General features: G+C 38.6%; 2 protein-coding genes and 1 non-coding gene across 5 annotated transcripts; 2 read left to right on the top strand and 1 right to left on the bottom strand.

Moving 5' to 3' along the window:
* Window positions 1-602,669: 602,669 nt before the first annotated feature.
* CTNNA3 (catenin alpha 3) lies at window positions 602,670-1,135,835 on the bottom strand. 3 transcript variants are annotated; one of them, XM_054204554.1, is made up of 18 exons: window positions 1,126,733-1,126,751; window positions 1,124,085-1,124,191; window positions 1,116,480-1,116,672; window positions 1,103,595-1,103,761; window positions 1,092,046-1,092,165; window positions 1,014,237-1,014,500; window positions 1,008,147-1,008,350; window positions 827,300-827,380; window positions 818,720-818,872; window positions 788,862-788,954; window positions 760,388-760,544; window positions 735,829-736,029; window positions 704,443-704,594; window positions 675,112-675,204; window positions 665,437-665,618; window positions 629,078-629,183; window positions 621,356-621,490; window positions 602,670-606,069 (listed from the first exon to the last, which is right to left on the bottom strand). In XM_054204554.1, exons 2-18 carry the CDS (start codon window positions 1,124,184-1,124,186, stop codon window positions 605,782-605,784), a joined length of 2,691 nt encoding a protein of 896 aa, XP_054060529.1. In that variant the 5' UTR covers window positions 1,124,187-1,124,191; window positions 1,126,733-1,126,751; the 3' UTR covers window positions 602,670-605,781. The 3 variants fall into 3 exon arrangements, with proteins under 3 accessions (XP_054060529.1, XP_054060528.1, XP_054060527.1); XM_054204553.1 differs by lacking the exon at window positions 1,126,733-1,126,751 and adding an exon at window positions 1,135,723-1,135,835 and having other exon boundaries at window positions 602,671-606,069; XM_054204552.1 differs by lacking the exon at window positions 1,126,733-1,126,751 and adding an exon at window positions 1,131,024-1,131,152 and having other exon boundaries at window positions 602,671-606,069.
* On the top strand, window positions 885,939-976,103 carry LRRTM3 (leucine rich repeat transmembrane neuronal 3). The gene is made up of 4 exons (XM_054207597.1): window positions 885,939-885,954; window positions 888,172-889,703; window positions 920,505-920,555; window positions 976,002-976,103. The coding sequence occupies exons 1-3, from the start codon at window positions 885,939-885,941 to the stop codon at window positions 920,508-920,510; spliced, it is 1,554 nt and encodes a 517-aa protein (XP_054063572.1). The 3' UTR covers window positions 920,511-920,555; window positions 976,002-976,103.
* A 15,950-nt stretch (window positions 1,135,836-1,151,785) lies between the features above and the next one.
* On the top strand, window positions 1,151,786-1,151,867 carry TRNAS-UGA (transfer RNA serine (anticodon UGA)). The gene has a single exon. It is a non-coding gene; the product is annotated as a tRNA-Ser (tRNA).
* The last annotated feature ends 1,566 nt before the right edge of the window (window positions 1,151,868-1,153,433 follow it).

Below are 1,153,433 nucleotides of genomic sequence, written 5' to 3'. Positions count from 1 at the left end.
ACTCTAACCTGGAGCTCCTGCCTCTCAGATCACTTCTGTGCTGGTAACAGTCACTGTCTTGTACACGGGGTACAACAAATTGTTGTAGGAATTGGTGCATCTGTGCAAAAAATTGTCTTTGAAAAAGTGTTCCAACTCTAAAAATTACCACTAACTTTCACAAAAAGCTGTCTTTAAAATTAAGTGCTTTGTCCCATTTCAACTGTTCCTTGTAAAAAGGGTTTAGAAGAAATATGACTCGGATTGACTGTTTTACATTCTACCAGGAAGAAGAATGGGAACAAGGAAGTGTTTGTGACTCAGAGAACATTTTGTTTGTCGGCATGACCTCAGCTCTTTGGTCCAAAATCTTCCCTGTTTGACATAAACATAAGTGTGACCTGCAAGAGCTTGTTCTGCCAGACAGGGGTATAACAGTGTCTGGAAGGTCAATGAGAAAAGCAGGAAGAGAAAGAAGAGGAGCCAGTGAGATGTGGCTATAGCTACTGCCCTTTTTATAGGAAAATGAAGAATGGTAGACATTAAGCCAGCCAGGAAAATACAGCTGCTAAAGTCATAGAATAATTTGTGTTGGAAGTGACATCATCTGGTCCAACCATCTGATCAAAGCAGGGCCAACTTCAAAGCAAGGTCCATCTGTCTTGTACTTGGGTGCCCAAACTGGATGGAGTACTGCAGCTGTGATCTCACAGGTCTCAAACAGGGGGAATAACCACTTCCCTTCATCTGCTGGATACACTCCAAATAATGCAGCCCAGGACCTTAAGTTAGTTCCTGCAGCTCCCAATGTCTCCAAAGACCCAGGAGGACCTGGAGCAGTGGCATGGCCTCTGTAAAGAGAGGTTTGTTGTAACTCAGGTTCTGCTCATGATGAGAGCTTGACTGGAATGGCAGGTGGCCTAAGCAAGTCTACAGGCCAGAGATTTCATCGTTAGGATCTACAAGTTATCTTCTTTATTTAACTTATGCCCCAGGCTTCTACTGACATGATTTCTCTCACTTTTCTTTCCTTTCCTCCTTAAAAATGCTGGGGGGACTGTTGTGTTACACTGCTTTGGTCTTTGCACCTTTTCATGTTGTGCGTAGGGACACGTTGACCACTATACACTGTGGTTCCTTTCTAAAGCTCTGTCAATGCAAAGCAACCGTAAGCCATCCTAACTCATAAACTAGCATAGGTTCATGACTGCTTTAGTCAATGCTGTGCTGCAGAGGACATAGAGGATTGCAGCGACTCCCGTTCTTAATCTTTCGGCGGCTGAGAGTTCACCCTGAAGCAGATGCTCAGAGATTCATTCTGATCTTGTTTGCACCTCGGTAAGTCAGGAGTAACTTGGAGGCAGTAAATTGAATTATGTTGTGGGTGGGGGCAAGAGGCCAGAACAGACTACATTTCACCTTTTTTTTTTCCTTTTCCCCTAGGCATTTACCTTTTTTAAATTATTTATTTTAGAAGGGGATTACAATTCTTCTTTGAGCTGCTTTTCTACCCATCTTTATTATTTGCTTTTCATTTGTTTGCTGCCAATACATGATGTTTTCTTTCTTAATCACTTGCTAGCATGGTAATTTTTCTTAAAATGTATTCAGATCACAACAATTCTCTGGCAAAGAAAAGCATGAAATTCACTGCCCTTGAAATCTGCATCCATATGGAGGAAAATATACCCTTTCATATTTCACTGTCAGAAAAGAATAGTAGCCATGGAGTTGTACTTAGGTACTGAACCTTGCAATACTCAAAAGAGGAGCAAAATAATATTTAAAGGATGCTGATTTTTCTCTCACTTATGCAGCATGTATATTATTCAACTGACAATGTTCAGATAATAATTTGTTATAAAAACCTGCATGCGTTTCCGAATAATGTAGGAGGATGACACTGAACAGACCGTCATTACTGTCCATATGGCTGTGGTCTCAGACTCCCTAACAGAGTCTTCTAAGCCAGTTAGAAGGCTGGAGAAAGAGCTGGTCAGATTTCCAAGTCCCTCTCACTTTCTTTGCCCTGAATGCTAATGCTGGTCTAAGGTGGAAACAAAATTCTTGAAATATTGCATAAATATAAATGTTTAGCACGTACTTTGTACTTCTGTTCTTCAAGCTGTTCTTCTATAATTTTCATACATTACACAGAGAGTGGCAGAAATTCAGAAATTATGTGGGCATCAGACTTGTGAAGAGAATCTGTAGATCCTGTGGATAATACAATTATTACTTAATTTACCTACCTGGGAAGAGCAAGACAGAGCTCAGAACTTCTTGATTTGTGTGAATGAGACCTACAAGTTTTCTCTGCTGTCTCTTGACTTCGGGAATGTAAACTTCATATCAGCTGGGGGACAACTGTTCCTGAATAGAAAACTGATGGGGAACTTACTTAATCTGTTGATTTCTATAAATGAACTTTCTGAATGTTGAATCTTTCTCACCTTATTTAGTGTTATGAGATTGGTAATGTTAGTATATTATTTATTAGCAGAGTTATAATGTCAAGAAGAAATATTGCAGCCAATTTCCTCATTCATAAATGACAGAATTTGGGAAATTATCTTGTATGTTTTGTAACCAGTGGAATTTTTCAGTGCTTTCCCAAAAATAAAATTGCCCCAATCACTGTTTTTATTTCTCTTTACCTAGCAAGGCTACTTACATACAGTGATATCCTTATTTCTTTTTTAACTCAGTTTTAGCCTGTCATTCACATTCTTTATGGTAAGATTGAACTGAGATGTTTTTCTTTCATAGAAATGCTTCTTCATTCAAAAGAGGTTCCCTGGGAGATGTACCAGGATATGCCGAGGCTAACTGGGTCCAGTGAATACTTTTGTGGAGGACAGAGGAAAGACAAGGCTGTATCAGGATATTTACTATTTCCCTTTTACCATAGTCGCTCACAAATTCCTTCTGTGTCCTTTTTGGAATTCAGCATTACCTGAGTAGCCTTTTAGCTACCTCTGAAAATCAACAGATGCCAAGTTCTTCTCCTTCACCCAAATGTGAGGGATCTAGAGGAAAATCCCTTCAGCCTAAGTAGTTCCTGCAATACGAGAGTTCATTGCTCTGCAGATGAACTCCAGCAGCACTGTGTAGCTCCTTGAGCTGAAAGGGGTGCAAACTTCCCCTTGTATAAAATTAAAAATATACATTATCCAGTTAAGCAAGATATGGGAACCTTATCATCTGCTGTAGGACAACTACTATTAAGTATATATTTTCCACACTTTTTTCCCTTTAAATATTTAACTAGTCGATTGATTAGTATTAACCTGTCATAGGGCAGCTTTTCTCAGCGTATTATCTCATTGTCGATATCTCTGAGGAAACTGGACGTTCTTAGAGAGCATGTACATGATGTCTATGTCTTCTCTGCTAACTCTGTCATTTTGTTCCATCTCAGCTGAATCTCTGTTCTTTTTCCAAATACACACCCTTTCTTTTCTTCCCAAGAACCCAGACCTGGTTTGTACCAGTGACAGAGGGGATGGTGGTGGCAGCCTTCTTTTGCTCTTCATTTCACAGGGACCGTGTAAACCCAGGGTGACCATACTGCTGTATTACATGTCTCTAAAGCGAAAAAATGTTGTGTTGCTATTGACACTGCCAGTCCTCTGACTGTTTTCCTGTCACCCATCACTGGTTGGTATCTCTACTTCTGTAGTATCCTGCTGTCACAGTGAAGCTTTGGGCCTGCTTCTTGGTGTGGAGAGAGAGTCAGTCCTGGGTAGCTTCTGTCTCGGCTACTTTTTACTCTGTGTCTGCATTTTAGCACATACCATTAGTAAGAGCCCTCAGGCATGCCTGTTTGGCTCTCCCCCTTCTTTGCCAAGCACCTGATTGATGTAAGTAGCACGTTAGCAGATGGCAGATATTCTTTTGCTGTCAAATAGATAACCTGAAAAAATTGCCAGCTTTTATGAAAAAAGTGTTGGAAGGCCATTCCTTGGCCGTAATTTATCAAACTGTATCTCATTTCTGTTTACACCAGGTACTCACATGGACCCCAAAATGTAATGGTTGTGCCCTGTGCATTCACTGTATTATTTCTGAGTAAATGACAAGACGACAGTTTCTTGGGCTGCCTTATTTTTCTTTGAAGAAAAGGATAATCACCATTTATCTAAAGAAAGTATGAGCCAGTGGTGTGTCCACTGAATGTGTAAAGAGCTTCCCAGATATAGCCTGTTTTTCCTCCACTCTCTGGTGTAAAGCAGTCTGAGTGCGACAGGGGAAAAGAACTGAGAGGCATAAGGAAAGGTCAATACAGATTTTGCTTTGAATGTGGTATTAGTTCTATTGTACTTGGATATTGCACACTGGAAAAATGCTCAGAAGATAAGTGGAAAAGTACTTGGTTTATTATGATGTTTCAGACAGACAAATCAATCCTGCTTTAGATAAGCAGCAAATCTAATTGGCTGCATTCACTGAAACTGGAGCTGTATCACAGAAATATAATAAGTACATATCACTCTTTTTTTTCTTTTCTTTTTTTTTTTTTTGAAGACATTTCAACATTTCACTGACAACTGCATAGATTTCAATAGCATTCTTTTGACTTTTGTCAATTTAGATAAATGTGCCTGGAAAGTATTGTAAATACAGCATTTTGCTTGAGGTATTTGTACAGGGAGTTCCATTAAATGTGTACAGCCAGAGGGTAAAATTAATCTGAAATTAATAATGTAGAGCACTGCAAGAGGACTAGCAAGTGTGCTACAAAAATGGGATCTAAAAATCTCACCCAACTAAATTTTTAACATCATACTCAGAAGGAGTGAGCAAACATTACATATTCAAGAAATGTTTGCCGAGTCTGCTGCAAGAAGTGTAGACAGCTAAAAGATGTCAACAGGGAATATTGTCATAACACTAAGAATAATGTGTTATCTAGTGCTTAACACTGAACACCATGTAAACAATTAATCACAGAATAGAAACCACTGAAAACAAGCAGTAGCATGTGAGTTGCATTCACGGCATTGCACTAATCAAGGAAGTTGTGTTTATTGGTTCTGATGGATAAATCTTTTTAACCTTTTTTGACATGATATGCCAGCATCTTAAACACCTGTGATGTTTGTGAGATCTTATTTCTGGAGGGAGAGTGAATACAAATGTTTATTTTTCTGCATTGGGATGAACCTTGTAAAGAGACAAGAGTAATGAGAAATATGATGGCTAAACCTCAGGGTGCAATGCTGTTGTTCACAAAATATAGTCTCAGATACACGCATGTACAAAATAGTCATAATGTAAAGGCAGCCATTTTGCTTGACAACTTTGACACCATCTTCTGTACTCAGTCACCAAATGACACGCACAGAAGTTTTCAGATACTTCATAAAATGCCAAGGCATTATTGTTTTAGTCATGGTGCAAGAACTGGTAGTAGGGGGTTTCAGTGCCCCAATATTGTGAAAAGAAGAACTCTTTGGGCATGAAACAGGTTTCACAGCATGTCATCTTACAAATCTTGTGTATTTTACACCACACCTATACTTCGCAAGTTAGGGAAGGATATTCCTTCTTGATAGGAAAGGACAGTATTTTGGTACAGGAGGCTGGTCTTGAATTAAGTGGAGAAAGAATCTGGCCCGAGATCTCACAGGAGGTGGCCAGCTGGTGTCTCTGGGGCTAACAGGCTGTGAGCAGGACAGGCGAAGCCCCTCGCCTGGGCTGGGCTGGGCACCATCAGCAGGGCTGTGCCCCACAGGGGCTGACAGTCACGGGCACCTGAGCTGGTGAGCAGCAGGCAGTTATTGGACGCCAGAGCTCACCAGAGCTGGGGCTACTCCTGGTCTTCACCCTATGCACAAGCTGTCATCCTTCTAAGAAGTGGCCTCTTTCTCCACCCATGGAAACAAAGTGGTTTGTTACTTAGTTTAATGAGAGCATGACTCTCTCATCACCCTAAGCGAATCACAAGTGGCCTGTTTTGCTTGCAAAGGATTTTCCTCTAAGTTTCTGAGACCAAAGCAGGTCTCAGACTGAGAGACAGGTCGGACTCTGAAAGTCCCACCTGAAGAGGCAATTATTATAAGCTTTGTTACTGAAACTTTATCTTGCTACTGGTGTTAAATGGCTTAACAATAAGGTATTATCTTTTTGCTCTGGGCAACAGTTGTTTACATTTTGATAAATGTCTCGCTTATCACAAAAGTTAGTATGTAAACTAGTTGATCTCGTTTACATTTGGAACTCAAGGGGAAGTTGAACCTATCTTCATTTTGTCTAAGAAGTTCACAAAGGCATGAAAGATTAATCTCTTATTAACATTTGCCTGCAGCCATTTCTAAAATGCATTAGTTGGTTTCTGGGAAATTAATTAATCCTAAAGGAATGATCAAGTGTTCTTAGCTTTGTGGGTTTTATACAGGACTAGGTCCTTACGGAAAGACACAGTATTTCAAAAGCAAAGCATTAAAGGGGTAAGTTCAGAGCAACGCAACTTGACCTTTTCAGCTTCCCAGCTCTGTAGAACTCCTATAAGACTCATTTTCATAAGTCACAAAGTGACTATTACACCATAAAGAGCAGCAGTAAACGTGCTAATATTTCTGGTATTTAAACTGGGTTCTCACATTAAAAAGATCCACTTAGAAAGACATTGATATCCAGATAATAATTGAATATCAAGGGAGTCAGACCAGTCTGCAGGACACTTTTGTGGCTATTCTACTTCTGTGTTCTCTAGTCAGGCATGTCTATCGCTGACTTTCCTGCCAAAGACAAGGTGCCAAGTTTTTAATGGATTTCTGTTGAGACCTCACCCTTCAGATCTCTTTGGAATTACAAACTCCTGCTTTAGAGACACTGAAGTCTCTACCCCAATTTGTACTGTAAATTCCTTCTCACAGCGTTAAAGTTGTTATAAATCACTGTCTGTAGCATCCCTATTATGTTTGATAGGACAACTTCACTAACACTGCTGCTGCTCCTGGATAGGTATCATTAGCAAAGCCTGCGGGGAAAGCAGGGCTGGAGCATTCCTGGCTGTGCTGTAGTGCCCTTCATAGACACTAGACTCTCTCTGGCAAATGTGAATTAAAGACCTGTAATAATGGATTTGAGTGCGAACACTAAAGGGATGAATGTCATCACTCCCTACACAGGGATGTGACATGAAGTGTGAAACGTGAGGGAGGAATGGAGGAAGCGTGTGAAGAAAAACTGAGAACTTGCAAAATAAGTGAAAAATAGGATACCCTATAATGGGATACAAGCAAACAAGTTTCAGTACTTAAATAGGAATAATTAATTGTACAACTAATCATTACTGCAAAAATCTGAAGATGTTAATGGCTCACAAACTGAACGTGAGTCAACAATGTCATGTTGTCAAGAAAAAGGCAAGCATCCCAGTGAGGATGTTATAAGCAAGACGAGAGCCTGCAAAACAAGATAAGGCAGCCTTCTGCTTTACTTCACGCTGCCAAGGCCTCAACCAGAGCACAGTGGCCAGCTGCAGGCACGTGTGTTAAGAAAGATGTGGGCTAGTTTTCAGAGATCCAAGAAGACAGCGGCAAGAACTATTAAAGGTGTCAAAAGCATGACCTATGAGGCCAGAGCTGAGGAGTGGGGCTTTAGCTAGAGAAAGAGAAAATGGAGGAGAGATATGAAATCATTTTACAGCTATCTATGAGATAGCTGCAAAGAGGAAGTGAATCTTCTCCATCTCTACTGCTGTTGGGATAAAATATAATAGGCTTAGCAGGTGAGATACAGGATTAGAAGCCATGAAAACTTGCTAATGACTGGAGTGATTAAATGCTGGAACAGATACGGGGATTTTGGGGATGTTACAGAGTTGCTGCTGGTTGTCTTCTTCAAGCCAGTAGGACAGATCATCAGAAATTGCTTCAGGAGTAGTTGATCCTACCTTTTGGCAGGAGGATACCTGAGATGACCTCCTGAGGTCAATTCCAGTAGTACTCTCTATAGTATTATAAACTACACAGGGCTGAGAAGGATTGAATCTATCCTATCAGCTCTGTGTTAGCAGAAAAAGATGGACACGTGCATGTATTTGGGGTTTCTCAGTCATTAGAGCTGCACAAGGGCGGATTAATTCAGCTTTCCCATTGATTGTTGCCTGCCTTGCTCCCTGGATGAAGTCCCTTGGTCACCCACGGAAGGCTGGAGCAGGATTTCTGTACAGTCAGCCTCTGACCTGGGTTTTACATTAAAAAACATGGGCTTTGCCTGACGTGCAGCTAATGCTGAGTAGCAAGGCTGGCTTTTCAACTTTCTCCCATACCTGCTAATTTATTTCCTGTGCTCTTCCAGGATCTGTGATGCGAAGCTAATTTCATGGTTTACACCGTATAGGCTCTGTAGCAGGAACAAACTTTTCTTCTGAGTTTTCACAGCACCTAGTACAATGCAGCTTTACAGTAACACAACAAAAAACAACAGTAATAATGGCATGGAGGGAGTTGTTCCATCACTAAGGAGTTTTTTTCTTGTGGCTCTGTACACCTCCCATACAATGACAGCACAGAGAAAGAGCAATCTCTAAGCAAGCCTATCAAACTGACAGCTTTTTACTCCTATTCACTGCAGGGCAGTCACATGCCAGATATTAAAACGAGTGCTTTAAAAATACCAAAATGAACAATATCATCCGTAAGGCACCAACAGCAAAGGCAGTAAACAAAACAAAATGAAGTAGAACACACCAAGGGTGGCAGTTTTTTAGTGTTTGTTCCCCTTAAGGTATAAATCATTTCTTAGATGATTGACACATAGGATTGAATTAATCTGAAAAGCTTACTTATTTGCATGCTTTGAAAACTGTTGGCCATACATAAGCCTGGGGAAGTTGTGTAACTGTCATCCAGAGTTGTGCATTCAAGTATTTGTCAAATAAGTTTAGTAAAATGATGTTTCTTAACGCTTCTGTAAGAAGTATTTCATAATTCTACAAGAAGAGAACAAGCCTGTTATTCCTCTGTATATTTTGAGAACGTAGATGTTTACCTCTGAAGTCTAAATACAGCAACCTGAATACCCCAAACAACAACAGTCACAATTAATTTTCTTACAGTTCATTTGTGCTCCATTTTTAAACATTTTGATCTTCAAATTGATTCTTTGATCTTGAAGACAGAGTTTTCTTGTCCAAGAAAGTGCAGTCTAGTAGTGCAAGTATAAAAGGCTCAAGCTTAAAAGCATCTCTGTCACTGTCGTTTTCCTTTATTTTGAGCTTTTGCCCCAGGCTCCCAGTTTCAGGTGTAAGTTGTACAAAAAGGGGAATTAAGTACTTGTGACTTTGCCCTTTTGAACATCTCACTGTATGATCTGTTACAAACTACAAGTTCTTGCCACTAGCTTGGAATCCAGAAGCGGGAATCCTGCCCTAAATACACGTTAAAAGGTTCCGTATTCACACTAGGCCTGTAATAAATGCCAGCAATGAAGGCAACATAACTGGCGTCTCCTGAGGACTGACTCACAGGAGGAGGAGCCCCTTTTATGGTGCTTTGAGAAATTAAAATTAAGACTTGCCATTCCGTCAACTGTTAGCAAATGTGGCATCTATCCTCCTCCTATTGTCTGTCTCGAATCTGTGTTTGAGGCAGGGAGTAGATAGCAATTTTGTTAGGTGATTTGGGAGGTTCTGACCCAGCAATAGCTTCTGCTGCCATTGCTCTCCATACTTTCAGGCATCTGATGTGGATGCTATTTACATAATAAAAAGAACACATAAAAATGAGGACAGTAAATGTGGGTCCTCTGGCACCGTATCATCACTTAAGCACTACTTTTATTCCTTGGGTGAAACTCAATACACTACCAACAGCAGCAAAGATGTGGAGGGTTGTGCGTGCGTCTGTGCATGCTGTAGTCATCCGGTTGTTCAGAAACAAAGGCTTATTGGTTTGTTTTGCTCCTCTTCCAGTAACTGTGATGGATAGGCCTGCAATTTCCACATTCACTACGGTTTCTTTAAATCGTTTTTTTCATATGCTCAGCAGGGGTGTGGGGAGAACAGGTGTGTAGTTGATAGACTACTGGTATTTAAGTGGTGATCTGGGAAGTGGTAGGTTTATGTTTTCTCCTTTTTCTTATGAGCAGTCTTGCTTTTTTTTTCCTCTCCTCTACCGCCTTTTATTTTATTTTTAATACCAGCTTGTTTCAATTTCTTCATGCATCTGTTTCTTAATTTCAGTTTGTTTTAACTTCTTCCCCTGATGGAGGTTACTCATCTATGTATATATTGGCATTTAAGACTGAATTCTTTTAATGAGTGTTTGGCTTCTCTTTGGTAGAACCTCAGGACATCTGTGTCCATGTAACCCATGTCTCCTTAGTCTCCACCTCAGTGATGTGGAGAGTGTAGGCACTAAGAGAACAAGACCATGTCCAGCAAGTCTAGGTTTCGGAAATCTGTCACCCCTTGTCCCCACTCCCTCTGGAATCTCATGATTTTTTGGGCTCTTTGTTAAATTACTGAACTCAGCAATAATTCTTTAAGTGAAAAAAATAACAGATTTGACAGATCATACTTGCTTTAGCCGTCTATTCTTCTTCACAAGGTATGCTATGTTCTTCTAAGAAGATGTAGTGAGGTGGGAGACACTGGTGCAGTGGAGATAATGAGATAGTGGAGAGCCATTGAGTGTGGTTGGGGGAAGGGGCTTGCGGAATGGCAAGGTTTGGCCAGCAACTGGGTTACAGTGGGGAGTCAAGAGCCTGTATCTCCTGCATAAAGACTGCAGGATTGCCAGGAGGCACTGAGTGGCTAGGCAGACCTGTTGGTGACTGAAGAGGTCTGGTGACAGAGCGTGCTGCTACTCAGAAAGGTACTGAGCTGATTAAAAGCGAAGACACGCAAAGGAGCTCTGTGGAAATCCTTCACTTCACGTCCTTTCTATTTGCTTTGAACTTTCTCCATTTTAAAGAAAAAATTCCAGGTTTTATTCAGACAAAATCAGTTATTTTTACATTTAAAAGTCTTTCAGTCTTTTTGAGAGAGTATCCTCTGGAGGAGGTCTAGATGGATCTACCTCAGGACTTTGCCAGCTTTCTCTCTCTCCCTTTCTGTCAACTCTCATGCTAATTATGGGGCTCTAGTTCCTCAGAAGCAGGCGCTTGTTCAGATGTGCCACACTGGTCTGTGTGGTTTTCCACCCCCTGATAAAGTCCTTTGTCATTTTTTTGCCTCTGAGAATTTCCCCTGCATTGCCACAAGGCTAGCAGTCTGTAGGCCGTCTTCTGTCTCCTCCTGTCTGGAAACTCTATAGGTAATGAGTTGTTGGATTTTCATTTGGGTCTCTACAGTCCTTAACCACATCTCTTGATCAAGCCCTCGTAAGTGATATACATTCTAATCGTCTCCAGACATACCATAGGTTTGTTAAAAATCCCATGCTGTTCACATATGTTGTGTCTTATACGTAAAAATGTATAGCAGAACTCCTTTCTCACTGCAAACACTCTGGGCAGTTTAAAGCATAACGAGGTGTTACAGATGCTTCCCCTCAGCCAACAGATGGGTTATGTGTTTTGCATCAACAGAAAGTCCTAAATCCAGGATTACACTAAGTAACAAGCTGATAATATTTATCAGGGTGGCTTTCACTGGTTTCAGTGGTTTGCTGAATCCAGGCTCAAAGGAAATTAAATACTCATAATACTGAAGTGTGGCTGAAGATTGAGAATTTACGTGTGTAAGTCTTCATGTTGTTTTGGGTATTGCTTGTTTTATTTTCAGGACTTGTTTACATCTAGGAGGTGAATGCTGGATTAATTTTCTGATGGGAAAAAAGTACTGTTTCAAGTAAGCAAAAAAAAAAGAAAAGAAACATACCTTCAAACTAGCTCATCAAGTTTTAGCTGAACAGTTTAACATTTCTCGAATCTACAACTTTACATTGTATAAGCAGAGTTCCTGAATAGCACAGACAGGCAATTTGGTAAATTTATTTTCTTCAAAATACAGTTTTTGTGACTAAGGCAAGAAATATGCTTTAATGTTCTTATGTTGAATTGTGGCCTCAGATAACGAATTTCTTTCTGTATAAAGACCTTTTTAAAACTTTAATTTTCAAAAATTTGTAGTTAGCTATATCAAAATATAGAAAAATGTTTATTTAAGGTTCATCTGTTTTCTCATCTTGTGTCTACTCTGGTATAATTAAAGTACAAATGGAATATTTTTTAAGTGCAGGGAGTAATTTTAATAGCAGCTAGTTTAAAAAGTAGTGGAAAGAAACTAAGTTGTATGTCAAATCTCTTCAGATCTTAAGTTAATAATATTGAAAATCCTGTAGGTCACATTTACTTTTATAACATTACCATGCAAAAACATCAGTAGGCAAAATATACTATGCATAATTGCAGCAAGTTAAATGATATGAAGAATGCCTTGAAAAAATAGCTATGAGGGACACGTACTTATACATAAGTACTTAATTAGACTTAATTACAGTACTGCAGAAGTCAACTCAGAAGCTGTGCGATGCGAAAAGAGACATTTTACACATTGCTGTAGGGATCATTGTTTTTATGCAAGACATTGACATGGCTTTACTCTAAAGGGCTAATTGAAACAATTGGTTTTGACTACACCAGCAATATGGAAACAGAGCAACTAGAACAATGGCAAGTGCCGTAGGACTGCTCAGGAATCAGAGCTGTCATCTCTTCTGATTTGCACATGTCATATCAAAAGCATTCTAACGCCTTGCTCAAAACTCTTTATGCAAAGAAACGCACATACAACCAACCCCAAATCTCATCAGAATAATTTAATTTCAACACAAATAAAACATTGCACAATCCTGTCAACATGCCTGGAAAAAAAGCAATGATAAAGTATTGCTGCCCTGAGTCACCTAGCTGGGAAAGGGTCAGAGCTTGACATTGATATCACTTACATTGACATAAATCTTAAGAGATTTTGTGACAGTTAGTGGTGTTACTCCGGTGAAGAGCTGGTCTGATACCAAAATTAGGTCTACAGTTTATCAAAACGACTAACGGCAGGGTAGGATTGCAAGTACTGGAGTGAAAAGAACATTTTGTAAAGTTAACTGTGAAACATAAAAAGTTCTCTTTGTGCTGTATTTTTCCAAACACAGTAATTGCTGAATACAATAATTTTCTAAAGACAATAGCAAGGTTTCCAACACTCTCCCACAGTATTCCTCTGTGCAAGTTAGGATGTTGCAGTTTGGATGGGTGGACAACTAATTGGATGGTCAGGCTCAGAGGGTAGCTTCTAATGGGACGTACCCCACTCGGAGGCCCATGTCAAGTGTACCACAGGGGTACCTACTGAACCTGTCCTCCTCAGCATCTTTGCCAATGACCTGGAGGAGGCGAAAGAGTGCAGGCACATCAAGTTTCCAAATGAGAAGCACAAGGGCACAAAAGAGAACAAGAACAAATGCAAAGTCCTAGCAGCTGTGTAAGAAGGACCTGGAGCAATGACACAGGCTGGGGGCTGCCTGGCTGGGGAGCAACTCTGCTGAAAGAGACCCAGGAGTCCTGGCAGACTGCAAGCTGGGAATGACCTGCAGCGTGCCCTGGCAGCAAAGAAAGCTGAGAGCATCCTGGCCTGTACAAACCACGGCAGAGCCAGCAGATTGAAGGAAGTGCTTGGCACTTGTGAGACTGCATTTGGACGCTCTGTCCAGTTTTGGGCCCATCAATACAGGAAAGATGCTGATAAATCAAAGCAAGTTCAGTAGAGGGCCACAAAGATGGTTGGGGGCTGGAGACTTTGTCCTGTAAGGAGAGGCTAAGGAAATGGGGCTTGTTCTGCCTAGAGTTTAGAAGGTTCTGGAGGCACCTAACAGCAGCCCACTGGAACCCAGGAGGAGGTTAGGAAGAAGACAGAGCCTCTTTCACAGCGGTGCGCAGCGGGAGGACAAGAGGCAAGGAGCATAAACTGGAACAAGAGAGGTTCTGCCTGGCTAAAAGGAAAACCTCTTTCCCCAGAAGGACAGTCCAGTAGTGAAGTAGGTTGCCCAGAGAGAGTTTTGCAGTCTCCATCCTTGAAAGTTTCTGTGATGCAACTAAATAAAGCCCGGAGCAACCCCACAGCTGACCATTCTTTGAGCAGAAGGTTGAAGTAGAGTCCTTCTGAGGTCCCTTCCAAACTGAGTTGTTTTGTGATTCTGTGATTTCATGATAATTTTTAAAACTAGGTTTTCAGAGTGTTTCCAGAGTTCTCACTTTCAGGAGTTTGTCCAGGGAATTAATGTAGAGGATAACAGTGGAGCACATCAAGATTTTCAGCAATATTTTGAGAATAACTTTTCTCAGAAGCAATCAGAATTTCTGAAATGCCTTTTTTTAAATTTTTTTATTTTTTTTTTTTAGATCATAGCCAGAGTTTGGGGAGGCACAAGATGGACATAATGACCCAGGAGAGTCATGCAGAGATGCAGAAGGAAACAGTGCTGCCTCCGGACTGTAAAATCACTCTCCTTTCCTCTCCTGTTTACATCGCTCCTCACAGCCCTGGACATGAACCTTCTCCATGGGGAAGAGTTATGAGATATGATGGATCTGGGGAAAGGAGAGGATTAGGGGGATCCTGGTTTACTAAGACAAAGAATACTTTACACATCCAATACTGCTTACTGCTAATTAATGTAGTTAAGGGGACAGAAGACATAAATTTCACTAGAATTACTGTTTGCAGGAGGGATGGCATCTAATCCCCAAAAAAGGATAAAGAGCTTTTCTGTGCTGAAAGCTCTAACTGAATCATTTTAGAAGCAGCTTTAACTCAAAGTATCCATAAATTTAAGACCTTGGGCCAGCTCCTCAAGTGGTGTAAAGTAGTGCGGATACACTGACTTCTGTGAGGTAAATCTGATTCATACCAATGGAGCGTGAAGACCTAAACCCCCTTCTGGGCAGAAGGAGAAGGCAACTGTTCCTGTACCTCAAAAAAAGCTTAGAAAGATTCTGTCTGAGAGCAGAGTATTACCAAAGACCTTTCTCACAAAAAAGGCAATAGATTAAGAAGTCACTTTCAGGGTTGAGGAAATGAAAAAGTTGGTGATTTTTTTCTCAGATCAGAAAGAAACATATCAATGAGATAAAGAGACCATCTGGCTCCTGGATTCCCAAAATATGAGAGCTCCTGAGGCTGAAATTTCTTCTTTAGGAAAGCATGTTCAGCCTACCTGTCACTCAGTGATAGAAAAATACGTTAAAAAATAAAATTTATTAGGGCAGAAGAAGCAGCTGGAATTGTGAAGTCCAGAGAGGTGAAATAATCTCTCTTCGGACAACTTAGATAAAGCACCTCAAGAAGATGAAGAGCATATTTCATGGAAAAAACACTTGCCAAAAATTATCACCACATTGGACTGAAAATTGATATTAGAGTAGATACCTGTTCTTACGTAGAGAGGGAAAAAGGTTCAGAATCTTTTTTTCTAGTACATTGCCATAGGAATTCTGACTTACCAGTCTGAAGGACTATTAGTGATTTGGAAGGAAACCTTTCTGGGAGAGCACTAGGAATGTGCTGTTGTGTCTAAAAGCTAAGGTCACGTTTTCTTAATCTAGAAAGAATCAGCAAACAGACAAAGAAGAAAATAAAGCCCATTGTATTGAACAACCACATCTGAAATGTTTTAAAAGACATTTTAAACCAATGTTCTCCACTGCCTGCTATAAATCCTCTGTCTGGGTGGACTGGAAAGTCTTACCGTGATTGCTAGATTGGAAAATAATATGAATAATGCCAAGGCATTAAGTGGGGTTAAGTTTTAATCATAAACCAATATCAGCGCTCTAATAAATTTTAGGAGGATGGTATTAGAATTCTATATCTTATTTCATTGTACTAATATAAGAAATGATATTTAATGATAACTTTATGAAGAGCATCAATTCAGCTTTGTAAGTCTTGTATTACTACTATTGAATTGGCTTACATCACATCATCAGATAGACGTCCTTTCTACAAGCAAGGCCCAGTTTTTGTGGAGGGCTTCTCCTGTGCGTGGTGAGAGAGTCTGTGCCCCGAAGACCTTTGTAGAGAGAGTAAAGAGAGTAAAGCTGACAGAGGTAGTGAAGTGTATCGCTAACGAATGATAGTGTCAAATGTAATTTCTACATGCATGTACATGTGCACACTGTGTACTAATATCCTGGTGTTTCTGAGCAGAGAATTTTAAATGCCCCTGATTTTTGGCAGTACCTGTCCTGTTCCCAAGGTTGAATGCTTAATCTTTCCAGGTAGTTTAAAGACCTTCTGAGTGTTAATTCACATTATTGCGCCAGATGAATTTTTGGGAAGTATGCATGGTGCATGCAGATTTTTTGAAAAGTTTTCCAAAGATTATTTATACAACCAAGTACAAGTTTCAAAGGCTATTTAATTTGATCCCGTACATATGTTTGCAATTTAGGAGGCTGCAAATGACTAGTGGGAAGACCTGGTTGCTGTTTGTTTCTTTCTGGCTGGAAGAACCAAACTCACTCAGGAATAAGTTCCATGGATTTTAGGGGCCTTAGAAAAGCAATTAATATGGTCTGGTTTATTTGTTATACTTGTCAGGCATTTATGCAATGTGAAATCAGATCAGTGTGGCATACGTCAGATCTGGTTTGTACGCTCTAGTTACGCAATTTATTTGCTCCATGCATATAACCAAAGCATACAGAATGCACTGTACTGTGGGGAAAGGCAAAACTAAGCAGTCTTGATTTTATCTGTGGCTCTATAAAAATATATTCCTGAGCTGCATCTCTGCAAATAAAATCATATTTCAAGTTAAGGTATGCATCCAGCTTTTTATGGTAACTTTAAATTTCGCACCTCCACTCTGGTCATTGCGCTGATCCGCAGAGGCTTACCCAGCGGTGCTCAGTATATCAGACTCTGCTCAGCAGAACCTGCTGGAACTGGAAACTTGCTGTCTTACAGGGCTGCGTCAGCCCCAGTAAAGGTTTTGTTTGAAGCACTGAGCCTTTCCCATTGTTCAGAGTGAGTAATGTGCAGATATATGGAGCAAGGACAAACTAAGGCTCTTTTTCAACCTTTCTCGATTCTGACCAGAGAAACTTGTTTTGTGAAATGTTAAAAGTCAAGCTCTTCTATTCTAAAGGGAATAATTTATTAATGTATTTGTGACTATTTTTCAGAAAGCCTAGATTTATTTCTCCAAATAGAACTTAATAGGAATCCATGAACAGAGATTTTCATCAGAATGTTGTCTATACAGATTCAACCCATTTAGCTATAAATCACTCCTCTAAAAATACGTAATTGGTCTTTTATACTGAAGATAAAGTATGTTATTTGCTCAGAGTTATACTAAAGATCATTAGTAACTGATAGCATAGAGGTTCAATTAACATGCAAATGTAAAGTGTCAGTTTTAAAGTTTGGAAACTAAGTCTTTTATGGGACACATTAATATTTCAAAGTTTTGAAACAATACTTTAGAATATTAGTCATAAGCTTACCCTGAGCCTCATCCTGCTTAGTAAACTAAGATATTTAAAAACCCGACTGGCCGTGGCCCTGAGCAACCTGCTCAAGCTGGCCCTGCTTTGAGCAGGGTGGCTGGATTTGCCAATCTCCTGAGGTGCCTTCCAACGTCAACTATTCTTTGATTCTGCACATTCTTGAAACTCGCCCTTCTGGTGTTATTCTCTCCTTGTAAGGGAGCTCCTGTGGCAAGTTATTGTATAAATTTGAATTACAGGAAAGCCTCTAAACCTATTTTCAGCAAATGACCTGAACTGAATTTTAAGCTTGTCTTTGAGGATGTGCTATAGCTACGTATTTAGCGTTTTTGTTAATTAAAGCAAACAATCTTTCATGGAGCTTCTTGAACTGCGGTCATCTTAAAGGGAATATTATATACGCAGTAGCATCCAAGAGTTCTTGCCAAAGCTAGACAGCAATTTCTCTTGCTGATGGAGCACTCCATCATGAGAACAAGGAGACAAATTCTGCACTGTTTTGTACCTGGCAGAACTCCATTGACTTCATTAGGTGGATTTATCCTGAGTGTTGTAGATTTTCCAATGTTATAGGAATACGACACAAAAAGGCATCTAGATTTGAAAAATTAAAACATAAAAAAGCTACTAGCTCTGGCCCCCTAAAACCAAAGTGATAATGCTGGGGATGTGTGTTCCAAATGTAGGAGGCTGAATTTCGTAAATTAATCCCAAGCTTGGATTAGGATAGTAAGAATTTCAGAACTGTTTTGGACTGACAATAGTTTTGAAATTACTTGCAAGAAGGCATTTTTAATGTCATTTTGAGCAAGTATAGTATTCCTCCTATCAAAACAGAAAATAATTTATTGTAGTTTTGTTCAATTTCCCAATAGAGACAAAAATATACTGGATAAAAGCCAGGACAGAAATTCTAAACTACTTTCTTGACCTTTCCAGAATGGCATTATGGACTGGCAAAATCTGTATTGCCTCAGTGCCACATGTATGCTGGGGAGTGCTCTGCTTGACAGGTTGTCAGCATCTTCAGCAGGACAAGGTTCTTTTGAAAATTCCAGCCCTTGTCTGCTGGGCGCCGATGCCAGCAGTCAGTCCTGGGGATGAGCCGAAGTGCTTGGTTTTTTGTGATGTCTGTCGCAATGTGATATATGCCTGCAGGTCCACAAACTAATGATGCTCAAATGTCCTTCCTCCCACTTTGATCCAAAGAAAAGAGACAAGGAGTGAAAATGAAAAGCAGGAAGAACAGACAGAGAGGAAAAAATATCAGATGCAGAAAAGAAAGTAGGGAAAAAAGTTCAAATGGTCATCCAGAGAGTGAAGCAAAAAGATATAAAGAACCTGAGGAAAAGGGACCTGCAAAGAAATTTTTCTTCAGGATATTTTTACAGGTTTATTGTTAGTCTGGTTTTCCTGTGGAAAAGCAGCGTATCTTTTCATACTATGTGTATGCGTCCCCTCTCCCCACGTGAATTTTTGAACTCCTTGACCAGTTTAAATCAAATTTTGTAGAAGCATGATCCCTATAGGTTTCATCAAGCATGAATGACAGCGCAGGAGACAAGGAAAATCTCTTCCTCTTTGGGAGGGGAGGGGAAGATTTAGCACAAACACATACCATGTTACCTGTAGAATCCACACTGGAAAGAAAGGTGATGAGTATCTAAACCTTGGAAAAGCTTCAGGAAGAGCTTTTACGCCAGCCTATCTACTATGAAACCCAAGTAAGTAGGAAACAAGGTTTTGTTAATTCTGAAACTTTTGGATTTCACTAGGTGTTTTATTTTAGAGAAAAATTGACTAGAGAATTGTAAGAGCTAGTTCACTAACTAGAAGTTATTTTTAATTAACTTTAGCTTTGTTATATTTAGAATTGGGCTTCCAAATGGCTCTCTGATGTGGTGAAAACAAGAGTTGTGATAAATAGAAAGCTGGAGAACTGAGCCTTCCCTCTGAGAAAATCGAGCAAAATTTCAGGACTAGTTATGTGAGTGAACACTGCCGTTCCTCATCAGGAAGTGGGGCTGGTATAAAATAATAAAAAAAGAAGTCAGTCAAAGTAGATGCATTAAAGGAGAATGACACCTGTAGTAAAAGGGAGTTAGCTCAGTGATCACCCAGCCTGGAACCTGGAACCTGGGACCTCAGTCCCAGTGACAGCTGCCACCTTCAATCGTTTACACCACACATGCTTTTCACAGACCCCAGCTGATCTGTGACAACGCAGTCAGTTCCAACAGCAGTGCTGGCTGGCATACAGAACCGACAAAGCAATGTAACCCAACATGTATCAAACAGAGGGAGCAAACAATAATAGCTTCACGGGTACTGGTGCTGTGCGACAGGCGATTCACGGTGTGCACTTGAGGCAGGTAACTTAGTTGAGACATCTGAGAAAGTCAGATGCTTTGGTTATGAATGTCATCAATAAAAAGATACAGGCATCTTCCCAAGGTAATTCAGGACTTTAAATGAAATATCTGTAGTAGAGTTCGTAAATACCCTTCTATGCTACCCAATTTAATAGTAAAAAAAAAACTCTCTCTGATAGTTACTGACAAGTTTCACTAGCTCAGTAAGCCATATCTGAAATAAGATGCCTCAGGGTGGAAAATAGCTCCAGAAAATGAACCTTTTTAAACAAATATAGAAAGGTAAATTTTAGATCATTCTAAGGAAAGAAAAGAGAAAGGAAAACTCAAAATAAGACCCTTTAACTAGCCTGCTCTGAGAAACTTTTCAGAGTTTCGGGTGTATGCACAGAAAGAGCGTGACTTTGTTGGAGACCAAAATTTTACTGTCTTATTCACCTTACAGTTGCAGTTTCTGCTGGAAAACCCGATGCTTTGAAGGGAAGCTTTGAAATATTTTATGTCTTAACACCTAAGACATTTTGTGAACATAGCCCCTGTTCTCTAGCTGAATGGAATTGCTTTGTGAAAATAGCATGTTCCTTCCCTAGCCAAGTAACTTGAAATTATTTTCAACTGTCAAGTCATCAGACTGTGAGCCTTACAGGAATGATTGTTTAACGTCAGCTCCCACTATTTTCTATAAATATTTTTTTCCATTTAACGTAATTTTGATTGCCATATTTCTTCTAATGTCAAAGCTCATATTTCTTCTAATGTGTTCCTTATCTTACCTTTGACTGAAAGTAGGCACAGAGAGACAACATCCAGACTAAATACAATTTCTTATATATTTTTGTTATAGGGTCCAATTGTCCTCAACTTGTTTATGCCAGCATAGCCACAGTGACCTCAGTGGAACTGAGTATGTTCAGCCAAAGTGAAAATCTAGTCCACGAAGTCCTCTCTTTCTCTCTCTGTGTGGCTATGCAAACTATTTCTTTTATTATCGCGTGCTCATTTTTCTTATGTGGAATTCAAAAGGCTTTATCACTTTGTTCTCAAGCATCCCATCTTAAGATTTTTAACATCAAACAGACTTTAGAGAATAATACATTCAACACTAAAACCTTTCACCTTATTAGATAAAGTCAAGGAATAAATACCATTATCCAACAGCCCCCTTTAATCTTGTAACAAACACATTCTACTTTCCTGGGCTATTTGAACCACTTGACAAAGTGCATACTACCACTCTGGATGGCCACTGTAATTTTATGGACTATATCGTATAAAAAATACATTCTTGTTAAGACTTGATTGTGTGATGGCAAATGTGACTGCCGTGGAATTTACAATATACAACACAGCTATTTAAAATAGAAAACCAGTGAGAAATATTTTATTTCCCGTTATGTGGGGTTTTGTGTAGAAAGCTTGACTAAATAAAAATAATTTGGAATTCACTGTAAAAACAAAAATATTTTTTTCACAATAGTCAGCATTCCCAAAACGAATCTATTGTGGTTATAGAAAATTAAAACATATTTTATTTTGCTTTATGCATCATTAGAAAAATTGCCTGTTCATGTCTTCTACTCGAATCCACATTGTGGGTGCTAATAGTAGGAATAATAAAAAGAGCACAGAGAGACTTTTAGCCATTATGTGGTGAGTGCAAGCCCAAAGGTTAGAAAAATTGTGTTTTGACTGGTATGCTGACTGTTGTTGATATCTACTCCATTAAGAAAATAATTGGATCAAATTTTTTGCTGAGGTATTTTGGCAAGGCAGTAACAACTTAAAAAGAGATTAATTTAGATGATTGTAGCACTCTGTCTGTGTTTCTCCCTCAGCAATCTTAAATTCTGATCCTGTACGTGATTTAAGTCCAATGGTGTTGAAGAGGATGATGTAGGGTAGAGACCATAAACTTTATTTTATAACTATTGCAGCGGAAGGAAACAGATATAATCACTGTGCACTACAGCAGATCCTCAGAACATCATAGTACCTTGACTCTATGCTTTAAAATAATGCCTATAAAAGAAGACCAATTACAAAGCAGAACATTTCACAAGACATAAAAAACAGTTGAAAGAATATTTTTTCACCTAATACGTGTATGTCTGGCATTTCAAGTGACTGGAAAAATTGTCTGAATGTAATTTGTGATCGTTATACACTTGCTTTAAATCACACCTACAGTGCTTCATTCTGGAAACTGAGAATAATACCAACACTAAAGGCACGCTCTCACTTTGATTAAACTGTAGTTTTATTAATGTAAACTTTAGCTGTATGATAGTTAAGGCTGAACTGGTTTCGATTTACTTTTACTGTTTATGTTGCTGTTTATTGTTGCATTTTGTTAATTTTGGACTGGGTCTTTCAAATGGACCTAAAGGAGTTCAGCTTCTAAATCTCACTGAAATTAGGGGCAAATGGGTATTTAGTTACCTTGGGCCCCTTAGAAATTCCTAGCTAGAAACTTGTCAGCTTCCTCAGTTTTTATATCGTATAAATACAGTTGATATCTAGCAATTTTTAAGGCAGAAAATGGATGGTTCATCGCCCTCACCCCACACAGGAGCATAAAACAGCTGGGTCAAATCAGGCATAAAGTGGCTGTAACCTTCAGCTGGGAGTGTGCCTCTGCTGAGTCCCCCTGTTAATTACCCTTTCTGGTGTAAGGAAGGCTAGTATGTATTCTGACATATTCCAATTACTCCCTAATAATTCTTGCAAGTTAATGCAAGCCAGGTTGCTGCTGGCTCCCTCCGAGAAAGCCCTGGCAAAGCAGAGCAGCAGAAGCAAAGCATCTGCTGGGTGTGGGATGGTCTGCAGCCTTGTGCAGGGATAGATGCAAAGCGGGGGGGGGCAGGTGGATGAGGCCCCCTTACTAAAACACATAGGTGTGAATGTGTTCCTCAAGAGCTAATGGTGCTAATCCAGGGGAGAACGCACCTGAGGACCAGGCCCTTGGGAGAATGTGCTGACATCATAGAATCACAGAATGTTTGGGTTGGAAAGGACCTCAAAGATCATCTAGTTCCAACACCCCTGCCATGGGCAGGGACACCTTCCACTGGACCAGGCTGCTCAAAGCCCCATCCAACCTGACCTTGAACACCTCCAGGGATGGGGCATCCAATATTGATCAAACATCAATATTGATGGGCTTCTATAGTGATGCTTTCTCATGTTTGTTATGTATTGCTATTGGTCTTCTCTCCAAGGGTGCTTGTTTGTTAGTTTTTCAAGTGAGAATCATATAAAAATTACAATCATAAATGTCAGAGGTTGTGTTACCCACTAGAGAAACAATGCCACCAGAAGAAGATTCATTCTGGAAGCCTGATTTCTTGGTCTTTGAAATAAATTTGAAAGTATAAATGGTTGATAAGCTCCGTTTCATCTTCAGAGTGTTTTGTAGACTGAACTTGGTGATGTGTTTAATAATCCCTTGTTAATTAGCTTGTACAAATCTGGAGTCTCAGGTTGCATGCTTGTAAATTAACCCTCTTGGAAACCTGAAGTATTGTCATGGCTTTGAAGTAACCTAGATGTGTTCATTTGTTTTTTCTGGGTATATGAGAGCCTATTCTCCCCCAGGAATCCCACTGTCCTGGTCCTCAGTACCCCAGCAGATTTCCTACTTTGTTTTCATGCTATTTTCTGAGATACAATTGAGGGTGTGGATTATGTGAGGATTTATTTTCTTATTCTGGTAGTTTTGCATGGTCTGCACTGGAGGTGTGGAGTATCAGATGAAAAGATGGTGGCTTTCATGCTGTTGCCCAACTTTGTAACGTATCGACTCATAAGTTAAAAAAACAAGTTCTTTTGAATATTACTTTTTTTTCCCCCCTAAAAGACCATGACATTTCAAAATAACATGATCTTGTCACATTTTTAGTGAGAAAAAAAAACCTCGTATGTTTCAATTTTTTGGGGCATTTTGATATGTTGTGTCAGGGTGTATCTGTCATCCCCGCCACATGCAGCGGTGTGATTGACAGGACCGGCGGAGCACACAGCACTCCCAGCAGCTGTTCTCCTTCTGAAGGAGACACGTTCAAAGAGAAGCGAACACTCCTGCTTCTTCTCTTGTTAAATGAAGTTCACCCCGCTGTGCGTACCCCCACACCTTCACATCTTCCTCAGCTCCTTGGCTGTCACTAAAGCCACGCAGCCCATCCATAACATCACTGGTGCCGGCCCGAGGAGCTTGGCTCCCTCCTGCCTCAGAAACCTTCCCTGCTACTGAAAACACCCGCTGTCGTGGGGGAGTATTGGGTCAAAACGTCCCAGACCAACCAGCCATGAAGGCTGGAGGGAAGAAAAAGCCAGCCTTGTGCTTTTATCTCTGCTTCAGCATTGCAAACGAGTTGGTTTGGCTTTCTGCTTTCAGGGTTGGTGATACTTCCAAGAATTTGGTGCTGTGACGTGCCTGGAGGAGAGGTGCTCCCCTGACTTAACTTGCCAGTGTTGGCTGCCCCTTGCTCTTCCTTGAACTGGAGAAGAGGTGTCCTAAAAAAAACCCCAGAGCTGTAGCCTCATGGGCCTGATTTCTGCAAGCTCAAAAGGCATCTGGACTCACCTCCCCATGCAAGGCAGCAGCCCATCTCCTCTGCACCTAGAGGTTAAAATGAGGGCCTGGCATTTATGGTTTCCGTAGTTGCTTGTTTTGTTTTGCTTTTAAACGCTAATGTGACCCCACTTTGCAGCTGTCTGAGGGAGGATAAAGCTGCCTGTCAGCAGGACGGCGGCCTCCCCCGGGCGGGCGCCTGCCCACGCCCCCGATCCTCCGGCTCGGGGCCGCTTTTAACCCGCGTCCCCGCACCCGCAGGACTTCGCTTGAGGTAAAAGCCAAAGAGGAAGGTGTTCAGCAGCAACCTTTCCGTGGTGAGTGGTGGGCTGGCTCTTCTTTTCCGTGTGGGAAGATGGTCGCTGCCGGCAGGTGGGGCAGGGCTAGGCTGGGCTGGGCTGGGCTTTGCTGCCGGGCCCCTCATGCAGCTCGGCCTCTGGTAAGGCCTCAAAAGCAAAGAAAGAAATGGCGGGAGGGGGATCTTCCCCCCCCACCCCCCCGCCGCGTAATAGGAAAGCGAGGAAAGGCTGACCGTAGTGGTAGTTACTGGAGAGAAGGAGCTCTGTGCCGGCACTCGCCCCGGGGCGGCCGTGTGAGGGAAGGGAGGGCGGCCGGCCATTGCACCCAGGGGCCTTCCTCGGGCTTCGTCTTCTAGACCCTGCGCCTCAAGGAGAGAGGTGTCCGCGGAAAATAACGCATAAATGATTGCCAAGTGCACAGGCAACAGGGAGTGGAAGAGAGGTGTCGCTGTGGCTGGCTTCAGTGCCTGAAAAACCTGTGTAGGGCTTGTCTGCCTTATAGAAAATACCTGGGATTGTACCTCAGGTTTGTATTAAAAAAAGAGTATTTGGGTCTCTTGAAAGCAGGTGACTTCTGAGTTTTTGTAAAAGGAGGGGTTTTCTTTTTGTTTGGTTGGTTTTTGTTTTGTTTTGTTTTGTTTTGTTTTCTCATACATGCTGCGATGGGGAAGGTTAAAGGCTGGGAGTCCGTTAGCAAACACAAATCCACTAAAATACATTAAGTCTGAGCTATATTAAAATGGATTCTCGGAGTTTTCTCTTAAGGCTGAATTTGAAAAAGAGGATCTGAAAAAACAAACACATGCACCCAGGCTATTGGCAGTATCTGGAGAGAGAGAAAAATGCTGATTTCTGAACCGGCTTTGTTGATTGAAATAGAGCTCCAGTGATTTGTATCTGCCCAGGACTTGGCCTGATATGGTGAAAGGTAAAACACAGGCCTAACCTCTTGAAATCCTTCAGAAATACTTTCCCTTCCCTATTCAATTTGTTTGCATCCAGCTTTTTTCCATGAAAATCAACTCAGTTGTGAAAAGTTCTCTTTTTCTAACACACACCCCTCTATGGCATAAGTGTTAAGTAATATCCTGACAATTTTATATTGTATAGTATATTGAAAACCAAATGAACCATCAGCCAAGAAGAAAAAATGTGAATGAGTGTATTACTTGCAACTAATGAAACTTCTTTGGAGTGCCTGATCAACAGTATATTAGCAGAAGTTGTTGAGAGAGCAGAAGTGGGATTCACATTTTGTGCTTCACTGGAATGGGAAGGAAAAACACTGTTTAAATTCCATTTTGCTTTACTATCTTGTCGTTTGCTTAACAGTGTGGAAGATATTTGGTTGGGATGAATGGCACTTGTCAGTTGAATTTTTCATCTAGACACTTTAAGTTGGTGTTCAGGGTTTTGAGTCATAATTTGCACATCTTATGAAATACTGTCACTCATACTACCTATAATGAAAAAATCTCAGATTCAGTGGTATAATTGTTCGCTGCTTAATCTGACCGTTAACCTTTTATGCTCTTTACAAAATGATGATGAAATGCTAGTGTTTCTTCTTGATTATAGGTGAGAATAAATGAGTACTGTGCAGCAGTCATCTAAGGTACTAAAATTTGGATTATGTTGGCATCCCCACAATGGTAGCTCTCCAGATCCTGTCCTAGAGTCTTCACTAAAACCCTGAGATGCCCATGAAATACAAGTCCAGGGCTGGTCTGGAGAGCTGGCAACCAAATGTGCTGTTTTAGGCACTCTGTAAGGCACAATTAGAGAGTCATAAGACCCACTTCATCAAATTGCTTTGGCATTTGGTTAAATTGGAACGGTTCAAAACTAGGTTAAAGCCCATAGTGCTTTTTAAGTGCTAATTCAATGGAACTTCAGAATGTCCTTAAACTTGTGTAGATGTCACTGTGAACAGAGCAGCTTTTCTAAATTCTAAGTGAAGTAAGATGTAACAGGTAAAAACCTCTGTTGTAACTGATGACCCAAAATTCAGAGTCTGGGTAAGTGATACAAGCCAAGTGTTTCCTTCATGAAATCTTCCTTGTTTGCGAAGGAGGGAGAGTAAATCTAAATTCTTAAATCATGGCCATTGTGTTTGCAGCGTGTCTGTTGCTTCAGTGAAGCTCCATCCTTCTACTTCCCTCCAGGATAACACATGACTGACTTTCACTGTCTTCCAAGTGGTTTTAAACTCTGGTGTTCACATGACTATACTTAGTCCCTTTGCTCAGGAAATGCTGGTTATGTGACTGAATTCTACTCGCAATTTGCCTCTTTCCAGATGAGGAGAGAGCTTCATTCTTCCTGCATTTCCAGTGTGAGCCCTGTCCTGTGATGCAGAGAGGTGTCGTGAGCATAGCCACCAGCTTCTAAAGGTACTTTGCAGTTATCTGTAGAAGTAATCTGCTTAATGACAACTGCTAAGAGACAAAGAAATCTGCCTGTACATATCGATATGTAACATTAAGGAGCCATTTTGTCCCTCAATGGTCATCAAATATCAGCTGATTTTCCTTTCTTACGAAGAACAGTAGGGGTCAGATCACAATGTGCTGTCTGTCTATATATAGGCTCTAGGGTATCAAAGCTCGAGGAAAATCAGTGAAGATCTAAGTCATTTTTCTATGACACAGTGAGGGAAGTCTGTATGGGAAATGTAGGCCTGTACTGGGCCAGAATCTCACAAATTAACAAATCTGACACATGCAATTCTGTAGTGGTCAAAGGAGCTATTTATCTCCTTTTTGAAGAATAATGGTTTCTATTCCTCAAATTCAATCTATGAATGAGTTTTCACTGCAGAGATGAGTGAAATTTCTTTTTTTTTTTTCTATTCTTTGGTTTTGTTTTTTTTAAACCTGTAAAATATCTAGCCTGTATGTAGAATCCCAGTGGAGGTGAAGAAAGAGCTCTTAACTTCATGAGGTAAATCCCATGTAGGAAATATAGTCAATGATCTCATCTAGCTACACTGAAGTGAGAACTTGTATGCTCGGTCTCTGACAAGACATTTGCTGGGAATTAACTTTATCCTTACAGGATTGACTGGTAAATGTGAAAGCTGTGCTTCTGAGACTAGATTTTTGTCCGTGCCTTGTGGGGGTGTGATTGCTTGTACAGAGGCAGCTCAGGGAGCAGCAATAAAAACCAGTCCCAGAAGCAGTACAGCTTCCACGTCCAGAATCCGTATCCGCAGTGCTATCAACTCCATTGTGCTCTGGGTGTTCTCCAAGTTGTCATTATCTGCTCAAAACTCCCACTGCATCACAAGGGTATAGTGTGTTATGAGCAGATATGTTGGATTTCTGTCATCAAAAGCAAAAATGAAATGAGATCACGTAGGCGGAGGTTGTCATGATTTATTACTTGTACGTGATGCAAAAACATCAACATGCTTGAAAAAAACACCAAATGAAGTAATTTCTTTTTCTTATATCTGCAGTGAGTTTCTAAAGGTTGCTTTTTTTTGTTTGTTTTATTTTTTTTTTTTAGTTAGGAGCTTGACCCTGAAAATATTTTTCCTTGTTCAATAACTGCTTATGTAGGTAACTTCAATGGAAAAATTCCTATATGATCCCCTAGTATTCTTTTAGAAAGCAATCTCTTATGTACTTCAGAATTTAAGTGTAAGGCTTTGTGATGCAAAAAAGACCATTTAGTATTGTAATTTGTTATCTCGGAAATGATTAACTATAGGTAATTCAGTGCTATATTTACCCCTAAAATAAATGAACGTTTTCAGTGTGAAAGAAAAAACTTGAAACCTAACTTAAACATAACTTCTACCTCAGGAAATGGAGAACTTTTGAAATAATAGTTTGAATTATCTGAGTTTATTCCCCTGCACCCACCCCCTTGCTTCTTCCATGCTTTTAGGTAAACCCTCATTTTTACTGGCCTTGAAACTATATTTTTATTGCTTTGTTAAAAAAATAATAAAATCTATCTATCTAGGAAAAACAAGGTGATGTTATTTGGGAGGCAGAAAGGAAGTAGATAGAAATATGAATTATTTTTATTTTCTCTACTTCAGAGATTTAAGATAAAACCAGCTGAAGATAATTCATAGCTGAATGTTTAAGACACGAAATTGTTAGACGGAAATGAAGTAGACTGAGAGGATGGCTTAGCTGGCAAGGAGTGCCTTAACTTCTGTTACTTGGAGGCTTTGAAAGTGGGTGGACTGAGAAGTGCATAAGGGAATAAGTTTGGGGGGGTGGTGGTTGTGTTGTGTTTGTTTGTTTGTTTTTCCTGGACTGTAATTGCAAATCTAATCTCTTGTCAGTTTTGGAACGGTTTTTGTTGCTTTTGTTTTGAATGCCAGAGCCTTCACCAGACAATCCTTGCACAATTTCAGTTACAGTATTTTCTAGATGTGCCTGTAGGATGGTCTGGTTAAAGCGTTAGTGGTGTATGGAAAATTCTTGACTGCTTGCACCCCTGACATCTGTTCTCCTCCTTTCACATTGGGATTTGGTGAAGATGAGGGCAAGAAAAAACTTACCAAGTTTTACTGAGGCGTTTCACAGAGTCTGTCCTCAGCCACCACTACTTAAGGTGTTATAATTGTATTTTCTCTTTCCCTTGGCTGGTTTTGTCTGTGTCTCTCTCTGCAAGCAGTTTAATCCACACTTGGCTGTCAAAATGCAGTTTCACGCGTCCTGTACCCACTTGCACCAGTATGTAAGTCGCTTAGAAACTGAACAATTGGGGTTGAGCTCTCTTCTTCCAGGAGCTTGAAGGCAGTACCCAAGACCAAGATCCTGATGCAGCTTTTTCCATCCACACAGCACAAAGCGTGACCAGGACTGAACAGAAATGTCTGTCACTTCGCATTCATATGAAAGCTAGTCACAGAAGTCAGACTCTGGTTATGAACATGATCTTGTTGTTCGTTCTTAATGGACTTGGGGTCACCAGGGAAATGTGCAGCTCCCTGCCCTTATAAACTTCCTAGAATGCCTCCTCAAGCAAGGTCTCAGCTGTTGGCAAGGTACCAGTCTTCTGCAGGAAAGCAGTAGAAAACTGTCACACATAACAAGGCATGGGAAGGCAACATACTTTATATGGATTTAGTAAATGTAAATCCTGAAAATCAGTTTCTTAAAGAGGCTGGGGAAGCTGAGAGCGCAGAGTAGTTGTGAGAACCTTTTCATGCTTGTGGTCGCAGACAACACTGATTTAAGCTGGGCTCACTCAGGCCAGCAGTGTTTGTGCTACTAAGGTTTGAAGTTGTTGCTATTAGAAAATCACCTGCTGTATCAGTGGGCTTTGTACCTGGCAAATTGTATGCAAATCTGCCATGCTTGGGGAACAAAAGCAAGAGGGGAGGACGAGGGTGAGGATTATCAGGCTGTATGGCTACAGATTGTCTCAAAGAACAAAAGAAGGATATTCTCGCATACTGCTCTCACCCATTTGAATAGGCAGATGAAATGGCATACCAGGTAATCACTATTTCATTTAGTATTCTAACATTACTCGATGCATCAGAAAGCGAGACATACTTTATTTACAACTTAATTCTTACAATGTTAATATTTATCCAGCATTAGAAGACTTGCTACTCTATTTTGTTCATTAAAACCCCACCTCAGGCAGGTTCTATATGTTGAAGGAATGGTTTATATCATCATCATATGACTTTGTAACTTCATTACAAGGGATCTAGCTGCCAAAGCAGTTGCCAGAGCTGGCAAACTGAAGGGAGCTTGGTCTGTGCCAGTTGAAAGCCAGCTGCTTTCAACTGAGGAGGCTGTTCTTGCCTCCTGCCCAGCCAGTCCCCCTCTTGGGAGGGCAGTCAGGAGACCTGTGCGTCTGTGGCTACTTGTGTGTTTGTGCACCCTCTGCAGCTGGCCCTGCACTAGCTTTGCAGGAGCAATCTGCTTGAACTGCGTGTTCTCTCTTGCTAGGGGGAAGGCAAAAAGGAAGATCCCAGCCTGTCTCAAGAGATACAGAGAAGTGAAGAGGGGCTGTTGTTCAGTGGTAGTTAGGGGGCTGCCTGGAAAAAAGGGGGACATATTCCAGGAGAACCTCTGCATCTGGAGAAAAAGGTAGAAATCCCATGCCTTTAGGTGGGAGGGGAAGGAGCCATGGAAGAGGTGGAAGGAGGCGTTGTTGCTGCCTTCATCAAAACCACCATTGGTCTCTTATACACTCCCTTTCCCAACAAATTTATGGGTTTGTTCTCATGCAAACCTGATTATGTGTGTCAGGTTTCTTGTTTTCTTCCTTTCAGTCATTTCCTCCTTCTTCACTCTCATCGGTTACCTCTGCAAATCTGAATATTGCCCACATTTCTGAAAGGTGTTGCTCAGGCTCTTTCATCTCTTTTTCCAAATAGTCCAGGAGTATGAAGACAACAGCAAGAATTTCCAATAAATAAAAGAATGCTTGATTTTGATTAATACAAATACATTCTCCTATAGAATGGTGTGCTTGATCATAACGTGCATTTGGCAAAAGTATTTGGGAGATTAAACCCAGAAAAGCTATTTAAAGGCTCGCTTTCTCTTCCAATACCTTCATATTTAAGAAAGCAAAAAAAATATACCAGCACAGTCTATTAAAGAATTTCTTTTTAATAGGTCTACAAAGAGTTAGCTGTTTTTTTTTTTTTAACCTCACACATTTCAACTGCAGTGTATGTTCTAAGACATAAAAGTTTCACAAAATCTGCAAAATGAGTTTGTCTCCTAATTTCAAAACTGATTTATCTCTTATTGACTAGAGAGAGGGCCATGGCTTGGAGTGGCAAATAGTTCTTCTCAAGGAACTTATCGTAGACCGGAGCTGTGCTGCACCCGAGTCATTTGTGCTCAGGGTGGTGTCCTGGTCATTGAACTCTACAGACAGTCCTTTTGTGACTGTAACAAGGAAGATCACCTTGACAGATCCTGTCCTAATGAGAGCTTAGCTGTCAGTGGTGTGCTTCTGAAAAACATTTCTGATTAGCTAAACTAGCACTTTCCAATGGAAAAACAGTTTATTCTAAAGACAGTGTCTGCTCCTAAGTATCTTGGAAATATCTCTTACCCAGAACCTCAGAAGACACATATGGTCATCCTAGGTCTGCTAACAAGAGGATGCTTTTTAAAGAGTACCTATAGATCTGATGGGGGAGAATGTAGTCAGTGAAGCATGGAAATAGCTGCTGTGGGATTCTTTTCTGAGCTCCACCAAAAACTGCCAAGAGATACTTTGTGTTCAGTATGTTCTGAAACGGCAGACCCGAGTTAATGAGAACAGGTTTGGTAAACGTCTGCTTGTTATTGCTGCAGTTGCTACTAAAGGGCAGGATTACAACTAATACAGTCATCAGCCTTCCCAGTGCTCAGGGAAGAAGCGGCTGCATTAGGAAGTCTGGGGGGATTTAATATTTCTAGAATGTGATATTTGTTCAAGGTCTTACAAATGTTTCTTTGGAAGGCTGTAGCAGAAGAAAGCGGCCTGAGGTCAGAGACGTGTTAAGTATCGTATACAACAGCAATGTTAGTCAAGGACCTTGGGGAGAGGAAAACAGAAGCCTTTACTGCCTGCAATCACAGGAAACGCAGGAGTGAAGCCTTCCTTAACAAGGCCAGGGCAGTCCCACTTGAGAAGGCATCAAAACGGGTCATATTTTTTGCTTCTTGTCCTTTCTGCGTTTGGGAAGGAGGTTGAGATGAGAGCAGCAGTGGCCATCATCTTGGACAACAGAAGCACAGGAGGTGTCCTTAATGTAATCCGTCTGCTCAGCTTCTAAGCAATTGTAATAAACACAGTTTCAAAAGGAATATAGCAACCCCTTCTGTGCAGTAATACTGACTGTGGGGGATCTGGCATGCAGCAATGAATTCTGCACCACTGGCTCTGACAGCCTTAAAGTACCTCAGCTGGGAGACTTTAGCAAGTGTCCAGTTCTCCAACCTGTCAGTCCCACAATGCTAATAAGTAACAGGGTTTCACTGCACTATTTACATGTGCTGTTTTCAAAGCACAGTGGTCAGTAGAGAGAGATAATTATTGCAGTGATGTATAATAAGCCATTAAGTTAACTGGCACATATGAAGGAACGGGAATGTTGATGAAAATACAAAATACTTATTTCATTGTTTAACCCCCAGTTCCACCTGGTTACCAGTACTGGAGACGGTCAGCAAGGCTGTTCTGCTAGTAGAATTCCTTTTGTCAGAGCCAAAAAGATTTGTCATAGATTTGACTCCCCCTGCCCAGTTGAAATTATTTGGTCTTAAATATTTCTGGATGAAATATGTAAGTAATGCTTAGAACACTTTTATTCAATACGTCTTCCTTGAGAAGTCATTTAAAATGGTATGAGGAAACATAATTGTCCAATATTCACCTGTCGATTTTTTTGTTTTTGCTAGGAGGAGTTGATACAGTCTTTCATGTTGAAGTTTGAAAAAACAAATTGTTTCACTTAAAATTTCAAATTGTCCTGACCCTCATTGCCCCCTGCAATTTCCCTACATGTATCTGCTAAACCTAAGTGAATCTCGTGATTTCTGAATTTAAACAAGAAGACTTGTTTTCTGCTTCAGGTATCACTAGGCTTTATGGGCAAGCTCTGCTCATCTGGAGAAAACCCAGAATATAACAAGCTGTTAACTGCTTTGTTCTAAACAGAGCTTCCCCCCTCCAAAGAATATTATGCCGTTTGCTAGCAGATTTTAAACAAGCTTCTGTATAAATTACACCTCCTAGAGCTGGGACCAATTTGTTACCCTTAATTTGATTTACTCTTTAAATTAGAGACAGATCGAAGCAGTGACCGCATACTGGTTAAGTAACATGGAAAAGACCGTGCCTGAAATGGAGAATTCTGTTGTTTTAGTGGGGTTCTTTGAACTATACTCTGCCCTTTAAAATATGCTAGTTTAGTTAGACAAACACTATTATTAACACTGCTGATAAGCACAGTTGTGAAGATACAAGAAGAAACCTCTGCCACTCAATTTATGTTCACAGAATCGCAGAATCTTCAGAGTTGGAAGGGACCTCTAGAGATCATCCTGCTGAAGCAGGATTGCCTAGAGCACATCACTCAGGACTGCATCCAGGCGGGTCTTGAAAATCTCCAGAGAAGGGGACTCCACAACCTCCCTGGGCAGCCTGTTCCAGTGCTCTGTCACCCTCACCGTAAAGAAGTTTTTCCATGTATTTGAACGGAACTTCCGATGTTCCAACTTGTGCCCATTGCCCCTCGTCCTGTTACTGGGAACCGCTGAAAAGAGTCTGGCACCATCCTCCTTCAACCCACCCTTTAGATACTTGTATGCCATAATAAGGTCTCCCCTCAGCCTTCTCCAGGCTAAAGAGTCCCAGCTCTCTCAGCCTTTCCTCATAAGGGAGACGCTCCAATCCCTCAATCATCTTTGTTGCCCTATGCTGGACTCGCTCCAGCAGTTCCCTGTCCCTTTTAAACTGGGGAGCCCAAAACTGGACACAGTATTCCAGTTGTGGCCTCACCAGTGCAGAGTAGAGGGGGAGAATGACCTCCTTCGACTTACTGGCCACAGTCTTCCCTATGCAGCCCAGGATTCCATTGACCTTTTTGGCAACAAGGGCACATTGTTGGCTCATGGATAATTTACTGTCTACCAGGACTCCCAGATCCTTCTCCTCAGAGCTGCTTCCCAGCAGGTCCACCCCTAACATATACTGGTGCTTAGCATTCTTCCTTCCCAGGTGCAGGACCCTACACTTGCTTTTGTTGAACCTCATTAGGTTCTTCTCTGCCCAGCTCTGCAGCCTGTCCAGGCCACGCTGGATGGCAGCACGGCCCTCTGGAGTGTCAGCCACCCCTCCCAGTTTGGTATCATCAGCGAACGTGCTGAGGATACACTCTGTCCCATCATCCAGGTCATTAATGAATATATTGAACAAAATTGGACCGAGTATTGACCCCTGGGGGACACCACTGGTTACAGGCCTCCAACTAGACTCTGTGCCACTGATCACAACCCTCTGAGTTCTGTCACACAGCCAGCTCTCGATCCACCTCGCTGTCACCTCATCTAGCCCATACTTCCTCAGCTTCCTAATGAGGATGTTATGGGAGACAGTGTCAAAAGCCTTGCTAAAGTCAAGGTAGATGACATCTACGGCTCTCCCCTCATCCAGCCAACCGGTTATAACATCACAGAAAGCTATCAGATTGGTCAAGCATGATTTACCCTTGGTAAATCCATGTTGACCACTTCCAATAACTTCCTGTTCCTCAACGTGTTTGGAGACAACATCCAGAATGAGTCGCTCCATTACCTTCCCAGGGACAGAGGTGAGACTAACCGGTCTGTAGTTCCCTGGGTCCTCCTTCTTGCCTTTTTTGAAGATTGGAGTGATGTCAGCCTTCCTCCAGTCCTCAGGCACCTCTCCTATTCCCCATGACCTCTCAAAGACGATGGAGAGTGGTCTAGCAATAACATCTGCCAGCTCTCTCAGCACTCGCGGGTGCATCCCATCAGGGCCCATGGACTTATGAATGTCCAGCTTGGCCAAGTGGTCTCTGACCCGGTCCTCCTCAACTGAGGGAAAATTTTCCTCTCTCCCGACCTTCCCCCTTGCCTCCAGGGTATAGGATTCGTGAGGGACAGCTTTAGCAGTGAAGACTGAAGAAAAAAAGGCATTCAGTAACTCTGCCTTCTCTGTGTCTTCCACCACTAGGGCACTCGTCTCCTTCATCAGTGGACCTATATTTTCCCTAGTCTTCCTTTTTCTATTCATATACTGAAAGAATCTCTTCTTATTGTCTTTAACTGCAGTGGCCCAGCTGAGTTCTGATTGAGCTTTGGCCCTTCTAATCTTCCCCCTACATAACTTCATTATATCTTGATAATCCTCATAAGTTGCCAACCCCCTTTTCCAGAGAATGTAAGCTTTCCTTATTTTCCTGAGGTCCAGCCAAAGCTCTCTATTTAGCCAGTCTGGTCTTCTTCCCCGTCGGCTCATTTTTCGAGACATGGGGATGGCCTTCTCCTGTGCTTCTAAGAGCACCTGCTTGAAGTATGACCAGCCTTCCTGGGCACCTTTGCTCTTCAAAACTGCCTCCCAAGGGACACTCTCGACCATGCTCCTAAACAGGCTAAAGTCTGCCCTTTGGAAATCCAAGGTGGCAGTTCTGCTGGCTCCCCGCCTTGCTTCACCAAGAATTGAAAATTCTACCATTTAATGGTCACTGTGCCCAAGATGACCTCCAACCTTTACATCCCCCATAAGACCTTCTCTGTTAACAAACAGTAGGTCCAGTAGGGCACTTCCCCTAGTTGGTTCCTTCAACAGCTGTGTTAGGAAGTTGTCTTCCACACACTCCAGAAACCTCCGGGACTGTTCCCTCTCTGCTGCGTAGTACTTCCAGCAGACATCTGGGAAGTTGAAGTCTGGGAAGTTGATGTTTTAGTAAAACTGTTTATATTTGAAGGTTCTTTAGTATTAGAAACTATATTCCTGTGCTACATTCTCCCAAACGATAAACAGCACCCTTTTGGGCTGTTGCTGGTTTATGAAGTTTCATATAATAATTTCATTGACACTGAAATTGGCGCGCTCTGTCAATTTTGACAGGATCTGAACTGATGAATAGGTTGTAGTTCAGAGTGTTGGCTGTGGCAGCACTGTTCAATATAGCTGGGGACTTACTGTGGTGGTGCTTCAGAAAAGGGACATATGAATGCTTGGGAAGTAGTTTGGTTTTTTACTTGAAAGAATTTTCATTGGACATAAAAGCCGCCTGAATGTATTTATATTTGCATGTATCTGTTTTTGGATGGAGAAGTGCCTTGCCTCCCCCATGTCTGTGACTAGAAATATTCCTTTTTTCCCTTGTACCCTGCGTAAGTGCTTAAAAAGCAGGGGGGTGGGGTGGGTGGGGGGTTGGTGCGGTGGCGGAGAGAAGTCTAAAAGACATTATCTAAAGTCCAGAAAGGTCCTCCGTTGTTAAGATCTGTTGAAAAGCTTTGATGGTGGCAAGTGGCAAAATATTTCTTGCTTTCTTTAAATATTTTAAGGGGCTTATGCTCATGCCTTTCTGCTACCCAGCATTTGTTTAGATTAAAATTATGATTGCTAAAATACCGTGAAGAATCGTATTGTAGCAAAAATATTTTCAACTGGGCAAAAAGTGTATTCCAGTCACAGTTTTTTTCAGACTTGGATGATAAAATCCTGGCCTTACTCTGGATGTTCAGAGAGTTCAGCCATGCTTCAAATCTTTTGTTCCTTGGAATCATCACCTACTGTATTTCTGATATTAGTAAATTCTGTTATTGTACTGATTCTGTACATCGCACTGTCTTGTACACAGAGGAAAAATGGCATTTTTTTGAAAAAGAAGTATGCTTGGCTTTTTGCACACACAATAATCACGCAAGTGTTCGTTCTCCTCTTGATAAAATAATGCCAAGCCCTGAAAATGGGTTTTTAGTTCACTCATGGAGAGCTACTTAAGACTTAAACATTCTCTGTCTTGGTGTTTTGTTAACCTTGGTTTTATAGTTCTAATTGGGTCACCGTAGACAATTGGTGATGGTGTTATTAAATAAACTTTCAAAATTGCTGGCTAGTGATTTGGCTGATTAAATATGGATTAGATTCAGAATAAGCTGATAGTAAGATATTTTATTTTCTGACATGCTTAAGTTTATGAAGATGTTATGTCACATTGTATCTTATCACATTATGTTAATTTAGCACTGTGTAGGCTTTTGATGTGATGTACTTTAGCTCATTATAATGTTTTTCCAACTTTAGAAAAGTTTGTTACCAAGAGGCAGAAGATTTGGACCATTTGACATTAATTCAAACAAAGCTATTATCGCCTAATAGAGTGGCAAAACTTTAAAAGCTACCCAGATAAAGTGCATTACATGTGTCTGTGTATCCGTGTGTGTATACATGTATAGGTGTGCCTTTGTTTTAAAACTAGTCACAGAAAGGCACTGTACACTTCCCAGTAAGAAAGGTCAATGACTATTCCACTTTCCAGACTGGGCACTTAGAAAGACAGGTCAATCTTGCCAGACTTCTGCAGGGGTCAGGTAAGGTGTCTGAAGCAGAAAAGTCAGCTGTTTCTTTTTTCAAGTCTAAGGTAACTTATTCTTTTTCTTGTGTCCTCAGTGTGCGTATTTTTTGTTTGAGTTATTGGCAACCAGAATTATTTTATATGAAATTGACAGACGTCTTGCAGGAGTGGCCTTTGGAGCCAATCCTTATTTATTTGGTTTTAGGTAATATCTGTGTATATGCACAATTTAAAAAGAAACAACAATAATTTAAGTGACAGAAAAGAGGAATTAATTCACAGCCTGAAGCAAAAGCAATCGTTTCTTTTGATTACAGTCTTAGTGTCTGAATCTGAATCTAGCACGCCCTGGATCTTTCTCTTCTAGCATGTTGTCAGATATCTCAAGGTGAAATTAATCTCCCTTCTTGATACAGTATCGGCAAAAAGCAGAGATAGGAGAAAAGTATTGTATGAAAAAGTAATTATTCTATCTTGAGTCTTCCTTTGTAGTATAAACCCAGCACTCTCCACCCCTTCTTCAGAAAAAGCCCCGCTCTTCCCGTGTTTTCTGTTGTCATGTTCTTCCTACCTGTAATCCCTGTTGGGGCACGACAAGGTCCTTGGCAGTTGCGTTTCCACACGCAGCAGTCTGGAGGTGCATGGATTAGATACATACTGCAAAAAGATGAAAATCTTGCAATAAAAGAGCAGATTTTGGGAAGTAGCACTCAGAAGCAAGTTTATTTTGTGATGTGCTGGTGGGATGGGCAACACTGTTGTATGAACCAAAGTAAGAGTAGGTCCTGCCCTCAGGGGCAGACGCTCTGAAGATCAGAGACTGCACAGAGATTGCGTGCTGCCTCCTGAGCGCGTTCTCCATGCAGGGAATCCCCTGCTTTATGCTTCCCTTCAGGACCCTGAAAAGGCGTTTTATAGCACTTAACTAAAAAGTAGCAAGGTGAATAAGTACAAGAGGCTTGAGTGTAAAGCAGCGTCAGTGGAGCTTGGTTTGGGCTGACATTCTGGAAGATTTTTGCAGAGGAGACTCTCTTAATGGGTATTGCTTGTGTTTTGACATTCCTAATGAACTAGTATGAAATAAAGAACTTTGCCATCTTGCCTGCAGGCCATAGAATTATTGGGAGGGAGAAGTTATACAAGTTGCAAAGAACACTTGAAGGTTTACAGGTGAACGGGACTGTAATGAAAGGATAAAATGTTTTGCCCAGAAAAGTGACCTGGGTGTGCAATCAGCAAAGGTGCCCTTTTTGTCAGATTTAAGCCCATCAGCCAACTGACAGGAGCGTGTGTGTCTTCTGTGCCAACAGCAGAACTGTTTACCCAGTGATCTGCGTGTGTCTGTGCGTGAAGATGAGTGTTGTGTGGGATGCACAACCGAGTTGGGGAGCATTAATGTTGTGCTGGGGGAAATGACTGAACTGAATCCATCTAGCAAGGGAAGACTCGAGGATATGCAAGTACTTGTTTTCTCAGATCTGTGTGCTTTCTGAAAGTAGTGTCAGTAATTCATGGGTTTATTGGGACGCTTCTCAAAAAGGTTGCATAAGAAAGTAGAAGCCATTTACTAAAAAAATATTAGAATTGTTTTTAAATCAATGTTTTCTGCCGTTATCATAGACATGGATCACTTGAACACTGAGAATAGAATCAATTCTAGACATCTCCCCTCCCGCTCCCTGCCATGATTGCTTCCTGTCCATCCTTTCACTAATCCATTTCCTTTGCCTGTTAGAGAAAATGACAGTAGAGACTATTTTGCTGGCTTTTTTGTTCTGTCCTTTGCAGTATGTTCATGTCATTAACTTCTCCTTAACTTGATCTCTGTGAGACAGCTGAACTCAGAGAATACTCAAAGTGCGTGATTAATGGCAAATTATCCGTCACCACAAATGAGACTGAAGTCAATAGTAACCAGGGAAAAAAGAAACTGAAGGTAAACAGGTAAACAGAAGTTATTTAGTGCTCAATTGCTGGTCAATGCCAAAAGCAGCCAATAAAACGTGACATGAAAACGGTTGACATAAAGAAGCACTAAAATACAGTCTCCTAAATTAATTCATAGCCTTTATAGGGAAAATAAGGAAGACCTAACAACAGTTTTCAATGTGAATTAGTAGTTGTTTTTCTTTCCCTCAGTATATGTAATGTTGAACCTTGAAAACTTTGTGCATGTGTTTTTGAGACAGCAATCAGTGGTAAAAAAATTTGAGGCAGATTTATAGTTCCTCATGAAACATACCATTTGAAGTACATAACTCTAACGGTGTAAGTTTGGCTTCCTGTTTTATGACCTTGCCTTCTACCATGATCCCGGCAATATCTTACACTTGATGCTTCTAATGTGAGCCTGAAATCTGTGCTGCAGAGGGATGCTGAGACAGTGAGAGATTTCTTTTCTTTTACAGGATGCTTTATATGGTTTCTTTCCCTGCTTTTGTCACAATATACTTATTCCTGTGAGTTTTGTGCGAAATGGTATGACTAAGTCATTTTACCTTCATTGTAACTAATTCCTGTCTTGTCAGGTTTTGTTTTTTATTGCTTTGTATTTTTTTTTTTTGTCTTTTTAAGTAAATGTATTTGCAGCCTTTCTGAAAAGGCCAGGGCTGGTCTTTTGTTCCAGTTTGGGGATGACCTCTAAGGATACTCTGCCCTGGATAGATGTTTTTTCTACTCGCCATGCTTTAGTGTCTTTCATGCCCGAGGAGCTCATTTCTAAGATGTTTCGAAGCCAGAAACCAGGCCACCGAATGCCTTAAAGACAGAAAATTGAGCCTACTCTAATGTTCTGTAGGAAGCCAAAGTAGAGAGCAGGAATATGTCGTTCCTTCTGGAGTTTTCAGAGGGCTGAGGGATGCATGCCAGAAATGTTGGATTCCTGAATAAAAGAAACCAAGAAGTTGTAGCTGAGGCCACGTTGTTTTTTGGCAAGAGGATGTTTCCAGTTAGTGCAAGCAGCACTGTCAATACTGTTTTTAAGTGTTACTGTTTTGTCAGAGCTTAATTTCAACAGTAAGTCCAAGAGATCCTTTTCTCAAAGAATTTGTGTCATTGAAACAAAATGCGTTATTGATGCGAACTTTTTCTTCTGCTCTCCGATACAGCATTGCTTTTTCACTTGGATTCGGCTCCTGTTAGGTAATCCTGCCCACACTGTTAAGTGTCTTGTTAATGTATGGTCATACAGGGCATTTCTCACTGATGGACTTACAGCCGTTCTAGCAAATCACCCCTGGCTCCTGTGAACCTTTTAGAGTGGGCAACAGCATTGCTTGATTAACAGTGTCAAAAGGTTTAGAGAGGTCTCGAAGGGTGAGAGCGGTGCTTGCTTATCATCTGTTGACATTAGAAGACCATCTGCTGATACTGTGTCTGCCTGGAGCCTGGCCTGAATCCAGGCTACAGTGAGTATGGTATGCTGGGTTCAGCTGTGAGCCCTTCACTAGCCTTTATCTAGTTTTCCTATGACCTTTAATCAAAATGATATTAAGTGATAGTTTGGCTGTGATCCATGTATTCTTGTTGCTTTTTACAATGGAAAAACCCCCACTTTTTGAAATGTGTGTTTTGAAGGATGAAAGGAAGATTTCTTCTGCCAAGTAGTACTCCCATTGGCAGTAGTGACTGGCTAGAAGAGGAAAAGCAGGTAGTACCTTCCTGTGACACGCTCTTCGCGTGCCCAGGGTTGTGGGCTTAGGACCTTTCTGAGCCTAAGATGACATCTTTGAATTTTTCCATTGTGGATTTTTTGAATGGCTGTACATCTACAAACGACTCCATGGTAGAACTATGTATTCTGGAAGTAACTTTGTTCCTGCTAATTTTACATGAGTCTTTGTTCTTGTTTTGGATCAGAGAGAGAACAATCATTTCCTTCATGTTCTGCACGTTACTCAACATTTCAGTCTGGGAATTGGAAGATATGTTTGCTGTTGTCTCTGAAGTTTTCTACTGATAGAGAAGAATTAATGTCTTGCATAAGGCACACCATTTGCATTTCGTAGTTTAAGAGAAAGGCAATATTATGTCTTATTTTTGGTGTCTACTCGGGCCCATGATGGATGAAAAACTCCGCTGGCAGAATGAAGAAGCTTAGCAGAGATTTTTGATGTCAAATCTTAAAAAAGTCTTTGATTGCTGTTTCTGGCTTTGTTATATTCTGTAACTCTTCATAAAAGCTGTTTTAGCCATGGAAGTTGTTTTTTTTTTTTTTAATTCCAAAACTCCCTGCTCCCACAGAACTGGTTCAGCTTGATCCAGCTGCCTGAGAGTGGAAGCAGCTCTAGCAAGGCTTCCACGTAGAACAGAGAAGACACGTGAATTTCTGTGTCCAGAATATTGGAAATGTGGAAGAAATTTCAGAAATGACAGGGTAATTAAAATTTGCATTCTTTCACCCAGGTTCTTCACAACATCCCACCTGCTGACTTTTTTCTCAAGCGTACAAATGTGTAAGCAATGAATTTTCCTGAAGACATCCCCCCCTGCCCAAAAGCAAACCCTAAGCCCAAACTTGTTTGTTTTTCATGCAGACTAGAGATTGCTACAGTTCTCCCAGTCAACAAGGGATTAACTCATCTTTTCACATACAGGACTCAAAAATGTCATGTCCTGATACCAAACACCTATCCCTTGCTCAACAGCTATCCTGTGAATTTAGATGAAGAGGTTAGCTTTTGCAATTGGAAGTGGACATGAAAGAAAAACTCTGGAAAAGAAACCTAGAGCCTCAGAAACCTGCAGTGCCCTTGCTGTCCTTAAACAGGGTGGGGAGGTAGATAAGAATTACAGTGAGAGAAAATCATGAAACGGGAGTCTTACCTCTGCTTTGCTTAAGTAGTAAATGCCAGGCACGTGGTTGTGATGGGGTGGAATTGAGGTTGCTCTGAGTAATAGTGGAGTACTTGAAGTCTGCTTATTTTAATTTTTTAAGTGGCTCTCCTAATGCCTTTCAAATGTCTTTTATCTTACTGCAAAAGTGGTTTACTATGCTGTTTTGATGCACTCTTAAAGTGGCAGAACTGTACCTCAGAAGCTGCTTCTAGAAGTGTTTTATTATAATCCATGCTTGTGCCACCATTAAGAGGCTGGAGCTATAATTCTGAACCATGGCAAAGGAGACACGTATCAACTGGCAGAAAAATCAGCTTGTACACAAATGCAAAGTGATAGCTGGATAAAGTTTGGTAAACAACTGAACTTAATCACGACAAGTAATTTATAATTTACAGATCTATGAAATGCCACACAGCTAACTTTCTTACTCAGATTTCAGGTAAGACAGATGTTTCTTTGTAATATTCAAATTTATTCATAAAGAGTGGGCAGGTGAAATTAGTGAGAGGGTGTAGATTTTTGCTATGTTTTTATAATTATCATCTTCCCTTTAATATAATAATTTTTTAAAATTAATATGTAAAAATTGAAACAGAGCATTTAGAACATAAAAATATTTATTTAAGAAACTAATTATTGTGATAATATAGAGCGGCTGTTTATTTAGCTGAAGATATTGAGAACTTCCTCTAAAACAGAACAATTGTTTCACATGCTACGATAAAGCCCTGTATTATTTGATATCAAAGATCTTGTAGTGCAAGATGAATTTCCAGAAATTTAAAAAGGAACAATGTAGTTTGCCTATTCACTTTTGAGCTGTAGTTGCTGAATGCCTTTGCAGTTTAAACAGCTCAACCTTGTATTTTGCATTCTACTTCCTCTGTTGTTTTTTTTTCCATTGGAAACACCAAGGGAAGAATTGAAAGAAAGCAATTGAGGATGACCAATTCTAACTTTTTCTAGTGTGCGAGGTGTTGAAATGTTGTTTTCGTTGACATAATATGACTTTTACTTTCCCTTCCTTCATTCACTGGGGGAAAAAAGTAAAGGCAAAAATGGAGGAATACCAGAGAGAGAATATTTTCTTGGTTTTCCAAAGCTTCAGAAGGAGGAAGAAAGTCAATACATATGAAATATTTTGCAGGATGTGTTTTCACTTCAAACTGCAAATATAGCTGGTAATGGAAATGAGTTTGTTTTTTTTTTTACCTGGAATTTGTGTTAGAGTTGCATTTATTACAATTTCTAAAAATCTTAAATGAATACACTGTGATGAAAATCCTTATTTGAGAGAGTCTGAGTTTGTCAAGCAAGTTCTTATTTCAAATTTAAAACTGTTAATGGCTCTCTCTAAGATTGATTTAGATGGAAAGAAAATTGGGTTTAGGAAAAGCATTTCAAATTTCCAAAACCTATTGGAAATCTGAGGGCTAAAGAAACCCTCTGAATTAGTTAAATCACTCCATTAAAGATTTTGAATTTAAATTCACTTTCTATGTTCTGTTTATTAATTCTGTTTAACAGTACCTTTTGAAAAATTCATTTTTTCTATAAATGCAGAAAAAAAAAAGATGCAATGTGAGATCCTTTATCTCTATCTCCATCTTTGCAAAGAAGAAAAGCTGGTTGGTTCAGGACTGCTTTCCTTTGACCTGAAGTCTCCCATAACAAGGTAGTGTTTCACAGTTGGGAATAGACTGTAGGGATCGGGCATACTCTGAGTATGCACATTGCCTGTATGGCCTTGTGCCCTCCAACAATAAATAACATCTGGCTGAGATCTGTCTTGGAGAGCCTGGTACAGGCTGGGTATGCTGGGTGTGAGTCCTTCTGAGCGCAGCCTCCGAGAGAGGGAAAGAGGAGCTTTGTTTCAGCAGGCAGAGAAAAGCATGGTGGCTACTGCATCCATCCCTTCAGAAGTGTTGGAAAGGTGAGAGTTTGGGCTCTTGTGAACTTGCTGGAGGTTGCATGAACCATGTTCCCGTGGTCCAAAGCACTTCCTCTTGCCCTGACTGCTCTGGGAATGCTTATTTTCTTTGGCACAAGTATGAGCAAGCAGACCAGGTCCAGCTCTGCGCCCTTTATGTGCGACATGCCGGGGAGCTGGACGCGGAGATGGGGAATAACTCTGTAGGAGTCTGCCGGTCTCTGGCAGGTCTGGCGAGTTGTGGCTCAGGGCTGTCCCTGCCAAACCCAGGTTGATGTCCCATCTGCCCTGCTGATCCTGGGATGTATACCATCTGCCACTTCCTTTATCCAGAGTGTTTCCGCTTCCATCATCTTGGGTAATGGCTTAAGGATTCTACTGGAGAGTATCGGCTATTATAAATACAAAAACATAGGTTGTGTTTTTGTAGATCTGATCATTTTCACTGATGATATCATGGTTTTGTACAAAGGAGATGAAACACTAGGGAAGCAGATGATGCTTTATGTCTTTCTTTGCTTGTTTGTTTTTTTTTTTTCCTTAACTTTACTAGCTGAGAGGCCAAAAATGCGTGGAAATTATGGGCAAATGAGACTATGTGCTGCATTTATTCCATAATTAAGATTTCAGCTGGAACAAAAATTAATATGAAAAGGAAAGTTTGTTTTGCGATACGAGGTCAAATGATCCCTGTGGTGTCTGGTGCAAGAGTGCTGTAACGCTGCACAAAGCGTGTGATCGTTTCAGTCTGTGCTTTGTATACTCACACCATTGCAGACAAGACTATAGGGATGATGAAAAATCTTGTCTGAAGTCACGTTGAATCATCCACCTTCCAGCACTCATCTTATGTGGCCTGTTTTTTTTCCTTCCCTTTTTTTCTTGCTGTCCGCCCCCCCTCCCCCAGCACCCCCCCGCTTTTTGTAACCTTTCATATTTTTCAAAATTTAGTTACTCACGCAAAGCCTTGGGAAAAAAAAAAAGGGCAAATAGAGTTTGAAAAGCCAGTGAAGGTTAGATCATGTTTAATTCACTTGAAACAATAGACCAAAGGAGAAGAAGTTGCATATTTCTATATTGGAGTTGCTTGGCGTCCCTGTGGTTTCAATCTTGTTACACAAGTTACAATAATTTTTGGATTTTTTTAATGGCAAAAAAATAATTCTTCCTCTGTGACAATGGTGTACTAGACAAATTAAAAAGCACGTGCAAAACTTTTCGTCAGGCTAAGCTGCTTTTAATACTAGCTGAAGTTTTGTTTGTTGCATTCCAGTGGGATTTATAAATCATGACCTTTTTATATAGACAGGTCTTCCTGGGAACATCAACATTACATTTCAAGAAAAAAGGTATTTACATGGTGTGTGTAATGTTACCAGCAACCATGTTATGTTTTGCCAGAGCTCCAATGTGCCCAGCCTCACCGCTCTCGCTATTAATGTTTAATAGGAAAAGCAGCAGGACCCAGCACATTAGTCCTCCAGAACTGCAGAATGAGTTTGGAAACTGCACTATGGTTGCTAGCAAAACTTTTTCCAAATACCTGGCTAATTACTGTAAATAAATCAGTATTGAGGAGGCACCTGACAGTTGAATCAAACGATTATTTGGCAGTTGTAGGATAATGAAGTATTATTTAACTATGTATGTTCATGTAAAGAGCAATTGTGCAGTCCTAGTCAAACTCTTCTTTTGCAAAACAAAAGAAGATGGAATCCTGTTTCTGCAAAAATGGTTCCTTTATGTAGTTGTGATCTATCTTGATGTGTGTGTTAAAAATTGCTTGCTAAAGTGCTGCTAATTTAGCTCAAGTTTTTGATACCCTTAGAGATTTCATTTTGTTTTACAGTATCAATATTGTTCCCCAGCTTAATGCTGTAACTTTGAATGCTCTTCACTGTCCCTGGTCACCCAAATTGGACAGTAATGATAATGAGAAGTAGTAGTATGGGCAAAGCCACTGAAGTGGGGAGAGCTGCTTTCCCAAGGTTTGCCTCCATCAATTGCAGACTTCTGCTGTTTAGAGTAGTCCATGAGCTGGTAAGTTAGCTGCTGTCACTGAAGGCAGCAAAACTTGAGTCAGGCTGTTCTATCAATATAGTGTAGTAAAGTCTTCTAACACATAACAGTCTTTCCACGGGGATGGATTTTCCCAAGACGGTGAATGAAATATGCATCCAATGAGTAATGTCAGTTTTCTTGTTTTTCTGCTATCGCTGCTTTTAATGATGTGAGGAGGGCATTGTTACACAGTTTACAATACCTAATTTAACATTTTGGTAGGCTGAGCCGTTTCGTTGACTTGAATTCTCTCCCTTAGTTACTGCTGCTCCGACCTTTTTAGTATAATACTGTCCAAATGTTTTGGGGTTTTTTGTCCGTGGTCATTTGGTTTTTTGTTTCGTGTGTTTCATGCATCATTTTCAATGAGATTGAATCAGTGGTACTACATTCATATTCAACTTTTTGACAGCATGTGAAACTGCAATATGACTGCTGATCCGGGCAACTCTTAGAGTTGTAACCCACTGATTTTGTGTCCTGAAGTAAGATTAGATTTGTGCCTGAATCTTCTGAAGTTTGAATTATTCATGTTTCTATGCTTGCTTAAGTGGTAGCCCACTGGCTTCGTAGGTCACTGGCAATAATAAAATGTAAACAGGATTTCTCTAGGTAGAGATGGAGCGTGTGCACAGACTCAGCACCACTGAAACTATCCCAAAACCTGAGTTGTAAATGAAATGAATCTTGTGCAGAAATTCAGAATGTCAGCAAAACATTTGGACTCATGAAATGAATGTGGTCTGCAGTGCTACATGAAGATTCAGAAATCTGTAGAATTGATGGTGTAATTGAATTTGCCAGATTTCAGTAAAACATGCTGAGGTGCAATGGATGTATCCAATGGAAGCATTCATTTTAAAAATACAGCTGTGAATCACAAGTTCCAACAGTGATAGGGGACAGTATCTAGCAACAAATCAGGCCTCATCAATTCTTAGGCCAAGAAGGGAGAGAAATACGGAAAGCAAGCTAAATAAGTTGTATAATTAAATTTCTGTACAATTTGTGATGCATTCCCCTTTGGGACCACTATGGGGAAGTACAATATCTTAAATTATCTTGCAAAGAAGCAGATGTGTTGTTCTGAATCTACTGCATATGTCAAACAGCAATGCGAACTGCCAGCAGTTGTTGCTAAAGATACAAGTATTCTTGTACTTTGACTTGAGCTTAATACTTCTGTTTTTCTCCAAATGGGAGCTGACACTTTTACAAGGAGAGTTATCAACAAGTTAAAAGTTTCTACAAGCCTAGGAACTCCATACAATTGCTAAAATTCAGTGATGCTTCAGATTGTAAGCAAACAAAGGCTACCTTTATGCCCCTAATGGCACTACAGGTGAAGGTGACAAATGGACAAATGTCATCGTCTCCTCTACTAAAATTGGTGTCATTGACTCAGCCTGCTTCCATCATCCAAATGTATTCATAGAATCATAGAATAGAATCATAGAACATGTTGTGTTGGAAGGGACCTCTAAAGGTCATCTAGTCCAACCCCCTGCAGTGAGCAGGGACATCTTCAACTAGATCAGGTTGCTCAGAGCCTCATCAAGCCTGGCCTTGAACGTCTCCAGGGATGGGGCCTCCACCGCCTCTCTGGGCAACCTGTTCCAGTGTCTCACCACCCTTATCGTGAAGAGCTTCTTCCTAATGTCTGATCTAAGCCTGCCCTGCTCTAGCTTAAAGCCATTGCCCCTCGTCCTATCGCTACATACCCTTGTAAACAGTGCCTCCCCAGCATTCTTGTAGGCCCCCTTCAGGTACTGGAAGGCTGCTCTAAGGTCTGCCTGGAGCCTTCTCCAGGCAGAACAACCCCAACTCTCTCAGCCTGTCTTCATAGCAGAAGTGCTCCGGCCCTCGGATCATCTTGGTGGCCCTCCTCTGGACCCGCTCCAACAGGTGCATGTCCCTCTTGTGCTGAGGGCTCCAGAGCTGGACACAGTACTCGAGCATGTGTCATGTGTGAATAATCAAACATGAGCTTGGAGACTGTTCCCACAAAGTGTACCTCAGAGCTCATGAAATGCAACTGTCAGTTCTTGCTAAATCAGTGATTCTGTATGCGTTAATAATGGCTGCAAGTGCACAGATATGTATATGTAAACTGCCATCTTGTACCAATCAAAAGATTCCCCACAAAAAGTAGGCTGGTGTGTAAGATCATTTCAAGGAGATCCTGAAGGAGAGGAACTGTACATTTTAAATGTCATTACTTTTTAGTGCTTTGCCATTTTCCTATGACACAACTAATTATTCTCAGAAAATGTTGTTTATTTAAACGGTAATTCTGTAGTTCCCTATGTTCAGAATATTCTCAATGGGACCAAATAATTCCTTATAATATCAATCAGTAAGTAGAAAGAAATCGTCCTCAACAACATAATTACTGGTACCACAACTAGCATGCAGCAGAAGGTATCGTATAGTCTACAGATACAGACAGATATGGACTTTTTGAAAAGACATCATTAAAATAAGCCATGTCAGCATATGAAGATGAAATTTATGATCATGGGATCAACTTTGAACTGAAAGCAGTGAAGTCGCTGAACAACTTGCATATCATCCATGAATTTACAAATCACAGCTCCCTAGCTCACCAAAGTCTAATTGCATGGAAAAGCCACAAATGTTGTCTGCTTTCCTGTTCAGCTGAAAAAGCAACTCGCTAATCAAGAATTGCAGTACTCCTCACCATCCAGAGGCCTTGACATGCTCAGTGAAAGGGAAGGGACAAAAGAGAACAAAGAAGTTGTTTTGGATTCAGTCAGTTCCACCCCATACATGAGATATGTCAGATTTGGAGGGAGACCTTGAGAGTGGAAACTCCTACTCAGGTCCTCTGCACAAGCCGCAAAGACAGATGTTTCCTGCTTTCTCACTCTAATAATCACCTTAAGTGCTAATCATTCTGCTTTTCAGACTGGTAACTAAAGCAGTTTCTTCCCTCCCTATTTTAATAAATTTAGTAAGTCATATCCAACGTGATCTTTAGTGGAAAGTGTCACAATTTATACTGATACTTACAAGCCCAATGAGTTCTGGGATGTCTGCTCTCTAATCATAGCACAGTGGAGATTTCCTTGGCAGTATAAAAAGTGGTCCAGACAAATAACAGCTGTGTTTTGGTTTTATAACACCTTGGCATGTATCACTTCATACTGACAAATACAAATCCCAGTTCTGATTTTGGATTCCTAGCCAAAAGCTGGAGTAAGTTTTGTTCTCTCATACAATTTGGTATGTCTCTTGAGATGCATTCTCCGGTAAGATGCCAGGTGCCTTGTGGGCATGGCAAGTTCTAGAGGCACTTCAGCTCTATGGGCACTTCAGCACAGCACAGAAGCCATAACAGCTGACAGGTCCTTATTTGCATGCAGTTCATCTTCCATTTTCACTGGGGAATCATGCTCCCCAGTGCTTTAGTTGTTGCTTTATCCTTCTCAGCTGCCGTGGACAGGACAACTTTTCATTGTTTGCTTTTGATGCTGAGACTTGGGAAAGGACCTTGTTTCTTCTGAAGAAAAGAATCTATGTTGAGCTTCCTAAGTTGTTCGTTGTGCGGTCCAGTTATTTTGTCCAGTTTGCTTGTCAGCCTTAATCTTCAGGAGTGTATATAAATACAGTGCTTATTGAAGTTTTTGAAATGTGTTGATGATGACAATCCATCGTTTGGGTGCTGAAACTGCTGAAGTCTGCGTGAATAAGGGTAGGCATTTTCCCAGTTAAGGCAAAAAGCAGTTTTTAAGCATGTATTGAATTGTTCTTTGCTTGGTATTAAACTGTCAGCTTTTTTAATAGGGAGACAAGGCTCTAGCTGTACCAAGCTTGATGTAGAAATTATTGTATAGTTTTATGACCTGTATTGTTCAGCAAGTCAGACAAGATGATACTTAACGGTCTCTTCTGGTCATAAATTCTGTAAGATGCTTAGATACCACATGGTTACAGTGTTGGCATAAATAAGCTGGTGGATACAGATGTAATTAATTTTTAGATGTTCATTGTAATTATTCTAGTAGTAGATGTCTAAATTTGTCTGTAACCTATTAGAGAAAATGTCCTGCTGTATTACTGCCACTTGTAAAATTTAATGGCTGTAGGGCCTGCAACTGTGGTTCTGCTGTTGCCTTTTTGTTCTAGAAGTGTACTTGTGGTTCCACTAAAATTATGACCTAAGCTGCACACTAAAGCATGGAGTTAGCTCCCAGTAATCACAGCCCACGAGTGCTTGAGAAGGACTCCGGCTAGGAGGAAGGGCATACAGGTGGGACTGATAGAGCCATAGGGCGTGGGTCTGACACACTCCAGGTGGGAACAGTGGAAGAGTGAAGATGTTGGCATTTGGTTTTGAAGCTGAGCATATTTCCAGAAGGCCTGTTCCTGAATTCTGGGATGGTACAAAACTTCTCTTGGACTCATTGAGAAGTTGTTTGTGCTGCTCTTCTAGAGTAGGTTTTAACTTCCAGCACATCCCAGTGGTTTTCAAAGGAAGGAATGGTGACCTCATGACAAGTAAGAGTGAGCCTGTTTTTCTCTTTTAGTTGCATGAAACTATGACATTTATCTTTTATTAGATTCGTTGTGTTGTAAAAAAATATCTCTGGAGATGCAAGAAAAACAGTATATGGTCAACTTATTTATACATTTTTATTTTTGCTGTAGCTCTTGACAAAGGCAGAGATACCATCAGGGTAACAGCACTGTAGTTGCTTTTCAGTTACTTTGATGTACTTTGTTAGTGCCATCAGCTTTTAAAAAGTAGTACTGTTTCAGCTAGGGGGTTTGAAGAGGCCTGTATGCGTAGCCCATGGACTCCTACCAGGTACTGCTGTGGTATCTGAGAAAGGAATTAAAGAAATAAGATAATGGTGGTTGACTTTGTCCATGTGTGGATACAACTGAACCTTTTACAACTTTAACTACTGCTAGACTAAATGGATGACGTTCAGAGAATGAATGCAGACAATGCCCTTTTATGTATTTTCCTTGTTGAGAGAATAACTGGAAATACAGCTATGAAAAGGGGACAGCCATCTGACAGCCTTTGACCCATGGTGGGCTTTTTATCCTGTGTATTTTGGCAGTCTGATACTCATTCAAGCTATTTGATTGACGCATGGTAAAGATTAATTAAATATTTCCATTTTTTAAAGCCTGGAAAAGATATGAATATTCTGTAAGGAAGCTTTGCATGACTATTACTGTTTTCTTTAGCAAAGAATGCATCGGTTGCATTTATGGTGGCCATAAATGAATAACTAATTATTTTCAAAGTCAAGAATTTATTGTTATTTCAAATAATGTTTTAATTGTCTAATAACTCAAATTATTAGTCTAGTTACAATATCCACTCACATTCCAAGTTAACATGGGAAAGCTTCAATTTTTTTCAATTCAGTATTTAGTTTCCTACAGCTGGTAGGGATCTCTAAACAGAGAGACTGATTTGGAGTTTGGAGGCTGAGTGCCAGCAGGTGCTAAAACTCTGTGGCCTGGATATGCGCAAGTGCTCCTCAGTTATGCTGTTTGTTGGCGGTACCCTCTGAAATGGTGAGGCCTCACTACAAATGTAAACCCTTTTGAGCTTCAAAGGCAGGTGAGTATTCACTGCATGGTATAGATGAGGAAGGGAAAGGGGCTACCTTAGGCCTGAAAGAAGCTACACAAGAAAACTGAGAGCGATACAGGCTGATTCACACAGTCTTGAGTTTTGCAAAGCCAACAAGTATGTGCTTTCAGGGAGGATGCAAGGCTGCTGGACCCCCTCCACCCTGGCCAATGAAAAGGTCATGTCTCATTCCCAAGTCCCATCTCGGCTGAAGCCTCATGGCCTGGATCCAGGCTGGGGAGGCATTGGCTTAATTATCTCCATTAGCTCATGGGCTGCTGCTGGGGAACAGACAGCAGTTAGTGTCTGGGCTAAAGCCTTCCTCAAAAATGCAAGCAGAAATATTTTCTTTCTTTTTTTTTTTTTCTTTAAGAGTTGCAAAAGCAGGTTCTTCTATTTCTCTTCTCCTGCAGTCTTCCAGTCCCAAATGCTTCCATTTCCTGGAGAAAAGACAGGAAAATTTCAGATCTTCAAGCTTCCCCTGATTAATGTGCTAACCTGTTTTTGTGTCAATAGGAGCCTCCAACTACGTGCTCTTGTACGTGTTGTTTTAATACATTGACTTGAGTCACTTAAATATTCTCACTGTGAGCAGCTTCTCATGTAAAAAACATGTAAATTTGCAAGGAGTTTTTCCTTAGGGTGATGATAACCCCTGAGAAAGTCTTTAGTTAGTAAAAGAAGCAAACAGTCTGTGTAAACTCAACAGTTGAAATCATGGAGGCGAGAGATTTTAATTAAGGTGGCTCTGTGAGGATGCAGGTGGTGAGCAGCTGTCTGCAATGTGGAGCCTTGCTCTGTGATGCCTCACTGCGCGTTACTGGTGTTTCATGGCAAGCACCTTCAGTTTGCTGCTGAAGCCGACACTGATATATAGTTAGCATGACTTGGGATGTGTTTGCTTTCTGCTCTTCCCTTCAGTTTGGACTTGAAAATCTTCTACTTTTAATGGAAACTTGAATACTGAAGCATCAAGTAGCTGGAGATTAGCAACAGTAAGTGTTAGGAAATTATGTACTCTTCAGTGTGCAGTCTTTTTTTTGTCAAAGGTTTCTCATTGTCGCTAAAATGCTGTGTCCAAAGATGCACTTTCCTTGGAATTTGGAAAGCAAATACTGATTTGTGCATTTGAATAAGTGGTAAGCCTTACAGAAAAACACTTGTCCATCTGTCTTGCTGATACTTACCTTTATAGGATGTATATTTATAGCCTTACTGTTCTAATAATCTTAGGTAGCTAGCCCTCAAGATAACTGAAGCGTGACTTTTGTTGCAATTTATCCTTCTTGTTGAAGGGGATTAAATAATATAAAACAAGGGTTAGTGGAAGTGTCATCTTGAATTTTGGATGCTTTTCAGTGCATCTTTTAGAAGGCTTTCTTTCCATTTCTTTGTTCAAAATGCTACTGTAGGAGGAAAAACAGCGCTTGGGATCGTTATGTTATTCAGTGAATGTTGTGCTGATAGCGATATGATACACTGTGTCAAAAGAACCAGGTGCAAGAATTGCTTTCTAGATGCATAGCAATACTCTGTGCACAAGTTTAGGTCCTTGTGCTGTATAATACGGCGTGAGACTGGTGGCAGCCAGACTTCTATATAACCTGCAGATTGGAGAGGAAACGCTAAACTCATCCATGATCAACAACTGTCTCTTTAACAGCTTTGGACAAGAGAATGTTTAGCAAATTGTAACATTTTTTTGGAAAACACCATAATTTATAGCCTTTTCTGTTTCCTTATCTGTTGACTCCGCTGGGGCTGGCTGTGCTCTCTGTTCAGTGCATCTGTGCTGAAGGTGACCGACAGTGTTGGTTGAGGAAGTTACTCCGTTATTTCTCAAAAGTTTGGATGGGCAGCAGACTTTTGTCTGTCTGCGTTGCCCATGCAAACCTGCTCCTGAAACCGCAGCTGGTGCTCTTCACTTTTAGACCATCCCTGAAGTTAATAACAGGACCCCTCTGGTGGGGATCACGTCAGGAATCTGATCACTCTGTCTCCAGAGCCATGCTTCATTCATAGGTGGAAACTTAGTATGGCTCTCTATACTTCATTATTTGTTACAAGTAAATAAAATTTAGCCAAAGGTTTGTTTTGGTTTTGTGGGTATTTTTTGCTTAGCTGCTAACCTTAAAATAGATATCTGAGTAATAACGGAGATGAGATTGAATGTAAACCATCTTAAAAAGACAAATACCACTGGAACCTTAAAATCTGTATTAATCAAATTCTGTTTTCATTACCTATTTGAAGGATTTTCTATTACTGCAAAATGAACTGCGAAGGGCATTCATGGATCTGCTGGTATAGATAAAAGCAGTAGTACGATTGGAGAGCTTAATCCATACCACAGATTGGTGGTTCCCAATCTTTCTGGCCGAGTTGGCCACTTAGTTTCTGCTTATGCCAGAGGAGCACCATTCCCGCCTCCCTGTTAGGTGGGGTGGCAATGTGTTGGAAAGAGTATCCCCTGCGGATGTGATGCCTCAGAGGGGACTGCTGCTTCTGTTTATTTGGCTGCTGCCTGCTCCCTCCTTGATCACTGGAGAAAGAGACCAGGAGTGGCTGCTGGTGAAGTACCCCAGGCTTTGGGCTGTGGGGTGAGGGTCTGACAGCAGCCCATCGGCAGCTCCCCAGTCCCAGGTGGCAGGACCCTCATCACAAGTGCTGTTTCCACCAGCAGGACAGATGGGTCTTGTCAGAGCTCAGGGTTTACCTGTGCCTTTTGCCTTTTCAGGCTCACCCTGTCCCTCTCTGTCCCCCAAGTAGAAGCATTTACCTGTCAGATTTTATCTGCACAAAACATCACATTTCTCTCAAATCAGGATCTTGAGGATACAGCTATTTTGGCACTTGCTATAATTATACGCCAAAGGCCTGACTTTATGCCAGAATCTGGAATTCTTCTTACGCACAATGGCAGACCCACACTGCAACGAGGTCTCTCACACCACAGTCCTACTTGTAAAACAGAAGCGTAAGAGCAGAGCAAACAAGTTATAAAACAGTTATTCTTTACAGGTTTCCAAGTTTAGGGTGTATGGTTAGTTACCTGATGGAGGCCCTGCCTTTTTAACTTCTCCAGTTTATCAGCCTTTTGTTTTAAGATGAGTCTCCCTGAGTCATAGTGTTTTACCAGTTCAGGCAAAACCCACCCTACTCATGTACTATACCGCTGCCTTTATTTCACTGCTCATTGTTGCTAGCGCTCACATTAGGATGCAGAATTACTCAGAAAGCTAGAGGCTTTCTCAAGACCTGCTTGTTAATTTTTTCTCCTCTACAGGCACAAAACAGCCTTGATTTTTGTGTAGTTATGTATACAAGCTCTATGCAAAGAGGCTGAACGGCCCGGGTACCCATTGCATTTGGCACATCTCAGTGATTTGAGGCTCCCATGGTTTGTGTCTGTCATGTCTCCTTTTCATTCCCTCTGGAAGTGAGGGAAGGAGCTCACAAATGCGAAGGTAGTCTGAATTTCAGACAAGTCTCATATGATGACCATTGTGTTGCAGCCTGTCCAGTTACTCTGGAAGGATAGCATTCTAGTTACTGTTGCTAAAAACATGAAATAAAGGCTTTCTGAAGTTTGACAGCAGTGAGCTGACTCATGCTCTTTTGCCAGAGTCATTCCATATTTCAATGGCTAAAGACCTTTTTAGGTGAAAAGTACTTTATTAAAAGTAAAGGTTGTGTACATTCTTCATTTGTCACACTTTGAAACTGAAATTTGAGCTGGCGGCAGAGAAAATGTTGTTTTTATGCATTTTAGGGGACAACATATTTATCTTTTCAAGTCCTTTTTCTCAGTAATGTGTGTGGTTTTGTTGTTTTTAAAAAGCATTGTCTTAATTTTGCACATATCTAGGAATTTGTCTCCCTCCTAGAGCTGACGGAGAAGAGGCTCCAGACCTCATGCAGGAAGCGTTAAGAGTCTGTGGGTCTGGGTGAAGGGTATGAAGCAAATTTCTTGTGCCAGATCCACGTGCTTACAACAGGCCTATCGCTGTGCAGGCTGGGTTGTTTTAGGACAGTGAGTACCTCACTTCTAGTCATCCAGCTGTCCCTAAAAATGGCCTTTTTGTATGTGCAGAAAGAAATTACTGGGATCGCATGCAGAGAGAGAGAGATGCATCCACGTGATCCTTCAGACACATCGGATGTCCTCTGCCCTGCTGCTTTCAGGCTTGCCAAAGTTGGTAGGGTTGCTCCAAACCTGAGAAAACAGATGACCTTTAAGGAGGCTTGCAAAATATAATCCTCCTTGTTGGTTACTCGTGGGTGGCAACTTAAAAATATGCCTGAAATATTTGCTGGTTTCCAAACTGCACCGGAGGGCCACGAGTAACTACAGTTGAAAGGAATGAGCTGGTGTCTGTTGGAAATTATACTGATTATCAGGGGCTGCAGTGCAGGACTTGCTTGCAGAAGAAGGATCTTTAATACTACAGTGAGAAATGTGGAAAAGGTACGTGACATGAAGCACTGAGAAGCTGAAGCTCTTGAGCTCTGCTGCAAGATGTTTTATTTTCTCTTAACGCCAGCAGGATTATGTGGGTGTGAGTGCTATAAATGTTGCCCACGTGGCTGCTCTGAGGAGCCCTGCTTTAACTTCTTAGTAATTCTGCATGGGATGGAGTGGGGAGGGGACTGAAACCTGGGCTAGACTTTCTTAGTGTGCAAGTGAACTGCATAGAAGAGGGCGTACAAGGGATGTCATTCTAACTGTGCAGAACAGCACTGAAGAACAGCTTGTTTGAAGTTTGGTGTATTGTGGTGTTGTCCAGACACTTGCTATATGAATTCTCTCCCTCTACCCAGGTTTTAGATTTACTAGGGAACCTGTCTGAGGAATAAAATGTACCCTGTGAAATCTTGGTTTGTGCGAACCGCATAGCTGTATTTCCTAAGTGATTTATATTCTCTAATTATTAAAAATTCAGACATGCAATATGAGCTTACTTCTTTGCAATTATCTAGTAATGTAGAAGAAAATAAGCTTAATTAGGTAAGTATATCTTGGAAACATAAAGTGACAAATCCAGGTTGTTACTAATTTCAGAACGTGTTTGAAGTTCAGTGCAGTAGGAATACCATTTAACATCCTACAATAACCCTCAACTGATGTGAAACAGAACCCAGACCATTTCTTAAATGCTGCTGAATTTTATGAAAACTGAGTAAAAAATACTGATGTGACTGCTCATAGTACAGCTTCTTTCATCAGGACAATTTTCAGTGCTTAGTCAGAAAAGTTAATTCTGGCTTTGCAGTTTCCTTTTTGTTTCTTCTCTGTGGTCTCCATTAAGCTTTCCCAGATCCTTCACAGGTTGATGGATTCCATGCTGGCAAAGTCCTCAACATCCCTCTGTGGTGGCTGAGGGGGTGGCGCTGGTGGGGCTGGTCCCCAGCTGTGTGAGAGCAGAGTGTGCTGCAGCTGCCACCTGCTCATCCATGGCTCCCTCAGCCCTGTGAGGTGGGGACCACAAGCTTTGCAGGAGAAATTCAAGCCAGCCCCTAAGCTAAACAGCATTCCCTGTGCCTTACATGGCAAAAAGTTTGTAAACTTCAAAAAGTTTCAAGAAAAGAAACATTTGATTGTCAAAAAAAACCCCAAACAAACAAAAAACAAAAAAAACCCCAAACAAAAACAAAAAACCAAACAAAAAACCAAAAAAACCCCCCCCTTTTGATAATTGTATTAATAGAGAAGTTGTTCCAGGTATCAGACATGGGCTCTCTGCTTCTGATGCAGGATATCTGTATAGAGGAATGACATGTAATATATCAGATTAACCCCGTATGACCTCAGTGTCATCTGTTCAAAATTTGCAGTAATTATATACAGCAGAAACGGAACAAGGATGTCTGCAGCTAGAGCTTTAGAAAATAGTCTATGGCTATTTATCATCTTGGTCCCTAAACAAGAAAGAAAAAAATACTGATGTGCTTATAGTACAGCTTCTTTCATCAGGACAATTTTCAGTGCTTAGATTCTCAAGAATCTTTTTAAAAACTATTCTCAAACAAAATTTCCTTTCATATCATATCAGAGTGCTTTTTTTTTTCTGGAAAAAAAAAAAAAAACAAACCCAAAACCAGTAGTAGTCAATATGTGGAAACCAAAGTTGTATAAAAGTAGCAGCATGTGAACAGCAGCTGAGAAGCTTGATAGTTTCTTAGGCAACTAAAGTGCTGTTAAGACTGTTTCTTTGGAATATTTGTCTATGGTAAAGATTTAAACATAGGTCAAATGAATATACAGTGCTTTTTCAGTTTGCAACAAAAGACAATTTTTCTCCAACCATTTGGCTTATTTTAGCTATGGGCATTGTTACACTAAATTGCATAATACACAGTATTTTCAGTCTTTTGTCAGTAAGGAATTAATCCTGTTTGTCTGAAAGCAAAAGTATGGGGTTTTTTCTTTATGGAGCATAAAGTTGAAATGTTATGTTTTCTAATTTTTGCAAAGAAAAAGTTCTAGAAGAGTATTTGTTCATTTCATATAATTAGGAACTTGATCAGCACATATTTTTTGAAAATATATTCTGTATGCACATGCACAGCTGTTCTTAAATATGGAACAAGTGGGAGTTTACAAGCCATGGACTTAACTGTTCCAAAAATTACTTCAATGCTTCCAGTGCCTGAATCTCATTGATTCACTATTGGTTTGGGATTTCTTTTGTTTTATTTAGAAGGTGTGACTTGGGAAGCAACTACACGGTTCTTTCCTTTCCTTCCATGCCTACTCTGCATTGGCCAATGAATAATTCCCTACATTTTTAAACTGGAGATGTAGTTTTTCCTGTCTCTGAGCTTAAACATTTCATTTGCATAGGTAAATGATGTTTTGCAAAAGGTAATATGCATAATGCTAGATTAAAGAGCAAAATACCTAATAGGTTGTCAAGTGATAATTTTTCAGCTAATATCCTAAAACCAGTGATTTTGTCTACACCTTAAATATCAGTGTTACAGGCTCCTAAACTGGTTTAACTAAAAGATAAGCATTTCCATGTCTGTGTTAGGTTGATGGTTGGACTAGGTGATCTGAAAAGGTCCCTTCCAACCTAGGCAACTCTATGATTCCATAGGGTTTCTATTTACTTATTTTCTTCATGTACTTTCTGTGATTTGCTTTTTGAAGAGGCAGAAAACAAATCTGTCATGTACATCCATACTAATTATTCATTACTTAAAATATAGGCTCAATCTAGTTTTAGGAAATGTTTTTTTAACCCTTTAACACTTTTCTATAGCTTTAAACCGTATTTCAATTACAAAATAAGTTTGTTACTCTTCAGTAAAAATTAATGAAATGTGTATCCTGCCTTGTAAGTAAGGAGAAAGGGAAGGGAAAGAAATGTCCAAAGCAATAAAATCTGTTCCTCATTAAGACCATTATCTGCCTTAATGTAATGATGTTCAAGTCCAGACATCCCTTAATCAATGCAGTCTGGACAGATATCACAACAGCTCTTCAGAAAGTACAGATAACACCCGTGTCAGTAGTCTCACTCAGGGACAGGCTTAAACGTGCATCCAGAAAGCAATGAAACCAGAGGAGATAAGAGAGAGCTCTGAACTGTGTCTCTGGTGACACAAGTAATATACTTTGGGTTGTAATTTTTTGATAGTTGACTGTACATTTTTCATCAATAAAAGCAGAATAACTAGAATAAAAAGTACTTGCCGCAAGAGCAAAAGCTGAAATCTTTTTGGGGGGACTTAAGATTTAATGGAGAGACCTTTAGGTGTTTCTAAGTAGCTTTGATTAGAAGCCAACACTTTTAACATTCCAGCAAAGGCATGTTAACATTCTTTTTCTTTCCTTCCCCCTCCAACTTTTAATATTTATTTAACATGGTTTTCCTGGGGACCCAGGCTTCTGGCCAACCAGGTTGTTTTCTGGTCTGAAGTGTGATCCCTGGCCCCACCAGTAAACCAAGAAAAGCAGTAACGGTGGGAATTGGAAGGTATGAGAAGGAGGCTGGGATTTGCTCAGACAGAATTAGGTTTTTCTTAGTGCCTCTGGTCATTACACACTCTTCTTGTAGAAGGCAAACAATCAAGAGCATTTAGGTCCCAGTAAATACCTTCCACCAATGTGCAGCTACTTAAAGAAACCGAATGAGTTCTGTTGATGATGTTGAGGGATCAGGAGGCTGGGATTTAAGTGCTCATGTATTTTAAGATGTATAAATGCTTACAAAGGGCCAAGAAATGTTGAGTGTTATAAATGGTTATGACCAACAAATGGCACCTAACTTTGGAATTGCCTGCTTGACTTACATCCCCCTATTTTGTGGAAATGAAGGAGCTCGCCCAGTGTATGAGTAAGTGATTGCCTCCCAGGAGATGCTGCAACGTTTGGGCTGAGGTGTTAGGTTGTTTGGGTTTGGTTTTTTTTTAGTCAGGAATTAGGCCAGTTGCACTCAAGGGAACAAGTAGGCTTCTGCAAGCGCAAGAAATCTCATTCATGTGCAACTCTGAGGGTAATGACCTGCAAGGGGAATCCTTACAGTATAGGACAGACCCCTGAGAGAGCTGCAGGAAAGGATCTCATTAACACAGCCCCAAAATTAAATAGCTTAATTGGAAGAAGTAGAACTAAAATGATGCAGAAGAGGGGTTAAAATGGGAGAGTCCCTTCTAATGCGCAGAACAGTTAGCCAGCTGTTGGCTCGGGACTCCTTCCTGCCAGGGCCCAAAGGGGAGCATGGGACTCCCATCCTTGCGCTGCTCGTGTCAGACATGCACTGAAAAGCCAGATGAAACCATTATTCTCACTTCCGTTGGTAGATGTTAGGAGCTTTTTAAATAATGAATACAAAATTAAAATTGTTAATGTATGTGCTGTCTTGTGTGTCCAGCTGTCTTAACACTAATCCTGCAAATTTCTATTCTTGTAGAGTAGAACCAGTACCTAGGTATGCATTTCTAATCACAATAATGAGACTAGTCACATGCAAAAACCTTCAGGGTTACAGTCAAAGCTCTGAATATGTTGCATCTGAAATGCTGGTGAGACTGCCTTCTGCAGTTACTTATGCTTGGTTTTCCAGGGCTCACCAAGGCAGAAAATTGCTATATAGCAGCTATTACTTCGGCTTTTCCCTTTCTTCTTACTATCCCTTATGTTAGAGCTCTTCGTATATCAGCGGGATTGATTGAGAGCCCGTTGTTGTATGAGGATATTCCCAGGAGGCTCTCTGTGATCCCCATTACGGTTTGTTTGTGCTCCTGGAGCCTTCCAGAAGAGCAATTTCTTGAAGCAGAATTCTTAGTTAGATTAAAAGATTTTAGGTTTCTTGAAAAAATGAACAGTTTCATCTGTGTCCTGATAGACCCAAGGGAGAGGATGAATTTTTCTGTCTTGCGTTCTGAGTCAGTTTTTTTTTTCCTCCATTTTACTGATGTAGTTCCTGATAACATTGGTTATTTTTCTCTCATTTAAGCTAGAGAAAGCATTGAACATGGCTGCAGAAGAAAGATGCTTCTAACTACACCCCTTTTGCTCTGATATGTGAATGATCTCTCAGTGCTGTTGCTGCTGCGCAGGTTTAATGCCCACCTCATGAGAAATCATTCCTGCCTGGTTCTTCCCTGAGCTCTGACTGAAGCAGGATTGCCACCGTAGGGCTTGATCCTTTGGATCCTTTTTTTTTTTTTCCTGTGCCTGACATGATGTGTTTAGAATAGGAAAGAAATTGGCTTCATGTAGTAGGAGTTGCACCATGAATTTCAATAGCTTATCTTCTGGCAGTTTTTGGCTGCAAAAGGATGATAAAAACATTGCCCCAAGATGTCTCCACCACTGACTCATGAGGGTGTCTTCTGGAAGCAGTTCAAGCTTTTCGCCCCTTTTCTTTCTGGGTAAAGACGGTGGGCTGGACCAAGTTTAAAAGTACAGTACTGCTAGATCATCAAGGACAGGGAGGTTAATGTAGGTTTTCTTTTACTTTTTCCAACCACAGCTTAACCAGAAGAATGTAGATAGTACACTGCATTTTATGAATTTACTGAAGTGCACAGGGGTGATGTTTAATTAAGCCTTTGCGATTATAAGCACTGGCCTCAAGCACAAACAAAGCTGCAGCTGTTTGGGATGATGCAGGTTGTGCAATCTCTGCTGCGTAGACCATACTCACTGCCAGGAGGGAGCGAAGGGGAGAAAACAAATCACTGCCAGACTGCGTTGCACCTTGCATGGACCTAGAGAGGAAAGCAGTTCATTTCCACAGCTTTCATTTCAGTGCTTTGTAACATCCAGGTTTGGAAGGGTGCACATAGGAAATTGAGATGTAGCCAGTGAGCCAAGCTATCTGCTTTTTGCTGTTTGGATGTTATTTTGTATGTTCTTCTGATTTTTGTAATTTCTTTTTCTTCTTGTATGCAAAGTTATTTAGGAAGCAGCCTATTTGTTAGATGCATCCCAGAAAAGGATTAAATTGTGTTTTTAGCCCTCTCCTAGACAGATCAGTGTCAGCACGTGGCTGGATAGCTTAGACTTCTAATGGATTTCAAGAATTTAGCATTAGAGGAAATAAATCGGAAGATGTCAAGCACATCTTGTAACAGAGAGGAAGCAGACTGGACAAAGGAATTTAAAATACCCACCCAGTTCAAATATTAAAAACTGGGGGTAACAAATGGAATTTGATAAGGAGAGTAGAATTAATGGTGTGAGCTGAAGTAGCTATCATGATGATACCAATACGAAGGCACTGATGTATTTCCATATAACAATTTCTTTGTAAGCAATAATTTTTGTCTTTACGTAAAATAAATGTCTGCTACTACATAAATGTAGGATGTACATGACAAGTTGGAAAAGAAAATTATCTTGATAAAGTGCTCTACCTTCTGAATTTATCTGCAAAATTGAAAAAGTGTTAGTATCACTAGTATACAACAGCCAAAATAAATCTGGTAGCTAAGCTGGAGGAAGGCTAGGGGTTGGATTCTTGGCTAGCGTGTATGGCTAAAATCTGGGACTTTGGCACATTTTCTGTTGTTTTGTTTACTTTGCTGTAAGATTGGTGGCTTGCTTAGCCTCCCTGGGCCTTTGTTTACCCAGCTGTACTTAATGAAAGGAAGATTCATGCTTTAAAAAAACAAATCAGATTGTGAAATTCACAATTGTGTATTTTAACTTCTAATGTTTTCATATCATAAACTTCTCTTTTAATTGGAGGTATATCTTCAAATTACTTTCATTAGGAAAATTACTTTATCACCTTTAAAGATCCTTAAAACCATAACATTTGAAATCCTGGGATTTATGTTTCGTGATCTTTCAGGGTTGCGTACTTTCCTCTTAAATCTCAAAGTAAGCAGTGATGGATTTCTGTATATTAGTTACAAACTAGCACTCTCAGAGGTCAGCATTGTCTCACTGCTTTGTCACAGAGACTTTGTTTACTTGAAGCAAGTTACTTCTGCCTCCGTTTTTCCTCTGTGATTGGGATGAAGTGTTTTTCTTCAGGGCAATGCTGTCTTCCAACTTTCTGTCCTAGTGAGAGATGTTCAAGTATTACAGGGATAGAAAATGGAAAGACTAATAGGTAATGCCATGAGTGAATGTTTTGGTTCCTGTTTCCCAAACACAACCGACCAGTAATTATACATGAGACAGAAATTTAATATCGGAGACTTGTGTCAAGACCCATTCAGGTATGCTTTGCTTGAAATTTTGTTCAGGTACATGTTGTTTGGAATAACAGCAGCTGAGCAGGGATTGACTGAGGACTCATGAATGTGAAAGCCTCTGGAAAGGGCTAGCAAGACGTAGATCACAGAATTCAGGAGAGCAATAACTATTCAGATCAAAACCTGAACTAATTAAAAAAATATCATTTTCCTTTCTCTTACCTCCCTCTTTCCTCCCTCTTCCTCAGGATTTTGGTTAAGGGTGGGGGGGGAATCATCACAACCCATGGCAATATTTCTTTGAAAGTGTTCATTGGCTTTGGATGCTTTTGAAATGTTTGGGTTTTTTTTAATTAGAGCAATGACCTTGTCCCTCCTATATATGCAAAGAAGATTGTCTTCCTCTCTTCTTTGCTTGTTTGGCAAGTGGGAGAACTGAGCAAGTGGGAGATACGCTGTCCTTGGGAGGGGCTAACAGTAGAAATAAGGAAAATGTTTTTCAAAAATATCTCATCTTTTCCTAGCCAGTAATAGGAAATGAAATTTTGAGAGGTAAGTTAAGAAAAAAGTAGAGAGGAAAGTCTTTATTTCCCTGCTGATTCTGGACTTTGACAGTCAGAAAGTGTGGGAAAAGAAAGACATTAGGTGAGGGATGACCTAGGAAGTTTAAAAAGGATGTAAGGGATAAATTTTGTGTGTGGGGGGTTTTTTTTTCCAAATTTTCAAACAAAGTAAAGTATTTGATTGTACTCTGTGATGAAGCACCTGGTAAATGCTTTTAAATGAACAAATAAATATTTATTTCCACATGGCACTACAACTTAGAAAGCAACTGAGAATATGCTAAGTCTGTATCTGTTTGTGCCTGAATATGAAATCCTGTATCGTTTCAGTAGTGTTTCTTTTAATTTTTACATGCATTACAGCACTCGGATCACGTCTTTTATTATAATAAAACATTAAAACATGACTTGTAACTACGCTTTAACAGTAAAATTCCACATAAACCAAAAAGCAATACATCTTTAGTGTGGTTTCATCATTCCTTATTAATACTATAAATGGGGACTATAAATTTCTCTCTTCTACAATACATGTAATAAAATACTTAATGGATTGTGAATGACATGTTATAAAACTTGGCATTAAGCACTGCAATTTATATTTAAATGCATCTCAGACATAAATAAATGCTCTATAAATAGAAATCTATCTGAATTCAGAATACATGTAACCGCTCATTTAGGTGTAGCAGTCTGGATGATGAAATCATTAGATAGTAATTTATTTCTGCGGAAACATGCATTTGTGTATTCTGAAGAGAACTCCCCTAACCACTCTGAAAAAACGCTCTTAAATAGAGGATTCTTATAAAAACTAGAGGTGGTGTGTATATTCCTAGCAGGATTTTGGTAACCTGTAAACAGAATCCGTGATTTCAAAAGTACCAAACCAGAATAACTGCTACAAGTTAAAACAATGATCATGGGGAACAGGACCAGGGGTCTGAGGCAGACAAATGTGATGTGCTCGTGCAAACCACCAGTTATTCAGATTCCATCACCTCAGTGCATTTCTCCTTGTGGTAACAACTTAATAGCGGTTTAAAACTGATACAGCACCCATTGCCTGAACTGCCACTGTTGGCAATGACTCTTCTTCATTATAGGAAGCAAGTCTAATTAAGTGATTTAGCAAGAGGGAAGTATGAAGCTTTAATGGAGAGGTTAAAAAAAGAAAAAAAAAAAATAATTGGTCTTCCATAAGGAACCAGAAGGAACAGAGCAAGAGGAAACAGTTTCACAAATCTCAGTGAGGGCTGATGATAGTATACTAAACATATATATTAAAATAGTGTATTAAACGTTCAGCCATGAAGTGAGAGCCAAAGGATCTAAAGAACACGTTTGGATGAAAGTGGCCTTACGGTTCATTTCTAACGTGGAGGAACAAGACAGGATTTGGAAAAGGCCACTAAGTGAGTCCATTCCAGATGGCTCCCTTCAGGATTTTCAAGTGAAGACAGCTTAGGTATTTGGATGGGTTCAGAGCTGAGCACTTCATTTCTTCCTCTTGTGGGAGAGGTTAGTAACCATACCCACAAGAGAAACTACGCAGAATATCTGCAGCACAGCTCAGACATGAAAAAATGAAATAATTTACCTGCCTTTCTGCCCTCACTCTCTCTCTGCCTGTCCATGCTAACTACGGTCCTGGGTCCTGGCTGCATCCTGCTACGTCTTCTGCCAAGGGTGGAAACCAGGGTTTGTAAATTAACGTTGCTTTTGGCCAACAATTGGAAACCAAATAGATTCCTCTACAGAACAGGTCTCCTGCATCGATTCTTCCAGGTTTTGCATGCTGTCAGTCTTGCAGCTCTTCCATTAGCTTGGGGTATAGAGAGGCTGCTGAACAATAGTTTTCATTTTTCTGTGGTATTTAGTGCTGTTTTCTCTGGATGTGTGCACATGTGCTGCTCTGCATGATGCAGAACAGGGAGAGCACTTGGCTCACAAAAGGTTCCTAATGCTTAAAGCTTCTGTGTGACATGTTTTATGGTGGGCTGAACTTGCTCCTTGGGCAGATGTGACTTCGTAAAGAAAATACTCATTAAAAAAAAAGGGTCAGGGAGGTGGGGGAGATAGAAGAGCTGATTTCAGAGTTATCTGACTGGCTGTTTCTGCCCTGCAGAATGAGGATGCAGTATGCAGGGATACGGTGCTAGCTCTTGGGCGTCTGGAAAACTTTACTTTTGTGAGATCATTATAAGGTGTTTTCTCCCTTGCCTGACTCATCTTCTTTAATGAAACTGGACAGAGATTAATGTATTGCCATTGCAGATGGATTTGGGTATAATCACCCAGATACTCCTTCTATCAGCAGCAGCAGTATAAAGGAACATGAGGAAAATATTATGTGATTTCCTGAAGGAAAAAAAAGGACTATACCCCAAATTTAACACAAAACAGGTGCTGCTGCACAGATGGTGCTGGGGATTAATGCATGTAAACTTCCACCAGTACCTCAAATTGGAACGAAATTGGTTGAAAATGTAGTGGGGAAGGGGCGGGGATATGATGGAGTGATTGCATACCTTTATTTCCTTAAGAAAGCAGTTTGAAAATAGTTATTAAGGTTAGTAATTAATGGTTGCTAGGTTTGGCTTTAAAATGGGTTACTCTACTGCTGCAACAGAAATCACAAAGTAAATTACTAGCCTGGTGCTGCAGTCCATCAGTGAAGTTGTACTAAGTAGAAACAAGTTGAGAGGGGGCGACTGGGCTAGCACCAATATATAGAGAAGACTTTTTTTCACTCTTGCAACTACTTGTAATTCTAGTGCAAAGTGCAAAATCACCAAGGAGTTGCTGTGGAGTCTGGGGCTGAGGCTGAGCTACTGTCTGTGTATGTAACAGGATATCACTATTTCGTAATATGCCCTCTGTGTTTTTGTCTCTGTATCACTGCAGCACGCTTGCTGAGGTGGCAAAGCCAAAAAGGCGTTTGCTTCTGTCTCTGTCTAAGGAGGAAAAGTGTCTGGGCTGTGGCTTTAGCTCTTCGTTATGTAAACCTGCTATGTAATTTTAGCCAGCAATACCTCTAAACACTGAATCTATGGTATTGACTCTGCCACTGTGAAGATGTTGAAAGAAGGTGTGAAGTTTGCATAGTTTCATTTTCTTCCGATTACAAGTACTTCTCTTGAGCTTCAGTAATAACATCTTTTTGAAAGTGCACTCAAGAGGGAGAAAGTTAGTCTTCTGTGAATTTTCACTTTAGTATATTATAGAGCTCTTCTTCCTTGCTGCAATTACTTCAACTTGAATAAATTGAGGATTTCTTTTTGAGGTGAAGACCTCTCTTGAGCACAGAGATTAATTTTAAGGCCTTGATCATGTGGGCCACCGGATGCATGGGGTTTGACTTGGTCCAAAGCTGTCACGCTGCCTCTCTGTAAGAGGGTGAGGGTAAAACTAGCTGTGAGATTTCAGTGTAAAGGTGGCACCTTGAGCAGAATTTCTGTAACATTTCCTTCTCTGGGGAAAGCTATGAGAGAGAAGATGCTTTTTCACTGGTGTCAGTATACTTGAAGAGGAATGGTTGCTACCCTTCCCATTTGCATCTTTTCCCAGATGCTCTTTTTGTTTTCTCCCCGATTCTGTTAGTCTGTAGGGCGAATACTTAGAGTTATTTATTAGATGGTCTTACCGGCTATAAGGTTTATAACTGAATTGGATGGTTTCCCTTTTCTTTAGGGGGAAAGAGTGCAACCAGTAGGCACTCCTAGCAGCACCCTTCACAGCTCAAGAGGCACGCAGCCACCAGAATTGAATTAACTCGAGATAACCCATCTTAAGGCCAAAACAAAAACTTGCCAAAACAAACCAAAAAGCAAGTAGATTTTCTTTCATTAGTGCTGCATTTCCTCTGCTTGGAGCTGGTTCATTAAACTGAAAATTGTTCAAAACAGGCACCTCTGTAAAGAATGCTTGGAGCAAAATTAATTAGTTTTGCTAGGTTAGTAATGCACCTTGCTTGGACCGAAATTGAAATTATTTTTCGCAATAAAGCCACACCACTTTTTATCAGAAAGGTCATTAATTGTAGGAAATAAGAGTGTGATGGAAGAATTTGTCAAGTCTAATTTATTCATACAGTGGCCCTTAAAAATTATTGATTCGCCTCATGAGATGCAGCAGGATTTAAATAACATCTGAACATCACCTGACCAGCACTGATGTCTGTATTTAGGCTGAGGAGTTTCCAAGCTGTCCTTTTATATTGTTAAGATATAAATGGGTAAATCATGCCTAAGGGTATTCATAATATGTTGAAAAAAACCTAATTTAATCTGACCATGTTGATGTTTGCCGTTCCTTTTTTAGTAAAGATTCATGTCCTTTTTAAGTTGCAGTACAGTTTGGAGAAGAGCTTTATTTTGTATGGACAGTGTTTGTTGTGTGGTGATCCACTGAGAAATTAGCAGGGGCTCATCAAGCTTTGCCTAATTTTAATTCTGCGGCTGTTTCTTTGATAATTTAAATGGCTGGGTTTGATGCTTTTCAGTGGCTAAGGCAAAACACAACTGCGAAGTCAGACCAGTAAATCTTGTTAAGAAATGGGTTTTTTTGTTCCTACAATGAGTACCTTCAGAAAACTGTGACTGTCACAAAATTGCCCATCACAGAAAGTAGGTTACGGGCGAGCTCATGGAGACAGCACCCCTGGCTAGGTATTTAAAGCAGTTCACAAGATTCCAGCTGATGCACTGATGATTTTGGCTGGAAATTCCAAATAGCTTCACTTAATCATCATCTGTGCTCGCTTCTCGTAGCATCCCTCAGTATTTTTTAAGATGAAGAATGAGGATATATAGATCATATGTGTGATAACATCACTTTAATCTCACCCCACGAGGATATTGTCAAATTTCTAAGGCTGACTACAGTTCAGTCTTATCGTGGTATTCTGTTTCCCTCTGAGAATAATTGAAATGTTGCTGTTGCAGTTTCAACAGGAACAGCATGGTTTGGGTTTTGCGGGGAGGGGTTATTTTTGTTTTTCTCAAAGACAACTTTTGAAGATTTCTTCCCACCAACAGTTCTTTTGTCTCTCATGGCATCCTTACTGTTGGTGTCTTTTTGGTTTGGGTTTTTATTTCCCTCCTTATATGTAGATCTTGCTGCTGAATATGCTTTTCTTGCATGGAATTCTGCCAAACACATGAATACAGTAATAATAGGGACAATAAGTATCGGAAGTATTTATCACTTTGGACATTTTTATTCCTGCTGGAGTCTCTAATTTCCTCCCCCCCCCCCAGCCCCGCTAACATCTTCTGTGTTGATTGATACACTCATTATACTACAGTGAGGTTTTTCCCCTCCTTTTTTCCTCTTGTGGAGAAAACATTTCTGCTGCAATATCTTATTTTTATGCCACTGATCATCTCATTATCTCTCTCTCAATAACTAATGTATTTTTAATATATTTAACTTTCTTTCATGGTACCAAATCCATGGAAGGAATAGGCACTGCTTCCCCAGCCCCCTTTTATTATCATAGCTTTGAAATGATTCACCAAGCCCTATTGCAAGTATCAGATTCCTTAATTTAAAAATCATGTTCTGTGTGTAGGTTTAGATGTAACGTCAGTCTGACAAGCTCTTTCTCTTCATGGGCTACTGCATGAGACCAAAGACACAGCCTGAGCCATATCTACACAACCTGCACTTTGTGGGGAAAGTGTTTTCCCAGTGTTTCCCTTCCACAGAGGTGGAGGAATTACCATCCAGAACTCTCTGCGTACCTTCATAATCACCCAGTAACTAATGCGGTTGGAAGTGATATGATAACAGTCAATATGGAAATATTCAATATGCTGTTTCCTTTGCCTCTTCCAGTTTGCCAGAACTGCATGCATGAAATAGAACACTTGTTCTTGTGTGATAGGAGACCTATCACAGGATTTAATCTTCCATATTAAAGTAAGTGTGTCAAGCCTGTCGCCTGAGCTTAGGATACAACTAATACAAATAAGTGAAGAGTTTGTTCTGGGTTAGAGGGCTGGCTTTGTAGGAAGGGGCAGAACTGTGTGAATACTTGATTTGGGAGAGGGACGTACTTTGGATGAGCTGAGTAATTTCTGATTTAAAGATTTTGAAAAGTCTATTTTCCCATTTAAATGAAAACAAACAAAATAATAGGATGCAACAGTGTTGCTCTTTTTGGTTTTGCTGACAGAAGTATTTACTACCACTGAGATCAATTTTGAATATTATTTTTCCTGAAATGGAATGTAATTCGGTGGTTCTGAAGCTATGTGGACAAAACTCTGCTCTATTCTTATTGAGTTATTCTAATTTTTTCTAACCATTTTATAACTGTATTCTCACCCAATCTGTCCAGTTGCTCTAGCGCCAGCACCTTGCCACAGGGTGCAGTGGGTGTTTCACGCAGCAAATAGTGATTTCAACTTGCTCCCACTTCACGCTACAGGCTGTGACAGCCCTACTCCTTTGTCACTGCAGGCTCCCTTCTTCTCTCCGGATTGATTTACCCATTTAATTAATGCCTTTGGGAGCGTGTTTTGAGTCCACAGATGATGATAGGAAATAGGAGTTTGAGGGGGGAATACTGTGTGGCCGCTCCTCTGTTCTTGTTGCACTCGCTGTTTGTTGCAGAGCGATTATAACTGATGCTAATTTAAGGCACTTGGCACAGGATTTGGAAAGAGAATACATCCACTTGGCCAACGCTAGTTCTTGGAAGTCTTGCTGCACAGTAACAAAACCAGAAACTCTGGGACAAATCTCTCTATTTACTTGTCACAGACTGCCTCAATGAGCTACTTGCTCCACAAGAGCATGGAAAAGGGGTGGCAGTGCTGATATAGAAGTGTAAAACCTGAATGGAATAAATATAGGAGACTGGCAGTTTTATAGCATCCAGAAAAGCACATTTGTGTGATCTACCAATGCATTGCTGAACAGAAGGAGCTTTGAGAATCTATTGGGGTGTTTGTTTACAAAATTAAATATGTCTGTGTTATATTTAACCTTGACAGGTATTGTTTTAAGCATGTGATAACTTACTGTGTACTTCTCATCAGATGTCATCTTGAAGCTTGGCCTAAAAGCTAAACGTTTCTTAGGAAGGCAAGTGGGAAAGTACACGGAAAGAGTTCAGTTCTAGCAGGTGTCACTTGCTCTTTCATCTAGGCATCCTCCTTGCAAAAGCTCCTCTGCACTGTGTTTTCATTATGCTTCTCCATGCAGAAAGGTTTCTGTGTAGCAGCACACCCTGGACTAGTAAGTAGTTTTCCTTACAATACTGAGCAAACATGCTGGGTACTGTCAAATTGCAATAAACTGATTAGCTTGGTTTTTCACTCTGGTTTGGCAGAAAGAGGACTCCGTTACAGTAGTGTTGTGCATAGATTGTTGTTGCAGCTGAAGTGCCATGGAAAATGACTATTTACGCCATTGTCCGTCAAATAACGGGTAGGAAAAAGAAAATACAGAACAATGTTACCATGCTATTCAGTATTCCTCTGTAACACTGCTTCCCTGTAATCTCAGAAGAGATACAGATAGAGATGTCATTGTACTGTGTGTGATGATGGTTGTTAAAGTCAGAACCAAATATTTAATATGACATTAATTATAGTAGTTAGTTATTTAAACATTTCTGGGAAGCAATATTATAATTAATTACAGTTATTAATTATAGGGCTCAATGCTTGTCTCTGAAAGCTCTGTGCTGTTAAGGTCTCCAGACCTTTTATATCAGCCTGCGCATTGGGGTTTTAGAGGTGACAGACTCTCCCAGAAAGAACCATCTCTGTACTGCCCTTTGTGATTGCTTTCTGCTCAGTCTTCCAGTCCCCAGCGTGGTGTGTGCCACTCCTGGGGAAAGGGGAGTAGGGCAGGAAGCAAAAGTGCGTGCCCTCTAAGGAGAGTTAAATGTCCAGGGTAAGTCAGAAGTAGTGCACGTCTATCAAATTCAGATGGCTGTTCCAGCACTTGGAAACTCTTGGGAAGCTTCCATGAGAAGTACTAAGACCACCAAGCAAACTGTTTTTCGCTCTGTTTTTACACTTCACAATACTTCTTGAGATTCCCTTTGGAGCACAGCTATAATGTAACTGTAACCTGCAACATAAAGAGTATTAAATGTGCTGGAATCTCTTTTTAGTCTATTTTGATTACTGTATTTCACAATTTAGATCTACTGCGTTCTTGATCAATCTTACAGAGTCCATGTGTTGATTGTAAGGATATTCTGCATCCTACTATATATTTGAAAATATATATTACAATCAAGTAGTTGTTTCTGTGGAGTAAAATCAAATTTTAAAACTTGATCTTAAGCCTGGTGCCATTTCTTGAAATAAGAAAGTCTTCAAGATCTGTGTTCAAAACCATTTTCTGTCTTTTGTAACTCATTTATATTCCTTCTAAAAAAAGAATTGAGATACTTTGACAGAAGTCTTATCACTTCATACACTTTGATAAAGAATTTTTTGAAGAAGAAATTTTTCTAGACAAAGATAGTCTTCAGACAGGCATGCTTTACAGGTCCTCCAATTCTTATCTTGTTCCCCAGACTTAAAACTTTTTTTTCTTTAAACAGAGTGTCAATATGCCTTTTTGCACAATCTGTATTTTTAAGACCTATCATAGCTATAAATACAAATATTTTTGGGGGAGTTTGAGCAGGGGATCAGAGCATGTCTGTGTCTTTGTGGAGTTGGAATCTGTGGCTCGAGTGAGGATTTCTCGTCTTTCTCTGGAGATGCTGCGTGTAAATAGTAGACTCAAATAAAACCAGCAGGGGTGTGCCAGCTGTTACACAGAGATGGATTGAATCTACACCTCCGTACCCCTGCATAACAGCCTCCTGGGCAGACACTGGCACAGCAGCCACCTGCATGGAAAAATGACAAGGTATGTGGGAACAAGTGACACTTATTCTTCACTTAAAAGCTTGTTGAGAGGCAAGTGTTTCAACCAGATGCTTTTGCAGGAGATGTGCAAGGAATGAAGGAGGTAACTTCTCTAAAGCAGGCCTGTGCTCCAGGCAAGGATTTTGTGCTTTACTTTGAAGTCTGAGAGTCTTGTTTCTACTGAGCAGGCAGGTGGCGGGTTCATCTTGCGTTTTATACCTGTAGCACATGAAGAAGTTTGATACGATGCCTCACTTTAGGCCATGTTGCTAGTGCTGTGTCTGAGGAAAGAATGCCTACTGTGGGACTGAAAGGTACCCAAGAGACTTCTGGAAGAGCAGGAGCCTCCCCGCTGCCAGGGCAGCCTTCACGGGGAGGGCTTGGTTGCCTTTATCTTGGGCACAAATGCAGTAATACCTTGTGCTAGTCCTGCTGTGGTTTCATAGTTGTTTTCTGACAGCAAGTGACCTGTTTTTGTGATGTCCTGAACTTGGGATTTATTTATTTACTAGCAGAGGTCTACAGTGCTGGGCTGTGGTCCCTACAAACACGCAGGCACCAGTGACATTTCGAAAAAGCCGTTCCTATTGTATTTCATAGGAAATTAATTTTGATTGACAATTTTAAGAAGGTCACATTCATTTAATTAGGAGTTCTATTCAGGCCTTCTACTGTTGTTTTATGAAGATTACTCAGGTTTTTTGTGGAGTTTAAATCTTTCTGTTTTCTTTAGTCAGAAAACTTAAGATGCGGCAAAAAGACAGAACCAATTATATATCGAGCACTTGCATAATCCTAAAATATACCACTCTGTAAGTATATAATGACAGTGTGCACTTTTAAATCAATTCTTCTAGCAGTAACAAAGCTGGGGATTTGATAAGTCTCACAGGCCAATTTCAAGTGAGCAGAAAGAGACAATTTGTCACAGTCAAGTGATCTTAGGACCTGCTGTCTCTATTTTTTTTAAAATATGAAGTATAAAAATCTAATGCTATAATTTTATGGAGATGTTCCTAACTCAATTCATAGGGATTTAAATACAATAACGTAGCAGTGTATAATCGTTTTTGTGAAAAACGTTTTTGAAGTCAGCCCACCTACATCGAAATAACTACCAGCCCTTAGAAGTTACAGAGAAATATAGAGATAAGTGCCTGAAAAAAATCTTCAGTTTTTCTATACTTCTGAGCTCAAAATTCCAGATTTTTTTTTTTTTCTCTCTGGAAGGTTGGACTCTGGGGTTTACTTGTATTAAACACGCAAGAAGTTGGATTGCAGAGGGTGGTTTTGGCTCACTGTTGGACCTTCTTTACTTGCTTCTTCCAGTCTCCCAGCCTCATTTGTAGGCTTTATACAGGGACACCAAGCATGGCCTGATAGGGATTTTTGACAGAGTTAATGGATGTGGTTATCCTGCTTTTTGTGCCTCTTAGGCAATGGAAATGTTCTGCAAGTGCTAAGCCACTATAAATAACGCAAGTAGTAAATAAATGGAAAATAAAGGTTTTGGCGTACATTTTGTGGTATGATTAACCTCTTATCTTTGCTGATACAGAGTGTGAAAATGGGCAAATGGAATTCGAAGCAAACCTGTGCTTCCCTGTCAGATCCCTGATCCTCCCTTCGCATGTCTGCGATGTGGAGGGACGCCCGCCCCACTTACCTGCTGGCACCTTCACCCTTGGCTCCATGACCTGTGCATGCTTTCCTGTCAGTCACATATTTCTATAGCTCTTTTCAGTGGACCTGAAATGAGTCAGAGGATGTAAAACGTGAGTGGTGTTGGGGGAAAGGAGGTGTGTGTGGAGCGTCTCTGTCTGTTCATTTTCATGGATAAAGGGAAAATGTGATCTTGTAGAAGTGATTTTACATGAATAGGAAAACACAAAGTTTCTACTTAGATGTGATATATTTTTCCTGCCGTTAATGTACTCAAGCTAATATTATGTCCTTAACTTTTAACTCAAATTTATAGTAAGAAAAGTGACTTCTCATGTTCCTGTAGTTATTAAAGTCCATCTTATATGCTGGCAAGTGAGCCATGACACCCATATATCATAATCAATTAGGTTTCTTTGCTCACTGTAGCATTTCTAGTAAATGTCTTCTACAAGAACTGAATGGTGGTCATGCCGTCCAATGTTTTACAATACTCTATTTTCTGTGTCTGAGTAAGTATTCAAATGTCTTACTAAGTGGTTGTTTAATTGTAGTAGTTGATGTAGAAAACACTCCTGGGACCTAGCTGTGTTGCTTTGCCTCTTGCTTGTTCTCACCTGATTACATTTGTAGGAATATGTACAGTAGTGAGCATAGGGGGGCAATTTTATCTTTTTTTTTTAATTATTTAGCATTGCTGTATAATACTGGGCAATGTCTTATCTGCTTTGAGTAAATGAATAGTCGCTTGAGTGAAGCTTCTAGATTTAATAGTGTAGAAAAATGTCAACAATTACAGTGCAGTGTGGCCAGATGTCATTTGTTTGACATAATGCTATTGAACTGATGACTCGCTTATTACCTGCAGCTACTTACAGCTGAAAGAGAAAAGAGTCATAATTTCTTTTCATTATATAATGAGAGAAAAGGTGAGTCTCGCGTCAGGCTGTTGACTTTCCTCAAAGGAATTAGGAGTGCAGAAATCCAGCACAAGCTGATAAAGGACAAAATAGTCTATAGGGGGGGAAAAAAAAAGTTAAGTAATCTGACAAAGGTATGTAACTGTCCTTAAATTGGGTAAAATTGAAGAAGACAGTTTGGTGTGGATTTATTTACCTTTTCTTGAAAAACGAAAGCCCCTCTCTCTCCAATCCCCACAACAGCAGCAACATTGCAGTGAGTAGTCTGTTTGTTATTTATGGCTTTTTTTGTGTGTAAGCTGTGTACATGTTCTACTGCTTTTATGTAGTCTCTGCTATTGCGATTTATGAAGAAGAGGGATTACCAGGAGAATCAGAAAGGGATAATTACTGAATGCAATTATACTTGCAAAATTAAGCTATTTGAAGAAGGTTGCTTTTTTAAAGTGATGGAATAATTTCAACCAGAAGAGGGCTGCAAAACGTGGATGCCAATCTCATGTTAGTTATCCTTTTCTGTACTTCCCAGAGCAGTTGATGCTAGCTGCAGAATTTAGATACAGACTTTGAATTCTTGCCAAGCTGAAATCTAGAAGTTAAACTAGGCTCCATTTCTGTGTTAAAATATTGACTAAACATGGAAAGGAATTTATTGAGTTAATCCATGGCAAGCCTTTGGTTTAATTCTTATTTTCTTTTTTCCGATTTCATTATTCTTGAAAGCTTTTTCTACCCTTTATTACTCTGTTGGCTTTAGATATAGAAATATTTCTACTTGTATATTGCACTTTCAAGAGGAAATGGGAATTTGAGTGGGAAAACAAGGAAAACAATCCAGAACATGTTTGGTTTTTTTTTTTTTTTAGAAACTTCTGGAATATCTCAATCCTATAGGCTATTGGAGATGCTGAATTTCTTTTCTGCTTTGCTCTGGGATGTCGCACAGAAGGGTGTAATATTGTCCAAGAGCTGGAGTCAATGTGGCTTCTTCTGAATGCTGCATTAGCTGTAAAGGTGCAGCTTAACCAGTTGTCCTGTAAGTGGGCGCTGATCTTGGAGCGTGCAGTCTGCACCCCTGGTTCCCAAAGTGGGGTTTTCTAGCTGCCTAGCAGTCTGATACTGGTTATTTGGGTGAATCCATTGAGCTGGAAATCTCAGTTTTGGAAGAGGGTGGCAAGAGTGTGCTGCAGGGGTGGTTGTCGCTCCGGCTGCAGTGTGTGTGGTTCACCTCTGCTGCAGCACTTGGAGGGATTTCTAGCAGAGGAATTTGTATACAAAAAAGCACTCAAGAGGACGGGTTGCTGTAGAAGTAGAAGGACACCAGTTGTGCTGCTGCTTCTTTTCCCTCTGCCTTGGAAAGAAGGGAGGGTAATTGAGAATTTTGGTAATGGGAGAGTGAGAAAACAATGTCTGGATCCAGATGGGAGGGCAAGGAGTGCTCCGGGTTTGTCTACCAGCTATCTGCAGCTCCTTGCTCTGTGATATCTTTCATAAAATGCCTGTATTCACATTACTGCCATTGTCCAAATCACTAGTGGAAATATTAAATAGCACTAGCTGCAGATGGGGTTGCATCTAACTGTGTTTGATTAACACTTGCAGAGAATAGTCTTCCAGTTGGTTGTGTAGCTACATTCTCATGGTGACATTGATAATGTCCCTTTGTTGTTTATGAGAACATCATGGTGGGGTAGCATGGAGGAGCAGGGGGAGTCCTGCAGGCAGGTTACCACAAAACTGAGAGCTCTTCCCAGGAAAGAAAGAAAATAGCTTTGATGTTACATGGCTGCTTGTTTGTTGTCACTGTAAAGCAGCGTGCAAATACCTGCAACTTCTTTGTTTGACAGTTGGAAATATTCTGGAATAAAGTTAAGATTATTTTATTTCATTTTATTTCATTTTATTTCATTTTAGGGAGGTGTCAGAGTTAGGGCATTAAAAATACGGAGAAAGTTTCATCTAACGTTTTATGTGATGAACAGTGGCTTAGAGCAGGACCATCATATGACTTGGACTTACCTAATTATTCTTTAGTTGGTTCTTCCCGTGAGCAAAGTAATCAGGCCCTGTCCTTTCATGGCTGACTGTCTTCATCCCTGATCCAGCATAGCACTTCGACTGTCCTTGTGGAATATCCCTCTGAAGTTGGAGAAGCTTTTTCCTGCTAGAGGTGACCCATGTGGCTGAACTCAGTTCTCGCACACCGCTGCCAGACTCCTAGAATTGTGGAAGGTTTTATGTTTAAGACTAAAATCCTTGCTTTAGCTATTGTACAGGCAGCTGTGCCCTAAGGGTGAATGAGACTTTTGAAAGGCAGGCTATGTTTATTCTGTGATTTCCTCAGGAGTTACCTGAGAGCGTCCCTTTAATCTAGATCAGTGGCTTCAGCGGAGCCCTGTTATTAGATGCTGCCTGGGAATGTGCCCTGCAGGCTGAAATGGATGCTGCTGCTTGGGAAAGCTGCCAGATTCTTTTAAATATTTAGAGCAGAAATAATAAAACTCTTTGGAATATCTCATGTATTGTAAATATCATTAAATAATTTGAGATGCAAAACTGGAAAAGGAAAACAGGAGAGGTTTTACCTTCAGCTGAGTAATTTGCTGAAAACATCATGATGTTTAAGAGGAAAAGTCCTGTATGAAATGATCAGTCAGATTATGTAGGAGCCCGTTGCTTAGCAACTACACATGTAAACTTTCACTTCTGACTACGTTTTCCAGATCTCATTAGATTCGACAAATAAAATGAAGTTTATCTTCAAAATACAGAAAAAACCTTGCAGTGGAGAAAATGCAGCCTTCCTGTCCTGTTATATATTTAAACTTACATCTTAGGAGCAACAGGTATAGCAGAAATGAATTTGTAATCTTCCTACGAACTGCTAGGATAACGGCAGTTCACATCAGTAAATGTTAGCTAACTATGTTTTCTAAACTAACATCTTATGGTGGAAAAAATGGTGACTTATTCCTTAACTGTTGATCATTTACTCAGTTCAGGTCCGTTCCTTTCATTGGTGTCAGACCAGACCTTTACAGCAGTTGCTAACTCCACTTAAAGTTTCAATCACAAAGATAATTTGGAAAAGTATGTGTATCTTGCATTGTATGATTTTGATTTTCATAGCTTTGGAAGATCTCTTACCTTCTGATGGCTGTAAGTTTACAGACCTTTGAATGCAACCATTTTGCCATCTAGTGAAAGTCCATTGTGTGGTTCTGAGATGTTAAAAATAGTTTAGCTGTAGATCAATTCATAGCCATTTTTTGCCTTGTAACCGACTGTGTACTGTTTAGCAGGGCTGAAGAGACTTACCCTCTTCATGTTGCAACTCGCTGAAAAGGAAAAGCCTCAAATGTATTCTACCATTTTCTTTTCTTTTTTTTTTTAATATTGTGTGTTCAAAGAGAGGTTGTAAGAAATCCTGTCTAGCTGAATATTAAATGGGATAATGGTGATGCAGAAGTCTCAGTGAAGGATTCATTTTTCTTAGCATCCGTGCTGGATGAGGACTGCATTACAGACAATTTGTTGTGCATCTCTGTTAGTTTGCATCTGTGCCACACCAATGCTGGGACGCTTTCAGCATCTGTGTGGTACAAAAAGTTTAAGTTTTTTGAGACGACTTCTCTTTTTCTGTCTGGAGATTTCTCTTCAGATCATAAACTGATGTCTTCACCATAGGTCAATAAATGCATGATGCTGCATTTAAAAGGAAAGCTGGATGGCAGGGGAGGAACAGAAGAGTCCTGCTGTGGAGATGTGGTTCCATCACAGAAAACTGCTGTCCTTTATGGAAGGGCGATGAAAATACTAAAAGATGCAAACTGTATTCAGGGTCATGAGTTAAAAAACAGGCATAAAGTGAGGTGAATCTAAACCTAGTTTTGCTCTAGATGTCACTTTCAGCTGCCCTGGAACAAAAATCTTGCTGTATAAAAACATGTGAAAACTAAGAAATACTCAGCTCAGTAAACTTGTACTTAGTTTATATACTGGTATGAATACAGTGTGCTTTTCATTACGTTATGGTGAAATAATGCTGCAGGGTTCTGTCAGCAGGTCACATGTATGAATTTAAGACAGCATTGGATTATCCCTTCTTAAGAATTATGTCTTACATGTCTTGGAAGAGTTAGTCCAGGGTTCTTCTAAAACCAACCTTTGATTCTTGCTTTATAGAGATACACTTTTGGTATATGCAGTTTTTCATCCTATTTTACCCTGTTTCAAGAGCTGTTAGAGAGCACTTAATGGCTAAGCTATAGAGATTTCTCTAGATGGTGACATGAATACTTACAAATAGGATTTTCAAAGCCTACATTTGTACAGTGAAGGTTGCACTGCAACCTAAAGTTTTTTTCCTGCACTTGCAGAACAAATCTTTGGATGCTCTGGAAATGTCTGTTTCAGAAACAGAAACATAGTAAGTGTTCAGAAAATATCGAAAAGATACATAAAAATTGTTAGTATTCTACTCTGACAGTTTTTGTAGCATTTTAAAAACCAAAACACTGTGCACTGGGCCCACAGCAGTTCTTTCCAGGATAGATAAGACATCATGCTCAGACATGACAGGAGGTGGTGTGAGATTTTGAGTTCAAATCAAAATACTGTAAGTGAAAAATACAATATATATGTGATAAACTATTGCTTGAACGGGCCACTTAATGTCCTACATTAAGTGTATTATGTGGCCAGCTTGAGAATTAGGCATGTAATTTGAAGCTGGTTACAAGGTTCCTGTGAGGTGCCGCGTTCCTCTGAAACTTGCTGAAGTCAGGAATTGTGGCCTCTAGGCCAGTAAGTGTTCTGAATTCTGAGTTCTGTTTCAGCAGTTATTAATCTGTGCTGAAAAAGGCATATACATACACATGTCCATATGCACAAAACAAGAACTGAAAGCCACATTATGTGTTTGGGCTCAGGCCGAAGTGAAAGGAGGAGCACAACTTTTCTGCTTCAAGAGTTGCCCATGAAGCACTAAACTCTTGGGCACACGTAAGCACTTGCAATCATCTCTGGCCACTCCATTTCTTGCACTGGTGAAAACAAATGCTGCTGATTTAGGTCAGTGGTCAAATACATGTTAATAAGTGCTTGGTCTGGCAAATATGTCTGTAGGTATAAAGGGGAAAAAAAGACATCGAATGGGAACTCTCAGCTTTCAAAGTCTGGTAATAGCATCGGCTGGCGTTACATCGTGTTGATGTGTATTTATGAACACAATGTCTGTGATGTAAAAGCTGACAAGTGCGTTCCTGTCCAAGGGTCAAAAAACAGCCTGCTGAAGAAACAGGGAGGCCTGACCACACCATAAGAGATGATGTCCAAAATCAAACAGGTTTTGCAAACCAGCATCATTGATTTCCATTAAGGTTAATATTATGTTTCTATATAGACAGCTATTAAGTTGGTCAAATTTAACTGGTTGAAGTTAATCTGTTTCAGTTAGCAATTACATCAGGGAGAAGTATGGTCCATGTTTGGAAAGCCTAGTTTGTAAAAAATTGGTGATCTTCTCAGAGCAAAGATCCATCACTATTTAACATCTGGTACAACTGGAGAGATTTAAGGTATGTTTACTGAGAGGCTGGTGACCTTGAGAGGTCCTCAGTGGTAGCCTTGATGATCTCCCCCGCCAGTAGGGCTGTTCCCTTACTCTTCTTTGGGCAGGTGGATCCACTGTGGCTGTTTGCGCTTCTCTTCTATGATGAAGATGCTATGGAGCTACAGTACTTAAGCTAAATTTACAATTCCTGCATTTCACACTTCAGTGACTTGAATTTAATCTTAAAATTCAGCAACTCTTTAGAGAACAATTAAATTTTTCATAATACTCATTTGCTAAAACATTTACCAACGTTTGCACAGGGTACAGTTTACAAACAGTTCCTTCAGGAAATGTTTTTAGGCTGACTATTTTTCAAGCCATGTTCATGTCGTGCACTTAAAGGGAATTATTTCCTTTATCACCGAACGATTCTGAATGCAACATCACAAGGGAGAATGGCTCGAATTGCTCAGACTTACCAGCTACTTAGTCTCAGATGAGGCTGCACTCACTTGCTAGTTTTTCTGCCTTTTCTTTTGCATTTGTGGTTAAGCATTATCCAAGACAGATGAAACCCCAGTGGGGCAGGGTGCAGCTGCTGAGTTTCTCTGTCACATAATGTGATGGGGCAACGTGCTGCATCTTCTGGGAGAGGTGGGAGTCGTCCATGTGCACATAAGAACTTTGATGAGCCAAGCCTGAAACTCAGTGTGTATTTGAACATATGCATGGAAAAATGTGCTCTCCTCTGGCATCTGAGAGACTGAGACATCAGACATGGGTTTCATCAACAGGGGAGATATGAGTGATGTTATTGGCTGCTACCCGCTACCAGCCAGGTAGTTCCATGATTTAGTGATTCACTCTTTACGAAGTGTGGTTTGAGACACTTTCTAACTATTCTCTATCCCTCAGTGGACATGTTTAATGAGGTTTAAGTGAATCCAGTGGGGAAATGTGATTGAAAAGCTGTTACTCTTCCCTTTGCTCAAAACTAATTGCGCACGAAATAAAGATGTCCATTTTGTTTACATGGAAGGTTTTCATGGCTGTTACTTCTCAGGTTATTCACATGTTTTTACAATCAATATAGGAAAATACAGTAGATCCTTCTCAGTGAGGCAGAACTGATGGGGGTGTTAGTATTTATACTGAGACTTTGGTCTGTGAGTGCAGAGTAGTGGGAGGACTCAAAGGAGCCAAAATAATCACCACCTAATAACAGCTCTGACTCAGGGGAACAGAGCCCTGAAAAGATCATCCTTGCTTCGCAGTTTCTGCATCTTCCTCCTGTTAGCGATTAAATCAGACTATCAATATTTGGTGCTCTCATGTTTCTACAGATAATTACATTTAACAGCTTTTATTTATGTAAGTCTTGAGGAAGAACTTAATTGTATTTGAGTAATTTTTTTCTCCTGTTTGTCTGAGACTGACCAGGCAAGCACAACTGTGCTTTCATTCTTTCCCTTCCTAGTTTATCTTCTCTATTTTTATCTTTTCCACCAGTTTAAATTAATTTCTTTCTTGGCTATAGAGGACTGTGATGAGCTTTTAGTGAAAAATCTGAAACCGAAGACAGCATTTAATCAAAACATTTGTATATTGAACTAAATTCCCCTGATTTTATTTGTTTCTTTAGATACCTGATATAGGAGTTTAAGTGATGGGGCTTAATAGTAAAAGCAAATGCTCACAGGGAGAGTTCTGCCGGTTCCCACAGCTCTTGTCTTGGGTTAATAGTATTTCATTAATTTCATTTGAGATCCTATGTGACAGCATAATTACAATATAATAAGACTTAGCTAGGTGGCATAAAATTATCTGCCAGTAAAGCCTCAAAGACAAGGTCACGTAGAGTACAAGTAGTCTTCAAAATGATGTTTCTAGAACTAAGTGTTCCATCTATGGAAAAAATAAAACAAGTAACGTTTTAATTTTTGACACTACTTCTAGTGTCTGCAAAGCAGTTAACCTAAATGATTTCTCTAAAGTACTTAAAAAAGCCATTGTTGTTAATTTGGAGTTCATTTTTGTTTATGCAGGGGTATATTAAATATCAGTTTTGGGATACAAAGCTGGGAGTCAAGAAAGCAGTAAACAGTTCTTCAATCATCTACTACATTTAGTGGGGCAGCTTTAAATTTGCTGTTTCTGAAAAACAAAACTGAATGCTCTGATCCTTTTTATGGGATCAATATCCAGAGCTGCTTAGAACAGGTGCCTGCAGATAATGTACCTTCTGTAGGTTTTGCTGTTTCTGGATTGTTCCCCAAAATATTTTCTGGACTTATTTAGTCCTATTAGTAACCATTCTTCATAGCTACTTCTGTGGAGGAACACCCCGTCAGTCCCTATATTAAGAGAACTCCTAATTTGAAGACCAGGTTTTTATTCCTCTCCATTATACAGAAAAGAAGAAAGTCTCCCTTAGGGACTTCATGACCATCAAATGCATTTGGCAAGACAACCAGTAAAACCATTAGGATATTTGATATGTATTTCACGTATATTCCAAATAGTGCAGCAAGGTGGATCTTGTGACTAAAGCAGACCTGGAAGCCAGATTTATATAACCTTGAAGAGGTTGCTTAAACCACAGTGTCCCTTGTGAACGCGCTGGGACCAGCCCTGATCCACCTGGACTCCTCAGAGGTCCTGAGCAGCTGTTGCTGGCGATGATGCAAGTCGCTGGGGTTAATGACATGTGAAGTCACTTAGGTATTCAAACATAAAGTCCGCCCTATGCCTTCCTCAATATCAATTTCCTTGCCTATTAAACGAGAGCCTGCTTTACCGCCTGTATCGAGGGGTTCATCAACTGTGCGTTTTTATGAAGTGTCTGGAGATCCCAGGATATGTTCTATGCCATTACATAGGATTTGCTGTTGATGCTTCTAGAAAATAAAATAAATTTAAAAAAATTTTTTTTTTAATTGCAACTTCAAGAGTTTTTAAATTAAAAGGAGTATTTGTGCCCATTTTCTGACACCGAGACGTGTGTTGTTGGATCTCCTGCCTTCCTGCAGGAGATAATGTATTCTTATTTTGATCAAGAATAATTCTGATAAGATCTTCCTAGATTGCTTTGTCTATATGTTTGTGTTTATATCTCTGTGTGTATGCATATACAATTATTTTATGGTTTATAGCATCGACTGAGCTAACTCTGGAGCTAGGTGTTTTCTGAAGTTTTTGTTTGTTTTTAGGGTTTTTTTTTTGTTACTGCATTAAAACCAGTCCTAGTCACTGTTGTATAGCAATAATGTATTCTGCTTTTCTTTGCTGTTTTTTGCCTCTTCTTTCTAAATTTAACTTACTTTAAATTGAATATAACTCCATCCTTCTTTGGGTGCAGTATTTCTTTAGTCTTTGCACTTTGATACTACCCATGTGAAACCACGCTTACTGTTTCTGTTCCTGCCTTATTTGAAATGAAAGGTAAAGAAATGTAGCAGAGGTAACTCCAAGTGCTTTGCTGATGGGGAAAGACTAGCTTTGACAATTAATTTTTAATTAAAAGCTTAAAGACTCTTTATCATCAAGTTGTTCACCACAGTCAACAGTGATTATTTCTCTGGTGTGATGCAGCCATTCTGTCTTCACTGTCTCATCTCTTTTCACAGGATCATGTACATGGCCTGGGGTAAAGCCGTCAGGGCACAAGTGGAATGTTTGAATCTTTGCCAACCAGAAGAGGTAATCATTTCTCCTTTTGAGCTTTCTGATTTTTATGTTATTTTTATTTTTTGGCTGTGCGCTTGACTCTGCACTTCACCTAGTAACTTGTTAAATATAATTATGTGTAATTCATGATGCACATCATTTGATTATTTTAGTTACTGATACCTTTGAAATAGAGAAGTCCTGTCTTCCTGAGATCGTTTCCAGTTGTGTGATTCTGATTGACCTGTACCTACCTAGGACCAAGTAGGGTTTTGCATCTTACTTGTGAGCTCCCAGCAAACTTCTTCACACAGTTACTGGCAGCATCTGAGCAAATGTCCTCTCTGCTTCCTGTCGCAGTGTGATATTTGCCTAGTCTGGGACAGTAACTGAACCCTCCCTACTGCTAATTTGTTTACTACCCTTTCTGGTCTTTCCTGGCATATTGCGGTTGGTGTAGCCGTCCTGTTCAGCTGAAAGGTAGTATAGACCTAATCCTATATTCCTCTGTTTTAGGCAAGACATTTCAAGGCACGTGAATTTTGGGTTATTTGCTGAGATGATTAGTGTTTTAATTTTATTTGACCATGACCTCTCCTTACAATGCTACAGTACAGATAGCTTATTTTCCTGTCTTTTCTGGTTTTGTGTGTTTGGGTTTTATTTTTACCTTTTTTTATTTTATTTTTAATCCTGGTGTTATAATATCTTGCTTACTGTCTTCCTTCCCCCAGGTTTCTCATATGCTTTGTATGTTACATTGTAGGCATTGCAGTTCCGCAATTGCATATTGTTGGAGTTTAAGATAGGAGAAACTTTATTAAATTGGACGTTTTATTAAGCAACTCGAAGTGAGTGCATTTGTTATTAATTGATTCCATTGTGCATTGAAAAAAAAATTGTGCTGCTTCTGAATAGACTCAGAAGTTGAGTGCGTGCCCTCTGTAACTCCAAAGCGCTTCACAGCACTTCTGTCTCTATGACACTTGGGCTCCATTTCTCCCCTCTAACTTTGCACACAGGCTTTTGAAAGTGTACAAAGATTTTTTTTTTTATTTGGACCCCTTTACATTTTCAGAATCCTGTATTTGATTCTAATTGATCTATGGAAATTTAAAACCTTTGACCAGACCCAAGGTATTTCAAGCTTGGCTCTAAAATCTCTAGAACTGTTGAAAATATTGGCAGTTACTCATTAATGACTAGCTCTCAGCAATCAGTGCGCTACTTCCGTGAGGAAAGGCCAGACAAATATGAATACAGCTGCTCTCTGCATAGTTTCTTCCCCTACCCTGACCTGTTTTCCTCAAGAAATATGCTTATATCTAATCTCAAAAGAGACGGATTAACGGTGGTGGTAAATAAGAAAAATCTCAAGCACACAGTTTCATATGTTGTATCTGCTACCTTTTAATTCCAGTAAAGGATATATATGAAGGAACCCTCTTATGCTAATCTAGTTTCTGCAGTGCTTCATATCTTGGTACAAATATATTTTACATTACAAAATGTAATGGTATTTACCATTAGTAAAATTCCAAAGACCAGATAAGATGCATAGGTACCACTGGTTGTCTGCGGAAAGGTTTGTCAAGTTGATTCCTTTCAGCGCTATCAATGCTACTATTTTAATGGGATATCTTCCAAATATATTCCCATTTTAAAGCTTAACTGTTGTCTTTCAGTTCTTTATAACTGAACGTGAAGTCATTTTGTATCAAGAGATTTAGGTTATGGGCTGTAGTAATGGAACTGTCTTTTTTTCAATTTAGCAAAATACCATTAAGAATTAATTTATGGCCTGGCTACATTACTGAATCATAGAGGTATGTAGGAACGTTACACTCTGAGCATCCTTTCCAACAAAGTTCTAAAGATAATTTTTAAAGTACAGACACTTTCCTCCTTCATTGCACTGTAACTCGTATATATAAATATGATTTAGGGAACATGTTTTTACTGGAGATGCTGAGGTAGCAAAATGTACAATTGCAGATAACACTCAACAATGTGACACTGTGTGTGTTGGATGCAATTCTGCATTGAATAAGCAGCAAATGGAAGAAAGGATGATTATTGTAAAGTGAAGTAAGTAAGATCCTACCATCCCTTAAAATGTCAACCCCTGGGGGTAGTTCTGCATGACTAAGGATTAAAAATGAGTAAAAGGGGCCTGAACATATACCTGAGATCCATATGGTACACTGATGGACTCTGGTGGAAAGGTTTCATGTGTGCAGGAGAAAGTTTTGGTTAGTAGTAATGTCACATTTATATAAGTTCCTTATTTTAATAGTTCATCAACAAATCATAGCATCATGAAATGGTTTGGGTTGAAAGGGGCCTTAAAGATCATCTAGTTCCAACCCCCCTGTCGTGGGCAGGGACACCTCCCACTAAACCAGGTTACTCAAACCCCCATCCAGCCTGTCCTTGAACACCTCCAGGGATGGGCATCCACAGCTTCTCTGAGCAATCTGTTCCAGTGTCTCACCACCCTCACAGGAAAGAATTTCTTCCTAATATCTAATCTAAATCTAAATCTCCACTCCTTCAGTTTGAAAATGTTACCCCTGGTCCTATTGCTACACTGTCTGATGAAGAGTCTCTTCCCATCTCTCCTGTAGGCCCCCTTTAGGTACTGGAAGGGGCTATAAGGTCTCCCTGTAGCCTTCTCTTCTCCAGGCTGAACAACCCCAACTCTCTCAGCCTGTCTTCATAGCAGAGGTGCTCCAGCCCTCTGATCATCTTAGTGGCCCTCCTCTGGACCCGCTCCAACAGGTCCATGTTCTCCTTACGTTGGGGGCCCCAGAGCTGGATGCAGTACTCCAGATGGGGTCTCACCAGAGCAGAGTAGAGGGTCAGAATCACCTCCCTTGACCTGCTGGGCACGCTTCTTTTGATGCAGCCCAGGATGCAGTTGGCTTTCTGGGCTGCAAGCACACATTGTTGGCTCATGTTGAGCTTCTTACTAACCAGAACCCTCAAGTCCTTCTCCTCAGGGCTGCTCTCAGTCCGTTCTCTGCCCAGCTTGAATTTGTGCTTGAGATTGCCCCAACCCATGTGTAGGACCTTGCACTTGGCCTGGTTGAACTTCATGAAACAATACATTTGTTCAGAGGTTTCTGTCAGGTTTAGGGGATGCAGCAAAACAAACAAAAAAAACAATAAAAAAAACCAACCAAAAAACAAAAAATCCCCCCCCCCACCAAACCGCACCCACCCCTCACCAAACAACCCACCAACAAAACACCAGAAAACACAAAAGAACCCTTGCCATCCCCCGGCCCCCAAACCACCCAAAACCCCCAGAAAACACCTCAGGACTGGCAGAATGAGGAATGTCCTGAAGTATTTGTGAGTGTATTTCAGTGATGCAATATGCTGACATAACTCCACTGGTGTGAAGTGATGGCATGGATAGTTGAGCAAAGGGAAAACTTTGTCACCTTCCACCATTCAGCAATAAAGGATTTCAGTCGTGTTATTCATATTAGCTGGTATTGTGCTGTAGATGGTTTTATGTAGAACTTTATCCAAGTGACTTGATCGTGGTGAGTCAGACTAGGAGGATGGTATACGTTAGGACCAATTGAGGTCAGCTTCAATAATCTTCTTTTTTGATTGGAGAATCAGATTATTTTATGACCTTGAAAAAAAATTGAAAGGTTCCCTTCAGCACATGATAGGGATGTGTGGAAGTGAAAAAGGGACAAAATTGGAAGGGACCTGAAAATGAAAGAATGCAAAAAGAAATAGAGTTAGGGAAATACATGCTCTTATTAAGCGTTCTTGCAAGCTGAAGTGTTGGATGAAAAGGAGGAGGAAATTACTGAAGATATTCTGTGTTCAGCTCCTTCCAGTTACTCATTTTGTGTTATAAATGTGAAATCAGAGCTCCTCCAGAAGTTCCAGCAGATATTTCAGAAGCTAAGGCAGCAGCAATGCAGAGGCAATGCCTCCCTCCTCTGCACCGCACTCTTGTGCGGCTTTTTGAAGAAAGGAGGACTCGGAGCCCTTCTGTCTTCACATTCTCTATTATGTGTGAAATTACTTTGCTCTTCTGTCGAGGAGAAAATTTCCCTGGAGTGCTCTGTCTATACCAAAAGATAAATCCATAATTTGTAAATCTTTCTTCTATTCTTCGTCTACCCTGCGACTTTTGTAATTTCATGCATGTGAGGTATCTGTAAAACGCTGCATAGTGGAAATAGTAGTGCTTTACCTAGATGCGTGAACAGCTTATTGGGTGTCAGGCAATGACATATGCTATATTTAACTCAAGAGTCATTTACTAATGGCTGGATTTCTGCCTAGTACTGACTGGCTCCCGAAGCCCAAGAAGCTGGGCTGATTGATGTTCAGGACCTGGCCCCTTGCTGCTGTTTCAAATCCCTTTTGCTGTGGATTGTGATCTGGATGTTAATTTATCAAAGTTGGGATTCACAGGTCGCAGTGTTACAGCCAAGCTAAGAGAGTCTCGTAAAGAAGGGTACATTCATCTTGTGACTGCATGTAAATATTCTGAGTTCCTATAGCTTTAGCTAGATGACTGTATTATCTCATTAATCATTTTGTGAGGATTTCTGTGTTGTTGTTCTCTCTTCTCAAGGATAGACAGACATTTACCACTTCTGTGATCAATAAATGAGTTATTGGAAACTCTAGTACTTATAAACTGAAGTCAGACAGCTGCTGCTGTCTGCTGCTTTTCTTGGCTGGCTTTGTAAGATAGAGTCTACAGGTGAAAAGAAAAGGCCGGGGTATAAGAGCTGGCCAAAATGCAGACTTGCTGGTTTTGAGAAATCTAATTTCAAAAATAAATTGAGTTTGGACCTAATGTCTTACTGGCTCTAAGCAGTGATTTTTCTGTCCTTTCTTTTAACCTCTCAGGGTATTGATTCTTTGCAGGAAGATATTTAACATCTGCTTTACAGGGGCATCCGTCTCCTTCAGCCGTGGAGAGCTGCCCAGGCAGCAAGAGCAAGGCTGCAGGGTGGGAAGGGCGGATGCCCCGTGTAACACCTTCTCATGGTCCTGCTGTGCTGCTCCTGCCTTTTCTCGCATCGGAGGCTTGCTGAGAGAGCTGGTGCGAGGCAGAGACCGGGTCCTCTGGTACTACCCATATGGGAAGAAGATGAGCAAAGTTTTTCTCCAGTGACCAGTGCGCAGTTTTACTGGAGCTAATAGCTAACTGCACTCCTAAATCACAGGGTAGCTGCTCCTTCTCCCCTGCATGCAAAGAGGCTATGCAAACAGATTAAAACCAGGTGAATAACTAGCCATGCTGGCAGTATATATGTGTGTGTATATGCATTTTAAAACTTCTTCTTTTTCCTTAATAAAGCCAGTTGTGCTCCTGAGAGCTACCAAAATGTGAACGGTGTTACCAAAGCATATCCTTGAAATGGTTAATAGTGACTAATGTTGAGAGGCCATGTGTTACATATTCACAGATAAGGAGGATTCTATCCTTGAATCTGTCAAGGATGAATTAGTGAAAGAACTCCTAATCACAGAAAGCAAGTGTTATCGTTCCTGGGGAGGAACATGCTGGAATATGTGAACATATGAACTTTGAAAATGCTACTAATCTACATATTTTGGGGAGTTTTAGCCAACTTGGTAAGATAGTGAGAATTTAGGGTTCTGTAAGCTAAACTACCTTCATTATAATACTAAAATACCATCGTAATACGCATAGGTCAAGAAGACGATTGGCTATTGCACACTGGGTAACGAATCCAAATTTTTGGACAATAAAAGGAGAGCTTCCATCTTGCCTAGTTTCTCACCCAGCTACAACAGCCCTGGTTTTAATCTTTTCTGGTAGCCTCTCTGCATGCCGTGAAGAAGGACTGCAACTGTGGTTTTTTTCCTCAACTAGTTGGTTTCCTATTCTTGATTTTGTTCTTTTCATCCTAAAGAAAGCCCTGTTTTGCAACCTTACCCATGCTTTATTATTAACCAAGTTAAGTGAAAGTTTGTGTATGGCAATTTCACTTTTCCTCAGGTGAGATGTTCTTTTGCTTACAATGCTGCATGGTTGATTTTAACCAGATGTCTCTTCACATCTCTCATCTCTCCTTACAATTTTTAAAGAAAACACAAACCATCAAAATGACCTTACAGTTTTCAGAAAATGCTAATTAAATTTTTCTCATAAAAACAACAGAGGAAATCATAGTTCTAAAATAGATGACTAGCCAGAGATCATTAATATCCTCAAAAAAAAGACAAAGCAAAAATGCAAGAATCAAGTTTGAGTAAACTGATACATAATGAATACGGACAAAAACCTTGGAAAGTGTCTGAGAAATAACTTGACAGCATGTAGTAGCTCCTCTTCTCTAATGTACGTTTAAAATGTTTCTGACACAGATGATTTTCCTACTGAAAATTTAGCGTTCTGGAACAATGATTTTTGGTAATGCTAGTAGATGTTCAGTGTGTCCTTTCAAAATGTACAATGTGTGCTTTATTTGTTGAGCTGAAGAGATAGGCTTTGTTTTGGTAGTGGTGGGGTTTTTTTGTTTGTTTGTTTGTTTTTTTAGTGTTAAGGAAAGCCTGTGGTATATGTTGAGTTTAACAAAGATAAAGTTGTCTGTATCCTTCATGCTGAGGGATTTTCGTGGTTTGGGGGGTTTTGTTTTGGGATTTTTTTTGTGGGGGGTTTTCTGTTTTGTTTTTGTTCATTTTTTTTTTCCTTCCCTCCACAGCAGTTTATCTAAATCAGTTCAGAAGAGTAAGATGCTGGAGAAGATGCTCCGCCTGGCTATCCCACCAAAATGTTAATTATGTCCACACAAAATAAAACTTGAAGGATAATTACATTGTGTTTGTAGGGCACCCATGTATGGCTACCAGAGTATTCCTACTCTGAAATCAGGTCACTGGGCCGTAGCCAAAGCTGAATCAAAAGGAGAGTATTTCTCTCTTCAATCATTTCTGGCCAGTGAGGTGACTCCAGCTTGTACAGCTGCTCAGGTGCAAGTGGTGCCCTCCAGCTTCCTACCTGAACAGCTGAGATAATCAAGGGCCTGTGTTACACCACACATGGTGATGGAGAGACTGCCTTTTCTCGTCCGGCTGACTACTGCTGAACAATGTGAACTTTCCTTATAATCCCTAGCTCCAAGAGTGTATGCGACATCTTAATTGAATTTGGAGAACAGCAGTAAAGAATATAGGCAGCTCTTGCATGGGGCTTTACTACAGGGCGAGCTCTTGCTTGGCCCCATTCATCAGCCAAGCGATTAATCCTAATCATCGTGCATATCAGAGCTAGACTACCTGATTATGCATATGCAAGCTAATAATTTGAAAGAAACCATTATAAAATTTAAGGTGCGTTGTCACTAGGCAGCTGTGTGCCCTTTCCAAGTGGGAAGGAGCCACCCTGGTATGTGTTGGTGGCCTCCTAAGTTAGGAGAGGGGTGCATGACTCTGGGGCCGGCACCTGCTCTGCAACGAAATCCCGTGTAGCCAAGGGGGCAGAGGGATAAAGCTGCAAGGAAGCAGCAGCCCACTGCCATGGCTTTAGGGGCTGCAATTCCTTTTCCTTTATTTTGGAAGCCCATTTCTATGGGCTCCTGGGTTGTTTTATCTTGAAAAATGTGTATCTAGAACGTGAGTCCTCATGGCTTGTTCCCTGCAATGGAAGGAGAGGAGAGCAGTTTGGTGGGTTGGTTCACTTTCTGTCCAGTGTTTTTATGGATAGCTTTCAGATTTATCAAATGCCTTTTTTCCCATGTATTTGTGATTTGACATTTAAAGGCCATATTGTGTGAATTAAGGAAATCACTGGGTACTAGAATGAGAAATGAGCTGAAAGAAAAACTGATCAGTAATTGGGAAGGTTAATCCACTGATGGAAGTGAGCCTGAAATTTATCCTGATGTACTGCCATTAAGCTAGGGTAGATATAAATAAAGCAAGTTTGAAAAAAATCTCTGAAGTCCTAGTTACAATGACATGGGTTAGGATTATTAGGCTTCTCAACAGGGAAGAGATATTTAGCAGAATACAGGTTTTATTCATAATAAACATTCTATAATTTTATTTCATTCTTACTTTTCAACTACTGAATATCTATTGTTTGAGTTGTATCCACATCTTCCCAAGCATAACCCCACAAGAAAACATTTTAAAGAGCTAAAAACAGGAGAGCAGAGAGTATCGAAGACATCTACCTTCCTTTACATTGTCAAGGAGCTATTTCAGTTGCAGAGATTGGATTTCAAGTAGAAGTGCAGGCTTAAAGTTTTTTCTATAATTATTTTCTACAGTTTGTGTTGCTAAATATAAATGTAGAGATGCATTATGACAAGAATACTTCTCATAAATACGGCAGAAGTGTATAGTTCTGTATTTGAAATTAAAGTAGCCTTTGGCAAACTGTCTGCAGAATTTTGATAAGGAAACACATTGAAATCTTAGCTGGGTTTACATACAATATGGTCAGCCGTACAAGAAGACTCTACTGTCCACAGATTGTATTTTCTCAGTCTCTTATTCTTGGTCGTTTATTGTAAAGTTAAAACCAAAATCAAGCATTTAATTTGAACATAAAAAATAGATGAGACAGCCACTGCAAATAGTTGATTTTATCACATTAGGTGAGCGTGTCGTTAGCAGGATATAGATGCCACAAGACCAAGCCACAGGTGCTGCTTCTGGCCATTCCCCTAATCACCGCCATCCCTGTTGTCCTCTTGCAGCTCAATCCCTGGTATGAGCTCAGTGACGGTGCTCAAGACACCTGGTGGGCCATGAGGCTGTGGCCATAGATGTTTGTCACTTGACACTCTAGAAAGTAATCTGGCAGACTGATGCTTTTTCTTATTCTCTGCCAGCCTTTTTGCTGTCTGACCAGGGACTAGAAGGTTTTTTTAAGTCCTCTGTTTATTCTCAGTCCAGAAATAGCTTTTGTATTAAGGGCCAGCAACTGTAATGAGATTTCTGTCCCATTTTTCCACTTCCTTTGTTCCACGTTTCATCTCTGGCTAAAGTTGAGCAAACTTTAGGTTTAGTTGGTAACTGAGCAGTAAATGTAAGTTGGAAAATGCTGATAAACTGAAGTTGGAAAAATATTATAAACTTAAGTACTTATTTGAGCAAAATGATATCTTGGCATTGTCAAATCTCATAGATGGAGAGAAGAAAAAAAGGGGAGGGAGAGAAGGAGGCATAGCCAAAAAAACCCAAGGTCCTGAATTTGAAGAGAAGTCCTTGGCCTGAAAATTTGTAAGTGCAGAAGGGTTTTACTGCCTCACACATGCCTTACCATGTCAGTGTAATTCCTCTTTTCAGATACTTTAAAAATATTTTTGTTTTTCCTTTCTGTAATGATCTCATTTTTTTGTTGCTTTGCACAACTATTTATTAGCCATGATTTGGTATATATAATTTTTTAATGATGATTCTTTTACAACTCCTAAAGGTTGTAATAGAATGAAACATCCTAATTGGAAGCCAGAATAACACATGTCCATAACAATTTCATTTTACTTATGTGTAAACAAAACTGTAACACAGAGTCAGAACTGGCACAACACAGCACTTTTTGTAGTCCAGGTTCCATGGAAAAGTAGTGAAAAATGGGGCAATGCTTGTTCCCAGAGGTGCAGCCTTGGCAGAGGACAGGCAAGGGAGGCCTTGTGGCTTCACTGGTGCTGAAACGTGGGCACCTTGGCAGAGCTCTTTGGGGGTGAGATGTTTTGCAGACCCACCAGGAAGGAAAGGGAGGATGCCCAGGGTGGTTGCCTATTTACCACTCCCTCATTGTGGGTTTTATTTCTAGAGGCGTGGGTGACTGGTCCAAAAGTCTTTGATCTTGGGGAGCCTCAGGAGTACTGGAAGTGCGGTGTGTTTGAGAGAATGTGTGTGTTTGTATGTATACAGCGCTTTTTCTGTAATGAAAAGGGAAGGAGAGCTAGAAGGAGTATCAAGAAAATCTGTATAGACACAATGATTAGCAGACCAGCAAGTGGGGAATAAAGGAGATAGAAGAAGATATATCTGTACTGGGAAAAAAAATCACCACAGAAACAGTAGATATTCTTAAAGGTGGCAGATCATCATCTACAGGGAATAGCGTGTTTGCCAAATAATGTGGAGGGATGGAGGGCTCACCAGGGACCAGCCTGATAAAGTGGCAGCATAACCTGGCAGTCACATCTGTAGCCAATGCCAAGGATGTGAGTAACTGTGATCCTGGTCCCTGTGAAGGGGACTCTTCAGTACAAAATCTCTTAAAGGCTGAGTTACTCCTCTCAGCCACGTCTTTATACTCCTGAACTGACTGAATTCTAAAGCAGAATAAGTACTTGCAGAAGGACGCACAGATTACACTTGTAGGAAAGCCCTTCACGTAAAGCCGACTGCATGAAAATCATGTGGAGCATCAAAGGGGAGGCTGCTGCAGCCCAGCCCCACAGGCTTCAGGAGGCAGGAGGATGTGCTACAGAAGGGCAGTGCTGGCAAAGCATCGTGATAGGCATGCAAGACCTCTAAGCTAAAGCGTAAAAGCAAAAGAAGAAAAAAATCCTCAGGTGTTATTTTAGTGACTATACGCACTTAAGGTAGTCTGGAATGCCTTCTCTTATCTTTGTCAGAAGCCCTTAAACTTTAATGGGGTGGCATTGTTACTCTCAATTAGATTTGCTCTTTGTGCTCTGCACAATCTGCAAGTGATGTCACCTTGATGGAAGAAACAGACTAAAACTGATATAAAGAGGGACAAGCCTGCAATTTTCTATCACTTAGAAATCCTCAAAGGAGGCAGAGAGAAAGCAAGGCAACAGCAATAAGAAACCTTCAGACAAGAAGTTTACACCAAAGTGAAGAAATCTGAATGAATGATTCCATTAATTTACCCCACAGATACACAAACGAGACAGAGAATATGAGAATAAAGCATTGTCCTAGCAGCAAATCTTGACAATTTGTGGAAGCCTTAGACCTTGAGCTGCTGATATTATCAACATCTCTTTATAGACATGACACCTGTGGTACAAGCCAAGGAGTGAAGTGTTCCAGTCCTTAAGTTCAAAATGTCTTCAAATGACTTTGCATAGACTGTTCTGCAGCTGAAAACTAACAATTGCGTTGGAAAGAAGCGTAATCATTTGGTCTGATGGATGTGTGCTGGCAGCGCTAAGAAGGTGGAAGCTGAACCAGTTTTGCCATGGGATCAGAGTACCAGGCCAGGCAGACGCTCATTTGCAGGAAGCAATCAAAGGGGGAAAGGTTTCCCAAGGTTAAAAATAAGTAAATAAATACATCAGTCAATTCTTGAGTATGAGGGAAATTGCGAGCTAAATACCACTGAGTACTTGTAAGTCACAACCAGTGCTTCTAAATTGCACCTTAAGACTGAGTCAAGAGCTGGAAGATGAAGAAAGGTCTCAAAAATTCCCTCCTTAACCAGTTCAAAAGACTTGTGTTAATAGGGCATGCATTAATTTTGCACAGTAGATAAGCTGATTTGATTTGCATTAAAGTCTGGTGTAAATACAGCAGAAGACAGATGTGAATTCTAAATGAAGCAAAGAAAAGGGAGAGAAGCTCACGGCACTTGAATTGCTACAGGAATAGTCCAGGAGACTAATTCTTTTTTTAAAGCTTAAGGAAGAGAAAAACTGAGATTGGTTTTGACTCTTTCTTCACTCCACCCTCACCCAGTGCTGGTGTTGGTGGTGTAGGAATTGATTCCGCTCAGACGAGTGTGCAGGAATAGCACAGCTTTGATCTCCATCTCTGTCTGTGACCTACAGTGGGGAGGGAGTGTGTATGGGTATGCTGGCAGCTTCTCCAAAACCCAGTGTTTAGGGTAAAGTGATATGATGCCTGTTTTCATCTTACTAGGCAGGGAAAGGGGATAAAGGCAGAGGAAATTCTTGCTTATGACACAAACATTATACGTAAACTGGCGAAACATAGAGAATTTAGTTGGGATGGATATATAAATGTCTGTGCATAAAAACATGGTTTGCTACTTTGTAGCTGGACCGCTACTAAAAAGTTCCTCAACTTTTTGGGAGCAGGGGAGGTAAAAAGCATTTTAGAAAAGATGAAACCCAGTGTTTTCAAGTAAAATATTTCCCTAGGACCTGCTACTCTTTGGTGAAATTGATGTTGTCTGTGTTTTGGGAACACAAGTTTGTGGAACACAGGAGGTTTCAAAAGGAAATCCTTCAGCCTAGGAAAAACGGCATTTTGGGCTCGCTTGGGTTTGAGCATCTTGCCGCAAACCCTCTGTGAGAGCAGGGTGTGCTGTGCTGCATCCTCTGGGGAGTACTGCCTCACCCCTCTGCTGAGAATTGGTTTCACTTGCCACTAGCTGGCCTTCATCCTGCAAAGGTAATTGTAGGTAATTGATAATGAAATCTGCATAGCTGAATCACAACAAACCTAGTTACTGTATCAAAATGACAATAATGGTCATTTTTGCTGCAGTATACTGTAGAAAACAATGGAAAAAGATGGAACTGCAGCGAACTGTCACTGTGACAGAATTGGTTTGTAACAGTAGCTGGGTATAACTGAAAACTGGATTCCTCTTTAACTGCTCCCTTTCAAAGAAAGTTATTTTTTTGGTCAGAAATGTGCTAGCGTGCTATCAAGTTGAATGCAAGAATGACTGGAACACTTACGACAAATGTGTTTTACTTGATAGTAACCCCAATGGTTCGAGCCACAAAGTGCATAATTGGCTCAGAAAATTGGCATTATGGTGTCGTTAATCCTTCATTTGTAGACAGTGCAGCCTAACAGAAAACATTCTTGAGAAACCTGGCCTCCATTTTTGGCTCTGCCCATGACCTGCTGATTATCTCTCTCTCATTTCTGCCTCCTTTAGTCAAATAACAATTTCCATTTGCTTTGACACACGGAATTAAAGTGCTACATCTTTAAAAAAAAAATGAGCTCTGTAATGCAGCATAGATGTTATTAGCGTGTGCTTATTTTAATCAGACTCTGCTGCAATAATGCTTGGCTTATCTGAAATAAGCCCCTGGCCTCAGCCCACTGCTGCGTATAGTTTGCTGCTTATATTGCAAAAGATTTTGAGCACTATTAGGGATCGGATGGTTTCCTCTTCCTGGGGTGGGAAGCTGGTGAGTTTAGAGATGGAAAAGGAGCAGCCCCTGATGTGTTTCTCTCGCAGTTTAGCAGGGTGGCAGCATTGCCGGCTCCTGTTGCAGAGGTACTGCTCTGACCTGGCCTCTAACAATATTCCTAGTAGCAATGTGTCTCCTTAACATTTCTGGCTAGTTTTGGATTTAGTCTGCATCTTCTAAAAGTGGCAGGCAAAGTAAGGAAAGTAGATGCCCTGAGCTATTTGGAGAATAACAGAAGTGTTGATGAAGAAGCTTCAGGTGAGATCAGACTTCAGAGACTGCATTAGCACATCTCCGTGGCGCACTCCACAGACGGGACATAATGTCTTGACCTTGTTCTAGAGCAGCTGATCCAACGCAGTATCTTGCAGTCCTGCATGGGAAGTGGCAGGTTGTCAGCGGTCTGACAACCAGCTGCTGTCTGTGGCTATTGCCCACCCATGACTGCCAGCCTCAAGCTTGCCTCTGCCTCAAGTGAGTCCTTGCTGTGGGTGGCCCAGCAGCTGCGTGTTAATCTTCGGAGGGAAGAGCGGTGGAACTGGAAAACTTCCATAGCCTTTCAGGGCTATGGCCTGTGTTAGGCCCATTTTAGCACACTTAGAAATATGGCTGCTATCCTCCTATGAGCATGCGATTTCTGTTGTGTAAGTTTTAAAGTATTTTTATTCTGTTCAGACTCTCTGCATTCTGGAGATGATTTTGTTCATTGGCTTCAAGTCAGTAGCTCGTGCATGGGTAACTGAGCCAGAATCTCCTGCATCTTTTCTCGTTTGAGATTTCTTGCAGGTTCTAATAAATTCACTCTTTAATTTAATCTCAGCATGTGTGCAAGGCTGTCCCTGAAATAACTGTTATCCAATGATTTTAGCTTCTGCATTAGTCGACTGCAGCACAGAATACTTGATATTTTATCATCTATTGTTAATTGCACACCATGAGCAAAGAGGTATGTTTCGTAGGTCTGTTTTACAAAAACTAGGTAAGGGTCAGGAAACACCTGAGAAGTCTAAGTTATAAAAGGTGAATGAAAATAAAAAGTAAAATTCTTGCTGCAACCTTTATTAATAGGATTGTATCAGAAATTACAGCAGTGCTGTTCTCTCCATTACATTAATGATTGTGTCACCATTTAGGCAATAAACCCGTATTTTCTGGGCTTGCTATAAAAATGCACACTGAACTGGAACTTGTTGCTCATGTCCTACATCTCAGCATACTGGAAGTCTTACTAAAACTGAAAAAAATTTCCATTAGTCTCTTTTAAAATTATTAGAGAAGAATGAAGATTTTATGGCTTGGGTTGCGTGTTGTCATGCTTACTAGCAGACAGAATCAGCTGAGTTATCCATTGCAGACTTATCTTTGGTCACTAGCTCAGAATCACTACTTACTCCTCTGCATGCTTGCTGTGAGCATCTATGTAGTAGCCTTACTTAGTGCAGTCTCCATGAAAGGAAATGGTTAAAAGCACAGTGTATTTTTTTGGGGGGGGGTGGGTGGTGGAAAGATTGGTATTTCTTCCCCCACATCGCTTTAAGTGAGCTGGGTTTTGTTTTCTATTGTCTATTTATTTTTACTTTGTGTGGAAAGAATCTCATTTATTACGTACATATAGGCAGGCAGCTGCAGTAACAGCCTGGAGCAATGCTGGTGGGCATGGCTCACACTGTGTTGGTTTTCATGACCTCTGTGCTGGGTCCAGTAAATGGTCACTTACTGGAGGTAAAGCATTTTGGGGAGGGGGGTTTAAGCATGCAGGTAGGTATTTGTTGTCATCCTGGCCCAGAATAAGATGCCTGAAAAGCTGAATGATAAAAAGTGTGGCAAACTAAAGCTCTTAAGAAAGTTTTTGTTAAACTAGCCTTCATGACAACAGTTTGAAAAGATTTGTTTCTCTAAAGCTCAAAATGTATGGAAAAATGGAGGAAATTATTTATTTTTTTACCATTCAGCATACATTTATAGATAAGTACTTCGGAAGATTCTGGATTGCAACAAGTAAGACTAACAAGATGACAAGTAGCAGACTAATATGTTGGATCAAGTGTGTACTGATTGCTTTGTATGGAGATGATAAACCATGCCTTGTTTTGTAATTCAAACCAAATGAATTACATTCCTTTGCGGCAAAGCGCAGAGCTGTGCAAAAGGTGGATTTTCCATTCTGCCGAAAACTGGGATATTTCAGCATTTTTTTCTTCCTAAATCTTCTCAAATAGTTAAAACATTAGAAACCTTGATTTTGGAAAAGTTAACGTATGGACTTCTTTGGCTTTGCTTATGGCTAAATTGGGGCTACTCCAGCCAAGCTGGCACCTCTGTTAGCAGCCATATGGATGAACTCGGTCACTGCTTGCCATGTCCCATGAGACAGACTGATGGCTTGCCAGGGGAAAAAAATACGGTGTGAAGTTTTTGGACAACTCCAGGAATATCCTGACCATGAGAAAACTTACTGTAGGGGTGGGGAAGAGGAGAGAGAAAAAGCACTGCAGTTTGCTCAGGAGCTCATCCTGTAGGTAGAATAGGAGAACGTGGCCGTCACAACCTGTAGCTCCTGAGAAACAGCAGTTCACAGCTGAACTAACTCAAAGTAAAATTTCTTCATGTCATGCCACCAAGCAGGAAAAAATTGATTTGATTCAAACTACTTGAAACAAGATATTTTGGTCTTGGATTCCCATAAAAATGCACATTGACAAAACTAGTATTTTCTTGAAACTGTACTTTTCATGTTGTAATCAGTTCTGAAGTTGCAGCAAAATTAAATAACACGGTCTTGGTACAGTCTTGCTTTTCTCCTTGCCTTCTCCTCCTGTGTGTTAGTTCTCCAGGTGTTTTAATCTTACATCCAAATGTTTAAAGATAATTTAATTAGCAGTAAGGGCGCTTCTGTCTAGGAAAATCCCACGCAGTTTTATTAAGAGGAAAAATGGAAAGGGATAAAGATCAGGACCATCGTTTTTAATTCAGTATCACTCTCTCCAGTGTCTCATTATCCTCCTTGTAAATGATTCAAGACCAATAATTGTCTGTGAAGAACAAATGACTCCCCTATTCCCAAATCTCCCACGCTTATTCTTGAGCTACCTGTATTTTGGATTAAGACTTTCCCCTACAAAGTCTGCACAAATGTCTCTTTCCCCTTGGCTGTTACCAGGCAGAAAAGGAAGGCTGGCTTGGAAATGGTTATCAGGCAGGTGTTGGGGATGGCTGCAGGTTGCTCTATAGTCCTGGATAACTTCTCTTGTGCCTCAGACCTCATCAGCAAGGTGTCACGCGGGAGCTTGTTCCCCAGAAAATGCCCCGCCTGGAAGCTTCTCGTGATGGCGTTGCAAAGGGGGAAGGTTGTCCTTGCTCCAGGAGCAGTATTTGTAAGGTGAAGCAGCTGAGGATGTTACCTCTGCTCCTTTCCTCAGGCTGGTGTTTGTCAGGGTTCATGCTCAGCAAGTCCTTGAGAAGCCACAAAGACCAACCTGGGAGCAGATGCCAAAGCACAGTGACCGCCATGGCTGGTTGTCTTCTGCTTTTACACCTGTGAAAATCAAACCACAGTGTGAGCTCTTAAACACAGCCAGGAAAGAGGGGCTGTGCTTGATACTTCTCTCCCATGCAGCGATGCTGGGGGAAATCTCTCGCTTTGCACTTGGCATCTTGATAAAGGCTTTTTTGGAACCACAAAGGATCCTTCCTCTGCCTTCTGCTCCGTCCTGGCTTGTCTGGTCCTCTCCTGGCCCATGGATGCCTGAAATAAATCCTGCTACTTAATACTTAAATTCAGACATTGCAGGCAAATTCGCTGTGCTCTGGCTGAGCGAGAGTTGATGAATGTGTGTAGTGCAAGAACAGATGTGAACTTTTCCCTAAATCCAACTACAAGACTTTTAATGAAGAGTCGCCTACAGTCTGTGCCAGGGCTATTTGTGTCCCGCTTGTTACAAATCACTAGAGGCATGAGCTGCTGCTTATAGCTCACCTGACACAGCTTTTCTGGCAAGTGAATCTTGAATGAGGATGATGTAGGTATGTCTCCAGTTGCTTCAGCAAGACACTATGGGTAATTGGGTAGTGTGAGAAGCGGTCTGCTCTTAAAATAGCGTTGTAAAGCATTAGGTTGGGAGAAGGGAGCTCTAGCCACCCTACAGTCCTACTCTGCTACCTTAAAGCTCAGCCAATGCTTTCTGGTCCCCTCACATGCTCCTGCCCTCTGTGATGGGTTTGCTGCATGATAAATTGCTCATCGTAAATATTTGTCCCAGTTTACCATCTCACTGAAAACTGTTCCTTGCATGCTCTCTTTTTCCCATGGATACCAGTTCCTCCTTGCCATGCAACTGTTTGCTTGCTTGTTCAGGGACTCTAATTTTTACCCTACAGTTTTATCCCATTTGTATTTTTTATCGTGGATGTATTATAGTTTATAAATATGTATTTCTTTGGAATCGCACTTTTCTCCGCTTCAGGTGTGATCATCTAATACAGTGACCAAGGGTGCTGCTGAGCTTGGAGTGATCTTGTGTGACCCTGGGAGAGAAAGGGGTGCTGTGTTGGCATCTGTTCTTTTGCCTTTGGAGTGCTGTGGCTGTGGTGCAGCTCTGGATGCCCTGCTCTTTCCGTGCGTGGGTGCTGGAATGCATTATTCATGATGCATTCATGATGCCTTCAGAGCACTTATTTACAGATTTCTTTGTTCCTGTGCAAATTTGAGGTTGCAGTTGAAGAGCAGTGTAGGAAAAGTGATAATTATATTCTCTAGGGGTGAAAGGATCTAAGGTGTCCATAAAAAGCTTTAAGAACTCCTGCAAGCCTCCTGGAGTAGGCAGGCAAATTACTGCCTCAGACAGGTGTCTAGGCTGCTAGATAACTCTTTGTTGAGCAGGCAAGTCTAAATGAACTGATACTGTCTTGGATATATGGTGGGGTTTTTTCCGTCTTAAAACATTCTGTTAAACTGTTGAGTCTCCTTCCTCCTTTTGCTCAAGACCATGTGGAGCTCTTTCTTTAATGGAAGTTGAAATGAACCTATGTGACGTATGTTTCCTTATAGCTACGAAACACACTCAAATTATCTTAAATTTTTTGATACTAGCTTGTCATTTCTCTCAGCTATATTTGTGGCATGTTATCATGCCATCTTCCTTAGTCTGCCTTTCCAGCCCTGGCAGTAGGTCTGTGTGTGTTGACTTTTGAGTGCTGCCTTGTCCCACAGCAAGGTACGGTGTAGAGAAATGCTTGCTACGTTCTTCAAGCATCTCTCTCAATTGCAGAGCTGTGCTCCACCACAGCGCTGTGTTGTAACCCAGCCACTTTGAAGTCTGCTATTGGGAATGAAGTTTGGCAGCGGTTGCACTGCTGCCTTTTAAGTCTCTGGCAAAGCCAATAGCCTTCATTTTGTGATGGCTGTGATATAAACATCACCTCTTTTTCTTTTCTTACTAGAGGAAAAGAGAAGGATGTATAAAGGCTCTGTGTTCAGAGGTAGACTAGGAATGGGTTTGACTTCATCTCCGTAGCAGCTTGCAAATTAACACTATGGAATTGGTAACAATCCCCAAAATCACACTTAAGGATAATGTTCCTGTGTATTGATTACAGAGGTTCTCAGGAAAGGTATGTGTGAATCAAGAAAATCTCCACTGAAATTTTTCATCTGCAAGTAAGAATCCCGTTTCAAATCAAATCTATCTTTCCAAATGGATATATGGTTGCCACAGTGTGTGGGATCAAGTCTTTTGTATTAAGTATAAACCGGTCACCCATACAGAGTTATGTCACTCTCCCGGTGAGAGAGTTTCAATTACAACTCCCTTTCTTTCCAATAGGAACCATAAATGTATTTTAAGTTGGTCTATGATATTCATACTTAGTTCACTGAATTTCTCAATGGCTTAATTTATTTTACTTGGAGACCTTAAAAGAATTATTTCAATAGCCTTAGGGAAATACGTTGCAGTGGAAGGGTTCACTTGGAAGTTTATGTGGTAGAATAAGGAATAAAGTTGTAGCAGAGAAATCCACGTACTTCAGATGCATCTGCCAATGAACAAGTGTTATCCGTGAGTGAGCGTCTGACTCTGTGGAACCAGGAAACTGCTGTGAGAGGGAAGCTGCTTTGGAATCTCAACAGTCTGTTGGACACCAAAACAAATAGCTTCGGGCAGTTGCTAATCCTCTGATTATCGTGAGTCTTTGCCTGGATCCCATACTGCCTCTGGACAGCATTGCCTATTGACTAAAAGCTCATCAGTACACTTCACTTAGTTCTATTAACAGCCACTCAAAACATGCAGTGAAGATGAGGTCCAGGAGCAGAACGACCTTAATTATCAGTTGAAAGGTGTTGCGGTGCTAAGGCCTTCCTGCCTTTCAGCTGAAATGATCTTAAAAGCAAAAATTTGCATCCTATAATTACGGACCCCAAATGTAATTCCATAATTGGTGATGCAGATCGCTCTTCAAGATGACTTCTGTCAACTGCCTCTCTCTGAGCACTCATCCCTGTCACCTCCTGCCCTCCTGCACCAGGTTTGGAATGCTAGGAGCTCCTGCAGCATCTCCCTGCAGCTGCAGGACCCTCATTTCAAATGCAGCTGAGAAAAAGCAGCATGGCAGTAGCCTGGGGCTTTGCACTCACTGACGCGCCTTTTGTTTCTGCCGTTTACCCAGTGTGTGGTTTCTAATTTTAAATGTATTGGATGCAAAATTAAGCAGGAACCTTCCCTTTTAAAAAGAAATGCTAACTTTATTAGACAACAATAAAAAGCTGTTCAAACTGATTTATTAGAGAGCATTTAAAGTACTGCATCTCATTTTTATATGTCAATATTTCTATATAATCAGATTGTGATTATAGAGTGATCCTATTTGTTAAATGTGGTGAGTTTTAATTGTGCCTCACAAAATATTGTTTTGTTTGATTATAAGAGTTGGCCTGAAAATACAAGTTATAATCTCTAGACATTTGGAGCTAGGCGTTGCATTAATAGTAACATCCTAACAATGAATGTTTTATGTGTAAGTGGGCACAACCTAAAAGCCATTTAGATTTTTAAGGTGCATTAAAAGAATCACCTTTGACATTGTGAAGTCAAGCACGTAAGAAGTCTGGAAAATGCTGCAGCTAAACCATTGGTGTAAATTACATTTTCCCTTTTTTTAGGCAGGTGGGAGGGAGCAGGTGAGCAGGAGGAAACTACCTGAGACAATTTTTAAGGTTGTAGTGGCTTCCACAGTTGCCACAGAATCTGTGATTTATTTGGTGTATAGTGTACTGACCAGTTAATGGAGGAAGGAATTATGTGTGTTTAGTAAGGCTGTCATTTAATTTTGAAATAAGGTGTTTGCCTTGTTTATTGCAGAAAGTGAAAGGCGGATACTGAGCGAGAAGATGCAGGAAGAGGTCTGTGTGTGAGCGCTTAGCCAGCTGGATGCTGCACAAGGTAATCCCTCCTGGCCGGGCCTTTGCTGCTGAGTTCCTCAGCAGTTGCTTAACCCAGATTTCTTATAAGCCTTTTGCTAAACCACTCTCACTTTCTGGACAGTTGTAGTTGTGGCATAAATCAGGGCTATGTTTGCTTTAAAAATATAAGGGTTTTAATGATGGGTTCTCTGGGGAGAGATAGGCGGAATGATCATAGGTGCTTCAGATCATCCCCATTCTTGAGACTGCTGCTGTGAAGGTAGAATAAATTTGAGGAGCAATTGGAACAGAAAGCTTGAATGCAAATGGAATGGAATATATTTATACAGTTTAGGAACAGCTGGAGTACTTAAGATACTGCCTTCCTTTCCCTCATTTCCTTATCAGCTTCTTATTTTCCATATGCTGAAAGCTGTGTCATCTCGTCCTAGCAGAGTGGATCATACAGCAATCTTTTCCGCTTCATTGCAAAGTCAGCTAGGTCACATTAAACGGCCTTCAGGTTAAACAGCCATGAATTAAGCCACATGACTTCGTATTGAAGCTGCTGAAGAGTAGTTGCACTAAGGAGTACTTTCTGCAAAAATTATGTTGAATGATTATCTTAAGTCCTATTGTGACAAGCACCCAGAAGAAGCTAAGACTTCTAGAGCAGGATTTCAATTGTACAGAATTAATAAACAAAGTAAAACAGAAAATTGACCAGGTGCGCATTAGTTGAATCCAGCTTAACCTATGTAAAGGGTGAAGTAGATTTTCACGAAAATCACCATGGCACAACTGTGTCTGTCAAGACTGTTTCATAAAGCACCTGTACTAGAGGACAAAACTATTGTTATTTGTGTAAGCTTGATCCTGGTCATTCCTAAAGTGTTTTGCTTTGCACCTTTATGTTCTTTTGAAACACCTGATATGCTGTATCAAAAAATTTCTAGTTTTTATGAAAGGGGCATTAAAATTTCAAGCTTTCAGTCTTAAACAAATCTCATCAATAGCTGGTGTGGAGAGCAGGTTGTCCCTTTACTAATACAGTCTCTGAATGCATCTGGTACGAAGTATTGCCAGGGACATGATTTTCGCCTTGAGTCTAGCCAAGGCTGGAAAATTGTTAAAGCCCTGTTTCTTGTGGGGCTCTGAGGTAAAAGTCTGTTCTTTTCCAGTGAAGACACTGTGGTGCCTTGGCCTCCACCAGCCAGGTGCATTTGGAAATCTCTCTTGTTGCTGGAGTTGAACAAAACATTTAAGTTCGCAAATGTGAAAGTTAGCAAATGTGACGCCCATCTACAAGAAGAGCCAGAAGGAGGATCCATGGAACTACAAGCCTGTCAGCCTGACCTCGGTGCCAGGGAAGGTTATAGAGCAGGTCACCTTGAGTGGCATCACGCACCACGTACAGGACAACCAGGTGATCAGGTCTAGTCAGCATGGGTTTATGAAAGGCAGGTCCTGCCTGACTAATCTGATCTCCCTCTATGACAAGGTGACCCACTTAGAGGATGAGGGAAAGGCTGTGGGTGTTGTCTGCCTAGACTTTAGTAAAGCCTTTGGCACCATTTCCTATAGCATTCTCCTGGAGAAACTGTCTGCCTGTGGCTTGAGTGGGCATACGCTTTACTGAGTGAAGAACTGAAAAAACGGTTGGGCCCAAAGAGTGGTGGTGAATGGAGTTAAATCCACTTGGTGGCCAGTCACAAGTGGTGGTCCCCAGGGCTCAGTATTGGGGCCAGCTCACTTTACTATCTTTATAAATGATCTGGAGGAGGGGATCGAGTGCACCCTCAGTAAGTTTGCAAGCAACACTAAGTTGGGCAGGAGTGTTGATCTGCTTGAGGGTAGGATGGCTTTGCAGAGAGATTTGGATAGACTGGATTGATGGGCCAAAGCCCATTTGTATGAAGTTCCACAAGGCCAAGTGCCGGGTCCTGCACTTGGATCACAACAGCCCCATGCAGCGCTGCAGGCTTGGGGCAGAGTGGCTGGAGAGCTGCCCGGCAGAAAAGAACCTGGGGGTGTTGGTTGACAGATGGATGAATACAAGCCAGCAGTGTGCCCAGGTGGCCAAGAAGGCCAACAGCATCCTGGCCTGTATCAGAAATAGTGTGACCAGAACTAGGGAGGTGATTGTCCCCCCTGTACTCGGCACTGGTGAGGCCCCACCTCAAGTACTGTGTCCAGTTTTGGGCCCCTCACTGCAAGAAAAACATTGAGGTGCTGGAGCAGGTCCAGAGAAGGGCAATGGAGCTGATGAGGGGTCTGGAGCACAAGTCTTGTGAGGAGTGGCTGAGGGAGCTGGGGGTGTTCAGCCTGGAGAAAAGGAGGCTGAGGGGAGACCTTATCGCTCCCTACAACTACCTGAAAGGAGGGTGTAGTGAGGTGGCGGTTGGTCTCTTCTCCCAAGAAACAAGTGGTAAGACAAGAGGAAATGGCCTCAAGTTGTGCCAGGGGAGGTTTAGATTGGATATTAAGAAAAATTTCTTCACAGACAGGGTTATTAAGCATTGGAACAGGCTGCCCAGGGAGCTGGTGGAGTCGCCATCCCTAGAGTTATTTAAAAGACGTGTAGACGTGGTGCTGAGGGACATGGTTTGGTGGTGGACTTGGCAGTGCTAGGTTAGTGGTTGGAGTCGATGATCTTAAATGTCTTTTCCACCCTAAACGATTCTATGATTCTGTCCATAAAAGCAGTCAGGCAGCAGTCAACTCTCTTGTTATCAAATTCGGCAGGAAGATCGAAGCTTAAACTAGTATAGGCATTCCCTGCTTCTGCAGAGCAATGGTGTCTAGACTGAGCTTGAACTGTGTTGGAAGGTTACAAAACTGCTGGAAACCCTGTACATAAAGGGAGATTTTAATTCTGCTATTCTCTGTTTCGAACAGCTGTTTCTTATGTTGCACCACAGGAGAGAGACTTCTGTGAAAGAATCATCTGAATGCATTGGAAAAAAAGATCAAAGAACATTCCTGTTGCAATGAAAAATCAAACGCGCATTTTATAAGCTCTTTTTGTTGGACAGCACTGTCCATGATGCCCCAGTACAATGGTAGAGGGAGAATTCTGTGTACAGCTCCGAAACTGGGTTTTGGCAAGGGAGTTGCAGGTGTGGCAAACAAAGACACTTCAATGGCAAGTTTCTCATCATGTCCTGGAGCATGAAGCTCATTTCTTTTCTTTGTCCTCCTCTTTCTCCCCTTCCTACCTCTTGCTCCCCTGCCACCCCCCGCTGCAAATTTTTGTTGTTATTTTTGAATTTAAATCTTAGCTCTCCCGTCAGTGTTGGTAAGGTGCAAATAAATTATCTTCATGTTTTTAGCCAGTACGATCCCCCAAAACTCAGCTAAATTTATGCCAGGTTCAAGTACAAATAGGTGTAATGCACAAATTTCAGTCATTTTGTAGTGGGTGCATAAAGGCATGGCACAAATGTCGGTAATTTACAGGGAATGTTCAAGAACACTCTCGGAGCGTGGCAGCCCTACCAGGTCTCCCAGGGCCTGGCGGCTTGGTTCATTTTGGCTTGCTGTCACTCAGGGGATTAGATAGCCGTTCGGTAAAGTGCCTTTGTTCCCTTGTTAAACAGTAGTAATGTACTCTAGTATGAAAATCCCTTTTAAGCCAGTAACAAGAAAACCCTTTTAGCATTTCTGATGCATTTGCATTTGAAAAATAGTTATTCTGATAAAGCAATGCGAAACTATGTTTTGGACAGTTTTTTATAACCTTTTCAAACGGGTATACATTGAATATGTCAAAACGAGGAAAAAAAAAAAGGATGTACGATTTCTTGTGTGTTACAGTTTCCAGTCATTTATCTCTTTCTCTCATTATCAGGATGTTCCATGTGAGGAATGTGGCCATTTTGTATTTTGGGTTTGGAAAGGTTTTATTGTGGAGATGAGATTCCTGCTGTGGTTACTGCTATATGCACAAAGACATGTGAATTTATACTTGGCTCCATTCCTGTGGCTACAATAAATCGAAATGGGAGGGAGAACTCTCACTGTGCCAGTCAAGCAATAGAAAGATGTGAGGAGGGAAAATGAAGTTTAAGCAAGTTGGAGAGCCCTAGGCAAAAGAAGTTCCCTCTGCTTTTTGCAGGGGAGAAGGAGCTTTCCTTGGATCTCTGCTTAACTGTGGTGGTGTTGTGCAATAGTGCTGCGCTTATCCTAATCAAATGGCATTCACACACAACCCCCCTCTGTCACTATGCATTTTTAAAGACTATCTAATCAAAGCAACTCTTGTGAATAAGTTACATTCGTTAGAAATTTATTTACATCTTCTTGGTTCAGTTGAGTTCAGTGTGCTGGAAAAAATAAAAACCTACTTTATATTTTTCAGACACCAGGGTTTTTTTAATGTATTTTTTTCCACCTCAGCTGTGAATGTTGTTCAGCTTATCTTAAGGACTGTGTGACCTGACAAGGTTTGTCCTGAAGTAAACCTACTGAAATCAAAGCTCCCCTTGGTCAACTGGAGGTGGGCCCATTGTGGGTAATGCTGGGGGAACCTGACTCCGTGGGTTGTGGATGTCCTGGTGTGGGGTTGTAGAGGACGTTTGGAGAGTCTAACAGCCCAGGAGACCAATTGTAACAGCCCCAGTAGAGATGTAATGGATGCTCACTCTTTCCCTTGTGATCTTTTCTTTAGTGTCACGACAGGTAAGCTAACCAACATCAAAGACTCGTTCCAGTTATGCTCTGATTTATATTTCTCATTAACCACCTCTTAGGAATATTACACCTGCTACAAAGGCTTCTTTTATGTATGAAATAATTGGGTCAGGGTATTTTAATCGTATTTTTTTCATTCAAGATAAATAAGTGAAATGAAAGCTAGTTAATTAAACTTGAAGCTTTTCATAGCTTTTCTGTTCAAAGAGAATAACCCTAGCCAACATTGGAATAGCCAGCAGTCCGGTGCGGGGAGACACAGGTGGATCAAAATCCCACTGTTTCTCGGAGCGCGGACTTGAACCTGCTTTCCTCTATTTCAGAAAACAGACCCAGCCTCCAGGCTACTTCTCTTTCTCTGCAGTTGTGTATATATAAACAAATATGTGGGTGTTTATACATAATGGAACAGTTCCAGAGGAAAGACGGATGAATCAGAACATCTGAGTTTTTGCAAATAAATGTCCTGACAGAGTTTTGTTGGAGGCAGTTAATCTGCCTGTTAAAAACAGCCTCTGTTATGGGTACCTCCTCCTTTGAAGTTGGAAGATGGAGTGTCCTCCCCCTACCCACTGGGATTTGGCCTCAGAAAGACCTGCCCTCACACTTCGTGGCTCCTGTATCCAGTCAGAGGGCAGTTTGCTTATTTATGGCTGGATGAGAATCATGCCAAAATTTTGCCTTGATGCAAAATTTTTGAAATAGTAAAAAAAATAATTCTAGAAGACTGGATAATTGTTTTGTGCCAAGTGCCAGTAGGAAGTGCAGTGTACATGACACACCAGAAATACCTGCTGGTCATTATGCTCTAATGTTCTGTGTGTGACACCCAAATACTGCTCCTTCCAGGAGAACAAGTAATTTGGGGTGTATGTGCCACTGTAACTTCGGTTCACTCCTGGGCTGTACTGGGAATGTTTCAGGGCTGTGTATTTAATGAAGAGACTGGTGAAATGTTCAGAAGTACCTCAGCTCCTGAGCTGGGGTGGTGATTTTCCTGTGCCACCTGCTCTGGGTGACCCTGCTCTGGCAGGGGGGTTGGACTAAATGATCTCCAGAGGTCCCTTCCAACCCTACCATTCTGTGATTCTGTGAGTGATTCAATTGCTTGCTTCCCAGCTGGATCTGAAGTAACCAAGGCAGATGCTTGTGCTGACCCCAAAGACTAGTGTGTGAAGGGACAGTGGTGACAGGCCTAGGGGATTGCAGGTGTTTCCTTTGTGAGAATTGTGACAGCAGATGTCTAAAGAGGCTGTTGGAAGGCTTTGCTTCTGGTGCCCGGCACTGACCTCAGCAAGCAGTGATTTCTGGGTTGTTTCAGCCTGAGTTTAGCTCCTGAGCTCTTCTGCTCTCTCCAAGCTGGCTGCAGATGGTGGACTTTCAAACTTAATCTTTACCTCCCCTTTTCTCGTGGCTTGTGGCAAAGAAAAGCTCCTCAAACTTGGGTTCTCCTCCTAAACCACTTTTAGGCAGCATGTTTTTACCTTTATAATCTCATTAAAATAAAAAAAAGATTACTCATGGCAGTGAGCACAGCTTACAGTAAACAGCTTTTGCTTAAATGCTTTGTTGAACAAGAAGCAACATAATTATTTGCTTATAGAGAAACATGAGTATGTGCTCTATTGAATCACTCCTTGTGCTGGTGATGGGTCCAGATTCGTGTCCTTAGTTGCTTCTCTGAACACTGATAAAATAGCAAAGTATGTACCAGAAACAAAATTCCTACGTGTTCTTTTGAAATCTGTTGTATAAAGGAATAACTGGGGAAATAAAAAAGGCAAAAGGCATATTAAGAATTACTGCTTTATCCCTTTTTGAAAGGATGGATTAAAGCATTCAAATTAAAAATCATTAAAGATTAATAAAGAAGAGAGGCAACAGGAATAATTTTAATTTCCTTCGTTACCATATATAATGATAGCCTTAGGGCAGAATGAGAAAAACGTAGAATGTATGAATAGAAATGTATCCATTAGGACTATACTATTTTTGCTTCCCTTGACATGGATACATAGCTAACAAAAATACTGTTACAGTACAAGTGCTCACTCTGTAAATAATTTAACTATTAGCTATCATAATTTACAAACCATAAAATGGCTGCTGGGGGGATTCTCTTTCTTCAACATGCAGAAGAGTTCTAGCTACTTGAACATAGTATTCATTTTAATCTTAAGCACCTTCACCAAATTCATCCCTGTAATGATACCGGGAATGGATTTGGCTTCCTTAGCTGATGCCAGCATAGCCCAGCACTTTTGTATCTTCATGAAGAAAGGTGAAGCTGACGGGAGTTGCGCAGAGCATGGTTTGGGGAGCAAGAGTAGGCTCTGAGGCAGAGAAGCTGCTGTTGGAGGATCCTGTCCCGGGGCAGGGTAAGAGCCCGCTTTGCAACACCTTTTATTGCTGCGGTTTGCTACACAGATGAAAGAGCCGCTGAGACCTGGCGAGGGAAGGAGAAGCAGATCCAAGGGACTTCTATCTCTAGCTTTAATGACATCCACTGGGCAAGTGGAAGGTAATGATATGGTGGTGGTGGTGATGAGTAGTTACTACACTGAGGTCTCTCTTCTCTGACACCCCTCTTTGTTTTTGTAGATTAAAGTCCCTTTGGTTTTGAGCATATTTACAGTGAAAATTCCATTTTTCTTGATGTAGGTCTTGTGCTTGATTTGCTCTAAAGGTGCTTACTTCCAGTAGGCTAATTGTATGATTCAAAGCTGTTAGCATTTGTGATGCTGAGTAGCTGTAATGCTCTCAGGTCCATGCTCATGACTGTACATGTATTTCCTAGCCTGTGTCATAATATATCCAGGTTTATGATTGCTAATGAACACAGAAGGCCAATTTGCAAAGCAGAGCAGATGGACACATAATTAGTCTAATGACTTAATGTTACAAATAAAATGACCTTGCAGTTACCTATTACTCGCTTCTGCCAAGACTGTTTCTGAAACCTTAATACAGACTCTTAAGGCTGCTGCTTCCCTACTTGCAGCAAATGCCACAGCTTTACCATCCTGGTCACACTGGTGCATGCCCAAGTCCCTGGCTGTGCTAAGAAGGTGATGGGTTTTGCCTAACAGAGCTACTGCTGCAGTGGCCTGCCTCCTCTTTTGTATTATCAGCATGTCACACAAATGATCACTTTTTTTCTTGAGATTTTAAAACCTTTCCTGAACACCTTGCTCTCATGCAGTCTCTTTGACATGTGTGCCATGTGTTCTTGCATTTAGTCTTTAGCTTAGTACCTTTCTTCCTCCTCCTCGTCCTCCTCAAATACATGTCGCACTTGTTGTGTGACCTTATTCACAAAAAATCATCCTTGTCTTTTCTCTTTCCCCTTTAATATAGAAAAACATTTATATCTGTGACTGACTCCTCATGAAATCAGTAGGACTTGGAGAGATGTTTAGTTTTTATGTTGTGCTGGAGTAATTTGAAAAGTTAGGGGCCCAGAAACAGCCATGACCTTGTTCATTCCTTCTGACTTACACATTTTTTTTAAAATTTTTAATCCCCCAAAGTATCTCATTATTAAAAAAAAAAAAAAAAAAAGGAGGGGAAGAGTTGTCCTCCATAGTTGATTTTGTATAGCTTTTCAAAAAAAGCATACTCTGATGTGCCTTTTGGTTTGTGGGGAGAAGACGGGTCTCAGTGCTTTCCAGTGGACTCGTAAGAACACACTGAAGTGCCTCTCTCATTCTGGCTGAGTAGTGTTTGTTGATGTTTTTAGAAATGAATAGATTTTCCAGCTGATAATCTCAGACCTATGAGCTTCTGCCATTTCCGTACTGCAAAAACTTTCCTATTTTCCCTGTTGAAGAGAGTCAGTCATCACAAGAAGTAATTGCTCGTTAGTGCAGAGGGGAGGGGGGGGTAATAACGTGGCATCAATTATTTAATGTGCTTCTGATCTATTAATGTTGTCCTTAGTAGGTGCATTACTGAAAGAAAAGACATGAGGCACTTAAATTCCTCTCTAGGTCTCTGTTTTATCTTTGCAGTTTTTCAGAAAGTTATAAATTAGGTTGTTAACTAACTGATTTATGGGATATGCTTATTGTGCCAGTAATTTTCTGCATCAGTTGTAAATTACCTTCTTTTATTTTGCCATCTGCATAATTATATTTTACCCTTTTGCCTGTGTGCATAATTTGTTACCCTGACAACCTTTATCATTCTAACATTTTTGTGGGTTTTGTCAATTTTTCTCCTGTGAATGTGATACTGAAAAAATAGGTATAGACCCCAGTGATACGAAATTTTAAGTGACAGCACTATCTAAGGCTAAAATTAATTAACATGCCTGAATAAAACAAATGGAAAAATTGTTTTGTAACTGCACAAAACTATATGTAAAGTGGCCTTTTTATAAACTGGAGTTAATATGAAAAATTCAGCACTAGTTGATTTTATTTTTTTTAATAGATTTACCCATTTGGATTGGTTTGATTTATGGAAATGTGGGCAACTGTGGTCATTGTTGCGTTGGCTAGGTTAATAATAATATTCACATTAGAATCATAGAATTGCTGAGGTTGGAAGGGACCTTTAAGATCATCAAGTCCAACCATTAACCTACCCTGACAAAAGCCACTTCTAAACCATGTCCCTAAGTGCCCCATCTACCCTTTTTTTAAACACCTCCAGGGATGGTGAATCCACCACCTCCCTGGGCAGCCTATTCCAATGTTTAATAACCCTTTCAGTGAAAAAATGTTTCCTAATATCCAATCTAAACCTCCCCTGACGTAACTTGAACCCATTTCCTCTTGTCCTATCACTTGTCACCAGGGAGAAGAGGTCAGCCCCCATCTCTCTACAACCTCCTTTCAGGTAGTTGTAGAGGGTGATAAGGTCCCCCCTCAGCCTGCTCTTCTCCAAGCTAAACAACCCCAGCTCCCTCAGTCGTTCTTCATAAGGTTTGTCCTCCAGACCCCTCACCAGCTTTGTAGCCCTTCTCTGGACACGCTCCAGCACCTCAATGTCCTTCTTGTAGCGAGGGGCCCAAAACTGAACGCAGTACTCGAGGTGGGGCCTCACCAGTGCCAAGTACAGGGGGATGATCACTTCCCTAGTCCGGCCCACCACACTATTCCTGATACAGGCCAGGATGCTGTTGGCCTTCTTGGCCACCTGGGCACACTGCTGGCTCATATTCAGCCGGCTGTCAACCAACACCCCCAGGTCCTTTTCTGCCGGGCTGCTTTCAAGCCACTCTGCCCCAATCCTGTAGCGCTGCATGGGGTTAACATTGATCATCTCTTCTGGGTATGAAAACATCCATGGGAATCTGTGGTACAGGTTGGGTTTTCAAGACGTGCCATAATTAAAATAAGTTAAAGGACATTAATTCACATTTACTTTAAGAGGCTATTTTCTGCGCAACTACTGTATAGTCTACCGTAGGGATGGAAGCATAGAAATTTCTCTTTTGTATATTTGTAGATCTCTCTCTCTCTCTTTATATTTGTCTATACATAGTGAGATAATAAACCAAAACAAAAGCAAAACCAAAAGTGTGTCTGTTTCCCAGTATCAGAGTAGATTAAATCACTTCAGCCGTATTAGCTTTAAATTACATGTAAGGAGCTTTATTTGTATTTTTTACCTGATAAATGGTGTTCCACATCAGTCTTTGCCACATAAAATCTACATTGATATGACGTAATGCAATAGGCAACGATAATAGCCTAGGACAAAAATGGAAAGATGCTATCTAAAACCTGATGTATTATGTAGAATTATTTTTTTTTTTTGGCATCAAGTTACACCACCTGACGCAGAAAAAGAAATATGAGAAAACAGACCTTAAATTCTCTTTATGATTTTTATTTCTTACATATACTACATCTAAAGGAATTCTAAAATAGCTTATTCTTGAAAATTTCATCTTGTCAGAGAGAATGATTTGATTTACAACTCAGTTCCTAAATATAAATATAGTTTGTCTTTTTGTAGAGGTTGTGCTAGTATGTAGTCATAAGGTGATTGGGTTTGTGGGTTTTTCTTCATTTTTTGTGATGGATGGATATTGAGCGGACGGCTATTGCAGATTCTTTCTCAGTCACTTATTTTAATAGGATTTTGGCTGAAACTTTCTATAAACTGGAGACATAATGTCATTTCATGATCTTTCACAGAGACAAAGTTATACCAGCATCATCAGAAACGATCTCATGACTTCAGCCTTCCAATATACTGAAGAGGCTGCAAGCTTATAGCATCTGAGCTTTACAAAATGCTGAACTTCTGTTAGTTTCTTGATTTTAAAGCTCAGGTAGCTTTTTCCAAGCAGACGCTTTCTAAGGATGTGCTCACTTACTCACGCTGGCTCAAGTCAAATTCCGCTACCTCCTGATGGGCTTTGCCGTGCCAAGGTGGTCATGGCACCAAGGAACTGCTGGCAAGTAGCTTTTCCCTGCTTTCCCCTAGCTCCCAGGGTTGTGCTGGGCCTGGGGCAGCAGCTGGTGCCAATACCAACTCAGCAGAGCTGGGTGTTGGGGTGCTGGGATGGGTGAAGACACCAGCCCCTGCCACCAGCCTCTCCTGTGGTCTGTTAGCTGAGGAAGAGCCAAGTCCTTCTTGGTCTGTACTAGCGGGTATAGATATGTGTTCCTGTCCTGGTGTATGCATATGAAGCGGCTGCCAGAGAAAAAGTGCCAGATCAAGTTTAGAAAGCCCTAAATATGCTGTCATAAAAGAGAAGCATTCATACATGTTTTGTAGTGCGGAAGGAGGCATGTTTGTATACGTACAGACATATGGAATGCTTCTGCTGCTCGGGGTGGATTTACTGCGTACTATGTTTTCCTGCACTTAGAAAGAAAGGCTCACTCGCCAGTCTAAGATGAGAACGTGTAAGCCATATTTGACTCCAAAGTTGAAATTTATTCATTTGGTAATAACTCATTTTCCAAATATCTAGCTGTTGTCACCGTAAAGATTAAATTTGTTGAATTTTTTAAATTGGGATTTATAACTAAACACACTGCATTTTCTACAGATTCATTCTTATAAATTCAGTAGATTGGTGATTTTGTTCTGTTAATTCCAATTGGTTTTGAGGGCAAAATTGCAGTTAGACTAACTTCTAGATTTCCCTGAGAATATTGTTTTGGTTCAGCATTTGTATGGCTCTCTTTTGGTAAGTAGTGGTTTAAGGGCACATCTCTCTGTTTTGTTGCTTGTTTGGGTTTGGTTTTGTTTGTGTAGTGACTGTAATGACAGGTCACCTTATGGCAGCTTGTTTCTTCCAGTCATCAGCGTGGATCCCAAATGTCTAATCTGGATGGAAACCAGATGGTCCATCTAAAACCATGGCCAGTTACCTGTAATTATCTTCACAGCAAGTTGTTCTTTATTCCTCTAAACCATCCTTGGCCTTAGGCTTTTTATCTCTTTAAAATACTAAAACTGTTGTTATTTCACTCTCACTTTTCTCTGAATGGATCTCATTGGAAGTTTGTAAATGTTGCAAATTCACAGCCTAACATAATTTTTAGCAATTGTCAACAATGCATTTTTAGCGATTTGAAAAGTTGGCAGAAAGTACTGGGTTTGGGGATGCACAGGTTGAGGATGTTTACTTGGCTGGAAGGAAGGGCAGGATGAATTTTATCAATGTTCCATTAACTATATACGGTAGATCTATTTTTATTTTTTTGTTTCAGGCCAGAACTCTATGAGCCTGCAGTTTATAATCTATTCATTGGATGTGGGAAAACCAAAGCATGGAGCCTCTTCATTTTACTATTAGTATTGACTTAATAATGAAATATAAACCCCTACTTTAAAGAGACAGTACAGTATTAGTTTTTAGTTCTTGTTTAATAAAGCTTCAGAAATTGCATAGTAAATGAAGAAGCAAAATTCCCTTAGGAAAATAACTTTTGGGAGGCAGAATCTTAGAAATCTTGTCTGCTGGTGATTTTGGCAGGTAGTTGCAGCAATATTCCCAGGACATTTGCCAGAGCTGAAGTTGAAATAATTACAAAGTATCAAGAAAAAATCGCAAATACAATTAACATGAAACACCCTCATGCATTTCCTTCACCTCCTGAAAACTTGCTATGAGTTGTCTTTTCTTGCATGAGTTTTACCTGGTTGTTTTTTATTATAACAATTTCACTGACCTGAGAGATGACTGTTTTAGTGTTTGTCTTACTTAATAAGACTATACATGTGGGTAGAACAAGCAGCAAACAGGCACGGTTTGAAAGCCATATAGTTCTATTTGACTGCCCAAGAAGACAAAATAAAACTCCTTCAGTTTAGAAACTGTTTGAATTTGTTAGGTTTACTGTTTGGGGTAAATAGGATAGATTTTTGTAACATTGAGATCTATAAAAGATTTTTCCTGGAAAGGTGGTAACTTCACTTCTGAGGAACAGCTTGGTCTTCCTCGCAAGGACCGTATGATTTCAACCTTAGCCTCCCAGTTCAGTAAAAGACTGCATAGTGTTTCTTATCAGGATTTTACTTGTCCCACCAAACATTCTCTTTGAAGAACATAAAGACCGTACACTCTATACACGAAGTAGTGCAGCTCTCCCAAAAAATAGGTAGGGAATTTTCTATCATCACTGTTGTCTGTGCAATTATAAAATATAACAGAATGTGGTTGATCCTAAAAGCTTAGCAGTACAAAATAATTTGACCACAAAGCTCTGAAAAAGGCTTTTTGCTTAATGGAAAGATGATGTGTGAGCACTGCATTTTCAAAGTAACCATTAAAGTGGTGGGGGCTGGAAAAATGACACAGTGGAAAGATTTAAATCTACCTTGGCTTTAAACAGTGTGGTAATCGTTCCTAATGTGGATAAATGTTAAATGAGTAGATGTGGTGTGTGGTTTGAGGAGGACTTGCATTTGCAAGGTCCAAACCCAAGTGGAACTGACTGAGTTTATAACTGCATGTTGGGTAGAACACGTAAATATAAAATAAAGCAAATACTTCCTCAGAGGGCTGTTTATCAAATCATCAATATTTTTTTCATCATGGTTGTTTCATGAGCTTCCATTGATCTGTACTGTTTAAATGCAATCCTGGTATGGGTGACAGGATCCTCTTTGAGTGAAGGTTTCTTACTCTTCGGAGAGCTTTTAAATACACAGCTTAACGTTGCCATTTAATGCCACAGCTCATAGATTTTGACATCAGCAAATTATTTTAAAAGAATATATGTTGTGTCACATGCAAAATAATCACTAATGATGATAGATAATAGATTAAAGAACCAGGTCTTCAATTAAAAAAAGTACCCTTGTGCTCAAACTGGAGGTAATTTCAGAAGCTGATAAAGTTCTAGTGCAAACGGGCACCTCTTGGACAAATGTGCTTGCTTGCTTGTAGGTAACATGCAAAGAAGTCCTGCACCATGTTCTTCTCCAACATTAGAGTAAAACCTTTCTGTAAATGTTTGCAATTTGGATATAAATAAATGAACTTGCAGGTTTGTGCAAGTAGAACACTGCTATGAGCTGAGCGTGCCGTAGCATGGGGCGAAGGAGAAGTAACAGCTGCCAGAGGCTTGGCGTGCGGATAATGCAAGGCCAGTTGGCAGCTACCAAACATAAATCATTAGAAAGAGTCAATCCGTCTCTTCCTAAACCTATTGACTTGCAATTAGCATGTATGGTTTGATGACTACAGCATAATACTTATTGCTTGTGTTAGGCAAATTCTTTCTTAGCATCTGTGTTCTTATGCAATAAAATAATGTAAAGCAGCTCAATTACAGCACTTGGATGAGGTGTTCTCCCTAGCCCCAAGGGGATAGTGTCAGATGTATTATGGTAATTTGGACCAGTGAGCGTTCCTACACTGCCCAGATCTTCTCTGGTGTTAAGTAAGTGGCAATGTCTTCGTAGCACCATGCTTTGTGCCACTAAGTTTTAGCATGTTGCCTGCATTCTTGCCTGCATGTTACTGAGAAGTTACTCACCTATAAAGCGCTGACAGCATGGTCATCCCTGCTGCCAAGTTTTAGGAATGGCCAAAGGGAACTTTATGAGTGTGTTTACATGAACTTCTCAAGATCTGTCTGATTAGAGCTAAAATTTCCTCCTGATTTATTAGAGCTGATGGCCCTTAAGCAAAGACCATTAGTCTGCTGAAAGACTCCCGTTTGACATAAGTGGGCTCTAGATCAGGCTCCATGTCATTAAACAGCTATATTTCCTGGTTCTTGGAGATGAATGCACTGGATTCTTGCAATGATATTTGAAATAAGCATTATAAGCTTGATGTAGGAAGTAATGGGTGATATTCTGTAATGTAAGTTATAAGGGAAATTGGAATAGAAGATGATAATGGTTGCAGAGAGCCTCAATGGTTATTAGTCTTGTCAGCCCTCTTCCCTCTGTCACCTCCCAGAGTCAGAAACTGGTGTGGAGGCAGAGACCACAATACTGGCAGTTAAACTGGCAATTAGAAGTATATTTATGGGGAAAAACAATAACAACAACAACAACAACAAACTCTGAAGTCTTAAAGCCTGATGTAAAAGAATTGGAAAAGTACTTGGATAAAAAAAGTCAATGTAGTGTACAAAATGATTGCAAGAGCTTGCTGTAGCTATACAAATACAAGTTTTCTCATAAAACGGAGATTATAGTGAAGAAGTCTTTTTATATAGAAATTTCTTTTTTCCCCAGAGGTCGAGGCAGATTGTGCTCTCTCATGAATTTCATAGTTCTAAATATTAAATTTGAAGGGAAAAAAAAAAAAAGACATTTTAGGTAACACTTAACCTGCATAGAACTACTTAGAAAAATGCCTGATTTTCTCTATTTCTCAAAAAAACCTCCAAACATCTGATGGCCCAAGTGACTAAAATCTGGAGTTGTGATAAGAGATACTGCGCTGGGTTTTCAGTGACTGTCTTCTACCCAGCTGAAGGTGGAAGCTGCTCTGATCCCTTGTCAGGGTTATGTGTGGTACCAAAGTCAATGTCCAGGAGATCTCAGCTGTCCACAATTGCGGATGGGTGCACTATATAATTTCTCCTTAGCGTTTATAAAATGCATAACATATATAAAATTACATCTCCTTAACATATTTACATCTCTTTAGCATTCTCAGGAGCATTCCCACTGCCGTGTGTGAGTGCATTCCTGCAGGGACGCTGCTGCACAGTCGCTTTGTAGCTGCCTTTCCCTGAGCAGAGAGGATTTGGGGGTTTTGTGGTGTTTGTTTCTTGGAGCAAGGAGGAAGAGAATTGAGGAAAGAGTGTAGTAAATCCAAGTGGCTGCCTTTTGCCTTGCCTGTGGTGTCTCCTTCCATTTACTCTTCTGCAGATTTATCCTGTGCAGTTGTCAATAGCAGAGAACAGGCAGAAGCAGAGAGAAATCTGACCGATTTGCAGAACAGGGGTGCAGGCAATATATTTTTCAGATCCAAGATATTTTTTATGTCCTTCCTCATTTTTCGTGGTCTTAGCCTTAAAACGAGTACATCTCAGCAAAGCTTAATCTTGTCAGTTAATTCGATGGTACAAATCCTAATCTTGCATTCAGAGCATGAATAACAAAGGCTGTAGTACAGAGAAAATTAGAGGTGAACTTGTTTTTCTTTATTCTTGATTATAGAGTTCAGTGCTTGCTCTGCTCCCTTCTCTGAAAGAGCCCTGTAATCACCCTCTGCACTTCTTTTTTTATGCTCTCCCACTACTCAATTAAGAACTCATTAAACTGCACACCTGCAGTGCTTTTACCCTGAACTGTAGTTTTTAACCCCCTACATCTACGTAATTATAATACAGCCTGTGGATTGCTTGACTTCAGCCGAGTAAAAATGGCAATAAAACTTACTTATGAAAATAAAACTTCTGTATTGTTTAAAGCCGGTTCGTAAACAAGAAGTGAAAGGTTTTTTGGTGAGCACTGAGGACTAGAAATTATATTCACCATGACTTTCTGAGTAGATAAGACAGGGTAGAATGCTAACTGATGAATTACTATGGTATATAGTGAATAACTATAGGGCAGTGATGCTCCCATTTGAGTGAGGCTGATGGAGCGGAGGCTTGGGGACCTGCTGTAATATTTGTGTTGGATGTAACTCAAGAGATGGCATTTTGTGACTTTTTTTTTTGAGCGTCCCTTCTTAGCATATGAGCTTTGTTAAGTCTTGGAGGCAATGTTTTGATTCCGGTTCATTTTGGAGGATCTGTTGCAAGTAGCATGAGTTTAGGGCTTTTTCATGGTGTTTTGGCAGAGGTTCCCTAAAGAGAGCACTGCCTGTATGCTGTTAGTGCTCAGCCATGTTCAAAGAGTAGTATAAATATATAGGATTCACTGGGGTAACATCTGTACTTCATATCTCTGGTTTTTTCTCCAGCCATAAGGTTCCATAATTTGCTAATGATTACTGATGATTTGCTAGTGTGGCAAGAGAGGCGGTAAGAATAGTGAATCTACAAATTTGAACAATAAAACCCTCAGTGCTGAGTGATGTTTGCATATGAGCTCTGGGACTTAAGGTATTTTTTTCTTACATATTTTCTTAAATTTATTTCCTTCCGAGTCTAGCATTTAATGCAACCGTAGCGAAGTTTTATAATGCTGCTTTTTCTAAACTCTTTACTTACTGTCATTGTAAGATCCCAATGGTAAAGGAGCTGCAAGAAATAACCTGCTTTGCTTTAGTAATGGTTTAGCATCCTAAGAATGATTTTTACCCTGTGCATCTTTATAGTGTACTTCATGCACTTTTTCTGCCTACACTGAATAAATTTTATATGGCACTGCCAGAGAGTCATTTGAGTGCTTCCTCCTCTAAAGTTTTAAATGACAGCAAGGTGAGGGATGGCAGGAGGGCAGAAAGGAAGAGGAGGTGATCGCAGGTTCTCGTTATTTAGTAAGAGACAACAGAAAGAGCTGAGAAGCAGGGGAAAGATGAGGAGTCCCAGGAGGGAAGGCACAAGTGCTTCAGGAACATGGGGAAAATGAAGGAGAAAGGAAGAGACGGTAGCAGCAGCCCAGAAGAGTAAATGAGGGAGTTCAATCCCATGGGACACAGAATATTGCCAATTTTCCCATGGGAGGCTTAGCTACAAAGAGGCCGACACCCTCATAGCAAATGGGGTGTGGAAACTCCTGAGGCCTGCCAAATGTCCACCAAATGTCCCAGTGACACGCCTTCTAATAATAATGTGTACGCTCAAAAAAGCGCGTGGACGACATCTTTCCTGGCCAGTTCTGGTGGGGAGTCGTGCTGCATCCGACAGGGCCGACACTTGGGAGAAGCCTTTGGGAAGCATGCTGGAGCTGTGCCTGGGTCATGGTTGGCTGCTGTCTCTGGGAGGGCCACATAGCCAGACACAGACAGCAGTCTGGTCCCTTTGGCTGTTTGTGCTGCCATTGCTGTGCCTGCTGGTAGGTAAATATTGCCTGCTGTTGAAGGGCAGTGATGCCTGATTCTGTGCCTGAGGTGGTTCCCCTACAGACAGTATCTATACTACAGATATATACCGTGTAGAATAATAACAATCTCCTCTCCCACTACAAAACCCTGATGGGACTTTATAACCTTCACTGGGTATAGCAGATAACAAGTAGATCCCTTCTGAGAATTGGTATTTTCAGAAATGCATTAAACTTAACCAGGAGGCTCCGAAACCTGGTTATTGCATGTGTTGTGTTGCGGGGGGAAGTCTTGATGTGTACCTTAAAATGGTATGTACGAAGACAGCGGGGAAAAAACCCCAGTCAGCCTAACGTGGCTAAATGAGCTTTTATCGAGGACATGAGCAAAGACATAATTGTCAGTTTGATTGCAGTTCACAGCCAGAAAAAATTGTATGTTTGTTGGGCTCCGTCAGGAACACCTGTTGGCAGGAGGGATTCCTCTCTGACGGAGCTGAAAACCCCTTCCCAAAAGGGAGATGTTTTCAGATGCTAGGAAGTGTTTCCCCGGGCTATTGCTGGAGCTTGCAAACTCCAAAGCACCAAAAGGAATGCTAACAATTTGGAGCAAAGACGCCAAGTGTAGCACTAAGGCACGGCACTGAGCAGCAGGGGAATGCAGACAGACAGCAGGAGGCGGTCCAGCCCTACACCCAACACGGGAGAAAGGAGATTGTGCTAAACCAAATGGGAATAGAAATCTAGTTTTCTGCATCTTATACCCCAGACAGTGATTTGAGGACTTGCTCACAGAGTATAAAACGAAATGTATCTGACATGTATTAGCTATATATTTATAGCATGTTTACACACGTGTGATATTATTGTGCACATTGCAGGGTAGGCATTATTAGCAGCGTGAATTTGGGAAGGGTCACAGGGCATGAGGCTGTAAATGAGTTACGCACGTTCCCTTAAATGAAGGGCTATAAATCTTGTTGAATTTTCCAGCCATGTAAAATTTACCAACAGTTGGTACAAGTGCTTGAATATTTCTTTTCCGTTGTTAACAATTTATGTGAAAATGTTCTCTCTTGTCCCTTTGCCTGTTTGTTCCCCTGGCTCAATCAAATATTTGTTGAAATAAAGCTCTCCTGGGGTGGCGCAGTTGCTTCGTAGCATGGACAACATGGAGCAGAATGGATGTAACTTACACAAATAACAATTGCAATGTACCCATTGGCTTTAACAGATAAGTGACTTGTGCAGAAATTTGAAAGCACTCTAAGAGTGGCCTAAATAATTTTTTTTCTGCCTACTCAAAATGCCAAAACTTTTCAGTATGTTATCTTTGTATCCTTTTAATGCTAAATACGTATTCCCAGTTTCTTTGGCTTTTGTGGGGAAGTTGTTAATGTTAGCTCAGGCTGTGGGATATAGAGTAAGAGAGAGATGGAAGATGAAGAATTTCAAGTGGCATGACTAAACCATGTCATAGCACAACAATTTAGCAGACAGAAGTTTTATGGTCATTTGATCAGCTTAAGAATGCTTTTTCTTTGCAAATCTGTCACGCTAGGAAATTATACAAACTCACGGAAGATTTTATTGAGAATGTGTCCTATTTTTTTTTCTTTCACAATCAGTAGGAAAGAGACTATCTTCTCTGGGAAACCTAGGAGTTATTGAGTAGGTTTTTATACCAATACTAAAGATGTTTTTATTTGTAAGAACATTTGTGATACTGTAGACCTAGGTTCACTTGGAACATTCAAAGTTGCATCAGAAGCTCTAAGGTAGATAAATAAGGTGCTGACATCCAGGAGGGATTTTTATTGCGCAACAAAAGTAACAATTAAAATACATTTTCTTAATGGTGTCTGAGTTATGACCCATCAGATCTACATCTTTATTGTAAGTGTTTTGATCAAATCAAGCAGTATTGATGCCGTGGTACCACAGCTGTGTTCATTGGCATGCTCTGACCATAGGCTTTGGTGACTGCGATTCTTCTTTGCTCAGCTTTCTCCTTAGCGGTTGATGCTATTTATCCTCATACTAAAAATTCAAGTTGGCTTTGTATCACTCGGTGTGACGTTTTGATATTTTCTCCTGAGTCGTGACTAACAATGAGATAATTCAGGAAAAGCAAAATCCAGGATGTTGCTTGGTAAACAGGATGTGCTTGGAAATGCGAATTGAAGACTGCCCATGATTTCTTTATTGTGCCCCTCTGTGCGACAGAGTCCCACATATTCTTCCTGCACAACCACTTCCCTGTTCACTGCTCATACTGAGCAGCACTTACAGTAATTCTTCAGTATTTTTATTCCATCGGAAAGGAGTTCTTGCCCTATTCACATTACACCTGGGCTGAGAAATGAAGCAGGTATTGTCCTCCATAAATTACTGCCGACTTTAATTGTCTGTCTGTTTGATGACAGGCAAATTCAACAGGCACAGATGTTTACTCTGGTCTCAGCTGAACCTGTTCGGAGTTGGTTCATAGCATAAATCTGTAATCAATGCAAAAAAAAAAGAGAAACTTTTATGAAGACTGAGTGCATATTGAATTTATGCATGGTATACAATTATAACGCATAATTCTTACAATGTAAAAAAGAAATATCAATGTTACAGTTCTAAATTCCATGTTGGAAGTACTTTGTCCTTGAAAAGCTTGCCAAGGGCTGTCTCCCACAGAGACTGAGTAATAACTAGCTTTAAAAAAGGATTAGCACATGTGGTGTTTCATGGAATGGGGCCTAATCCTGACTATGACTTTTAGGTTCCACCAAAGTGCAAATGCTAAATAAGATATGAAGTAAATCAGAAATCTCCTGAGGTAACATCAAAATTGTTGTAGAAGAGGAGTATTTTGAAAAGACAAATAAAGCTGGCAAATACTGAAATACGCTTTTTGTTGTAAGTTGACATAACTTTTTAATTGCGCTCCTAAAAGGTGCAGCATAACAAAGTAGTTATTAAGTCCCAGAAGCAGCTGTTGTCTGTGAACAATCAGTTTCTAACTGCTAGTTATGGTGCTGTTTTTAGGACTAACTTTTACAACCCTGGGCAATGTGAAACCTTTTGAGCGTCTTTGCTGAAGCTGCGTCCTCCTGTTCTTTGTTCAGTTCCTATATGGAGTTGCTCCGTGTCAGATATGCGTTCTTCAGGTTAACCTTCAGAGGGACCCCACTACTCGTTAGCTCACCTCCATCAGGGGGAGCTGGAGATGAAAACCTGCTGTAGAGCAAGTGCCCCTGGAATGGGGACCCCTGGGGTGGATGTGCCCATCACCAATGCAGAGGTGTGCTCCTGCTGAGGGCTGAGGAGCGCTTTGCCAGCAGCTACTGTTGCAAGGTCGAAACCTCAAGGTTTCGAGGCTGGGGGTACCTACAGCTTGCCCCAGGATCTTCTATGAATCTCCGAAGGCCTCAGAAAAGCTCCTATTGATATCTCCACCTTGGACTCATCAGCGTCAGTTTTGTGATTTGCTGATGACATCAATCCAGCTGGAATTTCCCAGTGTCATTTAAAGAGCAGTGGGCTAATGCTGCTGCCATTGTGCTGGCATGGAAAGTAGTTATTTATACTGACCAATGCCGCCTGCAAGGCAACTAAGCCTTGTATCACCCCATCTGTGCTTTTACATTGTCCAGGTGGGGCAAACACCCATCTTCCTCCGTATTTTCTATTTTTCTGTGAGACGGCTCCAATCAGCCACTTTGTGGGATCACTATGGGAATGCACTCAAGAAAGAAAATATTAATGTTAAAAGAAGTTGTATTATCCTGGGTAGGGTGCCACACTCAAACATGTCTTTACAGTTGTTTGAGCTTGCCTATCACTGTTATGGTCTTTTCTGAGGTTTTTCCCATGTCCTAGGAGGAGCAACTGCCCACTACTTTCTCTGAAAGGTCACAAAAATTGGCAAGGCCAGCATGTAATCCCAGCGAGTGCTGCTGGGTGATGCGTTCTTGCTGCTCTTATACGGGACTCTGGAGGGACTGGGACAAAGAGAAGCCAACTGAAGGATGCAATTTCTATATGAGAAAAAATTCTGCAAAATAATGGATCAAAAAACCAAATTCACCACTGGTGTAACCAGGTGCAACTACAGCAGAATGAGTAGAGGCTGGTGGGGAATTTGATTCTGTGTATTTGTGCACACAGAGCATATACTTTAACGGAAAACAAATGCATAATAGAGCAGGATTTATGGTTATAATTGTTTGTGGTGACACAAAAGTTACAGGATCACTGTGTACAGTCTTTGATCATCTAAGTCATTGATTCTGTTTCTCACTTTTAACTGCATTTGTGTTGCGTGTGGAGTGCATCACATGACTTCCATCATTACTTTTCGTATTTCAGAATATGGCAGAAATCTTATCTGAAAAATGAGATCAAAGGTAAAATTCAGCTGATTTGCATCTGTGCAGTTTTCAGAAAGGCTGCACATATAGTCAAGAGCCAAACTTATCCCCATATTTTTCCATTTTAATCTTACATCTATACTGAAAATATTTTTCTGTAGTGTAAGAGATTATTATTGCATTTCAACCAAAAAATTATCATAATACTGCAAAAATGATTGACACTTTCGAGTTTCAGCCCTTGCTTATGAAAAGCTTTTGCAGCTTATTTAAGCCAAAGTTCAAATGCTGCTTTGATCTGAATGCCAATTTTTGGGTTTGTATAAACACAAGCAGATAGAGAACCTTTTTCCTTAAATCAAAATATGTTTTTTCTTTTTTCATCTGAGAATATTCTCCTTTCAAGGAAGCTTTTAGAAAACTTGCATCAAAATTCTTGTTTTGTTTGTAGGTAAAAACTTTATCTGAGACTATTACAATGGAAACAAAGGAAGTTAAATCCAGCTTCTAGTGATTATTTTTCCCCTCTTCTGCTGGATTTCCAATGATCTCCCATATGATTAATTGCTAAATCTTTAGGAAAGAAGTTCCATGTGCTTTTACATTCCCTAAGAAACTTGTCCTGCCTCAAGCAAGAAGGGCCAGCTAAGCAGAAATGGTTGTGCATAGCAAATATGCCATCCTTAACCTCACAGCACAAATCTGCCTCTGGAAGGAGAGCATATCTTCAAGATTCTTGTGTTTGTCCTTACGGAGTTGTTTCCTAACTTTTATTCTAAATAATGATTGCTCAGCTACACCGCCTCACTGTGGAGAAGGTATAACTGTGCCAGGCTCTTTGATGGTCTGTATTTTGCAATGACATTGTCCTCCCCTTTTTGAACACAGATTCATGACCACATCTATTTTACCTACCCATGGCTACTCGGCCAAGTTACAAAATCAACGCTCGTGAAAGGCAAGAGACCTACTGCTTGACTAGTCAGAATGTAGCTTGCCCACGTGCTATCTGTTCCTAAGTCTCTAAGCCTTGTGATGCTAACAGATATTTGGGGTGTAACCCAGGACTGTAAGCTGCGGTGTTTTCTTTGACCAAGCTAAGTATCAGACCCTGTAAAGTCGTCTTGTCAGAAGTCTAAGATGACAATTGCAGAGTTGCCTATTAATGAAAATTATCAATCTCGGGATATGCATTTAGCATATTTTGCTGTCTGCACTTACTGCAAATGTGAGGCATTGTAGGGAAGAAGGGCAACACCATAGGAACTGAAGATGCTGTTCAGCTGCTATCCTGCAGTCTCCTGAATGAGGAACAGTCCAGCAGTTGAGGGGTTATTTGGATTATTGCTCATGGATACCCAGCCTGGTTTGTCTCATCAGCAAATTCTGGGCAGGCCTACAGGTGCCTCTGGCATGGTTTGTACGTGCTTAGCAAGAAATCGGTCTCTCTCCTGTGGCCTGGCTGATGCAAGCCAGAGCGCCGAGCGGGCGGTGGGACGGGAGGGCTGTCTCTCCTTCCCACTGGAAGCGAGCAGCTCCTTTGGACATGAGCTCGTCTGCCCCTGCAGAGCATGTGGGGCCAGGCTGGCCGATTTTTAAAAAATTGAAATAGGCAGTACAGTGGCACAGACGATAAACTCCTAAGCATGTCCTTCACTTCACACTGAAAATTACAAGGGCAACTAATACATACATTTAAAATTTTATTTGAATGCTGTTATCACAGATATGCCATATGGTGTATTTCCATATGGGTGTGCTACCTGACTATGACCTAAATTGACTTTTCCACCTTCCACATAATTAATGAAGTTGAAATGACTTAAGTACAAAGTCAAGTCACATTACTGAAATGTTATGTGTTGTTATTAACATTATCTCATTTGCATAATGCAATCAGATGGCTTTAGAATGTTTAAGCTTTTTTATTTTAGATGTAATTGTCATTGTGTCTTTCGTTATTAACTAAAAAAAGTTACAAGAATAATGTGTATGAACTTTTGGAATGATTGATTTAAAACCAAAAGCCAGAGTGAATTAAGTGCCTTGTACTGATGTGGTCTGGCACCGGTGAAGGACAATAATGGTTGTAAGATTCATTTATTTAGCCTTAAGCTTATTTCTAGATCTCATGTTAAAGTAAGACTTAAAGCTTAAGCTGTAAGTTAGACATGCCCTATGTAAGACTTGTGAAGTTCCCTGCCTACAAACAACTGAGTCATCTCGAAAACGTTGTAGAAAGCAGATAATTTTTGCTTAAACTTACCCTAACGCTGCACTTAGGGCTAAGAACTGGACTTATTCTGAAAGTTTATAAATTCAAGCTGTTTGTGCAACTGTGGTAATTAAAGAAGCAGCTGACAATGTATAGCTATTTGTATTCAATCTCCAGGTGAGGTGCATGCATGTTTTTGCACACATAACTCCTGTGGTCTGCTTTATAGTGTTGACTCCGGAGTGTAGAGTCTTTCAAAAACGTCATTTATTCCTAAATGGGCTGCAGCACATCTATGCTGGCCCCTCAATAAGTCACTAATGATTTAGAGGCAACATTGTCCTGCCTTTGTCTGGAGCGTTTTCTAAAAGGCACTGAAAGAACACAGCTAAAAACCCACTGACCGACGTGGAGCTAGGGAAAAACCTCATCTTGCTCTGTCTTCTGTAGGCTCAGCTCCTCAGGCAGCACTGGCTTAAATGAACTCCAAAGTTTATGACCAAGCTTCTTACGACACTGTGAAAACTCATTTAAGTAAACCTGGAAAACAAGGACTTCCCAGGAGAGGGTTTGGAGCAAATAGCTTTGACATGAGAGGAACACCACACCAAAACCTATTCACAAAAAGCTCTTGAAGAAGTCCAGTGAATTGGCTGTAGTTATAATTTTGCAGCGTGTGTATCTCGGTTTGCTAAGGGCCTGCCATGACATGGTAACTAAATACAGTAAAAAGCATAGAATAAAAAAGATGCACAAGGTGTTGAGCTGAAGAATGCCTGCAGGCATGCTGAGAGCTTCAGAGGGTCGAGGTGGCGTCTCAGATCAAGCCTCTGCAGGGAGAGTGGCAGAGGTCAAAGCTTCTCTAGTCAGTCTTATACGAAGGCTGAACATCAGGGCTAGAATAAGTAGATACTAATTAGCACCAATTTACTATTTTTCTTGGAATAAATTGACAGCTTGGAAGGAAATTACCGTGTTAGAGTTCAGCACCTGATTTGCCTTTAGCAGCCTACATATCTGTTTTCTTTTATGACGGAAGTTACACGTTTTACAATTAATCTCAAAGTTTGTAAGCTACAGTTGAAATAAATTGCTTGCAGATCTCTAGTATAGTCTCTGGGCTGAAGAAAGCAGCAATACAAATTCAGTCAAGACAATTCTTTAAAATTAGCTTATACGGAAAAAAGATGTTTCCAAGCAATTAAACCTAAACCATCCGAGTGTACCTTATTTTTCATGGACAAGGTCTTACCTTTCATAAGAATTATTCAAAGCTCAGATGAGGCAATTCCTTTTCAAGAGCAGATAGGTTTAGAAGTTGGAAAGAAAGGTGTATTAAACAGGTATTACTATTATGAAGTCAAAATATCTACAGTGTCAGACAAGTAACTCCTCTTACACCTGTAACTTCTATAAAATTTTAAGAAGTTGCACAGGTATTTTTAATTGTAGATCTTGCTGAACAAAAATCCCAGCTCCACAAACTCTCTGTGACTTTGGAGATCAGACAGTGATCCAGAACACTGATTGTGGAAAACTTAAGATCTTGGACAACTCCTGAGCTCCAGGAGCTACTAAATCTAGAATGAAACTTCCTTGACAGACTAGTAATCCCTGGCTGCATTTGTTTTATTCGGGAGCATTGTAGCCAGGGACAGACTAAGCCTGCTGATGTAAAGCTGATTTGGCATACTGGAGTACTTTCATCTGTTGTGTTGTTGGGTCAGTGTGTCTCTAGTAGGTGTGTAAGAGACATTGCATAGTATATGCTGCCAGATTTTATTTCCCTTGCATTGCCAGGTGGTGTCACAGTACTTCTTACATGCTCCAGTGCTTAAAATTGCATAGAACCACATATTCGGGCTGAGAAAGTTGGGGTTGTTCAGGCTGGAGAAGAGAAGGCTCCGGGAAGACCTTCTAGCAGCCCTCCAGTACCTGAAGGGGGCCTACAAGAATGCTGGGGAGGGGCTGTTTGCAAGGGCGTGTAGCAATAGATCGAGGAGGAATGGTTTTAAACAGGAGCAGGGTAGGTTTAGATTAGACATTAGGAAATGAGGGTGGTGAGACACTGGCAGAGGTTGCCCAGAGAGGCGGTGGAGGCCCCATCCCTGGAGACGTTCAAGGCCAGGCTTGATGAGGCTCTGAGCAACCTGATCTAGTTGAAGATGTCCCTGCTCACTGCAGGGGGGTTGGACTAGATGACCCTTAAAGGTTCCTTCCAATCCAACACATTCTATGATGGTATGATTCCTCTTTTCCTTCAGGCAAATATCGGGCTGCCCCTAGACAGTTTTAGGATGCAGCCCCTGCTAAGGGAGGGAAGCTTTCGGTGTGCATTGTGCAGTAGGGAGAAGAGGTTCAGGACAGCAGGAATTGCAGCAACGTTCTGAGAATTTGCAGCTCGTGCAGAGAGACTGAGAAGCTGCTCCGGTGAGCAGGGAGCGGACCCAGCCAAACCTCAGAGGTGCGAAAGAGAAAAATTTCATTAGAATCACAGGAAAAATATGTGTGGTTTGCTGCAAGCCAGAAAGCCAGAGCTGATTTAACCTCTGCATGAGCCTGTCCTGCTATTCCAGTCAGGGCCCCATCATACCTGGCGTAAGGTGTAGCTCTCACTTCCCTGAGCCAGTTACATAGTGGAAAGGGTCTGAATGGGTGCAGCCACACTTTTTATCTGTTCTGGACTGAAAACTCAATTTGGAGCTGAGAAATCTTTGTCAGTGAAAGTCTTTTATTAAAATTGATAACTTTTCTAAAAGGTCACGCCTCAGCAGAAAAGTGCTTAAATAAATTGGTGCATTAGCAAAGTAAAATCTTTCAAGAGAAGTTCTCATTCAGCTCTACTTCTGTGCCATATAGTGTAGGAGGATGTTTTTTAAGATAAGGTTTCATATATTCCAAGCTGGTGAAATTAATAGTCCTTTGACTGTTGTACCTTAAGGTTTGTTCTGTTTTCACAGGTAACTATTTTAAAAGCTTGAAATCCATTGAATAAGGAAGGAACAGCTGCTATAGCAAATGTACCCCTTGATGCCAGCAGCATAAAACATGAGGAGGTCTGGAAACTGAAAAGTTACTTTACTTTGAGGTGTCGCAGACCCAGTAGGAAACCCCCAAACAGGTCCCATTAACAACCTGTTCAGAAAAAAACAGGCCGTAAAGACAATCTTTTTGAAAAGGTTTAGGCATATGTTTTCCAATAAATTAGAAAGAGACGCTGAATGTTGCATTTCCTTTTGGTGGAGGAGAAAAAGAAAAACTATTATTAGCAAAGGTCTGGGCTGGAACTGGAACTTAATGCTTTCAGATGTGTTTTCCTACTCAGCTGAGCTTTGAAAGCCACCAGTCCCAGTGTGTAAAGTGGAGAGAGGTGGGAACAATCCCTTTCTCCACTCAAAATTTATTACCGGAATTGAAGATAATTACGTATAAACAACGTGCAGAAACAATTGGGATGCAACTGCCTATCTTTAATATTCATTTATATGAACTGGAACATTACTTTTAAATCTAACAGCTTTTGCAATAAAGGCTAACTGAAATTTTGTTTGCTATCCATTGGCCTCAGAAGAATTGCACATCTCAACTTCACTTGTGTTTTGCTGAAAGAAAAAATGTAAAAACTTGCCCCTCTCCATTAACTTATAAACTACAACAGTTTCCAAACAGATTCCTTCTCTTTGGCTTCAGTGGGAGTCTCTGGTGGGGGAAACGTCTATTTTCATGTCGTCTGGAAGCAGTTGCACAGAACCCGATACCATTTTTCCATTTCATTTTAAATGAGAGATTCCATTATTTTGATGCACTTCTGGCAGTTATAGCATACAGACATCTGAGCATCTATGCATGTGTATATAAAGTCATTTCTAGTGCATTGTATAAAACATACTGGAAGCAATAACAAGGAAAGGGAAGAAATGGATGGCAATAACAGCATAAAGGGACACCTAGCTCATTGCTTTAGTCTCTTTTTTCCTTTAAAGTAGTGTCTCCTACAACCTGGATGTGGCTGGGCAGTCTTTACATGCATCACCATCAGCATTTTCCACTACAATGCCTCAGTGTTTCTGCCTAGGTGTGAACTGGGTTGTGTCAATCACTGGAGACTGGTATTAGCTATATTAGGATTTATTCACAAATTTTAAATGGAAAGGGTGCCTGGCTTCAGTACTGTTGACTGCTGCTCCTGTATGAAGTATTTAAATGGGGTCCAGGGAAGATTCCTTCCCTACCTTGGACTGCCATAAGCTTGTGGTGGTGTGGAATCTGGCTAAGTGACAGACTGACAACAGTACTGCTGATTTAAATGAAATTGTACAGGATCATAGAATTATTGCAAGTGAGATGGGGATGACCATTGTCCCAGAATCCTTGTTTTGTTTTAAAAGACAGACATATAAATATCTCTGCGTTTGTTAAAAAAACACCACCAAACCAACCAACCGAAAAAAACAGAACAAAACCCAAAACCTACAAAAAAGCAAAATCCCTATTTCCTTATAGAATTGTAAGAAAAAATGAAAAAAATTAATGAGAGTCATGCAAAGGTTGCTGTGGAAACAAGAAAAAGAACAATGAGAAACATCTTTGAGGAGATGAAAAGAAGTCAAGAAACTATGGTCAAAAATCAGATGCGTTTAATTATAACCAAAGAAATCTTAGGGCAGGATTTTTTATCTTCATTTTCTGCAGAAAACTTAAAAACCAAAAAAGTATCTGCTGTATTAAATGCATACACTTTCTATAAATCTGTAGATGAGTTTATGCCAAGGAAGCAAAACTGATGAACAGAATAATTCTGTAATTGGGGAAAAAAATAATGAAATGAAGTTGTGGTTGCAAGGATGTGCTGGATTGAAGAAAACGGTCTGTTTTCTTACTGCTCACAGCGTGTCCTCTGTAAAGAGATATTGATTTGCGTGGTCAAGTACACCTGCGAACGTGTGAGGAGTACCTCATGAAAAAAAGCTTTCTGTGCCAGTAAATCTGCTCTCTGCAGTTTGTTGGATGAGGTGTCTAGCAGCAGAATATGGCACTGTGGCTCCCAAAGATGAGATGCTGTATAGCCAAGTTATGCGTTAGTGAAGCTGAAATCCCTATCAGGATTTTCATCAGGATATATCATGCGCTCATTTTTTTTATCCCCTGGTTGATGTGCCATAACAAGAACACCAATAAGAATGGTAGCAGAAAAAAAATCGGGCTATTCGTAATGCCGCTGCTCAAGCAGTGCCATCGGAGAGCTACAAGCAGGAGTGCTGGCGTGGTAGGATTTATGAGCTGTTATGCGCTCTGTTATTGTTTTGTGCCTTTTTTTTTTTTTGCAGAGCGCAGTGGCCATAAATTGGCTCAAAGAATCCTGAGCTTATTGCTGAATCTGCTGTTAAGTTTTCATTTTGGATCTTGGTCGTGTCATATTTTCCAGCGTTTTCAAAGACTTGTTGGAGGAGTTAGGGATGCAAGAGAAGCGTCCCGTGGGAAGACGAGTCCCAGAAAAGGGCAGCATGGTGGCAGAAAGGAAGGAGACTGTTTTTACCCATAGACCATCTTCGTTATTCAATCATGTTGTTGCCATGTCTGTGGACAGAGAAGCCTGACACATAATTAACATGTTTTTAGGTGCCCTGGATTACTAGAAAAAAAATAAGTGGCATAGTCGATATGGTTCTTCAAAGGAGCGATAGGCTTGTTGCTGCTCCCAGGGGCATGTTCCTAACAAACAGAATAAATGGTGGCTCCAGGCAGTCAGGTAGCTTTCCTCAAATCCAATGGGCAAAATACAAGTAAAACTGGGAAGAATTTGACTTTATTTCACAATGTTTCACTTCCTGTTTCACAATTAGGAAGAATTATGTTTAGAAAGAAGTGTTAAACGGCATTCAGAGTTTAGAGGTGGAATTTTTCTAGGCGGTTGTTAAAATGTCTGCACACAAAATCCTCTACCAGCAGTCCTTTGCGCAAGGTTCTGTTGCAGCACAGACGTCGTTTTGGTAATGAGATGAGACTTATTACAAGACTGAAATTAATTTCTCTGTTTAATTTATCTGTGTAGAGCAGTTATAAAATTGCTTACAGCAATCAAGATCCTGGTAGCTTGCCAGCTTTTTAACAGATAAGCAGTTTTGAAATAATTATTTTCCAATAGTGTCATTGAAGTTGAGAACATTTTTGTTCCTCCTACTCTTTCAGCTTTCATTTTAATTAGGGGGGGTGGGTGGGGGGCACGTTTCTAGAAATGTTTAATGAACAGGCTGTGAATACCAAGTGTGAACATTGTATTTCCTTCTCCTTTCAAGTGTTCCCATGAGACACTGCAACACTTCAGCAGTAAAACTTCTGTACTGTTCTATTTTTAGTGATATTTAAAGTATGTTGTAATATATATCTATAGTGCTATTAAGTAAATCTATCCATGTGTTATATGAAAATACTTATATGCACCTTTGCATTTAGCTGGGAAAAAACATCTGTGCTCTAAAGTCATGTAAAAACTAAAATAATGGAAAACTAATTAATGGACATGTTAAAATGCATTGCACACCTCTAATCAAGGTGGTTGTACCTAAACGCAGATTTACTGTGAAAAGAGAAGGGAATATCAGGAGCAGATTTACCTCTCCTTGGGGTTATCCTATGTTTTTTAAACCAACATCCTACCCCAGTCGCTGTGTGGGGCATATGGGCACTTTGAGACACTGGAAGGGCTGCTGGCCAGCCTCCTAAGAGACTTGCCGCAGGTGCTAGGGAGGAGACGGGGGACTTGATTTCCCACTGGCAGACTTTATAAAGTCCAGAAAGGGTCACACACGGTCTCCCTGCAGGTGAGAGAACGATGCGGACAGGGGAAGGAGGTAGAGAAGAGATGCTTTCAAAGGCAAAGGCTGGAGCGTTTCTCTGGTGGAGAAACTGTTCCCCGCAGATGGGCAGAGCGCGGCTGTGTGCTGGGCAGGAATCGGGGCAGAGCCCGCTGCTGTTCTTGGCTGGGCAGGGAGTACTTGTTGCTGTGCCGGGAAAGAAGGGGTAAAAACAAAAGACTGATTAGGACATTTAAGACATTGTATGCCAGAATATGTGTGGTACGTGTTGTCCGGGCCAGCAGGAGGTGTGATTGGACTGCAGATTACTTGTTTAGAATGATGGGAGTTTAGTCACTGCAAATTAAAATGTTGCTCAAATCTGTAGGCTATTATTTCTCGAGTTCAGTAACACACCTACTCTTATTTTTTTACTTCTTTTTTTCCTCTGTGTGAACAAAAAAGAATTATTGATAAGTTAGAAAAATTACATGGGCAGCCGGTCATTTTCTAAATTTACAAACTTTCTTAAATATATCCCCAAAGTCATGGAAAAAGGTTTTTATGAGAGCAACAGAATTGCAGGTAATATGTAGTATTGATTGATGAAACTGGGTGGGAAAAAAGCAAATGAAATGCATTTACTATCTTTATTCTCTTTTTCTCTTGCTTAGTTAAGAATGCTTTGAATTATTTGCAATGCAGTAGCTTTCAGAAGAAATGACAAAGTGTGGTTATTAACAAGATATTAATAGAAAGAAAAATAATTTAGAAATTTTTTTATTGATGCAAATGTGTGGAAACACCTATTCTTTGGTTTTTTGCCTTTCATTGACAAAGGCAGCATGGACAGGCTTCTTCTCCTAAGGGCCCTAGAATTGTTTTGGTTTTGCTTCAAAAGAAGTTTCCCAAAAGAAAGATTTCTATGTGAATTGTTCACCATACAATTGAAAATCAGCCTCACTTTTCAAATTAGAAGTCTGCGAAGACCTAGGTGGGCCAAAAATATGAAATGGCCCAGAGAAGAAGTCAGAGTAGGCACCAGCCAATACGATGTGGTTTTGACCACCTTATTTAGGTTGGTAAATTTCTTGATGTTTTCCCTTTCTGGATTAAATCCAGGAGCACCCATATGTCCCTAAGATACATGCGTGTGCACCTTCTGCCATCTCAGTGCTCCCTTAGCTAAGGAATCAGAGCTACGCTGTGTCCTTCTAAAAACATCCTTCACCCAAATTAGAAACTCCGGAGCACTGGATTAGTAATTTCAAAGTAATCCCTGAATTTTTTTTTGTATTCTGGTCTGCCTTTGGGATTTAGTTGTCATTTCTCCCTTGCATATCTGCCATTCCAGAACCAGCATGTATCCCTTCTTTCCAGAGGAATTACCTGTACTAAAGTGATCCTGCCAGTTCCTAATAGCTGTGGTCAGCTGGCAAACACATCTTTCCCATTGGCGCTCTTCAGTCCCTCTGTTGCTAGTCTCAGCAGGTTTATATTTTAGTGAAACAGCGCTAAAGAATAAACTGTACACTGACTCAAAGCATTTAGTTTATAGAGATGCATTTTGTTATTGCAGAACATGAAGTTGTGATCTCCTTGCTATGGCAAAGGATAAGAAAGAGGAGGGAGGAGATGCAGGCAGGAGAGGAGAAGAAAGTGAACTGTTCAAAGAACAGCCACTGGCTTTGCCTTCTGCGGGGCTGCTCAGATGTCGAGAAGGTCATCTCAGTGACCGGAAGGGTGCGGTGCTGCACCTGGCAGGACGCCCTTCTCCTGAAAGGGAGATGGGAAAGAAAAGCAGCACTGGGAAGATGCAGAGCTTGAAGGGCAGGCACAAAGGTCACGATGTGGCTTTTGGGGGAAGCTATTGGATGTTAGGGGCATTCGTGAGAGGTGGGCACCGGTGGAGAGTGTGCTGAGCACTCAGTAGGGCTTGGAGCTTTGCAATGGAAAACATAGCATGGAAAAGGGCAGCACCAAAAAACAAGAGCAGGCTCAGGTAGACCTGAGCCGGTAACTGCAGTGATGGTACCACATTTTCTGAGTAAGTTAGGCTGCAGAAACTGGCTGTTGAAAAACAAATTTCCAGGCGTGTGTGAAAGGTTTTAAGGTAAAAAGCGCAGCAGAGTAGGGCTACATCTAAAAACCTCTCTTGGCTCTAGTAGCGTTTGTGAGCTAGTGATGTACAACATGAGAGAAACTGCATAGGGGTCACCCGGGGGGCGTGCAAGCGCCTCCAGCCCCAGTGTGTGCTCCTAGTTGCCTTGGCTTGGGAAGCCAGCAGGAGTGCTGAGACGACAAGCTGTCCTGTTCCTGGCAGGCTCTATCTCCTTGTTGATCACTTTTTTAGCCACAGCCATAAAAACAAGCAGGAACGCAGATGTAGGCAGTTAGGCTTTGCCCTGACTCTAAGACTTTCTCAGCTGTAAGAATAATTTCAGAAGAGCAAACTAAGGGAAATATTTTTCGCTTAATAAGTTACAGCATCTCATCAGTCACATACCACACAACACACAATTTTATAAGCTGTTGCACTTTGCCTGGGTATAAATGGATTGTATCTGATAACCCATAAAAAATTAATAGTTAGTTGTAAGTTTTTTAATGGAATAAAAAATATCGCAGTAATGAAAAAGCTGACATTTTAAGGACTGATAAAGCAACAGATTCATCAGAAGAATGTGTTAGCGGAGCAGCCTTGTATACTCTTGGCTATGGATAACAGACCTATCATCAGAAGGCAGCAAATGTTACAAGATGAGAATAGCCAAAAATTGGGAGGTAACCAAAATTCCAGAAAATTGAAATTGGGTGTATGTGAATTTGTAAGAGATTGAAGGGAAAAAGTATTATCTACAAAATGCTTGAAAGCGAGTGCTTTGGCAGAGTTGCATTCCTGGATGCTGTTGACCTGGTCATTAGCTTGTATGATTGCATGGTCAGAGCAAAGATCTGAGCCTGTGCTGTTTTCTTGGGTTTTGCTCTTTAACGTATTTAATTGGCCATTTTCCATTCATGTTAGATAGGATTTTTATAAACCTCGAAGTAATTTCATTTTCATGAATTCCATTTTCCTCTGCCCTACAGGAGGGGTGGAACCATTTCCTCATGAAAGAAGGAATCAAAGGGGAAGTCAAACAATGCATGGCCTAATCAATATTGGTAAGTGAATGTCATTGAGTAATTGATCTGTGTCCTCCGCGGGATTTTTCATTGCGGCCTCTTACCATAACGAGTGGTCAGCAGAGCAGAACTGGTCTAGACAGAAGATAAAGGCCTCTGGTGAAAATGAGCCTTTTTCAAATGTAAATTCAGAAAATACTGGAACAGAGGGCTATTTTTTTTTCTTTTTTTCTTTTTTCTTTTAGATGCAACTTTCTTTCTAAATCAGCAGCAGTATTTTCTTAAATTAAGAAATGCAGTAAGCACTGGAATTATTAATGACACTGTATAGCTGTACCATGGCTAGTTATCTCTCTCCCCCTTTCTTCTTTTTAAGGACCTGTTTACTGAATTCAACAGTAAAATCCCATTAATAATTAAATACTTAATTTTCTTTAGAGAGAAAAAATAAGATAAATGCTCTATTTTCTTAGGTAATTCATGGTTATGAATTGAATGCCTCGCTTAAAATCAATGTTAGTAAATAATGTATAGGATTCTTTTTCAGCCACCCCATAAATACTAAGCTGATTGAAGAAAACAGAGAACATACTAATGGAAGTATATCTTCGGGCAGTGATAAGATTTTTGTTTGTATCTTACAATTTATATGAAATTGATTTCGCACTTCCACTGGTGAAGGAAGCCTTGTATCAATCAACTGAACACATGCACTATCAGGTGAGCACTTAAACATAACTCTTCCTCTTGCTCAGTTGCTGCTTGAGGCCCCCGTTGCAAGGGTCTGCCTGACACTCCTTTGCCATGTGTACAGTCCTGCACATCTTTCCAGGATTAGGACCCGGAGTTCGCAGCTGTTCTTTGGGTGGCTCCTCTACATTGTGTAAGTCCCATCCAGTACTTTGGTGTGCTAAATGTGGTCTGCATGTGTGCCCCACGTAAGGATGGCGCCTTGCCTAACCGAGGCAGAAAAGGCACTGCCAAGTTCCTGTTGGCAGGCAATGGGTGAGTTGGAAGCAACTTAGTGTATAAGGGCAGGAGGAAGGACGGAACTATAACGCTATTTATGGCATGGAGGTAAGCATGGTTGTGTCTGGGTCTTGGCTGGGGAGCTTCATAGTCCCTGAAGTTTGTATCATCGAGGTTATCAAGGTTAAAACTATCAGTTGATGAAAATCGTGACGGATCACTTACAATTTAACGGTTCATGAATTCGCCTTTAGGTGACCCAAGTAACTTTTGTTTATTACACTAGACATAAAAGATGGTGTGAATCTGGAGTTCTTTTGTCTTCCCCTCTCTGTGTCCCCATCCCCACCCCCGCAAAAAATCAAGTAGTAATATATAAGGAATAAATTGAATAGAAAATGGAATAAGTAGGTTTTGGTCAGCCATATATGCACAGATCCCGCTAACACACCTGATTCTGTTAGTTGCATCAATGTAAAACTAAATGCAAGGAAAATGATTCCTAATTGGCACTGACGAGCAGCAAGTGTAATCTGCAAAACAGCCCATGCTGTCAAAGAAGGGGAGTGTCACGTGTGACAGCCTTTGAAGCTAAGTACAGTTCATCTCCTGGAATGTGCAGCAGCTTTCCTCACAGAATCTAAAACAAGTATTTAATTTTCTTAGGTAATTTATGTTGACAGTTGAAGGTGTATGATATTGCTGATAAAGGCAATAAGGTGAAGGACTTTCTTTTTCTTTCAAGAAGGGATTAAATGCTAGACAGAAGATGTGAATCCCTTGAGATGGGAACCGTGGTGCTCAGCACTGGGGGCCTGTTTTCAGATGTGGAAGTAGATGGTTGGTTAGGAGGGATCATCTCTGAAGCAGTGAAGATGACTGAAGTGTGGGGTGATGCATCATGGATGGAGAGCGAGTTTCTGTGCTTTGGCTGCAGTGATCCTGAAGCTCTGAGAAGGAGGTGAAGTGTTAAAATGAGGTCTGAAACCAGCAATAGTACTGAGAGCTGCTAAACAATGCAGTATTTAAGGAAGGCAATAAATTGTATAAGGTAATGAACGGATTTACAGACTTGGAAAATGGTGAAGAAGAAAAATGCATTTGGGTTAAAAGCAAGCAATGAGTTTCTGGACAGGTATGAACATACATCCTGAACGAGGGAGAATGAGGTTGGGAACATGGCGTGAATGCCGGCTATAAAACCAATCTCTCTGGCTTTGGAGCCCTTCTGGAAGTGACATCAGGCTTAATTATGTGAATACTCTGGCCGGTTTATTAAAAAGTTCCAGCAGAATTCGTGAAGTGCTTACTCCAGAAATCACTTCAGACATGAAGTGCCCCAAACTCTCACCGCTCTGTGAATTCTGAACGTGCCAGGCAGTGCTGAGCATGTCACTTGAGTGAGCACGTGGCCTGTGGCCTGCAGAGTGCATTAACTGAAAAGAGGAGTGTGCAAACAAAAAAATTCTTAGAGAAAGTACACCGAAAACCAGTGGTCTGGTTAGTCTGTGCTTTCAGAATATGTTTCTAAAATGAAATAGGGTGGATTCACACCCCTAGCAGTGCTAATCATTCCTGCACTGCTCTGATTTTTGCCTTATAGTTTTATATTAGGAGACATCTGGATAGAGTGGGCAGATGAAGATGGACAGCCTTGTGCCTTTATTAGTTGCTCAGAAGATATTCTCAATCTTCTAAGGAGCAACAGCATATGGTATAAAACAATAAAAGAGCAGATCCAGAAAGGCTTAGGAGTCACTGGAAGTAAATGAAGTCGGCAGAGTAGAGCCACAGAGAAACTGCAGATAGGAGTCAGTGAGTAACTCGGGCTGTAACAAGTCAGTATAATGACCGGAGGAGAGAGATTAGAGTTACGAAAAACAGAGACGGGGATCTCAGTTGGAGGTTGGGTTTAGTGAGCATTTCCTTCGGTGAGCCAGAGCTGCAGCAGTGCTTGGTAGCGCACAGCTGAGAGCCAAACGAGTGAGTGAGGCTTTTGGGTATGAGGATTCAGAGGTGGGAAACTGAGATCACCTGGAGTTAGTGTCATAAGAATGTGGTATTATCCCATTGGAATAACCATGAAGTGATAAAGTTTTGATAGAACTAACAATATCATATATCTTGTTTCCAAATGCTATACAGATGTTTTCTCCTCAAAAGGTTGCTTCTCATTTGATTTCTTGAATGTCTGAGCTCATTTGTGCCTGGAATGTTCTGGCCTGGAATGTTCTCCAATGTTACTCTCGTCTTTTGCTCTGATCTTTTCAGACAGTGGAATTGCAGTTAGAACCTAGGGCACGCCTGACTCTCTCCATACATAAAAGCAGATCCCATTTCTGCTCCAAAGTATTGCATTCCTGATTTGGATCATTTTTACTCCAGTCTCTTTCTGTTTTTTAACTGAAAGCTCTCAAGATCAAGTGGTTTTCTTAAGGACTAATTATTAGATGGGTTTTAGTCATTATTACTAATTACATCCTTTTCAAGCATGGAATTTCTCAGCTCCTCCATGCAGAGGTCAGTAGGAGGGTTACAGCATGATTGCTCTCTAAGGTGGAGCACTTTTGCAGTTTCCGTTTTCAAAGTATAAATTGAAGCTTATACAAGTTATATCTTTATTTTCTGGCATTGCACTTCCTTTCATTTCAATGTTCCCATTTGCATGTGACGCCTACAGCCCCGAACCTTGAGGACTGTGAGCACATCTCATGTCTTAGTCAGCCTTTTATTTTATTTGTTTGCCCCTCTTACTTCATTTTGATGACCTGCATTTCTTTCAAGGGAAAAAACTCATACACTGTTGCCAAACACAGCAGACAGACAATCACAGAGGAATGCCAAGTGAAATTTTCAGAGAAGCAGAGGGCAGGCATCCCCATCCTTTACATTGCTGAAAGATCAACTCTGTTACTTTATAAAGGGTTATATCATCAGCTGCCTCTCGATAACAAGGATATTCCCGTGAGATAATATTATGCTGTGAGTCACCTCCTCCCAAGAGGAGAAATGGGGAGGAAGGGCATTTTCACATCAGCTTTCCTGTAGGAAAATCAGGAAACAAGCTGTCATGAAATTTGTCTCCTACAGAAAGAGGAGGCAGAATACATCCATGCGTATTACGTCATGACAGTGGCTTGTTGCAGAACAGTGTTTTTGTGTATGGGGTAATGCAATTCTGCAGTACTTTTTGAGTCTAGCTGGCAAATCACTGAGTGTATAAATATCTCTCTCCTTTAAGGATGCTCTAGAGGAAAGCCATTTTTCCAGAGAGAATGAGGCTTCACCCTGTATCTCCTTCTGTGTGCTTTTTACTTACGCGATTTTTGTTTCCCTCTGGTCTCAGACAAACAAGGCTTTATGTGCCCATGTAGGGCAACCATCAGATGATTCCCACCACTCTCTCCTTAACCACACCTTACATCGTACTTTCCAAATGCTCCTCTGCAGTAGTGTGCTGTCGTAGCAGGCTGACAGAGGGGAAGGATGAGTACGACTGATGTCACCCATGGCAGAACCTCCCATTTCCTTTGTTAGTAAAACATAAGGAAAATCAGCAGCAATCACGGCTACCTCAGATTCTGACGTTATGGATGGCAGCCGAGTTTTTGTGGACATTTCAGTGGCCTTGGGAGCCTGCTCTACCCAGCAGCTGCCGGCTTTGTTCTGCCTACAGTCAGTTCTGCAGCATCCGCTCTTTCGGCAGAGATTGCAGGACCAAACGAATAACCATGTTTTCCCCTCTCCCCCAAGCAGACCTTGATAGAATTGACTGAAACTGAAGAATTTCAGGCAGATTGCCTCAAATTTTTTTTCCTGCTCAGTTGTTCAAATGTCAGCTTATTTTTACTGGCAGTCTCAGTACTGTCCTTCCCCTCCACTGTCCTTCCCCATCCCACCAGCAAAACCGGTTAGTCTAAATGCGAATTAAGGTGGGTAAAAAGAAAGGCATTTAAATCTTTGTTTTACAAGGAGGTGGACACAAAAGGCCACAAGCACATTTTTCACCTTGGCAAGTTACCTTTGAAGCAAAATTACTAATTTTTTAAAGTATTATTATTTTTGGAATCTGTTTTATGATGTAGGATTTTTGTTGGTTTTGCAGCGGTCTGTAGTCCTGAGAGGGATTTGCAGTGCAGCTGCAGAAAACACAGACTTGATGGAGTGTCAAAGAACATAATTAGATATTAAGACGGATGATACAGGCATCATTATAGACAACTTAGAAAACTGCAACCTAGAAAAGTCCCCCTTAGTTGAGGATTAGTTATAGTTGAATGTTTCTCTTCCTGAAAGACTAGGGAGGGCAGGTATGTGTTGGTGCATATGGGGCTTTTCCTCTTGAGAGCTTCTGTGAGAGTATTGCTGTGGTTTAAGCGAGCCACCTCACTGCACGCAGCTCAGAGGAATCACTTAGGAGCCTGATCTCCTCGTGGAAAAATCCAGGTGCTCTGGCCTCACAGTGCCAGTGAGATGCCTGAAGTTGAAGGGAGACCATCCAGCTACCCGAGTATCACTATAGTCCTGTTGATCTTACTAGCAAAGAATATGTCTTTATATTTTTGACAGAGGACTGTCTTTTTCTTTGAAACAAGGGACAAATTTTGAAAAAATCTTAATTTGTAAAGATACCTGAGAAGAAGAAAATGCTTTACAATATCTAATGTTTCATCTTTTACAGGACTTTCATTAGGAATTTCAGATTAAGCTCTTCATCTTTTTATTTTTATATGATGCAAGTTAACATCACTTGTTTCAAATCAGACTGAATTTCAAGGGACCTGCCCTCCTTTTCTGCAGGTTTACTATCTTTTCTCATGTGCAAGCTTGACAAATTACAAAACCTAGAATTGTTTGAAGCAAAGAAGAAAGTATTTAGTTTTGACTGCATTTTGGTGATGTTTCAGAGTAGGTCTTGTGTATTTTTATTTGTTGGCATAAACTATGAAATAACACACAGAGATGTAGCAGCCTGTCTGTGGAATACGGGTAGATACAATGGTTTTATATAGCTGAGAAGCTTTGGGTAACTGTATTCTATTTCTTATATGCTGATTCCGTTTTGTATCAGCAATTAAGAGGTGACATCACTGCTATACACAATGCCACAGCAGTGCTATATAAAAGTAGGGAACTATCACACAAACTTTTGGAAATCCTGCAAAACTAGAATCACTGACTTTAGCGCGTTGCTCTGAGACTTACTGAAGAACAGATGTTCAAAGCAGACTCATTTGATCTGTGTTCCTGTGAAATACACCCACATCATTATATGGGCTAATGCTGCATTTGTTGAAGGCAAGGAAAGGTAAAGTTAGAAACAGCTTGAAATGGCACTTCAGCCAACTTAAACATTTTCTTCAGCGTGTTCAGCCCGCACCATCCCATTTTATTTCATCCAGAGTGAACTTAGTTGAAATGTCTTATATCATAAGCAAACTTCACTTGTTTCTCAAAGGGACAAGCCTCTTTGGAATCGAGAGAAATTATGAAATAATGTGTCAGAGAAGTGTGACTAATATAGGCTATTAAAGTCTGATTTCTTTGAGGCAGAAGGCTTCAGTGTGAACTGCAGAGTAAGTGCCTACGTCTTAAAAGCCTGCAGTAAGAAACGCAACTAAGTTCCATATCATTTGACAGTAAAACCTTGCAAGAGATTTTGCCTTCAGAAGACTGATCCCAAGAATAAAATTAAAATCTCACTTAAAATAGAAGAACTGTGCAGCAGAAAGGAATATTAATGCCAGTTTGAAAATTATTAGGAAGAAACCTGAAAGAAATGGCAGATATGATTTTAAGGAAAAGTCTATTAGCAGACTTCGTGCTAACTAATGTATAAGATATGTGAGTAGCTTAATAAAACCACTGGCAGGGGAAAGTAAAATGCTGCATGGACATTTGCATGAAATCTCCATGTTGGGCATGCTTTAAAACAAGTAATGATCGAAGACGACAATGAGAGTTGAGCAATAGTTTTTCGCGTTACTGTTTAAGAAACGACAGGAACAAGGCAGTGTTCAGTAACATTACCCAAGCAGCTCACTCTCCAGTATGCTGGGGAATTGAAATCCTCTCATCTTCCTGTTCATTTAGTACTGCTTGATTTCTCATCATTCCGTAGTAAAATAAGCATTCAAAAAGTTACAAAATGCCAACTAGCTGGTTACCAGCATATTTTGTGATACTGATTTGACTGTGGAAAGCAGTAAGAGCTTAGTTTGACCTGACCAACCTGGTCAACCCCATATCTGACCCAAAGTCAGAGTCCTCCTGAGGTTCCTTTCCAGCCCAAGTTTTCCTGTAGTGCTATGGATGCTCGCATTAACATTAGCACAAGACATCTATATTCAAATACTCTGGAGATGCTGAGCAAGGAAAGCAAACTGCTAACGGCCTTCTGGCCAGGCATGCTGTAGCGCCCTTTCTTCCTCAAAGCCTTATTTCAGGCAAGTTCCAGTGTCGCCATTCACCTCTTCTCAAGTAAGAAGCAACATGCCATGGCATAAGTGGCACACACTGAGGCAGGCTAACGAATTTTGTGGTGTGTTTTAGGCATAAGATGTGGAGTTTTAGTGCTTCGCCCAGTCATCCAGATGCCATAAGTTAAATGGTTTATACTTTCTTTTGTCTCAGTACCTGAGTCAGTGATAATGTGTTTGTATTAATTGGTGAGAAATAAGATCGAGTAAAAATTCCCCAAGTTAAGGTGGTTTTACTCAAAACAATGGTGTCAGTCCAAGGCTGTGTATCAGGACCTGCTTGTGGAGAGATTCTCCACTGATACCTGCCTTTGACATGTGGAATGAGCCTTTCATTTTGAGACCTAAAAAACCTTACTCATTTGAAACAAAGGTGACATAAAAAGTAATGCATTAAGATAGGTTTTCTTTTGTAGCTTCTCCTATTAGATGATGTTAAAATCCCAAAGGAAATAATTCTATCTGAAAATTTTTAGTAAAACTTATTCCTAAACTTTAGTTAATAGCACTTCTGTTGTAATTGGAAAAACACCATGGGTTATTGGTATTCAAGCAAGTGCAGCAAGTGTGCCATCCTTTCTTTAAATTAATATCTGATAAAGTCTTGAGAAGTGGTTCTTAAATTGGACTTGTCTTGTGTATTAATTAGGATTTGCTCTCAACTGTTCTCATAATGCTTGTGATGAAACAAATTGTTCCTGCAGGCCAGATGGTGCCTTTTGTCAGGTTAACTAAAATACCATGCTTGCTATATAGGAACAGTTATGCAAATAATTAATTTGTTACTTCCTTGACCAAGCTAAGAAAAGCAAACAAAAAACCATCTACCAAAGCTCTGCCCAAAACTTTGAAAATGGTTTACGGAGCTGTTGGATTAGATTCAAATCCTTTTGCTCTTGTTGATTCGTACCTTGCTGTCGAGACTTCTCTGGCTTCAGTGGCATCATTTTTGGAGCAGAATGACATTCCAAAGTGCAGGAAGAGTGAAGTACAAATGTAGTCACAGGGGGAGCATTGGCATTCGCCAGCCTGACTGTAGCCAGCTGTGGTTTTAGCTTGTGTTTGTTTGCTTGGAGATGAATATCATCTCAGTGTGCCTTCCTTCTCCCTTGCTAGTAGAGAACTCAGCATTCCACAGCGTGAGAGCCTTTGACTGGAAATATTTTTAAAAGCAAATACAAGGAGATGAATTTCCTTTGCGAGGGTGATGTGCACGGTGCTAGTCCAGAGCAACAGATACTTCCGCAGGGTGGGACTTAACCAAAGTTGATCTGATCCTGCAGACATATTACTACGTCTCTGTAAGATGATGGTGTAAAAGAGGCAAGTGAGGCATTATAATTTACTTTCCACTTCATCCTTCTGTAAGCCTTAAGTACCGTAATTTATTATCAGTATTTCAAAGGACAAGCTGGGATACTAATGCAGAAAAATATGATGGGAGTTTGAAATTTCTTTTATCTCTACAAAGATTAAAAAAAACCAAACCTAGCCCGGTTCCGTTAAGACAATTAGCTTGTGCTTGCTTAAGTTTTAGTTTTAACCTTTGAAATGCTGAAGGACGTTGTTCTATTCATCAAATTTCTTTCAGGGCAACTGGATATGTCTTTTTTAACTGTTCAGGAAATAGGTTAATTTTTATAATCCCAGCTTTTTATCATCATTATGGTGGCATTAAAAGCATGAGCCAAATTTGTCTGGAGATGACTCTTCTAGCACATTTGCCTTGCTTTTATGTTCAAACCACCTCCTTCCTTTCTCCCAATTGCACTGCAAATACTGTACTCATAGCACGAAACATAACCCACAGAGGAAAGGTGTTTCATTTCACTGCTGCAATCAAAAACTTTCTTAAGAGTTTGAGGTGACAAACTTTTGAGGGACTTAGTTTCTTTGTTAAACCGCAGGTTAATCATGTATCCCAGTGCTTTGTTAGAGGCATTACCTTGCCATTTTCTGTTTCCTACTCATTATTTCTAGTAATCTTGTGCGTGAGGTACCTCTCTCCTAATTTCCATTCTTAAATTGTAAGAATAAGATGTTTACACACTGTGGATCTGCAGTTTGAAGAAGAAAAGCAGCGCTTTGGGATAACACCTGCATAACAAAGTAGCGAGTTGTGTTAACCCTCCCCTGTTTTCAGGGTAAGATGCAACCTAGGTGTGGCATGGGAGATTGGAGGACAAGTGATCTGGGCCATTGTATGAACAGTCTTTTCACTTTTTGGATAAGTTTCTTTGTAGCCCCAAGATAGAGAAGAGAGTAGCATAAAACAATCAAGAGTTTGAGGAAGCCTGAAATACTGCTTATGGAAACCAGGGCTGTCACTCAAAGTGTTGGCGTGCACTCAGGAATGACATTTATTAACTGAAGGTCTGATACACAACCACCTGTTGGCGGAAAAACCTGCTTAACTGAGAACAGCTTGATAACTCCCCGCACCAGACACTAGCTCAAGGTGGTGTGGCTCATGAGCTCCACTCCCCTTTTTACATCTAATGAATAATGTAAGTGATGTTTTTTTTATTGCTACTTACTGGTCAATGAACGGCGGAATGGTGTGTGACCTGAATAAATATTTAAGTGTATTAGAGTCTGTGAAATTTTCCCTTTGCTACAAAATGCATTTAAGAATATGGTAGGCAATTCAGAAAGGTAAAAGCGGTGAACTGGAATTGTCACAGATTATGTGACGGAAAACATATTTGTGGTGTACTCAGCCTCTTCTTTAATGTAAAGGCTAAACAAGTTTCTGATGAATAATGATATCTTCATACATTTTAAATTGCAGCTGACTTTGTTAAATGTCAGCTAGGCCATATAAAACAATACTGAAAGCAGTAAAATAATGTGTGCAATTGTGTATGGTGATCTGAATGCACAAGATTAAAGAAAGCTGCAATAGATTTAACATGACAGACTAAATTTATTCAGTTAATGCCAAGAGAAGGATGGGGAGTGGGCACTTTTCAAAACAGGAAACTGGGGATAAAACTCTCTCTTCTCATTGTGAAAGTAAAGTAACGACAACTGTCTGAACTTACTTCCTAAGTAGGAATTTTATTCAAGATGGGCTGTTTCTGAGAGTGATTCAATCCATGCTAAGCCTGAAGCTGCATTTATCTTAGACCCAGTGAATTCTGGAGCTGGTACTTGTTTGGCTTTGACACTTTCCCCACAAGAAATGTTTGCGTCTGTGTTTTCTAGATTGTGCAAGACAATCCTGATAGATTGACCTCAAGGCTGTTGCTGTGGGTCTTTTATCTCCAGATGGTTGATGCATTGTCTTCCAAAGCCCTCTTTCCCCATGTTCATTCTTCATACAGGAAGGAAGTGGAAGACGACTATACTAAGCATCTTCCCTATATTGCTTTACCTGATTATTTTTTCCAGTGCGTCACGTTCAGTTTGTTAAAACCTCTGATTTTCTGACTACTACTCTAAATAGCAGAAATTCTTAGCTCTAAAGGTTTTTTTTTGCCTTGTGCAATTCTTAATGTTGTTTTTACTCGTTGTCTTAGTGCCCATTTTTGTATGGATTTTATGGCTTTGAGATGCACAGTGAAAGCACAGCTGCTAATTCGTTCTGGCAATTTGGCTGGAAATTGCCAGGTACTGAGCACTCCCAGACGTTTTAATGGAAAGTTTCAGCTGGACTGTCTCAAGGGTGTGCTTATTTTGTTTAAACTGGTTCAGTCATTTCTCATCATTTCAGAAGCTCTTGGCTTTCCAGTGTAGATTCAAAAGCACATCTATCTCGTTAGTATTTTTATTAATAAATACTAAGCAAATTGACAGCTTCTAAAGTACAGTAAGATTATTTGCAATTGATGGTGTTTTTAAGAAGCAGGAAAATCAAGTTGAGATTTGTTTTGTTGTTATGGTAAATTTCAGTTTGTGGTTTTGCCTCCTAGTTCATTATGGAGAAAATCATCACCTTTGTAGTAACAAAGGAGGAGATCCATTGAGCTGTCTTCTGCACTTGCTCTCAATTAGCAGTGCTCTCTGTGCAAAACTCTCATTCATCAGGTTGTCTGCCTAGAAAACCAAGAGGCTGTGTGCGAGTCCCTGGCTGGTCAGGGTGGCCAGAAGTCATCCTGTCACTGGGTAGTTAGGCCGGAAGGTTGACTTGTCCCACAACAAAACTGTATTTCAGTTTCTCTTTCCTGAAGGAGCACTTGTACTATGAAGTGTGTGGGCCAGCCTGCTTACCCTGGGCTTCTGAGCCTCACCATGTTATATCATCATGGAAGCAGGGGATAATTGGGAGTCACAGAATCACAGAATGGTAGGGTTGGAAGGGACCTCTGGAGATCATCCAGTCCAACCCCCCTGCCAGAGCAGGGTCACCCAGAGCAGGTTACACAGGAACGTGTCCAGGCGGTTTCTGAATGTCTCCAGAGTTGGAGACTCCACCACCTCTCTGGGCAGCCTGTGCCAGTGCTCTGCCACCCTCAAAGTAAAGAAGTTCCTCCTCATGTTTAGGTGGAACTTCCTATGCTCAAGTTTGTGCCCGTTACCTCTTGTCCTGTTGCCGGGCACCACTGAAAAGAGCCTGGCCCCATCTTCCTGACACCCACCCTTTAAGTATTTATAAGCATTGATAAGATTCCCCCTTAGCCGTCTTTTTTCCAGGCTGAAGAAAACCAAATCCCTTAGCCTTTCTTCATGAGAGAGGTGCTCCAGTCCCCTAATCATCTTCGTAGCCCTTTGCTGCACCCTCTCCAGCAGTTCCCTGTCCTTCTTGAGCCGGGGAGCCCAGAACTGGGGAGCCCAGAGCCCGTCCATGTATGGATGATCATCTCTTCTAATCAAGACTTTAGAGTGGAAAGTACTTGCCAATTTAGGGATGGAGAGCAAAGGTACAGGGTACCTGATCTTCAAGAACATCACCTGCCAGTGACCAGCTGTCACAGTGAGGACACATGTGCCACAGTGGGCACAGTGCTTCTGACTCTAGCACGGATGTGGATTAGTGGTCACAGCATCTTTTAAGCGTTTAGCCTCCAAAATAAACATTGTTTTGCTGAATGTTTTGCAGCTTAGACTTTTTCACAAAGAAGAACCACATAACTCTAAGGTTTTATAAAACATAATGAGTTATTTTAACATTTGCACTTTTTTTTTTGTATTTTATATCTCTTAAAAATGTATTCATGAAGATATGTATGCAAAGATAGGGAAATTTTGGTGCCTTTGGGTATTTATGGAAGGAGGTGTCCAACTTTGGAGTGGGATCCAGAATACTGTGGATGTGTGCCATAGATTGCACAGAGCAGCAGAAATCTGCAAAGGGGTTTCAGGACAAGCAACACTGAAAACAAAGTAATATGGGATTAAGTAATGGGGAATCTGAATAGTGTATTAGTCCATTGCCACATCCATGGAGGGTATCTCTGTCCATGTGAGACGCTCAGTTCAGACCCCTGTCTGGAAAGCAGATAAAGATGGACTTGAGCATGGCATGAGCGCTCAGGCAACAAGGGCAGCAGTCTCAGGTAGCAGAGCTCAAAGAACAGCCCCTTGGCAGAGGCATCACAGCCTCGAGTGGTTTGTGTGTCTGTAGGAAATGCTGCACCACACTTAGAAACCTGTGGTGAAAGGCAGCCAGTGTTTCATTAAACTCATTGGTTGGATTTCTTTGAGGGAAATCTTGATGCCACTGAAATCAATAGCAAAACTTCCACTGACTTTTACTGTGAGCAAGATTTCATCTCTCATTTTTGGTAAGTACAGAGAAACAGTAACTACAAAGGCCAAGGTTTTCAAAGCTACCAGAAGAATTTAAAGTGCCCTGAAAACATGAATTGTGGGCGTTCCTTTCCCCTGGGTGGCTCTTGCAGTCTGAATTCTATCTTAATGGAAAACCGTGATGAAATATTAAAGACCCTCAGAGTCAGGGCATGTGATATTCACTGTACGCGGATTTCTTAACTGGCCATTCAGCAAGGGCCAGCCCTCGTTTGTCAGTGCACGAAGGTACAATTCCAGGGCATGAGATTTGCAGCGTGCCCGGGAGGTGTTCTTTTCTTCCAAAAAGAAAATTTGAGTTGCAGAATTACAGGCATAGGCAAAAAATGTGAAGGAGAAATACACACAGGGTACCCTTGGGGTTGCTGACACTGAGTCAGGCTGCCAAAGAACAGAGCTGACTAAGACACAGATAAACCACGTAGAATAATGAAGCTCTTTTTTCACACGAGTGCTTTTTGATCTTTCCAACAGAAAAACAGGTAACATTGTCACTTAATGAATTATCAGATTAGAACCATGACACAATCTAATTAAACACTGGTCACATGAACGTGCTGGTAGTAACTGCTGAAAATAGCTTTTTTTCCCCAACCCTTCACTATAATCCATGTGTTGGTGTTACAGGGCGACACTTCCTTTGAAGCAATGCAAGTTTTGTTTAAGAATATATATAGGTATGTAGGATAGGACTGAGTTCACCTGTGAAATCTAGGAAGTGTATCTGCTTGTGATTATAAAGTACCTTAATGCTGGCTACACTCTCTAGGTTGATAGGGCAGGGACTTAATTTCACCAGTTCACAAAAACTTACTCCCATCGCAACAGAAAGCAGCAAGGGACCCCGAGAGAGGAATGTGACATCTGTGCCTGTTCCCTCATTACAAGGTTCATAAAAATGTTCTTGTCTTATTACAGCAGAGAAAAGCCAATGTTTGAATGTTTTGTAAATAATCTAAATCAGTCCTTGTTCTGAGCTGCTCTCAGGGATGTAGATGATGTTTGGTAAGTTGTTTTTTTTTTCCTCAAACAGAGACACTTTTTATTGAGGAGAGAGGAGTGGAAGATTCCTCGCAGTCCCCCAGCAAGTTAGCCTGTCTGCACAAATGTTTAGTGCTTGGATATTAGAAACGGGTGCTATTCAAACTCTAAAATAGCTCCAACATTTCTTTCTTGAACAGCAGTGAACATCACGATCAATACGGTCCACTATCAGTCTTTGTCCCAGTCTTGAGCAATGTCATCCGGCTTGAGTCTGATGAGGACATCACTCTCCTGCTGTGGTCTGTCTGCCTTGCCTGTCAAGGGTATGGTGTTTTTTTAGTCATTCCTTTGCTGAATCACAAACTGACTTTGTGTTTTTTCCTCTTCCCTTTCCGCTCCCGGTTTCAAAATCTGAACAAAGCTAACCATTTCTGCTCCCAAACCTCCAAGAGAATAAAATGAATAGAGTTCTGGGCTTGGGAAAATTTACTAAAAAGCCGTTTCCAGTCTGTTCTCCCATTTCTGCCAGAGGATCTGTGTGGTCGTTGAGTTGCAGACGCCAAGGCGTCATTCAGAAAGGCTACCTGTGCTTTATGTATGGCTCTGCAACGCAGAACAGTAATGGTGAATGTGGAGTTTCCCTTTCCTCAGCCAGTTCATTGAGACCAAGAAGTTAAGCAATATGTGTTTGTAAAACCCATCCGTGTCTTTGTATAAGGGGAGACTTTTACTATTCTCTACCTTTGTTCATAGAAGAAAATTGAGAAATAATCCTATCTGAAGTACCTCAATGATTGAAAATTGGTTTTATTTTTTGTGTGCTTGAATCGCATTTTGTGCTTTTTATATATTTATTGGGCTAACAATTAAGTTATCTTCATTAAGTAATATAAGTTATCAAGAAATAGAAACTGTCTTAGAGGTTACCTTGTTCCCTAACTAATTGAAGTAAATATTCCCACAGACGCTAAAAAAGCCCTCAACTAAAACATTTGTGTCAGAAGTCCCTGTATACAGCAAATCCATAGACCAGTGAAAATAGGTATGAGTTAGACCTTTAAATACTGAGGGTTCTGTAGTTACAAAATAAAAGTAATAACAATCTGAACAAAGAAATCTCCTAGAAGACACTTGGAAACTGGATGTTACGTTAAATGGAACTAGATAGAATTACAAAAGCTGATAAAATTGCGAAATCTGAAGTGTTGTTATTAACAGACCTTGTACTTGCTAACTTCCTTTTCACATCTTAAATGTTGCCAGCCTGGCAGAGTGTGTCAGATCAACTTTAATCTCTGGAATGGCCCACAGTTTGTATCCTTTTGATCTGTAGTACATAGAGAGGATAACTACTTTCTGTGTATCTTGAAATAAATTTTAAAACATATAATTAATATGGAGGCCAGCTACCGAACAAGGACATTTTATCCCTCCAAAGAGGGAGGATTAAGGATAAGGGCACAGAAGCACTCCCAGTGCTTCCATTGATTTTTGGACTTGTTATTGTTTTCCTCTTTGTTTTCAGGTATTGGTAACCTAAGACCTGCAATTAAGAGAGCAAAAGGAAGGAGGGAACAAGTTAAATGAGAACAGAGGTTAAATTAACATAACCAGTGTCACTAAATGGAGCCACCTGAAAATTCACAACTGCCAGAAAACTTACTGCTGCCAGAGAGAAACAGTCATTTCAACAGTCAGTTTCTGGCTATGTTCTCGGGTTTGGGTAAGTGAATATTTTACTGAGTCATGGTTGTGAGGCTGGATCACTGAACTTGGTGAAAGCCGTGTGCCACGTGCAGGTGGAACTCAACAGATGCAACAAAAAGTAAATGCTCCTGTTCAATTCACGAAGGCGTGATGGTTTTAAAATATCAAGGCCTATCCATGGTTTGGCAATTCTGAACAGTGGTGTTACTGATGATTAACTTCTTTTGGTAGAAAAATTATGATGTGATCAAGAGAAGGGGATTTCTGTCGTGCAGGCTGTCCTAACAGTACTCAAAAAGAGGAGAGGGGGTGTCTAGAAGTTTTACTGAAAGACTAAAATCGTACTTAAAGGTGTGATTCTGGTCCTGTACATTGTTAATATGTTATTTATATAGGTTTTATGTTAATTGGCCAAATGAGAGAGTTTTGTCATGTGGAGAACTACACAATGCAGAATGGCATGGCTCATTCTCAGATTCACAAGAGCAACAATTTGGTTTGACAGCAGTTGTGTTTCTGTACCAGAAAATCTCTGCTTTTCTTAAATACATCCGACATACTGCATGGCATTTATTTTTCTGCCAAATTAATTATGCAGCTTCCCTTTTCACCCTGCCATCACTAACATTATTTTATCCAGGGTTGAGCCTCAAGCTGGCCCAGCTGGTCTCGCTGGCCCAGGCGAGCTGTGCCAGGTAGTCGAGCTGTCCCTGCGCATCCTTCCCCAAGCCAGGGGAATTCCTGCTCCACACCACAGTTCCAGCTCTTCTGTTTTCTGGGTTGCATTTTCCGGGATGTGTGGCATGTCCATTCAACTTACATGGCAGATCTGCTTATGTAGAGATGGCAGAACAGTCCCCTTTATAGCTTAGGGATAGAACATTTAATTTTACATGACAGAGTGCCACCAAAGCCACAGCTGTGCTTCATTTGGTATCCGGTGCATGCTCTGGAGAAATACAACGGTAGCCTTCCAAAGCCGCAGAAAGAATGCTGCACACCAGTTACCTGTATCCTGTTTTAAGTTTTTGGTAATATGTTCTTGGATCTATAAGTAGATCGTAGGTAAAATACTCTGATCTCCACACTTGCATGGTGACCTACCTATGATTCTGTATGTGTAATGGTAATCACAGCTAACGTCAGTTTTCTAATGTGCTTACAAAATTCTAGGGAGACTTTATTATTATTATTTTGTTCTTATGAGGTTTTTTTCTGCATAACTTCCTGTGAAATACTGTTTAGCTTTTTGCTAGTCTGTCAAAGGGACATTCTCAAGGGAAGGTGGCACATTTTTTCCGAGGCCAGCTGTATTCTAAAAAGGGAAAAAAAAAAAAAGACTCTATTTGGTTTTTTAATTGATTTAAAGATGGGTTTGGGAGGAATTTGGATCTTTCTTTTGTAACTATAACAAACTTCTGCTGAGTGCATGTCCCTGTGATTTTCCTCAACAGCCTTTACTATGGCACAACAATTCAAAATAATATAATTTAGTCAGAGCTGCATCTAGCAATGTATTGTTGACAGTTATATTGTCTCAGCAATGCCTCTAACACGTTGTTCAGAGTAATCCAAGGTGGAAACTCTACATGTTAGTTGTCTCTTGGTGATGTTTATTATTGGATACTCCGCCTCCTAATGAAGATGTGTATTCAAGAAAAGAGTTCAGTGATGTTCCCACCAAACCCCTTTTCCTACATACTGAATTTTAATAATCTGAACAGAAAAACTGGTTTTATAGATTATTATAATGGTTTAATTACAAGTGACTCTTTAAAATATTTTAGATATTGAGAAGAAGTAGTGCTTTGAAAGTTATTTATAACCTTGCAGAGCCAATTCAGTAGACAAAGATACGTCGTTTTGTTTGAACATCCAGCAGAGGAATTGGATTACTTAATTATCATCAGTTTTAATTCAACTGAGTTTTTCCTCTGAGAGGAGAAGCTGCTGTAGACAGGGGCATTCTTCTACATACACTGGCCAGCCACGTGTCCTACGTGGAGTATTACTGGTGGTTGGTTTATCTCCTTCATCGTATGCACTGTAGAGTTCACTTCCTACATACAAGAGCATTTTTATTTAACACGTTACCTCATATTGCCAAGACTCTAGATATCAACAACATGCTGCATATTTCTCACCGTTTTCCTCTGACACACGATAATTTTTGGGACTTTGGTTTTACTTGGTGCAGGTGGCTCATATATCCATCTTAACATCCATTGGTTCATGAGATTTCAGAGATAGCGGATCTGGAGCAAGACTGTTAATCTAATGAAGATATTGGACATCTTTTTTACAGAGTTGCTTCCTCCACACCTGCTTCTCTCCTGCTCGGTCTTTCCACTGCCATCTGCATTATTGTTCATTGCTGAATAAGGAAGTAGGAAAGTAAGTGCAAATTCACTTAATCAGTGTTATAATGACACTCTATTTACTGTTCTACAGCACCTCAAAGTCTGTTAACAAGGTCTTTTGGTTTGCAGAATTTATGCATAGGGATAACAAAATAGTGTAAAAGTGGGAATATTCTGTTGAGCAGAATCTTTTGATGAGTTTTGCGTTTCTCCGGTTTTAAAATTTTTTTTTAAAAGCAGAAATGTGGAGTTCCTTAGTATACTGCCTAGTGAGTTTGGAAAGCAGTTGCAGTAACAGCGGAAATATGAGCAGGGACATTCCACCAGAGTCTACAGGCAGCCATAGAGCAGAAAACATTATTTTCATTATTTCTGCTATCTCCCTTCTCAGCTTTTCACTCCCTGTAGTTAATGGGAGATAGATCTGAAACACACAAGGGAAATAAAAAGGACAATGATAGAAATAACAGGCAATTCTTGATAATAATGGGGCACTGAAGAAACAGCAGTGTGTTTGATTCATTGTGGTGTCTTGTAGTAAACATGGAAAGAAAATACAGCACTTGGGGTTTGGGTTTTTTTTGCCCCCTATCTTTCTTAATTTAAAACTTGAAGGAAAGGTAATGAGCAGCAAGAAAATTCTTCTATCTGCAATGTTGTCCCGACGTTTTAACATTCTAGGTGATGGAATCAGGAACTTGATTACATCATTCTTTGCTTGTGGTACCACTTTGGCCTTTATAAACATTTTCATTTTGTAAAGAAACTGTTCTCTGTTTTTCACAGTGGTAAAAGTGGTCCCGCTTTCTTTTTTTCTGTTATTTTCTTTTTATAAAGACTTTAAAATGTTCCTAAGTGTGCTCTCCCGCTCAACACACCTGAAATCTCCTTAACAACTACTGATGTTTAGTATATGCAAGGAATTCAGGCAGAGACCTAATTTACATTCCCCGTGCCAGCTCATCGCATGTGTAAATGACCACACCTCATCGACCTGCAGGTGGTTTCAGTGGCAATGAGCGGGAGCGGATGTGTCAGCAACATTCTGGGTATGGATATGGTCACTGAGAGGCAGTACGACCAATAGGTTAACAGTCAACAAGTAATCTCCTGTCTGGTTTTGTTTGCCTGTTACTCACTAATACCACCATTTATTTTTAAGCGTTGCCTTATAACACAGAATTTTTCCTATCTTCAGTTTAGCACCTTAAGTTTGCCTTTTGTCCTCATTACTGGCAAGATAAAGAAACATCTTCTGGTGTGTCAAGTGATGAGGTAATACGCAGTCAAAGTGGAATTTGGTACATTTGAACTACATCATATTTTAAGATTTCCAATAGAGTATCCTCTGAGAAATGAAGTTCTGCTTCTGCTAAACTATTTTCATCTGTCCTTGCATCTGAAATCAATGTTTACTTGCAATGGCTCTCCACTGAACCGCTCCACCGGTTTTCTGATTTGTTTTGGGATATATTGTACTGCTTACATCATTATTTGTTGACTTGTGACTCTTCTAAAATATAGAGGGACTGATTTTATAAGATGCTGATTGCCCCTGTGCGCTATCTCCAAATGGTACTATGGCACAATGACACAGACTTGGATCAGTTATTTAACATACAGCTGTTTTTTTTCTGGGCTTCTCTGCAAAATGACCTATTCTTGTGGAGGTAAACAGATCAGAGCCACTCTGTGGATGCATGTCTGCATTCATATGGAGTTGGTATGCTTATAATTTGTGGTTAGACACAGTACAAGAGTGTGTTACCATCGAAAAACCAATGATCTTTTCAACAAGTATTTTCAGAGTTGATTACTATTATCTATAACTGCTCAGTGCAATTCAAAAACATCTGAATGAGCATAGATTGGGCACTCAAACTGCATTAACAATACCCTGCAGTGACTCCACACACTAGCCATATGGCTCTAATTAAGGCATCTTAGTTTTTGTGTTTGCACACTAGGGAAAAAGAAACAGATACATCTTGGATGATAATTTTGTCCTCCTCTTCACTGTGCCGCTATGCCATAATTAAGGATATATACACATCTTAACTGTGCATTTCCTCTTTTAATATCTATGGATTTCTTTTCAGTACGAGCTCAAATCCAATGTCTAATGTTTGAATGGGGTATAATTGCAACAGTAAGGTAAGGCACTTTACAGCACACCAGCAGTGCAATTCCAAACCAGACCCCTGTCGTCAGCCAGCCTCTGCCAGGAGAAACTCCCTTGATCTGGCTTTGCTTAGGGGCAGGTAAAATTATTGTAATGAAAACTAAGCAAGCACTAGCACATAATATTATCAAATAATGGTTGTTTTTTCCTTTGACTTTTCTGATCAGACTCACCAGTGTATTCTGGCTGCTGTATTTTGGAGAAGTATAAAACCTCTTGATCATATTTAAAATGGCTTTTTTGGTGTTCGAAATATCCAGAGTTGCAAAAAGAACTTGAGGTTTTATCTCCATTTCCCTGTCTTCTGTCTTTACATTCCCTTGTCTTTTTTCAATCTTTCCATGTTTCCCTATTGCTTCATCCTCTGTGTTTGCCTCACACTAATACAAACAATGTTCTGCATGTCTTCCCAGCAGCTCGCATTCCTTTCTTCCACAGCTAGGCTAGTTTCACTGCCAGTCTTGTTTTCCCAGCCCTGCTTTTTATTTCCTATCTTCACTACTGAGATGTAAAGGAACAAGTCACTTTTGAAAATAAATATTTTGCATGACTAGGTATGTTCTTGTCCTTCTGTTGTGAGATTGCAGTGTAGTCTGTTTGCAGGGGTCAGTGTATACGGATGTCAGCCTTACAGAATTCTCTCTGTTCAAAATGGCTACTGGCCATCATACCAGTTATCATATGATAACTGCCTGCACCGAACTTACCTAAGCTGTTCATGCTCTTTATTAACTAAATAATTGTGGCAATTAACATGCGGTTCTCATTAACAACTTCAGTAGTTACAAAGTAAGCATTTTAATAAATACATGATTAAGAATAATGCTAGCTACTTTTAAAAGGTCTGACCTACACAGTTCATAGAATCATAGAATGTGTTGGGTTGGAAGGGACCTCTAAAGGTCATCCAGTCCAACCCCCCTGCAGTAAGCAGGGACATCTTCAACTAAATCAGTTGCTCAGAGCCTCATCAAGCTTGGCCTTGAATGTCTCCAGGGATGGGGCCTCCACCACCTCTCTGAGCTCTTCAGATAAAGACAAGACAAGATTAAGGTCTATAAAGAACATTATAGTTTCGGTCAGTTTTAATCCCTGTATTTTTTAGAAGATACTGTAGCAAAATGCCATTGTGTGGTAACCAAAGGTAGATTTTTAAAATGTTTTTCAAACGAAAGCTTTTGAGGAGAGTTTCCTATTTAGCATGCTTTCAATAAAGTATGGTAAGAAAGAGGAAGGAGAGGCAACTTATCTAATAAATCAACGCAGCTTTGATTTAAAAACTTTAAAGCTCATGTATATAAAAACATGTATTTTTAAGAAATGGAAATAGCTTGTTCAGGTCACTGGACCCTTTTTAGAACCAGTGTCCTTAGAACCAACGTCCTTTGGTCACTGGATCCTCGGTTTTACTGATTTTGAAATATTTCTGATTAGCTGTTTTCTTGACTGGCTGGTAACTCCAGCCATTGGCCACTGCTTATTGCATTTATGAATAAAGTGAAATATTTTCAAGTCTACTACTCAATTAATACCTGGAAAGAAACTCCCGTGAAATAGGTGAACATAATTGTGAAAGCCTATACTGCCTTTAAAAGGAGGTAGTGTTTCAAAACGTAATTTCACAATAACTTGCTCATGATCCTTAGATGTTCTGTGTCTTATATTTTCGCATGAATGGTATGTTTACTATTATACTAATGCAAATATGCGCTCTTTGTATTGAGTTCTATGTTAAAGTTTCTTCCCAAGGGATTCATAGACTTACCTTAATATTCAATACTCCCATTTACTAGAGATTGCTGCACACAGCTCTGACATGAAGATGCTTATTAAGGAAATGCAGTAATTGTTCGTGAACACTTGAAAATAATATTTGAAGGCAGGAACTAAGGAAATTTTAGCCACCTGAAGCTGCTGGGGAAACTTACAAAAGAAAAAACAACTGGTAATTTGCAGTAAATATTCGAATTTAATTTTGGTAGCAGTAAAATATAAAACCATATTCTAAAACTATAATAGGCCCCTATTTAAGTTAATCACTAAACCTTATTTTCCACAGCACTGACTTTTTCTTAAATGCTTTTGACTAGGACAAGTTCTGAGATGACGTCCAGCTCTGAGCGGGGAGGAAGGGTCGGGGTCCCAGTCCCGGAACTGGGATGTACCCCGGCATGTCTCGCAGCCAGGTCACACAGTGGCTGAGATGCTGTTAAGAGTATTGCTCTCAGCAACGCTCAGCTGCAGGGCATGGAAATTATGCAGGACCAGTGAAATCTGCAGGGTGTTCGCCATCTTCTCCTGCAGGTTAACAAGAGCTGAGACCAGACTTGAACTCCAGCCCTGATTCTGCCTCGTGCTTGAAGCTATGCTGGATCAAACTTTCTGTTTTCTTAAACCATCTTTTCTTGGCGGTGATATTTGAAGAGAGCAAGCTGTGTTGTACAGAAACCCGCACAAGCTGTGTTCTCACTTGAGCTGTGGCTTCATACATTAAATTAGAACAGTTTGCCTTCCCCGTAGCATTTTTGCTCACTTTTGTTCAAATCTTGTTCTTCCTTCTGCACCAGTGGCAGAGGGTCTTCGCAGTCAAAGTACCGGCATAGTATCCTTACAAGTAAAACTAAATTACGTAAATCTTCTATTTCAGCAGGTAAATGTATGACTGTGGATTCTGCATTTTTCATGGCACAATATGCCCCAAAATGTTAAAATGCCATTATGGAACCAGCTTCCAAAGCATTGTTACTGCTGCTACTGGTGGTGAATTATTACTACTAAGAAAATCAATACTGGCATATGATTTTCCAGCATGCAGGTGTCTGGCTGATCCACTGCTTAAACAAAGACATAGGTCTAACCAGAAGTCAGTAATAGCAAGAAATGTCAGCTGGTGTATTTCAGGACCACAAAAGAAAATAAGATTCCTTTGAAACTTGGGGGCAACATGCCACATATATAACTACTTATGAGGATTCAAGGCTTTTTCTTCTTTTCTCCCATTCCCCAAAATGCTGCTGGGAGTAAATGAATTCCTTTTTCATGTTTGTGCCCCATATAACCCTTTGCCTTGAAGAACTTGCCTCTTGTTGCACTCAGAAAAAATATCCCAGGCCCTGACTGTTAACTGAGGATCACTGAGCAAGAGAAGGAATAATGCAGTGTGGAGGTGAAGATTTTCCTTTGGTTCTTGGTCATGACACTCTTTCAGTTGTTTATGTTAGAGGGGACATCAGATAAGAGATTGGGAAGGACTCGGAGCTCCTTGTTTCATCCTTTCTCTCTTGCTGAAGGGCTGGGCTGCTCTGCAACTGGGGGCTTGGCTCCTTCCCCTGGAGCCCTGCCCCTCCTTTTAAAGGCTGAAATGTGGGAGCGGGTTGTGGGATTATCCAAACTCCTTATATACGTGAGTCTCTGTTTTGAGCAGGAAGGGTGCCAGGAGGCAGGGCTGCATCCCTCTGCCAAATGTTGAGAGCTGGAGGCAGTAGGGGAGGCTGGAGAGGGAAGGGGATGGGGGGAAAAGGGAATAATCTGGGCTGAAACTGAACCCACCAACTGAGCCAGCCTCAAGCCTATCGCTGAGACGAGTAGCAGGGAGGCCACTACTGGTGTTCTGTTAGACAGGGACTGGTTTCCACACTTTCGGGGTCGGTGAAGCTGTCTGGGTTTATTTCATAGCAGCGGGACTGCATATGAAGGGACTTTAAGCGGTTATCAGAGACCTTTTCTGTCTGCTAGCTCTTTCTGCTGCAAAAGTATTGCTATGGAGATAAGTAAGAGAGTTTCCTACAGCAACAGTGGTAGAAACTCCTCTTTCTATCAGGCTTTCTATAGCCCAAAAAGAATTAAAAAGGCTTTATGAATGGGGAAGAATCTGTTCAGTTAGTGTCTTCCTCTTGTCATGACTGGAGTCACCCAGAACAAAAATAGAAATTATCAAAGGTTTTAAACGTGGCTATAATTTCAAGGTAGTGATGCATCCTGCTCGAGACTGTAAATAATGCCAGTAACAGGGATTTTTGTAACAACTGTTAGTAATGCTTTACTCTTAACATGCTGGGTGAAAAGAGAACACTGCAATGCAGACTTGCATCTGATTTTTTTCCCCTTGGATTCTTCCATGTGAAAAAGAATTCTTTTTATGAAATTATGATGATAAGAATGTTAATGAGAGGTTGATTAAGCTATGGCACATGATAGCTTCTAATTAGATACGTTACCTCCGCCAGAAACTGAAAACCCATAAATTTTTACCACAGCAAGAAATGCTTATCATTCAACCAACAGCAACCGGCAAAACCTCCCAAACTGAAGGAAAAAAGTTTACTTTGCACTTTAAAGGATGCAGAATGTGGCAGGCAATGTAAAAAAAGGTAAATAACAAAAATCTGAATACTTACTAAGGAAGCAATGCAATTGGGCATATTCTGCAAATATGTGTGGTGCAGGCTACACGTACCATAAAGTGGTCTGCAGACTATAGAAAATATTTAATTTCTAATTCGATTTATTATAATTTTGTTGACTGTGAGGTAAATTTGATATCCATAGGGCTCCTGGTGATAGACCTCCTTGCTGTCCAGTGTCTCTTGGACAGCTTTTAAAATATGCATTTCAATATATTTGCAGAGTGCAGATACAAAGTTTCCAATCATGACTGTTTCTGTCACCTGGGGAATTAGAACAAGTTAGGAAAAAAAAACCAAACCACCCTAGAAATGGTCAGAATAATAATTCTGAATAATGAATTCATTTGTGAAGATGTTAAAAAATAGCAGTCTGTAAATAGAACAAGGTGTGAAATTTGTCGTGGAAGATGCATTACTTCTGAGTGATCCGGCCTTTGGGAGTGGGCTTCGGCAGTATCAGCCAGATAATATTCTGCTGGCGCGTTTCCAAGAGCAGAAACCAATGCTAACTGAAAAGAAAAGCCTGGAAGCTCCTGGCTGGGCCCTGATTGCACTTAATTGCCCTGATGAGCCCCACCTGGGCTCAGGAGACCCCTTTAAGTGCAGGCAGGGCCCTTATTCCTGCTTGAGGTGTGCTGGGGGGCTGCTGCCCTTCTGCTTCCCCCCGGCTCTGGCCCCTGTATGTTGTGCTTCCTGGGGTATAAGGTAAGGGGAAGCCTTGAAAGGGGAGAGGTTTTTTTCTCTTTTTATGTTTTTTTTCTTTTGCTGGCAGGGTTGTTGTGGAATAGCAATAGGAAGATATTTTTGTTGGGAGAGAGATGCTGGTATGGAAATAAAGCAAAAGGGAGTTGTATAAATCCTGGTGAAGGTAGCTGCTGGTTCTGGCCTTGTGTAGGGCTCTGTAGGGACCTTCTGTTTCCTTGCACCCGTCTGCGTGAGGCTGGGTGGGGAAGCCCTGTCTCCTGGCGCGTTTGGCCACGTGCCATCCCTCTCCTGCCTAAGCAGCCTTGTAGCTGGTTGCTGAGTTAATGTGTAGCTCTTCACAGATGTAAAAGCACAAGTCTGCTGCTAGAAGTGTGCTTTGAGGAGTCTGCTCTCAGAGACTGGGGGCAAGAACTAAAAGTGTTCGCTACAGCATTACTTGAAGTCATCTGTAATATGCTGCTACTCGTATTGGGGTGGGGGGAAGTTTGGGTGCTGTTTTGTGAGACAACGATTCTGTAGACGCCTTCAGTCCCGCTGTCTTGCAACTTGAATAACTTGGTTAAACTGGTTGAGGACTAGTAAAAGTGATTACACTTAAACACAGCAGCATGGAGGTCTGCAGTGGAAAGCCACTTTTATCTGCTCCTTTGTCCATTGGTGCTTCCCCCCCACCACCCCCCCGAGACTGTTTAAAGGATATTGAACCACTTTTTATTCTGTGACTGAGATTTTTGCATGCATTTGAGCTGGTTATTTCTATGGCAATTAATCCATAAAATGACACTATGGTCATGCCTGGGTTTCTGAAATATTGTCCAAACCAGTCATTTATTTAGGATGGGGAACGTTGTCGTTGTATTTGTAAGAACTGTGCTACTGTAAATAATACGGAGAAGTAAATTTGGTTGTTTTTATTGTTTTATGCAGAGTAGTGCATAAACATTAAAGGAATAAGTAGAAGCAGGATGGGAAAGAGGGAAGGACTGAATATAGAGGAGATTGCTTTAATTAAAATCTGTGAGAGCCTCCGATTTCTTTGGCATTTTAAATTGCATTGAGCCACGATGTAATTTAATTTTGAAGCCATCTAAGTAGTCCGTTCTTGAGTATTGACTGATTATCTTTTGCTCCATATACAAAATTTGAATAACAATTTATCTTATTGTTGGAAAAGTGAGTACTGCAGCATGGCTTCTACTTTTCAAAAATATTTTCAATCAGTAATCAAGCCAACATCAGTTGCTGTGAGTTAATGCAATAAAACTCTAATGGCTGCAGTAGGTTAATAGAAGTACTGTTAAACCTTGCACCAAAGATAAGTCTTAAATGAGCTGTTACAATATGTCAGGAAGACGTTCAACAGTCCCAAATTAAGTCTAAATTTTCTTGCTCTCTTAATTTAATTTGGACTTTTCATGCAGCTTTGGACCTACATAAGTACATGTGGTATTTCTGAAATCCAGCTCTGCTGGCATGGTTTCGAGCCCCCATTCACTGACTTCAAGGAAACTTGTCTTGCTTGATACTTTTGAGTACCACCTCCGATGTCTCCTCCTAACAGAAAATTCACTAATCCTTCTCTAAGTGTGTTGTAATGGTTCAGCTTGAGTTAACGGTGATGTTTGAGTGTCTGCTTTCATCAACCAACGTTTGTCACATGTCTGCCATCATGGCAGATGCCATGCTCTTCTGTCGAGGGGTTTCAAGGCTGGCGGTGATGGAGGCTTCCTCTGGAAGGAAGGGAGAAGCACCTCAGTAAGAAGGAGGAGCCCTGAGGAGTGTGCTGAGGTCAGCTGCTCTCATCTCTTCTGCCCATTGTGTGGTTTCACCATAGTTGGATGGAACTTCCTCCTCCTGTGCTGGGAGTGCCTTGGGGCATGAGGCTTGTTGAACTGTTCTGGGAGAGTGTGCCACGTCTCTGGGCACAGATCAAAATAGTTACATTAGTCTGAAGTTTTATGTATGTACACATATATAAGGGAGCAAACTAGCTCAATACAAACATAGGAGCATAGCAGGAGCTTTCAGAAAAATGCATTATTTCAACATAGCTCATTTGCCATCTATATAACTGAAATTTGGAGCTCCGAAACACATATTTTTATGTAGAAAGTAATGACTGTTCTTTCACTTCCAAGGCTTATCTATCAGAATTAATAATTGTCCTGGGAAACTCTCCATTTCTGGAGTAGAAAAACCTTGTAAAAGCAAGCTAGTTTTCAGGCTGGTAAGCATTCAGATCAGGTGCTGAAGCATTACAACAGCTACCTGTTCTCAGTATTTGTGGGCCCAGCTGTGTGTTTTTCTGGCTGAATTAGACAGAATTACCTGCTGTGATTTCAAAATGAAATTGTGAATTTTCCTGATTTGTACCTCTTGTAAATATTCACCGTCTTTTTTTGTCCCCTTTCACAGTAAAAGATCTTAAATTTCATTGATGCTAGGATTTCCTGTTATTCAAATGTTTGCTCAGCTGTTACCCCTTTACTGTGTGCTTTGTAGATTATCTACCGTATCTACTCTATTCAAATAAAATTATTTTACAGCCGGAGGTGTTGCTCAATAAATATGGTTAACTCGTGGTTTTTCATGGAATACCAAATTAATGAGATCTGCAATCTAGCCTGTCGAATATTTTAAATTCGTATTGAGCAATGTCTTAGGGAATTTCCTGTTTATTTGGAGCTAATTAGGTCCTTGGATTAATTGCAAGTGTGATTTTTTGGCATGTTCTGAATATTTTTGTATATTCCAGAAATGAAAATGCCAGAAAAGCACGTAGTATTTTGAACATATTTATCTTAATGGATGATTCCCCATCTATAAAAATGTAAGAGGAAATTGTTTTAAGCCTTAAAAAAGCCATGCAGTATCTAGCTGTGGAAATAATTTCAGAAGCTTTCAACATTGATCATTTTAGTATACACAACAGCTTGAGCTCATGCAAAGTATGTTTAGTTTCATGGGGCTACTGTGCTTGCAAAGTATGAGCAATTTTTTTGTCCTGCTTGGAAGAAAAATAGATCTAATGCATACATTTTCTCCTAAGCTGTGGTTTTTTTTTTTTTTTTACAAGATTCAATAACAAAAAAAATATTCCTGAAGGTGCTTATAGAAGAATCTGTACTGAGCAGTTCTGTCAGAACTGAAACACCTTAATTTTCATGTAATTTTCTTTTTGATAGAAACAGCAGCTATATATTGTGCTTTTGAAAGGAATATCTGCAGTGTTACTCCATTGGGCATCTAATGCCTTCTGACTATTGATTCATGAGATGAATCCTGAGGTGAAATGCTCACATGGAAAAGGATCCTGGAAAGATCCCTTAATGTATTCCTAACCTTTAAATTAATTTCTGGATTGAAATAGCTTAAAAACAAACAGTGCATGTGTGGCCCTTTGCAAGGTGCAGCCGGGCTGGGCCCTCTGTGCCGAGGAGGGGTATGGATACGGGCAGGCTAGTGACCAGTCACTCGGCCAAGTGAGCAGCCCCGTCATCGCCTTTTGGGAGCCTCAGTTTGTGGTTGAGTTTCCAGTATCGCAGTAGTTTATGCCACATTTCTGTCTCTTCCGGCATCTTTTGCAGGTTTAGTTTTAAAAGTGATAATAGGGCTTGTTCAGGTGACACCCTGCTGTGCTGCCATCAGTCACTGTCGTAACTACCTTGTAGTCACTGATCTGTCTGTCCAGACTTTGTGAGCTCCCCGACTCCTCCATACTTTCTGTTTCCAGTATAAAATCTCCCATCTGGAAGAAACTGTCAATCATGTACCCTGTATTTATGATCCTGCCACTGTTTCCTCTCAGCTGTCCTTTTACAGCTCTTCACTGTCACCAGCAGAAGGTATAGGTAGTCGGGGCTGTGTTGGTTGCCTCGCCTGCGTTTCCCTGCCCTGAAGTATTGCCCATCTGCCCTTTCAAGTGGTGTGATGAGGTGTCCTTCAGCTTCTTTCTGTGGTGATGCCCAGCGTCCAGGCCTCTGGTATCCTCTTTAACAGATTCCCCAGGTACTTACTTGCCACTTTCCAGTACTGATGTTTTATAATGATGTACTCGCGCTTCACAGGGTAGTACCGCAGCGCTGGCAGCTCTGCTGCTTCTCTCTGGTTTTTGAGCCGCCCAGGCAGAGTCTGCGTGGGGCCTCTCGAGCTGTGTCGCTGTGCTCCGTGGTGCTTGACCTTGCTACCTGTCTGCCCCCTTATTCTGTTCTTGAGCTTCTCCCTGTCCCCTCCACCACTTTGGTTCCTAATAACTAGAAGTTATTATTTGAAACTGTGACCACACCACAGTTATGACTTAAATTTTGCAGGTAGGTGGAGCCATTACTTTCGTGCATCCGGAAATCATGAGTCATTTGTGCCTTCAGATCTCTCCTTGTGTTGTTGTTGTTTACTCTATTGCTTCATGCTTTTTGTTCTTTGCTGTCCCTTGTTTTAACATAGAATTGAGAAAATTGTCTCTAAATAAGAAGAAATCTAATCCAATACTTATTTGATTCAAACTCAGGGGCTTTTTTTTATTTTTCAGAAAAACTTGTCCATCTTCTTAATCTCTATTTAAAGTTTTTGCCTAAGGCAGAGAAAGGTATTGGGAGGGTGAGAAACCTTGAAAAGGTGAGATTTTTCGCCAGCCACCAGGTTGAAATGAGTTTCTGTCAGCCTAATACTTCAGTAGAGAGATGCTTTGATAAACACTAGGGCTTTAGATGCATAAATGAGCCTTTAATCGTTTGAGGTTCATTTTTTCATAGTTGTAGCTGTTCTATAAGAACATATGCTAGTACTCTAGATGCTTTTAAACTCAGCAGTTTTCCTTTATCTGAACTACTCCAACTTTATTTGGGTATTTTCCTTTTTTGCTTTTATGAGTCACAGTATCCAATTCTACAAAGCATTATCTTGGTCTTTTATCTCCATGTAAAGTGCTAGGTGATACCTTATATGCAGGATGTTTTGTTAAATTGAATTTGTTTGCTTTGTATTATACTGCAGATCCTTTAGCCTCTGTGAATCTTATCCTAGGCAGGTCTGTCCTTCCTTCCTATCCCCTCCCTCCCCTATCTTTTCAATCCAGATGTCTCTTGGCTGAGAGGCATTGCTCTTATACAGCTATTGTAAGCGCAGATCAGACATCCTTGACACTGTGGTATTTCCCCAGCGAACACACTTGTACCTTTTTGTAGCTTTCATCAGAGATACTTTACAGAGCGCAAAATTCTTGAGCTTAGGTAAGAGATAGTGGTGGAGGCAGCAGCAGCAGCTCAGAGCAAAGTCGTATTAATGAAAAGAAAAGAGATCTTCCCAAGAAGAATGGAGGGGCCAGAAAAGATCAGTAATTGTAAACCTCTATCTTGGAAGGGGCCTTGGATGAAACGGCCCTTGCAACCTTCCCGTTGCAGGCAGAATCTGAAGGCAGGTGGTTTATTTACCAATAAAACATTTTTTTTTCCCCCTTCAAAAAGTTAACCTTGCTGACTCTTTTCTTATTATTCTTCCAGAACGGAACAAGATAGGCCAAATCCTTCATCACTCTTCCCTTTCAAACCTCTTCGTTCTCAGCAGCATTAGATGTAAGATGCCTTAAAATTTCTTCAGTATTTTTAGGAACTACTTGAGTTTGACAATTAAAGAAACCCAGCTTGATTCTCGTGCTGAGTTTGTGGGTCTAAAATGGTTTCTATTTGGGAAGAGAGAAATTGTGCTAGGGAATTTATAAAAGTATAAATTGTGAAAAGGGAGACTGCCCTGCCTAATGACAGTGGCCTTCAAAGGAAACCAGTGTTTTCCATTTAATTTTGGAGTAATGTTATTTCTCAATCTCATGGTTATTACAATAGATCCTACAGAGCAATTGCAAAACTTACCTTATGGTCTTTATTTCACAACTTTTCATAATTTTTAGAAAGAATACAGCTTCAGGTTACAAAATAAGAAGGAACAGACCTAAATAGCAGAAAATGATACTCTGCCCACCTGTTTAAAATATACAAAGGAATAACAGAAGTGGACATTACAACTGTCACTGTCACCTGAAGAAAAACGGCTTTGGGTCTTATTCCAGTACCCTGATAAAAACTAGTGGTTTTTATTAAAAAGAGCATTGGGTTTTTATATGGACGAATTTTCTTTTTGTGGTTGGAGCTCTGATGCGCTCACATAGCAGAGGTGTTTAAAATGTCCATCTACTCCTTTCTCTTAAATGAAGCGGACAATAACACAAGTGAAAAATATTTTCACATATGTGGTACTTGTGCTGTCTAAATATCATCTGCCTGATCAAACAGTTTGCATTCCTATCTTTTGTGTCCCTTTTTGAAAACAGCTCCATTTCACTTGTTAAGTTTCGAAAACACTTTTGAAATGGAAATCAATCCCTAACTTAATTTAAATCTAAAATTGCTTGCATATCAGAACAGCCTGGTCTCCTTCAGGCATTTTATTATGAAGTACCAATTAGGGACATAATTTAACTTGTGAAATATACAAATCACATGGAATTCACATGTGCTATATAAAAGAGAAACACGTGTGAATACCGTAAGATTTATGCATTTCAGAAGCTAAACTGCCTGTCGTTGTACTCCAGGGCCCCTGTGCACTTGTCTCATTCTCACTGGCTTGTCAAGAACACAAAAAGGAATTAAAAATGTAAACATCATTTGTATTAAAAAGGGAAAGCGAATCTATTGCGCATTTGTTCATCTTCTTATGCTGCAAAGATCTTCACATAATTGTACCTAGGAGATAAATGGGTGCAAATATTTCAAAGTAAAAAGCGGCCTTTTGGGTTCCAGGCCAAACTTAAGCTGTTAAGAGCTGATGCCCCAAACACAAGACACCCAGGAAATTTTGGGTCATGGTAATTTTATTGAGATTTCTGTCCTCCCTCCCTGAAGCCATCCTTTTTGTTTACTAAACTTGTTTGTGTGTCACAGTGGGGTAAAAAGAGGCTATAGGATTTTCTCTGCCTTCGTGTGGCAGGCATCACCTTGGCCATCCATCACCTTGGGGATTTAGGCAGGGAGCGGAGTACTCGGAACTGCCCACGTTTTGTCAGTTTGAGTGGAAAACCTGACATTTCTGAATGAGTCTCATATGAGTCTGAATGAGACTTGTATTTCTGCAGAGGCTTTTGTAATGTATTTAAGCATCATGTAGTACTTCAATGGGTAATAAAATCTGAATAACAAATACCTTTTTTTGGTAACAACTAATCTCTGTCATGGTGCACTGCTTGTACAAGTGAGTTATTATTCCATCTATATAATTCCATGCAAGCTACTACCTATTACTTCATCTCTACCCTCTAATTTATATTACCTTTAAAAACACAGATTTAATTATAACAATTTTACTCTCAAGATTAAATATATACTTGCCCAGAGAACAAAAGATAATAGAATAAAAATCAGTTAAGCAAAATCTAAATTAAATTCAAGTTATATTGAAACGGAATGCAGTTCAAGTAATGAGCACAAAGAAAAGAGGGTAAGTACTTTGCTTATTGGGTTGGAGGAGAAATAAATACAATTAGTGACAGTCAAACAGCTTTTGTATGTACAGTCAGATTTTTGGGTAGATTAACATTTTAATTATTCTGTGAAGAAGAAAATACATCAGATGAGGTTGTCTGCCTGGAGCAAAACCAAGTCTGGTGCAGAATGGCAGAAGGGGGGTTCCCACAGCCCCTTGCAGGGCACTGGCAGCGCTGGGCCCCGTGCAGGGAAGTGCTGCAGGTGGGCTGTGTCTGGCCTGGGCTGGGAGCGACCGGGCCTCAACCGCGTGGCAAAATCACAAAGGTGACAGTTTTGCATCAGTGAAGTCCTGAGAAGAAGTAGGAGCCCAGTGAAGGCTTTGCCTGAGTGGGCAGGGGTTCACTTTGGTCTTATGACAGATCCTGCTTGTCTGCTTGAAGGAAAAAAAACCCCACAACTTTGTTAATTAAATTAAGGTTCCCCTTTGCCTTCTAAACTGATGGTCCTTAAAGATTAAAGTGAAAGGTGCTACTTTTTTCTAGTTAAATAGGATATCTTTCTGGGGCAGTGTCTCCCCAGTGGTGTAAAGGATAGATTTGTGGTGTCAAGAGGCATTTATTTAGTGGGGGCTGCATCTCTCTCAAATAATGTTGTCCCCCATGCATAGTAGGGGGGCTCCTTGTCCTGCCTCTGGGCCAAGTCTGGCAGCTGGACTTGCCTGGCACCTCTGCTGCTGAGCCCTTCGAAACTGCTTGCGAGGTGGTCGTGGTTTCCCCCCGCCAGCAGCGGGATGGTGTGGGGCAGCTGCCCCTGGTGAGAGGGCAGCCACTGCCACTGAGCCACCCCACCTTGCTGTGGCCCTTTCTTAGGGGAGACGCATCCAGATCCTCACACCTTGGAGGGTAATGCAAACTGCTGTAGTGCAAGTGAGGAATCCCTCTGTGTCTCAAGGCATAAGGATAAGGGAGGTCTTGGTACTGTGGTATAGGAAAAGGAGCTGGGGGGAGGGATAATCATCCCTATTTTAGAGTCAAAATAGAACACCCTAACACCAAGGAGGAGTCTTTCTGGTCTATGGATCATGAGGCTCATGGGCATCAGTGCCATTGCATCAGTACTCGCTCCAAGTTTGGTTACGTACTATTTTAAGAATGCGTGTACCAAGACTGAAGAGTGGTTCTGTGTGGCAGTGGCTGGTAGCAGGTGCCTGGGGAAACACAGAAAAAGACAAGGAATGAAACTACCAGTTTCCTGGAATGGATCAGAAATGTCTTCAGGCGAAGATGATGGCACCTTTTCAGTTAGTGCTAAATGGATTTTTTTTTTTTTTAAAAAAAAACCAAACAACAACTTATTCATTTAACTGACTGCTTACTGACCCCCTTTGAATGTTAGCATCTGCAGCAACCAGAGTAATGGGTTTCCCAGGTCAGTCACTTTTGTGAAATCTTTCCATTTCCTTGGTTTGACTCTACCATCAGATAACTTCATTTGGTGTTGCCTATTTCTTATATAAAATGTGAGACAGTTAATAGTCATTCCTTATTCATCTTCCTGTGTTGCTCCTGAGTTGACAGACCTGGCTACAGTGCTGCTTTGTCATAATTCTTCCAGATGACAGCCTTAACCTACTTAATTGTTCCTTGTGCAGAAGTACCTCCAACCACCCACTCTGTCTTTCTACTTTCCAAAATATACAGTACGCTTACTTTCAGAAAGGGAGGCTATACACGGTGCTTGAGAAGAGGGTTGAGCTGAGTGGTGACATGCTGATTTGTTTTCTGTTCCTCTTTTAACTCACAAGCTTCACTTTTTTTTTAATTATTATTATTTTTGCCAACAGTGAGAGTTGAACTGATGTTTGCAGCCTTTTGAGCACACACAGTAGGGTCTCGGTGGATTATGTACCCAGTTAGGGTGACTTTTTTGCTTTAAATTGGAGCATGGCCCGTGGGATAGGGTATTGCAGATCTGTGATACTTCCGTAACAGAACCGAGGCTAATGGAATTGCGTTTGATTTTGTTATAAACACCAAATTTGCTGTAGGTCACCATAGCTCTCAAAATTCAGAGGGTGAGGGGTCGCATCTCAGACTTCCTTTCCTTCAGGATAAGGATTCGTGGGTAAGGGGGTATCTTCTGGAAAGCTGATACTTCAGAAGAAGGGATTGAAAGGAGTCATGCCAAAACCCTTACAATTGCACACCAGAGGGTGGCTGGAGTTTGATAGCTATCAAAGACTTAATTGCCAGGGCTGTTAGTGATTGTGATAGAAGCTGGTCTATGCTGGAAAGTTAATGAGCTTCTTGTAAATAAACATGCTGAAGTGTGGGGAAGGATGAAGTTTTCCTGCAGGCAGTTGTCTTTGTTAGAGGGAACCTTCCTTTACAACTCGGATTTCGGCTGTCTATTGCATGGGCGATTGGAGACAATGAAGGCGATGCAAAAAGCTGTCAGAGCCCAGGATGATTTGGGAGGAGTTTTACCAAAAGTGGAAACTTCCAGGTAATTATCAACTTATGAACCTGCTAAGCCAATGTTCATACAGATATTTTACTTCAGCTTATAATGTGGTATGATACTCGAAATAGAATAGTTCAAATCTACCAGGAATAGTCACTGAAACCAGAAAGATTATATGAAGATATAGGGTGTTTTTTTTCCTTCCTTTACATTACCATTTTGTCCATGATGTCATTGTTACCCTTTTGATATAATCAATAGCTACAAATACAGTTTGATTTTTATTGTACAGCTGCAATGTGATTTTAAAGAAAGATTCCTGTTTTATAGCAGCTAATCTGGAGTGCAATGACTTATCCTTTATTCAAAACAAACAAACCCAAAAACTTTCTGCCTTCTAATAGTACTTTTCTGCTATTAACTTTCACACTTTGCAAAGATACCAGTGGGAAGGACCCATAGTTAATTCAGTCCTGCCCATCTGGTGGTTGCTGTTTTGGCTAATGCATTAAAAATTTACTTGTGTATGATCCCTTTTAGGCTGCTATTTATTAATGGATTAAGAGTGGTCTTTTGAAGTGAACAGCATGTACACAGCAAACCATTTTGTTCAATTTAAATGAAAAAGAATGAAAGAAGCGCTGTTAGCCTAGTTCTCTGAACGTGTTTGGATCCAAGCATTCTGTTTGAGGTATTGCTGTACTTTTTTTTTTCTTTTTTTTTTAATAGCATGCCCTGGAAACAAAACAAACAAATTTTGAGGTTTTTTTTCTGCCTTTTTTTATGAAGGTTCTCTTCTTCAAAGACAAAGCTAGCTGAGGGGTAGGTAATGCTTCTTGTGCACAGCCTCACGGTCTCTGCAGCTCTCTGCTGTAGCAGCGGCCCTGCTGTGGGAGCCTCCTCCACTCCTGTGCCCAGAGAGCAGGGGTGGCACTGGCTGTATTCGCACCGTGCCCACCAGGATGGACCTGCAGCCACAATAGCTGCTCCTCTCTAGTCCCTGCTGGCAGGGAGCTCTCTGGGCCAGTTTTGAGACTGATGTTCCTGGAAGGAAACCTGGTTGTTTCCTGATGCTGGAAATCCTCTGAAGACACTTGCCCACAGGATCACTTGCATCCTAGGCTCCCGTCTGCCCCTGTGGTGGCAAGGGAAGATGGTGCTGGAGCTTGCCTGGAAGTGTTGGCACAGATCTGGGAGGTCTCTGTCCCTGCAGCATGTGAAAGGTGGCAGCATCCGTAGGCCTTGGTTAGGTAGGTTTGTAGGTAACTGTTACTTACCTTTGATGTAGCGTGGGGATTGTCACTGCTTGTTGTAAGACAACAAGTAATGTGTCAGAGCACCAGTAGTGTCCCAGGCTTATTTGCCTGGCAGACTTTTTGCATAAATTCAGTAGGTCCAAATAAATACTCAGAGTAGAAGTAGTAAACCCTGATGTATGTACTGAGGCCAAGAACTACCATCTGGTTTTCTGTAAGGGTCACCATTCCCGAATGATATTTAATATTCCTCCTCGTCCCTACTAGGTGATCGTGGTGACTGGAAGCATGACAAAGAAATGAGAATAGAAACAGCAAGAGCATGAGGAAAACCAGTTCAGCGGAGCTTGGTTTAGCCTTGAGTTTTCTAATAACAAGCTATATTGCATATTTGGCAGAGGCACTCATAAATGAAAAACATCAAAAAACAAGTCAGTAGAACAGTAAAAATAGGTTTCGTATAGAGTGGAAGCTTCCTTTTCACAATGAAATGCTATGTGAGGGATTCTTGCGCACCAGCTTGAAGAAAGCCTAAGCCGCCCATGGGAAGGACCGAGGGGAGGCTGTCCTCCCCTTGGGTCTGTATTTGCTTCAGTGCCCAAATCAGTCCTTTTGGGAAGGGCAGGAAGGGGCAACTTCTATAATGTGCTTTACTTTCTGGATGTATCCTCCTGGCAACATGGCACAGTGATTGTTTGAAAGCCTAACTTTTATTACAGCTATGCATTATTCACGCTGAGGAAAAAAAGTGTTAATTATTTCTGCTTGGTACATTCACTGATAACCTGCTGTTGTAATTTTTTTTTTTGCTGTAGATTTATTGAAGTTTTTCATTTGTTTCTGCTAGGAAATAGATAACATCTAGTGATGAAATTGCAGATCCTTAGTGCATCCCTTTTTAAAAAGGGCAGGTCCAAATGCTACAGCCGGTATAATTTTGTGGCAAAGAACCATTCATTTGTTTTACCTGTATAAAATTAAAGAGATGGAAACAGTATGTTTAGCCTGCCATGTAAAGAATTGATTGATTAGATTTAATCACTAAAGAAAAAGTCAGTGCTACAAGTGCAACTCCATCCCCCTGCCCCAACCCTAAGTAGGATCATTCAGAGTAAAAATACAGAACATTTTGATAAATACTCATTGCCATTTTCACTGCAATGCTCCATCAACATAATTAAGCCAAAAATGAAGATTTAAGATGGAAATTTTCATCACTCCTTAGAAATACAAGGCAAAGAGTGTAGAGCCAGTGTCTAACAACTGTGCAGTGGAAAGAGTAGAATCACAGAATTGTAGAATGTGTTGGGTTGGAAGGGATCTTTGAAGTCCTCTCATCTAACTCCCCTGCAGTGAGCAGGGATATCTTTTAAGTAGATCAGGTTGCTCCAAGCCTCATCAAGCCTGGCCTTGTATGTCTCTAGGGATGGGGCCTCCACCACCTCTCTGGGCAACCTCTGCCAGTGTCTCACCACCCTCATTGTAAAGACTGTAAAGAAATGACAGACTCTGAATGGACTGGCTGCTTAACAGTTTTTTATCTTGATTCCTGTTTTGCCCCACTGTACAAGAAAATATTTTGATCTACGTGGAAAGCTTCATTAAAAATGTTTATTTTTTCTTTACTGAAACTGCTTTCTGTATCATCTGCTCCCAAATGGAAAATTCATTCCATGGTCATCAAAAGATGGTTATGGATGGAACGGCATTGCTGAGTGTGGCTGACTTTGTGGGTGTGCAGTGTTGATGAGCAGGTGAGGGATGAGCTGTGGGCTGCTGGAGCTGCTGTGGCTCAAGGAGACGCTCTATGTTTGCTCACAGAAAGTGAGGAGATGCAAAGAACTCTGAACCCATCTTTGTGCAAGCCTACAGTCCTGGTCATAACTGAAGCGTTCATCCAGTAAGTCAAGCTATTGCATAGGTGATAGTTTGCCATTATCTGTCAGAACAGGTAGAAGAGCATTTACACCAGCCCTTCAAAGTTGCGATGAAAGAACTCTGTTTCCAATTCAGACAAGAGGCATACGGGCTTCTTATATTTGCTCAGTATTCCCAATTCACCATTAGACGGTGGCTGCTCTGTGCAATCTGTTTTGATCTGTTCCCATCTGCTCCAATCTGATGTTTTTTCTGAAAAATGAAGCTGGCGGCGTGCGATTGTTGCAAAGGCAATCAATTACTGAAGCTGTAAAAGTGTTCTGCCTGGTGGAGATGGAGTGTGCTCTTACCAGGCTGCTGCTTTTCTTCCACTCCTTAAACATCGTGCAGGTAAACTGCACCATGGGCTGCTGGCACGGACCTCAGCTGGCAGAAGGACAGGCAGCTCCAGCTGATCTGCCGTTGTACATAAGGACAAATTGGAGGCTCCCTGCTGTATTTCATGTTTTGTGAGGGGACTTTGTTAGTAAGAACAGCTACTGGTGGTGCATGAGTGGCTGGAAAACTGTATTTGGGGAATAGTGGTAAGTGGGCAACTGCGAAAGAGGGCGGGTGTACTGACTGGAGTTGCTGAGCAATCTGTCCTGGGTCTGGTGCTGCTCAGTATTTTATTAAAATTTTTTTGTGTGATTGATTTGAATATACTTAACAAATTAGCACATAATATCAAACTCAGAGGGAATAGAATTCCAAATGAACTGGACGAATTGTAGAAAGTTCCCCCCGTCCCTTCCCCAAAGCATGTGATTTTACTGGTACGGCAGATTCGGCAGTTCAGCGGATAGAAGAGTAAGACCAGCATCTATGCAGACATGGGATACAGAATAGCCCTTCAGAAGAGAATGCTGGCAGTTACTATGCTCTGTTCACTTGAACATCAATGCCAAAAACAGCAAGCTTTTGTGAAAAATATTAACACTGCTAGGATGTATGAGGGAGATTCATTTTTCTGCAAGAAAAGATGAGTCGTCCCCCCAGTTGGCTTGTTATGTTCCAGGTGCAGCCTGCAGTATTGCAGGTAGTTCAGGCTCCAGTCTTACAGCTGGTTGCAAACCAGGCAAAAGTAGCCTGGAGAAAAGCAGAGAGTGATCAGAAATAGATGAAATGGGATCTTGGAGGGCCTGAAAGAACTATGTTTGCATAGGCTTACAAAGAGAAAATTAAAGGGGGAGGTTTGGAGATGATATCAGCTCTCAGATGCAAGAGATATCTGTGGAGGACCAGGGGATGATCTGCTGTGCTGTCCTTGTCTAGGGACAAGAAGTAATGTACTGGACTTACTGCAAGAAAGACTTGTCAGCAGGGGAAACAGCCTAGTGATAAGCTAGGGGGTTTTGTTTGTTTATTTATCTTTTTTTAAAAAAAAAAAAAAAGGATTTTGGCTCTTGGATCATGCTGTGGACACTGGGCCAGAAACCATAGAATCATCACAGAACAGCCCAGGTTGGAAGGGATGTTGAAAGATCATCTACTCCAACCTTCTGTGGGAAAGGGAGCCTAGATGAGATTATTTAGCTCGCTGTCCAGTTGTGTCTTGAAGACTGCCAGTGATGCTGTCTCTACCATGGCCCTGGGGAGGTTGCTCCAGTGAATGATTGCTCTGACTGTAAAAAAAAAAAAAAAAAAAAAAAAAAATTCTTTCTTATATTGTGATGAAAATCATAATGTAGGTCTACAATGTCATGGACCTGTGACTTGTCTAATCCCGCCTCTGAAATAGCAAAAATCTGTATGTCTTCATGTATGAAAAGAAGATAGTATTTTCTGGTTTGGGGCGGGGAAGAAATCGGGTTTTTATAAAATATGAATTGTGTAGTAAGGATTTAGAATTATTTGCCTTTTGCTGCTGTCTTAGAGAACCAACTTTCCTACCAGCTAATATAGGACAAAGCCCTTACGTGGCATTAGGAGGGAAAATATCCACAGGTTACTGCATTAGGCTTCAGATCTAACTTTGGCAGACCCTGAATGTTTCCATCTACTTCAGCAGTAATTTAGATTTTCAGCAGGTATATTTGAGAATAGCAGTACCTACTACCAGATGATGTAGATAAATCCTGCTCACTTCTACTTTTCAAATCTGCATATTAATAAATATTGTGCTCCCCTGGATTAGAATTATACATCGTTATTCTGATATAGCAATTACAGCATGTATGATATATGTGAATCTTCATTTATTATTGTCTAACTTTAGGCTTTGTAAAAATTAATGTTTTGGAAAGCTGCTTACATAAACCATTCTTTTAATGAAGCTGTCCCAATGAGAAGCTAGCGGTGGAAAGCAATTAAATGACACTGCTAGGCAGAGATGACAAAGATGGATCAAACTGTTCTGATAAGAATACTGATTAATTGTGCTACTTAGCTATAGACTTGTTGAAGTTTAGATGTTACTCTGGTAATCTTTGTGGGGCAGGTGCCTTAACTTTCAAGGAGTGATTAAGTGCTACAGCATGCAGGCTGCTACGTGAATCATAATCTCCAGACTATGTGCACCTAAATTAGTAATTTACTAAGTTATGAATATGGGAAATATTTTGTCATGATTATGAGTAATTAATGCAAAGCTGTATTGGCAACGTCCACCCAGTAATTCATCCTTATTGCTTTGTGACAGAATGTTTCAGGCTGCCTCTGGGGAGGGTATTTGAAGAGTAGAGTCAGAATGACAAAACCCACAACCGTAAGGAGGTCCTGTGGATTGATAGCTTTGCAAAAAAACCGTTGGTTAATTGGATAGGGGGTGCATTTGTTGGAGCTGGAGGCCCTTTCGTATAGGAAGAGATGTATGTCATGCTGAGGGCTCTGAAGGCTGCAACGTGAGCAGTTATCACTTCAAGGGAAGATGGGAACATGAACGTGTCTGTGCTTTGAATGTTAAGCTGCCTAAAGGTTGATTCTAACCAGTGTCAAATATAACTGGGTGTGCGTAAGTGTCTTCTCAATTTTGCCTCACCTGCTAAAGGGGGCTTACAGGAAGGATGGGGAGGGACTGTTTATCAGGGAGTGTCATGATAGGACGAGGGGTAACAGCTTCAAACTGAAGGAGGGGAGATTTAGATTAGATATTAGGAAGAAATTCTTTACTGTGAGGGTGGTGAGGCACTGGCACAGGTTGCCCAGAGAAGCTGTGGATGCCTCATCCTTGGAAGTGTTCAAGGCCAGGCTGGATGGGGCTTTGAGCAGCCTGGTCTGGTGGGAGGTGTCGCTGCCCAGGGCAGGGGGTTGGAACTAGATGATCTTTAAGGTTCCTTCCAACCCGAACCATTCTGTGATTCTATGATCATCAATGTCTAATATTCAGGTTCACAACTTCCATTAAAAAGTTGTGAAGAATTAGGCTGTTTTCCTGTGTTTTAACTGAGCAAAACCTCAGGTACTTGCTGTATCCTTTACAGCTGTTTTGGCAGGGTGAGCCTCTGAAGGGAAAAGAGGGGAAGGGCATGTCAGAGATGGAAGTGGGTGGTCTGTGTAAGAAGGAATTGGGAAATCTCTGCATAATTTCAAGAAGTGTGTGTGGAGGGCCACTCTGGGCAGCGGAGCCAGCCAGGCTGGTAGTGGAGCGAAGCGGTCGGCAGCGTCCCAGTGCAGCTCTGCCCGGGGTTAGTGCTGCTGCGGCTGGGCTGCATGGAGCCGTGGGGCAGCGCGCTCCCTCCTCGCATGGAGACCTTCGCTGCTTCATCTTCGCTTTTGTTGCTGGGCTCTTGTCATGTGGTATGAGCCAGACTAGTGCTTTAATAAAAAGTAACGAGTTTTGGAGCACGGTGTCAGACCTGGATCAAGCAGAGGCCAGGACGGAGTCCTCCATGGCCTCCCTTTGTTTTCCAGGCTCTGTGCACCCAGGCCCTGCCTCGGCTATGCTGCGCACAGGTCAGTGCTGTGAGGCTGACTTTCTTCTCATTTTTGCTTTTTAGTCTCTTGTTTGTCACAAACTACTTCTCCTTGTGCGCAGGTAGGTCACAGAGGGTTTCTCGGTGTGATGGTGTCAGCAGAGCTCCCTCGCAGGGCGGCACCGGGGAGGATTTTCTGCCAGTGCCGTTCTGCACCACGGGCAGGGCTGTGACGTGCTCTCACCCCCGATGTGATTAAGAATGCTAACCTGGCCCCCATAAAAGCACAGAAATTAAGTAGCTCCCATTCTAAGAATCCACTCTAAGAAGCGAGGGAGGAAGCATTAATGAATGTTGCTGCCACTTTCCCTGACCTCGAGAATGGGATTGTTCTAGGGGGTTCCCAAATACGAGGTGAAATCAATTAAAAGACATACAAATCTGTTTTAAAGTCATGATGCTTATCTGATTCTTAAATTAAGTTGTACCGGGAACTGAAAAAATAAGAAATATTGAATATTTGTTATTTTCCTGTGTGAAGTTCATGGAAATAGCTAACACTTCGCTTGGATGATTCCCAACCTCCTTGTGAGCAACGCTTGGAAAAATATTTTTAAAAGTTCATAACTAGTGAAGGCTGAGTTTACAGATATGATTTGAATCATGGTCTGTGTTTTTGCTAAGACTTACCCATTTTTCTCTGACAAGACCGTGCTTGCTTATTTTACTTTCTTAATCCCTCACAGCTTCCAATATTTGTTTTCCTCGTTCTAACATATTCTTTTGCAACAGCTGCATTGAAGGGGTTTTTTTAAGCCTTCTGCTCTGTTTTTCAGATCTGCTTATCTTCTCCCCCTCTTTTATGTATTGAATTAGACAAACTATGAATTCCTTTTGGACTAGGAAGAAAGATCCAAGACTTAACCAGTACCAGATGGTGGCACTGGTCTTTCACATCTGACAAGTGTGGATCATGCAGTGAAACATACGAAGTTTTATGCAAGTCGTACTGTGTGCCATCCTAATTTTTTTCCTCTTTCAAGCTGCATAGTTGGAACGGGGAAGGTGACATATTTTTATGCTCGTCTTTAGAGAGCGCCTAGAGAAGGTGAGATGCGTATCTGAGGGAGTAGAAAGGATAAGCCTTGGCAATATCTAAGCACCGCTAGTACTGTTATTTTCTGTATTTGTATCATGCCGTTACATTTCAGTTGAAACATAGAGTAGTTTGGATGCCAGCTGAGCTGTGCCAGCTTATACTAGATGAGGCTGTAGTTGTGATCTGTAAAATCAGATGTGCTCCTCATATTCTCAGTCTTTACTGAATCTTACTGCATGTGTAGTTTTTAATAGCTAACTTTTTGCTGAATGTAGCAGATATTAGCTCTGTAGTAACCTTACAGTTATTTGCTTTATGTTCCCAGAATCTTACCTTTGGTATTTTCAGAGTATGCTTAACAGTATTCTATTCCTCTGCTTTAAGGAGGAATGAGTGGAGAAATCTCTGTTTGAAAGAGAGAATGACATCTTGAATTCTGTATGAAATATTTTGTTAGAGAAATATTGAAGATAGAAAAACGCACTTCTTGCCTCTGGAGACTAATCCTTGCAGTCTGTGCTGTGATTGTTTTCTGTTTGTGCCAGGGAAGAGTTGAGCATCTTCAGATGTGAAGGTGATGTGTGCAAAATGAGAATGTAGGTAAGAGCTGATTATGAACAGCAAACAGACAAATGACTAAATTTTTAAGCAGTATTGCACTGTTTGAAAATGAGTTGATCTATCAGTATCACCTGTTACAGGCCGGAGGCTCACAAGGCAGCTGTAACATAAGCTGTAACCAGTGTCACATGGAAACAGGACAACAGAAAACTTGCTGACCATCCATGCTCCCCCATAATCGGCAGAGCAGACCTTCCTGCGGGAAATGTCACAGCACTACCACAGAGGCAGGACATGGGACCTGCAGCCTTGGGTTTTCTCCACAAAGGGAATTACTGGGCTCTCAACCCCTGAGGTGTGTTTCTCAATGGTGCTGTCAACACGCATAGTCTTCAGGCAACTAAAATCCTGATGCCTCAGGCAAAGGCAAGGTGAATTGTAGAGGTTCAGACATCGTGTTTGAGTTCAGGAGAAGTTAACTGCTTTCCAAAGCTACCTGTGAGCATTCCTTTAAGGGTTGTGGGGTTTTTTTCTCCTTATATTATGTCTTGAATAAAGCAACGGTGAATGTTTTAAAGTTACCGTGGTTTCTACACTGTAGTACGTTCCTTGGTTACTGAAAGGAAAAAAATAAAAAGTTTGAAATGCAGTTGACTTCACATAGTGTGCAGTCTTTCTTCATGTATCTTTGGGGAATTTAGGCTTCCTACCTATGCAAGGTTTAGTCAGCATCTGATCTATTGCAGCTCTAGTGCATAGTTCAGTTTTATTATAAAACTTTGGCCCTCGCTCTAAATCAGTTTGAGATTTCTCACTGAATTACTGGGTGGAGATTTTTGCCTTTTTTCTTTGTGTTAAGTCAGGCTACTTTTTCTAGGCTGAAAAAGCTAGAAAAGCTCCCATTTTTCCCATAAGACACAATTGTTACTCATGTATTGATGATTAGAAGAGAAACAAAAAAAAACTAAATTGATGAAATGACCAGTGAGTATGTTATTCTTCCATTGGAAAGTTTTCTGTTGGGTGCGTGCTAGGAAAGGTTGGTGACACTTTTTTTTTAACTGAAATATGTTTCGAAGTTTCAGTCTAAAGATAGACCATGGATCAAAATAGAGCCTGAAAGTTGCAACGTGAAATTACAGGATGCCTCTGTAAACAGTGTGTACTCTTCACCTGACAGAATTTAATAGCAGCTATTATACATTTTTCTGCTTTCTTAGCAGCACCTGACATTCTGTGGAGTCAGGCCTTTATCAGACACTTGAAAAATAGTTTTTCCACTTTTACCATATTCTCACAGCTTACCCTCCTTTTGTCCCTTAACATGACTTCAGTTGTGAGGAGTTAGGAGAAACAATAGTTGTCCTTGATTGCATTTACAACGTTATAGGGCCTGTGTGCATGCTGGGGTCCTGGCAGATGGCACTGGTTTGCAATATAAATAGTATTAATATTAATTAATTGTTTTGCCTGAAGTAAGATTTAATGACTTGCGATTTTTTAGTTGTTTGGGGTTTGTTTTTCTTGTAGGAGGTGTAGCCATCCTAAGCTGATCGTGTGCTAGTAGCTGCCCTTCTGATTTCAGTTAAAGTACTTTTGTAATCAGAAACTTCTAAGATGTATGGTTACTGTTGTCTTTTTAGTTGATGCCATTAAACTGTTTTGTCAATGCACAGGCGTTGCATCTTCTTATTGCTCGTGTTGAGTGGGATACGTAGGGATCAAAGCGAGTATAAATGAAACCAAGGAACTTACCTTGTGGCTTACTACCGTTGCAATAAGATTATTTTTAGAGTTACTGCTTTCATTCCTCACTGTTGATTCAGACTGTTAGCGGTTACTTTTGAGAAACTGTGGTGGTCAGGTGTGGTGCAGGAAAAAACAAGCATAGCATCATTCTTACCGAAGGGGGGGAAAAACCTAGAATGTCACTTACCTGCTTAACCTGGAAGAATTAATCTCTTTGTCAGCACTGATAAGATGAGGAGATTAGTAGTAGCCCACACTGACACAATTTGTTCTTGGTAAACTCATCTGACTTCTTTCTAAGCAGAAAAATAGGACTTTGTTACGCAAGAAGCAGGGATAGTAACTTTAGTAAAGCTTTTGACATCTCATGTAGGATTATACAAAACTAGCAGTGGTAACCTGGAAATGCTCATGAAATAACTGCAGCTACGTACATCTTTAGCTGAAGACCAGGAAAAGTTTTGGTGTTTGACCTGGCTGGCAGGACTTCCAGAGTGGTAGAACAGATGGGTTGCGACTGACGAGAGAAACTGCCCAGAGAAATGAAGACAGAAGGTGGTGGAGGGGTTGGGTGGGTAGAGGATGCCCAAATTGGATTTTGAAAGTGCAACGGCCTCATTTGTTCCACGTATCTGTAGTGGCTAGAACAAAAAGTAAAAAGGCCATATTTCAGCAGGAAAGATGCAAAGTAGGGGTGGAGAACTTCCTAGCAGTAAGACAGCAGAAGGACAGAGGGCTTAGGAAGGTGCGGACTCCACCATCAGAAATCTTCAAGGCTAGTTAAAAACCGTGTCAACAAGGGCATCCCTTCTAACTCTATTTTGGTGATAGGAAAGAGAGAGGTTATCTACTGCCCTTATGTCACTAAGGCAATCACTAGTGTAGCAGAAAGCAAAGATTTAGGAGTCTCTTATTTATTTATAGACAAATTCTGTAGCTATTTAAATAATATGGAGTAAGATGACTGTGAAAGAGGAGTTGAAACAGCTCACAATTTAGTCTCTATCTTGAAAAGAAAATGTTTATGAACCTGTTCTGCTTTAACCAAATCCCTGAAGCAAATGAATGTTTTGAAGTGGTCCCTACTTAAAACAGGAGATCACAAAATAATTCTGTCAGTATTCTGTCATTACTCATGTACTTTGTTTTTTTTTTTCTTTTTTTAAAAGAACAAAGCAATTTGCAGATAAAAGGATTCCTCAAATAAGATATTTCTCTACTTTTCATTCCTGCAAGACATTAGTTATATTCCCTGAGAGGTGCTTGTGGTTCTATTTGCTCTCTTAGCTACCCTTAATATTGCTAGTATGTTGTTCCTTATTCAAAATGTAGTCCAAGGAAAGGCACATGCTACTTGAGCTTATCCCATATTCTATTTTAGAAATGCATATGTGGTGGCTCACTCATGTGAGCTCCAGGCATGATCAGTTTTGCATCAGGTTGTAAATAAGTAGATAAGAAAGCCAGCATTTTTTACACAACTACTGATTTTTTGGCTGCCTAGTTTATGTAGGGAGTTACTCAGCTGTGAGGGCAATGGTAAAAATAGCAGTTTTAACGCCTCCAGACTGAACAACCTCAGCTCTTGCATTTTCGCTGGTGAATGCTTGTTTATCCCAGCCAGGTATGTTTCATTACTTTATGTACAGTTTAAAAATAGCAAGTAAGTCAGTGTATCATTCTGACACGGACTGACAGAAAATGCTGGAAGGCTGATAAGGAGGAAGGGGAAACTGTTTCTATCTCTTCTAATAGTGACAAATATAATTGCTAATACTACCACTGTGGGCGCTGTGACCTGAAACTCGTCGGGGGAAGATGTCGGGGAAACAGGCCATGCTTTGACCTCATCCACAACAGTCTGGGTATAATCAGTTGTTGTCGAAGCTTTTTAGCAGACGCAGTGTGGCACTTCTGTTTTCTCTGGTGCTTGTGTTTTAACTGCCTTTTTTTTTTTTTTTTAACCTCAGATGTTAAACTTGAGCTCAGCTATTTAATGAATTGCTGCCTAAAAGCAGGGCCTGTTGTCCACACCAGGAGGTGATCAAGGTGAGGAGTTACCCTTGCAGGCACCCCAAGGGGATGACGGCTCTGCTCTACGAGGAGCTCTTCTCTGCAGGGCCATGGGTATGTTCAGTGAGTTTCAGCCTCATTTATGGTTGCAAGAAGCATCAGCCGGGAGTGTTGTGATCAGCATATATTTAATTTGGAGTAAAAAGCTATTGCCCTGTCTTGTAACAAGAAGGCAAGTGGATATAGGATGATGTGTTTTGGTTTCCAGGTGGGAAGGTTGAGTTTGTGCTAAGTTGAGCCTATCTTCCTGGTTTAACTCCCCCCATCCATAATACTTGGCAAATGGGTTGTGCTCTCTGCCAGACAGGACCATGTTAAGTCCAATTGTTTACGAGCGCTTCATGCAATTTTAAGATTCAAAGAAAACTTATCCAAAAAGATATCATATGAAAATCAATAGTTCTTTTCTATGTCATCTTGTTTATAAGCTAGAAGCAGAAAGAGGGTTCACTGGAGCAGGGCTAAGATCAATAGCTGTGTGACTTTTAATTGGACCTTCTTTTACTGCTAGCTGGGTGCTCTCTGCCTTTAAACCTGTAAAATACAAGACCCTTTGGCAACTAGTAACTTTTCCATCCTTCAGTCCCATGGCATCCACTTGTGGACTGTCTTAAATGGAAAGTGGTAAGAAGGGAATTGAAGAGGAACTTGATTCTTAATACTCTCGTATAATTTCATTTCAAATAACTTTTCCACCATTTTGGTTTCCTGTTTAAGCTGGGTTAATATATTCCTCTTTTTACTGCCACTTTACTTCCTTTCTCACGTCATCCTTGTTTCCAGTCTAAGTGAGTTCTCCTATAGTTTTTTCCCCCCACCTTACGCATGTATATTTGGTGTCACCTTACTTTGCAATATAATTCTTATGTATGCAGTGAGTTAATAAAATAACCTTCTCTATGGACTTTCTATGGAATGTGGTGATGATCATAAAAAATTATGTCCGTATTTCTTCATAAAGAAACAATCTTCTCTTTTCTCTCTTCTCTTACTCTGCGATTGCAAACTGTAGTGGCCAAAACAAGGTAGTTTATGCTTCCTTTTCCAGACACCCATATCAAAAAGCTCTTCTGAAATGCTGTTAATGACATTCCCATGTCCTTTTGGTTTCATTCCCTACAAATCCACAGAGCTAGAAAAGTCTGTCTTTCTTCCATAGTCTCACTGGGATCATTTCTACCGTGGTTTCTCCTTCACAGTCTCGGTCTCTCAGGTCCAATATAATTTAATTTGAATATTGCTGTGCACTTCCCAAAACCTCTTGGTGAAACAATTCTATCTGTTGGCAATGTGTGGGTGTTAATGGGGGACCCTTATCAGCATAGAAAACTTCTCTAGAACCACTTGCTCTGTTCTGCTAAAGGTCCCAACCTCCACATTTATTGTGTTTTAGATTTTTATCACCCATGAACTGCTGGTAAGGGCTATGTTTATTCTTTCCTCTGCCCTGCACACCTGGAATCAGATCTAGTCTTGTGACCATTCCCCAAAGTTACTATGAGAGGAGCCATGTGGAGTTATCTGTTCAGTCTGTATCCTACAGGTTTCCACCAAAGAGGAAATTTTATCACTGACATGATTTTTTTTTTTTTTTTTTTTTTAAATGGAGAAGGCTGGTGCCAGGTTCCATTTTTACAGTGTCTGCTAAATAACACACAGATCACTGCTTCAAGAACTTCTGGCTATGTAGTGGTGATGGGGTTTATCAGAATGTGATTTTTCACTTTGTTTTAGGGGGTAGGTTGGTAGGTGGTGCTGTTCTTGCTATTTGTGATGACTTCTAAGAAATGCTAAACACTGGTGTTCTCTAATTTATGAAATTCTGCAATAGTGTAACTTTACTTGAGTGGTATTTTTCCCACTGTATGAGAGACTCCCCTGAAAAAGAGAGGATCTGCTTTCTATCTAATGAGGGCAGATTCTGGTCAAAGATTGTGTTTTATGACTACATGAAATTCCTCTCTTGTTTTCATTGAAAACCCAACTAGGGAAATTTTATGCTGTTCTTATAAAAGGCACGATACAGAAATTACATCCTGGGGGAGAAAGGGGGCTGTCGTGGCTCCTGTCTTGTGTCCTGCTCAGAGGATGCTGTAGGATTTGTAGAAGCTTGATGGTAAAGCAGGTGGGTTTGGGGACTTAAAAAATGTAGCACAGCCCATTGTGGCAGCTTTGCAAGTCATGATCAAAACCATCTATAACACTACACCTTTTATGACTCAGGTTGTCTTTTTTCCTCACCCATGCCTGTCATCACACTTCCCTTTCTTTGATGGAAACTGGGGCATTTCAGCATCTTTATGTCAGTTAAGCTGCTTTGCCAAATGAGTTGGAGCCTGGGCAAAGCTCTGGTTTGGGATGCTTAAATTCAGCTACTTGGGCTTCTTTATGGGAGTGTACCTAGGAAAAAATGCAGCCAAATTAAATAGAGATATTCCCATGCAGTACTTCTGGGCTTGTAATTAAACTGTCTTGAGCAAACCGAACCGTCCTTAGGCTGTGGCAACTGCAGGGAACTATGACTCATCTTATTGCCTTTTTTTTTTTTTCTCCTCTGAGGTTTTCTGTAGTGAAATACTAGCTCAAGTGCATCATCCAACTGTGGTGTCTACAGGACTTGTGGAGCGGGGCTGGCTTGGGGCTAGTGCTGTGTACGGGGCCAGAGGGCTCCAGGGCTGTGTTCATGTAGCCTGTACTCAACGGTACAGACACACTTTGAGTGTTGTCCATAAAGTGTGCTTGTGATTTCAGGGTTTATGTGCAGATTTTTCATGGAAAAAGGAGAATTGTACAATTACAACAATTTACCTAGCATAGTAGGATGGGAGGAGCACAGTGGGGAAATAGTAAAACTGCCCCGGGAAAGGGAAATATTTTGTTGGTTTGGTAGAGCTTTCGCTTAGCAATTGCTGAGCTCTGGAACATGTGTTCAGTCCTACTTTTCATTCTCTAATATAATTTTAATTTTTAAAACTTTGTCCACTGTCAGTTTTTCAAAATACACAAGTAGAAAAGTGATGGATTTTTGATATTTATTTGTTTCCGTCAGATCTCTTTGCAAGTGCTATCTAATCTTCCAACCACTATCGCTCCAAGACTACTTTTAGCATTACTGCTTTTCAATTCAAGGCATCTCATTGACTCCACATTTCAGATTATTCTTGACTGGATGTATTTACCAAGTTTCAGGCCAGAGGCTCTCATAGAGTTACAAGCCTCTTAAAGGGGGGAAAGTGCTGACATAGCCTTAAATTGTGGTATGGCAAATGTTACACTATAATTACCTTTATCTATCATCAAACTCCCTTTCAGAGGCCTGGCTGTATGCCGTGGGCCTCCTGATGGAATGCTCCATTACACTGAGATTTTTCACGGGGGGAAAAAAACTCTAAAGCAAAACATGATAAAGTACTTCTATAAGAGTAGTCTCAGTGGTAGTGACAGGGTGGTGAGAAGAAAAGAGATGATGGTGAGTTGCAGGAGGAAATATTCTGCGGCATTAGTAGACCTGTACGAGAGTATGATTTTTTTTCTTCCTGCTACTGTGTCTCAACCGCATCACTTCTTGTCTTCCAGATGCTTTGACAAGTCAGCATTGAGCATGAGCTGTGAAATTTAAGCAAATAGTATTTTTAGCAAATAGTATTTATAGGTGTATTTTTGCTACGTACTGGAGTATTGGACAAACACATACAGGCTGGCAGACACCAGGCTAGCTGCAGAGAGGAAAGCAATAGAATAATGTCGGTCCACTACTGCCCTTGAGCTAATGCACCTGGCAAAAGAGGGCTTGGGAGTTCTGGCACAAGGCTGTGTTGAAGCTGCTTTGCTGATGTCATGACTGATCTGGAGTTCATGTACCGTGTCGTGTCCTCAGACTGTGCTCATTTGATTGTCCTGTCAGGTGTCCCACACTCTGTGAATTGTGGCTTTGGTTTGTCAGCTTCATGTCCTTAAAACAAAGGTAAAGGAAAGGAAGCACTGAATTGGAAAAGATTGGGGAAGAGGGAAATTCAGACCAAGAACAAAGGGGTAGATGCTTCTGCGGTGCAAAGGCTTTAGGTAGAGGGAGAGAGGCACAGTACTAAAGCGCTCTTGTAGGGCTACGCGGACGGTATCATCTCAGTGGCTGGAATATAATGCCCCCTCATTCGTCTGGGGTTTTTCTGTATTAATCGTAAAGACCTATTAGTCATGGAAAACAGAAAAAAGGAACACTTAAGGGCCGTGCTGAAAATCTGTTTGGGACCTCTGTGTGTCTAGTCAATATAGATGCAGACACACTGTTTTGGATTAAGTAAAACATCTGTATTTACTTGCTACCTGTCTTCACTGGCTTAAGTGACTCTCATGGTTGCTGTCTGCTGTTAAACTGGTAAAGACATTGTGTATCTGTGACTGAAATGTAGCCACAATTGATGATGTCGAAAGTGCATGGGAGCCGTTCATGAGCAGATGCTGTGTAAATAGATGGAGGAGGGAAGGAAGAATTTGTATATTGGAGAATATTAACATTTTGGGTGCAGGTGACTACTGAGGTAAATGAGATTCCCACAGATAGCTAAAGGAAAACGGTTTCTGTACTTAGGTCACTAGAGTTAGTCTAGAGTATCAGATCGTGTAATTGCCACTTGAGTATCTTTATGTTTCTGCTCAGTAATTTGTTTTGGTCATGAATAAAATTCATTCTTTTCTAATACAGTTCTGTTTTCTGTTTAGGGTGTACCAAAGCAGAGATGCTTTTAAAAAAAAAAGTGAACTAAGCATGTTATAATTGCATCTCTCTTGCTCCCCGTGTTTAGTCATTTATCTCACTACAGAGAATGTAAAATATTCTGGTCATGATGTGTTTGGTTTATTCTTCAGTAGAAACGAATGAAGACCAGTGCATTGAGAATCGAAGAAATGGTTTTCTGGATCATTACGCTGTCACAAAATAGTGAACGCACCAAATATTTTTGAAGATATACAAGATAAACTTTTGTTAGGCAGGACTTAAACACAATGAACTATGTTGTTCCAAAATAATGGAGTCAACTAAGGGAAGTAGTAGTTGGTGTATTTGAGTGGGGGCCCTCGTTCAATGCAGAGTAGCTGTATCGTGCAACTGTTTGTTTATTGTGCAGTCCCACAGCTTTGACTGAAATGGGCCCAGCAAAGTATGAAGAGGTGCATCTGAAGGGGTGGGCTGGGGAGATTTTGCAGATGAATTTTTTTTTTTTGGCAGAAAGAAAAAGGAATTAAAAGGGCTTGGAATATGACATGAAGTGGCTGTTCGGGCTTAGGGTGTTCCTTCTGTGAGTTACAAGAGATCACCTTGAGGAGAGGTGGCAGGGGAGTGTTGGTAACTGAGTAGGTGGGTTTGCTCTTATGTGCCCTTGACCTTTCTGCCCCCAGAAGAAATAGACAGTTTGTCCACGATAGGTAACAGTGCATTAAAAAAGGAAAAGAAGAAGCAAAAAAGCCCCAAACCTTTGTTTTTAACATATCGCATGCTGAATCTACTGCAGCTGGAATTTGAAACAGTGGTGACATCTTCAACAACCTTCATCCATATTGAACATGGGCACTCTGGACTTTCTCCAGGAACAAGGGGGAACTAAAGCATCATAGCTTATGATCTGCACACCCTGCAGTGTGGTTGGTTTGAAAAATAAGAGCCTTTTCAAATTTCTGCAGCAGTCAGGTGGTGGTTATGTGCTAAAACCTGTAAATTATAATTCTATTAGTTTAACCTTCAAGCATCTATAGCAATTCTACAAGAATTTAACTATTGCACCTCAAACAAATTAAAAGTCAAGTTTAGCAATCTACAAACCTAGCCTGGAAGACAGATGTTGTGAACTGTTTCTGGTTCTATGAATATCAGTAGACCAGGATGATGAATTTTCTCCTCTAATTATGAGTTTGTATAATCGGTGTAACATTTATTTCAAACTGCTCATGATTGTTGTCTTGAGGGAGACCAGATTTTTCTCAGGGAAGATAGGAATGAGTCAATTCTTCAAAAAAAAATTTGTGTTCTAGGGAGGAGGGAAAAATCCAGGCACTCTCTTGTTTTGGTTTGGTTTTGGGTTTTTTGTACAGAATGAATAGAAGCTGTCTGTCAGGAAAAGTTGTTTTTTCACATTCATTGGGAAACTCACCAACAAGGCACGATCCTCTTTCTCAACACCACGTGTTTCTTGGTGATCTTGGTTACATCACAAACTGGCTTTTACACACAAGCTCCAGTTCAGAAAAAAACATTGCGTAGTCTTTAACTGATCTGTAGCCCAACTTGTTTTGTGCTTTAATGAAATAATCAGACCCTTTCATCAGCAAAATCCAGGATTTTGCTCTTGAAGAAGTGGGGGCTACTAAGTGAATGAAGCTGCACTATAGCTTCTGTATCGCAAGATATCTGATAAATCTATTCAGACATCTAAGCATAAAAGTGGGGAACCGAGAAAATAAGTGGATCCTGAGTGGATCCGGGAGTGAAGATCTTGGATGGACAATTGCAGAAATGGGCATCCCTTGGTAGTTAGAATGTTTTCTGTTTGTGTCAATGAAATGTAGGAACTGCACCATATATGAGACTTCTGTTGTTGGAGACAGGTGTTGGGGGGGCTGTTAAACACAGGGATACAAGTTTTAAGCTAAGTGCCTCTTTAAGGGTTTGTTCTTTACCTTAGGTGCTTTAAGTCACTTTTTGGTGTACAGCTGCTACTCCATAGGTGGATTTACTGAGAAAGGGTTGAGCGAGATGATTTGCTATCACGTCATTAATGGATGAGTGCATGGCCTTCTGCTATGGAACATGATCATGGCCTCAAGCCATCTATTCAGGCTGCACCTGGCTCATCAGTGCTGGGGTGCTCAGAGGATCATGTCTATGTACTGTTTTTAAAAACTGCTTTCAAAGGCAGCATCATGTGGACATTGATTTGCCCATAGTTCTTGCCTTCTGCTCTCCAGATTGAATCTGGAAAACTATTTTCTTTGGCATGACAAAGAAATGTCAATACGAGCCAATATAATTCATGTTTTATTATACTTCTGTAGTTTTTAGAAGAAACAGTAGCATCCAGTGGGGACAGACCCTTTATCTGTTTATACAAACCTAACGTGGGAGTTCTAGTAGACCTTACTCTGCTGTTTTTTTGGCTTTTCTTCTGCTAATAAAATGAGAAGTTAATCTCTATTTCAGGAACATCAAATGAAAAATGCTATTTAAGAAATCACTTTTAAAAAGACAGATCTCTAATCTGTAGATCTTGCTTAGGTCTTAGTAAGATGACTTTTTTCCTCAAAGCACTTGGCTCTGTTTTAATGTATCTTTATTGTTCATTTGAAATGCTGCATATTTCTAAATAGGAATACAGTGTGTAAAACATACCAAATGTTTCTTATGTTTAAGTGGAAGAACTTTTTGACATATTTGTCTAATGTGAAATACCAAGGCAACTGAGAGCTGTCAGGCACATCTGTCACTTGTAAAAACAGAAGTCCTAGGGGTTGTATCTGTGTTCGTGGAGTGCTCAGGAGAATGTTGGTGTGCTTCAGCATAATGGGCTTGAATGCATTAAAAATGTTTGTGCTGGAGTAGCTGGTCTGAGCGTATGGAGACTCAAACAGCCTTTTCCTGCATTAGGAGCCTCGCTGCACTGCAGGCTCTGACTGAGGCCGGCTCAAGGGATGGACTTCCGTGCTTCCATTGAAGAATCATCAGTCAAAAAAGCCAAATACGTTTCTCATGCTTCTTACCTGATAAAATAAGACAGATGTTCAAATATGATTCCCTCCGCTTCTCCCGGGGTGTAGGCTTCTGTATTTTAATTTCACTCCACTTTCTAAAAAGGATGGGATAATGTGATGCAGGGAGCATCTCATTTTCCCTTTTTATGTGTGAGAAAATGCAAGGAATCCATTGGTTTTGCATCTTTTAGCCTTATACAGCTTCTTCCGCAGAGCTCTGGGAGTTGGTGTCGAGATTAGGGCTTGCTAGGAATTAACCAAGTATCTGATTGTTGAGGGAATATAGTTGTTTTCCTTTGCACTCAAACTCCAAATCCATTTATAATAAGGATGAGTATATATTTAGTTTTGTTTACATATATTAGCTGTTCTACTCTCAATAGGCATTAAAAAAAAGATAACATCATTGTCATCATCCTAAAAAGGCTTCGGTGTCTCACCAGGGCAGACATGAAACAAAAGGCATACTAATATGGGCTAAGTTTTGGGAACCTTCCACGAGCATTTCTATTAAAAATATTTATTTGTGGCAAGATGGAGACTTTTGGAGTGACCAAAAATGGTATGTTTACTTTGAACCTCAAATAAGTTCTTGTGGCTCCGTGTCTCCATTGTCTGCTTTCACGTGAGCGTTTTTGCTGATCATCAGTTTTAACGGATGCTTACTCTTGTATTCTGGTTTGTGTGGGGGCATTTTTGGCTCTTTGTTTTTCATTTAATATAAATCCTCTGGCACATGCCAATTTATTCCTCATTCATGATGCCAATGAGAGGAGAATCGAGTTCTAGAGCATTAGTCAGATGATGTTATGGCCTTTCAAAATACATGATACTATCTCTGGGTAGCAGTACAATTTCCATGACTGGACTTACTAATGTGAAAGCTGACTGATGAGTGTTGCTGTGTTTACGGAACTGAGCGTGTGGAAATGAAGCAGCCAGAAAGCAAGTAACACAGCTTTATTGCCAGCAAATATGAATAACATGGGATGAGACGGACTCTCTTGACCTTTCCAGCTGCTGGTGCCTGGATGTGGAGAGGGGAAAAACAGCACCTACGTTTTGTGTATCGCAAACAGCGGGGTGACGTACACAGCAAAAGCATCTTAATCACCTGTGGTATGAATGCTCAGCAGTGGCTCCTCCCTGTGCCCCACGCAGCGTCACAAACACAAGGTCTGTGCCTCTGGGTCTGATCTGCTGGGACAGTGTGAGCCAAGGAAAGCAGAGCTGCAGGTGTCTGCCGAGGAGATGGCCTTTGTATTCCCCGTGGGAGGAGCATGCTGTGCACCGCTCCCGCTGCAGTTGGCCTGGCTGTGGTTGCCAGTAGCCCGTATCCACAGCCAAAGGTTTTATTGCAGATTTATGCTCAGTTAATACTGCTGCAGACAAGAATTCTTCACTACCCGACTTTGCTACTTCACATTTTTGAAATGGCCAGCATGCGTTCAGTGATCAAGCTGACTGCTTTTTATTCTACGAATAATACGGGCAGCTCTGGCTTTAGAGGTTATGGCTAATGCTGGGAGTGGTTTGGCAACCCAGACAGTTTAATGCAAAACCACAAGCAGTTTGACCCACTCCCTTCTCCGCCCTCCCTATTGAAGTGCTTTATGCTGGTTGTCATTAGACAGAGCGATCAAAGCAGGCTTTGTACTTAATCCTAATTGCAAATACTATTAACAAAAAAATCCCCAAATTCATGGACCGATTAAAGCAGGGTTTGACAACTGCTGTTATTTCTGGATGTTGGTATGTGTCGGGGGGGCTGACTGTGGCCTGTGTAGGTGACGCAGCTGACACCCGCTGAAGCGGTGTCTGTGCAGTGTGTTTCAGAATTCAATGTGGGGTGACTGCAGAATTCTCCTGGCAGCGAGATCTGGCATGGATCAATAGAGATGCTTGACTTTTCCATCTCCGTTTGCGATCAGTAGGATGTTACCTGTGATGTTTTGACTCTAGCAAATCATTAGCCATTAATTCTGCTACTTTCAGCCTCAAAATAGAACTGCCCTTTAAAACTAGTTGTTGTGTTAATCAAACAGAAGTGATTTGTAGCATAATTATACTAACATGGATTCCTTCCAGAAGCCTGAGGTGGCTTAAATTGAAATGTTTAGATAGTTAATAAAACAAAGTGCTGTTGTTTCAAGCAAGTGTTGCACATCCCTGGTTTAGAGAAGAAGATTCCAGCACTATTTTTGTGCTGGGTGGGGTTTTTGGGTTTGTTTTGGGGGGGTTGTTTTATTTTAAGACAGATGGTCAAAAAAGATAGTGACTTTCCAGGAAATAGGAGGCAGTAATACAGCTAAAAAGTGAATCAAAAAGTATTTGTTCAGTAAAGCTAGAGGGGGGAACACCGGAGAAGAGCAACTGGGAAATGCTCTGGTCACTGAGGGCTAAATAAGTAACCTCCGTCAGGCTGGGTTCTGAACGGCGTGTCTGAAATCCGGCTGCTAGGGGACCAGAGGAACCTGTGGTTTTACAAGCAAAGCTGGTGGGGAAGGCTTGCGGGGTTTGGGCAGGGTATTGGCCTCCATCTCTGCAAGTGGCAGCACAGGAACTGAGTCCCCCCCAGCCGCGGTACCCTCACTGTTATGGCAGTCTCACCTCTGGGGCTCAAGAGAGGGTTGCCTGCTCTGCTGGGAATATTGCTGTCTTGGAGCTTTACGTAAAATTATGGGCTTTTATGCTTTGAGGTTGTTTTTCTGTCATTCCATTGGTTTTCTATGTGTTGTTTTAGTTTGGGTTTTTGTCTCTTTCCTCTTACTTTGGGGTCTGCTGGGATGGGGCAGGGGATGTGCTTCCTTTTAGCCGCTGGCAAGTGCCTGGTGCAGCACCTTGCTCCCGAGGGAGGCCCATATCCCTGTCAAACTTGAAGCAGTCTCCTGCAATGGCTTTACCTAATGAAGCTGAGAAATAGGGTCACGGCTTCTGCTCCCTGATCCAACCAAGACACTGTATGGTAGGGACGGGACAGGACTGGCAGATGTTGGAGTCCCAGGACGTGGGTAACTGCAATAGCAGTGATGGGCCCTAACCTGGAGGTAATGGTAACTGAGGGATCCTGGCATCTTGAGTAACTCCTGCACGGCTTCCTAGGGATATTTATAAAGCTGCAGTCATGAAATGCCTAGCAAATTATCCACGCTATCTGTGAATGAAACCTGGAATGGAGAAACTACAGTTAGAAGGTTGACATAAACTACTGAACAAGAATTTGAAAGGCCTTCATACTTAAGTAACATGGCTTATTGTGGGGTTTGGTGTTTTTTTTTTGCAAAGTGTTCATTTAAATTTGTGTGTCTTGCACTAGAGCTAGAAGAAAGGCCTAGGCATGAAGCTCCATGTTCTTCTCAGATTCTTGATGTCCTTAGTCTGAGTCTGCAGCTCAAATCCTTGCTGATGGGAGAAGTATACAGATTCAGACAAAGAAACAATAGATGCTGAAGTCTGGATGAAAACAAGTGAAGTTGGAATGTATTGTTGAGTGCAATAAAGTTATGAGAACATTTTAAATGCGCTCTTGCAAATCTGTCATAGCTTTTAGACTATTTGATCTCTATCGTCTCAGCAGTATAACAAATGCTAAAGAAGTTTCATATTATAGATATAAGTAAAATGAAGACAGTCAGTGGCCTGGAGTGGTACTTACATCCAGCAGGTAGTAAATATATTGTAGAATTAGACTTAGACAAATGGAAGCATGTTAATGCTTTTTATACATGTAATTTAAAAGTCAAACTCTTCTGCCTTTAAAAAAAATAATGAGAAAGTGGATGGGCACAATCTGTACTGCTAAATGCAATTCCTAGTGTTCAGATTTTTCTGTTGATGGGGGGCCTTCATTTGACTTGCTGCTTTAAGAAAAACACCTGTTGAATAATCCCTATATTCTTTTAAGCTTTGTTTTTCCATTTACCCTGGCTATAGTGATTTGTTACTCAAATGTGTTGAGCAGTTGTTGTTCCAATCTTACAGCAGCATAAATAAAATGAGCAAGAGAGGCTGCCATCAGAAAAAAAACTTAAAAAAATAGTGCCCAGCTGTAAAGTTGAAACTAGCTCTTGAGGCTGCATCACCTGTAGGGCTGTAAGAGTAGCTGTTACATGCTAACATAAGAAAACAAAAGAAAAAGGGGTGGACGGGAGAGGAAGTAATAGAAAGGGATGGGAAGAAACAGAGGAACAATTTAGCACAGCACTGGATTTTTTCCCATGTCAAGGAGCCACTTTGTGTGTGCCCCTAACTCCAGGTTGATAGAATAGGCTGTATCTCATAGGTAGCATCGCAACTGTGCCGCTTTCCCAGGGCATCACCTCATTTGCACTTGTATGTATTATTAAAGAGGACAAATAAATCCTGGAATAGTCTTTGAACTTCTGTCAGTAAATAAGTGAGCATATTCTGTATGTTTGAAATTCCACGCCTTGAATTAGTCTTCTAGCTGAAGAGTGCTCTGAGGAGAGATGAAGGAAAGCAGCAGAGAACAGACGGATTACCAGAACTCAGGAAGGCAGAAAGTAAAAGGAGGATCAGAGGTTTACAGGAAGGAAAAGAGCTTCAAAGATCACAACATAGAAAAGTTAATTATGCTCTCTGGAAGGCCTAGGGGATGCAGCTGATACTTTCATAGTGCAATCTGTAACGGGGAAGCAGGGCTATGCTTAATGAGACTGCCTTTCCATTCCAGTTGGGAGGAAGGATCTTTTCGATCAGGTTTGAGACCAAAGGAAAGCCCTTGGGAATGACTTCTGTTGTGCTCTGACTGTAGCAAAGACTTAGCATTCCAGGTGTTGCTTGGAGCTGCTGCTTGCTGCTTAGGGACTCTGCTACTCGGAGGAGAAGGAGGTGGAGTTTGTAAAACCTTGGGCAAATACATTTCAAAGTATTAGATGTTCTTACTATCACTGAACAAAATGGTTTGTCAGCATATAAACTTTCCATTGAAAACAGTACTAACAGGCCTGTGGATGAATGAACCAGTTAAAATTTTGCTCGTTCCTGTGAGCTTTACTATTGAGTAGTAATTGTTACATATTGGCTTGGACTGTTTTAAGTAAACCATCTCAACTCTAATACTAACTTGTACATCAGCTCGTTCATGAAGGTAATATTTGGAACATTCATAACTTTTTTTAAAGGTCTTTAATTCCATGGTCTAAGCTTTTTTTTTGCTGTCCTACACTCCCCACACCGTGGGCAGCTGTCAAATGCTTGGCCAGCTGCCTCTGTCACTAGGTGCTGTCATGCTTCTGACAGGAAAGCAGTGTCAGCAGGGAGAGCTAATTACTTTTCTTATTCACTTAGCTTTAGGTTTTGGTATCGCAAGTATATTTTTAGCATTCTTCTGTCTTGTAATTCCTTCAAAATACTTGGCTGTCTCTAGATCCTATTCTATGCTCTCAATATTGTCTTCCAACATCACTTTTTTTTTTTTCCTTTGTGTACACGCATGGAAACTTAATTTGGAGCCCAACAATTACAAATATATGTTGTACCCTAGGAATTCCTCTTACGGGACATGTTTTTCTCACACTTTTTTTTAGATGCAACTGTTTGATTAAACATCAAGCAACAAAAAATAGAGTAATGAGGCTTCCATGCTTCATAAGTACATTTAGCAAAGTTAGAGCAAATATTAAACAAACTGCTTCAAATGGAGAAGTTTCTTAGGTTCATTGGATCTTTGTTCCTGCTTTCCTTCTTGCATTGATGTTTAGAAGAGGCTTCTAAGGCACGGAGAGGAGTTAGTACCCAATGAACGACACCTGATTTTTTTTTTTTCTTTTGAGAAGGCTGGACCAGGAGAAGTTCTTGCTTTATTTTTTATTTTTTAATAACTCTGCAGTACAGAGATAAGTTAATGTTGAAATTCAGTGCATTTTGTATTTGTCTATATCTAATATTGTTAAAGGGATTTGTTTAAAAGTAAGAATGAACGTTCTACTGAACTGTAAAGAGGCTTACAGAAGTGGTTTTGTTTGTATACAGTCTCCAGCTGGAATTGCAAACATAAGCAATAGTTTAATATCTTACAGGCCATCTGGGAGTGGAATTTGTTTAAGGGAAAGCATAGCACCATAGATCACACATTTTGTGTTTCTCTCCATGTTGAACATCTTTGCCAAATATTCTTCTGGTATCTTGGCTGTGCCTCCTGCAGAGAGAAGCAGCTGTAGTTCTAAAGTGACCATTTGCTCACCATTTTAGAGGCTTGCATCTCTTCTTTCTGTCTATTTTTCTCTTATTTTCCTCCTGAGAAGTTGGAAGCTTAATGGAGGCTTTTAGAAAAGCTGACAGGCAGTCTCTTGCAGTCCTCTCTATTGATGGTTTTGTCAGTCTTTTTTTTTTTTCTCTCTTTTTTTCAAAGTAGAAAAATACCACAGTTCAGTTGTGAAGCACCATAACATTACTGGTATAGATATTGCATTTATTTCCATATAGGCAGAAGAATACACAAGGTAATTCATTATTCTTTTCCTGATCTATTAAAAAGAGTTAGAAGTATTGAGTAAATGCAGTCACTGCCTCTCAAACACTCTAATATGACTGGATTTTACTCAGTCTTCTTGATGTGGTGCTTTACAGTGGGCTGACGTTTGCAAAAATGATTAAAAAACCTTCTTCCTAGATGATAAACCAACTGGTGAAATATACTGTGAACTGGGTTAACTTGATTTTTCAGTATATATCTGCAGAGGAGGGGAAAAAAGGTAATTTCTGTGATCTAGATCTACTTAAGAATAAAAAAAAATAAATCTGAGCTTTTAACTTAAAGCATTATAAAATGACTTGAATTGGATTGAAAAGAAGAAGTGGAGTGGGGGTGAAGGTGGGTGGGAGGGGGAGATCCAAAATAATGCTGATGGACAGCAGATAATTGCTTCCCACCCACCAACGTAGTTCATAGTTCCTGACAGATGGAAAAACTGAAATGAAATCTACCTGTCTGCATTGCCTTGCTTAATCTCTTCAGCAGTTATTGGATGGGGCAGTGCCCACAAACTGACTCTGACATGGAACTTCTCAGCAAATGACCTTAAAGTATCCTCCAGAGCAGTCTGAAGCTCTTCCAGGATTTATCAGGGCAATAATGGAGTCACAGAATGTCAGTGACGTGCCTGTGAGTGTTTAGCAGGTTATGGCACAGGTGCGTGTGTGTAACCCATTCTGAGACATGGGTTGCAGAACCCGAACTTCTGCATTCAGTCGTGACATTAGGAAAGCTGTATATGCAAAAAATGCACATTTTGTTATGGAACCTTGGGAGGGGAGCTAAGGGAGCAGGGGGAGAGAGAGGGGGAGGCAAAATCCAAGTTGCAACAGCAAATCTCATAATCACAGCAGAAATTTTTGTTAAAATCCATTCTCCTTCTACTTTCTCCAAATTAAATAAAATCATGCTAATGAATTTCATATCCTTTTTTAAAGAGCAACAGCTGCTTTACATTAATCAGGTGCTTTATCTGTGAACTTGATTTTTTGTGTGTGTGATTATGGAGAAATGGTGCTCTGTATGTGAAGTAATTTGCAGCATGGAGTATCCTGCAATGTTGGTGACATCCTGTTCTGTCTTGACTAAAGTAAACATGGGGTTTTTCAATTCTGCCTCTTGAAGAGAGGCCATTTCATTCCAATTAGCTCTAGACAGCTCTAGTTTGTTTAAATAAATTCTAAAACCACATTTTGGTGATTTTTTTTTTTTTTCTTCAGAGAAATACACAGTATATACAAATAGAATCATAGAACATGTTGGGTTGGAAGGGACTTTTAAAGGTCATCTAGTCCAACCCCCCTGCAGTAAGCAGGGGTAGACTAGAGTATTTGTTATATCTTCTGTTCTATGATGCTGTTTTGATTCGACTTGCTGTTTTTTCTTAAGCTTTGTTTCTAGAAATAGGATCCCGCTTGTGATATGTAGCAATTGTTTGATTTACGTTGTCAAATACAAAAATGGAAAGGTAGGATTGCTTTATATCAGGGAAGGTCTTTTTTTCTACCAATGGCCTGTTTGTGTCACTTCTGAATAACAACAAGTAAGAGACCAGGACGAGTTTTGTGACAAGGCAGGTGGGGGTATGCCCCCATGCAGGGTGTCGTGTCCTGAGGAGGAAATAGCAACATCCACCTTCCCGTACACCAAGAGGGAAAGGTGTTTCGAAAAGATACTATTAATGCATTGATATGGAAAAGAGAAAACTTTTTCTTTCTATTTTCTCTCTTCTTTTTTTAGGGATGAAAGAGCTAAAGACAATAAACAGAAACTTAATTTTATGGGAAGTTTATTTTCCCTTTTCCTTTGATATTAAGACTTACCCAATGGAACTAGCTATTGCATGAAAATGAACCCAGAGTCAGAGCTAGTTAAGGAGACATCACTAATGTTGTTAACTATATAGATATATTGAGAGAATGTAACTGTGAGTGATGAACATCTGTGTGTGTTTATCACTACGTTAACTAATTTACAAGGGAATCTTCTCCAAAACACATTCCTGTGGAAGTGTGTTATGTTCCTGTGGGAGTGGGGTGCACTGAGCCTGCTCTGAGGGAATTAATCCTTTTCCTACTTCACTGAAATCTTTTTTTTTTTTTGTTTATGAATGTCTCTTTCATTAGTATAGATGACTTACTCCTAAGAGCAGGTTCATAAATCACTGTGTATCTCCTCTCAACATCACAGTAGATAAGTGTGTTTCGGGACTCTAGTTTGTTAAATGGGAGTTAATTTAGACAGCTACAAAGAGCAAGGAACTATGCACAAGCTATTCCTTGCAGTGTGTACTCAAAAGCTGTTGTTTGATCTCAAAGACATGAAAATTCGTGACCCCAAAATATCCTTCACAAACAGGGTTTAGAAATGGTCATAGACAAATGAGGAAAAGCAAACGCAAAATAACAGGTAATTTCAGTATAGTAAAAGTAGAATCTAGGACCATTTATGGCTTTTGCAGAACAGTAGGATCCAATTCATTTTCCAAAAATATGATCATTATCATTTTTATTGTTTGCCATCTTTTAAAATAATATCGTTATGTATCACTGAGTAAAATTAATGCTTGATTAAAAAGCACTCCAAGCTGAAATCATGAGCAGTTTGTTGTAACTGGAATGATCAAATCTCTGGATCACTACTGCCTTTTTTCATATTGTGTGGGGAGAATGCTTCTATTTTAAAATGATGGAACTGGGCAAAAGGAAATTTATGATCTGAACTTGCTGCAAATCATTTGTATTGATCTGTTTTGTTTCCATTCTGCTGAAGCTAATGGAAATCATTTGTCACCTGACTTGTCCCAGTTGATTTGGAAAACCACCATACCATTTATCAGGCCCAGTTGAAGGTCTGAGCAAGTGTGCTTATGTCTGCAATCACGAAGATATATTTAACTTCCGGCAAAGTAAAAAGCATCAAGTGAAAGCGTTGTTCTTATTCTAATATTGGCTTGAATATACCAGCTGTATATTCATGGGGAGTATCTTATGGAAATTGAGTAATTGTAAACCTGACATATGGGGATTATGATGAGTCCTGTCTTGTTTGTGTTTTTCTGTTATGGGGTCAATAACAGGTCATTGGTGCCTGTACATCAACATCTTTCTACTGATTTAGACAAGTGGGTGACCATTAGGAACAGGACCAGTACTAGCCCTGTGTTAACACTTAAGTCCTGGTCTACATTAAGAGAGCTTCTCATCCTCTTTATTCAGAAGAGGAAGGGATAACTGCAGTCTCTTAATATTCCCTGCACATGCATTTCCACTATGTCTCCTCTCTCTTCTGGTGGGAGGGTGAGTGCGGGAGAGCATTGTGCCGCTGTGTGGTGCAGAGCTTCTCATCCACTCCAGTCTGTGCTCCCATTTATTATTCATAGGGATGGGAATTGGGATGGGAGGAAGAGTCCTTAACTCCACTATAAGACTAAATTAAGTCTGCTCTTTGCATCTCTAGGAGAAATTTTTTTTTTTTCAGCTGGGTGCTCTTTTAGCTGTAGCAATCCCTTGCTATTCCCCCAGACCTAAAACTGATTCTGTCATTTCCATATGAAGAGATGGCTGTAAAAACTCTGCCCTTCTCAACCCAACTTACAAATATGGACTTTGCTGACCAAAACTCTGGTCCTAACTAGTGCAAATCAGTGTACAATTGTAGTGACTTGGTGTTGAACGAGGTTCCACATGCACTCAAGAGTCCGTTTGTGTGGCTAAGATTGAGGGCCCAGGCCCTAAAAGCTGGTTTGTTTGGGGTTTTTTTTGTATCTCAGTGCTTCATGGTCAATGTGACTTTGAAAATGGAAGCTAGGTTTTGCTGTTTTCCACCGTAACAGTCCTAAATTCTACTTCTGCTGTATTCCCTGTTGCAGAGCCATTAATAGTGATGTGTGGCAGCAAGAAGGAACATTGTCTGGCTTTCACAAAGATGCTGATTAAAACAGTCTGAACATACTATGATTAAAAAGTATTGAAACCAACTGTGAACCCTACAAAATAACTTGATTCACATTTTATAACACAAGTTAAACCATAGTACAGTTCATTTTTAAAGCCAGGCCTAAAATGTTTTGGTTTTAAATCCATCTCCTGCAATTCATTATAGGCAAAAGCCTTAGATGTCCAGCTGTCTGATCTGTGGGGTCAGGAATTGGCAACTTTTCACTATGTATGAAATATGACTATAAATTAAGCAGAGTCTTAAATGAAACTGTTCTGTAGGTGCCTAGTTGTTCCCTTTGAAAATAAGAAAAGTTTTTGAAACGCCTGATGTTCAGTTTGAAACTCCTACACATCTTTAAAGTTTTACAATGTCCTAAACTTATATTATTTTAGAAATAATAAAACAGTTTAAAAATGTAATGTTGTTTACTAAAACCACATATACTGACTCATCCTGAGTCTAATGAATGTTTGTAGATATGGTATGTTTTTATAAACAACCCAGGTTTTAGATGGTCTGTGCGAATATTCAGCAGAGTTTTACGTTCAGCGTCAAAGTCGGCGAATGGAAGCGAGAACTTTAATTGAGGTGTCCAAAGGCAGAAGCTTCCTCAGCAGCCGGCTCCAGCCTCTTCCTCGGGCCTTTGATCTTGTATTCTGCTCGTTCTCAGAACTCTTCAGGAAATCAGCAGTTAGGCTAGCAAAGCCGTGTTAGCAAAAGGTCTACAGCCAAAAAAGGAAGGATCTTCTAAAACTCTAAGAAAAAGTAGAAAATAATTTTAAAGGTGGTGTTTTGTTTTCTCAGTGGGAATAGATGTGCTTCAGTGATCAGGGCTTTTTTTTTAGGATGTCCCATTTACGATTTCATTGAGGGAGAGAATTTCCCTTGTAGTCCAATCTTTTCTGGCCTCTCTCCATGCATAGTTTCTCGTGATTGTTTCCAGGATAGGTCTAAGTTACAATGTAGGCTTTTAGTGTTCATTAATATGCAACACATACTGCATGAATTGTTTTTAACATTTACTTATAGCACAGTTGGGGCTTTCTGATCAGCTGTCAGCTATATGGAGCCACCGTTCCTAAAGAGCAGCAAAACTGAGTAATTCCCTTTGTCACCTTCTGTATCAGAGATGCCCTTTTCTATCACCGAATGCTGATCGCATCCAACAATTTAAGACTGGGTTGGTTTTTTTTCTACTGATGTAGTTATAGTCACTCGCTCTGCTGTGATTTATCAACCAGGTCATCAGAGAGGGTCTTGTATTGCTCAATTAAGGATAACTTCTGTCTATGGGATTTGACATGCCTTTTTACTAGTATTTCAAAACCAAACAGGACAATCTTCTTATTCCTGTGTGAGAAAAGGTCTCCAAAATGCAGTGTTTGATGGGCTCAGTGTCATTCTACATTTCCTACCCAATAAGTCCTGAATCTTGCATCTTTTTTTAAATATGTGAGAATATGTGACTGATAGCATAGCTCTCATGTGAGAGAGATTTTTAAGTAAACGAGCTCTGCTCCTGAATTGTGCCCTTAGTTTCAATCTGGACCCAGCACTTAATGATTGAGAAGCTTCCTCCAAAATCCCTTTCAGGATAAAAAAATTTCAAAGCAGGCAGTTGAATCTAGGCTCAAAAATCTATACTTGGGTACCTGAGAAGCTGTCTGATTTTCTTGGAAGTTGCAGATCTCTGAAGCTGGTATGAGCTGTAGTTTATAGCAAACTTGAAATATTCTAGTGGGATTGAAGAGACAAGGTTTAACTAGCATTGTAATATGTATAATTTTCACAGGTGGTTTTGTCTCTCCACCACCCTTTCTAAAGCCAAATAAGGCAGTCTAGCACTCGCTTGCTCTATCTATATTTACTTCAGTCTTTTACATTCTCTGCTTCACTGACTTTAAACAATATCAGTCTGCAAGCAGTAAAGGGAAAACTCAGCTATGGAAAGACTCATTGTGGAGGGCAGAAGCAGAGAAAATACCTCTTTGAGGGATTATATAGAGCTCTAAGCAGGGAGGTGAAGGCAAAAACACATCTCTGAACTCTAACACGGCTATACACAGTCACAAAAGTCAGCACCCAGGCCTAGTACCTTTGCATTGCACTCAGCACCTTGAGCAAATATGGGAAATTTTTATTTGGGTTTCCCCCAGGCAGAGCGTTGCATGGCGCAATGTGAGCATGTGCTGGCCCTCGCCAGACCTTGTGCTGGGTGTCCTGTGGGATTGCGCCACTCAGCAGGAAGAGAAGCCTGTTCTTTTCCTTGCTCTACGGGGCCACTGGCTCCGCTCTGCGGAACCTGTGTTCAAAGGGATATATGTCTCCTGTGACTCCTTGTCTTCCCTTTCTCTATGGTGTGTACAACAATGAAAAACTGCTCCTCAGTTAAACTTAAATGGTGATATACCCCCTTCTTGCCTTGAATTTCTGTGAGAGGTAGGCAACGTGCATGAGTGTGTTTTGAGATGTATAGCGTGTTCACAACGTACGTTGGCCCTAGCTCTCCAAAGATCTGCTGAGGAACACGGACTGTTGCCTTGCTTTTTTGATCTTCTCAGCCATGCTCTGCCTGTTCAGCTTCCATGGGGAGGTACCTGTGCAAGCTGGAAGACAAACAACTCTGCAGGCTGTCAATCTGATTAATAATGGCTAAATATCTGCCCAGTAGAAAAGACAAAACCAGTTGGAAATGCAAAGGCTTGCTTCCAAGAGGAAGCTGCTTTCGAAACCTAAGGTACATGTGTAATTCAATAGGAGTAAGTTAATATGAGAGGATTTTTTTTTTTTTAAGGGAAATTATAGAATGAGAACTGGAATTTCACACGTGCTGTGATGGGTAAGACTCTAAGGTACAACTGCCTTCTGTCTTTTATTTTCTCAGCAGATGAGTTGTGCTTTTCCCTGACCTGATCAAGTGGGTTATTCCAACAGGGGGAGCTGCTTTGGCTATTCCCCTGTAACACTGATTCCAAGTGGAATAGTCACGCTTCTTGTATTTGGTAGACAATGTCCCTTAATGTGGGACTTAGTTCTTCATATTCATTAAGTACTTAGAATCTCTATGGTTACAGTATTTAACTTGTCCTTTCATCATCTTAGTGGTACATATATCATGAAGTAATGTTTCTGCTGTTTTTAGGAAGGCTAGGCAATTCACGTGTCTCTTCTGCGTCAAACTTTTTAACATAAAACTTGGCTAAAATTTCACTTAGCAGAAAAAGAAACTATTTGGTTATAAAAGAAAAGTGATTGAAAAATGGGATTATCGGAACGATGAGTTATTTAAAAACTTGTGTATCTTTCTGCATTCTACATTTTCTCTGTGGGCAGCTTAAGGCTTTTCAAATGTCAAGATGAGTAAAGGAAAAATGGCACGTATCTGAGGAATGAAGAGAGTCTTGCCTTGTGAATCGGGAATGAGCTCAAGAGGGAGCAGAGTCATCCTATGGATACTGCTGCTGCTAGACATGAGAAGCTTTTACTTTTATGTTTGTAAAAACTACTGTTTGTAGGGAAATGTTCAGGAATATTGTACAAATAGTGAAGTTGACAGCTTAGTGGGTATATGATTGTATTGCTACCTTCCTCTGCTAAATTACATTTTCCCAGAACGATCTAGAAAACATTGATTAAAATACTTTAATAGTTAGTACTATAATGCTCCCTCTCTGTCAGATTTATTTTTCTGTTAGATGTCTGAGCTGGCTTTGGGAACACCACTACTGGTTCCTGCTACCATACCCTCCAGGTTACTGTTTATAATTATCTACCGCTCTATTGGTGTTTCATTAAACTGGAGACCTACATGCATAAAAGCCTATGACCATGCATTTTTGAAGACCTTTGTTATATTTGTACCTTTACAGAAGCAGGAGTTAAATCATTCTAGCTATGGAATTGTGCCTTCAGTTTGCTCTTTGGTCGTGGGGTGTGTTTCTGGGGTTTGGTCTGTGCACAAAATAGGCGTAAACTTCAGAAAGTGTAAATGTTACTGTGAGAGAGAGCAGACTGCCAGCCTGGGAAGCATAAGCAGCAGGTGGTTCTTTCTGCTACTCTCCTAATGAGCTGCTGCTCCCTTCAGAGTGGTTCAGCCTTAAAAGTGGGACGGGAGCAGAGGCTCCTCACTTAGAGTAAGTAAAATAATGCTTGCAAGGAGGGCTATATTGTCAGTTTTTGTGGGGTTGTTTTTATTTATTTGAAAAAAACAAACACAAGATCCAACAAACCAACAAAACAAAGCTCTGTGTGTTCCCAGTTCTCGGAAACAATTTGTCAGATCAAAAAATATTCATTAATTCAAAATTATAAATGTAGCTGCATTTTAAATGATCAAATGTACTTAACTGTATACATACACCAAAGTTTTTGAAACTTCTATCTTGATACTTATCCATTTACTGTTACATCAGATAATCTACTACTTGTTGAGTTCAGACCTGGCATTTTACATCTATTTGCAGGAAGATTTAAGTCCAAGAGACAGATTTATGATTAATATTATTTGTAATTACAATCATACCTGAATTCAAATACTCCCCTCATTGTATTTAATTAAATACAGGAATTCCAAAGAAATACAGGACTTCAGTAAGATGAAAATAGGTGTATTACTATATATATTTTTATAGTCATTAATGGAAGGCAATATTGCAATGCTGTGGGTTTTTTCTTGCTGATGTTTTAGCTGGTAGACCAAATAGATGCTTTGACAGACTAACGTTGCATGAATACTTCAGTTTTATTACCAGTTTATATTGTCTGCATATTTTTTGTACAATGCTGGCTTTTGATCTGATTCTCTGCTTGTATTGTCTACTGTGAAATAGGAGTGAAGGGCGTATCAGGAGTTTTTCAGTACTTTGCTAGCTGTGGGCTAGAGTTGGTAGTATTTTATCTAAAGCTCCATGGTTTTCTTTTTACCTCCTTGACAGAGTGACACTGTTGATCTTGTAATTCCTGTGAGCATCCCTGCCAGCTTCTCTAGTGAAAATAGTGAACTAGAAAAACAATAACAGTGTAACCCTGGAGCATCCAGATCATCTAGAAGAGCAAGGTGGATTAAGAAGATGTGAAAATACATCTGTCCCTGTTACGTCTCTTATAGTGAGCGTCCTTTGCATTTTAATCCCTGGTTACTATATCTCAGGATACAGTGCAAACACATGCAGCCTACAAGAAAAAGGCGGCTGTCTCCTTCCCGCCACCCCATGCTCCTGGCCACAAGTCCCTGCTACTTCACTCGTCTTAGCACTCCTGTTCCTGTTCCCATGCAGTAAACTGATTTATTGAAAAACTAATCCTTTGAAGAAAAGGTAGAAAAGCCATTTTCTGTGGACTGATCCTGGACAATATAGTCATGTGAAAGCAACAGGAGTCTGTAGAAGTTTCTCAGTTTCAGCATCTGATTCTTGAAGTCACTAGATTTCCCTGTTTCCTGTGCAGGTACATATGAGAAGCTGCCTCCCTGCCCTTCCTAAACTTTGTCACCAGTCTGTGCTGTGTGATTCCTCATCAGCAGAAAAAACATGTATTACTTTGCTTGGGCAGCCAGTGGGGTCATGTTTATTGTGTACTGGGTTTTGAGTCTGTTTTGGTGTTGTGGGGTTTTGTTTGGTTGGGTTTTTGGTTTGGTTTTTTTTTTTTAAATCCTAAATCACTATTTTTATCATTACTGAATAATTGTTTGTAGTTGGAAGTGTGGTTGTGTGAAGAAAATACTCTTTAATGTAGAAGACTTTGCTGTACATAATTGAAAGATCTATCCTACTATACAAGTAAATGTAACACTGCTGGTTAACAGTGGACTACAGAGTAGAAGGATTGACACTTCTTACTGCTGGTGTGGAGTAATCTTATGGTGTTTATGCAAATCAGACTTGCCAAGGAATAATTATAGTTATTGGGCAGTAGTTGAACTGCAAGCCGATATTCCATTTTAGTGTTTTGCATCCTTGATGTGGAGCAAATTGTCTTGCTGAAGACTGAGTCCAAAAAGCAATGGTGGCTGCGGTCTGAGATGTGACTTGAAAGTAGGTGCAGATTATAATTCAAATTAGTGTTCTGTGAGCATGGGATTATTATTCATTGTGTTTTCTTATTTTGAACTCAATGGGAGAATGTCAAACATCTATGAATATGAACATGGAAAAGTTTCATAACATCTGCTACTAATTTCTGCCAGATGAAGGTGGTAATGATGATGAATATTTTTGTTGATGGTGCTGATACATTGGCCTAAATAAATTACTTTGCAGACTGGGAATATTTAATTGAAAATACATGATTATATCACCAAATTGTTGACTTAGTGTTCACTTAAATTTTTAATTGTTTTCATTTTCTGGAGAGCTTATGCTCTACTATTTTAGAGAAAAAAATTAAATATTGCAGTGAAACCAGGCATTGTTAAGCATTAAGTGAAGAGAATGGTTAGAGATTACCTATTTTGTATGGTTAGATTTTAGGATTGGGTTGTATTGCTCAACTGTTTTTGAGTGGTACAATAACAGATATTTCCACACAGTCAGTATTAATAAAAATGTACATTTTCAGAAGAAAATTAATGAATTGTATCAGAAGAACATGAATGCAACATAAAGAAATACTTTGCTATTTAGTGACCACTACTATTAGAATCTTCATGGAGCAGCTCGTATACAGTGAAGCTGATAGGGGCAATTTGGTTTATTTGGAGAATTATTCAGATGATATGCTTAGAGAAGGTAGGTAAGAAAAGAGAAAGGCAAACAGGCCAAGACCTTGGTATAACAGTTTGTGTAATGGCTCCCTCATTATATTTTTCAAATGAATGTTAAGCAGGACTTGGTAGAAAAGCTCCCATATGGAGACTTCTATATGTAGAACTGGTCTGGTCTAAACTAAAGACTTGCTGCCTTTTTTTTTTTTTTTTTTTTTTAACACCCAAAATAATTGGCAGTTTGAGAGGGTTTCGTTGACAGAGCTTTGAATAAAATGTCAATGCATTTTCACTTGGTTGAAACGTCATGCATTTTACTTTCCAATTTTACCATGTTATCTAGGGGCAATTCCTTGCATGATCTTGTATCTTTATTAAAATGTATGAAATAGTTGTTTACACTGAGGACTAGAAGTGTTTCATATTTCATCTAGTCTAGCTTGCAAATGTAAACAGAAATATTGCAGTTTGCTTTTTTCATATGTCATTGTTTTCTTATTGTGACAGCTCTTATTTTGAAAATCAAGTAAAATACCTTTATGAAAATATCTATACGAGTTCCTATTGCTAGCTGGAAGATGACTGCTTTCAAAAGCAGCTCAGCCAGATTGAGACTTGATGGGAGTAGCATAAAAGCAAAATGATTTAACAGAAGCGATTCACTAAGGTACTTAGTTCTGAGTGGCACCTAAACCTTTATGTGTTGTAGCCTTTTCACATACCGGTTGATGTAGCCAAGAGTAGGACTGCATTTAAAACGAATTGTTGCTGTTGAGACAACTCAGTTGCCCAGACATTTTGAGTATTAAATTCTTACTGCTTAGCAGCATTCTCAGCTACTCTGTAACTACCTTGGAGGTTGTGGTTTCTTGTATTCTGCATCTTCAATGAAAATATCTGGGTTTCTTCTGATGAAATACAAGCAAAACCAAAACCTTGTAGCTTTCAGGAATGTGAACTGTAGTTGTAAAGCTGAAGTTTAACAGTTAAAAGAATGCTAAAACATAGATGGCCTCATTTCTGTGACTGATGTTTTGAAATGATGTAGTGCATAATGAATTGCTGTGCTAAGATGCCATGGAGCACAAGTGGTTAATAATGATCAGTGTTGTAAGCAAAACCTCTAGACGATACACATAATCAAAGAAGGAAGAAATAAGATAATGACTGCAAATATAACAAAGCTCAGGCAACTTAAGAAAGTCAACTTAAAAAAACTCCAGTACAGCATGGGAAGGATGTTTGAATTTTTTGATGCTTCTTTGTTTAAAGCCAAATGCTGGGTCAGTGAATTTGGAATGTTGCTCTTCCAAACTATTAAGACTTTGGAGCCTGGACTAGAAGCTAAATTTAGGATTTGAAAAGATCATATCTTTGCTCTTCTGGACTGTGGCAGCTTGAGACACTCTGACATCTCTCTGATGTAGTGAGGCTGATGTCAGCGTATTAACTGAGTTTCTTTGAATGTCATTAAGTATCATTAAACATGTTTATCCCTGGCTGTTGCGTGAAGTCTTTCAGTCTTCCCACCCACATGAAAAATGGCTTGTACTGTCACCTAACTCGCTATATGTGTGAGTTTGTATGTGTGGAGCTCTGGAGGGTATGAAAGCCCAACTCTCGAGCTGTGCCTTGCCTGGCACAGAGCTGGGTTCTTGCTGCTGGTTGTGTGACCTGCGTACACCTGGACTTGGACCCTTGCATTAGATACTACTTCGTAAGCACTGTTGAATTGCTCAGTTAAGTACTGTGGTCCTTGTTTTACACATGACAGTCTGGGGTGTCATGTTATTAAGGGATATATGGTATTAAAGGATGTATCTCCTCACCAAGGTGGTAACAAAAAAGAGAGGTTGTTTTATGGCTCTCTTAAATATTATCATAGTATTTAAGTCATTGGATTACAATATCTCTGAAGAAGTCTTCTGAACACTTCACCATTTTATATCTGGTATTTCTGATGTGGTAGCCTTGATGGATGCGAAAACTGAAAATTATCAGACAGAATTTAGGATATCTGAAGCTACTGTTACATCACTTTCCTGTGGAGGTGTGAGAAATAAAGGAGGCATTATCATCTAGCTGTAACTCTACAGCACACAAACTTTCTAAAGCTCAATGTGCCTTCAGGTTTGGGTAAGTCACTTAACACTCAGCTCTCATTAGCCGTATTTTGCGCAGCAGGAAGCTGATGATGGTTTGCTCCTCCCTCCTGTGATCTCTTCCAGCCCGCAGAGCAGCGTCTGAGGAGCAGTATGGAAGCCAAAGTGCTCTCAGCCACTGTAGAGCCATCCCTGCTCCTGCAGAAAGCCTCTGAAGGGTGTCTGTAAATGTGCCCCCCTCAGATTTCCTCACAGAGACCTGGAGAGGGAATGATGTTCCAGGCACTCCAAGACCAAATGAGCCTGGTCAGGCTGTGTCCTGTAAGCAGCCCAGACAAGCTAGTGCAATTTAGAATTCCATTGCTCATGTGCTTCATATTTTTTAAGGAGGTTTTGTGGGTGATTTCTTGCCTCTTCTAGCTCCGGTCTGCAGGTCCTATGCAGCTGTTAACCCTCACTTTGTTGAAATAACATAGCAGTGAAAAGAGTTAAAGCTTTATGAGAGCAGAAAGGCAGACTTCCCTGTATTTCAGTATGGTGAAAAGTAAATTCTTTTATGTAATATAAAGGATTCTGGAATTGGGTATAAACCAGACGTTGTTTACCGGGAGAAACATGAAGAGTTCTGTTAGGCTGTAGGATAGGCTTCTGACAGAAGACCGTGCAAGAATTATATTTTTTGACAGAGTGAGAACTGACAGACATGCAATAGGGAGTCCCCTTTCATCAGTAAGAGCAAGCATAATTTAAAAATTGTATTAATAAATGTCATAGTTTTGGTCTTATGGACTGCCTTTCAAAAGGCATAGTAAAGTTAATTATAAGGAAATTACTGTTCTACAAATTATAGTTTCTGTTATTAAATACCAAAATCATGTTCAATTGCATCCAGGATAATGAGAACCAAACTACATTGCTATAAGAAATAGTTTACACAGGAAAATATGTCAAAGGCTGACTTTGAGTACTTTGAAGTGAATATAAGATAAAATGTCACACCATAAAACAACGTAAGAGTCATGGTCAGTGACAACATATATATATCATGCTTAAGATTATCTTCAGTATTGTCTAAAGTTCATTCTTTCTCTCCCATTACTCCTTCAGTCACTTGTAAGAACAGATTTTTTACTGTAATAATAAGAAGAGTGAGCCTCTGCATTTGTACTGTCTTCTGAGATGTAAATACACAAGGCATCATAGCAGTAGTCAGTGTAAAACTTAGCTTTAAGCATTGTCTATAGGTTTATTGGTAATTTCTGGAATTAATAAATTAATGTTTCTGTGACAGTGGCTGTTTTGTAGTAAACTTAATGAAATATTCAGGGTGGGAGTGAAAAAGCATACTGGCCTGATCTTCACTGTGACAAAGAGTAAATACTTGACTTAGTAAAATTCAGAGGATCTTCAGGCCATCAAACACTGCCAAGTAAAGTAGTATTAAATTGCTCCTGGTAGTAAAAGTAAGGATATGTGTCAGTTGGTTGACTGGTAGTTTTGAAAATTATAATCCAGAGTTCCCTTCTCAAAACTGACAAGCAGTTTAGAGCGTAAGTTTTGTTTGAAAGGCATGGTTATTAAATGCTTGTCACTGTTTGCAACAGAAACTTTCGCTCTGGAATTGCTTTTTGTAATTCTTTTTTTTTTTGTTATTCTCTCAGCCTTAAAAAGCTTTTATTCTTATTTCAGAAACCTAATATTTTACTTTAATTATAAAGCTCTTTGTACGCTATGTTCTTTAATATGCTTACTTAGAAAAATAACTTTATAACAATATTCTGAGGCACTGTAAAAACTTAGGTCTGTAATGGCACATGTAGAATGGTATATGACACAAGTAAAACATTTACAGTCACATTTTTAGTCCTTGTGATAGTGGTTATATTGATTATATGCAGTAAGAAAGGATTAAGATATTGTGAAGTACTTTGTTTACACAGACTTCATTGAATACTGTTGTCACTCAAGAGCCCTATTCAGCCAGCTATATGGCATTCTATCCTGCGCAGGATTTCCAGTAGCTTATGTAAGCTGGCTTTGAGCCATGCCACCTGATTTTGGGAAAACTTGATCAGTGCTGCTGTGCTGGAGGGAAAGAAAAACAATCCCACCAGGCAGTTGGTCTGTTTATTCTTTTCTTCTTTGCTCGGAGTTGAATAGTATGTGACTAGACAGGCTGACGTGACTTGGACCAGAGCTCCAGGTGGTTTGGTGTGTTCTGTGTGGGGGACTTCACCTTTAACAGTCATGAAATGGGGAATTAGGGAAAACCTTTGCAAAGGAGAGCCTTCATCCTGACTTTGTTAAACTGAGGCTGCCTTACAACGTAGAATGTTAGAAACTGTATCCTTTCCACAGGTAGATGATTTAAAAGTTATTTCATGTTGTAACTTTGGATGTTTTCCTCTTCCATATGAAAGATCTCTTACATAAGTCTGATAGCTTGAGTCACCCAGCCGAATTTTTGTCTGGACTTTTGAGCACCTTAAGGTGATAGGCTGGTGTCTAAATTGAAAGGATAATAAAGGGAAGCGAGAGTGGTTAAGTATGCCATATTCTTCATAAGAGTAATGTCTAATGTTTCCCACTTCGTTTGGCCTAGTGAATTGTAAAAGAAAAAGACTATGTAGTAAAATATACGAGATAAAGTAGTAGTTATAAACTCCGAGTTTGAGAAGGCATTTAAAACAATTTTATTTTATAGAGCATAAAAAGTACACATCGACACCTGCCAATGAGATGAAAACAAGATATTTTATAAAACTGATAACCGCAATTGTACTGCTTTAAAGAAGTTCTTGGAGAAGTGAGTTCCCAGCTGGGTGTAGGGTATGCAAGGTTTTGGGAGACAATAGCATACATGCAAGGCATCCACCCATTTCAGAAGCCTTTAGCATTGCTAAGAAACTTCCCTCATCGTTTCAGCTTTCCCACAATACCTTCATTTCATTGTCAGACTCATGCAAAAGGACAACATTGCCAGGAAAAAAAAGACGGCATGCACAGATTCGTTGAGTAGAACTTACCTGCTGCTTTCTAGAGAGAATACCAACATAATTCTTCAGTTTCTGTGCTGCCCCTGGGCTCCAAGCAGCACCTGATTAGTGCTGCCAATTCCATTCTGCTGCTGCTCAGCAAATCTGTGAAAGGCAGCAGAAACACAAGCCATTTTGTTACTATATGCTGGATGCTTGCTTTCCCTGGGGATTCTGTAGTACGTTTTGTGGAGATTTTAGTTTTGGGAGCCAAAAAGAATGGCATGAGCTTAGAAAACCTTTGGAATTTGTGCTGCAGAAGTTGGTATCTTCTGCTTTCCATCCGCTGGTGGTAAGCAGGAAGGTGGATTTTTTTATTTTATTTATTTATTTTGCCCCCAGATTGAAAATACAAACTTAGAGATATCTAAGAAAATAGTTTTATTTTGTTTAATATTTTATGTTTTCAGGTAACATATCTGCATGGTATTCCTACAATGTAATGGGATAACTGAGGCTCCTTAGTGAAACTGGAGAGATAATATTGCAATGTTAACAGTGTTAGGGGTTTGAATTAAGAAGGGATAGGTATTTTATAGTAGACATTCTTGAGGATGGAAGTAGGTGGGTGGGATATAAGGAGCACAGAAATTTATGAAAAACTAAACATCTGTTACTAAAAAATAGGTCAGAACAAAACTACTGTAGTGAATACACTTAAGTGTTAATTCTTCCAGAAAAATTTTATCTTGATTCCTAATTTTTGGTATATAAGAAATTACTTGAAACTTTCTTCACGCACTGATAAAAAATTGCATTGACCCCAAAATAGGTATTCATTTGTGTAGATTTATTCATGTGTTCAAGTCTCTGCAGCCGGGAGATCTTAACTAGTTTTGGTTGTACTGAAACTTATAATGAACTTCAAAAGAATCATAGTGACTATTGATTTTTAGCCATTATGTTTACAGAAAACTGTAACTGTGGGAATTACTGTGCTTGCAAATGGGAAGAAAGAAATGTTTGCTCAAATGAGTAAAAGGGAAATAAAAGGGATAGTGATGACCTGTAGCTTACTAAGGTAAAGCATAAAGGAGTTCCAGGAGATCTAATTACTAGCCAAGCTGTCAGCTTCATTTTGTGATCTTCCTAATTTTCACTATTATTCAGTTAAGTAAGATCAGCAGGGGAAGAGGTACAACAGGCCCCTGTCAATAGGGGCCTTTCAGGCAGGAGTTATTCAGATCACGCTTAAAATCAGATCCCATTGTAATAATAGTAGTATAAATGTAATAAGCCATAACTTATGTTATATACTCAATTTTTTAAATTAATCTTTAAAATGCTCAGCTTTCATGTGCCTCCAAAGTTACAAGATAACAAAGTGATATTTAATCATAGGTTTCAGATACCCTTGGCCAGATGGGGGCGATTTGCTGCTCTTTGCTTTATTTCCCTCCGCTGTCACATACCAAACAAATATTTTTTGCTTAGCTTCTGAAAAAAATCATATATTTAATTCTATAGGGTAGCAAAATTGGAATAAGTTTTCTTCACAGCTGTATTTATAATTGACAGTAATGGAGTGTAGTAGGTATGCTGCCATATGTATATTGATTTTGCTAGCATGTAATCAACCATTTCAAATAATCAGAGCAAGAAAGTTCATGGAACAGTTTTCTTGTATATTTTTTTGGGTCATATTACTGGTAATATATGCCTTAAATGGAAAAATCCTCTTAAGGGAGAAAAATCTTTTTTCAGAGATTCCTGCAGTTTTATTTCACAGTGGAAATTTCTTATATAAGAGATAAATCATTTCTTAAAAAAAAAAAAAACCAACACAACCCAACAAAGAAATAGCAATAATATATTCCAGGAATATATCTGTCTTGTTACAGTCAGCTTCTCCCTGTTGATTAAAGAAAAGTGATCTTGAAAGGAGTAAAAGCTGTATTTTGACTGTCCAATAGCCCTTGCCTCCGGTACTGGAAAGCTGACCTGATAATTTGGACAAGTGTGGTGAAGACTTATTCTTTTGGAGTTTCTTGTGAGCAAGGGATGAGGTATAAGTCTCAAGTAGAACATTTGATTCAGTTTAACTCTAATGTTCTGTCCAAATTGCATTGTTATACTCAAAATCTTGTCGGCAAAAAGGAAACATACCTTATATATATAAAGCCAAGAATTTATTGCTAGTATAATAGAAACCTTCACGCTCTAATTGAAGAATCATTACTAGTCCACATCCATTTACTACAGGAAAAATAAAACAAAAGAAATCAATGCTGCATACAGAAGTATATCCTAGTAATAAATAATGCAGGTAAAATTGTTATACACACATTAACTAGTTTCAGTCCCTTTTCCTGGTGTTATGCTCACCATTCCTTGCTCCTCTGAATACTAAAATCAAGAGCTTCAGTCAGGTGTTTGGGGGTAGGGGCGATGCACCCCTTTGCCCTGGAGAATATTGGGTTGACGGTTTCTTTTTCCTCCCTCTCCTTGTTTTTTCTTCTCCCTTTTATTTTACATGGGGCTATTTTAATGGGTTCTAGCATGCTTTTGCATGCATGTTCTTTCTTTATTGTTCTGCAACTCCGCACTGCATCTGAGTTTATAGCGTATGATTCATTTTACATGTTAAATACTATTTCTTTGTTCTCCTTGTTCCTAAAATCTGTTTTGGTCCAGGTCTGCATTTCTTTACTTGATCACAGGTGACTTGTTTATGGCCCTGGGGCCCCATCTCTTATTATTCCTTGCTGTACTGCTCCGTGCTGCATCCTATGTCTACACGTCTCAAAGGCCTCTGTTATCATACCAGCCTCTATTTTTGCTCACTACATCATGGTGTTAGCCATAAATATTTAATTCCACACAGAATTACTACTTATTACTGCTGTCTACATAAAATTACAGCGGTTCCTCACAAAAGTAAAGCAAGCTAGTTGGAGCTACCTGGTCAGAAGAAAAATGTTGCTTTGGCACCTGAGCAAAACAAAACATAGCTGCAGGCAGACGTGAAAAACTTCAGATAGACCAAGTCTGAGAAGCTTCTGAGGCCTTGCAAACTTAGTACATACAAAGTCTGTGATCTGGTACTAGCAATGGCAGTATAGTGTTATTAGGCAACAGCACGCATCACTTGCTTCAGCTGTTTTGGGGGATGCTTGGTACTTCTGAATCAAATGAGCAACATCAAGTTTAGTCACTGCAAATGGGAGGGCACCAAACAGGTACATATAGGTGAATACTTTGTTCTTTATTTCTGCACGCTTTTATTTTTCAAAGCTCCAAGAGAGACAAGTCAGACCTCTGTGAGGTCTCTTGTGGTGTTTCGAATCTCTTTGGATAGAAAGTATTGTAAAACTGCACAAGTGTCCATTCCCTATTGCTTTGGATGCAGAAGACAGTCATAATAGAGCCATAATGTGTGCAAGTAACGTTTTTTCCCCTCTTTCTTTTTCCCCCTCTAAGTACCCAAACCACATATGGGGTACAAAGTAAGAGGTTTTAAAGCAAACCTCTTTTTCACAACTTTCTGCCTGCTGGATTTGTTTTCTCTTGTCCAAACAAACTTGATTTCTTTCCTCCACAGGAAACAGGAGATGGTGTTTTCTTGGGCTCTTTTTCACAGAGATGTTCTTGCTTGGTGTAGATTCCCTTTCTGCCTTAGGGGCAAATTTCAGCGATAAGTAGATCGGAGGTCCTCAGGAGTGCAGAGATTTGTGCATTTGTAACTTTTCTTGATGACTATGTAAGAAAACTTAGGAAGAAAGCTTAAGATGGGGTTGTATTTAATTTTTCCAGTGACTTTTCTTGTGGAACGCTTCCTTTTGTTGCTTGAAAGACTATCGGGAGAGTTAAAAGCTCTGGCCGTCACCTTTTCATGGTATCTGGAGAGTCTCTATGGATCTTGAAGCAGTGGCTGGGCTTAGGGGCTGGCTTTCTGCTGCTAAAAAAGAAATCTTGTGAAAAGATCCGTGTCTGGGAGGGAGATCTCTAAGGGAAAAGAGCTTGGTGGGAAACAGGAGAAGGCCCTGTTTAACAAAAAGACACACACAGAGACACACACCCCCACCCCCCCCAGCCTGCCTGCTGCATTGGACTTGACAGAAGACTTCGTGTGACAGCTGGTTTGTTTGTAAACTCTTGGCTGCTTTTTGGGATTGTGGTGTGCTGAAGGGCATCTGAAGTTGGGAGCAGTGGGAGGGGGAGAAAGGGAAGGTTTGCATGATGGTTTGCAAAATAGTGCTTTGGGAATAAGGTAGCCCCTTCAACTTCACCCGCTTCTGCCCTCACACACCTCCTTACTTGCCTTTGTTTGGTTTGGTTTCACTTATTTATTTATTTTCCTTAACTCACCTTAAAATGGGGTGTGTGTTTCCCAGGGCAGGCGGCTGGGTGTGCCCAGAGGGCAGCGGGGCCCAGGACCTTCTGGAAGGTTCTGTGTGTGGGGCTCCCTGCAGGGGAGGGGCTGGGAGTCCCTCTGGGCACCCACCTCCCTGCGTTCAGGGATTTATTTATTTATTCGTTTATTTTTGCTATTTGGTCTTTTATGTTTAGTCAGCCAAAATCTCAGTTTACCTCAGGTACTGAACCGAAAAGGAGGGCGGGGCACTGTGAGGACACACTCTGTGGAAAGTCATAGTGGCGCGGCCGAAAAGGCTGAGGGGGTGAGAGGAATGGTGAGCAGGCTGTGCCCAGGCAGTGAGGAGAGTGGCGGTCGCGTGGCAGGGACACACGAGAGCTGGAGCAGGAAGGGTCGTGGCAGAGGAGAGGTCGGTCTGGGCAGGGAGAAGGTGGAGGGGAGCCATGGTTCACGGTGGGGGAATGAGAGCCTGAGGAGGAGGCCCCTTCCTGAGCTGGTGGTGGTCTCAGGTCTGGCTCTCTTGTTAGGAAAACTTACTTTGATTTAAAAGTTCAGTTCTTTTTTTTTTTTCTTTTTTCTTTTTCACCAAAAAAGATGGATGTCTCATGGAAAACATGTAGGACAGGTAATTTACATGTGACCATACATCATGCAACCAAAGGGATTTCTTCGAAAGTCGAACAGTCTTCTACCTCTTCTCAGTTGTCCATATTATAAACTCCGTTTTCCTGGAACACACACTAACAAATGCTGGAAACTGTGTCTAGAATCCAGTAACGTAAAGCATCAAGATGCATTGCAGACTAACTGTGCATAGAATAAGGCCAAAAAAAAAGAAAAAATCAGATTAACTTGGATAAGCAAGAGCTAAAATCACTCAATACTCCATGCCTATAGCAGTACTCTCCTGGCATATTTTACCACTGTTGCACTGTTGTTGCAGCAGGATCACTACTGGCTAATAATCTTGGCATGAATTTTTTTTTTAGCTGCGTTTTTATTGTGACTTAAATAACTTGAAGTTAATCAGATTATTTTTTTTCTTGCTTTTAACTGCAGGTTGTCTTCTTTCAGATCAAACGTATTTTTACATATATAAAATATGTAATAAAACAGCCCTAATCTCTGTATAAATTAGTTGACAGAGAAAACCTGTGTACAGAATATCTAATGAAGTGTTAACAGCATCCACATCTTAAAAACTAACTATATGCTTTAATCACAGAAGTAGCTGCCAACTATTCCACTACAAAATTAGATGATGTAGCAATATTTTTGGAAAAAACAAAATTTTTTGCTGCACCAGAAGTCATCAATTTATCTTCGCATTTAATTAAATTCTAGGAAATATAAACCAACAATGAGGTCTGTAATACAGATAAGGAACTACATATGCTTTACTGCTTTTTAGTTATGTAGCAATATCACACTGGTGAAGATCACTCTGTGTGTTGTCTCATTTGTAGTGCACCAAGCTCGTCCTAGCAGGAATGGAAATTCCCAACAAGTAAGAAAGCCAAAATATAGCTCAGAATTAGTGAGAATACAGTTCTGATATCAATCATTCTTGAAATGTCCTGATAATCCATAAAGTTAATCTGCTTTTACTTTTTTCTTGTTATATATTCTCTTGCCTGTGCGTATGCTCGTCTCTTGCCTGTACAGGTATACAGTGTTTTGAAGGTACTGTATTTTTGCAAAACTGCATTTTGCAATATCAGAAGTGATGGTTGGGTGTCATAAACCACTGCCTCAATTGGAAGAGGGTAAAGTGGTTGCACCATTCAGTAGAAGTGTACGAGAAATACAGCAGGGCGCCATTGAGTTTTAGAGCTGTAAGAAGGTTCTAAGAGAGAATGATACTTTCTCTCTACTGAAACAGGATCAGGAGAGTGGGTTTATCACCAAAGAAAATGCCAGCTTGCTTGCTCTTTGTTTTCATTAATTATATAATACATATTCTTTTCAATGAATTGTTTCCTCAGTGCTAGTAGATGTAGCTTTGATTTGGTGATCTTTATGATCTGAAAATCCTAGAACTGATAAGTGGGGCAGGACTGACTTCAGCCAACAGATGCAGTGATTCTCTTAAGCAGTGCCTGATTGTCCAGGGATGCAAAGGTCAGTATCAAAAAGCATTGAACAGGTTGAGGTGAGCTAATTGTGCATTCTGGTAATGAAGGGATTGTATGTCATACAGCTAGTATACTGAACAGTTGCTCCAGTTTTTTTTCAACTTCCATAGCTTTTTATGTGTTTGACTTTCTGAAACATAGTTCAGAGTAAGAGTGTGCACCGATCCAGACAGTAGAGCTGATGACTGGACTTGCGGTGCTGCTTTCCTGGTGTGCTTCCCTCGCTACTGGCTAGCAAAGAAAAATTGTTTAAACACGGTCCCCTGGTAAGTCATTCTGTCTGCTCATTCATCTCTACAATATAACAACACATACAGCTTCCTGTAGCTTTAGATCTGCTTCAACAATTCATTACTTAGTGCGTGTGTATTTTGAATGTTTTTCTTCACATAGGGTGTCTGTGCACGGGAACCATCCCTCAAAAGCATGTAACAGCTACTAGATTAATTTAAAGTTTGAAACCTGAAACTGGGTAGGCAGTTGTGGGTTATTGAAATAAATATGGAAAACAGTTTCTGAGTCTCAACAAAGAAATTCTTTAAACCTTACCAACTAGAATTTAATATTGTCTCCTTGCATTGCTAAGGTTGTCTTCTGTCAATGAAAAGGCTGGCTGTCACACGCACAAAACTGACATGCTGGGTAGCATAAGTTTACAGCAGACAAGAAAGGCAGAAGTCTGCTCAGTGGAGTGGAAGCAAAAGCATTTTGTCAACATATTTTAAAACAATTATCAGAGTTTATCTTTATTTTTTTAAGCTTTTTTATTCCAGTAACTGAGGATTTTCCACTGAACGGTTGTGTACAATTATGCCGTGGCACTATCAATTAACCACCCAAGGTAGCACAGCTCAAAAAGATAGCTAAATGATACATCTCAGCAGTAGTCCACATTTGTTAACCAGGGGGCTGTAGCAATATTCTTTTGGAGTGGTGAATCCATTTTATGGTGCCTGCATGCTGTTCTAAGGAGTACAATTTTTCTTTGTGTCCACGTGTTCTTTCTAATGATGAGTATATTTGTGCCTAATTACTTCACACTGGAAAGTATGTTTCCTTTTTTTTTTTTCTCTTTTGTTGTGTCTTCATCCTCCCTCCCCCCACATGTCTTTGTTCCTTCTTTCTGCCTGGTGCATGTACATGTAAGATGTGGAGGATGCGTTTCAATTCTTTTCTCCTGCCCATCTGAAATGGAGCACTCCATGTCTGAAACTCTTCCAGTAGAGCAGCAAATGTTTTGTGCTGTTTGCTGTCTCCCTACCTTAACTCAAGGCTTCCTCTTGATTATGTGATGTTGCAGCGGTTGTACTCTCTCATCTTCATTCCCACAGTCTGTAAATGCCTTGTCCATGAGAGAAATTATATGTGTGCAAGCCATTCAAGTCTCAGATAAAGTGTGTGTAGAGCTCAGACACCAGAGCTATCGTTTCAAGGATGTGATGTGTCCAGTTTTGACCATTCTGTCTCGTCTCTGGCAGCCCCAGAATCGTCTAGTGCAAATCTTTTGAGTCAAGCAAGGAGACCAATGTCCTTGTCATCTTGCAACTGTTCTGTACCTAAGCTTTCCTGTGACTATGGTTAAGATATAGTATCTGGGGTCACCAGGGGCCTTGTCAGGTAAGTGGCATTCCTCTTGCCAAATCAGTCATCTATGTCTGTGGACTGCTGTCAGCAAACACTGCAGCTTTGGTTTTCTGTGTGGCTGAGCAGCAGCATCTGGCTTTTGTCATTATTCCTGGAACCGTTTGCAGGCTTCAAGGACAGTACTGGCTGCATTCCAGTGCTGGCACTGGAACAAGTCCTTGCCATTACACTTCTTCAGTCATTCATCCTCACAAATGTGCTTTTCCAGCACTGATATTTCAGCAGCAGAAGCATGAAGCATCATTCCTTCCCAACACTGCAGTTTCTCTTGTGCAGCAGTATGGTGAGCAGCCTTTTCATACTTATCACTGCAGAAGGAGATCTTGCTGCAGAAATGTAAAGGACATGCCATCCTTTGAGTTGGTGCACCTCTTCATAGCCAATGGGAATGGCAGGTTTCTGAGGCCTGTTGTTAGCCCGTCCTAGCTGGTGGCAGGCACTGGAGCTCGGGGCCTATCTTTCAAAGGCAATCTCCTGCTGTTACCTGTTACCAGTGTTCCTTAATCCTTAAACCCTGAATCCTTTTCCATAACCTGGGAGAACAAGGAACTGATTCACTAGGAAAACCGGGGCCTTTCTGCAGATTCTGTCGAGCACACAAGCATACATGCGCATTTCCCTCTGAAGAAGCTGAGTCCTACCTCTACTGGACACCTCACGCTATCTTTTTCTGTCCCTGGGATTTTGCTACATCCCATGCTGGAACCAGTTCAGGTAGTAGGGCGATGTTTGGTTTAGTGCTGTTATGTGTCCAGTAGACACTTTCTCAATTTTCAAGGAGCTGAATGCCTGCCTCTCTGCAGCATACTTTGGTCTGACGGTGGCAGGTGCACTAGGGAAGGCTAAAACTGACTAAGAGATGTGGCTGTTAAAAGAACAGGTGTTCTGGAAAAATTGGCTTTACCACTCACTTTCACTTCACTTCTGCCTGGCAAACTATTGAGAGTTGTTTGCCTGGCAAGGCTTCAAATTACTGGGCAAACTGGCTTCTTTTGTGGTCTTTCTTCCATCTGACACCAGAGAAAATCTCATGTTTATTGTGAAAGATAGGGAGATGAATTCCCATATTACCTTCTAAGCTTTCTTTAAATTGGAGGACGTACCTAATGACTTAGTGTTGTGAAGAGTAGTGTACGTTAAAAACGTAGTACAGCTTACATGAAAAATGGGATTACTTTAATTACATTGGAGAAAATAGTTTTAATCAATTGATTCCCCCCATCTCTCTCTTATTATTTACAGAGCATGATCTTAGTAGTCATCTTATTTCAGTTTTATAATTTTGCAACCGGTGTCTATAAAAATGGCTTTGGAGCAAGCACTATGGTTGCATATCAATTTTTTTATACTTGAAATAATGAAATTTTAGGGGCAGTGCAAAAAGGTTTGGGTTTTTTAGTTGGTTTGGTGGGTTTTTTCCCTAGTTGCAGTTCATTTTGCCAGCATGAGGTCAATTTTTTTCTCTCTCTTTTGGGAAAATAGTGAGCAATAGTAAACTTTTGTGTGGTATACAATCCAGCCTATCTCACCAGCCCCAAATATGCAGAACCCTCTTCTCAGCATTCTGCCACCCTTTCGGAGGAACTCCAAACTCATTCTCTTGTTCTTTTTGATCTGCAACATTAAGTATTAGGGCATATTCCCCACCTCATCACCAGCCCCACAAAAAAAAAAAAACCACAAAACAAAATACAATCCAAAACTAATCAGAATATGTCAGAATCAGAATATGATTGTATATAATATGAATACTCTGTCTTTATTGACACGGAGCTCAGCTTAGGGTAGTGAATAAATATGATCCCTCATGATATGTGACCGAGTATTAGGCTCCATAGAAAGAGTGATTTCAAGTAAGGCAGAGGGATTGGAGTCCTTTCGTATGTGTGTTCACCAGCTCCTCCTTTTGACCTGGGGTTGAAATGGAATAGCCCCCATCTTACAGCATTTGGTGCCAAGATATTCTACTGTGCCAAGATATTCTACTTCTATGCAGATAGAGATGAAATCTTTTCTTGAAGGAGCTTTTCCACGTGCTCTTGAAGCTGTTAAATTAATTCCATTCCTGTTGTCTTCTGCATCAGATTTCTTGTGTTCCAGTTTTTCTTTTCTCTTTTTTTTTTTTTTTAAAACTGAGTTATCTATGCAATAAACAAATAATATGATTAGGCTGAATGAGAATAAAAGAAGTCAGTAGAAAGTTTCCCATTTACTTCAGTCAGCTTTAGGTCTGAACCACTAATATTTCTGGCATTGGTCAAGAAAAGCAAGCATTCCCTCTTTCATCATTTTATTGGCCAGTTAGGAGAGTTGGCTATTGCAAGAGTTGGATGGCAGTCAAATTTGAATAATAATTTTTAAAAGTATTCTGTTCACATACCTACACTTTAATGAATTTCAGAATGTAATAGTTGATCTTACAGGTTGTCACGCAATAAAAATATTTTTATTAGACAATAAGGTATCTTATAATGACAAATACATTAAGTAATTATTTTTTTGCTTTATTTTGACATTTAACAGATGTAGTCTTATTAAAAACAATAATTGATGTGATTTGTGTCACAGAAAGCATGCAATAGGGAAAGAAAGTGCTGAATAAAATGACACGGTTAATTTATTAAAACTCAGGAAACCACCAATTGCATTTCTCATGAGTGTCATAACACATTTCTATTTAGTTTGGAAGAAGTGTAGGAGCTATAGCACTGAGGCAGGCAGGCAGACTTCATATAAATTACAACTGGTAAAATATTCCTGTTTTCTTATGATGCTTGATCATGTTTCCTTGCTGGGATTGTAAACTCACTTCACTGTCTATGAAAATATTTATTTATAAATATATTTAAGTTTCCTGAGATGAAAAACTTTACTAAATGCTTTTCAAAGTTCCCTCTTTCCCTCCATTTCAAGTATGCTTGGATAGCTGGTCAGTCTCTTAAAAGAAGTCAAAGCGTGAGTCACTATACTATTATCTCTTATTAATTATATCATTAACCAAGCACTTTCTTTAGCAAAATGCCTGTTGCTGAACCGCATCTATAAATACAGCATGCGATTTTTCTGTTTGTGCCAACAATGTTTTTATTGTTTGGGTTTTTTTTTTAACATGATAAACTTAAGTGCTGCTTTTCAATTAAAAAACTAAATCATTGTATATGGAAAGGGAAGACATGCTGAGTTCTAGGCGTGTGTTCAGGATGATAAACCTCTTGCAGAACTATTCCACGGACTGAACAGCCCGTCTTTATTACTAAGTATTTCTTATATCCCAGTGCATCAATTACATGCTGGCCAGCACTTAATTCTGCTTTTGCCCAGTAGTTAAGCGTCATATTGCCACCAGTTTGTAGCTCCAACTTTGGTATGTTGGTATCAGTTTTAAATCTGTTAAGTCCTCCTCTTAGACTACTATGAATATTTCATTTTGTCCCTCTTCATTGCATTCAGCCCAGCAGCATCCTTCGTTAATAAAATGAATTCAGAGATGCTTTATATTGAATCCTGTGAAAGGTCTTAACAATCACAATCTGGAGAGATGGTGCACAACTCCAGCATCAAAGGATGCAGTGAACCAAATGCTGATTTTTGGAGTTCACAATGTACTGTATATAAACATGGATCACTTTTAAGCATCCGTCAGATCAGACTAAGACCAGAGCACCCAATTTTCTTTGCCTTTTGCTGAGTTTTCTTCTGACATGTCCATGACCATAAAATTGTTAGAGAAAACCATAGGTTCACATCAGGAGAAGCTTATCGCTTTCTGGTTATTACAGAAGCCTGACACAGTCAGCAGGGAGGAACAAGGAAATCTCTCCTTCTAAGCATTCTTGAGGCACCTTATTTTGTATACTAATTATCTTATGCTCATATAAATATTTTTAAAGTTTCATACAGCTTGGAATGCTTTTGCTGTTAGGTATTTGCCTAAATACATTCTACTCAGACTTTCATCAGTTAGCTCATTGTTAACCAAAACACACTCTGACAATCCAAGCGGTCTACCTTACAAAAAAGCATCTATTGATTTTTCATTTTTAACCAAAAAGGTTACTGTAACCTTTTTGGGGCAATAGGCTCCAATATGTCAACAGACTTGGAATGCAACATGTTTCTTAGGCTTATCTTTCTTCTTTCTTTCCAAAACTGAAATACCTTAGTAGGGTCAGCAGTGTGTCTTGCTCATTCAGGCATGTGTAATAAACAGAAGCTAGGATTATGGATAACATGGAAGTTAATAACCAGTCCTTCATGTTAGAATATTTTTTTTTTTTACACTGTTACCTCTTCTTTAATTGCTTGATATTTTTTGAATGGTATTACCAAGTATAAATTGCTTTTATAAGTACTATCTCTTTTATTTAATAGATTTAATAGAACAGTTAAAATACTGCTCTATCTGGAAGTATTTCATTAAGCCTTCAGATGAGATTTATGATTGTTTTTTTGTATCTAAAACAGGTGCCCATAGCTTCTATTGACCTCATTCCAGAGTAATTTCTAAGTGATTTCAACTCTGTCAATTTAAAATCATATATCAGAACATGTGTTGATCTTTGATAGCCGACTTCAAAAACGCACTCCTTAAAATACACAGAGTGTGAAAAGTGTAAGCAGGTTCTACAGCTATTGAGGGCATTTTTGTAGGAATACATCAATATCTACTTATAGCAATTGCTGAGATTAATCATGTATTGAAATTATAGTTTCAAATAATTAGATATTTATCTAGAAAGCACAGGGGGACAGGGAGAACACTCCTATAAGCCTAAGGTTTTTCTAGAATTTGCAGTCTATTAGTTAGAAGATGCATTACTCATTTTTTCAGTAGTGGAAGACACATATCCTCCAGTCAGTTGCTTGTACCTGTGATTTTAAAGGCATGTAAAGTATTCACTTCAGAGAAAGTATTCCTTTATGTGTGTGTGTGTATATATATATTTATATATATATAAAAAATTAAAAATAGTACAGTTATACAAAAATTATAGTGTGTGTACTGTGAGGCAGAACTAACACATGCATTTGTTAGTTAGAGTGGGGACTTCAGCAGAAGGCTCTTCATTGTGTGATGGTATACTATCAAAACCCCAAAAATCTGTACAATTTGCATCTTGAAGAATAAGCTGTAAGACTAAAAAGAGCTGTGAGAAATGATTTTTTTTCTTTCTGCTAGACCAGTTATAGGGAGCTGCAAAACATAGGTCCTATGTCTGTGTTGTGGCTGTCAGCATTATTAGAAATTTGCTAATTAATAAGAGAACAAGAGTTAAAAATAATCTTAAAACATGCAGGATTTAATTTCAAAATATGAAGGAAAAAAAATGACAGTCGTCTCCTGCAGTGTGGTAGTTACTAAATTGAAGAGAGAACAAAAGGAGGACTTCTGCAAACGCAGAAGTTGTTTAGGGACAGATATAGTCAGTCATTCCTTTTTGTGTAAGATGTAGTGTTATGGTTTGAAGAACCAACAACAATTTATTGTTGTTTAGACAACTAATCTATCACCTGATAACTCCTCCCCACCCAGGAAGGGGAATCAGAAAAAACAAGGAAACACAAGGGTTGACATATAAATGGATTTAATAGAATAAGACTAAATAATTAACATTAATAATTCTAAAGAACCAGTATTGATCTTGATACCAATATAAAATATACAAGGATTATACTCAGCCAATTCTATCAGCAGGAAGCTGTGCGCTCCCAGCAGGGGACAGCAAATGTTGGATACTGCGAGCACTGTGGCTTCAGGAGGAAGGGAAGGGCTCAGGGGTCTGGCACGGGGGCAAGGAGTTGTCAGGACGGCAGCCATCATAAAATTTTGCCAAGAAGTTTTCTCTTTTAATATATATTAGATGTGGCATTCATGGTATGAAATAATCCTGTTGGCCAGCTTGGGTCAAGTGCCCGGGTCGCGCTCCTCCTTGTCGCTGCACCTGGCGAGCTCGAAAACGGTGAGACCTTGAAACCTGCATTACCATAGCTGGCTATAAAGTAAATATTTTCACAAATTCAGACGCTAGAGTCTTCTAGAAATGCAGCCTTCCCAAGCAGACTTTACTGAAGAGACTTTACTGAAAAGTAAAATTAACTGAAAGAGAAATTAATCCTGTGTTGCTCAAACCAGGGCACATAGAATGGAACAGAGTCATTTAGATTGGAAAAGACCTTTTAAGATCATCAAGTCCACCACTAAACCATGTCCCTCAGCACCATGTCTGCACATCTTCTAAATAATTCCAGGGATGGCGACTCCACCACTTCCCTGGGCAGCCTGTTCCAATGCTTGATAACCCTTTTGGTGAAGAAGTTTTTCTTAATATCCAATCTAAACCTCCCCTGGCGCAACTTGAGGCCATTTCCTTTTGTCCTACTGCCTGTTACTTGGGAGAAGAGACCAACCCCCACCTCGCTACACCCTCCTTTCAGGTAGTTGTAGGGAGCGATGGGGTCTCCCCTCGGCCTCCTTATCTCCAGGCTGAACAACCCCAGAACACTCAGCCGCTCCGCTTAAGACTTGTGCTCCAGACCCCTCACCAGCTTCGTTGGACAAGCAAAGATGTAAGATAGCACAGCTGTATGCTGCATTTACAGTTTTAAAGTACATTAAAAGTATGAAATCTGAGGAGAAAAAAAATCCATCTTTTGAAGAGCAATAAGAGATTCATAAGTCTTTTTTGGAAATTCTTCTTCAAAGACAAAGTACAAAAAGTATAGTTAGTTTATTTGGAAGTAATAGTGTCAAAATATGAAGGTGCATATTTCCTATGGTTTCCTTTATTTTCTTTCCAAAGGTAGTTGTAGCATTTACTTTTTTTTCTTTCCAGCTTACTGTTTCTCCTCCATGGTACTGCAGTTTTTACAAAGCTCTAATGTAGTAAAGTTTTGTATTTTGAGGGCCATGAGATTTGTGGTTCTTGTGAGTCTCCATCAACAGATGAGCTTTGAGGGACTGGCCCACGCAGGTCTGCCCCTGGGCTCTCGTGTGTTTCACCTAGGTTTGACACTTCGGATTTTCCAAGAAGGTGGTTGCCAAAATAGAATTATTTTATGGAGAAAAAGCTTAGGGGTTTTTCAGTTACCACAAACTATTTATTTAGAGATACTGAAAGCAATGCCATACTCTGGGCAAAACCAGTGTTATGCAGTAGAAATCCAGCACTGCGTATTTATTCATAGTGTTTTGAGCAGCTTCTTAATCCTGAATTGAGTGAAAACTCTGAATTTGCGATAGTGCTCTGTATAACTAGTTGTGGGGCACCTTCCCACTGGGGCTTGCGCAGAGAAACACATGTACAAAGAAATTCAGGAAAATAAAAAGAGTGGAAATTATCTTCTACAGTGTGGTGATAACTCCCCCCTTCACCTCTGGAAGCATCTGGAAAACCTTTTTTGGTCAATGTCTTTGGTGTGATTTTTTTTTTCACCACAAGTGATTTTGTCTATCACGACTAAACCTGATAGTTTGTAAATTACAGCCTGGGAGAAACGATTACTTTTGAAACATCTTTCAAAGGTAAATTTTTCTGTTAAAAGATCTTTTTCTTATAAAATAAATATGCATGCAGATTTTTTTTTTTCTTTTTACCCCATGTTTGAAATCAAGTCAAAATATTTCAAGGTTATCATCAAGTCAGTGCGTGACTTCATTGAAACTAGTTTTCATTTCCTCTTGTCCTTTGGCTGGGTGGGTAAGGGGTTCCTTTCTTGATGCCTGTGATATGCTGGAGAGGGTCTTTTGCATATATTACTGTGAGGATGAGGGCAAAGCCCACAGAGCATATTTTGCACAAAGAAAAACCCATTGTGGGGTGGGGGGAAGCATCAAGTACCTATTCTACAGGTCAACAGTGTCTTTCATAAAGCAAAGTATTTTAGCTTTTTTCCATTTTCTTTTTTTTTAAACTAAAACTTTTTTTTCTTAAATTGATTCCGGGTCCACTTGAAACTTAGCACGTACAATCCAGGTGTGATAACTTCCTGTTTTTTTTACTAGCATTTCAGTGCTTTTAAAAGTTTAAAGTGGAGAATGTTGCCTTAGAAATTGTGGTTTTGTGAAATGTTTTCAGTCATATATGCCAGTAAACCAACATATAAAATCCTATATAACAAAACACCCAACTGCTTTTAGCAAATTTCTGAGGATTTCAAAGGATGTAAAGCCCTGAGAGGGCCTCGAAGAATGTCTTACCTGGAGCTGATTATAATTCTTCGAAGTATGTGGATGGGTCATGCATATGAGCTTTCCCAGAGAAGCTCTGGTTTGGAGTCAGCTTGGCTGAGCTAGTGTCAATAGGAGTTTTCCCATTCCTGTCTGGTGTAAAGGCTGGGTAAGTTGTTTAAGCGAGCCAATGATAACTTTTCCCTTCTTTTATGTTCTACCTTTTAAACGCACAGGCTTGGTGCTATGCTGTGTCAGGAAACTTTCCTTTTCATTGGAAAAGGACATGCCTTTTCATTCTGCACTACTATGCTGCTAATCTATGTTATGCTTTCCTGGTGATCAAGGGAAGACTTTTCGATTTTAGTTAAATGAATTATCTATTGAAATGTCATACTGTCAAATGTCAGGACATCAGAAATAGAGCCAGTATCTAGATTGGGCAGCAGAAATAATATTTAGTATTATAAACCTCAGAGACTTTGCCTACTCTCCCAGGATATTGTGATCTCTGTAAGAGGCTGCTAGTGACTCTGTTTTCACTGATTTTATTTTTTTTAATTGATGGATTGAAGCTGTGATCTGCTTTAGAATAGAACAGACTATTTCAGTTGAAGGGGAACTGCAATGATTATTTAGTCCAACTGCCTGACTAACTCAGGGCTGATGAAAAGTTAAAGCATGTTATTTAATGGCATTGTCCAAATGCCTCTTAAACACTGACAGGCTTGGATCATCAACCACCTCTCTAGGAAGCTTGTTCCAGCGTGTGACAACCCTCTTTGTAAAGAAATACTTCCTAATGTCCAACCTGAACCTCCCCTGGTGCAGCTTTGAACCATTCCCATGTGTCCTGTCACTGGATCCCAGGGAGAAGAGCTCAGCAACTCCCTGTTTGCTTCCCCTCCCCAGGAAGCTGCAGAGAGCCATGAGGTCACCCCTCAGCCTCCTTTTCTCCAAACTAGGCAAGCCCAAAGTCCTCAGCTGTTCCTCTTAGGACATTCCTTCCTGCTTTTTCATCGGTTTTGTTGCCCTTCACTGGATGCATTCAAGGACCTTGACCTCCTTCTTAAATCGTGGACCCCAGAACTGCACACAGTGCTCAAGCTGAGGCTGCACCAACACTGAAAGCGGTGCGATAATCACCTCTTTTGACTCACTGGTTACACTGTGTTTAATGCATCCCAGGAGGTAGTTTGCAGGCAGGATGTGGTTTACCCCTTAGCATAATTCATGCACACACAGAGGGGAAAATAGAAAGTAAGATATTTTCCTGAAAAGATCACCAAAATTTTTCTTGCTCAGAAACTTCTAGGCCTCTCAGCTGTGTGCTATAAAAATCTAATATTTGTTTTCTCTCCAGACTGTATTCTTAATGCTCACAGCATGTTTCTTCCAACAAATACCCCTTGTGTTGTATTTGCAGAGATTCACTTCTGCCCTAGCTCTCTGCTTTGTCTGCTGCTGCGCTGAGGGACTTTGTTGCTCTTCTTGATGAGGTAAAAGTAGTGTAACTGACACAACCACAGGCTTTATTAAAGTTTTAGGATTGCCTTTGGATCCTGGGCTCCCTTGATGGCAGCCATTAACACCTTCCAATATAGTATCATTAGGCTACTAATAATTGTTGTAATCCCTTGTTGAACTTTACAGAACCTGTTTTAAGGTGTCATGGGAAATCACCTGTAAACTTTGTAGATTACAGTTTCTGCTGTCATTATTGTAGTTTGCTGCATTGTCCTTTAGATATTTTAGGGGATTGCTTTGCATGAGGCATGTATTCCAACACTAAATTTCTTATATGTCTTTAGGTTATATATGTAATGAATTTATGGATGGCCCAGTTGCACATACCAGAGAGTTTGATGGGAGTCTGGTCAAGAGTGGTTGTTGCCAATTGAGCCTGAGTTTAGCATGTGAATAAGGAAATGTACTTAGCAATAGTATTACGTGTGGAAATGGAAAGAGATTACATATATTTGAATGTGGTGTGAAAAACTTACAGAAGCGATGTGATCGTATAACAAAGAATTACTTAATCATGCTAGTGAAACTTAATTGCATCATTCTCCACAGAATAAAGAACTATATTCCCAAAAGACATTAATTATGTTCAAACTCAGAAAAGAAAATAACAGCATTTCCATAATTATCTGTATTTTTGCTCTTTTTAAAAAATGGCATGGTTAATTAAACATGTAATTGATTTTTTTGACTAATGGACGACTGATGAAAACGGAGGAAGGTATCTCTAATGATAACTAGTTAGTTTCAAATCTAGGCATCTGTAATTCAAAATTACTGTTACACTGAATGCACTTGTTTCAGTTACTTAAGTGGGGTTCTGGGGTCGGGGTGGTGTGGGAAATAATTCCTGAGACCAGGACAGAGTTTAAGATGGATGTATCTTTATATTTGTTCATCTGAGTTTCAAAGGTAGAAATATCGTTTCAGGATTCTAGAAAAGAGAAAGAATGAATAATCGAATTTTAATAAGTATTGTGCTTTGCATTTTCTTAAAAAAACCTAAGCAAATGGATATTTGCACCATCAGATTGTGCCTCAGTATATGAATGATGAATCTTCTGCAAGAAACTCCCTTGGGATATTTATAAACTAGGTCTCTCTTCAGTCCTGCTCTTGTAACTTTGTTTTTGTGTCTTTCTTTAACCCAGTGTTCCCTAAACTGCTTCCAAATGGAGCACGCTGGGGAGAGTTTTAATGCCTCAGAAAAGGGATTTAAGTTTATTTGCGCAATCATGGGCAGAACACTAATATGCCAGGGACCATATGGAAAGAAGATTCTTCTGCTAAAATTCTGCCTCCAAACTGGAAAAAAAAAAATAATGCTCAATGGATTTCTTTGGCTCTGCCTGAGCTCTTCCTCCTCCCTGCATGCAGCATCATCAGCCTGCTAGAGATCACTTGTTCTGAAGAGTAGTAAGAACATTCTTCTCAAGAGTGAATTTCCTGTGAAGGGCTCTTAAACATTGGTAACCTGGCAGTATTGGCTTTCTCCTAAGTTACCGTAACAACAAAACTTTTTTTATTTAAATAGAAAGTCAAATAGAATCTCCAGTCACTCCTCCTTAGGGTTGAATTTAGATGACATGGTCTAAACTGATCTAACAGCCTGTGGCAACTAAAAGATGCAAACCTCACTCCTTCCACATGTCTGCCTGTGTGTGGCTCCAGTTCTGTTCATCTGACCCCTCAAGGAATTGCTTCAGCTCACTAAGCCAGCAGGAAACTAACATGGTAGAAAGCGTGAGTAGTTTTCTGCTGTCTCACTGAGTTGAAACTATATACAGTGCAATCAAGTAAGAGACTGTATGGCTATGGAAGGAGACAGGGCTGCGTAGCCAGGCATGGAGCAAGTTGTCGAGAGACAAGCAGTAAGACAGACACTTTGGAGTGCAGTGAGCTTTCAAGGTTAGCGTAGCTGTCCTGCTAAGTGTCTTAAAAGTCCTAGTACAAGTACCGCTATCTTTGGTAAGTGAGCTTGGCATGAAGAAAAGAGAATTTTTTGTCAGAGGGCATTGCTAAGCAACTGGTAGCACAGTGGCAGTTAGAAAAATTTATGTGACATAAGCTTTATTATTTATGTGAAAGTTCTGTATTTTCTAGCCAGCCTCTCCTACCCCCAAATCTTCTGTGTTATTTTTTCCAAATATCGTAGCTGAAGTTGCATAGCACTTAGGTCTGTTTTGAAGGTATTGTACAAAAGCCTTGTGCTATATAAAATACTCCCTGTTGTCTCCAAGTAGATAGGACTCCTGTATATGTTCTGGCATGGGTGGTTCTCATAAACAGATTGAACTACTTAGGGAGATACAGTTGCCCTTACTAATAAACTTGTGTTTTAAGGTAGAGATTGTAACTCTTGCTTCAAGAGAGTGTGTTTCTCCTATTTTTCCTTGCCATTTTTGTGATCAAAATGAGTGTCTGCAGGATAAATGAGGCAGCTGGTTCTCACATGTTTATGGATCTCATCTACTGATTTCAACGGTCACACAGCTGGCAATATGTTCTTAGAGTGTAATACTCATAATTTATGGAGATCTTGGTAAGATTTAAATGGTGACATATGGTGCAGAGCTTTATAGAACTACAACATGGATTCTGAAACTTGCCTTTTAAAATTCATCTACATGTATACTACTCAATGTTCTTGTTGCCTGTCAGAAAATGGATTACGAATCTATCTGGCTACTGAATGATGGGCCAGATTTGTTCTCATTCCCTTGACTTCACTGAAGTTGCTCCTGATCTACAGCGGTATAACTGCAGTGCATGTCAGATGCTGTTATTCTACACCTGGAATCTTTTCTCTGTATCAGATGTAGTCTACTTGCGACAGGACATTTCAGGTTCCTGCACAGGCAAGAAATACATCTAAATATGAAGACAATTTAGAAGGCTTACTGGATATTTGTTTCTCATTTCTGACAACAATGATTCATTCTTTCTTTCTTCAATATATGTTGATGTTACATAACTTCTGGTTCTTTCCTTCCTTCGCATTTAGTAACGCGGTAATTTACATGCCAAGAATGCCAAACCCCCTAAAATATTTATTACGTTTTACTCCTTTTGACCAAGATTTTCCTCTGGGGTATTTTAATGGATTCTGTATTTTAGATTTATTTTCTTCGTCATTATTTGTTCTTGGTATTATCTTCCCTTTTTACTAACTTAAAAGATGTATATTTTTAACCATCACACAGCAGAATTTCTACTATTTTGGACTTCTATTTTTTTTTTGTACTATTCTTCCCTAGTTCCCTAATGCTTAATCATGTTGGATTAATCCTAGATGACAGAATAATGTTAAAAATTAGGGGGCAAAAAAAAAAAAATATTCCTTCATTCTGTGTTTTTAATCCTCCAGAGCTTTTAAAATGTGATCGTCTCTTGAGATGCAGGAGAGAAGATGTGAAGGCAGATGGATAGTTTAATAGCCTCGTAGACTTTCAGAAGTCAATATGCAAACTATATTAACCCCCTGTTGCTAGCAGGCACTTTAGCCTCAATCAGTTAAATTTCAAAGCTATTGTGAGATAAGAAAAACAAAGAAAAGATGGGTCTTGGGTAGATTTGTGTGAAAGTAGCAACTTTGAATAAATGTGTTAACAATACTAGAGTTTAAGACTCTCATTTTCAAAAGGTTACTTGCAAAACTCTTATCTTCAACAAGCTGTCGTTTTGAAATAACATGAGAATGCCTTACTAAATCTACCTAGCTTAATAGTTTTGGATGGGAGTGCTGCTAAAATAAGACTGATGGTATACTTGCACTTCCTTCGCTCTGTTCTTCTGAACTTTCAGATAGATTCAGCAAAATCTCCAGAGAGAAATGAATGGGAAAAATAATTGTGCTAAAAAGCAGAAGTTGAACAATCAGAAAAAAAATTAGAAAGTCAATTAATTGGGCTGTTACTTCATCAAGAAGAAAAATACCAGGCAAAGGAAAGCAGAAACTAATTTGGTTTTGGTGTGAGTGTAGCAAGCATGCAAAGCAAACCTGCAGAATAGGAAATAAGTTTTGTACTTGAAGAGAAATATGATGTGGTTGGGGTAAATGAAGCATGGCTAAATAAAGAAGCAGAGTAGGGTATTGAAACACTGAGACAAAGTATTGAGGAAGTAAGATTTCAGGGAATAGGTGGCAAAATAACGTCTGGCTTAGGTCTCATACTGCTGCAGAGCCAAAAAGTGACTCTGCAGATACTTTGTGGCTTCTGTGATGTGTCCTCAGCAGCACAGGAGGGCAATGTGTTAAGCTGAACTGCAACTTTAATTACATTATAGCAGTGGCAGGAGGTCAATAATATTTGTAATATAAGCACTTGTGACAAATCAATTGTATAATGAAAGTGATTATAACATCATTAGAAGTCTGATAACCCAATAAATTTGTGATAATTACTTCTCAGTTACAGGGAATAATTTACCACGGGAGATACTGGAAAATATTAGGTACGAACGCCAATAGCTATAGTCACATCTGAGGCATATGTGCCATTTAATATCGAGTTTGACTCCTATCGCTCACTCAAACATTATAGATTTTTGACAAGCAAGGGCTGGATTTGGAAAGGTAGTTACGCATATATTATATATGTGACTTTGGGTCCCTAAATAACTGGAGAAATATGACTTTAATGTGCCCTTAAATAGAAAGGCGACGGGGGGCGGGGGGGGGGTGGTGTTTTGGTATTTGGGTTTGCTTTTTGTGTCAGATCAGCATGTTCCCTAGGCCCAAGGCAGGGGGAGGGCTGTGAACAAGTGGTTAAGGGGCAGGAGGAGAATGAGAGTCCACTTTTTGATAGCAATTAGCATGGGCACTGGGTTATATCCAACATGAAATTGTACCACATTTTACTTCTGAAAATTAATTTATACTCCTAATTAACTTCTGAGATACTCTCCCCACCGCCATACCTATTTATTTATTTAACCTATATATCTGATTGAACTAATTCCTGGGAGCTGTGCTTGTGAAGCAAATAGTAGGTTGTGCTCTAAGACTAATACTATTTATTATTTATGAAACCTGTCCTGTTTGAAGAAAGGACAATCATTACCTTTTAGAAAAGTTCTTATGCTAGACTGGTGATGATCATAAGCAAAAATTAATCTTTAGTTCTGCAAATTTAGTGCTTTCTCTGCAAGTGTTTTCTATCTTATCTATCATGGCATGGCTGGAATTTAAAAAAAAATGGTTATGATGCTGAAAACAAAGTATGTGGAGAACAATTTGCTTGCATTATTCCTGAACTTTGAAGGAGGCAAATGGGTGTGCGTTCATATGGCTTCTTGTTCAGTCTAATCGTTCCCCTGGCAGTTGGTCTCAGAGTTGCACATACATTGTGTTTTTGCTTGGTACTTGTTAGTGAGTTTTGTAAATGGTTTGGAGAAGGTGAAAAGGCTGACCGTGGCCCTCTTCAAACTAGATATTTTAAAGTATAATAGTAAGTGAGAAAAATAATTGGGAATTACAGTAATATCTTGATAATTAGGTAACGGTATTTGGACTTATGAGGGGGTTTAGTTATCTTCAACGGTTTTTATGTTGTATCTTTTTGTAAACACAATTTCCCAGCCCTCGTGAACATACTTGCTGAAGAGAAGGAATTGCTGCTTGTCACTGATTCTAGCACATTGATTGGAGTGTCACGACACAGGGCTGTTTCATTACGTTCCTCATGAAGGTGAGGAACTCAGATCCTTAAAAAAAAAAAAAAAGGGAATCAAATCTCCATAGCAACATGTTAATCCTTTTGTGTAAACAGAATGCTTTCCCCTTGCATATTTGTTTCCCTGAGGAAGAACATCCTTTTCTAAATACACGTATGTGCATTTAGGCAAGCGTGTGCACACACATACATATATAATAACCATTTAAAATTAAATTTGTTAAAGAACTGAAGTTGATCTTCTGTGAGAAGGTTAAAACACATCAAACAAGCAAGACCTAAACATGTCAGAGCTTCCACTGCTGTCCTGTGACGCAGTAATTCAGAAAGGATCCTTCTTCCTGCATCCTGTGTGCCAAAATATTTGCCTGAGTTTACATTTATTGTTTGTTAAAAGTGCATCTTGCACTGGATTTCACTGGTATTTGTCCTTACGCATCCATGATGCGCCCTGCTCCTTGCGTACCATTTTCTTGGTCTTGTCTTCAGATTTTACTAGTTGGTTTTTTTTTTTCCCCATCAGGTGGCTAATTGTAAAAAACAAATTATTAAAAGCCTGTAGAGCCTGCAGGAGCACATTAAAAACTCTGCTCCCCTGATGAGGATTTTCTGCTTAGACTTGCAACTGAGATTTGTCAGTTAATCAGCTTTTAATTTGATTAGCACATGACATGTATTGACTTTGTTTCATTTGAGGTTCTCAGACAACGTTTCAGGAAGTACCAGGTCTAATTTATCCACATAAAACTCCAACTACATCAAGCAATTTTCTTTTTAATACAAACTTTTAATCTCATCAAGTTAGTTGAGATGCATTTTCTGTAAACATATCCTAGTTGGCATTAATTACATTACCATCCTTTAATTCTTTGTTTATGAAGATATAACTAGATTGTAGTTTATTTGCGTAAACTATTTCATAGACTGGAGAAATATTAAAAAAATTGAGGTTTCTGGAAGTAAATTGGTTTCAGCCTGTTTTCAAAGTGATTCAGATTTGGGTGTGGGGTTTTTTTTAGCGTCTTCTGTCACTGAATCAAGTGTCCTGATGTTAAAGGGTACTAGTACTGTTGCACTTGGAATGGGGTGCTTGGTTTTCAATGGGATTGGGATTGGTGATAAGCATGAATGTGACTTTTTTTTGTGAATGCCCTTACTAAACAGTGTAAAATCAGTCCCTTCCTACCTCAGTAAATGTTTTTTATTTTTTACAGGTGTTGGAAAAATGTTCAGAGGAGTTACAGGCCTCCGTACGAACTTCTGGCACCTGAGATGAAGTAAGAGGATTGTCTTTCCCTCTGTTTTGTTACTCTAGATGTGAAATGTTTGTTTACACAAAAATTAATGTGTGTTTTCTGTATAGTAGTACTAAACTGAGAGATGTTTTTCTGTTTTCCAAGTTCTGTGGCAGGAGTTTTGAAACAGATAAACTGCATTTCTTGATATTTATCCTTCCCTATTGCATTGAATAAATCAAAAAACTTGTAAGTAGTTTCTGGTTATCCAAAATTTATCATACTCTCCCTGCCCCCCACCACAAAGAAAAAAAAGGTCCATTTATGAGAGTTTTGTTCACCCACCCTAAGCCAAATAAGAAATTTTTTTATGTATGTCTCTGGTATAACAACATAACTTTTTACATTAATCAGTATGTTAAAACTGTAGGGAGTTGTTATGACTGTAAGCACTACTTGGATCAAGAAGTAATTGACTATGTAAAGCAATAGGCAGATTTTGAAGATACTGAGACAAACAGAAGTCTTGAGTCTTCCTGGCTGGCATAAATGAAATCAGTAGAAAGAGAGTCTGGATGCTTTCTAACATGCTTTCAGGAAACACTGCATTTTGGAGGCTTCTAGGTCTGTCTGACATTAAATCCATTTCGCATTAATTTCCTTCTAAAATCTTTAAGGAAGGAAAGCTCCAATGTCACTGTGCATTTGTGTCAATTAAAATTGAAGGCAAATGCTGTTCTTCTTAGGTACGTGAATAGTACTTTGCCAGAAAAGTGATGTGAACATCTTGCTTTCAATAGGAAATTGCTCATACTTAAATACTCCTTCCTGTATGCGATGGTTGTTCCTCTTCACTGCTGTGTGTTGCGAAGTAGTTAATTTGCCAGAAGTGTCACTTGTAACTTTGACCACTCAGGCTAATGTCTGTCCAGTAGTGGTAGGGGACATTCTGAGATCTCTCCCCTTCCAGCTGGAGACGATCTGTTTTGCTTAGGATACTCTTGTTAACCTTCACTGAAAGCTAAGGAACAGCTCACAGTAAAGGGCTGCTGCACATCTGACCACGCATCCTATTGTAGCACAGTGCTGAAAATGGTGAGGGTCAAGTTGCAGTACTGTGCATAACACAGTTTCTACCTGTGGGAAGATTTTTGCACAACCTCTATCTGCCAAGAGGTCAAAAGCTGCATGTAGGACCTGTTCTTTTTTATCTAATTCCTGATGCGTTTCTTGTTTTATAATATTAACATCAGGTGCGTGAGATTCTATGAGCTTAAACTGGCATTAGCAGTTCAATTATATATAGTATTAGACAGCTCAAATACTTCTCTTATTATTATAATATGGTTCTATGTTTTGATTTTATTGCTAGTCCATCTTTCAGCCTGTCTTTTTAATGACTACAGACTAATTTACTGTCTGCTCACACTGCTATTGGCTTTCAAAAGACAATGCAACAGGGAAAGCTATTGCAAAAATAAAGTATGTTTTGAATTAAGTGAAAATGGTAGAAAATGTGAGGCTTTTAGGTTAAGGATAAGTAATTAAAGCTGCATGCATTATTATTAGTATTTTTTTTTAAATTCTAAATCTAATTCTAAATCTAATATGTGTGAATAGTAGTTGACTAAGTTAACTGCACTCCTTCCCCCTGCCCCCTGTAGGAGTGCCCTCTCTTTAGTGCTTCCAATACTGAGGTCTCATGCATGTATTTTGTTTGGAACAGAAACAGACACTACCACTTTCTGAAATTATTTTCAGAAAAGATGACAGAAACTTTTTCTACAAGTAGATTTTTAAAAATCTATTGCATTCTATTTCTACTGTGTATTCTAAAATTCACTTTATTTAAGCATGACTGAATAGTGGAGTTTTCTGCCTTCAAAATCTTTTTACATTCCTTTTCTGTTGGAGTGGTATGTGAGCCTGACTGAGGCCAAACATGCAGCTTACATAGAACCATGGAATGATGTAGACTGTAAAGTATATCTAGAAGTCATTGTGTCCATTTCCACACTCATGTGCAAGCCCACTTGTAACATGTTGCTCAGTAAAGTCACTGTTCAGCTTGAAGATCTACGTGAGCCCACACAGTGCACTTGCAGCCCAGAAAGCCAACTGCACCTGGGCCACATCAAAAGAAGCGTGGTTGAGGAACGTGGTTCTGCCATTCTGCTCCACTTTGGTTGGACCCCACCACGAGTCCTGTGTCCAGCTCTGGAGCCCCCAACATTAAGAAGGACATGGACCTGTTGGAACAGGTCCAGAGGAGGGCCATGAAGATGATCAGGGTGCTGGAGCACCTCTGCTATGAGGACAGGCTGAGAGAGTTGGGGTTGTTCAGCCTGGAGAAGAGAAGGCTTCAGGGAGACCTTATAGCAGCATTGTAGTACTTAAAGGAGGGCTACAGGAGAGATGGGGAGGGACTCTTTATCAGGGAGTGTAGTGATAGGATGAGAGGTGACAGTTTTGAACTGAAAGAGGGGAGATTTAGACTAGATATTAGAAAGAAATTATTTACTGTGAGGGTGGTGAGACACTGGAACAGGTTACCCAGAGAAGTTGTGGATGCCCCATCCCTGGAAGTGTTTGAGACCAGCTTGGATGGGTCTTTGAGCAACCTGATCTAGTGGGAGGTGTCCCTGCCCATGGCAGGGGGGCTGAAACTAGGTGATCTGTTAAGGTCCCTTCCAACCCAAACCCTTCTATGATTCTTTGGGTTTATGGCCTCGTCGTTTCTCTGTTTCTCTTTGCTTTTTGACAAGGGTTTAAGCAAAATTGGGAAGAAGACTTATGCTTTAGTCACAGAAACCTGCTTACTTTTTGGAACCAAATATTTTCTTTTTTTATCACACAGCTAGTCACAGTACTCAACCACAACCTAACAGAGCTGTGCCATCTCATCTGCCGTACAAGGTACACCCAGCCCTTTATTTGGTGTTTGTCTCCTCTTTCATCACCCATAGAGTCCTAAGGTTGATGAGCAGTCTTTAAGTTGGTGCATTGCAATCGGACATCAGCATCCAAACTTCTTACTGACAGATGCCCCTGATGTGTTTTTCTCACTCTCGTTTAGGTTCACTTGGAGCTGTTTCATAGAGTTGCTATAGCAGTCCACCTATTTGTTCTTCACTGGTCTGCAACCTTACACTGTATTGAAATTTTATTGTATGAAGTATACTATTAAGAAATACTTAGTATGGTGTATTTCAGGATTTAAAGTTAGGTCATGTAATTTACGTGAGTGTTAGACAAAGAGTAGTTATATAGTATCTTCTTTACTCAGACCATGCTCTATTCAAACACATCATGACATTTAAGCAAAGGAACCCCAATATCCTGCAGTTTTCACCAGAGGCTGGTGGCTGGGCAAGAGGAACCACTCTGCTCATAAATTCCGTGGGATACAATTCTGCTGTGGGAGATCTGCATCATCAGTTTGGACAACTGAAATAAATCCACTGTTGCTGTGTATTCATTCTCACTGTTTAATGTACCATTCTCATGTCCTTAGTAATAATTGCGTGGTCTCCATTTTTTTTAATGGATGATGTAAAATTATATTGCACTTTGCAGTGCAGTGTGAGTATTGTACCTCTCAAACTAAGAAAATGTAACCAGAAAAGTACAGAATTTAGGTGTGGAGTTCAAAGATAACGACCGAAGATGATGTGATCAGCATTTCTATTAAAGGCTTAAGGCATGTTATTTACAACTACTTTGGATGTTATACTAGAATTAGTAGAAGGTAGCAAAAGGACACTCTCTTTGACAAACTGATTTAGGGTAATTGAACAATGGACAACCTCCATTTAAAAAATGTCAATTTATTAACACAGTTGTGGTCAATAGGAGCTGTATCTAACACTTTCAGAAATCAGGTCAGTGAGCTTTATTTCATGCAGTAAACAGTCTAGTTAATGTCAAGACAACAATTTTGTTTATCTAGAGCAAGTCACTTGTTAGCATTTCTTTCAGTCTCCAAGTCATTTGGTGGGTGATCCAGTTTTATGTGTAAAAGTGGTGAACAAATGCAAAATTTATTTGTAGCAGAATTTGTAGTTACCACATTTTTTTGTTGTTGTTGAATTTTGTTACCACATTTGCAGTAAACTCTACAAGCTCAAAATACTTATGGGGCAAAGGAAATGTTGCAGCTAATTGGAATGCAGAATTTCTTCAGACTTCAAGCTATAAATTGCAGATATTAAATCCTTGCCATGGGCAGGCAGAGGGAGACAAAACTAATTGCACTGGTATCAGTAAAAAGAAACAATTCTAAATGCATATGGATAAAGAAACCAAAATAGCAACGTTCTTGGCTGAAAAGTTTTCGTCTTACCATGCTTTTAAGCATATTTAATACAGTAGCATAAGACTTCTTATCTGGTTAATGTTATCGTATGTGAACGGCAATCTTGACCTGTGAGCGGAGAATGAATTATTCATAACTGAGGAGAAGAGGCAGAGAAAGGAAGTTCAGCCAAAGGTGAGAGAAAATCTGACCTATTAGGAAGGGAAGAGGAGATACGGGTTCTGTTCCTGACCTGCTCTGTGACCTCGGGCAAATAACTTTATCTCTAGCTTTCTCCATTATTTCTCCTGTCATTTGCCTGTCCTGGCTATTTAACCTGTGAGCTCTCTGAGGCACGGATTGTGTCTTTCTATTGATGTACGGCACACTGGGGCCCTAATCTTAGTTGAGGCTTCTGCGTATGACTGCAAAAGAGGGAAGAACTAACACAGTTGGTGTGCATCTGTGGGAGGAAGTTTGGAAGAAGAGAGAAGTAAAAGAGAATGGTTATAGCAGTAGCTTATCCTTCATCCTGTGAGTACGTACGTATACCTAAGACTGACACAGGAAAATGAATGCCCATTGTACTTGCTTTAGATGGTGACATTAATGGACTTGCTAAAATTGTAATAATATATTTCTTTTAAAGAGCCATTCTGGCAATCTGACAAACTACCATTTAGCTCTAACAATCAGTTTGATCCTCATCCTGCGCAATAGACTTGTTGATTGCTTTGAGAAGACTGGAGTTGCAAATGTGTCGGACTAGAATAAATTAAGGAATTGAACTGCAGAGAGGCAGAACAGGGCAATGAGAGGTTACAGTTTCCAAGCTTCTTTCTGACTTCGGAGGTTTGCACCATTCTCTTTCTAGCATCTAATTGGTTTTTTTTTCGTATCTCATTTTTGCATGTCATCTCTATTATCCTATTAAAACTTCTGAGCTTTGTCTGCTCGCTTGCCCAGCTTCCACACAGATGCCTTGCACTTCTTTCCCACTGAATCCTTTGCATAGAACTGCTCTCCTAAACTAATTTCTGTCATCTTTCTCCGTGTTTCAGTGTCTTCAGCCACAAGAATGTGGCTGTTGAACACATGTTGGGAATGAACTATTTTATATTTACAAATTTAGACTTCCACTGGGGAAAACAACTAATAATCTTATGTTTGTTACATTCTTACGGAATAGGGACTTCTTGCCAGCAAGAGCCTTAAGAAGCAATTAATTAAAATTTATTACAACCCTGACCAAACAAAAACCACCACCAACAAAACCAACCAAATAGAACTCCTCTGACCGTGTCTGTCTCCTGTGTGTAAAATTACTTTTTAGCTGATACTTTAACCTTTACTCTTTGTCTTATAAATTAAAGCAACTTAAGGTGTAGACCTTTTCTCCCCTTCTGTTAGAAGGGTGACAAAGCACACCAAGCACATTTGTGTCCTGTCCGCTTTTACTCCTGCTATGTTTGTATTGTTACTTTTATTTATGCAAATGTTTATATACAAGAACTCTTAAGAATTTCTTATTCCGAACTTTATTCAAGGGAAAAGATGGAGTGAATAACCATCACTTCAGAATAGAGACTGTGGACAAAACCAATTTTCTTAGAACTGGACTTGGTAAAAAAAATCAGCAAACTGGAAATCTAGTTTGTATGTTTTTGTGAGGAATCTGCAATTTTGTGAAAAAGATAAAATCCTCACTTTCAGTCAAAGCAGTTAGCCTAACTGTCTTCATAGGGTAACTATGTGTGCTTCTGTGGAGGGAGGAACATACCAGGGCAGAAGGCTAACTTCTTTTATCTTCAAATCTGATGTTTAAATATATAACATCCAAATTAGATACAGGGATAAACTCAAGAGTCTGCAGTATGCTAGAAAGAAGTTTCTTTTTAAAGCAGTTTCCTGCTATTTCTACAGAACTACTATTAGGTTGATATTTCTCTTGAGTGAAGGAAATTCTTTGATGTAATACCTTCAATATACACTTTATAGCAGTTCCTACTGCAGAATGAGCTCTTACTACATTCTTCTCTTACATTGCTTCTTGCCAGCTGTGCCAGAAGATAGACATATCTTAACTGTCTGTCCGTACAGCTAATATTATTTTCAATGTTTGGAAAATATAACTAGGGAAGAAAAAGAGCAAGTTGAAAAGGGGCAATTTATATAACTTCTATTATGAGATGCAACTGACTTAAAATTTCATTTGTTTGATTCAAATTAATTTTTTCATGTTTATTCAAATTAATCTCCATACATTAAAAAAAAAAAATGTGTTATGTGGGAGGAAAGAAGAATTAGAACCTGTTAGAAATCTAATATATTGTCAAAAACCTTATTTAAGCTTCAGTTATGGTCTTTTTATGGATGGAATATAGGCTGAAAGTGATTTTTTTAAAAAGTTAGCTTGGGTTAAATCTCTTGGACTTTGTGAAATGCAGGTTATATCAAGAACTTTCAATTACAATATGAGGATGTGATAGCTTATGTTGAGCCACCACTTACTATTAAGTGCTGTTTCCAAATCATTCTTCTCATCCCTTTCTGATAGTACGTACAGATCTGTTTTTAAAGTGTGTTAGTGGAAAGGGAATTTGGCTCTTTTCCTTTCAAAACTGTTTGCTACATTGGAGCGCGGGAGGTGGGGCAATTTGATTTTGACATGGATTTGGAAATCACTATAATTATTTAGGAGAGAGGTACATTTTCATGTCAAATGGCAGGTGGACATACTGGCATTACAGAGACTATTTAGAACTAAAAAAAATTGCCCATAGGACACAAGAATTCTGCAAAGTGCCAGCGTCACTCCTTCAGGCTTATTGGCCTTCACTGTAGTTGCTCATTTTAAATTAGTGGCCACCTGTCCCAGGATCTAAACCGAACTAATACTGAATAAAACCACAAAAGCCCTCATGATGCTTACTATGTTTTGACTTGAGAAATTAATTTTTCAGGATCAATATTGTTAAGCTACTTTTGGAAACTTTTTATAAAAACCAGTTAAAGTTATGTCACTCAGGTTGTCACTCCAGTTTTACAGGAAGAACTGTTTTCAGTTCTTCTGACAAATTTGTGTTTCTGTCTGTTGGAGTTGATTGGAATGTAAAGATTAGGACTTTGCATCTAATGGGAAGTAGGAATTTTAAACTCATTTGTCCATGCATACAAGAGGAAAATGAACCCATGGTGGAGATCTGGCTCTATTCTGCTTAGCGTATGCTAATGTGTTCTTCTCAATGTAATCTTTTACCTTGCCTAAATAAACTTTTAAATGCATATTTCTCTCAAGGTGCTCATAGAAGTTTACGTTAGTCTGCAGTGTGCAGCAATTCCCAGAAAAATAATACCTAGAGAAATCACTGTGAATTGTGTTATCATAAAAGCTAGAATCACTTATTTCCCTTTACAATTTAAAACATTGCACAAGACTCTCCAGGGTAGAAATAACATCTCCAGCTGGCCTGACTTGCGTTACTAAAAGTAACAACACCAAAAAAAGTATTGCCTTTTATAATTTAAAATCAAACTTGTAACTTATTACCAGAGTAGGAGGAATGCATTTCACTGTAGTTCTCATGGCGATGTCCATCAGGAGGAAAAGAAGAAGAAGAAAGAAACCCCCCAGCTAATAAAACCCATGCGTAATCACAGAACATCCTGGATCATAAACATTTGGTAATGAAAATGAGAATTCAGTGAAAATCCACTTGAAACGTTTCAATTAAAAGCAGTTGTTATGGAGGCTGAGTATATGATGCAGCTTCTCAAAATTAGTCTGTTAAAGTTCTACCTATTTTGACATTCTGAATTCACTTTGTGGCTTCTTTGTCTCTCTAAACAGCTTTAATTGTCTCTTGCTAAAAGACATGAAAAATATAAATCAGCTAAGTTATATGAATTAAGAAAATGTTATGCAAATCACGGTGACCAGATTGGTGGGTTTGTGCTTGTGCAGAGGCAGTGATGCTTTACATCTTAAATAGAGCAATCATTGCCGGCCTGTGGCCACCATGTTGCGTATGAAGTGCAAGGAGAAGCAAACACTGTAGGGGAATACACCCTGCAGTGCTCCAGGTTCTAGGCAGTTATCAACCTCTAATGAGTTATGTGAAATCTTGGATGCTGTTATGAGTAAAAGGGAAAAGTCATTTAAGTGTCAGAAGTGTCCCTGACTTGAATGAGATCAGAGTTACTGCAACTGGGTGAAAGCTAACATAAAAGGATCAGAAAGGAATGGACGCTGTTACATGGCAGCTCTCCAAGAGACTGGAGAGCAGGATCTATGTGCGTCACTTCTGCAACCCTTCCGGGGTTGTCAACAGGTAGGCCTGATGGATCTAGTGATTATGGCTTAGCCTGTTACCTCTAATAACTTGTGCTATTGCATCCTGTTGTTCAGGGTTGCTGGTCCCCCCTGCAGTGACAGGAGATCTGAGTTGCATTCCAACCTGAATTTCTTTAGGAATCTGTGAACTCCTTTAGCCACTTCAGGAGTAGCTCAGGCACGCGCATGTGTTTTCTTCAACCAGCACTGCTGTGGGGCCACAGTTACTGGCAGAGAGACTGAGCAGACAGCGGTTGAAGTTTCCACAAAGATTTTGGGGTTTCTTTTTGTTGTGCAAAAGTGAGAAGCCTTCAGTTAATTTGCTGCCTTAATTGGTCTGAATTAATCTCTGGTGCAACTCCATTATCTTCAACTGACATTGCAACATCATTAAAATGATAGAAAGTTATTGATATTTCCCTAATGCATCCAAGTTCTTGTAAAAGGAGCCACCCTAATTTTTATATAATGGAACTAAAAATCTGCATATACCTTACTTTCTGATTTGAAAATATATTCTCTTGAATAAAGCAGTGACTATCTTAGTTTGCAGCAGTGGGCTTCTATATGGATTAAACTTGTTGATTCCTTTGCAAAAGGATGCTAATTTGCCTGTTAAGAGCCAAAGAAGGTTTACTTGCAGTCTATGTAGATGAAAAGGAGAAAAGGAAGAAGAATTGGAGCGACAGTATATGCTCTCAGACATAGCTCATAAACCAGTAGTGTTCTAATGGCAAACTAAAAAGTGAGTGTATTTAACTCTTTGAAGTAGACAAAAATGTAAGTGATGTTTTGCTAAAATTAGAATGGGTTTCCCATTTACCTGTAGCTGCAGTGGTTGTGCAAGAGGAACTGTGCCTGTAGAATTTTGAAAGGGTTTTGGAACTACTATTCCTGTCAAATTCTCTAAACCAAAAAGGAAAATCTAATGTGCTCACTCAACATGAGAACACGTTGTCCTTTGTATGTTCTCTGCTGAAAAACAAGATACTCTGTTTGTTGCATCTGAACTTCCGTACATTCATCGTTATTATTTTTCTCTTCAAGAAATACTCATTCAACATGATTAGAGCTAAGTTCTCAATGGTCTTAAGTTATATTTTTGCTAGGATTTTTTTTTGTTTGTTTTAGGTTCTTATTTCTTTAAAAGGCGGTCTACTTGATCTATACCTAAACTCTGATCAGTTCTGCTAAACTCCTGTGTACCTTGGAAACTGCTGCTTCTGTTTCTGATATGAAGAGGGGCTTTTATGTCTGGAATATTGTCTGTTTTTTCCAGGAATACCAGCTGGTCTAGTGAAAAATACTACTTCTGCCTAAGATGCTTTTCGTGCCTATGCCTTTACTCTTACAGCTGTTGTAGATTATGCTGCAGCAAAACATTTTGATGCTGTTGCTACTACAATCAGTTTACAAACCGGTCACATGGTTGGTCATTAGTTCTTCAGTGAATCTCTGTTTTCGCTAAAATAATCTGCCATGTGATAAACCTGAGTCCTATATGAGGATCCTGAATGGTGAATATATAGTAGTTTTACTGAGTGTACCGAAAAAATATTTTTGAGGCACCCAAAAAGTATTTTGAGCCGTGTTCAGTTATTGAGCATCCTTTTGCTTTGGTGGTAGTTTCCTGACATCATCCTTCAGGTCTTTGTTTCCTTGTGAGTATCTGCCTGACACACTGACTGCTTACAGCCCTGAAGCAAAGTAGGCTTTTTGAAAGAAATGTAAGAAACAACTTTTGAAGTGGGTATTTCCAGAATAACAGCACGGTTGAGTATTTTTTTTTTTTTCTTGACCCCTCAGACCTTGGTGCTAGCTTAGCTGTGTAGGGTTGAATGCAGCAAAAGCAGGAGAAACAGCAGAAGGGATTTTGCCTGTGGCTAGCAGTCTCTCTAAAGAGGATCTGGGGGTACGCTCAGTCACTTTAGGTGGTGATGTTAGTGAAATGAAGAGGTTAGTGGGTCTGCACTAACTGCTGTATGAAGATGTTTCTTTTGAGCTGTCACAGCCTCAGACAGTTCCTGTCCAGAATCTGTGAGTTAAATGTAGAACTGTGCTTGACTTCTCAAATTCCAGGAGGGATATGATTTTTTTTTTTAATACCTCCCTCCACACACACACCCCTGAATACTCTGCTTCTCATTTTCTTCCTGCTTATTATAGATGACATATTTGTCCTCAGAACCTTTATTCTGACTATTCTGTGAATTAATTTGGTTTTCTCTAAATATTTAATTATGTCAACAGAGTAAAAGCATCAGTGATTATCATTGAATAAAATGTTGTGTTATATGTATAAGAATAGAGTGCAAACATTCCATAAAAAAGAGAAATACCTTTGGTTTTGTTGCATCATAAGATCATAGGATAACTGAGGTTGGAAGGGACTTTCAGAGGGCTTTAGTCCAACCCAGTGCTAAAAGTAGAATGGAGACTGCAGAACCTCTCTGGGTAACCTGTTGCAGTGCCTGACTTTCCTCGGGGGGGTGAAAGTCTGAACCTCTCTTGTTCCAACTTCATTGCATTGTGTGATGTAATAAATTAACTCTTTCTTAAATTTGTTGCTTGCTTTTGAAAGTAGTGGTGGGGATATGTAATGGAAATATGATGTTATATTTGTTCCTGCTGCACGAGCCTGGTGGTATTGACAGTATAAGGTGGGTTCACAGACAGTTTACAGTTGGTTCTTATTGTGATGAAGTGGAAGGCTGTTGAAACAGTTCTGGCATTGCGATTACTACTTGTTGTCTTCCTCTGCTTCTGGAAAGATCACATCAATTTATGAGTGTACCTGATAAATTATATTGGTGAATCAATCCAGTTCAAAAGCAGGAAAGTATTTCACATGGTCAGTTTGGCCTGTGGCTAACAGCATGAGGATGCAGGGAGAGAGAAGAAGATCTCTAAATTGGTTTTTCTATCAGTAAAGGGATAGAAGGAGCTCTTACCTACAGGCTTGGAGATCTGTAAAGAGTCTAAAGAAAGACAAAAACTTTGAAAGAAGTGTAATGCACAAGATAAAACGGTGGCTGAGTGCAGCTCTTCTGTTAGAATAGCTTAGAGACTGGCTGGCTGACCAATTTTGATTGACATGCATTTTAGGAATAACTGCATCCTTTGAAAAAGGAACTGACACTGGTGGAGTTTTCATGACCACACTGAGTATTTTATTCTCTGAGATTGTGGTGGAGACAGCACTAACACAAAACTAGTTTTGTTTGTGGATACTTACCTATTACCATGGAACAAATTTAATTCACAGATGAACTCCCATTTATGGATTCTGATGAATCTTCTAATGAGAAAGAAGAACAAATAAGCTGGAGGTAGTACTGTGAAGCTGAGTTAATTATCTCTGTCTATCCCTTCTCAGTATTTCTGCATGAGACCTAACAGGGTTTAAATCGTGGGGTTCATAAACAAGGCTCAAAGCATGAAAAGTTTCAGACCGGGTTCAGACTTCTCATTCTGTTACCACGGAGCTGAATTCTTGAAAGAGTTTGGTGCCTTTCTGGCTAGAAGTGAATCATTACTGATGTAATGATCTGAGATAGAACCTAATCACTTCTCCAGTATGTAAAACTAGCAAGAATGCGTTTCGCTTTCTGCTAGGTAGTTATAGGAAGATGACGTGTTGGTCCTAGAAGTCATTTGCTGTGAAAATTTGCATAAAGCAGTGACTGCTGTGGTTGAGGATATGTGGCTTATTAAATGGAATAGAAGTTTCTTTCCCCCACAAAATTGAAAAGAGATTACAGGAAACTGGTAAACTAGGACAGAAGAGATGCTGAACAAACACTCACAGTACAGCTTGGATAATGGGGTTCTGAGTTACTGGGAATACTTAGTCTGAGAAAGACAAGCAGCTTGGTATCAATTTAGTATCAGTACGTGCCATTGTAGGGTCATTTGGTGAGTCCCCCTGAGCTTCTACAATAGAATAATCTCTGTTCACTTCACCTGAAATCCGAGAAGAAGAATGGTATGGAAATAGTTTTACTAGAGTGGAATAACAGATGCTATAATCCTAGCATAGTTTTAGCTGAACAGTATAGGATCATCTCCCTGTTGCTCATTGCTTTTATTTCATTTTTTCTTTTTAGATGTCTGGTATCCTAAGAAGTCATAAACACCTTTCTGTTTAGCTTGAGAGTTGAAATTCTCTTTAGTTACCTACATCAGCTGTTCTGTTGCTACTTCTGTGCACAAAGGAATGGAACACACAAACTGCTTTTCATTATAGTTCTTGAAGGTAGTGCAGTCTTGTCACGACTTGAATTAGAATTATCTTCTGAAAAAGCTGTGTACTGTGGGTATGAAATCACTATAACGTGAATTTCTCCATGGCTAATTTACAATGACCATTTTTAGTTTATACTAATAACTGCATCACAGAGTGAGAACAATGTACTAGATGGGCATTTAGAGGTTACCCATGTGTTAACACTTACTTAATAATGTAAATTTGAGAAATTAAATGTAATAATCAAAAAGAAGAATCCATTTTTAATGCCCTGTGGTATCAGGTGTGTCACTAATTTGTGCCTTAGCTGGCTGTACCAGAACTAGGGACTTGCAAAGAGGATGAGCAAATTTACTGCGAAGCAAAATGAAATTTATATAGGGTTATGCTTCTGGCCATGATCATATAATTATAAAAATGAATCTGATGGCTTTGGGAGATAGTTAGAGGTGGAGGCTGCCATAACATGAGGGGACACTGTCTGCATCACATGATGTGGCATGTTGGACTCACACAAGCTGATGTGACAAGGGCAGATCCACAGCTCAGTGGTTTACTGAGGAGAGGTGCACGTTTCTCAGCTACAGGCGGTGCTTCAGCTTCTCATCTGCTGTGGGACCTGATGTGCAACACTAACATCTGCATCCCATATATTGTGTTATGGAATTGGAGGAAAGCTGCCTGTGGGAATGTATGAGTTAGTGCTGAGGCACAGTGGGAAATGTGGACTAATGATCCTAATCCCTTGTGCCTCCCACTTTTAAACTGCATCTGATTTTGCTTGGTCACACTAGTGGCACTAGCAGGCAGGATAGTTGGAAGCTTCTGCTTTACAAATGACACGCATCTTCCCCATCAGGAATCATAGCACGACACACAAAAATAAACGAAACACTAAAATATCCCGAGCTCATTCTGAATCTAGAGCAGCTGTGGGACAGCCATCCCTGGGTGAAACAAACGATATGGTTTCACAGAGAAGACTCTAGAAAGGGACATGAAGATGCAGCAAAGGGATAATACTGCAAAGAATGGAATACAGACGAGTGAATATCCTGAATATCATGTGCCCACGTCACATCAAGCTGTTAAGCAGACAGAACTAAATCGGCACGCTCAAGTTGTTTTCAGAGCACTTTGTGTTCTGAGGAGCAATAGCCTTCCTTTTGACTGCAGAGAGTGATATCAATTACTCTGACCCAGAACATTGTTTATTTGAATATTTACCAGGTTATAAAAGACTCTTAAGAAAGAAAATTGTACTGCAATAGAACTCAAGCGGTTTTTCTTCCTTTTATCCAGGAGAGCAACAGAGCAGAGTCTCAAATTCTATTCTCTTCAACTTTCCCCCTCTTCCTTGTTCCTGAAGTTAAATAATCTCTTCAGAGTAGATCTTAATAAAAGTGTTAGAGAGGCAAATTGATAATAGACCTCATGATATCTCTTCTTTTGGTTCAGTTTGCAGTATTATAATGCTTTAATCTCGTTTGTTTTTTCAAGTGGCTGTAGTATGTGTGCATGAGTAGGTCTGGGAATGTATCGTACGCTTGTGTCATGTGCATGTTGAGCTGTAACAATCATCCCGTTGCTGAATAGCAGGAATCAAGGCTGTCCTACGTAACTTGATAGATCAGGTCATGGAAAAATAGAAGGAAAATAAACATGTTGGTTATGTATTTGCTGGACATGGTCCTTATCCTTTCCTGCCACCATGACAATGTTAGATATGTGGTTTTTAAATTCTGATATCAGCAGGGGTGAACCGAGCATAGAGTTTAAAGAGAACAAAAGTGGCTTTGGTTTTTTTGTCTTTCTGCTAAATCCCTGGAATGCATTACATCAGTGTATTATCGGGCTCATCACAGAGCCTGTAAATTGTGACATACATCATCAAAACACTCTTCCTCTAATGATTCATAATGGAACATGGTGTATTAGAGGTAATTCATTTTAAAATTGTCATGAGCTGCCAGAATAATTTATACGGTTGGTTTTTTTTTTTCTGTAGAAAGAAGGGCAAACCTGCATACATTTTCTAGTGTATAGAACTTATACCAAAGTTCAGAATGTTAATGTGTATTTTTCTATTGCAAAATCTATTCATGTGTTAAGTACACGTTGTACAAGCAGTGAGTAGTGTAAAGTTGCCTTTGCAGAACTGTTAAAACCATTTAATTCATCGTATTTGTTTAGGTAGATACTGCATGGGAACTAAACCAAACATGATGCCTAGCGTTATTCACGTTTTAGATGACTTTGGAGGAAGATAAACATACTCTGATTAACGCTGTTATTAATTTGTCCAGCCACGCCATCACAGAATATTTGAGGGAGAAGCCAAAAGGTTTCCCTCTCCCCCTCTTTTTGTTGTGTTTCACTGTGGTGATATTGTTTGCTGAAATTCCCTGTCCTGTGACCAGTTCATTATCTTGCAAGGAGAAAGCTGGGTGCATTCTGCTGACTCACAGAGACAGACATTTCTGTATCTATCCAGGCAACAGTCTAGTGAGGAAGCTTACAGCAGAATTGCATCTTTTGTAGCTGTTTCTGTTCGCAGTCATGTTCTGGAAAAATAGAGTAAGAATATTTGTTCTTACATTTGAACAGCTTTCTTCTGAACTGTTGTGGGGAAAGGTAGATCTTTCCCCGCAAACAAAGCATACCTTAGCTTTAGTGCAATTGCTTGGAAGCCTGTCTGAGCATTAGGACTATGTAGATTTGAGGACTAATTCGTTGGACATCATAAAGGAAAGGTAGGCTGGAAATTTGGGGTCACCTGAAAAAAGGTGAAGGAAGTTCACTTTGAAGGAATCTGCAGTTTCAGCAAAAAGACCGTTGCTAGAACAGCGGGCTTTGGAATGGTAAGAACTCTGTTTAGACTCACCGGTAAATTACTGGAGTACATATGGAAAAAAAAGGAAAGAAACTTTGAAGATCCTTTTTACTTGTACTGCAATTTACTGTGGTTTTTTTTGCTTATAACTACTTATATATGGCAACTGGTTATTTAGTCATGTAAATGCTTCCTTCTACCTACTTATGGCAACTGACTTTCTTGTAGCTTCTTTGGAAGATTATGTCAACTGAGTCATCTTTAACTATCAGTCAGTGCTTGCTGACTCCTTCAGAGAATTCTCATAGATTTCTGAGGCTGACTTCCTTTTATACAATCCATGTTGACCCTTTCCCAATATATCACACCCATCTGTGTGCTCAAAAATTATCTTTATTATAGTTTCTACCAGTTCTTCATCTTACAGACATCAGATCTACTGGTCTGTGCTTCCCTCTGTCTCCTGGAACAGTTTTCAAAATGGGTATCTTGTGTGTTTTTGTAATCAGGCACTTTTAGGAAAGAGGTTGCACAGCACAGTTAACTGCTCAATTATTTCATTGCCCGTTTTGTCTAGAATGTTGTAGGTGGTTACTGCCTGAGCCCAGTGACTTGTTATTGTTTAGAGTGTTCAGAGTAGAAGGGTTTTTTTTCTTGTTATAGTGTCTTCCAGCAGCCCTTTGACTGGGAGGGGAGGAGAGAAGAAAAATCCCCTCACCTGCCTTATACTGTGAGGGGATCCAGTAAGGGAATCTCTTTAAGCTGCCCTACAGTGAAAATGAATCAAAAAAAACCCACCACCACCTTAATTTTTGTTTAATGTATTAACCTTATCTTCACTGAGCACTCCTTTTACCCCTTGAGCAGTAATTGTTTCTAGAGATTCATAGGCAGGTATTTTGTTCCTGATGTGTTTGAAAAAGGATATATTACTAAGTTTTATGACTCTTCTAAGCTGATCCTAAAACACTTTCCGTGTCCTTTTTCTTTGCCTGTGTTCTTACGTTTAGCCTGACAGAATTTATGATCCTTTTCTATTTCCTTTGTCCAAACTTCCAGCTTTCTGAAGGATGTCGTCTCACTTTTTAGCCACTCTTTAGCCATGTCTGCTTTTGCATGATGTTTCTAACACCTTTTTGGTTTCAAAGGCAAGCACTTACCTTGAGCCTCCAAAACAGTGTCTTTCCTTATTATCCACACGGGGAAAAGTATTTTGTTGTTTTCTGTGTGTGAGAGAGAATTTAATTAAAATTAAGTTAGAATCAAAGCCAAAAGCTTTGATGTTATGATAATAACACTCTAATACAACATGATATTTAGAGTATACTTACAAAAGAAAAAAGAAAGGGGGTGTGTGTAATGTTATTTGTCATCTTATATTTACTGATTAGGAATAGATCTAATTCCAAACAGATCTTCAAGTTCCCTAGTGCACTCAAACAATGTGAAGGTAATGCAGTAGTTCGGGAATTTGCTATTCAAGTACAATACTTCTCAATCACCTGAATTAGATGTTCTTCCTTTCATAAAAGGTATTTTTGAACTAGCAATGATGTTTTCCAAATCTGTTATGTCATTTGAAAGATGCATTTTAAACTTTTATTTAAGCTATTACTGAGTTTTACAGAATTGTGTGGAAAATCAGTGTAAAACAAATTTGCAACATTATATTTTAAAGTTATTACAGTAATCTCCTATTTTTATGCTCTTTAGCATTAGATGGCACTGTTCTCCAAGCTTACCTTTCACGAGTGAGTCTGAGAAGTTGAAAGCTAAAATTGAAATGCCATCAAGTAACGGAGGATTTAGCATATTTACCATAAGATAATTTAATTAAAATGTGGCAGAGTGAATTGGAAATGTATTGACCACTGTCAGTTGCAAGTATGGTAACTTTCCAAGTTAATACTATTACAGTTTTGGATTAATAAAGCATCCCCTCAATACACTGGACTTCTTACCACTCTAATACAGCCTATTAATGAGACCTTTGGATTTACCTTACTATACTTATGGGTGGTAGAGGTGTGACTGACACTACAACAGTGAATAGTTCACCTGCATTTTTACCTGGTTCGCCCGTTTGTTTTGTTTGGCTCTCTTTGTGTTTTGTTTTGTGGTTTGGGGGATTTTTTTCCTAGTTTCCTGTCCTTGCAGTCCTTAGAGTTCCCATAGCAGCTTTGCTGCTTTCAAGTGAAACTCACCTGCACCGTCTTAAAATAATTTGCCTGAGAATCATTGCATGAATTAAAATGAAGAGAGTTCAGCATGCTCTTATCAGTCAGAACAGCAATAGGAGGATGAAAGGTTTCCTGCAACTCTTGCTGAGAAAGCTGTGTGCCTCTGAAGGTGCACACCCAGCAAATGTCCCTGCTTGCCCTTTGAGGGTTTCTTCCTCCTTCCCCTCTCCTTTTTGGAGTGGGCAAAGCGAGGATGTTCATCAGCCACAGCAGGAGGTGGCAGGTGTGCGTTACTGCCAGGCTGGAATTGGGCTGCAGAAGTGGAAGGGTTGTCAGGACGAATCTGTTAGGGTCAATATAGGCTGTGCCCAAAGCTCTTGATGGTTCAAGGAGTGGAGTTGACCAAATATTTCTGAGCTTCCCAACACTGGAATCTGCTGTGAAGGCTTTCTAGAGCCAAATTCCATGTGCTGTCTGTTGCTTAGCAAGGTACAACCAAACCTAAACAAACATGAACGTGAACAGTGTTTTAGCAGTGCAGCGCTATCTCCAGCAGAAGGGAGCTGTTAGCATCAAGAATATACATTCTGCTGCCCTGAACCAGCCTTTGCTGCCTCCAGAGTGATCCTCTTCTGAGCTCCCCAGGATGAGCTGCTGCTTGGTAGGATTTGGATGCATCCTCATATATCGGCCATGCTATTGATATCTTAGCAAACGGAACTCTTTTGTGGATATTTTAAAATAGCGTTAGAGATAATGATGTGAGTGTGTGGCTTAAGTATTTAATAAGAATAATTTGAGTGTTAATACAAATTCAAGTACTACTGTTTTAAGAACATACTAATTCAATATCATGAGTTAGTAAATCAGTGATCAAGATCTTTCTTTCATTTGATCAAAAAATTTTAAAAGCAGAACAGGAAGAATAACTTTTTCACTCAAAACTCCAGCTTTACCTTTGTTGATTATATAATTTTCCTCCTCCTTTGAGATATCTTTTACTTCCTGATTTAAGTCACGAGAAAACTGTATTTTTATAGTGGTATATACTGCAAATATCTAGGAAAAAAAAAAGTCCAGAGTGCTTGTGTTGAGACCTTGGGTTGTTAAAGAGAAGTGATCTGGCTGCAGGCAAATCTCTCCTTTTCAAGTGTCAAAAATGTTTAAATTAATCAATGGAAATACACAGGAATGTGAGTGGTCTCTTTTACTGCAAATAGCATTGCAAGGGTGCCTCGCTTAGGAACTGGCTGGAGGTTTAAGGGATTTCATTCTTCTGGGGCAATAGCCTGTATCCCTCTGCTTTCCCACTGTGACTGTGTTCTCGTGTCCTTTTACTGTCAAGTAATAGCTTTGGTACGAATTTAGTCCATATTTTCAGTTCTGGTATTGTTTGGGGATAATGACAAAGTTAATGAGCCACTTTTCACAAGATGTTGTATTTATTTAGGGCAACAAGCAATACAGAGAAAATGATGTTGTGTCAGGTAGCAGTTCACATGTGCTGGCTGTTACCCGCTGCCTGCGCAGTCCTGTCACATGCGTATGTGTAGGTAGCACACCACAGACAAATAAAAGCTCAGTTCTCCACCTGGTCCAAGCTGAAAAAGAATTGTTTGTGATTATGACCGAATGAATATACCCAGTGCAGGAGGGAGTGTAAGAGATATGGTCCCTTAATCTTGGGCTAGACTCTTACCCTTGCTTGGTCACGCGCAGCTTTCCCCTGTCCTGGGCACTGACGAGGTTTACTTCTGTCTGCTTGCAAAGCACAAAACAAAGGCATCCCTTGATATTCAAGTGTATCAGTTTGTCCTTTTTTCTTGATTCAGTAAGCATCTGCAACAGAGATGTCCATTAATTCAGATCGTCTTTTGTGTTTAATTGACTTTCTTTGGTTCAGGAGGTCTGTTTCCCCTTGCAGGGGTAAGAATTCGAGTCCTGTCACTTGCTTCTCTAATTTATATTAATTAGCTTCTCCTTTTCCCCTCAGACTCCAGTTTCCACAGAGAATTAACTTTGAGCCACAAGTACAGATGATTGTAATCCTTGCTATGCTCAATATTAAAAAAAAAAATTGAACAGTGTCTAGGGTACCAGAGACCTCTTAGTGTATTTGTCATGTGAATGCTCTTAAGACTCTGATTTCTCTAGTACAATAGTTATCTTAGGGCAATCATGCAGTGTTAAGTGCTTATTTTTTAATACGTGCATGTTTATTCGTTGGAGTACATTTCAGTTACTGAAATGTTTGTGGTACACCCCCCTTTTTTGCAACCTATTCTGTGTATGCATATGGGTTTTATTGTATGCCCCGCTTCGTAGAAGGTCTCCAAATTCACTGAAGTATTGGAAACTCTTTTATAATTCCAGAAAATTCTGTGCTGTCTTAGTTTACATCATGAATATTAGTTTTACTAGCTGGTAGTTAGGCACAAAATAAGGTGGGAGGAAATAATGTTGTTCGGTGTAAGCTGCTGTCTGGTAAATACTTGAGTACTGTTAATAGGCAATGCCAATACAAGAAAATGCCCAAAGATATGGCAAACCAAAAAGCTTTGTAGAGTTTCTCCCAGATGTGGAAGTTGCAGCAGACTACTGGTGTTTTCTGATGCGTCTGTGGTATCCTGAGGAAATAAGGTATCTGCAGTCAATCCTTTACCTAAAAGAGAACAGTCTATAGTTAAAAATTAATGTTATGTTGGTTGTGAAAAGGTTTTCCTGTCACAGCATGTCAATGCACAGGACTATAAGGAAAATATTAAACTGAATCTGCTGAATAAAAGCAAATAGAATCTGCTGGCCCTGAGTTTTGGAAAATTGCACAGTTTTGCTAGCAAAGACAGCAAGACTAGAGTCCTAAGATAGTTGCTTTATAGAAGACAGAAAAGAAGCTAACTTAAATTTATCACTCCACCTACACGTGTGTTATTTCCTCCCACTCCACCTTAGTTGGTGGGTAAGAGAACAGTTGCTGTGGAAGTTGTGCATTGAGGTTACTGAGAGCATGTGTAAAAGTTCCATATCTGCTCATCTTCAAACCTATTTAAGATGAAGCATAACTCTGTGATTTCTGATTGTGTCTGTCTGCTGTATATTTGAAGAAAAACTGTGGAATTAACTTCAGTTGGGGTAGCCAAATATTCATCAGTGAGGATTGCCTTAGGAAGAAATACACTGACGCTGTTCCAAATCAGAGGAGTTCACTGGGTATCTCAGTAGACAAACATCTTCATTCATTCAGCTGCGATTAACATTTAACCTTTAAAATGGCATTCTCTTTATGTTCATAGGCTATTTTTTTGTCCCTTTTTTTTTAAAAATTGAACTGACTGCCAGTTATCTTTTAATTTGTTACATGACATATGACTACATGCATTCTATAATTAATTATTTGGAGCAACTGAATGTGGGTCAAAAAAGCATTTAATACACTCCTCTCTAAAGCCTTCACATATCAAAATGAGTAGGGAATCTCAATTTATCCATGGTTTGGAAGGCCGTTCATTGAGCATCATAAAAACATACTGATACAGAGAAAATAAAAGCACGTTAAGGTGTTTCTATTTTTCTCTTTTACACAGACCACTAGCTTTTACTCAGCATGTCTAAAAACGAGTGATAAAGGTGCAGGTCAAAACTTTGGAACTGTATCTTGGGGAAATTCTGCAAAATTCTATAGAAGTTTTCTTAAGGCTAAATGACTAACCAGGAAACTTGGATATAGATCTGAACTTTCCTAAAATCTGGGTGTGTTTGACATCTGGTGTCTTGATTCTTTCTCACCTAGAATCTTGAAACTCAGTTGTTTGTTTTTTTTTTTTTTTCTTACCTAATCAATGATACTGTCATCATCATCAAAATACAGATCCTTGCTTGGCTTTTAAATGGAAAATTTATACTAAAATTCCTGAAATTTAATTTAATTGTGAAGTTTATTCTATTGTCTTGTAATGTACAGATGAATTAGAAATGTACAGTTCCAGAAGTCAGTAAGCATCCAATTTTTCTTCTACAATTTACTTAATTCTATTAATCTTCCTTGGGAATAAGAACAAATGTACAAGACATGGAGATATTTAACATTAGAGGTTTGAAAAGTTCTGTAGGAGTATAGTTACTGCTTTGGAGGAAAACCATGCACACTGACTAAATTGCATTAATGCTGTATTGCTTGATGTATAGTCTTAAACAAATTGTGAGGTAGTCTTCATTGGTGGGTGTATCATAATGACTTAGTTTAACAATGTTTAGGAATTTGCAAATTGCTTTAAAGATCAGTAGAACTGGGATCTAATTTTGGGTTATACCATGGTATTAGTAACACTGTGGATCAGATCCTTCCCTCAGACACCCATGCTACCAAGTCAAATAAAAGCTAATATCTAAGGGTAAAATTAAACTTCCTGTAAACACTAATTTTTCTATTTTTGTCACTTCCATTTTTCTTCACAGGCTTAGTCATATTTCTGAAGCAACTATTTTGAGATGAAACTTCGTGCTTTAAGATACTGAATGTTCTTAGCTTGCAGTGAGGAACTTGTCAAGATCAGAAGTATGTTCAGGGTCATGGTACCTACCTATAACTGAGTCTAGGCTGTAAGTTCATAACATAATCCTGTTGTGTTGTATAGGTAACAGTAGCTGAGTCCATAGTGCTGTATCTGCAGATGGTTGAAGCTGTGATTAACAGTGTTATGTTGCTTACACAGAGGGTAACATCACCTAGGAAACTACTGGTGTGCAGAACAAAAAAAACCCCTCTGAATTACAAAACTGGTAGAAATGAGTATCTGATAAAACATTTTGTGTTTTAAGTGTAAATGTAACAATTCCACTATTTAAGTAGGTTCTCTATCTTTTCCTGTTAAACTCTATTTTGAGCAGAAGAATTCACCATTAAATTGATCTAATTAGGGCTAATCGTTTTCATCGTACGCTGTTCAGTCTTCTTGAAGTACGACGATCTTGCTCCTTTTCCTTTCCCTGCTATGCCTGATGTATTTCATCCAAATCAGACTTAAAAAAAAAAAATGCTAGGATTGTTTTTTAATAGTTTATATGCTGTTTTTTACCTTGATAAAAAAGGTGAAATTCTTAATCTTGTGGCATTTACTCATACAGTATGCAGTCATTGCTTGCTTGTAACTGGACTCCAAATTCCAGAGGCTTCACATTTGTTTTTGTGGTCAGTGGACTCTAACTTCTGTTGTATAGTAAATTTATTGAACTAAGTAAGGTTAATTCTGCATGAGCTGACTAGGGTTAGAAATTGTATTTCTTTAGTCATGTGCTAGGACTTTTGTGGGTAATTCTGAGATATTACATCTAATCCGTCTGCCTGGCCAGCTCTCTGGAGGTGGTGGTGGTAGTAGTTGTCTGTTAACACCATCTATATCCATTCTGGATAAATGTGTTGGAGGAACTTCTCCTAACACAGTTTTTCTTAAAATTCATTGCTGAGCTGTGAAGTTTCTTGCCACAGAATGCTGTGATGGTAAGGCCTCCACATGGTTGCAAAAAGTGGTTGGCCAAATTCACATAAGAAAATTCATCAAGGGCTTTTAAAATACAAACACACCACATACTTCTGGCTCAGGTTGTCCCTGAATTACAAATGGCAATTCCAGAATTTCATCTGTTCTTGCACTCTTTCCCAAGACTCTGCCAGCGACAAAGTACTGTGCTATGTGAACCTTTATTCTGATCAGGTACAACTTTTTTAACAGAATATAGAGGTAACTTCTTGGAGGATACTTATACTACATTCTTCCTGCAGATAGTTCCCAAAATTCTTCAAGGGCTATGTAAAATCACTGACTAGAAAAGAACTATTTTTGCTAAAACAAAGGTCAACCATTACTGGAGGGGGAAAAAAACTCCCTCCCGTGAATTGTACAGCTTCTGGAGATTTGAATGAAACTACAATATACTCAATGTGCTTTGTTTGTTGTGTGTATTCTGGTGCTGAAAACAACTGGAGAGAGAAACTAAAAACCCAATTTGTGTAGGGTCAGTCATTCTTAAAGAAGCTGCTAAGCTTTAACTATTGATGCTAACCTTACACTGAAGCTAATAGAGAAGGGCACGTTCATGTGCGGTAACATTAGTATGATTTGAAAAGAAGAACTGGATGGAAAAATGTATGCAGATGTTCATGTTTTCAGTGATGGAAGGAATTAATTGAACACAATTCCCTAACTATAGTATTCAGCAGAATCTACATAAAGCTATCTCTAGACATACATATTCTTAAAATGTTTGATTTAGGTTAGCGATGTAATGCTAATAGGGTGCAGAAAATGAATCATTAAAATCTGTATTGTTGCGGCAGAGCAAAGAGTAAAAAGGAATGTTGGAAATAAACTAAGCGAAGATTAACTTGACAGTCCAACACTGGTTGTTAGCGAATCCTCTCTTGTGCCAGATAAAGGATAGGTATATGTAAAGATCTGGGGATACATCATCAGCATTTCTGTGACAATTATGTTTTGTTTCCTGGTAACCAAGTTGATCTATATTCTCTTTAGATAGTTAATCAACCATCTCAATCAGCCGCTCCTAACAGGTGAAAATGATGGTTTGTAGAGTAATGGGAGATAGGAATTAATATTTATTCAAGATTTTAAAACTCTTCTTGAATAAAGCAATGATAATGTACCATAAGTCTATTAGAAATCATATTGGTAACATTAAAATTTGAATTACTTTAAAGCATATTAAAAACGTGAGCCTACTTTAGTTTTGAAAAAAATACCTGTTGAAACTGTTTGGTTTTTTCCTCATTAATGTTGTGATTTATTTTAATAACAATGCTAACATTAATTTTAATAATTGATGTGACCAAAGCTTTATTCTGTTACTGACAGTTCATTTCAAACCCACGCATAATCTTAACTATAAGATCACAGTATTTCAGTGAAAAAAAGAATTTTTTAATTTTCCTTTTTTTAAAAAAAATTGAAAATAAGTTTGAGGATTTCTCAGCCATATCTAGCTGTACCAAAATTTTCTTTTACATAAAACAGTACATTCCCCCCCCAAGTCCCTTCCTTGTTAGTGCTTTTCTCTCAAGGCTGTTCTTACAGCTAAGAACTGTCATTGGTTCACATAGAAAATGTGCATTATTGAAAATATTGGTGCATTCAGAAAACAGTTCTCAGATGATCAAGATTTGTTCTTCCCCTTTTTTTTATGCATGATCTTGAGAGCCAGATTTAAATAATTGTCATGTTGTGGGGGACCAAAACCCAGAATTTCCTTTAACAGCAAATATCGTGGCCAAAATGAGGTTGCAAACTAACAAAAAATAAATTAAAATAAATAAAACCCCAGTGGGATTAAAGAAAATTAAAAGATTGCTTTCGGTTCAGTTGCAAGCCGTCAAGAGAATCTAATCATTATATGCAACAATTTAACGGATCTTACTTGGAACGCGTACCAATTAGAATTTAAAACCGAGCTGTTAATGGATCTTATTTTTGCCTGTCTCTTATCCTTGATTCTCAGACATGGGATTGAAGGCCAACTGAGCATCTGGTAGGGTGGGTTTTTTTTTTGTGAATATCACTGTTGCATCAACATCAAAAAGTTCATTCCACTTCCTTTGTTTTGAATGAGGTTTTTTCCAAAGTCCAGGACAAAGCTCCTGGTAGTAAAGCAGACAATGCAATAGTCCCTAATAAGAAATGTTTTCTAGCCTGGCTTGTGCTACAGCAGCGTGTGTTACAAGAACAACTGCCAGAATATCTGCTCAAATGGTGTAAAATCTCTGCCCATATTAGCTACGCTCAGGTGTGGTGGACAAAGGAACTTTTACCCCCACACCAGGGTTCAATAATGTCTCTTGATGAGATATGGAGAGAAATAACAAAACATGCTACACGTAAACGGCATGCACCAGCTGTTGCTATGTTCCTTTTTCTACAAACTTGCTGTGCACATGCAGTGTGCACAGATGTGCTGTATTTAACTGTTGCTCTTGGGTGAAACAAACCCTCAAGTGTGGTGAGATGCTGTTTTACTAGTTCATTGGCAGATGGATTCCCTCCCGTCCCAAAAAGGGGAGGGGGGTCAAACATAGCAGCCAGTTGCAGAAAGCAGCAGTAGTAAAGCAGCTGTAATTCAGTGAGGTGTCTGTGGACGTGTCAGTCCGTGTCTTTCAAGCAATGGCCTCAGTAAGGGGAACGTGGCCACTGCTTTCTGTCGCAGAAGTTGAGGGCTGAGGAAATTTTGAGTGATTTTTATTGATTAGTCAAAAAGGCAACAAGTGCAAGTTCCATAAAAATTTGAGGTGAGTTCACACAGTAGTCAGGTATACTTACTGTTTTTTCTAGGAAAGGCCTGTGGATAAGTAGATATAGGCTGGGGGAGTGGAGAAAGGGAGAACTGGCTGCATGTATGCTGGTACATTCCAAACGAGAACCATGAACGTGCTTTCAAAGCGTTGCAGAACAACAATAAAAAAATAATACATGTATTAGAAAAAGTTAAATATGTAGCCACCCCATGGGATTTTGTAATAAAGAATCTTGTATGAAAATGCAGAGGTACATTGAAAACCACATAGTGAAAATATCTGAGTCTAATTCCAATGGTTTGATTGAACATGTAGAAGTGATATACAAGTCCGTCTTAGAGAAGGAACACTATTGAACTGAAATTAAAACAACTGAATTTTTTGTGCTTTTATTGAGTGATTTTTTTCCTGTGCTGTGGCATACCTACCTGTCTGGACTCCAAGGAAATCTGTTGAAGCACCATGACACATGCTAGTTGTTGCATGCTGAAGAAAACCTGTTCTTTTGATGTGCATAGAGATGCTAAGCTTCAGACTTCTCCCTCTTAAACAACTGCAGTGTACTTATCCTTAATTTCCAGCATAAACCAATATGCATCTTTCCAAATCATCTTTGGAAAAATCTACTAGCATCCTAGGATCTTGTACCTCTGGTTTCTCAGTGTGCACCTTTGGTAGTGCTGGCCATGTGATCTAATTGTTGCCAAAAATTAACTGGCATTGCAGGAATCTGGTGTAGTTTAATTGTCAAAATGCTTTAAAAATAGATAATTGAAATATTAAATAATACAGTTCAGGATAATCATTTATACTTGCCACTAGAGAGATTTGGTGCAGTTCTACCTTAAGGGGGAAGAAATTCAAAGCTTAAGAGCTTGATTCATATTTGTTCTTCTTTGTTCCTCCTGTATGCGAGCTCGGTCTCTTGAATATCAAGTGGTTATGTTACCAAATGCTTTTAGCTGCAAAGCATTCCAGCATACCGCATCGATGTTTCTGTCCAATAGCTTAACCTCCTTCATTCCACACACTGCAAAGACAACCAGATGGTTCCATAATGTACGTCAATACTCAGGCATAAAACTCACTTCAGTAGCGCTTTACAGTTTCATGCTGGCAGATCCCAGTGCAGTGTTTTCAGAGTGGTGATTACTTCAAAGGAAGCCAGTTTGACAGAATTTGTTTCATGAAGGTGGTTATTGCTTTGTTGATGGATACACATGAAATTGTAAGGCTGTTTTCCTCTTCTTTTTGTACAAGAAAATAGGTCAGTTAACCTTCTCTGTTAACAAAAATCCCACTCTAGAAGTTCTCCGTTCCTCCAGAGCTTTAGCTGTGTTGGTTCTAGTGCTCTGGTTTAACCCTGTATTGTAGTGGTACCCACACACAGAGATGCATTTGGAGTGATGGAGAGTGTGAACTGCAGGTAAAGGTTCCAAATAGATGTTCCTATTGCAGGGCTTATGTATAGCTATCAGTACGTGGGGCAAGGAAGATGGGAAAAGGGTGGTTATAATGATTGACTCGTTCAACTCAATGGCTGGTTGGAGTATTACATAGCAAGCATGTGCAATGTTTTTGATTATGGCAGATAAGGTTTTTCCAAGCAACTCGGCTCTAAGAGCATGGTGGGAACATTAGACACTGAAATATTGTGAGGCACAACATTGATATTTTTCCTAATCAAAATTTACTCTCCCTGCCCCCCCCCCCCCCCCCAATTTTCCTCCTGCCTTTAAAAAGTTGAAATTTAAATGCATTGAAATTGAACACCTTTTGGAGGCTGTTATAAGTAGACAATCTGGAAATAAAATAGATATGGCTTAGATGTATTGAGTAACAGTCATTGAAGTATGGAATATGTTTGCAACTTGGCTTCTCTGAGTTCCTGTGCATCTGTCTGCCTAACAAATGGGGAAGATGATGTTTGTAAGATACATCAAAAAAGTAAGAAAGTTGATTTAGCAAAATTAACCAATGTATTTTTTATTAACTCTATGGAAAGGTGGTTTGTTGTTGTGTGGTGTTTAACGGTAAAACTTAAATTAAGAAAAAACACTCCTAGCTTATGATGGAGCCTTGCTGATCTGGTAACAAAGGCAAGGAAACATTAAAATGCAGCAAGTGTGTTGGCTTGTCCCTTGTCTGTGGTATTGCTCGTATCATCACTGTGCCCACCCTGCATCCTGCTTTCTCTTCCCTCCCCGCCTAAGCATAAAGGAAATAGGAAAATGCTTCCATGAATCTTAGTTGTCTTTACCAAATGAATGTCTGAAATGCACCGGTACTTCAGTACGATAGTGCTCCTGAGAGCTGGGTGAATCAATAGTAATAAAATACTTCTTTAAATGGCAGTATAACTTTTAGGCAGTTCCAAATATACTATGCCTTTTTTATCTATACAGACAGAATAATGGTCCTAAATTAAATGACAGAATACCCTGCATTAAAACCTATTTATCATAGATATTTTGAATCTGATTTTTTTTTTTTTTTTTTTACTGGGAGTGTGGCCTGGGAAAGTATTTAGGTTTGGGTCTTTTTGTGATCATCAGCTGATGACTTCTGATATGTTACCTGAAGTAATAAAGGAGCAGAATTTAAGCCTTGTAACTTGAACTTGGGAACTTAAGTGATTTCCGATGCTTGGATTCTCATCACAAATTGCATCAGTTTATACTAGTGCTTTAGGGCTTAGGAGGGAAGAAATGAAATTTTTACAGGGCAAACATCTTGGGGCAGGGGCAACTGTTACTTGAATGGAGTGAATGAAGAAAGTACCTATGGCAGCCCTTCTGGGGTTATATTGTAAAGCAGCTAAGGTGGAAGTGAGAAAAGTCGCAGCATTTGAAATGCATCTGAAAGAGCTGTCTCCAGGAGCTTCTTTAGATACCGCAAATGGGTATTTTGAGAAATAATAAGCACTCGGCAGTTGCCACTGGCAGCACCCAGTAGCTCTCATTCCAAATTAGAAAGTCAGGGTACGTCCTGCTTTGGGAGCTACCTGTAGATTTACTAGCGTAATTTTAGTTGCAACTTAATTTTTAACAGATTATGTTGAACTAAGAGTTTTACTGTGTGAATTTAGAATTATAAGGCCATTTATTCACTGAGCACAAGCTGCCAGCTGCGAAATGAATGGTCAGTTAAAAGGTTTATTTGTATGTTTCCAGTGTAGAACATAACATAAAACAATAGCAGTGATGTGAACAAAACAGAGCCTCAAAACACAGGTGTAGCATGGGCTACTAATAGATTTTCATGAGCCTTTTGCTTTTGGGCTTTGTTCTATCTTTACTTAGTCTTGGTCCATCTTTGTTGTCAATTTAAAGCTTTGGTGATTGCTTTCCAAAGTTGCCCTATGTAAGGACTCTGAAATATTTGTCCCTTTGTGGGTTTTTCATCTTTGGCAGGTTCTTCATAGGAACTTTGAGTCTTCTGTGTCCTTCACAAGCAGAAATATATTTCTGTCTTTAGGGAAAAATGGGAAAAATATCCAAATGGTACATCTTGGTATGACATTCCACTAAAACACGTTTTTCCTGAGGCTGGGTCCTGGAGGCTCAGCCTGGAGAAGAGAAGGCTCCGGGAAGACCTTATTAGTGGCCTTCCAGTCCCTGAAGGGGTCCTACAAGAAAGCTGGGGAGGGGCTGTTTGCAAGGGCATGTGGCAGTAGGACGAGGCACAGTGGCTTTAAACTAGAGCAGGGCTGGTTTAGATTAGACATTAGGAAGGAAGTTCTTTACAATGAGGGTGGTGAGACACTGGCAGAGGTTGCCCAGAGAGGCGGGGGAGGCCCCATCCCTGGAGACATTCAAGGCCAGGCTTGATGAGGCTCTGAGCAACCTGATCTAGTTGAAGGTGTCCCTGCTAACTGCAGGGGAGTTGGACTAGATGACCTTTAGAGGTCCCTTCCAAGCCAACAAATTCTATGAAATTTGCATCTCAAACAGCATTTTATCCTTTTCTGACTTAAATTTCCCTCGTAGTTTTCTAAATAGTTGACTCATTAAGGTACGCGAGTCTGGCTGTTTGCACAGCTCTGTCTTAATGGGATGAAATAGGTTGGAGCTTCAACTGGATACCTCACACCTCAACAGAGGTCAAAAGACCAGACAGAGCACAAGAAATGTGTAGCTGTAGTACATTTGGGTTTGGTTTTTTTCCTCCTAAATGTTTGTTGTGATTTTGATTTGGCAAAAATCCATTTTATGTTAATATAAATGTTTTTGCCTGGGGGGGGAGAGGGTGTTTTACGTTCTGCTGGAACATAAGCTCTTTTAGCACTACAGATTACAGCACCTGTAATGCTTCCATGTGGTCCTTGCTATATACTGGAGAATACTACAGCGTGTGCCCCTCACCTGAGATACAACTATCCAAATGAGAATACTATCCAGACATAATAATTACTCTAAACTTTTTTTTTAAATCCCTAAATAAATAAAACCACCCTTCATAAATGAGAGGAGTTAAAACAGTTATTCCTTTATTCCCTGAACTGAAGCCAAAGTTTCAACTTTGTACAGAGCACATCTTCCAGTATGTAACAACCAATGCAGGCGTAAGGACACATTGTGCTGTTGCAGTTCCTAATATAGAAAATTCCAGATAGACTTCAAAACACTACATGAATAAAGCCTGGTATATGGTATAAATACTTTTTTGCTTACGTTATTTTTGGAAATGTTTCTGTCTCCTTTCTACTAACAGCACAAATCGTAACTCATTATGGAGTGGGGAATTCCAGACTGAACCCACATCATTTTAGTCAACCGAGCTGCTTAATTGCAGTATTGATAGAGTCTCCTATTAGTGCCAGGAGAAAAAAAGAAGCAAATGTATTTCAGTTCAGAACATTGTCCAGTTTAACTTCACAGCCATTTGGTACCTGATTTGATTTTAATCCAGATTTTAATGTTAACTTTCCTTCTGCTGGAAGTATGTCTTATTTTTAATAATAAGATCAGGAATGTTGCTTGAAGTTTTTCTCTCGACAGCGTTGTGTTCTGCTGCTAACACCTGGTGAAGAAATTATTTCAGGAACATCTTCATTAAATGATCTTTACGTAGAAGAGGTAGAAGGCAACTTCTTAAAGCACAAGTCTCCTTTGAGTTTGAAGATGAGTACAGACTATGTTCCCCATAGTATTAGGTTTCTGTTTAGCCACGCTGACTTAACTTAGTGTAATCATTGAGGCAGTTTCTCTGCAAGAAACATGAAGCCATACAATTGAATATATAATCACTTATTTTTCCTGAAATTGTACAATGAAAGTGCATTCCCCAAAAGATAATACACAACCTGTTTTTTCAGTATGAGAAGTAAGTAGTTAAATTATCCAGATAGTTTTAAAATCCTTTGTCACGCACTTTGGCATAACCATTTAGCCTTTTCTTTCTATGTTCTTTCTTTTCTGTAATAGAAATATATTGTTGGTTGTGTACAGCTGATTTTATGTATTGTTTACTAAATGTGCAATAGAAATTCTGAAAGGAATATAGTGCTAGGGTACATTAAGTTGGAGTCTTCTAAATTCTCTTAAAGTACTAAGTTTTGGTGGAATAAAACGATATTTTTATTAATAAGAAGATGAATGATTGCTCTCTGGTGTTTAAATGATGGCTATATAGTTCTGAAGACTTGTTTATGTACCTGTGCACCTTTTGTATTTGTCACAGTTGTAAAATATATGTATTGTCAAATAACTAAGCATAGGACTTTTCAGTAGGTAATGCTGCACTGTAGTATATTTGAAATTGAATGCGTGAGTAGGAAAGATAATATTGCAGTATTTTAAGAAATTATTTTATTCTATTTTGGCATGTTTTAAGAAAGGAATATTGGTTCTGGACATCAGATATAAGTGAAGGGCTGTGATATGTGAGAAAGGATTACCTCCCCTGGAAGGACTTCTGGACATGTCCAGATTTTCTAAGCTCTGTCGTTTAAAAGAAGCTGTGATACTAGTTTTAAATCTTGGTCTTTTAATCTTTACTTAACAAACTTTTCATTGCAGAGTGTTCTTACCCATGTTAAATGAGTTCTAAAAATTTAAGTTGGACTGTTTTGTGTGAGATCTACCAGGAGCCATAGGTTGGAGTGTAGAGGATAGATGTAAGTACCGTCGTCTTTCTATTGCCAGAGCACTGCATGGCACAGTCATAAAAGAAAAATCTTTCAGTGTGTGCCTAAGCAGTATAACTGCACTCTCAAAGCTGTTCTCTTCAAGTGCAGACTGAAGACTCTGTCTGTCTTCTTCATGTATTTAGTGGAATAGGATGTAAAAGTAGTAGAATGGAGTAAGCGTTCTGATCTTTTTTTTCCACTCCTCAACTTTACATGCTAACATAATAAGCAGTGTATTGGGAGGATCAGTTCTCGTTCTGAAACCAGGGAAGTGTGGTATGAAAATCAAGATTAAATCTCAAATCTTCTCATTTACAGAATTGTATCTACTGATACACAATTACTTTTCAAGGCTTTATTATATTTCTTTTAATATTTTATAAAGTATTAAATAAAGGTGATGTTTGGTGCATTTAATGAAACTTAAGTGATTTCATTCACCTTTTGCAGGCCTTGGCTTACAATAAGCAAACTAGTTGCTGCAGCACTTAAGGTAGCTCATTCATATTGCTATTGACAGTGGAAGTTTCTGGACACTTATAATGATGACTTCTATCTTATCATGAGGCAATCAAAGAATATTGCATTTGGTAATATTTTTAATGGCTTATGAATACGGAAATCTGTGTGTTTCTTGTTAGATAAATGAGAGCAAAATTATTTATCATTTGTGTTCCTAAAACTACCCTTGAGATACCTTCTGTATCAGATGCAGATCTACAATACTAGCAATATCAGTAATGAGGCATTAAGAAGAAAAGTAATTTCCCCGTTACTGTGCTATTGCATTATCTTTAATGTTGCATGGAAATTTTTTGAGATGACAGCCAAATACAATTTTAGGGATAAAGATGAATGACTTCCTACAAGCAGGCCTGATTTTTCATTATAGCTTAATAAAATGGTAGGCATGACGATGCTGGATGTATGGCAACATAGAATTGTGGCTAATGCACTATGAGAAGCCAAGGTACAAGATTTTACAGTGCACAAAATTAACAAAAAATATAAATGAAAGGTTTTGTAATTAAGGTAAACAGATGAGTAAGTGTGAGGGGGAAGTTGCATTGCCCTTCTTTACTATTGTTTACAAATACTGAGGAAAAACGTTTGAATGTTGCAAGCCTTAGAGTTTTTACTTTTTTTTTTTTTTAGTGAGTTGCCTCTGTTCTTGAAGGTAGGTAAGCCCTAAATTCGGGGGGAGATGAGAGGAGATATATTAATTTTGTGTGTTGATTTAGAATTAGAATCTGTTATACAGAGTTCAAGTTTGATACATGCCACAACTTGGATGTTATTTCTAAATATGAATTGTCCAGTTCTTTTGGTATATGTGTATTTTGTGACTTTCCTATATGTGATATACCATTTAGGATGTTTGACAAGTACAACCTGAGTAACAAATGTGTTGAAAGTTGGTAAAATGGGGAAAGGAGACCATTGTGCCTGGTATAACAGTATGTCAAGCAAGAATACAAACTGCTTCATGCTTCAGTCACATATGCCAGAATATTGCCCTCACCTGCTTGAATGTTACCCTTCTCTACACAGAGCTTTGTCGTGTGATTATCTCTGCCCCCCCGTTCACTAATTGCTTTGTTTGATTGTACTTCTGTGTTAATGTTCCTTGACTATTTAGGACCAAATATGTTTAGTGGAAAAATATATGCAAAAAAAAGTAGATTATGTCCACTGGTTGAACCCTCCAGCTTTTCCAGAAGACCATTTGTTAGTGACGTTTAACAGACTGTTTTTACTGGATTAAGCAAAGATAAATCCTCTCTTGAAAACTGAGTAGGCCCCCAATGAACCTTCTTTTACGGTCCTTTTAAACTTTCTCTAAGCATGGAAATATAATGTGATTGTCGTCTTTGTTCTGGTACATCCCATTCATTCAAACAAAACGTTTTAAAATAGTTCATAAACTGCCTTTTGATACATAGCTTGTCTTGTCTGTGTGAAGTGGCTAATTATTTCCCCTAATGATATGATTTAATGGTTAAATGTTTCAATATTAATCTCCTGCTATAAAAAGATTTCTCACCCCCGCTCAGGGCTCTCAGTTGAATTTTATGAACTAAAATAAAAAAATCATTCACATGGGATATCAACAGAAGCAGCTGTCACTGACTTCTCATTTGCATCTTTTAATGACTAAGTTGATTTCCTTATCAGACATCATCTTTCATGTGTATGAAATCCCCAAATCTCCAGTTCTTAAGTAGTTCTAGAGTCAAATAACAAGGTTTTTAGTAGCTATGAACTGTTTGAGGGCTGAGGCGGATAATTAAGGCATTTCGATTCTAGTTGTCTGAGGACTTTCTCTGCAGCCCAGCTCTAGCTGGACAGACCAGAGGAGCTAGTGCAGATTTTATTTCCTAGCCATGTAGTATATAGTGGATAAAAAAAATCACTTTAAAAAAGCAACTTCTCTAAGCGTCCATGTCATCAGTTTCAGCAGAAAAACTAAAAGCTGAATGAAAATACAAACCACATTTTTCTTTTGGATGAGTTTTTTCTGATTTATCGCTGAGGCACACTGAGGTGACAAAGGGCAAATAGCAATTATATGTAGATATCTGGTATTTGAAAGCTGCTTGTTTATGAATCTTGCACCTTCCTAAGCACTCAATGAACTAATAGTGTAATGAATAAATGTACCTTTGCAAAAAAATGCAGGGAAATGAACTGGATTAGTTGGTTGTTTTTTTTTCCCCTGGGAATGTTCCTTTGATGGAACCTGCAAGGAATGTTTGACACTGTGAATGGATTACTCAGAGCTGTCAGGTATGTATATACATACATATATTTGTGTATATATACATAATCTCTCCTTCCCCTGCAGTTTCTCAAATCTGTACATACAATTTTGTGAATATGACAGGAAGTTTATGGCAAATGTTTCCAAAAAATAGTATATGAAAACTGATCCATCACTACAAAAATACTTATTGCCATCTTTTTCTGGAGACAGAGTTTTCTAACATGTTCTATATTTCAAACTTTTTTTTTTTATTCCTTAGCAATAGAGTGTGTCAGTATAAACTCAGACAGCCAAACTCACATCTATCTTGACAGCACTAACCAAATCATCACCTGCTGCATTTCCATAGAATTTGGGAGACGCTCAGTTCAATGGTGATCATGCATAGGGTAGCTGTCTCCTGGTTGCTTATAAAATCACAAATCTGGCACTTCCAACTGCTTGACTTCACAAGCTTGTCAGTGCTCCGTTGATACAAGGAGTGCAGCTCAAGAACTATATAAGCAGCAGTTCAGTGTGTTATTGCTGGATATCAGTGCTTGTTTTCAGTTTTGTAAGAAACACAACATCTAAATAATAAATACTTATGCTCAAGTTCATAATTCTGAAAAATACTTTTGGCATTCCCTATTAGACTGTTAATTCTTAAACTTAGTCTTTGTGTTTGTGGTATCCGATAACCACTTGCTTGCAATTATGGTAAATCATGTCATTGATCAAAATTTTAACTGTTTGTTGTCAACTTGATTCCATAATACAGTGGTTACAGTGGTGAAACTTCCTCAAAAATTGCATCAGTTCTTTAGGTCTCAGTGTTGAGAGGCAGCCGCCTATATTCTCAGGCAGTAGGAAGCAGTTCTTTGATCAGAGAGAAATTAAATGCATCAGTAATAGTTTTTAAAGGGGTGAGAGCTAGGAGGACTTCTGAATTTTGAAGTCTGGCTTTACAGAGATTTCTCTGTAATCAGAATGACATTAAGAGGAAAAAAAAAAGTTTGGACTAGGAATGGCACACCCTTTATGAATATTAAATAACTTCTTTCTGTAAGAGAGAAACCTCCTGTAGCTTCATTCCTTCCAACACCTCACCTTCATACAAAAAAAGGAGAGATGGATTCTTCACTGCAAATTCTGGTTTGGTACTGGAAGTTAACTAGAGAAAGCTGGTACTGCCCATCTTTGTCTTTAGAGTCCTATGAAATTGTATGCAGTTGTTATTGTGTGGAACTGCATTAATTTCCAGGATCCAAAGATCTAGATCTCGCCTATACAAAGACTGCATTTCTCTCCATGAACCAAATACTAATTATATTAAACAACAACATTGTTAAGGCTAAGCTTACAGAAGTACATTGATAGCTTGCAGTCAGACTGCAATAGCAGAAGGTAGTTTAAGAAGAGGTTGTGTGCTTAAACTTCTGTGAACTGTTTTAGCTTTCACTTGCTGTATTTTGCTTGTTACCCAACTTGTCTGTTAATTCATCATAATCATTTTCATATATATTCATTGGCCATTAAAAATAATTGATTCCTATGCATATCCATTGTTGTCCTAATAACTGAATTGCAGTAGAGAATATTTTTGTGCACGTTATTGGAAGATGTTGAAATAAATACTGCAATTCAATGTAGCAAATGTGGCCAAAGTTATTGAACAGATATATTTGATAGTCCTCCAACGACACTGTGTAAAACCTAGTGTTTAGCCGCATCTTTTTTATTGTTCTGGATGGATTATGTCTCCATGACTGACATACCCAAAGTTCATTGATCCTTAGAATGGAGCAGCAAACAGAACAGCTGTTAGATTTCACATTTAAGTTGTTTCAAGAGGAAGTGGTTTATTTATAATGCAATTATTTGAAGCTTTCTTGTCTGGCAGGGTGGAAGAGAGCTGTCATGTTGTTAGAGGACTGCTGCAACATGGGTGGGGAAGGAAAAGCACATCGCTGTAAATGTAGCTTTGTGGTTTATGACATCCATGTCTTACTGCCATCAAAGAGCTACTGTAAACTGCTGCGGGGTTGGTTGAAAAAATAACTAGTTACTCATTTCTTATTAATGTTTTGCATATCCAAGATATAACGATTCATTATTATTCAGCAGATGAAGTAACCAGTCCCACTTTTCTCTCCTGTGTGAATTCCGTGTAATTTTCAAATACAGAAATATAACTTGTTACCATACATGATCGATTATTCAGGCTCTCTTGCAAAGAAGTGTTGCAGTATCTGTTAAGCTTTAATTACATACTGCCTTTCTATCTTTCAAACAGTGTATAACATGGTATCTTCTAGAGAATATTTTTTATGTGGAAACAGCCAGGGTTCCTGAATATAGCTAAATTACAGTTTCAAAGCAAAAGTACTCAAACTGCTGAATAGCACTGCAAATCAGGTTTTAGCTGGTGGTACTAGCAGCTTCTGGGTGTTCACAGGCACAGGGAAAAGATTAGTTGCTTGAGCAGTCCTCAGTTACTGGCATTGTCGGTACACCTGGCTTCTTTTGTTATCCCCTAGGCTTTAAGTGACACATTTGGCCTACTGTGCAAACACTTCAGCTTTCCTTCCAGTCTAAGGTCCCAAAAAATTAGTACTTGACATTTGCAATAGAAACTGCATATGGTTTAGTTCATAAGATATTTTTTTTAAACAATTCTTGTTTCGATGTGATTTTTATTTTACTTTGCTGAAATTTCTGCTGAGTTTTCATTTATATTATTTCCAATATAGAACTGAACTTTAGCTTTCAAATAGCAATTTGTTGGAAACTTCAGTGGTTGGGCAAGTATGTGAAAAGAACTTATAGCTGAATAGAAAGGTTACTGCTTTCTGTTTCCAGTTAGAAAAACCCATATTATTAAGCCAATTTTGTGGTTGGGAAAGTTCCTAATTGCCTACATTCCAAGTTCTATATTGTCCAATGAGTCACCTCCCTCTTGCAGAGAATCTCTTACACATTGAAGGTTTCATGTAGGCTATTTTAAAAATATGTAGACTATTTAAAAAAAAACAAAAACCAAAAAACAAAACCCAAAAAACTCCCAAAACACCCAAACAACCCAAAACCCAACAAAACCCCAAAAACTTCTATCATCAGTAATGCATAACAGAGCTAGTGCTCAGTATATTAGTTCAGTACTGTTAACAATACTGTATTTATTACTGCACTTCAGAAAGTATAAAGCTAAGGTAATACGTTACCTGTAAATGTTTGTGCAATACAGTAGAATATTACAAATTAACTCACCGATTTTACTGTTGCTTTTAAACAATTGAAGCTTCTCAGACTGTCATACAGCCTCTAGATCCCTCATACACTCATTTTGTGTGCTTTGTAGTAGTGGCTTAGGCTTCACCCAGCAATGGATTGCACTTTAGCAGCACCTCCGTGGTCGTTCAACACAGCACCTATTATACATAGCTATCATCCTTTGGTGCTCATCTAATTAAACAGACTGCAGTTGTGTTGTTGGAATTTGCAAAATCAAAATCTTAGCAATTTGGTTCCATGCCCATCCTTACTGGAATCAGCAATGTTGCAGTAGGGAATGTTTGAATAAGAAGACAATATCGATAGTTATCTCTAAATTAGGCCTGTTTGCAGGTTTTTACTCAGAGCTGGCTCATGGCAGCTTAGTAGTATTTCTAGACAGCAATACCTAAGTGTTTGGTTTTAATTTTTGTTAAACTAATAAGACAATTAGATATTCAACTATTGCTGTATATTCTTATGAAGTAGTTCTGTTGTAGTGTTAGAAACGGGATACTGTTTGGTCTTGAAGCAGTATATAAGTAGAAGGAGAGGAAGCGGGGAATGCTTTACTGCTTCTGTCCATCTTCCCCTTTAGGTAGGTCTCTATACTGGAAATAGCTGCACTTGGTCAGCCCATTTAAATTCAGCTAAACATCTTAGGTGGGACATCCATCCTACCTACCTTTAGACATTCAGAATATGAATGTGAGGATATGAGGCAAGAATCTCATATTCCTCTGGACAATGAAGAGAAATAGGCATTTCCTGAGGGCTGTGTACTTGATCAAAATGGGATGAATCACAGCCCTGACAGAGGGTTTCCTCCTGTCAGACTATTCTGAATAGCTAAAAAGATCTTTAGGCATTGTCAGCTTCCTTCTGAAATGCTGCAAGTGGGTCTTTGGAAGTGCTGCTTTCTCTTCAGTACATAGGGAACCTCTGCACATGTTTTCACATCAAATCTATCCTGATTTAGGGCTGTTGCAGACATATGTAGTCCTAACTCTGTGCTTGGTCTTCCCACCAATGCGTAGGGACTCAACAGTTTCAGAGTCAGATCATTTCACTGATCAAGCCCACACCCCCTCAAAAACGCAGAAGTTTTCTGGCAGATCATCTGAGTAATTCAGCTTGCCCTGATCTTTAGGTTGGATGGCAGGCAGGGAGAAGGACAACCCCCAGCTGCAGTGTGTGAGGCTGTGGAGGGGAGCGGAACTCTCCTATTCAGCAGACAAATGTAGTTGAATGAGGTGGTCATGGGAAAATGCATCCTTAGGCTCCCAACTCTGGTTCTCAGCATTGCATCCAAAGTACATGTGCAACAGATGGTAGGCTCACTGAATTTGTTTAATATGCAAGTGCTGTATTTTGTATGCTCTAAGTAAAAGATTGAGTGGGTGAGCACCAGAAGGGAAGATTCCTTTTCACCTTATCTTGGCTCTTACGTTCTGAGATTTGAAGCATCTGTGTGTGTCTGGGGAGGTGGAATGCACAGATTGAAAGGAAGCTTGCAACTTGACTTGCAGATGCCCCAAAAAAGCAAGGAGCCTGAGTGCAGTTGAGAAATTCAAGGCCTGGGAAATGGAAAGGGTCCTTTATAGAAATCAGAACTGTTGGGGCAGGAAGGTGAAGCTGGAGAGAGGACAATGAAGGAGTTTGCCTCAACTCAGGCTCTGCAGGTTGCAGGTTTTGAAAGAAAAATGGGAAGAGCCCCATTGGAACCACACATTGCATTAAATGTGGTCTTTGTTCAGCTTTGCCTTCCCCCTGAGCCTATGGGCTTTGTTCAAGTTTGGTGTTCTTGTGGTTTCACGGAAGTGTTGTACCTAATTGGGGGGTTTCAGAGGCTTTTGGAGTGCTTTTTTTTCAATAGAGGGCTACTTCAAACTAAAGTTTGTGTTGGTTTGTGGTCACATTCCCTTTTCTAGAAAAGGAGGCCTGGATTTGAATTAATTCTTGTCCTTTAGTGTATTGCACCAATTGTGCAAAATAGCCACAGGTTTTTATCTATCTTAAAAGCAGTGATGGGAGTAACTGTTTTCCCCATGTACTTTTGTTAAAGGTATCTGATTTTTTTGTGGTTTTTGTTAAAGACATGAAGAAAATTCCCTGAAATCCTGTTGTGCTTGATGTACAATTCTGTACTTTCCAGTACAGCAGAACTTACAACTCATTTTATACTTTGCCCTTCCATAGAATATGTTGTTTAAGCTGTGCAAAGCATGTCATCCATATTAGGTAACAAGCTTTGAAACAGCTTTGTAAGGTTATACGTAAGGATCATTTCATTCACTATTTCATTAAGCTGAGGTCAACCTATCGCCATTTAAAATATCCGTCTTAAAGATTAACTCTCATTGGCAAATTCAAGATGCTACTGTTGCGGGTTTTGAAGATACCAGCCCTCCTGTCAACTCCAAACAGCTGGGAGTCTGCGATCTTGGCACTGAATTTGGGTTTGTATCTGTCCAGTTTTTCCAGTTCTTTTGAGGACAAATGAGTGTCTCATTACTGAAAAGAGCAGCTTGATACTGGCTCCATTTATATTACAAATCTGGCCACCTGAGTCTTATACATGTGATTTCTTGAGGGCACTGAACAGCAGCATCATTCAAAGTCACCCACAGCTGATGTTTCGGTTCTTCATATAATAGAACTGTCAGCTGGAAGCCTTGTAAGTTCAGGAAGAGGGTTAACTGGAATAGTTAAAACTAGATGTAGACGGCAATGAACACTTCCATCATCCTAGAAAGCCCAACAGATCATTTTTCTCGGAGCAGTAAATGAATTAAGTATACATCTGAAAGTTGGCAAGATCTGTTAACAGTAAAAAACACGAAAAGGCCTCCATTGACTTTTCACAATTTTGTTAGCAAGTATCTGTATTAGATACCAAGTTTTACACTATTTATTTCATTATAAAGGTTGTTGTAATCACCCAAGTGAAAATTAAAGTCTCCTGCATATATTTCCCCTTGCATTTTCTCCTTGTTCTCTTGGAGAAATCATCTTTTTGATAGCGAGAATAATTTGGTCTCTCTTCTTATTCAGAAGTTTGGTTTCTGATCAGTAAACCAGTTTTGTCAATAGTTTTATGATGATGCACCTATTAGATTGGAGAGCTGTAGAAAAATGCAATATGGATATTTCTGGACAACAGTAAAATACTTGCAAAAGAATTTCCATTGGAGTATTTTTTTGTTTGTTTCTTACCAGAGTTTAAAACCACAATACGTTCCAGCTTTTTAAATCAAAACATGGACTAAATGTTGGAAAGGATGGAGGAGAGAGTCTGTGGAATAGGCTGTTCTGAAATTTATTCATGTAGAATTAGAGAGTAATGTAGTTTGAAAAAGACCTATGGATGTCATCTGGTCTAGCTCCCATTCAGATTTCCTGTATTTATGAAACGTAAACTATTGTACAGCTTGTACAGATTTATACTGGCTTCCTATATGTGAAAGTTTGATTACTGATTTCTAGAATCAATTTATTCTTATGTCGAAACCATCTTTCTTGTCCTTCATGTGTCCAGCTAATATCTTCTTCCTCTGTGACAGTGGGTGATACAGCCTGTCTCCTGGCTTTCAGACTGAGTCTCTTCTGTTCTTCGGTCTTCAAACTCTGGGTTTGAACAGTCTTTAGGATAGGGAACTGTCTTGACTTAGTGCTATGGTTTTTCTGTCCTACAGTAATGCAAATAAGGTATAGATTGCTTGCAGAGATTTGCTTGGTCATGAATCAATTATCTGCAAATAGACTGCCTGTTCCTGAAAACGTACTGTTAAGATGCACGTACTCCTTTGCTTGGTCTTTGTGACAAAGAGCTGGGTTTATGTAACAAATGTGTCATCTCCCTTTTGGCTTCTCCTTCCCTGGCAGATTGATTATGCGATTAGAAGCTCACTAATAATCATATAAAATCACACAGATAATCCCAGATGAGGGATTTTTTCTTGTTCTGTGAAAAGAGCCAGAGATGTCTCAAATATCAATACGGCAGCTGGTTTTACCTGCAGATGACTTGTAGACATGGGGCCAAGCCTTTAAGGAACACCGCTGGGAATTTCCATCTAACAATTTGGCATCAAAAACATTGATGTGAAAACCCCAAATGGTTCCCAAGCTGGTTGTTCCAGTGACAAAAGCAACCAAGATTGCTTTATTTTTCCCCCTTTCAATTACTATGGGGATTTAAAATATAAACAGTTTACCTTCGTTGTAAGCTCCGAGAGCCTGGAAGCAGGAAAACCAGGCAAACCTCCTCCACACCTTCCCTACCCCATGCCCCCCAGAGATGTTTGGTTGCTTTCTTAATTCATTGTCATAGGAAATTTTATTATTATTCATATTTTTAAGGAAGGGGGGGGGGGGGATGATATTTCTAAGTCATTTCAAGCACGAAATGTGAAAGAATTGAGAACCTGAAACGTTTTTTCATCTTTTCTACTGAAAAGTTCCATTTCATTGGAGAGCTAATTGTGTATTTTCTGTCAATATAATTTTTGTTTAAAAAATACAGACTTGGGGGTAAAAAAAAAAAGAAGCCAAATAAATTTTGTCAAAAATCTACTGGTTTTGACACAAATGAAGCAATAATTTACCAGGTCCAGGATAGATTGTAGCCAGAGGGAAAGAAATGCTGGCATGGTTAGTACCACTGTTATTAAGTACTAGCATTAACTTTGTCTGATTAAGGCTAAAAAGGTACACAAACCTGGTGTTACATACTTTGGAATAAGCTTTTTTTCCAGTCTGTTACTCATGTTTTACCTTTTTTTTTAAATATATATATATAGTAATTATGGTAATATGTATTACTGTAGGGGTTCAGCCCTCATAATGTGTTTCATAGATTCCTGCTTTTTTTCCGTTGGAATCCTGGAAAGCAAAGTGAAAAAATGAGCTGCAGAAGTCTGTTACAGTTTAAAAAAAAAAAAAAAAAAAAAAAAAAGAGAGAGAAGTTTTGGCTTTACCTTAGTGAGGAAAGGGAGTCTGGAATCCTCTAAAAATATCATGCTTTTTGGGAGAAGGCTAGAGGTTTGCTATTTCAGATGTATTCTATAAGTAGATACTAACTGAAGGAAATACTCAGGGAAAAAGGCAAGCACACAAATCCCAAGCAGAAGACACTGGTGGCAGAGGTAACTTTGGGTCTCTTAATTAGAAAAGGCATTTAGTGTGAAATGTTGATGATCAGGGCTAACTAAATAGAACAAACTAATAATAGAATGTGAGGCTGTGAAATGGCTGTATGTAGCCCAAGCAGGTGGGTGGCGGGCACAGTTATTTCGCCTGGTGCTGACAGAGGTTGTCAGGCCAGGACCCGCCTGATGCTCTTGGGCACCGGTGGCCGCACCGGCTCGGGGCTGAAGGCTGCCTGTCTGTGTCTGTTCACAAGGCAGCAGCCAAGCTCTGTGGCCTCTGGCTCTGCTGCTGGCTCAGTCCTGGCTCCGTGGGTAAGATTCCACCTGGAATATAGACTGATCTTCTCTATCATGTTGGAACTGAGATCTTTTGTGTCTAAATAACTGTTTTTCAGGTTTTATGACCAAGCTAAGCATAATCTCTTGTTATGGAACAGTGCAACAAGAAATGGTTCAGTAAGTGAAAACGTCTGTGGGAGGGTGAAGTTCAAACTTGCTGTGGAGGGACTGTGAAAGATTAAAACACTGACAGAGATGCATGAGTAAAACGAGTAATTAATACAGGCCTGATTCAGTTTAGTTAGTCATCTTTTCCGCAAAGGAGAATAATCCATGGAGCATCATAAACCCTCCTGACCAAAGGCCCTGTCTTTAGTGTGAGTAGCACAACATTTACAATTTAGATGAAGGTGAAAAAGAGGGTCACATTGTGGTCTCCCCTGGAACACTTTCATTTATCACTTGAGATCATTGTGTTTATGACTGAAAGTAAAACAAACATATTATGCAATCCCAGCAACTTAAATTGGATATTGACTATACTGTACTGCCAATTAAAATACAAGGAATACCTCTGAAAACAAAATGGATGCTTTGACAAAAACACTGTTCAGGAAAATGCTCATATTTCAATATTGCTGTGTGTGTAAATGTGGGTTAAGCAATTATTTTGCTGGTTTTAGTCAGGGAGGAGATGAAGACAGAGATTCTTTAGGATTTTTAAATGAATATTTGGAATGGTATATCATATATGTGGTCCCGTTTGACAATGGGCTTGTCAATGTTGTATTTAGACTCCCCAGACAAAGCAGTACTGTATCTTTCACTGATAATTTTAAATCAACAAGACAAGAAAATTAGTTCTGAATTTAATTTAAATTGGTGAAAACTTAATTTTTAGTCGTCTGTTTTCCAGTTACATGTATTTGGCTATATCTCTTAGACCGACCTGGCCTGTGGGCACTGCAACATGTGACCTTCAGGCTTATGGCCTCCACAGCCCTGTGTGAGGTGGCTTCCCACGACACGCAGGAGGGAAGTGAGGCCTCAATGCTTTAAGTGGACTGAGTGTTTTAGAAATAGTGGACTTTCCCCCCCACCCCCCCCCCTCAGCAAAATGGCATCCTCATTTAAATTATCAGGAACTTATTACAGTAATATGAAGTATTCAGATTAGGAATCATGTCTAAATGTGGCCAAGATACTTGATCCTTCAGAAATGGTTGTGGTAGATGTATTTCAACTTTGCCTCCTTAAGTGATTTTTATTTACTTCCTTATCTATTTTTTCCCCTGTAAAAACTGAAAACGTATTGTGACCTTCCAAAAAAATACCTTCAAAACTATGGCACAATCTTCAGATTTTAAGCAGAAACCTTGATGGCAAATGGTGGTGGGATTCCTCTTCTCTGTCCTTCAGGCCAAAGCAGGCGAGATGTGAGACATGAAAACACCTCTGTCTGCGTCAAGTCATTGCATCCTTGTACAATACCATGGTGTCTGTGTTCTGACAGACTGTCATCGCGCATCGTCATTATGTTATGCTATCAGCATAATACGTAGGAGGCTCTTAGTAGTGTGTATTCTGTACTTATTCAGGACAGGCCTGCAAAAGTAATATTTAAATGCAGTAAATATTACAAAAGTAATATTTAAATGCAGGAGATTTCCAATCTAAAATGATCAGCCCAAGTTATTTTTTCTAAATTTCACATGCACGTACACTATTACATCCAAAGACTAATGTTTGAAGCCTGAATATAACTGGATGAGGAAATAAACTTGTGACATATACTCATCGTGTTTAGATGTTTGTTTTATTTTTGAAAATTAATCAGGTATCAACTTTTTATACTAGAAAATTTACAGGAGGTATTGGTTGTAAAGGTAGAATCATACTTAACATTGCTGTAAAAGTATAATCTTATGAAACTAGTGACAATTGTAGTCTAAGATAATATAAAGTGTTCCCCTTTGCACTTTAAAATCTGATGACCCTAGTCAAATTTATTTCTCTTTTCCATTACCCAGCACCCAGAATAAGCTGCTCTTGAAGTAAATGAAATAAATGAGTTAAATGCTATAACATTTAGATACTGATTTGCAAACTTCTGTCCATTTTTCTTATTTCTGATATACATAATGTGGTATCTATTTTTGGACAATAGTAAAATGGATCTGATTGAACTCTGCAGGTTTTTAATAAAGGTGTCAAACGAAACACCTTGAATAATCAGGGAGAACAATTGTCTGTGACTTGGTTTAGAGGCACGCTAATATCAAGTGCATTTGACTGCAGTTATCAGTGTTGATAAACACTGAAGAATCAATTCAGATCGTATTTCTTGGCTGCTAATAAAGCAGCAAAATCATGATGCCCTGTTCTACTGAAAACCCCACATAAAACCAACTTCCAGTTTACCCCTTGTTTGTGCGGAAGTGCATTTCAGCACTTTGTTCTAGGTTTGTGAGCATCGGGTGCATTTGAGTTGCCTACTTTGCATAAAAAGATAGTGACAGACCCGCCCTCTTAAAGTTTGACATTTGGTCGGGACAAGTTTTAGGACCTAGAGAAGATATCGAGGGCATGAAGAGGGCATTCTAATCTATATACAGGGTGTGGGAGAGTGACCTGAGAAAGAAAATAAGGGGACAGGTTAATACATTTAATGCACAACGCTAATAGCTTTGATATAAAAAGCTAATATGCAGATTGAATTCCCTTCTGTTTGTGTTTCCTTTCAAAGAATAGATGTGGGTTCTGACTCTTGCCACCATATTTTATTACTATTCAAGTATGGGGACAAGATATGATACTTATTTTTCCAAAGAGACCAGGGAGATAGAGGGGCTAGTTTGAAGTTACTTGCTGATTCTTTTAACTCTGATATATGGTGGTACAAGTTGGATATCTTTGCTAATGAATTGACTACTCCATCCCTTGTCCTTTTTCTCCTTCTCTAGCTTTTGTAAGGATCAGAAGAACCTCTTTTTCTTGGTACCGTGAAAATTCTCTATTATTATTGGTGACTTATACGTACATCCTCACAGTTTTGAAGTAAGTATGCTGTGGCAGCCAGCAAGCAGCCCTGACTGCTTAGCAGTGGGGTACGATTTCGAAGAACCACTCCTCAGCTAATGGAGTTTCCTGCAGAGCCACTCGGCCTTCATTGCCTTGTTGATTCCACTGGAAAGGTTCAGCCCCTCCACGCTCTGCCAGATGGAAACTTTAGGGCAAGGCAGTCTTTAACAGCAGCGGCAGTTTGGAACTTCTGTCCAGTGTTTGTAGGGAGGCCCAAACAACAACATGAGTGATATAAAGAGAGTGATTTTAAGCAGGAGAGACATTGTTTGTGGGGACATAGGAAGAAGTTGATAAGCAAGTCAGGAAGAAGTCAAATTTTGAAGATTTGTATTTATGCTTTCCAAAACAGAAGTGTGCTTTCACGTAAGCCTTTTGAAATAGAATTAAGAAATCTCACAGGACATTTAAATTCTATCCATCTGATAGTTGTTTGGTATGATTTTTCTTCTATAAACTTACAAACGCAAGTCATTAAATTTGAGATTTTAACATGAAGGAAAAAACCAAAAAAACACTTCTATTTTTGATGGCACAAGTGCTATCACCCTCTCAGCCCACCCAAACACTGTAGACACTGTAGAATTTTATGAAAAAAGCCCACCCAAACATATGGACACCACATAATGACAGGAAAAATTTTGACCTCAAAAAGAGTGCTAATTAACAAGATGTTAACTTTACAGATACAACTAAAAATCACACTCTGGATTACACTGTTGCCAGTCTGAAGTGTTAAAAAGTGTTACTGGCTTGAAGTGATGAGAATTTTTCTTTTTTAAACTAGCACCTGTTTTACTTGCTCTCTCTATGTAGGCTTTTTTTGAGAGTTCAGTCAAGTTTTACTTTCTTGTGTTGTGGAATTGAAATTTCACTTTAGTGTCTATGCAATTCAATATTGATCACATGAATATCAGGATCAAAAATTTTAAAAGAAAATTTTGAGATTCTGTGCAATTACATGGTTATTGGCAATGCTGAGGTAACAGAAAGCAAAGAATTTCGCATGAACAGGAAAGGGGAGAAAACCTCAGATGTGCGTCTCACTCTTTAGAAATACGTTGTATTTCTGTAATGATACATCATGGCATGCTAATCTCTCTGTATTGTTTTTCATATAAGGGAGTATTAGCATCTGAACACAGATTTACTGTTTGTTTCTATGTAGCTTCATGCTACAGTTACTAAAGGGCATTAAACATGGGATAGTGAAAAAATAAGCTTGTGAAAATTCAGTGTAAATTAATTTTTTCCATTATTCCCACAATGAACAAATACTACACAGAAAACACAAATATAAGTTTCCAGAGATGACCCTATTTTTGTTTGTTTAACCCTGGAAAGGAGCCATTATTGCATCTACTGAGGCAGCCAGCAGTGGGACCTGGCCCATTATGGGGGTTGTTTTAAGTGTGCGAAGAGGCACAGTTATCACAGATTCAAATCTATTTGTGAGGTTAATCTTTTAATGATAAATCTTGCGGAAATTATCCTATCCCCTCTTGAAAGTTTTAGTATCTCCATGACATTTACACATTTAAACAAACATATTTGTTATTTTTTAGATTTAGTGTGTTGCTGAATGCTGATTTGAGTAAAATTTTTTATAACAAGCTATTTATGTATCTTTATAACCACTTGCTATTTCTCTCATACGTGGCAAGAATATTTTCGGTGGAGTGTATTGACATTTCTTCACAGTCCAAAAGAATTGCTTTGAGAGGGATCTTTCATAAGATTCTCAAGCAAATGAAAAGATTGAGCACAAGCAAAGAAATGTATTAAGCTCCTTATTTTAATCCTTCCTAAACCATTTAAATGTATGTATATTTGCATGTGAAAGCTGCTGTATTATCATTCCAGTAGAACTGTTGATATAAATAATGCCAGTCACTGTCTAACTTCTATTTTATTTTTAGCTGGAGAAGCCTCTCTGGAGAAACACCAATTCCTATTCAATTGCCTTAGAATTTTACAAATGGAGATGAACCCATTAACGAATCATGGGTTGCTGTGGACTGGTAGGGTTGCTGAAATGCCATGTAGTCTAAAATTGCCATCTTAGGAAAAAAAATATGAAAAAGCGTACTGTTTTAAAGAATACTGTCTACATGTATAATATAAAGAACCCCTTGTTTGTGTTGAAAACCTTTACTTGTGAGAGAATAATGATGATACTTCTGTATTACTGTGTTCACAGGTGTGGTTAGGTACCATATGCCAGCTTTTGCTGCAATGATGGGAAAGCTGGTCCTGTTTTCAGACATGTTAAAGAGGTGGTGGGACAGCCTTGCACATTAAGAGTGGTGGGTTTGCCACATTGAGCAAAGGGGGAGCATCCAAATGTTCTCAAGCAGATACCAAGGAGATGCAGTGAAACTTCAGTTTGGACAGAATGATGGGAGGTTGCTGAAGGACAGAGATTCATGAGCTGTTGCCAGAGGTGCTGTAGATAAGTGAGAGCGTAGAGATAGCTATAAAGAGAGAGGAGAAAGGGAAGGGCAAAGGGCAGCACCTGGCTGGAAGGGGAATGAGAAACTTTAAAGAGCAATTTAAAAATAGAAAAATTTCAATTTTACAGTACTTATTCCCAAATATGGGAAACTGCGAAAATCCCATATAACTTTCAGATCCTGATTTAAATCTCCATTTACAGTGTGCGGACCAGAAAGTTAAAATCTCCTGACTAATAGTTGTATAACTGCCTCTGTCAGATGTACAGAAGTGCTCTTATTCTTTAATCTTAGAACTTGCCAAAAATTATCAATGATAAAGAATTGGTTATAGTTACTCATCTTCTTTTCTGTAATCCATTTTGATTTCTTGATTTGCACATGTAAGCAAAAATTTAACTCACCAACTCAAAGTTAGACGGAAGTCTGGATTTAGTGGCTTTTTTCAGGAAAATTTCAGGGAGAGGACAAGGATTTGCAGCTAATGACAAAGTAGAACTAGGCCTTTAGTCACTGTGCTCTCTTCACAGACACTAATGCTTTGAACGTATTTCAGACTCCTATGCTGATGCCCTTAAGTACATCATAGAGGAGGAAATCAATCAGGCTTTGAGTTTAGAGGAACTCCTGGATGGAAGTCTTATCCCCAATGACCAGGTTGCCACTTCAAAAGCCAGCATCTCTGCAGCAGAGAAATCCATCAAATGCCTAACAGCGAGAGGGGCAGCTGTACAAGTGCAGGCTCTACTGAGAAGTCTATGGCTGACCTAATACATTAAAAAGAGAGAGGAAAGTTAAAAGGAGGAAGAGAACTCTTTAAAATCATTGTCCCAGAGTAGCTCTCCAAATAGTGTTCCTCCACCTTCCTGAAAGAGTTGGTTTGTTGGTCTTTTTTTTTGTTCAGCTTTGTGCTAAACATAAATGAAGGGATCCTTGGGTGAAGTTACTCATCTTTTCCCTTTTCTAATGGATATGGAAAAGTCCTAGAATAAGGCTCCAAAATTGGTCCAAAAAAACTGTGCACTCAGACTGAAACCTAGCAAATAAAGTGACAAAAAAGCATCAAACAAGATGTAAAATGAAAAGATTAATGTTTCAATTATATTAAATGATTGTGTAAGGGAAACAGAGGATAAGAGGATTGTCCTTTGTCCTAGAAGAAATGAGGGAGTATCTTCAGGCCTCATTAATGTTTGTTTTGTCTGCTGCCAGCTTGAATTGATGAAGGACAGAAAAGCTTAGTTAGTTGACTTTTGCAGCTTACCAAACCTGCAGTTACTCTTTGCTCTTACCTGTTCTGTATACGGGCGTAGCCAAGATCAAGTTTCCCTACCCCAATGTGTGAGACCTCTTCAGGTTGTGTTATAGCAGAGTCTTTGGTGCAAGCAGCTGCCTTTAATAGAACTCCGGTTTGCTTGTGGCGGCTGGGTTGTAATAATCCTGAACTCTGAAAGTTTGATAGTTAACGTCGTGTGTTAAAAGAGAAGGCCACACAATTTTCCCAGAGCCTTCTACTGACATTTTACCAATGTTGTTATCCCCTTTCTCCCCCCACCCCCTCAGTGAATAAAAGAGCTTGACAGCTTTGTAACTGATGTTCTGCTGTGCTAATGCTGTATACCATATTTCCTTATAAACAGCTCAAATTTTTGGTAGTAAACCATGGAGTATATTATCTATTAGATATGCAGACATCTCTGAAAATTGAATTGCATTTCTCAGAGGCCAAGGTCTCTAGTATTATAGTGATTTCTGAAAGCCTAGTCAAATGCAAATGTTTTGTGTGCATTAACTAGGCAATTAGACTTAGAAATATAATCCCTAAAAATACAGCTCTGCTTTTATTGATGGATATAATTGGGAGAAACAGTTGTTCTGTCTGGAATTTTTTTCATGGGTGTCTTACACTGAAGAAAGGATTTAAGACTACAGATAGTAAAATCACATCTTAAATCAACATGGGCTACTTGAGGATTTTTTTTTTTTAATTTGAATGAATAAATCTTAGAAAAGGCATTAAGAATAAAATACAGCATTGATTTCCAGACTGTCTGTGTATGCTTACGTTCAGTCTTCTCCGCTTCTGTGTTTTTGTATGTATGGTCTTTAATTGTTTTTTCTTTTTCATCATTTGCACCGTTTGGTATTTATCAAAGAAGCACAAGTATCTACTGGCATAAAAAAAAAACCCTTTGTTTAGAATTATGTCAGCAAACAGAAACCTGTACAAAGCCAAGAATCCCTACAGCTCTTCACAAATCATCTTTTCTTTTCTCTTCTCTTGCTTTGTTGTATCTGGTCAGTTATAACATGCTTTTAGAAAAATTACAGTGTTCCTTTTATGTCCTATTTTGACTTGATAATAAAGGTGTTTATATTTTTATAATCTAAAACTATTGGATTGTTTTAGGTCACAAACAATTTATGCAGGGAATTATTATATTATGTGACATTTTAAATAAGGGTTTTTTTACCTGCTGAATGAATTCTTATTGCACTTTCTTTTCATATTTGTAATTTTATTTGCCAGTCATATATATATTCTGTTAGAGTAGGGTGAGTTTAAACTAAACTTCGTGTTGATCAGTAGATCTGTGTTTTATAGGTTTTCCTAATATAATCAGTCAGAAACTCAATGTGATTATGGTCAGTGTTATTGGTGTCTTGAAATTTGTCCACTTCATCTAAAACACATAATTGCAATGTTGATAGAGTACTTATATAATGACTTGGCAAAAAACCCCAAACAAAAACAATCCTTAAACTACTGCAAATCAGTTGTTACAATAGTTCCCTGTGGGATGTTATTGTGAATTCTGTTTTTCATTCTTTCGTTCAGGCTCCTCACTTGTATTCAATGAGGGAAAAGAAATTTAACCTATTACACCCAAGAAAAAGGTAAGGGGATTTTTTTTGTTTGTTTTGTTTGGGCATTTGTTTGTTTGTTTGTTTTTATCCTTGGAAATATTTTGTCTTGGCCATTTCTATTTTTCTAGATTGGCTGTTATACACTGGTCTGCAGAGTGCCTTGGTAGTGTGCTTTATCTGTCCAAATTTCAACCAATGCAATTCATTTTGATGTGCAATTGTTAGTCTTTCTACAGTGAGAATACGTATCAGGGCCCACTGTTAAGTTGTGTGCATTGTGTTTCTACTGAAGTTAGTGTTGAATTTTCAAGATCAGTCTTCCTAGATGGAACCATATAATATGGAATTAGAAACACATTCTTAAATACTCCTAATTTATTTAGATAAGCGTATCATTTCTACAAATTATATTTTGTATTTCCAACCCATGTATGTCTGTCATTTCTTTGGTAATGGTTGAATTAGTTTAGTAATTACTTCCCTTTCTATTGAGTAGTTGAGCAATTAGTAGAATAATCATTAAAGTAATTACTTCTTTGTTGACTAAGAGCAATCATGATAGTGAAAATCCATACATGTTAGTAAATCAAAATGTGAGAGCTTTTCTGGTAGAAGTGGTTCACCAGACAAAATTAAAGGGGTTGTATGATGGCATGGATTGAATCTGTGCTGTAAAAACATTGGGCATTGCTGTGTCCCCAAATGCGTCTTAAAACTGCATGTTTCAAACTGTATGTTGCGTTATGTATTTGTACTGAGGTCAGGGGTAAGAAATTAAGCATCTGTTTGTTCTTTTTAAATAGAAATGTCAATGAATACTGCAATAATCGAGCTCTTCACATTTGGTAGTATCTCACCCTCCCTATATTCCTTGAAAATGAAGCATATGTAAAATTTAAAATTGTAAAAGGCTCAACAGTATTTTCATATTTTACCTATAACGCCTATACATCTAACATACATATATTAAAAAAAGTATTATATGCTAAAGGAAGCCTAATTAACCACCGCAACAGACTGCACACACCATGTGGAAACTGTTGAGCTGTATCAGCCTTACTTGTGCATTGTGGACCACAAAGATGCATTCAGTAATTTGCCTTCCCTGGTTCCCTGCGACAGGCGCTGTGCTGCTGTTTTATTTACTTCTCAGATATTGCTTGACTCAGGTCAGTTGTAAAGAAAAGGTGGACTCCTTGAGTGGGGCAGCCTAGTAATTTACCATAATTAGAAACTCTTACACCATAGGTATTTGATAATTTTTTCATGTAAGACAGCTCGAGTGCTGCAAATGTTGAGCCCATGGGGCTCATGCAGTGTCTCACGCAGACTTAGCCCAATGGGTTTCTCTGAGAGAATTGCTCATAAATTAGTACATGAGAACAACTAATACTCAGGACTTACATACTTGATTTCAGTAGAGATCTTCAGTACAAACTTAAGTGATTTGGGGCTACAGTGCAGAAAGGCACACTGTGTTGTCAGTGGAGTGAGGCTTTCTCATCCACATGGTGGTACCTTTTGGTCCATATGCTTAAACTGTGAGTGTAGGAAAATCAAAGCCCTATTTCTGACTTTCAGGTGTGCTTACAAAACAGCAAAATTTTAGGTACTGACATTCCGCTCCCCGACTCCCCACTCTTAATGTTTTAATTTAAATAAAGCTCTCAATATTTTTTTCCAATAAAGGAAAGGTGAGGTCCCCATATTTGTGAAGCCTTCAGCTGGTCATATAGTATATATCCTGTCTCTAGGTTTCGCTACAGCTTTTGAGAAAACTTAAATTTATTCCACTAAATATTTTCAGTATCACCCAACTTGCCTCCTTAGGCATCGTGTATTTGAAAGCTTGCTCATGGGTGGGCTTTGAAAATGCTATAGCTAACATAAAACAGATAGACCTACGGCTGATGTGGCAGGAGTATGAGAAGTTCCCAGCACTTAAACAATTATTTTGGGTAAAGGACTGGAAGGAAATCTTGTCTTGTGAATGTTCTTTTGTGAGTCTGACTCCTGACAGTCTTTACATTGACTGTCTGCCGTTAGCATATTATCAGCTATCACGTCCTCACAGTTTACACTTTCTCTGTAAACCTTTAACATATTTAAATCTCAAATAACACTTCATTCAGGAGCACATATGTTTTGGGATCGTCCCATGTAATGTGAAGGACTACAACCTCTCCAATGCCGACTTCCATGGGAAATGTAAGCGTATTTTCTTAGTAACTGACGGAGTCTGCTGCAAAGGGTAGCAGATAATGCTTGGAGTTTTTTCCAGATGGCAAGGATTTGTGTCAAGCGTTTACATTTACAGTAAGGCTGGCTAATAAGATACTGTATCTGAGTTAGCTGTGGGTTGTTGATTAATTTGGTGTTTATATAAAGACATTTGAAAAGGATCTTAGTGGTACAGATGGTATCCAAAAAACATATTTGGAAAAATCAAGTTACTCAACATTGGCTTTTGACTGGTGTAAACTGTGCTGGGCTTTTTGTGATTCTTTCAAGTTTCATGAAACAACTCTTTGGCTCCACTTCATTGCAGTATTTTCCTTAAGTACAGCACTACTCTATTTCACTTTTACAGTTAATTGAAGTGCTTGGAGATCAGCCAGTTTGACTAGGGAGCTACAGCCAGGCTGTTTTACGATCCTGAGGTACTTAGCACTGAAGATTCTCTGTGGAGATTATACTAGTGAATTGGAATTGCTCTCCATATATCCAAAGTATATTAAATGCTTGTGCTTGAAAGGGACAACTGGTAGGGCAGGAAGAATTTTATCTCCACTGAATTAAGATTGTCCTAATTGCCCACATTGGCGATGGGGGAAAGGATCATGCAGCCTAGGGGAGTTGAGAGTGAAGCAAAGGAAGTAAAAATTTAGCAGGAGTATTGCTTTCAAGAGTTCTAGCCCCGCAGCTAGAACTTTGAATTGCTGGGTGGGGGCGGCGTCTGTCCTTCATGGATTTAGGCTGGAGGGAGGAAGGAGGAGGGCCCAGGTACCAACATACCAGAGCTGTCGTCTGCTGTGTAATTTCACACTACTATAGAATGTTTGAATAAAAGGCTCACAATTATACCTTAGCATTAAATTTGTAATGAAGTTTAGTCCCTAATTGTAACCCTTTTAGAAAACGAAGCTACTTGTTACATCTATTATTTTTGACTTGGTTTCATTTTTAGAGAATGATGAAAAAAATAAAAACCTTTGGTGGTTTTCTATCTTACTTTATAAAAAGCCTTTCTGGATACAGTGTGGTTTAAAACTTCTGAAGGAAATATAATCATACAATTCTTTTGAGTTTCAAGATGCTCTAAAAGGTAGTTTCATAGTTGTTCTATCACATATTTTCTCTGGCTTATTTATACCAGTCTCATAATTTTTTATTGTAATTTTTGTTAGATCAATGTTTAAAAATAGTAACAACTTAGAAATGGCTTCAAAGATAAATTACAGTACATCCTCTAAATAGGGTTATTGATAGAAATAATGCTATAATCAGACCACTTACTAATTTTTCTCAAGTTTGTGATGAACAGCGATAAACAATTGCAACAACAAAGAAGACAGGTTTTTTTTAGCATAAAATAATTTTCGGTATAAATTTAATTTTCTAAGGCCTACAGCTGTTACCAGTTGATAAAAAAACCCCACCCAAAATACCAATTTTCTGCATAAATAATTGTAATAGTTTCCTTGGAAACTTTGTGTTCTCCCAACAGAGAACTATAAAATGACACAGTAATGTGAGCTGGGTTACATTCTCACTAGTGGCAATAAATGGTGTTATAGAAAACCTAATAATGTTGATTATCATGGGAATGTAGACAGTAAAAATCGCAGTAAAATTTTCTTTTTGTTGAAAGTATGCCTTTCAGGGGGCAGGAAAATTGGCTAGAGAAAGAGGAGTTTATGAACATGCAGCAGAGTCCACAAACTGTTGTCATCTGGGGAAAGAAGAGAGATGTCAATGTTTTCCAGTCCATCAGGCTATTCTTGCTGGCTTAAAGGTGCTTCTGTCTATGTAATTCCAAACGGGCGTTTCTGTAATAAAGCCAGTACCCTCTGGAAGGCAAACAGAACACCGAAATGGGATTTTTTTGAGGTTGCAGCATTCCAGGGTCACTGCTTATTGCTCTCTGGGGTCTCAGGTCATTGGTCTGATTCAGTCAGGCCCGTTATCTCTTATTCAGGATATATTGCATCAAAATATGGTAGTTATTTGCTTTTGGAAAAACAGTACTCTGTTCAAGAAAAAATTAATCTGCATCTGATCTGTATGAGGCTAATGCCTGGAACCTGAACAAACCCTTTCTTCTGGAGAAGTCTGGTCTCTGTTCTGCAACAGGTCAAGATCTCAGATAATTTCCTCGATCTGCCCTGGGAGACCATTCTCAGATGTCTGAGCCCCTTCCTGTTCTCCATATGCAAGTGGTAAAGATCAGTAGCTGTTTGTTACTGTACCTCAGGTATTTGAGGAGATAACCCACTTTTAAACCATTCAACCAGGAAAATATGGATGAGGTACATATCAAAGATTCTTAGCATACAGAAGGTGAAGGGAAACGGGGAGAGAAACAGAAAAATCAGTTGCTTAATCAAAGCAGAGGCGAGATTTGCACTATTTGGATCCTGGTTTGTTGCATAGGCATGGCTATTGGAGGCAAGGTAAACTCCAAATAATAAAAATGTATATGTTTTGGAATATGACCTGTGTTTGTCATATCTATATTTCATATCTATGTTGCCTGGCTTAGATTTATTTAAAGTATTTCTTACATTTAGTTTTGCTTGCCTAATGTAAGTGATGTAGGAGATCAGCATGTCACACGTGAATTCCTTGTTCAATGGACTCTGCCAACTGTATCAGACTCCTGACTGATAGGATGGCTCACCTACTGAGGATGGCTGAGTGTGATGACTTTTTGCTTTTGAGTAGGGTCAAGCTCAACATAATGTTTGAAGTCCTCCATTAAACTTGAGCTCAGTTTTATTGTGTGATTTGTTGAAGATGAGTAGATTTTTATTTATTTTTGCAGGGCTTTGCAGAAGCACAAAAGTGAGTAGGAGCATTAACTGTATTGTATGCTCCAACAGTTCACACAAATTGCAGCCCAGGATTGATAGCTTTTGGTTTTCAAGGTACCTGTCTTAGCTCACGAGTTTCTGAAACTTCTCTAGCCCTATCACCTATGGTAAGAGGAGCAAAATTAGTCTTGTGATGGTGTGTTTGAATTCTGCAGACCTACCTTTTCTTCCCCTCACCCCTTCATGTGTCAGTATTTGATTTTGCAGTCTCTAGTTTGAACCTGATAGACTTTTTTTTCCTTTCTTTAATAGTACTGGAAAATTAACAAAGTTCTTTAGAATTATTAATCTACTGGAAAGGTTTTTATTGATCTTCTTACTAGAGATCATTCAAGCGGTAATTCAGTCTTCAAATTTAATGAAGCATAAAGCAACAGGCCTCCTGATGTAAATAATGAACTCCGTATCCCACTTTTGTCAAGCTATTCAGAAAAGGAGGATTCATCTGTGCTTCACAGTGAGAGTCTTCTCTACTGAAACATTTTTTGTAGGCTAAATCACTGTCAAAATATCAAAACCTGATTTTTCTTGGTCGTTTTATGGGGGTTTTTGTACACTTCTTATGTTTATACATAATAAATAGCCTCTAGCATATATCTATTTACACTTATTAATGCAAATCCTAAATGTAGTTGTTTGACACAAGTATAGGTAGTTTTCCCATGTTAAATTCATAGGTAACTCTGAAGTTAACACCACCACTTAGAATAATAGCACTGCTCTAGTGGGGCATGCTGAACCGCACAAAGAGTGAGTATGGAAGGGGCAAGTACTTGCGTATAAAACATTAACTTATTATGCTTGACACTGTGTCTGTAATTATATGGTCCAGAGAGAACAAGAAGTCTAGAAGAGTGGGCAGAATAACAAAGACAAAATCAAATGACATAATGAGGTATATAAGTCTGCGTATCATTTTATTTGCCAGTGAGGAACACATTGCATGTGTAGAAGGCTTGTGACACTTTCACAGTATTCAGAAGTGACAGCAAAGTTGCGTTCTGAGTAGAACAGATCTTACAGTTGTAAAATTGAACAGCTGTTTCTAGGTTGTGCTACACAAAAGCAGGAGACTTCCTTTGCGAGGATTCAGCTGGGACAGCACAAAAACCTCCATGTATTCACCATGGTGATAAGCTCTGTACTTCTAGACAGTGTAATCAACATTGTTATCCGTGAGTAGTTTATTTGGACTGTGCATTTTCTATGCTGCAGGTGCAGGATTCGGGGTAGCTCCCCCCAGTGCTTAGTTATGTGTGGTGGGTCCTGGTGACTTGTATTGGTCCTGCTCTTGTCTTGTCTCAGATGTGAAAGCAGTTAACTTACCTTTGCATGGGTTGTAGCCTGCTCTAGTAAGTCTGCCAGAATTAAACAGAGTTTCAGCAGAGCTAGCGCGTGTCATTACTATACTCCAGGAACTGGAGATGTAAAGAACTATGCCATGTTGGTTTAACATGTTTACCATATGAGCTGAAGTCCAGGTGGGTTTGTTAGGTCTAGCTTGGCATTGGTTCCAAGGGAAATTAGGCATTTGTGCAGAGCTGCCCATGGCCTAGCACTAGGTCACCTTGTCCTCTGGATTTTGGAGGTGTTCTGTTGTGTGGCTGTGGGGACATGTGCAAATTTTGATGGTGAGCCAGAACTGAAACAGCCCAAAATAGTACAGGGTTTCCAAATATTTTTGCATGACTCATCTAAGACCTTATTGCCAAGAGCACTCCCTACCCAGACATATGGGTGCACCGTGCTCCGCAAAATGCCCTGTTGTTCTTGTTCCTTCTGGGTTCTGCTGTTTAGGCTGTGCCTGTCTGTACCACCGAATAATGGAGCACTGATGGTATGTGGGAATCTGGCATCTGTGAACAAGCAGTGCCTCTTTCCACTAGAGAGCCAGGAGTAACTAGGAGTGAGCAGGGCATAAAACAGTGAGTGAAACTCTACTTCAGAGTCCTCTCTGGAGCAGACACATGGTCTGAGAACACACTGGATCTCATTCAGCAAGCTTTTGGTATGCGATGCTGCACACCTCCATCGGGCTTCTGAAACCTCTCTACGTTTGTGTATTGGATGTGTTCCCACGCTGTAGTCGACCATCACAGATGGTTATGCCCACTTGTTGTCTCCAAATACATCATGACATTTATCCCCAAGATGCTGCCAATTGTCAAATGCATAATCAATTCTGTAATTTACTTTCACCTGTTGAAATTAATCTCCATATGTAGATAGGTCTACCCATTTTAATGACATGCTAACGATGTGTTCAAACGTGGGTCAAGATTAACTTAGGGCTAGCTGTAAATTTAACTGATTCCTATGATGACTTTTGAAAAGATGTGTTTCATTAAAGGTTGCCCGCTTCACCCAAGCTAATTTTTGTGGGAAAGGAGACTATCCAAATAACCCTACAGGATAAGCTCATGGTTATAGATCCATCATGCTGATATTTGTTGTGAAGTTTTGTGTATTTTTTTGTTTGTGTGATGTTTTTGTTGTGGGGTTTGTTTTGTTGGGGTTGGGTTTTTTAGGGAATTCAAAACTGGTGTGTTGAAGCAGAGAAAGAATTGGTGCTTAGGATGAGAGATGTGTATCTGGAGAGATGGAGAGAAATGCAGCAGTGGGCAGGGAGGGATAGGGTAGCATTACAGCACAAGATTGGCCCTGCCTTGCAGCTGTTGTTACTGCCTCTCTGCTCCCCACATACCAGAATTAACTGTCACAGGTAAAAAGTAATCTCTGTCCTCTCAAACCCTCAGGTGTGAATATTTTCCTTTTTTTTTTAAGATTAAGTCCAGCTGCATTAGCCAGCTGCAATTTGACCTTTTTCATAGTTCAAAGTAAGAATTTTATACCATATCTGTATCTGCTGTAGCTGTTGTAGGTTGATTTCAGGTGATGGAACTTGTTTAAGGATATTTTTTTTCATATCATTAATTTTATGGATTTATCTAGATCTATAAGCAAGAAGGTCTAAATACCACAAACCAAAGGATATTAAAATCTGCCTGTGAGATTTAGGAGTGCAAATCTCATTGACGGGTGATCCCAAATTGCATGATATTTTAGAATAATCAGCCAAAATATGCGTACAATGACATGCCACATACATATGGATTCTCCTGAAAGCAAAGAATTGCTCATTCTAGCCCTGCCTCTGTCACCAGGCAGGTTCAAAAACTCCTTGTTCCAAGTGGGAAAATTCCCGGTAATTGTGGCTGTCTATACTCCATAAATGTGTTAAATATAAATCTGGAGATTTCATAATTTTACTATCACATAAAGAAACAGGTTAGCATTTGAAAAGCAATGAATTCTTAAAAAAACAAACAACAAACAGACAAATAACAGAATAAGTTGTGAAGTTAATAGAAATCATAACAAAAAAAATTATCTTCAGACAGATATCAGTTACTTCTTCAATTTCTTTGTTCCTTATGTTGTTCTCTCTCTCCTAACCTTCGTGGAAGGCTTTTAGCTGATCTGTAAGATAGAAGAAAAATCCCAACTTCTTTAAATTGAATGAGACAACAAAATATTTTTTTTAAAACACTCTCATTCTCTTTGTGTAATAGTGCAGAGTCATTTGAATATTTGACGTTATATCCTGTGATTAGATTTCTGATTTTAGACGGTTTTAACATTTGGTACAAAATTTTAAAATCTTGCCTTGAACTTTTCCCTCTCTGCAACCCCTGTTCAGGGCTGCAAATTGAGCACTTGGTAGTGTGTTACAAGAGGGATCAGTCCACTTCCTCCTCTGGAGCTGATTTTTAGCAGTACTCTGTGAAGGGGCAACTGCGTTTATTTCAAATGAATGCGTGTTCAAAGAATTAAGGAACAGTTGAAGAATCAGAATGATTCTTTCATTAAATATCACTAAGGATTACATATTGTATCAGACCTCAAATACTGGTGAGTTGTCCATGAAGGGACACTGGAAATTTCATACCAAAGGCTGTTTTTTTTATGGTTTAGGAGGCCCCTGAGAAAGACTGACAACTGAAATACAATTATTTTGAAACTTTTTGTTGGGGGATTTCACTAAAAGTTCATGGACATTTTTGATAAAGATAAAAAAATTCATTTGGCAGATCTTTGTCTGTACAGCAGCCTCCCTTGTTTGGAAGGGAAGAACTTCAGTTCACCGATGTATTTTCAGTTAGTTGGAAACTCTTCTGCTTTTGACAGAACAGCCAGAAGGAGAGGAAGGTTTGGCTGGTGTTTGTACTGTCAGGCTGCAGTGCGGCTATGCCAGGCTTGCTGTGTCAGCCAGAACAAATGTTATTTTGTAAATCACTTTCCTGTTGGGGTGTTCAGGTCTGTCTCCTTTCCCAGACTTTCTCTGAGTGGACAAAGCTGAATGGGCTGTCCCATGGCCTTGTTTTTTACAGAATCATTGGGGCTGGAAGGGACTTCTAGACGTGTAGCCCCACCACTGTGCTCAAGTAGGGTCAATTAGAGCACGTTACTCAGGGCCATGTTTGTTAAGGTTTTGATTATCTCCAAGGACAGGGACACCACAACCATCTCTGGGCAACCTGTTTTTAGTCTTCAGTCAACCTTGCAATAAAACACTTTTTTCATTTATTTTAAATGAAAATTTAAATGGAAACTGCCTCTTGTCCTGTCCTGTGAGTAGAATGTATCTCCATCTTCTTTCTTTCCCCTGAGGCGGTGATGAGATTCCCCTGGAGCCTTATCTTCTTAGGACTGAACAATGCCACTCTCTTAGCCTGTTTTCATATGATCAATGCTCCAAATCCTTAGTCATCTTAATAGCCCTTCACTGGACTCTCTCCACTGTGCCTGTGATTCTACAAAGCTGTTTTCCAGCCATTCGGACCCTGGCCTGTGCTAGTTATTCCTTCTCAGGTACAGGGAACTTTTTGTTGAAATTCACAATGTTTCCGTTGGCCCACTTCTCCATAATATCAAAGTCCCTCTGAATGGTGGCACAACTGTCTGGTGCATCAGCCATTTCTCTCCCTTCTGTATCATCTGCAGGCTTGCTGATGGCGTGCTCTGTCTCATCATCGGGGGCATTAATAAAGATGTTAAATTGTATTAGTCCCAGTATCAACCCCTGGGGTACTCTGCTAGTGAGTTATCTCCAGCTGGACTTTCTACCACTGATCACAACCCTTTGAGCCTGTCATTCAGCCAGTCCACCACACTCTCCACTTACCCAGTCCATACTTCATCAGTGTCAATGAGGATGTCGTGGGAGACAGTGCTGAAAGCCTGATCAGCATCAAAATAAACAATATCTGCTACTTTCCCCTTACCCCCACCAAGCCACTTTTCTCATCGCAGAAGGCCATCAAGTTATTCAAGCGTAATTTCCCCTTTGTATATCCATGCGAACTACTGCCAGTTGCCTTCTTGTTCTTCCTGTGTTTGGAAATGGCTTCCTGGATTATTTGCTGCACCACCTTCCCCGAGAGTGAGGTGAGGCTGGCCAGACTGTAGTTCCCAGGTCTTCCTCCTTGCTCTTCTTGAAGAAAGGAGTGATTTTTATTTTCTTTGCATCCTCTCCCACTGACCATGACCTTTCTCAATGGTAATGGAGAGTGGCCTTGCAATGATATCAGCTGGCTCCCTCAGCACTATTGCATAAGGAAAATAGAGGAAACCGTGGTACAGTGAATGGGCTGGGTTTTCTGACAACAAGATGGCAAATAAACGTTACATGAGTGAATTTAGGTTTTTAAGCACAATAAATAACGTTTTCTGCATTAAGGTATTCAGGGAAATACCTGGCGTCTAACTGGCCAGGTAAGAATTCTTCCTGTCTCTTTAACTGTATGTAGGAAAAAGTTACATTAATTTTGTTTTACAGAGAGAAGGGCTGAACATATGCAAACTCATTGAGACAGATTACTCTCAAGGTTAATTGAGATCTATCAGTTTGCACTAGCTTTCTCTCTCACAATTTTCTGCCTGATTACCAGTACAAAGTGGTCAAATACATGCACCTTTATTCAGTGCAGTTTCTCTAAGGTTAGAGATCCCAATAAAGATGGATTTAGGAGGCCTGGTTCAAGGCTGAGATAATAAATAAAACTATAGAACAAGTTATTTATAGGTTCATGGAAACCTAACTGGGGAGGGACACATTCAGCATGTCTCCCTGCAGTCCTGGTGCCTCAATTGTCCTTGGTATGCAGGCACTTCTGATGCGGCCTTCTCCATTTGCACAAACTCAGATTTTTCTTTTGGAAGCAATCTAGAATTTAAGGGCAGGAAAGTTAAGTTTGTGATCTGAACTGTAGATTGCTCCTGTCTGTGGCATTATGGTTTGGTCTTAGGAAAATAAAGGATTACTTTTTCTGAGATTCATTCTGGAACTTCTAGAACTTAACGTACTAGCTAGAGAAGATTACTCTGCATATGGGAGCTCCTTTTCTTTATTTATTTGCTGCTATTTGTAAGTTATCTAATTTCAGGACTAAGGGCTTGAACTTCATGAGCCAATCTCTTTCTCAATAAAAGTGTGTATTTCCACTTGAAATCAGTGAGAATTTAATGTTCACAGCAGCTTCAAGCTCAAATTCCATTCCAAGCTCAAAGTCCATTGTTGCATATTTGGTGCAGATAGGAACACCGGAGATCGGTAAAGAACAGTAATTAAGGGCCTTCTCAAAGAAGTGTAAGGAAGAAGATGGGGTATTTAAGAGTATTTATCATTAATTTGAAAAACACGGTTTCAGCTGGCAGACTGTTAGCTGCATTGTGTGCAATTGTACACAGAAACATAAAGGTTTCTCTGTCTGTCTGTGCTCTGATGGGGTTAACAGAATGGAATATTCAGGATAATGAGTAGCAGGTAATGACCAGTGTAGTTTTAGTACCAAAATATAATTCATTTAAACTTGCAAAATGATCAGAGTTGGTGTGTGTTTCTACTAATCTGTAATACAAGTATTTACAAATAATTAGTATTATTAGGATCTTTATATATGACTGTGGACCAAACTTGGCATTTTAGATGTGGAAATGTGAGTGAATTATGGATTGTTTGTTCAACCAGTTCTAACAGTGAAGCAGAATGATGGAAAAACACATGGTAGCCTGGCAAAGGGCAGACTCCACTAGCAAATGAACGCTGAATTGAACAATTAGGCAGGAAATCAAAATGAGGATTCACTCTGAGGCAGCACATGGCACGTGATACAGAGCAGGTCTAGAAACAACTGTAGAAACTGGCAGAGCATTGTCAGCACCTGGTAGTGTCGTCTATAGCCGGCATCCTGCACTGGGGACTCTAGAATGGCACAAACATTTTATCTTGTCTCTTGAAACATTTTGAGAGCACCAGCTTGCCCAGAAGTTAAAAAAAAAAGGGGGGGGGGGGGGGGACAAAAAAGGTTCTTGCTAACTGGAAGGAAAAGAGAGAGGGCATTGGTTCTTTTAAGTTCAGTGTATGAAAAGGCATTCCCTTTTGTTTCAGTAAGTCTCTGTTAAGGGAAATAGTTGATGTGTAGTGAATGAAATATCTGAAAATTTTAATTTTCATTTGAAAATTGCCATTTTCATTGGCATTTTAATTTGAAATACTTTTAATAAGTATTATGTGTTGTTACAGGTCAGGATAATAAAACTTATCGCTGCAGTCAGGAGCCCAAACAAGTTTGTGGATTCCGCAATAATCAAACCTGATATCTGTGACTAAATAAATCTTGTATTTGTTCACGATGGAAGGAAATGAACAAATAGATGCATACAACAAATTTCCAACCATTTTTCTGTCTGACCCTGAATTTGGCTTTCTGTATAGACCCTAGGTACTGGTACTTCTATTCTGGGCCCTCTCTGCAGTGTCTCATCCAGATGATTCTTGCTTCAACGTCATGGTAGAAATTCAGTGGCACAGAGAGCCTCGCTCCTTGGTCTTTCACACAGAGTCTAATTGCCGGAGTGGTACTGTGTAATGCCAAAGCTTAAATAAGTTTCTGCTTGTACTCTGTCGTTAGTACTCATCTGTCAAAAGCAGCAACATTCATCCAGAAAACATACTGAATCTTGGGTGGGGGGGGGTGGTGTCATTCTTCTGGCAGTATAAAGAACAATTTAAATCCTCCTTAAAGAGTTTTCTGCATTATTTTGCAAATATTTTCTATATGAGAAAAAACACATAGTAACCTCAGTCAGATTTTTACTATCTTGAAAATGACTCAGATTACTTTTCCACATCAAACAACTGAATTTCAATGTTTATAGCACACACTGGGGGTATGAACACCAACACGTGCTGAGGGGTGAGACTGAAGTGGTGCGGTATTCTGGTAAGACCTGCGTGCGTGTCCCCTGCATAGCACAAGTTGGCTCTGCTCTCGGGTTGCTCCTGTCTCAGTTGTAGCCCAGACAGTTCCTGGCAGGGAGGAGGACAGAGACTGGAAAGTAGATGTGTGTGGAGCGCTGCATGTCTTAATGTGAAGAGCAGAATCTTGGCCTCTTGTTGCAGTGTTCCTGGGTATTTCTAGTGATACGTGTATCCTGAGAGAGGGTGTTAAAAGCTCCATTTTAGTGAAAAAAATGTAACTTGCATAATATCATCAGCGTATCAGAAAAATAAAACTTCTGGAAATCCATAGGGCTCCTTTATGTATCCTTTCATATCATCGACTTTCCTGTGGTTCCCCTTTCTGGTACTTCATTGCTGGGAAAAGCGAACCCCTTTACTTCAGCAGAACCTAGTAACAGGCTCATATACATTAACTATAGTGAGTTCAGTATGGGCTGTGAGAGTCAAGCGTTTTCTCACTTTTGGTTCAGATGTAATTTGCATAATCAAAATGAAAATTAAAACGTATTTCCATGAAAATAATCTGGCAAGGATTTGTGTGGTATCTGCTACCATGTTGTTTGAGTGTGGGATGCTAAATCATGGGGAGCTGGGACAAATTCTCATTTGATAATCAAGCTCAGCTGTGCTGTCTGGTGAACTGTCATGTGCCTAGTAACAGTTGTTCTAGCTCAGTTCTGCTGCAATAGGAAGTGATACGTAATCCATGTCACTGGAATCTGGTGGGGACCTGCACCTCAGTGAGAAACATTGATTCTTTTCAGCTGCATGTTAAACAAAGTACTAGAGAGGATTATAAACCACTGAGACTGTCTAACAGATAAGTAAAAATAAATACAGTTCAGAACATTATTCAGCGTTTGCTGCCAGCTAATGCTGTCTGAGTCTCCCTATTGTTGGATGTAGCCTTTTCACGGAATGTAAGTCAATAAATGTGTGAAGTCAGAGGCTGTATCTCAAAATGCATTGAAAGCATGTGCTTTGATAATAGGGCACTTCAAGGGTAGGTTAATTACCATTAACTTCCTTTGCTCACGCGTATTAGGGAACTTTTCATAAAAAGAATGAAGTCCTAATTATTCAGATCAGCAAGAGTAATCAGGAAACATTACCTGCATTAATGGAACGTGGGACAGATCTTAACTACTGCAAGATTGATTCAGGTGTCTAAATGGGAAGAGTTGCTGTGCATTTTTCATGTTGGCCAGGCACCCTAATTTTTAAGGGAACTGGTAAGAATCCGAGGTCTCGTCAACCCAAAATGTTATTAAACCTCTTAAAGCCTGGTCTGCACCTTAGCTTTCAACGTTGCCTTCAGAAGGGAATAAACCCTTCGCAAAAATATGCTGATACAGTTACTTAATGCAACCTGTAAGAAAGGTTCCATGTCTCACTGTTTGTTTCCTAAATGTAATTGAGAAAACAGTTCTGGTTCTGTGACCCTCCCATCAGCCTTCTGGTAGTGCGTCGCCTTTGGGTTCATTGTTTAACATCAAGGGTGTTCTGCCTCGTCGTGTCGGTGCTATTGCAAGAGAATAAAGCTTATGTAGTGCTCTGTGTCACTTATGCACATGCTGCTTAGCTCAGTGTAGTTTTGGAAATGTTTATGATACAGGATCAGCTTTGAATTTTTTTTTTTTATTGATGACAAACTGAATTCCCTTAGGATACAGTTTGCGTAAGACAATAATGACACCCTCCTATGTAAAGGCAGAGCAACTGAAAACAGATGGAACTGCATTATTGATGGGAACTAGGGATGATAGAGTAAGGAAACAAAGGATAGAATACAGAATACATCTACTTGATCTTTTGCTAAGGCAGGAGCTATAGACACTTTCTTAACTAGCACAGTATGAACCAGTGCAATCAAAACTAACAGGAAGAGAATTTTCAGATAAAAATAACTACATAATATTTCTGTGTGAATGTTCATTTATGGTGTCCTCTTGGGTGGGTTTGGGTTCATTAAGAGGATCAAGACCCAAGCCAAACATTTTGTTTCCCCACAAGTGGTAGCTTTAGGTTGAAAGCTGAAAACGTGACATCTTGGTGTATTCAATTACTTAATTTCTTTATTTTTAATGCCTTTGAAACTCAGTTCCACAGGTGGTAAAAAAAAGTTAGTAGCGTGAAATTTTCTTGGCTTTTTTTTTATTGGTGCCAGACTTTTATATTATATTCTAGGCCCAATTATTCTGCTAATATTAAAAGTATTCACTTGACTGTTCTTGACCTTCTCGCTGACATGGGGTTTGCTTTGCCAAAGGAACCTGAAGAACATTTAGGGGAAAATGACCTTTAAATGCTTGCTCATCTCAGGTAAGGAATAATAAGGGTTCACTGGCTTCCAACAGATGGTAGGCTTTTCTTAGGTGTCAGTACAAATTTATTGCAGTAAAAGAGGAGAAATACCTACAAGCTATTTGTGCAGAATCCTAAATTTGGTAGGTAGATAGAAATTGACTTCAATGACATCTCTGCAGTGGGCAATAGTTGGTTACCTGCAGTCACACTAAAAGGGGGTTTCAAAGCTACAGCTGGCTAAGCCTGGTTTAGATGTTCCAGTAAAACTGTCCTGTCCTTCAGTTTTGTCTTATTTTTGAACACAATATATATATTTTATGAAAAGCGTGATTGAGATTAGAATGAAAAGGAAGGCATTGCCCAATTCATCTAAATAAATTGTTTGAAGGGGTGATGAAAGCCCATGAAGGTTAACAAGGGTCTTTCCTTTGAGATTAGTGGAATTAGGTCAGCTTCTTATTTCAGTACATTTGGTCTACAGGCACCAAAAGCAGCTGTAGACTCAAACAATTTGTTTGCACACTCCTCGTTTGTAGTTACAGGATGAAAATTTAATTGGAAATAGAATGGATCAAAATCTTTATATTTTCAGTAGTTTCAGTCTCTGCTAACCAACCAACCTGAAAGTTATACTAACTGGATAGCTTTGAGGTAGATAAAGAAATTAATTAAAATTAAGTTGGAGATCAAAATCTTACAAAGCATTCAATCTGCAAACACCGATAAGGTGTATTTTGTTCCTGCTCTTCAAACAATAGTTGTAAGTCTTTCAGGGATTTTGTGTTTGCCAACCAGAACAAGCAGTAAAATTTTTCCTTCCCTAGCAAAGCAGCTCAATGCCAGCAAAGTGGATGCAGCTAAGTTCCCTCACTTTCAGTGAATGGGCAAATCAAAGGTAGTTCAATGACACATGGATAATGTCTGACTGAGGGAGATAGTAGTTTTCTAAATTTGTCAGTCTTCGTACATATGTCTCTGCACAAGAACATTGTGCAAAAGTAGCACTGCTCCATCATGCGGCAATGCTTCTGGCAAGTGTGCTTTTGCCTGCTTGACCTCCTCAAGCTCAGTGTAAGTATCAGAATCGGATTTATCACTGACTATACAATATACTTCTGCTCCTTCAGAAAACCTCCGCTAGCAGAATTTTTAAAAGTGCTTCTTCCTTTGAAGAAAACAACATAGGAGGGGAATCGAGGTCAGTGTCCACCTCCCACATGGCTGTGGGGTCAGAGAAAAAGAGTTTGTCCTTCTGTTTAAAAGCTGTTCAAAGAATCATTCCACCTTTCTAGAGGATACAAAAGAAAATGCAAAACTCCAAACTACATCTTAACTTCTTACAATAAAGTGTGAGGCCATTTATAACTGTTAGACTGTTTCTGAGTAGATGATAATAAAGCACAATTCAGTGATAAAAGACAGAATCTGACCAAAGAGATTTTCATACTTGGCAAGGAGGGTGTATGGGAAGAAAGGTGAGCACAGAAGGATAAAAGGTGTACTGAAAAAGAATTAGTGAAGTTAACTTTAAAATGTCCATCTTCCTTTTGACTGGCTTTTAATTTGTCTAGGTATAAATTAAATCCCATCCTATTGAGGAGATCATAATCTTTCTCCTGCATTTGTATGAGAGAATGAGTTAAGGGCTGTTTGCAGACTGTTTGAAATACTCCTGTGTTAGCAACAGGGGTGATACAGGTGGATACAGAAAGAAGTGCCATTGAGGGAGGGAGCTAGAGGGACCTTGAGGAAGGTCTTGTTTTGGATCACCTGGGTGATTTTAACAGGCAATCAGTTTAGAGCAGTCAGGCTGACATTAATGACAGTAACCGATACACTGGTGCCCTGTAAAGCACAGGAAGAACCAATAAACAGGTCGTAGCCAGGTTAGTGGAAAAGACTTAAAATTTAGTTGTCCAAAACTTGAATAATTTCCCATATACTTGGAGGAAAAGAGCACAAGTTATATTTAAATGCCACTTCCATCTTAAACACTTTGTTTTCTTTTCCCTGTTTCTTCAGTTTTGTCCCTGTTTGCATCCGAGGAGATTTGCTGTTCCTACAGTTCACGTTGCTTTTGCCAGAACCTGAAAGGGCTATGCACAAAGGTGGTGTTTCTTGGAAAATGTGCCTAAAACTAGGGGGAAAAGATGTGTTCTGTAATTTTGATGAGAACCTTGAAGCCAAGGTGACAACAACTGAGTGATCCATGCTGCTTCTGCAGACAGCTGTAGTTTAAGATGGTAAAAACTAGCAGAAGAAATGGAGAAATCGGTGCTATTTCTACTGCTGCTTTCTCTTGTAGTAGTTTTCTGCAGTCTGCCTCAATTATGGGTCCACTATCAATCCTCAGAACCACTCCACAAGCTCCGCGGATCAGCAAAGAGCTTAGTCTCAGCAGTGAGCAACAAATAAGACTTAAACAGTCATTTGCTGTTGTAACCAGGAAACAGAAACACAAGGTTTATCTGCAGCTCTAGTAGGGTGTGCTGGCTTCCGATGCCTCCTATTGGGCTGTGCTGCTCTTCCCAAGAAGGATGTGTTTATCTGCTCCTGCTGAGTTTTGACTGGTTTACTTTAGAAATTAAGGATTTCATGAAATGAGTAGGGAAATGGTTATCGCTCGTCATTGAAACCTGACCAGACAACGCTGTTTTCTAGTAGTGTGTTGGGTCAGTATTATCAGTGAGAACATAGAATCACAGAATGGTTTGGGGTGGAAGAGACCTTAAAGACCATCTAGTTCCAACCCCCCTGCCATGAGCAGGGACACCTCCCACTAGACCAGGTTCTTCAAAGCCCCATTGAGCCTGGTCTTGAACACAACATTAGCCACCTCTGGGTTGTTTATTCTGGTGTTTAACAGTAGAAGTCCAGGGAAGAGGAAGAAGCAGGCTGTTTCCCTCCATGGCACACTTGTGTTAACAACAGAAGCAACTGTGAAGTTGCTGTTAGAGTTTGGATAAAATATTTTTTTCCCCTCTCTCTCTCATGTTTGGTGGTTTTTTTTTTTTCTTTCTTTAAATAATGAAGGTAACTAGAAATGGGTCCAAGCTGGAAAATCTGCAGTAAAATTCGTATTTTTCTAAAGCTCTTCACTCTTCCAAGGTCTGAGGAGCAACTGTGTAGAAGCCTGCCTGTTTTCAGTAACATCACAAAGATGTAATAGGGATGCAGTGATTTCCTTTCAGAGTGCCTCTGTAATAAAATCTTCATCACCTAACAACCTGCTTGCCTTCTCAGGGTTTCAGAGTCACAGAGGATATGCATTATAAAAATATTATCTTATTAAACTAGAACATCTCCAGAATATCAATTGCTTATCGAAGCCATAGGATCCTTTGTTCAGGCTCTGCCCACAGTCAGATCTATACAAGACAATTATCAGTCTTCTCCAAGAGCAACGCTAGCTGGTTTGACCGTACTTCTGAACAGGTACTTGTGTGTAATCACCACTTACTGCTTGAGCTAAGAATCAAAACTGAGCCTATCTCAAAAAGCAAGAGAATATAACAATGCTAAAAGGCCTCACTGAAACTATTTTACAATGTGTGATTAAGGCAATTCTTGCCTACTCCATATTAGCCAAAGAACAGTAAAACAAAACAACAGATTTTAAGGATGAATGAACATTAGAAAAAAGGCTATGCCTTGATGAGGTTTGATGTGGGATGAAAAGGACTGGGTCAAACAACCCACAAGCTCTCTGCCTGTTAATAAAGACCAAGATTTCTAACGAGTTATTTTTCACTTAGCATTTTGTTTATTATTAAATAGTAGCATATTCACTGTAGTGCAGAAAAACAATTTGATTGGCAATTCCTTTACATTTTAACAGCTACTTTTCTTTCATTTTGCAAAAACATTTGTGTGTTAGGTGTAAGTATACAGATGTGTATTTATATCAGATCTTTGGCAAATTTCAGTTGCTATTGCGGGACTTATTTATCATAAACTGCATTTCTGAGAAATTTGAAAGTGAACACTTTTCATTTGTTTTGACTGTGACTAGAAAATAGTTTTCTTCCCTTAGTTTTGCAGGTGAGAGAGTTAAGACTTTGCCTGCAGTAGATTTATGAATGTTGCTGCGGGCAAAAATTAGCTTAGCAGTTTTTGCTAACAACTCCATCCTTTTTCTTCTGAACTCCACTTTCATCTAGCGGAACTGTAGATTGTGTCCCAGTAGAGTAGGTAAGCTGAAGGTCAAAGAGAAATGTAACATGCTGAATCACATGGCTTCACTTTCATGAAAGTAGGAAGAACTCTGCAGGAGCAGATCATAAACAAGTTGAAAATTGTGTGGGTCAAAACCCTGTAGAAAAAGTAAATAAATTTTTCCCTGCACCATTTTTATAGTGTTGTGTGTGTTTTTTTGGTGTTTGTTTTTTTTTTAGAAACAAAAGTAATATACTGAGTCTGCCTTGTGCCTTTCTGCATTCAAATTAACTACTTATGAAAATTACGAGTAGAGTCATCTAGTGTAGATTTCATCGATGGGTGCATAATGCTTGTGGAAAAACCCTGGATGTTTTCTTTGGCTTCATAGATGCTGCTCTGAGGTCCAGTGGAAGAGCATTATCATTTCTGTTGTGCTGCACAGATCTGTTCTTTACATTGAGGTCTAGTGCAGGAAAAAATCAGTAAGGCTTGGACTTGGAATCCTAGAATCGTTTAGGTTGGAAAAGACATTTAAGATCATCGACTCCAGCCATTAACCTGGCACTGCCAAGTCCACCACTAAACCATGTCCCTCAGCACCACGTCTACATCTTTTAATTACCTCCAGGAATGGTGATTCCACCACTTCCCTGGGCAGCCTGTTCCAATGCTTGACAACACTTTTGATGAAGAAATTTTTCCTAATATCTGATCTAAACTTCCCCTGGTGCAACTTGAGGTCGTTACCTCTTGTCTTATCACTTGTTACTTAGGAGAAGAGGCTGACCCCCACCTCGCTACACCCTCCTTTCAGGAGCTGTTCAGTAACCTGCACTACGAATGGCATTACATTTCAGCTTCTGTGGACAGTTGCTCTGTCAGTGACCAGGAACAAGAACACTCATTATCTCTCTTGTCTGTCACAGACTGCCTTCAGTTTTGTATTCAAAGCAATTTTTGAAGTTTATTCTTTCCAAGTCTGTTCTCTCACATCTGACATTAAACAAAACTTATCTTTTCTGCTTTAAAAAATTCCTTTCCTGTTTTTAGGACTGACCTTCTGTCATTTCTTATCCAGTGTAGGCGTGACCCCTGCTGCTCGTACTGCTCATTGTGACATCTGTCCTCCCACTTAACAGTTTTTGGAAACATCTTTGTATTTCTTCCAGTGTGGCTAATGCCAGTGTGACCAGGTAGGGTTCCAAAAAACATCGCTAAAGCTTCCCTCTGTTCTCCCTATAGTTCGTGACAATGCTCCTCTAATGTAATGTTTATGCAAAGGTTGAGGGATGTTATTTGGCTGGTGCAACGAGTTCAATAGTTTTCAATATGATCCATAATTTACTCCCTTATCTGTCTTTCTCTTCATCATCTTTTCACTAATAGGGCAAAGGTGAGTACTTTTTTCTATTTTTATAGCAGTCACAGAGCCTAGGTAACCTCTTTGTGTAGTTGCTGAATGACTTGGGCAGCTGGTGGCAGTGGTAAACCTATGATGTTCTTTGCAGGTGTTCTATGCTCTTTCGGTTTGACAACAAGAGACTTTAATTTTATCTCCAGTACCGATTATCTCTGTGTTGTCAGAGGCTCACCATTTATACGTTGGTCCTACTCTATTTTTACAGCATCAAGAACAGAGGTGCGGAGCTAGGACTCTAATATTCTGTGGAAAAAAAAAAACCAACAGCCAAATAATATCAGGAATGACAGATCTTAACGTGATGTCGTTACTGATGGGGGTTACCTCTCTTTGCAATATACGGTTGCGTGCTGTTCTTGGACGTGCAGGGCTCTGCCCTGTGCTAGATGTGTGAATGCCTCCCGAGAGCTGGGAGGCAGAGGCTGCGTCAAGGCACGTTGTGCATCGTCAGTGTTTTGTGAAGGTGCACTGGGGCACGGTTGCCTGCCCGGTGGGACTGGGGCTGCTTCCAGAGGTTCCAGTTGAATCACTGGTTAACACTAGTGTTTCATCATTATGTGATTACAGTAATCGTAGGATTTGGGGTAGTTTTCTACCCCAGGCTGGAACATTGTCAATCTCAACCCTATCAATTTCGCTCTATTTGGGAGGAAAAGCAAAAACCGTGTTGATTTTCACTGGCCCTGAATCAAACCTTAACGTGGGCCTGAAAAGTCTGGTTGTTTGATGGAAACCCTCTGTATGTTCCCTTATTGAAGGGAGGAGATGTATTTTGATGCGTTGAATGAGACTGCAAATATTAGCACTGCTTTTTGACTAAATCTTTTCTTTCAGTGCCTCAATATGTTGGATTTGGTTGAAAATTGAATTTTTAGTTATTATGTCTTTATCTCAGTTGGGCTACTTCATAATTTGCCGCTTAGTCTGAGTGAAGTAGCGTCATTGCTGACTGATTTTGAGCTCTTTTGTCAGTGGGAATCTTTCAGTTGATACTAGTGGGTTTTGTGAAAGAGTGCGTTACGTGCAACCAAAATTCTAGTGGTGGCTGCTAATGAAACAGATAATTTATTTAAATAAAACTTTATTGTCTCTTAAGGGCCTTGCTTCCGTTGTCCCTTTGTTATTTAAATCCAATGTCTTGAACTAGTTACTACTTGAACTAGTATCTGAACTCAAATATACAACTCTGTCAAAGGTCTCTTTATCAAATTAAAAGCTTTTATCTCTGTAAAAATGCTATTAAAATGCCTTCTATTTGTTCTTAATTTGTATAAGTATTTTGAAAAGACTACTTAAAATTTATAGCATATATCAAGTTTATCATTTTAAATTAGAGACATTTCCTCCTCTTTTTTTGAAGACAAAACACTTCCCACTTTTTCTGTCGTTCTGTAATATCTGATAATGTTGGTAGAAGAATTTTCTATTTCTTGCTTCTTGTTTTCTTTTACACTTTAAATGGCACTGTGAACTACCGTATTGAAATACTCAAACTATGTTTCTGTAATCTCTTCCTTCTTTCTACCGAAATCATTTTGTTGAAAGCTTAAAAAGATAATGTAATAGACATTTCATAGTAACATGAATATAATTAAATAGGACATACAATTTATTCCTGTTAAAATTTGTGATTATTAGTGGAGTTTTTATTTAAATGAGAGAATGATCCTTGTTTTATGTTTTCCTGCAGATGTTTTATTTAATAGTCTAGAATTCTGAAGACAAAGTACAACCTTATGCATTCTGTAGGTTTCAACTAAGAAAGTTTGCTTTAGTGCATTAAGTTCAATATAGCTGAAATTACTGTATGACTAATCAAGCTAAAATAGAATAAAAGGTAAAGTATTTAAATGTAATGTAGGAATATTAATGGGAAAAAAGTTCTTAACCGCTTCTGTTTCAGTAGTCCCGGTATACTTTTAAAGCAGAGTCATTAAATGTCCACTCACGCTGTCTCAAAACAGTAAGTTGAAATCTCTCCTGGGGCTACGTTTTAGTAGTCAAGTCTGTACACCCATCGCTGTCCCTGGGTGCTGCTTCTCCTGAAGATGTTAGAGGAGGTTTAGAGATCACAGGGGACCTTTAGTTAGAGCCGCACGTAATGATTCTCAATTAGGTCAGGTAATGGTGGGTATCAGCATTCTGCAGCAAATGGAGCTTGAAATGTTTTGGGGGTGGAAGGTGGGTTGAATTTCTCCATAAGATGCTTTTGCTGATGTTCTGGAAGGACTAGAGAAACATTATTTCATGCTCATTTATGTAATCAGTCCCCTAAAGGATGTATTTCAGAAAAAAAAAAAGAACCACCACCACCACAAACAACAAAAAACCCGAACCCCCGAAACCCCACTTTCTTTTGCATTACAAAACTTGAACACAACCACACAACATGGTGGCCTCTTTGAATACTTTGGTTCAGGTGTAGTGAAGTTGTATGTCATGTGCAGCTGTGTTAATGTACTATAAAATATTTGACTGCATATTTTAGTAAGCATTTTGCTGCCTTCTCATAATTTTATGTTTTCTTAAGGATTAATAATTTCTGTGCTATTTATGCACGGTTTAAGGATTATCATAAGTATTCCAAAACTAATTCTATTTTCTACTTATATGACAAATGGATTAAGAATTTTAGTCATGAAAAATAGTTGTTAGAGTCCAATTATCATTTGGTCTTTAACATTCTCAAATAATAGGATGCTTTTGTGGAAAAGGAAGATGCGTTCCATCTGCAGGAGCTGCGTCATTTTTCAGACTTCTTAAATAGAGGTTTAGAAGTTTTCCTATAAAAAGACTAATTTCTCATAATAGATTACATTGGTGTAGTGCATTTCATCTGAAAGCCTCATTGCTTTTATAAACATCATTACTATTCTGTATCTATTTTACAGTAACATCTAGAATCCCCTGCTGAGATCAGTTCCCTTCAGTGCTAAGTGCTGTGCAAAATACTGAGTGAAACAAATTCTCCCCAAACATGCTGATGTCTGAGTGGAAATTCTGCATGTGTGCTCTGTGCCCAGAAATTATACTGAACATGAAACTCCCTTCTCCCAGCTGCTGGGACTTGTTGGGCTAAAGAGCTGCAGAGTCCTGTGGGAGAGGTGTTCCTCCAGGGAGCCAGAACGGAAGAAAAAAGTGTAAGGACAATGTGCTTGGGAAACAGGTTTAGAACTTTCTCCACATAATTCCGAGTGAACCATTAGAGGCAAATATATTAAAATGAATTATTCTCCTGAAAATTGAGATGGTTAAAGATAGAATATTTGTGTAAATTATTTTTCCATTAAAAAAAATCTGAAATTAATTGATACTTCATGGTACCTTAATATTACATCTATACGCACAGTACAACTAAGTACGTTAAGTTCACTTATCCTGTATCATCACCTTTATCCTAGGATAAATCCTTAATATTTTTTCAGTGTAATAAAGGGGTATTTTAGTAAGCTTGTAAGCAATGTAAGTTAATCTACTAGTGCTTTTCTAGAGCCAGTATTTTACGTAAAAACATTTTCATCAATTTAATTAGAACTAGGAAGCATGCCTCCTCAGGGTTCATGCGTTTTCCTGCTTGCAGTGCCTGCTCCCTAGTGTCATATAGCAGAAGCAAGCCCTGGACCTGCAGGTCCTGGTTGCAGGAAAATTTGCGTTTATTAATGTACTGGTACAAATTTCTATTTGTAACTTCCAGGAGAACAGTATAAGCATCTCTTCTTTTTCTTTTTTTTTTCTTCTCCTGTTTTAAGTCACTTTAAAAATAACCAAGAGGCTATTTTATTTCAGAATGAAAGCCTTCATGTAGCAAGTTCTAATCGTATCATTAGACCATTATAGATAAGCCGCAGGTTATGCCAGGATCTCTTCTCTGCTATCTATGGCTGCAGAAGTGCTTGGGATCCGCTGACTGTGCCAGTGCTGCCCTGTCCACCGCTCACGTTCAGGGCCTTGGCTTCAGGCTTTCCAAAAGGTTCTCTGAAGGTCCTGGATGAAGGCAATGTAAATTTTGAGAAAGATTTTGTACTTTGACTCCCACAGCAGAAAAGGGTTTGGCTCCCGCTGGTCGGTATTTACTTCAATGGGGAAGCGCTGTCCTATGCTCACAGCCTTTGGGTGCACAGCTGTGCGAAGCTTAGCTTTTCCGGGTTTTGTACCTTTACAGTGTGAACCCCATTACGTGGTTCCTCATTCTCAGTTTCTTGATTTTCAGACTTTAGGAAAAAAAAGCTTGCTTGATTTATGTAGAGTTTGGTTCTCTATGTTGCTGAGGGCATGTGTGTCTGAGGCAATTACAGGGCTTGTTAAAACAAAGCATCTCAGTTGTGTTGGTCAAGTAGTAGGAGCAGCTTATGTCTGTTGAAAGGTTGCCATGACTGTAGCCTAATCATCTTTGTGAACAAACCTAAAGTCAAAAAGGTTTAAAATGATTGCCAGACTATAGGTTATGAATATGAAATTTCTCTGATTATTGTTTCTGCAGAATCATAATAAACCAGTAATTTTTGTGACGGTTTTTTATTTTCAGCGTAGTATTAACTGAAAAATGTTAACATTTATGGGAAGCAACCCTTGACACTACGAGAACTAAACTCAAATAGGTACTTAGAGAAATGAAAGGCTCCATATTTGAGGCATTACTTACTCAAGCTTTGTTTGATAGCAGTGATTTGGCAACTTTTGTACCTCCTAGTGTGAAGTCCTAAACCTGTAGCTAGAAAATTTAACAGCGGTGACTTCTTAAACAGCTACTATTTGAGGTATCATTAATGATACATAGGTCTGAGATTGGCCCATGTAGTCTGGAATAGAATACTGTGAAGAAATTTGGATTGAGAGACATTCTTGATCTTGCCATGTCCTGTGGCTACTTGGGCAAGCGGTTAAAGTTTGGCAAAGATGGGATCTGTGACCCAGTTCCCGGTTACTAAATCGGCTCTGACGCTTACCCTCTGCCTGCACTTTGTGTGCTCTAAAGTAAGCTGTCAGAGGCAGGGGATGTCTTCCTTCTTGTTAGATGCTTATCAAACCTAAAGCACAATGAGACCTTTTATCAGATGGTTCATATGGATGCTACTGTAACAATAATACTGTAATAAATAATAATAAAATCCTGTCTCATCTCCTGAAATCCACTTCTCATACGTGCTTCTAGAAAATGAGAGCCTTAAAAATCATTCACCTAGAGAAATGAGAACACAATGCTAATCACATCAAAACAATCTGAAATCCAGTGTTGCTTTCATTATCCTAAAGTCAGCAATATGCTATCCTCATTGTTCCTTTGTATAATGGGATTTATTGAGGCTATTCATCCTTCACACATGCTGCAGAAGTGCACTTTGTAAAGCTGAGAAAGCTGTAGAGTTAATAGTGTAATAATTCAGCAAGAAAAACTGATTTGCAAGTGACCCATGTATCAGGCTGTCAATGGTGCTTAAAGGTAGTTCATAAATTCTTTACAAAGAAAGGTGTGGGCTTTGGGGACCACCCTTTTTTATAAATAAAATGGCCTTGTAAGAGTCGGTCACAGGAGCTTAATGCAGAATGTTATTCTTGCGTGTAATTTACATACCACCAGAGGAGAGGGGGGAAGGAAAACAACATTTTGTGATCAAGAGCTAACACAAAAACACTACATCTCTAAGGACCGAGCAGTTTTACTTGAACCTAGGCTGTGTTGGAGATGCTGCAGTATTCCTTCTGCCCCCTACCAGTTCCCAGGGGATCTTAAGCAATCAGGTTTTCAGCGTCATCGTTCTTTAGGTCATACTCAGGCATATAACTGACACCTGCATGTGATGTGAGGCCATAATTTTTCTCTTTCTGTTTGTGAGGACCTTGTTAGGTCAGTAGCGCTAAGAAAATGCCGTCTCTCTGCCTGCTAATACCATGTTCAAATAAAAAATGATCTGGAAACTAGAATTTGCCTGAATGGAAATTATCTATAAATACTTAAATTTGCTGTGCTGTCTCTAGGCACTCACACGAAAGCAGGTTATGCTCTAGCACTCAGCTTGCTGGATGAGAAATAAAAGAGGACTTTGTTCAAAGACTGGCTGGGAAGAATAGTCAATGTGCTTGTTTTGCCGCCTCACCTTTCTTTCTTGGGAAGGGTCTGGCAGCAACTGCTGCCCTTACATTTCCCCCATCGCGGCGGCTTTGCCCTGTGAGTGTCTTGTGTTGGCTGAGGAGGTCTGAAATTACTGTGCTCTGCTGTCACTGAGTGGCTCTGCAGTGCCCCGACCAGTGACCAAGTTACACAGGAATGGATCTAGCTAAAAACCTGAGATCCCGGTTACTCTGCAGGGATGAACAGCCTGAATTTTGCACCAGCTGTGTATGCGCAACCTGGTGCGGCATATTAAAATTAGTACTTACTGTTTCTGTAGAAATTAAAGGCAGAGGTGGGTTCAGGTATTTAAGGATTATTTGACAAAGACATGTTTCTATGGGTTTATATCCTTCCTATGTATAGAATTGGGTACAGCAGCTCAATAATTGCTGAAGTTATTGATTACTACAATAGCCCGTTAGTTGGGAATGTCCTATCAAGTCAATTAGTACCTCTTGTGATTTCAGACAAAACCGCCGTGTGGTAGGTTTATACACGCTTCGGCAGATTTGGGATGTGTGGATGGAAAGTTTTTTATTAATTTAAAAGCTGATTTCTATGTAATGAAAACATAAACCAGAGGTATGCACTCAAGGAATCTATTCAGATTACTCAACTGAATTTCTGCATGGGGCACTGAATTTTTACAATACATTTCATAAGGCTTCCTACTGGGCTTGTTATAGAAACCGGAGCTAATAATCATACTATATACGTACGAATTAGAGCTCAAAGGCATCCTCAAGAAATTTATTGAAGGGCCTAGTGGAAGAAATTATAACTTGTGACACACAGAAAGTGAAATCACATCAGATGTCAGCAGCAGTCATATAGGAGTCCAAGAAATTGATTTTCTTTAAAAGGATTTTTATAATTGCCCTTTAGAAAATTAGTGTAATGACAGTGTACAGAAAATATATGTCTATTTAAAACAAACAGAAGGCAATAGGAGAAGGGCTCTGTTTTATAACCTATCCTCCACAGCACCGGGAAGTTAAGATTAAAAAATAATTCCACAAGGTGGTCTCTAGTTCAAAGCACGGTATTAGCCACTAAAACTTCCTTACGGGAACTTTCAAGGATAAGAATTAAATGTTTTGCCTTATTTAAAAGATGACACGAGCTGCTATGACAAACAGCTAAGCTGTTGCACTCAGCAGTGCAACTGAAAGCGGCTGTACGTGACTTTCTGATGTATTTGAGAAGAAACTGAAATTTGTATTACCCTCATTAGAAATGCTAAAATTCTGTTTTATCCTTGTTCCTCACTGGCCATGCTACTGTTCCTAGGAAAAACAGCCTGCGTTCTCACTACTGACCTTCCGAGTTTATTTGAAAGAATGATTATGGAGTCAGTGAATATTAAAGTTTATTGTATTAATAGAAAGTCAGAATCATAGGTTTTACTCAAGCAAATTTGCTTTAAAGCATGGAATGTCTTTTGTCTTCATAAAAAGCTGAGTAAAAATGGAATATAGATCGATTACAGAAGTTAGAGCAAGGCAGCCATCGGTGGCTTTACATTTGCACTCTGAGGTTCGGATGCTGTAAGCGTTATTCTTTAGCTGTGCTCATTCAATTCAAACCTTCAGTAAATCTAGGAGCAATTTATTAAGGTAGCTAGTGGCAGGGCGGGGAGTTACCATTCTTGACATTTAGGGAAGTCGAATTACAGCACATCAAGTTGTTGCACAGCAAAATATGCCTGTCGGAAAAAAGAATGTGACTTCCTACATTTTGTAAAGGGCATTTTCTAGAGGTTCTGGTGCTGTCGTGTGTAAGCGTGTATTTCCTAATTGGATACAGTCTTCCCCTGCGTGGCAGAATTATTCTGCTGTACATATATACAAGAGCACACCAAACAGCAAATAGTTCTTCAGCTTTCATATTCAGTGACCTCTAGGTCTTCACTTGTTTGTTATTTTCTGGAAGAGTTGTGTAATGCTGAAGGCAATCATTATAATGAGATCGAAATTATTGATTTAACATCACGTTTAGATCAGTGGTCTCCAAACTCTTTTTGATTGCACACCCCTATTAGTTAAAAAAATGTTTGAGCACACACCCTCAATGAATTTATTTATTAGTACTACTGTACTTTGTATTATATATATTAAAAACTTATGCAAAAGAGAAGTTGTTTTATTTATTAATGGTACAAAAAAAAGCTCTTCCCACATCCCAATGGATCACTTTGCCCATCCCTTGGGGTGTGTATACCCTATTTTGGAGACCGCTGTTTTAGACTTTGTACGGGAAATCATATTCCAAACTCCCACTGTCCTTAAAAAGCCCCCACATCTTCTTAACTTCTGAATAAACCCTGTGTCTTTCATGTTCATCTAATAACAAAGAAAGGACACTATACCAGGAAATGTTTAAGAATCTCGTGTTATTAGATGTGCAGGGCCTTTTTCCATGTTCAATTATGAGACTAAAATGCATAATTAGGCACTTCAAATTATGTATTTGCTATTTAATTTGTAGGAGAGTTTCCTAAAGAAATGTTTTCCGGTTTTAAAGTGTTCATTTTGCATATTATGAAAATCTATTCAAAGCTGTTTTAAAGGCTTAGTAATTTTCAAGTTAAGTGAAACAACTTGTTCCAGGCCAATTTATTTATTTTATATGGAAATATATTCTCAAGTCCTTATGGTTTGCTGAGAAAACTACGAAGAAATATTTTTCCAGTCAAGATGAAACACTGTTTGGGTTGTGGAGCAGTTTGACAATGGAGTTGGAAAAACTAATCATTAAGACAGCCCCACATAACTAGCATGCTTTTCAGTAGCGACCTTCAGGAAAACCCTTGGGTTTTTTGTGTGGCAAGACAAACCAGCAAGTGAGTGTGGGTTGCCTGACTGGGGGTGCCTGGGAGCCCTGGACTAAGCCCAGCCTTGCCTGCCTCACTGCTCCAGACGGGGCAACAGCACCAGGAGCCGGGAGCTTGTCAGAACAGCGTAGCTGTATTTTTTCTGGTTTTTTTAAAGAGGAGTTTCTAAGGTTCTAAGATTTATGCTCATATAGGAAATAGTTTTTACATTTGCGCTAGTATTTTCAGTGGATTTCAGTGCTTGCTTTGAGACTAAAAGCAGCAAAACAAAAAGCCCTAAAGCCTGTAGCTTTGATGAAACAGCTTCCATCCTACTGTTGCTCCTGGCAGAGGACTGCCTTGAATATTTATGGGTGGGAGAAGGGGCTTGTCCCTGCTTTTGCATGGCAGAGAATGTCTTTACTATATTGTTTTGCAAGCACTTTAAAAAAAAAAATATGTGTGTGTCTGTGTATATGTGTGCATATGTTTGTGTGTGTGTGTGACCCCCATTCTGCTTTATAATCTCTTTGGAGTGTGACTCATGTCGCAGTGTAGCTCAGTGTGGCTTGCTTGCCAGCTTTGTAAATGCTTGCCTGAGGACCTCAAGGTTGCTTTCTTGGTTGCTTTGTGGTTTCTGGCCCATCCGAAGGGCCTGGCTCTTATGGAGAGGTCAGTGCTCCGTTGTGGGAACCCCTGGGCAAACAGAGTCCAGTGTGTGCTGTGGCCATCGCAGGAGGCAGACTGGTCCTGCTGTGTGAGTGCTGGAGAGGGGCAGAGGCAGGGGGATTCTTGTCTCCCCTGACATACTGACCCCATGCCAGATCTCAAATTTGAGATTGGACTCATCAGACCTGCATGTTACCCTCCTTGTGAAGATGGGGGTTTTTAGATCTTTGATGCTAAAAGAAGCTTTAGCAGAGGATTTCTCTTGCTGCCCCATTGCCACGTGCCTGCTGTGCTGCACAGATAGGGCTTAGCCGAGACGCTCAGAACCCTGCTCGACAGGGACCTGCTGAGTACACGAGAGGGAAGGAATGCTGAGAGACTGCTCTTGGGTCTAAAATGGGACTCAGTGTTGCAGTAAGATAAAAGTTACAGTATATTGTGAATTGTGGCCTGCTAAGCTTAGGAGCTATAACCAGAGAGAGGTGTGAAGCACACTGAACAAGCATAGCAGAGGTATTGTAACCACCAGCAAAAATCAACACCATGGAAGATGCCAAAGGAGAACAGGTACCTATCTTCTACTTACTACAGGGGGGCAAGACACAACCCTGGAACTACAGCCACTTAGACCACTAAAGGCCACAAAGTCTGTAGAAGGAGTTTTCTTGGCAAACACAGTATCACAATAAAGGTTTTTGTGAGGTTGGGGTGGGATTTTTTTGTTTTGTCGTTGTTTCGGGTTTGTGCTTTGCTCCTTTTTTCTTTTTTCTTTTTTTGGAGAGGTAGTGGCATGCTGTAGCACCCATGAACAGACTTAATTACTGAAACTTCCTTTCTTCACCAGGAGACATTACCAACAAAAATACATCTCTAAGAGGCAAAAAAAAAAAAAGCATGTCTACAAAAGGAAATTATGTATAATAAACCAGCTCGCTGTTTGGTTGAATGAAACAAAACACGGTTTATGAACTTTGTGATGATTCATAGTGCTGCCTCAGAGTAAAATCCCCAAACAAAATTGAATTGCGTTTGGCATGCTGTTTGTACTCTGTAATTTCTTTAAAAATATAATTGATTAAAAATGATTCAATGGAAAAGCAGTGACTTGGGTGGGATTCTCTCTCTCAAGCTGGCTGAGTAAAGACTATTTTGTTTCATTGGAAAACCTAAAAGCCGGGGTGGGGAGAAAGGGTGTTGAGAGTGAGAAGAAAGGAGGAGGTGATTGAGACGAAGCCAACATAACATGAGATTTGTATTGCTGGAATAGGAGAAAAGAGGAATGTTAATTTGTTGTCAATTTTTTAATAATTTTGCTTTTTCAAACTCTCTGTTTGCTGTCAACAAACAAGTTATCACTTCTGAAAGAAATATTTGGGTTTTGAAGAATCAAAATATTTTTCACTATTTCATGGTTTTTCCCTCTTCCTTTTCTGGGGGACTGGAATATCCACCTGAATTAGCAAACAATGTAGGATTTGGAAACTAGTTTTTTTTAAAAAAACACCTAATTTCATTCAGATCTAGTCTTTGTGTTCACACCGGCCTCACTGTACTATTCAAAATGCTGGGAGCTCCATGTGGAGGCTCAAAAAGGACTCCATAATCATCCCGAGGCGGCTTTCCTACATGTTGGTGCCATTGCAGGCAATCACAGACTGTTTCCTAAGAGATTTCATGTGTCCCCCAGGCAGGGTGACATGGGTGCCGAAGCCCAGAGGCTCGGGGCAGAGCTCTCCTGAGGCTGGACAGGAGGGTGGGGAGTTGCTGTACACTCATTGTATCGCACCGGGCTTTTTGCAGTCTTCATAACTGGCTGTGTCAGAGATGGCCCAGAGCTGCTGTTATTCACGTAGCTCCTTAACTGCTTGAGGGTATGAAGTTTTATGTTGTGTGTTTTCAAAGTGCAAAACAGAAAATCATCCACCATGTTAGCAGCAAACCATTCAGCAGCTGTGATCAGTTACTTTGAAAGGCTTCCTTGATGGTATGAAACATATTGAAATGTATAAAAGAGAACAGGAACAAGGGAAATCATATAATACTGTGAAATTTTTGCATAGAAGTTGATCACAGTAGTGAAATGAAAAGAATTGTTTGCAGCTGTTACTTAATCACCAGCTCAAACCATTTAAAGACGAACATTACTGCTTGCATCAGGGACAACTTTATTATCTGCCTCTAGAGCTGCTAAGGCTTTTTCTGTAGACTCCATTGGGAGCTGTTGTAAAACCCTGTAATGATGAGTCTGCATGACAAGGAAATGTACGAATTCTTCATAATGTTGCAGTATAAGGAAATGCATATCACAAACCAGCTACCCACTTATATAAGCTGTGCAAAGTACATGGGATGGTATTCTTTTTAAAAAAAAAAAGTTTGCAAAAGGGTGCAGATAATATATGGTTAAGTCCTTACGTGCCACCATGACAATTATCATGAAATCGGAATGTTTATACAGGCCTTCATAGGAGCATTGCTGCAGCCCCCTCATAGGTATGATATAAACTGACTTAAAAGGTTACAGCTTCTAATAAAAACTAAGCATCAATATCCTGAACTAGTAGAAGTTTTTCTTGTGCTAGTTTCAAAGATTTGTTCCATTTCTCTGTCTGTTGAGGACACCATTGCTTGAAACGCAGGACAAATGCTAAGCTGACCAGAAAATACAGGCATCCTCCAAGAAAAGAGTTACTTCTTCAATAACAAATTGACTTGGAAATTGATTATAAATCCAAAAGAAATTACTTAGTTATGAACTTGAGTTAAAGCACATTGCAATGTAGTTTGGCTTTAAATAGGTGGCAATATGTATCCATTACTCTATTCAATATGCTAATGGAAAACGAGGTCAGAATAATAAAGCATCTAATGAACAAAAAACCTCGAGAAACAGCATCTGATCTATGTTTAGCTTTCTTAATTACAGGATAGCAGCAGTGAAATGCAGGCTGTCATCAGATAACATTTCATTTAGCAGAAAACTGAGAACTGGGAAACCTATAGCTCTAGAAATTCGTGCCAGAGTTCTGCAGAAGTAAAAAGGCCGTACAAAACAAAATATTGCATATGAGACTTGAGGTCACAGGAGTTGTATTGTCCACCTATAATGGTAGTCTGTTGCTGCAAAACTCAATAATCAAGTCCCCATAGATGGCCTTGCAGGTTACAAGGTTGGCTTACTAGGTGAACATTCAGTAATGAAGAATAATGATACTACCATCAGAGATGTGGCGTGTGGTGTCTCCAACAAGAATATCACAGCAATGACCGCAGTGGATTGAGACAGATGATCCCCACGACGTGATGCTGTCAGAATGAGCTGATATATCATGTATGTTGTCTCTTGTAGTCACATGGGTGGCTCAGAGCAAATGTCTATCACCAATCAAAAAAGACTTTAGGAAAATCCAAGGAAAGTCAGCCTAGCCAAGTGACAGGGTAAATGAGGATGTTAGAAATAAGGCAATAACCTTAAAAAAATTAAAATACCAGAAAGCAGAGAAACAAAAAGGATGACAAAATAACCTAACTTAGCTTCTCCTTTGGGAGAAGGTTGAACTAGATGATCTGCGGTGGTCTCTTCCTACCTAAAGTTTTCTTCACTTCTATGAAAAGCAAGTCCAGTGTAGCAGGCCAGAAACCCAAACAAACAAACAGCGACAACAACAAAATAAACAAAACCCCAGAAAAGTTGAAATTGGTATAAAAGAAGCTGTGTTTTTTTAAAAAACACAACAGAAATACAAAGCCTAATGTAAAGACATGGGAGAAAAACTTTTTTTACACATCATCTCTAAGAAGAAGACTGGGGAGATACCTGTGCTGGAAGTGTATTTAAAGGGATCATGTGGGTTGATAGTCCTCAAAGAGAAATTCTGGTCAATGAGATTGCCGTACAAATGCTAGAGCATGTGATTAGAAATTACCAGAAGCAAATTTTATCACCCAGAATATCTGAAGGATTTCTCCAGTGAAATTGCTGCCTTTGTACCTGACAATGAGGAGGGTTGCGTGTTCAATCACATTTTTAAAAGGATTCCAGAGGAAAGTCAGAGCACTAATAGCACGAGGCTAATGTCTGTTGCAGGGTGAAAAAAGATAGAAAGCATAATGAATGGACACAGAGATGAATATGGTATTTTGGGAAGAAGTCGGCACAGTTCTGAAAGAAAGTCAAGCCTCACAAATCCATTGCAGGTCTCTGAAGGAGTAACTGAGCAGGTGGATAAGATAAAGCCTGCTGATATATAATCATTTTGGACTTTCAAAAAGGCATTTGACAAGGTCCCTTGCCAGGATTTTTAAAGAAATAACCACTGTGTATTTGTTGAAGGAATGAACAACCAGTCAGGGATCAAAAGAAATGGTCAGGAGATAAACAATGTGATGACAAAGTTTGCTTATGAGATCAAGTTATTCAAGATAATGAGGAGGACCTGAATGTGAACGTGAGATAAAATATCTCATGGTACTGAGTGACTGGGTAATGAAACATTGAGTGAAATTGAATGTAAATAAAATGCAAAATAATAAGCATGAGAAAGAATAATACCCCAGTAGTGCTTATTTCCCATTTGAACACAAGCACTAACAAGTTTATAATTGACAGTTCAGAGGAAATGCCGGAGTTGTGCTCAGTAATGATCACAATAAATAGGAATATTAAAGATTATTATGGTGGGATAGAAAATAGAATGAAAAAATGTCATTGTGTCACCACACTTACCCGTGATACATATACATTGACTAACATGCATCATTTTTATGAAACTACATCAGAAAGATGGAGTAAAAGTAGAAGCGGTACAGACGGAGGTAGCAAGCCTGATCAAAGAGGGAGTATATTCCATATTGAAAATGACTAAATTGATTCTTCAGCCTAGAAAAGAGTTTTATGTTCTGTAGCTGAGAGGTGGAGCCATGGTAGAGAAAACCCGAGCCTCAGGTGATTCCTGAACCTATTCAAGACGGCGTGCCCACAAAACCAGGCTCAGGGACAAAGGGATAGTAGGAAACTTGCACACCCGGTTCAGTGTTAACTCTGAGTCAGTGCTTTGCAAGGTGATGTTATAGGTTGAGGGGATGTGGAGAAGTGTCAGAAGTGGGAAGAAGGGAGTAGCAGTGATTGGATGAATGAAAAATTGTCTCCAGACTTTCGTGGCCAGCTTCGTTTGTTGTTTGAAATGCTCAGCAGGAGGAGTGTGTCACATCTGTATGCCCGGAGCACTTGCAAAGCACGCTCATCTTTAGAAATAAACAAAAGATGAAATCAGTCTGCTTTGGGTTCTTGGGATTAGTCCTTTGTCTGCTCGTGCTACCCCAGGTGAGCGCTGCGGGGTGCAAGGTAGCGGTGTGCGTTTAAGGAAGTGGCAGCCTGGGGCAGTTGTGCATGTTCTTTTCAAAAGAAACAGAGTTTTAGGAATTACAATTAGTTAGAGGGCTCTGGAGATATGTTCGATTTGATCTGCACAAGCAAAGCCTCATCTACTTTCCCAAGAGTATCCCTGATTACATGCAGTCTTGTTTTGAAATCCCCATAGTGGGGAGAGGCAGGTTTCCTTTTCGGAGCACGAGCGTCAGTGTGGCTCTGATTCTGCTGCTTTTTTACTTAGTGGAAAGAAAGGTTCAACCCAGTAACAGAAGAGCTACGTGAGATGGTTTTGCGCTGTACTTTTGTGTGGCTATTAAAGCTGCAAATGTTTAGAGAGAAAACATAATAATTTTATTTTCTCAGCATGAAGTTTTCTTTTTCTTGCATAATAGTGGTGCAAGCCTGACATCCCCTGTCACTTAAAACAGGCAATGACCTTTTTGTGCTTCAGGGTGCATGGGTACCTCTTGTATTGTTTGATTTCTCCTTGAAGAGGAACAGCGAAGAAGGTGGCTGTAGCTGAGACATAGTGAACCTGGGAGTTTATGATTCCATCATGGGAAGGAAACAAAGGTGTCAGCTGTTTGTGTTGTTCTTTTTATGTCCTTGAACCAAAGCACAGTCTCAGCACATAGAAATGGTAGCTGTGCAGTGTGTATAGACAGAGCTTCTAGTTGAATCCCCATTACTGTAAGGGAAAGAATTTCTTAGACTATCTCTGTAAGTTTTTGACAAATTTGGGCTTGTGTCTCTCGTGCCCATGTAGGTTACTGCTGCTTAGTTGTTTTTTCTGTCTCAGTGCTTTGGTCAAACCACTTCTCTTGGGTGTTTTTATTGTGTTAGTATGAGTCATATTTTTTGCCTCATTGAACTGAAACTGCTCTGCCACATACAAAATGATGATTCCTAAGTGGGATACACCTTTGGTGCCAGTCCCCACCTACATCTTCCATTCTGAAGACGTACCTTTGTCCCCTTTGTCCTGCAACTCCCCGCTCTCGGGAGGAGCTGCTCTTTATGTGTCTCTCCTTGATGATGGCCGTAAAACAACACGACCGTGATGAGGCTGCTGAAGCTCTGGGGGTGTTGTCTGCAGTGCTGAGCATCAGTACAGCGTTGCATCATACTTCCCTGTTGGTCTGTTTCTATCTATTCTCTCATATCTCATATCATTTCTAGAGCAAAGATTGGATTTTAAAGGGAGTTTTAGTCTTTGTTTGCGTAGCACCTGGTGCTACAGTGCAGGGTGCTAATGAGAAGGGTATTGTAATGGTCATAGTATGGCCCAAGTCCTGTGGACTTCATTGTTGAATGTTGCCTGGAAATTTAGCTGTTTAACTGACAGAGCTTTCCTAGCTGTTTTTAATTGTGCTTAGTTACATGTAACTCGTTAACTGAAGTAATGAGCTAAGCGCTTAATGGGATAGAAATGGGTAATAAACTGTCCCCAAAAAGAAACTTGAGAAGGTTTGAGGAAAAAAGACCCTCCAGCCAGCATGAAAGACTGCATGAGGCAGTCTGACATACAGCAAACACAGACGTCTGATCTGCCATGAACACCAACATGGGAATGCATCAAACCCTTGTAATAGCAAATAGTGAAACCACATGCAACTGAAACGCACTTATACGAGAAGTTTCCTGGATCGGGAACTGTTGTCTCCTGTCATGTGCTATCACTGTATGAAGCAGACATCTGCCACTGGGCAAACTGTAGCTGTGGGTTTTTTGGCTACTGAGATGCTATGAAAATGCCATCTGGGAAGCATGAAATTAGATGTCTTTGCCAAGTTATTATTAGAGTAACTATATTAAAACAGTATCTGTATCATTTTTTTTGCCTTTCGGTGCTATTTATGTTGAGCTGGCCCTTATTACCCCCATAAATCTTGTTATACTTAGAAGAGTACAGAAAGTGCCAGGAGGACCTGGTATGATCTGTGCTATTTACCAAGATGTTTATCTTCGAAATCTGCTACAGTGTAATAATGATCTAGGATTTATTCTGACAGACTCATGCCCACGTCAGTCTGGACATACCAACACTTGGAGAAGGGGATGGACAGTAGGAAGCAGAGTATCTGTCATTCTGTGCATAGATGTGATCCCATTTGCTCTTCTGCAGCAACAGATGGTTTCCTGACATTCCTATGGCAGAAACATTTCCAGGGAAGCCGAAAGCTTTATTGTACCACTGTCTGAGAATTCAGAGTTGTTTCAATGTGCACAGTTGACAACCGTCAATAATCAGCAAAGGCTGATCATTATACTAGTTACTATGTATAAACCACCTGATGGAATGTCAAATGGGATAAAATTATTGTTTCTAGCTAAACTTTAATAATTTTGGAGTAGAGAAAGTAAGTGTGTGTGCGTGTCTGTGAAGACTGTTAGCAGTAACCAGTGCGTGGCTGGGTCTCATTTGAGACACCAGTTGCTGTGTCACTGCGGACTGTAACTCCGTGAAACAGTTCAGCATGGAAAAAGGGGAATAGCTTTTCCTCTCTGTTGTCGAGAAGGCAGTCACGTGTAAAACGGCAGTGTCTTTTTAAATGTTGGTTGTTAGAAGGTTATAAAATCTCCGGTATGGATTTTTCCTGACCTCTTATGGAATGACTTTCTTGTGAACAGTATTAACTATCCCAAGAAGCTCATGACTTGCCTAACAATGAAATTCTTGAACAAAAATAGAACATTATTATGCCATAACTCTTATGGATGTGCAGGGAACATAGGGAGCTTCTCTGCCTGGGCTGGACTTCTGAATTTTCTGAGAGACAACTGAATATGCTGTGGATTCCTCAGTACCAAGCAGCAGAATCCCTGGTAATAGGGAGAACTATCAGACATTCTCAAGAAAGCCTATAAATGATTTACAAATGCAAGTTTCTTTTTTAACAGTGCATCAACCGAAGTCATTCTTTAGTTTCAAGTGTCTCTGCTTTTGTTAGAATGCACTGGTTGCATTTAAACAGCTGTTTTGGTCACTACCTACTCCCCCGAGTTTTCAGTTGCCCATTACCAGCTCACTTAGAACAGTGAGGTAGAAACATTTGTTTTCAAAATTGTTTAAATTGTTTAGTGCCAGGAATAACTAAAAATGTCAAGGCAAAACCAAGCCAATTATTAAAATTGTTTTTATAAAGGCAATTAGATTTAATTATCTTTCAATTGTTAACCAAGTGACTAATCCAGAGAAATACAAATCTCAAATTTCATTAAATTTTAAAACAAATTAAAAATTCATTTTATATTTAGAAATCCAAAGTTACAATAATTCTCTGAAATGATTTATGAAAGTAATTCAGAGTAGCATTCTGCTCTCACCAATGCAAGTTTTGGATATGTAGGAGGGCTCACCATCAAAATTTTGCAATTTAAATTGATTTTGAAACAAAGAGAATGTTTTTATTAGTACTTTATCCCATATAAAGGGAAATTAAGTCAACAAGTGATGAAATGTGTTAATATTTAAAGAACATCATAAAGATGTGCCAAGGCTTATAAAATTATAACATGGTTAGATTAAATACATTGAAAAGACACGTATCATGGAAGGTTCTTCACAAGCAATGAAAATTAAGAGCAGCGCTTTAAAATTCTAAAAAGTCACAAAGTGGTTATGTTGAACAGAGGTAGATTAATAATCAAGATCATTGTCAACATTTAGTAATCACATTTAGGGAAATAGTATTGTATAACAATGCAAATTCAGTGAAAATGATCTTGCTTGCTGACATCACAATCCAACTTTATCTACAGATTCTAGACAAAATAATCAGAATAAAAACTGGTAACAACTTTAGATACTATACTTGAAATCAGTTAACTTTACCACTATTAAGGAGAAAAAAAATCCCTCAAAGCTTCTCTTCATAATACTTGTAAAAAGCATATGAGACGTATCTATAAGCATACAAGACTGCTTCAAGACTAACTGATAGTTGCAGATCAAGATTCTGCATGTGCCTAGCTGAGTGCTGTTGCAGTAACTGTGTATGAATAAAAAATTGAGGGTACAATAATCACATTATAATTTTCAAAATACCACTGTGTAATCTGGTTTGATAGAACTTTAAGAAGAGAAATTGTTGAGAGGTATTAAAACAGTTTGACAGAGTAAGGTATATGATTTTCAGATTGAAAGAACTGGAAAGAAACAGTTAAACAGCTTCATTAGGGTACGGTGAAGTGTTTATACAATTTCTTGGGTTAGTCTCTCTTTCCATCTACGTTTCCATTTCTGATTAAACTGAAGGTTGCCTGAGCTGAGTCACATAAACCATCCTTTCCTAATTTCATAAAAACAAGTAACTGATATTGGAGTTTTCCTTAGAATGTCTTGTGGAACTGAGCTCTTATACCAATTGTGCTGTTTTCTACTAGACTGTCCTTTTGGGATTGTCTGTTTTTATGGGAGGTAGAAAAAGAAAGTAAAAGAGAGAAATTGAAATTTTACAGTTGTTTTACACAGGACTGTTGCAAAAAGAATCGGAGTGTGTGGGGTGTAAGGAGGAAGGTTGGGAAGAGTAGTTTTGGATTCCTGTCCATAAGCTCAGCAAGTTTCCTGGCTTAGAATGACCTTAGAATCCTCTCCATAAAGGATTTGCAGTGGGGATGGTTGGCCTTTTGAGACTTGAGGATGGTTTCATAGTCGTCTTTATCAATGTAGATGTAGATCACAAAAAGGGTTGTCAAAGGTCAAAGTCACATATAACAATCCAGTGTAAGCGTGAGAAGGGAGAATACACAAGAAAATAAAATTCCCACAGCACAGTATTAAGACCAACTCTAGTTTTTATTAGTTTACCATGCGAAGTTACCACTCCAGAATAAAATCTAAGGATGGTGCTTGAAACTATGTGTCATTCACTCGTAGACGGAATATTTCTGTGTGTAAAAATATACAGCACATTCAAAATTAGTGAGGCAGAGCATTCCAAAGTATATATAGGAAACATACTGAATGGGACAGAACAAATTAAGGCAAGCAATTACCATCGATTTTAATGCTCGTCCATGAGTAGGGAACATTTTAATAAGAGTTTTAACATGTCTTCTTGCTTTTCTGAAATGTACACAGATGTTCAAAAGTATATGCTGATACAGTAGGCATTTCTAGCTTCATATGCCATGCTCAGCAAGACAGTAATGACCTCAGGGTTAATTTATGTAAAGACTAAATCCAACATGAAGTATTTCACTGTTAAATCTTAGGCATATCTTGCTGGGTGCGTAGATCAGCTGGCTGTTTGCAAAGCTAACCTGAGTCTAGAGTAGTGAAACATCAAAATACCCCTCACAGTCGCCTGGGAATATTGGTTTCTTCTGAGAAGAGCGTGGTCTCACTAACTGGCAATTCAGGGAAGCATGGGTGCGTTTCTAGGTACTGCAGATGCAGTTAAACTTTGCTGCCTTGTGAATGCTGGGCTAGAGCCAGACTGTGAATGCCACGGATGGCACTGAATCAACAGTTCATCTGCCTGGTAAGAATTCTAGAATTCAATCCACTTCTTGATTTTTAGGAAGAATCTTAAAAAAATCTTAAGCCTACTTTGCATAGGTAGCTCCTACATTAATGAACCCTAATATTATTTTAGGAATTGACATCTCAGTGATACTTAAAATAGCTTAAACTTACCAGTTTGTCTATTTCCAATGATTAAATGCTGTTGGCACAGAAATGTGAATTTATGAGAATAAGATCTTAACGTTCTCAGTGTTCTAGCAAACCCATAACTTGAAGACCAAATTCTGAATTATAGTTTAAACAAGTAGGAGGATTTTTCTGTGGACTCTTTCAACTCTTAAGTACTGATTTTTTTCCATTTTGCTAGATGCTTACGGAGATTTGAATAATATCATCTTTTACAGCAGGTAGTTATGGGCTGTCCTTCCTTACTTTTGATGATATCATGCTCTCTGTGCGGCACAAATGTTGGTTTATGTTTTCCGAAATTGTCTTAGAGTTGGAACTCTATCCTGATGGTCTGACATTATTTTTTTTTTTTCTGTAAAAGGCTCTGAATTAGAGTATTTCTCTCAGACTGATGAAATGACTCACTTGTAAGAAGTAAGTAGGCATGTCTGAATCAATGAGGAAAGACAAATGTGTTCATTAGCTGCTAATATTTTGATGAAACCTGAACTTTAGATGTACCACAGATCCGAGCAAGTAGGGAATTTCTCAGTCTTAAACAGTTCAATGGTTCCTTAGGCCCAGGCGTTCCGTTTAGTACTTTTTTTTTCCAGTGAACTGCACCAAGGATATATTCCAGTCCCAGATGTAATCAATATCTTTACAGACCTTTTTATTGGACAATCCAGTGTTTGACTGCTGGTGATGACTTTAATAATTGCATGATTCAGTTGTCTCTGCCCATTTTCTGCCTGTCAGGTAAGCTTCAGAGAGGTTTCAATTTTCCCCGTTGTAATTCTTGTTCTTTATTGAAATTGGTTCGATAATACAGATATATAAGGTGTCAAAATAAGAACTTTACATAGCAAAAAGGGAGAGGAAGCGATTAATTCCTGCTTATATTATAAAATAATTGGAACTTTATAGGCCAAGCTCTTTTTTGGGAAGTAATAAAGATAATTTATATAGTTGATAAAAAAATCTGTCACTCAAGGTGCAGGAAAAATTATACTAAGTTTGGATTATAGTATTTAGAGCACATTCCATTTCAGATCATACCTAAATTATAAAAGTGTTTATGATGTAATTAGAAATTTTAAAATATATCTGCTTTAAATTTTCTTTATTCAAATATTCATGTCTAAATAAAAGACTTCAAGATACAATAAGGCTCCAAAGTGAGCTTTTTATAAAGAAGCCATATTTCAAAACAAATCTGACTGTCTTTCATATCCCTCTTGGAGCTAAATAGTTCCAGTTCTCCCAGTCTCTCTTCGTTTGCCCTTTTCTAGACAGCTTGTAGCTCCCCCCAGCCTTCAGTTTCTTAGGTTTTTTTTTTTTTTTTGATGCAGTATTCCAGCAAAGGAATTCCCAGTGAAAGAGAACAAATACTTTGCCAGTATAACAGCATAGACTGCCACCCTCTCAGTACTCTCCAGGTGAGTTTTATGTTTGAAAAAAGTACAGCCTTGCTCATTTATCAGTAGCTTCCAAGCCTGTTTGAACACCTACACAACCAGCTGATCGATTGTTAATTTTTCTTTTGACTAATTTGATCCTTGCTGTTCTGTAAAGTAAAATCAGAGATGCTAATGCTGCACATTTCTAACATTAAGCTCAATATCTGGGGATGGTGCTGAATGGTTATCGGTCAAAAATTCATTTTTTCAGGTCAAAGTTTTAAGGTTTTGTTTAAACTTTTAACACCTGATTCAGTAGTAAATTAAATAGGTTGGGTTTTTTGGTTTTGTTTTTTTTTTTTTTTAAATTCAAAGTTAAGTATGTTTTTAAACGCTTTGCTGATTTGGGACCTATAAGTCAAATGGATCCCTGATGTTATATCACTGGCTGTGTTGTTAACACTAGTTCAAAAAAACCTATCAAATATACACGTCAGATATATTAACAATACTTCAAAATTCTAATTGAAAAATCTTTCCCGTATTTTAAGGACTTGCTAAAGTAGTGCTGAGGCATTGTTAAACATTGCATATAGTAGACTTCTGTCCTTTGTTTTTTGCCTGGGAGTAGGCAGGCCTGAGTGTAATACATAAAGAACCGAGTGACTGATAATCAGTAATTGTTGATTGACCTTCATTAGGGCAGAAGAGAGATTCGAATTAGGACCAAAAGCTATCTGCATGAACACAATGCTCTCGCTGCAAGAGACTCCGTTGCTATCATAGGTACTAAGAGCCAGAATCCCTCAAGCCATAGTCACCCTTCAGCAAGAAACTGTGTTCCTAACCCTGCAGGGAGCCCTTCAGATGACGATAAAAGAGTAAATTATGGTAGTGGACTCAGAAGACTCCAATTATGGGCAGATATTTTACATATTCAAACCGCTTGCAACTAAAGGTGCACTGTGCAGACCACTGGCTTTATTTCTGTCTGGATTTTGGAAATGGGATAGAAATTTTGAATTATTGGTTGTCTACAATTTGCATAAAATTTTCATGTTGTCCTCATTTTGTCCATTTTGAAAGTGCTTAGTTTTAATTTTAATACTCTCTTTTCAAATGTAAGCGAGCATGGTTTTTTAGTAGACGGTTTAAGTTGACTTCTTAATTCGTTGCGGGTAGTCATATCACAGCCCATAAATCTGCAGTTGCTTTTCAGCATTTTTCTGATTTTATTCAAACTATTATCTAAATTTAAAAAAAGAATCAACCTTGGCTATTTTTTGTGGCTGGCCTGATTTTAGTAAAAATGCTTGTTTTTCCTTTTGTAACATTTTCCCCCTGGTCATAAGTGCTAGAAAATAGGTTTAGATATTAGAAAAAAAATTGCAAGTTGATATCACATTTTCAGAATTTACTAGAAAATTTTCAAAGGATTTCAGTTATTTTAAGATCGTTTTGATTGCCTTATACTTAAATTTTCAATGACGCTTGTTAGATGAGACTGTCAATTTCCTGTCTGCTTTCCCACAAGCAGTAACAAAGATGTTAAGAGCTCTTTTTACTTGTCAGATGAAAAGGCAAGAGTCTATTCTTTTCAGTGCCAAAAAAAACATTTGAGGTTTTTTTTCCCCACTCTATAGAAGGTATTTGGGTTTTTCCCCCTCAGTCTTATGTAAGTGACAAATCCAAAGAGACTTGGACCAAACTTCTAAATAACATTTTGCTACACAGGAAATGTCAATGTGGAGAGAGACAGATTCAGAACGTTATAGTCGTGTGAAAGTATGTGGCATTAAGAGTCTCTTGGCACTTTGTACTGTTAAAAAAGAATGGAAAAGACACTATGTCAGGAATAAGTTTCTTCTCGTACATACAATAAAAGGTTTGAGGAAGGAGAGTGAAACAGGACATAAAGTAGAGAGAGAAGACTAGTAAAGTAGAGGAGAATTAGGTAAAAGAAGAATATATAGACTCTTTACAATGGATGTCAATTTAAGTCATGAGGTGGTAACTGGTAGACAAAGGACGTTTGTGGCGGCGGGGGGCGGGTATTTTACTCATCCCATTTGAAAAGATGTCAGTTTCCACTTCTATATAGCTCTCATTTAATTAGTGTTTTGGTTAGGTTTGGATTTTTTCCTAGAGTAAAGCTCTATTACAGGATAAAGAGAAGTATTGGTGGTGTTCTTTTGATACATGTATGGGGAAATTAGTTGCTATTGTATCTAGTGATGTGGTCAGCATTAAGTTTCTTGTTGATACCATTTGGTTTTGATGTAAGTTTGGGGTTTTTTTCCTAAAGCAAATTGTGCCTGCTTGAGACTTCTCCAGAACACAGTTTTTCTGGGTGGCAGAAAAACCTGTGGGCATGGGCAAAAGACAAGTGCCGGGTACAGTTGTTTACCAAATCTAAAACATTTTGCAGGAGTACAGAGAAGTAGAAGTGACCTGGGCACCTTTAACTTTGAGATGTAGAACCATTATCAGAAATGTAGCCAGGCCAGCTCTGCTTGCTCAAAATCTAGCCTGCAAGTTTCCTCTCCTCTGTATGTGAAGGCAGCTGAATATGTTTTTGTTCTTGTAACCTGTGAGTCACCTAATGAAATACTCTTACCATTTCAGTTTGCAAAAGGTTGCAGGCAAGATAGGATCACAGCATAGTTCAGGTTGGAAGGGACTGCAGAAGGGCTCTAGTTCAGCCTCCTGCTTAAAGCTGTCAGCTCTGGGGTCAGACCAGGATGCTCAAGGCTTTATTCGGCTGCATCTTGGAAACTTCTAAGGATGCAGATGGCACAACCTCTGTGGGCAGCCTGGTGCGCTGCTGGGCTTTCCTCATGGTGGAAAAAAAGGCCCATTTCTCCACCCTATGCAGATTCTTCTTGATGGCAGCCTTGTCCTCAAGTGTATTGACTGTTGCCCTCATTTTGGTGTTATCTGCAAAATTGAAAAGCGTGCACACTGCCACCTCTTCTATGGCATTGATAAAGTTGTTAAACAGGAGAGGTGTCAGGATTGATCCCTGCAGTGCTTCATTTGTCACAGGCACCCAAATAGAGTACAGCCTATTTACCATCACCCTCTGAGCCTGATCATCTACACATTTTTTCCAAGCCATCCTTCCAGACTGTAATGACTTAACAAGAATAATGTGGGAGATGGTGTTGAAAGCCTTGTCAAAGTAAATGATATCTATTGCTCTTTCCTCATCCACAAATGTGGTCATTCTATCATAGAAGGCAATCAGGTTGGTTAGGCATGATTTATCCTCAATAAATCTATGCTGACTGTTCCCAATCTCCTTATTCTCCTGTATGTGCCCAAAAATATGTTCAAAGAGGATGCACTCCCTGATTTTCCAAGTGACTTAGAGAGGTTGTCTGGCCTGTAGTTCTCCACATCGACCTTCTGACTTTTTTTTTAAGGTGCTTTCTCCAGTTGTTGGGGATCTTTCCTGGTCTCCATGAATTTCTAAAGATGATAGAGAATGGCCTTTCAAGGACACACGCAGTTTTCTCAACACCCTCAGATTCAACTTGTTGGATCCCAATGACTTGTAAGGATCAGTCTCTCCCAAGTAATTTCTACCTTAATCCTCATACGTTACCAATAGTTCGTCTTCTCTTTGAACCATTTGACTAAGTACAGAGGCCTTTCTGGAGGACACACTGCACCCGTGTCTGCTGTCACTAAGTCCCCCACCTTATTGACCAGCAGGCCCACATTTTGCTGCTAATGGAGCAGTAGGACACATGTGGCTCAGCTCAGACTATGCATGAAAATTCCAGGGTTTTTGCTTTCAGCGTGACCTTTGATCTGATCTGGTCTGCTCATGTGAAGCAGTTGTGGCCGCCTGTAAATGCCCAGGCATTTGGATATGATGCTGGCTCTGACACAAAGAACATGGTGTGCAGGAAGCTCTGTCTGGTACATAGAGCAGAGAGACTGAGGGCTGGAGTTTGTAAACTTAGCTTTTTCTTTTTCTTTCTCTTTTTTTCATGTGACCAATAAGTAGCTTTGTGTTGTGTCAAAATAGATTTTGGTCTTTTGCCTTCCTCTCTAGCCTGAATAGGGTTCTTTAGAGCATCCTGAAAAATTGCTCTATCACTCGGTTATTCCATTTGCTATTCATGTCGTGAATATGAACTCAGAAAAGCCCAGATATTGTGCAGCCTGGTTTCTGGCCTGCTTCCCAAGGGGCTGCCACTCAGTTTCTGATGAACAATGGACTTAATGGGAGTTCACACACCTTCAACGTATGTACCGGATGGAGGTGATGCAGTGCTATCTCCAGTAGATACCAGATAGAAATAGATCTATATAGAATTAACTCATTTAGTTGGTTGAATCCAGATCTATTAACTGTATCAGGCCAACTTTTAACTGTAAAGGCTGACAGTTTCCTGACTTAAGAAAAGTAGTTGTATTTTATTTTACATATATTAAAATTTTAGTCATCGATACAAAGAATAGAAAACTTGAGAGCTTTACAAATATGAAAAAAGATGTGACTTCTAAGTGTTTGCAAATAATGAATTATAATTGTGTTAGTTAACAATGAACTGTAACAGAGTTAGTTTCTACAAACTATCGGACCAGTTCAGCATCTCTCTGTGTCTAGTAAAGTCCCATTGAATGTTAAGAGTGTGACTGAATGTTGTATGGATCCAGACAGTGCTCGTCTTGCCTAACTGAAAGGTATTCCTCTTGCAGAACATGGGAGAACAGAATATTTGGCCCTGCAGCAGGGACGCTGCTGTAGCCCCAAGGCATTTTTCTGTAGCAATACATGTTTTTACTAAAGCAATAATTGTACGAATGAGCCGGACGAAGAACAACTCTGTAGGCTGGGGATAGTGAGGATGCTGTTGTGAGAGACAGAGCCAGGTGCTGTGATTGCCATTTCCTTGCAGTCCCCTTGCCCCCCGCACACCCAGCCCGTGCCCTGAGGCAGGGCAAGGGGGAGTCTGAGGCAGCAAAGGGCACCCACGCTCTGTAACCCGCGTCTTGGGTGCACGCTTCGAAATAGCAGCCACATCGGTTACCTCCAGCCAAGGTTAGCCCTCTAATTCCAGTCTCTTTTTATTAAAGATGTTTATATGACTCAGGAGGAGTCAATTAGTTTTTGTTTTTCTCAGTAATACAGATAACAAAAGCTTTTACTTTATTGTAAACTTTTTAGTTTGGGCAAGAAACTAAAACGTCTGTTATTTGCATGAATATATTATTTGCATTGTTAATTTGATATTCGGTTTTGAATTTTTCTTTGTTTCCTGAAACTGAATTATTTAGTTTAATAACATCAGCAGTTTATCGGTGTTGTTTTGGGGGGTTAATAAATAGATTTATGCCAAGTGTGAAAGCAGAAGAAAAATTACATTCTTTATGCCAATTACAGTTGTAATAAGGTTAGGTCCATGTTTTAAAATGAATTCTGTATGTAATGAAAATAGTTGTTCAGTTTCTTTTTCACCTTCTTGTCACTTTTTTTATAATTCAGTGCAATTATTTCATAACATGCTGTAGGAAATAACAATTACGTGTATGAAGAAATAGTATTTACAGCTGTAATTTCATGGCTTTTTTTAAATTAAAAAAAGGGGAGAGGGGAGGAAGCATAGACTTTTGTGTTTGAGGAGGACTAAAGCTTGACAGAATGGGTTTGGGAAAATTTCTTAGTCCCTGCATTTTAAAATCTACGCTTAACTCTAGGAGAAGTGATGACAGTGATATATTCTCAGTATTGGAAGACTAATTTCCCTCGGTTGTAAATGTGTCCCCAAACTGATGTAGTAAAGCACCCTCTTCTATCACACAAGGACATAGGTTTTGAGCCAAGCAAGGGGCAAGAAGAAATTTTTGATGCGTAAAATTTTGAAATTAATTATGAGCTGTGTGATTGCAAAAGTTAAGTGAGTTAAATTGTTAAACAGTCATTCAAAGATAAGCCAGTGACACAAGCAGACGCTTACTGTATATGTGAACCCATCTTGCTAAAGTCAATCTCATGCATAATGAACATTTTTGAGGGAATAATCATAAAGTGAAATGAGTATCTCTAGGTATCTAAGCATAATAAGAATATTGTGAAGTAACATTGCTTTGTGTAGGAAGAGATTTTGCTATTTGGAATTCTTTGTTCTGTAGTTGTGATTCTCATTTGAAATTGGCTTTCCTAAGAGTAAAAAAAATCTGTCCCTGCTGTTTTTAGAGTATGCTTTACTTAGCGTAAAGTTTTGCTTTGCATAATAGGAAATTTAAGAGAGTGTGTGTTGTGTATATTTGTAAGGAAGTCATTCATACTGATAGAATTAAGTAATCTATCTTATGTGCTCATCTAATTTTTCTTAACCATATGTAATTTCAAATGAAACAGTGCAGTATTAAGTGAATCCAATTGATGAGAAATAGAAATTGCGTTCTATGTAACATTGAATGTAGGGTAGATGAGTAAATAGAAGAAATAATATATGTCCTGCTAAATTCTAAGCATCCCGACAGCATAAAATATAGATTCTGCTCTGCAGTATCATTCCATTATAGCTTATTTTTTCAGCCTCTGGTAACATCAAGCATGGAAATACCAACAATTATGATAAGTTTGTGCATCTGAGCAAATCAGCCATGGATTATTGAGGTTGCCCTTGGAGGAGGAGAAATCCACGAGGAGATGATTATGAGAAGTTCTTAGAGCTGAGATATACGCCACCATGTTAGTAAGAAGCAATGCTGAATCCCAACAACCTCGAAGCATCTTTTGTCTGAACCTGACACATCAGTCAGACAAAACTATGGTTATTTTTTTATTTTCTTAAGATGATCAGATATCTTATAATACAGCAATGTCCACACTGAAAGGGTTTTATATGAAGGTTCATCACCACTCTGCCTCTTAGAATGACATGGAGCATCTTGGTTCTGTTTTGTGATCTTTCCGTGATGAGGGAGATATTCTGTCAATATCTTAGATTCGCAGAGCACATGCAGTTGTCAAAGCAATATGATAAAATCAATGTGAAAGACATTAGGTCCCTCTCAGGGATACCAGTCATGCGCTTGGTTTTCCTCCGTTTTTCATTTAATTTTCCAGAAGTGAAATTTTTGTCATGCAATTTCATGCCAAGTAGAGTCATTTTAATAGGGCCGCCGTTACACTTACCTGCCTGTGATCCTCTGGGTATTGATGAGTACTTTATTAGCCCTGGATGTATATACTGTAGCACGTGAGACTTTAGAAAGCTGGGGAAAAAAACAGTAAAGCTTAACGCAAAACACAATTATTTTGAAAAAAGCTGAGGAAAGATTAAGGTGCATTCCAGGCCTATAAAAACAGATTACTCTTACATTCGAGATAGAACCACAAATTATTAAAAAACAGCAAACGCTTTGTACACCAAACTTAAAATGTTAAATCTTTCTTCCAGTCTGAAAGCATGATGTATTCCTTCCTTTCCCTTTGAAATCAAAGTTACCCCTGATTTCCCAGTCAGTGAAGCGTGTGAGTGTATATGTATTTCTTAAGCATGTTTAAGTTAATCAAAACCACTTGAGGATGTTCAGAGCAGCATTCACACTTTATTGCCTTTCTGAGACAGACCCAAGCATTTTAAAAATGATCACGCTGTTACATTTGGTTTAAATATGATGTTGATTTGAGAATCTTTTGGTTTTCCCAGATATTCTTGTAAATAAAATACTTACAAAAACCATAACATAAAAGTTAGTAAATACTCAACAAAAAATAACAACCTGAATTTCTACTTTTTTAGTTACAGCACTGTTTGATAGCAGTTTAGTTGTACTTATACAGCCTGATTTATTACTATGGTAACAAATACCTGCAATAACAAATGTATGTAGGAATGAAAGAATTATGAAGCAAACCTACTTAGGTTAAATATGGTGGATCAACTGGGATGACTAGTTTAAGATGAAGCCTTAGCACTAGTGTTGTACAGATGTTTTCTGTATATAGACCATGGATATAATGTCTTTTGCATATCTCTTCAGACTTATTTTTTGGTGCTGAGTGAGAAAGGTACTACACTCAGAGACTTTCCCTGTATTTCAAAAAAAATGGAGTTCCACGGTCATCTTTCCCTTGAATTCTCCATCTTCGTGTGTCGTTTTTCTTTCTTTTAAAGAACAGCTGTGTCAGATTTCCTCACTCCTGCACCTTTGTGCAAAGCGCTTTTTTTTTTTCTGGTGCTTGATGTAATTGATAGCATAAGTAGAATTTGTGGTACTGGATTCTGAAAAATATTCTCCAGTAAGTAAAGGGAAGTTTCAGCAACATTTACCTGGAGAGCTTCGGAGTGAGGATTATCACAAATATGAACTTTCAGCTTGGGTAGCGCTCGTCCTTTCTCTGAGAAGATGGGAGTTCAGTTAGGGATCTCAGACACCTGCCACTACAGGGTATGACAGTTCAGAGTCGCTGGCAGTGACAAGCTATTCCCCTGCTGGCTTTTCCCCCTCAGAAAGGTTCTGCTGTACATATGGGAAACAATGCCTGTGGAGACCTGGTGTGTGCCGGTCCTTGTAACGTTTCAGTTTGGTGGAACATACATCCAAATTGCCAGGACTAGTTACCCTGCCCCCAGTGGCATGTACCTGAAGAGTATGTGCATGTTTTTTTTGTTGATTTATTTACCTGTGTACTTTATGGCTCCTCAAAGATACCTGAGAGCACTCTCAAAGACGAGAACAGCTGGGATCCAGCAAAGCAAAGGGTTAGGTTATATACTAGGGAAAAGAAGGTAAACCAAGTTCTGTTTAGCACGAAAATTCTCCTTAGTTACCTCCTCTGTTTTTCAGTGCACTTGGGAAACTGATGATTGTAGTCTTGCCTTTTCCTTCCAGTCTCTCTTCCCACCAGGCTCCTCTGAGTCATATTGCGTTCCTTAACTAATGCCTTTCTTCTTCCTTAAGTGTTCTCACTTCAAATTGCAATGTTTTCAAGAGTATTTATGCCATTTTATGAGTCATATGTTATAAAAATGTGTTTGTACTTATCTGTTGAAACATTTGTTCACAGTTTTCCCACATCATAGTTCTGATAGATAAGAAATTATTAATACAGACAGCAGACTTGATATTTATAGTGATTTTGCAAACAACCCTCTTCTGAACCTAGCATCTGCTATTTCAAATGCTCATGTTGTCCTACAGGATGCTCTCTAGGATGGATGGGTGTATCTTGAGATTTGAAACGTGTCTCCTTTGTGTGGTCTTTGCTCTTCGTGCCAAATGGCTGGACTCTAAGCAGGTATGTAAAAAAACCCTGTAGTTCAGTTGAAATCAATGGAATTGCAGGCCTTATTAGTTGTAGTTTTGGCCCTAAACATGGTCAGAGTAAATGCGTGCGTCTCTGGTTCAAAAAAACATTCAAGCCATTACTGCAAAACATCTCTAGGGATCTAATGGATTTATATTACCAAAGTGCGGGTTTCCTCCAGTCAGGAGGAAGATAACAGAGTTTTGGAAGCCTTATTTAATACTATCAGTGTAAATACAAACTTTATCATGTTCCAAATTCTTATAGCAACTGTTGCTTCTTTTTCATGGCCCCAGGTAGGTTCAGTCCTGCGACTAAGATCCTTCTTGCAGCACACTCTGTGAGCCTATCAGAAAGCTTGGCCCCATGGAGCTTCCAAAATTAGGGGCTGCCCTATAGGTCACTTCATGCTAAATGTTGTTTTGTGGCACAGTTTTATTTGTGGATTTTATATGTTTCTAATCGTGGGAATCTTCTTTGCCTTTTGGCTTTCCCCAAACATTTCTTGCCACTTTTGTTCCTCCAGGTTGTGTGCGAAAACCTGGCATTGGCAGGGTTTTGTCATCCAGGGCTTTAATTAGAGCCATAAACATCAGCTGCCATGTGCCATGTAGCTTTCGGAGCCCTTTGCACAGTTTGTGCTGAGAAGGAAGATACTTGGCAAATTTGTCACTGGCACCTAACCTTCTGTCCTCATTTGTAAATGGCAGCTATCTGTAATGCATATTTTTTTTACTATTTCTATTTTTGTATACGCAAAACAAGTAAACAAGAAGAAAATGAAGGAAGTAAACAGTTGCATTCATGGAAAACACAAGTGGTAACCTTGGAGACGGAAAACCAAAGGTGCAGAGCCGCTAATTTATTTTTGAGCCGAAGTGCTACAGCAGTCTGTTCATACTTCCTGTGTAATGCAGAGCTCTGCATTTCAGGAACAACAGAAACAGTAAGCATACGTCTTACCCGTATAGTTTTAAATATGTCTGTAGGAGAGGGGAGGCTACGTGTGATTGTGAAAGATGGGCTAGGTTTCTGTGCTCCTTGCACCCAACAGGTTGTGACTCGGGCTGTTGGGTTTTATTTCCTTTTATATGTGGATTTAACTTGAGGATGCAGACCGGTACCCCATAGTCACAGGCGTGTTTTCAGTTTTGAATACAGAAGAGGCTGTGTTGCGGTAGGGGAGAGAGATACATGCTATCCTGCTGCTTTCTAAAAAGAAGGAACCGCTGCCAATCATTTTTGCCCAGTATTTCAGATCTATATTTCTGATAGTATCCAGAGGAGAACAATGATGCTTTTTTAATGCTTGTTTCATAATTAAATGCTAATTGCTTGTAGTTACTTCTTACGGTGCCTGGGATATTTAGAGCTGGAAGTAGTATTTCTGATATTTCCCTGATAAGAAAGGAAGTTTGGTCTCTGTACTCTGCTAACTATAGCCAGTTGTGAGTTATTAATGGCAGTAGTGTCGTAGCCAGTCTGTAATAAGATAAATTAAAATTCTTGAAATCTGCAACAGAACAAATAGTGCACAGCTCTACAATTTCAATGAGAGTGTGTGTCTAGGTCTCTAATGTGTTAGTTATGATATGGAAGCACGTCCTTGCTACTTCCGTCCCAGGTTTTTTCTTACTACATTCAATATATTTAAATTTGCTCCCACAGTTTCAGCTTTTGATATGGAGCAGATTTTTGTATGTACAATGCATGGACATTGCCAGGGGCAAAGAGAGAGATTTGATAGCAAGGTTGGCAGATAATAAATTGTTTCTCAACGTTGCCTGCATATCTATTGTCAGGGCTATTGGGGATATCTAGCAAACATGAAGAAGTGTGCCAAAACTGGCAGTCATTAGTTAGTCTCACCAGGGCAAAACTTTCACTGAAGCTAATGGGAGTTTTACCTGATTATCAAGTCTGAAATTCAGTTCATAACTGATAACATCACTGAGCAAGGTTGCAAATGTCTCATACATCATATATCTACGCCTGTAACCTCATCTGCTTACACCTGAGCAACTTTATGAGTTACTGTGAATTTATTTGACTTGAGATAAGAATCTGAGACTAAATTTCTATAGATCTTTCACCTGTTTAGAGCAAAGCACGTTTTGTTAGAAACACATTGAGCATTACAGGTGGACTTCAAGCTATTCCTGCTCTGAAGATGAGCTTTATTCTTGTATTAATCTTAACGGTAAGACTAACTCTTCTCGTGCTGCCGGAACTAACTGCACACCTTTCTGACTTGGCTTTGAGGTTACAGAAAACGCAGGGTCTTGCAGAGGGAAAACGATCTTCATTTTTTCTCATGATGCTTTTCCATTTAATCATTTCTTCTGTCAGGGAATCTAGCTTCCTTGCTGACTCAAATCAGGTGTCCTCTTCGTTCTCTTATGCCTTTCAATACATTATTAACAAAAATTACAAGTTAAAAAAAAAAAAAGGTTTCTTCATCTGCAAATCAAATATGAACAGAACATGAAAAAAACCCCAACAAATCACTGTGTTCTTGATTTTCATCTTCTGTGATTGTTATGGAAAACTTGCTAGGTTTGGGTTTTCCATCCTTTCTATCTTTTCCATCCCACTTCACAATTCCTTGTAGCATTTTTCCTTTGTTTTTCAGCTCCATCTTAACATAAACTAAAAATAAGTGAGTTCCTTTTGATTCATTTAATTCTGGTGCCATCTGGGATTGTAGCAGTTCTGCTGTTTCTCCATCCTTGTAGACAGCAGCATATATTGCTTTTCAGATTTTCAGGCTATGATCTAATTTGCAAACAGTTCAATGATTTTCTCTTTTATGTACGTGTTTGAGGATTACAAGGAAGACTGGAGTCAGTTTTTGAAGGGACTTTTTACCATCTAGAGAAACACAACCTCGCAGTTTAATTTTAACTGATGGCCAAATAGCCTGGAAAGTAAACTATCCAAAAGCCTAATGGAGGCAATCTTTCCCTTTCTAAATCCTAACACAGGAATGAAATTGAACTCACTATAAAGAACTAGACTTGTTTACAGTAGAAAAATCTGCTTTAAAAACAAAAAAGCTTTCTTTTTCCCTGCTTTCTGATGAGTGTTCTTGAATAGAGATTCTGGAAATACGCTCAAGTCAAGGGATAAAATTACCCAAATGCTGACGAGGGCTCTGATGCTCCATCTTCTCTTTCGCATCTTGTTTACACAGATCTTTGTTTGCACTTATCTCCAAGGGCTTTTCCGTGTCATTCCTCTACACTGCATCTCCCTCTGTCAGCCTGGTGCTTGAGAATAAGTCATGAAGTGGAATGCTTCATCTCTGCACATTTCTGTTTTAATTTGTTAGTCTTGAGTTTTAAAACTGGAAAATGTAACAAAGTGTTACGGTTCCAAAAATATGCTTTAGTACATGCTTGTAATTTTTTCCTCATCTGTGAAAGATCATTATACCACGCTCCTGTAAGTGTGAGCTGACATCTCTCTCGAGCAGCAGGGGACCCTGGAGGCGAGGCATGGGGTGGAGGCTTAGAGACTTTGGGTCTACTTGTGCCTGCCTGCAAGGTGAGGTGATGAAGTCTTGGCCCACAAAGCTGATTTTCTAGGAATCCTTGTACTGCAGCTCCCTCAATAACAATATCTATCTTTTTAAAATGCATTGAGACCTGCAGTTAAATAATACTATCAGACTGGCATCTCAGGATTTGGATGTTTTAAGGTAATTTAGATTGGTTTTGGTTTTGTTTGGAGTGGTTGTTTTTATTTTTTATTTTATCTGCATTTTCTGCATCCTAATTCACACCATGATCTTGGGTCAGGCATATGGTAAAAATACTACAGGCACTGGGATAAATCTTTTTCCAAAGGAGGTGGCCCTGGAATTAAGGTCGTAAGGTTGTTTTGTGGCGTTGATTCATAGAGGCAGTCGGTATATCCCAGAAATGAACACTGCGTTGCAATTCATCCAGAAATGAAAGAGTAAATAATTATCTCAAAAGAGATGATGCAAAGGGGAGGACAAATGGTGTAGTATCTATGGGAGCTTTGCACTGGCATATAACCTTTGGGAAAAGACACAGGAAAACATTGCAGAAAGATTTAGAAGCACAGCTGAGGCCAGGATCTGAATATTGTGGAATCTGGGATAGGAAGAGAGACACAGAGAATGGAATTCAGTTCAGCTGTATTTAAGCATAATTATTCAGACTGATACAAAATGAACATCGTGGCTTGTTGGCAAGACAAGGATACATGCAATGATTTAGCCTTTCCATTACTGTACATACAGAAAAGCAAATAAATACTCTCTTTCCTACTGTGGAATGAGAGTGTCTCATGGGCTAGTCTGCTGGAGATGTTTGTGAGGTACACAAGGGAAGAACAGAAAAATTATGGATGCAATTTATATTGTACTGTATTTTTAGCATTTTAGTATGATTTCTTTTTGGGTTTTGAGGGAGATTGGCAAAAAAAAACCACCCAAAGAGACATCCAAGACCCATTTCCAGATGTGATTGAACTAACTTGACTAGCTAACCTTTTTCAGCTTTTGTTGATGAAAACATACACTCAAGTGGCAGTAAAAACCTTTTAACTGTAAACCTGTAAATGTTGTTGGAAATAGTAATTAAGGAAACTTTTATGCACGTTTTAAAAAACACACATTAGAGACAGTAATTGTTACCACGGACATGGGATATGATCAGCTTTTATGCTTCTATATTGAAGAAAAGACACTCCGGAGTGATACCTATGTTTTAAAGTGCTTGTGAGCAGAATCTTTCTCTGTGGAGCTTCACGTTTTCCTGAGTGAAGTCAATAGCAATGTTCTATTTAATTATAGAAGTGCAATATCAAAATATAAGACTTTTAAATCATAACTTTAAAAGATACTTAGAAATCATAAAATATTGTATATAACCACTCTTCACCATATATGCCTTCCAAGCAATGACAATTAGAGAACTGTATTAAACATGCAGAATAAATGATGAAATCTGTTCACAGTATTACAAATGCAGAGTTGTAGCACCAAGATTTCCTTGCACTGTATGGAAATAGCCTATGTCTATGTTTTACTAGTGGGTTACTAAGAAACAACAACAAAAAGGATAAGAGTTGCAGTAGGTGTAAAGGTAAGTCTTAGAACGAGCTATATTGTATCGTGAGTAGGATGTATTATATGTAAATATTAATCACATAACATATAAAAATTCAGAGGTAGAACAAAAGATATTCTATATGAAATGCAAAATGCACAAGTTTTATAGTACTGTAAATTGTTTTCAGAGATAATGGAATCATTTAAGACATACAGATATAAGCACTAATCATCAAATAACTATTGAGAGATAAAAGTTTTTTCCCTGAACAAAGCTTCGCACATAAAAATATGAGATAATAAAATAACAGACACAGATCATAAAAGATATAAAACTCTGAACCCATGATGAGGTTGAAGTTGAAAAGGAACGTAATGTTTTAATTTGCAGCATTCTGGAGAGGTATGGTGAAAAATCCAAGAGGAAGAGCAGAATGTCAGAAGGGGGGACCATGAGATGGTGTAGAGGTGACCAGGTGTAGGTCATTATTGCATGCAGTTGAATGTTAAATGGAATATATTGATAGAGAATCCTTGCACAATAATAGCAGAGAATTGAAAAAAACCCAAACACGTTGAAGGAGGGATGTTTGGTCAGGGACAGGTTCTGTAAAAAAAACCAAACAGGTTTTAAAAAAATCCCATATTAAGTCTAAGGAATTGATATGCTATTAAAGAGCTTATCAAACTTTGGGGAAGTGCTGCTTTTTAACAGTCTCTAGTTTCTGGTGTAAAAATGTGCTGTGAACTGTGCTCACAGGCTCAAAGAAAGTTATCACAGACAAGTGAAAAACCTGCAACTCTGTCCCGCTTATCAAATATGATTCAGCCTCGTTATTTGAAGATGAAACTGAATAGCGCTTGGAGGGGAAAAAGGAAATTATGAAAATCTTCAGATTCCTGTATGCAAAGTGGTATTCTAATTTTTTGGAGAGAGTATGTCCATCAATTATAAGGCTATTAGATTGACCTGAGTATCTCTAGTATTCCAGACAAACTGCACAGAACTCACAAATAAGCATGCGTTAGTTCTTGATACACTTTTTGGAAGGGAGGTTTACTTAAGTAACTCATCCAAATGTATGTATTTCTGAATAGCACAAATGATAGAAAAAGAAGAAATGTCGTCTTAGTGCCGCTGCACTTGCAGTTATTTGACACTCCAAACTGCAAATGCATTTTATTTGTCTTAAATGCCTTTAGGTAGAAATTACTTTAATAGTCTACTTTGTCAGTTTTTGATTATGGATGTACCCCTTACGTGGATTTACGAAGAGGTATCAATGTGCTATCATACTTGTAACAATAATATTCCGAGCTTTTGTTGGAAGTGTTTTGGAAGTTGCTTTAGTTGCATGAGCAGGTTCTGAATTGGTTGTTGCAAAGCTCTGGATCTCTGGCGGAACCAACCTCTTCTGAACATATGTTTTTCCGACATAAGATGCCAATTGGGCTGTGCAGGGAATCAGTCTGCTGGCAGTATAAAATAGCTCTTATGAGTATAAATGGTTTCCTTCAGCAATACACAGATTCTAATGGGGACTGAGAAGCTGGTTTATAAAACAGTATGTAGTCTGCTAATTTTACTTCATCGTGTTGTTCCTGAAGAGCATGAATCCTGAGGCACTATTCCGGATAGCACAGGAAAAAGCTTCCAACAGAGCCTTTTTTTCTGGAATTTTATCCCTGAAGATGTGAAGGACCAATGCCTACATATATTGCCAGCTATCTTTGTGTGTAGATTATTTTTTGAAAAAATGAAAAGGTAAAGGGAAGTTTGAGGAATTAAAATTTAGGGAAATCAAGGCAAACTCTCAAGCCTCATCTTGACGAGAACTGTAAAATTTTCAGGTATTTAGTTCAAAAACAAAAGCAGGTTCAGGAATGGTTGTTGTTTAAACAAAATTGTATAAAAAGAAATATTATACTGCTGGTCAAGATCTATCTTACTATTCGTAGTTGACTTTTCTAGATAAAATTAGAGTAACAATAGAGCATCTAAAAAGCTCTATTTTTTAGTAAAGATGAGTAATCCAGATACTTATAATGCAAATACCACCTATTCCCCCCCCCCCCAAAAAAAAAAAAAATTGTTGTCTTTATTTCCACAGATAAACTACACACAAAAAGTGTATCATATCACTGGCTGCCTTCAGCAAATTGCCTTGAAATATGCTTTACTGGTTTAGCAATACTGTGACTTTATCTCTTTTTCATGAACTATTTTTTTCATCTCAAATTCTTTTGATACATTTGTTACGGTATGCAGTATGTAACTGCTATTTTAGAAGAGTCACAGAAATCTTTGTGTTGGAATTTGTAAGGAATTTTAAACCCCTAAAGCCTCTCTGACCAAGTAAGATCACACCAGCAGTTACAGTGCTGATCAAATGCACTTTTTACCTCCTCAGCCACATCTCAAGTATTGTATCAGAGGCTGCTTCAAAAGAGCAGGAGGATGGAAGTTCTTTTGGAAACTTTTGCACTGTATGTCTACAGGACAAAAAAAAAATCTTTTTAAAGCAACGTCAGAAATAAAAAGCGCTAGTCTTCGCTATGACTTTTCTATTTTATTATTTGCTCTAGTTAAAAATTTCAGCTGATGCTTTCACTGACCTCTTTTAACATCTTATTTCTTCTGAAGCTGATGTATAAGAAAAAAAAAAGTAACTGTTGGACAACTGTAATTCTTAAGTCAGCAGTTTCACTAAATGAGAAGAACTTTAAATGTGCTCTCCCTTCTGCGCCCTTTTTGATCATAGTAGTAGGATGGGCCTGAAATCCAGCCAGCTTTCCTCTCTTTTGAGGTACAAATCAAAATGAAAACCCATTGTGGAATCTCATCTTGTAGGCAATGCTCACATATTTGATATCAGAAAATGGATGATGATACTATTGTTACATTACTGTTTAGGCTACTGATCAGGCTGCTGTTGTAAGTGCTGTACAGGTTTGGAACAAAAAGACTATAAAAGTTTTATGCAAATTACAAACCAGTAGTTTGGAACAGAAAGTGCAGCGTGTCAAATAGACTAGGCAAAATTCAAGCCAAACTGCTGCCAGGTAATCACTGTAATTTATAAATATGTATCCTACAGATAGAGGGAACAACTCGCTTTGTTGAATAGATGCTGCACAGAGCATGCTTTATTCTGGTCCCACCATTGTTCTTCAGCAGTATGACAAGAGCTACAAGAGGTTGGAAGATTCATAGAAAGCTGAAAAGATTTTAGACCACCTAAGCAGCATTGTTTTCCTTCTTCACAAATGCTATGCTGGATGCAATACCTTTATTTTTGTGTTTAAGAGTTGGAGTTGCAGCTTGTGGGGACCCTAGGAAAATTCCCCAGTGAACCATCCCATGTCTTGTTTACATCGAGGAATGGCAAAGCCTTGAATCTAGAAATGTTTGACCGTTGCTATCAGCAGTCCAACCCCCCCACACTTCTTCCAGGGTAGAAAATTATGATGCTTGCTCTCTTCAGTGGTGTCATGAAGAATAAAGGAAGAGCATTTGTGGGACTTCATGAATTGTTGAACACATTGCCAGTGAGAACTTGTCTCTAAACTGGTGGGAAATGTCCAGTACAAACAGATGGCCAATCTTCATTCAGCTCTATGCTGTAGAGCACACAACAGTTTTTTCTCTTTTAGTTTTTACAGCATTCTCATTTCAATCAGATTAGTGATGGGGGATATTCGTAGCAGTCTGTGACTGCCTGGGCACTGAGTGGCCATATTCTGCCAGAAGTACCTGGCCTGTTGCTGGGATTGCAGAGATTAATTCTTCCCCCCTTTGCGGGACTGCACAAGACAGAAAAAGCATCTCCTGCCAGTGTTGTTGTGTTGGGATTCAACTTGTGGGGGCGCTTCTGAGGAATGAAAGATGGAGAATGGACTATTAGGATATAGCTATTTCCATTTTTATTCCTGAGGACCATCCTCAGGACAGAATATGCCTTTCTGGTTGCCTTGCAGGAGGATATACCTGCTTGATCAGGTATTTTGCACTGACGTGTAGGGCTTAACCCCAGATATGCATTTATGAGAAAGTGTTGAATGCAGCAGTTTGTTGTGAATGCAGCCCTGTGTGTACTGCTAAGATTATTTTTTTTTCTCACTATAGAGCACTGAAGACATTTGATCTTTACTTCTTCCCTTCCCATCTTTCCCTTCCTGGGACCAGCACTGTGGTGTAGTTAGATTCAGGTTCTAGAAGTTTGCTCTACTGTGTCATACAGTATTTACTTTATGTAGTAGAGTGGACAAAGTCTGTGTGTGCAATTGGAAACCCATACCAGCTGGTTCACCTTGGAAGCCACAGAATTATCTTGGGAAAAGGAGAGGCACATTCAAGTTTGTACTAAACTGTTCTCTCAGATGCAGTCTTAGTGCCCTTGCCATGACACCCTACCAGCTGGTTCTACCAGGTCTCTCTTTTTCAAAACAATTTTCAGATGTTTCCATTCCAAGAAAAAAAACAAACTCTTGAAAACACGTTTACCAAGATTACCAAATGAACAAAGATGATTCCAGCTCGATGTAGTCCTTTATTTGTTGTAAGCAAATCAGATGTTGGCTACGTGAACATCTTGTTTCATTTCTGTTATTTACAGCCTAGGCTGACAGTTAACCTTCTAAAAACTTTCAATTAAAACCCAGCTGCAGAAATCTTTGCTTTCACTAGACTCCGAAAATGTCCAATTTTTTTTTTTTTTCATAATGTATTGTATACCTCCCTGTGGTCTTTAAATTACCTGGTCATCAAAAAGGCATTTACATGCCTATTAAAGTAAGTGCACTCAGCAGTGCCAACAGAAAGCTATGCATAAGGATATAGTTTATGTATGCAGGTTGTAATCTAATAAAAAATCAGTCACTTCATGTTCCTAGTTTTGTGATATTTATTATCATAAGCGAGTAGCAGATAGAGGCTGGAGTGAGGAAATGAGATGGCAGCGGAGGATATCGTTATAACCAATAGAAGACATATCTCCTAAGTGAAAGCAGATTCTTGCAAAATCCCAGGTAAAAGCTGTTGACAGTTTCCTTTATGTCTCTAAGTGGCGCTGGCCTAAACCAGCCCCATAAATTAAGCTGCTCAAGAATAGTATGTAACAGAACGGACGTTCTGCCAGCTCTTCGCAAGTGCCTAACAGGACACCATCATTTTCTATAAAGGCAGCTGGGTGCGCTAATTGTGTGGCTAAGGAAGCATCAGCAAGTTACAAGAAATCATTAGTTACCTCTGCAATATACCTGGTACGTCAGTACATTTAAGCAAAGCTGGCTCTCAGAACTGTGCTGTAATCTACAGACAGGTTCAAGGCTCTTTGCATAATCAACAGACACATGTCTGCAATTAGAAAGCAACCACCTCTTCCAGTACCAAGTCAATGCAGAAGAGCTGTGAGAGTGGCTGGAAGCAGGCTGTGCTTCCATTATTTTACTAGGCACCTGCAGCATAACACGCTGAGATGATCTGACGTGCAGCACATGATCCAGTTCTTTCAAATCCCACCCACTATGTGCTATATGAAATCTAAACGGGTTCTAAGTTTTCAGATCAACTGTAGAACAGCAAATGATATCAGGTCAAGCATAATGATACAATGGCAAGGTTGGATGAGGTGCTATCTGGGAGAAATTCTATGGTACAAAGCTAACTCTTCAAGAAAAATAAAGGTTACCATATTTGAACTACAGCTTGAATTTATATTGAATCAGTATTTTGACTTATGAGTGCATGGCATATTTTTGACCTGATGTTAGGAGCTCTAAAGCTGGTTCATTTTAGGTTTGAGTCATTGCTTGGATAAAGTAGATTGAAAAAGTGGTGCTCTGTCAAGTGCAAAGTCTTCTGAATTAATCTTGACTATTGTATGCTAGATAAACCTTTATCATTACTCTTTTCAGCTCCATGAACAATAGGGATGAATCCCTATTGAGAATAGAAATAACGCTTTGGTCGCCTTTGTGCCTGACTCCACATGGATTTACCTGGAAGTCTGAATGTGCCTGAAGAATAAAGTAGTGATTTCTGACAGACTCGATCCAGAGTGAAGAAATCTGCTGTGATTAGCTATGGGCAAGGCAGTAAAAGGATCTCTGAACTGTTCTGATACCGATGTTCAAGCCGTGTCCCTGAAGGGCAGCCTCAGTGTATCTTACTGGCATGTTTCATGCAAAAAAAAAAAAAAAAAAGGTGGTTTTTCATCTGGAAACAAGACTTTATTCTTTGTTGTGGGTTATCGAGATCCGACTGAAGCCTGACATCAGCATTTTAATCTTGTCCTGCAATTGCTTGAAGAAGGAAAAGGGGATGTGAAGTGAGTCATGAGAAGGGACCAGAGTGGATGATGTTAGTTCTGGTCTCCTCTTCCCGCCCTGCATACGATGTATTAGGAGAGGAGAACTCACCAGAGATGACACGCCGAGAGCAGTAGCACTCACCAACAGTCAGAAAAAGCACATCGTTGTATCTGCAGATTCATGGTCTCAGAGACTCTTGTACAGCAAGTAATACGTTGTCTTAGGTAGGTATTTGTGTTGTCAGACAAGCATCCAGGAAGAGCTGTCCATTTTCAGAACAATTTTCAAGGCTTGTTACATCCTGTGGGATCTGTCTGGTCCATCAGTCAGGCTGTGGGCAAGGGTATAGCATTATGGAAAACAAGTTGTTGTTGTCTGTCTCAGTCCATCTGGTGAAGCATCAAATGCATAGGAGCATGTGGTCCAGGTAGAGTAGCTGGGGCAACGCACTGCTGGAATTTAGAAAATCTGGGTAGAGTTTATTTGGCTCATTTGACTGCCTGCTGAGAACAAATTTTCACCTATGACCAGACTGTGCACATGTCCTGTTTTATGAGACCTCTTACTATTTTCCGTGCTAGGTGGTCTAACTTCCAGTGTGCCTCTGCATAACCTCCTGTGGCAGCTACTACTTGTCACAACTCAGTAATAGCTCTCAGTAACTCCAGGAGCTGGCAGTCCTCTCTAGAAATCCAATGTCATTTATACTGCTTTTGTAGGACTTCCGCCAAATTCGGAAGGTACCGAATTAAACAAGCCCTGAAACTTGGTGGAGGCAGGAATTGGGATTTTCAAAGCTAAGAGGTTCCCTCAGTATTAAGACATGGGAAGTGGTCTACTTCCTTCTTGCAAACACTAGAAATGTAATCAGCATTCAAGTCATATGCTTTTTTTTTGACTGCCTTAACGAGAAAGTTATCAGCATTTCTAGTTTATTATATGGAAGCTACATAACAAATACTGGCAGTATTCTGCATTTGCGCTTAGAATGCAAGTATTATATAAAAGTGGTTTTAAATAGTATTATATATTTTCTTGTAGAATTTCTAGAACCTAAACTTAGTTATTGGAATAAGATTCTGAACGTTCAACTTCCACTCTAATTGCCCAGTAGTTCTTCTGTCCACTTGCAGCTATGGTGTCACAGCCAAATAAATAATTGAGTGAAATACAGTGAATGTTAAAATATATATACACATGCACTGTAAGTTGACAAATGAAAAAAATGTGACGTTGTAAGAACTTTAACAAATCTTGTAATTTAATGTTCAATTTAACGATTAAGTGGTCATATATACATTGGATGTGCTGCCACAGTAAATACTGCTCAGTTTTAGTCCCTTACTCCTTTGGCCTCTTATGCAATAGTTTGTTTCTCACATTTGTTTATGGAAGTATTGCAGTTTCTAAACTCGCATGGCCCCTCTCCCTAGGAGTGCAGCAAATGGGTGCAGAGAGGTGATTCTTATATCACACCATGTTTTTCTCTTAGCTAGATGATGAAGATACAAGACACAAGTACCGAAGGCATAGGCTGGGTGCTTGATGATGGTGACATGCTGTGGGGAATTGTTTTCAGAGAGTAGTCAGCTGGTGGAGAGTGCAGGGCTGAACCTCACCTGTAATCCAGGGCCCGTGTATAAAGAATCATGTACTTTTATTTTGGGACCTTCGGTAGAAGTAACTTGGAGAGCTCATTTGGCCCCCAGTCTTCCTGAAATACCCTGTTCCGTGCAGCCAGCATGGCTGTGGAACAGCCTGCAGCTTGCTTTTGCTCCCTTCTGCCTGCTACATCTAGAGTACAACATCAATTTGCAATTTCACTCTCTTCTGCTTCTCTCAAGTCCCTCATTATAAAGCACAAGCCCTAGCTGTAGTAGCATCTGTGTGGGTCTCCAGTATACAAAAGCAGAATTAACGTTTTTCTCTTCCTTTACGGAGCAAGGAGGTTCTTTATAGAAGAATCAGCTTGATTAGCTCGCTGGTTTTCATACGCTTGTTTGTTTGCATGGTTTGAAGGCTCTTTCTATGAATGGGAGGAATGTTTGGCATCTGATTTTACTGAGCTGAAAAGATTTCCCGTCTGTATAATTAGCTTTATTTATATGATTAGAGTTTATATACTAATTGCTTGGGGTGTTTTTTAGTTTGCCTTCCCTGTACGTAGAATATTCATCAGACAGCCCATGCCGGAAAGTCAGAGGTTGAACAAGGTTGTTATTTTTCATGTCTCTACAAGGACTGCATTTGCCACTGAAGCAGTGAGTTGTTGAACGTTATCTAAACACCAGTTAATGTCAGCATGTTTTCCTGAGTGACATGATGATAAATTCTGGGGGAAAAATTTAATCGAATAAATAATCTAGTGCCAAGAAATCCCATAATGAACTCAAGACTTAACAGCTGGCAAATATATGACTTAGCATTAGCCACTCTTCTTGAGGTATCACAATAGTATACAATGAACACAGTGAAAACTTTCTTCTCTAGCACTTAATATTATCTTTTCTAAACCTAATTCATTGTGTGCAAACGGCACTGTCTTTTATAATAGTAGCTCAACATTGTTCTTGTATCTCTCTCTAGCATGATAAAGACTGTGGTGCATCCCATACATTTAAGAACTTAATCATTCAATTATCCAGTAAAAGTATAAAAAAAATTATGTGAACGTGCTAGTGAGGGAGAGCAATCAGACTCAGTTACAAAAAAAGACAGTCCAAACCCGAGTGCCACCTACATAATTTACCAGGCTCAAAATGTGAAGTATTTAATAATGAACTGTGTCTTCTTTATATATACTTTAAAGATTGTATAGATTATCTAGTAATAGCAATGGAATTAGGATTATTAGAAGTAGCTGAGTAGGATAATTTCTTTTTAATCCATAAGCAGTCCTGTCAAGCAAAAATACTCACAAGGTTGTCACAGAGGAATCTGTTAAGCCAGTGGTTGTGTTGCTTTCTGCTCTCAGAGAAACTAGAGCTCTAAGGCTTCACCGTGTGCTGGCCTTCATCACTGGTACTGCTTTGTTACACACCCTGCAAGACCTGCATTGGAGAGGACTAAATAATTCTGGGAAAAGCAGAGAAGCTGAGAAGGCTGCTAAAAGCGCAGTGCAGCAGTGTGGTGTCTGTGTGTCTGATCCTCTGCTCGTCTGCATGGGGGCACACACTCATTTTCCAAACGTGACCTGCCAGGGCAGCAGAAGGGAACTCATCACCTACTTGCTATCAAGAAACAGCATATTCCTTTCAAGTTTAACTCAGCTGCATCCTGACCCTACAGGGCTGCTGGCTCAGATGGGTTGTGCATTAAACAGTGTTAGGAGGCTGAATTCAGTGTAGTTGGTTCCTGGCTTGTTAAATAACAATAAACGAATCGCTTCTCTGTTTCTTCTATCTGTAAAATGGAAATTACAGAGAACCATTAAGAACTTTGGGTGAAGGAGTTCTGTTCAGTGATGTTATTTGTGGTGATGTAATGCAGCAGTGAAAGCAAGATTAATGGTCGGGTAATTTAAAGACTTACAGGATTTTCCGAACTGAGGAGTGAATAGAGGTAGTTTAGATGCAGGAACTAAAAATCAGTTATTGATACAGCTGTATAGTAATGGTAGTAAATACTGTTGTTATAGAATGCATAAATCATATTTATTCTGTGTTGTAGTTTAATTTGCATAGCTATAAACTCCCTCCCTTGTTACTCAAATAAAAGCACACCTGCTTTTATATACATGCCCTTCTTCTTGTTTAAGATGATGTAACACAGTTCGTCTATTAATATCCTGACTTGGTTTTTACTTAGGTGGATATGATCACTACCATCCATTACCAGTTTTAAAACCCCTCTGGATTTGGGTTTTCCGCTACTTTTTATAGTCTCATGTGACAGAAAGTATTTCCTCATATTCAGTGTTTTCATTTTGGAAAAGCCCAGGTTGCAGTGCTATCCCAGTTGTCATTATTTCTTGCTAGTGCTTTGGAGAAATTCTTAAGCTTTAGTAAACTCATCCAATAGGATATGGTTGGCAACAGAGAAATATTTGACAAAAATTCTGATATTTCAGGCAATCTCATCAAAACTGTCAGAACTGTCATTAAATCATAACTCCTTCTGGAGCGTGTCTCTATTTCTTTCAAGGCCTCTGAGATCAGCCTCTCTCTTTCACTAGACTGAAACTTTTCTTTTACAGCAGACAGCTCCCAAGTGGCGTATCTAGCTGCAGCCATGTATTTTTCTTTGTTAATGCCAGTAGTGTTAACGGCATTGGATTGAATTAAGCTTTACTAAGAGTGGAGCAGTTAGGGAGGATCTTTAAATACCTCTAAAGTAATTCTTCCTTGTGAGAGAATAATTTGAAAAATTAAAAAAAAAAAAAAAAAAGCCTAATGCTTAAGAACTCACACAAGAACTTAATTGCTCACGGAATTAACCATCCACATATATCACACAGATGTATGAAATAAGAAGGCAGCAGTTTTTCCTCCAAACTCTGTGAACGCACGGCAGCCTTGAATAGATGCTCCAGATTCGGAAAAGTGTTCAAGGTGGCTTAAAGTCCTACAATTGGGGCTCAGATTCAAGTGACATTATGAATACCTTAGTTGTAATTACCCTCTCCAGTCAGACTGGATTGTCATATAAAATGTTTTAAATCAAATGAAACACAGTATTTCAGTGAGAAGAGATTGTCTGTCCCATTTGGTGTAAGTATATTGCAAGAAAAGACTTGTTTCCCCCTGATCCAACAGCCTGGGAGGGGATTACAACAGCCAGGCTTCCGAACAGCTGATACGCAGAGAGATGTGTTATTTCAGGTACCTATTACAAGAATATATTGAAGAAAACATATTGTGGCGCTGAAGCATAAGCTGATAGAGCAGAAGGAGCTGTTTCCATGGGTGTAGTAACTAGCCGACTGTTGTCATCCTGTGCTGCTGTAACTATGGGAGTGCTTTGAGCAGTTTTGTCCTGTTGTTGAATTTACTGTCTGTATAAGTCACATGTGAATTAAAGCCATGGTCACCTGTGATTTATGCAGACTTTTACTGGACTGTAGAAATTCTACAGCGTGGCAAACTCCACTCCAAACTGCAGGTTCCAAATGGGTTATCACAGAAATAAGGATTATTTGAAAACGGAAACAGTTCTAAAATCAGTGATGACTTGAGCACAAATGATGCTGATTTAAAGCGCTTAAAAAGGTAGTGATGTAAGTACAGCTTTTATATATGACACACACCCAATTGCCTCAGAGCTGATTCTTATGCTATCACCCTGTGTTTCAGGTAGCTCCCTGCCGCAGTCAGTGAAGTCAGTGAAATCCTAGTAGGACCTTTCGGTCATCTCCTTTCCAGGGCAGTGTCTGCTGTCTTTACAGATTCTCATTGCTGTTTGCCCAAACTAGATAATTCTTAGTTTCTTCCTGGCTTAGGTATACTGAAGTGCTTTGTCTCACCCCCACCCCTCAATAATTTCCATGACTGTTAGAAGCGCAGCGCGTAGGGTGCCAGTATCGCTTGTTAAAACAAAGCCACGCTCTCTTCCCCTTGCCCCTGTGTTCAGGATGCCTTGAATCTGCTGGTTTATGACCTGCTGGCTTTCCAGTAGTGAAGAGTATTGATTTACATACCAATAAATATCTAGTAGGCGTTTTTCCTTTTTTAATCGTTGTTCAATAAACACAGCTGGACGCAAATAAATTGACATCATAGTTAAGGCCTCCTAACAGCTCTACTCCCATCTCCTGGGGCCTTTCTGTAGCCTCTAGGATTTTTATAAAGATGTTTACCCTGAAAAAAATTGCATGATAATCTAATTATTTTGTTATAATTATTCTCATAATTAACTTTGCTGTGTTTAAATCTTCAAGAAAGAAATAAGATAGAACATACCACCATAGTAATCCGAGTTTGTCTTATATTTCTTAAAATTACTTCTGATTTTTATTTTGTTTTATTAGTATTGTTGATATGATCAGTAAACATCTTCTCAGCCACTGCCAAATCAAAATAATATTTACTTCATTTTTATTGCACATCAACAAAAACATAGCTGACACATGAATAGCAAGAAGGAGCAGAAACGTGATTTTATGCTATTTTAAATGTGAATGTGTTACATCTAATTTGCTAAAGTGTAACAAATATTGATAGGCCTGAATTGTTTAGTGGAAAAAATGCATACAGTAAATTCAGTTTCTTGTTTAGTTTGTGGACTAGATACTTCCTTATCTATTTCCCTTATACTAATACAGAAGTTCTTGATTTCTATTTTTCTTATTTTTTAATGCCATTTAACGTCATTGTCATTTCATACAGATATAGAACTGTTTTGCACTGGCGGAACAGCATGAAAATCTCTTTGGAATAGATGTAATTTAATTTATTATTCATCAGTCTTTTCTGTTTAGTCTTAGACAGCAAATTCCTCGGTAACAGTTCATGAGCACTTTTGTTTGTCTCTATACAGCTTTGTGTTTGACAAGTGGGGTGGGCCAACCAATGGGGTTACAAGAGCAACGTTTCAGACAAGCAAACTCCATAAGGTACATGAAATATTGACTAAAACATGTCTGCTTTTAATTCTCAGAAAGCATATTTTCTTAAAATTAATAACATTTTGAGGATCAAAGAACATTAAAAAAAATAAATTATCTGAATACTCTAGGATACTTCTACAAATAGTGGTAGAGAGATCCCACTGTATTGGTTCTCAGAATGTATGAAAATGGCTTCTTTTGTATTTTGTTCTCACGTGTATAGAGTGTTTCAAGGAAAAGCCAGAGGGGAATATATATTTTTTTGATGCAGGGATGAATATTCTTTATGAAAGAGAACAGAACTCAAGTTTAATTTCAATATTCCATATTTCAAATCTTTTTTTATATAAGCTTGAGGTTTCTGGAATTTTATCCTATTATTTTCATAATAAAAAATCTGTAACTGAGGAACCCAACCTATTGTTTCAGATTTCTCATGAAATTTTAATGGAAAAAACAGCACTCTGTCCCAGTTCTTCTTGCTCTTCTCCAGTGTTGCTACTGTGCATAGTAGGAACAGTTAAATACCTACTTGATCTAGGGTAAATGCTGATCTGCAGAAGGTGGAAGCGGTTACTGTTTTTAGAGCAGTAGCACTAGGAAGCACCATTCTCCTTTTAGGGCCCGCTATGACCCGATGGCAACCTCAAAATTTTTCAGAAGAGGCAGCTTGAGACTTTTCAGCAAGATAGGTTAAATTGAATTTTCTCAGTTCAGGGGTGGTGGTGGTGGGAGAATATAACCTTGTTCATTCCCGGTGCTGTCAGCTATGATGTTCAGTTTTATAGCAGAGGAGAGCCCGTGGAACGACACCAACCGTACCTCCACTACCTGGCCCAGCCTGATTGAACACGTGGGTGGCGAAAGCCGTCAGAGCGGGCAGTGTCTGTGTCCTCAGCCCTCTCCTGCACCTACTCAGCTTTTGCACTGAGCACTGCCAAGGAACTGAAGAAAATAAGTCTGTGTTGGTCCAGCATTGTCAGGGTGTCTAAAATCTAGAGATAACACAAAGCACAGTTTTGATAATGAAAGAAAGGCTAATTGGTGTGGAGAAGGGCTGTGCAGGGGCAATAAGAAGAATCAAAAACGGTTGGTTTTCCCTGCTTAAACTAACTTATCTAAAAGCTAGTGTGCATATCAGCTGTGGAAGAACTGAATGGTCATTCAGGCCTAAATAGAGAGCATCTCTTTGTGGATGGAGTGCCTCTCTTCTTGATTTTAATAAAAATTCATAGGATAAAATTAAGATCACAGTTGGACTGAAATATAAACCTACTCTTTCTTTAATATTTCAGGTTCCTCAAAACAAACCTTTTAAACAGAGAATACCTGACCAATCTTTATGGCACAAAAATGTATTTCCAAAGGTTTCTTTGTCACTAGTCATGAGGTATTTAAATCTTTACCTTTCCTCAGAAAAATTGCTTGATAAATGCCAGCTCTATATATATAGATTCTGCCTTTGGAGATGAAAGGGAGCTATCTATATGGATGTATCTATTCCTTCCTGAGAGCATGCCCTATGCCCTGGGCATTGGACAGTTAAGTGCAGAGGTCAGTCTGTCTGGGACCCTGAAGGTGATACAAGTGAACCGTGTCACCTCTGTCTCCATTTCTCTGCTAATCTGCTTTGCCTATTAAATTTCATCTGTCACCTTCATCACCTCCTTCTGCTCTAAAAATTTACTTCACTTCTTTTTAACCATTTTTTTTATCCATTTGAAGACTTACTTATTTTATACCAGCTGTTTCCTTAAGGTATTTTGGCTAAGGACTCAGCAAATGCCTTTCAGTATATAAATATAGCCTTAATCTCTGTTGTCAGTATACCTCCTGATGCCTTTAAAAAATATTTTGATAGATCATGAGGCATGATTCCCTTCACAAAATCTGTTTCTCCCATTGCCAACGAATATATTTGTCTATAAGGCCACTCATGCTGTTCTTTAAAACCATTTCCACCAATTTGACTGGTTTTACTGGTCTGTGATTATCCAAATCTCCTTTGGTATCAAAGCAAATTTAAGCCAGAGATTGAATAGCACCATTGGTACTTAAATCTTGAGTTTCTTTATGCTGTTGGCAGTTATCATTTGATTCTGGTCGTTTGTTACTGCTCATTTGCTCATTAGAAAGCCTTTTTCAGCATCTTCTGTCATTAATTTTGATTTGAGACAGACTCTCTCGTAGACCACTGCAGAAAGAGATTGCAGCACAGGAGTCTTTCCAACCTCCTCCACCAAAAACACATACAAGAAATGCTTTTTTTTTTTTTTCTTATTCTGCTGTTTAGCAGCATCAGGTTCTTTTAGTTTCTCTTTTAGTTTTTAGTAGGCACAATTTATTTGTGAAAAAAGTTGTCTTTGAATACTTTTCCTACTGCCTTTAAGAATTTTACTTGTCATTTAAAAAATAGAAAAGAAAAATGAAAAAAACTCTAGTGCAATGCTTCCAACTAAGCCAAGAGTTGCTTCCTCCTCTCCCAGTTTCTTGGCTGCCTATGAAATAATGATTCCTGGCAACGTGTCCCAGTAGGTTTACCACTCTCCACTGTGTATAAATGAATTTTTTCTGTCACCATTGTCGTTGCATAGTTGATAATATAATGCTTATAGTATATTTCTCCTCTTTGCCCATAATACCAGTGCCGCGGGATCACATCTTACTAACCTGGCTGTAGAGGGCTTGGCTGATCAGTTTTAAACTACTCTTTAGCATATAAAGCTGCTTGGCACAGCTTTCTCCATTTTTTATATGTGTTCTCACTTTCATGTTACAGTGGCTTTGATTTTTTTTTTTCTTTCCACTAGGAGTCCTGTATGGTCATTATGCCTGTATTTGATCTTGTGAGTTAAAAGTGCGTAGGCAAGCTAGTCAGATAGGCAGTCTAGTTCCCCATCTTATCACTTAGACGGCTGCAGAAAAACATGTTCAAGTTGTTTTTCTTTTGTTTCACTAGAGAACCGTTTCTCTTATGTAGAGCTGTTGCTATTCTTTGCTATTTCCTATTTGATTATTTCTAGCTTCCATCCTATCCTTTACATTAATTCTTCTAATTTCCCCCAGTGAGCTTTTCCGCACCCATCACCGTCCTTCCACTTTCAGCAACCTCACACAAACCTGGCTGTGTTCCTGGGAGATGAATTACCCAACACCGTAGCCTACGACTTATAAGTAAGGTTCATGACCCAGGAGTGTATTACGTCTTGCAAGGAGGATTTCTCATGAATGCCATTTCCAACTTGGCTTCAGGACCCTCCTTTTATACACTGGGGGCTGCTAGCCTGTATGGTCACTGCTAGGAAGGGTCTTCATTGTGTTGATGTACACCCAGCCCCCCTGAAGAGCTGCTGATTGCTGCATCCATTGGGCAGCGCAGCATATTCTTTGCACCTTCAGATTTTGTAGCTTCCTAACTGGATGGGCTGCCTTTCTCAATTCATCCTGTCAGTGATAGCTAATTGGCTGCCCCTTCTTTCCTTATTGTAGCTCAGATTGACCATGACAGCAAACTTTTTTTTTTTTTTTTTCCCATTTCTAGCCATTGTTTTGCAGGCTGAAAACATGTATCTGCTAGATTCAGTTTCCACAAAGCATCGCTAATTCTTGTGGCAGAATCTGGGCTGAAGAATCCCAGGCAGACCTCTCCACAAACACTGATGTAGTCATTGATAATGTCTCTGGTAATCTGCCTTTTACCTAGAAGAGCACCTCAGCAAGTGGCTCTCCTGTGTCTACTCTTAAGTATGTTGTGGTGCTAAACAGCTTATTTCTGAAACCCTTCTGATTGCATGTGGTTCTGGCTATAGCTACCTGATGTGAGGGAACAGCAGCTGGGTGTGTTGAATAGTGGTTATTGCTTGCATTTGAGTACGTTTGTATTGAGGGTCGCGCTGCTGGAAGCAAACCAAGCATGGAAGAGGGATTAATTCTAGAGTCCCAAAGACGTTGTCCATAATAGGAGTTTTGCAGCTGTCAGACAGAAAAGCATCAACTTTCTGTTTTCAGAAGGAGTTCCTTTGGTCTTGATGAGAAACAATGACATCCTGCAGAACATAGTTAATTAACATATAGTTCGGTCAGGGATCACTGGTCAGATTTACCACCTGTGTGCCCTCTTGTTTGCCCAAGGGATTGTAGTTCACAGAAATACGTTGGGAACCAGTTTACCCGGGCACCTATTTTAATAAGCGAGCTTGAACACCTGCCTCTCTTAATTTGTCACTCTCCCATTAAAAAAAACATTTCTGACACCCAGTCAACCAAAAATATCCTGAGAACAGCCTGGTGGTTTGTTCAGTAGGAGCTTGTTAGTGGAAACAAAGCCTGATTTGCACAAAATACCACGAGGTGCTAATGCCTCACTTCTGGTGGTGGCTGGAACAAGTGCAGGCATGTTTCAACTTCTCATGTTTCACGCTTTAATTTGGCATTAGTGAGTTTTTGAAACATGGCCTCTGTGTTTTCAGAGTAATCTTCTCATTTCTACCCATCTGTCAAACACTACATTGGGTTTTTATGTTTGCCTTTTTTGTGTGTTAAGCATTGAGCAGCTAGCTAGGGCACATACAGTTGTATATGCATTTCTGAAATACTATCCTCTAGATGAATGCCTGGTAATACCTCTATTCACCTCAGATATTTCAAGTCTTACATTTTGGTTGGATATATAAATCGGTCTGGTTTCCTTTTTCTGTCCTTTTGAATTTAACTTAGTTAGGCTTTCTTTATGAGAGAAATGTCTGCTTTCACAGATGTTATTTACAAACTAAATTGTGAATGTAGAATTCTTGTCTTAGGAGAAATAATGAAAAGCGTTGACAATTATGTACAAAAATGGCTGCAGGGGGACCCTGTAACATGTCCTATGAGTCTTTCTTGGGTTTTAGCTTTGCTTTTGACTGCAGTAGTTGCACAGTTGCAAACTGCAATACTTGATCTGTTTCAAACTGGTGTCAAAAATAGTTGCACTTTTCAACATTGCAAAAATGGCTTTAAAATTTCACTGGTTGAATTTTGTTGTCTGTTTCCTGATAGTCACAAGTCTTCAAACATTTTAGAGTCAGTTTTCAGGTATTGTTTTTGCAAGCTAACAAATTGTATGTTGCAAATTGGCAGATTTTTGAAAGAATAAAAAATTATAATAGAAAATCCTCCACAAAACCAAAAAAACCATCCCAAACTTAGAATGGGTTTGTTTTCTCCCGATTTGATTTTTGTTGTTGTTGCTGTTCACAGCCTTACAAGCCGGTGTTCCCTATTCTGTCACAAGTTAAGCACAGCACAAACCATAACAGAAAAACCCCCTCAATTCTCAGGTCTTGAGATTTATCTAGTGCCACTTTACTACATAGATTAATTTACTGTGGCCTCAGTAGCAAGGAGTTCTTACTGTAGTCATCATCAGCGTATTGGGGAAAATTATCATGTTGTTGCAGTGGAAGAAGAGCAGAACTCCTCCCATGTTGCATGGGCTAAGGTAGGCTATTTCTGCTCCACGTACTGGAGTGTGTCAGAGAGCTACTCAAGGCAAAATGAACTCTCTGTTACTGAAATTCTTTAGTTACACTGGGCAGCTCCACATGTGTAACTTAGCTGGGATTGCAATTTAACGGATGTTGCTGATTATCAGAGATGAATGCTGGATAAAATGTATTAGAAAGCTTGAATAGAGCCTTCTGTCCTTTCACAATGAAATATTTGTAATCCACCTGTTTAATGAGAACAATTGCCTCAAAATAAGTCAAATGCTGCAATATGAATAAATCCAGCAAACAGCTTAAAAAAATAAAGTCCAACTAGATGAGGAGATGGGCAGCGTTCATGCTTTATTTACTTTAATAGATTTGTGAAGCTAAGTCCCGTGCAGCTGTTTGAAAATTTATGGAATTCATTTCTAAAACAAACCACTTGGATGTTAGACAAAGCTATGATTTCCGTTGTGTCTGTGCCAGGGAAGCCTTTGTTTTTGTACTGCAAGCACTCTTTAATAACAGATCTTGTGTTTAGCCTTTTGGCTTCTGAAAACAAATTACTCCCTTTTTGATATCCAGCTAATTGTGACGCAACTTTGTGATTTAGCTGTAGGTTCATATTTGTGACTTGATACCCATTCCTTTCATAACTATACTGCGAGGACTGGCAATGGTATTGTACAGCTGAACCATATATTGTTAATCCAACATAATGCTCACCAACTGCACCTCTGCTGTGTTATCCAATGCGCCTGTATGATAAGACTGTTGATTTTGATTGCTTCTTGTACACAGATGTCCTTTTAAAATGTGCTTGAACTCCTGATGGATTTCCAAATATTTCCAATTGACAGCCTCCTAACAAATACCCGTTTCAGGGAACGTGAGCCAACATTTCCATAATCATGTTCAGTCATTCACATAGCCATCACATTTGAATATAATGAGGAAAACCGATTGTGCTAAAGCACAAGCATTAATTGGAAGCAAATGCCAAAAAGATGTTTTCGTAATGAATGCATCGCTGTTTAAGTAGTTTCCCATCATTTTAATATCAAAAATGTGTTGGGATCTGCCATCTCACTTGGTAATTTTGGCTAATGCCAGGGAAGCTGCACATATTACGTGGCTTTAAGTAGCGCTGTTACTCAGCACGCTTCTTGGGATTCTGTGCATTTTAGAAGCAATTACTTGCTGCCTTTCACAACCTTGGCAATTTTTGTCAAGAGAAGGTGCTGAACTGTAATTCCAAGGAACACCTGAGGACACCACTCACGATAACAGAATAAGGACCTGCAACATCTTACTGGGCCCTGGCTCTGGACCCAAGAAAATCTGCCTGCCCTGTAGGATTGCTGTGCAGAGTAGGACATGTATTCAGAGCGTTTTCAGCATTTACTCAATTAAAAGCTAAATGTGGAATTTATTGCATGGGGCTTTCACCAATTTGTTTGCAATCCCCTAGATACACATTGTGCCATGGCACAGCAGTGCCTGAAACACAAAATAGAGCAAAACAGGGCTGTAAAATCCACTTCCATCTGCACGTTACAGTTCTAAAGGGGTTAAAAATAAAACACTAGCTAGTTACAAAGCAGAGCATCTGAGAATGCATTCAAGATTCTGTAAGTAATACAGTTCATATCTCATGGCAAGTCATGTGCAGTTCAATCAATCAATGTTTCATTTTCCATTGTACTGTTGGCATGACAAAGCAGGGAAGTGTTGCCAGAGTTAATACTCCAACTCTCTTATCTGTGTCTAGAAACTGGTTCATATTGGCCATGGGAGTGTTTTAGGTAGTATTTCCATCTTATGTTATAGTCCAGTCCTGATTCCTTGGCAGACTGCCATATCTTATATATTTTACTCCTGCAGGATTTTTGCTTTCTCCCAAGGCTGTGCACAGTTTGTCTTCCTTGCTTTTTAAGTGGAAAATACTTTTTTTTCCAGAGAGCTTGAGGATATTTCTTTCTTACATTTTTCTGTATTACCGTAAAATTTTCTTTCCTTGTGAAAGTAGGAATTGCTTGGAGAGTTCCCAGAAGCTATGGCTACCATTTAAATTCTCTATTATTGTCTTTCCCATTTTGGGAGGTTTTAAAGGCTATTTTTTGGGAGAGAAGGAAAAGAATGAAGGAAAAGTGATCTTATTTGGGGGGAGAGTTTCTCTGTGATCATTCAAAGAAATAAATTATCCTCTGTTCAGGCATCCCACCAGGTCTCAGTTGACACTATAGGTAAATGTATGTCACACTAAGGAAGCTTAATCATGGTCGTCTTTGAAAAAAAGTTTGCAACCCCTAACATTATTAAGGTGCACTACAGATTATTTTTCAATAAAAATAGTTGTATTTTTTCTAAGCTGACCAAATAAGTAGCTTTTTTTCTATTCCTATCTACCCTGTGTAGGTGTATCATGACAGTATAGTGTTATCGTTGATGAAAATTAGGTATAGTACCTCTTCCTTCCTTAAAATATGTCCACGGCCAGTGTTCTCAACCTCTAACTTATAGGTAAGTCTCACGTGTGATTATCTAAGAGAAAATCTAGTGGCTAAACACAGAAATAGTTAGAAAATGCCTTAAGGTATAGAATTGTATCTGGATTTTCAAAAAGTTCAATGAGGTCTCTCACCGAAAGCTTTTAGAAGAACTAAAAACTCAAGGGATAAGAAGAAAGCATGACTTGTACATTAATAAAACATAAAAAGAAAAAAGGAATAAATAGTTAATTTTCACTGAGGAGAGACTACTAGCATGTCCCAGAGAAATCTCATCACCTGTTCATTAAATAGTCTCAGGAAAGAGTAACAGTAGAGAGGAAGCATTTGCTGAATATGACATTATTTGCAGTAGTGAAAATTAAAGGGTCTGTGAAGAGGTGTACTGAGATCTCAAAATAACAAGCAATTAAGGGATCAAATGATAAATGAAGCCCAGCGTTGATAAATGCAAAGCACTGTACACTGGAGAAAACAGTTCTAATCTGAACACGTAACATGAAGGGCGCTGAACTAGCCATTATTACTTCTGAGCTATTTTGGATAATTCTGTGACCATATCAGTCTGCTGCTCAGTGTCTGCACCTTGACTGTTAGATACAGTTCTGCCACCTCTCCCCTCTCAGAAAGATAGATGAGGAGCCCAACAAGGCTTATCACATTTTTGAAGTTGTTCCAAACAAGAAATGACAAAGTAGACAAGAAGTTTTCATCCTGGAGGAGAGATAACTGAAGTGGTATGAAATAGGGAGTCTGTAAAATAATAAGTAGAAAACAGACAGTGATGAGAGAAGGATTTGTGAATGTTTCTCCCAGTGGGGAGAATATTTGGAAATGGATTTAAAACCAAGAAGAAATAGTCTTTTTTTTTTTTTTTTCCCAGTCCCATAATTAAACTGTGTGACTCACTGCTCAAAAATGTTGTGGATACCAAAAATTTAGCTGGATGAAATACAGTAAAGGCAGGTTCATGAAAGAAAATCCTGGAAAAAGCTGTAAAATATGACGATAGAACATCTGGCTCAGGTAGTTTGAAGGGTTTGCTAGAGGAAAGGTGTAATAGGCTTGCTGTGATTTTTATATTCTTCCCCTAAACCATCATTGTCAGAGATAATATGCTGTGCTGCATGGACCTTTGGTCTCACCAAGGACAGAAGAGTCAAGTCATCAGTAAAACATCAATACGTTAGAGCAGTGGCTGAAAAAATCCCCAAACTCTACTACTGTATACAGATTAAAATAGGAATTGTACGGAGGAGGCACTGTAGCCATTCACATAACTGGAGTATTTGGCCAAGTAGCTGACAAGAGAAGCAGTGTTGTTCTGAATTGCACTGACTCTTTTATGACCATATTTCTTTTTAATTTTAAGGTGTAAGATTATTGCATTCCCAGATCAGGTTTTCCTGGAGACCTGGATTTTGAAGGCCTTCTGTATAGAATAAATATATTCCTTTCTGCCTTGCATCTAGTGAGTATTCTAACTATAGAAAGCTGGACGGGCTGTACTTGGTTTGTACTTGGTTTGTACGGGCACAATACGAGTACTTGGTGTACTTTTATTGTGCCTGAACTGCACATGCCCTCACTCAGGCTCCTCCACCTGTTTGGAACTGTGGTGCTCTAGCAGAGATATTTCTGTCTGTAATGGAAATGGAAAGGTTGTCTTTCTCCATAGAGCACATTTTAGTTACGTGGAAATACTGCAACGTGCTTGCTGCCGTTGCTTACGCTGTTTTCTTTCACAAACACTCTAGCAGACTGCAGTGCTCTGACTATTAGGACAGAGATATTGATTTCACTGGAAGGCAGTGAGGTATGCAAAAGCAATGAGTTTCCATAGCCCCTGTTAGCAAGCAGATGGGCTGCTGCTTCTCATACTAATTGGACTATTTCGGTCAACTGTGGCTTCATTCCTAAGTATTAATCCGTCGGCTTTGAGGCTGAAACTCAAAAAGAGATGGCTTACCATGACCAGGTGGTCTAGGCAAGCGCAGTTATCGAGGTGTTGAGTGGATTTTTCATTTGTACATATCTTCCTGTTTGGACATCCAGTAGCCTCAAAGACTCCAGCTGGAGTCCAAACTTCCAGCTCATCCTAATCGTCTTGCAGGTGTCCTAGACAGATGGAGATGTCATGGAAGTGCTTTTGAAGCATTCCTCCCTATCTAACTACCATCATTTCTTCCTTCTCCACATTCTGATACAGTATCTGGGCTCCAGCCAGTGCAGCCAGACAGAAAAGCCTTGGGAAAGCCAGGAGAGAGCATAGTCTGTAACAGAGAGGGAACAAACACTAAGTTTTGAGAAAACGTTGCCTGGAAGTTTGCTATCATGCTCCTCCCACCCAATAAGGAAACAAATATTCCAACTTGGTAGCAAAATTTCTAAAAGACAAACGATTAAGCTGTTGGCTAGGTATTGCTGAATATCAAAACATCACTATAAAACACTGATCTGTCTTGGAAGGACAATGAGGAATTCTGTTACACCATATACAAAATTATCTTAACTCTAATAAAAGAAGAGATTAGTTTATAGGCAAGGGGGTGCCCTTCTACCTCGGCTTTAAAACACATTTTGTAATGCCTTTTGTATGTAACGTAGTGCTATTTTTTTTCCCATGCCATCAGTCTGTTAAACTTCAGAAATCACCCGACGTAGTTTGGGAAATTATTTTTAGTACAAAAAATGTCATCCAGCCTGTTGAAACTATTTTTTTCGGGATCAAATATTTCTTCAAGAGAAGAGACAAAGCTTCTGACATGGAGTTTAAGGGCAATATGAGAGTTGGATGCAGGTGATCTTTCCCTGCACTCCTTAAGAATAGAGGAGCTAGCTGGTGCGAGAGCATCCTCCAAGGAAGCGGAGGATTGAAATACGTCATCAGAATTAGGCAGAAGAACGTCCTTAGTCCTTGTGTCCCACATCCCAGCAACTGCCCTGGGCACTGCACCATTGGGTATTGTATATTTACTCTTTGTTGTTGTGGCTCTTGCACAAACACTGAAATCTTAATGGAAAACAAAAATGACGCAGTTGTGTGCTAGTGAAGACACAGGAAAGTGGGAGAGTCACCTGTTCATACGTAACTACTAATACAATGTAGGACTGCACTAGCAGTCGGTAGCTGATACCTACTCTGGAATAACTGGTGATGCTAGGGCTTGAACTGGTGCCACCTTCATCATGCGAATGACTCAGCTGTTCGTAGTTACGAGACTGCGCTGCGTTTACGTATATACATCTTCATGTTGTCTTCTGCAGTGAGACTTTCAAAAAACCCTATTTACGCTTTTTAGGACTGGAAAAAAGCTCAAGCAATTGTTCTGCCTCGCATGTTAACTTGCAGTTATACCGAATTCCAATAGAGAAATCAAATCATCAGCCTGTGTTTAAAATTCTGGTTCTACCTTGTATTGAGTATGGCTAATATCTGTTCTTCCCTCTCTCACACACGGCAGGAGCTTTTTACAGTCCATTTCACTACAGCATCCTGGATGACTCCTGACCTTCTGGCCTTATTTAAACTATGTTGTTCAGTAATACTCTGCTTATTTTGCTGTTAGATGAAATGAGTAGCAAGGTGCATGCACAGCCCACGTCCTTATGGAAGAATTAGGATTGTGCTATATCCATGCACAGTCCTGGCAACTTTAGCTGATAAATGTACAATGGCGGGACTATTTTAGGAACCTTTATTTTTATACATTCCCAAAAGATATTGCAGGCGTAAGAACCCGATGAGGAATCCTAATAGAACTGCCCGTGATGTGAATGACTTTGGACAGCATCCTACCTGTCAGACCCCCGGTAATGTGCCACCAAAGGAAGTTGTGCAAACACAACATTACCAGCATTGCTGGAACAATTGCAATAGATCATTTGACAAGAAATAAATTTTTGTCATTCATCAGCCATTAAGTTCATTAATGTAAGTGTGAGCTCACTTTTCATTACAAATAGATGAATGAAATACAGAATATTGAATAAAATCCTTTTCTTGGAGAAGCGGGGGTAGTGTGCAGGGATACAGTGAACTTTACTTGTCCTTAAAGAATTTCTTATTTTGCATCGTGGGAGGGAAGGTCTTGGATACTCCAGAGGACATTGTGATTTCGGTTCAAATATGCAGGTAGTGATGAACACAAACATTACAACAGGATCTAATTTTTCTTTGCTTCCAACACTCCAGATATGTTTGCGAAGTTTTTTTTAGTATATATATTTTTCTCCAGAATAAGGAAAAAGTAAATATGCTACCCCTCTTTGCTTTTTTCCTTTTTTCCTCTTTTCCATTTTATAATCTTCAGTGCTATTTGAATTGTTTTTCTGCCCAGACAGAAAAATTAGAGTTTTCGTCTAGACAGGAGATCTTTACTCTTTCTGAAGACAGTTATTTAAAGCAGAGTGTTAGAACAACGTTTATCAATGTTATTTGCATTACACACCCAGTCTAGGCACAATCAAAACTCTTGTTGTTCCTCACCTTTCACTTAGGACCAGAGTAAAATATGGTCCCTATCCATGAGTGCTCCCGGTCTGATTTAAAATGTTGTTCACGGTAATGTTGTAAAATGCATCTTTCTCTATGCAGCCTCGGGCATAGACATGTCTTCAAAGACTCCTGATTTAAACTCTCCCCAGTGTACGCAAGCTGAGAACTGCTGCCTGAATGCATGGAAAACCTCACCAAGACAGTGAATGCCATTCTGACTCTGAGCACCCTCTCATGGTTAACTTGTGACAATACTTAGAACACAACCATTGCAAGATTATATTTTGGGACCAGCTTATAAAATAGACCTATCTTTTTGGAACATCCACCGTATATGGATGATTTTGTTTCACAGAAGCTAAGTGAGATGGATGGATATAGCCAGATGAGTCTGTCAGTAGAATTTTGTAGTGTTGAGTTTTACTGTTTACTTGAAAACAAACAAACTGCTCTTAATTATTGTTTTCTTAATGAGGGTAATGCAAGCAAAGTGGTTTAGATGTACAGTGTATCAAAGCAGCTATTGAGAAAGCTCTGATGTGTAATAGGATGAGAAGGCAGGATGGCAGACAAAGCTGTTAGTCTTCCAATAGCATGAAAATTTTTGTAGAGATAAGGGGAAAGGAGTTGAGAAGGGTGTTGGGAAACAGTGAATCACAGTGTCACTGTAAAGAATAGAAAGGTGTATTTTCAGAGGAAAAAATGCTAAGGAGCCTAGGAGAACTGAACATCTGAGCAGTATTCTTCAGGAAAAGACAGGGATGCTATCAGAGGGAAAGAGCTGCCAAGTTTAGTTAACGGGGGAAAGCCAGCTATATTGGCATGTAACGAGAAAATTGCTTGTGAGCTACACTGTGGGTTGATTTACATCCTGTGCAACTTACTGCAGTCAGTAGAATTTCATGGGATGTAAATTAGACCAAATACTATTTCCTAATGTTACTGAGACAAATTAGTTGGGTTAGAGATTTGAAGGCTTTTATTGTACTTGATGAGAACAGCACTAGGAAAAATGGGGCTGGTAGCCTCAGGTGGGGATAGAGGTGATTTGAAGGTGCAAAAGGATGTTGAATTACTAGGACAGAAATACTACAGTACAAAAAGCTTAGTCTTGAGAACCTTTTCCAGTGGCCAGACGAAGGCCAATGAGGCATTCCTGAAGTCAAGAGTCATTAGAGTAGTAGCCAGAGACATAAGAGGAGGTTGCAGTTTGCTGCTGGTTATTTGAAGTAATAAAGTGTCTTTGATAAACTAGAAAAGACTATCTTGTTTTTAAAGGTATGTGCTGAAAGCAAGTAGAGGCGTTAACACATTTAGGGCAAATCATCACCTGCTGCAGGCTTAATTGAGATCAGCAGAATGTCGTTGATTCCAAGTAAGTTTGTGCAGATTTATGCCAGTGCAGGTTTGGGACTCCGCCTTTTCTCTCTCTATTTTTCTCAAATAAATAGTACGTAGTTAGACAACAGACTTGAAAGGATAGTCAGGAAAACATATCATAATACTAATGCCCTTGTAAGAGTGACTCGTATTTGGCCTCAGAGAAATTTCGAAGGAAAATGCAGCAAATTAGAAAAGTAAAGTAATGACTATATTAATTAAAAAAAAAACCTCACCACCTCAAAACCTGGAGCTGGATACCTAGTAAAGATCAAAGGGGGTTTGGAGCTGGATCTGAGCACTGAAAACTATTATGCAAACATAAGTGTAAATCTTAAGGCCAGTATAGGATGACAGGTGAGTTGATAGCAGGTGAAAAATCAAAATGAAAGTGCTGTGAACATCACAGTGAGGCAAAATAATAATATACATTTATCTAGCACTTAACATTTCCAAATTGTATGTCCGTTAAATAACGCAGAAAGTTGCATCAATCTTAGATGCATGGAAAGAAATAAAGGACTTGCCATATTTCTAGAGACTCTCTAGCTATGAGGAAGCTGTTATAAGGGTGGAGGGCTGCATTAGAGAAACGCTGTGACTAAGGAATTATGGGTAATTTAAAATAAGTAAGATGGAATTAATCCTTTGTATCTGGATTTAATAGAAGTAATACATAGAGGTTAGATTGAGCATCCCTTGGAAAACAAAGTAATTGGTATTTGAGACTGAGTTAACTGAAGTGTTTAAGAGAATAAACTGGGATACAACAGATTATGTCTTTCTGAAGGGAAAATTAACTGTTATTAAAAATTGTTTTAAAGATGTTTAAGGGAACACACTGGTAAAGAGCGACCATCATTCTAAGATACCCAGTGTGTGTTTGGATACCACCCCCTTTTCCGCCGGGGCCCCCTGTGCCAGCCCTAGCACCGTCGGGCTCCCTGGGAGTGCGGGGGAGCTGTGCGCCCCAAGCAGCCTGCCAGCGGGCACCAGACAAGCAGGCATGGCCTGGAATTTAGGCTTATCCTCAGCATTCATGGAAAAGCAGCTGAAAGCCACGGGTCAAAAAGGCCACCTTCTGCAGACCATATTATGCCTCATGTACTCACGTACTGACTTGATTGCAGGGGAAAAAAGAAAAATTTGAACAAAATTACGATCTGTCCAAGTGATTAGAGATGTGACTGATCTCCCTAGGGCTAATTCTTTATATAAAGTTAAATGTATGCCTAGAGGGTTTCCTGGATACAGTCAGAAAGTTCATTCTCTCTCAAACTTGAGAAATAAATCAGGGTAAAATCATAGTAATTGACAGCTCTTAGGTCTGACTTACTTTCTGACATTGCCAGTTGACTTCATTACAGGAGCAAGGGACTAAGGAATGACCTGAGTTCTCAGAATAGGAACTGTGTTCAGAGTGCTGGGGTTTGTGCTGAAATTATACGTTTGTAGCCTTAGACAAATTTATTTTTGAGTTGCCATATGTGAGGGCTTTTCATAATTGCCATCTGTGGAATGAAAGGCCATGTGCACAGTTGCAAATATTAGAAAATATGGCTATTATGAAAAGTCATTATAACTTGATGCAAATGTTCCATCTACAGTGGAAGGGCCAGATTCTAATATCACGCATGATGCACAGTAACAGATTTTTCTTAGGTATGCCGGGATGCCCACGCTGCGTCTGAGATTAGAATCTGTCCCAAAAATGGATTATTGGGATATGAAAGAGCCAACGATGAGGAAAATAAAATTTTACTGAGCTTTTTTCCCTCACCCTTACTATGTGAGATTTGGCTTTCGGCATAGTTCTTGATCTTTGTAATTTATTAGGAAAATTGGCAATAAAAATAATGACAAAAAGTAAAAAAATCACTTTCCTCCTTAAGAAATTCACATCATCAAATTAGGACAAAGAAGTGATCTCTCTACAACCAGTTGCTCTGAGCAACTAGCAAGTTTTGGCTATGTGAAGCATTACCTGAAGCAAACAACAGTAACTGCATTACCGGGGGGTTCCCCTGAGGTGGTGTTATCAGGTATTGGTAGCAGTATAGTTCTGATGGTGTGGAGGTTGCGTGCAGGTTAATTTACTCTGCAAATTCTATAATCAGCAGCAGTATCTTAATTTATTTAAATCCCAAACTTTATTCTCTTTCTTTTCCCCATATCCAGATACCGTCTTTTGTTCTTGTCTCTGTGGGGAGGAGGTAAATGAGATTTGGATACAAGCCATAATTATTCTGGGAGAATCACCCTGTGGCATTGATTTATCTGCAAAATCTTGCCCTGCAGCAGCTTGTCAGCTTGAAGGCTAGGAAGGCAAAGGCTGCAGAGCTGCTTTCCTTCTTAGACTATATATTTATGGCCCTTGTCTCTTGTCTTTAATTCACAGTGACCCAGGTTTAGCAAGAGAAGTTGGTACGGCTATCCTGTTCTCGTCTCCAGAGTAACCCAGTATCAGCCAGGTAAGAAACTCCCCACGGACAGGGGAGATTTGATTTTCTAATGTCATGGGAAGATGGAGGGGTGCAGTGAGCCCAGCTCCTGTGCACCGCCCAGGGACAGAGCTGAGAAAGCCCTGGCAACACTCCACGGTTTGAAAGCCCCTTGTGACTGCAGAGGCCGTAGACTTCTTCAGCTGAATAGCAGCTGCAGCAGGGTTTCCATGATTTTGGATTATAAGAAGTTTCTTGGAATGCTATTTAGAGTGCAAAGTGGTGGCTGACATTTTGAAGTGCAGTGTGTTCCTAATGACTTCCATGGAAATGACAATCTCAGTTCGTTCTGAAAATGAGGCCCCTTGGTCTAAATGACCAGATATGAAGGAAAGGACCAAACCCTCCAAAGAATGAGAGTGTTTTGTTGGATAATTATTATAAACCCATGGGAACAGGTTTTTCACTCAACACACAGGATTCTTCTTATATTGCAAACAAAGGGCTACTAATGCAGACAAATCCTAATAGAAGATTCAGTGGTTTTAGCAAAGGTTAAAACCACAAAAATGGTCACTGCAAATGTTTTTTTTAATCTACAGCTTCTCAGTTGTTTCTGAGAGCAATACCCTTGTGCTAGTGATGCTTCTGAGACGAACTGAGAGAAGCTATAAATCTTTATAACTCACAAGTGAAGCAATAAAATTTCAATGGCAAAATGTTTCTGTCTTCTGGAAAAGTGTGAAAAATATGCCACTGTGTAGGGACAGAGAACTTTTGCAGGAAATACTAAGACTGACTGTGAATATTCAATAAACACCTGAAAGTCCACATGTTTTAAGATGTTATCTTTAATCAAGATTTTGCTTTTCAAATATTGTTTTAACTAACCATCTATCTTCAGATATTCTGAAAATAGAAGGATTACATTCATCATTTATAATCTATATAAATGCTAGCCAGATGCTGTTGAAAAAGCTACTTTTTTAGGCATACATGTTAGGGTATTCCTTTTCACAAAAAGGTTTGAGTATAAAAATTATATATCTGTTCATCTTTATATAATAATATAAATTCAAAAAATATCTGTTTCTTTTAAAACCGTAGTGGTTTCTATCAGAAGTATCATGGAATGTATCTGCAGTTGTAGATTTTTAAGCTGCAGCATCAACAAACAAATCAAGTTATACAGGATAGTGCATCAAATGAAACTCGAATGCTGTGCATCATCAAAAAGTATGTTTCACATCTCACTGCCTCCTTTCCAGTTGCATTCTAATTTCACACAGGGACACTAAGACCCTAAAAAAGTCTTACACATGCAGATAATTGATCTGCTGCTTTCTAACACATACCGAGGACACTCAGGGGTCAGTCTGTACTGATGCTTTGTTTTCATTCTTTTGCAGTTTCTAATTTGCTGGAAGGTTATTGGTGTCAAGCTTCTAGTTCACAATCTTGTATTACCTAGGCAGTTTTAGTAAGGTTCTGAAACTGTATGATACTGTTGCTGATGCAGCAGAGGATTAGAATGAAAGATCTTGTTTCTATGATATTGTGAACAATAATTGAACTTTGGTGGACGTGAGGATCCCTGTATCTTCTTTGCTTTCTTTGTGACTTCTCTGACCCTTATGTCCTCTGCGATCACACAAATCTCCATGTGCACAAGATAAATAAATTCCTTCATTGTCATAAAAGAAAATAAGAACAGGGGATTAATTACAGTCCCTTGCTTCATCAGGACAACGTCTTGCAGTCGCTTTTATGGAACTTATTCTACAGAACTGTAAATGAAAGTGAAATTCTTGTTCCACCATCTCACTTGAAAACGTGCCCCAGGAATATAATGGTGGAATAGCTAAAAATGTTTTTTCTTATATATGTTCTTATGTATGCGTGATCAGTTCACACACATTTGTCCTTGGAGTTATTTGTTCTCCGGTCCTGAGACAGCAGCGCTTCTCCCTCCCTCATGCTTATCGTAGTGTATTTATGGGCAGCAATATTTTCCTCTCTTAACTTTGTAAGTCTTGTAAAACTGGTAATGCACAGCAGCTATACTCCTCTGCTATCACTGGCTTTCTCTTCCCTAGCTATTCTGTCTTCTACTGCACGTTAATGCTTAAACTTATTTACCTTGAATGTGAGGACCAGAACTCTACATATTCTCGCAGAATGTAGTTGGCAATCTCAATTTTGGGCCTCCCAACTGTTAGTTTTCATTTCTTCCCTCCTCCTCAACACTACCCTTTTTTTTAAACCATTCAGTCAATCTAGGATTGACTTGACTTTTTTTATATCCTATTAATGTATCATTTTGCTGTGTAAATTTTAGTCTAAAATTAGGGCAAACTTTTTAAGAAAAAATGATCTGTATTTATTCAATATTCTTATAGAAAACTGAGTATTCAACATAAATAGAACACAGACCACGTTTTGATTTTCAGGTTTTCATTAAATCAAGCAGTATCATTAATAAATATAATTTCACATCAGTATTAATTTCTCTTACGTAGCAGATGTGCAAGTGTTTTCTAAAAATTAAGGCAATACGTGAAAGAAAAAGACACAGCCGCTTCAGCAGTTTTGGTGAAAGACAACTATGTGGGATTTTCCCTATTTTCTAATCTTTTCTTCTTTTCTACTTCTGTGTGTGTGTTTCACTGGTGTTGATGTGCGCATAGCATAGCCTAGCTTTGTATAGAGCACAGTAGTTAGGAGCTGCAATTGCTGTGGAAAGTAGTAGAAGATGATTGAGGTCTTCGTGTAAGACTGAAGTGGAGAGGATGCTGAGTCTGAAAAATCTGCCATTTGCGGTTGAGGGCTTCACCGCAGAAGTGGCCTATTGTCCACTTCTGTCTTGATCTGGAAGTGTCCATCTGACGCTAGCCACCACATGTGGAAAATTTACTTGAATGAGAGGTAAATTAAATCTTTCTGTTTTCTTGTATTTCTCTAAAAGATGTGTTAAATCATGCAAATGTTATTCTTCTGTCTGAGTTACTTCTTTAAAACGTCACAAGTGCCTGTGGAAGTGATTGTACTTCGGAGCTGCAGAAGCTGTTCTGGGGCCCTGTTCCAATGTGCACCAATTTCTGCTTTCATATTGGAGCTACTTCAGAGAAATTTAAATGAAACTAAATCATGAGCTTCCTCTGAGGTGGGAACAAAATAAGCTTGCTTTTAATGTTGTTTTTGTGGCAAATGCTGCATACGAAATTTGTGGTATAAAATCCAGGGGAAATTAGGAGGAAAAAGGTTGATGTTAGGTAGTGCTTTTTTTAAGTTTATCAGGGATAGAAAACATTTATATAGGAAAATATTTGCACTGGTTTTCTGTGTCTGACAGTGAAGCATGCTCCAACGCCTTTTCTCTTCTGCAAAGTTAGGTGTATGTGTAATTCAGTCAGTGGGCTACAGCTGGAGTTCTGTCTCTTTCTCAGTCATTGCAAAACAGGCAATGGCTTTAGCTGAGTCAGAATTTCATCTTTATTTTCACCTCACTAATCTCGCATTTCTGCCTGAGCAAAGGATGCTCCTTACCCCTATCATTGTCCCTTCAGCTGGGACTTTCAGTGCCTGGATTGCTGCAAACAGAGCTTCCTACAGCAAGATGGAAAAATGTGATTGTTACTGAAGCAGCCTAAAGGTGAGGCCTTCCAGCCACTACTAAAGATAGAAACTGCTTTTCCGTGTAGGTAATGATTCTCCTGTCAATTTGCAAATACTTTGCCTTCAGCATTTCTCTAATTTCCTATGCCATTCAACTCTGGTTTGCTGTGAAAAACGTCTGATACCTAGTTTTGCCTGTGCAAGGCTGGAGCCACATTTCCTCTTAGGGCTGACTCAAGCTGAAAACAACCAAGCCCCTCTGACAGTAGACTCCTAGAAGCAGCAGTTCAGTAATCCTCCTGATGATGGCTTTGCCACTGCAGAAGTTTTTGAAGTCAGGGTGGCGACTTCTGTAGTTGATGGGGGAATGAGGGCTGGAGCGGGGAAGCAAGCTGGCTCTCTCCTGCAGCAGTCACTACTTCACTCGCCCCATCTGATCGCCAGCAGCAGGATCTTTTCCAGGGCTAAGTTCCTCTTCTGCTCCTTCTGCCCCTCTCTGTGGCCCTGGTTTGCCTCTTTGGAGCAGCAGAGCCTGGTTTTCTCTGCCCCAGCGGGAAGCATCCAGCTGGCTCTGCCTCATCTCTCTGCACCTGGGCGCCTTCGCCCCAGCTCACACAGTCTCAGCCTCTCAGGTCTTGTGTGGTGCTGGTCCTGATGTGAGGAAACATTCCCCATCAGGTCTTGTAGCTTGATGCTGGAGCATGTTCACGGCAGATGGAATCTGTAGGGAGTTCAGATAACAAATGTCTACAAACAAAAAGCTTGCAGCTTGATTAAAAGCATCTCTCAGATCTGAGCAACCCGAGTAACTGGCCTGCCATGTTTTCAAGCTTTTCTTTTGGATTACAGTGATAACTGAGTGTCATGTAATTGCAGCAATTATATTACTTTTAACAAGAAAAAAATATTTTGTCTTAATTTTATAATTCGAACTGAGTGAAACTTTGTTTTAGACCTTCCATTAAATTCAGGTGTGGGATGTACTTGTGGTAATAAATAGATATATACAAGAGTTTCTAACAGGAAGCATTAGACCACCCATATTTTATTTAGGAAAGAAGTCTTCTTTTTCACTTTAAAATAAAAAATCATGAAGTGAATCCTGAGGACCCTAACTCATTAGTCAGGGAAAAATCCTATTGAAATCAAACTCTTATGGATTGGCCAAACAGCAAAGTGCATGCACATATCTGTAGAAAAATTATTTCAGGCTAACACAAATTTATTGAAAACATCTGCTCTAATTAGCATACTGAGTACTTATCATCTGTACTTGTTCAAAATGCCAGAGTGTGTTTCATCACAACAGGAAGTATTGTGATGTAGAGAAGTTCAACCACGAATAAAAAGCAGCTATCGCTATTGATTTTTTTTAAAATAAAAAATTAAATAGAATTTTTTTTTTAATGTTTTATTGTAACAATAAAAAGTAGTAGTACTAGTAGGTCACATGTCATGAACAACTTCTGCCAAAAGCATGAGGTACAAATCTACAACAAAATTTTCACCTAATAATAAAATGTCCAACTCTTTCCTAATTGTAAATATCCAGAAAGTATCCCCTAACCCCTCCAATTCCTCTTTTATTGGATATTTAGAGAACGTTTTGCTTTATCCTGAAAGTGTTTTACACTGCCTGTAAGATAAAAATTCCAGAGCTCAGTCTGTTCATCAGCAGAATCTGTTTACCATGAAATAATGCCATGGTAATCTCTGATTGCAGATAAACACCTTCTCTTGGATAATTACCCTAACATAGCAGGGTGAACTAACACTTGTGGCAGCTGGCTCAGTCCCTCCTACCTTTTCGCATTAGTCTTTGTAATTGTCTCAAACTATAGACTCTGGCTTTTCAGCTGTTTTTCTGCTCTTAAACATTAACAAATATTGAATGCCTTTGAATGAAGTTAAAAGCAACTTTAAAAACATAGATGCTACCATTTAGGGGGGTGCACACCACTTTCTCACTTAGGACCGTAAGGAATGAAACAATGGCTACAGATAGAAGAAAAATGTGGCTCTGCTGAACCCAAACCTCTGCCAGCAAAAAAACACCCAAAAACATCACTGTGGACAAAGTGGTCTGAGTCAGGGAGTTGTTGATATCTGATATCTGTATTATCTCCACCGATGACTCATTTTATATCTGTAGGCAAGTCATTTAACTGGCTCTGGATCAAATTCTCCCTTATTGTAAATCCATGTGTTTCATTGTACACATGTCAGCTGAGGAATTTACCCAAATTCTTTCTCTGGAATATGTCAAGCTGGTGAATGGACTCAGCATTGCCCTCTAATATTAAAGGTTCCTAACACATTTTGGGCTTTAAGAATTAAAACCAGTTACCAGGCTATAAAAAAAGATTCCTTGACTTCCATGCTACTGCTTTTAAGAATAACATCAATTTCATTTTAAGTAGGGATATGTAGGGATATATAAATGAGTGCAAATGAAAAAAAATTTGTTACCAGCAAGCACAAAATATGTTCTGCCACTGTTTAACAGAAATTGTGCTACATTTATGGCGGCTTCCTTTCACAGCTCTGTCAGTCAGGGATATAATTTCGGAAACTTTCTATATGCTGGATGTTCAGTTGTTTGGTTTTTTCTTTCTCTCTAGGCTTGCACAGATTTTAGACTACTTCCCTTAAAAGAAAAAAAAAAAAACTTCAAAGGGAAATATTCTGTTAGGTTCAGTCATGTGTATTCTAGTAGAGAAATTTGTATTTAATAGCTCCCCTTTTTCTTGTCAGTTCTTTCAGCACAATGTGATTTTTTTCTTTACTTTCTTCAGTAATTTTGTTTATTGTGAACAGTCTGTGTGATGATTGTGAATTGTTCTGACAGTCAGGGGGAAGGGCTAAAATCTGTCAGTAAAAGAGAGGTGGGATGTGGTTCTTGGTGTTATATGGTGTTGCATATGCAAAATCACCTACAACTCTGAATGTTCTTGGACTGTTGCTGTTGTGGTAGATAATATAGATAAATACAAGGCACTTCTGGGGTGAGGAAAATTCATTCCATTGCCTTTCCCAAAAGTTACTGGGTTTGGAAGAGGAACCTGGGGTATGGTGGAGCCAGAAGGTTGCTTTATTTAATATTAAAAAAAAAAGAAGTCACATCCAAGCATAATAAAACCTTGTGATCGGTATATTACTTTAGTTCTTGGACAGTGTAACTGGTAGTGGAAGTGCATTGTTAGGACTCCTTCTCTAAAACATGCCCTCTGTGACTTGCGGATAAATCCCATGGCATGGGAAAGCAGAATACTGAAGAAAGTGTCAGACTGAATTTATTTTAATTTTTTCCTCTGTGGAATTCCTATGAGTGAATGAAAAGAGTGACTGCCCCAGCATCCCCTCCCAACTGCAGATTTCTTACTCCCAAGGGTCTCTCTGGAACGTGAGGGAGAAATGCAGCAGGAGTTGCTAAAAACCACTAATTAGAACTGTAATTAATGGTTAAGATACGTGAGGAATCCCGTCCTCATATGGGACTCAAATACAGTATTTCAGCTGCAGTTTCTGTCAGCGATGGGTCCGGCATCAGCCTCCTCAGTTTTTGCATTGAAGTAGAACAGATGTTTTCTGTAGAAATACCAGTAAAGCATTTTATGTGCGGCTGCACGGAAGCTTTAAGGGAATTGGCTGATTGGACTCACCTCTGTCCGCTGTAGCTACTTCTGCTCTTGAAGGCAATGAAAGTTCAGGGATCGTATGATAGAGCTACGTGATGGAAAAGGGCTTTTGAAAGCAGGGAAGTTTGCCCTTCAGGGAGAACAAGATTAGTAACAGGAGGAAGGCCTGAGTGGAGGTTCACAAAAAGAAATTCTGGGTAGTTTGACATCATTTAGGGGAGGTAGCGTGTTTCTTCAGCAGTTCCCAGGCCCTTGAACAAAGTTTTAAGGGAATGAAGGCACCGATTCCAGCCCAAAAGAACTGGTAGCAGGAGGGCTCCACGCTTTGACAGATCAGCAATACCTTGAAGAGGGGCAACTCATAGCAAGATGCAATACCTGGATCTGAGTATAGTTCTGGGAGGAGGAGACTGAGATTTCTAACTGGATGGTAGACAGTTAACTGACAAATTCAGGTAGGAAATAACAACATGATGCAGGGAAAAAAAGGATAAAATAAATGAGGCCATACGCTGTGTAAGCCTTGGCTAAAGTGCTTCCACTGTAGGAAGAGAAAATTAAATTGGTAATTAACTTATTCAATTACTAAAATGTGTCATCCATATCTTCATACATTTCTTTCTTCTCAACATCCCCAAAACTCCCATTATTGGCAAGTTTAAAAAGATGATGAAATATTCACACAATATCTGTAAATTCCTAGTACTTCAAAATATTCACCTGACTGATATACCTAGTGAATTCAGTCAAGACAAGGATCAAAGTTTAATGAATGCAGCATTTTTTTGTGATGTTTGGGACAGTTTGGCTAAAAGTTGCCTTGGGAATCGATAGTGATACCTCCCCTTTGAGTACCAAAAAGCCAAAGAATTTGCACTGAATGTGCTTGTGATGCTTAAAGCAAGACTCCAGCCAAACAGGATTGGAGGAATAGTTGAATGTCAAGAAACTTTTATTTCTGCTACTGTGGCAAAGATTGTGTTTAGTGTCCTGATTTGCCTTGGCGAGGGCTTGTTAAGCATGAGACAGGGGTTGGCAGCGCTCCTGCAATTCAGCCAGTGGTGGGCCAGGTGGGAGACTGTAACCAGCACAGGGTAACTAGCAGCTGAGATCAGCAATCAAGCCCAAAATGCCTCATTTTCAGCAGTGAGCTAATCCTAATAATGTCTGTTACAGAAGTGCTGCCTTCTTAGGCACTTCTTTTTTTCTTCTTTTTTTTCTTATTTCCGGGGGGAAAACCCCTGGCTTTGTAGTCATCCCTAGTGATGGTTCAAATATGCCATAAGTGCAGCAGTGGGGTGAGCCTCATTGGTTCCAGTTCACAACCGCAGACCTTCTAGATTGAGAGAGTTACTTTCTTCTTGTTTTGAGACCACTGATTATAACATTACAATTTCCTTACTGCTGTCTCAAGGTTTGGATCAGTGCTTTGCTGGCCATGTAACAGTATAATCTTTACAAGCTGTGGGGGAGGTTTTCTTCAGTTGCATGAGGGGTTTTTGATGAAAAAGAAAACTCTTTGTGCGTTTTATGGAGGCACGCTGCTGCCAGTGCCTTGATGAACATCCGCAAGTACCAGAGAAGTGATAGGTTAAATATTGCAGTGCTAAGAGCTTCTCACTGTTACAGTTTAAATTGTTACTTATAACTTTAATTAAAGATCCAAAGCTAAAAGTTCCATGACCTAATATTGCTAAAATTGGTGTGCTTGAGTCACAACTGAGGCTCTGCTGCTTCAGTAACTAAACAAAGGTATTTCTTAGACTAAAAATACTGTGTTGAACATCAGGAAGTCAAGTTGTATCAGCTTAATATTACATTAATGTTCTCACATATATATCATTATGTCCTAACATAAGCTGTGCAGCTGTTCATGAAATCTGTACCCAGTCTGTAGTTTTTGACGTATCTTGAATAGATATTTTATCAAAAAACCACTATGTCTAACCTTGTAGTCATCAATTCAGAATTTCTTACATTTACCTGTTAATAGATGTATACCGTCCTATATATATGTAGTCCAGCAGTGTCATGTATATGTTCTAACAATTACCCACATTTAATTCTCCTTTGTGACCTTTATGCATGTAAGGAGCAATGAAAATGCACTTGGGACTTGTACGTGTCACAGTCAAGCTTAATCTTTCATGACTGAAAGAAGCTGAGCATGTAAGATAGAAAATAGTGCCATAATTGCATCTTATTCTGGAAAATACTGTTCAGGTTGTACGTGCTGGAAATATCTCCGTTTAGTGCTCTATAGAGGATTATTTTCAGCGACATCATTGTAGGTTCTTCCATCACAGGAAGATGACCCCAGTCCTAGAATGAGTAGCAATCCTCCTTGGCTTCCTGTATGCCTCCAATTTTTCCAACTTACCATGTACACTGTTTTTTAAAGTTAAAATGTTGTCCTTTTCGTAGATTATTGGGTGCAGTTCCCTGCTAATGGAATTACTCTTGGCTGAGAACTAAAGAGATGACTGACAAAGATCTGCTAAATTTTCTAAGAAACCCTGCACACATGACTTTAAGCAGCACAGTTGGTTCCATACTTAAAAGAGTATCTTTGAAAGCTTAAATGAAGATTAGATATATTCAGGTGTGACATGTGAATATGAGATAACCATTTTTGCCTAGGATGCCAAATCCATCAGGTTTTGAAAATTATACTAGTCTTTGCCTGAAGACTGATTTACTCTGAAAAGTATACTTAGAAGCTATTTGGAATTCCTGCTCGCTGAGTGTGAATCATGGCGTTTTCCACCAGTAGTCTCATGTTTTTATGTCTCCAAGAGCTCTAGGGAAAAAGAAAAGCAACAGTCGTTGGAGAAATTGTTGCTTCCTTCCTCTTTGTGAATTCACTTCACTTAGTTAGAAATGAGTTAATTAGTATCTGAAGCTCCTTATTACTCAAAAGGTTTGTTTCTGTTGGCTTTGGCTTCATTTATAATAGAATAGCAGAATGGAAAGTTCATTTTCAGGGATTATACTTCCTAGTTCTCCCCGACGTGTCATAATTGCGTAAGGGCTGAGACGGATTTTCTTCTTTCTGTTTTTTGAATGGGATCCGCAGCAACATAACCGATACCAAAATGGCATTGACTGGCTCTGGAATTAGAAGGACCGTTCTTATGAGAAGAAATGGTCATTTATTCAGGGGATGAGCCAGTACCAACTGCGGTGATGTATTTTTCTACGTAGACAAATGAACTGTGAAGTAAAGGTTCGTTGAGCAAAGAATTATCAAGTATGCAGAAAATTGTGAAAGTTATTAAATACAATGTAGATGAGCAGGAACTGGAAGGAGTTTAGAAAAGTGATGGCATCATAGAACTGATAGCTTTTCAGAAATAAATATTCATCAGAGCTTTAAAAATATTTTAATTGCATTTCTTAAGCCTCCAAATATTCCTTAGTGTAACCTCTTAGCTATTGTAATTACTGAGTCGCACTGAAATTGTTGCAAGGTTGGCAAGTTTTAAGTGTAGGTTCAGCCTGGTTCCCGGAGCAAGGGAGACACCTTTATGTTGTCAAGACTTGGGTGTTTCAGTGGGATCTGCGAGGAAGGGTAAAAACTAGGGGGAATGAGGATGGTGGAATTTGGCTCTGAATTAATGCCTGTGATAGCCTTGAGGGTTTGCTTATACTGCCAGCCCAAGTTATTGCTTCTAAGGGCCTGCTTTGTATATTGATTTTTACAAATATTTATTTTAAACAAATCTCCGCTGATAGCCATTGTAAATCACTGCTTTAACTTTTAATTATTGTCTAGGCAGCTGGTTTTCTGAATTATATTCAATGTCACCAGTATTTTCTTTTCTTCTGAATTCCAAAAAGCCACTTTTAAATACAGGGTGTCTCAGGTTCACTTGATCTGAGAAATATGAAATCAGAGAGGGTATAAGATAATCTAGCTGATGTTTTAGCGAGAGGGTGTCCGAAACTAAAATAAGAGAATGAAATATTTCAAGTTATGTATGGACTAATACATTGACTTCAGACCATGAGCCACAACTTTTTCTTAATGTAATTTTTAACTCATTTTATTTCTTCTCTTTCAAAAGGACACATTTTTGCAGGGAAAAAAAAAGGAACACTGTAGTTCTATTACTCTATAATATTATTTCTGTTCAATTAGTACGAATTTTGAGTACATAAATTTGCGTATTGCAAAAGCTAAAAGGTTGGGGTTTTTTTACATGATTTTTCCTTAATAAATCGTTTAAATTCTCTAGTTTTTACAAACTAGCCTTGTAGTTAAGGTTTAAAGGCTAGCTAAAGGCTTTTTTAGAAGGTGGGGGGAGGGTTTTGTGTCTAACACAGACATTAATGGAAACACAGATAAATTGTTAAAGGTGCATTTTTACTGATACAGTATAGAATTTGTTTAAAAATTGATCTACGCTCAGCTAATAGGAACTGTTAAAGTACGAAATTTAACATAAGAGAAACATTCCTTCCTGGGTAAAAATGACGATTATGATTTATAGCTCTTAGTGTACTATAATAGTATCTTGAAACAATGCGTATTTGGAGAGTGATGTGAGATAACATTACAAGCATTCTGGAATCACACTCTATGACAGTCCAGTGAACACAAATGGTCATTGCAGGCAAAATCACAGGCTGAATGGAATGATTGAGTTTGTATGTTTGGTACACTATATTCAAAAGCTTCCTACACACTCTTGCATACAACTTTTGCTATGGGCAAAAGGGAACATACCTTATATATCAATAGCAAAGAATTTATTGTTAAGCTAATAAAAGAATAATTACTAATCCAGATCTACTTATTATTGAAAAAGAAAATAAAATAATGCAATTTCAGGAAAATGTCCTAATAATTAAACAGTTGCAACTGTTGCATGCTCCTTAGTACCCGCCCCCTTCTCTCCAGCGCGTTATGCTTGGCCTTCCACGGTCCCCATGGACCCCACAACTGGGTGCTCACCTTCCTTAAGAAGGTGGTGGGTGTTGCATGAGCCATCTGCAGCCCCCAGCTCCTGGGTCTGCTACGTTAACTAATGAGGATCGTTTTCTTTTTCTTTTTTTGTGGGTTTGCAGGTTCACCTTATGCACAATTCTTTATATGTGTATATGTGGTCTTTGTTCACTTCATTATCCATAAGCCAGTTCCGTGGTCACATTCCTTTCCTGACAGTAGCTAACTATTGGTGATTATATCCCTGCGGCCTCTAGTATCATCTTCCGCCTTTATTTGAAGGCCTCTGCCATCATCTTATGACTGTCAATAATTTTGACAGCAGTTTTGGATATGTTATTAGTGACCTGGGAATACTTAATCCTAGCTTGCTGTTAAATTTCGGGCATGGCCATAGCATTTAGCATATTGTTCTTTCCTTTACAGTTTGGTACTGATCTTGCTTTCTAGAGGCTATTTCATTTTTAACTCTGGCTTTTCTCTACTGAAATGAAATATGTAGTCCTCTCACCTCTAAAACAAGCCAAAACAAAAAATCTAAAACTAATTGTATAACTCTTGAATGAAATAGTTCAGAACAGCTGCAAAACGCCCTTATAATTGGTCCTGGGGATTCTCTTTCCTGGACGTTACCTACTTCATACATACAACACGCATACATGGATCTCCATTGCTACCCCAGGTTCTTCACAGGTCTGTTTTTCTTTATATCAAATTAATGGTCTGAGATTTCTTTCATAACAGTTATTTCAGTAATTTTCTCTTATCTGTAATTTTCATTCCCAATAATTTATTGAACCAACGTTTGTATTCAAAACTTCGGATACAATAGAAGCAAAGTATTGAGCAGCTCATGTTACCTCCAATTGAATTCCATGTTTACAAAAATAACTCAACAGGAACTTAGAGGGGTTGTCAGTAATCAGTCATCTACAACACAATGAGATAATGTTTTAATAAAATGGAATCTTTCCTTAATTTAAGATAGCAAATCAGTTCTTAATGTTTGTTTCTTCTAAGCTAGTATGTCTGATTCTGCAATGCAATTTTTAACTGGTAGCTTTCTTACACCCTGGGGAAAAAGTTACAGAAGAAACAGCAAATCTGAAAAAATATTTATAAACTGTTGTATATAAAATGCCTTATGATTTTATGACATGAAAAGCAATACTTGGGAAAGCAATAATTTAAGAAACAAAGTGAGGTATAAAAAACCCCTCTTAAGATTAGGCATTGGGTTTAGAAAACACTTGTGTGCCCGTCACAGAGCACACTATTACAGAGCTGTACTCTCAGGATTCTCTGAACTGATGAAAGAGAGACTTGTACTCATTTTAAATCCAGCTTTAAAAAAGCTTACTTCAATAAGATATTGAATTATGTAAAACTGATGAAACTTTAAAGGAGATATACTGGAGTGGTATGATGTGGTCTAACCTCAAATCTGTTACTGTGATTTTTATTTCTTGCATCTGTGTGGAGGGGAGAGAATTGTCAGATGAATGGATCCGCTTTGCCCCCGCCTGGGTACTTGGTTTTGTTTTAAATGTGTTCTAAGGTTTTTCAGTAGCTATCATCAGAGTCCCACGTGACTTACACAAAACTTCTGAAATGAATGCCGTGGAAGCTTTTACATGTTTTGGCCCCTTTTAGTCAGTATATTCTAGTGAGTATTGAAGAGAGGTTAATTTGATTAAGGTGATCAAATTCATGCTGATCATGATATGATCACAGAGATATTTTTCCAGATGAAAATGAAATCTGTAATTCTGCTTGGCTCTAAAATGAATCATATTATATCTATTGTTGTAATTGTGTCTTGAATAAAAATACTCCTTATGAGTAGTAGTAGACAATTATAGTAGTATTTTTACTAGAAGACATAACACAGCAGGTACAGCAACGTTTAGAAAATTGCAAGTTGTGTATAAATAACATTTATCCCTCTTTCCAGTAGTGTTTTCTGTTAAGAAACATCATATACTGGAATTCCCCTTTCCGAGCCCCAGTTAACTTTGCATTTCTTTTGCTTAGTTCCCTAACTATATAGTGACAGGAAGGCCACTAGAATAGTTGGCTGTTCTCTCATCAGTTGGTGATCCTGTTCTTCCTTCTCCTGAAAGGACATTTTAAAATCCCTACATATTCTTATTCCTCAGACCTGTGTTTCTGGCCTGCTGAATGGCAATCACAGCTAATAGCTCCCTTCAGCAAACCATGCCTACCTCTTTAACTTTGCCTGTGGAACAAATAGTCAATTTAAGTTTGTATTAAATGAGAGTTTTGAATTGGATTGTACAGTACTTTCCTAATGTGAAAGCTATGACTTTATAGCAGTCTTTCTAAAGCATACCTCTATAACTCATCACGTGTTCTCATTTCTCTATGTTCTAGCTGTATGTATTCTATAAATCACTTTACCTTTTATAGTCTCTATACATCTCAAAATAAATTGAAACCTAAAATTGAAGTACAAAAGTAATTTATTCCTGAAAAATCCAATTGGTATTTATTATGTTAGCCACTTGGCACTTGGCCTTTCTTTCCAGAACTCACTGTTTACACTGCCATGCTCATTTGTCTGTTCTTCCAACTTAATATTTATGTGTCATTATTAAAGAGAACAGTCTTCTTTCAGATGCTTTCAATAGCACCATCTATGCTCGGAATCTGGAGGAAAAGGAGTATTGTAGGTAGTATACCTACTGCTTACTTACAGTATCTTAAGTTCCACATATTAAGAAATTGTTCAGATTTTCTTCATACAATCAATGTCACCATAGGTATTTTACCTTCCACGTATCCTGATGGGAGAGATTTGATTGTGTGGTTTTATTATTTAGTATCAGATGGAAAGATACTTCATTTCGGTATTCCACAGCTTCTGGGCTGCGTGAGGAGCTTGTCTCCAGTAATTGGGATTTTTCTGTTTAGAAGTCCACTGAAGGAAGGGGCCACACTGCAGCTGTAACCGCATGTTGTGCTCTGCCTTAGTAAGTTAAACTCTTCTGGGTGGCAGCTGGCCCTTTTGCAGCGGTTTGCCTCATATGCTTCCCTCTGTCCAACAGAACAGTCTGCTGCAAGGGTTAGTCATGATCTGACAGACTTGATCAAACAGCTGGATCCTCTCATGAGTCCCAGTCATTTTCACATGGTTACGTTTTGTGATTATCTCATTCTTAACATGGTCATGCCAATTTACCAAAAGCAAACTGCTTCCAAGAGTAGCAGATTTTTGCCAAAGGCTGCCTTTTGAGAATCAGGGTTGATGTTACATATGTCATGAGCAAAACTGTGGAAAACGTGCATATCTTGAAAAACCTGAGCATTTTGTGTCCCGTAAGAGTTCATTCCAGCTTCAGATCATTCAATCTGATTTGCATACTGGCTGTATTTCCCATGGTCTATTTGGGAGCATTTTGCTGCCCCACAAGATGCAAGCTCTTATTCTTTGTGTTTAGGAGATCAGTGTGTCAGTGAAGGTCAGGGGCACCTGTGCAGCGTGCGCTTACTGCAGGACACTTGGGCCCTGCGACTTCATGCTCCACACTCTCAAGATTGATGAGGAGGGTGTTCAGTGACATTGACTTTCCCTTACTGCTGGTAGTTGCTGCTCCTTAGCTCACTGTTGACTGGGATTTCATCTCTTTGTATTTGCTTTTCAGTGGGGTTAGTTACCTGGAAAGCCCATAGTACGTCCTGGCCCAGTGCTTTTCTGAAATCAGGCTCATCCTCAGGCATCAGTTGCTGAAGTCATCAGAAAACCTTTTTTCCAACCTTGGAGTTGTCTGTGGTTAGCCTCAGGCATGGGATTTATTACAGTATCACTCTGTCTCTTCAGAAAGCAGAATAGACATTTTCTCTTTCTGCATTTTGAATCTTCCCAAGAAAAACAAAATTTTGGCTCAGGCAAGATATTTCTGACATCCTCATAATACCTCTTGGGATATTATCATCAAAATCAACTTCCTCACTCACTGGTGATCTTTATAGATACCATTGCATAGCATCTGCATGCATCAGTCTGTTCAGTTCACTGCTTGCTATACTAGGCCCTGCTGATATGCCATCAACCTCAGATTTACATTCTTCAGCATCTCATCAAAGGCACTCTGCCTTTTCCACTGAGAATTTGCCATTGTTGTTACCCTCTCTAAGCTAGTTCATGGTTTTCTGGGTTTACGTCACTTCCCTTGCTTTTGGTCCACCATCCATCTTTGCCATATTTATTCCTGACTCCACAAGATTCTCCCCTTTTTCTGAAAGTATCAAGATGTGTTTTTCTTTTAGTACAGCACTTTAGATAGTACTTCCCAGTGATCTCCCCTTTTCAATCTGAATGCATTTCTCAGTTTTGAGACTCCCCGGAACTTTCTGGTTCCGCAGGAGTCTTCTGTCTGCTGCTTCATAGCTGCTGGTCCATCTCCATGTGACTGGCTGAAAATGTCCTCTTTCCTTTGGCTTTCTGCTTTGCCACTAATCAGCAAAATAAGTCTTCTGTCCTCTGTGCTTCCTATATTTCTTTTTTACTTCAGGCTATTCCAGGACATTGGGTATGGCTGGACTTCTCAGCAGCTCAAGTAGAGTTGCTGAAATGAAGCCTGGATACTGCAGGTGACAAATTTGTGTAAGATGAACTACGTGCTTTGTGAAGGCTCTGTCACCGAAGTGCTGCAATTGTGGCTAGTCTAACAGGACAACATCTATTGTGGTTTTGTAGATACAACAGAAAATTTGAGGTGTTTCTAGGTATTTTGATTTGTGCTGAAACTTCATACTGAGTATTTGGAGAATATAGGATCGTGTAAATAGTACCATTCGTGTGTCACACAGATTTCCAGTGCTGTACCTGAATTTGTGTAACTTTGTTTCAACTTTTTTAGCAGCCACTGGACATCTGAATTTCACCAGCTGCTCACCTTTAACTGGAGATGAAGCAAATCTTTTTTCAGTAATTTTCCCTTAGAGCCATGAATGCTAGACACTAATAAGTGAGGAGAACTGAAACAGATGCCAGAAAATTAAAATCAATTGATTTTATGCATAACAGTAACAAGGCATTTTATCTTGGTGACAAACAGTGCTATCTTAAGTAAGCATTCATTTGACCCAGTAGCTTTGATATCAGTTGCTATTAATATCCATGTAGCACTCATTAACAAGCCTGCAGCTTTTGGGGATTTAGCTGAATAGTAAGTAAAATTAGATGCGAAAATAAACTGACCTATAAGCAACAATTTTTTTAAGGAAAAATAATAATATATTAAAGCTATTCCAACATAACACAGGAGATGAATAACTGTAGGCGTTTAATGAATACTGGCTTATCATCAGAAAATAGATATGAATGAGGAAGGGTTTCTAAAATTAGAATTTGTCTCAGATGAGATATTTAGAATAAATTTATGGAAGTCATGTTATATGGCCATAGGAACAAATCAAACAATAAACGGACAACCAGCATAAATGCATAATTAATGCTGTGCGCCAAAATGAACTGTACCAAAGCAGCTTCCATGTTCCCAGAAAATTGAAGGAAGTTCCCTAAAAACAAATAATTTGCAATACAGAGCTGATGAAATAACACTTGCAAATGTTTGTACTGTTTTGGAAGGCTGAAAAGATACTTAACCAATTTCCCTGGATTACAAAGTAGGAACTGAAATGATTTCAGTGCCTTCCTTCCCCCATTTCACCAGCTGCATACCTAACCTGACATAAACCCCTAAGCTATCTTTCAGCTTCTTCCTCTAAAAGTTATTGCAAAACTTGTTTGATAGGCCCATAGATCAGATTCACAGCTGTATCAGAAGCCCGAGCCAGTATTTATTTACATAACAGGACAGTTCTTTCTTTGTCTTGCAATATCTCTAGTTTAGCCTATTTTGTAAAAAAAACTACAGTAAACTTCAACAGCCGGATCAACACCACCAGTTTATGTCAGGTAAACCTACAGTTCAGCAGGTTTCTTCATTTTCATTCTTTAGCTTATTGTGGTGGTACTAGTTGTACAAGGAGAGTTTTGATTATTGATACTGTGGTCAAATCTTATGGTACCAGGGAAAGCTAGAGCTTTATTTCTGTCCTTTGTGGGGTTCTATATGCAAGTAACTCAGCTATCAGTCGAGGCATCTGCATTAGAGCTCATTGGAGATCTCTGCAAGTAAACAGAAGCATTGATTTTTTTGTTTTGTTTGGTTGGCTGTGGTTTTTTTGAGGGAATAGCGTAGGGAGGTCAAGATCTAACTATCGATTCATAGTTTAATCCTTTTAATGTATTAACAGTCTACAGAGAACTTGAAATTGAACAGACATTCACACTTCTATTTAATGAATGGTAAAACAACATTGCATAAAAAGAACTGTGATTAACCTGACAGCTATTAAGGTTGATGGCATGGTCCCTTCAAAGTAAGTGGCTGCCATGGTTTCAGCTGGGATGGAGTTAACTTTTTTTTTGCTAGCAGCTGGTGAAATGTTATATTTTGGATTTGCAATGGGAATAGTGTGATACTGCACTGGTGGTTTTGATTGTTACTAAGCAATCTTTTGGCCTTTTCTACTTCTCGCAGTGCCCCGCTGGCGAGTAGGCTGGGGGGGCACAAGATGCTGGGAGGGGACGCAGACAGGAGAGCTGATGCCAACAGACCAAAGGGCTATTCCATACCATATGATGTCATGCTCAGTATATAAAGCTAGGGGAAGAAGAAGCAAGGGGAGGACGTTCGGGGTGATGGCGTTTGTCTTCACAAGTAACCATTACACGTGATGGAGCCCCGCTTTCCTGGAGATGGCTGAACACCTGCCTGCTGATGGGAAGCGGCAAATAAATTCCTTGTTTTGTTTTGCTTGTGTGCATGGCTTTTGCTTTACCTATTAAACTGTCTTTATCTCATCTTTATCTCAACCCATGAGTTCTCTCACTTTCACTTCTCTGATTCTCTTCCCCATCCCAACTGGGGGAAGTGAGCGAGCAGCTGCGTGGTCCTAGTTACTGACTGGGGTTAAACCATGATGGTTGCAGACTCCCTTTGGTCTGACCAGGCAGGATTTTTCTGTGTGAAACAGAAAAAAGATTCAGTGTTTTTACAACCAGATTTGATTCAGCTCCATCAAAAGTCAATGTTTTTGAAATTCTCTTTAATCTGATTCCTGTTCTGTAGCCGGTATTACATTAAAATGACCATTCTAGTGCTGGCTTATGGTGTAATGTGAGTGGTCATTGACATTGGTGCACCAAGAGATTTCTCCTCTGAGGTTTCTCAACAGATAGTAGCTCTCTGAATAACCTCTCTGTTATGATATGAAATATTAAACATCAGAGAGGCAGGATTGCTGACAGCACTGTAATATTGAAGACATCTGTCTGATTCGTAAATATATTATATTTGGTTTCACAAAAGCCAGGGAATGTCAGATCATACAAGAATCAATTTAGATTGGAGAAGTTCAGCACAGTTTTAACTCCAGGGCATCATTATTTACATCACTCGGTGACATAAACATGATCTCTGATCACATCTTGGCTTTGAAGAAGTTGCATATGTTAGTTCTTTGCAGAGTTCATCTCCAGAGACTTACAAACTGAATCCCGCAGAATTTGCTGAAATTATCAGTTCCTCTTTATGTTTAGATTATAATAATGCTCAGAGTATTTTTGTGGTCTCTGCTTACGTTTCTGTGGCATTCAGGTATGCACATCAGTTATAGTGGAAGTTTGCCAGTTTCAGACTGTTGAAAAACATCTGCTTCTCTTTTCATACCTTGATCTGACAGTCTTTCCTGCCTTACTTCCTTTGAAAGAAACAGCAGAAACATAAGAAAAAGTAGTGACTGTTTAACTCATTACTGACTGTGCTGGGCTTCCTTGCGGAAACAAATGTGTAATAAATCCTTTTTGGACTTCTTTTGTAAGAGCAACACTATTTTCCTCTTCAATGACCATCATCATCTCATTGTGTTGTATCTAATCATGCAACTACCTCAAAATTGCAAAAAAAAATAATTTCTATAGGCCTGCTGACTTGAGGATAGTTTAAATACTTGTGTGACGTTTTATAGGTGGGGCTATGTACTTGGAAAGTGATTGATTCTATACAAACTTACGTATGTTTTCATTTTACAGGACATAGTATACAATCGTAGAGCTTATATAGAATAGATGGCCAAAGATGACAGTGAGAGCGCAGAGTGTAGACATTTTAAAAACCAAAGCAAAATAAAGGAATTGAAAAATTACCGGGTAATTATAGGTCAGAATATTTCCAGAATATATGTTTTTGGAATTTGTCACTTTTTCCTATTCTTCTGTGAACAGTGGGGAAAAGGAAGACAGGGAAGAGGCAAGGGCAATTCCTGTATTCTAGTGTGAAGATTTGGGCTCTTAACAGTGCTTTTATGCCAAGCTAACACTTCAGCCATGAGGAAAAATACATGGAAACTGCCTTTTAACAGAGAAATGGAGGCCTTCAATCTGGGATTTTGTTATCATAGAATCGTTTAGGTTGGAAAAGACTTTTAAGATCATCGAGTCCAACCGTTAACCTAGCACTGCCAAGTCCACCACTAAACCATGTCCCTCGGCACCACGTCTACGCGTCTTTTAAATACCTCCAGGGATGGTGATTACACCACTTCCTGGGCAGCCTGTTCCAATGCTTGACAACGCTTTCGGTGCAGGTATTTTTCCTGATATCCATCCTAGACCTCTCCTGGCATAACTTGAGGCCATTTCCTCTTGTCCTATTGCTTATTACTTGGGAGAAGAGATCAACCCCCACCTCACCACACCCTCCTTTCAGGTAGTTGTAGAAAACGACAAGGATAAGTGGCTTGGTGAGCTCTTCTGCCAGCTCCCTCAGTACCCTTGGGTGGATCCCATCTGGTCCTAAAAACTTACCTTTGTCTAAGTGCTAACCATTTCCCCTTGGATTATGGGGGATTTGTTCTGCTCCCCATCCCTGTTTTTCCAGCTCAGGGGCCTGGCTACCCAGAGAACAACTGGTCTTACTGTTGAAGACTGAAGCAAAGAAGCCATTACGTATCCTAGCCTTTTCCTCATCTTTTGTCACTATGTTTCACCTTTGCATCCAATAAAGAATGGAGATTCTTCTTAGTCCTACTTTTGTTGCTAATGCATTTATAGAAACATTTTTTGTTGTCTTTTACAGCAGTAGTCAAATTAAGTTCTAGTTGGGCTTTGGCCCTTCTAATTTTCTCCCTCCATAACCACACGACCTCCTTGTAGTCCTCCTGAGTTGCCTGCCCCTTCTTACAAGGGTCATAAACCCTCTTTTTTTCCCCTGAGTTCCAGCCAAAGCTCCAGTTCAGACAGGCTGATCTTCTTCCCCACTGGCTCATTTTTCAGCACATGGGGATGGCCTGCTCCTGAGCCTTTAAGATTTCCTTCTTGAAGAACATCCAGCCTTCCTGGACTCCTTTGTCCTTCAGGACTGCCTCCCAAGGAACTCTGTCAGCCAGGCTCCTAATCAGTCCAAAGTCTGCCCTCTGGAAGTCCAAGGCAGTAGCTCTGCTGACGCCCCTCCTTACTTCTTCAAGAATTGAAAACTCTTATCATTTTGTGATCATTTCAGAGAAAGCTTTCTCAAAGCTCTATTCTAGCGAGGATATAAGAATTTTAAAATTACCATAAAGTGGATCTGTCATCCTTCAATCTGCTTTAGGAGTCACTTTGAGAAAGAAAAGTACTCTGGGACATTTGTTACCTTACATTCTAGCAGATATCCTGAGAAAATCCATCTAATAACAGGAGTCGTAAGAAAGCTTGTACAGCTAATTTGTAGCCAGTGTAAATACCCCCAGGTGAAACAATGCTCTGGTTTAGGAAGAAGACTGGTTGACAGTCTCTTTTTAGTAATAATTCACTAGCTGTGTAGCCACATTTCTTTTCAGTGGCTTATTTCCTACATCCGGAGGTAGCTTCTCTTCCTCAGCAGTTTGTTGTTTAATGAGCTATAAATACTTCTCTGAATTGCTTTCCTTATGATAAAATTATTATAAGTTGCATGATTTTTCATGACGTTTTACATTACGTTTGTGTATCCTTTAGAACACTGGGGGTGAACCATTGTGATGTGGTAAGAAAGGCTGATGTTATCACCACTCCTGACTGCATTACTGCAGAATCTGAACGTTGAGCAGAAAAGTAATTTCAGAAAGATAGAAAGCACGGTTTCATGGTTAAAGCAGTGGGAAGCTTCTCCAGAGAAATGGAATCTCCCTATGTACCTCTCAGCCTATGACAGCGCATTTACAAGTCATTTGAGCTGTAATTTTCAGACTTTCTTGACTGCGTGCTATTGACTTCTCAGGTGGCCACCTTTCAAGTGAGGGTTATACTTTTGGGAAGCACCAAGCAGAGAATGCATCAGATGGAGAGTACACCTCAGATACTGGGGCCAGTACTGTAAAATATCTTCATTAATGGATGATGAGACAGAATGTCTCCTTGGCAACTTGCAGACACTACAGAACTGGGAGGACTGGGTGTGCTGCCGTCCTGGGGGACCACGACAAGGTGGAGAAATGGGTCAACAGAAACCTCCTAAAGTTCCACAGTTGCTTAGTGATATGGTTTAGTGATGATTTTTGTCAGTGTTAGGCTGATGGTTCTCTTTTCAGATTGCCAATACCAATAGCAATAATCATGTGTGAAATACCCGAGAAGGGAATGTAGTGATAAAAAGAGGCTGTTGCAGTTCTGCATTCTCAGAAGATTCTTGAAATCTATAGTAGTGACCTCCAGAAGAGGCAGATCGCAGAGGGGGGTTGCAAGGACTTCTTCCACTAAGTAGTTTTAAAGTTCTGATCAAAAAGAACTCAGATATGAGCTCTCTCTAGATTGTCTTCATCTAGAAGTAAAATACTAGTGAATCAGCAAGAAAAAGATATCTTCTATATAATCTGAAATCTTTACAATATTTTTCAGATCTGGTTCTGGGCAAGTAGTCCCACTATACTGGAGGAAAATTAATAGAAAATGGCCTATTAGTGTCTTTATTTATAGTTCAAGACTCAACAACTCAGTGATTTATATTTTCAATTTAATCACACCAACTGATGTAAGAAATAACTGGAAATGCAGGTATGACCTTGCTCAAGCAGACTATATAAAATTCAATGTAGCAAAGCTTGTATATTGAAAATTGTGCAGTAATAAAATGTTTTTTGCATTGTGCAGCTTGCCAACTATGTCAATACAAGATAATGGTTTAGGCAAATTACACGACTGAAGAATTAGAAATGTAACTGGAAAAAGGAAACATAATATTGGGTTTGTGGCAAGAACTCATTTTGTGTGATAAAAATAATTTATAATTTGATCTTTAAAGCAGAACACAAAGGGTACTGAAGAACTTGAAATGCAAGGCCTATTATAGAATAAAGGAAGTGTGAAGACAAAGAAATAGTCTGACAGCAGACTAGGCAAGGGCAAAGGAACTCTTATTGGGCATAGCTAAACATTGTATTCTTAAAATAATTTGGTTATTTGAAATGAGCTGATGTAATTCATGGGAGGGAGAACAAGAAATAGTTTAAGAATAGAAAGTTCAGGTTTAGAAATTTCATTTAATTGACTGTATTTTTATCTTCACTTAAATCTTTCCTAATATATTCAGGCAAGAGAGGAAAGTTACGGAACTAGTGGAAGGAGAGAAATTCAGCTTAGAAAATACAGTTCTTTTTAAAGAGTTTCTCAGCCTCCGTGTGCTTATGCTGGAAAGAGAAACAAAGGAGTGTGAGCGACTTTGGGCAGTAACACAAGTCAGGAACATGGGCCCAGAGAATACCCTCCCTGGAACAAACCTCCTGTCTTGTGTGGAACATGTGCATGGTCTTCTGTAGGGAAATGAGGCTTTGTTCTGCCTGTGCCTTCCACCAACTCTGAGCTGGAAGTCATGCAAGTAAGTGCCTTAAGTACAGCCTCATGATAACCAAGGTTCAGAGCAGGCTCACGTCCAGCTGGCTTGGAGCCCAGGCAGGTTGTTCTTGTTTGCAAAATACTGCATGGACATACCCTTGTGCTGCAGGGATGTTAGGTGTTTCCATTGTGGTTTCCTTCATTTCTCTTTTTCCATCCATTTTTAGCCTCCATAAGTATTAAGCAGAATAGCTTGGAGTGATGTTGTAGCTCATTCTAGTGATCATGAAGACTGGTGAAGGAGACGGGGAGCAGTTTGTGATATACTAGTCTATTGAATTATGTTCTCTGTTGGTGGCAGTGTAGCTGCTTTTCAGACCCAGTTTGTTGGTCCAAGATGTCTATATGAGGCTTTTGTCTCTTTAACGCTTGATGAAAGGACTTTTTGTGGGATATTAAGCATTCTCCATTAAGTAGAACCGAGTAAAAGCTGTCCATTCCTTGGAACATGAGAGGTGTATAGTCATATCCAAATAACTAACTGAAAGGAAATTTTCTGAGTAACAAAATGTTTCCACTGATGTTGGGTACTCCATTAGAAAATTACCTCAGGGATCAAAGAAAGATTGATTGCAATGGTTCAAGGTATTTCTTACTAGCAACAGTGATTTTTGTGTCAATATCCTTCTCATTTACACCTCCGTGTTGGGAAGAAGAGGACCTAAGCAGTTCAGTGCAAACATCTTTCATACAAGTTGGATGTATTTTTTTTTTCAAAGAATAATTCCTCTCCTGGTGCAGTTCCTCGTAAAAATATAAATTCATTAATTTGTTAAAATACCCTAATGGCCTGGCACAAGTGCAGAGAGTGTGATTATTCCTGAGTTATTAAGGGAAGGATCATTTAAATGCAGAAGTTCACATTGCTTCATTGAAAGACTGTATAAAACGATTGTTGAAATAGGTTTTTGGTCTATTAGGTTCCTCACTAATCTTTTGGGGGAACTCATTAACATGCTCGAATGATAAAAGGCATAAGGATAGCTTTCATCAAGTGAAATTGTTAGTGGTGCATATCATGCATGAGATGCATTATAAGTTGTGTTTATGATGTGAGAAACCTTGTAATAGCATCTGATGCACTGCATAAATCATTGCATTCTTGTGACATGATAAATGCAGAGAAATTTAATTCTGGGACAGTTCTTAAACACAGGAAATTGATGGATTGTATAAAAATCCTCTTCCCTTTTGGCCTTCTGCTTATAAAGTATGAATGATGCACTCCCTCCCCTTTTCCCATAGTACAGATCTTTAAGTACAGGGCTTGAGTGAAGAGTAGCAGTGCTGAAATGCTTTGGCCCATGCCCTTTAAGGCAGGTAGAAATAGTTAATCACATGCCAGAAGCAAGCTTTGGGCTATGATTAATCCCACATGTTGAGAAGTATCTTTCAAGAAATTGTTTAAGAGAGGTCATGAGTCTTTTGGAAAGAAAATGAGACAGCTTGCCATAGAAGAATATTTTAAACATCCTGTTTGTTGGATAGATACTTGGTGAGAAAACTCATCTGAATACGTTTGAAAGAATTATTCTTCAGCAAATGAAACAGTTTCAGATCACTTATCCCAGTTTGAAATCCAATAATGTGTCTTGCAAAAATGAAGAACACTTGGGAGTGTTAAAAGTGGCAGGGAATATAGAACATCAGAAATTTCTGTTCAAGCATATTTTTCTGTATTTACCTTATTTCACTTGTGTTTTTATAATGAGCTGACAATTTTATTAGATTTTTGCTTGTCAGTGTTTATTTGGAATTAAATTGCTAAGGAGAAATCCCTAATAGCAGAGTTCTCAAATTACAAGTTTTTTATGCGTGACAACTATGCCTACAATCCCAGGGCCTGCTCTTACAGCCCTTATTTACAGTTCTGATCAGTCTAATGAATAGTCCATATGTGAGCTCAGCCATGAAATGTCTGTAGAAAATATGTAGGAACAGATCTACAGAAGCTGCAGCAAAATATTTTAAAAGATTTAATGAAATCCATGAGTTAGATAAAACAGTGCAATGTGCTGGACTCATCTGCTTGGGCAGAAGCATTCATGTGTTTATTCAAGGACATGCAATTGCTTAAACGTCTTTCACCTCAAAGATAAAATTGCTAATAAGTTTTATTAGCAGCATCCCCTGCAACTGGATGCTCAACCTATAATTCTCATCTGGTCTTGTATTTTCATTGATACAGAGAGATTACGTTATACTGTGGATTTATGTTACTAAGATTTAGAAAGCAAGAGGCAACATATAAATGGAAATGCTCTGCTGCTGAAGTAAGTAGGGAAGGCATGCTTTCTAGGTTAGAATCTAAAGGGAATTTTTTCCTTAAATGTAAATTTGCCCTACATGGGGAATTTCCTTTTTTTCATACAAAGAATAATTTTGGTGACTGTCAATTAACACTGTTCTGAAGAATGATCCAATGAAAGCAGGGAGTTAGATTGTATTATCTAGGTGGGGATGATCTTACAAATAGGCATGAAGGTCTTTATTCCTAGTGAAAAGGTCATAGAGCAGGTAGGATGGTTCAGGAGGAAAGAAGTTAGAGAAAAGTTTCCAATGGTTTCAGTAGTCCTGAAGCTTTTTCTCCCGGGCAAAGCTCACAGAGTAGTTTATTTAAATTATTTGTTATGTTTACAGATTATACTATTTTTTCCTCAAGACTGCAATAGTCTTGTTCATTGTGCCATTCAGCGAAGGGGTTTCTGACCCACCAGGGTGTGTTTGAAACCAGTGTGTAAATAAGGTACAGCAGTAATTAATGAAGCTTATGCAATTTTTACTACTGATAGTATAAAGCTTGCACGGGGGAAACATAAAGCAGGTGTTGCCTTCCTCTTTTAGCAACAGCAAGGTCAAAACTACACTATGGCCTTCGAAATCTTGAAGTCTGTCAAACTGTATGGTTTTACATTCCCAAAATAGAAAAGAGGCAAGCAGCAGGGAAGTGCAAAACACTCTCCATCTTCAGTGCAGCACAAAGGTAATTTAGGGTCTTCTTTAGCAACTATTTCAGAAATGGCAAACTACATATTTAATTTATGTCAAAACAAAGCCAAGTAGCCTTGGTTCAGCATTTCACTTTGTAGATGCAAAAGAACAGGTATTGAAATACTGTGTCTGAGAACATGAGACCCTTAAGAGTCTATTTACAGTACCTTCTTTTGACAACTCTTACCACTTTTACCCTTGTTTATTGTACATTTGCTATATCAGCTTACATCTCAGTGCTGATTTTCCCTTTATCATGTTGCTCTATCTATCTCCGTAGCTTTCTATCTCTCAGTAGTTTCACACAGAAGAAGGAAACATGCTAAATTGAGGGACAATTACAGATAACATATTGCAGTTCAGAGATACGAGAGTATTGCCCTAATTTCAAGCTCTTTGGTCTCCTTTATACTATTAACATTAACTCTCAGAAATATTTTAATAGCCAAGGGGACCAAGTCTTTTGATCTCAAATTTATAAAGCTCCATTTATTCCAAGAATGGCAACTAGAACAAAGAAGAATGTAAATGGTCATATAACTGTTAGTGAAGGTGAAAATCAAGTTCAAATCCATCAATAAAATAGAACAGATTGATATGAGCATTAAAAAAAATACAGATATGTTACTAACAACAGCTGCACTACTAAACTAATTTGCGAAACTGTAAAGATTGGTCCCTGCTTCATATTGATCACTGGACGCATTCCATTACAATGTACAAAACCAGGAGGATTTATACTCGCCAGTGTAATAAGGTAAAGCCGTAACATCTGAGTGCAGTGAGTAAATGCTTTAATTAAAATTAATAAGAAGCAAGTCTTTCTTTGGTATGTTGCATATTTTATATTGTCAGAGTTTTAGATGTACTTAAGATACTCAGATATTTGTTCAAAGAGAGACAGTCCTGGCCCAAAGAGCATACTTGACTGGAAATAATGCTTTTGTTGTGTAATGTCACTGGTGAGAAGTATGTCCTAGTTCTGACAGAAGTGGTACATTTCGGAACCCCTATAGCATTAGATGCTTTTTTCTTTAATTTAAAATTTACACTAGGAGCTAGATGAAAGAAAATATTTTGACACAAAGAACCCAAATGCTCAAGACTAGGCAAAATCTGTGTTACTGAAAATAAGGAAATAGTTTTATTTGTATTTTTATTAGTGTTGAATTCAATTTAATTTATATACATTTACACTATTTTGTCTGACTGGAAAGTGTTGCCTCAGAAGAGACTGCGAGCTGGAAGCAAAGCAAGAGCAAGCAATGGCTGGAAGCGTGGCCCCAGTATAGAAAATGCTACACCCTAGAGTTGAGCAATGGGGAGGCTATTAGATGTCATTGTCTTTTCTTAGGGCAAGATTCATATTCCCGGGTGAGAAGTAAAGATTCACAGGTAATACTTTAAAAAGTCCAAATTAAAAAAGGCCACAAGATGTGGAGGCAGCTGCTGACTGTAGCCGAAGAGTTTTTGACAGAGGAGCCTACAACAGGTTAGTTTCACTGTCCTGAATGCTGATCTAAGCAGCTTGAATGGAGCTGGAAGTGGCGGGGAAAGGTTACGATTTAAGTGAGGTTGGTGTTTGGGTGAGGTTTTTTTTGATCATTTTTCTGTGTGCTCTGTATCTTTTGGAGGAATAAACAATGCTTTGCTGTTTGCTGGGTTTGCAGTGAATCCCGCGTTCCGACAGGGTCCTGGGGAAAAGCTGTGGTAAAACCAAGCGCCTCAGTGTTCACCACTGAAGGATTAGGGGATGCAGGGTCCCTGTTGAAGAGCAGTGACAGCAAATAGCTCCAGGTAGAGAGAAGGCAAATCTGTTTCCAAAAGGTTGTATCTAAGAGAAAAAATGTACACAGCACTGGTAGCGGGACATAAAAAAATTTAGCTGTGGGTTTGATGTTCTATATCGTAACCGGTGCCATCAATGGCGTTATTGCCTGGCTGGGAGGTGTATAGTCAAACCCAGGAAGATATAGGTTACTGATAGTTAGGAAAATGCAGAAGACTACAGAATATCTCCTTTAAATTATAAAAGAGTGCTTATGTTTTCTGTGGAATATATGATGATGAAATGTGACGCGTGTGAGAGTGTTCTGCGAAGGGCCTCTTTCATGTGGCCTCTGAAGGGCTCTGTGGGACGACAGCCATTTTGTTTTCTGAGTTTCTGAGGTGTTAATAAGACAGAAATATTTAGTGTTACATCACAGTGATCTTGCCTTTGTTCTGTTTCCTTTATGCTAAAAGAAATCACTGTAGACTAAAGATGGTTTCCTATTGCTTATGGCAATTGCAGCTTGAAGAGAAACTTCTTAATAATCCTGTTGTTAACATTTCTGTTCACAGTACTGACTGGCAAAAAGAATATATACAAAAAAACCAACTATAACCTCAAAAGTGCCAGCAAAGATTTTTGTAGGGTTTTTTGTCTTGGTTTTGTTTTTTTATATTATTATTATTGAATGCTCAAGCCAGTATTAGCTGGCTAAGACTTTATCTGACAAGTGTCAGTGGAGTCACAGAGAACCATCGTGTGTCTGGCTGTTTTTCTCTTGGTCTGAATTTCAGGTGTGAGTCTGGTTGGCTGGAGTAAGGTTCCTGTATGCTGGTATTAGCTTTTCTTAACCTGTCAGATTAGGAAGATCAAGCCCTGTTAGAGCCAGACACTGCCACTTGACATGGATGCATTTCACCTCAGCTCTGAGAGGCGTTTGGAAAAATCCAGGTTCCATTTGAAAAAGCAGCTTCTTCAAACTTTCATATAGAGCTCCATCCAACAAGCTGTGGCACTGTACATTCCTTACCTTCAAAATCTGTTGGGAACACTATCATTTTGATATTATATCTGTCCTGACATAGGTATCTCCCAGTTTTGCCAGGGGAAATATATTTATTTCATGATTAGTATCAAAGTTTCCTCACGTGTTATCTGCCCAAGGCTGACACGGTATTATTCTTGGGCAGAGGCCTATATGCTAAGGCTGGTAGGACTGCTCTCTGGAGTTTTTTGACTTCAGGCCTGAAAATTGATTTACCCTGTGGTATTAGCTGCCTCTCTCAGCATGTCAGCTTTGTCTTAAAAAACAGAAAAGATGAGACCCAGGAGCAATAACAGTAGTAAAAGCACTGCCTCTGACTGTTATCAAGGGGCAACAGAGAGAGAGTCAATACAGGTCCTGTAACTTTCTTACTGTAAGGAACTATTAAAAGAAGCTACTTAATAAAGCTTTAATTAACTTTGCAAACTGAACAAACTAGTCCCATCCTTAAGTGATTCCAGGTAGATCCCTCTTAAAGTCTGTTGGAGCTGTTGAAGATCTTGTTAAATATCAAGTATTTGCTGAAACAGCAAGCAGAAATGCCCGAGAGGCTTGGGCAGTCACCCAGGAGCAGGACCCGCTTGTTATCAGTATTTGATCATGTATTCACAGTGAACAGAAGTCAGCCCTTCTCTGGGAGGCTGGAGCTGGCAAATCCCTGGCCCACGGCAGCATTCATCTGGCTAAGACCTAACTTAGATTCCAATGGGACAATTTTCCACATGCAGTTCTCACTATTTTACAAAGCTGGTCCAGTGTTCGAAGTACTTCCTTAGCCTGTCTCTGAGCACACTGTTACCACCATGTTAACATGTATCAGGCAAGCAGTCTTAATTTTTTACGTTTGCGCGTTCTGATGGTTCAAAAAAATATCAATTTTAACTGTTCCCTTTAGTTGTTATTTAGTTGTCATCATTCCCCTTCCTCCTGAAGGAATTAAGCTTAAGCCTAATGGCTTTGGATTTGTTGTGTCTAAGTGCAGATACATGGACAGTTATTACAGCTCACTTCACACAGAGTCACTTTTTGCAGCATGGTATGCTGGCTATTTTTGGGGTTTTCACTGGCAGTAGGACTGTTCTAGGCTTTACTGCTCACCGGGCAACGAACAGCTCAGAGGAAGAAGAAAAATCCCCATTTGTATTAAGCAGTGACTGACTGCTTTCTCAAACACAAGATCACACATGTTTTATAAGTGGGAGTACAATCACTGAAATGTATCATCCATTTTTAATCTCTTAGTCTTCTCCTGCAGTGAATTCTCCTGGTTAATTTTATGTTGTATTAAAATACCCTGTTAATCGGTTTTTAATGTATTTAAATGTTGCATTGTGATTTCATTAACTGTATCTTCTTCTTTGTATTATGAGAGAGCACTTGATCTACCCTGCCTATACATGTCATTGTTTTGGGTTCTTTTGGCATATCCTAAATTAGTTAATCACTAATGTGAACCGCGACACTCTTTCTAATTTTTGTTCACACAGAACTCTTTGTTTCCCTAACAATGCTCACTGTATTCCTTTTCGACTCCTGCTGTTTCCACTCTTACGGTTTTGGAAAAATACTTCTGGTTTTATAACATCATTATAATCACCTCTGTATTCTGTTCTAGTCTCTAGCATTTGTCTGCATTCTGAATTGCTTTGCACGTGTATCTTTGTTTGTGTAAGATTCTGTTGTATTAATACAGCACTGCAAGTAAACTATTTTACTTCAGTTTTGCAGGACAGTGGGTGTAAATCTGAATGCTGTCACGACACTGGCTTCTATATTTAGTCTCTGGTTTAGTCTCAAGTTTCCATAGTGACTTCATACATTATTTCGTTGACTGGAATGGAAGCTGAACTGAGCCTTTTAACGGAATTATGAGTCACGATAAAGCAGTTCATACAAGCAGCCTTGTTGAGTTGATACTGTCTTGATTTATCATTAATGATCTAGTTTCAGTCATTTAGATGGATGTTTAAAATATTTGGAAGTATTGACAAAGTTCTGAAAACCAGTTCTCTACACTTATAGAGACTTCTGAAAATAATTAAATAGTAATTGGTTTAAAAGTATGATGGTTTCTAAACTATTGAGTAAATAATAATAGAGGATAAATAGAAATTGCAGCAAAATACTCTGTGTTCCTTTTTTGTCTGTGAAGTGTGTGGTGGTTCAGGCCAAAATAGTAGTATTATTTCAAAATTCATGGACAGTAAAAATCATTGACCATATGAAATTATATGATAAATTCAACCTAAATTATCACAATTCTCAATATATTAGAATTATTATATTCTTATATCAATCTAGTAACAGACATGAAAAAAGCACAGTGAAAATTGCTTTTAAAGAAAAAAGTTAAAATATGAAAATCTTTCCCAGAGAATTGAGAAAGGCAGTATTTTGTTATAATATGTAAATAAATATGCAATATGTTAAATATGCAAATAATAGTAATTATTGTTCTGACAGATACTGCTTTTTTTTTGATTGTTGGCTAAATTAACAATTCTTTGTTATAAGTCAGTTAATGAACACTTAGAATCAGTTCTTCTCTGCTTAAAGGCTGAGTGACATGGTCATGAACAAAAGAGATGGTGCCACAGAGATCAAGGAGGGCATATAATACTGGTGTAGCTTTTGCTTGAACTCTCGACAGCTGAGAGAGAAACTCATTGCCCTTCAGCCCGGTTGCTGAGTATTTTGTATGGGACTGTGGGATTTCACAGCATCGCTTGTGAGCCCCACCTGATTGATTTTCACTCCCTTGGAGGAGGACATCCTCACAGAGGAAGAAGAGCTGCAGAGCATCTCTGTGTCACAGCCCAAACTACGCCATTGCAGTTGTGTTTGTGTGTCTGCAGCCAGACACTGTTCTGCAAATTTTCATCTTTCTTTCACAGTATTTACAGCAGCTAACAGTAGTAGTGTTGGGAAATGGGATGTCCTCGGTATAAACCCCTGGAACCACACTGATGAGGATAACAGACTTAGGTCCTGGACTTCTTTACCAGATGCCCACTCAACTTTGGGATCCTGGCTTCATTTGACCCCAGTGGTTTTGTCTGCAATTGGAAACACTGTTAGGAAGTATACTCCAGTGACATTGGAGAAAATGGACTTTACTTGCAGTTTACTGTTTTCAAAACTCTTTCACTGTTTTCCCCTTCTCGTTACCTATTTCTGTCTTTCCCTGACAGCACATATGTACTGGTTTTCAGGCAACAATTTTTCTTCATTTTCTTCATTAGTGCTAGCTCTTGTTTTTCTTTTACAGTTTTTCTGCGCTTCACCAGCTGAATCTCTTGGACAAGAGAAAGAATATGTTCCTGCGCCCCCTGTAATGTGGCCCCGGGCAGCAGAAAGGTTCGTACATCCCATATGGAGCGTTGTGACTTCAGGTGAGAAAGAAGTAATTGAAGCAGATGAATTTTAAAAGAGAACTGTTTATATGCAAATGTATTAGTGGAAGTCTGTGATTCAAATGTCTGTGGGCTAAATTATGGAAAAAGCGTTTCTCAGTTAAAAATTCATCATAAAGAACATCAAATGAACTTTAAAATATATTATGAAATAAGAACTGGTAAAATAAATCTCGAACTACTGCAAATCAATTTGAAATATAACACTATATATTTTTTTCCCTAGTATTATTGCTATTATTGTTTCTAATTTTAATTATTAATTGATTTATATTATGAATGGGTTTTTTTTGTCTTCAGGTCAGTTGTTTTTAGTATCTCCCTCTTTAGCTTTTGCACTAGCTCTTCTAAGGTGTTCTTTTAAAATATCCTAAAACTCATAGCATATTGCCATGTTTCATTACCAGGAGTTTCTACTGGATTGGCAATGGATGCAGTGTTTTGACTGCTCTGGCAGAGAGGTTACTTTTCCAATTCCCTCTTGTGGTCAGATGATTCAGACTGGCCATTATTGATAAGCTGACATTATTATATTGCTGTAATAATGTATGTGGGCTTACTATTGAATAAAGTGACTATTATGATAGTGTTTCCCACAGTGGTTTTGAAAATCAGGTTAAATCTTCAGCTGATTACATTGCAAAGCTTTTTTTTTAGATTTGTTTTTATCACTGCTGCAGAATTAGCACACCAAAAATTTAGACAACTTGGTATCTTTGTTTTTTCTTTATATAGTATAACGGTTGGAAATAGTATTGCACGTGGGAAGAGATTAAAATAATGACAAGAACATAGTGTAAAAACTTTTGATGGGCAGCACTTACCTTAAGATTTTGGTGAATCAGCATTATGTACAAATTATATACAAATTAGGTCATTATGTCACAATACTTCTAGACCCTTTCTAGAAAATGATTGATGAAATTTCTTAGAGGAAATAAAATAGTCCCTTAAGCAGCACCAATGTTTCAGAACTTATTAAAGCCTTTTATCTACACTTACCAGAAAAGCAAAAAAATATAAGGGTAAGTTTATCAGTTAAATAAGAAAGAATGAGGTGTGCACAATCCCAACAGGTAAAGCGCAGGTCTGTGTAGACTTCAAAGGTCACTCTCCAAATCTGTTCTCATTGTTAAATCAGCTTTTGCTATTCTGAAGCCCAAATTAGCCTGACTAGTATCCAGTAAACTGAATGCAATTGCTTCAGTTGACTTTTTGTATATACAGTTTGGGTAGCAGGATCATCAGTCAGCTGCTGACCGGTCCTAGTTCTCCCAGCAAACCCAGTTGAGACTGCAGACTGACTTACCTGTAAGTGCACGTCCCTTCTGTGGCACTTAGGGGAATAAATTGTGCACAAGGAAGTTACTTTAAAAATTGCTCCTGAAGTTACATCATTCCATAAGTCACTGATGGAATCTTAAGATCCAGAGTTGGTATGCCACTGCTGAACTTTTGATAGGAAGGTGACAAGAACTTCACATTTTATCCTGATGGTCATGTCTGCTGAGTAAGGTGGCTGCAATGCCTCATTGTCTGCATTTCAGTTTGATTTAACCCTGTAGCCTTACCACAATTTAGGAGATTATTTGCTGTGAGGCATCTCATGCTTAGACATGTGGTAACACAGTCAAGCCAACTTCAGAAAAGTGTTTTGTAGAGGAGCTGGACATTTTAAAAATGCCAAAATTCAGTTTCATGGCAATTTGGGATAAAAACTTTGAAATTCTTCTGTGAAAGGGAGTGAGAGTTCAGCACAGTCTTCCCTGGAGAAAATGAAACTAAAGATACAAAAAAGAAGAATAAGAGTGCTGGAAAGAAATACTGGGAAGGTGAATTGTAGCTGGGAGATGCTTCTTTCCAGAGAATTAGGTTTTTAACCCTGTTAAGGTGTGGAGCCACAATCCTGAAGGACTCCTACGAAGGGGCAATCCTAGGGCTGATAACATCAGTGCTCTTCCCAGGGAGGGTAGGCTGATAAGAAGATAAATTATAAACTCTTCCCTCAATGCACGGGGATGCGGTGGTGTCAGTGGCTTGTGAGCTGTTAGAAGTCTCTAGAGGCCAAGAAATTCGGTTTTCTGTTTTGAACATTAGCTACCAGGTCATAGGGAGACTCTTTGAACAATTTGGTAAAGAGAAATCTCTAAGAAGCAGCATTTTCTTGATTTTGACTCTGAAAAGTTTTTTGTGTGTGTGTGTGTATTTATTTCTTGCCCTTACACTTGGGACTCTTCCATAGTTTCATTTAGAGAATCTGTTTTCCGTTGAGAAATAAAATCCACAGAGGGATACTCTTTCTTTTCTCCCTGAGCAAATCTCTGTTTATGACTAATGTCTCAATTGCTATAAAAAATTTTAAAGATCACCATCTCCAGTCATTTAACATACTTTCTCATTGAACATCTCATTTTAAAAAATCACTATCCTGAAAAACAAAACTCTTATGTGCATAATTCCATCATTAAAAATAATGAGTTAAACCCCATAAATCGAGGACCTTTCTGAAAATGTAAAAATAATGAATGTTGGGTTCTTTCTTTATACGTTTCTTTTTTTTTTTTTTTTGGTCCTGTAACGCAAGGTTACAAATTAATTTCTTAACAAGATTTGATAGGTAGTTTTAGCAAGCTCATTGACAGCAAATGCGAAAATGTAGTTAGATATTCTGAACTAGGTTTTCAGCTACAAAATTCCAGACAGAAGAGAAAAATATTCAAGCTGGAAATCAATATACCTGGCTTTGCAGCTTATTATATATCTTTAGTTCACCTACTACAAAAATTCTTTTTATTGATGTCGTTATTCAAAGAAAGATAGCAGTTTAGAACAAAATTTGGCACAAATGTATCTCTTTGCTACAAAGCTTCTCTGCTGACATTGGCATTGCAATGCAATTTCTCCTGTTGGTGGTGGACAGAATACTGGTACACACAGTATAGGGAAACTCGTGCATCATTAATGAAACGGGGCCTGAAAGGCAGTGGTCAAACACATGCACAGTTAATTGATGCATGAACAGCTGCGCAGAGCACGTAACACTTTCTGTAATCTGTTTGTAGCCAAGTTGCTTGCTTTTCCCTCCTTTGTACATCTCTCACTTTCCTGCAATTTATCTTTGTTGTTACAATTTAAGTAGTTTATCTCTTGCTATTATGTTTTCTTTAATGAGCATTCTTTCTTTGTCAGCTTCCTTTCATTGATACCATCTAGAGCCTTGCTCTACACCATATGTGTATGTTATACCTGAGCCAATTCTCTATTTCCAGTCTTCTCTACATTTCACAGAAAAGTGAAAATGAATGAGTTTTTCACTCTTTAAATAAACATCCTGAGTTCTTGTTATGCAATATCTGCCTCTTACTCAAGCTGCATTGTTTGCAAATCACTTGGTATATATGTGCAGCATATGTGTGCAGCTTTGGTATAGGGATAACTGTGAACTCCTGTTTGGAGGCAGTAGCTTTCATTCAAAAGGGGATGACCAGCCATGCTCATGACACTTGACATTTTATAGAATATTCTGATTACTCTTATGTAACCTATGCTTCTGCTGCGGGAGTGTTTTGTAGGTTTTTGTTTATGGTCAATTTACAAGCTCAGATTTGGTTTGGGATTTCTTACAAATATTTAACTTTTAGCAAACAAGAACACTTCTGCTGGGACATCTGATGCCAGCTTAAACAGACAGTAGTGCAACATGAGGTCCAAATCCTTCAGAGATTTATTGGTGGTATTATGAACCTCAAAAATAAAAATAATGAGTTATGCCCTATAAATAGAGGACCTTTCTGAAGATGTAAAAATAATGAATGTTAGGTTCTTTCTTTATACATCTTTTTTTCTGGTCCTGTAATACAAGGCTACAAATTAATTTCTTAACAAGATTTGATAGGTAGTTTTAGCAAGATCATCTTGGATGGAAAACGTGCATGAAATCCAACCAGGCCAGCCAGGTGACCAGAAGAGCAAGAAATACAGGATTTTCCACAGGAATATTGGCTAGATATATAATATACCTAGGAAATTGAGATCCTGAAAAAATATATGCTTAGTCTTGAGCCATTTCGGTACCTCTTACCAGAACAGTGTCTCCAACAACTAGATCTCTAACAAGCAGCGTATGTATCATTAAGCTTGTAGCACTGAACAGTGAGATTTTACTATTGTTACCATAATACATGCATACAGGTACGATCTTTTGAAAGGTCAAGACTAACAAGCATACGTACATACTTGTGGTTGCTCAAATTTTACATAGATTAAAAACAGTATATGGGTAAGTTAATGGAAGAAAAAAATCAGTGAGAGCAGTTAAAAAAAGACCATATTACCTTTTAGTCTCTAACTGAAATCCACGAGAAGTCAGAGATTGGTAGGTTTGCCAGTGCCAAAGCATCCATCCCATTGATAGCCCTCATCCCCGCTGTACTGGCCCAGCAAGCCCTCTAGGCTGGCTTCTGCAAGTAAGAAAGATTGTCTGCAAGTGCTGCCAGTCTCTTGCACCCTGCATGTACTCACCATTTCTGCCTTAGTTTACTGAGTGCTCAGTTACCAGTTCCGTGTTTTATGCTGTTAACAGGCAGTCAGTCTGCCTTCATTGCTTTTGGTTTTCACGTTGAACTAGGTATTTGTTATGAAGGTATTTGGAGGAGAGAGTTCGTTAGTAGGAGCCATTAAAAACTTCTCAACTTCAAAAACATATTGTAATTGCTACCGTGAAAATAAATACTAAATTGCTTGTAAATCAAAATTTCATGCAATGCTATGATCAAAACCCCATCATCAATGGATATTAGAAATTAAATGTAATGTAAATGGTAAACAACTACGTATCTAAAAATCAAGATGAAAATGCACAGTTATTGTAAACCCCCATGCACGAAGAATAACAACTCTGAAGATGATTACAGTAGCTCTGTTTCATATTTTGAAATAATAACCTCTTGGGTAGTACTGCTGCTCATAAGAGAAAGACAAGTCACAAAATTGTTAGCAACCCCCTCCTTGCTTTGAAATGAAAAAAACATTCAAAATACCTTTCGGAATTAGTATGGTGTATCTCTGGTCAAATGCTTTCAGCAAAGTAGCGCATGAATTTCTAGGCAGTTTGTGTTCATCATCATCCTGCATAAGCAGGATACAAGTAGCAATCTTAGCGTCCCTGGCTTCCCTGGACTAGTGATGATGGATGCATTTTCTGGATGTGGGACACAGTTCCACCAGCTGTCAGCATCCTTCTAGATCTCCTCTGTTAAGTATAAAATTGTATGCTTAGTGTTTGAGATTGTTAAAAGACATAGGCTGCTTTCCATCCTAAAAGAGTAGGTTCAAGGGGGGGGACAAAGGCAACAGAATTAGATGGATGTGTTTTACTGAATGGGATGTTATTATAAATACATAAATATAAATGGAAGAAAGGAGGAAAGGAAAGTGAAAGGGAAGGAACAGAAAAGTGAAGTGGTTGGGAAAACTGCAAATCCCCAGCCCTTGAAATCTAAAGAAAAATGGAACAGAATGGTATAAGGCCAGGATTTTTGAATGACTAGAAGTGTATATGTATGGAAAGTTTTCATTTTAAAATACATGATTTCACTTAAATAAAATTATTTAAGGTAAAAAGAAAAAAAAGGGGGGGGGGGGGTGGAGGAACAACATTAAGACCATTTACCCACCAAAATTTTGGAACTTTTAAAAGGAGAACTGAGCCAATGGTTTAAAATTATAGTGCACATAATTTTATTATAATAACTGGCTGTTTTGTCTTGTTTCCTGTCAAGGAATTTAAAAGTAATGTTCTATCATTATACTGGAATATTGTGGAATACAACAGGCATCAAAACAGAAGTAGTGTTACATTGAGACCATATTTAAATGTACTATTTTACTACTACACCCTATTATTAATAGAGCAATATATTACTATAGAGGATATTGAAAAGGGAAAAAAAGGCTGATTATTGAATACAGTCCCGTATTTCATATGAAGTTCAAGTCATATATCAGCCACTAAGTTATGAACTTTTGATTTCGTCATCACCACCCTATTTCTGGATGAGAATTGGGGCTTACTATAGGAAATACTTCATGAATCAGCATTTTGAGAGATACCTCTATTCTTGTTTATTACTTATGTACACTTTTTCAGGGGCAAAAGAAATGAACTGGGAAGCCTGAGCTTAACAACAAAAAAGAAAAAGTGTAAGGATTGATTGATGGGATAAGAGAAGAAGGCTAAGCTGATGATTTGATCATTGAGAGATTCTGTGTTCCAAACATCTTAAGAAAGTGAATGAGACTTTTCCTCAAACCTAATCACTTGCCCCTCCACTTCTTTCCTCATCTACATCCTTACACAAATACAGCATGTATTGGCCGTTAATAAAAGTTTCCCTTAGTAAATCTTAACACTGTGTTGCTGTTGTCTCTTGCAAACAAGCTGAAAGCGATTCGCCTTTCCCTTGGTACTGCTGAACCAGGAACCCAGCTGTTAACCCCTGCATTATAAAAAAAGCAGAGTTTCCTGGAGGAGCTAAAACCTTTCAGCTTTCCAATTACTCCCTTTGGCAATTGCACACTTGAAAGCTCAGGTCTAAACCTGAATGTGTGGCCTGGATTAAAGTAGCTGCTGAAAGACTTATTTGGTGCAAATCTCTTATGTTCAGGTTTCTTCCTATAAGGGAAAGGCAAATAGAGTCTACAGCTGTGCTGAACTAGAAGAACGGTCGAACAGCTTCCAGGGATTCTGAGTGAATGCACAGCAAAGAAAGTATCAAGGACTTAAACTGAGTTTGTGAAATTGCCAGCCTTGGACATTGCCAGCACCGAAACCACTGTCCTTGAGGCTGACTAGTTGCTAATGTGAAATTTGGGCAGTGCTTCCCAAACAAACTGTTCAATCTGTAGGTGTTTGCAGCTACAAAAGCCTATGAAAACTTAAAGCATTGTGCGTGGGCACGTTTCCATCCCTGTATGGCTATGTCTGTAACGTGTGCTTTATTCTGATGCCTCTCAAGTAAAAGAGCAATAAAAATTTTAAGCAGCTGCCCTTTCTGATAGCTGCTACCTTGGGGCTCATTCCAGTGCTCATTGAAAGTCAATGACAAAGATCCCATTACCTTTAATCATGCAGGATCAGGACCTTATAAGACATGGTCAATCCTGCTTAGCATTTTTTCAATGAATATTCACTTGAATTATACCATGATTGTGCTTTTGACTGCACTAACTCATTTCTTTATTAGCTCTTTGTAAATATTCTGTTCAGGCATGTTGGTAACCAGGGTCGTTCATGGAAACAGAAGTAGCTGAATAAACACTGAATAAACATTGGAACAGAGTCTTGAAATTTATGACTGTTCATACATACAGTCTGCTGCAGAGATTCTACCTAGCAAATCAAAACCCAAAAGTGGGTCATGCAATTCGTGGGTTCACGATAACCAGAAAAGTCTGAAGTTTAAACCCCAAATACTTCCAAATAATGAACTGCTTGCATGGGGGCCACAGACAGGGAATGGTCTACCGATATAGCTTGTAACAAAATTAATTCTTTCAGACTATTTGCTTACTTTTACTTACTCCTGCCCTTTACAACAAACAGAAAAAATAATATCTAACTTTCTAAAAGATAACATCTTTACTTTCTAATTGCGCTTGTGTATTTTTGGGGTACAGCCTTCGTCCATGCCAGTGGCAGGATCATGCTTTGTCTTACTAGAGCCTGCTACTTTTTACTGATTTTGATGTTACCTTTCTTAAAACAGCTAAATTTATTCAGACCAAAATGCCTCTACAAGAATTCTACGTGTGTCACACACATTATGTTATTTCAGGAGGGAATGGAAAGAAAAGAAAATCCTCAGCAGAATTGCTGCAGAAAACAATTTTTGTTCTTGGCTTTGTTGTTTTATCTCCTCTGCTTCATTGTGGCAGTAGGACTGAATGCAAATGAGAAAACCAGACCAATCCCAGACAGCAATTTTGTGGGATTTAATTTAGGAATTGAATATCCAGCTTGAATTATTTCAAGGCAATTTGCAAGTCAGATTATTTGAAAAATCCAGACAGTCTAAATTTTCTTCTTGGGTACAGGGGCATTTCAGCTTTATCTCATCTTTATTTTTTACAGAAGCCGGTGATAAAAGGCCTCTTGCTTTGGGACTGCTCATGCAGACGTGACATTATCTCTCTTTCTGTCTCCTCAGTGCCGCTGTCTCTCTAGGTTCTAGCTTTGGAGTTCCAGGGATGTCTCCTCTGTTCTTTTGATAACATGGGGTTTCTCTTGTTTTCCTTCTCTACCTTGGCAGACTCTGCCATACAAATACGTTAGTGCACAGGTGAAGGGCATCTTTTGAAATCTGTGCCAATATTTGTATCTTTTGTAATTAACTTAAGAAAATAATGCTTTCTTTTAGGAGAGCATTTTTTCACCCTGCATGGCTACTATTTTACACTTTAATCAAAAACAACAAAACCTTTTATGGGGTATTATTTTATACTGTTACCAGTGTTTGATCATTTCTTCAAGGTGATTCTCTACATGAGTGTGCATCTGCAGCTGTTTCATCTGAAGGGCCCATTAAAATCTTTGCTCATTTTTCAGCTCCGGAACTGGATGAATTTTTATGTAGGTCTGCTGAGCTGGGAAAGCTGGGAGGAAGGTGTTTGCATTTTAAGTAACTTTCACCAGTAAAGTTGATATAGCACTGAGCTCTGAAAGTATAGAAAAAAGGTTAGCTTCATTTTGTCTAAGTCCTCTCCATCATGCAAGTTGATAGCCACTTTTCTTTGTAGCTATTTCTGTGTACTGGAAACTAGTTCCTGGGGTGTGAAAAGCCAGGCATTCTCATCTGCTGTTTGACAGTAGGCCTGTTCCCAATTCCCGTAGCCCTGCTCCTAATTCCACGTGCACTCATTTATTTCTCTGTTTTGATATAAGACCATAACTTTCCCCTCCATCAATAATATCGGAACTTCTGCTTGATCCACACCCATTAGTTTTGTAATTCTGTTACAGCACCCTCCAGCCAATAATTCATGCAAACATAATGTGCAAATTGGATTGGTTTTCATCGAAGAAAAAAAACATTCTACTCTCCATTAAGTGTGAGTTTAGGATTATTATTAGGGTTATTATAAGGTTACATGCTACGAAAAGGTGTTAAGTTTTTCAGCAGCGAACAAGCACTGAAATAATCTGCCTCGAGTTGGGTGGGCCCCGCAGAAGCCCGTAAGAACAGGAGAGACAAACCCCTCTCAGGACCAGTTGTTCCTACCTTCCTGCACAGGGATGGACTAAGTGACCTCTGAAGGTCCCTGACAGCTCTAGACTCTGTTTACTTGATGATGACTGTGTTTTCATTCATTAACTTGTGGGTTTGTTTATAGGTATAAGCAACATGTGCTGTGGTAACACAAGAGCTTGAATATAGAGGGTATAAACTTCCTTCCTTTTTACCCCCTCAGGATGATCCTTCTTTTCCCCCTCCACACCTACCACCTGTATAAGCTATGCTCAGGACAGGACACCCTCTTTCCCCACTTCTTATACATTTCATTTTTCATGGGCCACCCTCATATGTGAGCTTGTCTAGTTCTGCCCTAAGAGTCAGTCGTTTACTACTGCACCTGCCCTGCTTGTTCCAGCCTCCTTTGCAGCCCTCAGCTGATGAGGCTTCAGGAGAGGGAGTGGGTTTTTTCTGGACCGATTCTTCATGTGGCTTGTGCGCTCCCCTCAACTGGCTTATATATAAATCTCTTAGATATAAATCCCTTCTGAAAGGTTACTTATTCCACCCAGAGCACCTGCAAAAAACCCACTTTTGTCTTAGTATAAAGACATAAGTTGGCAAGTATCTTAAAAATACACATGCTTTATTAAACGTTGTCTTCTTCAGTCACCAAATGTTGAAATATGTCCTATGTTGTTTTTATTCTTTCTGAACATTTTTTAGGGTTAAGCTGTCTGTGATCATCACTTAGACTTTCTTTGCTCCTCCTGGACACAGTGTATTAGTGTTAGAGTGTTATTAGTATAGTGGTGGTTCACACAAAATCCACAAATTCTCAGACTAAAAATAGTGTCTTAGCTACTGTAGTGGTCCCTTTCTGAGCAAAATAAAACCTTGGTTTGCTTATCCAAATTACACTGCATGCTTATGATAATAGGTGTAATTCATAGGAATCTGCACTTACAAAAAAGTTTTAGGAAAATGGTCTCCTCTCTCTTAGTTTCTTCATGACATCATACCCTCATGTTTTAAGGCAATTTAGTGGTGGTACCTTAAATTTTAGTGTTTAAACTAATCCATTGAGGAAAGCCACAGCCAAATTGTTAATATAATAAATACTGAAAGCAGATTATTTTACTCTTTGACTCTATTCCTACAGTGCTACACAAAGACTCCTCCTTTGGTTATTAAAGAATTTAGGGCATGGATGAATGTCAGCGGGAGTCCATGGAAATAATTCCATTGACTTCAATTGGATTAGTATCAGTTTCTTATGAAATAATTGTAGGAAATCACTTTGTAGGAACCGCTGCTAAAATGCATAACTCGTAGAAATATCAGACTGAAAGAAGTATCAAGGCCAGTTCCTTCCTGTCAGAGACAGGCAAGTTAGATATCTTCCACAAGCTAATCAAGAAATACATCTTTTATAATACATTCATAAAATGTTTCCACACGCAATGTGAATAAAATTGATGTTAATTTGGAGCTTAGCTGTACTGAATCAGGACTTGGTACATTTCTTTGGATTGTGCAGTTCTGCTGTCACACAGAAAACCTGTCGGTTATTGCATTTGAGCATTTGAGGTAGGAATTCACATAATAATTTGCAGAAACTTTGTAGCATTACGAGAAACAGGCTTTAATGACAGAGTATCAGATTGTTTCCAGATGCATGAGCAAATATACTTTGTTGAATCTCTGAGAAAATGGTATCCCTCATATTAATAGTCTGTATCTAAGCATCTGTCAAATTACTTAATGCTTAGGTATTCTTTAAAGTTTCCCTTCTTTTCAAGTGATTGATCCAGATTTAAGTAATACTTTTCCTGTAAAAAAAAAAAGTTATGTCGGGTGTTTCAGAGCTGGTATAATGACCGAATTAAATCTAATTCCATTTTTTCCTTTTCCATGTTCTGTATTTATATGAATTACATTTATCACTAAATAATTAAATTATCAATTGTTTGTCTCAACTGACACATCAACAAATGCTTGTCATGTAATTCAATATATACTAGATTGATTTCTTTTATTTTTTGATCTCTGGTAGAAATATATACAATATTCCGCCACTAAAAGTGTTTCTGCATCATCTTTATTTCCCCCCTACCCCCACTGAACTTAAAAATAGGCACTGGACAGTCCTCAACTGAGGAAAAGAAAATATTTTTTTATTTTCAACAGAAGAATATAGAGGTAGCCATTTTTCAGTGACATTACTTAACATTTCCATATAATTGGAAAACATTTAAAATATCTCCTGTAATTTCGAAACACTATTGGGAGAAGAAGAAAACTCATCTAGAACTTGTTGTAGAAGATTAAATGAAGACTCCTCTGTAGCTTTCTTTAGCAGTATATTAACTATACAATTATGTGAAAGCAGATATTAATTTTCCTTTCCACTTGTTTCTTGGCAGAAAAGAATCTTCTGAAGTTGATGGTAGCATTATGCAAAAGCATACATGTCAGAATTCAAACCATTTTAGTTTAATGCACATATTTTAATATATTTGCATTTTTAATGTATTTTCAAATATTCTTTATGCAGCTTCAATGCTATTTTAAAAGTCATAATGAAGACAATGATCATTCTCCCTTCACATGAATGACAATGAACAGCTATCAGAAACATTTTGCTATTTGTTTGAGGCAGAGCTGGCCACTGAGAAAAAATCTCTGTGTTTCAGACAACTCTTTCTATTTTCTCAATGTAAAAAGGAGCTACTATATTGTTAGCATAATTTCGGATATTGAGGTGGCTTAGGGGGAGAGGAAGTCATCAAAAGACCTAGGGAACAAGTCGTTACTTTTTTTTTCTCTTTGCCATTCCTCGGTGTCTGCCTCCCTCTGGACAGGTTCTTTGTCTCCATGAAGAATCTGGTGGAACAGGGCCTCCAAGCATAGGACTTTCCCCCAGTTTCGCAGAATCGACGCCCTCACCCTACACTGTCTTCACCAGCTCAGAGCAAGTAGTGTCTGTATGCTGAAGCATCATCTCAGTTAGAATCATTCTCTCCTTTTAGTCTGATGAATCAGTATAGAATTCTTCAAGAGTTCCTGCTTGGAAGTACCCAGACTTTTCAGAATGTCTCAAAGCGCCGCCACGTACACAGTACTTGCTGGACTTTTGCAATGGCCCCCAGTATCAGCTGCCATGTGGCAAGACTTTACCGATTACGTAGCTGTTAATGAACTTTGCACTAAATTTCCCTATTTAGATTTTAAACAGTAAATTTCAGGCACAAGTAGAGGCCTGGGGTAGTACAATTTTTTAACAAGGTAAGCAGCAAGCTGTGTCTGTGATTATTTCATTGTGTGCAATTCCATGCTGGTTTAAAACAATAAAAAAGGCAAATTTTTGTTTTGAGGGTTATGGCTAAGCTTCATTAATAGGTCAGGTTTCTTCAGGCCGAGTTCTATACTAAAAGCAAGGTTTAATCAATAGTGTAGCTCTGCACAGGTCTGATTGATTGATTCAGCCTTTCATGTACTCATGAGATGGATAAACAAAAATGTTCCTTGGAATAAGCAGTGGATGGTCCTCTAACGTAAATGTCTGTTCTCTCTCCTTGGGGCTAAGCCCCAGGATGCTTACTCATATCACGGTTTATTATTCTGCTGCACACTATATTGTCTCATAAGATAGGCTCTCACCTCCCCACATCATTCTAGTGATCATTCACTTCAGCTATTCCAATCTCAGTTCCTCTATATTGAATGGGAGAAATCTGAATCACACCTTCTGTTTTTAAGTGAGTTTTCCTCTGGGTTGTGGACAATGGCCTGACCTTTACAAACAAAATCTCACTAACAAAGTTTTGCAGTGTTTCTACATAGCAAAACTCTTGAAGCTTGGGCAGGTGAAGTATCAACCCAGCCGTGGCTGCTGCCTCCTGTAACAGGTAGATGTCTTCTACTACTAACGTGAGATTTTCTACATGAAAGTGAATTTAACTATGCATATGCACCCAATTTATGCTGAAATATATAAGTAAACACAGTGCAGGGCAAATATTTTTTAAGGACTTTTGAAGATATGTATAACACATAAACATGAGCCAGCAATGTGCGCTCACAGCCCAGAAAGCCAACCACATCCTGGGCTGCATCAAAAGCAGCGTGGCCTGCAGGTCGAGGGAGGTGATTCTGCCCCTCTACTCTGCTCTGGTGAGGCCGGGCTGGATGGGGCTTTGAGCAGCCTGGTCTAGTGGGAGGTGTCCCTGCCCACGGCAGGGGGCTTGGAACTAGGTGATCTTTAAGGTCCCTTCCAACCCGAACCATTCTACAATTCTATAAATTGTTACAGGCAACCTGAAGATGATACACAAATTATATAATGTCAAACTACTAATCTCCACAACTTTGTAGAAAAAGAAATGTTGTTAATGGTTACACAATAATTTGTTTATAGTGTATTGTATAAAGCTCTTTGAATTCTGGTGACAAAGACTTTTCTAAGTCCCATATATGTGCTAAGATGCAACTTCAGTTTGGTTCTTTTAATATTTACTGGGATTTCAGTTATATTCTTCTCAGCCAATAGGTAATTAAACATTTTCAGAATACTCATCTAACAATAAAATAATGTTATCTCAGTGGATAAAAGTTCCACTTTACAAAAAGGTGTGATATTTTCATTCAGAATGTTCCCTTTCCTCTTTTTTTTTCTCTATGTTATATTGGTGACTATATTTTTATCTCTGTCAGCCTTAAACTTTCTGAATTTTATTTGATATATTGAGAGTATTGCAAGATTAAAAAGGAAAAAATCAATGAAAAAACAAGTAAGTGTGGCTTGCATGCAGAACTTAAGATTGGCAAATACATTTTTATTTTACCATTCTGCATATTTCTGTTCTTATTACTTTTCTGTTCTTCTGAATGACCTCTTTTTTTAGTTTAATGCCATGATATATTAGGTACGTTCAGCAATGCGTGAAGTATTTGAGAGGTTTCTGAACATACTTTGGATTTTAATTAACTGGTTAGCTTTTCTGCCAATGTCGGTATATTTCTGTATTCTTGGAGCTAGGTAACCATCTCTGGTGACTAATTCACTTACGTAGATTTTGGTTTTAGCTTTAAAATATAGTTATTAGAAAATGGCATTGCAAATAGAAATAGGTGTCAGTGAAGTTAATTCCATTTTAGCTAGGAAGTTAATTTCATTTTAGCTAGTCTACATTAAAAATGCCAACTATATGGATCTGCTTAATTTGGTTTTATTTCAAATAAGAGAGTAATGTTTAAACAAAGAAATCTTTCAGCAGTGCAGACCATTGGCGAAACACTGGTCATGTTAATGAAAGAGTATTCTCAGAAACGGCCCAAACCAGAAATAAGTTAACCATGAAAATGGTGTATTTCACAAAGCAGAACTGGGACTAATTTGAATCCTGTTCTGTATCTCTGTCTTGGATGTATAGAGTTCTGCATCGTAGGAAGAGGAGATACAGTTTCTACATTTTGTTCATCTTAACTAGAGAAATACTTGATCTTTTTTTCCTAAAATGTCCTGCTTATGCCCATGCTTGGCCTTGTTTGCATAGCAGATAATTTCTGTGATTTGCCAGCACTTCTCTGACAATGGGGAAAATTCAATGCAATTCCGAAGTGCCAAGAGAGTCGTTTATTTGCACTGCCAACACCAAAACAAATTGCGGCTGGTTGGCATGGAGCCTTGGAGAGGCACAGGTTCCTCCTGAAGAGGTTACTAATATCCTTGAAATAAAATACTTATTTAAATGTCTTAATGTGGGTGAAAAAATAAGAGTTTGTCCCAGAAAGGCAAGTTTCTTTTCTAAACATTTGCTGAGTTATCACTGCATACCAAATATCTCTTGCTAATTGACAAAGTTGCATTTGTATATGTGTTAGAGATACTGTACTACAGCAGGACTTTGATTTGTATTCATAAGGTTCAAAGGTCTGATCAAGGACAAGAGTTACTTAGTCAGTGTTTTAAGGCCAGGGATGCTTTCTGTCATCTTATTCCTGGCCATTCATAGAACCTGCAGATATTTTTTTTCATGTACCAAAGTTATTCTTTAACAATTTTCTCCTGTATAATACTTTTTTACAATCTCAAATGTCAGCTACAGATGATCAGATTCATTTCCAAATTGAATTCTAATGTCTAACTGTTCCTTCTCCTTCTATTTATAATCTACTATCTCCAGCACAAAGCCTACACCTACAAGGTATTATACAGGTCCTACTTTTTAATTTATTTTTTTTTATGTTCATAGTGTCCAATAACACTAAGAAACTCTACATGAGTTTAAAAATACACTTTACACAATCACTAAATGTATTAAGTTGTTTCTGGGACATTGTTAAGCCTTTACTTTTTAGAAGAGAATGCCATAGCCCCCCCAAAAAGAATAGAGAGAGGTTGATTATTTCAAATTAAGATATAGACAAGACTGTGTACTGTGTATACATACATATATATATATACACACACATGCACACACTTCCTCTTGTTGGACTGTATTCAGAACCCTTTCAGTTTCTCCTAACTTTGTGCAAATTTACTCAGTGGGCTGGAATTTTCTTTGTTGATTGCTAGATACTTCTTCCTTTAAAATATTTCAGCCAATTTCACATATTTTTCATAAATTCGATGAAGGAAAATAACTCTTTAGAAAAAATAAATGACAGCTAAAAATAGGTTTAAGATAATTTACTAAGCTTTAACATTTTAATGTTTTCAAGAAGACATATGAAATTTAAGAAGGTGTCGGTTTGCCATACTCATGAAAATATCCTCCCCAATATGGCCAAATTATGTTTACAAAAACTAGAGCTCTGTGTGGATGTCAGGGCAGATTGAAAGCTCTGTGGACTCTGCCTTCGCTGATCATGCTCCGTCCCTGTGGCTGGCGGTGCTGGCCAGCTTGTGTGCGCTTAACCCGCCGAGCAGCACAGCCAGCGCCGTCTTCTCATAACTCCTGGGTCTGACTAGATGGCACATATGCCATCCCCACGGAGTAAATAAAACTTTTCTTGTAATTGCTGTCCCCAGCTGCTCTTGAGTATGTCTTACATGCTTTCAGCAACACCCATGCTGGTAATCAAGCTGAGTGGATTTGAAGATAGCATGTCGAATTTGAATAGAATGTCCTGGAGCCAGACCAAGGACAAAGAAGGAATATATTGGAGTAATATTGGAAGTGAGTTTGGCAACTTTGTGCCGAGGTTACAGAGTGGTAGGCAAGGAAGCAACTTTAACTTGGTTTGTAATGCCTAAAGGCTAGAGATGAAAGTAACCAGATTAATGCAGACGTGATCTGGAGAGAAAGACTGTGATAAGGAGTTATGAAAAAAAAACAAATGGGGCAGAAGGACCCCAAGTAGAAGGTTGACATTTTAGAGAAACCAAGAATGGGGAGTGGGGATAAGCGACCTTCCTCTTCCTCTAGTCTTGGCAACTTCTGTGGCTCACCAGTATGGCAGCTGCCCTGGCATCTCTCTGGGAAGAGAACAAAGAAGTTCAACATGCTTTAGCCATCCAGACTTAATGCTGCTCAGTACTGTGGCTTTGAAATGTGGGTTTTTTTAATTTACTTTTTTTTTTAATTTTTTAAACTCCAGCTTATAGTGCTTGGGTTTAATGTTTTTAATATCACATTCTGAAGAACAGAAGGTGAAAATCAGTCCCAGAAAAAGGTGAATCTATTGAATAGAAAACAATGTTAGATATTTAATGTAATAACTTTGATATGTTCGGTTATAGAAACAGATAGCTAGTCAATGCGTAATAATTATTTTCCGGTTTGCGTTAGCACAGCCTTGTACTTTCACAGTTGTAATTAATGTCACTATTGAGGTGGAATTGTGAGAAGGCTGTGCCAGCCAATTAAACTGGTAATATGACTTCAGGATCTGTTTGTGATCATATTGATTTCTTTAATGGAAAGCTTCTCTGTGACCTTTTCAAAGCATATACTATACTTTTTACACTTTTATAGATTAATCTTGTAAAACATTATTTTGAATTGTCACATGGTAGGCTTGTAGAATTTTATAAATTGTCTAAAAGATGATAAAAACTACTGTGATTTTTGTGATAAAGAGCATTAGAGCACTGCCAGCAGATCACGAAAAGTGCCTCAAAGTCTACTGGGAATCCCCCATGGCAGAATGAAAATTGCAGTAGAGCAATTAAGAAAAGGAAGATGTCTTTTATTAAGACATGGGTATTTGTTGTGGTGGAAAACTTCTTTTAAAAACGTAATATAGCTATCAAAGAAAATTTAGAATGTGAACAATTTATCATTCCTAAAGTATAAAAGGGTGAGTAAAAAGATCTTTCTGAGATGTGGAAGAAAGCAAGCACTACAGCTGAGTTTGTTAAATCATAAAACATCAGGCATGGACTTAATTCCTCAGGTATTCAGATGTGAGAGACAAACCTAAAGCAAAATCACGTAATGGAGTCCAGCTCCTTTCATGCTTTTCAAAACTGAATCTTCAGATAGAAACCAATGAGTAAGGTGTAATGGCATTTGAATTTTCTGGAGGGAGAAGAATACTTGAGGATGGGATTGTGTGCATGGATTTTAATTGTGATGAAAAAAGGCTATTTAAGTCTCATAAGGGCAGGAAATAAATGTGCTGCCAACTTTACTGAATTGTAAGAAGTTCCTTGTCACTTAAGAAGTTCCTTGTCACTTAAAAATAATGGGAAAATATTAAATCATACTGGAGAATTGTTGATGATGATTTAGAAATTATGTTTGATTCAGCCCATTTCCACTCATAGTTTCCAAACATTAGCCTTCATATTACATGCCAAAATACTTGTGTAGGGTTAGCATTATGCTGAATCGTCAGCCTATTAAAATAAGGAGCAAGCAAAAATGGGCATTGATCTCACCATTCATTATTAGGGGCAAGCACTGGATCGTATAAAATTTCTCAACTTATTCAGTGTGTTTAGACTGCATATCTTTGTAATCCTTTTGCGATTTACTCAAAATCTTTATTGCTGTCGTTCAGAACTTTGTTTATATAGGTGTGGTGTAGCATATAATTTATTAGTGGGGTCAGGAGTTTTTCTGTGGTATGCGCCAGCCACTGAGACCCTTATTACCAGCTCTGAGAGGCAAAAGGAAGCCTAAGAATGGTGCTAACCTCTGTTTATAGGCATAGAAGATGGGTAAACACAGATGCAATGCTTATTGACTACTTGCTTATTTGAGACAGCTCTGCCCCTTTTCCAGAAAACAAGAGGAATGTGCACTAATGCCTTAAGTCTTTCTTAATAGGTGATGGGCTTTGCCTTATGCTACCAAGATGGTGTTTAGGTCTCGGCCTTTAGACTACCCACGCTGCTATGCATGCTCTTTAATTGTGTGAGTCTCAATCAGATCCTGGATGTTCCTCGAGACCAAAGCAAGGTTACATCTTCAGAGCTCCCTTAGCAGCAGTTTCTTCAAGCAGTTTTTGCTATTACCTGAACACTGAGTCTCTCCTTCCCATCCAAGTGTCACGATCAGGCACCCCATCCTGGCTGGCATATGGGTAATGTAAACCCAAAGCTAAATTCTTCAGATTGAGGCCTATGGGTTTATACGGGTTCTATATTACTCATTCACTCGGATGTTTGCTAATTTGATTAGGTTCTAAGCTCTCTTAACCATCACAGCCTGTTCAGTCTTCGCTTTTTATTTTTTCTTTGCATTGCCTTGTCTCCCTTATTATCTTCCTATAATCAAATTTCTTTATGTGAAATACATCGATACTATATCAGTTAGATCTGGACCTTCCAGTTCCCCACCTTACTGATTTTTCTTATGCTTTGAGTGTTTGTTTCATGCTGGAAGTGTTGTGCCTGCATGCAGGGGAATAAATGGATACCTCACTGCGCAGTATCTGCTGTGAGATTTGTTCACCCTAGTGTTTATGCTGCAGATGCATATGCCTCACTGAGTGGATGGTGATATGAGCTGCAAGGTAGCTGGTTGTTATTTGGAAATGCAGTCTGTGCATTGCTGTACCATCACTTGGAGTGGCTATGGGAGACCGATGGTAACAGGGGTGGCTCTTCCCTCTGCGGTGCAGTTTTCTGTCATGTCTGAGTTGCACAGACACCAGGCATGTTTTCATACACAGTTCCTTTGCAGCAAGGGTGACAAAAACCTGACTAGAAGGCCTAAACTTCGTCTTGTTTCCCATGGTCCTCTCATCAGAGGCGACCATTTCCTATACTTTCCTCTTTCTACACAAGGCAGAGGCAGATGAAGAAGCTGTGGGAGATGCCAGACTGCTTTACCCACCCTCTCTCCTAAACGGTACTACACTTCTTTGGTACAGCATGGCATTGTGGAAGCACATTTTCTGTGTGCAGTGAATGCCTGAAGGTACACTCTTTGAGATTTATAAATCTCAACTGGCATTGTCAGGCAGCCTGTGGTGGCCCACAGAGGCCACTATGCTTCTGCCCTAGCTCTAACAGATAGAGATGGGAGTACACTGGTCTTCTCTGGTCTTGCTCTAAGATCCTATGGGCCTGCAATCAGTGCCCTATGGAAGGTCGATTTAATTTGCTCTTTGGTGTTCTGGTCCATCATGTGAAATAATGAGCGTCTGCAAAAGTGGTCTTATAGCTTTGTCAACGTATGTTTCGTATGGTGCAGGAAGATGTGTGCAGGCGTACAGAAATGTAGGGATTATTGGGATAGTGTTGGAGAGCTGTTCAGCATGGCAGGCACAGAGCCTTATCCCTACCACCCCTGCATAAACTAATTGCTGTGTGGGTTTTGTCACAGAAGGGACTGCGGGGAGTGTGGATGATGATAAGACCACAGCCTGGGAGCACAGTAAAGCTGAATTAAGCTGATACGGTAGGCACACACAAATTCTGAAAAAAATTAGAAATATTGGTTCAGTGTAATGTAAATAAATTCCTTTTAATTGAATATATTGCTGTGCTAAATATCTTGCATTTTATTTAGCTTTAAGTCTGAATTTTTGCTGAGAAGTTTAAGATTTCCTGGTTTGATCAATTTCCCATGATAAATTGTTTCATTTATATACAACTGTGCTAAAATTCTGGGGTTTGCAATCTTCGTCTTTGTAAATCTTAGATCTGAAGACTCTGCCCTGTTAAACATAGCATTAGTGAGTCCTTTCAAAGATGCCCTCAGATCCACCACTTTCTGCTTCTACTGCTTCCCACCTACTGATTGATTCCAACTGACTAAACACATAGGTAACATGCAGTAGCAACAGACAGTACTTCCACACCCTTGCTTTGCATCCACATGGAAAGCCTGGGGAAAGCTAATGAGCAGCACGTTATTCTCTAGCAGCTCTCCACCTGTTTGTATGCCCTCTTTATAGCTCTTTCTACATCAGTGCCCATTAACGATGGACAGTTTACAGCAGGAACGAAGTGCTCCAGAGTATCCTGAGTGGACAACTGGTGCATTTCCTGTGGGAGATGTGGTGTGGGGTCTTTGACTTGGTGACTCATCATTTCCAGAGGCAGGCACTGATGCTCAGTTCACCAGATCTGTTTGAGGCTATCTGAAAGAATCTCTAGGTCCACGCTGCTGTTTTGTTCTATATGCAACTCCTCACTGAAATTTTATGGTAACTTTGTGTAATAACTGACGCATAAATTGGCCAGTCACCAGTCTGGTGAGACACTCTGTCAGTCAAGTAGAACTCCATTAAACTATCAGCTTCTGTTTTGAGTATTCCTATATGAAAACAGATTTTCTCTCCAATATTCACAGGTTTGACAGAGAGCAAAATATTTCCATTTCCCCCAGCAAACAGCTTGTCCTCGTGTAATGACAGTTTTCCATCTGCAAGAACTGCCTTTTTGATACCACAAACCACCTGAGGTGAAAATGTAACTGACTTGCTTTTCTGTAAACCTGCCAAAAGTAAAATTATTTTGCCTGTAGCAAGAAGTGTTTTCATGCCAGTGTATTCTCCAACTTTGCTAAAAGTTACACACTTCTGATTTTATCAGAACAGAAGAAAAGCTATAGTGTATCTCTTGGCAAATGAGCCTATTCTGTTGTGAATCAAGACAGCAGTCTTGTGAGTTCAGGTTTCGCGTTCACTGAAGAAAGCTGTGGTGTGTCAAATTATCCCTTGTCAGTACCTAAATTTGAGCTTCTAAATGAGAGGTATGTTCCCAACTGAAAAGCAGACCCATTTCTGGAAATAAAGGGAACTGCAATAAAATAAAAAAACTGGAATAAAAGCTCCTTTTGAAGTTAAGGTATTTTTGTTTAGATTTACAAATATAGATTTAAGTGCCTAACTTTATGCATTCATTTTGAAAATATTTTTACCTGAAGAACGATATGTTAATTACAAATGTTCCAATTGGAGAGAGAGGGAGATTTCCAGAGGAGGGAGAGGTGACATGGGAGAAAAAAAATACAAAATAAAATTAAAAATAAAAATCTGCATTGTAATGTTTTGGCTGACATCCTCTTCTGACAGACTTTGAGGACAATCTCAAGTGTAATTATTTATTTTAAAATAACAGTTTCATAATGTAGTTAAAATTGACTTCTAACAGTGACTTATTTTTTTCCACGCACTATGGTTGTCCTTATATCCCTGGAAGTGTTCAAGGCCAGGCTGGATGGGGCTCTGAGCAGCCTGGTCCAGTGGGAGGTGTCCCTGCCCAGGGCAGGGGGGTTGGAACTAGATGATCTTTAAGGTCCCTTCCAACCCGAACCATTCTATGATTCTATATTGTAAGATATTTAATAAAAAACATCACTTGCCCGGATCTTGCCAGCATCCCAAAGCATTTGGCAAGTTGTATCATGTCTTTAATCTAATGCAGCAGGACTCTAAATCCTGAAGAAGTTATCCATTGTGTGTCTGTGCTAACTTTGGATAGCAAGGGGACTTGCAGACTAGAGTACAAGCCACAGAAACCTGCAGGCTCCTTTCTACTATGTGACCTAAACCGATGGAACTGCTAGAGAGTTTTCCTTTCCAACAACTTGCAGTTTTTGGAATACGATGATGTTAGGCATAGCTTCTTCCTTACCGTGCATCCTATTTATGCAAAAATACTTCTGCCATGATTCCTTTTTGCCAATAACTCTGCCTTTTTCTCCTGTTACCCATGACAACATCTCAAATGCTTCTGCTTCGTTATGTTATTCACCGGGAAGGTTATTTCCCCCTCAGAAGGCAAAGAGCAATGGCTTTATCCTTTCTGGTGCTGCAATCCTGTCTGTGCACTTCTTAAGCATACTGAATCCAATTGTGTTTATGATGGGGAAGGCGAGAAGTGCGTTCTATAGTCCTGTCTTTTTCAGTAGTCCCCCACCTCCTTCATGATCACAGATGCATTGATACGAGGAATGGACTTCAAAGAATATTTTACCTAGTTCTTTATTACTGGAAGGCTGGAGATTTCTTTAATGAAGTTTTACGCAGTGTGAAATATAAAGTGAGAAAAAGATGAATACAAGATACCCAAGTATTCATCACAGTTGCTTCCTAGGAGAAAAATGTTTGTCCCAGTGAAATTGATATCAATAGCAGTGTCTCTGTTGATTTTTGCAGAGCTGAGAAAAATTTCAACATGAAATAATAAGCCTTGGCTGCCTATTTTGCTGGTTCTATTTCATCAAGTAATGGAGTATCAGCTACAGCACATGAGAAAAGCTAATCTGTATTCTGACCAGCTATGGACTCAGGAATTTGACAGCTCTTTAAGTCAACATTACTTTAAAATATTTTTAATCACAACAACATAAAAAATAGCATGGATTATTACTCCACTAGCAAATTAATGTAAGAATGTATAAAAGTGGGAGACAGTTAAAAAAAAAATTGCTGCTGGAAGAGACTCTCTTTTAACAATATGCAATAAAGCTTAACACTTTGACAGTCTAAAAATTGACAGTTGAATCATCTTAAAATAATACAGTAAGAGCTGTCCAAATATAGTCCATCAACAGCTGTTGGATACCAAGAGTCCTAGAAAAAGCATTGCAATAACCCAAGTTATAACAGGCATTCAGAATTTCAAGATAAATCAGTGCAGTAGTGTTTACATGATAAACATGTAGACCAATGTTAAATCATGTCTTGACTTCTACTGAACCAACTAAGATGTCCCCAAAATTAAAATATTAAGAAGAAAATATTGTTTCACAAGAAATTAATTTAGAGACATATTCCACATATTGATGTGTATTAGATACATAAATCATCTTGAAATTATTTTGAGTGCCACACTGGATATAAGCAAAGAGACATTATATTTTCTATGTGAAAGAATTATTAGGCTGCAGCTGCAGATTTGGGCTGTGAATTTTTTTATTCTGACAGTAAATCATTTCAATAGAGATGGAATACAAAATGTTTCAAGCCAAACCTTTGGGGAAATGTATAGGCAGTGTCATCATACCCTTAAATATTCTAGAAAAAACAAGAAAATTAAAAATGAAAAGATTCATTGTGCAAAGAAGGACAATCTCAATCTAGAATTTCTGCTGGAAATAAAATCGCTAAGGTACTACTACCAAATTATAATGTTCCCAAGGTTTCTTCATTGGAGCTGTAGGTCTAAATGACAGAACAACAATAATGCTGCATATGCCTTGGAAGCCAGCAACACACAGAAGTTAGATGAAATAAACTTGGTATGAGGATCCTTAAAAATTCAGTTGTTTTAAACCAAATGAATTGATGCAGTTCATATCTGGGTACACAGCATTTACATCAGTTGTAGCAGTTGCTTTTCTGCTTGCTCAGTGTTACCTCACAATGGCAATGCTTGTTTCAGAAGCAGAATTCAGAGGAAGATCTGTGTAGCTATCTGTGAGTCAGGGTGTGTGTATTTTCATAACAGCCCATGAAGATGACTCAATAAACCTCCGCTTTTTATGTGTATTATGTGTATTTGAGTTTGTAGTAAGGGCAATATCAAAGTGGCACCTGTTTACCATCACGAAGTCTTGCTCTGTCAAGTTGTAATGCTTGGCACCAACAGAAATTTAATGTATTTATCACAGTTCCATTCCAGTCAGTTCTTAATAATAAAAATTCTTCACAAATTGTTACAACAAGCAGTTCCAAATACATGTAGCCGATCTATTAAGTAGCTTTCCAGCAATACTCAGCCACTTTTGGAAGTGCCTTGTAGACACGGTCTAATTTATAAATCACCCTTAAAGTGTCAGCACTGCAGTTGTATGGTGAAAGTCCAGTTGCTCAGTCTGTTTTTATTTCAGGGAAAATGACAAACACATCCCTTATCTCCCTCCCTCTGGAAGCACAATATATATGGTTTAAGTATTCATAAACGCACACCCTTCTAGGGGACAGCCCCCAGCCTCTAGGCAGAGCTCTGGACAAAGTCACTGTTTGGAACCATGGATCATGTTCACAGACTCACGGCATCTTTTGAAACTCTAAATCCTGTTGCATCCTCCTTTACTATTCTCTATAGATAAATGCTGTTGCAAATCCTTAATTTCTTCCACGGATTACATCAACATAGACTTTGTAACAGAGAGGTTTACTTCCATGTAATATCTGAAAATCATACAGCATTTTTGCTTTCTTACTATTCTGCAATTTGCAGGGTAAAGTATCAAGGACGAGAATCACTGTTCTTTTGTCATTAAGAACTTTAATATTTCAATCCGGTTTTAACTATGAGTGTCAGTTTAGAAATATTGAGAACTATCTGCTACTACATCTAAACTCAGACTTTACTGTAGGCAGCCTGTGCTCTACTCTCTATGCTCCGCAGATGCCATGTCAGTTGTATCATGCCTAGCAAAAATCAATTTGATCTTCATAATCTTTTTTTCAGCAGGGGTATCCTGTCAGTGTCAGTGACCTGAGAACTGAAGTCTGTTATGGGTATGTCATTTTCTTACAGGCATTTTAAATAGATCAATGCCATGTTAGCTCTAGAGGATCTTCTTTGATCATTAGCATGTGATCATTTGTTTCATGTGACCCCACTTCTATGGCATATACTACAACTCCAAAGAAATATTCAGTATTTAGTATTTAGCTTCAGGATTTTTCAGTCTAAAAATGGTATTAATTTTTCTGGCTTATTCTCTCTCTATCTGCAACCCTTAACACACCCCCCCCCCCCAATATCTTAAAAGCCTTTTTTTCACTACAGCTAAATAAAAACCAAACTAGAACTGAATGCTTATTCCCAAACTGTCAAAAAAACCCTAGAAAATTGCTGTTAGAAATACCTTCTTCACATTTTGCAGATCTCATCCTGCACTATAGTTCTGGCAGTCACAGTTTATGCTTTCATTTGCAGCTGAAGGATTTTAGCATTCCTGTAAACCGTTGCTGTCATTACCGACCATAGTACTCGAAGGTTTCATATCCTTGAAAGGATTCTTTCACAGATGCCTTAGTTTTGTGCTTATTTTTCCTAGTACCTCGAGACCAGGTTTCTTTGATTCAGTTCTTTATTTTCTCAGAACTTTTCATTCAAATATATTTCTAGTATATCCTTACATAGCAAAGTTTTTGGACTTTGTGTTTGTAAAGCTGTCCTGGATCTGTTCTCCTGGAAATCAGTTAGTTTTTCCCCTGTAAATAACAATCACATTAATCTCCATGTTTATTTTTTTCAACCTTTTCTCAGTGTCCACATCTTGTATTCCATCTCCTCAAAAGCTTGTATTTTCTGATGACAGAAACTCTCTCTGACACAACAACCTGACCCCATGGTTCTGGTGCTTAGGAGTCCCTTCTGGTACCTTCCCTTCGCAGCTTCTTCATTCCTGTTTTTCTTAGCCTCCTGTGTCTTGCCATAATTACTCTTCTGGCTGTCTCTGGATGACTTCAGAGGTAATCGATTTTATCCCTTCTTGCTGCCTCATCTTCTCTCCTCTTTCCCTTCACCTCCTCATACTCCATTGTAATGAACTTATACCTCAGTTCATTTCTCCTGCATTAGCCTGTCTCTTTTTCTATTTTCTCCTTGTGTGCACATGCACATTCTGGCATGCATTTTGTGCTTTTACTCAACTTGTTCATGTTTTGTATTTGAGGGTGATGAATCCAGAACTTAAGTAAATTCAGGATAAATCCAGAGCCAATATGTCTTGTAGTGGTCAATATGTCCTGCAGTTCAACATCAAAGAGATCATGAGAAGAAAAAGCACGGTGAAGACAGAGATGAAGCCTGCTGCTTTCACATCCTTTTGCTAGAACTAAGCTTGCTGGCTGGGCTCAACAAGGACAAACTTTTACAGACTTCCGCTAGTCAGGACATCATTTAATTTGAATGAAGTCAGCAAAATCTGCCTTTCATCCAGAAGGAAAAGTTGTGATAGCTCATTGATGCCATTGCTAGCTGTTCATGCTAGCTTACGTTTCTTGTGCTCACTATTGCATTTAGCTAACAGTTAGCTTCTAGGCAGGACATGCTGCCTTACTGACCAATAATAAGATAGGGATGGTTGTATTGCTAATCAGTGAAGGAAATTACTGCAATCAAAGTAATGGATTAGAGTTAACGAGTGTATCTATCTGGTTGGAAGGCATTGGGTTTTGCTTGCTTATTTATTTTCTGTGATAGAATTAATGTGGAAAAATGTTCATTTCAGAAATATTAATAAATTCACTATCATATAATTGGTCTAACAAATTGTGTTTTTAAAAGTTTAGTCTTAGAGTGCTGCAAATAGAAGATAATTAGCTATGTAGGGCTACAGCAATCACTGCTTAGTGGTAATTGATTGATTGAAAAAATGGTAGGAGGTTTCAGAAGCGCTTTCAAAATGTTTAAGTGGTTATTAGTGTGAAAGCCTATCAGTGGCCTAAGAGGTGTATTAAAGGTTATCAGGTGGCTTTTATTGTCTCATTCTCCTGTCGATTACAATTGGGGATTTTTTCAGATACTAGAGAACTATTTCAGTCTTGCTGTTTTTCTGTAATTAGCAGATTGGTGTGGGAAGATGTCATTGGGATATAGTGATGTTTCCTGATGTGCAGGAGGTAATGTTTCTGAGTGTAATCAGCAGCTTTTTAAAATGGATTTTGCAGTCATGAGGTGAGAAGATATCGAAGTAAAGCACTTCAGTAATTTAATGTAGTTTATTTTGTGTAGCTTTCACGTACTATGGAAGGATTATCCATTAACTGGATAGTCATTACAAAGGTTTAAAACAAAACAAAACTCTGTTCATATTCAAGAAAGTGTGTATTATTTTTACTTAGCATTGAAGAGTAGGTAAAGATTTTTCTATGTGCAAGTCAGCTTAATATCCTGATAAGTAAATTAATTTTATCTTAGTGAGTACACATCATTTCTGTATTGGACAAACTGCAAATATATAGGGCTATCTTCTCAAATTGTAAAAAAAGTATAATTTGCAGGGAATTCACATCCATGAATTGGTATGTCACAGCTGACTATCTGCCCATTCTCCCAGAAATCTCAATATCCCGAGAAAAAGACTTTCATTGATATCAATTCACGTACATAACAGGAGACTTTCAAAAATGGAGCAATCATCTGCAAAAAGGCTGCCCAAATGTTTCAGGGCCAGGTTGAAGAATAATAATAGGGAATGTGAGTTTTCAGGGACCCTGAACATGAGGATCTATTTTCATCCTAATAAAACTGAAGCTCCAGAAGAGGCAATTGGAGAAACCTAATTATTCAATTATGATCTAATAAGGAAGAGCCTTCAAAGAAGGAATGCCACCAGCAGTGGAGCGGGATGTCATAACCATAAGTCTTCAGACATTCTACAAAAGGAGCCAACCTCTCTCTTACCTGTGAAGCCTCTTCACCTTGATCTGTATGCAGACACTCAACCCTTGTACAGTAGTGTATCTATCAATGTAATACTCAGACACCTCCCAAGAAACGTCCATGGTGTTCATGGGTAAATGAATTTATCCAATATCCAGAACTGAACTGGAAACACAGAGCATACTGGAGCACTCAGTTCTTGCAAAGAAAAAAAAAAAAGACAAAAAGATGAAAGGGATGAGGGACCCATACCATCATTTCAGAACTTCCTATCCCACATGCACAGACTGGAAGATGTCTGGAGAATTAAAAAACATATGGTGAGCTGCTGAGCAGGACAAAGAAGATGCTTTACGACTCTCCTACTAGAAGAAACCGAACAAGAGGTGAATGAATAAAAGCCCCAAGATAGAAAACTGTACCACTAACAAGAAGACTGGAACAGCAGCTGTCTCAGGCAACAGAAAAACTGATGTGTAAGGAGTAATGGTGATGGCAACGTGAGCTGAAGATGTCCTCGGTTCAAGAACTAATGAGAACCAGGGAGCATCGTCTTGAAGTAGAGCCAAAGCACTGTACCGAAGGAATTCACTGGAAACAGAAGTAGCAGCTGTCATCAGGCAGCAAGGAGAGCTTGATTTGTAGGCTAATGAAAAGTTCAGGGAGAATGTTAATTTGACTAAAAAACTTCAAAAACGCTGACTGAATCAGAAGAGACCCTGTAGTTTTAAAGGTCATTAAGGTGTATTATGGGGACAGGAATCTTGAATTCTGGGCAGAGACACCTTGAATGGAGTTTAAGCATAAACTTGTGAGTGAAGCATTCACGTGTAGCAGGGTCCCTTTGAGGACCAGTCCACAGCATGTGCTGACTGCTGGACTGAAGACAAAGAAGCTGTCTACGTGCTAGAGAATCTCATCTACGCTGCAAGCCCATGAAGGGTTGGACCAGATGATCTTTTGAGGTCCCTTCCAACCTGGGCTGTTCTGTGATTCTAAGCTGTGTAGCTGAGTTCCATGTAGCTGGGAAAAGGGTGGAGATGGGATATTCTCCCAGAACAGGCAGCGTGCTGCAGTAAGAGCTGCCTGCAAATGGAAGCACCTACCAGAGGAGCCAACCCAAGGGATCACTGGGGACTGTGGCAGCAAGAGGGGATACAGCTGCAAGGCCTTGCCAGCAGAGAAATATGAGAAGCTTCAGGAGAGCTGCCAGACGAGCAGCGGTAGAGGACTAAGAAAAAAAGACCTCATAAGCCACAGACAGAGTCAAAATCCATCGGCATGACTAGAGACACTCATGCCCTTATTAACCCCCAAGAAGGATGTCCTAAGAAAGAGACTGGTCGGTGCTACCCTGAGAGGGGAGGTGCTGCTAAAAAGCCATTTCCTGAGTGGGGGTCAGTATCCAAATTAGCAGATGGAACCTAGAAGGCAGCTGTCCACTGTGCCCTATGTATGCCAGTATGTATATTCATTTCCATGTGATCCAAAGGTATTTTTCCTGCCATTTAACACCTCTATACCTATAATGAACAGTAATACGTTATTGGACCTGTTTTTCTAGGGTAGGTAACAAGCCCCAAAACCATAAATTGAGTCATACTTGGATCAGTTTAGAAGCAGAAGAATTGAGTTTCTTTGTATGTCCTACATCTTACAGGAATTTTTCCTGAATTTTGGCAGTTCACAAAAACAATCAACCTTTTTGCATTTTAACATGCATCCATGTATGTGCCCTGCGAAGGAATTGAGGCAATAGAGAAAATAACTTTGCTACAATTCATGCTGGGCCTTCAGTGTGCTTTCACCCTACTCTTACCACAGGACTGAAAGGGACCGCAGGAGTATTCAGATGATGATCCCTAATGCTATGAGTTAATTTGCATTTTCTTTGCTACTTTAAGTGAAAAGGTTTTTCTCTAATGGTAGGAGTGATATATTTATGACCACAAGAGTTCACATTTCATGGTGAACATATTTGGGGTGATGGCAAGTTTTACTAAATACAGATTTCCTGTAAAAAGGTTCAGCCTTGACTCTAGTCTGTTAAAAGAGAAAAAAAGCATGTTACAGGAACAGATGGTGTAGCTTTTTTTGTTGTTGTTGCCTGAGTGGAAAGTTCAGAAACTATTTCTTTTTTGAAGAATTGTACTTTTTGGTGGGAGTGCTAGATAAGCTAGTGCTCTGTGCCTGGCTTTTAATAGATGACATGGTATCAAAAAATTGAAGCTATTAGGTCAAGTCCTTTGGGAGTTTGTCTTTTTATCTCATCTTTTTTACTCTTTTTCTTTAAAAAGAATAACAACTACTTATGATTGGTTTGCTAAATATTTAACTGTTTCTCTCAAGTATACTTAGTATGATTTAATATGAATGTCAACATCGTGGCGTATTTTTAGCATTGGTTGAATTGTTGCTTGCTACTTATGTTTTCTGGAAGGTATGATGTCACATTGTGGATTAAATCCATAATAGGTGCTGTTTATACGAACTGCAAGAACCTACGTGAAGTACTGAAAATCCGTATTATCAGGAGAAATAGCAGTGTCTTCTAACAGAACATAAATTGTGCTTTTAAGATTAGAATTTGAAACACCTGGAATGAATCTCTGTGCAACACACTGGGTGCATGCTTCCCTGCGGGAGTCAACTTCAGAGGCACAGAAGGGCTAATGGGACCCCTGTTGGGCTGAAGTAGGCAGTGGGCACAGGTACATTCCTGAATTAGCAGATCTGAAGGAATATTTGAATATGTCACTGAGTCGCAGGGCTAACATTAAGCTATGCTCCTGTGCTATTTAACCTGTTTACTGGTTAGACTCAGCATACAGTTGGAATTGCAGTGTGCTCCAGTTTAGGAAGGTTTTTTAATGCATGTTTTAAATCAGTCCTTGCTTAGGAGGTTTAAATCCTGTTCATTTCAGTGAGAATAAAGTGTATGTTTTGGTAGTCTTAAAGCCTAAAGTTGTAATTATTGGAAATTGTTATTAAAGGAGGTTGCATTCCTTACGTTAACATTATCTTGTGATAAATATAATTATAGTCAAGAATTATTAGGAGAAATTATTACACTTCGGTACTACAAGTGAAAGACTTGGTAATGAGGAGGTGTATTAGCTGAAATTACAAGAGAAGAATGGTAAGTGGAAACAGCAAAGTATTTTCATTTTGAAATAGAATTATTCATAACAGTGTGTTTCTCATACTTGTTAGCTAACTGCATTTTGGAGGGTATATTTTTTTAAATGGCTTTATAGAGACAAGTAAAGCATCTCATTTTTTCTTTCAAGATTAACTAGATAGTGTTTTAAGTATGAAAACTTGTTTTCTATCTCAGTTTTCAAATTCTTCTGTTGAAATTAAACTGCTTCAGAGTAAGGTATTATTCTAAGTTAAGAAGCAAAATTTGTTTTTTTAAATTAGTATTAATAACATAAAGATAAGAGTAAAATGAAATAGATAATATGTGGTAATTTGGATAACACAGTATTCTGTAGTAATTTGGTTTTCTGGAAAACATTTGGATCTAAGAAGTTTTCCATGGGAGAGGGGCAGAAGGACTATTGTGCCGTTTCCCATCATTAACTGAGCAGCAGTATGCATTTAATCACACAAAGAATGCTATTACTTCTCATGTCTAGATATTAAATACAATTGAAAATACGTATATTTAAAAAATGCGTGCATTGGAAAAGTTTTCTCCTAGACACATGCATTCAGTTTTAGCTTCTACTTCTTTCTTTATTGCTTTTACTGAGTGATAGCCCAGGAAAGAAGTTCCAGGTGCATTATAATGAATTTATAAATTTTTGTTTTGATTTCATGGCCCAAATGTTTCTATACGTAGTATGACATAAAAGCTTTGTTCTTCTACCCTAACTGCATGTATTCTGTGACAGCAAAGCAGTCCTCAGAATGGAAGGTATTACTTCGCTCTTTCAGTAGAAGAGGCACTTCATTGTCAAGTGGATATAATGTGCTATTTTTAAATGAGATTTCAGTTAAATGGTTCTTAATTATATGATTTTACTTCTGTGTGTAAATATCATGTACACACATGCAGTAGAGGTCCAGAATAGAACTAGTGCTTTATTTTTTCCCAACAGTCTTCAGATTTATGTGCTAATGGACTATTTAAAATACGTCCCATAACTATACATACAAAAACAGGGGAAACTGTCTTTGTATTTTTAATGGACAAAGAAAGAAAATAAACAGCAGGAATGTTTTTCATGGTCCATCCATCTTTTGCACACACCCTGGTACACATGAAAAGTGACACTCCGTATTTGAGAAACAAATAATCCCTTCTCACGTTATTTCCCATGCCTTTTAATGCTTCTTCTGCCCATCACCACTGAAGGAACATTCAGCAACCTTTCATGGCGTGTAGTGAGCTAGAACTAGGGTTTCACAGAAATTTGTGTGCCTGCTTGATTTGGGTCCCTCGGTATTTACATATTACAGTGAAGAGTTTCCTCCCATTTTCCTCAGTTAAGGTACAATTCTGAATCAAAGCTTTTCTGCTACAAACAAGGTAAACTAATCCATTATAGACTGAAAGTTTCAAAATGGAAAAAAATGTGAATTAGCATTTTTGGACGCGTGACCAGTTGCCTTGAAATTTTACAGGAAATCTGTCCTTATTATTCAAAGAGAAACTAGGGCTTTACAAATACAAAACCAGTTTAAAGATAACGCAAGGAGAAAAATTGGAAATTAAAATGTCAGATGCATTTAGCAATCTCTCCCTAAGAAGTCCATTCTCTGATTAAATTCTGAGCAGTCAAAGCTTTGTGTGTTCAACATGCTTTTAGGCCAGATTTATGACACTATGAAAAAAGGACCTGCTTAAGAGCCAAACCTAGGATAGTTTTGTTAGCTGTATTTTAATTAGCAGTTCTTTCTTGAAAGCCCTACGACACTCCAAAGTGCTTAAATATTCTCAAGCCATTCTGTATGTGTAAAACTGAGGCACTGAAGAGAGAAACTAGGAACCTTTAATGGTCTTTAAAACATTATCTAAATCACCAAGCTCTTAACTGAGTGTGAAATACATTTAAGATGCATGAAGTCTGATGCTGATATTTTAATAACAAAAGTGAGTGGCAATAACTTTCAAGAGAGCTCTGGAGCACTGAGCAATCTGCAGGCACTTTGCTGATGGATGGGGTTGACTGACCTGCAGCGAAGTTAGGAACTTCTCATTTTCTCTTGATTGCTCAGTATTTACAACCGGGTTTTGGTTTTCCCAGTGAATTTTAATGGTTGGTCAAAGGACAAGAAATGTGAAACTGGCTACATCTGAATAAAGGCCTCCTTCGTGAATGCCAGGTAACATCTCATTCTGCGGTCGCTCAATCCCATTTACTTCATTGGAGTGAAACAGTTTATATTACAGCATTGGGAGGTTTTTAACATCATTCACACAACGTTATTAAAAAACCCTAACAAGACTTAAGTCGAGTAAAATCACTAAGATTTTTTTTTTCCATTTGATTTGTGACAGAAAAAATGACTAGATTACATTCCTTTTTTGTTTTTTTTTAATGTCCATACTATTGAGTTGTGGTTTTACTTTTGCTTAGTTTTTCTTGTATATGCACTACAGTTAAATTTTTATTTTCTAGCTGAGAGAAGAAAAAACAGGCTTTCTAATGGTGTTTTTTCCCACCTGTTCTGTAAAAAAATAATGTTTGCGTGTATATATCCTTGCTGTTTCCACACTGCTGTATTTGTAAATAAGTTATGATCACCAAAAGAATATTTCAATTGCTAATAAGATTAGAAATGCCTTTCCTGTCAGATATAAATTATTCATTGCTTTTCATGTCATCTGCTCTTGAGCAGAGAAACTTGTGTCTTTTTAATTCTTATAATAGCTAACAGAACTCCCTACATGTGAATTCTTTTTCTTTTAAATGTTTTCATCTGTTTGTTTAATCATTTACTTTTTCTGATTTTTGAACTCCAGTTATTTTTGGGTTGGGGGTTTTGGAGGTTTTTTGTGTTAGGGTTTTTTGTTGTTTTTTTTTTTTTCCAAGTAGCTGAACTCAGTATATGATATTATATGTTCTAGTCTGTAGCATCTGATTTGCTACAATAAATCTGTGTAGTAAAGACTACCTTTCCACTATACGCTTTAGCCGCCTAATGTAACAAGGCCCTGAGGCATCCACAGCTCACAGACATGATGGCAATAAAGCATAATAATAGTAATAATAACTTATAAGAGAAAAGTGACAGTGGATCAAATTAAAATTTACATAAAATCACTAGTCTTAAATAACAATACCTATTGCTCTCAAAGCTTTTCTCAACACCCATTTACTGCATTTACCGAGAATGTAGGAATAGAAACCACTTAATCCACTGAAAACCAGTGACGGAGTTGACAAAGGCAAACGGCATAGGCTAGGTTGCACCAGCCCAGGATGAAATGGCACTGCTGCTGCAGATGGGAAGAAGCAGGTAATCAATACTGTAATAAGTACATAATGTAATGTTGCATTTAAAAAGTCAGAAAGATAGGGGATCTATTTCCAGCATCAGATGTTTCCCACAGTTCCTTGCCATTTTTTTTCTTTACTACTCCTCTCCTTCTCCATAAAATACTTTCCCCTTTTTTCTCCTTTTTCATAGAGATGATTTTTGTCATTTTCTTGTTGATGTACCTTCTGATTTTCTTAGTGGGAACTTCCACATTCTTCAAAAGTTTTCTCAGACTCGCAATACCTGAATTGTTTTTAGTTCTGTTTTCTTTCCCTCGCGTTGCAAATACTTCTGTATGCTGTAAAGTACCTGGGTATCGGTTTCTCAGTAGTCTCTGGTTTATGGTCGTCAGACAACTGATGGCTGTTTTGGCAGACCATTGGGATATTGCACTTCTTTAAGAATAGACACCATCTATTCTTCAAATTAATTGCCACCTATGTAAGTGCAACTGTTGGACAAGTATTTGTTGGAATGGTTTAGATTTTGGCTTTTCATTGCTTAAAAACAGAAAACGAAAAATCCATTGACTGTGCAGATATGGATTAATCTTAAGCATTTTATTAGTTTTGATAAACTAATATCCTCTAAGGTCTGATTTCAAAGTCCTTGTTTTTGGTAATGCTAAAACCAAAACGGAACAGAGACTTACTGCCTTGATCCGAATCTCTTAGAATAGAGCATAAATACATTGTATAGCATTCTCCTGGGAATCAGGGTAGAACAAATCTTTTCTGGATTATAATCTAATTCGAAGACTTTTTATTTCTGTAGCACTACTAGTAGGCTGAATTATCTTTCCTTACGTATGTTGAAGCTTATGATTTATTTCAGCTTCAACTTCGTGGAATAATAGAATTTCTCACTGGTGCTGCTTCTGTATGAATCTTTACAACCCAAAAGTTGTAATGGATAAAGCTAGTGTTCTTTATTTGTATTCATTTTTGCAAACAACAGGATGGTATCAGACAGCATGCGCTAAACTGGTACAGAGGAGGGGATTAAGTGATTACTTGGCTTTGGAAAATTGGACATGTATGGTTTAAAGTATCACTAGCATTTAGAGGAATGTGTTTTGACTGCAGAATACTTTGCTTCCAACCCTTTCTGCTGAGCCTCCCGTAAAATTCAAATATAGGAGGCAATAAAGTGTATTGCAATAAAAGCACTTCATACTTTCCCCTTTCTGTATAGTGGACATGGATCACGTTGACCGGACAATTGATTGCACTGAATAAAAGCTGACCAGCAAAGCCTAAGCAAATAATTCAAAACAGTTATTCACACTGTCTAGCAATTCCATGCTCTGTTTCAGTTATATTTCCTATATGCAGCTGCTAATTAATATTCTCAAAATCAAAAGAGATTAGCTGGTAGCATGAAGACACCACAGAGAGTCCTCTAAATCACTTTATTAGAATCTTCACAGAAATGGATGTAAAACATTTTGATGTGAAATACAGCTAAAATAATATCCTGTTCAAGTAAACATTGGTTAAATCAACCTTCTGGTGTAGCCATTTGATCACTGGTATTTGAACTGATAGCCATAAAAAGGCTATCTTCAAGCCAACTTCTTGAAACACATCAGGCTTTGCTGATTTGCACTTTTGTTTCTCTTTCCTCCCAGCTACCTTTCACTGCTTCCTACTTTTGTCAAGTGTCTCCATTTGTGGGACATCTTAAATGACGGTTACAGCTATGCATATACGCTAGATCTTCCCAGAATACTCTTTGCAAGTGAATCTCCAAAGGTAGTCCTTTTCCTTCTAAGTCAATTGTTTGTAAACAGATTCTAAATGCTACAAGTAACAGCTGTTAACAAATATTTACCAGATAGTTTGCAGAAGCAAAACTGAGGCTGAAGTACACTGTATAATATACATCTTATGCCTTGCTTGTGAAAAGTCATTTAAGTCATGTAAGGTGTTGAAAAAGCTTTGCTATGACTTACCCATTTTTTTTACATGATACCAACTGAAACTCTTTTCTGCCATTATTCATAACTTATTAATAAGACTGGCAAACATGGATGAACAAAACACTTGCTTAGTGTTTGCTTACTACTTTACATACAAATACAGAAAAATAACTTCAGACTGCAAGTCAAATACTCAAAAGCTAGAAACTTCCATAATTGCGATAACCTATAATTTAGCCCCTTCTCTACTTGCAGTCTGACACTACACTCAACCTCATAATCATACATATTTTTGCACAAGGCATGTGCCTCATTTGTCACTCAGGAAAAACAGTGGACTTTCCTCCTCCCCCAGCAGATGCCGTGCTGCTGTCTGCAGTGCACTGTTCAAACTCTGCTCTGAAGACAAATGATTACTTTCCTCGTAGACTTCTGTGGGTACCTGGAGGGCCACGAAGATGATCGGAGGGCTGGAGCACCTCTGCTATGAGGACAGGCTGAAGGAGTTGGGGTTGTTCAGCCTGGAGAAGAGAAGGCTCCAGGGAGGCTTTATAGCCCCTTCTAGTACCTTAAGGGGGCTTCCAGGAGAGATGGGGAGGGACTCTTTATCGGGGAGTGCAGTGGTAGGACAAGGGGTAATGGTTTTAAACTGAAAGAGGGGAGATTTAGATTGGATATTAGGAAGAAACTCTCTACTGTGAGGGTGGTGAGACACTGGAACAGGTTGCCCAGAGAAGCTGTGGATGCCCCAACCCTGGAAGTGTTCAAGACCAGGTTGGATGGGGCTTTGAGCAACCTGTTCTAGTGGGAGGTGTCCCTGCCCAGGGCAGGGGGTTGGAACCAGATGATCTTTAAAATGCCTTCCAACCTGAACTATTCTATGATTCTATAACTACATTTTCCAAATTCTTCTTTTGTTGTAACTTTTTGAAAATGCTCCTTTACGACGAATGGATGTTAGCCGTGTTTTATGACAGAAAATATTGCAGAGATTTAATGATACATAATCTCCAATAAGTGTATAATCTTACATTGACTATGCTATTGTAATACATGATACAGATTTTAAAGGCAGCCTTAGTCTTAACAGCTCCTACTGGTTTAGAGTTTTATGTTGTAACTTTAATAACTTTTTTAACGTGTTTGATGGGTTTCTTATAACCTTTTCAAGAACAAACTGAAAAAATAACACCATGCCCAAGTCAAACTTTCAGGCCCTCAGTGTCCTGGTGCTCCACCCGGTGAGAACCTGTGACTCTGCCTTAGGGGCCCATGGTGTCTGTGTTGCTGAGATGGTGCTATTGGGGATTACTCTGTACCTGCAGCAATTCCAGGAGGACTGAAGACACTTTACTCTTAGGTTTCACGGATAATTTCTAGCACAGAGCGGGGAAGTTGGGTTAAATTACAAGCTGTGAAGGGAATTTGTCCAATGAATAAAGAATGCTCTGCTTGTGTCCTTCAAGCTTTAGATTCCTTCTGCACCATCTTTCCATCCTGCCTCACAATGAATCCTTTTTGGCAGACTCTTCATACTACTCCCTTTTTCCTCATGAGGATATGCAAGTCAGCCCTGCTGAGGATTTTTAATGAAACTTCTACTCTTCCTGCCTTTTACACTGTAGCCTTCAGATAGTCTTCTGAGCTTTTTGTCCAGTCTGTATATTTGCTCTTTGTTCTGTTCTAATGGAGATATGTTGACACTGTCCTATTCAAGGACATGGAAAAAAGATGTCTGTGACAGAATGGACAAGCTTCTTTCAAGTCTTTGTTCAACAAGGTAAGAATAAGAAGCCGTTTCATATAAAGTCAGCGGTTTTTTTATCTTTGGGATATGGGGATGGAGGCAATCATTATTTTCCTCAGCTATGTTATAAATGCCTGAGTAATTTTGCCTGAGTTTTTAAAGTCAATCTGGGACAGATTTATGACATAGGAAGGCTTTATGCAAAATCTTTACATTTCTGAGAAACGTTGAATAGTTATAAATGGACTCTAAATAATCTAAAAATTGATGAATTTTAGGATTAGAGGATGCTGATACCTGGCCTTGCTTACAATGCTTTTGTAAAAGCTGGAATTCAGTTTGATTGAATGCTCTTCTTTGCATGTTTGTCACCTTTTATATGTCATTCAATGTGTTTAGTATTTTTTATGCTAAAATTAGCACTAATTATTCAATAGCGTTAGTGTAAAACCTGTTTCTGTGGTGCTACTGAATTTCTCATGGTGTGCGGTTCTGTCAATAGCCCCTGCCCAGATTAAACGTACCACACAACTGCATTCCTCAGGTACGTCTTCATTTCCAGTGTGTGACACAGTCATGGTCTGTCACATGCTGGGAGATATATATGGTGTATCAAAGCACATGATGGGAAAGAGCCCCAGCACTGTGCCAAAGCTGGGACACGTGCTGCCGTGCAGTCCATTAGGAAGCAAATTCGCTAGTGGTGACACGTTATCCTGGCTCCCATCTGGCCACATCCAGGTGTAACTAGTTTGTCAATCACTGTGGTTATGTCATAAAAAACCCATGTCAGGTAAAAAAACAGATGATTTATAGTTAAAATAATAACAAAAAAAGTTTTCCTAGCAAAAAAACCCCTGAGTATGAGCATTTACAGAAAATTAAGCTTTAGGTATATTATAATTACTAGTATTTCATTTACTTGAAGGGATATCATTACATTATAGCACAGTTATTTTGAAAGAATGTCTTAGAAGCTTCCTTAGATATGCTTTCAGTTCTTACATATAGAGTTTAATTTGCTAATAACATTTTTGGCTTTAGTCTCATGTTATTTCACTTAAATACATATATCCTTATACAGTGCAAAAAGATTTTTTTTCCCCTCAATGCTTAGGCAGAATTTTCAAATCTGAAGCTGTGCATTATCATGTTAAAATCTGCAGTGTAAAAAAAAAAAGTGTTTAGCATTGACAATTACAGGACCAAAAGTCATGACAAAGAGAGAAATGTACCAGAGAAGGTCTGGGATAATTAACCTGTGACATAATTTTATATAATTTAATTTATTTTCTTTATCCATGATTAACTGGATAAGAAGCAATGAGTTTGAATTTCAGAAAAAAAAAAACATTTCAAGTTATTTATCAGAAACTATTTGTAGCAGAAAGCACAAAAATAGGTTGCCTGGAAAAGCTGTACAATCTCTAGTATTGGAGATATTTAAGAACACATTAGACACAGATGTGTCAGAATGACAAATAAATTTAGGCAGCTGGTAGGGGATAGAATAAATAACCCCTGTTTCTTGTGACTGGAAACTATGAAGACAGTGAAGAAGTAAAATGAAATTATATGTAATATTTTTATTTTCACATACAGAAATACAGGCAAAGATTTAGATAGCCAGTGATTGGGAATTTCTGTGCAGTTCCAAGGAGATTTTTTCTGAGCTGATTCTTCAATAATACTACAAGTTTACAGATTAATTTGAGGGGGCTCAGTAACGAACAAGAATCAAGATAAATAGAAAAAATGTTAATGAAATGTGGGTTTTTTCTTTTCAAAAGAAAAATATGCTTTTTACTTGCTTAACTCTGCTAAACTGCATTGAAAATCTCAATTCCTTCCACTGTTTCTTAACTGGCTTATGTAACCTGTCTGACTACAGGTTATAATACAGAATGGGTTTTCTTTTCCACAATTTTCCACTTTAAAGGGTAATTAATTTGTTAAGGAGGAGTTAGGGTGACTGGTGGACTTCCATTCTGGTTAGATACCATCTTTGTGGCACCTACCCTATAAGCCTCTATCATCTGCTGTAATCACAGTCCTTGACCGCAGAAGTTTGAAAACTGGGGAAAGATAGAAACAAGCTGAGAATGATTAAAGGCATAACTTTTTACAACTGAGAATTGTGAAAGTGCCTTAAGGGACACAGGCATCCATTTCAAATACTGCCTGTAGATGCGAGTGCCTAACATCTTTTGGCAGATATACCCCAGAGGTTTAGGACTGCTCAGTAATGAAGTGGAAAACGAACCTGTCCTCATACAGTTGGTGTAAGTTTAAATATTCCAAAAGCAAGTTAAACTGTAATTTTCTCTGCTGTACAGGGTCACAGTGCAGTTCAGATTCACAGGCTGCCCTCAATCAAACCTTCTCCTCGCCACCTTCTCCCTGACAGTGCCTCATAGTGCCCTTAAAATGTAAAGCTCCATCCCAACAGTTCTGAGAGATTTAAGTTTATTAAAGGCACATGTTCATAACTCTATATAGGAATACATTTTTCCCTTAGGGACAGAAATGAAAGGGCTGTGGAACAAATGTGAATGTGACTTATTACATTCATGATAGCAATCCATTTTCTTACCTTACTGTCTCCCTAGGAAGTGTTTGTGGTTTTGTCCCCAAAATGTGTGCTTTAAATAACTCTAAGAATGTTATTTCAGTTTGAAAGTGCTACCGGTGTTGACCTAAGGAAAGTAGAATATCTAATGTATATTATTTGAAACAGAAGTATTACCATTTATCAATACTCATGCCTCAAACCAATTAAAGTGGGGCTTCTGGTATTGGTTTCTTTTAAACAAGTTGATACCAACTGGAAATGATCTGGTAGTAATATTTCTCCTCTCAGAAATGGAACATTTTCCATACCAAGTAATGTGGTAAAGAAACTACTCTATAACTGAAATATATCCTGCTTGGAGACTGCTAATTACATTTCTACTGGCTGCAGCAACCTCAGGGGTTGCTATTTTGATGTTCTGCTGAGATTATCATCAGCATCTCAGCTCTTTGAAGAGAAATCCTTAGACAATACAGACACATCCACAGCTTTTTATTTTTAAGTTTGACGAAGGCCTTTATGACATTAATGAAAGTGTTTGTTCATGAAAATGTTTGTCAGGACCGTTATGCTCCTGAGAACTTCAGGGACCTTCTTTACCTGGAAAGGATCTTTCTTTTCCTGCTCTGTACCTGCCTGTCGCATCATGTCCCTGAAGGACCTCTGGAGGCAATGCCACCTACTTCAGAGTGTATTTCTGTGGCAGTTTTGGCCTGTAGATTCATGTTAACATTAAAACACCATTTTCTTTGTGCATTAGACAAAATTTGTTTCTATTGCAAAGGCAGCAGGAATGACGTGGCTATTAAGCAAGGCTAAACGAGCCTGCAATATGCAGTGCCTTTCATTACATGATCGCGTAGCTGGCAGTCAGAATTCAAATGTGCAGCATTTTGATGGAAAGAAATGTGGTGTTATCCAGAGGACTCTTTTTTTCCACGGCCTGTATTTTTATTACAGATGAATGAAAGTCACTTTTTACTTCAATACAAATTAAATTAGTCTTTATCATATTGATTTCAACTGGGCTGGTAGCAACAAGCAATTATAGTAAGTGGCAATTTAAAAGGTGTACTACTGGCCATTTTAATTCACAAATGGCCAGGTTAAGAATTTCTTAACACAGGAAAAGCTCCTGTTAAGCTTCAGAGGAAACTGTTCCTGAGCACCAGCCCTTCAGCATGTAGCCAGAAGCGATGCAGCTTGGCAAACATTGTGTTTTGGAGAACTGACAAATCTAAATGGAGATGTTTTGGGTAGGAGGTCTGTTATATGGCACATCAGTGCAACGTCTACAGATATTTTATAAACATCAGCATTAAGCTGGCAGGAGAAATTACAGAAAGTGATTTGAGGAGGCATAAGTAATAATAATGGAAAGAAGTTAATTGAAATACAGTAGACTCTTGAGCGGGGAGAGTTACTTGCACTGGGACTGGGACATGGCAACAGGGTTTTCAACCTGGTGGTTAGCACGCTTAGTTCATGGTCATAGTGAACATTTGAATTCCTTTAAGCAAAGTCCAAAGCAGAAAAGGAAAAAAAAAGGGGATAAAGGTTTCTATAGAGTTCATGCCAGAACTTTCATACATCCCATCTCCCACCTGTATTCCAGAGCCCTGTCACCTTGCTGTTTCTTGCAAGACCTGAATCTCGCACCTTCCACTGCCAGCTTACCGAATTGTTCAATCAAGCTGATATTTCTGCTGTCAGTTAGTCTGGATAAAACAGCAAGGGTTGATTGAGAAAATATTAATTGAGGTATGGTTTCTGGCTGCAAAGGAAAAGGCGTGAACTGCCAGCTTAGTGCCAAGGTAGGCACCATGCACAGTTAGTTTGTATACATTTTTAAAAACAAAACATTTAGTATTTTAAAAAAGGAAAATACTGGAAAAGGGTGAGGAAAAGAGTTCTAAAATAGAGGGACTGGTAAACAGATGTAAATATGTATATAGTTTTGTTAAAGTTAAAAGACATGTTGATTTATTCCAGCTAAGGATCTAACCCTATCTCTGGAGCCACTTCCTGACATCGATATCTGTTTCATTTCAAGGGTGAAAAAACCTGGTTTAGATCTCTAGGAGAGATTCAGAACTATAAAGCAATAGTAAAAGATGAGTAAGAAATTACTAGTAAGATAATCCATGGATATGAAGAGTTTTCTACATTATATTTGTACAAGTTATACTTGTGTAAGTGCTTCAGCATGTTGCAGGTTCTGGGTCTGCCTCCTCACGTTGTTTAACAGGAGAACAGCACACAAACGCTGCAGACACAACTAGGCTAAAAATCTTTTCTCCTTTCTGTTCTCTGCACTGGGGTGATGTTCCTGGGGCTGCTACTGAAGGATAATCGGGCCACTTGCATGGCAGCAGAACAGACTCCCTGCATTTGGGGATTTTGCAGAACTGTTTGTTTTCAAGGTTTTCTTTTCAGTGTGTTGGAAATTTAAATCACCAAAAGTTTGCGTAAGTTATAAATTGTAACGCCACCTGTTTAGGTGTATCTTGTGATTGATCTCACGTAATTAGAGAGGATGATTCACTGAGCACTTCTAAAATATTCATTCTCTCTCACGTCCTTTAGAATGTATCCCAAGAATTCAGGAAGCTATTTTTGCTCAGTTCTGCTGAGGAGATAGCACACTGGCAAACGGTTTTTGTCACTTAAGCACATTATTAACGGATGGTTCGGTTGTTTACTTAGTATTACAAAAATATTTTTCGTTCTGTAGAGGATACTTGGAAATGGTATTCTCTTCCATCTCTCTGTAAACCACCCAAACATCTAAACTTTGTCAACAGCAGAGGTTGTTTCTCTAATGAGACAAAGAGAACAGTACTTGGCATGTGTAAAAGCATTCCACAGTGATCCTCAGCAGTTGGTTATTTTATAAATTTTTAACAACATCCAACAGTTTATTTTGATATAACATTTCAAGACAGGTGGATTTATTTTTTTAATTACCTCACAATGGTTCTGTAATAGAAACAATAAGCAAGAAATTGCAATTGAAATAAGATTTACCTGTCGTTTGGATTGATTTTTCCTTACAGGTATAAAATTGTATTATTCCATTTATATGATTGAGTTTATTCTAAAGAGCACTGTAATGAGCGTTCAGAGGCCAAGAGTTGAATATACATAAAATCATTTTGCCCAAGTCTTCCAAAGTAACTTTCATTTGTGCTTGCATTACTTTTTGCTCTTAAGGAATTTGTCCATGTTTCTGTACCTGTAGTTAGAAAGAAAATTCCATGATGTGTGGAGTAGATAGTACTTTTCCTGAAATGATGAAGCCTCTGAAAAAGATATTCGTTTGCTTTAGTACAAGAGTTTTGCGTAGAAAGATAGGGCAGCTAGGAGATTAGGCTTAATAGAGAATAATAAAGGTAGTAGTAACGGTCTCAACTGACAAGGAGAAGACATGAAACATTATTCCCTTTAGTTGTTTAGACAGTACGTTTCCACAAGACATTACTTCATTAGAAATGAAGGGAATGGAACTGCATCCTTAAATCAAACTGGGGTACTGCAATGTCTAAATTTTAGGCTCTGACTCCTTGAAAGATAAAACACAGGATCCACATCCGCATTTCAATTCCCTCTGAAGAGGGGACGACTCAGGAGCTGCACAGAAAGCTGCAACAGGGAGAGGGGGCTCAATAGGGAGCTGTTTGGGCCCAGCCAAAATGGAATTAGCTGAGGCTCTGGGGTGGGTTTAACCCTCCCCTGTTAGGTGCCATGGTTCAGCCCACAAAACCAGATGTGGCTGTGAATCCTCTAGCACAAAGAAGATGTGCAAACAAAATGCCCTTCCCCATGCTTTTTTAAAGAGTAGAACAACGCAAACGATGAAGAATTCTGATTATTGAACTCCCTTTTATAAAGCTAGGTAAGTAGTAAATCATTTAGCAAAGATGAAAATAGATTTGCATTTCCTTTCTCTGCAGGACAGTATCTCAAGCACCTGCCGGGGGAAGCCTGAACCATTGAGATGGAAACTGTTTTGGAGTAAAAAAAAGTCTCTACACACTTTGCTGGAGCCAAAGTATCTATTTATTTAAGTAAATAAGGTATCTATTTACTTAAGTAAAGAAAGTACCTATTACATTTAAGTTGTGCTTGGCTATGGTAAAAGCCTGAGACAGTGCAGGATTCTGCTCAGCTAGTTAAGAGAATGGGGTCAGTTCCTTGCTATGGGGACTGCTAATTCATAAACCCTCTGACCTCTATTAGTCATCCATAAAATCAGTGGTGGACTGCTCGGCTCTCAAGATGACGAAACTGCTGAGCATGGGCGGGAGCAGAACTGTCTGGGGAGCTTTTAATGCATGTGCAAAGTCTTTAAGACAGCAACATTTGAATTTAGGCATCCTGAAGTTACGAGTCTGCTCATTTGGATTCGAGGGGAGAGGAAGAGGGGGAGGCAGTTAATGATTTCCCCTTTTGATCAGAACCTTTGTAGTGCTTAAATCCTTTCTAAATCCTTGTAGGGATCTGGCCCATTCTCTTTTAGTTTTATTACATGCTTGATGGCCATGAAATATTGGAAGGAAATTGCATGTGATAATGTCATAAAGAGTCTATAAATAGCATTACAATCTTCATTATGATTCCAGTTGTGCTGTAATTACCTGTGCTCCATGTGGAGCAGAGCATGAGTGACATGAATGAGCTGCTGGGAGAGGATTCAGGCACGGGGATGATGCAGTCAGTGGCTACGCAGCTGCCCTGTCACATGAAACAAGCGTCTGGGGCATCCATACATCATCACCGCAGATATTTACAGGTGCATTTCCAGAGGTAGTCACACAACTAAAGCCTCATCATGTACAAATGCAGAGAATGCTCACTGTACATTAGTATTCCTAAATGCAAACAGGTTGAGAGAGCTGCCAGTACTTCACAGGAGAAACTGCATCTGGTCGCAAGGCAGCAGATACTTGGCCATTAGTTTGGGAGAGGCCAGAATTTCATTGCCTACCTTGGTTGGTGAGGTAGTTTAGGTCTTACATTCTTTGACTCCACTATCCTGTGCATTCAGGGATTTTCTTTTTTTAGCGGGAAGAATTACATTTCAATCTTTTTCAGTCATTTTCTTCCTCTGTTCTACAGAGATTTGTACTCAAACTATCAGTGACTAAAAATTCCACTTTGGGTTTGTGGTTCTACCATCTGAGTGTAATTAGATGCTCTACACAATAAGAGAGATGGTGGAATTTTTCTGCTTGGTTCTTCTAAGGTGCAGGGAAAGCCCTTGCGGGGAATTGTACAGCTAGAGCCACCGCGCGTTCTGTACCGTATGTACAGATACGTGGGATATCCTATAGCTCCGGCAGGGGCCTGGTGGTTTGGGAAATACAGAGAGGCTGAGAGGCACTGAAGAGATCATAAACTATTTAAATCCCAAATTCTTTGGGAGTTTTTTAGGCTAAAATTTCAAACGGGAAAGGGGTAAGTTAGGAAAAAAGCTAGAGCTGCTACAGGTAGCATTCGAACAGCTGGGCAGTTTTATACCAACGCTTAAAGGGCTATAAATAACTACAGGGGTACGTGTATGCGAATTCTTTTTAGACAGTATCCTAGGTCTTGCAGACTCCATGTATTTTTAATCTGGAAGGTCAGGTAATGTATCGAACCCACACAGTGGTTTAACTGCGCATTATTTTTATGTACCTTTTCGTTACGTTTTAGCAGCCTGTGTGTACTAGAGGCAAGGGGCAACCCAGCTGGCAGCTGAACGGGGCTGTGCGCCCCGTTACGCGTCTCCGCCCGTCGCCGTCCCGTCACCGCGCCGGCGGCCCCCAGCCTGTCACGTGACCCGCTGCCCCGCGCCCTCCTGGCGCCCGCGCGGCCGACGGCCGTTATTTTTTTTGAAACGGGCGTTAACGGCGGCGTAGCGCGAGCGCCGCTTGAGGCGACTCTCCACAGGGAACGGGCGGGCCGCCAGCTCTCGCTGCAGCTGCCGGTGAAAAGTGAGGAGAGACCTTTGCTTTGTAATCTCTGTTTTGTAACTGAATAGAATGTGAATCTGTGTGCTCTTGGGAGATCGTGGCCAAAGGGAGAAATAAGTCTTGTTTAAAGGTTATGTCTCTTTCTGTTTTCCTTTTTGTTCCAACCTTTCAGAAAAGACAAAACACCACGGGTATCGCATAAGGGGTAACATACCTTATTGTTTGTTTATCACGGTTGTTATCATCATTCCCGCATCAGGGCTAATAGTACTTGGTGTTGCACAGTGCATAATCAGTGTTCTGAAAGTGTTTCAGAAGGATAAGGTGATGTCTAAGGTAGCATAGTTGTTAAAGGGAGCAATCCTGCTCCTTAGCAGCTCTACTTTATGTGAGGGGAAAATACTCTTTAAATGTATTTGGAGGCAATGGAAATAAATGGAAAGGGATTGAATCGATACACAGAAAAATACCTTTGTATTTCTACAAGGATATTATTAATGACAAGGAATAAGGCATTTAAAATAATAATAATGTTTTCAATGATTGTTACACCTGCTTGCATAAAATTGTTTCTCATCCTTGGTATTGCATAGTAGTGCTACAGGTATGTGGTTCACCAAATAATAAAACTCTTGTCAAATTCCTTATTATTTAGACTTAAAAGATACTGTATATTGTAATTCTAAATTAAGAAAAATTGTGTTTTACATGGATTGTGTAACATGGTATTCCTGAACAGAAATTGGAGTTTGTGGTTTAATTTGAATGATGCCTTTCCTTTTTTGTGTACCGTTTAAGCGCTGCATGTATTTCTCTTCTTTTCCCCCACCGTAAAAGCTGGCTGTGTTATCAGCTGAAGATAATGTTGAAAAACTTCTGGAAGGCTTCCCTGTTTCAGGGGATGTAAGCGGTTGTTGTAAAACAAATAGAATTGGATTGCTTATATGAGCTGTTATGTTATACAATCATTGTATTAGGGTATTTTGAATTGTAAATATGAGGAGAAGGTCTGTTTCAGGGAAACTTATTAATTTTTCAATTGTTATGCGAAATATTTTTGCAGTTTTCGAGACATTTTTGAATTAGATTATATAAGGTTTGCATAATCAGGTTCCATTTGTACATCTAATAGACTCGATGGGGTTGTCTCTTAGTTTTCACACCAGGTATGTGATTCTTGCCATTAATGACATGATAAAAATTCTTCCTTTCCTTGCTGTTCTCTTACCAGTTATGTTTAGGTAGTGCTTTTCCACTGTTGCCCTGTATCAGAAATTAATGGTACATGCAAGGAAAATACTTTTTCAGTGTTTTTCAAACTGCAAGGGCTTTTTAAAACTGCATTTCTTCTAAGGAATAGATAATGATTTTGAGATAATTAGAATGATAAATAGTGATTGCTATAGTTTGGGTTATGTGTCCTTAACACTGCCTGGTTTTATGGTGATAAGAACATATTCTCAAACAGAAAACACTTCAAGACTGGGAGATAAAACAGCTTATTGCATCAGTAGCTCCGGTATTAACAGTGTTTTACTGCTTTAGCAGCCTTGTCAAGGTTTACTTAATGGAATTGCTATTGGACTACTTAAAAAGTAGTACTGAATAGTCTGGTTGTATTCTCTGCTATACTTCCTGTATTTTTTTTAGGACAGTATTAGAAGAATCATCCTTCCATTCTTTTCCTGTATGCGTGTTCATCACTGTCTCAATACATGAAGTCATTCTTAAAATCATAGAATCACAGAATGCTTCGGGTTATAAGGGACCTTAAAGATCATCTAGTCCAACCCCCCTGCCATGGGAAGGGACACCTCCCACTAGACCAGGCTGCTCAAAGCCCCATCCAGCCTGGTCTTGAACGCTTCCAGGGTTGGGGCATCCACAGCTTCTCTGGGCAACCTGTTCCAGTGTCTCACCACCCTCACAGTAAAGAATTTCTTACTAGTATCCAATCTAAATCCTCGGAATCACGGAATCTTCAGAGTTGGAAGGGACCTCTAGAGATCATCTAGTCCAACTCTCCTGCTAGAGCAGGATTGCCTAAAGCACATCCCTCAGGGCTGCATCCAGGCGGGTCTTGAAAATCTCCAGAGAAGGGGACTCCACAACCTCCCTGGGCAGCCTGTTCCAGTGCTCTGTCACCCTCACTGTAAAGAAGTTTTTCCGTGTATTTGAACGGAACTTCCGATGTTCTAGCTTGTGCCCATTGCCCCTTGTCCTGTCGCTGGGAACCATTGAAAAGAGCCTAGCTCCGTCCTCCTTAAACCCACCCTTTAAATACTTGTAAATATTAATCAGGTCTCCCCTCAACCTTCTCTTCTCCAGGCCAAAGAGTCCCAGCTCTTTCAGCCTTTCCTCATAAGGGAGGTGCTCCAGTCCCATAATCATCTTGGTTGCCCTACGCTGGACTCGCTCCAGTAGTTCCCTGTCCCTCTTGAACTGGGGAGCCCAAAACTGGACACAGTACTCCAGTTGTGGCCTCACCAGTGCAGAGTAGAGGGGGAGAATGACCTCCCTCGACCTACTGGCCACAGTCTTCCCTATGCAGCCCAGGATGCCATTGGCCTTCTTGGCGACAAGGGCACACTGCTGGCTCATGGATAATTTGCTGTCTACCAGGACCCCCAGGTCCTTCTCCTCAGAGCTGCTTCCCAGCATGTCCGCCCCTAACATATACTGGTGTTTGGCATTCTTCCTTCCCAGGTGCAGGACCCTACACTTGCTTTTGTTGAACCTCATTTGGTTCTTCTCTGCCCAGCTCTCCAGCCTGTCCAGGTCACGCTGGATGGCAGCACGGCCCTCTGGAGTGTCGGCCACCCCTCCCAGCTTGGTATCCTCAGCAAACTTGCTGAGGATACACTCTGTCCCATCATCCAGGTCATTAATGAATATATTGAACAAAATTGGACCAAGTATTGACCCCTGAGGGACACCACTGGTTACAGGCCTCCAACTGGACTCTGTGCCGCTGATCACAACCCTCTGAGTTCTGCCACTCAGCCAGCTCTCGATCCACCTCGCTGTCACCTCATCTAGCCCATACTTCCTCAGCTTCCTAATGAGGATGTTATGGGAGACAGTGTCAAAAGCCTTGCTAAAGTCAAGGTAGATGACATCTACGGCTCTCCCCTCATCCAGCCAACCCCTTTCAATCAGCCAATCCTCCCCTCTTTCAGTTTAAAACCATTACTCCTTGTCCTACCACTGCACTCCCCGATAAAGAGTCCCTCCCCATCTCTCCTATGGGCCCCCTTTAGGTACTGGAAGGCTGCTATAAGGTCTCCCTGGAGCCTTCTCTTCTCCAGGCTGAACAACCCCAACTCCTTCAGCCTGTCCTCAGAGGAGAGGTGCTCCAGCCCTCTGGTCATCTTCGTGGCCCTCAGCTGGACCTATTCCAACAGGTCCAAACTCTGTATAAAACGTCTTCAACCTTCGAAGCAGGAGGTAGGACCTGAGGAAAAATAAATAAATTCCATACTTGGAATTTCTGATTAACTACAGATGCTTATACCATTGAAATCTCTTGTTGTTTTCAGGGAAGTGGTATGCTACTAATTAGCATACCTTTACTTAACTTTCCTTTACTTAAACTTACTATGTGCTTACTACTCAGTAAGTGTAGTGTTAGCCTCTACGTTCTGTTGTGTTATGTTATACATCACTGCTACATCTGCAGAATCCAGGACTTCAATAAAGATGATTTATACTCTCTTTAGTAACAGTGGAATCTATTTTACAAGTACTACAGAAATCAGAGATAGCTTTCTTAATATACTCAGAAATTTTGATTTCTCTTTAGTAAATGATTTAATCCTAATATACTAATCTAAGTTTCATTCCTATGATTTTTTTAAAACTTTATTTTCCACAAAACTTTTATTTTAGAACAAAGGAGATAATGAAATCTTTTCTCACTAATAAATTTAACTATTTCTGCTTGCTTTTCTTTTTCTGTGTCCTAAAGCATTTAAGCTTTAATTTTTGTCCCATCTGAAATAGAAGTCAGCTGAATTATGTCTGTGGCTGAATTTAAAAGAAAAAGTATTGATACTTGGAATTATTTGACATAACTGGTTTGATATGATGTGGGATAACTTTGTCTCACACCTGGAGAAAAAAATAAATCAAAATTAAGTAATAGTTATAGGTTCGTTGACTATAAATAGTAACTGCCCTTTTAATGATAGTGGTTTTGCATAGTCTAGCTTCTTCATGAGTTCACAGTCACTGAAGTTTGTATGAAATTAGTATCTGAAGTTATCAGATGTTGTTCAGGATAGCCATTTTGAGTACTTTAAGAATAAAGCCAGAGGAAATAATTCCTCTTATATTAGAACATATTTGAGCACCTCTGATACCTATTCCTGTAGATTGCAGTCCACTACTGGAAAGCACTTGATGAAGAATTCAGTGTTTTACAAGCCATCGTAGAGGAAGTAGAGGAACTATAATCTTCAAAACGTATCATCTCACTGAATACTTTTTTCTAGTGCCTTTCTCCTCTTGGTTCAAAGTGGTATGATTCTTTAGGCTGCTGTTATTAATTCATTGATATTATTCTGATAGTGGAAATAAATCATGGTAGCACAAGCATTCCCACACACAGAAGTGTGTGCTTTTTTTTTTTTCTTTCTTTTTTTTTAACAGTGTTCCATACCAGATGTCATTTATGAAAGAGCTGCTTCCACTGCTTCTGGGAACTCCAAAAGTATTACATTTTTGGTAGCACAGTTCAAGAAGTTCTGCATAAAACAAGTCAGGAAGAAGGTTTTAATAACCGTGCTTTTTGTTTTGGTTTTCTAGAATATTACTCTGCTATCTTCAGCTTCTCTTGGATGTTTCTTAAAGCATTTCATTTGCTACAATTAGTGTGACAACACCTAAAATAATAATTTAATTATTATGTTTGTCTCACTAGAATTCTTAGTGCTCCAAAAGGGTAGTTCTGTCTGGAAGTTTTCTAATAGTGGCTTTAAAGAGTGTTTGGATATTTTCTGTATCAGATCATTTGCATTATTTATTTAAATTCTTTGGATTCGGATCTGTTGAATATATATATTGCTATGTGCAAAATGGTGATCATGATTTGCTCAATTTTCTGAAAGAGAAAAAAATTTAAGTAAATTCTGTAATGAATACAACACAGTTGAGAAGCATTAAATTTTCAGCAGATAATTTTCACATGCCAGAAGTTCATAGGTACTACCATGTTTTTCTTTTTCTCTTTCTTTTTTTTTTTAGTTTGTTTTGAAGGCCATTCTTTGTAGGATGACATTTTATTTTTGTTTCAAAAAAGGAATCTATTGCCTATTGCATTTTCCTTCTTGCCTTTTGGAGGATCTGTTTATTGATGATCTGCAGTTTTGCCCATATGTACAGCTTTAATACTTGTAAATAAGATTCTCATGACATCCACTGTCATTTCCAGCAAAACTGAGGCAGAATGCATGTGTGGCTTTATGTGATTTGTGTATTTCTGTCTTATCTTTATCCTTAGGCAGACTGGTTGTATGTATTGTGGCCTCAAGATTGTTTTGAGTTGTGCTCTACAACCTATTCAACAGAGCAGAAGCAAAATCCTCTTTTGCGCCTATTGTATAACTAATAACCCCATCACATAAATCAGAGGCAGACGTGACTCAAGATGTCTTATACTTCATCTGTCTGCCCTATGAGTGTCACACTTAGATTAAAATGTCAGTGTTGCACAGGGTAGTGTAAATTGCTGCACATCATGTCTTCTGGAGGGAGCCCTTAGGCTGCCCGAGCAGTTCTGGTAGCATTGGATATATTCTGCAAGCGGTGGATGCTGTGATTCTTTATAAATCGGCATTACTGGAAATCACAAAGGAACTGAAGACCCTGTGACTTTAACTCTCCCCTTCCAGAGGGCTCTTGAAAACATGAATGTCTTAAAAAGTCTTGGGTTGTGAGAGTCCTTGATAGTCTTTAAACTGCTGCTAACTCTTCCCCTACTTCTTGATCATGCAAAAAATCCCAACTGCTATAGGAGCTCTAGAAGAGGCTGTCACAAACACATGCTGGCTGAAAGCAGGTGTGTAATCTGGATTAGAGTTCTTCAAATCTTGTAAACATCATTAACCTATTCTCAGTGATCAGTCTCAGCTGGATGAGCACTACAGAGTTCTGACACTTTTAGAAAACCTAAGACTGGCTATGCTGTCTCAATAACTTTTTCAAAAGGAACCATCTGTAATAAAGTACAGGCATATACTAGAATAATTTTAAGATGATGTTTATCATAATTATGAATAGGAAGATCTCAAAAAATATTGCGATAGATGATTTGCATCCTTACAATTCATCAGCCTCAATGAAACTTATGTATCAAGCACCAGAAGAATGCAAGTTCATATTTTGAATTTTAAGGAAATAGAAAGAATGAAACTTCTGAGCTGTCCTAATAAAAGTTTGCCTTAAAATGTAGGGAGACTTTTTAGCATTCCTAAGTTGTTTTCTTAAAATAAGTTCTCACAATAATGCTGTGGTTAAATGGTACAAATTTGCTGAAATACCTGCACGATTGTCTGCTGTGGGTATTCAGCTGTTTTAATTTTTGCCCAGGAGATCCTTGGCACATGTGCACATATTTACTAAATGAGAACCAGGGAAGAGATGCTTCATACATTTGAGGTTTTTTTTTATTTTTGTGAGAAGGCTGTTTCGGGCGCATCAGAGAAGCTACATATGCACCTCTTGTTGCAGGCAAGGTTCTGGACACCCAGGTGCACTTAAAGAAGTGGTTTGTATGAGAGTGATGTATAGAAGGATTGAAAAGAGAAAATGTGGTCTAATTCCATCCTGCCAATATCTTACCAGAATTTGGCTAAGGTAGTTCACAGACCTTCCATGCACTTTGCACAGGATCCAGCATTAATTCTTGCAGGATGAATGTAATGAAGCATGTGCTTTCCACTCAGCAGCAGCTGAAGGGGCTTAATGTGGAACCTAATTATCTCCTCCAGCTGTGACCAAGCAGCTAGTTAGAAACAGCTGCTTTGAGAGACAGTGTGGGCAGCAGGTGGAGTAGTTGTGTGATACAGGTGAGAGAAACTTCAAAAAGAGGAAATATTAGAGGAAAAATAGCCATGCAGCAATGGGCAGGAACAGCATGGGCAGATGGCAAAGGAAGGAAGAAATGGTCCTTAATTTTGAACAAGAATAGAGAGGAGAGTCCAGGATTAAAGGTTCGTTTCTTCTCTCTCTTATGGAAGGGGATGTGAGAGCTGCAGAGCTGAGGGCGCAAGGATTCCTGTGTTTTAAGATTGCAGAGAGACACCATGCAGTGCATATGACCCTTCTGGTCTTTGGATTATGATTTTAAACACCACTTTTTTTTCCCCTCTGCTTTCAGGCCCATCCCCTCTAGATGGGAAGACAGGTGATCAAGTGACATCTACACCTGGTCTAGCAGTTCTCATACCAAGGATTCTTTTGTGCTTGATGCTTTATCCTTTCTCAGTGATGTAAATACAGAGTACACCAAGAAGAGCTTTATACAGGTAAGTGATTTTGAGAAGGTGGGTCAGCCAACAAAACTTCGACAAACTTCTATTTGGACAGTTGTATGGGGAGGTTACTGGACTAAGTAGGCAGTTAGTTTGACTCGGATCTTGGCATCTTGGAGGAGAGCTGAGGAGAAGCTACTAAATTGGTGATCTTGCAGACTTGATTTACTTAGCCCAGCAAACAGGAAACATTTGATGCATACTTCCTACAGTCTCTGTTTCCCTGTAACACTTACTCTTTTGGAAGGTTTTGTTGGGCATGGTCTTTACAGTGTTAAAGGTTTTTCTTGAAAAACAAACTTGTTATTTATTCAAAACAAGATCTCGCTGATTTCCAAGGCTGCAGGTGCAATATCATAGGGAGCGTGATTGACAGCAAAGCTATGCAGACTATAACATTATATAGTCATGACACTTTTATTAAAGACTGGGGCAAAAAATAAGGCGGTTCCCCTTAATTTTTCTTCCCAGACCTGCTTGTGTCTGGGAGTGCAATTTGTACTGCATATGCTTTCTGAAAGGACAGATGTCCTGGATTCATCCTTCACTTCGGAAGAAGCAGTAGCAGTTCCTATGAATTCAGTAAAGAATATGAGGGGGGTGGTACCTAACACATTGAAAAGATGTTTAAGGAACTACTTTGCTAAAAGATTGTGTTTATGTTTATAGTCTGCTCAGCATTTTGCCACTTGCTTTATGGCTACAAAGTATAAGTACTTATTAAGTGTCTTAGTTTAATGTCATACTCACCGTCTTTATGATATATGTTTGGATTTTCATGTGTTACCTCTGTGGTACACAATAGATATGCATAATCATCTAATCATTTCTACATAAATGATAAATAACAAGATGAATGGCTTTAACAGTTTGAAAGAAAATGAAAAATACATAATTTATAAAGGAGATTGTTCTTCTACAGGAGATCATGGAGAGGCATGCTACAAAAAGAAAAAAAAGTTTTTTTACTTCTGTGTATGAGGTTTTTAAAGAGCCCTTTCTACAATAACTAGATTTTCGTGTTCATTCAGGGCACTGTAGCATGCTGGTATCTTACCTGCACTCACATTTCTTTCCCCTCTGTATCAGCAAGAGTGATGGGAGGCATTTTTGAGGAAAGTACTTCGGACAAAGGATGCTAAAGAGCTGACAGGTTTATATATATTACCTTTGCCATCATAGACATGTTCTTTAAAGCTCTGAAGTACAACTAGCAGACTGTTCAGCCTCTGAAGAACCCCATTGCCTTCAGGAGTAATCAGCTTGGGCACAGCAATATGAACTAAAGTGAACTTCTGAGCACAGGCATGGGAATACCACCATCTTTATCACATTTCTTTGGTTCTAAGTGATGATTGTAAGAATGAGAAAAGCCAGAGTAAATTAAAACGATCTAAACAACCACACCATCAAAGTTTCCCTTTATTTAACACACTATTCTTCCACTGTATTTATCAATTCTTTTTTATTCTTTATGTCTTACTAAACTTAAACTGAAAGATAGGGGTAAAAAAAAAAAGAGGAGGGAGGATCAAGTAAGTTTTATGTCACTGAAAGGAATGCCAAAGCTCCCATTAACTTCAATGGACGCATCTCCTTTTGTGCTTTACTTTGAATCAGGAGTGTGTTTTTGAAGCAAATTTGATCATCACCACTTACTGCGCTTTGTTTCATATCATGAAGTGGTTGTAGAGACAGAAACTGAGTTCCTTTTGAATTAGACTGAACTTAAGGATGCATTCCAGAAGAGCATCAAATATGCTTCAGCCTGAAGTGAACATTCAGACCATGGAATGAGAGAGGGGCTAATCTGAAATAAAAAAGCTGTCAAATGGATGTAATGTGGATATGAAGTTCTGTGCACCGCTGTTTCATTTTTTAAGTCCTCTCCTGCTAGGCCACATTATTTGCAAATATAGCCAGTGAATCCAGGATTGGTCTGTGTATTTGTTTTGAAAGGCACTGTGCTCTCTGGTGCTTTTATAGCTTCCTTAAAAAATGTTGACTGTTGTGATGGCTTACAGAAATGGGGAGCAGTTCAGTCGAGATGAAATTGAAATTATGAAAAGGAAAGAAATATCTGAAATTAATTTGAGGCTGTGATTCATCTTGTGAGTTTAGAAATACAGTGTATTATAATTTAGAGGGCTCTTGTATGGAATTGTTTCTACCAAGTACTGTCAATGTGCTTGACTGGTTTAAAAAATGTGTTAGAGAAGACGACATTTTCAGGATGCATGTCCGCAGAACCAACTTATCACCATAAATTAAATGCTCTGCTTAGAGTTAAATAGCTAGGCTGTATTTTCATTCTTTCTAGTACTGTAATCATATCTTGTGAAGCTTCATTATTTAGTTTTGAGGGGTTTTCTAAATGAAAATTTGAAAGGAGAAATTGGACAGCTCTTGTGACGGAACAGGAACAGATACATGGTATGTGGGTTTGTGCATTATATTAACTTTGTGCAGTCGTACAGCACATGACTTTTTAATTGTGACCACTTTAAAAATATATTATTAGTGATCTGAATTAATTAGAGGTAATGTAAAAATCAAGGGCGTAAAAAGACATGTCATATAGCATGTGTTTGCTCATTAGATATGACAGTAACTCTGCAGGGGAAATTAATATTGATATGTATATTGAAACAGAAATACACCGGACAGGAAGAGAGACTGAGCATGGTTCTTTGCCAGCATTAATAATGGGAAAATAAAACAGAAATTAGTATTGACTAAAATCTCTCATATGTTAAGTGTGTTCTGTGGCTCAGGAGGTTCCTCCCAGTACCATTTGATTTCCCTGAGACATATTGTGATTCCAGTAATATTGCTAAGCTTCAGACAAGGAAAATTCCATAACTGAGTCTTTTTTCCTAGCTACCATTCTCCTACAAAATTTGTGTGAAAACTTGGAGCCTGTGCCACAACCTGCACAGACTTTGTGGTGTACACAAAAGCAGGAGCAGTCAGTATACATATTAAGCATTACACAAATTTCTCCATTCAATTTTTCTGGCTCTATTTATGAGGTAAGCAGATCTGTGTCGCTGTTGCTATTTCTGTGCTATTTGTTCTCCCTGGTAGCAAGCCAGCAGTTCTTGTTCATTGGGAGTAGAGCAGTGGGCTGTTGTGCTCAGTGTATACTTTTTTGTTGTTTAGTTTTTAACTCAGTGAATTTAGAGCTGTACCAAGATATATATATGTAAGTTGCATTTCAGTAGTATTTGCAAATGTTATGACAAGCAGAAGCTTGTCTTTTGTCACTGTAGTTGGGTAAAGCCCCTGTTTTTTGTTGTTTTTTTAAATGTAAAAAATGTTCAATATTTAAGAACATGAAGCATATTGTAAATCAGTGATGTAACGCTTATCTTGTTACTGTCTATAAGAAGTGCCTCATCTCCATTGGGATTCTCCAGTAGGACAGTTGATGGGGCACAATATGCTGATATGGTTTTTTATCATTCTCCTCAGTTTCTTTCCTTTGTTTCTACTTTTGTCTTTATGAAACTTGGATCAGATATAAGGAACTCCAACTACAAAAGTTCCCATAGTAACACCACTGTGAAACTGTGAACAAACTGCATGCCATCAGCAGACTCCTAGTTTAGATGCAGCTGTGCTGACAAGTGCCTTTGCTGGCATAGCTTATGGTAACTGGGAAATTACAACCTTCTGCTAGCTATACCACAGAAAAGCTCTTATGTATGTGGTGTCTCCAGCAGAAGGGCCTGTCAGTATTAAGGATTAAAACTTGATCAGTGCATAAAGTCTTTAGGATTTTAAGTGCCTTGAAGTAAGATTTTTTTTTTTCTTGTGTTTATATAGCATCCCTTAGTACCATGGCAGGGACCTGGCTTCTGTGCTTTGTAGTGTTATTCCTAATGCATGCTAGTTACGTGCAAAAAATACTATTTTAGTAGTGAATAGAAAGATAACCTTCGGACTTTTGTCCCATGTCAGGTGATGGCCCATGACCCAAAAGGTCAGGGCAAGTTGATCAGAGCCAATACCAGTTTCTGAATATGAAGATCTAAATAAAAAATTGCAAATATCTTTATTCTCTCAGTATAGCCCAAAATTATTTGCCAACAGGCTTGTCTTCATTTTTGCCTTTCAGGTCTGTTCCAAGGAATTGTAAAGAAACTTCATACTTCCTCTAATGTTTATTCTTGCATTCTTCTTGGTTTTGGTTTGTAGTTTTTTCTGTATTAAAACCAGAAGCTGTATTGTTGGCCAGTCACTAGCAAGCAGAGAGCCTTACTTATGTTAAGCACAGATAAGGTTTTTTGAATGTTGAAATGAAATCCAATTTATACTAATCTGCTGTTTGAGCTTCTGAATGTAATGACCAGGATGTTTTTTCTTCTGTTCAAGACAAAAAAGTGGAAATTAAGTGATCAGATTAAAAGTTTTACGGTGCATGTGAGATACTGTAGCGGCATAACAGCTCTGTTACCTGTATCCTCTTTCTAGCAGATTTGAAGGGGCATGCCTAGTCTTAACAGCAAAACCATGCGTCATAGCCACAGTCCATTTCAACAAGTTCCTAATTTGTTGTACTTTATGCTGCTGGAATAATAATGGAGCATATCCTTTGTGATCAAAGGGGTATAGATTACTGAGCTGGCTCAAAATTAGTTTCACAGAAATAGCAGGAGTGCTTAGTGTGTGAAAATTTCTATCATTCTTGTGGGGTGGAGTACTGACTTGTTGCAGTAACCGGCTTACTAACAGTAAATTTGAGACCCCTCTAATAACGCAATTGAATACTGAGATTTTTGTATCTTTTAACAGAGGTTACTTCTGTGGCTTATGGGTAAAGTCATGTAATATTACTCAAATTAATGAATTATATGAAGTCGCCCTCTAAGTTCAGAAATGTCAGCAGAGTCTTTATGAGCGTTGGGACAGGCCTTTAGGACAGGCTGTGCATTTTGTACACTTGGAGAGGGGGAAAATTATTCACTGTTTCCCTTTCTTCCTGTTCATGTCTTTTTACAAACAGCTCTAGTGATCCAGCTTCTGTGTCTATTGGTATCCTAATAAAGTGGAGGAGTTGAAACTTTTCAAAACAGACTCTGATATCCTTTTAACAGAATGGAGGGGAATTAAGGTAAATTTTGTTGTCGCTTATACCAGAGTAGTTTTCTGATTTGAGGATTGCCATTGCTGGCTCACATCCTTGGTGTTTGCAAAAGACAAACCAGGTGGTTCTGTCATTCTCAAGAGAAGTCTGGGAACTCGTGGTCATTCAGTTGGCAACCAGAGAAGAAGCTATTGCTCGGCTGTAGAGAGCTGGCTCAGGTCTGAATAGAGGGAAAGGCGTAGAGCCTTTCAGATGTTTCAGATGTATCCCAGCATGTAATAGATCTGTAAAAATTTCTCATTGATGATTACTAAAAAGTAACTAAAGTCTGTGAAAACAATTAGAATCAAAAATCATCATGGCAAAAAGGGAGCTCAAACAGGGGAAAAAATGTGTTTATGTGTGTACATACAAGTATATATACACATGCTCTCGTTACCTCAAAAATATGCTACGTATGTAGTCTCTGTCAGCTTGGGTATAGCTGCAAGGGCTATTTATTTATTCTATTGATTGCCAATGTAGAGGGGCTTGTGTAGCACTGTCAAAAGTTATTTCAAAGCAAGTAGTATGCGCTGGTGACCACTCCTTTGGTAGTGTTTAACGTCTCCAGATAAGCCTGGAATTAACAGAATTGTAGAAAATAGGTTTTTTTGAGACAACTTGAATTCAAAAGCAAATACTGATATACAGGTACTGACCTGAAGTCACGGAAACCACTGTTCTATTAGTGGTGAAGACTGGCTGCAATTTCCACCTTTGCTAATGAATGAAATCATAAACGTGACTTTCTCCTCCCACATAGGAGGGTGAGGTATAAATCCTAAACCACGACAAAATAATTTTGGATAGTGCTCCTAAAATGTACACAGGAGTCTGCAACATTTTATGGAGCTAGTAAAAATTAAGGAGGCATTATATGTGATGCTTATCAATCATCAGGATCTAGCTGTGATATGATTGTGTGCATTTGACAACAACCTTTCCTACTGGGTTGTGCAGATCAAGAAAATACAATGATTTGGAGTGCCACAGCAGAGGATACATTTGTGCTGTATGGACATTATACCAGTTATCCAGCTTATGCTGGGAATTTAATTGTAAAAATGTGGACTTTCAGAAAATAGTGCATCTACAGATCTTTCTAACAAAGGAGAGAAATTGCTTTTACTTGCTGTGCTGAAATTTTCAAATGTTAAGAGTTGGTAAATGCAAATTGAGCTCTGTATTTTTCATTTGATTCCAATGCATGCTTATTATTTAATGGAACTTTCTTTATAGGCATGCTGTATATTTTATTACTAGAGAGTGGAAGCATATACTGCATTTTGCAGTTCAGTATCATAGACACTTAATTTTAGAATAAGCAAGTAAATCCAGAAGTAAATATGGTCATACTATTTTTGTTGTGTGGTACCTTACCAAAGCGTTTTTTCTTAACCATGAAAAATGGTTTATGGTTTGATATAGTGGCCTGTAGTAACCAGTGCTATTCATGTCAAAGGAAATGACAGCAAATAGAGAGGAAAACATATGCCAGCATGCTGCAGTGCAGTTGCTACATATTGTGTATTCATAGAAGTATGCAGCAGGCAAATAAAAACTGTAAGATAGCTAATGAACAGTAGGTGTACAATAGCTAAATGATAAAACCGAGCAAGAATCGGCTATCCAGGAAAGCAATATGTTCTTCAAAATAGTATAGCAGTCAGATCGGGGTGGGGGAGACGTCAGAGCAATAATGGACAAGGTCAGATAAGAATCATGATGGGAACTGTAGTAATGGGGTTATGAAATTTCCTAACTCCAGAGAACTTTAGGTTAAGTCCTAAGGACCTCATCCAATCGTTATATATAAAAAAAAACACAACCTCTTTTAGCCAAATATCAAAGTCTTTGGATAATTTTACTTTCACTTCTGGGAGTGGCAGAGCTTACGCTTAGATACCAGTCCTTTGCCCTTGCACCCTGAGGCTCTAGCTCTGTGTCCTTGATCACTCTGGACCTCAAATGGACAAAAGCATGGTTGGATCTGTCTGTCTGAGTTTTATTCATTTTCCAGAATTTTATTAATTTCAGTAAAATACAAAATAAAGTAGAGCTAATTACAACACAATAAATGTGTAAACATAGAAAATAGATATTTTGCTCTCATTTGAAACCATTTTAAAAAAAAGGAAGCTGAGTAGTGAACTGGCTAGCTACAGGGTAAATCCTAGGCATAAGGAAACAATACCATCATAGGTACAAGACTGGCATAGGTGAGACATCAACTGGGAAGTTTTTTATTGCATAAGTAGTCTTGACTGTGTGGAAAGTGTGAAAGTCTGCACAGCAGTGGAATGCTGAAGGAAGGACTACTTTGAGCATGCTACATTCCCTCCGAATTTCTTGCTTTCTGATTACTGCCTGGAGCACCTTGAATCAAAATGTAGGTCATAGAATCGCCTAGGTTAGAAGGGACCTTTCCGATCATCTAGTCCAACCATCAACCTAACTCTGACAAAAACCATCACTAAACCATATTTCTAAGCACTGTGCCTACCTGTCTCAGATACCTTCAGGGATGGTGACTCCACCACTTCCCTGGGCAGTCTGTGCCAATGCTTAATAACCCCTTCGGTGTAAAAATTTTTTCTATTACCCAGTCTAAACCAACCCTGGCGCAACTTGAGGCTGTTTCCTGTTGTCCTATCACCTGTTACTTGGGAGAAGAGACTGACCCCCACCTCGCTACACCCTCCTTTCAGGTAGTTGTAGAGAGCAATAAGGTCTCCCCTCAGCCTCCTTTTCTCCAGGCTGAACAACCCCAATTCCCTTAGCCGCTCCTCACAAGACTTATTCTCCAGACCCCTCACCAGCTTTGTTGCCCTTCTCTGGACCTGCTGCAGCACCTCAATGCTGTTCTTGTAGTGAGGGGCCCAAAACTGGACACGGCACTCAAGGTGGGGCCTCACCAGTGCCGAGCGGGCATGATCGCTGCCCCAGTCCTACTCACCACACTGTTCCTGATTCAGGCCAGGATGCTGTTGGCCTTCTTGGCCACCTGGGCACACTGCTGGCTTGTATTCAGCTGTCTGACACCCAACACCCCCAGGTTCTTTTCTGCTGGGCAGCTCTCCAGCCACTCTGCCCCAAGCCTGTAGCGCTGCATGGGGTTGTTGTGACCCAAGTGCAGGACCCAGCACTTGGCCTTGTTGAACTTCAAAGCAGCCTAAGGTTGCTTTAAGTTCCCCTGTGACCCAAAGGGGCAGTCAGACTGTACTGTAATGTATGGATCCATGATTGCTTTGTACTTTGTTTCAGTCAAGCACAGCTCTCAAGAAATAAAGCACCTGCAGCATAGTAACTGGTAATGGCATTCTGCCTGGGGATTTACCTCAGCTGTCACTCAGACTGAGAAATGTGTACTGTTTATATAATGTGCTTTGTAAAAAAAAAAAAAAAAAAAAAAAAAAAAAAAAAAAAATCTCTGAAGAGGAATTATCAATGTAAAAGAAAATCTCTGAAGAGGAATTATCAAAGTATAAGTAGACTGCTACTGTGTTGGAAACAATTTTCTAGATTCTGCTCTGTACCAGCAGAGGACCATCATGAAATATAAAGCAGAGTGTTTTGTCTCCAAGGTGTATATAAAAGCAGAAGCAGCCCATTTGAAAATGTTCCAAAAGTACCCTTTAAAGCTGGGTTTTTGAAAGCACCTGCCCTCAGCTCAATGCTAATGCTATTTAAGTTCACAGGAACAGGACCAGGCCAACAGTCAACTCTTCTGAAGGGTTATTTACCTCCACATCCCTAGCTTCTAGCATTGTGCTGCAGGGGGAAGTCCTAAGAGGAGGGTTAGGCAGCTGTTAGTTCTGATATATCCTGAGTTCTTTTTAGAACTTCAGTAATAGATAACTATAACTCACTCTGAACTCTGCTGTTGTTCATAAACCATTTAAGCTGTGCTCTAGCTGTTTATGCCATTTATGAACTCATATAGTGAATTACAACCTTTTTTTCTGTTACCAAGGTGGATGGTAGCTAGTCTTTTTATTCTGTTTCATGGAATTTTATATTTAATAGGGTTTAAACAGATTTATTTACTAACTGGAGGAAGAAAAGCCACCCCAACCCAAACTTCCAGAAACTTTATTCTCGTTTGAATCTCCTGTAATCACTGTATAAATTTCTTTTCTTTTTTTTTCCCCCCTTCTGCCGTGTAACTTGAAAGAGGGAACAAAGTACTGTGGTAGCAATATTTCATTCTTAAGAGAACAAGGAAGAGTAAGCAGAGATGGTTGCCAAAACCTTATGACAGTCTGCAAATCTTACAAGTGAACAACTTTTCTTCTTGAAGGCTAACTGGCTCTTGCCTAATCTCTCATGTTTTCACATGGTCCTGTAATAGAATACCTTGTAGGGATATAGGATCCAGCTGTTACTGATTTTTTGACCAAGTTCATATATTGTGGCCTCTTTTTGTTCTAGTTGCTTTAACTGATCAGATACTAGAACGGAGAGTAGTGCTAAGCAAGAAAATCCTTTTGTCTCTGTGATCACTCCCTCCACTGCTCAACCTACCTTAGTACCCCATCCATAGGATGAAACTTGTTTTAATGTCCCCCCCGTTTTCCTGTGCCAGTGCTCACTCACTCACGCTCTGTCACAAACACTCTTTTCCTCTCTCTCTCTTTGATTTCTGTTTCCCACAGTGCTCTATAAAATCATAAATGCAGTGAGAAGAGTTTAGATACCTAATTAAGATTCTCTTCCTTTGCACATTCATCTTCTAAGACTCACTGGTTTTCTTTCTCCTTTGGCCCAGGTACTGTTTTTAAAACAGTAAAAGCTTCCCAATGAGTTTTACAGAAATTTCCTTGTATAAGAACTATTTCTTGTCTCTGTCAGTTTGAATAAATTAGACTTAATTAAATGATAATTAAATTTACAATATTGCCGTTTATTTTTAATATGTGAGGTAGTGTGCTTTAGGAAGGAGGAAACTGCAGCTTTTAATTACTTAGTATTTGTTTAATTTTCTAGTAATCGCTACAGCAAATTCTGATGGATCATAGCATGTTTACTTTCATTTTTTACCTTATTTCCTATGTTTGAGTTAGAAACATATTATTTTGCCTTTTGCACTGTCATTCCAGAGTTCTCAACCATGTGGTGGTATTGGCAGAATTTTTGAATAACAAGCATTGTCTTTTAAGGAAAATAGACTTGTATTGTGTTCTGAAATGTTATCATCACTTCTTAGGAAATATGTAAAATTATGACATGAAATTAAGTTCTTTGGCAGGGCCCTGTTGCACAACTGTGAGCAAATGTGATAAGGTGAACAAACATGAAATTGGGACCTGTTATGATCAGAGTATATGTAAACTCAATGCAAAGCACAGAGTCTGGGAGCCAGTTTATAAAATTCAGAGTCAGTCACTGAGCCTGTTTAAAATAATTCAAGGCAAAGGCAGAACTCATGCATGTCAAGTTCATATGTGTGAACTATGAGACAGGGAGGTCTAAAAATGGGATCTGTCAATATGCTTTCTAAAAAGTCCATAGAATCAGACCAAAAGTTGTAATTAGCGCAAGTCAGAGGTCATCACTTTTAAAGAAGACGTCAAAAGGGAACTGGAGAACCTACCATTGCAGTAGCTGACGTTATCAGAGGAACTAGCAATTGTTAGAAATGTAAATATGTAAATAAGGTCAAGAAAACAAATCAATATGATGCCCACAGAATTGACATCTCTTCAAGAAAATTATTTACTACTTTTCCGGTGGTAATTAGTGACTGTAAACCACAGTGGTGTTCTGAGAAGCTGCACTTCCCAGAACATATTCCCAACATAACCTAGATAAGAGTAAGTAACATTTAGTTCAAACCACAGGAAGGAAGGCAAAGTTGTCCTGAGGATGAGATACTGTCCAGAAAGGTTTTAGGCAATCCACATCATGTAGTATGTGAATCTCAGGGTATATCGGGATAAAGCAAAAAAGTCATAGACCACTAAAACGTGATTTGTTTGATAATGACTGCTTGGAGAAAGTAAATTATATTTGGAAAGTATGAAAGACATTATTGTTTTTAAGTTCTGTTTTATGTTGTGAGGTTATTCTGAAAATTTGCAATGCTTAGTATCTGATACTTACTTGGTTTCACAGAGCTTATTTTGGGATTTGGCAAGGCAAAATCCCAATTTGAAGATGTTAACTTGTAAACCAGCATGGAACTGTTACCGTTTCAATATAGGGATTTTGAGATATTGCAGTAATAGGGAACAGAGATCTAAAAGTCCCCTCTAATACTGTTAGAAAAAACAGATACTAATTCAGATTTCTGGCTAACAGAAGGACGCTTCAGAAGCCATTACAGATTAGTTGGGAGGAAATGGCTGTGTCTGATTACTTAGGATTGGAAAAGAAATTATGTTAATTTGAAAACACTATTAATGATAATTAAATTGCATTCCAGTTCCTGAAATTAAGGACAATCTTAGTTGGAGAAATTGAAGTGACTATAGAAACAACTTTAGAAGGTATAAATAATTATAGCTTTCAAAAACACAAAGTGCAAAGGGGAAAGCTGCATTCTTTCACTTGTTGGCAAAACGAAACTTGCAAATTGAGAGTTAATAGCAAACAGGAACAGCTACCTTCTTTGTTACTACCTATCCCTAATAATTCTTGTTAGAATCAGGTTGTTTTTAAATTAATATCATACTCCCAGATCTTAATAGCTGCCTCTTTAAATTTAGCTGAGAGAGAGGAATATGGCTCAGAAATAACTACACTATTATTTGCAGTTAATGTCTGATCATTTACTGAGAACACTCTTGTTCAAATCTATGTTTTGTATGCCCTTTTTTAATCTTTTCTGATTTCTGAGGGGACATCTTATTTTCAAAAACTCATAGTTTCATTTAATGTTCTAATCTAGAAAATTTAGTCAAGGTATTTCTATGAAATAAAAGATGGTAGTGGTGGCAGGTGTGATAAATGAAACAGCAGTTGTTGAAGTAACAAAGCTAGTTAGTCATTTGGAGTCATTAATGATCTATGCGCCTTAGCCCCTCATGCAGCCATAAAGGGATAATACATAGCAAGTGTCGATAAATATTTGAGGTATAGAGGACAGTAGCTATTGTACTGATAATCCAAATTTCACAACTTCGGGCTTCTGCCACAGACACTTAAGGCCTGTCTCATAAAAGTGTATGATGATAGAACTGCTAATGTAGTTGTTTCAGTCTGAGATGACTATTACAATGGTGATTAAAATTACTTGTATTAAAAATGTGTATTAAAAATAACTAGTAAATTTCATTGTTGCACAGTGATTAAAAAAATTACTTGCATTGCACTCCATACGGACTGAATTTCAGGACATTGAGGTTTCCTGTAAGAAAAAAACGCTTGGTTGGAGGTTTATTTTTTGTGAAGAACGAAATTACTGGTAGAATTGGTAGAAACATTGCTTTGGAAATCAAATCTGCGTTCCTTGAGGAAACAGGGCTAAAGCTGCTTTAAACTATATTTTTCTCATCCTTGATAGTGAGCTAAAAGATGTCCAGCACGGTTTATGTGCCAGTTACACCAGCTGCCATAACCGAAAGGCTCATGCCTTCAGGACGGCTTTGCAGGCTTGTGCTTTAAACTCAGTATGAAACCTGCAGTATACAATTTGGAGTAGAGTCTGAGCTTGAATTAAGTGAAACCAGATAAAAGGTTTGAGAATAGAAAACTTCAAGTATAGAATTATTTTTTTCTAAGTAGTTTGTATTAGGTCCTAATTATGTAATTGATTATTTATAAGTTACTCTTCTAATCCCTTTTACTTAAAGATCTGTTTCTTTCATCTTGTTGGAGTTGACACTTTGAAATTCTTGCACAAAAATACAGCTGTGTCTTAATTCTCTGCTGATTTCTTGGAATTAATGTGATTCTTGATCTTGCTTTTTTTTCCCAAAGAAATGGATTTCAGGCAACCTACTGCACTGAGAGAATGAACAATTATGCTACACTTACGAATTCACAAGTTTTGCATCAGGAAGTGGCAGCTCATTCTCAAAGTGCAGTTTCATGTTAATGTTAGAAGAGCGAAAAGTGTGAAGTGTGGTGTTTGTTTTTTTTTTTAATTCCTGTTTTCCCAAAGTCAGTTGTTTCTTTTGCGTTTCTAATCCAATTGTGATAGTAGATGGCTAATAATGCAGATGCTTTATTTTCATATGAAATACCATATAATCAACCAGGTCAAAGTGGATGCTGTGTAGAAATTGTGAACAGAGTATTTACAGGAATCAGCCATCCGAAAGTATATGAAAATCTGGAAATATCATGCAGGATTAAATTGCTTATCTTTAAGAATTGCAGATTGCTAATTGAGCATAAAGACATTATTCTAAAGTGTGGGTGGTAAGAGTACTGATTCCCCTTATTGTGAATAACTCAGTCTCATTGAACTGCTTATGAGAAGAAACCTCCACATGTACTATTTTGAGTGGCTGGATAAAATAAACATTTGATCTATGAATTAGCATATTGTTTCCCAGAATTAAAAAATGTCCTATGGTGTAATTTACTTTCCTCTGAATTTCTTAGTGTTTCTGCAGCTGGTCATTGAGTCAAACAATTTTTATAAGACTGTTTGTAATTTATATCATGCACGCAAGCAAACAGTAATTAGGTATTTTACCACTTAGTGACACCAGTAGTTTTGAATCCACCTGAATTACTTAGCCATCTGCAATAAGATCTTCTCTTGCCCTCATCCCACTTACGAGTTTAACAATGTTTGCTGTTATAGCCAGTCTGTTTTGATTTGGTCAGAATATATGAAGATGCTCAAGCTGGGAAAATCACAGATCTATTACAAGTAACAGGCTAAGAGGCATGGGATTTGTGTGTACCACAGTCCTGCTGAGCCAGTGTTAGTACCCTTGATTTGCATGTACCCAGCAGATTCACAATCGGAGCACATCAAGGGTCCTCTATCACTTGCATTTTCCATCCAGTATGTCCAGGCACCTGTTGAACTCACTGCCTGAGTTTTGGTTGTTCCATTAAAAAGAAATAGTACAAACTGTGAAATTTGGATCCCAGTCAAGTTTTGATAGCATTCTCCATCTAGAGCTTTTGTATTAAGAGTTCTTCTTGATGCACATGTAGGGGTTATGCTTGTTTCTGACTTTGATTTGGATTCTGAACTTCCCCCAAACCACAAGTCCTTATGTGTCTGTTCTAAAATTCGAAAAATCTTTGTGATCTTTGCTTATGAGGGTGGGATAGTAACTGGGAGGGGTAGGGGGCAAGTAAATCACTAGGTACTAGCAACGCTTATGTTCTGTGAAGGTTATGAAACCGTTGCTAATTAAGCTAATAAAATCTTACAGTCTCTTCCCTCCCTCTGTCCTTTTAGTCTGTGGCTGTTCTTCATAATCTGTAAATATCCAAAATGTTTATTGATCACCACTGTTGAACTATTCTAATTAACAGTGAAATTCATTAAATAAGTACATGGGAAACAACTCCATCTGGCTGTAGAAAATGAAAGGAATATATGGTAGTTTGTGAATTTGTGATTGTAGTGTAAAACCCACATGAATAGAAAGTGGTTTTGGAAGCATTTGAATTTTATTAGCAAAGCGTGTGATATTTTTTATATATTAAGGTTATCAAAATTTATCTTGAGGAAAATGAGTCTTGAAAGTACTTATTTAGTTTGTAAGGAAGGTTAACGTAGAATTACTTTGTAATCAACAAAGAGCAAGTACACTAGCTAGTAGATACAGGCCTAGGAAAGTGAAGGGACAGGAAAATGGATTAGGAATGAAAAACCTTACAAAAATTCTGATCCTTCCAGAATCCCATAATCTACAGTGAAGAAATATATACATAGAAACAGAGGAGGCTGATAAGCATAGAAAAGGGGCAAAAGTCTAGGAAGAGGAATGGTCTTAGAATGGAGACAGGGGATGGCTGTTGACAGAGAGGAACAAAAACTAGTGTGTCCATACTTAGCAGAACCTGTGCTAGGTGCACAATTAGAATTCTCAAACTGGTAGGTGGAACGTAACACATATTGTTGTGCAAATCAGTAACTGGAATTATCTCTTGCTTTAATTTGTTTAGGTTTAATTCAAGGGTTCAGTCATAACCTATACTGGGGAGAGAAAGAGTTCGTATATTCTCTGGTTGTGCCACATACCATTCCATGTTTCAGTGCAACTTTAGGAATTCCAAGAAACAGAAAAGTTTCTAGACAAAATAGAAATATAACAGTTACTAACAGGCACAAAAAGGTTTAAATCCAGTGCAGTCAGTGGTTGCCACACAGCTTTTGTCTGGTGTAAGTTTATATTCTCTCTCTGGTGTAAGTAAATATTCTTATTTTTCTTTAACTTGAGTTCGGTTAGAAAATGGTGTGCCACAATAAGTGAATAAAGCAGACTGTCAGTGGTTAGTTACTTTAATTTAATATTGCAGTTTTAACATACCTCATTCTTGCTCAAGTATAACGTAAAGTTAGCAGTGTAAGATTTAGCAGAAGGGAGAAAATTCCTTTAATCTGATAAAACGTTCATGATCTGACAAGGCCTCTAATCAAATGCAGCATGTTACAAAAATCTTACATAAAGAATGCTAACAAGAGGTTAAAATAGGCAATAGCAAAATGTTTAAGATTTCTATGGCAAGTTATTTTCTCTTTCTACAGTTCTCTGATATTTTTGTTTGATGTAAAGGACTTCTGCTTATGGAAGGAGGGTGGTAAAGAAATATAGCTGGAATGGAAAGTGCTTCGTCTTAAGAACAACAACAAAGTGAAACTGAATGGAATTTAAGAGTTCTTGAGGAGTGAGCCACGTTATCTTGCATATATTTTTTTTTTGTTTGAGTAGATTTTATATTTCAAAGCTGCATTAACATTAGTTATTGAGTTAAAGTTCAAGCATAGCCTGGATGAAGGTTGGTATGAAAGCCTGGTATGAAAACCATACGCTGTTTTTCATTTTGCCCTTTGATTAGGTCAGTATCCAGAAGGGTTCCTCATTCTGGAGCAATGTTTCCACAGAATCAGTGTTAATAATTGTTGGGACAGCTCTGTTAATTGGCATTAGCATTGGTTTCTTCTGTTCTTCACATGCGTACAAGTTTTGTCCTATTTAGTATTTCTTTCTTCTTTGAGTTCTTAGTTCCAATATTAGTCCCCGTCTCCTCCCCGCCCCGTGTTGACTCATTCCTTTGTTTCAACTTACGATGTTCTTCCAGTCTTTCTTCGCTCTGTTGCTCATAATCATAACTCATTTTCTCTGAATCCATAAATGGCTCCAAGGGACAGGCGTTTCTAATAGAGGACACTTCAGAAGTTCAGATTAATGATTCATGAGAGTGCAGGTGAATGCCAAATTGCCAGGTTACTGCTCCAGCATGTCACTGCTCTGGTGGAATATAGATTTCAAACACATGGGCCCAATACTTCCAGCAAGATGACTTCAGAAGACCATTTTATTACTTTATCCATTCCTATTTCTGTAAAGTGTCAAAACCAATATTATTTTTTCAAATTATTTCTGATTTTTTTGACTCAGTAATTATTACTTAATGATTATCAGTTAATGTAGAAGTCATTGTTTTCAAGAGACGTCTACTTGCGCAGTATCACTAGTAAATGCTATAAACCTATAATGAAATACAAATACTGCTGGATACAAGACATTATTGGAAGAAGGAGAACTCTTGTGGATTTCAAACAGATGTCTGCTAGGTGAGATTTATAGCATGGGTGTGTACAGACTATGCAGTTTTTTCTGCAAACCATTAGAGATGTGGTAACTCAGTCTGCTGTGGCATTTGTTGATAGTGAGAAAGAACTGAAGGCAGAGGCCTGTCTTTCCATAACTCAAAGTTAGAGGTTCTTATTGAACGTCACCGCAGAACAACAGTTCCCATTGTCTCTCCCTTAGAACTTGATATCTTTCTTTATGTTAGGAGAAAAAACACAGAGGAACTAACAAAAGATATCAGGGATAAAAACCAGCATGCAATGTACAGCATGTGCTTAAGCAATATTCAGAATCAGATCTTCAACGTTCTCTGATGTTCACTAGATGAAAGAGTATTTAATTTAAAAATAACCATTTTCTTCTTTTTGTTTATCTATATCTGTATAATAAAGCATCTCTGCCTTCTAAAAACCGAAGGGCAGATTTCCCATTAGCAGAAACTGAGCTAGTGACATGAATGCACAAAGGCAGAAAACACTATCCTTTATAGTAACATATCATGATTTTTAAGGGTAATTATACGTCTAAAGTTGTAACCAAGTGCATTAGAAATCCTACTGAGGGTACCTGGCTATATATTTAGGCATCCAAATACCTTCGGCTGGTGGCAGTGACAGACAGTTATTCTATGTGGATTATCTGCAGACAGAGAGGATGGGACCCAATATAGAAAATTGTACGCAGGTGCAGTTATCAAAACCATATTTTCTCCTCATAAGGTTATTTAGTGAATAATAGGGCAATGAAATGCTGGCATCAGGCGGGGGAAGCTTAACCCGAAGGGGAAGAAAGAGACTGGGACAAGAATTAGCAGGGCTTATTCATAAGGCTTTAAACTAGGTTTGATGGGGGATGGGGACGAAACCAGGATCACAAAAGTGGTGCCTGGGAGCAACATAGCAGTGCTCATGGGTAAAAGTGGTAGCAAGGTCTTGCAGCCTGTCTCAGCGATGGTGGAGGATAGTGAATTGTGTGGCAACATAGACACAAGGAGTAGTGATAATTTGGTAACTACAGTAGTGTCCGAGAATGATCAGGTGCAAATCAGGGCCTGTCCCCCCAAGAAAGTGGCAGGACAATTAACCCAACTGAAGTGCATCTACACTAATGCACGCAGCATGGGGAATAAGCAGGACGAGCTGGAGGCCATCGTGCAGCAGGGAAACTATGATGTGGTTGCCGTCACGGAAATGTGGTGGGAAGACACACACAAGTGGAGTGCTGTAATTGATGGCTACCAGCTTTTCAGAAGAGATAGGCAAGGGAAGAGAGGTGGTGGGGTGGCTCTCTATGTTAGGGGCGGTTTTGAATGTCTAGAACTCAACAGTGTGAATGACAGCGTTGAGTGTGTATGGATAAAAATTAAAGGGAAGGCCAACAAGGCAGATATCATGATGGGGGTTTGTTATAGACCCCCTAATCAGGATGTAGAAACCGATGAAGTATTCTATAAGCGGCTGGCAGAGGTCTCGCGATCATCTGCCCTTGTTCTTGTGGCGGATTTCAACTTCCCAGATGTCCGCTGGGAATACTACACAGCAGAGAGGGAACAGTCCCGGAGGTTCCTGGAGTGTGTGGAAGACAACTTCCTAACACCGCTGGTGAAGGAACCTACTAGGGGAAGTGCCCTACTGGACCTACTGTTTGTTAACAGAGAAGGTCTTGTGGGGGATGTGAAGGTTGGAGGTCGTCTTGGGCAGAGTGACCATGAATTGATAGAGTTTTCAATTCTTGGTGAAGCAAAGCAGGGAGCCAGCAAAACTGCCACCTTGGATTTCCAAAGGGCAGACTTTAGCCTGTTTAGGAGCATGGTTGAGAGTGTCCCTTGGGAGGCAGTTTTGAAGAGCAAAGGTGCCCAGGAAGGCTGGTCATACTTCAAGCAGGTGCTCTTAGAAGCACAGAAGAAGGCCATCCCCATGTCCCGAAAAATGAGCCGACGGGGAAGAAGGCCAGCCTGGCTAAATAGAGAGCTTTGGCTGGACCTCAGGAAAAAAAGGAAGGCTTACATTCTCTGGAAAAGGGGCTTAGCAACTTATGAGGATTATCAAGATATAACAAAGCTATGCAGGGGGAAGATTAGAAGGGCCAAAGCTCAATCAGAACTCAGCTTGGCCACTGCAGTTAAAGACAACAAGAAGAGATTTTTCCAGTATATCAACAGAAAAAGGAAGACTAGGGAAAATATAGGTCCGCTGATGAAGGAGACGAGTGCCCTAGTGGTGGAAGACACAGAGAAGGCAGAGTTACTGAATGCCTTCTTTTCTTCGGTCTTCACTGATAAAGCCATCCCTCACGAATCCCATACCCTGGAGGCAAGGGGGAAGGTCGGGAGAGAGGAAGACTTTCCCTTAGTTGAGGAGGACCGGGTCAGAGACTACTTGGCCAAGCTGGACATTCATAAGTCCATGGGCCCTGATGGGATGCACCCGCGAGTGCTGAGAGAGCTGGCAGATGTTATCGCTAGACCACTCTCCATCGTCTTTGAGAGGTCATGGGGAACAGGAGAGGTGCCTGAGGACTGGAGGAAGGCTGACATCACTCCAATCTTCAAAAAAGGCAAGAAGGAGAACCCAGGGAACTACAGGCCGGTTAGTCTCACCTCTGTCCCTGGGAAGGTAATGGAGCAACTCTTTCTGGATGTCATCTCCAAACACGTAGAGGAACAGGAAGTTATTGGAAGTGGTCAGCATGGATTTACCAAGGGCAAATCATGCTTGACCAATCTGATAGCTTTCTATGATGTTATAACGGGTTGGCTGGATGAGGGGAGAGCCGTAGATGTCATCTACCTTGACTTTAGCAAGGCTTTTGACACTGTCTCCCATAACATCCTCATTAGGAAGCTGAGGAAGTATGGGCTAGATGAGGTGACAGCGAGGTGGATCGAGAGCTGGCTGAGTGGCAGAACTCAGAGGGTTGTGATCAGCGGCACAGAGTCCAGTTGGAGGCCTGTAACCAGTGGTGTCCCTCAGGGGTCAATACTTGGTCCAATTTTGTTCAATATATTCATTAATGACCTGGATGATGGGACAGAGTGTATCCTCAGCAAGTTTGCTGATGATACCAAACTGGGAGGGGTGGCCGACACTCCAGAGGGCCGTGCTGCCATCCAGCGTGGACAGGCTGGAGAGCTGGGCAGAGAGGAACCAAATGAGGTTCAACAAAAGCAAGTGTAGGGTCCTGCACCTGGGAAGGAAGAATGCCAAACACCAGTATATGTTAGGGGCGGACATGCTGGGAAGCAGCTCTGAGGAGAAGGACCTGGGGGTCCTGGTAGACAGCAAATTATCCATGAGCCAGCAGTGTGCCCTTGTCGCCAAGAAGGCCAATGGCATCCTGGGCTGCATAGGGAAGACTGTGGCCAGTAGGTCGAGGGAGGTCATTCTCCCCCTCTACTCTGCACTGGTGAGGCCACAACTGGAGTACTGTGTCCAGTTTTGGGCTCCCCAGTTCAAGAGGGACAGGGAACTACTGGAGCGAGTCCAGCGTAGGGCAACCAAGATGATTATGGGACTGGAGCACCTCCCTTATGAGGAAAGGCTGAAAGAGCTGGGACTCTTTGGCCTGGAGAAGAGAAGGTTGAGGGGAGACCTGATTAATGTTTACAAGTATTTAAAGGGTGGGTTTAAGGAGGACGGAGCCAGGCTCTTTTCAATGGTTCCCAGCGACAGGACAAGGGGCAATGGGCACAAGCTAGAACATCGGAAGTTCCGTTCAAATACACGGAAAAACTTCTTTACAGTGAGGGTGACAGAGCACTGGAACAGGCTGCCCAGGGAGGTTGTGGAGTCCCCTTCTCTGGAGATTTTCAAGACCCGCCTGGATGCAGCCCTGAGGGATGTGCTTTAGGCAATCCTGCTCTAGCAGGGGAGTTGGACTAGATGATCTCTAGAGGTCCCTTCCAACTCTGAAGATTCCGTGATTCCGTGAAATTAGAATTTCTTGCCTCGTGAAGGCACATAAGTTCTGAGCAAAACTGGTCAAAAATAAGGCAGTTTTTATAATGTTGACTTTGGACCAAAGTACACCAAGAGAAAGTAGCACTACGTGAACTCTGTTGTGAGTTACTCCCCAATCAAGAGCTTTTCTAAATACTGCTCCTATTATAGGTATTGACTATTCTATAACACATCATCTGAATTTACATCAAGAAAACCAAGTTTTAAACATTGTTGAGAGAATCCAGATAAAATTAATACAAAGGGTCTTTTATTCTCTGTAGAGAGAACTGTGGATCGGAGGTTGGCAAAAGTTTTGCCATGTAGATTGGTAGACCCTCTTATAAGGCTTTCAAAATTGCATGTGATTTGATTCTCATCTCTTTTCCACAAAGCTGTCCCTCTCAAATTGTAGTATGGGTCAACAATGACCTGACAACGCTGAAGAAAATTTTCTGTGATACCCATGTGCACATACCTTGAATGTTTCTGTAGCTGTATCTTAATTCAGTTGTGACTTTTATGCTAAAGTTTTGTACAGGAACCATGTTTGTAAGATGAATTGTTTCACACCTACGTTGATGAGAAAGAATCTGGCAATTAGATGGTCAGATAAATTTCCAATGTTGAGTGGAAAGTTGTATAGCTTGTGATTTGAGACATTTCAGACAGTGTTACCATGCATATTTATAAAAAGTCAGATCCCTTAAACAAGAAGACTTTGCATAGCTGATTAATAAGTGAAGCTACTCAAACTGGTAGACTCTGCATGTAGGAATAGGCTTACCTGAAACTGAAGTATTACCATTGATGGACTGGAAGGAAAAAAACAATGTTAGCTGGTGTGCTATATTTCAAGAGGATCTTAATTTTGTGTGGAAACTTACATTTTCTTCCTACTTCGTATTTCACATGTTTTTACACTTTTGTTTGAAGGTGAACTTCAAGATGAAAGAGAACAACAGCAGAAATTTTAGTCACTTCATTTGTTAGAAAATTTTTGTTTTCTGGAAAACCTCTTCACTCTTTTGTAATAAGGTGTTTTTGCCCCTTCACTATTTGCTGATTCCTGTTAACTTTTGAGGACTCTCAGCTGCCCTCAGCATATCATGTCTGCAATTCTCAGAAAATTTTGTAGTTGCATTATGGTTGGTTATTTTGCTGGATTAGGACCAGTTCATGTAATATACTGCTGATGCCTTTATTATTTAAGCTATTTTCACCAGTCCTTCCTTGTCATTTATGTTGCCAGTTGAAAACTTCCCTTTTTCTGTTGAGTGTTGACCCCCAGATAAGAAACCACCACAAGACCCCCAGACATAATTGCAATGTCAAATCTGCTTGTGCATCCACAATTTCTTCACAGCTATCTTGGTTGCTTGGCCTGCTTACCTGAATTACCTGTTCTGGTGCTGTCCCTGAGCTCTTGCACTGCCCTTGAGCATCCATGCTTAACACGCATGCCCTTGATGCAGACAGTACTTTGAAAAATTTCCCCTCCACATAAAATGTTAGAGAAATTGAGAAACAGAAATGTTTATTTTTGTCTTGATTGATAAAATGTCAATTGCTGTGCCCATTCCGTTGGAAGTTGTTGACAGATTTAACTGTTTTAATCGTCTAACCAAATTCCTAGAACTGGAATAACTTTCTGAAGTCTTTCCCCCCGGTGTGTGCAAGACCGTGGTATATTTTGTTTTACTTGATCCCTTTTGTTAAAACACTGTGAAATAAAACTCTTCTGCTCTCCATAAATTTCTTCTTTCAGGAATGTACAGGAGCAGATGTCATCATTTAAGCTTCCCATCAGTCTGCCCTTTTGAAACTGTTACTTATCTGCCTTTCTTTATTTGGCACTGACATGCATCTAACCTAATGTGTTAAGAGATAATAGGCATTTACTTACTGAATGAAGGTTCAAAGCCTTTGAAAGTAGAAACAAGTCTATATAACCATGGCAATCAGATCTCAAGCTCATTTCATAAGCAAAATAAGTTTACATTCAGACCATACTCATTAAACTGCGCACAACACATTTTTTTAATTTTTGAAATAAGTGTAGGGTTTCGCTGACATGTGTAGTGCTTTTTAAGCCCAGTCAATCAACACCATTTCCACCAAGGAGCAGACATTTTTTCAGAAATCATACTCTATGAGGTTTTCTTGGCCACTTCAAGTTACTTGTTTTGAAAACTTTTGACTAAACAATTCCAGGATGCATCTTTCCTATTTATTTATTGATGCATTATTATTATTTATTATTATTTTAATTTGTTTTATTAATTCAATTTCTTTATTTTAATATGGGGTTATTATAACATTTTGGTTTTGGAGGCCCCTAAGGAGACAGGGCATGCTGGCACTGTAGCATGTTTAAAAAGCCAGCATAGAGAGCTTCAGTCTTTTATAAAGTTAGACAAAGTAATTAAGTATCTTGCGTTCATGTGTCTGGCTTTTAACTTCACTTGCCCATGCACAGAGTTTGATTAAGGGATATTCTTGCTGAGTATTCGATATGTAGATCTTCTGTTCTTCCACATCTCATAGCAAGCTGCCGTCAGTGTTCTGAAGAGGCTGGAGATAAAGTTTTGAATCTTAAATTTGAAGTGAACTAGACCTTCGGTGTTTTGTAAAGTATGAAAAATTGTGGCTTTAGAAAGTGTGTTAACTGGTCTTTATGCACATGTATAAAACAGTCTTTCTGGACTGAAATAAGAACTTTTCTCATAAAGACCTAATTACCCTGTTCTAAACATCACTTAAAAGGAAGATGTGTTACATGTTCCTGAAAGAGCGTTTCATCTTTTTGAGGGTTCAGAATTGTACTTGTCTGGAGCAAATGATGCAGCGTTTTGCTATGAAATATACTTTGAATTTTTTTCTTGTTACCTCTTGGTCTTCTGTTCTGACAGGCTATGTATCCACGTAGACTAAGGTGGAAGAGAAGAGAGGACAGTGGTGAGTTATGCTTTGGTAAGCTGTTTTTGTAACGACTTGATTCAGCGTCTCATTCTGAAACAGCTCACTGTCATCAGTTTCAAAGTCATTTAATAGCTATACTAGATCTAAATCAAAAGTGATGTTCGTATTTTTACTTGGTAGTTGTACAAGTCTTGAGTCAGCATTGGTTGTGGATGAATGCACACATTATAAATAGTGTCTTGAACTCACCTAAGAAACGGTTAACTGCTTTCACTTATGACAAAGAACAGCAACTTTATTTTCCTCTGCCTGCTAGAGGCCAGTGAGGTGTCAGTATTTAACTGTTAGCGTCTTGATTTTAAAATTTAGTATAGTGCCTAGTAATCTGTAAAAGCATTCAGTAGAGCATTTAAACATGCACCTCTGTGAAAATGTATGATATTATGTATGCTGCCTGTATTATTCAGTTAAAAGTGGTATTATCGGTAACTTGGGAAAAAAGGGTAAGGTACTGAAAAGAGAAGGCAGTGATCTGAAAGGTGAAGAAGTAAATAAGGAAAGAAGAAGGAACAGAGTAGCAGGCAAGTTACTTGGGGAGGTGAGGACAACAAAAATAATGAAATAAAAAGAGGTGGTGCAGATGGAATGGAAAAGAGGTAGTAAAGAAAAGTTTGGTTATCAGTGAAACCTGAAAGGATAAGTCAGGGCCAAATGCCTCACTAAACTTAAGTGAAAACAGTTTTGTTCTGTATTATATGAAAGGAGTGGTGGGCCTGTGCAAGCTGAGTGCCCCTTCTCTGCTGTGATTTATATTAAGACATTTCTTGCATTGACTTGGTCTCAGAAGCTGATAAAGCAGACAGAATACAGAAAGCAGGCCATTAGCAAGGGAAGCAGTGGCTTTCTGTCTCTGGAGCCAAGTCAACTTCCTACTCAGTACCTTAGGAGGAGTGAGGAATTTCTCTTTTTCTGCTTCTCCTTTCCCCCTATTTCCTTCTCCCCTCTATAGTTTTGGGGGTTTTTTTTGTATTTTCACCTTGTGTGGAGCACAGTGTTTTGTGAGGAATTGGGAGTTATTAGCAGACTAGCCTCATGTCAAGTTGCAACCTGAATTCAGTTTATTAGCTGATCCTGGACCCCTCTCTTTCCTGTCTAAGTTTGCTGTGTTTGTTTTTTCTCTCTGTTCTCTTCCCCTCTTACAGAAGTGTTGAAGGTTTACCTTTTGGTCTGGTTTCTGACAATATGTAGAGTTTATCAAAGATCAGTGCTGAGGTGATCTTATGTTAAAAATGTATAAGGATGAAAAACGAGCAAATTGTTTAGACATGTACACAATGAAAACAGGAGGTGAAATGGGACCCAGAGCTGTCTAGAGGCTGGGCAAGTACATTTTATGGCATTGGTGTTTGAAATGGAAAGTAATGAGTCTGATGGAAAATAATTACCTTTTGTTACTGTTTTGTAAGTATTCACAAATGCACCAGTCTCCTCCAAGGCTGGATTGTGGTGGATAATCTAATCCTAAATTAATGCACGCAGGATTAATTTAAATTAGAGCAGATGAAGTGTTGCATAGATCCAGGAGTACAGTTAATAAAGTGCTGGGAAGACTACCTCCAGACTTTTATTACATTGTCTGTTGAGAAATGAGGGAATGGTCTAGAAAGGAGGAATAAAGCTGATAAATCTTTAACCTGTTTTATTAGAAAAACAAGTTATGCGTAAGAGAAGGAAAGAATATTTGTACTTCTGTGGAGGTACTAATGTATTTTAGTTCTATTTAAAGTAGTCACAATGGGGACAGAATGGGAGAGAAGCTATACTAAAGGTGTCTGATAATTTTAATATACACATTACTGGTTATTGTGCTGAGCAGAGCTTAGTGACACGTGAGTTCTTGAGATAATTCTTCTCACTCCTATTAGATTACTGGTTCAATGATTGGCTTTGAGCAGCTCTTAAAACTTTATCTTCAGTTCAGCTTCAAAGTGCTATAATCCTAGACTGATCTTGTAGATCTCACTGGAACTCCCTGCAAAGGAAGGTGTAGAGGAAAGTTACAGTAAGAATAAAGAGTCAAATCACTTAGGAATTCAATCTTTTAAACGTGTGCTGCCTTCTTTGTTTTCTTAATAATGTGAAACCACTTCTTTATCTTAGATTGATATTATGGGGAGTATTTAGTAATACTGATAGGATTTAAACCATTCCATAGGTACTTTTACGAGGCAAAAGCAGAATACTTGAGCATTTTGCAGTTACTTGTATGGTAGATTATATCACAGTTCAGGTTGTGTTTTACTTCAGTGAATTTTTTTTCTTGATTCATGTTTGTATTAATTTTTTTTTAATATGCAGTACTTTTCATCTTCATCACTTATCTTTTGAGAGTGTACTTATACTCATCTTTTCACTTGTGTGCTCTTCAATATAATTTTTAGATTAGGTAATGCAACATAAATCACTTCAAAATGCAAACAGATTAGACAATTCATTATTAACTTGGAAGGTAAAGAAAGAGGAAAAAAGATTTTGTTTCTATGACATGGCACTTTGTTTTGAGTAATGTTTTACTGTACCTTCTTAGTCACGTTTTGGAAAAAAATGCTGAACCAAAGTCAAATAAGGTGTCTTATCTTTTGGCGTGGTTGCAGTTACATGATTACTTGAAATAACCATACAGTAGGGTTGCTGCCAAACAGGTCTGTCCTAGCCTTTTTGCTGCCTCTCTCGTGCTGATACTTTCATGGTTGTACAGTCAGTTCAGGGGACGGATTTGGCTTTAAATCATCATGCACCGCAGATCCAACCTGACAAACCTCTAGGGTACTATCAGAGTTAGAAGCTGAGAATAGGCCTGCCTCATTTGGCAGCAGCCCAAATTTAGATTGGTTTAACAAGGTTGTAAATTAGCCATCTGAGTTATTTATTTAAGCCTTCAAATAATGTTTCGTATGCTTTACTTTAGGTATATTTATAATCCTATTAAAAGTGATAATCTTGTTTGCATCTTGAGTTTACACATGTGAGTGTTTGCAGCATGGAAGCTTTATTTTGGTACTTTGGGGAATTTTAGTAAAGCTTATTGTTTTTCAGTTACATTTAAACTAAATGGATATCAAGCTTTGAAAGGTAACACAGGTTGCTCAGAAGATAAGATCTTGCTTTGATCTTGTTTGGTTGCTGATGTATAGGTAGTTGTGTGTGCCAGATCCGGTTTTCCACAACTGCGTGGAAGAAAGCGCTCTTTGGACAAAGCTAGATAAGTAAAACGTACATGCTTTAATTTTCTCTTACTGTGTTGTCCCGTGTAAGCTGTTAAAGCTTTCCCAGAAAATGCTTATGTTGTTTGTGCAGTAGAAATCCTAAGGTGCAGATATGACCACCTTTATAATTAGTAAGTTAAGTATGAAGAAAGAAAAAGTCTGATAGTTTTTCTTTTTACTGTCAACCACTTTGTCTTAACATGAATAAGACAAATGACATCATAAGGTCTGAAGCTGTAGAAGCAGTCTTTTCTCTTAAACAAATACACCCTCAGACATGACACCTTCTGTCTTAAGATTGCCCAGCTGACATACAGATTTATAAGCTTCACACATCTGTCAAGTGCACAACAGTATGTGGAATATCTTATTTTATTCATTTTGCACCTGCACTTGCCTCCGTCCCTTTGTATTATTTTGAATTTAGTAAGTCTTTGCTGTAATCTGATTTTTCTTTCTCATAATGGTCTTGAAAAACTGCTGCAGAATTCATGCAAGCCTGGCTGGATACTCTGTTCACAGAGGGTAGTTCTCAATGATATGCTACCGAATTGGAATGAGTCAGGTTTTCCAGGGGGACTGTCCAGAGGTTTGTATGGCTTTGTATCTTCATTAGTGCTTCAAATAATGCAGTAGAAAGTATACTTATTACATTTGACAGTAGTATGCAGCCAGGAAGAACAGGAGAGGTTGGAGGGAAGGTTTGTATCTGAAAAGAAAAGTCATGACAAATTGAAGAAATGGTTTAAAAATTAAAGCCACAGTTCCATCAGAAGTGTACATTGCGGGTGGAATTTATCAAACACTTAAACAAAAGTATCTGGTAGTTGAAGCTCCCAAGCTGAAGAGCAGTCAAAAATACTGTGCTGTTCTGCTGCATTATGTACATAGTGGTAGCATTTGTAAGACGTAAGTTATATACAGTAATGCTTCTGACTTGGAGTCGTATTCCTAGTTTGAGGGAAAAAAAAAAACAGAATGGATGCAAAGCATTGGGAGAGAGGGTCCAGAGGAGAGCGTATGAATAGTTATCTCTGCCTGCATTTTCTATAATTCTTCAAAGATAGTTAATGGAGTTTCTTTAGCCTAAAGAAAAAAGACTTAAGGTGGAGTAAACCATAGGAGAACTTAAGCATCTTCCAGTATTTAAAAGACTGTTTCAAGCTGAAAAGGCACCAGCTGTTCCCACATCTCTGTAGTGCTTATGTCAAGAAGCATGAACCTAAATCTTAGGAGTAAAGATTCAGGATAGATGCAGATTAAAACTTTATCTTGGGAGGATACAGAAGTTCCTCTAATGGATTCACGGGGGGAGACAGTATACAGTATACATAATAGGAGAGTTCTAAACAGTGGAACTGCTAAACCTGCCTTGAGTTCAGGAGATGGCCTAGCTGATAGGTTCCTTCCTGCTGTATGACCCTTATCATTTTAATGTCAAAATAGTTACTGTTTTTACAAACATTAACTTTGCAGGTTAATATTTAAAATACTCATCCTGTCTTCATGAGTATCTCTTAGAACCACTAGATACTGGGTCATATAAATATTTCAGACCAACAGGTGAATACTTTAGGGTGAGTTGTCTTTCTAATGAAGCTTGGATGTTAACCCTGTGAATCATGGATTGATTTCAGTGTCCTGGGAAATTTTTCAGGACAGTGGTTTATCCTGTACTTTCACTTGAACGGGATTTTCTCTGTATCCTTTCAAACTGTGACCCTAGGAACAGGCAAATGGTCATGCTGTATGAGAAGACTAATTGCTCTTGTTACTGTAGTAGTAAAACCAATAAAACACTATTCTGTTACAGTCAATATTCTGTGCTTATTTTTGTCATAGAGACCACTCCTACTTCTGTAAGATCCCAGCTATATTTGGGTAGGCATCTTAAAAATATAAATGCTTATCTGGTGGTATACATACATAATCTTTCCTGTTTTAAAGCACCCATTTGAGTAATGAGCACAAATGTCGCCAGTCAAATATACTTTTTACATAAATTTCCACACAGCATGGTCCAAGAATCTACTTTTCAGCAACATGTAATGTAAAGGAATGAAAAAGCCCCAGGATCAATGATGCGTTGCAGTAAAAGGGCAAAAAGGATCAAGGATACTGTCAATATGCTAGATCCTGTTCTTCTAATAGGGAATATGGGTGTTTTACTGTCAGGGCATCAAATTGAATAAACTGTTTTATGCAAATACAAATTGTAACAAAAGATGCTAAAAAAGCCTGCAAAATTGAGATGCTGTCAATTTGTTATGGAACACTTGGATATCAAATTTAGGGATGAAAATTCAGCATATGAAATACAATTGTATGCTGTTAATAAATGCAGAGCTACATAATCCTATCTCATTAGCTGTGAGTACAGACTTTATAGGGATGTCAGTTCAGGAAACTGCACTGCAGTACTGTGGATTAGTCCATTACTGTGCAGACAGGCTGCCTTCTCACAGCAGAAGCCCTCATGAACCTCTGTGCATCATCTGCTTGGAAATAAGTTGATTTCTCTCAGAATTACAAAGCCTGTGACTCTAGAAGGAAGATACTTATTCATTCCCACAGGAAGTGTAGCAAATAGAGTATTTCCAGCGAAAGAGACAAATGACTATTTGAGGATCACTTTGTGCAAAATCCCAAGGAAATACTTTTCAGGAGGCCATTTTAAGTTCTGTTAAAACAACAACAAAAAAAACGCACATTACCTAGTCTCTTCTTCCAAATATAAAATGTTTGAAATGGCAAAGACATTCCCCAAGTTAAACTGTGTAAAAAAAAAAATTTTGGATGTTTACTCATTTTCATAAAATGTCTTTATAGATAAGAGTTAATGAATTTGAGGATTGTGTTTATGTAATGAGAAGCCTTTAGATCCCAATTCTTGATAACATGGGTATACAGGATTATGTCAGTTTTTATTTAAGATGATGTTCGCACAAATGCTTAGTTTTAAATTCTTAGGTTGATTTCAGTGGAGGTGGTTAAGTGTGTGTTTGCTTGCTTTCCTCTGTGAGAAGTGCTTTAGAAGTGCATCAGAAGTGAAGATACTATGCCACTGATGAAGGGCAAATGTGCACCTAATAAGAAGCATAGAAAGCAAGGTGTTTACAAAGCAAGTTCTGACGGGTACAAAGAACAAAATTATTACTTCCAAATACTGTTCTAAAATAACTTTAAAAACGGGTAAAGAGAGAAGTTGGTTTATCAAGGTACATTATGGAGGCAAAAACAGTTCATTGCAAACCATTTGCTACACTGGTTTAAGCCTTTTATTTTGTTTGCAAACTGCTTTACAACAGACTTTGAATTTTACAGTTTTGTTCTCCTCAGTTACTCAGCAGAAGCTTAATGAGGACAAACTTCATCTTGTGGATTGTTTACTAATTCTGTTTTCCGTATGTTTATATGTTCAGCTTTTCTGTTGAGGGATTTCATCGCTTTCATCGCATGCTTGAGGACTTTTTTCTGGAAATGCTTACATGTGGCATAGTGCTGGGAAAAAACATGGAAGTACTAAAATCTTTACTTTCTCTGGGATGGAATCTTTGAGACCTTGCATGCTAAGCATTCCATAGAAATTTGTTTACTATATATTTTGAAAAATGTGTCTGAATCTTTTCATTCTAAAAAGTGGTGTCGTTAAAACCAGCCTGATGGTGGTATTAGCAGCTTTCATCTGTATGTGGGGTTTAAGCTTTGTCAGATGTAAGCATTCTTTCTCAAGAAGTGATAGCCAACTACTGTGTCCATACACCAGGCACTCTGGTTTATGTTTTGGGATTGGAGCAGATTTAGAGTCTTCACATAACACATATATGATCTTATGATCATACATGTACCTTGTGAGTTCACTTTTCTTCTGTTGCTTTTTTGCATACTTGGATTTGCAATCTTTCTACTTCCCTGCTGACTTATGTTCCCTGAGATGCTTTCAGCTTTTTGCCACCCTTCCTCCAACATTCAGATAGCCAGCCATGGGGGTGGCCTGCCAGGATTCAAGTGTCGGTTTTTTTTTTTTTTCAAAGCCCTCTGTGTAGTACTGTTAGTTAATATGTTAAATCACCTACTCGCAAACTAGAAAATCTCATCTCCAGTCACTATCTCGCTCTTTGAAAAGTAATTGAAGAGGGGTGGATGATTAGACTGACTCAGCATTTCAAATAGGCAACATGTTGGTGAATATGATTTCTTCCTTTAGCTCAGTTTTGGTTTTGAATATGCCCAGAGTATGTTCTGGAGGCAGAGAAAAGATTGAATTATGCCTATCATTGAAGTGAAATAGGAGTTTGAGATTATTAAGAATTTTGGAAGCATTACAGTTTCCGCACTGATGAAATCCACGATTTCTTTATGAAACCAGTCTTACAGAATGTGCCTAAGCAAAATGTAGTGCTTACTGATTTCAAAACACAACATGACATACGTCATCTGACTCCCACTCTGTATTTGTTTCTTTCTAATTGGGAGAAAAAGGAAGAGGAGCAGCAGAACAGGACATGAGTCTACCAGTCTGTCACATAACAGATAAGTTGTTCTTTTCCAAATGAAGTCACTCACAATAATCCATTCACTTCCATATGAATAGAAATCAGCCTTTGTGAAAAAGGATGTTAAGGAAGGTCCGTCTCAAACAGCCTCACTGAAATTTTAAATGTGCATCTTTTAAGTGTGGAGTATACCTCTAAATCAGTATTGCCTGGTCCCCTCTTGTGGTACAAAGAATATTCAAACATAGGCACACAGTTTCATTTAATATTGGAACAGGAATAATTATGGGAAATTATTGTTTTTTCTAGAACGGAAAAAGTATGATTACTTGAACCCGTCAGGTTTCACGTACTTAAGCTTTTCTGTTTCAAAACTCTGATAAGACGCTTTGAAACTTTAAGCTACGTAAATTCATACATGAGAGGGGCTGACTGTAAGATCCTCCCTAGGGAAGCAGGACCACTGTGCTGAGCCATACTTGAGCCCTGTCTAAAGATGCACTTAAATAGCTGTGAGTGAGGGCTTCATGTCAGCCCAGAATCTTTCTGCACAGGTGGAACTAAAATTTATCATAGATTTGTACATAGAAAAACTTAAGAAAAACTAAGGTCTGAGAGAACTGACTTAAAATATATATAAAAAATCAGAAAAGAGGCTGCTTTGGACTATTATCAGTGCATGTCTTTTCTTTCTCAAATGAAGCAGATTACTTCTGCAGCTGTAATACATACACAAAAATAAAGGTTGGATGTCGCCCTGGTTTTAACCTAAGCCTAGGAAAAAGCCTCTTGTTTAGTTAAAAAACTAGCATCAGCTCAAAGTGCTGTCTAAATGTCTGCCCAAATTCGATCCAAGTAAATCAACAGAATGCAGCAGAACTTCTGTAAGGCCCATAATAGCTCAAAGAGCCGAAGACTGACTATGTATGTTTTATTGGCACCCATTGGTGAAATGTCTGAGAGAAATGGCAGCCTCTGGAGAAAAGTCATTGATTGCATTATGTCCTTTTCTTCCTCCTTTTAGTGACAGCCACTCATGCAAAGCTTATAGAAGCTTGGTAAAATTTTAAGAAAGAATTTTAGTTAGAATTGTTGTTTAAGATGAGTTTATTGACTCCCAGTTTTTAGCACATAGTATTTTTAACACACCGAGTGTTTTCCACAATGGTAAAACTTCACTTTCAGAGTTTCTTCCTTGCCTTGGTCGTGTATAACCCGCATAATTCTTTTTTATAAGTGGGCTTTTTTCTTTATATTTTCAGTTCTAAATGAAAACTCAGAACTATTGCTCCTTAATCATGGATTTCTATAAGCAAGAGGTTAAAACTCTTACCAGAAACTGCGTATTTGCAGGGCCCACATTCTTTGTAGTTAGTAGATTGAAGACCAACTGACTTCTGTGGCAATGCAAATGCCACAAAAAGAAATAGTGCAGCAAGCTAATGTAAAAATGAAAGCAGAAGGATTTTTTTTTATTGACCTAAATTATGAAAAGGAAAATACAAACAGAATGTAATCTTTGCATAACTTGTTTTGTTACTACATTCAATTCAGTTTATGCTTCCTTAAAATTTTAATGTGCTTCAGTGTTTTTGGCTGCCAGTAATAGCTTTCATAAAGACACTATCTACTGAGGTATGGGATTTGGGAATTTGATGAAAGAATTGTTTTGAGATTCAGCAGCCCAGCTCTGAGAGCACTTGGGATTGTTGGAAGATGCTGCTAAAGGTTAAATACTAGAACTATCATATGTCTGGGTTTAGATGATGGGAAAGGAAGCTCTCTATATGGATCTCAGTTGCTGTACAGTACTTGTGTTCTGGAACATGAAGTAACAATAATTTACATGTAATCTATCTATCAGCATGTTTTCACAAATTGATCTTAATTGGAAGAGTTAAATCTCCAAATTCTCTCTGGATTTCAGATTTCATGTGTGTTTATAAATATAAATACATACATATAAACACAACTTGGAGATTGATGTTGAACTTAATATTTATGCAGCAAATTCTGTGGTTAGAGAGTCATAGAATAAGTGGGTTTCTTATGTGTATGCAGCTAAATAGTTCCAAAGACTTGTGGGAGAGTCTAGTTTCAATATCAATGGCAAGCATTAACAAATATATTAGCTGCTGTTTATCACTACTTCTTCTTCATCTTTTTGGTTGTGTAAAAATCTCTACACGATGCTAATGCAGCTCTTATGATGTCAGGATTACAGGGGACATGGTTGTATTGTCATTTGGTGACTGGCCTAAGTAGAGGAATTTGTATTGGTTCAGCAAGATACCTAAAATAAGTTGTCATCATGTTTTATGTAACTTAGCTCCTCTAAGTGCAGTAAATTGCATTGTTCTCAAGCAGTGGGTCAAATGAATCAATTTTGTTCAGCTTGAAAGTGTTTTAGGACAGAACTTACTAGGTGTCATATGCTAGTGAGAAATTTACCTAATGACTTTGTAAAATCCTGGATCTCTTGGCACTGAAGAAGTGACAGTCATCTTCCTTGTTACCTGTATTATGTTTGCTGTGATTAATCGAGAATTTAAAAAACCCTAGAGAAACAGAACCCATAACAAATTTGCTTCTTGAAAACACATCTGGCAGTAATCCATTTCCTGTTCAGGGATGTTAGGATTTTTTGCATCTCGAAGGGACTAAGCCCAATGATACAAGCAATTATTTGCTTAGTAAAACATAAATGCAAGTCATAAGAGGAAATGGCCTCAAGTTACACCAGGGGACGTTTAGATTGGCAATTAGGAAAAATTTCTTCACTGAAAGGGTTATCAAACATTGGCATGGGCTGCCCAGGGAAGTGGTGGAATTGCCATCCCTGGAGGTATTTAAAAGACAGATAGATCTGGTGCTTAGCAACATGGTTTAGCGGTGGTTTTGTCAGTGTTAGGTTGATGGTTGGACTAGATGGTCTGAAAGGTCCCTTCTAACCTAGACAATTCTTTGGTTCTGATTTTATAAGACTAGCTTGTTAATTTTAGTCATAACCCTTTTAAGATTAAAGGGCAAAGAAAATGTTGTTCTCTCTCTACTACTATACTGGACATTAATTTCCCTGTTACTTAAACTGTCACGACAGGTGATGATGTGCTGGTGGTAAGCAGTTCCAACTAAGTTTATTTTTAGGGAAAATATGGCAAGGAAGTAAAGCTTAAAGTTTACAGCTGGTAAAAAAATGAAAACAGGGGTTGTCTGGCATTTATTCATAATTTGTGAGACATTAGATCAAGAGCTACCAAATCAAAAAATACTGTAGCAAAAGGAGAGATTAAAATTGCATCAAATAAAAGCAAACCAAGCAGACAGGGCATCTAAAACCACAGAGGATTAAGAAAAAGCTATAAAAGAGTGTCAGATGGTAAGAAGACCTGAATATAAAAAGGTAAACTTACACTGAGCAACAGCAGTTTGCTTACTTTATGGGTCACACAATTATACTACAGCCAAATGAACACATAAACAGAAAAAGGGAGGAAATATTCAGTGAGAACTACTACTCAGCATTTTTCCATCACTGTTGAGGGATGGCCATGCCAAAAAAGCCAATTTCAGTGGTTTCAGTTTAGATCAGCAAACAGAAAAGAAGCAAGTTCTATGCAATACAATGCAGAGTAACGGATTTTATCTTTCCTGAAAGCTTTATTGTAGCTCAGATGAAACAGGTTGATACTGTTAAGAAAAGCAGGCTAAGTATGTCAAGCCAAGCTGCAGTGTAGCTTTTCAGCTGGCATCATTTGACTTCGACAAGTAAGAGAAACATGTGAATTATTTTGTACCTGCTTTTCACAATCTGACAATTTCAGAAGTATGGAAGCTGAGGAACTGACTTAGCCCAGAGGTTTCATTAAGACTGAATGACAAAATGCCAGCTATCGGATAAAAGATAATAATGACATTTGTCTTTCAAGACATTATGTAAGAATGAAAAGATTCTTTTCGGGAATGATGTGTAGGAAGAACTCTCTATTAGAATTAATATAAAATATATGGTGCCATGGTAAACCATTTGTCACAACAAACCTGGTGCTCATCAGAAGATGCTTCCGGTATGATCGCTCTGAGAGAAAATATTTACCATAATGTCTGTGTTACTTGTGCTGGTCTTGCTAATATGTTTTTTGGCTCTCTTGTGATTAAGCCATAGGTCAGGTTCAAATCTCAAGTCAAAGAGAGGTTTCTGGAGGGGTGGTGGTTGGTTGTTGGTTTGTAGTTCTTTTTGAAAACTGAAGACTAGACCACAACACGTAATGAAAATTAATAGTGTCTATTATTTAACTTCTAAAATTTAGGAATTTTACCTCAATTTTTCTGCACACATAAACATCAAGGCAGGGGGGAGGTGGAATTTCTAGGAGGAATAATCCAAATACTCAGATTATGTTCTCAAAAACAAATAACATAACAGGATAAGGATATGCTTATAACTCAACTTTATTCTTCATCCGTGCAAGATGGATAGCTTCATGAAACAAATGTCTTCTTAAAAATCTGTGTCCCGTTTTGGCCTTGGCAATGTCATCTTGCTGAAAAATCTGCAGCACTGGCAGCTTCTATCAGACAGTGTTGTCTTTCATTTGACTGTGTTAGAAAGATAATTTGGTGAACGCATCCAGAAGGAAATGTTGAAATTTACAGAGGTTTTTTGGGAAGTTCTGCCAGATTTACAGGAGCTGTAGTTTTGGATTCGTTCATTTTCTTTTTTACTATTTTAGACAAACAGAAGAAAGTGATCTGAGCACTGAACTAGATTATCTTTTGAGGATTTAGACTTGTTTATAGTCAAGTCACTGACGGGGTTAGGGTTAGACAAGAACTGGAGATAGTGCAAGAAATTCAGAAGAAGAATTAGATGTGTTCCTGGGCACGTGGATTTATCCTAGAAGTTTTTTTTATCCAACTTGCCAAAAAAGCATTCAGAGATGCAAGAACCAAGAACTCTCCAAGTAGTGATGTTTAATAGGCTTTCTGAGATAGCTGTGATCACAGACTTCTAGCTGCTCTTCTGAGTTTAGAAAATCTTTAATTACAGTGTAGAACATATATTCAAATGATGTTTCAATTTCTAAATTCTTTTTTACCTTGAAGAACCTTACCACAGCTGATACACTTTATGGAGCCCCACAAGCTTGTTAAGATTAAATAAGCAGAATTGCTCATAAGAACTGTTGTAGATGTGGTAATTCATTTATCCCATCAGAGAGAAGTGCCAGAGAACTTCAAAGAAACAAACAAAAGATAGAGAAAAGAGTGAGCAAAATGAACAGAGAAAGGGAATTGGAGGGTAGCAGATGTGAAATCAAACAATATCATAACTAATTGCAGACTGAATTGTACAGAAGAGACAGAATACATATTCACTTTATGGTTGCGGATCTGATGGCAGGGTAGCACGGAGATGTCTGCAGTCAGCCAGGTATTAATTGTCCAGGCAATTATCAGTATATCCTCTGTATACCTTCAGTGGCAAACAAGAACAAAACCAGGGACCCCTGCTTTGTTTGTAGTTTTGTCATTACAAGATAACTTGATTTCCTACAGTAATTGCTCAGCCCTGTTCCAATACCCTTCCAGCACTGAGATGTGGTTTCCTCACATGTTACGGCATTTACGTGTTTCGGTGCAGAAGAGCCAAAGCACATGGAAGATAGTCTAACTCTTCCCTCACTCAAAAAAGCAAGCTCAGTATGCACATGCTCTTCCATAAAGAGTTATGCTTGCTCTGTGCTGAAGATGACAAGGGAAAGACAGCCTCAAGTGTTTCTTAAATACTGTATTAGATCTTAATAATTCAATAATGTCAGAGGATTCATAGCCAAATGTCTTGAAAGCAGAAACTGAATCCCAGGTATGAGGCTTTTTCTGCCTTCTCTCCTCTAGAGGGCTTTATGGGTGTGTTTGTTTTCAGTCTGTTTATTTTCGTTATTTGGTTTTTAGGAAAGACACAGACTTAGGGTTTTATCACAATTGCTTTTTCGTCAAGCAGGATTTGGTCTTATCTGTGAATACTTAGCGCCGTTGTACAGGGTGCTTAATTAGTTCTAATGAACAACTCTAAACATACAGAGATGTTTAGATTTCATAAACTTATCTAAAATATTAATATAATACATTAGTTCCCACTAATGTGATATTACACATTAATAAAATATTAATCTAATATTCTAAAACTAGATAGTTTAGATCTGATAAACTTCTATAAACATCAAGAGTGATAATTGGAGGTTAGAATCTGCACGAAGGGAAAACAAAGTCTATTTGCATTGACCTGGTGGTTTTCAACCTGTACATTCTTCACTTTCATGTAGCGATTTTTACTAAAAGCTCATCATAATTCTTCAGAAGAGAACAAATTTTTAATAATTTTTAACTTTCCCTTACATGTTGATGGGTTCCCTAAGTTGTCTTTTATAGTAAGATGATTCCTTTACTAACTAGTATATGCATTTCCCTGTTAAAAATAAGCTCTCTTACAGTTCCTCCTCAGAACACTGTATTTTTACAATAATTTACTTAGTATAAATTAATTAGCTTGTTAAAATAGAATTGCGTGAGGTCTCGCTGAAATGTAGTCTATAAACTCTTAAGTCAGAGTAATGTATCTAGTTTCTGCCTCATTTAATCAGACTCTGAAATTGCATTAGGCATTACAGAAAGTGCTAGTGGATATTTTAAGTCCCGAGAGAAATGTAGGTTGTGTGTCAGATCTGGTCAGGAATTCTGGTTTAACTGGCTTTATCAGAAATCCTGATTCGTTAAACCTTAAGCATTGTGTAAGAATACATCTATTATAGATGAAAGGTTTCTCAACTGTTAAGGAGAGAGGTGGACTCCGAAGATGTGGTTTTGATGCTTGGCTGTCTGCAAACCAGTGTTCAAATTCTTACTCTCCCTAATTAACATTAGGCTTACACAGTGAAACGGCTCCAACAGGGAAGACTGGGATAAGCCCATTTCAAACTAGTTCATACGCTGGTTGTGTGGTGGCATTGTGGGAGAGCAAAATTCAAATTCCTGTTCTGCCAATAAATTATGTGGGTTTGGAATTGCTATGTGTTACTTTTTAGCACTTAGCATTTTATTCCCCTATTCTCAAGAGACAAGTTTAAGGATTACGTGAATACATAGTGCAGATTGGATAATGTAATTTGCACAGTGAATAACCAGAAGAGAAAGTAGTGTGAGCTCATCAAGAGAAAGCACCAGGAAAGTGTTTAGTTGAAAGGCAGAGGATGGCCTCTTCCTATGTTGTCTTATGTACTGTCTCTGTAATACTTTGCAACTGCTTTGGGACAGGTGTCCTGCCCGCTCTATGAAATTCCTGCCCCACTTGCTTTGCAGTGTCGCTCCTTATTGTGCTGAAAAAATCTGTTTGTGGGACCTGTACAGCTCAGAGAATTTAAATATATGTAGTTAGTTGTATCATATTTAGTATGTATTTGGTTTAGCCTAATCAGTCCTTGGTCAGCGCTTAAGAATTGTCAGGAATGAGCATAAGGGACTGAGAACACTCTATGCCGGCAGTGGATGGCCCTTGATACATACAGTACAACTAAGGCAATCTTGTAATGCAAATAGATGCTCATTTAGGCACAGTAACTTCATGGCCTTACCAAATTTTGCTCTGCATGATCAAGGACCTGTTTATCATTGTCTTCTTAATTATGCAGTGCATTATACATATGATAGCCACTCCTGCTCTCAGACAGATGGCAGTCCTTATCAATATTCAAAACTGATAAAGCTGTTTTAAGGAGCTGGAAACAGTTGAATGCTGAAGTAACTTTTGCATCTTAACTTTCTCATTTAATGTAACCACTACTTCATTCAGCATTAGGGAAAAAATAGCTGTGCTATGTTTTTCTGTCATTGAATTACATAGGAACAGAGAGAGAAGGAAAAGGATGTCAAGCAAATGAGGAAGTGAGTACTGTATGTGTGTCAGGAGTATGGTTTCATAGCATTTTAAGCCTGGGTCATACATTCTTCCTTAGTAACGCTGTTAAATCCTTACCCTTGGCTATAGAGATCCCTAACCTACATTTTGAGATTCTTTTGGGCCCTCAGGTTAGAGGTGAGTCCCTCCTGCAGTTTGAACAGCAAGTGCATTGTTGCTGAGAGGTGATGCCCCTAACCAGCTGTGTGGTATTGCTAGAGGCAGGCTCTCTGGTCTGGTGAAGGGGGGTGCCAGTAGCTGGCAGCAGTCAGCTACAGCTTACTTCCCAAAGAAGAGGGAGCATCTCCTCAGCCCAGTTATGGTCCCAGCTGACGAATACTGATCTTTGAGCTGAGAGCAGTGGACACAGTGGCAATGGGTCAAAGAGCTCAGCAGGCCAAAGTCTAGGGCTAAAACCATATGGTAGGTATAGAGCCTTTAATAGGTATAGGGAAAGATAGTTCAGATATGTGTTATCCATAGAGAGAACACTGTTGAAAGATAAATACCATTTCTCTAAATATGAAGTGATTCCGTGGCGTCTTGACAGAGAATTTAGTGATAACTGAAAGCTTTTATGCAGTCATAAATGAGTAAAAAGCCTGGCTTAAAGTATGGGGGAGAATTGCCCACTGTCAGAATAAATTTTTTCAACTTTATTTTTTAATTAGAGCACTCATTAGTACTGTTTTCTTCTAATTAACTTTCTGTCATGGAGACATTTGGTTATTCAAAGTTTGCTAAAAACAAGAGTACAAAATATTTACCCTGATTTTGACTGTTACTGCTTCTGAATTACAGGCAATATTTGATACTATCAGACCATGAAACAAAATCACATGAGCATGCTTGCCTTTCTTCTATGTTATTACATTATTTAAATTGAAGTTTATTAGGCAAGTGTTGTTTTAATTTAAATATTAATTGTTAATAATTATTAAAATATTACCCAGGTATTACAAACAGTTCTGTCATTCTGTTGGATTATCTGATTTAGAAACCCAGGACAGATCATAAGTGTTGGAGTGCACAATGTGCGCCTTTGTGGAGAGTTCTTTTCTTTCTTCCCCAATTGTATTTGTTATGTTCTTCTACGACAGACACCTCTTTCTTTGCCCCAGGCATATGCTTCAAGCAGTTTATCTCAATGTAGTCATACATCCTACCTAGCAAAACAGAAGTCCCTGGAAACCAAAAATTTTCCTTTTCTGGACAAGTCTGACAATTACCACTCTCCCTTTCCTAGTTCTCTAGGAAGTTCCTCACTGAAATCTCTCCTCATGCTTCTCTCCTACTCCAGCCTTTGCTATGAAGGTACAAACTAGAACAGAGCTCATCTGTCGACATCCCTGTTGCGTTGCCCTTTATTGAACGTAGAAGCTGCCATAGTTGATGCTGACGGAGATCAGTAATGGATGATTGGAAAGAATATACTCACTTCCATTAGCATAAACTGGTGTTAGAGCAGTCAGAATCCTAGAGCCTCTTCTTTTTTTTTTTTTTTTCCTTTTAAAAAAACCATTAAACTCTTGTAGTATTTTAGACTATACTGTAATTCATTCCAAAGTGGTTGCCTAGAAGAATGGCCAGTATCACAAAGAGAAGCCATGATGGCCTTTCATGTAACTCTGTTTGGGACAGAGTAACCTGCATATGAATGTTTTAGTTCACTGTACATTTCTTAGTTCCTTTTGGTCTTACTATTCTGGGTTTTCCTGGGATTAATTTTCCGGACTCAAAGTTGAGCAAGAACGGAATTTTATAGACCTCTTCAGAAAGAAGAGAGAAAGAATTACAGTGAATGAGACAAGAAGGCCTTAGGAAAGGAGAAATATTACAGAGGAGAGCAGGAGAGGAGCTTGGCTCTGGAGGAGGTGGTTGCATGTGATATGGAATATCCTACTTAATTCTGTGAAAGGTTTGATAGAGTGTTAGGATAATTCCAGTAAAGCAGACTGGCATTAACTTTATTTCAGATTGCCTACTGGTACAGCTTATCTATCATCTGTGGTGTGGAAACACAAGTTCTTTTCTGCTTCTTTTCTGTCTTAGCCTCACACACCTGTGTAGGACTGAAATCAGTCTTGGTGTGACCTGGTACAATTCCCACTGAAAGCTTATGGTGGGGAAAAGTAATTGATGTTGCAAGCTATCACTGATTTATAAAGAAAAAAATTAACCTAAATATTGGGTGTAGTCCTCTATTAACTGTTGGAATAACCATTTCTCTGTAGGCACTGGCACTTCAAGTTGTTAAAACAGTTATTTTCTGTTATAACAGAAAATCTGAAGGCTTGTTTCAGTTGGTACCATTTTGTGTTTCTCTGCTGTAAACCCATGTGAAATTCACTTTATTGATGAATGGATAAATGGTATGGTCAAAGCAAGATAAATCAGTTCTATCTTTGTGATAAAATGTATAACCTATCCATGGGAAAATAATAGCACAAATTAAGTGAAAATTGAGTCAGATACTCTGTAAAAGCTATATACCTTATCTGCTTTGAAATTTTATTGTACTTTAATACTTTTTAATTTTCCTTTTCAGCTCTGAGTGATCCACTGCTTTCTTGTGTTCTTAACTATAGCAGGCGGCTTTAATAGCAAAATACCTGAAAAGCAGTCGCTAGAACTGGAAGTATTAAGGGAGTTGGAATTTTTATATTTATGTTTGTAAATTAAATTACAAGAATTTCAGATGTCATGATTAACACACAAGTACCACTTGTATTAATAGGAATCTCAAGATCCTCGCAACTGTAGCATGTTGCTAACTTTTTGAGTTTCTATTTTACTGGCTTCTGTGAGGAGCTACTGACATAAAATAAAAATTTTGATTGTCAAATTCGTGGAAGAGAAAGAGGAACTAGATTGGAACTCTGTAGATCAATGTTCAGGCATGCCTGTAGGATTCTAGAAAAGATGTTAAATGTTGCTGTGCTTGAGTTGCCTGCAGGTATTCCTCTGATGTAGTGAGAGCTTGTACAAATGTGCAACCAATGCCTTGGTCCCTAAAAGGTGGCTTCTTGTTATCAGTGTGGGTTTATATGCTAATTCATCCGACATCTGTCCACTCGTTGTGCTTGATAGTGGCTGTTTAGATGAGAACCACTAGCATTATTGTGTTCGCAGTGGCCTCATTATGAGCAAACTGCTTTCTAGGCCTACAGGCACAGTTGTCTGCACCAGACATTTACCATCTCAGAAGAGATGGCCAGTGCTGCTTCTACAGTGAGAGATCTTTTCTCGTGTTAAGGAATTCTATAAACAGGATGAAAGGAGGAGGGTGCTAAGAGGGATTACAAAGTACAATGAATAGCGCCTTAGTGTAGCATTTGATGGCGCTCAAAGACTGTATGTATTGTCTTTGTGAAACTTCACAAACTTGCATAATTTGTCTTTTCCTTCTTTTTTGAAATAATTGGATAATTATGAATAGAGTCATGCTTTGGTTTTCTACCTTGTACTAGTTCCCTTTATAAAGTGATTTACTCTCTGAAACTATTAGTTTTGACTAGAATGTGAAGTATAAAATAATAGAGTAAATCAGTTTGTCCAGAGGCAGCCTTTGTTAAATGACGAATAAGCTCAATCTAATTGTTAACTTAATCTCACAATTTTGTATGAAGGATTTTGTATACATCATTACAGAACTCAAATGTGTGAACGAAACATTACTAATTGATAACTTGAAGGTTGTTCTTTTTCTGATTACAATTTAGGTTAATTAAAAACTCGAGTCAGTTATTACCTGCAACAGATGACACAATTTTTCAGCATATGTGTAACCATAACTATCTTTTAATGAGATGCAGCTGAGAAAGAGGAAATTCTGGCTAAGTAGCAGGAAAGTGTCCAATAGTGATAGATTTAGAACATTTCAGAATAGTCTCCCAGAAAAAATGGATGAATCTCTTTAAATCTCTGTTGTAATCAAAAATATGTCAAAGGGAATTATTCTACAGTGGAAGACACTAAATTTGATAATTAATACACGTTCATGACCTCTGGCTCTTAAAATTGCAAAGAATCATAGAATGATTTGGGTTGGAAGGGATCTTTAAATGTCATCTAGTCCAACCTCCTTGCAATGAGCAGGGACATCTTCAACTAGATCAGGTTATTCGGAGCCCCATCCAACCTGACCCTGAATGTTTCCAGGGATGGGGCATCTACCACCTCTCTGGGCAGAGCTGTTGACCACTACCTTCTGGATGTGACCATCCAGCCAATTCCTCATCCACCAAACAGCCCACCCATCAAATCCATATCTCTCCAATTTAGAGAGAAGGATGTTGTGGGGGACTGAATCAAAGGCCTTACAGAACTGCAGGTAGGTGACATCCATAGCTCAGTGACTTGTTCATAATGCTGGGAGCCCTTACTTAAGTGTGCACAAATGTGGAAGAGCACTCTAAAGTCCAGGGAGCCTACTTGAGGCTCTGACTTACGTAGCAAACGAATGTCTGTGGCGTGAGAGTGGCTATTCTCCCCAAGTCTGTCTTTGGCCTTCATTATTTTTGATTTTAAACTGTCTTTCTTATCTCCTTGAACACTGCAGAGTTTCACTTTCTGATCAGTTACATTGGTATAATTTTTCAGTACTGTCCTGGTCTAAGATAAGATGAGAAATCTCCAAAACCTGCTGCCTCGGTGCCTTCACACAGCATTGTGGTTTAACCCCAGCCAGCAACTAAGTACCACACAGCTGCTTGCTCACTCTGCCCCAGTAGGATGGGGGAGAGAACCGGAATAATAACTGTATTTATGGTTGGATTAGAAGTGAACATTGTTATGTAATAATCCAAAAGTGAAAAGACTCTTTTCTTCTGATCTAGGTAGTTGAGACGTTATGAGAACAGTTAATATGACAAGATTATTAATTCTTAATGTGCTAGAAATGCTGTAAAATCGCCCAACATTACATATAATCTAATTTGAATACAACCAATTTTGGGAATTTCATTCTGTGAGTTTGTCCCCAAACTCTAACATTCAACATGTGTGGTAAACATTAAATTTTTGAACCGTATGTGAACATCAACAGCTGGGCTCCATGTCTCTAATGTTAAACTAGTTTGTGAAGGGCTACAAAGTTTTTTTGGTACTAAAGGCATTGACATTTTTAAATTACATTTAGAATAGAATGCTGTGTCCTACTCAGATTCACATCTTTGGAAAGCTAACTACTAGGCAAATGAAAAGACCTTTAGAAAAGAAAACAAAGGCTTCTGGAAGTGGGAGACGTAAACTTGCACTTTTACAGTTTTTGTAACATTGAAATATTGCTGCTCAGTTGAGAAAGAATTGATTTGTGAAAAAACCCACTAATTATGATTCATTGTCATGGAATGATGCAAATTGTATTAAGTATATACTCAGAAAGGAAGTAAAAGTAAAGACATTGACAAATTTTCATTTTTTAGCCCATATTTTTGGTGTAATTGGTTGGGGACGCTGCTTAACATTCTTGAATGCCAGGAATAAATTCTCTCAGGCAATTTGCAGCAGGAATAAAGAGCAGCCTCTTTACTTTTGACCCATATGTGTATTAATTCACCGAGAGAACAGAATATGGCTCTAAGAGAATATTGCTATACTGTACTACTTATTACAGTGAATTGAGGTATCTTCAGTCCAACTGCTTTATATAGCCCAGGCTGCAGTTTTATAGATTCTTGTCCTGAAACCAACAGCTAGCTGTCAAATATGCACTTTATATGCTTCACTTTGTTAACAGAGGAAAATACAGTTCATTAAAGAGATACAAGGTAATAAAAATTTCTAAAGCTTAAATTCAATCCTTAAAATCAATAGTTTCCTTTTACTTTTGTTTCTCTTCTATGTAGTAATTTTTTAGCATGCCAAAGGGGTAGCAGAGTAACACTAATAAGTTATTTCTTTTTTTCCCTGACTCATGGTAATTCTCTTTCCTACATGAAGATACGACTGTTCTTTCCTCAAGAAGCCTACAGGCTGGTGTCGATATCTTTGTAGCATCTCTTGCTTTTTCAAACCTTTTTTTAAAAATTGCCTGCATGAAGACAATGTTTGGAGAGAGTTTGAAACAAAGAAACTGCTTCCCTTAGGCAAGTACCTTTTCCAAAATGTTTCCAAAACTTCCAGAAGTAAAAGTTCTGAAGTTTCATTAAAGGCAAAACCTACTGCATTTTCTCCCATCTCTAACAGAAGGACCTTTTGCTCACTAATCTCTCTTTATCCCTTTGACTTCATTCTGAAATGTGCAGGAATGAGGGCGTGAGCCTGGATATTCGACGACTTGTATTTGGCAGGTATGACTTGTTGCTTCACTGCCTCTTGTAATTTCAAAGTGTAAAGGCAGGAGTACTAGATAGCAAAATTCATAAAGAACTCACAAAAGAGGTTTCAGAATTGTTGGCAGTCATCCTTTGGGAACTCATTAAGAACATCAGGAGGTAAAGAAGAATGGAAGAGGGCATATGTCCAACAGCCCAATTTGATGCTCTGTTGCATACATGCAGAACTGCAGTCACAACGGTGTACAGATCTTTAAAAAAAAAAACATAAAGGAAAAAAAAACAAAAGAAAAAGAAAAAATAAGTGGTAAATTAAGACTCCCATTTTTCAAGGTGGGGGAAAAAAAGAGAGCCCTCATAAACTACTGATAAACTGAATATAAAAAAATATATTTGAGGAAGTGCTATGTAGCATGTACATACCTCAGTGTTTGGGTATACACTGTGTGTGATATAACTCATTTGAAGTCTACTTTTGTGCACCCCTACTTACCTGAATTTTTTCATGTAACATTCAGTGAAAATAAGAAATTTAACAGATACAGATTTGACGAGTGACATGATTTTCATGAGCAATGTGTGCATTATTTAAAAAATTTGGCAAGAAGATTGTCATGAGAAAATAAAGCAAATGAAGGAAAGAATGATGATTGCACCAATCATATTTGCTGACAAAAATTAATCTAGGAGGGCTTGCTAACATTTGCAAACTTGGACATAAAAGGCTGTAGGAAGTACAGCAGTTAACGGAGAGGCATATGTTAACAGAGTAAAATGTAATCAAGATGAACGCAAAGAGATTTTCACTCAGTGTAAAAACCAACAATGAAAAACATAAAATGTGGGAATGCTGACGAAGAAATGATATTAGAGGAGCAGGATCTTGGGAGTGCTAAAATGAACATAAGCATGCAGTATGGTGCTGCTACAAAAATGCAAATATGGGGATATAGCAGAAAGGGGACTTCTATTTTCTGTTTCTTTGGGCTGAGAATGAATGATGGTTTTCTTAGAGAACATTCTCTCTCTGAAGCAGTATTACCAGAATTGTTATGGAAACTCTTGTGCTAGGTCACTGTGTCAAACCGACCCCAGTCAGCCCCATTAAATAACCTTAGAAGCACTCACTCCTCTTCAGAACTGACTTTTCAAAAGGATTGCATTCACAGTCACCACTCTGAATTTTTAGCCAGAATAGTGGCCTCATGATACTTCTCTATTCTTGGCATTGGAGAAATTGTGCCTTACAGCTTTTGTTTCTGTCTTTGTCCTGCTTGCAGAACATTTAATTCACACAGCTAAACGTCTGCAATCTAACAGTGAAAGTTGCTACTGGGTTGTTTGTGCTGTGTAACCTGTTTATCATTGCATCTCTTAATTTTCTATCTCCTTTTCTTTAAGAGCGTCCAAGAACGAGTATTTCCAGTTTTTCCCTTGGCTTGTTACCATCTTATCTGACCTTTTGCTCATAGTCTAAGCTGCTGAGGACAAAATATGCTACAAGAAATAGAGTGAGAAATATTTTTAAGAAAAGGTTTTGTGTTCTCCTTAGGTTAATCATCGATCATCACTAAGTTAAAATAAGGCCAGTTATGTATTAAATTGGAATCCAAAGGACAAAGAAGTTGTGACATTGGATGTCTCTGCTTCTATTGCAGTGGTTTCTACTTCCAACAACTTTATTCTGACTCATGCTTTCTAAATGGTCTCTTGCAGAGATCTTTCAGTGAGTTCTTTGCTAAATTTCCATTTTAGCATTCTGTTGATTTATTTCCTCTATTGCCGTCTGAATCTTACTTTCTATGGCTTTTGACAGATGCTTCTGGTTTTAACTTGCTGCAAGCTATGGCTGTTAGTTTCACATTGTACGTTTGCTCTGGTATTCCGTATTCTGGATTGCGCTTTCATATTATTCCTTTTTGATCTAATACTGTGAAGACATACATAATTTTAGCTTCAGTGTTACTAACTAGGCGCATAAAACTCTTCACACACATAAACAATTGCTCTATTTGAAATAGTGGCTGTTCTTCCTGTAAAGTTGTCTGAATGATAGTATGCCTTCTTAGGCTTCCAGACTGTATACCGTGTATTTCATTGAACACTCTTCTTACAACTCTTAATACAGGTGACATGACTTTTCTGATAGACCGATGTTGTTATTGTTCAAAAAAACCCAACATTATTCTTTTACCGTCAGTGCCTTTCTAGTTATTTTTAAAATGACAGCTGTATGCAATGCTATATGCAATTTTACTTCAATGTTGTCTAGTGGCTGTAGTTAGGTAAGATTTGTTCAGTTACCTGAAAAAGAACTTGGAAGTTTTCAGTTCTTCTGAAATAATTAAAAATAGGTGGGGTTATTTTTTCTCTTCAAATCCTTCAGAACTATGTAAGCTCCTGGGATAACAGCTGATGTTAGGTAAAACTGCTGAGAAAAAAAAGGACAGATAAATGGGAAATAACTGCCCTGACTGATAATAGCTGTAGTGATGGAAATTGAGAAAGCTTTTTCAAAATGCTGGACTTGGATACAAGAGGATCAAGGAGTCTCTCAGTCACAAGAGATAGTTCTTGAACAGCTGACAAAGATGGCAGCACACCTGCCAGATCACAGTTCAGATCAGATGGATTTTCCAGGAATTGTGAAAGTAAATTTCCCGCTGTAGTGCATCTAGGTCTTGGTGCTTGAGTTCACCAAAGGAAAATGGATGAGGAAGACTCATAGGTTTGCCAAGGGGATGGGACAATATTTCTACCCATGTAACAATTTAATTTATTTTTTTCTATAACAAAGTTATAAGGAACTTATCTCACTGGTCTTTGCAAATCAGGTAGATGAGGTGTGTTATGAGAACAATTAATTTTGTTGTATAGTCATGCTTGCCATGTGGAAATGTAGCTGTAAAGAGGTTGTGACAGAAAAGAGGACCCTTTCCTTATGGCCTTATGAATTAGGGGTAGAGCTGCCTCTGCCATTAAACTCTAATTCAGATACTTTTAACATGGAATCACCAAGAAATAACGAAAGATAAGACAGATATGATTTGTAAGCAGAAAAAATAATTTTAAAAAATCACAGTTATGATAGGGGGATTACCTTAGTTTATAACAACAGGGATATTTTGATCTTTTCGTTTAATGATGGCTCAACAGGGAAAGTATGTAATCTCACAGATAACACAAGACAAAACGATAAAGACACTGAGGCATGAAAAACATTGCATGCAGTAGTCAACTTGCCACTGACTTCAAGGGAAGTCAAATCCACGCTACTTTAGTGAAACCTTATGAATAGATGGTACAGTAATGGTAACAGAATATTAGAAAGGGCCTTTGTTTTGCTTTGTTTTGGCACTGATGTGGTCTGTGACATTGGAGAACTTCATATACTTTTTTTTAACCTTCACTTCAGGTTTAGGTTGTAAAATGCTTGGGGCAAGGCTGTCTCTTACTGTGTGTACCTACAGGATCTTTAAAATGAAGCTTTGATCACATATAAGGCCACAAGGTACCAACTCACATTGTTAAAGAATGCAAGTACACTGGATCGAAATCAATGGTATTGGTGGCCTCCTATAGGGAATCACGATTGCCTCTTGCTCTCAGCAGTTGAAGAGCAGAAGAATACCTCACTTCCACGTATTTTTTACAAAAACTCCTAAATTAACTGGATTTAATGATATGTAGTTTTCCTGTTCCGTTCATTATTCTTTAAACGCGTATTTCTTCACTTGCATATCTTAGCAAAAAATCAGCTTGTCTAGAAAAAGCAATGTAAGACAATCATGCTGGCAATTGACGGTTATTTATAGCATAAATTCCACCTATAATATGCTTTTATTTGATTGTACTTAAAAATAATTTACTCAGTAACTAATGCAAAAATGTATGTATACTTTGCAGCCTGATGTCTTCTTTTGTTAGTTTTTTTTTTTTTTTTAATCTGTTCCTTTCCTGCTAATGCAGAAGGCTGCAAAAGTATTGGAGAGAAGAAAAATGTACATAATATGTAATTGTTGTGTTCAGGAATGTATTCTTAAAAATTGCTATACCATGTTATATAAAAGGAATATTATTAGACAGGTGTCTTCTTAAAGCTGAATCCTGAAGAAGGAGGCTTCAGTGCTTATTTAAGCATTGTCAAAAAGGTCTAATGGGAAGCTAACAGTGGTAGCTGATGGCATAATAAATAATCGCATAATAAGTAATCGCGCAAAGAAAATAAGACCTGGACCAAATTCGAAGAGGGCTGATTTGGAGTAGTATTTTTGAAGATAAGCTAGTAAAAAGAATATAAGATTTACACCACAAATCAGAACTATAAAAAATATAAAGGTTTCAACCATAGTTTAAAAGTGAAAACATGGCAAGACGTAATCAGGAATTACATGTGGAACATTACTTTGCAAGTTTCCATTGTCCTAGCATGGTCCAGCTCTTAGCAACAAATACTCAGTTGTAGTAGGAGGTAACTTAAAAATTGAATTTATCTTCTAGCCCTTTGATGATTTTGATTATTCTAAATGAAAATGCATTTCTGAGTATGGTTTTGTGGTGCTGATTTGCATTTTTTGAAGTTTAAAATTTGCAAATTATCCTTGAAATGTAAAGTTTGTGTGGAGAGGTAGTATCTTGTTAGACCAACAAATATAGTTGAGAAAAAATGAGGCATGCTTTTAGAAACACAAGGCCTTCTTTGAATCTGAAGAACCAATATGTCTATATTGAAGACATTGTTATCCTAGTTTGCATTTTGATAAGTATAGCAAAACAGTTCTTTGAGTGCAGGAATTGTCTTGCTTATTAATGAGATCATGCAAATTAAAAATGCTTGCCCGAAGAGCTCACGATTGTCTCATATTATTCTTAAGACTAAATTGACACCATCTAGCAAGATTGGCACTAGCAAGAGCTTTCCAGCTCATTGCACTGTCCTCCTGCTGCATCCAGAAGAATTGCCTCTGCTTGTTTGAGGTCTCATTTTGAGCTATTCCTTTTCACTTTCTGTCCTTTGTAACTGTATTCTCTCATTTATGCTGATCTGCTCTGTAATCTGCCTTCTCGCTCAGAAGCACTCTCTTCTGAAGTCCATCCTTTGATCCATATAGTGTAAGATCTCGCCAAATAGCTGCCTGACTCTATTCTGCCTTTTCTGTTCTAGATCTTTGAGTGTGTTTTCGCTCACCAAGACTTTTTTTTTTTTTTTTCTTTTATCTCTGGGTTTGTTTTTATTCTCTCTGCTCTAAACAAACTGCCCTAAAGGCAATTTTTCCTTCCTGCTCTGCACAATACATTTCCTGGCTTTGATACCCCCTCCTTTTTTTCTTTTTTACAGGTGTTGCCCTGTTATCTTTCCAGCCATATATTTTCTGCTATGCCACAAGTTTAATATATTTGAAATTGTGTGTTATGGTATTTTTGAAAATAGCATGGTCCAAACCAATCTACAAAGCTTCCTTGTCAGCTGTCTCCTCTTCCTCCTTATGTGCCGTGTCTTTTCTCTGTTTCTAGGCTTATTTCTGCCATTGGGGGGGGGGATACCACAAAAACCAAAGCCCTTTTTCTTTTGCTGCCTCACTGTGGTCTTTCCTGTGGCATAATAGCTTAACATTAACAGTGTGAAAGTTACAGTCCAACTTTCAGGTAGTTGATTAGGATTTCCTTACAGTTAGCAAGGGAAATGTATGTTTCTGTTGCATAATTCAGTACATGTTCAAATGCATACAGATAGTTCAAGGAGAAGAGGTGAATCTCTCCCTGCAGATGTCTGTGATTGTTGACTACAGAGAGGGACCCTAGCACACTGTGTCTACTTGCTATCAACTAGGTATCTACGTTAGTTATTAGAAATGAATTGTCCTCATAATCTACAGCCTGTCTGTATAGAAACTGTAAGAGAAGGTGGAATTAAGGGCATCAGTATTTGGATATGGGTAAATTTTCTTTCCTGTGTCCCTTCATGGAGGTCTCATGGATGACTCTTAACTATGAATATATGGTTTGTTCTCCAAAATGATAAACTAGTCTCACTTGCCCTACTGGAATCCATGTTTCTTTGGCTGTTTTAAATTTGAGCGAAGTTTCTCAAAGAAAGAGGCGTAAAACTTAAAAAATACAGAGCTCAGTTATCTCAAAGGACGAGCTGTGAACAAAACACCAAATTTTAGCAGGAATCCATCTTCATGTGAACAGAAAATGTCTCTTAATTTATCTGTTCTTCTTTAAGGGAGGAGGAAAGCAAAATGAAGGGAGGTACAGAATATAATGCTGGTACATGAAGGACACTTCATATTGAAGAAGAATGTCTTTTCAGGTTAAATGCATAGAAATATCTTTTTGTGGGCATTTATACCATGGGTGATCAGCAAAATACTATAACTTTTGTAAGGTAAAGCCTTCTGTTATTACCAATATAACACAGTTTTTATTCTTTATAAAAAGTATTACCATATCTCAATGAATCATTTATTTATAATTTGACAGTAACAGAAAAAGGGCAATCTCCTTTCTGCTAAGAAAACCACAAAATATTAACAAAGCACAGTGTAACAGCTCTTAGTTGCCACAAAATTCTTAGATTCTGGAAGAATTGTGATTTTTTTTTCTCACCACGAGCTTGCAGAGATCACATCAGGGAGGAGTGTTGAATGAATGTTTGCCTTGTGAAATGGAGAAGGGAGGTGGGAATTAAATGAGTAGGTTTCTTTGATGCTTAATGCATTCTGGTGTTTGCTGGTAAAACATCATTATAGTCTTCTTACAAGGAGCTGCTTTCACATCAAGTGCCGAGATGATGCAGTAGTTGTGTATGCCTGCAAGACCCAGTGCTTAACAGAATAATGGAGACGGAGATTGTCAGGGGAGAACGCAGCACTCTGACACTGTCCTGCTGAATTCTCTTTTGAACGGTCCTTTCCTGTATCGAAGTGCATAATTGCAGGGACCAAAGAGTAGGCCTGGGCAAGGTGTCAGCTATGTTTTATGGGAATATTGTGTTTACTTCAGAACCTGCAAATGTGGTGAAATGGAATTTCTGTTGAGAAAATACTGGTTTTCAAGTTTTCCTTTCAGTCTCTGTTTCTGTGAATGTTCACCAACAGCAAATTTTACTTGTTTAGGGATAAACTCAGTGGTGCTTGAGTTGTGTATCTTGAGTTGGATCAACTCTTGAGTTTGACCAATATCAGTGAAATGGCTGGGAGAAGGAGGAGTGTTTGAAGTTATATTTTTACCTGTGCACTGAATGAGGTATGTTTCTTGTGGAACAAGATTAGTGTATACGGTATATCCTTGTTTCCTATTAACCACCATCTGCTCTCCATGTAGAATACTACATGTATGTTTACACACACAAAGCATTTTAAATTGGTTATCACAAAACTGAGTTACCATTGCACCCATCTGGCCAGAGGCGTGTCATTTAGCAGTTGGATTGATAAAGACATGATCAGGTCCAAAGTGAGACAGGACTGCACGTGTTGAGACACGCTGTGTGTGAATGGAAAACAATCGGTGTTAAGACCATTGTAAGCAGACCAGAAGCTTTAACACCAGAGATCAGTCTTTCTCTCCATCAACTGGGAAGGAACAAAGTAAAATTTAGCCAAATGAATGAAAGAAAATCTTCCAGATTTCCAGAAAAACCATCCCACGTGGATAATTTTATTATTTTTACTTCATATTCCTGACATAACCAGGGCCTCAGTAGCTCATGGTACTCTGCAGATTTGCAACAGTTAAATAGACATATCCAAATAATGAGGTTTTAAATTTATATATTGAATATATACTTAATAGTAACTAGAAGACATAATACCACATTCTCATTTTAACGTTAAGATTTTCCAGTGCTTTTACTAGCAGCTAAATTCATGAGCAACTTGTAGACTGGTATATGTTCACTGGAAATTTTTCAAATCAGTGCAGTAAATTAACAAACACTTGTAAATGTGGCTCTATTTATAAACAAGTTTTGTACATGACAGAAGACTAAATATATTTTAAAAATTGTGCATCGTTGTTCTATTTAGGATACTAAATAAAGTAGAATTTGCATTTAGCAATATGTTGGTATCCCTTAATAGATGTAAAAAAAAAACCAGATCATATAAAATAATATATTATATAGGTTCATCAATGCATACGTGTTGTGTAAACTCATGTCCCTCAAACGTAGGCCTTTATTTATGTAATTATTTACATAATAAGCTGTATACTTTCTTTCAGGAGATGGAGCCCCTGAAAATTTGCGTTTTAGGAGTTGGTTACGAATTTCTTGTCAAAATTTGAGGCAAATCCTAGAAGCAGGCTGTGTTCAGGATGTGTTGTGGCGTTTTGCCTTACACCACTAAAACAGGTTTTGATATATAAGTATCACAGGGATTATCAGATTTAAGCAAAATAGTCTATTGAACTATGCTGACCAATAAGTTTCTCTCAATATTTCTTAATGACATAAGGCACCTTTTCTCTTAGAGATCATGTATGATAACCTGCATGCTTTGATGTGTGTGATATCAAAAAGGTTGTATTTTTTTTAAGTTACCAAGATAATGAATAATCAGCATAGAGTTTATTCCATCAAAAGCCATTAGCTGGCATCTACAGAGATGCAGTACCTTGTCATTAACATTGATGTGATAACACATGCACACTCTGGGGATGTTTAAATCAGAGAACAGCAGCAGTCTCTCGTTTTCACTAACAATAATTAATGCTTGCTTTTTTTTGTTGTATAACTTAGTCACGGAGCTGTTAGTAAAAGATGCTGTTAAAAACTTCAGTATTTTTAAATATTTTGGGGAAAGTGCAGTAATTGGAACTACATGTTAGCTATGATACTGGAACTACAACAAATTAGTACAGTAAAACATAACTGCACTGTTCTTACTGCTGGTGGCATGCAGTGCTGTGACCCAAACAGGAGTGTGCGACAGCTGAGCAGCGCTGATGCTGGGAGGCCATCAAAGGCAGCAAAAAGGCTGAGCTAAGCAGAGGATGCAGGGAAGCCCTGTTCTGGCTCTAGTGCTGATTTAGCACTAGACAAATACAGCCGTCAGTCTGAATTGCTGCAGCAATAAAGCTTTGTAAAGAATTGCATAGCTGAGCAACTCGCCTGCAAATGAAGTTGGAATTTGCGTCTTCCTTATCTAGAAGACATTTGCAATCTTTTTGATATGCTTCTTGCTTGAACTTAGTAGATTGTGGCCAGTCCTTTTAAAGTCATATGAAAGGAGAGCGAGAGCTATGACCAAACGCTTTCCTATGGTAAAGGACAGAAACAATTTCCGTTCATCCTGTGAAGATACTTACATGTGCTGAAATGTAAGTTCTGTGAATATCCTGGTAATTTCTGTGGCATGGCTTGTAATTGAGAGCTTATGTATATCCTCAGCATTGAGCTTGGCGTGCAACTCGGACAGTAATTTAGCTGTCTTAGAGACTGAAACTGTAAGACTCTTGAAGTTTTACTAATAATTTATTTCAAATATAAGAAGAGAGATTATGAAATGCCTATATAGAAAGGTGCTTCTGAGTGATGCATGCATGCTGGAACTTCTTTTGCAAACTGTGTGATCAGTTGCAAAACCATTACTGGATTTAGGCTTTTTTTAAACAAAACCCTGCGATACAGATGTGTTGGGAACAGCAATAGAGACAGACTGCAATGGGTAGCTGAATATTTTTGATGGAACTGAATGGTCTAATAAGCAGTTTTGACATAGGGTCCCTCTCTTACTTGCTTTCTAGTTACATTTGTATGTGACTTCTGCTCACTTCAGTTTTTCTAATTTCTGACTTGTGGCATCTGAAGAATAGAATAGGTCCTTTCTTCCCACAGGTACGTTTCAAGTTGGGTATGAAACATCACTGGAACGTATCGTACCCATAACAAAGCAATTTCACTAGGAATAAAGGATCTGATGAGGAGCTGAATAGCCTTCATCTGCCACCTGCTGTATGGGGGGTTTTTGCTGCAGCTGTAAGCTGTCAGCTTCTATACGGGTTGTCACCACTTGTCCAATGGACACTGAGCTCAGTCATCCAGAAGTTACACCCAAAGTGTATCTGTCAAGGACATGAGTCAAAGAATAGTATGTTGTGTTCATAAGCAAAACTTACCTGTTTGCTGCACACATTACCTTCAAGTTGATATTCCAATGAATTCTGAGGACTTCAAGTGCCTACGATAATAGCCTTTATTTGGCATGCATACAAAAATTTCACATTCATTAACTCAGTGCAGCTATGCTAATCAGTCCTTGAAAAGGTAGCCTTCTGTTTCTCTAACACGTTTTCCTCTCCAGTGCCAAGACTTATTTTTTATTGATGTGATCTTTCCTTGCATATTTAAAAACACTGCTAGTGGAGGGAGACTTAATTTTAGCATTGTATCTAGCAGTAGCAAGCTTCTTTTCTCCTTAATAAAATTATAACGTTAAGGTAACCAAATGGTTTGGTTACAGTGGCTGGCCTGTCTCAGGAAGAAAATTCTGATGCAATTTCGGGGTTTGAAGCCAACCTGACATAGAACTTTTTGCTCCTTGTAACAAGGTCTATAGGTGTGGTGAACAGGTGCGATTTACTTGAAACACTAAACTGGTAAAACCAGGCACGAGCTTAACAAATGTGTAACTGTTTTCCCAAGAATTCTTCAGACACCTCTGTTGTATCATTTCTGTTTGTGAAATTGCATTAATTCACTCATACTGCAAAATTTAGTAAAAGATCACAAGCTTTTCAGTCATTATTCCAACTGAGTAATATTTACTCCAAACTGTATAATAAAATTGTTGAAGACTTTAAATTACTACTGTAAAGCGGAGTATTTCACTGTAACTATTGGAGTAAGTGCTAGTCAGCATAATAGCAGTTATATATCTGTACTCTAATTATTCCACTGAAAATACTTTTTACAAATATTTAGCCAATTTGAACAAGTATGATTTTTTTATTATTATTTATTTAGGTAAATATCTACTTTTTTTCCAAACCAGATATTTCTCTTTAATAAAAACACACGAGCCAGTAACATATACTTGTTTTGAAAACTGTGTTTTTTAAATCATGTTTCCAATTGAAAAGTGCCAGTTTTATTCAAAGTAATGAACTGTTTTTCATGCTGTAATTTATTACATTGATGGGGAATAGGGGTTATAATATGAACTTTCTTGACAGAAAGCTAAATTAAAGTGGAAAGGAAGTTTTACTGGAATCAGTTATTACTATCTCCTTGGAAAGTAACGAACATGGGGAGAGTATAAGCATAGTAGATGAGAAACTGTATATGGCTTGAAATTAATTTTTAATTGAGGGCAGATGACACGTAAGCGTCTTTCTCTTTCATGTAGTAGAACTGGAATAGGGGATAGAAGTAACGGGTTGTTTGGAACACAAAGGGTCTCTTCTTCCATAAAAAGAGACCTTCATTTGCAAAATCAAAGAAAACTCAGGAGCTTTTAAATCTGAATGCTCTCTTGTAGAAATAAAATAACATTACTCAGAGTCTAACTGGACATGTGTTATCAGGTGAAATGTTCTCTGAAACTGCTATTTTGCCAACACTGGTAGACATTTATTTGCTAGAATTTGTCTTGCGGAACAGAAGTTATATTCTGATAATAGATAAGATGCTTTCAAAATCAAAGGGTTGTCAGGAAGTTTATGTCATTGTTTTGAAATATTAAATGTTTTGAAATATTAAATGTCATTGATCCATTCCTGAAATAATGGACAAAGACAGTGGCAGCTAGGCAATCAGTTATATTGAGGGTTGGTTTTAATTATACATTAGCTAGCTAATAGAAAACATATATGAGAGAGCAGAGGTGAGAGACCCACTTGTCAAAAGATTGATATCTGCTATAGTTGTTCTAAATCTGAAAACATGGCAGGAGAATGTCAGGTATGCCCATTTTGTGCTTAAGGACTTCATATTTGAAAAAGCATGACTCCTGTTTCAGACAGCCTTTCAGTGGCAGAAAAAAGGGGAGGGAACAACAAGGAGGAAAAATAAGGAAGAAAAGCCATGCCTATCTAGAGATTTCCTTTTCTAATCATTATAAGTAAATACAAAAGCATCTGGATACCCATAGCCAATCAGCAGATTTAAATAAAAACCAAATATGCTAGATTCAGAAGGACTGTGATCCTTTTAAAAGTAATAAATTCATTTTCATGTCTTACAAAACCTTGAGCATATTAATAGAACTCTCTAGGGAAGGTGTTACAGAAAGTTTTAAATATATTTATATTTAGGCCTTAAAGCCATGTTTTTACACATTTCACTGGCATAATCTACAGATACCAAGATTTAGAATGTGTTTTTAATCTGTATTGGATTATATTGTTACGTGCTAAAGAAGCACCACAATCCATCATTTAGGATTGACATTGTTGTGTATGGAAATAATGAGTTTTATGAATTCTGTCCATGATACCAGTTAATTGCATGAAATCTCAAATAAACAGAGAAAACTAGCTGTTATTAAGGAAGATCTGTGTTTGTTCTAACGTCATCTATGCCAAAACTTTCCTTTTAATGTTTTTTTTAATAAAAAATTGTGATCTTTGTTCTCACCAGTAAGCCAGCTCCTGAGCAAGACTTCTCTATTAACATTTACAAATTTGGCTCCCCGTGGTTCTTAGTCACTGTTTTATTTAAGTTCAACTCGAGTTATCTCAGTGAAGAAGGCAGTTGTAGAATCTTTTTTTAAACTACAACTTAAATAATTGTTTAAATGTAAGCATGAGAAAGTATGTGTGTAAACATGCAGAGATAGATACTAATATTTCATTTGCCCACCAAATTTGAAGAATGCTGGAATTAAACCTTTGGTTTAGCAGCCCGTCTCCATTGAACCATGTGTGTGGGGTTTGGTTCTGCTCCTGTTGAATTCAGTATCAAAATACACATTGACTTTTATTGTATAGGATCGTGTGTTTGTGTACTGTTGATAAGAGCAGTTGATTTATATTTGTTGACCACAGTATACTTTGATATGTATTTATTGAATTTCCTTTTCCAAGCATATACAAGATGGTATATTATTATATGGCACATTTGCATACTATTTTTCCATGGGTTTTATGCCTTTCCATTCAACAGGGTGAACCTGCTTAAATGGATGAATTAAGGTTGTGTAGGAATGTGTTTGATGTGGTCTAGGTAGTATTTGTTGCAGATATTGTAATTTTTATAGTAGGTCAAAGAGAAGAGAAAAGGAGGATGAGCTCAGAGGTTGATTTGAGATTGCCTTATCAGCTGGCAGTGGTTTTATCCGTTCCATGGAGCATCTGCATTCTGCAAATTAAGTCACTTGGACTAGACAAGAGGAGAGATTACTGATGGCGTGTACTTTGGTTTTGTTCAGCAAACTATAGATTTGATTTTTCAGAAGTTCCATCCAAATGAGGTTACTTACCTTTCAGTGCTAAGATGATTTTCTGTCTTTTAATTCTTCTGTAAATTAGGGATAATAATTCAGTATCATCTTTGGGGGTACGTTGCAGATTAATCCATTACTTTTTTGCTGAGTGCTGAAATAGTACAAGGATGAAAGACGTGGAAAAGTTTATCCAGCATTAATCATTCTGTCTTTAAACTAATGGTTGAATAGCATGCAATAAATATTCTGACATGCTAACACGTCTCATAAAGAACAATAAGGATTAAACAAAATAATACCTGCTGGGTGCTTAATTGACCAGCATTCACTCTCAGCAATAACCGAGGCTGGAGTTCTTTGGGAAAAACAGTTGTGATCATGTAAGGAAAGATAATTACAACTCATGCGCAGGGGAATGGATTATGTTTTGCAGAGATACCAAATGCCAGAACTAAGATTATTTTTGCACCCATAGCATCTGGTCCTATGAGAAAGCAAATTAGACTAAATAGACCCTTGATCCTGTACAATGACCTTCTTATATTCTTATGAAATATTTTTAACCAGCAGGTGTGGAATTCTTCCTCACACATGGAAAAAAAATAATTTTTGTACGGAGTATCTGCCAGTCATTTTAAGTATCCAGGCCTGCAGAATGCAGACGAAAAGAAAGTCTCAGGAAATTTGACTTCTAGGATTGTAATGATAGATCTTAGACCCATCCTTCAAGACATCTTCTCAAGGTCAGGGTCATCCAGAAGTTGATCTCTGGCACAGATAGCAACAAGAAGTACCAAGTCTTTTAATGCCTAGGAAGATTTACATCAGTCTCACATTCAGACCTCCTCTTATCTTAGGGTCAAGGTAACTTACAAGTGGTCCGCACCTGTCTGCAATTTTACAGTGTTGCACATGATGAGGTAGTATTCTTCAAAGTTGATTCCATTGCCCTCAGGCCAAAATACTGTTGGATTGAGACTTTTTCCATCCCAGCAAGAACTCATAGGACTCAGCTACCATTGCTTTTGGACTTGTTTTCTCATATCAGGAGAACACGCAGACCCTTCTTATCCCAGCTCTGTGGGATGATTAGCTGCACTGTAAACAAAGGATTTGCATCCAGGCATTATTTTCTATTCCATTTTAATGTGACTGTGTCCTTAGAGTATACAGTTTAAGTTTTAATTAGTTATTAACAGTAGCCATTGCAGTTAGATAATTCCATGAGAAAAGGGAAAATAAATTACTTGCAACTAATCTATGTTCCATTTCAGCACCCTGAAAATGAAGGGTTGCCAGGAGAGCAGGAAGAGGAGGAGGGAGAAACACTGGTTGAATACACACCGTTTTTTCCCCCCAAATGTCAATAACAGATTATTTGAATTTCTTGTGTAGATTTCCAGGACATTAAAAGTTTTTGCACCTGCAGGCAGTACTGTGGTTGGTGGTGAAAGATTTGCCAGAAGAGGTTCATGTATATACAGCTAGACATGGAAAATTATAATAGGAGGAGATGGCTGCAGTTATGTACTAGAAAAACACTCAATCCAGAAGCTTGTTGAAATCTCTCCTTTTTTTCCCAGGAATAATATTGCGGTGAAAGTTGTTTTGTAGCATTGATGTGACACTGCTGTCTTACAAAACATGGGTTTATTTTTAGTACCTTCTGAGAGATTGAGAAGTGAACTGTGTGATCCTCACTATAAAATGTTAGGGATTTTTTAAAATTCCTTTCCATAAACATGCTATGAGAAATAACCTCCTGAAGCCAACTGGTATTGTTTGTGCTGGCCGAAGGAGTTTTAGTCAATACTTTTATAAAACTCTGTGATGGAAACTGCCTTTTCACAGCCTTTGTAAAGAAAGGCAGATACAGAATGAAGTAGGCACCTGTAAGATTGCGAGAGGAAAAATTATTGGCCTAAACAGTTGAACTTTTATAAAGAAGGAAGTCCACAAGGCGTCACTGATATGATGCTAGGATCTGTTAGGGAAATAGTCTTCCAGGTTTCCTATCAAAAATATTTTGTTTTCTTTATATTGACTTACAATCAGCCTACAAAAACAACTGCCTTTCTAAAATGCTCACTGTGTTCCTGTGTAGTACGAGTCCAGAGCTAAGTAGAGAAGCAGTGGGCCATGCAAATCAACAGAGCTTAAGACCTGCTTGAATGCACTGATGCACTGAATAATCAGATGCACTGATTAAAATGTGATGTAAGATCTGCCTGGGTAGTGGAATATTTTATTCAGAGTTTGGTACTCTGAGCTCTTGCTTTTATTTTAACTGTACAAGGATACTGCAGAAAAATCATACCTTTGAGAGCACTTCCATCTTACTCATGAAGAAAGGCCTAGTATGAAGAAAAGAGAAATATATGTAATTTGATTGCTGTCTTCTCCTATAGGGAGCTGAGGAGGCATACACATGTTCTGACAAGAATGTGGATTTGCTAACAGATACCCGTTCACGTTGTTTTGAATTTTTTTGTCGTTGCTGTTAATGGGGGTTGTATTTTGTTTGATTATTTTCTTTGTATGGATTGAGATGAACTAGGAAAAAGATGAATAAAGAGAGGAGAGCTAGAGCTTCTTTTTTGTTAGAGTTGAGCTTATTTACCTAGTAAGTATTATCAACCAGCTAAAGAGGAGGTGCAGAGTACTGGAACTTGCAAGCCAGAACTTAACTTTCAGAGTGAAAAAGCTATTATGGGGACTGTGTGAATATGAAGAAGATCTTGCATATGAATGGTAGTGATTAAAATATAAAGTACAGTGAAGAAAATGGTAATACGATTTCTTTCACTGCAACTTGGTGGTGCACTTTGTAATTACTTCTTAAGTTTTAATGTCAGTGATATTTGCATGTTTTAGATTATTATTAATAATTAGCCTTAAGTGCCTCCAATGAACTACTCAATTTCTAATCTGAATTTACGAAGTATTTAATAATGCTGAAAATGTGATGAAAAGTAGTGATGAGAAGAAAAAGAGCTTATGCTTCTGATCTTCTAAAAAACCTTTTTTCTGCACAGAAAAATGATTTTTTGGTAAGATTCAGTTCTTAATTAAATGATAAAATTCAGTTGAGGCATTTTATGGGCACTACGTAGTTGTTTTGCATTATTTTTTTTACTTAAATTAGCTTTCTGTCATCACCCACTTACCAGTTCCATTGGTATTTTTGAAGGGAGATTTCCTCTGCAATATCTTAATTAAAATAAAAGAAAGAAGACTGCATTTTTTGGTTTATTGTTTTGGTTATTTTTAACATGTTTTAATAAAAGATCTAGCTGCAGCACATAGGAAACATTGGATACGGGAACACAGGCAAAATTTAAGCCATCTGAAAATGCAATGGATGAATACATTTGTCCTGATCATGCAGAATTATTCGCTGGAATGTCTTGAAGTATTCATTTCTAATAACTTAGAGTGGTGTTAAAATGTTAGAGATATATTGTGTGACCTGTAAGCATTAACTCTGGACTGCACTGATGTTCCATGCCTCAGTTCTCCATCATTAGAATAAGGTTAATAACGCCTTCCTTTTGTGCTTTTGTTTTCTTTTTGGTATATAGCTTAAATTTGAGAGTCTGTGACTCCGTTGTGTATGCTTTATCAGCAGGGTGGAATCCTTGAGTACTACTGTTATACTGATCATAATAACAAATAATAGCTGTTAGTTCATTAGCTATCAGGTTTTCTTTTCAGTGTTAAGATCGTGAGACACTTCAATGCATTCTTAATATAACCCTGTAGACATTTTTTCATTACTATTCTGCTCATTCTGAAAATGTTCCCTATACCTACTACTTTGGGTTTTTATTTGAGTTAGAGCTTACTTTAGCTGACAAGACTTAGTAATTTCTTATGTAAATCAACCTTCCATTGCTCACCTAGGTTTATTTTCTCCTGAATTATTCTAACCCTTTCCCCTCCCCTAAAATAGAAGGAGTAGTGTATTTGTGCACTGGCAAAGGTGTGACACTTTCTCAGGGGAATATTTAATGGTGTTAATTTTCAGAACCATAGAAACGAAAGACGCTTAGAGCTCCCATCATAAAGAATATACAAAGATGGGTTTGTCATCAGCATGCACGCAGTCCTTAGACTGTCAATTATGAAAGTTCAGACGTAGACAGTAATTTCTGACCTAACTTAGTACTTATTCCTGTTTCCTAGCAGACAAATAATCAGTGAAATATTTAAAGCTACAGAAGGAGTACCTGCATAAAAAATAAAATGAATGCTACTAGTATGAATTGAAAACTATTTGTTTATGCTCTTCCACAGTAAAATATGTTTTAATTTTTTCAGCTGCATTGCTGCAGTGATTTGAAAGCCAGATCACGTTTACCAGGGGCATTATTACAAAACTGGAATTAAACCTCAGCCTACTCAATCTATCTGTATCATAAAGCAGTCAGAAAAATGCTGATGATGGTTGAACTATTGATAGTTTATCAAGTTTTATGGACTAATGGAATGTAGATCACTAGTACTTGTGTTAATAATGAATTTATGGTAGTGTTTTTAAACAAAGACATTGATTAAAGAGTATCTGTTAAAGAATATATCTGATAGTTCTCTAGAAAATATTTTTTTCTTCCTTTTTTAAAAATCTTTTAATTGAACTCTAGAAAAGAACTCTGAAATCTAGATCACATGCTAAGGAATGTATCTGAATGTGATACACAGTAGGATTTATTTACTGTTTGTTTTCAGTCTTGTTTAAATTTCAGAGGTAAATGTTGAAGCTTTGTCATATTTTGAAAAGTATCCAGTGGTGGCAGTTTTCTAAGTTTAGTTTTTTTTTTTTCCATTGCCACGCCTTTACAACTGTGCTTGCAAGCAAACTGGAGACATTGGATGGTTTTCAGGATTAGCTGATGTGACGCTGTCATCCTGGTGAAACAGACCCTCTATATTCCAGGGCTGATTGCTGTGCTTTCTGCACTATGTGGTGCTCAAAGGTGCTCTCTAGCTTTAGGTAAGCCAGTACATTAAAAACCATGTCTTAAAACGAAGAACCATGTGTAGAAGCCAAATGATGTCTGTGAGGCACAAGTAACTTAAAAGATGTCATATTTTTCAGAAGTGGCTCAAGTGGGAGATGTGCATTATAATTGTATCATAAAGAGGTGGGGCCACTTGGTGTTGTGAAAAAAAAGTTCTTTCATAGCTGTCCTGATAACTACCCTCATGCAAGTACAGTTAAATTTTGCTAGTTTCATCAACCAGCCTTTAGACAGCTTCCTAGAGAGACTATGGAATCACTCCCCATGGACAAAGGATTGGCCTGGTCTGATCCCACAGCTCACCCTGCTTTGAGTAGGATGTTGGACCGGAGTGCTCCTGAGGTCCCTTCCAACGTAAGTTATTCTGCATGATAGAGGAGTTATTTTGGGCAAAAAAGCTCACACACACACACATACACATTTGTGGACATACCAATGCATTTCCATTGGAGCTATTTTGACATAGCTGTAGTAGACAAATAGGAAGTTCCTGCCCATCTCATACCCCATCAAACTAAATGCAAGGACAGCTGAGTGTTTTGTCAATTGGTTCTTGAAATGGTGAACAGTTGTGACAAGGAGCACTGACAGCAAAGACTGAAATCCAACTCTTCCATCTCCAAGGGAATTCTGAAGACTGACAAGGTATATGGGATACGTGGCATAAATTACTTAAAAGATTTCTCGAGGACATGGTTAGGAAGCCAGATCTCTATTGCTTCCCCATACTAAACTGTGAGATTAGTCACATTTATTCTTTTGTTCTCTTTCTGGCTTTACTAAATCTTGATAAGTCCATGCAAAAGGAACAAGCTTCATTGTTGAGTTTGCCATCCACCTGAGAATTGTCCATAACATCAATATTCTCAGATAACAGATGGAATAGAACCTGTGTTGATTCCACACCATATAAGCTTAACTTAGTAGAAGATGGTGATGCTACTACTTCAGTGGCTGTGTTGGAGTTATGAGGACTGTTCTGGTCACGCCTAACAGATCACGTAAAAGTAGTTAGAGGTCTCCCAAGTTTTTTGAACCTGACAGAACAGAGGACAGACATGATCAACACTATCACGTCAGGCAGGTAATAGCCTACCTGAAAACCAAATTTCATTAATAAAAACTGCAGTATCTAGAATTTCCAGAAACCATCAGAATAGACCAAACTTTGGAACACGTGTCTTGTTGATATCTGAAGTGAGCAGTATCTAGTGCTGAATCACTGAAATCCTTTCTTCTATCTGTCACCTTATGTCTTGACAGCTCTGAGTAGAGCATTGTTTAAATACTTATAAGTATAGGCTTATAATAGTTCATAAGAATTAGTTCTTGTCATTTTACTGACAAAGGGGAATTCGTTAGTACTTTCAGATGTCACAGCTGTGGTTTCTGATATGGCTAGTACCCCCCTCCCTTTTATTTTTGGCTAAAGAGAAAATAATTTGTCATTTTGGTAAACAAGCTTTTGGTAACACATAATTAAAATAATCTTAACTACAGACATTTTGCACCATATATCATTTGTTTTCTTTCTTCACTGAAAAGGAGTTTTTCCATACCAAATTTGACTTTATTTTAATTTTCCTGTGTCCACCTTAGAGTTAACTTTATTGTGAAGTTTTTAGTAGTATGTGTTTTGTTTTTTCTGTTAATAATCCTTTATTAGTGAATGCACCTTCCAAGCAAGTTAACCATACAGTTCAAGAAAATATCTTCCTTTGGTACTTCAGAGGAAATAATACTGTTAATGACAATATTAGTACTGTCTAGTTAATGCACATGCAGTCAAGCACACAGTTTTTATCATTTGGAAAGTCATTCTGTATGGTCCTGTCCAGTGTTGGCATGAGCTGTTTTGACTCCTGTAGTGAAACATGCATGCACCTTGGCATTGAGAGAAAGTATTTTTATGCAGCAGTAGGCTTCTAAAATAAATCTGAATTTAATATAAGGATAAGCATGTAGTTAATAAAATCATAGCATATTTGTCATAGTCAAACCTGGCTTGACTCAGGGAATTTTACTGAATTTATTGGCAGTTAACACAAACTTAATTAGTGAGTCATATACTGAAAAAAAAAAAAACAACCCCAAAAAACCCCAAAAAAACAATTTAACCTGTGGAGAAATACCCTTCCTCCCCCAGGCTCAGCTTCAGCCAAACACCTTTTCACCCCCCTTCTTACCCTTGTTTCTACCATGTGTTTTACACCATCCCTCCAAATTGGAGGGGCTGCTGTTAGACACCATTAGGCCAAAGCCACCTCTTCTCCAGGCAGAACAAGCCCACTTTCCTCAATGTCTCCTCACAGGGTGAGAGTTCCAGCCCCTGACCATCTTGATGGCCCTCTGCTGACCTTGCTTCAGTTTATCAGATGCTTACAGTTGTTGAGTGTAGTGAAGTATAATGCTGAAGCACATAGCAGACCTGTTCAGTTCAGCTTTGCTGTTTATTTAAGAATATAAAGTTGTTTTCTTTACTGTATTAGCAAATACCTCAGGTTTCTCATTAGTAAATATTATGGCATCTTCTCTCAGGTGTGACCTGATGTTCGCTGCTTCTCATAGTTAATCTTTTGAGGTCAGCCAGAGAGTGTTGCTGAAAGTCTGGCAGAAAGAGCTTTGTACTGTTCTAATTTCTGGTGCTCTAAGGATACTATAGCGGAAGCAAAAAGATGAGAAAGAAAGATGTTTTAAGTGAAATTAACTGTTATTGTACTGAAATAGCAGAGTGTTATGAAAATCACCCTCTGTGCTTCCCTCTGATAGTATATATATCTTTTCTCTGTAACTTCAGAAGCTGTGGAATAGCTTTTTTTTTCCAATATTTTAAATCCTCGGAGAAAGATAATAAAAGGGGTCAACCTGTAGCTATAAATTACATAAATAATAGGCTGTTACTTTAAAGCTACGTTAAACGGCAGTATCAATCAAGGGAAGAGATCCTCTCTTCTCATAACATGTGCATTTTGCATGTTTACCTCATTCTACATTTGCATTTAGATTCATATTCATCATCTCCTGCATAAGTCACAGGTCTGAGAACTGAACCCAGCTGACAGAAAATCACGGAATCACGGAATCTTCAGAGTTGGAAGGGACCTCTAGAGATCATCTAGTCCAACTCCCCTGCTAGAGCAGGATTACCTAAAGCACATCCCTCAGGGCTGCATCCAGGCAGGTCTTGAAAATCTCCAGAGACTGGGACTCCACAACCTCCCTGGTGAGCACCCTCACCGTAAAGAAGTTTTTCCGTGTATTTGAACGGAACTTCCTATGTTCTAGCTTGTGCCCATTGCCCCTTGTCCTGTCGCTGGGAACCATTGAAAAGAGTCTGGCTCCGTCCTCCTTAAACCCACCCTTTAGATACTTGTAAACATTAATCAGGTCCCCCCTCAACCTTCTCTTCTCCAGGCTAAAGAGTCCCAGCTCTTTCAGCCTTTCCTCATAAGGGAGGTGCTCCAGTCCCATAATCATCTTGGTTGCCCTATGTCTTAGTATTTTTAATGACTAATTAAAATTTTAATTAGTTAATTAATTTTAATGACTAAGACTAATGTCTTAGTATTTTTCTTTCTTCTGTGTTGCTCACAGGTAGAGGAAGGAAATGAAAAATCAAGTAGAAAACTCAGGTATCCACAGGTAACCAAAAGTCCTGATCCTTCAAAAATAGAGTTTTTTTACTGACTTCAAAGGACGCCCTGTGAGACTGATGTTCATTATGAGACAGAAGTTTCACAGATGTGTTGCTGATATTCCCTAGAAGATTTTCTGGTGCAAATATGTGAAAACTAAACCTAGACTAACTTACTTATGTGATATTTTGTCATTAGTTGAACTCAAAATAAGTGAAGAGTCAGTCCTGCAAAAGTTGAGTGTATAAACTATCACCGAGACCTCCAAACACCACATTTTGATGCATAATCTAGGAAGTCTCTAACTTTCTCTCTACAAGCTCTCTGAATGGTCTAGTGACTGATGACTGTCAGAAGCAGAGATGCCTAAATCTACATAGCCAGCTCAGTTGGTACCTGCTGGGGTATTTAAACCAGGTTTTTGTCCTTGACTTTCTTAGACACAACAGTAAACAGTAACAATTCTCATGGAACAGTTGTTGGTAAGATGATTTACTACTTCTTTATAGCTATTCCACTCTACCCAGTATCATAAAAAGTTGAAAAAGGAATCTGGGAGAATACAGGCTGCTACTTGTAGGAAAGGGTGCAGGTAGAAGAAGGAGTCATCTAGGTTGCTGGAGGTGAGCCCAGATAGAATGTTGTAAGAGTGTTGGAGACTAGTACTTGGAAGATATTTTCCCTTTTTGTTTTTGTTCTGATTTGGTTTTACTAGGTTCAGAATATGTTCTCAGCCTGTCTGTGTATGAAACCTGCAAAGGTCTTGTTTGTTTTCTTGTCTATAGAGTAGAGTTGTGAGGACTGGTTGTGGAAAGGGCATTAGAAACCAGAAGGATGAATTTTCTCGAGCTGTCCTAGATAATCTTTCTTGTGTTAAAGAAAGCTGACCATTAGAAATCCTCAGTGAAATTTCACAAAACCAGAGTGATACGTGGATTGAGAAGAATCGGAGAATTTCTGTCCTTTAAAGGAGTGCCTTCCAGACCTTACTGAGTTCTTGCAAGCAGGGGAATGCTGCCTGTTTGGAATTTCAGTTGCACAACTCAAGCTGTGTGCCTATGATAATAACTCAATAATGTTCCCTTACCTTTTACTCCCACCTCAAGCATTGTATGTTTGCTTATAAAATACAATAAAGTGACTGCACAAGTTGGTTTTTGTTTAGTTTAGGTTTTTTATTCTGTACTGTATTTTATGCTTTTATAAGTTTTTTGCCTTTAGTGTGATCTATGGACATGAATCAATGAAATGTAGATAACAGGATTGTATATGACTTCTGAGTTAACACAACATGCTTGTGGTTTATTGATGTAATTCCCATAAGGTACTGAAGATCAATTTCTTATGGATTAATTTATGTTGGCTAAGTATTTATCCAGCAGTTAATTCCAACAAGTTCAATTCTACCTTCACACCTGCTTAATGATAGGTACTTGCTTAAGATACTTAGCAGTAAACCTCTCCTAAGCAGTAGTACTCTTAAGCACTAGCTTGCGTTGGTATATTAAAGGTAACATAAAAAAATGTGAACCAAGGAAAAAAGATAGAATAAGATATGAAAAACGAACCTAGAAGTGATCGAAGAGTATTTAATGGAAGTTAACTGACGTGATATTTGTACATTGATTAAGGTATAATGTCCCATGGATCAGGCACATCTAGAAGTTACAGGCGACAACGCAAAGGGTTTGAGCATTGTTTTTCCTACTATGAAGGCACGAGACTAGTAAGGCTTTAAAGAACAATGAAAAAGTCCCAAACTACCTACTTGGATGAACTGCAAAGTTAAAATACCCAGCTTAGAGTCACTATTGGTGCAAAATTGTGTGTTGTTTACTATTATCTCTGTGCACTTACTGTCATGCATATCATCGGATGAAGAATGTCATCTTTTGTGTCATGCTGGTATTCATTCTTATTAAGATAATGATCGTCATACAGGGCCAGACAGAATTAAGTGTTTTCTCTACAGATACTTTTTCCTGGGGAAGGGCTTTCTGTTCAGAAGATGCCGCTATTGCTTCTTGTTCTGGTGGGGGAAAATCTGCTTTGAAAAATCTTTCCTTCGCTATAGATGTCTAAATGGGAGAGAATTCTTTAAAACCTCACTATATGAATAATATGTCATAAAAATGGCAGCACATCAAGTCAGTGCATCTTTCAGCATTTTGTTCTCAGTTGGTATTTAACTGTCTGTGATCAGACAAAATGTGCTGACTTGTTACAGTTTCTTATATCCAAAATGCAGTTGGTGAAAGAGGAAACATTTCCCATGCTTGGCTTTTGGTTAGTTTGGAGAAAGGCAGGTTGTGCTACTCTGGATAATTTTGGAAGTTTAAAAAAAAATAAATAAATTTAGACTATCCAAATATCCCAGAAAATGAGCTTTGAAGTTTGCAAGGCACAAGTGCCTTCCAAATGTCTTTGCTTGTGAAGATGTTTTTTAGGGGGAGGAAATGTCTCAAGAATTTTAATTTCCTTTCATTACTAATGATGCAAATAGTCTCTTTCTCCTCTTCTGTTTTTCTCTCTCTCTTTTTTCCTTGGCTTTTAAAGTCTTATTAAGCAGTGAACTATGTTTTTTAAAGATTTTGCTAGTGCCACGGGTTCCAAGAGAATTTCTAGGCCATTATCTCAAACAATTGTGATCAATTTATTAATACTTTCTGAGGTCTTCCAATCATGTGTAACTGAAGGGAATTCATTCCAAATGCAGTCTGATTCTTATCATTCATCTTTACTCAAGGGATTTATTGTAAAGGTGAGGATGCAGGTAAAGAAAGGTTTACAGGGTTGACTTGGTTTTGTCTATCTTTTATTTCTACAAAAAATTCCCATATTTCAGAATCTCCAGAGGAGAAAAATAGTATAAACATTCTTTAGAAAATAATTTAACGAAACATGTTTGCTATTCAGTTATAGCTGTTTAAAAGTAAGTAGCCAATCAAAAAAAGCTCACTGTGTAGAGGCAGGGGGGAAGTGTATTTTTTTAAAACAGCAACACATCCCATTTAGGCAATGAATTTGGCAAATATAGCAGGATGCTATTGTCTTTCTCTTTTTAAATGTATTATATTAAACATATATTAAATGTAATTAAAATTTAATCAAGCTTTCCTGTAGAATTTTCACTTTTATAATTGCATTATGAGGATGTCTGTCATTATTAACTTGACTAATTTTTAAGAGGAAAAGGAGTAGAAACCTTGCTTTAATTAATGTAAAATGTAGGACCCTTGCTGTTTAATTTCCAGTAAGGGTAAGTCTGTCTAGCTTGTGAGTAGCTGTGTATGTAAGAAGAACCTATAATTTAATGACTTCCTGAATAAGGGTCCCCTTATCTTCTACATCATTAAATAACATTCTTTACCAGGTGAAGAACTTATCTCCCAGAATTGGTTTGACCGATTAACTACTTTCCACTGAGCATAGGCAAATGTGTTGAAGAATATTGTGAATGTTGAACAATATAGAAAGCAGGAAGTTAGATGGCAAGTGCACTTCTCATTATAAGAGCGTAAGAGCTCAAAAGACGAGAAGGGACTATAATGGGATACCAAAGAATGAGAATCTGCTCTTATAATAACAAGTACCAATCTCTTTAGGAGTTCTCTGTAATGTTCTGATTTTCTCTTTATCTATAATCTTACACTTAAGTGACCTACTTGATTGCTTTTTCAGATGCATGGCTCCAAAAGCAGTGTCATTTGTCATCTAGTGGGACCTTTGGGTTTCATGTTTTGATACTAATGGAAAAAGTGGTGCTAGCCGAAAACAGAGGTTTCAACTATGTTTGCTCATTGTGAGAAGGTGCTCATGGGAGAATAAGACACAAAAAGCTTTCCCCTACTTTACTTCCTTCAAAAACACGGCAAAATTTCAGGCTTTGAAATCGTGAATGATTTCCTAGTATCTACTACTGTACTGTAAAATTCAGTTTGACCTAGTGAGCGTGAGGATGAAGATGTCTCTTGCTCTATTCTCACTTAATCAGGCCAACTAAATTAACCAGTAAAATTGTTTGCGACAAGCTGCACCGTTCAAAGTAATGTAATAACAGCATTATAGACTGTTCTGGGGAAATCTGAGAGAGAGCAGATCTGTGAGAGAGAGCGTGTATTACTTCAGGGTCACTGAAACCCTGCTTTTGAAACCCCTTATGATTTACAGTGTTTCTATTGTACTTCCTTTAATATTCAGAAAAGTTAACTGTGCTTATCCAAATTTTCATATATTCTATATATAGAATTTAGCAACAAACCACATATTTTTTTCCATAGTTTTTGGAAAAGGCAGTAAATAAATTACGTGCTTACGTCTCTCCTTAGTATCTCTCATTTGCTTGGCACTTGAGAAATTAATCGCAGGAAGAATGAACCCTTGTGTACAGGAAATGCACTTTTGGGAATAAGGTGCTTCACTGTGTCAGCTGACGCCTGGTCATGTAAAGAATGACTGGATTACAAGCTCTTGCTAAGGCTGAAAGCACACAGAAACAATAAGGGGACAATTCCTATAAAGTTGCTCAACTGATGCATGAGTGGTCAGCGGTGTCTTGCTACGTATTGCAACATCAAGTCTTCTACTCTAAAAACTAAGCAAAATAGTTACTAAGGAAGCTTTTCTATTTGATAGTTGTATGTAACTGTTGGTATCTGTTGCCAGTGCTCTAAGTTATGTATTACTTAAAATAATTGCTTGAGAGACCAAGTAACTAAAAGATTTTAATTCATATACTGTGAAGCTACAGTTGTCTTACTAATTTGTTTGTATATACTTGTTCAAACTTACAGCCCATGGCAGTAAAACTGTCTTTTGGTACTATGAGTTTATGCAGTACTCATAAAGCTTCTGTTTGCTCTGTTAATAAGTATAATAAATGTTTATTAATAAATAAAATGACAACACTATTTTTACTTGTAGATTATAGGGAGTCCTAATGGAACATACGGGGTTTTTTTGTTTTTCTGCAAGTAAGAAAAATAAGGCACAAAGAGGCAACCTGGACCTGTTCAGCATCACAGAACAGGTCACTATCAGAGCCAGCAATACTATTGAGTCCTTTTCATTATCAAGCAAGTAGGCCAGCTACTTGAGTTAAGTATTGCTTTCAGGTGCCACAAAGACGTAGTATATTGACAAAGCTTGCTCTGTCCCAAAAGAGTAATTATACTTACAGAGCAGGACTTCAGTTTGTTAAAACATTCCATTACAATTTTGCCATGATCTGGTGACCCATCTAAGAGTATTTTAGTTGCTAGATTTATGCTTACATATTCTAGGTTGAAGAAAGGTGAAAAAACTAGGGAATGTTGAATAAATTAAAATGGCTGGTTTTGACCATAATCTAATGATATGAAGCAGAAGGACTGACTATTAAAGTAAATAATTCAAATATCTGTCAAAGGCTTTAAACAATGTCTGCCCCTCTCAAGGTTTGTTATGACAAATAATATGCCATTTGTGTACTATGAATCCTTGGAAAAGAAGTTCTGGCTCATAAAATCTCTGAAGCTGGCTGACCCAATTTTGGTTTAGTGAGAATAATTTATCTCACTCTGGCTACTGCCAGAGTAGACCAAATATGCATAGAAACAGCACATATATTACAGCAACCTCATATGGTGATGTTACTTATTAACTTGTCAGTATAATCTTAGGAAACAGATGAAGCTGCCTTACTGTGTGCATTATTTCTTTGTATTTCCCTGCACTTCCTAAAAGTAAATAAATCTTCAGTTGTGGAAATGCCCTGCTGGCTGTATAGTATGTATGGCCTTTATTTAATTGATGAACAGACAAACAGATTCTGTTACATTCATTTTCATGGTTATATTAATATGAAATTCCCTGTATTTGGCATTATTCCATATACTTTTTTTTTTTTTTCTCTCACAGTGATTTTCCAGGTAGGAAACTTCTCTTCCACTTCAAATTAATCAAATATTCTTGGCTTTTGACACTTTCAAATTTTATTTATTGTCAGAAATAAAGCTGTGTTTGTTTTTTGTAATTCAAGCAGTTTGTATGCTGGTGGCCTCCTGTGTTTGCTACATGACTATCAGCAGATGTAAAGTCTGCATTGACATTGATAAAATAATGTCAATAGACACAATACAGGATTAATTGGAGAGCTCAGCTTGTAGAAAATCAGTTTATATAATTTTTCACTGCCTGAATTATCACTCTCAATGAGAACTACATGGGTCTGCCAGTAAACACTTCCCATATATAGGTGACTTAAACTGCCACACTTTTTTCTGTATATGAGTTATCATTTATGCATATAAAATTAAATAATGTTCACAAACTTAGGAAACTTGACCCATTTGACCATGGGAAAAGACAGTTACAGAATCCTCAAATACACAGTCATTGCCTACTCTTGTCTTTCAATACCAAGCATAGTTAAACTGTTAGAATATTGAGCCAGAAAAGAGGCAAATCCTCCTACATTTGCAATGTTTGAGTCAAGGTTGTATCCCTTTATTAAAGATATGCTATGGCTTCTTTAGGAGCTTACAGGTGGCATGCAGAAATTGTTATGCAAGGTTTTGTGATCTGTGCTGTTGCAGGAGGTCAGAGTAGACTGTCACGGTTGTTCCTCCCAGCCTCAGATTGAATGAATCTTTTTCTGTTTTACCTGGGGTACTGGAAATGGTAACAGGATGATGGTGGGGTGAGTTTAAATAAAGCTGTTGCCAACGAGCTGTTAAAAAAAAAACACAAACTTTTTTTTTTCTTTCTTTTTTCCCCCCAGCCTGAACTTCTCTTTTGGGAGCACTTAAATTCTTGATCACCCAAGAAGGGAATTGATACTCTCTAGAAGCGGTGTGTGAGAAGGGAAGACAAAGGGAATTATTTTTGTTTATTCTCCTCAAGATCAGAATCTTATAATTTAGCAGTCATAGTAAAATAAAGGAAGAAAAAAACCAGGGAGCTCTCTGACAGTACTTTTGCCAGTGAGGCTCTCATGACAATAAAACACAGGAGAGCTTGAACTTTAGGGAAAAGAAGGGACTTGTTTGAAAACAAATCAGTGATATTCTGGAGGGAAAAGGATCCCAAGTTTACAATATCCTAGGAGAGTCAATATAAACAAAATTGGGGAAAGGAAGTAGAAAATGGTAGGTGAATGACACCTAGTAGACCTTGAGAAACGTGCCTAGCTCTTTTAGTAAAGCAGAGAGAATTCATTCATCTAGCTTTTAGCTCTGCAAGTTCCTTTAGGGTAATATGAATAGAAGTGATAGTCCAAATTTAATAGAATGGAAAAGACCAAAGGGTGACATTTTTAGGATGATAATATAGATAAAGACCAATGTTTATTTAATATTAATTTCATTTTACTGCAGGTTTGCACAGGCAGTGCAGTAGTTTACCCAGTATATTCCCTGTACGGCACTCATGTTTCAACTTTAACTCTTCCTGGGGGAATGGAGCTTATTGATGGCAAGCTTCCAACGGTGTAAACAAATCACACAGAAACAGCATTTGTCACACATCCAGGAAATATGGCACCTGGTATTACAACATAATTTAGAAGAAGATAATAATAACTGAAAACTGCCCATCAGAATTTACTCCAGAGGCTTAATGGAGGATAAGGGTTTTGTATCACAGAGATACATTTTGCTATTAGTTTTTGTATGCAGCAATTCAGCTATGGGTGAGAGTGAATTTGTTGGAGTGGAGAAGGGGAAAGTAATTTGAGTTTTAAAAAATATGTAACTTAAGATATTTTGTTAGAGCAAACTAAATTCAAATAGGTTTACAATCTGAAAATAATCTCTCACAGCAGGAATTTAATTTCAGTTATACGTTGGGTAATTTTTATTGTACTTATAGAGGCAAATTAAACACACATTTGTGCTTAAATAATTTTTTTTAAAAAGCATTGAAGAGAGTCCTACTGCCATAAGTGGTTATACAAGGAGTCTGCAAAGACGCATCACAAGCTGATTGTGATGCACTTGCAGTGGCCCCAATTCTGTGAGCATTGGCATGGGGTGCCTCAGCTGGGCGTTGGGTCCATCCCCCAGTGCCAGCTCTGCTGCCCAAAGGTGGCCCCTGAGTACTGGCATTCCAGGATGCAAGACAGTGCTGCAGATGTTTCTTACCTCATCAGCAAGGGAAACTTCCCTCTCTTACAGGGAGTCCTTCCACCTCTGGCATTCCAGGTTCCAGCCAATTCAACCGCTTCTGCAGTTGGGCCTTTTTGCCCTCCATGCCAGATCATTTCTTTGGTCACAAATTACCACTGCTGAGCAGTTAAAATTTGAATTTCCCCTTCAAATACTTTAGCAGTGATGCTAAGCTTGTATCTATATAAAGTCTCTTTAACTTAAGTGAAAAAGAAAAAAAGTAGTAAAGCTAGTATGTTGAACGAAAAGATAACCATCTAGCCCAGGATCTGGGTCTTATGGATGCTTGCTCTTCCTATGCTTTCTATAATTGGTAACATTTACACTTTTTATTAATATTAATTTCATTTTTATCGTGATCTTTAAGATTACATCTGGACACATGTGTCCATGGTGTCTTGGGGAGAAAGGAAATTTGTTCAGTGTTACTTCTAGTGACTTTCATCAGGCTGCTTTTGTTTGAATTTGCCTTTGCTCTGCATTTTATGCTTACAGCAAGACACTTATGAATCTTCGTATTTCTAGGGAAGACCTTGTTTGCCTTTGCAGCCCTGGATTGTGACCTAGTTGTATATCATAATCTTAAGTCTGTCTGCTGGAAGCCTGTTTGCAGAAGTTAGGTGTTACGGAGTTGTCATTCTGAAAAGCTAACGCTGATACATACGGGATCTCCAAAGTCAGAATGACATCACTGATTATTCCTGAAAACTAGGTCAGTTGCAACTTTTAAGAGCTAAATATTTAACTACTAATAGTAACACAAGACTGCAGGTTTCCATTCAGTAGTCTAAGATGCACATATGCATTTTGGCCAAAAGCCAGTATGAAGCTCCTTTTGTCAGGAGGTTTACAGCTTGAAGATTGAAGCTTTCCAAGTGTCATGGACTAACCCCTGTAGGCAGCTAAACTGCACACGTGATGTCGTATGGTATGGAATATTCCTTTGATCAGTTGGGGCAGCTGTCCTGGCTGTGTCCCCTCCTGACTTCTTGTGCCTCCCCAGCCTACTTGCTGGCAGGGTGTAGTGAGAAGTATAAAAAGCCTTGATGCTGTGTAAGCACTGTCCAGTAATAACTAAAACATGGTTGTTTTACCAGTATTGTTTTGATCACAAGTACAAAACATAGCACTATGCAAGCTGCTATGAGGAAAATTAACTCTATCCCAGCCGAAACCAGTACACCAGGAAAGAAGGTACAGGAGCTAGTCTGAGTTGTCTGTTCAGAGGGAACATGCAGCAGGAAACTTTACTCACCAAATCCATGGGTTTCTCTTTGGATTTGTGTGTTGAAAATAGCAGTACAGTACATTCTCTATGTGCAGCTCCCAAATCAGTGCAGAAGACAAATCTATTTACAATTACTTGTAGTTTCAAGCCATTCTCATCTTCTCCTGCGTTTCCTTTCTTCTCCTGAATCCCTGACTCCTCTTCATTGAAGTGGCATTCCTTCAGACTCTATTGTTCTAGTACTGACACACCACGTGCTGTCTTGGCTACAGGAGGATATTGTCAAAAAAGTTCTTCCTGTAATTATCGGAAAGACTAGCAACCTGAGAGGATGTCCTCTGAAATATTTTCATTTTTTACTGAACATTATGTATTACCAGCCTGTGCCTGCTTGTGTGTTCTGGTAAAACAGGCCATCTTGAGGCGCTCTCTGTAAAAGTTTTGGTAGGAATTATTGCCCCTGAGGGTATACAGGTTTTTTTTTTTCTTCATCAATCCAAACTTAATTATTGATGTCCAGCTTTTGTCACAGAAATTAGCCAAGCAGTTTAGACCACCTGTTCTCATCTACTGACTAAACTCTTTACTGTCTCCTGCCACTTCTCACTTAATCACTAAGATTTCTGTTGGCCACCAGTGTTTTTTTAACTACTAGGGACTCCTTCAAGCCTCATTCCAGCAGGAATAAGAAAGGACCCCAGTGTCAGACAACTCAACATACAGTCTTCGCGGTTACTCTTCAAAGTAGGCATGGCTCTGGAATCATGTGAAGATCCACAGCTCCTGCTTTGAGAGGATACTTTTACCTTCAAATTTCAGGCCTCATTTCAGATGGAGCACTATCCCCCTTGAGGGGAATAACCCAATTTGTTCCCAAGTGCTTGAAGCACTGCAGTCTGCAGAATATCCTGTACCTGTATTGAGACCATTAGGAATATTCCAAGACACTCCCAGGGAAGAATCCTCCCTACAGCCTTGCTTTCTTACAAACTGTTTCTCTGACCTAGCCCCTTCTTAGCATATGCTCCAGAAATTTTCCAGGAGTAAATAATGGTCTGCTGTCATCAGTCCTCACCATCAAATACCTCAGCAGTGAGACAGCTATGCCAGATAGCTGAAAGCTGTTAATCCTACACACAGATCCACCACCCATAATTCTAGTCAAATGTCTTTTCAAGGATAGACTGACAGATTTAAATCCTAATGTCAGTCTATAAATTCTACAGGTCGGGCTTTTAATATCCTAGTCTACGGCTATACTTTCTAATTCTTGAAATACTTCAATCTATTCCTCCTTCCCCATCCCATTTCTAAGACACCATCACAGGATCTTGAAATCCTATCATCGTTTTATCCAGGTGCTATAAAATTGATCCTCTATATACTTCAATCCAAATGCATTTTTCAGAAACTTCTCCCCAGTTAAAAGAATGAAGGCTGGAAAATGTTTTGAATTTTTTGATCAAAAACTTCTCATTTGGAGTGGTGCCTCTATGGGCAGTGATTCTGTTGAAGAAAGAAGTAATTTTAATTTCTCAGGCTGTAGAACATATACGTCTATATCTGCATCAGATAATTGCATTAGTTCTCAGCAGGTAAGAACCAGTATGAATCAGTTCAAAGCCCTGCTTTTCATTTTTCCATTTATTCAGATTTTTCTTCCTGTTGACAGACACCTTGGACATCAGGTTGCACAGGATTTTCTTTATGTGGACAATTACTTTATAACAAAGCATTGTTTCTGCCTTAGTGATGAAGTCAGTATAATGTTAGCTGAAGTAAGATCATTGGACCTCTGCATAAATACGCTAAAATTATACTGTACTCTTACCTTAGCATCTGTAACTTATAGGAGTATTCATGTCTGTATCATTTCCAGGCCCTCCTGGAACTCATCAAGCAATTTTACCACCAAGCACAAATTAAAACTTCTGGATTTGCTGGGAAGTAGCATTCAACACACATACTACATGCTAGAGGAGGTGCTTACTAACAGCCTCAATTGATCTACTAACAGAATTTTCATACTCATATTTCAGGAATGTATCCTGCATTATGCCTTCAATGGTGGAAAATTCCAGAGATCGTCTACAAAGGATGTATTTTCTTTTTCTTCTTCTATCCAAACTGAAATCTCAGAAGTATTCCTTGCAGGATAGAACACATTGTGTGTAGGCTGGGATACCTTGTGCAGAGCCCAGCTGCAGATTCTTGAAGACCTCCTCATAGGTTGTGGAGATGCTACTGTTAGGTGCCTCTGCAGCCATCTTTTCTCCAGGCAGAATGAGCCCCCTTCCATCAGCCTTTTCTCACAGCGCAAGTGCTCCAGCCCTTGACCATCTTGGTGGGCATCTGCTGAACTCACCCAGCTGATCTAGTCTTTCATTTACTGTGGAGCCTACAGCTGTAAACGGTATCTAGACATGGTCTACTAGGTGCCAAATACAGAGGATAATTACAGTCTCCTGGCTCTGCTGTGATTAATATAGTTCAGGCAACTTTTGGCCTTTTTGCTGCCCGGGCATACTGCTGGCTCGTGCCCACCTTGCTGTCTGTCAGGATACTCAGGTCCTTTTCAGGCAGATCTACTCCTTAGCCAGGTAGCCCCTGGCTTGTATCGTTGCTGGACGTTCTTCCTTCCCAGATGCAGGACTTTGCATATGTCTTTCCTGAATTGCATAAGGTTCCTCTCAGCGTATTGCACTGTTTACTACAAATGTATGAGTCTCCTATAATTTCTATTAAAAAAAAATTAGGAACTCAGACACACCTCAGGAGTATTCCAGTATAAAATCTGTTATTCCGTTGTCCCACCTTGCTACCCTTAAATATATAAAAAACTGCAGTTAAGATACTTTGCTCTGGATGTTTCAAAATGAAAGACTTCTCACTCAAGATTATATCTCCAGAAGTTGCATAAGATTAAAACATATGATACAGCCTGCCATGCTCACATCAGCTCACATCGCAGGAAAAGCACCGATTTCCTCCTTCTGTCAAAACACAGATATTAGAATTACCTGGGTGAAGAGTCGTAGGGAACAAAGTCCTGGGCAAATAATTCAATTTATTTCTGTGAATATTCATTTGGATCTTTAAACTAATTAATGTTGAGTGCCTTGAAATAATTCTGCATTTACTATTCATCTCTATCTGGGGAACCAATTTCTCTCATGCGAATTCTCACAAGTAGCCTGAGCAGGAGCCAACTGTGAGCTACAAAACGTGTATATCAGAATTCCCACGGCCCTTGTTATCTAAACTGTTCCGTAAGGAACAGAATACCATTTAATTTCACAAATGATTGCAAAGAATCTGTTTGCCAAGATAATTTCTGAATTTCTTAAGGAAAATTATTCTAATTAATAAATCTATTCAATAATTTTTCACTATACGTGAATTTCATAACACTTATGAAATTGCTCCCTTCAAATTCTAACATTTCGAGTAAGAATTGTGAATATCCAAGAAAATCTTGCTGCTAAAGCCATGGACTAGAACTTTGACCTCAGTTTTCCCTGTGTAAAATTGGTCTTATCACTACAAGCTTTATTGTAGGCTTCAGGTCAGGGACAGTCTTTTATTCTGTGTTTGTAAAGTACATAGCACAATACCTCTCTCTTCCAAATAATTCTTGATATAACTTAAGAAAAAAACCACCCACATTAAACAACAACATACTAAAAAGTGAATAAACTATTTTTCCCAAACTGGTAAAAACAATGCATCTTCACATTTAAGAATGACAAATCCTATTAAACAGTCAATGGGAATTTAGATGACCAAGCCTCTCAAAGAATTTTTAAAAATCCTTTAATATATACTTAGAGTTGCTATATAATTTTAATGAAATAATAATTTTATAATTAGTGTGTATTTGAGCAGTCTTATGCTGAACCACTACGTTCATTAGCAAGGACTTTGCTCAGTAAAGAAAACTTCTGATCTGTTCCACTGTAATGTTCTTTATCTTTTATTCAACAGAGAAGATTGTTTGATATATTACATACAGAAGTTCAGCAAAAAATGAGTTATTTATGAAGTGCCAAGAGGAATGCAGGTTTTTTATACACCATTATGTAAAATAGGATTAATAATTTTAAGGAAATTACTTACAATTAAGCGTAAATACAAAAAGCATGCTCTAGGTCAATCGTTGAAGAAAACAGCCTCAACAAAAAAAGGATGATTCTTTGTTCAGATTTTATGTTGCTACTTAAAGTGTGCTTCTAAAATTCAAAATTAAATTAATGCTTTCTGCATGTTCACTGTAGCAGTAAATTACAAAATTCATTATAATTTATAGTTAAGAAAACAATTTGCTTTTGAAGTATGGTAGAAAAGAGGCAGTGGTAATGAAAATAATGAGTTCATTCAACTGTTTATGCATAACATAGGGATAACATTTTAATGCATGCCCATCAGTACAGAGCAAGACATTTACATGATAAAACCCAGGGTTTTAAGGCCAGATATTTTAGGTATTCTCTGTGTGTTACAGAAATTCTAATCTTTTTATGAACTTTTTACTCTTCTACTGTCTCATCTCATCATACCAGCTCTGGTTGCATACAACTTGCTACAGTCATCTCATAGAGCAATGTTTTGTGATAAAGAAAAAAATCACGCAACTTCTTTTTGTTATTTCATGCCTATATGGAGTTCAGGAACTGTAGCTCAAACAGTGCTGAGGCAAGGAATGGGCTGGTAGAAATCTTACAGAATTCAACATGGGCAATTGCAGAGACCTGATGAATGGAAGCAAATTCAGCAGGGGGCCATTGAGAAAGTCAGGGGCTGGAGCACTTGCCCTGTGAGGAGACGCTAAGGGAAGTGGGCTTGTTCTGCCTGGAGAAGAGGTGGCTCCAGGGACACCTGACAGCAGTCCCTCCAATACAAGGTTGGCAAGAAGATGGTGCCAGGGTGTGCACAGTGGCACATGGTGGGAGGGTGGGAGACAACAGGGTAAGCTGGAAGAAGAGAGGTTCAGCCTGGCTACAAGGAAAACGTTTATCCCCAGGAGAACGGCCCAGCAGCTTGGGATCAGGTTGTGCAGTCTCCCTCTGGGAGGTTTCCTAGACGTGACTGGATATTGCCCTGAGCAACCTGGTCTGACCTCACAATTGACCCTGCTTTGAGCAGGAGGTTGGACTGGAACCCTCTTGAGGTCTTTTCCAACCTGAGGCATCCTGTCAGCATAAGTAATCAGTAGTTTCTGAACTCAAGAGACTTGTTACGGTTTTGCTGAAGCTGTGTAATTACTTTTCAAACTTCCAGTGCACCAGAATCTCTGTAAATCACTGTGATGCCATTGACATCGGTATCAAAACACAGATATATTTTTTAGAATATTTAGCTGAGAGTTCTTCTTCTTTCCTTCTATTCCCTTTTAAATGTCTCTTTTACATTTTTTACACAAACCTGTTTATTCCATAGTTTTACTCTGTGTAGTTTAATAGCTCTTTTACTTTACATCAGCATTTAGAGGTACATTTTTCATACGCAGAAGCCAGGATATGTAAAAAAAAAGAACAACAAAAACCCTCCAAATGCATTCCATTCTTTTTCCAACTGGTTAAAAGCACAGCAGTAGGAGTTAGCTGGCTTATAAGTAGACCACCTGGCAATCGTTAAGAATTTTTTTTTAAGGGTTTCATAAAGTTTTGGGGTGTTTTTAGATGAGAGTTTTCACTTAGAGAAGTCTCTAATTATCTCTTCAAAATTAAATGAGAATTCAAATGGAAATAAACAGTTAAAAACACTCTCAAAAACTGATTTTTAGAACTTCTAGTTTTGCTATAGGTGCATCTATAAATGGAAAGAAAAAATCATTTAAAAGGACTGATGTTTAAATGTAAGTAGATTTGTGGAGGCAGTGTGGTAAGCGGGTTTGTTGTCTGTGTGTCAGACTACCTTATGTTGTGTACTGTAGAAACCGCCTCATACAGGCTTACTCTTCTTTGCCAGAACAGCTTTGTTGTGCTGTTTTATATGCTTATTTATATATGTGCTAGCACTTTTCTGGTTATTATAGACTTGCTATTCAGCTTTCAGTTTGATAGTTGAATATGCATACTGCCCTTGATATTTGGGATTACAGATACAGTGTTTTGGTAATGCTAAGTATGCATTTTTGCTTGTACTCATTGCTTTTTCAAAAATTACACTTATTCAAACTTCTAAATTTGAAGGTGTCGCAGCTAGATTTCTTATTAAGAATTGCCACATATTTTACTATTTTATAACTTGTTTTCTGGTGATAATTACTGCTCTCATTATTTAAATCCAGACTGTCCTGGAAATTTTAGTAGCCACTTGCTGATCATGTTTTTCAACCCAAACATAGAAATTCCAACTTGGTTCCATGAAATCTTAGTTGGTTGGCTGTCCTGTGGGGAATCACTGTGTGTGACTGTATATACTCACCAGCTCTTTAATGTCTCTATTAATTGGGTTCTGTATATGCTTTGTTTAGCTCTTCTGGTTTGATTTGACTGTTCCAAGGTTCCCTTTGTCTATTTGTTTCAATATTTTCCTTATTATCATTATTACACCTAAAATTTTTGGATTTTTCAAGAGTGCTTCTGAGATGCCCAAAAGCTCATTTTTACTAGAAGTATGAGTAGAGAATGTTGATCTTTTCCCTCTATTTTATAGTGTCATTACTTGTTAGTTCTCATATTTAGTGATTGTGTCTTCAGATCATTCCAGATGCATATAGCTATAGCATGTGGTGCTTTTGTCAGGGCTGTACATATATTGCTTGTTTAAGGTTAGTGGACTTGAATGATGCAAGTTCTGTGATACACCCTTGAGAATGTGCTTCCCATTACCAAATAGTAATCTGCTTTCTTCAACTTGTAGCCCATACTGAGCAAAGGACTACAGAGGTAAATAATAGCATAGCATCCATTGTCTAGGAAATATAGTCTAAATTGACCTGACAAAAAGTGACTTGACCAAGGCTATAGAATATATCTATGGCAGAGCAAGGCTTGCATTTGCTTTAATGTCTTGGTGACAGCATGATTTTTTTTCTCCCAGCAGTGTGTGAGATTCTTCATTTCAACTGAACTTTTATTTCATGAATCCCATCTCTACTACCAACCAACCATATAATGTAAATTAGAGGAGACAATAAAGTACATTTAGGATAGAGATAGATGGGTAGAGTTGTGTATAAAGTGCTTTCTTATGTGTCTAAGCAAACACATAGGGTAGTCACATCTCTTCACCAAATGAAGCAAATAAAAAGATAATTTGATTAAACTGTTAAACCCCAGGTACTCTTAATATGACCCAAACCAAATATGGAATCATGTTTTATGAGATACTTGCCCATGAAAAAGGTTAGAATTACTGTTTCTTTGACAGTGTTCCTATTTAACTGCTAGCTGCTAACTGTTTTTTGAAATACTTTCAGAACTCATACTCACACCTGCCAAACAAACAGTGCTGTACAACACTTAGGATTATTTCCTCACATTGACTTGGGGGATTATAACTTCCAGTTGCAAAGAAGCAATTCCATTTTTGCATGTAATTTTTTAGAAATGCTGTCAGCAATTGCATTTTCTCTAACTCTGAGATACTGTTAACATTATCTAATACTGTTAACAAAAAAAAAAGGACAGTATTCCTCTCCATTTTTAAGTGGTGACCAAAATACTGTTAAAAACTGTATTTGTAAATTTTTAAAGAAACACACATTAAGCATAGTAGCATTGCAGGAAACTGGCAATCCAGAACACCCTTTCCTCCGGAGACTATTGTTCTGAGCCTACATTATAAAACAGAAGGTCATCTGATGCTCGGAGCCAGTCTGGTGAAACAGAAGTAACTTTCATTCCTATTTAGTAACCATACGCGAAAAGTGAAAGTCTTGCAGAAGACTCATAAGTATCTGCTCAACACAGCTAAAGAGTTTCCTGAGACAAGTGAAGTGAGAACAGACACAGAAGACAAAAATCATTTATGAAATTGTCTTAGTATTGACTAAAATACTGAGCAGCTTGTCATTGAAGAAGATACTTGAGGAAGGTTTATGCTAACCTGCAGGTTAGGAAGAATACTGAATGGTTATAACAGATAGATAAAGGTATTCTATGATTTTAAGGGTTTTTTTAAAAGTAATCTGGATTGTTAAGTCAGTTATTTTATTTTTATATGATTATTTTTAATATGATATTTAATAGTTTTATTTGGGCAGGAAGAAAAAAAGCAGCATGAAAGGGAAGTAGAAAATATATGTTCGTAGTGTTACCTTTATAGGAATGGTGGAGATGCCACGCTTCCAGTATGCTCTCTCCTTTTTTGTGTAACACAAACTTAGGCAGAGCTGTAAGACTAGTAGAAACATAGCTAAAGTCTGTATGGTTCCCCAAAGCAGAAACTTTAAAAGTCTTTCAGGTTGCTCCTGAGGTGGAGGGTGGAAGATCCTACACCTGTGAGTACCTTCTTCATGAACTGCTGTGATCCATCAGACCAACTGGGCCATGGGGCTGCTCCCTCATGAGCAGTCCTGGTAAATTGGTGCTACTAAACCACGCATTCTGTCATGCCTGGGTGTCGATATTTGTTAAGCATTGCATTCGGAGCTTCAAGTGGAATATTTCAGGTACTCGTGATAAGATACATGTCCCTACCAAAGCTGAATTGGGTGCTGGTGAGGGATACAGGGATGTTCTCCCACACAGATTACATACTAACCACACACACATTCCCATCTGTCACTCAGTATTCCAGTTCCCATTTCTTCTCAGCAGTCTCTGAGGATTTAATATGTATGGGTGTGTGGCTGGCAGATGGAGATATCAAAGTAGAGGATACAGAGAGGGATATGCGCGTCATGAGAGACAAACAAATGTTTTTAAGAGCTATCCTTTGATCACAGAGGAGTTTGAGGGCTGCAGGAATAACCCAAGTTCAAGGCTCGGGATGAGTATTCTTAGCGTTTTGCCTAAGGATTGTCTAATCCTATCATCTGTGGTAGTTAAAGACAATAAAGGCAAGGGAGAAAGATGTGGCTGCGATTTGCAGGAGATGGTACTCAGACTATGACTGGTTCGATGTGGTATGGTCTCAGTGCTAACATCCTAATAGAAAGCAAGTCTTATGTAGAATTGGCTACAGCATAGAGAACCCTATGGCTGCTGAGGCAGGCAGGCACCAATCCCATTTCTCCTCTAGGTAACTTTGTAGGTCAGTTCTCACTTTTTGTGTGAGTCTGGGTTGTATCGGGTACTGTTCAGTCCCAGCAGTGGAGGTAGATGTCCTTAAAAGCTTGCTATTGTAAATAGGAGTATTTTGGTTTAGGCATGTGTTAAGTGTCACTGGAGGTAAATTACCCTGAATTAGCCGCAGATACTATCGGACAACACTTAAAAAGTTTGGTCTAAAACCATTCAAGAGCACATCGGTTACTTAAATACCTAAAACTGCATTTTTTGGTCAGACTGACACCAAAAAATATGCTGTGAGGAAACCGTTACTAGAAAATGTAAGACACATGTAAAATTGGAGTTTGCCTCCAGTGTTAATTACCAATAAATAACTACACTTTGATTAGGAAGATTTCGTAAATCATTATTAATGCTACATGATGAAGGTTATATTGGTAATTAATTTGATATATAGGACATATTTCTTGCCACTTGTTTGCAATGTGTTATCAGTAAGTTTAATAATCTTTTGTTCCAAACTAACTGCAAATCATTTTCTGACCATCTAAAACAGTAACTACTTAATTTTTCTAATCCTTTTCTCTCTTTAATAATGGCTTTTATGGAAGGATGCATTTCGTCATCTGGCTAGTGGCTAAGTAAATTTTGCTTCTTTTCTTCAATCAGACTTAGAATTAAATCAAAGGATGACAATAAGTTTTTGACTTCTCATAAGTTTTCCATATCATATGAATTTATTGCACCAATACATTAGCCTTCCCTTCATCCAGAATGCAGTAACTCAGCATATCCAATTTTTTTGCAGTCATGACAATTTTTCCAAACTTTGTTAGATTTGAACATTCAGCAGTTAAAGATAGATAACATAACATAGCTGAATATTTTAGGAATCTTTTACTCGTTCCTTATTGCATTCTGTTCTAGCTGCTAATATTATCTAAATGTAGAAAGAAATCTATCTAAAAGAGTTTTTTTCTTTCAATTCTAGTAGATAATTCCTAGATCTCTCATGCATCAAAGTAAAATGGTCAATTATTGTAAAAAAAGGAGGATAAAGAGTCAACAAGGATTATTTTAAAAAAATCTTCAATGTAAAATATTTAATAACAATAAGAATTTTTAGCTATTGGGATATCTCATTCTTGTCTAGTGTTGGTAAGTGGTTTTTAAGATCATGCATGTTTTACCTAAAAAAAAAAAAATCTTAAATTTCAAGTCTGTTTTCTTTTAGTATGGATTGTGATCCTGCCCTAGTGCATTAATATTTCTAGTGAAGCAAGCAAGCAGATTTCATGTAGTAACTTCACCCTCATGAAGGGCAATTTTAGTAAAGGTGATGCTAGGGAACTTGCAAATTTGAATTTGGTTGTTTGAGACAAACAGGGATTTGATTTGATTGTGCTGGCATTCAAGATCACTGTGGTACATGCTGCAGAGAAGTTGGAGCTGACTGTGTCAGGCTGCTGTTGCACTACAGTTGATTAGCCCTTGTGAGAGGCAGGGAGTGTGGGCACAGACACAGCACACTACTAACATGGTTAACACTGTTCTGTGCAGATGTACCAGTCAGCACTAGCCTGACCTCTCTGCTCTGCCGTGTGCACTGCAGACATACGCTCAGTTTTGATTTGCTTTCTCAAAGTGAATTCATAGTGGCTTTGGGTTACAAGGAGACTTCAAGAGATTGTGACTGAGACAGAGACAACTAAATCTGGAATAACAGCTTGAAGAGCTGTGACCTGCTTGTCCTTTTCATTTCAGAGTGGTGCTAGTTTAGCTCCAGTGACAAAGTCAGTACAATATAGTGTCATTCCTTTCAAAAGCAAATAACGGGTGAAAGAATCACATGCTTGCGTGATGCTTGATTCTGGAACAACAGAGGCCTCACAATGGCCTTACTACTGACCCATCTCAGACAAATCCTGATGGTGAGGTAAGGTTAGACAGAAGAGAGCTAATTTATTTAACACCCCCATTCAGTCTAGTATTGGTGATGCTCCTGTATCAAGATGTATCACAGAAATATTTCAGATCTAAAATGCTCTGTACGAGCATGGAGGAGAACTAACAAAACTCAAACCAGAGAGACCAAACAGCGATTATACAAGAATTTTTGCCCAGATAATATTCATAATTATAGTAGTGTAAATGCCTGATTTATGTAGTAAGTTTGGCAGAAAAGGTAACGGTTGTAGCACTTTGAGAGAAACAGGTTGGATTTCAAAGATTAGAAATGTGTGGGCAGGAGAGGAATTAGCAAGAATCTTTATCTTTTGTTGATGAAGACGCTTTCTCAAGTGATCCTTTCAGCCCCTCCAAATGACTTCCTCACCACAGGGGGCAGAGGATGTCTCTTATGAAGTAGCTCAACCAGAAGTTAGTTTTGATGCAGGAATACTGAGTGAGATTCTGTACATGGCTTGTGAAGAAGGTCAGGCTAGCTATCTAGCCATCCATTTTTGGCATTTAGGTGTCCTGTGTGAAACTATTAATAGCTTTTAATGTTTGGTTACAAACTGGATCATATCCAGTGGAATTTCAGTAAGCTAAGTAGAGTGTGGTTATAAACTGTGTTGTAGAAGCCATAGCAGTACAGTATGGCTTAGGACTGAGAATGTTAGAGCTTGGTCACTGTAATACAGCTTCTTAATCATAAATACTGTGGGTTTTTTATTGAGTTACTAGAAACAACAACAAAAAGCCAAGCTGTTTTAATAGATACACATCATGTAAACTGTGGTGAAATTGAGATGATTATTACTCATTTGCTATAGAGTAAATTATGTTGTGATTCTTAGTGAACTGCTGTACCTACAATTCTGCAGTCTTGTCATAAGTGAGAACTATGCAATATGATAGCATAGCCTGTAAAAAACAAAGCTCGTAGTAAGAACACATGACAGATTTCTTCAGGGCCTAGCTGATTTTTTTTTTTCTAGGAAAAGTTGTTGGATTGAAATTTCTCAGCAAGTTGCTGACAATATTCAGTACTCATCCGTAACTCAACAATATGAGAGTTTGTAGTACATGATAATGTGTTCCATCAAAGAGTTATGAATGAACAAACTGAACAGACAGTTAAAGGCTTCTTCCGAGAATCCTCTGAGCCGTGTCCTCTACATGTGTAAACAGTTTGGCTCCACTGAAGTTGCTCCAGTTTACCTCAGCACCTGACTGTCTCTTGAGTCTTAACTGGGTTCAAGGGAAGAGAAGTTATTCATTCCAGACCTGATGCTGGCTCACCTGCAGTAAACAAAAGTTCCTCCACTTCATCTACAGACACAAATAAGTGCCTTCTCAGTTGTTTCATATCAAGTTATTGAATGTTACAAATGAATATTGAAACAAAAACAAGCCAATGCTGTTATTGATTAGAGTAACACCTGTATGAAAGCAAATGGCCACATAGCAGTATTTGTGATATCAGTTATTTTTCTACATATTGCAAAACCTGCAGCACCTGAGATACCACCATGGCTGGCAGCCAATCCTGAGATAGCTGTGAAAGGACAGGCAGCTTCCCTCCCCGAAAGCCTAATGTGGCCTCATCGCCTCTTCCACCTGTGTCTGGGTAGCAAACAGGAACCAGCTGTGTGATTTGCACAGCCCACCCAGCAGCGAGCGAGAGGCTGTCCTGCAGAACTTTTAGAGAAATTGTGATAGAAACAAAGAACAAACAAAGCATGCTTGGTACAGAGAGCAGGAAGAGGATCAGGGAAAGCGCTGAAGTAGGGTCTGCCTTTAAAAGGCTGGTGTCTACAGGAGCAGGATGGAGAGGCATGAGCACAGTGCACAAAACTGCTGCTTGGACTGCCAAGTCACTCACAGGAATGAAAAGGAAGGAGTTACCCCTGTTGCAAATACAGGTATTCTGGACTGGGACCTGGAAGAGCAGATGGAAGCCTGTAGAAAAGAAGGTAAGAGAACCAGAAATAAAACAATGCAAACGGAGGGGCATACAAACATTGAGTAGCCCAAAGGTTTTTTTTGAACTTTTGTGAGGACATGTTTGAAAGTTCCAGTGAGATAGTGTGGGAGATGCTCCTTTACAGGTGTAGGATTATTCCTGATCAGAGAGAAACAATTCAGAGCAGTAGAAACAGTTTTGTCACCATAACTATTTACAGTAAGGATTTTTGCTGATACTGCTATGGCATGCACATATCATGCCTCATTACATACCTGATCTAACAGGGCTAGCAAAAACTTAAAATATTGTTTTAGCTTTAGTAACTGTTAACACCTGGCAACAACCCTGCCATCTTCTAGGGTAAGCTCATTGTGAGTCAAAATGTGGAAATCTCTCATTTCTGCTGCACTGAGCAGAAGTACCCTACAACAGGGAGTTTGAGATGTCTGACTACACAGGACACTTGTATTTTGAACTAAATGAATATGGCCATAGTTACCTGCATGTGGTTCCTTTTATCCCCTCCAGCTGGGGCTATTCATCTTATTCACCTCTTGAAAGAGTCTGCCCTGTAAGTGCTCCTAATGTTAGTGCAGCACCAGTCACCTCTGTACAGCTTTGTCTGCAGAAAATATCCCTCTTAAACTGTCTCGCATTTGCTCCCTGAAAGCCACATTGTTGGAGAAAGACTGGAACTTTTTTGAATACAGCTTTGATCACAAACTATGCCGCTATCAAGGGTTTCTGCTGGCACAAAGCGCACCTTTGTTACAGGCGCTTGGCACTGCACTAAAATGCAAATCTGTATAAGAACAGGGGGGCTGGAGCCAGAAAGCTGTGACATACAGCAATACTAAAATATCACCTCATGTTCTAGTGTGTGCTTATGTCTGTATGTCCAACACATACCACCTGCTTTTCCTCTCACACATGCAAGGCCTAGGCTTGCAGATGGACATCTGAGAGACTCAGAAGAATGGGTATAGCTATGAAAACAGATTCATGGCTTAGTAATTAGATTTCACAAAGTATGTGGATTTGAAATATTAAGTCACAGAGTTGTATTCAAATAATACTACAGTCAGAAGCATGTCTTTACTTCCAAGTAACTATTTCTGCTGCAAAAACTATTGCTCTGTGTGTATATATACACACAGCGTGTCTTGTCAAACTTCACATTTTCTGTTTTCTTTGTCTTTTTGATGTTTTAGATATAGGTAGTTTGAAATTTTTGTGTTTCTAAAACTGACACTAAATATAGAGCTCAAAGGCTAACCAGAATTATCTTAGACTATATTATGGACACAATACACTTCAGAGTAATTTTCATATAGGTTAACTCAATAAAAATTACTCTTACACTTTAAAAAGAAATGCATGTTCCACAATAACTCCTTATTTCTGTCAGGATTTAGCTGTATCAGACAGATAAGGTAAAGCAAGCACTTTTGGAGAGAGGAATTTATCATAGTTTATATAGCTTTGTTGCATATGACAGGTACTAGAATTTCCCAGGCTCATAATTAATAATGCTGGAACTGGGAAAGAGGGAGAGAGAAGTGATCAGAAGAGGTAGCATTTTACTATATTGAGACCAAGTGAGATTGATAAGGAGAAAGGCTACTTGAGGAAGAGTCATTAAAAAAAATGAGGCAGCACAGAGATGTTTTCATATTTTCCTCAGTTAAAATAAAACTAGAAAATGGAGAGCTGAGAACTGACCCATTAGAGTTAAGAAAACGATTTGTCCTGGGAATAACTGGGGGGTGGGGAGAAATGCAGGGGGTTAAAGTCTTAACGGTTTCGAATCAGTAAGTTAATATTTTATACAATTTTTTTTTTTCATAGCCTCAGTTGCTGTTACGGGATTAAATCAAGATTTCTTGACACAAATAAAGTGCTTTGTAATTTTATTTATGATACCTCACTCAGCCTCTTTGTCACTATCTGTAAAAGATATATGAAAGGTTTTACTGGTTTACCTAAATTTAAGAGATAACAGTACATCATCGTTTTGTAACTTGGTAATAACATGTGTGTCTTTTATTATAGAGAAAAAGATTATTGGCTTACAATTTTTTTTTAAAAAAGCATTTTTTTCTTGCTTTCATAGATCCTCTTTTCCATCTGACTTTCTAGAATTATGTTGGAAAAGCTTAGTTCTGTTTTAAGCTAGAATTTCTAAAATACTGTTTACAAGTATGCTAAATTTTCAGATATGTTTTATCCTTCAAGGTAACATAGAAGTTGTCTACAGCTACTTCAATAGTTAGGGTGAAACAGAGCAATCATCTGAAATATTAACAGTATGCCATTTGTCACAGTGCGCCATATCACAGTTCTTTATTATTACTTTCTTGTGTACTTGGCAGGACGATTAGAAAGTTTCTTTTACTGTCTTTTAATAGTAGGTCACCAATATACAATAAAGAATGTTTAGTTCTTACCTAGGAATACCCATATATTGGGGGTAGGTTGCATTTCTTTTCAGACTATTTTACTGTAGAGAAAAAGATGCCTGCGATCAAACATAGGCTATATGGCAACAACAGAACATGTTATTCCCTTTACTCCTACTGCAATTAAATCCAAGAAGAAACCAAGTTACAGAACAAGAGGCAAATTTCACCTCAGGGTAATAAGCAAGGATGTATAATATTAAAGTAGAACAGAAGCTTTCCTGATTTTTCAGATTTTTGCTTGTCCCTGTTTTTCAGAAGTAGAATAGGAACTGGAACATACGCTCTTCTTTTGTAGCATTTCTATCAGTTCTAAAGTACACACTTGGTTGTTGGTTCTTAGAAAGAACTCCTTCAGCTTGGACAGCCCAATTTAGGAGACAGTAACAAGGGGGAAAAGAAGGGCAAAATCTTTTTAAAGTACTATATCAAAGTTACCTTGCTTTTTGAACTCACTCTGTCAGGATGGAATGAGAAGCACTAGGTGCTAAGGCTGGATCCTGCAAATGGTGTCAGCAGAAGCTAGGGAAGAGGCATCAACATTTCGGCTAAATACTTTTTGCCTAATAGGCAAAAGTGTTCAGCTGGTGAATAGTACCAACCTTCACACCTTCACCAAATTACTAATTAAATCCCCCTACTAATACAAAATTGCAGTCCAGAATCAGATGAATTCTATTAGTGCCTTCTAAATTACATCTAACAAAGAAAATATCCAGTGTATTAAACAGCATTTACTGTACCTACCACTCAGTCATTTGTCATTAAGTTTTATTCTCAGTCTTTCCTGCTCTTATCCATTTTCTTACGTATTTCTAAAATCCATTTGGTTAAAATTGAAATTTGAAAGCTTGAAAGTATTCATGGTATATTTGGTTTATTCCATAACTTTAGCCACATGGCAATTTTTAATTTCAGCTGATAGTACTGAAGACAAGCAAATTATAATTTGAGGGAGCAAATGTTTTCAGTGTTGTTTCAGTTATTTTTAATCTGTCAGATTCAGGGACTTCCTCATGGTTCCTGAATGAGAGAAATTTGAAGATACTGGTCTGTCACTATGGTTCCTGACAAAAAGGCAGATGAAAAACTCAAGAGTTGTAGTAGCTGCCATGATGAGCAGAGACAGTTGAGAAAAGCAGGCAACCTTGGACTGAATCGTTTATGAAATGTTCATTTTTTAAACACCAGTACTTTTCTCTTGTTTATAGATAAAAATAATTGTATCTGCTGTGGTCATGTTTTCTCAAACAAAGGTTATAGTCACTCTTGCTGTATATTTTATTTCTAAAGTGCTTAACAACAAGCAAGCCACTAGAGTTACAAACGGAAGACAATGAATAGTCTCCCCTTGAAAAGTGTAAGGCTAGCCGTTATCGTAGAATGGTTTGGATTGGAAGGGACCTTTAAAGGTCATCTAGTCCAACCCCCCTGCAATGACCAGGGACATCTTCAACTGGATCAGGTTGCTCAGAGCCCCCTCCAACCTGACCTTGAATGTTTCCAGGGACGGGGCATCTACCACCTCTTTGGGCAACTGGACCAGTGTTTCAAGTATCAATACAGGCTGGGGGATGAAGGGACTGAGAGCAGCCGTGCCGAGAAGGACTTGCGGGTGCTGGTGGATGAAAGCTGGACAGGAGCTGGCAAGGTGTGCTCATGGCCCAGAAAGCCAACCGCATCCTGGGCCGCATCAAAAGAAGCGTGGCCAGCGAGTCGAGGGAGGTGATTCTGCCCCTCTGCTCTGCTCTGCTGAGACCCCGCCTGGAGTCCTGCATCCAGCTCTAGGGCCCTCAGCACAGGAAAGACATGGACCTTTTGGAACGGGTCCAGAGGAGGGCTATGGAGATCACCAGGGGGCTGGAGCACCTGTTCTGTGAGGACAGGCTGAGAGAGTTGGGGTTGTTCAGCCTGGAGAAGAGGGCTCTGGGGAGACCTTATTATGTGGGCAACTATGTTTTTACCCGATTCTTTGACATGTCACACTAAAGTTAGTCAGTTACTAATATAATTTTAGGAATAGTGTCTTTTTCTGTCTCTTTAAATTTCTCTTCCTGTTTAGTTTTGATTTTGAAAATTGTATTACGGCATTTGGAAAAGAGGGAAGGAGAAGGCGTATTAGCTTCAGCAAGAGATACATAGAGACACTTTAAGTAGGGGTGGGTGTAACAACATGTGGATTATTTCTGTAGAAACACAGCACGCTTCAGGGAAGATATTTTTTTGGCTCCCCATTAACACCAATTGTTAAAATTAGTTAAAATTCTTTTATTATGAAATTTACTTGGCTTGCAAATGCCGTGGGTAGCGATTTTTTTTTTCTAAATAAGCAGGTAAGTGATTTGAAACCATTTGTATGGTATATATGAGTAAGAGGAAATAGCTTATATGTGTATTTGCAAGGCTGCTAGTGAGCATGTAAAACTTATATTCAAACCAGTCTGTTCTGAATTTATCAATTCTTTATTGGAGAATTAATTACATAGGAGAACATCCCAAATGGAAATACAATGCCAGTCTTTATTGTGGCTTTTTGAAATGTTCTTTGTCAGTCTGTATTTTCAGTTAAGGGATGTGTTATTCTGTAAAACTGGCAAATTCACTATTGTTGAAGCTTAACAGGTATTTTAAACTTGGGTAGGAACAGTATCTTCTACTGATGCGCATTGTTAAAGAACTGCTCATTACACAGGCATATCCCTGACATTATGAATTCAAGGAGGTTGCCCTTTCAGCAAAGCTTTCTCCACACCATCAGCAGTCTCTGTGACACTCCATATTACACATAGCTACTGACATAGCTGAGAACTTTGCCTAAAAAAGGCTGCCTAAACAACCTAAAAAGCAGTTTTCTGTACTGTACTTGAGGAACCAGCTAGTGTGCTTGTCTCATTTGTGTTTTATAAAACTGCACCAAAAATTTAATGCAGTTTGTTATTTTGTGTGGAGGTCGCTCAGAGTTTTCCCACTAAGTGACAAAAGAAACTCTGAAGCGCTTACATCCTGTATTTGGTCTGAATCCCTCTTTAAATCAAAGCTCCCAAATACACTAAGGAATGCTAATAGGCAGCTAGATCAAATAAATCATTAACAACTGTCTTATAATTAGAAAAATGGATGAATTCTCTGACAAGCAACTCAGGTTTTATTCAAATCTCATCTATCAGAAAGCAATCTGAGAAATAAAATCACCAGAGTAACGGGTCAAAGTTAGTTATAAATGTATCAAATAATGAGGGCTTCTAATGAAGGAAGGGTCACTGGAAAGGGCTGTGAGAGCAATTACTGTGCTAGTGTTATAGCATGTGACCAGCTGTGGTCTGTGCTGGCAACTGGGGGCTTGTGGGGTAATTTAAATCATTGACACAGTGGTGGCTTATTTCCTTGAAGTACTAGAAAGCAAATGGCATATTCCTTTCTTTGGTTTCCTGAGTTACATAGTCAAGGGACATATACTAAGATAACTCAATGGTGATTTGAATACTGCTTTTCTGATGTCAGAATTTTATTTTCAGTTTGCAGCTTGTACTGTCAGAGGAGTTTGGGTCACTTCTGTAGCCCAGCTTATATAAGATTTATTATAAAAGCAAGTTCCTTAGGGGCCCCAGAGCTTGAAATACTTACCTGCCCTAGAAGGAGGAGGGAACTCACTGTGATGTTTTTTTAAACAGATGTGTTCTGATCTGGCTTGTTTTCTAGCCATGATATGTTGGTATTGTGCATCCTCACACACTCAACTGACCTGCTAAAATACATACTGAATTTCTGTCAAACTGAATGAACTCAGAATATTTTGTCAGCAGTTACAGAATTTACAGCATCTTTACACAGTTAAGTGGAAATTAGAATCTGGCTGTACAGTTTTGCTTAGGTTTTGCTTTCACTGCTTTATTTCCTTCCCTCTCCCCCTTTTTTAAGAGAGTAAAATAATCTGTTTATGAGGCCAGCAAGCTATTCTTAGATGCTGCGATACCCAACAGATCTGAGTTTTCTTTGTTTCAAGAGTCACCTTATTTTGGTTTGTGTCTTAATAAAAACTAGCTTTAGAAGTTGGAAGGCTTTGGTGGCATAAATGTGCATGTGCTTACTTTCCTGGTGCCTATCTGTTTTAGAGGGTAAGCATTCGTGTCAGGGGCTTTGTCTTACGTGCCTGTACAGAGCATTTCCTGCTTTTACATTGAGGGTTGTATAAATACTCAAGAATGTAGCTTGTTCTCTATACAGGATATTGGAGTGCTTTATGTAAAGGTTAATGAAGTCCTTCTCCCAGCACATCTGAGAGTTGACATTAGCCCTGTTTTTAAGTTCTGAACCAGAGGATGTGTAGGTTAAACAGCTCACACAAAGTTGCACATTAATTCTGTGGCAAATATAGGAAGTTTTGGCTCCCAAGATAACTACAAAGCTTTACTTTCCATGCCTAGCAGCTTGTATGTAAATATTAGTGTACTTAATGCTTACCTAAAACTGTTTTGATTAAAAATAGTAGATTTTCCAGATAAATACTCCAAATAAGCCCATAGGGATAAGGTTTCTTAAGCTCCAGAATAAAGAAGATTTTTTTGTGTACCTATGTTTATTTTAAAATTAATGCTATGAAGGAGAAAACATAGATGCTTTCCATCCACTCTAATTTACTATCCCTGAACATTGTAGATATGAGGTGCTGAAGGGCTTGAAGTCCTATAAAGTTTAGTTGTTCATTGGCCTAACAATCCTGAGATACTAGGGATTAGATTCTGCTTTTATTTGAAGAAGCAAATTTAACTTCGGGAACAAACTGTGACAGGTAGGTTGTTCATATAAACTCCATGCCTCTTATAGGCACCTCTGCGCGTCTGGTTGAATGAATGCAAGGTTTATGGTAATGTCTGGATATCTAGCCATAGGGAGAGAAAGGATAGGAAATCTCCACTTCTGCATAATGACTGCAATCAGTAAATACAAATCGCGGATGCTTATCCATGTGTGTGGGTGCACAGATAAGTGGATGGGCATAAGTTGTTTCCCTCACTGAGGAGCAAATGTTCTGTTTTTGGTTCCCGTGGAAACCAGCAGGAACATATGGGTTCATCTTATGCATACCTTACATTCAGGCTCAAAGAGGCAGAGGATCCAGAGCACAGGAATAATATCTGTCTGCTATCCCACGATGTTCAAAATCATAAACCTCTGGGCAAAAGATTAGATGTCTGTAACTTCTCTTAGTAACTAAAAAAAATCATCTGAGTAAGAGCCTTTGGGAATTAAGCTTTTGTCATTTTGTTACTGTTGTTTACACTGCCAAAAAATGACTGTGTGTAGAGATCAATTTGCATGGGAATTTATTCTGATTTTGAAAAATACGATCATCTGAAAAAAATATGATGGGAGGGAGAGGGGGAAAGTGTGTTGGCTCAGTCCAGGCCCACTGTTCTGGAATGTGGGATTCTGGTACCTAGAGAACTCGTACCAATGCAAACCTATAAGGACTTTAGGCAGCAACATCATAAGTGGTGGCTGAACAAATGTTCTAGGGATTTACATTTTGGATTTAAGCACCTAAGTAATAATTAAGCTGTATTTATATCCCAAAATTCTTCACCAGATGCACAATATGTGTGATATGACTAAGGCTAGCTTAACATTGAGGAACAGCAAAGAAAAATACTGAAGAACTTGACTCAATCCAAATGCAGCCATAGAATAGATGATCTTGTGGAGATGCTTTTAACAACTGCTGAGAGTAAGTTGAAAGCGCAAGTCATCAGAAATACTGAACTGCCCCAGGCAGAAGTGAGAAAGATAAGCATTTTTGTGGGTAAGAGTTGGATTTTTGCTGATGTCTGGTAAGTCAATAAGAGAGGAGATGCAACTTCTGCTTGTGTTATGGGAAGACACATTTGCTGGTTTTCTTTGCTGTTTTCTTAACAGCTACAGCCCTTTCAGAGTTCAGTGAAGCATTCCAGCTGTGGTGGAACTGCAACTTGGTGCTCAAGTCTTTCATGAGAAAGTCTTTGAGTCTCATGATCCCCTTCCTCTGTGGTGAGATGAAGGTGGCTTCTTTGGTAGATGTTGACTCTGCTAGATGAGCTAGAGATTCAAGTCATAACAACTCACCTTTACCTGTTCTTTTTCTGGTATCCCCAGTTCATTTCTCAAACTATCACTCAATTGAATTTAAGTCAAAAAACTGTATCCCTAAACTTTACGCTGTCTGAGTTTCAAAAAAGTCAATTCACATTGTATGTTTGGTGATGCTTTCCATTTCCATCTCTATAGGATAAAGCCATTTTGGGAGAGGCTTAACCTCTTTGTTTCCATGGCAGAAAGGCCATTAAGTTAACTAGACTAAGAGGCTGGTGCACTGAATAGGAGGACTATATTAAGCCTTTCCTGCAAAGGTCAGGCTGCATCCATGACCTGAACATTCTTCAGGAGAATAAAGGCAACCTTAGAGAATCTCTGATGAATGTCTTTGTTACCAAGACTTGTCTGAAGTTTTGTACACAACTTTGCTAAGTAGTATGCTTTGTGGAAACTAGCAGACCTGATACAGCTTTCTGAAAGATGACTTTCCAATTACTGTTCTAGGAAATCTTCATGTTTATAATCTATACTGGTTACATTTATACTGGTAACAATCACACATGAACCACATGTGAACAATCACTATGAAAAGAGAGAGGTTACTTTGACTTAACCCTGACAATTTTTGAGAATTCCTATCCATATGTGCACTTTTTTTAGTCCTGGTGTCTTTTGTTTTGCCTTGGTGTTCTGCTGAGGATGTAATCCGAGGTCTGGGGTTGAGCTCCACTCATACGAGAGTGCACTTGTGATAGTAAGATACGCACGCTGTTCAGACACTGCTGGGGCTAGAATGTCTCTAGCTTGTTTTGCTTGTGCCCACCTGTGGTGTGAACGTATTGACAAACTATGCATCCCAAAGTATCTCTTGGTATTTTTGATTACTATAAAACTCTTAGTTGGCATTTTTATTTTCATTCTAGCAACTGCCAGTTAGAAGACATATCACATCTACTGTATTCTTGGGGGACTGTTACATGGAAATACATATATACAAAGATGAAGAGTCATTGCTCTCATTAGAATAATTTTTCTTCAATGTGTAAAATTTCTGAATTTTCAGAAGCAGGCATGTTTCAGTAAGAGAGATGAAGGCAAATTTATTTTAGAAGAATAGGTAAAAAATATAAACAGTTCATGCAGTTTGTTGCTATCACACATTTTTCCCTCATTCATTCTAAAAATGTAATAAAATCAGCCTTCTCTCTTTACTCAGTTTTGTGCTCCTTCATTTACAAAACTTTTTTTTTTTTTTATCCTCCTGATGTTTACTCTTTTGTCTCACACCTGCCTTGCCACATTTGCTCATTTTAATTTTAGGGTTTTTTATTGTCTGGTTTCTTATCAGATTAGCTTCTTAGATTGTTGCTGCAAGATAGTTAAGGAGTGTGGCTTTCATCTGAAATAACTGGCAGATTGCATCAATTCCTGGTTGAGGGAGAAAGTTCCACATGCATATTGCACATAAATTGCTTGCAGTGTAAAATCTCTTTGCCTGTATAGTTCTTGTTTTAGATCTATTTCTGTGTTATTACTTTGATACAGCTGTACTTGCTGGAATGTAATCAGGATCCACTAGAGCTTCATTGCCCATCCATGATTCGCTCATGTTGTTGAATGTCTTGCATTCAACAGATAATAAAAGCGTTCTTAAAAAGTGTTGCAGCTTCATAACCTTTTCTGTGCTGACTTCACTTATCTACTTGTCTCTGGTCCCAAATCAAGAACATGCTTAAAATGACTCGTATGAGAGGAGACCCACAGAATTTAATGAGGCTATTAACAAACTTGAATCTAGGTAATTGCTTAAATACATTCCTGAATGCAGAACTAACAAAATAAAAGGACTGTATTAATAGATCGTTAAGAAGCAATTAACCTGTTTTTTTCCTTCTGACCTTGAGATCTGTGATTGTGATAGCATGTGTTATTAATTCCTTATAGCTTAGTTTAAGACTCTTCCTATATGTGCTCTTTTCATATGATTCCATTCAAACATGATATTGAAGGTATGCTGAAAAATACTTTCATAATATACATACTATAATTCATAAGAAACTGTAATGCCAAGAGAGGTCACTAACTTCAGCATAGTTTATGGGTAAATTCCTGGCATATATTCTGCTTTGTTACACTGGTCTATAAAAAAGGGTAGCTAATCTTGCTTTGCTGGAGCTGTTCCAGATACTGATGGAAATGAAGTTAGAACTTACTTGCCCAGTTATAAATAAATTGAATAGTCACGCTAAGTGCAAAGAATGGCTAAAACTCAGCCAAATTAGTACTCTAATAGAAAGTTGTCCATAAACAAGAATTCTTTCAGTATGTCCATAGTACAGTTGGGACTTTGCTTGCTCCAAATACCTGACACAGTTCTGATACACCTGAACGTAATGAAGGCAACAACCTTGGAAGTACCGCTTGTAGTGGAGGAAATATGAACTGCTTTGGACCCACTCATGATCACTGTAAAACACTATTGATTTAACTGAATAGTACTAACTGAATAGAACTGTTTAGTACTTCGGCGGGTAAGGCTAAGTCATGGAAACAGATTTCCTATAATGAAGTCATAAATGCATGTCTATATTATATATAAAAATTTAAAATATATATGAATGCATATAGAATTTATACATGCATTAATGAGTATTTTTACATAGGATATATCCACAGTCAAAGAAATAACTACGTCGTTCTGTGGGTTTGAAAGAAAACCCGTGCATTGCAATTTTTTGGTTGGTTTCTTTTACAAAGACTTGCACTCTAACATGGTTAAACACACAAGCTTCTTTAACTTTGCTGGTTTATATACTTATACTCATGTGGAAGGTGCTGGTTTTGTTACATTGATGTGTTCAACTTTAAGTGTGAGACAGAGTGGCTGTCTAGTGCTGTCAATGGAAAGAATGAAACTTTATATTATTTAACTGAGCTTTACAGTTAAAGGCAAAGTATAATGTGTAAAACATCATAAAATTCATCTTTTCAATTAAATATATGTTCAACTAATCATAATTTAACAACTTGTTGGATACTTAAAAATTTCAAGGATCATAAAATGGAGAGGTGTCACAGTGTGGGCCAGGTTGGCCAGTGACAAGACACCAGATGCTCTCCTCACCTCTTGCTTCAAGGAGAGGAAGAAGAGAGATAGAGAGATTTATGAGTTTAGAAAAAACTAAACTAATTAAATATTAATAATAAGATAAAAAGGAAATAATGAAATAGATACAATATATATAAACATATACAAAAGCGTATCAATATCCCAGGGAGATGTCACCAGCAGGCACTGGGGAAGTTCTAGACTGGACTCAGCGACTGATGGGAACTGGATTCCAGATCTGTCTGCACAAATGCACTGGATCAAAGGTAGACAAACTGACAGGGTCTGCCTCAGATGTCAGTCACGGAAGAAAGAGAGCCATTGAAGAAGAACTCACCCTTTGATCCCTCAGCTTTTATACTGAGCGTGGCACATGGGATGGAACGCCCTGTTGGTCATTTTGGGTCACCTGCCCTGTCCACTCCTCCCCACAGGTCCAGACCCTCCGCAGGGTGAACATCTGGGTCACTGACCCTGGTTGCAATAGCAACGAGTGTGAGCACGGGCCTGTCACTGAACAGAAGGTTGGCTCTGCTCCACCCCAAACCAGGACATGAGTTCTAAAAAGTCAAATGATACTCAGTCCTAGCTGTAAGAGCCAGATTAGTTGAAGCTGAGTGGCAGGCTTTAGGGTTTAACTACTCTCAGAAAACTCCCAATACCATTACGCTGTTTCACTGTGTATGCCGTTTCTATATTTTAAAACTGGTATTTGTCTATGTGAAGGTTACCAATATGATGAAGAACCAACAGGGAAAAGCTAGCTAAAAGGTAAAGCCAAAAGTGCTGCCTGTAAAAGAGTGCATCAACAGAAAATTGGCAGAGAATTTTCCTGTCCACATCGGCTTACTGGGTCTGCCAAGAAGCAAACTGCATTAACCCAAATAGGCATCCATTGGGATTGGCATTGCTGGCATTGCTTTCCTGCTGGGAGTGTCCATGAAAGCACAGATATCTCTGCAGAGCATAAAAACCATCTAATCAGGTCACCAGGATGACCAGGTTATGTTGGTTTTATGTCTGATTAAGAACATTAAAGAAGAAAAGATGCTTCTATAGCTTCTATGTGCCCTTCTATTTGAGGAATTTTCTTATCCATATAAATTCTCCTTAGCTTTATATCATGGTAAACCAGTTGTTTCCACACTTGTTTCCTTTTGCCAGTCTTTTTGCTTGCTTGATTTGCAGTTAAATCCAGCAGCCTGTAGCTTTTATCCATGATCTTCTTGATCTTCCTCTCTTCTTCCTGTTTTCAATACATTCTTGAATGGTTGTCTTTGGTCTGTTGGTTTTTTCCCTCCTGATCACATGACTTTTGTAATTCCTCTGTTAATCATATTGACAAGGTCTTTTGTCATACCACTCTTTTTTAACATGCAGTTATAAGATTGTTGCTGAAACTGTAGTTACAGCAGCTCTGAAATCTAGGGTGTCTGTATTTGATCTAACTTAGATCAAACCTCCCCCCCAAAATCTGCCTCTCTGCTATTTCTGTAAAACAAGCAACATTCAAAATGCAATCTCTGAAGCACCACTTTTTCTCAACCTCCAACTCTCATAGGATATGTTGCTTTTCAGCAAGCTACTGTCTTCAGAAAGCATGCTTTTCTGTTTTTCATGCTGACCTCTATTTTTTTTTTTTTACACATTGTTGATATATTTGTCTTTTTTGGTTCTGTAGTACTTAATTTCCTTCAGGTATTATTTTCATGGTAATTACTTCAGTCAGTACTTGAGCCTGGATGTAAAAACTCTTCAACACTCCTCCATTGGAACCACAGAATGATCTCTTCTTTACTTGAAGAGATGAACTGAGAATCTGCACTCCTAGTATATATACCATGTTGACATGTGCTGTGGATCCTTGTCCAGATGGTAATCAATGTTACGTAGTGTGCATAGCTAAAGTCACAGACCTCCTTTCAAATTTTTTAATGCTTTCCTCTGTGTTATCACTGCTAGAATGCTGGATAGGATGATAAACTCACCTTTTCCTGTATACCTTTATTGTTTGAGAGCCACTCTTACATTATTCTCACTTCTCGTACAGCTAATTTATGATTATGATAAGTTTTACACCGTAGTTCATCTAAGTGTGGTAGAAAAGCCATTTCAAGCACCATCAGCCATAACCAATCATTTCCCACTGAGTAAAATGCTTTAGCGAAGTTAACAAACAAGAGAGATGATGACTAAAATATTTGAACGTGACCAGTCATGGTCATGAGGTTTGTCCCTTGGGCATCTTCCAAGTGCATGTCATACCAATTCACATTGATATTCTGAGTTGGTTTTTTTTAATCTTTGAATCTTTTCCAGGATAATGACCTTGCTTCCATGCAGTTTCAATGAGACTGATTTGCAGTTGTATGTTTCTTCCAGTACTCTTTCTTATGTCCTGGAATGTACATTGATCTTTTCTGAGAATCTGGCTGCCCTCCAGTTTCCCATACCTTCATGAGTCTAGAAAGCAACTTTTCTACTGCTGCTGTTCAAGAAGCTTTGCTGGTGCATCATCCTGTCTTTGAACCTTTTCATTCTTTTTAGCAGTATGTGCTGCTTTAGACTATAATAGCAGTGGTTTGTTTTGCCTGCTCAATCAATATCATTCATCTGTTCCTTATCCTTACATAGTTTCTGACAGTGTTCTTTCTGTCTGCAATTGCTTGCTTTTTTTCTACCCAGAATGTCACCTTTGACTGAGTACCTATGATGGGAGCTTTTGAGCAACGCTGTGGTGTCAGTGCTACATTTGAATCTACTGTTATGCCATCTTCTCTTTTTTTGGTACACCTTTAGATGTCCTTATTACAGTTTTTTAAATTATTATTGAATTAGTAGAAATTATTCTCTGCTTTTTTCTATCCTAAAATAACTCTTAGTAGCTTATCTAGGAACCCTCTTTCTTAGTAATATTTAATTCTAACGTATTACGAGAACATTAGTAATATTTTTTTTACTAAAATTTGGTCCGTTACTTCATGTTTGGATCTTGCTGCTCTTTCAATTTTAACAGTGCTTAAAAACAGGTTTTACTATCTGCAGTTACGTGTTCTGTTACATACACAATGTTGAAACTCAACAAATCAAGGCCTTCTTTTCTGTTTATATGCTAACTCTCAAGTACAGCTAATGAATCGCAAACTGTACCAGAATAAATTCTCCTTTCATGCTGTAGTGGTCTCCATCTGACTATGTGCTGATGTCCTTCTGTCAAACTGTAGGTTTGTCAATGTCAGGGCATACACGTTTTGCTTGGACAGACTTTCAGTACAGAACTTTTCTTTTATTCTTATCTATTTACTTATTTTTTTCATTTTTCCCAGCTTTGTCACTCATTACGATAAAACATAAGTACCTCTCCCTTTGAAAATATGACTGTTTAACTCTTCCGGAAGTAGCCATGTAGGTTATGATTCCCCCCAGTGGTATAAAATACCTTAATGTTCTTCAGTGATGTGTTTAAATTATTTTGACCTAACTCATGGCCACAATTCACAGCATATCTGCTGTCCGTAATTGTAATTCTTTTACAATTAATGCAATTACTGCAGTGCAAGATGTTTAGAAGTTCCACCCAATTATTTGTTTTCTTAAATTTGGTTGATTTTGATTTTTGCACACAATAGCCACAACAGCTGGATTTGTCCGAGTTACATCATAAAAGTGCTTTCCCAAAATCTAACCTTTCTCTTCCGTCACCAACCTGCTGATTTCATACTTCAATGAGAAAAGGAGAGGAGTGAAGGGAATCTCAGTGATTGTGCTCTGATTTCAGCCTGTCAGGTAAAGTAGTTCAGTCTGCACCAACGGGAAATAATTTCCTTCACATTCACAAGCTTATTTGGAAAAGGCTAAGAACCCGCTAATGCTTCTGTTGTGAAATCAGAAATTATTTCTCCTATTCATGGATCTGTTTGATTTACAGCACGTATTTTATACACATCTAAACAGGATTTCTCCTGCATTTAGAGGACGTACCCAGCACTGTTGTACTCCAGAACAGGGATGTTTTTTAAGCTGTGTTGTAAATACTTAAAATGTGCAATTCTATCCATGATACAAGGCAAGCTATTGGGCTAATGGTCTCAGCAAAACCTATTGCAAGTGTTCAGCATGGTACTTCTTTCAGTGTTTCCTAGCTCTTATTTTCTCAGTTTAAAGCCAGGATACTCTACATGTAGGTTACACAAATTGAAGTTTTAAACAGTAGCTTTTTAATAGCAGCAATGACAATAAAATTATGCCCTGAGTATATGAAAATGGAAAATACATTCTAAACATCTCAGATATCTGAAAACCAGCTGAACAAAATCTCAAACATTCTAAGAAGAAATATTTGGCTTGGGGCTGTGTATATGAAAGATATGAAAGATTAAATAAAAAAAAAATAATTTCAGACCATCTTGATGCAGAAGAGATGATGGAAAACATTTTAAAGCCCTATTGATAGCTTTGCTGGAATTAGTGTATGTATGCATATAGGTGTATATGGGTGATGGCTTCAGCATCTTTTCTAAACATCATTCTGCAGTCTTAAAGTCATGGGTAGTCCTGTTTTTTCTCAGAGAAAATATTACTCTGCGAGTATAATTATATTCTCTTGAAACATACTTATTTATCTTCTGCATATGAGGGATGAAAGGTTTTTTAGTAACAGGAATTTGGTCTTATTTTCATAGTTCATTTCTGAGCTACCACTCCTGTACATTAGAATTTATTTAGCATGTGAAGCAGAGAACCAACATATGATTTGGCTTTCTCTAGGCACATAAGGGACACAAGTGAGGATAACTGAAAGAGCACAGAAGAGCAGAGCATCCCGTATCACTGGGGTTAGCATCACGGATTACAGCAGGTCAAATGAAAAGTGAAATTGTATGTCCTCAATGCCATCTCAATGCCTCAACTGCCATCTGGCTGACTTTGGATCCAGATGTTACATTTCTTTTTAGCCTGAGAATGCAACAACTGTTTCAAGGTTTACTTGGGGGGAAATGCAGCCTGTATAGAGGAGGCAGATGTGAAGTAGACGTAAAGATTTTGAAAAGTAATTAGAAAAGATTGGATATTCTGGTTTATACTCTTCAGAGATTTGTTCCACCTGGTTTACTGTTACTACAAATGTTGGGAATATCCTTGAAATGTCAAATAAGACAAAAATGTTTATGCCTTTTACCATATTTGCAAAATGTTTGGATAAAAGCTCTTGAATCCTATAATTTTTTTAATGCAGCAGTTGTTCTATGGAACTGAAAAAGCGATAGTTATTAAACCACTTATTCCAAAAGCATGCTTTAATTTTAAAGAGTATTTGCAACACAAATGATCACTGAACCATTGATACCAATGTAATACCTAATGTGACCAGGATCTAAAGACCAAAATTGGTATTTCTCTGAGTCACCAATAAATATTTTTCCTCATGGGGGAGGAAGCCTCCAGGAAACCATGTGATTCATTGCCCATCAGAACGTATTCTGCCTACAACAGAAAATGCCACCACAATGATTTGAAGTGTGGTTTGTACTCATTTTTCCCCCTGTTTATTTGTAGGACCAGAGACTAGCATTGATGATGATATATAAATGGGTAACACAGACTTTGAAAAATAATACTGTATAGTGCGATACCTTCTTCTCTCCCAAGTATGCATACCATGCTGTATCTGCTCTCTCCTACACTGAGAGCTTTATGATAAAAGGCTGGTGGCAGTAGCTATCTGAAAGAAGGAAGACTTCCTTCAAAAGAAGGGCCACAGACTGAGACCTGCAGACTAGATCATTGGCTTCAGATAGAACTTAACTTGGAGAGTTTTGAAATTTGAACCTGAATCCAACTTCTGAGTTCCTAAGTCAGCTTGAGTCCATATTCAATCAGAAGGACAATGAAATGCTAGTTAAATATTTATGCATTGAATATTTAAGTATCACTAACTGATGCTTTTTATCTACCCCACAGTTATGCTTCTGTTACAGGAATCAAACTGGTACAGGATATATACCAGCTTTTAAAATCCAGATTAAATTAATTTCATCAGTAGGGGGATCGTAGTGGCAATTCTGTAGCAGCATTGCAGTTGAGAGGGAAAGCCATGTATTCTCCGTCAGTCAGCCTGGGGCTAAACCTAGAGGTATCCCACCATCACTTGTGGTTGTTTTCATAAATTCTCTTTCAAGTTCTTGTTTGTAAGTACATCATGCTTTGGGAACATCTATGCAAGAACTGATTGCAGAATTTTTTGCTTCACCTGGATGCACAGCACTGCTTTCCGAGCCTTCTCCCATGTGCAGCATTTGATCATGAAATGGGCAGAAAACATCACACACTTTTTTTTCCTCATGACAGTTTCTAATAGCTGAATTTTGCTTTCAGGTTTTGTTGGTTTTAAGTCTTCTTTCAGGACCTTCAAGAGCCTGTATTAGTGGCCTTTGTTTATTGAGCCTAGACCTTGGTTTCTTTTAGCGTGTATGCTCTCATGTATGATGGTAAACCTCTCCAAGAGGAGAGGTTCCAAGATCTGTGTTGTGAAAGTATCTGATGGGCACACGTCCTGCCTGTGCTCTCTAGAGGGAAGCATTGTAGCTATGTGATTTATCTCTTTAGACTGCAATCCTGGGGCACCTTAGCACCATTTGGAGATAAATTGGAGAGCTAAAACCAAATTTCTAATTCTTCTTTCTGTTTGTTGCTGTTTACAAGCACACATTTTCAGGAATGGGCTGCTAATTTTTCTTTTATTGGGTTTGGCATCCTACAGTTTCAAAAAAAAATACTGGATTTTGTGTGCTTACCCCAGAACTTTCATACTTGTTCTGTTGTTAAAAATACACTTCTCCCAGCCCTCCTTTCGACTGCCTCTGAGCCTTCCTTTTCAGGGAATGCTCTTGTGAGAATCTCCTATAGGACGCTCAGTGATAAAACATTAGAGTCCTAAAACACAACAGGGGCCTTTAGAGGTTTTATGCATTCTGGCAGAATAGAGGATGGACAGCAATTCTGACTGAAAAATGTTCATGTGAAAACTGAAGTTTGGGCTAGTGGCTTTTGTCCACAATCCCTTTTTTCAGTAGGAAGATTGGTTTGTCTCTCTTAGCCTGTAGGATGTTTACAACTGCACCTTTGTCATCTCTTTATATCAGAAAAATCATTATTTCTAGATAAATTTGGATCATTACTAATTCAAGGTCCTACCTTTTGGTCTGCCCATTACTTCAACTAGCTCCAGTTCTCATATGCCTAAGATGACAGAGCTTAAAAACTTTTCCTTATGTACATAACCAGCCCCTGTAAGATACAAATTCATCTAATTCCTTCCTCCCACAAGACCACATTAAGGTTGTTGCACAGCCTATTATGTTGATAGTACAATTGATATAATTGTTGAGAGAGTAAGTGACATTCATGAGTTAACAGCTGGTAACCGGTGTGCTGCCTTTTTTAGAAGGGGAATATTTCTTGCGAAGTAGATTTTTGTTCAGTTTTGGGTGCTAAACCACATGTGTGAAAAATGTGTTTTTTGTATTTAGTGATTGCTTTTTGGTTTGTTTTATTATGTAGCTTAAAAACCTAATTGGTTTGCCCTGTGTCTTACGAAACTTACTATCATTTGCCTTTGGCTACATAGGAATCCCAGAGCCGTGATTTTACTACTGCATACTGACCAGTATAGCGTAAACTGTCAAATATTAGCCTCCTGCAGAGGCTACCTTGAACTCAGTTACACAGTATCAGCTCAGACTAAGACATCAGAAGGAGTGCAAAGGCTAGTCAGAAACAGCAGTGATAGCATAAGTGCAACTACTGACTGTCTGAGGATACGCAATTACTCATTGGCATAAGCCCAGCCCAAGTGCAGTCCTGATCCCACGGCCGGTTCCCCTGGGGGTAGGAAAGAGGTTTGCTGCAGAAGGTGGAGTGCTAGACTGGAGCCCCATCTCAGCTAAGTGCCTTACTGACAGAGTCCTGATCTTTGAAGTAGTTATGTCATCTCTTGTCTTGGTTTGTGGAAGCTAACTCAGTGGTTCCTCTGCCTCTCCAACCTTCCCATCTAATCTGCTCTTCTTCCATGAAACTCCAGAAAAGAACATCTTTGGTTGGTATGGTTTCTCTTCCCTTGCTCTAGTCTCCTTTCCACTGAATCTTACCCTGTCACTTCCCTAGGGACTCGGAAATTGCAATACACACTTTTTTAGAAACATCAATGTGTTCTTACGTACTATCCTAAAATATATGTTAACTTACTTAAGGACATTTTTTGCCAATTCCCTCTAAAGTATCATACCTAGAAAATTAAGAACCAACTGCAAGATGATTATATGGAATTAGGCACTGCATATTTACTTAGAAAATAATATGTAAATCAATCCTAGCAGTGAAGATGTATTTAATGAAAAATAAAAGCAATGTACTAGCCCTCTATTTGGCAACTTTGGATATATAACAGGTGTTGCTACACATAGCCATTGAATTGTTTGCTTATGTTAATTTTGTGTGTCATGAAGAGTCCCAAGTAAAATTATTTGGAGCACTTGACACGCAGGAGCCAGCAGATGTATAAAACCAGCTTGTTGGAAGGTTACCATATGGTCTGAATGTCCTTTGGCATGTATTGTAGAAAGTTCTAATCCAGATCACATCATCAAACTAATAAAACATAGATTTCAAATAAATGCTTTCCTATTTTATAAATACATATCATTGCTTTGATAGAGCAGTCAGTGAAATATGGATAGCTTCAGGGTACCTTTCTGCACAGAACTGCTAGAAGGAAGGTGGTCTGTGTTTATAATTGTATTATTTTTATGTTGTCATATTTTTTAACTGACCTAAACCCCCTAAAAGTCCAGCTTCCTTGATCTGCTTGACAGTCACTCATATTTCACTCCTCACTGTCCTGTATTGATCCACAATTTTACTTACTATCATCTCTTCCACATGTGGGTGTGTACTAGACTTCATTTGTGTATTAAGATCATGGAAACACATATTTTTATTTTTCTTCCTGTAAAAGGTTTTCGTATTATGTTTGTCTTTTGGAACTTACCAATCATTGATCTATAGTATGGTAACAAAAGTCATCCGTCTGTCGAAAGAACACTGAGCTAGGATGGAAAACCTTAGTGACTAAGCTTCAGAATCCAGTTCAGTTTTGTGAGCCTTGAAGTGCTGTTTCAGAATCCACCAAAAAATTAGTGAGTTATAATGTTACACTTCATGTAATAAACACAGTAGGAGATATCAGATGAAACAGTTGTTTCATGGTCTGTATTTACTGTTGGATGTTAATTCCAATATTGCTGCACTTTAAATTTTTTTTTGTTACTTTTTTCTCCTCACTCGTATCTCTGATGTATTTTTATAAAGACACACGAAGCCACAGGATCGTAATTCTGGCTTGGCTGAGCCTCAGTGATCAGTTTGCAGTTCTATAAAGTTAATGCTGAAACTTCCACTTCCTCTCTGGGTAGGTGGGAAAGTAGATAATTATTAAAATATTAGTCAATTGTTGGTGGTTTTGTTTCCACAAAACCTACAGATAAGCAAGACACACTGCAAACAGTATTTTAGTGCTACAGAAAAGAAACTAATGGTATTTTTTCTACCCACACAGCTGCCAACTTCATATCACTAGTGAGTACTGCTTTAATTATTTGGTATTTTCTTCTTCATTTGATGTGACATAAAGCAAAATACCTCAAATTACATAAATACATGGTTAGAGGATTTTTAAAAGGCTCATTATGTACCATACATATGCATATTTTTCTACAACTGGATGCAGTCATGCCTTCAAAGCAGTAAATCAATCCTTTCATAATCTCATTGACGACTCTCTAATCCAAAAAGTCTTGAACATGTAGTCTGCAGATGAGCGATACACTATAAAACCAAATGACTTTTTACTAACAATGATGGCCCACAATGAAATTATTTATGTCCTGGGTGGACTTATCTTAGTCTGTGGATTGTCTTAACTGCTGTGAATTTTTCTACCAGAGTGTAAAGCACTGGAAACGTAACTCCAAACTGTGGCAGCACTATTACAACATAGACCACTGCCACAAGGTTATTCTTCTGAATGTCTCAAGTATAATGTAATAGGATTAATATTAATGTTAAATATTTGGCTTTGAAATACTGTAGCACAAGGTCTAATCCTTACAGTTTAGACTGAACAGAGCTTTTAGTAACCTAATTGAAAGTTATTTTATTTTTTTGGACTTTGCTTTAAAATGGCAATGACTGAAATAAGTAATTCTTACGGATGTCTATAGTGGCTAGAGGTTCTAAGATGGAACTTGCACTTGAGTTTCCATGATTTGACCCATTAAAAGACCCATTAAAATATTGTGTGACTTTTTTTTTCTAGTTTGGTTATTATTTTTGTGTTGGCAATCAAACTGTATATGTATACAGTTTTAGGGAAATAGAAATCTATTGTCAGGACTTAGTAGTGAAAGAATAAATGGAATTGTTTGGTCTATATTTGCCATGTTATTTTAATTTTTATAGTTTTTTCAACAAGTAGTTGAACAAGTGCATGAACTATCCACCCTCCTATGTGTGACTCTGCCAAAGATATTACTGTAAGAAAGATAGAGACACTAATCTAGTCTGTCTGAAGACAGCTCAGAAGTACAGCAGCCAATCCGTACACTAAGAAATATTTTCTGTAGAAGACTAGACTGTACCGAGTTGCATGGCTCCAGAGTAGCATTTTACCAGATTTCCCTGAAGCCCTTGGCATCATTGAGAGCAAGTTAAACTTTGACAGCAGAAAAATTCCCTTGTTGCCTTCTGGAGTAGCGAAAAATCTTCAGGGAAAAACTGGTAAACCTCATAATCTCTCAAAACACAGCTGCCTTAGGTGGAAGTAGTTGTGACATTAAGAAATTTTCTGCATGAGTATTTGACCTGTGTCCCTGCTTCTGGAAAAAACTTTGATCAGAAAGCTCTGTGCCAGGAGAATATGTTCTGTAGCTGTAGTTTGTGCTCCCAGGCAAGAAGCCTGCGAGAGGTCAGTGGTTCAGGAAGAAGTTTCATACCATTTCCATTTCATAGTTATTTTATTTAACTCCTTTTAAAATGTAAGCAGTAAGAGAGAGTCAGCCTTTTTCTAGTCTTCAGCTTTACTGTATGGATCCGTAGCCATGTGTATATGAGCACTAATACTTGAATGCAGGGAAAATAAGAAAAAGTTCCCATCATAAAATTTCTCATTAGGGTATGTTCTACCACTGAAAGTCACAAAGGTTATAACATTTTTGCTTTTTAGGGACTCCTTTTAATATCTTTTTTGCTTCTGCTGGGGGAGGAAGAATGGGGGGGCAAGGACAAAAGACTTGGTTACATGGGAGGAGCTGCTTTTGACATTGTGACTTTGGTTTCAGTTTTAAGATATTTAATAAGCTCCTAAACTGAGTTCTGACCAAAACAAATGAAATTCTTCAGCTGAGTTTATAAACAACCAACTAGGTTAGCTTATTGTCACCTTCAGTGTTTATAAAGGTTGATTAGTCATAGTATTAATCTTTTGATCTAGTGTATCTAATTTAATTCAAACAACATTGAGGCTAACCTATTGATGGATTAATTTGACCTTTATTTGATTTTGATTTAAATGTTAAATTGTGTTATTCTTCATTACAGTGTGTTAGTATTACTCAAGTTACTCTGCTTGGGTGATATATTTTCATTTGTTCAATGTTCAATTGTTTTTGTTTAAATTTAAAAAAGCAAATGCCAAACCCACCAACCTGCTGCTTTCTTTATCAAGCTCTGTTGAAAACCTGGTTAGAAACGTACCTGCATCCTGGTGATTACCCTTTGGCTCTTAAACAGGACAACTCAACGTTTTATAAACGAGAAAGAGAGAGCTGAGGAAGAAAAAGTGTTAGTAACTTTGTGCAGGAAAAAGTCTCATGAGCAATGAATTTTAGGAATAAACTTAAGACTTTGCACTGAAGAGATCATTTATGCTGAATAAAAACCCCTTCCTTTTGTTTCTTTTGAACCTATTGTTTGGCAAGGTTATAATAAAATATTTTTATAAATATTATATCATTTATACTATATGCTATAATAGAAAATGCAGGTAGAGGTTTTCAAATAATGATGTCTAAAGTTAGATACCTGAATTCACCTTTGAAACCACTTATCATTTCTTTCAGAAATGCCTGCATTTATTTTGAAAAGTGGTAGGTAAGTGTTGCTATTTCTGTTTCTAAAATTACATGTAATTGACTTTTATTCAGTGGAAAATTCATTTTCACTTTCTTCCTCACCAAAAAGAAATATTATTTTTGAAGTTGGGTATGCCCATTTCCTATGCATTAATTTTGATAGGAAAAAAAACTAATGAAGCATTTCATTTAAATGATGCTTCATCTGTTAATGATACTTCTGCCAATTTTCAATAGCTAATGCCTAGTGTTAATGTAACTTGATTTCAGAGCAATTAAGCAACACATTTCATACTGGCAAAATGATTAATTGTGATCTTTTGTTGGGAAGCCAAAATAATGGCTGACATTGCATGTGTGTGTGTAAAAAAAATTCAAATTAAATACTGTAGTTTTATTACATTCTCAGGCTGGACTCTAAATAGCTCAGGCAATTGATAATGAAATATAGTGCCTTTCACCTTTGGGGGAAAGATATCATCGTAGTTAGCGCTAAAAGCAATAGTGATGGTGATCGTGAGGGAGAGAGCCCCGGAGCCTTACTGGGTGTGAGAGGTGAACCGTTCCCTTGTCCAGCAGCGATGGTTGCAGGCAGAGCAGCAGCACGCTGGAGAAGGAGGAACACGGATGCTTTTGTCCCTATTGTTTGTGATCAAGCGTCCAACTTTTTTGAACGAACACCGAATTCACCATGAAGTTGAATTGTAAAATTATTGTTCCCTCTTGACCCTGTAACTTATTAAAATATGTTGGATTTGAAGCTTGCCGGCACTGGATTTAAAGCTTGTAGAGTATGTAGTGGGGGTAACATTTGAAAACGTTAGCTTCCAGGGTTGTCTCACTGGATGAGGAGCAAGAGAGATCAAAACAGTCTGGGAAAATTCATCTGGGAAGGGAAAATGAGAAACACCTGAGAAAAAGAAAGAAATATAGGAAACAAATAACATATTGCTAATCAGGGGGGTGGTTAGAAAGGGAAAGTAAAGCAGAGGAAAAGAAAAGGAGGGGGAAGTGGCAAAACACAGAAGCATTTGAAGCAAAGGTGTCTAAGGGTGAGATCTGTATTATCAGCTGAAAGATGAGCATAGTACAAAGAACATTTCTCAAAAATGACATCTGCCAATATCTCTTATTGCAAATGTTCTTTGGGATGCTGCTTTTCAGCTGAAATCCTCTGTTCCATTGCATTGTTGCCAATACAACTCTGTGTCCCAAGACAGCAGCAAAGGACCATCACTTTTTCTGTGGGCTGCAGAAAGAGAAGGCTTCCATCAAAGGAGGTAAAGAAAGGAACAGTATCCAAAGATGCATCTCAGTAACTGCCATTTACAGATATTCATTCTTGGATCCAGTGTAGTAATGTGGATTTAAATACAAAATGGATTTTATTAGTTGGAGTTGAGGAGGGGGAGGAGAAAGAAGTAGTCAGGCACTAGAGAGAGACATAGTTTCATTACAGAGGTGTTTTTCATGTATATCAAGAGCCTCCAAGCTGAAAATTTAAATCAGCAATCTGCTCGGGGTAAACACACGTCTACTTGTTCCTTCTTGTTCCAGATACCAGTATTTTATTTTATCTTTTCAATTCCTTATATTACTCTTCGTTTAAAGTGCTACTTTCCCTAAATGGAATGAGAAGGAAATGGAATTCTTTTCCTGAATTGTCTCCCTAATGTTCCTCCTCAGTTACTTACTTTCCTGCTTAGGTCTTTAATCAATGGTTCAGAAGTCTGTCTGTCTGTATGTCTGCTTTTTTTCTTAACTGAATGCCTAATCTTTTCCCTCCAGTTCCTTTCCACTGTCTTCTCACTGCAGTTTCATTACTTAATGTACTTCTGGCATGTCTTCCTTGGGAGCTGCTCTAGAGCTTCCTTACATCATTATGCATAGTTTAGCTCTTGAGTTTGTTTTAGGTCTTGAGTTTGTTGTTTGATTTTTTTGAGGGGTGGGATGTGTCTTTGTTTGATTCATTGATGTCCTCATGTTTCCCTCTTATAACCAAGTCTCAACATTGTATTAATCAAGTTAATCAATGTATGTCCAGAATCAATACAAGTTTCAATAGACAGTTTATGTGTAGAAATGACCAAACATCCAGTAGATTTGCTCAGATTTAATGTTACCTGTTTAGAGGTAGTGCTAGCTGGCACTTAGACTTAGGAACAGTACAGGTCCTTCCTTGTCTCTCTCTTAATGATAAGAGAAAAGATTACCATTTGGGGTGTATTTACTTCTCTTGACAGTAGGGAGAAAAACTTTCCAAGTTCTACACTGGCAGACTTCTTTGGGATACAGTGAATCCAGTGAAGCAATAACTAACCAGTGAAGTTATTAACCAATAGTTACTCAGGTTATTACAAATGAACGAAACACATGCAGCCTTTCTGTGTGCATAAGCTGTCCTGGGGCAGAATTTCCTCTGTACCTTTTCCACTGCCATTTTTATCCCCACTGTGCTTCACAGATGCTTCAGTCAATGTCCTGTGAAACAGAAACCCATGATGGATTCTGTGCTCAAATGTCGTAAGTTTTGTGACGACTGTTAACACCAAGGTTGACCTTTGGGTTTTGTGAGTTGTGTTTTTCACCTCATACCTTTGATTTCCACTTTATTTAGTTAAAGTATTTGAGGTACTGTGAATGTTGAGTCGGTAGTGCTTCTAGAATCTGTTGAACTTTGTTGAACTTCTAAAATGCACAGCAGTGCACGTGTAATACAGACTTATGTGCATTATTTCAAGCTTTCTGGAAATATATTTCTACATTTCTGCTTTGCTCTGTGGAACCAATTATTTAATATACCATGAAATGTTGCAGGAAAACCTGATGCAAGCATTCTGCAACTTCACTGCTAATGTATTCATTCTGAGATGTATTAATCTGTTCTTCTACAAGCACTACAAGCCTTCAGAGGTAATTTGGCTTTTAGATTTCAAGTTTAAACATTTTAAAAAGGAAGTTTTCCCAATTGAGCTCATCTGAATATACAGTAAGAGACTTTGATTTATGTACTGCTTCACTGCCTTAAAAGAAATCTAATTTACACCTGTCGTTATGAAATCTTATTCTTTACTACAGATAATACTAAAAATTCAGCAAAATCTTGGGTATCTGCTTTTATGTATTATAAAGAACCTAGAAATCTCTCTCATTTTGATGTCATTGATTAGCTGGCCATTCCAATTTATAATTACGTAGGGTCATGGTACAATATCAACTGTGCTGTGAGTACTGGTGAAGAAGTTGCTCTGTTAAGACTTGCTTTATTAAGTAGTATATATAAGGATCTATATTCGTGAAAGTATACGATCAGAAGCAAATTACTTCAATTTACATTCTTTAACAATAACTCAGTCAAAGAGATGAGGGTGAAATTTGGTGTTTGACCTGCTCAATTTCTTTCAATTAAATATAAAAAGGTAATTGATCAGGAAGATCTCAAAAAATCTGGTTTTATTTGGGCTATTTCTGAAGAGGTTCTGATGTGTTAGGAGTCAGCTCAGCAAGCCATGTTAAATACTCATCCACAGGGAACATGCAGGGCTAGATTAGGGTTATGTTTTCCACTGGGTGCTAGGGTGCTTGAGAGTTAGGCCTTTTTTTTTTTCTTTATTTCCCCCATATCTGAAGTTATCTTCTTATATTGATCACTTTTTATTTTGGCAAACTCCACTTGTGCTGCTATTTTCTATGTTCAGTCTTTATTTCAATTCCACAAATAGTATAAAGTTTTGAGTACGGCATGCTTTTTAGCAGAAGGGTAGTTACAGAATGGTACCTTTCTCCTTTGAAAATCTCCTAAGTGTAGTCCATTTATAAGCATTGCAAAAATCACTATTTTATAATCCATGCAGCTTATGCTTTCATTGTCTGAGCTTCCCATCTCTTATGGTTATCTGTTGAAGCTTTTCCACTTTGCAGAGTAAAATGTATATATTTACTGGCTCACAGAGGAAAAGAATTTGAATAAGAGCACACTCCAGAGATCTAAAGAATCAAAGTCATGCCCCTGTTACAATGTTCAGTTTTGTTTGTTTATTTTAACACAATATGGAACAGCTTTGAGTAAACAGAGTACTGTGGCCATCAGTCCAAATCAAGCAGAAAAGAGAGCTGAGTCCTATATTTTGGAGCGGTGTTTGAATTGCTTGAGCTGCCTAGCTCACTGGGTGGCATTGTCTTTTTCCTTCGCCCACCAAAACAAGTCTTGAAGCCAAAGGAAAACAACAAATGAGCCCCACTACTACAATAACAACAACAACCAAAAAACCCAGGAGTTTTGAATCTTCTTAAGGCTGAAGTATCTTACACTTTAATGCAGTCATGTCATAGGTTACAGCATGTTCCTCGGAGCACTTATTTAGTCATCTAGGGAACCGCTACTGGGGGAAAATGCGGCTTTTAGGAAATTTATATGTCTGTACAGTGGAGGCAACAGCAGCATGCAAGTTCAGAATATGTGAAGGATGAGATTGTTAGATGTGTCAAACCTTTTATATGTCCACCTCTAAACTATTTAGTACTTTCAGTAACATGATTAATAAATAGCATGGGCTTTAGCAGAAATTGTTCTATTGCTTTGATAACAAGAGGGATACTCTCACCATTTATGTAGGTTATGCTAGCTTGCAAAGAGCTTAAGTTTTTTATGTAGTCAGGGAGAGAGATATGCACTTCCAAAGGGAGGTTTGTAACCCCCGAGATGGGTGATTTTAGTTTGATGCTGTGAAGACTCCTAGTATTACAGTTATCCATAGGCAATTCTTTGCTGGGAATAGGAAACTAGATAAATTCTGGAAAAGATCAGCCTGGTGTGATTCATACCCATCTCTTATAATTTACATTGAGTTAAAGAGAACAGATTACTCTCTTTTTGTGAGACCACTATGAACAGAATTTGTAGTCTTGATTTCTGTCCTTGTTTAGACTACTGATTTACATTAGATTTCTCATTAAAATACTATGCTTATAAAGACAGTCTGGAATTCATTCTCTTGCACTCATCAATGTCTGAAAATAGTGTAAGAAAAAATTCTCTTTTCTGTTTCATATTATTTCAAAACATGTATATAAAGTTGCAAATAGTCTGTTTTCTTTAATCATAGCTTCAACATAAAAATTGCCTTTCTTACAGTCAGTCTTAAAGTTTTGAAGAAGGGTTCTCAGCTGCAGCTACTGTATCAGCGCAGGACGGAATAAATAAGTACATAAATACTTCTGCAAAAAAGTGACACTAGTGTTTTCGCAGAGTCATAAATCTGGCTTCTGTGCTTTCTCCATCTTCTCTCATACCCACCACCAAAAATCAGCTTGTTAGGATTTAATGGCATATGAGAGTTTTCCTTTACAAGACTCCCTTTCAGTGTTTTCTCCATAGAGAAGACTAGTATTTGATGACCTTCTGAACCAGCCATTCTGTTTTCTGAAGCAGAAAATTAAGTTTTCTCTTCTTTACTGTGAAGAAGCCAATGTGTGTCTCATATTCATGCTAGACTGTCCTGACATACAAGCAGCAGAAAATGTGAAAATAGCGTGTCCAAGCAGCTAGGACAGCAGAATGCGCATTTCCAGCAGAATCTCTATGAGAAATGTCTTACAGGTTCTGATTGTTATTCATACTAAGATACCTTTAAATTGCTCTGGGAGTGCAAGGAGCTTTCCCATGGATGAAGGTGTAATTTATACTCTGCTCTACCAAGAGACCATAGTGTAAATAAGAATCAGATTCCATATATATTCTCCCCAAAACAATATGGTATGCAGATTTCAGCAAGGCATCTGAATTTTCAAGTACGAACAAAGAAACATCTAAGATACTTCAGGTAAGAAAATTAAAATTAAATCAGATGCTGATCCTGGATATTATATGCACAGATGCTTTAGGAAAAGCTGAAAAAGGAGGCAGTGACAGAATTTGTCCAGAAGTATCAGGTTGTGTACGATAACTGAAGTTGGATGGTCACTTGCGTGGAGTTCAGATGTTCCCCAGGGCAGCAGCTTACACAGGCATCCTGGCAGAAGCACCTAGCCCTTTGCACTGGGATTCCCGCTCAGAGGGAGTGCTTCATCTTCAGAATCCTGGCAGTTGGGTTTTACAGGTTAGTGCTTCTCTAGAACCTGAATCTGTATGGGCAGATTCATAGAATAAATTCATAGAATCATTTAGGTTGGAAAAGACGTTTAAGATCATCGACTCCAACCGTTAACCTAGCACTGCCAAATCCACCACTAAACCATGTCCCTCAGCACCATGTCTACACGTCTTTTAAATACCTCCAGGGATGGTGAATCCACTTCTTCCCTGGGCAGCCCGTTTCAATACTTGACAACCCTTTCCATGAAGAAATTTTTCCTAATATCCAACCTAAACCTCCCCTGGTACAACTTGAGGCCGTTTCCTGTTTTCCTATCGCGTGTTACTTGGGAGAAGAGACCTGTCCCCACCTCACTACAGCCTCCTTTTCTCCAGGCTAAACAACCCCAGTTAAGAATCGTTTATTAAAATAGGGTAAAATACCAGATCAACCTACAGTGATGTTTGTGTGAGATATTCTTTTCCTGGGGTCCTTCCTATAGCTGTACTGTAAACCTGCCCAATAATGTAATTAATTTCTCCTGCTGAACGTTATTTAGCTCCTCCTGTAATTTACATTGGAAGAACAGGCTGAGAATAGCGTATTGGGCCTTGGAGTATGGGCTTGCCAAGTGCAGGTAGTACACCAGCCGTGTGTCTCAAGTGAGAGACATAGTGTTACCTGTAAAATGCATTCAAATGTGCTGTGTCCCAGTTTGCTTCTTAGTAGGTGGCACAGCCTTTCTTGTGTCTTACTTAGCTGAATAAAAAGAGATTATGCATAGATTAGGCTGAATTTTGAAATAATATATATGTTTGTACTTGCACAAAATAGGAAGGTGAAAATATTATATTTTTCCCATCCTGAACAGGAATGGAAGGAAAGCTAATCAAATGAGTGGAAACGGAACAGAAGAGCACTACAGTCATATTAGAGAAGGACTGAATCTTGTTATTCATGCTCTGTTGTTGGCAGATGGCTTAATGTATTAAAACGGACACGAGAGCATTACAGACAGCACGGCATCATAGCTGTACAAACGTAGACAGTACAGGCAGTAGCTCATTGCAGTTTGGGGAGTGACTGAGAGAAGAAAATGACTCTATCACACTTAATTAGAAAAGTAGCAGTATAATACAGAGACAAAGCCCAGTGACAAGTATTGTGCTTGCAGATCAAGCAATAGATACCTTGCACAGTCCATACAGTACCTTTCAGCTCTTTAGCTTACTGACTCTATAGGTGATAGGACTTTCTACTAATCTGACAGCCATAAAGGTCTTTAAGCAAGCAAAGATCAGTCAAAGGGAAGAATACCCTGAAACGGGATGATTCCCTTCATTTCCTTCCTTCTTAGATAAATATAGGTCTGACTGCTGCTCTCACCTCCTGAATTTCTCTGTCAGTGCTTAAACAAAAGATGATTCCTTTATTTCTGTGCGTAACTGAATAGCAGAGCACCCTCCTGAGTCCTTTCAGCAATTTTTTGCATATTTTCAGTGCATTTTTGTAATCTTGTAGCTGCTAGGAAAAACAAGGGACTTGTTTTTTTCTTCCCTAACTTCCAGAAAATAATTTCTTCTTCTTGGCAGTAAGCTTTAATCATATTCAGCAGTGATTTCCTCCTCTTTAGACTTCAAGTAAATTAATAGGTTTGAGATGTCAGGGACATTCTTTCAGGTATCTAAGGTGCAGTGATTATATTAATGGATTTTCAGTGTGCTATGATCAGTTTTTGGTTCACGCTCAGCATGAAGTGGCTTTGGGCCAGCTAGTGATTCCCAGCAGATGAATTCCCTTGTGCTGGCATCATTGTTGCATACATAGTGCTAGTGAGCATAGCATGGTCCCCTGCTGTGCTGTTTGCCCAGCCATTCCCCATTGCAGGGCAGGTTCCCAGATGCAACCAAGGGCAGCATTGGGGCAAGACAGTCAGGCAGAGCCAAGCCCTGTTGCAGTCACCAGCAGCTTCCTTCCCAGCAACGTGTGTGCATGGAACACAAGGAGATGAGTCCCTGCCAAGTTTGAGACCTCGGCTAGCTAGGCTGGCTACGTGGTTAATCTTCCCAGGCCTGCTCCATGGTCAGTGGAAAGAGGTGAGAGTGCTGCCACAGGGCAATGCAAAGCATGCTGCTGTTCAGAGAATCACAGAATGGTAGGGTTGGAAGGGACCTCTGGAGATCATCTAGTCCAACCCCCCTGCCAGAGCAGGGTCACCCAGAGCAGGTGACGCGTCCAGGCGGGTTTGGAATGTCTCCAGAGACGGAGACTCCACCACCTCTCTGGGCAGCCTGTGCCAGGGTTCTGCCACCCTCAAAGAGTAAAGAAGTTCTTTCTCGTGTTGCAGGTGCTCTAAATTGTCCACATGAGTTTAAATCAGAAGTGGAGATTTAATTAGTTTGTGTAGTTAGCTAATTTAGGTGCCTAAAGTTGGAACAATGTGAATACTTCCAAAGTTTCATTGTGCTCTCCAAGACTTAGCAAATCTTGAGGGGTTATCTGCAGATGTGATCTTGGTGACTGCTGGATTCTGAAAGCTGTTGCTTCCTTTGGCCTACAGCGCTTATGTTGACAGGGCAGCATCTTACGCTCAGCACTCTGCCTAAAATGGAAGTCTTCCAGGCTACACATTGTCCGTTTACAGCAGTGTGTCATGTATCGTACAGCAAAGGGGCTACATGGGCAAGAAACTTGGAGTTTTATCCTGAAGGTTTTATTGGCTAATTTATTTTATATGATTTGAAAACTTAATCCCAAAAAGCTTTGAACACAAATACAGTTTATCCGAACTTCTCAGACATTCTCCTTTGTTCTTCAGAAGCAGATCAGTGCAGAATTAATGCAAAAGTCCTTGTTACTTTTTTACTTTTTCTGTAGTTTTTTTACCAAGTTTTATGTATAAGAATATGAAGGATACCGAAGGAGGAGCCAGACTTTAACTAGAAGACCCTCTATATTTCCAGCATCACTCATTGTTTGGTCTCTTCAAGACCAAAGACACAGAACTTCCCTAACAAGTCCTTCCAAGTAGTTGGACAAGCTCACAATCAGCAATGTCTTTCATGGGGCACAATAGCACTGAAAGCATTGGCACAATGATTTTTTTCAAGGTAACTTTGAATTTTTCCGGTGTTTTCTAATTGTCATGTAGTATATCCACTTCATTCACAAAAAAAGCAAATATTATACTGCTGACATGTAAACAAGATCTTAGATGTCTCTAGCATCTAAGATAACTGTTCTTACCTTTACTGGCTTCGCTTAACAGCCTTCACTGTCTTGTATATTTTACCTTTCTTCTCATTGTAGAGAATCCATCTGTTCCATTATAAATCACCTTATGCATTTTTAATTACTATAGATAAATCATATGCCATTCCTGTACTTCATCCTGCAGCAGAACTCCAGGTGCTTTCACTAGGAACTTAGCTTGAATGAAGCCAATCACCAGTGACCCAAAGACATTTCAGTGTGCAACTTCCTAGGGAAGTTTCTTACATGCATTTACCTCTGCGTGACTTGCGAAGTCTTTTTTTTTTAAATCAGTTTCTTTATGATATTAAGAAACTTTGACATTAAGCTTGTCAATCGTTTGCATCTTACTTTCTGTCATCTTATGAGGGACTTTAATCTAAAGGTGGTTTTTTCTGTATGTTGTTCTTAAGCTGAAATAAGTTCTATGTGGCTTTCTTCTGTTGGTTGAATGTGTGTGAAGCACTGTGTATTGAATAAAGTTCATTTAATTATGGGGAGAACTGGAAAAAATGGCTTGGTGATAATATAATTTCATAGTGCTTAGTTACAGTAGTCAAGGCATCCCAACAATGGTGGGGTGAATACTAACTTTCTTGGAGAATTCTGGAGTACAAAACAGTTTCCTATGTGCAGGCAGGAAAAATCAAAATGGCTTTTTAGGGTGGTGACATAAGGAGTAAAAACATCCAGTAAAAAATGATGGCAATGTCAAAAACAATTACTGTTCTGCTTTACCCTTTACATTTGATCTGAATTGCTTTACAGGAGTTAATTACATACATTTTATAATTGCATCACTCGTGTTACTTTATAAGAATTCTCAGAAAGGCCAGGTGACTCTCCGAAGGTCATACATAAGAAACTGAGACAAGAGTCTCAAATTATATATTGTATTCTGGAAAAAAAAGAAGGACCTTCAGTGCAAAACCTTGTTAAAGAATAAAACATATGTAAAATGTGTGCATATTTAAAATTATCCATAAAATCTACCATAGGTCCAGTTATTCTTTGTACAGCCTTATTAACTTGAAAATATGTGGACACAGACAGAACACACACACATACACAAAGACACATTCATTCAAATGTCTCCCTCCTCCAACAGTATTAAACAGAATAGGGTGAATAAAAATTGCAGTTTTGCTTTGTACTGCCATGCTAGTACAAAAATCAATTTCTTTTCCTTTGGAGATGCCAGGTGCCTTCTGGATATGGTACTTAGTGATCCCGCTAAAGATAGTGAGAAAAAGTGAGAGAGATGTCAAGAGAAAATGCATGTTTAGGAGAAAAATCAATGTTTTAAATGAATTTCAATTTATCTTTTTACAAATGTCATTACAACCAATTCTATTATAAAAATCCACTCTCAATATGGCAAATAATTGGAAGAAGAAAGTTCAACTGGTTTTAATAATTCATTTCTCTGAGTCTTCAAATGTTTCAGTTTTCTTAAATAACATATAACAAAATTATAGAAGATGATATTATCAGTGCAGATGAAGTCTTGTGCGCAAAAGATTTATCCAAATAATTAATTCTTGTCTGTACTTTGTATAAATTCATACTAAGAAATTCACCATGAAAACACAGCAATTTAAATGTTTGCAGGACTTTATACAGTTATAATAAACTTAGAGTCTAGCAGTTCCTAATCAGTTCCTCTGTTTGAATAATGCATGCTACACTACAGCAAGTCATCACTACTCAGGAAGCAAGACATGGCCAGCTGCTTAGGTGGCCCAGCACAAAATCATCTTGATTTTGAAATAGAGTACATGAATACTGGCTTTGTTTGTTTGCTGTGCATTTCATATGAATCCTTGTTATGGTCTATATTTTACTCTCCTGCAATGAAATGTCTACAGTTGTCCCATACACATGCAATTATTCTATTCCTGGGAGATGATCCAAAGTTATTTTGGAGTGTGTGCTGCCAGGAAAGCTGGGGACGCAGCCCTCCTGGGTGGCTGCCCTGTGCTGGCCATGTGCCTTCCTACTCCTGGAACTCAGACCAGCCAGGGGTCAACTGTGCCGGTGGGGGAGGCTGGAGGGAAGCTCCCCTGCCTAAGTTCTGCATCTCTGACACGCATTCAGTCATCTCCCGTCCTCTGCTCAGTTCAGGCAGTCAGTGGCATTTTGAAAGCTCCTTTCAGTTGAGATAATCTTCCTAAACATGTGTTAGGGAAACATGGTAAGATTATAATGTATCTGAGTCGGCTAGAGGAACGGCTTTCCTCTCAGAAAATAAACTGGGTCTGCTCACAGTGGGTTGCTTGGCACAAGAGATGTTGGGAAGATTGCCTACAACCTATCTCCATTTTGATGGAGAGCAATAGGCAATGGCCCCTTTTTCCATGCCAGATGTTTCTTGGAATTGCCCTGCAGTGTTGCATACCCATTATATTCCTTACCTACGGGGCTAAGAGAGAAATAAAATGGCTCCCTCCGAGATGCAGAAAGGTCACTGTGCTTCTGGGAAGAGCCAGACTTCAGTGATCACAGAATATTGAAACCAGTGTCCCTAAAACTCAAGAGAAAGCTACAGCAGTAAGCAGTGACAGAGGTGGCTGAAGTCTTTTTGATACTTCCTATTTTTTTAATGTAATTTTTAATGTAATTCTCAGGAGGTAGCTCATTTATTGGAGACCCTGTTGGGCTAGCTTATGTAACAAGGGATTGCAGTGCAGTGGCTTCAGGAAGCCAAGGAAGAATTCATTTTTTTAAAGGAGGAAACTTGTTTTTCATCTCTTCTGTCTAAAATTCTTGGGTTTTTTTTCATGACATGTGGTTTGCCATCTGTTCCTAGAGCAGATCCTAAACACAAGTTTAAGGATGGGAGTTTTAAAAAAAATAAGCAACCTTTTTCTAAACAAGGAAATACCATTGCTCTTGACAAATCACATTGTGTTTTGCAAACTCAGAGGCAGAAGCCTTCGGCCACTGTAATTAGCTTGTTGACTTTGCAAGTATAGCCTGCTCTGTTTACATCTAAGGTTTTGAGGTTTTTGTAAGCTCTTCTGTGTGTGCTGCATTACTTCTTTAGTATTTTGCTACTAGTCCCTCTTTTATTCTCCCTTTAGATATCAGAATCTTTGGTCATTACAGTGGGCAATTAACACAGCTTGCTAAAACAGCTTGCCGCTTCAGTAAAAAAAGAAAGTTGGAGTCTTACATAAATATTTGTATGTACTTTGTACATACTTGGATGTACATTCTGTATGTACATTCTGTACATACAAAGTACATACTTTGTACATACAAGCAAAAAAAAAAGGCAAAATAGAATAGAGAAGAGCCTGGGACTACAGGAATGAACACAGAACAGTTTGGCAGTTTTGAGTCTTGAATTTCATTCCAATAACAGGGTTGCCTACACCCTATTTATTTTTATTGGCGGTCATGGGTTTAATTTACAACTGTTTCAGATGAGATCCCTCAGGTGGATACACTTGCTGAAACGTTAGGACATTTGTACATGCTACATTCGTTCCAGAGCCCTGACAACAAGCGGTTCTTCTGGGAGGAAAATAAGGAAGAACAGTTAGGCAATAGGATGCTGGGGGAAGTGAAGCATCTTAGTCATTCTTGTTAACATAACACCTATTTGACTTGAAATTATATTGGCTCATGTAATGTTTGCAGCTAGACAAAGATGATTTCAGTGAAAACAGAGCTCACTGGTAGCCAAAAAGTTGTCTTGTTTCACTTTTTTATAGTTTACCAAATAGGAATATCCTATTCAAACTCTTCAGAGGTTTGTAGACATATTTATTCTCTGCTCTATTTTTTATTGCCAAGGTTTTAGGTTCCAGTTTAATTTCTGACTGACTAGATGCAGTGCTATACTTTTGCTATAAGCTGCAACTGATTTTTATTTTTTTGTCAGATTATTTCAAGAGCAGAAAATTGAGGCTGAATATGGAAATGCTGTACCTTACTAAGGTTAAACATTCCCATACTTCTGACAGTACTGCTATGAATTCTAACAACTTTAGTTTATCAATAGCTAAATGTTATGTAAGTATATAAATACATGTATATTATATCTATATATTTAATAATATGTAAAATAGTTACATTTATTGTACATTAACATTTTAATAATATATTCTAGTAATCATTACTAATCTGTTAGGTATTTTACTATATAAAAAATGTATAATAACTAAGAAAATTACATAATTATGTAAATAGGTAAATAATAGAGAGAGTGAGTTTTCTGTCAGGCCATGGCAAAAATCAGCTAAGCATTAAGGCAACCAGATTAGGGGCAAATAGTTTGCAGTGTGTGCATGTGTCTTCCTCTATTTATTTCTGTATGAAGTTTGTGGCATGGGTACAGTTCATATGTGAAGTAGCGGAGCTTCCCTGTAAGGTGAAATGTGCCCATTGGAGCTGTTCGCCAGGGGTGAAATCCCAGTCGTAAGCTACCGCTGTATTTTCACGTTTACACTTTCTGTAATAATCCATATAACTTTTAAGTAATAAATATTTCTCTTAATAACCATACCTTGCTGATTCCTGAGGTAGGTTGTTAGCTAAATGTGCCAGCAGCATGGCTTTGATTCAGCAAAGCGCTTACATACAATCCAAAAACCAGGCCTGCTGAACAGATCGTTTAAGCACGGGCTTAATTATATTGTTTTCAATACTGGCAAATCCATGAGAGTTCTTTTCAGTGTGAGTCATTGTTTATATTCACTGTGATAAAATGTGACAAGGTATGTTATATTAGTATGTGTTGGAAGGTAAAGCATGTTATCATTAGTCTGACCAAATACTAGTAGCTGTCAATTCAGTAGACATACCAAAGGCTACACTCTGGGTTTTTTTTTTAAATAAAAAGAAAGCTATTTCAGCCAAGGTTTCCTCACGCACACTCAGTATTTTAGCCAACATTATTACAGGGAATACTACATCTGAAATTAGTAATTCCGTTTTTCATTACAACAAACTACATAAATCTGTCAAAAAATATCAAACCAGCAAAGAAGTGAGAAGTCTGCCATATGCTATTGAGTAACTTGGCATGCTGCCTGGTTTAAATAAGTCTGTATCCATTGTCTAGGTAGCATATTGTATTTTCCTTTCAAGTTTTTGTTAAGTCTGTTTACATAAAAGTCAAATACCAATGATAAGATTTAAGTAGTTTTCAAAAGAGACGCTAAATTGTAGTCTTTAAGTTTCTTGTAGCTTTTCTAGTCCTTCTGCATTGGAAATAAACTTTGGAACCTTCAAATATGTGGTGGCAAATTCGGTTCCAATGTGTGGGTCTCATAGCTAGATGTAGTTGGATAACCATTCTTCTTTAGATGATGCCTTATTTAAGGAAAAGTATCAGGGCGCAAAGTTTCTGGATGGGGAATTAAGATTGTCCAGAAAAGGGTCTTTTTAAAAAATCTCTTGCAAATTGTCCCATTTAAAATATGGCTGAACACGCTTTTGTTAACAAAAAAAGACATACTGTTTTACCTGATGTGTAGCCAACCAAAATTTATTCCCAGCAATCCCTTCCTAGAACGACACGCATCTCTTAATGCGTAAGTCACTGGTGAGGGATGCATTCCATGGCAATATATACTTTAAGCAAAAACACAGGAAGAGCTGCTCACTTTCTCTCCTTTGATACCTTGAAAAAATCAAAGTACATGAATTTATTTGAGCACATTCAGACCCTCAGAATTCACTTAGTCATGAAAAAGATAAATGTACAGCTGCTTGGAAGCTGAAATATAATGTTTCTGGAAAATGGTATTGTAAGGGCTCTTAGGAACGATTTTCTTTGTATTCCTTCTTTTGCCACATGTTTTCTGATCTGTTATATTGTGCTGTTAACGTTTTAGGAGGTGATGGGAAGGTTTGTCTGTGCATGTATTTTGCTTACACCTGACTCACGTATTATTGGCTGTCAGCTTTGGTCCTCAGCTGTTGGTGATGCAGAAAATTAATGGAGTCTTCAGCCCAGGCATTATGGTAATAGAGTGCTTGAGGATGTGCCATCACCACCCACATGACTCAATAGCTCATACTACCAATAAGCTCTTTGCCCTTTGGATTGCTGTATTAATAACCTTCATATTTTGTATTTTGGTATTTTAAAGTTGGCCCTGACATGCCTAAATAAAGACAAGTTGTTTGAAATGCAGCAAGAGGAAAGGGCAAGGAAGACGTATTTTCTTTTGGGGAGCATATCTCTTTACTGGTGGCATGCTTTCTACCTGTTCAAAAAGCAAACTTCAAGGTGACTGATGGGTCTTAGCCAGCCTGAATGAGGGATAACATTTTTAGAGAGCTGCTACAGAGGAAGGACTTACAGTAACTACTGTCAAGGGAATATTTTACCACTGAACTCAAAATACCTGTGCTGATTTAGCCTGGCAGCTGAGCTAGCCACACACCATTTCTCCGCATTCTTTTGTTGTAGGGTTTTGAGAAGATGATGAAGTGAAACAGGATCTTGGGAAATGGCGGTGGAGGTGCTGAAAACCTGTATGCTGTCCTTTTGTTTAAAGAAAAATAGTGTTCAGGACAGAAGACAGCAAGGTAATGCTGAGGGAGAGTATACATATCAAAATGATATGAAAATAGGATAGATGGAAATTAAAACATGGATCAGAAGGCAATAGGACAGGTGGGTTACTTGGTCACTTCATACGAATAGTGGTAGGAAGTTGTGAGGAAGAGATTCAGTAGTTCCTCTCCTCCTTTCTTGGCTAACCTTGCAGACAAGGAAGTCAACCACCTCTGGGGAGCCACTGAGGACCCACTCCCAGTTAAATTCCTGAACATCATAGGAGCTGTGGCTGCTCGGAAGGACACAGAGTCTGCACAGGGTGGTTACGATGTGTCAGATGATGGGCAACAATAAACTGTGTTAGTCCAAGCAAGCCCATTCCCACACCCGACAGTAAAGGGCAAAATACAGAAAGCTGTGAAAGCAGCCACATCCCAAACATGCACAACCTCAGCTGCTGGTGCTTAAATCGACAGCTTGAATCTTAATGTGTGACTAGGTACCATCTACGTACAATGTTACATCTGTAGCGCTATTCCCTTTCCTCTAGAAGAGGAACGTATTTGCACACAAAATATTTACACAGGTAGCAATAGGAATGGTTTGCTGCTTGTCGAGGCTTTTGAGAGACATCACTGAGGGTTTGGGTTTTGTGGCTTGCTGGGTGAAGTCCTTAGTACCTCCAATAGAAATAAGGAGTAATATGGAACAATTAAGCAGTGCAGCTTCCTGTTAGGAAGGCCTCCAGTATGTGCAGCTGGAAGCCTTCCTAAGAGCTGGGCGAGTAATGCAAAATCTATACTTAGGTGATCTGCAATTAGGAGGAAGTTCAGGACAGAGGAAACAGAGGACTAGATTGGGTTCATAGAAGGAGTGGAAGGCATAAAGAGCCTCTTGCTGTTTTTTCCTTGATCCTTATAAAGCCTTGACTCCAGGGAAATTCTGCTTTCCTAGAACAATCATTCCTTTGGGTGATGGTCTTTCTTCACCAGAGAAGCTGAAAAAACACAAAAGTTACTTTTCTTTCTTTCTCCCATCCCCTCAGCCATGATGAATAGTTGGGCAAACAGAGCATAGTGCTTTGTTCTGCATTTTGAAAGTAGAGGAGCAATTTCCTATCGTGTTTCCATCTAGTAAGGGAGCTCTGGGAACTAAAGCAGAGAAAATCCCTACCTGCAGGCTTGCTGGAGCAGTTAGCACCGGCTCCCTTAACATCCTGCCCCCCTGCCTCCATGAAAGAGCAGGGCCAAAAAGGCACAGTCTCCCCCACAGCTAATGAGCTACGTGACTATTTTCAGCTGCTGTTAAATCATTTGCTGTCTTCTGTAAAAATAATTGAAAACTACAGCAGAAAAGTCAATGGCTCCAAAATGGCCAGGCTGATAGAAGACTGAGTCCAGAGGAGACATCATCCTGCATGACAAAGCATCTCTGCAGTCTCCAGCCTGCATAAGTGCAGTCATTTTCACCATCAGGAAGTAGAAAATGAATATTTCCTATCCTGTAAAAAGCTCCTTAACAATAAAATTGGTAGATCCATCTCTTGCACTGCAAGCTTTCATCTTAACTTTCTTGTGTGCTGGAATCAAAAATTAGCCCCTCAGCTTTCAATTCCTTTGACCATAGAGTCCAGTGTCTCCTGTTGACAGTAGACAACAGGGGCTTTCAAGCATTTTCCTGGTTTGTTTTTACATAACTTTTAAGCCATGTCTGCTTTGGATATATTTTTTTTTCTCTTATCCCAAGAAAGTTTCCACAGAGTTGTGGTTTATTAATTGAAAGGTGATATTTTCCAATACCACTTTCAGTGTACAACACAAAATCCGTAAGATTTTTTCATCAACAGTGCTAGTGCATCTCCTTCACTTTAAGAAGCAGTTCTGAAAAAAAACCAAGCCCACTAACCATCTTAGGAGAAAGAGTACACTGGTTCTAATGATCTTCCAGGGAAAACAAAAATGAACTGTATAGTGTCATCTGCTTGATCTTTAATTAGTATTTAATTGCTCTAGTAATACGCTCTTAAATTGCAGTCTATTGGACAATTTCAGATGATTGCTTTTATTATGTAAGCTTTTTCTTCCCGGCACCCTGGTGGTTTTAGTGGGTTATTACAGAGGAAGCAGGTTATTAGCAGCTGTGTATAACCAGCTACCTCAGTGTTACAGGCAGAATTCACTGGGACACAGAGGAGCCTCTGTAGAGTAAGAACGGAGGTGGGAGCCCGGAAGAGGGCTAGGGAGAGTCACTTGTGCCTCATGTGACCACCAAGAGCTGCCAGCAAGGACTGGGAAGATGAGGGAGGGCAATGGGGCTTTTCAAGGCTGTGAGGCAGAGAACAGGCAACATTCACTTGCTGAATCCAAAGTTCTGGTCTCAGGTACAAGATGAAGATGTCCAGCACCATTTCGTCAAGCCCTTCTATCTCTGGAGTTTCAACAACTTCCACGTCCTCTGCCAAAAGTACCGCCTCTGCTTACCACCTTCACTTCTCCCCTCATTTCAGGGCCCAAGACTCTTTCCTGTCCTGCACATGGACGCATACCAGTGCCTCTGGGCATTTGGTTTTTTTTGTTTCATTTTTAAATCCAACCTGAGGGAACAGGGTTTTACTTTTCTCCTTATTTCCTGAGCCAAATATACAGGCAAGTCTCCAACGTTTAACCAAGAGCAGTACATGAGAGCTAGGTAGTACCTGGAAGCAAAAATAGCAGGTATGAATTTTAATGTCTACTACTAGTAAAGAGTTCCAAATATTTTCTTCAAAAATAAAACTTCTAAAAGCTCATTAAAGAACTTGCTGTCTAAACACATTTTTCTTAAGTGCTTCTACTGTGGATCCACAGAAAATAAACAACACAAAACACCTTTTCAAAAGAGCTGAAGACCTTTTAAAACCATCTGGACCATCAGGCCTGTGTCATGACAGGCTGCTTAGTTATCTTCAGTAGAGATGCAGCTGTAGAGCTTCCCAAGTGACACCAGGTTAAGTTGGGGGAAAAAGGATGTTGGTGTAAGTGCTGAGAGGGTTACCACATCTGTTCCCCACCCTTCCCTCTCACACTCCCCTCCAAGAAAAAGCTGGTTAGTTATGTCAGAACAGTTTCTTCCAGGCGCAAGAGCAGCGCTCCAGGCATGGGCAGAGGCAGAGGGACGTGTGGTTTTACGTTATTCTGAGGGCCCAAGAGATCAAAGGTCTTTTGTTACTTACCAGAAATAGTTCAGTAAGTCAAGGTAATAATGAAGTAAATAGGACAAACTGTAAACTATGCTCAGCACAATCTGCAGTGACAGAAAATGCTGTTTACAAATTAGAATCACTAAACACTAAAGGAAACAACACCAGTGAGAGCAGAGTGACAGCCAAATTTATTTAAAAAAACCAAAAATGAACAGCTTTGGGATTCGTGGAAATGGCTTGAATTTGTCCTTTTGTACTAGTGTGCTTCAACAATGAGTAACACAATCTATCTCATTTTTTAGTGCTCCACTGAATTTTTTAAATAAAATTGCCTTCAATTGTCCGTCATACTTTGTTCTGTGATGTGGTAGTGGGGAGAGGACAAGGCAAGCTAATGAAATAATCTGAGCTGCTGAGGTGAGGAAGCCTTGCGAAGTGCAGCTAAGGGCATAGTTTTGAAGAGACATGCCAATACGCTGTGGACATCGTGCAAACACAGAGGCAAGGAACAACAGTGTGAAAAATTATACTCTGACAACTGGGGCTAGGATGGAATGAGCAGATTGCAGGAAGAATTCAGTAGCTGCTCTGGAATAAAACTTACTGAGCAGCACATCCTCCTCCAGCATTAGCACTAGTGGCAGAGAAGTGGTGGTTCCCTGCTTCACACACCTGCTGAGGGGTGTAATGAGCAAATACACTGGGCTTTTTACATCGCCAAGACTTGTTTCTTATTCCTCTGCCTCCTTAGCCAGGAATACACTTTACCTTGTTACGTTTTCACTTGGCCTTGAACCTCAGCCAAGAAAAAGAAGTCTAGATACAATTAACTCATCATTCTAACTCATCATTCTTTTGGCTCGTCTCAAAAACCAGTAGTGGGTTTTGATTTTCTTGTTCATTTAGAAGGCTGGGTTTTGCCTAATAAATTCCTGTGTAATAGAACTAGTATTGGAAGCTGAGATCAAACTGGCTGTTATGGCCAGGGTAAGAGAGTGGTGACTACCATTGCAGGAAGGAGCACTAAATTAAGCAATAAGCTCTGCTACAGTGATACTAATGCTAGAAAAACTCTCACTTGAACGAGACTAATAGAGTACCCTTAGTGTGCCAGAAGGCTGGCACTCCTATAAACAAAGCTGGCAGGCTTTTGAACTGGGGTTCACTAGTGTTCACCAGTAAGGAGACACATTAAAAAAAATAAAAATCCCACAACACTAAAAGACAGCATCTCAGTGGTGTACATGCTTTTTATTAATAGTGCGGTAACAAGACATTGGTTACAAACATGTCAAAGTGACATATATATCAAAGGGGTAACCTGGAGCCATGAGGATTTATTGAGAGAGTAACACCCCTCCGACACAAGGTTATGGCAACTCACCTGCCGGCTTCTGGACCTGACCCTTGCTGGGGGAGCAGGTAGTCTAAGGGGGTGGACCAGAAGCTGAAATACTACATGGAGATTTTGGCTTTAAGGTGTCACAATAATGTACTCTCTCCTGTTCTCTATACCACGCAGAATCTTCATCTCAGATCTGCTCAGTCTGCCAGCAGACCCACTGAAAGGAGGTTACGTGGCCTACTCTGCATTGCCCCTGCCCGCTCCACTTGACCGTTAGCTGCTCTGTAGCCCTAAGAGGACTAGCGAAGACCTATACGTTACAAAGGTCTTGACGCAAAAGTGCTGGAGGGAATCTGAGTTGCAAAGAAGTGATTTTTCTTCCAAACTTCTTTTGTTTAATTTAACAGACAGTAAAGTTACGGAAGGTGGAATAGCGATCTGTAAAATTTTTAATTCATGATCGCTATAGGTTTCATGGGATTTCTTAATGAACAGCCTTGAAATTATACTGCTCCACTGTCCTGAGCTTAGAAACGAAGTGGCCCCTCCAGGAAAAACACAGTTTATGGTTATTTTTGCTGCCCACGTTGTGCTAGGTAGGTGCACTGTGCAAAACATGATAATAAAAGCCATGGAGCAACAGCCCATAGTCTGGAGCCGCCTCATAATGGCAGCCAATGATGCATCGTGAGGTTCTGGCATTTGAGGGAGCCCTTTCACCTTAGCAAAAACAAAAAGCATACAAAATGATCTACTTAATTGCCAGGCAAAGACATCTTGAGTAATAAGTGGCGTCTGGGAAAACTTAGTGACATGGCAGGGAAGAGAAGTTAGATTCTTCAAAAAAAATCAGTCCAAGTTGATGTCAGATTCAAACGGATTTAGAAAAATTTTCTTTCACTAACTATCTTACAGAAGCCTAGCAGTGATCACAGATAAATAGCGCTTATCTTCATTACATACTTTGAGATGTAGCGCAGCCATTTAGCAAGTCGCTTACCAGCACCGTCCTGCATTTAGGACTCTACTGTCATAAGAGAAGTCATTTAAATCTAGTTACCTTGCAAAAATCTCTTCATCCTAAGATTCAAGGTATGGGTATGTGTATTTCACACACTGATCTCAGAATAATGATGTATTTCATATTTGTTCCTTTGTGCAGTGATTAGAAAGGTTCTTTATTGTTAATATCTGATTCATCTGAATTTCTAAATGTAACAGTCAGCAGATTTATAAGGGCTCACAGAATAGTCTAGGAAGCAGAACACAAATTAATGTTAATATTTCAAAAGGCCTTTTAAAAAGCTATTATTACTGCTGTGTTGCAGTCAATGCTTTTTTTAATTACAATATTACATCTATGTTGTAACACTTTTTGTGTTTCATCAGACATTTTCAAACTTACGTTTCTAAGGCTGTTATGAAGGGAGCTTTTTAGATCTTACAGTCTAGATCCACATTAAGGTCCCAGACTCTCAGCTGGCATCAAGCAGTCCAGCTGATGTGATCACAGCATAACGATGCCGATAAAGGATCAGGCCCAATAGTGCAATGTTTAAAAAGCTGTATATCATAAAGTACATGCGGTTTAGTATTGGCCACATTCATCCCCGGTGAAGGAACGCCTAAGCCTAGTGAGGGCAGTGTGGCTTTGGGCAGGCTGGCACTCAGCATCCTCCTTCCCAACTGCAGCACAGTCCCGTCGTGTATCACTCAAAGTGCTCTGCTGAAAACATGCCAGTGCAAAGACATGATAGTTTGTCACTGCAAGAGAGTGGATTATTTTTTTCAACTGTGTGCTGCTAATTAATCCAACAGCATTTTTCAAATAATTTAAGCAAGTGTTAACTTACAGATTTAGAGAAAAGCGAAACATTAACATATATAATTATTAAATAAGTGGGGGGAAAGAGGAAAAATCATCAGAAATTCAAGATAGGAACACGAGATGTGGTAGAATATTAGACTACTTCTCTGCCCCTAAATTCACTCATGACTTGAACAGGATGGATTCTCTTCTTTGCAGAACCTTTTCTGACAGCTGCATAGATTTCTTCTGGCTTCTCTCTTTTAATCAGGGGCTTCTTCTCTGGAGCCTTCATTCTCCACATCACAACAGGATGTCGTGGGCCAGTAGGACTCTGAATCTTGATAATCTTTGTGGATGCAATATAGGACATCTTCACTGTCTGCACCACAGCATTCATTAAATTTTTGGCAGCCTGAATTAGTGAAGTGACGCTATCCAACTGTAATAATAAACAGAAATATTAGCCTAGGAAGCTGGTCTGCTTTTAATCGCAGTATGCTGAGGGATAAATAATGGTTAAAAAGTAAGACTAACATACCAAACCCTATTTACTTTGTTTTCCCGTGGTGTGTTTGATTGTTATATTCATGTTCCACTGCTCAGACTTAAAGCTATATACAGAAATTTGTGCTGGTGGACTATAAATGCTTATGTAGATAACGTCTGTTGTTTTCTTTTTTTAACTGCGACTTCATGATGTTTGTCTGCATGGTCTGATTTGCAATTACTACCAATGGGTAATGAAACATCCTCAAAGAAGAGCTATGAAAACGTGACCCGTTACTTCCTTTGTATCAGCACTAGGCGAAGTCTCCAGCTGATGCTGTCACATTCCAGCCTCCCACACATGCTCCTGAGCAATGTCGGGATACTGTGAAGTGGCTGGTTTTGTCAGAGCTGCTGAACCTAGACACAGCAGCCAAGATTTTTAAGGCTAATTAAGAGTGGGACAGCACGCAGAAATTGGAGCGACTGTGTGGCCTCTCAAACTGTTTAAGGAGTGCCAACCTAAGAGGCAGAATGCCTAACAAACTAATCCCTATGACCTGCCACCATGTTCAACAGTGTACTACAAAGGCATACAAGTGTTAAAGCAAAATCATTCTCCATGAGTACCCATGGAAATAAGAAATAGTGCCTTTAATTCAAACTGAAAATCTGCTAACTGAAACAAAAATGACAGCTTTAGCAACAAGTTGGCTCTGCCATACTGCTCTGCAGTGTAATACAAGCAAATTCATGGATTGCACTGCTCCCTTCGTACATTTGAGGGTTGCAGTGTCTATGGGCTGAAAGCAGAGTGCTGGGGACACTTCACTATCTTGGCCACCTCCTCAGCCCCAAGGACTTTGGCAGCCTAGCCACAGGCTGCCTGACTGACCAGTGTCACGCAGTTGCACCCTGTAAACAAGTACAATCCTGTGATATGTGTCCGAGGCATTTTATTGTGTGTTAACACCACTCCACCCTGTCCCATACACACCCACCCCCTGCCTAGTGAATCTGGGCACAGATCTGGTCCAGTGTGCTCCAGAAAGAGATCTGAGGCAGGCCGTATGCAGAACAGAGTCACTACTCTCATGGAGAGAGCCTGCTGAACAAACACAAGTATCTGACAAAAGGCCAACACTGGCAAAAGAGGTGATGCCTGCAATGAGCCATCAGTGTTACTTCAACCCTTGGAAATGAGAAAAAGCCCTTTTATTTCTCATGTTCTCAAAACACAGACTGGTAAGGCTTGGGCTTATCCTTTTGGGAGTAATGGGGACAAGAGCACGCAGAAGGGGAGGAACTGTGTGTTTGTGTGTGTATGGGGGTTTCCTTCCACATCTTGTGGTCTTAAAATCCACGAGCAGAAAATTGCTCTGGGTCTGTTTGCTACGGCTGTGTCTAATGTCAGGCATTGTGTGCCACCCTGGGCACTTCAGAAGGTATTGCCCAACACCCAGCGCACTCAAACGGGAAAAAATTATATCACTGTAAGCAAAATGTCTATGATTTTACTTTTGGTTATATGGAAAACTTTTGTTTGACAGGGTCAACTAACAGCTGAATGATGCTATATTTCATTTGGAGCACAGTGCTTTTTCTACCATTAAATTTCTTTTGGATTTATTTGCTTGAAACAAAAGTCTTACTTCTTCAACTTAAGGTACCTTTGCTGCCGTCATAGTGCACCAAAGAACTGCTCGGAACAAAGAGGGGGCATTAATCATCTCTGTGACCTAAATGAATAACTTTTTATCTTCAAATAAGACACTACACTGGTATTTAATTACAAGGCTGACAATTCAATTTGGAAAGGAATCTGCAGTCTTTAAGAAAGCTCTGTTTTACCTATTTTTTATTTACTATTTAATACTTTAGAATTACTATTTATTTAGAAATATTTTTTTATTACAAATATTATTTAAATAAATAAATTCTACCTGAGCCACCTGCAATTTTATCCTCAAAACAGGGAAGAGGAGTGTTAAAAGTCAAATTTACATCAATGTGTCAGGATAACAGTATTGGTTTTAGGACCATATCTTAACTTCAGGCATGACGGTGGTTTACTTTCTGGAGAGTATGTGTGTAGGTGTGCGCAAATGTGTGTGCACACAGAGAATCTAATCGTGCACACGCACACACAGAGTTACATACTCAAAGCGCACTGACCATTTGTCACTTGCCTACGTGCCAATGCTGAAGCAGCCCACTATGGTTTAGGTGTAAAAATAGTAGGATCACTCTGTGTAAGTGGAGAGCCTACATTTCAACTTCTGCACCAGCTTCTCTGTTGAAATGTTTGTCATCTGCAAAAGCAATGAAGTCAGTTCTCTAAAAGGGCCATTGGGTTGAGTGGAAGAACGATGACGAGCTTTGTCATCCGGCCTAATCACACTGTCTTTTGCAATCTGCAGCTTTGCAAACCGAGTTGTTAGGAGAGGGTCGCGGTCTTCTCCCCTTTGCCGCATCAAATGATCAGGTGAGAGGAGTGTGTTGTTGTCTGTATTCATGGTGACAGTGTGACACTTTATACACATACATGCAAATGCAAATAAGGCAATAATAAAAATGCAGCCAAGGGGCTGGACTTAGTTTCGTTCTTGGAAACACTTCTGAACTGGCAGAAAAACCCTCCAGTTAATATCATGTTTATTGCTGCTCTCTGAAAGTGCGCAAAAAACCTTGCTAATGCCCCCCATTAAAATACTTAAGAGGGCTGGCTGAACACACAAATGTGTGTGATGGCAAACTGGAATTATCACTATACGCCAAGAAAAGGTGTAAAATTCACCAGATGGCCTCTTAAAGTTCATTCCTTGCTGCAGCATGTGAGCTTTTTAGAAGGGATTTCCAGTTTAATAATAGTCATGTGATCGTTGCATGGCAGTATTCTACCATAAACCAGTAGGTGTATTTGGGGCCTGTGTTTTCCAAACTCAGCGTCAGGGCAGCAGGCTGCCTGGCCGCTCTGCCAGGTCTAGCAGTACGACATAGGTTTTGGGATGCAGTGCGAAGGGAGGCTCAAAGCACTTGGTGACTGCCAAGCCTAAAGCTTATTTTAAATACTGCTTTTATACCAAACATATTATAAAATTACAGGCTGTCAGTATGGTATTCTGCTCAGAGGCCTTGCCATTACTCTCCTGATACATCTTCAGTCCCAGATACATCTTCAGTCCCTTTTTCTAGGGAGGCTGCCTAGGGGTGCAGGATTAGCTCACTAGCAGATGAACTCATGTCTAAATGTCAAACTGCCGAATACTGACTGGCACAATATAGATTATTTGGTTAGAATGAGAAAGAGACAAAGTTTCAGTTGTCTCTCTTTTTTCTTTCATTCTAACTGGAGCACTAATTATACACAGACACTCTCTCACTTTCTCACTAACCCTCTCTTTTAATATCTGTTGTTTTCTACAACAGCTGACAACACTATGTACCTGACAGAGTCTTAAGAGCTGTCAATAATCTTTTTTTCCAGTGGTAAATACCGGTGGCATCATACACACTCATTTTTCTAGCACTGGCGGTGTAGTAACACCCCTGTGAAGCTGCTGTGTGCCAGAGGGGGCGAAAGAAGACAGTTTTGTTTCTGTGGCAGAAAGTGTGTGGGCTTAAGGGGCAGGTGTTTTCCTGAAGTTTCTCAGTGATTTCAGTGTCTGTAATGTCTCTGTAATCCTGCCACTTTTTTAAAGCTGCCTGGCATTAGAGCCACGCTGGGAGGGCGGCAGGCTGGGCAGCAGGCTGGGCAGGGCTGCCTAGTGACTGCTGCTCCGGGAGTGGGGAGAAAATAAATCTGTTTGCATGGAAAGGAAAACACTTCTCAAACAAACTTGAAGCAGCATCCAGACAGGACAGAAGGTTGTTCCAAAACTTCAGGTTTTTTTGTGACTCTAATTTATACTGTGAAATATGGATAATGAAGTGGAATCCTTCCAGGAGATAGTTAACAACCTACTTGCCTTTCCTCTCCCGTGGAAACTGCAGAGTTTTCACTGCATTCTGGCCCCTGTAGCTCCTTTCACAAAATGCCTTTGGCGGTGGAACAGTCCACAGCTCCTTCACTACGTCACTGTGTGTGCCACTGTGTGGCAAGAAAACTGTAGTTTTAGTTCTTAAAATATAATAATATACATCTACCAGAATGAACAATAAATAAGCTTCATGGGTCTCTTAATTTTGATGAGGTTCTAATTGCAAACCAATACATGGCATGTTAGCCTTTTAGTTTGACACGAGATCTAGGGAGTGGACACCTATCAATTCCATCATTTTAAATGCTAAAAACGTGAAGACTGAACTATAAAGCCAATTGTACAACTGTATGAAACTGGAGTGGCTGAATTCCACTGCCCGCTTGCCATGCCAGAGGAACTGAACCTCTGCCATATTATTTAAGCGCTTTTAAAAAAGATGTCCCAAGATACAGAGAGGGGCGTGAAGAAACAGGTACCTAAAACAAAAATATGAGAAAGAGCTGCTGTGTGCCTCCCTGCTGAACAGCAGAGAACTTATCTACCATGAAGGCTAAATTAGGGTTTTGCTGCGGTTACCGTGGTGGCAGGTGGTGTATGTCGGGACAGGCAGCGATCACCGTTAGTTTTACTTTGCTCAGCACCTCTGCATAGGCATTGAAATACAGGGAGACTTAATGCTGCCCTTCAGGCTATCCATGTTGTTTGCAGTGCCTCAGTTCCCCCTCACTTTTCGGTATGCATCTCACACTAGTCTTCCTTCTACACAGAAAATGTGGATATTGCAGGGGGGAGGTATTTCTTAACTGCATTTAAAATTTTGGAGAAGCTTTTAGAAGATGTTCTTCGACAGGTACCACACATGGTAAGAATCAAGCCATACATTTTATATATTATTTTTGTCTCTAGGGAGCAGCTGTTTTTATACTTCAGTGCCAGCAACATTACAGAGTTTAGTGTAAATCTCTTGTTCTTCTATGAACCTAACATACTCAAGGACTGTCTTCACGTGAATGCTTTTATCTCAGCTATTCAGCAGGCTCTTCAAGGTCTCATATCTAAGAAAACTGACGAAATGAAACTTGGCATAAATGAAAGACTGATAAAATATTCATTGAGCATTTAAGTTCATTTCATTTAGAGAGATGTAGCTGCAAACTCTTCGATGTGTAGCAAGTGGTACATAAAGATTCACTAGCAAAACAAACAAACCAACTCCAAACTAAAAGCTGTTTTATTTTTACATGACTCCCACTTTTGCTCTTTTGGCACTTTTCATGGTGACACAACGTTGCAGTCTCCACGTTTCACAGGTCTGTGTCAGTCAAGACAATAATTCCTTAAAGGAAAAGCATCCCTTACCATATCTTTCCCTATTTAAATATATCATCTGTCCTGTGAGCGTTAATACTTTGATTCCATTGCAAAAGGAATACAGACGGATTCTATAACCACTGTAACTTCATTCTGTGGTGGAACACAGAAGATACAGACTGAAGATAGTAATTTTTTAAAAAAACAATAATCACCCAAACCCACCACCAGCAAAGACCAGTCTGGCAGCGCTCATGCTGAAATCGACTCTTGTCCCCAGCACTTGCATTCCTCTTCTGTAATGAGTCCTGTGTGCAAGTAAGCAAACTCTCCATTGAATAACAAAGCTGAAGAAAGGGGAATTCAGAAAAAAATTACTTTCAAAACTTTGTTTTCAATTTGTTTACATGCATCATATTTTTCAAATTTTTCTAAAATAATTTCATGTCTTGGCAGTAGTAGCAATCCATCACTATATAAAGTTTAAGAATATATAACTGATATCATCTGTTACTTTTATTTAATATTCAGAATTATTTAAGAGAATCATTACTCTTTTTTGGTCAAAGTATTTTCTGTTCAGTGTACTAAGAAATGCTTGCCTTGTCATGTGTCAGTAGGAGTTGTTTCTGTAGCAGTTAAACAAATGCAGAATTTCCTTATTCTCCAAGCATGTAAATAAGTCAGTCTCCCGTTCATATTCTTTGTGTAGATTTGCAGATGCTGTCTCTTTGATATAAAGAAGTGGCAGACAATTGCCTTCTGGAGCAAAGCTATGAGAGACATGCAAAACAATACTCACAAAACATTATTTGATATGTAACGTGGAAGTCTGCTGCAACCACAGTTGTGATACTCTGGATTGGTCTGCTGGGAGCATTAATTTTTTTTTTTTCAGGGAACTGAAGTTTACTATTTGAGCACAGATTTATCAATAGGCTGTTTACCATCTCCCAAGTGCTATTTATAGTTCATTTTTCATACAGGTGAAAACTAAGAATTGAATATCAAATACACAGTTCTTTAATCAATGTTTGAAGTCTGAACTTAAAATTCTTTTGGAAACAAGGTCAGTTATTAAAAATTTATCTTAATTGAAACTCTAGGTTTAATGAGACTCCTAGAAGCGCATTTTCTTTGTTACACTATACCAAGAGACTGAGACTGAATTTCTATTTCTTTGACAACTACTTCTTAAATGTCTATGAAGAGCAGTGAGCTTCTGAGTAGTGCTGCATCTAAGGTAAGGAGTACCTATTACATTTTGCTTTTCATTTTCTTCCCACTTTTTACTTTGTGTAACAATTTGCTGTTGCGAATTATTTTACGGTACTTTTACTAAGGTTGCTATATAAAATATAACAGAAGATAAGTGTTCAAGAAAGCACAGGCAAAAGCTGAAGAGCTGGAAGCATTTCATGAACTACCATGTCTCTTCATATAACAGCCAGATGATACATAAAACCTATTATGGATTCAATCCCAGTACAGGTTATATATAAAATAAACCAAAGGGAGACTTGCCACTGCAATTCTTTTTTCTCATTACTGGAAACTTCCCTCTGCCTTTTGCTCACCTCTGCTTTGCCATGCTCTCCCTTTGGGATATCGAAGAGGTTTCATCTCAATCTGTGGAACTGGCGTTGGGAAATCTGCCTCACCACTTGCGTGGTGCTTATTTTCAATAAGCTGAATTTTCCTAAAAATGTGGCTATTCCATTGGTTATCCATGTCTGTCTGTCTGTCTAGTAATTACATTATACACCTGAAGGGTATTCGGGGTTTGTTCTGCGTTTTACCTGTTTTTCAGGTGGTGAAATTGAATCTAATGAACTCAATAACTAACCATTACCAGAACCTGCTTCAGGCTATATAAGATTCAAAGAACTGAAATTGAGTCCTATAATTAGACCAGGCCCTGTGTCCAAGTTAAATGATAAACAACTTACGTAAGTACTGTAAAACTGTTTCCCTGAAACACCATAATGGAACATATGCTTAGACGGGCGGTTAGCTCAGGCCCTCCCAAGTACTGCTGCTTTCACTTGCAGGGAGGTTTTCAAAAAAACCACTAGGTTTTAAAAATCAGGTCCTTGAAAAAAAGAGAATAATGTTTTAATATAAATCCTTTCCTTGCTGTTTTCATTCAGTTTGTGAAGAAATGGAGTGTTTGCTGCAACAATCTTTTACGTGCACTGAGGCTAAGAACTATAAAATACATCCTGATTTTGCTAATTAGCAAAGTAATTATTATTAGGAAAAGTTAACTCTCTTGTAGTGCACATTACCAGTAATACTTTGTGCTGCTTTAGATGAGTTTTTCTTGGTAGATGCAGTTTAGAATGCAACAGCAATTGACCTGTCTGTAAGTAATTAACAGGAAAAACCACATCCCTTGCTTTGCTTCTAAAGGCCAGGCATTTTCTATACACACACCTACCAGCAGACACCAGGCAAAAGCAGCAAAAAATGTGGTGTTATTGCGTAAAAAAACAAACAGTGAAACATTTCTGTCAACTCTGAGTAAAAAAATGTTCAGATAATGCACCAACTCTTAGGGGTTCACGTCAACTTTCAGAAAAGTAGTGTTTTGTTATTTTCAGAATCAAATACCGACAAAGAATTAATTTTATGCACAGTGTAAGGCCCAACAAGTGACCTTCCACCATTAGTTCAAACAAACTGAACTACAAGTTGCCAATGACATAGAGAAATACCAGCAAGGAGAAACAAACTGGCTGAACAAGGAGCAGTAGCTGTGCCTCTGGCACACGCAGGCATCAGCTTTGTCAGAACAGCAGCTATGGACTTAGACCAAGGCAAAAGAGACGTTTTTTCACTGAAGGTCGCACAGCAGTACGAGCAGGACAGTGGTACTGAACTAGGAAGAACAAACTCTACGTGTAATAAATCAAGTGGGCTGTTACAGCAGCCAATATTTCAATATGATTGCCAGCCTGCTCCTCAGCCCTCTGCTCCCATTCTTCAGTTCTCCAGGCGCTGCAGCGAGGATGCCGTTCTGCCCAGTTTGACTTCTTGTTTAGGAGGAAAAAGCAAACCCAAACAGAAACCCTAAAAGGAACTGGAATGCACTGCTCCCCATCCCCTCCCCTGCTGAAGGAGCAGCTCTTTAGAAGGGTTCGGCAAAATGCCAGCTCTTGCTGTGTGCCTCCTCTCTGGCAGGAACTGAAAACCTCCAACTGCAGCGAAGGCGTTGAGCGGCTTTCCAGCTGCCACAGCCCTCGCATGTTGGCTGAGAAATCAGTTTCCTAGGGAATGGCAATCCAAGGATTGGGACTGTGTCAGCCAAAGGGCTGGTGGCAGCTACAGATACCCCACCTTGTACTTTTCGACATGCTAGCTTAGTGCTTTGACTCTGTGTGTTTTTACCTGTGGTACAGCCTTCAAAGCTGAAACATGTTCATAGCAATATCGTGCAGGCAACTCTTGATTTAACTGGCGTGGTTAGTAATAGGCATTTAAATACAACATTGAAGCATGAAGTATTAAAGCACCTACATTTGGCACAAAAGTGGACTTATGTCACTGTTTTAAGTAAGTGTGGTTCTCCAGATACCAACAGGAAGAGTCAAAGATAAATCAAATGAGACATTTGCAGGAAAAACAGAGTGAAATGGCCTTCAGCACACAGGTAAGGCTGGCTAACCTGACAGATATTTTCTATGCCATTTATCAAATTCTGTGATACTGTAGCTCTGAGAACTCTCTCTTCCAGATTTCTGTTTCCTTTTTAAGGCCAAAAAGCTTTGCTCCCTTGCCAAATACAATATAAAATGAAATACAAGAAGATAATGACTATAAATAGCACAAAACAGAATTGGCTGGCAGAAGTCAGAGCGCGCAATGCTCCCATATAAGATATGTTAATTTTCTGCCCTGTGATATAATTCTCTTTATTTAAAGCCACTGTTGGGAAAAAAAGCAAGCTGTCAACGTGCAAGCCTATCATTGTGCAGTACTTGTAAATTAATTATCATATTATCTACATAACTGAATGCAATTACTGTCAATCTGCATACTGCAAATGTTACTCCATTATTTTGTGCCTGAAGAAGCACAAATTAATTCTAATTAATAGAAGGAATTGTCCATTTCCTGTTTAATCACACCTAGTGAAGACTTACTGAATCCTCAACATTTTCACTTGTGCAGCTTACAAACTGGCAATGCTAGCTGCATTATTTAAAAATTTAAGCCATGTATGGGAGGATGAAAGACCAAATACTGATCAAGGAATTTTTAATGAATGAAAAAACAAAACTGCAGTGAATGAAGCACACTAGAAGCTAATGATTCACACATCTCTTCCTCTCTTTTTCTGTACCTCACCCTTTTGTAACCAGCGTACCTGGGGCTCTGAGCATTGCTGTGCCACTGACTAGAGTGAAGGTACTGGGGCTGAGGGAAGGGCAGTGAGAAAGGCCGGTGTCCACGTTAACTGCAGTAAAGAGACTACAAGGTTATATGGCCTGAAGTCAAAAAGCCACTAATTGAGGAGAGCAGTTAGGAGGACTGTCAGCTGGATACTCCCAGAAGCATTCCAACTGCCCCAGGCAAACTGGCCTATTTAACCTACACTAATGATACGGCAGGGGTATTAATTTTAAGTAAGAAACATTCCAGGGCAGGCTGTCAGTGTTACAGGGAAGACAAGGGCACAGAGGACACAGATGAAAAACAACTGAAGAAGATAATGTGACATAGAGAGTGAGTGACTATGAGCTGAGTTTGTGGATTGCAACATACTTTTTCATATGCATAGTGCTCTTTGTTGTCACGGGAGTAAGTCCCGAATTGAACTATGCTGGCAGTCACCAGTACCTCCTTAGTGCTTCTATAGATGAGAATCTATTTTCCTGTTGACAGAGATACAGGTGCCCTTATCAGCATTGCTCAGCGCTGTTACACAGCAATATATAAGGTAAATCTGTAACCCCATTTTATGTCTACTTTACTTTCTCCTCTATAGCTTCATCCAGAAGATGATACTGGTGTTATGACTTAGCTCTATTTCAAGAAGATAGTGCTTTCTTTTACAGATCTACAAATACGTGACAGGACAGGAGTACATCCTCTGCTCTTCATTCCTCTATTCTTTCCTTTGACTTCGTCTTTAGGCTTCAATAGAGGATTTTTTTTTATGAACTACTACTCTTCTTGTGAGAAAAACCTTTAAAATTCCTCAAGGCCAATTTAAATCCGAGATCCTCGTGCACAGTTGTTATTGTCAGAAGAAGAGAAGTGTGGGGTGGGTATCTTGCATCTGTACAGCAGTGCTTTTATCTGAGGATTTGAGGTCTGGCAACAGCTTTTGCTCAATTGGTCTCACTTTGTACAGCAAAGTTGACTTGCCAGTGTGGAAGCTGGTATTAACCATCTGAATGTGGAAATTTGTAATTTCTCATGGGAGAGTGGTTTTCCTCCTCAGCTCTTCTGGTTGCATACGCGTGTCACAGCACGTGGGGGACACAGGAGGTAACAGAAGGGAACTGCGAGGAGCGAACAACAGGCAGCTGAAGGATGAGCAAGACTCGGGTAGTTCAATCTCAAGCACACACGTACGTGGGTCCAGAAGACAGAAAGCGCAGGGAAACAGTTAAAGCAAAAAATGGAGCAATTGCAATAAAGCAATGCCCTTTCTAGTACACTTTTTCTTATAGATCTTCACTATCCAGAGGAAGGATAGAATTTCAGATATTTTGAGACTCGTGATTTTTTTACTTAATGAAAACTTTACTATCTGCAAGGGCACGCTTTCTTTTTTTTTTTTTCTTAATCATGCCTGATGTCTTTTTCTGTTTCTCATTCTTTATTAGCATAAACAGATAAATCAGGGAAGATCAGGACTGGGGAGAATATAATCCTATTCCAGCTACAGTTCTGACTGCTTGAAAAAAGAACTTTGCTACTGATTTTATATGAGCAAAATCTGAAGATTTAATAGTGTTGCATAAACCATAAAAAAGCTTTTGGCTAGAGGAGTGAAATTCATCTGCCTGAGCAGATACTTAACAGATACTCAGGGCACAGATGTTCTGTCCGCGTATTTCTAGAGAGCTTTTTCCTTGCTATGCTCCCAGACCTGTGTGTGCGTGTTTTGGGGTTTTTTGGGGGGGATGGGAGGACGGACACAGAGAGAGAACCTCTGTGCTTTCTTACGCAGAACTTCTTTGGTTTGTCACTTTTTCCAAGGCCAGCTAACCTACCTGATCAAATTCTAAAGCCCTCCACATGGACTTTCAAAGACAGAATTTGCTCCAGCTTTTAAAAAAAAAGCAGTTCAATAATCAGTCATTTTGTATAAGTAATGAATTTAAGTAATGAATTTCTCTCCCTCTCGCCCTACCGCTTTATCCATACAACCCATTTTTAATTCCCGTATTCTCCAAAAACTGAAGCAGGTCAAACACAAATAGTTAATTTACATATAGATTAGGACAAGTCTTATAGGAAAGCCATCACAGTTTGGTTTGGTTGCATTTTCACATAACCACAATTTTAATTGAAAAGAGACAGTTGAGCACAGTCACTCATGAATGCCCTCCCCTTCCCAATAGTGGACATTTAGAGTACTGCGACTATTTTTTTAATTTTATAGAAATGTTTTATAGCCACTGATGCCAACCAGGTATGTCTCCACTGACTTTAAAAGGCTTTGCTTAAGAGCAGAGATCTCTTGGAACACTGGCTGGTAGTTTTTCTCTCTTTTATAGGCCTAACAGCATCACCCACATTTAAAAAAAAATACATTCCTTGGAGCATTTTCCAAGATTGCTTTAACAGAGGAACAACCAGAATTTACAGCATCTCACCTTAACTCCACAAAACACTTCCAAAACTGTCCAGGACTCTAAGCACGTTCTTAATTTCCAGTGACTCCAAGCTAAGCACCTGTTTAAGTGTGTTTATTGAACTGGGACTGAGTTAAGCAATTATTTGCTTTCCTGAACTGGAACTTCTGGATGCACACAATATACATCCTCGTCCTCCTTCCTTGAAATAGGGTTAACATCTGTCACCATCCTTCCGGGATTATGAATTAAGTTAAGTTTGGGTTTTCATTTTTAGAATTAAAATTTTTGCACTAAGGTTATGTACTTCCCGCTGTTGACATATAGGTGACATAATAAAATGGTAAAGAGAAAACTGAGTATCATTACAGTGGGAGAAAAAAAGAGCAAGAACCAAACTAGGCTTCCAAAATTTCTCACAGTCAGTCCACCAATCAGTTGCACTCAGGAATGGAAACAGGACCAGGAAAATTATAGATCATATGTATCAGGTGGTATGCAGATTTCTGTAGGTCAAGGATCCATGTGAATCCAAATTTGCCAAAGTAAAGTAGTTTACAATTCAAATCATATAAACATTGTGATGTGCAAGAAGCTGTAGCTTTTAACTAGTTTTGTAAGCGAGTAAGGTTTATCTGTGTTGTGCATTTGTTCATTTGTCAGTCCTCCAGTATCTTTTTAACTTACTAGTTAGCTAATGTCAGATTTCCAGATTTCAGAGAGACACAAAAATGCCAAATAACAAATACTAGGATCACAAAATCAGACACTGTATAGAGTAAAAAACGAGTCCCAAGTGAGAAGTCCCAGAGAGGGAAAGACAGACAGAGCCCAGTCCTTGGCTCCAAAGCGGATGGCCAGCAGCCTGTCGCACGGACTGCACAGTCAGGATCTGCACCACTGCTGCTTGTTGCACAGCGGTACTGGACTTCAGGGGAGGTTTATGGCAGATTCAAAGCTTGCTCTATCTGTCTGTCTATCTATCTATCTATCATGATAAGGGGGAGCATGTAAGAAGCACAGAAGTTGGGGTAAAAAGCACTAGTACTTGAGAAGATGTGAACAGTTTATGTGCAGGTGAGCGGGAGAATGAAGTAGTGAAATAAGGCCTCTAAGCACAGAGGGATACATGGATTTCTGTTGTGTTGGACCATCAGAGGAAGGTTACAGACAACGTGGGGAAGTTGAGAGCATTGACAACACAGGACACATGGAGACCAGGGAGGACTGGTGTCCCTCCAGGGATCGGTACTAGGACCAATGCTGTTCAACATCTTTGTCAGCGACATGAATTCTGGGATTGAGTGCACCCTCAGCAAGTTTGCCGACAACACCAAGCTGTGTGGAGTGGAAGACATGCTGGAGGGAGGGGATGCCATCCAGAAGGAAGTGGACAGGCTTGGGACGCGGGCCCACGCAAACCTCATGAAGTTCAACCAGGCCAAGTGCAAGGTCCTGCACCTGGGTCACGGCAATCCCAGGCACAAATACAGGCTGGGCGGAGAATGGATTGAGAGCAGCCCTGAGGAGAAGGACTTGGGGGTGCTGGTTGATGAGAAGCTCAACATGAGCTGGCAATACACACCTGCAGCCCAGAAAGCCACCTGGAGTCCTGTGTCCAGCTCTGGGGCTCTCAACGTAAGGACAGGGACCTGTTGGAGCAATTCCAGAGGAGGGCCACTGGAATTGCCATCCAGAAGATGACCAGAGGGCTGGAGCACCTCTCCTCTGAGGACAGGCTGAAGGAGTTGGGGTTGTTCAGCCTGGAGAAGAGAAGGCTCCAAGGAGACCTTATAGCAGCCTTCCAGTACCTAAAGGGGGCCCATAGGAGAGATGGGGAGGGACTCTTCATGAGATAGTGGAGCGATAGGACAAGGGGGACCGGTTTCAAACTGAAAGAGGGGAGATTTAGATTAGGTATTAGGAAGAAATTCTTTACTCTGAGGGTGGTGAGGCACTGGCACAGGTTGCCCAGAGAAGCTGTGGATGCCCCATCCCTGGTGGTGTTCAAGACCAGGTTGGATGGGGCTTTGAGCAACCTGGTCTGGTGGGAGGTGTCCCTGCCCATGACAGGGGTCTTGGAACTAGATCGTCTCTAAGGTCCCTTCCAACCCAAACCATTCTATGATTCTATGATAAACCTGATTAATTTACAACCCAAGTGAAAACAAGTGTTTGCTTCAGAAGGTATATGTTCAATTCAAAATTGTCTGTAGGTTTCAGAGGTTTAAATATGGTCTCCGAATTTCCATTTGAATAGCCATCATCAACATCCTACAAATAGTGTTTCAAATCTCACATCAGCAATAGAGGGTTCATTTCTGATTAGTTTATAAACCACATAAAATGTACTAATAGTTCTACTGATATATATATTCCAGACTAAAGTATTTAAACAGTAAGAATGTGGGGTGGGAAGCTTTTGTTACCTGTTTTTTGTACCTTTTAGCAGATTTTATGTGTTGAAATCATAATCCCATATGCTACAGGTAATAACAATAATAATCAAAGAATATGTGATAGTAAAGACATTATATGAATGCATGTGATCAGATTTGTGCTGAGGAAGAGAGCATAAAAGTTCCACAGAATCACAAACAGTATGTTTTCCATGGCTAATCATACTTAGCTGTAAAGGAACTAATGGCTCTTTAAGTAATGCAAAATAACGAAATCTACTACTGAATCAAGTCACCTTGCTCTTAATTTTCTTTACTTCTGTAGTGATGTAGAATGTCCATTGTTTCCTTCTGAACTGGAAGTACATCTCTAGAGATTTCTTTTTGTGTGTAAACACACATACGTGCATACTCCATATATGTAAGTAAATGAACCTCTATCTTAAAATGCGTTACAGTTCTTACAACCAAATTACTCTGGAATAACAGTGAAGAATGGTATGTTTTGAGAATTTAAAAGGAAAAAAAATACAAGCGATTTCTTGCCGTTTCTTTTAAGCCAACAGTCTTACACTTCACTGTCTTAGATTCTCTGTGTTAAGCGAGTATAAAAAAACAGTGGGGAATAGAACGAGATTCAGAACTACACTGGAACATCTCACTAGCACAGGAAAGCAAAACTCAAATTTAAGATTTATTTTGATTAACAGAGTAATTAATACCATCCTACTTACAGCAGACATGATAAGCTCTCCACCTAGGTTCTGGATTTCTGCTTTAACTTGACTGCAGATTTTGAGCTGATGGGAGTATAGCTTGATCTGTTCTAGGTAAGCCAGTAAATCCTGTTTGCACGACTGGTCTGGACACTGAAGATTAAGAAAAGAACAATTAATAAAGCATTTTAGCAACTTGTCTCAGACATCAGGTTAACAGTTCACTGAGGAGTATTCAAATTGTACAGGAATGTAGCCTTGCTTTTCACTGCAGATCTATCAGGTTGCGTAATTCCTTGTGAAGCTTTTTAACAAGGTAATTGGAGAAGCTCAGAATAATCCTAAACTTCGCCATATTCACTTTTTATTTTATACTGCTGGCTTTCCTTAGCAATTTCTCTAAACAAATTGTTTCATGTATAGAATAATTATTTTCCCTTCAATTCCTAAGAGGTTATGCTTTCTTTTTAAGAAGATACCTATATACTTATGTGGGCAAATGTAAACATGCATGCAGAGCAATGTTAACATTTATATAAAATTATGCTTTATCTTATAATACAATCTATGTTTTTTATGTTCCATCCAGAGTTTATTCAACTTGATCCATGGATCTTCTGTATCAGTGGGAAGTAAGACTGTCCTACAGAAAGCTCTCCAATTTCAATACCTTTAACAACACAGCATTTTTTATAAGAATAGTACTGTTCTACCCTCACTTCTGTGAATTCCCCAAATACTTGAGTCCTTGGAGGGGAAATACTGTTCTGTGAGTACCAGGCCAGACACCTAAGGCCTGGCACGCGTTTGTTCTAAAGCTGCTTTTCATTGCTCTGGCAGAATAAAGGGATCTTAAGGTGAATGGTGAGTCCCTATCGTACTACCACAGCTCTAAAAAGTGAGCGTGATAAATAAGAAATAGATCCCTACAGTTTTTCAGAGAAGTTTTTAGCCTTTGTGCTGTACTTAAATTATAAATATGGTCACTTTGTTTTGATAGGAAATTGTGTTCAGCTTTGTATATCAAAAAAAAGAAAAGATACATTCCTACCAACCACAGTGGCAATAACCATCTATGGTTTTGTACAGTTATTAAGCCTTTGGTTTTATGGAATTTAATAAAATGATTTAAATCCAAAACCTGCTATGCGTCAGAAAAAGCACCAGCTCTACATAATTTGTTAAATACTTTACCTAAACTACTGGCTTTATTGAAGGGACTTGATACTTGTTTAAAATGGGGGGGTGACGATTCTACTCTTCGTGACTATGCAATAGAATAGAAATGTTTTGTTAAGCACACAAGTTCATGTTTTAGACTTAGAAAACGATAACAAGGAATAACAAAGAAATTAAAGCAAACAATTTAAAATTAATTAATTTGAATTAAATGTCAGTCCTTACCTCATGTTCTGCTAGATCAATTACTAAAATGTTTTCTGTACTTGGGCATAGTTTAGAAGAAAAACAGAAGAGTTTCTTGAAATACTCTTCTTTATCTTTGGTGTCTTCGAAGTGTTAGTGTATGATGGAAAACTATATTAAAATATGTCTTTGTTTCTTCCTTACTCAACACTGCTTTAGGAATGGCAGAAATCAGTATTTAAATACTGGTACCTCAGCGACTGTTTAGAAAACTGGAATATCCACTGTTTTTTTCACTTCCAGTCAAATGCAACTATAATCCCTCTAAGCATCAGAACTAATTACATCAAGACAGGGCGTATTTCCTGGAATGAGATGTTTGCTTCTCAGTTTTTTCTATTCCTCTTGTGATACCTCATACACTGTGATTTATTTTTGTCTTAGGGGAAAAACTCAAAGAGATGGGCAGATAAGGTGCCAATACAGCATCTCATCCACTTCAGATAGTATCAATGTCAGTTATACAAGTTCACAGAAAAGAATATTTTACCCTTATTATATAGAACTCTTTTATGTAGTAACATTGGCAGGCCAGTCACATTTACTATCTTCATTATATACCATTAGAGAAGAAATGTGTAACATTTTAGGAATGCTAAAGATGATAAGCATTAAAGGCCAGGAAAATGCCACTCGAGATCAAAACCATGAAGTTAAAATAGTTCCATGAAAACAGCGGTTCAGTGCTCAGTAGCATTCAAAAAAAGCAAATGCTAGGCATTATTAGTAAAAGACTTATGAAATGCAATGATGCAACTGTACAACTCTGTGGTATACCCACAGCTTTACTACCCTGTGTAGGTTTGGTGCACCTTTCCCCTCTCTTGCCCATTACAAGGCAGATAAGAACAGAGGAAAAGGACAGCAGAGATTTTCATGAAAACAGGTATTCTTTCATCCAATACAAAACCAAGAAGCCATTAAAAGTAACTATCATGAGATGATTGTTCTTAACTCTGTTAAGTTGCAGAAATGTTTGTTGCAGAAATGTTTGTTGCAGAATGGTTATACTAAAACCTTACAGGGGTTAAAAAAATTACTGGACAAATTAATGAAAAAAACACCAAGGGCTATTTAATATATAGCAAGTGTATAAAAAATATGTTTGGTTAAGTAAATCCTTGAATGGCTGCTAGAGGTTGGGAGACCATATTGTGGAAGTATGATGAAAGACATGCCATTATCTCGCCAAGTTCCGTATGTATTCACTATTGTCAGCCACAGGATATTGGCCTAAATGAACCTATTGTGTGACCAGGTGTGCTCATTTTTATGTACTTTACCCGTAAAACTTTACGAGATGATATGATCAAGGCGCGGACCAACACAATATAAAGAAGAGGCATTTGCAGGGGTAAAAATAACAATCTACACTACTTTAATCAGGATAAAGTATTAAAAAAATCATTAAACCTCATGCATTATAGCATATCCAAATCAACCAGAAAACAGATGTTAGAAAGGAATGTACTCTGTAGAGAGGATATTCCATGAGGAATCCTCTACATACTGCTCCGAAGCATCTGGTACAAGCAATACTTGCTTGCTAGTCAACCCAAACACTAGGCTGCAACAGAAGGACAAATAATAAATTCTGAGTTTAATCATCCCACGTGCAATTCATCGTCACCAGTTTAATGCCTCACATTCTTAGCCAGGGATCCTGGCAAATTATGAGAGGTTCTGTCCCATACCATGTTGAAGGTAGTAGGGTGTTAACAAGAGTTTCTGTAAGAACAGGATCAGACCTGACTTGCATCCAAAAGATGCAGTGGTGTTTTACCTAATAAAAATAATATCCACAGAAACCTCAAAGTGATTTGATAAATTATGCACCGATTAGGAACAGTGAAACCAACATTCACAATCCAAGTGAAAAAGCCATTGGACAGCAGTAGCATAAAAGATCAAGACAATCAATTCTGCAGGAAATTCTGACTGTAAACAATACTGTTCTTGCGTTACTTTTATTTCATGCCTTTCCTAACAAAGTCAGTAGCATTTCTCTAGAATCTGAACCTGTCTTCGTGGTGAGTAATACTGGGTATAGTCACACGCAAATCCACTTATATAAATTTTATTTATATAAATTTATATATTTATTTAAGTATAAATGTGTAATTTATAGCAACTGTTTTGTTAAGTGTAAGCTTTTAGGTAAGATGATCCTGTAATCAGAAGATCTTTTCGGCACATCTGCTTGGATCATATTTATCAGCTAATCATTTTAAAGGATGCCTTTTCAATTTTACTTTCAGGAGAACTTTTTTAAAATACATGAAATCAGCTTCTATGTCAGGAGAGTACCTGATTCTATACAAAGAGAGGTTTCATATTGATTCCTATACTTTCGGAATTTAAAAGTAGTTAACATTTTATTGCACTGCTGTATTGATCCTGACCAAGACCCCTGTATGTGGAGGCATTACTGACGCACCCAGCAGTTAACCCGGCCTGTGCTGCGCTCTGCTGCAGGGACCGCTGGGCCTTCAGCCTGTGTGGGCAGCTCCCACTTGGGAGCTTGTATCCTTGTCTTTACCTAGGACTGCAGAAAGAAGTTCTCAGGTGAACATCCCGTTTGACAGTGGAAATGATTAACAGAGTAGTTTCCTTGTAAGAAAGTCCCGTAATATCTAAAATGACCAAAATGGGGGAAATCTCGTCTCTGGACGGGGCCTGCCCAGCATGCTGCGTGCAGACCAGAGGCCTGTTCAATGCTACGCCACTTGGGGTTCCCACCATTGAAGGGGATGTTTGATTACACTATTCTTCCCTTACAGTGTCATTGTGACAAACAGCATTTTAAATGACACCTCACAGAGTCTGAGTGCCTCTTCTTACTGGGATCATAACACACCAGCACCTCCTGATGCAAAATGACTGGAATACTGAGAAGGCTTTTAATAAAGATCTTAATCTACTGCACGTTCCATTAAAACCAGGATGTACTAACTGCCTTAATTATCTTAGGGTTTTCAGGTCACAAATTTGACAATGAATTTGGAACAATCTTATTTTAAACTAAATTTATTATCAATGTACTTGTGATTAATTTGCCTAGGTTTATGTTGATGCTGCACTGTGATTATTTTCACAGTTGTTAACTCTGAGTCATCTTAAAGTGCTGTGAGTAGGGACTGAAATATAACTGAATTCTGCTAATTGTACCACACGGGTGTCCCTTTCCTTCAAACACAGGAAGAGGGATTTATAAAAATCTGAAATGAAGAACAGTGTATGAGAGAGGTGCCGTTGTGGTTGAGGAGTCATAAAATACTGCAAATACAGTTTCAGGATGCTGTGGTTGCTTTTTTTTCCCCTCCTAACACAAAAACTGCATGAACGATGTAATTCCGCAGTTCTCAATTCTGAATCTCTGAAATTACATGGAGTGTGAACCAAAGTAATTCATTTGAAAATGTTTCATGAACAGGAAAAGGTCAGAGAGATATGACAATGATTCTTCATTATGCAGCGATTGCCTATTTTGGGTTCTTGCTCAGGTCTGAAGCTAGACAGAGGAAATAGAGCGGAGTTTTTGCTTTTCTTGCTTGCGTGTAGCTTCCAATACTGAAAATGCTATCATACATTACTGTCGTCCTGTTAATTGCAAAGGCAGAATAATAGCTGAGTCGTGGGACTACTGTGAACAGTAAAATGATGTGGCCTAATTAAATGACAGTGTCAGAAATGATAACCAATACTTACAGGGTAGCCTAAGCCCAACAGCAACTAGTGACAGGGTGTCAAGAAAAGTATGCACAGGAAGAATGAAAGGACCTAAAACAGTTACTTGAAAATTGGTACAATGTGGAGCTATCTATTTCCAATTTTGAAGCAAATCAAACAAATCCATTTTTACATGGAATAAAAATTCCACATAATTTAGATGTTACTGAAAGGCAACAGGTGAAATATTCCACTAAGAAGCATTAATGCTGCTGAGAAAGGCACTCATAAAACCTGATTAGAATTCATCTTCCAGTCTGGGCACCAAATTCTTGAAGGGTTCAGATGTGAACACTTGAAGGGTTCAGGGTGGAGACCAACTTCAGAGAACAGCAATTAGGCAGCCCAGAGGAATGTAAAGTTTCTTTTATTTTATGACCCTCAAGAGAACAAGGCATAGAAAATTTGGCAAAATAACAGCTGAGAAAAGGAATCACTGGTCTCTACAAATACCTTGGAGATTAAAAAAACCCCACAGTGAGAAAAGAGCTCTGAAAGGTAAAGGCTGATTTGGCATGGGGAAAAAAGGTTATAGAAGTTAAAAGATTTCCAGCCATCTGAGGAATGAGAAGATCATATTAAGCACCTTTGTAACAGGAGGAGAAAAGGTGAGATTCTCCTTTTCAGTAAGTTTGACATGTGTCTAGCAATGATCGTAGCTATGTTCACCACAAATTGTATATACTTATTTTCTTCTAGTGCTTATAAAGTGAAATTACACCTAAAGTAGCCCTATACCTGACTAGTGTCTTTCGGATGCATACAAGGTACCACAGGGAATAAATACCACGGGTCAGGCGCCTCGAGGGTATCAACTGTGTGCAAGCTCTGAGCCAGGACAAATGGAAATCGTTTGAGTGAATCCAGTAAAAACGTTACAGTAACTTGAATGATGTCACATTTCCCAGCAGCTACGAGGGTACGCAAAAATTATTAGTTGATGATTCATGGACACTTTTTGCTCACACTTAATTTGTTCATGTTTCTACTCTGGACTCACTGTAATAATACAGGAAAAGAAAAATTTTAGGGAAGAAATATTTCAGTGAGACTGGATTCCCTATTCTAAAAAGAGCAAGGGACTATGACCCTTCCTCCTCTTTGCTTTTGATACCACATTGTTTTCTGCAATAGACCAGTGACAAGTTACAGTTTTGAATTTTAATTTGTAATTGATAGAATCTTGAAAGGAGCCATTCTCCAATGCTCTTGAAAAGAGAGGTGCTGGAAGAACATCTGTCTAGATCAGAAATGAGACTCAAGACATTTTACCTAGTTTTTCCACAAATCAGATCGTAACTGTATAGATCGAGAATAAAAATTCTTTGTCTTGTTATCTGGAATTCAGAGAGACATATGACAGAATACACTAACAGATTGTTACCACTTCATAGGTATTAGAAAAGAAAGCATTGTGTATGAAAATCGAAAGTGAGGGGAAGACTGACAGTATGTGAGGAAGACAGTGACTATACCATGCTACCCTGTGCCTAAAAGGCAGTCACAGAGACTAGGAACATAAATGCTTTAGATTTCATACTTGCACACTGACATTTCACTACACTGTTCTATCGGCACAGTCTGGCCCTAAAACAACCAGCCTTACTTCATAGAGAAAGAGGGGCTGCATGTGGCGAGCTGCTTGGTGTATTCATTTAGTAAGCTACTATGCAGTTGTCTTCGCCAGGAAAATGGGCATGCTTATCGATTTACATAGATCCTGGTTTGGGGTTTTGGTAGGGGGTTTTTGAGCTATCTGATGCTTTAAAAATCCAATGGAAATAAAGTAGACCTTATAGCTCTAACCTTTTGATGATGATTCGTATTTCTTTTCAATGCTAAAAAAATCACCTCAAGACTGCAGGTATGCAAAGGCCAAAACACTTGACTATCCAGAAGGCTATTTACAGGGAAAACCACTGGACATCAGTGCTCCAAAGAAACAGACAGTGTTGGCTTGAGAGGTAGGAAAGATAACCTAGGTACAGCAAAAGCACAGATTTTGTAAAATATATAGAGATTAGGGTGGAAAACAAATAATTTCAAAGACAGAGAAGAAAAGCCAGTAACATTACTAAGCACGGTGCCGAGACCTAGCACCTGGCCGAAACAGTAAGCAGAACTCTGTGCCGATGCCACAGTCCTGTGTTCCCCCATCTAAACTGACCCACCTGAAACAACTCCAGTTGTTTCTGGGTAATTTACCCAAAGTCAAGAACAGACTACACTATACATCTAAAATGTTGCACTCAGCTTAAAGGAGCTAGAAATATATATACTCATATATACTGTATCTCTAAAATGTTGCATACATATGTACATAAACATCTGTGATAAACGTAGACATACATTGATGTGTGTTTTTAAGTGTACCTAAACAGACACATTGTTATGTATGAAGAAGAGAATCCACACATACAATTAAAACAGGATCTCACTTCAGAAATCGAGAAGAAAAGGAAAATCAGAGAGGTAGATCTAAAAATGTCGCGAGTGTTTTTGTAAGTGACCTTCTCAGGTGTTGGAGGTTCTGTGGATGGATTAATATGTGACAAAGTTTAATGCACTGCTGCATAAATAACCTACCTGATTGGCAATCAGCCGTGCTAGGACATCCATCCTTGATCCTGACTCTGAAATCATTTTTGCTGCATTAATTACATCAGATGTGTTCTTCAGTGGTCCTCTACCCCTTCAAATGAAACAAAGAACCCTGTTACATTATTCAAAAACTGAGAATAAATCTTATCCATGCAAATTAGGCACAGAAAAACTCAATTGAGTAAAACAACTAATCCATACAGAAGCAACATTAATTAAATCCCCGCCCCCCCCAGCTGTTTTGTTTTCACGTCCCACAAATTTGTATTGTTTGGCATCAACTGGATGCAGAAGTACCAGAAAGATGTCACACAGTTTTTTCATCCTGGAAGCACAACCCATGCCAAATCCTGAGGACACGGATTTTAAGAAAGTACTTGTGCCATTTGCTTTTCCCTTGATTATATGGAGTTTATGTTCCTTTCCCTTCCAGGAATTTTCTAGTAAATATGTTCAAAGAAAGTTCAGCAGTGATGTATTCTGAGACTCATTATGGGTATCTGGTCAGAAAAAACAGGTGGTTTTTTTTTTTTTAATTTAATTGGTGTACACAAGCATGAATGGAAATATATGAACAGGGCTGCAATTAAAGCTAACAAATGCCACTCAAAATACAGACATGCCGTATCTCCAAGTACTTTCCAAATAATTTCATGAATTATTCAAAGAACAATTTTCACTTTAGCAAGACTGTAAAGTTCTTGTGAACAGTTTTTCTAGAAGCCAACTTCTTTGATTTTGTACATATGCCCCCCCCCTTCTTTGATTACATGAGAATGTTTCTAGAATCTAAGTAAAATGCGACTACTTAGAGTAGGTAATACTGACAACCATTATCTTCATGGTCTCTTCTGCTTCAGCTTCTTCAATGCTGAAATACTTCAGCTAAACTAAAATCAACACCTAATTATACTTCACACATGTATGAAGTGAGCAACCCTGCTAAATTCAACTTTGCCTTTAACATCTTTGAGAAGAATACTTTTAGTTTTATTACATAAACATTTAATTCCTGAAGGCCTCATATCAGTTTACAAGTTCTGCAATGGACAAAGTAGAAAACATGGGAAAAAATGACTATACTAAAATGACTATACTTCTTTGTTCAAATGAGAAGACTCTTCCTTGAAGTCAGTATGGTTTCCCGTATAAAGGCAGCAAACCATTCCAGTAAAAAACTCATTTAGCCAAAAAATGTTATCGTATGTAGTTATACAAACATTTCGTTGAGTAAAATGACAGTGGTGACAACACATGGCAGGTAATGTTTAATCTCTTCTTTTCTTGATTGATTATATTGCTTATCAAAGAACTATTTGTTCTTGAGGGAAAAAGCATACTTTACAAATTACAGTTCCTTATTCTCAACTTTTGAAGCCCACATTTGGAACGACCTAGAATCGGGTATTTTACGTGTTACTTTTCTACAGAATCTTCTTGTCATGGAAAACCTATTTAGTAAATTGATTAGAGTTTAGAGAAGAATTAACAGTGTATGTGAGGAATGAATTTGCAAATGCAATGCCATATGTCCAGGATTAAGTACTTCACACTTCACCTTACCCGTCATTTGCCTTTCCTGAGATTTTCCCTTCTAACCCTTCACTGCACAAGTGAATTCTTACGACTGCAAACTGAATCCTCTCACCATTTTGTTTCAGTCCACTGTTAAGTTTTTCATTTCTATTTGCATTGTGGCGAGTTCCAAAGGCCAGTTGTTATGTCGTGTTATGTTGTTATGTCAGTTATTCACAGCAAGTCCTTCAGGTGCTGCACAAACTACAGGCAGTCTGGTACCCTCCTGGAAAGTTTTAAGCCAGGCTACGAGTCAAACAACAGAAAAGGTGAAGATAACCCAGAATTAAAGAACTGGGTTATCTAATGAGATAACAGTGCAAGTAATTTCTGCTGAGGTAATTCATGTGAGTATCAGCCAGCAGCTTTTTTGACAGCTGAAGATACACTGGCCGAGTATTTTGAAGGTGAAGCTGTTCAATTAAACCTGCAATTTTCTTTTACCTGTGCAAATCTCTCAGAGGATCTGGCTAATGAGAATGAAGCAATTGTACCCAAGAAAGATATTTCAAACAAATGAAAAGGAAGTAATTCTTTCTACCACAAACACGGCCACTGTGAGAGCCATTAGAGGAACACTCGGCAATGAGGACTGACAGGACTTCTGCTCCACTTGCCACCTAATTGCACCAAAGGTTCGAGTTCTTCTGTGCTACGTTATCTAAGAAATGTGGGGCAGGATGCTTATGAACTGTAAACCACAGCTAAATCTTGAAATAAATGCTTAGAAATAGTGTTTAAGAATGCCTCAGGCTTATATTAAAAAGTGTTGAAAACCCAGAGTGTTAAGTTACACATACAAAGAGGGCTCCTTTTCTATACAACCACTAAGAACTATCTGTGCTCCTTTTTTTTTACCTTCACATAAAATCACGGAATCACGGAATTTTTCAGAGTTGGAAGGGACCTCTAGAGATCATCTAGTCCAACTCCCCTGCTAAAGCAGGACTGCCCAGAGCACATTACTCAGGGCTGCATCCAGGCGGGTCTTGAAAGTCTCCAGAGAAGGGGACTCCACAACCTCCCTGGGCAGCCCGTTCCAGTACTCTGGCACCCTCACCGTAAAGAAGTTTTTGATCGGAACTTCCTATGTTCCAGCTTGTGCCCGTGTACCCTCATCCTGTCACTGGGAACCACTGAAAAGAGTCTGGCTCCATCCTCCTTCAACCCACCCTTTAGATACTTGTAACCATGAATAAGGCCTCCCCTCAGCCTTCTCTTCTCCAGGCTAAAGAGCCCCAGCTCTCTCAGCCTTTCCTCATAAGGGAGACGCTCCAATCCCTCAGTCATCTTTGTTGCCCTACGCTGGACTCTCTCCAGTAGTTCCGTCTCTCTTGAAGTGGGGAGCCCAGAGCTGGACACAGTATTCCAGTTGTGGCCTCACCAGCGCAGAGCAGAGGGGGAGAATGACCCCCCTTGACCTGCTGGCCACAAACATCCCAACCCTTTTAAATAAAGTACAGCTTTAATTGCCTTAGGGTATGGCATAATGAGCCATTAGTCCCAATTTATGATGTTTGGCAATTCTATTCCACTAAATACTTTAAAAAGAATACTTGGGAGAGTACACCAAATCTGCTGAATCACCAACGAAATCGAAGAAATAGACAGAAAATGCAGGATGAAATTTCTATGCGGACAACTGCAAACTCTAAATTTGGACATAAATAATCAACTGCACAGAGAGGTTACATAGCAGGTTTTTAAAAGATACAGGGGGTATTACAGTGGGTCAGTCTGAACAAGAGTCCATGAGGTAGTGCTGTTATGAAAACAGCGGATGCCACACCAAGGTACACAAACAGGTAAGTATGTTCTGCTTTTGCTTTCTCAGCTTTGGTAAGCCTGCAGCTGGAGCCCTGTGTGGGTTTCCATGAAGAAAGTTTTGACATGATTGGAGATTGTGCAAATAGGATGATCAGACATACTGTAAGCGTGACCAATAAGGAAAGACTGAAGGGTTTAAACTGTTCATTGATACAGAAATTTCAAAGTTAGGAGTGGGGCAAAGGAGGAAGCATAAGTAAGAAAGGCTGTAGGATACACGTGGTAATACTCTTCAAATGGTCTTCGCAGCTGTAGTGGGTATGGGAGGTAGGATTGAGTTTATGTTCTAGAAAAGAAGTTTCAGGTGAGGTGCTGAGATCATGAGGAACTGGAACACAGCAGACAGAAGGCTGTGGCATCTCCACCACTGGATGAGACTAGACAGACATCTGTTATGAATGATGGGATGATTTAAGTCCCCTTCTGAGGTCTCTTCCAGCCCAACAATCTTATTATTTTAAATTTAACAAAGAAGTTTCATGCTGTTTGATGAGTGACTACCAGTTTCAATGCGTGCTGCCTTCTAAGGTTATCAGTGCAGCTGTGCATTTTGTGAATTCCCAGTTTTCCTGATTTAGCACCAGATCAGCAGATTCAGAATGCCACTAGTTCTGATTTACTCCCTGAATCCAGATGTTAAGAGACACAAAAAATCTATTAAATCATCTACGTTGTTTTCCACAGCCAGTAGACAGCTTCCTACCAGTTTTATATTTACTTGCATTTTTTCCAGCGAGCTTGAAGTCTGAAAAACCACTTTGATTGGGAAGCTGTTTCCCTGAGCTATCCATCTCACTATCTGGGATTTTTTTCAGGTATTTCACGTAATTCTCTCTCCAAATCACTGTACCAACATCCCCTTCATTTTACGAACATAGTCCATGATTCTCTGCTAGCAGGTGCTGAAGCATCCCTGCCTAATCAGTGAGACTACTGTGGTACTGGTCCAGCTTTTAAGAATAACCAAATTACTACAGATAATATAGATCTGCATCCAGAAGCTTAAATACCAACCCCAACCTTATCTCATGCACCTACAGCAGATGCTTGAAGACACATAAAACAATCCTTCCCACCACGTACTATCTGCTGGTCAAAGGCACCACAGAACTTCTCCTTCATGGAGTTTTGTATCTTTTTCCCTCTTCTATGAGAGAAATTCTAATTTTTTTGCTATGATGTCCATGTAGTGGTTTTTTTGTCAGCCTTATTTTACTATTTTTCCCCTGCTTTCTGACTCTGTAATATTCAAAGCCAAACTACATCTCAGACACTCAGTTACAGCATTTACTGAAATTCTTTCCCAATGATTTCTTTGGGTTCACAGCCTACAGTAGACTCTGAATGTCTGACTTTGATTCATTGCATGGAAGATCTATCATATCTATTTTCCTCACATTTCACTATTTCCAGGCATAAAACCTTACCAGCTAAGTCCTTGCTGTTCCAGTCAAAGCTCAGCAACGGATCCAGCCAACCCCAGACCAACGCCCATCTGAGCAGCTGCAACTTTTACCATCAGTCAGGTTTCAGGCTTGGCCTGGATGTTGGCTAGGGCTCCTGGTTGACAGGAATCAACTGGAACATTTCCTGACTTTGTGAAGAAGGTCAGAGCACCCATCCAGGTGACTATCATGTTACATGTCTGCTCTTGGGGAAAGTGCATTAATTATATTGCTGTCAGTTTATGTAGTTTTATAAGGTACATCCTTTATCTTATCCATAGAGACAGAGATATATTCCTAAACAAATTCAATACATTTTATATACACTATGGTATTTAGTTAATTCAGTTGTCACTACACTCCATGGTTCAACTTGTGCCTCCTGCAGTTCTTCCCCAACCAAATACATAGTGTGTTTCTAATTTCTTCTACCTTCCCACTGCTGCTGTGCAAAATGCTTCTACTAGTGGTGTAGTTAAGAAATCTGGATTCCCATCACACATTCCGGTCTCTACTCCATGAGCTGTTTCTTAAGTTTGTTTTTTAATTTTTCTTTTTTTAACCTAGTGATTGTGTGAAGTCCTGGGAGCAGGGATAAGGAAGCAGGATTCACACCTCATTCACTACAAATGCTCTATTAACTTACTGAGTGAATCAGTCCTGCAGTCAATTCCTGCAGTAGCTTTGCTGCAGAACAACAGAGTGGCCATACAATCAGAATTTACAGATATAAGGCTCATGGCTAATGTGGATTTAACCCTCCAGGCTGAAAGGAAGTGAAACTCCCAGTTCCTGGGTAAATAGGTAAATAGCTAATTTAATCCAATCTATCACTAGAATATACTACTTTCTTAGCTATATTTTTAAACAAATCTTTTATTGCAATTTTGCCTTTTTTTTCTCCAAGGAATGACTGGAATTATACATACCTACAGATCCCAACTGAAAAGGGGAGTCTAAACCCTACAGAAGGAGGGATGTATCCTCATGTTTAACATTTCTGTAGATTGTTTTGTGTGTCCCTCCCAGCTCTATCAAGGCCATAAACAACAAAAAAAACCCTTTTATTACACCTGGCTGCATGTCTCTATCAGTTATACCTAGACAAACACGAGGCAGCAATGTTCCTCAGGAAATTCAGTTCGGGAGAACGTAACTGAAGATCGTACAGGTGGGTCCCAGAGCTGACCTCTGTGATTTCTTTACAGCCGTGGACCCAAGAGCAAGGAAGACTCCGGTTTCACTCACTTTCTATCCTAGTCTGATTTTATAGGTTTGGAAATCAGGAGAAAAAAATTCTTAATGCTAGCAAAACTGCTAGTGTAACTCACTAAAGGCCAAACCCACACTCAACATTTACTGATGCAATGGCTGAAGCAGTCACTCATTAACAAAATTAATGTAATATACATAAAAGTGTAGCCAGATGAGAAAAGGACAGTGTGAAGAAACGCTGAAGCTATGAGGTAAATGACCATAAACTCTCAGTATTAAATAGCATTTTGTAGCTATAAATACCTTTTGTGAGTAAAGGAATTAAAGACTTACAAAAATACCTGGATTATATGGACCCAGGAATGGGTCACTGATGTTCCATGCAATGTGAGCACATGTATATTAGTAACTATTCTATAATTCTGGAAATGAAAACGAGTTTAAGACAGAAGTTTCTCATCCCTTCTCTTTTTTGCCTTCCTGCACTGGCAATATATCAGGTCCGCATCTCCCTCAAAGAGGAATAAGGGACAGGAGGTCCAAAAGCACAGGCTTTTTTACAGCAAGGCTGGGGTGATATATATGAATCAAGTAAAACTTGTAAATGAGTATTACATGGGCTGATGTGGCTGAGACAGGTTTTTATTGGCTTGGTACCTTTGAGTGTGCAGAAGTCAGCCACACACCCTGAAGGAGTTCTGAGTGCTGCTCTTCACACTCTCTTGGTAGAAACGCTGTCAGAGCAATTGACCTTATTTTGTCTATCAGTTCCAAATGGTGTCTTCTGAGAGCCAATAAAACCTATCAATTCATAATCAAACAAGCAAGTTGGAAGCATGCGCAAAGACATGAGTAACAGCCAACATGATTTTTCAAGGATAAATATTGTCAGACCAACATAAAATAAGCTTTTACGGCTTCTGGAAAGATTAGAAGCTGTAAATACCATGTATCTTCAGACAGGCTTCTGAAAGTGCCTCCTGTTGCATTTGCATAAATTACCTGAAGAATATTTGATCTAGACAAAATAATTGCAAGGGAGATGCAAAACTGCTGGAAGAGCATACTCCAAGACAGACTGGTTATCAAAGTGCCGCTATCATAATGAAGGGAAAAATAGAAGGAATCTGGTTTTGATGGGATCTGCCTTGGTTTCTGTGCTGCTCAGTTATTTATGACTTGAATGAAGGAAAAAAAGAGAATGCTTAATAAACTTGATACTGATGTGGAAGGGGAAGGACACAGGCTGGGAGGCGAGACTTGGAATGTAAAATTATCTTGAGAAAAGTATGGAAGAAAAAGTAGATGCAATTCAAAAAGGGTATGTGCACTCAGATAGATCACTAATCCATCAGGAATCAATGCCAGCATGCTGCAGAGAAAAGGCAATGGGAAAACGGTAAACACAGAGGAGGAGTAACACTTCTGCTCTTTTTTACAGAAACGAGGCCTCTATAGGAGAATTCCTGGGAAGACATAAGACTTAATTTTGAAAAGAGAAGACTGAGTGCCAACGGAATGGATTAGGTTTGGGTTTGCTTCCTAAAGCTTCAGCTTGTTATGGTAGAATAAGCAGTAAGGCTCTGTGAAAAATCTTGATGAGGGAACTCCTCTTCAACTGCAGTCACCGGGTTATGTGGCACAAGAAGATTATACAGCACTGACACACTCACATGGTTACACAGTCCATGTAAATGGTCATGGACAATGACAACTTATCTAACATCACGCATGTCTTACCTTGAAGGCCTTGAAGGGAACAGCAGAAAGTGACATAGAATTTTTGGATGAACCTGCAATAACGAGCCAAATGAATTCTATAGCACTAGCTTTGAAGAAATCAAAGAAATGGGCAAAATACTAAACACAGAAAGAGTTCAAAAGTCCCGACTTTTCCTTTGAGTTAAATTGGCAGGAGGCCAGCTATACTTCTTCCAGACCTTTACAGAATGGTAACGTAGCTGTGGCTGAAGAAATATTGAAAATGAAGGCCAGTGGAATAATCCACAGGAGTAGTTACGTCCTTTACACCAGTGGTAGTTAAAGGTGAACTGGAAAGTACTGTTACTTACAGCAATATTATTTACATCAATACAAGTTTATATCAGTCCTATGATTTCCTTCTTTTTCTGCTCTGGGACAGATTCTACTATCTAGATCCTTCCTTCATCTTATGTTGGTAGTTTTCTTACCTAGGTCACCCTTCTCTCTCCAAATCCCTTGTGTTTTCACCAGCTTTGCAAAATGAATAAAGCTATTATTTAGAAGGCTTCGCCCTAAGAGGAACCCAGTCATTTATTTCTTTCTGTTGCTCTTCTTGTATTTTGCCACACAAGACCAAAATAAAGCAATCAAAAATTTTCTCAGCAGTTAGTAGACAATACAGAAGCAGATTTCCCAAAGGCCTTTAGCATCTACCAAATTCAATTCTGACTGCAATGTCCAACATTCTCTGAATTTCACTAAAATTGGGATTATTTGTGTGGTCTCTGAAGAAAATCTGAGTCTCCTTGTAATTTCACAAAACATCATGAAGACTCTATGGTGTATTTGTAGTTCACCTTCAGTGAACAGTGATTCCTGGTGCAACTCGCACTTTGGTGCAACAGTGATTCTCATTCGCGGGCCACCACTGCCCCTCAGGGAGCGCGACGCAGCAGCATGGCTCTGCCTCCCCCTTGGCCCCCAGCTGCTCTTAAGCGGCGTGGTCCCTGGCCATCAGTCTGCAAAACCCTCAGGCCCTTCCTTGATAGTATCTGTTCCTGATCTCTTTGTGCTGTTCCCAAAGCAGGCCAGTTCTGACCCTGTGAATACAATGTGGCTGCATAACAACAAACAAAATGCCCTTCATTTGTATTACTGTTTGGACAAAATATTTGATCATATTAAAACACAGAAGAGACCTTTCTTTAATGATCCACTGTGTCTTCTTCCTCTCTCCGCTTTGACTAATGAAGTAGAAATACAGCTATTTAAACATGAAAAGGACAAAACGCTCTTGTTTCTAAGCTAACATACCGTATTTTGTCAACTGTATAAACTTAGTTAGAAAAATCCAGGCACTAAAAACTTGGCTGCAGGGTCAAAGGTGAACATGACAGTATTGCAAAATAACTGGCACTAAAAGTGCTATTTCTGGTCTGCAATTTTAAAAAGCATACGGTTTAACACTGAGGAATTCTTGCTCCGAAATGTAGTCCCATATAGCAGAGTGCTGCTCCATCATCCTCATCATGACACTTTTGAAACTGAGAAATCCTGAAATAGTTAGTAGGGAAAAAAATGCTGATATTACTTGAATAGTTACTGAACATTACGTTACCTGTCAAAGATGCTTCATAATTTGCAACTACATCTTAAAATAGTATGGAAGAGAAAAGAACACAAGGCAGAAGTCAAGTGGGAGCAGAAAAGAACGTACGTCAGGAGAGCAGCTGTACGTGTAGCCTGGGAGGTGGAAGAGCAGCTGAAATCCCTGACTACAAGTTCTTAAATCAGAAGTCTGACAAAACTCATCATAGCAACACCCGAATGCAGAAAGCAAAACATCAAAGGGACATGTTTGTACCTGTCTGACTCTGATGTGTATGTCTATGCATGAATATTTGTATGTGCAACAACCCAACACAGAACTGGCTGTATGTTTACATACACTTACAGAGATGAAAATCCAAGAATTGTGAGATCTTCCCATACTTGCACTTGTGCTCGCAGACAGACACCCTTTTCCTTCAACTACAAATCCAAAAGTCCAAATCTTCTCAAAGACGTTTGGACTTCTCTTGCCAACCCTGATGAAATGCATTAATGAAAATGTCCAATTTCTACCCAGTTGAGACCACCTGCAGGAGGTGTATATATTAAAAACAAACAAACAAAATGCCATATAATTAAATATATATTTTTATATCCATATAAAATAATAAGAATATAAAATTGTCACTGTGATCTGAAGATGAGAAGCACTTCATAGTGCTTCACAAAGCTGGCTGTTGCTACTAAATTATTTTATCAGTAGATTTTACACTGGGCTCAAAGAAAAAAGAAAAAGAAAAAAAGAAAAGAATGCGAAAAGCCTGTAGTGATGAAAATAGTCGAAAGACAGGAAGCTGCCCTCCTGCAGCAGGTCTCAACTGGGCATGAACTGGACACTTAGATGATGCATTTCATCAAAGACTACAAGAGAAGTCCAAACATCCAAGGGTGTCCGTCTGTGTGCACACATGGAAAGAGCTCGCAATTCTTAGATTTTCAGCTCCATAAGTGCATAAACATAGGAACGCTTTTGTGTTTGGTAGCAGTCCATTAAAAATAGAGATGAAATTGTAACAAAAGCAGTGGTTTGTACAAAATAGCACAACTGAATAAATTTGATGATGCCATTACTGAGCAAATGCCACCTATGAAGCTCAATGATTTGCATTTTGTTGAGTTACAGAGGAAACCATTTATAGATGTAGACACTGATTCCCCCAGCTGGCTATTTCATAGCCACTTTTTCCTGTGCCACCAGAAATCTCTCCCCAAATCTCCCTCTGATCTGTTTATCACATCCATACACAAACGTTATTGGTACAATGTAAAAGAGTACCACATCATCACAAGTGAACGAGTTTTAGTATCTAAACCAGGCATCAATTATTTGTTTCTTGCCTCTTTTTCCCCTCATTATCTCTTGGATGTTCCTCCATCTCCTTCTGCTTCCAAATCCAGCTTTTCAAAGGACACTTTGATTTTTTAGTTGCTAAGAAGGTCAGCAGATCTTAACAGTCATGAGCTTTAATTTGGATGTCTGTCATATTTAATCACTATGTTACGTATCGAGAGCCACTGTTTGTTCATCACAGGAAAAGTCTCTGCTGTTTACCTCATCAATCTCCCCTCTTGTATTTTCCCTGTCATGAACAGAAATTATCCAGAGACTTTAACATCTCTTAAGTTATGAAACCATCCAATAGCACTGCAGACTCTATGTTTCAGTAATTTTTAAAATCCAAGCCTTTCCATAACAAACTATTGCTTATGACCAAATAACATTAAAATTGTATGCATACTGTTCATAAATGCACAGCTTCCTTGCAGTCTGCCCTGCATTATGCAATGAAGTGGACAATGCAAAAGGAGATGTCAAATCTTGCCCTTTACAAACAGGCCAAACAGACTGTCCATGAAACTTCTGCAAGCACTGTAGGTACGTAGGGTTGTCTCCTGTGAGAGCTGAAAGAGCACACATGGAAGTGTTTGGCTATGTGCAGTATGTTTCAAATATAACAGCACTGCAGCTCTGTATCTGCACTTTCTCAAAGCATGGAGGCGAACTACGGGCTGAGTCAGAAAGTCTCAGCATTCTCTCTCAGGGCTCCCACTGCAGAGTGGCCCATCTGCTTCCCACTCCTGTGGACCATGTATTGAATTTTCAACGGGAGCTATAACATGGTCTAGAAAACGCAACTGAACAGCCTGGAGGCAGAAAAAAGCCATTGGAGGGTTACTAATGAAACAAAGTATAAATGTAAGCAGTACAGTGCAAACACATCGCAATGCCACTTAAATAAGTCAATATTGTCTTGTAAAATCCTCTTGCTGTGCTGTAACCTTTAAAAAATGAAAGAAACATTTCCTTTGTTCTTCAAAGTGTATCTTTTCAGTTCTCCAATGAGAGAAAGCAAACGAATTGTTCTGAAAATCATTTGTTGCATCTGTTTTCTGTTAACCTTTTTTCTTTAAAAGAATCCAGCCACATATATATGCCGCCTATTTCCTTACTGTTTCAGAATATGCCTTGTAGCAAAGCCTGTTACAACAATTAAAACTCAGTGAATTCCAAAAGGCAGAGGTTAAAACTCAAATTTTAATTTGGTGCTTTATGACCACTATACTATGATTTTTTGAGGGTATTTATTTCTCGTTTAATGGTGTCATTAAAAAAAAGATTAAGTTAATGGCAGAGCTTACCTTTTGAAATTTTACAGCAGTGCACAGACACTCATGAGTGTTAAAACTGAGCTACTGGGAACTCAGCACAGGGTAACGCTCTTGTGGGAAATCATCTCTCTAAAACAGGGCAGTTGATGTCTCTCTGTCTGGACTCTCTATGGCAAGTGTCCTCACAACAGCATCTTCAGCTGGATTGTGAAAGACTTCCCAAATCATTCTTCTGCTAAGTTTTTATCAGTCAGCCGGCCTGTGCTCCTACACCACCACTCTAGCCTGTGCATAATCAATCCATTGCTATTCATTAACCTAACTACATGCAGCCTCACAACTTTAGTGAGGTACAAAGGACTGTCCTAAGTCACCATTTCTGCATCTGCAGCAACAGTTTCTATTGGCTATTTACCAGTATTTTCTGCGTAGAGTTTCATCAATTTTGCAGCAGGAACTGCCTGGGGAGTCTGGACGGCTCAGATTCTCCACCAGCTGTTCCCCAGGAGTTGCCTGTTCCCCAGGAGTTGCCTGGGGAAACCTTAATGATGCTCTAGAACTCCCACACGGAGAGCTCCTGCACCAGCTGGTTACATCCTTCTTGGTGAAGGTGGCTACAAGTTCAGTCAATCCCCTTGTCTGCACTCAGTCCACTGTTCCAAGCCCATTCCCTGTCTCGTGGAAGCAAATGACTATATGGGGAGTGCCTGGAGCACACACAACTAAATGAATTTACTAGCATATTCTTTGAAAGATCAAATTGTCACATGTTTTTCTAACTTCGGAATTTGTCGTGGTTTAGGACAGACTGGCCAATGACAAAATGACAGACGCTCTCCTCCTCCTCTCCTTTTTAGAAAAAAGCAGGGGTGTGAGTGCATGGTAGGATCTGACCCCACATGTTTTAACAGTGAAACGAACAGCATATATGAACAAGCAGAAAGTACTGCCCCCTCTGGCCTCAAGGCAGGTATGATAATTTCTGGATGTAGACAATAAGCTAATACAGAATAGATCAATGCAATTTAAAAACACAAACTACTTGAAGAAAACCATTAGTAAGTCTGGCAGATACATAACTAAACACTTAAATTCAGAAGGGCCAAGCTAAAGGTTGAAGTTGCCAACTACCCTCTGGACATGGAGTTATGGAGAAGCTTTTAATTACATCATCACAAACCCAGAGTAAAATATATGATGCGCTTTCCTGGGGGAAAAAATGGATGGCAGTAACAGAAGATGTAGACACTATAAAGAAATCTTCTAATGGATTTTTAGATTTTCAAACATGAAAGCCAATAAAAGACAGCAAATTCATTATCCAAAAACAAACACTGAAAACCTCAAACTTGGGAGTTTGGAGAGCTTTTTATGAATTGTAGTAAGACAAAAAGACTGTCATGAACTAGAGTCATAGAATGAGACCTCTGATTCAATAATACAGGGTAATAGTGACAGCTGTATTATATACCCAAATAGCTGTAATTATGCATTTATATGTACTATGACCAATCTATTATTCTTGAACTTACACTTTTGATCTGGTTTTCTCCCCTAATCCAACTGACCGCAATGCCACTAATTAGATGACAGCAGAAATTGCAAAGGAAGGTAGATTAATTATTTCAGTTTGCTCTCACGTATGGTATAGTCACATCGTTAAACACCACATATACTTTGTGGTGACACAATTACATACCTTCTGGAGTAACTGCCTCTACATGGAGACTACCTTGCAAGTAAAGACAGTTTATCTACATTTCAATACCAGCCAAAAAACTCAGAAGTCTGGGAAACCTGTCTCACATGAACACACAAAGACTGACCTGCTTTCTTAACACCCCCAGATTAATATGGCACATCCTTCTCCACTACCTGCCACCTCATTTCCTTGGAAACATCCATGGCCAATGGATCAAACATAGGTATTTTATGCAATAGTTCAAGACAAATCACGGCAGTCCCACTTTGTCATAAACTCCAGCTATGAAGCAGGGGTGAGGACAAGCAGTGAGGGCTGGAGAATGTTCTCCATGCAATTCTCTGTATTCTAGCAGGCAAAGCACTATTAAGCTGCCACCAGCTCACCTGCCAACTCCCTTCAGTGCTTCCCTAGACCTGCTAATTGTCTCAATGTTTTATTGACTGCATTTATTGCTGCAGGCAGCCATCCTGACACAAGGACTGCATACACACAGTAGATATGCCTTGAATACACCATAGGCATTATATTATGGTCTACTGCCATTTATAATCTACTGCCATTTACACAAAGAATTCCACTTTGGGGCTTTCAGGTACTCAGAACACATGACTCCTCAACGGATGATGGAGATAACTAAGCACCTTTACAAATTTAGGTTTCTGTACTTAGAAGGTTATGAGACTCTTTAAGATACATATTTCGTGCTGAGGGTATGTCAGAGACTACCCAAAGACAGAAAAGAAAACCAGAACCTAGCTGTGCAGTCCATGCAGGTGTGAACACAGCTGCTGAGAGGTCTTTTAACACAATTAAGCTAAAAGTCGTATCAACAACATACTAGGACTTATCTCAAATTTTCTCATTCCCCTTGACTATATTTTCAATTATAGTAATTAAAAAACCTCATCCACATCCCCAAAATCACAAGACTGGCCAAAAAGTATGCAGCTCAGATTATTTTGAGCTTGTTTTATTTTCTAAAGCTCAAGGTTGCACGCTGGCCACGTCTTCAAGCTTTTAATCTCTAATCATGAAAGTCCAAACCATTTTACCTTTAAATAAAGGTTGAGGCTCTGTCCAGCTCAAAACAAAGGCTTCCTTAGCATGGACAGCTATGACGAGTGGCCACTCTTTATCAGGCCATCCTCTCCACTGTCCTTACCCTGCTCGGCAGTAGTAACAGGAGACCTTGATGCACTGCAGCTCGGTGCCACGACTGTAGTCACTGTGGACACCTCTGCAAGAACAGAGGGGAGAGATGGTGCTGGAAGAACAAGAAGTATCTTCGCATGTGAGGCAGAGTCCTGAGAGGTTCATCTACCCACAGGTCCTCAGAAGCAGGTACTTTAGGGAAAAAGAAAAAGAAGTTTGTGCTGCTAGACGCAGAAGAAAACTGGGAGAACTGGCAAAAGTGAGTAACAGTAGTGATATCACGGGCTAGAACGGAAGCCATACCATGATCAGGTCTGTCTTACGGCATTATTTCACTCTACACAGTTAGCCTCTGCAAATCTCTTTTCCACCTTCCTTCTAACATGTTTTGAATTCTTTAAGGTGATTCACAGCACAATCACTTTACCTCTTTCTTGCCAATACTTCCTGCTGCAATATCCTCTACTGAAGGGTTTATCATTCCACTGAACTGCTGATTCCCAAATTAATCTTTCAAAATGCCTTTACCACATGTAACGTCACCTTGCTCATCACCAGTCATGCCATTTTCAGAGTTTACATGTGCTATCTTACTTCTGGTGTTAACACGTGCTATTAATAATCATATTTTTCAACACATCCGCCCACAAGCTATTATTAATAGCTCTTAAAGCTACTTGAAAGAACAAGACCTCTCAGAGGTACAATTATAATTTTAACTACCCTTATGTCACAACAAAGGCATCAGCCCTCTGAAAAAAAACCAGAAAAATACAAATTAATATCAAAGTTTGATTAAAAAACTCACCTGGTCTATCAGTAACCTGCTAATATTTTTGCTCAAAAAGATGTATTTGACTAATGGTATATAAAATTACTGCAAAAAATTGTCTTTCAGAGTGCTCATCTAGTGTTTTACAAAGAAAAAATTCACAATTATCAAAGATTTTGCAAATACGATGAATGTATTTAAAGTTGAATGAATTCAGGACACAGAACATGGGAATTAAAGAAATTTCTGGAGTTCGTGAGTCAGTTTTCTGGTAGTTAAACTGCTATACCTTATAACTGTTTTTTTTGTAACAAGTTTTCAAGTTTCATCTTCAGAAAACAACACCAATTTTTGCATGATTGTGACATCTGACATTTAGAAAAGGGAGTCATGAAGTTGTACGCTCTACATGCCATACATTATAAATTCAACAGCATTTGGAATTAAAGATGCTATTGAGCCTAGAGAGGTATCAAAATCAGGATTTTCAGAACCAAAATGCTGCAACAAACCTGTAATGATAGGCTGTAGGTCAGTAATGGAGGACAGTAAAATTCACCTTTCAAAATTAGTTCATTCAATTAGCAGAGTCCTATTTTAGAATTTATCAGAAAACTGTCCTCCCAGATTTTTTTTAAAAAAAGCACTTCCAGTGTTGCAAAATGAAACAAATGGCATGATATATAATGTAATTAAAACATTTTGTAGTAAAAAATAAGAACATACTCATCAAAAATTTACATTTTATGTTATATATGCACCTAGCACATCTGCTATGCCACTGTGACAGATGTTTATTAATATGGATATCTAATCATATTGCTAGATTGCTTGCTAATGGTTTAGTAATCCATCTTCTAAATACCGCACAAGTTTCTGATTATATCTTGAACAAATTATCAAAATATTTCCAAAGAATGACTTCTTTACCTCTATGGCCTCGGAAAAGCAACATTAACTTGCAGTTTTGTTTCAATAACAATGTACAATTCTATCATAGCAATACTTAAAACACGTTTTGTTTATAATGCGTATGTTGTATGAAAGACTTAAAGAAATTTCCTTTCATATGATAACTAGTATGAAAATCATCTAAAATTAACAGAAATGTGTTTTGATAAGAGAGATCTCTTGAAAAAGTATGTTCTATCGTGAGGTTGGTGACTATGGAACAGGTGACTCAGCTGGACACTACTCCTTTCAGTTATCTTCAGAAATGTATTATCATAAATACTACTTCCTCACACATTAGTCCACCCAAAAATTGTTATGTCTTGCAACCTGCAACCTGTTTTTTCCTCTCAGTTTGGTTCTTATGTCCAGAGGAAAGGAGTAAAATTCCCCACACCAAAACAGGATACTGATTTCATTTTCTTGTTCAACTTCAAAATCTCTGAGCAGAAAACCTCAAGTCTTCCTGCCAGAGTACCACACAGATCATGCACTGATTTGAAATGCTGGCATCTACAGAGTTAGTTAGACAATTAGACAGTTCAGTTAGTTCTTGAGATGTTTGGTTACAGCTGAACATCAGTTTTTAAGACTCCTCAAACTGTGGAAATAATAATGATTTATTAAATTAAAGATCCTTTTCTAATATCCCAGCCACTAACTTTTGATGTCCACTGCACACTTGTGGACATACTCCCTTTACTGTGGACATATTCTCTTACCAACTCGTCTCTTAATTTCTAAGCCCTTATGAAGATACAGATAAAGCTTACTTTATTGCAAGTAAGTTCACAGAAGATAAGCAAGCTGCACTTGTTGGGCTTGAATTCCCTTGATTTTTCTGATACTATGTTAGCCCCATGTATTTTCTACTAGACATTGTCTAGCTCACTGGCATGTTGCTGTTTCTCATGGCATTGCCAAAGAACCAGACTAAATGGCAACAGAAGCTCTTGAAAGTGTTGCCTTGGACATCAGGTATGATCATAATCCTTCAGATACAACTCTTCAAAGCTAAAACACTACCTAGCATCATCCTATTTGTTGCATTTCAAGGGATGGGGGTTTGTGGTTTGTGTGTGTTTTGGTTTTTTTGAGTCAAAACAGTAAATACTTTTTTTACTTTTACTTCCTCCATATTACAATTGCCTCATAGGCATGACCAGAAGCAGCTGTTTCACTCCTAGGTAGTCTTCATGACTGCACTCCTTACTTGACTCTTACTAAAAAAGTACCTGGCTTTAAAATGTTATGCGAAGAAGAAACTAATCTCTGAATTTTAGAATAAAAATATATAATTTGCATAATGGAAAAGAATAGTTTTAGAGACAGACTGTAGTATTTTCATTGTACTTTATCAATTTGATACTTGCCTTGTTCATGCTTTGGAAAAAAAGTAAGTAAACAAATTCTCATTCATGCTGTTGACAACTCACAGAGTTATGAACAGCCCTACAGCAACAAAGGAAAAGGGTCATGATCTTCCCATCCTCCCAGATCTCCCATATTCTTCATGGTGCGCTCTCCTCATTGCTCTTAACTACTTATGTAAACACAGTGTAACATAGAGCGTGTGAATGAAATCTTAGTATTCTCAGCCTCAAGCATTCAAATATCATGAGTCAGGCTCGAAAATATCACAGAACTAGAATAAATACCATGAGACTTGAAATAATAAATGTGAGGTTCTTTGTATTTACTTTCTGTTTTCCAGGCCTCCAGGGGTCGCATTTTCAGGATTTGCTCAAGAGCCCTGAAACTTACTTAAAAAACGCTGGAGGTAAGTTTCACGTACAATAACATCTCAAGTGCCCAGATATGAAGTAATATACATAGAAAGATTTGTAACAATGTTGTGAATTGTCAACACTGACTATATGAGTCTAAGAAAAGAGCAGTTAAAACATGGAAGGTCTTAATTCCTGGTCTGCTCATCAAACATCAGTAAGAAAGCTCTCATGCAGCCACACGGTGGTGAGAGGTAGTGGTTGTACGAGAGGAGAACATGGTCACTGGCTAGAATCCACCACTGATGAAAAAAAATACCAAAAAGAGAAAAAATGTGTGAAAAATTACTATTAACGTGGGTGCTGTTTGCTAGAATGTATAACCTCTGGCAGTTACGTCTGCCTGTAGTAGTGCACAAAGCTGCTTAGCTCACTTTTTTTTTTCCCCTTGTGGAATTTGGATAATGAGGTGAAGTCTCTGTGCTCAAAGAGCAATTAAGACTGGCTTTGCTATCTCTTGTGCAACCCAGGGGAGTGAAGGCTTGTCTGGCTGTCACAGGATACATAAATAACGGGGTAGTCTTGGGGAGCCAGGACAGCCCTGCTTTTCGTCAGCAGAGACAGTAAATCAAGATAACAGAGACTTTGTGTAGCTCTTTGTTTCCTTGAGAGGCTACCATGCCCGGTAATTGACCTTTGCCTCATTACCTGTGAAATGCATATTAAAGTTGACACCCCTGTATATGCTAATGAAGATTTTAGAGATCATGCTAAACATATATGACTACAGCACTCGTGTCTCCACCCAAATCATACTACACGTCACCTAGGGGAGGGAAACCTTGTAATTTTGGGGATAAAAGGATGGAGAAAATGACTGTTAAATTGGGAGAGAAGAAACTTGATACCTGACGGACCAGTCGACGGGCTGCGTTCTCTTCCTCCACCCCAGGCAGGGACGCCTTCCTGGGTAAGCGCTGCGCCTTTCACCCTCTGGTGGATGTTACCCCGGGTTGTTGTACTATTGTTATTTTTGCTAGCAATATTAACCTTAAGTAATTAGCGCTATTGTAGTCAGTGAATTTATCAACGGCAATCTCGAATCTGCAACTGTCGCTCTCAATAAAGTAACTAATTTCGATTATTTGTGAATCTGATTCAGTGAAGGTCCTTTGGTGGGACTCTGATAGTAAATCAGTGAAAGTCCTGGGACTCTGACAGACAAATATCGAAACTACAGTCCTTTTAACGCGACACCCCTCCCCATCTTAAGAATAAGGAATTTGCTACTGACTGGCAAGAGAGAGCATCCACCATTCCTGCTGCAAAATGCTGGTGGTGAGGAAGGGATTTCCTTCCCTGCAGTGATGGAAGAACTCACCTGCTGAAATGCTTGGCTGCAGAGACTGTGAACTAGAGCCAGAATTTGGGTCCTACATAGATCATTCCTTACGTTTTGAACTGCCTGGTGCAACCTCAGCAAGAAAGGCCATTCCTGGTTGCATTAATTATGTACTTCAAAGGTTTTCTTAACAACCAAGAAGGCTACAAACTCTCCTTAATGGACACACAGTTTCTGCAGAAAATTATATTCAATACAATTAAGATAATTCAAGAGGGCAAATTACCTGCCATCAGCAAATGTCACTGTCGCTTTGCTATGTCAGGATGAAAGCACTGGAAACTATGTTCGGCACAGGCGCTCTGGTGAATGAGATTTTTAGACTTTTAAATTATATCACAGTAGTTGAAATTTCCTAGGACTGAACAGGCGAAGTATCCTCTGAGAGTATTTGAGTTGAATACAACATGCCCAAAAAGTAACGACAGGCATGAGTAAAACCACCACTTTGTCTATTTTTTTCATCAGAATTAAACCATACTTTATTCTAAGGCCTAAAACTACAGCTGCAGCGTTTTTCCTCAGACTACAGGACTTAAATTTGAAGAGAACTTCTGGAATCAGCTACTGCCTTGGCAGGCAAAGCAATGCAGACAGCTGCTTGTTCGCTGAAATCCTGACAAAATCCTGCGGGTTTCTGCTGTGAGGCTTGCGCTCTGTCCCTGGCCATAAGAAGTTCTCTTTCTATATTAATAACCCTGCTTTACTGATGAGAAAAGCTGCTTTTATCACAATTAAGCATCCCATTAAACAGCCATTTTTACTTATATATTTATCTTTACATTTATAATGGTCCTCTCTCTGCATGAGCAGAATTATGGGGCTGTACAGCTTTTCAGCATGGCCTGTTTTGGTTGCAAAGACAACTCGTCCAAATTTTATTCAAGTGCTAGTAACATTCACTCAGCCAAACGCTGCACAGCCTGACTCTGAAAAGGACACGCAAGATGTAGGCTCCACCCTGCAGTGAAGATGTAAAGAATGGCACTGTGATTGAGAAGAGACTTCCCTCTACAGTATTTCCATAATAATTGTTCCTTCCACTCACCTTCTGTTTCCTTTACCTATTGGCAGGAGCCAAGATGAGACCTTATCTGAGTGGTTCTCGCTTGGGAATGCAGGAGAGCAAGGAGGTGATGTGCATTCCCAATCCCAATAACTGGCTGTTCAAAGAACACCAGCCAGGTGTCATGTTAGGTGCACTGAGAGAGCTTTAAGATACTGGTGGGGCCTCGGGGCCTGCCATATTGTAGACAAGATCTGCTCTTAGAAAGAATTCGTTGGGACTACTCTGAAAGTATCCTTTGAGGAAAAAATCCAAACACATCCCACAGTCAGTTAAAGAAGGTGTAAGAAAAGAAGGGTAAGATTCTCGAAGTAACTCACTGACTCCCTTATTAATCTGCATTGAACTGCAAGTCCCAAAACCCAAATTATGACTTGTGTAAAGGAAAGCTGCAAAACCAACCCTACGTGAAAAACAGAACATTCTTGACACAGATAAACTGGAATGATTAATCCAGGTATGACCTAAACATTTATAGCTGTTGCTGAATATTCAGAATAGCAAAAAACACATTTTAGGCGTATGAGAAAAATTAGAGGAAATACTGAGTGAACACTTGCAATACCCCTTCCAACAGCAGTAACTTCTTTGGAAGCAACCTTTTCCTGCCATATCCTGTGTTACCCACACCATGACAGCAAAACCCTTGGTGCAGCATCGCACCAAGCTCTCACAGTTGCTAGCAACAAATATCCAGCATCTGGTGCCTGCAGCTCATGCCTTCCCGTCTAAGCACTGAGAACTCTTTAAGGAAATGACTTTCAGAATATTCATGTTATCCTCATCTGCTACCTCTCACTAGCCCACTTGAAAAGCAATACAGACAGAGACCAGACAGCATTAATGAAGACATTCAAGAGAGAGAAATGGAATAATGTATATTCCGGTATAGGAACCCTGAAGTGCTAAATTAACTGGGAACTGTGATCTGTTTATAACTATTTAGCCAAAAAAAAGTTATTTAAAAGCAGAGTATTACAATGTGTCTAGTAATTACCACAGGCCCATACATACAGAAGAGGCTTCTCATCCATTACTCACCGAAGAATATGCTGCTCTACATAGATGATTCAGCCAACAGGAAAAAGAGGATGTTTAAACCAATGAACAGAACTCTGAAAATAAACCACTGCCTAATGCTAAATATAAATCAAAGTTGTTAGTGTAAATAATCACGTATCTTCTTCATTTTAGTCCTAGCTTATGCAGTTTACCTTCAGCTCTAGGGAGAGACAGACCCTCCTCAGGACAGACAGAGAACTAGTGGTCAAGTCATCCAGGTGGAAGTGGGAAGCTGACCTGAACGGTGAAAATCAGAAACTATACTCCACTGCAATAACAGCGACTGGTGGCCATCTGGCTTACAGAAGACCTAGCACTACAAGCCAGTCCATCCAAACACAAGCTTTGTCCATCATAGAATCATTTGACCTTCTTTCCAGCAAACCAGAGGTATGTCTCTACACAGAACACAGGGACGTGCCACCTTTATACTAAGAAAGCTAAAATCTGCTCTCAGCTGGTGCCAGGTCAGTCAGGAGTCTGGGCCAGAGGCTTGGTATGGGCATGCCTCTTTCTGCCCTACAGTATTGTATCTCAAAGGTGTCAAGAATACAGTAGGATGGAGACGTAAAACTAGTCTCTAACCTTTAGGAATAGTAGTGCTACATCAGGTCTGAGGCATACTATGAGAAGCTGACTGCCACTACCAGTGCCATTTTAAGGAAAAAGACATTTAATCCCCAAGGATACCAAAACAGCAGCCACCAAAGGCACCGAAGAAAAAATGCATGTTAAAAAATGCTGTATAGTGTTGAAGAAAAAAGTGTGAAAACCATCGGTAGGCTGTGTGAACCCTGAAAGGTCCTGGTTTAGTTAGAAAAGGTTGGAACAGACTCCAGTCACATTTTTAGCACAAAACACATCAGTTCAGCACTGCTTCTGTTGTTCACCATGCTCCCAAGGTGAGCATTTGTGAATAGTTTTTCTCAGAAGTATGCATATTCAAAAAAGAAAACTAAACCAAAAAGATACTAAGTAAAATGAATCATACCGAAAATACAGTAAGGCTGCAGCCCTGAAGCTTCTGGGAACAATTACATTTTATTAGATGGCAACTCTATCCTAACTTGACTCTTGGTCATAAAGACACCAAAGGTTCAACTGAAATTATTTCCTGTGGATTGATCACTCAGACAGAAGCAAGTCAGACATTTGGTAGGGTGAACAGGGGGAGGAAAAAGAATTTTATGAAGATGAAGGCCTTATGTCTCAGAAATAACCATGCCTTCATCTGCACAGAGGAGGGTGACTATAGCAAGTGCTACTGTCCTGTCAAACAACTGGTCTGTAACTCAGTTTAGGGAAGAGGGGAAAATAACAGTAAATAATCCTCTAGAAAAGACTCAAGTCTTTCCTAAACCTGCTTTTTAGAGTGTACTGTGCCTTAACCTACATCTACTAAGTTGATAGCATTGCTTATAAGGGTAAAGAAGATGGAAGAAGATGGCAGTGAAGTCCCTGACTACAAGCATTCCTCGTTCCCCTTTTTCCAGACAGTCCACTTGCCTCCTCACTAAGATCAGAGCAGCAGCCCAGAAAATGACACCACTTTACTAGATATGTCTCGTCCTGGTAATCATGGGCAAACCTCTGAAGAGTATCGGCAAATTGTGGTGACCAGCACTGCAAAGCCTACACAGCATCAAATGCCCTCCCTTTCACTTTATAAAATAACATCCCACTGATCTCTTTCCTTTCTATTTCACTATCTGCAATTACTATTTGCCTTCTTTTCTTTTAACAGTTACTACTCATTCTTATGTACCCACATTGTGTACTACCTGTATTACCAAGTTCACAAACTCTGCCTTGACGATTACACTCCAGCCAATTTCACAAACACCAGCCAGGTCAACAGTGAAGTAACTGCCATAAATCTGTTTTCTTCATCCTTGGACAATAAATAGTCAAGAGAAATGTGGGTGTACAGAATACTCTGAATTTGACTGATCTCTTGTAGAAGTAAGAAAAACTTTCAGTTAAGTCAGCACTAAATTCACAGGAAAAAAACCTAACTAATATTTTATGTGAATTTTCTGGTCATAATTAATTCACTGATGTGACTACACTTCCAATGAAGAGGCTTATAATCGCAGAAGTTTCCAGTCTTTATTTCTTGGAAACCCTCCAAAGGTTTGAGCTTCTAATTTCTGCTAATTAATTCAGGAGGAACCTGAACATATGGTGTTATAGCAAAAAATATATAGCGTGTACAAAATATAGCAAATAAATTCCATTAAAACAGGCCTACATTTTAAAGGGTAAAAAAAGCTGGGAGAGGTGCTTTGCCTTTTTAATGACTACTTCTTTATTTGTCTAGGAGACATTGCTGGGCATTCTTACCCCAAAACAGCTTGAGCAAAATAAACAAAAAAACAAGTCTCGCATCAAGCCGTTGAAGTTCAAAAGGCAGGCTCAATGATGTGCCAATTGGAGAATGCTACAAAAACTGTCACGTCCCTGAACATTGTAATAGAACAGCAAATTGTAATATGTCACTGATCACGACCTCATATCCAGCTTGGACACTGTCTTCTTCGTTTCCCCTTCTGAGTGGGCCTCAGCCACCAGAATGGACCAAGAAAAGGGACAGAGGAGAAACAGCGCTCCTCTGCTCCAGCGGCCATGGGCCTGAGTGCACTAACAGGCCTAAATGGTCCTGACCAGACTCACCTGAGGCCTCCTCCCACCGTCTCCGCCCACTGGCCTGAGAGCTCCATTTAAGCTCTGGCCTGCACCCTCCAAGCCCTGACCTGAATCACAGCCATACCTGTCTCCAGCTCTGTTTCTAGCCCTATGCTCAGGATGGACTTTGGACCTACCTTACCAGTAGCTTGTCTCCTGGATGGACCCCTCATGTACGTGCTGGATTTTGGCTTTAGCCCCTTCTCCTTTTGCTCCTGGATGGACCACACATCTGCTTCACTGCTTACCTTGTCTGTGACTGCTGATGGATCTTGTTACCAGCACCCCGCGCTCCTTGCCACTCTCTGATGCTGTTGGATTGAGCTGTGCTCAGTGCAAGCTCTGTCTGCACTGGGATTACCCTTGGATCCTGGCTTACCTCCTGTAGGGAGCAGCTGGGCCCTGCTGCTCCCTGACACTGGCCTGTATCCTCACAACCTCAGGACCTGACTCCTGCTGCTTGAAGGACAAGGAGGAAGATGACTACGGATGGAAATTGAGCAGCCCCAGTCAGAGTGGTGGTGCCAGCTGACCCCGCAGGAGTCTGCAACCGAGCAGGTAGCTATTAGCTCTGGGGTGAGAGCTTCCCCTTGCCAGCCAGCCATCACCACTTCTGCCTGTCCCTGCTGAGTGGTGAATGTCTACAGAGCACGACCTCAACTGCTGTGAGGTGGCACCGCGCCTGGCTTTATGCTGGGCCTAATGCTGCTCAGAGTTGTACAGTTTTCGCTTGGTCTGTCATGCCCAAAGGAGACTGCCCTGCCACAGGCTTCCCAGCTGCATAGGTGAACTGGCCTGGAAGCTGTTATGTTACTGCCTGGAGCCCTCTTGCTTTTTTTATACTTCTTATGTCTCTGTTGACAGGAGCTAATACTTGGGAGCCCTGAACTCACTTTGTCCTCTGAGTATAAAAGTCCCTAAAGGTGAAAGACAAAAGATGGCTCTTTCTGGCACAACAGATACAATCCTATTGTAATGACAAGTTGTATTTTCTGTAGTGTACGCTGTGAGTTTGCAGTTGACTTGCCTCTAGTCCTGGATGGATTCGGTAGATAGATCAGTTTATATGTGCCTTATTCATGATTTTGCTGTATTTACTACGTTCCCATTTTATTAAGCTGCCTCTGGCTATGTACACGAGGCATGGACATTAGTTCCTCATCAAGCTTCTTGCTCAACTAACAAACATCTCTTTATCCCTTCATTTTTTTGCCTCAACTTTTACACTAAGCATTGTAGTACTGCTACCAAATAGTATTCAGTACCCTCAAATAACTGCTAAACTATTTGTAAGATTGCTAAAAATGCAAGGAATTAATTCCACTCTTGCAAAGGAGTAGAGAAAAAATAGTGAAGTAGCAACAACTATTACTGACGATTTCTCAAGGACTCATTGTTTTCAAGGAAATACTAGTTACACTTAGAGATACTGAGACAGGAAGGTCTAAAAATATTTTTCTATTAGTAGATTGTTTTGTCCTACATACACGATTTGTTTACCTATATATGAGGTATAACTAACATGTCAGCACAAAAGATTTATACAGAAACAGTAGAGACTCACTGTTTCAGACAGAAAACGCTTTCTTGGTCTCCAATTTATAAAATTCTATTAGTATGTGGAGCATGTAATTGCTCTAATCAGAGGAATTAATCTTCACAGCTTCCATGACTACGAGGCATTCTATAGCACGAAAGAAAGGTTTCAGAAGTGGCTTTGTACAGTCCAGCAGTAAGTCAACTAAAACCATTACAAAAGCAAACCATCACCAGAAGTTTAAGAGTTTTACATAGACTTTTAATCAGATGAATAGTAGACATGCTCCCACAAGGAGAATTATCTGAATTTCTGCCTGTATATATGAAAATTAAGTTATTTTCTATTCTAGCTGGCAAATGACTCTGTTTCAAATGAATTAAAACATTCTTTTAAAAGAACTCCACATCTACATGAAAAACGCTCCATTTCTGAGCCCTGCTGCTTGCATTAATACCTGTTTTTCTTGCAGGAAAAAAAATAATTAAAAATGGTTTGCAAGCATTGGCAATATAAAAGTTAAAATTAGGAGGGTCAAATGTCAAGCTAAAACATTTTTTTGCCACTTTTCTACCAAAAGCCTAGGTGTAACCATTAAGCTTGATAATAAAAAAGCTTTATGTTCACTTTCAGTTTTGATACAAAGAAATGAAAGTTGCGAAAACACAAATACAGTGCCTTTTAAAAAAATTTTAAATAAGACCAAACTGTGAATGCCTCACCCTTCCAAGGAAAGAGGCAATTAGAAAAACAGTGAAATAGTTACACATCCTTATAGTGTAGAAAAATACCCACAATGTAGTTGGATTACTGAGAAGGAAAATATATTAACCAAACATCCTTCTGTCCTCATGTTTTGCTGAAGGGCTTGTGTGACTGCTCTGTATGACTGCTCTCTCAGTGAACAATTTCAGGGACTTAGTCTATCCTTCTCCCCATACAGGGGAGAAAACATCCCCTCACACTGATCCAACACTGATTAGCAGTTGAACAGTTACGGCAAATTTTATTAAAGTAGCTTACCCCAAACCAATCCCTTCCACTAAAGCCTTCCTCTGAAATCATAACTTAACTCACAGATCAGCATTTTTTCTTTCTTTATAGAACTAGAAGCATAATAGCTTGAAGAGAGGATCAGGATTCAGAGAAGACATAAGCAACTGCCTATGCCGCAGTTTAGTAACTGCGAGTTACCAGGTAAATTATATATGTTAACTGAATTATGGGAAAGTTAATAGCATTCATGGAGGGGGAACTTAAGTACCTGCTGTACTCTAGAAGCTTTTAGTTTTGAGTAACACACTTGTAACCTAAAACTTTACAAAGAACTCGAGAGACTGGGAAGGAACAATGGCAATAATGTGTGATTAAACGTTCAAAAAAAGCAGAAACTACTTATCAGATATCACAGTAATTACTACCATGAACCTGACATTGTCCTGGACCTGCTGCCAAAGAACTTGCAAGCTAACACAAAAGAAGAAACAACAGACCTTTTGAAGTTCAACAAAATAAAACACCTGGTCCTGTACCTGGAATGGAACAACTCCATGTACCAGTGCAGAGGCAGAACTAACTGGTTAGGTAGTAACTTTGTATACAATGACCTAACATGAGTTAGTAGTGTGCCCTTACACAGTGAAGGCAAACCACATTGTGGGCTGCATAACTAAAAGCTTAGTCAAGAGGCTGAGAGAATTGATGGCCCTGTACTTGGCCCTTGCAAGGCAGCATCTTGGGTCCTCTGTCTGACACCAGGCCCCCAGTGCTCCACTGACAAACTGAAGAGAGTCCAGAGATTTGGGGCTGGAGCGTATGAGGATGGAGTACAGGCTGAGGGAACAAAGCTTCAGCCTTAAGAAGGCAAAGCAGGGGACTAATCTGTATTCTTCCACTACCTAAAGGGGAGGATAGAGAAGACGCTGACTTCTTCCCTCAGAGATGCGCAGTAAAAATAAGGTGCAAGGGACACAAAGTGCGGCTAAAAAATCATGTTAGATGAAGATGGGAAAATGCTTTACTGTAGGTGGTGAAACATTTACAGATTGCCCAGAGAAGCTGGACGTGCTAGAAATCTCCAATCTTAGGGATTTCCAAAGCTTTCTTGGACAAGCCCCTGAACAAGTTGATCTAATATAGAAATTAGTCTGCTTTGAAGAGGCTGGACTAGATAACCTCCAAAGGTCCTTTCTAACCTCATTTCTTCTATGAGTTGGTAGGAACAAACTGATAGGCAATGAAATGAGACTGGACTACGGGATAGCAAGCGATCCCAGCAAACTAACATGCCTGCCAGGGTCCATTTCTCAACCTGGAGTGCTTTCGTGATGTGAAGGAGAACAATGAACTTCCACAGTACAGCACTGAAAGGACCTGTTTAGAAAAGAAACCTAGTAGGTGTTACAGGAATAGGGTGCTGTTATGAATGTTACGAGCTGACTGGAGACAGAAGCAGCACTGAGAAAGAGATGAGAGAAAAGAGGTGTGCTTAAGTGAAGACAGGTGGCTTTTTTGATGCAGAAGAGGTGAGAATAGAATTGTATAAGAAGACTGCGGCTAAAGAAATAAAGATGATGCAAAAAGAAACAGGAGGCTGCAAAAATGCGGATTCAAAACAAATCCTACTTTGGTGCTGACATGGAGCTTTAGTTTATCCACACCCTCTAGTATCTCTAGTCCAGTTGTAAGCAATAGCAAAACATTGTTTACTGAAGGTAGTTATACATGGTCTAACTGTATTTTGTTAGCAATGAGCAAGAAAGCAATGTTATGCTCATTATATTGTTCCTTAGCTGTTCACTGTATTGGTTTACAAGTATTTAACATGCTTTGCTTACCTGAAAAACAGCATGCATCTTAACGTTTTGTTAGTCTTCTCACCTAACCTCCTCTTTAGCTGTGTACTGTTTATCCATTTAGAACCTGTTGGTGTCACAGTCTAAAAGTTAAGAATTAACTTTCTAATTCCTAACAAAAGTATCTAAAACAAGACTATTCATCCATGATTTACCATGTTTGTTTAATAATAGTACTATTGATGTTAATCATGCATACTACAGGGAAAAAAAATGCTCAACTTGCAAGCAAATTGGATATCTAAATACTTTGAGAAATACTCTGAGTAACAGAGGCAAACTGTTTATTTTTTTTTCTTGAAACATTTCTCTTTTGGTTCTAAGACTTCATTCCACAAGGCGATTATCACTTTGAAATATATCATTGTATAAAATAACTCATGGATTTGGATGGTGCCTTTTTTTTTTTTTAGAAATTTTACTATCAGAGGATGAATATTTAGCACTTAGCTTTTAGAATTACATTGAGGCCACCAGAGTAGTTATTGTCATGTCTGACTAAGTATTTTCTGGTATATGTTTTTAGGAATCAGCTGAAACTATTTTTACTATAGAAGTGATAAAAGAGCATCCACACGAGTATTATATGAACTATCATATTCTATGTAAATATCATTAATCATTAAGGACACGGTAGTACTATGCATGAAATTCAGACTCAGTCAAAATCTTTTGAGATGCACAGGAGAACAGATACAGGTGTTTTGCCTTCAAAGTCCTCATTTATTTGTGAAATTTGAATTTGTATACATTTTAGAAGCTCTGTGACATCCAGGAGGAATGAGCAGTATCAGCTGATTCTGTGTTACATGATACGATTTAACTTGACACATCTCAACAATTCATAACAAATTTGAGAGACCATGTTTCTACCTGAGGATTCATTCTGCCTGAGGCTACATGTAGTTCTGGCAGGACAGTCAGTATCCTGCAAGTACTGCAAAAATCTTAAATAACATTCACACTACGCTCACTCATGCAATTTTGCTGGTCATTTTAACAGTAAAATTTATCTGCTTAATCTACTATGTTGTAACAAGTAAATCCTGGTGGTTCTGTTTATCAAACCATGTATGATGAAACACATGCAAACAAGCAAACAACTAACTTGTAACTGCTTTAGAAATAAATTTATCTTAAAGAACATCTTTATATAATTCACTCTAGTAAAAGTCGTTCTTACTGTAGAACCCTAAGGAGGGTTCATGTACTTTTGCCCAAAGTAATCTGGCCCAAAATAACTCTGTCCTATGACTCAGCTGGAGACATCATCACTGTTGACAAAACTTTTACAACCTTCAATCTCTGGGTAATTTTTGATGAAATACTTAATTTTAAAGTGAAAGTTCTTTGCTCTCGTATGCATCTTATGATGCAAACACCGAGTACTTACAGACTCTCAATAAAGGCTGAAGACTCTGGCTGTTATCAGGTGAGGAGACTTGCTAGACTGGGCAGCTGCACTTGGTCTTAACCAACAGGACCACAGAGAGAAAATTTTAGGCTAAGCTGCAGTCCTTGGAAGTACTAGAGGTAGGAGGAGAATTCTATTTAGGCTTACTACAAGGATAAAGGGGGGCAGGTTTTGCGAGATGAATTTGCTAGATTTATTTTTCCAAGTCTTGTTAATTTGTTTTGCTATTTTTACTATTTTTCTAATATTAACTCTGAGATTGATGCCATTTTAGAAACAAACGTCAAGTATCAAGAGCAAATATGAGACATTTTCTGAACAGCTTGCAAAGAGCTGCACTTTTAAAAGAGGTAAAAGCCCAGTGATTCTTATTTGCTGTTTATACCACAGAAAACTGGAAGGGACTGTGGTGAGAGACTTTGACCAGGCAGTGTGAATCCTGAATCCACCGGCTGCGTGCCATAGGACATGCTGTAAAACAGCCTAGCAGAAGCCAGTTACCAGAGCTGGTCTCTCCCTGATATATCTTTAAAATCACCTGAGACATGGCAGCAAGCTCTGCCTTGTATGCCCAAATCTCATCTGAGGACCTGGTAGCATCCTTCCTATCAGCAAAGTGCTGTGAAAAACTTGCAGTGAAGGTACCTTGCTTTTCTCTGTTATTACGAAGGAACTTTCCTCGGCAAGCAAGACTCCAACAGTAAGGCTCTCCACTAAAACTGTTCTCAACGAGTTCATGACAGACTTCACTTTCCGTTTAAACCATTAACCCTTTAATGCTACTTTCTCAATAGGAATTAAAAATTGCAGTGTTCTGATCCCAAGCACTGCTTGAATTAGATACACATTGCTTTATATGAGCAAAAGAGAACCCGTATCTGTTTATTGGTAGATACCCTCTTAATTATAAATCTGCTGTGGCAATGGAAGAAAAAAAAAATCCTGCTCCGTTTACACATAAAGTTTACAGAAAATAAACCCACAACCCCAGGATATTTCTTGTGCATTTTTAGCTTATCAGCAAAGTAATCAGAATATTTTCACCGGAATATTATTAAAACTATTATAGCAGATGGGGCAATTTCTTGCTATTCACCTCTACAGATGACACAGCAAAAGTGCAGAACACTCATGTGTTATTGACCCATGTGACTGAATACATTTTCCCCATAAAATTAAAAGCTCTGATTTCTTTTTAAACTTAAGACATTTTCAATCAGTGAATATTCCTGCTTTTGCACTGGGAAAATGTAATGTGACAGGACACAAGGAAGAAAAAAAAATTCAGATTATATTAACACAAATATATGTTTATACATAGCAAAATCCCTATTCTTTTACCCTACTATTCCTTTCACAGGTAATTCTGCCTGTTGTACATGCTGAAACACTGCTGGAGGATAGAGACTACTGCATAGCACAAGGGAGAACACATATATACACACACACGTGCATATATGTCTCCCTAACCCAATGCTGTCTTCAGGGTAATTTTGTCCACACTTTTTCATGAGTTTAAGAACACCATTCATGCCTGTATTTGAGACAGACATATAAATAAGTAGTTATTACAAAAGCCCTGCAAGGTTTCTTACCACTAATGTAATTTGAAAATTGTTAGAAAGCTTGGGGAAAAAAACCCTATTTCTTATTGAGAGGAAAAATGAATGCATTTGGAACACTGAGTCAATGATGTATCCAAGCCTGTTTATTAGCTACTTGTTCAGTTTCCGTGAAATACAGCTTTGAAAAATAGTAACTCTAAAAGTCAGAGGAAGGCTGTGAAATAATTGCTTAAAAAATTGTAACTGGCCTGCCTTAAGACAATTCTGAGTCATGTACACTGGTTATACCCTAATGTATTTGTTTGTAAGTGCTTCAGAGTTCCTTGTTCCCTGAAACTGTGTTTTCTTTAATGTCAAATCTTTTAAAGTTTTCTCTTGTTTGGGGTGAACTAACTGGTTCATAGGCCAAGATTTGAAACTAAAATACGGTGCACAGTATCTGCTTCAAATATTGATCCTACGTCCCAAACTAGCCTCTTACATCCCTAAAAGTCTGCCTGTTCAGATGCCAGTTCTGTTCTCATCTTTCCTTTAAATATCACCCATCAATACAATGAAACGTCATGTATACTGAAGTCTGAGTAGTGAGTTTAATTGATTGTTCTATGTTTATATGGGTTCTTTCCAAGAATTATGTTCACCTAAAAGCTCAATTTAAAGGAAGAAAACTCATTCATTGCTGAGACAGAAGCTATTCCTTTAAAATAGTATATTCCCACAGAGCAGGACAGATCTGTTGCTGCTGGAAAAGTGGAAGCTCAAAACCAGAGTGAACTAAAACCAGTAGACTAAGTTCTGGACTGAGTTTTCAGGTCAGTAGTGGTCCTTGTACAGCTATGGCATTTCAGATGTCAGACACCTAAGACTACAAAGGGACTGAAGTGCAACTAATCGAGTATCACAGCACTTAAATAAATCTTCAGCAATCATCATGTCACACGCACTGCGCTGTTAGCAGGACACACTGTAAATGAGCATTAAGTAATTTTACGCAAAACACTCATCATGGAAGTTGTCTAATCATGGCCATTAGGAGACAATACGGACAAAGGAATCCTTTTATCTCATCCTCACCCAGGAAACCAAAGCCTTTCAAAAGCTGAACCAAGAACCGAAATCCTGCTTTCCCTTCATCATGACATAACTGATCAACACCCCCAATGGTGGCAGAATTTGGGCCAAGTGTGACTTTAGTGCACAGAAATATAAATCCATGTCTGTTGTCACCTCTCACTCAGAAATGTCATTAATTGCTAAGCTACAGGGCACACCATGTGTGAGGACTGCAGAAATGATGGCTTTGTGGAAAGGAGGAACCTAGTAGTCTTTTTATCTTCCCGTCTCCAAACTATCCGATGAATATTTAACAGACAAATACATATGCAGCTTTTGGAACAGCAACTGGAATCCCTAAACACGAGCCAAGCAAATGCCTCTTCTGCACAGGGAAGTATTCACCGGATGATGTTAAAAGTATCTCCCACACTTCCTGATAATTTATAGCCTAATACTCTGTAAGGTCAAACATAAGTTTAAATGCCCCCTCTAGCAAAAGAAACCAAATGTTCTGCTATCTTGAGTGGATCCCTAAGGTATCAGAAAACCGAATGAACCCTACTCTGTATAGTTCTGCACAGCAGGCTTTCAAAGGAGATGTAGGATGTAGATACACACTTTGGATAGATCCTGAGCCAGTAAGGTGCTCTGAAAACCTCTAGCCCCTTCAAACAGGGAAGTGGCAAAGCACCTCTCCTGCATATTCGGAGGAGGATGATAAGTGACAGGCACAAGGGAGATGACTCTCAGGCTTTGCTCATTTCTGCAAAAAGCAAGAAGCAGAAGTACAGGTTTCTGGTCAACCACTGGGGAAGGCAGCAGAGCCAAGCCAAGATGGTACTTCATGAGAAAGACAGAAATGGGGCTGCAGCTACAGGCTGAAGACAGACAGAAAATATCAGCAGACCCACTGATACTTTGTTGGTTTCTCAGCTTCGCTGAATGCCTTTGTTGTTGAAGCCATGGCAATACGTTCTTTTTGCCTTACTAGCCGTAGCCCTCCCACAGAAACTACAATCCAGTTCATTTTCAGAAAAGTAAAATTCAGGAAAGAAAGCTCTACCAAACTCTCTCCTTTCTAGCAGCAACAACTTTCAGCAACAGACAGAATAGAATTGGCAGGAACTTCCTATGTTATCCCCCAACAAGCAACAAGACAGATAGAGCCCAGCAAGAACAGGAGAACACGCTTTCAGCAGAGCAAATATCTGTTATCTACTGCCTCCACCTCTGCCTGTCAGGGCCAAAGCTTACTACTGCAAATATGATGGTACTTTTACAGAATTTTAAATAGATTCCAGTAATTAATGTAACCAATTTTGCATAAGCAGGCCTGATTATCATGTTCATACCACCAATTAGCAGCTGCTGCTAGCTGCTACAAACTTCCAACAAGATTTCTGCTTCTGCTCCATTACTTTTCCATCTCTCAAGTGTAAGTTTTCTATGACAATGATTTATAGGATGGTTCACTGCAGCAACGTTCATCATCAAGTTTTAGTAAGCGTATGTCATATAGCACATACAAAGTTTAAAGAAAGCCAGAAAAATATGTTACATAAAGTTACAGTAGCCAGGCCTAGTCTCTATCTGCAGAGGACATGCTCATCAATGTTCAGTAGAGTTGTTTCAAATAAGGTTCTGCAGGTCCCTTTTGACAAGACAAAAACGCAGAGGCATCTGCCTCTATAATCAAATAAGGAAGCTAAACCATAATAAGCTACTTCAGATAGTTACTCTTTATACCAGTCCTAACTTGTGCTAAGCAATTATCACTAGCCTTCACTGAAGACATCCTGAAGTATTTTTGTTTGTGTTCTAAGGCCTACACATCGGTACTCTATGCCAACATCATTCCCATCACCTTCTGTCTGAATGATGAGTTGTTTTGATACCAACGTTAACTTGGTTTTAGTTGAATATGTAACGGTTGCACTAATGTTTAGGGTAATACACACATGCAAACACACTAAGATGACCATGAAAAATGAAAGCACTCATAAAAATGAATGCAAGGTCACACATTTGAAGGAAAACAAGACAGTAGCTTAGCCTGACAGGCTGCACCCAGAGGGTGATGGTAGATAGCTCCTTTTCAAACCATCAATCTGTCACAAAGTCCCCCAGGGATCGATATTGGTCCCAGCGCTGTTTGAGCTGCTCTTCAACTCAAACCGGCAGATTATGCTACAGTGTTCAACTGAGAGCCACAGCTGCAAATCTAAGACTATGAACTGCCCTTGTGAATCTTGATTAATCTAATTCTAATAATTTAAAGAATTTTGGTGAAGGAGGTGACTTTAATTGTAAAGACTGACTTTACGGCACAGTGTGTTCTTTTTAGAAGATACTCATATACATCATATACTCTTAAAAAGAATAAAAGAACTGCTGAGTTCTACATGCGCATCTTTAAATCACGTGAAGGTGAGTTTGGAAAGTGCTACCATGATAAAATGCAACAACTGTCTTCCCCAGAACAGGTCTAAGGCAGACCCCAGATTTGTTAGCTGGTTCAGCTCCATGCAGATCTGTTTAATTTAGGCACCTGAAGAATTTGTCCAAGAGGCTTAAATTTTTCTTCATATCTTGCATGAAAGGATTTATTTTATCAGACATGAAGTGTCTTGCAAGAGTGGTTGGTGTTTTAAGGCTTCACTTACCTATCAGCAACTACTTTATTACTGACCAGATGGGAAAAAACCCAAATACCAGTACCTCCCTTTGGTACAATTAATTTCATGAAATTTACTGAACATTTATTCAGTGCATGGTAGAAAAAGCTCCTGAATTTAAGATTGTTTCCCATATACAAGTATCATAGAACATATACTGGCAGCAGAGAGAAATACCAGCTTTGAAAGCTATCTGTTATAGGACACTTCAATCTTTAAAACTACATATAGCAGCATGATACATTTCTGACGAAAGTAACAGCAAGTAATGTGATCCAAAATATGCAAGAGTCTGAATGTGTACCGCCAGACATATGCTCTGTACAGTATATTTTATGCTTGACAGCACGGTATGGTACAAGTAGAAGGAACAACAGATGAGACAGAGCTACAGCTTAAAATCAAGATTATTTTTTTTTTACTTTTTCCTTTTCAATAAGAGCAGAAATAAAGTGTTAAAAATATGCAAAACCCTCAACCGACCAAATAAATGAGGCCAAAGAAAAAAAAAAATAAATTAAGGACAAGCATAGTTTAAAACTTTAAACCTCCCTCCCAACATTTCAGTACTACTAGCTAGTGTGTAAAGCTAACTGTATTAGCTTAGCCACTCAATTTTGTAGAGACACCATCATCTGGCATTGAAAACTCAGTATTTCCTGCCACACCAATATGACAATGGCTTCCAACATTTATAAATACTGAATAAAAGACCCTTTTTTTGCACAATTACCTTGTGAAGTCAGTCATCTCCATCATAATCACACACATCCTCTTGGCCAAAACAATGATGTCATTGCTGGTATCGTCCCATATTTCAATCTCTGCATCGAGCTTACTCTTGACTTTTTTGAAGTCAGCCACTTGCTCAGCTATCTTTTCCTTTTCAGCCTGTGGCAGTTGAGTCATCTTGGCCTGAAACGTAAAATAGTTTGATTTGCAAACTGTCTATGTTAGAGTGGTTTTCTTTTTTTTTTTTAAACAAAATCACTGGATATTATTAAATATATAGTTTAAACACACTGTGGCCTGAGACAACTGTTCCAGCCTCAGCACTTCTGAATTTCAAAATCTCTATGCTATCATTGGGTTGGGCCAAATAAATTACCTCAGTGTTAACAGGGACAGTGGTGTCCATGAAATCATTAATATCAACACAGTGAGAGAAAGACAACTAAATTCTTCCAAAGAGCCTTTATAAATATGACTGATAGACCTTCCTTTTTCTCAGGCATGAAGGAGACTAAGTGTTTTTAAGTATGCAAGTTACAAAATGCAATATTCTTTCAGGTAGGAAAGAATAAAGGAAACAGCTTAACAAGAAGAGATGCTTGTGCTCTCTTCTGAGAAGGTTCTACAATATCATTTTAAGAACTGAAAAAGACTTAGTTCTTCAAATATGCATCTTCTGTCTTTCAATAAGATAAAGAAATAGATGAACAATGTCAGAAATCAGTATGTGAATAAGGGTACCAAAAAAGTATCACGAATGCCAAACAGAAAATATCTGATACTCAAATCAATCCATAGCCAAACTGGGGTCAAGTAGGACACGGTCCTATACTTGGCTGCGGCTCCAGACTGGACTGTTTGCAAACATTCCAATGGCTAAAACTCCTCCAAATAAAGATTTAGTATAGCTAGAAAACTGGTGTGTTTTGTGCAAGTTCAGACCATGGAATCAGAACACTCAACCTATACGGAATGCATATATTCTTCCTACATTTAAGCATTAGTGAAGTATAAAGAGTGAAACAACTTCTGAAAATGCAGCCTGGTGAGAGAAATATTTTATTTAATATTCTTCTTCATGAGCAAGATTATCAGTCTGCTCCAGACAAAGGTCAGATACACTTCCTGTGTCAGAAGCAGGCCAGGTAGCAGACAGGGGCTAAGATATTCTGTGGCCATATAGCAGTCCTGGCCCTTCATAATACCTTCTACCACAGCAAGTGAGGAGACCTTTTGGTCTGTCGGTCTTGATGGCTCTGCTCTCACAGTGGTTTTTCTCTATCACTTTCTCTGTGAAGTGGCCCACCTCTTGCACCGCCGGCCATCAGGCACTCACAGTTACATACAGCAACTATTAACACACTGTAATTATGCTGCAATTAAACAATATTTTGTGACTTACTCTTGTTTATAAAACATCTACCATCCACGAAACAGAAATTTAAGGCAGTGGTGGAATTACTTATAATTAGTATAACAGGTAAGCAGTTTAATATGTAATGTGTATTTTTTTCAAGCCATGGCATTTCACAGATTTTATTTATGCTTGAACCACTCTGTCACAAGGTTAATTTTCCCATTTATATGAATTACTGGAAATTACAGGTCCCCCAAAGTATAACTATCTTATAATTGCAGTCACAGGTAGAAAGCGTACATATTTTAAGAAATATTTTTCCTGTTTTGTTAAAAAAATCCACACCTGAAACAGACCAGAGAAGACCAAGACATGCTTTCCTCAAGGTCCCAGGATAAGCTTGCTGGGAAAGGTATGAAACAGATGGAAATACAAGTTGGGCTACAGAGTCCAGAGAATCAAAGTACCTCTTTTTATAATCTAGTAGGTATTTGCTAATCGGTGGATGCTTATGGTATTTCCTAGCCCCCAGCTTCAATACTGCTTTGAGTTCAAGAACACAGGCCTAGATCTGGAAACCACAAGAAAGATGACATTTTAATGAGAGAAATGTGACATACAGTATCCTGCTACGTGCCAACCATAATGAGTTTTAGGTGGAACGAAACACATTATCCACTGGAACAAAAGGGCAAAGGAAAACTACAATTCTGACCTTGATTTTTCTTTCATTTCCCTCATACTGCTTCAAAACCATATACAGCAAGAAAATAAACCAATTGTATACACAGCCTTTTAAGCGCAGATATGATTTTGTATCAAAATAGACAACATAATGGTAAATGTGAAATAAAGATCTAAATTGAATGACTGCTATTACATGAGTGCAGGTTTATTTTGTCCACCAGGAGAAAATGTTTTTTTCATTACTTCTAAGAAAAAATGCTTTTTATTGCAGTAGATAACAGAGTTAAAACTAGGTGAGAGAAGAAGTGATATTTTTCTTCCTTCTATTATAAAAATAATCGTGGGTTTTTTTTTTTTTTAATTTTCCCGAATTAACTCTTCAGAGGGCTATTTATCCCTCGTAGCTGGGGAGTCTCCAACACTGGGATTATTTGCATTGTCCCATCCGCAACTTGATTTACCGTGTTAAGACTGGTGTTTCTTTTCATTTCAGTCCCTTTCAAGTTTCAGTCAATTCGCTGTCACAGATACTGAGATTTTAGGATCAAATCAAATTGTCCACATAATGATAAAAATAGAGGACACACAGGGAGTAACTACTTGGTGAAAATTTTGACTCATCTCTCACTGGTGTATTAATCACCAATGAGATCCCAACCCAAAGAACTGGCCTTTTGCCTGCCTTTGTCCCTGGCTACACTCTAAGGAATTGACTTTCAGAAAAGCTCATGATTATTCTCTTAAAAGTCTTAGACTGACACTCATTTTTTCTTTCCTTATCCCCTAAAACAAATGACTGGCCAGATCCACACCATAAAAATTCTTACCACTTACAGGGAGGAAGGAAAGGAAGAAAAGCCACAAGAAGCACAACACATTCAAGCAATTGTTTGTGTTATAGACAACTCCTTTAGTCTGAGACAGAGGTGAGCCACATATCCTTCTAAAAGGGAAGAAACCTCCTTTTGAAAATTATTTAACACATCTGCATTGTAGGTTGCAATGTCTCATGTAACTGCAGAGAAGAAAAAAGAGAAAAATTCTCTTTTTCTACAATTTTGTAGGTTACAAAGGAAAAAACACAACCCATCTCCTGATGGAGCACGTGAAAAACTTTTCAGAGCTTTTACAAACAAGAATACAAAATAACATGCTCCTTATATACTGCAATTCTAAGATAATGGCATAGATTCATGTCCCTGCTTTGCCGCAGTTGAGACCTAAGCTCTTCAGTCCCCTGCAGACTCAGCAGCGACCAGAAGCCATCTCACCCATGGTCTTGTTCCCCTGCTGCAGAGTCAGCTGAACACTTGATGGAAGTGAACAAGTTCTCTCCAAATCACTCAAAAGGACAGGAATCTATTTCAATCATGCTATTTTAAAACAGTTCCAACTGCGATGTTAATTGTTTTTACTTGAACAAACTTTGCAGATGACCACCACAGAAAATGTGCACATCAGCTGAGCCTATTTTATCATGAAGGTGAGTGTAAGATAGGCACTTAGAAATGTGTTTTGAGTGCTTTTCTTGAATATGGCACAGAATTAAAGAGTGATTCTGTTAAAACGAGTCAATTGTGCCCACTACCTTTTACAAAACAAAATCCTTTTTGTACTCACTGAATAGTTGTTCTAGTTTGGATAAAGAGGTGAAAGAGAGAATGGTGGATATTCGGCAATTCATGGCAAAGGGAATACACAGGATGATCCCTAGAGATGAACTGTGTGGTTGTGTGGTACTGACAGCTGAGAGTAGCTGAATTTCTTTTGCCACGCTTACTACCTGCTGTCACCAGTTGTCTTCTTCCAATTTTAAGAATTGCAGCATGCCTGCTGAACACCAGCATTCTCAGAACAAGTTCAGAGTGTGACTCATTTGTCCTGCCATGTCAGTTCCTGTGTATTTTTAGATACAATATAATTGGATAAAGAGGCAAAGCTATCGGGAGATAATATCAAAAGAACAAACTGTTTAATGCCATTTTTGCATCAGCACTTGCTAAAAAGGTTGACTTAGATGAGGCAATTGTGTGATACTAAATCTAATTTCCCTTTGTCCCAGGGTAAGAGGCCTACAGATGAAGAAGCAACATGTCATGAATCTGGGCTTTGCTAGGGTTTTGTCGCTGGTTCTCATGTCATCCTATTCACAAATAATCTAGGGAAATATGATCTAGAGGTAACTGCCACTGAACGGATACGATACGGGTTAGAAAATCGCTCACAGGATACCTACCAAGAACGTGTGCCAAACTGGAAGTATCTGTCAGGCAAAATTTTGAAGGGACCTGCCCTGACTCTGCCATTATTTAGTATTTTCACTAATGGTGTGGATGACAGAACCATCTGCAGTGTAAGAGGCCTAGTCTGAACGTGTCAGAGTTGTGGTTTAGAATTCAAAGCAATCTTGAGAAATTTAAAAACTGATCCGAAAAAATAACACGATGTATTTCAGCTGAGACATGTACAAGGTTTTACATCTAAGAAAAATCACCAATATGCACATGGAACTGAGACACAACCAGTTATCAGTGGTTCTACGGGCAGAGATTTGTAGTTGATCAAAACGCTGTACTCTTGGCAAAGGGCAAACCTCATACAAAACTCATTCTAAAGTACGCATACAGAAGAAAATAGTATAAACATTACACTAGTGGTTGTTTTTGAGACCAAAGCCGGAGTAACGCATTTAACAATATCAATAGCCTGGACACAAAATTCAAGAAGTCATTAACCAGATGAAGAGCATCCAGAGGAAAGAAAACCAGAGAAAAAGACACAGAGAAACCACTACCTTAAAGGATAAATAACGGGTATTCAAGTTATTTAATCTGGAGTTTAGAAAACAGAGTGGACGTGGAATAAGGATCTACAAGTACAAAAAAATACTATATATAGAAAAGGGAAGCTCAAATCCTGTGTCCATTGCGGATAAGACTAGTACTAACTAACATGCTTAACTGCAACATATGAGGTGTAAAGAAAAAAACTTTCCAATAAACAATCAATTCCAGTAATGACCTAAATAGAGACAGCAGTGCAATTGCTCTTACATAGGTACATGTCAGCAGAAGTGTATTTATTGTACCTTGGGATAAAATGGCTGGATTGGCCTATTTCTTGGGTTTCTTTCCAGTCCTACTTTGTAACAGTACAGGAGCATTATACTGCTACAACACTGAGCCCTCCATTACCTCATCTCTTCCCCATACCAAAATTGGAGTAAGTGAAAAATTACCAAGGAAATTAAATACTTTTTATAGATCATGACTCCTGACAGGGAATCTTTTGCCATATATTATCAAAATTATTATTAGTAGAACCTACTCAAAACTACTGCAGTTATTTGCATTACGCTTGAATTCTTACCACCAAGATTTCAAGCTTCTGTGTGGCTTTGATAAAAAATAAATTTAAAAAATATTTTAAACTTGGCTTTTTATTTATAAAATAGCACATGCTTCCTGTTAACGTATGCCAACATTTATATTAATGTAGGAACTTAGATGTAAAGTGCTTGCTACTTGAGTAAGAATACCCCCGATTCATTTGACAGCAAATTAACTTCCCTTCTAAGTATTGTTTTACACAAGTATCAATAGGTGTTCTTGGTGTTTGCTTTTACATCTATTCTCTCTTCTTCGAGAGTTCGGTAGGATTTTTATATGATCATTTTTCAAAGCTAAATATATTTTTAGACATATATTAATGATTGCTATATTTAAGATGTAATAAAAATAAAATAATAAAATAACTCAGCCTGGATTTTCTCATTCACAATATAATACACGCTGAGTCAACTCTCCGTAAGCCCTGAATTGTTGCGCAAACATAGTATGCAACAAGTCTATATAAAAGTTCATCTTATTCTCAGATGTTTTTGTCTATGTATTCACAAAACAGTCTGCAGAACTCTGAGAAAAAATGTGGGTGGGTGGTTGCCTGAAAGCATTTCTGCTTTTGTCATCTCTAAGTAGCTTATGTATGAGCTAACACATTTCACATCTTCAATATGAACACTTGATCTGTAGCAATAACTTTAAAATTAAGCTACACTGTTCCCTTCACTAATTTAGTAACTTTAAACACTTAAAATAAATTCTCTCCTACCATCAGAATGTACATTGTCTTCTAAGACTGAAAATTAACTGGGCAAATACTTACTTGACCTTCTCTTCAATGCAAAATCATATGTTAATAAACCACTAACTACCTTAGTAGAATTACACTGAACATGACGGCATAAATTTCCTCAAGCAAAATTACACTGTGATAGGCCTGCAGAGTAACTACACAGATTAGACACAACAGCCAGATGAAGATCTAACTTCCATCTGAGAAAAACTGCGTCAGTCCTTGAATCCACAAGCAGTACCACCTGTTTTCATACTAGCTAAGGATTTGGTCCTAAGGATCTTCTTCAGGGATATACAACCGCCCTACATCCAGTTTAATTACTGAGAGATCTCACAGCACATTGCCCAAGTTAACCTGCATCCCATAAGCACCATCACATTCATCCTATAGATAGGGAATTATGCAAGGGAAAGATCAATAAAGTAACATTTCCAAGATGACTGATATACTTGCATAGTCACGAACATAAATACAAGGTCAAATTTCAGTCCTGCCAGCTCACCACTAACCTATACTCTGTATCTTTACAGACAGATTCTGAAGAAGTTATAATTAATAATATATGAATTTTTCCTACATAAGGAAAATGAGATTTGCTAGTTAAGATGTAGCCTTTGTTACTAGTGGCATATGCACATCGCATCACGTTTTACATGCTGTGGTATGTTTTTTACGTTGTAAAAAGACAATGCAAAAAGGTGCTTTCATAGGCACTAATTCCCTGTTGGAGCAGTAAGAGTTGTGACATAGGAGAAAATATGACACTTTTGACATAGAAAGAGGAATCAAGAGTGCTCTTGTGCAGAAGCAGAATCGAAACAGGTATGTATAAATAAAATTGAATCACTGCAGTGGAAATGCCTAAGAGAAAGAACTCAAGGAGGAAAAGAAGTTACTCTGCAATCTTGCCATACCGCTTCTGGAGCACAGTCATTCTTGGTGTTCCCACTGCATGCAAAAGCCTTACAGTAGCACAGGAAATCTGCTGCAGAGGACAAATCCCCGTCTAAACCTTAAAAATCTTTCTTACCTATACAGATTCTTCATATTGCTAAATATGTTCTAGGAATAAATCTTCAAATAGCAGTCCAAACAAAGAGGCCTTAAATCATTGTTCACATTTGCTGCAACAGCAAACAGATTTGTTCAAACATTTGTTTTAAAAAAAAAAGTGTATGTGAAGATTTCATTTCTGTCAACATGTTGATTTAGGTTAAGAGGGTATGCATCTAATTTAGTCAGAGACATAATTTTCTTCTAAGTTTTTGGGGAATGTGCCATTTATGGCCCTGATACCATAATCTGAAAACTAGGAAAACTATCTCCTAGTAAAGATACAGAATCAGGCTTTAAGCAATGACTTCTATCTAGATCCCCCCAAAAGGAACATTTACAGTAATTGTATTATTTTGGGGAAAAATGAAAGAAAAAATAAAAACGTACCTCCTATACTGTAAAAATACTGTTTCTTCAAATGTATTAATCATAGTTTATCTATAAATAACTGTCCGTTTCATCTCTCCACCAAATTCCCTGACAGTGCAGATTATGTAATGCCTCTGTAGTACAAGGAAAAGCGTATCCCAGACACCTCTCCCCAGCAATACGCTACGCCTCTGACTCTTCACAGCCAGCTCTCTCCCTGCAACAGGCCTCAGCATTTACTTCTTGCTTTGTGTATACATCTAGAAGTATGTGTTACTTACAGTTTTCTTTTGAAAGAACATTACCTTTAAAGAAGTATTCTGGTTTATCTGAGTGGAAGAAGTGGAAGACCACGTGTGAAAACGTGATCTTTTAAAGCTTTAGCAGATCTTTTGTTACTACATTAGGATAGTGAACTTCTACAAACTACCACGGCCTTTTTCTGAATGAGAGAAAACCTTCAAGTGCATTCATTATGGGATATTTATGAAAATATGTAAGCGCACCATCTGTACCTGTTCCAAACAAATTCATAGGCTCTCATATGGATGATGTTTTAAAGGAAAACCTTGCTTAACTACAATAAAAATTTTTGCCTGTAATGTGGGGAAAACGTGTTAACATTTAGAGAGAGTAGTTTCAACCAAAAAGGGCAGCGAGTATACTTTAATTGCCAATTATGTTTATTGAGTAGTAAGATTGAATGAGGTGATCTTTCATACAGTTATATTTCTCACAATGTTTTAAGAGTCAACTGACAGGTAATTAACGTGTCAATTGATATGCACGTATGCAACACAAGTGAGCAGCGTTCATTTTGGTTAGTAGTTTTTCCTTAGTATTTAAGGTCTTAATGAAGAAAATATCTGTGTTTGATGAATAAAAAAAAATGTGCTTGCTGAAAAACAAATAGGAATTAAAATGCCACTTTCTTGACATAATTCTTTTTATATTGAAAAGTGGGGTTTTTCCCCAACTGGTTCTATCAATTATCATTTCCATTCCGGGAATACTACTAGAAACAATCAAGTGTGAGAGATGTGTTATTGCTCTAGGTGTTGAGCAAACAAGTAATGAAGCTGACATTTCTGGCCCCATGGATCTTTCCACTTCAGAAAGCTGTGAACAGAGTACAGCTGTGCTGAAACATTATTTAAAATAGAAACATAAAGATTAATGTTTGCTAAATACACCAACTTTTTACTAAGAAAGCTTTTGCTGCATCAAAAATATTTTCAGGTTCTTAAAAATGTCTGAATGCAAACAATAAACAATAACCAGTAATGTAGTGAACTCCTCAGGTTCAGTGACGATACATCAGGAAAAACATTCAGAACTTCTAGGAATACAGAAATTGTCAAATCTGTATTAAGTTTTCCATACGTCCTCATGAATTCACTAGTTAAGCAATAAACTACAAAATAGGTTCACGCATGAACACAGCAGGAAAAGTCCATAACTCACACATTGTAGTGGCTAAGATTCCAGATATACCCCTTTCTCTTCTGTGCATGTGAACTTTCTCACACATAGATGTTATTTTTGGTCAATACGCATTGCAGGCTTCAGTAAGACTCAGACATAAACATTTCCTTGTTAACCTAGCTTCTATTAGACCAAGCCACGTTTATGAAACTGTAAACTATTAGAATTTCATTCAGTAAGTATAAGAATTTTTCTATCTAATTTACATCTGTCATTAGAACAGGCTCCCTAGGGAAGCGGTGACGGCACCAAGCCTGTCAGAGTTCAAGGAGCATGTGGGTGACGCGCTCAGTCATATGGTTTAGGCAGTCCTGCGAGGAGCAGGCAGATGGACTTGATGATCCTTATGGGTCCCTTCCAACTTGAGATATTCTATGATTCTAGTCTAGATCTTCACCAAGTATTTACAACTTAATTACTTTGTGTTTTTCATGTCATACACATTGTTTGATGCCCTCTGCACATTTTCAGAAATCTATTAAGAGTTGAAAAAGATTTTAATCATTCACTGCATTACTTTAAGGAACATAGTAGCATTTTTCCCCTCATGAAATTGCTTTTTAAATTAACTGGTGTAATACATACCCTGTCAGTTTTCCCTTCAGTCTGAATACTTGTACGACTACGTGCGTCATGGTCTTCTTCAAGGTCAGATACATCTTCTAGCTCCTCAGGTGTCTGGGAAAAAATGTAGAAATGGGTTATTCTCTTTTATGGGTAGTAACTTTGGTATTAGTTTCAAACATATATTATAATTTGGTCCAAGGTAATATCTAACAAACAAAAACCAGTCGTGTTCTAGCAGTGCACTGGTTATTAAACCCTAACTAAAATCAAATTGTGTCAGACAGCTCTGAACTAGTTCAGAATAGCCATACTTTAATTAAAGCACTGTCTTTTAAATTTGGTACTCAGGGAAGTTATTTTGTATTTAAATATTGTGTTATTGCTGCTAGCAAAGGTGTCTTACAAGAAACCTTTACATGACGAGAACAGATGCCTACGTTTTTAGAACCGAAAGATTATTCTTCTTTTTTAACAAGTTTTTCTACTACTTCTCTTCACTGTCCAGAAATACTCATATGCCCACTCTCCCATCTCCTTCAGAACCCTACCAATTTTTGTTGCTCCACTGACATCAAAGAGTGCTCCAAGTCAGCTATGTGCTCTGGGAAGGAAAAAACCACTTTTCTCCCCATTTTGAATTTGTCTTCTCAATTCTGACCATTTTCTATACAATCTAGGTCTTCACATTTATTTCCTCTTTCCAACTTAACAACATATTATTAAAAAAAAAAGTCTTCATGCAGGAGTTCTGAATTTTATCACAGACAACTTAGTAAAAAAACCATAATGAAGATGGCTATAAAAAGGACACTAAATAAAATATTAAAATCAAGTTGACTCATATTAACAGAACACTGCACAATGAAGCACACAAAACTTCTAGGATTATGAACTATTTAAAAAATAATATGGGTTCTGTCAATGCAATAGGGCACTCAAACAATTTCTCCTTATCAAGTAGATTCACATTGTAAAGAACAAAAAAAATACATATAAGGTCAAGACAATACAGAACTGGAGATCTACTACTGAATGGTCTACTACTGATTGACATCTCGATTTCCAATTAGAGGGAAATCCTGACGTTCTTGGTATTCCAAAAGCCTGATGTGCCAAGAGAAACATGACAGGAGAGGACTATCAGGTAACCCTACCAAAAACAGGCAGAAAAAAACCTGGTCATTACTCTTACCCACTTTTCAATCATGTCAAATGTAATCTTTTTAAACCAGAATTGCTGTATGTTCTCACCTGCTTATTTTTACTGTCAAGTTACAAATAAGATTTGTTGAGAGGAACACTGTAGGGTTCTGTTATTTTATTTCTGGGTCCATGGTAATGGCACTAAATTAAAGTGCATACATTCGTACAGTCTGGGAAAGCACCTCTGTGGCTGTTGCCAGAGGGTGGTACATAAACTACTAGACTTCAACGTCAGCCTTGAAACAAGGTTTAAATAGCACTCCATTACTTCAAGAGCACAAAAGTAAATTCCACTCACTGAACAAAACAATAATTTCTGTGAGATAACATTTTAAGAAATAAAGAACTCAAAGCTGGTGCACAAGCTAGCAGAAATACAATGCTGGTGGTGAAAAATATACATAGACTTCCTCAAGAAAATAGACGGGCAATCAATTTTGGGGGCAAAGATAGGCATAATCCTACACTGGTAAAGCAAGGAAAAGGAACATTTTATTTTCAGGCAAAGACTAACAGTGTGATGAAGTCTCCCAGCTTTAGTCTTGGAATTAGACGTAGTAAGAATTCCACAGTAGCCAAAAGCTGTTACCATGCACAAGTTGTTTGAAAACGTGCAGTGTGGAAGGAAAATCAGATTTTGTTGCAGGTGAATATCCATGGAATAAAAAAACTATCACAAACTCTTTAATTGAAACACTTACAGACACTCTTATTAGAGGACCAATAGCAGAAAGGGTACTGAAACAGAGGAACCCTAGCTTCTCAGGATTACACTGACCAGGGCCCTCAGGCAGCTAATACCCTTGAATCGGTGAGAGGTTTATAGAAAAAAGAAGCCACTTTCTTTTTAAAGCTGCACATACTTGGTTACCACATACAGAAATATGTTGTGATTCTTAAGTCTTTGTAAGTATTAGTTACAATTTTTTCCCCCAATGATCATAAAGTTGGATTCACAGTGGCAGTAAGACACCATTCCTTCCTTTGTGAAAACATTCTTGGGAATGTTTGGCAATCCCCCATTTTCCAATGTAGTTGGTTTTAATTTTCTTCTTCTATAAAACATGGAATACAACATGCTGTGACAGGGCAAAACGGTTAATAATTTTGAGGCAGTCACATTATTCGTAAGTGCATTTAAGAGCTTTTACCATTACTGCCCCACAACAAATTGCATATATTTACAAAAAGATTATTTTAGGAGGCATTGAGAGAATTTTCTAGAATTGTATTGATACTTTTTTTCTGTAAGTCAAACTACATAAATATTATCAGCCTAAACGTAGAAACCTTAGAGAGCAAAGAGGACAGGAAAATTACACTAGTGTAAGACACCTCTAAATGCCAGTCTCAGGTAAGCTTTCCACAGATGAAAACATCGATCTATTAATCTGATATTTCAAAACTGCAAGTTGTACAACAAGAAGCTGTTGTTGCTCTTTCCAGCTGCACTGCCATAGGAATTCTCTTCACTTCTTTCCTCAATGCAGAACATTGGGGTGGAGGCTAAGTGCAAGCATGGCTGTCTCGAAGCACCTCCCTGTCCTCCACGATCAAGTTAAAGATGTCCCTGCTCATTGCGAGGCGGTTGGACTAAATTACCTCTGAAGGTAATAACCCAAACTATTCTATGATGCTACGAAAGGAAAAACACTCTCTGATGACAAACCTTTTAATCTGCTTTTCTACAAGGATTTTAAAGAGAATAATTAATAAAATCAAGGCGTGGCCTTAGTCTTTAGATCCCTGCCAGTCTTTCCAAACTGGGTTCAAGTTGGCTTGTTGGCTTATTTGCTTTTTAATCCAAGCTTTGCAGAACAATGTGTTTGAGTAGATTTTACATAACTTTCTCCAACACAGTTTTTTATGCAAATGCTCCTCAAAAGTGATTATCCAAACAACTTTATCTAGATCATTCATTTTTAAAGGTCACATACACCCACGAAACCGTCAATCCTGCAAATAAAGGGTCTCAGCTGTTAAAAAATAATGCAGAGCCAAGTCTAAAATCTCAAAGCATACAATGTAAATGGATGAAGAGCTATCATGATGTGAAAAAAGGAAGCTATATCCTCTTATCTAACATTCAATTAAATGCTGACCTTTAAACTGTCATTATATGCTCTTATGTTTTTTATCTTATCTTGGCTTCAACAGCCCCTATCAGTCATTCTTTTTCCCAAATGAATACTAAAACGCAGTGCAGACTAACACCTTAAGAGGAGCTAAATTGATGAGTGATGTCTTTATTATACCACTGCAAATACAGGAGTTATTTGTGGTATGTAAATACCACCGCAGCAACAGAAATGCTTGTATGCACTCTAGGAGGATCAGAATTTGGCTATTATGTTCTTCACTGAGAACAGAATGGGTTTAAAGAGATTATCTATTCTACTCTGGACATTTGACTAATCCCCACATTTTGAAAATTTCATCATGTCAAGCAGCATGTCATTCAGTGTAACAAACCATGGTAAACATGTCACAAATGGTCTCTCTGCAAATACTTAGCTAGTGTCTAATGATTTTGTGTATTAGTCACGATACCACTGCTATCCCACATTTAATTCTATCAGATGACAGGCTGCCAAAGAAAGAGTTTTGATGCACTAGAGGGAGAACAAGAAATTGCAAGCATTATTTATTTTTCCTGACTAATTTAGTAAGATACTCATATAATTCCTGCTATCTATTCACCAAGAGCACTTTTCAGGTTTTTGCTAAAAGCAATTATTTTGAGTGTTATTTTGAAAACAATAAAAACACACATTATAAAGGGCAAATTAAAATCCTATGTTCTTAATCTGTCAATATTGTGACATCTCAATGCTATGGCAAATACCATCCCGCCCAGTTATCATTAAAAATGATCACATGCCTATTCTTGAGATCTCTTCTTGGCCCTTACCTTAAAGTGGCATCTTTTACATATCACGTTATTTGGGATATCACGAATATAAAGCTAACAAATGATTAATTAAACCACAGATCGGAACTCTCCCTTTGATAGCTGTCTTGTCACCAACTGCTGGCACGGAACTGGTCAACAAGTAATAGTAAAATCATTATCCCGCCATAGCCTTTACACGTTACAGACAGATCATTTTCAAATGTATGTAATAAACAGTTCTTGTTACTAACAGAGATAACTGTGCAGAAGATCTCTTATACATTTAAGCTCAAATTTCAAGATTAGTGGTGAGAACATAAATTTTGGAGAAGACCAAACAGTTTGATTAATGATGAGAATAAATTATAACCTTCAACAATGAAAGATGAAAGTATTTTCAATGTAAAAAAAAAAAAAAATTACATTATATGGTAAAGAGTTGAGGTTTTAAAAATAATAAATGCTGTCAACTCATAGTATGGGGCAAAAGTTATCTTATTACTACTGTATGCTAAGAGGTTTTGTTCACTCGTTTAACAATAAGCAAATTTATAGCATTCTGCTTCAGGAGATTAAGACAAAAAAGTTAACACAATCACCATTAGAAACAGCTAGACAGATCAATAGCCCGACTCCTGTGTTTTCAGTTTTCAGAACTGAAAACTCCTGTGTTTTCAGTTCTCACTGAGGATACATTAGGATAACAGTCCTCTCAATAAATGGCCCAGGAGATAGGAAGGATGTGAGCAGAGGAGTGCAACTGAGAAACGTGAAATTTTTGAGAACTGCCTTCTGAAAATCCTTTTTAAAAAGTGGCCCACTTGGTGGATGAGGGAAAGGCTGTGGATTTTGTTTACCTGTACTTTAGTAAGGCCTTTGATACAGTTTCCCACAGCATCCTCCTGGAGAAACTGGCTGTGCATGGCTTGGATGGGTATACTCTACGCTGGGTTAAAAACTGGCTGGAGGGCCAGGCCCACAGAGTGGTGGTGAATGGAGTTAAATCCAGTTGGCGGCCGGTCATTGAGTGGTGGTCCCCAGGGCTTGGTATTGGGGCCAGTTCACTTTACTATCTTTATCAATGATCTGGACAAGGGAATTGAATGCACCCTCAGTAAGTTCGCAGATCACACCAAGTTAGGTGGGAGTGTCGACCTGCTTGAGAGTAGAAAGGAGCTGCAGAGGGATCTGGACAGGCTGGGTCGATGGGCCAAGGCCAATGGTATGAGGTTCAACAAGGCCAAGTGCCAGGTCCTGCACTTGGGTCACAACAACCCCATGCAGCACTACAGGCTTGGGGCAGAGTGGCTGGAGAGCTGCCCAGCAGAAAAGGACCTGGGGGTGTTGGGTGTCAGACAGCTGAATACAAGCCAGCAGTGTGCCTAGGTGGCCAAGAAGGCCAACAGCATCCTGGCCTGAATCAGGAACAGTGTGGTGAGTAGGACTAGGACAGTGACTGTCCCCCTGTACTTGGCACTGGTGAGGCCCCAACTCAAGTGCCATGTTCAGTTTTGGGCCCCTCACCACAAAAAAGACATTGAGGTGCTGGAGCAGGTCCAGAGAAGGACAACAAAGCTGGTGAGGGGTCTGGAGCATAAGTCTTGTGAGGAGCGGCTGAGGGCACTGGGGTTGTTCAGCCTGGAGAAAAGGAGGCTGAGGGGAGACCTTATCACTCTCTACAGCTACCTGAATGGAGGGTACAGCAAGGGGGGGTTGGTCTCTTCTCCCAGGTAACAAGCAATAGGACAGGAGAAACAGCCTCAAGTTGCGCCAGGGTTGGTTTAGACTGGATATTAGGAAAAATTTTTACACTGAAGGGGTTATTAAGCACTGGCACAGGCTGCCCAAGGAAGTGGTTGAGGCACCATCCCTGGAGGTATCTATAAGACGGGTAGACACAGTGCTTAGAGATATGGTTTAGCGATGGGTTTTGTCAGAGTTAGGTTGATGGTTGGACTGGATGATCAGAAACGTCCCTTCCAACTTAGACAATTCTATGATTCTATGAAATGGGCACAGAGAGTTTTAGTACATATTTTCTATCTGAAGTTACACCTTTTTTGCAGGAAAGCTGTATTTCAGCCCTGTTTTCATTCCTTCCTTTCTTGAAGTTTGGTTGTACCTCTTGAAGCACTGATGGTATGCCACTCTTGCATAATGCCTAGAACAATTCAAACAGTTTTACTCCTGAAAATACTGACCTAGCTATGCTGCTGTAAAAGCACAGAACACATTCTTAAATATAAAAAGTTGGGAGAAACTTGAAAGTTGCCTAAATATCACAACTAATAATGGTATTGTAACCATTAGGGTCAAAAGATACAAGGAAGACAGATGAGGCAGCAGATTTTATAAAGCGAAACAGTGTGATCAGAAAGACAGTAAGATTTCAAGAGGACACATTCTTCATCAGGTACCTAAGGACTCACTTGGGAACCTGAAAGCTTGTTTACTTTTTTCCAGTTATTTCATTTCAAGGAAGCATGTTTTTGATATGGCATTTTTAAAAATTTAAAATCCCAAATAACAACAGAAAATACAATCAAACATAGCTATTACGATCATACACCTGTTGTAACCAAAGCCCATCTTCACTCCATGAAAACCACGACAACTGATGCACAGCTCCACACAAAGTATATCCTTTGCTTATGCTTATTAAGTAGGAAACTCCACCACTTGGCTTAGAAGCTTCCATTTTTAACTCGGAAAATTATAATTAACAAAAACAGAACAGTAGTTTTTAATACAAGTGATTTGTTGTTCTGCTAACCTAAAATGTATTCCCTGTTTCCTCTGCTGGGTTGACACAGATGTGATACATCTAGTGGGAAGCTAATTGAGACCTTTCATTTATAATGGAAGAACTTAATTTGTTTGAAAACAGATAGTGAGAAACCAATTGAGCTATTGTTCTCACTTTTCCCAGTATATATATAGCCTACCAATTTTGTAGTTGTGTTTGAAATAGAATACTTTTTTTCTAAACATTACTCCAACATTTGAAAATGAAAAGAGCACAGAACTTGTTTTCTCTATCACATCTGTATGTATTACAGTAGTCTAAAACAGACTGGTTAACTCCAAAGGCAACCAAACAGATGCTTTGCAGAAGTCTGCTTTGCAGAAGTCTGTTTTGCAGACTCTTCAGAAGTTCATAATGGTTCCCAGTTTCAAAAAAGACCCGAAGAACAGACTGGGGAAGCACAGGTTGGTCAGCCTCTCTTCAGTCCCTGGGAAACTCATGAACTGACTCTTGGAACACGCTTCTGGGGCACATGAAGGACACAGTGGTTATTATGTGCAGTCAGCATGGATATCCCAAAGGTAAATAATGCCTCATCAACCTGACTACCTTCTACCACATTTCTAGGAGAAGGAAGAACCATCTCCTAGTTTATGTAACCCAGCTGGGACATTAGACTGTGGGTGGTTGAACAACCAGACAGACAAAAACTGACTGGATGATCAGGCTCAGGGGGCAATGGTTCATGGGCTGTACCCCATCTGGTGGTTGTACTACAGAAGTCTATCCTAAGACCAGCTCTGTACGACATCTTTACCAAGGGTGTGGAGGAGGTGATGGAACACAGACTCAGCAAGTGGACAGACAACACCAGATCAGGGGACCGGTCAATACACTTAAGGACAAGGCTGCCATCCAGAGGGATTTATGTATGCTGTAGGAATGGGCTGGCAGGAATTTTATAACATTCACCAAGGATAAAAGCAAGATCTGGCAGCTGGGAACGGAGAACCTCTTGCTACAAACAAAACAAGCTGGGGCTGCCTGGCTGGAGAGCAGATGAGATGGAGAGGACCTGGGAGTCTCTGCACAGGGAAGCTGGGCCTGAACTAGTAGGGTGCCCTGGCAACAAGGAACGCCAACAGCATCCCAGCCTGTATGAACCACAGCAGAGTGAGCAAATTGAGAGAAGTGACTATCTGCCTTTACCTGACTCTTATGAGACAGCACCCAGAACGCTGCATCCAGTTTTGGCCCCCACCCAATACACAGAAGACACTATATTAACCGCAGCAAGATCAGCAGGGGACCACAAACACAGTCGGTGGCCAAACACTTGTCCTACAAGGAGAGGCTGAGGCAACTGTGCTTGTTCTGCCTACAGAGGAGAGGGCTTTGGAGCACCTAACAGCAGCCCGGCAAAACCTATGAGGACATCAAGAAAATGGAGCTAGTTGCCACACAGCGGTGCATGGTAGGAGGATGAACGGTAACAGGCATAAGTTGGAACAAGAGAGGTTCAGCCTGGCCATAAGGAAAACCTTTCTGCCCCTGGGGACAGCCCAGCAGTGAAGCAGGCTGTCCAAAGAGGCTGTGTAGTCTCCATCCTGAGAGGTTTCCAGGACACAGCTGGTTAACACCCTGTGTGTGGAGCTGAGGAGTCCCATGGAAGGCAGGAAAACCCCCAAAGCAGAGGGGATGATCACAATGAAGATTCACTTAGCTGGATCCAGTCACAGGTTCCAGGTACTTTCAACAAAAGTCTTTGTTTCCTTCCTCATCTTCCATGCTTCTTTGCTTTTTTGTGGGTTTTGTTGTTGTTCTTTTAATGTTTAGTTTGTATTTTAATCTCACCTAATAGTGAACTTTCCACAATGCTTCATCCTTGTGATAGGGAGTAGTGAGGTGTGGTTAAGATAAATGCACTTCTGTGAAAAAGAGATTTTAAATTATGCTTGAAAACATGTGATACATCCCGCCTTCCTTCCTACAGAAACTCCCTTTCTTCCCTAGAAGACTCCATTTCTTGTGGAGATGAAGAGTATATCCCAAAGCCTCATTCCCAAAGCCAAATCACAACAACTGTTCCAAGGCAGACTGTCCTATGAAATGCAGACAAGAAAACTGAAACTGCTTTTGGAAAACATCAATATGTTAAAGGTTAAAAAGGTGCAGTGAATACTTCAAAGTTTGACTGTCTTAAAAATACATTTCAGTACTCAGACAGGACAAGAAACGTGAGAAAACAGACAATTCAGAATTTCATAAATGTAGGTCTATCAGATGAATAAAGCCTGAGCAACTACAGCCCCTGCATCAAAGATTTTTCTTTTAACAAGACAAATCCATACGTTTCTGTTAAAATAATTATGCTAAATCATCATACTAAAAAAAACATATGTTCCCTTGGATAGGTGAATATATCCCTTAGTGAAAGGTTTCTAATGGTAAGTACGCTTCTCGAACTGCAGTAGATGAAATTATTACCTACAGCCTGAAGATTTCCTCAGGTCTCTAAAATCTCAACTGACCCTCTCTACTATCTGACCTGCAAGTAAAGCACATCATCTTAAACAAAGGTACAGAGAATAAGCCTGTCAGTCAAAAACTTTTGCATGATTACAGAAATACACATTCTAATGCATAGCCAACTCCTGAATGCACAGGTACCACTACAATCATCCTTCCCACACGTTCCCACCTATGACTTACTGTTGAAATCCACCCACATTCAGTCATTCAATAACCAATAACTGTTCAACTGAGTGACCAGCATCAGTTGATGTGGAACTAAATAACCTATTAAGCACATGATTGTGCAAACCAGCCTTCATGTCACAAATCAGTAACTGATTCTGCTTTAAGAGGCTCACACACACACAAACACACCCCGCACTCCCAACCAACACTATTTCAGGTCTTGTTTCTTAACAATTATTTATTACATGATTTTGTTATAATTTTTATAGGTGCACTAAAGAGAATCATACAACAGCAGCTTTTCAGTTATATGTACACTGTTATTACTAATGCATTTAACAGCCCACGGAAAATTCCTGAAAACATGAAATGATTTAATTTGTGAAGGTTTCATGACAAAGTTACATGAAACAAGGCAGCAAGGATTCCTCTCTAACACACCAAATGAGAAATTTATTCAGATTCATATTTTCCTTTTGTGTATTTTTTCACAATATGCATCTTTGACAGCCTCTGCTGACTAGTGAAATGGAAGGGGAAATAATCAACATAACTGTCACAGACTGCCATGGATAAAAATGACACAGACACAAGATCCTTAATACCTATGAAAATTTAACATAATCTTACTTATGAAATTTGGTTTTCCTAATGTCTAAGCTGAATCTTCCCCCACGTAGTGAGAGCTTATTCTCTTTGTATCCATTATGAACACGTAACACAGATTTTCTCCTCTCCTGTGCAACAACATTTTATGTAATTGAAAATGGCTATGATATCTTTCCCTTCTCTCTCCCCCTTCTGTTGCTCTATTTGCCAGGCTAATCACAACTAACCCATTCAGTATTTTTCTCATAGGTCACATTTTCTAATACTCTGATTATTCTAGCTGCAATAAATCAGAGTGCATTTACTTAAAGAACTAGGGAATTCTGGAGGTGCTCACTGCTCAACTCGGGAGTATAAAACCCCACTTCTCTTATTTTTAACTAAGTTATGTAAAAAGAAGAATAACTGCAGCCAATTGTAACTCAATGAAAACTTGTCTGGTTGCATGGGATGAAACTGGTCTTTCAGAGATCTCCAGTATTATCTGACTTGAACAGTAAGTGAAGAGTAAGAACTAATGGATCTAAATACAAATTAACCTTAACCAGCCTAAATTCAACCAGTAAATGCAGCTGATCAGCAGTATTTTTATCCCATGGCAATGTATTTTTAAAAAAAAAAAAAGGGATGGGGGGAGGGGAAGTCTTTCTTATTAGAGCAGAACAGAATACAAAGAATTTTTTTCAAGAAAAAAAGGTCTTTGATAAATACTTGTTAGAAAAAGATTAATGAAATTAATTTGGTTTGTCATTGGTGCTGCCTACCCGTAATTATTAAGTTTCTGTGGAAACTGCTCATGCACATGAATAATTTCAGTAAAACCCTTTCACAGTCAGTTAAGTATCTGAACAAGACCTGGTTTCACATCTCCTGAAAAAGTTTGATTTTGGCAATGAGAACAAACTTCGCTGACAAACTTACTCAGCTTTGGGCTTTGCAGGATGCAGGCGATGTGATGGCCAAGGTATCTCAACAGAGAAAGGGTTTGTAAGGCACACAAATTCCAACTTGTACCCATGTGCATAATCACATGAGCTTCACTGAGGCCTTTCATTCTAAATTACGGGTCCCCAAAAGCTGTCCGGAGAATAGGGTCCTGGTCAGTATGTTCGCTTGTCTCCCACAAACCAGAGCTGTGGGACACCATGGATTGAAGCTATACTCCTTCCATGAATAAACTAAGCTTCAAAGTCTAAGTCTCCAACATGAATAGTAGTTTGTTTATTTATATTAATCTGCAACTCACAATGTGTAAGGCAGCAGAACAACAATGGTCTGTCCTATGAACTGGGTGAACCCGTATTTTAAATTAAACAGTCTACAGTACGAAGCACAGCTTATGCTTTTATGAAATGGCAAAAGGCATACAGAGCCGACTCTTCATCAGTGCTCATCTTTATACAGAGATAATACACTATGTGCTTTAACAACACTTGCTGCTAAAAGAAAGGAAGACTTGAAAGAATACGAGTAACAGCAAACATGGATTTGTCAAGAATAAATCATGGCAAAACAATCAAACTTACTTCTTTGATGGGATAATGCTCTTTGTGGACAGAAATGCAGAAGTTTTTTATGCTTTCACATTATCTTCTCTAAGTAAGCTAGAGTAATAAGTTCTAGATGAACCGATGATCATGTTTGTATGTAACTGGTTGAAAAAATATATACTCCAAAAGAGTTACCAAAATTTGTCTGTCAAAATTACAGGATATATCAAGTAGAATTCAACAGGCATCTGCACTAAGCCCACAATTTTAATAAAAACTTAATGGAATAAAGTGGGCTTACTAAATCTGCAGGTGATACTGAATTCTTGAGAGAGACTGTGACTATAAAACCAGAGTTAAAACGTAACATAATCTTGACAAACTGACTGAAAGGAAGATATCGCAGCAATGCAAAGTACTAAATTTAGGCAGGAAAAATCTACTGCATAAATAAGAGACAGAACTGAGTGGCTAAGCAGGAGTTCTAAAGCAAAGCATTAAGAATTGTAGTGAATCACAGGCTAAACAGGAAGTAGCAATGTCATATTCTTGAAAATAAAGGCAATCAGACTGTTCTAAGTATCTGCAGGAGCACAGTCAGCAAGCCATATGAAATAAGCCTTCTACTCAACTCAGAGTTGAGGCGTCTACTGGAAGTATTGTATCTGATGATGGGCACTGCACTTGCTAAAGGATGTAAACCAGCTGAAGAAAAGGATATGAAAAGAAACACCTTCTAAAGTATACAAGAAACAAGGAGGAGGAGGAGACAGCTTGTTCTCCACATCCTTGATGGACCAGTCAAGAAGTGCTTTAAGCTGCCATAAGGAGACACGTGGGGTGAATTTTAAGAATAACTTTCTAAAGGTAATGAAGTAGTGGAACAGACTGCTTGAAGACACCAGGGAGTCTCCAGCTGTAGGTGTTTAGAAACACCTAAGAACAACAGGACAGACAAACAAACATTGGGAATTATCTGAAGTTAATCCTGTCTGCACAGGAAACTGTACTAATAGAGCACCACTGTGCTTCAACTACTGAACTGTAACTGGACATGAAGGAAATAGAAGCAAATATTATACAAGATTCAAGTTTGTAAACACTGAACTTTCTAAACATTGCTATTGAACAATATTTTTAAAAGCAAAGATACCTTGTTATGCAGAGATTACACTACGGAATACCTGCTGTGTTAGCTGTTAACTACCTGTTAGCGCACAAGTAAGGTCTTTACAAGAACAATAAATTTAAATACAAATTGATATTTAAAGGAATGACAGTTGAATTCTAATGAGATAGTGTAAATCCTGAGAAATAAATGAAAAAACATCCAACAGTCACTGTGCATATTTCTTCATGAATGCAACACGCTACTGTTAATTTGTTGTAGGAATTATTACCGCTTGAAAGTTCAGAAGGGGACTTGCAATGCCTAATTTAATGTAAAAGACTTACACAACTGAATAGATTTTGCAGATAATGGGTCACAGATCCTTGATTCATACAGGAAAATCACTTTTGATAATAGTGATTACATAAATGATACTCTAACACATTCATATAAATTTACTTGCCGTAATTTATATGTTGATCCGACACCCAGTAAGCTATTAAATAACCCAAATTCTAAAATTATCTCTTACCCTCAATACAAACCATAATCTACTAATTGATTTGGTTTAAAGTTTTGGGTTTTTTTATGGAAATACTAACTTATTAGTATGCACATATATACAGGCAGTATGGATATTAAGGTGTACTTATTTAATGTAGTGCAAGAATATTTACTATTGTTAATTACCGAGATACGACGAAAAAAACACCTCTGCTTGCTAAATATACACTAGGATCATATAATGACACATTATTCAGATATAGTGCAGTAAGTTTGCAGAGAACCTCAACAGTGCTATTAACTAACTTTTAAGTACTTGTTTCTAAAACATTCAGAGATTTTTAGTGTAGTATTTTAATATAGATAGAGGCAACATAAGAAACAGAGAAGGGAATGAAATCAGTTGCAAACAACTGGATGAGTCTGAAATACTTTAAAATTTAAGGTTTAAAAGAGAAGAGGAAGGAAACTTATTTTCACAAAGAAGAAATCCAATTCCAAAGGGGGGCTGGTGTAAAAGACAACTTCAGAAAGTTAGAAGACAGGAAATAACTAGTCACAAATGCTCAATGAACTGTGCCATACCACAGGAGCACATGAAGCCCAGATACAGGCTGAGGGAGCTGGGTAAGTGACGTCTGCTGCTCACAGCGGAGGAATGCCCTTTATCTATTCCCTCTTATAATATTTTATCATCAAACTGCTATTTTTCTGTCATACAAAGTAATAAGAGTCAGACCTTCCAACAGAGTAATTGCCACAGTTTACTGTTTTTAACATAGCTGCTATATTTCTATGAACCGAACATGTGGCCTAGCATCTAATCTATTAGTTCACAGTGGTGCACTTTTCAGTGGTGTGCTCAGCAAGAATTTAAAAATACATTAAATTCCCTTAAAATTTCACTTTGCTTTCATGGTATTTCTGGTAAAATTATTTTTTTCCAACTAATTACTTGGAAATTATTCTATGTAATAGTACAGTAAAAAAATACAATCTAATGGCTTCCTTGGAAAAGTATATATTTTGCTCAGATTTTTTGGAGCATAAGTGACAGAACACAACAGAACAGAACATTTTCAGTTGGAAGGGAATTAGAACAACCATCTAGTCCAACTGCCTGACCAAAAGTTAAAGCATGTTATTAAGGGCATTGTCCAAATGCCTCTTAAACACTGACAGGCTTGGGGCATCAACCACCTCTCTACGAAGCCTGTTCCAGGGTTTGACCACCCTCTTGGCAAAAAGAAGCTTGTTAATGTCCAGTCTGAACTTCCCTTTGAACCATTCCCACATGTCTTATCACTGGATCCCAGGGAGAAGAGCTCAGCACCTCCCTCTCCACTTCCCCTCCCCAGGAAGCTGCAGAGAGCCAGGAGGTCGCCCCTCAGCCTCCTCTTCTCCAAACCAGACAAGCCCAAAGTTCTCAGTCCGCTCCTCACGGGACATTCCTTCCTGCTCTTTCACCGGCTTTGTTGCCCTCCTCTGGACGCATTCAAGGACCTTAATACCCTTCTCAAATTACGGGGCCCAAAACTGCACACAGCGCTCAAGGTGAGGCCGCACCAATGCTGAAAACCACAAGATAATCACCTCTTTTGACTGGCTGGTCGTGCTGTGTTTAATGTACCCCAGGATGTGGTTTGTCCTCAGCTGCCAGGGCACTCTGCTGACTCCTACTGAGCCTGTTGTTGACCAGCACCTCCAGATCCTTTTCTGCAGGGCTGCTCTCCAGCCATTCCTCTCTCAATTTATACTTGTGCCTGGCGTTACTCCATCCTAGGTGCAGAATCTGGCATTTGGACTTTTTGAATTTCATCTAATTAATCACTGTCCAATGCTTCGATCTATCTAGATCCCTCTGCAAGGCATCTTGTCCCTCAAGAGTCTACAGCACCCCCTAGTTTGGTATCATCGGTAAACTTGGTAATGGTGCACTCAACTCCTGTATCCAGATTGTTGATAAATATATTGAACAGAACTGGCCCTAGAATTGAGCCCTGAGGAACGCCATTGGTGACCGGTCACCAGCCAGATGTAGCCCCATTCACTACAACCCTTTGAGTCCTGCCTTTCACCCAGTTCTTCACCCAGCACACTGTGAAACCGCTCATCCCACAGCTGGACAACTTGTCCAGCAGGATGCTGTGAGGGACAGTATCAAAAGCCTTACTAAAATCCAGAAAAATTACATCTAATCCCTTCCCTTCATCCGCTAGGCAGGTGACCTTATCATAGAACAGGACTTTCCCTTTGTGAACCCATGCTGACTGGGCCTGATGACTGCAGTAATCTTTAAATGCCTTTTAATGGTACCCAGTATAATGTTCTCCATAATCTTTCCAGGAACTGAGGTCGGACTAACAGGTCTGTAGTTTGCTGGGTCCTCCCTCATGCCCTTTGTGTAGACAGGAACAATACTGGCTGGCCTCCAGTCAGCAGGAACCTCCCCAGACTCCCAAGACATTTGGTAGGTGATCGAGAGGGGTCCTGTCCTAACATCTGCTAGCTCCTTCAGTACTCTGGGATGAATCCCATCAGAGTCCGTGGACTTGTGAACAACTCAGTTGATAGAGGTGGTCCCTTATAATTTAAGTGTTCACAAATGGGAAGTCACTGTTCTCACACTCATGGTCATCTGACTCAGTGGACCAGGTAGCCCAGGGTCTATCAGTACTATTAAACACTTAACATGCTTTTAAAGTAAGCTTGCTTTGACCCTTCATAACTTCATGACAAGCACAGGAGGCATAGGCTCATAAAAAGGTGACAGACTTTGTCCCCCACTGGGAAAGGTGAATTCCACCAGGCACCAGCAGGCCTGGTGTTGCACAGATCATCACACCATCAACACTGTCAATCAGGGAAATACACTGAGAAAACTCAAAACACCACAGGTGCTCCAGGAATCGTATCGCAACAAAATGGTGATTTCTTGTCTATTAACCATTTTGGGTTTGTTGGTTTTGGTTGTTTTCTAGAGAAAGCAATCATGGTTCAGTTTTTGAAGGACAAGGCTAAACATTCCTCCTTCATAAGAAATCCCCAGGTGACAGAATTGCCTTTAATCTTTGAAGCCTTTAGCACGGTCACCTGGCCCAGCATAGAATGGAAAATACTAGTCATGAGGATGACAGTATTTTCACTAAAATGCCAACTGTTTAAAACTGCATTCCCAGCCAGTACTATGGCTGTTGTGGACATATCCTATCCTGGTTTGTCCAGCACTTCCCTCATCTTGTATGGGAAGGCATGACAGACCAGTGAATTTAACTCTGGAGATGAGACTGAGGTGGACTAAAGTCATGGTGACGTTTATTTTATTTTTGTCCAGCTCAAATGACTTCCCTGGCATGCAGAAACTACACAGACTGAGGGAGACTTCAGGGCATGTGAATGTGGGTCTCTGGGCCTTCAACTTTGTATTTAAACATCCATCTTCTAATCTACATCCATATGCCAAGGTAGCTTTTAGCGTGTATGTCCCCGCTTCTAACAAGACTTTTTGAATCAGATTACTGTATTATACAATTTCTATACATAGTCTAGTACCTTTAAATTTTGCAACTGATTATTTATTTTAGCTGAGATAAAAATCAGAGTTCATGCACTAGTTAACCTTTTCCAAAAAGACTGGTACCCTGTGGGAATTCCAGTTTTCACGCTTCCCAAAAGACCATTCCTATACTACCTTAGTATCAGGCATGAGAAGTAAATCTGCATAGAAACAATATTAGACAAACTGTAAGGTAACAGGAGAGAAAATGGAAAATGAATGAAAAAAAGGAGGGGAAGGAAAAGACATGAAGAGGATACAAACAATACTGTGTGAGGCAGGACAACGCACACCTACGCCTGTGATGCAGCACCACAAATCTTCAAAGAACATTATCCTATGTCTTCACGGTAAGCTATTCATGCTGGTTGCTGAATGGTCCCCAGCATTAATTTCAATTCTTCTTTTACTTTCTCTTTGTGGAGGATGGTGGTTTTTGGCAATTAGTAACACAATTTTTTTTTTTTGCCTAGACAGTAGATAAATCTCTGGAATCATCAACATGACCAAGAGTAAACAGAAAAGGAGCAGAGATGTATCATGGCCTAAAACCCAATTATGCCAGGTAAAAGCTGCCTGCCAAACCTCTGAGCTATCTGGCCATCCTACAGACTGTGTAAGAGTGAATCATTCCACCTCTGAATATCCCAGCTGCAGGTAATACTTGCTACTGAGTTTTCTGGAATGGAAAATAAGAGGAGAAAATAAGGAATGAGGTTTTTTATTGATGAACTAAACACAGCTTAAAATGTAACTCTACCAGCCAAGAAATGTGGTAATTTTATAGGGAGAAAAGAGTCCTATGAATTATAAGGCCAGTATGTTCTTTAAACACATGGTGCAATTTCATATACAGAAGAAGCCCAAGAACCCAAACGAAATCAACAATACAGCAGCAACACTATCAGATAGGATGATCTTTTCATTCAGCAAAAAAAAAACTCCCTTCATGAAGATCCTTTCTGCAGTTAAAAGGCAACCAGGGTGAATCATCTGCTTCCTCATCTGTGAGTTTCCTATAAACGGCAAGAGCAAATCAAGCAGTCAAGCCTGAGATGGTGGAAGCTGTAAGACGCAAGACTTAAGGCTATATTAATGGAATGGAATAGCGAAGGGGAAAGGAAAACCTAAGTTTAGGCAGACACAATTTTAGGTTTCGTCTCTGCCGGGGACTGGCTCCATTTCAGAAATAAACAATTAGTCCACAAACCCCAACACTGGCAAATGAAGCCCCAATTTGCGCTGGTGCTGCTCTGCTTAAAACCTGGGTAAATTCTACTTCTGGGCTTTGCTGACCAAGATGACAAGCTTGTTCTACTTGTTGGCCACTTCCCAGTCAGACTGAGCTTAGTATTCATGCAAGTCCAGGGCACTGCTGAGATCTCACATCACTTCAAGCATATAACTGTGTGCTGCAAATGGTTTACTTTTGCTTGTTGTGGTTAGCTCTTCCTCACTGAAACAGTGAGCAATTCTTCAGCTCTGTTCTTTATTTGCTGAATATTAATTAAGCCTCATACTTTTTTTTTTTTTTTAAACATCTGGAATCCAGCTTTCACTAACTTTTTCATAGTGTATTTGACAGAACAACCCAGTGGGGTCAGCAAGACTCCCAGACATAGCATGGCACGCCGTGTTCAGACGGGATGGAAGACTGGTTTCTCACTAAGGCAAGAGGGACCGATTCCCACCATTCTGATAGCACATGAGCCACAAATACAAAGAATATAGAGTTGTCTGGCATCTGCTTATCTGATATCCTCAACGAGTAAATTACACACTGATTATGAAGTAGGTAAAAGGCAGGCAGTGGTATAATTAATACAATAAATATAGGTGGAAGAACAATGGATCTCAGCTATCTAGCTGGCTCTGACACCAATTACTGGGGTCAAGCATGTGGCCCTCGCTGCAAGACTACACACAGTCAGCCAGTGAATGTCAGTGCCCCTGAAAGGATGATGATATTCCCCTACCTGTGCTGGCCATGATCCCAATGGAGGAAGTCTGATGGCACTGTAGTAAGGGGATGAGCCGTTGCTGCAACAGGGGCCATGCAGCTGCTCTGGGTGCACAGGGGTAAGGCAGCCATCTGTCGACAAAGCCACTCTCAGAGACACGTAACTGTACCTGTGTGCATCCCCCAGCTGCCACCGCCTCACTCTAGATAGGTACTGGCAGCTCTTTATTCTCAGTACTCCACATGGATGTGCTTTGCTATATGGTAACATGAAAGTTGTTACTCTTTTTGTAGGTGAATTTAACAATAACAAACTTCAGGATATTTCAAAGGCTAATCAGATCAGCACGTACGATCATTTCTCAGGCACTATTTCATGCTGGACCACATCTAGGAAAAATGGAAGGCTTCTATTTCCAGAAAGAATTCTGTCCAACTTAATGAATAACTGGCTTCCTTATATTTTCTATAATAATTTTATGCAGACTACTTCATGGAGACCAGGATAACAGAGCACTTGGAGCAACGAACTAATCTTAGTTAATGTTACTGCTCTAATTTCCTAAATAACTGAAGTACTTGATATAGTGAACAGCAAGAGGGCCTCAAAAGCTAATAGCCACGTTACCTTGAAGGAATGGTGCTCTAAAACTGCAATTTCAACACACTCCGTGTGCTAGATGATGCACAGTACTCCCTTGCTGCAACACACTTCACTTCAGTATCAACACACACTGACTTTGCTGGTACTGAATGTAACAAAGGGTCTCTTTTCTCTCTTTTTAAGAACAGGCAGTAAGTCCCAGAGGTTCTCAGGTAATTAGGCAGTACCTGGTTTGTCAGCCTCTACGGAATCTTTTCAGGTAAGAAGTACTTAAAAATACCTTCTTCCATTTATGAAGCTCAGTAGTTCAGTGGAGGATTTTTTTTAAATTCTCCAAAGAATTTTCTTTCACGGTTTCTGTTTTTTCTGAGTCAGTTTCCCTGTTATTACTATGCCTTCTTACTTGGTATGCCCACCTGCCTTCACCAACTCTGCATTCCACTTCCAAGAAAATAATCCGGTGTGATTCAAGTTCACAAACAATGTTTTAAGAAAGAAACAAACCCCCCCCCCCAAAAAAAAACACCAACCAAAAAACTAGGAAGGTATCATTAACAGCAAAACCTGAACTCAAATATACCTATGGAATACGAAGGAATTATAAAAATATAAACCAAAAGGCATATTCAGGGATAAACAAATAAATTCCTCCCAAACCTTCTTCACAGTCGTGCTGATGTATCAGCAAGGACATGCATGACAACAGGACCAGATCTTACATTGTCACACTGATGTCAAAGCACAGTATGACACAGATGACAGCACTGCTACTCCATGCTTGTGCCAGCAAAACTGAGATCAAAATCTAGCACACAGACACTTTTTACTACATTTTTGAAATCCAATTATGTATTGAATACATTTGTAATGTAACTCACTGCTTTTTTGCACCATGCTAAAAAGATCCATCCTACCAGTTGAATGATTCCACAGTGCAAATAATGGCAATTGAGAAATTTCAACTAGGCCATGGACTGTACAGATGATTATGATCAGTAAAAGGGATCTGTGGGCAGATTTACACTGAGCAATGAAGATCTCTGAGCCAGAACTGGCACCACCACTGACAGCGCTCATTTCAGAATCAGAACCATAGCCTGAGCTATTAACAGTATTCAGAGACTGCAGTCTCCATTTCCAGGCTTGCATTTCTCATACTCCAGTGAACCATGTGTCAGGATGCATACTTTAATAGAGTATCTGTGATTTGTAACACTTTTGCTGTGTCTCTCAGTTCTAGTTCCAGAAATTCAGTCCTTCCCTTTTAACAGAATAATATTCATTCAATTTCTCTGGGAATATAATTTATATTAGACAGTAACCATTAGACAAATGGCAAGGAAGGAATACACATCACTTTTCCTTGCTATCTGAAAAAACCCCTCAGCAAAGATTTTAATGTTCCAGAAAAAATACTGCCTTGTGCTTAAGTTTCCAATAAGCCACTAAACTAGAGCTACCAAATAATTCTGGGAAGTTCTGTTTTCCTGAAAGAGAGGGATAATTCCATGAACAATTAAAAACATAAACATATGTGACACTGTTGCAATATAATTTAATCCCTAAACTGGGAAGAATTGAAATTTAAAGTAGTATGTAAGTCAGAACTGTTTATGTCATACATTTCTGTACAAAGCATTTTGGCTTCTCTGTCTGAACCAGAAACCCCAGCACTAAGACACTTTGATGGTAAGTGATGTAGCAATTTGCTGCCGAGAAGTTCTTAATTCACAGCCTTGCACAATGCCTAAGGCTGTATAGCTTGGGCAGAAGACAATGCAGGATTTGCCAGGATGGATAATTGCATGTTTATATTGTAATGGATACAGTACGCAGCTAATACTTTCACCACTGCTCCGTGTACCAGAGTTTCTGAAATCATTCACTGTTTTTGCCTATATATACCCAGAAAGCCTTTTTTCTTTCTTTCTTTTTTAAAAACCAACACCACACAACATCTTTTCCATTAGCTGACACTTTACAAACTGGAAACCTAAGGCAGATTTAAGAAAATTACATTTTTAACTGGAGAAAGAATAAAAAAAAAAAAAAGAGTCATGTGCTGGATGTAAACAAGCAGGCATAAACACAGCAAACAATGGTGAAAGTATTACAGTCTAGTAGTTGCATGCAATGTAGCAAGCAGCTGGCTTTTATAAGTAAGATTTAGCACACGCTATTGCTTTGTTTGCCCCATCAATCCTCCATTACTATCTTAACACTAAAATCTAAAAGAAAAAAAAAAGTCAGTAAAGTCAGATTTGGCTTTACAGGGCTGTGGACAACACTCTGCTTTCAACAGGAGGTTGGACCAGATGATTTCACAAGGTCCCTTCCTTCTGTGATCCTCTATGTGTGTTTCTCTTCTCTCTTTCCCCTCACAGACAAGGGTGTGAGACAACTAAAATGTGTGACAGTGAAAAGTAAGGTTCGTTTCAAGAGATACTGCAGTATTTTTGGTTTAGAAAGAAGGCTCAGTGAACCATAATATTTTGGACAGAAAGAGTAATAATTAATAGCATTAAAAGAATTTCAAATAATGAAAACAAGTAGTAGGTGTTAACATACAGTAACTACAGGCTTGAATGTGGTACTATCCAAGTGGTAAGTTACTGACTCTCCTTTTAAGTACTTACTTCCATTTAGTCATATCTAGAGTCACCTGGATGGCACGTGTGATCTGCTGCCTTGGCTGGGAAAGAAAATTTTCACCATCAGACGTGTATGCAAGATGTAGCCTGACAACATCAAGTCCTTTCTCATATATTTATACATGCAATTTGATGAAGTCTACTCCAACATATACATAAAACAATACAAAAATGCTACATATTCTTGCTCGGAAGGGAGCATCTGGTTTTGACACTCCAGTACTACAGGATGATTTCTCTGTATAGAAATAATATAGTACACAGACATAAAAGGCCAATTTTGGAATTGCATATATGGAGGTGAAGGGGGCACTTATCTTCCTACCCACTATTAATTTAATATGTAAAAAGAACCCACAATCTAAAACCTGAAATCTCCCTGTAAAAACTGAGTGAATGGCTGGAGTATGGGAGCAGGGGCAGCAGTCAGAAGGACGTACAACGAACCAAAAAGTTAAAACTTGTTAGTCTGAAAGTGCAGACACATAGAAGCACAAAAGCCAAGTAGTTTCTACTGTCATTTGTTTAAAAAAAAAAAAAAACAAATCTGTAATTCCCCAACTACTCTGCTGACTCTAATTCAATGGTTTAAGCCTGGCAGACCTGAAGATGTGGGAGCAAAACGCCCGTCCCTCCTTGGGTGAAATAATAATGTATCTATGCTTTGGCTTCCACTCCCATGTCTGAGATTAAAAGGGTGAGGAGCTGCTTCCTCCTCTTCTGTCTCCCTCCCTCTACCTGAAATCACCATCTGTTTTTTAAGTGAATAAATCAACCTGTTTTTCTACTAACAAAGTTTTAATTTTTTTTTGTGGAAACACCTCAGCTCTTAAGAACACATACTTTTTATGGCAAGTGTGGTAACTCCAAACTCTAAACATAACTTCTTAGGGTAACAACCTGCCCACACATTCAAGAAAGCAGGATGCAACTTTCAAGGAAAATCAGAGGGTGGATTTTATTTACAGATACACTGCTGAGCAGTTTTTTGCTCTATAAAGCCACAAAACCAGCAACACTATTACACAGAGAACTGGAAGGGTGGTCATCTCATTTGTTGAAGATATTAAAGGTCTTAAACTAATGAAACTGGCAGAAGATCAGACCTTTGAGAGTTTGTTATATGGTACGTAAACATGAAATACAAGCAAAATCATATGTGTAGTTGTTTGCCAGAAAACAGAAATCGACTTTATGTTTATTTGGGAACATAAACTGACCTGGTACTAAATGGAGATTAGCATTTTTCAAAATGTCAGCATGTTAAACTGAAATGTATGCAGACTGTGTCCCAAAACTGTTGCAGTACAGAGCATTGTCACAAGACATGTGCAAGGTACAGTCAGAATAATAATGACTGAGTTTATGATGCTAATGCAGATGTAAAGATAAACAAGTAAATATTTGTACAATATGAGATGACTTCCCAGGTATACTGTGAGGTAAAGAACATAGACATTTTTGGAAAATACATATGTAGATGAACTAAGATAGGAAACAACCTATGTGTTATTTGTGCTTTAAGTTTTCCCCATAATGATACCTCAAGTTTGGTGATCCTGACTCAAGATGTTAAAAAGCCAAGTAATACAGCAAGGACAAATAACTGCCAGAAGCGTTTACTTGCAAGCATGCATATTTGATCATGGCACTAAACAGTTTTAACTCACCTCTTACTTGGTTTCTGCAGCACAAACCACAAACATAACATTCCCAAGTAACACCATTTATGTGACTGATAAAAACCTGAAAAAGGAACAGGTGTACAACTATCCTTACGAGACGACAGGCACTTCTTCTAGGCTCTTTTTTAAAGGACATCAGATCTATCCTTTTCAGTCACACTGCATCTAGATGTATCAATCTTTGGATGACAGGACTGATAGAGTAAGCAATGAAAGCATCATTTGAGGAAGATAGGGCATAGAAACATCTGCTTGCTAATGACCAGTATAGAGCTATTTTTTCCTAAGTAATAAGGAAAGAAAATCTTCTCCTGGTTAAAAAAAAGATGACAACATAACAAGTACTAACTATGTTTATACCAGAAGCCTAGTTGCCTAAGTGAGCACAAATGAAAACACGGAAGTTCCCGCTTTCTGCCAGGGAAGCTGACAAGGAGCTGAGGGAAGGAAAGGTCAGCTCTGACCTACTTCGGTCAGACATGGCAAGAAAGTGATGAGAGGTGCAGGTCCAACCTGCTTGCTAACTGCCACTGCAGTCCTTCCTCATGTGCAATTGGTGTAGGACAGAAAAATGAAGAAAAAGGTATTTAACAAATTTCTTAATATATATATTTGTAATGAGTTAGCATCGCTCATAAATTTCAGACCAACAACAATGAAGTTTACCAACAATGAATTGTTGTTTGTCTCTCCTCCCCATAAGGTCTCAGGGGTCTCTTGGAAAAACAATCAATTATAAGACTGCAGTAAATGTCTTTTTTTCTCAAACACTTCCCTGCTTTGCTTTGTTTTCTCTAGCCTTTAAATAGAGGTTCAATTCATGTGTGCTATTGCCTGCATCTGACAGGATCTAACTCATTCCTACTACAGAAGTAAAAACAGGCAGAAAACCCTGCATGTGCAGAATAATTCTGCCATTAATAAAAGCAAAGGTAGAATTTAAATTAGACACTTATTAACTGGCCGAAAGAGAAACAGGATGATAAGAAGGTTTTCACCACTTGCTATCTTCCTTTCCGAGAAGTCCATGTTCTGAAAATTCCTGTAACTCTGCTGGACACAAGAGATCGAAGTCTGCTGTGATGTCTCTTACTGAGAGAAATCAAGTGACTGAAGAGCTCACAAGCTCTTGTGGACGAACCCAAGAATTTGCAACCAACAAAAGGAGAAAAAGGGAACCCATCCCAAAGGTATTCTGAGGTAACCAAAACATTTTCAAAAGGGTGATGCTGCAGATGCCTGAATGTGTGGCTAAACTGAGTTTGATTTTGCAAAGGAAATTAAAACCCACAGTAAAAGACTATTAGCTAAAGAAACAGGAAGACAAGGAATGGAATGGGGATGTAGCGAGGCTCTAGCTGAAATAAAAACAACTGGGTATGACAGAGAAAAAAAATGAATGCTTTGCCTCAGTTTTTTGGGGGGACTAGGGGTGGTGATGATGTACAGAGAACGGTGCAGAGAATGGCTGCTCAATGGTAATAAAGGCACAATCTGCAAAAGAAACACTCGAAAAGCCTAACACCATAAACTCTAAGGGAACCTACAGTTTCAATGCTAGAATTCTGAATGAAACAGCACACAGAACACACATTCAGCAGAAAGAATTTTTAAGTGCATCAAAATGATGCATTGTATCAGGTAAGAACTACAATCTCAATATACATTTTACACCTCTCATAAAATTAGGGAACACAGGTTCCTCATTCACTGCTTCCATGAACACGAGTTGTGAAAGCATTTTGAATAGAGTTTATGAACAGTCTGCCCTGTTCTTTCTCTCTCTGGAAAACTCACAGCAGTTCACTTGCGTATCTTCCAACAGAAACAAAGAATTCCACGAAACTTTGACTTGGTGAATTCTGTTCCCCTCTTTTTGGTCTATTTCTGTTAGGATGACTTTATTACTGCTTCAGCTATTGGTAGTTATTACTAATTTGAAGTCATAACCACTTTCCACCGTGTTCAATATCCTAATGGCATATTATTATCTGTACCTTCAATCCAGTTGTGTCACATTCTTCAACAAACTACACTTTCATACAGAAGCGCCTTCTTTTTCAAAAAGTTCTAGCATCAGTCTTAACATAATGCAACATTTAATATGTAGTCTCAAAAAACTGTCAATCTGTTTCCTTTGACCTTTTCATGTATTTCACATGACAGAATTCTTGTCTTTAATTTTACTATCTACCCTTATCTATTTCCATAACAGCAATATTCTGTTTATTGGGCACTATCCAGATAATGCCCAAATGTTCCTGTGCAAAATCAAGCTCCCAAAGCCTCTACAATTTAACAAAGATCAGATGTTTCAAGAGTCAAAAAAGGACTGAGGAATGTGGATGCTAATAAGCACACACAGCTATACACCCTGGATCAAATCTGACGATTTCAAATAAACAGCTTAAAAAAGGTATCTTAAGGGAAGCATCTTGCAGTTCCAGAGGCACATCTATTACAGCTCATTCGTGCAGCACACCTTCCACTATTTAGTTGCTCTCAAGTATTATTCAGATTATCCCTGCAGGACTGGAATGAATGTTTTATGTATCTATGGTTAAGCTCGGACGTTGAAAAGCATATCTGATAATCTGCATTAACAACAGTATTTGGCAGCATTTTACAGTTAGGAACTCTATTTTTCAAAACATTCTCTCTATGTAATTACATGCTCGAAATGCTTCCTGAGGAACTCATCTGGAGAGTTTCTGCTTTTACTTTGATGTTGAAAAATTGCCCCCTGTGAACTGGTGTCCTTGTTCATTTACACTTCTCAATTATATTTTGATCAACAATTTCTTTCCCTGCTTCAGTCTTGCAATCCCCTGTAATCAGCAATGCATTGTTCTTTGGCATGCTATCAGTAAGCCCCCACAAGTTGGCCACAGAATACTTTTATTTCTTCATCTTTGCCTCCGTGGTAACAGCGTACATCCCAATAAGCATCAGATCTACTAAAGATTCTTACAAGCAGGCTGAAATGAAACTGGCATTGTCTGGAATGCACCTAATTAGGAATGCAACTACATCCTTACTCAAAAAATGAATGCCAGGGTTTCCTCAGCACTCTCTCTGTGCTGGCAGTCAGTATCTCTAAGGGATGGTGGAATAGCTGACTATCATTTCACCAAACCTCAAAAAAACCCTCTCATGGCAGTGTCTGAATAATGGTGTTCATTAAGTAGAAAGCTGCACATGTCCTTTTTAATGAATTTTTTCTTTTTTTATCTCCTGAGCTTTTGTCAGGACTCTGCAATTGCTGAGCTATTGAATACATTCAAATACAGCTGAATACACTTCAAGCCAAGTTGATTTCTAAGGCAAACACATCCATTGTTTAGGATAATGGGAGGTCCAGTACAGGTGGAGGCAGGCTCTTACCCCATCAGTCATAACTTCTACAATTCAGAGAAGGAGGGTAGCTCTTTGCTACCCAGGGCTTCAGGTACAGCAAATAGGGCTATTTCTGATACTTTGTCTTTTCTTGCCTCGTCAAATTGCATGTGCAAAGCAGAAGTGGAAGACGGCACCGACAGAAATCTTTGTATTAAAACTGTCCATTTAGCTGTTGTGCAATGACGTACAGTTTTACAGATGCACTATGCACTAGTACATGTACACTGTGCACTTACTATGCATTATGGGTATGTACAGTCTCTTCAGATGCAACTATTTTCCCCTCATGCTTCAGAGAGAAGTACACATCATAAAACATCCTTTTCTTTTTTGAGTGACTGTCCACATACATATATGCATCACAGAGGACTGTCAGAATATACACTCAAGAGTTTCCTGCAGAGCAGTGTCCGCATCTTCATAGAGACTGACTGAAGCTTTGTTACACTCTTCAGTGCGTTGCCCAAAAATGAAAAACTCCATAAAAGAATAGTTAGTCGTGATCATCTGGAGTTCAAGCCCAGGACAACTGGACATATAAAAGACTCAGATCTCACTAAGGTGCAGATAGAAACAACTCTGTAATCTTAAAAAAAAGAGTCCCTGAGTCACTAAGGAAGGCAGGATGAGCAATGCAGGCATTAAATGAAGCCTAACTGATCCAGAAAAAAAAAAGAGACATCCTAACCAAAACTCTTAGCCTATTCACTGAAACAAGAACTCATCAGAAGACCTAACAGAGGATCAGCCTCAGTCTGGTTTGTTTTGCCAGATAAATCCAACACACATAAACACCTCCTGCTGTGGGCAAGATGTATGTTTTGGAATCTCTCCTCAGTATATAAACAATTTCATAACTGACAACTGCAATACAGATAAGACATTTTAAAGAGTTTGCACATTTGAATTCCTACTGGAACTTTTTAACTTATGCACTGCAATGTGTTATGATTCACTAATATTCTCCATATTAGAATCATAGAACAGTCTGGGCTGGAAGGAACCTTTAAAGTTCTAGTTCCAACCCCTCTGCCATGGGCAGGGACATCTTCAACTAGATCACATTGCTCAGAGCCCGGTCCAACCTGACCTTGAAGGCTTGCAGGGATGGGGCATCTACTACCTCTCTGGGCAACCTGAGCTAGTGTTTCACCATCCTCATTGCAACAAACTTCTTCCTTGTATCTAGGCTGAATCTACCCTCTTTCAGTTTAAAACCATTACCCCTTGTCCTATTGCGCCACTCCTTGATAAAAATTCCCTCCCCATCTTTCCTGTAGGCCCCCTTCAGGTACTGAAAGGCTGCTATTACGGTCTCCCCGGAGCCTTCTCTTCTCCAGGCTGAACAACAGGCTCCAGTCCTCTGATCATCTTCGTGGCCCTGCTCTGGACCTGTTCCAACAGGTCCATGTCCTTCTTATGTCGGGGGCCCCTGTGCTGGATGCAGTACTCCAGGTGGGGTCTCACCAGAGCAGAGCAGAGGGGCACAATCACCTCCCTCGACCTGCTGGTCACACTAGCCTGTAAAACGTTTTCATAGTTAAAAGAAAAGAGAAATCTGTTTCTTACTTTCTTCTCAACTGAAAAGATCATGCATATTGATGAACATACAGATATTGCAGCTCAGTTGTTACATCATTTGAAATGGGATTTGTGGACTGAAGATATTTGGTGGAAATTCTGCATCTGACAAAATTCTGTTGCAAATTTTAAAAACAAGCTGTTCTGAAGCATTTTCTTGAACTTCACGAAGAACACTAGGATAAGTGCATTGATTGCGACTGTGTAAGATTGACAGAAATCAGGCTGTTAAATCTCCTGGTGTGAAGCTGACGAAACTTCAACACAATATTATCAGGATCACTGAATATTCTCTCCATTCCTACATTCCACTAAACAAGGTTAAGGTTGAAGAGCTACAAGCAGATTTGGGTTTGTAGGCAGAAGGTCATAATTAATGAAGTGAATGAAGATCTTTATCAACCACACACAAATAAATATTTTTTAAGAACAAAACACATTTTTATGCAACATTCTGATCTGTCACTCAATGGAATTCTAGCCGCCTTGAGTTATAATCATGTGTGTTTCTTTGTAATCCAGATTTCACGATCAATTCAATCTGGATATGAGCTTAGGGGCATTGTCTACGTACACAGTTCTCAATTCTCCTGAAAATGCCCTGATGTATTGAACTATCAGAGAAACCAATATTAAACGAACAAATAAAAAACTTACCCGAATCATCATGACTGAGCATCTGATGTTATGAATTGTATCATACACCTTCTTCGAAATGTCCACAAACTGGTTATCATCAAACAGATGCAGTGTGTTCTTGCTTAAGCTCTCCAATGCAATATTTACTTGACTAATAAACTCTGGAATCACTATTTAAAAAAGAAAGCACAAACAGAATTCAGTGAGCACAAAAAGGATAAAACATAACTTTTCTTTCTGGCAAACTGCCTCACATTGATTAAACCTTTATTTAAAAAAAGCGTTATAGTAATAACATGATTAGTTTTAAGTGCGAACACATTTGTCATTTTTATCACAGTGATAAAAATGCGCTTGGTGGGCATGTTAAGTTGTGGATGGTTATACAGTACAACAAGGAAGAAGAAAGTTTTAAAAGGGTGGTCAGGGAAGCAGATGCCAGTGATTCCAATAGTAATTTTACCCAAAGAATCAGGATGAATAACCTGGCTCAAAGTTGGACCTACTATTAAACAGGCTCCTACTATTTCAGAGTCTGCTTTCAGTCTGAACAGAGGCAAAACTACCAAAAGTTTGATGCTTATTCTCCAAATTAAAAAGTCCCACAACTGCAACCTGGACTTACCAAGGCAGTTCACCTTGTTTGACTGAATCAAACAAATCGTAAAATTGTAAATACCAGTTTGATATTAACCTGTGCTGTACCCAGAATGTCCTGGAAATTTTCTTGCAGTGCTCCATGGCCTTATTTTGCCCAGTGACCTGGTCCCATTATATGCTCCTTGATCCTTCACATCAATTTGAAGCAAAGGAAACCCAACACGCAGAATATAGTGTGAAGAGAGAATGCAGCTGGAAAACCCATCATGCACAGAAGGACCTCAAACAAGCACAGATCAAACTCATTTGCAACAACTCATTTCCTATCACTTGGAGACTGAAGACACAGAAGAAATGGAAGTAAGGGGATAGAACTTCTGTAATATTGAATATGAATAACATACACTTTGTGGAACAGAAGCTTTTTTCAGGCAATGTGTTGGTTTCAAATACAAGTCCAATAAGCTTTCCATCCCTTCCTCCACCATTAAGCATTGTGTAGTTCATAAATTCATACCACATGAAAGCAACACGACTAATACCTGAAGTACAAATCATTTCGGGCAAATTTTGATGTTTATAAGAAATTTTTGTGTAGACCAAGTTTCAGCTAAAGTCAACAGAACTTCTGAATTAGAAAACCTGGCATTAGCAAAGATGCCACAATAATGCTTTAACCCCTAACTTCACGTGGGGAAACCCACGTAACCCTAGGAGACATCGGAATTCATTCTTAAATTACAGTAACTTCACTGTCTTTGAGCTCAGCCATTTCTCTCTAGAGTGTAGAACCTTTACTTCATATGTCAGTTCTCAGAAATAGCAAACTTCAGTTAATTCAGTGGTAATGGGAAGGTAAATTTTCCTACGTAAAATAGGTCTCCACAAGTGTGAGACAAGTAGATGCCATTTAATTTAAAAAATAGGGTATTTAAAATCCTTTCTTCCTTCTTCAGATTATCACTTGAATTACCTTGCCTTCTGAAAAGGTCAATGGGAAGAACAGATTTCTTACATGGCATGGAAAAAAGACAACGTACATTTTTCCTTAGCAACCAAATGGCATAATTAAGGAGAGTGAGTGCCTATCTATTTAGTGCTCGCTTAAATTGTTGGGGTTTTCTAAAGAAACACAATTATACAGTTTTAGAAAATGAATTTTTTTTTTCCTGTTAAACAAAGACTTTGGCCCCTAGGCCATCAAGATAATTGCAAGTGTGACAATTGGCAATTTTGAAGTAAACAGTCACCTCATACGTTTACATAAAATTAAACGTTCAGCTCTTCACATCCATTGTAAAAATGCTGCAAAGGAGAATATAAGAAGTTTCCAGGAATTCAAAATTTTCATTAAATAGTCAAAACCATGAGGTGTTTTCCAGAGCCTCTTACACCCTCACTTCTCAGTTCACTGTACTTCATAGACTTTCACTTGCATTGTTATAAGGCACAGACTCCTGCTTACCAGCAGCATGTTCAGTGGCTGATAACTGCCTGTGGGTGTCGTCTTCTACGGGACAGGATATTTCTTCTCAGTTACCTAGTCAGGCTCCATCCTGCACTCCATCCTTATTCCTTATGCTTATTAATGGCCTTTTTACAGCTCCATTTGAGGCCAAACTCATTATCACAGCGTGTTTCTTTGTCAGAATGAATAAATCACTCATGAAAAAGGATTTTAGGCAAATATGTACTCTATAGCTCATATGCTACTGGTGGAGTCAGTGCTAAACCACAGGCTGCACTTAATTACAGAAACATGATCTCAGTGGCTTCCCTTTGATAACATTTTTGAGATGGCTGCTTTTCATCAGTATCTTTTTTACGCACAGACAATTAAAACACAAGACTAAACTGTAATGCTAAAATATGTAAGTAACAACCTGCTAATGAAGTATAAAAATACATTTGAGCTACTATAAGGTTATCAAATAGTTTGTATTATTTGGTCATTTAGCCTCTACCTGATTAGATAATTCCCTCAAATCCAAGACTCCTTTCTTGATTTGTATGCAATTTATTTAATTTTTGAGTTCCTAACCAAATAACTACTTAAAAAGAGAGTTTGGTGGATATACGAGTTTTTATCCATGCATCACTGGCACCAAAAATACTTTACTTCACACACCCTCAAATGGTTCAGGCATTGCTCTGAAACGGTGCATTAAGTGGACTAGAACCACACTCATAATATGCATCTTTCCTGTACCCTACTTTATTCTTCTGGGCAGCCTAAATATAGAGGAGAAGTGGATGCAGGTAAAAATAGGTTGGACAAGATTGATTTTTTTTTTTATCTTTCAAAAGCAAAGAAAAATTAAGCAAATTGCAAGTAAAGTGAAAACTGTTGTACAATTGAGAAATATTATGAGATGTTTGTTATTTTAATATTGAAATATTTCTGAAAAAAACACAGAATTTTTATTTGATTTTTTTTCTTCCCCCTCCCCCCCAATGAAAACAATGAGTAAATTTTAACATGAACATCTGAAATCCTGTCTTTCCTGAGGGGGAACGTGTGGAAAGGAGGAGTACGTTTTGGAAAATACCAATACTGCTCGTAATCTACTTTGAAAAGTCCTTAAACTAATGTACAGATTTCACACTGCCAAAACATATTCTGCACTCTTCTTGAAATTATGCTTATTTATTTTAAAATTCATCACGTCTTCCCTAATTCCTCTCTTGTTTTAAATAAACAATACTATTTGTCTTTCCTTGTAAGCCATGGTTTCTTAGACTCGAATATTTTTTCATTGATTTTGTCATCTTCAACCAAAACCAACTAACGAATCCTGTTTGCAGTTTAACAGCTGTCACAGCCCAACTCTTAATTCAGAGGCTACCACATTTAGACGTCACAATCGCATTAGGTAATAAAGAAAAGGAAACTTCGCTAACCACTTTATTCCAATTAGCAACTCTGTGCCTGTTATTTTTAATAACAAAATCATCAAGAGAACACCTTTTCCACTGTGCAGAAGGCCAATGAGAACAGGTGAAACATGAGCTATCCTACTTGCACCTTTGAATGAAGTTAAGTGATTAACATCACTACATCAGCAATCACAATAGCTTGATATTGAAAAAGCAACAGTCTCCACAGCTAAAATTCCCACACATATGCAACACTCACCTAAACAATGCCTTAACAAAATGAATATAACAGACGTGGACAGATATGACCTCCCAGAACTGATCAAAAAATAACGACTTCTTTTTATTTTTTCATTTTTTTTCAATTCAAAATGCTTATGATTTTCAATTGGTAAAAAAAACCAAAAACACCACCAACAAACAAACAAACACCATCTCATTTCATTTATTTGACAAAGGAGGAAAAAATCCCCGAGAAGCATCTTCATAAAAAATGAAACACAGATTATTTATTTTTTATCATTCTTATAGTCTGAAAATAAGACTATTTGTTAGGCTGCCATCTCTGCAGGGCAATCCCCAGTTTCCATCCCTTGTGCTCATGTAGGAATATAGGCAGGGCATGGGTGTCCCTCTCAGCTCCTCTCAACTTAGAATGCCATAGTTTCTCAAAGGATGTCAAGGGAGAGTAGTTGTGGTGCATTACTGGATGCACATACACACAATTAATCTCAAGAAAAAAAATGTGTGGTAAATAACCAAACTTTCACCTTCAATGTTTATCTGTATGCATAAACACTGAGAGCAACTTACTGTATGGTGTAAATAGACTGGAAAAATGTTCAAGAGCTCCCACTAGAATGAAGACTGAAAAACTACTCTTTCAAAGGCAGCTTTGAAAGGGAAATGAAAACGCAATGCCCAGATGAATGAATGAAGCTCTCAGACCTACACATCCCAGCTACAGGTAGACTCTGCAACCTGCCTCAGCTATTGCTTGAACTTAAGTTCAACAAAGAAGAAAACTCTCCTTGCCAGATCTCCTTGTCCTTTGTCAGCCATCCAGAGACATCTGTACTCAAATAGAAGAGCCACAGGACTGTTTGGTAGGAAATATGAAAACATGAGTAGCCTTCCTAAAAAGTTTGTCTTGTCAATATACAAAAATACAGAATACTTAGAGCAAATAAAAAGTTTCAACTACTGAAGCACTCACAATAAAAATCACATGATCGTTAGTACCTAAACTGAACCTCTAATACCAAAGTGAGTAAAGACTGCAGGAGAACTTAATGAGAACAGCATTAAGGATTTGTACCCACACCAAACTGAGTGGTGCCGCTGACAAGCCTGAGGGATGGGACACCATCCAGAGGGACCTGGACAAGCTTGAGAAGTGGGCCCATGTGAACCCCATGAGGTTCAACAAGGCCAAGGACAGGGACTTTCATCTGGGTTGGGGCAATCCCCCAATCACTGGGGATCACAGGCTGAAGGATGAAGGGACTGAGAGCAGCCCTGCTGAGAAAAACTTGCGGGTACTGGTGGATGAAAAGCTGGACGTGAGCCATCAGTGTGTGCTCACAGCCCAGAAAGCCAACCCCACCTTGGGCTGCATCAAAAGCAGCATGGTCAGCAGGTTGAGGGAGGTGATTGTGCCCCTCTGCTCTGCTCTGGTGAGACCCCACCTGGAGTCCAGCATCCAGCTCAGGGGCCCCCAACATAAGAAGGACATGGACTTCTTGTAGCAAGTCCAGAGCAGGGCCACAAAAATGATCACAGGGCTGGAGCACCTCTGCTGTGAGGACAAACTGAGAGAGTTACCTCATTTTGAGTAAGTATTCACATTACGTCTATGAAAAGTGACTGACATTTAAAGGAGAAAAATTTCTTCTGTTGACATTTTTGGTGGGCTTTAAATCTCCTGACCAGTATTGCTTTCTGTACTACTGAACAATTAGATCTGCACTGCTGTGTAACACATGTATTTTAGTACAACAAAGGAACACAAAAATGACATGACCCGTATGAATACTAGGTGACATTCAGAACACTGCACTCACACACTGCATACATACAAAACGAATCAGAACCCAAAGAATCACAGGAATTAATGCCATCTGCTTTCGCCTTTTATTAATTGTGCATGGAGATTGTTTTTTAAATGTCTCTGACACATTCACCTCCAAAAACAGAGTGTTTATGTACTCTGCCCACTACTGTTTAAATATTAAAGAATATTTAAATGTACATCTTATGTGTTACGCTTAATTGTACATATGAAAACACCTCTTTAGAGTGGAGGCCATTATTCACACACCAAGATGCCACAGTGAAACAGTATGAAAGCATGATGTATGCAAGCCAAAGAACAGCTGTGAAACAAAAATAAAAAAAGAAAAATACGAAAAAGCTTTTGGGAAAAAACGGTGTTGACAAAAACCAGTAAAAAGAATAATATTAAAATCTGTTCAAAAACACAATTCCACATTTCTATTTAAAATTTTGTACCATATTCTTTGTTATTTACTGTTTAAATTCTCTTCAATTGAACAATTTCTATTTCTATCCAAAATGTCCTCTAAACTAAAACAAGTTTTTCCTAAGAGCGTTGAATTTTACTCAATTGCTGGACCGTGTCAGAATATTTTTTCACAGCCCATACAACAAGTCCACTGATAACTGACACTGATCCCATTTTTAAAATATGCCTTCTGTATTACAGTTTCTAAACACCACACCTAATGATATGAAATACATTGGTTTTACACTAAATCAGTTATCATAAAGCCAATCACCTAGTATCCTCCTGACGTTTAATCATGTTCTTGGCTCATCAACTCCTTTCACAGTATAGGTATTTTTATCATTATGAGGAAAACTCAAGGCATTTTGAACAATGAAGACAGACAGAACTTCAAAAAACCGGTTATATCTCTTTATAAAACACCCTTAAAAACTTAGAAAAACTTACTGAACAATCTGACAAAGCACCTACTGAACTTTGAGAGCCTGATCTAAAATCTACCCATACCTTAGGGGGCTCTTGCTTTGACCTCAGTAGGTCTGGGATGACACTGTGATAGATACTGGCCTTTGATTAGACCCCATATATTGCATATATTAACCCACACTCTTTCCTAAATACAGGAACTGTATTGTCCATCAAATCCGAAATTCTCCTTTTCTAAGAGTAAAAGTTTAACATTTCCATTTCAGAGAAATATACCATTGATCCTTTTAGTTTCTGTAGGTAAAAATTATCAGGAGCTCCTGATTAGGAAGAAGAAATCTATCCTTGTAACAGACAGCTAATAGTTGATAATTTTTTAAGACTCTCCTGACTTCCCTACTTAAAGGAAGATGCTTATACAATCCTTATAAAGAAAAGAGCTGCCAGGTACACTTAAATCCTGACAGCAGGTAAAGGCTATAGGCAAGCAGCAAGGGTAGAGGCATACCTTCCATCCCACAGGTTAACATTCCAGAAAAGCAACAGTGGTAAAGCAAAAAATACCCAAGACAAAAGTGACAGAAGAGTAGAAACAAAAGTAAAATAAAAAGGAAGAAGACAAAAAGTAGCAAAGCAACTCTCTCTCTCTCTCTAGATATATATATATGAATGATAAAAATTATACTTTTTTCCATCAGGAAAAAATATATCATTTTTTCTTGTCATGTGAGTTAATTCTCTATTTCTTCTCTGCATGCCTTTTCATCTTCCTCTATGCTTTTCAGCACAGCTTGAGTTTAATTTTTATTGTGTTCACCTGATTTTGTTTAGCACTGAGAAAGCCACATAGTAAAAGTAATAAATGCTTGAACTCTACCCTCCTAATGATGCTTTTCAATACTATATCCTGGAATTGCACACTGTGTTAGGTTGAACTAATCTAGAATTTATTCATGGGAATAGAATATTTGCTTTAAGGATGTCCTTCATCTTTCAGCACGAAGTTCAGATGAGTCCTCCTGTGGCAGCACAAGCAGAGAGTTGTGGCAAGTGGTGTGTATCTCAAGTATTTTATTATCCCTCATAATCTGATCACCTAGCATGAAAGTCAGCATCATGGGTACAGACAGTTTGTTTTCAGAGGATTTAAACAGTTTTCCAGTTGCGGGAATTCAGCTAAAGTGAAGCATAAGCAAAGTACGGTTGAAAAGATTAAGAACACAGCTACCACTTAAATGCAGAGTCATACCAGAGTAAATAGGAAATCTAGTTAATAACTTCACAGTCTTTATTCAGCACTTATTTAATTTCACTTTTGGAACCCAAAGAATACTTTGCACTTCTTGAGATTTAAAAACAAGCATTTGCAAGTTTCTTAGAGTTTTATCTAAGAATTTCAGGTAGGAAGAACACTGTATAGTCTGGTGATACAATTTTACTGCTAAGTATTATGTCTATTCTTAATGCCATCTCAACCAAAAATGATATACCAAGAACTAATAAATAAATCAAACTAAAAACATCTAAATGAAGGCAACTGAACTGGCCAAGCCATACCATCTGAAATATGAGGGCTTCTGGCAGAAACTTGAGTTACACCACCCAAGGCATGCTATATAGAATGGAATAAACCGTTTAATGACTGATGGAGACATCTTCATTAGATGTGTTCAAAAATACATTTAAATAATAATGGAATTAATGCAAAGAAAGAGTATTAAGGCCTTTGACACCGTCCCCCACAGCATTCTCCTGGAGAAGCTGGTGAATCATGGCATAGACAAGTGTACTCTTCGCTGGGTTAAAAACTGGCTGGATAGCCGTGCCCAGAGAGTTGTGATTAATGGGGGGTGAAATCCTCTTGGCGGCCGGTCACCAGCAGTGTCCCTCAGGGCTCAGTTTTGGGGCCAGTTTTGTTTAATATCTTTATCAATGATCAGGATGAGGGGATTGAGTACACCCTCAGTAAGTTTGCAGATGACACCAAACTAGGTGGGAGTGCTGATCTGCTTGAGGGTAGGAAGGCTCTACAGAGGGACCCGGACAGGCTGGATCGATGGGCCAAGGCCAACTGTATGAGGTTTAGTAAGGCCAAGTGCCGGGTCCTGCATTTCGGTCACAACAACCCCAAGCAACGCTACAGGCTTGGGGAAGAGTGGCTGGAAAGCTGCCTGGCAGAAAAGGACTTGGGGGTGCTGGTGGACGGCCAGCTTAACATGAGCCAGCAGTGTGCCCAGGTGGCCAAGAAGGCCAATGGCATTCTGGCTCGTATCAGGAATAGTGTGGCCAGCAGGAGCAGGGAAGTGATGGTGCCTCTGTACTCGGCACTGGTGAGGCCTCACCTCGAGTAGTATGTTCAGTTCTGGGCCCCTGTGTACAAGAGGGACATTGAAGTGCTGGAGCGTGTCCAGAGGAGAGCTACCAGGCTGGTGAGGGGTCGGGAGACCACGTCACACAGGGAGAGGCTGAGGGAGCTGGGCATGTTTAGTTTGGAGAAGAGGAGGCTGAGGGGAGACCTCATTGCCCTCTACAGCTACCTGAGAGGAGGTTGGAGAGAGGTGGGTGTTGGCCTCTTCTCCCAAGTGAATAATGACAGGACCAGAGGAAATGGTCTGAAGCTGCGGCAGCGGAGGTTTAGATTAGATATTAGGAAGAATTACCTCACTGAAAGAGTGGTCAGGCGCTGGAATGGCCTGCCCAGGGAGGTGGTTGAGTCACCAACTCTAGAGGTATTTAAGAAACGTCTAGATTTGGCACTTCAGGGCATGCTCTAGTGGCAGGGATTGTTGGTTGGTTGGTTGGGGGTGTGTGCGTGTCTGTGCGTGTCTGTGCGTGTGTGTGTGTGGGGAGGGGGGGTTTGACTTGATGATCTCAAAGGTCCTTTCCAACCATGAAGCTTCTATGCCTCTATTCTGCGTTCACTGCAAAAGGTTGAACTGGATAATGTGAACAGTTTTTTGAAACTCCAATCACTTACAACTCTGTTACAAATCCACATAATACAATGCTAATATGAAGATCAAGCTGTTTCTAAATTTGACTTCACTATGGTACAGAGGCTTAGCTTCAAGCCTGTATTTTTGTGATACAATGTTAAATTGGTGACATTTAATTACAACACTGTATCAGATGATTGGCCGAGACATACATATACATACAGATATATATGTGAAAGAAGAGCTTTGTGACTGTGTGCATTTGATATACCCCTTCTACTTCTTCAAGTATTACCATTCATATTTACTCACCTTTTTTTGGTAACAAGCTTTTACGTAGAAAAAGGGGTTAACATTTTTGGAAATTTTAACACACGAAACACTTAACTCGTGTTCCTCTGCCAATCTCAATGCTAGGCCAATATAGGGGAGAAAAGATCTCCGAATCCCCCATTGTCCCTGCCCCTGACTATTTAGAGCATAAAGGACTATAAACGATCCTTGTGGGATTTAGTACTTATGCTGAAGTTTTTGCATACTGGAAGCGTAATACAACATGAAGTAGCCAAGGCAGAGGCCTGCTGCACATAAAGTTGCGTATTAAAAGCAAGATATAATTAGTATTTGCTTCTCTTTAACCCAGACATACACATACCAGAATAGTGAAACCAGAAACTGTGTAGAAGCACCTTGCAGCACTGTATGCACTTGCAGGGTTCTGAGAGTACTGGCATAACCAACAAGCATTTAGTAACACAGCTAAGCATGTATGTAAAAAAATGTATCTTCAGAAAATTCTGTATTTATATCTAAATGTATAAATATTTATTTATATTATACATTTACATATATATTTATATGTAAGCTATGATGAATATATGACAGCAGTTTTGTGGTATTATATCTTCATAGATAATAAGGGTAAGATTTTGAAGAGTTAACTGTCCTGAATATGAGCCGATTGATAATGACTGAGACCCAATTATTGGCAGTGTGTATTATTAATTAATGGCAATCCAGTAAATTGCTGCTTTTACATTTTAAAAGGCCCTAACTTATTCCTCTTTTAAACACACCCATTACAGGGATTTAACTTCCTACTTGGAAAACATATAGTTAAAGACAATTTAGATACATATAAGCCATTGTTACTTTGTAAGACAGCCAACTGGACGTGTAGGGGTATGGGTAGAGCTTAACTGCTTGTGACTTTGGAACCTGCGAGCCTCGACTTTCCCCGACCCAATTCCCTGCACAGCCCGGAAAATACACCTAACGCTGCAGCTGGGAATTATGGCAGTGCCTGCAATTAAACGTCACAGTTGAAGACATCAGTGGTGACTTAAAGGGATATTTTCCCCCCTCCCTGCACAAATGTCCAGAAAAAAAAAACACAGAGAGAGGTGGTTTTTGTTCTGAGGGGCAAATGGATTTCCCTGTATGAGGTATTAGAAGCAGGTCACAGCCTCTGAAAGAGCAGAAAGATACTCTGAGATCATATAATCTACCTTTTTTAAAGCTCTCTACCTACTGCATTTGGCTGCCATGGTCAAGGACAGACTGACCGTGAGATCTCTGGTGAGAAAGACATTTCCCCCTAGGTCATACTGGCAAAGAATTTCAGAAATTTTTTTTGCATTTCTTAGCAGACAGTGTGGACCATGTGGGCCTGTCTTATCTGATCAGTTCCCTGCTATTGCAGGACCTCTACGTACTGTGCAAACATCCACTCCTCCTGAACTCAGTTCACAGTACAGAACTGCATGACCTTCCTTAGTCTAACTGAAGTCACTGGGCTTAGAGGCATCTGCACTAAACAGAATGTCTTGTGATACACACAAGCAAAGACTAGTAAATACCTTGGGTCTGTATCTAAAAAAAAGAGGCATGATTAATTTTATTAAGTGAATGTCACAGGGCACAGAGTCTTACGTTTACCTGCAGTCCAATTGCAGACTACCATCAAACCTCCATCTCCACAAGTATGGCCTCACTTCAAAACTAGGGATCAGGCAGCAGTAGGATGACAAAGTTCAATGAACTGAAGCAGCTGAAGACTTCAGTTTTTGCCAGCCAAGCTAGTTTTGAGACGGTTCAGTCCAACTTGCTACCAGGCCAGATAGCTGACATGCTAGTACTGGTACAAGGAAGGTGGTAGGAAAAGGCAGACAGGCAGGTGGACACCACTGCCATCAATAAAAGCTGCATTTAGAGCTGTTTAAAATGACTGTGAATTGCAGCCTCCATTTCTATGACTAGAATTTGTTACCACAGATTTCTAATGAAGTTTTTCTTCACTGGCTTTGTTATATCTAAGGCCAAAGCTTTGCCAGTAAGAGCAGAAAATCGACTAACACATCAGGCAACTTCTAAAGGCTGCTGAACAAATACTCCCAAATTGGGATTGTTCAAATGTTTCGTACAGGACGCAGCCAATGCTGTACAAACCATTAAGAGGAAATGGATGTCTTTCTATGGGGGAGTCCCTTCATTACATGTAAGAGAGACTATCGAACAGAGAACAGCTTTTCAGTAATTCAGGTGGGGAAGAGAAATCCTGACAGTTGAATTAAAAAAAAGAAACAAAACCAAAACTTTGAAAAAAAAAAAAATCTCTGCAAAACTTGCTTCTTTCTAGTGAATAAGCATTATGCTATATAGTGCTTAAGCTAGAGAATGGTGTTAATTAGCAAAAAACCTAAACCAGTCAGACTTCTACAAGTGTTAATTTTATGTTTAGTACAGTAGTTCCTATAAAATTTGAAGAAATAAGAATATGCTTAACAAAGTATATAAAGGAATACGTTGGGGTAAGACTATTTTAGTCTTTAAAAAGACTGAGCTTTGAAAAGGTCATTTAGAAGATATTCAAAGTTATTTAAGAGCATTCAAAAAGAATTACCTCTTTTGAACTAAAATAGAAATCTTATTAAGGCTGATCTGGAGAGAAGTACTGAAAAGATGACAGAATTCACTCTATGGAATAAGTTCACCATTGTTATTAGTCTACCTATTTGGGAAACAGACACTCTGGAACATGGAATATGTTCTTACTCCGTGTGCAATACCACCCCCAGTTTTGGATAAGATTGTATACATTAACATGGCCATGACTAAAGTGTGAGTTTCCTCGCACTCACTGATGGATGCTGAGACTACCTGCAGACTGACAGGCTGCTCATTCCACACGTTTCCTGTTACATCTCAGAAATTACTGGTTAGCATTACCCTGGCCTATGCCCTGAGCTTGTAACCCTTAGTTACAAGCCCCAAAACATTCAGGCTTCATCCAATATAAACGGAATTCCCCAAACAGTCTGTTGCTGGGTAAGGTGACTTGTTTGCAAACATATCTACTGTAACATACCAGGTACATTCCATGTAAGCCTTATCTCTGTAAACACATTGATTTTTTTAAAAATAAAAATATATTGCAAAATAATTTTTTCACCTTTTGTCTGATAAATTACAATTTTTGAGTCTTAGAAGACTGACTGAATTTATTTTCTTTAGTATGACTGTAACACTTTCTCTACCATTTTAAACTCCATCTCCGTAACTTTCTATTCAACAGCATAAATGCTGTAGGTACACACATATGCACTCTCATATCTAGTGAAGACAAGACAAAAAAAAAAAAGCTTTGAAAGACATTAAAATCTCATTGTCTTATCGCTTGCAACTGGAAAAAAGAAAAATGAAACTGTTCTAATCAGCGGGAAAAGAATTAGCAGTCCACAAGAATGGAGAGATTACCATCTGGATGGATGTTGAGAACTGTAACTAACCTGTTTCTAGCACCTGATTCTGTTATCAAACACTACCAGTGCGATAGCAGGTTACTCACACTGATTCTTTGCTAATTTTATGTCCAGATAGACAAAGCGCTCTGATTTTTAATAACTAGTATCTGATTTCATTTCCAATTAAAAACTGTTATAGTGGGTGGGATGTGGCAAGTTAACTGCTTTCACTTGGAGGATAAGGAAGATGGTTAATTTAATTTAAGCATGTAGAAGTACTGGAGAAAGCTAGCTAGAACAATAAAATCAACGGACAAACACTAAGTATCTGTCACTAAATATCTCTAAGTATCTCTGAGCTCTGCTTAGTGAAAAGTCACAGAAAACCAACTGTATTTTTAAGAGCAAGGTTATGTTCTCATCCTATAACCTTCCCCAAAACACAGCTTATGTCGTATGAACATACTGACTGCAGATGCAATAAAACAAAGATGTATTTTATTAAAATTAATTTACAATTGGGTTTTTTTTTTTTTTTTTTTTGGTTTTTTTTTTTTTTTACGAACACAGTTTCAGAAATTACAGAGTGGGTAAGCAGGGAAAACCAATTAAGATGGGTCTTCAGGTAACGCAAATCTCAGAAATTATGTCTATGAGACAGTGTCACATTCACAGAAATGAATGGACGTATGGCAATTCATTCTGGGAAATGGACTTCGTAGAAGAAACAGAATTGCTGAGAGATCATTTCTGAACATCAGATATATGGATTACACTTTGTGTTTATACAGAAAAGTAGTGTTCAATTATAGATATGAGCATGTTCACCTATTAAGTCCTTCTGTATGGTCTTATAAAAACTACAGATCATTTTGTGCTAAAAGACTCTGCCTTTTCCCTAAACTACAGTGCAAATAACTAAATGCAATTACTACTCTTGAAAATCAGGTCCCTGACATTGTCTCTAAAAATGAACTGAAAATGTACAAGGAACCAAGAGAAGCACACACTGGCATTTTCATGTTGTCTGCTTGCCCGGCTCCCAAAGGGGAGGTGGGGGGACAGCAGGCGCACAGGAAGCCTCACTGAAGACACACTGGACAGACCTAACACCACAATGTCCGAATGGCTCAGCCTGCAAAAAGTGGGTGTCTCTAATCCGCTGCAGTGCTCTGAAAATGCTAATGTAAGGGCAATGGCTGATACACAAAACCAGATGGGGAAAAAAGGCAGAGGGCAAGGGCCAAAGGTTTGTCATGGATTAAAAGCTGAAAGTGATAAGAAAGAAATTTAAAGTGAAAGGCATCTCCCCTGAGCAGTGACGAATTAGGCATATGGTGCTTCAACGTACCAGCAGGGGTCAAGACTGTAATTCACAGACACTTTCACATTCCTTGAAGAGTTATCTAGGCATGATAAGTAGCTGGTAGCCTGAATTCCATTAATGCCTTCAGCACAAGCCAATGGACAAAAACACACCCCTCTGCTAACAGACACAGTAAGCATCATGGAGTTTAACATTAATACTGTAGCTAACAGTTAAATTTAAGTTTAGGTAACACATTGTAACAAATATGGTTGCCTCTCAAATGGGAAAACGGTCAAGGGAACAGACCCTTACATTGGACTCAACAACAAGAACTGTGTAGGGCTAGCTCTTTTTTATGTGCCCTTACTTCCAACACTCTCCCAAGGTCTCCAGAAACACTCTAAATTGCTATAGCTGCATAAGCACAGAGCAGAAACCAGAATGGGATTTAGAACCTTCAGTTCTACCTTTTACAGAAAACAGGTAAAGAGCACAGCTTAAAAATGGTCCAGAAAAGGCTCTTAATAACTGCAAGCAACACAACAACTTGAACAGGACCGAGCGCTTGCAAAGCAGAGGGGCTTCTACTCTAAGATGGTGTGGGACTTTTCATTTTGTATTGAGCAGTGTTTATTGCATGGGGGTCCTAGTAACAGAAATGAGTCACCAGCTTCATAATGTGCCACTGACAGAATGACAAAGAATGCTTGTTTCTACATTTTGCCATAGATCTGTAGACACAGTATAAAAGTTCACCAAAAGAAACACCAAGTGAATGCCTGAATCTAAGTATATTTGTTTTGCTATAAGGGAGTGGTTTTAAAATGGTATTTTTAAGGATTTCTTGAATCAGAGTTTCGATTATAGAACAATCTAAAAAATTTAAAGATCATTCAACTAAATAAGGTCTTTCCCTTTACAACATTTCTTCCCCTTCACAAAAATAATGTTTCCACTAAATAGACTTCTGATGGACAAAGAATGATCCAATGCAATGACAAACCGCGAAATGAAATTTCATAGAATCACAGAATGGTTAGAGGTGGGAAAGACCTTAAAGATCATCCAGTTCCAAGGCCACAGCCATGGGCAGGGACACCTCCCACCAGACCAGGATGCTCAAAGCCCCATCCAGCCTGGCCTTGAACACCACCAGGGATGGGGCACCCACAGCTTCTCTGGGCAGCCTGTGCCAGTGTCTCACCACCCTCATAAGAAAAAATTTCTTAGTATCTATTCTAAATCTCCCCTCTTTCAGTTTATAACCGTTACTCCTCATCCTATCGCTCCACTCCCTCATAAAAGAGTCCCCCTCCCTTTCCAGCCCCCTTTAGGTACTGGAAGGGGCTATAAGGTCTCCCCGGAGCCTTCTCTTCTCCAGGCTGAACAACCCCAACTCCTTCAGCCTGTCCTCATAGCAGAGGTGCTCCAGCCCTCTGAGCATTTCTGTGGCCCTCCTCTGGACTTCATCCAACAGGTCCATGTCCTTCCTGTGCTGAGGGCCTCTGGATGCAGGACTCCAGGTGGGGTCTCACCAGAGCAGAGGGGTAGAATCACCCCCCTTGACCTGCTGGCCATACTTGTTTTTGCAGCACAGGATGCGGTTGGATTTCTGGGCTGCGAGTGCACATTGTCACCTCACATTGAACCTCTCTCATCCACCAGCACCCTCTCCTCAGGGCTGCTCTCAATCCATTCTCCGCCCACCTGTACTTGTGCCTGGGATTGCCCTGACCCACGTGCAGGACCTTGCACTTGGCCTGGTTGAACTTCCTGAGGTTTGCACAGGCCTGCCTCAAGCCTGTCCAGGTCCCTTTGTATGGCATCCCTTCCCTCCAGCATGCTGACCACACCACACAGCTTGGTGTCATCAGCAAACTTGCCGAGTCACTGACAAAGACGTTATCCAGCGCCAGTCACAGTACCGACCCCTGAGGAACTCCACTCATCACCACTCGGACATCAAGCTGTTGACTGCAACTCTTTAAGCACGGCCATCTAGCCTCAATATAGTCATGAAATGACTATACCTATGTTTTTTGGGTAGAACTTGAGAACAGTACTTGAGAACACGCTGCTGAGGATGTGGGGTCCAACAGTGGTGAGTTGTGTCTTGAGAAATGGCTTTTTCACTGTGTCATCAAAAAGCATTGTATGCTACACATGCAAACACTCTGTTCATACAGCTGAGGAACTCTGGTATCATTAAAAGCTCCGAATTACACACAAATATCAACTTGTAAAGCTGGTATTTCGTTTTTAAGAAAGTTTCCAGATCCGAAACATCTTGAGGAAAAAGTTCCATTCAGACAGCTCCAGAAATCTGTGCACACATTACAGATGTGCTTCTCACGATGCACTCACTCCTGCTGCGCTAATATTGACCTAGAATTCAGTTATTCAGGTGCTGCTCCTAAGGTTAAGACAAAAGAACATTATTCCACAATATTTTAAACGTGACACTGAAAGGTTAGATACAATTCAATTCTCTTGCCTGATAAAATGGTTATCTTAATGCAGATCTCACCCAAAATAGAACACTCATTTGAAAACACCCAACAAGACAAAAACACTCCACCCAAAACTAAGGCCAAGAATTACAGAGCTGTAAGGAGAACTTCAGCAATGTTTAAATTCCAAGTGCCATAAAACTTCAAAGTCCTATCTCAATACTTAGGATACAAACAAAACAAGAATAAAGCTTCCGTCAAAACAAGAATAAAGCTTCCATGAGGCTGAAAATTTAGTGAAGTATCAGGAAAATTGAATACCTAAATCTGAGTTAACTCCAGTCATCAGATAAGGTAGAGAAGTTTAGAAAAACAACCCTGAGCCCAGCAGTTACTAACATACAGACTTCTGTATTATCCCCAGTCAGTCCTTCTGCCTTCCCCCATAAGACTTGACGCTGAAGTGGTTATTACATGCTTGGTACCAGAAGGTTTTCATGTACTATGGGTGACGTTCTGTCAGGAGGCACCACTGTAGTTTCAGAAACTCAGAACATGTAACTGGGACAAATTTTCCCAATGTTATATCCATACTGACAGTAAGTTGGTCTTCAAAAAATTAGGAGTAGATAACGATCAAAACATTTCCTTTTGAAATGCAGCCATTTGCTTTGGTAGCTTACTAGAAATATTGTCTTTTTAGAAATCTCGTTCCCAGTAAGTGCAGTATCAACTTACAAAACCTGAAAGTGACTGAATTAGCCGGAAGGAATAGTCCTGCACAAGATTCCCAACCTTCTTTGGCCCAAAAGCAAAAAAAAATTTGCATACCCCACTGGGAAACATCACAAATGAACACTGGGGTTTTTAGGCAGAACTGAATATTTTGTTTTTGACATAGTATGTTAGCAAATGACAAAAACATGAAAGACAAAACTGCCTTTGGCAAAACGTATTTGGGAAAAGGGTCACACTACTTTTTAGTACTATGTCTTCTACAATAGTAACTCGGAATGAAATAATTTAATCAAGAAGAATTATATTTCATGAAAGATTGCTAACATTTGAAAAGCAAGCACAAGAAAAATACAGCTTGGTACCTTAATTACAGTTAAATACCAATAAACACTTTCAACTGGAGAAAATAAATTTTCCTGAATGATGCCAGAAAAATATTGACTCTAAATTTAATATTAACAGCCAGCCTCAAAATGACTCAGAAAACACTGCCTTGTGACAAATTTTGCACGTCTTCTTCCTGTCTCTGCTGTAACACTTTAGTGTACTGTGCACTGGTACCCTGCCTGTTCTTTACTGTTCAATACGATAATGAACACTGGTAAAACTCAGTAAGTAAGAACTGGGACATATGGGGTTTGAGACATAACCAGCGGAATTAGTGGCAATCGTTCCAGCGGTTTCAGTGGATTTGAAATTAAGTCCTAAATGCTGAAGCCCATGGTATAAGCAACCACACAGAAACTTTCATTACTACAACATGGTATTATTGAAATTGTTTTAAATGACAAGTGATAAAGGAACGTTGGTGTACTTAAGAAATAGGTTCAATTATGGTAGGTAATCATTTGAAACAAAGAAGTCTGCTAGTTGCAGAAAGTGAAATACTACTGGGTAGCTTGTTTGTGGCTAAGGTAATGAAAACTCAAGGTTCTCTCTACACTTTAAGCTAAATTTTATTACCATGTTTGGCCCTTTTCTTGTGTTACTCATGGGGTTTTTGCCTTTTTGAATTATTTTGTAATTTCCTTTTAATTTAAAAAACTGAAATTTCTTCTAGAATACCTTAAGTCACCACATTGCAACTATGACTCACAGCCAGCCTTCACAATGCTGCCTTCTGGACAACCATTTCTACTCCAGGAAGGTAAAAAATAACTGTTCAGGCAGCAAATGCTCTCCTAGTAACATTCTTCCCACACCTGGGCCTACTACAGAGCTTTGAGGCCAAACCACGTTCACCACACAGGAAGACAAAGATGAGCTGAAGTATAGTTCCCAGCTTGAGATGGAGCCTGGAGTAGCTGCTACCACACTGACACAACCTGTAAGAGGGTCCCCAGTTTGGACAGCTTTGGGATTCTCCTATTACATTCCTGAATACTCTGGAAGTACACACCGTTCTCAAACTTACAGACACTTAGAACTCTGCATTTTAATAGGTTAAGGTATTCTGTTAAGAGCAACTATAAGAACATGAGTAAACCTTACCCAGACTGTTTTATCTTGTTGGTCCTATTTGTAGTGGAAAATAGTTTTCAGCTTAAAGAGCAAAATAACTGCCATTAGAAGATCTTTACTGCAAATCAAACTGTTTGTACGTACCAACACACTAAGCACATTTATTACATCATCAAGCATCTAGCTATTTTGAAAATACAACTGTAAACCCAAATTAGCAATCCAGTCTCCAGCCTCCCACATCTCTCTGTTTTCATTACAGCTGAGCTTTTAACGACTTCCTATAGAAGTGCTGAAACATGAGCTCACCAAGCAGAAAAAGGTGGCCGAGGAAGAAGACTATGTAACAACGGAATGCAGGGCGGAAATGGCTAGAATTCTGTGTATAACGGAAGATGGAAACTACCATATCCATCTCTTGATGCAAGCAGCAGAGTAGCCCTCTGGCTACCTGGCTTCCCTGAAGGTATCATATCAGAAGAGAAGTTTTCAATCTTGGGACACTCAACCATTTTGCCCAAACTTATCTAAATAAAATAATAGAAATCAGAGTTAGAAGAAAACACAGAACACCTTTCTCTTGTAGAGAATAATGCTAGTGTGCTTGAGCACCTTCTTTCACAAAAAAAAGCTTAGGTTTGGATGAGGAAATTAAGGAACCCACTTCTACCTGCTTCTGCTTGCTATCTGTTTGAGAAGGCTCAGGTTCCCCAAATCTGCCTTAAACCAGTCGGCGATATGAAATGAATAAAACCAGTCAAGAGGGAGCAGTTTCAGCCCGCTGAACCAAGTGTCAGGAGGCAAAAAGTTAATTTCCTCTGATCAGATGTCTGCAAAAGCATAATAAGCATTGAAGTATGCATCAAAGGAGGGAAACCTCCAGGAACTCTGCAATACAGGCAGTGCTCCAGGGAAAAATAAACCAACCCTACCCAAGAACTCAGTCTGTTCACCATCTTCTCAAAGCAGTACGAGCTGTGCCAGACTTTCAGCAATCGGGCTTTGACCAGAACCTCTCCAGGCAACCTTTCAAAAGTGGTCACGTACATTTGGATAGAACCTGTATGTCCTTTTTATGTTATCAAAATTAATTTAACTGTATATACCACAACGAGAACAAATATTTTAGAATATTTTTGTACACCTAATTAAAACCTAAAACCAAATGGGAAAGTGATTCTGAAAATTGTTTCAAGGGGAATTTGAAGATAACTAGAAGCCCAAAAGATCAAGCATAGACACAAGAGAGCAAGAAAACGATCAGATATACAATGGCCCCCAGATCAGACAGCACTGACATAAAAAATTAAACTATTCACACAACCTTACAAAATTGCTCATATCTTTCTTACTTTTATACTGAAGGACGAACAGATAGAGAACACAATGCTCTCATGTACCAGTTCTCTACTGAAAACAGCAGGATGAGCTACCATACAAAATAAAGGAAAAAGAGGTAGAATATTCAACCAATTCCAGTCATACTATTCAATTTGCTCCTTCCCTTGATTCTTAACCCAGAGGTAAAAAAGCATTCAAAGCAACAAACTGAATGGGCAGACTGCACTCAGCATAGTGATAGTAACTGCACCCTGCAGTACGTATCAGAATAGAAATAGAAATAGAAACCTTGTCTTAACCAACCAGCTACCAATACCATTAAAAAGAACACTCTTCAGTATTTACCCGTTACAATCAATACATCATCTTTCTTTAATGTCTGGCATACTACCATTGAATACAATTTATTTTACCATGAAAACTACCTTGGTGATTAGTGACTAGTTAAATTAGCAACATTTACAGGCACTAGTGCTAAGGCTACTATTATCAGCAGGAAGAAGTTCTTTAGGTAAAGAAAGTTCTGTACAAGAATCTAGAGAAACAGTGAGAATGATTAATTATAATGGGTACTGACTGTTCTGCATATACAGTCAGGGTGAACTCCCAACTGCAACAGACTGCTGAAAGACGAGAAAGTGATTGTCAATTAGATGTCCTGCTACTTTCAATTCTATGTAGAGATTATGGAAAGACTAAAAAAGTTTCAGAAGATCTTTTTGTTCTTTACTTGTGGTTTAGAGTTTACAGAGGCTGACTACAATACTACTTCCTCCTAACCTGCAATGCAGAAAAGAATAACTTTTCTCCAAGACTCAGAATAGCAGGCTTTAATAAAGCCTCAAGAATATCAGTTATCAACTGTAAGTACATCAACTCACGAACAATGGTTAGAAATGGAATAAAACTGTATGAATAAAACTAACATTGCTTCTAACACTATTAAGATAAGATCTCTGTAGGTGTTCTTAGGTACAGGTAATTACTTGCCTTATTTGTCTCACAGAACAGTAACTAAGCAAGACAAGTGAAGGAACACAGTAAATACAAAATGACTACGATGTTACTTAGAATAAATCTGAAGCACTGCTGAAAATGTTCCTATTAACTCAGGGCGGGTGAGAAACCAACATAGTTTTACAAGAGCACACTACAGAGCAAACAAATACTTTGAATAACAAGAGTACCAACAGGCTTTAAATGTTTATCTGCCTATCTGGAAATGTACCAGATTAAAATCATGTAGACTGATTGCATCCATTTGCAATGTTGCTATGCTTCACCTCCATTTAATATAAGATACTTCATATAAGAAACCTGCATTTGCACTCTGGAAAAATTCATAGATTCAGAATGAGGTATCTGCAACAATTTTACACTAAAAATCCTTCTTAAATACTAACAGCACATATTTTTAACAGAAAGCAAGCCACTAAGGAAGAAAAGGAACTCTTCTCTGGGAATTTGAGATTGCTACTGCAGAGTATGAATGCACACATTAAAACATTTAATTACCCAGAAAAGATGACTCTTATATGAATGCAGCTGGTGTCTAACATGAGGAAAAAAAATAATTGTAAACACATTGTTTGAAAAGGACTTCCACTGATCACTTGGATCAGTCTCCTCCTTAAAAATAAGACCAATACTACACCAGGCCAATCATAAGTTTTGTCTAGCTAAGACTTGAAAATCTCCAAGGTCGGAAATGTCACTGCATCTCTGTTCTAGTGTTGTACTACACATTTAATAAATCTCCATCCCTGCCATGTCCTACCTGAACGTCTCGTGCTGCAACCCGAGGCTACTTCTCTTTGTTGTTCTCTCTGTCTCTACCAAGAGGAGTCTGGCACCATTGCCTCTGTAACCATCTCTCAAGAAGCTGCAGGCTTCTATTCGATTGCCCCCTGGCCCCCATCCCCTCAGGTTAAACAAACCCTCAGCCTCTCCCCTCTCCTCACAGGTCACCTGCTCTAGATGCCTGGCCATCCTGAGAGCTATCTGTTGTCCAAAAATCTTTTCCGCAGCATTTCTGAATTTAGCAAGGCCTATTTTGGAAAGTGTGAGTGAGTACCTTCCTGCTTCCAAAAGACGCAGTCTCAGATTTTTCCCACCTTCTTTCTGGCATTCTTGTTATAATCAATACATGATCTTTCTTTACTGTTTGGCATACTACCATTGAATACTATTTATTTTACCATTAATACTTCCTCAGAGATCTGCTCCACAGCGTTTCCTGAAATCTATCCTCCCATTCCTAAAAAATAAGCACATCTAAAAAAAAAGGGCTCCAGGAAATCTAAGAATAAAACCAGATCTATTACTTGTAGCTATCTTCTAGAATAGATCACTGAACACTTCTGACTTCAAACCTAGTACTAAGTTTCAAGAGATTGTTTATTCTTCGTGCTGAGGGAGGCTTAAAAGTTACTGCGAAAACACTAATAGCCTGATACAAGAAATGCTAACTTGCCGTTTCGGTTCAGCATGTAAGTTATGAAGCTGCTTCAGATTTAAAAAAACAAAAAAACAAAACAACAAATACAGCAAAAACCAAGCTGTTGAAACATCTATGGCTTCTCTCAAACGTTTTTGTTGATTAGGAGGGGCATCAAACTGTTTACTGCCTCACCCAGTTGCCAAGCGCTGAGTACTCCATGAGAGAAGCATGCCTGTTGCTTTATATTGCTTTGGAAGGGTGAAGGTTTCTGTAAGGAATTTTTTCTACAATGCCCAAGGCACACACCTTCTAATCTGTTGACTGACACTCTCTGCCTTTTAGTTTTTAATTCCTGACGGCAATCATAAAGAAGCATGAGTGACGGACAGTTGTATATTCCTGCATGAAAGTCCCTGATGAAGGCTCTAAAATTGATGGATGCATTATTTACATTTTTTTGCAATTTACAGAATTATTACAAAACTACTCCAGCCGCAGTTGTTTAATAGCACTAGGTAAAGTGAGGGGATTATCTGGTGTTCTCATCAACTGCAGTCAAAATAAAGCCCAGAGCAGACAAAACTGCCTCCAGAGATAATCTTGCACAGTGCTGGCAGTAATAGGATTCAGGTAGAAAACAGTATCTGGGGTCCCCAGAAAGTAAGGAGAAGCCCTATTTGCAGAAATATTTGTTCAGCATATAATGCATTCAATGCCACTTCTCCAAATACTGCTATTAACGGCAGTGCTGAGAGACTTACTGAGATACGAGGTGAACAAAACGACCACAAGGATATCATCTATGACTTCAGCAAGACTCAATTTTACTATGTTAACAGATTTATAATCCATACACAAATACACATACATAAACAAATCCTACTGAATTATGCATATGCTCTCCCCATCAAGATCTGTTGCACCATTTCCAAATCTAACAGTTCATCGTTACTACGGAGGGAACCGGGAAGGTTTGGAACCAGGGCATGTTTGGCAGAAAGGAATCTTGGTGAGACAGTATGAAAATCTTAAGCAGAGCAGACTTTTGAATGGTTATCTATATATAGTAGGAAATATTATTGGGGAGAGGGAGGAAGACCATATAATTTTATGATTACGATATAGCATGTTATGACAATTATGAATTTTATTATAAAACATTAAAGAGTATTCCATGCAAAAATGAAAACTGTGAAAGATACTTGTTGTAAATTCAGGTTAGAAAACAACAAATGATAGCTATGAAGAATTGAGAGTGATCTAAAACTGAAGAACAAGAAGTTAGCGCAATTTTTCAGGTCTAAGGAAATTCTTAACGACACTGGATTCATACTGAAGACTTTAAAAAGTTCTCATAGACTATGGAATACAGAATTAACTCTTAAGCACTAATGATGTGTGAAATAAAGGTACTTAGTCTATAGTTCTATTTAGGAGGCAGATCATGCTCTGACAGGTAAATGTTACACAACTAAACAGTTCGTACAGCTGCAAATCCCAAAGAATTCAAAACATTTTCGTCTGCAGGAAAAAATCAGTAGGTATGTCTGACCAACTGGCTCGAGGAAGCACCAGAAAAAACCAAAGCTACCAGGTTAAGGACTAAAACGATCCTGTTACAAAGAATAGATAAATATATATATAAATACATAAAATAGATAAAAATAAGACTGCTCTAAGGCTGATGTCGTCTCCAATGCACTACCTGTTAAACTGGTGTCTGAGAGATAACAAGTTAATCATGGACAAATGCAACAAGCACAGCATGCTTATCGTAATTCCCAAAAAAATGCGAAGCACTAATAGTATTAAGGTTTGTACGTGCAAGACCATGAGAAAAACATTATGACAACAGTAATGGAAAAACACTGCCACAGAAGCTCTGAAAATACATTCAAAATAACCACCCGAAAGGTTGCAGTGCTGGAAGCTAAAGGCAGACTACAGAATTGCAAATGAAAGGTCCTTAACATTACAGAGGTTAAGACACTTAAGATCCTGTGCGAGAAAGTCACAGCTGAAATGAAGGTAATGGTTTTGATATGGGCGCACAGATAAAAGCTGTCCAAGTTAGAGAGTCTGCCTCAGTTAAAAAAACACTGTACAAAAAGCAGTAGCAGTTCCCTGATCTTCATCAGCTTACGGAAGGGCTGTCTTTATGAATGGACTCTACTGAATGGGACCAGGCCATTGATTCTTAAGATGTAGAAGACCAAATATATTAAAAGGGATAAAGATAAAAGTTATATGCACATTGGAAAGTCATGAGTCATTTCTTAAGGTAGCCTCACGTGAAGAGAAGCAGTGAAGATTTATCATAAAGTGTCACATATGAACACAAAAGGGCAATTCTACTGGGAAAAAAAAAGAAACAAACCCACCCAACAAAAATTGTCTCCAGGAACACACATAGATGCAGATTTATTATAGCAACTGGGGAAAAAAAAAAAGCACTTACTGTACACTATTACACCATCATCCTCACTTCCCCTACAGGAATAAAAACTGATTTTACTAAGGGCTTGTGGAAATTGAAGAAGCAAAGGCAACAGCTGTGTTCCTACTTTAAGGAAGGCTTACACAAGTGTCCTCTGCTCCAGAATCAGACTGCAAGTAAACCTGGCTTCACTAGAGTACATGGCAGATTCATTATCATGGGAGCAAGATTTAGAATTCACAAGAAATCCTCCCTTTTCCAGTTTTTTCTGTAAATGCCACTTAAGCTGAGGGACTCTTCCCTCGTCTCCCTCCTCTCTCCCCCTGTAACTAGCTGGAGCAAGACCACGTATGTCAAATCTGTGCTGGTAACAGTGATGTATTTACTGTCTTAATTCAGGAAAATGATGTTAACAACCAAAAAAATACCAAAACTAAATTGAAAACTGTAAAAATAGTTATTAGCTTATTCATAAACAAAAATTATTTTATATTAATGCTGTGTTTTAAATGCTATTCTTACTAACTTTTATCTTGAGAAGGAGGAAAGTTTTTGGAGGCTGTGTGTTTAAGGACTAGTCCCCTAGACAGTGAGTCTGCACTGGGTATTCCAAAGCTATTACTGAACAAAGCTTGTGGGAACAGTGCACTGAAGAGGAGTTTCTCCTCAGTACCCTGGATGATCACTAAATGCAACAGCGTTTTAAAGCAAACAAACATGTAGTTAAAGGCATCTTAACTCCCACACAGTTTTCATAATCAACATGGCCGTTACTAAGAGTGAAGAACAGCTATTTTGGAGCTACAGGAAATGAAAAAAAGATCGTAAAAAAGAAATGGCATTATGTTCCAGGTCATTTTTTGATTATCTGGAACACAAAAAAATTTTGGTGATATTTCTTCCTATTTTTCCGAACAGTCATCAGAACACCTGAAGCAAATCTCACAGTTTTTTAAGCCAACATTTTTAATGTAGTTTACCACAGAAGGATTAGAACGGAGCCTTACAGAAAAAAAAGCTAGCTGCAGACTCTAACTGAATGGAGGTTACTGACTCTGTAGTAGTGTGACAGTCACAAGAATGAAGGGTTATTGCTTAAGTTATAGTCTGACAATCATCATGCAATTATAAACAAAAAATATTTCAGGCTAAGTCATGCAAATACCCTCAGCATTTTTCTCAGTTAATGGTTTTTTCCTTCTTGGTTCCTACAATAATTCTCTGTTGAACAGTTTCTTACAAGCTGCTTCTTGTCTGAGTTGTACACCAATTTCACAAGTTCACAATTCCATAACCTTGCCTACCCAAACCTCAGTCCAGTTTTTCTATCAAATGTTTTGGGGATATTATTTTTTTTTTACATTTTATAGTGAAAAGACTCAGTCCTCTTTAGCAGTCTTTGGGCTTCACAAGCAAGGGTAAAAACCTCTAAACGCTAAAAAGACTCGAATAGCAAATATTATCTTTAAATCTCATTTTGAGGGTGATGAATGAGCAGTGGAAATTATTTTTTCATTAAAAATACTTGCCTTTTGAAATTAATGAAAACTTTTGGTTTTGCACGCACCACAGAATGAGTGAGATTCACCACCTCATTTTAGCTAACCCCAAATAAATCTGGTCATATTGGTATCTTTTATACTACAAGAAGAGCTAAGGACCTTCAACAGCTGATTGATGCTATCTCATCTGAAGATGTATCTCAGGAAAAGCCAGTGAAGTTTCTGGAGGCACTTCTCTCTCCCCATTTTGGCTTAGGTGGCATGCCAAATTTGAGAGGATAAAATAAGTACCAAATGTCACAGTGGGCAGGACGAAAGACTTCTTACTGTTCCTCCCTGGCGGGTGTCTTTTGGGTAAGAGAGAGTGTAACAGTCTTGAACCGGAAGAAACAGACAATCCCTACTGCAAAAGACTCAGACAGTGGACAAAAGAAACTGTCAGTCATTTTGCATAAGCTGTTGTGACAAGCTTGCAAACTGTATTTGAAAAAGACAAGTGAAGCATCTAGGAAAATACAAAGTCATTAACTTGTGCACATAACCATGTGAGACATCAAGGTAAATGGAAAAGGTATATAAAAAGCAGAAGGTGGAAGGAAGCTGGTATCAGGTAACACTAATGTCCTTTATTGCTAAGATAAATTACCTTTTCCCAGAGAAAAGCAACACAGTAGGTTTAGTCCATCCTGCAGAATCATTTAATAAAGTATCATACAAGAAAGCTCTGTCTCAGGTGGAATAGATCGGTATTAGCATGGAGGCTATACAACTGATCACACTGAAAGGGCTATAAAGTGAGAGGAGACTCTGGAAGGTGGCCAAAATAACAATCTTGGGACCAAGAAATAAACAAATAAATAAATTCATCAGTGACACTGGCAAACAGTATGATGTTAAAACATGCTACCGATACAGAAGACATCTTGGTCAGGAAGAATAGAATGACTTTTAGGACAAAATCAGAGGAAAGGACTTCAAAAAAGGTAAACAAATTTGTGAAGGTTTTAAAGAACTGAACATAAACCCAATCTCTCCAGAACAGGTCTAGAAGTTCAATATTGTTCAACATATCCATCAACGACCTGGAAGCGGGGACACTGTACCCTCAGCAAGTTTGCTGATGACACAAAACCCAAAGGAGTGGCTGACACACCAGAAGGCTGTGCCGCCCTTCAGCAACACCTGGACAGACTTGGGACTTGGGTGGAGAGGAACCTAATGAAGTCAACAAGGGCAAGTGTAGGATCCTGCACCTAGGGAGGAATAACCCCATGCACCAGTACAGGTTAGGAGTTGACCTGCTGGAAAGCAGCTCCGCAAAGAGGGACCTGAGAGTCCTGGTGGACAACAAGTTGACCATGAGTCAGTAATGTGCCCTGGTGGCCAGCAAGGGCAATGGTATCCTAGGGTCCACTAAAAAGTGCGGCCAGCAGGTCAAGGGAGGATCTGCATATTTCAATCTAACCAACACTGCCGGACATCAGGAATGTCTAATCAACAGTGACAGACATTAGGAAAGACAGAAAGGTACCAGCACTAACACTTTCACAGTCTTAACCATACTAGAATACAGTCTGAACCTCTACCACCTTTGTACTTGTAATATCAAGATAGGAAATGCTGATTTAAAAAATTGCCTGCATGGAGTATACAGACCACAGGACAGAACATTCTTTTCTCCAGTGGTCCATAAAGGTTTCATGCAGACCCTGGGGCACGCATTTCCAGGGCATGATTCTCAATGCTGACTTCCAGTCATCTAGAGTAGGGAGCTGGCCGGAATGTTTTGCAGCTCTTTCCTACCCACGTACCTACACTCCCTTCCCACTGAAACCTGAGAACAAGAGGGGACAGAGTATGTCCCAATCTCATTGTAACGCAGAACAAGGACACAGTCACCCTGCTCACTCAGACAGGGGAGCATTCCTGCACTCCACAGTCAGTTGTAGCCTCATGAACTCACACAGCATCACATAGGAACTCTGCACAGACAGTGGCAGTCTCCAAATGAACTATTCTCACTATCAGATCGTATTTTCTCTTCCTGCAGTCTTCTGCTTACTTTCCAAATTGATCCTACGGACACCAACCTCCTCTAATATGTGACCCTGGCATATGCCTAAAGCAGGTTCATCCAGTGACCTGAATTAAGCATCTGCTTTGTAACATAACTGTGTATGATCACATAATCACAATATCACACTGCATACACACACAGAGTGCAAATCAAGGCTGCAAAGACAACTTTAGTTCTGGTATTACCTAAATTCTAAGAGCTCAACTCCACAGCGTAAATGGTGCTCTTACAGGGCCTTATTAGTTTGCTTGAGGTTTTCTCCTTGTGGGGGGAAAGGGAAAGGGCAACATGGAAGAATGGTATAACACAAGCCTGAGAAAGCAGACACTCCATTGTATAGTGCTGTAGAGACCCATTCGGCTGTCAAGAGCTTGCATCTGAACAGGACTGCACAACTTGAGCTAAGACATTAAGGACCAGTTTTTAATGCTCATTATATGGCAGTATTACAATATTGTTGTTAAATAGCCCGCTTTACCGTCTCAAATATGTATGATGTCTTCCAGCCAGAGAAAAGGTCAGTGATCTTATGGTCTTTTCTTGAATACACAGTAATGCAGAGAATCTAACCTGGTTTTTTCTTATAAATTACCTCAACATACATGCTACAATTTAACCTCAGTCTTTGTTTTAACAAACAGTAAATGTATCTGTTCCTCTTTATGTACAATTTCTTTATCCTGTTACCTCCAATTTGCATCCTTTGCATTTCTGGCTCCCCTTCTCTCTTTCATTTGTGTTTTTATTTCTCTGCAATTTCTGTGTACACTATTATTCTATAATTCTACTTTCCCTAACTCTATGCTCTGCCTGCAACAATTTCTTTTCCGTAACACATTACCTTTTCACTGGACATAAAAAATGCACTTCACTGCCCCAGGTTACTCATGCAGGGTAACTTAGGAGGAGCTAATGGCAGCACAAATACACAATTCTTTCCTAGTGAAGTGTCAGGCTGCAATCAGCTGGCTCCTGAAAGACCTACCAGTGATGGAATATCCTGGGTTACTGCCGAGGGCTGCAGCCTACCTGCATTTTCCCTGTAAGTTGAAATAGTTAAAAAAAAACCAAAACAAAGCCATCAAGCAATAAAAAACTTTGCATGAATAACATAGATAGTGGATTCTTATGTTTGAAGTACTGCAAGACATTTGAGCATGACACCATGCTTGATGTCCCTTGACACAGGCAAACATTCCAACCAAAACCAGTTTTATGTCTTCCTGTCTTTTACAGATACACAGAGTTAGGTACATTATATATTACTGTCAGAGCAAGGCAACAGAACAGAAATCAGTGTCAGCTCCTAATGTGTTTAAAGACTACCAGTTTCAAGAAAAAAGGGCTCAGCTTTCACATAGGAATCAAAACTATGCTCTTCTATAATTGCTGCTTCCCTTGGTGTTTGTCATAGTACTTTCAGAAGTTATGAAAAAAGGATGTCATGTTGAAAAGTTCTCAGATTTTCTCATCAAAACATCAGAAAAGAAGATAAAACCAGGCAAGTCTATTTCAAGCTCTTTTCACTATTCTGTACCTTTTGCTACTTCATTGTGATGTCAGCTCACTCTTGTTTCACATGAAGACAGTTCTGTCCTGGACCTATTTGAACTCATTAAGAAAGAGCTCAAACAAAATTCCTGTCTTTTTTCTTGCAGTAAAATAAAGTAAATGACAGTCAAATATAAGATACTAGAAATTTGTTTAGATTGACAGTGCCAGGATTTAGACTTCTGAGTTCATGAAGCTAAATCCCATATTCCAGAGATGTACAGACTTGCCAGAAAACTTCTTAAAGGCAATTTTTTAAATGGTCCAACTATTAGACTTGCAACCACTGAAAACATGGAAGTGCTGGGAGCTCCACAGATAATTTTCTTTATTAAGTACACACTATGAAAGGCGAAAGATTCATTTATATCAACAACTGTTGTAAACAATACAAACCATTATAAAATAGTGCAGTTACAGCCCTGCTGCCAGTAAAGGTATACTCCAAGACAGGATACTCTGTTTTTGAATATAATGAAAAAGGAAATGGACACTGCTAACCATTTTAAGGAAGTTGCAAATTAGCTTAGCAAAAGTGAAGATATTTGGGGATATTTAACCACTGTTCAACAGTCTTTAAAAGGGACAAGCACACACAAATCGTGAACCTGCTTCTCTTTCTCAGACTTTACCTTTCATCTGCTTAGAACAGTAGAACAAGGTGGAAAACTGCTGCCTCATCAGTTACAAGTTTCCAAACATTGTCTTGCATTTACTTGAGAATTCTGGTAAAAGTCTTCCGTAACTTAAAAGGAAACCTTACATAAATGATGCAATTCAAATAAAATTCTGAAAATTACTTTTGAACTGCATGGTATCATCATAAATGGATAGCATGCTGAAAGGAGATTAGAGACCATATAGTGAATTCTTAGTGCGTAATCAGTGTATTAGATTAGAGAATCACAGGATTCACTTTAACTGTGGCATATAAAGGAAAGTTTACACCACTAAAGAAACTGAGAAGGTAGTTTAGAAATCAGACTTACCATTCCTGGTCAAATACTGAACATTGGTCATCACTCCTTCAGTGTAAGCCCCTGGTTCATAATTGTCCATCTCACCCGACACAATATGAGCTACTCTTGAAGCACGCCCTCGGATTGCACCTGCTGCACGATCTAAGTTGTCTGCATTTTGCTCTCTCAGTGCAATGATACACTTGTTTACATCCTCAAGAATGTGGCTTTCTGCAAATAAAACAACATTTCTTAATGTTAAAAAGATGGCATCTCTTACACAATCAGACACATTGGCACAGACTTGACTGCATTTTTTCCTTCCCTGTTAAAACGCACTGGCCAACACAGGCTTCAATAAAAACCTTACAATATGAAATTTACACTGAATTTTCCTTGAAATCCTTAAAACAATTTATTGGTTCCTAGAATTTAAAGGTACAGTAATACTCTCCTATGAGCAACAGCAACAATAAAATCCTGAGTCAGAAAGTGCTAGAAAAATATGAAAACCACAAAACCTTACATACTCAATGAATATTTGCAGAATGAAGAAAAAAATCAAAGGGATTAAAGCTGTTACTTATTGTTGAAACCTTCTTAAGCCACTGTGACAAAAGGTTCTGTAATGAGATTAATCTCTGTCAATAAACAATTGCCTCAACCACTGAACTAACTTCTTTTACATCAGTGTGTTAAGATGTTCATGCTTATCAAATTCTTAAGTGAAAAGCAAAAGCAGTATTTTTGCCCGGTATTAAAATTATGCTATTACTTATTAAATTATTGCAATACATATCATTACTACAAAATTGATATTGATCACATATTTTCCATATAATTTAAATGTCTTCTTATTTATCATAATGTATTTACTGTATTACTATGTATATTATTGGTTTACATACTATTAGCGATGTTCAAATAAATATGTGCCAATATGTATATATATACACACATACATAATCATTTATCAATACATTAACACAATTACACAGCACTGGCTTTCCTGCTACAGCTACGTTATTTCACTGTGGCTTCTTGCCACACATTACTTCCCCCCTTCAGCTATCTCTGTCATCTCCTAATTATAGGATTTGTCTTTTCTATTATCACGCTTTCATTCCAAAAATATTCTTTTCCTGATTAGAATTTTCCTCTTTAGAATTCCCCATCACCTCACAAATTCAAAGCCACATTGAGGAAATGAAGAAAATCTTGGTTTCTTCACCTTTTCCACAGTATGGCAATTGGTTTATTGTCAGGTCCAGCTAAATGATTCACCAGAGCGTATCCAAAGCCTACCCATTTTTACTTTACTAATTGAAACATATGCATGTTATAGTCACCTTCTGCCTGTCCAAATATACATATATTCAAAATTTTACACTTCTGGCACAAAACAAAACACAGTTTGGGAACAGGCAGGCAGATGCTGTTAATCTATGTGAAACACATAATGACATAGAACCTCAGAAAGTCAAAAAGTCTCTTAGACATCAGTTCTTGTATGAGAGATTACATGGGTTTAGGATGATCCTCCTAGTAATAAGCTTTAAGAAAAAAATAAACATGCACAAAATCATCCCATTACTAAAGTGCTGAAAGATGCAATAAAAAAGGACTATTCTTCCACAGCACTATTAAAAAACCCAAACAACACAACAGTACATATCACAGTAATTGCTACCTTCTGACTACAGACAACATTTAACATTCACAGGGCTTCTCCAAAATTTGATAAAATTAAGACCAAGAAAGACCTAGGAGCTGAAGAAGCATGTGTTGTATGGTTATCCAAAGAAGTAGCCAGTGCTGACTCTGCTAATCAGAGGGAATGCAGATCAGAATGTGACACATCCTTCCAGATACTGTGCTTCAAAGACAACAAAGATGGATGCAGATTTTATGAACTGTGTAATGTCCATCCACCTTGTACTAGAAAAGATGTGCGACATCTTTTCTTGCCACATCCATACATTGCCACATGTAAGGGGTCAGTTGAGAAGTTGACAAATGCCATACATACGTCCAAAAACTCACAAGCTCTTGTCAGCATGGCTGAATGCACAGACAGTAAGTGCACTCAATGAGCATAAATGACCTTGTCCCCACACACTGGTACTATACAGCAGTGGCCTTTCTAAATATCCATAGCCAACACCGTTTCTCACAATGTTCTGAAGCTCTTCCCAGATGAGGTACTTCACGATTGACAAAACATTGCTTAATTTTCTGAAGGCACAAACAAGCTTCTACATTTGCCTTAGCACATCTAATGGAAAAGGAAAGAAACCAGCGCTGATCACAGCCCAGCTGAGATTGTTTTAACCTGCATCTTTCTCACAGATGCTTCCTCCTCTTACACAAAACGCGTTAGATCAATTTATGACTTTCATCCAAGCACTCTACTTTCCAAAGCAGAATGAGTCATGAGTCAGAGCATCTAGTATAGGAGTTAATTCTAACAGTGGATTGATAGATGTTTAAAGAAATTGTCAGACTGCCACGGTCACCACAGCAATTATCACAAGTGGTGCACTGTACCTTCTGATTTTCCTTTGGGATCTTGGTGTTAGTCATACTGGCCAAAAAATGTATCTCAGCTGAGCTAACCACTGGCTAATAAAGCGGTCTTTGACAAAGCAATGAATCAGACTATCTCTGGGACAAAATCAATAGCTCTTCCTTTGCATGTCATCTGAAGAAATAGACAGGTGATGCCCTGCCACTCCACTTGGCACTGATAAGGCCTCATATGAAGCACTTTTTTATTAAAGCTTCTCCACTCAGTTCAAGAAAACTGTGGACCAAATGGAGACCAAATTAGAGAAAAAAGAAAAAGAATTATTAGAAATTTAAGAAATATAGTATATGAAGTATATATTTAGAAAACTCACAAGACAGGTCTTCAGGTCTCATGAAGACAAGATGGAAAATAAAACATACTTTCCTGCAAGCCCTAAACCATAAGATTATATGTGGAAAGGTATGCAAGTGACAGTTTAGCCTGACCAAAATGATTTCTATCTTTTACCATCTGTTGGCATGATACAATAGGAAGTAAAGAAACTTTTTACAAAATGTAAAGTTCCCTTCTGACCAATCCTACTTCCTGGGCTTGGTACCTTATAGCGCTACTCAGAAAAGCATTCCAAGTTTTCCAATAACGGCACTACCTAGTATGGCAAAAGACATGCTCCTGCAGACTCATAATGCTTTGGTGAACCCCAGAAAGATACCTGAAAGCAAGTAATTATTAATGATATCCATAGCTAGATTTAGCTATTTCTGGTGCCAAATTTAAGAGAACAAGACACTAAGTCAAAGGTGCAAGTCCCAGTATACAATACCCTGTAATCACTCTTCCTGTATTCAGACAAAACGAGAAGTTGCCTTTAATCCCCACCTTTTTCCTGCATACCGAAGTTCAGAGAATACTCAAGGCTAAATCTCCATGAGCAATCTTATGAAACAGATTTTCTTGGCACTTGAGGATCTTTTAATATATCTACATTCTACAAGCAACACAGTGTCTTAGTCACTATTCAAAAAAGAAATCACTGGTAATTACTTAATGTTCAAAGCCCCTGGCAACTTCAATAGAAGAGTTTTTAAATGAATGAAGAAGTGGAGAAAAAGAAAGAAAAAGAATTACTCAGAACAAGGAAAATAAATACCCTTTCTTCTCTGATTGTATTAACTAAATATATTTTATCTGCCAAACCCAAGAAACTACAAGGTAATTTCTAATACTATTTGTGGCTAATCTAGCTAACAGCACTGTCATTCTGTATCAGACCAAGAGTGGTATGGAGAGGTAGGGGTGACAATGGTATCAATTTCTCAAGCGCAGGCATGGTGCTTCCAAAAAGCTCAGTTTTAGACATATACAGCTATAGTTTAAAATGCACATAAATGTCTTTGTTATGTCCATCTTAAAAAAGACAAAGAGGAGGATTCAGAAAGCTATGGGCTAAGGCTTCACCTCAGTTCCTGGAAAAGTTATGGAACAAGACCTGATGGAAGGCATTTCCAAGCACGTAGAGGACAGGAAGATGCTTAGGAAGAGATCAAGGATGGCCAAACTGATCGCGTTCAGTGATGAACGACTGGCTCTGTGGATGAGGGGAGTGCACTGGTTACTGCTTACTGCAGGAACATTTTTGACACAGTCTCACACAGCCTCCTTACAGAGAACACACCCTCAGCAAGTCTGGAGGTGACATACTTGTCAGACTGGCTAGCTGGTACTCTAGAGGACAGAGCTGCCATTCAGAGCAATCCTGACAAGCTGGACAAGCATGCCAACAGGCAAACAGTCAGAAATTGAAGCAAAGGAAACTTAGGATTCGTTGTAAGGAAAGAAAAGGAAAAAAAAAAAAAATCTTCACTACGAGTATGGTGAAACACTTGAACAAATTGCACATAGAGACCAGAAATGAACTGATGTAGAGAAACAGGTGCAAATGCTTTTGTTTTCAGGTGCTAGATAAAATAAAGTATTATTACTTTTAAATAACACTGAGAAAGTCAGCCACAACTACAACCTCTTCCTGAAAGGGGAATTATGATACCAAGAGAGATCAAATTTCGAAGAGTGCATACATGAAAAGCCTCCCGAGTTAATACGTATGCCTCATGCTAATGGGTACTAGGCTGCAAGAACCAATTCTCCTGAAAGAATGTGCCTAGGAAGCGTGCCAGAGAGTTCTAGGAAAGTGAACTAACTTGGAGAAAGGTAAAATTGAAGTGTGTCCCAGTATCATGGGACGTAAGTACAAAAACACGGTGGCTATCACAAACAGTGGGCTGGAGGCTGCATGACAAAAGCTACAAAACAACAGAAGAATAGGGATGGAAAATTAAGATGAATGTGGGCAGAGAAAAGGGGGGATGGCATAAAGGCAACCCCCCTAGGCCAGGTACTGAAAGTTCCACAGGATCTATCACTATCTGTGCAAGCCCCTATAGATGACTACCGAAGGAAAAGAGAAGCAACACTTCAAACTGTATAATAAATTTCTTGCTTATGTTTATAGAAATTTCAACCTGTAGTCTGAAACATTAACATCAGTTCTGTTCACAGAAAATACTAACTGAAGTGTGTACTCCTTTTGGATTTCACCTTAGGGTGAACAAAGTATTGATTGAGTTGGCAGCCTCTTCTGGAGGTTTATTTTCATTCACATATGCACGAATGATTCCAAGATGTTAGCATTTAAACTCAAGAAAGCTAAGAACAAAAAACAAACAAAAAACCACCCAAAAAGAGCCCCACCACACCACATTCAAAAAAGAACCTCGGAAAATAATAATGTTTCTTAAAGTGAGTGTCTATTAATTACAGAGTTGGCAGCCCAAAACTCATCAGTTTGATTGACTAATGAACGTTTCAGATTACAGAAAATTTCCCTCCCTGCATGAGCAAGAACCTTATAGCAATATTAATCCTTTCCAGAGTTTTATTTCTTTCCCTCATTCATTTTAACATGATTACAATAAGATTTGGTTGGTTTGATATGCTAACTGCTTATGCTTCAATCCTTGCCCTCAATTTCTTGGGCACATAATTCAGCCTACAGACAGGTTCCTGGACTGTCAGCTTCTCCATTCAGCATCCAGATGTATTCCAGGATCCTGGGGAAATGAAGGAAGCAGAGTCTTAAATTCTCAGCATGTTTAAGTCTCTCCTTTTTCCAAGAGCTTTACATAAGCCAGGCTCTGAGATCTCTGAAAAAGAGGAAGTACGCTGTAAAAGCATAAAGGCCATCTTGATGTCTAAATAAGGAACTAAAGAAGGGAAAGGAAGAGAAAAAGTAGAGCAGAAGCATGGACAAGAGATAAAGAGAAGCCAGAAAAAGCAGAAACATAAGCATACCCAGCTGGGTAGGAGTCAATTCTCTACCTACATACTTCAATTCTCTCCTGGGCTACAAGACCAAGGAAACACTTTCCTCCAGAAACACGCAGGGGTGACATGCACTCATAGAACTGCCCCTAGCCTCTTCATTTGGCCTAGTCATCTTCAACACACCCTTCTTACATCAACTGAGAGAAATGATATGTTTTAGACAAATCACCTCATTCTTTACATACACATGTGAATGTGTTCAATTGACTTAAGTCTTAAAGGTGCCCATTTCTCACCTCTGCCTATAAAACGCTGAGAATGCTTAGCTCAGTTTTGATTCTAAAAATTACAGGAGATGGTTCATACCACTATTATCAATGATAATGTACAGAGCAACAAAGCATTTTTTATGTATTAATACCCTGTAATACGATGCTGACCTTGTAGGACAACAATGGAAAAACAATGAATTGTAGATGGTATCAGGACATGAAATAGGAGACAATGAGGGAGAAAAAAATACAGCATTCTTGTTTAATCCTTGAAAATCACCATAACCACAAATCATGTCTGCAGTACACACCCCCCTTCCCAATTGCTTCTAACTTCCAGAATGTACATAGCGCATCTTACTCAGACTAGCCACATCTCAGCTATGAACCTACTTAACTGTAATTATTCTCTCCTAAACGAGCACTCTCTTCACCAAAGTAGCTATAACTGACATACAGTAAAATTTTTCAGAGTGCAATTTACCTTCCTAAAAAACTAATTCAACAACTTCAGCTTCCTGAGGCACAATGGAATAAACCCCTTCGACTTTAATTTGGACATGGTAACTCCTCATAGCACTGACTACAAGGCCATTTGGCCTAGACTAGGAGACTAGGCAGCCCTGGGCTAACTAGATGATCTTTTTTCATCTCAACTACTGCAGACAGACTGACACTTTGATGTTATGTTGTTTATATTAGGATTCTCATGATACATGTACATCTCTTACATCTGATCACAAACGTGGGCACTGACAAATGCCCCCCCTTCCTCTTCCATAGTAAGTAGTACTTCGGTGGACCTGCATTACACACCCAGCTTTGCTAAACTACTGCAAGAAATGCTCCCACCATCTAAATACATTTACACCTAATACAGTCAGTACTTCCAGGGAGATCCAAGAAGGCATGAGTTAAGCAGCATACATCCCTCATGTCCTATACCACTCTCTAGAAATCTAAGTTTTAGTGAACACAGCATGCTGGAAAAACATTGTCAGGTAACCTTAACTCTGCATTAATAGGTTAACTGACTCTGGCTGGTGAATAAGAGGTAACAGTCAAAATGAAACAGGTGAGGATCTAAGGCCGGGGTGGAATAAATGCAAGAATAATGAGGTTCACCAGACTAATGAACAGTTGCTCAGAGAGGTTGTGAAATCTCTGTTCTTAAGTGTGATTTCAGTGTTGGCCCAGCTGTGAACAGTAGGATGGATTAGACCTTGAGGTCCCTTCCAAGCAGAATGATTTTATGACTCTGTGAAATAGAGGGGAAAAAACAGTAAGAACTGTCAGCCAAAAAGAGCATGGGCTAAGGCTGACACATCCAGGCTCCACAAATTACTGAAACACACCTCCTCCACTTCAGCAAGTCATTTTACAGATTTGGTCATAAAATTCTTCAGAACATTTGCCACCAACTGTCAAGCCTTAACTTAAGGCTTTACTTCTCAGTTTATCTTAGATGTTGTAATTGATTTTCACACTTCCCTTTAGCTACTGGATAATGGAGAATTACCTGTCTTACAAAATCATGTTGTGGCATCCAGTTCATAAAATACACAGGAAAGCTATTTTCTTTATACTCAGTCTGGGCTTGTTTCCTTCACATTTACACAGCAATGCATAACCAAAGCATTTATTATACTCCTCAGAACATTCCCCCTCAAAAAGTATGGGACACAGTTTCCCTTTCTGTCACCTTTACAAACCTCAGGTGAAAATTCTGGGAAGCTTCTTTTTTCCAGTAGATGAACTACAAAAGGGGAGAGTTGCAACTTTTCTTTGGGATCTTTTTTTTTTATTTTGTTTCTTCATTCCCATCAGCTTTTCAATAGTCTACTAGAACCATCTGGGGGAGAATTCTTAACTACAAGAGAGGATTCTCCTCCAGCATATAAGCAGAGGACTGTGTCATACACAAAACGTTCCACAAGCCTTTGGTTTTTTCATACCTCACTTGCCCCTTTTGAAAGCAGAGTTGCTTACACAGTTGATGAATTAAAGCAGATAGAGGCTTTAAAAAAAAAAAAAAAAAAGTTGTATTCTCAGTGCTATGGAAGTAGAGATTCAATTTTCCATATCATTTGCTCTGCCAAAAGAGAAGAGCTGAAGTCTGCAGTTTTATTGCCTTAGATGAAATATGACTTGGCCCTAAACAGGGCATAAATAAATCTGTTTTCTGCCCTTCTATGGTTGGGAAGTGAAAAATTTATAGTTGCTTTCTAAATTCTGCATTCAAAATCCAAATCTAGCTAAAATATTATCTAACTTCATGAAAATATCTCTTTAAAAACTCAGAAAGGCCTTGATAAGTGATAAATCCTTAAGTCTAAAATGGCAAAAGCAATGTTTTCTGAATAACAGATTATCTAAAGGAATTAGTTTATGCAAGGAATTATGCCGAATTTTCCACTGAGCTCCAGCCTTATCTCATTGGAAATTACTGTCTTTTGAACAGTCAAATAACAAGACAGATTACAGGGATATAGTTCGTAAGGTCCATCTTAAAAATCAATGCATAGCTGATATCTGAGTTATTATTTCTGAATAATAAAGAGCTGGCAATCTTCCTTGTTTGAACCAAACAGCATAAAAGAAATTTGCAATTACTAGAGAATACTCAATGTCTGGTTTTGGATCAGCTGGAGGATTTGGTCAATTTATCACCTTCAGAAAGATTTAATTTCCTCTGGAGTGGGGGGGGGAATTAACAAATAGGAATATTTATCATCTGTTTCCTTCTGCTAGATTAGTGGTGTATAATTGGAGACCTTTTGCATTACCTGTTTTACTATGTGTGCAACAAAGCACACCATATCATGTTAAATGGTAGCTATTTCATTTACGGCTATAAAATATTGTCAAAAGATAACAGCCATCTGCCACTCTTAGATAATTGTTCAGGTGAGAACACTGACTTTATGATAATATTCTCTTGTAACAGCTTTGTATCTGCTATACCGAACATCTGATGAGCACCTAATAATTCTGTCTGACATAATAGCCAAGCCAAAGACAGGGCAAATGTTAACAGATGGAAAACATTTAATTGACAAGAGACAATTTGGGGTCGAAAACTCCAAGGTCTCCCTAAAAAAATGCTGAATTCTAAGCTACGATAATTTTTTCCGTTTTGCTGGTGAAAGCATTACACCCATCTTCAAATTGTGCTGTTTTGTGTTGAAAATAGCTACCTCTCGAAGCACCAAAGTTGCAGAGAGAAAAGCTCCCTTTCCATTAGATTGCTTTTTCCACTGAAGTGTAAGCTGGTATCATTTTAAGGGTCAACACCCCAGCAACGTAGTTAGCGTAGCACACGTTTCCTCTGTTCATCATGCAGGAAGCCATATAAGCTCACACACCTGTACAGGCTATTTGCATAAGGCTATACAGGAAGGTAAAAGTGCACCAAATGATTGGAACAGTATGATACTGGCAAGTGTAGTTTGCAACTAGGAAACAAAAGCTGATTGATAAAGAACAACAAGATAATGAGGTAAAAGGATAATATTTAGGATTTTAAAAACCGAAACAGAGAAGATTTTAGTTTTCAACAATCTCCCATTGCTAAAAGAGAGAAAATTCAAATAAGTACCCACGGTGTAAGTGTTTAACATTTGATTTGACATTCCAAAAAAAATCAATGCAATTTTAAAGCAACAAGAAAAGGCCTCCCGGCCCATCAGCTTATTATTCTTTTAATATTAAACCTCCCTGGTCATACCGCCTAAGCATACTATCTCAAACGGTTTCAGCAGTTTTACCTTAACAACCATGCCTGGAAGGCCATCCCTGCATATTTAAGCATGTCTGTGTGAAAGAGTTGCAACATCTGTTCTCGTCTTGCTTTCCTTCAGTCTTTTGTTGCAGGTTTTTTTTTTCCATCATTTTCATTACACAAAACATGAAATTCACCTTCCATTTCTCTGCTTACTTCAAAGTCTACTTTATAGAACAGAAATCAATTTGGCTGACTGAGAAAGCCACAAACCCCCCGCTCCCCCCTAGTAGGTAAAAAACAAAAATTAAGAGGATTTTTGATATTTCCTATGACTGTATTAAATGAAAACCACTTCATCAGCAACATTTCCCGTATCTTACCAATTCCACACACCCCACCCTCCTTTATCAGCATATCACTGAAGATCACTCACAGAACTGGTTGCACAGTATATAACAGAAAAATATGTAAGGTGTGCATTTACTAATAAATAACCACAGAAATTACACTGACCAAACAAAATCTGCAACACAGACCTACTTCTTTCTCCTCGCTTTTGATTTTTTTTTTATTAATTTTCCTCTAGCTAACAAATCCTGAATTGCAAAGCGAAGTTTAATACACTGCTCTACGTGCATGAAGCTTATATCCCAGTGAGGTATTTATACTGTGCAATACTGATTGTTTACATTTTTCCGTACAACAGAAAAAAATTAAGTATACATGTGTATGTGTGGGCATATATAAACATATGTATATAGAAGTTTTATACTGCAATTAAGACTACTAAGAGTACGCCTTCTGCATTTACAGTATGATCTCAGTCAGAAATAATGCCAAGAAAATAGTAAACCATATTTATCTGTTGTTGCCTATATTTTAATTCTCTAAGAAATGTTGTACTTTGGCCAACTGTGGAGGAACATTGTCTTTACGTCTGCCTTACTGCAGTCAGGTTCCTAAATAACTCCATTACTGGTTTTATAATATGCATACAAATGATGGACAACTTTTGTTGTTGTTGTCTGGGGGGAGGAGTTGTTTTGGTTTGGCCTTTTGGGGGGTTTTGGAGGGGGTAAGGTTTGGGGGTTCATTTTTTTGTTTTTAAGGTTTTTTTATACTACTACACACCACATTTCTGTGACAAAATTTAAAATATCTGCTAAAGTTACTGGCAACCGAAGTTCAGACATGTAAGTCAGACTTTGTGTGACCCACAAATTCTATCAGGTACTTTCCTTGATTTTGCACTCTCACCTCACCCTCCCTCCCCCCGACGCACTAAGGATTCCCAGTTTTGTGCAGAATGTCGGATGCTGAAGGTTCCAAAGGGGATGCTGCCTTCTGATCATCAAGAAAAGCTCATTAGTGTTCTCCTGTTCGTTATCAAGTTCACAAGAGGGGATCTTAAGGGAACACAACACATTCAACAATCAGCTTTTGCTCATCTTGTGCATGTACATATGTCTGCTTTCTTAAGTTTCATTTTTAAAGAAAACGTGGATTTGACATCCTGCACACTAGCCTGGCTGGCTAACCTCCAGTAGTAAAAGCACACAGCAGAAGTTTCAGAACTGTAACACAACTGTGCACTGGAACCTGTTCTCCCAGATAAAGGGTTTGTATCATATCCTAGAAACAGAAAGTCTAGCATTCCGCATCGTCACTTTAAACTTCTAGTGCCACCAATCAAAAACCTTCCTTTATCATTTGGTTGTGTTTCTTTAGATACCATTTTTTTGAACACTTGTATATGTTTCCAGTAGGCCTCATTACAAAAAGCAAGCAAATAAATTCCTGCAAAGCTGCACAAAAACATTAAAAGCTACTGCCACAGCTGCAGCTGGAAAGCTATTAGCAACCAAGCTGTTAGGAAATAAACACACAAAAAATTAATCCAAATCTGCATCAAACCCGTGCATCTTAGACCATGCTCCAAAGGCTGCCAAATCTGAACTCAGCCAGATCCAATACAAAGTGAATTCCAAATGCATCAGCGTTCAAAACTCTGGAAGAAGAGGCCAACAGTTTTCAAAGCTTGTAGTGAGAAATACTGCAGATAACCCGGTCTCAGCACCAACTTACTGAAATTGAGTAAAAAGTGACCAGGAATTCAGTATGAAATTTTAGTTCAGGGAGGGAAATTTTAAATAATCCCAATGACTAAATCCTCTGCTGAACTGCACTACATAGCTCCTTAGCTCTGCCTATTTACTGAATGACTTCACACATTTTCCGATTTGATTTTATCCTCTACAGTTATGCAGGAAAATAACCACTAAAATGTTCCCATAACCTTAGTAATAGCTACAGAAAATCTCAAATTAGAAAATGCTAATTTGAAAGAGCACGTTTCATGGACAAGACTTGCCAAAATGGTTTCCCAAAATCAGTGTGTGATACATGGTCCAATTTAGTGGCTAGGATATGGCACACCTAAACAAGTGGTCCATCCATTATCTAAGAAGTATAACACCATTATAATGTTTGCCCTTCAGTCTAAGCAATCAGTGTTAAAAGAGAAAGTTGCATTTAGATGGTTGTATCATTGACTGTCCACTGCTTTTGGGGCAAGGATATGGATACCAAAGGGAGGTAGGAAGCAACACTAGATTTTCAGTTAAAACAAAATGGATACAATGAGCATCAACAAATTTCCAGGAACAAGACATTAATCCAAAGGAAACTGTTGCTAGTTGTGATGTGTAACATATGAAGTTCTATTAATCTTGATAACAAACTAGGAAAAATTGATTACTATGGTGATAACTTTTAAGGAGTTCTGTGGGAATGAGGGTAAACAGAAACTAATACATATATAATATTTCTCTGTTGAACAAACTCGTAAAAATTTTTATATAAAACAGAACACAGAGATCCAAATATGATGTAATTAAGAGTCAAAATAGCTTGTAGAGTAGAAAGCTGTGCATCACAAACTGGAGATTTTTAAAAGCATCAGCAAACAATGGGGAGAGTAATTCGTTTGGTAACTACACCAGATTTCCAAAAGGCTTTCAAAATGATCTTGCAACTACTCTTCACAGAATTAATAATCACAGAATGATTCTAATCATAGAATGGTTCGGGTTGGAAGGGACCTTAAAGATCATCTAGTTCCAACCCTGGAATTAGTTCCAATTCCTGGACAACTCTTGAGATGCCATGGGATAGACGAGCAATTTTCCGAAGTGTTACTTACTTATTACAAAACAGGTAACAAGGGCTAGAAATAAACAGTTAGTTTTCACAATTACATAAGCCAGTGGTTCCAAAGGGACAGGTGCTGAAATTGTGGAATACTTTCAGGACTAACATAAAAAAAGAGTATTGAAGTAACAAAGGATGGTTTTGTCTTTTCTAATTGTCCTGGCTTCAGCAGGGACAGAGTTGATTTTCTTCCTAGTAGCTGCTGTGTTTTGGATTAAGTATGAGAATAATGTTGATAACACATATTGGTTTAGTTGTTGCTAGGTAATGCTTATATTAAGTCAAGGACTTTTTCAGCTTCCCATAGAAGCAGAGAGGGAGCGTAGACAGGACAAGCTGGCCAAGGGAATATTCCATACCACAGGTGTCATGCTCAGTATATAAATGGGGGTTGGCCACGGGACAGGAACCTGCAATCGCTGCTTGGGATGAGCTGGGCAATCGATCCTTGGGTGGGTGAGCAACTGGATTACATCACTCTATTTTGTATATTCTTTTAACGTTATTTTTTTTCTCTTCTGATACTGTTCTACTAAACTGTCTTTATCCCAACCCACAAGTTTTTTCTCCTTTTTCTCCCTCTTCTCCCTATCCTACTAGGGGAGGTCTAGGAGGGAGGGGACTGCTGCGTGCTCCTAGTTGCCATCTGAGGTTAAACCATGACATTCATTTAGGATAGTCAAAGTTGACAATGAAGAATTGAAGATGGCTATCACAGTACCAAGCGATCAGTCAATAAAACAGACCATACGCAATGTCAATAAAGACAAATTAATGTGTATAAAGTCCTAAGTCTATATAAAATACTGAGCTATAAATTAGTTACTGCTATTAAGCATAAAGATTTCTGAAGTCAATTAAGAAAATTCTTGAAGCATACTAGCTCAATGATGATTAAAAGGTAAAGAACATTAGGATTTTGCACAGAAGACCAGACTGTAAAGAAAAAAGGGATTTACTAAACCAGCATAATCCATATGCTTACATCTTAAATGCTGCAAACAGTTCTTGTCCTTACTTCCATCTAAATTCAGTAAGCAGCAGGACTAAAACCAAAAAAACCCTACTTCTTCACAAAATTAATCTCTAAATTGTTGAGACAAACAAAATAAAAGGCGGCACAGGGGACAGTAGAGGATACGTCCAGCAAGGACAATGTCACATGATGGCTTTGAGACAACTTTCACGTGGGTCATTAAACCAATGACTGATGAAAGCTATACCAGCATAAGGAAACTTTGCATGCTCAGTGCCACACAGAGCAAGCCTTTAGTCTTGATCAAAAAGGGAAAAATTCAAAGCCAATTTTTAACACTCCAGGTGACAGCCATGAAGTGGGAGCTTGATTGTTTTACCTTAGTGAATTCATATTTATCCTGAAGCATCTTATAGTCAGGCCAAACAACCCTGAGATAAATGGTATTGAAACCCACTGCGTAACTTACCTTCCTGTTGGAATATTGTTTCACCATAAATAAGTGCATATAAATCTCTACTTACATTCTTATGTTTATTCTTTTTCAAAAAGCACGGCATGGTATTTTGCTATTGCATGTGCCAAAAACCCAGCATGAAAACATTAAATTTAATCTTAAGTCTCTGAATAGCGTCTTGGATTTTTCCCTATCTCCGTAGCTATGCTAAGAGTGAAACTGTAATTGGCAATTTTTGCAATGCATTCATCTGTAAACATGCTACATAGACTGTAAAAATAGTGATAAACTGAAACAGAACTTCGAACTATTGATGGAAAACTAATTGCATCAAGAGAGAAAGCAAGTCAGAAATCTGAATCATTTCCTTACTCCTTGTACAAGTATTTACAGTACATTTTGCAGTTTACTTAGTGACTTCAACTGTCCAGATTACCACCTTAATGACGGTAACTGCCCAAAGTAATCTGAAACATGAGCCAGATCAAAATCTAAAACAATGCTACAAATACTTACAGATTGAGACCTGGCCTTATGGTTCATTTACTTGAGTGCTATTCATCAAGTGTTTTTTTTTTTTTTTTTTAACATAACAGAAGATGTAGCAATGTTACAAGGTTAGAAGGGCCATCTCAGCTTTCAAAAAAAGCACCACAGAGCACCTTAGATGTCTTAATCCCAGAGTCTCGACTGAATGAGAGCTTTTTATTATCCATAAAGAAATGAATGGCATTAGTAAACAGGCATTATAATGTTTATCTTTGTAAACAGCAAAAAGAACATTCTCCCACCCATAAATAACATGTTTGGTTGCTGGGTTTTTTTTTAGGGGGGGTATTTTTTCTTTTTTTAACTAAAGGCATTTCGTAAGAAACTTCAGACTCTCTTTTGCGTTCTGGAACATGAAAAATGTTCTGGTATGATTGCAGTTTACACAGCAGTTCAAGAAGAACTGGAACAAAGGCTTCCCCTTCCTCCTGAAAAAAACTAAACCTACCCCTTATGATCCAAATCACATACAGAAGGAACACAGAGGAAGCACTGGACAACAAATTCCACTGCTACCCACGAAATGGGCAGTAATGGGCACCACTGACAGTCCAGACTCATCCACGAAGAAGTCCTTCTACACAGGCTTAGAGGCCTCCCACGTTCCAGCAGCAGGAACCACCAGGGATTAGAAACTAGGTGGATTTCCCATGGCAACAGAATCAACAGGCCCAAGATTCTGTGACTTGCGTTTACGTGGGCACTCACAAAAATGAAGCAGGATGTCTTTGTGCAAGTAAGTGCCATATAAATATAGCTACAAGTTGCGCAAGATTTTTAAATAAAATCTGCATGTGGAACTTAAGGGAAATACACACACGATCCAACAGTGCACTGGCCTCTGCGGACTTCAGCAAAGGAAAGAAGTTTTAGACCACCGCTAAATCTAGCTATAATGGTAGAGACCGCTGACAGTCACAGGCCATCTCCACAGATGGACTTCACTCTACAATGGCACACAGCAGAGTATTTTAAGCTAAAGACAAACTCACTTATTACATTTGATATGGCATAAACTCATTTTATGCTTTTTATGATCTGATTTTTTTTTTTAAAAAGTAAACAGCCTCATTTTGATTTCCTTTAGGGGTTAACAAAAAAGCAACCATAGTTAATAGAAACAATCTCACCAAAGCGAGTCCTCGGTTCATATAATACCCATCTGCTCAATTACAAGTCATAGGTAAAGTCCAACTACCAGAAAGTGAGAGCAATTAAAATTAGAAATGAGAGCGCTTTATCCACAGTAATTCAATCACACACACACAAATGCACAAACATGCCATCACTCCTATAATTGCAGTGATGCATGACTTGAAGTAACAGCCTTAGCGGTATTATTCATGCCTTTGATGAGTTCACAGTACTTTGTTATAGTACTACAATAACAAGAGTTACTACAAATATGTGAAGTAGCAAAATTTGAGATGTTTCAACAGTCTTCACTCTCCCTACAATAAAAATACCCAACTATTTGCTAGACAATATAGGTAGGAAATAAGTAACTTCTTCAGGGATGCTCCTTAAAATCTACTGGGTGGTCTCTATCAAAGCTGTTCTGCAATGGAAGGAAGATTTCACTCATTGGACTTGCTCCTGTAAGACAACAGTTGTTGCTCACAGACAAATTTATAAATTGTAAAAAAAAAAAAAAAAAAAAAAAAAGCCCAAGAGAAAGATATAACCCCAGCGGCAAAAGGCAAAGCCCACAAGACAATGAAATAACATACTTATCTGGTTACACCAAATTACATCCAACACTTCATATATGACTTAAGTACAACTGTGTACCTTGGCACCAAACAAGTGACCAGTAAAGCATAAAAAGTTCTGCCTGGAGAAGCGCCTGAACTGCAATAACCCCAGACTAGCACCTTCCTTAATGCAGGATTAGTGTAGGTGTTCAGAAAGATGAAAGCTAACGTACATTCCTAAATCACTGAATAAAACCACAACAAAATAAAGTGCACCTGAAAAAAATGCAGAGATGTCATGCACTGTTTCTGTTTGCAAGTGGTTCCATTAAATTAGGAAACAAAGCATTAAAGTTTTACAGCCTTACCTGAAATGTACTAGAATGTTCAGAAGTTTTATTTTGTTTGGGTATGTTTGGTTGTTTTTTTTAATGAGAATGGGAGTGTAGGGATGAAGGAGATTCTAGAATTTTTAGAAGATAAACTTCAAAGGGAAGAAATTAGAAGATTTTGGGGTGAGAGGGAAAGGAAATGGGAAATTTTCAGTGGAAATGCACAGTACTATAGAACTGAAGAGATTACGGTATAAAATTACAAGAAATCACACATAAAATGGTTTTCAAACTTTGAAATGCTACAACACTGGATATAAACTTTCAAAAATTCTAATTGCATTTCAGTAGTTGGCATTAAATAATTTCCCCAGTGTGTCTAAAACTTCCAGTGGAATATGAGCAAAAAAATAAGGGTGAACAGGATTTTACAGAGTTGGATTAATACTTTTGAAAAGGCATCTAAAAAACACAGGGATTCTCTTCCACTAAACGTTAAAGACAGTTTCAGCATGTCTGAATGTTCTACCATTTTCCTCTAACCATGTATTTACAATGACCTTAATTATAAATGACACCTCTACAAAGAGTTCTTGCCACAACTAGGCTAATACCTGCAGCAATTTTTTACATGTAAAAATCCCGTATGATCATCAGAACAGAGGGAAGACCAATTTGCAAAGTTTTTTGGCAAGGTTAGTATCACAATTCAACAACACAGATGTCGTCAGTATATTGCAATAACTAGTTGTACAAGTTAAAAGTGTGCAAAGCATAAAAATAGTAGGCCTAAACCATACGATGCATTCTCTAGCAATCGCATAAAGAGCACAAAAATACAGTCTGTCTCCAGACACTAACTGAGCACAGTGAAGGCCAGACGATGCCACGAGAATTTGAACCCGTATTCTGGCAGAAGGCGTGATATACAAAGATCTGCAAAACCTATCATATCTAATCTCCATTCTCCTGCCAGTTGTCTCCTATCCAGAATTTGCCACCCAATTCAAACCAATGGGGCAGTAAGCAATTCTTTCTACCAGCCAAACCTTCTGTCAACTAACCTGGAGAAAATAACATCAATTAACATTAAAGAAAATCAACATGCCTCAGTCACTCCAGACAAAAGAAGCAAGCACAAAACAATCTGAAGACTTGCTAATGAATACACATCAGAAATGAACACTGTGAACATGTAAGTTGTTTTCCTTTAGATTAACTAACTTGTTTATCTACAATATTTCCCTACTGCATGACCAACTTATTTATGGAACTCCATTACTTAACAATTCCTGCAATTATCAAATAATATATATATCAAAAAATGAAGAAATCATTCATTGTGATTCTGGCACAACTTGACCCCAACACAAAGAATAATTCACATTTTAACACCTCCTTCCCTCTCACCCCTCAATTCATCAGCAGAAGACTGCCTGAAGCTGGAACAATGACTGCAATTTTAGTTTGGATGCCGATTTCATTGCTGATCTGTGACAATCAGTGTGAGTCATCAAAAGATCCTAAAAGAACCACGACCTCTGGTTAGCAGACAGAACACACAGAGCAAGACAAGGTGAATTATGCCAATTACCTCTGCTGCTCAGCATCCTTCTCTCTCAAAATGTCATCAATTAACGCAAGTTAGATCTTAACCTATTTTCACCTTAAAGTTTGCTGCTTCTGTTTCAAAAAAGAAAAAGGCGTTTTATACTAAAAAACAAAGCTTTCTCTTCTCTTCAAATGTAACAAAAAGATGTTACATCTTGTTACCACCCCCACATCCTGGCCTGTTTCCATTCTCAGACTGTAATGGGTAATATAAATTACTCTTTCAGAAGATTTGAGGTCCCAGAAAAAAGCAGCACTGGGTAGACTATGACACGATCCTGGATAAATGAATATGATGAGATTAAAAGGACAAGGAGCATAAAGAGAGTTATTTCTTAAGAATGAATACCTTATACAGAATGTGACACTGGATAATGAAGAACAATGGTTCAACAGCAGAGTAACTACTACAGGGCAGAGATAAGGAAGAACATGTGATACTCAGAGAATATTACAAAAACTAGAAATGTAGCTGCATATAATTGTATGTTAGGGATGTGAAAAGTCAGAGGAACTAGAAGGACAGCATAATTTAAAAAAATACTTCGGAGGAGCACAGGAAAGATCTGCTTTTATTTTATGAGACTGGCGAATGCTAAGGGCTTGCTACAGATTTGAAAAAAAGAACTTCAAAAGTTATTAGAAACCTAGCTACTAACAGCAAATACAGACTGAAAGATCCAGGGGAGAATTCATAAAATTTTATGTTATTCTAATCTCAACAACCTTTTTCTGTATTCATGAGAAAAAGACCGAATCGTCCAGATGAACAACTGATGCTCTCCCAAATATACATAAATGGGCATATCTCTGTCCACTGAGAACCGAAGACAAAAAAAGGGAGATTAAATTAAGCTTAGGATATGCATTCAGCTGTAGACTGAAAAATAAATTCTCATCAGATTTTGCAAAAAAAAAAAAATTAAAATCACCTATTTAAGAATTGTTTTTATTAAGAACGGAGGTTATGATTCAGAACAAAGACTGGCTCAATTTTAATTCAGAGGGAATTACACGGAAAGACTATGACTCCATAACTCAAGTTTTCTTAAGGGAAAACTTTGGTAAAATTAACAGAACTGCTTAGTGAAATTCAATTGTACTCATGAGTCTAGGGGAATAAGAGAGGAAAGAACTGTAGGAAACTTAAACTTCTGCAGCAAATCATACAACAAAAATTAATAGAAAGCCTGTGAGGAATACACACAATGCAGAGTTGAGACACTGAAGTCCATCTCACACAGCTGAAAAAAAAAGAAAAAACCAAACAAAAAGAGCACTTAAAACCCAAAACATCTTAGGGAAGAAAACTACCAAAGAGAAATTGAGCTGCCATGAAATTCAGTCAACAATGAGTCTAACAATCTAGGATGTTTCTGCCAGGGACCTCTTACAAAAGTTTTCAACAACTCTTCTAGTACTACACAGAAATAATAAAGCATTGTTTTTTCCCCCCACAGTGCTTCAGAGGTACCAGACTGAAACCAAAAAAGGGGAAGGATAATGACATGGGCATTTCGAAGAATTACATGCATTTCAGCAAAAACAGGTGACTACATTCTGAAGTAAGAGGCACTCTACTTTTTCTGAAGCAGATTCTGAAACACCAATATACAGTCAAAGTATTTTGAAGTTGTTGTTATATAAATAACAAAGTTTTTGCTTTCCATCTACTTTAAATGTTTATTTACAGTTACATAAAAAATGGTAATTGCAGTTATTTTTGTACACAACTGAAAAATTAAATACAAAACATCTTTTTTAAAGACCTAAGCAATTTAATAATTGCTTTTAGTTTTAACAAGCTGCGTACTATTGATATGTTTCCATACCTATGAAATGAATCTCTTTTCAAGGTACAGATACCATACCCTTATTATTATTTTTAACTTTGTTATCTTTTATATAATCCTAAAAACTTCTCTGAAAATACATTTACTAGAATGTACTATGGTTGCTCTGGCTCAGATTAATTGCATTCTTTCAGTGATGCAACTGAGAGAAGGGAATGGTTAAGCAGACATTTTTAGAAATGACTGCAGTAGATGAGTAACTGCTTAAGTGTTGCATTGCTTAAGCTTTGCTGTACATTAATAATTAAGACCAAAGAAAAAACAAGATTTGGATCACCTACAACTGAAAAAGTTTCAACTGAAATTTCTGTAAGAATATGAAGCTTGTCCTGCTCTGCACAAGATGCTTCAGCAGATAATCTCCAGAGTTCTCTTCCAGTGTCTTTTTTTCTTTGATTCTATTCTCCTATTCTGCCATTTTGTACATGCTATGTTATGTGTTAATAAAGCTCACCTGGCACCCTGCTTCCTTACGAGCTATTAAAGATCTCTTCCAAGTGTAGAAACTGCAGTAGCAGCATGGACTTCAGATCTGAAGTTAAAATGTTAGGAAAGAAGTCAAGTTGTATATTTGCTCCGAGTTATCAGTAAAATACTTCCTTAGAAATGAGTCTTTGGAAAAACGAGGTAAGGTTATGGTTTTGGTTTTTTACAGTTTATTTTTGCTGGTGTTAAACTGAGGAAGCTTCACTAAAATCAAACGAAACCTACAGATTATGGCAGTAAATATGCAGCCCCTTAATTCTTGATTTTGTTGGGCCCATAGGACCACAGAATGTTTAAGCGCTGTAGCATGTCCCTGACCATTTCCCCTGGGACTATGCGGGCTTCATTCTGCTCCCTATCCCTGTCTTCTAGCTCAGGGGGCTGGGTACTCAGGGAAAATACTAGTCCTACTACTAAAAACCGAGGCAAAGAAGATATAAAATAGGAAAACGTACCTACAAAGGAAGTAAATACTTAGGTTTCAGTTTTTCCCTTTATATCCAAAAGGTTTACTCATGTGATTTTGAATAAAAGGTATTAAAATAACACAGAAGAATAAACATTAGAAAATTAACATCACAAAGTAAGCTTTCAGTCTAATTCTATCAGGAAAAAGACTCTGAAAAGTCAGTTTCCAAGGGCAGAGTTGAGGATAAAACTTAAGATTTATCAACATAAACAAAATTACAAGCATATAAAAACTAGTTTCCTGGAAATTCATGCATCAAATGCAATAGCACATTTCATTTTACTTACTAAAAACTTCACACCATCATGACAAATGGATAACAGTATTTGTTAAACTTAATGTCAGTGGGTTATAAAGATTAATACCCACATTCTTCCTTGCATAAATTAACTATCCAAAAACTGATAAGCTGAGACTGATTCTCTGTTCACAAGAGGTTTAACAGAACTATGAACAATGGTATCATCATTTATAATCATTTCACAATTGCAATGACATTTTCTATACAATTCATTAGCTCCTGCTTTCCTTCATGAAGAAATGACCATCATTTAAATTGGCTATTTGCAATCAGACCTCTTTTTCACTTGTAAAGACCTGGTTTCATCTCATTTTTGTCTTCTGTGGTGCTAGTTTTCCTTTTAACACAGTATCACATACAAATAAAAATAAAACACAACTGAAACAAATGAAAAATCCAATTTCATAAAGATAGGTGAATACAAAAAGGAGACCAATACACTTAGAAAAACAGCATTATTAGCACATACAGTAGATGTCATTAATTAGCACTTAAAAAAAAAAAAACAAACCAACAACAAAAACAACCCCCAAACTTTCAAAAGCTCACAATTCACCCTTTTTGATCTGCCACAGAGTTCTCCTTCCCCCAGTACTGCATCAGAGAAGTACATGTATCACAATGGGAGACACAATTTTGCTGTGTGTTTACGTTCTGTTTCAGCAATGCCACAAGCGGCTGGCACACAGTTACAAGATCTTCTCACTGGGAGCTCAGTTCCTTCCCATCCTCTCAGCTGTACCTCCCTTATTTGGCTTATTTCAAGGACAGAAACGTAACATCCGGAATTCAAAAAACACAGTGACTAACCCACTTGCTACTGACTCTGTGGAAAATTTTTGCATTGACTTTAATGGGAGTTACGCTGTACTTTTAAAACGCCCATAGGTGAAACGCAGCTTAAAGTACTGAATTTACCCTCCAAATCATCAGTGAACCAGAATACCCCACATTAATAACATAATTTTATAGAATGACTTGCCATCCAAGGCTCAGGTGACACTGTGTGAAAAGCAGATCCATAATGTAAAACACAAAATAGGTATTCCCAACTCTTACTATGTTTGGGAAGTAGATTTCATATCTGGTAGAAAAATCTGCCCTATCAATCAACTGGTGATGCAATTTAAAATAAATTTTTTAGGAGGCAATTCTGTTGCACGGTCTAGAATTCTGAATCATAAGAACTACTAGGGAAAGTGTCTTTACTGTATTTATAAAAAAAAGTATACTATATTTTTCAATATGAGTTTAACACTACAGGACTAATCACTTCCCTTGCCAACCTGGAAGACGCAGCCAGGGCTGCAAACTCAGCCATTAAACTCAAATGTGAGTATCTGACACTCTGAGACAGCATAGTATCAATTTTGAATGAAGTATGTTATTTAAAAAATATGCCCATGTTGACATGTGTTGTAGAGTACTATCTTCTGTAGAAAAAACAGGTCCACTATAAATCTTTTCTCATATTCCTTTCATCTCAAAGATGACACAAAACACTCCACGTACATTATCTGTCCTAATTACCATGTAATTTCCCCAAAGTTAGATACATCTTCTATTACACATTTAACTTTTCTATTTAGACAGTGCAATATAAGAATGTTTTACTCTCTCAGAACACAGTAATGGTGCTAATACACTGAGGAGTAGAGAGACAGTGGCTTGCACTGTTCCTTATAATTATTCTTAATAATTACTTCTTTGTACATGATCTAATAAAAAAATCTTCCGAAAACAAGCAGGGGACTACTGCCATAAGCGAACTCAGCACATCACTTAAGAGCAAGCGTGACACCTGAAGTTAAACAAACTAAATTAACATGTGTCAAAAGCTTCTACCAAAGCTTCTTCAGAAGATGTTCTGCACGTGGTTTAGAGCAAATACATGAATGTTTACTTTTTTGGATGTCGTGATTATGTAGGCCTACACATCACTGCTACTTAAGTTACAGTTTCTGGCTTTACTTACTGTGAAATATTGTCAATCATTCAACTGTGCTCAACCAATGAATACACAATACACCAAAGAGCCAGGAGACTACTCTGAAAAGAGCAGCACCCGCCTTTTCCAACAGGGAAGATCTGCAACCTCCCAGATTCTATGAGCAATAGGAAGGTTCATTATCAGTTTTCATTAAAGGCTAACTTACACATGGGGGGAAAAAAAGAAACAACTGGGTTTTTATCTTCTGTATAAATGCTGAAGACACTCACTGCTTCGGTAAATACCATTTCCTGCTATCAAAGGTCTCTTCAGTGAGGAGATTTATAAGTACACTTTGCTTGACAAATATTTTTAACTGAAAATTCTGGAAACGGTACAGTGCATCTTTTTTTGGTTTATGAGGTGTTTCTAAATACATCAACTTAAAAAAGCAGCCCACATGGATTCCCATTTCAGCTATCACAGCAATTACTGTGGAACTGAGATACTGTGAGAATCTCCTGTTTTACGTGTATGCACACAGATACGCAGTTCCTTTTCTAGAAGGAGACTTCTCACAGCTGCAGAGAGGATTCTGAACCTTAGAGCTACATGAACTTGTGATGATGGATAAACATACCCACTGTAACGTAGCCACTTTGCTTCACGCACCCACAGTTTGCTCAAGTAACTTCTGTGCAGCTATACATTGTGCAGAGTAGGAACACCTACTGCGCGGAGACATTTCAAACAGATGCAACAGCGTCACAAAACCCTACACAAACTGATCTCCCATTGGTTTCCTTTTGAAATGTTATGAAAAATTTTCCAGGCATATAAAAGAATAATCAGATTCTGAAAATTATCATACCTGATACAGCAAGAAAATCATCAATACTTGTTATATCATCCACAGCTTCGGTAAGAACATGGATGTGATTCTCCCATGTGCTCCGATACATCTCCATGTTGTTTTTCACAACTTGACTTTTTGGTCTGGCAGCCAGAGCTAAAGCAGCATTAATAACCTGTACCAAAAAAAACCACAAAACCCAACATCTAAATAATTATGTATTCAGAAATAAAATGTTATGATTTACGTAAAATTGTAGAGCAGCATTTCTGTTCTGTAAGCGAAAGTGTTGCTCAGCATTTGTTTCTGTCCTCAGCATGAATACCCGTCAGATGTAGCTTAGGCTAGCTTCCATCTTAGCTTCGTGAATTAAGACGCTAACAGAACAGGATAGCAAAAATCCCAGTATTTTATTTTTAGTTTAGAATTCATACTATTCCAGTTTGCAAGATATCAGGAAGTTTTTACTTACATAAGGCACACATTTATCGGTACGGCATACAACACTTCTGTTTTGAGTTTAAACTCTTTAACAACCATTATCACAAAGCTTATTACAGAGTGTCTTCACTAAAAGAGATATTAGCAGCCTCTGTCATGTGAAAGTGGAAGGTTTTGCCAGGACAACATGTATCTCTTTTAGGATCAGTGGCATGGGACATTAACACATACTGCATCGATATAAAAGCAGCAGATATATTTTTAAATCAGTTAGGCCTAAAAATAGTATGTTCACATGAAAAAGGCAGATTCCATCTCTCCCAGGAAAGACTAATTGAAGGTGGAAATATTTGATCCTGAAGTGATTAACTTCTATTGATATCTCTTTAAAATCAACTAGAGGGATTTTTTCCTAACAGAGCTTTTTGGTGATATTATATCTAAACATTATATAAATTAAACTAATACATATTGCAGGTAGAAGGCGAACATTAACCTTACACTAGCCTTTTTTCCCCTTCCCAGTATTGTTTATTTATCAAGGGGAGAATGGCTTTAAGACGACAAAACACCATATAAAGCAAAAAATGTGAAAAATAAAAACACTACACCACACTAACCCCCAATGTTGATTGACAGTATACACAAAACATTCTCAGTATCATGCCACTGTAATCAAGTCATTGCACCAAAGAATAAGAACTAGGAAATTGCTCGTCCTAAGTCCATCTGATGTTTCTTTACAATAATATCAATCCTCTTGCCCCTGTTCTGGATTATAAGCGAAATTTGTAATCAGTTTTGTTTGGCTGGTATTTTTACATATTATATGAACTTACACAGTTGGTGAAATTTAAATAATGACTTAGTAATATTTGTGCTCTCATAGTGAACAAACACACATAACTAGGCTTTCAGAAGAATACTGCTGGGATTGAGTCTTTTTACTAACAATTTGGATAAGGAAGAATAGATTATGTGCCTATTACTTTACTAGATGGTCAGAGAAGGTGGAGAGAAGGCTACTACAATGAAGGAAATGGTAAGATTTCTTCACCAACTCCGCAAGTGATCTAAAAAATAGATTTCTGTCCCGTAAGTACAAATATAAAAGCACCCTATTCTCCACTAAGAAAAAAAAATTCCCCACAGGCAAAATAAATTTAGAATTGGAACCAACTGGACAGGTAGTAGCAAAAAATGCATCTGCATTTACAGTGCATCAGTCAATAAATGCAAGTCCACCATGCAACGTGGTTGCAAAAAATAAGGTACTGTCAGAAAAAACAACAGTCTGAGAAGTATAAACAGAAGAAATACCTGGAAAACCATGAGGTAAGTGCTTTGCTCTACTTTTGCACAACTGAATTTTAAGTGTAATACTCTATCCATTTTGGGGCACCATACTTCTAGAAAGACACAAAGAGTTTCTCTCCCACTGAAGACGTAACAGCATCAATATCATCATCATCATCAGAGATCTAAAAAACATAGAACTGTGAGAAAAGACTGAAAAAATTTAATTCAGTCTGGAGGAGAGACTTAAAAGAAACAGAGTAACTGCGCAGATTAAATACATAAACTACTCCGTGTGCATCATGAAAAGCAAAGAATCTTTAAACGGCAGGAAGGGGAAAAGTCAAAAAAAGAACACAACAAAAAAAGCCCAAGCCAACCAAATAAACACTAACCCAACTTTTTGCAGGCAAAAAGCTCTCCGTTTACCTTAAATCCTCTAACACACGAAAACAGAAACTTGCTTAAGATTAAAATATCACGCATGCTAATTGCTACTACATTATTAACACGTCACATTGCATAAAACAGCACCAACATACAGGATCACACCAACATACCAGAATTTACTACATATTTTCACAAAACAGGAATGGAATTACTGTGAAGTTGTTACTTAATTTTCAATAATGACATAATAAATATATTTAAACACTGTTTAACTGTTGTCTGAATGTGACCCATCAGGAGCCACACCGTCTCAGAATTATTATCGAATTAGTGGTGATCTACACTGCAAGGCATCTGCAAAGTTAAGCAGAAAACCACTGAATAAAGCTGAAGTTGTCATCTCCCTTATTTTCCAGATTACTAATACTGAAATTATGTAATTTATTCTACTTTCAGCTTTTCAACAATGAATTCTGCCTTCATATATACAGCACAGCACCATGTACCTACCTTGAAGAACATGCCATCGAACTACCCATATTTAGAAAAGAATTTAAATTTTTAGTAGAGAATCAAGTTAATTCTGAATAAATGCAGAAAGTGCATGCTATAGCAAAAAAGTGCTCAACGGTTGAACAATTACAGTCTGAAAGTCCTGAGCCTGATCAGTATTTTTTCTAAAGCTGCACAGCCTGTTGTTTTAAAGTATCTGATTATAGTAATAATCATCATCACCACTTGATCTGTACCTCCAATAATATGGAACAGTCCTTAAAATAAAAAAATAAAATTAAAAAAAAAGAAAAAAGAAAAAAAAAATCCATCACTGCCGGCTATGGTTTCAGCAATTTGCCTATGAAACACTTTTTTAAAGAAGTTCAGCTCACAAGTCTAAAGGCTCATTTAAAAGTCTGACTCCATTCAGTATCCTTAAAACAAAACCAGCAACTTTTAAAATAGTAGATGTTACAAGCAGGTGACAGAACACTGCTCTAGCCAGGCCCAGTAAAGACTTAGAACTGACTCTTCTTTTTCCTTTTCTAATTTGGCTGTGCTAAGCACAGTTTTATCCACAGTTTTCAGGCATCCTTTCAATATAGCCCCCCCCCGCTATGTGTTACACAATTTTATTTTATTCATGCTCCAGATCTACAAAGTCTGCAACAAAAGCATTTATCAGCTGTATCACCTGGCAGCAGATCTGTCTTGATGGTGTATGATCCTACCCCTAAAAGCAGGCACACCATTTATGCGTCTTATGTGAAAGACACAATCCCAATTGCCCACTCTCATTTATTGTTTCTTTTAAATGCAATTGCCAGAAAGTATATATGGTTAAAATACTGAATGTGCAGAAGGTGCGTTACATTTTAGTTTGTAAATAACATTCTCTCCTGCAATAAATGCAGGAAAGAATCATAGGAACTTCCAGGGAGATTAGAAGAGAAGCTCTCCCAAAGGCATGTTGAGTGCAGCTTGGAGCACTCCTAAAATCACACATCATTTCTAGCATTTGAAAAATAGCAATAGCTCAGCAATGCTGATACAGATTAAAAGGTGGATCATTTATACCTCATCAGAATGCAGACATTAAAAATGAGTCACCAGGGACTTTGAAGTACTATGCAAAGACACCAACAAAGGTGTGTATCTCCTAGGCATAACCACATGCACTATTCATTTGCAGCATCACTTCTTTGGAAACACAGTGTCTCTTCCTGCAGACATTTATTTATGCTTTCAGAGGCAACTGCTTCTGGCTTCTCAAGTAAGTCAACAGACCACTCAAGCTGCTGAAGGCTTAAATTTCCATTTATGTACATTGCTTCTACTGAAGGCTCTGCAAGCACAGGATTTTTTTAAAGCACGGAATTTATGAGCTTATTAGGGTTCATTTTTATAAAGATAAGTGTTCAGCATGTTCCTCTGTTATAGTACTACCTTTGGCACTAAACACACACTTTGAATAAATACTTCAAAGCAGGCAGTAACATACTATGCTAAAGCCAGTCTCAACTGACTTCCAATTTCACCACTAACAGAAACTACTTCCTTTGTTTATTAAAATAAATGCTTAAAATTCAAAAGATGCAACTGTAAGCAGTTTAGGAACTATGCTTCAGATCACCTTTTCAATTGTGTTACCACGTGCCCCAGGACCTGCAGTGATGGAGTCCACTGCTTAAGGCTTCTAGTGGATTGAAGGTACTTCAGCAATAGGATAAAATGGAAGTTTTCATTTGATAAGACAACTTTGTTTCTCATCTATAAGGAACTGCAGACTGTTGCTATTCCAAGTGACTTGGTAAAAATGTAATGAAAAATGCCACACATGCACAAATGAACAAACTAAATGAGGAAAGCGTCTGCACTAATCCCCTTTCCCTTTCCTTCATCCCCTTTAAAACAGACTGAGCTTTCAGTTCCTAAACACTATTCTCTAAATGTAGACTAAAGAGCACCTCATTAATGACTAACCTTCTCATTAATGACTAATTTTAAGCTCCAGACATGGAAAATGAGGAAGAAAACACAGTGACTCAAGACTTGCACACAGACCATGTTTTTAAAACAATTCTGCATTTGGTACTTCAGAAGAATCACTTCTGGTGACAGTATGTATCACATCCTTCAGCTCCTCACAGAAACTTCTGTGGAACAAATGTAACCCTACCAAGCTTCAGCTCAGCACTCAAACCTCTTTGGTTGAGAGGCGATGCTGCCTGTGATGCTCTTTCTATATGAAGTGTAGAATACACAAACAGAAAATGCAATGTAGTAATAGTGGATTTCCAGATTTTTTTTAAAAAATAATACTAGCAGTTTGACCATTTTAGGAATTAATAATTTTGGAATTAGTAGAAAACTCCACTTCCTTTGACCTTGAGAAGACTTGGTGTTTGTTTTTCAGACGTACAAGCCATACTGATTACCATTTACGCTTATATAATTCATCCTACTCTACCTTTTGTTTTCAGCAGCCAGTACACAATATGTCATGAGAAAAAAAAATAATTTCAGTAAAAACACAGAACAAGAATTTATAAAGTAAGCAACACTCTTAATGTTGGATGCTTGTAACTATTCCAAAAATTATACCCAGAAAACGTGCAACCTAACAACAGGACAATATCTGTGCACACAAATAAATGGGAGAGAATTAAAAAGCAGAAGAGGGGAAGCAGACCAGAAGAATAAAACCAACGTCCCAAATTAAATATATTCCAAGTTATCTTCCACTTTCTAAAAAAGGAAGAAACAGTTGAAATTACATACTGGTCCTGGAAAAAGCCATAAAAGACTTTGCAAGATACCCTAATAGGCCAGTATATACTGATACCTTAGCAGTGAGAATGCCACCTTCACCATTTTGGTCAGCCTGTTACTAACAATCCTGCCTAACTGAAGGGACAGTTATTACGCACAAAACCAAACCACACAGCTGAAAGACAAGACATCAAGGCTGGCATCAAACAAGCATCACCTACGTACTGTGGGGCATTTTTAAAAGAGTTGGCATCATTAATTTTAGCTCTTTTTTTCCATACAAACTGCAAACATTTGAAAACATTATAAAGTAAATTTATAAATACTTGCCATTACTAGCTAAGCCTCAAAATTGAGTACTTTTTGGAAAGCCTGTTTCAAGCAAACAGGATGTAACTCTACACAATTCATGATACTTTTTTAATATGCAAAACACACCCCAAAAAAATTCACTGCCAATCCCTGTACATGCCAGGGATTTTACAACGAAGATTTTTAGCTTCTCTCAGGTGGAGATCCAGCCCAAATTTTGATTCTAGGATGTGGACTGCACAGATGTGCACCAAGCAGGAAGAAATACTAGTCAGCTAAAGCCAAAGGAGCAGATCTGTTCTGTCTTTTTGTTGCTCTCATCTCAGAACTGCTTCCTAAACCATACTGTGAGACAGACAAGCTTGCAAATAGCTTTCAGAAAGAGCCTAAGTGGGGTGCTTTCATTTACACTGCCCGTGAGAAACACACACAGGAGTCCTCACGAAGCTAGGCTTTGCAGCACACAGATTTCTGCACGATTTGCAATGAAGCATTGAGAGCACTGTTTATACAACTATACCAGTGTCTGCTGCCCAAAGGGTCCAAGAGATGGGCTACAAAGCCGGAGGAAAGTGTGGTCAAGTACCAGCACTCAATTAAATACCCTCTGAGCTTGTCAAAACAAAACAAGATCTGTACATCTGATCACATTTGGATATTCCACAGTTGCATATGAGAAATAATCTCTGGTTTTTTTATTTCAACATCAATACCAAAGATACCAGAACCTTCCAAGTACAGTGTAATACAAAACAGCCCATTGCTGTTTGGCTCTATGGCAGCTCCCCCAACACTCTCTTAGAAACATAAGAAGTTTGCAAGAGTTCAGACGTTGCTGTTTTCATTCCTATTACATTTGATTCAATTTCACAGGATCAGTTTTCTGAGCTAGGGGCTCAAAAATTCACCTCAATAGACCCTAGGTCACATTGTTCCTGCTTCCATTCACCACACTAACAGTTTAGGGTTTAAAATGTGTCCATCATGACTGAAATACTACACAAGTAATTTCTAGCTTCTCTGTTCAAGCCTCCAGTAAGATATTATCTGAAAGTCAAACCCTATTTCTGGTTGAATACAATAAAGACTTTTTCTTTCTGTATTTTCTTCTTTGTTTTAGTGTACTTATGATTGGCTCTGCCAAAGATAAGACTGTGTAAAAAGCTGTTTCAGTAACAGAAGAACCATAAAATATTTCTCTTGCCAAATGTAGTAAAGAGGTAAACTGCTTGGGAAGATCACCAAAACTATTACAGAATGTAGTCAACTTTATTAAATGGGTGCCTTCAGAAATCTAAACGACTCCAGGTATCTCTGCAAGTGGAAGTCCTGAAACCTTCACTACATGCAAAAACTACAGCGCAGGCAGGCATCCTCATCTGACAGTACAGAGACTGTACTCACCCACAGACTGACAGATTCGAAGGCTACACAAGATGCACAGATCAGCTAGGCTGACCACCTAAATAACACAAACCACAGAATTTACCTAAGGCTTCCCTCAGAAAGTTTACAGCTAGAGGCTAAATCAGTTACATTCTACAGAAAGGCAGTTAATCTTGAATTAAATATTTCAGGTCACGATGTTCCTCATGGTTCCCAAGGTAAACTGCTCTAATGCTCAATATCCTATTAAGAAAAGACTTAATTCCCCTTTGATTAAACGTGGCTTACAGAAGCGTGATGACACCTACATTCCATAGAACAGTTCAGATTGATATTAATGAAATTAAAATCCTGCCACAGCTAAGTTGCAGAGCATGGTACAGATCATGTGTCTTTGTTTTGCCTGGGAACCATGTCAAGGTGACAGACCTAAGGGCTAAGGAAAATCATTAAAGCTTGCTTAAGCACAGGTATACGCTTAGCTTTGTTCTATCTGGGACTACCCCGAGACCCAAGATTCATTAAATTAGGAGCAGCAATCATGAAAGGCTCCTTTGTGTAGACTTGTAAGTACTTCCAAACCCACAGCCTTTGTTGGACACTTCCAGTATGACTGAAAAAGGGGGCATTCACCATTCTGGTGTTTGTGTTGTGGAAGTCTATTCACCTCAGATCCAACGGGAACAAAAACAGCAAGCAAGAGGCAACTGCCGCTTCTCGTCATCCCAACAGTGCAATATAATGCTGTTCAGTAAGATCAGTCTCATGTTCTCCTGCTGAATCATATTATCTGATTTTTTTTTTTTTTAATTTACTTCAGAAAAATCAAACTTGGCAAGAAGCTTTATCTGTTTTTTATTAAATTGTATGATGTACACATTCAAAATCCTTTGAAATACTTGAACATCACTAGTATTTTATGTTCAGAACAAAATACAACTACAAATCACCAAAAATTGTGAAGCCACAAGAGGCACTCACATAGGGAAAAAAAAAAAAAAAACCAAACACAAACAAATCCACAACATATATGATTTACACTGGGGTATTCTCAATATGGTCTAAGAAATTTGAACAGATACATTATCACACAAATAAAATGGAGTTTTTAAACCCTCTTTTCCCATGAAAAAAAAGAAAAAAAACCAAAACAACACATACTTCACACCAGGGCTCTTATACTCTTACCAAAAAGAGTCCAAGCTGAAAAAGTTTTAGCCAATTTCTTTCACTTCATAGAGCTTAGCTCTTCTACTTCACTCCAATTATCATTTATGGCATAAATTTATCTGAACTGACCTCAAGAAACAACATGAACAAAACTAATCTGAAGTCACTGTTTCATCATTGTTCCCTGATCTAAAACAGGGTTATAATTTGTTGCTGACTAATTAAATATAGCCTCACTCTATCTTATTACAGAATATTTAAGCTGTTCGAATTCCATCATTATCTATCATTACTTTTTCCTCAAATGTTGTCCCAAGTGTTGTATTTTTGTACAACAAGTCTCACAGTTCAGGTAAACATTACCAGAAAACTGTTATTCTTCCTGCTCTACTGCTTGGGCCTATCGTCAGGAGCCAAATTAATAGTTTTCAAATATCTCCTTGCACTTTTGAGCACAAGTTAGCTGACGATAGCATTTATTATTATTACTTGTGCTGCAGTAACATACACATGTCCTCATCAAGTACAGGATAAACCATACTCTACACACTCCATTAAATGAAAGCCAGTCTCAAGTTAACAGAATAATAACAGAAGATTACACAAGTTGAGGGAAGCTTGAGGATAAAGCGAAATGATGGCAATAATAAGATAATCGTACATACCTTCCACTAACTAGCTTCTGAACAGCTCATGACGACAGCAAAATAAAGATAAGCTAAAATGAGATTTGAGGCATACACAGTAGATGTACCTCTCAAGGACGTACTCCCGTGCGTAATGGGTTAAAATGGTGGGGAAAAATACAAACCAACCAACAAAAAAAACCCCAAACCCAACAATGATAACAACAAAAAAACCCACCAACAACAAGACCAACCTGGCCAGCATTAATGGGGTAGCCTTAGACTATGGAACAGTTACTCGTTTCTTTTAGAAATAACAAATTGCGGGCCAACAGACACCTATCCTGTCACACAGTGGGGGGAAGCAATGGTCAGTGAGGTAGTGCCTTAAGGTACGGAGAAGTCATCCAGCTTAAGGTCTGGCAAAAGGAGACAACAGAAGAATAAGAAACATGTAGCAGGGCTGGAGTAACATTACAAGAGGATACTTTGATCAGCGTTTTAATTAAATAAAACAAGGAAAAAAGGGCAAAGATCTGATATGGCAGTGACTACAGCAGAAGAAAACAAGAAATGTACTAGAAATAAAATACAAGGACATGGTGAATACTGAAAACGGTTAGTTTCTCTAACAAAATAAAGCCTTTATTAATTGCTTGGGTTTTGTTTGGTGATTATCTTTTTTTGCAGTTGAACAGGAGTTGGCTGTCGAGCTTTACGTTCATCTGCACCTCCAGCAGATGATTTTCCAACAAAATTAAGTGGGCAGATCCATCAACTTGACACAGTAACCGTAGAGCCAAATTCAGTCAAATATTTCTCAAAGAAGCTAGAGTGCTGAAGCTGAAAGAGCTCACCCCAGGATAACACAGTTTAGCAATCGAATCAAAAAAGGAACACGTATAGCTTTGTTTGGGAATAAATATTCTCAAGCCATTTTATTCATCTGTTAGATTAGTAACACCTTCTAAGTCTACATGTAATTACAGTCCAAGAGTAACTGTGTATGATTACAGGTGATGGGGAGAGAGTGTATTTAAGCCCCCTCTCATTTATAACTGAAATCTCAGGTACCCGTTTAATTTATCTCACTTTTGTCAACATTGGTAACCAGCCTTTCAATCACCTACAGATTTCTATGCCAATAATATTCTTATAATCCTGCCTCTATAGCAGGCTGCTACAAAGATGAACGTGTCACAGTTCATCTAATGTACTAACAAAAAAAAGTTGTTAGTCATTATCATACTGCTCTAGGTATTACCCTACTGGAATTCATTCACTGTGTTTTCTGCATGCTGTATCCTCTCCAATTACATGCAACAACATCTCAAAAGCAGCTATCACATCAAAAGCAAGAAATTCAGAAATGTGTTTCTGAAATGGCAGTCTTTTCTATTCAGAACTCAATTCACACTTTTCAAAACAAGATCCCCACAAAAAGAGGCTTCTGACACTGAATTTATGTTTCTGGTTGTTTCACATTCTGTCCCTCATTTTCTTTTCTCCACTGGCCAAGCAATGCCACCTTTACCCAATAGCAGTAAACAAAGCCACAGTGTTTCAGCGACTAATATTTAAAACAGATTAGTATGAAAAGCACAAACTGTAATCAAAGAATGGGCAACTCTGCTTTTCAGACTTCACTGTCAAGTCATCGACTACTTCATCCTAGCCTTTAGAATGATGACATGCTTCATTTGCTGTGCATGGCTGCGGTGTTCATCTCTGAGGGAAAGGCAGGATAGCTACACACAAAAATAATATCTATGTATACAACAGTAGGTACATGGAAAACGGCTTGCACTCAAACCTAATTCAGCAGAGCTCTCGTGGACTCAGCCAAAAGGAACTTTCAGACACACACAGCGCAAAAAAAGTGCATAGATTACAAAGATTTAGTACCAATCTCTATTGCAGAAATGTAAAGAACATGCTTACAAGGCGAAATCCAGATAGGGACTGTGCTGATGTTGCCTTCTCTAGTCTCACCAAATGGCAAGCCAAACAGTCTGTAAAGCTGGCATTTCTGAAGAACTGCTCATATTCATGGAAGATGTAAACACTCACAAAGTTCTCAATTTGGTGCAGAGCTAATATCTACAAAATATGATCCATGATTAAGAATGCTGGCCCCAAACGTTACATTAATTCATGTTTCCCAGTACTAAAACTGTGCGCCTGTCAAATATATGTTAATATAGTATCTTTTGAGAAGAATTATTTTGTGCCTTAATATTACAGGATAACTAAATGTAGTTGAAAACTGGTAGGTTTAACTACCACCCTGCTCCCCGGAATACAGTAATACATCCATACTTGCTCCAAAGCAAAAGCTCCCAGAAATTTCATGTTCTGGCAGGAGTAAAAAGTTTTGAGCTGAATGTAGGTTGGAATTCCTCTGGAGACATAAGTAAAGAAATGGCCTTCAATCCATTCTTCCTGTGTATAGAATAGCACTCTCTCCACACATGTAAATAAACAGAAACTGAATTCAAAGCACCTGAATTGATCATAAAGTTTTGTTAATGGAAGATGGAACTCCGTAGTTCCGCATTTTTATAGCTAAATAAAGTATAATGGGATGGTGACATTCAAGGTCAACAGTACATGTGTCCTTTGATTCTGTCACTTCTAGAGATCAGAATGCATGTCTTCATTTAAAATCGGAACTATTTTGTGCATCTTACATTAGTCTCATTTCATTTATGTAATGCGAACAGTTTCTAAGCATACCGCCCAGGATTCATCAAGGTATGTGCACAAACAACACACCAAAATAACACAAAGTATTTTTTGAGCTTTTCGAAGGTGGATTTTTCCAAGCTATTACCAAACTAATTTGAAACACGCAATTACAGAATAATTATATGATACATACTTAGCTACTAACATTGACTCCTTCTGGGGCAAGTGACTCACTTCTCAGGGATATTCTAGGACACGTAACAAAAATTTGAACAGATAATTATCTATAGATAATCCAGCCACATCATGAATTAGCATTTGCTGACTCAAGGTTTACTACTAAAGAAACCACAGAAACACAGTGACAATCGGGTAATTTTGTTCTTCTAACAGAAAACTGTGCAGAACTTTTATTTCTATTAAGCTGTGCCTTTTATTTTTCCCAAACGATGCAGTGGGGGAGCTTAAATATGCACAGAACCTCAAGCTATGTAAAAAGGCATCCATATTTACTACTAACCAAAAAAACAAACTGGCAAGCAAAAAAACCCCACTGTAATGACAAAAAGGCACAGGGATATATGACACTGGTGCTTTGGCATCTGCAATAAAAAGGTCATTATAATAAAAAAGATATGCAAAACCTCAAACAAGTTAAAAGCTTTGAAAGCTGAGTATCTTGTATATAAAATATTTAATCATAAAATATATTTCAGTCAATATAATTAAATAAAATTGGGATCACGTTGATAATGCAGCTCTAGACAACAGACAAGTTCTAACCAAGAGATAAGTGCCTTCCAGGAGTAAAATGAATTACCTGTTATGTTTATTAATAAAATCAACTTTAATTCTTCACTGAATTTAAAAAGGTGAAATCTACCCCCACTGAAAATAGCTAAAAGGAGATGCAAAGTTAGGGAAGATCTTTTAATCTTCTAATTGTATCAGAAGTGACACATCAGTGACAAAGGAAGATTGTAATTCCACAAGAAAACTTTCCTCCTCTTCTGAAAACAGGAGAAGTTCTATTCATATCTCACTGCACTCTCTCACAAAACCCTGAAAAACTTCATTATTGAGCACTCATAGGTATGAGAAGGCAGGTGTACAGGTGGTATGATGGGATAAACAAATGACCATAACTTTTCACATTATATTCAGAAAAGATTAAGACACCCGTTGCTTCAGACAAAGACCCAAAAATTCCAGCAAGAAATAATGATGCAATAATAAAAACACAGCAATGCCTAAAATACTAAATGCAATGGTTAAAATACTTAGGACAAATTATGATCCAGCATAAAATTACAAAATCCTATTTGTAAACTTTCTCTATTTTGGCAGAACTAGCATTTAAATAACTGTATGATTCTGTTTCTTCCTCCTTTCCAACCATTTGAAGCAGGAAGATGGGACTGCATTGGAGCCACTTGGTTTGATAGCGACATAGATTATGTTTGGTAGTAAACTTTAGAAGCTAAATACGGATTTACTTATTCTGAGATTATTACGTAATTTTAATTAAACTTTGAGAAGAGGTCACTGAACAAAGTTGGTATGTATTAACCCACCGCTCAAATCTAGTGTAGGCTTTCTTGATACCAACCATTAAGGGCAGATTTAATTTTTACATTGCTATTACAAGTTATCGGCAAAGAACCTTGCAAATAAATTATGAGCACACAGGTAAAGCAGCCCTTCAAGAACAAACAGAATTGTGGGGTAGGGGGCAAGCCAAGAATACTATGAACATTATTGATCTGAGACAATCCTGCATAGTTTTATCTCCTGACGCCCGGGCAGTGCTTGCCAGTGATGCACAGAAATATGTTTTTATTACATTGGGATAAAGTTTTTGTACTTTATGAAAACAATTTGTGTAACTTCACTCAAAGGCATGCCTCCTAACATAGCTTAGCACTGCTGAGATGAATGGTGTGCTCTTGCTGAAGATGACAAAACCAAAACCAAACACAAACAAAAAACCCCAACCAAACCAAAAAACGTCCTACCAATCCAAAAATCCACACATCAAACACAGTCCTCCAAAGCTCCCCTAACCCCACACACAACTACGTCCTGGTTTCATATAGGGACTACATGCACGTTTCTAAATGCACTTGGAAACCTTCCACAGGAAAGGCACATGACATTATCTGTAATGCTTCAGGGACTAAGCAGAGACCCTAACTGAGTATTCTGAGACAAGAAAATAAAAATAAAGGCTCAAAAACACACATTCCCATTATTTTAGTTTAAAATGTTACAAAAGTACAACAGAACTGAAAATGCAGCAAAGTATTCAGCATTCTCATTTGGGTGGAGAGTTTCTTTGGTTCCTGGAGAAAGAGGACAAAACAGACTTAACATTTAAAGAATGAATTATAAATCCATCTGACAGCACCTCCCCTCCAGTACTAATTCCCTTGGCCTGAAAAGTGAAGCAGGCAGCAGATCACAAAATATGTTGTTTTTTGCCAGTCAGATTATAGGTGCCTGATTTGCATGAAATTAGTAATTGCAGTTGTTAAGTACTTTCTCTATTTCACAATACTGAAACTGAAGTAACCAAAATAAGCAAACATTTCTGTTTCTGTCTTACTGAATACAGTATCTGCAACCCCATGGTTTGTGTATGTGGGGAACAACTAGATTGTGAGAAACCACAGAACACTTCACAAAATTTTATCAAGTCTTGAGCAATGCATTCTCACATGCTAACTTTAATTTCAAGAAAAGCAAATTCTTGAAATGGAAGGCCAAAATAACCCTCAAGATTTACTGATATACGAAAGAGGAAATTAAAAAAAATAATCAAAATAGAGTTCTGTTTATGATGTTTCATTTGTTATTTTACCACAGCGGAAGTCGTATCTTCAACAGTGCTCCATTCAAAACTGGAGCACCACTATCTGCAGTTCAGTATAAACGTATTCAATTGAGAACAAAGCTTCTTGATATAGCAATGCTCTTTAGAGATGCAAGCCGCTTCTACATTTCCTTAGGCTGTGTAAATGCTCCATCACAGTATACCAACTACACTGGTTTAAAAATTATCAGCACTAGTGATAGATGAGTTTTCAAACTGGGATAAGCCACACTGTCTTAAGCTCAAGTTATACTCATATAGCTGCAGTAAAGCTTTCTGGGGTATGCAGGCATAACAGAAACTCCCCATGGGAGTTTACAGTCTTGGGACTTGATCTTGAAAGGTGTTAACCATTGAAAACCGATGTGGCTGAACACAACATCCATAATTATCGATTAAGTTAGCTGCATACTAAAATGACGATATAAAATGAAGCTTATGTAATTAACCTTCTGTTTATTGGATTTCATCTATGCATGTAAAATACAACTGCAATGGAACCAGAACAACTGCAGTGTAACTACACTACAGTCTTTGACTATTTGGTAAACTGAACACACATATGGATTAAGCTTATATACTGAGATTAAAAAAAAAAAGACATCTGTAAAGCTCAACATGTATGCCACAACTGTTGCTCCACGTACATTTTGAAGTATATTACGCAAAAAACCCAACTAAAACAGCAGCAAGAAAAAAATCCCAACCTACTAAAAATGTATTAAATCCACCCAATTAGTTCCTCATTCCCTCTTTGGATCTCTAACAAAACTGTCACCATTACAGACAACCTCCTTCAGTAGTCATTTGTTTAAGTGCCATTACCCTACATTTCCTATGAAAACTAGGAACTATGGAATGGCCTGAGCAAAAGAAATGAAGAACCGAAGACAATGAACTTTCAACTTGACACAAAAATGAGTTACTGAATAGACAGACAAGGAGAAAGCTTTAGGAGAGTTACACGGAGATAGGAACATGGAGGTCGAAAAGCCATAAAGTGTCTCTGGAAAGTATAGGTAGAAACAGTTTCGTGAACAAGTGGGACTGACAGACATCCTCAAATATATTCCATGTCACTCATGCAGACAGAAGAGCACAGCTTCAACTTTTCACCTGTTGCCACCACAGTCAAAGTTTCAAGCTGCAGCAAGCACTACCCTGCCCCTTCTGGTCCCTGGAAGTTTCTTCTGTCCTCCTGAGGCCACACTGTGTGCTACTGGCCCCTCACTGCAGACTCCAAGGACCTCGTTAGGTTTTCTCTCTCTGCTGCAACCTGCAAATGTTCAAATCTCCTTTTCCTGGTCCTCTCACCCAGTTAATCTTGAGGGACCTAAAACAACACAACTGTGAACAGAAGAAAAAGGCAGAAAGCGCACACCTACTATTTTCTTTCTTTCTCTTAGCAGGACTGCTTCCAGAACACCACTTCAGGTGAGGTACTTCAATAATAGCAGGACTGGCATGGGAGGGAGCCTGCTTACGGTTAAGTAAGAAGAGTCAATACTTGCAAGAAATATTTACATTCTCACAGCCTATTAATTCATTGAAACTGTTATCATTAAAGCTTCAGCTACAGTTGGTTTTACACATGAATGAAGTTCTATGTTTTTGTCCTAATGTTCTTAGTCACATGGTTAGAACATCCTCTTACTGTTAGAGGTTAATTAGGGTAAACATGCTTGACTAGGACAAATATTATCATCCTGTTATCAAAGCCTAACTTGAATTACTGGGTATCAGAAGTTATGTGGGTTAACAGTTCAATATTTGAGAAAGTTAACTGAAAGGGATGGGTCAGAGTGAATAAGGTAATTTAAGACTGATGTCCATTTAATATCCTAGTAGGAAGAGATGTGAACAATGTATTTGGAAGAAAAAAAATGTGAAAGCCAGCAACATTAGTGTTGCTCTTAACAAATCCAAAGTGTTCTACAAGTACACACCAAGTCGTCTGTGTAGCCTAGCAAACCTAAGAATAGTTGAAAGCACAACAATTCCACAACATACATAATGGCATCACCTCATCTGAAAAACTGAAATACAATTCTCATTGATTCATCCTGTAAAGGCATACAGGGGGAAAAATAGGCTTGAGAAACAATAATGAAAACACTGAGAACACCTGAAAGACACAGATCTTGGAGCTAACACATTAAGACAGCATCGTGAACATTATGTAAATGCATCACAACAACTAAGATACATTCTATATATTCAAGAACAAGGGAGGACTCTAAAATAAAATAATTATGTCCAGTAATATATTTTATATTAATGGAATTAGCCCCTAAGAATCAGCATCATATGACTTCATCGCAGAAGCGTAGTAAGATTTTGGTTACATTCCTATACATGAAGTAGAATACTGTACCTTAAAGAGAATAATTGTTTTCTCAGGGACATACATTTCCGTATGTAAGAGCACAGAACTATTCACTAACACCTTGAAGATTTTACAAGTTCCTCCAAAACAAATGTTGTGTCACACCACCAGATGTGTTACCCTGAGGCAGCTGCAAAGTGAAGCTGATATAATGCAACAGTTTCTTTGTAAACAACTGTAGTCCCAAAGATCCTCAACCCTTTATTTTAAGTGGTTTTTATTGGTGGGGTTCAGTTTTTTTCCCCCAGTGAAATACCTCCCACCAAGACAGTTTCAAATCACTTTTTTCCAGAATTCTCTCAAGCAAAATCCTCTACAGCCAAACAAAAAACCAAACCAAACCAAAAAAAAAAAAAAAGAAACAAGAAAATGGTGCAAAGTGAAAACAATGTACTGTCGATACTTTAGCAGGTATGCATGACAAAGATAAGCTAAGTAATTCCACATTTCCTCCTAGTTTTCATTTTCTGTCCTCTATTTCACATACACAGTCTGCACATCCTATGAGCTGAACGAAGTCCAAAAAACGACACAAAACCCTTGTTACTTTCCAGACAGTGAGGACAGTTCAGGGCAGGTAATGAGAAATTCAAATAACGAAAATCTCCCCCAGCACCCCCACTGCTCTAGGAAGGAATCTTTATTCCTCTGCTATTATTAAGAATCATTTCTGAAGCCCAAGTGCAGAAACTCATAATAATGATATTAGGTCCCTACACATCATTCACATTATCAACCTGTAAAAGAAGAACTCAACACTACCTAAATTGTATGTCACCCACTACCAAATAACCACTTTTTTCCCCCAGCTGTCGGTACTATTTTTCTAATGTCTTCAGTCCTTTAGTCTATTTTCCACATGCAGAAACCCCATCAGAATATTGATTTAAAATAGGATCAAGAAAGAGGCAAGCTGTTGCCTCCAACGGAAAGATGTACCACTAAGAAAATGAGAAACGGGGTGATTTTTGAAGCATCACTCATTATTTATACATGCCATGATTTAGGTATGGGTAAAACGAGTGCTGAAAGGATGCAGTGTGCTATCCAGAAAAAAATTCCTTATGAGATCATCTTTCCTCCCAGAAAACTATGCACCTATGGGTAATAATTTTGCCTTAGAGATACGTATCAAGCATCAACAGCAACAGAGTCTACATTCTTCAAGAATTTCAGTGATGCTATAGTAGAACACAAAGTCAGTGTAACTTTAGTTATTAATTTAACATTCATTTTACATTTTCCCAGAAAAAGTGGAAAAGAGATAGAAGTGGTATAATTAGAAACACAAATACCTTATCCCTATTTTATGCATAAACATAAACATGGGTTCACATGCAGCCAGCGTATCACATCACTCACCAAGTTCCAAAGAAAACAGAAAGAAAACTTTGCTTGAAATCGTTCTCTTTAAAATAGTAGTAGTGACAGCTTTAGGATGGTAAACAAAGCTTTTTCTAACTCAGAATAGCAAATTAGCCTAGACTCTGCATCAGTATCAACAATGAACAATCATCTAAGAGATACAGGAATCAAACAAACTGGTGGTGTAACTGGTACTTTTACTTCCAAAGCTGTTCTTACCGATACATTTCCTAATGACTTTTAATTTGGAAATTAGTAAAGTGCATAGTGAAACTGCCAAATATACTTTGCATTTATCATTCCGCAAATGTAACACAGAAAATCCACTTGCAGATCATGTTACCTCTCTTCAACTTCTTTAATGACATTTTAGAATTTTAGTTTCCAGGAAGAAATCACGGAAACACAAGAAGGGTAGTCATCTGCTGCCTTCAATTTGATGCTACTTCTACATAAACCATTCAAAAGTTCAATTTAAAAACTTGGAGGCTCATCAGAGATGTGAATCAGACAAAATTCGTAAGACTCGCCTCATCACACTTCTCCAGGTCAGACACTTCCCTGAGAGACATCCTACAATTTCCCCAAATCACAGAAGTCTGACCCTGCACCAATGAAAAGGTGGGTGTGCAGGGAATAGAAGAAAAAAAAATAATAAATTCTTGTGCCTTTGTTTTCCAAGCTTGTCAGAAGACACTAGAAATTGCCAAAATGCTTGTTCCTTAGCTGCAGTTCATAAAACATACATGCACATACAAGAACGTGGACCATGCAGTCCCCCGTCAATGCTGCAGCTACATCAAACTTGATGTCTACCTCATTCAGTTCCCTTGGGGCTTGCCAGACTAAGTGCTTCCATCTGTTCCCCACCATCTACATCACCAGCTGCCTTCAGGGTGGTCAAGCACCCATGAGGATCCCCATCTCATTTCCAATATTCCTGTTGAAAAACATCTCAAAATTAGGTAAAACGCTGGTAACAGTGATAGGCCCAATGCACAGAACAAAGTCATGTCAGATGGAACCACATATCAATGATTTTAGCTTCTTGTTTCAGAAGAGGCATGTGTTCCCTTGTCAACCTATGCTATTTATACCTCTCTATTTCTATCACTGCATGCTATAGCTATTTATATTCTCTGCTCTTCATTGCTGTCCGCCCCTCTCTTCCAAAAACCATGCAAAACTACAACTTTTAACAGTGGTATTATTTTGCTGTCTTGTACTACTCTAAGCGTTCCTACTGTATGACCACCCTCCTCCCCAGAAGCAGCAGGGTTTTTTTTTAATCACAAGTCTCTAATAATGATATTTTATTACCTTTCTTTCCTTCCCTGGCATTCTGCTCCAGGACTGTCACCAACAAAATGTGGCATCTCAGGAAAACTTACAAATTCAGAAAAAAGGATGGAGGTGAAGAGATAAAAAAGAAGTACCTTTCCAGGACGAATACTTCCAAGTTTTAAAGGCACAGGGGAAAATAAATTGTTTATAAAACATTCATAGCACTTTTGTGCAGTATGAATCTACAGCAAATGCCCTCCAGCGACTTTAAGAAACTCGATCATTCTCATGTCTTATTTCCACTAAGTGCAGGTGGGACGAGCAGAAGAGGATAAAACAGAACAGCTTCTGTACTGCCACAGAAGTTGAGGCTACTCAACTTTTTATTATGGTATTTTTACTTAGTATTACAAACTGAGAATTTGTTGAGGATTCTGTTCTAACGCAACAGACACTGGAAGATCCAAGTTGAGGCTAAAAACCGCAAGGTATTTTGTAGTTAATTATTCTCTCTCCAAATAGTATCATAAAACAGCCAAGCAGCCACATCCAACATGAGACTTTCAGGGGAATCTAAGAGTCAGATCATTATTTTTTTTGCCCTTCAAACTGTTTATTGGCAAAGTGCAAGCCAAAGCAAACATCCAGCTATGTCTATTTGTATAAGAGCATAAAGCATTAGGCCTTCCAATACATTCTGGTGGCCCACAGCTTTAAGATTCCATAGTACCACAAGATTCCAGTACCAGCTGGAAATGCCATGCACTTCATCATCTTTTTAAAACAACAACCCTCCATTTCCACAAACAGAAAAAGGTAACAACCTACAACTACAAACGTCAGTAACGGCCCTCTACTCCACTCTGGTGAGACCCCACCTGGAGTATTGCATCCAGCTCTGGAGTCTTCAGCAAAAGAAAGACATGGACCTACTGGAGCAAGTCCAGAGGAGGGCCACGAAGATGAGCAGAGGGCTGGAGCACCTCTGCTGTGAAGACAGGCTGAGAGAGTTGGGGTTGTTCAGCCTGGAGAAGAGAAGGCTCCAGGGAGACCTTGTAGCAGCCTTCCCGTACCTAAAGGGGACCTACAGGAGAGATGGGGAGGGACTCTTTATCAGGGAGTGGAGTGACAGGACACGGGGTAACGGTTTCAAACTGAAGGAGGGGAGATTTAGATTGGATATTAGAAAGAAATTCTTTACTGTAAGGGTGGCGAGACATTGGAACAAGCTGCCCAGGGAGTTTATGGATGCCCCATCCCTGGAAGTGTTCAAGACCAGGCTGGATGGGGCTTTGAGCAGCCTGGTCTAGTGGGAGGTGTCCCTGCCCATGGCAGGGGCGTTAGAACTAGACGATCTTTAAGGTCCCTTCCAACCCAAACCATTCTATGATTCTATAAATGATGCTAGAAGACACAAGGAAGGTTTTCTTATTTGTATCATTTTCAGTCCTTGTCAGATAGCCCAACTGGAAACTGGAGCACAGCTGGTTTTGTACATGTTCCTTTTCTGCAAATTGCCCATCACATTAAGACTGCAATGTTCTGATGGTACAAAGGATCATCCATCCAAACAGGATCATATATTGTGATGATACTCGAGGACTAGACTAACAACTTTTTACATGTCTCCTGGTAGCTGATAAGAACAACTATCTACTAATACTGAAAACAAACATTAACTTTTAACACCAAAACTGTGCCACTGTCTCCTCAACGTGGCATTAGTCTGTTCCTCCTTTAGACTCCTTTTCTCTCATTCCTTGAGCCAGCAAGCAGTGTTCCTACATCCATATGGCAAACCTACATCAGGCAACTGACTAGAATGAAAACTAACCTTCTCGCTTGCTTCCCAGCTTAATTCTCAGCTGCATCAGTTTCCTGATCCAGAGCACTGAATGGCTGTATGATGGCTACTGTTAGTCACAAGGGAAGCAGGTAGAAATAACAGCTTGAGAGTAGCACTGATGATGTATACCAGATTAACCTGGTTGTGGAAGAAAGGTGTAAGAGAAGGAATTAAACAGGAATGTTCAAGCAGACTACCATAGCTATCAAGGTTAATGACGATTTCTTCATTAACTTCAGCAGCTAACATGGTGAAAACCTACATGAAAAATGTATCACTTCACCAAAATACCTTTCCTTTAGTTTTAGAAGTATTATTATTAAAGCATGATAGGTACTTTTAATTAATCTCTCAATTGAAAGGCTGGGGATGATATTTAAGATGTCTGATATTGTTAGAGATACTAACATCCGTTCTCTCTCTTTTATAGCAGATGGTAAAGAACTCACTGATTTACCATGTTCTCCCCCATTACTTCTGCCCTTGCACAAGACTGCTGTATTCAAAGCAAATGGTATTAAGACAGATAAAAGGAGATGCCACACAGACAGTTCAACCAAGAAGATGAAACAATTGTCATTATTAAAGTGATATTGGTGAGGAGTTTTTATGAGGCTAATAAAAAAGTTCAGTGTCCCCCACCATTTAATGTACCAGAGCAAATAACAAAATGGATGATTGATTTTCTCTCATGAAAAAGTAAATATATAGAAAATGTGAACTGCTAGCTTCAAAAAGCCACAGCATCATAAAATATATAATTAAACTCCCATACTGAAAAATGTAACACATCAAAAGATGCTGCCCACTTATGAGCTATCAAGTCTCATTTCTGTGAGCAAGAATTTTCAGGTTTGTTCAACACAGTACCTACTTTCTAGAAAATGACACAGAAGCAAATAATATCCATCTATCTGTATCAACCCAAAAGGGCTAAACAATTTACGCATAAATCAAAACATAGCTCAAAGAAAAGACTAAATTGCCCGGTTCATTCATAAGGGAAAAACAAAAAAAAATTTTTTGAGGAAAAAAAAAAGGGACATTCACATTTAAAGCTTGAGCAAAACTTATAAGAAGCATAACAAAGTTATGATCGTAGTTTTAAGAAAGAATGCACAGAACATGCATGCCTTGCCTGGAAATTGAATATTGCCTTCTCAGTTGAATATTCGCACGCGTGGGGCACAGTGCTGTAACTATTACCGAGGACTTCCATGCTACTTTGCACCAAATTGTAGGTGTAATCAATATACTTTGGAAGAGGACAGAATACAAGTGGCTTGTGGGCTGGAGTGGAGATGCTTTGTCTGGATCTTTTCTATAGACAAACATACACGCACACTCTCCAAAAAACACCTCAGCTCCTCAACTCTTGGTTCCACAGTATTTCTGAATTTACTGATAAACACAGACCGCTTCACATGATCCTAAAAAGTGACAGGCTTAATACTGTCTCCTAGAGACAGGAAAGAAAGTATCACTACAACAGCGCTGAAATTACTAAAATTCAAAGAAAGGAAGGATGCAGGGGCTCGTTTCTTGCAAGGAGCCCTGGAATCTTTTGCCATTCTCTCTTATCTTTTGCGTATCTCTCACAGATACATGTGCCAACAGAGAAGGAGATCTGTAATATGAAAATACAGCAGTCAGTTCCAGACAGTCACGATGGCATTGAAAAACCATTGCTAGACAAACCAAATACAAAATGTTAAAGACAGCTGTCAGATCAGTCCTTGAATGGCCTGAAAATACTACGTGTATAAATATATTCCCACTGATCAGCTCAGCATCATGCTTACCCTAAGAACTCTCCACGTTACTTAAACTACCACACTGATTTATTTACAAACTCACACAACTAAAAAATTCAGCTTCTATCTTTAGAGGTATTTTAATAGTCACACACCAAACAATATTTAAAAGAACTAACAGCATATGAAGTTCCAAGCAGCAAGAAAAGATGGCACTGAGAATTACAGCTATATCTTCCACAAATGTGCCAAGTATTAGGCTCATTTCATTAGGGGCTTTTTGGTTTGTTTGGGTTTTTTTAAGGTATTGTAGAAGGGGAAAAGAACAGCAAATACAAAAATAAAAACCAACTGCAAAAATGAACCAAGATACCATACACTAAGTACATCAGAGATTAGTGCACAGGTAACACACGTCAATACATACCACACATTTTCATACATTTAAAAACACACAGTTTTAAATTCTGTTAACATTTCATCTAAACAGAATGACATATTCTGAGTTGTTCAATTAATAAAGAGACAGAAAACACAGCCACCAATTAGAAGCTGGATCACACTTCATGTTTCTGCATACACACTGGGAAAAATCAAGGATTTAGGGGCCTATAAAGAGGCTGATGAAGATTCTGGCTGGAGAAACAGTCCTGGAATTGAGGAAACATCCTGGAAGTCAGGAAAACACGTGGAAACAAATAGTGGGAGACACCCAGGGACCCTGGACGGTAAGGCCCGAGACAGGTGAGTGCAAACAGGATGTACAGGACAAAACCATCATAACTTTCTGCACAACCTTCCTGGACTAGCAGCAATCTCCCCACTGGGAAGGAAAGTTGAGATCTAGTGAATATAACACTGTGGGGAAAACAAATGAGTAAGCACATGTGGTATCATCAAGCAGAGTAAAAACTGATCTCGCTAGTTCTTAAATAAACCCTAGTACCCAGATCTACCGTTGGTTGTAACCCTGTCTTGCTTGTGACAAAGTTTCTGGCCCATCATAAGGCACTCACTTTTCCTTGTATGTACTCAGTAAATGATGTGTAACGGGCACTTCTTTTTAGCCAATAGCTTGAATACAAAGATAAGAACCAGGTGGACATCATTCTCAGAGCCAGTTATCACTATCTGAGCATGCACATTTCACATGAGAAGTGACCAAATTTAACTGGCTCAGCATGCATTTCATATCCATTGAATCAATGTCTTCCACATAAGACATTGTGCATCAACCATAGCTAGCTATAAAGAAGGACATTTATGTCTTTGCAAACTTCCTCCAGTGGCTTAGGAATAAAATGTTCTAAATAATAAAATGCTTATAAATAAATAAATAAAATTTCTAAATAAATAAAATGTTCTAAAATACACTGCAATATCTACTTTAGGTTCTCATATATATTCCTGGTTAGGTGCAAGTTAAGAAGAGAAAAGAGGTGACAGCGTCACATACATTTAAAATAGCTCAAGGTGCTGACTCTCTTTTCATTATTTTGAGGCTATTTTCCCTCACCTCCATTTTTATTTTTTAAACACAAAGAGCAACTCAACCTCTAACGGATTTCCTGTTACGTGGATTTCTTTCTCACCTAATAGCTTTATAATTAGATAGTTTCTCTCTACCTCTCAATACTTAAAGAGAAAAATAAAAATCACCAAAAATACTAACATCTGAGGTTCTAGTTGTGCTAGTGCAAACCTTGTCTTTTTCTAAATATCTGATAAATTTTTGCATGGGATTGAACGATTTTGCAAAGTTTATTTGTCATCAAATAAAGCTAAACCATGAACATTCATGTATTTTTCCTGTATTTTGCTTCCTTGGACTATGTACCAGAACAGACATGTTCTAATCACCCTGCACCATTTTGGTAACTAGCAGTAAGCTCTAGCAAGATCTGAGTCAGCATGATCTCATCTTCAAAGGAAGTGAGCCTAAAATTTGCTTTTTCGGGTATGGGTCTGCCAAAACAAGTTCAAACCTTCTGCTGCTTAAAACTCTCCAAGGGATCTTTATGCTAATAAAAAGGCTCTAGCCAGAGCCCTCTGACATGCTGAAGCTCTTCCCAGATGCTGCCCTGAGATTAGCCAATTCTGATCTCTGCTTTGAAACATCTGTTCCAGCTTTAGGCTCAAGGTCATTCTTCCCCTCAAAACCAGCAGCTCAGGATGCGTTTGCATTAACTCTCTTGGCACTCCCTGGCTTCCATTCCCTCAGGGAAGAAAATGTCATTATCTCTCATTATGTGCATCACAGCACCACCACTACGTGTGTTTCTTACAAACATGAATTTCAGAGAGAATCAGCACACCTTCACCTACCATGGCTGCTGTTCAACCTTATTTCTCTGCTCTCCTGCAACACTCTATCCTTATCCTAGTTTAAGTCACATATCTATGGCCTTCAATGCCATCCAAAATCTGATCAATGGCTTCCTTCTCACCTCCTCCTTCCTTCAAGAGCCTGTTGCAGAACACATCCTTATTCCTCAAGCTTATCCCTCAGCAGAGCTCCCCAACCCAGCAAAACCAGAGGCCTAACTCAGGAGAGGTAAGGAAAGAGCACCCAGCACTAACATAGAAGCAAGGTCAAATAATGGGCTAGCTCTTCCTTAGACACAAATACACAGGTTTTTCCAGGTCTTCTCCCTTGTTCCTCTTGTTAGCCTGGTGTGCCAGACATACTTGTTGAACCACCTGAAAGCTGACTATCCCAAATAGGAGGTGAATGTAAAACCCTATCAAGAATTTTGAAAGACAAGCCAGACCCTTGTCTGCTTATCACTGGTTTCCCACTTCTAGGATATTTTTCCATCTCTACATTGACAAGAGCACTAAATATTAGAGGAATCAGAGCGTTCTTCAAATGTGCCACTGATCTGAAGCACTAAGGAAAACAACCCCAAGATCTGTATTAGCAAAACAGCTCTACAGACTTATATCCTTGCTGTTCAAAAATAGATGTTTGTTTGCTTCTCTGTGTTCTTTTCCTTTTCTTTCTTTTTCATGCATTTAATGAGGTCATGATTTTGTTGGCACACCAGGAACGTAACATGGACTTCAACACAGAACAAGTGACATTGTAGATTTTACTGCCCTGATAACACTCAGGACAATTCTCCCAACCAAGAGCTAATAACATGAACAAAAATAACTCTACCTTCATCAAAACATACACTAGCAGCTCTTTATTTCTTTTTCTGTTCATTATTACTGATTTAACATTAATTATTATTAAAATTTATTTCTCATTAAGTATTCTTGCTATTTCAGGAACAACAGGCATTATGTGGGTCTTATCAGCTCTAACATACATGCATAGCTTATTTCATTTATTGAACAGTCAAAATATTCACTAATAATCTCACTTGAGAAAAAAAATACGGTTCAGAATCAACTCTCTACATTTTAACTACAGTACAGTATAATTAATATAACATAAGCATGTTTATGAATTCTAACAATTAAAAGGCTTTCCTCCAGGGTTTGCCAATTCTGTGTCTGCTTTTTTTCCCCCACAGTGCTACATGGGAAGTTTTGGTGGTCAAATCCACAGAAATCCCAGACTCCAAGGCATTTTCTGTAGGTGTTGTTTTTGTTGCTCTTTTTTTGGTTGGTGTGTTTGGGCTGAGAGTTTTGGGGTTTTTTTTCCTATTTTAGTTCAGCCATTTCAGATTTCAATCCAAACCACTGGTTTCCTTCAATAAATACATTTTTCAGAGCACGTTAAATCCCATTTTTTACTCTAACGTTTTAAGAACATTGGGGAGTTCTACATGCAAATTTCCCCTTTCCAAACTCTAACTGATATACCCTGCAGGGATCTTAAGAGATAATTATTTTCCCTGTGGAGGATTTTTAAATGATATGGCATAATCTGATTTACTGAAAAATGCAGGAGCCTTATTCTGCTATTTCTTACTTAGGTAAAATGCCAATTGCTTTCGCAGGGAATGGTCCTTATCTAAGAGAGCAGCAAATCCTGCACAATAAAGACACCATTAATAATAATATAATCTTATCATGTGCATACCACATTCTCTGTTTAGACAAATCTATAATCATCAACTAATTCACCCCTGTTTTACCCCAAGGTTAAAAAAAAAGGGGAAAAAAACGAACAAGAAACTTCCATTTTACTACAGGAAATTAAAACCCTAGCAACTTAAATGGCTGTGGAGAAAAATCAATATTTTAGTCAAAATTAGATTTTAGGAGCTTCTGGTATCAGATGCAATACTGAAAGTGTAGGTATTCAATTAAAAAGCTACATCTGGTTGTACCATAAAGTATTATAAAGGTGCACTTGTGCCCCTGGAGAAACAAAGAAGCTGGAAGAAGCTATTCATTAATTCTTCTTACAAGCCAGCAATCTTCTTACAAAAGCAGTAACACATTAAATCAAGTGGGATGTTAAACACAGAACTGTATAAGTTCTAAAAACAGACTTTGAAACTGAATGATTGAAAAAAAAACAAAAACCAACCCAACACTGATCTGTGGTATTTTCAGAATATCACATTTCCTTGATAGAAGCTGGTTTTTCCCCAAGTCTTGCATTTACTCAACAGGTGTAAAATGGACTTCTCAAGCTTGTAATTGAACATATTATTAATATTTGCTCTTCACCTTCTATTTCAACTACATCTAGCATTCAAAAACACAAAAGGGTTTATACTTAGGCCACTGTGTAAACTACAGTGTTTTTCAAAGAACTAACAATCTTGAAATTACGCAGCCTCAAGGCTGAAACACTCAGATCAGATTCACACAGATCAGTAAAATCTTTGCTCTAAACAGATCTAACTGTAGAAGGTTTTATATCTCCGTAATTCTGAATGTGACAAATACAGAGCAAATACACTTTTAATAAGATAGTAAGTATCAAAAACCTGTCTGTAGCTGTGCTGGTTTTCACTCATTTGCTTAAGACAAAAGCTCAAGCTTTTGAATTGGTGATTATCAGAAGAATTCATGCTTTAACATTCACATACACAAAAAAAACCCCAACAAGTAGTAATACTATTTCAAGTTAAAGGTCAACATATGTATTGCTTTCCAAAAGTAAAAATACTCCCAATTTGCCTATCATGATACACTGTTCATTCAATTGGATTTAATTTCAGAAACAGAGCAGCGTGTTTCTTCAATTGGAATTTTTACAGCTTTTTAAAAACTCCCAATCAATACAGACTATTAACAATTCCTATGTTAACCACTAAGAAAAAAATAAAGTAACTGACTATTTGGGTTTGATTTATCATTAGGTCTCCATTTACTAACTAAGCTGTGTAAATGGAAGGTGAATTTAGATTGAAGGAGCATGACTGAACATCTATGTTGTGTGACAAAAATACAGTGTATGGCTCAGTGCGCTGTACTGGGAATTAGTTGAAAAAGTCATACCTGTGGGCATAACGTCTCTATGTGATTAGCTGCCATTTGGACAATTTTCATTCCATCTTCATTTGTTGACAATGAACAAGCAAGATTAGCAACCTTAAATAAACAAACAAACAAACAGTTTTGTAAGTAAGTATTCATCCCCAGACACTCAAACTTGCCAAAAACATCTCTGTGAGAAAGCCTTTATTTGGGTAAATTAGTTTGCTGAAGAACATATTTGAACAAGGCAACATGGGGCGGGAGGGGGAAGATGTGGAAAGGGGTGACAGCAAGAAATCTAGTGGCCTCTCCCTAATTTAGCTTCCACACCTAATAGCTGCAGAGTGGTGTTTATATAACATCAGGAAATTTCAAAGTTCCTACGGCTTCAGCCAGATTGATTGTGATCATGCCTATTAATTTTTCAGAGCCCTTCAAACCATGTCCAGCTTTTTAATTTTATTTTTAAACTTACTTTTAAGACCTTAAAGATCAAATAACATTTGCCTTGATTTGTGGTAATGAAGTACAGAATGATTTATGCCCTCAGCTGCCCACAGATCGTTATACTAATTAGTGGTACAATTTTCTACTGAAATAGTCCTATCAGTGCAACTTACACTGAAAACGTGTAAGAAAATTTGAAATCTGTGAAAGAAAAAGTCTATCTTCCATTTTATTTTACTTTTACTATACACCATGGAGATACAGCTTACTTTATAGGAAAAAAGCTCTTCCATGATGCTCCACAGTCCAGCAAGTTTGAAAAGATCATGGAAAAAGAGCACTCGCGTCAGCCCACTGCAACTCAACATCAACAGTCTGTAACAGACAGACTTGACAAAGGCAAAAGAGGGGCTGGGATACCAGGATCCAGCAGACCCTTTCGTCCTACTGAAGTCATGTAAGGTCTTTATGTAAACTACTACACACTTGTTAGTCTTCAGAGCCTTCACAGAAGTAGCTGTATTACATATATATCACTCCGATGGTAATGTAGATCAAGAACTGCCTGAGAAACAGACTTCCGTCTGTAGTGCTGCAAACACCAACACAGATATAAACATAGGTATGCATAGTTAATTTGTAATTACTCAAAACTCATGCAATGAGTTCTACAGTCCAGCTGCTCCAAAATAAAAGCAAGTCTTCATTTATCAACATTTTAGGACACTATTTCTAACAATAGTTCAACAATGATCTATTATGAAAGGCTTTTATTACTCTTACTTAATTGATGTAAATAATTACAAGGAATTAGTGCATAGCCAAATTAATTATTTTCCTATACAAAATTAAGAAGAGACTAAGTAAAACACTTTCTGAAGAGGATGAGGGCTGGAATGCATGGCCATCCATGTACACCTGTGCCTATACAGAAATACTTTACACACCTATCCCTGGTATTCCAATACAAGTCACTGGTTCCCCACCCGTGTGATGTGCTATCTTGTCCACATAAGAAAAATACGAGTTAAGGCTGGAGAAATTCAATTTTCATAGATGCGCTCAAATTGTATTATCTTTTATTTGAAGTAAACTGCCATGGGTTTTTTAACATAATATCTGACAAAAACTGCTTTTGATCCTACGTTTCCCCTCCTGACTCTTCAGCTGTAAATTACCTACAGATGTTTTGCCTTTCCCTCAAAAAAAATAGTTATTTTTATTTGGATTGAAGATCGAGGTTTTCCAATATTGGTTACAACAACTAATTCATGTTGGTTTGAATATTTTCATTTCCTTGCCCCAGTCACTGAGCTGCTTGTGTATCCCAAAGGCAACACTACATTCATTCACACTGCATTATTATACCATCATATACAAAAAGAAGCACTCTACAAGACTCAGTGGAAATACTATTGATCTATTTCTTAGAAGAGCTTCTCAATGCCTAAAGGAATAACATTTCAAAGGTTAAAAAAGAAAAAAAAAAAAAAAGGCAATGCAAGCCATTCTGCCAGGACGAAACAGACTCTCCCAGCAGCTTTTTCTCTTTGCCATAAGGTTCCTCACGTTTTCCAATTTCATTTCTTAGTTCCCAGAAACACTTTAATTTCTTGGGATCCACTGCAAACATGTGCAATATGTGGCTCCTGTTTATCAGTAAGAACTCGTTTAAGATTGAGTGCTCTTCTGTAAGTAGTACATGTTTTGTCCCTGTCTTGATGTGCACGGCAGATACAGAAACAGCTTAAAACAAATTTTATCCTGTTTCCCTGTAGCACTGGCTGAAACATTTCAGTACAAACCCAGTCCTTGATATAATTTGTGTCAGAGAATAACTGAGTAATAGTTTATGTTGGAAGAGGTTTCCAGAGGTCATGCAGTCCAACCCCCTGCTCAAAATGTGAGAATGAACTCTGAACCAACCTATGCAGTGGCTCTACATAGCAGATCAGCACCTGGGGAAAAATTATGTACATGTTATCAGATCACGTCAAAGATTAAAAAAAGCGTGGCTCTTCTCTGACAAAACAAACTCAGGATGGGAGGGCTTTCTTAATCTACAAGTACTCTCTTTTATTTGAAGTTAACAGCCAGGGTTTTTTGTTGGTTTTTTTTTTCCTTTCTCTCTCTCTATATATACACTCATCGAGGAAAAACTGTTTCTCATCTTACACTTCCCCTCCTGATTATTTAGGTCTAAGTACTCCTTGGTGATGGCCCAATTCATAATAGTATTCTCAAGACACAAGCAGCAAACTAGGGATATAAGTATTAACAATTTATGTCAAGCCACTTTACAATCACTAATGAACAGAAGTTGCTATTATTTACATCAGATGTCTTTTAAATATCAATAAAGTTAAAGGAGTATTTGGCTACTTTATTTTTTATTTTAGAATAAATACCTTTATTGTGTTACATTTCTGCTGTGAATTTAGAATTCATACTTCACGGCTATATCAACAGTGAATTTAGTCCTTTGCCTTTCATTTTGATCGACACTGGCAAAGCTTTTGCTTTCATTAGAAAATGGGTAGAACTTTCTTCTCCTGGCATTTAAGTAGCACCACCTTCCTATATGTAGCTTATGCATACATAAAAGGGTTCTCTGCCAATCTCAGCAGTGCTTAGATGAATAGCTGTTCCATGCAAAAGACAATCCAGATGCCAGTAAGTCGTTAGCATGGTCTCAGCCATCAGTAAAACAGCTGTTAATATTTTCCTCACCAACTCCTGAAGAGATCTCCTTAACACAAATCCAAAACACAATAATCCAAATAAATCAAATGGAAAGTGTCAAATGGGTATGTGTGGGTGTAATTTTTCCAAGCACAGGGCAGGGCATTTGAAAATCTGAAGTCTCTTTTGAAGCTGTAATGTTTCATCAGTACTAAACGCCTATAACCCGTAAGAAACTCAAGCCCTAGCTCAAAGAAGACCTATCACCTTACTTTCATGAAAGTATCATGCACATCTTGGAAGGTTTCTCAAAACAGCAAAAATCTTTTACTACACTACAATCTCTCCCCTAAGCAATATAAGCTACACAAATACATCATATTTCTTTTGCATTTTCCAAGAGAGTCACTAGCTCCCCTTAAAAAGACTTGACGCCCAAGCACTCTGCAACTTCAAAAATAAATCACATAGCAAAATGAAGAGCCAATGATTCCTCTAAGTCAGAAAATCATTTTCTAGAGAGTAAAGTTTCTGAGGACAAAGACAAAGCTTTCTTGGAGGCTTTTTTTTTTTTTTACCATGTCAAAAAGCATACTTGTTCACTTTGTACTACTCAATGCAACATGTCTGTTCATTATCATTCTCCCCAAACATATCCAAGATACTATGAAAGCAGTTACACACAGCTCTTCCTTGAAAACATGAAGAACAATGAACAAACTATCCATGGTGAGTTTTAGCAACATCAATTAATAGACTAAGTAAGGTGTAGTAGGAAGGGGAAGACTTTGAACTGAGCGGATAAGTGCAGCACTGACAGTAGGTAAAATACTCCATTAGGCTGACTTTTAGATTATGAAGGCACTGAAGACTGTATCATTTGATGCCCATCACCTGTACACAAAACATATGCCAATGCACATTTCTTTTAATATTGCTAAAGTTATTGAACAAGCTTCTTATGGGCACTGTAAAAACTTGTGGTTTTATTTTTATTATTGACCGAGGGTTTGTCTTTCTTCACTGGGGGAGAGGGTTCCTCTCTTTGGAATTTGGTAAGCCACTAACTTTTCAGGCTAGAAATTGCTGAAGAATAAAACCTGTGTATACTACATGCAATCAGCAAAAAGAAAAAAAAAAATTAAATCAACTCATCAATTCCTCTCCCTCTCTCACTGACTTACACATCATATGGGGCACGCATGTGTATCTAGGAGAGAGACAGCACAACTGGGAAAGCTTTTATCATACAATGCGTGCATGAACTTTTTCAGTTCCTACTCTTTTTCTAAAAACTGAAATGAAAAGAAAGAAGTATTCAGCGGCTATCTGAGATACATTATACATTAAAAAGTTCACACTGTTGTCAAAAATTCTTTGAGATAGAAGGCTTTTTACCTTGACTATGCTCACACAAATGCACTCACACTGTGTAACCTAATACTCTCTCCCCAAGTGGAAGATACATTCTTTAAGAAGTCCTCAGTTTCCTTCAACCTCAGATTTCCAAATGCTTTCCAGTAGAGATTACAAGGCAAAAGGGAAAATACATATAGGCAAAACATCATGGAGGACCACTAACTACTTGCAGTGGATCTCCAGAAAGATGTGACAAGAAAGAGTCTTCAGAATGGTGGGATAATTTGCAACAGTTAATGCCCTAAAGCCATATATTGTTGGAGATAATGAAGATAATGTAATATCCTTCCTGTAGACAAAGGAAAGCGTTTCCAATCCATTAAGAGCCTCAGTACAAGTGGAAGCTCACATGCAAGTGAGACTGCCTCTCCACTGTGAGAGGACCAAGAGGTCTCACCATGTTGAATTTGCTGAAAAGAGAGAAGAAAGCATGATCCTGTTGGTAAGAGTCCTCTGGAGAGACATTCCAACCATGACTCAAGGATGCCTGATAGTGGTCTAAGAATGAAGCATGGTCAAGAGTTAACTCCAAGGTGAGAACATATATGCAAAGCCAAATGCAAAAGTGAGATTTAAGAAGCAAAAGACCAAGTAAATTGCCGCACTGTGTCACCACCTGTTTCAGTCTCAGTTGAGAACAGCTTTACTGTTCAACTGTCCGCACTGAGAACCAAGGATTATATACACCCCTGAGGACTTCTTTTTTTTCAGTCAAATTCACTCCATGAACTCCGAAAAACATGAGTATTTTCTTGGGAATAGTCTGCCAACTAACTAAGTTCCTCTCACACAAGTTGTGCAAAATAAAGCAACGTGTTCTTTTGACGCTATCCCTCCTCACTCCACCAGTAAAAGTTCAATTTCTTCTCACTGTTTTATCCAGACTCCTAACTCACTTATACTGTAAATCACTACAGATGACTAAGTTATGAATTACAAGAAAACTTGTGCTTCCTCTCCTTGGTGAAGAATTCCTATCAAGAAATTCGTTTCCCTGAGGAAAGACCTTCCAAAGCTCTACTTACCCTGAAGTTAACAAGGTCCTTCACCACACTGCAGAGTAAGTCCAAAGTTCGTTCTGTGCAAAAGTTTTTAGCATAGTGTGAAGAGCTCTCTCGTAAACCAATCCCTCCCATTGATAACCCTAGAGACATTCTTAAGACACTGCTGGGAGCACGTATAGCCTTGGAGGAAGAATGTTTTGTTGGTATTTGTTTGGAATATACTCTTAATCAAAAACACGCAAAACTAATGATATGTCTAAAATAAAATCTGACATGTTTCAGATTTCAAGAAAATTTACCTTCTGTGTCACAAGATTTCAAATACAATCTTTACTAGAAATTTTAAAATACTGATCCTGTTGTTTTGCCAGTCTTTTCTGTGTGTTTTGTTTTTTAATGCATGTAATAACGATCAGAACAGACACCTATTGAGGTGTTCCTCAAAACAAGCACAAGTATTTCTCATAGATACCTCTTGAGAACACTAACCAGAGACACTGTCGCTTTAACGCACATATGAATTTATCAAGTCACTGATAGGATGACCATAATGGAGGATCCTGGAAACTACAGGCCTGTCAGCCTGACCTCGGTACCGGGAAAGATCATGGAGGGGATCATCCTGAGTGAGCTCTCAAGGCAAGTGCAGGGCAGCCAAGGGATCACGGCCAGCCAGCATGGGTTTATGAAAGGGAGGTCCTGCCTGACCAACTTGATCTCTTTCTATGACCATGTGACCCGCTTTCTCGATGAGGGGAAGGCTGTTGATGCTGTCTACCTGGACTCTGGTAAGGCCTTCGACACCGTCCCCCACAGCATTCTCCTGGAGAAACTGGAGAATCATGGCATAGACAAGTGTACCCTCCGCTGGATAAAAAACTGGCTGGATGGCCGTGCCCAGAGAGTTGTGATTAATGGAGCAAAATCTGATTGGTGGCCGGTCATCAGTGGTGTCCCTCAGGGCTCAGTTTTGGGGCCAGTCTTGTTCAATATCTATTGATGATCTAGACAAGGGGATTGAATGCACCCTCATTAAGTTTGCAGATGACACCAAACTAGGTGGGAGTGCTGATCTGCTTGAGGGTAGGAAGGCTTTACAGAGGGATCTAGACAGGTTGGATCAATGGGCCAAGGCCAATGGGATGAGGTTTAATAAGGCCAAGTGCCGGGTCCTGCATTTTGGTCACAACAACCCCAAGCAACGCTACAGGCTTGGGGAAGAGTGGCTGGAAAGCTGCCTGGCAGAAAAGGACCTGGGAGTGTTAGTGGACAGCCAGCTTAACATGAGCCAGCAGTGTGCCCAGGTGGCCAAGAAGGCCAATGGCATCCTGGCTTGTATCAGGAATAGTGTGGCTAGCAGGAGTAGGGAAGTCATCGTGCCTCTGTACTCAGCACTGGTGAGGCCTCACCTTGAGTACTGTGTTCAGTTTTGGGCCCCTCACTACAGGAAAGACATTGAAGTGCTGGAGCGTGTCCAGAGGAGAGCCACCAAGCTGGTGATGGGTCTGGAGAACAAGTCCTGTGAGGTGAGGCTGAGGGAGCTGGGCATGTTTAGTTACGACTCTGTACTTTTTAAAGAAAAGGCTACGTTTCTGTATGTCTGTCTCCTAGTTATTGCTGCATTTTTATATGCATTTATGATTACTATGTGCGTTTTTATGAGCTTAATAAAATTTACATAGACTAGAATATTTGTTTAGAGTGAAAACACATATTCCCGTGGACTGAAAACTCACCTCCAGTGGGTAATAAAGTAAATATCACAATGTTGCTTGTTTTCCAACCTATTTTCTACCGTAAAACTTAATTTCTTTACAGATCAAGTCAAGTAGTAATATTGAGCTATTTAGAAGCTCCTGCCAGAGCTTATATGTTATTTTTGCATTGTTTGTAAAATGCTTTAGGATACTTCAGGTCAAAAATTACACTACTGCTTTAATTTTAATTAGTTCTTGCTTTTATGGGAATGAAGTTAGAAACTATACTCAAAAATATATTTAACATATTATTACATTGCTTTCCCTGCCTCTTTTAGCTTTTCACCTTCCACTGTTCCAGAAAGATTCTTGGATCTGCAAATTTAACTGCTGTGAGGCACTACGTATCTGCAAGCTTCTTCACTCATCTTTCAGTTCCTTTTGCACTTCTCTTAATTTTGCATGTCTCCATCGCTTCCATTTTCTGCAGAACTGAATTACATAGTACTCCATTAATGACATAATCACTACGGATTTGACAAAATTAGCTCTACCTTGTACACCGGAGGCTTATCACTGCCCCTGTTCAACTGTAACCAACTATCTTGTTAACACGAAGAAACTCCTCAGAGTATTATGTAACTCTGGATGTTTCCTGTAATGTTATTTGTCAAGCATGTTAAAGATTCTATTTCCGTAACTAATTAATAAGGTGTATTTGAATACCAATGGACTAGATTGTTCTTTTTTAACCAACATAAATCTAGAACAACCCACAGCAACCAGAATATTTCAAGTTCCATGTGCTTAGACAACTCTTGCCTCATACAAGTTCATTTAGGAGATTGTTTTGATAAGCTTGGCCTCAACCAAAATAAAAACAGAAAATAAATTAAACAAATATGATACTCTGAAGCAAAGATCACACGTGTAATGGTGAATTCTGCACAATAACATTTCAGAAATAACTTCCTTTTCAGTAAAGGTGTCAGGCTTGATGCAGAGCCCCATTAAGCTTTCTCTCCCACTATGGGTCACAGTAATGACAGCTGAAGAACTGAGTTAAGGATTCATTCTCTACACTTCCCTGTGCAGAGCCCTGGTTACAACTAAAAAAGATACTGTATTTGGATTACTTTTGTGCTCTGGCAACCCAAGTTAACCGAAGAGTCCACTAAATAGAACCTGTCTATAGGCGTGACCTGTGTCTCACTGACAGTTTCCAAAAAAACATGCAACATCCACACCAGCACCAGACTTTATCTACTGAAATAACCACAAAGCAGTCTTTGACAGCTGAAGAAAGGGTGAATTATCTAAATGTAAACTATTTATGAAACCTCTCCCTTAGCACAGTTTGCTGAAATGTTAGCAACAGACGGCTTTCCAGCAGTAGCACAGGGTACAGAAAAAAAAAGAAAACTACCTTTAAAGGAGAACACAAGCAGAAAACTGACTAAAACCCAACCATTTTAAAGCCTCCTCCCTACCTCCTTCTTCATGCAGACAGAACAGAATGCCAGTATAAAGACAAAAGTTTATTTTCGCAGTAGACAGAGATGTTTTATGTTAAATTAAACCAGAAGAAAGCATGGTTTTCAAAAGGAGAAAGCAACTATCCATTCTACAATCATGTAACCAATAACCAAGCTTTTGATTTTCCTCACCATGGTAATAAGACAGCGGTTTACCATGCAGCAAGAGAAAGAGGCCATCAGTCACGCACAGAATTAGCCAATTCCTTAAAACATCTAATAGGAGTGATCAAAACTCACTGACGGAATATACACTCCTTGAGGGAACTGGGCACCATACACTCAGAAGTACCTTTAAACACATTAGTGAGCTGGGCTTGACTGACACTAGCAGGATTTGATAAACATCTATCACCAGTAAAGGCCAGTAAGCATCAAGGTGGACCAACCAGTTCTCAAAACAAATACATCATCTCAAATTCCAAACACCCCATATATTTTCCATTTTTAAAATAAATTATTATGAGAGGCAGTATTTTGCCTGTTTCTCCCACCACCAACTAATCATTTTGTATCTTCCTAGGTGTTTCAGTGTAGTTTCTAAATATCTCTTTCCTTCTGCACGAACATTTCATTTTTCCTTCCCTCCCTGCATGAAACCCTCTATCTCCTGAACCTAAATAATGAAGAGGCAAATACAAGATATATAATAAACTGTTGTTAGAATACTCAAGATTTCAGGCCCTTTTCCTCCATAAAACAAAGGTAAAATCCAAACATACACATGAATGTATTATCATTTATTTTCTTAGTACTTGCTATTCAAATATTCTATGAAATAATATCCATTACCCTTGTTTTAAGGATTTTTCTGTTAGACTAAATAACACATGGTTCTGTCATACAAATACCCAAGTGTACTTGGATGACCTTTATTTCCCCTAGCCACAGAATCTTAAGACTCTTCCTGTTACCAGAATCAACATCTTCACCTCTTTGCCTCTGACTGGTTAGCTGAGATAGAAATCAATCCCAGGAGATGCAGTGTATTTCCTCCAAGATGCATGCACCCTCTATTATTTGAATCAGCGTGAGGCTGATTTAAAGGCGACTAAAGACGACTCAGAATGCTAACAAAATGAAACATCACAGCTCTCACTTAGCACTTAATAAATATTAGTGGAGCAGGAGAGGGAACAGACTTCCTTCCAACATTGTAATCACTTAAGTTACAATGCCAGAAAGTAACTGTCTATCTTTGATTTCAATGTAAATGTTTTCAATTCCTTCAAGAAGTAGGATACCCAACAAATGAAACATTAAATGATTTATTTTTTTTTATGAGAAACAAAAAACATAGTTCATGTACCAGTTCTTAAAAGAGTTCAAAATAGAAGCAGTGCTCTACAAAAATTAGGTATTTATTCTCTTACAAAAGCAGGTATGCTTTAAGCACATTGTTCTGATGGCCTGGGCTGGTTTAACATGCTACAGACTTACATTTTTGTAAATAAAAGGTCAATGATACTAAGCATAAATTAATTAACTTGACAACACACGAAAAACAGAATTCACCTCTGGAAAGTTACAGAGAACAACTACTCAGAAATGTAATAAATACTATATCACAAATACTTATTAAAAAATCACGACATAAGGGGTGGAGGTGGGGGAAACCACCAACAAATCCCCAAATAATTGAAGAAAATGAAAGATCACTGCAACAAAATATACCTTCAGAATTTAATCTATCTCAGGATTAGCCCTTCACAGAACTTCTGCCTCCGCAGAAAGTATGGCAATTCATTTGATATCTAACATTAATACCAACCACCTGTTTCGGCAACACGGAAAGTATACAGCAGTACGGGTTTCTGAAATAGGTATTTTTTGCACTTAGAAGCAGTTAATCTATATTCCAGTTCATTTCCAACTATCATTAACTACCGGTACAGAATCATAGATGTTTGTGGTGCTCGAGCACTTACAATCAAATGCAGGATGAGAATAATAAGAGTGTGAACAATAACACATGAAGGGTTAGCTACAGCTGAGTAAAGTCTGACATGCACAATGTTAATGCACATTACCTAGAAGCGTAAATGAACTCTTCAGCAACAAAAGAAACACTTTCTTCTCCATAGTCAAAAAGAAACAAGACCGGGAGATACAAGCATACACTTACTCAATAATACAAATTCAATTCACCGTATTACCAGAAATAAAGTAACTCACATCAGCCATACAAACTTGTAAACACAGTGTAAATCAAGGCAGTTATTTGCTAACTTACTATTAATGGTACAAATTGGTAACCATAGAATCGCCTATGTTGGAAGAGACCTTTCCGATCATCTAGTCCAACCATCAACCTAACTCTGACAAAAACCATCGCTAAACCATATCTCTAAGCACTGTGTCTACCCGTCTTTTAAATACCTCCAGGGATGGTGCCTCAACCACTTCCCTGGGCAGCCTGTGCCAATGCTTGATAACCCCTTCAATGTAAAAATTTTTTGTATTACCCAGTCTAAACCTCCCCTGGCGCAACTTGAGGCCGTTTCCTCTTGTCCTATCGCCTGTTACCTGGGAGAAAAGACCAACCCCCCCTCGCTACACCCTCCTTTCAAGTAGTTGCAGAGAGCGATAAGGTCTCCCCACACCCTCCTTTTCTCCAGGCTGAACAACCCCAGCTCCCTCAGCTGCTCCTCACAAGATTTGTGCCCCAGACCCCTGAAGGGCAAGTAACATAATGAAAATCCAAAAGCTAGATAGAATGAATATATAACAAAAATGGAAAATACTATAAAGTTGCCTATCTTTTCATATTGCATGACCGGAAGGATTTAACCTGTCAATTTAGGTATTCTTCCTGTCAATCCTGAGAGGACATCTCCTCAAAAGGGAAAACAATGCTTTATCACAGAAGTAATTTTCATGATATCCACGCAAGGAAAAAAAAAAAAAAGTCATCCAAACATTTTCAAGATTCGGCTTATAGCAATATCTGAATCCTAACACTTTGAAAGCCTTCCCAGAGCAAGGACAATGTCCATGTCACACTTTTAAAACAGGATGAAATTTACTGAAGAAAGCAGACTGGAGCCTAAGCCTTATGTGATGCACAGTCACCATCTCCTGCTACCTCACACAAATAAAACCTATCAGATGAGCTTAAAGATTTTTTTTTTTAAGTATTCATTTTTCAGAAAGAAAAAAAAAAATCCCATTTCAGAACCTGTAATATACTAATACTCTTTCAGCATTAGAATCTTTCTCCAACCCAACTGTCTCCCTCCAACCTTTGGGACAGGACAGCACCGATTCAGTGCTAAATGGTGTGCAACCCTCACAGCACATTTGCACATAGAAAAAGAAAATATCTTATTTTCAGAAAAACTTTTTGGGTTTACACTTTACAATTATTTGGATGACTCATTTTTTCCCCCAGGCTTTCCAACAGTTGAAATGCTGACAACTGCTATTTCCTGGAATTAAAACAGAGCAGAATAGCTCAGAGGAACCCTCACAGAGACGACTGCTTCAATGATTACCAGAAAACAAGGTATGGCCTTTCATATGGCCTCATTAAAGACAGGAAACAATCACAGAACACAGATGCATAAATTTATATCTACCATAAACAAAAACTGCATGCATTTCACAGAGTTACACAGCATACAATATACATTAATGTTTACAGTGCTATTATAAAGACCTTTAGTCTATTTGTGTCATGCTTCCACCAAACAGGACTTGAAAAAATAACATCTAAAGACAGACAACTTTACCACCCCCATCTCAAAGAACTCTAAGTATAAGCATAGTAATTAAGTACAAATACTGACCAAAACACTACTCTAAAGTGGACCACGTATCCCTCACTTCCACTGGTGCACAGCTGCTCACACAACCGCTCCCAAAAGCTCATTATTACTTGGGTGCACCCCTCACTCAAAAAAAGCCAAACATTCCGACTCAAAGAAATGAAAATTTGGCAAGCTAGGAAAAAAGGTACTTCTTAATATACTATTTTCTATCGCCACCTCACAGACTGACATTTTAGATTTTACACTGCAGAAAATTAGATCTTAGAACAATGACTGCTGACCTCGCTACTTGCAAAAGGAGAACATCTCTTAACGTCGACAACTTGGTAAGGAGGAAAAAACACAGGCGGATTCTCCCTCCAGAAGACGAAAAAGCGTGTTTGGCGATCTATGCTAAAAGCTCAATAAACGTACACACCGAAACCCCCGATTCCCGCTGCGCTGCACGCGATTGCTCTCACCTCAGCCCGCCGAGCGCTCCACCAGGCCGGCGCCGGAACCTTCCAGAAGGAGCGGGGCAGGGCCGCGGCGGGGCGGGGCCCGGCGCGCTCTCGGCGCTGTGGCGGAGCGGCCCCCGGGGCGCGCCCGAGGCCAGCAGCGCTGGGATGGCGCCGGGCCTGAGGAACGGGCCCTCGGGCCTTGGCAGCCCGCTGTCCCCCGCCGAGTCGCGGTTCGGAGCGCGGCAGCGCCCGGACCGGCCGGGTCCTGGCAGAAAGGCCCGTGCCTGAAAGCTTGAAAGAGCCTTTTCGTGGAAAGGGCAGTTTCTAAACACCGTGATTTCCTACTGCCAGTGGTTTTGTTTTCTTCCCACCGAGTATTAACTAACCGTACAGGACAGGTGTGAGGGCAGGGTATGGGCTAACTCTATTCAAAAAAACTTCTTTCCATACTGAAGTGAATCAAAATTTTAAATTGAAATTTAACACTGTAAACATGCTTAGGAAGCCTTTTATGAAATGCCCAAGCAAATTGTATTTGTAGTGGCTATAAAGAAATATATTATTCACTCATAATGAAGTACATATATGTATGTGTACTAGATAATGAAGTTGTCTATAAAGCAAAATAAATGTTGCACTGCTCCAGTGGTAAAAATCTAATTGTGCCACAGGCACACAGTCTATTCTTATGCATTACATTATGTCGTTACTGCATTACAGTACTTTCTTTATGCATTCACTATAGGCTTACATTTCAAATATCTTGTAAAAATATAATTAATCCTCTCATTCATTTTTACCCTTCCTTTATCCCTTAAATGAATGTCTAAGTAATTTTTCTCAGGTTTGTTAGATCTTCTCCTCGTTTTTGTGAATGCAGCTGCGTTCCTGCAGCTACTGTGAAAGCCATCTATGGACAGCGAATTCCAATTGCAGTGGAGCTGGAGGTGGCCTCCTAGCTACTGTAGTTTATATGGAATAAATGTTGTACTAATATGAAATGTTTCTGTCAGTGGAAGTCTTTCTTTCATGTTAATTGAGTTTAAAGGTTCATAAAACATAAGAAATCCTTGACTCATTTTTGCAATGTGATCTCTGGTCTAGGAAAGGTAAAATTGATCACAAAGGAAAACAGTTAAAACCATTTATAAGCCTTGCAACAAAAACTCACATATAAAATCATCCAGATTTCCAAACTGCAGATTGTAATGCAGCCTGAGGCATGGTGTGGGCTCACCCATAAGCATGTGGATAGAATTCAAAGTGTAGGATTGTGATCCTGCTAAATTCACTGACTACGGAGACTCCTGTGGAGACTGTACGGTTTACAGTACACTGGCCTTGAAAAAGGGCAAAATAATTCACTGTTAATCACTGTAAAGAGATGCACAGGTGAGAGACAATCCTAATGCACAGTAGACATCTGTCCAACAATGGAGTAAGAGATACAGGGGTTACTAATACATTTCAAAGGAAACAAATCTCAGTGCAAGGAAGTCTAGAATTATAACCTATAAATGATTCCTTAAAAAGGGCTGACAGGGTACATGTTAATTAAGCTAAAACTCAGAATGATGATCTGAACTTCCTATCGCAAAAGTACATGGGATATGGCTATTGCTGTCCATCTGTCCCTTTTACTGGGCCGGCTATTGCTGTCCATCTGTCCCTTTTACTGGGCCGGTTGAGTAAAAGAGAGATGATAGTGTTGCGACTGAGGACAATTCATTAAGAGAAAACATACGCAGACACTTTAATTCTGTCCTACTGAGTCTAGCGAGGAGGTTCCTTGTGTCTAGCAAGACCAGCCTGTGTTTTTCAGAAGAAGAAAGTTTTAGAAATTTGTCATTAACTCAGTATTTTGAGTACTAGACTAACAGTTATTAAAAAGCAGTTTAATATAATGATGTTAAGATGTGAGCAATGTGATCTCCTTGGAAGTAACTATGTTGACATTATTGCACATTGCTCAATTTTGCTTTTCAGTTTCTTTTAAAGAGCTTCTGCAGAGGATGAATTACACCAAAGGGAAATACCTAACAATACGTGCCTTTTGACTCAGCCAAGTTGTCAACAAAAACATCCAAATTCCCTGTTAAACAAAGATCACTTGCCTTCCTTGTGATCAGAAATTCTAGTCCATGACTTCCCATAGTACGTTTTCTTGATAATTTCCTTGCCTTTTTTTTTAAGGAGAGTATCCCCAGAGCCTTCTCTTCTCCAGGCTGAACAACCCCAACTCTCTCAGCCTGTCCTCATAGCAGAGGTGCTCCAGCCCTCTGATCATTTCTGTGGCCCTCCTCTGGTCCATGTCTTCCTTGTTCTGTGGGCCCCAGAGCTGGGCACAGGACTCCAGGTGGGGTCTCACGAGAGCGGAGTAGAGGGGCAGAATCACCTCCTCAACCTGCGGGCCACGCTTCATTTGATGCAACCCAGGATACAATCGGCTTTCTGGGCTGTGAGCACACATTGCAGGCTCACACATAATTTTTCATCTACCAATATCCTCAAGTCCTTTTCCACAGCACTGCTCCCAATCAATTCATCCTCCAGTCTCTACTGGTACTGGTGACTGCCCCACCCCAGGTGCAGGACCTTGCCCTTGGCCTTATTGAACTTCATGAGGGTCACATGGGCCCACTCCTCTGGATGGCATCCCCTCCCTTGAGCATATCCACTGCACCAGCTTGGTGTCATCCACAGACTTGCTGAGGGTGCACTCAATCCCACTGTCAATATCACTAATAAAGATTTTGAATAGTACCAGTCCCAAAATGGACCCCTGAAGCACACCACTTGTTACCAATCTCCACTTCGACACTGAGCCATTGACTGCAACTCTTTGGATGCAGCCATCCAGCCAATTCCTTATCCCTCAAATAATCCATCCATCAAACTCCTATCTCTCCAATTTAGCTACAAGGATGTGGTATGGGACTGTGTCAAAGGCCTTACAGAAGTCAAGGCACACAACATCTGTTCTCTTCCTTACTCACTAACACAGGCACTCCATTGTAGGAGGCCACCAGATTAGTCAGGCACAATTTGCTCCTTGTGAAGCCATGCTGTCTGTCTGTAAGAGGCATCATCCATATGCCTCTTGAGTTCTCTGTGGAATACCAACTTACAACAAAACCTCATGTTTTAGGCTAGAAATATGGTTTCCAAAAGAGGTGAAATTAATGCAAACCTATTCTCTATGCATACGTGCATATATATACGCACACATATGTTATACATTTAGATGTGTTTCTCTGTCCTCAAGAACTTGAGATCCTATTGTGCAATTTGTCCCAATAGGGGACAGATGGTTTGACAGAAGGATAACAGCCTCTAATAGAAGCACTTCTGACAATTTGCATAGAGTGTCACGTAGAACAAAGAATATTCAGTACCTCCACCAACAGGAATAAACCTCCTCCTTCCCCAGATATCACAGCATCCATATCCCAAGGGAAAAAAAAACCAAAACCAAACCAAGAACAACCCAACAAACCCTAACAAGTACATGCACTCACAGAGATACCTGGTGTTTAAGAGGCATAAGCTTTGGTACGCTGATGTTAACATTTTGATGACGTGGGCCTTTTTTAGCGCCTCTGATGTTAACATTTTGATGACGTGTGCCTTTTTCAGCACCTTCAGAATTATTCTTTTATAGTTGACTGGCTCAGTACAGATCAGTACTATCAAAACTATAAGACTTGTGGGAACATAAGATGGAATCACAATTATCACCATTTCTAATATTCTGAGGAATTTCTGAATCTGGTTTCTGCAGTAATACAAGAAAAAAGTAATTGTCACTGCACTAGTGTCAGCTGCCTTTACACTATCATCAAAAATGTGAACTGGGTGTATTATGATGAGGAGTCCATGTTGAACAAAGACAATTTCCCTTTTGTAGCTCACATAACTTACAGCGCGCGCTGCCTCACCGTACTAGGTGGCTGACATTTCTAGCTGTTGAAATATGCGCCTCAGACATAGGAAGTCTGATAAATCTTTGGGTTGTTTATCTTTTGTTCCCTTGCTTCACACTTATGCAATAAAGGCTGTGATTAAGAGGATTAATGAAAATGTCACCATTTATCACCTGAAGCTCAATCAGTAATAGGAAAGTTGGGCTTTATTTGATTAATTACATAAAGGTGCAAAAATTCTCACATTATGAATTCAGGACTTGCTGCAAGATGCTCAAACTCTGTGAGGCCCAAAATAGCAAGGTTCAAAGTCTTAAAGTTTACATATGCTTAGAAGTACATGCTTGACTTTAAGCTAATTTTATTTAATTAATTTTCTTAATTCACTATTTTGACCACATTAGTTCTCCATTAAAGCATCCACCTACCAGCTCCAATACATCAACAACAGTTACCTGTCTTTAAAGGCCTCCTCCCATCTGCCTGCCACCTCTCAATTACTGTTGCCAGGCTTCTTCTATTAGAATTTAAAGCATTTTTGCATTTAAAGCATTTGTGCGTTTTTCTGTGCCGCCTTTCATTTTAGAAATGGTTCCACACACCCCCCCACAAATGCCATTACTGTCTTTAGGCTTCCCTTTTGCGTGCTATCTGCAACCAAACAACCAACTACAGCAACACCTGACAACAGAAGGCTTGTATGCTGTAACCAGTAAGGCTGTCTGTGCTGCTTATTGACAGCTGTCACATCCTCTTGACAAGCAGGTCAGTTTGCTGGAGGACTTTCAGAGCCTTCGGCACAGAAATGAATTCTGGCTGAAATGGGAAAGCAGGGTTTAGACCTAACTCTCAGGCTTACTGGCATTAAATTTGTGTTTCAGGCATTAAAAATTTTGTTTTTAAAAAAGTTGCAGAAAAAAATGATCTGTAAGTAAAATGAGGAAGTGTATTTTTTGTTTTGTAGTTACAGAATCGTAGAATGGTTCAGGTTAGAAAGGACCTTAAAGATCATCTAGTTCCCACCCTCCTGCCATGGGCAGGGACACCTCCAACTAGATCAGGCTACTCAAAGCTCCATCCAGCCTAGCCTTGAACATTTCCAGGGATGGGGCATTGACAACTTCCCTGGGCAACCTGTTCCAGTGTCTCACCACCTGTAGTTAAGATTGTTGTAGCTTGCTACAGACCTATCTAATCACAGATTTGCTAAAATTGGCTGTCAGCAGTTGGATTGCTAAAATGGATCCACTAAGATCTTTGGATTTAACTGAACTGCAGCAATGAAGAACCTACAAGAAAGGAACCTCTGCTGCCCAGATCTCATGGATGTGCTGTTAACTAAACCCTGCCTGAAAAGGCAGGTTGCACACTGGTCTCTCTTGAAAGCGTCAGTCAGACAAAAACAGGGGAGTGCTGAATGGGAATTCTGAATCACACAAAATGAGGATGCATAGAAATTAGCAAACTGAAGGTGGTTTTCCTCCCAAAAACAAAGCATTGTGTTAACTAGCTAAATAGGAGTAAAAAAATTAAAAAGTATGTGTGATAAGAGAGGAAAGTTAATTTGTCAAGGATAGACTGATTCCAGAAATTAGTATGGTCATGTAATGAAAATCCATTTCCCATTCATAAATATTGATCGTGCTTAGAAGTGCTCATCTTATTTACAGAAAATGTCCTCCTAGTCTGCTGACTGGTACATTTTATTCCCAAAATGCTGGCCAGTATTGTGCATGCATATCTTTATATGCTAACTGCATCATGTTTCATACTTATATATATGCTCTTTGAAGCAGAAAACCACACTTAAGTTCTGTGTCCACAGATTGCATTGTACAACAGAATCTTGCATCCTAGTGACGTGTCATCCTAGTGCTGGGTATGTTTATGTACATGACTAATAGAAGTTAAACTGTAATGCAAAAATAGGGATGATGATACACTCTTCACCTTAGGGTCTTTAATTGCTATTTTGACACATATGTGATTATATGATGATACCACTGAAAGTATATTATGGGTTAAAGAAGTATAGCAACAACAAAGGTGCCAGCAACAAAATGACAAGTCCTAGACTTGGATCTTACGTCAGGGGATGAAATTCCTTAGCATTGAACTGTCTGAAACTAAAAACTTCTACATAACAGAACTCGTGTTTCTTGTCTTCTGATTATGCTCCTAAGAAGAATAACAGATTCTGGTCTCTTCTAATATCCTGAAAGTTAATAAAGATGTTCCAGTAATCTGTCAGTTTGACCTCTACACATGCAGTTGTTGTGGAGTTTTGCCACTGTCAGAAGTAGTTTTGGTTTTCAATAGCTCAGTAAAATCAACGCTAAAGAACTAGATATGAAGCATTAAAATGTTATTTTTATTTAGCATTTACCAGTCTGGGATGAAAACACATAGAAATGTGTGCAGTGCTGAGGATACTCAATTCCCTATTTTCTTTTAAGGTGGTAGAAAGAAATCAGAATCTTCCAGTTGACAGCATTTTGTATATGCAGTATTCATTAACGGATTGCTAAATTCCATTTTAAATTAAGTTGCTACCTGCCAGAAAACTATGTGTTACTTTGGATGGCAAATCTGGGGGGGTTGTTGGCTTTCAGAGTTCAAGTGGTTTTGTTCCTGTGATCCATAGCTGTGAGTACAAGAAAAGTAGTGTGAAGGAATGTAGTCCTTATGTACTGGATGTTCAGGGCTTGCTTGAAGGTTGGTTGTTATAGACCAGACTTGGGAAAGTGCAAGAATGAGATGATTTTTGTAAGGGTTTTTTTGCATCTTTCAGAGATATGGTGAGTTGCTCTCAGAATCCAATTTTCTGGGTCAGTATATGTAAAATTTAACATAGAAAGATGGAGCAAATTACATACAAAATCAGACAAAGTGGCAAATAAGAGCTATCATGTTTTATAGATTTGTCAATAAAACAGATTCAAGTAGTGAGAATTTTCCCATTGTACTTGAAGAGGAATATTTATTGTTTGTATAGAAAATGAAAAGCAACTTATCACAATTAATTTGCAGATTCTGTGATGAAACTGACTTCTGGCAGAGCTGTTTTCCATGAGAGGCAGATGTAGAAAGCTTTAATTCAAGAGCCAGTGGTCCTGTGTTTTGCTTGAGAGAAAGACAGAGGTTTTTTGTAGCATACTTATTAAGTTATTGTCAAGATAGATTCATTTTGACTACAGATGCTTACTACTACTTCCACTGTGCTGGGTTTTGCAAACATTTTGATTAACAAGTGTGATCCTGAAAACATTTCATTTGTACCATATGTAAGTTCTTCCATATTGTTTGACGAAATGCCATTGTAATTGTAATAGCATTGAATGAAAAAGAAGTTTTATATCTATGTATATATCTCAAACGTCAGTTTCTTTATAGAAATTGCACCAATTAATGGTTTTCTAAATTGAAGGAGTTAATTCAGATAAACTCTTACATGGACATTCTTAACTGAGTTTAATGGTGACTGATTTTGAGTTAGCTAAATTCACTTATCTCTGTTTTATTACAGGCTCCGTCATTGATCCCCATGACAGATTCATTCTCCCTTTCTGTCTCCTACAGTTTATCTGTCTCATCTGTTTTTTCCGAAATCTAGGGACCCAGATATTTCATGGAGTGTCCAAAGTGCTATTGAAATACAAATTAAATAAATGCTTCCTTTGAAGAATTTAAATTCTGTGAAGGATGAGCAATTCCAGTTTGGCTCACATTAGTTCAAACATTTTGTGGGCCCAGCTCTTTCGGTAAATAGGAAAGGCTCTAAACCAACAAACTAAAAAAATGTTTATACTTTAATTTAAAATAATAAAGGTGCTAATCCCAGACTGCAGTCATTCCACACACAATAGCTTGATCATGTTAAAGTGGCAAAAAGCTATGAACTCTCCAGTGAAGGTGGTTTAAATGACTTTCCCTTGTCCTTAACTGTTGTGCTCTGCTACCCAGAGACAACCTCCCCAGGAAAGGGGCCAGGAGTATGGGCTGTATTAAGCAAGGAGTGCCTGGACCCAAATTATAATCTGTGAAGCAAAGTTCTCCCAGCACATTCAGGGTATCAGTCTCATCTTTTTAAAAGCTAGTTTTAGAAGGAGCTGAAGTAACAAGAGCTGGCAAGTTATTTTATTCAAGATCTTAATAATTTTTTTTCATAAAGTAGATTAAGATTCTGTCAGTATTTGTAGAGTTTGTTCCTACGCATCTTTTATCTTGTTCAACAAGGAAGTGACAAAACAATTTATTTCTCTCTATACGTTTTTATAACTCATTACTTTTTTCTCTTTTACATGTTTTAACTTCTTTTAAAAATAATGATTTCTTAAGGAGAATTCACCTTCAATAGATGTGCTGGATTTCCTGCACTGGAAATTTTTATATTAACTGGCAAACTTTTTTTTTTAGCAACACTCTGTATATCCTGCATGCCTTTCCTGTTCTATATCAACGCCTTACAACAATGATGCACTTTAAATATACCTGCTGTCTGTTACTGTCCGTTGTTGATAACAGATTCAACCTTAGAAATCCTAATTCCTAGAAGCCAGCGTTGTGATATTGGAATACAGTCAAAACTGAAAAGGGGAAGAATTAGGCAATAGGCTAAACCCTGAAGTTTATGTATCAGAGTAGTAGACCTGAGGTCAGTGTTATTAGATCAAACTACAGAGAATACGACATATTCGTGTACTGAGAGAAGAGATGAAGAACACAGAGTTCACTTCATCATCGCCTCCACTTCTCCTATTAAACCTCTCAGCCTCTGCTTGGTACAGTTGACCTTTAAACACTGCAGTGGGAGATTTGCAACTGTGCCAAAAGAATAGATAATCAGAGGATTCTTCCCTGCTCCCATCAAATTCCTTTTTTAATCTCAAGTTCACCCAGCCTATCACTCCTCCTCTCAGAAAGCATTACATCTCTTTGATAGATCAGCTCAGGAGAACAGCCTGTCAGCTTTCCCAAACAAGAAATTTCTAGTTACAGAGGACCTGCTTTTTCCCTTGTGTAGATGCAACATTTCAGTCTTTCTTTTTACCTATCTTTTGTTCATTTTTACATACTTGTTCTCTCAATATCAGAGTTTGTTTTGGTCTTTGGTAGAAGTAAACCACAGGCCAGAACACTATATTCACTAAAACCAGGCATGTCCTGCATGGGACTATAAAGTACAACCAAGAACCCTAAGGCTTTTCATTATTATTTCGTCATAATTTTCATAATTTTAAATAGTGTTTTTATACAGAGCTAATTTTGACATTTCCTAGAAGACAAGACTGTTTGAAAATATTTCCATATAATCAAATATTTCAAGTAGATTTGCAATTTAATTGTAACATTTTAAATGAAAAGGCATTTCAAAGCAAAACCTAAATGGATGAAATCTCAAAGCAGTTAATCTTCATTTTTTGAAACATTTGCGTCAAAATTGCTGCATTATAGTACGGAATTCCAATTAATTACAGGCATTTTCTAACAGAAACATATCTTTTGGGAATTTATTTTAGCCAAGGCTCACAAACAAAGACATAGAATACAGAGAGAATCTTAACCCAAATCTGGTTGCTTTTTTCATTCTGCAATATATGCTAGTTTTTCAATATCACAAAATCAATATTCAGACTTACAAATATTTGATGCAGTATATGATCAATATAAGGCACTGTAGCCTAGAATAACCTCCATCTGAAGAATGTTTAATGTGACCTTTGGTACTCATGAAAATACTTCAGCTCCTGAGTGTCCATTTCATATGTGGGAAGTGTTCAATATAATAGCCGAAGTGGGCATTTTAATATTTGGGTTTGGGGTTTTTTTACTGTATAACTCGGACTATTTCACTTCCTCCATATATGTGAAGATACTATTCACATTTACAACTAAGAGATTCTGTTTTGTGCAATTATTGTGCAGCTATAATAATGTAAAGATGTTCACCAAGGTATCTCAAATACTTAGCTACTGTTTGAGCTTTTTGAATACTAGCGCTGTCCGCAAAGCACCAGCCAATATTCCTGGTAAGTGTGACTAACATCCCAAATGTATGCATTTTTTAACAGAAGCTAGAACCTCTAGGGCAAGAGCACAGAGCAGTTAATAAACTCAGGAGAGAGAAAGCATAAAACAAGAAGATATTACCTGCAGTTGCTACTACCTTTGTAAATGTCATTGTCCCAGATCTGGTGTGGTATTCAGTCTTTCCATTTCACTGATGTTTCGTACTTCACTGAATTTATATACGTACCTCTGAACTGTATTATATTGTTATGTCTTAAATCAATTTTTAAAGGAAAGACTGTAACTTCCAAATGCTAATTCAGAAGAGAGATATTTGTAAGAGATATTAATCCTGAAGCTGATTTACAAAGGTCACTGGCCTATGAGGATACTGTTTGTTTCTTAAATTACAATATGAGCAGTGAGTCAGTGTAGCAGGCAATTTAGCTTAGCTCAATTAACATTTCATATTCAAAGAGGAAAAAAAAAGTATGTTCTTTCTCAAGACCTATTGTTTCTATTTGAGAAGTTTTCATTTTCAGATTAAAATAGAAACCACAGAAAATCTCTCTTGATATTTCAAGCAATGCTTCTAATTTCCATATCAAATTAATTGTTGGAGAAACATTTGTGAGAAGATGAACTTTTGTTTTTATAATGTCCAGCTCAGCCTATTGTATTTACATACAAAACAATTTGATAACCTACTATTCAAACAACCTTGATCTTTCAAAAACAGATGCAAAACACACACTGAAAACCAGGATACACCTGATTAAAACCTGCTATTCGAAGCATAAGAAAACGCAACATATGTCTCAAAATAGACCAACACTCATCTCTCAAGGTACAATTCATCTCACCTCACTTCAGCTATCTGAAGCTGGAGTCAGACATCCAGACTAAAGTAGTCATTTAGTCAAAGGAGAGATAAGGACTTAATATAAGCAAGATAAATCTTCTTTGGGAAATCTTTATCTTGGGTTATGAGTAAACAGGGTAAATAAGGTTTTAAATTGAAAAAAGACCAACACAATCAAAACTCAGAATACCTACCTGACTTTTTCAACTTTGAAAAAAGACAAAAGAAGCAAAACGACAAGTGAAGTGATTCTGGTGGATGTGGGGGGCCTGGGGGAGGGGGGCAGTATTGTTAGTACATGTTTTAATTTGAGCAGACAAGTAAATGTTTAAACTGGAAATAACACAATTATTAATGGTTTGTTTTACTTAAAAATAGGCTTACATCCTAATCCTGTAATATCAAAATCATTGCATTATCTATCACTGTTGGACTTGTTGGCTGCAATATTAAAATTGATTTTTATATGACTGGAGATCTGACTACACAAATAAAAAGATCTTTCTGGACCAGATTCAGAAATTTATTTTGCAAATTTCTGCAGTCAAGTGAAATATGGAAGGAAAACTGAACACTGATGGTTTTATCAATATGGCAACAACAGTATCATTTACAACTGACAGAGTCATAGAATAACAGTGTATATTAACATTTACAAAGGACGTATTAGAATAGGTAATAAAACTATGCTGATTTAAATTATGGGTCACTAATTATTTTGAGAATGCAATATCATCTCTTTATTACAATATTTGTCCTTTCTCCATTTTTAAATTGATATTGTCAAATTCATCATTGGTGCAACACTAAAATCATCACCCCAGCTCAACGATATTGCTCTGAAGCCTCGTAGCTGTATGGAATACGCTCACCTGGAACACTGCATTTGACAGGATAGAGCGGAGATGCTGCTTTTGAAAGAGAAGACCTACTAATGTTGAGCTTGTGACTGGATTCAGGAAAATCTACATTTTTTAAAATACTGTTTTCCTTAGTTTGGAGAGAATTAAACTTCAGCAGACAGTACATACAGTTGATTTCACAGCACATATCTTCAAGTGCAAAAAGTTACCTTTATATGATTAAAAGGAAATAGTCATAAAGCTTTCTTATGCCATAAATATCTTTTAGAAGAACAATGTTAAAATTAAGCAGAACTGGACAGACCTGTTTCTATACATGGAGGCAATGGAAGAATGCCCTCCCTGAGGTTGCCAAGAAAGAGAGAACAATTAATTGTACTGTGTGCACAGTACTGAGATGCAGACATGTAGATCCCACGACTCCTCCAAGAATTGGGGTGGCTGAGTAACCAGTGATTCTCAGCTGACAGAAATAGATTAGCATTGGGTTTTGCAACATCAAGAATAAATGAGCAGGAAATTGGGAGAAAGCTGTGAGCCAGAAATTTCCCAGTAGTCACAGTGACTGCATTAACTTTTTTTTTTTTTTAAGCATCTTTTACTAAGTTACTCAGAGTGGTAAATAAAAGAACTAATGAAAATTTGCAAAAGGACCTCATGGTACTAGATGGTACCATGGACTGGATGGTATCACAGATGGACTGGATGGTAACATAGAGGATGAAATTCAATCTAGAGAGATGCAAAGTGAGTCATTTTGGAAAATAAAAATAATCCGGTATTACATATATATGATGGACCTCAGCAGACTAGTACTAATCAGGAATAAGATTTTGGGATTATCATATAAACTTTCTGTGAATGTTGCAGTTTAATGTTCAGCAGTTGTCTGAGTAGAAACACCGTTTTATATGTGGAAACAGAGGACATCATGAAACATCTTGAATATCTTGAATAGCATGCACAGTTCTGACCTACCACCTCTCATGAACTGAAAAGCGCTGGTAAAAGTACAGAGAAGGTAGCAAGGTGATCTTTTTATGGCTTCCAAACAAGGAAAATTTAAAAAGAAAGAAATACTCAACTTGGAAAACAGACACTTGAAGAAGGATATGACAGAAGTCTGTAAGTGGCATGGAGAAGGAAAACGGGGACTGGTGCTTATTCTCTTCTGATACTCTTCAGCAAACGATATGATCATGTGCGGGTTTCACGCATACTTCTCCACACAACACACAGTCAAGCTGTGAAATTCTTTACCGTGGCATGTTATGGATGTCAAAGGCTAATAATGGGCTCAGGACCACACGTGGGTGTTTTACATTCAGAAAAAAAAGGACAGTGAGAATGTAAATTGTTTTTTTCTTAGCTTTTGTTCTCCAAGACAAAAACTAGGGATTGACAGCATCTGAGCTGTTTTTCAAGTCTCAGTGCTTGCAAGCAGCTTCACTATGTTCCATAAAGGCTATTTGCAACTGACAAAAGAAAAAAAAATTTCTTCTGATAAATGAGGTTTTTGTATTTAACAATACGGGCAAGTCTTGCTTACATCACTGGCCTTTGTTGTATCATTTGGTGGCCACAATCAATGCAACTCCTTGGATGTCACAAGCATGTATAAAATGGTAAAACTGCCATCATAGCTATATTACAATTGTCTGATGTCTCATCTATCTCACCTACCAGCCTCCTCTAGTACAGTTACTGTCATATGCCATTTTTTGCAATGAGTTTTTCTTAGTTGTTTAGCTGTTAAAATATTTTACTTTCAACTATTGTCTCTGTTAGTATTCCATAGCCAGGTATATGCCACCCATGATCTCGCACTTCAATACTTGACTTAAGTTATTCCCAGTTGCAGAGATTAAGCCCAATTCTGCAATAGCATACATGACTAGCTTTTCAGATGTATATATCATAACCTGAAAGTTGTAAGGGGATTTGTTTGTTGGTTTTTATATCAGTGAAGGAAATAAACAACAAAGGAAGGAATGTGAGGACTCTCCTCCAAACATGCAAATCATAATTGTCATTTAAGAACTTTCTGTTAGAGTACAAAGATGCTTGACAACTTTTTCATAAGCTCTAGAAATGTTGTAGAGGGTTGGATCTTGAATTAACCTGTCATCCAACTCAAAATCTCACAGATGGCAAATGATACCATGTTATGAAAACACATCCCTGGCAAAAGGCTGGGAAGCTGTCCCAAAGGGGACAGGTGATGTTTATACATTGGAAGGTTCACCAAGCAAAAGTAAATTATTTGATAAATAAATGGATAATAGAAGTAGCAAGGATTCAAAGACAACTCATCTCTTTTATATCTGTCCTGTCCTTCTTGCAGAATCAGGCTCCCTGATTTTGGTAGCACTTTTAGCTATACCTGATTTCTATGGAATATCCATTATCCATGGCACCATGTTCAGTTGGAAACCAAGCTCCATACGGATTTGCCACTTCTCAGTTTCTGTGGTGTGCGTATATTTCTGAAGTATGTACACTTGTGAAAACTAAGATTAGTAAGATCTATCTGTTATATTCCTTGACAAATTAAAGCAACAGTGCAGTGCTCTACTACTGTCAATTAAAAAAAATAAAATATATATTCTCAGCTTAACAGGTTTTAGGCCACTAAAAACCAAAATGTGCTTCCAATTTACAGGTCTAATGTATTTAAACGCTATTCCATTTATATCAAGTGAATTGGTATTACACTTTCCACAAAACTCTGCCATAATTCTTTTTCTTTGATGATGCTATTGGAAATGACTGAATTTTTCTTAAAAATCAGATAAATCTGTTTATATGTACAAAGCCCCTTTGTGGCCATTTGCTTAGCTGTTACTATTTTTTCATTTTTGTTTTGGTTTACGTCTGATAGGCTAGCAGTTGACGGATGCAGTAAAACTACTATCTAATTAGTTTCCTGGAGAGTTTAGCTTATCAAAAAAACATCAATCAAGCTCTCACTTAGACATACTGGTAAGTGCATTAAACCAGTATAAGCAACTTTTAAATAAGATACTTCAGTTCTAGTAGGTGTCCAGAAGATAACTTTAATTTTATTGTACATTAATTTTCAATAGCAGCATAAGCACCAGTAAAGTGACAATTTGGAGCAACTAATTCAACAATAAGAGGTGGCACTGTGTGCAGTCTCACTGAAAGCCAGTTACTTAAAACATTTTTTAAAGTATGTTTTCTTCACTGTAGGCAGCATAGTAAGTCACAGCATAAATATAAATATGTTCACATACACACTGTATATTTATATATACAGTAAGACCAGTCTAACATGTAATAGAACCCCTTTTATACAATAGTCATGAGAGTCTTGCTTTTACCCCCTCACATGATTTGTTTATGATTTACTAATTTTCTTGTAAAAGAAACATGTCTGATGTCCTCAGAATAATCTGGATAAATGAATCTCCACGAGTATTTACATTCATGAACTACACACATACTTTCCCTCTGCATAATAGCATTTAAGTAGTAAGTTTAGGTGAAAACAGAGGGTTCTGAAATTAATCATTCAGTGAGGTGAACGCAGGAAATCTCTGTAAGTTTTTGAGGCGTAACTGTCTAGCCTGGTTATCACTTTGCAGAAGGGACTCTGCAAAATGGACTAGTAACGTCTATGCCGAAAAACGACATTTGACTTCTACCCCCTGCCCTACCCTACCACCACTCCCTGCTCCTTTCTAGGCAGTAACTATGCTGGAATTGCGAAACTGTGCTATAGTCTTTCCTATATCACTAAGGATAGCTGTCTTTTGGGCAGTCTTATGTTCACAGGCAGCTGCTACATGTCCTTGTAGATTTTTTAGGCAGTGTATCTGTCCAGCCATCAGCCCCTTTAATCACAAACCTACCCTGACGGCCAGCTATTCCTTGCATTTGGGAAACAAATTCAAACCCAAGAAAGGAAATGAATATTGGGTTTTTAGGTTCACATCTTCTAAATTGAATAATGACTTGGGTATTTCAGCTGACCCGGACTCAATTCCAAATTCACTTAAGTTATCTGATCTTCAGAGATCACCTGTCCTTTCTAAAAATAAAGCCACTTCAGGCTGGTTTAGCTTCAGTGTTAAAAATCTGAAAAACTTTTAAAACTTTTGGTTTGTGTTTTAGCTTTCATTTGATTTTGCAGCATGGCCAAAATGAGACACTCTTGTAAATTGGAGAATAATAACTAGTTTTATTCTGTATCTACACAACCATGAAGAGAAACATAAATGCAATACTCTACTTTTACTTTAGCTTTTTACCTATTTTTCTTTCATTTTCTGTAGATCACCCAAGATTAATGAATTCATTCTGAGCCCAATAGTTTTCCTAACTAAATTTTCAGCCACAGAGTGAATTCATTGATTTTTCCCATTTTTGCATTACTGAACACAAAAGCACCGAAAGCTTAAAAAAACCCACAAAAATTAGCAACACATTCTTTACAGGTACTTGAGATAATATTCCTGCAAAATCCGTGACTTCAGTATTCCATATGTGTTTCAAGCTCCAGTTTGAATGAGTTTAAATCAGTGAATATTTAGTCACATTTGCAGGACTGATTGCCCAACAAATGAAAATCTCCCCTCAGTTCTATTTACAAATTTCTAAGTGACAAAGTATCATTTTTAAGTCATAAAGTATATCCTTCAGAAACGAATATTGAGTATACAATGTATGCGACGAAATTTATTCAGCATATACACCAGCATGGTTTCAGGCTGCGACAAGGTTCATGGCTCTCTAAACTGTGTGTCAGAGCACCATTTCCTCTTCAGCATATCATTACACAGGCTATAAACTTTCAAAGTGAGAAAGCTGGCAAACAACTAAGACTAATACGGCATCTTACATACTTTGAGTAGTATCATTCTGAACACTTTGAGCTAATGCTCCTTAGAATCATACATTTGATCAAGTTCCCACTCAGTATCTTTGTGAAAGGCTTACACTAATTTCTTAAATTGGAATTCCCCACCACCTAATTTCAATGCAATTAAATACTATATAAATGCCGGTACCACAAAACCCACTATCTTACTGCGTACCATTATATAAAAACTGTGGTATGTTTACTATTACTCTAGGCCATTTATGTATTTTTTTCCTGAAGTGCCAGGCTTAATTGTTTTATGATATCTGCCAGTAAAGGAAATGAGCAGTGACAAGTCACTTATACCATATATTCAAAAAAAGTGCAGTTCCATCAAACATACCTCCACAAGCCTGCTGGTATGTTCTCGAAATATAGCAGCATACTCCTTTATTTCTTTATCTCTTCCATTTTTAGCAGCTTCAATGAGAACTAGAAGTGGAACAGTGGTATCTAAGAAGGAGTCTGAGATGTGATCTATAATGGCTTTACGGAGCTGCAAAAGAACGCATTACATTAGTATCCGCTAATTGGACTATTTATTAAAGTCTACTGTAATTATTGTCCATTAGTATTTTATAACATAAACATGTACACACTGTATTCCTGCATTATTTGCAGGATCATGTGTCTGAAAACTACTGCAGCTGAAATTTATCTATTACACAGAAAACTCTATTTAATTTTAGGGACAATTTTAGTATACCACTACCTAAATATCCATGTTGGTATGTGTGAGTGAATGCAGATACATAAAACACTTAAAACATGTGCTAGTTCTGTTGAAGTTAAGGGAGCCAAACAAATACTCTTGTTCTTTGATGAACAGAATAGACTACTTTATGATTCCACACATGAAAAATTACTGTTAGACCAAACCTAACGTTTCCTGGGCTTTCTCTCTTGAAGTTCAGACACCATGGGAGAAGGCTATTTCATTTTACAAAGAAAACATTAATTTAATTATGTTTGTACTCACAAAATAGTCCACATCACATGTTATCATAATTGCAAAATTACCCAAATATTTTCTACCTTGTTGGAAACCCAGTGATACAGTTTGATTAGCAAAATGGTAGCCTTCTTGGTAATTACATCAATGAGATTACTGATTATGCCACCTGATAACAGATTAATAGACCAAGAAGAACTATAAGTGAGTCTCTATTTAAATTAATTGTTCTTGAACTTCTTTTTTAAATTATTAAAGAAGAGTAACATTCTGCTGCAAATTACCTCTCTTAAATAAGGTTTCATGTATGCTTATAACTGATCATTGGGACATTACTTCACTTAAGAGGTTATTTTCCATATTATAAACCTACACGTGGCAATTGTTCATTTTAATCATGGAACACTACAAGAAATATAGCAATCGTAACAATACATGCAATGCAGCTAAATTATCACATTCACTGAATTTACTACTGTGAAAAATTATTTTTAGAATGTATATAAAAGATATTGATTGGAACAGAAAAGAACACAAAAGGCTTTTAAGCTCTTAACACACTTACAGGTTTGTTGACAAAGGACATGTTCTCACTTAGCATTTTGCTCCAATGTATCTATGTGAAAACTCAGTAGAAGTAAAGACTCTTACAGCTAGAAAAATGCGGAAAAAACCAAAATCTTTTTGATGCTGCTGCCCTTGAAGGTAGGGCAGTGAACATGCACAGCAGAAATAATAGTAGAAAAATATGCTGATTATCAAGACAAGATCTGGATATGAATTCCACCACTAGCTTTTGGATAGCCTCACCATCTAAAGCCAGCTCTCATTGACTCACCAGGCACATGGGACAGACAAATCAAACCAAACACAGGTAAGTTTACGTTTGGAATGTTTTTTTGTCTTCTAACTTACTGAAGCTCATCGCATTAGGATGTACCATCTGGATACATTGTATGTTCTCAAAAGTAATTTACAAAGACAAAGGCTATAGGATTCAAACACAAAATTGATTTTTTACTGTCATGTTCACATTCCCAACTTTGGAATTTTAAAAAATGAAGAGACAATAAAAAGTTTCACTACCAGGAAAAAAGTACATTGAACCTCCGGTCCTGCCAATTTACCTGTTAAAATTACTGCGTTGGAAAAGTCCAACTGAACAAAACAGACCTACTTTCCTGCTTAAAATTAAGTACGTGAACGTGACCTTGAGGAATCACAGTTTAAACATTAAGATTTCCACTTACAATAATCGGCAACAAAAAGCTGTGGAACCATATTGATGGCTGATGATTCATTATCTCAAAAATAAATATTTTGGGGCTCTGCACAGGCCAGATTGTAGGACTTTCACAGCCTTAATGTATTATTTGGGAACCAGTGACTGCAATGACCTTAGTCACATTTGTGGTGAGCTTGAGGCATCCAGTTTTCAAACTAGCAGCCTAATTTTATATCTCGTCACATAATTCTTGCTGTAGCTTTTTACTGGTTTGCTTGGTTTAATTAACCTTTCACATATAAATTACCATTATTATTTTGTTCTAAGAAATCCTCTATCTTGCAATTAAACAGTGAAATGCATCTTCTTCCAAGAAAAAGATAATGCTGTGTCTTTGCTGAATACAAATAAGTTTGAAATTATGGTCCTGTTTCAGCTACGTGAAGGAACACATGAAGCTGCGGTTTTCAAAAGATGGCTTGTGTAGCATCAAAGAACAAAGAAATACAATGTGGAACAAAGAAAGGGAAAAGACAAAAGAAAAAAGTAATATCTGAAGCAATATCTATTTCTCTTCATCCTAATCGTAACAATCATTTTTTTCCACAACTCAGTAAGTCTATTTCAGACTCTGGCCACCTCTAGAGCAAAATGCTAAGAGCTAAGTAGCCATACAGGGAGACATACAGACAAAGAACAGCACCAGTAGTGCTAGCAGGCAATACTAGGAAAGTTATTGTGCTGTCATTAAATTTTTTCTCACATTTTTAAGTGAAAGAGACACCATCAGAAGAGGGGAAGCAGAGGGAGGCTGATGTCTGACAAATTGTTTTATTTTTAAGGTGCAAGGTCATATTCTTACCCTTTGAGCAGACTGTTACAGAAGTGGAAGCATGAAGAGTTTTTGTTTTGATATCGAAGTGCATTAAAAAATAAAGTAGAAACATGTTGTTTATAAAACACGGGGCATAAGGTTGTCAAAAACAAACAGCAGAGGGTAGAGAAGACAATCCCAGCAGCTGTTTGCAACACTATTAACCACCAGTATCCTGATGAGTACAGAAGACTGCGTTTGCCTCTATTCGCCTCTTGCCTCACAAGAATACACTGGCAAAAGTCCTGGAAAAACTAAAGATTAGTTTTATTGAAGGATCTCTTTCCTGTTTCGAAGGGATGCCAGGAAGGCAATATCCTTTGTGTTCAGGAAAAGCTATCCATGAAGAAGAAGCAACATAGAAATATAAGAAAATTATCAGAAATAACATTTATAAAAAAAACCAATCAACCAAAACTGCAGAACAACCATAGGAGAAACAGCCGTGCTGTCCATTCACAGTATGCTGGGAAACAACTGGGAGGTATGGTAATTTCTCAGAATTAGAAACTGGAATGAATAGGCAGTTGCTTCCTAAATATTCATACAGCTCTACTAGGCAGGGAAGCAGTGATCTAGGTAAAACTGCACACACAGAAATTACATAGAATCATAGAATTGCTGAGGTTGGAAGGGACCTTTAAGATCATCAAGTCCAACCATTAACCTACCCTGACAAAAACCACTTCTAAACCATGTCCCTAAGTACCACATCTACCCTTTTTTTAAACACCTCCAGGGATGGTGAATCCACCACCTCCCTGGGCAGCCTATTCCAATGTTTAATAACCCTTTCAGTGAAAAAATGTTTCCTAATATCCAATCTAAACCTCCCCTGACATAACTTGAACCCGTTTCCTCTCGTCCTATCACTTGTCACCAGGGAGAAGAGGTCAGCCCCCATCTCTCTAGAACCCCCTTTCAGGTAGTTGTAGAGGGTGATAAGGTCTCCCCTCAGCCTCCTCTTCTCCAGGCTGAACAACCCCAGCTCCCTCAGTCGTTCTTCATAAAGTTTGTCCTCCAGACTCCTCACCAGCTTTGTAGCCCTTCTCTGGACACGCTCCAGCACCTCAATGTCCTTCTTGTAGCGAGGGGCCCAAAACTGAACGCAGTACTCGAGGTGGGGCCTCACCAGTGCCGAGTACAGGGGGATGATCACTTCCCTAGTCCGGCTCACCACACTATTCCTGATATGGGCCAGGATGCTGTTGGCCTTCTTGGCCACCTGGGCACACTGCTGGCTCATATTCAGCCGGCTGTCCACCAACACCCCGAGGTCCTTTTCTGCCGGGCAGCTTTCGAGCCACTCTGCCCCAATCGTGTAGTGTTGCATGGGGTTATTGTGACCCAAGTGCAGGACCCGGCACTTGGCTTTGTTGAACCTCATACCATTGGTCTCAGCCCATCGGTCCAGCCTGTCCAGATCCCTCTGCAGAGCCAACCTCCCCTCAAGCAGATCAACACGCCCGCCCAGTTTAGTATCATCTGCGAACTTACTGAGGGTGCATTCGATCCCTTCATCCAGACCATTGATAAAGATATTAAAGAGAACCGGCCCCAGCAACGAGCCCTGGCGGACACCACTTGTGACCGGACACCAACTGGATTTAACTCCATTTACCACCACTCTCTGGGCACGGCCATCCAGCCAGTTTTTTACCCAGCGAAGAGTACACCTGTCCAGGCCATGAGCAGCCAGTCTCTCCAGGAGAATGCTGTGGGAAATGGTGTCAAAAGCTTTGCAAAAATCCAGGTAGATAACTTTGACAGCTTTTCCCTCATCCACTAAGTGCGTCACCTTATCATAGAAGGAGATCAGGTTTGACAAGCATGACCTGCCTTTCACAAACCCATGCTGACTGGGCCTGATCACCCTGTTCTCCTGCATGTGCCGTGTAATGGCACTGAGGATGATCTGTTCCATGACCTTCCCAGGCACCAAGGTCAGACTGACTGGCCTGTAGTTCCCTGGATCCTCCTTCCAGCCCTTCTTGTGGATGGGTGTCATATTTGCCAACCTCCAGTCAGCTGCGACCTCCCCAGTTATCCAGGACTGCTCATAAATGATGCAAAGTGGCCTGGTGAGCACTTCCGCCAGCTCCTTCAGTACCCTTGGGCGGATCCCATCCGGCCCCATAGATTTGTGCACCTCCAGGTGCTGAAGCAGGTCCCTCACCATTTCCCTTTGGATTACAGGGGCTTCATTTTGCTCCCCATCCCTGTCTTCTAGCTCAGGGGTCTGGGTGCTCAGGGAACAACTGGTCCTACTGCTGAAGACTGAGGCAAAGACGGCATTAAGTACCTCAGCCTTTTCCTCATTCTTGGTCACTATGTTACCGGCCCCATCTACTAGAGGACAGAGATTATCCTTAGTCCTCTTTTTATTGCTAATATGTTTACAGAAACTTTTTTTGTTGTCCTTAACAACAGAAGCCAGGTTTAGTTCTAGCTGGGCTTTGGCCCTCCTGATTCTTTCCCTACCTCTTTGTAGTCCTCTTGAGTGGCCTGCCCTTCCTTCCAAAGGCCATAAACCCTCTTTTTTTCCCTAAATTGCAACACTAGCTCCCTGTTTAGCCAGGCCAGTCTTTTTCCCCGACGGCTTGTCTTTCAGCACACGGGGGCAGCCTGCTCCTGCACCTTTAAGACTTCCTTCTTGAAAAACATCCAGGCTTCCTGGGCTCCTTTGCCCTGGAGGACTGCCTCCCAGGGGACTTTGTCAACCAGGCTCCTGAAAAGCCCGAAGTCCGCCCTCCGGAAGTCCAAGGTAGCAGTTCTGCTGACCCCCCTCCTTGCTTCTCCCAGAATTGAAAACTCTATCATTTCATGGTCACTGTTCCCGAGACAGCCTCCAACCGTCACATCCCCCCACAAGACCTTCCCTGTTTACAAACAACAGATCCAGCAAGGCACCTTCCCTAGTTGGCTCTCTCACCAGCTGTGTCAGGAAGTTATTCCCAGTACATTCCAGGAACCTTCTAGACTGTTCCCTCCCTGCTGTATTGTATTCCCAGCAGATGTCCGGCAAATTGAAGTCCCCCATGAGAACAAGAGCTCGCGATCTTGAGACTTCTCCCAGACGTTTATAGAATATTTCATCTGCCTCCTCATCCTGGTTGGGTGGTCTATAACAGACTCCTACTACGATATCTGCCTTGTTAGCCCTGCCCCTGATTCTTACCCATACACACTCAACCCCATTATCACCATCATTTAGTTCAAAGCATTCATAACACTCCCTGACATACAGGGCCACACCCCCGCCTCTCCTTGCTTGCCTATCCTTCCTGAAGAGCCTATAGGCATCCATGGCAGCATTATAGCTATGTGAGTCATCTCACCACGTTTCTGTGATGGCGACTACATCATAATTATCCTGCTGTACAATGGCTTCCAGCTCCTCCTGTTTGTTGCCCATGCTACGTGCATTACTGTGTAAACACTTCAGCTGGGCTATTGGTCCTTTCTCCTTTTTACTGGAGGGAGCCAAAATTCTTATTCCTAAGGAGTCCGGTTACGTCCCCTATCTTTTCCAAGTCTAGTGCCAGCATGCCACTTTCAGGCGTTTTGCTAGCAAGCTTGGATCTATCCCCACCCCCCTTCAAATCTAGTTTAAAGCTCTGTCAATGAGCCCCGCCAACTCCTGCCCTAAAACCCTTTTCCCCCTCTGAGGCAGACTTTTGCCGTCTGTTGCCAGCAGGCCTGGTGTCCTGAAAAGTAGCCCATGATCAAAGAACCCGAAGTCCTGCCGATGACACCAGTCTCTGAGCCAGGCATTGATCAGCTAGCATTTCCTGTTAATCTTCTCATCAATCTTCGCAACTGTTGGGATAGAAGCAAACAGTACTTGTGCTCCTGATCCCCTAAACAGCTGTCCCAGGGCCCTGAAGTCTTTCATGACTTCAGATACATGATACGTGCACATCTCTGGCACAATACAAGTAAAAATCAAAGCAAAACAGGATAGTTCAAGATCCCCACAAGTAACGTCCAAGTTCCTGAAGTGAATACAAATAATTTCATTTGAAAAGCCAGAGATTTTTACAACTTCCAGAATACACTGTTCTTGAGACAGCTACTTTTGCCTTCAAGTCTTGCCAGATACAAGCCTTCCTTCACTTTACTTACCATGGTCTACAAAGATGTTCCATAGGGGCCTAAGGCGTAACTCACAATGAGGTGGTGACTGGGCCAGCACTTATATGATGGTTTTGTTTATTGTACACTACACTGAAGAGATTTCAAAAATACAACTTCATAAGGTTTCATCTTCAACCCCAATTTTGCAGAGGCAATCCCAGCAACTGACTGAAAGCAGAGTATCTTGCGCACACCATAGCCCTGAATCCATGATGAGCACCTAATGTAATACCAGCAATGGTACACAGTATCATTTAAAAAAAAATTTAAGTTTTATAAAAGCTGCAAGAGTAGACCAAATAACAATTTTCATTTTTCTAGTAAAAGCTCTGAGAGACAGAACAATGAACGTTCTTAAGTCAAAGCAAATAAGTACTGCAATATCTGCAGGCACAGAACTCACAATTTCATGTTTCCCAGATCAGGAATTAGACATGCAGTAAGCACTCTTCCTAAAACAATTCTTATGCAATTCACATGTATGAACAGAGAATTGGAGGAACAAGATGAACTATTTCACATAAATACCTTCCAGTGGAAAACGTCAAGAAGCCGTAGAGCTACTCTGGTTAGAGAAAACTACTGGTTCTAGATTGACTATAAAGGTTTGTAAACACACGGAAATTGAGTTAGTTAAAAGATTTTAAACACTGTAACAGAGTCGGTAAACAGTTAGAAGCTAGAGTTTAATTAACTCACGGAAGAGACTGCAGCACAGAATGGGAGAGTTCCTAGACACACTGAGTTTGTGATGCAAGTCACTGGGTGTCTGAGCTGAATGTATTTTTGATGGAATGCGAGGAGAAATTGAATAGCTAGTTAGTTGTAACTCTATATTTATATTATATTCATCTCATCTTTCAAGGCTTCCCCTGGCTGATTATGGGAGACAGGAAGGAATTTATTCATCGTCTTGAAGCACAGGCTGGCTTGTAGGACTGTACACAAAGTTGGGCAGGATATTCTTCCTCCAGAGAGGAGGCTATTGATAAATAGCCACAGTTACAGACACAATGAAGCAGCGTGTGCTCATGTTCTATGCAGCCATAAATTTTCATATACTTGGTTGGGGCAGCCTGGCTGAAAGAACTACTGGCTTTCTAGCTCTCATTTCTAAACTGGCGTATTATACACTTTCAACATAATTTGCAATTTTTCTCAAAGATGTTCCTTGCAGAGAAAGGATGTGAACACAGCTGATGATGTCTACTGCTCACCTTCTGCAGCACCCTGACACTGTGGATTTTGGCCTGTGTCTTTAGGGTACTGGAATGCAAAACGGGTGGGTGGACGGTGGACCAGGTATTCCAAGGACCCTGTTCTGTTGTATGAGTTCTCACAACTGTATACAACTAGACATAATGGCCCAGTGGTCCCTTCAAGGTATCTGTTCCAACAACCAATAATAATTCAAGCTTATTTAAAATAAAACAAATCTTGATGTCCAAAGAACATGACTGATCTATTTCTACAGCCATATATATTTAGACGTGTACACATGCAGTTTTGCCTATGTACATACATATATTCAGACAGCATCATTTGGTAGGGTTTTTTCCCAATTTTGCAAATTTGTATGTATATATTCTGTGCAACAGTGTAATTACTTTCAGTTTCTTAATATAGAAGAGATCTTTATTTTCAAAATGCAGTGCTACAAAACCCAAAAATAACAATTTAGAAAAGCATCTTTCAAGTCTCTTTTTCTACTTTTTCAGTCCCACAGGTTGCTTACCTGTCTGCGGAGGTCTCTTGTCTTCTTGCACATACTCTCTATTGCAACATTCAAGGCATTACTTCTCTCTTTCTTGTCAGTCTGTAATAAATATGATAAAAAACACAATAATGGTTATTTGTGACCTCTTAGCAAGCATGTTCTTTATGTTTTCAGTTCATCATAACATTTGGTAAATCATGCATGCTTCGTGATTTTTTTGAATTTTAATACATTTCAGGAGACACTACCACAATATTCACAGAATGCCAATTTGTGATTTTAAGCATAATCCACTGAATCAAAACATATGCTTTACTAGCAGTATATAGGGATGAAATTAAACACACTTTATCTTCTGAAATGCTGTAATACACTTTTTATAGTCCGGGGTTACTTATGAAACAACGTTAATATAATTATTATTACTGATACTGATCCATTATCCCCATATTAATATGAAAAATCCTGTTATCTCTCTACAAGCGATTTATAAATTCAGATGCCCACAATGCAGTTTGGTAGCGCTTTAGTCTGCAGCATTCATTATCTCACTCCTGTAAAACAGAATGGGTGAGCTTCAAAATGTCCAAGGTGTTGCAAAGCAAACATCAATGAAAATGGACAATCTCTTCATTTAACAGCACGTTCATTCTCAGCATCAATAGAAGATAGAGCTCTTGAGACATTTCAGAGGTCTTGAGAGAATCAGTTGTATATTTTCCAATCAATCTTAACTTTTTATTTCTATCTATAAGCAAAGAACTTACATCATTGTTAGCTATTTGAAAAGCATAGTTACCACTTTTATTGCACTGCCCAGCATGTTTTCTATACAATATTACCACAGTAGTTCTATGTCTAGTAGCTGTTTTGAATAATCTTTTTTTCATGTTAGTACAGAAACTATGTAAAAATCCAGTATATCTGATGAATGTTGTTCCTCTAAAGCAATCATTCATTGCTTGCTACCTTGGACTGCCCTGGCCCAAAGGAAAGAAACCACAAACAGTGAAAGTGTCTTTACACAAAGTCATAAGTAAGTCACATTACATTTCCAGGGAAACAACCAGATCCTCACAAATGTTAAAGAAATAGCTATGTATACTGACCATAATATTTGGGCTTCAGTTATAGTACATTAGGAAGTCTATATTATGAACATGACTGTCTCATTTTGTAAATGATACTAAAATAAATACTAGGGAAAACAAAAGTAGTAATATCTTGGTAGGCACCTAGGTGTATAACCTTGTTTTATACAATATATCAGACTTCAGTCAGTTATTTCCTTGCTACAAAAAAAATAAGTCTGTGAACAGAGCAATATGCTTAATACCAAAGCAAAGACTAGAGAAAGAACTTGTGCATTAAAAGTGAGCGCATAATGTAATAAACACCTTGAAATTATTAGTACATTCTCTATCAACTGAAAGGAACAATTACTTTAAAAAATTGAGCTTATATATTCGGGGTGACTTAGAAATTTTCCTACTACTTTCTGTTTCTGAAATTGCTTACAGTCTTCGCAGGGAACAGATGATCAAACACAGGTCTTGGAGAGAGATCTGAGTTTCACCTTGAAACCTTCAAGGAATCCCTAAAGGTAGATACTGACTTTCTATTTCATAGTCATGTGACCATTTCTCATACCAGAACTAAATAATGACTCTTGTACTGTTTTGCAAGCTATTGTCAGCCTTGACAACAAAATTGATCCCTTCTAAACCGCTAGATTAACAAGACCAGTAAAAGGTTTGTGGATACAACTGAGCTTATGCCTATGCATTTTCAGATGACAAAGATGCAGTTCCACATTGGCACATCCTTTAAAAGCTTTATATTTAAAGCCGATTTTTCTAAGAAGACAGAATCAATGTAAAATATTGGGATTTTTTCTAAAGTTCTCTAGTAAGCTGTAACTTCAAAGGTGGCAACTAATGATGCAACTGGCTCTAGGTAAACTTAAATCTTTAAGGCAGCTAATATGAAATAACCTCACTGAGCAAGTGGCATAAAAATATTGAACAGTGAACAAGGAAAAAAAATACTTTATTTGCAAATTTATAACATAATTCTCGATAATCAACGTCTAGAAAGCAAACCTAACTATAACTGAAGTTATTCTTTACCTCATGTTTTCCTCAAGAAGTAAATACACTGTAAAATGCAGCTTCAGACTGTAGAATGTGGACAAGTCCCAAATGTGCTTAAAACCAAACAAGTCTATCCTGAAATAGTTCATTCTTGTACAGGGTGACTGAATTAAGAAAAGGGCTAGGAAAATTATGCACATTATTCTAGGCTCTGGATTTCAAAAATCATGCAGTTGTGCTCACCCTTTCTCTCTGTTTTCCTGTACTCAGCTACAATTTTATTCTGTAAAATATATGTAATAACAACTATATGGCTCCCTTGTGAAGATATTACAAGCAATATCCAGCTCCTATTTCAATGCATTTTTAACATATGAAACATTTTACAAGCGCTAAGTCACATTGTTATTAATACTCCACTAAGTGAAAACAATTATTTTTAATTAACACTGCATAGCCTGAAGATAAATGCTGAGTATTGCCAATAATACAGGCCTATCTATTTCACACACTGGCAAACAACACCAGTTGAATGACTCAAAAAACACATGTACAGAAAATCTTTCCAGTCGAATTTTCATTTAAAAGAGCATCTAAGGGCAGATTCTTAGTTGAAAAAAATCACTTTATCTCCACTGTTTTTAATGGAGTTCATTTATATCAACAGCAGATCATGACCTTCATAGGAATTAACAGACCCTTCTGCACTCCAAAGTATACAGATGCAAACTAGCTACACAACCTTGAAGGACTCTGGAACACATGTCCAGTGGAGTCTTTGGTGGGTACGTGCCAATAATTTCTCATGGAAAAACTGGCTGCTCATGGCCTGGACAAGCATACGATCTGCTGGATCGAGCACTGGCTGGCTGGATGGTCCCAAAGAGTGGTGGTCAATGGAGTTAAATCTAGCTGGCGGCTGGTCACAAGTGGTGTCCCCTCAGGGCTCAGTGTTGGGACCATTTCTGTTTAACATCTTTATTGATGATCTTGGTAAGGACATAGAGTGTATCATCAGTAAGTTTGCAGATGACACCAAGTTAAGCGGGAGTGTTGATCTGCATGAGGATAGGGAGGCTCTACAGAGAGTCTTGGATAGATTGGATTGATAGGCCAACACTAATGGAATGAGCTTCAACAAGGCCAGGTGCCAGGTCCCGCACTTGGGCCACAACAACCCCATGCATCGCTACAGGCTTGGGGAAGTGTGGCTAGAAAGTTGCCTGGCAGAAAAGGACCTGGGGGTTCTAATTGACAAGCGGCTGAACATGACCCAGCAGTGTGCCCAGGTGGCCAAGAATGCCAATGCCATCCTGGCTTGTATTAGAAATAGCATGACCAGCAGGAGGAGGGAGGTGATTGTCCCCCTGTACTCAGCACTGGTGAGGCCACACCTTGAGTATTGTGTCCAGTTTTGGGCACCTTAATACGAGAGAGATATCAAGGTGCTGGGGCGAGTGCAGAGGAGGGCAACGAAGCTGGTGAAGGGCCTGGAGAATAAATCTTATGAGGAGCAATTGAAGGAGCTGGGACTGTTTAGTTTGACGAAGAGAAGGCTGAGGGGAGACCTCATCACTCTCTACAACTACTTGAAAGGGCATTGTAGAGAGGTTGGCGCTGGTCTCTTCTCACAGGTAATTAGCGATAGAACAAGAGGGAATGGCTTCAAGCTGCAGCAGGGTAGGTTTGGACTGGACATTAGGAGAAAATTTTTCACAGAGAAGAGTGGTCAGACAGCGGAACAGGCTGCCCAGGGAGGTGGTGGAGTCACCATCCCTGAATGTGTTTAAGAGTCGTTGAGATGTGGTGTTGGAGGGTATGGTGTAGGGGAGAACTTTGTCGAGTGGCGTTGATGGTTGGACTCGATGATCCCAAGGGTCTTTTCCAACCTAAATGATTCTATGATTCTAGTTAACAATATTAACAAAAACAACAGTAATTCTACAACCTTGATACTTTGTTGAGTTGAAGAGAGCTTAAACGAAGGAATATAGTTATTCTGTTAAGGTTTTTGATGTCACTTTGTTTATTATACTTCTGTAGTGCTACAAATGCACTGTGTCTCCCATCTGAAAACTAATTTAGGCAGAACTACTTAAGTCATTATCTAATCTCTTCAAGTACTGAGGCTAATAGGTATGGGCTAAATTTATTAAAAATATATATAAAAAAGCATATATAGAAAGAAGGATGCAATCTGCCGTAGGTATTAAAACAGTAAATACTATTAGTATTTATTATGTGAATCAAAGAAAACACCCCCCCACCTTTAGCCATAATCAAGAATTCACTTACAACACAGAACTGAAGTACTCTCGTTAGCAGGACTAAAATAAACAAGATCCGGCCAAGTGAAAAAGAGCCAATTTATTTGGGTGTGTACTGCTGATAAGGTATTCACAAGGATTTACTTAAATCTTGCAAGGCTGCGCTCCTTGAGGTCCCCTTATAGTCATCAGAGAAAGTAATCACTTTTGCATCACCTCTGAAGGTCCCGAGCCTCTACTTGCTATAGAGGGTGGTGAGAGAGATCTAGTTTGGTAAGCTGAAATTTTGTCTTGTGAATAGTCACAAAAAATATTCATTTTATATTAAAAAACCCCACATTTTAACAGTAAATTGTAATAGGCCTTCATGAAGCACCCTGGACATTTTTGGACATATCCACCTGAAATAGGTATCAAGATTTCAAATATAAAGTCATTGTTTTTTCAAAAGTAGCCATATATATTCAAAAACACACCTGTAGACTCTAGTTTTTCAATATTGTGTAGTAAATGTGAGCAATATGAATTTATCACATCCATGGGGAGATCAGATGTCTTCTGAAGTGTGTATTCCAGAACAGCTGGAGTCTTAGCTAATAAACTCAAAAACTATTTTACTTTAGTCCTAAAGGCTTCCTTCAAGTATTTGTATGGCAACACCACAGTCAGGAGATTCTATCCATGCCATTACGCAGGGTCTCAAGGTACAACAGCTGAATTAGGATGTAGACCGCAAACAGCAGAAGTAGTCAGGATCTATCTGGGTCCCCTATACAGGAAAAGTGCAGTTGGAGTAGTGAATGCAAAACCTGGAGTTTGAGCCTCACTCTGAATTTTTAAGAACTGTCCTCCTCAGCCAAGCTGTCTCTAAAGGAATAAATATATGCAGGTACTGGGCAGTATAAGGTTATAAAAAGACTACATCAGTATAAGCCTAGTTATATCACACACATTTGTGTGTGCCACTGACTACAGAAACTACAAAGCTGTAATTAATTTATCTTGATAAGCATCCTGACTTTCTTTCCTTAAACATCTCTATGAAGAGTTATTTGTAAACATACAAAACAGGCTTGAGGTTCAGGGCATTCCTGACGTTTGAGGATATTCAGATGCATGTTTATCTTGCATTCCTGGGCTTCCATATTGGCTTAAAATAACAGAAGTTAAAAGAAAGCAATGATACTCACTGGAATGTTTAAAATTACATGCATGATAAAAAACAACCTCATAACCGTAATCCATATTGTACTCAAAGGCTCTCCTGAAAATAAATTTCCATACTTAAGGGCCTATGTCCAGAACCTGAGCACATGTTTTGTTTCCTGGGATGTGTCTGCTTCCAAACACTCATTGTACAATCTTAAGAGGACTGAATATTAAGAAAATTCAACCCACTAGCATAATTTTCATTGCTTATCTCCAGCAGCTGTATCATGACGCTGTGATAAACATCTTTTGATTTAGTTCCAAGTATCCTAGGACAATTTTATTTTTAAAAAAAGACTAGCACATTTATTGAAATCTGTTCTCTATGGAAATATTCAAAAAAATGTCAAGCTAAAAGGTAACCACCAATCAATACTACGATAAGTTAATAAATGTCAGACCTGTAATTAAATGACTGATCATTTCAGGCTATGTGTTGACTGACAATAATCCTATATTCAATAATTATAGGGTCCTTTACATTGTACCTTAATAAAAAAACCCAAACCCTTACCCAACCTAAATGAGATACTAACAGTGTCACCATCCCTATAGAGATGCTAGGCATTTTTTGTCTGTTGTTACAATTTAGCATTTAACATTTACCATTTAACATTTTTTGGTATATGGTGCTTATAAATGTTTCCTCTTTTGATTTATAAAGTCATTTTGAATTCTAGACAAAACCAAAACAGTGATGAAAAAAAAGTTGTATGTACTACAAAAAGCAGTTTCACATTTTTTTCTGTGTGTTGAAACAATGTTGTCATTATTTGGGGAAACTCCCTGCATGGATTTATAGTGCAAAGACAAAAAATAAGATTTTTTTTTTTTTTTTTTCATATCCAGCTCATAGAAACCCTGATCTTCCAAATCCTGTTGTGCAATTCAACAAAGTAAAGACAACTGCAAGCATCTGTCTCAAAAAAAACCCCAAACCCATAAGCCTTTATAAGGGAAGATCCAGTTCAATCTTGTTGCAGTCTTCATTTATATTAGAACATATGAACTAAAACAGAAGGGCCAAGAGATATGTCAACTTAATAACTTCTCATCAAACACCTCTTTGTACCCAACTGCATCTGGCTTCCTAGTTCAATCTAATAGAAAGAAGAGACCTCTCAAGTAAGTTTTCTTTCTTACCGCCTTCTTGTTTCATTTTAGACTGATAAATCCTTTGGTCCCAATCCTACAGTTCCCAGCACGGTAGAAACAAAACCTCTCGTAACCAATAGGCAAAATCAAAGAAATTTAAATGCTGTTAAGAACCTCTTAGTACTTCCTTGTACCAATTTGTATATCACCAGGCCCTAGGAATATTTGCTCCTCAAGGCAGAATTAATGGAAACAATATTTTACCCTTCACATTTTCAACTTGCTTCTCAAAGTATAACTTCCAAGTAAAAAACAGGATCCCTTGTTAAAGGTCATATGTCTAGTTAAATAAACCAAAACTATGATTCTCTCCAAAGCTATAGATCTCAATGGACAAGTTTGTGTCAGATTTGAACACAAAAGGAAGCCAGTTGTTTACAATTCTAGTTTTCAAGTATGTCTCATGCTTTTAAACAAACTTCTAAAAAGACCTCTCTGTTCGCTATCCTGGAAGTGGATAGGAATAACTTTTTGGCTGCAAATAACCCAATTGAACCAATGGGACTATTTAGATGCCTGAAGAATTATATGCATGTTTTTCTATATTTTTTTCCCCAAAATTTTTAAGGATTCACAGCAGTGCCACCTTATTAACTGCTGCCTGAGAAATTGCTTAAATGAACATTTTAGAAGTTATTCAAGGAATCCTCTAACAAGACAGAAAAGGCAGAACTTGACATTTCTGACATTTTAAAGAGCAAAAATTTCTTTGAAAAGGAAAAAGCTCCCAGGCCTTTTCATACAGCATTTCAAAGCATATTTTTACTGTACATCAAAAGCCTGCAAAAGGAAATTCATTTACAAGTATATTTATTACCTTTCTTTGTTAATATAGGAAACACAAAGAATGAATAACCCATGAGTACTTTAAGTTGAAAATCACTATATTTACTCAGTAACACAGATTCCCCACTCTAATAAACCAAGACTAGTGCACTTTTTTTAAAGACATCTGACTTAAGAAAACCTACTTCTGTGGAAAACGAGTAGGTATATTTTAAAAGCGGGGGGGGGAAAAGCCAAGGAAAAAAAACAAAACAGCAAGGGCATGGAAAATCATATGCAACTGAGCAAATAAGGAATCTTTCATGTGGAACTGTTTCTCATTATAGATACTTTTTTCTCCTCAACAGCTTCCATATGAGATTGTCATTTTTTTTCCTCTTCAAGCCATCATGGACAGTTCCCTATGGATCTAATGCTGCGAGATGTGAAGTACCTCATAAGAAATGAATTATCTCAACTTCTATCGATATCAGTTGGAGTACCAAGGGCTCTCCTCGCTGTATGAATTACCCTTTCTCAATCAATATGCAGGAAAAGTCTTGAAATTGAAGCCTCTCAGTATAACTCTCTTTTAGCATCAAGTTACACCCAGTTCCTAATACTGCAAAACAAATTTAGTTCTAAATGAGCATGCATAAAACAACCTAAAAACCATCAGAAAAATACATTTAGAATGTATAACCCTTTAATTAAAAAAAGGATAAATTTTCAGATCCTAATTAATCCAAAATTCTCAGAAAAAATTATGTTGCCAGAATATGCGTAATATTGCACATTCTAAACCACTCTCCAAAACATCAGTGGCAGGCAACTGAATTTGGGGAGGGTAGCCAGGGTGTCTCAAATGACAGAGCTGGATCCCTGGTTTCTGGTAAGAGAATAAGGATCTTAAATGCTCTTGAAAGTGACTGTGAGCAAGCCAAAGGAGGGAAGGAAGAACCTATGTTGTTTTCAATTTTTATTGTTTCTTTCTGATATATAAGGCAAATATCTCATTATATCAGTTTTTCCTCTTAGTTTTTCACATTGGCAATATTAGAAAAATTCAGCATGATAAGGTGACCCTTAAACCCCTCCATGTTTTTCTGCTACCTATTTGGGGAAAAGAGTCACAGGAAGTGAATGCGTCATAACTGGATTGTTGCAAAGGAAATATAATGATCACTTACTATTTCTAACACAAAATCAAAAGCCACAGGTACTTCATATTTGAAATATGACAGTCTTTACACTTGATAGTGGAAACATAAAGACCGATAGTACATTATTTTGTATTTCAACTTTAAAACTATTGGAGGAATCAGCAGGGAGTAAAAAAGTTAAATTTCTTTTAATCAGATGTTAGTATCATTCACTGATGATGCAGGAAGGAAAGGCAAACATAAGTGGAAATAGAGCAATATCCATACTATCAAACTGACAACAAAAAGCATACTTAAGGTTAATCCGTTTTTTTACTAAGAGCAAGTCTCTAAGTTCCTAGTACAGAAGTTTTTAATTGAATATCCATCTACCATTCACCAAAGTGTTCCAGCAGTTTTACAGCAGGAAAATAGGAAATTAGTTGGAGAAAAGCTCATCCTACAGCAGCAGCATAAGACTTCCCTATGATGAACTATCATATAAATTGCTTGGAGAGTATATGCTGTTACAAGAGGGAGGAAGGGGATGGAGGGGGAAGAAAATTCTAAATAAAATATAGTAGAGTTGCTGAAATAGTCTTTCTCATCCAGACTGTTTAAAGGTCTTTCTCTACTCTAAATCAAAAAGTTATGGTCTTAAACAGGACTCATAAAGAGGGGAAAATGTCCAGCACTAAGCTACTTGAATTCTTCCATGCCCAGGGACAGACCGAGTTAGTACAAGTTCCGCAGCAAAGCAAGGGCACATCCTGCATATTTCAAGACACCAAAACCAACCTTACTGCAGTTTTAGATGTGGTATTTCAGTGCACTATGTACTACATAGATTCCAATAAACTGAAGCGGAGCGTAACAGCATTTAAATCAATCAGCGTTAAATATTTATTTATACACACACACTTTTTAAAAATATATATATATATTGATTACAAATACATTTCTGAAAAAAAGATCTCTTTCAAGTCCTCATAGCCACTCCATACCATCCAATAACATCACACTTTCTCCTTATAGTCTCATCTTATCAAACAGTAACATGAAGATACAAGGAAGGTAGAAGAGTAAAATGAAGAACGTAATTTCGTTTTTTCCTTCATGAAGTTTGCTATGCTCTATGATCCTATTCATGATCACTTATAGAACAGACATGACATGTTATTTCTTTTAACAGAAAACCAGCATACTCTTGTATCACCATGGATGGGTAATGAAGATGGATTTCCCCAATTCCCCTGATCTGAGATTTCAGCTATGCACATGGGGATAAAAAAAAAAAGCATCTAAAAGAGCATTTAGTTTCACTCACATATAACTTATACTCTATAACATTTCTGTGGAATGATTTGAAGGAAACTATTTGAGACAAAAAGTGTGTGGAACCATGACAGAGCTTGGTCTACAGACAGAAACTTTATGAAAATAGCTACTTGTCAAAGCCTTCAGCTCTAAACCAGGCAAAGTTTGGTCATTCCAGCTAACATGCATGTTATGGATTTGGTTTAGTTCATAATGATGCCTTTACATAAAAGTTAAAGGCTGAAACCCCAAACAGACAAAAACTGTAATTCCATGTAATTATGTATTAAATGTATTAGTTAATCCCTTTCTAATCCAGAGCAATTAATGTAATTTAACACAATACTGTGATGTAGTATGTGAATCTAGGAGGCTGGGAGTCACTTAAGAATGCGCAGTGAATGAGAATCATGCTTTTAGAGAGGGGACTAAGGGAAGTGGTTTAAACATTTAGCTCTCAAATTTACAGATACTTCAGCTAAACACTCATCAGCACCCTGTAGATACAATGAATCCAGGTTGTATTAATTCCTTTATACATGTCTTGTCTATGCAGAGGTCTACAAGATAAGAGGTAGCAACATAAGATGTTTTGGGGATTGTTAGAGCAAATAATAGTTGATGCAATCACTTCACCAGGTGAATTCAGTACCATCAGTCACTTCTGAATAAAACATACCATTATTTATAGCAACACAATGAAACGACTCCAAGGTGTTATTCCCAGAAGCTCGTGACTAAATGTTTTCAATACTCAAATGTTATTTTAAAAAATCACTATTGTTAACTACAGAAAATCTATTCTATTTCAGATAGTTTCTGCTGTTAGCACTTATGGGGGAAAGAACATCAAAGAGAGTGATAAAAGAGCACTTGAATGATCCTTTTACACTGACGACTGCCAGTAAAGAGGCCATTGCATAGCCCTTTATTTAGCAGATTGATCTGGACAGTGAGAAACCAGAGCATTACTGTGGCTGTTGGATTATACTCTCAGTACAAATTTGAAGATCCTGGGTTTCTGTGCTACAAGAGAGAAAAAAAGCAATTTGTTAAATGTAGCAGCTAACAAACAGAGCAAGGGAGGCTGTATGTGATGGCACGCCGGGAAGACAACTGAAAATTACAGTCTCCTACAGGGCAGGGATTTGCAAAATCCTGCATGAGATCAAGAAAGTCTGCTATTCAGGGCATATTCCTCTGGAGTTCTATGCAGAAATTCTCTGCAGTTTTTTCCCGTTTATTTTTACACAGAAAAAAATACAAATATACCTGTGGAAAAATTCAAACTCACCAAGCAACATTTTTGACATTCTAATGAAGTTGTAGAGAATTTTTGTCTAAATTAAGATTTCCAGGTTTCATGTTTCATTTTTTTAACCATTTGCATCCCTAATTAGCAAAGAATTAATGCACTATAAATTAACCTAAATTTGCATGCAATTGTCATTGGCTCTGTGAAAGAGTATAGCAAAACAGTAAAGGAAATAAAAGTATCTAACTAGAATGGAATCAGTAGAAAAGTAACTAGGAATTATGTTGGGTAAAGTGAAGAGCAGAAGAAAGATTCATTAAAGGGTTAAGAGAGATGTGTGTAAGTTAAAATCCTGTGCTGATGCATCATTAATTGTACAGAGTAAGCTTTTAACTGACAGGCAGCAGTGAAGATCAAGTAAAAGGTCATGAAAAGTCCTCGATATTAGCAGAAAGCTCAAGGAGAACTATTACTACATAGGTAGAAGAAAAGATAGAGGAACCATGGTGACTTGTAGCTATTGGAGGTAAGAATCTCATAGACTGATGAAGTTTGCATGTCAAGGGGAACATACCCTGTAGAGGTATGGCCTATTGATATTAATAGTAATGTTCATGCTTTTAGGTAGCCATACATAATGAAGCAATCAGTAACATAAGTGCTCCATAAAAGATAAATTAATGGTTGGCAATCTGGTGACAGCATTTTGTAACGACATCAGTTATCTCAGCTGAAGTAGAATCAGTCAAGATATCTGAATACCCAATGTCATGAGCTAGTTTCATGAACTATCACTGCTGAGCGTACATAATGTATCAGAAGCAAAAAAACCTAACAGATTCAGATAAGGTTTTAGTAGAGGAGAACATAATTTAAAAGTATGCTACTCGTGTCATATCGCGACATCAATATAAATTACAAACCCAGGGTCTAGCAAAGGCTGTGTTGAAGGTAGGCAAGAATTCTGCTTAAGACACTGCACCCACATGTTATACCTTTATTGGCATAACACCAGCAATATGGTAGTACACTGACACCATACAGTAGAAAAAAAAAAAGGTGAGAAAAGGATCTTTAAAAAAAATAAAAATCAGAAAAATGAAGTGAGTTTTTTCACCAATGCAGTAATATCACAGAGCTCAAAGAACAATTTTTCCGTTAAGATTTATACTCATTCTTTCACTTTCAATGAAATAAATGGCTGAAATGTAATGAGTAACCTCCTCTTTCTATAAATGTTTGTTACTGAATTACATGTGAAATATAAAGAATGTTAAAATTACACAAAGTCAGAAGATTAGAAGGTTACGTAGGATCACTGTAAATATTGCTTACTAGTTGTAAGGTATATGTAAATTCAGACAGATGCATTTATCTTGAAGAAGTATTCAGATTGTGTTATAATGGTTGTGTTATAATCACCTGTAACCAGGGTTTTGAAAGATACGATGTCTGTTTGCATACTCTAAAAGTGGGCACATTCATGCACCACTATAAAAGATTTGAAATTTTTCCTCATAATATCTACAGAGTGTTTGCTCTTAGATGTCCCTTAATGCTCCACAAGACAGTGTGCGTAGAGTAACTGCCGCTAGTTCAGTTAACTCTTAACCACACGGCTGGCGCATAAAGAAGAATAAGCTGTTCAAGGAACAGTTTACTGGTAAGGAAGCCTTTGTTATTCTTTGCAAGTCCTTGTATATATTCCAACAATGAGCGCAGTCTGTTAGCATTTTCATTTATTAGCTGGCAGATAGTTTTGAAGTTTCTCATGCAATTATTGATGGTAGCACCACCCTGCCAAAAGCCACATCACTCCCTGATTCTTCAAAGATGCTGTAGCATTTAATAAAAGTGATGCTACAGCTCCAGGTGGCAACACAGCAGCCATCTAGAGTTACAATCTCATCCCAGCCACAGAAGTTTTTGAAGACTCTTGCAACATGCTCTGACTATGTAGGATGGCTCCTTACAGCAGTTTAGTAGCAGGCCCAGATACAGCTTGCTACCCACTTACATAGTCCTCTCAGAAACAGTTGGATACAAAGACCTCCCAACAGTAAGCATCAGTAAATTGAAAAACTTCAAAAAGGGACTGTTCATTGACTCTGTGTCATTTATGAAACATCATTCATGTGAAGAGAACATAGTATTCAAGCACGCATTTAACAATTGTGATGATACACATAGACATATTCAAACACATTGCAATACTCACACATACTTATGCAAACATAAATACAGACAACAATATGTCAAACTGTATCTGCTTTACTTTATAAACACTCTTTGGACAGAAAGAACTGCCAATACTGCATGCTAATCTGATGGAAATCTGAAAACAGCAAGTGCACAAAACTGAGTGACTTCAGGCTTTCATGAATAAATTACTTGCTATCATACTATGAACAGTATGGCAGAAAGAAGCTTTCTTCTGTAACCCTTGCCACTCCATTCCTGTTGCACCAAAAGATAACCCTACATCCCCATTCCAAAACCACAAGGAAAATTATATGCCTATTTTGGGTGGGGGAAGGGTGGGTGGGTGGGTGTGAAATCAGTTCAAATATCATGTTTATGAAAGTATAAAACATATTTAAAAAATGAGTGGTGAAAGTATAACTTCAGTTTGTCATCAGTTTGCTTGTTTGTGGATATCTCCTTTATCAAACTACTTAAATTTATCACAATGAAGGTACACATTTAGATGTCTATATTTCAGGGATATTAAAGGGTGCATATGTTCATTTTTAACTAGAGTATGTGTTCCAATGTAGACAAAATACCTCTACAATCACATGACAGTATTATATATTAAAACCAACTAAAATAATAATTGAACAAAACCACATTAATGGGATCCAAGAAAATACAAGAGCAATTGTACATGAAAAGGCTTTATGTCAGATTGTTCTGATAGCATAAGAGACTATGGATGCTGCAGTAAACTATATTACATAAAGAGCAAATCTGATGTGACAGTGTGTCTGCGAAGAATGTTAATAAGAACAAAATCAAAATCATAAAAATGAGAATGGGAAAGCTAAGCAGAAAAGGCAAACTAAATATTCCAGGCAAGGTTTGTGCTGTAATTACAAAAGAGAAATTAAATGATAAATTATGGAAGAGTTGTTGTTTCCTACTCACAAGGCATGTGTGAGAAGGGTACTTGGAACTGAAATGAGTTTACAGAACTGGGGCTTGGTTTTACTTGTTTTAGACTATAAAACTCAGGCTCGTGACTTTTTTTAAAAAAGATTACTGATATGCTTCTTTTATGCTCATCCATAACAACAGCAAATTAAATATACAAGACATTTTTGCTACGCTCAGGAAACCTCAGATGGGAGCTAACACATAACTGCTACTACAGACATCCCCTGACATAACTTCAGCTCAAGGGTACTGAGTTGAAAAAGAAAAAAATAAAACCAACAAAACACTCAAACATGGATGTGACAAAGTTGACGGCTCTTCTTATGAAAGACTTCAATCTTGGTGCTTCATTAAGCTATGCTGAGTGCAGGAACTTGGGTGAGAAGAACCAAATGGCTTCCAGATTATCTTTCTCCCAATCCAGGTTCAGAAAGACCCAGATCCTCAGACACCACCTAATGAAACTATGGCATTTAAAGAAAGCCACAGAAAACCATGCCACTGCCTGAAGTCAGAAGATGACAATAAATGTCATGCCATGATCCCTGCACACTACTCCTTGTTTAAAGACACTAAGCCTACGTTAGCAGAGCAGGTGCCAACTAGAAGATTCTCTTGCTTTGGGGGAATCCCATTCACCTTCTCAGCGCAACTGCTTGCACCCACTGAGCGATCAAGAGAGGAGAACGGAAGTCAGAGCTAAAGGGCACAGAAGTCTGATGTCCGATTTACAACACCCTGAGGAGATAATCCAAAACTATTCTAAGAAAAAGGGAAAAGTAACTTTGTGTTGTAAATTGCATAGTCAAACAGGATCACTTCACATACTCCATACTGACCAAGTCCAAACTCAAAAGTTGGAAGATGTCCAACATAACAGTGATTTCATTAAATCGTCGTTATTTATCAGTGGTAATCCTATCACGCTTTAAAGCATCTAAAACCATCATTATCTTTCTTAAATTAGTATCATTCAAAGAAAAACAGGTAGAGACAGGGTACAGAGACAGGGACAAAACAGAGCTTTGAAAACATGTTAATTAAATTCACCATAAGTAGCACAACAGCGGTGTGCTCTGAAAAAACCCTAACAATACGTGGACAATGTGTACTTGGAGCCTCTGGATATTTTTATCCATGTTTCAAAAAGTTTTGAGAGGGAAGGAGGTTGCAGTACTTGCAAAAACACTAAGAATACATAGTATTCTAAACATGTACTCTACAAAAGCTCAAAAACGCTTATAGCCATGTTAGCTTTGTTTTTTTGCTTTTCTTGCAGTAAGCAGCCATCACTACTCAAGTGATAGCAGAAATTATGTACATAGGGTAGATCAAACAGGCTACACGAAATACACTGAATAATATCCACTTATTTCTCATACAATATAGAGGTAAAGATCCCATAACATGCAAAATATCTTTAACCACTTATCACTCTGTATATTAGTTATGGCATTTACTGAAAATATTGCACTTTTAATTTAACATTATTAACTGCTTTAACATTCTAGTTTGTTAGCAATCACAATATTGTGAATTGTACAACATACAAATAAGTGCTATGCTTTTAACAAGTTCAATCCACTAAAAAATTATTTTACCTAATGGCACACCTAATATAATTTTGAAAGATAAATACACTTAAATTTTAGCTGTAACCTGAGCCTAAATAAAACCAAGACAACAAAACTGAAAGGTTCAATGCATTAGTTGAAAGAGCTGGTAAACCTAAATACATCATAGGCAACTTTGTTGATAAAGCTAAAAAAGAAAATAAGAACAGGCTGCTAAGAAGTACAAACAACGTTTTGCTTTCATTTTCATATATAATTGAAATACCAAAGAGTAGTATACCCAAAGGCTATAAATTATATATGGAAGAAACAAAAATCAAGGAACTGGAATCCAGCATCAATCCTACAGAACATTCAACATAAGGCAGAGAATGACAGGAATTGCCAGTTCTTGCTAATTTTAAATTTCTGAGGTTGTTCCACACAGCACTGCCATCCCTGAATTTATAAAGTACTCATTAGAATTAAAAAAAACACATCATCACTTAGAAGCTAGTTCCTCATCCACTTCAAGCACGATATGAAGAGACAGTGCCATAAAATGAAGGCAACGACTGACTCTGGGGACTGAGACAGAAAATGAACAACTTCACACTTGGGGAATAAGTTTAGTAATGGGAAATGGAAAGTTGAGCATGAACAAGCCAGCTGACGGGATGGCATCTTGGGAAGGCTAACACAAGGAGGTCTGAAAACAGTACCTGTAATTTTCAACAGGTTTACTGTTGACTTATTAGGCATCAATGTGGAATTGCAAAAAGCAGGTCTTTATCAAGAAGTTTTTTTCCGATCTTTCGAAAGAGAAACTGAAGCTCAAGAAACAGAATCTTTTGTCCAAATATGTCTCTACTATTACAGAAGCATGTCAGTTAGTGTTCTTTGATTCTCACTGACTACAACAAACCTTTCACAAAATATTGGTCATGCTCCTTGCTGCATAATGATAGGCACTGTTCAAACAGTAAAATTGTTATAAGAAAAGACTGATTCAATTTTTAATCCATATTTACATAAGACAAAAAGTCTGATTCAACACACTTATTAATAAGCCAACAACTACCATGGATTTTGTATGTGCACAACGTGCTTATTTAGAGCACAGACAACATTGATACCACTCTTGGAATTTATATTTAAATGAATATAAAAAGGTGCTAAACTGAAAAATGCTTTGAAGTTAATTCCCTTCATTAGCACATGTACTGCAAAGTGATGGAAGCCATCACAGAAGGCTCAGGCTGAAACTCTAAAGGCTGGTGGTTCATACAAAGGATGCTAGGTACCATTTGTGACCTCATGAAGAATTTAACCTCCACAAGTTTTCGGACCATTCACCACAGTTCTAACAACATACTCCAAAAATCTCTTCAGATTTTGGACACATGCCAGACAAAATTAAAGCCTTTCTTACTCAATTTTGCAGAAACTAATTCACCTAAGGATCAATGATGACAACTTGATTCAATTGCAAATCAAGATCAGTAAGTTTTGTAAAATACATTTCCTGTCTGCAGACTGCAAAATGCTATGCTAAAAAAATAAAGTTCTCTTTTTTTAACCTTTGAAATATCTAAGGCCCACTTGTAGTTTAAAAACATAAAAGCTGCAAACATTTTCAGATGCTGCTACAAGAGTCTGTTTAGATTCTGTCCCTCTTATTCTTTATACCTTAAATAAAACTTGGGTAGGTCAAAAGCTTTTGAAAACTACACCTTGTCATTCAGTAATTACTCAGACTCTATACTATATTTCTCATATGACATGGCCCTAGAAGTACAGCGATGCTTTTTGTCTGCATCATGTTAGCTAATGATTTCTTGCCAGATCCACACAGAGATTAAGGTAACTTTCTCCATAAAAGAATGCCGAAGAACAGCTACCCCTAGTGATCAGAGAAATGGGAGATGAAGTGCAAAGTCTGTCTTTGTTTAGTTATTTCTCATTTTTCTCAACAAGCTTGTAGCCAGACATAGAACAAACAGTGAACAAAGACAATACCTTGATGTGCACACACGTATTTGGCAAAATTACTGCAAGTAACTTTACCAGAAACAGCTTTCTGAATAGATTTGTGTCACATTGTTGTGCCCAGGTCAGAACTCCAGCTTAAAACGCTAATGTACCTCCACCTAAAGAGTTAAAGCCCAATTTAAATTTCTATGGTCTGACCCCCTGAAACAGAGAATAGTAAACATCCTTCTCTGGGTCTCTATGCAACATGAATGCACTTGAATGGGCTAACTTACGATCAGTCTTTTTTAAGTGCCCTAATCACTAAGCAAAGATCCCTTATTTGGACAGTCGCACATGGGGGTGGTAGCAATGGCAGATGGAGAGCAAAAGGTAAAAATGTAGACGGGGCACCTGGGGGCAGAAGTCCTCAGCGGGGTAACAGGAATACCCCAAGCCAAACGGTGTAAGGGAGAGGACATCAATGTGTTTATAGTATGCCTAGCAGAGTCCCAATTCATAACAAGAAAATCCAGATGCCATCACAGGAGAAATATAAATGGAAAAAACTTAACATGAGTGTTCTTTAATGCAAGAATGCTATTCATCAGAAAATTAGGAGAGACCACAGCAAGTAGCAATCTTCCTGATTTTTCTTCCGTGAGTGAATACACAGTGTGTAATCAAACTGGCTGAACATTGTCCATAAGAATGCACTCCTGATAGATAATTTAGTAAAAGGAACACAGACTACTTGGAGATGTTATTACCTGGAGCTTTCTGAGCACTGTATGGGCTCTTTACTTAGGTTACACAATTGTATTATACAAGTGGGAGTTTGGCCTTTGTTTATAAATATTATACGGTTACTTTAAAATATGTGTAATACACTCTTTATAGACTCAAAAGATGGATACAGGACTAGGAAAACAACTTCTATAGGGAAGCAAAGAAAAAAATTAGCAAAAAGAATATTCATGTGGCAGGAAATTTAAAGTACACAAGCTGCAACAGCAAGGAGAGATAAGGGTGAGGAAGAAATCAAAACCTCAGTGAAGGGAAGCAAAACAGAGACAAATTAGAAACACCATTATTTTCCATAAAGCAAGAGGCAAAATCACTACAGTCCTTCCTTGCAAAAGTGCAACTTGCTATAAGCTTCACTGGTCTTCTATACCGATATCAAATCCTTTTCTGAATTGTATTTGCTTCAGGGCAGTCCTGCGTGAGCATCTTCTTACAGCTTCTCTCGATACACACACTGAATTCAGTCCTCTTTTTTCTCATAATAACCGAAGATGCTATACCAGCTTCCTCCATACCCAGCTTTTCTCAGACTGATAGTCTCTTATTATTGCCACCTGTCTACTTTTGCATTCATTATTCATGGATTTACAGAACTTTCATGTGATAGATTCTGTGTAGGATCTTTGAAGGTATTAGTTAAATCATGTCTTCTCCTGCACATAACTTGTAGCATTACCTTTCTATGTAACCAAGAGAGAAGTGAAGTGAGAGAGAATATGTATGTGTGCAAGCATTTTGTTCTATATAACTCTCGCCTTTTTTAAAAAATTTGTTTTCACCTTATTTGCCTTCTCTATGGCCCACAGAAACAAACGAAGACAAAAAGCAGATTACACTACAGATGCATGCTTTTTCCAGGTGCTCATTTCAGAATAAAAACACTCCTCTGAAAATAGCAGAAGTTAATAACATAGCATAATGGCTTTAAAATAAACAGTCTAATCCAGAATTAGCAAAAAATACTTCTCTCATTAACATTTCTGTTATATGATACCATCAACTCTCAGTTTATCTGAAATAAGGGAGAATGATGTTTGAGAGCTCAAGTAGAGGAAAAAAAGCCAATTACAATTCTCCATTTAGATCTCACCAGAGGAAAGCCAGCAGGCAGATAACTGTTCCCAAAGCACTAAAAGCAGCATAGAGCCAGCTCCACTGGGGCCATGGTATTTTTGACACCACAAGGCTCGGTGCATGGAACCAGTAAGAGGCCTCCACACCTGACACACAGTTAATCTGCAGCCTGGACAACCTGCCTGTCAGTGACAGGGAGTTATCTTGTGGTGTTGAGCATGGACTAAGATTCTGTGATTCTATGACTAAGAAATCACTGAAAAATTTATGAAATGCCTGCCCCTTTCAAACTAACTGTTTTAGCAAATTATTTTCTATTAGATTAAACCACTACTTCCATTCTGAAAGGGAAAAAGAGATAAACAGTGTTGGCCTATTACAAAACAGGAAGGTATATTTTCATCTTTATCACTCAACGGAAAATAAGAAATAAATTTCAAGCATGGTCTGTGATACCTGTTCACCAGCGAGTATCTTAACATGTTGGGCATATCTTAACAAGAAAAAGACAACATATGGATGGATCCAGGCTCTCACAAATTCACTTTGGGTGGGAAACAACTGAAATCAGGGAATATTACTTCTACTGCCAGGGAAATGTGTCTGCCAGGAAATAAAAGCAAGGTCAAGCCACAGATACAATCTCAAAAAAAACCCTAATTCAAATGTAACACTGGAGGTAATTCAGAAGCTGGCACAGGTAAACACAGAATAGATAAGCTAGAAGACAACAGCAAACTGCCAAAGAGTGGACAGTATTAGCCACTCTAATTAGTGTGTTATTACAGGGCACACCACTGAGGTATGTGCACATATCATGTGCATAAATGGAATTATCATCCTGCTTCGGTCTGCAGGACCACAGTCCTTTCTTTACAAAGATTCAGTGCTACTGTGACAAGAAATTTTGACTGAGTATTACCAAGCCTGATAGACAAAGCGCAGTTGCAGTTTATGTAACAAAGAGCTAATACTGTATTATTAAAACAGGATCAGCTGTCATATTAATCGTGGTATTGTCCTGTTTTTCTCACATTCTCTGTATATATTATAAACTCTGAAAATCCTTCTCATTTGTTTAGACACAACCAGATACAATGAGGCCCCTGCTGGAAACAAGTAAGTGCAATGAAGGTAATAATAATTAACAGTAATGGAGTACTGATATAAAACTGTTCTCATCAACTTTTATTGCACAGTAGTTAATGCTCTGAGATTTTCATGAAATGTTCATCTTTAGTCTATTGTAAACTATGAGTTGTAATACTGATCTGGAAACAATGGAGACAAGGCAAGAAAACAGTACATCTACAACTTGCAACATCTTCACAAAGCATTTCTTAACTGATCAAATATGTTATAATAATATAATGAATAAGACTGTACCCTAAGTACTAGGTTTACTTTGAAGTATTTATGCTTCAACATCACAGTTAGATATTTCTTAATGTATCTTAAAACGGTTTCATCAGCTACACTACAAGTGTTTTTATGTTAACTGGTAGGAGAGAACATTTATATATTTAAGCTGTATTTAGCAGGCTCTTTTAGATCCTTGAAAACTTGACTGGGTAATATTGGACTTTAGCAGACAGGCTGCCAAAACCCAGTGGGCCAGGGTGTTGAACCATGGTAGAAAATGTGACAATCATAAAAATAGCCTACACAATAATAATAATAATAATAAGAAGAAGAAGAAGAAGAAGAAGAAGAATAGCTTCCTATGACAGCAGATGAGGTCGTGATACAAGTATAAATGCATTCATAGATTTGGTCTCAACATTTTGGTAATACAGGAGTCTCTGAGGGCAAGACTTGATTTGGGGGCAAGGGGTTTGGTTTGAAACCACACCACATGAAAAAGTTCAAGCTGTCTATAGCCATATGAAACATTGTGCAGTGGATTTAGCTTACCTGTTTAGTGCCTTACATCCATGTTTACCAGCAAACGCGACTCTCACTAAAACTCTTCAGATAAACATCTCTACTGTCTTGATGCTGTTTATCATATGGCACTAGAAGTTTACATGAAAGATATTCTAGAAACAGAGACCGCAGTAGCAGTACTCTAGAACAGAGGCACTTTTTAGCATGGTTGCACACCACAGACAGTAGTTTGCCAATCACCTTTAGCAGAAGGAAGAATACAGAGTTTTGAAGATTTATTGCTATTCATTCTGTCAGTTTTTCTGTGATTTCTTTTACCAGTGCTTTGTGAGGAAGAGCTCTGATGTCCACTGTAAAGGCAGAAGTAAGAATCCTACCAATCACTTTCATAATAAACGTGGATGAATTTGAACTCACTGAGCAATCTTGAAAATCTTTCATTCATTTCTGGCTCATCTCACAAACTCTCTTAAGATTTGCTGGACCTGACCTTTTTGAAAGAGCGTTCTTTTCATGCAACTCTTGCAAGCTTTTCTGCATGCTCTTAGTTTAAAATCACTGTGGTTTAACTTTATTTTGTTTGTAATCACATTATTGCCCAGCCATTTGAGCTTTCTGCTGCTGTTTCAAAGTCTTCTCTGATAAGTACTACGTACTTGCTCTGGGCCTCTAATATGGTATATTCAGCCTCCACATAACTTTTAAAGAGTTCACTCGTAACTGATCTTTTTAGTTTCTTTCTCTTGTTTACTTTAATTCCTCTGTTCCAAATCAAGCACTAGCGTATCACATGCTTTTACTTCTGCTGCTTCTGCAAAGACATTAAATCTACACGCATTACAAAGTAGCTCTTAAAAAGGAACATTTTGAACCAAGTTCAGTGTGCCATTTGGAAATAACTGAGGAGTTTCTTCTTATTTTAGACCTAAAAAAATAACTGGGAGAAGGGCAACAAAGTAGCTGAACGGTCAAAGAGATGCAGACTGCAATTCAGGAAATACACCAGCCAGTTCTTGTACTCCATAAAGGGAAAACAGCTATAAGGGAGGAAGGAATTTGTGATATATCCTCAGGACTGAGTTATGCTGCAGTCTTCCACATAAGCATAATTTGCTGCATCAGACATATGTAATTGGGAGACTATATTCACATAGGAAACCTCTTTATAAGTGAATATGGGTTTATTTACAGCTTCTCAAGAGAAGGTGGAATAGTATAGAAACCTGCCTGCATGACAACATCTCTGCATTCCTTTTTTAGCCTAAACCAAAAGGAGGAAGATATAATAACAGCAGCAACAAATGTCATTTCAGACAACAAATAATATTGTTCCTGTATCTTACATTGAAGGGCTGCCCACTTTTGGTATTATATTTTTGCAGTGGTTGTTACTGTGCGTGCTGAAGTTGAAATTGGCTGTGTTTGCTTCCCTTCCCTGCTTTTTTTTTTTTTTTAATAAGTGTTCCCAGGACTCAGTCATATTGTAGTGCTTCTACATCAAAGACTTGCCAAATTTCTATGGTATGTTAAAGAACTGTATGTTAAAGGAAGCCAATGAAAGTGGCTGGCAAAGGAGTAATTCAATTTCTGCTCATACTCATTTATCATTTGGCTTGTTTGTTAAAACCATCAATCAGTGTGTCATTTAAAAGTTTTCTAACGTGGGCACTGTTGCTGATTTCTGATCATTAAACATTTGGTTAACAAAAAAACAATTACACACAGAGGACTCCAATTTTGACACGGGCAGCATGATCATCTAAGGGCAGAAACTGTGCTGCTTGTGACAGCTACATTTCATATACAAAATTTGACTGTGGTTCTTCTTGTCCCTCCCCAGTGTATTTCTTCTCATCTCATACGCTTCATTTAAGAGGTACTGCTCCCACTTCTGCCTTTGCTTCGTTATTTTATATACTGTGATTTAACTTCAATTTTTTTAAGGAGAATTAAAACAGGTAGATAATTATGCCAAAAGAATGATGCTATATCATAGTGCTTTTTATCCTAGCTAAAGCTTCAGAATACAATGACATCTAACCTTGAAAGACTTAAGAAATTTTTTAAAAAACAGTCTTCTGGGTATCTAACTAAAACATGAATCTACCCAGACAATATAAAACAAGAACTTGGCTAGACTGGAACTATTTTTCACTATAGCTCTAATTATGAACTTTATTCAGTAGAGGTTTCATCATATGAATAACTCCACCTTTTTCACTGAAACACGATAAAAGTAGGCCTTTAAAACGAGCATATGCTTTAAGAGCCTGAAACAAAGTCAATAGGATCCATTTCCATGGACTTCAATGGACAGATAGTAGCAATAAAACCTAAAAAAGCCCAATGAAAGAAGGCAAGATTGCCCATGTTAAGCACGTACATATAAGGCACTTCTGAATCAGAATGAATGCTATTATGATTCTTTACTCAGGTGCTTTTTATTTTCAGTTTACTTCTTTATACATCCATGTAGGTGAGCACATGATTTCCTTCATATCCATTTAATGTTAAAAAAAGAAATCATTAGTTTGCTGGAAAAAACATCCCAAATCACCTCAAATCCACAGGAACTTAATTCATAAATGAATTTCTGTGTGAATTCCTTGCATTTTCTACAGCAATTGCTAATCCCATTTAAAAGATCTCCATGTTTTTTCAAGTGTATTTCTGTTATAGACATTTTTGTATCATTCATTTAAAAGAAAGATATTTTAAAAGGCAAAAAGCCAAAAACCTGGGTACATCGATATTCAGAGGCAATTCTATGAACTGCCTGATTTTGACTAGGCCATTCTTTACAATGAGAAAACAATTTAAGGATGTAAGATGTAAGTGGCATGTTATTACTCAAAGAGCAACCCTTCTTTGAGATACAAATCCACAACGCAAGCTTGTTCAGAGATAACAAAAAATACAGATACCACCTGCTACACAACTGCCCCATCTGTAATAGGCATGAAAACTGAAAATTTAAGGCAGCTTAGTCTAATATATAAGCAGACCACTTTAGGTATGACATTTACAATCAAAAGAGTAAGCTCAGTTGTACAATAAGCCATCTCAGTAATACAGGAGGGATACACACATACAATTTTAACATTGTTGCTAAAACCCACTCTAGTTAAAGCCTACGTAAACATAGAAAAGATTAAAATCTTATTATCTGCCTTGCTCCTACTTGTCTCATAACCTCCAAAGGAAATAATCAACTTGAGCATAATCACAGTAACTAGATGCTCAGCAGCATGAGATCAATAGTAGCTTTTCTCAAACTGTATCTTCTGATTCTTTTAAGCACAGAAATGAGACAATTTTAAACACTCATCATCTGACAGACCTAATAAGTAGTGCCATAGACTTCTCAGTGAACCCAGAATATAAAGCTACCAACCCACAGTTTACAAAATGCATACAGAGACGCTCCTGAGAGACCTTCAGCTCAGCCACTGATACACTGCTTTGTTGCTTTATGGTACTCTTCTGCAAAAGAATCAAATCTATAGTCAAAAGGTCTTCTCTGACTTGGGGGACACACGTTGACTCATCAATATTTAGACTTCGTTATTACATCAATACAATCAGTCTAATGTAATATATCATTCATAATCTAACAAGTACCACTGCAGAACTGTGAAATATAATAGCAATGATTAACTTTTACACTAAGCTTTTCTCAAAGTGCTTTGTACAGAAAGCAAGTACTTTTCCCATATTTTCCCACAGGAAAATTGAGGCACAGAACAGTGAAGCTGCTTGGCCATCGCCACCTTCAGGCCAATAGCAAAGCCAGGGATAGAAAATAAAACTAAAAAAAAGCAATCTTTAACTCAAAGGTGTTACACGTGAAAGCACAACTGAATACATATATGGGGTAACCAACAGAGCAGCCAATGGGATAATCTTTGTTTCTTACCACAAGACCCACAACGCAGGTCAGGATTTCACCATAAAAACTCAGTATCCACTGACACCAGTTGTTACTATAATTTATTGCTGTGAAGAAAATGAAATACAATATCAAATAAAAGTCTGCCATTATCCAGCTAACAATCTCAAACTGAAGAGGCATACATGGGAAACTGAATAGACAGCCTCAATTCACCAAAAGCTGAATCATTCCACCTTACTGAACATCCAAATAAATGGTACATCTGAATCACCCTGGTTTTGTGCTTACACATTTAGGTCTTAATCTTATAATCATTTTCCCCCCTTCATAAAAGTAGAAGAGTCCAACTTCTACTTTTGCTAGTCTGACTTGCTGGGTAATGGAAAAGTACCTTCCATCAGCTCAAGACAAGGTTAACAAGAAGGGAATCCCAGCCTCCTTGTTTTTTTTTCAGTTAAAAATCTATCTAGGGCAATAATCAGTACAAACCTTTCATATTTCCTGTGAACAATAAAAAGCTTCAAAGAAAAACAAAACAAAACAGAGTTGTAGAGATCTCTTTTTACAGCTTATAGATATCAGACAACTGGAAAGTAAGAGCAGGATAACCATAGTAGGAATGAACTCACTGTGGAGAACAAAATAATTTGCAGGTCATGCAAACTATGAAAACTAAAATGCATTTATTCTGCTTAACCTGGGTCTTACTCTGAGTGGCATGGGGAAAATGAACTAATTGTTTCATTACCCTCCTAACAAGGACCCACAAATCCGATATATTTTCCCGAACTAACCCTATAAATTATAGAAATGTATTCTGCAAATGTTATGGAGTTGAGCTATAGAAAGAATCTGAGCTGGCTGTAGTACTGCTGCACATTACAAACTAAGACACAAATTAAAGGCTACATCAAAAACTTAAATGTATCACTTCCAAGATGAATGAGTCCCTGCAAATTGTTTCAATGTATTTGAAACCGTGTACATCACATAAGCTTGTGAGCAGTGACATCCCTGTCTGTCTTGGTTGTCATTGAACAAGCAGTAGTGAAAATCACTTTCTGTTACTGTTTTGTTCCGTGGATTTGGGGATCGATAAATCTTATTTAAGTTCTCTAAAGTGACAGTTCAGAGTGTTTTGGATGAACAGTTCTTTGTCTAGCAAAAGGCAGGTCAGAGCACAGCAAGCTATCATTCATGATTCTTCTTCTCTCACATTAGGAAATAAGTCTTAGAATTAAATTAATTCATTGTACACATCTACACCGTCCTTAGCTTTGGAGTTAAGATAATAAACAAGGATGTCAGTAAATAAAAGTAAGCACTACCCTTCTGAGTGCAGCTGATCTACCCTTTTTTCAGCAGACCAAACACAGCTGCATGTTTTGAAGTTTAAGTTTTCCTCCTATTTTTTAAGGACATGCAGCTTGATCCCAGAAGCCCTTATCCTTATCACTTAAATCTTCAGGTGCTATCATTCAAGCCCTTGCTTCTACAAAGCAGTGGGGAATCTCCATTGTGAAACTGTGTGTGTATGCCGAGATCTGTCTCTCCAAAAAGAGAAAGGGTGCACGTGCTTCCCAGAGCACAGCAAAGGACAAACTGTCTTGCTGTCCATGCAACTTCTCCCTACACAGTGCCAATGGCACAGAGGTTTATTAGCCATTATGGGGCAATTCCCCATGTACCTGTACCCAGAAGACTGCCCTAGCACCACCCTGCAGCCTGTGGTGAACAAGCAGGACCACTGCACGCAGCACTCACAGATAACAAACATTCGGTCGGAGGGGAGTGTGTGGAGGTCTCTCACTAGTCTGTTGGGAAAAAGAGAACAACGTCATGAAGGTTTAAAGTTCTTCAGCTCTTACAGGATTTAGGAATCAATCGTAGTCCTGAAATAGACCATCAGTAAAAAAAGCTGTCTGAGAACAGAAAGAGAACAGTGAAGTACTTTGTGGCTTAGAGAGGCTGATAAGAAGTGTTAACACAGGGTGCGTTAAGTATAAAATCATATGAAGTCCAAAAGATGACAGGATGGAAGAGCCAGAAATATCCAGCCCAGGACTGAGGCAGCAGCCACTCGTGCATGTCTATTAGCTACCACAACAGCTAATCCATCCAGATTTTGATAGATTTATGAATCAATCATTTGAATAGTCCAAACTATGATTGTTGCTGTATGTGGACCAATGTTGAGCCTTCACAGTGTAGGATTCAAGCTACATCTACAAAAAAGAGTAGTAAAAAAAAAAAAAAAAAAAAAAATCCATTAACCGTATTTTCATACCCTCCTTAATTGAAAACATTTCATCAGGTGGGATATTCAATACAATGACATCTCCCCTCCCACTACAGTTCACCCGACAGAAAAAAAAGTGCAATTCCATGATGCCGAGACCCAAAGTGGGGTTTTCGACTCCAGTGCATTGCGGCTTACTAAATGTCAGAACTCATACAGGGCCATGGGAATGCAGAAATGGAGCCCAAAGATTGTCCTGTCTTCGTTTTCCAGTGAAGAAGCTGACTATCGAGGCTGTCACATCAAGAGACTGTAGAAGAAACATCTACAGGTGCTTTACAGGCCTGACAACAGGGATGCCTTTCCTCCTATGTGACTCCCTGGCTTCGCTATTCCACAGAGTAGCTTTGCCGCATAGGAGTACAATCATGCAGATAATAAGCCAACTTTTAATGCATTTAGTCATAATAAATACTCTGGACTAAAAGGCTGTTAGTATTATCCAGTTTGCAAGGTGTACTTTGCAGTTGTGGAATGTTTATGACCAGCCAAACCTTTGTTAACTCAGCAGGACAATCCTATAATGTTGCATCTCATGGAATGTGAAAGGCATATTCTTGATGCTATTCATACTTTGCTTCTGTACTCTTTTTATGAGACGTGCACACGAAATACTGTTTATTACCATTACAGGAACACAATTATTTGCTAAGTACAGAGAAATATCTCTGGACAAGATTTTGACTGGCTTCAGCATGAAAAAAAAAAAAGATTCCCAGACACCTAGAATCAATTACTTTAGAAGCAATAGCTATACAAATAAAATATAAAACCAAGCACCTTCAAGCTGTTCGGATTGCCAGGAAATACAGGGCCTAATTTAGTATTGCTATATGCCTCATGGGAATTTACTGATGTGCGTGTCAAGTAGATTTGCTTAAAGTAAGTAATTATTAAGAATGAGATATATTTGTATGGTTTACTTGCGATGTCACATGGGATAGGTTTCTTTAAAAATCCTTTTTAGGGTCTTTTTTATTGTTCCTACAAAATGGACTTAACATTACAATTGTGTTACATTTCACTATGATACAGTACCTTTATTACAGCCAAATTCCCTTTAATTTTCTCAGCCTTTAGGCCACAAATCTTTAACTGCTACTTGGCGTTTATTTATTCTGTTTCTAACCTAGTATTCATTTTCCTTCACAGAGTATTTTGATTAGGTTCATAGTCATTCCAATTTGGATGAAGGAAAAAAAACAAGTTTTCACAATTTTGCACTTGACCACCAAAAAAATGTATTCATTTTCTTTTTACTTAAAAATGATTTGTGTAGTGTTTGGAATCTACACCCAAATGGGCCTAGCTGACTGGTATAGTCATAGATATTAGAAGTATCAATTCACTTTGAATGGCTTGAAAGCTGCATAGAACGTAAAATAAAAGTAGAATAAATACTGGCTGGACACCTAGCATCACATGCAGAACTGCAAATTCACCTCTCTAAAGCAAGATGTCTTGTTTAGGATAGTCTCAAACAACGCACCTACTTTCCAGCTAGTTTATGAGATCTCAGAATTTACTGTTTGCATGATGTTGACAATATAGCATTTGACAGCTGGTGGGGTGAAGGAAGGAAGTATATGTACAGGAATTTATTCATCTGATCTTGAAGGTTAGTTATTTTCTGAATTCTATACCAACTTCTTATATTTTGATGAAGCTCATTGATCTTTAGCTGTATAAATTAACAGATTAAATTAAAAGTACTGATCTATTTTCTAGTTATCGTTCGTCAATATTGGAAAGACCCTAGTGTATCAAATGTTTGCTACTTCAAATTTCAAGTCATCTGTTTTTAATATCTGGGTCTATTGATTCAAAGCTTGGCAACGCAACAATGAGAAAAGTCACACTTTGCAATACAGAAAAATCATCTTTCTTACTGAGTTCAAATCATCTGACTTCTGGTATCTACAGTATTGATATCTACACCTGAATGAGTTGCTTTGAACTCTTACTGTGCTGGCAGAGACAGAATCAACACAGACAATGGAATTAAACTCAGCCTAAATTTGGCATTTATATTTGGTCAGACTCTACTGACTGTATTGGCTCAGACTCCCAGCACCGTGATGGGAACCTAGACAGCTAGGATAGGTGTAGATCACTACACTGGAAATACTGAAAATTAAGCAACATGAGTTCCACTCTCAGTGTCCAAAAAGCAAAGGTCCCTTTATTTTTAGATAGGTTTGAATTGTAAATTAAAGGCTTCAGTATTTTCTGTATTTCCTTTTTTGCTACGAAACATAAAAGGCATGTCCCCCAAGTCAAGCAAACTTTTTACAGCTTCCCTAGGCACTAAATTAAAACCCCTGAAACTGCTTAGCTATCAGCAAACCTGGATGGAACTGTACAGAACATACAAAAATTATTTCAAAGATTTGAAAGAAAATAGTAGACAACATAATGCTACATTCACTGAAGGCAGCAGGAACACTACCGCTTGTTTAAATGGAAGCAGAACTTAATATCAAACTTTTTCACAGGAAAGTTTTGAATTATTTTGAAACTAAAACATCTATTTGCAAAAAAATGTATGTTTTATTAGAAATAGACAGTGAATTTAGATTACTTTTTTTTCCCTGAGGTTTTTTTCATTTGAAAAACTCCAAAGTACTTCTAAAGTAAAAATGAAATGAAAACTGGGATTTCCTGCTCCAATGATTTTCAAACGAAAAGGGCAGTCTTAGAGAAATGTTACCGAAAAATCCAGATTTTCCCTACGTAAAAATCATAGCAACATATTCTTTTTCAGCAGTTAAAGACAAGTGGGAAGATTTCATTGTATTACAATGATACAGAGAGTTTTGCTTGAAGTTAGCACACAAAAAAGCGTAATACTTTCTTTTCTTTCCAATTATGCATTTCATAACTAGAACTATAGCTGGGATTCCACAGAAGACCTACATATCTCCCTCACAATAATAAAAGCACAGGAGAAAACGGGTACACCGCCGGAGAGCGAGCTGGCTCCCTGTGGCTGCCTGACAGGAGGGGAATGTCGAGCCAAAGCAGCTGGTGCCTCCCTCCCTCCCTCCACACTGCTTACCTCAGCCGGGCTCTCCGTCGGGACAGTTAGGCAAAGGGAAATAACGCTCTCTTGATTTCAAAAGGTTAAAAAACCTTTCTATTCCGATCAGAAATGTAACAATAAAACGCCCACCTTTCCATAGTCGTCGTCGATGTTTTCTTACCTCGAAGTTCCTTCTCAGACCACAAATCACGATTTAAAGCTGCAATTTTTCAGAAGATTGTAATTGCAATTTCAAACCAAAATGTTTTGCATGGTATGTTCTACAGGAAAATAAACATTACTCCTGGAAACGCCATTTAAAAGCGGATGGGGGCCCGTGCCCAGGCGCTGGAAGCAGGGCTGAGAGGTCTCTGTGAGGGGAGGCTGGGCTGCCCTGTGCTGGACACAGCCGGCTCTGGCTGGTTCCGGGTGGTTCTAGCAGGTTCCGGAGCACTGTGGCCACACGCAGCTGAGCCCCTCAGTTACACCAGTGGCTGACGCGGATTTAATAAAGGGCAAAAAACACCAGAAAGGAGAGGAATATGGAAAACGAGTGTGAGGAACAGGCCAGCAAGCACCTGGGAAGGAGGGGATAAGATGTGGTTGTGCTCCAAGAACTGGGGCAGAGACTTTTGGGGGGTTTTTAACATTGGTTTCCAAGGCAGATTTCTGCACAAAAAAAACCCTTCTCAGATTTACAGATAAAACCTTCCCTTGTGGCTGTATATTCATTTACAGATATAGCATATTATGAAACTTAGAGATAATTTAATATAATTAAACTACAGGTACAATCTGTAACACTAGCCAAGAAAGAATATGGCAACTGAAAGCAAATATTAACTCAGTGAAAACAGTGAATAATGTTTACCTGATAAAAAGCCAAAGATGAATAAACAAGACAGAGGTTGATGCTTTGTATAGCTCTTAAATTCTGCTCACAAAGCTAATTCTAATTTTATTTTCTATCATAAATCCATTCACTTTAAATCTCCCTTACTGCCTGTTAGTTTAGAGAAACAAGCGGGTTTTTTATCCAAAGAAAAGGCTGTGTTATGCACTAGGCCACAACTAAACTAGAAATTTTAGCAATATACAGCTATCAATCAGATGTGTGAATTTTAATAATATTTCGCTGTTCTACCTGCAAAAAAAATGGGGTAAGTTTGGTATAACATAAATCAAAGAACTGATTTAATGCTCATTCTCTTTTTGTTGTTATAGCTGAATTCTCTACAATATTATCTTATAGTATTTCCTATAAACGTTACCCTGATTAGTATAGCTTAATGTAGTTCAGCTGGCCTAGATGGTTAGATTTAACCAATCCAAAGGATGAAAGAGAGAAACTCTGTTGCTGTGTATGCAGATACATTGGTATTTTCATCTCCTTGGTTTTCATTGCTCCTTTCATTTTTTTTTTCCAGCAGAATATGCTAAAGAGCTTGGACTTTAATTACAGTTAAAAATGTGGAATGAAAATACTTGATAAAATTATGGCAAATTATTTGCCCTACTCTTCAGAATCAGCCTGCTATTACATTCTGATTTGTAAAGATGAAATTCCTGGTTTAAAATTTTTCTTTGCCTGTCCTAAGAGAGCTCAGTGCTCAGCGAGCAGCAGAAAACTGTAGTAGCCAATCACCAGCATATACATTTCTGTTTGTATCAACAAGATGCAACAAACAGTACATTTCCCTTAAGACCTGAGCTAGCTCATTCTAAACCAGCATAAATAACGTGTTTTTCTACACAAATAAGTTAATTTTGCTTATTATTCAGAGCAAGAGCCCAGTGTACTCCACAAGTCACTCATGTACAGCCCCTCAACTGAACAGTCGGAAGAAGGGTGTACATATTTATGCAGAGACTATAAAAACGGAGAGAAGTATAACACGATAGCATGCGCAGCCTTTGTTTGCAATACATTTTACATTGATGGATTTCAAATAAACTAGCTATCGCTTCACCACTCACAGGAATAAAACAAAATGGCACATTACAGAGCAACGCTATCTCAAAACAACAGCTGTATGCATACTTTGGCTATGAATGTAACTGGCACACAGTTCCAACAGCATTGCCTATTCTGTCATCCCCCACTGGGAATCAATGCCTGATTACATTTAGTATGGCCTCTTTTTTGCTACCTTCTTTTCATCTGCTATGAAATCCCCAATTCCCCATTCACAGTCTTTGTGTATCTTTTAAGAGCCAGAGTCCACAACTGGAGGTCTTTTATGTAGGGTTTTCCCCTCCAGAAGTGAACTTGCATCCCCCCATCACAGAGACTGCCAAAAATCTCACTGCACCTAGTCTGGGGCCATTGCACTGCCTTAAGATCATCACATGTGAATAAAGACAATCAAAGTTTACTGTCCTGACTTCACCCCTCATCTGGGAGACGTGCAATGACCATGAGTAGCCCCAGCCCCTGCATATCCTCTGTGAATAAGCCAACTGGGCCCTACAAATTTGGTGAGCCTGATCCTCTTGGGTGACTTCAGGGAGAACCCAGCAGAAATTTACTGTCACCCAAAATGCTTCTTGAAGGCATCTGATGAACTCTAACCCTCTGAAGTCATTCTAGCTGCATCATTATCATTTTTGCGTGTTGCAAAGGATCTCAGATACACCTCCATAATACAATCAGAGGTCAGAATTACGTAGGATATCAGGTTTTAGAAGTCCTGCATCCACGAAAGCCACTGAAGTTAGGTAACGCTGCAAAGAGTACCCTGAGTACATTCTCTTCCCCACTCCCTCTCGCCCTTCCCATCTCTCCAACCCCATTCCCCTTCCCGCTCCAAAGCAAAAAGCTGCACCCTGCATCAAAGAACTTACTCATTGGTGGAAGGAACATGGCCAAGCCTCACAAGAGTACTTTCATGTTGCTGAGGTGAAGAGGGGGGTGGGAGGGTTGTCTGTTGCTTACTCTCTTTATTTAAGAGAAGATTCATAGTATGTGAAAGAGGCACACTCCTCCAGGTTAAGTGTGCTCTCAAATCAATACTCTTACCTTTGAGATTACAACATAGCTGACTGGTGTACTAAGAACATATTGACGTTGCTACCATTAATGTACAAGGATTTCTTGTTTACTGAGACAAACCAATTCATCATAACAATAGCAATGCTGAATACTTGAAGACTAAATGGATTTTGTGAGGTTTCTAGAATGTTCTCAAGACTTATCTGTTAATCCTCCATAAATACCCATTAGTATACTGAGAATTACACTGTTTCTCACAAATTATTTTCAAATTTTTTTTCTTATTGTAGCACATATTCAACACATTACAGAGTAAGACGTGAATAAGCCCACATGAGACACCGTAACACAATATGAAATTCAAAACCTATGGAGAGTAAAACCAACTCATAGTTAGGACACATCATCTTGACTCTTCTTAGAAGGACATATAAGACTATATAGGCTTTTGAAAAACGAGCAGAACATCCAGGCAGTGGGATTTCCAGTGGATTTGTACTATATGCCTAATAGCCTGTCCCATTCTGTCGGCTCCCCCCTACACGCTCTGTTCGTTTTACAGGCCACATGTCAGCAGGCAGCACGGGAAGCCTGGTGTAAGGTACCTGCTGATTCACCCGTCCAACTGTGCCAATGATTCCCCTCCCATGGCTAACGTGTAGTTACAGCTGCTTTATGCTCCACAGAAGCTTTTTTAAGATCTTTATCATAGTGACTTCATGTCCTGGTTTCAGCTGGGAAAGAGTTAATTTTCTTTCTGGTGGTTGGTGTGGAAGGAATGTCAATAAAACCTATTGGTTTTAGTTGTTGCTAAGTGATGTTTACACTATTCAAGGACTTTTTTCAGCTTCCCATAGCAGCATAGACAGAACAATGGAATGGCCAATGAAATATTCCATACCATAGACATCATGCTTAGTATAAAATGTGGGTTAGCAGACCGTGCCAATGCACTGGGTGGTGAGTGTGACCTGTGTCATTATTATTACTGTTATTGTTATTTTTCCTTTTCTGTCATTGAATCCTATTTCAGAATCCTATTCTATTATTTCTATTAAACTCTCTTTATCTCAACCCATGAGGGGTTTTTTTCCCCCCACCTCTTCCCCCAATCCTTCTAGGGGAGGAAAAGTTGGGGTGGCGGGACAGTTTAGCAAGCAGTTGTGTGGTTCTAGTTGCCAGCTGGGGTTAAACCACGACACCAACACTCAGACAGATTTGGCTGAAACCAGCCAAAAGCTCAAAAATCATCAAGTGGGGACCCACAGTCAGCAATGTAATCACTTAAACCTCATTTTCCTAAGAAACCAAGCTAACTAGTGATTATTTTACAAAAGCACCAAGCCAGGAAAACACATTAAATACGTTTCCAATTTTAAGTATGAGGAAGTCAAATCAAATAAGCAGTAGCATAGCAGAGGGTTTTCGAGTGGAATAAAGCTTTGCACACCAACAAATAAGAGAGCCCTCATACCAGCCTCACTTTCTCCCACCAGCAAGTGAAACCAGCACTGGGAACCAATGGGACAGGCTTAATTTAAGCAGAGACTAATTACCTCATGTCAGTTCCTGCTCTAATGATGTAAATAAGACTTTTCTCCTTGTTTTTAGAAGGTTTCCCTTGGGTTTATTTTTGCATATAGATTCTTTATAACCAATATGCAGAGTGTTGTTTTAGCATTCACTCTAATCTATATGCATATATTTCTAATCTGAAGCCTAAAAAAAATTTCAAGATGCGGAAAAATTGTTTTTAAGAGAGATTTCTTGCTGATAATATAACCAGTAAAATATGGCTTTACATTACTCAATAATAGTAGCTAAAGTTGTGTTAATGGCATTGCGTGCAAGAGTATACTATAAAATGTAAACAGTAGAATATAAAAAATACTTTATGCAGTAACCAATTATTTATAATACATATGAATAGATACAGAATTTTAATGTACCATTAAAATGTATTTTTACTATCTTTCGCTCCCTTTTTCCTCTTAATTTTAAACAACAATAGAAAATCTAATGCCACGCAAAGAAGTTTACCATTTCTGTATAGGACATATACTGCGCTTATAATGGAGTGCGGGAACAGACTGGTATAAGGAAGACTTTAACAAGAAGAAGGAACACATTTAAAGAATAAATATGAAAGGAAAGATTCAAATGAATACATGTCAAATCTTTAGTATGTTGTTGTTACTAAGTTCCTTACATTCCATTCAGCTACTCCAAACTATACTGAAAAATCATTAAAAAAGATAAAATATTTTTATTACTCACTGTTTCCCAGACTTCCAATTCACTGAATTTTCATATGACTTTCTCTCTAAGAGTACAGTACAGGTCCAGTAAGAACCACACGCTTTACAACGGTAAAGTGGGCAAAACCAATCTTTGCCATAGTTCAGCAGAACGATCTACCTAATACAAAAGCAGCCTGTAAAAATAACCCTATCTATGATGTTTGTGCTCATATGCAAAGCTTTTTCAGATGGTCTCCAAAAGATAGTCCCAGTTAATTTAGTGTTACATTAAACCCAAGCACACCAAAAAAGGCATATATGAACAGTAAGGAAGAGCATGTAGAACAGAAAAAAATACACACTGATACTTTCTAAATTATGTGCTCCCACCTATGGGCAATATGCAGCATAAGTTCTTGTGCTTGGGACTTCTTGAGCCGGAGGTGGTATCCCCTTTTAGTACAAATTCACAGCTGCAGTGAATAAAAATGTGTTTTACTGCTAGCTACGCATAATTCATTACTCTGTAGTCACTGAATCTAAAAGTAGAAACAATACTCTGTGACCTAGGTGACCAACTGCACACCATAAACAATAAATTGCAAATAATTCAAGCAAACAGTTTATGCCCATGGGCTAACATTTACTCACAAAATACTTCCACATCTGTGAATAATATAAAAGTGAAGAGGAATGCCTGTTCATGAACAATTTACAGACAAAACAAATGCTACTTTAGCCAGATAATTCTTTTATGACAAAGAGTTTGGCCAACTCCCATGCTCAGAGAACTGATAATTTTTTGGTAGTCTTCCCTTCTCTTCCTCTTCTCACTCCATCAGGGAGAATGCCAGTGACTGACAGATGGGGACTACTAAATTGCCTGAAGTCTGTCTCATCATTCTGACCCCTTAACTTCCCCCAGCACGAGGCAAGCAGAAATCCAGGACCACAGGCCCACAACTGATGGTTTCTATGTACTGTAGCTATTTCAAAGATGCTTCTCTTCTCCTCTTTCCCTTCCCTTCAAGATGCTACCTAACATAAGAAGCAAAAAGACAAGACAATGACATGTATATCTCCTAGAATTTCTAACCACATCTCAATACTACTATCTGAGGGAAAAGCAGACTGCTAGAAACTATCTGCTGAACTGATGTTCACTATGTACCAAACTGTGGAAGCCCCTTCTAAATGTTATTCCCAAATTCCATGTATACCTTGTTAATCCCCTTCAATTTTCAGCATTTTCAAACCAGTTTTCAAAACAGCTACAGGGTTTAAACAAAGAATTTCTACTGAGTGGAGGCACAACTGAATACATCCTTGAATGCAGCATCCCCTTCTGTACTGCAGACTGGAAATTTCAGGCTGCATCCAGACACCCATGTGAATTTCTCCAAGTAACTTCAATGCACAAAATTAGATGCCATCTAGTGACAGCCCTCTACATTCCCTATATAATCAACAGGGAAAGCTAGTTCCCAGAGGGCAAATTAAAATACATGATACACAAAAAGGACAGCTACCAAGAGGTAGCTAGTAGAAAGTAACAAACACAGAGTTGTGTCCAATTTCCCTCCTCACTCCAGGGATTAGATCCATGTCTCACAGGGTATCACACAACTTGTCTGACATAGTTTCAGCCCGTAACACTTGCTTCCAGGCCTAACTGCCAGACTAAAGAATAGGTTAGACAGGGCAGTGTTTCATCCCTCGCACTGAAGGAGAGTGACAATGCTCATGCCAAGGGGTTAGAGTGTGCTACTGACAGTCTTCAGGATAGGCCACATGGTCCCTGATCACAGGACTGTTTCATCAGTCTTGAGTTGAAAAGCCAAAAAATTCATTAAGATGGAGCCAGAACTCAGATGTCTCCTGTCTAAGTGAGCACCCACAGATTCACACTTCTGCAGTTACTCCTCTGTGTGGTGCACCTACCTCACTCCTGCCCTACAGCCTTCACTTCTCAGTTATCCTTCCTCAGAGATTGAATCCCTCACGTTTGTGCTTTCACCCCTCTGTGGTTCCCAGCTCACAAATCCACAAGCCCAGATGCTGTCTTTTCACTCCTAAACATGGCACTCGCATTTTTGAGACAGTGTCGCATGCCTACTGGGGACATCTAGAGGTATAAATGCTTTTGCTTTTGTTGCTACCTCTCGTAACTGGCATTCCAAGGATCTGACTTCACTTGAAAACGTGTTCATTTCTATAAAATTAATTTTAGTCATCATGTGCATACATCGCCTCACACTTCTGGCTGATTGTGCAAAATATTAAAACCAAATAATTGCTAAATATAATTATTTTTGAAATGTAGAAACCTAAGCCTCCTTAAAAAGAACATTTTATACTTTTACAGCCTATTTCTGAAGTTCAGCATCTCAGTTCAAACTATGAGTAACATTCCTACAACTTACATTTCGAGATTTGATGCTGGGATGACAATTCTGCAGAGTTGCAACATTTGTATGTTTATTTGCCCATCAAACCTAATGCTAAATACTGAAGCTAATATTTTCATACTTTACACACTGCAATTACAAGTTTATTTCTATAAAATATAGCTCAGTTGCTAGAGATGTCTCATAAACCCTGTTTTTTTTCCCTGACATTTCATTTCTAGTCCCTATAGAGAGAATCGGCCATTCCAAACAATTATCACTACTTTAAAACAAAGTTTCCAGACAACACAATGATAGAGTTGGATACAGTTAAAACATCTACAAAAATGACTGAGGAGTAGAGATTTTAAATCTGGCATCCTAAACCTCATTAAACTCTTCTACAGTGCACAGAACTGCAACTATTTCTACCAAAAATTGAATTTGGCCCTGAGTGTGGAATAAGCATTTGAGAGCTGCTGTGGAATGGCTAACCGAAGGATCACAATTAATGCCCTCTGGCCCACAGAGGATTTAAGGAAAGCAGCTCACCAAAGTGACACAGATTTCTCAGATCATCTGAGCTTATATGGGAGATATAAAATACAAAGTTCTATTTCTCTGGCTTTCAGTGGAAATCATATGGGTTAGTTATTTAATCAATGGTAATTTGACAAACCAGTAACCAAAATGCATTTTATCACAGCAGAAAAAACATAAATATTTAAATTTCATTCACAGCTTACCTCAAGACAAAGGCATATACCCAGTATTTAACAGAGAAGTCTGCTCAATACAAACCATCTAGTTCTGCCTACATTGGTATTTACCAATTGTAGGAGTAGTTGGGATTATAAAACAGTGGAAGCATGAAGCTCGGCATACCTTCTTCCCCTAATTAGCTTTTTAAATACTCTGAAAATGCAGTATACCTTCAGGGAAAGAGCATTTGTCCAGCCCCATAGGCACACTGTGGATTAAAAATTGTACCTCATCACTGATTTCAGTACGTTACCTCAGCAGCAGCCACAAGCATGCCAGAGGTGATGGTTGCCAGTTATATTCAGATCAACCAACCTCAAAAATTTTGCTAGCACTGGTGGCATTTAAAGCTATAATTTTTATCCTCAGTAGGTTAATATGATTTATATTTGTACCATCTTCCTTGAACAAAAAATAAACCTCTCAGTAAAGAGCCTTTTCTGAAGCACCCTCACTTCAGCATCGAACCATTTGGCTATCATCAAGTAAGTCACATTTATGCAGATGAGGAATTTACCAATAAAATCTATGAACAGAGCTATCTTGTTCCTCATCTTTGATTTTCAGGATCTAAACAAAGCAATAAAACTGCTGATTTCTTTTATTGTTATCAGCCTATCATGTTTTGCAATAATGTTAAGCTGCTTGCAATCTCAGGGAATGTATGCATTCAAACATTATACATTCTAAAATTCAACATCACTTAAAAGTGCTAATGCAACGAGTATAATAAATTAAGACTATTCTGTATATGCATTAGTTTTTATTAATTCCGTGTTTATTAGGCATTAGTTAAATCCACTCTGCCAACTGATTTTAAAATAAATACCTTTCTGTAGTCCTGAGGAACGAATTGCCTTTTGCTGCAATAGCAAAACTCTGTGAGCAACATGTTTCTAACAGAACTTTTCTAATTATTTCAATTCAAATAGCTTCCACTGCGGGAGACAATTTGGCTGCGGTCTAAGAGTTGCATCACCACAAGCGTCCAAAGAAATCACTTTAATACACACTCAGAAATGAACAAATGCTGTTTCTACAAGGTGTCATTCCCACTGAGACCAGACTGGCAGGCAAGTCTCCATGTTCCTATAATTCCATTTTTCCTCAGGGAACAATTTTTGCCATAAAAGTTTTATTCCCACTGAATAATGTTAAAGCCCCTTAAAGAGAGAGACCTTTTCTTGCTGCTGGATAAACAGAATTTTAAAGATTCAGGTCTGAAGTTTAACTCATTCCAAGCAGTGTCCAATACCTTCAGCCTGACTACGTCACACTCCATGCAGACAATGTATCTTGCTGGAGTCTGTTCACTCCCTCCTATCTTTTTGTTATGTCTAATTGCTCTATGCAAAAAGATTCGCCACGCTTTTCCGTTTCCCAAGTTGTTTTTTCACATAAGCCTAATTAGTGGGAAGAAAAACGTGATGTTGGGTAGGACAACTAGAGGAGGTCTCTAGGAGACCTTCTAGAGATGCGCATTCCATTCCTAACACAAGAAAAAGCTTAACACCCTTACATACTATCATTAAGTAAGACAGTGAGGATGCAGAGAGAAATGTGCATTTCATTCCATAAACACAGTTGTAACTCTGAAAAGAGAAGCAATAATAACAACTCTACTAAATATTTAGCGAAACCAAAGAAATGTCTAAAAAATCGTTCACCACAGAATGTGGGCAACAATAGTTTGTGTTAAAGACATACACACACTAAGACTGAAATCCAAAGTACAGTTAGGTTTTCCTCTGTCTAATTGTCTATCTGTCTATTGTCTAATGTGCTTTTCCTATCTGTGCTATGGTCCACCCTTCATGTGAAGCTGGTAGATTACCCTGATATATCAGTGTGGAAAACACTATGAAACTGAAGCACTATGACTCTAACAGCAGTGAAGCTACTGTAAATACTGTTTGTCTGTTGTGATACCTTCACAGTATCAATTAAATAATGGCAGCAATTACTCTCAACTTGCCAATGAAGTCAATATGCGGCAACGATGTCAAACCATTAAGCTGCACAGAAAGTTGGTTTATGCACAGTTCTGAAAAGAAATATCGTATCTTCCACTCTTCCAGTCTTCTGGAAACACTTGTCATGTCTTTTTCTCAGTGGGATTATAAACTCCTAGGGTTGGGAATAAACCTTTCTATATACTGTCCACTGTCGCTGCTCCTGCCAATAATTTATGCATTAAAGGCCTACACAGAATTTGTATTTTAATTTGAAATTATGTTAGCAAGTGTTGAAGATTGATAAATCTAAAACCATTTCATGCCTGAACACTGCCATTCTGTGGTCCTAAATGCAGAGCATCAGCTACTCTTGCCTAAATCACATCATTCTCTATTTCGTGATCCTAATCCATGATGAGCAGCCAAGCCTAATACTTAATACCTATCTGAACAGAGTATTAAGCCAGAGACTTCAAGATCAAGCATTATGCTTGACCTTTTGAATTTTGTTCCAATCGATACGTCAGAAATTGATTTTTCTCTTATTCAGTATACCCAAATGGTTTCATTAAACTGAAAGATTACGTGACCTCCCAACAAGGAAAGGCCATCAGAACCTATTCTGTAGTCTGTGTTATATAAAAGCCCTAATAAGCAACCAGTGAGCATCTGAGAATATCGAACACATCCACCTCAGTTATTGTATGACAATCATACTAGCTGTGGTGTTCAGAAGAAATTCTGAACATAATACTAAATTACCAAATTCTTGGACTTGGTTGAATGCCTGGCATCAGAATACACAGATGGATGTGGACTGCCTGGAAGTACAACTTCAGCCATTAGCAGTTCACTGTAGCAAGCACGTCAGAAAGTTTCCTAATCCAAATGCATTCAAGGACTTTGACACAGCAAGAAGTTACTCCCTATCAGCTGACAACTTCCCCTAATCGTACTTTTAATCTAGAATAAATGAGGTAACCGTATTACTGTGACTATTAGTCCCAATCAGTTTGTAAATGCTTCACTCCTGTAGAGGTAGTGAGTGTCCAGGATAAAAGTGATGTCAAGGGTAGCCAACAGGGAGAATGAGCTTTATCATAGAATCATTTAGGTTGGAAAGGATCTTTAAGATCATCGAGTCCAACTGTTAATCTAGCAGTGACAAGTCCACCACTAAACCATGTCCCTAAGCACCACATGCACACGTCTTTTAAATACCTCCAGGGATGGTGCCTCAACCACTTCCCTGAGCAGCCTGTTCCAATGCTTGACAACCCTTTCCATGAAGAAATTTTTCTTAACATCCAATCTAAACCTCCCCTGGCGCAACTTGAGGCCATTTCCTCTTGTCCTATCACTTGTTACTTGGGAGCAGAGACCAACCCCCCCTCACTACACCCTCCTTTCAGGTAGTTGTAGGGAGCGATAAGGTCTCCCCTCAGCCTCCTCTTCTCCAGGCTGAACAACCCCAGTTCCCTCAGCCGCTCCTCACAAGACTTGTGCTCCAGACCCCTCACCAGCTTCATTGCCCTTCTCTGGAACCGCTCCAGCACCTCAATGTCTTTCTTTGGACCCAAAACTGAACGCAGTACTCGAGGTGTGGCCTCACCAGTGCCGAGTACAGGGGGACGATCACTTCCCTAGTCCTGCTGGCCACACTATTCTCATACAGGCCAGGATGCTGTTGGCTGCCTTGCCCACCTGGGCACACTGCTGGCTCACATTCAGCTGGCTGACAACCAACACCCCCAGGTCCTTTTCCACTGGGCAACTTTCCAGTCTTCCCCAAGCCTGTAGTGTTGTGTGGGGCTGTTGTGACCCAAGTGGAGGACCTGGCACTAATACCTTCATGCTACCTGGACTCTGGCAATGGTGTAATAAATGGATGTCCGCCTATTAAAATATCAGAGATCCTGTGGACATGTGTAAAACAAAAAGAGAATTAGGGAGTCCCTTGAGCCTTTAATGAAGTGTACAAGGAGCCTTGTGTTAGTGTCGCTACATGAAAACTGGGTGTTAAAGATGACGATACTGTATTTTCTGTGATCTGTCCCTCATCCCAAACCCACTTTTTTTCCACAGACTCTTCCTTTCCTCTTCTAATATCTAAGAAGTCTCCAACCCTATTCAATACCCCTCCTGCCTGGTGCCTACTCCAGAGTTTTCACAATTCTAATCCTTGCAAGAGCTCTCCCCTCCTACCTCAAATCCTGTCTGACAGAGTACCTTCCATCCCTTCTGCCCTAAACTTCATCCATTTCTCATTTACAAGAACTGGGCTTTTTCATTAAAGCCGATTACAATTAAAGCAATCATGACCTCTTTGTGCTAAAGGAAAGGATTACATATTTACGTTTGTGCTTTTACTATCAGAGGTCTTGCTCTTCCTTGCTTCCCAAAATTCCCTCTAGATCCAGTGGTCTCCCTTCTCTCTTCTATCCTCCTGCTACACCATGCTATCATCTCAAACCTACCTGCCCTCAACAGTGTCTGGATTTATGTTCTTCTACCAATAATCCCACAATGACTATAATACAGCACTCAATTTAGGCTAGCCACCCTCCTTTGATCCCTCTTTCAGTACAGCTGTTTGAGTCCACCATAATGCCTGTTCTTTACCTCAATTAAGCACATTAAGGTTTGTAGGGTGGGGTTGTTTGGGTGCAGGCATGGGAAAGAAGGGGAATGAAAGAGCAACTTTAAAAAACTCTGCCCAAGACAGCAATCATTGAAAAAAGGTTTTCCTGATGAGAGCATAGGGATAAGAAAATGCTTTGAAACTGAGTGGAGGAGAGGAACATTGCATGGTAATTTTCCCCAGAATTCATCCAAGCTCAGTAGCAAATACATCCATTTGTCTGTTCTCTACGGAAAAAAAAAAGTCACTTTGCAAGATTTTTTTAAACTTGTATTTCCTTAAATAAAATTAATCCTAGAAAATCTGAGTTAGGGTTAGCCTAGTGGAAAAATACATGGACTTTTTCAAGCAGCCCTCAGAATACCAACTATAGAAAAATGATAAACAGAAATTTTAAAAGTGCAGTTTTACAAATGTTTAATCCTAATGAATCATCAGTAAAAGGAGGAAAAAACAAAAAAAAAACCCAAAATTTATTGCATGGCAACACTGGAGTGGTGGGAGTTTTATCTGGCAGAGAAGAAACAAGGGAAACTTTCTGGCCCAAGAGAAACAATAAATTACAATAATTACAATAAATGGTAGACACACCAAACAATTTCTAGAAGTCAGTCTCTAAAGACATTGATCTAAATTGCCAAAGCAAACAGCCCACCTACAAAATTCGGACGGACTGCAATGTTATCTATGAAAACTAGTTTTGATGTTGACCTCTATTTACTGATCTGTTTTAAGATCAGTTTTATGTATCTAAAACCTCATAGTTCTACATATATATATGCACAGTATCAATAAATTAGATTAACTTTTTAATGAATCATACTGGCATTAAAATGCTGATTAACTTAATCCGAAATGACTTGTGGGAAAACATCAGTCTGTATTTTTCATTGATAAAATGTGTCGGAAATTTTTACTCTCTTTACAAAAATCCAAAACCAAATCAGGTTAGTGGGTAAAAATGAAAACCATTTCAAATTCTAAAAAAATTCACCAACTCACTCCAATATTTTAGGCCCCTTATTAATAAAATTCCTATTTCTCTACATTCATATATATTTCATTTAAATGAAACATTTCTAAATGTTCAGCATAAATACTTCAAATAAGCTGAAACAATTTTTTACTCATTTTGAAAATCATCGCCTCATTAAATAAACCCTGAAATCTTGATTGTCAACACAACTTGTGACTTTTAAAAAAAAAAAAACAAACCACAAACAACTTCTTTGAAAACTGATAAAGGATAGAGGTAACTTTCCCTGCCAATTTCTAATATATGCAACATAAAAACTTATGTCAATTTACTAAAACAGCAGCTCCTAGAAAAAAAATATTTCATTTCTATAGGAACGCGCAATACCATCTAAGCAGTCCAAAAGCATGTAAAGAGGGTCATGGCTGGTGCTCCTCTGGGTGAAAAGATCAAAATAAAAAAGCCAGATAGGCAAGACGACATAAATAAGTGTAAGGAATGGAATTCTTCCTCAGAGAGAAATGTTTCTTGGTGATAACCCACCCATTTCACGATTTCACGGGATGCTTGTTGATTTATTTCTTCAACAGTTAACAAATGTTAGTGTTGAGACTCTCTGTCTCAGTTGCACAAGTCCATGATGATGGGTAAGATAGCACCTCAGCTTCAGAGAGCAGGGACAATGCAGAGACACTGTAATAGGCCTCTGGGACAGCAAGGAGTCTGATGTCAGAAAAAAAATAAAAATCTCTGTTTCAAAATTCAGTGACTCTCTCTTTTCTTCAGCCACTAAAGAAAGCACTAAAGAACTTCTGCATGACTGACTATTGTCTTCAAACATGGGAAGTCTGAAGTAGTAGGAGGAAAACATCCAAACCTTCAAAAGGCTAAAAACGTAAGGACCGGAAACACAAGGTTCTAGTTACTTATTAAGTATATTGCCCTTAATTATAATAAAGATTTTCAAGACTTTCGAGAGGAGAGATTTCATGATTTTGAGAAAGAGAATTACATATGCAGAGAAATTCTAATAATTTTAAATTAGTAAAAGGTATTGCCTATCCGGGGGGGGTGGGGGGTGGGCAGGGGTAAGCTGTATTATAGGTCTAGAGAAGCTGTTCCCAGTTTAATGGCGGTAACAGTAAGGTAGGCTGACATACAACAGTGGCCATCTGCACAGCAAAATAAGATACTGTATTACAGAAAGAAAGTTGAAAACATACCTTCACCTCATGAGACAGAAACCTGCATAGTCAGCAGCCAACTAGAAAATCAGGTGGTTTTGTTTGTTTGTTTGTTTTTAATGGATGAAATGAGATTAGCAATGCTCCTCATGGTTAGAAAAGGTTTGAATCAATTAATTAAACTGATACCTTTTCACCTAGCCACTGTATTTACTTGCTGAGCTTCAAGCATATTTTTATTTTCATTTGCATTTCCTGAACAAGGAACCTGGAATTCACGATAATACTTTTCTTCCTTTTTTTTTTCCCCTTTTTGTTAATCTGACCTGTTAAATTCAACAGGTTAAAAATTAGACATTAGAAATAGAAATTTCCTTAACCTCTTCTGGATTTCTTATTAAGTATCCTATGGAACTGGCAAGAATAATTATATACCATCGAATGAGATAAAGCCATTAAATATGGCAGTAAATACAAAGCTTTGCTTTGTTTTATGAAATAATCCCTATTTGGCCCAACTGAAACAAGAGGTCTGAGTCAGAGGAAACGCATTCCAGAGAATGCTGCACTGAATTTTCATGAATGCTATATTCTCTTGAAATACTCTTTATGTTAATTTTTTGAACCATGATGCGTGTTTCTACAATAACTTCAGTTCCTTTCCAGCTGTGTGCATAGGAGCTTTGCACTTCTGAACAGCTCAGGAATAGCAGAGAAATTTACTTGAAAGTCACACAAAACTTTATCTGTACAGTATTTGAACCAATTGAAGAAATGCTGTGAGCACAGATAGGCTGACTGTCTTCAGAAGCATTCATTATTGTTTCAGCTATGATTAAATGGGAATTACAGGTATCTTGATAAAAGAATTATCGCATTTCCCTTGTAATCTTTTTCCAGAGCAATAACATTTTACTACAGTCTTCAGAAAAATCAAAACACATCCCTTGTTTGCTATAACAAAATTCCTATACATAAATATCAAATGGATGTTTATTTACTTCTTTGTGCATTAGAAAGTGAACCAACTTAGATTTATATATTGATTAAAGGGAGTAGCGGGGAGAAAGAAAACACCTCAAATCACAGAACGTCACTGCCACCAGGCTGTGATGAACCTGAAGGTTGATAACTTACAAACTGATACCAGTACACTCGGATGCACACACAGGCTCACATAAACTACTTACTATGTAATATCGATGAATATGCATGACTTAAACTGACCTTTAATTGCAGATCTAAGAAGGAGCTGAGAACGGTGGAACATGACATCCTACATTCTATAGTACTTAGCAGAAATGAACCTTGCAAACAAGACTTTTAACCAGTACCTGAGGGACTTTTCACAAGGTGGTGAGAATCTGATTATCTCAGCCTCTTTCCCCCTGGAATACTAATCCTGAATAACTGGACACAAAACCTCCCCTTTAGAATGTCAAATAAGTTATCTGCTTCAGTTCAAAGTTAATTAAGATGCAAATTGAAGACACAATGTTACAGCATAGTTCCCTAACCCTAAATGAAGACATTTGCGCAGTATGAGGGACAGTTAGTTATGACAGAAGAACATTTTTCATGCCAGTATATTTACACCCAATGGTATACACCTCTTGTGGTAAGCAGAGTCCAGCAAATTTTAACTCTATGGGGTTTACATGGCTCTTGACTTATGAAGGCACTCTCCATTTAAGACAGATTCATACTGTGTTTTCTTCAGATGAAATAATTCCCTTTTTTGGGGCAGTAATGACAACGGGAGGCCAGTACAGCTGACTGATGAATGCCAAAGCATATTCCATTAAATAAAGGTGAGGACAAAACTCAGGAGAGGCAGCAGCACTTTATAGTGAGTTCCCATGTATTAATTTTGTTTCAAACCCTCCTGTAGATTGTCTTAGACTCCAAGACAACAGAATATCTCCATTTTGGATTTTATGAATCTTCTAAAAACATCACCTACAGCACACCTAAGCAAGTCTAATACATACAAGTTCTGTAAGAGTTATTAATGCTTAAATTAAAAATACATAAATGGAATCTTAGTATAAAATATGATAGATGAATCACCTTGAATATCAGGAGTAAAACTATCCAAACAGTGACTCTACATAAAATATTTACCTCTCACCCTTGTTCTAATCATGTACAGTACAAACGAAAGACAATTAATTCCACAAGGAACAGAAATGAGCAAAACATACTCCCAGTAATTGTTCTGTTAAATCATGAAACTCATCATTAAGTTCCTCATCATGACCTCTGACAGACATATCAAAAATATGTGCCGAAGCATACTGTTGTTCTGACATACACATTCCTCCCTGACGCACCGATACGCCCGGTCACTCGCACTCCTGGAAAGTGTTTAAAGTATGTCACTCCATATAATGCCATATAATGATGACTAAAACTCTCCATAATTTTTAAATTCTTTTTTGTCTGAGAACACGAGAAACTCCCTGATGATTTCATAAATGTTATCGTATGTGGTTTCTATTTATCTTGAATGGCAACAATGGAAAGAATGGGAACTGAAATGAAGCAGGTTCCTTTGCTGCTGCTGCTGCTTTTGCATTAAACTGTGGAAAGTAAAATAAGCCACTGCTGACACACATGACGCTTCCAGCCAGCCTCTGACAAGGAAGTAGCATACAGTACCAAGCAAATTGTGCAGAAAGCAAAAGACAAATACTAGCAAAGAGTGTCAGAGACTGCAAATGTGTAAAGCACTGGAAGCATTTACTCTTTTTGAAATATATTCTAGGCACAGTGGGACCTACAGGATTTCATACATTTTTGCTGCAAGTGGCCTAAAGTGAAAAATACCAGGTAAGCGGCAACGTAAGAAAAGAATATAAATGTACTAGATAAACACTTTAAAATAAAAGGTCATAAAATAGCCATCAAATACTTCCAGTAGCTGTGCAAAAGAGCAGCAACAGAAGAAAGGTCACTGGCATATCTGTTAAATTATACGCTGAACATTTAAAAGGCTAATTTTGCCAGACTTGAAAGGATCAGCAACTCTCTTCCTTAATCATTTGAATGCAACTTGTTGTATTAGTTCATGATACGATATGGGCATAAATATTCAAAAAGAGAGAGAGAGAAAAATATATACCAACGGAGAATCCTCTCCCCCTGTGAAATTCTGCAAACGAACCACATTCATTACATGATAATTACTACTGCCATCAGTTAAGACATTTGACTGTAAAAAACTGTGGTACAAAGAGTAGGAATTCTCTCTTTCTCGATGTCTCTGATCTAATTTACAACAACCTTTTTTAAGTAAAGGATCCAAGCTGGAAGTTTATCACTACTACGCTAATTCCCACCAGGTCAGTAATGGGTAATGACAGAAGGAGGCTTACACAGTTCTCACTAAAGGTACGATAACCGTCACAAGTGGATTTGGACTTTGTGCACAGACACAAATAACCACAGTAGTAACTGTTACTGGAAACCTTTTCTAAATCTGGCTTTGGATAAAACTCTGTTTTATCAAAATTAAGGCGCTTTGAAAAATCAAGTCCTGCAGTTCAGCTGTTACAGAGCCTGGCATATTCACTCCTGTGTTCCTCTCATGTTTCTGTGTTTATGAAAGGGTGGAATGTTAAACCCTAGTCTTTACGTGAACATATGAATTATCAACTTCTTTAAAATGTTAATCTTTTGATCAGCAAGTATCTGACACAGAATTCCAAATACCATGCTATTTATGAATGAGAAAATATACTCAAGGACATTTTTAGTTTTCTTTTTGGAGATTCTCTCATACAGTGGTGTTCTGATACAACTCCAAGACTTCTATCTGATTACAGATGTCTCTATTCTAACAGCATATTTCTACTTGACTTTAAATCACCCAGAGAAGAACATTGAAATTGCTATGTCAGATAAGAGCACTGGATATCTTCCAGCTTTGTGTCCCAGAGTGGCAAGTACTAGGTATTTTAAAGGAAACGAAACTGCAAAGATCTTCACAGGCAACATCTCTTATTCAGTAATACAGCCATACAGTAACGTTTTGTTTGTTTTTTCTTCTCCTAACACCCATTAGTTACTTTCTGGCTTTTACATTGAAACATGAGACTTTTATGTCTTTCAGCTTTTACTACCCTATGTGAATTCTTTTGAATGCAAACAGCACCAGGGCACATCACCTTAGAAGGAATCCCACAGAGATTGTACTGTGGGGTTCAATTATCATAGTGTAACTAAACCATACAGCTGAAATAATGCATATTGATGAAGTAAAAAAAATCAAAGGTATATTTAGCTTTCCCTGAAAAGTCCTTCTTTTCTACTTTTCTACGAATTTCAAACTAAACAACATTTTGACGTCACTCTATATATGACTGTTCCATGTATTAGATCTGTACACAGTTATCTTAAGATTAAGGTCCTTTTTAGTCTTACATTGACAGAATAAAGTACTTTCCTTTCCTAGGAGCTTACAGTCTTACAAAGGAAGACAGGAAACTGCTCAACACACGGCAGTAGAAAACCCCAGAGGAAGTATTTTTGTTGTGTTAATTATATTGGTACGTGTCTATTCACGGTCTGGATTTCAATCCGGTCAATTTGTCCAAATGACAAATAAATGATGACATATACGCTGTGAGATCAAATCAGCAAGCCACGTGATTTCCCTATTACATAGACAGAAGATTTTTCTGTCATGTATCTGTGACAAAAGAGGTACCTTGTAAGAACAAGTAGATGGAGATGCGCCTGGTTCCTGTGTGTCTGGAGGCAAAATGTTTGGTTTTGAAACTGAGTTCACTTTTGTAGGTCCTCGCTATTTTCTCCCAATTCCTGCTACCATTTAGGGACACAGAAATGAAGCTGTTGACTCCCTCTCAGGTTCAGCTCTCCTGTCCCTCTGCTCTGTGGGCTGACCAGAGTCTCTACTTGGTTATCAATTGGCAGCACTTCTTGTGCACTTCTAATCTCTTCTGTACGCAACTAAGTTGTAAGAGAGAAAGGTGTTTATGAGCTTCTTACCTACTTAGGCGATACAGAATACTGGATAGGAGGATCTACAAAATGCAAAAACTACAACATGCCTATCCCATATAGTTGCAAGAAAGAGAAGAAAGGGTCTTCTCTTCATACCAGCTTCCCCTCTTCCTCCCTGTGCCTGCAGCACTCTTCAACATTTTGGTCAAACAGAAATTAACATTTTGCAGACGTTTATTGTTTTAGACTGTGACACAATAGGCAAACATCATGTATAATATTTGAGTCCCTCTGAGTTGTTTTTGTCATTTGTTTCCTGTCCTGTCCACTGGATAAAAGACACTTAACTTTAATAAACAGTAGAATATACTGCCACAGAAACTACAATAAATCTGCAGTAACCAAGATTTTTGTTTTGAAATGAATTACATGGGAGTCTGTTGCATTTTTGTAAATGGCTTCAATATGCTGGGGTTTGGTTGTATGCTTATTTTTTTATTTAATCACATTTAATTTAAGATAATTTTCTTGGGTACACATGGCCTGAAAAGATGAGCTAATAAGTCATTTTAATCACATATGGATTCTTTAGAGCTCTGTTTGCCAGACACACCAATGGGAAAAGAATAAGAAGGATGGCAAATAGAGAATGGAATAGTCAAAACATACCTGCAACAATTCACCTTTTGTATATATATTTTTTTTAAACCAGAACATTTCGGTCCATCATTACTGGGCATGGACGAGTGACCTCTGTGACTAAGTAGAAGCAGATTACAGGCTGGTTAACTAACCAAGACTGTCAGTATAATTAAGATTCTGAGCTTTCTCAGGAACCGCAGCTACCAAAGCTGGAATACCTAAAAACTGCTGTAGCTTACTTAATTGAAAAAGACTTGATCGAATTATTAAAAGATACAAAAACCTGAAACTTTTGATGAAAAAGAGAACAAACATTTTTTGCAGGAAAATGCCAGAAAACAGAATTAGGCTGAAGCCAGGGAAGGAAGTGACTAAGCATGCAACTGTAACCATTTGGAATAAATCATTTTTATGCTAGTCACAGTGTGAATGAACATAATTATATGCTTCTTAACTTTGTTCATGTTTTTCTCTTTCAGTTGCAAATCTGCTCAACTGTCATGTTTAGTTTTCTCTTCAAAATGTTACTGATGCTGTATAGTAACACATCACTCTGTCTTTGGATTTGAAACCACACAATCTCAGAATACTAAACTTTAGTCCAAGCATAAGTCCTAATAGAGGTAAGCTAGAATGCTTTTTTCTCTGTAGAGTTTTTCATGCATGAGCAAGTGAAAGCAGAAATTACAAATTATTTTAGAATATCTCAACAGGTCAAATGATATCAAGCTGTTCTGCACTCTTTAATTGCTTACACCTGTATGCCTGTTTACACTGAAAAGCATTAAGACTAGGAAGTACAAGAATAATTCTCTTATCTACTAATCTAGGTCTGATCCTAAGAAATGCTATGTATATATTCTTTCATTTCAACTAGCTGAAAAATGTTAGACACCCGTCACAATTTTTATATTAAAGGTAATATTCAGCAGATTTTTAAATAGCTTTCAAAATGGTACTCTTGTAACATCAAAAAAGGTCCTACAATGAACAGAAGTTGACAAGCTTATTAATCAAAGATTTGAGATAATTTTGCAGTTTAAAAAGAAGCTTGCTTTTCTATATTTGACCACCATGTTATCCTCACATGGAGTTTTGCTATTTGGTCATTCTAGCTCAAAAAAATGCACCAAAATAAATGATACCCATAGCAAGTAATAAAAATGACAACAGATATGGAATAACTTGTGTTGGAAGTCTAAAAAGCAATAGATGGTTTAACTGATGGAAAAGACGTATGTTTGAAAATAACTAGCATCAGACAAAAAGTGAACCAAGTCATCTATTAAGCTGATCAATTAACAGGATAATTAAATGTCACTATCCCTCTCTCATAAGTAGAGATGCGGAGACCCAAAGAAAATTAGGGTAAGAGCTGAAGTTTGGAAAGCAAGTTATAAGATTTTTTTAATGGCTTTTGATATGATGTGGACATCATGGTTTACCATAACGAAAGTTCTTGCCAGCTGCCTCCCCCCAGCAGTCAAGGAGCCACAGCATCCAACAGATATTGCCATGCTGACCTAACAGAATAAGTAACTCCACAGCTTCAGCATATAGCGACATACCGAGGCAGTTTCATTTGGATAGCCAAGGAGCAATTAGTTAAATGCATAATAGGGAACATGCCTGAAAATCCTAAGAACGTGCATTGTATATATATGCTCTATGTTTAGCAACTGACAAATATTCATCCCTCAGAGAAGCATACATAGGGTAGGAGTTAAGAAGGAGAAGCTATAGGCAAAGGCATGAAGGCAGAGGAAAGAGCTGAGGAGGAAAGGGTAGCCCTGAGGTTTTTAACTACACATCAGCATTGAAGACTGAAAAGGTCTAGGGTTTGGTAGAAAATAAAACACTGTCAAAATGGCCATATTACTGACACTACCACCACCTCGTTATTCCCTAGTCAAACAATGTTACTGTTCCTGTTCTTACCAGTAAGATGGGACATGCTCAGAGCTTCCTCCTTTCCCTCTGGCCATAACTGGACACTGTCAGGATTATTTTTTTTCCTCCAATAAAGTGTCTTTCTGTCAGAAAATATGTATTTGTACAAATATTCTATTGAAACATGTCCATTTAAAGGAAAACTTCATCGGAGGATGCCTCCAGTTTTCCAAATTTATTCTCAAAAAAAAAAAAAAAAGTATCTATATGCATGCATATGCTCCACCAACCTATAGTTAAATTGCTCGTCACACTAGTTCTAGGTAGACCATCAGATAGAGCAAGACATTCCAATATCCTGAATGGTCCCACTGTTTTCTTCTCAGTCTTATCCAGATATCAAAGACCTGCACTCCTCCCTTTTGCTGCTCATCAACCATGACCATCATTGGCACATTGTTTACTCTTCAGCTGATGAGAGCTTGGAGCAGCCTATGATATCAAGTAGAGCCTCCAGGGCCACACAGGTATGTGTTCTGAAACCAGCTGCCCCCTAACCCCTCTGATTCTTCACATGGCAGCATGGTTCCAGGGATGTCACATTGCTGGAACCTGGCTGCAACTCTTGAATTCAGTTAAGCAATGCTTCCAACCTGATGTCCCAGCCATTATGGAGTTCTCCACCGAACAAAACTCTTCTAGAAAATCTCCGTGCAAATCTGGCTCCTCAGGAAGTAAATTCATTACCTTTGCCGTCTATCATAGTTTGACACTGATGCATGTACAGAATTGTTATTGCAAGGTAGAAGTCAGATACCCCTAAGAGAACGAATCATACTCCATAGGCAAGCATACTTCATGGTGACACCTACGAGTTTCTGAATACCTTAGGCTACATAAACCCTAGACGTGCTGCCTGGATAATAAGACAGTAGGCACTCTTCCAGCAATGGCATACTGGCCCATAAAAGAGTGGGAAGCATTTGCAACAAGCCTATGTTTATTGCAACCTAATCTCGTGTCGTCTTTGCAGGGACTACAGGCAGAATCGCAAGAAGAGGCCACTAAGACTGCCTTTCATTGTGCACCTACACAGCCCCAGGTCACTTACTGCATGTATCATTCATGTTCTGCAGGTTGAAGCTAGCACCATGTGTAAGACGTAATTAATTTCTTTTTCTTCAGTGATGATCATTTGGCTTCTACTAATTCTACTCATATTCCCCTTTCACCAAGATGCTGGAGAACGAGCCTGAATGAATGAACACTAAATCCACTGAAACGGAAGCAGCACCTATCAATTTCAGAGAGTAAGTAAAATGATAGCTTTAGATCTCATGTAGTTGTGTCTCCAGAGGATGAGACTGAAGAACAGGCTGCTTGTCTTCAAACAGCTGCAAAAATCATAGGACAAAAAGTCAATTGGGAAACAGTTGAGTGTCCAATGCCTCATTAAGGATATAGGAGTTATGCTAAAATCCAGAAAATCTAGCCACTGGATGCCACGAACAAAGGTTGGAGGCTTGTGTGCAGCGTTATCTACCCTGGGACAGCTTAGAGGCCCCTGTGACCTATCCACAATGCACAGATTTAAACAAAACTATACAGCTGCAAAAGCTTCATTTTTCAACAGTGTGTAACTGTGCATGAGGAAAGCAATAGCCTGTGTTGCCCTATGAACCACGGCACTGAGGAAATCCTCCGGGTATACACAAACTGACAGATGTGTCCCTGATGTCCTCTACAAGCAATCAGATGTTACAGAGGTTACTGACTCCCAGAGAGGGGGCATGGCTCCTATTCAGCTTCAGATGTTCCTTCAGCTTATCACAGAATTTGTAACATGGGATCCTTTCTGCCTCACAGGGGCCAGGGGAGGCCTTGCAAAGCTAATTGTTCCTAGCAGGAGAGCAAGGGGATATTTTCATTTACCTACCTCCCCCATCTACCACTTACCACCATGGTCCTTTAGGTCAGTACTGAAAAACTGCTGGGATAAGACCCTCCCTAATCTCAGTCCTGTTTCCCTGTTTCTTCAGAGTATTTTCTGTTGCTTCGATTTCCCTTGCCTGCGTGTTCCTTGGACCTGGCTTTCCCACACTTCCCTTCCCTTATGTCCGCCTTTGGCGAATCCTGCATCCTGAGTTTCCCTCTGTCTTCCCACACTCTGATATTTACAGTGGGAGTTATACTCCCCCAGCTCTAATCTGATCCTCATGGGAACAGCAGTTTCATTTAATCACTGGCTCAAAAATTGCAAACACTTTATTAGACTTATCTACTTTTAATGATACAGTGATAGCACACTGCAGTACCATTTAGAACAAGCTACTACTGCTAACCCAGCTGACTTCTAGTTTCTTTATAGTGAAATAAAGTCAAGGGAATGACATATACCGTCTCTTCATAAACTCAAACAAAACACAGCGCAGCACTTGTTAACTACGGTTCCCCAAAGGGACACGCGGTTATACACAAAGGCACTTCTAGGCCATGTTCTGTGAATATAAAAATCCTAAAGTCTAAATTCTGAAGTTTGTGAATTAAGAACATAATGCACTGTGGCTAGAAAGGACCATACTGCTTTTCTGAATGGATTTCTTATGAGTAACAGAAAAGGAAACATTTTTAAAATTATTTCCATTTTGGTAACTTCATCATTAAACAAGAACTGCATTTTAAAGAGTAAGCATGAAATGTCCCGAGGAAGGCCGACGAGAAGAAAGAGACAGAACATGGGGAGGCTTTTGACTGCTAGTTTGCATGGAACCCCACTAGCACCTGGTAACTGCTGGTTCCTTATGCTTTGGGAAGTACACGTCTTCCCTGCACCACTCATCCCCGTTCTCCTGGAGCCTGATAATTCTGTCTTCCCTCCTTCTCAAATGTACTGAGCAAAGAGATGTACCTGGTCATTACAGGTGCCTTCTCCTAACCCTGAGAAATGCAAGATTTGCTGTTTCCCTTTTCCTCTGCAAAATGTTTCAATTCCGAACGAGCTCTGTGGAGGAACAGGCTTTCACAGTGAATGTCATAGTTTGATTCACCCTTTACTATTCCAGCTGCAGTTCATGTTAAGCTTTCCATAGGGAAGTTGCAGGTAGGTACAGAGAGCACAGCCAGAATGAACGGAAAAAGAAAATATACTAGAATTTAACTACATAAGCAAAATCAAAGCAAATTCTGCAAAATCAGATAGTAGTGAAATCCATCTAGCACAATTTCCAGGCAGAAAGCCTATTGAAGTTTAGTGAGAAGAAAAAAATCTGGGCCATCATTACCTTGGGATAGTGCATCATTTCCAAATAACTTTGAATTTAATATTTCTGTCGTGCTGACGAAGAACACAATGTGTTCATCACAGGCTCCACCCAACACATCGCTTTTCATCTGTATGAACATTAAGACATACTCAGCAACACTTTTGTCAATGTATTTTCTGATGTATGCTATTTTCCCCCTCAGAAAAAGCCCATAAAAACAAATCAGAGGCATACAATCCCAAACTAATAAGCTGCCCAGGTTCTGTGACATCTCAATTTATGTCTAAGGCTGAAATCCCAAAACACAGACTGCGTGCAAGAGTACACAAATAAATGAAATATTTCTCTTAAGAGTATCTGTCTTTGCAGAATTGCATAAAATGCCGTCTTCATAGGCAGAAGAGAAGGAATAACACTGTTTCTGAGTCATTCAGTCAGCATGAAGTCATTGAGACTTCTGTTACTTGCAGCATTCACCTCCCATTCCTGACTGGGAGCTGCTGTGCAGGACAGGAGGCAGGGCTGCCCAGCGATAGTGCTGTGAACTTAAATTGCCCTGTGACTACAGCAACTATCCTGGAGAATGAATGCACACAGACTTGCGTGGAGCACAAGTTTAATTCACACCAAGCCTTCAACAAACTCCTGGATTTTAGACACTCAGGATTTGTGGTATTAGTTGTAATGAAAACTAGCTTATCCATAAGAGAAGTTAACCACTTTGGCCTTGAGTTCTCTTTTCCTGGTTACATGAATTAAATGGTAATGCAATGGGGTTGCACAGATATATGAGGTGTAGTTGATACAAGGCAAAGGTTAAACCACTTACAAAAGGCATCTTCTTATCTAAAATGCAGCTTTAACTTAATTCTCTATTTTTCATAGCTTATAATATGGCCAAACTGGTCTGAAATCTTGTATGAAATTTTCATACTGGAAGCAGCTTTATTTCCACAATTTGAAAAGAATCTATTCAGCTGTATGAAGATACAGAAATGTAATTTCAAAAAAAACCTGTTTATCAGACACTGGCACTTTTCCTGCTTGTGTAATTCAAAAAGGATCTCAGTAAAGAAAATTGAATTTGGCAATCCATTAACATAGATTTGATGCTCTCTCCGTTCATCTCTTGATGTCTCACCCCTTTCAGAAAAATGAAAATAACTCATGGTAAAAGAGTGGCTGTTCCCTCTTATTTGTCCAGTATATTGGCAATTATTAAAAACCTGGAAAAGCTACTGAAGCTCTGCTGACTCATGGTGGCAGAGAAGTTACTTGTTAACTCCACAACGAAGATGAAGCAGGGAGAGAAGACAAAAGATAACAGGCAAAGTTTGGGTAGAAGGCTCAGGCTGAGCTGGTATGCTAAGTAGCACCAACTCTTCAGGAAAAAGAATTTGTATGTTCTCTGAAGCTTTATATGCTGTGTTTGAACCAGGTGAAAATTTACACCTAATTTCATGCCATCTAAGTTTAGGAACCTAACAGCCATTTCAATAAAGAGTGCCTGTCACAGGCACCCTCTACTGTCAACAGAGGAAGAGCGTGGTTCCAAGAGGCAAATTGGCTTACCCAAGGTCTGAATTGTCTTCTGAAGCTGCCAATCCTGCTCCATCAAGTACAGAGAGCCCCCAAGGCAGTGATAGAAAACCTATCACATGCACACCAGGACTGGCGCGTGACACTCCTATCGGCACAACAGCTCCCCAGACTATCACACTTCCCAGTGCAGTCTGCAGTTTGTCGCTGGCTCCTCAACCCTACAGGTCAGATTTAAGAGCCAGAAACAAACTGAAGTAGAGAATGGGAGATGGTGATGGTGACAGAGATTAATGGAGGAATTAACCCTTTCCTTCACCACAAATCTGACCTAAAGGGGAGAATTTTCACAGGATGTGCCTTGATGCAGGTATGTATTTCTGACTCACAACATGAAAGATGTCCATAGTTGTTAGCCAGGGGCAACTGTGCTCCTAATTTAGGCACTATAGATAGGTGCGTTAATACTAGTGGGATTACTCTAAGCCTGAAGTCATTCACAGACTAAGTACTAGGCAATGTTGTCATTTTAATGCGTGGAAAATTTCAGGTTTCACCTCATTTTAAGTTCTTCTGTGCTCACAGCAGTGAATAATAAGGGAAAAGTCAAAGCACATTATTCCAAGGGGTAAGGATTCTGCCTCAGAAAGGAAAAGCAGTTCTCAGAGCTGTCTGGTTGCATTTGGGGGACTGTAATCTGTGCTCCTCTTTTAACGAGCAGCACACTTCTCTTCAGGCTTTAGCCTATTCTTGCACGACAAAGAGCCATGATTTTACGCTTCTCCATCATCATCTCTGATCACATATTTCTTGGTGAAGGAAGACTGCCAGCATGGTGCATTTGCTGTAATGCCATCTTACCTTTGCTCTCCCCAGATAAGAGGATATATCTTTCTCTACAGCATTCAGGAAAGAAGGGAAGAGTAAGGAAAGAGAAAAAGACACTTTATGTCATATATGAAGACTGCCCAGAGTCACACATGTAAAAAACCTCTGCATATCGTACCTTCACATAAAATCCTGCCCATGTCATAAATTACAGTAAAAGCAACTCCCCTGATAAAGGTACTACACCAAGCTGCTTAGTCCCTATATTGTAAGGGTTATGGAAGCCTGTGTTTGAAGTGTTAGTATTGTGGAACGAAGTGACAGCAAGTTGGGAAATAAATGAGCACAATACTCTCTTCTAACCTCCTGGCACTGTGCCTTTTAACAGAGAAGAAAAAAGCAAACCAGCAAAATGTCAGCTCCAAAACATTTTTCATGTTATAAAATATAGTGTCCCTACTGAAACACTTGATAAGAGACACACTGAGGGGGCTGATACTTCAGTAAAAACCAGTGAGTTATTGCAAAAAGGTCATGTGAACGCGTCTAATACAGTAAGAAAAAAAACCAAAAAACCCCGAGGACCGAAAATTTGTATCTATGTCCTACAAATGTCATGTTAGCCCTTCAGACAAAAGTCTCAGCAGCTCATGCTGAGCTATTAAGTTCAAGGATGCAAAACAGCTTTCACAAACAGCAAAAGAGACTAAGAGGATTTGGATATTTCAGCGCACCTCACTAGCTTACATCGATGCTGACCACTCGGCTTCTATTAGTCACTCAGAACAATCACTCTTTTCCCAGCAGAGCTTACTCATTTGCAAGATAAAAGGAAGACATTTCTGCACATGCCCATAATACTCTTCACCACTGGGGGCAGCTTTACATAAGACTACGTTCGCCGAAACCAAAGCAACAGTCGGACGGAGCTTTCAGAATGACAGTCTGCAGAAGTGAGCAGAGCTTGGTCGTTGCACGGGCTTATTCTACCTTCGATGCTACAAAGCAGCTTCCCAGCCGGATCGCGTACTGAGTAAGGGAACTGCTGTGCTATGGAATACAGATGTGTGAATTCAGATAGCTAAATGGTGCTTGGAGGAATCTAACATGCTTTCCTATAAAGAGAAATTTTAAAAGCCAGGTTCCTAACTATAAAGATGCAAAAACGTAATATCCATGAAGATCCTATCACCTAGGAAGAATTTGACATTTTGCTGCGAATGCTGTGTTGGGATTGATTTATTCTTGGAGTGTTCTGCATGGCTGGCAAAGAATAATGTTCCAAAATCGGTCCATCTCCCAAGGGGTCCAATTTTTCTTCCTGGGTGTCAGCGAGCCCTGACTCACTACGGTGCAGCTGACAGGGGCTGCCATGCTTGTGGCACACTAAGCAAAAAACGAAAGACCTAAGGACGACCTTTGAACAACACAAAGGATGGGTATGTTTTTCATGTTATTTTTTTAATGTATAGTTCATAGCCACTGCATAGCCTGTGCTTTAATTACTCCATAGACTTACCTTGATGTGTTTTGTTATTACAGTTAAATTGCTTAGGGATTACACCTTTAAACCAACTGTTTTTCAGTATTTATATAAAGGCATTCTTTAAAAAAAATCTGAGTAAAGAAAACAATGTGAAAAGTAGTTGAGTTGAGCTAGGGATTTGTAAATGATTGTTGAGATAAAAGATTTTAGCATGATTGAAAGAAATGACTGATGTGTGGGGGGATAACTTTTCTAAGTTGTTTTTATTTCCAGGTTTCAATGTAATTAGGCTACTGAGCGGATCAGCTGTAGCTCTGGTAATAGCCCCTACTGTATTACTGACAATGCTTTCTTCTGCTGAACGAGGATGCCCTAAGGGCTGTAGGTGTGAAGGCAAAATGGTATATTGTGAATCTCAGAAATTGCAGGAGATTCCCTCAAGTATATCTGCTGGTTGTTTAGGTTTGTCCCTTCGATATAACAGCCTCCAAAAACTAAAATACAATCAATTTAAAGGTCTTAATCAACTCACCTGGCTCTATTTAGACCATAACCACATCAGCAATATTGACGAAAATGCTTTCAATGGAATACGCAGACTAAAAGAGTTGATCTTGAGTTCCAACAGAATCTCCTATTTTCTTAATAATACCTTCAGACCTGTGACAAATCTCCGGAATTTGGATCTGTCATACAATCAGCTGCAGTCTCTGGGATCTGAACAGTTCAGGGGCTTAAGGAAGCTGCTGAGTTTACATTTGCGGTCCAATTCCCTAAGAACCATCCCTGTTCGAATATTTCAAGATTGTAGGAACCTTGAACTGTTGGACCTGGGTTATAATCGCATCCGAAGTTTAGCAAGGAATGTCTTTGCAGGCATGATCAGACTGAAAGAGCTTCATCTGGAGCACAATCAATTTTCTAAGCTCAACCTGGCACTTTTTCCAAGGCTAGTCAGCCTTCAAAACCTTTATTTACAGTGGAATAAAATCAGTGTGATAGGACAAACTATGTCCTGGACCTGGAGCTCATTACAAAGGCTTGATTTATCTGGCAATGAAATAGAAGCTTTCAGTGGACCTAGTGTTTTTCAGTGTGTGCCCAATTTACAGCGCCTCAACCTGGATTCAAACAAGCTCACATTTATTGGTCAAGAAATTTTGGATTCTTGGATCTCCCTCAATGACATCAGCCTTGCTGGGAATATATGGGAATGCAGCAGAAACATTTGCTCTCTGGTAAACTGGCTTAAAAGTTTTAAAGGGCTGAGGGAAAATACAATTATTTGTGCCAGCCCCAAAGAGCTGCAAGGGGTGAATGTGATTGATGCAGTGAAAAACTACAGCATCTGTGGCAAAAGTACCACGGAAAGGTTTGAATTAGCACGAGCTCTCCCAAAGCCAACGTTTAAACCAAAACTCATCAGGCCTAAACATGACAGCAAGCCCCCTCTGCCCCCAACTATTGGAGCCACTGAATCGAGCTCCGAACCCGAGCACGACACAGAACACATCTCCTTCCATAAAATCATAGCAGGCAGCGTGGCCCTTTTCTTGTCTGTGCTTGTGATCCTGCTGGTAATCTATGTGTCATGGAAGCGTTACCCAGCCAGTATGAAGCAGCTGCAGCAGCGCTCTCTCATGCGAAGGCACAGGAAAAAGAAAAGACAGTCGCTGAAGCAAATGACTCCAAGCACACAGGAATTTTATGTAGATTACAAACCTACCAACACTGAAACCAGTGAGATGCTGCTGAATGGAACAGGACCCTGCACGTATAACAAATCAGGCTCCAGGGAATGTGAGGTATGAACCATTGTGATAAAAGAGCTTTTAAAAGCTGGGAAATAGTGGTGCTTTATTGAACTCTAGGGACTATAAAGGGAACGTTTTTCTCACTTTTCTGGCACAGCTCTTCCATGTCACTTTTTTGTACATTCATAATACTGGTCATTTTACTCTCATACATAATCAACTCATTGAAATTTAAATACCGCAATCAATGTGAAGCCTGAGCTCTGGTTTAATACAATACCTATTGTACAAACCCTCTACTGATTTCATTAAAGTCTCTCTTGTTTTTAAATAGAAAACTTCTTTCATAAGTAAACCACTGCACCTGCAGTGACTGTGCCTCTGTTTAGGGAGAAAAATGACAACAATGAATCAAAATTAAAAAATAAAAATCAAACTGAGCTTTCCCCCCTTCGTCCCCCCTCCAGCCTAACCCCAGCCCTTGCTCTGAAACTCACTTTTTGAACCAAGAACAAACTAAAGCCCCAGGTACTGTAGCATCATATGAATTCTGAGTTGTTTGAAGAGAGAGATGGTGCAGGAACAGCTCTGAATGAATGCATGATTTCTGCCCAACACAAGATATAATAAAAAGCCAGTGGGGAGTTAAAGCAGTGTCTTAGGACATGAGATACCACACCAAAAGCAAAGCAGAGGGAAACCTATGCTTAATAAAAATCTAAGAATAAAAATGTACAATGGGATTTACTGTACTGCATTATAATACAGTGTTTCTAGGGCTGATAACTATTAATTGAAACCTGTTTATGTGACTTCATACAAAAGGTGCCAGTGTTTATCCCTTACACCCAGTTGCCTTTCAGAAAGTAGTCAAAAGGCATTCATTAAATGAGGAGCAGAAATTCCTTATTGATGCAATTAGAGGAACTCAAATGTGCAGCAGCAAAAGCAAGACCACTTCCTGCACACATTTGTTTCAGTGCTCATTAGAAATTCTCTTTTCAAGACTGTCAAAGACATTAATGTAGCTGAGGAAACCATTAAATCTGTCATTTTCTTCTATTTCTTTTTATTTGCTGGGCTGAGCTTGTTAGGGTTTTGTGATGTGTTTTGCACACTGTCCCTCTAATAACTAAATAAAGCTTCATTACTTACAAAGCCAAACAGTGTACATTTTAGAAATACTACAAGTGCAAAGAGCTTCCAGACAAAATTGGTTATTCATCGATCTGCAAAGAGTGCATCCAAAAATCCTTAAAGAAATCAGTGACAAATTATTTTTCTCTCTTAGCAAAACCCTAAATAACATTACAAGAAATCACAGATATTAATTTCTAATGTGTAGTCATTCATCAGTTGTTCTGGACAAAATAGATATTTGTAACCCAGCTACTCCCTGCCCTCCCTCTCCCAAAGTCATGTATTTTTGTTGGTTGCAGAAGAATATGACATCCCCCATACTTCCAAATAAATCATACCTCCAATTTTGATTAACAAGAAAAGGGGGATGTGGTGTGGGGGTGGTTCATTCTTGAGAAAATACAGCAGTGCCTATATAGAAGCAATTCAGTAATTTAATTATCTCTATTTTATTACTTGATTTGGCTTAGTAAACTGCACGTCTTCAATCACCTGGGAGGGAATGTTTCTACAAAGCAGTTTCACTGCAGCAGATTAGAAAAAGCAAAACCTTAGCAGAATGTTCTCCTGAATTTTTACTGGGAAAAAACTAATCACAGCCAATTGCCTTGAAATATGCCAGATACAATGAAAACAAAGCTAGAAAGCTTCTCTTAAAAAGAACTAATACACTTGAAGGGGTTTTGTTTTGCTTTGTTTTTTTCATGTAATGAAGCCAATCTCATTTTCAAGGACTGTAGTGAGAAAATATCCGAGAGTAGAAGCCTGAGACTATACTGAATCCTGCAACACTGAGACCCTGTTTTACTGGGTACAAAGAGGATCCCACACAATTAATAATACAAGTGCTTGAGATGCTCTAGCAGCACTGAGCAGACTGTGATTTTTAACCTGAGTTGTACCTTGAAAGTTGCTATTAAAAAGTCAATAGACATTGAATTATCTTAGCTATTATGGGACTCACAGGTCTTGGTTAGCTCTGTACTGAAGGATTTACAGTTTGCTGTAAACTTCATGTTAAGAACCATCTCTGTGCTTCTACAGGCTTTAATGTCTGCAGTGGTGACTAATATTAGGCACAGCCAAACCAAGAAAGATTTGGTGCAAAACATACATATACTCATACATACATATACATACACACGTGTGTGTACATGTATGTATAGATACATATATATATAAGAAATTTTTCCTATTTAGTTTTGGGAGTGCTAACTCCAATCGGAAAATAATTTCATACTATTAATTTAGAATTTTTGCTATTTGAAAATATTCAATATATCTTCTAAAACTTCTTAATAGACTGTGATTGTGAATGAGTTGTGTATAACTGAGTTTGACTTCATATGCTTCCTTTTATGTTTCTTTAATGTCTTGTTCTAACATAACAATACTCAGAAAGAACCAATCCATAGCCTTCTACAGAAAGCAATACCTGTATCATTACCACTAACTCCCTTTGAAAAATATTTAATTATGGGCATGAAAAAGAAAATAAGGCCTCTATGTCATTAATCATACACAGATAACAAAAATAATAATGAAACGTTTACATTCAAGCACAGACATGCTCAGATCAACTAATTCATTTATTGACTGAAAAACTACAGATTCACTTTTCATGAGTTTCCAAACATATACCAAACACAGCCAAATGTGTAATTGCTGCTATAGTTATTGATAATGAAACCACTGTCTGACTACACAAAATAAGATGCCCAGTGTAACTCTTTGAACCCTCTTGCACAGCTGAGGCCTGCAAGCTGAGTTGTTAAATCCTACTCTAGTGGCTTTCATCTGTGCAAAGTCTACATGAACTAAGCTAAACTTAGTCTCACCACTGTCAAATTAAACACTATAGAAGTGACTTGGTTTGGGTGGCTCGGCCACCAGAGTCACAAATTCTAATCATCTCACAGGAAACAAAATGGTCTTAGCTGAGCAACTTTCAGTGTCTGTGAAAGGCTGCCCCTTTCCGGAATACAAATGAAGTGTTAAAGCCTCAAAGATTCCAGAGAAGAAATTTCTCCTTTGCTTCTCTCCAGTTTGGGCAGCAGGTATCTAGAATTCTGATCCCATTTTCTCTTGGGTTTTGGATGTTTTGGCGCCAGTCTCTCGCAAGACTGTTAAAACCTTGCTGGGGTGATGTTTGAGGAATCCTCAGAGGATGCACAACAGCTATGATGGCTCTTAGAAACCCCTAAGCCTTCATACAAGTATTTTAGGCACCAACTTGAGGAAGGAGATGTGATTGAGTGCCTCTCATGACTTGGCTATCCCTTAATGGATCTGATGCTGCCTACATATTCCAAGTGTAGGTGAGCAACAATGCATTTTGCAGGTATCTGGGGTTTGTTTTGTTGTGGTTTTGTTTGCTTTTTTTTTTTAATCGAATTCTATTCCTTTTCCTGAGTCATATATGGTGTTCTGGGGCTATCACTTGAAGATCAGGGCTTTTCAAGCCACAAAGTGCAGTACTCTTCCATGCATGTTTTCAATTTCATTGGTTTTGCAGACTTTTTTGCAGTCTACACTTACTTAAACAATGTTGAGACAAACGTTAGGTAGGATCACCAAACAAGACTGTTTCATTTTATCGTAGCACCCCAAAGATCTTAAAAGATGTCAGGACTTCCTCTGCTAGCCACTGTACAAACACCTTCCAACAATCTCTTACATTAAATATTTACAAGGGATGTTGAGAAGACAGACAGAAGATGGCAAATAAACATGACAGATTTGAGGCAATTTGGCTTGAGATTGCACACCAGTTGAATACTGGGAATATAATCCAGTCTCCTCACACCAAGACATCCTCTTAGCCAGTGGACTACTTGACCTCTCAACTGAATGACCTAGCTCCTGGAATAGTCAAGTGGTATTTCAGAATAATAAACCTCACAGAATGCACATCTTTGTAAAAAAACAAAAAAAAATAACTAATGTACTAAGCAAATTCAAGGAGACTGGTAATGTTCATTCACTGTGTTGAGATTACCTCCAGCAATTGCAGAGTAAGAGAATAATAATGAGAACAAGTGGCTTGAGTATAATGAATGCAAGCTTCTCTACTGACTGGTAGGTTTTCATTACTCACTATCTGCACTTACACAGTCATCACTGCTAAAGGTTTGGCAATGCTCATTTTTTTATCATTATGAAATAGTGAACCTTGATATAAAATTCGATTGCAAAATGAACATAAATGTACGATATTCCTGCAAACACAATTAGAAATTTTCAGTTTGCTGCAAGCTAACGGTCTCTGCTGTCAGCCACTCAACTCTAGATAAATATTCTCTCAGATGCATTTCTGTGGAACAATAGTGACATCCAGCGGGTAGTTAGCTTAATCACAGGTATCTATTCTCTATATCAACTCGCATACAGATGTGTTTGCCTTTTTACCTTCTATTCTTCTGTATCACATGCTAGTAGCATCAAATCCTTCCACCATAGTAAGTACATAACCGTATTTCAACTGCATCTCTGTGTACAGGAGTCATAAACTGAATGTGATTCTCACATAAGAGTAGATGAATGCTAGCAAGAAAAGGTCTATCCACTGTGTAAGTCACTACTGTGAGTAAAAGGCATGAAGCATATAATAAGTAAACAAGGACAGGAGCTGTAACAAATTTGTGGCCACTGATTTAGAAATTATTACCTATTAAACACCACTAAGTGACTTTTTAGGAGACTATAAAAATAAACTCAGACTAAAAGAAACTCATTCAACTTCCTAACAGCAAAAGATATTCTTTTTAAATAAAAACAAAAATTTTGAGTTTATTTTTACAATAATGAGAGAAAGATATTATTAGACATCAAAAGGAAGAGCACTCACCACCTGGGAACAAGTTAAAGCAACAGCTTCAGCTTGAAACCACACAATGTACAAAAGAGAGAAGAAGCAAATGATGAAAGATCAAATTCCCAAGCAATAACAAGCCAAACAATGGGAAACTCACCAGTGACATATGAATATGCAGCATATGCAGGTTGCTGGCATCAATTTTAAACCACAGTAAATGACGTAAGCCAATGAAATCAGGATTGTAGCTCTGTTGATAACAGACAGATTTCATTTCCCTTAATAAGACGCACAAGAATTCATTTCACTGCATGCTGACTGAAATGCAGTTACATTTCCAACTTTTTATCCACTTACATGTGTTTGGAGGTCACCTATCAGACCACGATATATAGCCTAGCTAGGCTGTCATCACAGTGATACAGCATAGGAGTTTGATGTGATCCTCAGGGTTATAGTCAAGCTATTTCTTGGCATAACGGTGAATGGAACACAGTAGGGCGCAAAAGAAGTAAAAAGTGATTGTGTTGAACAGCTATGAACAGATCACCAAGGAGGTCGTAAAGTGATAAAAAGGAGTTTATTCAAGACACTCTGGGATGGCCAGCTGTGAGTTGATGGCCAACATTTTACCTACTAGAGAAAATTGCAAATCTCATTTAGAACAAGCACAAACATCGTAAAAGCAATAATGAAAAAAAGATTTGCAAGTAGTAGGCAGTATCTTTTATTTGACCAACCCATCATAGAAATCACACCTCCCTACAACTCTTGTCTTGCTCATATTGTTAGACTATCATGACCATAGCATTAGCATTCTAATATAAGAATGAGCATTGTTTACTGAGAAGGGACAAAAGGCCAGTTAATCCCTATTTATTAACTTTGTCTTTCTAAACAGCTTAATGAAATTTACTGAAGTTATTACAGGAAATATTTTATATTCATGTGAAAAATCACAAGTTTAAGATTCTTCATTGCTGAAATCAACCAAACTCTTCAACAAAACATTTCATTCTTTACTTACATATTCTTACTGTTTCTCGCATACTCACTTGCCAAGAAGACACCGAATGACTGGAGATGTAATCTTGAGAGTTCTCCAAAGACCCCTCAAATGTGTCTTCTTAACCCCTAAACCCATTCACTTACTATGTTCCTGGGTGACTAACAGGTTGACTATGTGTCACAGCTTACAGTCTTGACTGAATGTTCAATTTCTATTACTTCAACGTTAGCAGTAGCATTGAGATCATGTAGGAATTCATAATTACAGTTCAACCTTGCAAATTCTCAAAGTGTTTTGCAGCAGCACAGACAGAGTCTGTTAACACATCATAAGGACATACGAAAATAAAACATCCTAATTACTCATCTACTTACACTCCAAACAAGGACACAAATGCATTACAACGTTTATTGCTTCACTACACCATTGAGAAAATCATCTGCCCAGTTCTGTGTGCAAATCCTTTTCTTCTTCAAACTAACAAAGCATTTAAATAGGTAGGTCTTTCAGGAACCTAATTGCTTAATGCTGGAAGAAAAAAAAACAACACTAAACACCTTGATATTGGCAGCACCCTGCAGAAATTGTCATCATGAAGTCAGCGTTTACTAGTTATTTTCACTTGAAATCCAGCAGTACCTCCTATACTTGTCACGTATTATACCTGCACTATATCCCATAGTGTGATGTACTAACTATATGAAAACTTTGCATTTCTATGGGCACTTCTGCTCATGTGCATAATTATACAGAGAGACAGAAAACAGAAAAGACTCAGGGAAAGGACTGCATATGCCTTACAGTGCTAGTAAAAAGTTAGGGAGGGTCACTCAGTTTTTCCATAAGTTAAACAACTGGTTTTAAAAGAGATAAAATCACATTCTAAAGCAAAACTGGAATGTTAAAGAAATGTTTGTGCATTTCTTAAAAGTATTTTAAGCATCCATTTTTTTAAAATTGCTACTGCCTGGTTCTGAGCATCTTTAAATATAAAATAAAAAACTTCTCTAACTTTTATTTCACACCTAACTTAATGAGAGGGAGAAAACACCTTCTTATAATGCAAGACACCTCTTTAAGAAGCTGTGGGACTGAGCTGATATGGAAATAATCAAAATACATTTCATCTTATTATTTTGTTGTTTCTTGTATGGTTATTTTCAGCATTCGTAGGAATGCTATGGTACTGCTAAGTGGTAACACATACATTACTCTAGCTGAGACCATTCTCCTGGCATTCATTTTGCACTTCAGTATAAATCATGGTTTGTGCTGTTGGGTCTTACACCTGCACTTTATGGTCAGGAACAACTTACTGAATGGTTGAATACCAGTTCTTTAACTAGTGGCTACAATAATTAGTGCTGTAGAACTCATAGTTCTGATTTTAAATCAGGCACTTATATTTTCCACTTCCTTAAAGGCTGCAAAACTCACAAATCATATTCAAAATAATGCAATGAGCTAACTTTCCCCTTCCTGGCTCAGCTGTAACTCAGGGGAGAAAACACGCACAAAATGTTCCAAGGTACAAAACAAGAGCTCCAATGGAAGCTGGGCACCCTAATTGCCTTTGTAATTCTTCCCTTCATTGCCCTCAAGATTAAAGTAGCTGTAGATGAAGGAAACGTGAAGACTGAACACGTGTTTTGCTAGAGTGCAGATAATAAGCAGATAACAACACGTTAGTCATACAATCTCTGAGCCACTGAAGACACAACCATCAAACAGACTCCTTATTCTAAAATACAGATTTTATAATGTACAGTCTAGCATACACATTGGTTCTTGTTTGCTTTTCTTTTTTAAAACACATGATGCAGAAGCATCTATTTGGCTTGTGGCAAGTTGTGCAAAAGCTGCCGATGACAAAAGTATGAAAAAAAAGGCAATACAGTTTACAAAATGCAAACTGGAGTCAAACAGAAAAAAAAAAAACTTTAGACCTCATCTTAATTAGTGTTTTCTTACTAAAATTTCAGTTTCCTATAGATTATCCTGTTTATTTTAAAACAGACTATAGGAAAGATTTTTTTAAAACTGCAAATGGGCATTTAAACACCCAGATTCCACCCACTTCTTGCAATAGTTGAGCGCTTAAGCTTTGTGACAGAACATTATCTCCTCTCCTCTTCTCCCTAGAATTTGAAATTCGAACAAGACTGACCATAGGCTGTACAAAAGTGGTCTGACCAGCTTCATGAAGCTAGCCTAAAAAATTACCTTCCCAGAGACTTTGGCAAGTTTTCTTGCAAGTGCAAGGAAGCAGCTGTACCTCAATGATGTGCAGACAGCGGCAGATGTATCTTATTAACATCAGGTGGGATGCATATTGCAAAAGGGTATATACCGGGAAATTGCCTTCTGACCTACTACAAAAGGGGCTGCCACTAATTCCTGACACACAGTTAAAATTAAGTGACTTCCAAAAAACAATTACCTATGGTTCAGTTCAATAAAAGGCCACAGATTCTGGAGTCTGTTTTTTAAGCAAACAAGTTTATTCCCCACATTCCTCAGTAGCAGCAATTATAGTAGTCTTACAAAAAAAAATATTTAGCCAAAGTTGGAGAAAGGGATCATCTTTTCCCTCTTCAAAAAAGTATCAAATAATTATTCCAGCACATCAGAGTTTTGTTAGCGGTGCACTATTACTTGTAATATAAACACTTTCCTATCACAATATTAGCCTTCCAGCCATCTGTAATGTGAGTCACATCCTCAGAACAGTGCAGGCTTCATTCTACATTGCTTCAGACCAGCTGGCTTCTCCCGAATCACATTGTACTACCCAGAATACATACGCATTGTATATAATAGCAACTTCCAGTTCAAAAATGAATTTCATGTGATGTTACACCTGTGACTCACTGTGTAACGTACTTACTATCCACCTTACAACAAAGCATCCCAACAGACAGGGACAGAAACCCTTCAGTGGGAACTTTTCCTAAGACTAATTGTACCTATCACGAACAGCCTCTGTACTTCTAGGACTAAATGTTTAGTTTTCCCTACTTTCATTTATCCTTAATAGCTTCCAGGCTACACTACTAATACAAAATGTGGGGCTGCAGCAAAACCTAGCAGTATTATTCATGAGCTCAGAAGCTCCAATTACTAGCCAGTAACTTGTCCTTCATTAAAGAACAGACTTACTTCAAACATACACGATGCCGGACAGCATATTTCTATTCATCCCTCATCACGTTGGCAACCCAAAAATAAATTTTCACTTTTCTTAGTGAATAAGTCACAATCACAGAGAACATGGGGGAAAAATTTCTAACGTTCTAAATCAGAATCCTGTATATTGAATCTTTATACCTTCGACATTTTGCATGAAGTGGCTGCCTATTTTTAAAACACGTATGTCAAAAATACACTGTTTGCCACAGGGGAAGCAATAAACATAACTGCCAGAAACCAAGTTCTTTTCACTGAGAGCTTGAACTTCATGTAGTGTTTATTTTACAGCTTAAGGAAACCTACAGTATACAGCTATGGCGCCTCAACATTCTCTTACTTTTTTATTAATTTTTGCGTGTGACCTTTTGTAGGACAAACCTTGAAATATTTTCAAGTGAGAAGCCACTGGCTATCAGGCTGAGCAGAAGGCAATAACACTGTAGGGGAAAAAGTGACTGGGAGTAGTAAGCAGTTGCCCTTAGTTTGCACGGACTGAAGTCTTGCAGTATTTGTGGAGGTTTGTTTCTATGAAAGCTTAATAAAGGACAGTAACTTAAACAATTATGCACAATTCCCTGCTATCCAAAGGATACAGGTTTGTCTGTAGTCATAGCATACAATGGTAAGTTCTGACGTGTAAGAAATATCTTGTAGCAGTATAAAATAATTTGAAATCGTAAGAAAATAGATTGCATTCTCAAATCTGAAAGCATGCTGTATTTGGACTGTAACAGTATCCTAAATTAAAAATGCCTATATATCAGTAATAATCACTGAACCATAAAATATTCTAGGTTGTGAGGGACCTTTAAGATCATCAAGTCCAACCATCAACCAAAAACCTGCCAAACTACACCTGCCAAAACTACCACTAAACCATGTCCCTAAACGCCACGTCTGCCTATAATAATGAAATGCATTTCTCCAAAGCCACAGAACTACTGCCACATATGCTTTGGCTTTGTGTATAAACTGACATGGCAAATTCTAAATTTAAAGCCAATTTCTTTTAAAGCCTCATCACACTAATTACATCCATCAAGTGTGTAAAATACATTTTGTCAGCTAAGAACAGAGGACTTCAATTAAATGTAAATCCTTATTCAGCACTCTAAGCTGTTAAAGGCTCCAACTCATTAATGAGATGATGAAAAGAAAATGCTCCTCCATACAGACTCTGCAGTGAGAATTTTTACAAGCACTCATTATTTCCACCTAGTTCATGTACTTAAGAAAGAGTCCCATATTTATGTCGACCCTCCAATATCAACAGAAAAAGATCTTAAAATAATCTTGTTTGTTTGTGAATGTGCATGTCTACATATTTGGGGCTTGACAGGCATTTCCAAGAGAGATGGGCTCCTTGCCTAACCTAGAGGGCGCCCAGCACAGCCAGTGTGACACACTAACCAGCTGTGACCTGCCGTTGATTCAAACTTCAATACACCTTTTGCGCAGAGCTTGCTATAGCTATTTGAGAACTTTTTTACACAGTCCCAGCAGCTCATTTGAAAGAGTATCACATATTCCCAAACCTTCCCTCAGCCATCCAGCAGCATGGCTAGCCAAAACTGATAACAGAGTTCACCTGGCAGGTACCAAAATCCTCCCTCAGAACCAAAAGAAAAGAGTCTGTCTTTTCAGCTGTATGGATGATAAGGTCTTAAGTAAGGGAGAAGAAACTGTCAAAATTGTATTTTAGGCTAACTGTCCAGCATCTCAATTTTTCATTTAATTTTCAGTACGAATACTAATGGCAGACTGCACGGCATGCCTGGGCTTATAAATTTTTATAACGATTTTGGTTAGATTCCTCCATTTGAATTAATTCAGAAGAGCAACAGAAAAAAACAGAAAGGTTTACAGAACTATGGGTGAACTACTACAGCAGCTCGGGGGGAGACATGAGAGTCAGGAACATATCCCCATTCTCCAAAACTTGCCAATTTCATTTCAGTTTAGCAACATCAGGATTCATGAATTTTCATCCTTGTTGTAGATTGCAGGATTTTCTGTATGCGCTAATAACCTTAAGATCGGTTACTATGGGGATTTCCCAATTGCAAGACTCCCCTAGATCGGCCTTACTTCTCATAGAAAGGAAAAGAATCATTATTTTGATTTTATTTTTTTTCAGATTTCTCTCTCCCACTCCACTCCATTTCCTTCCTCCAGTCCAGGCTCTTCTCTTTTGATTATCTATTTCCCAGAAATGAAAAGAGAATCCAAGGGCTACATATAAGTGTACCAGATGTCCTTGAATTTCTACCAAGTCTACAGAGTTCTCCCCCTGCAAAGGCTTGTTTACAAACAACCTCAGCTCCAACAGCAAGCAAGCTTTCAGCAACAAAGAAACGTTAGAGGCTTTTTCACAATAGTTTTAAATTACTTCCCCCAGCAGAGAAGACTCATTGATCAAATAACAAGTAAAATGAGGTACAGCGAAGTGATTCATGCTCAAATACGAAGAAAAAAAATAAAATAAAGCAGTTCTGAATACTTGTACCTTCTGCAGAACCCTTAGCATATCAATTTTAAGTGAAAATTAACATAATCTTCAAAAATTGTTATGCATGAGAAAACAAAAGTTATCTCAAATTATAGGCCTTGCCATAACAGCATGCTGATTAGTTACAAAGAATAGATATTTTTTTTGTAGCAATGCTTTATTGGGGCACTATACGGATATGACAGACAGGACATGTCCCTACACTGCAAAAAGGAAGCAGATTTGCCTAAGGTTAATTCCACACTAGCTTAATTATTAATCTCTCCCAAATGCATTTTTTAAATGTACTTTAAAAGACTTTTGCAAATAGAAGCCCTCTGTTTATTGATAGGATAGTTTTCGAGGAGGATAGCTGTGCTGCAGTATATAGACAACATTTCTTCAGCTGATCTGGTTAATTAAAATGCATGGTTATAACAGGCGCTCTTAGAACTGCAGCTGAATAACCCATGATCCCTTTTTTCTCAGTACCACAGAACACTTTGCATCTATTTAATAGGGCTGTTTCAGGATTTAATCAAAGATTTCCAATCTACACTCTGGAACAAGGAGTCTTTCCCTTTTTAAAAGGTTGCAAATAAAACACTCATTTTCATACAGATCCCTTCTGACTATCTGTAGCCTGTGCCCTTTACCTGCGCCTTCATTCAATTTAATGCTCGTTTTACACAATTTAATACTTTCACTTCTCTGCATCCCCAACACAAAGAAAAAACAAACAACACTATCACATGTTATTTCAAGCATAAATCTGTAAGTCCAATTTTGCTGAATGAATTCAGAAGACCATATTAACAGCTTTGAAGGGGGAGGGTAACCAGAAGAACTGCAAATGCTGACAGGAAACCTGTGCCAGGCAGACGATGGAGCAGGATTGAATGTGGAAATCCACCTGCTATGTAGCATTTGCTAACACACCGCAGTGGTGCTGCGTGCTAATGTAAGCAAGAGAAAGGAGAAGGGGATCTACAAAGGAATATTAACTTTGAAGATGTATAGGCATTAAACTGTTTGGAAACCAGCCTAGAATAAAGGAATGCCTCAAAGTCAACCACTCAAAACTAGCAGATGCTTGAAACACAGCCCCTGCCTATTTCTGTTTATACATTGTAAAAATCACTGTGATAAATTACACAGCTCATTTAGTCAATAATGGTAAAGCATGTGGTCACCTGAAAATGAAACATCCAGTTCGATTTCAGTTCTGTCTGTATCTGACTCAGTTCCTTCAAGTATTGGACCAGTGGATGTGACAGTACTCCCAAATGACCCTCTAATTCAAACCTCTACCTCAAGACCTATAGTCTAATACCTTGACTGGGTTGGCCTATGTATCTTTTCCAAGGAGTACTGGAAATCTTCAGTAAGTTGACAAACTTCTGTATCCTTCAGAGAAAGATTATATATTAGGTCTCATCTGCTTTGCATTCAGCTATCCAATGAGCCTACCAAAAATGAGTGAAAAGCAGCTGTTCTCCAAGCCATATTTTCCTTTCTAATGGGTGAATTCAAGTAGAGCTCCAAGGCGCAGCCTACAAAAGGGCCCCTTATTGGCAAAACCATAGTGAATGGGTGCTGAGGGCAGTCAAATTACCTTTGCAAAGACCTTTACATTCTCTTTATGCCACTGAAGCAACACAGATCAGTGAAAAATCACTGCACATCCCTCTCCAGCTGGTTTCATTCTATTTAAGAGTTTGTTTAATGGGCAAAACAGTGCACTTCCCAGGGTCTTTAACAGCAGCATTAGCTTTCTCAGGCTAATTGTCAGCTCAGGTGTGTTATTTTTTAGGAGGTGTTGTTTTGCTTGACAGTAGTAATACTGACCACAAGAACAATATATAACAGCAACAGCCTTATGCTTCCCTATTCTATTAACATTCCAGAAATCAAAGCTTACCAAGCCTGTGGGAAAGTAGCCGGTGACCATTAACCTTCACTTTGTTTTAAGCTTTTATAATTTTAGGAGTTTAATTTCAGGTTTGCAGGCTTCAGGCTGCAGAGTTGAGACTGAAGTAAAACACAGCAAAGCAGCAAATGAGTAGGACAAGTTAAAAAAGCTCTTTTCCTGAGACCCCTGGTCATCTCCCCCAGCCCTAATGCAAAATTTATTTCGAGACATTTAATGTATTTTTCCCTACTTGCAGTAAGTATGACAGAGTTTTGATTTCAAACAGATGAGGGAGAGAGATTTTCAAATTGTCACTAAGGATCATACAAGATTTCCACTAGCTTTGCACAGCAGATGCTATCTGCTTTTGTAACAAAGAAATGCCTCCTGGTTCGATAGTGGCCAGGCCAGTAAGTCCCCAGACCTCCCCGAGAAATCACGTTGAGTAGGCAACACATTATGACCTTTCAAACCCCGAATTTCTTGTCAGTGGACTGGATGACTCAGGGCTGGAGGCATGGCCAGCACAGCATACTCATCTCTTCATTTCTGCCATCCATATGAATCCAGCAGAAAACTCAACTGCTATTAAAAAGCAGGAAATCACTCTTGTACCCTCATTCTCTCCTTCTGATGGACCCAGATTGGTCCACTGTAACTCAAGACAATTTAAGGGTTTTCCAGAGAATAAGTGTCCCACAAAACTCAAAGGAAGACAGAGCTTATTAATGCACTGGCACGAGGACTCTGTGGGTACGGTTACCATAAACCCACAAAGGTGTTTCAGAAAGTTTAACCTTCATAACTAATTCATACATCAAAGCATTCCAAAAGGTTAGCTGCATTTTACAGAAAACCGTCATATGCTGCAGTCGGTAAACCAGCAGTACAAAAGTAGGACAGTGGTATCATGCTGACAAGAGGCCTCAGCATTTAACAGTTTCCTCACTAAATAAGCATGACTTGTGATGGCTGCAACAAATCCACTCTTCTCAGTATCAGCTTTTCAGCACAGCCATTGAGAGAGGGAAGGAGACAGGGAAAAGCAGCCTAACATGCCACCTTCCCTTCTCAGCACAACGTACAGCAGTTGAAATGTGCCCTTTCCACAGGATCCACACACTTCTGTACGGCATAAGGACCAGGCTGGAGAAGTTGAAACATTATGTTGTTGAGGGACAGACCCAGAAACCACAAATGGCCCACACTTCCCATAGATCTTCACAGACATGCGTTATGCTAATGTGATATGCAATGTTATTCCTGTTGAAATTATGATCCCTTATTAAATGTACAGAATCATTTGGTCTAAGATTTAGAAAATTCATGATGGCTGTACAAAGCACAAGGGAAGCCAGCGCACTACAGAGAAAGGATTATTTTATCATAAACAGCCCTTTTTTGCATTCTATTTTTCAATGGCTTGCTTCATTAAATAATATTCATTAGCTCCTATTATACACAAAAGCTGCAGAAGAGGGCAAGCAGGCGAATCTGTTCAGTGGAAGGGAAGATAGAACCATTGATTCTTTGTGTCTCCTAGAAATCAGGTTCAGGGGGTTCAGGCCATCTTGACGTGTAGATGAAAAACAGCTGATAATACTTTATATGTCTTGTCCCAGATCCTCCTCAGGGAGAACAATCCAGAGCCACCACACACTGTAAACAGGGTTGTTTTTTTGTTTCCGAGTTTTAGAGGCTGATGGCTTTCAGTAATGGATTCTGTAAATCTTTTATATCCCTGTCTTTCCTGTGTTTAATACTCCAGGTGGGAAGGTCTGGCAGCAGACACAGGCAATGTTCTCACACGCTGCAGCATCTGCTGCAGAGGACTCAGGTTACTGCCCACCAGCCCCCAGTTCCTACCAAACCAAAGGAGACCACAAAACACCAAATTATTTTCACTTTTCCAAGCCAAGTCAGTCCCCCCAGTGAGCCAAATATCTGCTGTGATGTTTGTCTGCTCACCTTCACATTTGTTTATGTTTTGGGAAGGCAGTAGATAAGGACATAAAGACAAAGATTTCCTCTAAATTATACCCTCAACAAGAACAAAGTAACAGAACTCTTTTGTTTTGTTCCTTTGCTTGGTGTATGCAGAAATAAAACCCATCAATCTGGCAAGTAATTATTCTTACTAGGAGATTTAGTATCAAATATTAAAAAAACCCCACTTAATTTTCCAGGAATTTCCAACTGAAAATAAACAGCTCATCAAGTCAGGTATCTATTAATTAATAAATAAAAGATTATAACATTCCTCCCCAACCGCTTCATAATAGACTTAATTAGTTATAATTAGAAATAAATGTCACTCCTTAAAGTAATCTTAACAACAAAAATATTGAAGCACCTTTCATTAGAGAGTCTTGAAACACTTTACAAGACATTATTAATGCCATTTATACAGAAAAGACACCAATCTGGTTCCCTCACAGACCACGGCGGCACCGGGAGCAGATGCTCAGCCTCCCACCTGCCCAGCTCTGACCATCGGATCCATGTGACTGCCTATTCCACACAACTCAGGGCAACTTTGTTTAATTGAGCCAGAGTGAATTTACACTTCCATTTATACCTTAAAACTGGCACTCAAATAAATGTTGTACATTACCAGCACTTGGGAAAAGGGCTACTCCTCACTGCATTTTAAGAACTTTTGCAAACGGTGACCCCTTTGCGAGATGGGTGGGAAGAACACACACACGGTGACGGGTGCCTCAAAACCACCAGAGCAACTTCACAGGTTTTTCCCAAAGGTAGGATTGCTGTAAGTCTCAGATGTGCCAAACAGCTTCAAACGTGCAGGGGAGTCTGGCTCTCCTAAACTTTGTAGCTCTTAGCTGTGATTCAGGAAACCCTAATGGGAACTGCCTTCGCTGCAACATACATGGTGACAATTACATCTTCATCCCAGCTGTAGGAGCAGCTAAGTAGCTTAGTAGAAGCCCCGACTTCAGCAGCAGTGCTGATCACATTTTTGCTTGTCAGATTAATGCAATCTCATTCTATACGGTGAAAATTATATATTATGCCTTCTACATCCTTACTCAATTTTTTAAAGTTTATTCATTAATATCATTTTATTGTTTTTTCTTACTCACAAAGAAAGTGGAAATTGGGTAGGAGACATGAGACAGATGAAGTGAGAGCGAAGGATTATGCAGCAGCAAGGGAGCACCCCCAGACGCTACCATCTGAATTCAGAAAGGTACAGAACTTTTAAAATAAAAATATAACCTTAATCCCATAATAGCACACTTTCAGAAGTGCTGCTTGAAGATCTATAGCCTGTCAAACCATAAAATAAAATTACTCAGAGCTTATAATCACCACAGGACTCACGTAGGCCTGTTGTGGTTTGGCAGGCTTTCCTCCTACATTGACAAATATTAAACAGATGATGGTGGCCTACAGAGCTTTAGGGAAACATAAGGCTTGACAGCAGAACAACGCGGCATTGGAAAGCATTGTGTATCTTCCAATAAAATAAACTGAAACTCTCACAATATCCACTCCAGCAATTATGACCACCATAATAAATCCAGAGTTTGAATTTTTTAGTTTTAGAAGACTCATTCCACTTCTTGAATTATGGCTATTCTTTCTAAAGTGGCTCATCATCGGATGTGAACATGTGATTGCTTAGAGATTCAGGTTATTGTAAAGTTATTACTATGAAAGTCTATTCAGATGGATACTTTCTATAAATTGAGAAAATAACTAAAATCAGATTTTGTATTTAGCACCTAATAATCTAGTATTAATAAACTTTTTCTTTAGTAACAACATCTCAAATAATAACTTTGTATTTATAGTGCCAGACAAAATTCAGTTTCATTGCTAATCCCTATATATTGATTTCTACTATTCATCCTACTCAACATGACTTAGCAAGAGCATGAAAGATCCAAGTTTACTATTCAAAAGCAACCCATCTTGATCCGAGTATTTATATTAGTACCAACAAGTAGCCTTGAAACATTCCCGTCTATAATAAACTAATGAAATCCAGTTTCAATAAAGCCAAGCAGTGATCTACCCTGGCAGTGACCACATGTCAGTATTATGCTTCACCACTAATACTACATACAGAAATTAAAGATGTGCCATCCAAAAACCAGACAACTTGAAAGAAATAGTCTTTTTTTTTTTTTTTAAATATAAGAAGTACTATAATAAGGTGACACATGCTGAGCACACAGAGGCAGGCTTGCCCATGCAGAAAGAACAGAGGATTATCAAGAAGGAACTGGACTACACCAAGGAACGTGCTACCCTACCTGCTGCGTGAAGAAACCACATCCTCTACAGCAAAAGTCCTCCTACAGTCCTAACTTTGGCTACATACTGCCAAATGCTGCTTTTCTCCATCCCTCCCTGCAAAATATGACGGTAGGAGAGGAGGGGGCGTAAGTGGTGCTTAACAAGTTGAAAATTCTGTTTCAAGTTCCGTTGACCACATTAGCACTACAAAGGAGTTGGAATACTAATGAGATGATGGCTCTAGAGAAACTCAGAATCAAACTGAAACAAATCAACATGAAAATTGTTTTGTTTATTCCCATTGTGACTTTGTTTAAAAATCTCAGATCAGGATGATACATGATACAATAATCTACCTGAAATTCAGGAATGCATTTGCAGAAGCACAGACAATTGCAATAACTCACAAATTGAAGGAGTATATACACAGGGCACTTAACTATTTGTGCTTTCTCCTGAGCTAAGGATACCACAATCACACTAGGAAATGTCATACTAGACCTGCCTATCACTGTGAGTAACTGATGTCCAACAACAGGCAGAAGTACATCTTTCCAAAAAAAATAATAAAAGACAGGCTACAGTAGTTAGAGAAGAAGATGCTACTGTCTTAGCCCTTAACATATCCCTTCAGGCATGTGGATCACGTATCATACTTGTAATTGTTCTCATTATACATTTAGAAATGAAATCTTTTTATACAGAAATTCTACTGAAACAACGTCACTGAGTTCTGGCAGCAAGTCTTACAGATGAATTATGGACTGTGAATAAAAAGATTTTAATAGGCCATTTTAAAATCCATTCCCTATCCCTTGAATCAAATGTTTCTAAATATTTCCCTCAGCAAGCTGCAAACCATTTCTGTTTCAACTAAACTTCCTTGATAGGACATAATTAGAATTGAACATAGACTCAAGACAAAAGGTGAGATATTTACACAGGGGCATTTATTAATTTCCAGTGTATTTTCTAATCTGTCACATATAAACCCATTTATGTCATCACTGTGCTCTGAACAAGACTTTTGAACACATTGTCCAGAAGGACATCACATACTCTTTTTTCACTGCTCTTTGCTCAAATACTGACAGCAGATGTTCATAGTTCAAATTATTCCTACCATTGCCAAGAGGCATTACTTTACATTTGTCAATTAATTTTGTTTGGTACGGTACCGCTTATTGATCGAGCTTTGCTGCGTTCTGGAAGGTCCTGGTTGCATTTCCTAGGTTTGACAGATCTAAACAAACATATATTAGCTGCACATTTTGCCATTTTCCCTTTCACAGTGACTTCAAATTGTACCACATGAATCTAACCTGAATCCTGAGGGCTGCCTGCTGTTAACCTTTTGCCATGTGGAAAACTGACACTTCATTCCTTCTCTTTGTTTTCTGTCTCCAGCCAGTCCCTGCCCCAAAAGAGTAGTTCCCCTTTCACCTCAGGACTATTTAGTTTCCTATATAGCCTCTTAGGAGGAACCCTAGCAAAGGCTTTCTGACAGTCCAAATAAATTCTGTCGATGTGCTCTTCTTTACCCTGTCAGACAGTACTAATTAGCTATTGTGGTAAAGCTGTTCTAGGAAAAAAAAAAAAAAAAGTATTTTCTGGGTTGCTGCTACTTTTAAGCACCTAACACAGCAGTAGTTAGCCCCCATTTACCACATCTACTTGACATGACATTTAGGAGACTGATAAAAGGAAGCAATGTGCAATATTTCAGGTACGTACCATACCATCTCCCAGGAAACACACAAGAAGGGCTTTCCAGATGTGGTTCTGAATTTTTCTCTTTGGCGAGTTCAGGTCAACCTGATAAGTTTATCCTTCATTTATTTGTTTTCTTATTTAGTTATCATTAGTGGTAGTTTCCAACAGGATATGCTTATATTAGGCTAGACATACTACAAAGCACTAAGGCATAACAGAGTGTAAAGACACAGCCGTTCATTCATACACACCGGATTAAATCTAGAAAAGCTTATTACAAAGCTATGATTCTGTAGGGAGAATTCAGTTCTTTCACTTTCCCTTTGCAAATCAGCGAGGTGAATATGAAAATCAAGACTTATTACATTAAAAACTACCATTCAGTATGGGATGTAGAATTAAATTCGATTAGGATCTTACTGACGTACAACGCAAAAGCATGTAAATGACAAAAATCAAAATCTATCTACTTTACAGTTAGCAAACAGAAGTAATACTAGACACAAATAGCATGCAAGTTTACAAGCGTAGCCAATATTCAGATAAAGGCATATTTACTTCAAGTAACGTCTGTTATTCTAACAATCTGTGCATGAATGCCTCCATACTAGAGTAAAAAGAGAAGAAAAATAACATTATATAAATTATTTGTTTATAAAACACACATATGAGATCAGTCACATTTTTGGCTATCCTATTAAAATGCCATCTTACAAAAACTAATACTGTCTATTCTGAGCTATTTTTCACTAAAGAGATAATTTGCTCTCTTTATGCCACAACTAGAGATACCATAGATTAATACATTCTAAGTAAATGCATTTTTGTATGTCTTACATATGTAAAACCAGGAGCCACGGCTAATTAACAAAAATAATTGAATACCATTAAATGATATCTCCAGATAGCTTCTATAATCCAAACAGAACTACTTGTTTTGACTGCTAATCCACATAGAAAGATACAAGCCTGCGTGTCTATAGCTAGGCTACCAAATCCAAACACGAGTACTTTAACTTCTATTCCAGAGGTATATTACTGTGAGAAGAAAGGACCGGCAACCGCACTTAACTTCACCGGAGCAAACTTGATCCTTAAATTATGAATGAAGTCTGTTATCATCCATCCATCTAAATTAGACACAGTAACATCTTAGTGGTATGAACAGTCCTGCTGAATTCCATCAAATTGAATCAGGTGACAGATGGTCTTAAAATAAATTTTGGATTACTGCTTTAATAGGGTTTGGGTTTTTTTTAAGATTCAGGTCTCCACGGGCAATTTCTCTTTAGGTAGCTAAAACAGGGTTTTAAAAGTTTAGCTCTGGTTTGAACATTGTTCATATACATTTTCCCTTCACAGTTCTGTGTAGTGTTCATTCTTAATGTACTTCAAATATTTGTAGATATGTATTTAGAAAAGGCATACCTTTTCAAAATACGAAGCCATTATAACACACCTGTTGAGAGAGAAGCTTCAAAAAAGTAGTTGTCTTCTGCAAAAGTAGAAATACTGTAATTTCCATAGTCAATAAAATGCAGACCTTTATTTACAAAAAAACAGAGAAATATCTATCTTGCAGGTGCCAACAGAGCAGGGTTTATTTTTATTTTGTTAATCAATTTAAGCACACAAAATTTAAATTAAATACCATTTGCAACTAGGTTACAGAAATTTCTACGTAATACAGAATATTGTTTGTTCATCTGCCTGCTATTATCAGACTAAGAACAGATGTATTTGTGCTAATGTTATGCTAAGTGTTCAAGGCCAGGCTGGATGGGGCTTTGAGCAGCCTGGTCTGGTGGGAGGTGTCCCTGCCCATGGCAGGGGGTTGGAACTAGATGATCTTTAAGGTCCCTTCCAACCCAAACTATTCTATGATTCTACGTTGTCCTTACAGCCCCCAAAAGATTAAATATTCTCTCAATTCTGTAATAAAGTAGCTCTTCTCTGCTTGCATGTAAAATGCAACTTGTAAAACAGCAGAAAGGAGGGAACATGATTGCCTTGCAAGTCCAAAATTTGCTGTGGTTCAAAATCCTATTTCATTATATAGCTTTATATATCTCTCTGCAAAAATAGGACTAAAGATTGTCTCACATTATTCTCTCTGGGATATGTTATTGCCAATAATTTTAAGATTATCTTAGGAAATGATTTGCTCAAATTTCTAGAGCAAAGCAGTATGAAAAAAAATTTAACCCTAATTGTTTGGGAGCTTATTCTTCACTAGCCAGTACGCATAATGACACAAACATTCTCTTTTCTCACTAAAAATACTGTAGCTCCCACTTGTCCTTGTATCACCTGCCTTGTATTTCTAAAGTGAAACTGGAACAGCGTCAAAAAATTACCTAATGCTACCGAGAAGCAGCATGCCTCACAACGTCCCATGGCCGCCTGCAGATTTCAGGGCAAGTCTTCATCCCTCAGCCTCTGCAACTATGCTTTAAATCAATCACAACCAACTTATTAACTAAGGCTGACTCAGGAACTGATTTAAGAAACTGACTGAAATTCCATTAATTTGAGTCACCCGCCCCCATAAACATAAATCCATAATACAGCACGAACACTCATCGGTCTATCTGCAAAACTCATTGAGTATTGACACTTTGTAAAAGAAGTAGAGGATCCCCAGAGAAAAATACACGTGTGGTGCCACTTCATGTCTCCTTCCCCCTGTCTGTCCACAGGCACAAGTGTAGATAGAAAAGACATCGGCCAAAGTCAAACATGAAACAGTGAGAGCATTTCCCAAAAGAGGTAGAAGAAAATCAAACGAAAGGTACATGTGTTTCTATACAATGGCCAAGAAGGTTCAAAAGGAGATGGGCAAACTAGAACGCCTACTTGTAAGAGTATGTTTTGAAGCATGTCAAACACTTGGAGAAGAGAGATCAATTATTGGTACATCAGTACCTAGGCATAAAGGATAAAGAAAAAATGTGACAACTCATGTCAATAGAGAAATCATATTAGGAAAACATATTACAAATAGCTTAGAATCAAATCAGAGCTTGGTGAAACGCAGCAATAAATGACATGGAACCTCTACAAAATTGGAAGTCCGTGTCCAAATACAGGAAAAATATATTATTAAGGACAAGCTTATCTCTCTCATTTGGCAATAGCAACCCTATCATGCCCAGAGAAATCAGAATAATTGCTAGCACAGGAAAACCAGCAATAATGGTAGGGTTTAGTTAATTCAGACATGTTGTGCTGCCAAACCTAATCTGTAGATTGTGCTTCATGGAGTGGCTAGACAGGGAACCCACTAAAGGATAACCAGCTTTTGAGACAGTTATCAGCAGTGTCGAGGACCTCATGGAGAATATTACTACCAAGACGACCGTCTGTAAGAGGAACCTTGATATATTTAGATTCAACATCTCTATAGTAGACAAATGCCAAAAAAATCCACTTGATTTTAAAAAGAGGAGCTAAATAAAAATGAAGGCTTAATAAAAGAAAACAAAATATCCATAGGTAAGTATTGGCAAGTAACACGAAGGTTATGTTAGCACAGCACAGTAGAAGGTGAGAGCAAACATATACCACCCACCTCAAAAAAACTGCTGAAAGACTAACAGCAAAAAAGCCATTGAGTTTAAATGGCAGGTTAAGAAAGGGTAGAAAAAACAATGTCAAAAAAGATCATGGCACATGCATATCAGTATAATGGAAAGGAATACAAATCATGGCAGGTTAGTTGTAAAAACCACAGTACTACAGACCACAACAGAGTTTAAGGAGCAAGTTGCAGCGATACAGTAAGCTACAACACATCTTTATTCTTTCATCAAGAATAGAAAGGCTGTTAAAGTCTGTGGGATCATCAAGGTGGACTATCCGCAGAAGACACAGTGATTGCAGAAAAACTACATGAGTCTTTTTGCAGGTTTAGTGCAAAAAGAACTTTGGGAGGTTTCCATAAATGAATCCCTCCCAAAGGACGATGAAGCTGAAAATCTGACCAAAAATGAAATGGCATTTCATTGCAGAATAAATTGAAAAAGCAAATTGTAAGAACTCATCAGCACCAGCCAGAATTCACTGACAAATTCAAAAGAAATAAAAGACAAAATAAGTAAACTAATCCCTGTGGCATGCCACTTACTGCTTTGAAACCACACCTGCATCAGAAGATCAGAAGGCAGAACATGTGACACAGGTTCTTATTAAGAAGCCTTGAACACAAGGAACTGGGGACCAGTACACACGATGTCCATCTAATATAAAATGGTAGGAGCAATATTAAACAACCAAACTAATAGGCAAAGGGACAACTACAGAGTCTTGACAAAGGGTTAAGGAGACTTTTGTAAAGCAAAGTCAAACAAAGCCATTGAAATTTTATGTAGGACTCCAGTAACAGCTGGGAGAGCCTTCCAACTAGCTCTCAAAGAAAAATCTAGAAACCTCCTAAAATTATGTACATTGTGGAGAGATTGATTTGTAAGATGCAAAATCAAAATTGTCACACACACAGAATAAAATCCAGCTTTCTAGACTCTCAGTTACATCTCTCTCAGCTGGGATTTTTAAACGTTAACAGAACTGGGCACCGATGGGTACGTCTTTAAATACTGGAATTGAACATTTTTTGATGTGGTTCTGTGACAAAACTAGCTCCAGCCATTCCAGTAACAACTTCCTCCAACTCACTTCTGTTATTTCAAGGTAAAATTAATTCCTGGAGTGATGTTATTTTGCTGCTTGAACACCATAATTATGCAAATCCCAAGGTGCTAGTTTAAAATAGACACATTGTTTTTCTTTCACCATTACTGTTCCCCTACCTTCAAAATCCTCCCAGCCCTCATTCATCACACTCCAACAGGTATTTGATAGCTGACAACATGGCAGACACCTAACACATACTTTTAAAGTTTTTGACGAGAAAGACAGCCAGTTTCAAGGCAGCGAAGATCTATGAACACACCCTCTTCCTAAGCAAAGGGAAAGCTGTACGGAAGTGGATGCCCCCAAGGAAGACTGAAGTAAGAGCTCACCAAGGGAGGAAGGAGAGGGGCAGGGGGACTCCCGTTACAAAGTCCCCCCAGGAAGCTCTGCTTCTGTTCATTCCTGCCCCTCTCCCCCACAAGCCAAGGTGCCTCTACCTGATTCAGAAGGCAGCTCTTCTCCTTTTCCCCTTGAAGCTTCCCTTGAACTTGACCCACACATGGGCCCCGAGGTCTGTGACCTCAAAGCAAGCTTCTGGTTTTGTACAGTGTGTCCTTATTGATGAGCTTTTAAATTCCAAGTGAAAGAAAGAGTAAATTAAGGGGGAAAGGGGGTGGGGGTAGTAGGATAATGAAGAGGAGAATCACAGCACTTCTGGAGACAGAAAAGGGATTAAAAGAAAAAAAAAACCAAACAAACAACAAAATCCAAAACCTGAAAATCCAAACAGATGACTGTAGCTCTGCAGTTTAATGCAGCACTGTTAAATACTGCAACAAAATGCAGGTATGGAGGCTGGTTTCTGCTTCTACCTTGTAGCAGTTTCTTCTTTGGAAGGGCACTGCGTTAATCAAGAGCAGGCACAAAAGCCTTAGAGATTCACTAAAGCACTGCAGTTTTATAAATCTACACCAAAGTTGTGCATAGCGTGTAACGCTTATAGTTCAAAGGAAAAAAAAATTACAAATGGATCTTTAAATCTGTTCTAAACAAAACAAGAGTGAAGAAAACATGGGATACGCTCATTCTTTCCAAAACCAACCCTTCACAGCCACCATCTTCATTTTAATCACTATTTCCCTGAAAAGAGCCTTAGCGGGAATGAAACAAACTGATTTAGGCTAGTTTTAAAGCCACACTCTAAATATCTAAAGGTTGTACCGCATGTTCAGATTTGGAGAAATTCTACATGTCCGTGGGTACCAGCGACCTGAGTCCTCTCCCTCAGCCTGTGCACGTGCTGCTGCAGTCTGCACCTCTCCCTGCTCGCATTTAGTGTGGTCCATTTTGCCAGGCAAACTGGCTTAACCGTGCTGCCCACGGGCTCAGGAGGCCATGAGACGGAGCCCTTCAACCCTCTTCCTAATCATGCCTGCCCAGCCTTCAGCCTTAAACACAGTCTTGGGAGAAACAATCTCCCCCTGTTGTGAGGCTGTTCAGGAAACTGAAGGGACTGAAGGGCATTCATTTCCTGCCCAGGAACGTTAGGCAGCTCATAATTAAACCTTCTGCTGCAAAGCTTTTAAATATTTTTCTATTAACTTCTACGAGATATTTTTTGAGCAGCTCTACTTATATAGTACCATTGTGGCTTCTAGAAGAAACGTTAATTTAATATGTTATGCTAGTACTTCTTCTCTTCAAACAGTAAGAGAAAAGGAAAAGCTTTATAATACAGAAGAGATTTGGATTTAGCAATTAAACCTTAATTTGTATTTCATTTAGCAATATGAGAATTCTGCCAACATCTTCAGAAGACTTTTAATATATCTGCATTAATGCATAGCCCATAACCCCCCAGTGCTTTCATTTAGTAAGTGCTCTAATGCAGCTAGAGCTGCCAGATCAGCTGGTGGATGGGAAAAAAAATTCCTTGGTTTGACTAGACTCTCCAGTCAGCTTCAACACAATAAAACAGAAGTAGCTCCAAACTTCAACTACCGAAAAGCTCCAATACATGTTAATCAGAAGCATACAGTCTTTCAAATAACATACCGCCTTCACTGACTCAACATTACTGTTCAGAGAAGCAAGGATAGTATGCTAAGCAGTTCTTATGTCAAAACAAGAGTCTTTCAAAATACAAGGATGACTCTAATTTATCTATTTTCATGCTTTAAAAATTATTTGCCATTTAAAAATACAAGAAGGAATGATGCAGGGCTGCCTTTAAAGCAGAAAGGCAGCATGACAGTTCCTATCAGCCAACTACACAAAGGGGCCCCATGTTCAGAGTCTCTGAGCAAGCCAAACATTTTAGTAAAAAATACCTGAGAGAGAATTTTGGTCAGAGAGATATTCTCATGAGGTTTATATTGCATCATTATACTAACACAATTTCAAGGAGGTGCATAATTTAAAGATCAGCTCAGAGTACGTGTGCCCCGTCAATGATGCAATAGGAATTCATCCCGCTTGCAGTGATTCTCGAACAAATCTGCGCTGCACATAGATCCAATCTGCATTTCATTGTAATAACAAGGACTGCCCAAATTGTGCAGATTTTCCAGAACAGTCCTTTAAAATGGATTCCTTATTACCAATCTAACAATGCTTCTTCTGTCTACTTCTCAGCATTTATGAGTGATTATGCTTTCCTGGCCTGAGTCACGAACTTATTCTTTGAAAACATTTTGTATCTGTATGCAAGCCAAAAAAGGCCACCTACTTGAGCACTCAGGAAACTCGAGTTCTCCCACATGACTCATCCATCTAATACTAGTAAAACAACATCCCTCATTTTTTTATTTTCAAACATCAAGAAAGAAAAATTATATCACTGATCAACAACACTGAAAAAAAGAATATAAATGAAAATTTTATTAATATGGATTAGGATCCACACCCCAACATTCCAAAAGCAAGAATAAAGTCTAAAGCAAATGATTTGTTGTGAAGGATTTTCCCAGGTTTAGAATTAACCAGGGCTAATGTCTCCTTTAAATGTGTTATAAGTTGTTATAAAGAAGAAAAAACAAAGCTTAAAGGCCAGATTGTGATCCCTTATTGGCTGAAGTTAATCAATGGTGTTTCCATAAACTCGTATGAGTAACTTGTCCCCACAGGAGCTAAGGACATCACTGTCTAGGTCTGACAACACAGAAGACAGAATATAATAGAAAAAAATAAACAAATCTTTATGACTAGCAGAGCTCCCGCAAATTCAAGACTCTCCCCCTCCTGCCCAGAGAACACAGGGTAACAAACAGTGTTTCATGCAAGAGAACCAGCACTCAGGAGCCAGCAAGCTACTGTGCTGAAATACCAGAAACTCCCAAAAGCTTTACAATGACTTGGCAATTTAAAATGGTTCCCTTAGGTAACCACTGTGAAGTCTGTCACCTACCAGTGAGTACTGCTAACGATTCCCTCTTCCAGTGGGAATTTGTATTTAGATCCGACAAAGCCCCACACTGGTGGGGCTTTGAGCGATTTTTGTTCTAGGGAAGAATGAAGACCATTTAGATATTTTCCCTGTGCCTGGGGCACTGTCCTAAACATTTCTCAGAAAATCATCTCTTAAGTCCTGAGCTCTGCCTGGGATAGATTAATTACAGAGAGACAGACTGTCAGGTGGCTTTGGTTGTTTGTTGGTTTTTTTTTATTACAACCGTTATTTTCAAATTAGGTAAAGCTGGGTTTTAAAGGTTATCACCACTATCACGAATCAGTGGGATCCAACCCAGTTACCCACTCCCCTTTTAAAATCATTTGTTTGATTCGATTCATCCAGCTGACAAAAATCTTCAATTTCAGCATGACAAAAAATACATTTCTCTGTGATTTTGGTTTAGTTTGCTTGTTTGTTCTGAACTACCTCAGCTTCCAAAAGCAACTGCAGATGCAAAGCTACTCTTCAAGCTCCCTGACAACAGTAATACTGCTGTGAACTACAGTAGCAGTGAGATGCAGGAATAAATCCTAAAGAGCAACAGGGCGGCTGATAGGAGTCAAGAAGAGAGGAGAAAGGTGCTAATGAGCAGCGCCAGGAGGCTTGGGGTGTCGGAGGGAAGTTCCAGGGTGCTGCAGGCAGGCGAGCAGGGGGGAAAGGACTGAGCCTTCCGCGTGCTTTCACTGCACAAACAAGACGCTGCTGCTGACACAAGACAATCAAAGTCCAGGTATTGTCTGCAAGGCCTTTGGGAAAATTAGCAGACTAGATAATAAGCGAGAAACCCTTATCGAGGAGGAGAATTTGCTGATCTTTTCCACCCCAGGCTGCAGCTTCACAGTTACTTTAAACTGACCTAATTACAGTCTGTTGCGAAAGAGGATGGGAAAGACAGTCGCGATTTTCTCTCCCTCTCTTCTGCTGGCACTAGACCTCGTACTGGGCACACCAAGCAGGATTTGGGGTTTCACACAGGGCACCGATTCAACTGAAAACTAACTTTTCTGCTGTTTTTAAATTGTTAGTAAGTTAATTCTAGGCTAGATCAGTTCCCTCCTCCAGCTCAGCCCAAGCACCTCAAGGGCACGCGTACGTTAAACGGAGCATGAAAGCATAACTGAAAGCCCCAGCTCCACCTAGAAAGACAAAAAATACCCATGGTGCTGGGCAGCCCTCCTACCTTTATAGCATCTCCCTGCAGTTCTTAAGAAGTCCCATCCACCGCTACTTTACAAACATTTCCATCCTGCTGAAATCACTAAGGTTTTTTCTTCAGAGCAGTAGGCTACACGAGAGAAAGCCTGTGTGTGCCCACCAGGCTGCAAACAAGCAGCTACAACGTATGCAATGTGTAGCGGAGACAGATTTTAGACTTCCAGTAACATGACACAGTTTAGCGAGGCGTCAGGGAAGAACATTTGGCTATGAGTTTTCCACAAATAGACAATTTGCAAAAAAGCTGTTCAGCTTCTAGAAATCTGTCGCTTTTCTATTTTCAGTTCTTTATCTCATTATTTTATATAAATGTTCAGAAAAGACTTCATACTTCTGAGATTTAAAGTTGACATCTTTGTGGTTTTTGGCTACAAGACCACAGGCTTCACAGATACAAACGGACAGAAATTAACTCCTGTGATAAACTAAAAGAGGGATCAAATGGCAGCAGCTCCAGTTCTGCAAATCATTCAAAAATGAAATAAGAATCTCTTTATAAGCAGAACTGCCATTTATATTTGTCTGTAAATAAGCAATTTATTTCTTTTCAGAACCTGCTCAGATAAACCATCTTTGAAGCTCTTCTTTGATGATTCTCAATGACACCAAACAGATGCAAGAATTGCCTTTTGGCAATTCTATAGGCCTTTGTCCTTATTTAGCTGCTTAGAAGTCGTGCCTTCTGGCTCATCTTTAGCTCCATACCTGACAAAGTTTTCCTGTAGGGTTTTTTGTTATGTTTTATTCCACACACCCTGGTCTCTCTCATTCTGAACTGAAAAAGCACAGAGGTACCAAGACAATAATTTAGGGGTCCCACTGAAACAACCTGGCTTCAGACACACACAGTTCAGCTGTAGGACCTTTTGGGAAGCGCATCACAGTTCACATCATCTGGAATAAGGAGAGGAGGAGGGTGAAAAGGAAATAGAGATTATATCAAGGGCTCTTGGAACCGAGACTGCAGAAGAAATAGCAAGTCAAGGACAAATCCAGAAACAAAGTCACTACTGCCAAAAATTAGCATGAAATGTTCTTTATGGAAGCTGCCACTTACCACACAGGTCTAACCATAAAATTCTTCCATTACTGTGCATCAGAAATATTAATGAAATCTGAGGGGAACAGGACTACTGAAACAGAGAAAGCAAGACCCATTAAGTCAGGAGTGAGCATACACCAACTGAGAAATACCATCTTTGATAGATCTATCCTTAAAACTCTTGTATCTGCCTTTACTTTCACATTAACAATTTTTAGAAACCTTGGTTGAACTTAATAATGAAATTTATTATGTTCAGTGCCACTCTGTACATACGCTAAAATTGCTGTCGATGTGCAGATGAATACTGAGAGCTCATCCTTGCAGAGAAGGGTTTAGGAACTCACTTAAGACCGGTTTTGCACAGATTATCTAATAGTTTCCTAAGACATAAGTCTATGAAAAGTATTACCGTTCTGGTATTTCCCAAGAACACTGAAATAACTGAAAATATTTCAGCATTTTCTTGGATCATTGTGGCCATGAATATGCCACACATTCAGGTTCACCCAAACCTAGTTTAGGCTCCTCAGCACTCTCACAGTGTATTTTATAGCAAGAGAAAGTACTTTATGCTGTAGGCATAGAACACTTTATATACAAAACCTTTATGAAAGATGATTTTTCACTTTATGAATTCCAGTAGAATTTTGTGCAGCACGGTGAACGATAAAAGTAATTACAGCATATGTCTTAATCCCATCAAAACCAGGTTCTTGGGCTTCACGAAGAGCAAATGAGAAAGTTATGACAAATCATTTAATGAAATGTTTTTTGAGAGTTGACGGAATACAGTCCCTAACATAGCTGCTTTACTGGTAAGTGAAATCAGATTACTCTTACCAGAACAGAAGAGAAAGTAATATTTTCCCACATTTCTTAACCACCAAGAATTACTCTTCCCCTTTTCCTTTCATATTAAAATAAAGGTCAAGTTAGTGACTCAAGGAAAACTAATGCTGTAAATATTGACCTCCATAGGTCTGAAATGATGGCTGGTACCACTGAATCCTTGAAACATGGTTGGAAGAAGTAAGTGGAAAAAGTTTTGTAAACTACTGTAGAATTTTCTAGCGCTGTGTACACCTTGTGAAGTCTTAAATATCTGCCAGACAGTATAGACAGAAGTGATGTACAACAAACAAGTTCTGTTCAAAAGTAGCTAGCACTGACGAGCTGACTGATCTTCATTTAACATGATTACATAAGCATGAATTAAAATAAGAACTCTCTGCCTTTTCAGTGTGAAACTCAATTTGTCACAGAGTATCTCTTTCACGCTTGATGACAAATGACAAGATCATTTCTTTCTGTTTTTTTATGTAATGCAACCAGTGTTAACAGATATTTACTGCAACATTTCATTACCCAGGTTAACATGCAGTCTGGAATATCCGAGTAGTACGTTTATAGAAAATACAACTTTTTATATGTCACTGAGTTGAAAGATAATTGGAATAGGATGAGTGAAAAATTCATTTGTTCCTTCTCCCTGAGGACAAAGACATTTTTTCTTCAATGAAAAATGAAGAGGAGAGTGGGGAAACAGCTTTCTGAGGAACAGCTTTGCACATGAACAGGTGTAGAGGCCTAATTTACAAAAATAATGCAAAACAGTTAATTCCATTGACCTTTGCCAAAAAGCAGCTTAGGTAGGATCCTTACAAAGCTTCAGCTTCACAGAAAGCCAGAGCTTCTGAAAAGGCTGGATGAGAAACCCTAGGCTGCTTGTGAAACAAGATATTCCCCAGTGGAGCCCTTAGCAGGCTCAATGCACCCCTGGGGAGGCTGTAATTGATTATGCTGCTGCCAGTGGCTGAATAAACAAAGGAGCAGACATGGGCACAGTTTCATTTATCATGCTTTAAAACTCTATGTTGTCATATTTGCTCAATTAGCAAGTAAATGAGCTCACAGTGTGATCTTTCCCATGTAAAGATGAAAGAACAGGAGTGGTACCTGTTTGTATTGCAAGTCAGGGACACACTCAATTCTCCTGCCCAAAGTTCGCACACACGTAATTCTTATACTGCCCACAAGAGAAAGTCAAGCAAAATGAACCCCATAAACATGTTTGAAAAGTGGTTTGAATTTATGATGCAAACAAGCCTTTTGCTCATACAAAAATAAGTATGATGGTTTGATTTTAAAATATTCCTAATTTATGTAGTACAAAACAGCATAGCGGTAAGAGGTATTTATTAATAACTCATCAATTAATTGTCAACCAGAAAATATTGTCAAACAGAAGAGATCCCCAAGCCCATAATATACTAACAGTAAACGTAACTGACTTCAGTGGGAATCTTGGATAAAAAAAATACAGGATCAGACCCAAATATAGTTCAAGCTGCAAGTCTAGAGAAATTATCCTTCTGCTATTTAACATAGAAAACTGGCCTCACTCTGAAATAACTTTCATGAAAGTTAATGAAAGACTTGCTAGTGTTTTACCGTGGGAATTGGATAGTGCCTTAGCTTTGTTTCAATGTCAGACACCATTAGTCCTCTCTCTTCGTGATTTCTAGCCAGGAATGGGCTGTGGGGAAAGGAAGAGATACTAATTCTGATTAGCCAAAGAAAATAACTATCTGAAAAGCTGATTCCCATAACAAATATTTCTGAAATTCCCTGATTCTTACTAATAATTCACACAGAAGTATCTTAAAACATATGAAATAGAGATCAGAATAAGGGTTAGTGGCACCAAAACTACCTAATCCATGGTGCCTAAGTACTGTGGATATGGGTCACTAAAATTTTTATGTGTAAGGCACTGTAACATTTGTTACTCAATGACATTTCAGGAGAACTGCAGACGAATGGGAGCATCTATTTTAAAATTCTGATCCACAGTTTTAATTAGCCTAGCAAACCTAAATTTAGGAGAAAAAAGATTTTTAAAGAAAAGCTGAAAATAGCACTGATGGGAAATCCGGATGAGACAGTACTAAAGAAGAATGACTATACGAAAAATGCAATTGGAGGGAGGAAAGAACAGATACCAGAGTTACCTTCAAACAGTAAGCACTTTACTCCAGGATATTTTATACAAAGCCTAGGAAGTCTAGCAGAATTATTTCACTCCAACTGACCTGAGCTGATACACTGCATCCAGCTGCAGAAACTGCATTTTAAGGAAAATAAAGAAAAAGGTAAAATAAAATAATCTAGAGAAGAGAAAAGAAAATTAGAAGAAATATTTTTAAAATTACTTATGATGTGTTGAATTGGTTCAATTTGGAAAAGATTGAGGTAAATGAGAGAACAATCGCCCCATTTGATAAAAATTTGTAGCAAAAGGCATAATAACCAACATATCAATAACAAGTAGGGAAAAAAAAAACCAAGAAAAAAATCCAGTAATTTGCTATAAAGATTTAGGCTGGGTAACAGAAAGTACCTCTTCAAACTCCACTTGCGGTTTTCTCTTCACTCTTCTCCCACAGCAATATTATTTACTGCCTCTGCCCTACCCAGGGAAGAAAGCCTGATCTGTAGAAAGACCACTGTGTAAAAGCACACTGTTAGGCACTGAAGCAAACACAATTCATAGCTAAGAGCAACTTTCATTCGGTTTCATCCATGCTTCTGAGTTGCCAGATGTTGGCAAAGAATACATAAGCTTCTTACAAGCCACAAATAAAACCCACAATTTATCTGAGGTTCTATGCAAGTTTAATACTTCCTATATCAAGCTATCAAGAACATTAAGCGGTCTTAGGTTAAAGCAATGTAATATATTAAAAATTTGTCATTGTAAGTAGAAAACTAGGCCTTGAAAAAAAACCCACAGATTTTCATATGACAAAACATAAGCAGCTAGATGTATAAATGATACAAAGATGGGTGACTGTCAATGGGCTAGCAAAAGAGGTGAATGATGAGGTTCCGGGACCAAAAATTGACAGGATGCCCTAAAAGTTTCTCTCCCCTGAATCAAAGAGTAAAATCAGCGTGTATGACAGTAAAGACAGACTCTAAACCACTGAATATTGAAACCACGCCAATAAACTACAAATCACATAGTCAGCACAATGAGTAATAAAGAAGATGCCTCAGAAATATAGGAAAAGCAGAAGGAGCCAGATATGATGTCATCAAGCTCATTTAAAATCTACCTAAAGCTAATTATAACAGGCCAAGCTCATTCCACCTTTCAGGATAAATCAAGTCTACGCGCTAACCGCAAGATGAAGAAACATGATGAAGGGATAACGCAGATTCTTACTTCCTTGCATCTCCCTGAAACTCGGTATAAACTCAGTTTTTCAAGGCACATCCTTCTCTATAGAAATGGCAATATTCAGTAGCATATTTCAAGGCAGCGTAGTTCGGAAGTTGCTAATATGGTGCGGAATTTGGCAGGAATATGAGTGGAAGCATGCAAAGTTGTTCAGAGATGACTATGACCTTTTATCATATCTATGTACATATGGCTGGAAGGTATTCAGCTTCTGGCAGATATAAAAGGATAATATTTAGGATAAGTGATGTGTATGGCACTTAGTTGTGGAGTCCAGTTTGATAGCCCGTATGTTACACACAGTTCTCAAAAAAAAAGAAAAAATAAAGAAAAAAATGCCTAACCTAAAAAACTGGTTAACGCATCAGGGAGTTCTGAGTGGGAAGGGACTAAAACTTAAAATAATCCTACCTTTTTTTTTTCCCCATGTGCCCCCCACTAAATCCCTAAAGCAAATGGAATCTGACTAGCCTCCCATCTCCCCAGTATTCAGCACAGGCTCCAGACATGGACAGGTTTTAAACCTGACCATTACATTGAAAAATACCGTTAAGACTTGCCATTTAACCAAACTTTTCTGATGTTCACGCCTTCCTTTCACCTGCTGCCAGTCAGTGAAATTAATTCAGCAAGCAGATTGTGTAAAGGCAACAGACTATTTCAGTTTAGTTTTCCTCCCTTGCGCTGTATACTGTTCTCTTAACAGCTGATTTGAAATGCCACCTAGGGGTCTTGGTGAAATCATGAAGCTTGCCAACACTTTAGAGCTGAAAAACTGCAGAATATGAATATAAAATATGATTATAAATACCAAAACTGTGAAAGAAAATACAGATGGATTTTTCAAAACAAGGGACTTTAACGAGTATATTGTATTAAATGAAATGTGAATAGACAGTATTTGTCTGAATTAAATGGATGGCTCAGCAGCACACTGACAGGACAGTCCACCTCATACAGGGCAGCATGATGGTTCTAGGTCTTAAATACTGTTCCATGCTGCTGCTCTTCCATGGCCCAAAAGTTTTAGAAATCTTCTGAGAAGAGAGTTCTTGTTGTCAAGTGTGTATGTAAATTTTGCAATGCCTAATAGCTGTCCTTTGCCTGGACAATTAGGCGACTAGGGATAGTAATTTATTTTATTTTCTGTATCAAGAGTGAACTCCAGGTGCCCACTTCCTTACACCATATACTGCAGCTGGAACTGCTACAACTGTCTTGTTTTTCAGTGTTTGAATAGTTTCTCTTTTCGATCCATACCTGAAATTCTCACTTCACAAGCCAATAGCCACAGGTCTTGCTATAGTCGAACGCTGCTTTATGTACTACAGGAAAAAATGCATTTCAGTAGAAAACTGGCCTTCATCAGTCCTATAGGTCTGTCTCCTGCACACAAACCAGAGTCCGTGCAGGCTTCCTACCAGGAACGAAAGTCAATACGGCAGCTAACTTGTCTAATGCTATGCCTGAATAAAACATTTCAGAAAAAAGCAGCAGCAGAAAACCTAAATAAAAGTCAGAGATGCTCTTGAATCAAAATCCTAGACCCGATCAGCATCCCAAACTTTGGAAAGTCTCAATACTGGAGAGCAGGCAGTCCTCCTAAGAAATACGTCTACAAACTTTGTGACCCCTCTCCACTTAGGAGTCTGCTAGGATGTAAGCTGAGAACAAGTAATTTATCCCCATTTGATGGTGAAGCCATCCTCATGATGATCGATTTTGTTAGTACAACTGGATGAATAAGTACGTGCCAGTATGCCAAAGGGGACAACAAATTAGGTGTTTACACAACAAAGCAAGTACAAAGATTTTCCACAGGAGGCAAAGTATCTGCGGCTTTTCTCTTCACATTTGTTTCCAAATGTGCGGTCTTTTCCCAACAAGTGAGATAGAGAGATACAAGTCACTACATAATCTGCCTTGCAGCACTGAGACAATATTCATAGAATCATAGGGTTGGAAGGGACCTCTGGAGATCATCTAGTCCAACCCCCCTGCCAGAGCAGGGTCACCTAGAGCAGGTTGCACAGGAACGCGTCCAGGAGGGTTTTGAATGTCTCCAGAGACGGAGACTCCACCAAAGTAGCCACCACAATATTAGCCAATTTATGAGTAGATCTAAACTAAAAAATGATGGTACGGATTTTAAATGCCAAAATTTAGTGCTAATAAAAACAGGCAGTATCAGTCAGGTGTGTTCCATGTGCATGAAATATATGCAGAAATCAACCATGAGGCCAGAGGATATTAAAGACACAATCCCCCCAGAACCTCTCCTCTACATTTGATGCGTCCTAGTACCTTCAATCGCTGAAAGCCCCAAAGAAATCTTCTCTAAAGCCCCCAGAGGTGTTCTTTCTTTCCCTAATGCAATTTTAAAATATATCAAAACTATCTTATTCTTGTGACAGGCATATTTATCCAGAAACTTAATAATATCACTTAATGCTCCACATTCAGAAAAACAACCACAGTTCTCAAATACCTTGGGGTGAGAGTGATGCCACTCTCACCTGACCACGAAGAAATGGATTCAAACCAAACTGCCTTCTCAGAGGCAATCACACAGCAGATGGTAACAGCATTCATAGTTGCCACCTCTGTCTATATGTCTGTTGGCACAGATTACACATCTAGTTACTAACTTCCAAGACACCCTACTCTCAAGGACCAGGTTTGCTTTCCTTTTCTTACTATACCACATAAAACCTGATTTAGGAAATGCACTAAATTTCCCTACTATATTACAGGTAACCACTATCCCCTTGGTGTTTCTCACATAACTCATTGCTTTTGACTTGAAAAATAAACACATGCATTAAAATTGTCTTTTCTTACAACTACACAGTACCCTCCTCTGTAACTTTGAGATATTTATTGCATTTTTAGCTGCAAGTTACTTAGGGAAGGTCTTATTCTGCTGCCATTATTATTGCCAAGTAGTTCAATCAAATTTAATGGCATCACTTGTTTAATAAGCTACTACCCAACATGAGAAAGAATGGATGCAGCCAGCTCCCAGTAAGGTATCTGCCTCATTTCAGCTAGAATTATGCTACTGCTAACCACATACACATTACATGGTAATTTTCTCACATCTTTCCCCTGTGCTAGCTTTTCAAGTGGTTCTTAATTAACTCTGTTTTATTTATGAAAGCATATTTTGGTAGACTTTGCCCAAGAGCTTTAGTAAACAGCTATATGAAGCTTGTCTTTACTTATCACATCTCCTGTAATGCTTTCAAAAAGGAGGGGAGAAGGGGAGAACGTTTAGAGCTGCAGAGCTGTGTTTGGGGTGTGAAGGTTTCTGCCACTTTTAGCCTACCTCTTAAGCCTCATTTCCTTCGGAAATCATAATTTTTTTCCATGCTTATATATGTGCAAGTGCTAATTTGTCTCCTTTCCTCTTAGCTTTTAGCCAAATAGACTATTTTGGCCTACGTTAGTAGAGGGCAAAGCCCTTAAACATACAAAGCTCTTACAAATTCTGTGAACAGACTGTAAGAGAGAGTCTGTATGAATATTCCCATTGAAGGAAAGATGCAGTGAACTATTCAGCTCATTAGACGCAACAGAATTGAAAAGAAGTAACTTTTTCCTCCAAGGCAATAAAAGCTTCCATCAACACTGAACATCTGGTAATGCTGCTTCCCACACCCACTTCAGTAGTAGTTGCTAAGTTTGCTAAAAGAACAGCTGTTAATTGACTTGAAAGGATGCCCATCTCTAAGGAAAGGTAGGAAAGTGTTTCGCTGGTACTGAAAATATGAGCAGTCTCAGCCAGGTAAGAGAGTTCAAGCATTCTGCACCTCGCTTGGGCGTCCAGTTTGCTGGGCTGTACCAATCACATTTAAAAGGCACAGGGAATGTCGATAAATATATTCACCTTGCAAATCATTTGTTAGTGAAATGCACTGTTAATGCTAAATGACAATCATTTTCTGTAGGAAAAAAATTACATGCTGGTTTTATTCAACAGAGCTCACATGCAGATTTGGGACTGTAAAATGGAAAGTGGATGTGCACTCATTTACTTCTCAAGTTAAACAAACCTTGCACATTTTTGAGTTTGAAACTTCTTGGTGTATACAGATCTGAGAACTGACGGTCCCATCTAAAGTAGGGTCCATCTAAAATTATTACCATATCTTTCCATAAAGTGGAGGACGAAACAGAATTAAGCCAGAGAAAATTTTGCTGTTGGTAAGTCTGGGGGAAGAGATGTGGTTCCATATCAGTACATGTCCATTTGTCTCCTTTCCTGACAGTTTTTAACCAGTTAGCCTCGTCTGGCCCACTGTGACCTCTACCTGTTTTAAGACACAGATGATTTTTATTTTGGCAACATAGAAGGGGGCACAACAATTTATGTCATTAGAAATGTCAGTTCTACAGGAGTGTCAAATGAATATGAAGCTTAAAAACTTTGAATTTTTACAATGCTTGCCATTAAAGCACTTAGAATTTAAATGAAACTAAATTGCTAAAAAATTGAGCAGTGAAAATATTTTCACTATTTTTTAAATCCCTGAAAATTTCAGAAACTGATTAAAAGTAGGCTAAAAGAGTGAAAAAAAATTAAATATGTTTCAATATTTTTGAATTTAAAAAAATTCTTATTACAATTTTTTTTGCGTCAAAGGTATTAATGAATAAAAAAAATTTTAAAATATGTTGACTAAAAATGAAATGTTAGCTTTCACATCAGTAACAGAAAGCTACTTTTCAAAGCTACAAGATACTTTCATCATCTTTTACCAGAATAGAAAAAATTTGACATTTAACTCCAAAACAGCCAACCTTTCACCAAGATATGACAGTGAATTAGAAGTTACTAGATCCATTTGTAAAAAATGAAACAAACTAACTCACTCCAAAAAGAAAACAACAACAAAAAACTTGCACAGACAGGAGGACTGAAAAGCTCCTACTGAACAAAAGAACAGTGGGGGGAAAACAGCCATTCAGGTATTTTGAGTCTATGCTTACTACACCAGCATTAAAGTGAAAGAAGAAAGTGTTAAACAAGGTTATTACTTTTAAATTCTAGAAATGGATGCACAAATATCGTTACTACCACAAGCACACAATTAGTTTCGCTAAATGCTTTTTTTTCTAAACATGAAACCTCAGTCAGAAATCACAAATTTAGTTCTAAGAATATTCAGAATCAAGAACTCATTAAGAAACCATTCTAATCCTTTCAGGTTTGAAACAAAAAGCCTTTTAAATTTGTTTTCTGTTCTCTTTCATGCCTAATGTTTTTTTTTCCCTTTTTCTCTCATTTGTGGACAGTCAAGGCTGTATATTTGCTTTGCTCCATCTGTTCTAGCATACCGAACACAGCCTAAATGCCTTGGCCTCCTATCATCTCTGGAATACCATACAGAACTTTTGCATTATGTGCCACTGTACAGAAGGCATTACAAAGGAATGCAAGCCTACAAAACTCATTTTAAAAAATATCCACCTTACCAAAGCTATTTGAACTTATTCAGCATAGATTAATCTCTCTTCATTTTAGGGATCCAGGTCTGTGAGATAAAGTTTGAGACTCGGGACTCAAAACCCACTTGTAAAGCTGGTTTAATTCTGGATTTCACAAACACTGAATATGTTCAGTTTGCTAATTTTTACACTTGAAGTGTAATCTTTTCATCAGGTGTATAAGAAATCATGCCCTTCAACTGTATGTGCATTTGACTTGGCAAGTGAATGGACTCAAACGTATAAAAGTTCCAGGCAGGAGTCTGGAAATGAAGTAGGAAAATGTAGCTCTTTCCAAAGAACATTTAATTGCTGTTATCTATATATCAGACATCATGATCTTTTACTTTTTGCAAATTCCTGAACAGTTCCTTCAGTATTACATACATTTCTGTACCATAATGATCATCATATAGAACACACAGTATAAAATACAGCTTTTAAGATCAGAACGTATTAAAAAATAGTGTCCTTTGATTAGATGTGGCACTGTTATTCAACTGTGTCAACGTTCTGCTTAAGAGAATGGCATAAATAAGCTTTCTCTTATTTTTGACCTTTTATGAATTTTCTTATATTAATAAAACATGTTTCTGATAGTCACAAGGGTTTTGTAAGCAAATATCAGTGTTTTCCGCGTTTGTCTCCTTGGCAGACTTCCCCTTTCTTCAAAAGAAACCTATATCTGCAGCCTTCACTTGTATTTTTGTTTCAGGCTAGCTATAGAAAAGTTCAAAGCAATTGCAGACACAGACAAAAATAAAATAAATATAGATATTTAAAAAAAAAAAAATCTGCAAGTGCTACCTCCAAGATTTTCCATTTAAGTTCAACTGAAGTTAATAGAAAAAACCCAAGAACCTTGAATTGAGTAGGATTTCAACCAAGCAGTTACATTGCTTCATTCTTGCGCTGAAAGGGTTTTGAAGAGTTCTTCATATCTCCCAGTGAGCTAACCACCTGATTTAAATCTCTCGTGCTTACGTTAAACACCATTTGGGGACATTGTTCAAAAGTTTTAAAATTCTTAGCTTACGAAGCTAAGACAAAGGTTTACTTATTCTAATTGTCAGCATACCCTCTGACACTGCATAGTGTCCAATACTGGTACAGTCCTTTACACTAGGAAACAGTGGGAAGCATCTGAGGAAAAGAAGGGATACGTAGTCTAGGCAGAGAATTGAAAATTACTCCCGTGACTCCTTCCAAAGTCTTGGGAAAGTTATCGAACTCCTTTCCTTCAATTTCCCCCTCTATAAAATGGGAATATTAATACTTAACAACTTTAAAGGATATGATGAACATTAAGTCATACTTGTAAACTGCCTTGAAGGCAAAAAACACTGTATGAAGGCTAAGTATTGTCCACATCATCAGAAATTCATGGTGTATCCTTTCCTCCTCCGTATATATGAAGGCAGGAAATTATCTTACGAAGGAGATTGATGGCACCTGGAAATTGCAGGCAGCCACCCTCTAAATTACTGTGCATGAGTCACTTTAAAGTATTATAGTTCTTTACTCAGTGGGACTGTATTGACTCTAGCATATAATGTCAGAATCGTATTACTAAGATGTTTGTACTGTTATCGAAAACTACCTGTAACTGGTACATGAAGCAGCTAGGGTGAACCCCCAATGATGGAAGAGATGTTGGCTGTAGTTGAGTATCCCCACCCCAAAATACGCATTTCAGATCATGTCAGAAAGAAGCTGTGCTGATGTATAACACCACCACCACCAGCAAAGCTGCATCCAGACCTAAATTCAGCCCTATTACAGTATGCTACATACATCTCTCCATTACCTTTTCCCCCCTGACACGTTACCTGTGCCTGCCCTTGTAAAAAAAAAAAAAAAAAAAAAAAAAAAAAAAAAAAAACAAACGTCAAGAAATGGAACTTGTTCAAGGTACCCCAACACATCAGATAAGGAACTAACAGAAGAGATTTGAATTAAAAGCAAATTTAGAATAAGAACTATTTCTGGCTTTTTCAAATGATTCATAGCAATATCCTCAGCAAGTTTAAATTAAGATAGTTTCCTTGATATTAGTGGAGCTCTGCTGCTTAACAAGGATGAAGATAGGTTATTTAAATTCTAAAAAGTAACTAAAGCACCACTTGAGGTATTTGAAGATGAATCTCCATTGAAATTTCATTCTTTATAGCTTCATCTTCTGATGGTCTGCATCCGATAAGTCTTTGCAGGGAGCAACTTCACTCTGTTAATTCTATGACAGTCATAGTATAAGGACATGAGCCGTTTGGGTTTGATCTTGTGTAAATTAAATAATATTGAGTGACATTCTATTTGTCAGTGACAGCATACACACTGAAGAAAGTTCAAGAAAATTAAATCAGAGTACTCAGGCTATCTTGACATCCACCCTGTCTGCCCAAATTCTCAATCATTATTTTGGAATCCAACGTGAGACAGTCAAAGGTTCATCCAAAGACCTTTAGTTAAAAATATTTATCATTCACAACCTCAAAATGTGGTCTTGCGTATCTCAGAAACAGAATACTAAAATGGAAACAATCAAATGCATAATTTTTTTCCTATTTCACCTGCATAAAGCTGCAAAGTGCCTCATATCTTAGTTTTAGCCTTGAAGTCCAGCACTTTGACTTCAAGTATTAAATTTAAACTGCTGGAACATATCTTCTTCTGAAGGCATCAAGCAAGTTGAACAGTATTTTATGTATTGAAAAACTGTTTCATCACTTTTCATCATCTTGTTTCTAGACTTCGCAAGCCCAGCTCTTTCAATCTTTCCCCATAGGTATTATTTTCTAAGCCTCTTATCATTCCTGTTTCTCCAGCCTGTCTACATCCTAAGAGTGATGCCCAAACCCAATACAATAGATGTCCTTTTCATAACTACATAGTATCCAAACTGCAGTTATTCTAAGTATGAATATTGTAAATGTTTCAGCAATATCTGTTATCTTCGTAACAGATCACCTCTTGAGATTTTGCTGTGTGCATATTTTCCCAGCATAAATAAAAAAAAAATCCAAGTCTTGCTGTCTTGGCTATGAGGAAAAGACTGAAAGTAGGTCGACAGTAACAATTCCAAAATTGAGATGAAAAATAAAAATAACTTTTAAATGCATTAATTCCTCATCTCCTTTTTCCAAACCTTATATTGTGAATTTGGACAGTCCAGTTGATTACTTTTGAACACTTCCCACTTTTGAAAAATTGCCCATGCTTCATATGGCATCCCTGAAAATTCTTTTTTTCTGCTACATTTAGGATAACAAGACATCTACTGACCTGGTGTTCACTCAGCAATAGAGTAATGGAAATCACAAGTAACTCAGTCCATACTATGACATTTATCATTTGATTCTTGACATCACTTTGCATTTCCTGTTTCCAAAGGAAAATGAATACTGACACGCACAGCTCATTAATAAGTGTTCTAGATCAGTTTTTCAGCTTTACACATCATGACTGATGTTGGGAGGAACACTCTGGAAAAACTGAAACTGAAAATCTCATTTGGATTAAGTTCTTTCACATGACCTCTAAGAATGAAAAAGGGCTTAAGGTCAGAGAAAGCAATTTCCACATGTATTTTCATTGCGCATGAAAGACGTGAAGTTCTGTCTTCAGTAGATACAATTCTTCAGTATAACATTGATTTTGACTTGATGATTTTAGGAGTGACACAAGAAAAGTAACGTAAGAAAGTAGAAGACACATGGAATCATGCCAGTAGAAGTCAAAGGCTCAAAACACTTCTGAAGAGCAGGAGATTAAGAAAACCTTTCTAGTCATCTTATTTAACACTGTATAAAAAGAGGTGCAAAATTATTCCTTGCAAGCTTCTTTCTTCAGTTATGCTTGTTTCCATGGGCGATTAAAAAAAGAGATATTTTAAGACAACATAAAACTCACTGCAAAAAGACTGCAAAAAAGGGGAAGAACCACTTAATTCTCAAACTATCATAGAGAAGCACAAATTTAATTTCTATCAGGAAAAAAAATTCAAACAAAACACTGCTGAAGGAACTGTAAAGTACCCATTCACCTTTTATTTTCACAAGTGTATCCAATGCAAGCCCTCAAAACCCTTTACAAGGAGTCTTAAGTTGTCAGGCTCTTCTTCCCATGCAGCCAATGCTTGTTTTGCTATGAGAGGCTTTTTTATTTTCCATATGAAGACTAACATAACCCTGATGCTGGATTTCTGAATAACCTGACATGTCAGTGTGTTCTCTGTGTTGCAAAATAAACAGCATAACCGAAATACTCAAGGCATTAACCTAGGCCATTGACAGTGTGATTCAAAGCATCACTCTTCTCCATCATGCTAGCAATACCTGTACTTCCACTTGCAGTATTTTTTTCCTAACTTTTCATTGTTCTGATGCCAGCTGCCTCTTTAGTTTGTTGGACCAGGACAACCACCACAGCACGTCCTGCATTTCTGTAGTGGATAGGCATGAATAGATAATGACTAAACACCACCAGTAAAACAAAAAGCACTGTCCGAAGGTCAGTATTAAAAACTACAGTTGAGAGATGAGGGAACTGAGTTTCAGAAAGGGAAGTCCCAAAGATGATCAGGCTACTGGCAGAGGTAGGTGACAGAAGCCGGGTTTCCTGCCCCTCATATCCTCTGCACTGGACGGACACAACTCAGAAATCCCACCACAGTTTACTGACCCTTTGTAAACCCAGGCAATGGTCAAAAAAACCATGTCAGTTCACATAAACAAATTGTCTAACTGTTCAGGATAATGTAACTAATATAAAGAGTCATCTGAACTCTCTCTTTATTTGATTAACCAAGATTTTATAGCTAAAGTTTCAGGATTATATAGGCATAGCATACTATATCATATCAACCACTAAATGCAAAACCAGCTGATTTGCAATAATTCCACCTTTAAAATGAGAGTTTGAAAGACTCAGTGCTAGAAACATATTGCTAGTAGAAGCACAGCTTTGGTGCATAGTAAATGTGGATATAAAATGTAGTCTTTATGAAACTGAAGCATTGATACTAATGAACAAGGCCAGGCAGGTCTTGTTGATACATTTCCATAGAGCTCTAGGAATACCCCTGAGTCCTAACCTCTGATGTTGTGGCATGCCTCTTGCCAGACTGCTTCTCCGGTGGATCTTAAATATTTCACTCTTCATGAATAAAAAAGTAAAAAAATTATTACTATTCATGACATTTCTTAAGACTGCTGTTGATCTAGAAAAGTTAAGATGGAAAAAAATGACAGGAAATATAATTTCAGAACCTGTAGCGTTGCCAGACTTTTGTTAGCTGCCTTTAAGTTCATTAAATAATTGGGGCAGCAGGAGGATGGGCAAGTCCCCTATAGAGGAGCATTAACTCTGATTAAATACTCCCCATCCATTTAGGCCCCCCCAACATGAGGATTTTTCATTAGCTGAAGCCTCCTTTCCACTCACAGACTCACTAAAGGCAAGAATCCACTGGTCCTACCTCTCAATCTGTGCCTCTGTTTGCAGTAAAAGCAATCACTGCCTTGCTGATAAACAGTTTTAAAGGCTGTTAGACTTAAAAATTTGGCAAAAGAAGAGACCAATAAAAAGGTGTCATTGTCTGTATCAATAAGATAATTCTATAATCCAGCTCCCTTAAACAGTTTATCATTAGTGCCAAGCCAGTCACTGCAGCAAACTAAAATTACCAGTGACCAAAAAATAAAATACAGCTTCCATAATGCCTTTTGTTTCTCCCAAAAACAGTTACCAGCATTTAGCCTTATTCCAATGCAATTGAGCTGAAAATGTGAGGCAGAAATGCTGGAAGTTCAAAAGGATAAGTGTCTTTGCTGCCTAAAGAAAATACTAGATAAAACACACACAATTTTATTAACTGTGTCACAATTTTTAGCGCTGTTCTATTTCAGATCTTTAGGAAACTGTCTTAATTAGGGCAGTAGTCCATTAGTACTTTATGCTGCCACTGGTTCTTTCTTCTTTGTGGTCTGATAACAGCATTTAAAGACATTGAAAGCCTTGGTGAGCAAGTACTACCTATTTCAGATCACTGACTGGATTTTACTAGTCACTTCTCTTCATCTTACCCAATACAGGCATCTCTCAGAGTAGCAATCATTAGATTTCACTGACTTTAAGATAATTCTGAGATTGAGTAGGCATCTTATGGTATTTTAGAATAAAAAACTGGGTGTCACAGCCTCCTGAGTAAGTTATAGTGCCAATACAAGAAATTAAATCCTAAGGATCTAGCTAATAATGGGTCAAATCTTTGGATGCTGTAAATGTCATCAGTGGAATTTTTACATTGGCAGAATATTTGGCCCTACAGATTTAATAATGTATCAGCAGACACATTTCAGCATTTCTGTGGAGGCACAAATTGGAACTCATCAGGTTTCTGCCTAATGGAAGTAGCTGACAGTCAAGAAACTCATCTGGAGTATTTGAAAGTTAACTTTACTAATACCCACCATGCACTCTTAGTATGCTGCCTTCTCCTCCACCTGTTAAAAGTCACACTTTTGTAGGAGACATAGAAACCGGGGGAACAAGGGAATGGCTAAAGCCAGGAACAATAGGAAGCATTTAAGACATGACTATGTGTTAAAAGCTCAGCCTTATATCAGTTCTCTCTAACGTTTCAATTGTTAAGTATTTTCATACAGGAAGGATAGTTTTGATATGTCAGAATGTTATACAGCTTGCTCATGTTCCCACTAAAGTTCACTTAAAGTGAACTTATAATAGGATAAATTATAATATTTCTAATTTTCTTTCAGATTCTTGCTATCCTATTCACGTCTCAAGTGCATTGTCTCTATTTAGTAAGTGTAACCAGATTTACAGCTTCTTCCACTCATTTTAATAATGAATGTTATAAAATAGGCTGAGACTTTCAATATGGAAGTTTCTTGCCTACTGTGTAAGGAATAAGAGGAGCAGAAGACAAAAAGAAAAAAGTATAGGTCATGCCCACTTGGTGTAAATCTGACTGAGGACTGCAATGAGGTACCAGACTGAGCCAACTTCAGGAACAAAAATTTGCATCATTTTTTGATGCTATGTTAATAGTTGGATAAAGCAGCCCGGGGGCCTGATATTTAGACTGTTACATTAGATATATCATAAAGGTGGGACAAGCAAGGAGGGTCATAAATTTAGACACTAATATCTAAACACGTAAATGCTCACCTGGACCAAACCTGAAAGTTATGGATGCTGACTCACTGTAAAATTACCATCTGACTTTTAGTTTAAATACCAACTTCTGAAATCAATGGGAAAAGTCACAAAACAGCATGCTAATTCCATATTTTAACCATATTTCTCAAATAAATCCAGCCTCCTGTATTCTATGCACATGCAAATATAAATACAGAGTTCCTTTGTGAGAGTTCTTGAAAGGCTTCTGTGTTTAAAAAGGACTACTTCCTCAGAAAGGTGACATAATAGCAGCACCGCAAACACAAAGCCCACCAGAACTCTTTTGGTTAAGATTCTGTGCATTCACGTTCATCCAATGTCCACTAGTTTCCTCGTCTCAGGAGACACCTGTTGAAAATGAGTCTTTACTGCTACTTTCTCTTGCTCTGCAGAGACCACCTCCAGATTAGTGAAAGCAACTCGTGCCCATTAAGTTGTTAGACTCCGATGAAATTGGCACAATGGTGCCCCACTGGGGTGATTTTAAAAGAGTAAGAAGGGAGACTGCATGAAGGCTTCCAGCTGGAAGTATATTTTTAGGTGCTATTTACGATTCGCTACAAGCAAGAGTAGCTCTTAAAACTGCAAAGCAGCTCTGGAAGTTATGAGAGCCCCTAACAGCTGTGACATTTGCTGGGGACGGGGAAACCTTTTGAACTAATGCAGTCACACTTCTTGGGGGGGGAGAAATGTATCAAAGAAATAATGCCACAAAACATTTTCAAAACAGGTGCCTGACGTTACATTGCTTAGATGTGGCCTCTAACGATAAGAATGCCACCCACGGGATTTAAAACAGTTCTTATGCATTTGGATTTTACAAGCTTTCTAAGATCTACAGCTTCATAAATTGAAACGGCCTTTTGCCAGCTTTCTTCCCCTAGATTATCCTCTGACATTTACCTTTGTCAGGATGCCTATATACACATTGAAATGTGACCATGGTCTTGATAATCCAACTACTTCTTATTACTTAAAGAGATTATAAACTCAGAGAATGAGAGTCAACGTTTTCACACTGAGTATAGTTACAGCACCTAGGCCTGCTTGAATGATACAACATACAAAGACAAGAGAAATAAGTAAATCAGTCATTAGCAATGAATTTGTGGCATTTTTCAAGAAAAGAACTAGATACTGATTCCTGAATTCAGTCACTCCAGGACAAACAGTTTATTTTGAGTCCAATTTCTTATGTGAGGTACTAGTTAAGGGTAAAGGATTTAACAAAGTACCAATTGCGAAGGGAGTATTCGTAACCAAAATTTATTCCGCTAGTATAAAAATGCAATGTTGGTTCATGAATCAAAGAAATAATAAATGAATTTTGTGTGAAAAGTACATTCACTGTGTGTCAGCTGATTAACTTTTCAAGGGGCTATTACTCCTCTTGCCCCAAACACATAATATATGCATCTATTATTTCTTCTAAAATGTTACCCGAGTCTATCAAACTGACCACGTTATCAGCTCTCTCGGACTCTAATGACACCTTTGCCATGTCATGTTCCAGAATTAACATCATATTTTCTGACCCTCGTTCCTGTGAAAAACTTTTCCTTGCCAATTCCACATTTCAGCTCTGAAACTTCATCCCCTCTAAGATACACCACTTCTCCGTGTCACAGCTCTCATTTGGACTTCACTAAAACAAAAAAAATGGAAAACCTGCTAGTTTTGATGAAGAGATGAAGATTAGCAATGAGAATTCTGTGGTGAATAAGGAGCTGGTTAAAAGAGAAGCAAAAATACAGTGTTTGAAGAGAAAGTAAAGGGCTGGTGGGAGATTATAAATGGCTTATCGCAGTATTTTCATTAATGATCTTAACAGAAAAAGTGAAATTATTCTAATGAAATTTGCTGATGCACAAATTTATGCAGTATCATCACTAGAGGCGGACTGGAGTATTCCATGGAAAGAGGCAGATGTCAGAGAAGACTGCAGTAAAAGGAAAAAGATTAAAATTCATGGGAAATAGTACAAAGTCATGCATTAAGAGATGAAATCTTCTTTTCCTGTAAACAATGAGCTTATTCACTGGAAATAAGAGCAGGGAAAAAAAGATATGAATGTATTCATAAATTTCAACCTTAATATGAAGGAATAATAAAATATGGCTTTGAAAAAGGCAAATATAATCCTAAACATGTCAATTGAGTTGTTTTCGGTAAAGAAAGGGAGGTGTTAACGTTATTATAAAAAAACGCAAGTAAGAGTTTCTCTTGGATAATACATAATTGTGTTCAGCTATATTTGAGAAAGAGATTCAAAGTGAATCTCTGATGGAGAGAAGAACCTGTATGACAGTCACTGGAATGGATGAAAGGAAATTAACAGCTTGGATTTTTAGTATTCAAAAATTAAAGACAAAGCAGAAAATTAGACATGTATCAGTAAATAAACCCCACAGAAGAAGCAGCTTAATTTAAACTGAAAGGCAGTGAAATGTGTTTATATTGACCCTGTAACATTGCAATCAGAAATTACAGAATTTCTAACATCAGGAAGATGAGGTCCTACAACAAAATTAGGAAAAGAAAAGGGAAGGGAAGAAACCTGGGTTTCAATAATGAGCTTAAGCAGCAATAAAGGCACCTCCAGGTTTATGTCCTATTTATCCCAAACCACCATGCTGTACAGAACCCTTCCTGAGACTTTCCTCCTTTTGCTCTGTATCAACACAGCTGTGATGGGATTGCAGTGAGGCCGGGGGGTTTATGACAAGGACGCAGACTTTCTTCTGTTAGAAACTTCTACACTTTTGAGCATACAGGGAAGGAAGGAATATCAGGCAATGAATGAGGAGGACATCTCAGAAATACTTAATTCATTCCAACACACTGCTATTTTGAAGTAACCTCTTTAAAAATTATTGCTGTAGGTTCCTGAGTTGGTAGGAAGTAGTTCGAGAGCCCTTTGCATGGGATCAAAAGCTGGACTCAGCAAAGTGACATTCCATAAGCCTTTGTCCTTAGATAAGGTACCTTTTTTTTCACAGGTTATGTTTTATAGTATTAATCGCATCGGATTTTACACTAACCTACTTCCCTAGGTTTGCTTGACTAAACCATAATCATGCAAAACAGCATGTCTGGTTATATGCTCTGAATTATGGGAAACCTCCAATCTCTGACAGATGCTGTACCAAATTTAGTTACTGAGCTATTTTTAAGGCATCTGTTCTAAGATTTTGGAAGCAGAGTTCTTTGGCCACCACAAGATTTAATCATACAACTACCGACAGGTAGATACACAGACATTTTTCTTGCCCCTAAAAGATCCCCTTCTAACGTGAAAAAAAGATCACTAAAAAAAGGAGCAGAGCTAACTAGGCAGCCTAGCAATCTTGTTATAGTCCTCCAGTGAGACACTACCTTTTGACACACATTTGTTATACATTCCCTTTTGGACACACAATGCTTAAGGTCACGGTTATGGTTTCTACAGTGAATCCTCAATTATGAGAGAAGAGTCAGAACAGATTTTTATGGCACTAGTCTATTCATTTAGCAAACTCCTTAATAAAGGTAATATGTGCCCCAGCTGCTTCCTTGACTGTGTTGTTTCAGAAATTATGTTAGTATAAAATGTATTTTTATTCTCAGGGATTTTAGGAGATGAATGACAAGCCTTAATCATTAAAATATTCCTGAGGCAATGCAGATGCCAAATATCACACCATATAATGCTGTAACACTTCTCCAGAGAACTTCAGGATTCTATACAAGCCTGAAAGCAGGGGAACTGATGACTTTTCTGAATTCAGTGTTTTAAACTCTCTTGTTTATGGAAGGTCTTGCAGCTTTCAGACAGATCATAGTAAATACTTAAGATACTCTAAGGTACTCCCACTTGAAAGGAACAATGACAATCTGGGAGGCATGGGAATCATGACACTTATCCATTACCAGCAGTATAGCTATTTTGTATTACTTGTAGCTCCTAGCACCTATTATCTGTGCTGACCCTATACCTATTGAGAGGTTGCCTTCACTATCTCCATTTAACTGTAGCTGTGGACTGCCATACTGGTTGAGGAAAAATAATTTTAGTAGGTCTGACAAAATCCACAGTTTAAACGGTGGGGAGTTTCCACCTTACCCATTTGAGCATACAGTTCTCTCAGTGCGTTTAGACAAGCACTTCAGGAGCTTATCACGTTTTGGCTGGCATTGCGTGGTGGTCCCAAAGCAAACACACTGCACTCTCTTTGCGTGAAACTAAATCAGAGGATGTGCTCCAGGAACATTTCAACTGCTTGTGAGTGCTCCTTCCACAAGATCAGACACGGTCTGAAAGAAAATACAGACAGTGTAGGCTCTGGGTCCTCCTCACCAACTGTTCCGCTCTCCACATCTGTCTCTATCGCACTCACTAATCTACATGTAGCCAGGGGCTTCTCTAGAAGCTCCACTAACAAAAGCAATACTGGTCTGAAACTTTGCCCATTAGCCCTGACAGTTCTTGGAGCAGTGGAAGCTGAGTGAAGTCCATTAGCCATATTTATTTTTTTCTTTTCCTAATGAAAGATAAAAGTAATAATAATTTAATCTGGTACCATACAGCAAAGCTTCTGTAAGACAGAGGAGACTCTAGAACAAGATTAAAGAGTAGAAAGAAAAATGAGGTTGCCTTCTCCCAGAGGTACCCATCCCAATATGCAGAAGCCACTCTCCCCATGAAACAAGTCTAAACTTTCAAACTATCCTGTGCATGCTAGGCCATTTTGTAAAAGCAACATGCATATTTTCAATTCTTTTCCCTGTTCCACTGCAAGTGTGATGACTACAAAGCATGAGAAGCTATGAAATCAGGCCACGTTAATAATTCAAGTCAAATTTGACTTTTCAATCAGCTACATTAAATGACTGAGTCTTAACATCAGCAAAAGAACATAAATACCACTGAATCACAATTTCCAAAATTTTCGTTTGGCAAATTAAGGAATGTTCTCTGTTTCATGTCACATCAATTTCAGACTTTTTTAATAACAAAATCAAATATGCATCATTATGCAGGGTTAGATAATGTAGATGCATAGAAAATCTACTATTATTAAAAAAAAACAAATTACAAGAAGAATTCTTTTACTGGTAATTTTCTTCGCAAAACATTGCCTCGCAGTAAAAGCAAATTTTTCATATGTTCTTGACAAAAATCCCTCTGCAACATTTCTCAGCAAACTAGTTTCATTAATGGACGCCGTTGGTGGTTCTGTTACAACATCACACTGTTGCAAAAAGTAATGAAAATCCAACGGGATTGCTGTCCTATGGCAGAATGATGTCACCGCCAGTCTGAGGAGATGACCTCAGAGTAGCCACTGGCCATTACAGTCTTTGGGAATGGCACCATCGCGACTTCACCACATTGCAGTTCTAGTAAAGCCATAATACTCCGAAAATTTAATTTGATTGTTTGGCATCTAAATAAATTACTCACAGAGGACCAGCTGGAAACTAATTAGGCATTGACTCAGCAGCACTTACTCACCAGTGCCATAAAATGATAAATAGCGACTTTCAAAGGAGATGAGGTATGAGAAGAAGGGAAAGGTAACAAGCAAATTATTTTGTATGCAACTGCTGTGAGAGACCTCCCCAACAAACAAATTCCGCATCCATCATAATTACAAATAGGCACAACCCAAAAATGTGTTTATTTTACCGACATTTGAATTCTGAGCTCATTTGTAGATCCCAAGCACTGTTTCTAAAAAGTTACAATAAAAACAATGTCTCCCAGAACTCTGAGACATAAGATATTAAGATCTGGATGCAAGTTTTGCAGTTCAAGTCTATTTCTACTAATCTTAAATAAATCTTCCATGAAATGTCCAGAAACCACAATTTCCAAGTACGTGTCTTACAGCAGCAAGGGAATTAGGAAAGAAAGGGAAAAAAAAAGGGGGGGTGGGGGTGGGTGTAACTCAATCAAGTAGCAACCATATTTACCTACTCTAACGCTGTTAACTAATACAAAGCTCTTCATGCCAGGATTTACCTTGTTCTTATCTGTACAATACATAAATTTTGTTTTCCAACCCTTCTCATGATAGTAACATGAAGAAAAATTTTATACAGTTGTGAAATTAAGAAAAACACTGTACCACCGAGTTGTTCAGTGTCAAACAGGATTACATAAACACAGAAAGTGGGCAGAGGAGAAATCTCCCCATCTCTGTCTGGTTGATACTCCAGACTATAAAGCTGTTACAGAAGATCCTGTAGCAGGTACGGACACCTCTCTGTTTTGTCATTTCACCTTTCTCAGTATGCTTCACGTCCTTGTTTGAGATTAATTGCCAACAGCAATAGACTAGATAAATAGGATTTTGGTGTGATATATTAATCCAGGAATGTGTGATAAATCTTATTGCTGGCGCCTTTCAAACCCACTTTCTGCTCAAAAGGCATAGCCTGTTTCCCTCCTAAAAGATCATTTGTTAATTATTTGAAATTATTTTTTCCAGACTTTGTCATTGATTTATTTTTGCGTTAAGACTTAAGACAGGCTTGATTTTTGCCTCCTTCAAAACAGAGAAATGCAAAAGCCATAATGCTCTGTGCTTATATGTGCACATACTCATAACATAAATTTACAGCAATGGCTTTATAGCTCTAGTTTTATGAAAAGCGTGTGACAAAAATCATGGCTTTATTAGATGAGAAGAAAAAAACGCACCTGCAGGCATAAAAAAAGACAACCTCAGAATCATAAGGACTATTCTTACAACATAAGGAACAATTACACTATGTATATACATATACTATCATGGTAGGTACGTTTGTCTCTAACTGTTCTTCACTTAAAACTGCTTCTGCCTCATACGCCTCTCTATTGGCAAATACAGATGAGAGGTCAGGTTTGAGAGCAGTGCATTTGGCCCGTAACACTTTAGAGGCTAAAATGGGTAAAGAGAGGTTCCTTTGGCAGGTCCAATAATTTAAATCGGAGCAGAAGATTGGGCAAAGCCTTTCTCTAAGCAGCCAACACACCAAAGCACAAGCAGGGGAAAGAAACCCCAGCTCTCCCTTGTGCAGCACAGATGCCACATGGCCCTGGCTGTCTCCCAGGAGGAAGACAAGCAATTTCCACCCAGACACCCTGCAGAATTCAAACCCTCTTAGAAAAAAAAAAAAAAAAAAAGACAGAACTATTTCCAAACTATGTAACTGAATTCAATTCTCTCAATTTTGCCCCAACAAAAATTGCAGTAAAATTAAGATTTGCTGGGCCTGTCCCTCCTGTATTCAGATGTCCCCACTTTTAACATCAAACTCCAAACAATGAGACTTATTTTATGGCTTCTAGTCCACTATCAGATTTTAGCTCAAAATTTACAGGTACAAAAAGTAGTCACAGGTTTATTGAATATATACTCTGTTAGATGGGACATACAATGTAAAAGCTAAGCTGAATACCAGCCTTTATAATAAAAGCAAATATTTTCTACAGTGTGTTTGAACTAATGACCTGAAAAGCCCCACTTCCCAACCCATTTTAATGCTGAAACAAACACAAATAAACCTGTAAAAATACCAAGCAGAAGGTAAAATTCTGGAGGTCCCTTTGACTTTCAAATTAAATCTGTGCTATAGCTTTGACCAGTTCTTTTTTCTTATAACAGCCATTTCAATACTACCTCAATATCTGAAAAAAACATGATTTTTCAAATACATACTGCACATTCTCCAAGCAATACACATTAAACAACTGGAAAACATATTGCACAATTGAAAAAAAAATAACAAAAAAATAACTCAACTTTTTGTTATGCCTAAATGATACCGATTTCAGAATAAGTAAAATATTAAAAAAGGACAACGATAAATCCCTTAACTTGAGGCTTCTCTTATTACATTAGCTTTTCTCTGAATAAATGTAGTCTGAAAGAAAAATGTCAATGCAGAACGGAATGCAATCATTAGATAAACTATTGAATTACGAATTCCACCCACACGTGAATGGGTACATAAAGGTTTCACAGCATTTTAAGAATACATTTCTGCATCAGGATTATTAAGGAGCAGAGCAGCCTGATTTTTCCTTCCAAACAGTTTACTCCCCACAAAAGGCAATAATGACTTCCTAAAACTATTTGACAAATGTGGGTCAAATGTACCTAATTGGTTTGGTCAAAAAACTAAAAAAAAATAGGGGAATATCAAGGATACTAATGTAACTCCAAACTTTTTTCCCTTATTTAGTTGTTCAACTCTTCACATAGCTACCTAGAATTGTTGAGGAAAAGTTGTGGTGAAATTTCAGTAAATACAGTAAAAAATGTACCGACAGGTAGCAATTTTTTTTTTTTAATACATTTAAAACTTTTTCATACATCATACAGATTTTCTTCTAATTAACATCAATTAAAAACTGAATTCCTACAACAGGCAAAAAATGTCAAAACCCATACTAAATAAGTATCAGCAGCCTTGAAGTTGATTACACTATTACCTGTGCTTATTTCTTTGCAAAGTTTCATTGCAAAATTCTGTTTAGTGTAGTTTTAATCGATGACGTAATGACCAGCCTAATTTCTTTCTGGATGCTTCAGACCAAGTAAGAGAGCAAATATTAACTATTCAAAATTGCAAATTTATCCTTTTTAGTAAATACATGAGACTTCTCATCCTGAATGACTTAAGGTATATCCTATTTCTATTTTAATTCAAATATGAAACATCTGCTTATGAAGATACTGGTGAGCCTTCTATTCACATTTAATTTACAGCATTGCTGCAACTCTATCATAAACACAGCCATGCATGAGATTAAATGCAGTTTATGAAAGAAGAACGTCACTTGTTTAATTTCTTTCAAGTAATTCACCCCTAGTGCGTTTAACCACACAATTAAGTGAACACCAGTGCTGTTTTCTGCTGCATTGTGTCAAGAAGAGCTGCACTTAAACCTGCATCAAGGTCACCTTCCCCCATAACTCTCATAATCCCAAATCACCACACAATAAAAAACCCTGCTGTCAGTGACTGAACAGATTTATATTCTTTTTAACAGCTTAATAGAATTAAAGAGTTGTGCCACCTCGAATAGAGGCCAGATTTTAAGTTACTAGGCACGTAGGAATATTAGACACACGCTTAAAATGAGCTATGACACTCCCCACATTCCATAAAAGTCAGCTTCCTCCGTGGCTCTTACAGGCCTTCAGAATTGCACAAAAACTTGCTGGGAAAGGAGGAGAAATTGTTCATTATACTAAAACTACCTCACCCAAATGTATTTTCTTTGGCCTATTTTAAATACTGTCAAAGGGTATTTATGAGGCACTGAAATGATATGAATACTGTCACAGTAGAAAGTAAAACTATGATACGTATAAAATATGATGGATTCTAATACTGCAATTAGCTTCACACTGGTAGATTAGCAGGCCTGCAAAGAGACCTCTTGCAGTCAGTTGAGCTCCAAAACGGTCGTGTGTCTAGTGATCAAAATTCATTAAATAGGAAGTTTTATAATTTCCTTGTTTGTATTTCCACTATATATGGAATATATGGAAATATATACATGGAAAACTTTTGTACTTATTTCTCCTAAATTGGCTTTTATTAGACTTTAAAAGATCGGAAAATTATCAGTATCACAGAACAGTATTTGCCATGTGAAAGGTCACAGACCCATGGATTTCCTCTGCCCTCATCAATCTTCATCCAACCGGGTCCCACCTTAGGGCCTAAATTATACTTTCAAGTCCCACTTCCTCAAATTAAGGCTGCCAGAAACTGGAGAAGAATGCTAAGATTGGTACCAGGGAATTTGTCTCTACCCAGATTTTTCAGTCCAGCTAATTAGACAGGCTGAGAGAGTTGGGGTTGTTCAGCCTGGAGAAGAGAAGGCTCCAGGGAGACCTTAGAGCAGCCTTCCAGTCCCTGAAGGGGGCCTACAGGAAAGCTGGGGAGGGGCTGTTTGCAAGGGCATGTAGCGATAGGACGAGGGGCAATGGTTCTAAACTAGAGCAGGGCAGGTTTAGATTAAACATTAGGATGAAGTTCTTTACAATGAGGGTGATGAGACACTGGCACAGGTTGCCCAGAGAGGTGGTGGAGGCCCCATCCCTGGAGACACTCAAGGCCAGGCTTGATGAGGCTCTGAGCAACGTGATCTAGTTGAAGACGTCCCTGCTCACTGCAGGGGGGGTTGGACTAGATGACCTTTAAAGGTCCCTTCCAACCCAACACGTCCTATGATTTATGATTAAAAAGCATCTATTCCTGCCAATGACATGCACACCCCCCAAAGAACCCATATCCTGTGTATTCTTGGGCACATAGCTCTTAACCCGCAAACACTTGGTATCACTACTGGCCTCTTCCTGCACTGCTAGCAGCATCATCCAGAGGTTCTTCAAGTAATAACCCCCCCATTTCATGGAAACAACATAATAAATCACAACACAAAATATGTACACTTTTACAGATCACAGTGCATTTTACTATTTCATTCTCCGAGTTTGTCATAAAGGTAAATGCAAGCTATTAAAGGGGTAAGTAACATTTTTACTGACTTAGCATTTCTGTAGCTTATATTTCAGGACAGCAGCCCTCATGAACTGCTAACTTGAACAGATCACAAAGAACATCATCCTTCCGCTACCGAAGTTCATTTTTTTTCACTGTATGATTAGTATAGAAAGGCTGGAAGAGAAATCCTTTGATCCAGGAGGATAATACTTTAGAGAAGACCAAACGATATTTTTCCAAATTCCAACACTGGGTGAGAAAGATTGACTTAATCAGTCTGGATTTCTGGAACTACTCCATTTCAACTTTTCTTTTGATCAAGCTGTATGTGTTAAGATGCAATAACTCCAGGCAGGCCAAATTTATGCACAAGCTTCTTTGAACTTCAAAAAGCTTGCTGGACCCTTTAAATTCAATTTTATCTGTAACTCAATTATGGAGAAGTTGTTCTCTCTCCTCCCCCAAGAAAATATATTTCCATTTGCATCATCTCATAATTTCATATAACCTCCTGCGGAATCCTATTTCCCTTGTCAAATGTGATCAGCTTCCCCAGGAAAGTTATAGACTGGAGTCAGGAAAGTGTTTATTCACGAAGTTTTATGTAATATGTGCCCCAGTAAAGATGATTTCAACATTCAAAATAATTCCATTATTGTCATATATGAAAAACTGGAAATGTACCTCATAAGTTTTGTACAACAACCAGTTTAGTTCTCACTGAGATCTTGTAAGAAAATCACCTGCTTTAGAAATAAAATGGCTTATTATAACTTGCTATATGCTAGAAATGTGTGGGCAGCCAATCTCGGGAGGAAACTACTTGGACAAAAACTAGACTGCTATCATTTAGCTATGTCTAAAAGCAGATGTAGTACCTGCAGCGAATACCCAAGAAGAACACAGGAAAGAATTGTAAAGCAAACTCTGGAGATACGGATGCTGCATGGATATCGTAGCGCACAGAACTCAAGCACAGTGGGAAACTGCTGTTCCGATGTGATATAAAGTCAAACAAAATATTACTGAGTTGTCTTCTGACATATTTGTAGCTCTAAAAAAAAAAAAAGTTAGTTTCTACTGTAGGCCAAGATGGCAAAATTCTCCTTTTTCTGTAGCACATTTCTCTGCTGTCAAGAAGTCCCCTAGTGCACCCTTGGCCTCAGGAGACAATCAACTTTTCCTAGATCAGTCTGACAGATATCTAGATGTCCCCATGACAGACAATCCAAACCTTCCCTACACACACTGCTCCGACATTTTGCTGTCATTAGTATTAAAACAAACCTGTTGCTTCTTGTCCTATCAATCTCAGGCCAGGAGAGCAAGCCCCTTGCCCCAAAGCAGCATTTAAGCCCTCCATGCAGTATCCTCCAGGATCACTATCAGATTACTATCAGTTCAGTTACTAATGTTGCTGATAAAGAAATAGATACGGGAACTTCACACATCTTTGTGCTTGGAAAGGCACCTGAAACTAACTGTACTGCATACAGGCTCTACCTATGCATTGAGTCTCTTGCACGCCACATTATGCTATTTAGCCACACTGCTGAGGCCAAAACTGTGAATCTGCTTTATTTAATTCTCTGAATTACAAAATACCAATAAATCTTTTCCAATAAAACTCCACTATCTTTGCCAATAACTTAGCACTCTAAAAGCCTGGGCAAAACTGTTGTAGAAAGATGAACACAAATCTTGAGACCAATTAACAACACCCGAACTTCAAGCTGAAATTTTGCAACTGTATGGACCTGTGCTCTCAGGAAAAAGTATATGGAATATACTGCAATTACAGATCCCCCCCACTGCTTTACATGCAATTACAGACACCCTCCTAGCAACTGAATGATTTTCTTAACAAATAGATCTGACAGTGAGAACTTTCTAATCCTTTTTGTATTTGTCCTTAAGCAAGTAGCCTATGCCAGCTCTACACTGCTTCGACGCTCATTTTGCTACAGTACTGCAGCGTATTCAGCTCATTGCCATGCGTGGCATGAAAATAGGGCCAGGCCAAGAATGCGTTGCCAGAGTTAAGGCTTCTGAAAGAAGCATTAGCAAAAAGATGCCCAGCTTCCAAATAGAAACTCAGTAGCGCAGGTTATATACATTTAATTTCGCAAATTACCCAAGAGTTATTTTGACAACTGTGGTGCATTTATTAAGCCCCAATGAAATATATCAGCAGATTAACCCCCTGTTTTCCTTTTACATCTACTGTGTTATTAGCATAAACCCAGTCGAATCAGTCCTGATTTATAATGCTTTAAGTGGGAGAATAGTTAAATCCATTATCCCACTCTCCCAGAAATAACTATGATATATACCATTCTAAGTGGCTTGATGAGGGGAAAAATATCCGTCTAGCCCAAATCTTTAGTAATTCAAACATGAAAGCCCCTGCGTGTCCATCTTACAGGGCTGTCTCTCCCAATTACTGCTACCGCTTTCACCAAGGTCTCTTTCTTCAGGATAAGGGAAGAGATAAACTCCATTAGAACTTCTATAGAGAACAGACAGAAATGGCAGCCATCTATTTTGAGCAAAATATGACCTCAGCAAAACCAATTCAAGATAAAACAGGAATAATCTCTTCTCCTAGGAGTGCCTCTCTCAAGAGGAAGCATTCTCTTGGATCTCCAGTGAGCCACTAACAACCAACACAAAGAAATATTCCTCAGACCTACGGGCCACTCAAAAGGGTGCTGTGATAAGATGCAAATGCAGATTTTCCCATGCTTTAAGCCTGCTGTAGGTGCTACCCTCCAATCACTCAGACTCTAAATACAGTCCCAGGCTACAGGCTAGACAGGATTTCCTTGTGACAGAGCTATGCCATATGCTATAGGCTACATGCTTATGACAGAGGATTCGGTCCTCAGTTTTCAGGCACATCTTCTCCCATAATTTCAATTAAGGTGCGATTTTCCTGTTTCACAGTTTAACTCTTCAAGAGGAACGTCATAGGTGTGATTAACACATACACTAACATAGATAGACTTTGCATGGGGTTTCTCAGTCATTTGCAGAAATTTTGGGGAAAGGCGTTGTCATCTATGTCCAGAATAGTATAATCATTCCTTTATTTGCTCCCCAGGCTTCTTAAGCTTTCCTGGATCAGAGCACTCCTTAATCAGATAACTTTACTACCAATGAAACCTCTCCATGAAAACTCAGTCACTATCTGTGATACCTGCATTTGGAGATACAACCAGCACAACTTCAGAACTTAATACCAGTCAGGCAGTTATATCTCCATTTGGAGTGCTAGCACAACAGAGAGGCAAAAAGAAAACAGAGCTGAATAAAAGCTGAACAGATGGGACTTTGGCAAGAACATCTCTGATCCCACACAAAATGCAGATCTCTCCAAGTTCTCTTTTAACCTACTTGTTGGCTCTATTTCTCTACCTAACAAGGACTATCCTCACTCAAAAGTGCATTCCTTTGATGTATACCTTCTAATCCTGGAAACAATCAACAGCTTTTACTTATCTAGGAACTTTTCAATGCTAAAAAGGGGTTTGTTGTTTTCCTTGGGGTGGGGGGGATGCCTATTCCAACTACAACAACCAAAAGCCTTCTATATAGAAGCTTACTGAGAAAACATTTACATCAAACCAGCCCCTGGAAACACAATAAGGGGAATGTTTTTGTTCAGGTTCAAAGCATCTTTGAAAACTTACATTTCAGAATAAGGCTAGAAGGACTTGGGGAGATCACCTTGTCGGTCACCTGCCCCAGCAGGAAAGGCCATGACACTGTCATCCTGGACAGAAGTCTGGTTAATCCATTTCTAACTTGCTTCCTGTGAAGTACCCTTCACTATTTCCTCTGGCAATCTATTACAGTACTTAATTATTCCTAACATGAGACATCTAATCCAATTTAATCCTATTAAAGACTTACTTCTTGTTTTACCCACCACTATGATGGAGAACAGATCTCTCCTTCTTTGCAGCAGCATTTTATATATCTGAGGGGTTTTATCAAATCTTGCTTCATCTTCTCCTAACTAAACACTCCAAATCATTCCCCTAAGTCATCATTTCTGATTTCTCCTAATGCTGCCCTTCAGACAGTCTCTGATTCTTTTGTATCTTTCTTTAACCACACTGCTCAATAGCGGACAATATTCCTCTCCAGCCAATGCCTCACCAGTGCTGGGCAGAGTAAAACAACTACTAGACATGCCGTGGCAGTGAACAGCGAACTGCCTCATATGCCGTGCCTTTTTCATAATAGCATGACGATGCTGCCTCACATGCCCTGTGCCACGCGCAGGCACTTTCTTGCTGAATTGCACTTACCCAGTTGTTTCTCAGCCTACGGGGACGCAGCTGACTAGTCCCACGTGAGGGCAGAACCGGGCACACGGTTCTCTTTTTAAACCACCTCTCCCATTTGTCCTCCAACATACCCGTAGTTTGCTCCTACAAATTTAATACTCAACTCCATTAAGAAGCTGCCTCATGACCAACATATCCAGGAGAGACTTCCGCAGGACTTTATTTGCTACATTCTTCCAACCTGAGAGTGAAACTGTACAACTCACTCGTTAGAATGCTCCTCCCTCACCTGCACTTCAGCACATAACGAACCTTCCAGTTCACATTCCCTAACATGCTTCCTTTCGCTTTCAAGTTTTTCCTATAGCATCACAGTCAAATTAACATCCTCTAACAGATCTATTTGAAGTACCCATTTTATCACTGCTTTTTCAATTTAATAACATTCATGCTATGTGTAAATAACTAGAATGACAGCCTATGCTACAAGTAGTTTAAAAATCTACTTTCTAAACACACTATTAAAACATACAATATGCAAAATAGACATTCAGATTTCTTCTATAGCATTTGTAGTTTGTATGGCTACCAGGCAGAAAACTATGATTATGACACTGCGTACTGCGAGTGCCCCCAGGAGTCTGAAAGACACAGCATACTTTGGTGTTACGGCACATGCCCCAAGCAGATTTCCCGAGTCAGGCACGGCTACTGCCTCTGCTCAATCCGTCCTAGACCTGCTGAGCCAAATGTGCCATGCAGATCAATTGCACGCGTTCAATAAATGGAGGTACACCAGCTCTACTCTTCACGTGTGCAGCTCAGGAGCACAGTGACCTCTTAGGAAATATTCATACATACACCTTTGAAATCATCTCTCTCCAATTTTAATACACATAAATTTGAGAATTCACACAAGAACATGCAGAAATCAAATAGAAAAGAGAAGCAACTGTGAGTATAATAAAAGCATAATTCGCTTACCATGCATTTGTCTATAGCTACCGTGAAAATTGCTTTAACCAGTCGTAGCTGTAGGCTGAGAATGAAATGCATTCTTTTTAAAGCTTAGCGGAAGAAATAGGCATTAATGAAACACTTTGATTTTAAAAGTAAAGATAAGAAAATTGGAAATTAACGTTCCCAAAGCAACTGGAACTCTGTCATATTTTAGGTGTGTATTGAAGTGAAAAATGAAAACACACACATGCACAAATGAGGAGAATTATAAGAACTGTCGTGAACTAGTGTAACAGCACAGTATTTCCTTGAGGGCAGGATTCACCAGATTTCTGTTTCACTTCCCTCCTGGAAATGCAGTGTACCCCAAGGGAACCGAGAGTTGGATCCAGGAACACAAAGGATTTCCTTGAAAAATTGGAAAAAGTATAAGGACCTTTCATCAGGGCAGGTGTGAAATCAGGATTAGTACTGTTGTACTAGCCAAATGGACCACAGTTGTACACAGAGGAAAAATTCTCATATTAACTAATTCCCTATTCAGCTTAAAGTGCTGACCTTGATGAAAAGTGGCATCAATTATGACAGGAGCAGATGTTCTTTGTAAGACTTTTACAGACCTAACAGACATTATCATAACCAATTAAACACTTCCAAGCCAGGCTATGAACACCAAGCTACACTGTTACTCAACATACTCATTTTTAAAAGGTGTAACTTGCAACTAGTAGACAAACGCAATCATGCAGGGTGGACACACGGGAGAGTTTAGCATGGGATGTTAGAAATGAAACCAGTTTACAATCTTGATTACAGCTTTTATAAATTCTCTTACAATAAACGAATGCTCAGTGCCATGTATAAAACTGAGATTTTGTACATGATAACCCACTATCATGTATTAAGCCCTGATGTCACGATTAAGTAGATTTCTGGAAGGACACCAAATGATACTCTTTCAATACTCTGAAATCTTGATTTAATAAATTCTCTTATCCTGATTTTGAATAAATGAGTGATTTCAACCTGTTTCTACAAGAGGCCAGTAATAATATATTTGTCAATGAGAGTGAATACATCTGTCTCACTGTTAATTCAGTAGTCACTTGAAAATATTATTTGATCTAAGCACCCATAATGCTTTAAAGGACAGTAACGGATTAGATACAATACCAAGATGATACATCAATCTTCAGTTCTTATCATTTATTTGAACACAGAGACATACTACTGTATCAGATATAAGTAGACGCAACAAATATATGAAATATCTATGAAATTGGTAAGACACTGGCAATTAAAAGAGAAAAGGAACATTTAATGGTTTAAAGATCCCCATACTATATTTCAAGCAAGATAATTTGGCAATAAGCACCCAGTAACATTAGCAGTAAATATGTATACAGTTCTCTTGCTGCTTAAACAAAACTAGTCTAAACAGCCTTTTCAATCCGAAGTACAGAGCGTTAATTTCTTGCATATTCTACAGACACCACAAGTAACTGTTTAAATTTCAGCCAAAAAAAAAAACGAAGATGGAGTAGGAAAGTTTTATACTAAAATCTTTTTGCACAAAGACGTTCACTCAAAAAAAAAAAAAACAAAAGAAAGAAAGAAAAAATTAAATGGCATTTCTGTTATTTCATTGCAGATTTATATGTAAACAAGCTGCCAGTCCCTTAGTTCAGACTACAAAGGCTGAACTATACTGGAGGCCCCAGTTTCCCCTTTGGTGGCAATCAACATTAGATTTGTTCCGAACAAAACATTTTTGGATACTTTTTCAGACATCTGGCAAAAAACTCTTTGCATACACTATAACTGGTACATGAGAAAAGCACTTCACCCAAAAAAACAGAGGGATAATATTTTATAATGTAACAATATCAGACTTTTTTTATATTTGGCATATCTACATAAATAGTATGGTAATAGCAGTACTGCATCTTTTCTAAGTAGGTCATCATAAATACTTGGAATTATATTACATTTGTCAAAACTGAAAATTAGGATTGCAGCTGGTAACAATCTCACTTTGCCAATTATGTATCTTGGTAGAGTCCTCCACCTTATATTTATAGCAAATACTTCTACAAATAAATAAAAGAGCCAAAACTACAGATTTCAACATAGAATACAGACCAGTTGATTTAAAGACCCTGTAATGCCCTATAGTTCTGACATTTATATGATTAACAATCATGCTACTATATAGTATTATAATATGGGCAACGGAGCCGTCTGCCTGCTTAGGTGATGCAGGAGTCCATTTGTTTCCCTGGAAAGTAACGCTGACTCTACCATCCAGGAGGTTAATAATGGCTTATATGTTAAAAACATCCTAAAAATTAGCTACCATGTTGGCTGATTGGTTTTGACAACTACTTGCCAAGAGTAAGCATCCTAGAGGTTTTGAATATGTCCTCAAATTAGAGAGGAAAAAAAAGGACATTATACGTGCACTTGACCTCTTGCCCACACGGATAACCATCTCCCTTCCCTGCCAGCCACAGCCTCCGAGTAAGAATGAGGAGGGCCAGTCTTTGAGGCAGTCAGGACATTAGGTAAGGAGGAGAACATAAAGAGCCTCTCTCTTTCTGCCCTGCTGTCAGTGGCTATTCACTTGCTGTTCTAGCAACACGCAATCCAAACATTCACTTCATGCCCTGGCTTTGGAGTCCCTGAGTGACCGCATTTTGCAATGTAAAGGTGGAACCATACACTTGGGTTGGGGTTTTTCTCCCTAAAACGATAAGAAGAGATTGCTATCTTCCAAAGAAATGTAGAAATAAAAAGAAATACTTTCTCCTGAGACATGGAAAGCAGGTCCCATCCAGTCTTATGGCACCTTAATATCACAATACTTAGGAGAAATGTTTGGGTGATTTGGATGAGACAGGGTTAACACTGGAGACGTTCTTTATTTTATTGTTGCACATTCTGTCTGAAATGGTGGTGCAATGCTGAGCAAGGGAAAAGATGGCTGGCAGGAGCAGTGTGAGTCTTTTAATTATAAGAAGCTACATCCTGGCTGGGGCTTTATGTTAAACAATTTGCTGGGTAAGCAACCACCTGTTCCATTAAGTTAGAGTTGGCCCTGATTGAAGAAAAACATTTAGAGAGGCAGCTGAGAAGTATTAATAATCCTCCAACATTGAAAAAAACAAAAATAAAAAAGGGACATACAGTTCTACTCATCAAAGCAGAAGATTCAACAAAATTCAGTAAAAAACACATTTGCTGTGTATATTTTAGATGTTAGAACAATCCACTGAACAGGCATATTCCCAATTACAAAATAAAATGAAGATAGATAAAAAGCTCTGCCAATCCTTGTGTTACCATGTCCATATAACGGAGCTCTTAGAAGCGAGATGCGGTGCCACACACGTACAAAGGGACGCCCAGGGAGAGCGGCACTAACAAGCACAGCTACGTACCTCAGTACCTGGGTAATGCTGGGTTACCTCAGGCAAAGGAGAAAAGGAAACAAAAAAGCGTCTACCTGAAGAGCTACCAGGTACGACATTGCATGTATCTCAATATATTACAACCACAACACAAAAGGGAGATTAAAAAGGACCCCGATCAAGGGGAACAACACTGGAGACATGTAGCTATAAATTATACTATGTTTAAAAAAAAAAAAAAAAAAACAAAAAACAAAAAACAACCACCACCAACAAAAAACCCCCAAACCCCAAAACCTCAGGAAAAGTGTTTCATTGATGGAGAGCTTTACTCCAAAAGAGTGTTTTTAACAAGGAAATTAACAGATACATGACTTGACAATGGCAAAGATTCCTGTAACTCAGAAAACCTAGCATTAAGGCTCTCAAATACTCCTGCTCTCACTGCACTAGTCTTTCCCAATGAGACAGACAGACAAGCTTAGCTTTCTAAAACCTTTTTCTTATGACACGTGCACTTGTGTTTCTTCTCAGTGGAGATCCTGTCCCAGAAATACCATCACGTTTCTAATATTTTGGCTAAATTGCAATTTCCTTACCTTCCTTTATTTATCTGAACAAGCTGCAAGAGTTAATGATTTCCTTGCACTAGCCATGAGATTTCTGTACAGCTCACACTGGCTTTATTTCCAGGCTGTGAGCATCAGATCAATGTCATTCAGACCTTGGGGGCAGCAGAGCCGTATCTGTGGAAGAAGTACAATAAATGCAGCAAGAATAACAAGCTGGTTTCTCACATGCAGTAAAAATGCTATAGTCTAGAGACTATGTGTTTGCTGCAGGGAGGCAACGAAGTGGTATAACGCAGTAGCACTTGTTGCTCAAACATCTCCAGGGGTAAAAAGGAATAGAAAGGACAGGTAGATTAAGGATAGAGACTAGAATGCTTTAAGGATGGTTTTTTTGTCTGTGTCTCCTCATTTTCTTTTAGTCAAACAGCATGCATGAAAGCACTGCATATTAATCAAATAAAAGCATAATATAAAGAATCTCAGTAACTGAAAATCCCATTAGGCTGTAGGTATTGTTCTTCTGGATTAAAACAGACCATGTCATGAAGAACAAATGAACATATCAACAACTTAATGCAAATCATCGGCCCAGCAATACAGAGTGGCAAATAACAACTTTTACTCTTGTCATTTTTTGCTTGTTGAAGCTTTTATTTCTAAACAAAAAAAGATAATGTGTGTCATTTATTCAAAGTACATAGCTACTTTTCAGAAAATGAATTCGTAAGAGTGTTTTGAAAGCTCTACTGCGATTTTTACATTTACTCCATAAACTGAATGATGGTGTGTACAGAAAAAGCTGGATATCTAGGCTGCTGAGTGGTGCATCTTACAGATAGAACCTGAGTTTAAAATGAATTGTTCCTCCTTTCCTTGTTGCAGTCTTTCCAAGTTGCCACCTTATCCCTGGAGTAGGTTGCAACAGAATTTTTCCACCCCTTCTCTCAGTAACATCCAGACAACGGTAACACTGGATACAGTGTTCTTTATCATTTTGTTTTCTTACTTTCAAACCACAAGTTATTATTTCTATATACGTGAATTATAAGCTATCGCTGTTACAAGATTCAAAAGACATTGCATGTAAATCTGCACTGTCGAACACAGAGCAATGGAGAAAGGAAGTAATCCAACCCCAACTGAGCTTGCTTATAAGCACAAGGCAATGGTGCTGGCACTGTTACTAACACACACAGAGCTAACGTGACTGTATTGTTTCTGGGATTTGAGTTAGCAGCTCTGTACCACAGTGTGGAATGTAGAAACTCCCTTAAGAGCGTTTTCATTGGAGTGTAGGCAAAGAGATTTACTTCCTTCAGTAGAGTACTTTTGCTCAGTACTTCCAGATACCCAGAAGTCTAATCAGTGCATTTCACTGTACTGCCAAGGACACCATCTTCAGATATGATATGTCTTTGATACCTTAGGGAATGGTGAAAACATCGACACAGAAAATGCAAGGTACTATTTTAACTGCAGGAAAACTACCAAGGGTTATCTTGTGTTGACAGTAAAGCAAGAGCATTTTCTTGGGCAATCACTGCAGCATAAATCCATCTACACACCAGTTTGCTTTAAAGTCATTTCCTTCTCAAGCCAGTCTTCACTTACTACAGAAAGTCATACATGTGAAATTAGTGCATTTGCCTTCAACAACCAACAATTTGGCTGTATCTTCCAAAAATCATGATGACTTAAATAATTATTTTGTCACCTTTCTTTTCCGACAGCGCCAAAGAAAGAGTTTCCACCAAATCCTGAAACAGTCCTAGGAAAAAGTAATCTTTTCTGTGTAGCGCTTCTCCAGATCCATTTCCTCCTATGGAAGGCAAATGACAAGTGAGGACCCGCCTGTGCGGCTGGGAAACAAAGCCACTGTGGAGGCACAAAGTCTTCTAATAGACTTCTAGGTGACAAAAGGCACCTGCCTGATTTAGGAGCGGGCACTGAGCTAAAGTGCAGAAAGTGCATAAAGGAATGAACTTTCTCAACAGCACTGAAATCTACATTAACTTCCCTGTAATCAAATCCATTCCTTGAACAATACTACTACTTTTGAATCCTTATGAGATTTATAAAATGTGTTGCTAATGCTCATGAGGTTAGGGAAATTTTGTCTGTACAGATGTAAAATACATTGCTAGAAATCAAACATGCGATCTATTCCAGTTATAGCTTCACTAGCTTCAAGGTAAGAAGTCTTTCATAAGGAATTTTCTAATTTAGATTAGAGAGACTGGCAGATTTCTGCACTAGCCATCTGCGTCTTTGATTAGCTCAGCTGAATAGTTCTCTGTTCATCTATTTTTAATGTGCGAAGCACATTACCAAATGGAACAAAACGATAAATAGCAAACTATTCTTTAAAAAGGCAGAAAACATTTCTGTCATATAAAGTTATATAAAATATTTCTCTTTTATTCTAAAATAACCCTAAAGAAATTCTGTCTAAATATTTAAAAATTTGTTTTGTACATTTAATTAGATGTTATCTGTGACATCTGATTGGGAAATTTGGTCAGATTTTCAGCCCATCTGGTGTCCATATTGAAGCATGCAAATCCAAATTTTGAAAAAGTTGTACCAGAAATTAATTATGTTTTGGTAATTCTCATGCAAATTCTTGTAATGAAAGTTTTACACAAAGGTCTTCAGAGAAGATGGATTTAGAGGGGGAGGGTTATGAGAGGTAAAGTTAGCCAAGACAATTATCTGTGGAATCTCTCAAAAGATACAGGCTCATCAAGCCCCTGGTACTGGCCTCTCTTCAGGTCTATTCAGATTCTTTGGGTGAAATGCAGTGCTGTCAGCACATGTAGCCAGTGTTGTAAACCAACATCTATCTTCCATTCCTGCACAGCTCAGCAATGCTTAATCCAGCTTCCATATCCAAATACCACTCAGCACAGCTGATGGATTCCCTGGTGGTCAAATAAGTACGGTTCTGAGTCCACACATAACACCGAGCTGCAGCACCCCAGAGACTTGCAGGTCAACAAACTAAGGAAGATGACTTGGGGTTGCCGTCTCTGGTTCAGGTGCACTAGCATCCACTGAAGTGCCATTTAAGCTCATACATCCTTCTGCCAATAAGGCCTTGAATCTGCTGCATGAATTCTAAATTCAGACCCATAAATATTACCCTGAACATGCAGTACTTTCACACGGAACAGTCCAAATGCATGCCAGCACCCTCTAATTCAAGAGCAGTATTTCAGAAGTGATCTTGTCTTACCTAGGATTGTAGACCCACAGGAGCACTGCATGGTGACTGACCAGGTGGAGGAAAATCCTGTTTTTCCTTCCCTGACAAAATGCTACTTGAGCTGTGAATCGAAGTCAATCAGATGTCAGTAAACCGTTACTTTTCTATTGTCAGCAATCCCATGCAAGAGAACAACACTCCAAAGTGGTGACGTATTCTAACTGATCTTTTTGGTTTTTTATGGCTAATAAATTTTAAACCAGAAAGTTAAGATTACACAAAACCACATTACTCTTAACATCTTTTGCCTTAAAACTCACAATACTATAAAGAATAGGTGGCATCAAGTCCACACCTGTTTTTTATCACTATACTCCAAAAGACAGAACCCAGAAATGCCTAAGGAAATGGAAAGGAAGAAGAAGGGGATCCATGCCACACACTGGTGCATAACATATACCAGACAATGGTTCACTAAAGCAGACAGATGATAAAGAAGAACTGACACAGTGATTATCTATATTCTTTCATGACAACTTAATTAAGTCCTTTAATTAGTTACAGCCACTAAGCATTGCATTACTACTATTAGTAACTCAATCTATTGTTGCTAGATTGCCTTTTGTGTCTGAATCTGATGTCTCAAGATGAGATGTGAGAGCGCTTTGCAAACACCATCGTGCTAACAGCACGATCTGGCCTCAGCAAAGGAACGAATCCTTGGAATTATTCTCAAGATGCTCAGAATTGGTCAAAAACTCATGGATGGATTTTTCCATCAGAAAATTCCAACTAATGAAATGCACGAAAAAAGGAAAATCTACCCACAATATTTCACAAAAAATTCTGGAACATTTGGACTAGACCAAAATGTTCTCATTATGATTTTAATACACTGTTGCTGTTTTTAAACTCTAATTAACTTTTCGAAAATCAATTTTGATAACTCATATTGTTGCAACTTTAATTATTAATACAGCATGCAATAAAACCACTTAGAACAAAATATTCTAATTCAAAATTAAAATGCTTCAGTTCTGTGAAAAACTCCAAAAGTCCTAAATTATTTTTCACTCTAATTCACTGTGTATCCAAAATGTCTCAGTTTTTTGAATTTCCATTCTAAGAGGAAGTTCATATTCTATCATCAGGAGCTGCCTAGAGCGAGTGCAGGTAGAGCATGCACGCTTCAGAATGTACATTTCTCAACATTTTGAAAAGCAGCACTGTTTTATTATCTTTAACATGCACACACTCATTAATATGGATGGCTCACACATCATCTTCATATTTCTCACATTCAGAGGGCAATTTCCTTTATTACCAGCACACTCTTCCCCCTGCTATCGCTACCACTTGCAGGCAGTAAATTCTGACACTAGGCCAAGCAGACTGATGAACCTCTAGTACACCTGTAAATTCTGTGGAAGTTTCCATATAGAATTACATAAATGGAATGCATTTATTACATTTTCTGTAATATTTTCACTTCTTTCAAAAATATTCAGGCTCCATTCTTTTTCTTCAGGCCAGACCTGTTAGAGGTGCTGGCAGTGCTGCCCATCACCCATTTTTTGTGTGTTCCTTTAAACTCATGCTGGGCTCCTGCTACATACGTGGGCTTTTTAAATACTGTTTAACATCTCAGGCTGCATGTTCTGAAGTAAACCATCTCCTGACTACCCACAATACCAAAATAATACAAACTGCTGCTTTTATCACAGCAACCTGACTCTATTTTGACCTAAAGAAAACATGCTAACCAAAACAGCTGTACAGTAAGTACATATTGATGTCTCTTTCCACAGTTAATATAAGAAGGTAAATATATTTGCATGACTGGCTACTAGAAAAGATCAAAGTGACTGGATTTAACTGGCTGGCTCTAAATAAATATCCGGAACAGTTTTCATTTCCTTCACTATTGAGGATTGTTTTACAGGGGAAATGCACTTTACCTGTACAAATCTGAAAGGAATACCACTGGCATCAACAGAAGGATGGGGTTTTAAGGTCCACTTGTCAAAAAAGCCACGAAGGGGAATAATAACCCAGATAGAGATTGAGAGGCTCTTTTTTGTATTAGTCCTATTCAAGTCCCTGTACCACAAGGGCTATAAAGGTGTCAGCTGTACAGAGATAACAGAGCATCCTCCTAATGGCTTTTGGTAGCTACCACACTGGGCTAAGCAGATGAGTCACCTGGATATATAAAACTCCAAATTCCAGTCCCAATTCTACAAACCACGCAAACCAGCAATTAAGGTCATCTGTAATGAACCAAAAAGGTCTAAGACAACTTTTACAGGAGATTTTTTTTTTTTTCTTAAAACTACTCTATTCAGCTTTGGTCCTTTGCCTGCACACCTCTAACTCTGTCACAGTATATTGTCTATGCTCCCTTGCTTACTATAATTGTCCTGAAAATCTGCCACAGTAACTAACGAGTGCAGCGTTTAAGAGTGAAAAGGATGAACCGCCTGGCTATCAATAAAGTGCCACTTTATGCTTTGAATGTTCGGCCTGGATTTTAAAAGAATTAATATCAAATTGGCCAAATAATGCTTTCCTGCCCTGCAAAATGTGTAGTCCTACATTGAAGAATTGTTTAATTATGGCCAGATATACAAACAGCCAGTCATATCTTAGAAGCAGTGCAACTGATGCACAATAAAAATATTTTAACAAGTGCAAATATTAATACTTCTTATCAATAGAAATAATCTAGTATATACCACTTGGAAATGTAACAGAGCTTTTTCTCTCCAGAGTTATGGGGTGATAAAATATAATATAAAGGCGACTTAAACACACTCACAGAGGAAAAGAAGTTTAAAAAGGAAAATTATTTCATTACCACAAATATTAAACACTATATGTAGAGGGTGTCCTGGTTAAAGAAAAAAAATGCTTTATCATTACTACTGTCACATCAGAAAATAACAATTTTGTATTTGTCAGGTAAACCCAGTGAACTAATTAAGAATGTTTCCTGAAAACTGAAAGAACCGTATGTCTCATACTCCCCATCCAGGGTATATACAAATTACACTAACCTTCGCTCTTGCTTTTCAAGCTGCATTTGGTATTAGCCTTCTGTTATAGTATCATTCAATTTTTAACAAAGATCTTTCTTTAATTTCCTTATATAATTACACAAAGCTTATTCACTAATGTAATCAGAAATACTTCACTCAGATGAGTTTTATGAAATTACACTATTTTGTAGAAATAAACAAAACACTGCTTCATTGCACGGTAAATTCCAAGAACCAAGTCTATTAGAACAGTATTTTCTTTGAATGTTAAATGTAAATTTATCCTTTTTTTTTTTCTTTTAGATATATTAATCTCCATTAATTTTATATGTTTCAAGTTAGAAATTTGACTTTTGGTTTAAATTCTCTGTGTTTTGAGTTGTTCCTCCCAATATCCTTCAGGAAGTCTCTTCTCTCTGGGTGAACGTGTCAATTCTCCTACCACTAACAGAGAAAGAGGACTTCATTCCAGGAGAGCCTCTGCCAAAACTACACTAGCATTTTGGCATCATTCAAAAGGTTTTTTTAAGATACATGAAAATGCCCTTGTTCAAACAATTACAAAAGAGCAATACGCTAGTTATTTAACTGAAGTGCAATGGTAACTATATGGAGAAATTCTGTTTTGCCTATTTTAGTTATTCTTTGAATAGATAGATGATGATCCAGTTCTTTGCAGTCCTCACTTGTACTCTTTGAGCAACACAAACCCACCTCACAAAACAAAGACTCTTACTTCCTAAGTGTTGTTTTGTGACTGTGTACACCCAAGTTAACCCCCCTCAGCCTCTCTGCCACCGCTCCCCAGTCTGTGATGTCCTGGCATTGCCTGAGTTTCAGCACAACACTGCAACACATAGCTGCTTACACCACTGAGAGCACTAACCTCCCTCTAGCCAAGCCCGCAGCTCCCAGCTCTTGCTTCTTCAGCAAAACAAAGCGTACTTCAGAACAATAACAACAGAAACAAAAATTAGCCTTTTATCAGCTTGGTGGGGAGAGGGAACAAGAAAGGAAGGATGGGAGAAGACCTGGAATTTGAGCAGATACATTATGCAGTGCAAAATAGATTTCAAAAATAAAACACTTCCTACAAACCAACCATTTAAGCTTCAACAAAAGATTGAATCCCAATTTAAAGATCTACACGCAAAACTCAGCATGAGCCGGCAGTGTGCCCCGGTGGCCAAGAAGGCCAACAGGAATTCCTGTATCAGGAACAGTGTGGCCAGCAGGACTAGGGAAGTGCTCATCCTCCTGTATTCAGCACTGGTGAGGGCACACCTCAAATCTGTGTTTGGTTTTGGGCCCCTCACTACAGGAGGGACATTGAGGGGCTGGAGTGTGTCCAGAGAAAGGCAACAAAGCTCGTGAGGGGTCTGGAGAATAAGTCTGGTGAGGAGCGGCTGAGGGAGCTGGGGTTGCTCAGCCTGGAGAAAAGGAGGCTGAGGGGAGACCTTATCACTCCCTGCAACTACCTGAAAGGGGGTTGTAGCGAGGTGGGGGTCGGTCTCTCCTCCCAGGTAACAGGCAATAGGACAAGAGGAAACATCCTCAAGTTGCGCCAGGGCAGCTTTAGGTTGGATATTACACAGAATTTTTTCACTGAAAAGGTTGTCAAGCATTGGAACAGGCTGCCCAGGGAAGTGGTTGAGTCACCATCCCTGGAGGTATTTAAAAGACGTGTAGACGTGGTGCTGAGGGACATGATTTAGTGGTGGATTTGGCAGTGCTAGGTTAATGGCTGGAGCTGATCTTAAAGATCTTTTCCAACCTAAATGATTCTATGTGGAGCACATTTGGATTTCAGTCAGGTACTTCAAGGGACTTTGGGACAGTAAAAATCAGCAAATGGATTAAAGCAGTCTCAGTATAGGTTTTCCATCTCTGACAGGTATGTCTGGATTAGTCATTGAAATAATATTACTCATATCCTAAGCTGATGCAAGCTATGAATGTAAGTTAGATTTTTTTTAATTTTATTTATTAATTTGCTTGAGAACACTGTGCACAAGAGGACACTACATCATGGAAACTGGTTGTTTAAAATGTAAAAAGAGGAACTGATATTGCAAGACACTTGAGAATTAAATCAAAAACACACACTCAACACTCTCATTCTTTGTAAGTAGTTTACTACACCCAGAGAGACATTTTCATGATATGCCTATTAAATGAATCCACACATGCCATATATACACAGGTATGCTTGGGCCAACCTCGAGTACTGATCAGCATTTCCACACAAAATAATGCAGCAGTACAAATAGGTATCAGAGAACGGTAAGGTGAAGCGGGGGGAGTGTTAGTGGTGTTACTAGGGGCTTTTTTAGTCTTTCTTACACACTTCACAAGGCTCTTGGGACGTGAGATTTCATTACATAGGAATACGCCTGATATCACAACGTATCTCTGACCAGCGAATACCTCAATATTACTGAGAGTCAGCTGAGAGAGCTGTAATAGAAATCACACTCATCAGAACAATGGAAGAGCAGACCTCCTGCACCAGCTGAAGAACATCCTGACTGATAGAAGCTAAGCTAATAAAATTAAGCATGGCTGCAGCTGCATGAAGGGTTTTGCCAGCACATCTGTGTTGCTGAGAGTGTGTGATGACTTTTCAGTTACAAAAACACTGTGGATAGGATTCTGCCATCTATAGATGTGACTGGAAAACATCTTCTCCAGAAATGTCACAAGAGGATTGAAAGGATCAGGTTTTGGTTGTTGTTTTTTGTGTTTTTTTAAATTGGTACCCCAGTTTAATTACAAGCTATCATAGAATTCAAATGAAATACATCCAGTTTAACTTAAGTTTTCTACACACAAAAGTTTGAGAGAGAAAAATCAAACTAGCAGAGTAAATAAGGCCCCCTCTTTGTTCTCAGAGATAGCACAAGTTCTCGTCCCTTCAGATCTGTAAACCTCTTGGCCCTGGCATCTGTTGGCCCATACAACGCCAATTTATACCAACACTAGATTAACTACGTGGATGTCTCAAGCAGCTCATTCTAGTAGGCTAGTCACATCTGCATGCAACAGTTGGCAGGATCAGACTTTGGACACTATGAAACGCACAATCACAGTCCATTCAGCAGGAGAACTGTTTAAGTATTAAGGGCTAAAAGCAAACGCTCAAAATTCAAAACTGCAGTAGGAGGTTTCACTGTGAGTTTGTCTCAGCACCACCAGGCTTTCCTGTCTCCTTTCCTGGAGTCAAGAAAGCATGTTTTGGGATATGATGCTTAAGGAAAGAGAGCATTAGGGCACCGTACTGAAAAGTAGCCAGAGGTGCAGTAGAATACAAAGAAAAGCAAAGGTGAATGAGATAATAGACGAATGGCGGCCAACAACAATATAACTGGATGATGGAGAGGTTACACCAATGATTAATATGGTTAACAATAAGAAGGATGCTTCCTCTTAAAGACAGAAATAGAGGTAAAACAATAAAACAAGAGAAGTAAGAAAGAAGAGGTTAACAGCTGGGAGATAACAGAGAGAGAAAGGGCAAAGTGGAGAAAGGAAGACATCTATATCATCAGTATTATCAAGTTTCCTGATATTTCCTAAGGTCCCTACCACTGGGCCATCCATAAAAAAAGCTATATAATGTTCCCCAACTGTTCACACACACACAAAAAAACAAACCCAAAACCAAAAAAACACCAAACTGTAAACAAGAAGCTAAAGATTATATCAACTAAAATAACCTCCTTTTCTTAAGGTAGGCTCATGATTTCTTCAGAGTCTGACTCATGGTTATGAATACTTAGAGTAAGTAATACTTCAACATCTGGTTTATTCAGTGTTATTTATTTCGCTGCTGTTTTATTTCTCTGTAAACAAGCCTGATGAGAAGTAATGAGATTGCCTGTTATAGCACTTAGGGGATATTAAAATTGCTTGTTACATTAAAATAATTAGAGAAGGATACAGAAAATAAGATCATATTAATCACACTCTACACAAGCCTATCCAAACTACGAGAATCTAACCTTTGGGGAATGGAGTCCTCAAAAAAACCTACTTATAGCCCTATGATGGGCCAAAAAGTTCAACTATCAACCAAAACAATCACACTTAATGAAAATCTGTAAAAGTAACTGCAGTCTGTGCTGAAATTGATTAGATATTGGATACAGCCACACTTCAGAGATTTTTGTTCATTAAGAGGAATACCAGAGAATCCCACGCACAGACCTTACTCTCCTCAGAGCTCTCCTAAACAAAGTCGTCCCTTCAGTTTGGGGATGCAAGACATCCTGCACAACCAGGCCCTAGTGTATTTAACGAAACAAGGCACACTAACATTTAACTAAGCTTGGCTTGGACATATTTTTCTAAACTCAGCTGTAATACTTCGTTTCTTCAACTTTATGACACAACAGGGGTTTTTTCAAGGGGACGGACCTCCCCTAAGTATGAAACAAACCTATAATATAAATCAAACTAATCTCATTGGTTCCTTTCATTCAGCTCCCTTTCCTTCTACATATACCAATAAAGTCTAGTTTTCTTTTTAGTATTCTAAAACTTTCGGAGGAGAATGGAAGGAGCTGCACTGACCTCTTTTAGGGCTTGTCCACAAGACTTACAAGTGCATGCATAGAAAATATACACATCTACCTACATACGTGTGGCTTACAAACATCATCTCTTTGAGACCTCCCTACAAATATATTATCTACTTTTCAAAGGTGTCTTTTTTCATGTGCTTTTTCTTAATGCAAATTCTTATTTTAAAATTCTTAATATTTTAAGATTATCTACTGATTGCTAAATAATGAATGATAACTAAGATACAGTATGATGGTCAGGTTCTCCAAGCTGCAACAAACTTTACTAAGACAAACAGCTAACTTTTTCTATACATAGCAAATGCTCGCTAGCTAATACTTTGAACTCCATCATTTATCCAGCATCTAAAGTAAAAGCTTTATCTCTGTTGATTTACTTCTCGACCCACAAAGTTCAGAGCTGTCGTTTTAAAAGACACTTTAGTAATTATGCCTTCAGATCCTACCAATAAACACCAAGTTTTATATATAAATGAAAAATAAATGAGAAATCTAAAAAGGTTAGCACTCAAGAGATACAGATTTAATTGTAATAACATTTTTAGAAATACTTTAGGGCAATATACACTTAATTATTAAGTATTATGAAGCATATTTTAAACAATGCATCAACTGAAAGCATAATTTTTTACTCATAATCATACCCCTCATACCTACTTCCCTAATTCAATTTACTACATTAGAACTGGAAGGACTGTTATTAAAAAAAATAAAAAAAATAATCCAAACCTGCAGACTTAAAGTAAAAAACCAAACCAAACCAACCAACCAAACAAAAAAACCCACCAAAACCCAACAACACCAAAAACAAACAACCAACAAAACCCAAACGAACACACACAAACAAATAAAAAAAAACTTGAAAAGGCAGGGCAGATATTTACCTTGTCAGACAGAACAGTATAACTATCTCATTTTTAACATTTATAGCTAACATGAACATCTAACTAAAATAAAATGTAATACATACTGCTTTTAAAGCCAAGCAAGCAATGAAAGCTATTCAAGTCACAAGTTGTTCTCATCCCACGAATGCCTCATTCTTTGCAGGAAGGAAAGATGTTAAGCAAATGTCACCTTGTTCAAACTCTGTTCAAACTCTGAGAAAACTAACGACATGCAAGACAAAACGTGTAGCAAGTAGGAAACCACAGCTCACTACTTCTTAGTCTGAACCCCAATGAACTGAATCAGAATGAAAAATAAAACCTTTTTAGTTCTACTTCCTCCTCTTCCTTATCTTCTATTTCTTAAAAATAAAAGAAAGGGGTGATATTCTGTAGCATTTGTCAGTAGCTGTTCACTCTGGCATTTCAAAAACAGGTAAAGGCCATTGTCAAAACTAGTATATTCAACTTGCTGAAAAATTTTTGCCAAGTCCTTCTTCTTTAAAATTAAGATACCAAATCTACATTGACATCACTAAAAAAAATTTGCAAGTTTTCTCATGGAACCCAACTGTGGCTGAATGCTCTCTGTACCTTCTCCAATCCACCAGAAAAAAATCATCTTACTGTTTACTTGTCCAACATTCAACACAAAGGTTCAAAAGTACTGGCCTTTGTTTTCAAAGATGATTTTCACTTTTTAACACCACCCTCCTCTCCCAGGAGGAGATGCAGAATGGGCTGCATCATAAATTACTTAAAATTCATGTTAAACATTGAACAGATAAGAATACTATTACTGATGGACTATTATTCTAATCATGCATTTACTAAAGCTTTTTCTTTTTTGGTATCAATATAAGCACAGGGCATTCAGCCACTAGAACAAGTAAAGTCTAGAAGCAGCAGCTACTTCAATAGGAGCTTTGAAATAACGATTCTTATATTGCCATGGAGACAACAGGTCCTCACGTTCAGTGTGACTGAACAGATGGTTTGAAAAGCTTAAAACACAGATGTGATGCAGACCTCTCATCTGCCCTTTGCTTCCTCGCTCTTGCCTTTCTCTGATAAGAATGTACAGTTATGACACGTTTAGTCTAACATGGCAGTGAAGACTGGGCACAAAACAGATGTATAGTAATACATGTTTGGTTTCCATTGCATTATTTCTCACAGTGTGGGACCCCAGTTTAGTTAACTAGATATGAACGTATTGGAATAGAAAAAAATCACCAAACCCAAGCAGAGCACAGGAAGCACATCACTACTGTACTTTATTGCCCAGATTTACTGCAGAGAAGGAAAACCATAGCAGAAGAAAAGCAAGTGTTCGTGAGCAACAGAAATTTTCATGTTGAAATCACATACATTTGGACAGATGTGCCTTTTGAACAGAACACACAATTCTCCCTCACCAAGAGGGTGTTAACTTACTGTTTATGTGAAGAAAAATCTAGCTATTTGAAAACTATTGTTACTGCATACGCTTTTGGTAGGTTTTTAATTACAGCCTGACCTGAGTAGAAATTAGTTTGAGAGAAGCACAAAAAGCTTGAAAACATCCTTCTCTTTGAATTCCTTCACTTGCACAACAACTCCTTGCCATTCACAAGTAAAGCTGGATGAGTTAATACCAATGCCTTGTGACATTTCATGCCAAAGTTCTCACCAGATGATCCAACAACATACTGCCCTTTCCCAGACCTTTAGAATTTGGACTTTGAAAGGTTGAAATATGCAGACTCAAGTTTTAAAGAACAAACACCTATGAATTTAGGAGTATAAAGGAAAACTAAAATCTTTAAAAGTGACTGGCAATTTTTGGGTACTCATTGCCTTGCAGTAAGGCCTCCTCACAGTGTATGCAAATACCACCACCACCAAAAAGTAACTTCTGGTAACCTTACCCCCATGGCTGAGTTACATTTTAGTAGAGGAGCCAGGAGGATCTGAACTGTAAATCCACAACTGTCGCAAATTGGCTATAACAAGTTTATCTATTCCTTTAACAGAATTTTGAGTTTAATTACCTCTCGTTTCACGGCACAGCACTTTTAAGTAAAAACACGCTTGAAGAAGCAGACAATGAAAGAAATGGGACAAGATCATAATGAGATAGGTACTTTCTTTTCATAAATATACCTACCAGACAGCTCTAGGGCTTCCACAGAAAGCCACTGGACATGCTACTTCAGAAAGAAAATAAGGGACTTGTTACATGCAAGACCTGCCAAAAAATGGAAGGGAAAAGTAGGGGACAAGATAGGAAACACGCAGAGAAAAAATATGGAAAAATAGGACACAGGGTGACAAACGGGTAATATGTCTGAAGATGCTAAAGAGAACAGCATAACGAAGTCTGGAGTAGGCAAGTTGGGAAGTTGAGAGGGGGCTGAGAAAACAGGCAGCAAAAACAACGCACAATTTGACAAGTCACTTGCAAATAAGTAAGCTTGTGGGAAAAAGGGGTATTTAAAGTAGAATTAAAGATATCCTGGAAATATCGGCTAGTAAATATGAATAAATTGGCTTTGGTGACGCTTTGCTGAGAGCAGCATTCAGTAGTGAGGTTCACAGGTATAGAAACAGGAGAGAAACTAGGAATTCAGGGGGTTCCCAAATGAAGACAGGAACTGCTTTCACTTGTAATTCAAAGTCAGAAATCAGGTTGTTAAGATTAATGAAAGAGCCAATTTAGATAAGATTTCTTAAATACATTAATTATAATTTATTCTAATGTATTCTCTACCTAATAAACCCCAAGGTGTTTTATTCCTTCAAGCTTTTTTCTGTTTTAGATAAGGACTCAAAAATAGTACTATTCAAAATTTAACCTCCAATAAATTTAAATAATATGGCAAATACATCACAAAGACAAAATAATGAACGGTAAAGTATCAGGTTTGTTTTGAGGTTCATTTAAAATAACAGGATTCTTCACAGTGGTCATGAATAAAGCATTTAATTTTGTTTCATACCAATAAAACATTTATGGTTCCCTGGTATATATTACAAGGGCTTGTTCAATTCTTTTTTACTGAACCCAACAAAAAATTCCACTGACTTCTATATGAAATAGATTTAATTCTCATATGCTGACCATATGCTGATATATTATATTCCCATGCCTGTGTTATAATAACATTCCTATATTCTGTACATTTTCTGAATGATATATCAGAGCTCCATCACTTCTGTTGCTTCCAGCCTTCAGCTTATTTTATTCTCTTACTTCAGCGTACAGCCTGGTTCATTTATTTTCATCCCTCCTGTTCATGATCATCTGCTTTTCCAGCTCTTTATCTCTGCCATCTCCATGGATAATATTCCTTTGCCCTATCATATTTTCCCATGCCTACATTCTTAAGCCGCTCCCGATCTGTGGCTATGCCCTTATGGCTTCAGTTTCCAAGTTTTCACTTCCAGGATTCTGTGGCTGAGTCTTGAAATCCCCCTGGGAGGTTTGAACACCCCATGTCCATTAAATTTAACAAAATACGAAAATCCTTAGGCTGAAAATATTGTCTGTAATTCTAAATACAGTAAATTCAGGAAAAAATGCAATTCTGTTTCTTATGAAAGCCAAGCCAAGGTCAAGCAACCAGATAAGAACACAGCCACAACACCAGAAGCTTAATAAATGCTGTACGCCTTTGCTAGATCCTTTCCCATCTTTGCTGACTGCCAAGATATTCATCTGCAGCTAGAAGCATTCCCCTCCCCAACCAGTTCACATCTGTTTAGAAGGAAATATACTTCTGCAGTCTGGATAGAATAACTGATTTCCTGCAGATCTCTGTAATTGCTAGAGAGAAGCCAGAACCAAATTCTCAGACTTTAAAAAAAAAAAATTAACAAAAAAAAACAAAACAAACTTCCTTTTTAATCTGTAGTAACTTTTCAACTGCCAGTGAGGATCAAAACAGAAATGCAAAAACATCAACATCCCAAACACTGGATTAAACTCTTGTCAGGACTGAACACAATTATTTTTTTTTAACGATTCTGGTTTGCTATACAGTTTTGTAAATGCAACCTTTTAGCTACATTTTCTATGTAAAACAAGACTGGAGTTTTAGACTTCCTTACTGAAAAGATATGGGGTTGCACACATACCCACCCACCCACCCCCCCCAGAAATTTAATGCTATGCAATGAAATTCAGCTTGCAGGACAGATATTTCCTTGAATAGTAATTGCAATTTTAAGGCTTCTGAACTGTAAATCTGAGATAAGCTGGGGCTTTTTGGATGTTCATCTGAACCTGAACTCCAAACAATATGAAGTTCACACATCACTAGTAATTAAACAAGGCAGTGATTTTTACTCCAAAATTGCTGTCAAAGAGATGAGAGCTATCATTACAAATACTGTGATATTACTTATTTGAATTTTTTAAAAAGTTCAGAGAACAGGAGGTTTATAGAGATAGAAATTTTACTGAGACACATACCACTATCAGAAGGAAAACAGGAAGGAAAAACGCAAAGGAGGAAATACAAACAGGGATGTTCCTTGTTTAATTACCATGCCATCCACGAGGGTTGACATCTCTGTTCCAGGGCTCTAACCTGAGAAGCCCAAAGTGATCCAGCACACCCGGAGAGCAATAAAGGACCAGCTGGCAGCAGCTTCACCTGATGGTTACAAATGAGCTGCAGTATGAACTGGAGTGACCAAGAAGTCTCCTTCCCCAAATTCTTACACTAAAAAGAAACATGGCAGGTGGTCAGATCCTGACCGTTCTAGGAAATAGAGACAGAAGGGGAAACACTTAAGAAGGGAAAAAAGATGTGACAAGAGAAAAGGAGTAGGTCAGAAAAAAAAAAGAAAAAAAAAAAAAACTATCTCAGAGATTTTATAACAGGTCTGAATATTACTAATTTTCTAGAAGGTACAGAGTTTGCATACTACAGGAATGACCTAGTTATAAGGGAACCAGCGCAGATTCTTCTGAAGAGTGCCGTCATTCCTGGTTTGTATTTGCCCAGAATAAGGTAGAATTGCCAACACAATTGCATACAGCCCTTCAGAAAACAGCAATGGAGAAACACATTAGCTAGTTTTTTTTCAGAATGGAAACTTTACCAGACTAAGGAACATGTCACTAATCAAAAGCTGTTCTGTTTCTGTAATCTCAGCTAGGCCTTAGATGTCCTCCTATGTGGCTCCCCACTCAGGCCTGTATGTGTATGCATGAAAGAATTCATGTATGCAGATGTCTATATTTCAAGCAATTGCACACATAGTTTGCTTACCCCACCTGACACTGCTGACCAACTTCCCATACAGTTGCTTTACTGCAAGGCCCTCATGTCAGCATCAGAAAGAGCTTAGAAGGAGCCCATAACCATAATCAACTTGTTTCTGACTATAAGTCTGAACCAGTCAGAGTGCACCTTTCCTCCCGTCTGCCTTCTTTCTATTCTGATGTTGCTGAAAACAGAATATGATCAAAGGTCAGCAATTTAGATACATTACATAAAAAATACATGAAAAACAGCTACTGAGAATATGACCAGGTATTAAGATCATAACACACACACTTTTTCCAGTTCAACATACGTACAACATACCTTTTTCAAAAATGAACGCAAGCCTTAGCTCTTATTCTGAACACACAGAGACAGATTTTAATTTCTATGAAGCATGTTAACCCATATCTTCTATTTCAGTAGATGTGGCACTAAATATCACTTCATTGATTATTCCAAATGTGGGCAACAGCACATTTGAAGCCAGATTGTACAACATTTTGTCTGGTTTCCATGGAAGTGTGGATAGGCATTAGTGACTCAAGGCCATTCACTATCTTTTGCTTCTGTAAAAAAAGGGCAATGCAAATATGACTAAATTAGCTGAGTGGGCAGAGAAAAAGTAAGTACCAGCAGATCTACATGACTCCCTGTACAGCCAGAGCCTTTATATCACTTTTCATTTTTGTACACTCTCTGGGACTGTCATGCCTTCTAGCCTCACCATTTACTAAGGCAGTTCATTCACCAAGAAATCCTCTCTCTCTCTCAAGCAGGTTCTGGTCAACAGAACATGAATGGAGATAGAAGTGGCTTTGCTAACATCCCATCTCCAGAATTTATGGCAGCCTTTAGGTTAGGTACAAAGAGGACCAGAGATGTTTTTACCCTACAGTACCATGGGAACTGAAGGCAATCAACCTGTGAGGAAGGGGATCAGTCCTGTTTACAGTACAGCTGAAAAATGGCACTGGTTGTACTGATATTGCTACTTGAGGAGACCACTTAGGCGCCAAGGTTCTGGATGTGATCACAGTAATGATGAGGACATACCATAGCACTGTAGCCTTGCCTCTATCATGAGAGCAAAGCTGCCCAAGACAGGATGTGTTCACTGCATTGCAGCCTCCAAAAGTAAACCATGCCCACAGTGACACGATCCAATATTGTGCCACACTCATGAAATTAGGTTAGGAAATACATTTCGAGCTGTAAAAGGAAGTGTTCAATAGTTTAAGAAAAGCTATTGTTGGTGTTTATGGAGGAGGAAAAATCTGGAGCATTTCTTCTTATCACATTTATTTAAAATGCCAGAGTTCTTCCTCAGGTAAAGTTTTTTCATTATTTTAAGAAAGCCTGAGGTGTTCATCCAGTGTTTCATCATAAGGAAAATAAATAAAACATACCCAAGGTGGCTACCTGAAATGCAGAGAGCTCATCAATGTTTGTGAGTGAAGAGATACAGATCACCAGACACCTATGATACAATACGGTGGCTTTACCATCAAATCTTTCAAATACAAGAGTCAGGATAGAAAAGGTACATTCCACTGGTTTTCTGATTCTATCCTATGAAGATAGAGTTTTGTCACAGGTTTCACTGATATTCTTCCGATTCAGACAGTGTGATCACATGATATGCTACATACACTGGATGATGTTTAGCTCTTCATGAGCTATTGATATGTAGGTAGAAGAGCCATCCGTTTCCTTATATTTTTCAGTCTAGCTCCTTGTTTCGTATAGCTTATGAGCAGTGTTTATAATGGGACTTCCAACATGCTGTCATGAGCATGTAGAGGTACAGGTGGGACATCCAAATGTATCAACCAGTTGTGCTAATGAGAAACAGTTTTGTTTTGTATTATTTCATATTTCAAATTAAAATGCTTTTAAATATGAGCTGTCTTCATATTTAGTTTTATTACATTTCAGTCGGTCTTCAAAATAAGAGCAGGAGAGCAATAAAAGTCACAAATATTAGTCGTTCTCTAATTTAAAATGGACTGGAAATCTGATTTTTAAATACTTTAAAGCATGACTCACACAGCTATTACAATATAGTCACCTTTTTCATCCTTTGATTGTCTTAATATATATAAAAATAAATCTAATAATACAAATACATACAATTCAAAATCCACATTAATTTCACCTCTGACTCTACATTGTACTGTAAATAATTCTATGCTGAAGTATGTTCAAAATCCCCAAGAAAATAGTAAAAAAAATTTTAATAACTTTTCAGCCTAAAGAATTTGAATTAAAACTTCAATAGGGAAGCTTCCAGAGCTACCACAGTGTAACAGTGGATCTACTGTGGTCCAATATTTACTGAAAGCTACTAGATTCAAATTGATGTTTATGCTATAAATAATAGGAAATGTGTCATCTGTGAGTATTTCCCAGCAGACCAAAGGTATCACACCCACTGACATACTCAAGCAAGATCCACTAACCACTTTTAAACTTGAAAATCCATCTAAAATCTTCCATATATCCCCAAATTGAGTCACTCCTCTTTCTCCTCCCCGATACATTGATTTTAGCAGATGTTAATTGCATTCTAAAGATAATTTGAGTTCAATCAGATCCTAATCCTCACAAACACATTTGAGCACACAGGTAGTCCTGGGCCACAAGATCAAAGGTGGTAGCTGTTAGGCTTAGAAAACCCTAGTAGAGACCAGGGTTTGGGTGGAGTGGAGGGGGTAGAGGCATAGAGAGACGGAAGAGATGTTTTTACGTGCAGCACTGTATTTGGCCAACATCAAATTCAGGCAAGCACAATTCAATTGTGTCTTTCGGTAATTGGCTGGTTTTCATCTTTGTTTTTCCCCTAGATACCATTGTCTATGAATGTGTCAACATTTCTTGCCTACGATCAGCCCACGATAAGTTACTGTGGAGTACACCACGAACTGCTTGCTCACAAGCCCTATGACTCGAATAACCAGGAAGAAACAGTGGAAACACACCTAGAAACTGATCTGGATCTGAGCACAATAACAACAACAGCACGAATCAAGGAACACAGTCAGCAGCTGGCTTAACTGTTTTTTGTTGTTGTCTTTTTTTTTTTCCCTGTAGCAGAGGCTGCAACCAAATTCTATGTAACATTATGGACAGAAGTGAGAAGACATATTATGGATTCTAGGATCCCTGTTCAAATTAAAAATGAATCACAAAGATTAATTGTTTCAAGTCTACAATTTGTAATTAGTTAAGTTGTGCAGTATTTTTTTGACTTCAGAGTATGACCCTTAAAGTGAATCTTTTTCAAAACTCATCCTACCTACCTGTATAAACTGTACAGATGTAATGTATTTTTCATATTGTAAAGTTTCAATTACCAAGAACAGCTGGTATGGACAGTACCATAATTTAATTACATCTTACTTTACAAGTTTCAGTTTCTAAAGTTTCAAATTAACAAAAGTTATTTGTTGTGTTATTAAGTTACTCTGTTTTGTAGGGATCATTTTGTTACCGCTTTTGTGCCCAGAAAACTTTAATCTAAAATTCTGTCCTTTGCAGAATATGCACCGTTTTTACCGTGTTTAATGTGTAGAATTTTATCTACTGGTTCCAGAAGTAATGCATTAACCAAAAGGAGGGTTTAACTATTCAGACTTCTAAGAAATTCTTGAAATACACAGCCAAGTTTTCTTATAAATGAAAATCTAAAAAAAAAAGTAACAAGTCTCCTCAAACTTACCTGTTGCCTTGAAATACAGCCTGATTTCTGAATCAGAAAAATGTTATGATAAACACATATATTTTAACAACAAAGTTTATGTATGCAACTGTTAGCCGACGCTGATGACGTTTTGTAAAGTCTCCCTGTTCTGCAAGACAATACGGACAGGAGACTTACACAGGCAGCTGTCTTTACAAAATCTGCTGTGAAAGCATAGCCTGCTCAATCAGGCATTTGTATTTCTACTTAAGGACGAATGGGCCCAAAACCTACTTCTGTCAAAGACCGCTGCTGACACAAGTGGCAACAGAAACAAGCCTTTATACTACTCCCAGAAGGTAAAATGTTACTCAAAAGTAAGAAACCTCTACTTTGCTGAAAAATACAGAAATTCGGCCAAACGGTAAAGGTTAATAGCCCTTTAATATTATGCTACATCAATCTAAGAAAAAAAATGAAAAACCTTTAAATACAAAAAGATGTAGTATTAAGACTTTAACAACTACTACATTGCTTATTTGTCTACCATTTAATATCTGGATTGAAGCATTCTTATATCCCATTCTTTGGTTTTAAATCTTCAAGACTTCTCAATACTGTATGAGAATAACTTTTATAATACTACCCTCATGTTGTAATCATAAAAGATTACAGAAATTAGAAACGCATTATATCATGCCGACTTGGTGAAATATAAAAGGGAACACGAGCCTTTCAAAATACAGGAGAAAAAAGTTTCATATGGTGAAGCAACTTTTTTATAATAAAGAGAAATTATATAACCACAAATCTATTTTTCTGAATGTTTATCCCACCATATTTTCGTGTAGCTTCAAAGCAGAATATTGAAATTTAAAATTACAGTTCAACTGTTTGTACAAAATATAAGGCAAATATAATGAAAAATAGCTTCAAAATATTGTTAACAAATGAATCTGCATTCACTATCTTTTCAGTGGAAACAAAGTGTCAAAACAATACATTGTATTGGTTATTTATTTAGCATCTTAGATTTTGTAACATATTTTGCATAAATTATTTGTTATTCAAAACATTACTTGTCTTTTTAAGAATCATCTTAAACCTCTACACTTCAGTTTCTTATTTTTTTTACTACACAGGTTCTTGAATTTCAGGTCATCTTCTACAAGTGCTGGAATTTTACTATGCACAATTTGAAAATACATTTTGCTAATTGTAAAATGAAACCAAAAATGCAGGTGTCATTCTGGTCGAGTGACTGTTGTACTGCAGGAAGAAGTTACCTGCTTCATTTCGAAGCTGTTTTTAAGGTTTAATGTTTACGCATTCTGGTTATAACAGAAGGCCTGACCTGCTAGGATCAAATACCATCCTCCAAAAAGATTATTTCAGTTATTCTTACTCTGTCCTTCCTATTCTTTACCTTGACCCACTGCCCTCAAATATTTATGGCGCATGAACGTGGTCCCGGCACTGACGCAATTACTCAAAATGCACAGATGTTCAAAGGCTCCATGTACTTCCAATTTATGGAGAACTGTATGACATTAATATTTTCAATGTTAGACACACTAATGAACCTTGGCTAAAGAACATGATAAAATATTTCCTTATGCCAAGAGACACAAAATCTTTTTGATGTATCTGGTTAAACAAGCACAACTGGGTATATATCCACGTACACACAAACATTTCTGCATTTGTTTCTTTTCCTCAATAATGAAGCACACATTAATGAATCTAGTTTGTCTTAGATCTGTAGTTTCAGGCCAACATATCAATAGACAAAGGGTAGAACAGCAGGGTCACAGAAGTAGCAGCGATTCTGCACCTCGCGGGTCTCCAACACTACCACCATCAACTTCCTGGGCTTTTGTAGTGCCAGGCTCTCTATAACCCCAACGGGCTGCTCCAGTGCTCCGAAAGACAGATACAACATCCAGGGCCCAAAGCAGCAGTGGAATATGTGCACACCCCAAATCTAGAGTGTCAAAACCCATACGTTTCCATACATATAACTGGATACCATTTTTTTAATGGACTACATTAACCCGAAATCTGCTACTCTCAAGAAGATGGACGTCTTCAAGAAAACTAGACGGCAGGTAGGTAGCTTCCCTAAAAAATCCTATAATGAAAAAAATCTAGGTTAAGCTAACCCAAACAAGGACTCACTCCTGAGGTCCTATGTTAGTGTACACCTGCTTTCCAACAGATTATTGCCAGCTATATACTGACTCGGACTGCACAGAAACAGTAAATGCTCTAGTTTATGTGGAGAAAACCAAAAAGTATCACTTAATAAAGCCCCAGCCTTCTAAGCTACAAGTTAGCAAGAAGAAATCAGGCTGAGCCTATGGGTTCAAATATTTATTTATAGAGGGTCACTTTCATATATCATTTCCGTTTGCAATAAGATCCATAAACCACAAATAGAGGTAGCCAACAACATCAGTTTCAGTCTTGCAGTTAAGTGACACCACCATATCCTGGCAGATCATTTTATCAAGAAAAAGCTGAGTGAATTCATTATGCTTGCAAAATACAAACTGATAGAGAGTATAACCTCTATCAATAAAAAAACCCAGACAATTTTAAAAATAAATGTTGCTACAAGCAACAATTCACACCATGCATCAGTGGATCATGCTTCTACAGCAATTTACAGGGCTGAAACACCCATTAGGAAATCAAGCACAAGTATCTGAATGGAGGTCCTATCTAAAGAAGAAGGTATATAAGAAGATTAATGATTAATCTGACAAATTACTGCATATGTCTCAAGACAGTATATTTTAAAAAAAAAAAAAAAGACAAACGCCAAAATGACATCTATACAAAAAAGCAAATGACTGTTTCAATTAAAAAGTGATCAAAATTTGCAGTATATGGCACTGCACAAACTATTTGTAAGGGATCTGAGAGCTACCACTAAAATAGATATACATATATATACACACACATATACAGTTTTCAGAGATGCATTGCAAATATCAGACTTCTTTTGGCAACATACAACAAACAGAAAATGTACCGGCCTCAAACGCTGCGTACTAACTTGCTTTACTGACAGGCACTCAGGATCTCCTCTTCTCTCTGAAGACATTTTTTATCTTTTACTGTTATTTCCAATCCTCAGATTGGACAAAAGAACAGAAATTCTGCAAAAAACACAATGTGAACGGCAAAACAAAAGAAAACAAAACTGCAAGGGCAACAACACTGACTAGAAAAATAAAGCCAGCATTCCAGCATCAATTCTGGACATTGCTTTATTAGCAGTGTTAGGTACTCAAAGACACTTAATGTAAACAAATTACTTGACCACGTATAGTGTCAAACACAAGCAGCTGTATTTAGCTCCCAACCAGTCTAGCAGAAATAGTTGAAAAGGTGAGAAAGAACAGTTCAAGTCATGTTCCTTCCCTAGCTTGATCCTCCTCTCTTGAGTGAAAGACCTTTTTTGCTCCAGACTTTTGCACGGGTCTCAGGGGCCCAGGCTTCCAGAAGGCAAATGTTACCAAGCAAAGGCATAAATATCTGTAAATTAATATATTAATGGTTGTACTCAGTCAGATCAAAGGTACATAACCTTTGATCCCCAAGTATCAATACAGGCTGGGGGATGAAGGGATTGAGAGCAGCCCTGCCAAGAAGGACTTGCGGGTACTGGTGGATGAAAAGCTGGACATGAACCGTCAGTGTGTGCTCACAGCCCAGAAAGCCAACTGCATCAAAAGAAGTGTGGCCAGCAGGTCGAGGGAGGTAATTCTGCCCCTCTACTCTGCTCTGGTGAGACCCCACCTGGAGTCCTGTGTCCAGCTCTGGAGCCCTCAGCACAGGAATGACATGGAACTGTTGGAGCAGGTTCAGAGGAGGGCCACAAAAATGCTCAGAGGGCTGGAGCACCTCTCCCATAAGGACAGGCTGAGAGAGTTGGGGTTGTTCAGCCTGGAGAAGAGAAGGCTCCGAGAGACCTTATTTTGGCCTTTCAGTATTTAAAGGGAGTCTACAGGAAAGATGGAGATAGAGTTTTTAGTAGGGCTTGTTGCTATAGGACAGGGGTAATGGCTTTAAACTGAAAGAGAGTAGACTTAGACTAGATCCAAGGAAGAAATTTGTTACTCTGAGGGTGGTGAAACTCTGGCACAGGTTGCCTAGAGGTGGTAGATGCCCCATCCCTGGAAACATTCAAGGTCAGGTTGGACGGGGCTCTGAGCAACCTGATCTAGTTGAAGACGTCCCTGCCCATGGCAGGGAGGCTGGACTCAGCCGCCTTTAAAGGTCCCTTCTAACCCAAACTACTCCATGATTCTATATCTAGGCTAGATAATGTCTCGAACAGGCTAGATAATGTCTCAAACAGCAGCTGAAAGATGAAACCCAAAGAAGAATGAGACAAGCACAGAGCAGTATTTCCCCAGAATGCCCCTATAGTCCCCAACAATTTGTAGGTCAGGGACTTACTGAGCCAAATGTGGTGTCTTAATAGTCCCTCTTTGAATCCATACACAGCTTCTTTGAAGCCATATTATAAATTTGTAATATTCACAAGTCCTGCAGACAGTAAATTTACTTTGACAAGAAAAGCTGCCTCTTTTCTTTGTTCTAGGAGGAACGAATGATGGAGTAGTGTAATAACAACACTTTTCACTTCCATTTTTGACACGGAAATACGATTATCACGTGATTAATAACAGACTGACGACTTCCAGGTAGCTTGAATAACATCCATCCAGTCATCTAAAGTACAGACATTATCTGAAACCCTGTAGATTTAATTACCAGATTTCCCTCGGAGGGGTTCTTAAAATCAAGATGCAGCTCACCAGAAAGCAGGCTATTTTTTCAGCTTTTTCAAGTCCATTTACAATGGTAAAGAAAAAATGAGCCTGTTTCTCACTAAGTATCGCAAAACACTTTTCAACATAGAAAGACACACATGAACCCCATACAGTTTGACTGTACGATCCACATTTAAAAGCAGGTATTAATTAAATTTGTAAAAAAAAAAAATTCTACCATTTAAGTGAATTAATAGTTCTATTATAAAGTAACAAGGCCAAATTCCATTTTCCTGCTCTACCTAATTATAGAATCTGATAAATTTTAATTATAAAGTTTCAGAATAAATCAACGTGAACATCATCAGAGTTCATGATTAATGTTATTTTAATGAACATCTAAGGAATTAACATTTTGCCACTAGAACCTTGCCAAGAATTTTTATGTAAGCTGAAGTGCAGCATGTACAACTGTGAAAATCCCACATGGCATGGAGCTTATATTCTAATTTATCAACTTCAATTTTTTATGTAAATAACTCATTCTTAAAACTGTCTCTTTAGATGGTTAACTACAAAGGAGCACCTGCTGTGTAATAGCAAATGAGCCCGCACCACAGAATTCATTACACCCAGTCCTGTTACATTAAAGCTCTAATACATTCATAATAGTGGACACTTCAACGTGCCACCACTATAAAAATGACACATGTAGCGATAATAATATACAAGTGAACACTAATGTTGCATTAGTATGGAATTTCTTTGGATTAACATTAATGTTTGATGATTGCTTTATTAATTGCCTTAGGTCAACTGACGTAAATAGGATGGATGTTATTGTAATAAATACTAAAGGAATTTAAAGTGTTCAGTTATATAAGAATATGGTTCTTTTCAGCTTTCATAGAGAATACCTTCCACTTCGTACTCCATAGGAAACAGACTTCTAAGGTGGATGCAATTCAGCAACAGTTCTATATACAATCTAATCATAAAGTGATTGCACCAATGAAACATATTTCAGAATAAAATAATTTAAGCATTGTATATACAATATATTTCTGTGCTTCTTAGAGAACAAAGACTCGTCAACTAGGGATGAGAATACTCATTAAAAGAAAACGATGTGTCCCTCCAGCACTGTGCACTTCAATAATTTCAGTAGTTCTATACAACAGCATGTCATAAATGAGGCATGGAAAGCCATTAACTGAACCATTCATACTCAATACATTGTGTTGTCATTTATTCTTCTAAAAGAAATAATGAAACTGATTTATTTTTGTAGTAATGATGATGCACCTCCCTTTTACATCTTGCTGTTGATAACTTTTAATTTTAAAGAACCTGTAAACTCACACAATTAGTCTAGACTTCACTATTAAAAAGCCTTATTCTCATTCTCAGGAACGGAAAAAATAGAGCTCTCAATGGTATGTCTCAATATGCAAATAAGATTAATGAAGAAGATTTTTTTTTTCCCCTTGTCTTCTGCTTTAGCATTATGTAGATGGTTCATATTTCTTCTCCTTACACATCTACAACTTTCCTCTTTCTCCAAGTTCTAACTGTCACAATTGAGAATGTCAGAAATAAAAAAACTATTCAGGCTGAGTTACTGGAGAGGAGAAAAAAAAAAAAAGTGTTAAATGCCTTTCAGGTATCCATCTCCAGAGCTGAACACCTTTGCTGCCTATTGGGAACACGCTAAAGCTTGTCTGACTCAAGTGCCTTTTACTTCACCACTACATCATAGAATCTTCATGGTTGGAAAGCACCTTTGAGATCATCGAGTCCAACCATACACACACACACAAAAAAAACCCCTACAGTCTCTGTCACTAGAGCATGCCCTGAAGTGCCAAATCTAGACGTTTCTTAAATACCTCTAGGGTTGGTGACTCAACCACCTCCCTGGGCAGGCTGTTCCAGCGCCTGACCACTCTTTCAGTAAAGTAATTCCTTCTAATATCTAATCTAAACCTCCCCTGCCGCAACTTCAAACCATTTCCTCTGGTCCTGTCATTATTCACTTGGGAGAAGAGGCCAACACCCACCTCTCTCCAACCTCCTTTCAGGTAGCTGTAGAGGGCAATGAGGTCTCCCCTCAGCCTCCTCTTCTCCAAACTAAACATGCCCAGCTCCCTCAGCCTCTCCCTGTGTGACGTGGTCTCCCGACCCCTCACCAGCCTGGTAGCTCTCCTCTGGACACGCTCCAGCACTTCAATGTCCCTCTTGTACACAGGGGCCCAGAACTGAACATACTACTCGAGGTGAGGCCTCACCAGCGCCGAGTACAGAGGCACCATCACTTCCCTACTCCTGCTGGCCACACTATTCCTGATACGGGCCAGAATGCCATTGGCCTTCTTGGCCACCTGGGCACACTGCTGGCTCATGTTAAGCTGGCCGTCCACCAGCACCCCCAGGTCCTTTTCTGCTGGGCAGCTTTCCAGCCACTCTTCCCCAAGCCTGTAGCGTTGCTTGGGGTTGTTGTGACCGAAATGCAGGACCCGGCACTTGGCCTTATTAAACCTCATACAGCTGGCCTTGGCCCATCGATCCAGCCTGTCCGGGTCCCTCTGTAGAGCATTCCTACCCTCAAGCAGATCAACACTCCCACCTAGTTTGGTGTCATCTGCAAACTTACTGAGGGTGCACTCAATCCCCTCATCCTGATCATTGATAAAGATATTAAACAAAACTGGCCCCAAAACTGAGCCCTGAGGGACACTGCTGGTGACCGGCCGCCAAGAGGATTTCACCCCATTAATCGCAACTCTCTGGGCATGGCCATCCAGCCAGTTTTTAACCCAGCGAAGAGTACACTTGTCTATGCCATGATTCACCAGCTTCTCCAGGAGAATGCTGCGGGGGACAGTGTCAAAGGCCTTACCAAAGTCCAGACACACAACATCCACAACCTTCCCCTCATCCAGAAGGCGGGTCACACGGTCATCTTGCAAATATAAACTCATAAATATGCTAATGTAACACACTAATAACAATCAACGTGGGGTTTTTTTTGTTCTACCACTACACAATGTGGCATTGGGTTTTGGTCTTTGTACCTCTTTGCACCCTAAATACGTATGATTAATTAGATGTCAGTATAAACTGCCCTAATTCTACTTTCATCAAGTGATTACAACACAAACTTTAAAAGTGGAAGTGGAAGGGGTGAACATGATGTCCTCATCTCAAAATCAACTTTACTATGGTAAATGCTTCCCCGTCTTCTTCACAAACCTTCAGTCTCTGGGAAACAGAGTAGCTACATCAATCTGTATCCATGCTTAACTATTCTTGCTATTAGAATATTTTTCCTTATGCCTATCCTAATTGCGACATGTAGCTGTTGGAGGTCTGCACCTATATATGCCATGGCCACCTTGAAAAATGCCATACAGGTTACTACTGACCAAAAGTCTCATGATGTTTTAAGAGAAGAAAGATATTTTCCAAAATTTGAGCTTTCAGAAAGACAGATACACTGCTTGTGAAGATGATCAGTACATTTAAAAATAAATAAATAAATAATAAAATCTTTTTAAAATTACATACTTAGTATGTATGTTAGTGAACCTGACTGGGAATAAGCATTATCTATTTAATTTCTATTTCCCTTTTTAAGGCAATATAATTTGCAAGATTTGTAAAACAGAATTCACAATCCCGTCTACTGCCTGGTTTTAATATAGCCACTTCTATGCTACTTTTTTCCTGAAGATTTCTTCATTTCTTTGAATAACTCCTTGAATCTACAAAGAATCTCGCTGAAGATACCTGGATCCTAAACAGGCATAAAGATCTGCCTTTGTTCTGCAGGATCAATCTTGTGGTTTAAATTTAAAATTACAACTCAAATGTAAATTGTTGTCAGTCTCTTCTCCCATATTCACAAGCTTCAGCACTTCTCATTTTCTTCCCTACCTGCATGCATTTTGCCTCAGGATTTTTGAAGTTCCACCTTTTCCTTAGCAAAGAAATTAAGAAACCCACTGAAATTAAGAACTGATTTCAGATCATTTATACTGCTAAATTATACTCTAAGATTCCTTCATGTAATATGCAAGTCTCTTGCTAAAAAATAAAAATATTCTTGGAAAAAGAATAAATTAATTTGTGCTTCCAGAAATAAGCATTAATGGTCTATTGTAAGACTGCGTGTTTCTTTTACAAAATTCAGAGGAGGGGGGGAAATTTATGCAGAGGCATTGCTAATACCACAAAAATACAAGAGTTACTGAAATAAAACACTCAGCTTGCTAGCTAAAATGTGAAGTGATTTAAATGCAGAGATAATTCAGTATTACTCCTGAGAAAGGAAGTAAAGAAAGGAGATATAAACATCACAGATGCCACTAAGTTAGGCCGGAGGAACAAAAAAATATATTCTCAAAAATTAAATGGAGCTAGAACAGAAAATATTTAAGGCTGTTTTTTAAGAGGAGGTACAGGCTAATAAGGCACTAAATAAAATAGGAGATGAGAAGGATTAAATTTAAGTCTGCACTCAATACACACAGGCAAACAACCTGATAATGAAAAAGGCTTCTGCCTTCCTCCCAAACGAAAAACACTTTATTTCCATTTTCACTAGTACTAAATATCTTCCGTATATCTGAGTAATCAGTAAGACAGTATCCAAATGCAAATCATTATGAGGGATAAAAAAGCTGGTCTTATATACATGAACTAAGAGGAGTAACTAACCACAGAGAAAAAGAAGACAAGACCCACATATACGAACATTTAAATCTCAATTCTTTAGCTGCTCTGGGAGGCAACTAAAGGCTAATGACCTGTTTCACCTACGAGAACTTTAGGGAAATGCAAAAGTAAATCAAAGACAAAATTATTAATACATAAATAAATAAAAATATACATAAAGACACCAAAATATTGCTCATACGAAAATTAATTCAATTACACGGGGCAATGAGGACATATAATGCTGCCTATCAAAAGCAGAGGTCTCCAATGCTTTAGTGGCATATTTTTCCACTAACACCACAGTTTTCAAGACTCTCAGTTATAAAGGTAACTTCGTAAAATAATTAAAAAACTAAGCAAGCATTACAAAAGGAAAATCAGAAGGTCAACTAAGCTGAAACAGTATGAGTTCCTTTGTAGGCTTACTGTCTGACTGAAGAGATAAATAAGCAAACCAGTAATTAAGAATGAGGGTGAAATGTGCTAACTGCCAATAACAACTCTCAAGATTCTTACAGTTATTTCTCACGCAAGGCTAGTATCTCTATTAAAGCTGTCCAAAAATGAATCAGCATTTCACTGAAAAATATGTTCTCCTATGCCACAAACTTTAGGAAATACATCCAACTATGAAAAAAATGAATTCTATCTATACAGGAGAAGGGGTAGATGTGTAAAATGGAGAAAGAAAGGAGAGAAAACGGTAAGAAAAGCAGACGTAAAAGGAAGACCAAAATGATTCAACTATGAAGGGCCCAACAAAACTGTGTAACTGGTCACAGTCGTAACAGATTAAGGTATGCAAGTAAACAGGAAGTAATGAAAATGGGAAGGCACAAATCAAGCTGCTCATTCATATTGATTGGTCCCAAATCAGATTTAATCCTCTGGGAAAGGGGAGTGAACACAACGACATCTAGATTCAACAAGCTGTCTACCTCATCTGCCATGGCAGTAAAAATAGGTGAATAAGATGTTATGTTACATCAGAAGGATAGGATAGTAACACAATATGTATAAAGACAATACTATCTGAATTGATGCCATCTTTTCAGCTTGAATACTTCACTCTCTTTGGACAGCTCAAGGTAGGTCCATTATTTTTCTTCTGACAAAAAGGGCTTTTACTTTGCGGCGATAACTCTCAAAAGAATTAGTTTTAAAAAACGCATTTTTCACCTTTAGTAAAAGCACACCAAAAACCGTAAAATACGCTGCTCACAAAATTCTTATAAAAATATGAGTTTTGCAATCAGATATACTTGATTTAAGGATAATGAAGCAGGTTTCATGGGCTGCAGTACCTTATAAATCTTTTCTGATTTCTTTTGGGGTAGAGGGAAAAGGGGAATTGTTGAAGGAAAAGATGATAGATTACATTTGCCTGTGGGTGATAAGGCTTCCTACAAGAAGAAATGGCATACTCTGAATAATTATGAACAGTTTGAGGCCAAAAGAGACATACAGAATCTAGTCCTGGTCAGAAATTTCATCTGCCACAAAATACTGATAAAATAAGGTGTGAAGAAAGCAGGCTGAATTCACACTATTTTTCAACATTTTTTGTTTACTAATTTGCTTAGCTTAAACAGCAGGTCAAACCGCAAATTCTTCCTTCTGCTTTGCAGAAATTCTTCTATCTTGCATCATGAATGTCAATAGAAAAAGAAAGTAATAGCTAAACCACACAGAGAGAATGTCAAAGCATCAAAACCACAGCACAATTCCAATAAAAACAAGATATAACCAGGACTGCATTTTAACAAAAATATTGAGTATATTTTTCAAATAATGTTTACGAGACACTACAATAAACATGGGTGTCTTGCAGTATAGGCAACAACAAAAAGGACAGCATGAAATATTCAACACAAACCACTTTTTAAAAAATTAATAAGACCCCCTTCTCCCTCTCATTCCCCCTTATTTTTACCAGATGCTACACAGCTGTCCTTTTATATTGACATAGCTGAGGTTAACTCCTTGAAACAAGATGACATTCTAGCTCCATTAGAGTCAGATGAAGTTCCACCATAGGCTTTAGAGGATTTGGCCTCTTAAAGTAGTGGGATTTTTGCACTTCTACAGATGATAGTGAGGAGTCAGCAATGGAAATAAGAATGAGTGTTTTATGTAGCACAGTTTGACGTCGACGATAGCCACAACACACTAGCTAATCTCATAATTAAATACTCACCTGCAGCCTTTCGAGGTATTTCCTATAACTTGAAAGGATATCTGATGAGAGGGTGACTCCTTGTTTCTCACACTGAAAAAAACAACTCACCCACACAGTGATTTAAGAATTTTATGCGTCACTGAGAAGCAGCTATTAGGAGCCTCCCAGAAACTGCTCCCTCTTGACCAGAACCTTCTCTGCCTTCTCCTTAAGAGAATCAAAAAGACACTGAATCAAAGCTATGCTTTACCACAACACAACTCTGAAAGAGCAAAAAAGCTGTCCTGCTGGACAAAAGAAGCTAAAAATCAAAGTGTTAGTCAGCCAACCCCTCCCTTGCTCATCACGTACCCTTCCTTTCCTACAAGTTTCTTCTCAAGCTAAGAATGCTCAGTGGGAGTTTTGTGAGATGAAATAGCTTTTAAAAACTCCCTTAGGATCCACAGAACATTACCTTCTTTCTCTGAAGTCTCCTCTAAGAGATACTAGTCCCTAGCTTAAGAAACTCCAGAAATTTCTCTCAGCTGAGCACACTCAGCTGTTCTCACTCTTCCAATAAGCTCCACCTGAACAAGGGCTACAGGAACCAACAAGGAAAATAAGGGACCTTTCTCCCTGCCTCTGAGCCAAAACAGAACATACAGTAACATTCAGTAAAAAGTAAACAATTGAATAACAAAAATTATACTATCAATCACATCATCCCAGAACATCAGAATTCACAGCTTTTATCACAGTTCATAGATCAAAAGCACCAGAATAACTTAAATTTTTCTCCTTTGCAGTTTAAGGAACTTCAGGCTATTTTCTAGGTTGTCTTATGTATTACTTCAGCACGAGCTAACAAGATATTGAGTGAAAATTCATTAGCAGCTGGTCAAGTGTAAACATTCTATCAATCATTTTTATTTCCTTACTGTCAGCAATTCTAATTTCAACTCTGTAAAAAATTTGTGTTTTAAACTGTGAAATATATCACATAAAATAGTGACATTTGATAGTATGCTTCTAGATTCTCAAGCTTATCATGAAAAAGTCAGTTCAACACATAATGAAGTCATTCTTCCTTTATAATCACCAAAACCAATTATAGGAGAGAGGAGAAGAAACAAAAAAAAGCTGCTTCAACTAGAGCAGATGAACAAACTACAATCTATCCCAGAATAAATCCATCCATTTGTACCTAAAGCTCCAGTAAAAATTCTGGAAGAATTGCAAAGCTCTCTCATGTCATATTTACATGATTTGTGCCCAACAAAAAGCAAATATATATTCTGGGTTGTTCTTATACTCCAGTCAGTGGAATATAAATTATCAACCAGTTACTATAAAAGGACCTTTCACTTGACAACAGGAGTCACATCTTCAATATACCCAACGCGGTGCCCTGCTCCAGTCTGCACGGTGCTGTTTTGCAGGCAAGCTTTCATGAACAGCTTTTCTACAAGAAATCTACCTGACATTTGGCAGAAGTTCACGAAGAGGGTAGCACTGCAATTAGTCACACAAAATTGTATCATCTCCCTCGCAAATTTTCTGCTCATTTGGCAGATTTCAGAAAAAGGCACAGTGTGACAGGGTCCTGGGGTGGAACAGCACTAGCTTTTTCTTTCATGTGATTGTAGCAAAAGCACACTCAGTCTCTAAAGCTATGTTTACTGTAGCTTTCTGTTTATTAGAACAGAAAGATTGTAACATTGAAAGCAGTTAACTGGGAAAGAAAGCTCAGTTGGCCAAGTGATTCAAAACATAGGAAAATGGTTACCTCCCCCTCATCTGTATCCCGACACAGTTGGTAGCTTACTCGTTTCTTGCTTCCTAGTCCAATCCCTTGCAGCAGCTTCCTGGCTTGCAGCAATCTTAAAGAGCCTCCTCTAGAACCTTGGGAAAATTTCCTCCCTCCAAATTTCAGATGAGGCTTGGCTGGAGGTACATCTCTCTATGGAGGCATAGGCCTGGGGCAGCCTCCTGCCTCCCAGGTGTGCCCTGGCCCACTCCACACTCCAGGTGGTTTCCTCACTCATGCACATCCCGAAGGCAGGAGCAGCCTCCAGGACCTTGCAGAGCTCCCTCGAATCCAAAGTGTGGCAACCAGAACAGGGAGGTCAATGCACCAACTTCTTGTCCTGTTTTCAAAACAGCATGGTATGAAGTGCACACAGAATACACCGAGAGCGTGAACATTTAACAACGCAACCACACATGGCCTGTCAAGCTGGCTGTTTCCCTGGATAACCTGTTAGCAGTTTCATCTGTCTGACAAAATACGAGGTAAATCTCTGCTCGAAACAAAGTCAAAAGAAGGCAAAGTGATATTCCCTCTTACATAAAAGCACTAAGAACAGCGATGTTGACATTTCTTAAATTATTAAATAATTATTAAAATAATAACCATTAGAAGTAACAGTAAGTACAGAGAGCAATGTTAAATATTAAATATTTTTATTAGATTTTATATTAATACTGGAAAATTAGTGTGGATTTCTGTCATAAAACCAAATTCTAGAAAGATTTGATTTGTTGGTTGATTGGTTTTTTACAGTGTATATCAACTTTCTTCAGAGACAAATGTTAATGTGAGAGAACAGCTTACATACTACATTACACAAATGCAATTTGGTTGCTAAAGTTTTAATCTTGTACAGCAAAATTCCAATCTTCTATTTCTTGTACTTGAGTTTGAGCTCATGAACAGATTATAGGACATAAGATTATTAGGTAGATTCTAAAATACTAAATTTAGATAAATCTTTCTAATGTTGTTATAAATTCGGCAGGGTAAGAAAGATCCCGCTGATATGATAAGCTGAATCACTGTTAAACGTACTACGTTCATGCAAACAGCTCATGAGAAAATTGACTCTTAGTCTGCCTGCAACTATTAATAGCTTCTTTTGCATATCCAGCTTTTCCCAGCTTCTGAAGGCAAAATTGTAGAAGGGACAGGTTATTATCTGTAGATAACCCAGAAGCCTAAAAGCCCCACCAAATTTCTGTCCAGTTGTGATGACTGCATATGAAAAGCATTCACCATTACAATTCTACACTGATCTGGGAAAAAAATATTTTGTAGTAAGAAAATGCACCATGAATACTGTGAATATTACTTTAATTGAAATGTAAGCCAATATCAGTGGGGCCAAAAGGGATGTCACGGTCACTTTTTCCATCCTGACCACTGTGAAACAGGACAGATGTTCCTGGAGCTGCTCAAACAGATGTTTGTCTAAACAGCCTTTAACTGTGTCCACAAATGAATCTCTACGGCCTCCCAAGGTAACCTGTTCCAGTGTTTACTTGTCTATATGGTTGGTTGATTAACCTAACATCACAAAAATTTTGCTTTTTATCAATTACATTTGCCTTTCTTTTAACAGATATGGAGAATAACTTAACAACATACACCTTATGAAAATGTCTTCCATATTTGAAAACATTATTGTGTTCCTCTTCTCCATATTCTCATTTCTAAATTACGCAAACTCAGTTAAAGCAGATTCTTCTTCTTCTATGTTCTAAAATCCTTGCTTCATTTTGTTCCTCTTATCAGTCCACTCTATTCTTAAACTGTGATGCCCAAAAGTACACACTGAGCTGAGCCCTACTGATGGTTCATTTCATCTGTAATTCTCTGCAGCTCCCAATGCCTTATGAACAGTACCACTGCTAAGCCAGAAATCCTGCATTTTTATTTATACAGCTGACTTCTTCCCAACGGTAATCATTTGGACTTGTCGTTTCAAGTTGCAGATTTCAGACTATTTCTCCAAATTAAAAATAAAAAAATAAAAAATAAGGAAGGGGGGGATGTTTTTACTGTCCTATAAAATACTTAGAACTCTCATCAGGGTATCATCATTCAAAGTCTCAACAAGTCCACTCTTCATTTCCTCAGCCACCTTATTAATGAAAACATGTAATGTAGGTGGACCCAGGCCAGTCCTTGCAGAATCGTATTTTATTAAAATATCCCAAGCGTACCTGCAGCACAATTCACTAGGAACGTTATTTTTCAGTGAACTGTATTTTCCCTTAATAGTAAGTTAACTATGCTTCTCAAGTTTGCTCACGAAAACACCCTCCTCTCAGTGTGAAATGCTGTGTGCAAAGTTACACCATGTTTACTACTTCCCTTTTAACCACTAGCCAGCTAGTCTGTTGAAGAACTAGATGTATTTGCCAAAGGGTAATTTGAAAATTCATGCTTGTTGTTTATCACCGCCTTCTTATCCTGAAGATTTTTAGGAAATGAACATTTAAGGTTTTCCTGCAGCTTCCTCCCGGTTACCCGAGTTACTTGGATTTATCTACAAATTCCCTAGTTTTAACATAAGTTTTGCTTTTCTACTACTTGCAAATACTCACTCCTCACTGTTTTTTACAATCAAGGTCAATGGTTCAGAAACTCCTTTCTTAAACATTGTTTAACCTCTTTCTGGCATGTATTTTGCTTTGTCTTATTAACTGCATTAAGCGCTTATTCCCAGCTAACTATTTACATGAAGCCTGAAGCAGGCAGAAAAAGCATGGTAATTTTGAGTTACCGTCCCCCATTTAGGAAGGTCTTTACTTTCCTCCTTAGTTCCTCTTATTAATAATGGATTAGTAGAAATTTCTCTTTCTGCTTTATGCAACTTCTACTGGTTTTAACACATTCTGTGCCACAGCTTTTTTGGTGGTGTCCACAATCAATGTGTGTCTTTTTATTTGCATCGCATCCCTATTTTATTTTCCAGTCACCAAAAAGATGCTGATGCAGGCAAGTTGGTCACTTTCTATGCTTTCCAAAAGTTTGCACTTGTGCTTTAAATAGCTTCTACCCTCTACCTTCTTTTGAATCCCTTGTCTTTATTTTAATCTTTTTTAAATGAATGATTTTGCTGTTTCACATGTAATCTTTAGAATGTTTCTTATTTTCTTATAGTATTTTTGACTAGATTTCTTCTAATGCTCAGGCTTCCACCCTCCTCTTCACTATTAAAATTAACTAGTTCTTCCTTTTAACAGAGCAAAAAAGTCTTTGATACTCTACAAAAACTTGTTGGAGTGCGCCTTGCTGTATTACTTTTGCAATAGAACGTTTGTTATCTGGACAAAGGAGCAAACAGCCATTCTGACCTAGAAATCACATCAAAAATCTTCATCTATCCAATAGCCAGGCCTTACAGAACTGAGGGGAAGGTATGACTTTCGTAGAGAGATGGTGGCAATGGTTTCCCAGGACTCCCACAGAAGCACTATGTTACACAGTTGTCCTGAGCACAGAGCTAGATCTCACAGCAATCCTACGACAGTGTTTTCAAACTCCTCCTCATTTACTTCCTCCTGTCACTGAAGATTCACTCTCACCACCAGCCAGAGGGAATACCAAGGACAGGATGATATTCACGGTGTTTGCAAGCAATGCATGATTCCAGATTTACAGGCTGGCCTATAGATCTCTATCATAGATACACACAGACCCTCCGCTACAATAATAAACTAGAGAATAAAAAAATTAAAACTTCCACCCTGAATTAGTGGTCAAAACAAAAACCTAAAAACATTCCTTGCGGTTATTTTTTCAACCTCCCTATTTTAATTAAGTTGTAGTAACTATTTGGGTTTGTAATAATATTCCGCTGGAGCTGTATCTAAATAAATGCCAGGGAAATAATTTGAATACCTGACCTTTGCCAAACATCACTTTTGCTCCAGACATGGAAAAGCCAGACTCTTTGGCAATGTCTACGAATATACAGCAGCCTGAATTACATCACCCAGCTCTCCTCTGTCCTCACCCATGTTAAGAGTAGGATCTCCTCTTCTCCATGTGGTAAATGATACTCTTACTGACAAAATTTACCTTTCCTTTTCCTTTCTTTTTAAATGCCTGTTCAAGGGAAAGTCATCTGCCTCCTTCTTTAAACTCATCCTTGGAAACTGCCATCATGTAGCTCGCACACAATCCATATGCCATTCAGTTACAGAGTGTTTCTGGAAAGCTCAGTTTCCCCAACCTGGATAATTACATCTTTATTTTTTTTCTCAACCAAGAGCCAATTATAATCTACAGATATATGCAGAACACATAGACTAGCATAATTCACATTTCATACTGAAACAAATCAGTGGGGCACAAAAACATGTGAAAGGAGGCAGGAGGCCTCGGCTGTTTCTAAGAGGAAGAGCTGTTAATCTAAAAAGAGGTGTCGGTATATTCAGAAAAGTGAAACAGGCTCACATTTCTTCATTAAAATAAGCATTGTTTTTCTATGGAAGTGAAAATCAGGAAAAAAATCAGGTAGAAAAACCTCCTCTAAGCTTTCTAAGGAAGAATTAGCTCCTCCTAATGGGTGTTAGGAGGGAAGTTCTCTAATGAGAACCTCTCTATGGGTGCAACCTGAGGCTTAAGACATGCATTAAGCATGAATCTGTAACACACTCCTTGCCAGGAAAGGATGATGAGTCAGATGCATAAGGGAGAAAGCGCGGGGGTCCTTCTGATTTCCCAGGGTGGACTGAGTTAAGAGCTCACAGCCCACAAAAGGGACAGTTCTGCTCAGCCAGCCCACTTCTGCACTCAGTTACTCATTCCTGCTTCCCTGGGGATGTATATAGAGCTTGTGTGCCCTTCTCAGAGTTTGACTCAGCTCAGTAAAAGTGAAAGAAAATTAATCCAACAAGAACAAGTGAACAGTCAGTTTGGCAAGCGGACCTGGCTGACAGACAGGGTAACCTGAGTATCAGAACTAGCCAAAGGAAGGGGACAGACCTGGACGGCTGACAGCACAAACATGCGAAGTACACAATGGGACTACCTATTCCAGCTGAACTGAGCACTTAGATCAATGCAAGGGGAAAAGGGAAACTCTGATGAGATAGAGGGGAAAACTGCTTCACAATGACGATGATAACACACTGATGAGGCACCCAGAGAGTCAGTGGAATCGGCATCATTTGAAATCTGACCTGACCGAGCACAGCCCTGAGCAACCTGACCTAACTTTGTGGGCCCTTCTTTGAGCAGGGAGCATCACTAGATGTCCCTGATAACCTAAAATATTTTATGTTTGTATTTTAACCAATAGTTTCAATGATTAAGTTAATACTGATGAAAGCTACAGAAACAAAATTAAGTAGAGGGCTTACTACTTGCTTACAACTCTACCAAACATTTAAAATGGCATTGACAATGCTACAGACTAACTAACTGGAAAACAAACGTAGCAAGAATCGAAGCACAATGTCAGAAATCAGGAATACAGCTGACTGGAAATTCTCCAGAGGAATCTTCCTTCTATTGAATTTTGCCAGTTTATCAAAAGCAGAATATTCCATGGAAACGGAGCAAGCACAACAGATCTTCTGACAAAACACAGACATACGCCCTGCCAGCTCTGCAAGGTGGTCTTGGAACCAAAACCTGAAAGTTTCAGATCCGCTGCTCCCAGTCTGTTCTGGGAAGAACTTGGAGGCACCAGTCCCTGAGTAATCTTGCTCTACAAAAATTCTGTTCCTACAGCCCAGAGAGGCAGGTGTTCTGAGGATCACAATAACTAAGGAGCCAAACAGCCTAAGGACCTGGCAGCCTTACCTGGGGCTTATTCAGATTTTGCATGCTCACTCCTATGCAACAACACTCTGGTTTCCCATTGGGATCTAGGATAATACTTTATCTCTCATCTCAACAATCTGGTCAGTTGGTCCACAGCTGCTCGGGAGTAGACAGGTATAAAACTGATAATAATCTTGGCAATGTCAGTCAGCACCACCTAAGACATCCCAGGGTATTTCATCTTGCTTTAATATGTGCACAGATGAACGCGGAAGGTGGCTGGCAGAATCCAGGATTAGGCCTTTTTTTTTTTTTATTTTTCAAATTAGAAACAAAAAGTTTTCCAATAACTGGAAAGCCAAGAAATAAAAACTCTTGTTTCCTAGCCAGTTGTAGCAAGGATCAAAACCGTCATTATGAACCTCCCTCCTTAAAAAACAGCTGCAAGCTGTCATATAGCATTTCACGATTCCTTTACCTAGTCATTGCTTGGTTTCATTTAGTTCACACTTTCTACTGGAACTTTGCAAAGTTTTCCTCTATTTCTCTTCCTTATTAGTCCAAGCAGTAGATTGGAACATCATTACCGAAACGGTTCGTGCTTGTGTGCATATGCTGTCTCGCATATACACTGTCCATTTGTGCATGTGAACAGTTAGTAAAGACACATTAATAACACAGTGATGCGTTATTAAAAAACCAAAAAGCCCCCCCCAAAAAAGGACTAATCAAGTTTCCGGAGAAGACATTTACCTTGGAGTCCAGTTTTGGTTTCCATTAACCGTTTCCAGGGTGTATGTAATTATTACATTTCTTATTTTCTCCTATTTACATGGAATTCAAATTGATTATTAGTCTTCATTTCTCCTGCAAAGAGCTAAATATATTCAGTAAGAGAATAAAGGGAGGGATTCCTTTACCAGTTATCTCCTTTCACAGACTGACAATTCCTCCTATACCATATTAAGGTTTTGAAAAAGTTAGAAACATTGCTACTTGATAGAAAAAATAATCCTAGATTATTCCCGAGTACAGCCCATAGTTAAGTAGCTGGCTTATCCTTTCTTTCCATCTTTGTATAAATTCTCTTTAATTTTTGCTACTGATAATGAAACAATGATTAAAAATAATTAGAATAACCTAAAATAGGAAGGATTTTCCAGTAAATAGAGTAATTAGAATAATTTACTTTATTTAATGTATTCTACTAAGCATTGCAGCTGTCTGATTTGAGACATTTATTTTCTTCACATACTCAAACAGAAAGAAAATGTGCCAATTGGCAACAAAGGCCTACAAAACAACTGCGAGAAGCAGTTCTTGAGAAAAGCTGATCGTGAAAGGACAACTTTTTTTTTTTTTTTAAATTCATATGATGGTGGGGATTGGTTTGATTGTTTATTTTTCCAGCCTTCTGATCATACACGCTGGTCACAAATGCAACAATACAAAAGAATATTCTTCCTTTTTTAGTTATTTAAGAAAAAGAAGAGTAGCACATCAGATAGAGAAAAAACTACTGGAAATTAATCCACTGAAATTAAAGTTAAAATAAAAAGAAAGTGCCAGTAAAGCTGTTTATGACCACAGACAAAGATCTGGTTTTGTTCTTTAAGCCATGTTTTGATTTTCTTTTCAGAAAGAAAATGGAAATATGGAATTTGGATTTAGATCCTCAGGTCCTCAAAATCTCTTTTAAATCACTGTACTGTTTTAAGATCTGTCTGAACAGTAAAGACAAAGCATTAGAATTTTTTATGCAATACGGTACTGATGTCATCAGAACTGATTATAAGCTATTTCACATAAAACTCCATTGTTCATTCCTCATAAAAAAAGATCAATAGAAGTGAGGCAAGAAATTAAGTTGAAAAGCCAGTTGAGAACTATGCAGATATCTCCATTTCTATCAAGGAGAAGTCAGCTCTGGTTCTATAATTAAGAACTGCAGTATCTTATAGATTGCTGACATACAAATATCTTAAATCTGAGTACTTATAAGAAAAAACATTTGCTTTTAGCCACGCAGTAGACCTCAACACTCTGGCTGATGAAATTTATAGGGAGAGCCTTTAATCAACCACTTCCCAAATGATTTCTACAAGGATTTCAAGGTATCATTCTAACCTCTGTTTTATATAGCAGATTAACTAGCACAGAACTTAATTTAATAACTACTCTCCCTTTCACCACCTCAAGATTGCCAGAGATTATTCAAATTAAAGAAACTTTCTTTTTACTACTTTACTGTATGGAATTTCCTGTCCCACCCTCATTAACAGAACATCTTTTTATCTTCCATTAGTAAATAATGGGATTTACTTTGCATTAAAAGAAGCTGGCAGGGACATCCAGGAAGCTGCACAGACTTTGGAATTTATTCAAATGTTTAGAATCACAGACTCCACGCACTGGAGTCAGCAGGGACATCTGGGGTTCATCCAGTCTAACCCCCCACCGCTCAAAGCACAGTCAACTACAGTCATGTTCCTTTGGGTTTCGGATGGGAACTCCACAACCTCTCTGGGAAACCTGCTCCAGTGTCCAACCACCCTCACAGAAAAAAAAAGTTTCTTCTTGTTTAAATGCAATTTCCTGTATTTCAGTTTATGCCTTTGTGCCCATTGCCTCTTGTCCTGTCACTAGGAACCCCTCAGGCGTGTCTAGCTTTCTCTTCTTTACTCTGTCCCATCAGATATTTCTATGCACTGATAAGATCCCCCTGGAGCCCTCTCTTCTCCAGGCTGAACAATCCCAGCTCTTTCAGCCTCAACTTGTATGGTCAACGCTCCAAATCCTTAACCAGCTTCACAGCCCTCCACTGGACTCTATCCAGTAGAGCCATGTCTCCTCTATACCGGAGAGCCCAGCACTAGACACAGCACTCCAGATGTGTCTCACCAGAGCTCAGTGAAGGCGAAGGATCACACCCTTGACCTGCTGGCTGTGCTCTTCCTAATGGAGCCCAGGAGGCTGCTGGCCTTTGCTTCAAAAGCACATTGCTGGCTCATGGCCAGCCTGGTGTAGGGCTTGGCCTTTCCCTTTGTTGAATTCCATGAGGTCTCTCGTCAGACCTTTTCCCCTGTGTCTTGAGCTCCCTCTGAAAGGCAGCACAACCAGCTGGTGCATCAGCCATTCCTCCCAGTTCTGTATTATCTGCAAGCTTGCCAACAGTGCACTCTCCCATCATCCAGGGAATTAATGGGTTAAACAGTACTGGACCCAGTACTGACCCCGGGGGTATATCAATAGCTACTGGCCTTCAAATGGACTCTGTGCTGCTGACCCCAACCCTCTGAGCAGAGCACTTTAGTCAGTTTCCAGCACACATCACTTTCAACTTAGCTAGTCCATACTTCATCAGTTTGTGCTATGGGAGACAGTGTCGGAAGTCTGACAGAAGTCAAGTTAAACAACATCCAGCATGCTCTCACACTGAACACGTTGTTTAAAAATTGCACAGGGTAGTGTAGGTTACATACTTAGCAATTAAGGGTTTTTTAAGAGAAGAATTTAAGGCATTTTATATTTATTTAGAAAAAATAATTATTTTGTTAAAATGTTGGATTTGATCTTCATTTTTCTGCAATATCAATAGTCTATTAAGTTCCATAGACAGTTCCCTGAACTGTCAATGACTGATCTTTTTTATAAGAATTGTTACATAAACAGGAAGTAAATACATTTTAAGCTAAAACAGAATACAATTTAGACGTATATTCGGACAACAAAAACCAGTTGTCCTATACTGATGATAAAAAACAAGGTAAATGCACTCTGAAGCACCAGACTTCGGTAGTGTTCCTAGAAATGGCATACTAACGTTTAGAAAAATGATCAGTCTTCAACATCCTACAGAAAATACGAAACTGGTCAAGAAAAACCTCACGTAATGACAACCATTTTCCATAAACTATACTAAAAGAAAAAATCTTGTAAATTAAACAGCTAGGTAGGTGTTGACTTAACAAATACTTTATTTGTAATGCTTATCACCATAGTCAAGAATTTATTTATCTTGGAGAGAGAAAATACTACTTTATTGAAGGTTCCCTGAAAAAAAAAATTAGTCTTCAGCAACCCAATATATTTCTAGTCCTGTCAGGTATACCAAATACAAATTACTGATTATTGTAGTGAATCATCCTCTACAGAGCCATGAGTTGCTCATCATGCTACATTACTTCAATGTAAGCCTTACGTTAAGATCCGATTAATCCTGAAATAGCTTGGCTCAGAACTGTTAAATGAAAAACAGGGCTTAAGAATAGAAAATCTTTCATTATCTTTCTCTAGCTCACGTGCGTAGATCCCAGTTTATTACAAATTCTGTAAGACCATCTATGATCAGGTAAATTTAACTGCAGCTTATTTTTCAACTGTAAATCTATTTGGGGAATTCACTAGACTGCTTTTGTCTTTTAAGCACACTAAAAATCTTTTTCCTGAATAGTTGGTATCTTATTTTCCCATAAAACTAAATGTCTCACAGAAGTTAACATGTAGAAAAATAATTTTCAATTACACATACCGCATAAAATGTAAGAAAACCCGCTGTAGGAGTGTTCAAAGTCAACTGAACTAAGTACTCTGCCAATGTCAACAACAGAATTATGAAAACTACATGTTTTCCTGCATAAATGCCAGCATAATATGCCATATGGGCATACCAATTTTACCAGAATAAATTTTTTCTCTGAAAAAGTAATAGTTGATCAAGTAATTAAAAAAACCCTGAATAAGAAAAATCTGATTGACACTTTCCACCCACACATCACACATTTTTAGAGTTTACATTTTGCTATACCTGACTTCCAAACTTCTCTGCAACAGCCTTTTTTTTTTAAAATGTTTGAATACGAAGAGGACAGTAAAGTAAGAACATTCAAATCCATTATTTTTACAAAAAGAAAGGAATACAAGCTCTGTTTGTTCCTGTTTCTATATAGAAATACAGAAAAAAGGATTTCAGGAAGTCAGTTAGTTCAATCACTTGCACAAATAACCAACAGCTATTCTATTCTTGAAGACTTTCACAAGGAATTTCTTCAAACTCCCTGGTTAGTCTAGTCTGCCAAGTTGGGGTTCAGTTCTTCAACCAGAGAGAAATTACACAGAACTTTTCAAGATACATATTAGTGAATGAAAGTGGAAGTAACCAAGAAGTACAAGTCAATCAGTCCCCTATTCTTAGCTCCCTAGACATCACTGGCAATAATTCGGAGCATCCAATACTGAAGTATATTATTGAACAAATAGTATATTTGACAGAACTCTAAACAGATGCTGTAATCTTCAGCTGTGTCATATATGATTGTTTCGAATCATTTTCATCACATGGAGAAAGAGACATCGAGCTAAATAGATAAAGGTACAAAACTGTATATGAAAACGCATTTCTTCAGTCATAGCTCTTAGATTCTTTAATTAATGAGCTGAATTATCAATTTTACAGATTCACAATATCATATAGCCACACAGACAATTCCACTGGAAGTTACAATTAAACCACGTTTTGGAGCTCTGCACAAAGATGTACCTGCCATAGTAGAACTGGTAATGTCCTTCCAGCAGTTTTACCATCAATAACAACAACAACGGACAAACAACGTGAAAACGGTAACTAACGCACATTTAGACATATATCAATATGCAATCTGTGTACTGGTTGTAATACTTTTCATATCTGGTAAGCAGATCTCTTACGATAAAATTTTAACACGCATCACCATAGCGGTTTTCTACAGAAGAGCAAACATTAGCTGGCAGGCACTGAGACAAGATTTTAGTTTGTAAGTCATGAAAAATGTATTCATGAAGGAAATTATACATTCCAAATACATTTTCAGAATTCTATTAAAAAACATTAATATTAGACTGCTCACTATATCCCCACACCAAAACATAAATGAAAATTAGCCCCAAATTAATGAAATTATACAAGTGGCAAACACTATGTTTTCTGAAACAGCCTGTTCTCTCTGAAGCCCGTCTGACAGGAACAGGTTACACAAACCCTTATGTGAATGGAGAACATAAGCTTCACCTTAAAGAGCTGTAGCAGATGAGAAAAGTGTCTGGAACTTTTTCACAAGTTTGGTTATTTGATTTGTGCAATGTGAATTTTCTCTGGTAAGAGATACCATTCTGTGCCCTCATTTCTTATTTATGGGATATCAGTCTTTTCATATACATATTATTAACTACCAGTATCCACTTTTCTGCAGCTATAGCACACGGATAATTAAAGTAAAATAGCCCCAAGAGATGCAAATACCTAACAACCACCAGACAATTTTTAAATTAAAAATATGAAACATTCCTTTTTTAAGCTGAACAAAATGTTTCCTTCAATCTGAAATAACTCTTTTGGAGGAATTCTTGCAATTTCCAGAACTACCAAAAATGTTCCCCCCGAGCACTGAAATGAAAAATCCACTGCTCAATGCAAGATTAAGTAGATTAAATGCAAGACACACTGCACTGCTGTGATGATAAACCAAAGCGTCTTGTCTTCCCTCTATCCAGGGAAGCATTAAAAGTCTTCATCAGGAAACCATAAAGTACAAGTAACATGAAGCTTGAGGTATCTGTATGCTTGAGGTATCTATATTTCCCTCCACTCTAAAAGAGTAAGAATGGCAATAAAACACTCCACAAAACGTTATCAATCACAGGCAGCCTCTACATGGGTCAGACCTCAAGCTGTTGTTGAAGAGTACTCGATACAGGGGTAACGCAAGGCATTAGTACTCCACTGCACTCGAATTTATGAGTTGAGACAAAAGGTAAAGCCCAGAACCACGCCATCAATCAAGACTCCTGGTTTTCCATCCATTTTCTGGTTTTGAATTTCCAATGCTCAGGTTCTAGTAAGTGAACAACAACTACAATTTGAAATCTAGACAGGCACAACTGCACAAGTCCCAGCTACCCACTGTATCGTCTTTCCTGCAGCTGGACCTTCCCCATGGCTACAGAAGGCTCTGTACTGCATACCTTTCCCTTAGACGGCTCAGCACAGCCCAGCTCACTCCCTGTCTCAGGTGTCCGCCCACTTTCAGGGATCCTAGCTCCTAGTCTCATCCTCACAGCATTTCAGTTTATGTGCTCAGATCCAAATATGCCTCAAATCCAAATAAGTCTCACGTACAGAAGTTGTGGACACAAATCTGTGGTGAAGCAACAGGCTTTAAAGAACCTTCAGGTAACTCAAGGAGACAAAGCTCCAGCAGCTGTGTTCCCAGTGAGGTTCAAGTATGCCATACATGCAATACCGGTCCTTCACCATCTGCCACCAACTACCTCATCTCCGTTGCAGCACCATTCCTGGAGTGGGCCGATGCTATCTGCCACAAAGCAGGTGAGATTTATAGTCAGCCTCAGCTCGGCCTGCCCTTAGGCTACATAGATGGTCAGGGCTTGACTATCAGTATCCTCCATACGTAATATAAATATGTGCAATGTGGCCAACTTCAGTCCACTTGCTGATCTGGCCTCAAGGTAAAGTGTATCATTAGTCTCCTCCCATTTTCTTAAATGTCTCAAGAGACTGAAACCACCGCTAGTGTGAGAAGGGATGGCTTGGCTCTGCTCCATGCCACACTCAGTATAGAAGTGCCACACACCTGGTATAGCTGGGGTACAGCAAGCAGCAGCCGTTGTCACCTGTGGCACAAGAAGCACTGTGATGTCCAGAACTGCATGCTAAATTACTGCTAGTTTGAGCACATTTCTGCGAATTGGGTGTGAAATATTCTGTGGAATATTTTTAACAAGAGAAATGGTTGGACTCGATGATCTGAAAGGTCCCTTCCAACCTAGGCAGTTCTATGATTCTAAATTATTCTGTGGCACTGACGTGTTTTTCAAATCTGTATGAAGTTGGCTAATGTATTTTAAAAGAACAAAAGAATGTTTTTATAAATATATTTTCAGATCTCAATGTTTCAGATTTTCCTTTGAAGCTATTTTTAAAGATAGAAGTCTTGAAAACATGCAAAAACTTTGAAAATTACAATGAACATTCAAACTATTTTACTATTGATCCAAAAACATAGGTAATTTTAACATAGGAACACAGTGAAGAAACAGAAGTTTTTGAAATACACAGGAAATATGAAACAACAAGAAAGAATGAAATCACAACCTATCAGAAAAGGTATAAAGTATACTGGCCCAGCATGCATAATCCAGAATAAGTTGAGAAACTAATAAAGCTCAAATATCATGGAACAACATTACAAAAGTAAGGGAACTTTAATTCAAGAAAGCAGCTATCATACCATCAGTACATCTGACTTTGTTTTACCAACCTTTTTTCCGCCTTGTCTGAACAATCAAGCCAGTGATCTTTATTCAAACCCACAGGTGGATACAGAATAATTATTCAGACATACCCTCCCTATTTAATGAAGGCAGAGAAAGCTGTGCCTGCAATCATCCTAATTGCTGCTCACAACAACCACTTTAACCCACACTCAATCACAACTCCATTATCCATTTTGATCACCCCGATAAGTGCATATCCCTATTGTGACTGGGAGTAAAAGCACAGAGAGAACTCAAGAATCATGGAGTTAATATTGTTGCACTCCAATGTATTCAATAAGTTTTCAAGTACGAGCAGAGACAAGACAAGAGCTTGTCATTAGGAAGATGCAAGTGCTTATTACTAGAACAAAATGATTGCTCCTATGGATACATTGTTATCCACATGCCATAGTATGATTCTGCCATTGATAAGCTATCCAAATTTTGAGTAGTAATTCCTGTTATTTGATGTCCTGAAATGCAAATATATCCCTTAACAATATGTCTATGAGTAAAATTTAGAGAGGATAACAATAGTACACAAATAATGCCAAAATACCAGAAGAAAAATTGTTGCCTTTCAGAAGAACTATAAATATATTTGCAATTTACCATATGTCGGAATTACTTTGTGAACAGAAAACCTTAAAGCTTCTTGGAGACAGAGTGGGTCTTTATTAGTGTAGAGAACATTTTGCTTAACTTTCCATTGCATCGCCTCACTGGGATATAGCCCCTGTGAAAACAGCAGCCACTTGTATAAAAGGCACTATTTGCTGAAAAGATGTTTCTCCCAGCTTGCAGTAAAAACTCTAAGTTTTATCACTGACACCAATAGGTCCTCGATTTCACTTGATGTCCTTAGAGCTTATTAGAGACTTTGAATAATTGAGAAAAAAACAAAAACCAAATGAAACCAAACCAAACCAAACCAAACCCCAACAAACTGAGGAACCACAAAAGCTATATTCCTTATACTGTTTCAAATAGTTAGGCCTAAATCATAAGTTCCCCCACATTTGTTTAGGCACTGAGGGCTAGTTTCAAAAAAACAGATGATGCAGAATTGACACAGAATTTAGGCACTCAAGTCCTTGGCAATGATCTTGTTACGGCTGAACACTTACCAGGCAGGCCACATCCACCATCAGCACCAGACCCAGGGGCTTTAGAGATACCCTGGATGTTACCAGCGTCAGTGCAGCTCATACAGCTTCCTGGCAAACCAACTGCTAGAGGAGCATTTGCAAAGGTGGCACTTACCGCGTGTGGTGTCTCTGAAGCAATGCAGCTTCCACTAGCAACACTCAGACAAAAGAAGCCTTAAAAAAAGTAATCAAACCGATATACTAGCAAGAAATGACAGACACGTATCTGTCTGTCAGACAAAAATCTTCCAAGCAGCTGACTAGTACACCTCATAAGACTGATTAAAAAGAACTGAAATGACAGTGGGTAGGCTATGTTTTGTGATCCATACACCATCAGGACGAAGACAGGAGCAAAAGCATGCCTTTTGTGGATAGTGGGCAAGGAAAACTTTCCAGTCTCATGCACGAGCTGTTGTACAGAGCCTCTGTGCCTCACTCTGGGCACAGGGCACAAATACACTGTAAGAACATACACATAGACTCCCATCAAGTATTATCCAGACACTGTGATTTCTTGTGGACTACAACAGTGTTCCCAAGGAGAGGAAGGGAAACAGCCTAGTCCTTAAATTGTACTATGTTAACAAATGGCTGCATCATTTTTATAGCTCATTCGATTCACAGTCCTAGCTTACTGAAAATATTAATAGAAGAGCCCAGAGGACAGTGATAAATCAGCAATGTCTCCTGAATCTACCATCTATTCTTCACTGAGTTAGAGTTGTGAAATATACTAACTGACACCTGATAATCTTCTCATTGAAAAACTTATTTAATCCAGTCTTAGTAAGAGCCATAAACTATCCTTGGTGATACTTTTTCCATTGAGATCAATATTAATTGTATAAGCAGATCAAGAACACCAAAAAACCCTAAAAACTTCAGATTCACTCCTCTCATTTAACCTTAGTGTAACATTTTGTACCTTTAAATCTTTTCTGTTTCTCCCTTTCTGCTTCCCTCCTCGTCTTTGCCACCTTGTGCAGACACTGTGTTCTGCAGCAAATTATATGACACTTGGTGTTATATCACAATTTTGTTTCAAGAGTCCAAGAACTTAAAACCATTTGACTTACAGTCATGTAGCTTTACTACTGTAAGACATAGAATTTACCTAAAGGATTCTTGTGAGAAACCCACAGCGGTCTTTTGGACTAATACGCTTGCTATACACCACACCCGCATGTCCCACATGCTGTGGCTACTACAGGTTGATGCCCTCCCTAGTTAAACCTTCAGCCATTTAACAGCAAACCTGATCCACCCTAGAACAGATATCGCAAGAGACGTCTGCTACAAGAAGGTATCAAAGGCTAACATTCCAAGCTAAACGGAGCTACAGAAATCCCATATAGCTAATCCGTGTGTAAAGCACCACCAGAGAGGTTCAAGAATTATGTTGCATTCAACAGAAACTGCAGCTAAATTTTGAGTAAAAATAGAGAAGCATCTTTATCTCATACAGGGACTAAAAGAGCAACTTGAATTCACAGAAAATGAAATAAATCAGCTGTAAATCCCAGCTGCCCTTTGCCCCCCAGTAAATAAAAAGAAAAGTACACATAGTACAATATCTGTGAAATGAAAAAAGACCTGATATGCATACATTATCTTGGTCCTTACACTTTGTTATCCTAATAACAGGATAAAACAAAGAAAACATTCTTATTAGAACGGCTTTGGACTGAGTTAACTAGTATGACTTCCAGAATAGAAAGGAATTTCAGCTTCCAAAAAAAGAAACAAATAGCTGTATCATATAATTATCCGCTCAATGTGCTTGTTGAATCATCTTGAAGTATCTTTAGATAAGAACAGTATGCCTACAGAAAATGTTTCCAGAGGAAAAGCATAATATTAACACTGTGTACCCACATTAATAGTATCCAAGTATTCACCATTTTATCATTTAACTGCCAGACATAAGAAGTGCCAAATCCATTCTTTAGATTTAGTAGTTATTTTTAAAACACAATCAAAATATATTCCTTTTCAAAAATTCACAGATTAATTGGCCTATAAGCATGCCAGACAACCAGATTTCTGGATTTACCAAACAGTCCTAGTTTTCTAATTTAGCAATTAAGTAATTTCTACACTTGTGCTTGGTGCTCTTAAACAGATCAAATGTAGTGGTGTGAACACTCTACTTCAAAATTATACTAACAGATTACTTATGTTTTAACAAATTATTATTTTAATTCTTGCATTCTACAGGAACTAAGATTACCTTTTAAAAACCATGTCCCCAAATTTTAAGAGGGAACTAGGAAATGAAATCACAAAGAAACTCTTGTTGCCAGCATATGAAGGATTATGTCTGTTTTGTACTAACGACAGTTCACAACAAGCCTAAAATAACCTAAACATTAGTACATCGTACCTGTAATATAGCATTTTCCAAAGACTGTATGATATAATACGATTCTCACTATTTCTGGAGGTCCATATTTAGCTTTTGCTTAGACTTAGGTAGAAAAACGTTCCTTTCAACCTTTTGAAGAGCATGTTCAGAAATATAGGTTAAGCTCTAATTTACACTAATTATAGGTTAAATTCTAATATGCACTAAAATAGGCTTTGAGACAGACATTAAAAAAAGGAAAAGCGCCTGGTTACCTACATTGTTTATGTATTCGGAAAGCAGGTCTTGGAGAGCTTGGCGGATAGCATTGCATTCAGCAATGATACGTTCTCGGTGAAAATCACGCGTGCAGGAAGAATCAGCTAGCAAAGCTGCACCACTGATGATAGCTTCCAAACGTTTCTCTAGTGATGGCCTTATTTTCTCTTCATTCACTACAAGAGGATCCAGGATAATTAAATTCTGGAAAACATCAGGAGCACAGGTAAGAAAAGTCAGCCCAATGAAGCTGTTGCTTTATTTTTCACTTGCATGAATTACAGTGACATTATGCTTCCCAGATGCGACTAGCCCTTTCCCCTTGCAGTATCTAAAACACTTTTGACCATGGCAGATTCTGTTTTCCCTACTTGGGGCTATGCATATAGGTCATTCGCAGACAAAGCCAATTTCTTTCTATCATTCAGATCTCGCTAGTTCTAAGCCAATATCCATGTTATCAAATCCTACTGGCCTGGACCCAGCACTAAGACAGCAACAGAGCTTTCCAGCCGGAGCTGGTTCACACCTAAGCAGCTCACAGAACAAGTAGAACAAGACCACATCTACCTGCAGACCATGTTGACATTGTCTGACCACAACTGCCTTGTCTCTGAGTCCTTCCTCTGTTTCCTACTTTTGCTGCACAAGATGCAAGATTTTCATTCTCTTCTACACCTGTATCTGGCATTTCTTCTTCTACAAGGCATTTCATTTCTGGAGACAGAAACGCTACTTGTCTACCTTTATAAACGTGCATGCATTCTTATCACTGCAGTATCTATTTGGTATACGAATCTTCACCACATCCTGCTCGACAACAAAAAGCTACCAACCCCATTTTATAAGCAAAGAACTGAGGCCCAGACTGCCAGGTTCATGGCCATACAGAAGGTATGTCTTAAAACGGGTGACAGCATGCCATCTTCCCAAGTTCTCGGACAGCATTGTTTCTCCTCTTCAAGTTTTGTCACTGCAGTTGTAAAAAAAGCGTTTCTTATTTCAAACTCTTTCCTGTGTCTGTCTACACTTACTGAGGGTCATCTGTCTTCCTTACCCTCCCATACAATGGGTCTGTCTTGTATATTTACCTTGTAAATTCTTAAAAAGAGAATTATGTTATACTAAGCTTGTAATGTCTATTTACAATTATGACACTGTGTATGAGTTTACTACTCAGTAATATTCTTTGTTTTATCTGAGCATCTCAGACCAGAGTCTCAGCTTTGTTTGAAAGAGGGGTTCAACACCCCCAAAATTTAGACTTTTAGAGATGAGGAGGACCTCTGGATTGAACACAAAACCAGCAGTGCTGGCTCACAGCTGAGAATGTTAAATCACATTACATGAGCAGTCTAGTTCTGCTGATTTTCAGTCTAACATAATCCCACGCTGTCACAGAAAGTCACTGCTGTTACCTTTAACAGACTCAATACGGGCAAAGGTCAAAATAGTAGCTTTTGTTCAACAACTGTTTTTTCAAGGGACACAGGTATAAGTGTCCTCTTGCTTTTGACTCACTAGGGTAAACAAAAGCAGATGACTGTTTTGGCATGATAAAATTAATTACATTTGTGTGTCAAGCAAACATTCTAAAAAGAAAGAAAAGGAGAGGTGGTATTTCATGAAACCTGAAAGTCTCTTTGAGCTTCAGCATTTAAAGAAATTCAAACCAGTAATTTTTAATCTAACTGAACATCTGAAACAGTGTCATTACGGTCCAGATCACCAAGCCTATATTCCATATAAATCCATTCACCTGTTACTTCTAAATGTGGTTCCAAGCTTTCAGAAGAAATATTAAACAGGAAAACTATGCTATATACCCTTAAGTGGAATTTAGGACAGGTAAATCAGAATTTATCTGTGCTTATCCAGCATGTGCCGGACTACTTTTAAGCTGAAGAATTTTAATTATTTTTTCAATTTAGATTGAATATCACAGTTTCAGGTACTGTCTAGCTTAAGCAATTCTAAGAGTAGTGAAAATGTTCTATTAGAACATCATAAGATAAAAGCTTAAACAGCTAGGAAAGGGGACTTCAGTCACCTTGAAATTTTCTTGCTAGTTACTATTAACATTCTCTTACGCTTTAGGTATGATTTAGGGAAAGGAAGACTTTTTTTAAGTGTTCAATCCTCCCATCTCTTCTGAAATATACAGAATTGTTTTGAGAGAGGTGGGAGATTGTCCAGCAAAACTAGAGAAAAATCAGACTTCATACTCTGATTATTTCCAAAGGAAACCACTGCAGGTTCCTTCTGCATTACTGTGTCCTTCAAATGGAAGCCTGTATTTCCCAACTTGCAGGATCAGTGTAGGTTTCACCTCCACTACCGTTTCATTGCCCTGAAGTCTTTAAATTTGAAAGAATTTAAAAGTATTCCAGTTGTTTAAGTACTCTCAGTACTGCAGCCCCATACTTACTATCTATTTACATACATAAAAATCAGTGGACAATGAACCTTCCTAAATAACTCCTGTGAGACCTTCTGGGGCTTAAACTTCAAGGATTATGTTGTGCTTCATACCAGAAATGGGAGCTACATGAACTCTAGTCCTCAAATGTCCAGAAACAATGACTAGAAAGAAAAGGTACTAGTGAATTTCTGTCTCTCTCCACATTTTCTGTGTTGAGTTCAGGGATTTTCATACCACTGCAAACTACCACAAAAAATCAGGCCAGTGCTACTGCTAGTGCAATTTTCTGTTGTCTATTCTGAGAGATTATAAAAAAGTCTAACACTAAGTTTATGGACTTGATTCAGAAAGTGACAGGATAGACCATTAAAATGGTTTATGGGTCTCTGTCAGGTGTTTATGTGCATCCAGCAGATGCAACTTGAGATAAAGTTAAAGTATTAACTACGTATTTCCAAGCTCCTGGATTTTCTCAAACCAACGTTCACCTATCCAGATACATGCAATATACTGAAAAGGAGGGAAAGAGATTAAATATTTTGAAGATGAAAACCACAGCTATTTGTATATCCATAAGAGCAACATACTTACCCTATTTGTATCTCTTAATTACTTCCTAATTGAAAGATGTACAAAATATATTGATCGTGGAAACATTACTCTCACATGCAACTTTGGAACCAAAGCCAAACTGTACGCTAGCAAAGACAGAGCAAAGGAAATAGGCAGTCCCCTGCTTTCATCCTCTTTTGCAGAAGTAGAGTAGATGGAGCCAGCTAAGAACTGCTCGGTAGATACCAAAACAATACGACTTTTGCTCTCTCTCAGAAAAAGAGAAGAAAAGCTGAAATTTTGCCAGGGCCTGGCAAGTAAGCACCCTCAGCACCAGGCTATATGTACAATGGTCATCATAATGTAAAACACACCTGCCAAGTAGAATATTTAAGTGCTATTATAGAAAGAAACAGCTTCATTGATTATGGAAGACTAAACACAACTGAAAGCCAATTAGCGATTTAGGTAGCAAAATGACTGCCTTCAAATCTCAGATGAAACGGGAGTAGAAATGTCTTCTTTAGGAGACAGTCTGTAGAAAGTTCATGCAAAGATGGACAAATTGCACTGGCAAAAAAAATGCTACTACAGTTCAGCTCTAAAAAAAAAAATCTAGGCAATAATAACCAGGGAAATATGACTTAACTTTCTGCCCACAGATTAAATTCTTCAAGCAATTTCATCAAATATTTATGATCAGTGCCTCTACACAGAAAAGACAATCCAACTTCCAACCAATCAGAAGACACCAGATATGCAACAAGCATTTTGCGGTTTTACTTTACCAGGGCTAAACAGTGGTTAGCTACCTGAGTTCTTAAACATAAGTGAGCATTCAAACAGAATTATTAGATCCCTATTTTCTCCCTCATTGGTCTTCTGATCCATGAGAAAGGGGATCACAGGTATCCAAAAACCTGGTTATCTTTCCTGATGTTTTGGGCTGATTTACAGTATTTTGACATCTTATATGTAATTGCTCTGCTAGATAGCCATGGTCATTAAAGGATCACATACCAGATGAATATGCTGACAGAGAGTCAGGCATGCAAGATTTGTATCATTTTGTGAGAAATCTCTTTACGTTCAGAAGATGCAAGACCAGCGAAAGGCATTAGATAACCTGCACCTACATGCTCTTTTAACACAGATTTTAATAGGCAAACAAATTTGTAACGTTACAATTTTGTGTTTATTTATGAATGACATGGTAGTTACATGGAGCCTTTAAGAGGAGTTCTTGAGAATCTACTGATTTAAGAGTTAGCCACTCTAATTTTACTGGTGGTTTTCTCACCTATAAATCTGTAATAACTTTCACGCTGCCAGCAGTAGCAAAGGAAGAATGACATTGCAAAACATCTAGATACTAGATTGTTGGGTAAGCTCCATGATACATTTCCACACTATAAACATTTAATGAGATTTGTTCCCAACAGACTATTTGCTATATCAATCTATTTCATGGCACTGTATTTGCAACAAGAAGATAGAGCAAAGGTTATTTCAGGTCCTTCGTCAATAGAACTTTCTGTAAAGAAAGAAAAGTGCAACCACCTAATTAATAAAATCATTTTAAGACGTTAAATGCTCTATAAATTGTGCTTTATCTAACTCACACAGATTCAGTTCCCATTTGTATTACATAGGTAAAAATATATTTAAAACTGGATAAACAAATAGCTTTTTACAACAGACTTCTATGTTCTTATGTTTCCAATTAAAAACAAATTAAATCCAAAAGATAATTTTTCCATTTTGTGATTGTCATTATTCTTAAATTTTAAACCAATAATAAATTCAATTACATTTAAAAAAAAAAATCATTAAAATGGTAATGCTCACATACCATTGTCAAGATTAATTCATCTGTGGTCAGAAGATGCAATCCTTTTGCCAAATTTTGTTTAAAAAATTTCTACGTAAACCAGGTAAATGATAGCTCTCATTTACAGTATGTCATTTGTCATTCAGAGTTTCATTGGAACAAATCATGTATTACTCTTAAATGTTTCTTTTTTCTTCCATTTATTAAGAAAATAGGTTAGAAACTGTAATTTTAAAAGCCAGCGTGAGAAGCAAGGAAGGATGACATGTAACATCAATTGTAGCCTGTTCCTTTGGGGGGAGAAAACCTGTCAGATTCAGCTTTGAGCATGAATGAGAAGTCCATTTTGATCAATAAACTGCCAATACAAGATTTGCATTAGATATGGATTTCCATGTATTTCTCTAACCTTTCCTTGAAAATGTTAGACAATATATATTATCATCAGTTATAACATCAATTCTCCTGAAAACATATCAACAACATTGGAGTTCCGAGGCTGAGACCTGATAAGTCGAAGAATTTGCAACCATAAAGAGCCATATTGCAAATATGTTTGGAAACTTTCATTCCTTTTGTTGACCTGGGCCTACATCAGTTACACCAGATGAGGAGCATGGTCTGTAACCTCATCTACAGAAGATCTTTTACCATTTTTGGCAGGACAATGGAAAATAACACTGGTAAGAGACAGAGCAGCCATGAGAAAAAGGGAAAGCTCCATACAAAAGCTTAGGATGAGGTCAGGAGTAGAGAAAGAACTGACTACTTCTACTGGAAGTAGAAATGCACAACTTATAAAAACATATTGGTTATGTCACTTTATTTAATGATAAGCAGAAAATACAATTAGGTTTCTAATGACAAGTTTTGGAGTAAATGACTTCAACTTGCGATGTACTAGTTCAAATGCAGTCAAGTTAGCAGTGATCACCATCATCTGATAATCACTGTTATTTGTAAACTGAACTCATGGGTTCTGCCCACCTCCTCAAAGATGTGCCTGTCTCCACCATTAGTGACACACTTGGAACTAATTCTTGCCTGCTGTTCGAACGAAGTCAACTATTGAACACCCATGAAAACTTAATCCCAAACTCTTTTGAAGGAAGTGATGCTTCTCAATGAAATAATTGAGAATGATACTGTTTAGACTAGGACTAAGCAGAGCATTAATTTCTAATGCCTTTAGGTCTGTCGCTTATGATAGTAATAGTTAATTTAAAAACAAACCAATCATTTTTTCAAAAATGTTGCAGTCTCACAAGTTTATGGGTTTACGTACCTCAAGCTCATCAAGAGCACTTCCAAGAGTGGCTGTGTGAGATGTAGGTTGTCCTACTTTATTTCCAACTCCTTGGGAAGCATTAGAAATTACATTGAGAGCATTCTGTATTTCATTGCAAATTGAATCCTTGCTGGCTGTAAGGGATGCAACATCTGAATGTTCCAAACAAGCTGAACATATTGAATGTAGGAGAGAGGAATTTTCCTTTAGGGATGCACGTGCTGCAGCAATTTCATCTCGCTGATTGCTAGATTTCAAATCCTGTCAGGAAAAGAACATGCTATTTATTTCCAAAAGCACTTCAAAACTGACAAGTAATGTATAAACACTTTTTTTTCTCTCTCTACTCTGTTTAAGGAAACATCAAGTTAAATTCATCAAAGTTTGTGAAAATGGACTACAACAGTACTTAAAATTGAATCAACTTTATCTCACAAGAAATGAACAAACTCTGTGTAAAACAACCCCATTTTTTATTGTGTCTTATAACCAGCACCGGGAACTGCCCGCATTTTGCTTGGTTTTAAGCACATGAGAAAACTGGCCTGGAAATTAGCTGTCTTGTCTCCCAGACATGTCTGTCTGTCTTCATAAGCAATAGAGAAGGACAGAGGTACCAACAGGGTTAAGCAAGGAATTTTGTAATTGTTGCATCTAAACAAATTTCCTGTGGTTTTTCCCTGCCCCACCAGTACACGTCCTGAGCACACTGCAGAAAGGAACAGCAGGTCAGGGATGAGTACGCTGTACTCCTGGGAAATGGGAAGCATGGAAGGGGTGGAAATGAAAAAAGTGCTTGAGAGAAGCCATCTTTGTGAAGTGCCACTGCCTGTTTCTCCTCTCTCCCTGCTACGTACGCACTTAAAGCGCTCAGGGATCTCACCATGCTCAATTTGTTCCTCCCTTCTCCATCCAGATCTTCTTGAAACCCTCTTCCTCCTGCCAGCCCAGACAACCAGTAACACACAGTTCGACAGAGCTGCCAAGTCAGATTTAACTGTTTCTAGGAATCAAGCTTGGAAGCTGTTATTTGGACAGCTGAACGTTATGGACTTTGTGACAACGATACAGTCAACATCAGGAATGTAAAGAGCCTCCTGCCTCACGCTATTTTACTCTAGATATTCTCCCCCTCTCCTTCTGCATCTTGTCCCTTTGAAAAAAAAAAAAAAACTAGTAGATATTTGCAAAATGGCTTGGGTGAAGGAGACAGTTAAATTCAGGGGGAAATGAAAAAGGAAGGGAAAATAGCGCATCAGAACAATAAAAGCCTGTGGCACCAGCTTCAAATGATGAGAAGAGGCACAATGAAGAATGAACAACAAAATGCATACAACACTGCTCGCAGCCTGCTCTAAAGCAAGCTGAAGTCTTTCTAATTATTTTCCTTTGCATTGCATCAGGCTCTATACACATTATTTACAAAAGCATCACAGTATCCACTTCTCACTTCCTAAAGTTTATAATTTTACGGCTGAAGAAAAAACCATTCAATATTAAATGAACCAAGTTCTATGTTCTTAAAATCTCATTTACTGCAAGATATGCATTGGACATAGGATTGCATCTTACTTCCTCAGGCTAACTTGGAAGTCTCAGGGCTACCGTAAAAAATAAACAACAAAACCCCAAAAAAATCCCACCCGAAATAAGAGAGAGAGAGAGAGAGTGAGGGAGAGAAAGTGAAAAGTGGAGCCTTAAACAGAAGCAGACAATGGTTTAACCAGCTGATCACACAGACTCTTGTTCTAACTAGTGAACCTAACCTTTCCTACAATTAAATTACAAGACAACAGAATGCCCTTTTTTCTCCTGTGCTGCAAGGAAGCTACAGACCTAGAGATACAACGGTAAGTCAGTACAACACTTCGGTCTAGCTGCCTTCTGTTCTTAACCATTTCTTACTTTACTGCATCATATGCAAACAATCAAACTCGAAAGTCCTTCCAAATGACTTTTTCCCTCTACAACAGTACTGTCTAACCAGGAACAAGGGGTTCATAAGAAATCCAAAACTGGCAAGCCAGTAGCACAAAACCAGCAATGGCAAGTCAATAACATGGCATCCAGAAACATGCCTGGAAATAATGTTCAGAAACAGTCTAAAAAATTCAATGCATAAATGTTTCTAAAACACAGAATGTTTTGTTTCACACAATACTGTATACGGTTTCAGAATCATGGTATTGGTAATTTCACCTATGAAGAGTTTCACTTTTGTTCATTAACACTTTAAAAATAAATAAAAATGCTTAGACCCATGAAATTCATCACTACTTTGTTGTTCAGTTGTGAGCCTTGGAGAGCCCCAAAAGAAACTGTAGAGCCTTTGCTTTTTTCAACCTTGATGAAGAATTAATTTCTCAAGATTTTTCCTGTGAACAGGAAGAGACAGTTGATAATCTTAGTCTGACCTTCTGCACAAATGGGCCAAAACCCCCTGCAACTGAGTGACTTCTCTATCAAATCTTTGCATACGTAGATTATCAGAATAATGTAACTAGTTCTCTGAAGAAGGAAGTTAGTCTCTACAAACAGATTGTTAGCCCATAGCCTGTAAACATTTTTCCACTCGAGAGAAAAATACTGAAACCATCCAATTCCTTTTCTACTCGTCAAGGAGAATATACCACTAGGAAACACAAGAAAGCAACACTGAGAAAGTATACAGTTTCTTTTAAGTTATCCTTTGATAGAACATATCACTTGAGAACTACAAGTGGAGTGTTAACATGCTCCTATGAACTATCAAGCCACCACAGTTCTAAACAAGTTGATGGGCATTGCGCTAAATTTTAATAAACTGCACACTTTTAGACAAGTTTCCAAACTAACATCATAGACTTTTAAAGGTCTGAATCATACAGGGAAAGCTATGTACATATAGGATTGAAATATCTGTAAAACACGGCACCAGAACAAGAGGAACAGGAGAACACATACTATGACCATATTTTGTGTTACTCAGAGACTGTTTTAAGTATGGATGGATCATTTTCCCCCTGCACAGAGGCAAAAGACAAACAGGACCACAGAGAAGAAGGTTTGCAAACCAGTTCTTACCACTGCTCTCTTCATACCATAATATCTGAGCATCTGTAGTTCTACATTACCAAGCTTTAGTCTATTTTTCTTTTCCTTCACAGCTTACCACCTTTCTCTTATTCCAACTTCTTTTTAGACTAGTGGGCTGTTTCCACTGGCTTGGGATGTGTTCTTCCATACTAAGTCAGCTCATATGTCATATGAGATGAGTTTAGATCAAAGATAATCATGATACAAGACGATCTTTAAGGTCCCTTCCAACCCAAACCATTCTATGATTCTATGTCTCCAAGCATTGCCATCTAAGAGGCCCAGTACAGTGATACTTCCCCAGGCTGCTGTCCCAGCCGCCCTGGGACATTACTACTCCTCATACTTGGTTGTCCCTGATAAGAATGGAAAATGAATGGATAGTTACATATTCCCAGCTGTGGATTGTTCCAGCCAAACATGGTGAATGGACAACTTCGAATAGAAAACTTGAAAACTACCTTCACAGTTAAGCTTTGCTTGCACTGCTTCAATAAGGAAAAAAAAAAAAGGGTGGGAAAAAAAAAAAAAAAAAAACAACTGTTCTTTATTACACTAAATACACTTAAAGTTTGACAGCACAATACACAAGGAAGCCAGCTCTTGTTCACTGAGTATTCATATCAGCACAGCTTATGGAATCCGGGCACCACTGTGGATATAAATCACCCTGCTATATTTTGTATCGGCTGCAGTCAACACAAGGTTCACAAAGACAGCTTCAAATAAAGTGCGCTGCAGTCCCCCAGCTCACTCTTCACAGAGACAGATGTCATTGAACTGTGTTATAAATCTAGGAAAAACACAGACATAAAACCCCCCACAATTTCATAGTACTATAGGGCTGGGGGACAAAAGCATTACTTTTTATCACAGCTTATATTTGGGCTTTTGTGTTCAGCTTTCAGTCAAAAGTGACTGCCAAATTGCATGTATTTGGTGAATCAAAGACAATAACAAAGCTCAAACTCTTCCGAGTGCGTTCATTCACTGCTTAGCTGGGTAAGGCCCCAGTTTACTTATTTCCTAAGTACTGTGTAGTCTTAATCAGTGGATGAAAATATCTCACAGATAAGAAAGTGACAAAAGATCTGGGGTTGATACTGACTGCCATATTGCTGTTCAGCTGTGTCAGGTCTGCCAAGATAATGCTACTTTCACACAGTTTTTAAAGGCTTATAACTGTCAGGACCCCGAGGTCCTGTCCAGCCTCAGCTGGGGCCTCCATCCACCCTCACCCTTGGGCCCTGGAGCCCCAGCTCAGCTCACTCTGTGACCTTTGGTCCTTCTCTGAGCTATGTCATGGGACTGATGGTCTTCAGCTCAGCCACAGCCGCCCCCCTGTCTGGCCATGGGCCCCCCGATCCAAACCTCAGCCCACAGACTAACCTTCTGAGCTCCATCCTGCCCTGTCACCAGGGTACTTCTGAGATACCACACGGCTGTCTCTCCCCTGGTTAGCCCCACCAGCCCTGACCCTCAACCTGATCCATGGACTGACTTCCAGCTTGTCACAGAATCACAGAATGGTTCGGGTTGGAAGGGACGTTAAAGATCATCTAGTTCCAACCCCCTGCCATGGGCAGGGACACCTCCCACTAGACCAGGCTGCTCAAAGCCTCATCTGACCCCTTGTCACTGCAAAATTTCCTGATGGTCTGGACTCTAGGTAGAACCTGGTTACCTTCACCTGGCATGGCCGTCTCACCTGGCTGCAGGCAGTGGTTCAGGGCCTCAGCTGGTGAGGCTGCCACCTCAGAGAGCAGCCAGACCTCGCTGCACCCCACAATACCTTTTTCTAAACAGAGAAGCATTTACAATCAGGAAGGATCACCTGTCATAAATTCTATCGTAAAGCTGACCCTGCCTACTCTACAAAACACTAAGTTTACAGAATTTGAAAAGCATGACCTAATGGCCCCTTTCCTCCACGTCAGGCTTTTAACTATACATCTGAACTGATGGGCCACACGAGTGACTGTAACCACACAAGAGACAGACACAAACACATTGGGAAAAACGCCCGAGTTAGGATAATAGCTTTGCTAGCACAAACAAAACATCGCTAAAGCTGTACCACACTGACCATGAAAGGTCACTTTGCATGCTTTCACAGCAAGTTAAACACCACTGAGAAGGTATGCCAGCAAATCCAGAACAGCGCGGAATCAAAGGAATTTGTGTAAATACACCGTTGTGCATTTCTCTCTCATTGACGGAATCAAAATCCTGCCACTACCTTCACCAGTCACTGCTAGATTGAAGTACTCTTAGAAAGCAAATTATTAGACCTTCCAGTGTCATAGAGATGGAAACTCTTCTGCTTCTTCACAGAAAGCATGTATTCCCAAAGCCAGTTAGTCCACATTTTTGGTTTTTTTTTTTTTAAAAATACATAGGTTTCCAGGGATGGCTTCAGTCCAAACTGGAGATGAATTAAATTAAGTGACACTCCAGAAATGTAAAACTATTTCCTTTTCTCATTTCTCTTCTCTGATAGACAATGCTGAACACTGATAATCCCCAAAACAACAGTGTTTGCTGGCACAACAGAAGTAAGTAATTTTAAAGATGTATCTTACAGATTGACCAGGTCTGGAGACAAAACCAGGAATCTATCCTTACAAAGCAGCAGCATGGTATATGTTTGACGGTCAGGAATTCCAAGCTAACTTTCTGCTCCAGAAGTCTTAACTGGCCTCTAGATTTCTTTTTTCTGACTTCAGAAGTCATCAGCAGTTCTCAGCGTCTCGTCCTAAACTATACTACAGTGTGTATATAAAGTACATATACACTATATATATACACACACAAAATATCTATACTCCATATGGCTATAAACTGTGGGCAGACTTTGTTTGCATTGGCCTTATGCATGAATACACAAAATGTGAAGTGTTCCCATACAAAGCCGTGTCAATGTTATCATAGGACTAAGCCTTAAGGAATAACCTCTGCCTCTAAGAAGACTGCACTGCCTTTCCATAACTAGAGAAAACAGGAATCAGATTTACAGGACGGAGGTTCCCGTTAGAGGTGAAGTTTTGCAACTCTCTCTTGCATCTATATCTATTTACTATTACTCATACTCAAACTGGCATATAATACCACAGAAAAGCAAAGCTATCTTATACAAAGTATCAAAACCTGCCCATGACTATTTAATATCCCAGCTTTTTAAATTTACTAATGTTTTTCAGTAATTTGCTGTTCAGCTAGAGAAGATGCAGTTCCTTTGGATGACTTTGTTGCATCAGATTGCAACTACTGCTCAATATGCTGTGTCTCATATGCTTCAGCAACTTCTAGCCCCGTTACAGATGACAGAGCAACACCTTGCTGTCACTTGTCTATCCATTATCTCAGAATTTGGTCCCCACACTTCTAATACCCTGCTCTGTTAACTATCGGTCTCCTAGATGAAGTAGCTGATTTTGAAAGGTAGCAAAGCAATTTTTCCCTGTAAGAATTTTTCTTTGAGCCCAGCATTCCCTTTTCTGCAAACATATACCACTTAATATATTGGCTCACAAAGGTTTTCTCCTAGTACAGTTACAGTCACATTTGTCATAAATGAGGATGCCTGGAACTAGAGCAGGAAACAGTCATCAGGGAGAAGGTTCCCACATTAAACAACAAATCTGAAGTTAAAAACTTCCAGAAGATCTTGTCACATCTTGAAGCGCAGGAGATGGCTAACAAAGTGAAGGAGGGGAAGCAAGGAAAAAGAGAGGGAGGAAATGCAGCAGAAATACAGATTAATTTAAAGAGAGGAAAACAGGAAACAGGGGAGATGATACAGCACAAAAGAGTGAGAGTGAAAAAGCGTAAGGAAGATTAAGATGAAGACATACTGGATGGGTAGGAGTCAACGATCTACTAACCTTACTTGATTCCAAGCACCTGAAAATTGGATCGCCACTGCAGAAACACCCCAAAGTAGGACAGCAGCAGCCTACAGTCCCCTTACAGAATTTAATGCATAAAGCAGCAATCAGTTTTTCTTTGTTAATGTTTCTACCTAAGGAATACCTTGTCTTTATGCTGCTGTAAAATACACTTTAAAATTTTCAGAAGTCCGGTGCTTTCATGACATAATTTTCTTTTACTATCTAAACTTGCTTTGTTTTCCACGATTAGTTCTTAATGTGACTTGGAGATCTCTTTCCAAAAAGCTAAGGGCTGGTAGGTGTAACCACCATTTGTTTCAGAAGCATGTTGTATCCGTTAGGGTTAGCTCGACCTATGTTGTTTAAAATTCCATCTTAAACTTTCAGCTAAATAATCTGCTGGTTAATGTCCATCCTTGAGAGAAGAGAGCTCAGAGATTGACACATGTTTCTGGTCGTCAAGATAATTTAGACTTTAACGTACAGTTTAATATTAAAGCAACCTATCACAGTTTTCAATAGGCTAGAGAAGGGATTTGTGCATACACATCTAAGTAATACAAGGCAAACAATGCAGAACATGGAGCTTGTAGAATTAGGAAGTTCAGAAGATACGCCAAAGCAGGACCTAACTTCTTTCACAGGAGTAAAGACACCTGAAAACTGGCATTTGAGAGAAATGGCAGTTTAAAACTATTCTGTAAACATTTGTACCAAAAAAAAAACCCAAAACCCAAATAAGATCTTTCATACGGTAGTTATTTCAATGGTATGGAAAATGTAAAGTATTAACATCCATGTATAGTAAAATGCACAGAATACAGCTGTTAAAGCTTTCAGGAAATATTTTGGCCTGGGATTTTTTTCAATGGAAGATGACTCATTGAAAAATGTGGCAGAATGACATTTGTCCACAGTTATTTATTTCTGCAATTTTATTAAATTCTCATAATACCACATGTGATTATTTTTTACTTCCTTCTTTTCCGGGATTTTAAAAATGAAAGGGATTTGGGGGATATTTATTAGATTGAAAACTTGTTTCATTCTCTGCCTCAGTGGTATTAGGCTACTTAAAAACATCTACAGTAAAACTATTAAGAGTGAAAGATCACGTTATACATGGTCCACTAACATTTTCACCAATATGCAGTTTAACAGATACCAAGCTGATACTTCACATTTAGGCCATTCTGGTTTAGTCACCACCTTATACATATAATCATGTTTAAACATATTCCATCTCTCAGATGGAATCAGCTCAAGTTCCCCTAGGTAAAAGTTTTTCCCGGTCTTGAACACAGCACAGTTCAATTTTCCTAGATTTAATATCTCAATATGAAAGATGTGAAACTGTCAACAATAAACAGGTACACCACTCGTATCGGGCAGCCTGTTCCAACTGCAGTTTTTGCACAGATTATATACTCAACAAATATTCATGGCCCTTGCCCCTATTCTTCTGTCAAACTCCAGTTACAGTTTAACTATTTTTAAACATTCATTATAAATACTTCCCAAATATTTAAAATAAGCTAGTTTCCTTTTTTTCTAATTAAAAAAAGCCTCAAAATTAAAACAAGCTGAATGAAGTAAACAGATGACATATGCTCACACGCTCTCTTAAGATGCACACAATTCAAACACAGCAGGGAATATTAAGTTTCTGCAACATGAAGACACGTACAATTGACACGCGTAAAGAGTGGCACTCAAGCAAATGGAACTAAAGTGGTAATCCATCAAAACAAGCTTATTAGCATGACCAATTTCAGAAGCGTTAACAGTAGGTTTTGTTTTTGCTGTTCAGCCTAAACTGCAAAATGAACTTGTTTTGAATATTTATCATGGACAATACCATTTCCTCTTTTACTTGCCTATCAGTTTAAGTTTTTTTAATGTTGTTTTCTGCATACCTTGCAAACACTTACAGGACAGCAACTCAGAGCAAGAAAGAAAAAGCCATAAGCCCTTGAGCTCTGTACTGAATGTTAATGCATTTGTATATGATAGGTTTAATACCAAACCAAGAATAAATGACTTCCAGCAGCTGCACTCTGGACCTATAAATCGCTGCGAGTACTACAAAATCCATACAAAGGAAGAACAGCTGTATAATTTACAGCATCAGTATTTCTCAAGAAATGCTGCAAATATAGAATTTGATTTCTTCGCTTTAGCATTCCTATAGAAATTAGAAATTATCTTTACATAGATTCTATTTAGATTACAACTTTTATTCGTCTTCCCTGATGGCACTTCAATGCAGAATGCAATTTAATCTTTACCACTGTTAAATGAAATACAAAAAGCATAAGCACTAAAAGTTTTATAAAATAAATATAAGAAATGTGTATAAAGCTAATGATTAGCATGTTATGTTTTGCATGGAATATGCTTTGAGAAAATCAGAAAAGTCTAGTACTCTGATCAGATGATTTATACTATACAAGAGATGATTTATCCACGAGAAGCAAATGTCAGGAGCAAAGGTTTAAACAGTTGGATTTTTCTCAAGATGCATCCCTTCCAACAGTACTGACAGCCACCACATCACACACTCCTATTCTTCCGTATGCATGAGAGAATTTTGCATCACTTTCACAGAATAGCATCAGCAGCCCAAGAGTATGACCCAATATACTGTAAAAATATGCAGTATAACACAGCAGCTATAAAAATGGTATACCCTGTAACCAATGTCTAAAAACTGCAGAATTCATTTTACAGAAGAAATCCAACGTTTTGGGTCCCAAAGTCACATGTGCATTCAACAGTTATACATGATTGTTTATTTGTGAACACCAAACAATGGATTTTTAAGGGATGAACAAGATCTGGATTTTTCACTAACGAGGAAGTGTGACTTACCAGCTTGTGATTTTGATTCAGAAAATGAGAAAAACTTCTGAATATTTTTTTAGACAACAGACATTTTCGCAGTGGTATTTATTAACACAAGTAATTTCAAAACCCATAGAACCAAAATGATTTTGCTTTGTTGAAGGCATTACAAATAGCTCCTTCAAGAATGAGATCAGTATGGAACTGCATTGCCTACTACATCTATTACCTCCAGAGACTACTGCCTGTTAACAGTAGTTTAAACCTCCATTTTAATTTATATGCCAACTTCCAGTTTTTATAGTTGAAATGAATCACTAGAAGATAATGTCTTCCTGGTCTCACAGCAGGTGACAGCAAATCCTGTAGTGCATTTCCTATATATTAATAAGGTTGGTAAATGCAGTTTTCTTGATCTCTAAATATATAAGAAACAAGAAGTTCAAGTCCCATGAAAAAACCCAACTGAGGTAAGCTGATCTGAAATAAGAATTTTATTATGATTTTTGTTGCAGAAAGTCAGAAAAGTTCCAATACATAATTTCCATTTTTCTAAACTGAATGCCATATAAGAAATTCAGTCCTATGAAAGCCCTTCAAACTGGCCACAATTCAGCTTTACCCCTGTATCAGACACATAATACTACAAAACAAAACAGCAAGCCTGTTTGTAAATATTATCTCATATGGCACTAGCTGATGTGGGTCCTCATGTTCAACACAATTCTCAACCTTAATGCAAGGGGTACGACAGGCAACATGCTCTAAGACAGCTGTGTTCAGTGGAAACAACACCCAAAACATAATGATTCTCATTAAGAAAAAGCAGTGGAAAGCAGTCAAAGTTTCAAGTTAATTAGGGAGAATTTGATGAGGACTCTATGGACGCTGTGAACACTGAAATTTTTACCTTCTTCAAACAGTCCTTTTATATATTAGTTACAGAGTTGCACTGTATCTCCTAAAGAATAAAATATGAATTCAGAGCTGACCACAGTCATCATCAGAAACAAACAAATCTGCTTCACCTTGTTATCGTCATCTCCCTACTTCAGGATGGATCAAAATAGCCTACACTGGTCTTTCCCTGGAAGAGAGGAAATGGTGAAGAACTTCCACCAGTTTTGCCAAAATGTCATACGTTGACTTCGCTATTTTTTGACTCATCTAAGAGATACAATTCTATAGGCATCTTTCCTTATATCCATAATTTTTCCTTATTAATTCAATCTTTTCATTACAAGTGGGAAATTCCTATAAATGGCTAAAAATTATCAGTAGTAGTTGGGTTTGGTTTTCCCCCTTTTTTTTTTCTTCCTCTTTTCTTTTTTATTTTTCAATAATAGTATCAACAGTGTGGAAGAACACTGATGAATTATAATATCCAGAGATTAATCCAACTAAACTGCTTCAGAAGTTTTTGAGTTCAGGGGTGTTGTTTAAGTTCAGTTATTCTCTGCAGTATCCAATTCTTGCTTTGGAGCAACATACTATTTTTCTTATAAACCCCTCAGCATAATAAGCCTGAATAGAATACACTCATTTCTATGACTAGTGGTTTTACACAAATGATAATGAGGTCAGTTTGTCAATTGAGGAAAGGTCACTGTCAAAGAAAATGTCCTCATTGGTAGCATTTCTAGCTCGAAACTCCAACACTGTAAGGACCTCAGACAATTTAAGGAGTCTAAGACAGCCTTCTTGGTTGCGAAATACTTCCATTACTCAGACTCTTAAGTGTTTCTAAATAAGCCATTCTTTCCCCTGCTGAATCAAAAGATCCCTCATTTGTATGAGTTAAACCGCAGAACCTTATAAATTGTAAAATAAATGATACTATCTTCAGTACAAAAAGGGCCATTGTTGAGAAGGTGAAGCCAGACTCTTCTCAGAGATCCACAGCTAAAGGATGAGAGAAAAGCAAACTGCCATCAAGACTTATAGGGAGGAAAAAAGCTCACCACAAGTGGATGATGCACTGCAAAAGTGACCTACGGAGGCTATGAAATTTTCATCCTTAAAGATATTCAGAATTTGACCAGACAGGACCTGAACAACCTGATCTAACTTAGAAATTAGCCCTGCTTTGAGCAAAACATTGGACGAGATCTCTGGAAGTCCCTTTCAGCTAAAGTATGATACTAATTTTCATTATTCAAGGGCTGAAAGTGAATATTCTGTAGCTTTATGGAAAGTCAGGAATCTTCCTTTTCAGGGAGTCATATAAGAACCAAGTCCTCCTTGAATGGTCCCCATCAGGGTAAAGGATAAGTGATTTATGGTTATTCAAGATTCAAAAACACATATGTGTAAATCACTAACCTCAAAGTACTCCAAGACCCTGGTTCGATGCAGTACGCTCCTACCATTCAGGGTATAGAACACTTGTCCTGATGAAAGGCTAACTACCCCATATTCCACCAATCTGACAGACTGGGAGGAGGAAGTATTTTAGCAGATTTCTCTCCCCGCCATGTAGAACTTCAAATCCCAGTTACGTTTGGAGAAACTTAGTGAAGAAAAAATAAACCACAAATTGCAGGTGAGATAAAACTGTGAAAAAATTTGGCTTACTTTGCATTGGCTTGTGTAATATTTTCCATTTTAAAAAAACCCACTTTCAGCTATTCATAATTTTCATGAATGAATAGGTTGGGGTAAAAGTGATCACATCAGATATCTCGAGGGGGTTGTTTGTTTTTTCTTATTTGATGCTTTGTTTGTTTACAGAAAAGATGGGGTCAGACACCTTCAATTTAAAAGCTAAGGAAATCTCCCCAAGTTAATATAGTCTGAGCAGTATTTTCTCGAGAAAATATAGCATTCCCATTTTTTTGAAGAACTGACTTAAAATTTGCTTCCCTTAATATCATGTAAAGTTGCAGTTGCAACAATAAAGATCAAGTACAAGACACTCTACAGCATAATGGCTAGGGCACTTTTCAGAGAGAAGAAATCTCAGAATCCATCCTCCTGGGAGACTGCTCTGCCAAAGAAGCCACATCGTGTAAGTGCACCAGGGTAGGCAAAGTAAAGGAGGAGAAAGAGGGTATCTCCATCTCTTCCTTATTTGTTTTGGCACACTGAAAATACTTTTTAACTTTAAGCCTATGTCGCAAACTCATGTGAAAAAGCAATTTCATCTAAATTGGTTTTAAAAACTATTCTTTAAGCAAGTTATTCCTCTGTACTAATTGTAAGACATCGTATTGAAGTAATCACATACTATTCTTCCAGTTAGCCTCTCAGTGCATAGTTTGGCTACTTCTCACAAAATAAAAGCAAAACTCTACAAAATTAAAGCAATTATTGTAATTGCCATGTTCGCCTTTGGAGGCCTGACCGTTTGCCGTTTGTAGGCTCTTTTATTTTTTCTATTTGTATCCCACTAAAGCCTATTTACCATCAGAAGGCAGACTTCTTATATATTACCTGAAGCTTGCCACATACTTTTCTCCCCACAAGAGTGGCCAGTGCTTTGGTCTGCTTGGTCAGCTTCTTGCAGAGACGGCCCCTCTGCTGCTCACAGCTACAGCCACGAGCAAGACTTGTGCACAGAAGCCTACCTTCTCCCAGCCTCTAATGAGAAAAGGCTCCACAATAACATGGCTACATCATCATACAGCAGAAGTCTGTCAAATATGACCAGTCAGTATGTAAATAATTGATTTCCTCCAGTCCCCGTATATTCTCCCCATGCACTTGAGAACAAGAGAGGCTGCTGATTGGGATAGAGGCTCTGGCATACATTAGAGAAAGCAAAAATGAGGGAAAAAAATGAAAGAAAGATGGGTAGATAAGTGGATAAGGAGGAAGAAACTACGGAAGAAAAGTAAGTTAAAAGCAGGAATGCCAAATTAAGGAAAGAGGTAGGGGAAAGGTTAAAGGCAAAAAGCAGAAGGAATAACAGATACAGCAGACTGGTACACATGGCCACCAGGCTCCAGCATTACAGGTCTTGTGAGGCCCAAGATCTTCTCAGGGCCTGTGGTTTGACAGGTAAACACAGCAGTCCCTCCTGATAAAGGGGGAAAGATGGATTCCAACATCCCAAGTGTCACAGAACACAGAGAGAAACCTCAGTTTCTCTGTCCCTTGGTTTCCTCTGCAACAGGCTCTTTTCTTCTCTCCAGCTGTGTGTCAAGGAACGAAATAGCAGAGAGTAGATGGAAACAGAGGCTCAGCAACCATCATTGAAGTCACTACCATAGATATAACCATATAACCTTGTATTGTAGATTCCATTTCATAAGGCCTCATTAGTAAAATGGGGCCAGATAAGTCAGTTTAAGCAGCACTGTACTTCACATGACCAAATAATTTCTCGAACAGAAACCATCTCGACACACATACCATTTAAAAACTTGGTTTTTTCCACATTTTATGCCAGAACTTAGTTTCATGTGCTCAGCAAGCTGAATAATTAAGCATTAGGACTTTGTGCCACTGTATACTTCTTGCTAGCAGTCACTCCTCTGAGATTAATACCATGTTACTAATAAGCCTATAATTTTCCATTGATAATTACAATTTGACTAAACACAGTTTTGATCCCAAATCCTCTCAAATCAAGGAGAAACTGCTATATAAGTCTTTGCAAAACAAACGTGAATAAAATACCATCACATAAACAACAACAGAGTCGTCTTTTCTATTTCTGGATTATCTGTTTTTTAAAAAGTTGACTTAGGCATTTCTTTCATTGACTAGCTAAGTAATGCACAATTAATTTCAATTTAATTGCTTTCATCTCATCACAGTATGAGTCTTTTGTTTGCAGCACACTCACAAATTCTAAGATTTACAAGTATCCAGAGTACTTATCTTCAATAAATCTGGATGAATGGTGTAACTTCCTGGGTTGCTGAGACTGGAACGCAGTAAATTATATTCTCTCTGTGTCCACCCTAAGCCACACTACAATCAACATAATCTCTTATAATTTCAAGACTGTGAATTACATTTATATAAAAACTGCGGAAGAGTTCTTTTGTCCTGGAAAGTTTATTTAACATGAAAATAACCTTTCTGAAATGTTTCCTATTGTCTAGATTATTCTTGTGATATATTAATGCAGCATTGAAGCTTTTTTCAAAAGACAATACCTCACTGTTAAAATGATAAATCACACTCAATGACTGTCTAATCAATTTACCTCTTAGATTATTATTAGAACATCATTTCTGAAAAGCAAACAGAATTTTTAAAAAGTGTAATCCTTCAGAGACCTCATCTTCAAAGTTAAGAGGCATAACTGCCTTCTGAAAGAGGCAACTAAAGGAACACATCTTTTGTATATTATTACATTTGTCAATTTTTACACATTATTGGAAAAGTTATTCTTGCTCAGGAAAAAAGCTCCAACATTTCTGATATGAACTTCTTTCAGCCCAAATGTGAGTTGCAGTTGCGTATTTGTATATTCCAGAAGTGAGTTGCATAGGTTCCACCCCCCTCCCAATAGTTTTTAAATTTGTGAACCATATTCTTATTCTGCAATGTTAGCTCTTTAAGAGAAAGGTAAGGGATGTCCATTCCCCTGCTGGTACAATTTGCTGTAGGATTGCACAGTAGCAGCTGGGATCAGAGCGTCCTCATACAGACACTGCTCCTGGCACAAGATAACAGAAACAGGTCGCACTATAAATAAACAAGAGAAACTACATGGAAAGGAGAAAATAAACATGTGAGCAGAGGGATACATCATTTTAGCGACACGTTCTGCTTTTTGGTCTCTTAAGCACAAACAGGCTAAGGGGAGAAAGGAATGGAACAGGAGGCAGCAGGAAGTGTTCGGAATTATACAGGACTGTATCAATTTTAGGAAAGCCTGTTAAATGTATGTGACATTTTCAGTATCTCAATAACAGTAAAAAAGAAATCTCACTCCTTTTAAAGATTACAGAAATGGAAAGAATAGCACCTGGCACAGGAGTCATATAACAGAGAACAAAAGAATAGCAGTCCCAAACAGGAACAAAAGCCATCTGGACTACAGCAAGCCCACAGACTGCTTGGAGGCTCTGGTCGGGCCAGCTGTGCTGTGCGCTCACTCCACAGTGTGTGCTATGGAGCGAAGAAGAAGGTTCTGCACATGGAGTCCCACAGCACCTTGACAACCACATTCTTCCACAGCTAAATAATCCTTCCCTTCAAGCATTATGCATGCTAATCCAATATCAGTAAAAACTACTCCTATCTCAGTCTAAGAAGCCATATATTTCCTGGGTTTGGGGGTTCTTTTAGTGTTGCTGGGGTTTTCTGTTGTTTTGGGGGTTTTGCTTTTTTTTTTTTTTTTTTAGGAACCATCCACTGAAACCAAAGAAATCTGCTTAAAAACTGCCCAAGTCTCCAACATAATTTCAATGTTCTTTACCCCACACTTTCTCTACAGAACTGTGACCAAACTGGAATCTATATTAGGAAATTGTAGCATGGAAAATATTCTTCTGCTAAAGTGCTACTCGTACACTAACAACAACAAAAAATCCACCCAAAAAAAGATACTTAACAAATGCATACACCTGCATTCTGTATACTTACTCAACTTACAACGCCCACACAGCAGCTGTGGAATGTCTGTTATTACCTCTTTTTCCTTCTTTTAGACACTCTTCTTCTAACTTAGACAAAAATAATTTGTCCTTGTTAAGCAGTCACAGATTGCCAACTCCCAGATTCAAAATCAGTCTCATCAATCACTTCAGCAAAGAAAAATGTCCCAAATGCAAAACATTTGAAATTCTTTTGAGTGCTGTATTAAACAGCTAGGCTTGAAAACTCAGGTTTGTGAAAGCCAGTGAAAAATGTTCAAGCCCACTGCTGATTCAGCCTGTTAATGCCACGCTAAGAACAGGAAGCTGCCAAAAGTCCAGCCACATAATAACAATTGCCACTGGAAAACAATTTTGATAATTATGGTCTCCTCAGATAATCAAGAAGAACAATTTAGTATCTCTGTAAGAACAGGGTTTTTTTCCCTACCATAACAAAATTCTTTCTATAGCATTTTTATGTTAATTCAATAGCTGCTGTATTGCAAGGAAACTTTCCGATAGCTCTGGAGCTGTGCCACGTATCTTGTCAGACAACTTGGTACATTTGGCAACTCTCCTTACGAGGGACTGCTCGCGGTCTTACGCCTAGTCATCTGCAAGGAGGTTTCTGTGTCAATTAGTGAGAATTCTTCAAAAGAGAATGAGAGACGTGTAGCTGGCTGACGAGTACATAAACTATGTATTGAGAATTCCAATGATGATAATCATCACAGTTTACAGTAATTGCACAGTAACTTGCAAAACCAAAATACGTGTTTTACCTGACCTGGCTAAACTTGCAGTTTCAGTAAATTGCAAAAATAGTGGTATAAATAGATATATAGGTCAGAAAAAAAAGCAAGCAGTGTGAGAAAACTATAAAGCCAACTAGCAATATATTATAAGATATGGGGAATAAAAGTTCATTATCTGTGCAACTAAAGCATCGAGGCACCTTTTCCCCCACTGGTTGCTACATGGCCAGTACTGCTGCAGGAGTGTGGTATATCGCAGACTGCCTGAATAACAGGGTACCCCCACACAAGCGAAAATTCTGGGTCAAAATGGTTGTGCCAGAGAGGTCGGATCTGTGGCTTGCTGTCAACTTGGAGGAAACACAACACTCCTTACTCCCCTCTGGAAATAAGGGGATAATTATCATCACTTCCAAATGAGGCTGCTTAACTCCTCCAACAGAGATGGTAGGTTTCCTCCTCTTTCCCTGAGAGCTTGTACCTGAAGACACTGCAGTGTGCAAATCCTTGTTAACATTACTACTCAGCACTTAAGTGAAACCTGCAGGGACTAATTAGTAGCTTTTTGAAAGCTTTGCAAAGGTGCAGCTCAAAGCAGCCTCATATTCAGTCTAAAGTGCTCCTCTCTGTTGTCCCCGCAATGAAAAATCACACGTGGAATGAAAACTCACCGCGCTCCAGCTTGCTCTGAGAAGGACATGAGTGAGGTTAATACAGAGAATGCTGGAGAACCAGTGAGAGCTGTGACCTCCAACAACTAAACACATTGCACCTCTGAGTAAAGAAACCATAAAGAACCCTTCCATGCATCTGAAAACCCATACAGAAACAATGGCTACCTAGGTCCATGTTTCTCCGAGCTTTCACTTCCCAATGAAAACAGGTCTGTTTTTCCCTGTGATAAAATGGAAAGGAGAGGAGAGGAGAGAAGAGAGGACACAAGAAAAACCTTCAGAGGATGAATCAGTAAAACCAAGTTTTAGCTACTTTTGACGTGCAAAGAAAAATTGCTACAAAAACATACCAGTTTGCTTCTTGAAGAGAACAAAACCAACAAAATGACTGTTACTAATATCTTGCTCTTCAAAAAGGCTCCTTATCAATACACAGACCAATGTACTGGCCTATTGGTCTCTGTCAAGCTCAGACTCAGTTCCTACGCACAGGGCACCAGTCCAGGAGAAACTGAAGAGGATGACTAAGCTTTTAATCATTGAGCTGGAAACAGTACCAGCCACAGCACGACCTTCAAATGAGGAATAATTTATTTTCAAAGAATTGACCCAAAGTTTATTGTTAGGTTAAGTAATAATTTATTCTGCAGTTTCTCTCCAGGGAGAGGTACAGAATTTTCCAACAGACTATCTATCTATCCATTAACACTGGGAAAAACTGTTCCAAAGTTATTAAAACTCATTCTTTTTCTGTAAGGAACATTTTTAAGAAATAACTTCTTTAAGGTAACAAAGGGACCTGATTCATGAGAGACTTAGCGCCTACTCTATACTGAAGTCACCCGCTTACTCAGCTTCTGATTCAGTGTAGGACTACATAAATCTAACTGAAAACATGAGTGACATCACCAACCAATGGGACTAGAGATACACCTTCTGCTTAATTGAAAATAATTATGATGTGGGCATTGGCAGACTAATAAATGGACAGGATGATTGCCAGCAAAAGAGAGAACAGCTGTTATATGTCATCTCTGATCATCAGAAAAAAAATCAGATTTGAACCTCTGGTCTTTAAATGAAGGCCCCATACACTGGTATCAAATCCATGGACCAAACAGTTCACCAATTACCATATGTCAAAAATCAAAGACTCTAATTAAGTCTTCCTAGTCAGTAATGAATCCTAAAAGGAAAATCAATCTATCACTTAGATGGAATAGATTTCTCAGAATTTGCCAGATTCTTGTATTTAAGAAAAGATGAAAGATTCAGTTTTTAAAAGGAATCTAAGGCTTCAAATTGACAGTTTGCACAAACCACAAAGCAAGACTGCCCATTAGAAAAACTACAGGTAATGAGTTTATCATCCTTCTGTTGTCCAGTCGAGAAAAACAGACATTTTCACTCCAAAATCAATAGAAGGCATTCAGCTTTTCATGAATAGACAATTCATGATGGTAGTTATGAGAAAGGCAAGAGCCACGTGCTCACAATATGGCACAGTTAACACAGCCAAGAGATCAAGGCAGCTTGTTTTGTATATCAAAATCCAGAAATATTCAACACAAAATTCCCATTTTTCCACTTTCCACATTATTGCACAGGATCTCCAGTTTTTACAGATATCGATACCTTTTTTGTTAGGATTGTGGTTCTATATACTAGCACAAATAGATTAACTTCTTTAGGACTCAATACTCCACTGTTAAATACTGCAAACCTTTTTGAAACCTCTTTGCTTGCAGTCTTTGGTGAAACTTTCAGTTGAGGGAGGATAAGAGTGATTAGAATAATAGCTGTACAGAACTACTTCTCTATTTATACGTCATCTGCAACTCTCTAACTCACGTGGATTTACTTTGAAGAATATTATACTTTTGCATTTACCGTTTACTATCACATCGAAGATCAAATGGATAAGCTACAGCAACTAAATTACAATTATGCTACTGCTCCGTTAGGAAGCCTTACACACAGTCATGTTGCAATGCACTATCCACAATATTTAAATCATTAAAGGAAAAAAAAAATCTCCCCATACTGAGAAGTACTTCAATGGGTAACAAGTTGATTAAAGAGATCCCAGTAACTCTTTTTAAGTTCATTTTACGTCAGAAAATTTCTGAATAGTTCAGTTTTCTCATATTAATTATCAAAAGTATTTGCTCAGGACAATCAGCAAATATATTTCATTTGTTGCAGCAGTTTCAGTGCCAAGCAAAAGCACGTATGACTGAATAAACAAGTAAGGCCACAGAGGAAGAGTGCCACTAGAAATAAGGTTTATTCTAAGCTCAAATAAAGAAGTTACTGCATCCCAGAGAGACCCACACTTGGCAATACAAAGACATTCAACTCTTCCATACTGCTGTTGCTGTATTCTGATTGGGATAACAAGGAAAAACAGAAGTTGTTTGCTGAGCGGCAGAGCTAGAGCATAGATACCAGACCTTCACCACTCACTGCCCCACCTTCAAAAGCAGCACCTAAGTCCTGTTTGTTTTCACCGTAACTTTCTTCCATGGTTGCTAACAAGGAGCTGGAGTTCTCAGTGAAGGAATTCTCTAGTGGATGCAGGACACTTGTTAGCAACTAGACAAGAAAGAGCTGAGTGTGCTACATCTTGGAGACATTTTATCGCCAATAACCAACCTCGCTGGAAATGCTTTAGGGCTAGTGCACTTCAGCACAAGTTTTACAGGCTGGATATCTTTATGTTTTTCACTTCCAAATAAATTACAGCACAGTTCTTAATCTATGCCTGCCCCGCTCATCTTTCTTCAGCAGCCCAAGGCAAGCCACAGGTCTAGTCTCTGCATCCCCAAAGACTGCAAGCTTTCCTTCTCATACTAATGACCACTGATTCTTCTGCAACCTAATTCTACGCTATTAATCGCCACATCAGAGCAAAAAGCCCACAGTTTACAGCTTGTTGCTGCTTTCTGCATCCAGGTTACACCATCGTATGCATGCATGATGCCATCTGACTCCTGCAGTTTACTCTGTCATGATACAGTTTTGGTTACTTTTTTTCCTTTAGCAAAATAAAAAGGACAGACTCGAAGAAAGACGACTGTGACAAACACACTCTGACCTATAACAAACAGTCACAATGTGGGAAATGGAGAGAAAAAGACTAAATGGGTTAATCCTCAAACATTTCTTTTCCTTCTTAGAAGGATGAAGGCAGCCTATCCAAAATATAAATAGGACAGATTACTACAATCAAATTCAAAAGAATAACACAAACATATAAAGGACAAAAATCAGTACTGGCAAGACATAAAATGAGCTTGAATTAGCCAGGGACACCAAACACAGCAAGAAAAGGTTCTGGAAATGTTGAACTAGTAGGAGAACAATGAAGTAAGTGCTGGAGCACTAGAGGAAAATCTCCAGAGACAGATTATGCTGTGAAAGACAAAATGTTCACTGCTTCTTTTTTTCTTCAGACTTGACTTGAAAGTTCAGTTGCAATCATTAATTAAAATCAGAAAAAAATAGTAAGATTTCAGATTAATGTTGGAAAAGAACACATTAAAGAATACTCAGGATAGCCTGGCAGCATTGAAATTGCCTAAACCTGTTTGGTTTCATCCCATTTTACCATGATCAAGCCTGACAGTCATAAGTGATTAATAACTGAGACCCTGTTGGAGTATCGATGAGGTAATTGGAGAACTAGGAAAAAAAATATCCTTGAATGAAGGGGTTCTTTAAGAAGAAGAAAAGAGGGAAGAGTAAAGGAAGAGAAATTTAACTGCAATTCTGAAAAAAAAGACAATTATTTGTAAGCACAAAAAGAAAAGTGATAAGTGAATTAAGCTAATTTGGGTTGGCTCAAACAATCTCATTTCTTTCTGTAACAAGGCCATGTGTGTGGCTACAAGAAGTAGACAATAACATACGCCATTTCTCTACCACGGTTTTTAACCCCATCACAAACAAGGTTCTTCAAAGCAGGTTCAGAAAACATGCTCTAAAAGAAACTAAACTAGCACAAGGACTGTACAAAAACATCGGCAGTGGAAGCATCTTGGAATGGATAACGATGGACCACTATGAAATGGAAATATGTATCAAATAAGGCTCTTCTTCCATGTCTGGAAAAAACTAAATATTCCCAACCAAGATCGTGAAAAAGAGAGAAAGCTGAAAGAGAACACAAAGCTGAAAGAGAACACAAAGATGACAAAAGGGCAAGATTAAAACTGAAATAGTCTTGATAATGTGCAAAACCAGACATCTTTAACATCATCATTGTCTTTAACAATGATAAATCCAGAGCTGAAGTGCTGTGAATGCCTGTGGGCATTATAACCTCTTCTCCCACCTCTTCAAAACAAGAGGGAAAGAGCACTGAGCATGCACAGGAGTCCTAAAAAAAACACTTGAATTTAGAGTAATAACTGAGGAGACTGAGGCTGCAAACAGAAAAGTTACAGAAAATATGGATCTTTTTCAAATATGTGAAAAGGAAGTGAATCATCTGTTCTTCATGATCACTGTGGACAGCAGATAAAAAAATTATTTAAATGACAGCAAGGAGAATAAATAAAAGGGAAAATATTTTAACAGTAAGAATAGTGAAATACTGGGATAGATTGTACATAGAGGCTGTAGCACAGATAGGGACAGATATTTAAAAAAAAAATCTGTTGGAATTGCTCACATATTTAATTATGGTGTTGGATGCATGGATACTGGATGACTTTCTGCATTCCTTTCAGACCTCCTTTTCTGATTCTATGACCACATTTTTCAAACAGATAACAAGTATCACAGCTCTCCACTAGACTAAGCAAAGAGAGAGTTCACATCCAATACAGAAGGAGATGTGTCTGACTAACAGAAGAGAGTTACAAAGGCATAAAGAGGTTTTCATTATGGGTCAGTAAACCGGATCTCAGTTTCTCTGGTCATGACCAAAATAACTGCCTTGTACAGCCTTATGTAAAAATATCAAGCACGTTGTCAGAACAAGCCAGAAGCACACAGGGTCCGTGCTTCTGCTTCACTGGCCTTGTGGCTAAACAGACGCATGACGCATGTGAATTTTGCTCTATGCAGCAGCTTGCACAGGCACTAAATTAAATGCTACAAAACACACAGCAACTATAACTATAGCCTAATCAGTGAGCTGCATGTGAAGTACAGAAATCTGAAAAGAAGCCATTAAAAATAACTACTTACTACACATACATGTTCTTCTCATTCACTATGAGTAAGTTCCTACATTACAGAAAAACCTAACATGGAATATAATGCTTGTGTTTTGGTCCCAGGTTTTAAGTATCTTCAGTTCAGTAGTGTTGGCATCTCAAATTTATCTATCATGTAGGTTTGAAATGATTCCAGAGAGCATCAGACTGCACCTGAAAGTGTTACTTAAAAGCCTGAACACTAATCCTGTGCAGCAAAGCACAGTACAGAGATCCCCACACTAGCACTGAGCCAGGCTCCGCATCTCCCCAGCAGAGACACAAAGAGCCAACAGCCTCAATCCAGAAGAAACTTCAATGTGTTAGTACAGTGCTGTGCCATGCCGACACCACAGCATAATTTTACTGTCCCAGAATAACCCCTCCAGATACAGAGGATTAATATTGGGGGCTGTCTTACAACAATCAGTGTAGCATGGTGGAAGGAAATCCAAGTTTATTAACCTTATGCAAAGTTGTGCTGATCCAGCTGGACAACTTTGGGATCCTTGGCCATCTCTGTACAGTTGTACACAGACATGACAGTTTGAATCAGCACTCTCAGGTGTGTGTGCCTACCACATTCCTTTGCCTAGTTGTAGTTAAATCTCTATTTCCTTGCTACATGTAAAATCCATCCCGTGCATTTTGTGTCTCTGCTATATGAACCTCAGCAATTTTACCAAACATACATACGGCAGTGTTTGCCGAGAGATTTTTTTTTTTTCATAGAACCTGTGGAAAATAATTCATGAATCATAGTAACATTCATTTAATTATTAATAGAAATAATTTAGTGATGTATCTTCCAACCTTTCCCATTATTTTTTAGAAAGCTATTGCTCATATTCTGGAATCTGTATTATTACAACAGTTCTCAGGCTTAGCTCCAAACACGGTATTGGGCCTAAAAACTTCTCACAGACTCTTGAACCCATCTCAAACTTTTAGCTGAAAAATCTCTTGGAAAACACTGCTTAAAACAGTTCCATGCATCGAATGCCTACCCTGGCACACCACAGCTTTGCAGACCAGTACTCTAGAGGATCTTCATACATCACAAGAGTGCTGTAATTAGCGTTATACAGGCTGAAAAGTAGCTGAGAGAGCTGATTAAACATAAGCAGGGAACTTATTTGATAAATGTTAAAGGTTTCATAGAATTCAACAGGCATCCCATCAAGTGGTGCTTTTTTCCCCCCTGCTGATTAAAATGATGTGCCTCTGCCATCACTTTCTTCCCCTCCTCCTCAATTGCCTCCTTTAAGAGCCCTCTGTTTATTTGCTTCATTGGTCTTGTGAGTGAGGCAGGCAAATTACAGACATCACATTAATCTGTTCTAAGGGCAATGCAGGTTTCAAAGTCTTGTTATTCTCTCCCTGCAAGCATGTGACAAATAATGTTTACAAACATTTGTTATTATTGGTTCAGACCACCCTGGGTCTTTTTTAATTACACCAAACCAGTGATCACCCTGAAATATCTCCTCTCACAGCACGTTTAGATCATACAACAGTTCTGCATTTAGCCCTTGTGGGATCTCTCACAATTACTCTCTTACAAACAATGTCATACAACAGGGTTGTAGGGGCAGGAACTGCTTTACTGAAACTGGTGAGCCTTCAAAAATCAGCTAAGTTGGTATTTGGCAGCAATGACCAGGACCTGCCTTGAAAAAGCACATCACCTCAGGTCTGTCTTTCAGGCCAGCCACATGCTCTGATGCGGTCATGCGCAAAGAAGTCCAGCAGTAAGTACTCACGGCTAAGGAACAGAAAGAGCTTCCTGTAAGACCCTTCCCCAAAAGCAACCCACTAGAGATCAGCTCTTTCTATTCACAGTCCAGCGCACAAGGGCAATTGAGAATCATGTTTTGTTTTATGAAGAACTTAACTTATTCTACACCAGCTCTATTTTAAAAAAAAAAAAACACCTGTGTATCCCTAGTCATAATTCATTACACTTTATAATACTCAAAGATATTTTTCAAATATCTTCCTGCTCTCCAAATTTCATATCCACCATGTAGCTGTATTAAGCCACCTATCTCACATTTTACATCACTGCAACATTTTGAAAGAAGACAAAGGGTAGGAAAAGTTAAATCAATTAACATATATTTCTTCATTATGTCTTTGAATAAATCAGCACGAGAATATAAAAATAATTGCTTTTTTCAAAACTACATATAGATGGATAGAGAGCTAAGACTCATGGTATTTAATGCATTTTGTTTTCAATTCTATGTTTACACCGAATAAGTCACCTTTCATTTTAATTTCTTGTAAACTCTGGGGAGATTTGTAAATTAACAAAATTTTTGACAAATTTTTTGCACTAAGATCTGACTAGTTGTTACACTCTTTCTCTCTTGATTTTGTGAATCCTATGCTAAATGGGAAAAACTGTCTTTTTCAGTTGAATATAGACATTCCTGAACTGAACTGATTTTCAATATAGTTTTCACAGTTTGGGAGTCAACTCTCCAACGCCAGATTTTCATGACATAGCCTCTATCTATTCATCTGAAGACTGTCTTCTCACTTTACTATATCCAGTCCAGCACAACAGACATACAATGTGCTCATATATGAAACATGATCAGTGGCTGACCATGGTGAAACATTGGTCATGTTTCATTGCAAGTGTTCATTCGCTTCACTTCAGCACTTATAAAATATGGCGAGACAGTTGTGCAGATGAAAACATCAAATACAGCCTAGATGAACACACAACTCTTCAATACCTCAGCCCTGCCTTTCACACAGGCATTGCCGTTCACACAATCCCCCTGAAGTTATCCTTACTCTGACACGTAAGTCACAGCCTACCAGAAGTAGGGAAGAACTTTTCTGAAAAGGCAGAGTCTGGCTGAGATGTTAAAAACCTTTTCACCTACATTTGTCTTTTGTATTCACTGTCCTTAGTGACCTCAAGATTGAGAACTGAAAATCCTAAAATTAAAGCTTCAATGAAGTTACTTTTGATAACTCTAGAAATTCTGGTACAACTCACAAGCTTAGAAAGAACAAGCTACCTTGATGCATCTGTATACATTTCATGAACACCAATCACTGCTTAGCAGTCTTTTAGTCATTTTGCAGTCAATGAATTTCCTAAACACCTCAGCACAGAGCAAAGGAACACCTTTGAAATATTTGGGCTGGCATCCTGGCTCCACCATTGACCTTGTTTGTTTGTTTGTTTTTTTTACTGGGGGGGGGCTGGTCCAGGAAGGAGGGACTGGGAGAAAGAAAAATATACCCTAAGTGTCTTCAGTCATTTATAAAGCAAAATTCTTGCTATTCTCAAGGACATTTTGCACAAGAAAAGAAAAGGACCAAAATTACTTTGTTCTATGTGACCATAAAAAAGAAATTCTAACATTTGATAAGTCTGTCCATTTAAACAGAAAGCAATAATATCTGCAGCATTATTGAGCATGCATTTCAATTAGGAAATTACCCCTACAAATACTATAAATTCAAAAGAATCTCTAGAAAATAGACAATGATTCCAATAGATCAGTTAACACACATACAACTTCAGTCCAACCCTTAACAACTATGACACCACACATTTTTAAATCCCACAGATCAACTTATTTTGGTACAGTTGAGCTACCCTCGTCTCAAGCTAAAAATAGTATGCAACAGCAGCAGAATAGATTAAATGTTACATTCCTTCACAAGTGATAAAAAAGATCAAGAATTAGGAAAATAGCCAGAAAAAATTTTGACATTTCTTTGGAAATTTTTCAGTAAATAATGGAAAATACAACTACTGATTAGTTTACTTAATGTCAGATTGTTTGGAAACTGGGTGATTACAGTATAAGTTTACATTCAGTAAGATTACAGTAAAAGTTTACATTCAGTAAGGCAACCAAAAATACCTGTTTAATCAGTGCATGTTCTTTGACAAGCTGTAAAGCTAAGGATTTTTGAACATTTTAAAACTATTAGAGCTGAAAATATGTATTATTGAAATAAAGACAACCAAATATTTATGAAATCTAATGAGTGATAGGTAATATATATTGTATAAGGGCATTCTTCTTGAAGTAGTATATCAGAAACACAGTCTGTCAACATACAATATGTACATACATTAAATAGTTGAAAGGTTTAACAAGGAATACTAATTCAAACTCCACAAATTATAAACACATTAATTCAGCCATGTAAACATTCTCCATGGAATCCATTCTCCCACAGATCTGAAAGCCAGTCCTTATCACACCTAGCAGTTTCTTCATGGTGCAGTGTAACTACTCTGTTTCTCTTGCAGCCCCATTCTTTCCTCCCCTATGTCAACCTCAGCAACTCTGATGGCAGTGGGGGGGGGAGGATGTAGCACTCTTTTTGAGTAGTAGATGGGGAGATTCACTTGCAGAGACAAAGAACAATCCCTGTAGCCCCAGTCATGACAGCTAGGAAACCATCAGGGGTTCCTTAGCAACCACACATTAGGAATAACTGAGCTTTATTTCCCTGCAGTTGCCAAGTGTACCCTATAATATTTCCTAGCTACTGCACCAAGGATTAAAGAAGGGGTGGGTGTTACAGGGGGACAAAGCACCTTCCGTTTCTATCTTGTTTAGACCTCTATAGGAAGAAGAAAAGATTTTCATAGCTCCTCTTGTTCTGCTGGAGGGAGGAAGTCACCTCCCCAGCATGCAAACCACACACCAACGCAAAGGGAGTGCAGAGCGGCCGGAGGCAGCGCGTTCAGCCCTCTCAGCCACCTAACGCTCCCTAAGGTCATTGTGGCACCCAAAAGATAAAACAAACAGGGGGGATGCCTCTATGAACAACTGTGTAAAGAGCCAGGGCTCTTCTCCAATTGGAAGAAATAATTAGATATTTAATATTCAGACACTAAAATGTATTTATATAAAACAAACTCTAGGAAAAGCACAGCTATGTCATTTTTTCTGAACAAGGACAGAAAAAGGACAAAAAGGACAAAAAAGATTTTAATCAATGTGTATCATCTTTTACAGTCATACCAATTTAACAAGAAAACTGGAAGTGTATACAGCAATACATTAAAAACAGCTTGAGTTATTTCACAAAAACAAGGAAAAACCAAAAGGTTTTTCACAAGAATTTAAAACTGTGTTTCCATTAGGTCCATAAAATCATGTATGATATTGAAAATACTTTTGAGACTGCAAAAATATGTGACCCAAAAAGAGATCTATAAATACACCTAGACACTACAAATGCTAAGTTACATAATAAAGTTAGAACAACAATTTTAAGTCTGTTCTTCTCTACCAACATTTATACTTTTCTTGAATCTGCAGGTCAAAGATGTTAACAGTCAGAATATCACTGCTTGTCATACGTTTTATTTTCAGTTTGTCATTGAAAACAACCTGTTATAATGTTGTCTCAGTAGTTTTTTGTTCCAAAATCCTGTAACCTTACATCCCTAACTGGTTGCTGTGATCAATCATGTGAAAATTATTCCAGCAAATGTTGAAACTGGAAAAAAATCAGATTAATTGAGGTTGTACTAGAAAAGCACATCACACTACTCAGTTTTAAATAGGTCATGAGCTAGAAGGGAAATGAACACATTTCATGTACCAAGGAGCTGTGTAATGTTAAAAATCTTACATTTTCTGTGACGCTCTAGGATGAACAGAAATCTACTGAATTCTGCATCACCATAGTAATACTGAAGCCGTTTCCTTTTGATAAAATTTCTTCACTAAAAACCTAAACACTGTGGAAGCCAAAATAATTTCTCATAACAAAATGAAAGATAGATAGCCACATTCTGCAGTACACAGGAACAGCTGGACTTCTCTTCCTGTAGAACCACACTCTGCGGTTCAACTCTAAGAATTTTTCAGACTGGATTTCATCTGCAGCCCTGAAAGATTTATACCCCCTGCACATCGTGTATTGACCAAATGGTTCTCATTTATTTTTTGAGAATGTTTTGGAAAGAATGGGTTATGTTTCAAGTCATCTTTTCACAAGCTTCTGAAACACTGTCTGTGAGGATTTAGGCCAGGACTAACAGGAATGCTGGCAACTTCCTGTTAAACCCAGTTTGGTCCAAAGCCCCACAGACAGACCCCTCTCTGATAGCAATAGATTCTACATTAGTCCAGTGGTTATACAGCTGTCCCTACTTTTATATTTTTCAAGCACTTAATGTTGCAGTCATTTAAAATAAATAGGCTTTTCAGAGGAGGTTGAAGGTCCAAATATTTACAAATCTCCAAGACCTTTTCTCTTTGTAGAAGATTATAATGTAACAGTATAATTTGGCACCATTCTGAGCTCTGTCTTCACTGATTACTGAACTCTTGCCAGGATAAGCTGTATGCCATTCCCTTCATTCTTCATTATCACATGACTACCATAAGCTTTAAAAGTAGTTCTTACAAGGAGTAAATGCGGTTATAATTTTTCCATCACAGATGCCTGCTGTCTTCCACACTTCTTCTATACTCTGCTATTCCAAATGGGTTTAGCTCTTTTAATGGATTCTACGCACTACTGCAGTTCCTGAGTTAACTCCTGTGAAGCCTGAAATATTTTCATTACAAAGAATGTTTCCAATTTCTTTTTCAAAGTTGTTGTCAAGTATTTCCTGAGAAGCCAGCATGTCTCACAAACAAACAAAACAGTTAGTGTTAACACTAAACAGAATTTGCATTCCTATACCCAGGATCTTATATCTTAGTGTTAATAATACTAAGCAGAATTTACATTCCTGTAACTAGGATCTTATTTCCGTCTGACCCTAGCTGTTTTAAATGCAGACACATCTCTCCACGTGCAAATGGAGTGTCTGTGTCCCTTGAACCGTGCATGACTTAAAAGTGGTTTAAATGCCCCTTCCCATGTTGCTGATCACAAGTAATCTCCAACTTGGGGAGCAGAAATGCACGGGAGGATATTAGAAAAGCTCTGGCTCTCAAGGAAGTAGGTCACCATCGCTGAATCACCCCAGCGTTCAGCTGTATCCTGAGTGATCACAGGAACCCCTGCCTGTGAACTTCAAGTCAGCTCTTCCTCCCTAAGGCTTTCCAAGGTTTTATGATACATATCTCATGGCTATGGGGACATAGAAGGGTTAGGGCGTGCGGTCAGAAGGCCAGGAACTTTGTCTGCCTGTGGTACACTGCATTTCTTGATATTCTTATTACTGTTACAAAATGGTTATAGTGTTTAATTACCAGTTCTTTTGTTTATTAGAAACACAAGATGAAGATGAAAACAGTATACACAGAACATTGTACTTCCCACCAGCAAACACTTCTTTGTACCAAGGATTATTAGACATGGACCTATTGGAGCAGGTCCAGAGGAGGGCCACAAAGACGATCAGAGGGCTGGAGCACCTCTGCTGTGAAGACAGGCTGAGAGAGTTGGGGCTGTTCAGCCTGGAGAAGAGAAGGGAGACCTTATAGCAGCCTTTCGGTACTTAAAGGGGGCTTATAAGAAAGATGGGGACAGACTTTTTAGTACGGTTTGCTGTGATAGAACAAGAGGGCATGGCTTTAAACTAAAAGAAGGAAGATTTAGACTAGATACACAAGGAAGAAATTTGTTACAACGAGGGTGGTGAAACGCTGGCACAGGTTGCCCGGAGAGGTGGCAGATGTCCCATCCCTGGAAACATTCAAGGTCAGGTTGGATGGAGCTCTGAGCAACCTGATCTAGTTGAAGATGTCCCTGCCCATGGCAGGGCGGGTGGACTCGATGGCTTTTAGGATCCCTAAGATTCTATGATTATTAGCTGAGGACCTATCCCTAGGGAAACGTTGCAAAAACAATGAATAGAATTGATGCAGATTTAGAAATAGATTTACATCGACTATTACTAAAAAGTAATTTTGTTCTGACTCTCGGTCTAAACTACTTCCCTAAATAAAATACTTCGTGTGCAAAAATAGAGCGAAAATATTATTACCTAAACTCGCCTCTCTATTTTATCTTGAGAAATCCCAGCCAAGGCTTTCTGCCCTCCTGCCTCCAACCAAGATCACTGACACAGGAAGAGAATTAAGGCTTCAATGAGAGCATGTACACCCTGCTGAGAACACAGTGGAGATGGAACAAAACCTTATGCCAATTCTTAATACAGTGAGAGATGAGGCAAACACCTAATGCAGTTACGGGGTTGGCTGAAATATCTCTGCCTTAAACACAGATCCAGAAAGCCAAAATTGCTGCAGGCAAGTGCATGCATGTCTCAAGGTCACACATAAGCAGCGGCTCTAAAATTTGTTCCAGAATTACTAGTTTAACACAGCCCTGGAGGGCTACTAACCAAAACCACAGTGAATTTCACATATATCCATTTCTGGGTACTGTTTGTGGAAACTATCCACGGAGAAGCAGAACAGCTTAATGTGCATGATAAGAGACAATGACCATTTAGGCAAGGAATCATAAACGAATTATAATTACAGAAGTTACCAAACACATTCAGTTTTACCTAAGTAAAACTGAAAAAGTAAACAAAATGTTTATGCATAGGTTTCAAATACACCTATAGATAACATCTCTGGATTATTTCTTATATTTCATGTGCCGTTCCAAAAGCTTTGGTTTACCATATCTGAAAGAATCCTTATGTTCAATTTTGTTGATGCAATGTACTAGGTGAGTACTTACAGAACAGAGCTGAATTATTTTCACATGACTGCTTATTCTTTAACTGGGAGTGATTAAGTTGAATTTGCAGCAGTTTGCCTGCTCCACCATGTCTGTTGTCACCTATTTTCAGACACAAAGGAATTCTAAATAGATAGTACATGATCTTCTGCAAAAAGATCATTCAAAAATTCCTTTTAATTTGTGAGTACTCATTTTGTCTCCACACCACTCCTGTGAGAAAAGCACAATGTCTGCAAGGTCTGAAACAGTGCAACCCAGAAGCAACAGTGACAGAAAAAAGCTTCTGTGCAGATTTAGAAGTGGCTGCATTAAAATTTTGGCAGATGGACACAACGACTCAGTGATGTCTACCCCTCCCTGATGGTAGTCATAAAGTGATTTTGGCATGAGAAGCATTAATGTATATTTGAGTAGTAGGCGAAAATTAAGCAACAGTCGTCAGCATAATGTATGATGGAGTATTAAAAAGAACTGCTACAATATCTGCAGTCTCAGATGGCCAGAAATACTCAGGTAACTGAAGAAGTAGGAGCTAAGGAAAAAAAAAAAAAAAAAAAAAAAAATTGTATCTCGACTTACTGCTTCTCCACTTTGCTAGTCCCAGTTTGTCAAAGCTACATGGCAATAGACTTGTAGAATACTATCTTTTCAGTGCCACACTGTGCTAAAGGTAAAATGTGAATCGTGTTCTTTTACCTAAATCAGAAAGGTCTTGGTCAATGCTTAGATGTTATTCTATATCAGGAAACGAGCCCTTATATCCAAAATATAAATTCAGTTCACAAATATAACCACCAGTCAAAAGACACTGCATTTTGTCGCAGCTTAACATTGCTAATAAAGTCTTTGCTGATTTCACTAACAAGCCAGAAACTAAAGAACCATGTAAAATCAAAGCTATCCTGCAGGCTGATTTAAATTTATGTCTACATTGGAACATTCAGATTTCTTGCCATAATTTTTTAATAATTGCAACTAGTCCAGAACATCAAAAGCAGGTATGACTGACATGATCTGCACATGTCAGTATATAGCACTACCACTCAGCATAACAAAAGGCTGCGGAACGAGGAAGAAAAATCATCTTAGCATTGCAAACTTGTGCAGCAAAGTGTTACAATTAGCACCATGGTATAAACAAACACATAACACAGAGTTACCTCCGTGCAGATGTCACTCATCACTGCTTTATAAAATCCACTTTAAAAAGAAAAAAAAAATCCCATCTTCCCCTTGACCATCTTGCTGTAACACAACTGGTTTGGAATTTTTAGCACTTGCTGCCTGAACATACGAATACATAGTGGTTTTTGTAGCACCAAAAAACTCCACTGGAGTTTTATGGACTCCACTGCTGCCGATGTTCTCAATAAGGATTATTTTTTTCAAGTGTGGTCAGACAGTTAGGCATTGAGGTCTTAAGTCGATGAGAGATATTTTTGATAAGCATTAGGCATGTAACACCAACCATTCAGTGAGAAAAAATGGTTGAAAGGTGTGGCGAGTAATTCGGAAAACCAGACTACCGCATTTGAAAACACTGATCTGTCTGCATGGCACAAGGACCGTAAATGAAAAGGCATAATCCCACATCAAGACCTAGGAAACTTGAATTGTTCAGCAAGCTTATCAAGTGCAGTATGAATATATTTGCAGAGAGAAGTAAGAAAGTGAGCAAAAAGGATTATTTTCTAGACTGGGGTAGAGAGAAGAAAAAAGCTGCAAAGAGAACCAAGAAAATCCAACCTGCTTTTAGAATATGCCCAGTTTCTTCTCGCCAAGAAACTTACTACAAAGCTTTTAAAGTCCCATCTTCAAATGCACACAAACATACCACCTGGAATTCATTATCTACGTGTAAAGCCAGCTCCGGCTGTCTTTAGGCAGGTAGTTAATGGCTTCAGAGAAAAAAAATATTTAGAGCATGAATTTTTGCCAGCGTAACCCAAGAGCCACATTCTACTCTTGGAAATTTCAGTCTCATAAATATGTTTCTACCAAATGCTCTCCTTTCACCACTATTTTTTTCTCATTACTTCATAACCATTTGCCACACTTTCACATCTGTAGAAGGAATTAAAATGAAAAAAAGTGGGGAAAAAGAGTTCGATGTTCCCTCTGCACTTTATGCCCCTTATTCCTTAGATTTGCACAGGCACGTTGCAAATATTGGACTACAACAGCAAAGCTTTGAAGGATATGATTTAGGAATCAGTTGGAATACTTGCCTACTTGTGGTTAAAAAAGTACGCAGATGCCTGGCTGATCCAGGACCCCACTAGTTTCGAAGAACAAACAAACATTAACAACAGTCTCCACATTTTCTAGGTTTTATAGATAAATAATTACTTCTTTGGCTTTGGGGGAATTTGTTTAAAAGAGAAACTGTATTTGCCTGCCTGCAGAAGCTGCTGTGATTAAAACATTAGTATGACATGAGTCAGTCAGGAGGGAAAACTGGAACAGACAATTCTTCAGAAGTTATCTTAAAATTATGGCCAAAGGAGGATGTTATGGTTCCTTAAAAATACAGGGATTGTTTAGAATTGTATCAGAAAAGGCAACATTGAATCTCAAGGTATACATTGTCTGCCATTTTAAAAGGAAATTTCAATCCTAAGAGCACCAAAGCACATATCATCAGCTTACACTGAGCATATGACACACTAAACATAAAGCTCACTTTTAAGAATCTTCCAGAGTAGATTAAAATTCTGTGTCCTCCCCCATAACTTTGTGAGTAAAGGCACTAGACAGTGTTTTCTCCTGCATTCAAAAATAAGTTCACCTCTGAGAAAAGGTCATCCATGAAAAATTTCAGCCTTAAGGATGAATATTTGGAAAGCTCTTCTATCGAAGACATATTAACTCTCTTTTTCTAGATAAACTGTATGTAATAAAGAAAAATTTCTCTGAAGTTATGGGAGAGCACATTTTTAACTGTATTTATAATGCCAATAAGAATAAGGAATTCATGCACAAATATAAGGCACAAACTGTAGTAGTGAGTAACAACCTGACTGGATTTATTTATAGAACTAATACTAATAGCCCATAGGTAGACTTTTTTCCCCCATAGAGAATTCTAATGAGTTATGTCCTTGTCTATTTTGCGGTTTCTTTTAATAACACACACCAGAGCCCAGGAAGTCCCTCTCTCAGCCATTCCATTCCAAAGATTATAGCCTGAAAGTTCACTCTGTATGGGAAAGTATACTGGAAAACCTGTGTAATTTTATTTATTTATCTATTTACTTAAAACCTATTTATATAATTTCAGGTTTACTATCTCCCATTCCAATGCTGCAATTAAATGAAACAAAATCTTCCAAACCTAGACCAATTAAAGTTTTAGTTTCTCAAATAAACAGTAAGTATACACAGATATCTATGTACATTTTCCTGTTTGTTCATTATATATAAAATATAGTTTCAATTTCACTACTGGTGGTAAATAAACCACAAGTACATTATATACATTAAAAACAGAAACATGGTCGAAAACTCTTTCTGCTCAGGCATTTTCAGGAATGAGCTGTAGAAGGAAGAGCAGGTCAAAAAAAAGGTCAAATATTTTCCATTTCAATGTGCATTTTAAATAATCCATTTGCTCCATTATTTGCACTGAGAAGTGCTAACCCACTTTGTTCTCATGAAAATTTATGCATAATTAAATGCGCTGCATACAGTTTACAAAACATCGATCTTTACTGTATACTAAACCTTCAAGAATTGTTTCAGACACTTACATGAGTCCCTATCTATCCCACATTTCTGCCACATTTGACACGACTTTGTGACTTCATTGGCTTTTGGGCAACCTGAACCACAGAAGACTCTAAAATACAGTCCCGCTAACATTTAGATTTAAAGATTCAGTCAGGACTATAACGGAGAGCAAAATAAAACAATACATTGTAAATGCCTATTGGAAAGACTATAAATAACTGCAAGCTATTAAATAACTGTGAGACACAGCATTATATTTTTTTATCCACCAACAGTAAAGAAAAAAGCAGGAACGACAAAAAGATGATTACTTCAGAAGTGTCTGGGGCTCAAATAAATTTTGAATACGCCTTCATAAGCTGTCTCCAAACTGTTTCACATTCATACATGTTTTGATTAGGAACAGGAAAACCCCTCCAAATACATGAAGGCCAAATTTATCAGCAGTCAAGGCTCACGTTGCTTTCATATGAACTATTAACATTTGTTGCATAGCAGGAGACAAGACATGCGTGTGTAAGCCAGCAATGCCACTACATTACACCTTCTCCTCCAAAGGAGATCCTCACATGCAACATTCTGAATTACAGATCTGTTTCTCTGGTTAAGTTACAAAAATTTATATACTTGGTCCTGAGGCTAGAAGTCCCCCATTCAGTCCCTAATACTGGCCAACACTGAGATTACCACAAATACACATTGGATCAGCTTGATGATATTTTTCTGAAACATGTAGGCAGCCACTCCCACTAAAAGAATCAGAACCATTAACTGCCAGAATGAATAAATAAAATAAATAATCTGCTGTATTTGTTGAAGATGGGTGATAATATTTGCTACTGATAGATAACAGGAGTTTTGCATCTTTTCTGACAGGTGAACATACAAAAAGATAAGACAGTGGCAGCCTTTTAGTAAAGCTGTGATGTAACGCCATGCAAAACAGCAACTTAGAGCAAGGAGACATCTTCAAAAAGAGGTGGAAAAGAAAAAGGAAAGGAAAAAAAAAGCAAACAAAACCCAGAGCTGTCCCTGAGGCTCAGGTCATTGCTTCCTGTCCCAACCTACCCCATCATTACTGGCCCTTCAGCAAAGCACCCTCATGGCCTCACCTCCGTTCTTTTCAGGTGCCACTCTGTCCGCACTGCAGCCGTATCTGCTGAATCGCATTGTCTGTCCTGCTGTACCCTGAACCCTACAAGTCACATGCAGAGCCCAGCATGGTCTGCGGCCTTCTGAGAAGAACCAGCTGCCTCCTTCTCCAGGAGAGTTTCCTCTCTGCTTTATTGCGAAAGCATTTTTAACAGACTTGAACACACACACAAGTTCGACTGGCTGCCTCATACTGGTTCAAGAAGTAAGCAAAAACTAAGATCCTTGGTAGATTCTTTAGCCTGCAAAAATTCAGCTGCAATAATTGAGCTGCAAATTGGAGCAAAATGGGCAAGGGGACACCTAACAGTAGTCCATGCAATTCATTCGCAGCAGATTGTGAAAAACACCTCTTGGATTCATAGCATTCTACAATTCTTGGCCCTGTAGGCATAGCAATAGAAGGAAAAATGGGTTATTATCTTTTTACATAAGGCATTGATAAATTGTAAATGCAGGAATAATACAATTCCATCTTGCTAATAGCAGTCCTTCAGACTTAGAAGATCCTGTGACATTCATGAAATGTTACATAATGGAGCTTTGGAGATTAAATTACACTTTGACAGAAAAGCAAATTAACTTTCAATGTGGGAAATTTTTTTGGTCCACTGCCTTTCAACCATGCATTTCCAGATAGCAGTCAAAAAAAAAACCAACCCCAAATTAGCTATTTGTATACCAAGTAAGATCCCACTAGAAATATTTGAACATGCTCCTTTACTATATTAAGAGACCAACAAAAATGAGATTGCTTTACTATCACAAACTCTCCAAGTTTACAGAAACATTTTCCTGCACAGACGAGTTGTGCAACACAATACTCTGCATCAAAGCCTCTGCCCAGCTACACATCTTTCTTCTTTCCATGCGTACTGCATATTACTAAGATCACAGTTCTGTGCGCGTTGTCATAGCAGGAACACAGAAGCAAAAGTAGTTTAGTCTATCAGAGATTTTTAGGTCAACTACAGGGCCATCTCAACATGGCAGGCCCTAGGGATCTGGCTTCACCAAAACATGTAAACAAAGATGGTTCCTGATCACTTAGAAGTTATTTAACCCGGTTTCTATTATGCTGCATGTATGCTGTTAATGGAAGTCCATGGAGACACATCTGTATCAATTTAAGTGCTCTGATGCAAATTCATGGGAGGAAAGAATACGCATGCCTGTGTCCAAACCAGCAGACAACGCAGAGATGGTCAACAAACTACTCAGATAGCAAATAAAATGGATAAATATAGATCGGATTATCCTAACATTTATAATAAGTGCACATATGCATGAAATTCAATTTCCCTTCCAGCTTTTCAATGCAGCTATCTAGAAATTATGTTTCTGAAGTGGGTTTGTATGTTATATATTTTACTGTATCATGTATCTTATATAGATCAAATAGATGTCTAAAACAACAAGAATAACCGTAAATACGTTTTCACAGTGATCTCAATCATTCTTTGCTTATTCATACCTCTACAGGTTGTACTCTGGTTTATTACTTAGGTCCCTCTACTTCATACACAAGACGAGACACTTTTCACTATAAAACCTCATAATATAAACTGACTTTAAGAAAGACTGCAGAATTGCAGTTTATGCTCAATCAAGGCAGTTTTACAAAAACGAAGCACCACAAATCTGACATGGAATAGAATTGTGAACTGCACAGTACTGAAAACCTTGAGATTCACCCCACCAATGTCACTGCTATTGCAGTCAGAAAATAACCAAAATAAAATTATAACCCTTCTTTCTTGCCAGACAAACTATGCTATTAAATATGCTCCTGCCATGGACTGCCTAAAGAACCAGAACCATACTGAGCTACTGAATGTCCAAAAGGACTTCAAAACTTCTCTGCATGCAAATTTTTTGTTTGGCTTGTTTGTGGTTTTGTGTTTGTTTTTTTGAAACAAGACTAGGGAGATTAGGTTTCGTATGAACCACCTCTTTCATTCTTACATAAAATACTGCCAAGACTGACCACAGATGAGAGATGAACACTAAGCATCAACACTGTTTAAGGAAGCTCTCAATAGACGCACAAGGAAATTACGAACCGTAAATCTAAGGTGAGTGTGAGAAAAAGAATCTGCTGAAGTTCTTTGAAGATATAACTGCTGAGACAGGTGAGATACACTGGTTGTCAGAGCTTAAAAATATGTTTTGGTGTCTACGCACAGTACAGTAACCCTTCAAACCTGTATAGAAATCTTACTGACTGCTATTAAGTTTAAAATGCTCGAATTTGAAAGGGAGGAAGGTTAGTTAGTGACGCTTCAGATTGTTATCTGGCAAGAGAGGGCAGAAGGTGCTTCTGTGTTACATTCAGAGTTGTAATCAGTTCAAAAACCATAATAAAAAGACCCAACTCCAGCACCGCTGAAGGCAGCAGCATAATGGGATATAGCGTTATGGTTAAATATGTTTAAAAGCAAGGAACAGGGAAGGTGCAGCTGCTGTTGATAATAATGTGCACTCAACGTAGAGTCTTGAGGCCCTGACAATTCTTTCACTAGAAGAAAGTCACATGATAGAGCTGAACACAGCCTTTGCTGCAGGCACTGTGCCCTGGCTGGAGGGGAACACACATTTTTTTAAAAACACCTTTCCCCCATTACTCTTCTTGCAAGATGTTCTGTCAGAGACAATCTGATTTCACAGAGCTGGAGTTGTTACCAATCCCCAGAATTATGCCTTCCAGGATTGCTTTGAACCCAATGAACATTGTCCCAAAAGGCTGTTCAGAGCCCTTTGCAGGGGAGCAGGAAACAGAAGACAGAGACAACTCTCTGCAAGTTGTTCTATTTGGATAGCATGTTAATGGGATTAGTTGCAGGTATCAAATCAAAACCAATCTGATTTGGGGAATACGAGTTTGTAGGGGTTTTTTACTTATTATTAACTGGATTTATAATTATGTATAATTCATGCAGACTAAAATTCAACTGTCACACTGTGGTGGATTTTTATTACTGTAGTAACATCTAAAGCACCAAGCTCTAACCAAATGCCTGTTTTAAGATTGGAGATTATTTTGGTGAATTTTCTGCTTTTGTGGTAAGGCTATTCAGTACAGAAGTAAAAGAAAAATATATAGCTGCACTGCTCCATTGTTACTAAATCGCTTTTCAGAGAAGGAACACAGTCTATGATTTAGCTCCTTTCCAGTGTAACTTCACAGCTCAGAACAAAGCAGCTAGCATCCCTGTGATAAACCCCCACAAACGCACTAAAGAACAACAGCAGGTAGTTGTCACAGTTTCTGAACCTTTTTTTTTCCAAAACTACAGGAACTACGCACTACAAACTAGTGCTACAATAAATTTCTTTAATTTTAGCAATAAGAAATGCTAACAATACCACTGAATTCCTATCACTTACAATCTTACATCCTTTCACTTGTTAGAAGCAAGTCTAGCAAATCTAATGACTGTCATAACCTCTATTTACTCAGTCTAAACCAACTGTCAACCCGGGTTTTTGTTTGTTTGAATAAATACAGAACAGCATAATATTTCCCTGTTTCATAATAATTACGGTTTAAAGATTATTAGTCAACAAAGACAGAATTTTCTCAGTTGTCACTCCTTGCTCGCATGTGTACTGACATTACTGATTTCATACTTAACTCTTTCTATCTTTCAGAAGTTCTTTAAGACAATATAATCGAGATATTTTGATGGGTTTTTAGAGGTAGGGCTACTGGAAAGACCGTGCAGCTCTGCACCTATCAAGGTGATAAGTATACAGGAATACATGAGTCAAAATATTTTGCTTATCTTTTTCACTTGCCGGACGTCAATAGAGGAGGAAAGTATTTTTAGTGTGGCACATACAAGCCAGGACATGCAAGGATACCTTCTGTGTCACGACTACTTGGTGCCAGAAGTACTATGGACGATGAAATGTCATTTTGCGATGCATTTTGAGGATTACACCCCTTTGAATGCTAGGAAGGACTTAGTAAGGTGTATTTTTTTGAATGGTTGACTGTGGTCTTGTTCAGTAAGTGATTGAGGGGTGCTGAACTAAATCTTCCAAACTTGCTGCGGTGATTAACATTACCTTGACAACAAATGTCAAAATACAGCAATTCTATCTAGTCAAAACTCTTTTTTCCTCCCCTTCATCATTTTTTTCCCTTTTTTATAAAGTTTCTCAGAAATGAAATGTTGACAATATTAAAATAATTTTGTGTAAGCTACTTTCAACACAAACGCATTTTCAAAAACAAAATTATCTTCCAGTTTTCTCCAGGTAAACACAAGTTGTAAACTTTTAGAGCTGACTGGTTCCTGGTAGCAATTTTGCAATATATAAATGTATGCTTGCTTATGTTTATGCCACCACTCCATGCAAGTGAATTTACTTACACGTTTAAACAGCTTTATTGGATTACGGCCATGAAGACTGATACTTTTAAGTCGCTGCACACAGAAGTCTCATTCAACTCAACAGGATTTTTATCCGCTAAAAAATGGCAGAACCAAAGCCATATGGCCTTTTGGCTTGGATTACAGTATCATATGAATATTGACTTTTTATTCTCCTAAGTGTGAATTAACATAGTTGTGGAATATGCAGTACCCTAAGGAAATATTTGTGCCCAAAAGCTAGAGCCGAGTCTTTAAAATCACAAAGCCCATTCTTTCAGAAATATTTCTAAAATAAAGCATTGGACTTCGGTCAGCGACTGTTAAAACATTTACAATGCAAATATATAATGCACTTTTACCGTTTTGTTTTCTTTACCTCCGCACCAAGAAATTCAGACATATTCATGAAAAGAATTTCATCTTGTAAAGTAACCAGTTTAGAGGTTGGCTATTCCGTTATGCTAAGGTGGCTAATACAGGACTCCAATAAAATTACTCATGTGAGTAGTGCTTTAATGAACAAACCATTAACATCCTGCAGACTTCCACAGATATAGAGGAAAATAAATTACAGTCCGTATTTCTAAATGGTTGGTCTTATTTCTGTTGTAAATAAGTGTATATTATTTATATCCCCACAAATATTAAACTTCATAAAAAAACCCCACAGTTTACTTCAATACCAGTCTTCCCCAATGCACTGTAACTCAGTGGTAATTAATGACTTCCCTGTTATAAAGACGTTAATGCAGTTCTTTCAGGTTTTATTACTGAATTTTTCAGAATGAAGATGAATGTTGACTTGCGTAAGCCTCCTGCTGCTCTGTACACCTGCAGACTGCCTTATGCAGCCCTCCTATTGTCCAGTACATCTGTTCATATTTTACCTTCAAAATGTACTGCTTCTTCACATTTTGATTTCCCCTACAACTCCTTAATAAAATCTTTGTAGAGTCAAATGGCAAGAAATTGTAAGCCTAACAAAGTGACTTCAATGGCAGATTTTGTAGTACCTCAAAAACTGCTCCATTTCATCCCCTTGAAACACTGTTTTTTGTTTATTAATACTGTGTTTAAGGCAGTTAGGGGCCACTGAAACAACTTGTTTCCCAGATGGAGAGCGCACACAACCTGAAAATACTGAATGCTTGTCATACAAGATTTATTCTACCATTGTCTTTTAATTCCTTCCTGAATTTCTTACAATAGCACCATCCATATAATTAAATTCCCAGAACGTATAAGCCATTAAAAATATGAATACAAGATATTTATAATGTGCTAAATATTTGCACTAAATTCTGTTGAGTTTTACCAGTATTGCAAAAAAATACAAATCATAAAAAGGTCATTTGAACAAAGATTATCCTATTCAAATTATTCCAGATGAAAAAATATGGTTTTCCCAGATAGAAATGCTGCTGTAACTGCACACTATCTTCAATCATAGGATAAAGCTAACATTGGGTTTAATGGTTTGCTGTGAAAATAAAGCATTTTCTAACCATTCGCAATGGAGAAATATTAAGGAAAAAGCACTGCAGCCAAAAAGCTAAAAAAATGTGTGTAACAAATCAAATATGATATGAAAAATTCAAGGAACAGTGTATATTTGTTTAGCACTTATGCAGTATAATTAAATACAATAATGAAGACGCGCAGTATTAAACAGTAAGTTAACATTATACAATGCTTTTGTAGGTTGGGGGGGGGCAGGGAGGGAGGGATGTGCCGGTTTTCAACAGAGACACCCAATATATCATAGAAGCTTTCACAGAGCAGGCTCTCCGGGAAATTTAAAATGGCTCACTGTTCCCTAATGCACATCCAGAGCTTATGCGTGTCAGTAACATTACTAACGGCAGACTGAGGCTGCTAAAATTTAATGGCAAGGAAAGTTTCCTAAATGAACACATATGATGGCAAAGTGGTAGTCCTCCTCGCTTAGTCTAACAAGCTTCCTCAGTGGGTCTGAAAAGCGAGCCTACAGGTGCAACCTGCCAGTATTTACAAACTACCACTCAAATCAAACCATGAGGCTTCACTTACACCGACAGCCCCTACCTCATCATTACGACTGTTATAACTGTGTGTACAAAAAGTTTTGTACTTTATGTAGGTCTAACTTCTAACTTACCCAAAGAACAGAAATGCGTATGGTAAAAGTTTTCCTGGGCACACAAATTGGTATTTCGGAAGAATCCTTTATAGAAACCAAATAGGTATGAAGAGCTGACAAGTTTCAGAAGCCAACATTTAAAAAAAAAAAAAAACAAACAATTATCTCATATTCTAATTTACATGCCAGAACATTCCAAGGAATACACCTTATATTCAGTGCTTCATCTGTCAAGAGAAGTTAATAGGTACAAAACCAAACTGAAGTTAATATATATTTTTATATATATATAGGTATTATAGAAAATTATTGCTGATGTTCAGGAAATGCCAACTTAACTAAATGACCGGGAAGGTGTAGGCAAAATTCCAACAAGGAAAACACAAGCATATATGTGTGAAAGAACATTCTGTTCAGTAAGACATTAAATACTCTAAAATTATTTGTTTTGGCTGGAGAATCTAAATTATAATCACAAAGATTAATGAGGTAAGGGTAAATAATTTTTTAAGTAAAATATTTGAAAGACTGTTTTTAAGACCATATAAAAGAGAAATGAAAGAGGATTAAAAGAGAAAAAAAAAAAAGCCTTCATTTGGTCCAGTTACATGGTTGTGGTCTGTTTTGTTGTTGGGGTATTTTTGATAGTTTGGGTTAGAGGGGACCTTTCTACATGATCTGAATTAATCAATACTACAGAAATAAATATAATAGATAATGTACATAACAGATAGTGTCAGACATGAAACAGAAAACACACATATCTCTTCATTGTCTCTATGTTTAAATTTAGAATTGATAGTATGTGCATATACACACCATTTGTTTGTCTCTGTTATATATATTCACATAATGAATATAATAGAATAAAATATGTATAAAAATGTACTCAACAATATCATTTTAATAAGCCACTGTCCAGCTCGTGGAGTAAAAAGCTCATAGGAAACAGGTGTGATGACTACTAGAGCTGTCTCAAAGTCCTCTTCATAAAGTATTTATACCTAAAATTTCTGATTTGTTCCTCTTTAAAAATGGCATCTTAAAAAAAGCAACAGTAAATTATTCTCCATAGCAGAGAGATATTGCCATTCATTCTTCTGTTACTAGTGCAGCAGCCACATTTGTCTCTTCCTGTCATGCCAGGATTATACTGAATTGACATGATATGAAAATACAATTTTATATTTTCTATTATGAAAATAACTTCTCTGTGCCACATAGAAATTCTCATCACTCTCATAACGAATTGCAATTTACAGGTAAAACCTGTCAATTCACAAACTTCTCCAAGTCTCTCCCCATATCTGTGGAAAGATTTAACAGTGGAGGTGGCAGAAATTCTCTTATGAAAACTCCATTATTTTCACAAGTCATTTATTAGCACACTATGAATAGGTCTACGACCACATAGCTGTGAGTTCTACAGTTCTTCCAAGTAAACATGTACACAGATAATTTTTGCAGCAAAGGAGTACAGGTATCAAACTAGGACACCTGGTAAAAATTTTATTAGCAATAATTCGTCTGGATAAAGGGGCTGAGGCAGTGTTTGAATGCCTGTCAGAACCCACAGAAAGTGCAAACTCGCCCGAGGCTGCCCCTCTGCTGAGGGGCAGGCGCAATGCCTCCCACCACCTAACTTGAAAATAAGAAGAGCAGTGAGGTGAAAGTATTAAAAGTAAAGTTTTAGAAAGGGGCAAAAAAACCAGATGGTGCTTCAGTAGTGCTCAGGAGTCCTCAAAGGTGCCCAAAGAATCAGACGTTGTCTTTCCAGAGAGATGAGAGAACCAACACAAGGAAAACAAGTCTGTAATGCGCCAGACTGTCTTTCCCCCTTCTCGTGCCACCCCGATTACAATCACTGCTTGTCAGGATACCCCAATGTGTTATGGAAGTAACAAATACAGAGGAGTTACCCACTGTGAAACAGTACCATTCGTTCCTGTCTGTCTGTTCCCAGTCCCATTACAACGAAGAGAAAGCATTAGTGAATTACTTATTTACTTAGAATTCTTATGAGTTACAAAACATAAGCCAGGAGATAGCATTTCTTTCCAGCCACGAAAGTATTTGCTTCCTTTGTTTTTGAGACAACTCTCCTATACTCAAAAAAAGCTATGGATTAGACATACTGGAAAATAATTCACCTTCAAAGACAATTGTTAACAAAACAATTGTTAAATAAGATGAAAGTCTCTTCCACTCAAGACAACCATATGTTGGACTGACCACTGATTCTACCAGCCCATTGAATTTTAAGTCATTTGGTCTGCCACTGCTGCAAGTTACCAAAGGAAGCCGTATACAAGGTTGTAGGCAAAAATTTCTTCATGTGTAAAGGAATACAGAAAACAGCTTTATGATACTGCATTTAACAACACCTGAACCATAAACAGATCTACCATTCTGTTTATAGAATAGAATTTATAAAGTCTATGCACTATATTCTATTTAAATGCATCTTCCACAGAAAGGGGATTTGCTGTGTAATTTACATGTATGATATAGTGTAAGGCCACGACCCTTTGAACTCATACTTCACTGACACGAGTCATGCCAATGAAGATATAAGGTAGGTATAGTGCCAAAGTGATTCTCTGGGAAGATCCTTAAGGAAATGAGGGATCAAAAGCATCCTGGTCTCTATTAACAGAATCATAGTCAGGGGGTCAAGGAAAGTGAGTGTTCCCCTTTACTTTGGGCTTGTTAGATCACATCTGGAAAATTCTTTCTAGTTCTGGGCCCTGTGAAACAGGGAAGACATCGGTAAACTGTGGTGATGTAAATGGGGGGCCACCAAATTGCCAGTGGTCTAGAGCACGTCCCCATAAGGAGTGGCTGAGAAAAGGGGGTTTGCTCAGCCTAGGCAAGCTAGAGCTTTGGGCGCATCTAATCCAGGCAGGCTCTCCGGTACCTGCAAGGAGGTCATCAATAAGACAGAGTCAAGGTCTGCACAGCGGTGCATGGCAGGAGGATGAAAGACAACAGGCATAAGTTGAAAAAAGAAAGATCCACGCTAGATTTAAGCAAAATCTTTTTCCCCAGGAGGAAATCCCAACAATATGTTTGCTCAGAGAGGTTGTGCGGTCTCTGTCGTCGGAGATTTCCAAGATGCAACTGGACAAAGCCCTGAGCAACCTCATCCGACCCCCAAGCTGACCTGCTTCGAGTACCAGGTTGCACTACGACTCTCATGAGATCTCTTTCAATCTGAATTATTTTGTGATTCTATAATTGTAAGAAGAAACTAAAGAAGCTGGTAGCCATAAATAAATCATTGTGACGTTTTTGTGGCATATAAAATAATATTGCAGCAAAATTATTATACAAGAGTATAAAGTCTTTACACAAAGGTTCACAAAACCATTCTTACAGTATGTATGAACATAGTAAAATTTATACACATGGTAAAATGTCTAACTTAAAACTTCTATAAGATTTAACTAGTTACATTTTATTAGCATTACTTCCTTCCAAAAAGAGGATTAAGTATTACAATTAAGCACATCTTGCTAAAAGGCAAGTATGCATTTTAATATTTAAGTAATGGACATGCTTCAGCTTTTAACTTTGATTTTCTAACTAAATAAATCTTGTCTGTGCCAGAAAATTTTACAGAACAATTCCCACCAGTGCTGATACTGCCTCTGCTGAACTCACGTTAACAGTACCAAACTCATATGCCACTCAAACGTGCACGAATACTGACAGCCCTCATCCTACAGTGCGGACTTTGCCCTCGGCAAAGACCCATAAACTGTGGGACCATGAGAATAAGAGTACTACAGACTAACAGGAACAGATGTACGAACAATAGCCTTGCAGGTCACTAGTACAATTGCACCTATGGCAGACTCGCTTACCAGCAACCCGCAGACTGCTAAGACATGTGGGTGGTCGGTATCCTTAGTTCTGCTTCCTCCGTGAGTACTGGTTCCTAGAGGGAAGGGTACCAGCACTCAGTGGACAGGTGACAGTTCCCCGCATAAATACTTGAAGGTGTCATCTCTGATAACATTTTTAAAAGTCTCATTCCTAGTAACAGCCCTTTCAAGACTCCTGTAAGATGGGTTAAGGATTATCTCTACTTACAGACAAATATTTTAAGAGTTATCTTACTGAGACTACTAAAAGCAGTGAAGAAAGGATAGAGAGAATGGTTGAAATTATTTTGAATTTTTCTTAAAATATTTCTTTCGGGCATCTTCTTTTGAGGACTCCAATAGTGCTGAAATCTATTTTACATTATTTCTGTTCATGTTTTATTTTCAGAATTGCCTTCTTTCCTCCCTCCCCTGACAACTGTTTTAATTTCGCAACTATGTCAGAAGCATCTGCCATTTCTCTCCTAAACTATTAAATACACTTGGAAAGGGAATACATTGCCTTTCCAGACTATCCTTACTGCTGACAATAGTGGTGAAAAAGATTAGGCAAGATTCATGCAGCGTGCAGGCAGAGATATGCACACTTCTTTAAATTAATCTTCATTTGTTCTAACCTTTTCAAGATTCTTAAGAGCTTCTCAGCTAGCCCTTTGAAATTCGAATGAATCATTTTCCAGGGCAACATAAAAACCTTCCCATTTCATTTCCAATAAGCCAAGAAAGTGGCCAAGGCCAGGATCATGAACTCCTTAGCATGCTTTCAATTATCTTTCTCACTAACTCCTTTCCCTGACCTCCTAGGTTCAATTCTATACATACCATAGTAATGAATCTACCCACCCTTCATGGGATAAAATGCAGTCCATTTCTCTTAACTGACAGTTCCCATTGAGTTCAGAGGGGACAGGCTCAAGTGTACGAGGACACTTGCCTATCATTTTACTTGTGTTTAAAAACAATAACCTACTTGCAAAAGGGGAGGGGCGTGGGGGTGTGTGAAAGAGAATAAAATAAAGAGATGATATTACTCCTTATATTGTCTCTGTACCTATACTCTCCTCTCTATCAATCAATTTAGCAATGAAACATAGTTAACATCTCCAAAGCTTTGATCTGCAATCAAATTTTTGTTCCATGGACTTTAGACACTCCATTTAGGTCCAAATCTTTGACATACAAAATACTGCTCCAAGAACGCTGGGTATTAGCTAAAACATAACCTTTGCCAGGAATCTTACCCAGAGACATGGTGAGCAGCTCATTTCTGGCACATCTGTTATTTATCTATGAACTAATAATCAGTAAGGAAGTTAAATGTAATGCTGCACACTCTGTTCAGATCATGACACAATTTATTGGCCTCTACTAACTTAGCAGAAGAGGAGAAATACCACAGTATTTTCTCCAGATGCTCAAGCAAAGACTAGGAACGTTAGCTTACGCATCTGAATGTATGAAGAAATGTATAACACTTCTACCTGGTGTCTGTCCGTGCTAGAAGCATAGTATAATATCTGTATGAGTCAGTAAAGAGAATCAATAACTAACCAAAACAGCAAGCTGTTACTCAAAATATATATCAAATTTATTGACACCATCAGCTCCAAGGACTTCTGCCTCCTACTTTCCCTTTGCCACTTCTTGCAATGGTTTCTGAGTATGTGAACAGTTCAGAGAATGCAACTAGTATTTCTGAGTACAACTAAGTACTGGGCTGGAGCACAACTAGGTTTCTGCATACATGAAATTCAGCAACAGGCTTGCTTAGTTACAGAAGAGACTGGAGAATATCAGTGATATCCACAAACAAACATAGCTATGACATTCATTTCTGTCTCTAACAATGGTAAAAGTTAATTTAAGCCATGCCATACAGTGTAATAACACTAAAGTACATGTACCAAGAATATACTGTGGGCAGTCTGACAGTGAAATGGCTGCCGTGTAAATAGAATTGCTTTCTCTTTCTCAACACCCTACTTTCAAGGTTAGTGTTTCCTCAATAAAGCAGCATACACAAAGATGTGGAAGACAGTAACAAGGCTCTGCCTTCTCCTACCTTTTTTAAGGTTTTTCAGTCCCTGATTAGAAATCACATACTAAAACTGAATCGTGACTATGCCTTAAACACCTGATTTTAACACCTGATTAAACACATGCTTTTAGCTCCCATTGAACCAGCACTTGGCAATAGCTGCTATATTCTCAAATCTTTTCTGAACGGACTGTGCCTAAACTGACTCTTCCAAGTTACATTTAGTATTGATTGTGCTACAGTACAATCTGAAGTACTTTCCTGATCATATGGCTGAACTGGACCTTTTTATATATTTAGTCTATACTCATTGCACATTACTAGACCATGTCAAGATCATCTAAGACCAACCAGTGGTCTGCTAATCAGACCTTTTGAATCCATAATAGCAATTCTTTTAGGTCCTGTTCTCCATTTCTGGGCCATGTTCCAAGTGCAAATTAAATATATCTCTTCAGTACAGTAACTCTGCACTTCAGACATACCATCTGCAGGAACTGCTCGGAGACATCTTTCCCAGGTCCCAAAAATGAAAAAAGGAATCATCATGAGGAGATCTTAGCCTCCAGTTCTCCTTTCCCTGCAGGATACTTAAATGGACTCTGGTCTGCTAATCTCTTTTACAATTCAGTGAATCCAGTGCTGAATTTCTTGAGTGCAAATAACATACCTTGGTAAGTTTATACAATAAAATATGCCTTTTTTTTTGGCAACCCTTTGTGATCTAGCTAAAATAAACAACTACATAAAATTTTCCTGCAGAACAGTTTGTACTTTTCTCCTAAAAATCACAGAGGATGCTCACCTTTCTCCCAGTAATAACCAAGCTACAGCTAAACATAATATCATTGTTGTTGCATATGTAAAGTTTGACTGAAGTAAGACTTTATTACATATTAGCTCTTGTTCTTACAATGTAAAGTTAGGTCCATGGTTAAATTGATGCAGAAAAAAAATAAAAAAAAATCTTTCTTACTCAAGGAAATAAACCTGGATTTAAACTGGACGTAGGAAAGCATTCATTGTTCCATTACCAGCAGAATTTATTATCATTAGTTATAAAAGCACTGTTACAAGTGCCAAAATCTTACCTACAAATAAAGTTTTGTTCCATAATGACCATCTACAAAGCTACAATTTCCCTAAATGACATGAATGCAGACTTCAAGGAAGATCAACTGAGTAATAAGGCCTATACTGAAAAGAACCAGCTGTAGCACACATATCATGAAGATCTCACAATACAGACTCATGTTTTAACAAAAGCTAGGTAATAAATATAGGAAAATATTAGAGCCTGGTGAGTCCCTTCAAGCAAGGGGAAGGTCTAACTGTACTCTACCAAGTCCTTGATGAGAGAAGGAGTGGGCGATGACAGGCCTATATATCACAGACAATCAGACACATTACAGCTGGGCTAGGACAAGGATCTAGAGTTCTAGACAGACAGGAAGGATGAATTCAGATGAGGAAGGTCAAAACTAGGTTGGGACAGTGACCTCTGTCATGACCCATACTTTGCCCTCCTTCCTCCATGCACAAAATCACTGTGACCTGTCAGCCCACCCATACACACACTCCAACTCTTAAGAGTAATCCTTTAGACCCTACATAAAAACACACACACCTGTGGGGAGCTGACCTTGGCTGGACACCAGGTGCCACCAAAGCCACTGTACCATTCCCCTCCTCAGCTGGACAGGGGAGAAAAAAAATACAAAAGGCTCATAGGTCAAGATAAGGACAGGGAGACATCACTCACCAATTACAGGCAGAACAGACTCAACTTGGGGAAATCAGAGTAACTTAATACCAATCAAATTGGAGTAGGGTAACGAGAAATTAAAATCAAGTCTTTTAAGACCCTTCTCCCACCACCTCCCTTCTTTCCAGGCTTAACTTCACTTCTCTATCTGCTCCCCCCAAGTGGGGCAGAGGGACATGGAATGGGGGTTGCGGTCAGTTCATCACACATTGTCTCTGCCACTCCTTCCTCCTCAGGGGGAGGACTCCTCACACTCTTTCCCTGCTCCAGCGTGGGGTTCCTCCCATAGGAGAGACAGTTCTCTATGAACTTCAACATGAGTCCTTCCCCCAGGCTGCAGATCTTCATGAACTGCTCCAGCATGGGTCCCTTCCACAGGATATAGTCCTTCAGGAACAGACTGCTCCAGCATGGCTCCCCAGTGGGGTCACAAGTCCTGCCAGCAAACCTGCTCCAGCCTTGGCTCCTCTCTCCGTGGGTCCTGCCAGGAGCCCACTCCAGCACAGAGTCTCTGCGGCTTCTTCACGCATCCACCTGCTCCAGTGCAGGGTCCTCCACGGGCTGCAGGTGGGTATCTGTTCCACTGTGGTCTCTCCATGGGCTGCAGGGGGAGAGCCTGCCTCACCATGGTCATGGGGAATCTCTACTCCAGCGCCTGGAGCACCTCCTCCTCCTCCTTCCTCACGAACCTTGGTGTCTGTGAAGTTGTTTCTCTTACATGTATTTACTCTTCTCTTGCAGCTGCTGTTGTGCAGCAGTTTTTTCCCCTTCTTAAACACGTTATCCTAGAGGCGCTACCACCGTCGCTGATGGGCTCAGCCTTGGCCAACAATGGGTCCGTCTTGGAGCTGGCTGGCATTGGCTCAGACACAGGAGAAGCTTCTAGCAGCTTCTCACAGAAGCCACCCCTGAAGCCCCTCCGCAACCAAAACCTTGCCATGCAAACCCAATACAACACCTAACAGTACTATATCTTTTGTGCACGGACAGAAGAGAAACAGTATATGTGTGGGTGGAATTGCTATGTTTGTTTGAATATAATGTGATAAATTTCTTTCTGTGAGCAAAATGAATCAGTAAATACCTTTAGAATGAACAAATAGAAATGAGGTGTTGATGACAGATGACAGAAAGTCTTCATGGAGCAAAGAGACAGATTGAACAAAAATTGATGCAGAGTGACTTGATAAGAAATTTAAGTGCTGAATGCCTAGAGTGAGATGTAGAGAGAAACTGCACATGGGTAACATTATGCAAATGCAAAGTATAGAATGTAACTTTAGGCAGAATATGTGCTGGGGAAGGGGGTGGGGTGGTGTTGGGGAGACAATACAAAAAGAAGGACTAAGAGCCCAACTTGATAACGTCACAAAGTCAGAATATTGTCTTGCATTAAAGCCAAAACTAACAAGTAATCCATTAGTGTATGCAACAGTGATTTCTATCTTTAGAGGTTTGTTTCAGCCCTGTGCAGCATTATTCCAGCTTACCAGGTTCCTCAAACAGCTGAAATCCAAAGGCTGTATGGGTACCTACTACCCCAGTGGCAGAAACCACAAGAACAGGGCTTATGAGTTCTTTCCTCAAAACAAGGTTGTTAGCCAGGGGTGAGCTATGAAGCTTACCTGTTACACAATCCTAACTGATTACAGAACTTGAATTTCATAGGAGACACAGAGATCCCTACTTCTGTCTCCTAACCTGTGGCCAGGCAGTTAGGGGTAGCCACATGAGGGGGGAAAAAATAATAAATAAATAAATAAATAAAAATAATAAAATCTATATCCTACATTAACTCTCTCAGGTTCAGGGAGTGCAATAAATCCAAATTTTCTATTTCCTATATGAATATTCTACCTACTAGAGCACTGAAGTATGGGCAAATAGTATGGGCATGGTAACTGCAACACAAGCTCAGCCTTAGAAAAATACAGCAAGAAGACACAACGGCTCCTAGAAGAGCCTGCTTTTGCTGTTGTGTGATAAGGGTTCCTGGAGCAAACAGTTCAGGAACAGTGTTCCTGCAGGATTTGTCCATCGTTCCCAAGCATTATGTTCTCAAACCATTTTTCATTCACAGCTCAGTCATTTTGCAAAGCTTTGAATTTCATCCAACCTGACTTTTATGAAGTACCAAGGTAGAGAAACATTTTATAAGAGAATTTATTTTTCTGTGAGAAACTAGTATATGTCTGTCAGGCTTGGATCGATACAATATAACATTTCCTTCAGATACTCTTTTACCAACTCCTATTACTGTCATTTTCATCATGATATAACATCATTCATTAGACAGTCTTTCCTAATCAGGGCTCCACATTCCAAACTGTTATTCCACTCCAACTTGCATTATTTCTGCAACTGAACAACTTGCATTATTTCTGCATCTGAACAATTTTCCCATATTAAAAAAAAAGAAAACAAAACAAAACAAAAAAAAAAAAAAAAAACAAAAAACAAAAAACACAAAGTAGTGCCACAGACTATATGTTTTATGCTGCCTCTGACCCTGTAAAGACATGCCAGTTGCGCTCAGACTGAACTTCACTGAACTGGTTCACCCCAGTGAGACAAGTGAGAGCAAATTCTTAACATGAAGATCCCATGCCAGACTGGCCTAGTATTAGGGGCTGACCTCCTGTCTTCTTATCCTCCTGTGCTGACAGGAGTTACCTAGTCTGACTTAAATCTGTCATAGCCTGACAAAAGGAACTTCAAATATCCACAGAATTTTACTGACAAGTCCTTATACACCTACAGATTTTTAACTCTTGGATGGAGGCATTTAGTGATGTCCTCCAGTAGGTCTGGTACTAGTGAGGCTTGCTCAAGGTCATATAAGAAGGCTGTGAGAAAGAAAATTTGAAAATGTTTACAAGACATCTATATACATATCTCCCTCTACTCTCTCTTTTTCATCACACTTCAGTAAGGAAAATCTTATTCTAACACCACCACTCCCTACTGCTCCAGATTGGTTTACTTAAAAAAAAAAAAAAAAGAAAGTAAGGTCAAATCAAAACAGCACATATATCACCTTTGATAGTGTTCAACAAATGAGTCATCCTCTATAATTCTTGCTTCTGTAGAAAATTCATATATGTTACTTGCCAGAAAATTAGGGAATGTATTTTCTCCTTCAATTATGGCTAAGAATCATGCATCACTTTACTAGGTGATGATTTCAACCAATAAAAACATACTGAGCTGTAGATCTATAAGACAGGAACAAAGAACTTGGCACAGTCTTTGAAAATAACATCCCTTAAGTATTTTGGATTTCAAGCCAAATTTTTATTATTTCCAGAGATATAAAGTCAGCACCTAGACCTAGTTCAAATATAAATATTGCTTCTCGTGCACAAATATGAAAGTGTTACATTTTATAATATTTTTGATAAAAAACTTTGTCAAAGTTCCTTGGAGTGTAACACTTTACAGATCATAATGTTGCATAAGCTTTTACACAAGGTTTATATAATATAGGAATCTTGACAAGTGTGTGAATGAGGACATTAAAACCCAGCAGTCCCGTGTCCCAGCAAGACCTGCAAGCAAGCTGCTCCAAACAGGAGTTCTGCAAGACTAAACCAGCAGGGGAGAGGAAGATCTCTACAGCAAACCATGCCGAGAACATAACATAAGGGAAATTTTTCTGTATAAAGCTGGTCGAAGCATCCAAAGTGCCGGACTTACAACATAGGCTTTCAACTACCCAGTGGGGAAGGGAATATAGTAGCATAGAAAATGTTCAGCAAGATCTTGTAATGCATTAGTGTTTGATAAGGAAGGTGGAGCAAGTGGTGAGAGGGAAACTCTTTTAGATTTGATTTTAAGCAATGTGAAGTTCTGAAAGCCACTTCAGTTTAATGATGGCATTCATTACTCTTGGAAAGGCATCATAAAAACCTGAAAAATAAACAGCAATGTGTTCCATTACGGCAGCTGAGTTGAATGAACATCATCCTATGACAACAAAGAACTCACCAATTGATGATCAAGCTATTACATGCTTCAGTGTTCCCCTGTGAGAGTGTGTGGAGATCTGCATGACAATGGAAGACTAAAAGGAAGCAAACTCTCCTTTTTCAAAGAGAGAAACCAAGGAATTACACCAGTCAATTACACTTAAATTCCTGGGGGAAAAAAAAAAAAAAGAGAATAAGATGCACAATACTAAGTTACCTGGAAATAAACACAGGAATGAGTAATAGCCACCACAGGTTTGTCCCAAGCAAGTCTTTCCAAATAAGTCTAATTTCCTTCTCCCTCTGTTCCTGTAGTCATAGGATTAGTAGCAAGTGTCTCCTAATATGACTAGATTTTTGACAGTCTCGTGTGACTGTCTCATAAATAAATGAGGGGAAAAAATAGATGAAATTACTCTGGAATCAATGGAGATTTTTTAGGAGCAGTTACCAATGATTCACTGCCACCACAGAAGAATGCATTAAGTGATTTTCTGCAAGGGTCTGTTTTGGGTGCCTCACTATGGAACATAACTTGGATAAGAAAACAGAAAGGGATTTCAGGGGTTCGGACAAGGAACTGTTAGTGCACTGCAGGGCAGGATTTGCACTCAAAGTAATGTTTATAAATAGGTGTGATGTTCTCAGAGAGGATACAGTTCTGTAAGGATAAGTACAAGTCATCATATGTAGGCAGGAACAGTCAGCTGCACACTGTATGATTAGAAACAACCAATCAGGCAACACTTCACAGGAAATTGTTCAAGGATCATAAAGATGATTGTGCTTACGAGGAAAGTCAAATCACATACGTGTAAACAGAAGACACCAGAAGAAATCCTTCCATTCTACTTATCAAGAGCATCCTTTAATAAAGGGGTAGAATCATGTGAGCCCCAGGATACAACAGAAGGTGACAAAAGCATGACCTAGGAGGAAAGACTGAATGATTTTTGGCTAGTTGTTTTAAAGCTGAGAAGCCTGAGAGGAAGTATGATAATATACACAAGACTGCAGCAAAGAGAAAAGGAATTATCTGATTCTTATGTCCATTGTAGAAAGTACAAGATGCAATGGTCTTGAAAGTATTAAGAAGGATTCAGATTAGACATTAGGAAAAGGAACTTCCAGTGAAACATAAGGACAGCCAGGAATGTTGTGAAATCTGTCACTGGAGGTTTTATCAAAATTTTAGATAAAGACAACCGTCAGAGTAAGTCGCAGTCTGACATTATTGATATAGTTTACAGAATCACAGAATGGGGTGAGTTGGAAGGGACCTTCAAAGGCCATGTAGTCGCTCCCCCCGCCACGGGCAGGAACATCTTCTAGATGAGGTTGCTCAGAGCCCTGTCCAACCTGGCCTTGAACGTTTCCAGGGATGGGGCATCTACCACCTCTAGGCAACCTGTTACAGTGTTTCACCACCCTCATTGTAACAAATTTCTTCCTTGGATCTAGTCTAAGTCTACTCTCTTTCAGTTTAAAGCCATTACCCCTTGTCCTATCGCTCCACTCCCTCATGAAGAGTCCCACCCCATCTTTCCTGTAGGCCCCCTTTAAGTCCTGAAAGGCCACAATGAGTTCTCCCCAGAGCCTTCCCTTCTCCAGGCTGAACAACCCCAACACTCTCAGCCTGTCCTCACAGGAGAGGTGCTCCAGCCCTCTGAGTGTTTTTGTGGCCCTCCTCTGAACCTGCTCCAACAGTTCCATGTCTTTCCTGTGCTGAGGGCCCCAGAGCTGGACTCAGTACTCCATGTGGGGTCTCATGAGAGCAGAGCAGAGGGGCAGAATCACCTCCCTCAACGTGCTGGCCACACTTCTTTTGATGCAGCCCAGGATGCAATTTGCCTTCTGAGCTGTGAGTGCACACTGACGATTCATGCCCAGCTTTTCATCCACTAGTACCCGCAAGTCCTTCTCAGCGGGGCTGCTCTCAATCCCTCCATCCCCCAGTCTATATAGTTACTGGGGGTTGCCCTGACCCACATGCAGGACCCTGCGTTTGGCCTTGTTGAACCTCATGAGATTCACATGGGCCCGGTTCCGAAGCTTGTCCAGGTCCCCCTGCATGGCATCCTATCGCTCATGCCTGTCAACCACACCACTCAGCTTGGTGTTGCCTACAAACTTGCTGAGGGTGCACTTGATCCCACTGTCTATGTCATTGATGAAGATATTAAACAGTATTGGATCCAATACAGAGCCCTGAGGGATACCACATGTCACCAATCTCCATCTGGACATTGAGCCATTGACCACTACCCTCTGGGCAGTGACCCAGAGGGTCCATCCAACCAATTCCTGATCCACTGAACACTCCACCCATCAAATCTATACCTCTCCAATTTAGAGAGAAGGATGTTGTGGGGGACTGTGTCAAAGACCTTACAGAAACCCAGAGAGATGACATCCGTAGCTCTTCCCTTGTCCACTGGTACAGTCACTCCATCATAGAAGGCCACTAGGTTGGTCAGGCAGAACTTGCCCTTGGTGAAGCCATGCTGGCTGTCTCGAATCATCTCCCTGTCCTCCATGTGCCTTAGCATAGCTTTTAGGACAAGGCTGACAGGTCAGTGGTTCCCAGGGTCCTCCTTTCTAACCTTTTTAAACATGGGTGCGATGTTTCCCTTTTTCCAGTCACTGGGGACTTCACCTGACTGCCATGACTTTTCAAATGTCATGGAGAGTGGCATGGCAACTACATCAGCCAATTCCCTCAGGACTCGGATGTATCTCATCAGGTCCAATAGACCTCTGCATGTTCAGGTTCCTCAGGTGGGCATGAACATGATCTTCTCTTACAGTGGGAAGGACTTTGCTTCCCCAGTCCCTGCCTTGTGGTCCATCCACTCGAGAGATGTGGGGAGAGAGGCTGCCAGTGAAGACTGAGGCAAAAAATAATTTATCTAATTATGTAGTGGAAAACCAGAATAATATTCTCTTGATGTACCTTTTAGTTTACATTTAAGAAACATAACCTTGTTACTTGTAGTAACTCCCAAAGCAGTTTGACACAAAGACAATTACAATACAAAGGCTTTATCAATATACTCATACCAACAAAATTCTGTCCAGAAAAGGCATCATTTATATCACCAAATAAACCCTCCTTGTTAGTATAAATTGTACCCGGATGGAGAACTTTGCTTGTGTGGTTATGTTTAGAAAATTATGACTTTTTTTTTTTTGGGATGTTTTTAATATGAGAGGGAAAGAAAAACTTGGAGTGGCCTGTCCCCAGTGATCTGGAGATTCTGCAGTTAAATTCAGACACCACCATACTTCTCTTCCATGAAATTAAGAGCGTTTTATGAAGCAAACTATGTATCATCATCCTTTTCATTGTCCTGCATATTACAGTCTTTTCTTGTAAGAAAACTAACCCAAGTTCTCAAAATTCTGAATTTCATGGAGCAACTGAAATGTGACTCAACTATTTTTTGCTGAAGATGTTACCAATAAAACTTCAACTCTGTATGTATCACAGCTTTATAGAGCTGTTATACCACTATGATTCCATCAAATGCATGAGCTTATTTCTTGTCAGAGAGATTAGCTATGCTGTGGGAAGATCTTCCTGGAATGAAATTTATGATTTCCTTGCGAACAAGAAGATGCTTCTGTGTGAGACAGTCTAGATAACACCAACAGGGAAATTTTACTGAAAGAGCAACTGTTTGAGCATCAACTCTGCTACTTCAGCCCTTGAAAAATGATTAAAAAAAGATTACTGACTTTCATGAGAAAACACATGCTTGTTACCCTGGCACATAAAAAAAACAAAAAGGTTATTTTTTATTTACTGTCTAGACAGAGCAGAAACCTTTACAGAAAAAAAAACAAAACACCAAACCCCTAGATAATCCTTTACCAAGAATAAATGGAAGACTGACAAACCAGTCTTGCAAAAATCTTTTCTTTTTTAATTTTTTTTTTATTTTTTTCTTAAAAAAATCCCTCTAGTTTAATCTCTGAGCACTGGGTCTCCTGCTGGAATCTAAGCTGTTTGTAGACATCCTACTGAGTTAATTGATAGGATAACAAGGACCATCGGTCAATAAACTTACTGCTTCCTTAAGCTTCACAGGGTTTCCACATAACCTCGCAACTTATAAAATCTTAACAGAGTTAGGCTGTCCTCAGAAGGGATGGCTGCAATCTTCTCCACGTTCATAAAAACCCCCACATACACATTTCATGTGATTGCCGAATACAAAAAGAAATGCATATGCACGAATCACAGAGTAAGGAAATCAAATATACCACATCCGAACATGCAAATTACTTCTGAAAATATTCAGTCATTCAGTTCCAGGACACAGGCATACTTCAGTCTCAACAAACTTTGAAGTAAATATAGAAAAATAAAAATTGCAAACAGTTTAACATCTGACAATCAAATTTAGTATCAAGAAACAGTACACCTACAACTTTCAAGTTTCTCATAGTTCTCATAAAAATGAAGACACAATCACTTTCTTACAAGCAAGTAGATGACTAGTAAAAAAAAAAAAATCAATCTTTCACCTACAAAAAACCCCACTCCCTTATGATACTTTATATTCATACAAATCTACTTGTTTTGCCATCTCCACTGCAGAAACGACCCAGTCTAAAAACATACAAGCATGAACTTTTTCTTCCATATCACTCACTCACACAAAACAAACATTTGCCCCCACTCACAAACCACTCACATTTAAATAGCAATATTAATTTGGAAAAATCCAAGAGTACTTTCTACATTATATCAAGGGCAATCAGAACACTTCATTCAATAATTTTAAGTTTCACTGCAAGTAGCTATGAAGTAAGTCTACTGGCCACAGACTCCTGCAGATCACGGAGTGGGCAAGCAAACCCAAGAATGTTTTTAATCATTTTAAGTCAACAGGAACATAGAGAGAAAACCAAACCAAAACCTTATAACTAAATACAATACGCAAGTTGCAGAGAAAAAGAAAGGCGTTTTTCTCTGTATTGTCCTAAACCAGTATCCCATAACAGCCATATAAAAGAAACTATAACAAGCATGCATACTACTTTATCACAATGACCTGCTGTGCAGCATTCATATTCTGAAAATTTCAGAGGCCTGTACAAAAATACTTACTTTGTCCCACCAAAAAAACAAACCACAAATGCACTCATCCTATTAGCAAAACATTCTAGGACAAGCAGCCCCCAACTCTTCTGGCAGAACAGCACTACCACATGCCAGCACAGGAAAAAGAAACCCTTACTAGTGGAGTGGATGATGCAAATGGTTGTCAGATACTTACTAACGGGTGAAGCTGAAGTTGGTAAATCATAGAAGAAATAAATGGAACCACACAGAGAGCTGGAACCATTTCCAGAGCACAAACATCTCTGGTTTGCTATACTAGGAGGCTATCACCTCTCTTTACCCCTGTACATATAGTAGGGTTACAAACCAAAGGCTATATAAACATCATTAAATACTTTGAGAGTGCATCATTGTGAAGAAACTATATTCTAAATGCTGCAAAACATTTGGATCTCAGTACTCTGTTGTAACATATATTTGAAGAAGTGGTTTCAAGTTTGTATATTACAAGCTCCTTCTGTAATTCGTGCTGTAAACACTCTGGCCTAAACAGAGTTAGCTGGGGGGAATTTGACAGTGACAGTAAAATCTTCATCCAAAATATATTATGTTCTTATCTGCAACAGGCTTCTAGATTTTATCTCTTTAGCTGGTCTAGTCTTCTAACTTAAGACTGCTGCTTTCCTCTCTTGTCTAATTGTAATGCAGATTGTTGCCCCACTCAGTGTGTTAATTACTGTATGCTCCATGATACGGGAAAACAAACGAAAAACCTCCCTGTTTTTATTTTGCATTCACCTCTTCTTGAAATAACAGTCATTCCTCAACACCAATTTATGAGGTTAATATATATTTTGACTCCCTTACTTCCTAATTTATAGAAGTCTCACATATAGTCTTACAAAGTATTTGAAGCACTTCCAGAGAGAAAGATCACAATTAGAAGATATCAAATACACTTCATTTGCATCAAAGCAAAACAGTAGTCTAACATCAATGTACCAACACACAGTCATGAATGACACCTGCATGCAAAATAAAGATAAAATACAGTTCCTCACAAACAAATGCCCTTTACTACATTTAGAGCACTGAGCAAATGTATTGCCTACTTTAAGGAGCACAATTTTTGGTATTTCTAGTATTCTGCAACCTGCCTTAAGACAACTTATCTGCATGAACTCCAAAGGACCAGATCTTAGCCACCAAGAAGAATGAGAATGATTTGAGTTTAAGCAATAGTATACGTCATGAATATTTTCCCAGGAGTACTAGTACAAACAGAATGTTCTTAAGAATTTAAGAAGCTATCAGGGGCCACTACATTCTTTAGACTACTCGGTGCCAGCAAAAAAAGCCTAACATTTGATATAACTGTTCAATGCAAGTTTTAATAATTGCTTTGTTGCCTCCCCCTTTCAGACTTTCTCCATGTTCTGAATACAGCCTACTCCTTTTTTCCCCCTCCTCATATTATATCTGTAGCTGTACTGAATTCAGCTCAATGCCTCAGTTTAAGACCTAAAGTATCCATGTCTTAATAGCTTGAATTTAGTTAGTCTGATGCCCTTGAAAGGCAATTCCGCAAGAAAAGGACCCTCTTAATTTAAGGATGGAACATTTTTCTCCTATCATACTACTTCAACATGAAATACCTGGCCAACTCCATAACTAATAATACATATATACAAGAAAAAGGTGGTTTTAGTTCATTAGTGGAAAAAGTGTTGGCTTATTTAGGGGTTATTAGATCACCAGGGAGTTTATATGTTCATGTATTAATTTCCAGAAGACAGCAGATTTTTCAGTGTATTTCTATTTTATCTTCAGAGGCATCTAGGCTTGTGATTGTTTTTCTCATTCAGCATTAAGAACATTCATTTTAGCACAACTACATTCATACAAGAAATAAGATGGAACCTTGATGTATTTCATTTCCTTACAGCCTTCAGTGCAGCGATTTACTGAGAGGAGAGAGTAACATGTAATAGCTGGTTCTAACAGTGGCAGCAGGAAGACCCATGCTGGTTGGTATCTTTTTTTCTTTTGTATATTTTTCTCTCCCTCACCTGGACATGTGTCTTATGGGTAGTTCAACAGCAACAAAAATCAGATTTGCTTTGACACTTTACTGGCAAGGCTAAATAGCTTGCCCAGCAACAGACAGGTAAATGGAAGGAAAAAAAAGGGGGCGGGGGGGCGCGGCAGAGAGAGATATCACCAGCAGCCTGTGTTTGACCTCTAAGTTGTATTCATCAAAACTCTGTTCACTGATAGAATCTGGAAATTATTTCTTAAGTGGTGAAAATCAGAAGAAGAGTCATGATAACAAACTTTACATATGATATATAAACCTTATAGAAAATAACTAGTGTTCTTTGTTAAGTCATCCTTGTGCTCCATTTTCATTGTAAGTACATATAGTGTGTGCCTGTAACAGGAAATCACTTTGAGGCTGTGAACTGGCCTGCCAGATTTTAAAGATTTTTAAGTTGTCTTTTGTAATTGATGAAGTTTGTTGTTTCAGTGCTTCGTTGCTGCGGATCGCCTGCTCTTAAGCAGTTTTCAATTAACTCTGTTTGTGTATTTATCTTCACCCCCTTTGACTGCTAAGAGCCAAAAAGTAGCATTTTGGATTTTATTCCCATCATTGCTATGTGGAGTAAAAGACACAAAAAAGAAGGTTGAAAACTAGAAATACTGCTTTTCTTTATGACAAATAATTAGAATTTAACAGGAAATTATCAACTAGCTATCTAGCACATGAGATCACTGTTGTTTTGTGTGAGTAAATTTTGTGTTCTGTAGCCTACAAACACTTAGTTTTCTCCTGCCAGACTTCTGCAGTTCTCTCTAGAACTGTTGCACACAAAAAACTCCTAATAGGCCCATTTCAGGTGAGCATCGTTAGTCCTAAATGCTCTCAGCAGTGCAGACAAATACTTTTCATTTGACAAGCCTATTTTGTCCTCCTCATTCGAGGGCCAAGATCAGGTCTTCAGCACAGTCAGTCCTAAGGAAATGAAGCTGGCAGGGAGCCATAGCATTTCAGACAGTTGTAGATGGATGAAGGCACTAGAAGTAATCAATTATTGGGGTCCTGTGAGCAAAAGTTTCCCCAAAGCACATTCAATCCAGTCTCAAAACAGAGTTCTCACTTGCCTCTTTCAGATTTCCCACAGCTGTACTGGATGTGTTGTCCAAGGCCTAAGAACAGCACAAGGACAGGGACGCAAGGGGCAGGCAGACACATTCTGTGTCACAAAAAACATTGAAGGACCTCCCTTCCACCCGCTTTCAGAAAGTTATAGAGTACATCTGCTACCCCACTCCTCCCCCTCACACCCAGCTACATAAAACACTACAGAGTGCATAGTACACCTTTAGCATCACTGAACTTTCCCATATTAAATAGATCCATGCAGATCTGCACAGTAGCCCTGCATCAGGATGCAGAAAAATATATCATGTCAGCCCTTTTTGGAGAGCTGTGTGAGAACAGAGAGAGAAGGAAGGCGAAAGGCCAAGACACAACTGCATGCTGCAGCGTTCCACAGGGTCTTGGGGGATACAATAAAAGCAGAGTCTGGTACACAGAAATAACCCAGCCTCACAGGGAAAGCCTGATACAACCTGAAGCACAGGCAGAGAGGATGGGAATACTACAACCCTTCATTCAGCCAACTGCTTAGTGTAACCTATGCCTAAGCTCAGCTCTGGAAACATAGTCAACTAATACTTGAGACACCAGGGGCTAAAAGTGCGCATTTAAGGATAGAACCGAATAAAATTATTCAAAGCAAGGTAAAGTACTGGTGCTTGGAATCAGTGCCACACTCTGTCACACATCCTGTTGCTCTTCATGTCCAAGTTAAGCACCTTGTTAGCAGAGTTCCGCACGTGTAGTGGTCTAGTCACATTCTTTTTTACATAATTTTTGTTTTAATATTCTCCTCCTTCCTTATACACCAATCACTTAGGAACATAAAGACTGGGAGTCTGGGAGAGGAATATACGTGGGGTAGGAAAAAAAGGTGCCTCAAGAAAAAAATAATCATCTGGTTTTTAACAGGAAACAGAAGGAAGTATCCCAAAATCAAGATAGCTAAGACTTTTTTCCCTTAAAAAAAAATAGCACTGTGTGAAAAATCATTCTACACGGCCAGGGCAAGCCCAGGAAGACCCAGACTATTGTCTGGTCCACAGCCTCTTGACATTCATAGTCCAGAGCATTATCATGATGTTTTTAAAGAGATAGTTATTTTAAGCACTGGATGCTTTTGGCATTGTGCAATGCATACGGTATGGCAGGATCTTTACCCCAAGGTTCTTATCTAAACATATTATAAAAGAGGATATGGTTTCCAAAGAGAAGGCAGAAAGCTTCTGACTGCAGGGACCTTGTCTACTGGCAGAGCTCCAGGTTCAAAGTTGTCTGGCATAAATACAGTAGGACTAGGTCTATGGAGAAGAGCTTAGCACTTTTATTTGCTGGAAGTGATTCCTGATGAGTTCATGATCCGTTTCCAGTATTCAGAATCTTACAAACAATACAGCATATCAGCTAGGGGAGACAGACTAGAATACAAGTCAGAAAGACCACAATCCCATTGATGCATGCAACATCATTGTTTTTAGAAAATTAAAATACCAGATACAATGGAGAAAGCAAACAAAAGCAGAAAAGAAAAATACTATTTTAATGACAGAGACAGGTATTGTGATAGATGTACCACACCTGTCAAAACACTCATCTTTCCTGCAAAAGTTTTGCATGTAGTTTCTCTGTTAATCACATATACTCCAGCTATACTTAACATCTTTAATTTTTTTAGTACTTTCTCTTTTTCTTTTAAAATAAGACTTACCAGAACTAGGAAGAACAGGTTTTGTTTCTGTACACAGAATAAATTGCCACAATCACAGAAACTTCTGTCATCAAATAACTGACCCTGTTATTTTCAGCCCAATTTAATTTTTAAGATTGCCCTGGGATAGTTTAGCTACATCTTGACACAAACAATAAGACATTCCTTCCAAAGTGTGCCGACTGCTTAAAACAAACTACGTGTTGGTTCTCATATGTATCACGTAAAGTCTCCATTGATAAAATATTTTTAATCAGGCAAAATCAGAGCCACAAAAGATGAACACAGTCCCCAAGACACACTCCTTGACGTGGCACTTAGGGACATGGTTTAGTGGTAGAGTTGGTAATGTTACCTTAACAGCTGAACTCAATGATCTTAATGGTCTTTTCCAACCTAAATGATTCTATGATTCCTCCAAATGCTCGTCAGCTACTTCTCTCTCCATTCTAAGATACATTAATGATAACTTCCTGACATGCAGTTTGAACCACAGGAAACCTAATTTATACTTAATCTGACTGATGGCTTTTTGAACATAGAAGGACTTGACCTTCCCTGCCTGTTTCTGAGACAAGTTACACAGCACTCAACGCACAACTAGAAGTATTGCTCAAATAAGAACAGCCAACAGAATATATTTTGCTCTCCAGGTAGAATATCACAGTTTAGCAAAAAGGGAAAAATACTAAAAGATCGTGAATACTGTATAATTTACTCTTTTACAGAAGTGGAAAAAGGCATTTAAGAAAACAAGAAGGAGAAGAAAGTATTCCCAACCTGCCTATGCACAGCAGAAGCAGGTCTTAAGACCTGCATACTCCACAACCACAGCCCTTCCATGGCTCTGAGGCACAAGGGCATCAGGCACAACCTTAGTTTCCAAGAGCATGTCCCCCCACCTAGCACCTGGCTTGAAAGTTCACAGGTTCTCTGGTGACATTTACACTTATCTTTAGACTTTTCTCATGTTCTAGACTTTTCTAATGCAAATGTCTCTTATTGACAACCAAAGAAAACACATACAAACTTCCATATCCACAGGCACACTTTGGATTGCCCCAAAATAGCACTTAAAAGAGAGAAGAGAGAATTCCTCTGATTCTTTGTCATCCATCCTTCCTCTCCATATTACTGCTGCTTCTTTTCCCTCCCTAATGTTCTCCGTCCTAACTGGAGTTTTGCAAAACAGGAAAGGATATCTACCAAATGTCTTCAACAAGCAATCCCACCAATGTTCATGTAGCTTCACACATATATGAAACAAATATGATCTGATCCTGTTAAAGATCAGACCAAATTTTTTGGCCAGAATAACTGGAAGGAGAAACAATCATGAACAAGGATTGTGATCAAGCTTGAGGCTGTACTTTGTCTTCTCTTTGTTTGTATTTTCAATTCTTTGTTTACTCTCTCTTCCCACTTCTGTTGGATTCACTATTCTACGACTTTTTGGACTCTTCTAAAAGGTAGAATGCTTTGTGTCTCTCCTGAACACAAAACTATTCAAGAAGGAAATAAATTACAACCACAGACACTCCGAAAGAAAAACCCAAACAAAACACATGCTCACACACCACCTTGGTACTCTCTGCATAGAAAATATCTGTGCAACAAGTCTACCCATGTCACCAAAGAAACAATTTTTAAAGTTTTTCCATTATCTCAAAGTGAGTTATACAATAATAGTAATACTGCTGTGTCTTCTTAATGTTCATTCTGAGTACAATTCACATGAATTGTGTGCTGGTAGTGAACAAAGCTAGGCTTCAAAGTAAGAAAGAGGCAAGCAATTTAGTTTTAAAACATTTAATTTACTGAAATTGCTCTTGTCCAATTAGAATAGATTCTGACCTTAGCTATATTGGTTTAAGTTTATAACACTATTAACTTCCTGAAACTACTTCAGACTTAAACCAGTATAAATAAAGTCAGCTCAGAATATAGAAACTAAGTATTAAAGTCAATAAAATAAAATGGAAGGCAGGCAACCTAAGATGGTAATTCTCAAAACAGTCTCCATAGACCACCTGGCTTATATAGATCTATTGATACCGACCGTGAAAGAGACACTGGACTAAAAGTATTATTTGGAATCAGGCAGGACAATATAAAAGAAGTCCCCTGCAAAAAGTGGATCATTTATCATCCTTGTTTATTTCCTCAAAACAGAAGTTTACTAAAAAGTAATCTTCTATTCAAAGGAGCTTCCATTAATCAGAAAATATGTCATATAAACTTGAAATACGCCCAGTTTCTCATACCCAGTGATTTCTCAAAGCACTGCTCTCTTGCCATTTCCAATTATTCTCAAAAACTGTGTACACTTTGGCTAACATGGGGATTATCTTATTAGGCACCATAAACTCATCCAGAGGTTTTTTTTTAAATTTATGACTCTCTTATGGAGAGAATTCATGAATACGAAGCTGATCATGTACAGGTGACAAAATTTGTACTGATTACAGTTCAGCCATGGATCAGAAAGGGGACAAGTCACACTGAAACATAGCTTCCATGTTTCATTCTGCGTGTATTCTGGACTTGCGTAAGGGGCTCAGAGCCCGGCAAATCAGCCCAGAGGCAAACCACTGTCAATCACCTGATGCACTGTATGCCCAGAGAAGCAGGCTGCCTCTCGCTGCAGCAAGATCAGCACAATTTTGTATCTATAAGGAAACAGTGCTTCAACATGTTTTGAACGAAGCAGGAGAACAGTCCTTCAACATGTTTTGAACTAAGCAAGAGCGTGCAGCCACTGCACTGTTGTCTCCTTTTTCTCCAGGAAAGGTGGTGTCTCTTCAGCTACAGAAACTGCCTGACAACCCGATGCGATATCCCAAAATGCAGACCCACACTGACTGGCCAGGAACTTCCAGGTGAGCTCGGACTGCCATGACTATTATCAGAAGGAAGCAAACCCAGACAACTTTCAGAAGATAGTGGGGTGGTTTGCAATTCTTTGTGGTCTTATAAAGTATTAGAGCATGCTGAAACAGTTTAAATGTGTTTATTTCCAAAGTCCACAGCAACAGGTGCCTGTCTGATATCAGCATCTGGAGGTATGAAAGTATACCTTTTATAATTTTAAGGTCAAAGAATGGAATTGTCTTGGTGGCTGGCTAAATTCTACCAAAGCGATTACTTCAGTGCTGTTAGGATTTTACAAACAGACCAATATACCAAGAATCTTGTCTTTAGTTAGTTTCAATCCAATCTTCTAAAAGTCATCTGTTTAAAGTAATTAACTTTTGGTAAGTAATTAAAATTAACTTTTGGTAAGTAATTAAAAATTGGATCACTAGACATAACTTTAATACAGCAATACATTGATTTCTCCTGTATTTGTTGACCAGAAGTGCTAGTAACCACTTGTAATTCTAAAATCGTCCCAGAGATTTCACGATGTTTCCCATTTTGTAGTGGACCAGAAAATGAAGCACTTTGAAATACCTTTGTCAAGAGAAGAGACACATTACCCAGAATTACAAATATCAAACTCACTAGACTGTGTTGGTTTAAGCCTCACAAATCAAATAGAACAGGAACTTCTATCTGAATTTGGAGCAAATACTATTTTTGGATAGAAGTCAGTCTGTCCATCTCATGCTCTTAAAAAAAAAATAAAAATAGACCTAAACATAACTTTTAATCAAAAAAAAAATCCAACCAACTCCAGCAGTACCAGAAATGTCACAGGTAATGACTGCCATTTCAGAGAGTCTAGGCTCTGTAGCACAGAATTATTCCTTTGTGCATTTTAATACACAGATCCATTATTTCACCTTTACTCTCAGCTAAATCATATAATCCACTTTACAGTGAGAGCGCTCTATCTGTCCCACCCACAGTTATTCCTCCATATCAGATGCTCTTTATTTCTGTCTTCTTTGCAAGCATGAGGAACTCGAATTATTTAAGCCAGAAAAGTTATCACTGAAATAAGGGTAAGCAGTCACTTTGTCAAATCACCCTCTAATCCGAGTTCTCAACATACGTACCTCAGTCTGGTTAATGTCACTGCCCCTTCAGCAGCTCAGAGAACACCTTTTTCTTTAAAAATCCTAATCATTAGGGTAGCGACCTGATCTTACACTCTCTGCTCAAGAAAATCCAATACCACTTTAAAGTTAGCAATAGGAAAGCCTTCAGCGTTAGGAAAGGCTGAAGAAATAAGGCTCACGGATTTAATCAGATTAATTCTAAATCACTTAGCTTTTCTTTCGAGCACTGAATCTTTCCACTTTGAATCTCTGCATCATCCCAAATTTGCACTGTATTTTCTTGATATAAGCCAAAGAGAAATAAGTCCAAATATTGGCTTGTATGGCAGTGGTTCTCCAGTAGTCTCTCATCTGACCATTTTCCATCCGCTCTGCTACACAAGGTCCTGCTTTAATCATCACACTGCGTAATCCACAACAGGCTTACTGGTGCTGCGGGCAGCTACAACAGCCACACTCTGGCCCATTGGTGGGTACAAATTAAGCTGTAGTAAAAAGTCCATCAAGGACACCCCTGCTTGCAGAGCAGATTATATCTGAAAGAAATGACATTCTGCTTTCCCACATCTTTGATTAGAGCTAAACAATTAAAACATACTGTTATGGATTATACCTGAAGACCAATCAAAAGCTACTATTACTTCAGAAGGCAGCATGCTATCTGCAAAATTACATTTTTCACTACTTGTACTTAACTGCCCACTGAAGTGTTGCTGGAGAGCAAGAGCAGCAGAGTGAAATTAAAGGTGTCCACTTTAACCTATCACCTGAAACCTTACCTGGTTCATCACTGAAAATCTGCCATCTTTTCACCATACCAATCTTTTTCACCATACTTCCTTCCTTCCACCTTACTTCTTACTTCCTCGGTTGTGACTAGAGCAGATGATGTGAGCTCTCTTAAAGCCGCCCTCTACAAGGTCCTGGTTAGGGAATAGCCAATCCTTTCGGTCAACATTTGCAAGTAAATGGGAAGCAGCAAGGAGAGACTAGTGTCGCCACTAACCATAGCACTGAGGGACTGTGGGACAGGAATTCATTACGATGACATGAGTGATTAGCAGCTGGTTAACTCGGGTCAGGGTAATGAATCACCGCTTTTAAAAAAGTGGCCCGGGGAGCTTAGCATGCAGCACAGCTTCATCTAGCATCAACAGAGTTATACTACTTAACTGTGCTTTACCAGTGATGTCAACTGTTAAAATACACTTGACAAATACTTTGCTTTTTTTTTTTTTAAATAAACTCTCCTGAGAAATCAAAAACTATTAACCCCAAATGCTTTATTTCTTTCAAGGCTCACCTCAGACCTGCTGTATAAAAACAGTTTTGTTAGCTCCTTGACAGGGCATTGCTGCCTAACAGAATACCATAATTGTCATATTATCAGTTACTGCTCCATCAGTAAGTACCGTTCTCTTTAGAGGCTGATCCCATTTACATTCCACAAATTCTGGGTTTGTCCCACATTAGAATAAACATATTATCTGAAGTATCAGTATATTTCATTTGGAGCAGGCATGGGGAAGAATCTCTTTCTAGTCTACTGAAAGAATAGGTTTCTAATCTGTGCCACTAGATACCTATGAAATAAAATATCCAAACATCAAAATTCATACAGGACACATATATGGTACCATACCAAATGTTCAGGTACAAAAATCAGTGGTGCTTGCATGTCCCCTGTGGCACGAACTCTAAATTCTTCATCAGCTTTTTAAGTCACGTGCTTTTAGTGTTACTTATGTAGTTGTTACTATAATTTAGTTCCTAGCTGAAGACATAATTTCCTTCCTACTGTTATACTCAATTTTGTATTGTTTGTTTGTTTTTAAATTACCTGGGCACTCCATGGTTAAGCTTAAAGCATCATCCATCCTTGGCTCCCAAGACATTTTAGATATATTTATCAGGGACAAGACTAGACTAGAAACTTCTACTTAAACTAAGGACCTTCTGGGCACAGGTAAACAGTAGCTCAGTTTCATAGACACAACAACAGACTGAGCTTTGGAAAGATCGGACCCAGCAGAGCCTTTTTAGCCCTCTTCTGTTTTCCCAAGAAAGTGAGAACCAGGTCTGAATAAGCTGCACACATCTATCTCAACCTCCTTACAGCACGACTATTTTTATTCCTGAAAAATATATAACCATTTCAGAACTTCCTTTTTTTTTTTTTTAATTTTATTTCCATTCTAATATCAAAGTTTTAAGGGTTTTTTGTCACTGGCACCTCAGATAACAGTTTGACTCCTCATATCTTGGAGGCTGAAGGCTTTACATACTCACTACTTATATCCTCCACAGACTATATGAAAGGGGGAAAGAGATTATTTCTCATAATTCTCATCCTGGATGCAAGATAAACCAGAATTCTGTCCATTTCCCCCAAATTCCAAAACACACTAGCTCACATGAGAATATTTCAAAGACATGCAAGACAGTTATGCTTTGACATTCATGGCTGGAGTTTTGGCAAGATTTGGGTGACAACTGCTCTCTTTTTGCATTTGGAAGACAAAAATAAACCTCCCCGTTCTTTACATTTCATCCATTTATCACAGCTGTGGAAAAAGTAATTAGGTGCAAATGGTTCCTCTTTGAGTTTTGGATACAACTTTATTGGTCCAAAAGAGGAACTCCACCCAGTATTCAGTTTGTCAGTGTTCAACTTTCAGCAAAATTTTCTTTTTTTTTAAATTAGAGTACCCCTTTACAGTGACACTTCAACTTACTTACTAAAAATCAACTTCTTGTTATTCCCTCATCACACCGACTAACATCAGGCTGGATTCTGAAGCCATCAGCATCAAGCAGCTTTAGCACTAGCCACAGAACAAGTATCGGGCACTTAGACGCAAATGTGACCAACTAGGCAACTATACTTCCTGGTTTACACACACACACACCCCCCCCAAGGTTTCTTCTCTGTTTTACCTAATTTTCGTAATGCTCAGATTTCTGCAAGTAAAAAAATGTATCTATGAGAAGACCAGCAAAACCTTCCGTCTGCTCCTCGTGAAACTGCACAGTGAGCACACCAGATCCTAAGCCACACGCACACAAACACACACACCCCACCCCACACAGAAGCTACCGAAGAGTTGTTTTTTAAAAGAAATTCTCTACCATCTCTTTTTTTTTTTTTTTTTCCCCTTGTCATTTGATTTCACCCTCCTTCAAATGGCAAAGGTATGACTTTTTGTCAGAGGTCTGGCTTCCATGCACAGCTAGAAAAATTACACTCATGGAGATATGAACCGCTTGCAGTTTAAAATCATGAAAGAGTAGCACTACAGTCAGACAAATCCAACTGAAGAGCTGAGCTCTAAAACTATGGTGCATGCAGTGGTAAAGTTGATGGGAGACTCAAAAGTCTTCCACCCACCGCCCCAAATACACAATAAAAAATTGTAAACAGGGGAATTTTACAGTGGGCAGGGGAAAGGAAAACCTCTTCACCCACTAAGCAAACCATATAGACACACAGGACAAACAGAAGCAATGGTTAAATGACAGAGCTATAATCATGGAACTATCAAAAATGTCAGGTGGCTGAAAACAGAATTGTCATAATTTTTCACTTGCACCTACTGAGACTGATTTGTTGTTTGCTTTTTTTAAATGAATGCATAAATCAATTATTTTAATTACACAACAACATGATAGATAGTTGTTCTTATGTCAAATGGAGACAATAAGCTAGAATACTGGAAACGCAATCTATAATCTCATTTTATAATTTAAATTGTGCAACGAAATATTAAAGAAGGAAAGGAAAGAAGGCATTTTCAGAAAAGCCTATGGGAATCAAATGCCCACATGTCTTTAAAATTACTCTAAAGTGAAGTGCTAGGCTTGTTTGAAAATTCGTAAACAAGAACTCAACACATCCAACCCTGCAGAATAATAGACAGTGGCAGAGTGGTAAGTACAAAAGCAAACAAACTCACCCATTTATTAGTCCAGGATGGCAATTCAAAAGACATAATTCTGCCTTTACCCTCAAATACACAACCAAATGTGCTATCATTCTTAAGTCTAGAAAAAAAAAATATGAATTCTCCTTCAAATTCATTGAATAGCACAAGCCTTAAAAATTTCCATAATAATTCCCTTTGATTTGCATCTCAGTTTCTGTACATCTTTTAGAAAGGCAGCGATTAATATACTGCACCTCTTAACTAAGCCATTTCACTAGTTAATTGTCAAAAACATTCATTTGCTTTCTGGTTTAAATTTTTCTGACTTCCACCCATTGCATCTTGTCATACTTCTGTGTAGTAGAATAAAGATTTAGTTAACTACCTCTATTTGTGATATTTCCAAGCCATAACCTTTTCCAGATAAACTACAATGACTGAGCTCCTTAAGTTTTCCATCATAATGCTTGTTTTCTTGACAACAAATAATTCACCTCTACCCTGAACTCCCTCCAATTTTCAGCATATTTTTAAAAGTGTTTGTCACACAATAAACCTGCCAGTTGATAGGTGATAATCTCTTATGAAAACTTGGCTCCAGTTTCTGGAGTAGAGCACTTTGGTAAACAAATCTCATGCTCAACACAATGCCATCTTAAAAAGCAAAGTGAACAATCAAAAGGTAGAGAATAAAAGTGCACTTACTCCATTTTAACAAAGAGAAATACCATTTGACTGTAGAAACAAATCTTCATTCCAAAATTAAGAATTTTAAAATGTAAATTTGACCTATATGATCGTGAAGACTACTGCAGTACTGATAATGATGGACTGCTCTGAAGTAAAACCGGTTAAGCGTTATGGTCCATCTCCTGGAAACATTATTTCCCATAAGCAAAGTAAATTACTGTGTGCCCCATAAACATCTTTGATACAACCCTTAACTCCTTCAGTTTCTAACACAACTTCTTAAAACACATTTCTAAATGCAACGATCATCAGGAAGCAGTCCTAAAAAGATTTTTAAATGGAACAACCACAATGGTTTCACGTAGATTCAGTCCTTTAACACATAATTACCTTGAGGGCATACAATCAAAATCAAATCAGTAAACCTTAAATTAACATACCTTTACAATAGGATACTGCTTTTGTGTATGTTTGCAGATGAAGTAAATTCTGTCGTCAACTGTTAGATTACCACATTGCTGGAGACTTCTAGGCAAAAACTAAACATCTTTGAATTAGTCAGCACTGCTACAGGCGTGCTAAAGGCACTGTTAACACTAAGAACAGCAGCAGTAGCTGCAATAATTTTTCAGTTTGACAGGTGCTAAATACCACTGAATTTGATTATAATTCCATTTTTTATTGTAGCTATTGCCCAACAATCCTGAAATTACTTTACAGTAAAATCATTGTAAAGCATGGCCTTAAACCAGTACTGTTCCAGCTGAACAATATACAGACAGCTTCTCTTCAATAGGAACAAGGTCCCATATAAGAAAAAAAGGAAGCGTGCACCTACTACAGGATCCCAAGAAGAGTGTTGGGATCTATCACTGAGGCCCCTCTTAACCCAAAGGGCTTTACCTTTTTGTCCTGTTTCATTTCCCCTTTAAATATTCATATTGCAGATGTGTTAATATTTAGGTTGATACAAAAAAAGGCTCAGTGTAAAGCTTACTTAACTCTTATTGGAAACATTCCAATAAGTCACAGAGTAAGAGAACAGTTTTACTACTCATTGTGGCACAGAGCTATTCTTTTTTAGTCAAATGTCACAGATCACAGTCACTATCAAGGAAATGCAAAGCTTGTTTCAATTCAAAGGAATTGCCAAACTATCTGCTGGACAAGAAAGAAAAACTACATTTCTTGGAGACAGGAATCTCCTGGAAGGCTTCAAAATGGCAGACTGGCTATAAACTGATATTCTCAATTCAAACTAACTTCTCTAGAGGATGCAACCTAACCCTATAAGCATGCAGAAAGATTAGGTCATTGCAAGTTAGATGGATGAACGGACATTCATCTGGATTGGGAAGAGGAGTGCTAAGTGAGCAACAAAATAAGATCACCAAAAAGAGCATAATTTTAAGTCAGTTTAGCACACCAAAGCATCTCTATGCAGGGTTACACAAATGCCAGAATGGGAAGAGTGACAGGCACAGGAACATGAAGCTCATGCCAGGGCTGTGGATGTGTCTGCAGTTGCCAGCACTTAGCTTGGCCAAACAAGCAACCACAACCTGAGTGTAAGCAGATCCTGTGCATTTCTTCACCTGCATCATTTATCGACATTTGCAAGGGGTCAGCCTACATTCCACCATTCAGTATAAATGCTTTGTTTGTGTGTGTTCCACTAACCGACAGTAAGAAGGAAAGCTCTGACACACAGCAATATATTTGGGAGCAGACTTGAATATGGTGGGAGTTCATCACAGACAACAACAGTACAGCAACAGTAACTAGACCTGGCATACAGATGCGATTCAAAATTTCATATTGCGTTTGGGACACAGAAGGATGGTGAAGAGCTTCTTGACCACTAGATAATAGACATCATCCACATAGTTCAGTTTTGCAACATTAAAGTCTCCAGCTCCAAGAGCTTCCCATCTTCCTCCTCTGTAACCACCAAAGAATTTAGCCACCCTCACCAGTTCCATGCCAGCTCATATATACACTCAGCCTATTTGCAAAATAAGAATCTGAAAGCTCTGCGAAGTTTGACCAACATATGCTAACAACTTTGGGGGTTTTCTATAAAGAAAGGCAGAACTGAATTCTTGACCTCACTGCCTATTTTAAAGAGACACTTCTGTTGGAAATCTGCTGGCTATCTGAAAATTCAAGACGTTCTACCCCACTCTAAAAATTGCCAGTTTAAAACTACTTAGTATAAGCCATCATCCCAAACATGCTTGCCTCTTGTGTATTTCTACCACTCATAGAAATTTGGTCTATATTTATAAATCACAGTCAACGTGGGTCATTTTAAACATCCTTTAAAAAGCACAGTTTTAACTTCCCATCTGTCCTGTAGACTTCGCCACTGAAGAATTACATTGCTATATTGGATTTTATGTCTTACATCTAAAAAATAAGGACAGAAGCAGATAACCATATTTAATTCAAAAGAAATATTCATTACTTTGACTACATAAAACACTTGCTTTACCATGAATGGATTCATATTCATATTTTATACAATTGTTTGTCTGCAAACAGATGGCAGTGACTCAACATTTTGCCAGTGGGGCTATCAATATACCCTTAATCTAATAAAAGAGCATATAAGTCGTTATCAATTAAATGTGCACACTCCACAAACTCAGATACAAATGTCACAAACTCAGAACAGCTCCAGTCCCAATCCAGGTCTGTGGTTTTTGCATAGTAATCTAACCAAATTTTAATCTTTCACAGAGAGATCACTTTCTTTTCAAAGCAGGACACAATTCAAAGCATCTTCTATAATAAGTAGATATGTCACCTTTTCAAGTGCCTCACTGAAGATTCTCCAACCAAGTTCTATTGAGACGAAAATCTCAGTATCAAAACCAAGTAAAACACTACTCAAGAAAACCATAAAACTACTCATCAAGTATACAATGCAAATTAACTGAGACACGGAGAACATATCTAGTCTCCCTGCTTTGTTTTTGCTTTGGGGGTTGTTTTGTGGTTTGGTTTTTTTTAATAATTTCAGCCTTTGCCTAGTTTATTTTCTTAATAGCATTGTACAACATTTTAGAAAGATTGGATCACAGAACAGAAGATAGAACAGCCTATCTTCTGTTCTGTGACTGAAAGCAGGAAGTGATTTTAACACCTAATACACCTTTAGTACCTCCAAATGCAAAAGCTTCTGCCCACACAGTTAAATATAGAGCAGAAAGAGTGCGGGGAGATAGATGCATGCCTGATATTAAACAAGGATGTTGAGATTCTCCAAATGGTTTGAAACTGCAAAGTATTGAGATGGGAAGGGTAGTGAAGATCAGAAAACAGGAGAAAAGATGCCCTGCTCAGGGTGAAATGAAGTATGTTATTGAAGCGTATTTGAGTCTGCTAGAGAACCAGTCATACATCACTTGAAATAATCAGGAATTTTGCAAAGTCAAGAGTGAGAATTCAGACTAGAGAAAGCTACTCCCAATAAAAGTGTGATGACTGCCTGAGAAATAATTATAGAATTTATACTTCCCTGGCTCAGAAATGCTCTCTGAGCCCTTGCAAATGTGACATTTATTATGTTTGACATAATTATCAGATCAGATAACATAAACCCACATTAGTTGCCAATTAAAACATTGTCTTTTGGTTGCTGGCACTCCCATGTCAGAGGGCGCAAAGAACTATCCTATAGTGCTACCAGAATAACAGCTCCCACCACACCGAAACTCACCCAAGCCAATTGCTCCCTGACCTCCCTATCTCAAGAATCAAATATTAATGTGTTCAGATACCATCCATCACTGAGCCCCTTCCTAATTTTTAACTATCATCTAATCAATTACCTGATATAAACAACTGTAAGTGATCTGCCCCCAAGCAAATGAAGTGTTTGACAACACTGACACCAAGCGACAGAATTCAGAAAAGACAAACCAAAACAACCCCCAGAAATATTAGAGCATTTCATCAGTATGCTATGAAAGAGGCAGTGTTATTTTACCAAGAACACAAAAAAGAAGTGAAGACCTATTATGAGAGCTGACATTTTCACAGAAGCCATGGATAAGTATGTCCAACATTAAATACATGTTAACAATGCAACTTAACCTTGATCTTGGCAAGCACGAGTCAAAGACCACACACGCTTCAAAGTTTTATGTAATCTAGCCATCCATATAAATTCATTTCTAAAGGAGAAAAAGAAGTGAGTGTTTTTTATGCATAGTCAACGCTTGATTCCATTAACTTATGTGGATTTAGTTTAGTCAAAAAATCCAAATAGTACCTTTATGCCCTTTAACAAAAAAAAAAAAAAAAAGTTATGTGCTAATGCAAAGTTTAATAGTCTGCAAAGGCTCATGTACTTGCTTTACCTACCTCTCTGTTAAGAAATCAAAACCCATGCAGTCCAACATCATATGCATTAAGTAGAATTGTCACTCCACCTAGTGGCTTACCCGATGACATTACAGGAAGCATAAAACCCTCCTGATAGAACAAGAACTCTATCAAACCCATCAGTTCTACCATCCACCATGTTTATGCCCAGTATTCTATGTCTTCCCTCTGAGCTTTCACGGTCTTACCTGCTGACGTTTGTATGCCAAATAATCCAGATTTTCCAGATCTTTTCGAAACTTCTGGTAGGTTTTCTGTAGCTCAGATTTACTGGATACATTTCTTAAAGATTCAAATGTTCTTTGAAACTGTGATGGTTAAAAAAACACAGAACAACAAAATACCATCATTCACACTGTTTATGTATTTTTTTGCTGTATTAGGATTTTATTCCACTAAATACTAATGTTATGGAGCTGTGTCACCTCTTGAGTATACCATCTTCTAGACATTCCTACAATTTTGTTTTGAAATCAATCCCAGAATTCAAAGCATAGTACATATGCCCTATTTAATTAAATTCAATCCTCTAACTTCATAGGTCAGACTTGCATAAAACAAAACACTAGCAATCAACACAACTTCTAAAAGGTTAGTTCTTTTTCCATGCCATGTTACAGGATGAACTATATTCATATAGTTTTTAATATTTTTTTTGCGACTAATAAAAGTATATGCAACTTTACATAGGCCATGAACTCCTCATTCTGTCAAGCATAACAGTAGATCATATAGATAACAGGGTACTCCTTAGCAAGTTAATTTACTTAAGAGTAATTTGCAAGACCAGATACTCACCTTGGGCAATATGCTCACATTCTGTATGAAAACTGCGATAATCATGGAATTTCAGAGTTGGAAGGGACCTCTAGAGATCATCTAGTCCAACTCCCCTGCTGAAGCAGGATTGCCCAGAGCACATCACTCAGGACTGCATCCAGGCGGGTCCTGAAAGCCTCCAGAGAAGGGGACTCCACAACCTCCCTGGGCAGCCCGTTCCAGTGCTCTGGTACCTTCACCGTAAAGAAGTTTTTCCACGTATTTGAACGGAACTTCCTGTGTTCCAACTTGTGCCCATTGCCCCTCGTCCTGTCACTGGGAACCACTGAAAAGAGTCTGGCACCATCCTCCTTCAACCCACCCTTTAGATACTTGTATGCCATAATAAGGTCTCCCCTCAGCCTTCTCTTCTCCAGGCTAAAGAGTCCCAGCTCTCTCAGCCTTTCCTCATAAGGGAGACGCTCCAATCCCTCAGTCATCTTTGTTGCCCTACGCTGGACTCGCTCCAGTAGTTCCCTGTCTCTCTTGAACTGGGGAGCCCAGAGCTGGACACAGTATTCCAGTTGTGGCCTCACCAGTGCAGAGTAGAGGGGGAGAATGACCTCCCTTGACCTGCTGGCCACACTCTTCCCTATGCAGCCCAGAATTCCGTTGGCCTTCTTGGTGACAAGGGCACATTGCTGGCTCATGGATAATTTACTGTCTACCAAGACCCCCAGATCCTTTTCTTCAGAGCTGCTTTCCAGCAGGTCCACCCCTAACCTATACTGATGCCTGACATTCTTCCTCCCCAGGTGCAGGACCCTACGCTTGTCCTTGTTGAACCTCATTAGGTTCTTCTCTGCCCAGCTCTCCAGCCTGTCTAGGTCAAGCTGGATGGCAGCACGACCCTCTGGGGTGTCAGCCACCCCACCCAGTTGGGTATCATCAGCAAACTTGCTGAGGATACACTCTGTCCCCTCGTCCAGGTCATTGATGAATACGTTAAACAATACTGGCCCAAGTATTGACCCCTGGGGGACACCACTAGTTACAGGCCTCCAACTCGACCCTGCTCCATTAATCACAACTCTCTGAGTCCTGTCATACAGCCAGTTCTCAATGCACCTCACTGTCCCCTCGTCTAGTCCACACTTCCTCAGTTTCCTAAGGAGGATGTTACGAGAGACAGTGTCAAAATGTCAAAATGTTCAATTATACTTCATTACAGATCTTACTTTTAAATTTAAAACTTCTTTCATGCACACACTATTATTAAAAATAGTGCTGGTATTTTTCAAAGAGATGAACAATACCAACCCAGCTGTAGGGAACTATAAAAGAAAGGTTAAGATTTATGCAAAAGGAGAATGGGAGCTACAGCTTCCTCACCTCCTTGAGGAAATCATGAACCGTCTCCTCTGACTTTCTCTGTTTCCCCGTCCTTAAATATTCTTTTTCACCTCACAAGCATGTGACAGCTGAAAAGCTGTAAGTAGTTTAGAAATATTTTGTTACCACAGTGATTATCACCAGAAGCAAGTCTATAAACAACTATTTACACTGATATAATCAGGAAGAACTACATCTTCTAAACCCACCCAAAATACTGACTTAGCTTACTGCACTTACAGCCCCTGTAGATGAAGTACCTACTGTAAGCTTGCATGTGGCACTAATGTCCAGGGAATGAGGCAAAAGACCAAAAGAAATGGACCGCTTTCCAGTCAGTTCTGGAAAATCAAGCACTTCAGTAGTAACTACAGCGCACACTTCTCTAAAACCTTCTAAAACTAGTCATTGAATTGGAAAAATGAACCATAAAAGCAGAAGAGGAAAAAAAACTCCACTCATCTTCAGTCCCCCTTTAAAAAGTTGACAACAGCATTGACAGCTAGCACTGACTGTGGATGTAGACTGCTTCACAGTGTGACTTCTTTCTCCAGAAATTACCCCAAAACTGCTGCACCCTGCTATGGGGTTGAGTAATACAGGGAAAAGGTCTCTAACGATTCCCAAACTCACTAAGTGGACATAAGGTACAGTCTTTTTTTGAGTTTGTTCTGTTTTTTTTAATCATCAACATGTTAGACTACAGTAAGTACTACAGTTGTAAAATCATCACCATCCTCCTCTTAAGGATGCACTTAATCCCATAGCTTCAGTTCTTCCTTTGGGAGGAACTCTACTAGCAAGCTCATGCACTTCCTTATGTCCTGAAGCAACCCAACCGTTAATAATGCATTTGGCTCTCTAGAAAGAGATATAAGAGCCAGCATGCAAGGATAAGTAAGTACAAACCAAATGTGCAACTGTAAGGGTAATATACTTCAATAAAATAGATGGGTGATGGCCAGGCTATCCATTTAAAAGAAATCTGTCCTTAGATGCAAGGGAAAAACATTTTTTTTTAAGATTTAACTCATAAGTAAATGAAAAACAAACAAGTAATTTAAAAAAAATATACATATGCTCTTTTCACTGCCATCAACAGGAAACCAGAAAAATCTGCCTTGGACATACAAAGGTTATCAGAATATGTTTTAAACTTATAACCATATCTGGATCTTTTGATATCATTCTGCTATCAGTGTGAACCACCATTTTTGGGTAAATGGCAAGAAAACCTCTCTTGCCACCACTTTTACTGTGTAGAGGTGAAAAGAACTTACTAGTTCTAATACTCTAGAACTTAGGGTTTTTTTTCTCTCTCACTGATAACCAAATGTAAATAATCATAAGAGATCCACAGAAGCTCTTTTTTGCCTCTCACTTTTTCAAAGTACTTTGAACATAGTTTGTGGAAGTTGAGAAGTAGCATTCCTTCATTACTTTTGCTCTCTGTGGCACTACTGGGTAACTACCTGCACTGATTTTTCCTCTGAGGAAAGCTGGACCACAAGTAAAGAAGAAATACCAGTATTTCAACAATTCTGAAGGGCTGCTTCTGTTTGTCAAGTTACTGTAGATAACTTCATAGCACAGATACTGCACAGACAATTTTATAACTTTTCAAAACACAAGAACATTACATTACATTCATGAATATTACAACATTCATTTCAAATAAAAAAAACCAAAATCAACAACTGTAAAACTAGAGCCCATCACTCTGCCCACTAACACACACAAGGTGGATAACACACCAGATGCCATGTGAACATGCACTGTGAAGACATTGCTGAATGAAAGTTGTGTGCTGATGTGACTGGAAACAAGCACACAATGGATGTCTTAAACTAGGTGTAGAAACTCTCACAGTCCCACTTTAGGTATCTTGAAGCAACAAACACCATGCAAACTCTGAAAGTGATGAAGATCCAGAACGTGGATGGATGAGAAGAGTGTTATTAATATGGCCTTTTCATAAGTATGACACCCTTGATTAGCATGGTAAAGTCCTGCAACCTCCTCTCACACAACGATCATGGTTCTATCTAATTAGTAATTATGACTGTAAGCATAAGGACTAAATTTCCTATAGCCTCACAACTTATTCATTGTAATGTCAAAGAAGAGATGTGATTTCTGACTGAACTTTCTCCTGCAGGAAAGCTGTTTATAAGGGCTGAGAATCCTCCGGTGTCTTTGTAAGCTCCTGATGTAGCCCTTTTGGTTTTTCCGCCACTATCCATCTACCTATTTTCAGGAACCTTGGAACTTCTGGTCCTCTGTCATTTGTAATGGAAATGAGGCAATGAGTTCAAAGAGAAGAGGCTGAGGCATAAACAGAGAGGTTGTACAATGTTTCAACAGGAAAATTTTGATACTACTTAAGTTAAAATTTACTATGTTTTATCTTAATTCAAATTAATTTATCCAATTTAATAAAGACTTAAAAGTCTCTTCATGTTGTAGCTTAGCTCTGTATCTTTCTGTATAAGGTTAAGTTCATTTTTCACTGTCGCTACCATGTTTAGCTGTTGCAAGCAAACATTCATTCATATTATGAGTAATTTGTGGAATGAGTAATGATATTAAAGGCAGTTGCTATCTGATTTTTAAAGTCTAGTTTAATTATTACATTTCAATAACATAACGTTGCAGCTGCGCTTCATAGCATCCTCTATGGACTCCCAAGGAAATAGCTTCTGCACTAGACAAGTTGGAGCTTGTTTGGTCTGAGGTTTTGGTTCAAGTCAATATCTAATTTGGATCTGAAGCATCCTAGTCTAGGACTTGGTATAGGCCACATTTCTGAAGAGCACAAGAATACCTTAGGCGGACAAAATTATCTCCAAGTTTAATGGGATTCCCTTGACAAGCCTGGAAACCTCAATATGAGCCATGAAAATTAATGGCCTGTGAGCTAAGTGTCCAGGCCACAAAAATATAAGATCATAGAAATGCATGAATTACTTCATTGCTTACAATTCAGAGATGTGGGAGGAGACATCATTAAATATGGAGTACAAAGTCTTATTGCTGGTAACAATCTTTCAATCTCCATATAAACAGAAAGAGATATGGGAGGCAGCAGATACTGCTTCTTCAGTTTCTGAATGATGCTATTTGACAAACCACATGCCTTTAATCTCATTTGCCTGGGAGTCTAGCTAAGTCCTAAGGGTGACATAATGAAATGTCCTTTTGCACATTCTTTACTTGGTCTCCTCTGTACTTGGTTCCAATTTAGAGCCAATGCTGCAAAAGCCAGTCTGTTAATAAAGAATAAAGAGAAATGGCTCTTTTCTGGTTTGTCTAGAGCTCCAGAAGTGAAAGAGTATTTGTCTTTCAGAATATCAACATTATCGTTCTTCCACTGTGCAGGGCAGCAAAATAGCACTGAACTATTCTATCCATTTGTGAAATATTTCTCTTAATTTTCATATGGATTAGTAAAAGTTGAATTTAGGACAAGAAGCAAATTTTATTCCCATTCTGACATAAGGAACCCATTCATTAAAAACCAGCTTCCTATTTTAATAACATACTGCTTCTTTAAAAGACACTAAAGGTACTATTTTAAATCACCAGGAGATATGGTTGAAAAACAAAAAACAAAACACATTCAAAACCTCTCTTAAATTCCAATTACTGAACACGTATACTTATGAGAAAATAGTTGTTCTCCCAATATTTTGCTGTAATGGAATGGGCAACGTGCCTCTTCAGGAAGGTTTATGGAGAGTAGGTCACACAGCTTTTTCCGCTCAGAAAATATCAGATGATTTTGCTCTCATTTTAAGAAGGTCTGAAGACATGCATTTTGATGATAAAGCAGATACTATTTTGCATGCATTTCCTCATTTTCACCTCCCAGAGCAAGAGTAAGTTATAAAATAAATTTCTTTAGATCAGGATGATCTGTCCACGCTTGAGATACAAATAATTGTTGATCAGACAAGCCACTCTGCATTACACTGAATTCATTACTATATTACCAATAAATAATCTGTCAAGAGAAACTGATTTTCCAAGGTTATTTTACCAACATAGAATTTGCCTTCCAAGATTAGTGCTCATAGAAGGAAATTTCAGGGCATCACTTCCATATTATTCTCTTATAAGCACTGCACTTCACTAAGTAAGTTGCTGTAGAAACAAAACACAGTAATAACTACTCGGAAGGAAACAATTTAGCAATGCTCTTTTTTTCCTGATAGGTTCAAAGAGAATCTACTGCAATGGAGTCCTAGTCACTAATTGGAGCATGCAGGTATTTACAAAGTCTAAATAATAATTTAAAATAGGTGCCTGCTTTTCTAATATCCCACCTTCCAACTTTCCCAAAACAATTTTCAAACTCGTCACCAGACATAATACAGACTTCTCAAACTCAGTTGTACTTCTGGCAACTTCATGCATTCCATGTTAACCTATGCTACAAACCACCTTTGTATCATAGATCTCCCCAAGCTTTATGCTTACAACTTCATTTGGAAATCATCTCAGAACTTTACAATTATTTATTGTTCTGAAAAATTCGTATATAAATATCTTTCATACTATGCATGTTAAACCAAATCAGAAAAATTCCATCTTACTTAAAGAAAGCCTTATCCATTCAAAATAAGCCCTACTTCTTTCACTCTCCCTCCCCTTATACCTGGGTTGTGCAAACACATTGTATAAAGCTTAGAACCAAGTGAGTCCAGATAAATTTGCTTTCATCACTATTTTCTCCTGGTCTGTGTAACTTGACAGGTTGCTGCTTATATTCTGTCTCATCATCTCAGGGATACAGATACCAGTGAATCTGAGGCAGCTTTAAGCTATTCCCAGCTATAGGAATCTTTTCCTTAACTCTTTTTCTTAATTCATAATAAAAAAAAATTATATCTTCCCTTCCCAGGTTTGTCTACCCACCTCTACATGCACGGTTTTCAAGAGATGTCAAAACTCACTCCTCCCCAGGCAGGAATTCTAAGAAGGCAACCTATTGCTTTCTCTCTCTCTTTTTTTTTTGCTAAAGTGTGATAGATAGGCATGATTTTCCTTTGTTATTGTTACCCGTGACTCTACTAAAAAAGTAGAGTGGAAGGCTGTGTATTTATCTGCCTTGCCACCACTAAGGGTGAGGGTCTGCTCCCACTGTACTCTAAATCCTGCAGACGTTCTGGAAGAAATGGAAATGATCCTCATATCCACCAAGCATGCTTTGCTCATGGAGAACCTTCTACGATACTAGGTAGGACAGGACACAGTGAAAGACAGCAGACAGGGTGCCTGCAGTAGCAGAAAAAAAAAATTCTACCAAGAAGTAGAAATTCGTGAGGAAACTGATCCACACCTAGAGTCTTAGATGTGACATTAAAGAAAAGTTTTCAATATACACAAAGATGACACTGAAGAGTCTATTGCAGGCTCAAATCTCCTGAGAGATATTGAACTAGAACTAAGACTGAAGGGAAGGCTCTACACTGCAAAGAAGCAAGGACTGTATTTGTTTTCAAACCTTTTAATTTAAGTGTGTTTTTAACCCAGCAGATGTGTTTCCCTCTGGGACACAGAGACACTATATTCCATTTGGTTTTCTTGTGCTTTGGTAAAACAGGTTCAGGAGCCTTCAGGCTTGCTCACTTCAAAGAAATTCTGCAACAGTGGTGCCTGAAGCTGCCCAATTAGGGTCCCTTCAAAGCCATGTTTCTGACTGGCAAGAAAAGGATAATACTCTTATTTTTCCTTTTTTTCCTTTTTTTTTTTTTTTTTCTCCAGTGATTCCCATGCTAAGACCAAAACCAGGTATTACATAAACAGAACTGCAGTGACTGGGGAGTCCGTTCCTTAGCAACAGTTTGTTAGAAGAGAGCCATTAAGACTCCTGGCCCTGTACCCTCATGGTAGCCTACATTCTTTTTTTGCCCTTTTTCCATTTTTTAATGTTTTACTGCATGATACCACACTACCAATACTGTCAGATGGTAGTGCAGGGAGCAAGTCAAATTCTAGTTTAAGCAGAGTTATGCGAGTTGAACCAAATACCTAAATCTGAAACGTAGGTAAGCCTGACATGACTTATCTCTCTTCCTTTATGTAACCATACTGTTTTTCTCCTGCTCAAAGACATTTTTAATGCTGATGAATACTCTGCAGGGAAGGGAGGAACAGACAGCACTATGCCCACAGGGCCCAGGTTCACAAGTTGCTTCTTATCTGTAGCCGTTCTCATTTTTTTTCCCGGCAAGAGTTTTAAATAACTCTAAGCAAGCATTTTATAAAGATCACGCTGTCTATGGCATTCATGAAAAATATGAAGACTTAAACAGTAAATCTACAAGCATGACAAGAAGGGAAAAAAGGCAGATAAAACATGTTGGCTCAGCATGATCTGAAATAGATTAGAGAAAGACAGACTGCCAATGCGCTTTGAATGAAACTCTCAGAACTTGTTACCTTCTTGCTGTTCTCCTCTGATCAATAAATTCAAGCAATTCCATTAGTCTGTTAATTCACTTAAATAATATCGAGCATTACTAACCAGAATGAATGAGGCTGGTAATACAGCTCTGAATCAAACAGTGCAATGCCCTTTATTGACTACATTTTTCACAACTCAATTTTATGATTAGAGATTTCAAACTCTAAAATAAGTATGGAAACTCAGATATGGACAGCTATTTATTTAAACTCTTCCCTGCTTTAAAAAAATTCACTTGTTTAAAGAAGCAAAATCTTTTTTATCAGTGTGAGGTACTTTATTTTCTCAGTCAACTCTAAAATGAGCTTGCTGTTTGCACCGCGCCATCACACTCTTATAAGGTTGTAAATTCCACAAATGGCTAGAAGTGTACTATGTCAGAACATGACCAGTCACTGAGAAGTTGTACTGGCTTCTAAAATGCATTATTTGGTACACGCTTTGCTGGATGAAGATCCTATAAAATCCATAAAACAATCAAAATTATCTCTGTTTTATTAGTGAAATTTCAAAAAGCTAACCTCATGTTCACAAAGGTACGTTTTTGGACATTTGGAATGAAATTCCTGCCAAGCTTATCAAATTCTTCCAAATAGACTGACCTGTTATTTCTAGTTTAAAAGTTGCATTTCAGTATCTTTTGTGACAGAAATATTCGTTATTCTCAGCATTATTCCCTGTTTTATATAAAGATTTTATTATGTAGAAGTCAAAAACAGTCTGAAGTTTAAAATGAACAGTAAACAATTTATAAACTATATAAACTGGAAGGAGGTAGCTGAGGTTCATCTTTTTTCCTAGACATACTTAGAATGGCAGATGTGACAGGTAACTCTAGACAAAGTTTTATATGACAGCTAGTCACATTGTCGTTGTTTCCTTTTTTTTTTTCTATTTTTATTCACAGATTATAGAGGAAATTAAAGTTTAATGATCCAGGCTGCTTTCTGTCAGTAGAATTAAGTGTGGTTTCAAATGTTTTGAACGTCAGTGTTGGCATTAACCAGCTTTACTAAATGAGCAAGACTAAAAACTTTCAGTACTCTTTGATAAATGGGCTTGAAAAATAGTAGGTACCTAAACAGATGACTCCCCATGAAATACTTGCATATTGAATAAGATCTGATTAATACTCTACAGAGTTCTTTGATGATGCTGGACCACTTTCTTTCATTTTATACATACAAACAAAAAAACTTCTTCCTTGGTTAGAATTTTCATGTCATTTATCCTACTCTTACTTCTCTTTTTTTAATTTTTTAAAATTGATTTTGGCTCAGTCCTTTAAATTTCTTCATTTTATTCTATAACAATTATAGAGCTCAGAGTTATGGAAATAAAGAGCAATGAAATTTCTCATCTCTTAAATGATTAAGAACAGCTGTAACATCCATGTCTTTGTGAAGAGGAGGATAATATGGTAGAAGTATTAAAATTTTAGAACAAGTTCAAAGAAAAACTGCTAATGAAGTTTAAAGACAGTTGATTTTCAAATCATATGACCATGCAAACATTGAGAATATTAAAGACGATACAGCAAAGACAAGGTCTACTTTTTACGCAGCATCCACTGTGTGAATACAATGTCATTTTGTTGGAGCAAGTCCATAATGAAGAAAATCTGAATTCCTAAGGGAGTTTTAAAGTATAATAATTAAAGTTAAGGATTTTGAAAAGAGTCAAGTTGAGACTCATTAAAATATTCAATTGCATTTAAATCTGACTCAGTTAGGCATGACCAAAAATTGTAATAAATTGGAGGATGTTCAGTGGCATATGTTGAAATTACTCTATCTTCTATTTCCTAATTAGATGTCAACATAAAAAGACATCATTACAGCTAATACCTCTGTTGGCAAGTTCAACAGTCATGGCAGAGACTAAATAAATACAGAAGACGTACCACCTTCCTTTAAGGACTAGTGTGAATCTTTTTACACAGGCATTTTGGGGAGTGTTACGCCACATTAATTTATTCTAAGAATTAATTGAAGAATTCAGTTCTCACTCTTATTAAGAGAACTAAATTAAAGTACGGAAGAATAAAACTTAATTTCACTCTTTGCAGTTTTTCCTGAATGATACTTTGCATTCTTTTATGATTTTCAGTTATTGTTAGTTTTCGTTTTCAAAAGGAGATCATGAAGTGAATTATATGGTTGCTTAGAAATACTGAAACTCTATGAAAGAAAACTACCCAATTTTAATTAAAATCACACTTCAAAAAAGGAAGGAAGCCTGCTCACATGGGACGCTATGGCTGACATTAAAGGAAATCGAGTTTATGTAGACAGAAAAGTATTTTGAAGTTGAACAACAGAAGCGTGGACATTTTGCCTAATTCAGCAATAGTGGCACAACCACTGATTAGTTTTACACAGGAATAGAAGAATGATGCCTTCTGTATAAAGAGAGACAGGTGGGGAAAAAAGATGACCCAAAACATAGCACTATTATGATACACACTTCCGAAATACATTATTCCCTTGAGTGGAAAAACATTAAGTGGCTTTTAGAGAATATTTTCTACTGCACAATTTTTGAAGCTTTGTCAACATTAGGATTTTCTAGTTTTCTGTCTGCAGCGTACAAATACATAGCTGGAGCTGAGGAGTTGCCGAAGGCCCCTCTCACAGATCTTTTCTCTCATTTTAGCTGATCTCTCTCGCTAACTGACTTGAACACAGAGATAGACCCTTACCTACTCAGGTCTTTACCTCTGTAAATATCCACATAAAATTCCACCTTGAAGATTCTCTACAAATAAATTATTCCCTACTACTGACAGAAACATCAAGAAGGTTTCACGCACAAAAAGCCATAAAAGTACAACAGTTCAAGTTAGAAAATAGGAAATAAGAAATAAAAAGAAGTTAAAATATATTTGTATGGATAACCATCTGCTTTCCCCAGATCAAATATGTTGAGTTAGAAGACCTTTTTTTTTTTGGTACATTCTACAAATCTCATCTAGAATCTACACTTATACCAATTGCAAGGTGTTACGTGCATGGGATCTGCAATTCCCAAGTACAAAAAGAATGTTCAATGCAGAAAGAATCATCGGCAGACACTTTTTGACTAAAAGGAATCTGAGTGAAGTCAAATTCTACTCACCACAGTTAAATGTTCCAGTAAGTATGCCACATCAACCATGTCTGCCAGAATTAGAAGCCTTGTAACAGCTGTAAGCAGAGATCGTGCTGCTTGGACAACAGCCTGCCTCTTAGGCAAATAGCAGGGATCACTGGTAAATGCCTCTGCTGATACCTTTAAGGCTTGACCTGTAAAATGAAGACATAAATTCTCTTAGGCTATATATCACAACACCTAGGGAAGAAAAATAGTTAAAACTTGATCAGTTATTTGGCAAGTCACAAGTATTGCCAATAAATTTGGCATCTCTTTGTTGCCCGAATGCTTTGAAGTGAAGGTCAATTAACTACAGATTATGCAAAATGTTCTGCATTTTGAATTATTTTCCCTTTCTGTTCTTCTGAATCATTTAATTCTAAAATAATTCCTTTGGCAATCACACCATTACTCTTAACTGTACACAATGGGGCCAGGGGCGCTATGTTAAACTTTTCTAGTCACTGCTTTTAATATTACAAGGTACTTTGCTGTCCTTGCTATTAAATAATTCTTGGTCACAGAAAGGAATCAAATATTGCTCTTTTCATTATAAATATAAGTTAATGGAATGAAAATTTCATACACTGGACCATCTGACTTGGACATAAAATATGCAAAATCTCTGCAATGGAGCTAGTAACTGTGCCAGTAGACAACAATACACTGGTCTCCAACATGAAGTTTTGCAAATGAAATTTAACAAGAACAATGACAAACACCCAAGTTTACTTTCAGCAGTCTGTCGCCTAGACTTACTCTGAGAAAAAAAAAAATGCCATTACACTCATTTCTAAAAGCATTTAAAAGTCTATTAGCACCTGGGGAGCTTTGCTAGTGATGGCACAACCTTGAGAGAACTCATTCTACACAGAACAGCACTAGAAAATTCTTGTCACATAAGCACAGACTGCTAAAATAAATGTTTGACCCTCTGTATCAGCTTGGAAACCAAAGATGGATCAAAAGTCACAAAAATTATTACTTTCAGCTGTGCTAAAATTAGGAAACATCATTAGTAAATGTAGCTATTTAAAAGACTACATATTCATGAAGCCAGCCCTTTGTTGACAACTACCTTAAGCATGTCCTGGATTTCAGATGCAACAGTAAAGAAAAATATGGCATTTAGAAAATTTTATATTGCTCCAGAGTTAAATCCTTTGTTTATTATGCAATATTCTTTCTACCTCTATCTAAATTACCTAAGTCTTTGTATAAGAATAGGGTACATTTCTCCAGGCAGTCGTTTTATCACAGAGCTTTTCTACATAGAGAGTGAAAGAACATGAAATTTTAATTTCATTTTGTTCTACAAATTCTGACTGAAAGTAAGGAGAATATTGCTTGATGAAATAAAATTCACAGTAGCCTTAGCCCTGTACAGCTTCACTCAACGGCAAGAAGTCTGGACATATCTCACGCAGGAATGCTACTGGCATGTCTACTTCAGAGTATCTGGTAGTAAAGTCAAAGCTAAAGTCATGCAAAGAGTTTTGCCACCTGAACCAAGTATGTGCTTTTTTATAAGCTTTGGAGTACTTAAATCAAAAATTAGGCAACAGGGTTTGTAGAAAATACATACAATCAGTAATTAATGTATATTCATAGAAATACATATAAACATAAGGGATTTCCTGTAGTTACACAGATACAGACTTTTTATGTGCTCCCTCAATTACAATTGAATGAGAACTATTCAAGTGCACCAGAGTTTGCCAGACTGGGTCTACATGTGACTTCATGTCATGGTTAAAGCCCAGACAAAACTAGGACCGTGCAGCTGTTCACTCCCTCTGCCCCAGCAAGGTAGGGAGAAGAGGGAGAAAAAGGAGGAGGAAAAAAAACCAAAACAAAACCAACAAACATTCGTGGGTTGAAATAAAGGTAGTTTAATAGAAGAGTAACAGAAGAGAAAATAAATTATAATAATAATGGTAAAAGAATATAAAAAAAAAAAAAAAGTGATGCAATGCAATTGCTCTCACCACCTGATGATGAATAGCCCAGCCTGTCACAAGCAGCGATTGCAGATTCCCATCCCCTGGCCAACCCCCATTCATATACTGAGCATGAGACCTACAGTATAGAATATTCCTTTGGCCAGCTTGTCCTGTCCATGCTCCCTTTCTGCTTCTATGGGAAGCTGAAAAAGTCCTTGACTTAATATAAGCCCTACTTAGCAACAACTAAACCAATATGTGTTATCAACATTATTCTCATACTTAATCCAAAACACAGCAGCTACTAGGACGAAAATTAACTCTATCCCAGCTGGAGTCAGGACACCTCATTTCTCAAGATTCAGAGAAAAAACAAGTTTTACTGCTCTTACTAGAAACTGCATTTGAGACAAATATTGAGCAAAGGCTACAGAAACAAACCTACCAACTACTACAGAGTCCCCATACTACCAGCACCTGAGATAGTACTGGACTGATTCTCAGAACACTGAATACTTCCAACATGCTGAAAATTCTCAGTTTTCTAGGAGCACCCATCTTTAATAGTGCTCTCTGGTTTTCTCTGGGATTTGTTAAAGTTTTTGTGCAAATCATGTATCTTGAGTACATGCTTAGCAAACACCATAAATAAAAATCACACTAATTTCAGCTCGGGTTCTAGCTACCTGCTACATCACAAAACAGTGAAAGGAAAAAATATGAAATTCTTGTGCTCAGAACAGCAAATTAGACCTTTACTCTGGTTGTTGGTGAGATAATGCACCATAGCTGAGCACATCACAACAAATAGAACCACAGGAAACAAAAATTAAATATTAATCAGAATGACCGATTTTTAAGGTGTTTTTTTTTTTTATTTGCCCATCTGCAATGGACAGAAACACCTCTCCAGATGAGTACTATTTTCAGTACTAGAAGTTTCAAAGCACTGATTTGAGCCCAGTAATCCGTGGTAGGGAGAAGTAAAGAGACAATAAATCCTGCTTATGTGCATACATATCTTTAGATGTATTTTTGAAGGTGACTACTACAAACGTTAATAAATTAATAGTAATTTGGGAAGTTTTAGTAGGAATTTAAGATACTAACTCTGGAGATTCATTGTGCCTTAATAAGGACATTGGAAATACAGTGCATACACGCTGTCATAAAACTAAAATCCTTGCCCTTTTATTTCTCTTATGACTTCAAATAGAAAGAAAGTTTTCTGTATTTCTGAGAAGCAATGTAAATGAATAATAAAAACTGTCTCCATTTTATTTGCATAGTATTTAACTACCATCTGTTTGTCCTGCCAATTATTGGTCTGGAATATCTTAAATTTGACATGTTATGTTTCAGGCTGTGAAAGTTCAAGTTAACATCCGATGTTTTTTATGTATTTGGAATGTGTACACTGAAGTATTAATTCAGACCATTTTAACTGTCAGATTCTGGAACACATTTGCACAAAACCAGGAAGCTGGTACATGCAATGTCTTAATAAGACAAGAAAGCATGAAACAATGAAAATTTTTTCCGCAATTAAGATGTGTGAGTGTAGAGCTATCCACCTGGGTCCCATGGGATTCATTTTAACAAACATTGACTAAAGCATCAGGGAGATGCGGTTTCCCAGGACAAGAAAATTAACATCATCACTGCTTGACTGGCCACCTGGTAACTTTTGAACTTTCTAACCAACTTCAATAAAATTTTTACATAGAGGAAGATATTCAAAGTTAGCTGACTACTTTTCCATTAAAACAGAAATCAGGAAAGGGAACAAGTTAAAGCCCTCACTGGTGGCAAGGTGTGGCTGGCAGTAAAAGCTCACCTACTACTAAGCTTCAAAGAATCTAGGAAAGTGTTGAGATGCAAATTTGAAGGAAGACAGACTCTCCTTGTTCCACTATTTACGGACCGACTCCTTTTGTTTTTTAGACATAGAGAACATCTGAAGTATTTACAAGGAGAGGAAGAAAACAGCACACAGTATTCTACTACCCATTATTTATTGGCATTTACTTACAAGGTAAGCAAACAGACCAGATTCACTATTATTTTTGCAGTGTCTTGTGCCATCCGAGCACAGGCAAAAGAGCTATTAACTTATTTTAACTCAGCACTGTAAACCAGATTTGCAAATAGGTTTATATCCCAAGATAAATGTGGTCTGTTAACCTCACATACTTCCTAGGATAAAAGGAGAAGTAGCAAGTCAACTCAGTGACCTTTGGGGAACTTAAAACTTCTAAGGCACAGAATCTGCTGCAGTTCAGAAGAACTTCTGGTGAAAACTATTTAAGTCTGGAGAAAATGAAAGTAAATTAATGAAGGGAAGGCAATAAGAAAATAAAATAGAACTCGTTACTTGGAAAGGAAAATTTGGAGGGAAGTGGCGGGGGAGAGTGAGAGAATCAGCCAACCAGAGGAAGACTATGTGGAATCCTCCGTCCTGTGGTTCAGCTCTCTGTGATCCAAGGCCTAGTTTGGTGTAGTGCAACCACAGTATGACCCTAGCTGAGAAAATTTTTGGTAAGGTGCAAGAAAGTATGTTAGCTAACATCACACAAGACAAGTAAAAACACAAAAGTTGCTGAGATAGTAGTAATTAGCAGTCAAAGAATCCAAGAAGAAAAAAATACTGACATGAAAAGTTATAAACCTTAGGCAAAAGACCCATCAACTTGCAAGATAACAACTCTGCAAAACTGAGCCACAGTTCCAAAGGAGCAACAGAGGCCAACGTTTTCACACATGACTGACAACTGGCCAGCATTACTGGGGGCAATAAATACATTAACAATTTGCTCAGTCACTCATTAGTCTTAGCTGTCTACTGTATGCATTACCCAATAACCAACTACCTTTTATTTTTTAAGTTCTGTATATCCTGCTAGGGGAGTCTCTGTGCACAGTAAAAGTGGTCTAAACAAAACTGACAAGGAAAGCAGATTTGACAGGAATTGGTTGATTAGAAAGGAGTGAAGGTACTGAGTTGTGAGAAGCCTGGACAGGAGTGAATGGTGAGCCTATGAGTTAGGAACTGAATGGATCAGGAGAGAAGTAAGAGAACGCTTAGCTGAGCAGAAGAGACAGTGCTATTACCAGGAGTATTTAATAAGAGTTGGGAAGAAAAAAGATAATCCTCTGACAGCACAGCGGCTCCTCAGAAACTTCTAAGGTAATGTTTCCACCTACCCATAAACACAAGGCTGAACTGCATGTTCACAGGCCCCACATGGGATTATATGCCCAGATCGCTGCTATTGTGCATTCCAGAAGAGAATGGCCATATGTATTTGGGTGTCCTTCAAGCACCTGGGTACACTTCAAAACCTCAAATAGTCCTAAAATCTGAAAATAGCACCATTTCAGCACTGATATCTTCTGGGTACTTGAGCCACAAAGATGATTAAGGGACTAAAGCACCTCTCATATGAGCAAAGGCCGAGAGAGCTGGGACTGTTCAGCCTAGAGAAGAGAAAGCTCAGAGGGATCTTATCAGTATATATAAATACCTGAAGGGAGTGTGCAAAGAAGATGGAGCCAGACTGTTCTCAGTGGTGCCCAGTGACAGGGCAAGAGGCACAAACCGACACAGAGGAGGTTCCATATAAACATCAGAAAACATTTTTTCATTATGAGAGTGATTTAGCAATGGCACAGGCTGACCCGGAAGGTTATGGTGTCTCCATCCTTGGAGATACTCAAAAGCTGACTGAACATGGGCAGACTGATGGCCCTGCCTGAGCCAGGGGGTTGAACCAGATGACCTCCAGAGGTACCTTCAAACCTCAACCATTCTGTGATACTGTGAGTGAGTGTGTGAGCGAAGACAAGACAGAAGGGTCTGAATATGACCAGCCCCTTAGAAACGAGTTGGACGTAAGCTGGGATGGCCAGATGAACAAGTATAATATCATGACCTTAAAACAGGGCCATGAGATGCAGCCTAGGCAGACAGGAGCTATGAGTAGTACAAGTAGCAGAAAATGATAGCTCCAACAACAACATAATGTTAGAACTTTCTTAAAATGCAGTAGACGGCATGACAGTTTGATGCAATTTCATCCATTTTATTGTAATTCCCCTCGAGTCTTATTCTTCCTTAATTACATTTGTCACAAACAATGAAACGTGAAAGACAGTGCCCTTTTAGCGGCACAAATAGGGAATCACAGAATCATAGAATGGTTTGCCTTGGAAGGGACCTTAAAGATCATCTAGTTCCAACCCCCCTGCCATGGGCAGGGACACCTCCCACTAGACCAGGCTGCTCAAAGTCCCATCCAACCTGGCCTTGAACACTTCCAAGGACAGGTCATCCACAACTTCTCTGGGCAACCTGTGCCAGTGTCTCATCACCCTCACAGTAAAGAATTTCTTCCTAATATCTAATCTAAATTTCCCCCCTTTCAGTTTAAAACCATTACCCCTTGTCCTATCGCTCCACTATCTCATAAAGACTCCCTCCCCATCTCTCCTGTAGGCCCCCTTTAGGTACTGAAAAGCTGCTACAAAGTCTTCCCAGAGCCCTCTCCAGGCTGAACAACCCCAACTCTCTCAGCCTGGCCTCATAGCAGAGGTGCTCCAGCCCTCTGATCATCCTCACGGCGCTCCTCTGGACCCGTTCCAACAGGTCCATGTCCTTCTTATGTTGGAGACTCCAAAGCTGGACACAGTACTCCAGGTGGGGTCTCACGAGAGTGGAGTAGAGGTGTAGAATCACCTCCCTCGACTCGCCGGCCAGGCTTCTTTTGATGCAGCCCAGGATACAGTTGGCATTCTGGGCTGTGAGCACACATTGCTGGCTCATGTTGAGCTTCTCATCCACCAACACCCCCAAGTCCTTCTCCTCAGGGCTGCTCTCAAGCCATTATCTGCCCAGCCTGTATTTGTGTTTGGATTGCCATGACCCAGGTGCAGGACCTTGCACTTGGCCTGGTTGAACTTCATGAGGTTTGCACAGGCCAACCTCTCAAGTCTGTCCAGATCCCTCTGGACGGCATCCCTTCCCTCCAGTGTGCTGACCGTGCCACACAGCTTGGTGTCATCAGCAAACTTGCTGAGGCTGCACTCAATTCCACTGTCCATGTCTCCAACAAAGATGTTAAACAACACTGGTTCCAGCATTGACCCCTGAGGAATGCCACTCATCACTGGTTTCCACTTGGACATTGAGCCATTCACTGCAACCCTTTGAGTGCGGCCATCCAGCCAGTTCCTTATCCACCAAGTGGTCCATCTATCAAATCCATGCCTTTCCAATTTAGAGACCAGGCAGATGGGAGTATTCACAGTATTTCAATTATTTTAGACATTCAAATGAGAAGCAATTCAAAGAATCAAAGTCCAGATATATCATAACTACATAATTATTGGAAGACTGATACTTCCAAGACTCTGTTCAGCACACACAGATAGATGAATCCCAAAGTGTTACTACCATTAGCTAATCGGTTTCTGCCTGCTACAGTCAAATGACCCCTACTTAAAAAAAAAAAATCTATGCTTGACCACAGGGAAAAGAAAAACAAAACAGTTCAGGCACAGGAAATTTTTTAAAAAGTTAGAGGATCCATGCACTTTATCCTGCACCAAAAATATCCAAAAACTTACATAAAGATTCCTTTAAAAACAAGTTAACTGTAAGCCTCTTGGCAAATTTGCCATTGGCAAATAGCTGAGAAAAGGTACACACTTCTGCTGGGCTGCTAGCCGATGGCAGGCAATCTGTCTATACAGATGCTTGCACTAATATCACTAACCGCAGTCTGCAAGCACTCCTCAGAGACAATGTTCAACGTCACGCTCAGGGAACAGTTAACTGTTCTTTATTGGTTTAGGCAAGACCATCAGAATCATGCTTTCTTTTTTTATTTCTTTGAGTAGATTTTCTTTCTCCTACTAAATCCTATCTAAGCATCACATTTCTCTCTCTTCTATTTGTTTTTACATCTGGCTTTCTCCTCTCGTTTTTTATTTTTAACTGCAGCAGTGTGAAATCCACATGGAATGCAGTGAATTTTATGCCATTCTTGTGTCCTCCCACATGGAGGTATTGTTGCCAAGAAAGTCCTGTCACCCACTCCTGTGAACTGCACCCTTAGGGGCTGGTGGATTTACAGTTCTAGAGAAACGCGGTTTTCAAAGGCAGCCCACTGACTAAGGGAGGGAGGGAAGTACCAGAGTCAGTAAAGAGAGAGGATTTCAATCTTTCTGGTCTCAAACGGAACTTGAGAGAAAAAAAATAATCAATGGTTTATACCAATAATAGAAAACTTATAAACTCTGATTTACACTAGTATTTGCAGCCTCAAGTTCCACAGGCATGAACTAACACATAAGCAGAATCAGTACCAGAGAAGGTTGGGAGTCAATGTCACATCAGAGCACAAAACAACCTACCACTTCTAAAAACAAGAGCTTAATCCATACTAGTCACTAGTATAATCACCTGTTCTGCTCCCAAAAACACCATCTACATCTGCTACAGCAAATAAAGGATTCTGCTTCAGCCAGTTGGAAGTGACACTATCAGCGTCAGGGCAAAGCAAATTGATACCTCATGCATGTTCCTAATATTCAACACCATGATAACTCAGATTCTCACAATAGCTTTCTGTAGCTGTTACAGGACATTTTTCTCCTGCCACGCAGTCCCTTACCCCACTCAGATACCACTGTATTCTGTTGCATTGCTATTATTTCACCATTGCATATCAGGAAGTTCCACTTCCACATCTCATACAGTTCTTTCTAATGTGTAATCAGAGCCACCACACACCCCCTTCATGCCTTACACCCATGTCTTCATTCTCCCTTTCCCACTCAGGGACACCTGATCCAGATATAGTGAGGTGAGGAGCGATCTGTGCTTGGTTTGATGAAAAGGGTGTACAGCACAGATTATTTTGAGACACTTGAATATCTAAATTCTGTCACCCAGAATTAAAGTCCCTAAAATGCAGAGCATACACATGTGCCTCTTAATGTAAAGATGAGAAAGCTAAGCTTATTTTTAAGATATTTTTTGGAGGGTGGACACGGGATGATGACAGACACAAATAAGAATATAGTATAATACAAGAGATCACTATCCCCTTCCTTTAGTAAGTAACCTTACAGTACATTCCCCATTTCTTGCCAGTGAATGGTAATTTCTTCCTTGCCATTAAAGCCTTGCCTCTCCTGTTTAATGTCAAAAGACATTAAATATGGACATTTGAAATATCAATTTTTTTTTTTCCGATTTTCTTTTAAAAAGTAACTGAAGGCTCAAAATATAACTCCAGCAAGTAACTTGCTTTCAATTCACTGTTACATGTGATGAAAGGCTTATCTAGGAACACATTTGGGCATGATAACAGCTAAACACATGAAACATTGACATTGCAACAGACAGAAACAACACAGACAACAACTGTTGTATTTCTGACCATATATAGTCAGAAAGCAATGGCAATAAATACCAAACATTTTAGCTATGCCTGTACAGCTGTTTGAAAACTATAAGCAATCACACCTTGACATAAAAAATCATTATCTGAAGTATAACACTTGACTTTAATGCAAATTCCTAAGAGAATGTTTCCCCACATAAACTACATCACTGCTTTGTCTTAAAACTGATTAAATATCAGAATAAGGACATTAATTATAGTCTGGTGTTTAGCACCGGAAGCATTCATGGTTGAACAATGCTTCTTATTCCTTTGTATAAGGCTCAGTTATTTTACCATTGATTCACAGAATATTATGAGTCAGAAAGCAATTTTTTTAAATGCTTTATACATGAAATCTGGCAGTGAGAATTTTTCAAAGTACTTATATTTGTGTTTATTACACTATTTTAGAGCAAAAAGTACCCTTTAACAAAGCTTCACCAAACCAGATCAACAGGAAAAGGCAGTTCTTCAGTTACTAGGCTAGTAGATTTCTGGGCGATGCACTTAGTGCCTCACCCACAAGGCCTGTCTGGTGACTCATTTAGTAGAGTTCCAGAAGGTAAATCAAGATGTGGACAGAGATGGCCTTAAAAAGTACTTTCTTGAGAGTAAACTCAGAAAAATGTGGAGGACCTCTGTATTAAAATGATCAGCTCCAAGACTATAAATCTTCGGTACAACTTTGCAGATGTCAAAGGAAGCAGAAATGAGATTTATCTAGGGAACGTATCTGCCATCAATTATAGCAACACCTTCTTTCGGATATCACTAATAGAACTCAACTGAATTTGAAAGACCAAAATCTCATCTTCTGACAGTGTTTGTCAAGACTGAACCATAGTCAGCAAAGCCATATCCATGTCCCCATTTCTGAAGAGACAAGTAACTAATGCATCAGATGAATTAATATATGACAAATCTTCTATTTATCTTATCTTCACTGTTCACTTTTATCCTAATAATTTGCCCCTTTATACCCCCCAAAACATAATTATGAACAGAATTATCAGTAGCAACTTAAAAAAAGTCTATCACCCTTCTAAAAGGAATCCCTATTAATGAGCTCCAAGAGTAACAAAACAGCATTTGCACACTGGTGATTGGCATTCAAAATAAATAAGCATTTAATTTCATGTTATAGTCTTCAACTCAACAAGCTCAGTGAGTGACGGAAGCTAAAATGTGAGAAGAGCTGAGAGTATTTATTCTTTCCAGATGTTGGTGTGCAGCTCTGGGACTGACAGTTTGGTTCACATCTGAGTGAAATTATCTAGAGCATTCTTTCAAAATTCCACTGCACAGTAAACACAAGCTGTAGCCACATGTAAAAATTCATAATTTACGAGCATATTAATAAAATACTTGCCAGTCACCACAGAAAAATATGCCCACAGAAAACTAAATACTATATGCTATGACACACATAGCAGGTGACCACATGCAAGCACAGTTTCTGACCCACAACCTTTCAAAGAGCTTCAAGTAAATAACATGAAGCGTTTAACAGCAGCAGAATGTGACTTGAATAACAGGCAATAAAGTTATATATAATGTGGCATACCACAAATTAAAAATAATACACAGCTTCACAGGACTAAAAATATCTGCAAAATTAACATACTCCTATTTATTTTACAATTGTTCACCAACTTCTTAAAATTAACTTGTGCGGTTTGGCAAATCCTTAGAGGAAGATTGGCTATGAATACTCAGTTTGTCATTGCATAACGATAGGTGATAACATGGACTTAACTTTCTTTTAAAACGTATGAGGTGTATATAATCTACTTTATGTATTATTTATTTTTGTAGTTATCTCTGGTCTTGGCTGAGAATCAATAAATAAATTGAAAATGTGAAATATTTTTATATTATCTATGTATAAAAATCAATATAAAACTATATATTTTATTCTGTCTTGTGTTATCGGCCTGGAATGGATGGGCTAACATTTTACGAGTACTCCAAAATGAATGATTTTTTTTTTAAAGCCTCAGCTTATCAGCATGACAGATAACAATGATATTTGCTGGTCATAATGCTTTTAATCACAACGGACCTTAAGGTACTGCAGACACCATATGCATATGTCAAACTCTAAAATGCAGCCATCTCTGGATCCAGAGGAAGCCAATAGCTCGTAAGCACTACCCTGAACAACAGCAGAGACTCAGAAATTGGCCCAGCTGCACACGGAGAAACACAAAATAAAAAATAATAAAAAAAAAAATCCTCACTAAGTTGCAACCTTAGTAAGAGCAGAGTGATATAAAGACCTGATTTACATGGTTAACACACAGTCCTTCAGGCACAAGTTGTCACACAGCATAAGAACATATGCCACACCGCTCAGTCGTGAAAAGGCAACTGAAGCCCACCTTGCCCCTTGATAAAACCGAGCCTGGTTGCCAGCTCATTCAGTAACATCGCCTGGCCATGACTTTATGGTACAGACCATTGTTCTTTCCTTGTCTGCTCCTATGTGTTTGGGAAGGCTTTCATCAGGGCCTCTTAATCTGATTTCAGGCAACCGTCAGGAACCATTTGTTTATAAAATTCATGGAGCACTAATGAAAGGACATAATTCTGGAATGACCAGGCACTAAAAGCATTACTCTTCTGTCCCCTTGTTCCTCTGAAACCTTCTCCTGAATCAATTTTCAAGGTTGATTTCTGCAGCAACACGATTTGGATGTCTGTCATCCAGCTTATTACTATTTGAGCCTGACCTTCATATTCACCCAATAGGCCATGATTATCCATGAGGAGAGTAAAAACCAACAAAGCAACGAAGAGGCTGAAAGAAACTGGCTAATACAGTGTTCTGAGCAGATCATAAAACCTACTCCTGTTCTGGGAGTCTAGCTGGAAACAGGGAGATAGGGCACGAGGAAATGGAATATAGCAAAACTCACCAAAGAAGAGCTGCTCTATCATGAGGGGATGACTCTTACAGTAGGTTAAAGAATCTATCTTCCTCCTACTGAAGTCTCAAAATGAGACTGTTACAACTTCCCAAATTAAGGCCTTGCTACTGCACAGAAGAGGGAAGATTTCTGTTTACAAATTTTTAACTAAAAGGCCTTAATCCCAGATTCAGGTAAACAGTTCTTTTCAAGAAGAGTATTAAAGCATGCACTCACTTAAACTTGTGCTTAACAGCCACTAAAATTAACAAGGGGCATCCTGTCTTCATTGAAAAAAACAAAAACACTTGTTTGAATGAAAATGAAACATTTTCATTGAAAAAACAAAACTTCCACTGATATAAGTGGTTTTCCACAATGGGGCCCAGCTTGCACACTTTACCTCCTTAAAAGTGGTAGCTGAGAACATACAACTAGACAACTCAAAATTCAGGCACGTGCACATCAAAACATATTTCTCATGGATATCCTAGCTTCACGTTGACACCAGGGTTAGACAGTTAAGCTAATTCCTTGTGATGCCTAAATTACTTGTCATATACTTACTCTCTTTCTGGACATCAGCAAGTGCTGCATGAAGTTCCTCTTTGAACACAATTGCTTCCTTGGCAATTTTTTCCCCTTTGTCCAACAGATTCCAAGTGGCTTCTTCCACAGAAGCTAGCAAGACACGAGCTCTTTTGGAACGGCCCTTTTTCTTACTAGAAGGATTCTGTGGACAGTTCACTAGCGTTGTAACCTACATTTAAAAGAAATAAAAGAGACAGTAACGGTGTAAGTTCTGTAAGTGAATTTATATTGTTTTCAAATTAAAAAAAAAATCAAATTAATATAGTTGAGAATAAGCAATGAGATTCCCCCTGCTTTAGAGAGAGACAGGCAAGCTCAGCATACATACTGAGAATGGGCAAAACTATTGAATCAGATTTGACAGATAATTTTACTTAATATGCCTCATCTTCGTATTCTTCTTTCTATATGATCAAAGCAAAGTTAATAGAAATCTCACTGTTGTATTAACCCTGATGCAAACTCCTGACACTGCTTATTTTAAAATTTCCTCATGATAAAATAAAAATAAAAATTACTAATGCTACTTAAGAAAGCTTCAGCCAAGGCAGGAATTATAATCAGTGCTGAATCTTCCCATACTTCCAGCTGAAATCTCCCAAGTTATCTCAGAAGCAAATACCCAAAATGAGCATAGAAACATTTCAAAATGCTTTCTGTTCTTACAAAGGAAGACTGCAGCTGTCAGAAGCCAGCACCTCAAAATTGGAAGGCGGGGGGGAGGGCATGCGCTCTCAACATTATAATTGTACATCATTTTACTCAGAATGTATGTTTACTGCAGCTTTGTCCAAATTATGCTTCTGACCAATGCACTTCAACATCCATAAAGAACTTATTTTTATATAGCGTCCCACTCCACATTCCTCATCATCTGACCGCAGCCTCCACACTCCAACAGAATGTTTCTAACAGACTGTTCCTCTAAAGCATTGCTTGAGCTGTCACACTAAGGAAAGATTTCTAAAAGATTTTAAAAGAAAAGTTTTATATAGATATTTTAAAACATACTTTATTTTCATTGAGTTCCCCGATGTTTTTTAAGCTCCTCCTATCTTGTTCTCTGTGCAGAACATGGATAGTACAATATTAAGTACAGATCTAGTCTTGGAGGTCAATGAACACATTTTATATAATTGCTTCATTTTGTTAAATGGCATTCCAACCATCAACAATACTCTATAAGCAAAGCAAAAGCTGGGTATGAATTTCTCAGTCCAGCAGATAAACTTCGCTAATGGCTGCAGTAGAGCTTGTGGTTTGAGCTGGTCTAAGGAAAAGGGCTCCATTCACAGGTACCTAATGAGAAGTGCGCTGGCTGTGCCCTAGCTCACCTTTACACTTTGTTCATTAATTCAGACACTTTAGTGTTTTTCATAAATCAGCATTTTTAAAGGTAACTGACAAACATGCTCTGGGAAGCATTTCTATAAACACATCTTTGAAAGACAAAAGCCCTGACCCCTACATCATTCATGTGGAATTCTGGGGGAAAAAGGACCAGCCACTTGACATCGACTGCTTTGGCATGTCACACGGAGACAGCAACATAAATAACTCTGTCTCAGATTGTTAAAGTGGGCTTAGGTATTTTTCTGACTGTGGCTCAAAGAAAGTAAATGAAATTATTTCTTGCATATAAATCAGCCAGCTGGTAGAGAATGCACTGGGAATAAGAATCTTAATATCTTTTATTTTTACAAACCCTGTAACATTATTTCTAGAGCACTTAATGCAGTTTCAATTATCATATTTTTTAAGAGCAAGTTAGAGAAATTGCAGGCTGATACTTCCAACAAGAAAGGCATTAAATACTGTAAAAAAATTAGAAGCTTCCACAAAAACCTATCAGTAAAAGACATTTTTAAAAGGTCTTAACTATTTAATCACCATTCCCAGAAAATAATATCTTCTATTTCTCAGATTTTCACTGTAGTCTCCTTTTTATGTAAAATAATATTCTATGTACTGTTCATTCACATGTTTTGGAGGAGGAAAGGAAACAAAACAAACGGAAAAATATGAAAAAATAATCAGTCCTGCAAGTGAAAACTCTTGACTGCAAGACCCTTCATCTTCAACATCACTGTCAGGAAATATCAGCCAGCTTCTGATCTCAAATTCAAGTTAAAATTTGATAGGTAGTTCTTGGCTCATGGAGATTATGAAATACAGAAAAACTACTCTGGATTCTCTAATACAGAATCCCAATGTTGAATGCAAAAATTTTATGCAGATCCTACACAGAAATAATTGAACTACACAGTAGCTAATATAGCGTGCCCTTTCGATCCATTGTCAACACAGCTTGTACTGTAGTGGCAGAATACACAGTCAAAATTATATCATTATAAGAAAAAAGAAAAACATATCCCCATTAATCCTGCTCCTGCCCGACTGCATTTCCCTGTTATTAACACACTCTCGTTGCCACATACAGCAGGTCTCCCAGCATTCAATGGAAATCATTATCAAGAGTTTATTTTGTATCTATGGCAGGAGCAACCACCTTTTGCTAGAGGCACAAGGTTTTTTTAAGTGAGATTTTTAAGCCCATATGCCATCACAGCTGCAAAGCTGAATCATGTTATTGTTGCCTGTTATTGCCATTATTTATTAGGCTGAAGGGGTGGGATTTTTTGTCATGGTTATCCCAAATACGGAATTTCTAAGGAATCATGCAGCAGTCTTCCAATGCTATATTCAGTTCCTCACAGCTTTACAGACAGTATTTGAATATTGCAGTAGTTAAGGAAACAATGTCTTGGTACTTTGAGTACCAAAATATTTGGTTCACCTTTGATATTAATATCAAAGTATCTTCAAGCACCAATCATAAAACATTCTTTTTTGTTTAAAATTTAGTTCAGCGTTACTGCAATCCCTAGACATTTTTTGGGGGGGAGGGGGGGAAGTGATCTAATAACAGCAGCAGGACCCCCTGCTCACTGTTTCACATCCGAGTCAGACGTTTAACAAAGTATTGCCCGTACAAATAAACACTGGTTAACCACTTGCAGTGTGCAGAAAGCAAACACACTATACACAGAACTAAAACCAACAGTGTGTGTTTTCTGTGTGAGCAAACTTTTGTCAGTGTGAACGACAGGTGAGAATAAATGCCTTTCAAATTGCCTATTTTTCATCGGTGATGGAAGGGACTCTAGAACACATGGATGTTTCTATGTATTCTGTAAAATTTACCTGTCTATTGTAGCCATGAGGTTTCTTTAGATCACAGAATCATAGAATCATTCCTGTTGGAAAAGACCCTTGGGATCATCAAGTCCAACCACCAACCCCACTCTAACAAAGTTCTCCCCTACACCATATCCCCCAACACCACATCTCAACGACTCTTAAACACATTCAGGCATCATATGTATAAAAATTAAATAGATGGAAGACAAGAGGTTTGGCAAGGAAAAGCTCTGACAAATATTTACTTGTGTATACATACACACACACAACACACATATATTAAAAGTGTGTGTATACAAAAATATATAGAGAGCACTCTGGATACAATATCCAAAGAAATGGCAAATTTAAAGCTTATAAGACTTGGAATGACTGCAGAGCAAAGGCAGTTATGAAGTGTTTCCTGCATGAATTAATGAAGCTGTATGAATCTCATCGTATCTTTTAAAACTTGTACATCAATTCAAAAGGAAAAATTCTTATAATAGCTTGCTACACAACCAAATTTATACCTAGCATGACTGTAATCATTACATAGTATAGCAAAGAGATTAAACAGATTTCAGTCTCCGAGAATGAGATAAAGCAAAAGGATATTTTCCATTACATTAATTGTTATATTTTGTGAGTGAATCTAGCACAGGCATGACAAATATAAGACATCAGCTATGTGAATGAAAATGCTTTATGATCTACTGATTGCTTCACACTAATTGCTCCATAACAGAGCACATCTCTGATAAAAGCCCAGAATTAAAGAAAGATTGTCTGAGCATGTACCCAATTTACATCAAGGCAGCTGTCAGCTGAATGATGTCAATTTTGACAACTATCACTTGTAGTGTGCCAAATGCATTGATAGGGAATTTCACCTAAAAGCCTTCCTTTCAAAACTAATGTCGTCAAAGCACATGGAATAAAATAAAATAAAGGCCATGGACAGAGAGAACCCCTTCTGGTGAGGGGGCAACTGGACAGTATTAAAGAAACTTTTTTGCAATAGATAGAAAACAGAGTGCAGCTAGTAGTACATCCCCATGATAGCACAATTTATAAGGCTGCACACAGAATTACACTAATGCAGTTATTCACTTCCAACAGAGTTTCTACCTCTGCAGAGCCCTGCACAGAACTATTTGAATTTACCACCTGGGTCAGGCCACTCTTTGCGATGCAAAGAGGGAAATGCAGCTCCTACAATCCCCCAAACATTGTAATTCAGGGGCACTGTTTTATACCAGGGCCAGAGAAGTTGCCAAGTCAGAGAGGGTTTTATACAAACCAAAGTGTCATACTGTTTACACAGTATCAAAGTGATCACTGCTGTGAATTGCAGATTGCAATGAAGAGCAATAATCTATCATCAAAGTCATTTGCAAAGTTACTTCCACATAGGCTGGTTTTGCCTTCATTTTCTCCCATATCAATGCTGTTAATCTAATGATTGCTCTAACACTTAGCATAACGGGCTAGGACAGACTTCGGAAAAGCTCAAACACTTCCACTGTCTCTTTCCGACCAGAGCATTACAAGGCTATTAAATAAATAAATAAATTAGAACATAAATCTCAAAGTTAAACTGCATTCAAACCAGCAGCTGCCAAGTGAAACAAGCCAGAGCATACTATTCATTTTTATCTGTGACTGGTCTGATTCTCTTTCTAATCATAGATCAATGTTCATTTATTGCCTTTCTATCCTTCATTGAGTATTAGTTTTAATCCCTGCTTTTGCATTTTCAAAGTATTTTCCTGTCTCCTTTCCATTCAAAATGCAAGTTTCCCTTCCGTAGTTCTGTTACAAAAAAACCAAAGCATTATAGTTGAGAGTGGGAACAGACAGCCAAAATCGTATTCTCTTTGAACCAAAGCATTCCTATTTTTAACAGACTCAAGCTTTTTGAAGATGATTGAGAAGAGCTTTAAAAAAAAAAAAAAATTAAAAAGCGTAGATGGCTTCTTTGTTTTGTTCTGGAACTGTATTTCTTTGTTTTGTTCTGGAACTGTATTTCTTTGTTTTGTCAAGTTTCTTTAATCCTGCAAAACTCATGCCAAAATTTACATTTCTTCATCTCCTCTAAAAATACCCACAGTGTAGCAGCTCGCCTCAGCACAGTCTGACCTACTGGTGTACAAGAGAAGGTTTTAAAATGCAGTCTATCAAGACACCTCTTCCTACTACTCTGAAACTAATTTTATAATCCATCCATATACGATGCTCCAGCTTGAGAACTTCGCACAAACCACTGAGCTGTTAACTGAGGCTTTATACACCGTCAGTCACACCCAGGCAAAAATAAATAAAGGCAGACAAGATGAGTTAGAGGCAGCTCAGTTAGTAACAGCTGGAAATGAAGTAATGATAAGAAGAAAAGGTTTCTTTCTGGAAAAAAAAAAAAAAAAAAAAAAAGAATCTTCCAGAAGGGACAAATGAGTAACAGAGGAAAAGAAGATCAAGTCAAAAATAAGAGAAGCAATTTCAAAGATGATAATGAAAAATTAATAAAAGAAACTGGATAAGTTAGTGAGAGGCAAAAGTTCCAAACGGGGAAAATGCAACTTTATTTGTTAATGAGAAACTTATTTCAATGAATTAACTGATTTTTAAAAGCAACTATTCTACAACTGTTATAAAACATGATCAGCATCTCTTCGCTTTTCCTAGCTTTTAGGGCACATACAGCACTTCTGGAATAAACAAAGGACTTTTCTGACTTGAAAGTCCAAATGAACATAGAACCATCACACCAAACATACTCATCCTTTTATTGCCTTCATCTTTCATCTCTCTACTCTTCCCTCCAATCATTATGTGCTGTCTCTTTAATTATAATCTGACTGTTCCCCTGTAACTGGTCACCACCCCTTGGCAAGCCCAAGGAAAGAGCATACAAAGGACTGGCTCCCAGGACAGAGAAGGAAAGATGTCATCAGAGTAGTTTGTGTGAAAAGAAGTGCATTCCTGGAATAACAAAATTTGCCATGTACCTAAGTGGCTTACTGCAGTCAAATGAAGCCCATGAGTTGTACGAGAAAAAAAAAAATTTCCTTTAATATCTGTCCAAGTACAATACTAAGTGTTTCAGTCTTAATTAAAATGGTTTTATTTATGTCTTTTCTAGAAAAAGAGAAGCTGCAAATTGAAAAAATGGAAAAATTGGAAAATTTGATAGATATGTCCTTACCTTTTTTTTAAATATGCTGTACATCCCCAATTCTTACATGTATATAAATAGAGTAACAGCCAGAGTACAGTATTCAATGTGGCTTTGCTCCATTTACAAACGGTCATCCTCCCAGTATGCTTTGTTTGTTGATTGTTAACATAAGCTATTTAACCAATAGTTACTGTCTTGTAAGAGGCATTACTCAAAGAGCTTGGAAGGATCTTAACCAACCACTGAAACTACTTCATAGCCATTGTACCTGACCATCTTCACAACCTGAAAAACAACAAAGTATTCTATGTATGTTAGCAACTGAAAGAAAATTCTGAATGAAGTCACACCTTTCTGTACCTACACAAACAGCAGCCAGAGCAGTGACTGCCACGCAAACATACCCTCTGCCACCGGGAAAAGAATACTAAATAAGCAGTGTGCAGCTGTGACAAGTAGTTTCATCTACAACATCTTGGCAAAGCTGAAGGCCAGTGATAAGCTGGCATCCTTGTGCTGTGTGTAACTGACTAATTAAATGCAGGTATCCCAGCATCTCTAAGTACAATGAAGAGAATATTCAAAACAGCCCGAGTTTCAAAACAGAAGATGTCTTTTCTGCTCTTTACCTGTAACATACTGCTACAGAGCTCTTTTAACACTTTCTTAGTTATACACATTATTTGCAAAATGAGGTCTAAATGCCTCGGTCAAGTTTTCTTTAGTTGGAAAGAAAAGTACTAATGTAGATTTATACAATATGCAACAATTGCACTGTCCTTATGGCATGTATTCTAAAATGCAACAGAATGCAATTCTTTTCAAAATTCAGATAAAGAAGCTCGCCTACGGATTTCAAGGCTTTTCTCTTCCACTCTGTACACTACTTACAATACGAAACTTTTCATTTGTTGGAAATCCATTTGCAGTGTGTTGTACATTTAAACCTCCACTAGATAATAATGTACAAGAGACTAGCTAGAACATGCAACATTTGATATGATATATTGTGTAGCATTTGCAAAAAAGGAAGTGACTAAATGAATGGCCAAATCTGGAAGAAGACAGATCACGCTGGACAGTTTCTGAGCTAGAGTAAACTACAAGTAGAGAAGAGCTGTGGGTATGCCTGCTTTTCATAATAGTGTCCTTAGCCAGGGTTCTTCAGACTTATTCCTTTCCCTCTATGGTTATGCAATTTATTTTCTGCAATACTAAAATACCTGAATTATCAGTGGTTCCAGTAATTTCTCCACAGTAAACGTCTGGATCTGCAGATCCCGAGGATCAATTTTCAGTTTAATGCTTGGCACTTTTGATGACATTTCACCTAGGTATAAAAGGAAAAAAAAAAAAAAAAAAAAAAAGAAGCAATAAGCAATTTTTAGCCACGGCTGCAAGAATCATGGCCCTCCATCAGAACCCAGAGACTGCCTATTGGAATACAGACTTGGTTCCATAACAGGCTTAGGATTTCAAGAAGTAAAATTAGTTTTTCTGATTCCTTATTTCTAAATTGTGAAAAAAATATGGAGATACTTGCATAAACTGTAAAATAATAGATTTAAAGTACATATAATTCCTTGCCTTCTCTTCTAATTTCTAAGTAGACCATATATTAAAAAAAATACAGAAAGATAATTGCATTAGAAGACCTTTGAATGTAAGTTCTCTAGTAGTCAATAAAAAGGAGCTTTAAAGCAAAAGTTATATATTACATTATTGAATTTATCACAAAACAAAAACAGTAATGCTATGTGTACAATACCTGCATCTTATTCCATGTGCCAAATTACAGTGGTCATAATGAACACTTCAAGAACAAGAATATATAGAGCAGCTCTTAAAAGTCCTGGCAATTAATAGCAGGAGAAAGTGAAACATTTAGTTATTTTACACCCTGTAATAACAAATATTTTCTAAGTGTCAAGACAGATTAAGTCAAGAAAGCCTATTACAGAAGTCAATAAGATGGAATTAAAGCTAAGTAAGGTCTTTAAAGTGAATAAATCATTCATTAGGAGCTTGATCCAAAGTCCACTGCTGTGAATTTAAGGGCTTCCACTGAGTTCACTGGGCCATGGTTCGGGCCTTTAGCTGCAGTGAAATGTGTGCATGCCAACAAAGAATTGTAACTGTGCTTTAGTAGGAATGCAACTGATTATTGCCCCAAAATAAAAGACATTTTACATTTTCCAGTAGCTTAACTTGCCATAAAACATATCCCCGCAAAGCCTTTTTAGCCAATAAAGACTTCAAACACACAAATAATGGATATCTGTCCTTTTTAAGCAGGACTTATTATAACTATTGCTGCTGTATAATAAAGTAATAAGGTACTGCAATTGTGCAGGCTGAAGAGATATATTGTCACCTTCCGGTGAACCCAGCATTGATTTAATACAACACAGTAGGTTTAGGGTTTCTTTAGTAAGTTGCATAGAAACAGATCCAAATTGTTTATCACAGAATAACTATCCAAATTGCACTTGCAAGCAAAGATAATGTGGATGATAATTAAAAAATTAAGGTTAAAGGTAATTTAGGGTTTTACCATTCTTAGTAAAGGTTATACAAGTGACAAGTTTATTCTTTTATTACAAGCTATACTAGTTGCAGCCTTAAGTTCCCACAGATTCAGCTGCATAGAGTCAGGTGATAGCACATGTAAAGAACTAATTTTTCAGTTTTAATTCCAAGTCAAAAAATAAAGTTAATAAAACTTGAGATCAGACCAACCAGAATTATACTTTTTCTATTATTAGTTTCCATGGAAGGAAGAGAACTCCAGAAACGTCAATACAAATTATTTGGCCATATTTTACACATTTAGCTTTTAGATGCTTGTTACAAACCCCAAGAAAATAAAATCTGAGACTCCCAAAATTGCCAGTGTCAGTGGTTCTCTTTCTGTCCAATGAATCAATAGGTAGGATACTCCCACAGTTTTGAAATACCCCAGTTTAACTTAACGCTCTGTTTGAAGGAACGTGAGCCCCCTCATCATTTACTGCTTCAGAAACAAGTGGTGACTACTAGTCAGGAAAAGGACTGCAGTCCTTTTGTTAATTCAAATTGTAAAGCCTCACTGCAGATGGATGCCTCAATATCTTCTGCTGGTTCTGTTCTACTCAATGTAAAATACTTATTTACTCACTGAGCTCAGAACAAAACAGGCTGAAAACACAGCAGTACGGGCTGGTGGTTAGGGCATGCTCCCAGAAGGCAAAATATTTTGTTTCCAAACTTTTCTTAGCTAACGTTTTCAGAATTTCAGAGCAAGGAGAACCACAAGAGACAGAAGACATCAAAAGTCAATGAACTCAAAATATCTACAAGCACATTCAACATAATAAATGTCCTACTGAATCAGATCAACAGTCCATCTAGCCCAGTATGTTTGTTACAGTCAGGCTATTTAGAGAGGGCACGCAAGCCCAGCCATTTCCTATGGTTCATTCTTCCAATACTTCTCCAGCATCCAGAACTGCTTATGATAGATGTTAGAGGACAGTATCCCTACCTAGCATCCATTTAAGTACATACTGTTCATGAATCTGGCAAATCTTTTTTACATTTTTTAATTACAAAAAAAAAAAGTAAAAATGCAGAGATTTGTCAGGATAGTAATATTTAGCAGCTCAATAAATCAAGAGGAAAAGTACCTGCATGAAAGGGTATAAAATCCTACAGGATGAGAAAAAGGAGAACTGGAAGAGAACAAATCTGTATCATCGAGGATCAGCCTGTTACAGAGAAGCACCTTCCTCATCTGACTCACTGGGAACAGAGGGAATATTAACGCTTGGTTTGGTGATTTATCAGTCCTAGCTTTCAAGCCTATCAATTAATAAACAATTGTTTTGCATACCTGAGTTTTACATGTACCACTTTCAGAGTCTTCTTATACACAATAAAAGTTGCCCACACAGAAGTGACCTGGAAAGACAGGGTTGCAACTAAAGTGCTTACCTCTTTTTTTTTTTTTTTCCTTTCTTTTTTTTTCCCCTTTGGTTTCTTTGAGGGTTTGGGGTGGTTGTTTTTTATTGTTGTTTTTTTTTGTTTGTTTATTTTTAGTTTGAGTGCAATGGCACCATGCATGCAATCCAACTGGTAAGAGTACAACATGGTATGCATACACACTGAGACCAAGACTGGAACTGGTTTACAAAATTGCTTACATCATTTAAATAATCTGTATTCACAAATATTTAAATGCTTACATTTGAGTAAGTAGAACTATGTTCTCCTTATCCCTTTGTAGCTGAGAAAGCAACCAGAGTGTGAAACCAGTTTATATACATTGATATCACCTCTAAAAAACTGCCAATGAGGGCAAGTCTCTGTTAAGTAGTTATGTCTATTTCTTACCTCCACAGGAGTATTCAGTTGTTTGCACCTTGTAAGGAGAGCTTCATACAGGCAAGAAATAACGGGCAACTACCTTGTCTGGGGTACTGGCTTAAAATAATACTAACATAATCCCTTTATCCTTCTTTCCTGCTAAGACTGGTTTTGTTGTTTCAAAGCTCAGCTTTTGCTCATTTCAGTTTTAATGCCAATGAGATTTTTGAAAACTAACAATGACTTTCTAAGATTACAAAGCGGCACTGTACCATATGTACCCAAACAGTCCAATAATTTAGATCACCATTATCACATTATCTTAATATCTCAGTAACATTCAGTTTTTAAGAAAGATGCCTCAAATGTGAAGCATTAAAAAATATTTTAGGTATGTGGGGATTTTTTTGGGGTTTTGGGGTGGGTTGTGTTTGGTTGTTTGGTTTTTGTTGTTGGGCTTGTTTGTGGTTGTTTGGTTTTTTTAAAAAACAAAATGAATTCTTCAGGACAAAAGCTTTACATAGCTTCTACCTGACTCTATATTTTAGACACCATCTAGTCTTTACAGAACCATAAAATTGAAAGAAAAAAAAAGACAAATATTATAATCAATTCTTGATAATATGCTGTATATCTTGCAACAAAACAAGAAATAAGGAAGGCCCTTTGCATCTGCTGTTTGGTGGAGGAATCACTAAAAGACAAATTCACAATCACCCACAGGGCTTCATGCAACAACTTAGGTCACTGTGAAAGTGCAACATCTCCTGGTTTCTTTACATTGTGCACACAACATCCTTGGAGAACTGATCTCTGCAACAAGAGTTTATTCGTACAGTTCAGGGCAAAGACATACCCACTCTGTACTCACACAAGCAGGCTCTTTTTTTACTATTCACTTCGTCTGTAGTGGTTCTTACCGTTAATACCCATCAGTTATCTATGGAAACTAAAAACAAAACTGAAACCAATTTCTCAACCATATAACTATTTGGACATACACTAAATATATAACGATGTAAGTAAAGTCTGTAAACCTCAACAGTGAGAGGTCTAGTACAAAATGCAATCTCAAAGGGCCAACACCTATTAACTGCATCATTTTATTGAACAATGAATATTCAGAAAGGTTCTGTGTTTGCAAAGTAGATTAAAATTCAAGCTTTCTTACAGGAACAACCATATAGTTATTTCCAGCAACATTTGCTATACTAGCAAGGGAGCTATCAGTAACCTGGAAGACAGGCTCCCACCGATACTCAGACCTCCACACAATCTTTTGAATTAAAGATAGTAAATATTAACTGGAGATCCTTCTTAACCCATTTAAGTAAGCTTTCCTACAGTACTAAAAATTTGCTCTGAAAGCCACAAGTGTCTGTCAGTTCACATCCCTGCTCTTCCAGTTAGCTTCAATTCCAAACTGCATGGCTACTTAATGGCTTCTTAAACCACATCTCCCATAATAAAGCAATAGTGCTGTTTGACTCTGCAGTGTTGGCAAAGTGTGTCATTTCTGTGCCTACCTGCCAGCATGCTGGTGCAGCCTGTCAGCATACAGCAGAGAAGCACCCTCATTGCTGAAAACCTATTTCTGCTGTATCCACCCCTGAATCAGAAGGCCTTTGAATTCAACAAGATACTCTCCTCCAGCTTCACTGAGATTGCATCAAACCACATCATTTCGTCCTCTTGAAAAGACAGTTTGGTGGTTTGTTTTTTTTTAATCATCTCCAATTCACTGGTTCTCTAAATGTTTAACCAACACCTCAATTAATGTGCCTTTTAGTCACATTAAAAAAAAAAAAAAAAAAAAATCACATGATATTGCTGGTTCACAGCCCTTATCTTTGATGTTTTCACAAGCCTCCCAGTATACGAGTACTTCTTGGAATCCATCACAACAGTTGCAAATAGATAGTATCGATTGTGCTGTGAATTTTTTTCTGGTTAAGACATTTATCAGTCGCAAGGGGACAGGTAAAAACTAGATGGAGATAGCACTTCATGCTTCTACTGAGATTTGAAGAAATCACTAGATGATTTTCAGGTTATTTTTTCTACAGATACACTCATGTTTTAACTTCACAGTGGCTTCCCCTCAATTCCTTGATAGAAGGGAAATAAAACCTTTGCTGCTTGCAGCAAGCGCTGCTCCCCATTGTCTCAGCACAATTTCCTATACTACAGGTCATCTACAGCGATCAGATCTTTTCTAAAATTTGTCAGATAAAAACGTAGTTGTAATTCTAGTCACTTCCTCTTACTAGAGATCACTGTGCTCCAGAATCCTACCACTGAGCAGTCTCATATTTGGGAAGCGTTACAAATACAATCCCATTTTTACAGATCAGAAAGATGTGAATCCATGTGCTGTGACTTTCCCTTTTCTGGGTTTTTGGGTTGTTTTTGGTTTTGGTTTGGGTTTTTTTTAACCTTAGCATATTGTCTAACGCAAGCATTTGTTGTTGTTTTTGGTTTTGGTTTGGGTTTTTTTTAACTTTAGCATATTGTCTAACACAAGCATTTTTATTCTTTGCTTCAGCCCTGGCTCAACCAGCTTTTGAACTTTTACTACTAAAACTACTAAAGCTACTGAACTCAACAGTAGCTTTTTAGCCTTGGGTCAGGCCCGTAACATATCGTTACCTGAAAGTCAATCGCAAAAATGATTGTTTCTGAAAATTTCTATTGTTTTCTAAGGTATAAATAACCTACTTCAGGACTCACTCACTGATTCTAGTTTTGGGGTTTATTTAAAAAAAAAAAAAAATAAGTAAAATTCTAATGCTTGCTGAAACTTCCTTAAAGCAGCCAAAATACAAATACAAGTTTGCAAGCCAATGCAGTGAAGACTACAAAATCTTAAATTATTTTGATACATGACTACATATTTTTAACTTACCTGGATCTCCTTACTGTTGTTTACCATATTAGCTAATCAGTATTTAAACAGGATTTTTTTTTTTTTAAATCAAAGCAAGAGTAATGGCTTTGATCAACCTAATTTAATGGAAGGTGTCCCTGCCCATGGCAGGGGGGTTGGAACTAGATGATCTTCAAGGTCCCTTCCAACTCTAACCATTCTATGCTTCTATGATTCTAATAGGCGATAGAAAAATAGGCAGCCAGTAAAGATCATTCTGGGGTTTTCTCTGATATTTCCACTTAGAAAGTGAACTTCTGTCCTTCCAGATCATCTTCATTAGGACAACAAATTTTGGTGCTTGCCTCAGGAAAAAATGAGAATCACAGTCCATCTTCTGTTTTTTTAAAATGCATATGTCTACTCCAGTATGATATGGCCTCTAATTACAGCAGGGATCTTGACTGCAAGATATTTTGGTAAAAGGCTGCTATAACCTCGCACTCAGTTAAATTAACCTCTACAGTAGGCAATTTCAGCACTGTAGACCAGCAGCTCTTACAACACTTAGGATGTTAAGCATGTGTCACAAGATACAGTTCTGTCTCAGAACAGCCAGAAAAGCAACCACCTGCACACTCCTACCAAGTGCTACAAACTTTAAGACAATGAGAATTTTGTCTTTTCAGCAGACTGTGCAAACTGAAACTGCTGGGTCTTTTGGTGTAAGAAAAAAAGACACAGGAAAAACAGACAAAGTTTGTATCCATCTGCAATACAATGTGAACATAGTACCTGCAGCTTTTAAACAATAAGTACACTGTATACAGACATAGATAAACTAATTAGTGTCAGAAAGCAGAGCCAAAGATAATCTGCATAAATTAGAAAACATTATCTTTAGAATCCATTTCCTGCTATATCATTAGAAAGCCAATAGCACATCACTCACCTATCCTAGAATATAAATGGTCCATATTCAGCACTAAAGCAACTGTCTATGTAATTTCCTTGTGTTAGGAACTTCAGTGCAACTGCTATGGCTCACTATTTGGCTTCTGAGGCATCTGCAACGGACTGCCTGACAAGCTCTCCAGTGTATTTCAGGATGACTGACAGGACACAGTGGCTGCTGGAGGGGTGGCAGGGGGATGGGCATCCTTAAAGCTATATACTAGAGCACAAATATGTCAAAAAAATTTAAAATTAAAAAGCTTTGGAACATTTAGGTGACATGAAACATGTCATTACTGATACTTCTGGTGCTTATCCTCATAATTTTCAGCATAGCTATTGTTTTCCCATACATTCTGATTGTATGCCAACTTCTGTCTCAGGCAATGACTCAGTCTCAGACTTCTGAGCTGGACAGCAAAGGGATTCATAAGGCTCTTACCACGTAACTTGGCACCAAATTTGTTTTGTTTTTTTTTCTATTGTATGTTACTCTACACTGACATACAATACATTACCCTATCAATTTCATAAAATGGACAGGACTATTGCCTCTGAAAAACAAGGAAGGCAAGAAAAAATATTAAAACAGTGTGGTCTGAATTAGTATTTTTAAACAAGATACACAGGGACAGGACACCTGAGGACTTCCAAGACGTGAAACATTGCTGAGAATACGTTTTATTATTTGTTCTTACTTTTAATATTTATTATATAGCTTCATCAATCGGTGACACCACCGCTCTGGGAATAAAATTTGTTAGTCCTTTTGCTACAGTCAGTACAGCAAGTGCAAATCAGGTTTTATAGAAGTCACAAAACCAGTCATTGCATTTTTCTTTAATCCTCTAGCTGATATATGACATAAGATGTTCAGAATGCTAAAATGTACTAGTTCTACTTGCAATACAACAGCATGGACTCTTTTTGCTTGAAGACGAGCTGTACTTTGTGGGCCAGACCATGCCCTGGAATGGAGCAATACTTCTCTGACACCTGGGAAGGATCTGGCCCATTTAACGCCAGGGAAAACCTATAATGCACCTGCCCAATTATTTAAATTTCCATATAAAGCTGACAGATTACACTAACCACCTCATATTTTGTCACTAGTAACAGGAAACACGTCTGTCAGTGCAAAGACACCACAAAAAAAAGAAGAGCTGGAGAACTGAAGAAGGTAGCAAGATTCAGATTTGTTAATCACATTTATTCACTGAAGGCTACTTTCTTTAAACAGGTTTTGCATTTAGGTGCAGATTTGCAGTGAAGTAACCGGAAGATCATTTTTAATGCTGAGAGCAAAAAAGAAAACAAAGAGGTTTTCTTACATTCCCTTTCATTTCCCTCTGTGTCTACTCTCTCCCTAGAGCACTTTTTTAATCCATTGGCCAACTTAACCACATCTGAAAAGCAGCTGAAATTCTCAAGGACACAAGATTTCCACCAGGTTCTTCAACATAGTTCTTGACATAGATAGAATCCTACATCATCCCTTATAATGAATCTATCAAGGAAAAACATACAGTGTAAGCCTAGTTCTTACTGGATACCAGAAAATCGACATGACACGGAATAGGTTATTAACTGACCTAATGGCATGAAAAGCTTTAACTAAGGTTTATAGAAAAAAAAAAAGTTTGAGATGGTGAAAGCATTACATCTCAATGAACATGTCTCGTGCAGACTTTCTGACGTCCTGTGAGATAGCAAATGAAGATTTTTCCCAGGGCTATAACACTCAAAACATGCTCTCTTTTCCTTGTAATAGTCATGCCTACTTTTTCTACAGCGCATTCCATCAAAGAACTTTTTCAAGCAGAGGTCGTCTTCCAATGTGACATAAGGAAACAGAATCACAGAGGAAAAATTATTTACTCAAGATCACACAGAATACCAGTGGCAGAATCAGGGATGAAGTGCTGGGATGCAACCACCTAGTCACTTAAGCACCTTACTGACACTTTCTTTAACTGAGGCCAATGAACAGGCTAAGAAGAGTAAAGCATTTCCAAAAAAACAATTAACACTATAAATCTAAAGAATATAAAATCACTTTCCATACTCGCATCAAAGTTACCCAGATACTAGTATTTCTTACTCTTAGTAAGGTCTGCTAATACATTCTTCTCCCTTAAACATACTAGCAAAATTACTGCCTTGGTTCAATGCACGCACTTCCAGCCAGTTGTGACACAGTGACAAATTCTAGGAGATGTTCCAGCAGAGGTGTGAATCTTACAGCCTGACCAGCTACAGAACTTTTGGCTTTGCACTAGCATACCAGACCCTGCTTTTCAATGAAGAGCTATCCAAAAAGGTTTGTTTTCTTCCTGAGCCTACACCCACAGCCAAGTGGCTCCGCTTAAGGGCAACCATGGAAACTTTTGAACATGACAATGCTCTCACTATATTAGCAGTAAACTAAATAATTCCATTGATATCTGTGAAATTCAAACGCATAAATACCATTACGGGTGACCGCAGAATCAAAAAATCCTACTTGGTTTAGAAATGCTTTACAAATCTTATCTCCATAGCACTTCTTCCAGGTACATTTTTGCAGGTACTGGAGTTTTTGGTCTCGGAACTGCAGTCGTAATATTTAAGATATTGAAAAGCATTTACGTCAAAAAAGACAAAAAAAGAAGGTAGTGCGACATCAGATGGCAGCATTTCATTCACAAAGAAAAGGTTTTCATTAATACTCTTTGGACCCGTTTCAAATTCTTAAAGAAAGAAAATCCTGCCACATGAGTCTCTGTGCTATTTTCACTGCATGCACTTCGAGCACAGAACAACGACCCCGCTCTATTTTAGCATACAGTTCCTACGTGGATGGCTATCCTGTGCTGGTAACGATAGGTTAAGAAGGTCTGGCTCCAAGCCCTCCCCTTTGTTATCACTTTTAAAGTGTTCTTATCTCTATTCAGAAACAGAGACTCTGTTTAAATAAAGTTCAAGTTGACCTTCCACTAAAAATAGGATATTGTTCAACTCATTAAAAAAAAAAAAAAGACAACAAAAAATTCCATGATGTGCTGCTAAAATACTTTTAATTATTTTTTATTGTTAAATGCAATCCCCTCATTTCCCCTTTTTGTTATTTGCTAAAGGTTACCTGTTGCAACATTATACTACACTGTTTTGCTTAACAAATGTCTCTTAGTCAGTTGCAATGACGTAAAAAAAATGTGGCTTAGCCTTCTCTTTGCAGAGCTGCTACTCCTGCCAACTGATTTTGTTGTTTCATACCCGTGCATTACCCCAGGATTCTTCACCATCCCATACCATTTTATGTAATTATTTTCAAATTGATATAAAGGTTTGCACTAATTGTTTTGTCCAGTGACCCAAACAGTATAAATCTTTTTCCCTGTTGTCTACAGATACGTACAAAACAACTGCAAAATTAAGGGTCGCATGTGATTGATACTTCTTAAGTATATATTAAATTTGAGACATGCATGAAAATAAAAGAAAAATGGTTCTCAGAAACTGCATCATTTTGGAAGCTGGCAAGCAGCTAGCTAGCTAGCTCTCACCTACAAAAGCATGACCTAAAAACAGGGGACAGAAAAACAGTATTTAAGCAAAACCATAATCCCACCATGCCGAGCCTGTATACATGGACAGACTTCTGACATGCAGATTAATTCTTCCAATGAGGTTCCTAGTGCTGCACGGCACCCTATTTCCTCTATCAACTCAGACAATCAGTTTCATATCAAAACATGGCTCAGAAGAAAATCTCCACTTGGTTGATGTATCATTTCTGGTGAAACAGCTTCAGAAATAAATACTAAAAACATTCCTGCCCATTTTGGCCTCCGCTGTCATTCCAGCTCAAAAGCAATTAGCTAAAGAGCAACCATAAAAAAAAAACAACCAACCAAAAAAAACACTCACCAAAACAAAAAACAAACCAACCACCCATGCAAAAACAACCAAACTTTGTTCCAAGGCGGATTAGTTTTCCCACATAGACCAACTGATTAGGAATAGGAGAGAACAGCAATAATTTTTCTAAATGCCTGTCACCAGGCCCAATTCTTTGCTGTTGGATGTCTTTTGGGCTTCACTATCTCTGAACATAGCTCTAGTCTTTAATAAGAGGAATCCAAAAATGGATTTTACATAATGGAAAACTTTGTGTGCATAAAGTTTTTGAAATATGATGAGTGTTATATTGAATGTAATAGCCCTCCATTACCCCTCACTTAAAAACAAGTGCCTTTTATATTTTAAAATAAAAAAAAAATGTATAAAATTGCCTTGTACAGTAATTCAGTATTTTCAACACTGGGGGAGTAAATATACATTTACATAAACCTTCCTTGCATTAGATGCAAAAGTACCAGGAGGTAAATTAAACTTTTTAAAATAACAGCATCCATGCAACATTTTATCCTTCCTTTTCCAATATCCCCATATGTTTTTTCATATTTGGAAAATACGCAAACACATTGCACAAGTTTGGCTACTAGCTTCAAATAACAAGATTGTGATGATTTAAAATATTCAGAGCATTTAAAAAGTCATGTTTAAAAGTTCTTTTTCTAGAAAGTTTGTTAAGAAAACCAGCTTTTTAACTCAAACTTTTGAGGCGTTTGTTTGATTAAGCAGCTACTGTTCCAGTCACAGCTTCATATACTTTCACTAAGTGGAAAATTACCTTCATTCCTCTTCAATCTTACCTTTTGTATCACGAGTCTAACAAGAGATCCTAGAAACAGCTCTGTGAAGAACTACTTTGATGCAGCTTGACTCCAGAGGCACTGACAGTGAGACTGCAAATGGTTGCCTGTCATTCCTAGTCTATGAGAAACAAAATAGGAGGGGAAAAGAGTCAAAATGGGGAGGGCAGTACCCATTCGGGACCTCCTCCTAAACTGTTAGTTCCTGACTTCACTGACAACTTGCTACTGAAAATACCACTTAAAGAAACCCCAAGCTCATTCCCAGTCTTGCAAACATAGTTTGACATTGAGCTTTTAGACCCTAAATCAGACACCATTGAAGTCAATGGCAAAGCCACCTCAGAAATCAACAAGGTTTAGGTTGAACATGAGAGGGAATGGGGAAGAAGGAAAGCAAAGGCCATTACTGTAAAACCCTGCTCAAATATAGTTGCAATGTATATTCCATAAAATTTCATACAAATAATGCTGTACATGACAACCTCCTCCATTTACCTTCATGAAATACTCAAAACATATTTCCAGATAGATAACCCCACATTTGTAAGAGGGTTGCAAGGCAGCCATTTCAGAAATGGACATGAGGAAAGTTTTGCTAATTTGCTATTTTAGCAAATTTGAGTACCCTGAAGTGTAGTATGCAATAGCGCTCATGTAAAAAAAACTCTGGAAACTCTGAAAAGGCCTAAATTGCTTAATACTTGTATCAGTTCTGCTAGAGACTCTATTCTGCTGCTTAAAATCTTAACCATCTTAAAACTTTCAGTCTGAAAATTTGTATGAGGTCCATGTGTCAGGCTGAATTTTCTTTTTGGACAATTTCAGCCACAGCAGTTTGGCTATTTTTAGTTGATTTGGAAGTAAAAAGGGCACCATCAGCCTGAAGGTTGAGGTAATCTGACACCAGCTAAGAGCACTGGAAAGGCTCAACTGGGAAAAAAAAAAAAAAAAAAAAAAAAAAAAAAACCAACCAAACACAAACCACAAAGGGAGACCTGAGGAATGAGTACATATTGTGCCTACTCACAGGTGAGGGGAAAAAAACAAGACTCCCAAGACTTGGAGAGACATAAGAGACAGTACTGAAATAGCTGGAAGGAATGAAAAAAAAAAAAAGAAAACATCACATTTGGGCCCTGTTGTGCAATGGCCAACTGGTTTCAGTACCGTCTTATGCACTTAAACCTGCACAGAAGGAAAAGATTTGAAAATCTTAAAGAAGATTTTCTTCCCCTGCAAAAGCATCAAATATTATTCATAGAAACTAAGCAAACTTTTCTAGATGATATAATAATTTATTATGGGGAAATGTACCTAGTATTTGCCATGTTAAACTTACAATATTATTCATAATTCATTCCTCAAAATTTTTTCAAGGTTCAACCTTGAAAGATAATCCTTTCTTTGCTCACCTGCAACTCATGAATTTTGAAGGCATAAATAGCAATAGCCAGAGAAGAAAGCTGCTGGAGTAGGAAAGATTTAATCTTCTGAGCACTGTATTAAAACTATGTGATGCAATCCGAGCCTAAATCTTATTAAGTGCAGCTAGTATGTCTCAGCTCGCTTATTTACTTCAAGAATGTTATTTGAAAATTAGGAACAAACAAAAATGCAATTCACTTAACTGCAAGATTCAATATATACAAGTGGAATTATATAGACAACCTCTATTACACTTTTTTAATCATTAGATCTTTGTAACTACATCAGTGCTTCATTTATGAAGTGAATTACTAGAGATCCCCTGTATTTTAATAGGTACACTAAAGAGCGGGGTGGAAAATGCTAGTTTTATTTAAAGTTATTTGTCCTGTCATTTACATTATCAAATGAGGAACAGGATTCAGATGCATTTAGATACTGCCATTTTAGATATTGTAGGATACTGCAGGTCTCCCAAAGACTTCACCCACATATGCCAGGGCTGGATATGGGGATGCTTTATGAGGCTGTAAGTGGCTAAAATAGCTCTAGAAATCTACGCTCAGGCACCTGGATTATTCCTAAATTGTCTTTATCTTAACAAATCATAGAATCTTCATGGTTGGAAAGGACCTTTGAGATCATCGAGTCCAACCATACAAATCCTCCCATTGATTTGTTGTTATAAAGCTTTTGCACTCGAACTTGGGTTTGATAGGTCACTTGTAAAACACTTGAAGTGGTAGGCACATGTAATTACAGGAAAGCACTGCAAATTTTGAAGTTATGCAGTACCCACTGCAAATACCACTACAGCACCAATTCTTAAGTACCATTAAAATATACCACACACAATATCTAAAAATATGTTAATGATATGGATTACCATAAACTACTACATACTATACTTTTCCACTTTTCCTGTCTTCCAGATTTCCTTAACAGCCTTCATGTAACCTTGTCCAAGCCTTTATAACATTTGCTCTCTATTAACTAATTATAACTCCTTATCTCATAACTTTACATCTTGCTAAATTTAATCTTCTGACTTCTACACCTAGCCCATCTTTCAGTAACTTCACTGAGCAGTTTTAATCTGGTTTTGTGCCATGTTTTGCTGGTCAATCCAATCCATTCCAATGGCCCACACACAGAAAAATAAGTTCTCACCACAGAAATAACAGCCATTTCACTGTGAAAACTACATTAAAGTAATAATGAAATTCTTATTAGAGATCTACCTTAATTTCCTTGTTCTATAATTATATTTATTTTTTTAAAAGTGTATTTTTAGATAGATGAAGTTACTCCTTCATTCAAAGATTTCTGCCTTTTTTGTTAAATTTATTAAATTTACAAGTTAGGTGAACACTTGTTCCGGTACTTATAGAATTCAATAGCATCTTACAGGCCAGCAGTTTGTCAATTCCTCTGACAAATTACAAGAACTGTATATGCTGGAGTCATTTCATTCTCTCATACTAAGAAAGTTTATTCTTCACTTTTTAAAACAAAATGAACAAACCAAGCACCATGTCCACTACAGAATATCACAAGGTTTAACCCAACAGAAAAAAAAAAAAAAAGCCAATAGCAAAAGGAAACAAAACCCTGCTCCCAACCTACCTTTCCCTCCATGTCTCTCTCCAATTCATGGTGCTTGTTCAGAGGGACTACTTCAAAAGCTCTGGTAACTTCAGGGCTGCAGTCAGAATTGGTAGGCTTTGAACAAGAGTCTTGCCATCCCAAACCAATAAAAATAAGAACCTTGTTACAAGAGGCCCTGAAAGCACTTTCAAATTTTCCAGCGGCAGTTGCTGGTAAAGGTTGAGAGGATGTTTGTACCAATGAGACAGAAACAGGGCAGCAGAGGTGAGTGCATGCATTTTCCTGGCAAGATGGCTGAAAGCAGAAGACTCTAAGCTGAAAGACGTCTGTCAAAAACCCTCTATTTTTAATAAAACACATTTTTTGCCTACTTACATTCTCATACCTTTCATGGCACAAGAAGTCAGGTCAAAATCCCAACACAGCTCTGAGCAAAATGCAACCAGGTTCATGATACGCTAGACTACCTAGAAATGCCTCTCCAGGCCACATTCTCTCTTCAGCAAGAGGGGACACTCATATACCCCTTTTTTGCCCCTGAGTCTTCCCAAATTCATTGTGAAGGAATGCTGAGTGTCCCAACAGTCTGTTGAAGACACATGTTCTGGTTACAACCTACATTCTAACGTGCCCAGCCCCCCCCTTCCCACCCCTCTCTGCCCCTTTTCCTCACGGGTGCTCTCACCCCACGACTTGAGGCCGGCACGAAAACCCACCCGCACCGGGGGCGGGTATGAGGAGGGGGAAGCCCACCGACTGCCGCCCTCTGCTCTTCACCTCGCTCCGTCCGGCAGCCGAGGGGGAGCGGGGGGACCGCCCGGGCCGCAGCCCCGCTGACAGGAGAGGCGGGAAGGTGGCGCTGGCGCCGCGCCCCGGCACGACGCCCGACGGCTGCGCGCGCGCCCCCGGCAGGCGGGCCGTGAGCCGAGGAGAAGCTTCCCCCTCGCCCTCCGCACAGGTCATCCGTGAGGGAATCTCACTCTTTTAATTCACCCGCTGCCCGCCAAACTGCTGTTCAGTCAGCAAAGTTTCTTCTTTTACACTGTGTGATGAACAGCTCTTGTTCTGCAGGCTGTCTGCCTACCAAGAGAGACGTTTTCGAAACACGCGTGTGGGAAGGCCTGCCGCCACAAGGCTGCTTCGGCCTCCTGGGAGCAGAAAATGACTTTTCCACAGACACCACTATTGGCAAATGTTCCTGTCAGATTACTTCCCAGTGGTGGTTGTGAGAATTCGACATACAAATGTGCACTAAACCTATTTGGTTTTTTTTAAGTTAAATCATTTTATGTCTATGTTCATGTATCACTCCGACACAAGCTATTTTTCCAGGTGGTAGCTTTTTCTGTCTGTGTTACTAACGATCATGATTTTTTTTCCTTTGGTTCACAAGGCAAGGTTCTGCTTTTGTATGCTCTGCTATAGGGCTCTGAATAGAATTTCACTGCTTTGAATGAGAGCTAGACCTAGTCAGACCCAGCCCTTCTGGCAAAGCACGTTGGAACTTTAATAAATCAAATTTCCAATGAAACAAGGTCTCCATAAAAATAAATCAAATTTTGACTCAAACAAGGTATCCATATCTGCATTGGGTGGACACAATCTGTAGGTCATCCCGGTCTTGGTCTGTGATCAGGTAGGGACCCTGGCCGATTAATTTCGGGGTTTCACGCATCTCATGTACCTGGATTTCATTCTCACAGAAGGCAAGTCAAAGAGTCGTAACTGGTGAGCACCTGAATCTACCCCCAGTATGGCATCAGGGCATGGCCAGTGTGACCAGACCCAGGACCTTAGGCTTACCCCTGTGTCCACCAGTATAGGTGTCATCATATTTGCTTAAATAATTTAGGCTACACTAGGCCAAAGGAAATTTTAAAATAAAAATCTTTAACAAAATTTCACACTTCTACAATAACTTGTGATGCTAGTTGTCACTTGATTCATTTCAGAAATAAAAGTTGATTTTTTTCTTTTACAGACAGCACATTGCAATATTCTGGCTGTCCATTTGCCTTCAACTATTACCTGTAAGTAATGTCAGTAATTTCTGATTTTAGTTGCATTACTAATTTATTTACTTTTAATGGAAGTACTGAGCAGAGTTAATATATTTCACATTTGTACATTATTATTTAATCAAACTTGTCAGAACTGTAATTGAATCCATAAGCTATAATTTTATACAAACAATAGATAATATTACTTAAAGAGAAAACTCTAAAAACAGCCTGCTTACAAGGCACTACTTCCCACTACTATTGAGAAGCCAGGCAGTATGAAATTAGCAGTTTGGAAGCTTAAATTGCAAAATTAATCATACCACCATTAGCATCAGAAATGAAGCAGTGGTGCCTGCAGTTCTTGAACCCATGTTTAGGTCTTGTTGGGATCCACACAAAGAGAAAAAACTTATCTCAAGACTTCCGTTGCTTGAGGTTTATTTCTTTAAACTACCTTTTGAAATTTTCACTATGAATATTTTTCTTAAGTAGGAAATGTAGGCTATAAGGGTGAGAATAACCAAAGATCAAAAAAAGATTAGAATATTCATGAAGATCACAAGCTTTTCAGACAATTCAACACGAGCACCTTACCACTGTGTTTCTCCACATGCAGCCCACCAGCGACAGAAATTGTCAACAATATAGACATCTAAAAATCAAACTTTTAACTATGAGTGCTAGTATTGTATACCATAGATTTCTGCACAAGAAAAATGCTAACAGTAGAGGTGTAATTAGTAGGTCTTTTACTACCGTATAACAATGTATATGTAGGAGCTTAGTTTGAAACAAAGCGGACGTTGAGCTGAAAGACCAATGGTAAACTGACTTTAAAGAATAAAAAAAGTTGCATCTATTCCATCTGAGTTTTAGCTTTCCTACATTCAAGGTCTTATAATGCAAAATCTGCAACGTATTTGATTTTACATATATAAAGAATTGCAATGGTTTATTGCTACAATCTATCACTGAAACTTAATAGGAATTAAAGTTAGAGTGGTCATTTACCCAGGGTACCTGCAACCTGCCAATACTACAAATAGATTTTCTGTTTAGGCACAAATGTGTGTTTCAGGGTTAAGCCAACTACTGATCAACAGGGAGATTTTTTCGATGAGAGGATTTTTTTTCATAATTGCCCATTATCATCTCATTTAAGCTTTCTTCTAAAGCATCTGGTAATATGGAGGTACTAACAAAAATCAGGATATTGCACTAGATGCACATACTGGTTTTACCCAATATCATAATTCCTCTATTTGTGTAAAGACAATGAGAAAAATAGCCTGTAAAACAAAACAAAAATCACAGGTTTTAATTACAACTATTAAATAGACTCTATATATTTGGGGGGAGATCTGTCAAACTGGAGAAATATGGTGAAGTGAAAAATGGAAAAAAATCTCTTGCATTTTAAGATTTGAACCATATAAAAGGGAAGAACTCTTTGAAGTAAATCAGGTCTCCATACCTACGTAGGGTCTAGAATCTGTGCTCAGAATAGGGACAAAAGTCAAACAATACAGAATGGGAGCTAGGAGCATACTTTATTTTCATATAGGTGGTAAACATGTTACTCTTTATTTACAGCATGGCAAATGCATTGTGAAAGCCAGGTCTAATTAATAATCCTATCATGAGGTATTTTTGTCACACAGAGTAGCATTTTCAGATAATGTTTAGCATACTTAGATTTTGAAAGCATATCCACTTACCTGCAACATCAGAGGTATTTGCCTATCCACTTACCTTGTTTCTGTTTTCATAAAAATGTATTAAGTTTGTGTATAAACCAGTTGCAAGTAGAAACATGGAACATGGTTTTTGTAGAAAACCCAATAAATCTGGTAAAAGTGCATTAAGGAAAAAGGCCCCAAATCCAGTAATGCACTGCACGCATGCCTAAATTTACTAGGATTATTTACTTAAAAATAAGAATGCAATTAAACATTTGGCTGCACTGACACCTACAATGATGTTCAGTGACATAATTTGATAATCTCTTAACACTGAACCTATAATTCCATTAAAATTTAATGTGCGACTAATAGCGCTTTTCTAAAAAAGTTACTGTTACTGAACATATACTGAAGACTAAAGGGAAAAGCAGACTCTATACAGTCTGTATAGAGTTAGATGAAAGCTTCAACATAAAATTTCATGCCTCTCTTTGGGTATGCATGGCTGTTCAGACACCTAAATTAATATTTAGCTGCATAAGGAGGATTAGCAAACAGTACACATTACAGTATACTTGTGTTGACAGATGTCATACTTTGTTCTTTTAGAGAGTTGCTTTAAATAAGTTGATTAAGCATCTGTGAACGGAGCCAGACAGATGCACAGGAAGCTGCAGCTATGTTTGCATACAATGAACATATCAGTCAAAAGCATCAACAGTTTTTCAACACTACGCTGCCAACAGCCTTAAGTCCTTGACCAGAAAGGACCAGCACTAGAACAGCCTGGTTTACATAACTATCAGGAATTTTTTGTAATTTTTCTAGATAATGTCTATAAAAAAAACCCTTGTGATACCAATTAATTCCATGGAAGCTGCCCAGCAGCTATTATGTTGCAACACGTTCTGTCATCATTGACAAATTTAAAATTATTTTAAAGTTCCATACATCATAACCAGGGACCTGAACCATCTGGGTCCTCCAGTTCTTGGCATCCTCTAACTGCAGTTCAGTCCCAGAATAATTTCTATATTCACGAAAATTACAGCTATCCATAACAGAAAAACGAAATAGCAAAATAACATATATTTCTTGAGAACCTTTCTCTGTTTCAGGACAGAGAAGGTTTTATTAGAGTTGTGTCTCAGAGACCATGTTGGTACTCACTATTCCTATCTGAGGGAGACCACAAGAAGGGCAGCCAGAGCAGAGCTCTGTCTTTAAATAACAAAGGTGCTAAAAATGCTGCCATCCCCCAAGCAGTAATTAATGTCTTAATCTCAATAAAGGAAAGGATTTTTATCTTCTCCATTATCCAGATAAACATCTGCAATATTCATTAAATAGCCTTTCAGATTAAGATAGCAGGATTCCATTCAACGTTTCTAATGTCACTGCAGGATTACTAGATCAGATTGTGTCAATTCTTAAACACTTTGTTTGATTGAAAGTTCTCTTGCATTTTATAATGCCAGAAATAGCGTTTCAGTCATTAGCAATAGATCCTGGTGCTGTAAATGTGGAGTCAAGCAAATAAAGCGAAGCAAGTAAAATACTTTACAAGCTAGCAATCCTTTAATATGGAATTTTACTATACTTCTATCAGAATGTTTTTCAACCAAACAGAAGGAAAGTGGAGCACCATCATACTAGCCCCAACAAAGCGACAGGAGCCACAAAAAAACGAAACATGGTGTTAAATCAGGGGAAGGGACTGACCATATTTGATAACAAAGAGTGAAAAGGAGCACAGTACAGGGTTCTGAAGTAGGAAACGTACCCATGTCATGAAAGAATTACCTAGGTCCTTTTTGAAATAAGTTGTGCCAGAAAGCACAGTAAGATGAAATGCAAACTTCTTGAAACTTGACAACTCTACTGACTACTTAATTAGGGAGAATTCTCAAAGAGTGTGCAAAAAATCATATTAAATTAGTATCTGTTTCACAGGCAAGTTAATTTGGTGTAGTGGATAGAATTATAAGTGATGAATAATAGCTTTTGATTTTATTTAGCATTCATATCTCTTAATGGAACTAGCAACAAAAAATTGGAGAAAAGCTAAATAAATCACTGTTCCCCAAATGATCCTAACTGATTGTAAGGATAGTGTACAAAAAAGCACACCAGAAATAATATGCATTTAACATCAATCTTACACCATGAATATACCTATTTTGCAAAGGATAGATGGAAACAGCAAATGATCCATAAAGCGTTATTCAGTGATACTGGAGATTCCGTACGAACTCCCGAAGTTTAGGATAAATCAAATGCAGAATGTTTTAATACAGAGGAATAGTGTTAAAAACCAATTATATATAGAAAAATTTGAGTAAAGTGGTCTAAGAGTAAGGGTGTACAGCACAGCATGAACAAACTACTACGTGGGGGAGTTTATGTAACAATAGGGTATAGGGGCAGGCTATAGCGTGATTATATAGCAGCTCCAAAACGAAGCCACTTCTGATTCTGTACCTGAAATTGGTCCCCAAATCCATTCTTAGGCACACAGAATGGAAAATTTTAACCATATAGGGTTTTCTGGAGTAAATATTTTTTTTAATTGATTGTATGGTTTGCATTCAGCTTTTTAAAATTACCTACAAAGCTAACAGACAGAATGAGAGGCATAAAGAAGAAATGTACTTCAGTATGCAGCATTGTTATTTTTATTCCTTAGCTTCTTCAGTAAGAAAACATGAAATGATGTGGTCTAGTGGTGCTAGCATTATCTGTTGTAATACACAATTTGTGTTGCGTTCATCATTTCATTCACATTCTTCAAGGGAGATGTAAAATTTACTCTTGAATATTCTAAGTTACACATAAGCACAAAGTGACTATTTGAATGATGTTGCTGCAAATGCTTCTTGTTACCTTAGCAGACAGAAGCTAACTTTTCTGTTGCAAGCATCACAGGCATAACATATTAATAGACTTCTAACAGGAATAAATATTGAAACTATTGCATTTGTAAAGCTGATTGAGATCGATTAAGCAAAAGGCCACAGAGGAAATGCATGAGAAAGGATGGAATAGACATTACCAAATGAACATTGCACTTGAGGTCAACAAAGGCAAGAAAACAAGTGTTAAAAGTGTTTGGGGCTCAGTCCTACATTTCTAAAGAAAGCAGTAATAATATAGAGATTATTTAATACTGAAGAAGACATTTGCACACTGATTATCAGTTACATATTTTTTCTACCGGTTGGTTAAACTGTCCATATTCCTATTAAAGATTTTGCAGTATCTGTCTGTCTGTCTGTTTATCTTTACTTACAGAAGATAAAGAAATGAAAAAATATGGGCAAACCTATCCTAGTACCATTGTTTTGTATAACAGTCCTAAACCACGCTTTTCTCTCTCTGTTATCTAATCCGGTGTCCAGATCTTGCTAGTTTTAAGTGACTAAGAAATAAAACTTTTAAGATTCCTTTGAGAGATAAATTTACTTTCCAAAATACACTTAACCATTGGGAAATTTTATGTTATCCCATGCTCATTTTTGACCAGTTAAATCTTAATTAAAAGCCCATAAGATATACTAAAGGATTTTTAGTGAATTTTACTTCACATTTAGTACTGCCGTGAAGGAAAATTCTAAGCACTGATTGGTTTTGTTTAATTTGCTTTTCCAAAGCAAGTATATTAAAATTGCATTCTCAGTTTATGAAAACTTTCTAAATACCACAATCCTTCCTGAAGGCTGTCAGCTGTAATTTTTATTCCCATTTAAAAACAGGTGCCATAGGTTCAAAAATTCTGAAACTATAGAATACATTCATAAAGCAATGTTATACACATGAATTCTGATAATGAACCAATTCTTTGGCAATATTGTTGTATGCAAATTAACCATCTACATGGATAAACATTGCTAGTTTAGCCTATGACATACCAAATGCTTAGTAGTTTGGCTTTTAGTTAGTTGGTTAGGCTTTTAGTCTCGCATCTAGTCATCTTCAGGGCTGCTCAATGACTACTGTATTCTGAAGAAGTATTTCTGAAGAATTGCTCATACCTTTCTGATACAGGTGAGCTTATTTGCCCACGGGGGCAAGGCTCTCCCTCTCTGAGGTCTCTAAAAGATGACAGCTGAGGTATCTAAAGCCAAGTGCCTACTTGAATGCTGGAAAAGCTCAATCCTACTCAACTTGTCTGAGACCAGTTTTCTTTTGATCTCTCTCCCCTAACATTGCCTCAGCCTCTTAAAGGTAGCCAAACATCTTGGACTTTAAGGTCTTTAAAATAAAATTATGTTAAGTAGATAGCATGGTTTATTAGTTAAACACCTGTACACGCAGAGGCTCTCCAGCACTCGGCAACAGACATTCTTATTACATTTTAGGAATTTGTTTTGGTTTTACTTCAAGCTTGTATCTCAAGGTTTTAATTACAATTTTAGATATGGTTGAGTTTCCCTATCTCATTATCTAGGAGTTAACACTGCAATGCTATTTTAGTTGAGGCTTTCTTTAGAATATTTTTAGTGATTTGTGTTGTAGTAAGATCTCCTCCTGTCCTGTAAACGCAATAGTTTCATAGCAAACTGCTAGAATTCAAATAACACTCTGCAAATGATACCATTCTTCCCTAATCCCTTTCCAATCGCTGCTCATCTTCAACGATTATTATACGGAAGTGTTTAAAACAGCTCCTTCTGCATATGGTACCTGCAACACATCCTATCTGCTCTTTTACTTGCAGCTTGCACAAAGAACACTGGAGGTCACTCTAGCATTGCTCAAGTAACAATCTTCTCTAACGAGAGACGAGTTTTTCAAGATTAAATTGAATGTAATTGCTTAAATAAAACACTTTGTGTGTCACTTACACAAGGCAGCCAGCTCTCATGACTTATTACGTTTTACTGAAATTGCACATTTAACTCAAGTCCTAGATTCATGTGAACACAAAATAAAGGCAACTGTCATTTAAAGTAAGTTTCTTCTTAGTCCTGCTAGGAAATAAAGGCTCCTAAATTCAAAATATAGAAGTTAGATGTTACAAATTGTGAGCGAAAAGGAACACTGAGTCTATTTCCAGGTTTCCATGGCTGAGGGTACTGCAGGTATGTTTTAGATGTCTCTGTTTACAAGTCTGCGTTTGTTGCAACCTGGCAAAAGCCTGTGGGCCTGGAATGGTTAGGCTATAGGGTTTCACCTTCCAAGGAAGGCCTGAGGAAGAACAACCGAACTCAAGTGGTCCCTCAGGCTCCAGATCTAAACTCTCAGACCTCAGTGGTCTTAGAAATGTATTGGTTATTCCTACTTAGCTGTCAGCCACTCAAGGGTTTCAAAGTGGACAATCCATAAGGGGTCTGTGGGTCTTTGTGTCACTGCCCAAAGCTGTGCTCAAGTATACAGTGCTCCAAGGGACATGGTATTCCCATTCATGAGCCCGGACTGGTAACCTTGTTTTCCACATCAAATAAGTTTCATTTAAAGAAGCAGCTTGGATTTGCTAATAGGTGGGAGGGGCATTTCAGTTGAATGCAAAGGCAGAGTATAGTCTGAGCTCTGTATTCAGTCAACATCTATAACTACCCCTCTCTTTCTTCCAAGTAAATAAGTTCTCTTGTTACTGAGACCACACTTTAATTTATTTTTGCTGTGTCTTATTTGGGATTTCTGCATTTTGCATGGCTTCAGAATATAATTGTCTTTCCATCATAACTCTCAGTAAATTGAAAACACACGTCTTGACAAGGAGATCAAATACAAACTCCAAAACATGGTTCCACAATTTAGTATTGATGCCAATTAACTTAATTCCTGAGACACGGGAATTGTGCTATTACAGTTTGGGGCAGCTATTAGAACAGAGAACAAATTGCGTGAGACCTCCAGTGGTGTAAATATTTGCATAGTACAGACATTAACGATACCATTCACACTGATTTTGCTTGCTATCAAACCCACGTAAAGTAGTAACAAACATACCGATTCCTTATTTTCTCTTGAGCATTTTCCTTATGCAGCTCAAAACCTCTCTGTAGAGAAGTAATAATTTCCATGTTTTCTCAGCTTACAAAAGAATTATCCTAATAAAAAAAAATAAAAAAACCTTCTTAACTACAGAATTGTATTTAACATTTCAGTCAAGGAAAGCCTTTAAAAATGACCCTCTTTCAGTAAAGCACGGGAAAAAGTTGTCTAGAGTTCTCAGAAACCACTGTACTAAGTACTACTCAGTAGAATTAAATGCAAGAATTGTTTCTGTAGTCTAAAAACAAGACCACTTTGATTTAGGCTTTAAGAACTTTTAAATATATGACTCTCATTATATTAATAATGGATTTACTTTTTTTTTTTTTTGGCATGTTTCTTCAATGAGAAAAACAGAACAAGGGATCTGGAAAAACAGGGAAGGCATATTTTATATTTAATATAAATAAGGGGAATTTTTTACACTTACAAACTGTCCTTAATAAGTGGGCAAGATTCAAAATGCAGAGCATTTAGAAGTTTTCTGTTAACAGTTTCTGGGCAAACTAACCTTGTGCAAGTATCATAAAAGACTCGGGTGGTAACTTGCCATTTATTGCATTGATGTCTAGGTCATTAAACAACCTTAAGTGGCAAAAGGCCTTCATTCACAACCAGAATATAAGTCTAAGTTACTGCCCTTTACTCATCCTGGAAATGTCATCTATTCAGAAGGTGAAGACTTTGTGTAGTCATCCAGGATTTTTAAATATCCAGCAGTTCACTCAAAACTTCAAATTGCCTGCTCAATGACTGGAAATCTCAGTCATATCCATCATGCATGTACTGTGCGGCAAATATATGTAAAAAGCATATGAAGACCAATATATAGCACTGCAGGAGAGTAACAGAAGATCAGCGAGGAGGATTGTAAACATGCTCAAGTGACTCGCACATGGGGTGTCAGAAAACACATATATCACACTAATTGTTTCTTAGTCTTATGTGCTCAACAAGTAGAACATCTGCGCTTAGATAACATAGGCCTGTGATGGATTTAGAGGTACCTTATCGAACATGCTTGAGATTCCTGCCCTGCTGTCAGAGAAGATGAAAGCACAGTGGAAAACTACACCTGCTTGAATCCCTGAAATACAGGCGAAACAGAAGGCTGGGACATTCCCTCACTCTCTCTCTCGCTACCAAGGACTCTTGCTCCACGGTGCCAGTGTCCCCTGCTTGTGGGCCTCTGCCCAAGTGCTGCTTCAGAGATTCCCTGGTCCGCGAGGTATCAAGTTAAATTTGCTCTTTGCCTTTCATCTGTGGTTTTGGGGTTGTTCCTGTGTCCTGCCTGTGTCGGCTCACACGAGCACGTACGCATAAGCTTCTGTCCAGGGGAGGGGAAAAAAAAACAAAACAAAACAATCAAAACCCAGGAACTGTGGTTCATTCCCTTCAGGAACAGTTATACCCTTACCTGAAAGGGTATTACCAAATCTGAACTTCGATGTGTTGTTATGATTTGGTTTCCTTTGGCTTTGAATAGTAAAAATGTTCTTGCATTTCATAAGATCTTCCTAAAACAAATTACTTGCATAGATTTCAAGTAGTCTATTTTCCATAAAGAAAATAAACGTACAGCAGATCCATTAGAGTAGAAGTGAACAGCTCTGCTTCTTGTCCCCAAATCAATTTAAAAAAAGAAAAAAAAAGAAAAAAAAACCTGCCACACACAAATACTCTGTGTACTAAAAGCCCCAACAAGTCTTTTTTGGCATTTACACCTGAAAAAATACTTCTTTCTTCACCAACAAACATGAGCTCTGACTGTCTCCACCTCTATTTCTGTTCTTTAAGAAGTTCCCCTTGGCTATAATGTGGTGTACTGAAGGCACTGCTTTTCCTCACCCTGCTTTTCGCATCTTTGCTATTTACGTAAAAATTTGGTATAATCATGTTTTTCATCTTCATGTATATGAAACCAGGTACACTATAGGATAGAGACAGCATCTTACCAGGCATAATGCAGCTTTGAGAGCCTCACACAAACATACCAAACTACACGGACATCACACAAAACAAGCCAAATCACTTTGGGTATGAGCACATTGAACAACCAACAATGTAAACACAGATTATGATGATGCTGAGCTACCGAGCTGGATAGGGGGATACAAAGTAGGATAATAAGGACATTTCATATGTTCATGTTTTTAAGATATTCCTCATCTAAAACACAGCAAACAGCACAATGATAAACTCTACGTGAAGTTTGATAGTGTTGTATTTTTTTTTTCTATATCCACAATAACACAAAAAGACATACAGGAGAATCAAGAGTAGCACTGAACCCTATGCAGTTAAGTGCAAGAAAAAAACAAACAAACAAAAAACCAACAAGCCACTAACATGTAGTATCGATGTTTCTGTATCAGTCCAGCTTTTTACTGTCTACTTTAGAGGGATAATTAAAGGACTGTCACAACAACCTGCGTGCAGCTAAGGGACTGTCCCTGTTTCTACAAGTGGTCCAGAAACACAGTTGTTCTTATCATTACACCCTCCAAAAAGGAGGAAAATTAATATTTTCCTCAGTAGCAGACTATAATATAAAGTGAAGTTACATTTAATTTCCATTATACTACTGCTGACGCAATTAGCTGTGTGCTAGGGTAAAAAAAACCTAACTGCAGTGAGTGAATTTACATAGAATAGTCATGTGATAACTTTTGTAATACTTGAAAGAACAGAATAAAAACGGGGGGAAATTAAGGTAACACCACTCTAACAATTAATGCAATGTTGGTGTATTTTGTCGTAGTTACTGGCTGCATCCTCAGTAGGGAACCGAAGCGTGCCTCCAAACACTCCCTGCCGCCTTTCCTCTACAGCCTTTATATTTTAGGTAGAAAGACCCAGCAGCATAGAGACCGGCATTTATTCTTCCTGAGCTGGAGAGCTGCACGGAAAATTTATTCGCGTTGCTGCCCGCGTTGCGGAGCGCAGTGACCTGACCGTCCATCTTCCCGACGGCCGAGGGGATGCGTACAGCGGCGGAAAACCGCCCTGCGGCAGGTGGCCCTTATCTCAGCTGTCTCAGGCTCCTCCGCACCGCCCAGAGCCACTGAGGAAACCGGAGCTCTTCTAACCGGGGAGAAAGAAACAAAGGGGAATAAAAAATAGCGGCAGCTAACACGTCCGCGTTCCCCCGGCACCACCCTCCCCTCAGCGCAAGCCTGAGGCGCGGCGGCCATTTTGGCATGGCCCTTCCCCGGCCCGGCCGCGGGGCGGTGTATGGCGGGGAGAGGCGACGGCGCCCATTGGCCCCTGGTAGAGTGAGGGGCGGGAACTTCCGCCGGCGGAATGGTGGGTAAGGACTGCAGCCGGGTAAGAAATGTACCAGCAGCAGCGATGGCCGAGTGGTTAAGGCGTTGGACTTGAAATCCAATGGGGTCTCCCCGCGCAGGTTCGAACCCTGCTCGCTGCGGCCCGATGAGGGTTGATTTTTTTTTTTTTTTCCCCCCCTGTGCTCCGTAGTTGTTTATAACGTGCAGGTTTTACTCCTTGCGTCTTTTCTCACTGTTAAGCTGCCTCGGCAGCAGCAAGAGGGATTACCTGGCATTTATCCTATTGCAACTCATTAGTCCACGTCTACACACCCCTCCCCTGCTTCTGTCAAGACATAAAAGTAGCACTAAAGCAGCGATGGGCCCCAGGGTAAGTTTCCAGCATTACATCTAAAACACTTTTGTGATAAACAGCACTTGGTGTAGGTGGGAGAAGGGCACACTGGGATCAGTGTTTATTCCACAGATCACCTTCTAGGTCAGGTGTACGCTATCGGCACTGCCCAAGTGCAAGTAATGCAATGCATACGTACACACACATCCAGATTTACCCCAGGGGCCATTGTCCTGACCCCAGGCCCTACAACTGATACAATATAAATAACGTCTTGTCAGCAGTAGGCTACTCTATGTCGTATGCATTTCCTCCATCAAAGCTTCCCTTTCGTGAAGGAAGCTGGTGTGATTACTCCTAGACCTCCAGCGAGAGGCTCCTGGATGATCTTTGCCTATCTTTTATAGTCTTCTGCACAGGCGTGAAGCGTGCACCTACTCACACAAACTGGCAACAAGGGGGAAAATTTCTCACAGAAGTTATTATGCAACTAATAACCACGAAAAACATAAGAACAAGGCACTTCCCCCTGCATACACGCACACCCACATTCCCTCTTTCTGACTGGCTTAAACCAACCTTTCACCACTCGGCTGCGTCCATCTCCTCCCACGTGTGATCCCAGCATCAGTGAAGAGCTGAAAAATTTGCAGGAATGGAAATAAGAAAAAAGCCATTTTCACAGAGGCCAAAATAGGCTAGAGAAGGAACAACCACTTTTCACTCCTCTCTATCTAAAAGACAAGACAAAACCCCAACACGTAAATCCATCCTTTCTAGTTAGTACAACTTAATTTAATCAGAAAACGGAGGCAGGGGAAGAAGAGGAAACACTGAAATATCCCTGCTTTGAACAAAATAAAAGAAAGAGGGGACAAACAAACAATTGTTTAAGCTGGCAGGAAAATGAACATTTCAAAGTGCTCCCTAACAAGGGCTTCCAGCGATTTCAGGTTTGGGTGGTTGTTTCTGTTCAGGCACGTGCAAGCGTTAGAGGTTACGCTTTAGAGGGAATCTTAAACTGGTAAATAACTGACAATGGTCCTATGTGACCATAACATGAGGCATTTCCCTTAAATTCTCACGTGTGAAGGTACCTGCCGAGGGATACTGAATTCAGACATCTCAGACATTGCAGAAGAGACAGTTTTTAGGTTCAAGAGTAGCAACTTAAGCATCCTTTGCTAAGGTGCAGTACCTGCGCTACTTTCAACAGCTTAACATTTTGTGCTTAGAGCAGTACAACACGTTGGTCACTCTGCAAAATATCAACATTTTTAGTGAGCGTGCACATTTCAGGTAACAAGTTAAAAAAACCCAAAGCTTCTTTTCCGCATATAAGGCTTGGTTTTGTTTAATCAGTCAGGAATTT

The sequence above is a fragment of the Rissa tridactyla genome, chromosome 6 (assembly GCF_028500815.1).
Source record: "Rissa tridactyla isolate bRisTri1 chromosome 6, bRisTri1.patW.cur.20221130, whole genome shotgun sequence".
In the NCBI taxonomy this organism is placed as follows: domain Eukaryota; kingdom Metazoa; phylum Chordata; class Aves; order Charadriiformes; family Laridae; genus Rissa; species Rissa tridactyla.
The sequence above is the reverse complement of the archived record's forward strand: the minus strand, read 5'-3'. Positions and strand labels throughout refer to the sequence as shown.

Bases quoted from the DNA above. Each gene is read 5' to 3' on its own strand.
- CTNNA3 (XM_054204552.1), bottom strand. From the start codon at position 1,131,048: ATGGACCATTTATATTCTAGGATAG. The intron at 1,124,192-1,131,023 runs GTGAGTGATGTG...TTTTATACCTAG, and splicing joins CCATTTATATTCTAGGATAG to GTGAAATGTCATCAAAAGTG. The intron at 621,491-629,077 runs GTAGGTTATTTA...CTTAATCTTCAG, and splicing joins CACGGCTGATTGCCAATCAG to TGTCCAGACCAGTCGTGCAA.